At 42.0% G+C, this 807,594-nt stretch overlaps 10 protein-coding genes, 1 long non-coding RNA gene and 1 pseudogene across 45 annotated transcripts; 8 read left to right on the forward strand and 4 right to left on the reverse strand.

The window, feature by feature from the left end:
* The first annotated feature begins 2,872 nt into the window (after positions 1 to 2,872).
* Positions 2,873 to 63,868, forward strand: B4GALNT3 (beta-1,4-N-acetyl-galactosaminyltransferase 3). Its single transcript, XM_031589860.2, has 20 exons — positions 2,873 to 3,056; positions 39,222 to 39,325; positions 39,987 to 40,064; positions 45,289 to 45,384; positions 45,861 to 45,951; positions 46,719 to 46,819; positions 47,161 to 47,228; positions 47,777 to 47,855; positions 48,316 to 48,382; positions 50,067 to 50,210; positions 51,186 to 51,295; positions 52,201 to 52,301; positions 53,580 to 53,656; positions 54,078 to 55,089; positions 56,463 to 56,761; positions 57,142 to 57,295; positions 57,993 to 58,065; positions 58,540 to 58,693; positions 59,372 to 59,498; positions 60,305 to 63,868. The coding sequence occupies exons 1-20, from the start codon at positions 2,909 to 2,911 to the stop codon at positions 60,411 to 60,413; spliced, it is 3,192 nt and encodes a 1,063-aa protein (XP_031445720.2). The 5' UTR covers positions 2,873 to 2,908; the 3' UTR covers positions 60,414 to 63,868.
* Positions 63,869 to 65,680: 1,812 nt separating this feature from the next.
* Positions 65,681 to 110,108, reverse strand: NINJ2 (ninjurin 2). 3 transcript variants are annotated; one of them, XM_090134443.1, is made up of 5 exons: positions 109,748 to 109,885; positions 72,956 to 73,050; positions 68,433 to 68,664; positions 67,513 to 67,697; positions 65,681 to 66,676 (listed from the first exon to the last, which is right to left on the reverse strand). In XM_090134443.1, the coding sequence occupies exons 3-4, from the start codon at positions 68,659 to 68,661 to the stop codon at positions 67,534 to 67,536; spliced, it is 393 nt and encodes a 130-aa protein (XP_089990569.1). In that variant the 5' UTR covers positions 68,662 to 68,664; positions 72,956 to 73,050; positions 109,748 to 109,885; the 3' UTR covers positions 65,681 to 66,676; positions 67,513 to 67,533. The 3 variants fall into 3 exon arrangements, with proteins under 3 accessions (XP_089990569.1, XP_089990568.1, XP_031445594.2); XM_090134442.1 differs by lacking the exon at positions 72,956 to 73,050 and having other exon boundaries at positions 68,433 to 68,682; positions 109,748 to 110,108; XM_031589734.2 differs by lacking the exon at positions 72,956 to 73,050 and having other exon boundaries at positions 109,748 to 110,084.
* A 26,862-nt stretch (positions 110,109 to 136,970) lies between these two features.
* WNK1 (WNK lysine deficient protein kinase 1) lies at positions 136,971 to 235,684 on the forward strand. Of its 14 annotated transcripts, XM_090145099.1 has the most exons (33): positions 136,971 to 138,665; positions 166,874 to 167,046; positions 171,834 to 172,054; positions 174,056 to 174,213; positions 190,676 to 190,764; positions 192,236 to 192,455; positions 192,673 to 193,009; positions 193,787 to 193,974; positions 196,940 to 197,197; positions 198,992 to 199,420; positions 202,614 to 202,685; positions 203,287 to 203,436; positions 204,488 to 204,961; positions 206,104 to 206,385; positions 206,517 to 206,570; positions 207,058 to 207,149; positions 207,795 to 207,957; positions 208,436 to 208,552; positions 210,470 to 210,643; positions 211,427 to 211,478; positions 211,644 to 211,784; positions 212,140 to 213,569; positions 216,679 to 216,762; positions 220,187 to 220,273; positions 220,962 to 221,031; positions 222,420 to 222,499; positions 223,001 to 223,638; positions 225,395 to 225,597; positions 226,856 to 227,050; positions 228,309 to 228,380; positions 230,671 to 230,712; positions 234,062 to 234,249; positions 234,549 to 235,684. In XM_090145099.1, exons 1-33 carry the CDS (start codon positions 137,892 to 137,894, stop codon positions 234,861 to 234,863), a joined length of 8,022 nt encoding a protein of 2,673 aa, XP_090001225.1. In that variant the 5' UTR covers positions 136,971 to 137,891; the 3' UTR covers positions 234,864 to 235,684. The 14 variants fall into 14 exon arrangements, with proteins under 14 accessions (XP_090001225.1, XP_090001219.1, XP_090001230.1 ...); XM_090145093.1 differs by lacking the exon at positions 206,517 to 206,570 and having other exon boundaries at positions 136,972 to 138,665; positions 198,992 to 200,209; positions 228,309 to 228,401; XM_090145104.1 differs by lacking the exon at positions 196,940 to 197,197 and having other exon boundaries at positions 136,976 to 138,665; positions 228,309 to 228,401.
* A 1,751-nt stretch (positions 235,685 to 237,435) lies between these two features.
* On the reverse strand, positions 237,436 to 252,995 carry RAD52 (RAD52 DNA repair protein). 7 transcript variants are annotated; one of them, XM_090145196.1, is made up of 12 exons: positions 252,911 to 252,995; positions 248,397 to 248,485; positions 247,763 to 247,864; positions 247,148 to 247,241; positions 245,784 to 245,851; positions 245,408 to 245,526; positions 245,246 to 245,321; positions 242,201 to 242,394; positions 241,890 to 242,026; positions 241,211 to 241,291; positions 240,432 to 240,677; positions 237,436 to 239,888 (listed from the first exon to the last, which is right to left on the reverse strand). In XM_090145196.1, the coding sequence occupies exons 2-12, from the start codon at positions 248,481 to 248,483 to the stop codon at positions 239,827 to 239,829; spliced, it is 1,266 nt and encodes a 421-aa protein (XP_090001322.1). In that variant the 5' UTR covers positions 248,484 to 248,485; positions 252,911 to 252,995; the 3' UTR covers positions 237,436 to 239,826. The 7 variants fall into 7 exon arrangements, with proteins under 7 accessions (XP_090001322.1, XP_090001332.1, XP_090001308.1 ...); XM_090145206.1 differs by having other exon boundaries at positions 240,432 to 240,608; positions 252,876 to 252,952; XM_090145182.1 differs by having other exon boundaries at positions 237,436 to 239,885; positions 252,876 to 252,949.
* Positions 252,160 to 544,090, forward strand: ERC1 (ELKS/RAB6-interacting/CAST family member 1). 9 transcript variants are annotated; one of them, XM_090145169.1, is made up of 21 exons: positions 252,160 to 252,245; positions 262,271 to 263,104; positions 316,698 to 317,114; positions 333,563 to 333,637; positions 335,668 to 335,823; positions 337,537 to 337,620; positions 339,626 to 339,793; positions 346,920 to 347,087; positions 364,346 to 364,483; positions 365,589 to 365,729; positions 366,869 to 367,009; positions 379,343 to 379,536; positions 383,450 to 383,542; positions 390,301 to 390,312; positions 407,090 to 407,225; positions 424,134 to 424,265; positions 439,250 to 439,410; positions 484,348 to 484,492; positions 509,047 to 509,148; positions 524,646 to 524,834; positions 537,329 to 544,090. In XM_090145169.1, the coding sequence occupies exons 2-21, from the start codon at positions 262,436 to 262,438 to the stop codon at positions 537,464 to 537,466; spliced, it is 3,459 nt and encodes a 1,152-aa protein (XP_090001295.1). In that variant the 5' UTR covers positions 252,160 to 252,245; positions 262,271 to 262,435; the 3' UTR covers positions 537,467 to 544,090. The 9 variants fall into 9 exon arrangements, with proteins under 9 accessions (XP_090001295.1, XP_090001252.1, XP_090001277.1 ...); XM_090145126.1 differs by lacking the exons at positions 383,450 to 383,542; positions 390,301 to 390,312 and having other exon boundaries at positions 537,329 to 544,089; XM_090145151.1 differs by lacking the exons at positions 383,450 to 383,542; positions 390,301 to 390,312; positions 537,329 to 544,090 and adding an exon at positions 510,728 to 510,794 and having other exon boundaries at positions 524,646 to 524,782.
* Positions 544,091 to 557,738: 13,648 nt separating this feature from the next.
* Positions 557,739 to 623,587, forward strand: WNT5B (Wnt family member 5B). Its single transcript, XM_031589878.2, has 5 exons — positions 557,739 to 557,793; positions 607,027 to 607,172; positions 607,683 to 607,930; positions 614,340 to 614,632; positions 622,354 to 623,587. The coding sequence occupies exons 1-5, from the start codon at positions 557,788 to 557,790 to the stop codon at positions 622,810 to 622,812; spliced, it is 1,152 nt and encodes a 383-aa protein (XP_031445738.2). The 5' UTR covers positions 557,739 to 557,787; the 3' UTR covers positions 622,813 to 623,587.
* Positions 566,566 to 573,944, forward strand: LOC149919659 (uncharacterized). The gene is made up of 3 exons (XR_016468811.1): positions 566,566 to 567,856; positions 568,014 to 570,459; positions 572,902 to 573,944. It is a non-coding gene; the product is annotated as an uncharacterized LOC149919659 (long non-coding RNA).
* Positions 587,396 to 590,571, reverse strand: FBXL14 (F-box and leucine rich repeat protein 14). The gene has a single exon (XM_031589874.2). It carries the CDS (start codon positions 590,521 to 590,523, stop codon positions 589,321 to 589,323), a length of 1,203 nt encoding a protein of 400 aa, XP_031445734.1. The 5' UTR covers positions 590,524 to 590,571; the 3' UTR covers positions 587,396 to 589,320.
* A 7,286-nt stretch (positions 623,588 to 630,873) lies between the features above and the next one.
* ADIPOR2 (adiponectin receptor 2) lies at positions 630,874 to 673,577 on the forward strand. 4 transcript variants are annotated; one of them, XM_031589875.2, is made up of 8 exons: positions 630,874 to 631,019; positions 650,931 to 651,166; positions 663,902 to 664,021; positions 665,843 to 666,014; positions 666,639 to 666,825; positions 667,853 to 668,040; positions 669,213 to 669,406; positions 670,837 to 673,577. In XM_031589875.2, exons 2-8 carry the CDS (start codon positions 650,999 to 651,001, stop codon positions 670,966 to 670,968), a joined length of 1,161 nt encoding a protein of 386 aa, XP_031445735.1. In that variant the 5' UTR covers positions 630,874 to 631,019; positions 650,931 to 650,998; the 3' UTR covers positions 670,969 to 673,577. The 4 variants fall into 4 exon arrangements, with proteins under 4 accessions (XP_031445735.1, XP_031445737.1, XP_031445736.1 ...); XM_031589877.2 differs by having other exon boundaries at positions 630,923 to 631,067; XM_031589876.2 differs by lacking the exon at positions 630,874 to 631,019 and adding an exon at positions 631,075 to 631,177.
* A 7,389-nt stretch (positions 673,578 to 680,966) lies between these two features.
* Positions 680,967 to 791,974, reverse strand: CACNA2D4 (calcium voltage-gated channel auxiliary subunit alpha2delta 4). Its single transcript, XM_090145274.1, has 35 exons — positions 791,868 to 791,974; positions 786,754 to 786,835; positions 780,919 to 781,035; positions 779,412 to 779,471; positions 777,679 to 777,841; positions 775,364 to 775,495; positions 774,425 to 774,485; positions 773,763 to 773,913; positions 772,586 to 772,660; positions 771,715 to 771,804; positions 765,106 to 765,219; positions 764,230 to 764,308; positions 762,160 to 762,293; positions 759,570 to 759,647; positions 758,194 to 758,274; positions 755,962 to 756,036; positions 754,500 to 754,586; positions 750,946 to 751,017; positions 747,089 to 747,150; positions 746,377 to 746,444; positions 746,193 to 746,238; positions 744,630 to 744,727; positions 742,739 to 742,832; positions 741,433 to 741,528; positions 739,651 to 739,778; positions 736,890 to 736,970; positions 698,252 to 698,313; positions 697,265 to 697,279; positions 695,908 to 695,952; positions 694,928 to 694,990; positions 691,360 to 691,430; positions 690,422 to 690,497; positions 688,648 to 688,700; positions 687,610 to 687,665; positions 680,967 to 681,335 (listed from the first exon to the last, which is right to left on the reverse strand). Exons 1-35 carry the CDS (start codon positions 791,972 to 791,974, stop codon positions 681,214 to 681,216), a joined length of 2,994 nt encoding a protein of 997 aa, XP_090001400.1. The 3' UTR covers positions 680,967 to 681,213.
* Positions 683,215 to 687,114, forward strand: LOC149919660 (uncharacterized; annotated as a pseudogene).
* On the forward strand, positions 701,233 to 724,372 carry LRTM2 (leucine rich repeat transmembrane protein 2). 3 transcript variants are annotated; one of them, XM_090145258.1, is made up of 5 exons: positions 701,233 to 701,871; positions 711,470 to 711,600; positions 712,953 to 713,111; positions 717,493 to 718,083; positions 720,191 to 724,372. In XM_090145258.1, the coding sequence occupies exons 3-5, from the start codon at positions 713,045 to 713,047 to the stop codon at positions 720,643 to 720,645; spliced, it is 1,113 nt and encodes a 370-aa protein (XP_090001384.1). In that variant the 5' UTR covers positions 701,233 to 701,871; positions 711,470 to 711,600; positions 712,953 to 713,044; the 3' UTR covers positions 720,646 to 724,372. The 3 variants fall into 3 exon arrangements, with proteins under 3 accessions (XP_090001384.1, XP_090001389.1, XP_090001377.1); XM_090145263.1 differs by lacking the exon at positions 701,233 to 701,871 and adding an exon at positions 709,774 to 711,002; XM_090145251.1 differs by lacking the exon at positions 701,233 to 701,871 and adding an exon at positions 711,037 to 711,388.
* Positions 791,975 to 807,594: the final 15,620 nt, after the last annotated feature.

Raw genomic sequence — 807,594 nt, forward strand, 5'->3', positions numbered from 1 at the left:
TGCCCATGTAGTACCAAATTAACTATTTGCAGAAAGGATGTCTGTGAGCAGGAGTTAGTGTGGCTGTGCTTCAAGTGAGCTCCAAACACAGCTTTATTAATGAGGCCCTCAGTAGGGCTGAGCATTCACCTACACTGACTAAATTGCATGTTTTATGAATTATGGTGCTGTTGGATCGTGGACAAATTACACATGTGTAAATAGGGATTACCTGCTTTGATTCAGAAAACCTGCAGAGGCTTCCTGTGTACCAACGTTTCAATGTCAAAGCAAGGAAATCCTAACCGCTCTGTTAGAAAGGGTTTAATTGCTGAAATGGGTTCAATTTGAATAAAAAGCTCTGGATTTACCCTGGTGAAGCACATCCAGGATGTGCTGAATTCTCCTATATTGATTCAGGGATCAAATTGACTCTCTTTCACTGCAAACATTTATCTCAGCAATGAGTCACTCCCAGACTGCTCCGTAAAACACTTTCCCTTTAGTGCTAGCTTGGCTGGGGAAAGGATCAGCATCATCCCAAGGGAAGCTGTTTGGCTTTATGCTCAATGGTGTCCATAATAAAATGACTGTCGCCTATCTTCAGAGCTCCTTTGAAACATAAGTGTGATGAACATGATCACTTAAACTATAAGGCAAGTCCTGGTGTTTTTACAAAAGGAAAGGAGGGAGGTCAGAATTGTAGTTAGATTTGAAGAGAGGTGGATGTCCAAAATGATTACAGACTTAGATGCATCTCTCATTATGATAAATCCTGAAAAGTCTTTTGAAAGATCTCACCTTGGACTAGGTAATTGTATTTTTTTTTCTGGAAGTGCAGGTGTGCTGTGAATATTGAGAGAGTTATGAGGCTCAGAAGGCAGTTGAGGCCCATTCCTAGGGTAGGATGAATATCAAGGATATGATGCTCGAGGCACTAGGTTGCATTCGTGCCCAAGGTCACACCAAAATGTGTCCTCCTCGCAGCTGAGAAGGAAGGCCAGGTCATTTCTATGCCTTTTTGTCTGCATAACTAGGGTTTGAGATGTATTAAAAGAGTAACACTGTGAAAAGATAGAAGCATGGATGAGATTTCCCACCCAGACAGCAGAGCTGCAGGAAGACTGTGTGACTGCTGCTGCTGTCAGTCACACCTGGGCTGTCACCTGCAACTTAACTGGTCAAAAAGATGCTTTTGCCAAGAGTTTAACTGAGGAACCAGTGGATTCTGCTACTGTGTTGCAAAGCATCAGCATGGATTTTACCAGCATAGCTCATCAGCAACATGTTTATAGAGTCTAGTACCAAAAAGCCAAGAGGGGAATTAATAGGCAACAGCATCTTCAGAACTGCCTTTTCTGCTAGAAGCACTTCAGCCATTTCAGGTACAGATGTTGAGATGAAGTCAGGAATTGTGCTTGAGAGCATGGCTAGGGGCAGGAGGGGGGCCCTGCAGTTACTGGGGTTAGTGATGGTAAGGGATGCTTGGGTACTCGGTGTGGGGCTGGTAATTGGTGTTAACGTGAAAGTTACATGAGAAGAAAAAAGAGAAGGAGCAAGAGGCAGATAATTGAACCTTTGGGGAGAGTGCAGAGAAAAGATGTTGGCACAGAGCTAAAAGTAACTTACAGAACAGAGAAACAGTTGTTAGATAACCAAAAGCACAGGCGTAATAGAACAAGGCAGGGATGCACAGAGATGCAGCCGGAGAGGAAGAGGAGATGCGTGTCCTTAAGTGTTGTATTACTGTGGGGAAACACAGCCAAAATGGGCAATAAACAAAACCCTGAGCAAAACACAAAATATCCTGTTGGCTGAACTGGTGGACGCTCATTGAGAATGCCCAGCGTGAAGAGGGTGCTCTGGGTAGACAGTCCTTTTGTTAGAGTTTCCTTTCCACTCCCCTTCATACAACCAGAGAACTGCATGCTTATTTATCTTAATATCCAAACAAGTTCCAACAGTGCAGTTGTTGGATAGGAGAAATGTCCCTCTCTAGTTCCTGTAGTCTTGGTTCAAGCCGTGTCCCAGTGGCCAGGCAGTCCTGGTGTCAACTGCCCTGTCTGGGGCTGGACAGATGGAGGATAAGTTTCTTTTTTCTAAGCACAGAATTGTTTGAGTTGGAAGGGACCTTTATAGGCCATCTGGTCCAACCCCCCTGCAATGAACAGGGACACCCACGGGTAGATCAGGTTGCTCAGCCTTGTCCAGCCTGACCTTGGGTGTCTCTGGGGATGGGGCATCCACCACCTCTCTGGGCAACCTGCTCCAGTGCCTCATCACTCTGACTGTGAAAAGCTTCTTATATCCAATCTAAATCTTCCCTCTTCCAGTTTAAAACCATTTCCCCTAGTCCAGTCACAATAGACACTGCTAAAGAGTCAGTGCCTTCTTTCTTATAGTCCCCCTTTAGATACTTTCAGGTCTCCTTGGAGCCTTCTCCATGCTGAACAAACCCAGCTCTCAGCCTGTCCTCATATCTGTCCTCATAGGAGAGGTGTTCCATCCTTGGGATCGTTTTTGTGGCCCTCCTCTGGACGCACTCCATCAGGTCCCTGTCTGTCCTGTACCGAGTCCACATCTGGACGCAGTGCTCCAGTGCGGTCTCAGCAGCGCAGAGCAAAGGGGCAGGTCAGCACCTCCTAGAGATGTCAGATATCTCCCCCCAACTCCGTGCCGGAGGGTGCGGACCCTCCCGGGCGGAGGCGGCGACCCGAGGCCGGGCAGCGCTGCGGAGCCGCGGGGAGGAGGCAGGTGCGGGGAGCGGCGGCAGAGCCCGCCCGGGAGCTGCCCCCGCGGGGCCGCGGCACCGCCCCGCACCTGGGCCCGCCCCGCGGAGGGGGGCCGAGCCGAGCCGGTGCTGTGCGGAGCGGCCCGGCGGCGGGAGCATGGCCCGGGGCGGAGGGGGCCCGGCGCCCTGAGCGGCGCCATGCGGGGCCGGCTGCTGGCGCGCCTGCGGCGGCGGCGGCTGTTGCGGTTGCTGCTGGCCCTGGGCGCGCTGGCGCTCGGGCTCTGGGCCGTCTACCTGGAGCTGCTGGCGGCGGCGGGACCCGGCGGCGGAGCCGGCGCGGACCGCAGTAAGTATCACCCGTTCTGTCCCGTCCCGTTCCTTTCCGTCCTCGTCTCTCTGTCCGTTGCTGGGGCCGGAGCTGAGGTTTGTGTCGCGAGAGAGGGGCCGGTGTCGGGATTTCGCCTTCTTGCCGTCGGCTCTGTTCGGAGGGCTGTGACGACGCGGGACCCGGCCGGGTTTGCGGAGTCCGATGGGCGGGCTCGAAGCCGGCGCTTTGAGTATCGCCTTAACGGGACAGCGGCGGTGTGTCTGTATGTACGAGAGGAGGCAACGCGCGTCCGGGAGATGCGCGCTGCTGGCCTGGTAACGGTGTGCTTGGTGCGAACTTGGAGGAGCACAGCAGGGAGGAGATTGGGTACGGGCAGATTCCTTTCCTTTTTCTTCTTTTTTCTTTTTCCTTTTCCCCTTCCTTTTTCCTTTTCCCTTGGTGTCAGCAACCAGGTTGTCAGCTGCAGCTGTGCAGGGTGCTCCAGGGGTATCTGCTCCCACAAAGCCACTACAGGACCAGACCATCAGCTGGTCCATTTGTTCCCTGTTATCTGTGATCTTAAGGTTAAAACCGTGTATTTATTGTTCCAACCGTGGCAGAGGTCTGATTTTGGTGGCCGGAAAGGATCCTTTGTCTGTGATGCCCTTTTCATGCATTGTGAAGTTAGTTGGGATGAGGAAGATGAGCCTGCACCAAGTGGCATCTTCTATGCCATTTAGCCAAGCATCCAGGTTGGACGTTAGGAAAGAGTTCTTCTCCAAAAGAGTGGTGCTGCAGTGGCACAGGCTGCCCAGGGAGGTGGTGGAGTCACCATCCCTGGAGGTGTTCAGTGACCGTGTGGATGTGGCACTGAGGGATGTGGGCAGTGGGCAGGGTGGGGGTGGGTCTATGGTTGAACTTGACGATCTTTGAGATCTTTTCCAACGTTATTCTATGGTTCTATGATTCCTGCTGCATACTAGCCTGCCAACACACCCAAAAACACTGTAAATGTGAAAAGGGCTCCTGTGGTGCAGCAAGGGAGGGAGCGAGGCTGCGAGGCATTAAAGCAATGGTGATAAGGCGAAGGGGCTGGGTGTGTGCAGGCACACAGTGAAGGTGCTTGTACTGGTAGCAATACAGAGGGAGAGGTAGTAGAAGAAAGGGCTGGGAGGGAGGTGAGAATAGCAGGAATGCACACTAGCAAGGAAGTGCTGTTATGCTTTGGATTTTTCCCCTCTGCCTTTAGGCAGGAACTACTCTTACATCTTAGAAAATTCATCCTGTTTCAAGACTGAAACTGGAAACAGTGACACGACTGCGGTCCCTAACAACTAAAACAGAAGATGAGGAAAACAACTGTATTATACTCAAGTTCAATGAAAAAGTTGCACTCTTTCCCAACCTACCATTTGCTGATGGCACAAGAAGGGAAGGGTTCAGCCTCATCAGGATCTCTGCAGCACCAGAGTGCTGGGTATTGAGGTTGCATTCCCTGGCCTCCTGGGGAGCATCTCGGAAGCTGCCAGCAGAGCGGGGTTAATCCATGACCTTCCCCACCCTTCTTCTCACCCTGTACCTCCAGAAGCTTGCTTTGTTTGAAAAGAAATCTGGGGCTGGAATGAAAAACAACTGGTATTTGTTTTCTTCTGGTTGTTAGAACAAAATAGTGTTTTCTTCTCTTGGGACTGGGTTGGCTGTGTTTGTGACCCTGTGTGGTGGCTCTTTCCAGAGGTCCTGGAGACCTGACAGAGGAGGGTGTGATTCTCAGAGCAATTAATGCTTTTTTTATCCTTCGTGTGTCCCAGGTGGGAGCCCTCTGTAAGTCACAGCTGGGGACCAACCAAGAGCTGCCATCTCTAATGACCTGATGCAACAGCCTCCCCAGTTATTGCTGATAAAATACAAAGGCTGTTTACTCAATAATTTTCTAGGTAAAAAGGCTGTCAGGCTCCTTCCATGGAGGGCAGAAAGCTGTAGATCTGTTGGGGTTGGAAGGGAGCTAAGGGAGATCTGTTTTTGTCTCCTATGTCTGTAACTGATCTTTCTTCTTGCCTCCAAAAAAGCATTGTAGAACTGCCTATGAAGGGATGGGTATGTGTGTGCTCTCTGCAGAAAGGTCCTTGGTCATGGCAGTTCTCCCCAACTTCATGCTGCTCTCTCTCAAGAGGTCAGTGTGGAGTGGGAGAAGTAAATCTGCAGTGGCTGCAGACAATGGAGTTGTGTGACCCTGACTGTCCTCCTTTTACGTATGTGGAACTCTGCTATGCAACGAGTTAACCACATTAATCATGGAATCAAAGAATCAAATCACTAAGGTTGGAAAAGACCACTAAGGTCACTTAGTCCAACCCCAAATCATCCCCACCATACCCACTAACCATGGCCCTCAGTGCCGTGTCCAACACAGTTCTTGAACACCTCCAGGGAAAGTGACAACCATCTCCCTGGGCAGCCTGCGCCAATGCAGCACCACTCCTTCTGAGAATAAATGTTTCCTATTATCTGACCTGAACCTCCCCTGGCACAATTGAGGCCATTACCTCTTGCTCTGTTGCTGTTCAGGAGAAGAGGCTGACCCCCACCTCACCACAAACTCCTTTTCAGATCATTGTAGAAAGCAACAAGGTCTCCCCTGAGCCTCCTGTTCTCCAGACTGAACAATCCCAGCTCCCTCAGCTGCTCCCCATAAGACCTGTACTCCAGATCCATCACAGCTTCATTGCCCTTCTCTGGACACATTCCAGGGCCTGAGTGTCTTTCTTGTAATGAAGGACCCAAAATTGAACACAGCACTCGAGGTGTGGCCTCTCCAGTGGCCAGTACAGTGGGAAATAAATAACACTGGCTGGGAGAGAATAAAGGACCTCAGAGAATCTATTGTAATAATTGGTACTCAGTGGTCATGTGGCATTGTATCACTGTGCTGGGAGAGTCTCTGGCTGTGGGGTTCCTGGGGACAGACTGGGAAGGGTTGGGTGAACATGTGGGCCCTCCGGAGTGGCCCTGAAGGTAATACTGAAATGAGCAGCCAGTCTGGTTAAAAAGAAAGTAATACCTTCAAATGTGACTGCATCAAGGTGTCCCTAAATATAAGAATATGGAGGAAAGCTTTACTGGCAGGGCTGTTGTCTCCTGAGCATGAGAGTGCTCCTGTTACTGGGAGGTATGCTTGTTTCATTTATTTTTCTTTCTTTTTTTGTTAATTGAGCATATTTGGCTGGCCTGCTGCTCAGTAGGTATTTATAGGAATCTTAAATAAACATGTTTTCAGCTGAGGGAGGAAAACCAAGCAGGCTGATGCGAGCAGAAGATGGGCACAACTCTCCTCCCATGGGATGTGGCTTCTTGTCATCTGACACAAGTTGTAGCAGGCAGGACACTGCCTTCCTGCCAAGGAACCTGGGCACTGGCAGCTTGCACTGGCTGCCTCGCGGCAGGATCTGAGCAGAAGTGGTTTTCCCATCTCTGCTGGTTGCCACACAGCGAGCTTCACCCCACCAGTGAGTGCTGGAGACAAGGATCTTCTTTTTAGAATCACAGAATCATTTGGGATGGAAAGGACCCTTAAAGGTCATCTGGTCCAACTCCCGTGCTATGAACAGGGATGTCCACAGCTCGATCAGGTTGCTCAGAGCCTCTCCAGCCTGTCTTTGAATGTCCCCATAGACAGGGCATCCACCAAGGACAGGATGAGTGAGTGAAGAGTTGGGAAGGGAGGGAGCAACAGTGAAGCACAGAGCAGTGGGTCTGGAGTCTGAGTCCTGTGCTCTGTTGGCTTGGCAGCACAGTCAGGACAGTGGGCAAGGGCAGGGAGAGGTCTTCCTGGGAGAAAACCATGCTCAGTGTGGATAAGTAGGATGGCAGGCCTCTGCAGAATCCCTCTTTGCTTTAAAACTTTGTGTCAACATCATAAAAGTGAATCCCTGAACAAGCTTAGAGACAAGGTCACTCAAAGCCATTGCTCTGCTGTCTTTTTTTTTTCATCTGTGAAGGCTGTGCTGTTTTGGGAGGCCATAAGTCACTTGCACTGATTTCCTTTATTGCAGGTGTGTGATGCTGAGCCAGGTTAGAGCAGGGTGTGCAGGATTAGATGAAATTGCTGGGAAGTGCTGCTTGTAGAAGCAAGAGAGTAAGGGGCCCACCTTTAACCTGCTCCTCCTGGCTACTCCAACCCACCCCTGCTCCTCTGCATTTCTGCGTTGTGTGTAAGCAACTCTGGGAGTATGTTGTCTTCCCACTTGGGTTTGTGACAGTCTTGTTTCTTGGAACCTGGGCTGCTGCTCTAATTCAGCAGCAGGCAGTTCCAGTGTCTGAAGTGGGAAATAGGAGGGACTCAGGAGAATCCAGGGAGATGTGCTTATAAAATTCACTTATGACAAAACTTCCCATCCCCAATATGTGTGCCTTTAATGTTTCCAGCCCTAGAAAATTGGCTCCAGGTTATTACAGAGCAGCGTGAACTACTTAAAACCTATCTTGAGTCCTGGCAGGTGCACATCTGTGTGCTAGGAGGCAGCTGGTGAAATACTGAAGTTGCTCATTGTAATTCATCCACTTCTATAACCTCACTGCACCTATGCATAAGGCTGTGCACGCTCAGATATGCAGCTTTGTTCACGTGCACACCGTCTGGCTTTTGAAATTGCTCACACACTTACTTGCCTGTGCATGCTTAGTATCTCTCTTTTGCATAGCTAATTGCACCGAAGGTTGCTGAGTGCCCACAATGAGAGGTTCAAGTATGTGACGCTCCACGGGTGGCTGAACCTTTGCTGTTTCTCTTTAGTGGGGAAGTCAAGCTAGATACCTGCCCCTCTGTTCCGCGCTGGTGAGACCTCACTGGAGTACTGCATCCAGATGTGGAGTCCTCAGTACAGGAGAGATGTGGATCTATTGGAACACATCCAGAGGAGGGCCACAAAAATGATCCGAGGGATGGAACACCTCCCTTACTGGGACAAGCTGAGAGCTGAGGCAGTTCATCTGGTATCTCTGAGGACAGAAACGAGACACTGGTTCGCAGTGACTTGCGCCAACACCGTTCCTCGAGGCACACCATGATTTGGGAGAAGGCCAGCACTGTGGGCAGGACAGGTTTTTGACTTGGAGGCAATCGATTCCTTCCCATGCACATACAGCAAGCAGCTTGTGAATCTGGCTTTTTCCACTTCTTGACGCAAAGTCAGGTCGGGATCTGACTTGTATGTAACCTCTTTCTGGAGCGGCGCCCAACGCCTGGCTCCCTGCTTGCTGCATGAGAGCTGTGAGTGTTTGCTCTCTTGGAACCTGGCCCACCATCTGCAAGCGATTTGGGGACTTTCTGGGGCCAGGCAAAGACTGTATTATTATTAGAAAGAACCTCTTGCACCACCCCTCTGACTACATACGTTACCTGTGACAGGTTTGTGTAGAGGTGTGCCAGCACAATGCGTACTCTCACACCACACCTTCTTGTCCTGTTGAATCAGGCTGTGAGGATTACTCATATACCAGGGAGCTGTGCCTTCCTCCATGCCTGCTCTGCTTGGCAGAGGAACACTATTGTCTTCTGGAGATGCATCTCTGCGGGTGGCTGGCATTGAGCTGTCAGCACGAAGACTCTGTCTTGTGCCTCTCACCTGCAGGTTCAGGCAGATGTGGAAGCAGAGTGGCGCTGGGAGAGGTGATTGATATCTTTCATCTCCTGGTATGGAATTACCAGTGTCTGCAAGACTGTGAAAAGCAGGATGTCTTCCTGGAGGCTCTATTGTAGGTCATGGCAGTAGGGATTTTGGGATGATAGAGTTCTTCCTCCTGTGTTTACAGTGATTGCCTTAAGAATAGATGGAGTTCGTGTACTTGATGTTTTGATGTTTTCCTGTTCTGTTTTTTCTTGCTGTGCACTGATACTCCTTTTTTTCAGACACTTCCCAATTCAACAGCTTTTTTTTTTTTTTTTTTTCCCCAAGCCTGCAGTAGTAGTTGAGAAGGGCTTTCCAGAAAAGGAAATAAGCTGTCTTATTTAATGTGGTGGGAGATCTAAGAAAGACACACATAATGCCTTGGGTGGGAACAGGTGTGAACTTGGTCCTTAGATACTTCTACTTTTTATGATCTGAGACATTTGTAGTCTGTGTGTTTAATCAGCCAAGCCAAAATACACCTCCAGCTTTGGGTCTGCGCTCATCTCTTGTTCAGACTCCAAACTCATTTCTGAATGATTTCTAGAAGCCTAAAAGAAGAGGGAGAAAAAACAAAACAAAACAAAACAATACATAGCATCCAAAGCAGAAGAACAAAAGAAACCAGGTCTACCTCTACTGACTTTGGTCAGGTTTTGACCACAGCTCCTCTACATCTCTACCCAAGAAACTCCCCTGTGCCATTTTAGCACCAGACTTTGGTATTTCTGGGATGGGGAGAGCCCTCCGCACTTGGAGGTGTTAAGGTTATGTAGGGGGACGTTGCTGTCAATCAGCCCTCTCCAGAGACGTCACAGGGATCCATGTTGGCATAAGAAATTATTTATATTAGCTACAGTGAGCAACCAGATTCAGTTAGTCGCTGTGGCATGGATCACTTCAGATAATACAAAGATTCCGGGTGAACCTGTGAGTCTCCCTGAAGCATCAGTGCTACTCTCATAAGTTCACTAATTCTGGCTTTATTTCTTCAGACTTGGTTATTTTGGTGTTATATGACTGTCCCGTTTGAGACTTATTTATTTTGAAGAAAAAGGAGTGGATGTGGCTTCTTCTCTCCTTTCTTTTTAGAATCTGGAGAAGCTATCATCCATTACTCTATATTGCTCATTTATATGGCAAAAGTATTGCATCTTGTGCTATTCTTGCTTCTCTGTGTCACTGTTTCCCATAGCAGATGCAAATTGTGTCCCAGGCCTTTGCATCATACATGGGTTGGTTTTGTGCTGCCTGGTTTCCATCTCATCTACAAGTCCCCAGTGACCTTGATTTCAGACAGACTAAATATTCCTGGGTTTTGTTTCCAATCGAGCAAAATATGAGCAGTTGACAGCCAGCACAACTCTGTAATGTAAAAACACTAAAATACAGACCAGAGACCTAACTACAAGGTTTTCCATAACAGGCATCTTGTGTATTTTAAACTTTCTTTTTCACTAGCCCACTGGATTGTAGGTATCAGGAACTAGAAGGTTTAGATGGAAGGCTGTTTTTCACTGAAATTTTATAAATTCATGCATGTTAAACAGCAGTTCATTGTCAAGTACTGTTACATCTCGTTTACCAGTAAAAACATTTTATCTGTATCATCACCTGTTAGGCTGCAGAATTGTCTGGTAAAGCTCTCTTGATGGGAGAATAATCTACATCCACAATATGTGTATTTTTTCCTGCCATTTTAAATAAATACGCTTCTGCCTTGCTTCAAGGGGCCACTTATTTCCATGTCATCAGTGTGGGCTGTTTGACTTGGCCCATGTACGTGGTGCTGGCAGCTCCGACAGCTTCCTCAGCGCTGCTGTTTGTTTGAGCCTAGTTAAGCTGTCTCCAGCCCTTCTCGTAAATGCTTCACTTCCTAAATTAGTTTTATTTACATTATTTAATGTTGCTATCTGTAAAATTGTAGTAGTCGTGTCTGGTTGCTATTAACCCCATCTAGGCCATAAAACAAAACTTACTGAAGGCTGAGAATATCCTGCCCAGACAGCCACGTACTAATAGGCTCCCTGACCTGCTGCAGCAACTCACTGCCAGCATCAATGCTGGCTGCTGCAGCCTGTGGTTTGCTGTGAGCAGGCCAGCTGAGAGGTTTTAATTTGTTTTCAATCAAGACAGACCATCGTATAATGTGCTGCTGTATCTCTGTTTCCTGTGCTAGCAAGTGCCTGCAATCACTGTATCTCTCTTAGGCTTTCAGTCAGTCTGCAAAGTGGGCTTGGGCTTACAAAAGCAACCAGTGTGCTGACTGTGGATTGCAGAATTAGTGCTTATTCTCAAAATACTGAATATTATTTGTTTAGTTTTCAGTTTTTTAGTTGAAACTCCAGCCCTGTGCCTATAGGATGTTTCAGGCTCAGCAGGCCTGATTGAGCCAGGAGTTGGATTCAGTGACCCTTATGCCCCCTTTCAACTCAGGATATTCTGTAAGTAGGCCACTTTTTCAAGCATTTATAATTTTTTCTCTCAATTTTTATTTTTTTCTTTTTACTATGTAGATTGTTTAGATTCTCTTGCTTCAGCCTGGCAGATTCAACTTTCACAGAGCCTTGGGTGATGCCTCTCTAGGATTATCCCGCTAGAGCAAATATCCCTGTGGATTTGAGTTCATCCATGTCCTAGGAAAGAGCTTCAGGGCCAAACACAGCCCTAATGGCAACTTGTGGAAAAAGGTTTTGTCCAGTTCACCTGTTTTCCAGGTGCTCTGCAAGCACCTCAACCATCAGAAATTCTTTGGTATTGGCCACGATTCTCCTTTCCTCTCAGAAACAAAATTCTCTTTATAAAGGTGTTTAATTCTTCAGGGCCTACACAAGCACATGGGCTGGGGAAATTTGCTCTGTTGCCTCTTTCTGTGCTGCCATGGCTCCTGGGCTGTTGACTCCCAGGGCAGTTCTCGGTCCTGTTCTTTCACAGCCATTTCCTTGGGGAAGGAAAAGCTTTTTCAGTGTGCAAGGTGAAGGACATTTGCATTGCTCTGTACTAAGCTTTGCTGGGAACTTTTTTATCCTCTGATAGACATATTCTATTTCTGTCTCTGTTGTTTTGGTCTCCTGCCTCTTCAGGGAATGAGCTGTGCTTTGTGACACCAAGGTTTGACAGGCTGTAACCTTGGTAGTGGGTGTTCTCTTCCCCCCGCAGTTAATAGCTGCAGCCCTTCGTGTGTATTTACTTGTCTGTCAGTCACCTGCTCCAGTGGTGGAGCTGAGATGGCCATCACTCAACCTGAATTTCATATGGTTTTGCTGCTCATGGCTTTCCAACCATGTTTCTCTGTAGCTGGCATGATGCTGCTCATCTGTGCTGCTGTTCACTACCTTTTTTGTGTAACTCTGTTTTAATTAGGTATCACGCATAGAGACACTGAGGAGGGGAAAGAAATGTTTCAGTGTCTTGCAGCTCTTGCAAAAGTAGAGGAAGAAAAAAATCTGAAAAATAAGTAAAGCAGGAAAGAAGCAGCAGTATTTGGGAATGGAGGCAAAGGGGATTATTTGAGACAGAGAAAGCCAGAAATGGGGCATAGTGAGGTGAGTGTTGAAGCAGAGTGGTCAGAAAATGCTGGTGGCCACCCAAAAGCAGTGGGTGACAAAGAGCTGAAGTCTGAATTAGGAATAAATGCTTTGGATTTCAGTGGAGCAGAGGCTGGGACTGGTGGTGTTGGGTGCAGAGATCAAAAGGAGAGGAGATGAAAGAAGAGGTTGGACTGCTGACTCTGAGTTTTAAAAAGGAAAACGCAGGAGTAATAATTACAGAAGCTGATAGCAACTGGCTGTAAGCAACTCTACTTAGGTGGCTAAGAGCATGCTTGCTGTCACAGGGGTGTTTGATGCCTTGAAAATTGGTACCATGGTGGCTTTTTACTGCAGTTGTGCCTGCCAAGACATCTGGTTTCCCTGAGCTGAGCGTGGTGCTCTGTGCTGCATTGCTCTGCATCACTTGCCGCGTATGGTTACCTGCTTCATCCTCACAAATGCTCATAACTCTGTAAATATGTGTAACACATGGAATCCTGTCATAGATTTGGGATTTTTAGCCCTCCGGGCAGCAGGCGAGCTCCAGCAACAGGTCTCTGGGGAGCTGTGACGTGGCCTTGCTCCGTCCCCCACCCGCCATGGGTTTATATTTAGCTGGAAGCATGCGGGCTGTTTGAAGACAGAATCTCCAGCCCTCACCTCAGTGCTGCCCAGCTTTCCGCAGCTCTCCAGCTGCCTGGGTGGAGAGCTGGAGGCTAAAATTAGCAGGGAGCATTGCTCTTGCCAAATGCCGTGTCTGACCCAGCCAGGCCTGGCAAGGGGAGATGAATGCAGCCCTGAATCGCTCCACACAGAGCAGCAGGCCTGCTGCTGGCCTGGTGCCACATCTGGTGCCTCAGGGTGCCACTGGGGGGGGGGGGGGGGCTGGAGCGGCTGGGAGGAAATCCTTATTCCCAGAGCTTTGCTTCCTTCTCTGCCTGTCTTTGAATATGTAAACAGGCTGGGAGGCCAGCTTCTGCTCCTGGATGACTCTCTGCTCAGGGAGAGGTTTTCTGGGCAGATGTGGGGTTTGGCTGCTGTAATAAAACTATTTCAGTGCTCCCACCCTGCCAGAACAAGCTGCTGAGGAATTTGCTGCCCTCAGTAGCGCCCACCATAAATGAGCACTTGTCTTCTCATGGCTGAGGGGGGTGTGGTGTGGTGGTTACAGATCCAGTATGGGGGAATGGGGTGCTGCTGACTAGCTGAAGCTCCAGGACAAGGCCCTTCAGTGGCCTGTACCTCTGTAATACTAATGACAACAGCCTTTTGAAGCACTTGATCTCTGTGAAGGGAGAGCATTAATTAACTCCAGTGCAAGGGAAAAGCATATTCACAGAATCACAGAATCAGTAAGGTTGGAAAGACCACTAAGATCATCTAGTGCAACCATCAATCCATCACTACCATACCACTAAGTCACGTCACCCAGTGTGACATCTACCCTTTTCTTGAAAACCTTCAGGGATGGTGACTCCAATGTTCCAATGCCTCACCACTCTTTCTGAGAAGAAATTTTTCCTAATATCCAGCTTGAACTTCCCCTGGAGCAACTTAAAGCTATTACCTCTCATCCTATCACCCTTAGGTGGGAGAAGAGGCCAATCAGCACCTTGCTACAATCTCCTTTCAGGTAGTTGTAGAGACTACATTGTTTCACTACTGACCAGTAAGCTGGACCCAGCCAGTTCTGCTGGTACAGTCCTGCTGGCTTGGATGCCCCAGGCACGCCTCACTTCAAAGGTTTTCACCTTTGACATTTCCCGTTCATTGCCTTTGCTTGAATTGCACAGCCCTGGAGCAAGAAATGGGTGGAAAGATGCAGCAGAGATGGGAACTTGATCCCTAAGTGCATGTAGTGGAGCAAGGTGAGCATCCCAGACAGCCAAAATAGACCCCAAAATAAACATAATCAAGGTTTGTATTGAGATTTTTTTTTTTTTTCCAGCAGCGGGTTGGGTGCCACGATGCAAGTGCTGAAGCAGAGCAGGCCCATGTTTCATGGTGGACATGTGGGGTCTGCTTGACGTGCCCTGTGAAGGTCCTGTCTGCAAGGAGCTCTGTTTCCAGAGCACCTCAATGGCAAGGAGCTAAAGGAATGCTGGCAGGCACTGCTCATGGAGAAAGTTAGGCCAATGGCAGAAAGAAGTAAAAATCTATGATGGCATGTTCATAGTCTGTCTGGTGACTGTTTCTGTTGAAAGGCAAATGAAATTCTCCTTTTACCCTTTTTCCTACAAACCACAGAGAAATGAGCAGATGGAATGGCTGCACCTCATGTGTCAACCAGCCAATGTGCCAAGTGGCCTCTCCAGTTGTGTCTGGAGGTTTTACAGTGAGTGTGCCAGCCTTCTGCTAGGTCTCTGCTGCATTGGTTGCGGGAAAGGGAAGAGCCCTGGAGGCTGGAGGGATGTGGTGCTGGCAGTGTCCATCTCTGCACCTGCATCAGCCTCAGGTCTAGGTGCTTGCCTCCTGTGATAACCGTGGTGGTATGTGTCTCATTCCAGCAAAGCAAGGGAAGCAAAAACTGTCCTGTGGGTCCCTGGCTTCCCTTTTTCCCTGCCAGAGGTGGAATGAGGAGTCCATGAAGGCCACTGAGGTATTTTTAGCATGGGTAAGAAAGGTGAAATATGTGGGCTGAGGCAGCTGCAAAATGAATTGCACGCTCTGTCAAGTCCAGCTCAGGTGGATGTTTTTGCTGGTAAGGATTTGCCCGAAACCCAACAAAGTGAAGTATCACTGAGAGACTTAGCTTGGAGGATGGGGGAAAATGAGGCTGTATCTTCCTCTTCCCCTTCTCACACCAATTTGGCAAATCCTCTGGTACAGGACTGCTTTCTCATTTTCACACCTTGCTTTTGCAGGCAGTGTGTGTAGTGGTGGTTTTGTCCTGGATTGCACAGGTTTGTGCTGTGAGTGCATTTGTACAGTTGGAGGTGCATAGGCTACAATTCTCCTTTCATGCTTCTTGGATTTTATTTGCTGTGTTTGTTGTGGGTGCTTGGGACTTGTCACCTCCCTGTATGGCCAAAGTAAAAATGCTTTGCTTTGCATTCTTTTGTAATTTTTGTTCTTTTAAATACATGTGTTAGTACTGTCTGGATCTGTAGTTTTGTAAAGAAACATCTGTAACTACACTGCAGATGTGCACAGATTCTAAAGGCATCTCCACGTGCTCCTCTTGTTTGCTGAGCACATCTAATCAAACCTGTTTGCTCTGGATTAAGAAGTAGAACTTCCTGGCAGAAGAACTGCAGCCCCTGTACTTCACTTGTCCTCTTCTCTTTGGCCCAGAAATTGAATGCCAGACAGTTGGATTAATGCTAGGATAATTTTACATGCGCTTGGTTGACCAGGGTGGCCTGCATGGATGAACCCCTGGTTGCAACTCTTCCCTCTGAGCTTGAGGTGGCCATGGTGCAATCACAGAATCACAGAATCACAGAATAACCAAGGTTGGAAAAAACCTTCAAGATCATCCAGTCCAACTATCCATCTATCACCAATAGTACTCACTAAACCATGTCCCTCAACACAAAATCCAAACATTCCTTGAACACCTCCAGGGTCGGTGACTCCACCACCACTCTGGGCAGCCCATTCCAGTGATTGATCACTTTTCAGAAAAGAAGTATTTCCTAACGTCCAGCCTAAATCTCCCCTGGTGCAGCTTGAAGCCATTCCCTCTAGTTCTATCACTAGTTACATGAGACAAGAGGTCGACCCCCAGCTCACTACACCCTCCCTTCAGGTAGTTATAGAGAGCAATAAGGTCTCCCCTGAGCCTCCTCTTCTCCAGACTAAATAATCCCAGCTCCTTCAGCCGCTCCTCATAAGGCCTGTACTCCAGACCCCTCACCAGTTTTGTCACCCTTCTTTGAACCCACTCCAGGGCCTCAATGTCTTTCTTGCAGGGACGGACCCAAAACTGGACACAGTACTTGAGGTGCGGCCTCACCAGTACTGAGTACAGGGGGACAGTCACTTCCCTGTTCCTGTTGGAAACACCTTCCTGATGCAAGCCAAGATGCCATTGGCCTTCTTGGCCACCCAGGCACACTGCTGGCTCATGTTCAGCCAAGCATCAGCCAATACCCCCAGGTCCATTTCCTCTTCACAGTCTTCTAGCCACTCTGCCCCAAGCCTGTAGCGTTGTCTGGGGTTGTTGTGGCCAAAGTGCAGGACCTGGCATTTGCCTTGTTAAAACTCATCCCACTGGCTTCAGCCCAGTTATCCAGCCTGTCCAGATCCCTCTGTAGGACCTCGCTATCCCCAGGCAGATCAACATTTCCTCCCAGGTTGGTGTCATCCTCAAACTTGTTGAAAGTGCACTTAATGTCCTCATCCAGGTCATCAATAAAGATATTGAAGAGGACAGGCCCCAGCACCGACCTCGGGGAACACAACTTGTGACCGGTCGCCAGCTGGATTTAGCTCCATTTACTACCACTCTCTGGGCCCAGCCCTCCAGCCAGTTCCTTATCCAGCCAAGAGTGTACCTGTCCAAGCCATGGGCTGCCAGCTTCTGCAGGAGAATACTGTGGGAGACAGTGTCAGAGGCCTTGCTGAAGTCTAGGTAGACTACATCAACAGCCTTTCCCTCGTCAAAAGGCTGTTGATGTAGTCTACCTAGACTTCAGCAAGGCCTTTGACACTGTACACAATGGGTAGGTGAGGTGAAGTGAGGGTTTTAGCAGCCAAATAGTGTGTTGCTAAACTGCCCTTAAGCTTCCTGCAGTACCTCATGCATTGCTTTGTAGGCCAGAGGCAAGTCTTCCACGCTAGCTTTTCTACGTGTCTGTTCTGCATAATGTATTCATCAACTGCAGTGGTTTCCTTTGTATAGAGCCAAGGTGTGAGGCTCTTAATTTACACTCTACCTTGATGTTTTTACACCAGGGTTGACATTAAAGTTCATCTTAAGATTTATAAGATCACAGATGTTGATGCTTTGTTAAAACACTGAATAACGCAGGCTGTATTCGGCCCCTGTAGGCAATGGGAGGAGCAAGTGATTCCAGTCACTGTCAATGAGCTTTCCCTCTGGTGTTGGTCCCTTGTCAGCACTGGGTTTCTCTTGATTTTCCTGTCACTCAGGGATCCTTTCTGTGTAGGATATCGATGCATCAAAAGCACCAGAATTAAGAGACTTTAGTGAGTAATATTTCTCTGCTAGGTGCTGCTGTCTTCCTGCCCAGAGAAAGTTGGCAGTGCCCAGGTAACCCCAGCATACAGCAATACTTGCAACATGGGATTGCTGCTATACACTGTCTCACCTCCTACCATCCCCTTCTGCATGGTTATGGATGCACACTTGCAAGCCATGCACTGCTCTGCTTCACCTTGCCACATGTCCCTCCTCTGGCCAAGGGGCTCCATGTATCCCTTCCATCCACAGCTGCATGCTCCCCTGTGCTCTCAGGGTGTGCATATGCTCACTTTCTGCATGAATACCTGTCTACCTCAGCGTGCACGTGCCTGCAAGTTGTTGACCTCACCTAGTATTACTCTTGCAGTATTCTCCTTCATGCTTGCATGACCCTGAAAGCCTTTCTCTCTGCTGCCAAGCTCTGTCCTGCACAACATACTCTGTGTTACATTTTTTTCCCCTTCTTGCCTTCAGAGCAGTGGTTCTGAAGGTGGTAGTTCAGATCTCACATAAATAAGACATGCTGTGGCCATGGCTGTTGCAATTTTCCTTTCTAGGGTTGCAACTGTGTTTCCATTTCAAGTTCTGACCCCGTCCCGTGCCAACTGCTCACTGGGTTGGCCCAAGCAGCACAGCAGAGAATGTCAGCATCCCCAGCATTGCACTGCCTCTGTACCCTGATCCTGAGCAGCCATCTTTGCTTTTCACACCTGCCTGCCTCCTCCTCCACTGCACAGGCCATCCTCTTGTCCTTCCTTTCCTCTCTGTGCACAACACATCCTGATGACGTAGCTGCACACATGCCTGTTTCAGTTGCAACGAGCTCCATGGGCTGGAGCAGCAGAGCTGTGAGAGGTAGCATCTTTCTCCCAAAGGAGAGCATAGTGGGATGCAGACAACATAATGGCAATATACAGAGTCACTGCCAATTTCTGTGTGCCTCTCACACTCTGTGCAGCTTGTACAGCTTTCACTCAGCTTTTCTTCATCTGGGCCGGTGGCAGTTCTTGTTCTTCCCATCTTAGGGCTTTCTGCACTGAACTATCATCCCAGCTCCTGATAAGAAATCAGCTGAGCCTGTAACATGCACACCTCTTCAGACTTAGGACTGTAGCCTGAGATACATGTATATTTAGAGCTTGTAGTTCAGCAGGGAGTGTACCTATATTCACTTCAGCATCCTGTTCCTCCATTGCTTAACAAAGGCTTTCTTAATCTCCTTTTGCTTAATCAGAATTATAAGATCATCTTATTCCTCTCCTTGGATGTTTCTGTAGTTTTCCAGTGCTGGCAGGTACACAAGTACCTGAAGGTGCTGGGCACCTTCCTAAAGGAAACACAAAGAAACCATTATGCAGAGAGCTTAAGCTAAGGGTTGTCACTTGTAGCTCACCAAGGTGAAAAAAATATATGTATTTTAACAAGTCTAAAATTCTGAGAAATCATTCTTGAACTTTGAGAATTTTGTTTGTGTTCCTACAGCCAAGGTAACAGGTGTTATTACTAGTTGTCAGTCACTTCTTAGTGCTTAACAGGGCAGGGCAGCATGCAAACAACCTGTAGGGATCTGAAGATTTCAACCTTGTAGCACATTCTCCGTATTTTTCTGTAAAAACATCACAACTGGATTGTGTCCGTCTGTCTCACTGCTACACACAAGAGGGCCATGTTAGCCTTTTCCACATCTGAGGGAAGAGGGTCTCCTTGAAAGCCCACGTGCTCCATTGTGTTTGCCAAATTTCCTGTCCTGGCACGGCCCTTTAGTGCCACACTCAATAACTCTCCATCAAGAAGGCTTTGACTTAAGGCTATATATGGGGAACTGGTGTCAATCATTGTGTGTTGCCTCTGCTCACTGGGAAAGGCTGCTCTGGTTTCCAAGGGTGGGTGCCGCAGGGCAAGTTTCTGCCTTGTCCCAGCTCTAGCACATGAACCTACTCTGCCTCATCCTGAGAAATTTAGTTTATGAATCCAGGATAAAAAGAAGCAAGGATGCTTGTGAATCAAATGCATAATGTCAGTCCTTTCCTGCCACTCAGTGTGGTACCCCAGAGAGGTGCCAGATGAAGCTGATAGGTTATGGCCAAGGGAACCAACAATTAAGTGGGTGATGCTGGCTAAACACAGGTGGCCATGAGAAGGTGGGACAACCCAGGCAGGTGCAGGATGAGGGGCTGCTATGTCTCTGGAGAGCTGCCTAGGTCTCTTAATGACCCATAAGTGCCAGGAAATAATGAGCCCTGTTCTGACAAGATTACTGTCACCTGCTTTTATCCAGTCCCTAATTCGATTCTGTCATTGTTCCCACTCAATTCATCCTGGATGGAGCTGGCTTCCAGGCCAGCTCAACAGGAGCTGAGCTACTCCTGTCAAAAATAGCAAAAGTGGACAACACTGCAATGTAGATGCTTCCTTTTGGCCATACACAAATAATGGCTTTCAAGTGCCTACTCATTCCACGAGCAGTTGCTGAGTCTATCAGGTGGTTTGGGCTGCTTTGTTTTGGAAGCAGCTCCTAGAAATCAGCCATGCAGCCATATACCTGGCCTGAGCAAATCATTTCCTGTGCCAGAATGCTGCTGGTCAAAGGTCTGCAGGGACTCAGGCAACAATCCAAAGCACTTTGCCAGGGAGACTACCAGTAAGGAACTGGTAGTCAAGAAAAACTTGGTACAGTCTAAATTGGTTAGAGCTAAAACAGCAGAAAGAATGATTATACCTGGATGGGGAACCAACAAAAATGATGATGTATGTGCATTTCTAGGCACCTGTGTATATCCTTCAGCAAAATAGCATAAGCCAAATAGTTTTCTCCTGGGGAATGGTAGCAAAAATCCTGTTGAGCTCAAAAGATGCAACTAGATGTGGCTGATTCTTCCATGCCTTGTGTGAAGGGGAAAGGGCTGGTAAAGCAAAGTGGAGCCCTTTCCTTCCCTCAGCATACACTTGGCTGCTGCTAGCATACTCCAAGAAACCTGCTAAAGTAATATGTACATGATCCAGGAGTATTTCAGTGATGAATTTGTAGTCAGGTACTTTTCTGATGGTGTTGGAGTTTCATGAAGTGGGTAGAGAAAGATATAGGTGATACAGAACTCAAACAAGTGAAATTGCTAGCAGTGTTAGTGGGGAAGTTAGTGGGAAAGGCACTGAGGAGAAGGCTGCTATGTTTGAACAGTGTCATAGAATCATAGAAATCATAAAATAGCTGGGGTTGGAGGGGACCTTAAGGATCATCAAGTTCCAACCCTCCTGCCACAGGCAGAGTAGCCAACTACTAGATAAAGCATCACATCAGATTGCCCAGGGCTTCATCCAACCTGACCTTAAACACCTGGCCTTATTCACAGCCTCTCTGGCCAACCTGTTCCAGCACCTCACTGATTTCTTAGCAAAAAAACTTCCCCTTGACATCTATTCTAAATCTTCCCTCCTTTAGTTTAAAACCATTCCCCCTTGTCATATCACTATCTACCCTCATAAAAAGTTTATTTCCCTCATGTTTATAAACTCTTTTTAAATACTGGAAGGCTGCAGTGAGTTTTCTCCCCAGCCCATTTCCTTCAGCCTGTTTTCATAGGAGAGGTGCTACAGCCCTTTGATTGTAACTACGGCCCTCCTTTGGACTCTCTCAAAAGCTCCACATCTTTCATGTGTTGGAAGCCCCGGACTTGTCTCCTGGAAGGACTGTGTCTCCTTGTTCCCTTGCAAAAGAGAAGCCTGTGTTGAATGGCATACACCCAGAGCATACACTAGGATTAGGTATATAGATAAGCATCCAAGGAAGCAATCATAGAAGCAGTCAGGCTTAGTAAGTAATGGAAGAGACTAGGACAGGGGCAGCTGGGTTTGGATTGTCAGAGACAGCAGGTCAACTCCATCCCTGAGGTGAATGAACTAATCCCTGGCACCCTTTTGTGATGGGAAGCTGATGAGGGAACTGTCTGCAAGAATGTTTGTACAAGTGTATTTCCTATACAAGTGGCCAAATATCATTGGTTGCTTCCAAGAACCTCATGTCATTTCCAAAAGTTTAGCAGGCCCTTACCTCAGCCAGACACAAGGACATGGCAGGAGCTGAGCAGCCCACGCTGTTGTTAAGCCAGGCTAAAAAGTCATGATTTCCCCTGAGTTTATACCGGCTGCAGACATGGCTCTTGGCATTAGACAAGTCAGTCTTGTCCCTAAGCGTTCATGCAGGAAGGGAGTGTAGGATACTGTGGCAGGGTGCTGGCTGCAGCAAACTCCCTGCTTGGCCTGGTTGAACTTGCTGCGCTTTGGGCACCTGGGTTTGAAATCATAGAATCATGGAGTGGCTTAGATAGGAAGGGACCTTAAAGGTCACCTAGTTCCAATCCCACTGCCATGGGCAGGGTTGCCCACTGCTAGATCAGGCTGTCCAGGAAAGCCAGGCCCTGGCACTTGTATTTTGACCTGAGCTGCTCCCACAACCGCTTGCTGCTCAGTCCCCATAGGAGGACTGAGAAGATCTAAATATTACAAGGCCTAAAATCTGCTCTCAAAACTCAGGGAAATTGCTACGGTTTGACCGTAGCATTTCTGAGGTTACAATCAGGCTGTGAGGCACTAATTAAAGTCAGGCCAAAGTTATCTGAGGAGGCATTGGTAACAGTAGACAGCATTTTCTTGGATTTGAAAAATATGAGAAAATATCTCAAAAATTGTATTGTAGGGGGAACAAAGGAGCAGATGAGTGACCCCAGAATTGTTCACTATACTGCATGGTAAAAATTGGCTGAGCAACAAAGCTGCCTGCCTCATTTGCTGCAGCTGGTGAAAGCATCAGTTGGTGAGGGCCTAGGGCTGGATCTAAGCCCGCTGAAGCCAGCTAAAGGGCTCCCATTGAGCTGAAGTCAACATGAGCCAGAGCAGATTTGTCTGATGAATGAAAGAGAGCTGAGAAAGGAGCAGCTGAGCCAAACACATCTCCGTGGGGTGTAATGCACCTAGCTCAGTGTGCCTCAGCATGTAGAGCATCGTGAAGTCTGAGAAGGCCCAAAGGGGGGGAATGATAAAGGTGGTTGAGTCAGAAAAGGTTTACACGTGACAGGAGAATATAAGGTTTTAAAATTCTTTTTGCCATGAAAAGAGAAGAGTGAAAGCTGGTCCTACAACAGAATTCAAAGCGGCTTCAAAAGTGAAATCAGTCTCTTGGTTTCCTTCTGCTCCTTAGCATAAGGGTGTTGCTCCCTTAAATTAAAAAACATTATGTATAAAATAACACCTATCGTGTATGTGCAGGATAATTTCAGGATTGTTAATTGAGTGCTGCAGGATCCTATGATGCAAATGGCATGGCTGGATTTTTTTTTTTAAGGGTTGGATAATTTTATGACTAATAATAACACTTGCAATTACACATGGTAAGAGAAGTTTAATCTGAATTTCTGCTGCAGGGCATAAGCTGGCTGTTTGCATAGGTCATGTGGATGTTTTTTTTTTTCTCTTCCGTAAAGTAATACAGCTAAAGGTACTTTTGAAGGTTGTTTTCCTTCTGCCTTTTAAACATTAGATGTTGGCCACCAGTCAAAGTGAGATTATCTGATGGGACGAACCAGTGGACTGATCTGATCTGCTAATTACTAAATTCCTATGCAGGGCTTTTATTTCATGCACAGGGAGGTACTGTGCACACACTGCGCCTTTTCAGACAGGAGTTTTTGTAACACAGAGTTAAAGAACTAACTCTGGTCTCTAATTGAAACCAGCAAAGTTCAGTAAGTTTGGAGCACATCTGCGTGCTGAGTAGCCCTAGGCGGGCCTCTGTGGTTTTTCTTCTATGCACAGTAACTGTAGTTCTGGCAGAAGCTCTTTGAGTTGAGTGAAGAAATGGCAATAAATAACCTAACGTATTTATTTCATTTTGTGTGTGTGTTCGTGGAACTTCCAGGAGCAGATCAAACTCTCCTCAAATGTATTTGATGTTGTTTAGCAACAGTTCATTACATGGGCATTGTTTTTTTTTCCCTTCTGGTTTGGTTAAGGCTAGCCCTTTGATGATCCAGCCCTGTTGCCAGTTCTCATAAGAAGTGAATTAAAAATTGGCCCTCTCTGAGTAAACAAAAGCATAGGTTGAAAATATGTTGGGTTTATTCTTCTAGGGTGGTTCAATCACCCAGAAAACTGGGAGTAAGCTACTCTAATTGCTGGGAAGATGAGTGGTAAAGAGAATCTTTTTAACGTAACTCTCTGTGGCAATTTGGTTTTGCTCTGTTCCTTCTGTCCTATAGATGTACAACCCCATACAAATTGTAGGCAGCTGTATACACAAATACGCAGCTAGGCAGCTTTGACCATTGGGCAAGACCCCTGTTTTTTTTTTTCAAGGAGCAAAAAATAACCTGGCTTTTTTGTTTCACTTTGCAATTTGCAGACCTATCTGTTAAAATCCTCCTTTTGATCTGAAAACTAGAGCAAGCAACTAAAAGAGAAAATATGGTACACTGAGGTGCTGTCCTCTATTGCCTCTTCAACTATAATTGTGTTTTGTTTTCTTATGGGATCTGATTAAAGCCTGTACCTCTGGTTGCTGAGCAAATGTGCTCTGCTGCAGCTCCTCTCTTGCTTACAGTGTTGAAGCTGTCAGGGTTTCAACAGGAATTTAATCTTCAGTCTCAGGTTCACAAGTACTGGCGTTTCTCTACATCCTGCTCCCACCAGTCCATTCGAATTCAGTGCTACCCCTTGTCAGACCAGGAAGGGAGAAGGACTTTGCTGTTTCCAGCGTGACCCTACACTGTAAGGACATTAGTGCTAAAAGTTTTCCCTTGCCCTTGTAGCAGGCCAGTAGGCAATGAGGCTGTTTGATGTCCATCACACCTAACCCTGGCCATGGCTCTGTGATTCTACAGAAAGGGTTTCACCAGTGCTTTTCTCCACCTGAGGTGCTGGCAGAAAACAAGGGCAGCCGAGGGGAGCAGCATCTTGGCTCACTCGCCATCCTGCTCAGATGGCAGCCTGGCCTGCAGTGGGTCCCGTGGCTCAACATGGCAGTGCTGGCCCAGGCAGGCACTAGCTCATTGCCTTGGTGGCTGGAGGATCACTTACCACCAGAGAAGAAGAGATGAAAGGGAATGGGGGTACAAGCTATCTTTTATTAATGCTATCGGGTTGCATATCTTTCCAGCATTGTAAGACTGGGACAGGGCTTGAGGCAATTGATGAAAGAGAAGACAGAGCCCTTGGGGAAACATGAGAGGACTAGGAGGAGGAGTCCCAGGGGTATCACTGGGAGCATTTGAATGCTACCTCAAAACTATCAGAGGCTGGAAGTAGCTAACAGTGCAAGGGAATGGAAAGGGAGAAGAAATCAGATGAAAAGCTTGGGGAGGCAACTGAGAAGGGACAGAAGAAGATAGATAGTCAACTTGTTATTACAGAGTTGGTAGAATAAAAGCACATTTTCCTTGTGTTCTTGTTCACTAATAATTTTATGACAGTGATTTGCCCATATGTTTTTCCTATCATTTGAAGTGTTGCTGGATGAAAGCTTAATTATACAGAGTCCCTACTGCAGTGCTAACATAAGCAGACTCCATTGTTATGAAGAAGACATGCAAGAGTTTCTAGGTTTAGGTATGGGACTTAAATTTAGAAGCATCCTAAACATTTCTGTAAAGTTCAGTGAAAAATGATGCATGTTCTATGTGTTTATTGTAACTGTTCTTTAACAGTCTGTAACAGGGATAAAGTTACTGGTTAAATTCTTTCTTTCACATGAGATGGTCCAAGATAGAAAAATTCAAGAAGGGCATCCTTCCACAAGGGTCTCTCACAGCAGCTGAGTGCTTTGGCAAACAGATTTTTCCAAGGATCTGAGGCATGCTGTGTGTCTCATCTGGTTTTGTGACAATCATGTTTTTGATCATATGTGAAGACATATAAGAATGTTATTCTGACATTTCCCAATTATGCAAAGCTATAAGCATTTGAAGTCAAATCCAGTGAGGCTTACTTTGCCAGCTTCAGAGATGCATAGACTCCTATATGATAAATGTTTTGTTTTTGGGTTTGGTTTTGTTTTTTAATTTCTTATGAGGATCAGAGTAACCAGGAGCCTGATTTTTCTGATACAACTAGCAGCAGTTCTGTAACAAGTCCACACGAACCTGACTGCTCAAACTCTGAGAGTCAGCCTCCTCATCCTTTCCATTTTTGGTGATAAATTTTTGGAGAGTTAGATGATCAAGTCCTTCAGTATTCCCAGGAACCAAACTTTCATGTTATTCTCATCATCAAATGGTGACTGAAAAAAAGTGGAGGAGAGCTTGCTGGCATCCAAGAGATGCCCAAATTTCACCAACTACATGAACACGGCCGCATTCACAGACTAATAAATTTCTCACGGCAGTGGAGCAGTAAAGGCTTGTACTCATTCTGCATTTACATTTCACACTGTTTATCCCAATACTTCGTTGGTGATACTGTTAGAAAGATTAAATTTTCAAAAGCCAAGGTAGCTGTTTTCAGGTGGGGTGAACTCCCAGTTTTTTTGCAGTGATGTCAAAGTCAGTGCTGAACAAGCATCTTTAATACTCAGTATGGCAAAAAAAACACATGATAAAATTCAGTCAGTTAGTCCAAATCCTTAAAATCATGTAGTGTGAGTGTCATTCATGTTGTTAGCTAAAAGAGCAAATGTTTAAGAGTAACTTGTTGGGCCCTTCTGAACTCATGCCAACTCCATTTCTTGCAATAAGCCAGATCTCCCTCCTGATTTAACTGTTGCTAAGATCCAGGGCAGCAATAAAGAAATGAACCTGACAGGAGTGAGCAATTTTATTTTAGTTTGCCAGTGTATGTACTAGTATTGCATCACCACAGGGAGGTTTTGGACAGATGGATGGGTGGATGGATAAGCTCCCAGACAATAGGCTGCTTAGAATCTAATTGCATCATTTTGGCATCGATCATCCAAGTAGAACAGTGTGTCTAACAGTAGCAATTGTGTGTATTACAAAATATAATAGACAAAGTCTTAATATCCTGTAGCAAACAGGATTTACGTTCTGCTCCAAGTTTTCTAAATCCTATGAAATGCTGATGTGGTAACCTCAATGTTATTCTGTGGTTGCTTTACTTAAATGAAAAATCAGTATCTCATGAATATAGTGATAAACATAAGTAATAAACTTAGCTTACAAGACCTTTCGTTATTCTTTGTATCATTTGATCTATTCTCTTTTGTCCCTCTATTCTCATTTTTCAGTATCACAAAGCCTCTCCATCACAGATTTGAAACTTGCAACGAATAGGTGGATTTCCCATGGGGAGGTGGAGTATCTGAGAGCACAGAAAAGCAGAGGAAGGTTCACAAAGATCTTGGAAACTCTAAAGTAGTTAATTGTATTGCCATTTTAAGGCAGGCTTTAAAAAAAGCACACGCACAGCTTGGCTCAAATCCCAGCAGTTTCCATTGGGACTTCTACTTTAAAGGTATTTACAGACAGAATTTTCAAAACCATTTAAGTTGTAAACTTTTGGAGTTCGGACTTATCAGTGCATTGAGATGACTAGCTGGTATAAAATTGCTTTTTGCAATTTTAAAAGGTGGTTTTTGCCTCATGTGGTGTACAGGTCAGAGTTAATTTGGAACAGGGCAAAGAGCAAGATCACAGCCTTAAATTTCTGAAGAGCAGACTGCTATGAGCAGGGAGCTGCCTCAGAGATTCCTGTGGGAGATAGTCCTGTGGAGCAGGGGATCCAGGAGAACTGCTTGGTTGTTCACGGATCACCTCCTGCAAGCCCCAAAAGAGTCCATCCCAACATGCAGAAAGTCAAGCAGTGATGGTAGAAGGCCTGCATGAGTGGACAAGATGCTCCTGAATAACATAAAAAGAAAGCATACAGGAGGTGACAGAAGGGTTGGGTCAGCTAGGAAGAAATCTAGAGACACTGTCTCAGTGCGTAGGGATGGATCTGGGAAAGCGAAAACCCATCTGGAGGGAGATGTGAAGGGCAACAAGAAGAACTTGTACAGGTATATCAATAGCAAAAGGAAGACGGGAAAATGTGAGTCTGGTAAAACTGGCCTTGAGGAATGTCATGCCCTGGGTCCAGGAGGAAAATTAAAAACAAAGAAGATGCACCCTTGGTGGTGGAAGGTCAGGTTGAGAAATGGACTTAAATGGACTGGACAGAAACAAGTCCCTGGAACCTGATGAGCTGTACCTGTGAGAACTGACGAAACTGGCCTATGCCACTGCAAGGCCAATCTAGATCACTAAAATGTTGTTGCAACTGATGGAGGTTCATGAGGACTGAAAAAAAAACAAATGTCAAGTGGTACAAAACACAGCTGGGAACCAGTCACTGGCATACACTAGGACAGTGGGGCAAATACTATTTAATGTCTTCATTAGTTATCTGGATAATAAGACAAAGCACACTCTCAACAAATTTCCAGACGGTATAAAACTAGAAGAAGGGGTTGATAGACCAGATGCTTATGCTGCCAAATGAAGGGACCTAAACAAAGCTCTGGAGAAATGAGCTCAGAAGAACCTCATCAGGTTCAACAAAGGGACGTGCTAATAATTCCTTCCTCTCTGAGAAGAATAACCTCGTGCCCCAGTACAGGCTGGGGCCATCCAGCTGGAAAGCTGCTTTGCAGGAAAGGACCGTGGGGTGGATGACAAGTTGAATGTAAATCACAGATGTGCCCCTGCAGCAAAGACCTACCTAATAGAAGAAGGTAAGGAATAAAGAGACACTCTTCTTACCGGCATCCAGGTGAAGGAAAAGAGGTGATGGATACAAACCAAAAAGGAGAAATTCTGTTTAAAGAGTGTGAAAAAGTTTCCTTCTAAGGGTGGTCAGGCACTGAAGCAGGTTGCTCAAAGAAGTTTTGGAGTCTCTGTGCCTGAAGTTACTCAAAACCTGACTGGACGTGGTTCTTAGCAACCCGTTCTGTCGACCCTGCTCTGAGCAGAGTATTGGTCTAGATGTCTTCCAGATGAGCCTTCTACCCTCAGAAGTTCTGTGTTCTTGAAGTAGTATGCAGAAAAAGTGGATTTAAAGAATAGTCAGGAGTGGACTGCCCTGGAAAGTTAAAGGCACACACAGTCTTCATCACCATCCCTGGAGACAGCATTAGGAACTTTTCCCATAAAACAGTATGTAGCATATAAATCATACTGCAGTGTTTCAAGGTACAGGAGCTGAGGTCTGATGCTCTCCCAGCAATGCATAACCTGGAGCTTTGTGAGTTAGTGTGGTCAGAGGCACAAAGGACAAATGATTAACGACCAGTCCTTTTGCTAAGTGCAGTAAAGAGGCCAGCTGCTTTCACTCATCTTCAGATTTGGCAGAACACATCAGAAATGGAGATTTTGATATATGCAGTTAAGTTGTATAAGGTGGTACACTCATACCATCCTGGAACGGAATCAGCCAAAGTCAGTGAAGCTCAGTAGGGATCACACCAAGAGCTTGTGGAAAAGGTCACTAAAGCTTAACGAAGAGACTGAGAACAGAGTTCGGATTAAAATCAGATCAGGATGTAAATAACCAACGTCAGACCATATTTTCATTGGATATTCACTCTGGAACTAATGCAGGAATTACTGGGTGTATTTCCTGCACTAAGTTGCATAAGAGACAGAATGGACAGTCATTGCAGCTTCATTTGTCCTAAGGTTCATGAGGCACTTGCTGGACTGTGCTGAGCAGTAGAAAGCCCTCTTCCTTGCCCTATGGAAATTTCCAGCGCATTTGAAAGAAAGCAGTAATTTTGCACTCAGTCCTTGCAAGCCACCTTAAGCAGTTGGCAGGGCAGTTTTATTACTCTGGTAGAAGCCGTAGCCTGGTTAAACATTCCACTGAAATAGGATAGCTCTGTAACGCGGGCAGCCCGTTCCGAGATGCCTAACCCAGCTATCCCCTCTGGGTATCAGAACAGCCCTGGAAGCCCTCAGGAGTGCTTGTGGTGCCTTGTGGGGAGTAGACCCCCCAGTAGCATTTGGGTGGGCCCCTGCAGTCTATGCTTTCCAAACTTCAGCCTGGTCTCAGTCTTTGCATGTCTATGGGTTTGTTCTCTCTGGGGTATGGAGCAGCCTCCCAGTCCCCATTTTCCTTGTGGTTTTTGTGAAGTGTGTGGCACAGGCTGGTTCGACACTAGGAGCAGGACATGACATGGGATTTAGTATAGGAGGAGAAGGAATGGTATTTCAGAGACTCTTTTTCAGATTTCTTGTGTTGCTGTGTAGGAGCTCTTTCAAGAGACTGTACACAACTGTGATTCCTCCCCATAGCAACCCCTGTTGTGTAAATAAAACTATGGAGAAATAAGTGTCTGTGCCCTCAGGGAGGGCTGGCAGTGTGCTTTCTGCACAAGAGGTATACAGGATTCACCATAATACATGAAATCATTATTCCATCTTGCATGCTTGGCTAGCAGTCGGTATTTGGCGATTCAGAGGAAAGAGGACAGCGTTACTGGTGGCTCTTCTGCTACATAGGGGTGGTAGTGGTGGGTTCAGGGGCATAGACAAATCCTTCACAAACAGAGATGGAGCCTGGCACTTAAGGCCAAATGAAGCTTTGGAATTGGATGTTGTCAGTGTTGTTAGCATTGATGAGAAATTTCAGATATCCCTGACAACTGTCCTGAAATTCCAGTTGCTTTTTTTACTGCTGTTTTAATCAACACTCGATCATATGTAAACCTAAACCAGGAGCTGGGGTTTTGAGGTTTGGGTCAGAATCAAGGAAGTAAGCTTGCCCACAAGGATTGTATCCAAGTTCCAGAGATTTTTGGAGTAGTTCTAGAGCCTCATCTAAAACCTGTTAACAAAAGGAGTTCAGCTGATTCAAAATTCACGCACCAAGTAGTCTCTAATCCAGTGTACCTAGAAGTCAATACCAAAACTTACCTCAACCTCTGCTCTATCAGTTCCTCTTTATTTAGATGACTTGTTTTCTGTTAATTTGAGAATGAAATTAGGCATTATTGCAGAAAAAAAAAGTCTTGAGTCTTGTTCTGTGCTATGTTTCTGAATCTTCTAACCGTATTCTTGCTTTTTCTGTAGAATTGTTCACGTTTTGCCTGATGGGATGCTTCCTATTCTGCTTATGTTTCAGCACTGGGAGCTGAGCTCTCCTGCTATGGGTGGCTGTGTGGGGCCTGGAGTATCTTTGAGGCCTGGTGGCCCAGTCTCAGTGCTGTAATGGTCATAACAGGCTTTTCCAAACAGTCTTGTGAGAAATATTTTGTCCTCTGCGTTGGCTGTGTTCCTGGGTCCCCTTATTGTTACAGGCTCTTCCCACTCCCATAAGCTAGAGGTACGGTTCTCTCCCTTTCCTCCACATGAAATGGTGTCTAGTTTGAATATATGGTCCTATTTCTCTAAGTTTGATGTTCATCAGTATACCTGCTTTTGTTTCCTACTTAGCATAGCTGCCCCATAAATGTTATATCCACACTGTCCCACACTGAGAGGTCCCTCTGTCATCAGAGCTTTGTTTGGTGTTAGGGCAGGGTGTCCCATGCAGAGCACTGTGAAGACCAGTCATTCAGATACCCTCAAGGGTGTAGGCAAATAAAAATAAGCAAATTATAATTTAAGAATTTCTGGAATGGCCATCAGGAAGGCCACTTTAGCTCACTTCCTTGTCCTAAGGTCATGTCAGCCCTACCTGCAACATTCCTGGTGGATGTTTGTCCAGCTTGTTCCTTATCTTTAGTCCTCTTTTCCTTTACTCTCATCCCTTGCCTTAGAGGTGACTGCCTCCAGTCGCTTCTAAATTAGTTTGTGTAGGACAATAGTTCTGTAGCAGTGCTCACAGAGATCACAGAAGTAACACACTTGAGTGGAATTGAGTAACTGTCTTCAAGGTGAATCAGGAAGAAAACGGCTACAGCAATTTTGAACAAAATGACAAATATAAATGGCAACAGAGAAATAAATATGTATATAATTTCATGGAAGTAGTGCACAAAACATTTTCTACAGCATGAGGTTTCATAGATCTTGACTGGAAATCAAGCTGTATTTGGGAATGCAGCATCTACATGGAAACAACAATCTGTTGAGTCACTAGGAAAGTTCTCAGCCGGGATAGAAAAAGTCATGGGTTAGCTATATACCCTAAAAAAATTAAGGTTGACTTAAAGGATTCCTGCATAGTTGACATCCAGCTTTGCATTCTAGGCAGGTCCTCTATAAAAAAAAACCTTGGAAGGCCCTCTGAGAGGTTTTAATGCACTGAGATGTTTGGATCAGCTAGGTAAAATGTACTTAAAGCTTTCTGAAAGCTGTAGGAATTACTCTGTTGAACTTTCCTGGGCACAGCCATGCTGTGAAAAGAAAAACAGATGGCAAAAATGGCTAAGTGTAGACTTGCCATTTTCTTTATTTTTGCAGGTACCTCCCCATACTCAGGAGAGGAAATCCTCATACATATGTTGCTTCTTCTTCATTGCATTTATTCAGACACTTAGAATATCAAAATACCAAATCCATTGATGGCTGAAAGCGCTCAGAAATGTGCTTCTTTTTGCAAGAAGTTCTTACTGCTGCAAATGACAGTGCTGCACACGTGCCTAAAAGTAGGCAGAAAGCCTCCCAGTTCTGTCTCCGCGTGCCGTGAATATGATTTGCCTCACTGAGTTGGTAATATGTGGAGGCAAACACTAGCTTTAATTAACTTGCCACCACAGTAGAACCAGCCTTTGTTGCCGCTTGTGTTTCTAGTCTTTATGGGCATGGCTTCACCAGAGCCTGCAGATGAAGGGGAGAGTGACAGGATTTGCACTTGCGCTAATTGTAACCAGGTGGAACATCTGCTTTTCATGCCAGTCTCCCTGAGGGCCAGAGAGGGATTTTTTAAATTATTGTTTTTGTAAAAGAAGACAGACTGTATGCAGAGCTGCAGAGTGTGAGTCAGCAGTTGAGGATGTGGTCACTGAGAGCAAGTTGGTAGAAACCCATGTAGGTGTTCCAGGATTAAAGGTATTCTTGTTTCAAAATGGAGTCCACATAGCATAAAATTAGTTTGATCTTAAAAGCAGGAATAAGGATAAAACCTTAGACTTATATGAAAATGCCTGATTTTATGCCCTTCTGTGAGCCTTCTTGTTTTCACAAGCACTGCCAACTACTGTTGCTCAAACTAAGCAAACATCTTGATCTCCATCAGTAACCAGTTTTGAAGCAAATCCTACATTTTAAAAACAATGCCTGGCGAAAGCTCGTCTCAGGAAGTACAGTACTGTGATATGAATTACTCAAATACCCTTAATCTCGGTATGCCTGGGAGCCGCTCCTTTTAACACAGGCTGCAGCTACTTTGAGAAATCAGCGGTACATGAACAATGTAAAAAGTGAAAGTCTGTTGACTTTTGACAGCATTATCTGACAAGGAGGTCGATACGAAGTCAGCCTGTGCAGCAGGCGTCTCGGGGTGCAGCAGGACAGCTGCCACGTGCCTAGAGCTTGCCAGCAGTTTATGATTTTAACTGCTCCACTATTATGGACATAACGTTGATAACAAATTTTTATTATCTGGAAGTGTGTTTTATGTGGTTAAGATGACCCGTAGATTAGTGCCACAAAGAAGCAGAATAGAAAGTGCTTCACCCCTTTGCTGTAGGGATTAGCAATGGCAGAAACATTCTATTGTATGTTCCTAACATCAGCAGTAGATGCTGTTCTTCTCAGGCCTCGTTCAGGCGTATTTCACCTCCTTTCCCTGAAGTTCCAAGTAGCCTCGATCTCTCTCCCCTGATCTAATCCTTCCTGATTGCTTAGTGCAATTTTGCAGAGGCAGAAGAGAGGAGGGTGAGGAGAGATTCATTGCCCGATCAAAGAGGTGAAGATGGGCTGGAGGGGAGTCCTTCCACTGCTCAGTGCTGCTGGCTGTGTCACCTGGGGATTACAGCTGTGCAGACAAAGCTGTGCCTCCACAGCCAGGCTCGTCTGTCTACTGGCTATGGCTGTCCCGTGGACTGGAAGGAGCTGGCTCCTGACCCTCCTCTGCCTTCAGCATGGCAGTGAGAGAAGCAATGGTCAGTAGTTCATTCTAACTAGAGTCACGGAATCACAGAATGCCCCAAGTTGGAAGGGACTCATAAACATCATTGAGTCCAACTCCTAGCTCCACACAGGATCACCCAAAAATCAGACCTTGTGTCTGAAAAGCAGTGTCCAGACACTCCTTGAGCTCCAGCACTTGGGGCCGTGCCCAGTGTCCTGTGCAGCCCGTTCCATGCCCACCGCCCTGTGGTGCAGACCTGTCCCCAGCCCCCAGCTGCCCTCCCCTGACACAGCTCCATGCCGTTCCCTCGGGCCCTGTCGCTGTCACACAGAGCAGAGCTCAGCGCTGCCCCTCCGCTCCCTGTGAGGAGCTGCAGCCGCCATCAGGCCTCCCCTCAGCTCCTCTGCTCTGCGCTGAGCAAACCCAGGGCTCTCAGCCATCCCTTGCATGCCTTGCCCTCCAGACCCAGCCGCTGATGATCAGTTCCTTACTTACTGTAGGAAATGCTCTTCCTATACCTAGAGGGCAACAGCATCAACCTGGCAGGTGAGGCTGGAGATGAGGCTGCACGAGTTCGCTGGGTGATTACAGCTGCTCATTTCCTCTTTTGTTCCTGTGGGCAGCACTCTGCCCTTTCCTCAGCCAGCCCTTCTGTACTTACTATTCTGCGTCATGTTTCCAGAAAACTCACGGACAGTAAAACTATGTGCCTCCACAGAGCACTGATGAAAAAAGGAGTAATTCCTGTCTGCAAAAGCTGTCTCTAACTTGTGATTTATACCTGAAAAAAGTCAGTGATTGTATCTGCAGAATGCTGTGCTAACCAGAAATGGGAAGGTTTGCCCAGCTCCCTCTGGAACAACTGGTTTCATAACTTCTTGAATTCTTTTAACTCCAGGAGTGCTGTTCTGATCGTGATCTGAGGGCAAGGAGATCATTGCCTATGGCTTTGGCTGACTTAAATAAGTAACCAGAGAGAATCTCTCGTCCTGGCTCTACATTTGAGTGATAGTTTTTCCTTTAGTAGTTTCCCTGACCTGATCTTCACTTACCCTTGTGGCCGAAAGCCATTGGTAGTGTTTTTTGTTGTTTTTTTTTTAACTTTATCCTTGCCCAATGTTTTTAGGAAGTCATTTTGCACCTCATCTTTATGCTTTGTATCCTTGGTGCTGTGGTATGCGCACATGCGTGCAGTAGGCCAGGAGGCTGACACTGCTTCCCTGGAGCGTGACACAATATGACACAATATTGCCTTGGCCAGGTGCCTGGCTCCACTGCATGTACCCTGGCATCCTGCAACTGATCAACGGAGAGCGTCAGGGACTTCCCCCTTGCACGGCTTTCAGATACAATCAAGGAGTGATTGAAACAGCAGGCACTTCCATCAGAAGAGGGGTGGCCAGAAGGGTCAAGGAGGTGATTGTCCCCCTCTACTCTGCTCTTGTGAGGCCCCATCTGGAGTACTGTGTCCAGGTCTGGAGCCCCCAGTACAAGAAAGACAGGGAGCTGTTGGAGAGGGTCCAGAGGAGAGCCACAAAGATGATCAGGGGACTGGAGCATTTCCCTTACAAAAACAGGCTGAGGGAGCTGGGCTTGTTCAGCCTGGAGAAGAAAAGGCTGCGCGGTGACCTCATTGCGGCCTTTCAATACCTAGAGGGACCCCACAGTCAGGAGGGGAATCAAGTCTTTGAAAGGGTAGATAACTGCAGGACAAGGGGAAATGGTTTTAAGTTGAGGGAGGGAAGATTTAGGTTGGATATCAGGGGGAAGTTTACAGAGAGAGTGGTGAGGTGCTGGAACAGGCTGCCCAGGGAGGTTGTGGATGCCCCATCTCTGGAGGTGTTCAAGGCCAGATTGGATAGGGTCCTGGGCAGCCTGGTCTAGTATTAAATGGAGAGGTTGGTGGCCCTGCCTGTGGCAGGGGGGTTGGAGATTCATGGTCCTTGAGGTTCCTTCCAACCTAGGCCATTCTGTGATTCTGTGATTCTCCACTGAATGGGGCTGGGGGTATAGCTGCAGCTGGATAGACCTAATCTGTGAACAGAGCAGCTATGGTCATGCTCCTGCCCGAGGCTGGTAGCTCCCAGGATGCTTTGATCTATTATCTCTGGCTGTGACTTTCTGCTGTTTTTAAATTTTTAGTTGTTCTCCTTTTTTGAGACAGGCTTCAAGTGCATTGTTCTAGCAGAGTCATTGCTGTTTGTTGACATCTCCCCATCACCCTTTGCAATTCCTGCAGATTCCTTTCTGACTTTTAGCCTAAGCACAGGAAAAGACACAGCTGAGAAGAGGTCCTTGGGACCCAATCCAGAGCAAGAAACACCTTCACATTATTTTCTCTTGTTACATCTCTGCTACCCCGTAACTTCTGACCACATAGCAGGCTGCCAGCATCTTCCCGTGGCATTACAGCAAATTACCTGCTCTGGCTTTGCATTACTCCTTAGCCAAGGTCTTACACATTGTATGATGACCACTGGCAGGTTTATGAGCAGTAACTTCTTGGGAAAGAAAACTTCAGTGGGAGACTGGGTTGCCAGTAGCGAGCTTGCATGGCCTGGCAGAAAGTCATGTGCCAGCCTTTCCAATGGGGTGATCTCTTGGTGAACCCACTGCCCTGTGTCTTTTGTGGCTGTGGGGATGTTTATGCCAGGGAGGGGCAGCAGGTGGTAGGGGTCCAGCCGCCTCTTCTGGCAAGCTGTATCAGAGTGACAGGGTTGCTTTTCTGGGAGGCTTGTGGTGTGAAATAATAGCTTTGGAAAACAACAGCATGGTTCAGGAAGTGATGGGAGCTAAATGCACAGAACAGAGAAAAGCAGGATCTGGCTGGTGCATCTGTCTGGCAGACAAACCACTGCTGAGCCCAGCCCAACCTCTTCAACTATCTACCTGGATTCCAGAAAAGCTCTTCCTAAGCTTCTGATTCTTGCCTTGACATTTTTTTTGCTTTTTCCCATCCTACCCAGAACCGATTTTGTAGAGGTAGTGGAGCTAAACCATCAAAGCTAATAGTCCTAGCGTTCCCTCCTATTAATACCTGAGTGTTTTGCTGAAGTAAAATCCTGACTACTGCTTTCTTCCAGACAGAGAATCATAGAATCGTTTGAGTCGGTAGAGACCCTTAAAGGCCATCTGGCCCAACCCCCCCTGCAGTGAACAGTGACACCCACATGTAGATCAGGTTGCTCAGAGCCCCGTACAGCCTGACCTTGAGTGTCTCCAGGGACGGGGCATCCACCAGCTCTCTGGGCAGCCTGTGCCAGTGCCTCATTACTCTTATCATAAAAAAGTTTTCCCATATACCCAATCTAAATTTTCCCTCTTTTGGTTTCTTGTTGACTTTAAACAGCCATCAAGAAGGTGCTCCAGAAGCTGGGCTTCAGTGCAGTGCTCATAAAGGGCTCAAGGATGGGCTGAACCTGTTACAGACCACATAGACCATCCTTCTCTACTGCTCCCAAGACAAAGCAGTGAATGTAGTCACTCTGCTGTAGAACACTCTGCTTTCTGGCTCATGGGAAGATACTTGCAAGGCAATGTCTTGAACCTTGTGCTGGGGAGAAGGCTATCTCAGTGCCTTCAAGCAGCAGTTGTCATCAGCAGGTCTTCTGGTTGAAGGATACTGAAGGGAGCTCAGTCTCTTTTGCTGACTTCTTTAGCTACCTCTCTCCTCCTAGCAAGGAAAGTCAGGTTATTCTCCAGGGATGCCTCGTGGCAATCCCCAGGGAAAAGATGATCTTTCAAAGAACTGCAGCACTACAAACTTTCTCTAAAGAGAGTGTTCATCTTATTATTTTCTGAAATTCATTTCCTACCATATCAGTAAATTTGTTTGACCAAGTACAAATTACTCAGCAAGGAAATTGCTACCTCCAGATTAATTTCTAGCTGTTTTTCTCATCTCTGTTTGGCTGATATAAGTGTTAGCTAAATATTTGTACAATTCAGAATTTCCTTCTTCTCTTCTCTTTTCTAAGGGTCAGAGAAATGTCAGCTGTTGGCACTTGGATAGCCAGGTTTCTGTGCTTGATCTGACGTGGGCTCCATGCCAGTTGTGCATAGGAGCTTGAGCACAGACAAGGCCAGGAGCAACTGCCATGGACCAGCCCAAAAGTCAGGCTGTGTTGGCCAGTGTCCTCCTTCCAGCAAGCTCTCTCCCCTGAAAAAAAATGTGCTTCTCTCTCCCAGTAGAAATGAACCTTCAAAGCAGTGAGCACTGAATTTCATGCCAACTGCAAAGACTGTTCCAGCCCTGTTGCAAGTGGACCTTATATTCAACTGCAGGACATTCAGAGACAGTGGTTTCTGCCTCATCACTCTGAGTGAGGTGGAAGCTCTCACATGTTATTTTTTGAGGGGGCACTGGAAATTCTTCCTCTTTCCCATGACAGTCAATCTCTGAAGTATGAGATTTGTTTAGCTTCATTAATCAGTAGATTACTCACCCAGAATGTCTGACTGAAAAACCTTATGCAGAAGATCAAAAACCCATAACTTCAGATCAGAATCTGGTTATGGTAAGACCTAGATCAGACATTTGTGGCTGAACAGCATCTAACAGGATCTGAATCAAAACCACACACCTAAGTCAATACTTGTGTTGAGAGAGCAGGATGCCCAAGTTATTTCCAAGCCTTACCTCTACAGTTACATCTCTGACAGCTTACTTTCACATTTCCCACAGTCATTGCACTTGCTTTTCAGTAATTGTGCCATTTTTTCCCTACATAACGGGGGGCAGGATCAATACCCTTGCTTTTTAATTGTCTCAGACAGACACAGATCTGGGAGCAGAACACAGATTTGGGAGCAAGTTGCAAGGATTTTATTTGTAGATTCAATAGCAGGCCAGGAGCTTAGCGCAGAGCTTAGCACAGTTGGAAACAACATCTGTCAAAGGGTTATTTGTGACTTGCAGGTCCTGAAATTGTTTTGGGTTTGCCTTGGTCTCAACAGATTTGATCTCAACCATGTCGTTTATAAATGCCTCCTCCAAAACAGACTGATGGGGCATGCTCCCCTACTGAAGCCACAACACACCTCCCATGCTGGTTGGGTGGGCACAGTGAAGATGGGTATGTCAACGCTGAAACTGCAGAGGTTCCTCAGCAGTGGAATGTGCTGCTCCTTCAGACCACATCCCTGCTACTATTGTTGCATAGCAGCACAGAGGACACAAATCTTTCATCTCAGTACTCAGACTTGCTATACTTCACCTGATAGCAAAACCAGATTCTGTCTCAAGTTGATTGTGGGGAGGACGTGTCAAATACAGCTGATCTGAACCGGGAAGCTGGCTTAAACAGGGACATCCTTAACTGTGTCACTGCTAGTACTTAATGCATTGCAGTCAGATGTCCCATCAGGTGTGGTCTTTGCAGTCATTCGGTATTGCACTCAGGAAAAGATTAAAAGCTTTTATTGTACAAATAGGTGCATAATCAGAATAATATTCTTTTGATGATTGAACTAATTAGGAATCTGTTTATCATCATATGCTATTTTTTCTGGGCTCACTGATTTAAAAAATTAGTCTTTAGTTTGACTAATGGGATTATCTGAAGGATCTACAAAGAAGTTCTCAGTTCTATGATGATTAATGAAATCTTCGAAATGTGTTTTAGAACAATGACGAAACTTTAGTGTAACAAATTAGTGAGGAAAGATATAGAGTAAGAAAGGGCAATTTCTCTTTCTCTCCTTGTCTGCCAGCTCCAAGTCACATAAACGACTCCTGGTCTCTGCTGGAGTGTTCCAGAGTGTTGGAGGTCTCTCAGACCTGCAAGGGACAAGTTTATTCTGGTAAATGCTGCAGCTTCTTTTTTTAGCCTGTACTCTGACATCCCTTTCTGTTGCCTCTGTGCAGGATATGAAAGCTGGAGGGAACTGGCTAAGGTTCTGGCAGACCCAAATGTTCCAGGTGGAGACCTAAGCCTCCCGTTTTCCTATTCCCAGAAGATGGCACATCAGGTGAGGACACTTTGAATAACTTCTAAATATTTGTGAGAGCAAATTTTCCTTTCAGATGTTGGTACCAAGAGACAGCTCTCTCTTCGTGCAGAAAAGAGCGCATGCCACAGAGCAAAATCTGAGCTGACTCACAGCAGTGTTAGCATACAATGACTCCACTGTAGTCAGTTGAGTTATTTTAGATGTACTCAGTTGTGGCGTTGGTGTGAAGAAGGCTGTGTATGTGGCACAGGAAGCACTGAATGAGATGGAAGCAGAAATGAAAGGTCATAAAAGAGGTTATAGTGCTCCACTGAAGTACAGCTTGTTTTTATTGCCTGAAGGAAGTGCTGGAATAACTGTTGCTTGGACCTTTTGAAACAAGAACGGGCAAAAAAACCCAAGGGATAATGACCTAAGTTTTAGCTCTGTGCTAGCAGCCATTATAAAGTGCTGGTATCTCTTCCTCTCAGTGGCTCACTATGGAAATCTGCTGTCAAGAAAACCAAGGAGAATTTCCAACCCCACTATGCCTCCAATGGCCAGCCTCCCCTTTGAAGAAGTTATGGGAAGTTGCTCTTTTTGTCATATGTTCTTGCAACAAGACTTGAACCTTCTTGTGGAGGTGTCAATGCCTGGCTGCTTATCAGGTCACTTTGATTTTCTTCTACTTGTATTTCAGAACCAAGAGCATCAAAGAAGTGGGAGGAATAAATCAAATTATGCAGCTGTGAACAACCCTGTCCCATGGATGCCAGAGGTTGGTGCCTTTCTCCAACATTCTGCATGAGGAAGCCATAGGTAGAGACCTTTGAGATTGGAAGGGAATAGGAAAGGACCCTTTGCCTGGAAATGCGTTTGTTTCGTTCGCTATCATCCCCTCCTGTTTAATGACACTTACAGACCCAAGTAATCATCTGGAAAGACAGAAGTGTCCAGATTTCTGATAATCTGGCATCTTCCCCAGCCACGGAGGCACCGTGCACCTTCCATAATTCCCTGAGCGGGCAGCTTGCTGTCCTCGAAAGGTGAGGTTTATTCAGGGCCAAGTATTCAGCAAGTAAATACTTGACTGTGGCACGCAATGGTGTCATGCTATGCTCATGTTCTGGCATTTGCTTGTTACCCAATCCCTGCACACTGTACATAGAGGTCTCTTCACTTCACTGAAACTTCTGATGAATGGAGACCTTCTCTGGTGACCCTTGAAGGCTGGGGCAAACATTCTCTTTGTTTTCTTCGTGCTTCATTTGTTCTTTCCTCCCCTGTCCCCTTATCTCATCATTCCTCTTCAGATAAGGGAGAAATGCAGCCTACTGATAATCAGAGAGACACCAGCCAGGGGGCATTTGGTGATTGGAGACTGGCACCAATTAGAAGGGGCTGCCTCCCAGATGAATGACATGTTAAGTCTCATCAGGACGAAAGCTGCTGCTGTGCACAGACTGGATGCAGTGAATTTGCTGCTTCTTCCTCATCCTGTGACATTCCCACAGTTTCTTGGAGGCTTTGTCTGTTGTCTCTGTTTTCCACCACTCAGTGATTTTTCAAAAATGTGTTACATGGTCAGCATGCATCAGTAAGATTCAGGGATGACCTTCTGGAAAAGAGCTCTGAGGAGAAGGACCTAGGTGTCCTGGGGGACAACAGATTGACTGTGAGTTAACTGTGTGCCTTTGCAGTTCTGCTGCAAGAAGGCTTTTGAGTCCCAGGACATAAAGGTGGGGGAGTGGGTTTGGTTGGCCTTGCCACACTCCCACCCTGGATTCACCAATGCCATCTGCATGGGAAGGAGAGGGATCTGCAGGCACAGCTCTGTGTGGAGATGCCTGTTCCCTGTGTAATCACCAGCTGAAATTTTCCCTGGCCTGGGGATTAGGTTTTCCTGTAACTTTGCCCGAATTAATTACCTGAGGTCTATGATCCCATTGTGTCCTCCTGGCTGCATCTCTAAGCACTTAATTGAAGCCTGATTCTTAGGGTGAGAGCAGGTGGTTTGCCTCCCACAGGTCATGGAGCTGAGCTTCGTTTGAACAGAGGTATATTCCTGACAAAAATGAATAATTAACAGGTGTGCAGGGTGTACTGCAGCCAGCATGGCCAAACAATGGGTCTCAATTTTCCTCTTTTGGTATCAGGAGATGAAATAGGTGGTTTGAATCTTCAGCTTTGGATATTGTAGTGAGAAAGTGAATAATGTGGGAAATCTCTAAAAATGTTATATTTGCATGTAGGGGAAAGCAGAATTCAAGAGATCTCTTGCTGACTCATCTCGAGGGACCCCAACTGATGCCAGTGCATCAGAGCTTGCAGCAAGTCCAGCTAATGCTGCTGAATGTCCCCTGCCCAAACTGGCCCAGGCAAGATGAGGGACTGTGGCAGCTCTGTGGAGACAGATGAGGTTTATGAACTCAGCCCTGGGAGTTTCAGTTTGCAGCACAATGTTGCCTTTCTTCTCTGGCTCAGACTTGCCCTCTCTGTGCCACATCTATCCTCCCTGGCGCTGCACATTCCCAGAATTGCACACCTCTGATATGCCGAGGCTGGCCAGGCTTAAATTAGGAAAGCCCTCTCTTCTCTGTCCTGCTCCAGTGCCTCTGCTGCTGTTTTTCCCTTCTTCCCTAGGGCTCCTGGCTGCAGAGGAATTGCTTGTTGTGTGGGGCAACTCCGCTGGGCAGTCTTGACAAGATGGGTTTTGGGCTAGGAAGAAAGCTTATAGTATCATAGAATTGTAGAGTCAGAACGTTTTGAGTTAGAAGGGACCCTTAAAGGTGATCTAGTCCAACTGCGCTGCAATGAACAGGGATATCTACAGCTAGATCTGTGTATGTCTTCTGAGGAAAGGCTGGTAATCCAAAATTCCTACTAGAAGAAATTGGAAATACCAGTGTCTCTTAATACAACCCCAGGGCTCCAAACTGCTGTTCATTCTGCAGGAGGGCTCAGCAGCAGAGCCAGCAGCCCAGCATCACAAAGCTGCTGTGTCAGCCCCAGCTCTCATATCCCCACACCTAGTACACTTCAGCTGTCCCTTCCCTTCTGCAACAGTGTTTGCTGTGCGACCACAATACTGTGCTCCAGAGGACATCAGCTCTTGGGGACATGCCCATGATGCACACACACTGTGATGACGGTGCCCTCAGTGCATGACATGTGGCTCATGTGGATCACAGTTGAGTTCTTGAAGTGCCACTGTGTCATTGGGAAGGAGATGATCACCTGGGAGGTGGGGCTGGGAAGGAGGAACCCAAGGGTCAGAAAGAGCCTCTGTGGTGGTGTTACATAGCACAGACCACATAATACCAGCTCCTGTTTATGGCCTAGACTGTTGGCTTCTATTCCTGGTTCTGGCCAAGTCAATCTATCCAAAATATCCAAAGCAGATGTTCTTAAGGGGAGAAGAAAAACTTAAGTTGTTACTTACTAGATCCTAGCTTTTCAGACCTCTTGAAAACCAGGGCCAGGTAGATCCAAACTGGGAAGACAAATTTAGAAAGTCCATCAATGTTTCTCAGGAGCACTTGTGCGTGAATTGTGAATGATGGTGCCATTTATTGCTGCAATCTGGAACAAAAGCCCTAGGCAGATTATTTTCTGCATGTTCAGAGGAAACCCAAATAGCAAGCAGAAGAATTTCTCAGCTGCCTCAATGGACAGCCATAAGTTGAGCTGGAGGGACAGAGATGATAGGGTTTCAAAACAGCTGCTGCACCAATGACTCTTGGGGACCTAAAATTAAAGCCTAGCTCAGTTTTCACTCCCAGAGCTGCTTTGGGCAGCCAGCACATATCTGTCAATAACATTCTTCTTTTTCCCTTCAGAGGAAGCAGAAAGTAGGCTGCTGTAGCAAAAGAGAAAATCTATTGCCTTAGAAAAGGCTCTGAAGCTACATACAAGAAATGCTTGTTATTTACCAGTTAATTATTTCTGATTGCTGTGAGCACAGGAAAGTAACGTGATCATATTAGTTCCTCTAGAAACTCCTCTCTGGTGGCTTTGTAAAGACTTTGGAAGTTGGGGGTGCTGGCCTAGAATTCTGAGGGCCCATCTCCGACTGTCGGCAGAGCACTGAGTTCAGTAATGGCTGCCTTCATTTTAAGTAAGTTGCCCTCTGCCTAATGCTGTCAGAACTCTGCAGTAAAGCATTGGTCCAGTTTTCCTCTGCAAATAACAAATCTGGCCACTCTTTGGGGAGTTCCCTAATACAGATCGGCTTTGGTGTTTGAGCTGCCCCCTGCCAAAGGCAACTTGGCTCTCTTGCAATTCTGAGCACTGAGAGCACCTCCTGGGGTCTGCCTTTGCCAGGAAGGAGTGCAGCCACAGCCTGCCCACAGTGTGGGAGTGTTGTGCCACATGTGATAGAGATCTGAGGCTGCTATCTGAAGTATACACATGGTTTTCTCAGATGGAAAACAGCGTCACTTCTGGACAGCAAGGGACAGACTGCCAGAAGACTTGGTTCCTAACTAGCTGTCAGCACAGCTTCTTCACCTCAGTTCATGTTCCACAAGAGAAGTAATTGCCTTTGTTTGATTTGGCTGAGAAAACAGTGTAAGACCCTTGGATGTGAACTGGGTGCATGGGACTGCCCAGCGTGAGGTTCCAACTCAGTGTTTGTCACACGTGCAGTGATTGATTTATGTTGTAGCTCCCTGCAGAGCCCCAGGTTTCTTTTGGCTGCAGCCATTGCCCTGGGCCCTCTGTAATTCCTTCTGGGGAATTGCATCTGCTTTGTCTCATTGCTTTCCTTTTGCCCGATGGGCAGAGTCTGGGCTGAGGGATATCAGCAGAGGGGGGAGAGACGATAATGAGGGTCCATGGGGACATTCAGACATCAGGAAAGCCCTGGCAGTTTCAGGGAGAGTGGGCTGACAAGAGACCACTTGAGAACTGCAGCAGTTGTGAATGTGTTTTGCCTGGCAGCAGAGATGATTGTCACGTGCATGACTAAAGCCCACAGCTCACAAGGAGCATTACTACATAAGCTGGTGCTGGGCCAAGTCCACTCCACGTCCTTCCTTCAAGCCCTGATTTATTACAAAACAAAACCCCAACTTGCTATCTTGGGAGAAATAACTCCATGAAATGGTTTCTCTGCCAGAAGTGCTCAGGGTGGCTAGGCCCTGCTCCACCACGTTGTTTCTGCCCGGCTTAAGACTTCCCCATTCAAAACTAGGAGTTTGCTGCCATCTGTAGACATGTGGGTGCAGCTGAGGCATTTTCAGCCTCTGCTCACCCAACCTCAGCTGGGTTCCATAGCTCCTTATATAGGCAAGACAGCTGTAGAAAACCTCCCCAGTCCCAAAGCAACCTATTTCTTTCTTCAGTGTTTCCCCATCTAAGGTTGCCTGTACAGTGTCCAGCTTATTTATTCTCTGCTTTTGGATGCCAACTCTGCGACGAAGGCTTCAGCATCCAACAGCAATGTTGCACGCAGAGAGCTTGGGCTGTCTGGGAGGCAGCCAACTCTTCCTTTCTGGATTGTTATGACAAAAGAAAGTCTATTCTTCGAGGAACAGGCTTTCCTCACCAGCTTACCTGAGCCCCACCTGGCAGGCAGGGTTTTAGGAGATCTGCCAACTCCCCTCCTCAGGGTGTCCCCTCTTCTGTGTGTCAGGAAAATGGCTCTGAAATGAAAAATACCTTTTTGGAGAGGGTCCTGCCCTTGCAGTTTCACTGTTAGCTGATGCCACACCACAGCACATCCCAGGTCTCATGGTACCAGTCTCTGATTTAACACATTTGTGACAAGGCAAAATTAGTGACTCCTAGCCATTTAGCTGAGCTCTCCTGAGCATTATCATAGCTCCCTGATGCTGTTCAGATGACACCTGACCCAGTCTCAATGCTCAGTTGGTTAGATGTTACTGCTGCAGCAGCATCTTCCTTCTCTCTCACAAGCTCTGCAGTACTGGGGGCCATGGCTGAGGTTGGAATACAGGGAAGAACACAGCAATTCATGGTCCCTCTTTTCTGTCCCCCAGTTCCGGGGCCAGGCCAATATGCATGTGTTTGAGGACTGGTGTGGCAGCTCCACTGACGAGCTCAGAAGAAACCTTCACTTTCCCCTCTACCCCCACGTGAGTAAAACCCCAACAATGTCTGTCCCACTGTTCCCGTCTTTGCTCCCTTTGCATCTTATCTCCACTCCTTTCCATCACCACTTCTTTCTTCCCACTCCTGAGAGATCAGGAAGCTTTCACAAGGGTACAATGAACCTCTGGGAGGAAGCTCATTTTGCCCTTGCTGGCCTGCCAGAGCTTGGGCACAGCATGAAGGAGCCCTGTGTTTCCCCCCAAAGTGCCCACCAAATGTCACATCCCATTCCCACCATCACCAACATCCCCCATGCAGCCCTCCCTTCTGAGCAGCCCTTGTTCCAGTTCCTCTCACAGCTCTCCTGCTCCTTCCCACTGCTTCCATCACACACCATGCCACATCTGCACAAAACAAATGTCATACTTCCCTCTGTCCACCCATTGCAAGATTTTTGCAAACTGCTCCTCACCTCTTGTTCCTATCCACATAATTTTATTTTTTTTATCTTTCACTTCAGACAAGAACAGTGCTGAAGAAACTAGCCGTGTCTCCAAAATGGACCAACTATGGTCTCCGGATATTTGGCTACCTGCATCCTTTCACTGATGGTAAGGGCTTGTGGGTTCTGGGGCTGCTCGCATCCCTTCTTAGCCCGAGTGCACAGCCCCTCACGTAAGCAGTCCAGCTGGCTGTGTCCGTAGAATGGATAAAGCACATCTGCCTCTGTTGTAGGGTAGAAAGAAGAAGCACAGAAGAAAACAATTGGAAGTGGTGGTTAAAAAACAATGCTGTCATGGATGCATTGCCCCATGACGTGCATGTGGGCATGAGTAACTCCACCCCTCGCACATTGTTAGTGTTCCTGCTGCTTCTTAGGTTCATGAATGCTGTCTGACACCAGCTGACATCTGCATCACCCAGCTACGTGCTTCTGTCCAGAACAGCCCACTAACATGCACCCATCCCTGGCCCTCAGCTGCCATCTCTGTGACCCTGACTGGAACAGTCAGACTCAAACACCTCTGTCTCCTTTCATGGCTCCACATGCATATTCCTTCATCCGAACATAATTTCTCACACAAAATGTTTATTCTGAGAGCAAAAACCAGGGAGACATGACACAGACTTCTTAGGTTTCCAGATTAGGTGTCAGGTGAAGTCAGTGTAGGATGAATAGGGAACCAGCTGTAAGTGACGTTTTGTTTTCAATCACTGCAGAATTTGAGAATTCAGAGAGGTTGAAAGGTTAATATCCAAAGGATTAATCTGGTATCGCCAGCAAAGAAGGCAAAGACAGCATTTTAGAGGAGCAGACTCCATTCTGTGTACGAGTCCTCACCCCAGAACCATACTTACTGCCGCCATCTCTTGACAGGAGAGTTTCAGTTTGCCATTGCTGCAGATGACAATGCTGAGTTCTGGTTGAGTTCAGATGAAAAGACCTCTGGTCTCCAGCTGCTGGCCAGTGTGGGCAAGGTACAGTGCATTCTGCATGGATTCTTCCATAAAAGCTGGGATGTTTCTGTGGGGATGGATACCCTCCTGTCTTCCATGCTTTTCTGGCCTAGCCAAGTTTCTTTTCCATCTCAACTACAGGCACCACCACCACCACAGATGCCAGACAAGTATGACACAACATACCTTAAGCCAGATACATATCAGCACTGCAGCTGGCAGCCCCAGTTTCATGGTTAAGGAATTTAAATCTGTCCAGAGTCACACCAGGATGAGCAGCTCAAATTTCTTTCTTCATTGCTCCAGCACAGTAACCAGGGAAACATTTCATCTTAACTGCAGCATCTTCTGTCTCTTCTCAGACAGGGAAGGAGTGGACAGCACCGGGGGAGTTTGGAAAATTTTGGAGCCAGCAGTCAAAGGTAGTGAGGTGAGTGAGCAGAGTCTCTCACTTCCAGCCACTTCTGTGCATGGCCAGGAAATGACAGGAAAAATGAAATAAAACTTGTTCTGAAGAATTTAACAGTATAGAGATAGAAACTACTATGGGGTCTGCTAAAGCTCAAGTGACACTTCTGCATCTGTGCCAGTTGCTTTACAAGCTTGCAGCAGAAATGCAGTGCTGATTTTTTCTTCCCGGGAGGAGAGTCATCAGCAAATCCAGACTCCTCTTTATGAGCTGTACTCCAAACTTCCTGCCTTGGAACTGCCTGGGTTTCCCAGAGGCCAAAACCTGGCAGACAGGGCTGAAAGAGATTTGTTCAGAATTATCTGAGAAGGGTCTGAAGTGCTCCAGAAGCACCAGGGAAGCCACCTAACTAGCTGCCAGCATCTGAGTTTTCTTGGCAATCCCAGTCCTACTCACCCTGAGAATTAGGTTCTTTCATGGATGTGGTTCCTCTCCATTCACTGTCTGCTGGCAAGCTAAGAAGAAACATTCCTTAATGCTGTTGGTGACAGACATGTTGTTTTTCACAGGTTGTCAGCTGCAGGCAGGTACTACTTTGAGGTGCTGCACAAGCAGGATGACAAAGGGACAGACCATGTGGAAGTAGCAGTGAGTCTATGCAAATGGCTATGCTGTACACTATATGCAAGTGGAATGTGTTATGTACAATATATGTGTTTCTTGGATCTTGGATCTTGGGAATTAAGTTTATAATTATTTCCCTCCCTTCCCAGGCCCCCTATCCTCTTTGTATGAGGTGAACATACCAAATCCCTTCCAGAGTCCTTCCTACTTCTATGTGGGACAATCCTGGCTATTTTAGGACCATTTTGCTTGGGACAGTTCTGCTTTCTGGTCTTTGTTGCTTCTCTTTATCCTTTCCTGCTTTTAGTGAATCCAGGGGAATTTCAGTTTATTCCTAGTCTTTTGCTGCTAGGTAGACTATTGTAGTAAGGAGAAGAAAGCTGTGGGTCCATCTAGTGAAAAAACGCCACCTTGTATCTGTTCCTTTTGTTCAGGTTTGGTTAAATGCATAACGACATGGTTTTAATGCATTTCTCTGTTCCAGTGGAAACTGAATGACCCAGATGCCAAGTTCAAAATCATTGACTCCCAATACCTCTCCCTTTTTGCTAGTAAGTATATTCACCACAAGTTTTCTTGAGCCCCTCCCCATTCTTCCAGAACTTATTATCAGTGTTTTGCTGTGAATCACAGTCTATCCAGGGAAATAGTTTGTGTACAGATCATTACAAGAAAGAAATGGAGACAGGTCAGGAGAGAGATCTCTAAACAGGTGTGTGTGACTCATTGTTAAATACAGGAGAACTGGAATTAGGATTAAATGATAGAGAAATGATAGGGAAGAGAGTCTGTAAGAATGAGGGAAACTGATACGCGAGAGTATCATGGGATGAAAGTTGCTTGTGCAGAGAGCTAAGGAAGAATATAGGAGCCTATAACATGGGGATGATGGGGATGTGCTGGCCACTGGAGCATCTCCAGCAGATTTCTCTCAGGATGCTGGACACAGTTGAATACATCCAGAGGTATCAGGCATTGCTGCTTTCTTCAGTGCTTCCCTCAAGTCTCTTCAGGTTGGTTCCAGGTTGCAGCTAACATGTCAGCCCAGTCCTCCTGTTTTGCAAATGCTTTTCAGCACATCACATGGTGCCTTTATCAGTTAAGGATCTCCTTAGTCCTGCCTTTGCTTGTCTACCTTTGTCAGTATCATTTTCGACTGCCAACATTCCTCCTTTCTGTACCTATTGCTGGTACCTTCCAACATCTCTGGTATTTTTTCTGTGCTAACACTTTTGCCTATGGAAGACTCTATGCTGTAATCTAGACATCTGTTTACAGTGTCTTGGATTACAACCTGCTGTTGCATTTTCTGAAACTTGCCGTTTGGCCAGGACAAAGCATTCAGTCAAATCTTTCTTTCTCCTTCTGTTTTTTTCTGCCTATTACTTGCCTGTAGAAGAAATGGCTTGCAGCTCAGAAGATCCCTTCATGGCTGGCGCAGTGCTGCGGTCTCCCATACAGTGTTCCTCTCTTCCACCTTAGCATGTGGCTGTATCATACATTATCCCATCCTTCTGAGGTTTCTGTGTTGTTCAGTACCCAGAAGTTGCTAACAGTAACCCCAGTGCCCTTGGCAGCATGCTATTTATTAATTATTTATGATACTTGTTTATTACATTTGCAGATATTAACTCAGTTCTGCTCACTTTAGAGTCAGAACCATGGAGACATGAAATCTGGCAGCAGCACTCAAGAAAAGGCATAACCAATAGTCAATCTTGAGTTTGTGCTTCCCACTGTTCCTGGCTTACCATGGGTTTCCATTACCCTGCTGGAACACCATCCTCCTAGGGCATTGAAGGCCTCACCCCAAGTTCTTGCTCATTTTCCAGCACAGGGGAAACCTCCATTTCTCAGCTTTCTCCTCCTATTCAACATTATCTATCTACTTATAAAAGAAATTTAATGGTGATTATTCAAATGTGTCCAGTAATTTCTGCCAGGCTGGGGTGTCTGCAGCACACCACTGCTGGTGTGTCCTCTCACAAAGTCATTTCCAGCCATCACTCATCACTGTGTTTGTTTGCTTTCGCTGATAGCTGTGTTCAGTATCTCCATCTTTCCTAGTCAGAGCCTTTCTTTCCCTCAAGCACTGTTGAAGCTCCTGATGAGTACCGTGTAGGCATTGCTGTTGTGCATTACCATTTGGAAGGGCTGATGCTGTGGAAAATTGCTGCCTGGGACAAGGGATGAATGAGATCTTCCTCCCCCTTCTGTTCTCTCTCTGGTTTCTAGATGAGACGCTGTTAAAGATGGATGAAGTAGGGCATATCCCACAGACTCTGGCCAGCCGCAAGAGCCGGGCTGCTGATGGAACGGGAGGCAAGGCACACCCTGCTGACATGTTGAAGCCTGACCCCCGGGACACTCTTTACAAAGGTAAAAGACTTGCAAGGGAGTTGAGGAGGCAGTTGCAGCCTGTCCCAGCACATGCAGACAAACAGCTGAGCAAGGCTGTCCTCCTACACCATGTTTATCAAAGGCCACCCTCCTTATTTCACAGTGGAGCAGGGGGCAGCGTGCAGCATCTGTTGCTGTGGGATACGAGACAAAACACAGAGTAAACCCATCTCTTCTTTCTTGGAGTTGAACTCATGCGATGTCTCCAGGCATATTTTAGTGTAAATGCTGTAGAACAAGATGAATACATGAACTTTAAAAGATGTTCCACTTTATGTATCAGAAGCAGTACAGTCAGCAGGATCACCTCTCTGTACTTGCATTGGTGAGGCCTTATTTCAAGTATTGTGTTCAGTTTTGGGCCTTACACTCTAAGAAGGACCTGAGGCCCTGGAGCACATCCACAGAAGGGCAACAAATCTGTGAGAGCTCTGGAGCACGGGTCTTATGGTGATTGAGGGAACCAGCATTGCTCAGTCTGGAGAAGAAGAGTCTCAGAGGAAACCTTATCACTCTCTACAACTACCTGAAAAGAGGTTGTGGTGATGTGGGGGTGGCCTCTTCTCCCAAGTAACAGTGATGGGATGAGAGGGGATAGTCTCAAGTTGCCCCAAGAGAGGTTCAGGTTGGATATTAGGAAAAAAAATATTCTCTGAAGGAGTGGTGATGCATTGTAACAGGCTGCCCAGGAAGGTGGTGGAGTCACCATCTCTGGAGGTGTTCAAAAATTGTGTGGATGTGGCGCTGAGAGATATAGATAGCAAGCATAGTGGTGACAGATTGGAGTTGGACTAGATGGCCTTAGTGGTCTTTTTCCAACCTTAATGATTCTATGATTCTATCTGATTACCTCTCATATAGTTAAGTACAAGCTGGGCACAGAAGTGGCTAGGCAGTTGCATCAATTGCAGTAGGGTTCCTCCAGCAATGCTTGCCTACATTTTTTCTTCTCAGTGCCTCTGCTCAGCAAGTCACGCCTGCGCCGAGCCCTGCCAGACTGTCCATACAAGCCTAGCTACCTGGTGAATGGGTTCCCTCTGCAGCGCTACCAGGGCCTCCAATTTGTAAGTTTTATTCCTTGACCCAGCACTTACCCAGGGGTAAGAAGGAAGGAGGGAGACCTTATTATCCATGGGCCTCCATGGGTACTCCTGTACGAAGCTCCTGGGCAGATGTGACCACTTGTTCTTCAGGTCTTCAGCATCTCAATACATGGCAGAGGTTAACAGCAAGAGAAGGGAGATAAGTGCTACACACTGCTTGCTGGTCTCACTGGCAGACAAGTGTGTGTGTCTCACAAAGCCCCTCAGACTTCAAGCAAAAGCTCTGAGCTTGCCTTCACATGGAGACTTGTCACAGCTGAGGATTTCATTCCCTGGGAGGTGTAGTGTGCATGGACCAAGGCCCAGAAGAGTTTTCAGACTGGCCTTGAGGTAGGGCCCACATTTATGAACATGCAGCATAGCAAAGTTCAATCCTTTTCATAGCAGAGCAGACTGGCTGAGGCCTGGCAGAGCCAGTGGGACTGGGGGCATATCACCATTCTGCTTTGCTTTCCCTTGATGCCAGTTCAAGCCTACACTTCCCAGGATGGGACTGGCATCCTGGGCAAGTATGGCTTCCTCAGCCTTGCGTGGGGCTGACCTCACACATATTCTGGGTTCCTGTGTTCTCCTGCACCTCCTCAGTGGGACTATCCCATCTAGTTCTTGCTTTGTTACAGGATTTCAACACACAGTTGCAGGGATGGACAGACAGATGCTCATCACTCTTCCTTTTGTTTTCCATTTCCATAGTCTCTTCTCATAGCCTGCTACTGGGTGCCTTTGAGAGGCAACATAGTGAGCAGTGCCTGTTCTTTCCCCAAAGGGCTGCTCACCTTGCAATCGTGCACCCATAAGGGTCACCTTATGAATGATGTCTGGCATTGATGGGGTTTTTTCCTTTATTTTCCTTCTCTTCTTCCCAGATTCATTTATCCTTCGTTTACCCCAATGATTACAGCCGTCTGAGCCATATGGAGAGAGAAAACAAATGCTTCTATCAGGAAAACCCATATTACTTGGAAAGGTAGGATGCTGCAAGTGGAGGTTTACTAGCAGTGAGAACGGGAGGAGACAGTTTTAAGGCTGGAATTAGAGTGGAATTTCATATTCATTTAGTTGGGACTCTCTTTATTTAAAGGTCCCTTAAGTCCTGTAAAACATTAAAGCATTTATAGTTTCTTTCAATAGCCAGTGCTTCCTTTAAGTGAAATTGTGCTTAGGTCTCAAAGGAAAACTGCTGCTACTTTTCTTGCTCTATTAACCAGGAAGCTGGGTCAGAGTATATTTGTTCCAGTACATCAGGGAATGTATTTGCCAGCAAACTTTCCATGCCAGCAGCTGGAGCCTCCTAATGGCTGTCACTGTGAAAGCCAAGCCATACTCACAACCAGACATCTCTGGGGGGGATGAAAACATGCAGCTCACTTTTACTGGGGTCTTGCTCCAGTGATGGCCCTGCAAGAAAACCACCACGTGCATGCTCCCCACTTTACAGGGAAGCAAGCATCTTGTGTGAGGATTCTGTTCATTTCAGGAGGACTTGTTTGCAGGATAAGGAGAGTTGCTTTTCCTGTGAGATAGCTGATGGTGGCCTCCTTGTGTTCATCTTCGTATCTGAGGGCTGGAAAGACAGATTGTATTGTAGGGTTGGGAGAGGTCTACTGGGCCTGGGGCTCATTGTTAAAGACGGAGAAGGTGGCTATTGTGGGCTGGCACGTGCACCTCAAGTTTTTTTGCTTGACAAATAGTGTGTATTGTAACAGCATTTGGGAAGTGGGAGTTAATTCTGCTTGTCATCAAGCACACATGGAAGGAAACGATCCAAGGAGGGAAACCCCTCCCAAAAGCTTGAAGCACAAGCATGCAATGGGATGACATAACACACAAACCACAGTGGTGGTATGGGAGAAGAAAGAGGGAGGTCACTGCAGTTACCTGTCCGAACCACTTCAGTAGCACAGGGACTTCAGTTTGTAAGTGCTACACTGGATCTGAGCTTTAAGGAGAAGTTTAAGAGAAGCTAAAGAAGCGTTTCAGTGTCCTTGTGTTGGAATTTTCTCCTGTGCACATGGAGCAGCACTCAAGAAAATGTCTGAGAAACTGGAATGACACCCAGGAAAGCTGATGTTTTTGACAGTGAGATCTGATTGCCCCAGGATCTGAAAGTGATGATGATAGCTTATAACTTGCTATGAAAGGAGGTATAATCAAAATAATTGACCATCTCCTCTGTAGCAGTGGCTAGAATTTAGTTGAAGAGGGCAAAATAACTTTGATCAAGCTGGTGTCCTTCCTTCTGCAGATTTGGGTTCTACAAATACATAAAAATGGACCGGACAGAGAAGAGCATGGACTCTGATGAAAAGACTGAGCAACCAGGTAGGACCCCCTAATATCAGAGCCTGGAGGAGCCTTTTATCCTCCTGTTGACTTTCCATGGCAAGCAAGTCACATCCCTTCCCTGCCAAAGTGCTGCAACTGGAATGAAATATTTACTGCCACATTCACTTTTCTTAAGGGCAGTCTGGGAGGCCAAGCAGTGCACTCTAGGAGATAATGTGATGACCAGTTTTCAGGCCTGAGACTTAGCTGAGGTGCAGTTCAAACAAAAATGTGGGTAGAAGTGTCAGAGCCAGCTGTGCATGGAATGGCAGCCTATGCTTATACCTGCCCTGCAAGGCTGCGTGCAGACCTATAGCTGAAGGCTTTGCCAGACATCTCCACAGCTAATAAGTGTTGAGTGCCAGGGTTGGGATGGGGAAGGAGGATGCCAGAGATGTAACTGTGATTATTCCTGCAGGCTTTCAGGAGGGGAACCTGGATGATCTGCAGTATGGGGAGCAGGATGTGGAGAGCACTGTCTCCCCAGCGCACCCCAACGTGCGGCGGGCAGAACCAGCAAGTGCTGCTCCCGGCACAGTGATGGGCAGCGATCGTGTCTATGAGGACTATTCTCTCCAGGAGCATAGGCGGCTCCTCTCAGTCAGTGATACAGGGGAGGTGACCCAAAGGAGACGGACAAAAAAGTCTGGTGTCAAAACAGCCCTTCTGGCCCCTGCCAACCAAAGCCTCAGTCGAGCTGGCCCAGAGAGAAACCCAGTGACAAAGAGACCTCACTTAAAAGCTGGAGTCAAAGACAACTCCAGAAGCCCTCTGCAGCATGCCAGGGCCGCCCAGGGCAGAGCACCTGCCAAAAAGGAGAACCCTCCTTCTAGGAGCAGGTCTCAAAAGGAGCAGCCTCTCAGCAGCCCCAGGGACTCAGGGGTCAGGATTCCCAAAGGTCTGAGAACTCGAGGAGACCTCAGCATCATGGAGGATAGCCTGCAGCCAGCAGGCACTAAGCAAGCTAAGAGAGCAGACCCAGCATCCAGCAAAGCCAGCAGGCACCTCGTGGATACTGCTGGCCCCAGCAAGGACCCACCACGGCTGGAGCAGTGGCTGAACCAAGTGGAGGCCTACGTGGCTGAGCAGAAGAGGGCCACTGGTGGGGACGCAGGCAAGGGAGAGACAGAGGTGGCATCTCTTGCAAAGGGCAAGTCTAGGCCTGAGAAGGTGGCAGCAGAAGAGGAAGAGGAAGAGGTGGATGGGGAGCCAGAAGAGGAGGATGAGGAGGGTTTTGATTACGTACCAGTGTTTGACCAGCCGGTGAACTGGGAGCAGACTTTCAGCGCAAACAACCTGGATTTCCATGTGCTGCGCACTGACTGGATTGACCTGAAGTGCAACACATCGGGAAACCTGCTGCTGAAAGAGAGGGAAGCCCTGGAAGTCACACGTGTCTTCCTCAAGAAGCTCAACCAAAAGATTAAAGGGTAAGGCAAAGTGTGAAAACCTAGAGCTTGTGTACCTATTGTTTGCAGCTAGAATGAATCAAAGGATAAGCTAGATGTGGAAAATAAAACTTCAGACAAGGATTTCTATGTAAAAATCAGAAGATTCCTTTGAGCTGAGAAATGGGAATGTTGGGTACTAGATCATGTCCAGGGGTGACTATCACCCTCGAACAGCCAGTGGCTGTAAATGTGAGAGACTGGAAGTTTCAGTCCAGCTGGCATCACTAGTGCATGGCTGTTTTCCTCCTTGCACTGTGTAAGCATTGAGAGCACGTAGAAGCATTTTGTCAGCTGTAGATTGAGGAACCTCAGTGAATTAGGACTGGAGCTCCTCATGCTTGTGGTTTAATGCCTATTACCTCTCAGTTTGTGAACCTGGTACCATTTACGACATAGGACCAGAAGGGACCTGTCAGATAATGTGAATCAGCACACTGACCTCACAAACAACCAAGTACCCTAACCTTTATCTGAACATATGCACCTCCATTGTAGAACTAACCATCTTGATTACCTTTCTGGCAAATGAACGTACCTCCTAAGAACTTCTGTAAGCCTCCAGCTTTCCTCAAGCCTTCTGATGAGTTGGCCTATATTTCCATGATTTTTCTGTATGTCCTTTCCCACGCTGGTTTCAGTTTTGGTTAATTTTCCTGAACAGTATTCTGGATATTACATAGAATGATGTTATTACTTCCCAATTCCTGGAAGTAGGTCTCATACTACATCTTTAGATTGTGTTTGTTTTTTTTCCGGGTCACAGTGAAAAAAATAGTTGTTTTTTTTCACATCAGTCACAGTCACAGTGTAACTGATCAGTATGCTCAGGGTTTTCACAGCACTTTTAACTGATGAGCATCCGTTTCATATTATATGACAGGACATGACCTGGCATTTCATCCCATTTTGGCCGTTCTGGACCTACAGCTCATCCCAGTCTTTTCTGTATGATTGCTCAGTCTTACTCCTTGTTATCATCTGATAAGCTGTCATCAGCCACCTTCACCAACCCAACCATTCTTCCCGTGCCAAGATCTTTGACAGAGGTGTTGAGTACACTCTCTATTACCAGCCCTACAGCCATTCAGACACATTTGTTGTTTTCAGTGTCACCTTTATTTCATTCCCCTTGCCAACTATTTTCTCTTGGCTGGGATCCCAGATCTAATCCCACATGCTTACAGATTTAGGAAACAGGTGCTAAATCATCCCATGGGGGGAAGCTGGGGACAAAAAGAGTTGTGCTAGCCCAGGAGGAAACAGCTGGCAGAGCAAAATGAGCCAAGTAGGGTGAAGGTGGGAGAGTGGGCCATGTACAGGGGATGTACCCATCCTGGCTGAATCTCTTGCAGGCGGTTCCAGCTGCAGCGTATCGTGAATGTGGAGAAACGCCAGGACCGCATGCGAGGGAGCCGCTACCTGCTGGAGCTGGAGCTGCTGGAGCAGGGAGAGCGTCTCGTCCGCTTCTCCGAGTACATCTTTGCACGTGGCTGGCAGGGCGTGGGTGGCGATGAGCAAGAGGAGAGGAACATGAGGAACCTGGCTTGGGGTCACCGGCGGCACCTGATGGCTGTGGCAAAAGAGCCAGAGCTGTGCTGGCCCCAGGGCTTTTCCTGGAACCACCGTGCTGTGGTTCACTTTGTGGTGCCAGGTAAGGAGATCTACCCTCCTGGGACTTGAAAGGACAGCATGGCTGGCTCTTCTCTCAGGGGCAGACCTGTTAGGGTCACTTCCAATGTCTTTTCTCTCCTAGCTAATTCTCCTCAGAAATGTGATGGGGCCCAAGCCTCCCATGGCTTGTAAGCCAAGGGAGAAACACTGACACATTTTGGGAAAGAACCCACACCCATTTCTGGGCCCTTTGGTCCAAGTTTTCAGCCTGGACCTGTTTGAGCATCCCTTCAATGTTGGTAGGGTTTGAGAGGAGGCAGGAAGCCTTGCTTGCTGAAAGCCATGCCATCTTTGAAATCAGTCCATGCTACCTTTGAAATTAGTTTTCCTTTGTTTCTCTCCCTCTTGCAATACACCCAGTGAAAAACCAGGCACGGTGGGTGCTACAGTTCATCTCTGACATGGAGGAGCTGTTCCGAGTCACTAAGGATCCATACTTCAATGTCATCATCACAGACTACAGCAGCGATGACATGAACATAGAAACTGCTCTGAAAAGGTCTAGCTTGCGCAGGTGAGAGTGCTGTCTGGTCAAAAAATAGTATTCAAGTGTATTCTTGTAAATGCACTACATCTACAAATGTCTTTGCATTGACCTCCCTCAGCTTCTGGCAGCTAGAAATCCAAAAATGGTATCCATCTACACCTTGCATGTTTATGTGCACATATTGCTGTTATAATGTGCATGTATGTGTGCTGCATAGAATATTGTTATAAAACTGTAAGGCAATACCTATCACAGTCATCTGTTCAGATGCATGTCTTTTCTCTCAGCTTTCTTCAAGTTTTCAAGGGAGGACAGAAAGCAAGTGTCACAGTGATGGGGGAGACGTTAAGCCAAAGAAGATGAGAAAGCTGTGAGAAATGAGTGTGGAGTCCTCTGGGGACTTACTTCTCTTGCTGCAACAGCTGTCTGGCTTATTGTATTCTGACCTGAAACAGCCTTGGTTGGTCCTTTCCAGTGCTAGAGGTTCCAAAAATAGAGCTGGCAGGACTTCTGCTATGAACTATCCTTGTTGCATATGTGGCAGGACCATCAGGACACACTGGCACCGTGCTGAGCTCGCATGCTCACACAATGGCTTTTTTCCTCCTCTCAGGGGGCAAGAGGTTGCTCCTCAACATGGTACTCGTGCTGTATTATTGCCAGCAGTGTTTTCTGTCTCATCGTCATATATGCATCAAACTTCTCTTTCTTGTTTGGCCTGCAGCTATCGGTACTTGAAGCTGATGGGGAATTTTGAGCGTTCTGCTGGCCTGCAGGCAGGAATAGACCTCGTGACGGTAAGCCTGGGGGATGTGGAGTGGATAGGAGGGTGTCTGGTGTATGTCCAGCACTGCTTCTTGCCTGTCATACTGGACATGCTGGCTTTTAAGAAAGGGAATAGCCCAACAGAACAGATAAAATGTGGATGTGGATGTTTTTCCTGTCCCTCTGGAGTAAGGATCTTGTCCCTTTCTCCAAGGAGACCAGTCCCTGTGATCCATGCCATTCTTGCCCTACCTACTTGAACTATGAGACAGGAAGGAAATCAGGAGTAGCAGCTTTATGACATTGGCTCATTCAGATTGCAGTCATAACATATCTATCATTGAAAAGGCAGCCAATGGCAGTTTTGCCATTCCCTAAGACTTCTGTTTCCAATCTAGCAATGTATGGCTCTTTAATTCACTCCCAACTCTCTGTCATCCTGTCCTTCAAGAAAGACTTACTTAACATCACCCTATTTTTTTCCCAACCGGTGTGGTCGGCTCCAGGATCCACACAGCATAATTTTCCTTTGCGACCTCCACATCCACTTCCCAGCTGGAATCATTGACTCAATCAGGAAACACTGCGTGGAAGGCAAGATGGCCTTTGCTCCCATGGTCATGAGGCTGCACTGTGGCATGTCCCCACAGTCACCTGATGGTAAGAGGGAGTGGAGCTTCTTGGGCTCAGACCTCGGGGAATGGGGAAAGAAGGAACATGTCTGCAGCCCCTAGATTTGGTGCTCAGTTGCTATCAAGGTCTGGTGCTTCACGTACTCCAGAGCCAACAGGTGGGAGAGCACTAGGCATAGAACTGTGGTAGATAGTTGACATTTGAGATCAAAGAGAATATGATATTTCTTCTGGTCACTGCTTTGAACTCCCAGGATCTGACTGTCTAAGGAATCCCCCCTTTTTGTCATTCCTATCCATCTCTCTCATTTTTTAGAGGGCATAGTCCGGCCTCTTGAGTATGGCTGCTAGCCCAGGAGTGAGAGAAGGCAACTCAAGTCAGGGGGAGAAAAGTGACAGAGAGCATAGGATTTCCATTAGACAAAGATGGTCATCCTGAGGTGCCACAGAAGCAAATTACCATTGAGTAGATATTTTTTCATCCTGGCACAGGGACAACCACCTGAACCACCTAATGTAAGGTCCACTTACATTAAGTATCAGACAGGAGATGTGAGAAACTTTGTTAGGACAACCTAAGCTGTCTGTAAGCCTTTCTGACTTCCTGAAGCTTTAAAATAGTTGGTTCTGCCTTGGTGATTTGAGTCTCTGGTGTCAACACTGTCTCAGCACTGACAAACCTTTGCCTCTTTTGTGCTGTCCTCAGGCTACTGGGAGGTGAATGGGTTTGGTCTCCTTGGCATATACAAGTCTGACCTGGACAAGATTGGAGGAATGAATACAAAAGAATTTCGGGACCGCTGGGGAGGAGAAGATTGGGAACTTCTGGACAGGTAAGTATTCATTGTCATCATTCACGTGCTTAGGAAGGAGACTCATTAGGTCCTGAAGAAACAGTGACTGGAAAGCATGGATCTAAGGAGATGAAGGTGGTGAAGACCACCATAAGCTTGGTTAGTGAGAGAGAGTCTTGGGGGATGTCCGGAGCTCAAGACCAATACATGAGTGTAGCCAAAATATACTGCTACAGCCATTGATAAAGGAAAAGAGGAGGTGTTTCCTGGTGTTTTCCAGCCATGCTGTTGGTTAGCCATGGACAGATCAAGTGCTGGTGATCCTGGAGACTTCATCTTCTTGAATCAGTGGATGGTGATCCCAGTTTTAGTCCCCCAAACCTTCCGTACAACATACAGCAGTCACTCAAAAGAGCACTTGCCAGAGAGACATTTCAGGATCATGAGGTTGGGTTACAGTTTCTGAGAAGTATATGATGCCCTGCTGTACAAATTATAGTCTTCTGTGTTTGTTTTGGGCCATTTCTTTTCAGTCAGATCATTGAGGAAAAGACTGGCATCCTGCGTAGTCCTATCTTGCCAGCTGTCTTTCCTCCAAGCCTGCCACATGCAGCATGCCTGTACCTGTTCCGGATAAATCCTGCTCTCAAGGGCCTATGAACACTCAGCAAAGTGTCATCAGATGCCTGTTTATGGGTAGGAGATACCCTGAGCTGTCTTGGACTCCTGAGCTGAGTTGTGATCTGTTGACAATAGGGCTGCTTAAAAGAGATCCCCCATAGCCAAGCTCCCTGCTATTGCCGTCATCAAGATTTTCCTAAATATACCCTTCTCCTTTCTGCTAGGATCTTACAGGCCGGGCTGGAAGTGGAACGTCTGTCCCTGAGAAATTTTTTTCACTGGTTTCATTCAAAGAGGGGAATGTGGAATCGGCGCCAGCTGAAAACATTGTAGCCTTCAACCCCAGAGATGCTCGGCAGCACCATCCACCATTTTGCCTTGGTGTGCACTTTATCAAGACACACAGCCAAGCGCATAAACTCTGCCTCCACTGGGACAGCACAGCAGAAGAAGGGACTATTGGGCTAGAAGAGTAGGAGCTTCTCTTGTGAATCACTGCATCCAGCATGGGATCCATGTCCTTTTGGGAAGTTGTATGAGGGAGCTGTTGCACAGTGAAGGATTTGTATTTCCTGCCATGCAGTCTGGTGGATGGTACAGTGGGAGAGGTGCCATATTTCCTGTTGAGTCTTGTGTGCTGCAAATCAAACAAAAATCCCAGCTAAGCACAGAATGTTTTACAGGAATGCACCTTCTCTTTCAATACTTGAAGAAAAAGAGGAAAAACAAACAAACAAAAACCTCTCCTTCCCTCCCAACCCCTTCCCCATCTCTCTGGTATCAATGCTTTCAGACAGGGGACCAAAATATTTTTCCTGAACTGTGTTGTGTCCGTATGCCCGTGTGCTGACCCCAGAACTGAATGAGGAGGCGCTGATAGGCACTTCACCCTGCTGATGCTTAGGTGTTTCTCTGTGCTTTGCACTTCAGTCATTATGAAAAAACATGCTCACTGAGTGTGGATGAAGACTGAAGTGCACTTCCCAAATGAAAGCCACATTTGCCTGCAGTGGAGCAAAGTGACAGGGAGTGATGTTTCAGCTCTACCTGAATTATTGATTCACTGGCTGAGGATAGTGGAGGGGTTATACAGAGACACTTGGAGGGCATCTCAGGAGGAATTTTGCAGCCTTATCTGACAGACGTACATGTTTGTCCTAAAAATATCAGGGAAACCCTCACAGGGAAGAAGTGGCAATATTTTATTAGTTGATATATTGAGATTTTGTCAGAAAAAGTGGAGACAGATTTTTCTGCTCTCTAAATCTTGTACATTCATGCAGTATCTAAAGGTTAATTTAATAAATTAAGACCTTACAGTTAGGTCGTGTTTGACTTTCATGTAAAGAGCAGACTTGTTTGTGTTGTCTGAGGAACTGGCACAACTGTTGTTCACTTTTGGAGCAGCCCTGGGAGCCCAGTATGGAGAAGATGGCTTCAGGCCTTGGCATTTGCATCGGTTGTAAGGAACAGTAAGGGCAGAAGAGGTCTGGGTGAATAAAATGATGGTTAGACCCATGCCAGCACTGATGAGAGCTGTGGGAAGAGCTTGTGTCCACAGCCAGCCTGATGACAGAGCAAATTCTCAGCCCCTGAAACTACCATTCATTCAAGGCAAGATTTTTACCTCTAAAACCATTTTACAGGACTGCACTCTGCACTGGAGCTTCAGGATCCCCATACAAAGCTGAAAAGGCTGCTGCTGGTCTCATGCTTCTGTGAGAAGTGTGACACTGAATGCTGCTCACTACTCTAGCAATGAAGGGAGTTGTTGAGTAGTGAGCGATAGAGGTGTGCAGCACACAAGCAATGGCTGACGTGGTACTAGAGTTGCTTGCTTTTAGGCTGATGGAGCAGATGACAATTCAGAATAGATATTTGTTATTAATTCCATGGTGCTTGACAAGCCCATCAGGCTCCAGTGCTGTGGTAGAAAATGGAACATGAGTTCTGGCACACGAAATAAATTTTATCAAATCATCTAGCTGCCTCAGTCTGGGTTTTGTCCCTGATGAAGTTAGCTGTATTTAAGGAAGCTTCATTGTGCAGCTATGGAGAGAAGTATGTGAGAATGCTATGTCCATCGCTCCATGCAGCCTTTGCTTGAATGCGGTTACTGAATAGCTAAGAAGAGACGGCCTCAGCCTTCTGCCCAAGCCAGAGCAGTCTTTTTAATGAGAGAAAGTACTTTTCCCATGTAGACAATAAGAATGAAATGCAGAGAACGGCATTATGGTCACTTTGCTGAGGGAGAGCTGGCAGATCTTTCGGTGGCCCTAATATCAGACAGAGGGAAGATGAGTGATTTCTCCTCTATGCTTTCACGTCTGGCTTAGGTGTAATCTGTAGCACCTAAAGGCAACAGCCTGTGTTCTTCTGTAGACAGTGGTGAGAATGATGTGCATACAGGAGGTAATAACCATCAAAGACTGGACTAGAAAGTAGGGTACAATCCTGGCTCCAGCACTGCTGGCAGGTTTTGAGGATTTTGTACCCGTGCTTCAGCTGGCTGGGTGACTGCTCCTTCTGTCACACCTTTAGCCCAGAGCTGCCTACCTCATGGGAGCTCCTTGGTGTGCATGTAAGGAGTTACTGTGGCTCAGTCCAGTTTCCTAAAGGCCAGTGTCCCCACTGTAAAAGCTGTCATCACAACTGTTCTTCTGTTCTTAGCACAATGAGGACTCTTAGCTGGTGTTTAAGCATTGTGGTGGTAAACATGATTAACACTAATTGGCACTAGTTGGCAGCCTTTGTGGAGGAGCTTGGAGAGAGCTCATGGGGACAGAGGCTATTGTCCAGCCCACAAGCTCAGAGACTGCTATTGGCTGTCTGAAGAAGATGGGCCGTGTGCTTGCTGGCTTGATAGCCAGCAGGAAATCTTGTGGGGGCAGAGCCAGGTTTCACCCTGAGGCTGCTACCCCTCTTCCGAAACAACCTGAAGCTCTTTCCTCCCCCTCAAAGAGGGACGACAAGCAACAGGGGTGGGTGGTCCCACAGCCATACTATGAGAGGACATGACCATCCAGGGCAGTGGCCAGGCCACCACAATGCCCAGCTAGCCCACCAGTGTCACATACCGCAGCACAGAGGGCTCATCCTGCCATCAGCAGATCCCAAAGCACAAGAGCAGGGAACCTGGTGTCACCAGAGCAGGAAAGCTGACTCCTGATTCTCATTTCTGTCACAGAGGAGTTTTAAGAAGTTTTGCCTGAGTTTGTGGTGAGTTTTGCCCCACATTCCTGGCTTTCATGTACATCCTGGCCATGTCCTATCTCTGAGGCAGAAGGGAGTGAGTTGCTTGTCATTTCCTGTGGATCAACCACATGGGCTCCAGTGGGTCCCTGGCTGGGGGTGGAGAGAAAACCATGGGTCACTGTGCAGAACAGAGCTTCCCTGCAGCAGGGTGCGGCCAGGCGGGGGGCCTTGATCCCCCATGTGCAGGCTGCACTGCAGGGTGCTGGCTCCATCGGCAGGACTTGTTCATTGCCAGTGAACTGTGGGCCTGGGGGGGTTGTTTTATTGCTCAGCAAAGTGAATAGTGAAGGGCCAGCTTTTATTCTGAGAAATGCCTTGTGTTAAAACAATAACATGACTTGTTTTGTCATCATTTTTAATATTTGCCTGGTATGAACTTCTCACTGTCTACAACTGTCTGAAGTTGTTCATTTTTTATGTACCAATGCCTTGTGTTATAAATCTGGATTGTACCTTTGACTTATCTGCCTTAAAGTGGGTCTGTGCCTTCTAGACAACCTCTGGGCCACCTCTCTGTACGATCTGGGGGAAATACCAGTTCTCCACACATTTTATAAATATATGGTCTTCCTACAAGTGCTTCACTCTGTCTCCGTGTTACTTGCCTCACCACACAGCAGGGGTTAGATACCATCCAGCACAAGGGAAGGGTATCTCCTTGGTGACTGCTTTTCTGGAGTCTTTGGGTGGAAATGGGAAAGTAATTCCTTCTTTATTACTGGATTGTGACCTCCATCTTTCGTGGGTGATGCTAAACAGGATTAAAGCAGCTACATTTACTATTGCCTTTCTCTACACTGGAGTACTGTAAAGCAGTATGCAGAGAGCTGTCTGTCTTGCAAAGAGGCAATTCTTGCAGCAGGCTATAGCTGGGGGCTTAGACCTGAGTTGGGTCTTTAGCACTGCTTTAGACCATTGGGAATTCTTTCATGGCAACTGCTTACCTCTATTAGGACTTAGCCCCTCTTTGCTTCAGTGCTGTTTAGGTCTGGTAATGACTTTCCTCTTGTAACTTCTTTCCCAGCCAAACCTTTATTTTTGTTACATTCACTCATCAATACTCCTTGTTTTGCCTCCATGAAGCAGTGAGTCACAGGATTTGAGGTTGTATAATTTTTTTACCTTTGTGTAAACCCAGCTGGCCAGTAGTGGCCACAAGCCCTTGGCCCTTAGATAGTTTTCTAGTAGCTGAAACCAGTTTTGCTGCCTCTTCCTGAGCAGGGTAACAGAGGTTTCTTGAGTATGTTCACCTCCATTTGCTGTTGCTGTCAGCAGAGACTGAGGACTGAGATGGGCAAAAAGCTCACTATCACTCTAATCTGTCATCATTGCATGTTTGGCACTGGTAAGGCTGCATCTTCAGTACTGTGTTCAGTTCTGGGCCTTTTGCTGCCAGAAGGACATTGAGGCCCTGATGCGTGCTTGGAGAAGGGCAATGAGGCTGTGAGGAATCTGAAGCAGAGGTCTTATGGTGATTGACTGAGGGAACTGGGATTGTTGACTCTGGAGGAGATTCGGGGGAGACCTTATAACTCTCTACAGCTACCCTAAAGGAGGTTGTGGTGAGGTGGAGATCAGCTGCTTACCCCAAGTAACAGTGATAGGATGAGGGGGAATGGCCACAAGTTGACCCAGATTGTTTCGAGTTGGATATTAAGGGATGTTGGGATGCATTGGAACAGACTGCCAGGGAGGTGGTGGAGTCACTGTCCCTGAATGTGGCCAAGAAATGTGTGGATGTGGCTCTGGAGGATGTGGTCAGTGGACATCCTGGTGTTGGGTCTGTGGTTGGACTTGAAGATCTTAGTGCTCTTTTCCAACCTTTATGGTTCTATGATCTCCAGGACAAAGTGGAAAAAGAGTGCCTTATACATAAGAGTGCCTGATACATAAAACAAATCCAAACTCTACTGAACTTTGTGCTGATTAGAATTTAAATGGCATACTTGCTTTCCACTCTACATTTTCTATGCAACTGTCTTTCAGCTGCAAAAAGAGCCACTGTGACTGGCAGGTACAACCTGATGTGGACCTGTAGTCTCACCCGTGTGCTGTTGTTAGCAAGGTCATCTGCACTATTTCCAGAAAAAATCACCACCTCTTAAAGAGAAATTTAGTTCTTTGAAGACTGATATGGAATGTAAAAGGAATCTACTTATATCTGTTTTTCGAAGTGTCAGTTACTCTGAGTTGCTCCTGAGAACTGATGTGTGGACTTTCTCATGACATTTCTTTCTCAGTTTTAGTAAGGATCTGTAAAATGAAATAGTCAGACTCATTCTGCTATAGAATGAAAAAAAAAAAAAAAAGCCAAACATTTAATAATCAGAAAAGCATTTTGTTATTTAAGTAGGCTTACACCAGGCTGTTAAAATCTCAATTACTGTGACTGCAGACTTATAAAATCTAGGATCCAAAGTGTTTACTACTTAAAGAAAATCTGAAAAATCTTCAATTCAAAGACTTGTACTGGAAAGATCTTTCTTTAAAAAGAGTTCCTAGCATTGTCAATGTGGAGATTACATATTTACAACATTGATGTTAGTGATAAAACCTTAAATTAAAATGGTAACTTATAAATAAACTAATACCCTACACATTTGTCATGTGCTATCATGGCAATTAGTCCAGAGTGTCTGATGTGTAATGTTTCCCTCCTACCTTTTGTTAGGCTGCTCAGGCAGCACTCCTTACACACCCCTGCTGATGACATCAGAATATAATATCTATTTGCTGTCACTGTTAACTTCCTAATACTGGAAATATCTGATTGTTTTCATAACTGTTTCTCATTTCATTTTATTTTTAAACAGTTAGGAAAATATTTTATCTCTCTTTAGCTATGTTGATATGCATACTTTCCTATTGTCTCGTGATAACTTCTTTTGGTTTGAGAGAGCCATTTGGAAGGTAAACTACTAATCAGCATTGCTATCTATATATAGATATAGCAAATCATGCTTAAGACCAAAGAAGCTGGATATCTTATATTTGTTTGTCCTACCAAGTACACTGTTCACTCTTCTCTACAAAATGAGCCAATATTCACTATGTGAAGCAGGCAGCTGTAGTAAGAAGTGTGTGCTTTGAAATTATGTACCTGCTGCTGTTCCTGCAGCTTTCTCTAGAGATTGCTGCAAAATTTGCTCTAGCTTTGAAAAGCAATGGAAATCTTCATCCCTGCAGAACTGCATAAGCCTTATAGTTAAGGGGCAGGTATACCACAAAACAAGTACAATTTTGAAAGTTCAACTCTGTTCTCTGGATTCTTTGCTGGGATCCTGCTGAGATCGTTCAAAACATCAAGGAGAGCTTTCCCCACTGGTTGTGCTGTTCAGATCCTGCAGGAAAGACAAGGAATGACAGTAAGGTTGTGGCAAATTTCTCCATGTTGCACATGCAGAGAGGGGCACTCGGAGCATAGTGGGTCACTTGGCATCATGGCCATGCCACAGGTAGGGGCTGCCAGCCTCAGCATTCCCACCCTTTTAGATCCCAAGCCAGTAGTGTTTTATGGAAGCTTTTGGCCTTTACACTGAGTATCATGGGTCCTTCAAGCTTTTTTTGCTTGCTGTTGCTCTATTATATTCCTCTTCAGCTGTGTTTATATGCTGCAGGATAAGTAAGCAAACAGGAACTTTGCTTCTTGACCTAAAGCTCCTTGACCTCATCTGACCTGATGTCTGAACCCAAGCATTTGGTTGGATCTCAGTAACAAGACACTCTCAAGTTAGCTTCTTAAAATAACCTCTGCCAACTGCACTGACCATTGTTAAGAGCCCTTTTCCCTCCTGCCCCCCAAACACCTTCCCTTTCTCAGATAGTGCTGCCATCTTCAGGTATCTCCCAATGCATCTCATTTTATTTCCCAGACGTAGCTCCGAATCACAACTGCTGCTGCACCTGCCTCAGATCTGCAGTCTTCTGAGAACAGAACTGCTTGCTGAATACCATCAGTTGGAATGTTTGGTGTTCATTCTTTATAGACTTAGAAAATGAATCTTCCTTCTCTGAATTTGTTCAGTGACCTCACATGCCCACAAGATATCAACATGGCTCTGAAGAGCCTTTGTGAATCCATGCAGCATTGCCTTCTGCTTCTCTTCCTTGCAGTGATGCTTTCAAAGGCTGAAAGCTCCTGCAAGGACTGGCAGCGATGGGCTCATCTTTTTCTTACCTGACTCCACTTCCCCTTGACTTAATAAGGTCGAAAATTCCTGGTAGGGTAGAGGCCAGTCTTCTGCACCCCAAAGGCCGTGATGAAGATATTTATGATGACTGTGATGAAGATGAGAGCTGTTGCAGCATTGTTGAGTATATTTAGGCGGGGTTGTTTTGCCACATCATTCAGGTTCAAACGAGCTGTGTGATTCAGTGCAAAAAAACAAAAGGTCACTTGTGTCTTGACTCCAAGCCCATAAACCCCTGCAAGCCCTCCCTTCCTGGCAAAATTCCATGGTACCCCTGGAAAGGCACATGGAACATCGGAAAGAATACCTCAGGATTTCCTGTTGCCTCAGATCTAATGCCCCAGATAAAGAAAACAGCTACAGTGTACAGGAAATGGTAGTATTCTGCTCACTTTAATACTGGATGTATGTCTGAGGCTGAGGTGTAGGAACTCCTATTTCAGATGAAACATGGAGCAAGCCTTTCTGAAACACTGTTAACTGTCTATATGGCACCAGGAGAACTGGGGGATTGGTTGTATGTCAGTGTAATATAGGGAATATCTCTGCCTATATTTTTCTGTCAGGCCTTAGCTTGGGTGAGTGAAAGCTGAAGCTGAAATGTGTTATTTGCAGGAGCTGTGTGAAGGGACATGCCTTGGGATGCTAAAGGGCATGGATTAGTGATGGGACTCAGTAGGTCAGGTTGACAGTTAGACTTGATGATCTGGAAGGTATTTCTCAACCTCGGTGATCTGATGATGCAGTAGTGCAGACCTGCATCACCAGCGTTGAGCTGCTTCCAACCTCCCCAGAGCCCTGACTGTGGACAGGAGAATGTTTTGGGGCAACGGGCTTTTTCTCTATTCCATCCCCATGCCAGCAGTACTCTGTAATGATGTGCACGTCTCAGTGGCTACTACCTTACCAGTGATGATGAGAAGGATCCCAATCACCACCTGGAAGAAGAGGGAAATGCTGATGAGCACGATGAGGGTGGTGTAGTACTGGAAGGAAGTTCCCTGCTCCAGCACGGCTTTGAGCTGTGTGACATTTGCCATGAACAGTGCCACATCCAGCATACTCTCTGCCACGCTCTTCTTGGTTGCATAATGGTTGATGTTCATTGGCCCATTAGTCCGCAGATGAGGATTCATGCCCTGGGGAGATAAGAGAAACTGCAAGACCTGATACAACCGCTAAGCTGATGGACCTGTCCATGTCAGGCAAGCTGCTGCATTCCTATGAGGTCTATCCAGAAAGCTGGGAAAGAGTTAAAGCTTGGTGTTTTAAAACCTGTTAAGGGCACCCAGTTTTCCCTCATAGTTATCTTGTGGTGTTAATGGGCACAAAACACTTACGGTGATCAAGAGCTCAGCAAGGTTAGGAAAATAGTGTTTTTGTGGAAAACAAGCTTGTCCAGAGCTATGATAGCCTAGATTACCCAGAGCAAGGGATTTTATAAGCATTATTAAATTCTCTTCCTTCAGGGTACAGACAAGCCCCAGACTTCAGGGGGATTAGAGAGAAATCTTCTTTCTGGCTTTGGTGCTCAAAGGACTTTTAATGGCCGGGCTTTGTATTACAGAATCATGACAGCAGGGGTTGGAAGGGACCTCAAGAAATAGAGACTCAACCCCCCTGCCAATGCAGGTTCCCTGTAATAGGTCACACAGGTAGGCATTCAGACAAGTCTTGAATATCTCCATAGAAGGAGACTCCTCAACCTCTCTGGGCAACCTGCTCCAATGCTTCATTACCTATACCATAAAGAAGTTCTTTCACATGTTTGTGTGGAACTTCCTACGTTCAAGTTTTAGGCCATCATTCCTTGTCCTGTCTCTGCACACCACTGAGAAGAACTGTCTCTGAACCCTTTCTGCTGGTTGCTGTCTTAGACAATGTACCAGAGCAGATATGACAATCCATGTTTTTTCTTGAAACCATGGACACTATTCAAAACATGGAGACATGGGGTGGGATTCAGGTGGGATTCATCACACCTAACTTCAATCATTTGGTTATGTGTCTCATCAGTGGAGAGAAATGGGTATTTACAAGGTGTGGGTTGTCTCGTTACAAGGTGTAGGTCATCTAGCTGCTTTTAGCCATTGGCCTTTTCTCTATCATCCTCAGATGAGAAGAGGTTCAGATACATTTGCAAGCTGTGATCTTCTTTCTCAAAAAGAATGAAAAACAATTTGTCCATGTAGCAGACAGGCTTCAGTCTTGGCACTTGGCCTCATCTCAGTTGTCAGTGATGGCTGGCAGCCTTGCCCTCAGCACTGGCTGATGGATAACTCTATAAATACAGAGCAAAGGACAGGAGGAGAGCTCTGAAGGGCCTCTCTTGTTCAGTGGAGTGTGGAAGGGGTTCCTCTAGATGTGTGCTGGCAGTAGGGATGTACCTGCACCAAACTGAGTGCTGCTTTCATCATTTTGTATTAGATAAAGTTTAGGATGTGCACTTTCCCTCAGGCAAACATTGAAAAGAAACTGTGCTGCTGTCTCTGGTCTCCTTGTACGTCTCTGGGAACTTCTGGCTTCTGCCCTGGGCAGGGCCAGTAAACCTGGGAGAGTGTTTTGTGGACATGGGGGTGCAATGGGGCTGTATTTCAGAAGACAATTGTAGATCTCCTTTTTGTGAAAAAGATGTGCAGCAAAAAGAGGAGGACTGTGTCTGGCCTGAACAACTGAGAAGTGTGGCTCCCTAAGGAGAGGCCAGCATAGGGGTAGGGAAGTCCTTCCTCCTATTGAGCTGCAACCACCTTTACTGGTAGTGAGAAAGGGGACAGTTGCCTGTGCACCTGAGACAGAGCTGAGGATATGGCAACAAAAACAGGCTGCCTCTTCTGTTGTTTTTAAGCTGCTCTGCAGGACTGTTTTGCTAGCTTAAAGCATGTAATTCTTGTGTTTTCTGACACTAAGGCTGCTGTTATTAAGAGGCTTTTCTGAAAGGTCTGTGTTTCTTTGTTGGTTAAGACAAGAGGTAAAGGATGCTAGAAGGAAAATGAAAGACTGGGGAGACAGTAAGGATTCTAAGACAGAATGTGTGGGTTCAGGGCTTGTTTGATGTCGCTGTTCACTGCAGGAGAGTTGGACTGGATGATCTTTAAGGATTTCTTCCAACCCAAATGATCCAGTGATGTCTGGGACAGCAGAACAGCGGTATCTTATGTCTGGGACAAGGAGGCCAGCAGAAGGTTTGATCCTGGGGATGTCTTCAAGTCCTGGATGTAGGTGCTACACCCTCTCAGCTGGCTGAAGATCACATGAGCCTGTCAAAGCATAGCACTACCTACCTACTTATGTGCAAGGTTTGGAACCTGATCCCTTCTAGTGTACTCCTCGTTTCTGAAGTCAGCCTTCTGCCCGGCAGCATTACAGTGCTGAGCATTGACAATTTATCTCCTTAATGAGGAATGAAGGATGTGAGGACAAGGACTCCCTACAAATCAGACAAAGCCTTTGTCAAACAAGTGACTGGCACGAGGAGGCTGAGGCATCTGTTCCTGGTTGCTTATGTGGAGATGAATCATGTCAGGAGCTCCTGACTTGAATCAGACCTTTCTTTTCACTTGAGCCTCAGCCCCTTTTACCTGCTGTGAGAAATGGGATAGAGTTGCTTGGACAGTTTCTACTGAGCTTTTTTCAAAGAAGGGGGCAAAAACAGAGCAGATCTAACTGCAACTCTGTGTGCCTCATGGGTCTTTTGGCCCCTCTCTTTAGGGGAGGGCAGGCTGCAAGAGACAGTAGAATGACATGGGATTGAGAAACGTGAAGGATAATCCTCTTTGTGGGAATGCTTTGGCAGGAGGGGATGTCTGAGGAGAAGCCCTTATTGCCCATCGGTTCCAAGGGAAATGCCGGAGAATGCCAAAGGAAACAGAGGCCTGAATGCAGGCTGTGCATGCTGCAGGGATCACAGCTGATAAGCAGCAGAACAGAGACACAAACAGGGCAATGGGCACTAGGGCAAATCCAGGTTCACTGTCCAGGGTATTTTTCCACAGGATTTGCTGGTTGGCAGCCTTCAAAGCACTCTGTAAACATTGGTTGCTGAAGGTTAAAGCACAAACTCATCTTCTCACGAAGTAGGAGGGGTTCCTGGTTCCCTTTCTACAGGCAGAACATGAGGAGATGCTCTCAACCAGCACTTCTGAGGGCGCAGTTATTTGCTACTCCACTTGCTTTGTTCACCTCCTATATCTCACTGCACACCCACAGACAAGCCAGGTGGGGTACTGATACAGGTGAAGTTGTGAATGTACAGTTGGTGAGGCTGTCAGCAGATAGGATGAGAGCAAATGGCATCCAGTTGCTCCAGGGGAGGTTCAGGTTGGATCTTAGGAAAAACTTCTCAGAAGGAGTGGTGCTGCACTGCACAGGCTGCCCAGGGAGGTGGTGGAGTCACCATCCCTGGAGGTGTTCAAGAACTGTGCAGATGTGGCACTAAGGGATGTGGTTTTTGGTGGTAGGTGGATGTTTGGACTGGATGATGTTAGAGGTCTATTCCAACCTTAATATTTCTATGATTCAGAGCCTCTCCTTTATCCAGCTCCAATGCTGGCACTGCATTCCTGCTACAACTCCATGCAGGAGTTGGAAGGCCAGCAGTGAAACCTAACTGGTGGCTGGCAACAGAGGAGAGGAGGAGGGGAATCACGAGGCAGCAGAGCCCCATGAGAGCCTGTCCCAGCCCTTGCCCTCCGGCTGACACAGCAGCAGGGCTGTGCCTCCTGCCTGGTTGCAGCACTCACAGCCTGCAGAGACCTGCTTGTCGCATCAGGCACGTGTGTGTTGAGCTGCCTCTCCCAGCTCTCATCTCACTTATCCTTTGAGACCCAAACTGCCTGCATCCTTCTGTTCTTCAACTGCCCTCTCCTTTCATCCTCTCCCTCGATTTTCTTCTTTGCTGTTTCCCCACACTGTGCCTATCTCTTTGTCTTTCACATTTTTGTTCTGAGTTATCGAGCTCCTTTCCTACACTTGGGGTGCTGTCTCCTTCCCCCCCCCCCCCCCCCCCAATTTTTCTTCTTTTGGTACAGCTCTATGGTGAGTTCCTTGAATCTGTCACTGCCTGTGCTACAGGGCAGTATAAATCATGTACTGCACAAATAACTGTCTGACCAAACCTGTATTAAACTCCCTCGTTAAGTGTATTTATTATACTCAATTGAGGGGATCCAGGAATCAGCTGGCAGGCTGCAGGGCAGAGCTGAAATAAAAGACAAGTTTTCTTTTCCTCTGTTCCTCTGGCTACTTGGAAAGGCAAAGACAGTGTTAGAGGAGCCTTCATCCACAGCTCAGGAGCAGTGGGTGGGTTTGGGGGGCAAAAACATTTTGTGGCACCAGCAACTATGCTGTGCTAATGCATGGTTCCTGGCTGCTGAACAGAAGTGATTGAGTGGAGGTGTGTAGCAGAGGGAGAACAGCTCATTGAACACATACGATGTGATCAGCAGGAAGAATTATTTCCAAAGCCAGGATATTGGTGCTGGAGCCTCTTCAAGTCACTTGTGTTTAGCATCCAGAGCAGATTCCTCCTGGTGTTTGGGAAGAGAAAAAGAGAAGGCAAGAGAAGGCTAAAAACAGCTTTACAGGAAGAGTGTGTGGGGGGGAAAGTAGGTTAGCAGAGAAAATGAGTTTATAAAAAATGGAAGAGCAGCCGGGAGGCACAACAGTAACTACTGCATTGTGCTTACAAAGCTAAACATGTTAAGATGAATAAATCCCCAAGCTGGATGGCTTATGGCCTAAAATATTAAGAAAAGCTGGGCCAGATCTCAGTCTGCAGCCAGATCCAAAGAGCAAATGTGTTTGCATCAATCATTTTGATTCTTAAGCGTTTCTTGGGGGAGGTCTTAAATCTGGACTTCTTCCATGTCGAAGGGTGTCTGCACCCTTTGCTGTGGGTCAGGCTTATTTCTGAAACTGGGGGAACAGACCGACAGCTGTGCAGGGTTAGATCAAAGGGCCATCTCCCCTCTGACTCTGGTTCCTAGCAGATGCCCAGAGGTAAAACTGCTGGAATAGGACAAGCACAAGTAAGGGTCTCTTGTGATCTGTTGGCACAGTGACCTGCAACTATTTAGAACTACCCCAGCAATGAGCCAGTGCTATTTTTCATGGTGGAAAGCCTCATCTATGCATCCCTGTCTTGGTATATGGCTTAGGGCATTCTGCTTGTTTTCCCCTAATCTTCGTTTCTCTGACTATAAAATAATGAAGGCCACCTCTGAACAGTGCTCTCAGATGTAGGGTCTGATTTTTTTGGGTGGTGCTGTGTGGAGCCAGGAATTGGACTCAGTACTCCTTGGGGAGTCACTTCCAACACAGGAGCCAGGAATTGGACTCAGTACTCCTTGGGAGTCACTTCCAACTCAAGATGGTCTGTGAGCTCTTTCCCTAGAGATCACTTACATATGAGCATCTACTATAGGAATGTGATACACTCCTGTGTTAGGTATATAAAACACACATGAGTTAAATTCCTCATTCAGGTAAGCCAGTGAAGTTGATTAAAGTAGGGAGGTGACTTGTTTTACTCCTAGGAAGCTTTACTTCGTGTTTTACAATTAAACCTCCCTGTAAGCTCCTTTGGAGCTTGGGTTCATTTTCAGGTTTTGACGCATGCTTCTGGTCACCTTGAGTGCTCAGGGCTTTTCCAGAGGAATGGAGCTGTGATCATCTGGGTAGAAAGAGGGGAGAATGTGACCGAGGGTTTCAACACAGCAGAGCTGATGAAATCATATCTATAAACAGTGCAACTCAGGGATTTTTGTCTCTCTATTATTTATAAGGTTTTTTCACCCACAAAGCATTTTTCCAGTTTCATGTGCTAACACTCACATCTTTGTCCTTTGGGTCAGTGTCTCTGCCTCCTATTGCAGTGCTCCCAGTGTCTCCAAACACTCCCTGCTGACTTGGTCTCACCTGGATGCATGCTATTCTCTTTCTTCAAAGTCTGCCAGACGCAGCTTCCTTCTCTGCCAGGAAATTGAACCAATCTCTGGATCTAAAAGGGCTGAATCTGCAGATTTTGTTCAGAACTGGCATGCTGAGTTGTGTGTCAAATGAGGCCTTTTGCCCACCAGGAGGAACGGAAATAAAAAAGGTGCTGTTGCCAAACTAGACTTTCATAACCTCCTAATCCTAATTGTTTGGATATGTTTGGTTGTGGTTTTGTGTCAATGCTGGTCAAACCAAGTACTGAATGCAGAAAATAGTGAGCTGGTACCTGGGTTGCAGGGATGGATGCTTGTCTCCAGCAGTGGGCAGCGAAAGCTGCAGAGAAGCACCTCAGGTCTGTACTTGGCTATCACACTTAGAAATAACATCAGCTGACTCCGGGAAGACTTTTAAATGCATTAGGGATGTTCCAACAAATGGCTGTTGCATTTTAACACGAGAAAATGCGAGGTGATGCATGGCTGTGGCTGTTCAGATTCAATTAGCGTTAACGCCCTTCCATTAAGCTCTGGCTTGCAGGGTTGCCTCTTGCCGGGAACCTGCTGTGCCAAGGAAGACTGCTGCCTTGCCAGGGCTGCAGCTGTGGGTGACCTGAAGAGGACACAAGGTACTGTGCTGGGATAGAGCGTGGTTGTGTGTTCACTTGTGTGCATGGGAGCACCTCAGAGCATGGCATCTCTCTGAGGCTGGCTGGAGAACTGTCGTGTGTCTCAGCTATTGCATAATTATGATTATGGGCTCTTAGTTTTATTCACATGTTTACCATTACACTTCTCATATATTAAGAGCTCTCCAGTACAAGAAAACTCCTCCTCTTATGTGTACAGTGGCTAGCACAATGGAGCTCTGGTCTTTCTCTAAGCCTGTTATTCTGATTCTACCAAAGATAAATAGGTAAGGTGTTTCTCTAGAAATTTAACTTTATTTTTAGGTTAACAGCTAACTTCTGCAGAGAATTTATGCATGTTAGTTACTAATAGATATTGGGCGTATCTGAACCAATGGAAAATCAGGTGAGGGTGAATTTCGTGCTAGAATCTGGTTGGTTGTTTTTTTTGGCAGTGTGACAGAAATCTGAAGCACACAGGACCTTGGGGTTGGAGTGGCCTTGAATCAGAAGGCACCAAAAGCATCTCATCAGTAGGTTGTCGTAAGAACAGTCTAATCTAAAGTACTAAATCTAGTAACTGGTGAGGGCTGGAGCACCTCTCCAACAAGGACAGGCCGAGAGAGCTGAGGCTCTTCATCATGGAGAAGAAAGGGCTCCAAGGAGACCTTATAGTTGCCTTCCAGTACCTGAAGGGGGCCTACAGGAAAGCTGGGGAGTGGCCTTTTATAAGGGCAGGTAGCAACAGGACAAGGGAAAATGGCTTTAAACTGGAAAAGGGTGGGTTTAGACTAGATATTAGGAAGAAATTATTTACTGTGAGGGTGGTGAGACACTGGAACAGGTTGCCCAATGAGACTGAGAATATCCCCTCCTTGGAGGTGTTCAAGGCCAGGCTGAATGGAGCTTTGAGCAACCTGGTCTAGAGGGAGGTGTCCCTGCCTATAGCAGGGGGTTGGAACTGGATGATCTTAAACGTCTCTTCTAACCCAAACCATTCTATGATTTTAAAAAAAGGTAATTTTGAGATAAACCAAGTGCCTTTACAGGATGAATCCATCCCTTCAGCCTTGGTTCCTTCCCCAGCAACTTTTCCAGCCCCCCTGGTGTGCATTAAGTGCAGAACTACACAAACCCAGTAAGATCTCAAACAATATTGCATGTCCAAGCTCCTGCATTGTTGGGGAGCTGGTATTCCTGGGCAAGGACTTATCACTAGAAGGAACCAGAGACCTGGGGAAACATCTGGTAGAGCCACCATAGGAGCCCTTCCTTTGTGAGGACCGAGGGAGGGATCCAACACAGCATCTTCACAAATCCCTGGGTAGTCAGAAAGAGAATCTGAGATCAGTGTTTCTTGTATCAAGTTGCTTTATATGGGTTTAATGACTTGAGCCATCTGAGTTGGGAAACTGATTTTATTGTTCCTGTTAATAATTTAATTGAGAGTTGGACTGAGTCTGTGTCTTAGGATGACAGTAAAGCCCAGGGAGGAGTTTTAAGGTGATTATAGAAAGGAAGATTTTCCTTAATAATTAGAAATATTAAGTTTAACTTTCACCAGAAAGACAAGGGAGAAATTTGAAGGGTGGAGTCATCCTGTTGTTTGGGTTCGTAGCTTGCTATGTTGACAGAAGGATTCATAGGATGAGGCTGTTTTTTCTTTTTCCTTTTCATCTTTCAGTGCAGCTTGATGGTGCTGTAAAAGCTAGCCATGATGAAATTAGGCCAATAATACAGGGTGCTATAAATATGGCCATTAGTATATCAGTAATATTGCACATAAATTGTGAATTGCAGTTAGGCAGAAGTCAGCATCAAAGCAGCCAGTGGCCAGTAACATCTCCCTCTTCTGAAAAAATGGTACTGAGACTTCTCTATCCAATTTCCACTGAGTTCATCAAAAGTTGAACAAATGAAACATTTATCTTTAGCCATCTCAGCTTAAGTTCACAATGCAGAATTAAACTGTACTCCCCCGGTGTGGCTCTGAAAGCATATCAGTTCAAGTAAGATCAGACAAAGCAGCAAAACTGAAGACGAGATCAGTGGATTATTGTTGGTTGCTCTTGTTTTGTTTTTTTTTCCTAACAGTAGCTAATATGCTTATTTTCCTTTGCAATCCATATTAAGCAGTTCATGATAGATCCCTTGGGTGGTCCCCAGGTCAGTGGCTCAACACGAAACTCAACATCTTGGATTTCAACCATGGGGTGCTGAAGAGGGCAAGGCAGAATCATGTGTTTCAAGGGAAGTGAATGAGAATGAGGCAAGTGCTTGACAGTGTGAATAAAGGCACTCTGGAATTTGGCAGAAAGGGAAACAACCTCTGCTGTTGTGGGTTTTTTTTTCTCTTGGAAGTTGTTTTGTATAGATCTTTGAGACCAAGAAGCTGGTGCAGAGAGGAGGGCTATTGCCCCACTGCCCTCCATGTCATGGGACTGGAGATACTTGTCCCCCTCTGATGTTTGCTCCATCTGTGCCCTCACAGCTGCCTCCACCTTCCTTTTTTGAGTCTTCTTGCTGAGTTCAAAAGCTCAGCTTTGAAATCTCTAGGTCCTGCCTTACAGCAGCTAGCCCGTTTTCCATCAGCATGGCCTCCTAAAAGCTAGGATCTGATTTCAGCCTTTACTGGGAGGAGGAGTGTTACAGGAGAGATGGCTAAATTAAATGAGACTCGAGGTAACCAGCAGGTGGTGCTCAGTTGTAAATGTGAGGCAGTGCAATCAGCCACCCTATGCTAGCAGTATTTTTCCAGTGGATTATGAATTCAGATATGATGATGACTAAAAGGTTTTATATGCTACCTAAATAGTGCAAAAGTGCACTATCTCCTCATTTGTGTCTACGTAATATGGAAGCTTCTCTGATAGCTGTGGTGTAGAGATTGAAGTCTGAGGGCAAAGAGTTCAGAAAGTTGCAATTCTTTGGGCTTCAAAGATGCCTCATGTAATGCATTTAAGATATGATGCCATAGGAATCCACACAGCAAAAGAAATATATGGAAGCCATAGAGCAGAAGAAACATACAGAGCATGCTCTCTCCTCTTCCATCTACCAATCATCTATTTTAGAATTCATTTGGTGCTTTTTTCTTTTGTACTAAAATTATACATAAGAGCCTGGACTGAGTTGTAGCTGGAAGACTGTTGTGAGTAATGCGTACAACAAAGCCCAGGAGGGAAGCACTGTAAAAAGAGCTACTTCAGAAGCCAGTCATGCATGTAGAACTGGCTCTTATTAGATTTGATTTATTTTTTTTAATGGTTGCTGCAGCCCTAGATTGTTTTCTTTTGAATATCGAATGTCAACCACCTGGCACACATTATCCCAATAAAATTTCTCATCAGGTAAGACTGTTTCTCCTGCTTTAATACTACATACTGAGTTTCAATAGCAGCCTCCGGGAGTCTTAAGTTTCTCTTCCCTGCAGCACAGGAAGATGCTGCAGTAGATTTGGGCAAGTATTATGCTTTGGGTTCAGTTCCTCATGCAGCTATTGCTGTGGCTCTTCAGTTTTAGGTTAAAGCAATACTAAAGGTCAGCTTAAATAGTGCTTTAGAAATAAAACCAGCTGTGACTTAAATCCAGTGCAACTCTTGTGCAGAATACAAGCAAGCATCAACTTCATCCTGCTGTTTCATTTTTCAGAGCAATGATCCAGAAGAGTCCTTCTCTGAAGTGAAGTCTTAAATAGTGAATGTCTACCAGTCTCAAATCTGTCAAGAGCAGGAATATATAATGCCTTGCCTTGCAACCCAAGACACAGATGACAAAGCTTAGATTGAGAGAGGAAAGAAAGGGAACGGTATTTCAAAATAGATTAAGCATCCAGAGAATAGGGTTTTATGCCTCTGAAAGTGATGCAGGCTTTCCAGATGATGACAGTAAGCCTTCATAGACAGCTGAGAAAGCTCATGTGGCTGAAGTTATGCTTGTGAGAGCGCACATAGGTGAGGTGGAAGGTCAGAATGCCCATTCCTGCCTAGCTGGAGGAGCCAAGGTGTCCTGCCAGGTCCATCTTGGCACATCAGGCTTTACTGCTGTTGCCCATGCAGTCCAGTATTCTGTTTGAGGCTCATGGAAGCAGTAACTGACTTATAATTCCTTCACTTCAATAATTAACAGTGGTCTCTTCTAACTACCAAGTGAAGTGCTATTCCTTTTAATGAGCTTAATAGGGCTGGAACATCTGGTATTACTGGTGGGAACTTTGCAGCTGCACCACTTGGCTTTGGCTGCTGTTCCAGGCAACAGGGTATCAAAATGCTTCTCTCTCGAAATGATGCAGTCTGAGATCTTTTTTTTCATCCACTTCCCAAGTGACAGAAGCCCTGAGATTCCTCATACAGATACTCCTAGAGCGTCACAGGAAGCACTCTGCATGAAGAAAGCTGAAGCAACGCTTAAGCAAATATCTCTTTAATAGCCTTCTGGCTGCAACCAGCATCAGAGAATGACCTGTTTGACACGTATGTGCCTCTGTGGCCAGCTGTGCTTCTACTGACAGCTGTGGGGCAGAGAGCTTCTGCTAACCTCCCTTGGGGAAGTAGGAGCAGACATGCACGGCAGTGCTGGGGTGTGCTCAGGGCACTGAGTAAGAGCTCCTATTGGCTTTGGGGGGTTAGGCACTACTCAGCACTTCTGCAAGTCAGACTGGGTTTATGGAGACAATCTTCTCTAATATAAGTAATTAAGATATATTTAATTAGACTGTATAAATAAGACAGTCAAAGCAATGTCTTTGAAACAGCTGATTTTGACTAAATCTCAGATTCTCTGTTAAATATCTGTGTCACCTGGGGTATGTATTGCCTCAATGCATGGAAGTGGGGGATGGAGGAAAGGAAAAGACTGAAATTAGGGAAATCTGGAATTGTAACTTCATCTTTGGACAATCTGGTAGTTATGGGAAGTTTGGTGATGTCTAGGAGTATAGCAGTGACAACAAATACACAAAGCTGAATAAAATTAGTATCACTGATGAGCTGAGAGAACTCAGCTGTATATCCAGAGTTTTCAGAGGTTGCATCACTCAGATGCAACATACCTTAATGTGGAAAGTGAGGTGAGAAAAGCAAATCATGTCCAGGAACAACTTCACGAATGGTCATTGTCTCTGACTGTGCTGTCAGATGCACTCCAGCTGCTGATATACACTTGCACTTTTGAATCTGTATTATCTTATCAGTGACGTACTCGAGGGTTTGGCAGGTGATTTATGTATGCTGATTCACAATCCATCCCAGGTGAAGTTAGCAGCAAAAGATAAAATCTTCAGTGTCACATACAGAGGTTGGGGAAAATCCCTGATCAGACTCTTCCCTGGCACAATTTTCTTTGACTTGCAGAGTTATGATTAGCTCTGCTGCCTGTGAAGTTGGAATTGAGGCTGTGTTCTGGCAGTTTACACACCATCAGCTCTCACTTATCTGTGGGTGGTTTATTCAGGTTATGGATTAACTGAGCAATCATTTAGCAACACCCTGCTCTCTGCTGTTTCTAGCCCAACTTGGTATTGGGGCTGCACAGACTTAGCTCAGTGCTAATTTAGGAATCTCACAGCATGTCATCTGTTGTGTTGCTGAGCTTTCTTTTCTCCTTTATACCTTTGATGCCTGTTCTCAATGCCCAGGCACAATAACAGCCAGAAACAGCAAAATATCAATTATGGCATTTACCTTGGAAAATAATAAACTGAATATATTGGCAAATAGTTTTGTTTTCTATGTACACTGATTACTTTGTGGGAAGCTTATCCAGGTCAGAAAATCTCAGCAGTTTCTCCCTTTTCATAGAAACATTGAGGTTGGAAAAGACCTTTGAGATCATTTAGTCCAACTGTTCACTTACCACCAATACTGCCCACTAAACTAAGTCTCAGTTACTTCTGGTGCACAAGCTGAGGAGTGACTCCACAGGAAGAGGAGAGGGCCAGCTCTGTATCACCTGTAAACCCAAAGCCTCCCAAGACCAAACCCAACAGCTTCTCCCACCAGTGTGCCAAGCCAGCACAGTCAGTGTCTTTGAAATATCAGCAAAAGCTGTACTGGGACACCCTCTCTATGATTTTTACAGACACCAGAGCGAGTGCTGCAGACCTCTGATGAGGCAAGGAGATCTATATATCAAAGCAATAGGTTAGAACCTACTTTCCTCATGCAAGCACACTGTCAGAGCAGTTGTACTGCCATCTGTTCTAAGCCCTCGGTTCTTGTGGGTGTGGAAGAGTGGATGTGGGACTCATGCATGGAGATTTGGGGCCCCAGCACTAATGGAATATGTAACTGATTTTGTGATGGAGTCAAACGATGCATTCTGAAACCTTGTGAACAAAGAAAAGTCTGCTCACTTAATGAGGTAGAATTCAGGTGCACACAATCCTGGAGCTCTTTGGCATGATGTGCTACTTTCCCAGACCAGCTCACGCTGTCATTGTGAATGTTTACCTTTACAGTTTAAAAGCCCATTTATTGATGGGGTAAAGAGATACACTTCTCCCCAAAGGAACCAGTTTGGTCAGTCAGCCTGGGTGTTGACAAGAGATGGAAGGAAATCATTAGAAGAAACTGCATACAAGGTATGATAATTAGCCACGTGGTTGCTACCAAAGAGTAGAGGCTTTTGTGGAGTCTGGAGAATGCAGAGTAATAATTTTACCTTACTAAACAGGAGGGCATCCAGCTCTGCTTCCCTGCCTGGGAAGTAGGTCAAGAGGAAGTGCACTTTCAATTCATGTTCATCTCATAATTATTTCACATGCTGAAGAACAGCATTTCTGTCAAGGGGAAAAATGCTTCTGTGGCCAGTCTTATGGAAGAACTCAAAGCAACAGCGTGCATATTTGACGCTTTCAGCCTCAGCGCCCATCAGCATTGCCTTCCACATGAGCTCTCATTGCACTTCTGCTGCTAGTTGTGACCTTGCCAGGCTTCAGATGTACTCCAGATAGCACCAGAAGTATGAGAGTACACCATCTCACACTTGCCAATAGGACTCAAATCAAAATGTGATACAGTCTTGCTCCTGTTATTAAAGCCAGTTGTCATTTTTCACGGTCACTATTAGAGAAGCAAGTGGTCTTGACAGAATCACTTGTGTCAGGATATGTATATTAAACAGGAGACTTAAAAAGTAGTCTTTGGTTTCATAAGCATTCTCTTTTTCCTACTTTAAAAAATACTTCTTTTTTTTCATATGTAAGAGAGTAATGTGAGCTAGAACGGCCTTTGGAGACCGTGTGCTCCAAAGCACTGCTCAAAGCTAGGCCAACTGTAGCACCTGGCTTTTTGGGGTCCTATTGCAAAAGGATTAAATGGATGGACCATCCAAAACCTCTCTGAGCAACATATTGCAGTGTGTTATACTGCATAGTAATTATTTTTCCTTAGAAGTTTTAAAGCTATGTTTTAAAGATGGATATTGAAGGTTAAGTAATGATAAATCTATGTTAGTCTAGGTAGAGAACAATTATATGGTCACCTAGGGTACCCATTATTTTGGTATTTTTTCAGAAGTGAGCCTTTCCCAGGAATTGGGTTGAGGGTGTTGAACCAATCTGTATCTGATGTAAATTTTCCCATGATTTGAAGGAGTATGGAAAGCAGCAATGAAAAAGAAATAATAAAGCCAAGCAGCAGTGCCTCACAGAGAATGATGACAACATGACGGCTCTCATTTAGCATTCAACTACAGAAAAACACAAACACTGGGCTAAGTCTGGGGCACTTCAATTTGACAAATCTGTTAGATGCTGGAAAAAAACCAACAAATTATGGAGAATGTGAAATAACCATAGCATTAAGAAGCACGTTGCTTTCAAGCTCCAATGTATAATCTCCACATATGCTTCTTACAAACGTTTCTTAAAAATAAGAAATGAAGTGACCTAATTTTCTTAAAAGAATTGCCAGTAGCACAGAACACGAGTACGTTGCCACACCGAATTGTGCAAGTTCCAGATCGTTTTCTACAGTAAAATATTTAGTAGATAGCTCTATTCTCTGCCTCCAGTTAAACCATTTTTCTGATAAAATTTCTTTGGTTTCATCATAACTGAGGGAAAAGTTTCACTACTGTTTCAACGTTATGTTCTCAGGATAACTAAGCTGACTCCAGTGAAAGTTGGGTTTAATCATTTAAGTTACTGGTCTCCCTGGCTGGCAAAAACTGAATTCAGTAGTTACTGAATCTTTCTTATCCAAGATTATAAATGTAGGACTGAGCCACAAAGTGGCTGCTTTGGTGGAGAAAAAAAATCCACTTTTTGTTCCTGCAGTGAGATTCCTTCCCCTGTAACATCTCATATAAAATATAAAACTCACTCCATTGCATGAGTTATATTGTCTGAAGTAATTGCAGGCATGTCTGGGTTTAATCAGTATTTTCTTTAAAATGGTCATCTTCCTTCTGACATATCTCTGATCTTTACATACACCAAAGCCGTAATTTGCCCTCCAATATTCTTAAGTATTTCTTGCTGATGCCATTCATACTTGTTCCTGTTTTATTCATAAATTCATAAATAGCAGTGCTAAAATCAAGTGTGAAACTACAGCGTTGTAGCAAACTTTGTGTAGTGTTTATCAGAGTATTTTCCCATTTTCCCCCCACTCTCCTCCAGCTATTGCACTAGATTTAATTTAAGGAGAGAATAACAAAGCTATTTAAGAACTGTGTACTTGTATGTATATACACATGTGTATGTATATATATAGTTAGATACTCCTATTGCTCTGCGTTATCATTCTTATCCACTAACAAAGCATATCAAGAATTAGCTGTGTGAAGTTGGTAGGCTTTATATTCATAACACATCTTACCTAAATCAATTTTCAGCTGTGAACAAGATCCTAATCTCATAATCATTAGACTTTTCAGTCCTGGTAGACTTCTACAGTATCATCAGGAACATTCGCTCCTTGCTTCCCCATACTTCTCAAACAGCAGTACTTAACAGGAAGGAAAAGCATCAACTAGTCAAGATCATTTACCTGTTCTTAGTTTGCTGGAAATGCTATACATTGTGTTTTCTTCACTAATATACTAAAAAAAACCAAAAACAACAACAACAACAAAAAAAAAAAACAACAACAAAAAAAAACCCCACCAAAACAACAACAAAAAAAAACCAACTCACAAAACATCTGTGAAAGGAATGTTTCATAGCTTAGCATTTTCCCTCTGGACTTGTCAATCCAACACAGTTCACTAAGAGCACAATATAATTATCTTTACTATTAACAACGTGCAAGCTTCTGAAAGGTTTAATATGGTTAAGTACTCAGTATTTTAGCATGTCTTTGAACTTTTAGTGTTTGTAATCTAATTTTCCCTGTAGTTTTTCATTTCTCCAGTAATGATACCTAACAGATTCTCAGTACTTTCAAGCTGAGTGGAGTTGGTTAATTCCTGGAAAATAGGGTGCCATGACAAGCCTAGCAACTCCTGCTAGTAGCTAAGTACTTAGACTAAGTTAGAACAAGAATTGAACCCTGGTCCTAGCACACTCCAAATGTTTTGAGTGTTTCTAAATGATTTATTTTCCACGCAAAGCATGGATGAAAGTGTTTGGGAAAAGAAACTTGGATGGATATAAACAGGGAAATGTGAATAAAAACTGGAAATTATTCTAGAAAACTTTAATTGATGATTATTCACAATCATGAAATTATGTTTAAAGACTGCTTTGGTTAGAGGCATTTCCTCACTAAGTGAGGAAGCAAAGGCAGCTATTAAAATTAGCAAATAAACAAGGGTGAGGAGAAGAAAGAGGAAGGAGGCAGCAATTATGTAAATTGGAGACCATGGAAATATAGAGAGGAGAAAGACCTGAACAGGAGCAAAAGAAGCCCCTATCTCACAGCCTAAGGACAGTAAGGCATTTTAAAGGATAACAGGAATAGAATGACTCCTGAAAATAGCATAGCTTGCTTGCTAGCAGATGATTGGGAAAGTCTTAACGATACAGGAAAGGCAGAAACATTCAGTAGTTCTCCTCTGCATTTAGAAGGAAGCCAGCTGATGTAATCATGCCTCATGGGAATGGAGAAGTACCTTCCAGCTCTCTCAGGTTGCTAAGAAAAATGTTAAGCAGTAATTATAAAGAACTGAAATAAGAACCAACCAGAATGCCTAGATAGCACCAGCTGCGCAAAAGAGAACCATGTGAGATGAGTAGTCCTCTCTTGCTAGCTTGTAGCGAGCCTTTATTCAATAAGGAGAACTGCAGATATTAAGGAGTGGTAATTCAAAAGCAAGGCAAGATAGCTTGGGTAATCATGTCCCAGTTTGACAGTAGAGGCAAATAGTATAAAAGCTTAATAGAGAAATCAACCATTAGAGAAGGAAAAGGGATACGCTATATTGTACCAAGTATAACGTAGGTTTGGTTTTTGGGGGGCCTTTTTTAAAAAAAATTTTGTAAGATATTTGAAAACATCTATTCCTTTATATGTTTCCTGCTCTAGTAGATTGACTTCTGGAGACTTTTATCAATTCCAGTGGCATTCCCTGGGGTAGCCGGGATTAGTTGGTACAGGAGTTAGATTGGGCGCAGATGTTGAGTGTTAGAGCTGGAACTATCCAGGCTAGGATCAACCTGTTGACAGCTGCTGAGAGAGTTTAACCTTTTTGTCTGTGTCATTTCTTGAGACCAAAGCTGGCTCAAACAGATGTTCTAATAAATAAAATGTATGAGAGGTAACCAGTTATAGAAGACACGTGGGCTATATAGCTATCTACTATGGCTGAGGGAGTATGTAAGGGCTAATAGTTTTTACCAAAAAAATGCAGTTATTTTATTTTTAGGGATAGAGAAGGCAAAAGATCATTTAACTTTCTGTGTCACAAGGTTAAACTAGTCTCAGTTGATCCAATATGGGTATCTTGTTTCTAATCAACATAGTCACGTGCCAGGTAGATTTGTCAGGGAAATTTGCATTGATTTGACTTCAAATGGTAGATAAAGGTTACCATAATCAGTTTCTTATCTGGTCTTTTTATTAATGGCTAGGTACAATACAAGAGAAGTATGATTTATGAGCATTAAGAGCTATACAACAGAGAGGCAGTGATTCTGCACTGGATTTAAGGATCCCAATGGAAATAGAGCTGAATACGAGCTTGATGTAGGACATGGCATCATGTAGTGATGACAGGAGCAAGGCCATGTTCACAAGATTCATTAGTTTAATTCTGGAATAACTTGAGAAGCAAGCTGTCTTGTCTTTTAGTTGAGAAATCCAGAAAATCTTGAGAGCACAGAGGAAAAGAGCCATACAAATCATGAAAATACTAAAAAATGTCTTCCAATGGCAAACAGAAAAAGATCTGATCCCTCTTCATTTTTAAGGAGCTGATCTCCTTAAAGGAAAACTTAATTCAGATGTAATAAGTAGCAGAGTCTACCCTCAAGCAACTTTGCATTGTTGCTGGAGAATGCATATTTAAATCCTATAGCAGGAAGCAGAATCTACATTAGTTTAAATTAGAAATGAAGACTGCGAGGTAACTTGCCAAGAGAGGGAGTAAATTCTTGACCTTTTGAAACTTCCATATCAAGATGTGACACCTTATATGCTCTAGTCAAAGACCAGTTACTCTAACTGCTCAGAAAAAGCAAAATGATACAGCATCAGCCTTACACAGGAGGTGACACTGAATAATTTAATGATCCCTAGGGACTCATGTCTGTTACTCCTCTTGAACTTTCGAAACGTATTACTGTACTGTGGCAAACTGCGGTGAGTTTTGGTGCTGATATAGCAACTATTCTATCTATCTGTTACAATGGGGGTATAGTTAGATTATTTTGTTAAATTAAATAATTTACTGTATAATAAGCTTTGTTCAAACAGCTCTGTGGGATCTGGATATTGATATTTTAAAAAAGCATGAGTTTAAGGGATTCCAGAACCAGAAAGGACCTTTCCACATGACGATGGTAATGTACATTCCTGTTAATACTGGATTATTTTAAAAAAGAGGAAGGCATATTGTGAAAGTGACTTTTCCTTTGCTTTTGCCTAGTTTCCAATCAGAGAACAGCACACATCCTAAAATATCTCCAGCATATTCGTATCTTTTATTATCTTCCTCTCTATGAATAATCTAGCATGACTTGAAAAGAAAATAAACTACAGAGTTAAATAGACAGTGAAGGCAGCATATCATTCAGATCTGGTCATGTTCTGATATCAAAAGGTTTTATTTACTTAGCTCACCTAACTTCTATGAAATCCCAAAGATATAGATGGAGGGTCAGCAGGATTATGTATGGTTCAGTGTCTTTTGATAAAGGCTTTGATGCTGTACTAATGCTACTGTAACTGTATGACAGGCTAGCTGGGTTTAAAATGATAGAATGAGACGTAACAGTCTTTGGTTGTGCTAAGAGATGTTAGGTTGAATGTTAGGAAAAAAGTTTTCTCAGAAAGAGTAATGATGCATTGGCACAGGCTGCCCAGAGAAGAGTGGAGTCACTGTCCCTGGAGGTGTGCAAGAAACTGGGAGATATGGCACTGAGGGATGTGGTTATCGGGCATGGTGGGGATAGGATGATGCTTGGACCAGCCTTTCCAACCTTAATGATTCTTTGATTCTATGAACCACCTGAAGAATCTTCCTGTTTTGTCTTCCCTGTAATGGTTACTTTGGCACCATGCAACCGTGGAATAGCACCTGAAGGTGCCACATCCAGCTCTTGGCCTCAGCATCGTGTGACCTTCCTTTCAACTGTATGATCAGGAGCACCAGAGAGCTGCATGTGTGGCTCCACGAGTGTAATAACTTTTTGATAATTTGAAGATAGTGGTGAGTTATGAAGATCTGAGTAATTACTTCAAAACTCATGGCATACCATCACATGTGGTGGGACATCTTTGTTTGAAGCCCAAACTCTGGCATATAAAATCCATCAGACTGCTGTGCTGCAGCTCATCCTGGCATGCCAAACTGTAGATGACAAACATCTAGAGAGATCTGAATATTTGGAAGTTACACAAAAAGTCAGCAGTGAGAGACATAGCTACTATGTGACTTAAGTTCTGAACCAGAATATTTATCTGCTTCACTCTTTCACACCAAAACTATCTGAAGCAGTGCTTGAATCAGTTAATCTTTTGAGAACAGACTAGAAAGAGGTTGATTATTGGTACACGCTGGAACTGCATGAGCACTGGCTGGTTTTGGCTTGTATATTTCCAACTCTTTGTGGGGTTTGCTTGTAACAGCCTCAATTACCTGCTCTAACAACCGTAATTGACTTTCCTGCAGTATAGTTAAGATTATTGTATTTGACTGGAGAAAATTTGTATCTCAACCAATAGTTTTATGTAATCAATAAATACATGGCAGGTAACTGACTGCTTTCTGCTCGTCCCCTCTGTTTCCAAGGTCAGGAAAATGAAACCTACTGAATGCAGAAAATCTCAGTTCTCCATGCCACGCTCGAAACCTGAAGTCTCCTGTTTTATTAATGAGTGTATTATAGGCATAAAATGTTTATTCAAGATATCTTGCTGCAGAGTTTGGAATTTGCTCTATATTTACTAAGACCACACACTCAGTGGCTTTTACAGCACTAGGATTACTAAATCCAGTAAGTACAGATAACCGTTGTGATGGCCAACGCTGGCACTGAAATATTAACTCAAGAACATCCAAAGCTGACTGTGTAGGTCCCTGTGGCCTCAGCCAAAGAGCCAAGTTTTTCAGCAGAAAGCTGTAACTGATCCAGATCCTGTGTGGCTCAGGCCCAGAGGAAAGTGCGTAATATGCACTGATTACTTGGTTACATTCAGTTTATTTTGTTCTGATCTGGAATGGTGGCAAAGCATTTCAAAACTGCCTGGGAAAGAAAAGTCTGAGGAGGCGGGGACCCAACAAGGAATATCTATATTCTGTTGAGAGAACGTTTTAACTAATCTTGACAGTATTTTGTAACATAAAATAGCAGGACGCTCGAATCCAAAAGAGACAGCCATTTCAAAGTGAAAAGATGAAATGCTTCATTTTGAAACATTTAGGTGGAAAGCATATATATATTTTAGCTGAATCAACACAGCTTTGAAAATATGTACTAGAACTGTCTTTTTTCTCTAATAGAAAGTGATCCTGTACCAAGATTTTTTTTTTTTGTAATGTAAAACTTCTGGCCAAGATGTTATATTGCTCCAAGAAAACGTTAACAAAGCTTGTTCAATATTTCATCATCAGTTCTTTCAGAACACTGAGTTGCTTGGGGAGAAAAAAAAAAAAATAGAAAACAAACCAAGCAAAATAAGAAAAAAAAGAAAAAAGAAAAAAACACACCAAAGCCCTTCCTGTGAAATATGTGTATGTCATAGTTGAGTCAAACTGGCAATAGCAACACCAGCACATACTTGGAAAGAGGGACAGTTTTTGTTTCTAGAGTATTCTTCATTCCAAAGCAGACTATAATATTGTTCCAGGGTAAATTTCCAAACCCTCAGAGAGGAAGAAATAACTGCCCAGTATGACTTGCTTTGTAATGAACCCAGATTGTGCATGTGTAGAACCCCACTTGACAATATTTAGCGATTTACAGATCATAAACAAAAAAAGAAAATGGAGAGTCACTGTTTGAATAGCAGCCCAAGAGAATATTCATTAAGTTTAGTTCACTACTCAACAATGTGGTTCAGAAAACATAGTTCAGCAGTTGGAAATACACTGGAAATTGTTTACGTTTTTTCTGATTTTTCATCTTGGCAAATGTATCCATAAAAAAAAAAAAAAAAACAACAAAAAGCAACCTACTAGCCAGATGCATTACAGGCATTGAATGCGTGCCACTGCTGAACAGTACCATATATAGTTGATGCTGATTCCAAAAGAAATCTTGATCGGTGCTCAGTTATCATATTTTACTCTGGCAAAAGCTCAAGTGATTACTGTCTTACAGTGTGTGGTCAAATGATGTCAGCCTCTGTGGGCCATCCAGATCCACACAATGAAGAATTAAGGGCTTGCTATCAAAAAGTACCCTGTTCCTGTGAATAGTCAGGTCACTGGAATGTTAGCAGAGTCATTGCAGTGGGTTGGGGATTTTTCTTCCAGGGTGAGAGATGGCTACTACTGCTACAAGACAGATCATAAATGCTCTTTCACTTCTACAACTGCACTTACTCCCTTGAAGTGCATCTAGAAATGGAGAGGAAACCAGCACTTCTTACATCAGCTATATATTTGACAGCTAAATGAGCAAGGAGCCTGGACTACCTGGTGTTTCTGGAAAGGCTGCAAGCCTGTGTTCTCTGGAATGTAGTGTTGAACTGACTGAGAAAGCACTGCGCTGTGGAAATGATATCTCCATATGAAAGAAATGATTGCAGCTACCTGGAAAATGCACAGAACAGACTTTTCTGACAATTTGTTTTCATCTGAGAACCCAGAATCCCTTAGAAAGAAGCAGAAGACCAGAAATCGCATAGTGGTGTCCAGTACAAATGGTTTTCATCATGTTCAATTCCATTCCAAAGACAGCTAAATGGTTTCAGTCACTGCAGCATGAGGCTAAGCAACTTGCATGCCTTGCAGGTGTCTCTGAACGTCCCTGAGTAAGAGAAGTAGATGCTGTCCCACCAACTCTACCTACCACAGTCACCATCAGAGTGAGTTTTGGTCAACATGCAATCACATCTTCACACTGGGGAGTGAGAGTAGACTGTTCCTTTACTCTGTATTGCAGGTGTCGCAGGTAGTGATCTAACTATCATCTACCTTCTGCATCCCTTCATCAAAGTCAATAGGAGGAAGGTCATCTGGAACTTCATGTTCCTCATTACCTACATCTGCCCCCAGGCCGGCCCCTGCTCTTGCTCTACATGCTGTGCATGTGCTGCCTTCTGTCAGTGCCTCCAGGGTTATCACTCATCTCCTCTTACTCATATCCTCGTCCATGATGCAAAGTATTGTTGAAAACTCTGATTTGTTCCAGCCTGAGTTAGTAATCCTTTTCTTGTAATTCTGCAGCTACAAAGTGATTGCCAAGAGCTGGCAGAAAAAAACTAAAAGTTTTGAAAGAAATATCGAAGCTATTTATGCAAATGAATCAGAGTGGGCATCAATTTTTTTTATTCAAAACTGCTATAAAATCCAGACTCAAAGGAATCAAGAGTGGTCCTGTGTGCAGCCAGGAGTTGGACTGGATGATTCTTATGGGTTCCTTGCAACTCAGAATATTCTACGAAAATCATCCCATCTTTCTTAACAATATCTGATCACAAAAAATGCTGCCTTAATCATGCTAAGCTGAGCTCCCATTCCGTGGCCCCAGCTTCTCAGAAGCACTATCAAAGTATAGGAGAAATTCAAGTTAAAACTTCACAAGCAGGGAATCTGCTTTGTACCACAGGAGGGGAGTCCCCCTTTTGCAGAGTGGTGGCTGGCTTTGAAGAGTTCCAGGCGTCCTCCGGGTTATGGGTTGAGGTATTAAATGTAAATCTCACCTTTCTTTCCAGCCTCTGTGGGTTTGGCTGAGTCTGCTATGTCCTTGCTATTTCACACATCAGATAGTTAGAAGTATTTCTCACACTGAGAGAAGTTTTAAATCAGCAATTTAAGAATATAAAAGAAAAAAGGCTAATATCCATGTTGTTCTTAATTAGCAAGCCACAGGTATTGTGTATAACCAAATCAGAGCCTGGAGTGCGAATTTTGCAGGAGTTACAAAGTGATGATTAATCCTTAAATGAGAATTGCTCTCCTTGTCAGCAGAGGAAAGTGCTTTGCTAAATTACGTTTGCTGAATCCTACCGATCAGGGAAGACAAAAGCTGTTGTGTTATTAATGCATCAAAATTAATTATATGAGTATAACTGGTTATCTTTGGCATGAGTACAGGGCTCGAGGGACCAGCCATGGTGCTGCCCTGTTTGTTACCATTGCAGGCAATTATGAAAGAACTGCAGATCTGGACTTGCATAACTCAAAAGCAGTTTGAGTAAATTTCCAGGTTAAGAGCAACAGAAATACTCCTTTCTCAAAAGCTGTAATTTAGGACCTAGAATGAATATGACCCAGTTGCAAGGGATAAAAAAATAAAAAATTAGGGTTTAAAGAGATGTGATTAATGTTGTATAGATTAATGAGTTTTCACAAACCACTCTAGAAATCTCACCTGATGTGCACTTAGACTGGTGAGAGGTGGTGAAAGCTGGAATGGCACAAGTATCTAAAGAGGGGCTGTAAGGAAGAAAGGGACAGACTCTTTAGCAGGGTCTGCTGTGATAGGACAAGGGGAAATGGCTTCAAACTAAAAGAGGGAAGATTTAGATTGGATACTAGGAAGAAGTTTTTTATGGTAAGAGTGGTGAGGCACTGGAGCAGGTTGCCCAGAGGGGTGGTGGATGCCCCATCCCTGGAAACTCTCAAGGTCAGGCTGGACAGGGCTCTGAGCAACCTGACCTACATGTGGGTGTCCCTGTTCACTGCAGAGGGTTTGGACCAGATGACCATTAAGAGTCCCTTCCAACTCAAATGATGCTGATTCTATGTACTGTGGCTTGGTCAAGCTCTGCAGTTAGCTTAGGAAGTGTGAATGCTTCTAGTTTGCACAGGGTAGATATATCAGATACGAGGGCATCTTTTCTACTTCCCAGGAGTGAAAAAGCACCTCTCTCAATAATCCCACAGATGTACAGATGCAGAAACTTCATTAGGAAATGGTGAGCAACAACAGCCATCCTTGGTCCATGAGAATATCACCAAAATTACTTAGTGAAGTTTTGTGTCTCCTGACCGGAAAGAAACTTTTTCAGAGTTGTCTGCAAACCTGAACACAGTCCAGCAGTTGAAGCACACTTAAACAGCGTGCCAAGCAGTGTGCTCTCTGTGTATGTCAGATGTAAGCAGGCTGTGATTTATGTGTGCAAATGCTTCTGTGAAGGCATGCATGCTAGCTTAGCCAGAATTTAACGTGAGTTTTTTTGAAAACTTGAATTCTGAGTTGCACTTTAAACACCGTTTGTTCTTTCTTATTGGAACAGGTTCTGCTTCTGAAAGGATACAGAGTGGAACTGAGGAGATACAAGTTTGAGCTCAGTAAGGAATGGAGGTGAGCGCTGGTGAGTTATCTGCTGCGTTTTGAGGGCAGATAGCTGCATGAGAAATTCCACACCATTCTTTTAACACCTCAATAAATAAATAAATAAATAAATGAATCTTTCTAATCTCTGACCATAACTCTGGAGCTGTTCAAAACCAAAATCTGGGAATGCGAGCACGGTTTCCTTTGTCAGAACTGAGCTTCCAAATACAGCTGCTGCGATCAATTTTTAAACTTTTAACCCGTGTCCAATGATAGCAGTCACACACACACATCTTCTGTCACCTCTGTGCAGCAGCAGAGTGCTGAAAGGAGCATGCAAATACTCCAGTAGGGTGGCACTGATGTTTATTTAAGGATTCTGACAAGGTGCCCTTCAGGTCCAGGGCAAGAAAACTAGACAGAGAAAATGGACTGAGTTCTGCAGTGAAGCACGGTGGTTGGCGTGCTTCTGTCTGCTTTCGCTTAGTGATAGACACTGCTCCAAGCCACAGGCAAGACGTGTGGGTATATCAGATAGTGAGTAAAGCATTACACAGCTCCCAGAGGTGAGCCATTGCAGCATGATCAACCTATAAAAACTATTTCAGCTATGTGTCATCGGTTCTCATTGCCCCTCCTCATTCTTTTGTGGTACTGCAGGGTAAAGCTTGAGGAGTCCATTTGTAGCTGAATGCAACTTCTGAATTACACTAATTGTTCTGCTAATCCCCTTTCTGATTTGAATAAATTCTCTCAGAAAGTAGCTAGAGTCATCTATACAAAGGAAGTGAAACTACCATCAAGAAAGCATCTTCTACAAGATGCTGGGGGTTATAGCTTCTAGCTATGCTGATCTAAGAGTCCAAAGCAAACTGGGCCTGCTACAAGTCTTGTGCTCTCTTCACTTTGTCTTTCATAAAACCCTATTCCGAGCCAATTCAGCTCATTAAGCCAAGCTAATTTAACAAAACTAAGCAAAAAATAAACTACTTCTTGCAACTCTAGTGATCTGAACTGTTTGAGAGGGGCCTGTCCAACCAGCACAAAGGGAAGGTGGGATATGCCTGTGGAAGCGGAAGGTCAAGAGGGAGCAAGGGAGTTGTAGGCTGAAGAAGAGTGGGACCTCCCCTTTTGGGGAGTAGCAGGCTATGAGATCATCCTGATATCCAATCTTTCTGCTCATTAGTCATTGCCTTGGAGTGGGGGTGTCACGACAAAAACTTTGTTGCTTTTGTTGTTAACCTTATGACATAGAGGAAGCATGTCTTGTTTCAGGTAATTTCCTTTGTGAGTACAGCGACCACAAATTCGATGTCTCTGTGTGTTAGGGTCACAGCCAGTGACTTCTCAACAGCATTTGCTGTCCAATGAGAGTGCTAGGCTAGGAAGTTAGGGCAGAGTATACTGTTCAAATGACTACAAAGAGCAAGTAATCCTTATAGGAAATGTGCACTGAGAGACTCTGAGGAAGGAGACAACTTATCTCAAAATATGTTCTCCTCTTATGGTAATTTAGGTAAGATCAGTGCAGTGTATATTTGTGCTAAAAGCCATAAGCAGTCAAATCTAGCAATAAAAGACGTCAGTGATGCTATTTGTATTTTCTGGACTGCTTCTGTCACAATACTTTTTCCTTGTCAACTAAACCTCTTTGATTGGCAGAAACTGTTTCCACTGGGAGGTTTGCTAACCTAAGACCAGCAACATCTTCATATGAAATACAGTCTGAGATTGAACAGTAGGCCAGCATGAAGCAGCATCCTGTATTTTGTGAAAGGCAACTGCACTGTGGAATGGTTTCCCAGAAGACAGCCTAATGCTGCGAAGTGTGGGTTTGGGTCCCAAACTTCTAGCACTTTGCAAGTCGTAGAATCACGGAATAGTTTGGGTTGGAAGGGACCTTTATGATCATCTAGTTCCAACCTCTCTGCTATAACCAGGGACACCTCCCTCTAGACCAGGTTACTCAAAGCCCCATCCAGCCTAGCCTTGAATGCCTCCAGGGAAGAAGTATGATATACACCAACCTTTTTTTTCTAGTCCTTAACATTTCATGTACGTGTGTGGCCACAGTTATATCTTGAAGTCCCAGAGTGGTCCCAGAAAACATGTGAAAGGCTGCCAAGCAGAAATCATAAGCACAATATATAGAATTTCACATGAGAGTCAAATAGACGTGCATGAATTCACCTAGCACTTTGTGTATTTGCACAACGTAACTTTTGGTTACCTGGTTTGTGTACAGGTGCTCGGATGGTGTATGAGGAATGTCAGCAGTTGATTTAGTGAGAACATTAAAAAATAGGTTACTGTGTCTATGCAAGTTCACTACTATGAATGCTCCACGCTTGCCTATACACGTTAACTCTTTTCTTTCTCTACTTTCTAACACACTGTACATGACAGCCTGTCTCCTAAACCAGTGAATCTGTGAAAATATCCACAGAGCATTAATTTCACTCACCCCTCCTGAAGGAGCTCATCTGCCATTCGCAGAAGCCTACAAAAGACCCTCAGATAAAACAGTTTGTCTGCAGTAAAATATTATTGTTGTTGTTGTTAGCCTTGTGCTTTCAGAGGGTTTGATAGGAACCTGATGTCCTGCCAAAAGTAACACCCTGAGAATCTTTCAGCAACTGTTCCTGGGTGTTCTGTATATTATTGCTGTTTTCTCATACACTGTCCCTGGGAATTTCACTCTCAGATTAGAAAAACGTCAGTTCTCTTCCTTCCATAGAGTGGGAGGGGGAAGAGAGAGAAAAAGCAAAGGAAAAAGAAAGCACAGTTGACAATTTAGACTAAAATATTAGGCTAGTATTTTATTTCTGGTGGCCTATTATTCAGACTGTGTTTTTTTTTTCTTTTCTTCTTGAACTCATTGCAAAAAAAGGTTAAAATCTTAAATAAGATTGATGTGAAATATCTTGTAGCATTAGACAAACATTTTGCAGAGCTGTGGATGGCCACTTAAAGGAAAAATAGAAGCAAATTGGACCCAGACATTCAGTCAGCAATTTTCAACCCTGCAGAGACAAAGAACCTTGAGGAGCTAACTTTATAATGAGGAGCTAAAGTACAGCATAGCAGAAATTAAAGAGAGGCCCAAATCCCCTTAGTGACAATTGTGTTTTTCACAGATCTCCTGGGTGGATGTTGCTTTGAGAGACCTTTGCAAAGGGGTGTAGCAAATGAGGGCCTCCTAGGAGACCATATCAGGGAAGCAAAAGCCCCTGGGCCAGAACAGAAATGGGAGGAGACTGAAGCAGAATAACACTTTCTCTGACAACGGAATGCCCAAATTCTGCGAATATAGTCATCTGAAAAGCACTCACATTCAGCCACCAAAAGTACTTGTAAGTTCCTGCAGTGAGAAGCAAACTTTTGCAGTAACTGGTTTCTTACAGTTCCCTTCTTAACTGCTGCTGGTGTTTATCCTGAAGTTTCTCACTTTAAGTTGGCTGATGGACAAAATAAATAAGTGAGAACCATGGATGCAGAACAAATGCCCTGGATTTCAATTGGGTTCAGTCTGCATTTTGTACTACAGTTGGATTCTTATAAGAGGGCAGCCAAAAAGCTGTGTCCAAATAAATTGCTGTATATCAGGATGAAAGACTTAAGGAGAATAAGGTTGGGGAGAAGCAAGAAAAAAACCCGAACACCTGGGCCATTTATGATGGACTAGAATGAATGCTTGTGTTTGAGAGTTCCATGGTTGCTGTGATTGTCTTTACTCGATGTGGGTTCAGAGAGCAGCTCATATGGGCTCCCAGTTTTAGTTGTGTGCTAAAACATTTACACACATCTAGCACAAAGTAATGAAAGAATATTGTCATTGTATTTCATTTGCATTTGATCAGAATCTTCCTTTCTTGGTTCCTGCCTCCCTCAGCAGAGCTCCATGTCATTGGATCAGAAGGGTTTTACTGATGGCACAGTGTGCAGTATCTCTGAGAATGTGTTCTGTGGTGCCTTTCTCTGTGCTTGCTACAGTCAGTTTCTCTACAAAACTGAAATGGATGCCACTATGGTCTTACTGCTTATTCAGAGCTACTTATATTTTGTCTGGGCAACCTGATACGATATCCTCTTTCATGCTGATGCTGAGATGATCAGAGAAGATGGGTGAAATAAACATCTTTCCATATAATTACTACAATTTTCACAATCAGGGACTCTTAATCTATATTTACCTGACAAGAAGGCAAATATTTAGTGAAATCATTACACTTCTTCTCAGTTCTCGCCCCTGGCACCAAACATTCCTGTTTTTATTGGACATTTTGCAGAGGCTTTACCTGGTAAACTACCTTCTGAAGAAAGACTGCCTCAGAGAATACCTCGTCAGTCTTCAAACTTGCAGGCTTCCACTCAGCTGCACCTATTACATTTGAATGTAGTTATGAAGCCTTTCCTTTCCTTCCCTGCCCTTCCTACCTTAATTTCATACATCCTCCTAATACCTTAGCTCCTGCAGCAGTTAAGCACAGAATGTGAATTTCCCTCTGCTCACAGGTAGCAACACGTTAGCGTTGACTGTGTACGTAGTACAGGTGCCTTGGGCAAAAATCAGACCAAATGCTGCTTGGTAACAGATGCAATATTCCCACAGTTTTGGGCCCACAGGATATTATCTACAGTGCAACCAACAGGAGTCACGAAGGCCTATCTGCCCTTCACAATGCACTGGAAGAAAAGCAGACCTTCAAAGGACATGGATCTTCCCATGCAAAGATTGTGATCAGTAAATCACAGCCTTCTCTTAGTTTCTGTATTTCACTGGTCCTAAAACAAGCTTCCCACAGGTGCTGTTGCTCTTGTTTCTGCTGAATCTGCCTTACAACTACACCCACTGGATGGATGATAACAAATGAAGAAGCATCTCATTGTGTGCAGGGCACTGATACAGCATGTCTACCGAAATGGCTCACGTAGCAAAAGTAATTACTCAGCTAGTTGCTGCCCCCTTATTTCTCAGAGCAGGTAAGGAGAATGGGGCTAGAGGCATTGTCTCCTGATGGAAGGATAGCAGAATGCCATTGGGAACAGTATTCTCTCAGATTGCACCAGCTAGGCCTGCAGCCACTTATATCCACAATGTATTTCACAAAGGAATTTATGAAGTCCGTGGACTTACATGGTTGTGCAGGGCTAATGGTAAAACTGAAAAGACGTATCAGTGTTATTTGCACTTGCATTACTGTCTTGGGGTTTAGTTGGCTGAACTTTACTTTTTGTATGTCATTTGATTATATGTAAAATAAATAATAATAATAATTATAAAAGGGAGAAGATCCAAAAAGCTGTGTTAGGGACACTAAAAACAAGTTCTCATTAGATAGGAAAAAACAGAGAGGAGAGCAAAGGAAGGAAAAAAAAAAAAGTTTTTGGATCACAATAAAGAGGACTGTAATGTTATCATTTGCTGCCTCAAAGGAATGGATATATTTTTTAAGCTATTCTTTGCTGTCGGTGGCTATGGAGACACCTTTCCCTGCATCTGGCCAAGCATCTGACTCAGTTGCTCCCACAGGAGAGATAATGTCCCTGTTTGTACATTGTGCAAGAGAGGCAACAGGAAGCGCTTTAACATGACCCATTGGGCTCAGCCCCTGCCCCACCCTGGCTGTAAACACCTGAGTTCATCACACACTGGCCCAGGTCCGAATCCTGAGCCCATTCCCCACCCAGGGATCCAAAAGAGAGTTGTCATCTTGCCATGACCCAGGAAAATGACCACCCTAAGCCCCAGCTCAATAACTGAGGGTGATGCTTGGAGGGGCTCGAGGTAGCGCAGAGGGGGTGGAAATGAATCAGAGCACTTCTTGGCTAGATATTTCTAACCAAATCTTGCCTAATTAGTAGCTGCCAAGAACTGTTGCCATCTGCTGTGGAGTTGCCTGAGCCTGGTCCTGGCATACAGACACAGATCCGCAGTACGCCTGCAGTGTCATCCACATCAGAGCAGCCATTAGTTATCTTTTTTTTCTCCATGGTCTCAGTGGAATAAGTGAGTATTAGATAGGCTGAGATTAAACACTCCACTTGCTATACTTAATAGCTCAGGCTAGGATGCAGTGAAGAGCTCCATTTTCTCTGATATCTGGGGACACAGACTTTCAGATCTCTCACTTCTCTCTATCCCCACATTTTGCTTACTAGCATGCATAATCTGTCATTTGTAGACTCTGAGCTTTGGCTGAATTTTTACCTGTCTCCCCAGGAAGGAAATAGGCCTCTGAGTTCTTCACCAGTTTTCCTACTTTCTTCCCATGGTTATGCCAAGTAGCGAGCTTTGCAGGACCCTGGCCTTTCTTAAATCACAGGCATGAAAGAAGAAAAGTGATATCCTTGCACAACCAAAGCAACTCAAACCAAGACAAGCTCCAGCTTTTCCTGCTGTGCTGCCAAGCACCACACCCGGCTGGAGCTCTTTACTGGGCCAGCTCTCCTGGCTGCAGGGCAGGAGGAGGGGACAGGCCTCTAATCAAGGACAAGACTCACCTTATCCCTGATTTTTTTCTCCTCCTTCATGATTTGCTTCTTACATTGAGGTTGGGTTTTTTTTAAGTGTTTTTTTTTCTTCTTCTTTTTTTTTTTTTTTTTTTTTTTTTTTTTCTGGAATGCTGGAATGCTGAGTTTTTTTGCCTCCTCTGAACATTTGTTAGATCTTTTATTTTGATAGTCCGATATCTCTTTCCCCTAAGATCTGTATAGCTGCGCTTGGGTATGAGTAGTTTTCTCCCTTGAACTCTATCACACTCTCATTTGAGGAGGATGGAAGAGGGGCTTTTATTGTGCCGATGGATTTTGCCCATCCCTCTCTGGATCTGAATAGGCCAGCATTATTTCACAAGTGCTAAATCCACTCACAATGGTTTTTAACGCTGAGCTGCTGAGCCAGCTGAACAGCAAACACCAGAGGGGAAACCACATTTCGTGAGCACTTCAGATTCCTTCAGACCCTACGTGGAGCCATTAAGAGCAAAGTAAAAGCCCTTTGACACAACTCCCTTAGGCAACTTTTTCACAGCTACATGCCAAAAAATGGGGACTGGCTAAGGATTTGGTCCTGGATCAGCTCCCAAGAATCTAGTACATGGAGATGAAAATGGAGTTCAAATCTGTTTTAGTAGCACATTATATTTTCTTGAGGCATATTAATTCTTTGCTGGTTGTCTCTCTGATCACTGTGGATTGCCAGTCAAGATATTGCCAAAGGGTAAAGATGAGAAAAAACAGGCACTTGTGCTGCGTAGGAGTAGTTTTGGTTGTATTTCTGTTTGTATCTGTTTTTCTTATTCTTTACTTCTGAGTTAGGAAGAACCTAGACTGTATACCTCATGACCTTCCCAAATGATCCCAGAATAACTAGATCTTCAGCTAAGATGACCAGCCAAGAAAAATCCAAGGATTGGAACAATTGTCCCATGCTAATAATATAGATGAGGCCCTATGTAAAGGACCTGCCATTTCTGTCTCTGTCCAGATTCGAGATGACAGGGGACTTAAGTTTGCCACGGAAGAAGACATAATTGCACGTTCCCTAAACAAGTTATTTCACAATGATGTGGGTTATCTTAGATACTCAGTGATGGAGGTTTCCTAGCCCAGACAGTCTTGATAGAGTGATTACCTTGAGCAGCTGCATTGAGGGAGCAACAATAATTGATGGTAGTGGTGAAGATGAACCTCCTGTCATGTAGTTTCAGTCGGTAAAAAAATGTAGCCACAGCCTGAAGTCACAAAGGATCATGAAGAAACATTTGATCTTGAAACAGCTGATAAAGGGTTCAAACTTAAAGTAGAATAGTGGTGATCAAGAACATGTGTGATCATCCTGAGTCATAATTTATGTTTAATTTAATTTAGCTTACTTCACTTTTGCTTTGGTGCTTGCTTCCTACATCAACGTGGCTGAACATGACTGTAGCTCCACCAAAAAAGAGATGCAAACACAGCTGTGTGCTTGGGCTTTTGAAAGCCTGTCAACAAAGTCCGTTTCTAACAGATGTTGAAGTTACATTCAGCAGGGTGGGAATTGTGTTTGGTCTGTTATTGGCAGCTTCAGTTAATGTTTTACTTTACATTGTGTGAGGTAACAAGGTGGTCTCTGATGACTAAATACAGCAACTTTTAACAATTCCTCAAAAAATAATGGGTATTAGGATTTTAGCAAATGAAAAGGAGAAATGGAACAACAGACCACTCTGCTGCATGCCAGTTCACCTGTTCATTCAGACAACCTGTTTTTCCTTCCTGTTTCAGTCAGTTTCTGTAAATGAGCCTTTGGGTACACCGGTGGTCCCTCTGCTTTGATTTACAAGTCTGTAAAATAGGCAAGAAAACACTTGTTTCTCCATGCACACACTGGGAAGTTAAATCCACTGATTCTTATAAAATGCCTGGAAAATTATGGGCAGTGAGCTTGGCTCTCACATAATTTCTGTGGAGTATTTCAGTGTTTATATTTTCTACGGATACATACTTTCAGAAAAACATAGGTTACAGTTAAATAGCTGATTGCTTTTTGACTCTTTTCAGACTGGTGCGAGCAGTTATTTTTTTCATATAACTAAAGCCTGTGGTGAACCTGGGTTTTTCATCCTTCCCCCCAAAAATATTATTTTGAATTGTGTGGGTACAAAGTGAAAAGTTCTGCAAATATGCATAAATATTTGCAAAAATTATAAAGAGAAAGAAGGGAGCCCAAACAATCCACAAACCAGCACAGCATCTAGTTTTCATGTTCTCATTTCTCTAAAGTAGGTGGTAGGATTCCCCCATAATTTCCAGCACTTGCTGAACCTTGACCCAAGAAGCTTCATGAGAAATTTCTTCCCTAAGGGTTATTTTGGATTGAATGTGCTAAGATCCCAAGTAGAAAGGTTTTCACGGTTATAATTATAGAATCAGACAGCTGATTCATGTAATTTGACAAGGAATTATAATTTGCCTTCTTCGAAGGTGCATGTCAAGGTGTATAGCATCTGGCGATGTGAATCTTGCAGCATCTGCAGTTGGGCTCTTCTATCATTCTGGTGTCCAATTCAAGTTTCTTTTACATGTTTACATACCCGAAGCAATCCAGATTTCAGTAGTGTTAAGTTTCTTGGAGCTGGTTTCTTCTACTCCCTTTTCTCAGAGAGTATTTTATAAACATTTGACTCACAAGCCAGCGATGGGGAAATGGCAGTGAAAATACCCACATGCCCTTTCATATTTGGAGAAGTTCATGCTTCTGTGTGGGTGTTACTGTATACATGCAGCATCACCCATTGCAGGCTGCCAGAAGAGAGACATGATACACGAATATGGATTTTTCAGAAAGGGCTGAGAAATGGTAGCTTGGGCTGAAGGCTTCTATTTTTACTGGCTAACTGAGGGGAGGATCTGTACCTGTTTGTCAAATGAGGGTGAACAGAGAAGCAGAAGAATGATTCAACTCTCAGACGTGGGATGGAATGAGGCCAAACGAGGCAAATTTTTTATAAAAGACATGAAAATTGATTAATTTAGCAGGGGCTTCTCATTGTAGAGGGCTCCAATACAGAAAGATGGTTCTGTGGGAGGCTTTGACATTGGCCAACGAGGAAAGCCATGTGTTAACATGACCATAAACAGGCCATGGATTAGCCACTAAATAAAACCCTCCACTCCCTATATGCACTCAAATCTCCAGGTTGCAAGTGTGGGGGATTCTTGTCTGTGTAGAACACAGGGGCCCTCAAAGGGCTGCTAAGGGGAATATGGTAGAATGAGAGGAAAGGGGGATGATCCAAGGTGGCTCCCATCCTCCAGAAGGGGTGCACCAGTGATGATTCACTGCCACTCTAGGCAGAGCATAGGGCCTCCACCACACAAAGACCTGCGTGTCTCCTCAGCCTCTGGCACTGTGCAGGCACCATCCTGTCATACTCTGAACCGTTGGTCCTCTCCCCTTACTTCAGGGAGGTGGCAGCACTCCAGCCCATATGACCCCTCTTTCCAACAGGGATTTTTGTAAATCCCTCAATTTCTTCAGAACACTTTTACCATGCATATAGGTGAAATGCTGTGAGAAACCCTTCCAGGCAGCGGGGTAAAATGTTCCAGAACTTACTTATTGTTATGGCAGCTCCAGCTCTGACTGAAACCCAAAGTTCTAAAGCCTCAGTTTGTAGAGTGAGTGCTGGAAGAGTGCTATGAAAACAAAATATGTCAGCAAGAGGACTTCTTATTATATCAGTCTAATAGCACACAGTACCAGCAGGTAATATTTTAGTCCCTTTTCCTTACTTTATATTGCTTTTTTCTTTCACTAGCCACTGCTGAAAGGCTTCTGAGCAAAGGCTACTACCACAGAACACAATTGGGACCTCAGTGTGGGCCCAAAGCAGTATGAGTGTGCAAACACCATGGCAAAGTTTTCTTGGGTTACTCTGAAATTCTTGCCAAAACAGACATAAAAGATTCAGTTTGCTTCCTATAAGCCCCTCCTGTCTTCAGAGGTGTTCTGTCAAGGATGAATTTGTCTCCCAGGAAGCTCTCTGGCATGTGGGTTTGCTGTCAACCCATGTGCAACTGTAGACAAAGCCTCTCACCAAGCCCTGGCAAGTAACTTCTTAGATACATCAGACAAAATCATTCTTCTAATGACCTATCACTGCCTTCTTCTTTCTACCACAGTGCTATCTGAATCCTACCCTGGCTCTAAACCCAGTGTAAGGACCCTTTTTAAAAGCAGCCCCTCGTACTCTTCTGCAGGAGGCTTCTTCATGCCTATTGTTTCTGTGAGTGCAGACTTACTAAGTGGTCAATCAAGCTAATTCATTTTTTGATACGTGTTCTGTTAAAATCCCTTGCCCTTCTCTATGTGCAGAGTTTCAGTGTGAACATGGTCTGCTAGCATGGGATTGAATTAAGACACTGCTACTGGTCTTTCCCCCACCCCTCAACAAGGTGGAGTGCTAAGGGCCAGGTCAGCCTCCAGTGTGTAAGGCCACTGATTTCTGTGGGATAACTCCAAGGAGATGGTTGATTCTACACATACCTCATTTTCACCAAGTACCTTGAAATCTGGGTAAGTTTAGTTCTTCAAGATGAGAAAACACCATCCCCATGTTTGGGACAGGCATAAATGAATGTTCTAAGTGGGAAGTCTGCGTTCAGTTAGAGCTGGTGGGAGGAATGTACAGGGGAGAGGAGAAATGCCGCGTCTGGCTGGAGAACAAAGGACCGATCAGTACTGGCTCTAAGAAAAAGTCTCCTTCTTAGTATCATCATGCTGTCTGTCCTTTAGTGTCAGAGTTACAAGTCTCTGGCACCAGCCCCAACTTTACAGCTCCCTGCCACTGGAATGAAGAGCATAGGATCATTCTCACTCCTAAGTGTGATACTGTATTTCATATCTGCCTTCTGACTGACAAGGCATGTTGAATCTTCACCTTAGCCTCTAGCTAGCCCTATAAAGGCTTTAGTCTCAAGCAGCAATCTGAAATCTTGCAGTCTGAGTGACATCCACTAGTGAGAGCAATCACTGTTTGGACATTCCCTGCTCCTGCCTCAGGCTGTGCTCAGACTTGGACCTTCAGCTAATTGATCTGAAGCGAGAGGCAGCTTCTGCTGAGAGAAGGGAACCTGCTCCCTCCTTGTGCTCTCCTGGCCACACAGTCCTACCCCTGCTGGGTGCTGGTGCTTGCCTGATCCTTCCAGGAACCCATTCGGCACAGAGGAACAGAAACTCTGGCAAAGAGTGATGCATTTTCTCTGAGTTTAACTCTCTGAATTAGCTTTACCAGGGTCAAATGAGTGACACAGGGGATGGAGCGCACACTGGGAGTGGGGAGCAGGCTCCTGCTTGGGGGGCTGTGTCAGCTGGACTAGTGTTGTTAAAACTGGTGAAATAAGTTCTCAGACGCTTGATGACTGAGTTGCACACATTGCAGGAGTGACTCTTTCTAAAGCACTTGGTATTTTATTCCTTAAAGGTGCGTTCTTACTGGAGACTCTTGTCCAAACACAAATCAAAGAACCCAAATAACACTATTGAAGTCCACTGGGGCAAGGATACTGCTTGGCTGGGGATATTGTATTGCCATCATTCTAGGAAATTGCTAAATGAGGGTAAAGGTCCTCCAGCACTAGAAAGCACAAGCTGGCTGTTACTGCAGAAGCAGGCAAATAATGTGCCGGAGCCAGGAACTTGTAAGCACGTCACAGCCTCGAGGCACACGCTAAAGCCACAAACAAAAATGCAAAACCAGAAGTCTAAGACACTCGCTGCTTTCCCTCTTCAAGCCTGGGCTGAAAGTGGGATGTGAGAGATGGGTCTTACGGCACTAAGTGGGACTTTCCAATTGTTTTGTGGGCATTTTGGAAAATTCCCCACTCCTGTCAGGCCTACAGCTAACTCTATTTATCTGCCTGTTTAAAATTTTCCTGCTGCTGACATGGTCAAAAATTGAGCACTGGGAGTAAATTATCCAAGGATTTAGTGCCCCCATTCCTTCCCCCCTTTTTTTTCCCCTTCTTTCAAGTTGCTTGTAAACCTGTCTTTCTTTCTGCAGATGTACGTAATATTCCAAGTGTTCACCAAACAGCTTATGCCAAAAAATTTCAGCACAGGGGCTCTTTCCCAGAATGATTATTTTATCTGTTTACTCTTCTTACTTTTGATGTATGAATGATTCCCTAAATGGTGATGTATTATTTCTGCTTCTCATCCCAGAGGATTGTAACTTTTTTAAAACTAAGGAGTAAGAAACTATAAAAAGAAAGAAAGAAGCGGCATGTGCGATGTAGTCCCTTTTGCAATATGAATATGGATGGCATTCATCCAGTGCACATCCTTTAAACGCCCACTTAACCAGAACACAGCATTCATTCATGAATTAGAAAATATTAAAACACAAACCTAACCAGCCTCTGGAGCCGTTTACAATCGGCCCCAGCCTTTGCTCCATTTTGCAGTATTCATCTGGGGCTCTGACAGACATAGCCATGGCAGCAGTGTGTGAGTGTTACTGACTTCAGCCGTCTGCAGACCTTCCCCTGGATGCTGTGGTGGGAGGGGTAGAACGGATGTAGTCTCAGTTGCTCCCATTCAAAGTCTGGTACATTAGCTTAAATCACCAGTGAAATAGGGTTGTGTTAAGATGCCAAATCGTGAACTGCAGCAGCTGAGGCACACGGCTAAACAGATTGAATGGGCCTTTTGCTTCTGAAAAGAACAGACCTGTACAGCCCCCTCCTCCTCCCCGTTCTCCCCAACCCCCCCTGCAAATCAGGGGAAGAGGTGGGAGTTAAGGGAAGTAATAGAAAAAGTGCAGATTAATCAGCTAGAGTGTGACTGTCAAAGCTAAGCTACTATTCTGGCTTGCAAACCTTTATTTCCTGAAGCAAAAAGGACCTGGTGATAGGACCTTGTGGGCTGTTTCTCTCCCAAATGTGTTTTTCTATCTCAGAACACACCATTGCATCTCATCATGTTACTGCTCCGCCTCCATGCTTACTTGTCAATGGCAGATGTTTAGTAGGAGAAGTTGAAAGTTTTGCTCGAAAACCAAAATAGAGATGTCCGGTAAGAAAAGTGTATTATTTAAATTGATTCACATTAAAGTCTTGTCTTTCAATGAGTGAATTAATCTTTTTAATTAAAAGGTTTTAATTTAAGCTTTGTCTTAGTGTTTGGCTAATGGGTGCAAATCAGGCGAGGCTGCTCTATCTTTGGTGCCTGGTTGTTTTTCCATTCTGTGACCCCCTGTGTCATTTGAGGTTCTTTCAGTCCTCAAAACTGAAAATGAGATTCCTTTGAAACACATCAAGCAAGAAAATGTTTGTTTGTGAAAAAGTGGATTAATGGCACTTCTTGCTGATAAAAATCTGCCCTATGTCTCACCAATGAACAGTCGGCATACATCTTCTCTAGTGCAAGTTATCTCTTGCAGTCTGGTCAGCAACTTGGTTATTGCCTGCAGGGAGCTGAGGAGGGATTTGTTTTTATCCTGCCATTGATCATGGGAATTGAAAGTACCTTTTTTAACTCACAGAACTGTAAATATTTTACTGATCATAACGTCCTCCTGACCTCTTTTCAATGCTTTCTCCAATATTTGGCTTTCTGACCTGCTCCATGAGATGGCAAATTCCACAGGCTGATACCACACTGGAGAGGGAGTGTCTCCTGCCAGGAAGACTTTCAGTTTTGCTGAGTGAGCTTTATTTTCATCTTTTGGGATGAGCAAAAATGTTGGGAACCAATCGGTTATTCTTAGAACCATCTAAAATGGTCTTCATCGCCTCTCCCAGCTCTCTTCTGTGCTGGGCTAGAGACTCATGTTATTTCCATTTTCTTGTCACCTGACAAGCCTGTTTGTCCAAATGTGTAAGAAATGCTAGGACCCTTTCCCTATAAGTACACGACCATGTTTCTGTGTTGTATCTCAGCCATGTTCCTGGCTGTTCCTCCCGCTCTATCCCAGAGCTCCCAGAGGAGGAGCGAATCAGGAGTCACCTCCCTACAGCATGCGACACACATTCCTGCAGGTTCCTCATAAACATCCAGGAAGACACCTGCTCTGCAGTCAGTGCTCAGAGCAGGGTCTCAACAAAGTCTTTTAAATTGACTTTCTACTGAAAGACATGTTTTTCCCCCCTTTCCAGTGGGAAAGGGATCAGTTTTTCCCACTGATCCCTTTATCTCACGCTTCTTAAATCACAACACACTGGGACCCTCTGCCTGCCTCAGCGTTGCAGTTGTATGCAGTGTACTTTCCCTCCCTTGCCAGCACTGCATATTTCCTGATCATATGCATGCACTTGTCTCTGTTTGGTACTTTCTGGTGGCTCCGTGAAATCTCTCTATACTGTCACAAATTCAAATCTCAGATCTTTGGTGTGGCATCCCACGTAGAGAAAGATAGAAACACTTGTAGCATCAGAGAATCACTAAAGTTAGAAAGACCACTACAGTGGTCTAGTCCAGATATCAGCCAGTCTTCACCATGCCCACTGACCATGTCTCTCAGTGCCACATCCAGTTCCAGGTTGCTGACCATCTCCAGGGACGGTGACTCCACCACCTCCCTGGGCCTCCACCCCTTCCTACTTTAGAAACACATACGTATGCTCTTTTCAATGTTGTAACTCAAGGAAACTTTGTCTTTCTGGCATTATTTACTTTTCTGAGTGTTGTAAGGACTACTTTTGGCTGATGGTACTGCAAATCACTTTTGGCTCTTCATAACCTCAAGATGAAATGGAAGAGAAAAGTCTGACTGCGGAAAAAAATCTAAAATCCAGATTTTTCTGTAGTTTATGAGCATTTTAATCTGTGAAGTTGATTTTTTTTCATCTATGGACCGTGCTAAAAATCCAATATAGACCTGAAACTTTTCATTGTGTGGGGAGATTTAATATACAAGGATTTAACTTTATTTTTATTTAGCATAATTTCGTATCCTCTTTGTCCTCTGTCCCCTGTTCCTGGCTCAGGGATGTCTATATTTTTCTCTCAGAAAGTTTATCCTCTCTCTTCCCGAGTGCTAAACAATGTATTTTCACCAACTGTTAAAGCTACCTCTACATATTATTCAGCTATGGTGTCTCTATCTCTGAGCATAGCTGTTCCAAGGTTTTATAAAGCTGCTCTGCACTTCATAACTTTAGGGGAGGTCCTGCAGGACCAGAGAACCTCCACCCTTCTTTCCAGTCCACTGCTCCAGCTCTGGGATGACAACCCTGATTATTCCCAAGGGCGCATACCTTACATTTTAGTCTCTTTGAGATGGACTGAAGAATTAAATATTGAGCCACCAGGTGGACTTCCCCACTTTTAATTCAGAGAACAGTTAAGACTGTAACAGACAGAAAAATCAGTGGCAAAATTTGGATCCTGCTGTCAACCTCCCCGGGGCTGGAAGCTGAGCCCCAGACAGTGCTTCACGCTCTGCCCTTCTCTGGAGTTGTCCCAAGCACGGATCTGGGCTTGAACTTCGGATGAGTGTTTGTGATCTGGGGTTTTGACTCCATTTCATCTCTAAAGTTTCTTTTTCCAAACCTTTGGGCAGTTGCCCTTTCCTAGAACACACGCTGAGAGCAAGAAACACCCTTCTTAAAAAACACAAATACTCAGAAGAGGAAAGTGGAGAACTGAAAGAGCTTTATCAAGAAGTGTTGTTTCTCTTCAAACCCCACATAGGAAACCCTGGCCTCTGCACTCCCTCAGCATTTGCTGTATTTATTTCTTCTCTCCTCTCCAGACTGGGAGCAGTTTCTGCCAAACAGAGCAAGGCTTTGTGAGATGAGGAACGGATCGGAGTTTTGCAGCTTGTAAAGTATGTGCTGCCTCCTCCTGAGAGCTGAACGCTCCCTTCTGCCCCTGCTGCCCCCCAGAGCAGCTCTTCTTAGCAATTCCACTCTTCTTACCCTCTTTCAGGAAAAGGCTCCTAGCTCCTGGCAGAACAGGGACAGAGCTAGTTTCACTTCAAAGGAGAGCAGAGGCAAAAAGCAGCAAGTGAAATTGGCTGCCGGAACAGAAGAGCGAGTGATAGAAGGGGTGAATATATCCCCTGAAGCAGGGATCTTCCCTCCCGTTTCTCCCTCCCCAGCTATTTCCCTGAGATAGACTCACTTGCAGGTTGATGCTCTCCCCTTCTGAAGCCATCCTGCTGCCCCTGGCTCTCTTCCCTGCAGACGGCACGAGGAGCGGGGCACTCTGCGATCCCGGAGACTCTCTCCCTGCTGGACCAGGCCGCTCAGCTGCTGGAACAGACCCACTATTCATCAGCCGCAGCCGGCCGCCCGCTTTGGCATCGGCTGGGGGCTGAGAGAGGGGGTGGCAGCCAATGCTGCATTGTCCAGGCAGCGTGTGGAACAAGCGTTCTTCTTAGACTTTCCATGACAGTTGTGCTCATGACGTGTCTGTGCTACCTCTCGGAGCCCAGCTGAGCCTCATGAGCTCACTTGGACTGGGACACAGGGTTGCAGCCAGTGTACCAAGCGGTTCCTGGTGTGGGCTGTGCGGCTGCAGTCGTGATCCCCAGCTCGCCCAGCTCATCAGCACACAGCTGAGAGTGCAGATGAAAAACTAACGGGTGAAGAGCTTAGGTCCAGAAAGTTGTGCTTGCTAGCTGCTGCCACAGCAAAGATATTGTTACGGCTGAGGTAAAATTTCCACTTTGCTCTGTTTATAGTCGCTTCTTCTCATTTTTCTCTCTAGCCAAAATGCCCTTCCTTATCCCTCCCCAACACTTTTTCTAGCTTCAATTTGATATAGCTGGTCTTGGCTGAAATCGAGTTCTGCTTTTTGCTTAAGTCAAAAACAGCTACAGATGACACTGGAATGGAAATGTATGCAGCCAGAAACAAATCACAGTGTAGGAAAATAAGTTATTATTAGGTGAAATGCTTAGGCAGAAGAATCAGTGCAATTTTCTAGATTCCAGAGAAACTCTGCTATTTTGTACCACCTGCAGATCAGGTCGGCTTCTTTAGCTTTTTGAAAGACAATTTCTCTCACCACAGTAGCATGGAAAATGTATGGTAAGTAATATGTGCTGCTTAAACAGTTTAACCAAATGCATGTCCTAGTGCTCCAGCCTTATAAAAAGTGCTGACAACTCTGTCAGTAGACGATCCTGTTGCATTGATGCTTCCCAGCAAAAAGGCCTGGTTTTGCAGTGATAATACCAGTGCTTAGTACTGCAAGTTCATTTCAAAGTGCTGATGAATTTAGTCCCCCTGCATTCCTCTCAAACAGCTTTCTTTTTTTTCCTCACAGATCTATGAGCTGAAGCAGTGAGATATATCCAGTGAGCAAGCTAATACCATGCAGGAAAGCAGGATGAGGATATCGCTCATCTGTGGCCTCTACAGCAGCTTGAACCCACCTTGGCCAGGGATGCTGCAGGGATGCAGCATTGCCCAGCTCACTCTTCAGCTCTGGCTCAGCCTTGGGCCAACATCAGGCAGCTGGGAGCTGACCCAGTCACAAATATACCTGGGGCATGGAAAGGAGCAGAGCCACATAGTTTCCATGGAAAAAGGCTTCTGCTACTGCCAAATTGTCTTTCTCGACACGATGTGTCTGTGTGGAGTTGATCAAGCTTACTTTCACCAGGAAGTAGTTATTAATTTTGAGAGATCCTTCTCCTTTAAGTCTGTTGGGCCATGTGTATGGCTCACCTCCCTGGCTATTCTGACATACAGTAAAGGATAACAGCAACAGCAGCTTGTCTGCTGAAAAGATAAGACAGAATTGTCATTTGGGCCCAATCTGGGCCCCCATCCAACAGCTAGACAATCTAAACCAACAGCTTTCCTTCTAAAGTAAATGACAGAAGCTAGAACAAATGGCTTCTGTATTCTTGCTTTCGTTTGTTTTGATAACAGTCAGCTTTTAGATTTAATTTTGTCTTCTGAAAGAGAACGACACAAAAAGACTTAAGACTTGGGCTTGCTTAAAAGATACACTCTGTTTACATGAATTTAGGTGCAGCTGATTCTATGGTCACAATGAAAGCCACCTTCATGGCTCCTACTCTTGAATGAGAGACTATGTCTTGTTGTTAGTTAAGAGCTTGTTTAAATGGAAAACAAAAGTGAGGGGCTACTCCTTGCTCCTTTTCAGCACCTTTGGCTTTTTTTTTCTTTACTGGAAAGAGCATCTAGTTCAAAACCCAGCTAGCTATCTGCTGCTGTTGACTTGCTGTCATGATGAGAGACTATATGCTAACTAAAAACTCACTGCAAGTACACTGTTACAGGAATGAAAATATAGACATTTAGATGTTTTCAATTACTTTTCTTAGTATAGTCTAAAAAAAATATGGTTGACCAGTTTATAAATAATGTATTATTTATTGATAGATAATTTGCAGTGGATGTGCATCCACTGTGTTTGTTGAGGCCACTCCTGGGAGTCACAAGGAGTTCATGCTGTGCAGGCTTTTTGTGAACACATCTCCAGCAAATGACCCGTGAAGTCTGGCCAAAGTTTTTGAGTCCCTACACATGTGGCAGGCATAAAAACAAGTCCAAAATAGCTTTTGGTGGTCAGACAGGAATGAAGGATCCATCACTTCGTTTGACAGATAAACAAAAATCACCAGTGAGCTAATTTCGGTTCATGTTATATAAGAATGCACTTTTTCAACTATTTTTCTTAGTACTGTATCTAAGTGCTATGCTACCTTTTTTATTTCCTCATGCTCTGCAGAGAGTATTGCAAGAGTAATAATCCTGTGTAATGTCCTCAAACTACCTACAGAAATCAGTCACAGATTGCAGTCACTCTTGTGTCCTTCTCTTCTGTCAAGCTAGATTCCCAATTCAGTCTCCCAAGACAGCGTGAAGGAGTTTTTCTGCAAAGCATGTTAATAGTAGTGGCTGTAACAACTGTCCTTGGAGTATCTGGAGCCAAACACATAAGAAAGAGAAGACTTCAAACAAAAACATTCTTCCTGGAAGTTATTTGTATATATCAGTGATAGCAAAGCTCAGAACTGGAATATGTGAGGAGAGAGAGGTAGGTTTATTTTAACTCGAGTTGTAATAGCATACTAAGAAAGAATACCTCCATGAACACAGATATAACTGAGGTTTTCTTGTTCCTAAATTTGATTACAAAGGATTAATTATCTTTTCATTAGTTGTTACAATGCCAGAAAACACCATCGTGATGATTCAAAGATTAAAGTATAGAAAATGCAACATGACTTCTGAAAGAGATTCTGACATGAGGAGCAACACTCACTAGTTTTAGGGTTAATGATCCCCCTTCTTAGACTCTGTGTTTATCCCACAAGATAAGTGGGAGAACTCCAAAACTGGTCTGTTTTTTATTTGGTTAGTCTTCTTGGTGACATATACAAGAGATGCATGGGGAAAGTGCATTGTTCCTTGAAAGGAGGGTGTGGAGCACGTGGGGCATGATGAAGAACAAGCATATGATTTCCCTTGCAAGATCAGCCCACACTAGGTGAGAGCATGACTGCAGAACAGCCATGTTCCCCTGGGAGGAGCATTCATGGTAAAGATGCTCATTTCCACCCGTGTCATCTTCCGTCCTATATGCCAGCTAAACTGCTTGTGCAGCCACCCAAGAAACCAGACAGAAGAACTTATTCCAGCTGGAAAAGATATACATATATTTGGCTTTTTTTTTTTTTTGGCTGGGATCAAATCTCTGACCTGGTTCTGCACATAACTGTACAAACACTTATGCTGGCAATAGCAAGGGTGCCCAGCGGGGAGTGGAAAATGCTGCTGGGAGTGGAGAAGGGTGGGGACAAGCCGGTTCAAGCAGCATTGCTGCTGGGTGTGTAACCATGGCATAGCAGTGCTGGTGCCATCAGTGGGGCTGGCCAATGCAGAGGGGATGTGGGAAGAAGAGCTGCAGTTCCCAGGCCTCAGAACTGGCCTGCAGAGTCTACTGACAGCAGAAAGCCATGCTGCCCAAAGATTGATATGAGAATTGCTCTTCTACATCACTCTCAGATTTCTTGTGGTGCTTAGGAGAGAACCATAACCAAGACCACAAGAGTTCCTGTAGGACAACTACGCTTCTAACCAAGCAAATAACAGGCTACTTCACTTTTTAACCCTTCCCAGGCCTTGATTTTTTGTTGTAAAAGTGGCTGTATTTTGCCTTTGAGACAACCTCTCTCCAGTCTATAATTTTGGGTCTTCACTACATCAAGAAAGGAGGGTCCTCATGATCTGTTATGGGTGCATATCGTCTAAGAGAGTATGAAAAGATTTGTTTAGCTTTACAAAATGAAAAACAAGAGGGATACTGATGCCATCTTCTAAGATGGATAATATCAAGGAGATGGAAGCCCAGCATTAGCACAGGAACTAATTTATAAATCGGCCAAGAAAAAATGCTAGGTTAGAAATTTTGAGAAGGCTCTTGTCTGCCTAAGTGAAGAGCCAGCCAGTGAGAGTAATAAGGACAAGCAACTAAATCAGCCTGGAGACGGAGATTGCTTAGCCTACTGAGGGGATTACCTGGTATCATAGAATCATAGAACCATAGACTGGCAACATGGTAGTGCATGCCACAGCAAAAGTGAAGGCAAGCAACTATATAGCCAAAAGGTCCATTTTTTTTGGTAGTATATTAAGAAGCATTAGTCCCATTGTCTTTCAATGAGTGGTAGGGTTTTAGCTCCTAGCTGGCAGGACTTGCATCACCTTTAACAGGAAAGAACCACAGAGCACAGTTGGAAAGGTAACAATTACAAGGAAGGCTTTGGAGACTGAGAACACAAAGATACAAGCATATTTCAAAAATTCTGTCGAAGAGTAACAAATGAATATGTACTTAACCAATGAATTATGAAATTATAAGAAAGCAAGGCTAGAAAGGATTTTGAATGGTCACAGATTGCTTCTCCTGCAACAGCAGCTCTGTGGTGCTTGTTCCATTAGCACAGATGTTGACCCAAAATCATTTCAGCTGTGGAGATTTCCAAGGCATCTCATCCGACTGCTTCAGTATCACAACCCTTACAGCCAGGAATGGCTTTGCTGAAGCTGAACTTAATAAATAAATAAATCAGCCTTGCTACAATTTTAGCCTGTTACTCTTATCCTCTTCATGTGGGAGAGAAAAGATTATTTCCTTCCTCTTTGCTGTGGTGGTTTACATTTTTGAGGACTGTTATCATGTCTTTTTTCAGCCTTCTCTATATTTAAGGAAACAAAAATTCTTTTGCCATTTCCTCACAGATTATATTTCACAGATCACCAAGTGTTCTTGTTGCTCTCTGAACTCTCGTCAGTTGAATAATTGGAGAGCTTTGAACTGTTGGCAGCCTGGATTCATATAGTACAGGTGAAAATAGTCATAGTGATGCAAGGAAGAGAAATAATAGTGGAATAATCTTTGTATTTGGTCTGATAATAGGAGTATTGGGCACAGTCTGAAACTTTTGAGGGATCCAACTAAGAGTGAATTTTCTGTCTGTCCTTGAGAGAAAATGAGTAATTCCAGCTAGACAGACAGGATGCATGTTAGACAAGGAAGATTCTTACAGCACTCTTCAAATTTTTAAAATGTTGTGGTAAGCCACATTCAGAAAGAGAGAATAGATTGAAGGTGGATCGGTCACCTCCTGACCACCACCTGAAGGTCATGTAGCTAAGCAGCCAATGATAATTCCCAGAAATCCCAGCAGCTCAGACTTGCTTTGGCTCTCAAAGGACTAATTTGAAGTGGTGAAACCTTATTCACTTTGGGGAGAAGTTCTTGAGACATGAACACTGTCTCCTGAATGTGAGACTATTGGCATTTGTCTTCCTTAGATGAACACCTGCTATTGCATAGGTAAGTTAAGACAGTTAATTAACCAGATGTCTCACAGAAGAAGGCAACACTCTAGAAGCTAGGAGCCCATTGAGGCTACAGCCTAACCTTCCTTGGGAACCCAGGTGGATCCCAAGGAAGGGGGATCCCAAGGGCTCCCATGCTGATCCTTATCTCATACACAGGTTACGAGAGGTTAGAAAAGGGTTATGTGCACTCCAGTATATACCCTCTCTTTGCAGCACCTCAGCCACGGCCTACAGAAGTCACAGGTTGCTCCACACTCTCTTTTCATCTCATTAGTTCAAGACAAGCCAATCCCTGAAACTTCTTCAGCAGTGGTGGGTCAGGAGGCACGCACGTGTGCCTGCACACGCACAGAGGCACACACCCCTGTTACGTGATCATTGCTAATGTTGCGTGGTCCTTCGCAGTCAGAACAAATTCTTTTTTTCTGAGTCCTCCTGTGGTTACCTAACCACCTCCGTGAAACTTCTGAACCAGAAATTTGCTGCTGTCTAAACTTCCCTATGGATATTTCTACTGACTTCAGTGCTTACAGTCTCGATCCATATCTGAGTTGGGCCTCAGCAGCATTTCTCAGCCTTGCTGTGCCTGGCAGATTTGAGAGCCATTTCCCAGCGTAAATTTTGGAAAGTTCAGCTAATTAAAACTCTTATGCGCTTCTTTGCTTTTCTTCTGCAAGTCTCCTCTGAATCTAGCCCTTGGGAAATGGTCAAAGTAAGGATTCTTTGCCCTTCTTACCCCTTTCTGAATGGTACTCTTCCCCAGGTTCCTCTCTGCCTGAATGGAGCCTTTCCCAAATCTGACCCTGGCAGCAAAGCTTGCCATGGGAACGTTTCACGCTCTGAACAAATGTTGTGAAGCTCCCAGTGTGCCGGTAACATGTCACCTGTATGCCATTTTCTCAAGGGCTTAGAATTGAAAATCAAGTTATTGTTTGTACAGAGTAATTCAGAATATCCGGATTGTTCTCATTCACTTCAGCTGGAGCTAATATAATACATTTAGCAGAAAGTGAACCAACTTCCTTCAATTAACTCCTCCATATGACTCCTCCTAGTGCCCTGAGAGCTGACCCAAGGATGAGTGAGGGGTAGGTCTGCAAATGACATGTTAATGGCATTCCTTTCGGCTTATTCCCACCTTAACACCACACACTGGCTATAAAAGAAATCCTCAGCCTTACTTACTGTCTCCCTTCCCCCATCTGTGCGCTCCTGAGTTCCCAAATAAACCTTGAAACCCACTATCAGTTGTAAAACCTCTAATCAATGAAAGACACAGGAGCCAGTAATATGAAACCCTTTGCCTCAAGATCTCAGTGCTTCTTGCTGAACATCAAACTTTGAGGTCAGGTATTTGAGCTGCTGTTTGGCTTGATGCTCAATGAATGCAAAGTCAAATAAGGGACAAGCCTGAGTGGGTTTACAAGGCAAGCAACATCCTGACTCCCAGCAAAATGGACACTAAAAGGGCATAATTGGGTAGGAAAGCACCTGAGGGACTGACAGCAGGGAAACACAGAGAGATTTTGTATGGAGAGACCTGGAGCACTGGGCTGCTTTGCTCCCAGGTATTGATGAAAAACAGGCAGCTCCAAAAGCAATGACAGCAAGTAACAAAAGACATAATTTGCAATGAAGTGTTTTAAGAGCAAAGCATGTGAAAGACAGCTAAAGATAATGCCTCCTACAGAGCCCCGCTAAGTCCACAGGATGTCCAAGTTGAGCTTAAGAGCAGGCCAGAAGGGAGAGAGCCAAAGAAGGGAGGGGGAATTCTGCTGATGTTTGAAACAGGGAAAGGGGTTAGTCAGGGAGGTAAAACTATAGCTGCAATGGGATGGATAGCAGCACTGGCTATTAAACAAAAAGAGCCAAGTTTTTGGTGCCGTGTCTCTGGGAAGAGAAAGACCCGTGTTTTTATGATGGCTCTAATTTGAAGTGATTTAGCTCTGGAAAGTGCATTGCAATGAAAGAAAAGAATTGATTTCGTATGGTGGAAGATTAGGAAACTTAACATCACTGTCATATCTATATCTTCTTCTGTGTCCTCTTGCTTTCTTGCTGCTGGCTTCCTGGGGAAAACAGAATTTTCAGTCTCACAAATAATTTCTGTGGGGACATTTATGGTTACACTGTTCCTCCCTGATAGGATCTTACCCACAACAAATGGAGATAAAGAGGTTTTAATGTCTACTCTCTTCAAACAGTTTTATCAACAAACAGCTGAGAACTGTTTACATTTTCGAGACAGCCTATTTAGTTAAAATGCCATGTGTTCCAAGTACTGCTGTTACCACAATGCCTCAGGTCAAGTCCAGGAATACAGAGTGCAATAATGTATATTATTCAGAGGTCGTGTTACTGAGGGCTGTTTAGAGACTCATCTAACCCACCCTGAAGTCAGTGGAAGGGCTTCCTTTGGCTCTAAGAGCTTAAGAGCAAACATATACCAATTCAGGAACTAGGTGCAAAATATGTATTTATTTGCTGGCAAAATCCCTTCTTGGGCTGCAAACTGCAAATCAAAACCTCGTGCTTAATCTGGTTTGACAAGTATTTTGTATTGCACGGAGCAGACACAAGAGCTGCTCAAACATTTTTGCTTTGGCTTTGTCACTTCCACGGCATTTTTGATATTTGTGTGTAGCCCTTTTAGAAATCTTTTGCAGTAACTCTTCCTGGTAGAATGGGAGAATTTCAGACCTGAGAGTAAGGCCTGATGATCCCCAGTCTCTACAGTTTTCGCTCCGAATCAGACACAAGTATATCATTGGTGTGGCTCCAAAAGGCTTTGCTGGAATCCCTCTGATTTACACCCATATGAGATCAGCGTTAGGCCCCAGTGTTTTCATTTTTCATTTGTTATTCTTGGCCCTACTGTCCTTTTACCCTGTTGAATACAATGTTCCTAAAACACCAGATGTGCTTGTGAGATGAGGGAATACTGCGAAAAAAAAAATAAATAGATCACGGGGATTCACTAAACAAAGCATTGTTTTCTTTTGCTCTGCAGTCTTAATGCTGAGCTTTCACACAAGTACAACCGCTTTTATTTCTACAGGACTGTTTCTGATTACAGTTGAGAAGTGAGGTTTTAATCCTTTCTACTATAAGGACTTCTGTTACGGCAGCTCCTTATCAGGGTCATTGTGCAGCACTAGCTTGTATAGTGACTGATGCTTAAATATATGACATTTGCCATGGATTGTGCACTAATTCTAGCTTTCCAGTCACTTTTCTAATATTTCACTGGTATTACCTACTGGTTCCATACTCATACGAGATTGTTATTTCTCTTTCACTTCTGACTAAGTGATGTGTAACTCCCTTAGTGAGATACCAGCTAAACAGCAATACCTGTTATCACGTAGTTTATACCTGTTAAAACTGGTGGAAGATGCAAATCTCCCCCAGCATCCCTTGATGTAGGAGGAAGAGCAGGTTCAAATCTGCAGAGTGCTGACCACTCCAAACTGAAACAGCAAAGCATTGAGCAAAGTGCTGAGCTTTAGGTGAATGAGTAATGTGACCGAACGACCTGGCTGCCTGACTTGCACAGCCCAGCCCTGTGTGAACACGGGGGCTAAGGCTGTGTGATCACCAGTAATATTTCATGCTCAAACCTGAGATCTAGGTGCTATAGCCAGCTCCTCAATCATCTGTTTGAAGGTCTGAGCTCCTTCACTGATCTTGATATTGGAAGTTACAGGGAGTTGTTTTCTCCCATCTAGATGTAAGTCATTCATTGTTGCCACCGAAGACCAGGCTGCAGGTAAGGGAAAAGAATGATTGAGGGGAAAAAACAACCTGAGAGCATCAGGAATGATATTCTTCTGTGTATCCCATCAGAAAGTAGTTTGCAAGGCTGAGCTGCTGCTAAAGAATAGCTTATCTTTAATTAGTCTTTGGGGATGATAAATGTTTTGAAATATTTCTAATAGAACACACAGTCCTGCAGGCAGCGACAGTAAATTTTGTACTTTAATGTCACATTTTGCTCTCATTTATACTGCAGTATATTTGGAGATGATCATTTATGTCAGAAATCTATCTCAAGTTAATGCTGGTACAGATGATGACAGAGCCTACTCCAGCTAATGTCCACTTTTTGCTGCTCCTACGAAACCACACTCAAATGAAGCAACAGGAGCAAGACCCAACCCTTTCCTGCATGGCAGTGAGCAAGAACACTGGTACCTCCAGATGACAGCATGTCCATCCTGCTTGAGCTGGGAAGCAGGGATTTGCCAAGAGGCAGAAAAGGTGTTCCCCTTGCTCCAGTCTTGCTTCACAGGCATCCACAACCAAATTAGATCCTTCAGCAGAAAGCATAGACCTTGTGGCAGAGGCATACAGGTGGGATTGCATCTGGATGACCATTTATTATGTTCACTTCTTCAAGCATACGCTCTTCTTATGAGGTACTGCAAATTCATGTGGGCTTAGTTCCCCTTCTACTTAAAATAAACAAACAAACAAACAAAAAAACCCAAAAACTGTGAGCCAGTTTACAGGACATTGTTTAGCAGGCAGAGTGGTTTGTGCTGTGGTGACAGCTCTAAAACCAAGGATTTAACTAATTGAGTCAGTTAAAATCCTGTATCACTTTCTGGACTTTATCAAAATGTAAATCTCTCTTATTCTGATAACATGCATGATGGGTAATTGATTCATTTGAGCCTAATGTGGCCAGGAAAGTGGTGAAGTCATCATCCCTAGCAGTGTTCAAGAACCATGTGGATATAGCACTGAGGAACATGGTTGGTGGGCATGGTGAGGATGGGTTGGCAATTCGACTAGATGATTTGAGTGTTGTTTTTCCAACCAATCCAACTATTCTATTCTTTTCTTACTAATAATGTTATTTGCAACTATATGCCTTACAATCCTCAAACAATACTTACTGTTTTTCATCCTGGAGGCTGCTGAATTACAGTGGTGAGCAAAATGCTCTTTGTGTATATGGTAAGCAATCAGCTGTTGAATTTCATTAGGTACTTGGTGAGTTTTGGATTGGAGATGTCCTATGTGTTGGTCATTCCTTGGTAGGAGTATATGTGGGCTCTGGGTGATGGGTAAAGTGAGAATTCCAGAGAACTGAACAGCATAAGATGAAAGTTTATGATAAGCTATCCTTTCTCTCTCACACAGTCTTTTTTTAAAAAATAAATCATTATATTTATTTGGTTTTCAATATTACAAAAGAAAGTGTGTCTAAAAAGGATTTTCTATTGTATAAGCAAAAGATGTCAAAGTGATTCAAAAATTAAAATCTCTTCTCTAACCACAGTACAAGCTATAAAAATCTTCCCCTTTCTACTGTCTTACCCAGTATATTTCATCTGGGATCTGAAGGGGCTGCTCAAGGAATTAGGGACAATGTACCTGTATCCATGTTTGTAAAAGTCTGATATGGTGATAGTTTGTCATGGGGACCTGTCACAGGTGGCCACCTGTTTGCACTCCAGGCATTCTGAGGGCTTGAGGGCTTGACAAAAACACACTAAACATAATGAAAATGTCTGTAATGTAGTCTCTAAACTTTTCATTCTGCTACCATGCTTGTGCAAATTCAAGTGATGCTGTACATCCTCCATTCCAGCATCCTGACTGAGCATCAGCATTCATTTACAAGGTGATTGGGGTGCTACTTAAGCAAAGTAAAAATACATGCAATTTGTTTTCCACTTCACTATCCCATGCTTACATCTAAGTGAATTTCATGTCAAGTTGATGGCCCAGGCACAGGCATCCTCCTTTTATCTATAAGCACTTACTCCAGCAGCAGAACAAAAGCCCTTCTGCTCTGATCCTTAACAGTATATCTTCCTGCAGAAGCGACTTCAGATGGCAGCCCTCCCAAGTCCTTGATCACTCTGCCAGCCTCTGTAACAAAGGTGCAGATTTGTGATGGTGCTTTGTGTGATGTGCTTCCCTAGCAGAAACTCGACTGGGAATTTCAAGTTGTCTCATGGAGATCAGCGCTGTGTAATATTATTATTCACTGGTGTTCTAAAAATAGTTGTGATTAGATTATAATAGATAGAAACCCACGGAAATGGCCCAGAATGATAACAGTTGTTTTGGAATAAGCACATTTTTTTTTTTCCTAATAAAATCCATCACTGTGCTAGAAAAAAAGAAAGAATTGCTCCCAGAGGAAAGTATTTTATTATTTTATATGCCTATTAACTAGCATGAAGATGGTGATTTATTATTATTTTTGTTGTTGGTTTTGGATAGAAAAGCCTGGATTGCAGATGCCAAGAAATATGGTAACAACAGCATTTCTCACACACTTCTGTGAAGTGTTGGCCGTGACACCTGATTATGTGACTGCCCATTGTGTAGGAGTTACAAGGTCACCATGAACTAAACAAAGGAAAACTGTGATCTTACCCAATATACAATACAGCCCACAGCAAACACAAAGTGTGTGGGGAGTAATGAGTTTGCACGATAAGGTAATCATCTTGCTTGCCTGAAATAGGACTTCTAAAATCCACTGTTTATAACCACCAAAACTCATCTTTACTCACCATTTTTCCTCCTCTCTCTTTAGAGTATAATTGTTGTTTTGGGTGCCACTGTCCTTGGAAACTGCTTTAGAAGCTTTTCCTATCAGTTAGCATCAGCTGTGAATGAGAGCAGCCTCCTTAGAAACTGCTATTTTATCCTGGTCACCTGCAGATGTAGGCTCTGAGCCTTCAGTACTTGTTCTCCAACTTCAGACATGACAGCCAAATGTTTTCTCTCCCCACCCAGGCTGTTGGCAGCACACACACCTCAGTCAGTAAGGGTAAGAAATTGGAAAGGCTTTTCTAGCAGCTTGAATGGAGTGATGCTGATAGAGAGAAGTCTCTGTTCTTTACCATCACAGGCCTGTCTTGTCTCCCACCAGCTTATAATAATGAACACCATAAGTGCTTGCATGAAAACATCTCATTTTAGCCTTTTTCCCATAATAAATCCAAGCAAAACAACAATCCAACCCATCAAACAGGAAAAATCCCTATTGTCTTTCATCTCCAGCAGGGCTGCTGGATATCATGGGGAAAAGGACTGTCTTTGCACTGGGACAAGTCTCTGTCCATCCCTGACTGAAGCTGCATCCACTCCTTCTTATTTGCATCTCTCATGTGGGACCTGTACCCTCGGGCAAATTCTCAGCATCTGTGCATGTTTCATTACAGAGCTGGACCAGCTGCTCCATCAGCTTCTCGAAGGATCAACATGCTCTGCTACAAGCAGCCCCCTGGGGAAGAGCGGTGGTGTGCCCTTCTGACAGCTCCCACCCCAAAAAAGAAGATGCCTGTTTGCCCTTCGCTTGCACTAAAGCAGAAATGAAAGAGACTTCACGTACGCTGCCAGCAGCACTGGGGCCTGGTGATGTGGGCATCTGCTACATCACGTATAGGGCAGGGTGTGACACCAATTAGCTTCAGTTTGGAAGTAATGAGGAGAAAAAGGGAAATTCCATCCACATCACAGGATTTTGGTCTGCTTTGTTTTTTGATTTTTACCCCTGCATCTGACTGTTTGAGGTGCTCCTGTCTTTCAGCATAACGGGAGATCAAGTGGATAATAAAAACAGCTGGAAAAGAGCCGCAGGAAAAGAATGTAAAGAAGTAAAATAGAGCACAACTAAAAAAATAAATTGTATTTTGCCAGAAGAACTTTAATGGAATAGGCAAAAAGAATTGAATTACTATGACCCCGTAGTAGTTGTGCTCTATAGGTGAATAATCACTGGTTTAACAGCGTGATGGCAAACCTAATTTTCTATGGAAGCCATAGAGCACACAGACTTTGGGTTTTGAAAATGCTTTTTGTGAGTACCCCACCCAGAAAGCTGCAAGCCTTTACTACAGAGGGCTGCACAAGCTCGAATATCTCTTGGGCTTTGGACTCTCTGTACCAGGGTTCTGAAAACTTCTCCTGATCGTTTCAGAGATCGGTTTTCTTTGAAATTTTTATATACTTCAACTTTTTGTACCTCTTCAAAATTTTTACTCATTTCTCAGTTGTAGTACAAATTAAGACTAATTCCATGGACTCAGCGGTGCTCATCATGAAGCCTGCCTCAGTGAAACAGTGTTTTTTAAATAAAAAAAATTGTTTTTCCAGCAGCATCGGCATTTCCTCCTCCTCCCCAAATCACTTCACCTTTTTCCAGTCATCTATTCTTTTGGCTATTATTTGAAGTACACCAGTAACAATATTGATGTAAGTTCAGTCCAGAGTGCTTAAAATAATAGAAAGCCACAGGCAAACCCTTTTGCTTCTTTTTGTACTCTGTGTGGAACTGTTAGCACAATAGCTGAGGGCTGATAATGAGCAATCCTGTTGCGAAGGATCCTGGAACAGTAAGCTGTTTTTGTGGACTGATCCAAAGTATAAAGAAGTTAATGGATGGCTTTATTCTTTGGGCTCCAAGGTTATGTGATGGTATCAGGTTTTCAAAGGATGTATAATAAGAGAATTGTTCAGGAGAGATAACAGCAATTTGTGGCTGGATGGGTATAATGTGCTATTCATTCTGAAATCTTTTAACATGCAGAAAAATAGGCAAACAGGTAAACTTGTTTGCCAAGGGATTTCATGCAAGAGAAAAGTAATATTTTTGGAAGAGCTGTATTCCTTGACTGGTGTATCCTACTTATGCATCTGACAGCAAAGTTTGGTTACTGATGGGAAGACTGTTTTCAATCAAGGTAGCAGGATGTGCAGAATTACCAGAAATGACAAATATCTCATGAATGGTGTGAAAAAGAGAAGAAAACCATACAACACAGCAAAAAGGATGAACCTATTCTCAATTACACAATCCACAGTCCAATTGATGTCTACAAGCGTTGCATGATTTAGTGCACACAAGCAATATTTATCTCAAAAGATCTAAAATAATTGGGAGGGAATTGCTGATGACTAACGGGGAAGTTCCAATGAGAAGTACCAGCTTGTGCTTGAAAATGTAGAATGACTGAAAATGAAAGTGATTTGATAACTGAAGATGAAGAGAAGGTCAGAAGTTGAAGACACCAATGGAAGCCAGGAGAGAAAGCATGAGTGCTGATGCAATGTTCAGGCCAAAAGAGAGCTCCAGCTTCAGACCCAGGAGCCCGAGATAACAATCTTGTGCCAAGAAGCATGGCTCCATTATTGCTCTCCCAATAATGCAAAGGATAATAGAATCAGGGTGATGCAGGTCTGGAAGAGGCTGCAGTAAGGCCTTTAATTGGTTTCCTCCTGAAAGGCAGAATGCATGGTACTTATGCTATTTCTGGTAATTTTGCTCAGGCCTGTTCTTAAAGGCCTCCACTGAGGCTTTGCAGACTCACAGAAAAGGGCAGGGAGTGGTGATGCGTGGTGTGGACTAATGGGACAGAAAGGCAGGCAAGGGTGGGGAACCAGGAGGAACTGAGGACAAGAGTGATAAAAAGAAGAAAAAGTGACAAATCTCAGCTATAACATCAAGAGCAGATAAGGCAGTGAGGGGCATGAGTAGTGAGCATTGTGTTGACGGGATGATGGTCAGACTAGATGATCTTAGAGGTCTTTTCCAACTTTAATGATTCTATGATCTACATGAAAAATCCAAAGAATGTGGGACATAGGATAGGAAAGACAAAACTGTTTGTCAGGAATTAGCTGAGGAAGTATGGTGTTCACATGGGAGGAAGTTAGGTGAGGGAAAGTGAACTTGTGTAACAGGAAACTAGTGGGCTGCTACTGAATTCCCTGCATATTTGATTTTTTAAAACAGTATTCTTTTTGTTGCTTGACCAGTGATCACATGGACATTCATGCAACTTCCAACCTGATGTCTCCGTAGATAAACAGATCACGCATCCTGAATTGTGGCCTAATGGTGGCTGTTGTAACTGCTGGAGCCATGAGTAAGGGGCTCAGAATTAGCACATGTTTCCATATCAAGATGAGAGCACAGCACAATGAAATATGAAAACTTATCCAGTGACTTGAAGTTCTTTCCTGGATGTCTGCCAAGTAATGCTACCGCTGAGAGGCTGCTAAATCACCGGGGAGAACTTCTTTTCTCAGATCACAAATTTTGCATATACATTTTTACAAGCTATTCACATCTAGTGAAAAATAGGAAACCGCTACCACTTGAGGTAAGTAAGAGAAGGGAGGAGAAAATGGAGGCTGAGAATATCAGCTGGTGTGAATTATCTTGCTGTCTGCACTAGCTGATACAAGAACACTCAGGGATGGAGATAAATTGCAGAAGGGCATCCTCAGGACTTTGTTTAGATACTTAGCGCTAGTATGATTCCAATATAGTGTCAATAGTTAGAGATATCATGGGAGAATATGTATCATTCAACAGTTCAGGTTAAGTCAGATGTCCAGTCAGACTACAGAATGATCACTTATGGCTTTTAAGTTCATGTATCAAAGAAGTGTCCACAGTCAGCTGGCAACCCCATTTATGCCGGTCCATACCTGAAATGGAAATTTCCTCAGAAGAACAGTGCTACTTCAAACATACACATCCCATCTAATCAGCACAGAGGTGGCTCCGAAGAGCCAGATGGCCTTCATTAGAACAGGAGGCAGATGGAAATCAGGAAGAGATTCAAGCTCCCTAAAAAGAGCTGAAGTTACAGCACACAGTATGTGGCCATTCATTATCACTGCACATATTGTCTTGACACTGATTGCACACAGGGATGAAAATCCATATAAGACAGGGTAAGTTAAATAGGGTTATACTTGCTAATATGATTTTTAAACACACATCTCGCACATCTTGGCTGAAAACAACAGTGAAGCTGCATTGTAGAGAAACTCCTCTCTGGCTCTCTTAAAGGAACTGCACCTTGAACTGAACTACTATGTGTAGAAGTATGGTGCCCTAAAGATGTCCTAGGTTGGACAGTGATGACAGAAGCTTAATAATAATGCTTATCTTACTTCTAAGTAAAGAACAACACTATACTACATCAGCTTTGGGCCCAACCTCAGCCTCTAATAATGAGATGATGTGAGGATTCAAGTCTGGAATGATGCTGAGGAACTGTAGGTACAAAAGGATGCTCTTCAGCATCTCTGTGCAGGGCCCCACTGCCCCATATACAAGAGGCTTCCTAGAAAAGAGCTGTGCTCTGTATAGGCAGAATAATAATGATTGCTTTGCGGGGGGTGGGTAATGCCATAGAAAGCCAGCCTCTGGCTCATACGTCAGATGTTGAATACATTATTTAAGTGCAGCAGAATTATGTGATTACTCAGGAGAACATCCCTGAAGTAATGAAAAGCTTTGAGGGTGAGACAGCATCTCTAATTCAGATGAAAATATTACTTTCTGCCTCTTCTGAGAGCAGCACTGAATTGTCACTGCAACACTGGCCAACAGACAGTTGTGCCACCACAGCTCAGGACCTCCTGGCCCTTTCTTTCCTAGAAAGTTTTAAGATAGCCAGCTGAAGTGTATAATACATGAACTCTCATGAACCCAATCTAGAACAAAACCAGAAAAAAGTGGTCTTTCTGGCCACCACAAACAAGGGTGATAACTGTTTGCATAGCAGCCAGGATGAACCTGCCGTCCCCACTGCTGAAACCCTGCCTGGATTCCACCCGCGTGACTTCACTCGTGAGACGAGTCCTGGTTGCATGTGTTGCTCCAAGGCCAAGTTTGAGGCAAGCGATTCCTTCTCTGTCTCCAGTGTTATTTTGGTATATTTTATTTGGCCCAGAATTTGGGAAAACAAGAGGGAAGTTTTCCATAGGGAGTGGAGTGAGGAGGCAGGAAGGGCTACCATATTTCTCCAGACGGAAACTCCTACGGTGTTAGAGTCCAGCACTGCTGCAAGTGTCAACAGATCAAATATGATACTGAAGGCCCTTTGCCAACACTTTGCTACTGCAGCAACAAACTGGGAGGAAAGCAGGATCTAATCTCCAGTACCACTGAGCTGGGTTCAGCCTGTGCTGCAGAGGGATGGAGCAGGCAGAAAACGCTAACCATTGTCTCCTTCTCATGTAGTACAACTGGTCCAGTGTCTGCAGCAGGCAGGACAGGGCTGGCCTGCAGAGGCTCAGGCCATCTGCTGCATCAGATATGGTATTAGCTACTCTGTGGTAGTGTCTTAACATATGGAGTCCTCACTCCCACACCCCAGTCGCTGCCTCCCAAGGAAGCCCCTGAAAACTAAATTGCCTCCAGAGCATCACAGCGAGCACTGTGCCCCTCCATGTCAGCAGGTGTGATTCAGACCGATAGCTGCTGAGGGCAACAGACTGAGCAGTAATTAGCTGCTGTTAGTCATCCTCTTCCCAAGAACGAGTGGTATAACTTTTGATTATTTCAACACAGTTGGATGTGGGAGGGAAGGTAGGCCTGGAAACATCCTCCTGACAGCATTCTTCTCTACTCTTTTAAAACACCTCTTGTGCCAACATTCAGTGCAGCGTTTCAAATAAAATGCTATTTCCTCTTGTAGGGCAGTGAGGAAAAAATGCTGTCACAGGTTTTGTAACAAACATTAGGTAAGCAATAACTGTATCTGTTGTGTAACATGGGATTCAGGTAGGAAAACAGTCCATAGATGGCTAACTGAGAGGCACTGCATGTCTCAACAACCTGGAGAAGGTGAGATCAGCACAGAGGGTCTGGGTTGAATGTGTTAGTGGGGCAATTTCACACTGGTAAGCATGAAGAATAAAAAGGGAGAGTTCTTAGAGAGGAAGATACTAAACTGACACTGGTGAAGAAAATGTGGATTACTTGTGTTCAGCTACGCTTTTCTTGTTACCTTCTCATAACACTGTAAGTGCTCAGCGGTCTGCCTTCAGCAAGCTGCTGTTTTTCTGGTATACATCTCACCTACCATGCAGTGTTAAGCCCATTGTTAATGGTGGTGTTGGTTCATATTATTAAAAACATATCCTCTAAACAGAAAAAAATAGCAAAGCTTTTATAAGGATTTCACTTTTTTTTTTTTTTTTTTTCCTCTTCCTGCCTAAATATTTCATCCTGCTCCTGAATTCACATGACCCAGAAGTCTGAGAGCTGCCTTTCTCTTACTTTTGTCCTGGGCAAACAAGTCCAAAATTCCTGTCTTTTGCCATATCTCCTGGAATACTGAACCTCTCTCTGAAGGTCTCTGTGTTTGTCTTCACAAAATCTCAGAGACAGAAGAACAACCTTGGAGGGAAGAAACTTGTTTAGGGATATGAGATGTCAACAGATCTTGAGCAACTAAAATGTCCTCAAAATCCACAGAGTACATTTCTGAGGGGTTAAAGAAGTTTTATTAAAGAAATGTCCCGTATGTAATAATATTGGGCTTATTTTGAGAGGTCTTACAGAGAATCACATGAAAAATATTTGTGATTCTAGCATTCCTGTATCTGGACTAAGACTGTCCACTGCAAAAGCACAGCCCGCATTGCTGTTTATGTCTGCCTATGATCAGCTTTTTTACGGCAAAATATTTCACTCTTACCAAGCAAACTTGAAAGAAAAAGGAATTTGGTCACCAAGCTAAATATACGTTCTGAAATTGCTTAGTCCAGCATTTAGAGCACATTGTTGTAGGCTTGCATTTAAAAAAAAAACTCTGAACCAGCCAGCTGAGTGAGCTGAGCTGGTAACGAGCAGATCAGAAACCACACCATAGTGGTGCTTACTTCCCCTTCTTGCACAAAGACCTCAGCAGCATTGATAAAATGATATGAACCGCCTAATATATTGGCATGGTGTACAGGTGTTACCAGTTTTACAGGCGCTAAAAGGGTGTATATCTTGATTTTGAAATGGGAGGGGTGGATGACCAAGAAAGTGTCCGTATTCTGGCTGTGAAAATGACAGATGTAAATCAACGTGTTTTTTTTTTTTTTAAACTAATATTTGTAACTATGCCATATACAATCTATGATGAACTCATTACTCTTAGAGCCAGGGTGATGGATTTGGTGCGCAGCAGTTTGCACAGATATTCAGTTTCATGTTCTAATGTGTCTCTCGTCAGTGTTTTAACTCTGTATATTTTGAGTGTTGATTTGGGATTATAACTGAAATAACATCAAGTAATGCAGTATCAGCCCTATCTTACTGGGAGATTATTCCACATTCAAACATATTCAAACTTTTCCATCTTTCCATTCCACTATTCACCCTGGTAGTTCTAATATTACTTTCCTGTATTACATTAACCCTCTCTGGGGTTTTATGCTTTAAATATTTATAGGCTGCTATAATGCCCAAATAATCACATTTCAAGTCCCGAAGAATAATTGTACAGTAAAAATACATTTTAACTTTAAGCCCTTGAAGGAGGTAAAAAATTGCTTCATGGAGAAGAAATCTTCACAGCATTGCAGTTGACTTCCTTTTCTTGATAGTGTTACTTTAGAACTGACTGTCAATACATGATATGTGGGATATGTTATATACATGGCACATTGAGAGGATACAAAAAATGCAGATTCAAGAAATAACTACCGTTTTTCTGATATGTCTGGCAACATATAGAATATTTGAATTTGGACAAAGAAACAAAGCACCAACCAGGATTTTTTTACAGCGAGGAAGAAAGCTCCTGCAGATGCTGAGCACAGAATTTACACCAATGGAGACATTTGTGTGATTTGTGCCTCATGCTATCTTGGGCTGCAGCCAAAAGCGTAAGCTGCTCAGAGCCTGTTTGAGTCCCCTGACATTACATATTCCCCGTAAAGCAAGATGTTTTTAAAAAGTAATTTACTTGCTGTGATACTAGAAGTCCTAATGAGTGGATCTATACTTCCTTCTGTGTCTTTTGCAAACCTCGTAATGAATGTTGTGTAATCTCTGTTGCTTGATTATAGATCTAATTTTAGGTACTGATGTTTGATTTGGAGATTTTCAGTACTTTAGGAAAGACCAGAATGATTTGCATTTCCATGACCTGCATTGTTTTGAATCTTAATTGCTGTCCCTTAATCACATAATCACTAGGAACCTGATCCTTCAGACACTTACTGTTGTTTGCACAGCAGGACTGTTGGTAGGGCTAAGGACTGTTTCCCATCTGAAGTTTTTGCAGATTTGCATCCTGTCTCCAGCCACAATGGAGAAGACAACGATTTGGGCAAAGGCGCGGGGAATAAACAGCTCATGGTTCAGGTTGCAGGCACAGGGAGGAGCTAAGCCCTACATCCCAAACAGGGTGGCACCAACCAGAGGAAATGAGCCTGACTCATCAGAAAGCTTTAATAATTTGCTCTTTATACAGACATTTCTTGGGGCAATCTGCATACTCAGTCTTAGTGCGGCTGACAGTTGTGAAGCCATGGCAGATCTATAGATATCTGAAGCTTTGTCCTGTCAACCTACAGCGGTTGAGAAAGTGCAGAAATACATGACAGAACCCTTAGAGTTGGAAGGGACCTTCAGAGATCATCTAGTCCAGCTCCCCTGCAAGGAGCTAGATCAGGTTGCCTGGGGTCTGATTCAACGGACAGGGCATCAACCACATCTCTGGGCAACCTGTTCCAGTGCCTTACTACTCTCACTGTAAAATACTTTTTCCTTATATCCAACCTAAATCTTCCTCTCTTTGAGCTTGAAGCCTCACTCCTGCTGTTTTCACAGTCTGGTTTTTGGTGTGATGTTGTTTGTATTCCCACAAGGCAAAACCTTTTCAGCTATTGATGGCAGTTAATAGCTTGTGGAGGGATGTGTGAGGAGTTGTTTACAGGGGAAAAAAATGAAATAAAAATAAAGGCTGAGGTTTTAGACTGAAACAGATGCAAGAAAGGCATTGAAATATAGTTGTCATATATATGGATGTGAAACATTTCTAAAAATGTGTCGCATCTCAAAGATGATCAAAATATGGACTTCAGTTCTGCTACATTCAAGGCTACTTGTTGAGTCCTGGTGCACAGCATTAATTTGGAGAGGCGATGTGTTGTGTTGGAATCACCTGTCAGCAATTTGTGTCAGCCCTGCTGGGGCTGCCGGCATTTAGGTAGTCGCGTGGGGACAAAGGAAATTGAGAACTTTTCTAGGTTATAGCAGTTTTCAAATCCACCCAAATATTCTCTCCAGCGGGCTTCTCACCTGCAGCTTTAAGGCATCTATCAGTCTCACGGGATCTCCGATAAACACCAAGTAGATTCCCAGGAGTACTTCATCAAGATCAAGTGCAGCAAAAGACTCAGTGCTGTCTCATTCTCTGCCCAGCCTTGGGCACAGATTTGAGCAACATGAGAGCTGCTGTGACCCATGTCATCTGGCAGTGGTCCCCAAGAGCTTGTTTACACGAGATATTTTTTCACGAGAATGTAATTACACTGCTGAAACTACATGAGCGTGAAAACTTTGCACGTGTAGCAGAGTTAAGCCAGGTAAGGAGTTTTGTTGTAAGCCACATTTAATACCAGTGTGGTGTGTCACCAATAACCACCCTTGCTACTGACAAACCGCACCTATAGGCTGTGCACCAGCTGTGGATTGCCAGCATTACATTTCAGCTCTGTGCCTTCAATCCTGATCCCTGTAACCTGTGAGAGCCGACCAAGTGTACAGTTCTGCACCGTGCACAGGACACACGTGTTCTGCAAGGAAAGAGGCAATCTGAGGTTACTCAGGGTGTATATTGATATCTTCAGTCAAATGATCATGTTCCTTTTTTTTCTGCAGGGCTCAATTCCGCAGGGTACTGAGCCCAGCTGTGAGGCACTGATTGTTCCTTGTTCCCTGCCATCAGTGGCCCAGGAGAACAGTCATTGTCCTTCAGGAATGCTTGACATCATTCAGAAATGCTGAGCACCTTCCAGGACTGGAGCTACTGGGATGAACAGGGCAGAAACAGGCTCATGCTTTGCATTAGGCCCAGACTGTGCTTTTAAAGGACATGAGGAAGTTCTTTATTCTGGACTATGAGTCTGCTCCTGTGTTGGATGAAGCAAGTGGATTTTGTTTCTGTACTTTGATGTAGAGAATAGAGAGATTGATTTTCATCAGCTTGTGGCTGTTGAGTAGCGAGTAAGGCAGTCTGGCTGCTCCATAGCATCACAGGCAGGCTCAGCCACAAACACAGAATCATCATTTTTTTTCACACCTTCTTCTGCTCACCTTCATCAAACAGCTCCTCTTCATTAAAGCAGTACTTCTGCTTCTCTGCTCTCTTTAGATGTGTTATGACACTGCTGTGAAGCACAGAATTCCCTGAAGCCTCAGAGAGAAATAGATAAATGAGGCATCTTGAGCCATCACTACAGAGAGAAAAAAGGAGGACACGGTGCTGATTTCAGCAAACACCCATGCTTCCACAACACTTACTCACTGTTAGGCTACTCCACAAACCTTTTATGTAAAGAAAAATTGCAAGAATAGCAACGAAGATGACATAATGAATGAAATGAGCAGTTATTTTTGGCTGCCCCCTATTTGGGTGACATTGAGTTTGGCCACAGCACCTGCCATGATGGCTTGATAAGGTCTGAAATAGTGCATGAATAATAAATGAAGCTCACATCTGGTAAAATTCAGTGTTTGAGGTTTTTTTTTTTTTTGATGTCCTTTTATCATGTTCCTGTTGCTTGACTTTATCTGAAGGGATTATGTTTAGAGAGTGTACATAGACAAATAGATATGCTAATAAAAAATGCAATAGTTGATAAGGTACAGGCAACGCGGAGCATTCAGTGCAGGCTAAAACCAGCTCCAGACTAAAAATGGTTACTAACGTAACTGAAATTTGTACTTTGGTCATTAAAAAATACAGATAACAAACGAGTAAATTATCCTTCTGACTGGTCTACTTTCAGGAGACTAGATTATATTTGTCAGGATAGATCAAGAGAATGGTGAAAGAAGGGAAACAAAAGGAGTTACGCTTTGTATTCTACGCTTTGTATTCTAACTAGAATGAGGGGTTGAGGGGGAAATGCAGGTTTCAGTCTGATAAGTAAGTGCATGAAATATGCTGGGCTTATGGCAGTGTTGTTGCAGGCCAGGAGAGCTCGGGAAGGACGTGTATTTCTGAGCCATGTGAAACTGGCAGTTCTCGTTCTTTATCCAGTTCCCATCCTCTCTGCTCGTGGAGAGAGTACCCGTGTTCAGAGCTTTTGGCAGGACTCACCATCCAACACCATCTGATAGATCACCTATTACAGAGTCTGAAGACTTTAAATGCCCGAGAGTGGTTTCCAAAGCTCAGAATGAATGATTTCATCATCAGTGACCTGACTTCCAGAGCTACTTGATAGTACAAAATCTCATTAAAGATAAAAGACTAAAATAAATGTAAGCTTTCTGAACAATTTTCCAATTAAAATTGACTTTTCTGGGGGGGAAACGGAACAAAGCAAACCAACAAAAAATGGTTATCTGGAAAGTTAATAGTCTAATTTCTCAAATGCAGAATCCTGAAACACCTTGTTTCACCAACTTCCAGCAAGAAGCAGCATTAGTGAATGCTGTGGCAGAAGCCTGGATTCTAGAAAGATCAGGGAAAAAGAAGAAACTGCAGTAGAAACATTTGGCTTGTCACAATTGTTATATGGCACCGTAGCTGCAACTTCATAATGTGCAATAAAACTGACACGATGAGTTTTCTTTGAAAAGCACTTTGGTTCTGGAATAAAATCACATGCATCAAAAATATGGCATAGCCTTCTGTATTGCATAACGTATTGCATAAGAGAAAATAGAGAATAGCTGTTTCACATTAATGCTTTGTCACATGGGCAGGTGAGGCATGCCAATGGTGAATGAAATTTCACCATGGAAAGCAAATGAGAAAAAGTGTTTCTGATTCAGTCAACTTCAAAATCATACTTCATTCACAGTAATGTTTTAAACTGTTACAGTTCCAAGCGTGATGACTATAACTGAAAGAGGTTTGACAGAAGGAGGATATTTTTACTGTGTCAAGTGTCAGCCCCTTGGATTTAATCAGAAAATCATTTAAGACTCATTGCCTGTAATTTCCCAAGCGCAGTCAGAATCCTTATTTCGATGGATTTTTTTCTTACAGAACCAGGAGAAAAAGACATTTCTTTAAATGGCTGATGATTTAAACTGGTATTTAAACTATTTTAATTACTTGTGTCTAAACTTAGAATATGTTTAGAATTTAATGCTTTTTAAAATCTTGCTGAGATTCTGAGATTTTCATCGAGACAAAGCACATTTTAATGGGCTTTAACAAAAAAAGAAAGGAAGAAATGAAATTGAAGAGCAAGCAATCCCACACTCTTTATTACATTCGTCTTTTTTTAGATTGACAAAATGAAAACAACACCCACATAAAATGTAATTGCCAAAATCATTTTATTATTTTATTTTATTTTATTTTATTTTATTTTATTTTATTTTATTTTATTTTATATTTTATTTTTTGTCAACCACAGAAGGCAAAATCCATCATTCCCACCTCTTGGTCAGCTGCTCAGCCTTTTCGATTATTTTTTTTTTTCAGAGATGACTGCTATACCCATCTCTTCCCAGTAGAGGTGCCAGTGAGAAGAACTGGGCATTAAGGCCCACATATTCCAGACTTACGCAAGGCTGAGTTTCAGGAGTACCAAGGAATGTGCTGGATCAGACACCTGGGAGGTGCTTCTTTACATAATTACCACAGTTTTCTAGTAGGAGACCGCCTCAGGCTCTCTGTGGCTCTGCACTGCGGGGCTTCAGGTCTCTGCTATAAAGATTTTGCTTAGTTAAGTAAGGGACGATATGTTTAAGGACAGTGGGTGAAACAAACTTGTGTAAGAGAGCCTACACGCAACGTTGCATTGAAACAACACATGTAGACCAGTGGGAGGTGGTTCCCAGTTGCAGCCTCAGCACTTTTGCAGTGGATCATTTGGTAGGTAGAGGGTTGGGTGCAAGCCTGCGGGTTGCCTGCTGATGTTGTCTGATGATGCAAGTGGAATTCACCAAGAAGGCTGGAAGGCTGTAGGCTTACACCACAAGGAATGATTTGTCACTGTGTTATTTTAGGTACGTACTCATTAAGTTGCAACAAACATCAGGCTGGAGCAAGGTCTGCTGTCTACTCCTGCGTTTGCTGCTTATCCCACCCGAAGAGTTTGTAAAAACACAGCACGCAATGGGGGAAAGCAGACTTTTGCTTGAATGTAGCTCCAGAAGGTACGAGCAGCAAAGAAGATAGGGTGGTACAGGCCAGACTAGATAGTAGGGCCTTTGCTGAAAGTCCTTGCTGAGCTCTTCTACTGTGTCCTACTGCTCTTAATAGTATTCAGTTGTCATGGATGTGCCTGCTGACGCTGCAAATTAATCTTCATTCCATTGCGAAGAGATGCACAAATACCTGTAGTCAAGGGGTTAGTGAACTCGAATCCTTCTTGGTGTTAAAAAAGTTGATGGTCGACTTCTGGTACCAGTGGTGCAGTAAGGATGGAACAGATTGAGTTATAAGTTTATCAGTTTTGATCCAGTCACTCTTTACTGCTAATCAAATTATGCCATTTAGCTCGGCGTTGCTTTGAAAAGTAATCACTCCATTGTGTCAATGCAGTTTGAGCGGACCAAAAGGAATATGCTAACTCACTCAAATCAACTTTTGCCATAAAGGTAGGACCGAGAAGGATTAAGCAATGCAGAAGTCTTTGCTGGAGAGTTGTACAGCAAAGTACATTTTGTTCCTTTTGTGAAGACTGCATCATTACGTTGTTTGCTGTTACAAAGAGAAGCTGATACACAGCAGACAACACTATTCCAGTCAATATGAAGTGTTGAATTGCGTAGATGAGGAGTGCAAGCACACGAGAACAGCTCGGCGTGGTCTTCTGCGGTTGGGGGCTGCAGGGCTCTGTAAGGCCTCACATCAGCAACGCAGCGCACAACTTCCTCTAAACCGTTTGAAAAGAACTTTTAAAAAGCATGTGAAGGGCCGGAATGCCTCCTGCGAATATATCATCGACGTAAACTCTGAATTACACTTGGTTAAAAGGCAGGGTAGCAAATAATTCACGCTTCCTGCGGTACATTCCCAGCGACTTCTGACTGGAAGTGCTCGGGTTCGGTATGTTGCGATGAAAGAGGAACACGATATAAATAACCAGATGACTGCTGTGTGCCAGTGCCTTTTTAACCTGAAAAGTTCCCGATTTGTGTCAGCGCTCACGTGGGCTCTGCCGCACATCCCTCAGCGCCAAAGTCAGCGCTCAGATGGCGAGAGGGTAACGATCATTTTCAGGGCAAAGTCTGACGACGCTGTTTCTTTCACGCGATCGGGAGCGCGGTTTAGGGTACGGTTTATTCGTATTTAGGCTGCGCCGCGCCACCGGGGCCCGCGCTTCCCACACTGCGCCTCGGCAGCAGCGGTCAGCGGAGCGCAGCGCAACCACCTCCGCGCGAAGGAGCGAGAGCCGGGAGGCGGCCCTCGCGCGGCAGAGGCCGCTCGTCCCTCGAGAACTACAACTCCCATGAGGCTCCGCGCGCGGCGCGGGGCACGACGGGAGCCGCGGCCCCCCGAGTAAAACGACGGCCGGGGAAGGGCTCGAGGGCGGGCGCGCGTGCGCGGAAGGAGGCGTGCCCGGCGGCTCCCCTCCCCCTCCCTGCTGTGTGTCGGTTTCGGGCGTCCGTCGCCATTTAGCGCTCAGACGGCCCCGAGGTGGCCGCGGCGCCTCCGCTCCCTCCTCCCCGCCGCGGCGCGGGGCGCCACTCGGACTCGCGGCGCGGCCTCCGCTCCCGCTTCCCGGTGTGAGGCGGCGGGCGGCCCCCGGTGAGGAGAGGCGAGGCGGCGGGGGGCGGCAGCGGCGGCGGCAGCAGCAGCAGCAGGAGGAGGAGGAGGAGGAGGAGGAGGAGGAGGAGGAGGAGGAGGAGGGTTTCCGGCTTCCCGCGAGGCGGCGGCGGCCGCTTCTGCTGCTGAGGGAGCGCGGCCCGGCCTCGCGCGGGCGGTGGCTGCCTGGCGGGAGGGGGAGGCCGCGGCCGCCATGGGCTCCCCTGCGAGGCGGGGCTGAGCCCCGCGGCCCCTTTCCCTGCCCTCGCGGCGGGCTGAGGGCTCCGGGCCCGCCCGCTGCGAGTGACTGAGCGCGGCGGCTGCCGCCTCCGCGGCCTGCCTCCGCTTCGCCACCCCTTGCTCTCCCCTCCCCGCGGGCTCTCGCTCCGGGGGGGTTCCCGGGCCTGCCCCGGCCTTCTCTCGCCCGCCCTTCCCTCCTTTCCCCCCGCCCGGCCCCGCGCCCCGGCTCTCTCGCGGTGCTCCATGTCGGCCCCGCTGCCCGTTGCCCCGCTGCAGGATGGATGCAGACGCTGAGCGGGGAGCCGCCCCGCTGGCCCAGCCTCCCCAGCAGCCGCCTCCCAGCTCCGCCGCCGGGAGCCCTTGGGACCCTCCTGTCTCGCAGCTGCGGCCGCGGCCGCGGCCGGGCGCGCTCCCCGCGCAGTGAGCGGCCTCTCCCCTCGCCTCCCCCCGCCCCGCCTCGCCCCAGCAGCGCGTCCCCGGGCCGCGATGTCGGGGGGAGCCGCGGACGGCGCACCCCCGGCACCCCGCTTCCTGGCTCCCCCGCCGCCGCCCCCCAAGAACGGTTCCAGCTCGGACAGCTCCGTCGGGGAGAAGCTGGGAGCCGCCGAGCACGCGGCCTCCGGGACCGGCGGAGCGAGCGGCGGAGCGGGGAGCGGAGGCCGTAGCGAGGAGTATCGCCGCCGCCGCCACACCATGGACAAGGACAGCCGAGGGGCGGCAGCCACCGAGCACCGCTTCTTCCGCCGGAGCGTGATCTGCGACTCCAACGCCACGGCCTTGGAGCTGCCTAGCCTGCAGCCCGCCGCGCCCTCGGCTCCCGTGTCGGGAGGCAGCGCCGCTCCCTTGGTCTCTCCTCCCGAGTGCGTCCGCACCACTTGCATCGTTGTCGGCGCCTCGCAGGCCCCCTCGCTGCTGCAGCAGCCTCCGCCGCCAGTCCCGCTTCCCCTGGAAGGACGCTCTGGCCAGGAGCCCCCTGCCACCAAGGATGCCGCCCCGCTACTGCCCAAAGAGGAGGAGGATGAGGCCGCCGCTCTGCCCCCCACCAGCGCGGCTGGCAGCACGTCTGCTGCCAGCCGGGAGTTCGAGGAGCGGAGGACACAGCAGGAGGACATAGAGGAGCTGGAGACCAAGGCGGTGGGCATCTCCCCTGACGGCCGCTTCCTGAAGTTTGACATCGAGATTGGAAGAGGCTCTTTCAAAACTGTATATAAAGGACTGGATACTGATACCACTGTGGAAGTCGCCTGGTGCGAGCTGCAGGTAAAGCAAATAAAAATGGTGAATTAGCAGAGCACAGCCAGGCTCCTAGATGCTTGGCTGCATGCTTGAGGGTGATAAAAACCCATCCAGTCGTGGTCTACGTAGACAGGGAACTGTGGATCTTACCTGAGTCACCCCCTTTAGAGAAAAGTGCAGCCTTTCCTTGGGGTCTGAATGATTTTTTTTTTTTTCTTTTTATCTTAAGAGAATGTACTACAGTTCTGTTTCTTGTGACATCTTGCATTTTATCACCAGCGGAAGGTAACTTGGAGGTTTGTAGAAGTATTTGAAATGCAGTTTAGACAGGCCGAGGGTAAAATTCTGTCATAAATTAATGAGAGCAGGTTTTTGAGACTTGTTTTTAGGTGCTTCTCTTAGAACAATATTAAAATGCAGTTTTCACAGATGCTTTGTATGTTTGTGGCACTGGGTTATTGTAGGCTTAGAATATACCGTAAGTCATTTAGAGCAGCATGCTGAGTTGTGCAAAGCTGTTTTTCATTCTGAGAGCTAGATTCTTGCTTGGTACAGGTACAAGGATGAAATTAATCATATCCTTTATGAAGCTTTGAAAAACCTCATGCTTACCCTTTGCAGATGACTGGTGGATAAAACTAAAGTGAGAATAGGGCCACAGTTCTCCCAGTCCCAATCTAATGATGGCAGAAACACCCTTAGTTCATGCGAGTCAGAGCTTGTGTAACTGAGAGACAGGTTGCTGTGCAACAGCCTTAAAAGAAGTGGGAAGAGCTGGGGTACCAGGAGCAAGTATTTGATGTAGTATTTGGCTTTCAAAGCCTCAGTGTTAAATTAAAAAGATAGTGCTTACTTTTTAGTGTTGTTTCAGTACAGTCTACAGAGGGATTCATGTACTATGGCTTCATTATTCTGTGTGTTCTGATGCAATTTAGGGCAGACAAAAGAGCATTGGGTCAAAATCCCAGGAGCTTTGGAGGAGGATCAGAGCAGATAGCTCCTTGCAGTACTATAGGGAGACTTTGTTCTCCTCAAAAGCAATTTTGTATCTCATCCTTCAACAGTACCTTTGAAGACTATGTTATTGCCCTTGCTCTACGCTTAGTGGCTGTGGAAGTAAGCTTCCACTTTTCGGAGACCTTTAAGCACGCACCCTTCCTACGTGCTGTTCTTCCTGTGGCAGTCTTCTGAGCGTGAATTTTAACTAGCATTGGGCCCTGCTTAAGCTTTTCATATTCGGTTCAAACTGAGATTAATCCTCTGAAAAGATATGACTTTCTATTAGAAATTTTAATCTTTGTAATTTTGGAGTTCCTTTATGTTAACCTCTGAAATCTGTTTTAATCTTTACAGTGTACTTACTGATCAGAAACTAATGACAGCTTTGCATCAGTCACTTTCCAATAATACCACCTCTGTTGAACTGTCTTAGTCATCTTCCATACTGTGTGAACAAATGGTCCGAAGAAGCACCTTCTTTGAAGCAGTGTAATAAAAAAGCTCATTTATGAAGAGTATGTTGCTGAGCTTTCAGTTGTTTGAAGAATTTCATGAGTAGGTTTCTAAAATGACAGCGAGACTGCAAATATTGGTTGGGGGAATATGTTGGATGTTCTCCTTGAGGACTACATATACTGAAGGAGCATCATACAAGTGAAATTGTTTTAAAGGCTGTAGCTTTCTTCTCATAAGGAGGCTGCATGCAAAATGATGCTTTTAAAACATAAACATAATTTTTGTAGATTTTAGAAGTATTTCCTGAAGGAGCTACTCTGTATGGTTAAGGATATTGAGATAAGGCCTTGTTTTATTGCGTCTAAAAATAAAAGGAGGAACTTGGGAGCTATTGGTATGATGGCTACATGCTCTTCTTTATCTAGGAAAACATAAATGTTGGCAGGACAATGAAATTCTTTATGCATGTTCTCTGTCAATGTCTGAATTCATGAAATGGTCAAAATTAAAATGTCATCTTGGCTTTCTTGTTTGATGTGGCTTGAAGATTTACCAGTCTTCAAAGCACCCTTATTTTATGGAAATATGAGTCAATTTCTTCCATGCTATATTATAGCAACCCTAACTAACTTGTGCTTGTTTTTAATTGCCTTGACATATCATAGACATCCAAGGTGTCCCACCTTTCCAGAGTCTTCTATAGTACCACTGTAGTGCTGCCAGAATGAGACCGTGCAGGTTCAGTTGTTCATCTCTGCACTTGTCCAGAGCTGATGAAAATGTATCACAACTCTTTAGAATTACTTTCTCTTGGACTTTTCTAGCATGCTTTCACTGCTTCAGTTTCTTGAAGTTCTGCTTGGAAGAAAGGAATATGCTGGCTGCTTTCAGTTCACCTGAATTAATGTTTAAATGTCGTAGCAGGAATTGTGTGGGTCAAAGACAGTGTGGAGGAATGTGTAATAGTTGCATTGTCCATCATTGTAAAGTCACTCTGCCAGAGACCATCTAATTTTTGTGTCTTCCATAGAGACAAAAGGTAAATCTGGGAATATCAGTTTCTTCTTGAGAGAAGTGTAGTTGCTGTTTTATCAAATATAGCTCGGGTTCCTGTGATGCTGATGATTCCATGGAGTGTGTTGTTCTGTATCCTTAAGAAGGCTTTCCAACAGCATTGTAATTCCTTACACTTGATGTACTGAATTGTGGTGGAAATAGGAGAAAGTCATTACGTTCTGTGGATAACTTACTGCTGTGAGAACCTCCAACAGAAGAGGCCCTGGCCCAGACTTCTTAATTTTTCGGATGATGGAAAGGTGTGATTAGAAGGAATTGAGTATTTCAAGGCTGCTGATAGATAGCTAACAGAAGTCTGAGAAGGGCATGGCTGATAGACAATCCTAGCTTAACTTGTTCCTATAAACAGGCTATGAACTGTAACTGAACCTATTTTAAATATTGGATGCAGGTATTTAAATGTGAAATACCTGCTCTTCTGGGAGCATGAGGGAGCTAGGAAGAGCTCAGCAGCAACTGCTTAGAGCCGCTACTCAGCTTCATTTACTGCAAGGACGTTGTTCAGTGATAACCTTCAAGTACTTTTATTCCTATTGTGTAGGTTCATCTTGGCTCTAGTTTTTCTGAGTCAAGTGTGCCTCCTACTGTTGCCATAAGCACATCTCATAAGTTTAGTGTAGTAGTAGTTAGGGTTACTGCTTTAATGATATTCAAGTAGGTAGAAGTTAGCAGAAGTGGTTACTGCTGTTTGCTATTGTAATTTAAAATGTCTCTTCCTGTACAACCATGTTACTGTTGAGACTTTTTAAGTTACATCAGAGTGGTGAGTCTTTTGTCACCTCTTTGTACAGCTCAGGTAACGTTGTGGCAAAAATGTGATGCCTCTTCCTGTTAGGCCTTTACATCTGATAGATAAAGTTAATGCCAAAGGTAGTAAGAGTCACGTAGTTGATTATGAAAGCTAAATCTTGGGGACGATGTGTCACCCTCTGAGTCCTCGTTTCAGTTTGAGTCAGTTTTAAAAAAGATGCTTGTTAACCTCTGGCCTACAGAACAAGGCAGGCTGGTGCAGACTACATAAAATTTTGTGTGGAATTATTGCCATGGGTTCTGTTGTTCAAATAAGTAACTTTTGAAATATGGAAGGATGATTGAGCTGTTTTGAGCTGTGTTTGTTGAGGATTTGGGGGCCTACCTTCTTTTATTTGGGTAGCATCTTTTTTTTTTTTTTTTTTAAGGAAGAATGATTTAGAAACTGTAACTAGAATGATATTTATGTTAGCTGAAAACGCTTTGCTGGTAAACCACAAGCACGGGGGAACTGTATACCACATGCCTAGTATGTGCTGTATCAGTCCTTTACCTTCTATTTCCTTTCCAGAAAGGACAGGGCAGTCAGTTGTCGGTTACAGTTCATGAACACATCTTGCTGATGTGTCACTGCCTTTCTTACTCTACTGTACAGTGTGTGAGCTGCTGAGGGAGAAGGGGGCTGGGTGCTGTCTCCTAAGCAAGACAAAGCTTTCTGAAGTTAAGCAGTGAGTTTAAAAGGCAAGCTGTGCAAGAACATGCTGTGCTAGTTACTACTTGGAAGGGGAGCTGAATGCAAACTTGGTTACCTCGAGTTATGACTCCTGTAGGTAATCCAGGGTAGGTTACATAAAAGCACTTCTGTTGTAGATTGTAAATTATACATCAAGTGTAGTGTATGAGATGCTGCAGCTTACCAATGGAGTTTTCCATAGTAGCTATGAAAAGCAGTTGAAAGCAAACAATAGGTGAATGTCAGCTATGAGATTCCGTAGTGCAGTGAAATGACAATGCATCTGGTCGTTATTTTTTTTTACAGGACATAGTGATGAGCTGAATAGTATTTCCATAGGTCAGATTTCTATTTTTTTTTTTTACTGTAACAATCTGTAAAAGTTATCTGAGCAACTTCCTGTGTTCTGAGTTTTTAGGTGGGAGGTACGTCTTCACTTTTATTGACGCTTCATTTTTAATTCTGTCTTTATAGCTTAGCTGAAGCTCAATTTAATACTGAGCTTTAGTTGCACAGACAACAGTGGGATGTAGCTTCTGTGCTCTGGAGGTTATGCTCTGCTAAGGCACACCGTAATCATCAGCCTACTGAAGCCAAAGTACAATTCGTAAAAATCTCTAAGCATTCTGGACTAGCTGAGCTGGGAATGTTTCAGAAGTTGCTTGTTCAACTCTGACAACCAAAAAAGGTCTTGTATCACATAGCTGTGGCATCCTGTAGTGTTTTTTTTTTTTTTTTTTTTAAAGCTGTTTGCATTTTGCTTGCTGAGAGACCTGACTGCAGAGATGCTGGCTCTGATGTGTGATCTCCTTATGTCCACATTAAAACAAAATGGAAAACCAGATGAAAACTTATGTGCAGCAAGAGGAAGCTGAGGGGTATGGACTTGGAATTCGTCTGACTGTTAACAAGCTACTGGAAAACCATTATATTCTGCTAGTTCAGGGGGATGAACGCATCCTGAAATAAATATAGACTATTAACAATTGTAACTGTGCTCTAAATTCTGTGTATTTTTTAAGGCTGTTGCAGTTGTAGATCAAAATTGAATCTAATTCATTGTGATGACACCCATTGTCTACCTTGTACTTCTGATCAGTGTTTAAAATAATGGTCTGTGAGCATAACTACGTGTTATTACAACTGCTGTGATGTCAGTATGTGTCTCCATCTTATTACTTGTCCTGGTAGATTCAAGGTTATAGCAAATCCTCATAAATGAAGGTATATAACAGTGTCTGTTATTGGCTATTTATTGGCTTTCTGCCTGTTCTTAACTCTACAAAGTCAAAAATACCGAAGACTAAAAGGTGTAAATCCATAAATGTATGGCACCTTCAGATCACACTGGACTTCTTTAAGTGTGCTCACGGAGGGAGCTTGACAATTTTGGAGTCAAGTCTAAACTTGCTTTTCTATATCATGGCACAACACAGTTACTGGTACTTACTGGCTTCAAGTCTCAGATTTGAGAACTCCTTTGGCTGAAGAACAAAACCTAGCCGTATTCCTGAGTGTTTGTGCTGTAATTGATACAATTGACAACTTGATAAATGACATGGGAAAGGAGCCAGACTAATTACCTGCAGAAGTATAAACAGTGGTCTGACTCCTTCAGACTTTTACAGAGGTGACCCTGAAAGAGAGAAGGGATCTTTAAAGTATGTTCTGGAGCCGCAGCTGTTAGGAGACCTCTACTTGGGAAAATAATCTTACCTCAAAGGGATGTCAGGTCTAGGGATGGCTGTGGTTCATTCTATAACTGGCTGGTTGCAAGACAATAAATATAATTGGATAAGTACGTTTTGAAGATGCAGTGTTTCTTATGGAAATAAATGTTAGTTCAGGTGGGTTGGAGAATTGAAGAATCAGATCTCTTAAATGAGATTTGTTTTGGGTTTCTGTGGCTTAAAATAAAAACTCCTAGCTCTGTAACTAAATTTTTGAGGGCAAAAGGGAAAATATCTTTCTTTGGAAAGGAACCTGATAAAAGTCTCTGGAGACATCCTGTGCAGGGTCCTTAGAGAGTTGTCTACCAGAGTAATACATATAACAAACAGCAAGAGATCTGTGGTTGTCTGTATGGATGCAGTGCATGGTGTAGTGTAGTTTCAGTGCCTTTGGGTTAGTAGCTTCCTTCAAGGCCACGTTGTCCTCTTCCTTAATTTTTTGGTGTTGTTTTATTTCATGCCAGCAGCTTGTTAAACAGCACAGTTTCAACTGTCACCCAGGTTCTCCATACAGTGTGTGACAAAGTCTGTGCTAAGCAGTGGCAGCCTTGGTGCTTCCTGTCATGAATGTCTTCAGAAACTTTCACTTCCTGTCAAGTCCAGCAACTTTTTTGAGATCACTAACTGCCTCTCCCATGTCATGGTTGGGTTGAATGAAAAGCTGAGTACTTTTCCATGCCAGCCTTCAGGTTCACGTTTTCAAGCTTGTCTTGATCTTGAGAGCTGTGAAAAAGTGGAAATGCAGGCATAATGGCTGTAATGTTTGGGCTTTAAGAGAAATACTAAATGCCATGCAAGTTTGCAGCTGGGCATAAGAGTTTCTCTTGGCAGAGTGTGTGTTTTGTAATAGCAGATGGTACCAAGTTGCTATTTTTGACTCTTAAACTTTAAATATTGATTCCATGGTTATAGCTTGATCATGTGCCCGTACAATGACTGGCAGAACATTCTCCCAGTGTACTTGATGCACAATTTCTATTCTAAACTGCAGGAATTATAGTGGGAAAAAAAAAAAAAAAAAAGTTGAGGGCTTTTGTTTAAAATGAGACATCTGCAAGTCTTCAAATATGCTGTTAAAATTCTTGTCCTGACCAGTGGGACTTGACTTCTGGTATGGACCTTGAAAGTGCTTGTTGTGGAGGTTCTCTGTAGTCCCTTTCTTCAAGCTCCTTTTGAGATAATTTCAACTCTGTACTGTTGATGTTTGAATGTTAATGGATAATATTCTACAGATATCCTTCTTCCTACCTTCTATCCGACTTTCTCGGTGCATATAGAAGTTGTTGAAGATTTGGTGATTTAGAACCTGCATTTTTTTAATGCATGGTTTTCCTGCCCTTACTATTCCCTTTGGGAGAGCTGGTGTAGGCGAAGAGGTGACTAGGATTGAATCCACGGCATCAGGCAATAAGCACTTGAGGTCATCTTTGAAAAATACAGCTTGCATGCTTCTGGTTTATGGCTTCAACCTGCAGATTACTCCTTAACTCCTGTTTGTGAAGGGTAATAATGTTCCGTGCTATGTGATGCTATCCTTTTAATCCAAAAGGAGATTCTTGCAGCAAGATCATTACAGATACTGTTGAATGTTTTTTTCTAATAATCCAGAGTAGAATGGGATGTGATACAGTGACCAGAAGAACTCAGGTTCAGTTCTCAGATGCACTTCTGAACTTATCTCACTCGTCACTTTACTGTGATGTACACTGTATGTATTCAGATAATTCTGAAGCGCTTCCAGGTTTGCCTGGGTAATTCCCAGCAGTAGTGTTTTACTTTGCCTGAATCACAGGCAACTTAACATACTTATTTTTTGGCAAAGGATGTTACAATATGCTAGAAAATATGTATTTATATTGGTATTTTCTTTGTCTTCCAGAAGTCGTTTAAGTATTAATGTCCACCTAAAGCAATAAGTGCTCTTCACAAGCATAATGCATCATAAATCACTCAGACAGAGTAACTTAACCACCTTTTGATTTATCATTTTAGGCCTAAGTAGAATCTTCGAGGCTGCTACCTCCATGCTTATTCAGAGCTTAGAAATCTTTCAAAAAGTTTGTACATGCTTGATGGTCACCTATGCTGTAGGTGAAATATCTGTGAGCTGTTACGTGCTAAGTCAATGACTCTGGGCATAGTTCTTTGCCCAGATCTGTGTATTTTAATGTAGGGATGCCATTTCTTTTTGTAGTCAGTGTAACCAAAAATGTGGTATTTAAATCACCTAATCTGTCTATTGGTAGTATTCTGGGCAGTATTCTCTGATATATCTGTTTTCTGGCCAAGATTGTTATGGTGGTTTTGTCTTCTCATTTCTGTAGTTATTGGCAGGATTTTCCCTAGTGTCTTACTGGTAAGATTAAAACAAAGGGGGAAGCCTTTGGGGATGTGGATAGTGTGTTTGAGCCATATTCCAGAACCAGATCCAGAAGTTTGGATCTTGTTACCTCTTGTTAATAAGTGTCATGAATCGAAACTTCTGTATGGCTAGCTAGTGCACCACTTATTTGGTTTTTATGACAGCAGAAAGTGTTGAAAACAAGCTCTGTTAGGCTCCTTGTATGAGGGAGAAGCTTAGTCCTTTTTGTTGAGTTGTCCTGGATCATTTATTTCATCTGAATGGTTTCAACCATTCCTGACTTTGTGGTGTCAGTGAAGGCAGTGAGTTCTGATGGCAGATTTGGGGCTGCTAGGAGAAAGTAAGCAACCACAAATGGGAGAGCTCATTGAAGCTATTGAGAGGTTGTTTTTTAACCACTGTTTGGAACGAAAAAAAGAATAGGAATACTGATCTCTAATATAATTTGGGTAAACTTGAAAGAGCTATGTAGGAGTTCTTGGCTAAACTGAAGGTCCTACAAAGTGATACTAGTAATTAGGTACATTTTAACTGGTTTTGGCTGTTTGATACAGTCTCATGATGGTTCAAGTCTGTCCAACTGCTGGTGTTACCCAGTTTTCTTGGATATTTTCCTCTCTTAAGTGCCCATGTGACCTTCTTCTGCTTTCCTGTCTCTTGCTGGCAAGTTTATGACCCCAATATGAATGTATTTTGACTGCTATGGAAACTGCTTTTATCCTGGCAAAGGTTAATGACATACAAACAATATAACCCACAAATATTTCTATTAAAAGCTTTAGCTATCCAGGCTGATTATCTGAAGGATCTGCAAATCTGTATGCACTTATGTAATATGCATCTGTTAATGGCAATTTCTGAACCGTTAGCAGGTTTTGCTGAAATGTTGCAAAATGTTATCACGTCTGTTTTTAAAATCTGTTCCTTTATCTTACTCTTACAGATATTTTCCAACACTAAGCTATTTTTGATTTCAATCTGTCTTTATTCAGCTGCTTACACTATACTTTCATTCAGGAAATACAAGTTGTGTATTTCAAGTTGTGTTTAAAAAAAAAAAGGCAAGATGATAACTTGATGTGCTCTGTTATGCTGTAACTGCTTTGGACTCAGAGCCTTTGAGTTAAAGAAAAGTTATGGTAGGGAAGACTGAACTAGAATTTTAGAGTTCTTGAAAAACAGTCTATTTAGGCAAGTGTCTTAGAGTAAGAAATATTGTCTGAAAGGATTGAATTATTTTTGTAATATTTGTGGGTGTAGACCAGTAGAGACGGTATATAGAATGTTCTTTGAGGGCATCATCTTAATTTGCATTTGCCCTGGTTTGGTGCCTAGTGAGTTGTTACATTTGCCAGGAACAGCGTGCTGAAAATGGAGAAACTGTAGAAATGTGTGATACAGGAAGACTTCACTGTTTGCATGGTTCTTCTGTGGTTTCCGTACTTCCTTTGCATGCAGCTTGAGCTTCTTGACTGCAGATAGGCAGCATGCATTTCAGATTGTCTGCAAATGGGGGGGAAAAAAACAAAAACAAAGAAAACCCTACACATGGCACTGGAATTTGACTTTTGTTGCCTGTTGATGGCAACTGTGAATCACTACAGGTGTTGGCATGATTTCTCATGCTCTTCTCATTATACAAGCCTATTTAAGAGGTTCAGTATTTTGGGGATCATAGAGAAAGGAGGGAAAGAAAGTGAAGAGGCTCTGAGTTATTGCTGAAGGCTTAATGCTGTAGGACATTAATAGGCTGCATGTGCACGGTGTATACCTAAAGATCTGCCTATAAATAACTATCTTTAATAGTCAGATATTCCTCTAGGAAAACATGTTTTATTTTCCTACGTTCTTCTTCAGTTTTGTAGACTACTTGCTTGGATCTTCTGAATTTTAGGTTGCTGATAAACTGGTTCAAAAGAATCTGTAGGAACTGTGGTAGCCCTTTCTTATATGGATGCCAACACAAGTGATAACAGTAGTCTCAGAATGGTGAAGCAAGGAAATGGTCCAGTGGCTTTTGATTACAATGGGGTAAACAGAGAAAGTTTGCCCCAATCCATTTGTGAGAGCAGCTAGCTGTGCTTTGAACATCACCAAAATATCTTCAAATCCTTCTTGCGGTAGCCACCATTATTTACTCCATTATTACATTATTGCAAGTTGCTGGTTTGCGTACCAAATTTTCTAACTGAAGGTTTGCTTCACTAAACTTCTGTAGTGGTTTGACCTCTGTCAAAAAACAGTTGTGGCTTCTAATGTGGCGGCTTTTAAGACAGTTTTGAATTCGGAAATAATGCATGCATTCTGTGATTTTACTCTTGTATCGCATCCAAAAGCATATGTTGCTCAAATTCTGATCCTTAACCCTTAACTTCTTGCAGCAACCCACGTGGTTTGGGTAAACTTATAAAATTTGAACGGGTGCAACTACTCCGTGTAAAATCATTGATAATTACTAGGTAATGGCACAACTGATATGCACGTTAACAATAGTGTGGGTGAGTGCAGTTAGAAACTGCAGACTGTAAGCATAGTGATGTTTTAAGTATGTTTTGTCATTTCAGGAGTATGAAATCTGAGGAAGTTGGCACTGGAATTTAGAATGGAAAGAATGAGTTAGTTGACGATATACAAAAGTATTTTCCATTTGACTTTTCTCCTTATCTTCTCTGGCAATATTATGCACGGAAATGGCTTCTTTTTTTTCTTGTTCCTGTGTGTAGGAATGGTAATTGTTCTTGCTGCTTACCTGTTCAGGAAGTATTCTTATTCCCCTCTCCTACCTCTCCACCCTCCAAACAAAACACTGTATCAGTCATTGCCAATGACACTTTTGCTCTGTTTCCTAGCTTCAGCTTTCCTGCATTGTCCTGTGATCCCTGGATAAGTAATCTGGCAAAACATGGTTTGTGTTTTTTTTTTTAAATTTCCTTTGCACTCTGGGGTGAAGTGGATTTTGTACCTGTCTGTGTTTGGGCTACTACATGTATACTTTACTTTATACTACATATATAAAAGAATGATGAGCAGAGCTGAATCCTGCATCTAAGTTTCAATGCTGGAGTTGCCTTCTTCCAAATGTAGACTTTTCCAGCTGGTAAATCAATCTCATCCATGGAAATGTGCTTACAGTTCTCTTGGGCATTTGCCTTCCACTCTTGCCTTCTCCCTTCTCAAGCCAAATCTCTTTCCAGGAAGGGGGAAAAAAAGTCCATGGACTAGATTGAGCTTCAGCTGCATAGGGTGTCTTATTTCAGATACACTTTCTGCTCCTTCTCAGATGACCAAAACATAAGCGACAGCTGAGTTGTCTGTTTGTGTCGTGGGTCAAGGGCAGTCCAGCTCAGCAGTTTCCCTTTCCTCATCCCCAAGTTTTGTTTGGAAGTGGCAGTTCTATATAGTCATCCTTCTGTCATGAAGACCAGATGGAAATACGTCAGTTGTTTAGTGTATAAATACTGAGTTCAACAGCTGTGAGTTTATCAGGAGTCATGGAGATCAAATTTGGTGACCAAACTGTAAGTTTAGAGGTCTGTAAGCCTTACCCCAACTCGAAATAAATAAATCTTTACTGTGAATCTCATAGGAACAATTTTAGCACTAGACTCACTAAAAGGAGAAATGAGGTTGAAACATCTAAGTGAATTTCTTTTTCAGGAAGAGTTGAAAACTTTTTCTAAAGTATTATATAAGTCCTTGTATAGTAATGATTTCAGCCACTGATGCTGAGTTTTGCTAGTGCAGTTCCTAAAGCAGTTAAAAGAATTCCTCTGAAATCTAAGCGTCGTCTTTCCTTCTGTACTGTTGTTGGTTTAAAACATTTATCCAGACTCTGGTCCCGTGCTCTTGTCTGTTATTTTCAAGCTGTGTTTCAGTCTGGATGTCCAGCAAAAACTGAGATACTTGATGTGGTCCCAGCTAACAATGAATCAAGTGTAACAAGATTCGTAATAAATCTAGTGGATGCTGATAATTAAGGGAGGTTAACTTGACTTTGCAGATTGTAAAGAGTTTTTACTGCCATCCATGTGTGAATGAACCTTGATTTATTTCGGTAATATTGAGAAAGGGGAGATGGAAGTCTGCCAATGGCCATTGGCTGTGTGGTTGCAAAATGCAGTGTGTTGCATGGGCTACTGAGCATAATGTGAAACAAAGTGCAATGGAAAAAAAAAAAACCAACAAAACAACTTGAGTGCTAAGTACATGGCTGAAAACAGCGCTTTAATAGAACAGGCATAGTCATTAACTTAAAATAGCTTCTCTGCAGCAAATTTCTGTAAATCGAGATTGTAGCTCTTTAGTCAAGGCTGCAGTGTATATGAATGGAACTGAATTGGAAACAAAACTTTGCAATAACTACAGGTTTATACTAAGAAATGTGGAAAGCAACCATTTATTAGTTGAACTACTTGCTGCTCTAGCCTTCAGAGGGAATTACTCAGTGCTTCAAAGAGATACTTAAGGAATTCTGAAATTTCTATGGTTAATACTTTTGTAAAATGGGAAGATAAATATCAGTGACCCTGCTGTTAGCTCCTAGTGGTTGTTTGCAGGCCTCAAAAACAAACAATAAACACAGCAACAAAAGACGACAATACTCCAAGACAACCCCAACCAGACAAAACCAATCCAAAACGTCTAGTTGAGTTGCTTTGCGTAGTTCTCTCTTCCATTAATGCTGTGTTTTCAGAAGCAGTTTTCTGGTGGCTTGTGGAACTCAATAATGCAATGTCTGTGTGATAGGAGCTCTTGAAGCCAGTAGGAAATGTCTTTTGCAGCTCTAAAGATTTGGGGGATCGAGCGGAGCTTGGGAGGCCGAAGCTGTTCTACACTCCTTTAATGAGAGTTTTTTGGCCTTTGAACTGGAAGTGTTCATCAGTAAAAACCTGTGTTGCTGAATCTGTATGTCTGGTGTGGCTGATGGAAACAGTGTGTTTTTTGCTGTCACACTGATGGCGTTTATGGACATACTAAAAGGTGGTTGTATTTAAAGACGTGTGCAACTTCCAAAAGCTTCATAATCATGAATGGACCTTAGTTCATGCTGTTTTCTGCATTCGTATAAATTAAGATTTCTGGGATAAGAAATTCTGATAAATGTGTGGTTTTTTTTAGCCGTATAGCAGTGTATGATCTCTTGCTTTGCTGTCAAAGAACAAGAAATCCTTTGACTCGACCCTCATCTGAGCAGCCATCTTTTAGTGCCAGGTTTACAGTTTGAGCATCTGGGAACCATCAATGCATGCTGTGGAGATAGCAAGGTTAGCTGTTAGCCTGTCCAGCTTTTCTGGCTTTTGAACAGAGGCTGCAAAACGTAAGTAGTTAGGGGGAGTTCTTTAGATGGAGTGACATGACGAGACTGTGCATACTTGTGCAGCCTTTCTGGGTGTTGCTGACAGGACTCCCACCACAACAATTTAGTGTTGAATATTCAGAGCAAGACTTGGTGACAATACTTAAATGGTAGTCGAAATAATTAGTAAACTGTGTACAATTGAAACTGTATCACCAGCCATCAACTTGCATAGAGTGCAAATTGATACTTATTTTGCTGCTTCTAAAAATACAAAAGCCTGTTTAATTATCTTTGTGTTTATGATGGGCTGGATTCCTCCGGTAAAACCTCTGATCTTAGTGTAGGGACCACACGTATCTCATTGCAGATGAGCCCTGTCCTCGTCAGTGATTGGAAATACTCTTGAAATATTGTTTTTCTAATGCTGTAAAACTGTTTAACCCAGGCTGTAGCAAAATTAAAAGTGTCTCTGTGTGAGAGCCCAGAACTGAGAAACCAGTTGTGTATACTTGCTGTAATATTCTGCTAGTGCAGTGCGTGTGATGCGTGTGCTTAACATGAATGTCAATCAGGTCTTTTTTCCTCTAACAGCATGAATGCAGCTCACTCATCCAGTTTTAGAAGCTACTTCTTGAACTCCTTGGTTACTGCACTTTTTTGGACTGCAAAAAGCAGTCAAGCAGATTTAAGAAGCAAGCTGTGTAGCAAAAATGCCTATAACTTACCTGGAGTTTGGATCTGAAATGGTCTGTAATTTTGCAAGTTGACTTTAGAAGAAACATGGTGGTAATGCTTTATATTTATGTATAGCTGTTCAATTTTTATTACCAGCTCATGGGAATGATACATTGGTAAGCACCACTTAAGTAAGATCATTCTTCCATTTGCCCAACTGGTGTACCTTAACCACTTGGGCTCTGAATTTTCAAGCTGAGTGTCTTGTTTCAAGCTTAGTTGTTTTAGGAAGCTTCAGGCAAGGTGGCGCAAATACTGCTCTGTTACATCCATTTCTTTCTTAAGCTTTGGTAGTTCAGAATGGTTGAGCAGAGACCTAAAAGCAGTGCCAAGACGTGTGAGTTGCCTTTTTGCTGAGACTTGAACCCCTGTCTTTATTCAAACTCAAACCTTGATCCATGTCTACTGGGACTACATGTTAGTGCCCGTATGATGCCTTCTGAAAGAGTTTCACTTACATAATGCGAAGTGATGTTGTAAAACAGAATTATCTTTGTGTAGCATGTGCAAGTCAAACTCACAGCATGGGAAATGCAGTATAGAAGGCTATAGAACATAATTCAGTTCCCGTGTTTGTATTGCAGATGTTTAAGCTATTAAAGTTTGATATTGTCAGAAAAGGCATTCTCCATCAGTGCATAAGTTTCTCTGAGGAGTAAAGACTGAAGTTCTCAAGCAGAAAATCTTTTAAGGAACAGCAGCCTCTATTTCTGCATAAGCAGCAGTCTTTGCAGCTATTAACCTTAGTGTTTAAATGATAGAGACCTAGCTTTGGTTCTGGTGTGTTGTAGAAGGTCTGATGCAGACATCTGTGACAAGATACTGCTCAAGAAGCTTTAATTATAGCAAATTCAAATCTTGCCAAGTCATTTTCTTAGTAGTTTAAAAGCAGATGCTCAAAATCCATCTGCTTTTCCCACAAGCTTGAGAGAATGTTATTGGATAAGATGGAATATCTGTTTTTAAAATAAATTCAGTGATTAGAATCTTTATCCTTTTCAGTCGAATGTATTTGTAAAATTAGCAAGTTCATATGTTTGCAGCTGAGCCTTTTAAATACCTTTTGGGTCTTTCACATTAAGCTGAAATAGACGATTCAGGTTTTAATTGAAATAGGGCTGCTAGCAAGCAGTGCTTCTGTATAAGCTGCAGGTTTGTAGAGATGTTCTGATTTCTCTGTAGTGACAGCCATCATGATTGCACAGAGGAAAAATAGTTCCAAAAAATGTATGTAAATGAGGCAAGTGCAAGAAATCTAAACAGTCTAAACATAGCTATAATAAGAGTAGAACTTGACTGCTTTTAATTTTGTTCTAGTGTTTAGAATCTAGCACGCTGTATAGAAATTCCTTTTTAATTAGCTCAGAGTCAGGTCTGTGCTATGTCTAATGCTGTTTGACTGTCTTGGGAAGTGGATTCTGAAAGGTGCTTTGAGAGGAAGGGTTGGCGGGAGCCTGTGGTAGGAAAACACAGTTGTTATCCCTTGAGTTAGCTGGAAAGTAGTCCCTTCCATCTCTTACATAATTCTGGGTATTTGCAGAAATGGTCTCTTCTGCTTTCTTCAGGTTCAATCATATCCTTACAATACCATCTTATTACACTGTTTTTGGCAAGAACACAAATTTTGTAGAAAAGCCCCCTATTTTTACAAAGCTGATTGCTGCCAGTAAGTTTCTTGGGAAGTCCTTATTTAGGTATGTGTTGTGAAATCAGCTAAGAGAAGAAGAGTCCATTGTGGCACAAATTTCAGTTTCTAGTTTACAGCCTTATGTGTGTGTGACAAACTCTGAAATGGAGTCGCTTGGACTGAGTCAGCAATTGAGTATGTTGGAAGTGCTCGGGCTGTCTCAGTTCGGTTTGCGTACTGCATGTTGATTTGCTCTGCAGATGGAGATCCGAACCGATTGGTTATGCAGACCTTCAACTGAAGATGAGGGTGGACTGAATCAGTCTGAGAAAGCATACTTGGAAATGGCAAGTTGTGAGAAAATTTTAGATTCAACATGTGTTGGAAGCAAAGAGATTAAAATAGCATCAAAAAACGAGCAGCCTCTGCAGCCAAAGTGCTCAGGGCGAGAGCAAGCAGGGGTGGAACTGCAGTTCTTTGTTTGCAGTGCAGTCTGGATTTTATTACTTGCAAAGTGAAATCACAAGGGGCAGTATCTGTTTCTAGTGGACAGATATGTTGCAACTAATTTGGAAGAAGCCTGATCATTGATTTTTCAGCCCACTAAACAGCTTTGAAGGTAGGACTGTAGCTCTTGAGGCTGTGATTAATCTGTCCAGCTCCTGCTTATTGGGCAGCCTCTTGGTCTTGTTCCCCTTTCACAATTGCCAGCTGTGAAGTATTGATGCTGGTGCAGTTACCATAAACTCAGAGTTGTAAAACTTGCTACTCCGTACTCCAATATTGTTATTGAAATCTATTTCCAGTATTTGAGGTGCTGCAGCAGCAGGTGCTTATGCTGGGCCCTTGCGTTTTGTTAATTAGAGAAAACTAGTAGTAAACAAAGTACTTATCCTTCCTATATTTCCCTTGTATAAGAATTCAGTTTTGTGGCCCAAGCCAAGAAAAAGATGCTCAGACTACCTCCTGCTTTGTTGGAAGAAATGGGAATCACAGATTCTGTGGAACGGTATGGTTCTCCTCCCCTTAGCTGTGGATACGGATAGGGTTGTTCCTAGTTGTCCCCTAAGGGAGCAGTCACTGGTGGCAGTGAGTTTCCTGCTTTTTTGGGGCTGTTCATAAGCAAGTTTAAGGAAAGGATGTGGAAATGCTAAGAGAACTTCTGGAGGGATCTCCAGCTTGCTTTTCTTCTTATAGATAACGGTCCTGATTAGAAACCAGTTTTCTTCAGGGCATCTCCTTGTCGTCTTTCTTTTAATCATTATGAAGTGTTACCTAGGGCACTGAAACTTGAAGTTTCCAGACAGGAATGCTATGGTGGCAATGAGACGAGTGGTACTACCACTAAAGCAATGGATGGTGTATTTGAGTACTTGTGCAGCTTTTCTGACAAACCACTTCAGTTTGACTTCCTGCTTCTGTGGCCTCTTGTGTGCTGGCCTGCCTAATGCAGGTATGTCTTTCTGACAGAACCATGGCTGAGACTTTTTCTTTTTAGATAACTTCTTGGCTAAGGAACCTTCTTCAGTGTTAAACATGGGTAACAATTAATTTTGGTATATGATGCGCAGAACATCAACTATTTGATTACCTCCTATTTCACTGTATCTGTATGAATCCTAGAGGAACACTGAGAGAGGTCTAACAATGAATGATCTCTCATGGAGTTTTCTAGCGATTACGCAAGGATTTTCTGTTGTCTGCCAGTACTTGGCCTACACTTTGTGTGTCATAACTGATAGTCGTCCATGATTCTGTGAAGTAAATGAAGGATGTTTTTTGGATGCATTTGCAGAAGCAGCAACAAGACTAGGAGAGCTGTAATTAGGCTGCATATGCAGTATATATGTTCTTACCTTGTATATCATCTTGAAGCTAACGTGTATTGTAGACTAACGTGAGTTAATTTACAAGTGGGAGAACATGGGTAGTCTTGTAGGGAATGTTGCTTGATTATTTCTGCCAAGTTTGTTTGTTACCTCTAGTTGTTGTGTTGGAATTTTTGTAAGGTAACTCACCAGTGGCACAGGAGCATTAAGTTTGCATTTATCTCTGTCTTTGATCCTTTATGCTTTTGAACACTGCTAATAAATCCTGGGAGCCATCTTTACACTTCTGCATGATTTCCAAGCAGCATGCTAGTGCAATTCATAGTGTACAGAAAAGTGGATATAGACAATCCTTCCCCTTGGTTTTTTGAAATATTTTAGGATGAAGAATTAAGACATTTCTGGTTCTGTAAATAGATTTGTCTGTATCAGAACTAGTGAAGAGTTCACCCCAGTGTTCTATGCATGTACCTACTCATAAAGGACTCTTCAGTCCTACAGAAATCTATGTAATAAAAATAGAGCTGTAGTTCCTCTTTTGGTGTATAAGGTAAAGAGAATGGATTGTGGAAGAGGCCTTTTCATTGCAGTATTGGCACCCTGTAAGAGGAAAAGTAGATTTTATCATAAAATTAAGCTGAGCTGTTTGGATGTGCCTTCCCTCTCACTAACAAAGCAATCAGTTGAGTGCAAAATGAGAATCGGCATGAGCTCCCAAAGTTTTAATGAGGCATCTGAACCAAGTGACAAGGTGATGCAGCTGGTTAATAGCTCATGGAGAATTCTGTTCAGCTAGCACTCTAACTCAGTGATAAGCCCTCTGTATTAAGCATAAGCCTTACTGTGAATTGGTATCAGATAGCAAACTTACTCGTTTATCTTCCATAGATCAAATTAGAAATTTTAAAGTGGAGAGAGTTCTCATTCTGAGTACTGATTATTTTGGCATAGGACAGCATTTTGATCACTATCCCCTGTGTTCATCCTTTAAGGCTGAACAAATTGCCTAAAACCTTCAGCAATTTTTTTCCAGACTTCTGTGTAAGGAAACACAAATGCTGCCTAGAGAAACCCTAGAATAGAAATGACTGAAGCCCAAACAGTTGTTTGCCATTCTTAGACCAGATTTTCAAGGAACCTGAGAGATACCAGAGAAGGTCATGCCTAAGTCACAGTTTTTGTATCTACTCTTTAGCATTTTTTCTCCTACTGGTTGTAGAGAGAGCAAAGGAAAAGTATGTAACTGACTTAAAACGTTTGAAAGGTTCATAAATTTCTGAAGCTACTGTGTAGTTTTCATAGCTCTGCTCTAAAGAGTGTAAGTGAAGTATTTGATTTCCTGAAGGAAACCATGGGATTAGGCAATATACTGATTAGTTGTAGTTGTTGTTTTCTACAGAAGGAGGATTTGGTTCTCTTGGGTCAGTTCTTCCTGCTTTGCCTTCAAGTGTTTGTGCTGACGTGAAGTGGGGAGAGGAGTAGCATGAACTTGCATTAACACATTTATCCACATGCGGCCCAGCTCTGGAACAGGCTCACACGTGGTATGGCTTTGATTTATTTTTATTTTTTGATTATTTTATTTTTCTTGGGAAAAGCTAGATGCTTTGCTGCCTCATATGTTATGCTCATATTAAGTGGAAAGCTAAGAAATCAGACAGTGTAAGTATCTGGGAAGCTTGTCAGCCAGATTGTTCTAGCCCTTTTAGAGTGGTGTAGGTTCTCTGCCATTATCTTACCTAGATTTGTCTCCTTGTCCCAATCTTTAGGCAGCACACTCACACCTGTGTCTCCAGTGAGCAAGGTACTGGAGTGTGCCTCGTGTATTACCTTAGGCACTGCTGGAGATAACAATTCTCACGGTGCTACCGCTCCAAAAGGTAAACATTGGAAGTTGTGTTAAGATTTCTTATAACCTTACATAAAGAGGAAATATTCTGATCTGCTGTTGTCCTGCAGAAGGACAAAAGGTTTTTTTTTTCTGCAGCTGTTTTCATGATACACATTGTATTTCCATATTCCTTACACTTCTGATCCCACTTCTGCTCTTTGTTTGGTGTAAGGAAGTGAGGCAGAATGGTTTTGTATCTAAGCTAGCTGGTGAGATCATCTCTGAGCTGTTCCTAACTTCCTTTTCTTAAGCATCTTTGTTTTGCGTGTCCTGGTTATTCCTTACTTCCAGCTTCCTGTGTAGCAATCTTAGTACTAGATTTGTTCTGAACATCCTTGTGAATTATGGGATCTTGGAACCTGAGGATTTGGCCTTGGAAGAAGCTTGTAACTGTGACTAGCTATGGGTCAGTTGTGTTTAACAGTGCTGGAACTTGGTGCAAACAAGCACATACGTGAGTGTTAATGCCCCGTTGTCAGGAACTCTGAGTGATGGTGGCTCTTCAAGCACATTGCTGCCACCAGGTGTCCCAGATGGTGCTGCCACTGGGTGGGTGCTGCTGCATGTATAACAGTGGGAAGAGACCTCAACAGAGGAATGTAATTAGTGGTGATATTCCCTTCCCCTTCCCCCATACTGATGAGTCATAGCTTTGTCAAAGCAAACAAGCAATTGCAGGAAAAAATGGGGAGCATCACTTGATATCTTTCAATCGCATACATAGGCTTCAGTTATGGATTCTCTCTCTTTAATGTTAGATATAATTGTCTTCTGAAGCTTAAGTATTGCCTCTTTCAGCTACATGTAATTGACATCTGCAGACTGAATTCTTTTGAGGACAGTAATAAGCGTGTATGCAGAATGATGCTAGTTCTAATCTGTACGTTAAAAGGAAAGCAAAACAAACAAAAAACTTACTTTGTACTGGAAGACAGAATAAAGCTACTGGTGCTTTGAGTAAATTACCAAACTATTTTAAATTTCAATTTTGATGTTTACAGGATTCATCATCATGAAGCTTAGACAACACGGAGTGTAACTCCCTACCCCAGTCCCCTGTCTGTTACGCTGTAATATGCAGTGTGAGCAGGAAAGGGCTGCTGTGCAAAGATGCACAGAGTTCAAGTTGCACACTGCTTATATGTGGTTTAATTTTTTGCCAACTTTAAATGTTTGTGTTATTTTTTTTCTTGAATGGGGTCAGTGCTTTTTTTGAAAAATGAATGGAGGAACCCTGTCAACTCAAGCCCTGAATCAGTAAGATATCACATTTGTTAAATACAAATGAATAAGGAAAGCCTAGAGCTTTTTTCATTTTTTTCTTTTAACTGACCTATTTTCTACATCTAAGCACCAGAATGCTTGAGCTCTTAGGAAAAGTTTGTCAAAACTTCAAACATTTGTCTGCTCCATGTTTGAATATTAAGAGTTGTATTTCCCTTCTCTTCTTCCTCCCCTCCTTTTCGTAAGTTTACCCAGGTATCATCTCTGTCAAGATAGGCATATTTTGTTGCTTTAATTCCCTCCTCTGAGGAGCAGCACTAAGCTTGCATGTGTTATCTGCATCACTCACCTGTCTCAGTGATAAGAGCGTGCTGTGTTGCTCATAAGTTTATGCACTGAAATGTTAGAAATAAGAAGGCAGAAGAACGTACAGGTAGATGCTTTTAGAGGGAACTGTACAGCTGAATGTGAATAATCCCATGAGCTTTCAATTAAGATGATTTGTGTGTTTGTCTAAAACTCAGAGCACTTTTGAATACTTCTACCTGAGTAGGAAGAAATCTACAGAAAAATATTTGCACTTAATCACAAAGCTGAAAAGGTGTGGTAGATAAATGACTGTTTTAACCCTATCCCTTTCATTGTGTCAAATATGAACCTCATACTTCAGTATAATCTTGCTCAAGATTATCTGTACGCTCCATTGGAACTGTCTGTAGCTTATATAAAATTGAGCCTTGCTGTAGAGTTTGTCCAGCCAGGGACATGAGGTCATGAGGTGGTGCTTTCAGTAAGTGCTAACTTGGCACTGCCTTTCATTCTGCTACCTGTCCTGGGAGCTTTATCCCCAAAATGTTTCATCCCCAAAATTGAGGATGAGGAAGATGGGACTGAAATTACTGGTTAATTGCATCTAGAATACAGGACAACAAAAATCCTCATGTTTGCTATTCTGTTAATTAATTCTTGTATACTGAAATGGCTGCTGACTTTTCTGCTGTTATAAGTCTCTGTTTTGAGACTCTGCAACCTAATGTTAAGATAAAGGTATTCTTCCCCTTCAGAAAGCAACGTGGCTTCAAACAGACACAGAAACTGATTTTGATTTCTAATTTCTGTAAATACTTTCTTCCTTAAAATCTTTGCAGAGCTGTTTATGGGAATGAGTGGCCCAGTCTGAGGGAGAGATAATTAAGGAGTTTGATGTTTGGTTTGATTGTTTTGTCTAACCTTCTGAATGCTTAGAAGATATTGAGCAAGTGTGTGTTTTATAGTGAGGTAGCCTGACTCTTTTCTTAGTTTTGTCTTCTTTGGAGAGTAGCTTTTTTTGGTTTGTTTTATTCTTGGCTTGTCTTTTGGTTAATGCGTATGTATATTTTTGGCAGAAATAACATCTGACTTATCTAAAGAACAGTGTGTGTGTCGGTTTTAATATACTGCTCCACCTGTGCATGGAGTGCAGTCTGGAAGCACTGACAGCTGTGTTCTGGCAACTCTTGATATGGTGAGTTCTTGTGTACTAAATTGGGGTATCTTAGTGTGGCATTGGCCTCAGTAGGCACAGTTCTAATGTATTGCTTATTCAGCAGCTGGCAACCTTGGCAGAGTCTTCCCCAGTGTGCTGAGAGCCCCCAAAGTATTACACATATTATGGAATCATCCACTACAGTCTTAGGTTGTAGAGACTTACTTGCAGAAGGCTACTACTGGAATCTAGGAGAGCTGTAGCAAGGAGAATGCATGAAGCAGGAGTTGCCTGAAAAGTCTTAACTTAGGTTTGCAGACCTGATTCTCCACTCTGTGGTAGGCTAAAGCTTTATATAACTCTATAAACATTATATTATACAATTATACTCTCAAACCAGGTCCTCAGATAGAATAAACAAAAACTCTCTTGCAATAGCAGCTGCTTAGCTGCATTTAATCTACTTTTCGTGTTCAGTGACTTGTAGAAGGGTATACAGGTGGAAGGATGCGTGGAGATCCTTGATCTCAATTTTCATGTCTGTTGCTGTACAGACATGCATTCTGAATGGTATCTTTCCTCCTCATTCTATCTTGTCTTATAATTTTAGAAATCTAATGTGGTTTGTGTTGACACAAAAATAGGCAGTTCCTGTGCACTCAGACTTCCATTTCTAGGTATCGACTGTGTAACACTGGCTGATCTTTAAGCTCAGTGAATTCTGTGTTGATATTTTGTTAATCTAGCTCAGTGGTCACTGTGCTCATTTTTCCTCTTAACTGCTAGATTTTTTCAGGATGAGAACACTGCAGCCCACAAAGCTGTGGTTCCATTAACAGCACTGAATATCAGAACACTGTCTTGCTAGCTTCTCCTCCGATGACCCCTCATTAACCTTGCCTAAAAGGCTTCCAAAGCCTTTTTCATATGCTGCAGAAATGCACACAGAAGAACACTTGTCTGTTCTGTATCCTACTTTTTCTGAATAATAGGGTGGGGGCTGCAGTAACTTCCCTCAAATTTTCAGATATTTGGGAAGCTTGATAAAATGCTGCTTGGTGTAACTTCAGCAGAGCTAGATATTTTATTTACCTTGGTTATGAGTCACTTTATCTATAATTCACCAGTGCTTTGAAGTTTGCTGTGGCTGTACGTTGTCAGAGCACATCACTTGAAGTAGATTCATTCCTACTAATTTGTCTGGTTTTTTCTAGCACATCTCTTTTAGATAAAAGCTAGCTGGTGTTTCTTCAGTGGAGTTTAAAAATAAAAAGCAAAAACCCAAACCCCGTACTTACGTGAGCAGTATAGCAATGCAGAATTTCTGGATCTAGTGGTGTGATGTGCAGAAAGCAGGCAAAACCTGTCTGTAAAAGGTAAAGCAATCAGTCTATTACTTTCTTCCTTGATATCTTCCTAATATGTGGAAGAGAGAGCTTCTCTTTAAGTTGTTTAGCAGATCACTCACTCGGCTGTTCAGTTGAGTGTGTCGTTTCATTCTGTTAATGAAATATTTGCCCATAGTTTTCCTAACAGGGCACCGTTGCTTTTACTGGCATTTAAAACTCAGTCTTTGACATGCAGTTCTGGAGGTCTGTTACATTACTGTGTTGAAAAGTTTTTCTTCTGAATTGTTCTGTAATTTAGCTCAGGCCCCTTTAGTGCTCTTTGGGGCTGGGTAGCAGAAATGAGGCAAGGCAGAGGGCGAGACTTCTTGAGTTCATGAGCACTGTACCCAGCAAGAGCTTTTCTGAGGCTGCTCCCGGATCCGGTGTGCTGTGCAGTCCTTGTCATGTTGCTTTGGGACAACGCCTGGAAGGACCGCAGGAATTCAGAAAGGAGAACACATGGAAAAATTGCTCAATAGAAGCTATTAACTGGTGTACGAGCAGCCCAGATGAAATTTAAGATTAATCTAAATGTCAGAAATGTATTTCCTTCCATCTTTCAGAAGGATGTTGAACAGACATTAAGCTTTGGCTGAAAAAAAATCGCCGAGGGAATATAGATAACTTTTGCTGATGTACCTCACTTTCTGTGGCTTGGCAGAAGAGCTGATCTGTGATGAGGTTGGTTTTAGTTGTCTTTATTTCTTCTCCTTCACATAAGGTACTTAGGCACAGGGATGGAAGGCAGGCTGTTCTGAGAAATTCATGCTCTTCCAGATTAAATACATCAGCAAAAGGGTCAGCCCGTGTACCTGGCATATTGTAACTGACCAAGTTTCCTGTCTTACGTTGAATGATGTAAGTAGCTCTGATAGCTGTTTCCTGAGCAAAAGAAGTCAGAGGGAAGCATGTGGACAAATGAAAGCTGCCAAGAAAAGATTATTGAATGGTATTGAGCTGAACAATTGTTTCACTTAGTGCCTCTCTCTATTCAGGCCTCTGGCGCTGCAGAACCATAGGTCACGTGCTGGGAAGCCTTGCTGTTTGTCCTGGCTTGTCAAAACAATTTAATGTAGGTGGAAAGGAATGACTGAAATGAACGAAGTGGGCTCGATGCATCTGTTTCAATTTGTTGGAAGGGCAGCCCAGTGATTGGGATGTGACACTTCAGTCCTTCAGGGAAGCTACTGGTTCAGGGAGAACAATGCCATCCAAATTATGAGGTAGTTAAGTCCATTTTAGGAAGCAAGTTCTCTTCGAGTTTGACAGCTTGTGTATTTTTAAATATTTAGGCTATATCAGCTCAGCACTTGCTCTAACTGAGATGCAAGAATGTGATTTGCAAACAGCAAGACTTAAGAGTTTGTCCTGTCTGCTTGGTGTTGCTTCATTATATGGTCAAAATGAATGCTTAGCTGGGGAAGGAGGGTGTCCAATCTTTTTAAAAAATTATTATTTTTAGTTGAAATTCCAAAACAAATTGGTCTTTGAAGGATTAGGATATCAAGTCATATTCTTGAAGTTCTTAAAGTGATTTCTTCTTCATAAGATTTCTCAGATTTTTGAAAAAAAAAAAATTACGCACCTTTATATCTTGCTTTGTTTCTCATTGTTTGATTTAAAAAATAAAAATAAAAGAGAGAACATTGCATTTGTTTACCCAGTCTTGAGCTTTGTGATACTGGAATGTCAAGCTGTGAGGTCTGCTGGCTGGATACAGCAAATACACACTGATGTCTTCCATCTCTATACCTACTTAAACCCTGAGCTTTGGGGGTGGAAGGCCGAAGGAGATACAGATCTTATTTGATTCACCTTAGATATAATTGAATCAGAGGTAATTGCTTACTTTGAGTGATAAACTATGATACTTCTTGCTGTTTCTTTAAGATGGGGATGGAACTGGAGCAAGGGTGGCTCTTACATTCCTTGCATTTAGCCTGTAGGCTGTTTGCAGGTTGTGTTGCTGGAAGGTAGCTTATACAAGTGTAATCTCCAATTATTGTACATACAGATGAACTTTGTTGGTGTAGTTGCACATGAGGTCTAACTGTTGAGTACTAGTTTTCTTTTTCAAGTACATACAGCATTTTATACTACCTAGCACTAGTGTTCCTTTAAGGAAAGATATATAAATACCTGTTAGAAATCAGGGTAGTTAAAGACCATACGCATTGCTGGTCTTATGAAACAAGTGGCTTCTGTCCTTTTCTTACAGCTCTATTCAAAATTAGCTTCGGCTGCTGCAGCGTGCTGCTCCAAGGTGCGATGCTTCCTTGTTGCAGGAATATTGCTGTTTTCTCTGGGTGCAATTTGTGTTCATTGGCCTGTATTTGTGTCCAAACTTGTCCGAGATCATTAGGGCACTGTGGCTTCCAGAGAAGTGTTGTGTTAATATATTGTCATTGTCTGGATTTTTTTAAATTCTGTTAACGCCGGCAATGAAGTGTTGAGTGTTTGTTTTAAACGTCACAGATACGTCTGCAGGAACATGATGCTACCATTGATGTGACCAGAAAGAGAAATGACTCAAAATAGGCATGCCCATTAGAAGTCTGCTCCTTGATAAGAACGATTAGCACTTGTTAGTTTCTATTCCGCACCAGAAGTACAGCAACGGGGGAAGCCCAGTGAGGCCTTTCAAAGTGAGACCAGGCATACTCAGGCTTAGATGAAAACTTAAGGTCAAGCGTAGTCTAAAATTGGTTAGTAATGTTTGTTAGTTCACAAAATACAGGAAACTTAATCTGAGTGTATAACTATAATTTAGTTTTTGGACAAAAATAAATGCAGGTGTTTGTATTACATCGCTAAATGTAAGCGATGTAACAAGTAATTGTTTTATAATTACCATAAATAGTATTTGGATGTAGAGCTAACCAGATGAATTATATGGATAAAGAGCGGAGGCTGGGAATAATCTGCTTCGTTATCTTTGTGAGAATGATTATTGTGATTGTGTGTTCTGGTCAAGGTATTGAGATTCTTCAACAGTGTGCGTATGATCTTTTGATCGATGTGCTGATAGCAGCTCACTGCTTTTACAAGCAGTAGTGATGCAGGACAGTCAGGATTACGTTGGTCTTGGACAGAACTTGTGCTGCTCTATCTTATAAAGAAAGGAAAGCTATTAGCTGTGTAAGAGCTCAAAAGGGAATGTTACTTCCATATTAAAGAAACCCAATAAAAACCAAAACAACCCACCAGAAAACACCACCAAACCTCAGCAGACATGAATATTGACACGTTTTCATTGTGTTTCTGCAAGCACATTCTATCAGAACTTATGTTTGTGCAAGTATGCTTTCTGAAGGAGTGAGGGGAAGTGATTGCACTAATTTCTGCAGGGGGAAATAGTTGTGGGATTGAATGGTTTTGATATCTATTGATTAATGTGTGGCACTTAAGAATTTGGTGTCTTCCTAAACAACCATAAATATATGGTCAGTGATAGACACTTAACAGCACTGACGTCTGAAGTAATTTCAGACCTATTCTTCTGTTTGATCTGTAAGACTCCTACACTTCTGAAAATTGGGGCTTCATCTGGAAATGAAGTAGTCCGTGTCTCCTAGGAAAAGTTGATAATTTATGTGAATAGAGGATGGTTTAGATATTAACATGGCTGAATAGTATTGAGAAAACACATTGTCTGTTAACAAAGGAAGAGGAATTACAGACTAGTGGACAATTGTGAACAGTTTGAGTAGACCCCACGTACTTATTCTACTGCCTTCTAATTGAAAAGTAAATGTGGCCTTAAAATTATTGCTGAGATTTGACAGAGGGCGCTGGTTATTTGTAATCAGCTGGTAGAAACACTGATTGTAAAAATCTGGGCTTTGAATGTATCTTGAATTGTTTTTAATACTATCTGCATATGGATCTGATTTACATCAGTTATCAGCCAAACTAGTGTATCTATGCACTGGTATACTGACAGCTGAAAGATGCAGGGAGACTATTCATATTCGCAATTTATTCCTGGTCAGCTGGTCATAATCTTGAAGATATCAGATAGTTGATTGTTGGTAGATAGTACAGCAATATTGTCCAGGAAAGCTTTTTCATGACTTGTCTCTGGCCAAAAGCTCGCTGTCTTTCTGGTGTGAATTATGTCTTTGTTTTCCTTGATGCTAGATTACAGGAAGCTTGCTCAATCATGAGGTCATGCTTTTAATAAAAAAGAAAAATCCAACCCAAATTTATTTGTTTTCCATTAGAAATGCATCCTATATGTTAGGTTTTCTGCTCTATCATCTATATGGAGAATTAATCTAGTCTGTTACTAATGGTGTGGATTCTATGTTTGAAGGAGTAACTGAAGATTATAGGTGTTTATAATCTGAGATATGCGCTTTAAATGATCCTTTTTTGCCTGACCTTGAATGCATGAGTATTTTAGGACGTTGTCCCCTTTCCACTTCAAGTCAAGCAATCCCTTTGGAGTAGGGATGAAAGAAATAATACTAGGAGATAATCCCCAATCATACTGTAAGGAAAGCTATGATAGAATATCTTCTAAATAGAGAAGTTACTGCATTAGTAACTGTCAGCAAAATGGCTTTTAAAAGATGCTGGTTCTTGTTGAATGACTGTGCACAACTGTTTTTCAATTTGCTGTTTCTCTATGAAATAAAACAAAGCTTTATTTTCTTTTTCGTTAGGATCGGAAACTATCCAAGTCAGAGCGACAAAGATTCAAAGAGGAAGCTGGAATGCTGAAAGGGCTTCAGCATCCCAATATTGTCAGGTTCTACGATTCCTGGGAGTCCACAGTCAAAGGAAAAAAATGTATTGTCCTTGTGACAGAACTCATGACATCTGGAACATTAAAAACGTAAGTAAATTCTAGCATGTCAAAGCACTTAATGAACATTATCACAGTTAGAGCACTTGATGTAGGTGATAATTCAAAGTAGCTAAGGACAGAGACCTTTTACTGAGGGCTAAACTCCTGCAAGGGAGGAGTTAAGAAGTTTAAGGAGTTTAAGAAGAGTTTTGTTAGCACTGCAGGGTACAATGGACCATTCTTTATGTTAGCGAACTTGTCAGATTCTTGTGATTGTCCTAGTAAGCACATGCAGGAAAACTCTCTGATTTTTGTGAACTCAGTAAGTATGCTGCTTTTCTGTACCTTTTGTTTTCCTCCTGAGCTTCCTTCAATTTGGCCATGAGGTGTTTTGTAGAGTCCAAAGCACTAATTGATTCACCTTGTTTGGGAGGCCTTGGGTGTTACTACAGTACCAATAATCAGTAAAAAGAAGGAAAACAAAAACCACCTGAAAATACATCTTTTTAGTTAAAACTTCATGAGGTTGTACTTTAGAAAAGCTTGGAAGCGTTTACAGTTTTGACCTGTGAAGTAATTGAGTGAAGCTAGATCTATTTTTAAGCCAGTTGGAAACTAGTGATTCAAACTGCTGTGAGGGCCCTCTAGTGGTATGTAAAGCTGAGGGAGTTGAACTGAAATCGTGCTTTTGTCTTACGCTGTAAATCTTGCAGAGATGTGAATTTCTTCAGGAGCATCCAGTTGCTATTAAGCACTACTGGAAATAAAGCTGCTGTGATTTAAAAATTCATGGATTGTGAGTTGTCTTAATTTGGTGTCCATTTAAATCTTGGACTAGCATTTAAATCCTAAATGTGTGAATAGAGTGTAGGCACTTTGGTTAAAATAGGCTGTGAACTTCTTGTGGCTTTTTTTCTCTTGCAACATTTGTTGATTGCCACAAATGGACATGCTTAAAGCAGGAAAAATGTGCTCTGGGGAGTCTGAACTGTAATTATAGGGATGTGTTTCTTTCTTGAAATAGGGCTGGAGGACTAAAGAAGTTGTAACTTTATCTGTGTGTCCATGAAGAGCTTTTCTGAGGTTGTTTAAGGTATATCAGATAAAGCAATAGATCAGTTACTTCATGTCCTGTACTTAGAACAGTATGAAGGTTTTACAGCTTTGTACAGATGCATCTATTTGCAGGTATCTATTTTCATATTAGTGTATATAGGGTTGGATATAACTTTTCCTCTCTTTCTCACTCTGTTCATTCCCTCACAGATTTAATGTTTGGATTGCTTTGTTATGCAGTGGCATAAGCAAGATAAAGTAAAAGCAGATGACTATAAGACAATGTTTTGATAGGAAGAAATACTTAAGATTTACTAGCCATAAGATTGTCTTGTACTCTGAAGTATGAAGGTCTTTTTTTATCTAGGGAAAAAAAACTTAATACTCTTTTTAATTGGCTATCTTTAAATAACACACTTTACTTTTTTCACTATTTCTTACTTTGTGTTTGTAATTTAGTTCATTTTTCTGCCCTTCACCGCATATGTGACAAGTAAACTATATGAGAAATTTCTGAAATACCAAATTTAATATCAATATGTATTTCATTTATATTCTATTTCCATATTGCTCACTTATTTTTAGCATATGGAGTTTGAGTGTATATTGCTTCCATACTTATCCAGTGTATTTATACTACCTGCTTTTAAAACAAGTGGTATCTTCCTCATTCTGAGGGACAGCCATTGTTGCCACTTGATGTTAAAAACAAGCAAAACGTGAGATGTGTAATGTTATCCCAAGGCATCTTTTCATGATGTTTTATTGTATTTGTGTATGCAGTATTGTGAACTCATCCTTTTAAAATGCTGCCTGGGAAGACTTTTCATTTTGTACAAAGAAAAGTCCCTGAACTTCTACGTACCAATTTAGAAGTTTTACAACTCAATTACTACACAAATTTGCTTTCTAACATTATATATTAACAGAATTAAAGTATTGGAAAAAATTGAATCGTCTGTTTTAAGTCTTAATTACGCTGTTAATGAAGATGGCAGTTTAATTTTTCTGACTTAAGTCTCAGCCTCTAGTTCAGTCTTCAAAGGCCATTGTACTATGTATTCCTGATCTACTTCAAATGAAAGTATTAATGATTCTGGTAGGACATGTGCCTTCATAACCGTTTCTGCCTAAGTAGGATTTCTTCTAGCTCCTTGAGATGAGATGCTGTGATTGTGAGCCTTCCTGGTTTAAAAAAAAATCCAAGCAAACATAAAATTGCGAGACAAAAAGTCAAACTCTAGTTCTTACTTTCCTCTGTTTGTTGAAGATAACTATTAGGAAAGCTTTGTTTTCTCATCTTTGCTTGCATTCTGTGCTAAGATCAAGTAACTGTCTTTAATTGACAACTGCCCTGTTAAATAGAGAAGAATGATGTTGTTCATCTAGGAGCAAGTTCAGTGGCGGTCATCAAGATGTTAGGGATTGGAGCACCTGCTGTGTGATCATGAGCTGGAAAAACTGAACTAAAGGAAAACCTTTAGGAGTGACTTGACAGCAGTCTTACAGTGCCATGAAGAAGTCATAGGCTCTTTCTATTGCTGCTTGGTTGGTAGGAGGATTAGAGGTAACAGGCATAAACTGAAACTGGGGAGCTTCATACTGGGTGTAATAAGAAGCTTCTTGACGGTGCGGACAGTCAGGCAGTGGAACAAATTGCCCCAAGAGGTTGTGCTGCCTCCTTCCTTGGAGATGCTCAAGATCTGACAGGACATAGCCCAAATGAACCTGCTCTGACTTCCTGGCTGATCCTATGTGGAAAGGAAGCTTAGCCTAGAGACTTGTTAAGGTCTTCTCAAACCTGAGTTACCATTTGTATAATACTTGGAAAAATAAAGCCTAATAGGCTAATAGGGCTGTCCATGTATTTTTTAAGTATTTATCTTTTTCCATTTTAAGACACTTTCTACCTTAAGTGACATGTGACTTTGTTTATGATGGTGTTATGGAAAAATTACAGCAACACTGCAGGAAGCTGGGTGATGGTTGGACCCAGATCCTTTAACAGTGAGAAGCTGGCAGTAGACTAGCATATTTGAAACCAAGAATGTAATTAGGGATTCCAGATGCTGAACTGAAGTGCCCCTACCATGTGATCTTTGGAACAGACTCAAGAGTGATGAATGAGGATTGTGTCAATAGCAAGAATTCAAGTGGTAGCTGATGTGATCCAGAACTTCCTTCAGCTTGTCTCCTTCCTTGGGTTGGCTTTTTCCCTGTCCGTCTTTACGTTCTGTTTCAAGACTCCTTCTTGAACTAGGTCCTGATTGCTTTTACAGTTTTGTTTTCATAGCAGAATTATTGCTAGTAATTTGTTTTCCAGATCTTCCTCTGAAGTGGAGAAATGAAAGTAACAGGAGTTTAATTATGGAGTTTTTATGCTGGTGTTGATGCAAGTAATTTTATGGGTATACAGAAAACTGAACACTGCCACTGAATTATTGAACCTGACTCAATTTTAAGTATGTAGCTGCTGAACTTCATCCTGGTCACAGAATTTACCACCAGTCTTGTGGCAGTATAAAACTTGTCCAACTTCAACTGAGTAACCTCGGCCACATAAGAATAAAATTATTGCTGTACACAGTGTACCATTTCAGCAGTCCTTCTCTAAATACATTTCAGCCCTTACTTTTTAAAAAGGTAGAAAAGAACTTTCTTTGAACTAATGCTTCTACCTGAAGAGAGTGTGTGAGAATACACAGCTGGCAAACAGTTGAATAGATCATTCACCTTGTGACATCTTTGATAGATTAAAGTTTAGTAGAATAAGATCACACTCTTGTGTCACAAAGACTAGAAAATAATTATTTGTGTGAATTTTCTCTTTTGACATTTAGAAAGCAGCAATATTAGAACAGTTAAGACTGGGTCATGTTTTGCCTGCAAAGGGATGCTGATGTTGTGCGTGTACGTTCCACATCAATCTGTTAGCATAATCATTTTAAAGATCTTCTTTTCCTCCCTGTAGTTTTGAAGTGGTGAGTATTAACTGATCAGATTCAGACAGTCACATCCTATATGGGACAGCACCAGGGAAGTGATCTCTAAGAGTTTTTATTTGCTTGACAGCAAGTAAATTTGATATAGGTTCAAAGTGTAATCTGGAATCCTTGATCAAAGTGGTTGGAATAACATTGATAACTAAGGTAGAGTGACTTTGTAACTCTTGCGTGGTCTGCAGCAGCTCTGTACTTGGCTGTTCTTTATTAGTATCTCTGGCTTTACTACCCTATTCCCAATAGTTCACCAGGGAAAAGGTTTTAACTGTTTAAGCAATGATAGGACAAACTGCAGGGGGGAGGTAATCCTCTTAAATAACTAGATAAGGAGTTGTAATGCATAAGTTTTTTAACTGTTTGTTGGGGAAGCAATGCCTTGAAACTTAGCAAGCTGAGTGCTTAATTATCTTACGGTTGACTTGGTATGCAAATTATTTATTTTTAAAATATTTTGATAATTCAATAATAGTTTTAATGATTTATTTTTTAACTTTTAGCACTATAGTCTTGTGGTTAGAAGGAAGTAGGCAGAAATTTTCTATAGGGCAGTTTTTCTTTCTGGGAGGGGGATCCATCTTCAGCTCTTTGATTTTTGAACAGCACAGATATTTTTTTTAAATAGATGAAATTAAAATTCCTCAGTCTCTTTAGCTACTGCTTTCTCACTTTCGAACAGCAAATGGTACAGCATAGTCTGCTACTTGGTAGCAGAACTTAATTTTGAAATACAAATGGCTGACACTGGAGCCTATTTAACGTACTGTTATTTTTCACCAGGTATCTGAAAAGATTTAAAGTGATGAAAATCAAAGTACTACGAAGCTGGTGTCGTCAGATACTGAAAGGCTTACAATTTCTACACACACGCACTCCTCCCATTATTCACAGAGACTTAAAATGTGACAACATCTTCATTACTGGCCCCACTGGTTCAGTCAAGATTGGAGACCTCGGACTGGCGACCCTGAAGCGAGCTTCTTTTGCCAAAAGTGTGATAGGTAAGTCTCTACTGTTTAGAAGGCTGATGAGCCGGTCTATGTACTTGGGAATTTGAGCCTTAAGAGCTTTCCTTTAAAATATGGTTTCAAAGGTACACGATCTAAGCCTGAAAATGTGTAGACTTGATTTCTTGGCTTTTGAGGTCAGGTGAAGTTCCTGATGAGATGACATGATGAAATCCTGCGTATGTGTTTTGTATTTGTATGGTAACTTAAAATATTTCAGAATATAGATTTATTGCCTTGCCCAACAGTTTTGTGCAACATTGTTGATAAAACCATTCTTAACTGCACGTGAAAGGTGAGAATTATACGTCTCTTCAAGAAACATGCGAATAGGTCTTGCTGACTATCAAACATCTTGATGTTTAGTTAAGCATTAATTTATACAGCCAATTTTTTCAATTGTCACCAGATGTTCATATTAAATCTCTTACACTTGGCAAATAAACAAAAACTAAGATATATCAAAGAAAGTCCAAATATATTGCAGTTGGACTGGGGTATAATGTTTTAACCAGAAAGTCTCTGGACTGCAGTTTTACATTAAGTTAGGAGGATGCATTGGGGAAGTATTGTCTTATACTTGCTCTATTCTTCTGTATCCACTAATGACCATTTTCAGGAAATAAGCTATTGGATTGATAGATGTAGTACAGTTTTTCTTGTAAATTCTTTAAAGAAATGGTTTTATCAGCTTTGTTCTTATAGTTGGGCAAATAGGCTTCAAGAAATGAAATTGCTTTTATTTCCAGTGTCTAAGCTTGCTAAAATGTAATATTGCTCAACAGTCCTATATCAGATACCCAAATGGGATCAAAAATGTATACCCGTAAACTCTCTTGAAAGTGATTGCTGAAATATTTCCTGCTTCTTAACCAGATCAAAATAATAGGGATAAAAAGCACACATTGTCAAAAAAAAAAAAAAAATTCTTAAATGTGCTCCCCTTTTCTTCAAGTATATTATTACAAAATTATCACTTTGTATGTTCGTAGTTTGCCTTTGGATAAATGGCTACCATGACATTCTCTTTTCACTTTGTGTTGTGAAGACAAAAGGGACTGTTCATTGATCTATAAAACTATCTTGAATCTGGTATCTGCAGGAAATAATTCTGTGCTTAAAGTTACAGAATCAAACTTGTGTCTTTGATCATACAGTGCAGTCCCTTTGATTACAGAGGGGATGCTGTGATGCTTCTCTGAGCAAAAATTTTCTGCAAACTAATTAAATGGGACTTGTTGAATCTCACGCTCTATGCTTGTAACTCAATCTCTCTGTATTTCTAAGTATTTTTTGACTGTAGGATGTTCCTCACTAATGCCTGTATCTGCAGTAGGCCTATAAATATACTGCAGGTGAGAAGGTAAGTATATGAAGAAGAGGGCTCTGGTGAGTGGCCTTTGCAGAAAATTACTTTTCATTTTCAATCATGAAGACTTATATTTTTTTTTAACAAAAGAGTTTTTCATTGCAAGGCCTTTCCTGAACCATTCTACTTCAAAAAGTAGATGGAGAGCACTAGGACAGAGACTAGCTGTGGGCTCTTACCAATACTACTTCTTTTGCAGCAGAGGGCGGTCAGGTAATTCTTGAAACCAGGTTTAACATGCCTCCTTTCTTACAGGGAGAAAAGGTAAGTGTCTTAACTCTCCTTAGTATTTGGTTTGCAGCCTATGGCTAGTCTGACTGTTTTCCCTTCTTATCCCCTTTCCTCCATTTGATGCCTGATTCAGTCTGGTGCTCACATTGACATGCATAAAGTGAGAACTACATCAGCCCGTTCATGCCATTCTTATTCCATAAAGACCTTGCAATGGAAGACTCGCAAAGTGGTTTGATAAAACAGAGTGACTAAGGGTTTCCTCCCTCTTCTTTTTGCCTCCACTTTCTTTTGTCTCACAGGTCTGCCCATCCGCTTCCTCCTGCGGTGAGTAACGCCAGCAGCCTCTGCTCGCTTTGAGACATTTAGAGTCTGAATCGTTCTTTTAATTTAAGGTACCCCAGAGTTCATGGCCCCCGAGATGTATGAGGAGAAATATGATGAATCCGTTGATGTATATGCTTTTGGGATGTGTATGCTAGAGATGGCAACGTCTGAGTATCCTTATTCTGAGTGCCAAAATGCCGCGCAGATCTACCGTCGAGTGACCAGTGTAAGTTCCTCCCCACTACTGGTTCTAAGGCTGTCAGCCTAGCAAAAGAGTAACGCTGGACGGCATGGCATTGCACAAGTGTTTGCAGGGGGGGGAAGATAGCAGGAGTGTTCAGGGGTATGGATGGAAGGGAATAAAACAATTCAACTTACCCCCAAATGGTTGTAAAATATGTGAATGGAAATAAAATGTTGCATGTGCTGATACCTGTTCAGTATACAAGAAGATATTGCATAGGATTTAAAACAGATAAACTTGACGAGAAGGAATAGAAAGAATAGTGAGGTTGGCTATTTGGGAGAGTGAAAACTTACTCTGAGAAAATCAGTGCATCTGTTCACATGTGCAAAGGGAGAAAAAGACTTTCAGCTGTCTACAGATTGGAGAAAGTATTATTCCAGTTAATCTTTTGGCGTGTATTATTTTTGAGGCTTTGAGGATTTAATAAAAAGCGATTTGCTTAGGTCTGGAAAAATAAATGCTTATTCCTGATGCCTCATGCTGTAAGAGACAGATACAATTGCTGACTGCAAACAGAGAAGAAAGAGTCTTTATGTTAGAAGTGACGAGTTGCTAAGGAAGGCTTGGTAAAATAGAAGATGACTGTGTTTTTGAAGGAGAATGTGAGGGAGGCACAGGAGGAGGAGGAAGAAGAGGAAAAATAGCCTTTTTTTTTATCAACAACTAGAGTAAGTTTTTAATATACTTTTTTTTTTTTTTGACATGTTGGTTAACCTAACTGTAATCCTTTTAAGTCAAAAGGAACAAGAGTAAAATCTAGCTGATTAACTGCACATTCTGATCTGCTGGCTATCTGGATCAGAGAAAGAAAACAAAGTAGCTTATCAAAACAATTTTAGTGGTATTCTTTGCAATGCTGCCTAGAGCCAAAGAAACATAATTTCAGTATGTATGGTTATTTTATATGAGAACAGACACCTGATGCAACTACCCTGCCTTTTGCTTAAAATGTGCTAGGAACTGGGCCGTGGTGATGAAAGTCATCTTCTGAAATAGATGGTCTCAGGCTTGGAAATCCCCAGGAGCATCCTTTTCCTGATCTGCAAAATGCTTAGCAATTTGAAACTTAATTATAGACTTACTGGGGTTCTACTTACCACATGTTTGTTGTACCTCTGACAAACTTGAATACTTCTTTCTCCCCACTGTTTTTGGTTGACTGTTGAACTTCTGAGTGGATGAGGAACATGGAATGGTAACAGTTTGCTCAGTCCAACACATTTTTCACTGTACTTTGCTGCTGATGTTTCACAAATTGAATTTCATTGTTCAATTTTTTCTGCTGTTTCATCTACCATTTGACATCTCTAAAACACATTTTGATATGAAAATAAAAGATTTCCTTGACTGCAGAATGAGCAGAGCAGGAAAGTAAACAAAATGGAATGTATGTGTCTCTGCTTCTAGGCAGAGAATGAAAGGCTATCTTGATATATCTGGGCTTTTTTTATTGTATGACAGCCACAAAACAGTGTGTTTAAAAACAAACAAACCCACAAAACTGAAAACAGACACTTGAATAGTTTTCAAGGAAGACTTTCAGTGAAAATACAAGATTACGTAGAATAAAGCATAAACCTTTTTTAACTGACAATGGAGAATTCACTGTTTGTTTCTGTAATGTGAGCAGCACAAAATGATGTTATGGAATAAAATGCACTTTATATTCTTTTTACCAACATGGAAAGAGCCCTACAGTTTTCTGCTCTTGTCCTCTTAAGATTTTTACTTTCATTTTGAAGGATATTTTAGGAATTTTTTCAGTATCTACATTTACAGACAAGGGGTTGGACCGGTTGAGAAATTTGGTACTTAGAAGGCCAACATGTGAACTGTCAACTATAGAATGGAGTTGGAAGACTTCGTGTATGAGTGAATCCAGCAGTACTTACCAACACATTTCCTTTTAACTTGGATTAGAAGGTGATTGTGGTTTGTGGTAGATGTTTAGAGTTTCCAATTCAACCCTCCCAGATTGCTACTTTCCTAGGAATATTTAGGAACATTCTGAGGTAGGAGCTGTGGTCTTGCCATGCCTTAAACTGCAGGATGATTTTATCTAGCTGCGTGCACAAAGACCAGAAATAAAGACAGTAGTGGCAGTCCATCATTGAAAGATCATGGATGTGAAAGCATAAAAATCACTGAAACTTCTAAAAGCAACAACATAAATGCAGTCACTCAGCGCAGCAGACATGTATTTAAATGAATTGATTTCTCTCAACCCCCTTCTAGCTACTGGTGTGCTTAGTAAGAAGCATAGCTAGTCTATTAGCTTAAATCCTAGCTACTGTGTAGGACAGAAACCTGAAGATGTCTTAATGTCTAAGGTGCTGTGTCCTGTCAGGACTGACTTGCATTTTTCTTTCCTGTCTTGTCTATATGTTGTTTTTTCTTCTAGCGTGGTTTGACTTTGCCTTGCGTTCTGATCTTACTCTTCTGTGATTAGGATTGCTTTAGCTGATGCCCAGACATTGCAGCATTGGCTTAAAGTATTTGCCAGAATTGCTCAGAATACTCGGTTGTGTTCTCCCTCCCTGTTTAAGTGTCTCTTTTTCTTGAAGCAGTTTTCTGGTGAAATAACGTAGTTAGCTGAGCAAAGATGTAGATAGCAAGACTATCTGAAGTTTGCCCTTGTGATGAGAAGTTATTTGGCCAGCCATTTATTATTGTTTCACATCTTTAACAACAGTGCTGCTGGATGAGTCTGGTGTTTCCAGGATGTTTGTCTATCCTGTCTGTATTTTCACTGAGAAATTTCTATCCCAATGCTCTTTTATTAGGAAAAAAATAAAGTTCCCAAATTTTCCCTGGCACAAGAAATAAGTGCAAAGTTTTAAACTGTTTTTCTGTCTCATTTTGATTATAATAATTCTTTTTGTAAAAAAAAAAATTTGAGGGAAACCTCAGTTTAAAAACTCGACAATTTTTAGGGCTTAACTTTGCTTTACCATTCTGGTAAAGAAGTTGGGAGAAGTTTGACACAACGTATTTACTTTTTCGTATTTACACTTTCCAGCAAACTCCATCCAGACCTTTTTACTAGCAGTTTCTTTAGAAAATATCTGCATGTTGTGTCTCTTATGTGTAGGGAGTCTAGCTGCCCTCCTTATCAAAACATAATGTGGCAACTTGGTCTCCACAAAGAGCATGTTTTCTTCTTTGAAGCTATATAGTGTTCCCTGGAAATCGCTCTAAATAAATGAGTAGCCAGTACTTAAAAATCACAGGAATTGCAATGTCTTTATCTTATTTAGAAAGAAAAAACAAACACAAGAACTTCCCCGTGAGATAGGCTGAAGAAATACAGCTGGGCACGCATTGCTGCTTACTTGGCCTAAGAGAAAAACACCTAAGCCTTTAATTGAAAATAAATTGAACTGTTAAGGTCGCATTGCCTGCTCCTGTGATGATGATAATTTTATTATTATTCATTATTTATTTCAGTGTGCCAACCCTATAAAGCAGTATGGGTAGTTCAGTACAAAATGTGATCAAGATACTTAATTCTGTTACGTAATTGTTTGCACAAGTGGCATACAATTTTGGTAAAACTCAGACTTTCCTGTCTGTCAGCTGATATTCTTTCCTTGATTTCTGATAAGTTATTGAAATATGCATTAAGCAAGATATTTGAAATGAGTTATCTGTGTTTTTAAATGAATACAGGTATTTGTAGAATAAACATCTTAAGTATGATTTCTTAATTTAGACTGTTTGGGAAAGCAGTACAATGAAGCCATGACTGCACTAGCTTCAGCTGCTTTGTCTCAGCCTCTAGTGTGACTGATGTAATCCATGTGATTGCTTCAAAAGCTGGCTTGTCTTTCTTGGCTTTTTTTTTTTTTTTTTTGCTACGTTTGCTCTCAGTTCACAGATAGATGTTGATTACTTCAACACTGAATTTCCTTCAGGCTTGCTTTTTGCAACACAGGAATTATTTTCATAAATGCATATTTGCTCAATCTCTAATACTGAGATATTTTAGACACATTTTCTAAGTGACTGACTAGTCTCGACTAGTAGAATAATAATTAATGATTTTTATTATGCAGCTTTATCTCATTCATGCACATATACGCTTATTAAAAAAAAAAAAGCGAACAAACCAACCACCATTCTCATTCCAAACAAATAAAGACCATCCCCAGTTTTAAATGCACTGAAAATCTGACGTGTATGAACAGACAAGTTGTCTTTACTTTTTCAGTTTTCCTGATAGAGTTTTGTTCTCTATAATTAATTTTCTCCATGTTTACTTGGACAAAGTGAAGTTGTGGACTTACCTTTTCCTTCACCAGAAGTCCAGTCTCTTCTCTAAACAAATGTCTGCTACCTGAGCCTTAGCATGAGAAGAAAACAAACAAACAAACAACAGCATTTTGCATTTTGACTTGAAAAACAAAACACAATGTTCTGTACTGAAATGTTCCACAGAATGTGCACAGCTTTTCTCATCTCAGTTGTACAGAGCTTAAAAAAACACCTGAGGGAACAAGGTACATAATGAGTAACTAGACCAGGCAGTATCTAACCAGTTTAAAAATCTGTAATTTCCCTAACTTGTGGGAACTAAAGCTCACTGGTTAGAGTGAAGGTCATTCTCTTGGCTGGAAACCAGTCACTCAGTAAGTGCTGCAGTTTGGTCACTTGAGGTTAAATTAGTGGCACTAGTGACTTAAAAGTTAGGCATCATAATCGCCAAACTCAATCAACTCAATTTTCTTCATTTTCACTGGAGATGAAATGGGCTCATCATCCCATCTGTCTTCTCTTTTGTTTCCCTAAAGGGAATAGCAAATATAAATGCTTAGCCCTTAGTCTTGTGATTAATTTTACTTGTCTAGTGAATATTTATGAATATCCTATTTTACTTTCTAGAAGCAATATGCAAATTGTAAAATGTACATAATGCGTTCCTTTGTCTTAAATAACGTGGTTTCTTGGCTTCATTCATATAGATAGACACCCTTTCTACCAAGTTCTTGAATGGGAAAGGTGATGGGGCAGTAGAGAAAGGGAGCCCACAAATAAAGCAAGCAGCCTTTTGTTAAGGCTTATACTGAAAATCCATGAACCTTCAATCAACTACACTAAACAGAGTAAGAAGGGGAAAATTTTTGTAACTATTGACTGCAAGAAGAATATTCAGGCACCTAAGTATCAAGTGGGAAAAATAGTAGCACAAAATCTATGCTTTTTCTAACAAACGTTATTCCTCAATATCACACTAAATGGATTAAGCAATATGTAAGCTTCTACCATTTGTTTTCCATAGCTGTTCATCTCAGTTGCAAGCATTCTGAACAGCACTCTTTAAGAGCAAGGAATTTTTCTGAGTAGCAGTACAGTCACTGACTCATCAGTTCAGAAATACATTGGCTTAAATATGGAAGAGGGATGAAGCAAGAATATCAGGTCTCAAAACATTAATATCTTAAGAAGCTGTTAGTTCATAGTCATCTTTTTAAAGAAATAATGATCTAAGCGAGAAACAGCAGGGATGAGCTAAAATACTGAGATGTAACGTGCTATACACAGTACACAGAGCTAGGGAAGATATCTTAAGCTGGGAGAAAAAAGGCTCATTCAACTGAATTCCTTTCTAAAAGGAGATCACTTTTATAAGTTGATCTTAAGAGGCATTTGTACTATTCAGCAACAAAAGTTTCTAGATTACAGCTAAAACAACAGACTATGTCAGTGTTGGTATTGTAAAATGTGGTTTGAAGTGAGAACTTTTTCCTGTGTTGTTTGCTGTTGAGCTTGGAATGTTTCTTAATTTTGAACTAGAGATTTTAAAACAATCAAATTAAAATGGGGGAGAAGCTGTGAGCTGAGCTGCAGAAAATGAAAATCAAATGTATTTTTTCAATGTGGAATTCTAAAGTTTGATAGTATTACAGGTTTTGGAAATGTAGGCTTATTCAGCTTTCTAAAAATGCCAATATACTGAGTAAACAATGTATATTAAAAAAAAATCATTAACTCCAGATGATCAACTCTTGTAAAATTGTGTTACTGATATGTAACATTGTCTTTTGCGGACCTCTATATAGCTCTAACGTTAACTGAGATAAATTTAACACAGCAGACGGTGGAAAGGTGACTCTTCTGTTAAGAACAGAGAGGGAGAGTCTGATACCTTGATGTTATTCATCAACACTGTGCCACTAGTCAAAAGCACTGATGTTAAGAATGGGTGAGCTGCTATTTCTTGTCCTACTGACTGTATTCCTATAGTTGCGCTGGCATGGAAACAAGATGACTTCAGGAAAGTTTTCGTCTTGTGGAAGCTGAGAGGGGCAGTGAGTTTAAAAACAAATAGAAAAAAAAGAAAAAAGTTATTTAGAGATGTTATGTGATTCATAAGCTAGAACTCCACCAAATTTTTACAGAAACCCTATATAGTTATCTCCAAGTTTCTGAAAGCTGTTGCCAGAACTGGCTATGACATGCAAGCATGTATGCCTACTTGAATGCTTTTGTTTGTTCCCATATTAGAACAATTAGAGTTGCTGAAACTGTATGAAATTTTACAGTAGTTAATTCCCAAAAATAGAGAATCATTGAATCATCTAGGTTGGAAAAGATCTTCAAGATTATTCAGTCCTATCATCAGCCTCACCTACCATCCCCTCACAAAACCATGTCCCTGAATATCCCATCTACGTGATTCTTAAATGCTTCCAGGGATGGAGATTCCACTGTTTCCTGGACAGCCTGTTCCAGTGTCCGACCACAGTTTCTCTGCAGAAATTGTGCCTAATGTCCAGTCTAAATCTTCCCTGGTAGAACTAGAGACCTTTCCATGCATCTTATTGCTTATCACCTGCGGAAAATAAGTCTGTGCTGTCTTAGCTTACAGCCTCCTTTCAGGAAATTGTAGAGAGGAATGAGGTCTCCCTTCAGCCGACTCCAGACTAAACAACCCCAATTCCCTCAGTCACTCCTTGTAACTCCTTCACCAGCTTCACTGTTCTCTGCACACACTCAAGCAACTCCGTATCCTTGTAGCGAGGGGCCCAAAACTGAACACAGTGTTGAAGGTGAGACTTGCCTCACCTCTGTACATGGGAGAATCACTTCTTTAGTCTTCCAGGATGCTCTGTTTCTGATGAGAGAAACACCAAGCTTAAAAGTTTGTGTGAGAAGCTCTGTTGTTTATTGTGTGTTATATTTTTATTCTAAAGGGTAAAAAGACTGTTGTTTCTCCATCCAGTGAAAGTATTTTGAGCTTTCTAGTATTGAGCTTTTGACTTATTAAGGTAAATATCTTCCGGAGATGTTTCTACTATACCACCTATTACCACTATCAGATTTCTGTGCATAGCAGGAATATTTTTAGGATCCTCATCTGTTACCGAATCTTCTGGTACACGAATAGAAGTCTTTAACTTCTATTCTGGTAAGTCAGAAAATAAAAGAGATGGCTTTTGTTGCATTGTGCACTATTTTTGCAGTTTGCAACATTATCCCTGGCCAAAAACTCAGGTTTATGTTTGTTTAGTAGGTATTTTCTGAGTGTTTGTATTGGTAGCAAATGTGGGTTTTGTGGTACCCATGAAAAAGGTGATATGTTGGATTGTTCTTTTTAATTCAGTTCCAAGTTCACTAGACCTAATCTGTGGATTGAGAATTGCTGTACTCAGATTTTAGAATGAATGTTAGATGATGTTTTTCTGTCAGATTGGTAGCTAATTAAAGCAGAGAATGCAACTAATATGTTTTTTTTTTTTCAAAAATACATTTTCCATACTGAAAATAGAAGAGAGGTTTTTGTTTTTAATATTGCGTCACTGTGGCATTTCTATATTTATAGCACTGAGATGTGTGTCTAGGCATGTTGCCATTTTCTTGAAAGCCATTTCTGAGCTGAAAGCCCAACAAAACGATGGGCCATTCAGCTGGCTTGAAATACTCACCATTGCGTGTTCTTGTTCAGTTGACAAAGGCAGTACTCCTGCTTCAGAGTGTTAGGGAAGTGATGGAGTCACTTTTCCTGAAGGTTTTCAAGAAGAGGGTAGATGTGGCACTGAAAGACATGGTTAGTGGGCATAGTAATGATGGGTTGACAGCTGGACTAGATGATCTTATTGGTCTTTTCCAACCTTACTGATTCTTGATTCTAACTGTGCCTAGCCTCCTTGTCTACTCAGACTTTACTGTTGTTTCACTTGTATCATCATTTTTTAATTTCATTATTATTTTTTAATAAGGCCCATTTTACCACGCAGCTATATCATTTGACAGCTGTGCACTAAGGAATTGCATTCTGCCTTTTGATTACTGTCACCTTCTTCTAGGGATTATGTAATTTCTTCTGTTCCTTATAGAGGAATGCTGCAGTTAAAGGAAGTGCTATGATTAGTTCATCTACTTTTAAACTAAAAACGTGTTCAGCTGCAGATTCTTCTGACTTTTGAAATAATTTGATGTTTTTTCTTACCTGGAGGTGCTAATGAGCAGAGAACTTGCACATCTAGAAAAAGGCCATAAAGCATGTTGTGTGCTAGGCCAGGAGACTAGTCAACTAGTGGTGGTAATGGATGTCAGGGGGAAATTCTTTACAGAGAGAGTGGAGAGGTGAGGTGCTGGAACAGGCTGCTCAGAAAGGTTGTGGATGCCCCGTCCCTGGAAGTGTTTAAGGCCAGGTTGGATGGGGCACTGGGCAGCCTGGTCTAGCATTAAATGAGGAGGTTGGTGGCCCTGCATGTGGCAGAGGGGTTGGAAATTCATGATCCTTGAGGTCCCTTCCAACCCTGACCATTCTGTGATTCTGTGATTTTGTGATTGTAAGGTAGTGTAAGATACACTTCAATGTTATCACAAATAGGATGGTTTTGGAAAGGAATGCTGGCAGTTATTTCTTTTGGGTAAGACTGGTCTTTGTTCAAGTTCTTAAATGAGCTTTGTTAATGGGATAGACTTCACGTGCATGGAGTTGTAAAGTTTTAATGCTAAATTCCTTGGCTTTAAGTAAAAACACAACATTGAGGCTCTGGCGGCTTTGGAGATTAATTGTGGATGGATGTGGAGATGACAGCAAGAAGTGATAAACAGTCAAATGAGGAATACGTTCTGTTCTTTGTTCTAAGGATTCTCCCATGCTAATAACTGGACATTTTTCTTAAGCAACCTCAGTTCAAGGATTTTCATTATTTGAGAGTGCATGGTGAAGTGAAAAGGAAAATGATTTCCAAACTGGTCAGTCAGGTTGCAGCCGCCGAGCCTGTAAAAACACTGCATTGCCTCCATTGTCTTCATAACTGAATGCGAAATCTGGGTGCACGTTTATCAGTAGCAAGTGTTGAAGACAGCTGATTCAAAGAAATTTAAGAATCACGAGACTTAAATTACTTGCACACCAGTATAATAGGAGATGGATGTCATATCTCTAGCTTCTAGTGACTGCAGACAGACTGGTTGAGCTATTTCAGTGATGTAGAGCTTTCTTAAATAGTTGAGAGAAGAATTTTGGTCTGGGTGGTGGTAGATTAGTCAAGTTCAAAAGGTATCAGGTTCAAAATGTGCAGTCGTTGCTTTTCTTTATAAGAGAGCACAACTGTCCTGAGACAGTGGTCTAAATAGTGCCTTGTGAGCTAACTAGCCCATTGAAAGTCATTGTCTACTCCTATTGCTTGTATTGCAGTAATGCTATTTACTCTGCTAGGATATTGATCTTGTGCAGAGCTTATTCTGCAGGATTTACAGATTTCATTCTTGATAGAATTATCAATTGTCCAGAATTAATTACTATGGAAACACCATCATCAGAAGCTCAGTTTTCACTTCAGTTAACTGTGCAGTGTCATTTAAAATTTTTTTTCTGCTGTCTCAGGTTTTATAACTTCTTGTTTAATATAAAATATAACTTCTCTAGGCAAACCATATCTCTTTCACCTGAGTGAACGCATAGTGGGACCTTCCTTTTCCTAATAGATATATAAGTATTCATTTGAGCTAGGATGAGAATTAGGATATAGGTGTACTCTGTGTGAAATAAGGGAAGAACTAAATCTGAAAGTGTTTCTAGACAACAGGATTAGGATAAGACATGGAAAAGGGGGTGAAATAGTTAAACTTGTAGGTTTTAAGGGCTGGGTGAATAACTAATAGCAAGTGGTGACCTTTAGAAGACTGGGGGGTAAACCAATTTAAATGCTGTATAAGCTATTGCCTGGAGGCTTCTCAGAGTCTATGGAAGGAGGTAGGATTCCTGGATTGTTTTCCGCTGGAATCATATGCTCCGTCTAGTTTCATAGAATTAATGGTTTGTGGCAGCTTGGGTCCGGCTCAAACTAGCATAGTAACAACTTAGCAAAAGGAAAATGTGGAGACTATAATTACTTTGTTTGTGAGATTTGACTTTGCTACTGATTGTATTAGCCTCTGGACTGCAAAGTTTGAACATTTTATGTGAGATGTTTAATCATTTACAGCAGAATTCCTCTTCAGGTCTGCAGTTAAAGCACTACTGCAAAGAGATGAACAAACACGGTTATACTGAGGCATGCACGCTGAATTGTAATGGTGACAAAAAATTATAAGCCATGGCAAGTGAAATGCCAGTGTGCTTTGTTGAAAATGCCAATAAGCAGTTAAAACTGAGGTGATCAACAACAGTTTGTTGATGCAGGGGTATAAAATTTCTAGCTAAGCAGTTGGAAGGCCACTCAACATACCAGTATCTCTAAGAATCTCTCGTCCCTTGACACCTCTCAGGTTTCCCTAAAGCTAGTGGAAGGGATTTCTAAAATGCCCAGTGGAGGATCAGAAAGTGTTACTTTACAGTGTTGGTGCATGGTGTAACAACATTGGTATAATTCTGGTGTACTTGAGGAACTAAGTCTGCTATTTTGAGGGACTGAAAAGTGTTCTTGATGAACTGTAATAAAATTCAATTTTAAATTTTCCTCATTAGTTGATTAAGATTTGTTTGTTCACTTTGCATTTGAAGGCTATGTATGAGGTTTCTCACCTTTACTCCATATGTCCTTCCAAAAAACTCTGAACAGCTCATTTTATTAGTAAGCAAGTTCCACAGTAGCTGTTTAAAACTAGATATCAAGGGCAAAAAAAATAGACTTCATGTTAGGTTTGGAGTATAGAAAGAATTGGTAGGAAATACCAGTGCAGACTTTATTCATGCAAGAGATGCAAAAGAGGCAATGATGCAGCTTTCTAACTTTGTCCAGCAGATTGAACATCACCTTCAGTACCTATTCCCACTAATAAAAAAGTTGATAATGCTACCAATGGTTGCAGAATTCGACTGAGGAAATGGGCTATTCTTTGTTATCCTTGTGCAGGTTTGTGCTTTTGTAGGATTAAATTAAAATTAATAGATGTAATTATACTTGTTTAGCTCTATGGAAAGAAGAGGAGAAACAGCAGCTGCCTTCACAGTACAAAAGTAGTGCAAGCAATGTTTGGTGAGAACAACCTACTGATCAACCCGTTCCACAGCTGGGGGGGAACTGGGTGATGTTCCTGCATACAGCCTTAAACTATGGCAGAAAACAGGTGGAGAATAGGCAGAGCAGCTCAACAGGGAGGCGGAGACAAGTAGAAAGTAAAGGCTCCCTGTGCTGCCTTCTCTTCCTCCTCCTTGCAACCAACTGGGCAGGCAGGAAAGGACGAGCTCACCTCTTGCTTATAGTCATTATTTCTATTCAGAATTTGAGTGACGAAAGCAGATATTAAGCTTGAATCTCTGCAGCCTCATGAACTGCACTTGGAAGAGTACAGGAGGGGTCAAAGAAAAAACAATGCTCCCATTTAACTTCGATGTCTGCTTTCCTTCTGCTGTGCGTTAAGCCCACAGCTTGAGGGATTCCCATCGGAAACTAGCACCCGACTAACTCTGGTGTGCAAGTCTCTCTTTTCCTGATGGATTTTACAAAAAGAGAGGTCGGTCCCGTATTTGTAATTGTTAATTCCCACTGTTGTTGCTGCTCTCACAAGGATTGCACTAAAGAGGTAGGTGAGAATGTCAACTCTAGAAAAAATTGCATAGTAGCGGCAAAGGATTTGGGGGTAGTGAATCAGATTGATTAACAAATGTGAGCTGCTTTGTATTTGCTTAGAATGTCCTCAGCTTTTAAACTTGCTTGTACTTTTCCTCCAACTTCCTAATGAACATTCAAATCCTAAGCAGAGTAGTTAGAACACTTAGTTCCTGCTATTGCCTATCTGTGTTGCTCTTCACTGAACTGTTTAAAAATTTTTTTTAAAGTTCTCAGGTCATGTTGACATTGTGTTCACTATTTTCTTGGTAAAAAAAGCACTGATTGTACCTTCTCTTGCAATATTTTCAGTATATTTTGAATTAGAGTGAGGTGATAAACTACTTATCCATTTATTTGGTGTGCTAACTCATGTAAAATACTACTACATATTTCTAGGCAAAAGTTGTTAAGAAGAGTTTTCATGCTTAAAAGCTTGAAAATGTATAATTTTCTAAGAGTACAGAGTTTGCTTTTAGTGGATCGTATAACCATATAAATGTGGGTGTTGCAGTTTTCAAATTCAGTTGTTCTGTTTAAACCTGATAAAATCACAAACTTCTTACATTTCACTTGTCTTGTGATAATCTCCTGTATTTAAGATGAAGACTAAGATAAGTACTAATAAGTATTCAGCTTTGCATAAGTTGTGTTTTGTGCTGCCTGTATATACACCAACATTGTAAAGGTTTGGATGCCTTCTCAAAATGTGTTTGGTGAGTTCTACTTTGTTAGCACTGTTTTCAAGAGACACAGTTGTGCTCACATGAGCTGCAGCACTTGTACTCCATGTGCAAGTGGGAGAGCTAGTGCAACGGTGCAGCAAACCAGGCTGGGGATCTTGGTCTCACTGGAAACCACTGCAGGCTTTTTTGGCTGAGTTTATTTCAAGTCTGCTAAAAACCATGATCTGGTTCATTATGCAGCTGTGTAAATGCATTTCCCAGCCTTAGGGAGGAAATGACATGCATGTGGGAATGGGAGATGGAGAAAGAGGAGACTGCTGCTTTCAGCAGCCATGTCAGTTTATGACGTTGTAGATAATAGCTTGAGAAAATGTACCTGTTATACCTATTTACAAGTTTTTAGTCTGCAAGAGCTCTTCCTTTCAGTTCCTTACAAAATTTGTAAGTTATAATTTATAATAGTATTTGGGTATTTAACTCTGATTAAATTTCCAGTGGACAATGGGACAAATAGATTAAAAAAAAAAAAAGTCCTATGGTTTTTCTAAGCAGTTTGGGTACTGGGGAGAAAATGGTGAGAGACATGTTTGAATGAGACCATCTTGCAAAGTGTGCAGTGTTAAAACCAGGAAACAGTGAGGACTGCAGTGCCTTTGGGTTCAGAATCTAATCAAAGTATGCTTGGCTGCACATCTCATGAGCTTTTAAGGACACACGAAGGTTATTTGAATCGCAGGGTCTCCCTCTGGTTTCTCTGTAATGGCGTGATACAAGGGAAGGATATCTCTGGGTAGAAAGGGGTCACTGATTTATTGATTATCATTAATACTATCTTCTGTCTTGTTATGTGAAGCAGTCTTTCACTTTTGGCAGTCAAAAGCAAAAAACGATTTTCAAAGCTGAGCATAGTCTGAGCTTTGGTATAAGGGGCTCTTGGCCAGTTAGGCAGTTCTTACTGACTGTGGAAAAAGCTGAGAAAAGCAGCTGCTTGTGAACACCCAATCCTGTATTAGTTTTAGGTCCCAGTGTGAGTGTATCTGAGATTTTCTGAGGGAAACCTCAATTATGGAAGCTATGGTGGAGGAGGTCTTGGCTGGGGAGAGCTTTTTTCTTAACTGTTCTTTTTTTTTTTTTAATTCACAAAATGGAGTACTATAAGGTGGCCCTCATGGAAGGTCCCAAAGATTTTGGACACTTGCTTAACATCTTTCAGTATAGAGATATACAGGGTAGCAGACTGAGTCACCGATTTGAAAATGTTTTCGTAGCTACTCTTCTTCAGGCTTTGTGCAAGAAGAGAGCATGTGGTCAAATAGTCACCAAGAAGGCTTATGTTCTGGTTTCCCTATGTTAATGCTTTTTTGTCTTATATTCATCTTAGTTTTTAGGTTTTTTTAAAATGAGATAATGCCACAGATCCGACACCTTCCTTCTGCTGCCGCAGTGTAAATGAACATGCAGGTGGGCAGCTGCTATGGCTGGAACTTGGGCTGCTTAGGAGTATTAGATAAGTTTAAATTTTAGACAACTTCTCTGGCAAATTTAGGTACAAACCTATGCAACAAGCAGGCAAATAACTATTGCACAGATTATCTGCATATATATGAATATAAGCGAGCATTTTATTCTGTGCATATATGAACCTGAATTCCTGGGACTATTTTAAGCTCAGCCACATAATGAAAGATGGGCGTATCTGCCATGTGAGCAAAGACAAATACACAGGCATTCTATGCAAGTAGTAAATGCTAAAAGCATTTTTATAAAATTCATTGTATTGCTTTGTGGCATCCTGCTGGAAAGCGAGAGATTTGTGGTATGGCTGTAGTACTCAAGCAAACTTGCTCTGGTGCCTTATCAGCTGAGGCATTTATCTCCAGAAGTCTTACTTTCATTGGAGCTTTTTAGTGTTAAATCAACGTTCACTGACAGGCTGTGTTTCAGATCTTAGTCTTGTCACAGTACGCTCCTCAGTTCTGTAATCTCAATTGCTGAAATGTCATAGGGGCAAATTTTAGAGCTTCTAAGTAGAAAACTGAGAATGCTGTTTTAACAGGAGGTTTTTACTAAGGGAAAGATCTGTGTCTTTCTATAGCTCTTCTCCTTTCTTTTCAAATTTTGGATGTGATCACCAAATTTCAGATGTGATCACAACACCCTCGCACAACGACAAATAGTGCTGTTCTTCACTGAAAGACTGGGTGTTTGTGCTCTCCCAGTCTTGTTTTTGCATCTGTTTGAAGTAAACTGTGCCCTCTCGTGGAAGAGCATGGTAAGGAATGTCTTAGGTAGTGAATGCATGAAGTCAATACACTGCCAAGTTTGGCCAAGAAAAACAATATCTAAATGTAGATGAAAATTACCATTGTATTAAGTCAGCGTTCAGTTAAATGAAAGTCTGCAGCTGCAAAGGCTCTGGTTGAAAGACTTGACTCTTCGCATTTCAAGGCTTCCTTTGCACTGACAGTAAAGAAGTGCTATATTTTCATATTCCACATGGGTGAGAAGGGATATCTAATGGTACACTGAGAGAAATACTTCCTTGTTAAGACACAGATTATGCTGTCTGTATTGTTTCTTCATTTATATCTGTACTTGAGTCTGTTTCTTTCATTTATTTTTTTTACTTGTAATTGACCAGTTACACAGGGTCAGATGTGTCCAATGTATGTGGCAATTAGTATTATATGTTGCTATATTAGTACTATATCTTACTGTGTGTCAAATTATACCAATTTCAGGATTGTTTGACTTGAAAGTTTGGGCACATCACATAAACAACATTTGAACAAGGTGGCTCCATCCTTGCTTGCTTTCTTCTTAAAACACAGAATTTGAAGCTAAAGGCTGAATCAAGTAAAACTGAGTGCCAAGTTTTGCTGGTTTGGACAACTGCCCCCTGAAAAAGAGCTCTTGGCCATGATTTAGTGATGGAGTTTGGTCTTCTGTGTCTTCAGCATTCTGCAGAACTGGTCATACCTTGTGGTCTAGTTACTTGACTGAAATGAGTAGTTGCTCGCACTTAGATTTTGTTTCTATCTGTCCCCAATGGCTTTAACATGTACTGAGGAAAGAATCATCATACATTGTTGAAGGGCTTTTGGAAAGGTGTGTATTGTGAAACTAACTTTCCTGAACTCGCAACAGCAATTATACAAGAGCATGGTTTGAAATTATTAGATTTGAGAAGAGCTAAGATATAAGGAATTTTTTTTCCTTTCCCGTTCTTCTTTTTTAAACACTGATCATGTTATGTAATGATCCAGTCAGATCATTCTGAGCTATTGTTTTTCCCATAAAATCATTCTGCCAAAATTACTTCATCTAATGGCATGTTGGGAACATTCTGGGAAGCAACAGAATCCTTTGAAGACTCTTAAAGTCAGTCTTGTGGGTTCTTGCGTTAGTGTCTAATAGGAAACATTTTTTTCTCTGATCATCATACCTTCTGTAGAAAAAGATGAAATGGTAAGCTTATGCTTATCATAGCCTGGCACCTAACTGTTGAAAGCTTCTGTCATGGAAGTCTAATCAAGAAATGCTGAAAAAAATCCATGTTTGAAAAAATCACTAGCAAACAGATGAACAATAATACTGGAGGTAGATTTCCTTACAACCTCCACTAGTGGGGAATTCTACCCAGTTACATGCTGAATAAAAACAGTTGGTTTGTAAGTGAATATTTGCACAAACAAAACTTAAGTCAAGTGGACCTTCCAGATTTTTCTTGTTATTTGTATGTTTCAGGGTGTCAAGCCCGCCAGCTTTGATAAAGTAGCGATCCCTGAAGTGAAGGAGATTATTGAGGGATGTATTCGGCAAAACAAAGGCGAAAGGTAAGCTTTCTTTCCATACTGATAGAGAGATTACTTCTGTCTGAATCTGTAGCTTGTTAATACTAGGTACAGTTAATTACTGGGAGCTGATGCAAGTTAGAAAGTGAATATTTTTTTCTGCAGGTTCTATTCTCTGGTAGGTTCTCATTTGTTTTATGGCATTAGTGCAAGAAAAAGTACAAATGCTGTAGTAACCATCCATGTAAGCTTATTCGGAAATTCTACTGTTCTTACTAAAATTTTGATCTAATCAGTAAAATTAGATCAAATTAGTATATTAGTATTAGTATATTAGTATATGATGATCTTTCCAAGTTACCACTTAATGGGATTAAGTTGTTGGATCTTCATTCTGTAGCCCTGTTGGTTTTTTTTTTTTTCTTTTTTTTCCTTTTTTTTCTTTCTTTTTTCTTTTTTTCTTTTTTTCTTTTTTTTCCTTTTCTTTTTTTTTTCTTTTTTTTCTTTTTTCCTTTTCTGTCCCTTTGATTCTGTTGGCATTTATAGCTAATTATTTTGAGGGCTCTTTATTTTTCAAGTTACTGATATTTGTTTTCATTCAAATTTTCTGCAAGATTATTTTGGCTTGAAGTGATTAGCTTAGACCATTGCAGAAAATGTGTAGCTGTTCTAATGGTTTATTAATGGATTTTGGTTTTTTTTCTGCTTTTATTTAGTTGCTTACTGATTGTTGGGTTTAAGAATGCTTCAATTTTCTGTCTTTTTCTAGCTTTTCACTATTCTATTCTGAGCCTGTTCTGTTGGTGTAGTATTGTCTTCTGTTAATTCTCGGAGTTTTACATCTAATGCTGTTGCTGTGTACTTTTGACTTAAACTTAAACATTTAAAGCAATTATGTATTTTTCCAATTCTGAACTAATTTTCTGAATGCATGGCACTTGTTCCTTGCCTTTTATCTTAACCACTTAGCCTTCAGACCACTGCTACTACTCTGTGGATATATTACTAATGTTTTTGTACTTTCTCGACAAAGGTAACTGTGGGAAACTGTGCAAGTTGAAATGGTTGAAAATAGTACAAAATATGAAAAGTGTTTCACTAGTGCTGAATTAACTAGGTTAGACTTTTGTCAATATCTTCTCTCAATATCTTTAAATAGACTGAAATACATGTTTCATCACTGCTGAACTGATCTGGGAACTAAGAGTTGTGTTTTGGATCTTAATCTTTAGGAAAACCAAACTGTTCCTTCAAGGCTCATAATTTTAGGCAGTGGACACTTGTGTTAATTAATGTGTGACATTTTTTTTCCTAAATCTGTAGAGCTGTTGCATTTTATTCCTTCATCATACTTTTAGATACAAATTTGCATGATGAGCTGTCAAGTGGTTAATGAGAGGAAACATGAAATGTAGATGATAAATTCAGGAGGTTGTCAGGCAAGGATATTGCTTAATATTTGATGAAAACCTAACAGTGTATGTGCTCTCCACATTGTTTTCCAATCTGCTAGATATGCTATTAAGGACCTTTTGAATCATGCTTTCTTCCAAGAAGAGACTGGAGTACGGGTAGAACTAGCAGAGGAAGATGATGGAGAAAAAATTGCCATTAAACTCTGGCTGCGAATTGAAGACATCAAAAAACTTAAGGGCAAATACAAAGATAATGAGGCAATAGAGTTTTCCTTTGACTTGGAGAGAGATGTCCCAGAGGATGTAGCACAGGAAATGGTAAGTGGTGGCAGTCTTGCAAAACATTGAAGGTAATGGCATTCTTTGACAATTAGATGTCATCCATCAGCCTCTGCATTTACTGTTACTGTCTAGAAATAAAACTGCTTCAGAAGTCTATGAATGAGAAGTTAGTGCAAGAGAGTGATAGCTTATATTGTAGCACAATAGTGGCTGTCTATGACAGTCTGAATTCTGTGAATATATCCTCCTTCAGGTGGAATCTGGCTATGTCTGTGAAGGGGATCACAAGACAATGGCGAAAGCTATCAAGGACAGGGTATCTTTGATTAAGCGAAAGCGAGAGCAGCGTCAGTTGGTGCGAGAAGAACAGGAGAAGAAGCTTCAGGAAGAAGGTAGTCAGAAGCAGCAGCTGGAGCAACAGCAACCCTCAAGTGCTTCCCATGCAGGGTCAAAGCATCCCGTATCTGTCAGTGGTACTACTCCTGTCCCCACTACTTCAGCATCTGTTTCTACTCAAGTGGAGCCTGAAGAACCAGAAGCTGATCAACACCAACAACTGCAGTTCCAGCAACCCAGTATATCTATTCTTTGTAAGTGTGTTAGTTGATTTCTTTAGGAACTCTTGCACTTACACTATTTCGCCTGCCCTTAGGGAGTCTGGAATCTGAATTGCCTTAATATTTTTAAGGCAAAAACGATGCAGGTATTTCAGATCATGGTTTTGTTTCTGAAAAAATCACTCCCCTGTTCTGTTCTACATACCAAACACGAGCACATAAGTTAACGCTCCCAACTTTTCCTCTTCTGCCATCCCAATGTTAGAGTCAGTATCTGAATAATGATATTAAATGAGAAGCTCCGTATCAGAAGTTAGCAAGCAAATTATTATCTGTTATAAGTAATAGAGATTTTAAGTTCTCTGTTATGCTTATTTTAACTGCATCTGCCAGCTAGTACAATTGACCTGTTTTATGCTTTTATGAATAATAAAATAAAAGTGAAAAGCAAACAAACAAGACAATAAGCGAACCTGAAACATCATTCATAACAAAGGAGAATTTAGGTTTTTATTTCTAGTTCAACATTTAATAGGGAGCATAATTTACTGGCAAGTATATTTCCAAAGAACTCCTGAAATGACTGATTTTCGGAAGGCAGGGGAAGGCTTACTGGTAGGGAGTTACTTAGTGTATTGGAGAAGAAAAAACTCATGGTTTTTGCACCATTGTAAATATTAGAAGGGGTAAAATGCTTATAAGGTCATTGTGATGTGACACAAATGCAGCCTAATATTTGATAGTAATACTTGAATTATGAATCGAGTCTGCAGTTCTTGAAATGCAAATTTTTATCTTTATTTTCTGTAGCTGATGGAGCAGTTGACAGTGGCCAAGGGTCATCTGTTTATACTGAATCATGTGTGAGCAGTCAACAGACTGTGTCGTATGGTTCCCAGCATGACCAGCCAATCTCAACAGCTGCAGTCCAGGGGTATGCAGCTTCAGTTGGCCAAGTGCAGTCACAGCAGCATGGAGGATATCAGCCACCTACAGTGGTAAGCCAGAACTTAAAAGTATTGCAAATGCATGGAATTATTTAGTTGTGAGGGTTTTTTTGTTGTTGTTTTCTTTTTGTTTTCTTTTTTTGAAGGTGAGAAGAAAGTCTGCTAGGCATTCTTTCATGTATGCTTTCCATGCAATACAAATTCTGCATGGGATCATTAAAATTCCTATTTTTGCAAGGTGATTGAATCTAGTTCAATAAAACAAAAGGAAATATTTTTCTTTAAAATAAAGTTTTTATTAAATCACTTAAGCACTTTTATTAAGTCACACTTAAGCAGAATGACAGGTTGGGATTTGTAATGGATGTAACATCCTCAGTACGAGACTATCTCATGAAAATGAGCGTTTCATCTCACTTGGGAAGGTGTTTTGTATATATGTGAAGTTATCAAATATTTAGCTATTGCTTTGAATTGAAGAAAGGATTAGAATAATTTAAGCTGCTGTTTTGAAATATGAAATTGCTATATATGTTCTGTGAGGCTTTGATTTACAGATTCTGCAGGTAAGTTCTTTTTAACTGTTATAGAATGCTGCATGTGAGTACTCCAGACTGAGAGGACCCCACATCCTTGTTCCCAATATTATTTCTAGCTTGTGTTGATTTGCTCATCAGTTGCCATGCGTATTCCTTGTCCCTGGAAAGTCTGCACTGGGCACAAATACTTCTCCTACTATGTTCATTTGTGTGGCCCTTTTATTTTGGTACGTTCTTCCCTTGGTATGTTTTAGATCAGAGTACAAGAACATTCAGAAGTCTATTCCAGCACTGGAGTAAAACTTCTGCTACTCAGTGATTCCCTTGTCGTTTTGTTTTTGTTTTTTTAAACAAAAATCTAGACCTAAAGCAGAGATATCTTATAGCATGGTAACGCCATACAGGAAGATAATGTGACAGTCAGGACTTAAGAGTCCTCACTTTTTTGCTGCCTGTGCTTGTAGACTTGATTACAAAATCAGTGTTCCTAGATTTTTGGAAAACATGCTGGTTTCAGTCATAACCTGTAGTTTTGTGGTACTGCTAGTCCTTGGGCAAATAAGTTAATGCTCTGGTTAAGCCATACTTTGATGTGTGAGTATGTCTTGGACTAGAAGCCATTTACTGCCTTGGGATGGCTAGTTTCCAGGTTGAAAGACCATAACCTTTTGAGAGAGGTTGGGAAAACAAACACACTACAAATGTGTAGTCAAGCTGCTCAGTTAAATCCTAATATGTGCTCATGCTCTGATGACAACAGCGGTACCAGAAGGTTAACAGAATGGAGTAGAACACTACAAGAACTACTAAGAGTTTGTTGCGAAGACAGCATGACAAGTCAAAATGAAATTGACAACTGGAGAAATAACCTTTAAAAGAAGTAGAATGCAGTTCTATCAGGATGAGAGCAAGTTTCGTGCCTAAGCAGAAAAAATCAGCTACACAAGTACAGGATGAGCAACATTGACTAGGCAGCAATTCCACCACTAAAAGAAAGAGTCAGGGATTATATTGGACTGCAACCTGGACATGGTCAAAAACATCATGCTGTTGTGAAAAAGGCGAACATCATGTTATGTGAAGTAGTTCTGCTCTTCTTGGCCGTTGTTAGGTCTATTCTGGACACTCTGCCTGATGAAGGAAGTTGAGAGTGAATGGGGAGAGAAGTCAGAGGAGAGTGACCAAAAACACCAAGAATACAGGAAACATGCTTTTGTGGGAAGACTGAAAGAGCTAAGTCTGTGGAAGATGAGCTTGAGGATAGAGAAAGCTGTAAAGGCCACCATAAAATACATAGAGGCTAATCGGATCACAACATTGTTGTCAGATATAACAAAAATAATAAGCTTAAATTGCAGCAAGGAATTCTTGTTTAGAAAAGGATTTTTTTCTAACCAGAAAGGACAGATGTGTACTGTAGACTCCATCACTGGAGCTGTTTCTGAACAGGCTACATAAACTTGTCAGGAACGACATGTATAACCAGTCCTGACTTGGACCAAGTGAAGAATAAGGGTAACCCTTTGAGGTTCCTGATGTCTCTCCTCCAAAATACTGAGAAGTCTATCAAGATTTCTCATATCAGAAATACTTTAAATTAGATCTCTACTAGATACCTTGACTTTATTTTTTTCTCAGTTATGTATTTGATTTTAATTATCTTTAGAAATTATATCCAAAAGAGGGGCTGCCTATCTAAAACATAATTTTCCCAATCATTCTAAAAAAAAAACCCAAAAAAAAAAAAAAAAAAGAACCAGACAGAAAGATCATTCTGATTCTGTCAGTTGGGTTGAATTTTGATCTATGGCCTTCTGTCTTGAGGCAAGATTACAAAATCCTTGACACTTTTATTGGCCTATTGTCTGGAAAATGCTTGTCTAAGATTAACTAAACTTTCCATGGATTCAAACAGCTTTTTCCACAACTCTTTTGTAGACTGTGTAATGCTAAAATTTTTTAGGTAATATTTTAGTTAATAAAGAACCAGCTGAAAACTTTAAGTTCACTTGATTCAGGGAGTTGCCTAAGCAGAGAGACTGGTGAGGCGATAGGTGTAAGTACACATGCACTCACTAAACTAAGAATGAATGAAAGGCCATCAATAACTTAAGGTTTTTTATTGTCACATTATGAAGTGCAGCGAATACACATCCTGTGGGCCACATTGGTGGCTTCAAGGAAAATATTCTTTCTTATCTGTTCTGCCTTCCACATGCTTCTTATAAGGGCACTAGGGAACTTCCCTTACTGTTCAGTAACCTAAAGCAAACTTAAATCCTCAGAGGTGTACACATCCTGTTCTTGGTGTATGTCAACATTCATTCAGCATTCTCATATCTTCTTGCACACATAGTAGTCAGTATTGGGCCTATCATTGTGTGTCTGCATTTCTTTTCTATCATTACTATTTTTGCTCGTTTTGTTTTTAATTTTTTTGAAGTGTTCAATTTTTAACTTTTGTTTTCCTCCTTTAGCCTCAACGTGGTCGTAGCATGTCAGTTTGTGTTCCCCACCTTCCTGCTCTTCCCTCTATGTCCTGCATCCCTCTCAGTGCTCCTTGCACCCCACCACCAGCGCTGTCTGCACCTCTCTCTCCTTTCTACCTTCGGACTGTCCCTGAAGAAACCTTTGCAGAAAAGCTTTCTAAAGCCTTGGAAAGTGTCCTGCCCATGCACTCTGCCTCTCCACGCAAGCATCGACGCTCCAGCCTGCCCTCCCTCTCTGTCAGTCCTGTATGTGTTACCATTTGCCTCCCAGCACAGTAAGATAAGTTATCATTAAATACATCCTGGGCTTCAGGCATTTAAAAATTGAGAAGAGGAAAAGATGATTCTTCATCATTTCTGGGCTGCTAGCTTGTTTTTTTTTCCTGTTATTGTTTATTGAAAAGACGTACACTTAAAAACATGATCATTGTTTGACCATGTATTTTGTATTTTAGGAAAGTATAAATGAAAATTATTCAGCATAATTCATAAATGAAAATATACCACAGAAGTTAAAGGGAAGACTAGTTCTTTTCCCCTGAAGTCAGAACACTGTTTTTCATTTTCCAACTTCCAAGCATTGAATGTTAATTAAGCCCTGTACAAAACAGCTAGCTTTTAAAGCTTAGTTGTTGTGGCTGATTTTCCAGAAGCTTTGGCATGCTATGATAGTGATAGTAGAAATTCAGAGTATGAATACTTTTGAGGAGTCTTACATTTTAATCGTGGTTGCCACTTTAGCTGCTGCTTGGTGGAAAGAAGCCATATTTTCATCTGTTTCAAAAGGTCAGATGCATGACATCTTGCAAGATAGGAGGTAGCCTGTTTACAGTTTTTGGCTTTTATTTATGTAAAATAAGCCTTGAGAAACTTTTATCTGTAATTGAAGTATATAGAACTAACTTTCAGTAGGAAGAGTTCTTCAGGAGTACTGGAGTGGGACCTTCTTCTTACTATTGGTCAATATGGAAATTTGCTGCTGCTTTTCCGGAAGAAGGGATAGGAAAGAAATGGAACAATGTGCAAAAGGCAATTTGAAAAAGTTGAAAGTAGCTCTTGTCTTCAAGACAGTATGTTTGCTGCTGACTCTTACAATTTTTCCTTTAGTGTCAGCAGTACTTTCTTTCAGTGTACTGTAGACCGAGATGAAAAAGATGCAGCATTGCTGAATTGTTTAGTATTCTTATGTAGAAATCTTGTCAGTGAAATTCTCCCTAGAAATCTTAATAAAGATGAGCCTAATCTGTAGTAATGCATCATAAACAGTGGAATCACTTGAGGTCTTTGTTGACAAACCTGTGAACGTACTGTTGTCCAGGAAAAAAAGTGGATTTGTTTCAGTGACTGCTAATTTCTTATGTGAAAAGCGTATGATGCAAATGGATCAAAATGATCAAAAGGGATGACTGAATTTGATGAAATCTGAAGACAGTGCATTTTTATCAGATTTCTTTTCATTATTTTTTCATGTGTAGGCTGGTGTGGTTCAGTCTTGTCTTGTAAAGCATTTTTGTTTAGCTCGCTGGATACCATGCAGAGCACCCTCCTGACAGGACACCAGCATTGTGTTTTTTACATTAGATAGTATTAAGTTTTCGTACCGTTTTAATCTTCCAGATGTGAATTAGAGTCCCTGTGTTGTTATTGCTATCAGGTTCTGAATTTTTATATGCCCATATGGCAGTAATGTCCGGAGTTAGATTGGATTTCAAGCAATGACCACAGTGAATAGCCCATGACAATGAATTGCATTCCATTGTCAGGAGCAAAACCGATATTCACATTTACTGAGTGGTTGGAGTTGGACTGGAAAAGCAGCTTTAACACAAGCAAATGCTTCCATTTGTAGACATGCCTGCCACGGATGTATTTAATGGATATTTACAACTCATCTAATTTTCCTAAGTATTGTATGTTTTTGACCATGAATTGAGTAGTCATTCTATAAAGTTACTTCACAGAACTGCCTAGTGAACTGTGCATGTTAATGTGCTTTCACTTTTAATGTATGAATTACTTGTCTTGTTCATGTCAATACAGCCTCAGCATCCACGTGGGGGAACACCAACGTTCCCAGATTCACAGATATTTTTCCCAACCGTTCATGAACGGCCGGTGTCTTTCTCACCACCACCTGTCTGCCCGCCGAAGGTGGCAGTTGCTCAGCGCCGCAAGAGCACTTCATTTTTGGAAGCCCAAACTTGCCACTTCCAGCCATTGCTGAAGACTGGCCAGAGTTTAGTTCCACCTGGTGGTAGTCCCACCAATTGGACACCAGAGGCATTGGTTATGCTGGGCACGACATCTCATAGAGTCGCTGGAGAGCCTCTGCATGTGCAAGTTAACCCTGTGTTTGAGCCAGCTCCTGTACACAGTGACTATAGATCTGGACCAACACCTCCAGAGGATGCTCACTACAGAATGCATCCAGAAGCTGTATATTTGGTGGGCATGCACTATCCGTCACAGGTATCGGAGCAGTATGATCAAGTAGCTTATAACTCACACGTGACTGAACAACATTTGAAGCAGGTTTCTGATTCAAAGCATGTGCAAGGTGGTCCTCCACAAAGCTCTGTGTTTGACTATCAATCGGGGCAAGCGTTCCTGGCAAGACATGTTCAGAACTTGAGGCTGGATGCTGGGTTGAGTCCCCTTTCTCCATTGTCCAGTGTTTCAGCTCCTCTGAGTGCAGATCCTGCTCAGATGACGTTCCATCAGGTATTTGTTCCTCATTCTGCCCCAGCTGTGCTCTCTCACAGCGGTGATGGCAGAACAAGCTGTGTTTTTGAGTTCCATGTGCACACACCGAGTTCTGCTCCAGCAGAAGGGGCGGCTTTACCCCAGCGGGTCTACAGAAGTCGCCGGGGCTCAATGGAGACCAGTCAAGAGGAATCCACTCAAGGCATAGGGTTGCATGGTCGGCTTCAGCCCGTGACAGAGGAACATTATAACTATCTTGGTCCTGATTTAGCAGGTCACAGAGGGGGTTCTGCCAGTCGGAGCTGGCCAGAAGGAAGCCCAGAATACTCCAGTGATTCCTCACAGCTGACTTCCTCTGACACTGGCGATTTCCAGTCTCCTCCCCCTACAGGGGGGCCATCTGCTTTTGGTTCAGACTTCTCATTGCCCATTGTTCAGCTGCCTCAGAAGGTATTGCAAGAGTCGCAGCTCTTCATCTGCTTCCCACAGGGAGCCTCAACTCAGCAGGCCTTGTCCACCTCGCTTTCATCAGGACCACCTGCACACTATCCTCAGGTTACAGGAGAAAACCCTTCCAGAATTTCTCTGCTTTTTATAAATCATACTTTGCACTTAAAGAGGAGCCTTGCTCTTATTTAGAACCACATGGAGCAAGTATCTTAGCATTCATGGGGGTGTCTTTACATTAAGTCAGTGTTCTACTAGGATCTCTTTAAGTTAACAGGTTACAATTAAAGGATGAGGCATCAGCAACCCCTCAGTCTGTGTTCAGCTTTGGGTGATATGTTGGTATGGCTTCTGTGTTAAGAATAACAAAAGGTCAGTGTTGTTTTGGATCAGATACTGTTTTGGAAAGAGATAGCTGAAGTACCAAATTGGCTTCTCAACAATGGGTTTAATGAAATGCATCTTCCATGCAGTCTGTATTGGTAGTCATACTAAAACTTGCTTTGTACTTCTATTCCTGTTCCTCAGCTGTTTGATGAGAATGTTATTTGAAGTTGAATATTTGTATTGAATAATGTTTCATTGGACAACAGGTTAACTCGGTGGCTCTTGAAAGCTGAAAGATTTTTCTAGGCTTAGGGGAAGGAAGTGGGAAGAGAGGAATGAAGGGCAGTATACATACACGTAAATGGGTTTGGTGCCCTTGCAGAATTATCAAAGAAACTGAGCAAACTGAGTAGTTAACTAGTGGCACAAATGGTTCTTAATATAGGCTTTAGTTCCTTATAAGCCTAGAATGTGGTGTCTTTTAAAAAGCGAAATCTGAGGCATGAAGTTTAGCTGGAGATATGTTCTGTTGATGTTTGGTAAATGCCACTGCAATTTTCATTCTAGTATCCTTCAGTAATGCGTTTGTACACCATGAATGTGAGGTGCACATGTATATTGTATCTGTGCCTGTATTCTGAAACACATGAGAAGATGGTTTTCTTTTTTTTTTTTTTTTTGGTGAAAAGAGAGGCTTTACTTTAAGTAAACATCTCTTACTCCTTCACTCTTTCTGGTTTTGAAATTAAGGATTCTAATACTCTGGCTATTAAGCTATAAGCAACATTGTTATTCCTCTAGAAGAAAGAGAGCCTTTTTTTGCTTTATTGTGGTAAGATCAAGAATTAAATACTTAAATCTTTCCATATAGGATCTGTTGGTTTTGGTTTTTCTAAACTGAAACAGCTTAATCACTGATGCAATAAATAGTGATTTCAGTTGTTTAGGAGAACTTGTGGAGTGAAACTGCCGTGCAGGAAGTTTGAAAGTTACTTGGAGATTGTTTCTCCATAAACATCTTTTGCTAAACTTCAGGTGATTTGTGATGGGTGAAAATGACATCTGGAAATCATAAGAAGGGATTCAGATTATTTTTACAGAATGTAAGTTCTAGAAGCTGTTATCTAATTCATTGGAAGATCAGAATGTGAAGTCTCAAACTGGATCAATACGAAGAGAGATTATTTCAATGGACGCATTTGTATTTTAATAAGGGCCTCAACGCTTCTAAAACAACAAAGAAAAAAATGGTTCTTTTCATTGACAGTGTTCTTTCCTTAAAAGAGTACATTTTAGATAAAAATTTTTCCTAATAAGCTTCTGCAAGCAGAATATGCAAACCATTTAGAAATTTTAGTAGGTATTCCTGATATGATACCTGTGCACCAGATGTTTCTTATAAAGGCAGTTAGTTTACAGGTGGTGCATACTCAGGGAGCTTAGTGGAGATCTTTGTCCAGCTGTCTCCAAGATCTAACCAAAGAATGTTGGTCACAAAAACAGTGGTGAAAATCCATTCCGCTTTCCTTTACATCTTTCACATTCATTTGTATGCCACTCATCCATTTTTTTTCATTGCTTAGTCATTTAGATTTCTGTCTTAGCTAGAACATGGCCCCAGATTCTTCTGTATCTATCCTTGGCTGATAGCTGGGAATGATTTTTAATTTGGATTTTGATAAGCCTCTAAAGAAACAGTTTACGTGTACATGTATTGAGTGTTTTGTTATTGGTATGTATATTTTTGATCTTTATAATCAGCTTTATTTTTTTCTAGCTTATTTTATCCTCTTCACTTAACTGTGTTCAGAACACTTGTGAAGGTAAATTTTAATGCCTGTATTTCCAGTTACCATACATACCAAGGCATCCTGTTCTTAACGCATCATCAGTAGAGGAAGAAGCTGGTAGGCTGATCTGTCTCATTTTGAGGGGCATTGGGGATGCAAAAACTTTGCTTTCTTCAAAGACTTAAAATGGATATTGGTGCTTTTCCAGCTTGCACTACTTCATTCTGGCTTATGTAGTAGAATTTGGCCAAACAAACTGCTAGTCTAAAAAGAACAGCTAGAAACTATTACAAACAGATCATTCCAGGCAGAAATAATTTCAACTGCCTGCTGCAGAGCCATGTGGTTTTTTATTTTTCTTTTAAAGCTGACCCTTGGTCTTTTTTTCCTTATAGACACAAGTACAAGGCCAGTCAGCTTCAAGTAGTACATCGGTACCGTCTCAGCCTGCTCAACACACTCAGCAGGTATGGTCATTTTCTAAACTTGGGAGTAAATTATTTTCAACAGAGAAATTTGATGACTTCTTAAAGAGCAATTACCTTTCCCTGTCCACTCTTCAATCCATAGTTTTGGATAAAAGAGGAATCCTCTGGTTCTCTCCTAGTCTAACATGCTATGAGATTAACTTTTTGAAATTTATTTTTAGGATCATGTTAATGCTGCTTCTAATGTGACCGTCTTCCTAGCCCCCACCTAACTTTGCATTGGAGGTGCCATTCAAGGAAAGACATGCCAGGATTTGAGAGTTAGATTGTCTAGACAGGCAGACCCTGTTCTGATGAGTTCTTCCAACTTGAAATAGTATCTTCTGCAGCGTCCTCTTCTCTTAATTGCCTGTAGTCCCTGTATTCTTGTTCTCACTGTTGAAACTAAAATCCTGTTGCAATACTTGGTGCTGACAGTGGAGTTGTGTTAGTAATACTAACTAAAAAGTAGTTACTAAAGATTAATTCACTCAGTATGTTCAGAAGATCCACTGATATCACTTAGGAGGGAATAAAAGTTGAAACTTAAATAGATAGGCTTTTAAAACTAAATAGCTTCTGCATCTTTTCCCTACTGTAGAATGCCCAGCAGCCAGCCTCTTCTCAACAACCTGGACAATATCAGCTGCAGCAGCCATCAGTTTCTACTGGTGCCACTCCCACACAAACTGTCTCTCAAACTCAGACTTCACAGGTTATGCCAATGCCTCAGGCAGCAGCAGGGACACAGGTAAGCAATATTTTTCTTATCAGTACAAGATCCTTCACACCTGGCAAATTCAATATGCTGCTACTTTCACTTTTGTCATCTTTTCTAATGGTTCCAAAACATTCATCCAGATAGTAGTATTCTCGGGATACTGTAACTGTCAATTTTGCTGGAAAATATGTATTGGAAACACTTTCTTTCACACATGGCAGTCATGAGTAATTTGTTTGAGGAAAGGATAGCACTTCCATTCTCTAAGGTCTTTAAACAGTCGAAGTATCATTCAGCATATTGATGAATGGATTACTATGTATGCATTTTCAGGAACTTGTCATTTCTCTGCTTCCCATAGAATGTACATCTTCTGCACCATTGTGTGTAAAACACATGTTCACATATTTAGGTAGTGAACCATAAGGACTGCCTTTTCCACTCTTGTCATCTCTCTTACTCAGCTCTTCTCCTTTACTGCCTGATCAAGAAGCTTCTGTTACTGAGTACTACTTCATTTTGGCTCATATCTCTATCTTGAACATGTGAGCCTTGTTTTTGTTTTTAAAATTGTTTTGTTGCTTGTTCATCTTAACTGTCTCTCCAGTTGCATCATTTGCTGGCTTTAATTGACATATCCCCTGCCATTCTCTGAATGCTGGCACAGTGGCTTTTCATTCTCCATTCCTTAGTCCCCATACCCAAAGCTGACAGATTTGTGGAAACATTTGCACTTCTTTCCTGTAAGAAGGCAGGCTTGGCTCTGGGGACAGAATTGAGGGGAATTGGATTCTGTTTTTGTTCAAGTCAGTGCCTTAGGGTATTCTAATGTTGCTCTTTCACCCTCCGTGGGGGTCTATTTCAAGAGCTTGTGAAGTTCTTCAAGGGAAGTGTTGCGAAGTGAGGACCTTTTGGAACTCCAGCCAACTTCCCAGCCACTCTGCCAACTGTGCTCCCCACCCACTTTAACAGAGTGCTATAACTTGAATAATTCTTTCTTTGACTAATGCATAAAAATTCTGCTTTCTGCAACCCTGCTTAAAAACCGAAAAATCTATCTCTATTTTCTTTACCTCCCCAGCTTCCTGTTTCCCAACCAGTGTCGATCATCCAAGGCGAACCTCAATTACCTGTTGCAGCACCTTCTCTCACTCAACCTTCAGTTGTCCCATCAGTCCCTATTGGTTCTCACTTTCTGCCCGTGGGACAACCCTTGCCAACTTCCATTGTCCCCCAGTTCTCAGTCTCTCAGTTGCCCGTCGCAGCTCCTCATGTGTCAGTGGCTCAGCCAGGTTTCCAGTCACTGCCAATTTCAATGGCAGGCGGCATGAATCAGCCATTGCTCACGCTGGCAACATCTGCTGCGGCATCCGCTGTCCCTGTAGGATCAACTGTTGTCCCTAGCCAGCTTCCCACGCTGATGCAGCCTGTGGCTCAGTTGCCCAGCCAGGTTCTCCCGCAGCTCCTGCAGCCGGCTGTCCAGTCCATGGGATTGCCAGTCAGCATTGGACAAGCTGCTGATGCTTCACTTCCTGCTGGAGATGCTCTTTACCAGGTATTGTTGCAAGCCAGCAGAGCTCTTCCCCTCCGACTTTCACCTCTTCCTCTAAGGTACCAGCTCAGAACTGTGTGCCTGGGCCAACTCATTTCTCATAAGAGAGCCACTAGGCCATGGAGATGAATTTTTGTTTTGTGGTAAAAGTCCTTTTTAAGGAGGGAGGAGAATAAGTGCCCTCCAGTCACCCTGTGATTTTTTTTCCTCATTTGGCAGTGGAGTTTGTCTAAAATGACAAGTGTAGTGCAGGACTTTGGTCACCTGCTGTGTAAAGGAGGATAGCTATATATCCAAGAGATCTGCCAACTTGAATTAAATTTAAAAAAGAAAAAGTCCCAAAACATTGTGATTTAAAAACTCATACCGGTTTTGTTTGGGAAAGATAATCTGTGGCAGCATATTCAGCAATGTCAGTATTTCGTTCCAAGTTGGGGACGGGAAGTGGGGAGGTGTGGACTTTGATTTTCTGGAAATAAGTCGGGCAACAAGGATCTTGAACAAGAAGTAAGTATCTGATGCAAGTTATGAAACACTAGACTGATCGGCAAGGACTACTTTGGCTACTTTGTGCAATCACTGTCATGGCAATATGAGTAGTGACAAAAATAGTGACTTAGCATATAGTTGTTCTTCTAAAGTAAAGTCACTGAGACAATGTAGAGTGCTGCAAAATAGAAACTATGTAGGAATTCATGCTTCTTGGTTCCCGGGTCAGTTCATCGTGAGAGGACAGGAGAAACACAAGGTATTTACTCGTCTTGAGAATCAGCAACAGATGTATAATATGTTCTGAGCAGTTCAGCATAAAAATCCTTCAAGCTCATTTCAAGCCACAGGTCTTAAAACATTAAGTCCAGTAGGCAACTGGGGAGAGTTGGGAGGTGAAAATTGTTCTGCCTAAGGCTTGAAATTTTGAGTGGGAATTTGCTTGTTGAAGCATAGTGACTTGCAAGCTGAGCTTTGGCTTCTTAATCAGTAACTATTCTGTGTGAAGATGGTATTCGGAAGAACTTGTATAAGTACAGAAGGGAAAGGAAAGCAGTTAGAAGTTGCCCCTGAAACGGATATACATATTTTTTTTTTTGTTTGTTTTCTTATCAGCTCTGGCATTCACTAACTTGACTCCCTCATTTCTGTTACAGGGCTTCCCATCTCGGCTGCCGCCTCAGTACCCAGGGGACTCAAGTGTTGCACCTTCCTCTGCTGTGGCTTCTGTTAGCATTCCTTCTGCCATACTGTCCCCTCCCTTACCCACAGATGTAATGACTCAGCCAGGCTATATTGCTCCTGTTGTGCAGCCGTACGTGGAGCAGAACGTTTTAGTTCCTATGGGCAGCGTAGGAGGACAGGTTCAAGTGCCCCAGCCTACAGTGAGTTTAGCACAACAGGCCTCATCAGCCTCCTCGCAGCAGGCAGTTGTGGAGGTAACTATGTTGAACATAACAACGCATTTAGAGTCTTAAATTACACAACAGTGAATGTGTGTGGGGAACTAATCCCTTCCATGCTTATCTTCAGATGGAAATTAATGTTTCAAATAACCTTTTTCTTACAGCAGAATGTCATGCCAATGTGGGGACCTTGTTGCCACTGGCTGTTCTGTTGGGAAGTGAGTGTACCTCTTACAGGCAAAAAACCTGTTAACACTTCACTTCTTGCTAGTACTGTAGAATATTTTGCCATATCAATGAAAAACTGCTACCGATAGCCTTTGAGATTCTCTCATTTTGCCCATTCCCTGTAGCACTGATGTTGCTAGGGAGAATTTGAATTGTCTTTGTGTTCTGCATTGGCTTGCCTTTTGCACATTCTGTTAGTAAGACTGTGGCTGCATGGCAAATTGTAGCAATATGCATCTGTAGAAGGATGGCTTATTTTCTGCCCCACCCCTCCTCAGGATGATAATTTGCTTCACTGCAGTTTGCTTTTGAGCCTTATAAATTAAAGCTCTCTAGATGCCAGCTAGCTGTTCAAAGTTCTAAAAAAGTAGTGCTTTTAGCTTTAAAACTGATTTGAGTGCAATGATTGAAGACTAATGGGTGATTTCAAAACGAATGGAGTTATTTAGAGTTCTTGATGTAGGTTTCTATCTATAGGGTACTCAAGGAGCCTCACAGACTGCTCCTTCAGAGTCTCTGCCATCAACACAGCCTGCTCAGTCTACCCCTTTGGCTTCCTCTATGGATAGGTAAGCATGGTTTTCTTCTCACCAATTTACCAATCTGAATTTTAATTTCATGCAATAGACATAAAACTATTAGAGAGTGTTCAGAGGAGTGCTGTGAAAATGGAGATGGGTCCAGAGGGGAAGACATGTGAGGATCAGCAGAGGTCCCTTGGTTTTCTAAGCCGGGAGAAGAAGAGACTCATGGTGGCTGCAGCTCCTCACAGGGAGTGGAGGGGCAGTGCTGAGCTCTGCCCTCTGATGACAGGAATAGGACCCAAGGGAACGGCAGGGAGCTGTGTCAGGGGAGGGGCAGGCTGGGTGTTAGGAAAAGGTTCTTTACTAGAGGGCGGTGGGCATGGAACAGAATGCCCAGGGCAGTGGACACGGCCCCAAGTGCTGGAGTTCAAGAAGCATTTGGACGCTGCTCTCAGACGTAGGGTTTGGAATGTGGGTGATGCTCTGTGGAGCCAGGATTCAATGATCCTGATGGGTCTCTTCCAACGCAGAATGTTCTGTGTTTATCATTTGACAGAATTCTTCTCCCCTACTCTGTGATTAACAAACATCCACTCCTGTTCTGAAGAGAATGGTATCGGTAGGGTAAACCATACTGTTGCAGATATAGAATGCATGAATACTAATATAAAGTTTTGTTTTCATTTTTAGTGCACATTCTGATGTTGCTTCAGGAATGAGTGATGGCAATGAGAATGTTCCAGCTTCTAGTGGGAGACATGAAGGGAGGACTACCAAGCGTCATATGCGGAGGTCTGTCCGCAGTCGCTCTCGCCATGAGAAGACTGCTAGGCCAAAACTGAGAATTCTAAATGTGAGTGGTTTTGTTTTGTTTTAATTTTAAGTGACTGTTTAATACTGTTGCCACTTTGAGCATGCAGTCTGTCCACTGTATTTCTTCTTCTTCTAGTGTTACTGTTCCAGAAGTCATAGTTAAGAGTTTTTCAGAACATTTCAGTTGGCAAAATTATCTTGCTTGGCCTCTAGTGATTCCTATTCATACTATTTCTGAATGTTTGCTTTAATCTTATTAGTAAAGCTAAGCTAGTGACATAGAAGTTAGAAAGGAACAAGGGAGCATTTGGAGCCCTACAGAAAGGTGAGGGCAAAGTAAGCTTGGTCATATGAGCAATTGGCAAATCCTCAGAAAGTGCTGCTGTACTGTTTATTAGTTTAGAAAAAGAGAATGTGTTTGTCTTAGAGCAGTACCGTTGGTTTTTCTCTGTGGACTTTGAAGTACAAACATTACATTTTTATGCTTTTAATTTGAACTATTATTTTCTTTGCTTTAGGTTTCAAATAAAGGTGACCGGGTAGTGGAATGCCAGCTAGAGACACACAATCGGAAAATGGTTACTTTCAAATTTGATTTGGATGGTGACAACCCTGAGGAAATAGCTTCAATTATGGTAAGATGGTTTTCAGAGGTGGAAAATTAAATCCGGTCTTAATCACAGTAGTAATATAAGTAGTCTTATTTTCTCGCTTGCTTTCTTCTGTGTAGCATGGCCTGTCTCCTCTTTTTCTGCACTCACTTAATAGGTACGTAAGCACAGCTAGAGACTGTCTGCACAGAGTATTATACAAAATTGACACTTAATATTACATGCTCAGTTCACAGGGAACACCGGAGTCAATTTTTTATCCTAAAATTTCTTTTTTTATCAGGTTTATCTACTTTTGTTTTTTCACAGTCTATATTTTGGAAAAACTGCAGACAACTTTCTGAATGCACCAACTTAAATAGTTTGCTTTTTTTTTTTATTAAGGCCAAAACATTAAGTCTTTACAATTTGCTTAAGCATTGAGATTTTGCTGCTGTTCTCAACTGAAACAGCAAGATTTCCTCTTGAGGGAACTTCTTTCTGATTTCTGGAGATCAGTAATGACTGCTGCTTTTGACTAAACTGGTCAGTGCATCTCAAAGGAAAACGAACAAAGCAACCTCTCCATTCAACAGATAATGGTCAAGAAACAGAAGAGAACTTGTCATATATAGATATGTTTAAATGCAAGTACCATGAAATGGGGAATAGAACCTTCCACCACTTTTTTTTTTAATTTAATTTAAAATTATATTCCCAAGCTGGTACAATCTGAGCGAAAATGAGATCACTTTGCTGTTGCTGAAGTGGGGTGCAGAGTGGGTTGGAAGTTCGTCCTGACACAAAGCAGTATCTTACCCCCAACCTCTTAGGCACCTGTGTGGTAGTATTTATCTTTTCACTTGGAGAGACAGCAGAATAATAGGGGTGTGCTGGATTCATACTTTTTCAGAAATAACCAAATTAGTAACACAGGAAGACTTTTTCACAGAAGAAGAATTTGGTTCTTGCCTATGTACATGTATTGTCAGATGTCAATTAAATGAAGTGTCTAGAAATACACAGAAAATACAGATCTTACATTTCCTCATATGTAAATTGATCCTATGATATATAGGTATATTTGATATATAGGTATATTTGATATATAGGTATATTTGATATATAGGTATATTTGATATATAGGTATATTTGATATATAGGTATATTTGATATATAGGTATATTTGATAAAAGAACAGATGGTTGATGAGGAGTGCAAACGAAATAAGTGATCTGTGCTTTCAGAGTGCAAGCAAATAGTTTAAAGTATGCGACCAAACCTAGACAACTTAATCTAGAACTTTATGCCCATCAGGAGACATAATTTGCTCCTGAGTTAGGCTGACAAACTAAGAACTGTTGTATAAGTACTGAGTGTATTTGTTTAAGCTTATTTATTCCAATGTAAACAGCAGGATGTATTTTTATAAAGCAATACAGTATATTGAAACTAGATAGGCTGAACACGCTTTGTCTTACCAGCTGGGGAACATAATGCTTGTGTTTATGTACTGCAGCAGCCAGACTTCTGGAACCTAGTGATGTACAGCCTCCATAGAGTAGAAGTTCAGTATGACGTAGAAATAGAGTAGCGCAGAACTTATCTTGCAATATAAAATTTTCAATTTTTTTTACATTTCCATCTTTCTTTAAATATGATAGTAAATGAAGTTGCAAATTTTGAGTTTCACTGGAAAAGTCTGAAATATTAATCTGATGAAAGTGATACAGAATGTTGTCCCACTGCAAAGAGCAAAGTAGAACAAATATTTCAGTGCTGGAGATAATTTCAGAAGCAAATGTTTTTTCTCCAGGATGTCATGAGCTTTATCTTATGCATAAGAACAGTTGGAAGGAGGACAAACACAAACATGTTATATTATGGCTAGTCAGTATGCAATACATAGTTTTGAAATACTTTGTAATAATTAAAGATCTTGCTGCTCTGTTCTCTTCACAGGTGCAGAATGAGTTTATTTTAGCAACTGAGAGAGACTCATTTGTGGAACAGGTACGAGAGATCATTGAGAAAGCAGATGAAATGCTGAGTGAGGATGTAAGTGTGGAGCCAGAAGGTGATCAGGGTTTGGAGAGTATGCAGACAAAAGACGATGGCTTCATTCCAGGGTCACAGGTATGTAGAAGACAAATGGCCTTAGTTAATCATATTTTCAGTTTTGGGTGGTGTGGTTTTGCGTAGTGCTAGCAAGAAACTGAAACCTTCTTTCATGAGAATATCAAAGCTTAAAAATAAAATTAACAGCCAGAGCTTCAGATCAGGATGAAAGCAAAAAATTCATTTAGAAAACTAAATAACTTAAGCCATTTCTTTTTGTCATGTTCTGACACTTTTAAAGCTGCTGAATCTCCTAATAGAGCACTAGGCAGATAGTCTTAAATGCTGGGGCTTCTTGCATTTGAAGTTGTGAGGCAGGATGCTAAAATCCCTAATCCTTTGTCACTCACTAAACCCCAAGAGACTGGACTCCAGGCCCTCTACTCAGTGAGCTACTAGAATTGGATGCATAAGTTAGAAAACAAAGGTTTTCAAGCTGGTTGCTGGGAATCATAAGGGGTAACATTTCCAGAATCTCTGCCTTATTTCTACCAAAAGCTACTCCAGAACATCCCGTCATCCATTTACTTATCTGTGGGATATTTAAGGAAATGGGCTGGAGTGTTTATTAAGAAAAAGACGCTTAGATCTGTTTGTTGCACTGCTGGTCACTGAACTGACAATCTATAAAACATTGTAGCTGACAGTTGCCTAGGCAGAATTTCACTGCTTTGATAATGGTGCTTGAGTCCATGGCACTGCTTAACTTAAATGCCCACATTTCAGTAAGCTAGCGTTTTAATAACTATCGTGTGGGTTTCTGTTTCAGAATAGAACTTTAAATTTTATCTTACTTTACAGAAATTAGAGTTCAAACAGCCAGATCCTACATCTTCCATGCCACAAAGAATAGGTAAGTCTTTTGTGATTTTGTTTTTTCAACAGTTACCTTTTTCGATTTCAGCGGATGGGTGCTGCCAGGTTTTTATTTTATATGATGGAGTTCACATTCCGTATTGCAGGTTATGTATTTTGTTGCAGCTACGTATCACTAAATATCCAACTTCTTTCTGTTTAGGGGTTCCTCCTAGCTCCTTTACCCAGGTTGTCCATTCTGCGGGAAGACGGTTTATTGTCAGCCCTGTCCCTGAAAGTCGGTTAAAAGAGCAGGGCTTTTTCACCTCTCCTATTCCTGGAGGAAAAGAAACTTCAGATGTGGGTAAGTTACCTAAACTCTTAAATTCTGAAGGCTATGAAATGTTAGTCAAAACTGAAGTTAGTTTACCAGACTGACAAGCTCCTAAGCACCCCCTAAGTATCTGGAAGTAGGGAAATGACTGAGCTGATAAGAAGTGATGATAATCTGGCTGATACTGTGTAGAATTCTTGCAGGAAAAAATGTTGATGGCCTGTCTGCAAAACTCTTGAAATCTTAATTCCATATTTTCAATGTGTGCCTGGATTTATCTTTTCTTTTTTATTATGCTGGGAAGAAACTTCGTCTAAGTCTATCAATGGGAGTTAGTACTGTAATGAACTTTCCAAGATGGACTGATATTTTTGTGTTCTTTCAGTTGCTGCATCTCCACTACATGGTCCTGGAATGAATCTCTCCCACTCTGCATCATCACTGAGCTTACAACAAGCTTTCTCTGAGATTGGGCATGGTCAAATGACAGAAGGACCAAGTACAGCTCCTCCAGTGTTTAATCAAACAATACCACCATTTCCACCTGCGCTTTCTACCATGGCAGGCAGTGGTGCACCTCCTGCATCTATAGCTGCTCCTTCGATATCTGTTCCTTCTAGCACAGGTGTTTCTCTTCCAAGTTCTGTTACTTTGCCTTCAGAAAATGCAGCTGTTGGAGTTGCACCAAGTGCAAGTGTGCCAAGCTCTGTTTCTCCGCCTCCGGCCTCACAATCCGGACAGCAGCTGTCTGGTGGTGTGGCTTCCAGTGTGAGCGCCCCTGCTTCTTTCTCCTTAACTATCACATCCCAGCCCGCTCAGCCAGTAACTGGAGACATTACCCCTAGCATCAGCACACCAGCTTCTTTGGCACTGCCTGCTACCCAGGTTCCTGGTGTCAGTAGTCTTGGTGTTGTTGCACCAGCTGTGACATCTCAATCTACTCCTCAAATTGTAAGTAGTTTGGCAGCACCGCAGACATCTGTTGCCCTGTCTCAGGCTCAGAATGTGGCTTTGCAGCTTCCTCAGCTTACTAGTAGTGGCTCTGTCTCCAGTCTGGCAGAAACAACAGTTGTAAGTGCTCCACAATCACTACCTGAGAGTGGGCAGTCTGCAGATAAATCACAGCCCTCCAATGCAGCTGGCTTATCGCTACCAATCTCTGCACCTTTATCATCCTCTGTAGCAACAAGCTTATGTGGTTCAGTCACTCAGCCAGTGATACATCCCTTACTCATCCCACCAGCAATTACATCAACACCTGTCCTATCCCAGATTCCAGGTGCAACACCTGTGTTGCCCCAGGTTCCCCTACCTGGTGTCTTACCACAGCCAGTTACTAATTTGCCTGCAGTACAGCAAACATTGATACACAGCCAGCCCCAACCAGCTCCATTACCCAATCAACCTCATATTCACTGTCTGGAGGCTGACGCTGATGCTCAGTCCAAAGCACCTGGCATTGATGATATAAAGACCCTGGAAGAAAAGCTACGGTCTCTCTTCAGTGAACATGGTAACGTGGGAGCAGCACATCCATCAGTATCTCTGGAGACATCACTGATCATGGAAACTACTGTTATTCCTGGGATCCCAACCACTGTTGTTGCACCAACTAAACCCCTGACATCCGTTAGCACTTGTATACCTCCGAGCAGTTTGCCTCTTGGACCAGCTGGCTTGCCAGTGCTGACACCAGTCGCCACGCCTGGGCAAGTGATCACCCCAGTAAGCTATATTTCAGCACCAAGCAGCGTTGCAACAGCGGTAGTGAAACCAGGGACCTCTCCCTCGAAGCCCCCTCTTAGCAGGGTACCGGTAAGAAATGCAATGTTTGTATGAATATTCAAGTGTTGTATAGAATAGACTTCTTGAACAGAATCTGGTTTTTAAAGCAAAAATATTCAGGCAAAGGTGTCTTTGGTTATAATATTGGAAGGAAACTTTTATCTTCTGGGTGGTTTTTTTTTTTTTTTTGTTCCAAAAGGGTTTTTCTTCTGTCTACTGAAACAAATATCCAATTCTATATTGTGTGTCTGAGAACTCTCTAGTGTTACTGTTCTTTTTTCATACTCCTAAACTACAGAGAGTGAAGCAACTGTGTTTTGTCTTTATTAGTGTTTTTTAAAATAGAAGTTTGGGACCCTTGCTTAAAATAGCTTTTTATTTTATCCATAATTGTTAAAATGAGCCACAATCATTTTATGTTTCACAGACTAGTCTTGATTGCATAGTTTGGGTTTTTATCATTAGCCCTTTCCTTGACAGCAGGGATGAACTAAACTGAATATTTAAAAAAATCCCTCAGATTACATGGTGTCTCTGTTCAGAGAAGCAAGGCAAATAGGGAAAAATAAAAATTAAGGTTTCTTACCTTGCCCAAGGGTGAATAAATTAAGAATTTCCAAGAATCAGATCTCTACCGTGTGCCTCCGTGAGCCAGATTCACATTGTTACTTTCCCAGTCCTTTTTCCAAAAGCAAAGAGATAGATGGGATATAACTATCGTACCATTCCTGTGTGTAGATATTTTTCTTAAATCAAAGCAGATATGATCAGCATGAGAACCAGTAGAATAATTTCATCAATTTGACATACAGTGAGGAGGTTACAGCTAATTGGAAAAACATGTTCTTAGACTAATGCGAAGCTTGAGGCCTGAGGGAATGTCGTAACTGCTATAGCAATAACTTTTGAGGATTTCCACAGCCTCTGCAGATTTCTCCTTATTTCACTTGTTCTTATAGTTTTCTAGGAATTCCTTCCCATCTGTTTTGTTCTCAGCTATGCTATACTCAGCTGTATTCATACTGTTTCCCTACTTTGAGGTTAAGTAAAACATGTTATGAGTATAAATCTATCTCTCATGTGTTACAAATTGACTTCTAAATCCACCTCTAATAAGACCATACTGAAGTAAAGTTAATGGGGAAGAAAAAGATGGAGAGGTAAAAGGAAATGAATGGAGCAAAGATTCTGGAGATTCTTATCTGTTTCTTTCATTCGAACACCTAGCAGATATTGTAAATGATATCCTTTCCTCTCACATAGCATGGAGCATTAGAATTGTAAGTAATTCACCAACTTGGACTCAGCATTTACTTTTTAAGCCCACTGAAGCACTTCTTTCCAGTTTAGATTGTATTCGATTGCAAAGTATAGAAAATTTCTGCTATTTCAGCAGGAACATGTATCAAGGAAGCTGGGGAAGAAACTTGGATACAGGGCCATTAGTTTATGTTGAAATAAAGCTGAGAATTAAGAATCAGAAAATTGTAAAAACTTGTTAATGATTTAGGAGTAATTGGACCCGGTAGAAAATTGAAAAATGGAAACCTATAATTACAAGTGCTTGGATTTTAAATAGAATAAATGTTCAGGATTTTCACTGTCTGTTGTGGGGAAAAATATCTCATCTCTGAATTCTTCACTTCTAAATTATTCTGTGTTTTTTCAATTTTCATTTTCACTTTGTATCATTTTTGAGCTTCTAGGGTTTAATGCCTTATTTTTCTGGGGTTTACTACACTGTAGGGGAAGGAGATGTTTTGTTTGCAGTCAACTTGTTAACCTGAACACTTTTGACTTGTCTTATGAACGTATTTAAAGTGTATTTTGCCTCTTATTTATGAACTAAAGGATGAATTTACCACAGCTTAGTAAGTCACCATGCATGAGAACCAGTAATGTCCATGTATATGATCTCAGCACACAGAAAAACTGCAGTTGCCAACTGCAACTTGGCTTTAGTTCCTGACACAACATTTTGGGAACAAGAGATAATTGTGTCCAGTATCTTCACTGATCAATTATTACTGCAATCTGAACTATTAGTTAAGCTGTAATAACGTGACAGCAGGCTAGAACTGGTTCTGCTTGTTGAAGACCACGGTAGATTTTGGGCCAGTTACACACATCCAGTGGTGTTCAGTGTCATAAAAGGAAGCCAGCTGACTAATGCTGTAACTCATAGGACTGTCCTATGTTTCTGAAACTTCAGAGTTGTGGTCAAGCCTCAAGGTTATAGCTGAGAATAAGAATTGCAAATTGTGTAATGGGTCACTTAATTCCTAGGAGTTCCCACTTCCCTAACAATGGAAATAACTAACTGGAATGTACTGTCTGACCTTGCTGGGAGGCTTTGATCCCTCATTCTAACCTTTCCAGTTTCTCTAACTCCTACAACATAACCTGGATGACCTGCCCCTATCTGATTGCATGGCCTAGTCATCTTCTGTGGGTGCGCAACACCCTTCAGGTTAATTAAAAAATAATAATAATAATACCTCTGGAAATTGGTGTAAGAAGTTGATAAATATGCTTTTCAACAAGTGGAGACATCCTCAGGCATGACATTCTCTGTTTAAGTCATTGCTTGGAACTGTTTGCCAGAGGCACATGGCCTGGTGTTGTTAATGAGCCATTAAAATAGATCTGTTGTGAGGAGGTTGAGTTGAGTGCATTCTTGCACTTTTTTTATAAATGAAGCCTCTTGGAAATTTAGCTTTTTTTTTTTTTTTTTTTTTTTTAAGAAATATTGCTGTGGCGTTTCTTGCAGACTTGAAAATAAAGTAACCAAGTTGCTATGCTCATAGACAGAACAGCTTGCTTAAAATGGAAATTGTGACTACTCAATCTGGATCTAAACAATAAAAGCAAAAAACCAAACCGAACTAAAACAAAAGAAGCAAAACAAAGCCAACCAACCCAAAAACTGTCCACAGAACAGCAACAGAACAACTGAAAGACAGCCACCTATTTTGTTGCTGAGTTCCACAAAGATTCTATGCTGACTTTCCAGGGAGGAAGTCTCCACAGAAAAAACACAGAGGCCTCTGTCATAGGGCATGACTGACCGTAACTTGGTATCTGATCCTTCGGTTGTTCCATGTCTGATGGACTCGCGTTTCCTCTTGGTTATCCGTAGGTGCTACCAGTAGGTTCTGAACTTCCAGCTGGCACTCCGTCCAGTGAGCCGCTGCCACCTTTTCCAGGACCTTCACTAACTCAGGTGCTACACGACTCAGCAGATTTTATCTGCCTCTTTTTCTTTCCAAGGGCATGTTTCGATTAAACTCTCCGTTGCATGTTATTAATGTCTGTTTTTCTTGTCTTTTGGCATAGTAACCCCTTCTGTGTAAATGTAGCAGTGGGCAGAGTTGCTTCAGCACTGTAGGTTTAGCTTGTCCTTTGGGCTGCTCTACTCAATGTCTGAAATACAGGAACAGTAATTCAGGCTTGAAGTTATTCAGTATTTTAATCTGAACCGTAGAGGTTTTTGTAAAAACATAACACAGGTGAGTTTTCTTCATACAACAAAAAGTTACAGTGGCAAAGTAGCTCTTTATAGAAGCGGTATATACCACAATTAATTGTTAACGTTAATACAGAACTACTGGCTTTCAGAGTTCTTGGTTAATTTTTTTCCTTTGGTTATGACTAGACTCTTATTTCAATAGATTTTCAGTTTTGTAAAAGGTCCGTGATGCTCCTAATCCTAAACAGGAGTTGAAATATAACAGTGGCTTAGTCTTGATCAATTTCTGTTATTGTGTCCAGCAGTTAGCTTGGATGTTATATATGTGAATTGAACAGATGATCAGTTCAAGATCATAAAGGTTAAAACTGCCTTCACTTTGATTTATTAAGAAACAGAGAAAATGCAGAAGAAAAATGTATTGAGACAAAATTGTTGTATGGATCTTCTAAATGCTATGCAGTGAAATGTAAGGTGGAAACACTACAGTTTGATATACCAAGAAAAGCTGAAAAAATAACTAGGCAAAACCCATGAGATTTTGAGATGGAAGTATGCTGCTTCTGAAGGAATACTGAATAAACACAATATTATATCTTTAGAACAATATTCAAGTGTCCTTGGGGTATAATTGATCTCAGTTTTTTTTATTTTATTCAAACCTGTACAGACATTATGATTGAAAAGGTGCCTACATGAGGCTCAGAGTAACTTTCTTGTAAAAGTGACACTACCTATGTATGTGTACTTTTTATAGTATTCACTTCTTTCGTCTGTGGCTTTGGTCTGCGGAAAATACTCTTGGAATACATCTAAAATCTGCATTTTTACTGAAATCTGTCCTTTCATAGAAAGGAATTATTCATTTAAGACTTAACTATAATTTTAAAGCACTTACAATATGATAGCTACAGTATGAAGACTTGTACTATACTTACTAGCTTCATGGCTGGACTTCTTTTGGATTTCTGACCACAGAATTTTAGTGCAGACTGTGAGCTAACCTTGATAAAGTTCTGCTTCTTGTCACTCTGGTAACGGTCTTGCTCTCATCTCTTGAAATACAGCTCTTGAATTCAAGTTTCACCTATGGAAGTGCTGACATTTACAATGACCTGTAAAGGTCGTTTTATTCTTTGCAAGCTGTTCCTTTGTTGGGCTTTACAATAGCCTGTGAGAACTTTTCAGTCTGAAAGGATTTAAATTGACTGTTACACAAAGGGATAGTGGAAGAAAATTGTAAATAATTTAAACTGTGGTAGGGCAAGTTTGCTTAATGAGCTGTCATGACTTCCCTTAATTCTACAGCTAAAACTGTAAAAACAGAATTACATGTATTAGGATACTAATCTTCAAAGATTCTTTTTGAACAGGATTTCCTTTTGTTTCTCAAATGTGAGGAATGTAGTAATACCTGGTTCCAAAGGCATGAAAGGAGTTGAGCAGCAAGGCGTGTTAGTAGCTTTTATTTTGGTTATGGCATTAACAGACCCTCTTTCCATTTTCCAGTTTTTTATCATCCAGCACTGTCTGAGCAGAAGCTGCCTTTATTCAGTAATTTCTCTGGTTACCCCAATAGATGTCATTTTTCTAGGGAATCTCTCAGACAAGTTTGCATAGGATTTAGAATAGAAGTTAGAATGGAAACAGTCTAATAAGCCAGAATTACAAGATGCTGAAAGTTGGCATCTCATCTTGACTGTTCTTATTGTACTACCTTCTCAGTCCTCATGATAGAGCAGATGCAAGTTAGTAATATATCCAGACTCAGTCAATGAGTCCTTGCAGATGGCCTTTGTATTCAGAGCTGCTTCTTGGTTTTCTTTTCTTCTAAAAAGTATGTTTAAATCTTTGAAAGTGATTAAGAATACATCCATTATTTAGGAAGTATTATGCAGTGTGAAAAGGCAGAAATTTGTGCTCTGCATGCGAGAAAACAGTTGAGGTATTGCTCGTTAATTGTATCATGGAAAGGAGAGTGCCACTGTATTTGGTTTTACTTGCTGCTTTCTGGTAGGCTGAACATGATTCATGAGGAATGGGTATGTTCTGGCTCCAAACTGAGCAAGAAGCTAGTTGTCTTATGTGGGGTTGTGAGATAGTGTTAACAAGTGGAATCTTTTCCTCCAGCTGCTGGAACCTGTAGCTTTTTTTAATACTGTTCAGCCAGTTCTTTTGAAATGTGATTTTCTTGACGAGGGGAGAGATGCCAATTGGGTGATAATTCATCTGTATTCACTAACAGTGGTAGCAGATGGATCTGGAAACAATTAAAATGAGTCACGTTAAGTTCATACTACTTCAGATCATCGCTTAGAACTGGTTATCTCGGTAATCATTTCCCCCAAGCTCAACACAGTTAACCACTGGCGTGGTTCATCCTACAACACTACTGCTAAAGGCTTTCTTCTGTTTACTGTAGATGTTTCTATGAGGATTTGTGGTATAGAAAATGCAAAAATACAGCTCTCTTGTTTGTTCCTTGCAAACATCTTACCTAATTTTACCTCTCATTTGAACTTTAAAACCTGCCTTGGTGTGTGAGTTAAAATTGGAGAAGACTGATTGGATCAAATCTAGATGACTGCTAAGAGCCATTGCTGCTGTCGCATAATACGGACTGGAAAATTATTGGCTTGTCTTAGAATAGATGGGTTTGTCTTCCTTTCTGGTTCTGTCATTAGCTCATTAAACAACAATTTTTCCTTAGTACCAGTTTCATAATTAGCAGTCCAAGTACATGTCATCCCAAGACCAGTTTTTGGATAATTTGTTCCTCAGTTTTTGAAATTATGGGCATGTTTCTCTTTTTTTTTTTTTTTGTGAGTTTTCCTAGTGACGTTCATAAAGAGTTTGTGTAATCCTTGTAGACCAAAGACTGTAGAACCTGGAGACTTAGACAGTCTTTACACAATTCTTAAGGGTGGGAATGCAAACTTTGTGAAAAATGGATGTTTCAGTTAATGTTTCTTTTCTGCTTTTCCAAATGTGTTGCTTAAATTGTTTTCAGCCTTCCTGTGTTGCACATGTTAAATGTAAGCACGTAGCAAGGAAAAGACAGAAATATAAAAACAGTGCTGACTGCTTTAAATTTTAGTATTAAATGCAGCTGCAGTTTCAGAAATGTGTGTATTTTTCATGAGCTGGGGCAGCTGTTTACTGTTTCCTCTCTCATCAGTCCCAGCAGCCACTGGAAGATCTGGATGCTAAGCTGAGGAGAACCCTTAGTCCAGAGACTGTTCCAGTGACATCAGCTCCTGCCTGTGTACGTTTGCAATACTGACAAATAGTAGTCTCGAGTAACCAGTGTTTTCTCAAGTTCATGCACTAAAGTCACTGCCTCTAATATCACTGCACAAGTGCGTAGGCTTCTAATTAAAAACAGAGAGTCATCTTTCAGTGTGTGGGACAGAGCCAAGCAAAATGGAGAAAATACGTAGGTTGCAATAGATACTGTATATCCTGATGCTGGTTCTGGGATTAGTTCTTAACCCATCTTTTTTGGCAAAGCCATTAATATCACAGAACTAAAATGGGAAGTGACTATGAAACAAGGGAAAAGAGGCTGCTAAACTAGCAGTATGTGGGAAGGCAGTCATAACTTAGGAGAGATGTTTAAAGTGTAGGTTTCAATTCTTAAGACTCTATTAAAATATTGATATAAAAGGATGAAAGTGATTAACATTGATCTCCAAGTGACTATTCATGCATTACTTCTGCAGAGTAAAAGGGGAGATTCTGCTGGTACTCTTGGGTTGCAAGGCATGCAAAATCTGTTGCTGATGTTGCTTGTTTTGGAGATGAAAAGATCTTCTGTTAATCCTATGATGGATCGTTTGTTAGACCTGATGGAATTAAAAAATTCTGTAACGTGCACTATGGTAGATTACTTGGAGTTGAATCAAACTGCTGATTCTGATTATTTTTATTTTATTTCCCTCCTGAACTTCTAGTCTGTGCCCTCAGTAGCATCTACAGCAGTTACTGGTCTGGTGTCCACAGCAGCACAGTCTCTAAAAGATGGTAAGACAGCCGTTGTTATTTTGTATGATTTCTTAGCACAGAGATTTAATGCAAAACTGAAACGGGCTAGCAATTTGTAAGGATATAACCTCTTCTAATAAGTCATGCAGTGACAATTCCTTAAGAATTGTTGTAGTTTTTAGCAAATAAACTGACATTTTCAACCGTAGACCAAGAGAAGGGAATGGAACACGCATTTTATAGAACTCTGTATGTAAAGCTGACTAAAATGATAAATTAAACCTTGCAAAGAATCTTCAGTATGCTCCTAAGGTACAGATTCACAATTTGAAAGGACTGCTTCCTATCTCTTGTGATATTCTTGAAAGCAATTGTAGAACGTCTCCATTTTGTGTTGTCATGCTGCATTCTGTATTTAGGATATCTCCCCTTAATTGGAGAATTTAATTTCTACTGAGACAAAAAAGGGTGGGGGCCAAACTTAATTAAAGAAACAGTAAGAAAAAAGGACTGTTTTCTGAACAGTGCTGAAACTTGAATGATAAATGACTTTCAAAACTAAATGAGTTCAATTGTTAGGGGTGCAGGAGTGGGGATGCAACCAAACAACCCACGCTTCAAGAATAGCCTGAAACTTAACAATCACTATTCCCCTACTCATTGTAATTTTAAAAATCTTCGTTTTTTTAAAAGGGACTGTTAATTTGCTACTAAAATTATTTCTAATTTATTTAGTAAACAACATTTAGATTGCAAGCTCAATGACAGAACTTTAAAAGCTAATAAAACCAACAGAAAAATAAAATAGCCCCTTTCTGGTATGCTTGATAGATAACTATGTTGTTAAGCTCCTTCTCCTATTAGAAAATTAGTTCCTCTGCCTGTTAATTTTAGGTAATAAAGTAAGCAAAGTGAAAAGTTGCTGAATAAACCCAACAAGCTGTCCAACAGAATTAGTTTAAAAATAGAATGTTATTTCTCAGCTTTGTAACCTTATACTGCTAGTGCATACAACAATAAAATCAGGAGCTACCATCTAAGGATCCAGCTCTGAAGGCTTCACGCAGCCCTGAGTAAATGTTTATACCATTTCTTAAATGTACCACTTTTCTATTAAGAAATTGCCTCCAGCATTTGAAATTTATGTAGTCACCATGGGTATGGAATTGAAATATGTTTTCTTAGATAAATGTCACTTGTTTTTTATTTTTGGTTACTTCACATCCCTGCTTTTTTGTCACAGTGTAAAAGTATGCTTCTGTCAAGTGTACTGCACAATAGAACTTTATAGAAAAATACTTAATTCTAAATTTTTGGTTTGATATTATACATGGCAGAGCTGAGAAAGGAGATCAGGTTCCATGAGTCCAAAGACATGCTAATTTTCCTCTCAATCCCATTTCCTTTATTTGTTTGGTCTTTTTTAGCTTCAGCATCGTGTGGTGGAGAAAGCAGTGGTATGGCTTCCACACCAGGAGCTGGTGTTCTTAAGATGGGACGGTTTCAGGTAGGTTCTGGGGGAACCTTATAGCAGGCTTCCAGTACCTGAAGGGGCCTACAGCAAAGCTGGAAGGGAGTTTTTATAAGGGCAGGTAGTGATAGGACGAAGATAAAGGGCTCTAAACTGGAAGAGGGTGGATTTAGACTACATATCAGAAGGAAATTCTTTTCTGGGAAGGTGGTGAGACATTGGAACTAGTTGCCCAGAGGGGTTGTGGATGCCCCGTCCCTGGAAGCATTCAAGACCAGGCTGGATGGGCTTTGAGCAACCTGGTCTAGAGGGAGGTGTCCCTACCTATAGCAGGGGGGTTGGAACTGGATGGTCCTGCCCAACCCAAACCATCTATGATTCCATGTTAAACTGATTTGGTTGTTCATAGAGAATCCTCACCAAGCAGTGAGCAAGTAATTATTTTCCCCCCTCGTATGGTTCTGCTATGTAATGTAAATAAGTGCATCACGTTAAGGAGGAACTTAGAAAGTCTATATGATTGCATTTCTATTGTAGGTATCTGTGGCAGTGGATGATGTGCTGAAAGAGAGTGACAAACCTGAGACTAAGCCGCTGCAATTTGAAACCACCTCCTCTGATTCCTCCCCTCTTTCTGGGAGCAGTCCAGAAAGTACCTTGGTAAAGCAGGCTGGAGGGCGGAAAAGCGAGGCTGTGGCACATGGCATTCCTCAGCCAGTTCCTGTGCTGCAGCTGCCAGTAGATGATGGTCAGCCTACTAAGGTTGGACGCTTTCAGGTAACAACAACAACAGATCAAGTGGGGCGCTTCTCAGTGTCAAAGACTCAGGATGAGGTCACCTGTGCAGAGAGAGAGCCAATGACTCTCCCTCTCTCTGTGGACTTGGAACAAGTTGCTTCTTCAGCTGCAGCCCCTAGGAAAGAGTTGGAGTCGAGGCAGTCCCCACATATGAACGGTCCGTCCTCTGAACCAGAGGCTGCTTTCTTGAGTGGAATGGCTAAGGATCTGGATGATGGCTCAGCGAGCCCAGACTCCCTCCAGGCCACAGCATCAAAAATCAGCCTCCCTGTTCAGAGTCTTAGCAACTCATTCAATTCTTCCTACATGAGCAGTGACAACGAGTCAGATATTGAAGATGAAGACTTGAAGTTGGAACTCCGTCGATTACGGGAGAAGTAAGGCTTTTTCCTTCCCTTGTGCATGTGTGCAATGTGTAGCAAAGGCTTAATATGAATTTCATTTCATTTCCTCTGGACTTCACTTTTCACAAAGGAAAAAAGCTAGCCTTCTTTAAAAAAAAACTAAAACTTTCTTAAGTGTCAGGACCCACTGTCAGTGTTTACATGGGAAGTAAAATTCTTTAGTGGAAAAGTAATACATAATGATTCCAAACAACAGGTATATGCACTTGGTAATCTGTAATCTCAATGTGTGTGCTCAAATACAGATTGCCACGCTGTGGATAAATCTGTGTAGATGTACAGAAGTTTTTGCATATCTCTATTTGGCTAGAAAGGTGGACCCGGGTGAACCTGATGAGGTTCAACACGGCAAAGTGCAGAGTTTTGCACTTGGGCCGGAGGAATCCCAGGCATCCATACAGACTGGAAGGAGCGGTCCTTGAGAGCAGCCCTGTGGAGAAGGACCTGGGGGTCTTGATAGATGAAAAACTTAACATGAGCCAGCAGTGTGCCCTTGCGGCTCGGAAGGCAAATGGTATCCTGGGCTCCATCAAATGAGGGGTGGCCAGCAGGGACAGAGAGGTGATTGTTCCCCTCTACTCTGCTCTTGTGAGGCCCCATCTGGAAAACTGCATCCAAGTGTGGAGCCCCCAGTACAAAAAAGGCAGGGAGCTGTTGGAGAGGGTCCAGAGGAGGGCCACAAAGATGATCAGGGGACTGGAGCGCCTCCTCTGTGAAGACAGGCTGAGGGAGCTGGGCTTGTTCAGCCTGGAGAAGAAAAGGCTGCGCGGTGACCTCATTGCAGCATTTCAGTAGCTAAAGGGAGCCTACAAACAGGAGGGGAGTCAACTCTTTGAAAGGGTAGATAACTGCAGGACAAGGGGAAATGGTTTTAAGTTGAGGGAGGGGAGATTTAGGTTGGATATCAGGGGGAAGTTCTTTACAGAGAGAGTGGTGAGGTGCTGGAACAGGCTGCCCAGAGAGGCTGTGGATGCCCCGTCCCTGGAGGTGTTCAAGGCCAGATTGGATGGGGCCCTGGGCAGCCTGGTCTAGCATTAAATGTGGGGGTTGGTGACCCTGCATGTGGCAGAGGAGTTGGAGCTTCATGATCCTTGAGGTCCCTTCCAACCCTGGCCATTCTGTGATTCTTTGATCTCTGAAATTTAGTAGATAGTGGAAACATTGTTGTCTGCCTTGAAAATGACACTCAACTTTGCATTTCTAGTAAGTGATTCTGGTGTTCTCCACTTCCTGGAGAATCTCTGTTGATTTAGAAGAAAATTGAGAAGTCAAAGAATGTGACCTAATATTGAACATATTGAAAGCTGACTTTTTAGGACAGCTGGCAACTGCTCTGAAAAAAATGCTTCAATATGAATGTTGAAGCCTCCAATGCCATATGTTTCATAAAATAATGTTCTAGCTATTCCTGTAGCATTTATGATGAATGATTTCATGTGTTTGTTGTGTGTTCTTGTTTATACATATGTTTATTCTGGTTTTGAGATTACAACACTGGAAACTTTGCATTGGAATTCCTAGTCATCGTTAGACAAAATGGAAAAAAACAAGCATTTTGCCATAAGTATTCAGCAATTGTTTGTGGAAGGGATTTATTTCATCTGCTCTTAAATGTTTATGAGAGTTTGACCAAACAAGCTGGTCAAGCTTGACTGGAGGGGAGGGATTGTTACCTATACTACAGCTATGTGCATACGCTTTTTTAAGTGATGTTCTTGTAACTTGTTAGGCACCTTAAAGAGATCCAGGAGCTGCAGAGTCGCCAGAAGCAGGAGATTGAATCACTATACACAAAACTAGGAAAGGTCCCACCTGCAGTCATTATTCCCCCTGCTGCACCCCTTTCGGGAAGGAGGAGACGACCCACTAAAGGAAAAAGCAGCAAATCCAGTCGTAGCAGCTCCCAGGGAAATAAGAGTCCACAGCTATCAGGTAAGGCTTTCTCACTTTTTTTTTTTTTTTTTTAATAAGATAGAACTGACAAGGTGCTACCAGGTCACTTCCAGACTGATACAATTCTTCTGCTGCACCTTATTCTCCTGTACTCCTTACTTCAAGCTCCTCCACTGCTTGGACTACAACGTCATTTAAGTTGCTTTTGCTAGTTGTTAGTCTTGCCTGTGGCTTCTGCAATTTACTCAAACTATATTACATTGTTTTGTAAGAGCAGTTTAAAATTGTGGGTATGTATTGGTTTGTTTTGGGTTTTTTTTTGTTTGTTTTAGTTTGGCTTGTTTTTTTGACATTAGTGATAGGGCTATAAGAGGACTGAGAATCAATCCAGAGTGAAAAATATAGATTTACAGAGGGATTTTTTTTTTCCCATAGAATCATAGAACCCTTAGAGTTGGAAGGGGCCTTTAAAGGCCATCTAGTCCAACTCCCCTGCAATGAACAGGGATACCACAGCTGAATCAGGTTGCCCAGGGCCTGATCCAGCCTTGCCTCAAAGGTCTCCAGGAATGGAGCATCAACTACTCTTGTTTTCTTCTGAAACTGATTTTACAGAATGGGAATGTATCTTCATTCATCTTCAAAAAAGATTTTTCATACTTAATAGCACTTAAGCATGATATTGCCAGAAACCAAAGTCACAACTGATGGATATTAAACTAGTGAATTTTTAGGGAGTGACAATTCTTTGTACTTAGCAAATTGAGAATATTTCAGTTATCAAGGCTTCATTTCTCACTGGGACAGTTTTTATAATAAATTGAAAAATAGTGTCATCTGGGTGTCAGATGTTATGTATATGTAGATGTCACTCAAATCCTGCCCATGAGCAGAAATATTTGTTTTACACGCTGACTTTGGCAGCTCCATGTGATGTAGCAGGATCTGTATCCAGTTGCACTGTGCTCACTTCTGGTTTATTATATAATAGAGGAACTCTGTGTGAGCATGTGACAGTGAACTAGCAGTGAATTCCCTTAAGATTGAAGTAAAGAAAAATTATTTTAGTCTTAATATTCTCTAAATGCTGGTGTAGTCCTTCCTCTGCCTCTCTCTCACCTGGAATTGTCAAGTCCAGAGAATGAATGTACTTCCCCACCCCTGCATTTTTCCTCCATAACTTAGTCATACAGTCAACAGTTCTGCTGTTCTCCCTTGAGTGCACTGAAAAAAAGCTTAGAAAATGACACGGGGAAACTGAAACATTCAATGTGTTTTGCCTTCATTCTTCCTCCAGGCAATTTGTCAGCTCAGAGTGCACCATCAGTCTTGCCCCCGCAGCAGACTCTTCATCCTCCTGGTAGTGTGCCAGAGACTGGACAGAACCATTTGTTACAGCCCCTCAAACCTTCACCTTCTAGTGAAAACCTCTACTCTGCCTTTACCAGTGATGGTGCCCTTTCAGTACCAAGCCTTTCTGCGCCAGGCCAAGGTAAGACTTCAGACGGATGCAGCTTTACTGCTGGTGAAAGAATGATCTACTTGATGCCACTTGATGTTTAATACACGTCATAAAATAGACAGGGAATTCAACCCCAATGCATGCAAACTGATAAGAGCGTATGTTTTGCAACTACATTGATAGCTTCTCACATAAACAGAGGGTGCCAGGAACATTAAAATAATTAATAAATAGCATGTGGCCCTGTCTGCTATAATGAAAACACCAAGGAGAACACAAGAGAATGCAGTGTGGTGGCAGCAAGCAATATTCTTCTGACCTGAGAGGAAAAGGTGTTGGCTGAAAGGGTGAGGAAAAAAGGAGAGATGGAGGAAAGGTAGGTTCAAATGTGAGATTAAGGAAGAGGCAGAACAGATTTGTTGATAATAGGTAATTGAAATGGTAGGAAAATTTCAGAAGACTCACTCTTTCTTGAATTTGAAACTGCTGTGGCTGTTTCTGTTAATGATTTTTTGGCAATAAAAGGTAAAAAAGAAGGATTATGTTCTGCATTTATGTGCTAAAGAGTTATCCTGGAAAGCAGCATAGGAAGATGGAATGGTGTAGGAATAAAAATGTTCATTTTATTCAAGTTGTGGATTACTTAGGTAGTATCAGATCATCTCTCACTCAGCCCTGATCTATTTTGGAGGGAGGACTTTTTTCAGTTTTGTCAGTTGCTCAGGAGATGATAGTTTGATTCTTTTGCTTCTGTGAACGTAGTTGCTTCAGTTTTTTATGCATTAGCATCTTTTTGAAAAGCTTTACCATTGACTGATTAAATGCATCAAATCAAACAAATATTACTGCTGAATTTGGAGAAGTACAAATGGAAAACAGAAATTGACTTTTTGAAAGAATTCTGGGAAGAATTTTCTATAGAGATTTTTGTGTTGAACTGTTCAAGCATTTTGGAGCTACTTGCACCTCCTTGTATCTAGAGTTGTACAGTATCTTCTACAATTAGATGCTTTTGCTGGTGTTTGGCTTTCCTACCAATGGAAACTCCATTGCTGGGTTATAAACCAGAGGTTAACACGGCAAACTTGGCCTCATGTCCGCTGTATTGAAGGCGAGTCTCTTCACTCCGTATGTTGTCTGCATACTCTTTGGTCCACTCTGAAGCTTATTCTTGTGTGCCATGTTAATGCATTTCACCCTTCCAACCTCAAGTTGCTAACATCTTGTAGTGGTATTCTGTCTCTTCTCCTCTCCTTTCTCTGTTCTTCCCGTTTTTGTTTTCTCACAGGCTGTGCGAAGTTTAACTGTGCATCTGAAAGAGTGACGTTCAAGCCTGGTGGCAGGAGGACCCGATTTCTGAGTACGCCCTGCTTGGCTCTTTGTGTGTAACACCTTTACTCCTTCCTTGTCTTTTTTGTTTTGTCTTTTTGTTTTCTTCTGCTGCTTGGATCTGTTTCATGCAGCCCATCCTCATCTGCCGCCTTGTATTCCCTCCCATTCCATGGCTAGGCTGAGTTGCTCTTAGCATACCTTTAGAAGTTTGGGTTCTCGTGTTAGGTATTCTGTTTTTAAACCGTTTTAACAAATGCTGATTTCTCTAAGCTTTTGGTAGAAACTTTTCTGGGTAGGTCAGTGAAAAGGCAGAAATTGAGGTTGGCTTGCCAGATGTGGTACACTGGGCCTTTTCTTTTGGCCTGCTTATGAATTACGCTTCAGTACATATTAGCTGCCATGAGACATGCAGGGGAACTATTCTTTCCCAGGGAAATAGTGAGGAAGATTTGTTTCCCAAATTATTCCTTTGTTGGGCACTGTTGTAACTGATGGCGGAGGGGATGTGTTGCTTCCTTCCAGCAGTGTGCTTACTGTGCAAGTTGGGTGTTTATGCATGCTGTCAGCACCAGTGCTGATCACAGTGCAGAGCATTGATGCCACCTGTAGGCACTTAACATTGACATCTTGTGTTCATTAGCAGATGGAGAGTAAAAGATTGAAACTTAAAAATAGTTACAGAATAATTTCAGATCAACTCAAATGGGCCACAGATTTAGAAGCTCTTAGTGTGAATCAGAGACAGATTAATATGATGCACATAGCAGTGCAGGTGGGGAAATGGTCATCTTCAGACGTTCTGTCAACCCGTGCAAGTTACCTTGCAGCCTTTCTCAACATCCTTTTGCTGGTGCTTACATTACGCCAGATTAAAAAAGAGAGCCTCAAACTTCTGATGTGATTGTCTGAACTAACAGTGTGCTTGGGCTGAGGCTGCTGCTGCAATGCTTCTTTTTTTTGGGGGGGGGAGTGCTGCGACTTCTCCCATGCTGCTGCTGCAGGCTGGACCCTTTGAATGCTCTGACATTTGTTTCCCAGACTCCAGAATGACTTGATGTGAGAGTTCTGAATGCTGAAAAGAGACTTTCAGTTGCTGCACTGCCTAATGTACCATGCATCTGTAGCATCTGTCTTGCTGCAGTTGGCAGCCAGAGAATTGTGTGCAGGAATGAGACCTGGCCTTCTGCAGAGACAGCTGCAATACAACCAGCATGATCCTCCAAGGCAGTGGAGTCAGAGAGGGGAAACATATTTGTGGCTGCTGAATTTTGCAATGATACCTCATTGGATTTTAGATATATTACTGTGCGGATGTGCAGTAACAAACATCTGCAGTTCAAAGACTTAGCAGCTCCATTCTTGGAAATACTTACATGCTTACCAAAGCTAACTCTTCAAAATCCTCCCTTGTCTGCCCCATCATTTTTTGGGGTAGAGACTATAATGAACAACTATCCACTTCTGGAATTGGCAGCAAACTGAGTGTGAGAGTGTCATGTATTTCTAAGGCTCTGGCTTGCTGCAAATTGTACACCATCTGGCTCTAAGAATACATTGGCATATCCTTTGCCTGTGGAGCTTGTGCTAAGAAAAATGGATTCTTTTTGAAATGTGTGTTGTAGCTGTCCTGCGAAAGCAGGTCATACTCGTAAAGGCACGGCACAGCTTGGCCTGGCACTCAGCTCATTACAGGCTGCTTGCTTCCTGGAGTCCTGTCCTTTGAGTGCTATTGCAGACTGTTATGGAGAGTGACAACTGGGAAAGATGCTGGGTTCGAATCAGCAGCATTGAGGAAACAGTGCAGTAACTGATGCTTGTAACTGTGCAGCGGGAGAAATAGAGTGGTACAGCCTGGCAGGGAAGGTCTGTCCCACAGATGTGGGGAGGCCTGAGAGAACAAGGTGACAAACCATGAGTGCACTTGGCTTATCAAATTCTTCTTACTTGGTGACAGTCAAACTTGATAGCTGTGAAATGCTTTCTGCGCCCTGACAAAAATGCAAGATGTGTTTGCTTTGCTTTTGTAGTAACAGCCAATTGAAACCGTAATGTTTCCTGCCATTCTTCACTACAGTTTGGGAATTCTGAAATACTGAAAAATAAATGCAGAAGGCCAAACCATTTCTTTTTCTAAAAATACAGCTCATGAAACTGTCAGAGCAATCTTGGGCTTTTTCCTAGAACATACCAGAACTTTCAAGAGCCCTGCTGTGCCATGCCCTCTGTTTCTCACCAAGCTTTTCGTACTGTTTGCTGATACTAAACATTTCTCACTGTTTCTCTTATCTTTAACAAATGACTCTCTCTTTGTGCTTCAGGGAAGATGGTGAAAAAAGTCTGTCCTTGCAACCAGCTCTGTAGTAATTATCTTATTTCTGTTATCTCCAACTCCTGACTGTAAAGCTGTTCATTGGCTTTTTCTGGTCACCGAAGCCTTGCCTCCCTGACTCTGTCTCTAGCACAGCATCTGTCTGTCTCTGTTATGACCTCTAATGTGTGTACTTGGTTGTTAGCATATCTGTACAGCGTGGCCTTTGCAGAAAAGTGGAGGCAGAGCCTCACCTTCCCTGAGCAACTCCTTCCTCACTGCTAATAACAGTGAATTGAGCATTGAGGACAGCTGCTCACTGCGATGTGCTAACACTGTAGCTTTGAGCAGCTGGTTTCTTTACATATCTGATGGGTTCTGCCACCTCAGTGACAGCTCCAATGGCAGAGAGTCCTTCAGCGTTGCAAGAGTAAGCCATCTGATCTTTATCCATGTCCTTAAGTAAGAGATGTGTAGAAAAGCCAGCGTATGGTCACGTCACTGAAGACTGCTTAAAGCTGCCTTTTGACAGTGCCTTTCTCACTCATGGTGAGATTTTAAAATAATAATAATAATAATAAAAAAAGCTGGGTGTAAAATGAAGGCATTGTAGGTGGCAGGCTGAAGAAGGAGAAGCCTGTTTCACTTCAGGTTCCTCGTGTCAGAGCAGGACTGGGAATGGCTGCTGTGACCAAGCAGGAATGCGGGGGTTTGTTTCCATTAAATGCCACGAATTGAAACACTTCCTTCTCACACTCTTCTGGATGGCAGCTTCAGTAGGTGGCAACTACATCAGGGTTAAAATGTGAAGTTCCTAAGAAGTCAGTTTTTACATTGATACTATGGGAGCTCCAGTAATTTTACAGCTCGCCTCTAATAGCATAGGTTGGTCTGCCTCAGGTTTTCTGTGACCTGAGATTGCAGCTCCATACTAAAATCACTTTTCAGACAAAGCTCTTTGCCCCCCACTTTTCCTATCTACCTTAAACCCTGGACTAAACCTTCAGCCAGTCCTCATCAGAACACTTCTGCTTTTCTAAACAATTCTTCACATCTTTGGCTGAATGCACTGTAGTATTTCGTGATTAACTCTCTCCATTGCACAGCCTGAAGAGGCTCTTCAGCATAGAGCCATGATCCCAGGTTGCCAGCTGTGCACTTACTGATTAACATAGAAATATGAGACATGAGAACCAGATATTGGCCATCATGAAGAGTATGAGAGTGAGTGTGTCAATCCCTGCATGAGCCCTCATGGTGGAATGTGGTTGTTACTGGTTCCACACCTCATCTTGAGTACCTCTTTGTTGTTTTTGCCTGTTATGTCTTTAATTTCACCTTCTTTTTCTCGGTCACTGTTGTTATTAAATAAGATGTGGTGCATGCTTGAAGTTTTCATTATTTTATTGTAGATTTTTCCTTGCCACCTTACGGTATGTTTCTGTTAGCACTCATCTGAGCTGCAGCTGCACTCCCTGGTCAGGGAACCCTATTCTCTCCTTTCCTGTGCACTGTTGCATGACTCTGCCTGCCTGTAACAGCTGCTGTCCCTCTGGTGAGCACCCTCACTGGGAGCCATCTCCATGCTTGAGCTGGATCTGGTGGGAGGGAGGTGTGTCCTTCCCTCTTCAGCACTACTAGAGGCGGTAACACTTTGCTTATTTGTCCTGCGTAGTAAGTATGTCACCTTCCTAATTCACTCCTTAATATAAAGCATTCCTGCAGGGGTTTGGAGCCAATTCGTTCTTTGATGCTATGGTTGCAAGGAGTGTGGCTGCTAGCCAGGGAGAGTAGCACAGAGGAATTAGAATTGCAGAATCATTAAGGTTGGAGAAGACATCTAAAATCATTGAGTCCAGCCAACAGCCCATCCCCACCCTGCCCACTGCCCACATCCCTCAGTGCCACATCCACACGGTCACTGAACACCTCCAGGGGTGGTGACTCCACCACCTCCCTGGGCAGCCTGTGCCACTGCAGCACCGCTCCTGAGAAAACAGCTGTCAGGCAGGAGACAATGACTATCATTTGGCCTTGGCAATGGAGATGACTGTCTTTGCTAGGATTTTTGATCCTCAACTTTTAAAATCAGTTTTCTCCAGAAATTCTGCCATACTCTCAGGTTTCCCTGGGCTTCCCAAATGCAGCCTTCAGAGCAAGCAGGTAGAAATATTTGAGGCTATTTGAAAACCAGTTAGGTGAAGATGCTTGCAGTGAATGCAGGGTTTAGCTCTACACTGACAGGAATGTATTATGTTTAGTTGGTTTTGAGCCAAATGGATTTGAGAAATGTAGATTCATTCTGCCTTCTCCATGGTCCTACTGGTCCCATGGAAATGAAGATACTTCTGGGATGTATTCATTCCACATCTGGAATGAAGATACTGCTGGGAATTCAGAATTCTTACCTGATAATAAACAGCTTTTGCTACTGCTATGATATCTGTCTCGTGAAAAGCTTCATTTTGAGTGAAGCTGCTTGCTTACAAGGGTGAGGCAGTGAGCGAGGCTACTGAACACAGAACTTCTGGATGTTTTCTGCGGGGTGCTGTTCAGCAAACTTTTTAGAAGAACCAAATTCCCAGTATTCATGTGAAGGGCTTTTGTTCTTGTGGTCAACCCAATGAACAGAAAATTGTCAGAGCACATCCAAGGAACTGGTCTCATTTCTGCCTTCTTTAAGCTGTATTAGTCATTTGCATCTGAAATGCTTATTCTTCTGACTAGGAAATCTGAACATAATGGCAAAAAAAGTGCTTTCAGAGGCAAAAAGCAAAATTTAACACAGTGCAGACTTCCCCTGCTGATCCCCTCTCTATAGTGGATATGAAGACAGTCCCGTCTGGTTATCCTCAAGTATGGCAGCTATTGGAAACAACAGTTGTTGTATCTCACTGTGGCTTTTTGTGTAATCTGAGTGAATTTTTCCTCTTCATTTTATGAAGTGGAGATAATTTTCTACAGAGCAGCTGGCTGTGCTGTTTGTAGTACTCCATATTCAGCATCCAGCATTGTCCTCTAAGGTGGACTTGTGTTGGTAGTGGTTGCTGCTGATTAAATGGTATAGGATGAAAGAATGATACAACTACTGTCATTTGGTGCTGAAATCTAATCTCTTTTTTCTTCTACAAAGACCTATAGGCTGCTGCCGTTCCCCTGTAAAGATGACTACTTGCAGGACTTCTTGAAGGAAACATCTGTGAAATATTAATAATCTGAGGAAATGCCTATAGGAGTCCTCGTAGTTCCTACTTCAGCTTGTCTTGGAATTGAAACCTAGACTTAAATTGCATGGCATTTTAATTGGCTCTCTATCGTTGTACCGTTGCCACGATTATTAAATTCACTGGAGGAAGCTGATCTTGACCCCAAATTTTGACTCCCATTTCTTGTGTTTTTAGGGACCAGTAGCACTAACGCAGTCGGGGCTACAGTGAACAGCCAAGCACCCCAGTCTCAGCCTACTGCTATTGCCTCCAGCCGAAAAGGGACTTTCACAGACGACCTGCACAAGCTGGTAGATAACTGGGCCCGAGATGCCATGAACCTGTCTGGCAAGAAAGTTGGCAAAGGGCATAGCAACTATGAGGTAAGATTTAACCCATGAATGTTTACGGTAAGAAGCTGTCGGGTCTCATTGCTATCTCAGAATGTCAACCAGGTGGAGTACGGTTACCATGTATCTTGGACAACTGCGCTACAGAAATGTTGGGTAAACCTTGTGTGCGCAGTATGATATTGCGTGCTCTGGAAGAGAAGAGAGATAACTGAAGAGCGAGGCCATGGTGTGTTCTTCCAGACAGCCATTTGGAACAGCCTGTGGGCCAAGGGGATAGCCGTTGGTTTGTAAGAGTGACCGTTTAACTTGGAGGTTGGATTTTCTTTCAGGGCCCTGGAATGGCAAGAAAATTCTCGGCACCAGGTCAGCTCTGTATCTCTATGACATCTTCCCTGGGTGCTACGCCCATCTCTGCAGCATCAGCTACCTCTTTAGGTCCCTTCACAAAGGCCATGTGCCCTCCGCAGCAGTACGGTTACCCAGCAGCGTCTTTTGCCGCTCCGTGGAGCGGGACAAGCGGTCCGGCACAGCAACCACTTGGCCAGTTCCAGCCCGTTGGTGCCGCGTCTTTGCAAAGCTTCAACATCAGCGGTTTGCAGAAATCCATCAGCAACCCTCCAGGCTCCAACCTGCGGACCACTTAGCCCCGCTCGGAGACCGTGCTGGCTAGACCTCGGGACAGGACGTGGGGAGGGAGACGGGGCCCTTTGTCAACTCCTAGTGCTGCAATGAACTGGTTGCTTGCCAGACTGGGAATGAATTTCTCTTTTCCACCCATTGCTGTTAACTTTCTGTAAAGGGGGCTTCCCCACATGCTTTCAAGGGGGAGGAGGATGATCGGCATCCTTACGATGGGACAGTTCTTTTGACTTGATGGGTCCCGCTCTCGTGTGAAGCGAGAGCCGTGAAGATCGGTGATGGGGGCGGTTAACGCAGTCTTGCTGTAACATTTCTCTGGTTTGAGGCCGAATCCGCGTATGTCAAGATGGGAGAGTTGAATCCTAGCATGAGGCTTTAGCACACTTCTCTCCCTGAACATCCGAGACCAGCTGTCCAAATCCCCCTCCTCTCCCTCTCCCCACTCGATCGTATTTGGCTCCAGAACGATGGGGCACCCGAATGGACTTGCAGTGCAGCCCGTGCTTGATAGGTCATTACTGCTTTAAGTAAGATATTAACAGCTTTGACTGCAGCATTAGAGCAATTTAAATTGTTTAAAAATTTTAAAAGTTCCCTGCGGACATGTACTTACCATCAGTTTTGATGTGGAAACACTGTGATATATAAATGTTGTTGGACAACAGTAGTTTAAAAATGAGTGGAATATAGAGGGTTAAAAAAGTTAAAAAGTAAAAAATGGGAAAAAAAGCTAGCTATATCCTTATACTTATTGGAGACACTTTAACTTTTTCCTTTGTATTTTCATTGTATTAGATAAATAAATGTGAATGTAAAATTGTATAAATTAATGTACTTGAATACTTGTCTGTTCTCCCAGTATGCTTGCTGGATATTTTAGTGCCTTGGACTTCTATTGCTTCTGCAGTTAGCGTTGTCTTCCCAGCAGAGCCCAGGTGGACAGAGGGCAAGTTCAGAGAAGGCCGCGTTGGTTGTACCTGTGGACAGGGGCCTTACTGCCGGCGTAGCGATAGCGATACCGCGATACCGCGTAGAGGAGGTGCAGCGGGTTGGAACCAGGCTCCGTGTGTTGGGAAACTTGGCCGAGGGGGTGAGCCGATGTTGCTGGTGTGATGAGGGCCAGGTGGGGTGGGACGGAGGGTTGTGCGTGAAGCCAGGATGAGACGAAGCGCCGTTGTGTAGAGGCAGGAGGTCTGGATCAGGAATGGAGAGGATGGGGAGAAGGTGTGTCTATGGGAAGGGTCCAACTTAAGATGCAGTGTGACTCCACCTGTGAAGTGGTGAAGGTGTTTGGTCAGGATGTGACTTGAGGGAGAGGTGCCATTGCTCGTTGGCATGGGCTTGTCTGCTGGGATTGCTTTTCTTTCTTTGTTTTGTTGTGTTTTTTGGTTTGTTGTTTTTTTTTTTATTCATTGAAGCCAGGAATAGTTGTCTTGGCATGATGTCCATTGCCGGCAATGGATGCACTTGAAACAGCCGGCATCAAGAAATTTCCTCAGTCTTAGTTGGAGGATTTATGCTCCAACTCTAACAGATTTCCAGCTGGTACCAGGACTGTAGCCGTCACCTCTTAGTTAGCTGTACTGTACCTTTGCTGTGTTCATTCTCCCTTTTCATATTTAAGAATACTGGTTTCCTCTACAAAGTTGAAATAATACCAGCCAGTATTTACGGAGTGCTGCAAAGAGCTGTGAAGGATCACTGCTGCTTCCCAGCACTGGGGCAGCTCGCTGGTGTCCGGAAGTTGGTGCACCCAGAACGTTGTTCCTTGCCCAAATCATTTTTCCTGAGAGTGCTGTTTCCCTGTGGAGCCTTAACAGGGAGTTTTTCTGTCTGTGAGTGTTCTCACTTTCATCTTTTTTTTTATTTTTTCTTTTTTTTTTCTTCTTCTTTTTTTTTTTTTTTTTCCAGCAGTTTTGGCAGCAAGGGCACATACCGGGTGGAGAGAGATGCTGGAGAGCAAAAGCCAGCAGCAAAGAGCCTGGGCTCTGAGATCCTTAGGTTTGGAGGCTCGTTCTTTGTGACCTCAGTGCAGTTGCTGAAGGGGAGAGGAGAGAGGCTCATGGCATGAGTGTGGTGGGAAGGGGGGCCCTGCTGCTGAGGTTGGACAGGAAATCTCTGCTCTTTGCCCTGAATGGTGCATTGCTTTCCCAAATACACCCGGTGGGAGGGGAGAGGTGTGCCCGAGGAAAAGGAGCGGTTGTCGGCCCGAGGCAGTGATGACACACAAGGGAAATACTCACGACAGGGGAACTGATGAAGCTGAATGCAGCACGTGGTTATTTAATTTTGATCTAATAAGTTTGAGGTTGTTTTCACTTAATGTTATGCAAGAACTGGTTTTATTTACCATTGATTCCCCCTCTCCCCCCTTCCTGTGGATGAATAACTGAAGTCTAGAGGAATAAACTAATGCTACTGAACTGTTAAATTATTTTGTTTAATATTACACTTTGAGTATCTTTTTCCACATAAAATCTGTTTCTGAATTACAAGCGTTTTCTTTACATTATTTAACAATGTACACTGTAAAAAAATAAAATAAAATAAAAAAATAAAAAAGTTGAAACTTTGGGCTTCCCTGGCCACAGTTAGTTGTGTATTTGGCAGCGTTACCCCAGCTGCTCTCCTTCTATGGTTGTGCTTTGTGCTGCAATTTGTCACCTCTGCAGAATATTGCATGAAGTCACTGAAAGAAACCAAACGTGCTTTGCTGAGTGCTGGGTTTTCTCGTTGGCCTCTCCTCCCTGCTCCTGCGGTGATTTAACTGCTACACAATTGATAACAGTTATGGATAGAAAAGCTGGAGCTGCTCCCCCTCTCCTGCTGGGTCAGTCCTTCTCCTGTCTGGATCGGAAGGGAGTAGGGCTGAGCTGTGGTGCTGGGTGCTGCCTTTAGTCTAGATTCGGTCTGAATTCCATCCCCAAACTTGCAACTCTACCAATACAGTGTAAGAGTGGAACTATACAGAGTTGTTCTCAAGCAGCTGTAGGCTCGCAGGAATTATTTGGTATTTCTAAACACTAATTACTGCTGCATTTCTTTCCATTTTAAGAACAGCTTCTGTTATGAGTCATGCTGCTCAGGTCCTTAAAGGAAAAGCTCCATGTATGAACGTTACTGCTTTTTTTTTAAAAGGGGCTGATCTGAGAGGTACTGACCCCCTCTGGAGGAGGCATCTCTTTCTTTGCACTGTTCTGCTGTCAAGAAAGCTGATGGAATTGTTGGAGACTTTCAGGTTTTCTGTTGTAAGAGCTGGGAGAGGCTTTGCTGAACACAGTAATGGTGTGTCTGCACATTCCCTTCCTTACAGGTATCTTATTTCAACACTGGGCGCATGACTCAGATGTGTGGTATGTATTTCTTTCCTGAGCTGCTCTGAGCTCACTCAGCAATGAGTTGGAGAAAAACCAATATTGCTCAAATCTGAAACTCTTTTCTAGGTATGATCTGTGGCAGTTAATTTCATTTATCCTGTCTTTTGGTACCAACATCCATCCTTGTTTGTCCTGTTCAAGAGGTGAGTGGGTAATAGAGGCTGCTTAAGAAAAAAAGACTGATAAGTGGTGAAGGTGAAGTAGGAGGGGCAGGAATAAATGCTTCGTACCTCCTGTGTAACAGTCAGATTGCTTTACAAAACTCATCTGGATAGACCAGTAATGGCAGAGCACAGAAATAAGGTACTGTTTCAAGTCTGACATCAGTTTCAGGGTTGGATTAGTCAAAATTGGTGTCAGTTTTCCTGGTTTCTGCCCCAGCCGTGCTGCACCATCCTTCCAGTGCTGCCACCAGGTAACACAGAACTGGCTTCCCCTCTCTAGTCCTGGGCAGCTCAGGCTGCTTTGGGCATGGAGGGCACTGCCACCGCTCGGCTGGTGGTGCCCAGCTCCTGCCCGAGGCAGCAGGGGCTGCAGCTGAGCCCCTTCACCAGAAGAGGAAGAGACCCAACAGCTGCCCAGCAGAACCCTTCTCTCACCAGAGTGGGGCCTTTCAAGCTGGGCACAGAGTACTTCCTAAATGCTGCTTGAAAGATCTTGCTTTGACCTTATTACTAAGAAGAACAGCAGTTGCTTTGCTCTCATGTTTAAAATCCACTCAAACCTTTCTGTTTGTGCATACTAAAGCAAATGCAAGGCTGTGCATGCAGTGGTAGTCTCTAGCTTTCTATTGTACCTGCTTACAAGCTTCTCTGAGCTTGTTTACCAGTTGTAACTGAATAGGAAGAAGGCACAAATAGCAAGTGTAGTTTGTCCAAATTTAGTGTTTATTCTTGTGTTAAAAAGGAGTAAAAGCTTATTTAAAAGTATAAAATTGCTGCTCTTGTTCATTTCACAAAAGGTCCAAACAAACACTTAGATGCTCTATGTACTCCTCAGCAGCAGCCCCCGCATGTTCTTGCCCCTGTGCTGCATGGGCACAGGTGGACGTGCTGCTGCTGCTCCTGGGAATGCCTTGTGCTTGAGGGGTGAGCTGAGGCAGAGCTGTCAGGACGATGCTTGTGCAGCCTCTGGGCAGGCAGCTGGGCTGCATGTGAAGGGCAGAGGCTGCCGCAACTGCAAACGGCCAGAGGGAATGGAAGACAGCAGTCCGTGTGCTTTCCTGGGACCATAACCCACCCTGTCCTTATTTTATTAGAAAAAACTTTTCTGTATGCCAAAACGCCGAGCAGGAAAGAAGCTATGGCATCTCATTTGAAGGTTTACTTACGCTGCAGTTTTCAGGCAAATTATTTGTAAAACAGCCACGATTTGTGCAGGAGCACAAATGATTGTGTGTTTATAGAAAAAAAAATCTGGGCTACGTAATAAACCCAAAGCACATGAAGTTCTTGCTGGCTGTGTCTCTCTGGCTATTTTGTGTTGCTTCAGGACAATCTATTAATAGATGAAGCTTCCTCACATACTTTGAGCAGCCAACTGCAGTCTTATGATGTAATCCAGCTTGTAGGTAATGATGCCACTGGGTGTCCTATGTAGGTTCTAGCCTCCGCTTCTTCCAGCTTTGGCTTCTCCTGTGAGGGCTGTGCTCTGCTGAACAGGGAGAGAGAGCGAGAAAGGGAAGTTTCTTAAAGCTTTTCTTTGAAAGGGTAGATAACTGCAGGACAAGGGGAAATGGTTTTAAGTTGAGGGAGGGAAGATTTAGGTTGGACGTCAGGGGGAAGTTCTTTATAGAGAGAGTGGTGAGGTGCTGGAACAGGCTGCCCAGAGAGGCTGTGGATGTCCCTGGAAGTTTTCAAAGCCAGGTTGGATGGGGCCCTGGGCAGCCTGGTCTAGTATTAAATGTGGAGGTTGGTGGCCCTGCATGTGGCAGAGGGGTTGGAGCTTCATAATCCTTGAGGTTCCTTCCAACCCTGACCATTCTGTGATTTGCTTCTAAAAGTACTCATTGATTTATTCTTTACCTCTTCCCTGAGAAGACAGTTGGATGAAAAGAGTATTCCTAGCCTGCTATCACAGCGCTCCACACAAAAGAGAGATGCTTCTCCCACTTCAGCTTAGTAATGACAGCAAAGCTTTCAAAGCCAAGAGCCGCTGTTGAGAAGAAAGAGCTCAGTCATTTATCACAGCACGTACCTGGTGTGCGTTGGTTGGCACCGTGGCTGCTGCCCGTGAGAGCAGCAGATGGCTGCAACTGTGCAAACCTCACAGAAGGTTTGTGAGAATGCATTCTCTGAGGCGTCCTGTTACGAGTTGTCATCTGGTGACATCCGCGGGGCGTCTCGGGAAGCTGGGCTGCTGCTGGTGAGCCTGCTGCTTTGTGACACATCAACTTGTTAAGGTCAGTGGTCTCCAAGGAAATGTCCCAAAGTTCAAGATCATCTAGAATGAATGAAAAGATAATGGGACCAAAGACGATGGCACTACAGGAACAAGAGTAACTCCAGGACAAGCCTGCCCTTTTCCTATTGTAGTGGCCACTATAGAAGTTAAACTGTAAAGTATCTTTTATGTCAGTGCACAAGCAGAAAACAGCACTATGCCCTGTGCTCTGAACTTCAGCAAGGTCCATGTGCTGTGCTGTGTGACCCAAACAGCTGTAGCTGTGTTAAGAAAAGGCACTTCCCCCCCTTCCATGTTCTATTTTTGTGAAACGTCACCAGAAGAGAAGAGATTGCCAAATATGTCTAACAGTGCTTTACTGAAAGGCATGGTGTAAAACTTCTCATACTGATGGACATCTCATCTCTTGCACATCTTAACATTTTTTTCCTGCCATTCAAGCAAGGTTAGTACAGCTAAGGTCAGACTCACACTTTTACTCCAACCTCTTCACAACTTTTACCCTTACACGTTGAAGAATTAATCTAAATACCAATAATTTAACATGCTGCTATTCATTATTCTTGGCTGACCTGCAAAGAACTCTTCTTCGATTGCCAGTTCCTGTTGTACTGCTGCTGGAGTGCTGTGTTTTACAGGAGGGTTGGCTGTTTCTGGACAGAGGTAACACAAGAAGAGATTAAAGTTTGAAATACAGAAAAACTCTTCTGTTCCTCCTTAGCAGACAGACTATGAGTATGAAATGATTGCACCCAGGTACCCTTTTTTCCCACAGCTGCTTGGATTTTGGAAGTGGTATATATAGAATAACATGGATGCTGCTGATGACTAGCAATTGCAATACTATAAACTCTTTTACCCCACCCCCAAGTTCCTGCTCACCACACATCTGTCCAGACTTCCCCATGAGTGAAAAGTAACCTACCAGCAGCTAATGCAATTCTGCTTGCCTGCAGCCACTTCAGTGGAGTGCTGCAGCCTCAGCCCTGACGCAGAAAAGTAATGATACAGATGGCAGTGGCTGTGCTGCACGAAGCTTTAGTGTGGCTGGAAAGTTGCAGATTTAATGATGTGGTTTTAGAGCCGCTTTAAGAATGCGTAGGGACAGAAGTATGAGGATCTTCCTTTCTTTGGTCTCAAAGGAGTGTGATAGCACAGTATAAAACAAAAGACCAGGCTCCCGTACTGAGAGTAACGCATGTCTGCCAGTGGCTATCATTTAAACTGTCAGCTTCTAATGCCCCACCTTACCCTGTTTGCTGCTGGGAGTAACTTCTGTGACCTGACGTCTCTTCTCCATCTGTTCCCGGAACTGCTGCTGTAGCTGCTTTTGTCGCAGTTTCCGCTGGTACGTGGCATCACACTCAGTAGCTGGGGAATCTGTATTTCTGCCACAGCCCCAGGTAAAGACAAAGTTAAAACGGGAGTTCAGCAACTACATTTTATGAAGAAACATTCATGCTATAATAACTGCAAGAAAAATCCTCTAAACTATTATTGTATGGCATCTTCCAATTTGGACTGTCCACGTGCTTCAAAGGGGACAGCAACTTCTAACATACCCAGAGCTGCTTGGCTGCTTCTGATCTGTCATTCCAGAAGCCTCTGTGTGACTGGGCCTACAAGTTGGTGCCATTTCATACTGTTGCCTCCGTCCTGGGTTCTGCCTTTCCAGACAGCCATCATACCTCGCTTTCTCTATTTCGGGTTCATAGTCCTGTCTTTTAGTTTTCGCCAGATCCAACTCGGGGGGCATCTAGGAAAGGGAAAAAAGAAAACACCTTCAGAAATTTCCTTCATGAAATATGCACAGGTCTTTTCTACGTGGCACTGTTAGAAAATCTCGTTTGTTTGCTCTAGGTAGAGAAGTAAGTTTAGAAACTAAAATGCATTTTAGTTTATCTAGTTTATCACTTTGTGCCAGTTCAGTAGTTGAGTTCTTTAGGGAAGATATCCTGTGTCTCTCCATACTGTGCGCGGTGATTTTACAAATGTCTGGCTGTGAGGCAGTAGATGACCTTGGCAAAGCAGAGATCTCTGTCATCTTCACTTGGTGAGGTGTCCCTTTGGAACAGTTCCTCCAACCTCGTAAACTAGCCAGAGCCATGTTAGAGCTCCAAGCTGACTAGCAGAGTTGAGTAAATCCTGATAGATGAAGGCAACTTTCCTGTGGAACAACATGGATCAGCAGATGTAAAAGGCTCACTTTTTCCCCAGTGTGCAAGGTAAGTTACTGCCTAGCAGCCTACTGCCCCCAGCTGGCACACATCAGGAGCTAACAAGATTAATGCTGACCAACAGCTGGGGCACCTTTAGTGCTACAAAGACTGCTGTGTTACATCAAAGTGTACTTTGTGAGAGCTCTGAAAGAACAGGCTTACAGCACTGTTGTTACCAGTGGGATGTGCAGCACAATTTCTTGTCTCTTTCTGGACCAGAGACCTCCAAAAGAGACATTTCTGCACAGTGCTCATTAACTCTGAAGGTTCACTGTTTGAACCTAGGACTTCAGAGGGAAAAGTAACTGCAGCTCTCCCTTGCATGGTGGAACCTAAAGCTAAGCCTAAAGGACCTTGAGAAGCAAGGCAAGGAGTAACATGGCCTATTTCTGTTCAGTAATGGAAAGAACTGTAGTGATGACAGGAAAAGTGTTTAAGTACACATCAGCAGTACAAACTAACTCTTCATATATTCAAGAGCCTGCTCTCATTGTACAGTTGCAAATTTCAGGTACCAACACATTTTGCAGCCAAGCAGAGGATGTTTGCAGGTCCTCTTGGTTGCTCCTCATGTAGCAAAAGAACAGAATAACATCACCTCTTTTGCTTTTCTGGGGGAGGGGAGCGGGGGCAGGCAACAGCCATAACTTTTTTGGGTTCAATCTAAAAGCTTAGATTCCTCTTTTGTAATACAGATGCATCTAACATACTGCAATGTTCTTTTGGGAAGGATCCAAGTGGCTTAACTGAAAGCTGATATCACCTTTTGAACTTTTCTTTAGACCTCAGTACAAAAACATTGTTATAAAATACCTACCCAGTATCTATTCACAGAATCACAGAATTGCCAGGGTTGGAAGGGACCTCAAGGATCATGAATCTCCAACCCCTCTGCAACATGAAGGGCCACCAACCTTCCCACCTAATGTTAGACCAGGCTGCCCAGGGCCCCATCCAATCTGGCCTTGAACACCTCCAGGGACGGGGCATCCACAACCTCTCTGGGCAGCCTGTTCCAGCACCTCACCACTCTCTCTGTAAAGAATTTTCCCCTGACGTCCAACCTAAATCTCCCCTCCCTCAACTTAAAACTGTTTCCCCTCATCCTACAGTTATTAACCCTTTCAAAGAGTTGATTCCCCTCCTCTTTGTAGGCTCCATTTATGTACTGAAAGGCTGCAATGAAGTCACCCTGCAGCCTTCTTTTCTCCAGGCTGAACAAGCCCAGCTCCTTCAGCCTGTCCTCATAGGGGAGGTGCTCCAGTCCCCTGATCATCTTTGTGGCCCTCCTCTGGACCCTCTCCCACAGTTCCCTGTCTTTTTTTGTACTGTGGGCTCCAGGCTCTTGGACGCAGTACTCCAGTACTATTCTAAAAAGAACAACGGACAGATCTCTGAGGGGTGAAATAGAGGCACAGTGTAAACCTTATTAGAAAGACCAGGCTGAGAATAGTGTAGCTGGTAATGCGAGTGAGGCTTTGTAGAGTTCAAATGCTGATTTCTAAAAGGAAAGCAACTATCAGTGCACACAGTGATATTGTTACCGTATGGATTTTACTTATTCTTAAGTTCTAACTACAGCAGACAGCTCTGGGATGTGATCCATTTAGTATTGTTTCCAGGACATGCTGGGCTATGCATATTAAACTTTATTGGAAGAGGTTTTTCTCACAGAAAAACACCTTGTTTTCTGCCAGAGCTTCCTAAAATATACAGAAACTTCCTCCTGCTGCCCAGTATGTCTAGCCTTGGCTTCCAGCTTGAGTCTTCAGGACTATATGAAATGGTCCCAATTTCACAGAACGTATAGAAAATAGCATTTAGAAAAAGCAGTTAATCTTCCTGGTGTAGCATTTAACCTCTTATGAGCACAGATGTAACTGCACACATTGCTGGCACTGAATAAAAAGACTTGGCTTTGGGTTGTGGATGCCCTGTCCCTGGAGGTGTTCAAGGCCAGGTTGCATGGGGCCCTGAACAACCTGGTCTAGTATTAAATATGGAGGTCGGTGACCCTGCATGTGGCAAGGGGTTGGAGATTGATGATCCTTGAGGTCCCTTCCAACCCTGGCCATTCTGTGATTTTGTGAAGACACTAAATGTCACACGGCATCTTGAGTAGCATACTGTTTCTTCAGCCTTCTCACCACAGTAAGCTTGCCTACTGAAAATAGTTAGACTTTAGAATAGTTGTAGTAAAGTGCTGGGGAAGAACTCAGTAACGGACAGCTTGTTCAATCAAACTAGCAGGCAAATGCTACAGGTCTGATAGCTGGAAATATTCGGGGCTAAGATGCATTTGTATCATTATTTACATTCCTTTTAACATGAAGGATCAGGAACAATCAACATCTAGAAGTCCCTGCTCTGAAACACCACATACTGTACCTGACGTGGAAGCTTATTAACTGCTTGTAGGTAGTCTTTGTCTAGGATACAGTTCCCAAGAGCATTCCCAAAGCACCTGAGAAACAAGGAGAGCTCATTGTGACTGAAAATAACAGCTCCCAATTCACTTCTGAGAATGTGCAAGTACTGATCTTCACTTACTTGAGTGCCCTCTTCAGTCCATCTGTTACTGCCTCCTTTCTTGCCTTTTCTAAGGACAAGGCCTTGGACTTCAAGCCTTCGCTGACTCCATAGCCCACATCTTCATGGTATGAGCCATCCTGCAGTAAGATTTTAAAAGCATTAAGTATAAGGGAAACTTTGCACATAAAGCATCCATTGCTAGACGTTGTGCTTTCCTAAGCCTGCTTACTCATCCTTAGCTGGATGTTTTGTAGCAAGGTAAACGTTTTGGACTTCACTATGTTCTCTGTTGTAGTGCTTCACTCCCAAAAACAACAGTCTGACCTATGTACTTTCATTCCCAGCTTTAAGTAATTGCTCAGCTACAGACAGAGCAAACAAAAAACCCACTTACCTTAAGCTGGACTCTCACGAATGCACAGACCCCCACATAGAACCTGCCGTTGTTGAGATCAACAAAGTCTGAGGGAAAAAAAAAGTAGCATCCTAAATAACACAAAAGACTTCTGATCCACATGTAGATCTCAATTTGCTTCCTTTGGATATTCATAAACCTGTAGCGCAGTTGCTGAATGGGCCCAAGACACTGTCACTGTATTTTCTACAACATGGAGCATGACTTATAAAATATTACTTGCCATCCAAGAATGATATCTTGTACATATGCTCTGGGTATGCTACATTTTCTGGTTATCAGAAAATGTGTAGGTCTGCCAAACACTTCTGCTCTGGTATCATGTGTATAAAAACATATTTAATATATGTTTACATCTGTTTTTTTCTTATATATGAAAGAAATTAAAGTTGTAAGCATCACTCCTCAATAATCAATCCTCCTTCAAATACATATCTTAGATTTTCAAAGAGTAACAGTTCTTTTTCAGCTGGAAGATTTAAAGTATCAATTTATAAAAACAACAATGGAAAAGAACCTTAACTGTCTATAAAAGCAATTTGTTTCCTATTATTTATTAGAAGCTTCTCATATGGGAAACGTTGCACAAGGCTTTATCCATGACTCTAAGTCCAGAACCTCTAAACAACCACTGGCAGTCTTACAAGTCTGACAGAATCACAGAATGGCCAGGGTTGGAAGGGACCTCAAGGATCATGAATCTCTAACCCCCCTGCCACATGCAGGGCCACCAACCTCCCCATTTAATGCTAGACCAGGCTGCCCAGGGCCCCATTCAACCTGGCCTTGAACACCTCCAGGGATGGATGGGGCATCCACAACTTCTCTGGGCAGCCTGTTCCAGCACCTCACCACTCTCTTGGTAAAGAACTTCCCCCTGACATCCAACCTAAATCCCCCCTCCCTCAACTTAAAACCATTTCCCCTTGTCCTGCTGTTATCTAACCTTTCAAAGAGTTGACTCCCCTCCTGTTTGTAGGCTCCCTTTAGGTACTGAAAGGCTGCAATGAGGTCACCCTGCTGCCTTCTTCTTTCCAGGCTGGACAAGCCCAGCTCCCTCAGCCTGACACATAGCTGACATGAAATGCTTTGTAGTTCAAGAAACTGTACAATGATGTCCAAAAGTTCCATCCTCGTCTGGTCCACTTGTTCAATAGTTTTGTAAAGCTGCCAGATGTGTAATCCTTTTTCACCCCAGGATTTAAAAAAAAAGCAGTATAATAATCCTCTGTCTCTGAACTGCTAAAGCAGAACTTTTTACAGGATCATTTGAGAGATTTTTCCTTCAAGTCATCATGGTGAAAAATGTGGACAGGCTTTTTTTATGCCAATCTGATACTTACCAACATTCTGTTGAGTGACTGAATGAGCCCAGCCATTGAAGCCAAACATCTCATTGGCCAGACTGATTACCTTGTGACCCTCAATATAGCAGACCTGAAAACAGAAACATATGTATATGTATATACACACATACACTCTTTATTTTAAAGAAAGATTACATAGATATCTTACTCTGAGGAAACCTGCCTAAATTCAAGATAATTGAATGATGATGCAGATTTAGGTTCACCATCTTCTGGCAACTGTAATGGGGAGAACTGAACAAATATGCCAGAATTAAGGGGAGCAGAGCTAGCAGGCACTAAATAAGTAAAACTGCAGCTAGTGTTACATAATGACTCATATACTTCAGTTCTAGAAAAAAAAGAAAAACATCTCAATGTTCCATGAGGAGGATGAAGCACTGAAAAGTTAACTGGCTTTTCCATAGGAATGTAAGGATTCTGTGGCTAAGATAAAGCCAGAATACATGCTGGCCTAGTTTTCCTTTCATATTTGCTGATTACACTTCAGTGGGAAATATTCAAAACTAAGGATTATTATTGTTATTATTTTAATAATAATTCTTCTGGAAAAAAAATGCAAGTTGAACATCTATGCATGTTTATTCATACCTTTTGTCCTCCTCCAGCTTGCCGACTGCTGATATACTCTGGACCCAGTTTCTGACGAAGAGCATGCTGGATGGCTTGATATTCATTTGCTGTGTATTGATACTTGATGGAAACAAAGTAAGACAAAGTTTCTCATTCTCTCCCTATTAGCTATCCCTCTTCTCCTAATACTACTTCATTTTCCTTGTCCTTTCAAGGGATACATGGTCCATTTTTAGAATCAAAATATAACTAACAAAGAGAGACCCTGGGGCACGTGTACACATTTTTGCACTATATTGGTTTTTTTTGTACTCTTGAGGTCATACACAGATCATCTTGAGTGCAATAACATGGCATGTACAGGACAACCAGGCTATCAAGTCCAGCCAGCATGAGTTCGTGAGAGGCAGGCAGGTCCTGCCTGACCAACCTTATCTCCTTCTATGAACAAGTGACCCACTTGGTGGATGAGGGAAAGGCTGTTGACATAGTCAAGCTAGACTTCAGCAAAGCCTAGACTTCAGAAAAGCCTTTTCCTGTCATCAAATGACTCTAGCCTAACTGTATCCAACTTTAAAATGAGCAAATATGCAGAGCAGATTTCCAGCAGTGCAAGTATGGAACTTCTATTCCTCAGGCAAAGGGAACTGACCTGTCCGAAGCAAGCAACTGAACTGCTGGTGCTGGTACTGCTGCTGCTGACATGGCTTTCACTGTCCTTTCCTTGCCTTGCAGGCATCCCTAAAGACAAAAGAAAATACAATTATTGAAAATAAGAGTCAACTATCCATAAGAAAACACATCAAAAAAGTCCACTGCACGCTAAGTATAGCAATGTACTGCAATATATTGAATAATACAGTAATACCAATCATACTTCTGTGCATATTTCTGTGAAACTGCTGCAGGACCAGTTGGAAATTTGTTTTCTGATGCTGTTTCATAGCAATTAAAATTCTTCTTAAAAACCTACTGTGTAGTAGTCAGAAATAGACAGAAATGACTAGCTTCATCCTAAAGGCAGAGGCACAACACAAATGTGTTGTGAGTCATTATTCTAAATATTAAGAGGGTAAAGATGATTTGTTTTTATTCCTTTTAGATGACCATGAATGCATTGTACTGCTTTAGGTAAGGAAAAAAAACACCTCAGTTTTTCAGATTCCCCAGCACTGTCTTCCTACATCACCTTCCAAATCCATTAATACTTTGATTAAAAGCAGAAAGAAATTTCTAAAATTGTACTTGTCTATAACCTGACTTATCCATCTTCATTTTAGATTACTGACTTCAATTATCGACTGCCTTGGGTTATGATGGCATCACACAAACCACGCAGAGCTGGAAAACATACAGAACCTCTAACAATGTGAAGAAGTTGTGCCAACAATTCAGTAGATGGCACCCTTTTCCAAGCCAGTACCCAACAACTACCCGATGGTAACCGTGCTACCACTTTGCTGTGCTGCTGGAGAAGTGGTTGTCCTGTTGAGTGCCTATACGACAGGAGCACGAGGGAGCCTCAGCAACACATCTACAGAAGCCCACAGAGGCAATCTTTTACTGTATTTGCACAAATACTGAGTGCAAATGCTTTTAGCCCATCCGTCTATAAGTCTTCCATATGCAACACAAGGGAAGTCAACGTGCAGTGTATGTCAATGAGACACCTGGGGATATTAAAACAGATACAAAAGATTTAAAATCTTCCAGACAGTGATATGTGATAGGCAGCAGGAGCCCGGCTAGTATTACTTCTTGCTCCTGTACTTCATGTTCAGATTTTTTGAAAGAAGTTGTTTTTCTAGTCTCTAAACAAGGAAGTCAAAGTATTACTAAGAACTTGCTAAAGACATCTCAGAAAAGGGATACTAGCTGTACCCCTGGCAAATACAAACACTGATAACTATGTCAGGTGTAGCTAGAATTCTCTTTTTGTTGGCAATCATTATTTACCTTCTGTTCAGAAGCTGTATAATTGCACAGATCTTGTACATTCAAAAGTGTTTCAATCAAAAGTTAGCTGCAATTTATGGTAAATACATTTGGTTTCAGAAGAGAATGTGTAGAAGTTAATATTACTAGGAGATGTGCACATGGTTTAAGAAAGTTACTGCCCTTTTTGAGCAAAGAGTCCTTTGCATCCTGAGGGAAACACTTAGAAAGAAATAAAAAAATAGTATCTGTGGTGAGTGGTGGAGGGAAACAAAGTTTGGACAATACTATATGTATATTTTCACTCTATGCAGACTAAATCAGATCTTAATCAGTATAAAGCCCTTGGAGGGAAAAGGCAATACAAGAAATGTGTGCATTTGCTCTGCGAGCAGGAGGCCAAGAATCTACACACACAGCAGGTGGGTGGTGTTCTGAAGGAAAACTGCTTTAACCAAAACCACTATTAACCCTTTGAAGTTTTTACAAGGTGTGCACCATTGTCAGCCTACATTCTATACAGATACACCTTGAATGAAACTGACTAAAGTATGGGTGTCAATTCTGAACAAGAATGAGGAAGTGCAGAATTCTGCTAAAAACAGCATCACATCATATGGTTTTAATCTAATGGAGAGATTTCAGTAGAATCTCTCAGATAAAATATGTCCATAGCCTGTATTTAAGTTATTATTTATTCTACAGCTTATGTAAATGAGATGGATGATGCTAGTTTAATTCCAGGCCTTGCTCACACCAACAGTTTGCTTCAGCCATGGTTCTTATTTAAACCAAATGTTCAACAGAACAATGTGATTTCTTTAATCAATTTGCTGAAATGCAGCACAGTGAGGCCCTATGTCTCCAAGCAGCTCTCAGAGCATTTCAAAGTGATGGGGCTGGAGCACCTCTCCTATGAAGAAAGGTTGAGGAAATGGGACTTGGAGAAGAGAAGGCCTCGGGGAGACCTCACTGTGGTCTTCTAGTACTTGAAGGGAGCATATAAACAGGAAGGGGGTATGTCTGTTAATGAAGGTGGGTAGTGATAGGACAAGGAGGAACGGTTTTAAACTGAGACAGGGGAGACTTAGGTTAGATAGTAGGAGGAAATTTTTCACACAGAGGGTGACACACACTGGAACAGGTTGCCCAGAGAGGTTGTGGATGCCCCATCCCAGGAGGCATTCAAGGCCAGGCTGGATGTGGCTCTGGGCAGCCTGGTCTGGTGGCTGGTGACCCTGCACATAGCAGGGGGTTGGAACTAGATGATCTCTGTGGTCCTTTTCAACCCAGGCCATTCTATGATTCTATGAACTTCAATTTCGAGATCAGTAGAGCAGAAGTCCTGAAGTTAATTCTGCAAATGGAATTCTAAATCTCCCTTAACACAGAACCAGGAGCTTGGGAAGGCAAGGCTTCCACTCCTCAGCAGAATGCTGGTTCCTCGCTCACTCTCTTAACTCATCTCAAACATTAACCCTGGGATAGATAATAATAATCAGCTATTGGCTAGAGAAGAGCCAAAGGACAGTGCTCGGACAGTACTGGACACATAAATTAGCACTAAAAATGCCTTACTCTCAAACTATCTTCAAATGCTAAAAGTTCAAGTTCTGTATAGAGGATGGTAAAAGCAGTTTACCATCAGACAACCAGAAATTACCATTTACTACATTTGTGACCGTGATCGTTCTTTATTATTTATCATCTACACGGAATTACTGTCACTGCAACCACTAATGTTCTCAGGTTTCTCTGGGCAGCCTGTGCCAGGCCTGCACTGCCCACTGATGTTGCACTTTCAGACTGCACTATTCAACCTCATCCTTCTCTACACGGTATGCTTCCGTCCCAGCGAAGCTACGTTCTGCTAAGCACAAATCTTTCACTAAATGCAGCTCCTCAAAGCGCCCCAAGAGCAAACAGCCAAGCACGGCAGATTGACTAAGCACAACAAATGATGCTGCCTGGGTAACTTAAGGTTCCGATCCCCCTAACACACACACACACACACACAAATAGAGTGAACTCGAAATGCATATATATGTTTCTGTGGAGCATTCTTTCGTCTGGGGACGCTAAACTATTCTGTAAGCCGAATAATTTGCTGTGCGAAAGTTGCTTCATCCAGCACGGAGATGGAGCGAGCAGCCTGAAAGCCTAACGGTCTGCATGGTGAAAAGCGGCCATGTCATTCCCCGTGTTCTGACTCGTGCAGATACCCGGCCGGGGTCGCTGAGGTGACAGCCCGTTTCCCGGCCCCGCCAACGGCCGCCCCGCGCGCGGCCCCGCCGGAAGTGGCTGAGGACACCGTACCTGAGTCAGGCCGGGCCGCGCGCCTCCCGCCGCCGCCGCCGCCGTTCGCAGCTCCCGCGCGTGCAGGAGGGGCGACGGGGGCGGGCGCGGCTACGGCGAGACAGAGGGGACAAACTTCCCGCGGGCGGACACGGAGGGGAGGGCAGGGGAGGCCGGCCGGGGGAGGCGGGGCGCCGCGCGGCCGCGAGGGGACGGCGGGGCGGGAGGGAGAGGCGGAGGCGACCGAGCTCGGCGCGGCGCTGACGGGCAGGTGAGGGGCCCCGCTGGGCGCGGGGGGCCGCGGGAGGGGGGCAGCGCCGCTCGCCGGCCGCTGGGGGGAGCCAGGCGCGGGGCGGGGCCTGCGGGAGCCGGTAGCTGCGGGCGGCCGCCGGGCTGGGCAGGGGCTGCGGCGGGGCCTGGTGGCCGGCGGGCGCCGCTCAGGTGGGTCCGGTCCCCTCCCGGGACGCTGCGGGGCCTCGGGGCCGGGAGGAGAGCTGGGGAGGAGGCTGAGGGGTGCGGGGCCTCGACGCTCCGCGGGCCTCGAGCGCGCTGTCACCGCCCGGGGCTGTGCTGGGTTGGGTTGGGCTGTGCTGTGCTGGGCGGCGGCACCCCCGGGCCCGGCTGCACCCGCTGCCCGGCCCGGCCGGAGGGGAGCGGGGCGAGTCCCGCCGTGCGGCGGTGGTCGTGCGGCGGCGCTCAGGGAGGGGGCTGGTTCTGGGGCGGCCGCGGGGCTTCGCTCGTCTCCCCTGCGATCGCGTTTGTCCCCGTCCCCCCCCCCCCCTCTACTTGGTCAGCGTGCCCTCGCCAAGCGTCCGCCTTCATTGTCTCGGTGCCATCAGCAAGGTAATGGTGCCGGCCGCCTTTCTGCCCGGAGCGAGCCGTGCTGTGATTTCCGCCCCACCTCTGGGCATGCCGCGTTCATCCCACGGAACCTACTACAGCGCGAGTGTCAGTTGACATCATGCTTTGTTTCTGCATCTGCAGCCATCCTGAAACGTGTGTCGGGAGCTGCTGTCTTTCCACATCTGTCTCGTTCCTGACGCGAACCCTAAACCTCAGCTATGAAGGCTCACAATGCCTTTTGCTTGGAGTGTTACGTGCGAGTTGGAAGCCCGTGTTGTGGTTCGTGCTGATGGGGTGTGAAATGTTCTAGGTGAAACCCTGATGGAAATGGGGAGGTTTAGGAGGCAGGAAAGAAGAAAGAAACGTCTGTGGAGCTAAGGGAGAAGCAGAAGCATAGGAGCTGAGAGAATAAAAGCAGATTCTTAGAAATAGAATGGATGGGGAGAACAGCATATGTTTTACTTATCTTATTGTAGCTCATTCTGGGGGGTGGGGAGGGCATGTAAGGGTAGGTGGGGTGATTGTTGCTGAATAATACGTTGCCTCAAATCCAACAGGTTATAACCAGATAAAGTTGTCCAGTTTGGCTGCAGGGTTCTGATTCTGATAAGATGGCCAACCCAGCTAGGATGTCGGAACAGTAACCTCCACCATCTGCCTGCCCTCCTTTTCTCCCAGAGGGTGCTGCGTCTACAGCAGGAGGTGGTTGAATATACATCTTCTCCTGAGTTCTGCAGCCCACAGCCTGACAGATCACTATGAAGGTTTTGGTATTTTGTGTTTGAGACTGATAAAGCCCCAATCAGTTTGAGACTGATGTGTGCCCCAATTCAGGGTCACATGTGAGTCAGCACCCTTACAGCCATATCAAACAAGATTAGAAGAGAAAAATCACCACCTTGTCCCTGCTGTTGACAGCAGTTTTGGTAAAGCAGTAATCAATTTTTATCAATAATGAGGTTTTGGGATTAAACCACTAATTATTAAGTAAGTGAAATAGCTGTCCTGACTATATTTCAGTTCTGGAAACTGAGCTTCAGTACTTCAGCACAGAACAGCAGTTCCCTGAATAGTCAGGTTTCTGATTTCACTGTATCACCCAGAAATATAGAATTGTCTGAGTCAATCAAGCTGTAAGAGGAGCTGCAGCTAGAAACAGGTTGGGATCTGCTGGCTAAAACATGAGTTTGTCATAATATTTGATATAGCTTGAACTTTTTCCACGTTGTCCAGCAAACCAATGTAGCTGTAATGAAATCACTCTGTGACTGTTAGAAGTTTGTCTTGTTTGGGTTTGTGTTATCTGGGTGATAGAAAAGCATCATGCTTTTTTGTGAGTCTGAGGTTTTTGATCTCATTGTTTTGTGAAATTCTGTTTGTGTAACTTCTTCACACCTCTAACATTCAGTTAAGATCCTCACCAGCAAAAAAAAGAAAAGCAAATTTGATATTTACATGGCCTGTACCTTGTTACTGAATTGCTAATCTGGATTGTGAAAAAAACCTTTTTTTCCTTTAGCTGAGTTTGCTGCATTCTCAGTTCCTGATAGAAGTTATCTGTGTTGCTGTATGAATAGAAATGTTTCACCATGCTATTGTAATGAGCGGGAGAGTTCTTTGCTATTATTCCTAATTTTGTGCAGCGGGAGACTCTCCCAGTGTTACTTTTTCTCCCCTTACCTCTCCCCATTGTCAAACTATTTTGAATCTATTCTCCAAAATGCATCTCTTGCATTGTTTGCTACCTTGGCTAAGCTCTTTGAAAACTGCCAATAGGTCTACAAGGTCTGGCTTGTTTTGTCTGAGCATGGTATAACTGGAACTGTATGGATGTATGAATGCAGCTGTTGAAATAATCAGATCAGTTGCTAGAATTAAGAAATGTGAGTGTTTTCTTGACCCTTCCTAGTTACCTCACTGTAAGTGCACTCAGGTGAGGAGCATTGGTTGAAGAAAAGGGATGTTTGCTACTTCCAATGAGGGAGCACACTTTACATGGAGCAGTGATGTTATCTGTGGTGAACTGAGGCTGTCTGCCTGAGCAGATTCATTAGTGTTTCTATGTACTTCTGGGCTTCTGAAGCACCTTTATCACTCTTGGGGTTGTGTATCTTACTGTTTGTGCTACTGGGAAGTGGTCACATGCTACCAGGGGGAAAGGGAGAAACGGCCATATGTACAGTAAGCACACAGCCTTGATGGATGGTACTCTAAAAATCAGGCTACAAAGTCTTTAGCCGTTCATTGACAGCAAATTCATGTCTGCAGGTCTTCAGTCTTCTGGGTAATTTGAAGAGCAAGAGTTATTTTATTCAGAGCTGTTCTGTTACTAGCACGTTTATATGCATGTTGTGACTTCTGCTTTTTGTTTGCATCAAAGTTAAAACAAAAAACAAACAAAAAAAAAACACCAACGTGCCAAATGTTGTTGGTTTGGTCTTGTGTTTGCTTTCCATTTAGAGGCTTACAGTCAGCTCCCATTCATTGCAAATCCTGATGTGCTCACCAAGCCCATGTCTGTGTATCAGTGGACCAGAAAGGACCCTTGGGTCCCACCTACCTCTGCTAAACCCGAATAGTTGATGATTTGAGGATGCAGTTAAGGATGATTCACAATGTATCCATGTGCCTGCCGCCTTGTAACAAAGTCAGTGCTGCTGGAGGACAGCATAGAGCTCCGCCAGAGAATTGGTGCTTCAGTGCTGTCCAACACTTGGGCTGAGCTTGTGAAACCATGAAGTGTGGTATCCAGATAGTCTTAAGAAATATGTGCCCCACTCTTCCAGGGAAACCAAAACGTTTCTAGTGGTGCACAGCAAACCAACAAAGGGGAAGAACTTGCTCATGCACCCAAATTTATTGACAGATTAAGTCTTAGGATGTTGTAGTCTGGAAAATGAGATGGCCTTTAGAAATGTCAGTAGCGCCTTACATTCCCTTTCTAACTGAGGCTAAACACTGGAACTTTAGGAAAACACCCTTATAAGCAAGTGGTGTGAATAAAGACTTGGCAAAATATAGTCATCTTTGTAAAAATAGTGAGCTTTTTTTCTTTTTGCGCTCTCAGTTTTTAGAAAGAACGATAGAAAAAGAATGAAGCTGTGGTGGTGAAAGTATACCTTCTATGCCTTAATTATTTCCAATAATTATTGGACTATAAGAAATAAAACCCGATGTCAGTTGAAACCTCATTTTGCATAGAAGCTGCTGTGGAGTAGAGTGTGTTTTGTCATCCTAGTCTTGTCTTCCTTGGGAAGCAAGTAGATTTCATGAAAGGAATTTTATGCGTGAGAGTGGCATAAGTATCCTAGGAAGCTGGTAGTTCTGGTTTATGTTTAATCTGTTGTATCTTCTAAGAATGTAGGAGAAGAATGGGAAACAGAGCAATATCTAAAAAGGACAGATAATTAAAATGCTTCCATGTTGTGTGGTGTTTTAAAGTGCATGCATACCACTTATGCTAACTTTCCAGATTTGGAAAGCGTGGAAGAGGAGTGTCAATTTATAAAACCCTTCTTTAATAAATGACTGTTGAGATTTTCCTTAGAATGCCAGGGTCAGAGTTCAGGGATGCCTGCCTTTTAATAAGACACAGCTTTCAAAATGTCAGATCCACATTCTAAGTCACTGTTGAGGGTTCCACGAAGACTTTTTTCAGGACTTTTTTCCTTTGTTTCAGGAAGACTTCTCTGTTTACAGAGGGGTGGGGAATAAAACATCCATTTATATCTTCTTATGTCCATTGGGATAGAATAAGGGCAGTGTTACCTTCAGTCAACTTGACAGGTATTCAAGTTTGTAAACTTATAAATAAATAAAAAAAGTATGGACATAAACAGATGTTGGTGCTTTGACATCCACTATCTGGGAATGAGTGTCAAACGTAACATCAACAGTTAATTTCTTCGTCTTCTTTCTGTCTTAGTTTCATTAATTGCTTTCGCTTTCTTGCTATTCAGGCCATGAGGATAAAGATTATTTTATATGGATAAACAAGTCTGAATTCCATGGGTTCATTGCTGTGTATTCAGCACTGAGTGGCTTGCGAACAATTTCTAAGATAAACTTTCTTCTGCCCTTTTTCTGTGTAGTAGTCACTAATTTGCCTTGAAAACTGGTGAGCTTTTTAACCTCCCACAGCTAAAAGTCAAATCTAACAGTTAGATAAGACTAATACCTTCCAAGCCTGCAAGTCAAATAAGATGACAGATACTCTACATTCTTTATAAAAAGTCATTTCAACCTTGGCATTTGTACAAGTAAGTCCAGGTCCCTCTGCGTAAGTCAGTCTTGATTAACTATTAGGGTATGAATTACGAAGAATGAATACCTTTGTAAATGAAGTTCAGTGTTTCTGCTACACTACGGTATCAGATGAAGATTGCTCTTCTAAAGGCTGACTTTGTTGCTGTTGTAGAGCTGACATTCAAAGCTCTTCTAATGCAAACATGGATTGGTGCTACCGGGCAGTTCATTTTTTTGGGAACAGAGTAAGATGGGTTTCTTTGCCTACTTCATGCTTCATTCTTATGTATTGGGGCAGTGATGCTCTTGAAGAAGCTAGCTCTGTAAATGCTTGTGTCAGTCCTGAACAGAAACTGCAGCCGAGAAGTTCAGAGCAAGTGTTACATACTGAAGGCTGCAAAGGTTATCCCTGGATTCTTTCTGTTCTAGCAAATATAAGCAAGGATATTCTTGTATTTCTGCAATATGTTTTTCTGTGTTTCTATAATTACAGTGGTATGACTGTTTTTCCTGGCGTTTGGAGAGGAGGGGGGGAAGGAGTACGAGAGGTTTTATATAAACACAGAAAAGATCTTCTGGAGGTTAACAAATTCTCATGTAAAAGATGTTTCAGTATTCTGATAGGTGTAGCCAGGAATTTCTGCTTTGTGATCCATTGGATCATTGAGTTCCAACCCCCCTGTCACAGGGGCAGGGCCACCAACCTCCAGATCTGGTACTAGACCAATTTGCCTGGGACCCCATAGAACCTGATCTTGAACGCCTGCAGGGATGGGGCATCCATGGCCTCTCTGGGCGATACTACATTCACCATACTATGTTCAAATGTTTACTGTCAGACTGCAAATGTTTTTCCACAGTTCATGGCATTTGTCTCCTTCGTTATCACAAGATGGCATTTTGAATTAATACTAAAGTACTGAAGATTGTGTATCTCTTTTGGCAAAGCTGATGAGCCAATCTCTAGATGCATGTATGAAACTTTTAGCTTGCCTGCTGATTTTTTTAAAGATAGATTTTATTTGGGTTACAGATATGATGCTCTTTGGAAGTTTTTGTTCTCTCAGTAAGTAAAAGAGTTTTGTTTCTGTGAAAGTACGCCTCATACATTGAGGAAAAATTGTTTAGCACCAACCTCAGCAGTTTATTACTAATTTTTTAAACGCTCACAGTTCATAATTTTTCTTCATAATCATACGTAAGGCTTCTTGTATTGACAAAGAGACCAACGTTTTTTAAAACCAATAGGGGAATTTGCAAAGCCAGAATGGTCAGTGCATTCAAGTCACAGTTTGCCACTGTTCCCTGTGGTTTCATCTGTCCCATAAGGTAAAGAGATGGTTTAGCTGTGGATAAATTTAGAATCATAGCAGAGGAAAAAAAAATAAAATAGTGTTATTTTGGGTAGATAAGAAGCTGCACTTCTCAGACTCCTAGCAAAATGTTAGTGTGGCTCAGAATATTGAAGAACTGTAGCTTTTCTGCTTATGCTGCTATGGAAAGAAGTCTTCCATGTAATTCTGCTTGCATTACTGGAAGGAAGTTAGAACTTTCTGCTTGCTGATTGGAAATGAGAGGAGGCATTTCTGTCACTTGTTTCACTTTGCTGTTTCCAGGATGAAAGATGTTTTTTCCTAGATTGAATTGTCTTAGTATCTGCTTCTGCTGCTGGATTCCTAACAGCACTAAAATGAAATGGCCAGTGATGAACACTGCTGGAAAAAAAATCCTGAAGGAGCAGTTAAAATGATTTATCTTGCCACGTGACTTTTTCTCTTGAACTGTGACAGACTTCTGTGTCGGTGAAAATACTAAAACTGGCTGCATGATTGGGAAGGAGTAGTATTCAGTATTTGGAATTTGCACAAGTTTCAGGCCTGTAATTAAAATTCTCAGCTCAAGAGAAGTAGTGTGAGGTTGAGTTTTCTTGTTTCCAGAGACCTTTTTTGAAGGTACTATTTTTTTTTTCTTCCTACTTTGAAAAGTGAGAAGCATGTGATGGGATTGATGTCTTCCTCCAAGCGTCACATGCCCACTCTGTGATTCCTTTCAGGAACTCTAATGGTCTTCTAACTCAGTAGCTAATTCTAGCTTGAATTACTTGATTATTTTTTTTCCTGAGCAATAGAGAGGATGGCACCTACCTGTGAAACAGAGGTGAGATGAATTAGCGCAGAACTGGTGTTTTTGCTTGCAGTGGAATAGGATTAATGTGGCTGCCTGCTGTATGGAGCATGGCAGTGGTACGGCACGCTGTGTGCTATCGACTGCTTTCAGCTACGTGGGAAGCTGCTTTTCTATCGAGGACACTGGTTGCTTTCATTCATTCAAAAGCTACCAGTAGTTTGGCAAAATGCTACCTAAAGCAAAGAGAAAGCGATTTCGTGAGTTTACTTCCCTCCATGCTCCCCTTTTCAGGAGTGATTAACTCATTAGAAATGATCTCAAATCTTTTGTGTGCTTCTTGCGTGTCATTAAGCACTTACTAGGTGATACTTCTGCATGCAGCTGTACTGTGTTCCTAGCATCATTTCAACTTAATGCTTTTGGAGGGGAAAGTGCTTTAACTAAATGGAATAAAATGTGTAATCTTTTGTTTTGAGTTAAAACTTACTGAAAGCTGTTGAAGTGAATGAGTGTTGGCAGTGATTTATTGAGGTGAGTTTTTAGCAAATGAGTTAAGTGTTTTGATTTGGATTAATTCTCATGAGAATCCCTGTGAATACAGGCTCTCAGTTGAAAATAATTTGTATAGCGTCTAAGAAATATCTAATTGTTTTGAATTCTCAATGGATGCCAGAGCAGCATTTTTAGCATTTTGGTGTCTCAAACACTGTCAAACTCTGAGATTAGTCCAAAATAGCTTTTCTCTTTGGAAAAAGTATTTTTCTTTCAGATTGGAGCACAATTTCTTGGTTATTGAAGTTACTCCACTGAAACACTGCAGACTTTGTTGAGTAGTTTATAGTTCTGTGCTGTTGAAATAGAAGAAACTTCCTATCTGAAACTTATATTTTAAAAAATAAATCTGTAGATAGTGTTTTGGGAGCTAACTTCAATTATTGATTGCACTGGCTGTCTTTCATTGATCTTTTTTTCCTTTATGTGCGTGTTTAAAATATTCCATAGCAACGTTGTCACTTGACTGAGCAGAACACCCTCACTGTAAAGGATTTCTTCCTGATAACTAGTCTAAATCCACCCTCTTCTAGTTTAAAGCTGTTTCCCCTTGTCCTATTGCTACCTGCCCTTATAAAAATTCCCTCCCCAGCTTTCCATTAGGCCCCCTTCAGGTACTGGAAGGCCTCTATAAGGTCTCCTCAGAGCCTTCTCTTCTGCAGCATGAAGAGCCCCAGCACTCAGCACCACCAGGGGAGGTGCTTCAGCCCTCTGATCATCTTCATGGCCCTCCTCTAGACCTGCTCCAACAGCTCAATGTGCTTCTTGTGTTGGAGGCCCCAGAACTGGACAGAGTACTCCAGGTGGGGTGTCATGAAAGCAGAGTAGAGGGGCAGAATCACCTCCCTTGACTTGCTGGTCATTCTTCTTTTGATGCAACCCAGGATGCAATTGGCTTTCTGGGTTGCAAGCACACGCTGCTGGCTCATGTTGAATCTTTCATCAACTAATACTCCCAAATCCTTCTCCTCTGGGCTCCTCTCAAGCCATTCTCCACCCAATCCATGCATGGGATTACCCTGACCCAAATGCAGGACCTTTCACTTGGCCTTGTTGAGCTTCATGAGGTTGGCATGGACCTACCTCTCAAGCCTGTCCTGTTCCATCTGGATGGCATCCCTTCCCTCTAGAGAGTCAACTGCACCACTCAGCTTGGTGTTACCTGCAAACTTGCTGAGGATACACTCCATCCCACTGCCCACATCACCTACAAGAATGTTAAATAACACCAGACCCAGCACTGATCCCTGAGGAATGCCACTCATCATTGGCCTCCACTTGGACATTGAGCTGCTGACCGCAACGCTAGGACATTGTAATTATAACATATAATGTGTGACCGTACAGCTAATTACTTATCTGGCAAGTGGTCCATCCATCAAATCCAAACGTGCCCTCAGCCATAGGAGCTGGAAGAATTGATTGAGTGATTGCTAGTATTTGTTAAACCAAACTTCCTAGCAGTAGGTGAGGCTGGATTGAAGCTGGTGTGAAAGGAAAAATGTGAGGATATATACTATGTCCTTGTATGCTACTTGGTAGCCTTTGGTGTCATGGGGAGAGGTCAGTGCAGGAATATTTCAGTCTTGTTCTAGTTTTGATTTTAATTGAGCCCAATTGTGATTTGAAATGTTTATAATGGAAAAATTAGTTAAAAACAAAAGAAGAGAGAGAACAGAGTAGCGCAGTAGCTAAGTCACAAGAGTAGATTTCAGCCTTGTTTCTTTATCCTCTGACAGCTACTCACTGTGTGTGGTCTCAGCCCAGTGTTTCTGTACTAAGGAAATACCTGCTAGTGCACCTGCAGAACAAATGCAGAGCAAAATGTAACAGTGCAAAAATAAGGAATTTTACTGCATTTGCATACATAAAATAGAGGGGAGAGGTACTGCAACATGATGTTGTCTTACTGCTCTGTTTCTGGAGAAGTCCTTGCTGTTAGGATGATAGTATTTAGTGGAACTACTCTGAGCTGATAAATGAGAAACATATTTTGACTGAAAACTTCTTAATCTGAGTAAAGACTAAGTCACATTTAGGCAAAAAGAGACTGAAACTAGTTTACATTGCAGATACACAGAGGATTTAGAAATTGTGTCCTACAAAAGCTAGTAGTACTTAAAAAAAAAAAAATACTACTGAATGTAGTAAGTGGACTTAAAATTTTGATTAAATCTCTTTTACTCAGAAGAGTAAAAGAGGTCAAGGATAACGGTGAAGAAGTAGGAAAAGAAGTTACTCAACATGACCATTAACAATGGCTTGAAAACTGATTAGTATTCTTTTCACTCCCTCGATACATGATAATGACAGAAAAAAAAAAAAAAAAGAGTAGAACTTTTTGAGTTCAAATATTAGAATTTAAATAATATTGCTGTTCGTGAGTGTGAATCAAAAAATGCTGGAGAAAGAAGTGGCAGTAGAATATGCTTTTATTCTTTTATTATTAATATTAATAATATTGATAATTATTAATATTAATATTTTGGAATAAACTAGATTGTTAATATGTTATTTTTCTTGATACAGATGTGGTCCTGGACATTGTGAGCATGTGACTTCAAAGATGGACAACTGGATCTGTTACAAATTCTGATTGGCCTTAAGCTGACTTAAAAACACTGAAGAGCTTCACAGGATTTCTCTCATTCCTAATTTATGCCTGTCTAATTGCCTCACACCACCAGCTTAATCATGTATGGAAGTGCTCGGTCAGTTGGCAAGGCTGAGCCAAGCAACCAGAGTCCAGGGCGTTCACCAAGGCTGCCACGGTCACCACGCTTGGGCCATCGTCGAACCAACAGCACTGGAGGCAGTTCTGGCAGCAGTACTGGGGGCGGCAGTGGGAAAACCCTTTCTATGGAAAATATTCAGTCCTTAAACGCTGCCTATGCTACATCTGGCCCTATGTATCTAAGTGACCATGAGAACGTCGGTGCAGACACCCCAAAAAGCACCATGACTTTGGGCCGGTCTGGGGGGCGGCTGCCTTACGGTGTTAGGATGACTGCAATGGGTAGCAGCCCTAACATTGCCAGTAGTGGAGTTGCCAGTGATACCATTGCGTTTGGAGAGCACCATCTTCCTCCAGTGAGTATGGCGTCCACTGTGCCTCACTCACTTCGCCAGGCCAGGGATAACACAATCATGGATCTGCAGACGCAACTCAAAGAAGTATTAAGGGAAAATGATTTGCTTCGCAAGGATGTAGAGGTGAAAGAAAGCAAGCTGAGTTCTTCCATGAACAGCATCAAGACCTTCTGGAGTCCTGAGCTAAAAAAAGAAAGAGCTCTGAGGAAAGATGAAGCTTCAAAAATCACCATTTGGAAGGAACAGTATAGAGTTTTGCAAGAAGAAAACCAGGTTTGTTATCTAATGTTACTGTTGTGGTAGTGCAGTAGTGTGACTAAATGAGTTTAATTAGCTTGCGTATCACACTTAGTTAACTTATTTTAGTGCTTTTCCCAGATATCACAGAATCACGGAATGGCCAGGGTTGGAAGGACCTCAAAGATCATGAATCTCCAACCCACTGCCATAGGCAGGGCCGCCAACCTCCCCATTTAATACTGCACCAGTCTGCCGAGGGCCCCATCCAACCTGGCCTTGAACACCTCTAGGGATGGGGCATCCACAACCTCTCTGGACAGCCTGTTCCAGCACCTCACCACTGTCACAGTGGTGAAACATCCAGTCTAAGTCCAACCTGACATCCAACCTAAATCTCCCCTCCCTCAACTTAAAACCATTTCCCCTTGTCCTGCAGTTATCTTTCAAAGAGTTGACTCACCTCCTGTTTATAGGCTGCCCTTAAGTAATTGGTATGAATAAGAAGTTTTCATCTTTTTAAGTTTTTCTTATCAGACTTGTAAGCCTCCTCTTTGGTGTGTGTTTTTCCTTATGATTTTTTAAAGTTTTCTGTTCTTTTTTTTTCATTTATTTTCTGGGACTGTTGTTCACCACTGGGTTCCAATTTGCAACTCTTTTATGCCAGTCATGATCATTATTTGTATAGTGCTTAATTCCAGAAGTGTTCTCTTGAGATGCAGAATGTACTAACTGCTGATCCCAAGTACAACTGAACTGCTGCTGGATGTTGATAGATTGCCAGTAAAACAAAGTTCATGTGGCACTGGTCTTAGTTCTAGTTCTAGTTAAATCCTCCAGACCTACAACTTTCACAGACGTGAAAACTGTGTTCTTGGCTACATGGAAGTACTTCTGTCTAATACCCCTCATCTTTTCTTTTGTCATAAGTAGTGCTTGTGTTCTTATACAGCTATCATAAAGCACTCATTTATAGGTTTGGGGGTTTTTTTTGAGCTGTTCAGGTATATTTACTATTTTAAGCAGGGCTTTTATTGCTTTCTTTTGGGAAGATGAAGGAAGCTGGAGGAAACAAATAGTACTACCAGTACTTAAGTCACATGTTATCTGAAAATAGTACATAATGTGTTAAGTAGTAGATTCCTTTTGGTTAGTGATACTCTGCTACACTGACGCAGTCTTGAGGCTTTCTTTTCACCTTCTTAAGAACTCAGCAAAGTAAGTTCTTAAGAAGTAGTAATGAGGTAAGTTGCTTTTTTTTGAACTAGCACGAAATAATTTAATCAATTTATTCAGTTTTATAGCTGTATTGTTACTGAATGGTGATGTTGCAAGGTGCGATTTGACAATGTATGATATTTTATGTTCATTTTCATGTCTTTTTAGAGTAAAAAAGCTTAAAGTGAAATCATTTTATTATAAGAGCAGTATTTCCTTAGAAGGAGTAATCTAGTGAAACATTCAGCTGTGCTGGTTGTTGTGGTTTAATCCAGCAAGCAGATAAATACCATTCAGCTGTTTGCTGACTTTCCTCTCAGTGGGCCAGGGGAAGAATTGAAAAAGGTGGAAGTGTGATATATGTGAGTTGATACAAAGATATTTTTTAATAAGAAACAAAGAAAAGGAAAAAGAAGAAGAAAAGGAACACAAAACAACAACAACAAAACAAAAGATGCACAAAACGATTACTCACCACTGAGTTTGATGCCCAGCTAGGGGCTGAGCAGTGGTTGCCCCCCTCCATCCAACTCCTTCCTGTTTTATTGTTCAGCATGATACCACGTGGTACGAGATTTCCTTTTGACCAGTTTAGGTATGATGACCTGATTCTGTGCATTTTCAACTTCTTGTGGATCTGCAGCCTTCTTGCTGGCAGGGCAGCTCAAGGAGCTCATAAGTCATAGACTTAGTGTAAACACTGCTCAGTTACAAGTAAAACATGAGTGTAAGGTTACTTTTTTCATCTGAAATCCAAAACACAGCATTGTACCAGCTACTATGAGCAAAATTAACTCTATCCCAGTCCAAACCAAGACACTGGTACAGTGCTAGTGTAATGAAAACACAAAATGCCATTCACTCAGCTTTTTGGTGCTGTTTATTTTTCAGCAGAAGGTGAGTATTTAAATTGCCCATTTCTCTTCTTGTGCTTTTAAAGTTCTGTTTTCATACTGAAGAGAAAGGGAATGTTTTTAAATGTGACAACATTTTTGTGGATTTTGACATGTGAGGATGCGGTGGAAATCTGGAAGCAGAAATACAATGAATGCGTGGTTTAGAATGGAGTAAGTGGTTACTGAATATGTATAGATTTGAGAACAGTGATTTCTCTATCTGAGAGTTTTTTTGTGTGTGTCTTTCCTTTATCCCCTAATTAAACATTTACAGATACTTCCAGGCGGCTGTTTTCTAGGCAATCACTATAATTACTACCACACTGCTAGAATTGTGTAACTTTGGTCCAAAAAAAGAAGGGTGCAATTTAAGAGTAAAAGGGTATTATTGCAATGAGCGGTAAAAACTAAGAATGCTAATTAATAGATTATAGTTAGCTAACAGTGTGTCCTAATTAAACTCTGAATTCATTATGTCTTCTATAGCCTGTTGGAATTGGTCACTTCAGCCGTTACAATGAAGATCAGTTTAATAGGATTTGCAGTAATTAAACAGTCTTTTCTGTTTAGACACTGAACAAGGGACTTCTCTGATTTGTTGGTGGACCTGAAATATTTTCATTACCCTCCTCCTACCTTCTTCTAAAATGAGGTTAATATATTCCTACTATATTGTCTTTTAGCGTACCTGCAGGAACTGGTATTTCAGATCTCAGTACTGGTATTTCAGCACATCACTTTAATAAAAGCCTTCTGGCATGGGCAGGACTTGTGCTGTAGATTAAGTTTAGCTAAGGCCAAATGCATTGTTTAAAATTGACTAGATTCATGGAGCCAAGGTGCTGGCTGACTCATCCCATTATCTGATAGCCATCTCAATCTCTTTGGCTGTGATCTTGGCTCTTTATTCCTCTTTGCATGCTTGATTGTCCCTGATTGGATTTATTTATTTGTTTGTTTGTTTTACTGTTCTTGTCACCTCAGCTTTGACTGAATTGTCTCTAAGTTCTGGAAGTTGTTAAAAATATGTGAAAACATAAGCTCTGGTTGATCATTACCTCAGTATTTTGTGCAGTGTGCTTTGGTGTCCTTGAGTTTTCTTAGCTATGTCTTGGGAACGTCTGCAAATAGATGTTGATTACTGGAGTATTTCTTGCTGATTTCCAAGAAATTTTCTAGGTTGAATAGAGGCTGAATAAATCTCCTTTTGGAGAGGAAAAAAAAAATACAAATAGGAAGATTAAAGAGTACGCTATGGGTCCTGGTGCAGTTATGTTTGTTTGTTTTGATGCAAATAGCAGGAATATCTGGGATTTAATATTGAAAATGTAGTGCACATGCATGTAGGAGTAAATAGTTCTCACATGGGTTGGAAAGGCTTAGCCTTGCTCAGTGGTGATGGTTTCAGCTGTGATGCAGTACAGCTGTATTCATCAGCTACTCTGAGCAAATATTAACAGCTGTGGAGTGTAACATAAGCTGAATTTTTCTTCATCCTTTAACATTTTGTTGCTGAAGTGCCAGAAAATCCTTTCTTTTGGTAAATGGGGAATGTCCTCCTCAAATCATTTTGAAGAGCTCAGAACATGAAGTGGAAAGTATTCCCCTAGTTAACATGGAATCATGGAAAAATAGAGTAGTTTGCAGTGTGGTGTGGATTAGTTATCCAATTACACTTAGCAAGAAGGCAGAAAAAGAGTGCAGATGATTTCTCAAAGATTAGCAAGCGTCTGCAAGGAGGAACTGATGGAGTCAATAAACAGGAGCTTGGTTTTGGCACAGACTTGTTCTCCTTAGCACACTTCAGTAAGAATTACGTTTCTCTGACTAGAACAGATTTTCCTTTTTTTTTGGTGTAAATGGGGTTTAAAGTTTACCTGAAAATGTCTTCTTTAGAAGCCAGAAGAATGAAGGAAAGATGGTGAGTATTTTTGGCTGATAGTTTCATTAAAAACTGGGCCATGATGGACTGCATGGAGCTAGAGGGAAAAAAGGAACTCCTCTCAGTTGAAACTTTGCATATGCCAAGGTGGTTGTCCATAAAAAATAACGAGTGCAATGCAAATTGGATGTCTGCCACCCTGTACTGAAATTTACCACACTGTCTGATCTGGGTTTCAAATCTGAATTATGTTTTGGCTGAACTATTCTACTTTGATGTAGTTTTGTGGCCTTTTTGTGGTTAGAGGTTTTGAATGTCTGAGTGAGGGAGTTTAACCAAGAAAATATTTCTGAGAAGTATTTCACCTTACATGGGGTAAGTGCTTGAAGAACATTCTACTTTATTGGGATGGAAGAGTGTGGCTGATGTCCTCCAGCAGTTCATCAGCGCTCTTCTCCAAACCTCTGTGATTATGTTTTCACTGTCAGAAATGGTTTCCATTTCGCAATAGCATGGAAGGGGCGTTTCACTTGTTATAATGTAGTTGTCTGTGTGTTAGTCTCTTAAATGTGTTGGGTGATGCTGCTGTGAGACTGGCAGAACTCCTAAAGAGCAAAGTCTTCACCTGGATATTATTATTAATTCTTCCATCTCCACTCATTTTATTTTTTTGATTTAATTATATATTAATGTTTTTTTTTTTCGAGTGGATTGTTCTAATACTTTATCATTCTAATAGTAGTACCATTCTTGAGTTGGTTATTAGCTAGACTTTCTCCCCTTTAGTGGATCTTTATTTGCGCCATATGCAGTTCCATCGTTACTGCTAAAATTCATTATCTATAAGCTATGATGTCATTACACTTAAACACTTTTTTTCTGTGGCAGATCTGTCAATTCTGTAGAACACTGCCAGCTGTAAGGCTCGCTCTGTCTCTATTTGGTTGAAACATGACATAATAACTTACTTCTTTTTTAGAGTAACTCAAAGCTATCTCCTCAGGAGTGCTCAGTATCTGAGGCATTTATCAAGCTGCAGCACTGAGTAGTGACTTCAGAAATTGACATGCAGTCTCCCAGGAGATGGACCTTCTGTGTTCTGCCTCTTTGCAATTCTGTAAGGAAAGAAACTAAGACTTCTGCTGCTTATCAAAGCCCCCTAATGCTCCGTTTCTCCTGTTTCTTATTGAGGTAGAATCACTCTTGCGTTGCTTTAAGCTGTAGCATAAGCTGAACAGTTGGTCCCTATTTGATCCATTAGGCAGACAAGGGGAATACTACTAATTAAAAGAAGCTTGTATTAAAATGGGTTGCGTCTCTGGGAATGGTGAATTTCTTAGTAGTTTCACTGTGCTTTTTGCTACTGAGCTGGGAGAGGGATTACTTTATGTTCCACACAGCAAACTGGTCTGCTCTTTGCTTTGAAATTCTTTCTCCGCTGTTTAACGAGGCTGTTCAGACATATGTCCCTAGCTAGGTTTCCAGCGTGTTATTCCACCATTCAGTATGTATGGTTCTGAATTTTATCTGAATAACTGAATTTCTTTAGGAGCCATTGTCTTTTCTTGGTATTATGTCAATTCTGGTATTTGAGTTCATTTTTTCCTTAGGTGCTCTTTCTTTCTAAAATACATGCTGCGTAACTTTAAAACTGTGTAAGGCTCTGGTTTACAGCAGATCAAGCTTCCTACTAGTCACTCAGTGAGCAATGGAATAGTGAGAGCTGATGGGAATAGCTCTGTGCTTTTGCTGTATTATATATATTTCATTTTAGTAGAAGTCTTGTACTCCTGTTGTAGCTTTCTAGTACTAAATCTAGCGTTCTTGTGTGTCTATCTTTTACCACATGGTATTGATTTAAGTAGAAAGGAGAGAAATGTTTTAATGGAAATGCTGGTCCATGGAAAAAGAGTTTAAGTGCTACTAAGAATACAGAGGCCAGTCTTTTTCGTGTATGCCTTCAAGGCCCAAAATCTAAGTTGAGCTTTTTTTCTCTTCTTTTTCCCCCATTTGGTGATATTAGGAAGTCTTACTGATTTGAAGATGACTGCCGAGTGAACCACCATCACTAAACTCTTAGATAAAAGGAATGTTTTTTTTTCCCATCAAAGTAGGTATCTAAAGATCTTTTTAACAATCGGTGCAGTGCTTGAGACATTGATAAGACAGAGAAGTTTTTTTGTCTTTTGGATAAATACATCTCTCATATATACATTCTGAGACAAAGCCTAGAGAGCAAAAGAGTTTAGTAGTGACATTTCTGTACTCCAGAAATGATTACTGTTTTGGATAAGTTATCAAGGGTAATAATGCTAGCTGTCTGAATTAGTAATTGGAAAAAAATGCTCTGAAATGCCACTTTAGTCTCAGCAGGCAAGAGGGGTAGAAGAGGAGAAACTCCAATGTTCAGGGTGTTTCAGTGTACAGTGTGTTAGTATATGCTTGTGTTTAGTGAACACAAGAACATTTCAGTGTTTTGGGTAGTAGTGGTCAGTGATGATTTGAGCTTCTTGACAGAAATCAGACTACAATGGCATGTCAACAGATAAGCATAATCCAGAACATCTATGCATTTTTTTTTTCCTACATGTATAGTGCTTTGTAGTTTTCCTGTATCATCTTTGTTGTAATCCATAAAGAAAGGGAAAAATTCTACTAAATGTGGAGGGCTGTAACTATCTCCGTGGGATCTTTTGTTCATTGTTTTTTGGTGTTCTTTTTTTTTCCCCTGAAGATAAGTATTACACCTTGAAAAGAAAGTCCTTAGCAAAACTTTTCATGACCCGCAAGATCCATATAACAATATTTTTACGCAAAATTTACAGATTTGCATTGGGTCATCTCAGAAAGACCATAGTCACCTTTTGTAGTGAAAAAATACAAGGAAAAAGCACTGTTAGTTTCATTCTATGTTGATAGCAGTTTTTATATCAAAGTGACTTGCCTAGTGATTGCATGCTACCTTAGACCAAAGACCAGAAATACTTGATTACTAACAGCCATGAGAGGTAGGTAGCATGTACAGATTTGTAAAACTCTATTAGAGTTAAGGAATTCATGTCGAGTCACCAAAAAAACCATTTGATAAATTTTCCTTTTTGTTGTTGAAATGCTTTACAGCTCAACCATGCTCTTGCTGTATTGCTCTGTACAGTCACTTCTGTTTTTAAAGACTTAGTCTATTTTCCTTGTCTATCTATGGGAATTACAACATTATTTTCTTTTTATAACCTTTGAACACTGAGCACTAAACCTTTTGACCTGATTGAGAAAAACTGAAGTTTATCACTTTGCTTTGCAACTGCAGCGTGGTGGCATACATTTAAATCATAAAGAAAAGAAAACAAGTACATGGAAGGATTCATTATCAATATCTAGATCAATATTTGAAGACTTTACATGGTGATTTGAATTTATTTTTTTTCAATTGATCTCCATTAAGGAAGTCATCTTAGATTCAGAGACTTTTAATTATTTCATAATAAAATATAAAATATTTAATAATAAATAAAAATAATTTAAAGCATAATATACTCTTCTTATTGCACAGGTGCTCATTAGAATCAGCTTAATTACATGCAGAAGTACTGGCATGGAACACCTATTGAAAGTGCTTCCAGTGACCATTGCAGGAGAAATCAGAGCAGTGTATAACAGCTACAGCTACAAATATTATGTGATTGACTTCAGCTTAATTTCAGCAACTTCTTTTGTAAACCTGAATGCCAAGCAATATAGTATCACTGGTAGACTTAAGCTTTTTCTTCCTGTGTTAAAAATTCTTACTCATCTATATAGCAATTTTTTTAAAAAGTTTGTATATATGTTACTACTTCTTCTTTTTTCTTTTTTTTTTTTTTTTTTTCCTGTTTTTAAATGACTTAGCTATGTGTGCAGTGGACTTCTTTGGCCCTTCTTTGAATAGGAGCTACTGGTCAGGAATTCCTTTGAAACACAGGAAAATGACTGAACCCTTGTTCCCTGCTGCCTGGATCTGTGTGGTTTTCTTTTAAGACTCTGTGACTGTTGTCAGTGTTCTGGAAAATAAATACTATACGTGAATGAGGGTAAGCAACTGTTCAGAGGCATTTAGGTTCTTCCAGAACTTGATTCCACAACATCAAAAGCAACTTAAAAGCAATATGTAGTTTCTCAGCAATCTCAGGCAGCTCATTGCAAGTACACAAAGACTGGTTCATGGGGATGATGACTTTTCTAATCTTGTATATAGTGCAATGAAGACACCTTTTTGGGAAAGGAGTAGAAAGGGAAGAAATAATGGAGGTCAACTGTTCAATAGAAAGATCTTTGTCAATGCTTTGCAAATATAGCAGATAATTTGAGAGTAAACACCATTTTTCTAAAAAGGTGCTTTGTTAATGTGTGCTGTGTATTTGTATTGTTCTGAGGTTCTGTAGCGTGTTGCTGTCCCTTTGTTTTTCTACAGCGCAATCTTTTCCTGCTTCTTCCTTTCTTTTTCTGCTCCTTGCAACCCTGCCTCATTTGAAACTGGGAGGCAGCCTTAGCCTTGGAAAAACAAGCAAGTAATGAATGGTAGTCCAAGATTAACTATGCCTCACTGGTATCTGAATCAAAACCAAATACAGTTATGTTCTTTCATGGCCAATAAATACTTCGTCTTCACGTTCTTATGAGAAGCTCTATGATGAAGTAGGCACATCACTGAATACTCATTTGCCATTTGAACATTTTACAGTTTTTTTTTGTTTGTTTGTTTGTTTAGGTTTCCTCACAGATTTCTACATGACAAAGCAATGCTTGATTTTAAGTTTATGGATTTTTGATCTTTTTTGTCAGATGGTCAGGGTTGGTGACTTTTGAGAGAGTCTTTGAGTATGTGCTGATGTGGATTTCGAGGAGTAAGGGGCCATGCATTTCTGTTCTCTTTGGTCACTTCTTTCTGAGATTAAGCCAAATCAGCATTGTTCAGAAATGGTTGTTTGTTTTTTTTTCTCCAGGTACAGTAGTATACAGGATCTATTTCTTCCCTAGTTTACTTCTGGAATTTAAGGAGGGGACATGGGATAGTGGTGGGAAGCAAGTCCTACCTTCTGTAACACAGTATGGTGAGCCTTATGTACTCTTTTCCCTTGGAAGTGTCTTGATTGATGGGTTGTTGGTGGTTTTTTACTGTTGGTTTTTTTCAGTGGAATCACTCCCCAAACACCAGAGGCTTATTTTTGATTGGAGAGAGGGAAAAGCTTGTAAAACAAATGTTTGTGTTGTAGCATATTATCTTTAATATTGTCTTGTACTGACAAGAGTTGTCATCTCAGGTTTAACAAGACCTGATATTGAACCATGTCCATGTAACCATGTTCCGTGTTACATATACGAGCGATTATGTATTGTCTTTTCATATTAAAACTTTACAAGGGCTTTCCATTATGTTAGCCTCATGTTTTCCTCCTGCTTCAATGATGTTGGAGGTTGCTGTAGTATCTGAAGGATGCTGCATATGTAGAAGAAAATGCATGTTTGTACTCCTTGTTTGTTTGATGGGTATTGTGCAGCTACTAAGTTACTGTAATGGACATTAGGGAAAGAAGTGTTCAAAATTGGTTTTGTCTTAAGAATCCATGAGCAGATGAATTTGTTTGCAAAATGTAATGAAAAGCATACAAAAGTTTCATGGAAGCATCTAACATCATACACCTTGATCAGAACATACTTCTCACTGAGAAAAAAGAAAGCATATATATTATTATGCCAAAATAATGACAGGCGTATGGTGCACAAATATTTTACAGATATATACATTAGATTTTCCACACTATAACTGAATGCCAGTTCTCAGATCAACAGAAACAAAACTTGAATCAAGATAAGTAACTCAAGAATACAGAAGCTTTTCTTGTTAGTGAGACAAGATAGCCATGCAGCCTGTTCCAGCATGGAGTCCCACAGCTGTAAGCCTTCGTGAGGTCTATTCTTATGACTGCATCATTTTTTGAGAAACTGAAACACGTAATGCTAAACATTTGATTTGCTAAAGGATTTGGAGGATTGTACCAAGGCTCTTAAGCTTTTACTAGCAGTGTTAGAAATGTCAAAAGCAGCAGAGCTAAGAAATTTCAACATGTCTGGAAAATAAAGCTTTATTGTAGATGATGCCAATTTTTGGTAGTCGGTACATGGGTTAAATCTGATATAAGGAAGCAGTAGGTTGATGTCAAAAGCAGTCTTTAAGAATGGTCATATTTCTGTAGCCTGGGCTAGAAGCTTTCATTGGGCTTATGATAGTTTTTTATGATAGAAGGTGTCTATATCATGCCTCTGCTCAGCCCTGTCTTGCCAGAGGCTACAAAGTGAAGTTACTTTTTCTGCTTTTCAGAGCCAGAAGTTACATCTCCTGTAAACAAATGGAAAGGGACCTGGAGGTTTTTTTCCTCTTCTACAGAAGAAAAACTTGCATTATAGGCTTAAAAAGAGTGAATGAGCCTTTAGATGATTTACTCCTATCTTTTCTAATGTTAGAGTTTACTTTGTGGAAGTCCTCTGGGACGCGGGTTTTCATTTGATCCACAAGAAGTCCCTCGGTTTACATTAAGACTAAGCTACTGATTTGCGTTTTGCATCAAATGTAAATGTACATATGAAGTCAGTAGAAGTGATTTTTGGCTTGTATGGGAAGAATTTCAGCATTTGTTGAATGACAGGAACGCATCTGTGCAGAGGGTGGCAGAAGCTTTAAGCTGAGGATTAGTGCTTTTTGGTGAAATGTTGAATCCCAGAAGTCTCCTAGAAAAAGGAAGCGGGTACAAATAAAAACGTCCTAATAGTAAAAGCTTTTAATTAGGTCATTATTAGGAAATGCTATGCACCATGGGCTGGAATCTTAGGAATTATCTGGCTTATCTCTTTTGTATGAATAAATGTACATTGGAAGATTTATTATTTGACCCTGTTTAGTTTAAGAGTATTAATAACATTGTTGTGTGTTTACCAGGTATAGCATAGTAATAGATTAGAACATAGTGTCAAGCTTTTGGTGTGCTTCTCATACTACTGCTTAGTTACCCTGATGAGGAAGGATAGAAGAATTCTGGGAGAGAGCATTGGTAGAAATCAAGAAAATTCTTTATATCGACCAAATATGGCAATCTTTGTGTGTTTGCATAAGTATAATAAAGATATGTGCATTTATGGAATCTTTCATTTGTGCATTAAAGTTAATTGATGTATTTGCTTCTGGGAATTATCAGTTAATCCAGAGTAGCTGTACATAGGTAACTCTGAAAGTAATGCCTCCTATTTACTTCTGTGGAAACAACAACAGGTACAAAGAACACAATAACACTGGTAGAGCAAGTTCTCAGCTACACAACACTATTTTCAACATAGTCACCACTGTTAGCTGTGCATTTTCACCAGCAATGAACAAGAGACTGCATGCTGTGCTCATAAAAATAAATAAATAGAAAAATTCTGCACCAGCAGAGGTGGCCTGCTGTCACCCCTGCTGAAAATGCAACACCCACCACCTCACTGTGCTCACATCCACTGCTTGGTTTCCATGTACGTTCAGCAAGTGTCAGTTAATGGGTGCAATTTTTTCTGCATGCAGGACTTCAGTTCCACACCTCTGCTTTATACACACTTTCATGTCAGTCTTCATTCTGTCAGACTACCCTTCTGCTGCCACCAGTTGCACAACAACATGTAATAGAATGTTGGTGGGAAGGTTCACCCTCTACTGCCACATCACCAACATTCACCTCTAATCTCGTGACATTGCTTTCAAAGCAGCCTTCGTACAAATGGGAGCCCACGAGGTTTTTTCAGAATAGGGGAATTTCCCAGTCTTTTAGCCTGTTTATCAGTTGAGTAAAATCAAACTATCATTGTGCTTTTATTTGGAGGCTTTCTCGTTCAGATGGTATCTGATGGGTCAGGTTTGGCAATATGGTTGTGAGCCTGTTAATGTGTAACCATTTTAATAGATCTGTAAGCCTAGTTACTCAAAGGAGGAACCTTTCTAAGGAAGCATAGGTGTACTTTCATATTAGAAAGTAAATAGCGTGTTATTTATGTGCAATCAACACCATTTCTTATGAGAGAAGTGAAGCACTCAACCATTTGGTGATCCTCTGTGCAGAGAGTATTTGGACCTGTTCCCATCATTCACAGTGTGAAGGATTCAAAAAACAGAATTATCTTCAGTGTTGTATTATGGAAGAAAAGAAATAATAATAAAAAAAAAACCTTTGCAATACAATGAATTGATTCAAACTTTTTGTAACAGTGAATTAATTTTTGAGCTAGCACATGGTTTTGAGAAACAGTAAGAAACATTTTACTAAGTATACTTTGCCCATGATTCATGTTCTGTGTGCATACTTGACCAAAGAGTTGAAATGAACATGGGTGCTGCTGTGTGCTCACACTGATCTGTATGTGATTCCAGGGGTCTCTGCTCTTTGCAGTTGTGTAACATACTAGCAAGATTGTACTGGTTGTTCCACAATTACTGCTTTATGAGCCATTATAGTTGGAAATAGCACGTCTTCTAATTATTCTTACAAAACCTGACAGTTTTTTATCTTTCTGGTTAAAATCACTGAAGACTTTACAATTTAGCTTCAAAGCAGGACTTTGCGCTTAACATATAATACTTGAGCAGGTTTGATGGTCGTGCTCTCATTACATTCTGTCTCCCCATTCTCCTACAAATAAGATTCAGAGTCCCATGTTTGCTACTTTAGGAAGGCTCCAAGTTAGCATTTCTATCTAGGAAAAGCTTTTACTTTTTGCTAAGGCTGGGGAGGCATTGAAGATTAATCTTTCAAAACTGTGTAAATTAATTTATTTTGTGCTTATTCAGGAATGATTCGTCTCCTTTCCATTTGGCTGAATAAGCTCAAATCTGTATATGTTTTAGGTCTGATGTCTGTCTCCTTTTCTATGTGAGAATTGTCATGAATTCATATTTAGCCCCACTTTTTTGTTAATTAACTCTTTATAGTGTTTCGTGTCAGACTTCTTTAATATGAAAGACTGAGAACCTTTGGAAGAAATCTTTAATTCACTTTCATTTACAGCTAATACGCATGTTAATGTTTCTTTGTGAAGTATTGCATGTTAGACAGCCTTTGAAGGCTGATCTGGAAAAATTAGATCTGTACTTCACAGGTTGAATGTTAACACAGCTATTTGGTGAGTAAGACATTATTATGGATAGACAGCAGCTGATGCTGGAACCCTTTTGTATATGTGCTGTTTAAGCTCCTGACTTGCCCAAGCGAACCAGGTGTTCCTCCTGCACATGTGATTTTGTACTATCCAAACCAAAGATACACAGTTCATTTTGGCATTAGGGATTAGGGTGCACTTGTTGTGCATCTCAAGCAGAGCTGCTCTTTTAGTTTCCTCTGATATATATTCAGTTTATATGCACCAATACTGTTACGTGAGATCAACCAACGCATGACAAGTAGGGACTTTGTGAGGATCTTTCAAACAATGTCTGTGCTGCAAAATAGAAGGCTGTTGCAGATATAATCATATTTGGACAATTTCTAATGTGTGAGCTTCTGAAGGAACTTAAATGCTTATGAATTAAACATTTCAGCACTCAGGAAGATGTGCGTTATTTCTGTCAATAAATGCAGATTATAAAATATTTCCAAACCATTAAATTGGGTTAGATATAATATGATTATTAAAAATCATGCAGTTAGTGGTTGCTGTAGTTGAGATATGGGAGAGTTTTTGTTCTCTGTGCTAACCATTAGAAAGCAAAACCGCCTCCTTCTTTATAACGTATTTGGATATATTAAGAGCTGTCAGCTCTTCAGATTTGTATTTATAGGAGTTCAGTAGTATTCTTAGCTTAGATTTGAAGCAATACATCTTTTATTATTTTCTTGAAAGTGTTGACCTTTGTCTGTCCTGCACAGTTAACATATATCAAGCAACAGTGATCAAGCAACAGGAACAGTTAATTTTGTTAATCAAATCTAAGGGAAGATATTAATTTTTAGTAGCGTATCAGTAACACAATGGGTTTTTATGCAATATAGACTTACATGTAATTGAAAGGATGAGATGAGATTTTACTGCTGAACACCTTAATTTTTTTTTTGTTTTGTTTTCACATCTGATCAGATGCTGAGTATTTCATTAATAGCAGACTACAAAAATGCAGAGGTAGTATTTAGAAAATGGGTCGTATTAATTTTTATATTTTCCTCTTTTTATTTTGAGAGTGAGTATACTGTATTTTTTAAATGTTGTTGTCAATTTAGGCAGTGAAAATCAGAGAGGGCTGTGAGATATTTCATAATTAAAAGAGTAGAACACCACTTCTTGATTTTGGTGGCTTATGTTTTTTTATTAATCCTAAAATAACTGGAAGAGGTTCTGCCTGGTGTATATATACTTAGTAAACTTAAACTTTGCATCCTTTGTACAGTAACTTATTAACCAGAAGTACAAGTAATTAGCAATGCTGTATTAGTATTTCTTCAAATTTCAAAACTGCTATTACTGTCATAAGCTGATTTCAATTCCCAGTAGGAAACTTCTTTCTTTCTAACCAGTATTAACATGTTCTGAATTAACTTATCAGTTGAGTTTACAACTTCTGCCTGTCGCATCAGTTTCCATCATTGAAAGGTGATATTAAACACTGCGACATTAAATCAAGAGAAAGAAGGCTATGGAAAATGTTAAGTACAAGGCACAGGAGGTGTACAGTTATATGAAATGATAATTATTAACCAAGGCCTCATGCACAATACTTGATAGTTAAAATTGATATATATTTTTTTTAGTTCATGAAGTTCTTTACAGCTTGATTTGTGATCTTTTGGGATGGCTTCTTGTTCCTCAAATACAATTCCCTTCTTCTTTCCTTTAGTGTTCAACACGCTGCTGGGAGGTGAGTAGCACAATAGTTCTTATATCACTTTTGATATTGGAACCATCTAAATTGCACAAGTTCAGGTATTTTTATTTTTACAACAGATTATGCCCTCAGGCACACACACACATGTATCCAAGCTACGTATGCAAATGACTAACATGGAAACAAGGGTCCCATTTTTCATGGAGATTTTTACAATGCCTCATATTCAAGGCACAGTTTATGTTAACTTTATAGTTGCAAATGGTTTACACATGTTCTGAATGGTTCTCAATCAGGTCTGCAGCTGTAGAGCACAAACATCATAAATTGTAGGGAAATGTTTCACCACTTTGACAATCAACTCTCTGGGGGAAAAACTACACCAAAACTACAAAACTAACAATGAGAGAACACATAGCTGTTGTCTGTTTCCCACTAGTCATCATTTTCTGCTTGTTCTTGATGCATCATTTCCACGATATCCATGGATAGCACCAATAGTTACTATTACTGTGACTTTAGTCCCCTTACTAGCACCATTCAGTCTCTGCAACAAGTGAAGAACAGTTGGTATTGCAATAATGTGAGCAAACTTTCAACATATGCAGAACAAAGCAGAATCAATTCAGTATGAAACCACTCAATTATTAGGAAGTTCTGAACTTAGCACATATTTTTAATGTACTTCTTGGATGGAATTTGATTTTTTAAAGTGCTGTATTTCCATTCTCATTAATCTTATATAACTTGGCATCACTGTCCCCTCTTGTTTCTACTGGTTTTATACAGCTTCATACGAACTGTTCTGGTTAGAGCGATTTACCAAAACAATTAATTTTCATCTGAATGTGTTCCTTAAATAACAGGACTGAGTGAAATAAGATTGGGATATAACCTGAAAACTATAAAAATGTTTTAGTACTGTAAAACAGGTTTTGTAATGAACTCTAGAATAAAATAAATCTTGCTTCTGCTAACAATAAGTCATTTATTTCATGCTCAAAATGTCTATTTCCAGGACAGAGTCTGGAACAGAAGTAAGAGATCACCACTGAATTTTCTTTTCAATTTTATAAACTGACTAAAAATATGCTTCTGTTTCTGAAAATTTGCATACTTGAGTGAGCATTGAGGAAGGGAATAAAGAAGGCTTTCCTCAAATCATGCAGGATTTATTTGTTCAGGAACTTTTAATGTGAAATGTGGATTAGTGTTGATCCCCTAGACAGATTACTCAATTTTTTCCACCTTCCCACTTGGCTTCTCTACATTCTCCCACAGTATGCAAATAGAGAGATAATACATCTGAACAAAATGTTGCATCTTTCTGTGCTATGCCAGTCTGCTGAGGTACTTAAGAAGATCTAGCAGGCCTTTGTAGTGAGAGCCAGGTTTCACAGAGAACATGAGCCAGTGTGTCTAGGTGGCCAAGAAGGCCAATGGCATCCTAGCTTGTGTCAGAAGTAGTGCAGCCAGCAGGAGCAGGGGATGATCGTCCCTCTGTACTCAGTCCTGTTGAGGCTGCATCTTGAGAACTCTGTTCTGTTCTGAGCCCCTCACTACAAACAGCCCTGCTGTTTGTCCAGAGAAGGACAACAAAATGAAGGGTTTAGAGCATGATTCTTAAGAGGAGTGGCCAAAGGAACTGGCATTATTCAGTCTGGAGAAGAGGAGGCACAGGGGACACCTTATAGCTCTAGAATGATCTGAAAGGAGGTTGTGGTGAGGTGGGGTTTGGCCTCTTCTCCCAGGTGATTAGCAAAAGGACGAGAGAGAATGTCCTCAAGTTGTGCCAAGGGAGATTCAGGTTGGATGTTAGGAAGAATCTCTTCTCAGAAGGAGTGGTGATACATTGGCACAGGCTGCCCAGGAAGCTAGTGTCTCTGGTAGAGTCACTGTTACTGGAGGTGTTCAAGAAAAGGGTAGATATGGCGCTGATGGACATGATTAGTGGGCATGGTGGGAATGGGTTGATCTTGCAGATCTTTTCAAGTCTTTATGATTCTATGAGTGCTACCAGCAGTGAATTGGACAGGGATTACTTGAAAGAATTCAGTCTGTACAAGACCACAGTATGAATCTGAGGGTGATGAGATTGCTGGCTGATGCCACGGGGAGTTTCATTTCTTTCTTGTTTAGAAAACTGGAAATTGGGAAGAAGGATGAGAGAATGGGCTTTCCTCTTTCCTTACCACAGAGAAGAGGGGGCTTCGGGGTGACCCAATAGCAGCCTTTCTGTACTATGAGGAGGTTATTGAGATGATGGAAACAGGCTCTTCATAATGATGCTTAGGGAAGGTGAGAAACAATCAAAATAAAGGTTCTGGTCAAATGCATGGAAAACGTTGGAGGCTTTCAAGATCTGGATAAAGTTCTGAGAAACTTAATGTAATCTCATAACTGACTCTGCCTTGAGCAGGAGGTTAAATGTCCTGCTGTCCTTTCCAATGTGAATTAGTCTATCATAATTCTGTTTCAGAATACTCATTTGTATAGTGCATTATGTATGTTTATGTGTTTAGTTCAAATCATAAATGAACATGACTTTCTGTATTCATCGTGTTTCATAAAGATGTAGAAGGGGTACAGTATGTATACAGTGTCTGCCACTGTCAAGTTATGTGTCATTGTCAGTACACTAGAGTAATAGACACTGAAAACTCACCATGATCTTATTCAGTTATATCTTCTAATAGGCATGTGATAGTCACTAGTATACTTAGTTACAAAAGAAATGTAAACACATCCAGTAAATGTATTTCCTACAAGTCTTTTTCTAAATGGTAACAAAACTTGTGATTGTTTTGGGAAGATGTCTTTGCTCTTCGTTTTTGAATAAGCCTAGGTTGGGACTGAAAGGGAAGTATACAGCTCCCACCTAGTAGTGCTTGTTTATCTTTTGTTCAGCTTCTTGAAATGATGGAAAGAAAAAAGATTACAAAAATTTTGGGGAAAGTAGATATTATTCTTAGTCTGTGAGGCGGTTACTATTGTGAGTTAAGTGTTCCAGTTGTCTTAGTCTTTAGAGTAACACTAGATCTTTTGTTCCTCCATAGCAGTTGAACTTCCCATATCAGTTCAGCTGGAAAAACACTCCATATTATACAGCAATACTAAGTGAACTTTCAGACAACGAAAGTATTGCAGCCCCAAACTGTACTGAGCGCGTTGGTACCAGTGAGACTGGAACCTTCTAGATTTCATTTCCAGTTTTACTGATGTGATCTCGCTGGACACGCTGGTGCCAAGAGAATATCATCTGCCCAGGCTTTACTGGAGACTCATGCCAGCAACTGGAGTGTTCTCTTCTGGTCTGACAGCCAAGGGCATCCATACCTCGCTTATTATAAGTAAAATGAAAGTGTACTGTTGCTAGCATTGAGTTCATTTTCTTCATCAATCATGCAGAGGATTAAGATGAGAGGAGTCTTAGTCCAGGTGTGTTAGGTATAGACTGGTTTCATGTCTTCATGTTTGACAATGTTCCCACAAATCCAAAGTTATTTATAGAAATATAATTAATACCTTTCCAAATCCTTCATTAAGATCAGTTTGGTTTTGTTTTGTCTTCCAGCTTTTTATTTATTTTATAAATGTAGTGTAATGTCTTGATTAGGTGCACCTTTTTTCTCAGAATCTTTATGATTTTTGTGTTAACACCTTCATGAAAAAACTTGTGTTTCAAAGCATTGAGCAAATGCTCGTGACTGTCATTTATTTTTAAATATGTGTCTGAAGGAGGAAGTTATTCTGAAGGTACAGAGGGTGACAGTACATTTAAATTATTAGTTGACATGTAGATGTTTCTGTATGAGTGTATTGAGCCTTGTGCTGTCACTTGATCTTTGGTTTACTGTTGTGTTTTTTTCTTCACTTGGGAGAAAAGTGTTCACTGTGCATGGCAGTTCTGTAGCTACTCTGCCTCTGGCTTACTGTTCAATTTCAATTCAGGTCAGACCATCTTCATGTTAGCTTTTTCAGTAGTCTTGCCTTCCAAGTTTCCTAAGGGTTTTCTCTAGGACAAACTTATAGTTTCTTTTTTCAGAGTACAGTTGATCTTGGTTTTAGTTCTTCAATTGCTATCAGTTTAGACAATTTTTCAAATGCATGTCTTTGTTCATATTTTAAATATTGAGAACATGAATTTTTAAAACCTTTTTTAAAACAGACGTGTTAAGAGTATAGCATTTTTTTAATCTTCGTAAGATAACTTTTAATTAAGATCTAATTTTAACTCTCATGATTTTTGTAGTAAGCTGATTTATCTGAATTATCATTGCATTTAATTTCTAAATGTTGGAAAAGAAGTCTTTACCAGTGCCCTTGAATGTACACAGTACGTCTGAGATGACAGCTTGTCCCACATCAGTGTTAGCCTTTAGATTTGCTTTTGACTAGATGATATGATTTGCTCACTTATTTTCAGTGGACTTTATTTCTGTCTTTCTAATTTCACAACCTTCCCATTCAAATTTTGGTCATCTTCATGATCTTTAGCCTGTGAGCAGCATAGAAGAAACAAACTTTTCCATTCATTCATTGCAAATGGGATAAACTGCGTTCACCTTTATATTCTACCAATTTTCTTATTTTATTTGGATGGTACTAGAACAAGGATAGCTAAAGACTCTTTTTTCATGACCTCTTGGGGTGGGCTGATTGGTTGGCTGACAGATACTTACCGAGCTACAATGTAACTGCCCGTCCACATCAGGAAGGGGAGAAAAAGAGATGAAAGCTCACGGGTTGAAATAAGGCCAGGGAGATCATTCACCAATTACTCTCATAGGTAAAACAGGCTCAGATTGGGGAAAAATAATTCGATTTGTTGCCAATTAAAAATAGAGTAGGATGATGTGAAGCATTCAGAATTAAAAAACGCCTTCCATCTATGTCCAGCTTGTTTTCAGGCTGGAATTCCTTCCTTCCTGACTCTCATACTTCCCCCTATCAAGTGGTACAGGGTGATAATGAAGGGTGCAGTCAATCCATAATGCTTCATCTTTGCTGCTTCATCCTCCCTACTCTTTTCCCCTGCTTCAGCATGGGGTCTGTACCTCAGGGTGCAGTCCTATATTAATTGCTCCGACCTGGATCCTTCCCACAGGCTGCAGTTCTTCAAGAACAGTTTCAGCATGAATCATTCCCATGGAGTACAGTCCTTCAGGAACAGATTGTTCCAGCCCTGTGGCCCCTGTGGGCTGTGTTTCCTACTAGGAAACCTACTCCAGTATGGGCTCATCTCCACAGGCTGCAGTTCCTACCAGGCACCTGGTCCTGCGTGGGCTGCAGCTTCATTCAGGGCGCATCCACCTGCTGTGCCGTGGGATCCTCCATAAGCTCTGTTGTGGATGTCTGCTCTGGCTTTGTCCTCTGCACAGGCTGCAGGGATACAGCCTGTTCTGCCTCTCCTGGGCTGCAGGGAACTTCTGCTCCATGCCTGGAGCAACTCCTGCCCTTCTTCTGCACTGACCTTGTGACTGCAAGGCTGTTTTTCTAACATTTTTCTCACTCCTGCCTTTCACAGCTGCTGCACAGTGTATTCATACTGTCAGAAACACTTTTCAAGTTTATGGAGTAGATACACAACAATCAATCTGATTTTTGCATCTTTTACTAGTAATTTTGAATGTATATTGAGTCAGTTTCCTTATTATGACCGTCTCATAAAAATGGTAGTTTGCATATGTACGTTGCAAGTGCTGTGCCTTACACTTCTTCTTTCCAGGTATAACCTTCAGTTTGATTTTGGAATCTTGATGTTGATCAGGAACTGCTGTCCTTGTAATGTTGTTGTTGTGGTATTTTTCTACTTCTTTTTCTTCTTTCTTTTTTCTTTTTTTCCCCTTCTCTTTTATTTTTAGACCTTGAAGTCATTCTCTGCTTCTTAATTTTCTTTGTGAGCGTCGCTCTCAAAATTTGACATTCTGTTTATTTTCTACTAACTGTATATATGCGTATATGTGTATGTACATTATATATATACCCACATGTATTTAAATATTTTAAAATATTATATTGTTTTAAAATACTTAAAATCTATTAAAATCTATTTAGCTTCTCTCATTGTTAAATCAGCTGTATTTTTTCATCTCTGTCTTGTTCCCTTTGCATCTGTCCCTTTTCGGTTTCGCTGTGTTCTGGTGAAATCGGTTTGTAAGTAGGCAGTTTCAGTTTCTTTGCTCAGCTTGTTCGTACAAGTTTTATTGTTCTCTCTTGTGCTTCTGAATTCCTCTTGTGTTCATAGGCTTTAATTTGTTCAAGTGTTAGCTCGGTGTTGGCGTTGTTCATGTTCATGTACCAGTAGCAGCAAAACACAAATACACTGTTGCAATCCCACCCCCTTCTGCATGTTGCTTGTTTGCACCTGTTTAAATATTTGTCCCTGCGATCTACTCAGCAGCAAAGCTTAGTGAATCCGACTTTGTTCCTTCCCTAGTACTGAGGCCATACCACTTGTTGGCACTGAAGGTATCCTTACTGTTGTTTATTTTTGCTGAGAGATTCATTTTTAATGCCAGAAATGCCAGAAATTCTAAACTGTCTATATTAAAGAAGGAGTTTGATGTCTTTAAGTTGTACGCATCTTTTCCCACTTATTTTATTTATTTTCATTTATACTCCTTGTTTAGGAAACAGACTCTTTCAATAAAATGAACTGCTGTTGTAAAGAATGTGAGCAATAGAGGGAGTGTGTTTATAAATATTTAAAGGTACTGTGTAATTTAAGACACCCTTCAGTTATCCACCCTCAGGGACTTCTTTCAAGAGATGGGATTTAAAAGTTTTCCCTCAGCTATTGCTTGAGAAATTAAAACATTTTGCTCTACAACTGCTCCAGGAGAAGTTGTATTTATGATGTTTTCAAGTACCAGAAAGAAGATCCAATATAGATTTCTGTCCTGTTCTAAGAGGTCTGAGTATCTCTCACTTGAAATTCAAGCACATGATGATGATACTGCTAACGATGCTGAAGCCCCTCCGACAGATATTGGAGTTCGTTTATTCATTCGTTCATCTCTCTCAACTTGCAGGATGTTTATTCCTGTACAACAATTAAAATTATGCTAATACTGTTGTTCAAGGTTGCTACTTATCAATTCAAAGTGTTTCCCTCCAGCCACTCTGTAGCACTAAGTATTTTTACTGAGATTCTTTAATTGCCAACCTGTCTTTGAAGAGGATGATACTCTTTGTGGGATGACTTACTGAAAGGGAAACTGCTGATTGTATTCTGCCCTTTATATTTCCTTGCTATTATTTGGTTCTCCAGGGCCTTGCAATCTTAGTGACATAGTATCCGTTGTCTTCTGCAAAGCTAGGTATGCACATTGTTGTTCCAGGACTGATGTTAGATATAGACACCACTGCCTGTATGTTTCACGTCAAGAAAGTGTAGAATCCCTATCTCCGGAGAGAGTCCATATCAAAAGTTGTGCATCTAATGCCAAATTTATTAGCTGTCTACCTGCCAAGAGTGCCTTATCTGATTGTTTTGTTTTGCATGAAAGTGTCAGTGCTGCATGAAAGGCTTGCACGCACTAGTGGATATTTTGACATTGATACTTGTTTAATCAGCGTGAATGAATGCAGAAGGGAGATTTACTCATCTGTAAGTGGGTGCTATGTGTATGTATGCATTGACTTTCCCCTTGCTTGAGGTCCTTAAAATTGTGAGGTTTGGAATTGAGGAGTGTGTGAGTTGTCCTACCATATAGGACTTGCTAAATGTCTGCATCTTATTTGCATACTTGTATCATACCCAACTTTATTCTATGTTGCAATCACCTTTTTTTTTTTTTTTTTTTTTTTTTTCCTTTTTAATACTAATAAGGGGGATAACTGGCACTGTTTGAATTGTAAAAAGGCAAAAACATGCCCATCCTCAAGATGAGAAAGAAAGAAGATACAGGAAACTGTAACAAAGTTACACAGCAGATCCTTTTAGAAGCTACATATAAACATGTGAAGAACAAGATGGTGATTGAGAGCTGTCTGCATAGTTTTACTAAAGGCAAATCATGCTTGACCCAATGAAGACAATGCAGTGGATGTTTACCTTGACTTAAGCAAGGCACTTTGACACTGTCTTCCATTGCATCCTCACTGTCCACTTGGCAAAGTATGCACCAAATATGTGCACTTATATGCCCAGATTGCCAGGCTTAAAGGGTGGTCATCAGCAGCAGCACAAAATCTAAATGATGTCTGGTTAATAGCAGTGAGCCATACTTGGGTCAGTACTGTTTAGCGTTTGTGTTAATGAGCTGGGTAATAGGATGCCACAGATTTGCATATGCCACATTGTGGGGAACACTTGGTATGCCAAAGAACAGGACTGCTCTTTGGAGGGACCTTAAAAGGCAGAAAAAAATGGGAAAAATCCTCACAAAGTTTGGTAAAGGCCAGTGCAGAATCCTGCACATGAAACCTGAGAACTCCATTACACTCAGGTAGTCTGAAGTTGACAGGCTGCAAAGCGGTTTTTTATTGAGGGACTTATGAGTCCAGATGAACATCAAAGTGAACTTGGATCAGCAGTGTGCCCTTGTGGTGAAGAAGGCCAACTTTATACTGTTGTGTATTAGCGAGAGCATAATAGCTGATTCAAGAAAATAATTATTACTTCTTTTCAGCACTTGAGACCATGACTGGAGTACCATATCCAGGTTTCAGATTTAGAGAACAAGATGGTGGTATTCCAGAGTGAGTCAAGTAGATTCAAGTAGACAGTCAAGGTGATTAGGGATAGCATGCAGCATATGAGGCGAGCCTGGAAGAACTGGTTTTATTCAGAGTGAGAAAAAAAGACTCAAGGCATCTTATTGTGTTCTTCAGCTATCTAAATGAGAAGGTGTAAAGAAGATGGAGGCAGAATTCTCAGAGACGTATAGCAGAAGAGAAACAGCATTTTCACCACTAGAGTAATTAAATGTTCTAAGAGGCTCTCCAGCATCTCTGATTTTGGAGACATTCAGAGCTTGATTGTGCAAGCTACTATGCAAACTGATTTCATTGCCCTGCTTTTAGCAGGTCACTGGATTAGATAAATTCCAGATGTGCCTTGCAGCCCCTATTGCTTTGTGGTTCTGTTTATCTGTACTTGCAAAATGTTTGCGTGTGCTTTTGAGACACTATCTGATAAAATTCTTAACCTCCAGACTGTACACACCATGTACAGTCATACCTAGTGTGACTGTACAGGAAGACCACTTCTCTTGGAAAGAAACTGTAGGTTATGTAAAAGTTAAATTCATGCTTAAGATCATAGTGCTCCCTGTAGATGTTAAACAGGCAAAACTTTAGTGCAGGGATTTTGCTCTGTCTTATTTATGGCTTCTTATTTCACAAACCATAAACCTATTAAAGAAAAGTTGGAAATAGTTCTGTATGATTTTGTTGCTGGTTCATGCCTGTGCCAAACCTGTGGAAATATAAAGCTGCCTTGTTGCTGTTGGTTATTTTTTCTAACTAGTCAGTTCAGGCAGATCTGTTCACTAGTGGCTAGTAGGTGTCTTGAATGTTTGTCATAGGCAATTTACCACATACATATCTTTTCTCTGCAGCTTATGTTCTGTGTTAACTATGAAGGAATTAGAATTTAAATCTTCAGGCCTCTTGTAGTCACAGCTTGGAGAAATAAAGCTTTGCTAGCCTGTGAGCCAAAGTCTGCCTATTTATGTGGTACTGGCTTCCCCACTGAAGTGTATCTCTTAATAGCAGTACTTTTGATAATAAATTAACTGGGATTTAGGGATAGATGGTAAGTTTCACCCGTGTGAAACTTGGCTGAAAGGTTAGAGTGCTACTGTGGCATTGTACCATGATCAGTTGTAGTGTCACTGTGATGGGTTGGCTCCAGTGGGATGTGGGGGAAACAGGGAGGCAAGGAGCGAGCAAGCTTGCAGGTTGCAATAAAGGCTGGAAAATCACTCACCAATTAGTGTTGCTGCTAAAACAGACTAGACAAGCGGAATTTAACTTAATTTAGTGTGAATTAACATAAAGATTTAATTACTGGGGAACAAAAAAAAAAAGAGGCAAATTTTAAAAGTACTTGGGGAAAGACATCTGCCTTCCTTTCCCAGGCTCCGCTTCCCTCCTCTCCTCCCCCCTTTCTGGACTCCATTTCACTCCATCACTCTTTCAGATACCTCTCCTTTCCCCTCAGTAGCACCACAGGCTGCATTCAATCCGTTCAGTGAGGCAGTGGTGCAGGAGTTGCAGACAGGACAGAGCATAGGAGTGGTTTTCCTGCAAACAATCATGGTGATGAAATCATGGAATATGGTGATAGGATCAAACAAACGTGGAATTTGGAACTGTATAAGCAATAATGAATTAGTCTCTCAAAGCATCCTAGTACCTCCCTGACCTGGAAAACAAACTGGTAATCAATTTTTTTAACAACAAATTTAATGGAACATTTTAATTTCTTTTTTAATAAAAAAAAAAATATTAAGATGGAAATAGGTGAACCATGTTAAGCCTGATTTGGCTTTCTTTGTACCTTTCATGTTCATGCATAATGAATCCCTTGATGCTTTCATTAGAAATTAAATAATTGGTTTCTGATTTAACAAACAATGTATATATATATATATATATATTTTTGTATTCATGTCTTCTGTAGTTGAATTTATTATATTGGCCATATTCCAACAGCTGAGATATGTTAAACCACTGTTATTGCTATTCTTATTCTTCTAATATGCTAATAAACATTATGTGATCCATTATGAATTCTATATACATCTATACACGCACTAAATAGTCAGGCTAGCAGGTACTATCTATATATTAAAGTTATTTTATCTTAGAAATTATTGTTCTCTTATTACTTATGTAGCTTAGAGTCATCCTCAGCCATAGAAATAAATGTTTATATGTAGCTTTAAAAGTCTACCATTTAATCTTCACTTTATATATTTTGTTCTTAGTTAAGTATTGCTATTGCTGGTTGTCATGAATAAACTTGTGTAAGCTTCTAATATCTCGTGACATTGTATACCAGAGTTATTATTTAATCTCATTTGTTCTGTTTTCTAACCTGCTCGCTAATAATTTTATATGACATTTATTGTTTCTCATATTGCAAAACCAACTTAATAATTTTTCCTGTTTATTCACATTCTACACGCCAGTTGTAATTTTATTGGGCCCGTATAGAAGCAGTAAAAGATTTGAGAAGCTTTTGCAAAATCTGGTTGGTAAATGAATACTACCCTCAAGCAAAGCATTTATTTTGTTAGCTATTAATTGACCAATTTGCACCTGAGCAAAATGGTGCCTACTTTAGGGGTGGGAGAAATAACAGGCACTTCTGTACTGAGAAACTGTTGAACAGTATCTTGTAATCTAGGTGTTATACTCTAGAGTAACAGTAACTTTATTGTAATTAATTTCATTTTTGAGAGTTTATCAGTATAAGGAAGATCTCATTATATGCTACATTTAGCCAGGCTGGGCAGCTTTTTGGCTTGAATTTGGAGACACCTCTGAGATTCAAAAAAAAATTTGGGTAGAAGTTGACTATCTTAAAAATAAGCTACTGAATATTACCCTGGATTTTTAAAAATTTATTGCAAAAAACCCAACTTATTTAGCAAATAATTTTTAAATATTATTTTAAATCTCAAACATGGAGAGAACTAAAAATTCCTTGTTTAATCTTCCTGGGGAAAATATAGAGAGCTTAAAAAATACCAGCATTATTTTCTGATTTAGTAAATGTTTTCAAGCATTCACGTTACTGATTAAAAACATGTAGCTAAAAGGATATTCTCTGCTCTGTTATGTTTGGAATATCCTTCAAATACCTTTAAAGGAAGTCAATCTTCAACTGTGCAACTGTCTGTATACACACTTCAATTTCTATTACAGAAATAATCATTAAGCAAAACATGCAACTTTTTAGCTGTTAGCTTTTCTCTGCTAAGTTAGAGATAAACTCACACATGTTAAAGATTAGCTGCTGATGGGCAAGTGATCAAAAGCTTTCCATCCCTTCCTATCCTGACTCATGTCTGTTAACCCAGTTAGACAACAGAGAAGAAATGGAGATATGTACTGGGTTGTGTGGCTTTTGAATGAGGTGTTTAGGGCATGAGGTCTCCACTAGATATGTGTGATTTGTCTGTGACTGGCATTTTTAATTCATGAACAAATTAATGTTTTTGCTGCTTTTTTTTATGTGCAGGCATTTTGCTAGTCTACCATTGAAGTGGTAGTCTGAGTGGTAGGCTCTTCAGCTGGCACCTGCAATGCTACACAGCCTCAGTATCTGTACATTTCAAACAATATACAAGGAAACTGGTAATGTTCTTTTTTGTGTTTGTAAGAGCATGCAGCTGCTGAAATTCAGGCTGGCTTGCTGGGTTTAGAATTTAAGATACGAGTTTATTAAAATAAAAAATCCTGTCAGCCAAATACTTAATCTCATAGAATCAGCTTGACTCAAAAATACCACAAGCAGTAATACCAAGTTAGTGCTTATCAACAAATGAGTCCCAACAAAGTCCACTTGTCATTTCTGTTGGTGGAAAAAAAACCGAGCATTTCTTTAACTGCTACTTCTTTTGCATAAGCTGCAGGAGGGACAAAGCTTCGTGCCTTGTGAAAGAAGCTGGGAGAAGCTAAGGTGCTCAGTTTCTGTCTAGACTCAAAAAATACCTGAGGTATAGCTGTGTAATAGAAGGGCTGGGAATTCAACACACTGTGGAACGTAATTTTCTTAGAAATAGAAGTTTCTTACAATATCTTTTATTTGCATTTTTTTTTCCCACCTATATATGTGGATTTTGTTTATTCTTGTATGCATAGATGAGAAACAGTTGAAGAGTAAAGGCTTTCAGGAGGAGCACGTAGGAAAAGCAACAGACGTGAAAAAGAGAAAGAAAGCAGTACCAAATGCTGTATCTGTATGACATTACTAATAGCCTTGACTGCTATGAATTTGCAGTCATGCAGGAAGCTGGATATATGTCAGCTTCCAAGGGTACAGAGTGTCTCACAGAAGAAATGTTCTGAACTACTTAAAAGCTATGTCTTCGGGGTCACAGTGTGGCAGTAGAGTCAGATGCTTTTCAGGATGGGATGATATTTTGTATGTATTCTTAATTGCTCATTGCTTACTAATTAAGTGGCTGCTGATGGCAGTTATGCAGAGAGAATATTGACCCTTGATTAGTAAGCAGCTGGTTTCAGACCATTTTTATTACATTTGCACGTAGTCTGACTTGCCAGATATCAAAAAAACCTAATAATTTGAGAAAAGCTCTCCTAAATAGCTGTTGTAAATAGCAGTGTATATAGCTGGCCTGCTAGATTTCAGGTAAGTTAGCATAATGCACCACAATACAAACTCACTTCTTTCACTTGCCATATGAAAACATACTGGATAAAGAACAATTAGGAATGGGAGCAAGGTCTTCAACACATTACATTAATCTGTAACAAGAAACCTTAAATGTTAGTTGAAGGAAAACAAAGCCCCTTTCTGATGTCTTTTAGAATGATTTGAAGCTTGTATAACTTTCCTTTCAGACTGTCTCATTTGCATGCCCATATATTTATACAAATCCCAGCATTGCTGACCATTATTTCATTAAACTAACTATTTTTTCTTTTCCTTCCAGCTGTTGCCTATTAGGTTGGTTAAACCTGTCTTTTACTGAGCTGGTTTCTGTTTTCCATTGCATAGAAGTTGGCCAGTGTTCCAAACAGATAAATAGAAAAGGAAATGAGGTTGCCTGAGGGAGTGCAGAGGCCTTTACAGAAAGCAGGAGATAATGCATTGGAAGATGTGGTATTATCAATCTTGAGTGAAAAGTGCAGCATTGTATTATCTTCACTGCTTTTGTTCTCACATTGGTTTAATTTTCATCAGTGTTAATTGTGAAAAATATCAAGGTGGTAGAGTAACTGAGTCTCTGAATACTCAGTGTTCTAAAGTTTTGCTACATTCATACTCTTAATGATCTTTGAGAATTTGTGGTGGTGGTTTTTTGTTTGTTTGTTTGTTTTTAACATGGAGGCAGCTCTGTTATGCTATATGCTTTTTTAATACAAGCTTGTGGAATAAAGCTGAAATTTATTATGGTGACCTTGAATAGTTTTTATTGCACAGAAGTAAAGCATGATGTTTATTTATTACTTGTGCAGTACATAGAGGATTTTGAATTCTGTCTGTCATACATACTATGCATGTATATGAGCAAGGCTGAGATTTTTCTCTGCTTTTGCATAAATGCCATACAAATCACTTTCTATTTAAACAAACTGAAAGGAATATTCTATTGGCATATGTCAGTAGAGATATGCATGATATTGCTGATTTGTGGCTTACTGCACAAGTTATTAATAATGATAAATGCTTGAGAGGAGCCAACCCAATCTTGTGTTGCTACTACCTTTGCTATAAGTGGAAAGTGGGATTAGGCTCTGACTAACTTATCTATGGATTTCTGAGGGTTAGAAGAAATAGTGCATCCCTGAAGCTTACAGCTGACACGGTGTCTTTAGTGGCACAGGGCTGACCAATAGCTTGCATCCCATAGACTGTGCTTTTATACCTTTTAGCTGTTTTTAAGTCATTTTTTTCTCTTTGCTTCCCTGTGCACTCTAGTTAACTTAAAGTCTGTGCAGAAATCTGCCCTCTGCCTCTCCATTGTGTTCTGACAGATACTCTGCACGCTTTTTCTAATTGTGCCTTAGCAGACAAACTGACTGTGTTGGAACTGACCTTTTCTTTGTGAGATATTTTGCCTCCATATGGTCTTGAGTGGATCAGTGTGATCCTGACATTGAGGCACATTTTCTTTTTTCACATCTGCCCTTGAATTCTTTTGTTGCAGTGGTGAAATCAGAGGGAGTTTGCAAGTCTGTCAGGATGAATTGTAAGAGATGCAATATGTTAAGGATGGAGGAGGAAACTGTTCTTCTAAAATTATCTTGAGTAGGATCCCAGAACATGAAGCTGTTCAGGTTCTTTATACTTTCTTTTAATTGGGTCAACTCAAAGTACTCCTTGGTGATTCACCTGGTGGGAAAGCTCCTCATATATAGACCCATGCTGAAGGCTTGTTCTAGATGGGGCAGATATCACTGTGCAGCCTATTGCATAGAGAAGACAACTTTGTCTTCCACTCTTAAATGTTGGGCAGGCATTGCAGGGCACCTAAATGCCATCTTTTGGTGATTTTATATACAGAGTCCCAGTTCTAGCTCAGTTTGTGTTCTCTCATTGTCATGTTTTGAGTGTTCATTGGGCTGCATATGACTCACTTTGCCTCAGTCTCTGTCCCCCTTCAGTAGTCATTTTTGGTTGGTCATGTGTCTGGCTGAAAAGCCTGTTTCTTGGATTCCTGTTTGCTGGATACTGAGAGTCATGTATATATAACATCCTGCTGCTTTTTCACCCTCCCTTTTAATGGACCCCTTCTATACATACAGTCTGAATCACGTTGTATGAAGGATGCTATTTTTAACTGATGTCAAAGAAACAGGCAATTAGACCTCTTGCTAGGTTAAGTCATATTACATAGCGCTAAAAATGCTTCTCTTGCATAAATGTTCTTAAGACATGGGGAATGTGGGAATCATGCCAGAGGTTTCTCTCTGTTATAAGGCATCATTTGCAGGTGATGGCTAAAACATTTTCAGTAAATTATGAAAGTTCAAATTCCCTCTCTTACAACAGCTTTGGATTTTGGAGGTTCGCTAGTTTCTGATGTATTTAAAATTGGAGCTAGATGTTGTCAATCTTCTTGTAGAAGCACCCTGTGGTACAAAAAGACATTTTGAATGATACATCATGACCGATGCCTTTAATTGGGTGATACTTTTTTCCATTTGGTAACTAAGAGTTGAGACCAGCCTTTTTGAGATCCAGGAGGATAATGTTCTTCTACTTCCAACAAGTCTGTTTCCAGGATTGACTTGAGTTCATCACTGTTCTTTGGGTCTGACCAGCTAATGTACCTCTCTTCTGCAAGTCTCAGGGTGTTGAACAGGTAACACAGGTTGTGTTCAATGTGATTTCAGCTGTACTGGTATGACTGAGTTGCAAATGGGTTTGGAGCTTTCATCTGTTTGTGCAGATGTCTTGGCTAATGCTTTTATGAGTGTCATTCCTTTTCAGGAATTTGCAGTGTGGGAAATCTGGCCAAAGGTGGAATATGTGCATCTCACAATATATTTACTCAAGATTGTAGTAGGATTGCCTCAGAACACCAGAGATGCTCCTTCTTGGAGTCATTATGAATGATAGGAAAGCATACATATATTAGTGATAATGTAAAATGGTAAAGTTTTCTTTGGGTTTCTGGGCATGCGTGTTATTCAGGAAGTAATTGTCTGTATGATTTTAAAACAGATCTTAAGGACATGGGTCTGTTAACTTCATCTAAGCAGCTGTTTTAGAACTGCATTATTCTTTCATTCTTGTTTAAAGATACTTTTTCCACAACCTATCTGAGCAGCTCTTGGGAAATTCCAGTGTATATTTAGCTAAGTTCTTCAGTGCTGTGTTGTAGACTGGAGAGATCTTGCTGTTATCACTAGTTGGAAGATGTTTCTTCCTGCTCTTAACCTAGTTCATGCACATTCTCTTCAGAGTAGTGTGCTAAAAGCTGAACTCTATTAAAATGCCTGTACAGTGTTCTTTTGACAAACTTATTACAGCCTTGGTGTTAGGAATGACCTGTAACTAAGCTATCTGAAAGGCATCCTTCCAATATGCTTGATTAAAAGTAAATGAATGCTGTGAATGAAAAGGAGAGAACGCCATTACAAATGGCTTATAATATAGCAGAACGCAGAAATGGAAGAGAAACATTTATAATCTCTGCCAAAGTTAAATTTCAAACTTCTTCCATCCTACACCTTCTTCTAAAGGCATCCAGCTCGTGCACTGAATACCTACACCTACCCCTTTGTGAGACAAGCCTTGTCTCAGCATATCTGATGCCTCTATTTGAATACAGTAAAGAGAAACTCATCTTGGTGTAGCATTCATTTTTTAAACTTTTTTTTTTTTTTTTTAGGTTTTATGTGTTGTCCAGAGAGATTGAATTTTTCCCCTTGCTCATTCTTTGCTTCAGAAATTTATGCAAAACTTCTGTAGAAGTTCTGCTCCCTTGACTAAAATAAGCACTGCTCATTTCCCTGAGGATGTAAGTGTTGCTTTTTAGACCAGATGTCTGCATTGGTTCATCAGCTGATTGACTCACTAAGAGATACTCCTCCCTACATTTATTTTGGAGATTTAGCACCTGGTAAATGTCTCCATGCCCAGAACTTTATTTTTGTATTCAATCTACTCATAAATGAGCCCATTCAATACAAATATCTGAATGTCTGAAGTTCTAAATGAATGTAGCTGATTACTGACTCTTGATTGCCATCCAGACAGAATTCAGCTATGGAATAACAATAGGCTTGGAGTAAGTAACCTCAGATATTTTCCTTCTAAAGGAAGTCGTCTTGTGCTGTTCATTTGTAGATACCACAAGTCAGTAACACAAACCCACAGCAGAACGTGAAACAGGTAGTAACTTTAGGTTACTACCTAAATCAAAACCATTTGAGTTTATGATTTTCCTCTCTTCATCTTTTGTGGATTTCTTAATAGCTGTTATCTCAGCAGTCAGGAGTGCAGAAATTCAGGCATTTGAGAACTGATTCTCTAATCCTGCTGCCTTGTTCCATGAGTATACAGCTGAGCTTTGTATGTATGTGAAGCCTTTAGCCTATATGGTTTGAGCTGCAATTTTTGGGCATAGTTGTCCTTTGCTTGTTTTCAAAGTAGCCCATTCATCCTTAGCAGATACAGCATTGCAGAGGCTACCTTGTAATGGGCTTCAACATTTTATTTATATAGATATTGGCATTTTTGAAAACGTCTTTGATGTTTCCTAAGTGGAAGGAATCTAGATTTGACTGTTTCTCTTCAGAGACTGTTCTTCTGGGCTGCTGTTTTAGAATAACAACAAAGGTAAAAATTCCTAGTTTGAGGACAAACTGTCTCTGTGACCATGAACTCCCAGAATTTATCCTCTGGCAGACCCACAGAGCCACAACTTTATTTCTGGTTATACGTCTGTTAAGCATGACACTAAGTCGAGCTCCTAGAGAACAACAAAGCTTTAGCTGTAGTCCTTGAGTTCTCTGATAATCTGTTCAGTGTGCAGGTGCTGCTTACGGTCACCTGTAATGTGACATATAGGATATCATTTAGAGAGCAGGAATGTTAGAAATGCAGGATATTTGAATGTTTGTGTTGATGCTGACCACCTGTATGTCGTACCTGCTTCTGTAGAGCCCTAATTTTTAAGATCTTTCTTTTTGAAATATAATGATAGAATCATAGATTTGTTCGAGCTGGAGAGGAACTTTAAAGGTCACCCAGTCCAACCTTCCTGCAGTGAACTGGAACACCCACAGTTAGATCAGGGTGCTCAGAGCCCCATCCAGCCTGACCTTGGGTGTCTCGTAAGCCTTACATCATGATCAAGGTATCCCCATTGGTTGAGGAGAAACATGTGGCAGGGAGAAGTGAGGAGATCCTCTATAAAACATGTGCTGGAAATGGAGGGACTGCACATTTACTTCTGAGGTTAGCACTTAGGGCTAACAGACTCAGCTTTGAGTGCTTTAGACAGTACTTCAGAACAGAAATTTGTTAATACTGATTAGTCATCCCTTAAAATTTGCATGCGGAGCTGCGTTGGCATGAAGCATAAGTAAGTTCTCAGTAGTAAAAGGCATAACTATTCAGTAAGAGAAATTCGGTATTCATGCACTTTTCCTGGTGAGGAGCAGCAGGGGACTTAGCTTTTACTTCTTCCCTGAAAAAAGAAACAAAAACTCACAACAGAGTCACGTAGAGGGATTTTTAACTCATTGTTTCTCTACTTATCTACACATTACTGGAGATTCACATGAGATTATGATGTCTTTTTTTCTGAAACTGCCTTTCAGCAATTTTCTCTGATTTCTAAATAGATGGAAGCATATGACCTGGCTGTCTCTGTTCTTATGGACTGATAGCTGCTAGTCGCTGTACTTATAAACAGAGTTTATGAAATCTCCCTTGCAAAAATGACAGGGATTAAAATAAGGCTGAGGAGATTTCTTCAGGAAAGCTTGTACACCAACCAGTATTGAGGAAATCTGGTAGGATGCTAATGGGTTTTGTTGAATTTTTTTATTTTTTTTTTCCCCTCCCCCTGCTCCTCCCACCAGCAAAGTCGAGCTCTTGGACAAGAGAGAGAAACTTCTTGGAAATGCAGTTTTCACCTTTTCTAGAACAGCAGAGAAACTTCCTTCAGTACTTCCTGTAAGAAAATGCTCCCATTGCTAAAGGAGCTTTATCTCTTCTTTCTAGAGTTGATTTTATTACTTACATCAAGTTATTCTCAACATTTGGCTTTTTCTCTACTTTTTTTGTTCCTTTGAGTAACAGCTTGCCTTGCCACTGAGGAGTATGCGGACGAATGAATTTATATTACAAATGCTTCTAAAAGGTGCACTGAGGCTGAAACGTGTGAAACACTTTCTTAGGGCAATTCAGGAAATGAGGATATTGGAAAACCTTTTCTTGTTTAACATGCTACTTCAGAAGTCTCACACGTCTGTCAAAAGCATCCTGAAAATTTTACAATTTTTTTAAATTTTAGTTTCTTAAATACGTAATCATTTTTGTCAATGCAATGTATAGAAAACAGCTTTATTTCAAAGGTATTTATTATTTATATGCTCTTGAGAAAGGAAAAGCTTTCTTCATGAATTTTAGCATTGCCTTCTGAACACCATTGTGAGGTGTGCAGATGGATTCAGTGGATCAATGCTTCAGCTTTGGTTTCATTACTCATCAGCTATCTATTGATTCTCCATAACGTAAAGTTAATATACATAGTAACCATCTGCTGGTTGCAAGGAACTTCTGGAAATCAAGGTTTTTGTGTTACTCTTTCCAAGGAAATAGACAGAATTTTTCTTTCAGACTAATTTATATCTTTCTCCTGCTAAAATCACCTATCAGGAGTACTTTTTCATTAAGAGGTTCCAGTGCAGTTGTATATTTTAGTCCCTTATTTTTCATGTTGTTTTTCCTGTTGGTGAAAATGCGTTCAGACAGATCAACAGAAAGTTGAATCTTGAAACTTCACATTTAAAATCTTAAATGCAGCTGGATAAGACAAATGATTATCTTTTGAACTTGGTCTCTAATATGGACTTTGGGGAAGAAAAAGAATCCATAATGGTCTTATCTTTTCAAAGATTTGAATCACATTTAATTTTAGAATGTAGCCAAAGCTTCTGTTTGGGTTGAATAAATACGGGTGCTTGTCTATAATAGAGGCAAGATGTGTGGCATCATCTGTATTACCTGGCTGTGGGTCTTGGATGTGTTAAACTGAGAGTAAGAGAGGTGACTGAAGGACTAGTGCACACAGACGCCTGCATGACAGGAAATCTTGGATTGAGTGAAGTACTGGTGAATCATCACCAGTCACAGCACTGGGAAGCACAGGAAGGTTATTGTGTTGTGCCATGGGCTGGTGTCAGCAGTGAGTCATAGGCACTTCTGTTACAAGGCAAATGATGCAAATAGATTTCAAGGGTTAAAATATTCCTCAAAATAAACTAAATCACAGAATGAATCACAGAATGGTCCGGAGTGGAAGGGACCTCAAGGATCATGAATCTCCAACCCCCCTGCCACATGCAGGGCCACCAACCTTCTCATTTAATGCTAGACCAGGCTGCCCAGGGCCCCATCCAACCTGGCCTTGAACACCTCCAAGGACATGGCATCCACAACCTCTCTGGGCAGCCTGTTCCAGCACCTCACCACTCTCTCTGTAAAGAATTTCCCCCTGATGTCCAACCTAAATTTCCCCTCCCTCAACTTAAAACCATTTCCTCTTCTCCCGCAGTTATCTACCCTTTCAAAGAGTTGATTCCCCTCCTGTTTGTAGGCTCCCTTTAGGTACTGAAATGTTGCAATGAGGTCACCCCGCAGCCTTCTTTTCTCCAGGCTGAACAAGCCCAGCTCCCTCAGCCTGAACTAAAAAACTAAAAAATACCCTGTAAGACTATCTGATAGTCTTCAAAGAAAATGCAGGTATGTTTAGTGTTTAGTTGTCATTATGCCCAAGAGTTACTTAATTTTTATACTTTTAATTCACAGGCTTTCTCCCAAGAAATTCCTTTACTTTTCAGAAGAGAACTTTGGAACCTCGTATTTATAACAGGTCATAATTACTTTAAAATAAGTACTAGAGATTGTCATTAAGTTGTGCCATTCATATCTATGTTACCTTAGTAAAATTTTCTCATTTGTTTAGGGTTATAAAGAGATGCTCTGATCCTGATCATCTGTGTAACAACACCTTCACCTTTTTGGGGAGAGGGAGAAAGGAGGAGGGGTGCCTGGAAAGGCTAAGTGATTACCCCAGCGCTGCTAGTAGAGAAATGAACATCTTTTAATATCAACTGAGGCAGCTGAGAGAGGAGCAGAGTTTTGGACTCCAAATTTCTCTTTTATGGGAGGAGAAGGTCCAGAAGCAACAACTTTCAAGTTGGAAACAAATTGAGAAACTTTGCTCTGAGTCATGTTTCTCGGTTTCAGTAGAAAAAAAGTTCTGGGTGGTGATTGTAGATGAATTCTATCATATCCTCTTCTAATTATGGTAATGAGTTCCTGTGAGTTAAAGGGAGAAGGGGTAGGGTGGGATAGCGATGAGGCAGCTGTGGGCATGGCATGGAAAGAATGAAATGTGCAGTAAAACACTGGTAAATTGTAAAAATCATAGTCTAGATAAAATGTTTTGTGTTTTTTTTTTTGTACCTAGTCAAAATTTTTTGTTTGCTCTTATGTAATTTCAAAGATTCAATACCAAAGCAGCATAACCTTAAAAAGACCTCGTGCTGAAAGCTGGTTTTGGTTCATCAGCTGGTGGAGTTATTACCTCTCTATACAAATCTTGTCTCATACCTCTAGATGGTGAAAACTGTAATGTTTTAGTGAAAGCCTTTCTTCATTCGTTATTTATTGCTCCCAGTCCTTTTTCACTTTAACACTTCAATTTGCTGTTTATATTGTGATTGTGTTTAATGGCTGGGGTTGCATTGCTCTCGTTGTTATACAAGCACATACATCAAAGTGACACTGAGTGCCTGAAGGACTGATGATCTAAGTTGGAGGAAAGGAAAGCAATGGTGGTGAAGTGATACGACCACAATTTCTGGCAAATACAGATGTGATTGCATCATTTGTTTAGCTGTTTTCCAGAGAGGCTTAGCTTTTATTTATTTATTTATTTAATATATTGACTAAAGAAAGGCTACATTTCTAGGGTTTTTTTCCCCCTGTGTATTCCTTTCTCCTGACAGTTGCTGTGGCTTGAGGTGTTTAATCGTTCTTCACTAATTCAAGTAGAGATTTTTAAAAATAGCACTTTTTCTGCATAATATAAAATGTAAAGCTTCTTAGTAACTGTTTCAGTTTTCTCACCTGCTATCACTTAAATTAGCCACTATCTTCAGGTTAATTTGATGCTGATTTTTTTTTTTTCTTTTGAATGATCACAGTGAATTTGTCAAGAGGAGCTCTTCTGCCCTTTAGTTGTAAAACTGAACAAATAATGAGGTTTTATTTTTGAAGTTGTGTATCACTGTACCATTTACATTCACTGAAAGGTATCAAGGTTTTTAATGAAGTTTTTATCAGAAAACAAAATTGGAATAAAAAATAAATAAATTACTGAGCGTGACCAAAAAAGGCTAGAAGCAGATGGAGGTGCTGGAGTATGATGATTTGCTGCCTTCCACTTACTGGAAGTGTGTGCTTTCGGTATTTCGGAGAATCAGTTTCTGGGATCTCAAACCTAGAGGCCCAGGTGTAGGGTTTGTTGAGCACTGCCTCAAACAATGTTTTGCCCTGCTAGTGGGGAAACTGATGTGAGTACTGCGCTTTGCAAAGGAGTTTCCATCCCACTTTACAGGGCCTACCTGTACAAAATAGCTTGGGTGTGATCAGAAGGATTCTAAAACTGCATTGATTAGCTTTTAGCCTTGCTAAAATGCTTCAGATGTTAACTGTTCTGTATACAAGTTACCCATTTAGGCAATATTCTAAAAAGTTTTGCTTGAGCGTGCAAATGTAAACAGCAATTAGTCTGTGGCAGAGCAAAATGGCAAATGGCTATCTACTTTCAGTAGCAAAGGGCATAAAGAAAACAGAAGCTTGTTTTCTCGTATCTTGTTCCCCAAGAACAGTGTGTTTGTACACAGAAGTTTCTAAAGAGAGCAAACCGAAATAATATAAAAAACAGTTTTCCTCTAACACTGAATCCAAATGACCCTGAAAGCTGAGGTGTGCTTGCCTGGTCGTGCTCATTACTTAGAAATAGCTACTGGAGCACAGATGTATAATTTCCAGCTGCATTAATGGAAATCTGAGTTTTATTCTGCTAGACTAGGGTGTTAGGGGATCTGATTAGGAGGGAGAAATGTGTATGAATGGTCAGGAATTCAGGATACTTCACTTCCATCCTAAGTTTGTGGATTGCCTTCTGACAATCTCCATGCAAGGGTGTGTCCAAGCATTGTTACCTGTGTGTGTGCTATAATGACAAACAAAACATGCTGCTGGTAGATGGGATCTAAAAGGAGTGCAAGCATTATGAAATTCATTTTTGTGAGATGGCTTCATAGAAATATGTTCAGAGTTTCTGTGTTGATTAAGATGTACAAGTCTTCTGTCCACAAAACTTATCTTGGCATCTGTTTTGTCTGAGTAAGAGAAGAAAAGGAATTAAGTCAGCAAAGGCCAAGAGAAAGTGGAAGGGAGAGAAAATGGCATTATTATTCAGGGAAAGGTCAGTGAGTTACTCTGAAGTGCGCCTTAAATTTTAAATAAATATCACCACCGTTCCTTCAATCTTGCAGTGATATAGATTGGAAAGAGGGAATCCATTCCTTAATTCTTCCTAAGTCCCAGGACATACTCAACAGATGAGAATGCCTTGCTTTGTCTCCATGAAGTTAAATACATAACACTAGACAAGTGAGTTTTCCAAATTCTCAATCTTCCAAACCCTTCCCAGTATTCTTCACAGCTCTAGATTAATAGACTGTTGTAAAATATCTAGTTCTAAGATCAGTATCTTTGTTCAGATGAAGTCTTGCTTGAGTTGGTGGATTGACACCTCGAGCTCACAGCAGGGAATTCCATTCTCCTGTCAGTCTTTACAGTTGTGCATAGAGATGTAGCAACAGATTAAGATGCTTTTCTGAATCATTTCTAAATTCAGAGCATTTGGTTACAGGATGATTTGCATAAATGTATTTGAACCAGACCCAGATGACTGTTTATGTACAGCATTTCTATTCATTTTATCTCTATTTTTGCAGATCTTGAGTAATTATGTATTCTGAGTCTGATATAGAAAGAAGCAAGGGAGTTCAGTCATTTCTCTGTGTGAAGCCCAATAGCATGGCAATATACTGCTTGAATGGCCATTCAGAAATGATTCATAAGCACACAGTTCTTCAAAAATTTCTTAAGAGACTGTATTCATCTAGTGAAAGAGTTACCCTAAATGATATTTTCAACATTCTACGCTGATTGTCCATTTCTTTCTATGGAAAATGCAAGACTGTTCTCAGTGTTAAATAGTTTTGTATTCTCTGTGGTGGACCTAGATCTCCTTTTTGTTCTTCTATCTATTCCCTTTATTCCTAGAGTGGTATGCAAGCTTAGACAGGACAGTATTAAAGCTTTTCACTGACAAAAGTCATTCTAGCTGTCAGTCCTATTGCAGACGTTTGTTTTAGTTTGTCTTATTCACATTCTGAACAGATGCATTTTTGATGCTTCCTGAGAACTCAACTTACTCCACCTGACAGCTTGAGTGCTGTGTGATGGCATGCTGCTGCCAGAGCGAATTGCCTCCTGCTTTGAAAATTCTCAGACCTAACAGAACAATGTCCACAAGGAAGAACCACTCTTCTGAACAGAAAAGCTTTTCTATTGGGGTGTTTTCATCACAGATGAAAACATCCAATAAAGATTCTTGTGATGAAAATCCTTGTCTGTGCTTCCATAACAGCATATGAGCTTAGCATGTATCACTATCAGAGTACATCTTGCATGAATTTGAATGCCTTCCTTTCTAGTAGGTTATGCTACATCTCCTAATTTCTGGAGCTATCCAGGTTCCTCTTCGTGCTTTCCAGACAGTTATTGCTTGAAGTCATTCAAGGGGATACTGCATTGCCTCTGAAGGTCACAGAAAGCTCTTTTGCAACTTGCTGCAATGTGCTGCGTTCTGCTTTGCCCTCCAAGGTGTTGCCGTCATTTCAGCAGGAGGGTAGGCGCCAGAACACTGAGATCAGTGGTTTTTTATATGTTCTTTCACAGGGACAATGATTGCTACAACCATATCCTAAATTTATCTTGAAATTCCAGTAACACATTTGATTTGCCTGTCTTCCCAAAACTGCACTCAGCAAAAGAGGCTTGATATGCCCAGAATAAACATTTTCAAGTCTCTTCCTTTGGATGTGCAGCCAATATTTCATGGCAGAGAGCTGAGAAGATAATGTGTATAGTATCAGAAAGCCTCAGGCTAGAAAAAGGCTTAATTGAGTCTCACTGATTGTTACTTTTATTGTAATTTTATTACAAATAATGGGTTTCTGCTTTCTTTCTCCACGCATTCTGAAGAAAATGAGAAAAGTTAAGAAGATGAAAAGGATGGATACCTCCAATTTGTCAAGAGGTTGACTTTATTGTAACAACATCAACCCCTTATCTTTCAAGATACATTTAAAGTGATTGCTACCATTGTGGCTTACTGTTATGACTTGATAACTCTAAAAAAAGCCCATATATGCTTCCTGGTCCCAGAAGGGAGAGCGATGGATTTTTCTTCTATCTATCTATCTATCTATCTATCTATCTATCTATCTATCTATCTATCTATCTATTTACATACAGTGTGCAAATTAAAGTCCTCTGCATTGGCAGATGACATACCTGCCCAGTGTTCTTGTTCCAGTTATCATTTTGGGCCACTGGAATTTTGGGACAACTGAGCGTGGAAGTCTGTAATTATTTCTTATACTGGCTTAAAATAGGCAATACACACTCAAATGACTTTTTGGGGAACTTGCTTTCTTTTCTCTGAGGAACTGATGGGATGGCATATGTGAGAAGATGCAACATTTTCAGTTACATATAGGATGGGAAGCAGTCAGAGAGGTGTATTTGAGAGACTGTGAGGAGATAAAGCAAGAATGGGAGTTTTATCATGAAACAGCCAAATTGGTTCCATCTTCTGAAACAGTGGGGTGCTGCACTGGGCATACAGGATCTCACCATTCTCCTGGTGAGGAGTGTTTAGCTCCTTCAGCTAACTTCTTCCTTGCAACACTACTATCTAATTAACACAAGAAAAAATATAAGCAGGAAGTGTCATGATTTCTGTTGTCCATCACCTAAGCTTTTCCTCCTCCCTACTTGCTATTCCAGCTCCTGGCCGTGAAATGAACATGCAGTCACATACAAACTGCCTCCACAGAGGGACATTCTCAGGGCCTGAGCAGCTGTGGGGCAGCTGCTTGATATCTCATCAGGTCAACAGCTCAGTTTCTGCAAAGCAATAGTTTTTATTAAACTAGCACAGTTTCTAAACTCTTTTTTTCGTGTCATCTAGAGAGAGTATTTCCTAAACCACCAGAAATGCCACAAGTCTGAAAAAAATACTGCTGTGATCACTAGTCTGTAGTCATGAGCATTGGATAGCTCATGAGATCTTCCAGTGCTGCTTACAGCTGTTAGATGTCACTATGCTGTGTTCCAGATTGGCAGGAAGAATGAAGTATTGTATCTGCCTGCAGCGACTCTCTTACAATGTATTGCTGTATGGTCGGCAAACAGAAGGTAAAAAAGTTATTGTTTGATATTGAAATTAATTTTTTGAAATATTATCAATTTATGTCTAACAGCCTACCTTCGGATTGTTACATCAGTCCCAGGAATCACGAGGTTGAAATATTCAAAAAGCTTTAAAGCTCAGGGCTACTGCGTATTTTGTACCATTGCTTGAGAAGAATAGGGTTTATGCATACAGATTAAGTTATTCAAAATATTTCGGTTTTACATTTGTGGGACTCGTGCACAACTGCATTGATACTTACACTGTAATTCCTCCAAATCACCTAGAATAAAAGGTTCTAAAACTGGGAGGTGATGCAGATAAAGCTGTCAACAGCTTTTCTGTGCATTGATTTTTCATATATTTCTTTTGTTATCAGTCATTGGCTATTTTTCCTTTTTAAAACATAGTGTTGATGTGTGCTCATATGTTGGAAAATACTGCCATGAGATCAAAGGTTCTGTAGCAGAGCACTTTTTATCTTGCACTGATTCCTTACATCAGCTAATGGAAAGATAAATTTGCTGACCTCCCTAATAGAGTTGGCTAATAAGAATATGTTTTTGCAGAAGAGCTCCTGGTCTATTAACAAAATGAGTCATATTTCATATTGCAAGCTATTGATTTGAAAATATTAGACGCTTCTACGTATGTAAATGTTAATGGTCTCATTTCCTCAATACTACAATTATTTCTAACTTATTCAATAGGATGCGAGGTTCACAAAATCCATGTTCGGCACTTAAGCACCTATTCCAACTATTCCATGCACACAGGGTTTAGAAAGAATTTATGCTATGGGTGAAGTAGAGTTCTAGTGTGCTTTGTACCCATGGAAAACAGTGTAAGATAGAGTTTTACAGGCTCTCTCACAGCTGACCTGAGTCTGGATCAGTCAGGTGTTTGTGTGTTGGTGGGTCTTTTTGTTTTCTTCTGTTTTTCAACAAACACTTCTTACATTATGATCCATTTTATCAACACAGTTTGTGACAAAGGAAGCTGGTGCTTGCCAAATAAAGGAGACAGAACTTATGATTATCTTACTACAGTGAGGAGGCTCCTGGGAATTCTTATCAATGTCTTTAAATACCTGAAAGGAGGATGTACAGAGAGAGAGCCGGGCTCTTTTCAGTGGTGCTCAGTGCCAAAACAAGAGGCAGTGGGCACAAACTCCAACACAGAAGGCTGTCTGACCATCAGGAGGCACTCTGTGCTGTGTGCTGTTCTGGCACAGGCTGCTGAGTTTGTGGAGTGTCCTCAGAGATCTTCAGAAACCACCTAGATGTGGTCCTGGGCCCCCTGCTCTGGGTATCTCTGCTTGACGTTGAAGCAGATGCAGTCAGAGGGCTGTGCCCACCCCAACCATCCCATCATTCTATAATATATATTAAACTGCAAATACATGAGGGCTTTGTTTCTTCATCAGCATAGGAGCAAATCATCAAAGCTCGTATTTGTATATAAATAAAAGATGATATTTAAATAGTGTAGTACTAACCCAATTTTGATAGTCTCTTAGGAAATTATATGAGGTTAAAATCAGTACAGAAAATATTAATGTTGCTCATTTGTAGAACATGTCTTTTTTTTTTTTTTTTTCCTTAGGACAGTTAATTCATAAGACAGTGACCTTTTGTTCAAATAATTCAATACATTTTTAAACTCGACTGATTTGATTTTTTCCTTCTGCTGTGCAAACACTGGCATATCATCAAGGTAGCTTCCAGGTACAGCTGGTTTCTTTTTCCAGTCTTTATCTAGTGAAAATCATTGCAGGAGTCAAACTAGTTTTTTATTTATTTGTTTTTATTACCACTTTCTCACAGAAATATTGTCTCAGATTTAAGAAATCCTTCAGCTGCAGATGCTAAAAAAAATATGTTTACCCTCTTAGATTTTTCCTTAGGTATTCTGTTTTGGCAGTTTTGGAGGTACAGGACAAGATGGGATTGATGGGGTTTTACATCCTTTTGTTTTACATCACTTTGTATGATGAGAGGTTATTTTTCTTGTCCATCAGAGACAGTTTCTGGCCCTGAAAAAGCATTTCCTGGGCCCAGACTGTGAGAGAAGGCAATAAGAAATCCGGATGCACTAATTTTAGCAGTCTTGATGGTTTGTTTGTCTTAATTTCTGTTGATCCTTTCTTATAGCAAAACTACAACTACAAGCCAAAATGGATAGCTAATGGTTCTCTCTTTACCTTTCTTAGTTGCTTTAGATGCTTTAATCCTAGCAATCAAAACAAGTACAAGTAAATGTATCCTAGGCAGGGATTTTCTCAACAGTAACTGACATATTTAGTAGGTGTCTCTCCTATGTTTGCCAGAGCACTTTACCTGCTAAGCTCCCTGCCTGTTTTGTGCTGTTGTTCACAGCCTGTTCACTCTGTTTGTCTTCCTTTCCCTTCCCTGACACAGAAGAATGAAGGAAATCACAAGCCAGGATGGGATGAGCTCTCTTTTCTTTTTGTAGGACTAGGAATTAAGACTATTATCATTGCAATCTCCTGAGGTTCTGGGCAGTGATAATCAGATGGCAGAAATAAATGTTTGAGACAACTCATCTAGGAATTGTTTTTCTCAGGCCTGTTTTATTAACCATGCAGTTGCTTTCCCCTAGTCTTTGGATCTAATTTATCTTGGTGTTACGTGGCAAGAAATGAAGTTTGCAATTATGTGGAGAACTGTTGTTAAAGACTTTCTAGATCAAAATGTCTTTAAAAACATTCTTGTGAAATGGGAAAAATAGAGAGGTGCTAATTTATGTTTTTCAGTGCTTTTTTTTTTGTTAACCATGTGTCGGTAAGGCATGTGCAGAAAAGGGCAGGGATAGAACTTAAGACCTAGTTCTCTTGTATGAACGTACATTCTTGGCTTCTGTAGTCATCTTCTATATTAAAAGCACATGAGAAAGCACACAGTCATTGAGCTACTTCCTCTCTCATGCCCAAGATTGTAGGCTTCTGAAGCTAAACTTGGGCAGAGTCTCATCAGTCAAGGAGTTGGTAGTGGGAATTATATTTTCTTCTGATAGATTATAATTCTCTCAATAAATATCTGGCTTCTAGGCCCATGCAGTCAAGAACTGAAAAGGTTTGCACTGTGATTTATTTCTAGGTATAGATCAAGAACCTTGTAGCATGGCTTATCAGAATCTTCATCATCTAGTAGTTGCACCATGTTGTTAATGAACTCTTATGCTCTTGGAAGGACATGTATCTTTATTGGTGATTCTGTCATATTTTAGAAATGCCATTTTCTGAAGCTGAAGAAGGTGGATTTTGGTTACGTCTGTCATTGCAACCAGGTGCATTCATGTTTCTGCCATCAGTGCTATTTTTAATTATTATTAATTATTCTTTTACAGTGTATTTTATTCCTACACAGCAATCATAATCTACAGAGGTCAGAGCTCTGTAGTCTTGACTAACAAGTTTCTTAAGGCATGTAAGAAAAAAATTCCTTATGGGGATGTCCTCCAACTCCTAGCTGTAAATCCAACTTTGAAGCCTGTAGCTTCAGAACCACTTTCATGTATTCAAATTTCAAACACAGGACAGTAATTTTTATGTCTACCCAATGAGTTGTAACTGTTTGTCCACTTCCAAGGCACAGGTTTCCATTGTCGTTATCAGTCCCTCTTCATGTACTGCTAGAACATTTGCTTTCCTCTCCAATGACCCTGTGAAACTCATGAAATGGAGGGAAATCTGTTTCTGTTAGTGGTCACACATCCTCCTACAGGTTCTTTTTGAGGTGTGTTTGCTTAGTGCATTTCAAGTTAAGACTGAGGTATAGTCACAGGTGTATGCCATAAGCATCCTTCTGTACCCAACAGAAAGCAGAAAAAAACCCAACCCAACGTAAACAGTTAACTGATGCTTCTCTTAACTTCCTGCCATCTGTGGTTATGAGCTCTCAGTGGTACCCTGAAGCTTGCTATTCTCCATTTAATAATTTATAGTTAAGAGCTCTCATTATAGCTTGCTACTGGGATTTTTTACCTACCTTAGTGCTGTCCATAGTGTAGTTCATTTGCAGCCTTCACAAAGACTGGCCCACTTTTATCTTCAGAGAGAGGAGTAGGCAATGCTTCCCATGCAGATTGTCAAGATGTGCACTTTTTCCTTTTACTTTTGTCCAGTTATTTGACCGCAGGTTTATAACAATATAGACATTGGCCTCTGGGAAATATAATCTACAGATTTGTCTGAAGAAATGAGGAATGAATTCTCATCTGTTCCCAGCCACAGCTCTCTATCTTTTTTACTGTAATATATTCTATGACATATTTCTCCTGTTCCTTAAAAGGAAACACAGGATCTCCTGAGAAATTCTTAAAAAAAAAAAAAAAAAAAAAAAAAAAGTTGTCCAAATACCAAAATGCCTGCTCTCAAGAAAGATATGGGGCACTTAATCCAATTTCTGCACTGCAGAATCAGTGTGCCAATGTTCAAAGGGTGTAAAATGTAAATGCTAGGAAGATTTGCATGAGAAAAAGCTCTTTGAAGCATGCTAAAATACTAATGTAGTTATACCTTTGGAAACTTAGGCACACAATAGGTGGGGCTAACTGGTGGGACCTCAAGTATTTTTCCTTTGAATTCTTTTTCCTACTAGGTCACTGATAGTATCTGCCACAGAGGTCAAATTGATTCATCCTTTAGGATACCAGAGAACTGTCAGAGTTATACTTATTGCCCCAACACTGATAAACTGTTATTTCAAAAGTTTACTAGGTTTTTCTATGCTTAATCAGAATTTATATTTTTATCACACAAGTGTACTCACAAATGTATTCAAAATAGGCTATGTACCTCAGGTATTCTATTGAAACAGCCTGTATGTGTGCTTTACTTCTTGAAAATAAAAATTACTTTCCTTTTTTCTTTGTAAGATATGCTTTTTTACCACAAGTGAAAATTTTTGGCAGTGTTGGCATCTGACACTGAATATCTGATATACTCTATTGCTTTACCTTGCAACCTTTATTATTCATGTACCTGTACACTTAGTATGAAGATATTGAATTGCACTTTCGGTTCTTTTGTGGCTACGAATTTAATAGCTTGTTTCTGATCTGCTTGCTTTTGGAGTTTAAACTCACTTCTGCTGATGTGTGTGCGTGTGATGAGTTTTTTTGTACAGGCAGCAGAGAAGGAATCAGGCTGCTGCACCCTGGCCCCTTAAACCAAATGAGTCACTTTGTGTGATTTTAGTTTTGCTGAAAAATGCATTACTGACAACTTAAGCTTTTTATCTATGGCACTTTTTTATTATCTTGCCCTACTGCTGTCTCAGAGGTAATGCAATGTATGCTTGTCTTTAAAATACAACTCTGCTTCTTTAACTCTCACAGATTAAATCCTATTACAGTCATAGCTGTATTTTCTATCTAAGCTAAACATTATAAAAATCACCCATTCATTTCCATTCAAATAAGGATTTTGAAGCCCCTGATCTACCTTACGGGGAATATGTAGTGTTTCTGGAATGAGCAAGTTCTGTTTCATGCCAGCCCTGCTGGACACCTGACATTAGCCCTTTTTTCAGCTTCTTTGCGTGGGCTGCAGCTGAATGTCAGCAGGGACTCCCTCAGACAGCCAGGCCTTTGCTTCTACTGTGCATTCAGCAGAATCTATTTCCCAGAAATGCTGCCAAAACATTAACTCTTTGTGAATGGGAGAGAAGGATTTTCCATAGTGACCCAACTCTATTCTAGAATTTGGCATGTGATCGCTTTTGAGCTTAAGGCGGTTCATCCTCTTACAAAAGTCTGAAATGCCTTCATTGTGAAGAACGCTAAAGGAATCATCATAATGCAGAAGTCTGTGATTGTGCTTGCAGATTTGCTGGCAAGAAAAGCACAGTCATGGGCTCCTGTAGGTTCTTCTCATTTTCTGGTGCTGCACATTTGAGGGCAGACCTTATGTCCTTCAGATATAAAAGATACTGTAGTTACTATTTCTGTCATTCTCGGAGTAGTAGCAATGTAGTCATGATCTAAAGGTAAAAGTATTGAAGGTTTTGTAGGTGCTACAAGTGTGTGTATTTCAGACCTTGAAAGGTCTCTTTTTTTTTTTCCCCCAGCACTAAACATAGTTGGCTGAATGAAAGAGATTACCTTTAAACTGGCAACATCAAAAACCCGTTTTTTGGTCAATTAGCACATTACATCTATCTCTTTGTTTTTCTTTTTTTCCTCCTCCCCGGGTTGTACTCAAACATGTGACATAACAAATGCAGACCTGTCCTATGTCTTTCCAAGCACTTACTGTTTTCAAATGAAGAACAGCTTGATCACTGAGCAGATTTGTAGAAAACTGCCAAATACGTGCACATCATAAAGCTGTCATTCAGTACAGGATGTCCTGGCTTACAGTTGAAGTAGTCAGGAAATTTTCAGTAACTAAGTTTGTCAATAATATTTTTAATGAGAAAAATTATTGAATCTGTCAATTGCAGGAAAACTTCTGTTTAGGAACAAAATTCTTCTCTCTGTAGTGGAATTTCTGATTAAAAGTTAGAAAAGAGTGAGATGAGATCAACCCTTGTGGAGGAAATAGACTTGTTCAGGGATGCATACTGGAGTGTGGGAGATCCTTAGTGGCATCTGGGCTAATCCAAGGATCTTATCTGAGACTCAGCTTCCCTTTAAGACACTGGAATGTGATAGACATATGTTCACATACCTAAGCCAAGTAGTAGTCAAAGCATTTATACAAAGTAGAATCTCTCTCAGTACCTTCTGTAGGAATGACTTGTTAGAGATCCACTCAAAACTAGTTTATTGTCTGCTGACTGGAGCCTCGTTGGGGATGCATAAGAATGGCATATAAGAACTTGAATTGTTATCTTCCAGACTGAAGCTGTTCTAACTAACACTGCACCATGTATGCTTGTGGAACTTATCTTTTTGCTCCCTTCCTTTCCATTGCTCCATATTCTCTTGTTCATTGATGTAAGCAACCTCAGTATTCTCCCAATGTAAGAAGACAAAAAAAACAGAAGAGAAAGACAGGCTTCTTATCTTTCTTTTTGCTGATCGTTGATGGGCATCTCTTGAACAAACTGGTTGGGTTTGGTTTTTTGGGTTTGGTTTTTTTTGTTTTTTTTTTTTTTGGTTTGGTTTGTTTGGTTTTTTTTGGGGGGTTGGGGGGGAGAGAGGGAGGAGGCTTGTATCCTAAATATTCAAGTAATTTCCTTGGTTAACCTACTTAGAATTTAAATCCAAGAGATTAAGGAAAATTTAACTGCAGAAGTGTTCAGTTCCTAGGTGCCCCGCCTCTGTTGCACAACCCACTGTTCTAACTTGGGCTGTCCTTTTTGAATAAAGAATAGGATGAGTTATTTATCTTGTTAAGGTAGCTACAAAGACAGTGTCTGCAGTGTGAATAACCTAAACCAGGCAATTAAAAACAAGCACACAAATGCTTATTGGAAATAGCTTGGAAGGTCAAGCTCTGTCTTGCAAAGATGAATACGGAAATCTTTAATTTTAAAAGTATGTCAAAGTCGTGCTGGTAGCAATGCTTGCCTCCTTTTGATCTAAAATTTAGGGTTTGAATGGGGGTCTTGGCTATAAAATATCAACTAAATTCTCTTTTCTGTCTGATTGTATTAAAATCCATGTCTATCACTTACTCTGGAATGGTAAGATGATGACAAACATTTAAATTAATTGGAAGAATTGCAGTTCAGGTCTTTCTGCTCTTGTGAGCGCTACCAATTAGAATATGAAATTGTGCTCTCCTTAGTATTTTCTGTCAGGCCTACTGAATCTTTAAATATTTCATGCAAAATGGAAAAGTTTCAACGTGGAGAGATGAAAAGAGCTGCCTGCAGCAAAGTTCCCAAACTCAACAGGATAGCAAGAAGTGTGTTACATTGCCCTGAGACTGCAACAGTGCGATTTTTAGTGAACCAGATAGGAGGAACTCCTGTGTCATTGGTTGTGTTCATACAGTAGGTTGGAAATTCATCTAACCAATATGCCAAGGTGTGGGAAATGTGAATTTGAAACCTGTAAGGCAGCAAAGGAGACTGAATCATGTTCTACTGCCTACAGATGTAAATTTTGTGCTACTGGATGAAAGGCAACCCCATTCCCTGCGCTAATTAGCAATCCTTAAGTTGCCCCATAGAAATAGAGGCAGTAACACCTTGTAAGAAATTATGCTTGCACCTTGGATGTTTTAAGATTTGCATTTCAGGTGGTCATAGAGTACTAAGATGAAAGTACACTAACCAGAAATAGCTTTTAGTGAGCCATGCTTACAAAAATACCTTTGTAATTTGTAGATATAGTTATAATTTGCAGTGAGGCTTAAAGACCAACTTTCATTATTGGAAAAAACAACAAATCCTCAAGGTCTGAAATAAGAGTAATAAGCTTCCAGGGAAGTATAGGTTGAACATAATTGCTTTGACTTTAAATACACTGTCTTTACTAAACTATTTAAGACTATGATCAGTACTTTACCCATCAAAGTAGGATGTAACCAAGCTTAATGGTAGTAAAGGCATTTTTACTTGTCTGTTTCTAGATGGGATCATTTCAACAGTATTTTTCAAGTTTGATAGAGGTCTCTGGTAAGGTTCTAGAAATAGGATTAAGTGGCTAACGTCATGTAGACTTGGAAAAGATTTTTGCCTTTCTGGGGCATCACTGCTTTAAAAGTGAAGCTTGAGAAACGGATGAGAAGGTAAGACTTGTCTGCTCCTTCAGAGAGAAAAGGATGTTTTGTTTGAAAGGTTGTGGAAGAAAGAGCCATAACATCTGAAAAACTAGTTTGTTTATGATGTCAACTAATAAAGAACATGTTCCATTATTCTGAAAAACATAAAAAAAAAAAAGTTGGAAAGTAGAGAAAAGAACTCATTTTGCATACCTCTTTCATGTTGGAAAGGAGTGGGTGTCAGAAGCATAGAATAATTTTCTGTGGCTTATTTTCCCACCACCTTACACATAATGAAGTTTCTTTTCAGCTGAGCAGCTCAGAGAGCAGTGATAGGAATTTGTGTCAATGCTGACCCTTCCTGTCTCCCTACTCCTTCATTTTTCCTTGAAAACTGCATTCAAGGCCACTGCCTACCAGTTATGTTGGGTGTTCCTTAACTCTCTTTTCGTTGCTTAAGACTGATGGATTCTCGTCAGGGCTGTTTGTCACTGTTACTTTTTAACACTATTACTGTTAAATTTTATTTCACATCCCATTTCTGAATAATACAGCAGACTTTGTTTTTGTTTTTTTGATCCAGGTGGTTATAATGGGGGCTTCCCCAGCTTTGGGGGACATAATTTTGTGGGTCTATGAGTCGTGACATTTGCCTATGTAAGCTGAATTGAGATTTCACAGCACATTAGCTGATTGCACTTCTAATGCAGGAATGTTGTTGTGGTGATTTAGTCCACTGATGTTTATAAATAACCCAAGTTTGATTCTGAGACAGCACTGAGTAGAGGAAGTCATTTCATTTAGTAGATGATGTGGTTGCTCAGAAGCTCTTTTCCCTCTTGTAAGAAAGGAAATGCTGAAAAGGCAGTATGTGGAGAGGCAGATGGAAGCATGTAGGAACTTGTTCGTTAGCTGCAGGACAACACACAGCTGGGCTCTGGATAAGTGGGGCTTTTCAAAGCCGTGCTTACAAATGGAATTAACTTGTGTGGAATTGTTCAGTTCTTCTGGTGAGGTTATCTATTTTTAAGTTTAAGGAAATTTGAGGATGTTTTCTCACTGCTGATGTTGTGGTCTTACTGACTATTGGCGCTGTATAGGTACAGATGAGACAAAGTTTTTATGAGCACAGTACATTTTCTCTCACAGCTTGATCAACGTACGTTAATTGAACAGACTGTAGTAGCTCTGATTGCCTACCTGCGTGCTGGCATGTTTGCAGTGGTGCCTCGGTTTTTAAGCTTGAAGGTCTTCTGCCATTCGTACTTGGACTGTGTTTTGGAGAAATGACAAGAAATGAAATTGGAAATGTTTATAAAAAAAAAAAAAGCAAAAAACCAAAAATAGATAAAAAGGTTTTCCAAATTCAGATTGACTCCATTGAGATGTTTCTTTTCTTCTTTTCTATTACTGATGCCAATTTGAAAATAAATCTTAGCAGCCACCAATGTATAAACTAAATGCATATTTAAGAAGAGTAATCAATTATTCCCTAGCGTAATAAACCTGTGCTTAGTTATCACACATTCTACACATTCTATAACCTATTGTTTTAATTTAATAATAGCATGACTATCTGCCAAGTATTGTGCTACTGAAGAAAAGATAATTGCAGCACCTTCAATCCTTTGTGAAGCAAAACTTTTAAGCTGATTTCATTTTATGATGATAACATAAAAAATGGTTCCTCTTTCATCTCCACCAGCTCCTTGGCTACATTACATATTCCCAACCCTACTTTGTGCCAGGATCAGCGTTGGTGTAGTCACATTATCAACTGGATCAGAAGGCTAGCTGAAGAGACTTTGTTTTGGTGGAGCCAGTTTTCAGCTAGATGAAGTTTTGATCCAGAACTTGGGAGAGAGAACTTCATTTTTCGTAACTTGATTTTTTGTCAAGAAAATGAGATTTGACTGCCTTGATGCATCTTTCCACACAACCAAGCTAAATGTTAAATATTTCTGAAACAAATTAAAGCTAGATATGTTTACTGCAAATTATGTTTTCTGCTTTGTTTTCATTGTATCACAGTGTGTCTTCTGCATTGTTTGATAACAGTTGATAATACTAATACTTCACTCCTCATGAATCCTGGAAGTTACTATTAGCAGATGTCGGATTTTTGTTATGTAAATGTAGAGATCAGTCCATCTGACTTGTTCACTTTCAAACAAGATTGTAAGCATGTCTGCCACATGAGAAGAAATGTGTAAAGACATATCACTCAGTGGGTGTCTCATCTGTGGCAATCAGATCTTTGTTCAGTGTCTTAGTACTTCTCTCTTACTGACTTCTGTCAATACTTCTGTCTTACAGAGAAGAATACAAACGTTTACCTAAACATAAAGTAGGGACTTTTTCCCATGCAAGCTGTGCTTCTCCAATTTTATCCCAGTATATTATACTACTACATGCACAGTCACTGAGATAGGATTTCTTGTCTTGCACAACCACAAATGAATGCTGATCATTTGATTGATTGCATGTTGCTCTTTGTAAGGCAATGGTTTGTTCTCTACTAGGGTCCTCATGCATACAATTGTATGCACCACAGTCAGCATATATCCATTTCTCTGTAGTTGTATTTCTTTTTGACATGATATAATCTCATCTGTCAGTCAACTGGGGGAGATCTGTGCTAGGTGTAGTTTTGTTACTAAAGATGGCTGATTATATAGCTGATTATATAGCTGATTATACTTTATTAGCTGGTACATATGTTTTTATAGTCAAATGTCCCTTTGCTTTGTCAAGACAGTAATTCTCATCCAGATCTTCTTATGCAGAATTCTTTTGTAGAATAGAAAAATACTTGGGAGGAGGTGGGAACCCTATCAATTTTTGCCTACTGATATTTTCCCTTTTGAAGAGGTGATTTACTTAAGTTGGTAAAGTGGGAGAGTCACTTGAGTGAGAGATTTCCATTGTTAAACAACTTCTACCATATGTAAAAGAAGGGACTTGAATTTTCTATAGAAAACCGTTCAAATTCTGCTTTGAAAAAACAATGTTGACTTGCCAGCACTGCAGTTTTCTCTTTGTTGGTAGTCGAGGGAGACTGAAGTGGCCTGTATTGTTCTCCTTATTTCTCAGCGGAGGGAATCCTCTGATTTTATTTCTTTATTCTTTTAGCATATGCAGATGACTATCCAAGCTCTTCAAGATGAACTTCGGATCCAGCGGGACCTGAACCAACTGTTCCAGCAGGACAGCAGCTCTAGAACCAGTGAGCCCTTTGTGGCAGAGCTGACAGAGGAAAACTTTCAGCGGCTTCACACAGAGCATGAGCGCCAGGCCAAGGAACTCTTCCTCCTACGTAAAACCTTAGAAGAGATGGAACTGCGCATTGAGACACAGAAACAGACCTTAAATGCACGCGATGAATCCATCAAAAAGCTGCTGGAGATGCTGCAGAGTAAAGGTCTGTCGGCAAAAGCCACTGAGGAAGATCATGAACGAACAAGGCGGTTGGCTGAGGCGGAGATGCACGTACACCACTTGGAGAGCCTTCTCGAACAGAAGGAAAAAGAAAACAACATGCTGAGAGAGGTATGTGACCGAGCTCTGGGTTCAACTCTGATCTTAATGCTTAGTTCTCCATCTCCTCTCCATTTCATATTTTCAAGGAAAGAGTTTTCCATCTTTCTACAAGCTGTGTTTTACGTTGCAGATTTAACAGAATTTGTCCCTTTTTTAAAATTTCTTTGTTTTTCTTGCATGTGGTTTCTGGAATTTTGTACATTATGTCCCACTTTCCCCATCACCACAGTGTTATTCTTCAGAGATGAACTGTTACATGGTCTGTAAAATGTATTCCTGCATTCTGTTCTCGTTTGAGAGAAAGTAGCTACCTGTATTTAGGAGAGTGCTGAGAGAAATCTTTGCAGGAGTAATGGATGATTTCTCTGTGGTTTCCATGGAAACAGTCGTCTTGCTGAGAAGGGTATTTGATAAAACTATTAGCTGCCCTGGATGCACAGCCAAAAAAAAAAAAAAAGAAAAAAGATTACTTAAAGGGACCCTGCTGCAAATATTGCAAACTTTTTCCTCACCTCTCTGAAAATAGAAAAGACGTTATGTCTGTTTCATAGCATGAGAGTATGATGGCAGGCATTCTACACAACAAACTATCCAAAAGTAATTACAACAAACTTTAGGCAACATGAGTTTGAGTATCTTGGAAAAATAAAGGAAAATAAATGAGTTGTGTTGTAGCCAGTGTCCTTAAATTCCTTGACATTAAATGCATTTTCCAATTCTAGTCAACTAGCTTTCTAAAGTATTCCAATATTAACTTCTAAATAACAAGTAATTCAATATGTGTTGTATATGTATTCACTGATGATAAGATTTTCTGTAAAGGTTATTTAATATCCATGTCTGGATTGAATGCGTGAATTGATAACTGTATGTGTATGTCTAACGTTTGTGTGAATCTAATGGCTTGTTTTATGCATTGTGTCTATTATGTGATTCAACATGTTCTTGAAGCTGGACATACTAAAACTGTAAGCCCCCTCTCAAAAAAAAAACAAGGAAGTGAGGTCTTGCAAAGAGATTTTTGAAATGAGCGTTTGCAGCAAATATATACCTCCTCATTCCTCTTATGTTTTCCATTGCCCAACCCATTGTACTTGTGCTCTTGTAAGCATTTATATAAGAAAGCAAGAGCCCATTGCATTTCTGAGCCAGATTTAGGCCAGATTTATTTTTTTTAGAGCAGTAATCTCTTGAGTGTCTGAAGTGAAGATAATATGATTCCAGAGTTTCTACACTATGGTTTTTCCTTTATTTAGCGACCAATGATAATTCTGTTCCAATTCTTGTATCTATTTCAGGAAGAGCCCCAAATGGCTTCCATTTGTTTCTGTTTTAAGTCTGGCATCTTAAATGAGAAGCTGGCAGGAACCGTGTAATTTTTTAGGTGGTTTCTTTTGTTTCTGTATAATGATTAGTAGGTGTTGAACAAGAAGAATCCTTGCTTCATTCTCAAATGTCTGGAAATCATCAATCATTTAAATCTTAGCATTTACGCTAAAAGATTTCCTGGAGAAGGTAGAGATTACTATTGATTTTGAAAGAGCAAATGCTGTTTATCTATCGTATTTTAAAGCTAATTGCTCTTTGCTGCCAACCTCCTTCTAATGCACTGAGAAGGATAAAGTGGGTATGCTGTAACTAGTAGCTCAAGCTGTTGATATAGTGAGGAATTCAGCCTTGAAGCTGAGCACCCCAGTAGCCTCAGAAACGGGATGTCATGTGAGAGGTGACAAACCATCTCTGTGTGGAATTGACTGTGCTCATTGAACTCAAGCTTGTTACTACGAATCTTGTGCATGGGGGTCCAGAAGGCTGGAGAAAATCAGGGGATATTGCAAAACTGAAGCTGACTGCAGCAGAACCAAGATTATTGACTCAGGCTAGTAAAATCTGGCAAGCAGATTTAAAGAGTTCTTGGCCACAAAGTTGCTCTGCCCTACAGGATCTGGTTCAGAGTTGCTGTCATAGAATCATAGAATACGTAGTATTGAAGGGACCCTTAAGGGTCATCTTGTTCAACTCCCATGCAATGAACAGAGACATTCACAGCTAAATCAGGTTGCTCAGAGCCTGATCCAGCCTTGCCTTGAATGACTTCAGGGATAGAGCTTTCACCACATCTCTGGGCAACCTGTTCGAGTACCTCACCACCCTCCCTGTAAAAGACTTTTTCCTTATAACCAACCTAAATCCACCCTTTTTTTAGTTTGAAGCCATTTTCCTTTATCCTGTAATCACAGACCTTGCTGAAGAGTCTGTCCCCTTCTTTCTTGTAGCTTCCCTTTAGATACTTGAAAGGGTGCTGTCAGGTCACCTTGGAGCCTCCTCTTCTCCAGAATGAGCAGCCCCAATTCTCTCAGCCTGTCCTCGTAGGGAAGGTGCTTCATCCCTGAACGTGCTCTAAGAGGTCCATGTCTTTCCTGTACTGAGGGCTCCACATATGGATATAGTACTCCAGGTGAGGCCTTACCAGTGCAAAGCAGAGGAGCAGCTCCCTCATCCTACTGGCCATGTGTCTTTGGATGCAGCCCAGGATATGGTTGGCTTTCTGGGCTGTGAGGGCACATTGCTGGCTCATGTTCAGCTTCCCATCCACCAGTATCCCCAGGTCCTTTTTGGCAGAACTGTGCTCCATCCTTTCATTCCCCAGCTTGTATTGGTAATGGGAATTGTCATGACATGTGCTAACCTTGCAGTTGACTTTGTTCAACCTCATGAGCTACTCATGAGCTCAAGCCTGTCTAGGGCCTGCTAGATGGCATCCCTTCCCTCAGGTGTGTCTACTACACCACACAGCTTGGTGTCATTTGCAAACTTGCTGAGGGCGCACTCACTCTTACTGTCAATGTCATTGATGAAGATATTAAAGAGAATCAGTCCTAGCACTGAACCCTGAGGGGACACCACTTGTTACTGGTCTCCATCCAGACACTGAGCCTTTGACCACTGCTCTCTGGGTTCAGTTCTGCAGCCAGTTCCTTGTTCATCAAACAATGCACCCATCAAATCCATATCTTTCCAATATGGAGAGAAGGATGCTGTGGGGTACCATGTTAAAGGCCTTACTGAAGTCCAGATAGATGACATCACTGGCTCTTCCCTTGTCCGTTGTTGCAATGACATCATCATAGAAGGCCACTAGGTTGGTCAAGCAGGATTTCCCTTTGGTGAAGCCACTCTGGTTCTCCTGTATCACCTCCCTGTCTTTCATGTGCCTTAGAACTTCCAGGAGGATCTGCTCCATGATCTTTCCCTGTGAGACCGACAGGTCGGTAGTTCATGGGTCATCTTTTCTACCCTTCTTAATAAAAGATGTGATGTCGTCTTTTTTCCACCCACCAGGGACTTCACCTGGCTGCCGTGACTTTTCAAATATCATTGTCGCTGCACCACACTTGTATGGGAAAGGGTCCCTGTGTAGATCCTCTAAGGTGTATCCATATCACCTTCCTTACCTAATCTTCTGTTGTGTGTTTATCTGTGTTTTTACATTTTTTGTTTAGTTTAGCCCTTGGCTACCTTAAATACTAACTGCGCAATTTTTTGAGCTGCCTTGAAGAAAACTGTCTATTTAATTGGTTGTGTTATAACTGGTATACCCAGTATCTGGAGACAAGCTAAACTCTTCTTTAAAGCTATTAAAAGGAGCAGTAATATTGCAAATGGATTTGCAATGAACTATGAGGATGCTTCATATTCTAACACATCAGAAAAGCTGAGAGAAGCTTCAGAGCAGTTTTGACCATGTTAGCCAAAGCGTGTTCTGAGATGTCAGAATCCATGGTTACTATTTCTAAGTGTATTACATTTTTGTTAAAGATATTTGCTGGGAATAATAATAAAAATCTATATTCTGAAGGAAAAGATATTCCTTTATTTTTCAGCTATGAAGCATACTTGTAGTGCAGAAGGTGATGTTGAGACTGAAGGACATCAGATGGTGTCTCAGATGGTGCAGGTGCAGTGGCCAGCAGTCTGACCTTAAAAAGTAATCATAAATTAATTGGTTTCTTCTATTACCGTGATTGAACTAAAGATTGCAGTAATTTCCAAAAGAAGGTAAGTTCTTAACAGAATCACAAGTCTGAGCTCTCTACATTTATAACTACAGAAAAGCTTGCCAAGGATACTTTTATTCAGTATTCTGTTTCAAATAATGGCCATACACAGGCACTTAGGAAAGCGTAAGAACAGGGCAAACATGGTAGTTCTCTGTCATATTGTCCTATATTCAAAATTATTTACTACTCAGGAATTTCCTGATGGTCTTGTGATTTGTCAATTTAGTAATTTCCATGGATCTGCCATGCAGGTACTTTTGTCAGTGTCTTGTCCAGCCCATGTAAACTTTTGCAGCTATGGCATCATCTTGTTAGTGGTTCTGCAGGCCTGTTGTCTGCAACAGGAAGAACATACCTCTTTTCTTTTTTTGAACCCATTTCCCAGTGTCTCATTTGATGACCTCTTATTCTTGCTCCAGAAAACAGAGTGAACAGGTGATCATTACTGGGATTGCTGTGCCAACTGTGATTTTAGATTTCTGTCATATCCTTTCCATGTTCTCTCTTTTTGCAGGCTGAAAACTCATTTGCTTCTTAGGCATGCCTCGTATGGAAGATACGCAGTATCTTTGATAATATCCCAGAGCACTGTCTCAGTTTATTATTCAGGTTATGAAATGGATTCTCCTCTAGATGATGTGATTGATGTATCTCTGATCAATTTGACCCTGTTGGACTTTCCCCAGATGTCTTCCTGAATTATGGGCAGTTCAAATAATCTTTCCATGCTACTTCATAGGAAAGATCAGGTATCCATCCTACATAATGTAGGATGTATTTGGCACCAATATAGAGGACACTTTCTCATGAACACAAAAAATGAAAAATTACATGTTTTACTGAACATCTAAGCACAGATATGGATCTGCATGCAGTAACTTCAGCAGATGACAGTGTGATTGCATCACATTCCACATTCCTCCACTGCGGAAAACAAGCTTAAGCTTCAGAGCATATAAAAAGAAGTCTGCTATTTTGAATACCCCTTCTTAAGTCTTATTGAAGATTATTCATATTACTGTTGGTATTCTAGACCAAAGTTTCAGAAACGAGATTATTTTCATGCCAGCAAGAAATACTTGATGAAATCCAACAGCTAGACTTACAACTTCCAGAATAACTCCTGCGTGACATTAACTGCCATTTCATAGTTCCAAACTCACCTGCTGCAGAATTATCAGTGGTGGCAGTGACAGCACATTGCTCTAAAGATAACGGGGCTTGCTGTGCTCTTTTTGACATCCTCCCCACTCCTTTCAAAATACTAGATGAACTGGCAGCAAATACATCTTACTTCACTGTGCACAGTAGTGGATACACAAAACATCAGCATAGCTGTGATTGTATCCACTCCTGGTGTTGTAGAGTACTGTGGTCAAGATACTTCATAAGGACAGTTCAACATCATCACACCAGCTTGATTAATCCTTTTTCTTTTGAATTCTTCTTTATCATCTGTCTTTAGGAATATACATATCTGAACAAAGACCTGAGATTATGCACTAATAATGTCACAGTCAATAAAGAGGTAACTTCTTGAGAGTTTTTGGAGAGGAAAAAAAAAATAGGCCAAATTTCCCATCTGCCTAGAAGGAAGGATAAAAACAGAACCATCTGTATTTGTTCTACCCAGGGGGAACAAAAATAAGCTGCACAGTGTATATTATTGTCAGATACAGTAAACTTCAGCAATGTTGTCCCATTTTCTTACTTCTTCACTGGGGATATCAGCACCGACCTTACAACAGTGGTTAATCTGATAACCGTTCATCTCTGGATTGTTACTGGACATGTATACGCTACAAGCCAAATATATCTTTCCAATGGCATATACTAACTGGAATCTCCAGAGTATACTGACACATCACTGTATTCATTATACCCAGATAGGGATACCTTCAGATGATGTCTTCTCTCCTGAGAACTGAGGAAGATGTATGAAGGAAAGTTCCCAAATGTACTCTCTTTTCACTGACCAGTGTGTTTGTTGGTATCTACCTGTTACTTCTTTGAAGCCTTTAATCCTATAATGTTTTGTATAACATGCATTCGGAGTCTCGATAGCACAACGCCCTGACCTTTGGCTTATCCTGAGAAGATGCAGAAGTCGTGTACAGTGCTAGTTTCTCTTCCTCTGTGAAGATTCTAGTGCATACTTACAATGAAGGATATGCATGTCCTACAGATGACTTGAGTCAGATTGATTTGCTGTCCAGTAGGCCCCTTGAAGTTAAATGATGATCAAATTGGTATTCTCCTAGGGGAGGGGAGTGATTGGCTGCGATTTTGAGACAAAGTGAACGTTGGAGGTAAGATGGGGTTGTGTTCTTTGAGATGCCAGCACAGAGATGAGTGGCAACATACTTCATCATACAGAAGGAAACAGTTGTTTTACTTGACAGACAAAAATTAGAAAATGTAGGAAAGAAATCTGAACTGTTATTCCAGGCCTGCTCTTCTAATACAGCCAAGTGCAGAATTGAATTAAGGAGTAAGGAATAAGTGTTTAACAGATAAAGGGTGGTTTTGTATGTAAAGCAATCACTAAAGTGGATTGTTCATAGGGGTGCTCATTTAAAATGAGCTTAAGGAAAGAGGTTATGGCAGAAAAAGCTATTATTTGTTTTCGTCTTCACTGTGTGTTGAAATGGCAAGCAAACAAAGTACTGTTTGTGAAGTGTATGACAGTTATCTAGCATGGCCTTATTACAAGGACTGATCCTTATTTGTGGCTAATTTGAATCAAACAGTGCTTACTTTATTATAGGAACAAACTCAAAATTTCTGTGAGTACCCATTCTGGCATCTCCACTGCTCCAGAAAGCAGAGGCACAAGGCTATAATATAGATGTATTTGATTTAGCTTTGTATTATCTAATTTGATACTGAGACAGCAAAACAGAAGCAGCGTGGAGCTCCGTGAGAAGGGTAAGCTGTGCCATCTAAACATGCCACTGGAGTACTGCTGAAGAGTGATGTTGCCATTTTATAATGCTCCACGAAAAGAAAGGTTGTTTGCCTTATCTGAGCAGATCTGAGCAGATTTTAATTAACTGTGACAAGTTTTGCAAAGAAGTTCTTTTTCCATGCATGTGTTAAAATTCTTACCCTTTTCTGCTCCAGACTTGGAGAAGGATTTAGAAATTTTAATTAGAGCAATTAGAGTGATCTCAAAGAACGCTTTTGTCCAGTTCCAAGATTTTGCAACATAAATAAGACACACTTTTTGAGAGTGGTTTGCAATAGCATGTAGGCTGGTTCAGTAACTGGAACTCTCACACGATTGTAGTATGGGACATATTTCTAATGAGTTAAGTAAAATTCCTGCTTTGTTCAGCTGCTGCATCGTTCTTTTAGCCTTTTAGAAGAGGTTAGCAGGGAGAAATAATTTAAATCAAGGTAATTTGAATGGTTCAGTTGTAGATTAGAATAACTTAATTTCTCTAGAAACAGCTTTCAAACATATTTAGATTTTTTAGAACAAAAATTGAGAATTTGGGCTATTGTAACTTGAGGGCAAAACGTATAAAGCACAATTTGTACATTTGGTTCTTTTCAATGCATTTATAGTTTGGAAAGTCTTATGTGAGCTTTATAAAAGAATGACATTTTAAAATGTTTAAAGTTGTTATTTTCATCCTTCCTCAGTGCAGGGGTTGATTGCATGACAGTTCTTTCAGAACTGATTTTAAGCAAAAAAAAAATTGGGGTGAAAAATTCCATATTTACAGACTATGGAGAAATCACAGATACTTTCTGATTATCGTATGGCAAATTTCTGATACTTGTGGAGTTTGGGCAATTATTTAATTATGGGTAGGATTTAAGTGAATAGCTAAAAGCAGAGCTACAGTCATCTATGAAAGTGTATGGTTGTCTTTTTTCTCTGTGTAATAGTTATGATCTCATCAGTGTGAAATAATCCACAAAAATTCAGCTTCAAAATAAGTCTGTTTTTTTGGTGGTTTTTTTTTTTTTTTGGTACTTACACAAGGCAAAATTTGTAACTGAGTTCACTTTAGCACTTCTGTCCCCTAGAAGTGAAATTTTAAAAAACATCTAAAACAATTACAGTGATGGAAACCTGGCTATGGTTAATAGGTTTAAATAATTAAGGTTTGATGTCTTTTGATATTTTGTTTTATTAGAGGATTTTGCTTGTCAATATATCTTACATAACTTTATTTACCAATTACATCCATTACATTCAAGTACACTTTCTTTGTCAGTGTTCATGTTATCCTGCACCCTTCTTCAGTAGAGGTGATATTTGTGGAACTTTGTTTTTGAAAACTTGAAGCTTTGTAGCATCAGAAAGTATAAAAGAATTTGAAAATGCCATTAACAATTTTGAAGCTAAGTTAAGGAACAAGTAGAAAATATATGCTTGTTACTCCTTAAAGAAAAGAAACAAAAAGAAGGAATTAAGAATTCTTAGCATATAAGTAAAAAAAAACTCTAAACAAATAGGATTTTAATTTTTAATCAACTTTCCCTTAGTTTTTGGAATTCACACTTCTCTTGTCAGATTTCAACACTATGACTTATTAGAACTAATAGGTTAGTTTGAATTGGTCTCTCTCATTTTTAATCTAATGCTGGAGTTTTATGGGATTTTGCTTTTAATTCCTGCTGATCTGATCATAGAGATGAACTAGGTTGTGTGGTTTAGTTTTTAGTTCACGTGACGCCTTTGTTAACAGATCTTGTGTGTCCTAGTATTTGAGTTCTTAGCTGGATTTTGAAATCACTGGTTGAATTGTCATAGAAATGCAAAGCATGGAGATGAATAACTAGGAGTAACTGAGCTTCAAAGCAACTGGCACCATCTGTTATTCATCTGTGTGGAATTTCCAGCACATCTTTCGAATTTATGGTCATTATTAACACGATCGATTTATTTCTCAGGGAATTACATTGATTATGTTCACAAATACAGGAAGTGAGACAAATTAGAAATGGATAAGCAATTTATGAAGGACCTACCATGATTATTGGTTCTAAATTTCTATGACTGTATTTTTAGTAAGAGAACTTGGACAGTAATCAGATGTATTACAGATAACTTTTATTACACATTCTGGTTTTTTTTTAGTTCAATTTCATGTGTTGCTAAAGTAAGGGTTAATTGTATAGTTTTTGATGAGTTTCTGAAAAATACTCATAAAAATCCTGAAAGTAAGCAATTTTGACACTTCCAATCACTGTCTGGTCCCAATTTGTATTCTGCAGAATTACAGAGTCAAGCAGGTTGAAAGAGTTCTAGAGAAGTCACTTCATTCAACCTCCTGCTCAATTTTGGTCTCTGCAATAATGGGGATTCCACAGCCTCTCTAGGCTTCTCTTCCAGTCTGTGATTGCTCTTTTAATTTCTTTTTTTCCATTTTATAAGTCAGAATTTATTCTGCTGCATCTCTTGCTGTAGTTCTGCACACTTCTGTAAAGAGTTTTGCTTCGTCCTCACTGCAGTGTCCAATTAGATAGCTTTAGACAGCACTAAAATTCCCCCCAAGCCTTTTCTCTGCAGCTGAACAAAGCCAGTACTCTCATCCTATCCTCTGACATCATATGTTCTAGACACTGTCCATCTTGGTGACTATGTTGAACTCTCCTCAGCTTTTCAATGTCTTCCTTGCACGTGGGAGACCAAAATTGGGTACAGTGCTCCAGGAGAGATCTCACAAGAGCCATTTAGTGAAATAATTCCTTGCCTTCTCCTGGTGTGTATATTGTTAGTAATACAGCCCAGGATGCAATTGCTGTCAGCAAGGACACGCTGTTAACAACTAATTCCTGTCTTCTGCAAATGTCACATAATCTACAAACCTTCCAAAAGAGCAATCTATCCCATAACCTGGATTGTTAATAGAGGCACTGAGCGATATCAGCCACAGTGTTGGCCTCTGAAGGTTACTGGGAGTAAGCAGCAACCCATTGGACTTGATGTTGCTGATCACTACGCTCTGACAGTCCAGGTACTTTTCCATCTACCTTATGGACCACATATCCAATTTGTTTCTGATTTGGCTACAAGGATTTTTGGAGGCCATATCATAAACCTCAGTAAAATCAAGATACAGCATCTACCACTCACTGTTTGCCCACGCAGTCAGCCATCTCGTCGTGGAGGAAAATCAAGTTAGTCAAGTAAAATTTGCCTTTGTACAGAATTATAGATTCATTTGTAACATTAAGTAACTTCTTAATTTAACAGTTCTTCTCTATGCTAACACTGAACTGTGTTCATGGATTTCTTTTTGTTTGTTTTATAATATTTGCATTTCATTGTAATTAATAGGAACTAGGCTGCTGAATTCTTTCAAGGACTTTGAAATGAAAGGCTGACAGAAAAGCTACCTGAGAAACAAAGCTTTAAGTACAAAAGGTATAATGTTCTCAGAGTTAGGCCTGGACCACAGGTTGAAGAATAAAAACAAGCATCTCGTCTACTGAATAATGCGAAGATCCTGCAGACAAAATAATATTAAAATCGTATAAAGTCATGAATAGGCCAGTTTAGGTTGAAAAGAGAAAGTTGCTTCCTAAGTTATCTGCTAAGTTTTTAACTGCAATCATATTGTTTATGTATGTCCTTTTTTTAAGAAGGAATTTATGTATGGAAGAGAGTCTACTTCAAAATTTTTTCTCCTTCATTATCCATATGATGCATACTGTCTGATTAAGTAGGTTCTGCAGGAAATAGAAGACATTCTCCTCTACATTTGGAAAGTGCTTATCTTGTGATGCTACTGAAAGATAAGTTTTGTTTTTAAGCATAAAGCCTACTCTCTTAAAATTCGTTTTAAATGCACCTTTGTGCTTCATCCAAATGCATTACAAAATCAGATGCAGAACTAACCGAGGGAGTAGCCGTGAATAATACAGTCAGGTAATTAAGGAAGAGAAGGTTGTGATTAAATTCCTCCCTTTATTATTATACATGTGTATATATTAATAGTTTTTAGGCGTGGTGTGATACTACTCAGTATTGAGGACTTCTTCGATTCTTAACTATGACATCTGATTTCCAATTATTTTGGCACTTTTTGGTCAGGAAAAAATAAATAATAATAAAAAAAAGATAATTTGTCATTTTTTAAATATTTAAGATGCATATAAAATACTTTATCACAAATATACTGTACATACTTAATTTGTTAGTACAGTTGGTCTACAGTTGTATGTAATTATGCTGGGTAGAAAGTTATGGTATTGTTTCTCACAGACAGAGAGTGCTACATTGCAGACCTACTTGGCAAATACAAGGTAAAAAGGTGCATGCCTTTAATTTCTCTTTTTTGAAGTAGATTGTTTTTAAAGGAAAAAAGCTATTCTTAATTAAAAATTGATAATGATGAAGTGCTAAACTCAGGTCCGGTTATGACAGCCACACTGTTTAAACCTTCTGACTATTTCTATCCTTCAGTTTCCAGCTATTGAATCTCATAGTTTGTCCAGAATTATCCATTTTGAATTTTCGTTGCCTCTGTAGGCGTTTTAAAGTTTGTGGTTAAGTTGCACCATAATTAGTTTTGTTTTTATTTTTTTCTAAAGACAGATTATGTGCCTGCAACCATTCTTTGAATTCTCTTCATTATAACAACATCCTTATTAAGACACAGACTTGATACACACCTGTAGAGGTAGCACTAGTGCCAAGAGGGTAATAAGGTATCACTCCAAATAAATCTATTTTTGTTTACATAAAATAATCTACTCCATTATCTTGTAATAATGTGATATTAAACACAAAACTTGGAATGAATTTGAAAATATAAGCATTCTTCAATTTTCTTGGCAACATATTCGTAATAACTGGTAGCTAGATGTTCCCACTGGGTAGCTGAAAAGGAAACACAGTGTGTATTTTTAACCAAAACAATAGGTAAGAGTGAGAAGCATGCACATGGCAGGTGATGTGGGAACAAGTAGCTTATTTTTTATTTCCTTTTTGTTATGTTTTTTTTTTGTTTTGTTTGTTTGTTTGTTTTGTTTTTAATAAAGAAATCCTTGGGCATGTAAAATATTAAAAATATACAAAAATAAAAAATATATCCCTTGTTATAGTATAAGCTTGATTTGAAGGCAGAAGAAAGAGTGTTTAATTACTTATCAGAACAGATAACTCGTAAGGAGTGAAGGATTGGTTGGAAGGATTGTATTTTTCTGATCAGAATATCCGAGTGTTGCCCTTTGCTTGGATTACTATGCAGAGTCCTGTTATGAAGATTTAAGTACTAATTGTCAACCATTTATGTGGTCCACAATAGAACCTGAATGTGTCAGTGATTTATTAATATTGCTGTCTTCTATCACACAGATAAGTGAAAACCTACATTTCACAATTAAGAAGGATGCTTCTGCACAGTGTTCCTTCAGCAGCCACGCTTAAATTTGTGTTCTAGGGAGTTCCGATGTGACTGCAGCCCTATTTTCAGACCCTTCAGAATCATAGACATGCTTCCAAAATCAAGTCCTTATTGTGCAGTTGACAGGTGGGAGGTGTTGTTTTTCAGTAGGTTATAATTCACCCAAATCACAGTGGAGTTATTAAATATGATAGAAGTAGGACGTTTCCTTTGTTGAAGTGCAAAGGATTGTTTCAGACAGTGGAGATACAGACTTTTCTAAAGAAAAAGCTTGGAAGAAGAATTTTCTATTTGTGAAAATGCCATGCAATGTGAAAAGGAGACAGTCTTGTGTCAGCATGCCTTTAGAAACATGCTGTTTGGGTGCTGGGTCTTCCACCTATTGCATTTCCATAGTAGTAATTCCTTGTTTATTCTCAGGTGACTGCACAACTGGAAATTATTTAGAACTTAAATGCACTGCTGAAAGTAGATTGTTCAAAACAGATGTTTGGTATATATATATATATATATATATAATTATTTCTCATTTTCTAAAAGTCCAGAGTAATTGTTTGTACATCTTTTCTATTATCATCCTTTTTCATTTTCTTCTACAATAATAGTATTTAGATGGTTGTTCAACTGATGTTACAAGGAGACATAACTTTCTGAATCTAGTGAAAGTTCATGCAATTCAGAATGGGATACTTTTTTTTCAAGCTCAAAAGGGTGAGGAACTGTCTTCAGAATTATTCTCTTCTGCCCATGCATGTATTTTTAAGTTGAGAAACCTGAGTAAAAACAACTTTTTAATCCTGAAATATGGGTGACTCAAACCTTTTTTTCTTCCTCTACGTGTTATTTTTTTTCCATTTATTTATTTCTTAATGTGAACATGAAGTTTGAAAGTGTCCACAATGTATGAGTGGGGTGTCTTCAACTGTGGATAGTTCTATCAGAGGAGCCAAGCTGCAACCTTTGAGATGTGTTGTTTATATGTATATCCTCTATTTGTGCTTTCATTGCCAAGCAACGATTACAGAAGAACTTGGTATTATAGCACATTGGCTGTGCATTACGAAGAGTGTTCTCAAATACCACCTCACTTAATGTGCCACATGGACCTTTACAAAAGGGCCACCCAGTTCCTTATCTTGTCTGTTCCTCTCAATCTGAGAATCACAGGAAGAGGATTTGAGAACTCAAAGGAGGGACGGGAGGATGTGGAGAGTATGTGAGTCTCTTCTGAAGAATAGTTAGAGGTCATCTGATCATCTGATTTTCTTTCTTCTTCAAGTGTTGCTGCTCACTTCAACCAAAGACATAGTGAATTTGAGAGTTCATCAGAAATTACAGGACTACCTCTGCAGAGCGGAAAAGTATCTGAATATTTCTCCAATAATACACTGTTTGGTGAATGCATGAATGTAGTTGCAAGTGTCCACTCTGTAAACTCCAGAGATGGGCATTTTTTCAGGAGAAGGCCACTCCTATCACTTGAATTGTTCAGAAGCACCCTTTGAAAGTTTTTGAAGGCTCCAATTTAGCTGATGTTGAAGTTGCATGCTAAGATATTCAGTGAAACAGTGTCTGTAACAAGATATTATACAACAATACAACAATATGTATTCACAGATCAAGAGAAGGACTGATAGCCAATCATAGGATTGTGAAGCAATCCTTGAATCTGCTCAATAAGGAGAGCTTACGGAATTTGCTGGAAATGGATCAGTATGCCATAGCTACCTAAAGAAATGCAGTTCAGTTCATTCTCTGTGGAGGAAGACCAAGATCACTGAAGAAGAGTTTTTTGTGATGGCTGCTAGTGAGAGTAGTGAGTAAATAGGTGGATATTGGATCTGCTTCTCATTGTGTTTCTAAATTCTTCTCTTGAGTGCTAGAGGCTTATTATAGCTTATTCTTATAAAGGCAGTATGTGGTATGATGGTTTTTGATTGAAAGCGATGAGATATAGCTTTGAGTTTCACGTGGGGAACATGTATGGTGGACTTCCTATGCATAGTTGAAATGTTTGTAGAGCAAATTCAAGCTCATAAGGAGCTTCTTTTTTAGCACCACATAGTTGTGTACTCAAATGAATCTCATTACGTAGTTGAATAGCGAGTAGTGGAAAGAGATTGGAAAAGTACTTTCATTGATATGTTTCAATGAAATGCTGAGGCTGGACGTGGTGACATGAGGATGTTAGTCCAGCTTTGTAACAATGAAATACTGTGTCTTGACAGCTTCTTATTCTTAGTGAGAGTGGGCATAAGAAACAGGGTAAAAAAGGTTCAGTTGTCTGGGAGGGCTGCTGTTTGCTTTTAGAAATCGTACAACGTTGTTAAGGAGATGATCTTTGCAAGATTTTGAAGGCCCTATTATCAACTCCCTGGAAAGAGCATCTCAGTGAAGTGTGCTCCCCCAGGCCCTCCCCAAGATTTAACATCAGCGTCTTTAATGTAGAGCAGTGCCCACCTCACTTGGTTTACAGCCTGCTGAAGAGATAGAAGCAGTATCTGTTTGCAGGCAAGAAGAAGCATGCTGCTGACCCTCTACCAGAAGGCAGCTGTGAAAGACTGTTAGAGACCAACTGAGAGAAATATATAGATATATAAAGGGTTGTTTCTGGTTTACTTGTCCAAGATCCTTTTATCAGGGAATATCACTCTAAATTGCAAATATACTTCTAAAAACACTTTCTCAGTAAATCCATAAATACAGTATTTAAAGACAAAATTGCTGCTGGATTTTGTTGTTATTAGCATTCACAAGCTTAAACTTCAGCAAGTCTCCTTGTGCAAAACTGATGGAAAATTCTTCTTGTGGCCCTTGTCACATGGCTACACATTTCTACCTGGCTCATTTCAGCAGCTGTTTAAGAATATTTATTTTTAACATAGTTAAGTAATATTTTCAGTATTTTGAAATTTCTATACTACTCTATACCTTTCTCATTCAGATAACTGACCACCATATGACTACCATAAAGGATGTTATCTTTTCCTTTCCTATCTCTGTTGAAAACACAAGTTTGTGGATGGCTTTTTGGATTTGTCTTGCAGGGGTTTTATGGGAGTGTGTGGCTAACCTACGTGCATCTAGACAAATGGTTACATTAACTGATATTAGCTATGCTATAGGCACCAAAGTACTCTTATGTCATATAATACATTCTAAATGTATTCATGTGCCTACATTTAATATTAGTGTTGATGTAAGGATAATATTTTGACAAAAATAATAAAGCAGTATTTATTGTTTCTCCTGTATTCGCACTTGTTTGGTTTGAAATATGTACCTACTTTATATGAGAGAACAAGCTGTTTTAGCTTTCTAGCATTTTCCATTTTATTCCATTGAGAGCCCTTTGAAACATGCCAGGTCTGTAAATTCACATAAATGGAAATATCACATGGACATTTCTAACCTCCTCTTTGCACGCTCTGATCTTCTAGAACAAGATGATATTCAGTTTTGTGCTTTAAGCTACGTTCTAGCTCCAGTGGAGAAAGATTTTCATCATATGCCATTAAATGTTGCTGCTATGCGGTAAAAAAGTTTTTAAAAGTTATCAGCTGCACTCTGTAGCTTGTTGAAACCACAGCATTATTGTTTTCAGTACACATGTAGTTAAGTAATGGACGCGTATGCCTTCTGTGAGAATATACTAACAGTTTAGATCAATCTAACAGTAGTTAAATTAATACTCACAGTTTAGATTACCAGGCAAATGACAGGTTTATTTTAGTATATTCAACTACCTTATCAACAGTTTATTTTGGAGGAAGTAGATGGTCAAATATGCAGTTTCTCTTGTGTCTTTTCCACTGTGATGATGATACTGTTCATTGAGCTTTTGTATATCCTTTTTTTTTTATTCATGTAAGAGATCATAAAACAAAATGTATGAACCGGTGACTTCAGAAAGCAGTTAAATTATGCCATGTATGAGAAAGAGAAGGCTGTAGTAATTTTGTTTGTATATGATAAATGGGATGAAATGCCTTTAGGCTAACTTTTGCTTTGTTTTCTCCTCACATAGGAGATACATCGACGGTTTGAAAACGCTCCTGACTCAGCCAAGACAAAGGCTCTGCAAACTGTTATTGAGATGAAGGTAAACAGTTGCATATAGCCAGCAGGAGAGAATATTCTTTGTAAAATGGGTTTTCACAGGAAAATAGACTGCTTCGAGTGCCATATACTTCTGTCAATCTCCTAATTTAAAAAAACATGTATATAAATATATATATAATTTTATCATTATCATTGTGTATCTTATAAAGATCAGTGAAAACACAAAACTACTTCATGACACAATAAAAACATGTTTGTTGTCTGCTTATGGCAACATATACAGATTCCTTTCAGTTAGCCAAGAGTCCATTGTATTACAAGAATGAGATGATGGATTTTTAGGTCTTTACGATGATGTGGGTTGCTTTCTTTTTAAAGTATCAACCTTTGAAATGCCATTTTTTTTTGCTTTTTGTCTATCAGTGATGTTAGCAATTTCCAACTGCAAAATCCACTTAAAGAACAGGTTGTATAATTGGAGAGGTGTCTGTATACCGTCTTAAACCTAACTTTTCTGGGTGAATTTGTGATTGAATTCTTCAGCCATTAACTCAGATATCTAATGGAGCAATGGCAATTTGCCAAGTGGACTGCGTAATCGTATTTCTTACTGGATCGTCCATAAAGTATATAAAACAAGCAAGGTCTGGGCAAATACAGTTGAAAATTGGAAACTGTCTTTGCAAACTGTTCTCTTCAATTACCATGCCCTCCTTTTCTCTCACCTTCTGTATCTGTCCCTTTTTCTTTTGTTTTCCATCCATTTTTCCCTTCCAACTCATTCCATTCCATCTCAGTATTTTCTGTAGTCATTTCTCATCTTTTTACTCTGGAGCCTTTCTTCTACTGTCTTTCTTTTATTATTTTTCTTTATGATCCATAGCAATGAAAACTAATTGACCATCTGGTAACAATAAGCAGTCTTATGATCTAAAAGGAAATATAAGTATTTCTTGGAAATGATGTGAGGGCTGAAATTGAATACTGTTGTAAATTACAACATAGCACTTTACCTTACTGTAGTTTTTTTTGTTGCAAAAGTCTGCCTTACTGATTTTAACTTCAGCATCAAAAATTAAGCATCAAACTACATCTTTATAATGGTCCATTAGAACGATGTTAACTCATGGATAAAAACTTACATATGAAGGTCTTTCATGCTTTTATTCAGCTGTATTTTGATTATCAAAAAATATGATTAAGAGATAGTATATGAAAAAAATGGAGGATAGCTTCAAATTCAATCTGTATTTCAAAAAAAATATTTTGGAAAAACAGAGTTTAAAAAAATAGAGAAAAAAGGAAGGAAAAAAAGACTGCCCTAAAGATAGCATTTCATAAATGCACATGCATGTAAAAAGTTTGCGTGGAGCTCTGTGTCCTGAATTAATCTATTTCTGCTGTTCTAACAAATAACTCTTCTAAAGAAATAGTAAAGAAAGTAGATTGAAAATCTCTGTTCATTCTTTAATGATAAGGATAATGGTAAGTAAACTTTCTCATTCTTCCAGATGTATATATTTTAGCAATGGAAATGTTCTATATTTTGTGTGTATTATCCAGAATGCTTTAGGAATCTCTGCTACTTCATCACTCAAAATTTGATTGTTGCATCTCTTCCTTGCTTAAGATGCTTTTTTTGTTCTCCATTTATGACCTCACTCAAATTACTAGTAGCACAAACTGTTTTTTTCCTGTCATACTTGCAGTCATGTTTTGCTGCTCATTCAGTTAGAATTAAATTTCTCTGTTTTATGCTGGACTTAGCATTACAAGGCAACCTTTCCTCATAGTCCTTTATATATTATTTTATGCTGTGTCCCTGCCCCGAGCCATGTTTCCTTCCAGTACTAAACTTCTGCTTTCCTTGGAAGGTATAAAAAAAAAATTGAAAAATGAGTCTTTGTGTGCCCAGCCAGATGCTATGCAAAGAGGTATAGATTGATTTATGTAAGAACTTGAGAAAATTTCAAGGGTGGATACATGCCCAACAGATTATTTCTTTTATTACGGCTATGATATATTACCAAAACGTCTAACTGTATTGCTGTCTCTCTTAATCCTTTTCAGGATTCAAAAATTTCTTCCATGGAGCGTGGCCTCCGGGATTTGGAAGAGGAGATTCAGATGTTGAAGTCAAATGGAGCTCTGAGCACAGAGGAGCGTGAAGAAGAAATGAAGCAAATGGAGGTGTACCGTAGTCATTCCAAATTCATGAAAAATAAGGTATTGAGAAAGAGTGACAGTAGTAAGACAAAATGAGCCATAGCGAACAAATGAAATAAATCTTCATACTCACTTAAGGAAAGTACTTAGGATCTTCGTTCCCATTCTAGCTCTTTTAAATAGAGTTTCTTTGTATATTGCTCTGGAGCCATTAAAATAACTTAAAAATATTAAAAAGAATTTAAAATTCAGATTTGAATATAGTGGTTCGGTAGAGTCTGTGGACCGAATTCTACTTTTACTGCCACATTTGTAACTTTCTTTTATTCCAGAAGTGTTTTGTGTTCATCTATAGAACGTTGATAATCCATTATAGTTATAGGTTTTATCTGCTATCCTTTAAAATGTAGCCTACTGAAAAAAGTATGATTCTTTTTGTCACCCCTTGAATATATTATGCTTTATTACACAAAGGCTAAGAGGAACATCAGCTGTCAGTAGAATTGCTTTCCATTACACTCCCCTTCTGCTAGTGGAGTCAGAGTGTGAGTATATTCTACAACATTGATTATGCCAACATTAATTTATACAGTTGGGGTTATTTGTGTCTTAGGACAAATATAGCAGTGAGATACGTTGGTCATCAGGCATAAAAACAAAAGCAGACTTACTGTATTGTCAGTGTACAGGTGAAATTGTACAACAGACAGATATCAGGTACTTCTTTGTTTCTCTCAAAGAAGTGTTTCTTAGTGAAGCCTAACATTTTCCAATGGACATCTAGGCTACCTTGTACAGTAGATGTAGGTATGTTCTCAGTAGTTCTGCTTTTCTTAGTTACCTTGTGCATACTTTGTAAAAGCAGTGCACAAACCTCTGAAACAAGAAGTTGAAAATTTCTCCATGTCACGAATAATTCCAACTTATTGCATTTGTCCTGCTTGAAGTTACTTGTCTCAAAAAAGAATGCTAGAGGAAGTTTCTTGAAAAAGTATTATTTGACCTAAAATAGAAACATGTATGAAGTATGCGTTTCTTTAAAAATAGCCACATCTGTTCTTTTATACTTCACTCTTTTATCCCACTGCATTGCCTCTATGAACTGAAAGATAGCTAGTTCCAAATTGGGAAAACGGAGAGACAATTTTCTTCTTTCTATCTCTTTTCCCTTTCTTTCTTTTTTTCCTTCCTTCCTTATTCCCTTGTTAGCAGTACTCATATTTCTTCTTTTCGTCTCCGTTTGCTTTTCTATATCTACTCAGCTGTATATCTACTCTCAGCTACTCTGATATTTTCTGGGTCTCTTCTGTTTGCCTGAACATCTTGTTGTCCACCTCTGTTTTGTAAATGTACAAAATCTGTGTTTTTCTTTCTTTTTTCTTTTCAATATTGTATTGTATAGGCAACTGTGAGTGTACATTGGCAGTTAACTTTTTTTTTCTCCTATATTGCAAAATCTCCCTTTACCTGTCCTAATTTCCTCATGAATTCTAGTTTGAAAACTGTTGGGTGAAGTGCCCAATACTTGACATATATAAACACAAGCGTAACTATGCATTTTTGTTTCATAACCAAATGTTTGTCTGGCAGCCTATATGAAATCACAGAGACATACAACATTTCAGAAGATTTAATGTAGAATGGAAGAGAAAATGAGTGACCAGTGTTGATCCTTCTATTCACTTCTTTGTCACTTTCAGTTACTCGGTTGCAAGAGGCTAAGCAAAAGATGATTATTGATAAATATTAAAAAGCATAACAATGTCGTGACAGGTAGAGCAACTGAAGGAAGAGCTAAGTGCCAAAGAGGTTCAAGGGGAGGACCTGAAAAAAAGAGTGGCTGGTCTCCAGGCCGAGGTCTCTGCCGTAAGATTTATCTTTTGTGTGCAGTGGCCATGCACTGGGGCTTTCTAGCTCTCTTGCTTTCGGGATAACTTTTCTTCTCTTACCTTCTTTACAACTTTGTATAACCATAGGACTAACAGCCTGCTCGGCCCTGTAGCTGCCTTTGGTTCACATGGTTCTGGTGTCCACAACATCACTCTTCAATTGAATATTTCTATTTGTTTTCTTATTTGCTTTTTAATGGTATGATTCATTCTTAGCAGTAAGATATTCTCCTCTTTGTTGCAGATTTTCAAAAGTATTCAGCACCCATTGTGGTGCCAGACTTTCAAAGGGACTTACTTTCCCCAGTAGGATAAAAATAACTTGATAACATCTCAAAATCATGTGCTGAACCTTCTTAACATTCTTTCACAAGAAAATGAAATTCGGAAGCTGAACATTTCTTAAAAACTGATTGTTTCATTTTAGAAGCATGAATTTTCCTTTGCACTAATTTTACTGTCAAAATAGTGCATTTGCTGAATGATCATATTATCACAAGGAGAAGAGAAATGTGAGCTCTTAATGCTGCCTTAACTTCCTTTGCACCTTGATTGGTTTCCACTGCATTCTTCCTAGAGAGCTTTAGCACACTGGCAGTGTGAATTTACTTCTCTGAAATAGATTTCTAAAAAGAACTATCTGGACGTGCTATTTGGGAATTTTAATGTAAAGGAATGTGGTTTGGTTCAGATTAGGAAATTTCATCTAAACACTAGTATGCAGGGTAAACATTTCTTCTAAGATGGCCCACCCTGCAGAGAAATTATTCTTTTAAAGAAGGAGCAAACTGGCTTAAGAGAGATATAATTAGTGCTACCTCGTAATTGAAAAAGTTTGTGTCATCTAAAGTTTTTAAGGAGATTTTTCTGATCAAATTAAAAAAAAAAAAAAATCCATCACTAGCAGTAAACAGTTTACATCATCCCAGTCATTCTGCTGAACCTAGGAGTACTGCACCACTGGTTGTATTTGTCAGTACCTGATCACAAAAATAGCCCTGCTACATCAATACTTTTGTATCTTGTTTAAATAAATGAAATGGTGAATTCGTTCTATGGGCATATTTGCTTTTAGTAAAAAGTATGAAAAAAACATCCTATTGTGTCTGAATTAAGTGAAAGATAAGCTACCTAACAGTTCTCTAAACTAATTCTCCTTATTCCTTCTACCTCTTTCCTGCTTCCATATTCCATTGCACGACGGAACACACTATAGTTCGTAATGAAATCTTTTCGTGCTCTTTTATTACTCTTTGGTAAAGAATGTAACTCATTACTGATACAGTGTTGTCAAGATAAAAGTGCATTTACCCAAGATTTCTAATTATTTTGATTTAATTTACAGCTTATTTATAGTTTATGTCAGTTTAATTTTGTTTGTGACATATTCCCCAAAATTGAAGATGACTTGGACAGTTTTTTTTGTTTATGACATTTAAAGCACTGAACATTAACACTTTTGGGATTAGTGTGGTGTGTTTTTTTAGTATCACAAAGATGTTGAAGTTATAAAACGGAAAAATTCTAGTTTTTGGAGAGATATCCATCTTTGTTATGTAATATATAAGCGAAACCTCTAGATATCTCCATCAAAAAAAGTATCTTTTCTTGATACTACAGGGTAGGAGTATGTTCCTGTTACAGTTTTCCTTCATGAAGTTAAAAACTTTTCCCTGCTAAATAACTGATTTTGGTCAGTATTCTGAAAAGTGACTGGCAATGATTTTGTTAAAAAAAGCCATTCTTAACTGTTAATGTTCTCATTCCCCCCTTTTTCCCTGTACCTTCTGCTTATGGCACAAATTTTTCCTGGCCTTCCGTTCAAGGTAACTGAAGACTTTAAAATTCTGAGACAAGTTGAGTGTATCATACTGTTTGTTGGTACTTACGTGAATTTATCTTTACTTTTGTAGCAAAGATAAAAAATTGACAATTTTTTCCTTTCTGTATCTTTTTTTTCTTTTTTTTTCCAGATTGGTCAGGTGAAGCAGGAGCTGTCACGCAAAGACACAGAGTTGCTAGCCTTGCAGACAAAGCTGGAGACCCTCACAAATCAGTTCTCTGACAGCAAGCAGCATATTGAAGTTCTGAAAGAGTCTCTTACAGCTAAAGAGCAAAGAGCTGCCATTCTGCAGACAGAGGTAAAATGGGCAATTGTGCACTTACTGGCTTTCCATAGAGCAAGAGATAAAAAGTATTATTCTTTTTCTTTCTGTTTCAATTATACAATCCCATAATGATTTCTATTGCTTGTTCTGAGCACATTGTTTCTTTGCTTAATTGCTTGGTTTCTCTTAGCCAAGAATTGAGGGTAAAGAAACGTGTGTAAGTACACACGTGTTCCTATGGATAAATGCACATTTGTACAATATAATCCAGTGAACTGGAAGTTGCAGTGCCTGAGTTGGGGGAATTTATTTTCAATGACTTTGTAGTTAGAAAAGACAGAGGAAATAAAAAAAAGAAAGTAATGCAGCTTGCTGTGGCTTTACTACTACTGTCAACATGCACAGGAATTCTTGAGTGTAAGCCTGCACTGACACCTGAAATGGGGGCTTTTCTTGCTTCCTTGCATATCCCAAGATAAAGGAAAAATGTTTCCAACTGTTATAACTGCTGTTATAATAAATGGTTATTAAATTTGTGTATTATGTAAGACACAACAATATTTTTGAATATCAAATGGATGATAAGTATAGCATATGCATTTATTGCTATTGGACATTCTTGAAGAACAAGTTTGGCATGTTGTGTGAAGACAGTATTTCTGTCATCTGCCATGGAAAACTGTAGTGTTAGGAGACGCCCAAAAGATGGCAGTCATGCTTCAAAAAATATCTGAATTGTTAAAGCTAAACCAGCAAAAAGCCAAGCTATAAAATAAGCATACAGAAAGTTTGTGGCTAACGCTGGTAGAAAGATTGTATGTTACAAGAGTGTGAGAGAATTTATTTGCACCTTTTACCCTTGTTCAGCTTTTCTTCAGCCATGTTCAGTGACTCTGAGGGTGTACGTGGCCTTAGCCACCTGCAGAAATCAAATTACACAGCAAATACCCTTTGATGTAAAAATGCCTTTCTGATTATTTTCTGAGTTGTGATCTGATTATTCTGATTGATGTAAAGAATGAAATGATATTTCCTTTAATGCAATAGGGGTGTAGACAACAGTTGAAAGTGACTAACACAACAGTGAAAGACTAAGTGAAGCAAGTCTTACAGAGAGAGACTATATTTAGCTATTAAACTTAAATGAGATAGGGAGCAAAGGGAGAGAAGATCCACAGGATTATGTGCAGATAAGAAGCAAAGGCAGCAATATTACAGTTTAAGTACAAGCTGAAAATGAAAACTGTGTTTAAGCTTGGTTATATTAACAGACAATTTGAGATAGGCAAACAATTTGGGATGACTGAATGTGGGAGTAGATATTAGGTTAAAAAGTAATTAAAAATAAAAAATGTAGCTTTTCATTCATTATATTGATTGAAAGTAATATAAAAATATTAAATCACTGAGTATTATGAGAAACTTACAAAGCTAGAAACACATTGCGTAATTTAAACAAAATATTTAAAAACAAAAAGACATTGTTATATAACCTTGGGAGCTACTCTTGATAGTTATTCAAGACATTTTGATTTTACTATAGCTGAAGGCCACAATAGGTGTTTCTTTTTAATGTAGAAATCATCTTATGCTATTCTATGACTTATAATATTAACTAATCGTTGAAAATATTTGCTGATTTCTTCCAAGTGAGATTGTCATTTGCAAAAGCAAATCATCTCATTGTATTTCTGAAACATGACATGGCTCTCTTAATAATAAAATGTGCCTGAAAGGAGAGACAGCGAGGTTTTCTACTTTTTGCTGTTAGGTTATTCATATTGTTTCCTTCCAGATATTATAACTGAAACACAACATCTGCACTAACAGAGAAAGATAATTTTCTGTCTGTCTTCCTGTCTTTGTCTTTCAGTAAGTAGTTGCTATGGAGTTAAAACATTAACAAAACTGTTTCAGCATGATGCTTCTCTGATAGATTTAAATGGATTATAGAGCTGTGAATGGTGTATTTTCTCTGGAAAAGTCGTTCAAATACAGTCTAGTGCATTTTCCATAGTGAAATGTAGCAATCTGGTATGGATTAAACACATACAAAGTATCTTTGATTCATCAGGGTATTCCATTATATCAGTGTTAAGTTGAATATTTAGAATTATCTATTTATCTTTCTGAGAATTTTTATATAATTCCAACAAGATATTTACAGTTTTTGAAAGATAATCACATCTTTTTCATACTCGCTGATATTCTTGACAGAAAACTCAACAATTAAATCATCTTACCTTTCTTCTGTCTTCACAAGTGACCCTCTCAAGCATGAGTTGGAAAGATATTCATAAACTGCATCATTAAGATGCTTGTTGCATCCTGTGAGATAGCCCTTTCTTAAAGCAATGTTTCTCTTTCTATAGAATATTTTTTTTGCTGGAAATAGATAGGAGCGTAAGATATTGCTTGGTCTCACTGTATTCTTGACAACACTGGCTGGTGTTAAAATATCTCCATAGCTTCTCTCTAGATACCTGGAGAATGTTGTGAGGAAGAAAAGAGGTGCATTTTCTGCCATATATTGGCAGAAATCTTCATAAGGGAGTGGTATTTTACAGTCATTTAAAAATAATCATTTTGACAGAAAAGTGCACGGCTTCATGAGCCTTCCTGTTTTTTCTTTAATAAAGCTGCTGGTAGGCATGGCAATGCCTACCTAGGTGCAGTATATCAAAAATGGATCTGATAACTGCCATTACCAGAACTACAAAGAATGGTGTCTAATCTGTGGCATGTTTATCTTTAGGGCTATTGGGTGGAGAGGATATTGTGGTTAACTTTTCAGTTTGTGAGGGAAGCTTTAAAAATAGTTCTAAATGTGTACAATCCTTTTGTAAATGAAACAATCCAAAAATATTTATTTTGTCATTTTTTCATGTAAAGTTTGTATCATACCTTAGTCAGCTCTTCAGCTTGATTCAGTGCTGTCTGGTACGTGTATTCAATGAGTGGCTAGACTAATCAGTGAGAATTTTCTGTTTCATATACTGCTCAACATGATACTGTAATTGGTCTATTCCATTTGGCAAATTCAGATTTATGTTCTTTTAAAAAAAACAAAAACATTAAGTTATCAGTTATTGTTTACTTTGAATGTCTTATTAGAATATAGAATGCTTTATAGGCCTTTCTTTCCTGGGGCTTTTACTGGCACTTAGGAACTATAGTAGGCTCCCAAACCAAGGAGGAGCATATAAATGGGAACTGGGTGTCTCTAACAAGATCTCTTTTGGCACCTGCAAACATTCTTAGTTCACAAAACTTAGTTTGCCATGTTAAAGTATTTAATACCACGTTCTAGAGATTGTGGAAGAAGAGATAAACTGTTTTCTGACGTAAGCAGGCCCTGAAGGTTGTTGCATCTGTCCTCCACTGAGCTTACAAGCCTAGCAAGAAGCAAACAGCCTCTGCACAAAGCCTCAGCTTTGCAAGGTTCTTGTGTAATTGAAACTGTCCAGAAAACTAGCAGCTGTACATTCGTAAAGAATTTGCTCTCAGCTCTTCCACAGGCCTGACTGAATACTGTGGTCATTTGTATAGCAAGGTGAAAAGTCAACTTTAACATCATTCATAAGAAAGATCAATGTAAAAAATGCAGTATGATGTCCTGGGAACAGCTGCTGTATTCAGAATCAGTCAGTAAACATTGCTCTCAACTATTGACCATGCTATTAGGGAAACAACTCAATTTGTGTTTCTAATTTGTTGTAGTCATAGGATGTCACAGAAATTATTCTTTTTAACACGTGGTTTCAGGTGTATGATACTTCACATGGCGATATTTACAGTGACATAAATGTAGTGTTTCACCCCACACACTAAACACAATGTTCCATCATCTCCTGTGCATTTCTTAATTATTTCTGTATTCACTTCAACATCTGTCTTAAAAATAGCTGGCCTTTGTTAGAAGTCATAGCAAGCTCTTAACAAATTTCTCAGTTGATATTCTGTCCTTTTTGCTGGCAATAGTGTAGAGATAGCAACAGAGAATAAATGCTTTGCATTTTGCCACTAGAGAGAAACCAGGCTCTGGATAAAAGGTATGGAAAATTGTACCTTCTGATCTGACTGAATGGAGCATGGCGTTATTCGTGGATCTAAACAAATGGTTATGCCATGGTTTGTGCAGGTGACTCAAGAAATTAGACAAGAATCAATCAATCTTGGGAATAAAGTATTGTTTTTCCTAGACATTACTGACAATTTCATAAACCCTACTGCAAATTATTAGCATAATAATAATAGCCTGATTGCTACAGTACACTAGAGATGCTGGTTAAAATGAGAAAAAACACATGTGGAACCTAAGCCCTGTTGTCTCAAGTTTGTCAGTGAATTCTGAAACTCACTGTGGACTTTTTGAAGATTTTAATGATGTCCCTAAGCTATAAACTAACGTTCTTGAAGTTAAGATTTTAATCTAATTACAGATTCCAAGAAAGATATTTTTTAAAGGACTTAAGAATAAATGTAGTTTAAATATTATATTATTTCTTACGCTAATTGTGATAATTGGAGTTATTGATGTTCTTTTCTTCTTGGAAATTCAGAATTCCTTATGCTGTGTGTATGGCTATGTAGTTTAGGAACAGCTATGGAGTATAATTTACTGCTACTGGTAAATTCTGTGAAGGCAGATCAGTCATTCATAACACAATTTTTCATACATGTTTGTTACAGTGAAGAAACTGAAAAATCTTATGTAAAATATGGTACCTGGATGAGAAGAGCTACCTGTTGTACCTAGGAAGGCTATTGTGTTGAAAATGGCAACCGATGTGCTTATATTATTAAAGCTTCGTGGGAAATTGGGTGGTATGTGCAGGCAAAGTTAGCAATCGTGTTGTTAAGTGAAGGACTAGCAGTTGCCTGAGCTGTGCTGTGAGACTTAGTTGCCGTGCATAAAGGCATGGCACACTATTACTGTGAAAGCAGTTGGGTTAACCCCAGGTTAAGACAACGCTATCCAGGACACAGAAGTCAGGAGAAGGGGTGTCAGCACCTCAGTAGCTGTTTGCCCAGTTGTTTCCAAGTGCAAAGCAAATCTTAAGCTGACTTTGTTGAAGTTGGCATCACCTGACTCCAGCAGCCCTCAATTCTTGTCACTGTGGGAGGATGCCATACATAAACCGAGTTGACATGAATAAACAAGTGCAGTGTTCTGCCAGGAATAGTGTTAAGGTAATGACTGTGTGTCCTGCCAGCCTTTGAAAATATTCCTGAAAGTGTTTTCTGTGGTTTCCTAGGCAGGGACCTCACACAAATAAAACCAGGAATGCAATTTGCTCCAAACCATAAGCTAATATAGGGTTTAAAGAGAATAATCAATCAGAAAATGGAAAGCTTTTGTGGATAAATTTCTGTTTGCGGATGTTCTGTGTTCTCTTAATACTGCAGGCATCTGGAATATCTTGAATATTTTGTAACACAAATGTTGAGGATTTGCCTTTGAGAGAGATTTTCAGTTTCCCTTCAAGTATGAATGAAAATGGTTATTAGCTTGAATATTAGGAACGTGCAGAGGACATACCTAATCAGCCTCTGTGTTAGTTTAAAGAAAAGAAAGCCAGGTCTACCTGCTAAACTTCTTGCTACAAACACTGTCAATTCTATATATCATATTCGGGTAGTGCTTGTTTCTCTAATATCACTACAGAATGTACTCCACACACTATTTGCTAGGTGAGAGGTTAGGAATGTGTTTTTAATAATGCATGTATAAGTGGGAAAGCTCCAGACATCGAGGTGGCAGCAGGACTGCGGTGCTGCTCACAAGAACAGGGCAGGCCTTTTGCCCTCCAGCAGGAACTTGTTGCTCTGTGTAAAAGGAATCAGACAAAACAACATTGGCTTTTGTGGGTATACCATGCTGTAAATGAAGAGCCTTAGAGGCAGGTTTTCCATTAGTAAATTGAAATAAAGTGGAATCAAAAAAGCACATTAAAACTAAATGTTGCTCGAAACGCCATAAGCAAAGTGTCTACCTGAACCGTTTCTCTGCCGGAGTTGTCCATGTTGTCTTTTCAGTTCATGCCTCTGCTATGTACAAGGACCAAAAAATCCAGTGATTACCCTGTTTACTTTGTGTGACTGATGTCCTGTAATGGCTTCAGCTAACAGGAACCAAATCTGGTACTATCAAATAAGATTAGCAGCAAGGCCGGCAGGTTTGAGCTCTGTGTGAATGTCGAGTGGATAGGGGTCAGTGGGTTTCTTTTGGTCTCTCGAGCAGGTTGCTGGTGTTGGATTTCATGTTCCACAATGGTCTTTGAGATTAGTCTGTGCTCTGTGGTGACCTTTATCTTCTCATCAAATTTATATTCAGTTAGCTCTAAGTTCTTCCATTTCTTTTGTGTTGCGGTCTGTATGTTTCATTTGTGCAAGATAAGTGTAGAAGGAAAAAGAAAAGTTTCCCAATGTACAGTTTTGAAGTTTGAGGATACCACAGAATTATCAGTCTTTCAAAGGCTGTTGAGACTATAGGAGCTCCATTTCTTTGTCCAAATAGCACCCACAATATCCTGTTGTATGTCATTTGTTCCATCTTTAACACAAAGCTGCATCCTACAGAAAAGAAGGCACCTTACATTTAAACTAATTTGTTGCTATTTAAGTAAAAATATTCTTAGCCTTTGTAAAGCAATCTGCTTTCCATGTTTTGATCTGAAGCGGCCGCTTTCGTTGTGTCCAGGCTGAGCTAAGGCACTCAATAAATCTAGAATATAAAGTGACTATTTGGTACTAATTTTACAAATTTAAATCTCTTAACATTAGTAATGTTTCAAATAAAAGAGTCAGTTTTCCTACATATATGAGAACCTCTGCTGGTATTGTGCTGGCTTCTACTCTGAAGGGAAAAGTACCAAACTTGTACTGCATAAGACTGAACTATGTCAGAAGTTCTGGATATAATCTGGGGGGAAAAAAAAAAAACAACAACTGATTATTTTCATCATCTGGTCTCCTACTACATGTAACAACTGTTTGATTGCAAACTGAAATATGCTGAAGTCTCAAATTGATGTTAGTTCTCAGAATCTCTTTGTAATTTGACAGTACATGCTTCCTTGTGGGAGTGCAGTCTATCTTTTTAAAAGTTCTCTCCTTCAGTGCTAAACAAACCCTGTTTCTGCATGTCTGAATCTAGGTGGATGCATTACGCTTACGTCTGGAGGAGAAAGAGACCATGCTAAATAAGAAGACAAAGCAGATTCAGGAGATTGCAGAGGAGAAAGGCACTCAAGCAGGAGAGATCCATGATCTCAAGGATATGTTAGAGGTGAAGGAACGCAAAGTTAACGTTCTTCAGAAGAAGGTAAGATTGTAGAGCTCCAAGTCAGATCCTTATCTTTGACACGTCCTGATTCCTAAGCCTATCAAGAATTTACTTTTTCTGTGTTCATAAGTCGGTCTACTCATGTCATGGGAAGATTGTAAATGATAAATATCTGCTTAAAATTTTGAAGAAAAAAGTAGAAAAAAATTCAAAGTGAATATTGTTGCCTTGCAGTGTTCCAGATGCTGCTTTTGGTTCCATTTCACTATTAACATTGACTGCAGTAATTGTATAAGGACGCGTCTTAAGGAAAATCAATCCTTTCACACCAGACACTTTAAAGCCATGCTGATTTGAAGCATTGGGCGGTGGGTGATCCTGATATCAGTATGTAAAAAATTTAATGGGGATTTGTAGCAATAGAACCAAATGGAATTGTTCCTCTGTAACTTTCTGAGAAAAGTTAAGAATTCAGTAGATATAACTTTAAGTAGGAATGCTGCTTTATCAACCTTAAATTTTCTCAGAAACTACTGGAAAAGGATAATCAGATTTCAGACCTACCTACCTATCTTTCTGGATAAGAACCATAGATCTTGTCAGTGAAATCAGGGAGGTCTGAATAAGAAAATGCAGACTCTGTCAGAAATTGGAGAGATTTTCCAAAGGATGTTAAACCCCAACGCAGTGAATGATATTTGCAAGTCACACACAGTATTTCCCAAACAACTGTTTTGTTTTTTTTTTTTAATTTATGAAATATTTTTTTCTGTGTTCTAACTGAAACTGCTCTTGGATCCTGTGTTCTGTATATTATGCTGTGAATGTGCTTTTTTTTTTCCCTACACCCTTTAGCAATTCTGTGAAATTATTGTCATTTTAATAGTTCAGAATATTAATTAATTTTGTGTGCCTGGCCAGTGCCTTTTCCTCTAGTACATACCTATAAATCATGATGGTTTAGGTCATGTTCCGTTCCATTACAGCAAACTTCACGTGGGAATGAAATGCAGTTCAGTCATAAACCAGTCATTAATAATTCTAGATCAGTCTTATTCCCTCTCTGAACAGTGTCAATTTTTGGCTTTTTTTCTTTTTAGGAACACTTACAGACTTCTAATTTTTGTACTGTGCTTTTGCTTTGTTTTCAAAATTGGTCATGCACGCTCCAAAGATTGATTGAGATCCCAGCTGAATACTTAACCAAAATGTAGGCAATCTGACCTTTATGTAAATGTTAAATGTCAGTGAGGTTGTTTTATTCCATTGACTCTTACATTGTTTTTTTCATGTTTTCTTATTTGCTCTACTTAACTCTTTAGAGTGATCTTTCAGTTGTTCATTTAGTAGTGCCGAAGGTTCTGGTTTTGCTGCTTTTTTTCTGATACTTGTTTTACTTCCTGAAGTCACTGTAATCCATATTAAGAAAGTTTTCATCTTTTCATGTGCCTAGCCTATTTTTTGAGATTTGTTCCTTGCTGCTTTCAAGTAAAGTTATCCGGTCTCCCTGGATAAGAAAGTAGGGGCCCAGACCTTTAGACATAAAGATTTTGAACTCATGTTCTCATACAGAAGACTACATTGCTGTAATAAAAAGTGATTTAAGTTGTTTTATAAAGTATGTTTATAAGCTTCTTAAACAAAGAAACATAGCCTGCCTGTAGAAAAACATTTTTCTTACTGCTAGCTAGGATCGCACAAACATTGTAGTTTGCTATTGCCATCAGTTTGTTGGAACCATTTCCTTTAACGTGAATAATTGAATTGCAAGGTTTTAAATCCAAAGATATTGTTTTCAGTTCCTCTAGCTGGCAAACCTGGAATGTTTTTATGGAGAATTCAGCTGACAATCCATACATCACTTCCATGCATGATAGCCTTTTTATTCATCTCTCTGATTGTAAGCTGTCATTTTCAGAAAGATTATATTTTAATCTGTATATTCTAATTAAAGATCTGCATGAATCTGATACTGTTAAAAATATCTTCAGAAGTCGTAGGTAGCAACATTTTTTACTGCCTTATTTATCTAATATTAATGCTTGTTTTAAGTTTGCCAACATGATTTAAGTGGTACATAGGCATTGTAATTGAATACAGTGAACAACTTGGAAAGCTGTGGTGCAAAAAAAAAAAATCTTATGTAGTATTAAGAAATATTTTTCTGTGGATTTTTGGAAATTTCATCATCGGCATAAAAGTGCTGCTGGCAGTTGTGATGATGTACAGGTGTTAATAAGCTGAAAGAATTTAACTCAGTTAAGTATTTGATTAGTAGATACTACTGAACTGCAATTTACCAAGTATTCTTCCCCCAACATATGCTCAGATATGAGATATTTTTGAAGTGTGGACTCTCATGAACTGGATTTGGAACACTAAAATATTTTTATTCTAGGTAATAAAATAATAAATATGTTAGGAAGAAAAATATATATTAAAAAATCATTAAAGTGCTTAACATCAATTTATGAAAAGTTGTTTACTGTTAAAATTTAGATAGGTCATCTCTACTAGTAATAAAGTCGAATGATATATGGCTATACTCAGCATTTGGACTTCAGTTCTTGATTTTTATATTTTTTGTGAATGGTTTAGAATAGGTGTAATCACTTATTCTAATGACACAAGCAAGAAATTGTTTGGTATGGTGCTAAAATTGTATTATACTAACTGCCCCTGATTTCTGCAGAAAGCAAAATTTAGACACACCTTTTACTACTGGGTCTCTGTTTGGATTCCTTGGTGCTGGCCATGGCATAATTTCTTTTATGAACTGTTATGTTAATGCTGTATTGGTGAGCGAAGAGCTATAAAATGTACTTCTTGATTATTCTGAAATCCAAATGAAGAAGTTAAGAAATCAGAAGATGCTGATGAGCGACAAAGATCTGAAAAACTAACATAACAATTGACATCGTTGCTGATCTCCAGTAGGCACTAAAATACATATTCCAGGTTGCTAAGGAAACGACCTGCTTCACATTTTAAATTCTGGAATCTTTCCTGTTCTAAGCTTCTACAGTGAAACTGCTTGGTAGCACCTTACCTAAAACAATAGATATAGAGTAAATGCTAGAAGTTTAGAGACTACAGAAATTGTCTTTATGTGTGAAAATTTTATGGAAAAACTTGTTTGTTTGTTTTTTTTTTTATTAATTGACAATACCATAAAATGTTAGAACTCTAGATAAGGGGAGAATGTTAGCAAGTAAAATAAAGAGCATACTGGGCAAGTCTGAATCGTGAACCTCGAAAAGATTAAATGGTGCTTCATTATTCTCTGTGTTACATCTATCTATCTGTGCTGGTAGATGGAGAGGAATAGGGAAAAAAAAACAAAAAAAAAGGAAAAAAAAAAAAGCCACCACAATCAGCGCTCTGTAATCAGTGCTTTTTAGAGAAATATCATTTAGAAGAAAAGGTAGGTATGAAAAAAAAGCAGGAAAAAAGAAAAGCAAGAAAAAAGCAGTGAATCATTCACCTCTTGCTTGGTGGAGTCATGTTTTGTCTTTGGGGGTGGGGTTAACACACCCGTCATTGTACAGCGGAGCTGTAGGCAAATAAAATAGAAGTTTTCCTCTCAGTACATAGAGATGTTATTCAGCAGCTCCCTCCACACAATGTGATAATTGACTTGTGATAAAGTAGAGAAGGAGCACAGATTATTTTCTTTTTGTGGCTGTGCTGATGTTGCTTGTTTAGCCAGTATTCAGGAAGACTCCAGATGCAATCTTTCTACTCTTTTGAATAAGAAACATTGTCTTTCTGCAGAGGAAAACAAATGCCCTCTACTTTTCAAAAAGCTTAGAAATCAAAATAAATATTTATGTTTAATGATAAGAAGTATTGTATAGCAGGAGAGAGGAACTGGAAATTGTATGTGTAACTTAGATGTTTAGAATCAATAGTGATCATAGGAGTCATAATTTTGGATGATACAAAACTTGGAGCAGCGGCTGACACAACAGAAGGCTGTGCTACCATTCATCAAGACCTGGACAGAGTAGAGAGGTAGGCAGAGAGGAACCTGATGAGGTTCAACAAGGGCAAGTATAGAGTCTTGCACCTGGGGAGGAATAACTGTATGCTTCAGTACAGCCCTTAATAAGGGCTGAGCTGCAGCAAAGGACCTGGTGGCCAGCATGTTGGCCATGAACTAGCAGTGTGCCCTTGTGACCTTGAAGGCAATTGGTATCCTGGGGTGCATTAAAATAGTATGGTCAGCAGGTGGAGGGAGATCCTCCCTCCTACTCTACCCTAATAAGGCTGCATTTAGAATACCGCGTCCAGTTCAGGGCAAAAAAAGACAGGGATCTCTTAGAGTCCAGCAAAGGGTGACAAAGATGACTCAGAGCCTAAGTACTTCTCCTAGAGGAAAGGCTGAGAGATCTGGGACTCTTCATTCTGGAGAAGACTTGAGAGGAGATCTCATCACTGTTTATAAACATCCAAAGTGTAGGAGTCAAGTCGATGGGGTGGGCTCTTTTTGGTGACGAGAAACAATAGATCAAGGGGCACTGGGCAGAAATCGGAACACAGGAAGTTCCATGCTAAAGCAGGGAAGAACTTCTTTACTACCAGGACTGACGGAACACTAGAACAGGCTGCCCAGAGAGGTGGTGGAGTTTCCTTCTCTGGAGATGGATTCAAGACCTCCCTGTGTGACCTGCTTTAGGGAACCTGCTTGATGATCTCTAGAGGTCCCTTCCAATCCTTATAATTCTGCGATTCTGTGAGTCCTTTTCTTCATAGTATCTTCAGCTCTTTGTTAATTTAGGCTTAAAGGTGAATGATTGCCAAACATATCTTAGACTTTATTACGGCAACTTCAGATTCAGCTTCAGCAAGATTTTCCCACTCAGAAAAGGCTTTAGCTCATGAGATTTGATGTTTTTTGATCATTCTAAGCCATACGGCAACATTTGTCCTAATAGATCCAAAAGCTTAGCTTCTAACAGTCTTTTCAATGGCAAATATCCTTAGTTTACAGGTGCTGGTGGAGGTGACAGTATACTCCTGAGGCACTTGCACAAGGAATATACTTTTGATCTTTATACTCAATCTAGGTTAGTCATGGCAGATGCCATGCTGTAGCTTGAGGTACACTCCAGCATTCTTCTTTATGATTTCCAGTGAGCAGATGTTTTACAGATAAGTTGAATGATATGGACCCAGTGCTCCTTGTATGGCCTTACCAGTGCTAAGTGGAGGCAAGTGTCATCTTCCTTGACCTGTCAGCAGTACTCTTCCTTTGTGCCTTTTCTTGTTATTTCTTGCTGTGAGGAATTTTCGTTAGAAAAGTGTTAACGATAACGTGGTTTAGTTGTAATGTAAGGATTGCCTTGGTATATTGTCCAGACTTATAAAAAATTTCTTCCTCTTTCCAGACTTATAAAAACTTAGCACACTCTGGCACTCTGGCCATGTTGTATCTCATTCTGTGGATGTTAGTAGCTTTGTCAATGGAACACTTCTCTTGTAAGACAGGTCTTTTTTAACCAACGTGGTGGCACAGGGCTCATTGGCTGACTAAGTTCCTGTCTCAGTGTTTCCACAGATGTATTTTGAATCCTTCCTGCTGTGCCTCTGACATTCTTCACTGTGTCCCGGAGATAGCAGACTGTATTCTGCACAATGTATCTGTTCTTCTTAGAATCCCTGAGGTGTCTGGTTTTCCCTTCCACTTAGGAGATTAATTTTGTGTTTGGGATACTTGTGCATCCACTCTTTGAGTCACTAACATCTAGTTCCTTGTTTTATCACTGTGCAGATCATGATTTTATCGTGCAGGAAAGTGGGAGAAAGTTGGAGCCTAGTCAGTTTCCTTTTCGAATGTGATCTCTGTAGTCTCAGTGGAGATCTTTCTGAGTAAAATTTCTAGGCTCTATACATTAGTAGTGTTTAGTAATATTAAATTAATTTTCAGTCTGATTTTTTTTTTTTCCCACATCAATTACAGTGAAACATTCTCTAATTCTACAACATGCCAGAAATAGTGTATTTGGATATCAAACAATTATTCCTGAACACCTAAGCTTCCAGTAGATTTTTTTGAAGATTTAAAGGGCAATAATTAATGGTTCTCTCCTCATTTAGTTAGATTACACTACTATCTGTTCTTTTTATGATTCATCGTGAAATTATTTGGAAATACACTGTCCTTTAAGTCTAAAAAGCTCTTATTGCTAGTCACCTATAATTTAAGATATGTAGAGAATCCCAAATATATACTGCATGGATTTTGAAAATAACTCCAAAAATAAGTTATATTTTAAAAGTAAATCTCAAGGTGCATAAAACTCACTTTTATTAAACTTCAGTGCAGTGAAATCTGTAAGAGAATTTACTTGTATGCTTCTAATGTGCACTCTGAAGATTTGATTAGTAAATTGTATGGAGTATGAGACCTAGTGGAGAAAACAAAATTTAAATTTGAATGATTGATATTAGTGCCTATTTTATGTTATTACAATATGATATGGTTACCAATGCAGTAACTGTGTTAGGAGAACCTACTGGGTTCAAAATAAATGTTATGCCTGGATATTTTATATATTGAAATTTATATTTGGAGCATATGTTCTTTTATTTTTATATAACCCCTTCTTTTTCATATGCACCTTCTTTTGTAAAATAAGAACATCTGGATCGTATGTAGCATATGTACCTGTAGTCCCAGAAGGATAATATTCTATTCAAAAATCAAGTGTTCTGATGTGTAGGAAAGACAGCAAGCTAGTTCTTGACATGTAGTAACGTACAGAACCTTCTCTTATCTTATACTGTTGCCTCTAGTAACTTGAGAACTTGATTTTTAACTTATTTTTTAATGAATATCCACATCCATTCATTTTAGATAAGTAATTTAAATCTGGAAAAGGAGACAGGACTGTTCGGCTAATGATTTCAGTTCTGCAGTTCAGCTGATGTAGCATGGTAATATAGGGTTATTCAACTGATACGTGTTGCTGTAATAGTGTTACATAAGATGGATAGCACCAGCAAAGTTGTGAGAAAACTCCATGGAGTTTCTGGTATTATCTGTGCTCCAATGTTCCAAAGAAACTGAAACTCTGAACCACAATTCAGCAAATCTGTCGTATATGGTAGGAATCTTTTTTTTTTCTAGTATACCTCAAAGAGGAACAGTCTTTTTTTTTTTTTTTTTTTTTTTGTTATGTCCTTCTTGTGCCTTGAGATAACCTCTTGATTGGCAAGACAGAGCATTACTCATAGGTAGTGGGACTGACAAATTCTGTTTGGTGAAGGGATCTGGGAAAAGAGCCAATTTTGGGGCCTCTTGATTTCATTATAAATTAAACATGTAGTTTTTCTGGCAAGATAAAGCTAATAAGCTTTATTGGTGTGTTCACTGTCATGCTAGACAAATACAAACTTCCCTATGATTGAAGAGGCAGGAAAAGCAAGGGCGTATGCTTTTTTTGAGGTTACTTACATCAGTCTTCCTCACTTAGCTTTTCATTGCTCTCTAGGTTGCAAGACTTTCAGAGTTTCCAACATTTTAGTCGCCACTAAATGTCTGTCCAGGCTTATTCTGCTCCTCAGGGGATTGTCTGAGCTGTGTCTGGTACAGACATTACTGATAGACCTAGCGAGCTTAGTGATCTACATTAGGACAAGGAATGAATCATTTCTCAGTATAAATCAATATTTTCCTGTTTTCAAGAGTGGGTTTTGAATCCAGTAGGATAGGAAATGTTCTAAGATGGAGTTCTGCTCAATATTTGTGCAGTCATTAGGAGTGTTTTAAGGCAGAAGTATATAAATAGCATTCAAACCTGTGATTTCACTTGCACAAAGGATAAGGAAACTTAATTCCAGTATGGAGTATTGTCACCAAGGGCAACTAAGATTGCCTTGTCCTAAAACAGGACAAGTTTGATAATTAAAATGCTCTTTAGCATTATGAAGGGCTTGCGTACCTTCAGGCAAAGATGAGTGAAGGATAGTTTTGAACACGGGACCACTCTTCCATTCTTAATGTGCAGTAGAGTTCGAAGTGATGGTTTACCTAAAGCAATTGGTGGTATAAAATGGGAAAGAATATGATCAAATCATGGTACTAATTTAAAATACTGGATTCTTAGGCTCTTAGGCTTTGGAGCACAGATCATGAAAGAATTTTATCAGTGAGTTTGATATTTTTGTCAGCTATTGCTGGACTTGTTCTGAAGTAATTCTGTAAAAGAAATAATAGCTAAATACTCACGAATATAGATCTACACTCTTGTGCTTAGCATTTAGAGTAATACCTTACTCCTCCCTTCCTATCATCACTCATTCTCCGTGAAAGGAGATTGAAACAGTAAATAACAGTTGTTTGGCATGTTTTACACCAGGATTAAAAAAATCTCTTATTTCTGGAGCATTCCCCTCTGATTTACCTTACATTATTTCTTTAATCTTTTTATTAAATCACTGTTTTGGACAATGTAATAGAGTGTCTAAATCTAAATTTCATTTACAGTCTTTGTTCAAGTTGCACAGCTGTCTTGCTTAAGTGATCCTAAATGATAATGTAAATGATAATGAAATTTAGTTTACTGTGAGTGGTAAATCCCATGTTCCTGTCCTGTCCGTTGGCCTGCCTCAGTGTTTGATCTTCTTTGGTCCCTTATTTCCATTCTTTGCTATTGCAGTGCTGGGACAAGTTAAACCTTTCCATTATTCATGTCTTTTCTCATCAGCCATTTTTTCTGTTTGTAGCACAGTACTGCTAAACGTTTGTCACTAGTTATGGTACCCTTGCTCTGTATACAACCAAAATAAGAATCTAAAGCAAGTCAGGAAAATAGCTTAAGTAATCCTGAGTGAGAGACATTAAACTGCCATAGAATTAAAAGTATTTGGCAGTAATAATCAATGTAATACTGTACTTGGGGTTTAGCCAAGTTAAGAAGTTTGATTCATAATTTAGTAAGTTTTTCACTTGACATGTTTTAAACATTATGTAGTCTTGTAAAGCTTGACCTACTCCAAAAGGAATGTCACAATTCCTTAGTTTTACCCTGCTTCCGAGAAAATAGCAGATCTAAGCTAACATTTACTGGTTCCAAATTTTCCTTGCTTTATCAGTCCTTTGTAAGGAAAAGACAAAGACTTCCACAGTGAAGTTTTGGTTTTACTTATTTTGAACATTTGAGTACTGTCAATATAAAAGTATGCTTAATTTTGGTTTATTTGTTTTTTTTTCCTGTAGTGAATTTTCCTAAATCAAACCTATATCAGCAAAGCTTTTTTTAGAATTTGGTGCAGAAGGGAGAAAATGCCTCTAAAAGAATTGGTTGTGGGGTTTGTTGATTTGTTTAGGCTTTTGTTGTTGTTGTTCTTTTCAATACATTTGTGGTTCTTAGGAGGAAAACTTCAGAAAGCAGTCACAAAGATTGCTTCATAATGTCAGGACATTGCTGAAAGAAGAATGGGCATGATGCTATTCTGTACAATTAGTCCAAGATTTCAATTAAATGGATGTTATACATAATTTGATTGTGAAATAAGTTAGATGATTTTGATTATAAGTTTTTGATATAAGTGACATTTTAGTGCATATTACATAAATGGGTAAGATTTAGAAACATAGAATCATAGAATGAACTGGGTTGAAAAGGATCACAATGATCATCGAGTTTCAACCCCCCTGCTATGTGCAGGGTTGCCAACCACTAGACCAAGTTAGAGTTTCACTGAAGAAGAGTCTGAATGAATTTCTTTTTGCCATTTATGATAGCAGCGATCTATTTTGTACTTGGGTAAACGAAAGTGTTGCTCTGGAGTTGGAACCAACTTGTTCCAGACCACCAAATTGTCTTAATAAGCAAGCCAGTTGGAAAACTTGATGTTGTTGGACAATGAGTTAGCTGATAAACATATAGAGCTAACTGTAGCTCTTAGCTGATAAACACTGGCAAAAATGAAGGATCATGCAGAAAAACTTCAAGATAAACCAGAGGTAGAGATGCTTTTTTATGGATTATGTAATTAACCATATGTAATTAACCAATTGGCTCAGATTTTTTTGAAACAAATCCCTTACAGCCTTTAGACTTACATTGCTTTTATTTGCATTTTACATTAAATATGGTCTGTTCATATTAAAACCCATATGCTTTGACACACAACCAGTATCTGTGGTTTAGAAAAAGCACCTCCTCCTGCACCCGTCACTTCAAAAACCTCTCTTGTATTGGCCAGTGTCCATGATATGATTATTACAGTATGAAGACTCTTCTTTTCTCTGGATTGATCTATTGGTAATATTAAACCTCCTCAGAATGAAGTAATTAATTACTTAACTAAATTTAACTGTTTTAAAAATGTTTGAGGGTGTAACTCACTGCTGATGTATATTTTTTTCTAGGAAAATGCTTTGGAAATCTCCCAAAAATGTGAATTTGGGATCATTTACCAATTCAAGAATCAGTCTGTGGGTTCTCTTTTTAATCTTTTTCTTGAAAATACAAACTATGCAAGATTTTCCTTAGAAGCTAGTAAGGAAAATGCCTTTCAACATCAGTTTTTAGAAATAGAAAATTTCAGTGATAGAATTGCTTTAGCAGGTTTGAAGGAAATTCAAGCTGTTTACTAGTAAGACAGAGAGACTGCAAACATGATAGCAATCTTCTGAGAATATAATTTGAAACATCTGGTTTAAATGCTGTCTAATGGTGAGAATGCAACAGTACAGGAAAAAAAATACTACTCAGAAGGTACTGTAATTGTAATTCGGCTTATGGCACCAATTCTTGTCAGTTCTCTTTTATAGTTTGTCAGCAAACCAGCACTACCAGAGAAAGATTAAAAATGCAAAGGAAGGGAGAACAGCAGAAAACAAAGGGATGGAAGTGTCCTTAGAAATTATTTCTGTGTAAACTTAGCTGAATATTTTCTTGTTCATCCAGATCTACTTGCAGAGCACCTTTTTGTGGAAAAAAAACACTGAAAAGAGAATAGTCTGTTGAATCATTGTCAATAGTTTGTGGCTTCTTCACCACATGTACAAAATAATGAACCATCTATACAAATTATTATGTCAAGCTTTGTTGTAGCGACACTTATTTCTCCAGAGTTTGTTTTGTTTTTTCAGTCTTCCTGCACAAATATGAATGCAAAGTTAGGTCAAGAATAACCCATTGATTCTGTTAGGTGTCTTGCAATTCTTCCCTTTTTTTAAGCTTTCTTATCACCTTGTAACCATTTCTTCCTTTTGAGCCTGAAGAACCTGAAGCAATATACCTGTTTGTAGTCCATGCATGCATTTATTTGACATTGAGTTGTTTTTTAAATAGAAATCATAATAGATTCTTCAAGCTTTCTAAGCTACATAGCCACAAAATATTTTATTTGTAAAGCTAAGCAGTGTAAGAACTTGCTAATTTCAAAGTATTTTCATCAGATCTTGAGAATAAAAAATGCAAAAAGTTTTCATCTTGTTAAAGAGCAAGCTTTTTTTTTTGTTTGTTTCTTTTTTTCTGCTTTGGAAGCTATTCTGACCTATAACTGGGTTTAAGTAGCGGTCAGTAAGATTGTAGCGTGTATGATGTACCACTATGTTGGAGTTTTCCAATCTCAAATTCTCTTTCAGTCATGTCCTCCTCCATATTCTTCCCATCCCTTTAGCCTGTTTTTCTTTCTTAAGCCACTGCAAATCAAAGTGTAGCAGAATCCCATTGTTCTCATACATTATGGAATCCCAGTATACTGTGTTCTGCAGAATCAGGGCGTTCCCAAAGTACAGTGATATTCTGATGTGATGTTGCAAAGACAATAATGTTCCAGATAAGCACTAAACTAGAACACTGATAAAAAGAAAAAAAAGAAAAAGGAGAAAACTTACATGTGAGGAAAAATAAAAAGTGATCAAGGAGTAGCACAATTTGTGTAAACAGAATAGATTTAATGGTTAACTGAACTATCTGTGTTGAAGTGTTACCTGGGGCTCTAGAATTTGAAGTTCTTTAAGAAAACTTAAAAATACTTAAAGAGGTCAATATTGGGACCAGTGCTCTTTAACATCTTCATCAGTGACATCGACAGCGGGATTTAGTGCACTTCCAGCAAGATTGCAGACAACGCTGTGTGGTGTCTTAGACAGGCCTGACGGATGGGATGCCATCCAGAGAGACCTAGACAGGTTCAAGCAGTGGGTTCAGGAGAACCTCATTGAGGTTCAACAAAGCCAAATGCAAGGTCTTGAACCCAGGACATGGCAACCCTCACTATCTCTATAAGCTGGGGGATGTAAGGATGGAGCACAGCCCTGCTGAAAAGGAACTGGAAGCACTGGTGGATGGCAAGCTGAGCATGAGCCAGCAGTGTGCCCTCACAGCCCAGAAAGCCAACCATATCCTGGGCTCTGTCTAAAGAAGCGTGGCCAGCAGGGCGAGGGAGGTGCTCCTGCCCCTCTGCTCTGCAGTGGTGAGACCTCAAGAGGAATACTGCATCCAGATGTGGAGTCCTCAGTACAGGAGAGATGTGGACCTGTTAGAGTGCATCCAGAGGAGGAACACCTGCCCTATGAGAACAGGCTGAGAGCAGAGGCTGTTCAGCATGGAGAAGGCTCTGGATAGACCTAAGAGCAGCCTTTCTGTTTGGAAAGCTTACACCTTATGTAATGCTTTATTTATCTGGACAGGAATTCCATGGGAACAGATTAGAAAACGTACCAAACCATCTGATTATTTAGATTCTTTTTACAGTAGTGTTCCCATTGGATGAAATCTAGGATTGAAAAAGTGGGAGGTGTAGCAGTCTGTTGAGGTATTCTGCTCTTCTAATACAAAATCACGGAAAACTGTCCTTTGTTACAGTAATTGCCTTTTAGATGTTCAGTGTATATTGAGGAGAAGATGTCATATTACTGGTGAAAATACTACAGCTAGTTATTCAATGCAGGAAACTTTCTCAAGACTGAAAAGATTTTTAATTTAAAATTTTGCTTATATATATATATATATATACACACACTATATATATATATATATATACACTCAAATGTCTTTGGATCTCTGTATTTCTAAGGAGGTTGTTTCACTTTTTTTCCTTATTGTCTTAGAATGAAAAAAAATGAACTAATTTAATAGGGTTTTACCACGTTTTTTTCTTTGTTTTTTTTTTAATCACTTTATTTCTTTTAGAAGACAAGTAAAATAGGAAAGAGAAACTTGAATGTTGGAAATGAAATACAAATACAATTAATTAGGTTTCAGGTGATGAAAAAAGTTGTAATCTGTTGATCTTTGATTAAAAACAAGTATTTCTGGAGAGGGAAGAGTTATTTTCCAGTCTCAGGTAAGAACTAAAAAAGAAACTGAATGACCATTTCCCAAGCCCACTGTGCTAATTCCGATATAGCAGTTGCTGGTACAATAGAAATCAGCTTCTCAAATATTCTATTTGCACACATCGCATCACGGTGGTTCTGCAAAAGGTTTTTTTGGCTGAAGGATAGTATGAAGGATCTAATAACCTGTAACTGGAGGGATCTGGGAATCTAATGATCTTTATGAGTATTAAATTAAATGCACCTCATTTAATTCCCTGAGCTGTTTTTTCTTCTTTGCATTTGCATGGACTTTTCAGTAGAATAAGTATTTGCAAGAAGTACCAATGCATCCTTGCTTTTGGAACAGCATGCCAGAGGCAACTTCTCTTGCGCTTCAGAGTAGAAAGAGAAATAATTGTTTCTACACAACTAGGAGTAAATCACCCAGTTTGAAACAAGATAGTACCTGACAGCAGGTAAAGTTGGAGAAAAAGATTTCAGTAAATCGTTATTGAAAAGGAAACTGTTACGCAGAACAGAAGATTCCAGTGTGTGAATGTATGCCTTCACACTAAGCTTCTAAAAGAAGATCCCTGTCTTGACCCAGCAAAATGAGTATGTATGAGAAGACTAAAAATATTAATAATCTATATTTTTTGTTTTTCCTATTTAGAAAGTTTCCATGTATATACATATGTATGCTCCTTAGGTTTCTAGGATATTACAGGGGAAATCTGCCATCTTCCAACTGTTTCCAGACTAAACAGCGCTGCTTCATTCTTTGTCCCTTTCTATTTTCCAGAGAGTTTGGAGATACCAACACATTTTATTTTATCTTTCACTGTGGAAAAAGATAGAAGTGTTTTAATAACCTGATTTATTTCTATCAGTTATTTGGGAATTTGTTCAGAATAACTTCTCCCCTATTTTTTTAGGAATAGAAGAACATAAAATAAATTCGTATTCTTTTTGACAAAGAGACTCAGAATGCTTGCAAGGATGTAGTAGTAAAATTATTTCTGTTGATTGACTAATGGGATATGTAGAGAATAGAATATTCTTTCTTCTTTCTTCAGCTTATATCATTCTGGAGAATTTATAGTTTAGCTTCTGTTTGTTACAGCGGATGAAGACATTTCTGTCTCTCTGTGATTTCAGAAAGGACATTTCCCATCTGTTGTTATACAAGTGTTTCAGTTTGGGCACATCATTTGAGCTAGTTTTCCATAGCTTAAAGGCATATCCTTGTTAGGGACCATCAGTTATCCTGTCCTGCAAAAAGCACAGCTGTAAGTAGCTTTGTTTTTTATTTGTTTGGTTTGTTGGATTTTTTAATTATTTTTATTAATAGTTCCTGTGCATTAGTGTAATTTGGAACAGTTTTGTATATCTTCTATTCCCTGGTGGATAAAGAAAGAAAACATTCATTACTCCAGAATCCAAAGCATGAAAGAATAGACACATTCACCCTTTTTACACACAGCATTTTTTTTGTGTACCAGAGAATGCTGTTGAAATGGGACGATGCTTCAGTTATAGTACTAATACATAGCCATCATTTTTTTCTCATCACAGTAAATAGTGTTACTGAAACATGTAAATGTCTGCTGTGCTTGTGCAAATGCTTGTGCTGCCTTGGCAAGTATCTTCCATGTGCTGGCTCTAAATTATTCAGCCGTCTCTTGTGTGCAGTTTGGTCACAACAGAAAGTCACTTAGTCCCCTCTCCAGCCACTTGGAGCCTTTGCTGGAGCATTTCGCCTCCAGAAGTAAACACAAGTCTAAGTATAGCTCACACTTCTTTGTAGTATATTTTCATGGTTGGCTGTCTAAACAGCCAGGCTGTCTAGACAGCTGACGACACTGAAAGCTCCTACGGTCAGATGCAGCCACGTAGGCTGCTCTCAGGGATGTTACCTCGTTGGTGTCTGCATCTGTGGGCGCCAGCAGAGCTTCTCATTCAGAATGGCTGAGCTGTCTCTGAAGCTCCCTGTGCTCCAAGCCTATGCTAGTGGCACGTTAAATAATACATATGTTTAAAAAGAAGCAGGAATTTTTGGTTATTGCAGTTATTTCTGAGTCTGCTTTTTTTGGTGCTCTTCAAAATTTGCTTTATTGTGTTATTGTACTGTCTAAAACTTTGAGAAAAACTTGGAGGCCTAATGCTTTTCCTCTATGAGAAAATAATGACAAACTAAGATCAGTTTTAGTCCATTTCTTAAAAGTTGAAATAAATATATATATATGTTTACACACAGTTCTCCTGCTATCAATAAGACATAGATTGTGTACAAAGCTGGATCATAAGTTTACATGTGTTTGCATAAGAGAAATAAAAACCTGATATAGAGAACATTCTACCAGGGGACTCCTTCAGTGGCCCTGGGTTACAGAGGACCATTAGCAAAGGTTTGCCTGGATTAGCAGGTGGTCCTTTCTCCTAGCTTTCATGTATAATGCATTTATCACTTTTTGTGGCTGGGTGTTTAGCCTCCTACAAAATATTTTAAACATATCTTTATGTATCTAGACTATTTTCTAAACCACTGGTCCAGATGTGATTGTAATAGGGAGCAGAGTAGTATTTATAAATAACTATTTGCTCTGTAAGCACAGCAGCTTGGTCTTCCTAGGGTCAAAAGTAAGAAGTGGGGATATTTGATGACCTTCTAACCACTGTTAGACAGGTGAAGCAAAAATGCTGGTAATGCTTTCAAAAAGTTTCCTAAATACTGAACTAAACTCTTGGGGTTGTTTTGTTGCATAAACTGATTTAGAAGAATGTTTTGTTAGAAGTGTTTGGAAGATAGGTACCTTAGATGCCACATGTCATTCTCCAGCCTATGATATACGTTGCTGATGCAAGATGAATCTGCCAGCAGCAACAACAGAAGGAAAATTCTGTACTCAGTTTAATCTTGTGCAGATAAATTTGTTTTCTACAGATGACCAGCATGTAGTAATGTGTCTCTTCCTTGTGAGGTGTGTGTATGCATAATATGAGTTTAGCTCTTGGTCTTCTTGATCTGTCAAAAGATATGTTCAGAACTCTTAAATACATTGAATTGTGGAACTGCAGAAAACAAACACTGTATATTTTCTGTCCTGACAATGATGTCTTTTGTTAGTACACCATACAGCAAAACACTTGAGAGTCTCCAGGGTAACCTGATAGCTGTCTTTCAGTATTTAAAGTGAAGCTACAGGAAAGAAAGAGACAGACTCTTTCGCAAGATCTGTGGTTATAGAACAAGGAGAAACGGTTTCATATCTTGAAGTATGAAAGGAGATTTAGATTGAATATAAGGAAGAAGTATTTTACAATCAGGGTGGCGAGGCACTGGCACAGGTTGCCCAGAGAGGTGATGGATGCTCCGTCCCTAGAGACACCCACAGTCAGGCTGGACGGGGCTCTGAGCAACCTGATCTACCTGTGGGTGTCCCTGTTCACTGCAGGGGGGTTGGACCAGATGGCCTTTAAGGGTCCCTTCCAATTCTGAGGAGTCTATGATTCTGTGAAAAACAGCAGTGGAAAATGTGTTAGTAGCAAGGGAAGCACTTAGAAGAATACTACTTCACCACTTCTCAAGAGCCTTTTCTTGTTCATATCTGTAGTAATGTTTTTTTTTTTGTTTTATTTTGTTTTGAGCTTTTACTCTTTTATATTGTTATTACATCAGCATTTTTTCATAAATATCAAATGTAATAGTTTCCTTCAGTCGCTCAGTGCCCAACATCATCAGAAATCAGGAATATTCTTTGATTGATTGATTGATTTTCTTGGTGAATATTTAGGCTTTCTTACTCTGAGTTCTCTTCCAATTCCTGAAAATGTTGCTGGTTCTCTATTATACTTGATGATTTTGATTGCATTGCTTGATATTTCCATGTGGGATACAGGAATTATGCCCTTGTTTGTTTTCTTGGTTTTGAGAACGTTTTACAGAGTTCTCCTAAGAGGATTTGGATGAAACTAATCACTGTTTTCTTAAAATCTACTTTTCTTCTTTAAGATTGAAAATCTTCAAGAGCAGCTAAGAGACAAGGAAAAGCAAATGAGCAGTTTAAAGGATCGAGTGAAATCCTTGCAGGCTGACACCACCAATACTGACACTGCCTTGACCACGCTGGAAGAAGCACTTGCAGAAAAAGTGAGTATGGCAAGCTGCAGTCTCTCAGTGCCGAAGGTCCTTCTGCTCACAGCCTCTCTACAGTCCTTAATGCAGCATCAAGTCCTTTGTCTGCAAGAGGGATCAGCGTGATGCTGCTGCTGAGAAGCATCTCTCACAAGAGGGCACTGTAGGATATTCTGAGTGCAGCCTGTGCTGCTGTACTGTATGGTATCGCATGGTGTGGGCGAAATGCTCTAGTGAGGCAGGAGGGTGGAGCTGAGCCATGAGCCAGTTCTCCATAGCCATTAGCTACTTATCATCATCTTGTGTGAAACAAAACTGTGTTCTTTGCCTTACATCTTTCTGCAGGGGTGCTGCTTGTGCTGTCATCTGTTTGCATGGTACATCTTTGGTACTGTTGTGGATGTCTGCATTTCAGTCTCACTTAAAGTCTCACTTTATTTGCACCTTTATCATTCTTAGTGTGTTTTGTTTTCTGCTTGCCCAGTTCTCAGGAGGTTGCTGACTGAGGGAGCAGCCTTGTCTGCTCTGTTTTGGTATGGCAACTTTTTAGAATTCTTACATTTTTTTCTTGATTCTCAGAGAACCAAGGTTATGGTGCCGTTAGTCTGTCAGATCCTATCAATGTAAAGCTATGGTAAAGCTTTGCTAAGGTTAGGGTGTTCACGTGCAACCCTTCAGCTTTCTGAATAAGCAAGTCTCCATTGATATCTAGCGTACTAAATAGTTGTTTTATTGCCACATATTGATTGTGATCTCATATATGCACTACCCTCTTCTTCTGTGAAGGGCCTCTACGCTTCAAAAAAATAAGGTTTAAATAGTAAGGAAGCAGTATATTATGTATCCTCTAGGTTAATTCTTGTTATCAGAACCAGATAAATTTTGTTGCACTGTAACAGTACTGTAAACTTTCAATTGTACAGAAAGCCTGATATTTCTTAGCAATGAATACACAGATTTTTCAAGTCAGGTGTTTTTCCATCTTGAGGATCTCTTACATAGCAGTAAAGAGAAGAAAATGACAATATCCAACAAACATCAGTGTGTAAGAAGTGTTGAATTACATTAGAAGTTGAAAGAATATGAGGGATTGTCCTCACGGGGTACTTTCTTTTGTCAGGAAAGGACCATTGAGCGCCTAAAGGAGCAACGAGACAGAGATGAACGAGAAAAACAGGAAGAGATTGACACCTACAAAAAAGACATTAAGGACCTGAAAGAGAAAGTCGGCATTTTACAAGGAGATCTCACAGAGAAAGAGGTTGAGCAGCAAAATAAATCTGTTGTATTACAGTTGGTTGTTGCATATGTTATATTTTAGATGAAGAGAACTCTTCCTTCATTGTAATGGTCCTTCAACAAGTTTATCTAGTAAAATACATTGTTTGAGAATTTCTCAAAGCATAAATATTGCAGAACTATCTTTTTCATGGATAGCACAGTCCCGCTATTAGCAGCAGTTAATCATATTGCCAGTGAATAGCACTGGTCAGTGATGAGTTTACTGGAGGAATACTTATAGATGGTGAGAAAAAGCTTGTTTATGTCTAAATATAGGAGGGGAAGAACAGAGATAGATTGAAGCTGCACGTAGGCCAAAGAATGCATACAGATAGTGGAGAGTATTCATGCATTTGTATAAACAATAGAACTTATTCCTTTTACTGTCAGGAGTCCATTTTTGGTAATTAAGTTGTTTGTTTTTAAAGAACCAACTGGCTGGAGATGTCAACCTATTTGTATCAGAGAAATATGTAAGTTCTGTGTTCCTCTCTTGGAATTCTAACATTCAGGTCTACTTCAGTCATCTTTCACAACTCAATCAAATCAAAAGGATAAAAAAAGGTACTAGGCAAGTGCTAAGATTTTTGTGCACATAAAAGTAAAAATCAGGAAAAAAAAACGAAACAAAAACTGTTCAGAAAATAAGAAGTTGAGATGTCTTTTGAAGATAAGGTGCACAAATCAGTGTCGCGCCCTAACAGCTCTGTGGAAAAAAAACTTTCTGCAGTCTCTGTTTTACATGCAGTGACCAAATCTGCTATGATTTTTAAAGATGGTTTTCTTTAAAAACTTTTTTTTTTCTTAAATTTGACTATAATTGAAGAGCTACTTATAGTTTGCAGAATGTTCTGTCCTTAAAAATAATTTTTAAATGGATTTAGACAAGGTTTCATTTTGACCCTGAGAAGTTGAATTAAATCAAGCTGCCTTAAGCCAGCTCTGTGAACATTCAAAAAAATTCCAACAAAATATGTTGTTCTAAGTTGGATCCTCAGCATCATGTGAAGGGATAAGAAGAAAATGATGACAAAAAAAAACCAACAAAAAAACAGCAAAACCTAGCTATTGCACATATGGAGTATTTATTTGTTAGTTATTTTACATCTTTTATTTTAGTCATCCTTACTGGATCTGAAGGAGCATGCTTCATCCTTAGCTTCATCAGGACTGAAGAAAGATTCAAGGCTTAAGACACTGGAAATTGCATTGGAACAGAAAAAGGAAGAATGTTTGAAAATGGAAACTCAATTGAAGAAGGTAATCTTACTTCATATTTATATATGCAAGGTAAACATCCAATGTTACATAGATTGGATACATTTACACTGAAAAAATTGGGTTTGTAGATTGCTTTTCAGTAAGTACTCTGAAATTGTGTCCATGCAAACAATATTACAAGCCAAGCCTATCAGAAAGTAACTTTCAGACTCTGCTGCTAATTTTGAACTTCATTTGCATGCAATGACAGTGCTGTTGACTATGTATATTTTAGCAGGTGCAAGAAATTAGAAAGTTAGATTGCTTCAATACAGTCTGCACTGGTAACTGCCTGTTAAACTGGTGTAACAACTAGAATTTTAACAGCCAAATATTTTGCACGTAAATTATCAACGTATGTAGGTGTTAATGTGATAAATGCAGGTGCATGAGTGGCACGTGGGAATGTGTAATAACAAATGAGTATGTCACCAGTGAAGTGTCTGATCCCTTGTCTTAATCTCACTGTGAGTCACAGATGGAAAGTTTGTAGGAGTGTGCAGTTTAGCAGAGTGGCACATTCTTACAGGCAAGCTAATTTACTTGAACATAATCATGCAAGTTTTCTGTAGTTCAGATATGAGTAGCCCATATATTACACCTTTAGAGGAGTACTGGTTTGATTTTAATATGAAAGAGTACAAAACACATTAACTGAAGTATTGATAATCCTTGTACTTATAAAATTAGAATAAGACAAAATACAGCATTTTAAATAAATTTAAGTCTTGGATTACTGAGTCATATCTATTTCTTTACATCTAGCCAGGAAAATGAGGTGTGTCTGTGCTCTCTCTGGTAGAACTCTTGTCCTCGTTCCTCAGATGAATATGAGCTTAAGTTTAGAGGCAGCAATTAAGTGCTGCTTAGCAATTCTGTTGAGTAGATTTTAATGCACTTGAGAATTCTACAGATATGCACATCTCGATCCATAGTTTCCCTTTTTCATTCTGCTACACAAATTAAACAGTTCTGTTCAGCAAAATGAAGCATCAAGAATGAATAGTTGTGCACATTTGATCAATCTCTCAGGTTGTTTTCGACATGAATTAATTAGTATTAGGACGTGAATTAGGACACTTTCTTTTGAATTGCCGTTTCACCCTTTGTCAGTTTGTTAATAATAATGGGTTGAGTAATATATTGTAGCAAAGATTTACCAGAGGTTGTTGTAGCAGCTGGATGATAGTAATAATTTGTAGATATGCATGTAGTTATAATTACTTATAAGTATATATACATAGTATTAACTGAGAGAAAGAGAGTACATAACAAACGAAGTTAAGGAATAACAGTTGTGGAAATTCAATTATTTCAGGAATATGATTTTATATTGCACATTAGTTAATGTACTGCTTTTCACTGCTTCCCCAGAGATCACTTTTTTTACTGTATGCACTAAGCATCTCAGTAGCATAAGCTGGTGTGGAGCGTGACCAAAATCTGTTGAAGCACTGCTAGATAGAAGATGAATATGCACTTAATTTACATTGCAATGACAGCTCTTCTTTATAATTTCTTTAGGTCTACTTCTGCTCATTTCATTTTGGAGGAGATTGTGTTTAATAACTGGTATCCAAGAACTTTACTTAAGGACACTGTGCCAGTTCATGAAAACGTATTTTTTTATAATCTATTCCTTTTGTTTCAGGAAATAATTAGGAGGATGAAATATTCTCCTGTGATCCTTTTCCAGAGGCTTAAAATACGAAAATGACTCAAATGTAAAGAGCACTCTTACCTAGGCAGGGTAGCTATGGTACAAGCAATTGCATTCTTTATTTGGTTCTGAGATAAATACGAGTATATATTCACTGTAAGCACAAGTAAGTTCTCATCTGTACATCCTACAAAAAGATACCTAATCTCATTCATTCAGAATGGTTTCAGTTCTGCAAGCTAAGAAAATTCATAACCTACCATTATCTATGTTCATTCCAAAGCTCAACCATTAATACTCTGGACATCTCCTCTGCTTCAGGCATTGTTGCTTGCTGGGACATTAGGCAATTATTTCCTATGCAGAGAGCCTAAAGTACTCTCTGAAGTCTTAGAGAAAATCATCAATACCTTATACCTCATGAAAAATGTTCCATCATCTTGAAAGATGCTACTGCATCTTTCTCATTCAAGGGAAAATACAAATTCACATGAAAGATTTTTTTGTGATACTAAGTCAGTCCAGACTGGCTCTTTAGAAAGAAGTTACAGCCATAGGACTTTGTGTGCTGTCATGTAATTAACTATCACTCACTTTCCTCGTGTTGTTTGAAACATCCCACTTCTACTACTGATCCTCCCTGCTTTCTAGAACCAAGTCACAATTTCTCTTTGTTACAGAAGAAAATATAGTTAAGAACCACTTGAATATATTTTATAGTTATGAGTAAGTTTAGGTATTTCTTTAATAACCTTTTCCCATCTGTTTTTAATCTGACAATTTTTTTTTATCATTTACAGAGAAGTAGAAAAATATTTTTTGCAGCATTTCTCTCTTTAAATACGTTGCAGCTAACTGTTCAGGCAGTTTGGCATTTTCAAGGTGGATTAGTTACTTGTCATCCTTGAAACAATTACATGATGGATAATCCAGCTCCAATTTAAAGCTTTTAAAAACCCAGTTTTTCACATCTGCATTGTAAACCGTTGCAAATAACTGTCATAATTACCCTTAAAACCAATAGCTACATAATAGCATTTGGTTTAAAAATGAGTTAAAAATGACCTGAAGAATTTTATTACGTTAAGTATAATTATATTATTCTAGTGGGGTTTTTTGTATGTGACACGTGAAGAAGGTATTCCCTTTTGTAGCTCTTAACAGTGAATAGCAAGAAACTTTTCCTTCGAGGTTCTTTCCCTTGTGGTTTGAGTAGAAATGTGCCTAACATCACACATCAATCTTGTTTCTTTTGCCTCTTTTTTTCTATTAGACAATTTGTTTACTTTCAGTTAAATCTTAGCCTTAAAAGTTCAGAATAGGCAGCCCCAGAGCCCTGCTAAACCATTAGATAGGTAAATAATAAGGATCCTTGGAAAAGAAACTCTTGCTAATCTGTGAAGAGTGAGTCTTGAAGAAATCATTAACAGTGCAGACTTCTACTTCTTCTGTAAAAGCCATTTAGCATTACACTGAAGTGAAACATCATTAACCAAGCAGTGTGTAAGGGCGCTGAAAAGTTACTCATGTTGTTTTTCTTTCCGTGTCAGCAGTCTCTGTTTTCTGATTCTGTCCATCCAGTTCTCATTGTTACTATTCTCTTTCTTGCTAATAACTTTTTTTTTTTTGTAGCTAAAGAACTTGGGTGTTTTTTGCATTGCTGGGTTGCATGGGGGAATTGATGGTTAGTTTTCTAATAATACTATGTTTATGGAAATCTGTGTGCTAAATGTTCTAATTATTCTACTGCTCCTGCTTCTGTGCACAGCTGCCAACCTACCACAGGGAGATGCTGAATGCTGAAAGAAAGCCATAACTCACTGTTGAGTATACATGGTCTGGTGTCATGCCTTAAATAGTCTCCTTTTATGCCGAGATGGAGTCATTAGAGGGAAATCACACACAAGTGTTCTCTCCAAGTATTTCTCTCTGAGATGGTTTTTGTGTGAAGTGCGATGGTAATATTTTTCAAGTGAAAAACTTTTCTTCTAGTTATTCTAAGGACAACCCCTTCCTAGCCTTTTGTGTCTGATCTTTCTCAGACAACATGCTTTGTTTCATTTTCTAATCTGGAGGAGACCTACTAACATTAGAATGTGTTCTAGCAAAGATGAGCAGGTCTTTGTCTGATTTCATTTTCAGTGAATAATTTTTCTCCCTCTGGATATTTTATTCGTTTGAAAGAGATCAAGGTTAGAGAAAAGAAAGAATCCCAAACCATATGTTAACCAACTTCCCTTTGGTGCTGTTCTGGAGACTTTACGTAAAAGAAATGTTAACAGCGATTCCTTGCCAGGAAAATACCTCTGGATTCGTTGGGCTCACTTACAAGTTGGTTTTTTTTTTAGATTTTTTTTTTTTATATACTGTGGTCTTCTATTTTCAAATTAAGAAGGATAATATATTTTAGAAGGCAGGAAAAAATGTCTGAATGAAGTGTTGACCCAATTTGCATGTTTCCGAAGATCTGGCTTGGTTAGTCTTATACTGGCTCTTGTGCTCTTTTATTTTTGTGAATAAGGATTCCCTGTTACAACTGAAAGTATTGCAGACACATTAGTAGATGAGCTAGAAAAGATGAAACTTTTTTCACATGTTCACAGATGGTTATGAATTTTTATATTCTTCATAAAGGGTGATAAAAATGTGTTTTCAGTGTAGCAACATAGGATGAAAAAGGCTGCCAGGGAAATCAGGTTCTCTATTAGAAACAAAAGTAAAAACCCAGCAACTGGTTTCAGTGTTCAGATAGCATCAGTTGCTGAAGTATTTTCCCAAACTATTTAGTAGTCTTGTGATTGACACAAGTGAAACCCTAGAAATTGAAGTCCTGCCACCTGTAAAACTGTCACCTAAACCCAAACAGAGGACTACAATAAGTATTTGAGTAGCCGACAAAACTGTTATAATAGGAAATCAAGATAAAGTTCAGAACTCGTCCAAGGGTAACTTCCAACATTTCTCTTGTTTCAAAAGCTGCTTAGTAATGCGTGCTAACTCGCACGTTGTGTTTGTCTTCTTATTAAATACAAGATGTAGCTATTTTTAAAATTATTCTTTTGTTGCATCTTTTCTTTTTTTTTCTCTCACACTCCTGCCTTCTATCCCCAATTCTACCCATCTTTTCCTATCCTCTTTCTCCCTTTAGCACCCTGAAGTTTTATTGAGTCATCCATCCAAGCCAGTAAGTTCCCTGGCAAAATAAGTGGCCATTGCCAACCCCATATAATTTTCTTGTGTGTTGCATGTGTATTCCCCTGTGCTGTATGGGTATGGTGAATTACTTTAGTGTAGTGGGTGTGGATACAAAGTACAGTGATGCATCTGACTAGTGCTAGTTACGTTCAAAAAAGCTTTCTTAGATGCTTTTACATTTTGTCTGTGTTAGTAACTTCACTTTTGTTTGGACAGCTTAATGTTGTGCCAGTGTTTTTGTTTCCCTTGGCTGCTTGAGGTGTCCTGTAGCTTTTCTTTCATTTCCATTGTCAGTCCATTTTTAGACCAAGAACGTAATAGAATTTCCATGCAAATCAAGCTTTTTGTGTGAAAGTATTCTGTAACACGATGTACAGCAGCACATTAGAAATAATAATTAAGTTAGAGCAAATACAAGATTGCTCAAAAACTCTCAAAAACTTGTCTAACCATTAATAAGCTGACAGGTACTATGTCAGTTTAATTTTGGATCATTTTACCAACCTGCTGTTTGACATCAAAGAGCACTCCTTTCAAGGAGTGTTTGTATATTAATATCTTGGCACTGTAAATTATGTAATCCAAGGTGGTTTTCATCAGAGCCTTCTTTTGTGACCGCATACGTAAAAAATCGTGTTACAAAATTTTCAGAAAGTTGATATCTGTGTTACTTTTGACAGTGTTCAGGATAAATGTAGCTGTCTGTCCTGACTATAATTGTCTGAATGTTGGAAAATTCCTGCTGCTTCTCGTTTTTCGTTTTCTGTGACATTCTTTGTTAAAAATTGTTTTATGAGAGTGGTTTCTGCAGTCTGACTGGATTTAGAAAAAGCACTGTGTGTGTGACAGGGTAAAGTATTTTGTTATTACTCTCACAAATAATAACAAAGAGTCAATTAGGGCATAAAAACTACTATGTTGCATGTTGATGGTTTGGGGTTTTTGTTGTTTTTTTTTTTTAATAGAAAAAAGCCATAGATACGCATTATAAGGTATTCAGTGCACAAAGTTTAGAAAAAGTGTAATAACCTTTTCTTTACAGATATAAGATTAGTGTATAGGGCATTTGAATGATTACATTATTTAATATTTTATAGCAGAAAATATTTTTCCCCAAAGGATTGTATGTTCAGGTACGTAAAGCAGCTGTCAGGACTTTTCTAGTAAATTGATATGCTTCTCCTGTTTCAAGTAGTTTGCCAGCCTCTTCTCCTATAGATTGGTGCTATCTATTACTCAGTTCATTTAATGCATCATTTTCAGTAGATTCTGTTACTAATTTTATAATAGTTTTATAAAACTTTCTATTTTTTGTAAAATCTTTTACTTGAAATTTCTTATGTTATTTGATTCACTGAGATTTTGTTCATTTTTGTATCTTTAAAGAAGCTCTCAGCCATAACACATCTTGAAACATTTCAAACAAAATATGTAAATATATTTATTTTTTAAAAAATCTTTATTAGACTAGTAAGTTTTTAATGAAAAGATGTGATTCCTCCCCCCCTATGGCTAACAGTTAATTTCCTTGTCTATTTGCACGTGCTCAGTAGCAATATGAATTTAGCAATATGTATTCCCAAATATTCCCCATGCACTGATCATACCCCAGCCTGGAGAGGGAGGGAGAACTTACTATTTGCCCTTTGTTGTCACAGTACCTTCAAGGTCTGGTCATTTGAATAGGCAGCAGCCTATGGAGACTCTTCACCACATGCTTTATTGGTTCCAAGACACGGGGCGACAGCTGTTGGTTGACTGAACCAACTGTGCAAATAAAAGAAGTCCCCAACCTGAAAAAAGTGGGAAGAGGAGAATGAGGACATCTGGTTGATAGTGGAATCTGCCTGTAAGAGGAGTGGAATTTGAACCTGGCTAAATAATGTTGACAGAAGGCTGGGGAAATGAGTTATCTACCCAAGGATTGCACTTGGTGCAAATATGAAGGAGAATTTGTGTCCAGAAGAGCATATTCTCTATGAAATCTTTAATAAAACACACAACCTTTTTTGTCCCCGTTACTCTAAAGTCAGAAAATATAAAATGTGGGAACAAAGAATGGATTTAATTCCTGGTATGATATAATCAATAAAGAGGCTAAGGTACAAGTGCTGCATTACCTTAAGAGAATTTGCAGAGGCCGTGTGGTGATCTTTAAAGTTCAAGCCTTATTCGTGGTTCATCATAATGTTAACATCATCTCACATAATTGGAAGCTGGGGGATGGAAGTTCCAGTTGGAATTTCCTTGTGTTTCATCTTGATTCAGAGGAGGCAAGCATAAGGGTGCTGAAGCATGCTTGCGAAGACATCTGTGATCTGTGCATTTCCTTTCTGCCTTCGCTTTTTCTGGTGGTAGAATTTCCAAAGAGCAAATTGTTAATGTTTAGTAACGACTATGGGAACTCCTGTCTTTCTGATCTTTTCAGAGAGATACAAAAGCAATTAATATCTCTCCAAAAATAGAGGAATTCACATAGTCATTAATTATTTTGAGTAATTGGTTCTCTTGAGAGATCTTCCTCTCGTTTAGACTTTCAGCCTTCTTTATTAAATGATTCCAACCAAATACTTGCTTTTTCAGTGTCAGAAATTTACAGTGCCATTAACAAAGATCATGTATTTCCTGGAAGGGATTTTTAAAGGCTTTTTTTAATATTCAGATAACAAGCAGCTCCTTGTGACAGACAAAAGTTTTTCTGGCACAGAATATATCAGAGGGCTCACTGAGCCTTTAACTTCTTGCACAACTCTTCAAAAACTATCATGATACATGACAGTTTAGAGCATTGGATATGTGTTTAGAGCACTGGAGCTAAAGGAGGACTAACTCTGCTTGTTTTCAAAATAAATAATTTTGTTGAAACTAATAAAAGCATAATAGAAGGCAGTACAAATGTTTTATCAAATGCTGCCTTCCCAACAGGAAAAAATAGTTATATGTGTTTGTCTTTTGCAATAAATTGTAATGATATATTTTTGAATTCGTATGTGCATTTACTGTTTATAGGAGATGTGAGGTACACTCGGAAGTAGGAGAGTGGATTAAAAAGCAATCTCATATTCTTGAGAACTTCTACTTTCTGACCAGAGGTTCCTGGCAACATTTTATGTGAAATGTTAAACTGAATTTACTGTCTGTATTCGTAGGTAAAAGTAGAAAGTGTTTGCTGTGAATTATTTGCTGTTTGATTTAGTTAACCTTTTAGGAATATTGATTTAGAATCTTACTCATAATGTTTGGAATTTTTATTTACATTTTAGAACTTTTAAATTAGATCTGTGCTGTTGTTTTCTTCTATGCCTCTGACATACGTTAAGCTGTGTAAGATCACCGTGCCTCTTTATTAAGAGATTTTTGGCATGAGAAATACTGGCTTACAAAATTATTTTCAATGTGTTTGGCCTTCCTCTCCATCTGTAAATAGTGCTTATTTCTGCGCAGCGTTGTTCATCTTTGCTAGAGTTGTAGAAGTTGGCTTTGTCAGCTGATTTTCTGTGGAAGCAATAGAAGCTATAGTACATTTATTTGAGGAACAATCGCTCTTTCTTTTATTCTGTAGGTACCTGAAGTGCTCACCCCAGCACTTACATTCCAGATGGTAAATGATGGCCGGGAGCAGAAAAGCAGAAAGCTGCTAAACCTGCTCTTAGTTTATAGTCACTCTTAAGAAGTTTGAGAGCAAATCCAGTGTTAAACTTAACTGTTCTCAGTCCTGAGCTACATTGAATTTGAGCAGATGAAAACTGCTCAGATGAGTTAATCAAAACATAGTTTAAGAAGGTGCTACTTGCTGAAGGTGTGAGTGTGGGTTTCTCATGCAGATCAGTGTGGAATAAAATGGGAAAGTTGAAAACACTCTTGAAAGTAACTTGAATTCGTCTATTTGACTCCATACTGAAGTAGAGGTGAGGAGCTAATGACAAGATCATTAGTACTAGTAACAGTTAAGAGGCTTAACAGAGCATGTAAAATCACCTGTAATCAGTAAGGTCACATCCCTCTTGTTACATACATCACTTGTCAGAGGTGGAAATGCAATGTTCCCTTCACCCTAAGGAAGTTGCTTTTTCAATTTATTTAATTTTTTAATCAGGCATTTATACATTTTCATTATGCATAATATGTAATTATATTAAGAATTGCAGATTTAGGAGTAAGTCTCAGTCAGACCTGAAAGCAGAACCAACTGAAATGTACTTGCTATGGTCGCTTAATCCAGCAGAATGTCTGAGTTCATTTGTCATTTTATACATCCATTCTGATTTCAAAATGGCTTCTTTTGGAATTTTTGTACCTGTGGTGGGCAGGGAAAGTTTTCTGAGGAGGGTTTTTTGTTTGGTTGTTTTTTTTTTTTACTGTGAATATAAGAATTCATTATTTGTGTTCAACCTTTTTTTTTTTTTCAATTTTCTTTTCTCTTTTTTTTCTTTTTTTTTTCTTAATATACTGTTGGATTATTTTGCACAATGTTACATTGGGAAGGTTGCCAATATCATCTGTTCCAGATCTTGATGTGAGTTTGTGGGAAACCTCTAAATGCATCGGTTTTCTCTCCCATACAATAAATGAATCCAGTAGGATTTTAGATATGATCATGTAACACGTATTTTGTACATAACCCACAAAATAGACCAAAGTCACTCAGTCAGTAACTCAGGAAGTGGTCTCCAGTTTACACCGTATCATATAACGTTCTCTTTGTGTAAGGTGAAAGTATCCGTAATTATGTGCATTATATACAAATAACATGTGTTACACGTCTTAACTAATAATTTATGTTGTGTAAATAGCTCTTTCATTCTACAAGAACCAGGCACACTGAGTTGTTGGCTAATTTTCTTAAAGAGCAAAATTGATTTCTTCTTCTCAGTAGTGTCTCTTGGGCTGTTGTGGAGATGCTTTTATTAGCACAGAGTAATATAAATCAGAAGTGTCCTGGCTGTAGAATTACATTAGGTCTTGTAACTTACTTGGAATTAGAGAACAGTAATCCAGGCAAACAGCCTAGCTTTGCTTTTGTATTATAGAAAAAGTGTCTTGACTATCTGATTATATATTTTGGATGACATTGAAGGGCCCAGAGGAGTACTTGTTAAAACAAACAATTTCAGATGTTGGAAACATACCCAAATCTAGTACAAAAGAATTCAGACTGTGTGTCTGGTGAAAAACAGACTCTATACATTGTGTCTCTTAGGAGAAAATAGATACCTCCAATTGACTTACGGATGCCCCTGAAAAATTTCCAGTTGCTGCAAAACAGCAAGTGGGAGGGAAGGATAGAGGTTTTGTTTGAAACTTAGATATAGTTGAAAAGGAAATAAAATCAAATATTTCAGATAACCTACAGGCTGTAAATTCTGATGAGGCATTTCAGGAACACCCGGCGTTGCTCTTTCAAAAACAAAATACGTTCCTTGATGCCTGTGTCTGCTCAGTGAAACTGATGCACTTGTCAGTCTCATTGCTAGGAGTTTCTCCCAGCATCTACATTGTGTTGGCAACATGTTATTTTGACTTCCACTTTCCTTTTAAACCCTTGGAGTAGGCTCTTTAGTTCAAAGTGTTTATTTGGCATAGAACCGTAGGTGGTCTTAATACAAAAAGGTTTCTTGGAGTTCTTCAGTTCAGCGGGGATGTGCTTAGAGCTGGAGCTGGGTCAGCAGCTCATAAGTAGGATTTTCAGACTTACAGCTCAACAGCAGAGGTTCTGGGAGAGTTTTGATGTGAAAGTCTCTCAAAATTGGGGAGCTTAAACACATAGCCTCAAGAAAGAGCTCTGCTCTTCTGAGACTTGTGGTTGTTGGACACCCCTGCAGAGAGACCTGCCCAGGAGACCTAGAGAGTGTCAGGCATCTTCTTTCAGGATAAAGTACTGTTCTGTTTATCTAGCTTTTTGGAAATTCTGCTTCAAATAAAACAGTACTAAAACTGTGTAGCATAGACCCTCAGGCAGGCTGCTGCAGGGCTGAGGCTCTGTAACATGACATGTTCCAGTATTTCGTCAATCCAGATCTGTGTCACTGTCATAGTCGCAGTAAAGGCATCTAGGCATCCTTTAGTCCTAGAACACTCTGCTCTGAGATTCTGTAGAAGTTCACTAGAACAGGGCCTTGGCTTTAACAGAGTTAATAAAAAAAACAGGAGATTCCAACGTAAAAAACTTTGGGGTATTTTCTTCCAGTCTTATTTTGCCAAATAACTGAATTGTTTTCTCCAAGTGTCTTTGCCTTTGAATGATTCTTCAGAAGCACCAGTTTCTAACCCAGAGGCTTAGGCTGCTGCAATTCTGTCTAATTACCTTTAAAAGTAACAGAGTTCTATACTATCGGACTTAGTCTTACTCTGCTTAGGAACAGTGTTGGCAGCTCATAAAAAAGCACAGATGCACAAAGGTGAAAGAAGGAAAAGAGTGTTATGTTCTCTTGTAGGTTTGTTCCAGATAAGAGAAAGACCTTGAGGCCACAGGCAGAAACTTGATTGGCAGAATAGTTCCACCAGACCTGCTATTCACTGAACCAAATTTGAGTGGTTCTGAAATAGTATTAATTGATAGCAAATAGCAATTCAACTTATATGGGCAGAGGGAAAAGGGAGAAGTGTGTTATGAAGGAAAGGTCTGCCCATCTCTCCTGATGCAAGCTGATAACTACCATTTGGACCCTGAAAATATGGTCCCCATTCTGCTGCTTTAAACTTGAGCATTAATACTGCTTTTCCTTTGCCTTTGCTATGTGTGGGAGCCATTGAATTCATTTTACTAATGAATCAGGAAATTTTACAACAAACCAGGCCATTTAAAGAGAATAAATCAAATGGAAACGTATTTGCTGGAGTTATTTAATCTGATGTTTCTTGTCCCTGTAGCCTGATTTTAAAAGATATTTCTTAATTGACTAGTCAAAGATAATTTCAGTCCGTAGCCACATTTGTATTAGTCCCAGTCCATGTACCTGAGATAAGTAGCGAGGACATCAGTGAGAAGTCCTGCCTGTTCGAATCCATCTGACTCTATATATACTGATCTAATTGTTGAAGGCTATTAACATGTGATTTGGTTTTCAGGATTGTCCTTGTTGAAAATGTCAGGTAACTAGTTCTAGAGTTAAACCACTGCATTAGAAGTGATTTTTAGGAATTTTCATGCACGCTCTCACTTTTCTTTGTCCTTCTTTTCAACGAGATTTAACTTTTTCCACATTTTTACTTCTTTTCTCTTGTCAGTTCTGCTTCAGTTTTTTTAAAAACTGACTTAAATTTTTTTTTAGACTGAATGGATTTTTGTATCATTTATAAACTTTTCTCTTCCTAGAAAGTATTTTCCCGTAATTAAAAGTATCATACGCACAGTATGTTCATTTCTATTTAACAATTAATCTTGCTATTTTGTTGTAAATGTAGTTTTGCAGTCATTATAGTATCCGTAAAGTATTTGTGTGTGAGTGAAGCGTCTTTCCTGACCCTTTTTCTTACAGGCTCATGAGGCAACTCTTGAGGCGAGGGCCAGCCCAGAGCTGAGTGATCGCATGCAGCAGCTGGAGCGGGAGGTAACCAGGTATCGGGAAGAGTCAAGTAAGGCTCAAGCTGAAGTGGATCGTCTTCTGGAAATCTTGAAGGAGATGGAAAATGAGAAGAACGATAAGGATAAGAAAATTGCAGAACTGGAGAGGTAAGGGTGATACAAAGTCACCGGAGTTAGAAAAGTGCTTCCTAAAGTTAGAGATAACATTCCATTTTTCTTATCTTGGAAACCATGCTATGTCTATTTTGGGAAAGCTTGTTTGGTGGTTTTCTGCTTCAGAACTTAGTTTTAGTAGAATGTAAGCAAGAAAGTGCCTTACTGTCTGCTTTCTTTACCTGCTGAAAAGCAGAGCTGATACAGACAGAACTTGAAGGTTTGAGCTGTAAGGGGATGGAGGTGGTAGGAAAATTTGCCGACACTGTATTTTATTCAGACAACAGTTGGTTGTTTTTGTTTAGTAAATACCTCAGGTATGGTTATCCCTAAAAAATCAAACACCAAAAAATGACTTTTAGGAACTTTTGGTACTAGTTATTCAGGTTCTTCTGATAAATAACACTGAAATTCTTTGTAGTTGTGTAGACACTGGCAAGCTTTATCTAACGTAAAGCTGAATGGATAGATTTGCTTTTCTCCAAACCAGGTGTGATTCTACATTTTCCATCTTTCTGTTGGATCCAGGGTGTTTGGATATTTTTCTAGACTTCAGTGCCCCAGACAAGAATGGTAGTCTGACAATTCCACAACATTTGTATCACAATCAAAATTCCTCATCTTGGGAAAGACCTGAAATAGATTCTGTTATCTGCCTCTTCACTGTGGTCAAAGAAGGAGATTCTAAGCAGAAATATCTGTATTTTTTGTTTGTTTATTTAGTGTTCGTGATAAAGAATAATTTAGAAAAGTAAAATAGAATAATTTAATCATTCCCATTTGCCTTGTGCTAGTATAGGCTTTCTCACTTTTTTTATTCTATTTCTGTTTAACTACTCTGCATTTATGTCAAAGAGATGAGGGGAACTGAGTTGAGGATATTTCAGATTCTTTATTATGGCAGTGGTAATTGTTCATTGACATAATTAATTCCTCTGAATTATTTTGAAAATTATTTTCTAAGTTGTGCTTACAGAAAGTCTATCTTTAGAGATCTGATTTTGTTTTCACTGTGTTCAGAGAAAGAATAATTAAGGAGGTCCAAATACATCTTTTATTTTCAGCAGCATCTGCTGCACTTCATTTTTCTTCCTGCATCACGTGCAAGAAAATCTCAATGACAGATCCTCTGGAAAAAAAGACTCTCTGGATTTGCTGACTAACCTCATAGAAATAGCTTGTGCTGTGATGAAAATACTGTAGTGAATGGCTTCACTCATCTGTATTTTTCGGTAGAATGAATTATTGTTTCTTGAAAGTGACAGAGCAGTTCAACTTGTCAGCTAGATTTCTTCTCTTTATGTGGTTGTAAGCAGCATCCTTTTAGTTTTCAGTTGTTATTTTGTTTAAACAAACTTCTCTACAGCTGTGGTAGCCAACCAAATACTAAGTAATGGCCCCTCTAGCAATCTTACCTTTTTTCTGAGCAATGCAACTTTCATTGCATACCATACATCATGTACTCAGCAGATCATTTGGTCAATAGATTGATAGAGAAGATGCATTAAACATAGACGGGAAGAAAGCTAAATAGTGTCTAAATAGTAAGCTAAATAGTAGCTAAATAGTTTTTCTGCAGGACTTTGCAGGCCTTTACAGACACTCATCTTAAATGTGGAGTTCACCTCATCATCATATTAGGACAAAGCGACTAAGAGGTCAAACCATCAAACTTCTAATAAAGCAAATGTGTCCTTAGTGCCTTATGAAGAGATTACTGTCTAGGAAAAGCAAGTTAATATTAATATTAATCATTCGTGAGAATGGAATGGCAGGAAGAGAATTTTCTTGTTCACATTTTTAATGTGTATGAATTTTTAAAATTACATTAGCATTCAGAAATTCCAGTTGAGATTGGGGCTTGCAGTGTTTAAGACCGAATATACATGTATAAATGGTCTATAATAAAAAGAGATGGTGTTTTCTATAGTCTACAATGCAGTGATAAAAAATAAAGAGAAGCGAAGATGGACCTTTTTCTCATTTACAGATAAAAAATAACTGGCACCCAGTCTTCAAAGAGTTAGGAACTTTTTCTTTGAAAAGATAAAATTCTAAAGATCAGCAAAGCAATTACTGAGTTTTCCATATTAGAGTGGTAGTTTCTTGCTGTTTATCACTTACAGGCCAAACTTTAAATACATCAGTGACGGGATAAACTGGAAATCATTCCCTAAGAACTTGATGGAATACTTTCACTATTCAGTTCTGCCCATTCCTCCTAACCAAATGATCTTTGCTCTTATTAAAAAAAGTAGTATGAATGTCTCTCTTCTCTTTTTTAGCTCATTTTCTTTTCTGCTGGTACTGAGATAGAATAGAATATTGTTTCAAGTAATTCAGATAGGTCTTTCAGCTATGCTGAAGAGGAGACTTTTGTTATTGTGCGATTTATTGCAGTCAAGTAAATAATAATAAAAAAAAATCTGACAATACTCATGTCTTTAACCTCCAGAAGAGGGAATGGAAGACATTCTCAGATCTAGAGACGTAAAGTGCATAGTGTGGCAAAGTAACAATACCTGATATTATTTTTCAGGTGAAAATGCAGTATGATCTTAATACCAGAATAATAATGCAATTTCAGATACTTTGGAATGATTTCTCAATTTCTGAATAATTACTGATCTTTCTACTGACCATAGTTCTCTTTAGCTGCTCCTGCACACTGCTGTTCTCAGAAAGCTCACTTTCTCCTTCTCAGTTTTCACGCAAAGCAGAGGTTTTAATATACCTATTAAATCCATAGGTTGGTCCTGATTTTTTTTATCTTACTTGTTTATAAAGTATTCTTTCATGCCAACCAGATCCATCCAGGCCTATTCTATAGCTACAGTCTTGGTTTCTTAACAAAAAATAGGTAACATTACCTTGTAAGAACTCTTCCTAAACTGTGGTTTATGCAGACTAAGCTAGAAATCGTCTTGGCTTCTAATACTTCTACAGCTGTTCAAACTCTTCCATGTGAAAAAGAACCTAAACTTAAATGCTTGCAGAAGCATTTGTCAGGAAGCTAAAAATAATGTAGCTGTTTCTGTTAGTGTCTGTTACTTTACCATGTAAAGCAAAACAAGAAGATATAAGTTTTTCTCACGTTCAGAGCAAAACTGTACTAATGAAAATGAATTTTTTCAAATGAGAGTGTTCCTCCGGAGTTCATCTTCATGCAATTTGTGTATGACGACTAGACCAGGAGCTTAAGAGAAATAGCATAACATGGTTTTGTCCACAGAAGAGAAGTAATGAGTCACCTATTAGGAGGTATGTACAGTGAAACAGAAGGAGAAAAGATAGTAGGAGAGAAAGATGAGAAGGAAAGCAGAAAACCGCTTGTAAACCTTTTCAATCTGCCTTTAGTTTAGATTAAAAAAGAAAAAAAAAAAGGAGGAGAGAGATGGAGAGAGAAATGCTTTGCTCTTTTGCTGTTTAGTGGGTGGGAGATATTGTTTTTCAGCTGTGAGTGGGAGGAAAGATTTCCAAAAATAATGTATGAAATTTGGTGCATGCTGTGCAAAAGTTTGAAAAATATTCCTGAGTCAACATCATATTTAGAGCACAAGTTTGTTCGTTTATACTCTCTCTGTGGTCAGGATTTTGCTTCTTTTTTATGGGGAGGTGGGCCATAAATTCCCATTTCTTCTATGGGCGAACAGTCCTAAAAGTTTTGGTTTTGTCCCAGTTGTGGTGGTGTAAAGGTTTTGTAGCTGTCTGGTTATTCACTTTCTTTCTAATTAACTGTTTGCTTTTTTATTGCCATTCCATAGTCTCCCGTTTCTCCGTAACTTTTCATTTAGTGTCTTTTTTTTCCTTCCTCACTTTTTCTTTCCGTTCGCACTGTCACGTCGCGGTTCCACGAGTTGTTTTGTTTTGTACGTGCGGGGTTTTTTTTGACTATGCCTTTTCTCAGAAAGCACGCCTCCCGCAAATTGCACCCTCCCTACCAGGTGTCGGTCCCCGCACCGCAACACGTAGGGGGGTTTGTGTGGGACTTCCTGGGAAAGTGAGTGCTCTGTAAGGCTACTGTTTGTACAGGGTGGAATGTCACTGCTGGCTGCTGCTGCTGCTGCTGCTGCTGTTTGGGGCTGCTGCAATTATGCTTTTTTTCTTAGATTAAACAGGAACTAGTTATGTCAAGTACAAGCTCTAACAGTCTCTGTGTTCAAGTCCTGCCGTGGTGGTTATGACCACAGACCAAAGCAGGGCTGCTGCTCTTCTCCCTGTTTTAAACTCTGCAGAAGCTGGCGCTTTTCAGTCTGCTGTGTTTTATCTTTGGTTCGAATCTCCGCTATCAGTTCTTCCAAAACCAACTAAAACTCAAGTGCTCTAAAACATGTCATTGATAGAGGTCAGTATTGCCTCATGCTTGGGTTTTGTTGCAATTGCTGTCCTGAAGAGAGAGAGGAAAAAAAAAAAGAAAAAGAGAGAAAGAAATAAAAAAGATTGCTCTAATCGTCTCGGATATGAGCATCACAGCCTTCAGATGTGTAATTTACACACATGTATTTGTGTGTGAATAGAGTTCTGCAATTAAGAAGTGGCTGACTGTACTTGAGAGGTAACAGTAAACATGTACGTTTGTGTTGTTTTGGAAGTAAACATTGAGTGAGTATATATGAAGTCCTTATTTCAGCTACAGACTTCAAATTGATTTTAATTTGGCATGCTTGCTATATTGGATAAGTACTCCATGCAAGCACATAGGACTCCACCATTTTTTCACTGAAGGAAACTATTTGACTGGAAGACTAAAGGGGGAGAGTGCCTAGCTGTGGAATTCCAGCAGTCCCATTAATGACAGCTGGAGATGATGACTTTTAAGGGGCAGATTTTTGTAAGTTTTTCTAGAAAGAATTAAAAGATGCCCAATTCAAAGGGAAATCTTCAAACTTTTGACGTGTAGCTGCCAAAGGATACTCCTCATCTTGTTTATTTTTGCTCAGCTGAGAATAAAATGTTTAAAAATTTAGAGCGATCCAGATTTAGAGTAAATCCAGTGATATGATAAACAGTGGAAGGAAGTATCTTTATCTCTAAGACAGCAAAGTGTTTGTGTAGGAGTCTGTGGAAGGTACAGGGGGAAGAAATTAGCTGCATGTTGCATCAACTTTGTGGTTTTCTAGACTTGTATCAAGGAAACTATACTAGCAAGTTGTGCCCTAAGCTTACTTCACATCAACAATTTGAAGCTGGAGTGCATATTTCAAACCAATGCTCATATCTTGCAGTAATTCTCCTTGCTTTTCAAGCTGGATGCAATTTTAAAGAATTTTAAAAGAAAATTAATAAGTAAGAACCACATCAGGGCAAGTAAGTAATTTAAAGTGAAAAAGACGTTGTCAAATTAAAGAACAAAAAGGTATTTAGGAAGTCAAAATAATCACAGTTAACATAAAACTTGAGTGATTGTATGACTATAATTCTATATTATAATATGGGAAAACTCAATAAAGTCCTTCAAAAATAGTGTGAACTCTGATTCAGGCTAAGGAAAACTGAAATAAGTAAATATCACTTTAAAATATTCTAATCCATTTGGTACCTTAAATTGTAAAGGCAAATTGAGTATTCTTATATTGTGCTTGCATGCTATGAATTTAAGACAGAATTTGCTGTTGTTCATAACTATATTTTTAGATTCATGCATATGCAGCTTGATTTTTTTCCCTCAGTTTTGACACTCTTAATCCATCTTCTTCAAAGCACAAAGATTTTTAGCTGTTTCTTCTCAAAAAAAAAAAAAAAAAAAAAAAAAAAAGCCAACAAAAAAACCCCACTGGATTAAGTGGATTTTAAGATTCCAAGTTTAATCACTTAAAATTCAGGATGTTTCAAATTGAGGATTGCCATGTAATTTTACTTCACCTCTTTAGTGTGCTTATGCATCATAGTAAAGTGATACAGTTTTTAATGACATAAACACATTATTTTTCCCCAAGAATGCTGCTTTTCATGTGTGAAGTACATAGCTGAAATTGTCCCTGCAAAAAACAGGATGAGGTTTACACCTGTCATGGGAAATTTCAGCAGTATCTGTTAATATTTGGTGAGCAACTGAGAACAAAGTCTTATAATGGAAATAAGTGGTTAGGCCCAGAAATAGTTCCAGTCCATCAGATAGCACGCAAATCTAGTGAATGTAAGGATTTATATCATTTCCATGTTTGGAAATGAAGAAGTCATTTCTTTCCTTTTAGTCTTGTTTTGTCTTCATACAAAATGAACATTAGATCTGAAGTCCCATGTGGAGTTTCACTGGGGAAAAAGATAATTCCTTTTATGTCATCCTAATGCTCTAAATATATAAGAATATAAGTCATAGGCACTTTTACTCATAGATACCTAACTTCAGACATTTGAAAGTATTCTGTTTTTCAGGAGGCAATTGTCTGCTTTCTGAAAGTCAACCTTTGTTAAGGTGCCTGAAGATCAATGCTGAAACTCCCTAGACACTTTTGAAACCTGCTTCTAAGAAAAGGCAAGCGACGCACTGCCAGTAACTGCAAATCCATCTGTAGAGAGAGTCAGATAGAAAGACCATCAGAATGATTTTATGGGGTCTCCTCAATTCATCCTCACATTTTTTGTGTAACGGATATTCTATTCTCCGTTTGTTCTTTCTTTAGTTGTCCTTTATTTCCCATTCAGTTTTAGGACAAACTGAAACTTTGTGTTATGGCAGAAACAGCTGTTGTATTAAACACGATCACAGAACCCTAAATAGTCTGGCCTTTGGCATGTGAGGAAGTCAAGGCTGGTGCTGGCTGTGGCTGAATGAGATTGCTGAAGTACCCCATCACTGAACCTCCTAAGCCTAAGTACTTGACCCAGTGTTAGTGCCAAGGTCAAGGAGGCAGGAGTGACGCTTTCCAACAGCGTGATTTGTCTCTGTGGAACTTATTACAGACCATATCCTCTGTTACATTCAGCAGTGGACTGAAAGCATTGGTTTATCTGCTCTTCCAATGTTAATACTGAACACAGCACTCATGGTGCGGCCCCACTGGTGCTGAGCGCAGAGGAAAGATCACCTCCCTGCTCCCACTGGCTGCACTATTTCTGATCCAAGCCAGGATGCCATTGGCCTTCTTGTCCACCTGGGCACACTGTTGGCTCATGTTTGGCCAGCTGTCAACTGACACCCCCAGACTCTTCTCATACAGCCCCAACTTGTAGCATTGCCTGGGGTTGTTGTCACCAAAGTGCAGGACTCAGAACTTGGTCTTGTTAAAGCTCATACAATTGGACTTAGGATAAATACTCACAAATAGTGAGAAGCACCCATTGTGAGCTGGCTTCTTACAGCTTTCCTGTAGCATTAAAGTTCTGTTTGCTTTTTTCATTATGTTGTGGTGGTTATCAATCATTCCCTCTCCTGCCCAACGCTGTAGTGAATATAGGAGTTGTCATCTGATGATTTATACTCTGCCTGTATTGGACCAATGATGGGTTTTATTTAGCAAATATCTCCTGACACAACTGCTAGATCAGTGGAGTGTAAGAACTGTGATATAAGTAAAATAATTAGAAAATCAGAAGAGAAAAGATTTATGTAAATAATAACCCCTATTTGCATATCAGGGTTTAATTTCTTACCTGACTTGGCTCTACCTCTTTCAAAACTGTCTTGCATTATTTCAGTCAAGATCTTTAAGCAGCATAGGGGTACCCATACCCACAATGCTAGTATGTTAAGAGGAAAAAAAAAAAATCTTTTTTGTACAATTTTTGCAGTAAAAGTGTTAGATCCTGACGTTGTCTTGGAGTACAGTAGGAACAAAACAGACATCATCACTATGTCAGTGAACTAATGTTAGTGTTCTATCAGATCACATTTGTGCTCTCAGACCCAGACACCAACCTTCTCCCTGTCTCATCCCCTTTCATCTAAGTATCTGCTGAAAAGAAATGATAAGACCAGCCATCATTCTTCTTTACAAAGGAAAGCTTTCAGAAGTGGTGAAACATAAATGGCTTTTTTATTTCCAAACTGATGCAAGGAACATCAGGCGTATATTCTTTGCTATCAGACTACTTTGAAGGAAATACAAAATAGTAATCGCTCACTGCCAAGCAAGTGGAATTGAAAGATTAACTAGAAATCATTACATAAATGTCCTCCTAAGGGTTTCTGAGGGTTTCTGAGGTTAACGTAGCAGGCTCATTTGGCTCTCTACGATATACGAGCATGAGGAAAAATTACAGCTGGAATAATCAACAGCTTTTCAAATGTATATATTAGTTAAAATACTGAAGCATTCACACCTCACCACCTTTTGGCCAGCACCCGGAAATCAGATTTAAATTGGCTTTACCTTTAGAATTAATCAGGTAGCATCTTAAAGGAAAATGGATTTCCCTGTGACTACCATCAGATGTTAGTGCTGTGTTGTCTCCCTGTGCGGTGGTTGCATCAGAGTACACAGTTAATGGGGCTGGGCAGAAGAGCTGCTGCTGGATCTTGTAAGGAATGCTGCGAGTGTGTGTTCCTGCTCGGAGAGGAATAGTGCCAACTGAAAGTGTTCTTTTGCTGTGTCATGAACGTGGCCTACTCTGCCTCGCGTTCTGCTTGCTTGTGCTGCTTCCGTGGGGCAGGCACTTGCTATGCTGATCAATTTCACTGATTTGGCCCCTACATGGGGGCTGCTGCATCTGGTCTGCGCAGCACATCGCCCTTCGCTTTCCTAATTGCTGGCATCTGCAGCTGTCTGCCTCATTTTGAGTGCCAGTGCACGTCCGGATTTTTTTCTAATTGTAATATACTTTCAAATGCAACTGTCCATTCCTCATTTCTGTTTGGATACATATTGCGATTATCCTAAAATCCCAAATTTCATGTTTTGAGCATTTATAAAAGAGCACAGAAAAGGGAGTAGTGGTTGTACAAAAAATGCATTTTTTCTCAGAGACTTTATTCCAGGACTTTATCTTTTAATGCCAGTTGAAGGAACAGTATGGTTCATTCAAATTTTGTAGAGCTATCCTGAATTTATTTTGAAGAAACAATATGGTAATATCATCACAATATAAAAAGGATCATTTAAGAATGAGGGTTCTTAAACTTTCATAATCTGGATTCAATAACAGCTATAAAAAGAGACAATGAAACCTTTTTTCCTTCCCTCTTTAGTCCCAAGCCAAGCCATTTTTTTCAAATTTTTGTTCCCTTTTGTTGAATTTATTGGAGCAGCCATAATTCTGCAGTTCAGCCTAGAGAGCATAATCTTGGATTTCAGTCAGAATTGTTACATGTTATACCATGTTCTATATGAATTAACTGGGGCTTCTGGAACATTATGGCTTACTTCAAGATCAAACATCAAGTATGTGGCGTTTGGCATTTTGCAAGTCTCATCTTTCCTGAAATCTCCCAGTAGCACAGCCTTTACAACAATGACCCTGGGAGAACCTGATTTAAGAATATGAATTTAAAAGCCAAAGAAATGCATCTTTACAACAGCTTATTTGTTATAGACTAACAATACGCTTTTCAGCTCTACCTCGCTTTGAAACTGCTGCTTGTACAAATTCAATACCCTACATTGCTGTTTGTAAAATTAATGCCAGAGGTAAGGGCTTTAAATCTCATTTACATGGTTCCTTAGTAACAAGAGAAGTAAAGTATATAGCAGTTAGACTGTATTATCGAAGTATTTTCTCTAGACAATAACCTACCTTTAGGCCTTTATAGAATGCAGTCTTGCCATGGATGTAGTACAACATGTGTTGTAGGAGCCAAATTGAAATTTTGGGCAACAGGACATTTGCTTTTCCTATCTTATGTTGACTGAAAAAGAATAAAATTTTAAATTGGATGGAGAAGATCTGTATGGCTCTTTGTTGCGTTACGTTGCTGTTATCAGTGAAATTGACAGCAGATGCTATCAAATGATATTGAAAATATATGAAAAGAAGCAATAATGAACCTATGGGACCTCATGCTGTACAGGGAACTCCAGCATTTTGCTTTGGTCCGTCCTGCTATAGAAAAATGTTGGAGAGAACTGACAAAGATACGCCTATTTGGTCATTATTGTTTTTAGATTGCACCATATGTGGGAGAGTTAAAAGTGAGCACTGTAGGAATAAGAGGCAGATGTGGGTTTTTATGGTTGGTTTTTGTTCTTGGTTTTGGTTGTTTTTTTTTTTTTGCTTTTGGAAAGGTGACTTAAATGTCAAAATTAGGAAAGATGAATTTTTAACATTGACGAGTCTTCAGGACTTGAAGGCTTTTTTTTTTTTTTTTTTTTTAAATTTCTGTTCCTTTTGACACATTTAGGTCATCAGCAGTGCTCGTTGAGAGAAAATAAGCCCCTTTAAGAAGATGGCATTAAGGAACACCACAGTGCTCACGTCAGATAGTCAGCCTTGCACGTTTTTGAAAAGTTAGCTAGAATTCTGGAATAAGAAACTTGCTAGTGATGTGGTGGACACACAGACTTTTCTATAGTTGGTTTATTCTCCTTTTCCAAGAACTGCTATGTCTAGAGACTATTTTCTCTACAGAAAGTTGCCTCTAAGTAAAATGGTGTAATCTAAGTGTCCTTTTATCTTTTTTTCCTCTTTTTTTTTAATTAGATGTCTATAAAACATGCACCTCTTTGTGTTTGTGAAGGATTGTATGTTCTGTGTGCCATTACCTGATTTAGATCTGCTTGTTTTGTCCTGTATTCTTGAACTGCCTTATCTCTGGACACTGTTTTCACAAACTCTAACTCTTTTTCTTTCGCATCTCCTTCCTGGATTTGCTGCTTCCTTCAGTCTCACATCAAGGTCAGTATTTATTTTAATAAGGATGTTTATCATGGTGTTGTCTAGTAAGCTAAAATTGAGATCTCACAGAATATTGCACATCCAGTTGCATGATCCACAAAATAAAGCATCAGAGATTTGGTCAATTCTGTGTAGGAGGATGGGTTGGAAGGAAATGTGTTTAGAAGAAACACATCTGTACTTAAAGGAAGAATTTGTATCAAATTCACCATAGATCAATGTTGTTGTACACTGTGGAGAATGGGAGGAAAAAAACAAGACAATTTAAATATCTTTGGCTTTGTCTATCGTGTCAAGAAAGAAAATACTTGAACTTCACCTTATTCTCTCGTATATGTTGTCAAGTGCAAAACTGGTTGCCTTAAAATACTGGTCACTCTAGTTTCTTAATTGCTGGATTTTTTCATTCTATCTGTGTCTGAAGCCTTGTATTGATGTTGTAGAAGCTATCGAGAGACAATATATTTTGGAATCTTGAACCATTAAGCCACGGCTTATTTTTTTTCTTTGTCTTTTTAAAGCAGTTGCTAAAGGTAGATTCAGAATGTCAGTAGAGAAATAGCTAGGAATAGACTTCTGTGTAATCTAACAAGTCAAAGTGCATGATCTAATAGCCCTCATTTACCTAAAAACACTCAGAAGCCATTTTGAACTCTTGTTTTTGCTTGCAGTTTGGTAGCAAGCATCCGTGACTCTTGAGAGAATGATTATAATTGTTTCAGGCAGTGCCTTTACCCAGAAAGCTTCTGCTTTAATGACTAAAGTTCTGAGTTATTGACCAACATCCGGCTTTTCTATTCCTGATCAACACTGTGAAAAATGTGGTGGTCAATGGAATACCACGATGGCGTGATGCTGCTGACGCCTTTAAATTGTGTTGGTATTCTGACCTTGGCTTGGCACAGACATTATGCCTGTGGCCTTGGCTGCATGTTTTCCTTCCTCCCACAGACTGGAAAAAGATTGGAAGTTAATCATGCTGTCCATCAATACCTTCTGTATTCAGTGTGTTGTTCTTGCATGCTTGTAACTGCTGATGAAAGGAGGGCTGTCCTTGAATGACCGTCTTCTTGCAGTTCCCTAGGAACAGAACTGCCTGGAAGCTTTTCTGCCCTGTGAGCATTCTCATCTGAAATACTTATGTCTTTTTTTTTTTTTTTTTTTGCCTGAGTGTTGTTTACATTGGGTAGTCTGCGTTTGCTGGTTGCCACCATGAATGAAGTTTGATATGCTTTGTTTGGCTATTGAAGTCCTAAATGTTATGAAAGTCAGAGATATTTCAGCTTCAAACCATATGGCTTTTATCAATACCTGCACCTATGCTGGAATTCATAACAAACAAGAGAGGGCTCTGGTTTCAGGGTGTTTTTGGGGGGATTTTTTGTTGTTGTTGTTTTAAATGAATAAATAGCTATTCCATAAAGTTGTGTTCTACTTTGGAAGCTACAACTTTATTTTTCTCTTAATGGTGTAACAGCAGTTAGGTTTTTCAGACATCAAAGCAAATGCGTCTTCCTGAAAAAGAACAGAGTATATGCAAAATCACATTAGGTATGTCTGTCTTGTAGAAACAGGAAAATACTTCAAATGTTATCTGCTCTCATTAACAACAGCTATGCTTACGGTAAGCAGTGCAAAACCTTTGAATTTTCTGATCTGACTAATAAGTTTTCATCATCTCTTTCCTGTTGATAAACTCAGTGAACCAGAACATAAAAATGCAGTCCACATCACTATTGCTGTTGTGACGCATACTAACTGTTTAAAATTCTGAAAGCCTAGAGTGGCTATTGTAATGGTTCAGAATAAATAAAATAGACTTGGAAAGTGGGATTAAATCATTTTTCCATAAAGATTTTTCCTAAACCATCTCTTTTGATGAAAGTTTTACATAAAGAGCTATTTAATGCTGTGTTCCAGAGAGTAATAAAACTAATAACACTACTTTGGTGTCATTTGATTCAGCAGTGAAAAAATTAGAAAAATTGCCATGAAGTCATGAAGACTACAGTTCTTTTAAGCAATTCTGATGTATACATGTCACAAAAGTTGAGATGTTATTACTGTAAAACAGAAAAAGTAATCAAAGATATCCAGAAGCTTTCTGGATTCTTTGTTATACCAAAGAAAATTTGATGCAATAGGAAGTAATAAAAATACTGTAAACCTTGTTTCCACACAGCAAAGTGGCTTGGTGATTCAATGAGTAAAGGCTGGTGGCATGAATCCAGATAGAAGTCCACGTAAAATAAAATGCCAGAAAACAAAATTATAAAATCCTTATAAAATGGAAGTAAAAACAAAATACTAAATCTGAGGGAACGGTCTCACTCCTTTTTCCAGGGTCCTATATTTCAGCTACGCATCTAATGACCAAGGAAATATTTAAAACATGGTGTCCTTCTGTAAGAAAGTGATAGATTATATTTCTTGGAAAGTTAAGCAACTTTAGAAAGTTCAGAATACTATTTAGTAGCAATAGTAGGATGGTTCTGAAAACAGAAATCAGGGCATGGAGCTGAACCTGCTGGTAAGGCATTCTATTTTATTTGGTATTTAAGTGCATACTTGTGTAGATGATAGGTGCAGGATCAGACACGGACAGTGTTAGCCATCTTTCCTGTAATAAACCTGTGCTTTTACTCCATTTGGACCTCAGAAAACATAGTTTTACAGTGTGAGTGATGGAGCATGGGCACGGGTTGCCCAAGGAGTTTGCGGTGTCTCCTCCTTGGAGATGTTCAAAACCCACCAGGACCGGGACAACCTGCTTGAGCAGGGGCTGGTCCAGGTGAACCCAGTGGGCCCTCCTAACCTCTAAAGTTCCATATTAATTGTAATAAATAATAAATAAATGTGGTGTGGTAAGTGACAGGCGTATAGTTGAATGATTGTCTATGGCACTATGGATTTTTCATTGTTATGGAAATAACCCTCGATGTACTGTGCCATGTACTGTATCTCTTAAGAAGCTGGGTTTCTGATGTTTCTGAGTAATGAGAAAGTGCCTGGGCAGTTTGGACCAATTTCAGGCAAGTGTGGCTGGCTCTCCAATTTCATACCTTCAGGGGACTCTTTAGTCTTCATTTTGCCGCCATGCTGATCATTTACCACCTCAGGAAGTGATAAAAATGTCGAATATTTGAGTCAGCAGTGGTTATTTCTGGGCGGCAGAGCCAGATACATTGTTTTCAAAGGAGTTTCCATTTAAATGTCACTCATCTCTAAAAAGTAACGTGCTCTAATAATTGCTTTCTACTTAATGTCTTTTCCCTTTAATTTTACTTAAATAAAAAAATGGGCTTATGGAATTCTTTATATTAAAAAAGCACTCTTTTCTTGTAGGAATTGTCCATTCCTTGTGAATGAGGAATAAAAGTAAAACGTCTATAAAATGATAGTGGGAAACAGAAGATTGAAGAAGTCAGGCTTTTTGGTTGTTAGGGCTAGATAGCGATAAGTAGAACACAAATACTGTGGGGTTTGGTTTTTTTGTTTTTTGGTTTTTTTTTGTTAAAATAGGTCACTGGCAAAGTCTTTAGGATTTGCTTTAGAAATAGAGATTTCTCTATCCATTTGAAGTGGAGTCTATAGCTTTTCTGTCAAAGGTCGTTTTTTCCTGCCTTGTTTCACTGCATCTTAACAAAGCACAGTTATATTCACAGCTGTACATCATCTCAGAATTCTCACTTTCCTGCAGCCTTGTATGATCTGATTTCTTTCCTGCTACCTGCTGAAAATAACTTAACTGATGAGCTGTTTTTCTTTTTATGTTATTGCTCTATTTTCAGTACACATACTCGCAAAGCATACAGCTTTCCTGTGGGAATTAGAATGGAGAGGCACATGGGGGGCTGTTTGTGTGTCGGCAGTGCACTACAAATTCTGAGTCAACTGTGCTCTAAGATCTGAGAATTTCTCAAAATTTTCCTTTTCTGAATATAACTGAAAGCAAAGCATCTTACCATGCTATTTGAAAACTCAAAACAAAACATTATATAGAATGCATTTTATTACATGTCATTACGTTAATTACAGAGTTAATAAATTATCTAGCTTGTCATCAGAAGATTATCAGAAATTATCATTCAAACTTCATGCAACATTAAACATTTTGACTAACCTATATGTGTCACATCACATTTAATCAAAGGAATAAAATCTGAATGTTATTTTTCTTCTTTAATGGCTAACTTCTATGCAGAAGTGTACCCCTCCAATGGCTAGACTTTTATTTCTGTCAGAACTCTAAAAGCCACATAGGGTATGGATAGATAGTGAATTTGTGGTTTTAATTAGCCGTGGTACAAATGTTTTCTTAACTTTCTACCAAAATATTTAGCAGAACCTGAATTCAGGGGGAAAAAAATGCAGAGAATTCAGCTGGGGAGGAGACCTTAAATGTCACAGAAGAGGGTGAGGAGCTCAGTAACTTCTTGTACCGGTAACTTTACTGATAATGACTGCTTTCAGATTTCCTAACTCCTCAAGCTTAGTGGCAGAGTCTGCAGGAGTAAAGCATTACCCACAGAAATGAAAATGCAAGTTACAGACTATTTAAGCAAATTAGAAATGTGCAGGTTGATGGAATCAGATCAGATACATACAGGGTTGCTGAGGGAGCCAGCTGATGTCATTGCAAGGACTCTTTCTATCCTTCAGAAGCTCATGGCTGTCAGGGAGCATTCCTGATGACTGGCAAACATCATGCCCATTTCTAAGAAGGATGAGAAAGAGAGTCCAAGGAATTATTTGGAGCAGATCCTCCTGAAGGCCATGTTCATGCATCTAAAGGACGAGAAGCTGATAGGGAACAGACAGTTGGCTTTACAAAGGTAGATTATGCCTGACAACTTGATTGCCTTCAATGATGAGATTACTGTCTTAGAAGGGAATCATCACTGTTTAATGGTTTGTGTTTTTTTAATGATGTGGATGATGAGATAAAATGTGCCCTCAGAAATTTCATGGGTGTGGTTATGGAGTTTAGGGCTGTTATTTAGGATGACCTTGACAGACTGTGGAAAAGAGCTGACAGAAACCTCACAAAGTTCAGTAAGGCAAGTGCAGAGCTCTGTAACTGGGGTTGTACATGCTGAGGACCAGCTGGCAGGAAGGCTGACTTGTAGGGAAGGACTGAGATGTGGTTGAGGACAAGTTGAACAAGTCAACAGTATCACATTGCATACAGGGTGTATTACCACAAGCACAATCAACATGTTGAGGGAAGTGATTTTTTCCCTCTACCTGGCACTTGTGAGTCTGCATCAGGAAGACTGTGTCTGGAAGGAATTTTCAAGTACAGGAAAGGAACTGTGATAGTGGAATGACTCCAGCAGGCAAGATGACAAGGTGCTTGCTGGAGCACATGGCATACAAGAAGAGGCAGAAAGAACTGGGTATGTTCATGATTGACAAGGAGCATCATGGGAGATCATGCTGTAGTTTTTTGGCTGTTTAATGGGAAAGTACAAAGAAGAAAGAGCCAGACTCTTCTCAGAGATGCTCAGTAAAAGGACAAGAGCCAAGAGACGTAAGTTGCAAAATACTCTACATTCCAACAAGATACAAGGGGAAAAAAAATCAGTGATGGTAATCGGATGCCAGAAAAGCATCTAGTTATTCTGCATATGTTCAGCTTGTGACTAGCTTGAAATGTTGCCTCTTAATCCTGTGTTGCTTGTGAAGATCAAGTTCCATTTTGGACAACAATGCAAGGTGACCTCCTTGCCTTAGATGAGAGACATTGGAACAGTTTGTGTTTCAGATGTGACTCAATACTTTACTTTTTGACTGAGAACATTTCTTACTATCACTGCTTGCTTTCAGTCATGAATATAGCTCTGAGGGGCACAATGCCCCCATCTCTTAGGTAACTCAGCACACTCAGTTCAAAGCAAAGGGCTTTTTACATGCAATCTTATTATGTTATCAATTCCTTTACAGTATTGAACAGCTTTGGTGAAAATTGGAATGGAGTTTGATGGTAGTTTTGGGGTGACAGTAGGTTTTCAGCAATTCATTTCTTGTGTCATCCTTTCAAACATTTCATAACGAAGTTGATCAAGTACCCTATCTTCTTCTCTAAAAACCAAGAGTGAGAGAACATTATACATCTGAGGTGTAAAACAGTCTGTAGGGATAAACCAGAAGTGCCTAATTCAGTCCTAGAAACTACAGCTGCCAGTAATTGGCAGTTGCCAAGCCAGCGTGCTCGGTGCCAGCTTTGACAGAAGATTGCAGAAGGCTCCAATCCAACGTAAAACTGATGTCAGGCCACTTTTCCTTGTAGTTGCTCAGTTCCCTCCTAGTGTGGCACGTGAACTTGCAACTTCCCAGTGTCATTCATTTACTGTAGCTCACCAGATGGTAGCTCTAAAAAACATATGTTGTCTTCCTTATCTTCCACATCAGTCCAACTTGGTCTTTATCAATCTCACTGGCACTAGCAGCTCTGACCAGATTGTTTCCATTGTGAGTGCCAGCAAAATTCAAATTGTCAGCAAACTTCCTATTGCATTTTTAATGTCTTGAGTTGCTCACACCACATTTGATGAAGTCCCAAAGGCTGGGAACTGAGAGAGGGATAATGTAGCACAACTTTACCCTTACAAGTGTATGGCAAGACGTCCATCATGCATTCACCATGCCAGCTTCAATGGAGATGCTGTCTCCAAGACTACAGTATTTTGCAGTCATCTCCTGTCATACCTTTTCTCCTTCACCAATATTGTGTTCAGTGTTGTTTTATTCTTTCTCTAGGCCTGCCTTTCTCTGATGTGTTCTGCATTGTGTGCTCCCTTAGTTCCTTTTGTCTGAAGTGCTTATAAAGACAAAGGTGTACTGGTTTAATCTCTGAATTTTCAGCTGGTAGGATTCTTGATTATGCTAGATGTGCCTGAATTTCTCAGCTAGTCATGCCAAATAGATGGCAGCAATATTGTTAATAGCTTCTTGTAACCAACTACGAGATAGATTTACTCAGTCACTTCACTTTTCATTGTGTAATCTTTAACATCACATAGATATTACTGGCAGAAAGTGATATCAGTGTCATATAAAGAATTGAGTAATCAGCTAAGAAATAGTTCTACTACTAACTCCTTGTAGAAATATATATGTAAAAAATATAAAAGCAAATATTTCTTCATTATTTGCAATGTCAGTGTTTTAAAGAATTGATACTCTGTTAGTTAGAATAAGATGTATTTTTCCTTCAGCATCACTTGCTATTTGCTCCCTTCCACTTTGCACAGATCTTTTTTTTCTTTTTCATCATTACTACAGAATAAATACATGTTAAGGCAAAACATAGGCTTCACTAAAAATTAGTTTCAATTCAAATCCGTGGCAAAACCATACTACTACTATTCCTCAGTCTCTTCATGCACACTTATCAGAACTAAATATTTCCTTAGTGCCTCTGACATTAAAACTTAATACCACCAGTGAAGGTTTCTTGACATTCTTGTGCCCTTGCTCTGGGAAGTTGTAAGGGTATCAACACTAAAACTACAGAATTTTATGTAACTTACTGGTCTTACTGGTGCATCTTGTGCATTATTTTTTACTGCTTAAGGCTTTATTCCCAAGTAAGTTGGATATTTTGCAAGTAGATTTCTCTCTGATAGTTAATTATCTTCCTTGTGAAAAAAGCATTTAAAAGATCGAAGTGATTTTATTTTAAAGACTCCTTGTTTTTACTGTAGGAGAGCATTTCATGGGTATGTTCATGGCAGATCAGTGCATTTGTTTTATCTTCTTTGGTGGGTGTGAAACAGTTTCAGAAGCACATATGAATTGCTAATACTTTTCAGTTGCAGGCATAATCTTCCCCAGATACATTTTTATCTTTTTTTAAAAAAGTTGATTTCTTAAGTATTCTAGGGAGAAAGGAATAATTTTTCTTCCACATCTTGGAATAGTGGAGGATGCTTTTTGAATTACAGTTAGAGAAATTCCTGGGTTTATTTTGATAGAGAAAGGAACTAGAAGTCTTGTCCTTCTGTATCCTATTTTCACTATAGCCTCTATCATTTTTAATGAGATTCTCAACACTGGTCAAAATTCTTAACCTGTAATGTATATCTTCATGTACAGAGACAGTTAATCTATAGAAAACATATGAGATTTGTATTAGGAATATTCTGCTTGACACTAAAGGCTGTTGTTTCTTTATCTATCCTAAAGATTTTGAGCATTCTCCAATTACATAGGAGGTTAATTCATTGAAGGAGACAGAAAAGATTTGTACCTACTTGTATCACAGTGATAGGCTGCATCAACTCATTTGTGTTGGTAAAGTGGTCAAATCCAATCAATTCAAATCTGAATTTTGTCTCAAGGTAACAAATAAAAAATAGTTCACTGGAGTAGTATAGTTGTCTAAATAAAAGATCCTCAGAAGTGGAGTGTCCCACGTGGGACTGAACATCTTATCAGAAGGCTCAGACTTGGAACTGCTTTTTTATGGCTAGAAGGATAAACACCTATGCATTTAAACCTATGCAGGGAATCTGCTTGGAAGAGTCTTCTTGAAAACAATTTTGTCCCTAAGTAGACAAAATAAATAATGTGTGGTTTTGATATGGGCACCTAAGCAATGTAGGAATCATAAGGCTTTTAGTCCTGAAACAGATCGTTTTATAGTTTTTCAGAAAGATCCTTTTAGCATTTCTGTTTTTACATCATTTCCTTGGAGCCACTGTGCCTTTTTTCTCTTTTCTGACAAGACAAAGTTCTGAATGTTTTCGTACATGGGGTTTTTTGATATAAGAAATCCTCTTCCACTGAGTTGGTATGAGGGCTGCTCCAAAAGTAATGCCTCCTATTGTATTATGTTGGCCCTTGATGTCAGAGGCGGATGTTGATGATACGGCAGTAAAGGCTGAACCTCCCCACCAATATTTGATTTCATTTTGTTGACTCGCGACGGATGGCAGCAGAAGGGCAATCTGACAAAGTAGTGTCTGACATGCAAGTGAGTATGAGGCAAAGGTGTGTCACTGGCTTCTTCCATGCAGAAAAAACCCACCTATTGACATTTGTTGTTACTTGCTGAACATTTGGACACCTAACAGTGGAAGTGAGCACACTGAGGCAGTGGGTGGTGCATTTCAGGAGCGGCAACAGCCACTCGATAGGCAAGCCACATTCTGGATGGCCATGCATTGCTCTCACACTCCAAAATGAAGAACCTCTCTGACAATCAGCTCATTTGTGCAAATAATTGGCTAATGGCGGTGAATGTGTTGAAAAAGTAGTTTTTTGTAGCTGCGAATTTGCTTTATCAAACATTGTTGTGTTCTTTGCATCTGTTGTAATTTCCATGGAAATAAATAGGAGGCATTGCTTTCAGAGTAACCTACATACATACATAGTGTTTTCTACTTTAGTAACTGTTTGTTTTAATACCTTTCATTGAAAACTGCATTTTCAGTAATGTCACCTTGAAATACATTGATTATTTAATATTAATTCTTTCAAAAGGACAGGATAATTTGCAATCCTTATCCCAAACTTGTGAAAAACTTTAGAAGAGGACTTGTCTTTATTGAAAACTGGTCCAATATTTGCTGTAAAATAAGCATAAGTTACTCTAGCATAGTTTTTAAACGATTTGCTTTTAAAATGTTATTTCCCCTGCTTTATATTTAACTTTTGTGTTTGCTTTTGTTTCAATGGCTGATTTCACATTCCATTTTATTTTTAATTATTGTATCTATCAAGTATTATTCTAGAAGGAATGAAAAGATTGCATACTCTTATGAAAGAAAACAACTGCTATATTTTTATTTGTTTTCTTTTCTGGCTGGTGGGACTGCAGTTAAAAGAGACGTGTGTGATCTTAGATCACAAAAATACCCTCTGAAACCTCAATAAAATGCCATTCATAAGGAAGATTTTATTGCTGTTTAGAAAATACTTTTTTCAGCCAAATCATGCAGGTCTCTTGAGCAGAGAGTGACTGGCTGTGTGTGATCTGTTCATAGGGTGGTTGGCTCAAGCACTGGAATTGAAGGTAAAAGAACAGCCCCTCTGGGAGCTCTTCCCGCATTGCCAGGGCCAAATTCAACTAACTCAGCATGTAGCTGGGAGAAGGAATCCATGCTGAGGCCTCATCAGCCTTACTGCTAATGTCATTTTTGGCTTTGCATCTGTTTACTCAATTAACAAAAGCAGAAGAAAAAAAAAATACAATAAAACAAACTTATTTGTTGAACTACTGAATACTGTTATTGAGGTCCTCAAAGCATTATGATTTTTCCTATGAAAGGAGCAGCCATATCATCATTGTACAGCATTATTTTAGGATTCACCTTGAATTTGTGTTTTTAATGCTCTCAACTTTAATAAAAATTGGAGGTTGCAAGGTTTAAGGTAACTATAGAACTTGACATGTAATTAATTTGATATTTAATCTTTGAAATGGTATCTATGGTATGTATTCATTAGCTTTATCACACTTACTTCCTACTGAGTAGATACTGAGAGTTTAAATAGTTGAGAAGCTGCACTATATTTTTTAAATGAAGTAGCAGGGTGAGTAACTGTAGTGGATTATATCTACAGAAATGGAATTAGATATTAATGAAAATGTGGTGCTGTAGGTGTGTAACTGAAGGTTTTTTGCTTTGCTCTTTTTTTTTTTTCCTTTTTTTTTTTTTAGGAGGTTGTGTCTGGCAAAGTGAATCTTTGCTTTGCTTAATTTACTGTGGACTTCTTGAACTAAAATGAAGACTCCTTTTACTCTCTGTTGTTAATCCCTCAATTGTAGCCAGTTCATTAAAGATCTTGTTCTTTTCTTCCAGTTACTTTGAGAATACTAAAACAACACTCCAACAGTTTGTGTGTAATTGGCTACTACTGTTCTCTTTACTGGAGAACAGCTGACTTTATTAAGGTTTTGTCAATCAAGAGACTGAAGACAAAAATCTTCTTTCCCTGAAAAATGTTAGCTTGATAGCACTTAGAGTATGCATTTAGATGCTTGTGCTTCTAATCCTTAGTAAGATTTCTCTTTCTGTACATGTGTTTATTATGTATCTTTCTCTAAATTCTCTGACTGTATTAATGACCTGTGCCACTTCGCTATTTAAAATGTGCTGTGTGTAAGCTCTATGTGATGCTTACATGTCAAGTCATGGGTTTCTGTTAGAGGTATTCTTAAATAATAGGAGGTTTTTAGACTATTTTCTGATTTGAAGTATTTAGTTCCTGCCTGATTTATATGCTTTGTTTTCCTATATTTTCCCATCAGCTATATCTGAAAGAAGAAGGCTTTTTTTAGCAGAAGTCAGAGATGCACTAGGAAACATGGATTGATACCATGCAGCTCATTCTTAACACTGAGGAAAGAAAACCAGTCTAGAGTTGAGATCTGCATGTAGTCTTTGACTTTCACACTTGTTGATTCAGGTGCTATTAGGACCCTGTTCTGAAAATCTGGAGCAAGCTAGTTTCCCATAGCCTTCTACGTCTTCATCCCTCCCTCCAGCACTCACTGAACGCACACTTTGTTTTATAAACCAAGGTTTCCTAGGATCAGGAAATGTAGTTCACCCTTCCCATCTCTTAAAGCCACTGTAGGACTTCTTGTCTCACAGGCAACAGACCAGTTAAATTCTCAGAATCTGTTAATATTTTCATTGCCATGTGTTTCCTTGTCATATGCATGTCACAGAACATATAAAAAAGAAGAAGAGCAGTGTAGCAAAATGATGAGAGGTTGTTGGAGGAGACTCACAAGCAGGAGAGGTAGTTGAATGCTGGAATTGGTCAGCTGTGCATGCAGTAGAAGCTCGTTGAATGTGTGTTGATCCATTTTTTATCTCATACACAAAGTGGAACAGAGGTGATGGTACTACACCGAGTTATTTGAAAAGCATAATTAAATTATTGGTTTTTTTTTTTTTTATTTAGTACCTTAATGCACCATTTTTTTTAACAGTAATATAACTACTTAAGCAGCTGGAATTGCTTAGTGGAACCCAACAAAGCAAAGGAACAGCCTCCAATAATGCTTATGCTCTAAAAAAAGTAATCTGGCCATACTAAATTGCATAGTGAGCTTCAGCAATATGTTAATTTCTCAATCCTAATTTTTCAATGAGTAAGATAGGGAGCTCTGTTCAATATTTGGCAGTTTTGCTTTGACCGTCAGTCAGGCCCACAGTTGTGGTGATGGGACTATGTCATGTGGTCAGTCCTGTTTCCTACATCACTTATTTTACTTACTTTCATTATCTTCTTTTTTTCTTGAGGTTAAGGAATTAGGCTCTCCAAATACTGCCATTATTCTCTATGGCTGGGTAATCAACTACAAGTAAGGTAAAGTAAGTTTTAAGCAACTAAACGCTAAAGTGAAACCTTTTTAAAAGGATTTTTTTTTCTTATTTTCAATGTGAAGTAGCATTCTTAAGAAGAGTTCCTCACTGACTTCCTTCTACTTAACTTCCCAAAAGGAAAATGTTTTTCTTTGCGCACCAAAACTCTCTAATTAAATAAATAAATAAAAATAATTCCTCACCTCATGTCATTGTGCTTATGATCTTTTGATTCTTAAGTTAAGGTGAAGGTTATGGCTGTATGACCTTTAAAACAAAGAAGTGATGAAGGAAATGGTGCTGGCAATATAGCAAGTTGGACACTTCCCTTTGAGTTTTGAATCATTCCAGCTCAGATCATTAACATCCCTTTGAGTTGATGGTGACTTCTTTGAAGTAAAAAAAAAATAATGTTTTTTTTTAAATCTAATCACTAATCAAATACTGCTAATAAAGATCTGGACAATGTAGTTTATTGTTTTCTGCCTCCTAGGATTGCTATCTGGATTTTTTTTCCAGTTATAGTGTGTTTTGTTCTTGCACTTCAGTTGCTGTCAGCATTACGCTTCTCCATTTATGGCCATTTCATGGCTGCTCCATTTAATTTGGCGTGTGAATAAATGTACTCCTCAGTCTCTCTTAGGACTTCAGAGTGTTTTGAGGTCCTATTCAATGATGTTGTACATTGTAGAATTCAGTATTTCATAATATAATAAGCATTGGCAATATTAAACTAAGTAATATAGCGCATTATTGCATACTTTTTTTTTTTTTTTTTGCCATTTTTGCAATAATTTTCACTGTATATGTATTGCATCAGTTTAGTTATGTTGAGAAGCAGTGTGCTTTAAAGCCAGTGAAGTTCCTCTGTCCATCAGGATTAGCAGCTGCAGCAACAGTGCACTGTCCTGTGGGTGGTGGTAATGCTACGTTAATGAAGGCTGTTGCTGAACACAATCTTTCTGACATGGCTGACTGACAGTGTGCCTTCTTTTTAATGTAAAAATAGTTTCCAAGAACCTAAGTCAGATAAATAGGTGGTTTCTTTAGCTGTGAACAAAATGAATGTGTTTTTTCCTAGTGCACATACTCATCATTTGAAATATAATCGTATCCATTTTTTTTCTTGAAGATAAGTTTTTGTAGTGATTTGAATACATTGTAAATGTGCACTTATCCTTGGATCATTAGGAAAACTGTTGTGTTTTAGGTGCATAACTTTGAAAGAAAACATTAAAACAATAGTAGAAAATTCAAATTAACTTCTGCATATTTTTGCTTAACTTCTTATCACGTATTTTACAAGCAGAACATCTAAAATTAGCTCAGAAAAAATAATCAGATTAGGGTAATAAATAACAATCTGTTAACATGTAGCATAAAAATCCATATAAGGAAAGAATTAACAGCTATTTATGCTGATGTATATAACTGTAAAAGATAATTAGTATTAAAATGCAAAATTATTTAGGGTAGTATGGAATAATTTAATTTAATTTAAACCTTAATACAATTAATATTATTAGGAATGAAAAATCTTCCAAAGGACTTGCAGGTAGTAAACTGAATTGGATCAGTCTTCTTACCACTTTTCAGGAATACCTGATAGTACATAGGTTTTCTATTGTTCTCTTCCTCTCTCAGAAAAAGACTTTGGAAATCTGAAATCTACTCATTTGAAAGTTTTTATTGCTTATTTTGGTAAATTCCCTCTTTATGGTGTTCAGAATAATAGCATTCCCTCATTGCAAAATTTCATACAAAAATTCCAGATATTTGTAGAGAAAAGCCATTGGATTTTTGTTTGTTTATTTGTGTAAGAGATGCAGCGTTGTTCTTCATTGAAGAAAAAGGCTCAAGTCATGGAAGTGAACAACTGTCTTCAGATTCCAATTTCAGAAATTTTGACGGGGGGGTCTTTGGCTTAAATTCTGCATCTAGAATCAAAAGGTGTAAAATGATTGTTTCTGAAAATCTAGACCCATCTGTAATTGAAAAGCTCTTTTTTTTTTTATAGTTGTTGCTTCTTTTTTCTTTTTTTTTTTTTAATTAGAAGTCTGATTTTGATTATACTTTTTTTTTTTTTTTTTTTTTTGATAGATTCAAATTTGCAGGTACTTGAAATGACACTGCAAAATGGAGAAAGATTTTTAGCAATGGAAAAGACTTTTTACTTGAGTGCTAACTATTTTTAGGAACTAAACCTCCAGAAATGTCATTATCCAAAAATTTGGTCTACCCATGACAGAATTACCCAACAGTGAGGTAATGCTGTAGATACCTGTATTATCTGAAAGGTTTGTCGTCCAACCTTTTGTTGCTTTTCGACAAAGGTACAGCGTAGCAGTTTTATCCTGCATAGGAGTTTGAGTTTCTAAACAGTATGACAATTACAAACATATGACTGAGTAATACTAGGTAATTTTAAGACTACATCTTTTAAACTGCTTTGGGAAACCCTGAATTTGTCTCAGAGTATCTACTTAATTGTTTGGAAGGCATTAATTTTGTACCAAACATGAGAAAGTATGCATCATAGCACAGATCCTTATAAATACTCCTGTCTTTGAAGAGGTTATTTTTTTATTTTTTTATTTTTATAAGACATCTTGGACTGTGCAGCAAATGATTTTCCTTATACATACTTTGATCAGGCTTAATATTCATTATTATTAATATTGTTGTCTCTTATCTGAACAGCAGATAGCAGTAAATAATACCACTTTCCCAGCAGGTGAATCTAAGCTTGCCAGTTTATAAAAAAACAATTAATTCCCCTACTTCTAATCTAGAAGTTGAATAAGAATCCTCACGTGGAGAGCTGAATGTGTTGGACTTGCATATTTTCATTTTATGTGTTAACTTAGCTGTACTTTCTCTGTTTATTTTATAGGACAGCTAGAACCATGTATTGTACAAACTGAGTTGTGCCAACATAATATTTCCAAGATGTTGTTTAATCACTGAGCAAGTCTGCTTTCAAACTGGGCAGTGTGCCCATTACCAGTGAGCAGCACTGGGTTAGAGCAACTTAACAATTACACTAGTTGTGTTTAAAAAGCATTCTGACTCAAATCAGCTGTAACTGTTGGAAAAGGTATTTAAATATGCCAATAACTTTTTAACGTCATCAGAAAAGGACTTTTCTTTTATTCTCAGTCTCTGGAGGATGTCAGCACTTTTTCTCACTAATAGAAGTTTGTTTAGCACCAAGGAAAATTTGCTATCTTTGCAACTTTTCCAGCTCCAGCTGGCTTACATTGCAAAAAAGTGTAGCTCAGTGTTGAACGTAAAGTTTTGGAAGAGCTTAAAGCACCAACTAGGCCTATGCCACGTAATTTGAACATATATATTGCAAAGAGGTATTTTCTTGATGACACTGTTGTTGCTAATTCTGAAGAAAATATTAAAGCTGAGTTGTTTGTGATCTATTCTAAAAGTATTTCTGAAATACAGAAGAAACATTCTTCCTTCTCTGTGTGGATAACATACCAGATAGGAAGCTAGTATATCATTCTGCTTTCTAAACAGTAAATTAAAGAGCTGTCTCTACTACTTGCATGATGTTTTGGGGAAATCTTGCAACCAAAGAATTCATCTTTTATTCCAAAATCCAAACTCCAGATATAATTATGGAGAAAAGGGCTGAGGAAGCAAAGCTAGCCTGTTTTGTTTTGATTGGACTAAAAGTTTAGACTTAAGTTCTCTGTGGTCAGGAGGCTGAGATTAAAGGGTCTGTAATTAGATTCAATACTCCATGTGTCTTAATGCCCAGAAAGGCCAAACCCTGTCTGCAAGCAATGCTAGTTGCCAGGATCATCAAAAATAATTCATAGATGCAAGTGAAAAGGAAATTATGCATGCTTTCTGAAATAGTTTGTTCTTTCTTGCTCCTTTCTGTGAAAAGAAAGGATAGGAAATTCCTCAAAATATCTAGTAAACAAGTAGAACTTGATTTTGAAAAGAAATAATTCTGGAAAGAGATTGCCTAGATATTGCAGATAGTCTTCTGTGTTCAAGTAATGCTGCTGTAGTTTTCCTTTTGATTCTCCTGTTATGCTTATGTTAGATATAGTGATACTCAAAGCAAAATGGACTATTAAAGTGTGTGCATTTTTTATATGTCTGTATCTGCATGAACAGAAAAAAGGTTTCTTTGTAATACATACCTCAGTCACGAGGACATATGTGGCTCTTGATTAATAGCTTATACTAAACAGTTATTTTAAAGTTTTTGTTTCAGAAATTTTCACGTTTAAGCTAATAGTAATGAGTAAAATGATGTGTTCATTAGACTGACTTAAGATTTGATGGTAACACTAGAGGATAAATCAGTTTTGCCATGTGCAAAGTGACTGTATTTGAGGGCGCCACTCCTCGCCAGTCCAGCTCACAAGCACTAGGCCCGACCAGAAGCTGGACTGCATTGTGAATGCTCTTCTCTCTTACAGGCAAGTTAAAGATCAAAATAAGAAAGTAGCAAATCTGAAGCACAAAGAGCAAGTGGAGAAGAAGAAGAGTGCACAAATGCTGGAGGAGGCCAGGAGACGAGAGGATAATCTTAATGACAGCTCCCAGCAGCTTCAGGTAACATGAGAAAAAGCAATATTGCCAATGAGCCAGTAAGCTACATCACCTCCTGCTGTACCTACTGATCTATTTTCATAGCCATTACACACAAAATTTGTTACTGATTATTTAAAAGGAGACATCCATCTTACAGCTCTTCAAAGAAAGCAGCCTTTCTGCTTTCTTCATGGCTTCAGAAAAAAGGGTTTTTACTGTCAGTTCAGTTATGAAGTGCATCATTGAAATAATTTGATCATTTCAACATTCAGCTTTATTATTTTGCTGTTCTGTATGTTTTCCTAGCTGATTTTACCTTATATTGTTCCTTTTCTTCAGCAAATGAAAAATAAGCAAGTAAGTATTGTTACAGTAAATTGAAATTTTTGTGGGGCAACTGAAGAGTCTTGTTTTCTGTGTTTACTCGGCCTTATTTGACAAGAACCTACTCTACCACATGAACTCTCAGTATGCTTACAAGACAGTTTGCATTATTGTAGAAATCATAACATGCTGCTGCCACACTGAATTCTGGTTATCTCAAATCTGTCTAGGCATACAAAGTCACCGGTATGAAACCAACTGAAATACTTTTCAGTCTGCTCTAGGTTGATAACAGCTGTAGATGGTTTATCAAGCAGTTCAGTTTTCAAGTGCTGTCATAGAAACATTAAACTGTTGCCATGAAGTAGAATGAAGGCTGCATGATTCCGAGAGTAGATAATAAATATTTTTCCTGTGATTTCTTACATTTACAAAAGCAGCTTTCCTTTTGGTGAGTGAAAATAAACATGGGAATCAAAATCTACCCTTGAGATCTGTTAAAATTCTTTTTAAAATCTTTGGAGAGCATGCTTTCTCAAAGCTATTTTCTTTGTTATCCTAGGTTAAATCCTGGTTCTTGGTACCAGCTGTGTTTGCTACTAAAACTACAATAAAGACATAGAATAAATCCTAATAGCTCACAAGCAAAGACAAATCCCCTCCTTAATTTAAACAGATACTTCTTTACTCTGTTCTGCGGAATTCCAGTGGGATGGTTTCAACTCTTTAAGAACTTTTGAAAGAACCGCAGAAACATGTGTCCATGTGGAATGCTCTCAGATGCACCATTTTGTGGTTTTCCCCTTAGTTCAAGTCCTGCATGTGCATTGCACTGAAATAGTTAAGTTCCAAGTGTATGAAAATGATTTCATAACTACACACTTTTTTGAAAGACGGGGATGTGGGTTTTCTACATCTGCTAATGGGTTTTGTGGCTGTAATGCTATGGCAATGCACAAGGCTCTTGTTATGTGGCAGCTTAAGTTCAAATAGCACAATTCTCCTTGTATTAGTGAACTGTCTTTTAAAATTCCTAAAAATAATCTAGCATATGGTTAGATTTTTAATCTGCAATTTGTATAAATCTGTATTTTAAGTTTGGAAAGGTAAGTAGTACTTGACATCTGTCATTCAACTATTTGCCTGTTGTACTTATCAAATCTATCAATACTATCACACGTGTTCATCTTTATTTTATTTATTTTAAAGCATGGCTTACCCTACTGGCTTTTTTCCTTGACATTATTCTTTCACTTTTTGTTTTTCTTTCTGTTACACAAATGGAATGCACTGAAAAAAGCCTGACATTTGTTTTCTCTCAGCTCCTGTTAGCATACTAAAATTACTCTTTTTTTTTTAGAAACAATAAGTTATGTAATATGTTTGTACAGCTATGCATAGCAATGGATGGACAGTGATATTCCAGTTATTGATAACTTTAATTCCTATTAAAATTAGTTAAGTTTCTGATATTTCAAAGAGATTTTATAGCTTTGGAGGCAGCATGAGACAACTTTCACTCAGAAATTGACAAGTTAAAAGAATGGTGCTGGTTTGTATCAGACTTGTTTGAGAATCTACAGTTGTCCTTACAGTGTACTATCCAATTCTTTACTTAGAGTGTTTTAGTGGTAGAGATATCATAGATATAGAGCTAAGAATAGCATACTTAGCATAATTGTACATTATTTCCTCTTTCTTTCTTTTTTTTAATTTAAATATCACAATAAACAGCTTACATCTAGGGACTAGAGATAAATACAGTTGTTTCTTTTGAGGAAGCCAAATTATTTGATGTTTTTCTCATTTTCTCTAGTGTTATTTTGTCGTGTCTTCAGTAGTTCTGCTGCTTTCCCTATAATCATATGCAAGTATTTCTGAGATAAATATAGATACTAACAAATGCATGTGAGAACTTGAGACTGAAGTTGCGTGTGATACTTAACATTAAAGTGTGTAAGTTACCACAGTGTTAATATTACTTGACTTTCCCTGGTTCATTCTTTGCTTTTGTGAATCTAACTGTCCCGTTTGGGTGGGCTCGATTTTAAAGAGTCTTTCCTCATATTCAACACAAGGCTGAAGGGAATGCTTTCATTCACGGATGAAAAAGGTCTGTATGCTCTAATGAAAATATCAAGCTATGGTAAAATATGGAGTGTTTAATGACAAGTGACAGGTTCAATAAAAACTCCTTCCCTTAGAAGAGCCCTCTGCTTACAGCCTCCCTCTCTCAAGGATTTCAACATTTTGATTTCCTGAAAGTAAAATTTACCCGGGACCATATTTTAGTTTGTTAGCTAAGGAGACCTGTCTTCTGTAGATGCTCTAAAGGGCACTGCCTTCTAATCGATTAAAACAAAATATTAAACTTGAGAGGAACATAGATAATTTTTTTTTATGCAACCATTGTTGGCTTTGGGGTCAGGACACAGAAGCACCAATTTCAGATAATTTTGGTCTTGGTGGTTTTGGCTGGAATTAATAATATGACATCATGAAATGCTTAAAAATATATGATCTGCATGTTCTTTGGTTGACCGTCTGCAATCCAGTCAAATAAACACGCTCCCAAGCACATATTCCACTCCTCCTCTCTCTGTCCCTAACAGGCATGTGGTTTCTTTCTTCCTGAGTTCAGTAACAAAATGTTCGTTTATTCAGAAAGCTCTGATGATGGAAATTTGGTATTTTGGGGAGTGGGGGAAGAATGAAAACCATAATGTCTCAATTCCAGTGAGTTGAATAAATGGGTTTCCAAATTTGTCTTTTCCTCCTGAGTTCCCTTAAACCTCAACTCTCTAGAGATCTGAGAGGTTAACGAGTGTCTGGTCTATAAACAGTATGAAAAAAGAGGGTCTTGGACTGGAGTAGAAAATTTTTTTCTTGAAAAAACAAAACAAAACAAAAAAAAAACCAACCCAAAAAACTTGTCTATTGTGAAAAGGAAGTGATATGCTGTCTTGTCCTAAGAATGTAATGCTTACTGAAATTTCAAGAAACGTGAATGGATTAGTATGTATATTTTTTTGTCTTTTCCTTCCAGTGTCTTCCAGAGTGGAGTTTTCAGAATACTTTGTGGCACAGAGTTGTCTAATGTTGTTTCTGTATTGCAGTAACTATCCAGCAAATTGCTGCTGGAAAACTGAGTATCCAGAAGTTGTGTAAAATATATTTGAATGCTTTAATTAGAATCTGCAATACCAATTATACTTAGTAATTTTTTTTCACATCCAAACTTGAATAATTTCATATATAGTTCCTAATCTATGAATTAGCAAGCAGACAAGTATGTGTTGTTTTTTTTCCTTGTGATTATCCAGCAGCTCTATCTACTGAGCATTTCATAGTTAAAATATCCTTATAGTGGAAAGAACTGAATTTCAGTTTAAACAAATTTGCAGGTTGTGGGGGTCAGGTACACTTTTTGTTCAGTTATGACTTCACTGACATGAAGATCAATCTAGATGAAACGGATAAGTAACAAAATACCTTCTTATCAAATGAGCCTTCTGAATTCTTTATAGATCAGAAACTATTTCTAACGAAGCACGATGTCATCTACACAAAGTCGGTATCAACATTCAAAAATCTGAAAACACGAGTAAAACTCCATGATTTGCAGCCTAAATTACTGGAGAATTTCATCCTGACATGCTGATTAGATTTTGAGGGTAAGGTAGTTGAAGTGTTTTAGTCTCATCTGTTGATGGTTGTATCATTCTATAATGAAGAGATGGGTTACTCTATTTCAGCTGTTAGTAAAGGGAGAACATACTGTCCTAATTAATCTGTGATTAACCTGTAATTAATTTCATCTGTGACTTTTTTACAGTACATACAGAGCAACCAGAGACACAGGAATAAAGAACTCTAAACTTGAAGGTCAGGATTTTCTCCATAACTTACTAGGCATCATCAGCTTTGAAGCAAATTGGTTATGCTGAGTAAAATGGTGTTACATGTTTTTTGGGGATAAGAGTCAAGTTCCAGGGCAATTTCTCTTCCATGTAGACCACTGACATATCAGATTCCACCCTAGCCTGCCAGCTGAGTGGAATGTACTCTTTTTTTATCTCTTAGATAGCACAGCTCAACATGTTAAGGCCCACAAAGCTGTCAGATACCAAATTTCAGCATGGTAGAATCCATTTTTTATGCTTTCTTGCATCTGCAGGTTTTATTACAGAAAACACAGCATATCAATCGTGTTTTCTCACTGAGTTCAGATCTATCTCTGAGAATTATTCAGATCAGACTGTTCTTTCTCCCTTCATCTCCCAGTACTTTTCAGATACTATGATAGGAAGGAGAAAGGGCCTTCCTGTTGCTGAATAATTTTGAGTGCTGCCCAGCCTTGAAAGTGTTTTTCTTACCTGGGTCTGACTAGGTGTCATTGTCACCAACTCATGTGACTCTAATTGTAATAAATGATATATTCCATCCTAGGTGTTCTTCTTTTTGTCCTCTAGGACAGAACTTCGGGATATGAAGCACTGAAAGACTGTGAATTGCCCTTGCAATTCAGTTTTTAAGAAATTCAGTAGTATTTTTGAGGGAATAACTTTTCTTGTCAATCATTCCACAGATTACCACGAAGGGAGAAACTTAGCATTGTTATAAGATTTTGGTAATTAAGCAAAAATGTAATTGTAATTCATATGTTATACGAGTCATGTTTTTACTGCCTGTTTCCCAGTATTACACAGAACCTTTGTTAATAAAAACACAGCAGTTATGTACAAATATAGGATTTAAAGAACAATCATGCCTCATAAAAATCTTAATGGAATGAATGTATGCAAATTATGCTTCCTTTTAAATTTGAACTATGCAATAGTAGTCAGTAAATAGTTATGGGATTAATTGACCCTCCAGCCCTTTGTCTGAGACATTCTGTGGCAGCTGGCTGTGCATTAAAAAGCAGGATATACATATGCAGTAGTCACTTCAATGTGTATCATGATTTGTTAATGATGCACTTCTACCATCTTTTACAATATGTATCTCTCTCTGAAAGCAATGCCTCCTATTTATTTCCATGGAACATATGAAAGATACAAAGAGCACAATAATGCAATTTGATAGTGCAGATTCTCCGCTCTCTGATGCTGAGGGTCAACGTAATAAAATTGGAGGCAATACTTTCAGAGCAGCCCTCAGTACAGAAAATAGTATTCCACAAACATTACATTCTGTGCTTATTTGGAGGGTTGTAATTTTCAGCACAGTGTGTGCAGTTACTGTAGATACAGCAAACATTTAACTGTGGCAGATGGCTGGAGAAAAACTAGTTCTTGTTCTTATCATGTCATAACTCTCCCTGTCAAGAGAGCTTTTCCTAACTTTCCTGGATGTCTGGGAGGAGTTCCAAACCTTATAGCTAGGTTTTTTTGTGACTTATACTGAAGTTTCTATTTGGGGATTACTTTGAATTTTAGCCTATTTTCAGGTGTTAAAAGATCATAATTAGGCATGCCTGAATTTCTATCTCAGCAAGGCAGCAGTGCATGCAAAAGTGACCCTCTAGCTCAAAAAGTTCCTCCATTTTCTCTATGGAAGTAACAAAGTGCAACTTTATTTCAGGGAAGGTCACGAAGGCTTGCTAACAGATTGTAGGAAGGTAAACAGGAGAAGGTGGGAAAAACTTCTTAGTAAACAAGAAGAGATGAAGTCAAGTCCTGCAGCATTTGCTCATATGAGGTCCTGTTATCAGGAATATTAGTCGTATTCATGACTTTTCCTTCTACATATGGACCTGATGGACTTTGCAAAACAGTAGGCTCTCCATTTACTAAAAGGAGTTTCATCAAAACAAGCTGTCTTGTTCATTCTGCCTTAAGAGTATTTACCTGGGTCTGCCTCAAATAGCAGTGTTCCCAGTTTTCCATACACAAGTCTGATAGCTGTTTTTCCAAATAACTGCACACAGGCAGAGAATACAGTAGCACCATTAAAAAGTGACCTTTCTTATTTTTGAGTTTTCTGATATTTCTGAGATTTTGGAGGTTTAATTTTCTTCCATTGTGATCTGTGGCACACTATGGCGGCAGCCCTATCTCAAATTTCAGTGAAGCCATTTTTTCTGATATGTACTTACAAGGTCTAAGCAACTTCGTTGTTGCTTCCCTGTGCAGCGTTGCATGTTGAAGCCACAACAAAAATAATAATGCACTTTTGAACAGAAAATTATTTGTCTCAGAAACATATTTCTCACAATATGAATTGTTCGGTTGTGTTAAGGGAGGGAGATGTATGTTTTTCTTCCCACTGAAGTCTAATACACGTTTTTGAGCATCAGAATAAATACACAATCCTGTTCTTTAATTTGATTTGGCAGCTCTCACAGAGACAGAATCTGTAGTTTCTATGCAATAGAAGTTTATACCATGAAGGAATTGTTAAGGAATTGCCTTCTATATTTGACCAGGTGAGAGCAATCCTTACTGAGTGTTTGTTACCATAACATTCACAGAAACTAAGCATGAGAACAGACTTGATATTTAGAATGGATCAGTGTCTCCCTGGACAGACGCTTAGCCATCTGCTCTGTTTTCACTTTACAGTGTAGTTTACCATACATGTATTAGGTTCAAGCCAGACGTAACACCCTGCCTTCCCTTCTTTTAAAAAGATGAACCGTGTTACTCTGTCTTCTTATATAATGTAAAAATGCTCTGCAATTTTGAACAAGCAGCTGGAAAAAATTCCTGAAAGTCACTACCTACAAACTGGAATTAAGCGGTCTCCTAGTTATCGTGATATTTCCTTATTTCCAAACTGAGATTTGTTGTGAGAGAAAGCTATTATAAAGCTTGAGAGTTCTTCATAGAGAAAAGAAGACTCACTACATCCTCACATTTCTCTGCGATCCCTCAGGAATATTGTTCTCCAGACACACTTTCACCCAGTTGTTACTGCAGAAACATTAGGTGTCAGTGGAAGAAGAAACCTGCTATTTGTGCTCTGTTGCCTGTTTGGCAAAGAGCTGTGTTGGCACCCTTTATGATTTGCCAGAAACTAAGGACTGCGAAGACTGGGCTGCTGAGTGTGTGCCAGCGACCTTAACCACTGGATGTTTTTTGCAAGGGTTTTTTTTTTTTTCTTTTTTCTTCCAAGATTAGTATCTGAGTTCAAACTCCTTTCCTAAAAACTGTCAGAGAGATTAATGTAACTGTTGACAACATGGTGTGGTTCCTGTGAGGAGGTCTCTCCTGAGAGCAGAAAACATTTGAGGGCCAGATTTAAGCAAAACAATAGGAATACATTCAAGGGGAAAAACAGCTCTCTTTTCACTTTAGTGTTTTATTTCATGAGCCTGAGAAATGGCAATAAATTCGCATTTTTCCGTCTTCTGTTTTTTTCTTTCTCCCTTAAGCTTTTCTTGTTTTTACTTGCTGTGTTGAAAATTGTTTCTAAGTCATCTCTCCCCAGGAATAAAAATGTCCAGTTGCTGCAGCTCGTTTTGTAGTTTCATTGCTTAGTAAAGTTGCTATTCTGCCTTTTTCTTGTTTTGACTAACAAAATAAGAGGAAGATGAGGTCAAGCTGGTCACCTGAAGACAACGTTCATAATTTATTTTGAAATAATTATAATATACATGGATTTTTTTTTCTTTATAGTATATACCTGTGGCAACAAGCGCTTCAGTATTTGCTTCAAAAATATTCATGTGATTGATCTCATATAATAATAAACCTAATTCGCTTCATTCTAATTTAGTATTATTCCTTAATCTTGCTTAGCAAGGCATCCAAATTATCCTTAAGCTACTGTTATTTTCTGTAGAAACAAGCCTGTTCTTCCTTCAATTAGCACTTTCCCTACTGAAGTTTCCTCTTTAGCTAAAGTTTACATGCTCTTCACATGTAACAGAACAACTGCTCTTACTGTGATGTGTAAATATTAGCTGGCATTGAGGCTTAGGCTACAAGTCATGTATTCATGACTGATAGAGGCTGTGAAATAGTTAGCATCAGTCCTTTCAGCTGTTGCATTTTGTTTGAGGTACACTAGGATCTGAATACAGGTAGTGGAAAAAACTATGTTTGTGTCACCTGGTCTCTTATTGATGATTAAAGGATTATCTCCCTAACATTCTAGAAAATGTCTATGTTTAGTTAAAATTCACTAGCAAATTCAGTTTAGGATGTAATGTTGTTTTCTCATAGAATCATTTTATAAAATCATTTTGTTTGGAAGTCAATCATCAATCCAATACTATCAAAAGTCCACTATTAAACCATGTCCCTAAGTACCACACCCACATGTCTCTTAAATACCTCAAGGGATGGGGACTCCACCACTTCCCTGGGCAGCCTATTCCAATGCCTGAGCAACCACTCCATGAAGAAATTCTTCCTGATATCCAGCCTAAACCTCCACTGGCACAACTTGAGTCTTGTAACCTGAGCAAAGAGACCAACACCCTCCTTGCTGCAGCCTCCTTTCAGGTAGTTGTAGAGGGCGATGAAATCTCCCCTGAGCCTTCTCTACACTAAACAATCCCGGTTCCTTCATTCACTCCCCATAACTCTTCTGGCTCTTCACCAGCTTCATTGCTCTTTTCTGAATGCTTCCAGCAATTCAACATCTTTTGTGGCCGATGCCTGAATTCTGAGTCTTGGTATCCTTAAGTTCAGATGATTTTCCAAAGCCTCTTTTGGAAAGAGAGAGAATAAAAGGTAATGGGATCCAATGTACCAACACTCATTCATGCCCTTCTAATGTACATTTTTCCAGTTACCATTCATGTTCTTTTTACTTCCTCCTTTTGGAGAATCATTGGATACTCTTAACCTGTAAACAATTTTTGCATTATAAGTGTCTGTGTCTTATTGTCCTGATGGTATGGTACTATGTATTGCTCTATATAGAGGCAATGCTCCTGGTCAAACATGGCAAATATAGTATTTTCTCTAAATGAGGCAAAATTTCTGACTTGTCAATTTATTGAGAAAACTCAGTGTCCATTTTGGGACAGTATTAGTTATGGTTATTGAAATTACTAGTGATACGTAACACTGGCTATGTAATAAACAATTACCAGGTTAAGGTGTATGACAGGGTTGTTTTTTGTTGGTTTTTTGATACGTGAGCAAAAGAAAAGTAGATCTTACAGCTGCTGTGATGTATTAGTACACTAATGTTGACAGGACTTATGTTGCGAAGGAGAGTTTAGTGGAATAGAAGCATACCAAGGGAATAACTTATGGTTTCAAAATTACTAATAGTGCAGTTTAAACTGTCACTGTTTTTTGTTGGAGTCCCATATGAACTTGAGGCGTCTTGAGTCAGAGTCTTGATTTGTGTGTGAAGAAGAAATGTTTTTACAGTAGTATTTCCCTGATTAACTTCTCACAGAAAAATAAAATACAGTGAGAAACCTATTGCCTTGCTCAGATTTTCACAGCTATATTGTCAGCCTTAGGTCTCGTTCCAGTCACCAGTGCAGCAACCCTGTATGGTAGCATAGAAGGATAGTCCCTGTAGGTATTAAAATTATCAGTGTGGTAATTTGCAACAGATGAAGGAGAATTCTAACGCTATTGGCACCCTACACAAGCTGCTAAGTGGTAAACCTGGTTGTTAGTATTGACAAGGTGCATTGACCTGTCTCAGTTGTTACTAATGAGAAGTGCATATACAAAATGAGCGTGCCTATCTGATTGCTGCATTTGGCATGCCTAGGTTGGAATAAGAGGAATGAAGTATCAAAAAACATGGTAGTTATCAGTAAAAGAAGTTGCCAGTATCTATTTATTTTGTTCTGCCATTCCCTTTTAGGCCTCTCTGTGTCATGTCGTCCTTAAATGCTGGTCCTTTTCTTCTCCTTCCTCTCCATCCTCCTTCAAACAGTGTATAACTAATCCAGATTGCAGTGAAATTCCACTTAAGTTCATACTTTGTACTGGCAATACAGAGCTTTATGATGGATACTGTATTCAATTGGTATTGATTAGGATCCTTTCCTACTGTTACCTGCAAGCTCTATGTATCTCGCATTGCTGCTAATGCTGTATGTTTTGGGAACGTTTTTTGAAAATAACACAGCTGTGAGTGGTAGCCTATAACACATCTTGTAATAAAAAAATCTGAATGGCTGGAACTGTTCACACATTTTATAGACACACTGGATAATGTTCAGAAACATTTCTAAACAGTATTTCAGGTAATAATAGCCGTGTACAGGAATTCTGTTAAGGGCTTCCTGTGTATTCATGAAACAGACATCAGAAATTGTTTCTCTGCACTAAGATTTTTTCTCACTTTTTATTTCCTCTTCATTTCAAGTGGATCTATTAATAGTAATGTGTATGTATTTAGGTAATATCTGTTATGCTGTGCCTTTACTGCTGATATGTTTTGTAGCTTTTCATGATATTTTTTTTTTCCATGTAAATGTGTTTAGGGAAAAATGTATGCATGTTTTGCCGTTAGAGTTACACATGTGTGACATGCAGAATACTATTTACATCCTGATATACTTCAAAATTATTACTTTCAGTTATATCTATCTTGTAGTGATATTGCTATCGTATGCCACTGTCACCTCTGTGTTTCCTTTACTGCTTCTTTGTGACCTATATGTTTGAAAACAGAAGTGAGTTCTCATAATGCTTGATAGATTAATTAGTACCATATTTATTTTCTTCGCATGGAGAGAAGAGCGTGGTTTTTTTTAATAGATGCTTAACTCTTCAGTCAGCTTCTGTGTAAGTAATCTTGACACTCAACTAATTTCCCATCATAAACTTGTCATGATGTCTTATAGACATATTTTACTATCCGGGTATTAGTTTTTTTCTTTACTCCATAGCAGCCATGAAGGCTTCCTTAATAGCCATGTGGTAGAAAGCCATGAAGACTTAGTGCAGGGTAGAAAAGCTACACAGCTTTTCATTTTCATTACTGGGCATGTTAGTAACTTCTCTATTTGAGTATATTTTATGATTTTCTCAGGTCAGTGCACATGTAACAATTACGTTGTGCAGTCCTCTCATGTACAAGAGCAGATATTTTTGTGAGCAGCATCATTTATAGCTCATTTCTATCTACAGGACTGTGCTGTCCCAAACACCACTCAGTTTTTCCACTACCTTTCTTCTTCAAAACAGAAATTCACTGGCTATTTCTCATAAATTGTTGGCCTTGTTATGCTTTTTTTGTCCTTTTTTTTTGTTGTTGTTAATATACTAATCCAAACATATTTATCTTACATCGACCGACACTATTTTTTAAACACTTTCTACTGGATTTTTTTTTTTTTCCCTGCAACTGATGATCCACAAGTGCACATATATTCTGGGTGTACACATCTTCTCTTTTTTTGTTACGGCATTCTCAGGCGAATGTCTTCAACCCCTTCTGCAGTCCCTCATGTTTTCAAAGCAATGCTGTGGCCGGCTTCATCTCACTTCCCTTTCAATCCCTAAGGGAATGAAATTCTTCCATTGCAATTTTTCTCCTATTGTCTCCTGAAGTTATTTTTCTTCATTTAGGCAACTTGTCAGGCTAGAATTCCAATTCATGTGTCTTATTTGGCAGACACAGTTTTCCAGATGTTGACATATGTTGTCCTAATGAGTTGTCATCATGCATCTCAGTCTTTGAGCATGCCAAAGATATGGAAACATTAGTTGAGGATCTCCTACTTGGCAATTCTTTTCAGCTCTCAGATTGTTCCTTTCATTCAGGAACTTGTGGTAATTACATATGCTGTTTCTGTACTTAGGAAGAAGCCCTTTTTGTCTCACTGTGTGAGAGACAGAGACGTCATATGAATTTTATGTTTCTACTTACCCAACTTTTGCTCAGACAGATAGAGGTTTCACCATCACAAGCAAACTCTGCACTTCAGTTCTCTCACCATTTGAGAACGTCAAGGCATCCGTATGCAATGTTGATGATAGTAGCTTTAGCGCTGATAGTTATTGTTCCTTCAACTCACTTTTTTTTACTCATGCCCATCAATATAGAACGAGCTATTACACAAGTGTTTGCCTGTTTGCCTCTGCTAACTTTGTTTTCAGAATCATTAATATTGGATCCATGTTTATGTACATCTTGGAACCAAGTTATAAACTACCCTACAAACCCTCCGACCTCCATGCCACAATATTTACCCTATATATATGTAGGGTATATATAGATATATATATCTTCGAAAACCCAGTAAGTCAAAAGAATCTCATCAGTGAAAGAGAGATTTCTCCATTTATGAGTGACAAATTTTCATTCTTTTCTTGTTCAGAGACCTCTGCAAGTAGTTTAGCAGCATGTGGAACCAAATGAAGGAGGTCCACTGTACTCACTTGAGTTTTAAATAACAGTGATTATTTGCTTCCAAAATTAAATGAGACATTAATTCCATCTTTTGATACCACAACATTGAATATTCACTTAAGCCTTTCTAAAAAACGCCTTCAGGTTTTTACAAGTATTTTTCAGAGGAAAGAACAGCAAAAATTCATGAACAATTCAATTTATAATCATCAGTTCCTCCCTTCTTAAGTTTAGATGTCTGATTCTGTCATAGCATCTTTCCCCCTGGGCTTAGCAGTGCAGCAGTGCAACACAGCAGTAATGTGTTCTTCCTTTCTCATCTATGGAAGTACAAAGAGCAAAATGTGCTTAATTACATTAATTATGGGGTTATATGAAAATGATCTTTCTCTACCTAGGTGATTGGCTAGTTCTAGGAATCCTTTTAACAATCAAAAGAAGCAGTTAATTGCCCTCTCAGACTATTAACTAATCTTTCCCAAGAGTTAACCAGAGAAATCCATCTAAATTTCAATTCCAATAGTAAAATTAAGCCACAAAGATGCAGTTACATAGAACTTTGCCAGGATACCTCAGCTTTAATTGAACCTAAATGCCTTGGTGAAAACTTGCATCCAATTTCATGCATGTTCACAAAACTTCATGGCAGATAACACAAATGAAGGAAAGATTAAATTGATACATCCTTTTAACATGCATCACTTGGACATCCTACCACTTCCTTCCTGAAGTGAAATAAAAAGTCCAGAAATGTGTGTCAGTCACACCTCCTTTTCCTTTCAGTCTTTAAGACAGGCATGTATTGGAATGGGTTTTGCATACGGATCAGCTGCAGGATCATAGTGTTCGTAGAAAAAAAATCATATTGTGCCTGAACTCCTGGCACTCCCACAGTGTCGACTGGGTTTTTCATTTTCGTTGCGGTGTCACCAGTGAGCATAAAGGCAGAGCTATCTCCCTGTCCACGTTTAATTCCCTCTCTGCCATTGAATCTCACACATACGGGAGTTGGGCGTAGAGCTGAGTGAGGGTCATGGAGATGTTTGGGTAGGTAATGCATCTCATAGAATCCAGTTACTGTACAGGTAAGTAACACTTCCTTTTTCTTTCTGTATAGTCGTGTCTAAGATTCATGAAAGGAAACTGCTATGGTCTATCACTGCAATTTCATCGGAATAGCCAGTGAAAAGCTTGCAGTCTGTGTCACATTTTATTATATGTAGGAAGTAATGCAAGTTGTGTTCTAGTCTAGTTCTATTTAAGAGAATAAATGCATTTCACTATTGGGGTTACCTGCTTCAGCAGCATATGAAAAATTGGGAAAAACTGAAAAATAACAGTTTTCTTCTTCCTGCAGTAAAGTACCTGTATTATCACAGCCTCCTCATCTTGAGAGGGCGTTTTTGTACTCTGTTCGTGTTGAAAGGTTTCTGATTTCTTTTCCTTTCTAAAATTCTGTTTTTCTTCCTATTTGGTAGGTTCTATTTTAGTTTAGTTTAGTTTTAGTTTTCCAGAACAATTTGTAGAATTAAAAGTCAAAATATTCTATTTCTGTAGAAAACTCCTGACATAATAGGTAATGGTAGTTACGATTTATACAGTACTTTCTTCAAAGTTTACTGCTTCTCATAATAGCGATAAAATATTTCATGTAATTAAAAAGAGGAAAGCCACAGGAGCAGCATGGGTTGAAGTTCAACGTGAGCCTATCATGTTTCAGACTGTTGAGCCAAGCAATTGGGAAAACATTGCTGGTATGGTAAAAGGCAAATACTGATTTGGCTTCATTGACTTATTTCTCTATTGGAGTGTTGTGTTTGAAACAGCAGCATGTGTTAAAAAAAAATAAAATTAAATGCTGATCATTTCATGATGGAAAAAGAAGGGATGGAAACAAAACATTTATTTAAAAGTTTCCTGAAATTATTTTCCACTTTGGAGTGCTGATGGTGTCTGACTGCACAGCAGTCCTCTGCTCTTTCAGCCATAGATGTCATTTTGTAAAATGGGTAGACACATTGTGGCTCTGTTAAGAGCAAGCAAGAAACTATCACCGTTATTCAAACTGTTTGTTTGAGACAGAAGGTGGATGTTTGCAACCAAACATAATTTACTAGATGGGTATTTAACATTTGACAAAGTTTAAAATCATCATTTGTAGCAGTTGTGTTTTTTTTTTTTTCCTAGCACTGTTGTCTTCTTTTTAAACCTGCAACTCTCCAGTCTATATATAAAAGTTTACATATTATTTTAGAAAAAAATATATTGTGTAATTGTAGACTTTTCAAGTGCAGGTGATGTGGTACTGAATTGCACAGTTTTCATACCATGAGCTACTCTTTTCCCTATCTCTAAAGGATTCACCTGTCTGGACAGAGCTTTGCTGTGTTGAATTAAACTCTTAAATGTTGGCCTATGATAATGAAGGGTGGGCATACAATACACGTTACAGCACTCCATTTCTACACTCTTATTTTAAGCCAGTTTCAGTTTTACAGCTGTTCAAATGCACCATCTCCACTTCTGTTGTTTGAAATGGAGAGGTACACTTCCACACTTCCTTGGCTATCCATGAATAATATCAAGAAGTACAACTGATGTTCCCCACAGAATATAGATTGGCAAATAAATAGTTTTCAAAGAGTTTCTATTTGAATCTTCAGTTAGACTAATCATAACCATGAAGTAGTTTTGGAAGACTTTATCAGTGTTTTAGTAAGTTTTAGAAAGTATTAAAATATACTCTGCAACTCTGATTTTTTAAATGAAGATCTCTCCAGTTGTGTCTTTAGGAATCAGTGGTTACTTGCCTTGTGAATCTGCTTTGGAAAGTAACCAACAGCAGAAAGCTTGTCCATCTGCAAAACCTGGCAAATCTCTCTGCCTTTGCTAGTGGTTGAACTAGCCTTTCTCTCTGTAAGAGCAGTGGAGCCAGGAGTCTTGTACTGTTTGGATACAAAGCTTTGCATCTCTGCTGGAAAATCCTCTTCAGAAGTGATGAGACTGCCAGAAGTGGTGTTCATATGGCACTATCCTTGATGATGTTCTGAAAGTCCTGGGGAGCAGCAATTAAGGAATAAGGTTCATTCTTTAGAACTACAGCGATTCATTTTAGCATTACAAAGGTTTTTTTGTTTTCCAAATATGTTGTCTTTATCCTTAATCTTTATATGCCGTGAAGCACAGAGAAACAGTGGAAAATATCAGTCAGAACAGAAGACTGAGGAATAAACCTGATAAAAAGGGAAATGCAAAAACCAAAGGGAAAAAATATTTGGTTCTTCCACTACTGCTGAGCTGTCTAAAAAGCCTTTGCATTAACTTAAACATGCACTAATATCTGATCTGAACCATATGATCTAAATTGATCTGCAAGATGAGAAAAGCAGAAATCTTTCATCAAGCTGGTCATGTCTGATGGATTTGTTAAGCAGCCATGCTCCAGGGGACAGCCTGGTGTGCAGTCTTTTGTCCAAGCCACTACAGCGGAACTACAGCAGAGGTAGAACACAGACATTTATTTTCCTAGCAATATTAAGAAAATATGGGTCTTCTATACAAATAAGAATGCCATTCATTTTAAATCTCTCTCTTTTTTTTTTTTTTTTAATTATATCATTACCAATTAACCCGTGTACTTTCTGAGGAGAGTTTCCTTCCAAGGTCTTTGACTATAGGTGGGACTTCTGAGCCTGCAGCTGTGAAGATGTTCTTAATTGAAGAATGTATTTTCAGATAATATTGATACTTATCTGTCTGAGGTTTAAACTGCCATTCTTAATTCCTAGATAGTTGTTGAAAAAACTTCCTTTAAGTCTTATCTGAACAAGAGAAAACTCTGTTTGGTTGATGTTTGCTTTTCTCCCACTTAACCTGGAAATAGCAAGTTGCAACACTGCAGTGCTTTGTTTCCCGTTTTACCATGCCTGCTGGTGAATGTGTGAGCAAATGGACAATTCTGCGTGCCTGCTTTCCCACCAATTCTGGCTACTCTCCTTCTTTGGAACTGCTTACTAATCTTCATTCACAAGCAAACCTTGCTTAGCTATTCTGTTTAATCTGACAAGACTGTGATGTGCCTGATGAGAGGGCAAACCCTCTTGCTTTGAGGTCCTACTTTGCTAGCTTTTCCCTTCTATTTACTGTGATCTTCTTCCTATTCTTGCATCGCTTCATCTTTCTTTCCCTTGCGTGAAGATAATTTGCCTGCAGTTGCACCTTGGTAGGGAGAAGCACATTTTGCTTGGCGTAGAACTTGGTTGACTGTAAGGCTATAGTTCCAAACAAGTCTTCTTCACCTAGTCTCCCATCATTTTCCAGGACAATCTGCGTAAAAAGGATGATCGGATTGAAGAATTGGAAGAGGCACTCAGAGAAAGTGTTCAGATAACTGCAGAGCGGGAAATGGTGCTAGCACAAGAGGAGTCAGCCAGGATCAATGCTGAGAAACAGGTCTGCAATCTTATAAAGTCGCTGGTAGCCCTCTTAGGAAACAGTAAAGTACTGTTTCCACTGCTTTACTGTGAAACAGATGGTTTTGTTTGATCAGCTATCTCTGTTCAAGTTTGGGTAACAAAACCCATAAAATCTGCTAAGATTTGTTTTTCACAGGTGATATTTTCTTGGGGAAAAATAAAAAAAAAAGAAAGAAATACAAGGTATCCTAATCTTTTAAGTATTATTTATGTAATAATTCCTCTGACTAATCTTAACTATCAAAGCCATCCTTCTGTATGTAAACATGCTTACACTCACCGTGTTGTTCATTGTGCACGTTTAAAGAAGGTGAATTTTATTAGCATGCATACGGGCCACAATCTCATTTCATTTACAGTCTCTCAACTACCGGATAGAAAGACAAACCCTTTATTTAAGGCAAGCATGCACACAGAAAATACACACTCGTGTTGAAACTAAAGGTGTAAACTTCTGTGCCTGAATTTAGTCTGTGTCACGGGTTAGATACTCTGAAGAATCATGTATGGACCAGATTTTGACTTCATAATTAATCACTACGAAAACATACCATATGTAATAAATAAACTTCCTTAAGATTTTGGCGAATCTTTTGAAGTATAAGGAGCTGAGCCTGGCGTTCTTACTGTGCTTTTTGTGAACCTCTGTTTTGTCTGTTCCTCTCCTGACCATAATAAGCAAATAGGGGCATTTGGTCAGTTACATTGCAATGATGTATTCTCTTTCTGTTAATTAAATGAAAAAGATTTGACTAACTACACTTTAAAACATTTTTAAAGGGTTTTTTTTTCAAGATGTATTCTTATCACCTTCTTTCAAGATATATCTTTATGCTCTTTTTAGTTAATAATCAAGTTTTCAGGAAGAAAGCAACTCCTGCTCTTTATGCTACAGTAGTATCAACTGTTTGCTGGTAAACATACTGAGGATAATTCTGGTTAAATTATCCTAAGATTCTAGGTAATTTATGGAATTTACTTTCAAGAATGCCTTCTGTCTAAACTTCTTGTAAACTCTAAAAAATATGTATCTTATAGAAATGTGACCTTGATAGTGAATACCACATAAAAAAATAGATCTCCTCAGAAATATGTGTATCTCATAAAAGAGCAAGTTCTATGCTGAGGTGCACAAGTAAACAAAATAACATGTCATAGTGTTTGAATTTCTTTGTTGGAGGACTGTGACAATGGTGTTCTTAGAGTGCAGAGAAGCCTGTAGAATTCAACATTTTGTGTGGCTATGGTCTAAACACAAGATGCATAAGGTGTAGTGAATTTTTGAAGGATAGTTTTGAAGAATGTAGTATGTTAATTTTGTAAGTATTAGGAATGTCTGAAGTTAGGAAGTAAGTATGAAGGTGAATGTAACTGGTAAATTTACAAAATTACAAGTATGAAGTAGGCTTATTCTAGAGGCTGATCACAGGCCACCTCAGTATTTAAGGTGAAGGGTGAGTGGACCACAGCTTGCAAGTGATTAGTAACTTATATTTGATTTGCTAGCAAAGAAACGTGCTAATAACATTAGTACAATCAAAGCTACAGAGGAGTTTCCTGCACAAATTGTCACAATCTGCAGAAGGAAGATTTTTGCACATTCAGACACAAACTAAACCTAACCAAAGAACTTTTAGCAATAGAGACACAACCAGAAAAGTGTTACATTAGAGATATTCCATAAAAGAAATTCTGCAAATGTTTCAAAATAACCTTTGCACAAGGAGTAGAAGGACATCTGAGTCAAAGGTACTGTCAGGATTAACAAAAATATGAAGGTTCTGTCCTAGATGAAAAGAAATGAAATAGCAAGGAAACTCAGTTGTAGGATGGAAAGGAGGACTTGTTCTTAGCTTGTTAGCATGAGGTCCTTGTGGTTGTCTATCCGTTGTAAGCAAGCTTATTATTAAGTCTGAGTTAGTAAAATAGGAAACTGTTATAGAAGTGGAATCTTATTTGTATCTGAGACATCCTAAAACTAAAATATGGTAAGTGATTAGTTCTTAGGGAATATCTATAAATTTCCATTATGGTTTTTGAAAACATTCACCAGCAAAGCTTTATGAGAGGCAAACAATGAGATCATATGGTAAGAGCTTGATGAAAAGGGGAAATAACTGGTAAACAGGTTGAATGGCTGTACAACCTGTATGAGAGGCAAGATGATGGAAATGTGCTGCCTGAGGGTCAATAAGCCGTAAGGACCACTGAGAGAGGTTGAGAGGAAAGGAGGAGAGCCAAGAAAAGTATGAGTTGTAGGAAAAGATTTCTGGAATATGATGGGCATCTTAAACAGGAAATGAATTTGGATGCAGTAGTTTGTATGGAAGTGAGGAGGAAGAAGGATGGATTTGAAACCACTGGGATCAGAAGAGGAAGACCTCTAATTCACACCATCACTGATTATGACAGCTGTGTCTTAGTCCAGCAGAATAAGTAAACTGCCCTCTGTGGCACATCATACTTTATACAGTGTGATGACCAATAGAGCGTCACACAGGAAAGCAACCAGAGGGTCTTATTCCAGCCACAGGATAGCTGTTTTGCCCCATTGTGCCCAATAGTTTGCCCAGTTGTTGTTCTTTATTGGATACAGTGAAGTCATGGAGTGATGGCAAGTAACTGGTTTTCTCCTCAAATATGAGGGGGATACATTCCTTCAAATATTTTTCTTTTTTTTAATTATTTATAATCGATAAGAGAATGCCTGCTTTGCTCTATATTCTCTAGAGTTATGAAGGAAGCCCTTAGGTAGCTTTGCAGTTTTGCAGATGCAAGGTTTTGTTTTTGTGAAGGATATTAATCTTCTGATTTTTACAGGTGATGATATCATTCTTAGGCCAAATACAAATTGTATGCGTGAGTTGGAAATTTTAATATTGTCCAAAATGATTATAATTTTCTTTTAATTGCATGCTTTTTATTTCTTCTGTTTATCTTGTTCTCTACTATTCTGCCACTTCACTGCCTGTCTGAAGCTGTTTAATGAATCAATGCATGAGGTCAACCATTTTGGCTTTAAGTGGTTCAAGGTATGAGGACATCTCATCTGTGTGTACCTCTGCCCCATTATGTATTGTTGTTCTTGTAGCCCTGTGTTGTGTAATCCTACCCTGCATCACCTCGTGATAATGTGATTTTCTGCTATTTAACAAGCTTTGCTTTTGAATTACACTATCCATGAAGCTACTTTCTTAGGATTTTGTGGTTCTCAGATACCCATTTCAGACTAAAACTTTGCACTATTTAATCCAATGTTTGATAATGTCCTGGCAATGTGTGTTAACTATGGCAGTGTGTTAGGAGTGTTAACACTCATTTTATATATTGCAAGATTTCTCCAGCTGATAAATCTTACATATAAAGGCTTGAATGTTCTTCAACAAGTTCTTTATTTCCAACACATTCAGCTGGTTTTGTTGTTCCACATGTTGAATCCTGTATGTAAATATTACTGTAAATTATAGCTATGGACTGTGGCTGAATCCATTAGTTCAACACATTAGATTGTACATCTGAAAGTATATGGAGACCTCTATATTTTTTTAAATAAAATCTTTCTGAAAGGTTGCAGTAGAAGACAGGAGTTTAACTTACGTATCAATTTAATCACAATCAGGACTATTCCAAGAACAATGCTTAAGAAGATCTTCCTAATGAAAAAGCATGGCCCTTTCTGTGGGGTAAAGTGACACAGAAGTTCAGATTTTGTAATTCAATGTCGATCAGTAATAAGTGGTATCAGATCCTTGTCTCAAGAAACACAATATTACAATTACTTGCACTCAAAGCCTTAATTACTGAAGGGCACAGTTCACAGAGACAAGAAATTAGCAACTGCCCTCTTTCTCTTTGCTCACTTTTATCCCCATACTTCTGTGAACACCCCTTCAGTTTTACCAGCCTGAGTCTTCCTGAGGCCATGCTGTGAAATGAAGAAGTTACCTAAATTATTATTAAAACTATCTTTTTTTTTTTTTTTTTTTCCTTTTTCTTCTTTTTTTTTTTTTGAATGAGTATTTTCGCATGAACCAGTCTGAACCAATGAATCAATGCTAATCTGGTCCACGTCCCCCAGCACAGGACAAAGGCACACCAGAGGAAGCATGGAACTGGGAGCAGGACACAGGAAATTCTTAGTATTATTTTCTACCGAGATTGTATTAGTATTATTACCAAAATGTTTTTACCTAAAGCTGTTGTTGAATGCTGGTTTTTACAATAGGCAGCTATTTTTAAGGGCGTGATGGTGCAGAGCCTGACTGCAACATGTTATTCTCTATCTTCAGCTTCCTTCACATTTGCAGTGTTTTTGCTGATAACAGCGTAACTGTTCTCTCATTAATAACAACTCCTGCTTAAGTGCAGTCTCAATCTATCAGTGTCTATCCAGTGTCAGCTAACATCTACTCCCTATCCTAAATTGCTATGGCAAATACACAAAAGAAAGACTAGCCATGATTCTTTGCTTTTTTCTTTAAGTAGCTACTTCAACTGAAATATCTGAGTTAGCAGTCTGATTTTGACACTTTCCATCAACTTTTTTTTGAAGTTATGGTTCTCATGGGAAATTTTAATTTAGTTTAAGTATATAAACCAACACCTGTAAATAGCTATATCTGTGCTCATACAATTTATCTTTTTATTCTACATGGCAGGTGTGTCTGCCTAGCCTTTTGAGAAGAAATTAGATACTGAATATTGTAACGGTAACACACTGCTTAAATACGCTGTCATACACTATTTCATGCACATATTGCATGTAAAAATTATTTGCAGCAAGGCTTCTGAAATTCTCTGTCATTCAAATACCACGTCTGTTTGCTGATTCATAAATAGCAGGAGCCTTTGTACAAGTTGTCTCTCTTTTTCCCCATCTCCTGTTCATCAGGATTTCACTACTGTAAGTACAATGGCTGCAGCGATTTGAATATTGAGTACAGCCTCTTAGAGTCTTTTCTGTTTATCTGTAAGTTGCTGTACAGAAGGCTAGCCAAGTTTTGGGTGATACTTCTCATTTGCCTTTGCCATAAATCTGCCATTCTGGTTCTTTTATCTTCCTAAAATACATTACTTTAACTACCTTTTCTTGTAAAAATAGATAATGCATTTACAACATAATTAATTTATATTGGACCCTAACATTCAGCACTGATTATAATCTAGTATTTTCTAAAAATGCGAAATTTAAATATATCTCCCTTTTGCTGTGCTATTCTGTTACTGGAATAGGTACGAAATATTTTCTAAAACACACTTGGAGTTATTTCACAGCACAAAGTCTCACACATTAGTTACTTTCTATAGATCCTTGTACGTGGGCAATACGAAGCAGAATTTCTCATGAACCACCTACTTAGAGCTTTCTAACACCAAAGTTTTTTGAGCACTGCTGTCAAAATTCTGGCTCTTCTGTAACACATGCTGGACAGTTTGCTTTTAACTCATGTTTTTGGGTGTCCTTCTATATTTCTCTATTTAATAAACAAGTGATTGGAAATCAAGGCAGTACTCCAAGCTATGTTTTGGGGGTGAAGCTGCTGGCATAGCTTACCACTGATTGCTCTAAGCAGTCTACGTCCTCTTTGGCTGAAATTCTCTTGAATATTTTCTGCAAAACTCAGTCTGGTTTCTGAGTGTGTGTATATACATATAAGTCATGTGTATTTAAGTCATATTAAGTAACAGAAATCTGTGCTAGAAACTTAGATTTGAATTTCTTCCTCTGATATACATAGTTTTAAGAGCTTTTAATCTCAGTGGTCAGCCTGACATATACTCTTGCCATTTTTCAAAGTCTGGAATTTTTTCCTCCTTTTGTGTATTTTGGTTTTGGCTAGGTAGGGTGACCATGAACTGTGTCCATGGTAACGAAGCTGTTGGCAGTCATTTCAGAAGTGTTGCCTCTCCTTTAACTTTCTTCTTCCCCCCAGAGTATTTTGATGGATTGTGTAGCCTCTTCCTTCAAAAATATCCAGTTTTATGTCAAGTCACACCCCTTACATGGAAAGGTTGATTCAGTATGTCAAGGATAACATGGAATTCCTTCTTTATTCAGTAATATACTTTTTAAGAGGTGAAACTGCACAATTTTTTGTTCTGGTCTTAGTTGTGTTCAGCTATACCTATGTGGGGGGCTTGAGGGATTTTCTTCTCCAGTGCAGAAGAATGAAGAGAAAATAGCAATGAATAGAAAATCATAAACAAAGATGACTTTAGTACAGAGATCTTTTTCTAACGTTACAGGCAAAAATACTTCTAAGGAGCCCAGAATCCTTTAATTTTGTTTAACTTGTTTCACAAAGTTGGAAAGTAGGCAAAATTTGAGAACTTTTAGGAGACCCTAAAAGGATAATTTTGTTCAAAGTATATAGTGAGCATTTCTAAATATAGATCATATTTTTAATGAAATGAGAAATACTGGGGGAAATTTGGTGCAGACCTGATCTTACAAGGGTTTTGTTTAGATTTTTTTCATTTTCATTTTTAATAGATAAATACTGATTTCAAATTATCTCTTTCATTCTAGAGAAAACTCCATCTTCGCACCCCTTTACATGATACAGTATTTTCTGAAGTGCCTACTTCCAGATTGTACTTTATCTGGTTTGGCTCATATAAAAATCAAAGTCTTGAGTTGCCTTCAAATCTGGTTTGAAAGAGGAAATCATGCAGATTTTACATTAATTCTTGCTTGTAAGGACCCAAGCAAATACTTCAATATTTACATAAAACTAATCTTGTACTTTTTCCATTTGGAACTTCTTTTCCATGTTCCAGTCGTGATCTTAAATAGTGAGCTTAGGAGCAAGTGTAATACAGGAGTGTGTAGATTAAAGCTTTAGAAAAGCTCATTAGAATTGTAGATCAAATGCAAAAATTAGAAAAATATACTTTTTTTTTTCCTGGCAACTGATTCTTCATCAAAATACATGAAGTGCAAGAAAAGAAATTCTATTCCTTTCTTTACCATTCTTTTTTATAGCAAAATACAAAAGAGTGACAGATTTTAGATTAATTAGATTGAAGATTCTTCATGAAACATTTCCTGTTGATGCAGAAGCTTCTAGACATTGCTGTACTGCTGTTTATCATCAGATTCCTTCAAAGCTGTCACTGAATTTCAGTCTTAGTTCAGTTGGCTCAGAACAGTGGGATTACTTTGCAGTTGTGGCTAGATTCTGCTCATTGCTGTCTGTTAACTACAATGCTAAAGATTCACTTCCACGTGTTAGAATAGGTGGAAACTTCCCTGAGCTTGCCAACAAGACTGCACTTCTTCAGTTATATTTTAGCCACATGTGCAACCTTTATGTACATGGATGGGCTTTTGCATAGTAACTGTTCATGATCCTTAACATCTTTTGAGAAGAATGTTAAAGTTGAATGCGGAATTAGCGTATTATATTTTTTGCACTAAGTTGTAGTGAGTTAATATGTCACCCCAGAATTTTTCTCTTTGGAGAATCACTCTGTAACTATCTAAACTAACAATCTGTGATATGTAGCACAGCATTAAATATTCGCTTTTGAATAATATTAGGCTATGTCTAAATTTCAGTCTGCCACGGTAACATCCGAGATAATATGAAACAATTATCTTAAATTATTAATAATAATATATACAATATAATAATAACAATAATTTGATAACCATTTTATTATTATTATTATTATACTAAATAGTATGAAAGATAAATATATTTAAAAACCATTTGGATGTGGTGCTTAGGGACATGATATAGCGGAGGGCTGTTAGGGTAGTATGGTTGGACTTGATGATCTTCAGGATCTTTTCCAACCTGAGCAATTCTGTGGTTCTATGGAACTGTCTAAAATGCAGCAACATAAAACTAGTGTGATTTGCAGAATCCCTGTGAAAAACTGCTTACATCCTTAGATAATTAGTCTGAGCTGAAAGGCTTCCTTTGGCTCTGTTACTGCTGCTACTGCTGCTACTGCTGCATTAGCCACTTTTCTAAAGAGGTTGTTTGGATCATAGTATTGTGGACTGGCTTACGTTGGAAGGGACCTCAAAGCCCACCCAGCCCCAACCCCCTGCCATGGGCAGGGTTGCCACCCAGCAGCTCAGGCTGCCCAGGGCCCCATCCAGCCTGGCCTTGAATGCTCCAGGAATGGGCATCCACAGCTTCTCTGGGCAGCTGTGCCAGGGCCTCACTGCCTTCTGAGTAAAGAATTTCTGCTGAACATCTAACCATAATCTACCCTGTTTTAGATTAAAGCCATCCTCCCTTCTCGTATCACTATCAGACCATGTAAAAAGTCAATCCTCTTCCTGTTTATAAGCTTCCTTCAAGTACTAGAAGACTGCAATGAGGTCTCCCCGGAGCCTTCTCTTCTGTAACAAATCGTGCTAAATGCTTGTGCAGAGCTGCACAGAATGTGCTAAGTATGCTAAATTCTACTGTCTATAGTCTTTTTAAATGATGATCAAAATTCAATTTTTTGCAATACTGTATGTTATTTCTAGACGTAGTGATTGCTGCTGTGTCCCCAAGGGGCTGGAGAGCTTCATTGCTAGTTATAGAAGATAAACACAAGACAGTTTCCTATGATTGTAGATTCACATAAATCCACATATATTGATTACTCTGAAAGTAATGCTTCCTATTTATTTCTGTGGAAACTACAACGGATACAAAAAGCACTATAACACTATTTGCTAGAACAAATTCTCAGCTACAAAACACTGTTCTTCAGAATAGCCACCACCGTTAGCTATGCATTTTCATCAGTGATGAACAAAAGCATGCATGCTACAGTCCTCGAAATCTGCACTGGTGAAGGTGACCCACTCTCAGTGTCACTACTGCTGAAATGCACCATCCATTGCTGCACTGTGCTCACATCCACTGTTTGATCTCAGCGAGCATCAGTGATTGTCAGTGGGTACCATTTTTTCTGCATGCAGGAATTCAATAATGCACCTTTGCTTCATATGCACTTGCATGTCAGGCTGCCCCTCTGCTGCCACCTGTCACTCGACAATAAAATGTAACAGAATACTGGTGGGAAGGTTCAACCTCTTCTGCCATACCACCAATGTCAACCCCTGCTGTCATGGGCTAGCATAATAAAATAGGAGGCATTACTTTTGGAGCGGCTCTCATAAATCCTTTGATTTGGTTGCAAAGGTTAAAATGCATAGAATTCTTCATTGGATAAAGGTTCCAGTTGAAGAAAATACAGAAGACAAACTTTAATTTGCTGTAGCCTTCAGATATCAAAGATTCCAACAGGTTTCTGTCCTTTCTGGAAATCAGACTGTAGTCTTTCACTTTTTTTTTTCCTTTGGCCTGACTTGATTTGTGTCTATGTGTGTAAAGCAGAGATGATTATTGCTTCTTTCTTAAGAGCTCTTGTCCCAACAGCAGGCCATTGCTTATTTATATGCCTTATGGCCTTCATTTAGGACATACAACTGTCACAAATATCTCCAAGCATCCTAACAGGACACAGCTGTGACTTTTTCAGGCCTGAGGTCTGGCAGCTCAACAGACTTTTTTCCAAACATCTGTGAGTTTTGATTCCTTCTCCTTCATACCAAGAGCACAGTGCTCTCAGAATATGAACAGAATTCATTCCGGATGGTGCTCTAGGAGTGTATTCATTAACAAAGACTTCCATGTTTCTGCTTCTGTGGGTTTGCAGGAATAACATTTTAATGTCAGATACATTCTGGTCAGTCTAATTACTAGTGTTCTTCCTTGCTTAGAGTCATCAGTGACTTAAAGGTTTAAGAATACAGTGCAGTAATGTAAAGAAACACACAGTTCATCTCTAAAATTCTTCATATATAGTTTATTCCCCAAACTTTTGCTGGTATTACAGATAATCAGAATATCCTGCCTTGTCCCTAGACAACTGATAACTTACCAGCCATTGTCTGAGTTTTGATGCTAACCTCCCTCTGTATTATGAGCAAAGGAAAACGCCTGCCCTTCGTGTGTAAAGTCTGCCACAGCCCTCTAGTGTTGTGCACAGTTGGCCTTGGCAAAAGGGGTGCTACAAATCTGGCATCCTCTTTGGAATGGACATAAATATGGTGTGTAGAAACACCATAACTGTTGCACAACATCCTGCTGTGTTTATTTCCAAGTTTCTTTAGGCAGGGTTTCAGCTGAGGAATTCTGGTGTTCAACAAATTATTATTTTTTTTTTCTCTTCTCTGTGTAGAATCTCATGGCAGCATTCGTTAACAGTGACCATGCAGAACAAGTGGAGCAGCTGCACAGGGGAGATACATGCAGTGTAGGGAGAAATGTTCTTTTTAGATGATGAGCATCTGTTCACCTTATGATATCTTTATAGTGCCAACAGAATAAAAGCGAAGGTAAAGCATCTTAACCCCTTGTGTATGTGCAATGAAAGGATTAGTGACAATGTGACAACATCATCATAAAAGCCTTTCCTCTGTGCACCTTCCACAATATACATGCTCATGCACTGGGAGTGAATAAGAGGAACCTGACACAGAGCCAAAGCTGCTGCACGTGTGGTAAGGGCAGAGCCACTGCTGGCAGCATGGCAGAGCTTTCAACATGTCTTTCAGCTGAGGGCTGTCCTTACCTTACAAACCAGAAATTATGTTCTAATCTTACTGAAAAGTAAGATATTTCCTGCTACTGCATACTTATTTCTCTCATTCTCCTCTGATATTTTTAGCCCTCAAAAAGCTACGCCCATAAGCTTTCTCAATACCTACAAGAATTTGGAAGTTGTTCCCGTAGTTCAGAATAGCCAAGAAGTGTCTTGGATATAGTTAAGTGTCTTGGATATAGTCTTCTGGAGTACCTAAAGCCACCCTACTGCTTTAGCAAAAATGGGGCTGTGATGAAACCATAATTCATTTCCTTCTTATTTTGTGTAAAGGTTTATTAGCTTGTGATTTAAGCAAACCATCTGGTCCTGCTGGCATTCCAGGTTATGTCAGACTCGATGCTTTCTCCCTGTAATATGTTACTTGAGGCAGTTAAATTACATACTTAAGTCCAAGCCTGGCCTGTGCTTTTTCCATGTCTTAACATCTGTTCTGGGAAAATTTTCTGGGATCCAAACAAGTTTACATGGAGCCAGAACTCGTCTTTGTCTTTTTTTTGTGGGTCTGTTTCTTTCTCCTCTCTGTCCTGCATTTTAGTCAGTTCAGTAAAAGATAATGCGGAAATTTGCTCCCTTTTATCATTTCACCAATGTACGCAGTGAAATGAAAAATAGTTTAAAATCTCAGGATCTGAAAAAAAGTAGGAGAGAGTCCTCTGAGAGACTGAGTACCACGTTATGGGTAATGTCGGTTTTTTTTTTTTTTAGTACTTGTAGTACTCTTAATACTAATTGTAATTTCAAGACCTTTAGTTTTGGTTTAATTCATTTTGGACAGAACAGATTTCTGGTACATTTTAACTCATAATACTAATCTGTTGTTTATACAAGAAAGATCTATGTTCAGAAAGCCAATAATTTTAAATAGAAGTTAGCTTGCTGAGGTGGTTTTGAAGATAAGATCTCTAGTGATTGATTTGTACAGTGCTCATTGAAAATAAATTGCTTGTGCAGGTACTTGTATCTTTATTCTCTAGAATTCCATCTTTTTGTATTCTGCCTGGAACATTTAAGATACAGCCATGAATACAAAGAGCTATCCCATAATCCACAGTGCCTGTATGTATATTGAAAGGAATATAATTCTTTAAGTTAGGAAGATAAAAATGTGACTGTTTTTGGTAATTAAACATTAAAACATAAGTTTCCCATGTATCACTGGAACTAAAAGTACTGTATCTGCAGCTTAGGAGTATGCACGGATCTTTGTGTAATACTAAGTCTCTCTGCCATGCCCTTTGAAGCCTTTAATTATGGGCTGGTGTGCAGTCTTTTTCACTTGGTCATAAAACTATTCAAATACTTGACAAAAACAACACAAAACAAACAAACAAAAAAAAAAAAAACAAGGAAAGAGAAATACCAAGACTAACAGATAGCTTGGACCATCTGCATGATTGAAACTCCATATACATTTGAACTATTCATTCATTCATGTCCCGTCATTTAAGACTGGAAGTTTTTCCTTTGCAATAGGAGAACATTCTTCAGCTTTTTCCTCTTCATTTGTATGCGTACAGCATACAGAAGTGGAGTGTGTGGGTCCCAGTGAAGTTTTTCTATCTTACTATCCAGAGAGAGGTCCTCTGATACTGCAAATGTTTTTCCATTGTGTAGCATTTTGCTCTTTGTTTGCCATTTTGCTGTTTCTGCCTTTACACTGTCATTTAAGGAAAGAGAAATGAGATTCTGAATTGAAATCTTTCTAGTGATAGGGCACAAGCTTACCTTGAGTAAAACTGAAAATCACAGAATCATAGAATATTCTTAGCTGGGAAGGACCCATAAGGATCATGGAATCCAACTCCTGGCTCCACAAAGCAATTAGACACTATGTCTGAGAATGGTGTCCTAGCATCCCCTGAACACATCCTGTTCTCCAGACTCTACTCCATCTTTGTAGCCCAAAAGTCAACAGCATGCCTCAGAAAATTCTGGTTCTTGGCAAATACTTTTTGTTATATAATTATCTGCACTCAGAGCAAAAAATCAAAGGTAGATTTGAAGTTTCTCATGTAGGATAAATTCGACATCCATTGCAAGGGCGTCCACTGCAAGGACATCCACTGCAAGGAATGTGCTTCCGTGAATATTTCTCTATCACTTCTTCTAAGATTGCTTACAGAGAAATACAGACAGATCTGCACTGAGATTCATAGCTTGGCATGTAAAATGTTTTGTTTTGTACAAGTGTAATGGAAATACTCCCATGGAATATCTATAGCTTGATGAATCCAAGCAATAAAGTTTTTATTTTAAGTATGACCAATACTACTTCCATGAATTTTATCTTTGATACACTCTACCTTCTAGACAGAATGGAAAGCAATGACACTTCAGATGACTACAGGTTGGTGGCATCAAAAAGCCATTCTATCCATTCCCTATAGATGATTAGATCAATTTTCTGTTAACCTTCAGAAACTTAGACTAGAGCCTTAGAATGAAAGAAATTGCCAAATGGAGTGATTAGAAAAAGAAGAATACATGTGGTAGTCAGTACTCCAGTTAATGTAATTCTTTGCTGCAGACTTTAATCTTGCCACCCAACACTGACAGCCTTGCCCCAGCTATCAACTCCCAGCCTTTTTGTGTTGGAGTAGCACAGAGCTGTTACACTACAGATCTGCATCAAGCAAATCAATCCTTTGTTATTAGTATCACAAATTTTGATGGCTGGGAATGGAATGATGGACAGCAGAAATCCTTCAGACTTCATTATGGAAAAGTTGCTTCAAAGACTGTTTTATCTTGGCAACTGACAGATTGACACAAGCCTTTCAGATTGTTGCCATTGGCTGGGGACTTGTTTGTTTGAGGTTGTTTTTTTGTTAGAAGCAGAGGATTTTGCAGTTGGCATGCCTCTTTTCTCCTTGATTTAAAGAAAAATGTTTATGTATGATCCAGCCAAAGGAAGTAGAAGCTGATATACTGGTACATATTCACTTGCCCAACATATTGCTGTTATTTTCTTTCTAGGTATCAGTTTTCTTCCTAGAAGTATGTTTTTCTGTTCATTATTTCTGCAGTTTTTCTTTGCATTCTTTTCTGACTTTTCTCTGTTTTCTTCTATGGGGCTTTTTCTTAGTTTATTTTAAAAACTGACAGGTTCTGGTCTTATTTTGTACACTAATGCAACAGGAAAAACTTGGTTATTTTACACATGCTAGCCAGTTTGGAGTATGTGTCACTGAAATTCTGCTTTGATCTGTTGATTGCTGGATGAATTGTTGACTACATTTTGAATAGTTTTTGATAATCTCATATCTTAAATTGTTCTTTATTTGCTGGATACAAGAAGAATTTTCATTGTCAGCTGCATTTGAATGGAAATAGGCATTTTGCAGTAAGCACTGCACAACAACTATGGTAGATTTTATGAATTGGTCTATCTGAATTGCAACATTTCTTGCTGTACCTATTACTGAGGGTAAAAAACAGTCTTGTTATCCTTGTTTGTCCCAAGCCACTAGCTCTACCTCTCAGAATACTTGACTTATTAAAGCAAGTGATGATATGCTGTAAACCTTACATCATCTAGGACCTGTACACTAAGTGATGCACCATACATATAGCTATACTGATGTATTTATTGTGGTTTTGCAAGTTTAAGTGGCAAATTCTATCAGAGACAAAACCCACTCCTGGTTCAGAACAAAATGTGACTACATTCACTTGTGCATTATATATTCTAGAATTTACAGTCATATTAATTCTGAACTTTGAACCAAGTAATTTTGTAGTAGCCTAGAGATATAAGCATTACTTTTCTATAACTGTCTACCATCTTTGGAGGTGTTTTTGTTTCTGAATCACCAAATATGGCTATAATCATTGTTCATCAGATGTTTTGGGGGAAGTAGCCTTACTTACATTTTCATGGTCCTCTCCTTGTTTGAGAAATATTCTTAACTTCATTCTTAAAGTAAATATGTTGCTTCTCTTTAGAGAAGAAGTTTTTATGTTTATGTTAAATTATCAATGTGCTCTATTTAATACTTAGCATTTTCCTAAGCTAATTTAATACCTGTTGACCATCTATTTTCCCTTGTGTTACATTCTCTAAAATAGAAATACTGAAGAGTTGAAGATTTGTAGTTTGGTATTTCAAAAGTAATGTTCCAGTGACCAGACCATATTAATTCACATTCTATAATGCTGCTTCCAAAATGTGTAGATGCACTTTACACAGCAGTAGATGATGCTGCTTCTGGTTTACAGTGTTATGCAGTGTACTTGCACTGGTAATCTTTGATCTCTGATTTTGTTGGGACCTTTAGTAAGTTCCAGTCAGTCACACTGTACTATTTTTTCCTCCTGCCTTCCTCAAAAATGTTTTAGGTAGAAGAGCTGATGATGGCCATGGAGAAGGTTAAGCAGGAGCTGGAGTCGATGAAAGCAAAGCTGTCTTCTACACAACAGTCTTTGGCTGAGAAGGAAACCCATTTGACCAACCTACGAGCAGAAAGAAGAAAACATTTGGAGGAGGTCCTGGAGATGAAGTGAGTGGTTATTTCCATTATCCGTAGCCATGTTTTATTGATATTTATGAATTCTTCTCTGATCTCTGATGATTTAAAGACAGCTATTGATATGCCTCTGATACATATCTATATAATCAGTCAAGTCTTCAGAAGTGTCTTCTGACTAGGGATTGTCTACGTTGCTTTCATACTTATATTAGGGCTGAAAAACATTTCTTCTTCCTGATCATTCGCAGTAGACAGCTATTATTTGCACAATAGCATCTTCAAACTTTCTAAACAATTATTGGGACCTGGTTATTTTGTGTCTTGTGAATGTGCCATCTTACCTTGAATTTCTTGTTATCCACTTTAAGGCAAGACACCAGTCAATGTAACAAATGTTAAAAAGGGGAGAGGGATGAGGCAAACATGATTCCAAATAGTTGTAATGCTGAAATGAGACTGCAGATGTCTGGTCTGCTAAAGTATTTTTCAGACTCATGTGAATGATTCATTAGCCCTGGAACAGAGACTTAATTTCTCTATCAGACTTCTCTTGTCATCTTTACATAAGGGGATCTGAATAAAACCAAGCTTTGAGGTGGGGAGAAGTGAGGAAATAGACTTCTAAGGCTTAAATACTTCCTAATTTCTGACTGTGCATTATAGATGAATAGTTATCCTTAGTTTTGGGAGACGGGAATCCATTTAGTGCAGTGATGGATAGTGCTGCCAGCAGTTCATTAGAAACACTTTCAGTTGTTTAGCCAGCCCTGAAGAGAAGGAACGTTTTTATTGGCAGGACCAGCAGTGGTTCCTCCACTGTGGTTTTGTGAGCCATTATTTATTTATTTAACTTTTCTATGCTATCTTCTTTCCTTTCCTTTTCTTTCCTTTTCTTCTTTTTTTTTTTTTTTTTTTCTTTTCAGTGAAAGGATAGAAAAACAGCTGTTAGAAAATAAAAAGAGATGTGGCTTAAGTCTTGAAACTCTTAAATTAGGAGTGCTCTGCAAAGTGGGCCAAGATTCTCCAGCTTCATATTAAGCTACTACACTCTGATCTAGACCTGGCACAGAGATGTTGGAAGACTGCAGTACTTAAAAGCCACACTTTTTATTTTTAATAAAAAAAATTTATTGAGCTATAAATTTGACTGGCTTGAGTGCTGGTGTATTGGGGGATGGGAACAATAGGTCTTAAGGTGATATGGGAATCCAAACCAACTGGCGATATATCCCATATCCAATCACTTGGCAGTACTTTCTTCTGCCAAACTGCTCTGCCAAACCTTCTCATTAAAATATACACGTATTGCACAATATATCCTGAAATGTATTTTGAATTGTGAGGCTTTCGCGCTCTCAGTATAACTACTCACTTCTTTTAAATGATGACCTCTCTTACCTAAGTAAGTTATTGTTGGAAAGCCATTGTATTGAAATTAAGTATCGGGAACTGCATTAACTGGTAGATCCATTGTGCCAAAGAAGGAAGAAGAACACTGGAGAGAATGGTAATGCTGTCAGCACATGGACAGAAAGATGGAAAAAACATTACATTTGTATAGTTAACTAGCTGAATGTGTTTTAGATGTAGCTGGGCTGTCTGAAAGTTCTATAAAGCTGCCAAATGCATCCAAACTTCAAAAACTCACCCTCGCCATGAGTCTTTGCTGCAAACATGTCTCTACTGAGGACTCCCAGTCAATTAAATATCTTACTTGAAAAAACTCCAGTATATATTCTTGGTTGCACACTTTCCCAGCCTATGCCTTTTTTGAAAAGTACTCTTCTCAGATGTTTTCTAGTTTTGCAGAATTTTCTAGTGCTTTTAAAAATGTTTTCTACTATTTCAATCCAAAAATAACACTAACGGAATGTTTAGTAAATTTTTTGAAGCAGCTGATCTGGGTTTGATATTTAACAAAAAACAATAATTGTGCAGCTACAGTTCATTGACACAGTAAAGCAGTGTTGTTCCCCAAATTGTAGGGCACACTTCTGTGTGACAGGTTTCAGATATTCAAAACAACAGTGCTTAAATTTGCTATTTGATAGAAGGTTACATTTAATAGCCTGGGTCCTACAGGAAGCTGAGAGAACAGGGGGAAATGAGGGGAATATACAGAAAAAAGCTTAGGAAATGCTACTTCAGGAGATTCTAGATATGGACTGAAAGAAGATGTTAAAACAGAGGGAGGACTCCAGAAAGCTACCTTGGAGTTGGTATAGGAAGTTGTTAGATATTTTGTTAGTGATATGTATTTAAAACAGCATGTCTTCGAGTAGAACTTGTGTTTGCTACTGACTCTGTAATCCTGAGAAGATTGTTTCACAGTCTTTAGGGAATACTGTGGCACTACAACAGCAGAAATGTGAATTATTCCAAGAAGGAAATTTCACTCCTTAAAGAAATACTACGTATTTTGAATCTCTCTGCCTTTTAAGTCTAATATTTTCATTTTCTTTAAGAAATATCTTACTTGTAAATAATTATGGGAGAGGTAGATAATAGTCTCTCCATTTATTTCAACAAACATGATCTACTGTAAAAAAAAAAAAAATAGCCAGTGAACTGCTAGAATTTTTGTTTTGTTATGTTTTCTTTAAGAAGTTCTAATGTTTCCATCATTCACAGCAAATATTTCAAATTAGGCAGGAATAAAGTGCTGTCTACAGAGAAATCTCTGTTCTTTGTCCCATAAAAACCTGCTTAGGCTGAGCTGAGTTATAAACTGTTGAAAATCACCAGTTTTCCTTTCCCTTTTTTCTCCTGGTGTTGTCAGCAAATTTTGGCAGTGTGTGAAAATAACCGAGTACAAACATTCTAATCTGTGGCCGAGTTCATGCAATTGCCAAAACTGCAGCAGCAGACACTGCACTTATAGGGAAAGGGAACAGACACTGTGTCTGCCTATAGAGAAGAGACATTTATTTTTTTTTTGTCTGGGCAGGCCTTTTGTTATGGACAGAACAGAAGATTCTCCAAAGTCATCTACTTCAGGGTTGCTGAGTTCCAGTTGGTGCATTTTTCAACCTGATCTCTAGATCTTGTCTAACAAATCTTTCCTACATTATGCCTTTTCTTGCCCCCTGAAGTTACTGCTCAGGTGTTGCAGACATACACAATGTAGTTGGCACTTCAAATTTGAATCCTCGATCCTACTGGCACACAACAGAAAGATTGTCACTTGTCCAAGAATAATTCACTGTAATCCTTTTTTTTTCCTTTAAAAATCACTGAGCATATTACAAAAGGATTGTTACAATAGAACATACAATTTATTTCAAAATTAAGCTCTCAAAAAGGTATTGATTACTCACATGACTTTGGTCTTCTGAGTATTTATTACAGCAGTATTTACTTACATGAATGCATCCCATTTTTCCAGCAGATAATGTTTGATTCGATAGATAGTGATCAGAGATTAACCAGGCTGTGTAGCTTCATTATACTGTTTATTGCATTCCTATTTTATTTCATATACGAGTTGGAAAGTCTGCTGAGAGCTACATGAGGGCTGCTATTAAAAACAAGATGCCAACCTAGGCAATGCAGTGTTAACCCTTCTCTGCTGCAATTTTCCTACACAGTGTACAAGCCACTTGAAGTAATTGGTAGATGGTTGATAAGTCCACATGTTCATTTTCTGCCTCTCAGGTAAGAAAAATAGACACACACGAACAAATGAAAATGAAATCAGTGAAAGCCAAGGTTGTTTATCTTCTAAAATGTTCATCCTCCCAGCAGTAAGGCAGTATTTTCTGGAGGTATGAGTGGGAGAGGTTGAAATTGAAAGTGATCCAAAAGAAACTGATTAACTGTCGTAGCATTTATTTTTAGTCCAAAATGATGCGTAAAGTAATTCAAAAACAGCAAACAGTTTCACCAAACAAATTTTTTTGTGTGTTATGTGTACCCATGATGAGCAGAACCAGCAAAAAAAAATCCAAAACCAAACAATATCGGTGTCCTCAATGTCCATCCACCTCATCACAAAATGTGTTCTTGGAAATTAAAGGAATATTTGTTTGAGTTATTATGGAAATCTTACATTATGCCTGTGTTCTAATGACACTTCTCCAGAGGAGAAGAGTGATTTGTAGTTTCAGAGAAAGTATATACATAAAGACAATTCTCTCTGTAGTTTGAAATAAGTTCATATTTGTCAACTGTGCTACAAATCAGGAGTACCTTAACCTTGCACCTGGCTTTCTAGATCCAATTCAAAACTCCTCAGCATTTTTAGCTGGACTATGTGGTCTGTGAGCCACGTGGTGTATCAGGCCATCAGGCAATTGCAGCAATGCTGCCAGCATTCTTCCTGTAATTACTTCTGAGGTTTTAAATAAGCTCCAATCCCACAGAGGACACTCAATTTCTCTAGCATTTACTGTTTGGGGCAGCACAGAACAAATGCATTCCTTTTTTCCTCTGTAAGCCTGGTTTTTTTTCATTAAAATGTCTTTTTTTAGAGGAGGACAAAAAGTGAAAATGAACATAAAAAATATCCCATTCCCATCATTTTGTCCGTTTCCATTTTTCAGCATGAAATATACATGTTTATTTAAATTGGATGTACTCACTGAGTAAGACTTTGACATTTAAGCTGTAGGAAGTTCAGTGTCTGTTATTGAAAAAATACTGATTTCTAATAACTGAAGAATTGAGATATTAAGACTAAATGATTGCAAATAAACGGATCCTGGAACTGCTGTTAATCTCAAAGTGATTCTCACTGAAGCCAATAGGGAAGTCTTCTAAAGCTAAAGGTAATTGCATCACTGTTCTCCTTAATATAATGAACCACTAAGCTTTTCACAAATGTGAGTGTAAATCTTGGTTACCTTGAAATTTAGTGGGTTCTGCTATAATTATTTCATTCGTTTGGATGCTTGATAGAAAATGTAATCTCTTACGCACTTCTCCTCTTTTGTCAAGAAAGTAATTGGAGTCCATTATCCTTTGTGTCCTGCTGCACAGTCGGTAAGCCTTCAAGCACCCTTAGGTACTCAGTGGCAACATTTGAGGCATCCTGCCACTGTTTTCAGTGAAACTGGTGATGGAGTGCTCTGAAGCCTGGAAAGAAGCAGAGAAGCTTCACTCGTTTATGAGCAGCAGTGCTACAAAACTCTGGTCGCAATTCACGTAGGTGAGAGAACTGTTAAATTTAAATCTTAAAGTTTAGCAAAGCAGAAAGAAGTGGGACCTCTAGCGAAGCTTATGTAAACAAGGTGCCCCATATCAGCATAGACAGAATTAGATTGTTGTGGTTTCTTCTGTTTCTTTAACTATGGGAAAGTTATGTATGCTTTTTGTAGCTGGTTTGTTTTCACTCTTCACCTTCCTTGAAAAACTTTTTCTTCTGTGGTTTTCTCAGATTCTAAAATCTTGGCACGGGTTCTCATAGTCCCTTACTGTCTTATGATAAAACCTCCGTATCTCATTTTATCTTGAACTCTGTGGTCCCCAAGAACAGTCTTGCAGAGAGAAAGTACTGTACTATCTTAATGAGGCATGACAGGCCTGGGAGCAGAACCAACTGCTGAAAAGTACACCAGGTGGTGTTAAAGGGGTTTGTTCCACTCAGTAATTGCTGCGACTCTTACTGTTATATGGAAGAGTTTGGAAAAGGAGGTCCAGTCTTTAAACTCCTGAGAATGTAGTTACATTATGCTTTTGTTTCCTTGCCTTTTCACTGGAGGTATTTTTTCTTCTGGATGTTTTCCGCGGTTTAGTGTGAGCGATTGCTTCAGTATTCTTGGAATGTAACTTCTAGATTGTGCAATGAAATCACACCTTTTTCAAGAACGAATGCAAAATCCATTGCATATAGCCTCAGTGGTAGGAATGCACAGGTTTTATCAAATTTTTCCTTTCTATCAATAGTTTATAGCATTCTTATAGAAATTACCACAAGAAATCTCATCAGTAGAGATCCTTTGCATACATACAGACTAGTAAAATGTGCAGTGTTTCAGCTAACACAATCCTAGCATGAGCAAATGAACACCTTTCTGTATATTCTCAGTTCACTGATTCATTATTGCCAACAAACCAAGAGCAGGTGCAGCACAAGGCAGCATCTTAAAAGCCTTAAGTGCCCTGTGTCCTTTACTGCCCAGTCAGCATTACTTTGGGAAAAGTAATGCATAACCTGCATATTGTACAGGTCATCGTATCTAGAAGGATAAAAAGAAAAATGTTTTTGTTCTGGATACATTCATTCAGCTTACTCAGTGTTTTACAGGTAGAGGAATGGAGTGTGTGACTGTTTTGTTTGGGCTAATGTATAAAGCAGATTGCTTGTAAGACAGCTGTGTGGGCACCAATATGCTGTCTTCTGCTAGGTAATTCTGTATTCCTTTTTCCTTTTTACAGAACATTGTTTCTTGTCCTGTATTCTGTAGCATACACTTTCTGTAATTAAATACAATCAGAAATTCTCTTAGAACTTAAGAGTTTGTCTGTTCAAGAGAATCTGTTCAAGTGTAATTTTCACTTGCGTGTACGAATTCTCTACTCTGATTATTTCTAGAATAACAGTGGCAGAAATGGACTTCCTTGTTTTCAGCATGCCTTTTTTTGTTTCTATATACTTCTACTCACAACAAACATTGTGATCTTTGTTTTAAAATTAAAATATGCAAAAGTGTTTTGGTGCAGGTTTGGTAGCAATAATACATTTCCTATAGTAGCTGATTCAGCTACACCAGTGATTCTTGTCGCCATTCCTAATCTAACTATAAGATTTTGGGGCTTCCAGGGATGTTACTGAGCTAAACCAAATTGGGCACTATTTACTTTCTGTTAAAGTCAAAACAACCTTGAGTTCCTTAGGGTGCTTTTTCCTCTCTTATAAACGTGCACTGTAAATAGTGATGCATATAAATCAACTCTATGAGCACTACATATTTCATTAAATACAGCTAAGTTGTGGGCTAATAGAAGTTCCAAGTGAAAATATTATGGTATCTCATGGTGTATATTGTAGATTTAATGTAGTGTGAACAATAGTAGCTTTGAGCCATTGTAAATCCCATCCGGACATTGCCAACATAGTTCAGAAATACAGAGAGGGAAATCTCAAAGGTTAGATACGCTCATAAGGCTGCTCTACATGTGTAAGTCATTCTTTCATTGTTTGTAAAAAAAAGTGTAGCTCTGCGATATATAGCTAAGACAAAGCCTAATTTGATGTTATTTTCTGTAGTTGACCAGAAATTTCTTTTTCAAGAAAACTCAGGTCAATTTGCTTTAATTACAGAAATAACCTCTGAAGCAAATAACTGTTTCCCTACATCCCTGAAAGACAGTCTGACAAGTGGGAGTCATATAAGAAACATCGGAAAAATGAGTCAAATTATTGGCAGTTCCTACAATCTTTGAAATTATTCTCTATGTGAATATTCAGTCTTTTTTTTTTCTTATTTTCTTTTTTTTCTTTTTTGTTTTTTTTTTGTTTCTTCCCATACAATAACATATATTTGATATATATATATATATATATTTAGGCAAAATAAAAACCATCTGCAAGTCTGTGGAATTTCTGCGATAATTCCATAGTGAGAGGGTTTGAGAGCTTGCTGTCTGATAGTGTCTTGTGTGCAGCACAATTGTCTATTAGAAGAGGAGTTAAAAATATGAAAATTTACCAGAACTATTTTTAAAAGTTTTCATAGAAGACCCTGGGCACTCTAAAATTCTCTTTCCTTAACTTATATTGCTATTGCTTTAGAGGCGCTTATCCCCAGTTCAATTTATAGTGTTATAGTTTATGCAGATTACAGGACAGAGAGAGCTGTCTTTCATGGTACTAGGAAACAGAATGTACAGAATTGTAGGGAAGACTGAAACATTCAACATAATGTTGTATTTGATGTTCCCTAAATCCCTTTTTATAGCCCTTCCTCAAACACAAAGAAGATAATACTATATCTTTCCATAAACCAGCATTTCTTTTTCAGTCTGCTGGCAATTTACATCTCTATAGTTTGTCTATTTAAAATTGATGTCAAGTAAGCACTGGAAACTAAAAAATCACCCAGTTTATTTCCACTTGTTGTGATTTAACCCTGCAGTGGCTGAGCACTACACAGTTTTTCCCTCCTTTCCCAGTGGCATGGGGGAGAGAATCATAAAGAAGCACAAAGTTGAACTCGTAGGTTGGGATAAAACTATTAACTAAGATAGAGAAAATGAAAATGATATTAGTTATGACAATGTATATGTATAAATGTATATAACAAGCAAGGCACAAGCAATTGCTCACCATCCCTCTGACCGATACCCAGCTAGCCTAGCCCCCCAAGCAGCATAATAGAGATGAACTCCCACTCCCTTCAAAACTCTCTTTCTGCATCATGTCATATGGTATAGAATATCTCTTTGGCCTGCTTAAATCAGCTGTCCTGATTCTGTGCCCTTCCAGTCCTTCATTAGTGTGAGCTGAGAAACTGGAACAGCCTTGGTCTGTACAACACTGCTTAGCAATGACATTGGTGTGCTATCAGCATTGTTTTTCTCCTAGAACCAAAACATAGCATCATACCAGATATTCTGAAGAAAACAATTTCACCCCAGCTGAAACTAAGACACCACTATGTAATTTAGGAATCAAGTTTTATGTGTGATTTTAAATGAATCACAAATAGATTAGATATGGCTGAACGTGATTTGAAGGTAGAATATACAAAATTGAGGATATAGAGAAAGCAGGTACAACAGGTCACATAGGTAGGCATCCAGACAGGTCTTGAATTTCCCAATGAAGGAGATTCCACATCCTCTCTGGGCAACCTGTTCCAGTGCTTCATCACCCTTACCGTAAAGCTCTTCCACATGTTAGTATGGAACTTCCTGTGTTCATGTTTTAGGCCCTTACTTCTAGTCCTATTGGTGATGTACCACCAATAAGAGCCTGGCCTCATCCATTTGCCTCTTGCCTTCCTTTAGCTATTTATAAACATTTATCAGCTCTCCCATCTGTCTTCTTTTCCTCAGGCTACTCAGCCTTTCCTCATGGGAGATGCTTCAGGCCCTGAATCATCTTTGTTGCCCTCTGCTGGACACTTTCTAGGAGATACGTGTCTTTTTTTAACTTGGGAGCCCCAAACTGGACACAGGAGTCTAAATGTGGCCTCACCGGAGCAGAGTAGATGGGAGAATCACCTCCCTTGATCTGCGTACCTAGCTTTTTCTAATACATCTCAGGATACCATTGACTTTCTTGGGAACAAGGACACACTGCTGGTTCATGATCAAAATGTTGTCCACCAGGACCTCCAGGTCCTTCTTCACAGAGTTCCTCTCCAGCAGGTCGTCCACAAACCTGTACTGATGCATGCAGTTATTCCTCTCTAAGTGCAAGACTAAACATTTGCTCTTGTTAAGCCACATCAGGTTCCTCCCTGCCAAACTCTCCAGTCTGTCTGGGTCTTGTTGAATGGTAGCACAGCCTTCCAGTTAGCCAGCACCTCCTCCCAGCTTTTTGTCATTGTTAAGCCTGGTTAGGTTATGAACAATGCCAAGGCTATGTTCTGGTATCTGGAGAAAGTTCTTATGACCTTGGCTAGTCACACTATCTTCCAAAAATATTAATAATGCAACTCTTAATAATACTTCACAGTCTAGTTGTTTTCACTGAAGGTTCTTGTGTATTTCTTTTTCATAAAAGCAGAGAAATGTTGTTTTTGTTCCTCAAAAGCGTACGCTGAAACTAGAAGCATTAAGTGACTCATTCATCCAGGCACACAGAATTTCAGTGATGTCAGGAATTAAACTTGAGATATTGGGTTTGTATGTTTTAAAATATGTTAAGAGGAAAACTAGTAGAAAATGTTGTGCAAGTAAGATATAGCTTCTTCATTTATTTCTCACTTCTAGCACATTCTCATACACTGCCTTTTTACATCCTCATTTTTTCTTTATTGTATGTCTGTACCTAAAATTGAGAATTATTATGTCAGTGCTTTAGTGCTGTAATTGGAGAAAAGCAATCTGTTCTCTTTTGCTAAGCTGATTTCAGATTGATCTTGTTTGCTATATTCTCATTGTTAGTGAGAGCTTTTGTCTGAAGTTGGGAAAACTAGATGAATTTAGCAAGGAGATGTTAATTTAAAACAAAAACAAATGCATTTTTGCCTTCCTTTGAAAAATACGAAGCTGGCTTTGGACTACAGTTTCATAGATCTTGTGACAAATGAGGCATGAAACAAATTGGCAAACCTGTAATGTCCAAAGTACAGTGGTACAGTGTGCTCTCTAATTCCCAGCCCTAAAGATCTCAGAAAAGGTTGCAAATTAAATGAAGTCAAAATTAATCAAGTCTACAATCAAAATACAATCATTAAGGCTTTCATTTTCTACAAAGAAGCATTTGTGAAAGAGGCACTGGAGCAAGTTCTTTTGTGCAGCAAGGGAAAATCAACAGCAAGGTGTCAAACAGAAAAATGAAACCCTGCAGGTGAAGCTGTCTTTAGAGCCAAAAGAAACCAGCACTTACGCAGAAATGCAAGTAAACTGTTGGAGAATGGAAAGGGTGTTTGGTGCTGAGTTGCAGAGTGTGTCAGAATTGCATTTGGCCCAAACAGAAAGAGTCAGTGTTAGTCGAACAACCATGTCATCATGCACAACCACTTCAAGCGATCTCATACTAAGTCTTCATTCCAGTGATTTCAGCTGCTGAAGGTTTGTTGCAAAGGAGTTTACTACGTGGAGCATGGGAGTAACACTTCCTCTGTATGGGAAGTTGAAAGTACAGAAGATACCTAGAGAAACCCTACCTGATGACATATTTCTTCATAGTCTTTGTGCCCAAATTTGAGGGAAAGAATGCTCCAGGTGATTTATATAGATGCATCTCCATTATACATAGTGCCTTATTTATACAAATGCTGTATTTCTTGTTCAGTTTTATGGACAAATATCACAGAATCACAGAATCACATATTTGTATATCCTCTCAATGCAACTTGAGTATAACAAAGTGTAAGAAATTTTGGTTGTTTTTTTTTTGTTTCTACTTCTGTATTCTGTTTCTGAAGTGGAACTTTCAGATTTTTAATAAAGATGCAGTTTTAGAGTGAAAAAAAATCAGCTAGGCAATACTCTGGTTCTTCCCTCTGTGCTAAGAATAACAAAAATGTTAATACCCGCATACATGTGAGATGAATTATCTTTCATAGATCTCCATTCCGGTTTCTTTTCTTTTTTTTTTTTTCTTTCACCATCTAATTAAAAAATACCAATATGAAACGAATATGTAGAAAGTAGAGCAAGATGTATTTGATTCACACCGATAAGTCCTAATAATCAATTGTGGTTTTCTTAGTTAATGCTTGTCTTAGTCCAGTTGCTGTTCTACTTCATCCTGATACAGAAACCCAACAGTAAGTGATGCTCATGCATCACTTGCGTTTTGAGTCTAGAGTTGTTTTTACTTTACAACAGTTAATTTGCTGTAGATTCTGATAACTTTGCTACCAGATGAGTAATTTAATGATTATTTAATGTGTTTGTGGTGTAGGAATACTTGGTTAATAACTGTTAGATTATAGAATGAGGCATAGAATAAAACCTTCAGCTGTTCTGTCAGAGTTGCTTTATGCCCTTTTCCTCCTGCCAAGTCATTCACATTTTTGAAGCAGTTGTACCTTAATCATCAGAACTTTTGTCTCATTACTTTGTTAAGTGAGGCCTGCTTGGAGAAGATGGAGAATTTGACTCCTCGTGACCAGTTGCAGATTTTCAGTTAAACTCTGATCCCCATTTATAGAATGATATTGGTGGTCAAGCTCATGGTTGTAAAAGACCAAATTGATCTGTTCCCAAGGAAGTCCTGCAAGTCTTAGAGAAATTCTTTTATAAATATTAAGTTAAGCAGCAACAACAACAAAAATATCACAGGAGCTCATGCACCACATTTGCGTGTTTCTCTAGTTTGTCTTAACTGTGTATTTTGCTTTGAGGTATGAGTAAGGATAGTGTAGTTGAAGTATTTCCTTCTTCTTTCCTAACTTCTTGGCTTATCTAGATGAACTTGGTGGCAGTCTCCTGGGACTCCTTGGGACTTGGAAAACCTAAACGTTTAATGAAGAGGACTCTGCAGACCAAAATAGGATAGTATAACTAGATGATCTTTGAGGTCCTTTTCAACCCGGGCCATTCTATGATTCTGTTATTTAACAGAGATCGGTAGATTCCTAATGCCATTCTCATATTTTTATGTATTTACTAGATAACCTTTCTGTGCTTGATTATCTTCTTTTTAGTGAAGTTTCATACAATTATAGATGCACGTGCACAAATATTTTGCCATTCTGTTTCTGAGGAAAAATAAACACATCAATGTTTCATCTTCTTGTCTGTTACTGTAGTCTCAACTAAGAAAAATGTGGCTTTGAAGGAGTTTTTCTGCAGCTACTTAGCTTTGTACTTTTATTTAAAGGTAGCCTAGGAGTAATTTCTAGTTTAATTGGCCAGTTGCTGAAGCAGACTTTCTCTTGCTCTCCTACTCACACAAGACTGGCTGTTCTATTATTCCAGAAGAAAGTTCTAGTCATGCTAGTGAGCACTGTGGAAGGTTTTCAAAACTAAGGAGCAAAATTATGGATTTTAATAAATGGTACATAGAAAGCCAGTTTTGGAGTATAGTTGTGCACTAAGTTCATCTAAGCTCATTGTGTTACACCAATATAGAAAAAAAAAGTTATCCTTTTATGACGGTGTTTTTTTCATGAAATGGTAATCCATGGTCAGGTAAGTCTGAGATGATGCAAGGCCTGTTTGGTAACTTATGGCTTGTGTCCTGGGGAAAGAAAAGAGTGTGACAGCAAGCTGCTAAGCTGCTTGCAGTGAGATTTCAGTTACAGAACAAGAAACTGGAATTGCAAGGAGCAATTGCTTCCTGGTCTTCCTTCATGAATTTCTTGTGATGAGATCTTAATGTTTAATAAGCTCATTCTTCATAATCCCTTGCCATACTGTTTTGCCCTCTTCACCAAAAGATCTGTCTGACTCTTGACTCTGTAGGCCTGCTGCCTTTGGCCAGCTGTCTGTTGCTTTCTGTGCTGGAACTGAACTGCGACAGGTCAATCCATTCGTCATTCAACATGTGCCAGTCATTCCTTGTTCTGAGTTCAGTGGATTGATTAGAATTATTAAAGTGGGTGTCTGTACTGAGAGGGTTAAAGAGCATCCATCTGTTCTGGATTTACCACTGCTTCAATGGAGGCAGGAAAGCCAGGAATTAGTGAGTGGCTTAGTCTTTTCTCACTGTTGGCAGCTGACAGGAGCACTGATGAGGTGATAATGAACTAAAAAGTCTGCCCTGTTGACTGGGTGGGAAAGGGACCCAGACAGTGGGCAAGTCTCACCCCAGCTCTTGCCAAGATTTTCACGTTTTAATAGAATCCATCTAAAGTAAAATTAACAGGTATACTTTCCTGGATGAATTTCAGTAATGTAACTTATCACCAGCAGATACTAAAGAAATATATATCGTGTTACTTGCAGCATGGCAGCTCCGTAGGGTTCAGGCAGTAGGCAGCCCAATCAAATAAGAGCTATTCTGAAAATGGCTGAAATGTTTATCAAATGCAAAATATGAGGGTTGCTCCAAAAGTAATGCCTCATATTTTATTAAGTGGGCCCACGGCATCCAAGAGTTGGTGCTATGGCAGTACAAGTTGGACCTTCCCACAGATATTCTGTTCCATTTTGTTGCTGCCCAGATGGCAGCAGAGGGGCAGTCTGACAGAATGGCGTCTGGCATGGAAGTGCATATGAAGCAAAGGTGTGTCACTGAATTCCTTCATGTGGAAAAAATGGCACTTATTGACATTCATGGACACTTTCTGAACGTTTATGGAGATCAAACAGTGGATGTCAGCACTGTGAAAGTTGAACTGTGTGGGCAACATTTTCCTTGAGATAACACCATCATAGCAGCTGTGAAACAATGGGTCAGTGTCCACTGGTGTAGATTTTTACAAATACAACATGCAGGCTCTTGTTCATTGCTGGCAAAATTGCATAGTTAGTGGTGGTGACTACACTGAGAAATAGTGCTTTGTAGCTGAGAATTTGTTATATCAAATCATGTTATTGTGCCCTTTGTATCTGTTGTAGTTTCCATGGAAATAAATAGGAGGCATTTGTTTCAGAGTGATCTACATAATATTTAGCTTCTTTTAAAATAGTTTCTGAAGTTCCTCAGGAAATAGCTGTTCCATTTTAGTTTGGACTTTTGATGAGTCTTAGCATTTCTTGACTCTAACTTTTAATCTTCAAAGTATTAAAATCAGCATTTGCAGATATATCCACAACACATTGTTTTGTGTTTTCAATCATTGTGTTTTAAGGTGGTAAAAAAGTGTTATTTTTGTTATCTTATTCTTTTAACTCATGTCTTTCGTCAGACCATATTCCAGTTTACCTGTAGCCTCACAATATTTCACTTTTGACACAAGTCCAGCTGATGCCAAGCACAAGCATTCATTATATGTATACTATAATGAATATGGATATTCTAGTGTATCAAGATGTAAGAACTTCAAGCCTGTCAGATAGCAGTGTACACACTCAGCAGACTTCTTAAATTAACATTAGATGTTCTTCTCAACTCACTTGCTACTGACAGACATAATAAAGTTTCAAGGTTTTACAGATCTTTAATTTGTGAAGAGTCCATAGAGTGTATGAAGATGAAATCTTATAGCATGGCTTTGTGTTCTTCTAAGAAAACAATGCTAAGGGTTTTGCAGTCTGGGTTAGAAACTGTTTATTCCATAGTGAAAGTGATTGGAAAGCAAATTCATGCTTGGAGGGGAAACCTCTGTGACCTTTATGCAGAACATTGAGGGGCTTACATACAGGGAAGATCATGACCTCAGAGTCTCCAGTGGCTGTTGATTGAAACCTTGTGTTTCAAGAAATAAATGTTTAAGAACATTTCCTTGTAAGACTTGAGCTGCACATACAGACTTTTTTTAATAGCATTTTAACTCTTTAGTAAAGGTTTTTTTCCCTGCCCCCCTTCTGGCATTAACAGAACAAGCTAACTCAGCACAATCGTTTGTACAACCCTTGGTCTGAACGCAATTTTGTTATTATAAATATGACTAAAATTGATATAGCCACTCTTCTAAGTCCATAGACCCAAACTGTGTGTTTACACGACTGTAATATCTTCTACAGTTATCAAACTGCATACCAATTCCACTGATATGTTTTGTAGGTACTAAACCTTCAATCCTGAAAAAAGATCATTCTAATGGATAGCACTGGAGTGTGAGGGGGTGCTGAGAGTGACAAAAATACCTAAAGACCTTATGAATACCTCATTTTCTTGCTTTATTGTTAGCAGTTATGTTGAAACCTATTTTCATACACTTTTATTTATATATAAACCCCCCGAAGAAAGAAAAAAATGCCAGAAATTTTTACGTTATCAGTTTTGTTCACATGGATATTTGCTAATTTTAGCAAAAATATGGTTGCAAATAGTCTTACGCTATTAAAGCAGCTAATCACTTTCAGATTGTATCTGTCCTTTCTTAAATGGTGAGCTTTTCTGCTCTGTTACTTGCACCAGTGCATCTCATATAGTGTACAGTCAACACTCTTAACAGCTTTCATCACTACCGAAGGAATGCCCTTTTTCCTGATACCTCCTTTGTAATATGAATGTTGTGATTGAGAAGAGGAAGGAACTATCTTTAACCTGATACTTTGGAAGAGGTAGCAGGAGTAGCATCAGAGGCTGTTATTTATAACTAAAAAAGCCCATCTTTTTTATGCACGTAATGGTTGTTCATAGTTCTCAAATTTAGATAACAGTGAGCATATTTGTTTTCTCATTCTTTTGATTTGAGGAAGTTTGTTTATTCAGAAACTGCTCCATTAACCCAATAGTGAATCCCTAGAAGTAGTCTGCCCTCTTGCAACAATTTCACGAGAGCCTCCTTCAAATAAAGCCAGCAGTGGCATTGAATAGCAGCGTTAATAAACTTTGGCTGCACGATTTCCTTAGATGTCTTTTTTTTTCTAAGAGAAAGAATGAAAGGTTTTCAAATGGCATTCTTGAATCTGTCACAGGAGAGGGCTGTTGTTGTTGTTTTTGTTTTCATCAGATCAGCATTATCAGAATTTCTCACACAGCAAGGTATTAAAATGTTGTTATTTGAGTAGAATTAAAATTTTCTCATTAGTTCTTCAGCATTCATTGGTATTACATAGTGAGACATAAAATACAAAATAAAACAAAACAAAAAATTAAGAGCACACACAAAAAAATAGCAGTCCTAACCCATTCATTCCTGACATATGCCTATTATTCACATTTAAAGTATAAGCCATTCTAATACAAAGAACACAACAGAAATGTTTGCTGTAGAATAATAACCAAACAGAATGGCACCGATGTCCTGTTGGTTTATTCTCACGAGTCTTAACTTCTCCTTCCTCTCCCTCGACACAAGGTCTGTGGAAACACAAGGTCTGGAAACTGGAGGCATCGCATAAGTGGTCCAAATTCAACTCCAGCTTTCTTCTCTTCTGTGTAGGACTCTGACATAAAAGCAATGAGCTGTCTAATCTGCCTTTCATTTTTCAGTATTTTATGGGTTTATAGACAGCAGATAACATTTCCTAACTCTTGGGGGAATAACAAAAAATTAAGTAGAAAAATAGATATATCTTGATTAAAAGTATTCCTTAGTGCTCAGGGCAGGAAGGATCTTATATTGATAAATATCTCCTAACTTCCATACTCCGTTCATATTCAGTTTCGTATCTTTCTTCTGTCAAGAAAACCAGAACATACTGTTTTTAAACTTGATTATGGGTTAGAAAATACCAAGTAATTATTTGCCCAGAAATAATTTTGCTGTCACTATTTTTTATTTTATTTTTTTTTTCTGATCCTCACTTTTTTGCTAACTATACTCAGGAGCAAGAGCGTGTCAGAGTTGCTGATCCTGCCCAGTAACCATCCTTGTGTGTCACAGTTTCAGACAGTAAGGCATTGCTCATCCACAGAAAGTGTGCATATGGTCAGAGGTGTATTTCATCCAACTGTGTGCAGCTAAAGAGAAGCAATTTAGTGTAGGGCATATTTCCTTTTTGAATGTCTGTGCAGAAACTTCAACTTCCTTCAGGACTTAATTGACATTGCTGCCAGTGTGATTAAGTTTCTTGGTATCACTGATTATATTAATGGCATTGAGCCAAAATTGCTGTTGCTTTTGGCTGCACGGAAAAAAAAATTTTTGGCAAAAACTGGAAAGCTGATTGTTGTACCTTCTGTATCGTATTAGAAATGAAGCTATTTTTTTCTTTACATTGTAGTTTTTAGTATATTTCATGCAGAGGTGCTGAGTAAGGCAACATTTAAAAGATAACATCTCCTTGGTGAACACATAATGAGTGCACGTCCCTGCTGTGGTTCAGTGCCTCTCGGGAGCTCCATTTTGTAGAGCAGGTGTCCCTATTCTTTTCCTCCTGTTTCACCTACGTCTACTTGATTCAATGCAGTTCTGCTTTTTTTTCTGTGGCAGTGCACATAGTGACCATTCTTATGTTTCTTCATGTTCCATGATATTTATGACTCCAATAAACCTAGTTTTATAAAGACTGATCTAGTTCTCCTTCTGCATGTGAAGAGGGAATTTATTTATCACCTTTGGCCTTGATTTCTGCACCACTGTTGACAAGATTGTGCAGGAGGACAGGGCTACTGTGGAGAGGCTGTGTTTCTCTGTTAGGTGAAGTACTGAGGTAAAGATGGGCATTTTCTGATTTCAGCTCAGATGACCTTTCCCATGGCCTTACCCTGCATTTCATGCTGTATTTCCCACTGTTCAGTAGCATGACATGGCAAAAAAAAAAGATCATATTTGGGCTACACATTAACAGCTTATTAGAATGTTGATAGTAGAATTAGCTGATTTGTCTTCAGATTTTCCTGTAATGTTATAAACACCAGCTTTTATAGTTGATCTTTTTGTTTGGTCAGGCATACAGCCATTGAAGGCAATGAAAAAAAAAAAAAAGAGTGATTCTATGGATAAATTGTAGGAAAGGTATGTGTCTCTTTTTAAGGATTTCAGTCATTTTTGTGCAATGATAATTCAAGGTTAATTTTAATCCTACTTCTTAAGATTATTTCAGGTTTTGCAATTATCTTATTTGTCCTTTTTTTTATGATTGAGTGATGCCTGTAATGCTTGTTGTGTTGTATTTAACCAGCAGTTATATTTTGCATGTATAAACAGCCACGTTTGTGTAGATTTCACAGTGGTATTGCAGAGTAAATGATGTAGTTTCCTTCAGGACATTAACAATAAGAAGAAAAGCTATTTTCTCAACTGTCTTTCCAGAAGCTACAGAAATCTGTTCTCTTAGTGGGAAATGAGATATGAAATTACTGTCTTTTGTAAAGCAATGAAAATTATTAAATTATTTTCCAAATTATTTTCCAGTCCCTGAGGTTAAGAAGGTATTTATTATACCTATATTGGTTATGGGCAAATCAAAGATAAACAAAGTGAATTTCATTTACTTTATCAGTGTGTGTCGCGTGTATAGCTAATCTGCTCTGAAAACCAGAGTAAAGTTTCCATACTGGAAGGCAAGTTATCAAGAACAAGACAGTGATATCATTTTGCAGCTACATAAAAACTTTAGATGACTTCAGTATTGCGACATTCCTGCTCTCCACACACAGGTGAGGATGCAAAGCATTAGATAAGATGGAGCCCCCAGTACAAGAAAGACAGGGAGCTGTTGGAGAGGGTCCAGAGGAGGGCCACAAAGATGATCAGGGGACTGGAGCACCTCCCCTATGAGGACAGGCTGAGGGAGCTGGGCTTGTTCAGCCTGGAGAAAAGAAGGCTGCGGGGTGACCTCATTGCAGCCTTTCAGTACCTAAAGGGAGCCTACAAACGGGAGGGGAATCAACTCTTTGAAAGGGTGAGTGACAGCAGGACAAGGGGAAATGGTTTTAAGCTGAGGGAAGGGAGATTTAGGTTGGACGTCAGAGGGAAGTTCTTTACAGAGAGAGTGGTGAGGTGCTGGAACAGGCTGCCCAGAGAGGCTGTGGATGCCCCATCCATCCCTGGAGGTGTTCAAGGCCAGGTTGGATGGGGCCCTGGGCAGCCTGGTCTAGTATTAGGTGGGATGGTTGGTGGCCCTGCATGTGGCAGGGGGGTTGGAGATTCATAATCCTTGAGGTCCCTTCCAACCCTGGCAATTCTGTGATTCTGTGTGATTCTGTATGTAGAGAGGACAGAGAAAAAGTAGCTTTATGAGGAGAGAATACAAAGATTGTGATTTTTTCATTTTGAATCAAAAAGATTGGATAGAAGACAGTGCGATCATGGCTTACAAGCTTATGGAATCTGTAGATCAGCTCTACATGAGACTGTTGAAAAGCAAGTTTTGCAACAGAGTAGGACTTTACTCAGTGAAAATACGGTTTGGTTGAAAACATGTAAAACCACTCAGTTGTGCAGCGGATGGTGAGGTTTCATGGCCACAGAATGCTGTAGGGATAATGTTGTCAGGCTCAAACACAGTTTAGACAGATTCATGGTCAGCAGGTCCGTAAGTGGATACTAGAATGAGATTAGACAGGGATGTGCCCTCTAATATCCATAATACTATAATCCTCAATGTTGACAGAGTATGAGGTGAGCAGACAACAGAAAATAATTAGTGCTCTCCCTTAACAGCAGCTGAGTTGATGCTTTCAGAGGCGAAGTATTATACTGGATGGATAATTCATCTGCCTTATTATGACATTTCTCACACTGGTATGTTCTCATAAGCAGTAATATTTTATTAACATGTAACAATAGAATCCAGACTTACATCACTGAATGTACTAGGAATAAAACCTTAATTCAAACGGCAGAACTTCAAAATCAGATCTCCCAACTGATGGTAATAGCAGTACTGACAGCAAATGGCTCTTACTGTCCTATTGAAAATGAAAGCTGAGATTAAAGCTCTGGTCGAAAGTAACACAACCAGACAAATGTATACACGTTATGCTACATTATGGAATTATTTAGAATTGAAAAAAAATGCAAAGAAAAAGACAGCACAGCAGCGATTGTCACCGTAATCTGAAAGGTGGAAATTGTAAAAACATTATGGAGAACACTGAGGTAGTTGAAAATACTGTACAAAAAAAATCATGGTAAAACATTGTGTTTCTGGTTTTGGTGCCCAGATTAGCTAATGCTAATATAAAGAAACCAAAAATGAGTATAACAAATGGAAAGAGAAACTAAGATACAGGCAACAAAGGAATATTAGTTCATTTAAGGAGCAGGAAATGAATAACAGAGTAATAGTATTGGACTGTGAAGAAAAGTTCACGCTCGATAATGTGAAATTGAGAAATAGAATTACACCAAATTCGTTGGAAAACTGAAATAGATCCATAGAGGTATTGAAATGAATGAGACAGCTTAGAGTCAAGTGCATTTTGAATCACTGGCATAATTCAAAGGAAGATGGTAAGGACATGGTGTTTTACACTGCGGCAGAAGTCTCTTTCTTCTGTAAGTAGGTATGGGATAACATTAAAAATCTGCAAATCTTTTTATCACATGGTTTTAATCTTATTTCTTTCTCCTTTGTGCAGTGCTTCTGTGTATTATCAAGTGTCGAGGTGAATCCAATCTTAGTTTTAGTTGCGTTTGAGATTGTTTCAATTACGCTGGCCATCGATAACCATAATAGTAATGATAATTAAATAAAAAATGAAAAGCAAGAATCGATTGGAGGAGGCAGGTTTGGAGCTTCTTCAGAGGTGTCTATGAGTAGTTTATAAGCAGTTTGATCACACAGTGTTTCTTTTCAACCTAAAATTGATGTTTGCTTTAGGTTTCCTTGCAGTGGAAATATCTGATTCCCTTTTGCTACAACTGCGATTACTGATTGCATTCCTCCTTATTGTAACTTTATCTTACTTTACCTCAGATTTTTCCATTAATTTCAGGAAATAAGAGCCTGACATTGTAATGCTTGTGAGTGAAGTCTGGTCCTTGGCATCCTGATGTTTGAACTTTATGGATTAAAATTGTTGACTCCCAGCAATTAAGCGCACTCTTGTTGTGTCTGACGGGGAATAGAGGGGACTAAGCCAAAACCAGAACCCCCAGAGTAAGCACATTAGCCCTGTCTTTTCCAAACTGAATGGTTTTCCTTCTAAACAGACTCTGGAAAAAAGCTTAGTAATTCCTTAGGGAGGCAAGTTATAAAACTTGAGATGCAGATATTTAAATCCTATGAGCCAGCCAGCAGTAGTGGAATTGGCCGTCAGAACTTGTAAAAATCTCAACCAATCTCTTTTATTGTCTTGCGGCTGCAGCAGTGAGACATCTCGGTTTTTGCAGGGTGAACTTTCCCCACTGTATCCTGCCTGCTACTGTTTATTTATAAGCAAAAAGTGACATGAGTTGTATTTAAAAAAATTCTTTTTAGAGCGGAAAAGGTTATCGCAGAGGGCCTTTCATGTGTTGAAGTGTAAGAACATGAGAATTTACATCCATCATCCTAGAAGGGCTACAGAATTGACTGTATCCCGACCCTAGATCTATTCAATTTAATGCTTAAAATAAGCAGTGCTGCAGGTAATATTTCAGATTGTTGCATACAGTATTTCAAGCTGTGTAATTTTCATTGTAACTTGTCGAGCATATGGAGGACTTGCCATATAAATGCCAGTTGAGAGATCTGGAAGTACTTACCTCTCTGCTGGCATACAAATCTCCTACCTACTGTTCATCTTTTTATATATGACTCTACCACAACTTGCAGTGTAATGTGACTGACTTTGACAGGAGCATCCCTGGTAATCGTAAATTGAAGAGTAATCTTGAATTGTAAGCCTCTCCATTTTGTACATGGAAAATATTTTCATGTGAAAGCTGTGGATCTCAGTGTGGTTCTGGTTGGAATTCTGTTCTCTTAAACAGCAGACTGATGACATTTCTGGAAGTCTTCTGATAGCTATAGTGGGTTGAGGAGAAATATAACTGCATTTTGAAGTGATTATATAGTATGGTTGTCTGTAATGGTAAGGGATTGAACTTGGTGAACTTACTAAAACAGGACTGGACAGAAAAATCAAAGTGAGCAGCAGCCGCTTAAATGATAAGACTTCAATTTCATCATTCACATGGTCCTTCTTTTTATGCACTAACCTGTGATTTAGAGAAAGGATGTCAGTAGAAAGCCACATGAAGTGTCCATTATTATTATTTTTGGAGAGACACAAAAATCATGACTACTCCATTCTTAGCATGTAACATAAGGTCTTGATATAGTGAACATTTAGTCTGCATTGTGTAAGCGTATTTCACTGTGGGACAACAATGCTACCCAGGTTTTTTTGGTTGATTTTGGAACTTCATCTAAAAGGAGTCAGAGGGGCTGCATTTTCATTGCTGTAGCCATCGCTTGGTTCAGAAGGAGAAATATTTGTGTGCAAGTTGGTTGGAAGGAAAACAAATTCTAGAATGGAAATCAGCATATTGGACTAATGCTTTTAAAACATGCTAGAATCTGCCTAATGCAATTTTGCATTTATACCTAGATCCATTTTTTCTATTAACTTCCAGATTCAAACTTTCATGGTTGCATTCACTGTACAGACTCTTCTGTCCTGTTACAAAAGTGTTCTTTGTCATTTATGAAGTCCACTGCAAAAGCTCAAAACTTGAGTACACATCAGATCTTCCATCTTTTTGCCTTCACTGTCTCCAGCTTTTCTTGGTTTCCTAATTTATAATGCATTTGTTTTCAGAGTGCAGAGGACTGACTTTCACCTATGGTTGGATTTACAAAGGAGGTTTTGTAGAATTTCTGCAGAGTGCATCTGTTCTTTTAGCATTCTTAAATACAAAACAGTCTTCTACATCTTTTAAGAGAGCATTCTGCTTACCTGGTACAAGTTTGTTTAAGAGCATATCAATCATAAATGCACAAGCAAAGCAATAAAAACCTGAAATACCATTTATGATAGTTTAACGTGAATTGAGGAATTTTGTTGTGTATTGCCAGCAAAGATTGCCAGTTTTGTGTTTTCTCCTGCATAAAATGGTCACATATCACATAGCCTGGTTACTCCAGCAGCTGTTCTCTTGTGTGGGTTTGGACTTTCTGAGACTGAGGAGAAACTAACGTGATTTCACAGTGCCTGAGCAGTGTTACAAACATGGATTGCTGTAGATAGAGTGGCCACTGCCGTGTTGTCCCACTGCCATCATTCCATTCTCACATACATGCTGTAAAAGAAGTTGATTCAGTTAGTTGTGCACAGACGTGTGCCTCAAGTCTGTATCCTCAGGTGCATTTATGGATCCCCCTTTTACAGATAGACCCTCTTATGGCAATAATGTTCACTCCTAAAGGAATGAAACAAGTCCTGGAACACTCTCCTGTTGATTGAAGTGTTCACCATTTTGTTGCATGTCATGTTGCATGCCAGTTTGAGGAGCTTGACATCCTTCTTGCCTGCAAAGAAAACCTGTGCACTTAACTCTGGATGGTGAATTCTGCTTCTGGAAAAAGAGCCTGATTTGAGGCACTGCAATGCTGAGAGACATAACATAAGAAAATGCTTTTTTAAGAGGGTCAGAGAACTTTCTGAAGGCCTTTGACATGATGTCTGCCTCACAGGTGCATTCTGAGAGTGCTGAAAATGACCACAAGAATGAAAAAATCCAGTAATAACATTAGGCTACTGCTTCTTGAGATGTTGTTAAAAATTGTTAAATTATTTAGTCAGTATTAAATCAGTCCATTGCATTATTTTATTTTTTATTAACATTATTGCAATTTTTAAGCATGGTTACCTCTTCAGTATTTCTTTCTAAATAATCATGAAATGTTATTACTTATTCTCTGTACTATTAGGGCTGCCATTTTAATTATCCATTGTCATGCCCTCCATAGCCATTCAGTGTACCAAATATTGCTAAAATAAGGAGGCACACACTGATAAGAACATATGCTGAACTGGATTTAACAAGATGTTTGTTTTTAATTAAAAATTTTTAATTGCATTTTGAGACTTCACAATTAACCTTTGTCAAATATAGTAACAATGTAAGGCATTTCTAGTTTGACAAAAAAAAAATCTTAAATGTTTGCAGAAGCTTTAAAAAAATAATAATAATAATCTAGTATTAAATTGCTTGGGAAATGAGGAGGGGCTGAGCCCTAATTTGCCACATTTCAGACTGGAGTGAATTTTTATGGCTGAAGTCCAAACCCCTAAAACCATGGGACTTCAAGTAAGTGTTGACATTGATGTAACCTGAGCAGTACAAATGAAGTTGCTTTAATTCTGTGGATGGTCAGGAGCAATGATTTCTGATGGAAAATACAGAACTGCAGATAATGTACAGGAAGAGCCATTATGAACTGGTTTCACCAAGTCCTTCCTAAAGAGGCTACTATGGCTTTAGATGACTTACATCTGTGTTGCCTTTCTTAGCCATGCTATACAGATAGGAAGTTGTAAGTCACAGCTGAAATGCACAAGTAATGCCTTCTGCCACTTTAAGGGCCTGTAAAGAGTTTCTTTAATTGCAAAAGATGCCTGAAGTCTCACTCTGTTATGTACTCCTAATTTCCTTCCTTTTTCCCTAGTGCCAACTCCGCCTACTATCCCCCTCTCCCAGCCTGAACATTTCTGCGTGAGGCTTCGTGCGAGAACTGTTTTTTATAGAGTTCACATACTCAGGTGTCTGGAACCTGCACAGGCTCAGCCTGTTTAAAAATCCTGTAGATGATCTCATTATGTGGTTTGAATAGGCTCTGTGTGGTCAGCATTGCTGCCAGCACCTGAGGGAGCCAGATCTGTCTCTCCCCATTACAAACACGTAACAGGCTGGATTCAAAATAGGTTTAGTGTGAAGACGGAGGTTCTCAAGGCTGTTGTGTGTAGGTCTCTGAAATTCCCCAAGAAGGAGTTTTATTATGCTGAATGCGATGTACTGAAAGGGAGTCGTCTCGGCAGCCTTGTTTCACTGTGTGAACACTGTGCTTAAGGGGCAGCAGAGCTGTTTGCATTATGGATAGCACTTCAATCTGTTTGGTTCTCGGACTGATTCATGTTTCTTACACTGGATGTTATTAGCAATAATTCCTTTCTACAGCCTTCTTCCCTTCCCTTCAGAGGGCAGGAATTTTCCTTTTACTGAGAAATTAAATGCTCTCTGGAGTGTTTTAATGAAATCAGAGTTTTGTCTCCACAATTATCTTCCTTATACTCCTCCCCAGAAAACCCCAAACTAATCAACTTAGCATTGGGCATTCTGAAATGTTTGCTGAGAAAACAGCTCTGTTTTGACAGACAGCAATTATAGCACCTGGGCTATAGGCAGACTTTATAGCTCTTCTGGGGATCTCTTATGAATAGTCACCATGAGGCCAGCACAGCCCTGTGCAAACAAGCTTTGTACCAAATTGAGCTGAAAAATCCCCCTTCTTCTTTACCCACCTCTCCTCCCGAAATTGCTGAGTAGCCTGGACATTCCTCTTTTGCCTATTCTGATTCTGGAAAAGTTCTCAGAATTTATTAAGAAAATGCTGTTTAAATTATGAAGAGTTACTGTCTCATTGAGATGTGCTTATTTGAAGTCCCATATATATGTGGGTGGGTGTTATACACTCACAGGGTATTGGATCCACTCATTTTATGTTGATGGATTTGATTAGATTTTTCACAATTGTGCTAACACCACAGAAACTGTGAGAGCCTTTAGTCATTCAACTGTATGGCAAATTAAAGAGAGGATGTCAATTAATATAAACACCACTTTTGACTGTGTCCTTTGGGGAAGCAAATTGTCTGATCTCGTTTCTCATGGTTGAATTGCTCATTGCTCATCAATAAGTTTTTTTGAAAGAGAGAGGAAGAAATGCACTGTCTGAGGTCACGCAGTCCTTAGCCACCCATTCCCATTGCTCTTGAAGAACATGGGACCTCTTCTCAACTCCTTTTTTCTTCCTCCACTGCTTTGCTTTATGGTTCCAGCGCTCCTCACTGTGAAGGGCTTAATACGAACTGTAAATTCTCCTTTAGGTAGTGTTCTTTTGCTGCTTTCAGTTGTCTTTGCTAGAGGAAAAGGAATAAAAAGGTCTACAATTAGGTAGCTAACTCGAGACATCAAAAGGTTGTAAAATGCTAATTTAAACAAAATAATATTGACTAGCCATATTAATGAAAAGCTACCATTAACTTTAATGTTGTAAAACAGCGACAGCATGATAGCCTTCTTGTTCTAAAACATACTTTTTCCCAGAGAGTCTTTTGGGCCGTTGAGCCACAAAGCAGTATTTTCTAGTAGGCTGGCATAGGTTATATTTAGTGCATGTATTTCATGTCTGCTTCAAGAGCAGGCTCCATGCACTATTTTTAAATGAACTGCTTCAAAATCTTTTGCAGTAAGGTGTACAAGACTGAAAGCATGAATGACTGACTTTTCTGTGAAGAGGGTGTCTGTTCCATCCCGGTTGTTTTTGCTTTCCTCCCCTCAATGTGACCTCTGCTATGAACATGCACTGGCCTCTGTCAGCATGTTGATGGGGAAGAGGAGCTTTCATACGCCCCTGAGCACACAGTTCCCTTTGCAGTGAGACGAAAAGGCGCTGAGCTCTCTGACGAGTGCAGGAACAGCTCTGGAACCACATGAAAGCTGTCCGTGTTAATCCCCTTGCTATGGCTTGTGGTAAACTTCAGTTACCACACCACGGGCAGAGCTTTCACAGGACATGCTCATCTGGAGGAAAAAAAAAAAAAAAAAAAGTCCACTTAGTATTTGCTATGACCTAAAAAATACTACCAGGAAAAACCTAGTGAATTTGGTGTGATCCTAGCATTTCACAGCATCTCTGAAATGCATGCTGCATGCTGCTGCTGCACAGCTGAGCTTTCAGATATAAGCAGCATAAACAAATATCTTGTTTGAAACAGATGTAATGTTTTACATTTGAATAGAAGACCAAATAGAGTACTGCCATAAAATGGAAAGGAGAGAGGAGGAACTTCTCATTTCCACTATTTATTCTACTTTGTTATTTTTTGTCCTTAAAACATCAGTAAGTAGAAAAGCAAGGCATATGAGGAAAAAAATACAGAGATTGTATTTCCTATTTCCTTTTGCTTCTTCACTTTGTTATTCATTGGAATAGTGCTGATAATAGAATGTTACCTGGCAGAGCTTTCAAAAATAGAATTGAGGATTACATCTTTTTAGATAAAATGTAAAAATAAAAACTTGCTTTTTCACTCCACCCTAGAAGCCATTCTGTATGTCACAACTAAAACTTTGCTGCAAATGATCAGCTAGAAAATTCTTAGGAATCTGCCTAATTTCTGTTTCAGCTGAAGATGATTTTGTTAACCATCTTAAGGTGCTGTCCTGCCACAATCACTGATTATGTTACTATTCTGATAACTAAGCTTGTCAATATAAAATGACATACCGGTTTTTGGTCAAACTTACATGTTCATTTAATAAATGACAAAAAAAAAAAAAGCACATAAAACATACCTACATGTAGATAGCATCATGATTACATTTCTCAATCACTGCAAATTTCACTTTGCAACCTTAGAATGCATGGGGTTTTTTTAAGTATGATATTATGTGTGTTTTTAAATAGATAAATGTGATGATGAAAGTTCTTCATTAATACTTAGTGAATATTTAAAGCCATTTGGAACACAAAGAGAATCCTTCCCTTTAATGAAGATCTTTGTAAATTAAGTCAGTGAGAATAGTGTCTTCGGTTTCAGAGAGAGCACCATTTGTATTTGCAGCAGTGAAGAAATGGCCAACCTTTTTTTGATGGCAGCATTCAAATTATTGAAAACCTACATAATTATAAAACTTTTCTGGGCTTGGTTAATTAAACAGTCAGTTTAATTAATATTGTTGGGAAAACAAAGTCAAGACAGATGCTCAGTTCCATTTTTTCTTCTATTCACTAAGTTTGAGGCATTTGCAGTGTGTCTAAATTATTATTTGAAATGGTAACATCTTTTATTATTTGTATGGATCACTTGTGAATTGGACAGAAATGTTTTTGACTTTCTTCTTAGAAAGGCACTGTAGCATTTCATATCTCTTTATATACAATATAAGAAACTGCTGAAGATATTATACATGTGTTAGGGATAGCAGGCCAAAGTTTTTGGCATCTAAGAACCCCAAACAAAATTGGCTGAAGGGAATTTTGGCTTCTTGCAAGTTTAATAAATACTGGAATTCTGGTGAAATTCTAGAAGTTGAGGAAATACTAATGTGGAAGTGTTGCAGAATAGCAGGCAGGATGACTAACTAGCTATGAGTTGATTAATTATTACAATTTGTGAGAAAAATAATGAATAAGCTGATAAAGAGTTCTGATGCTGTAAAGAAACAATTAGACATTTAATACCAGTCAGCTTGATTTGTTTAAGATATGTCATGTCAAAAACATGTAATGTTCCTTTCTTTTCTCCAAAAAACACTTGTTTAATAGAAATGACTTTTGGCTTTAAATTTGATTAAGCTTCTCTAAATGACTGATTCCCAACATCATGCTATTAAGTCTGGTTAGACAACATGCTTAAAGTGAGCATTATCTGTGAGCATTTACCACTTACAGTTAAAACGGAGCGGAGTTATGTATATTTGAGCTTCATCAGTCTTGGTACTACGCTTGATGCTAATAATCATTTTATCAGTCACCTGGAAATAAGTATAGAATGTCACATTAGAATCTCCAGATGATAAAGAAAACGTAGCACTATCTAATAGTGAGAACAGGCATGTACAGCAATTTAAATTGCTTCTTAATGTGAATATATTTACACAAAGTGCATCTGAACACTACAAATACAAATTACAACAATGTGGAGACTATTATATACTGCTTAAAAAGGAGTGACTTGGAAAAGATGTAGGGACGTTATGGAAAAATGTAGTGTGATATTGGCAGCAAAAATAACTTGGCTACATAAAAGCAGGATTAATGACTAGTAATAGAATGAGAATTTTACTTCAACTTTATGGTAAGTTGTTATTAATCACAATATTCTATATTGCTGTAATGTCTAAAAAGGAATAGTGATATTAAAACACTGTTTATTCCAGATGGTAAAAACAAGGATTGTTATCTAGCAAAATCTATCTTTCTATCCAGAAAAATAGGATTAGAAAGAGACCTGACTTTTAGACAGTGGCAGTGACTAACCACTGGGACAAACTCACAGGGATAACAGCTAATTCTTCATGACTTTTAATCACATGTGGATGTCTTCCTCAGATTTTCTTATCCTGCAGAGCAAGTTACCAGGTGCAGTGGGAGTAACTGGATACGATGTTAGCTTTTGTTCTGTACAGGAAATCAGATGGGATAAAATCTATGAATGAGCCTTGATTCTACCTGCTTTATGCTCAGAAACAATCTACAACAATGAAGGACACCCTTTAAGGAAAATAAAACAAGCAGGTAGTGGAAGTAGTTTTCTTCCTTAGTGTTTTCACTTATAGGAAAAGTAATCATGAAACAAATAGCTACAGGAGGCTTCAGTCTTGGACAAATTTGTTGGGTTTAGTATTACTTACATCTGTTTATTGGTCATAGAATCGATCCTTCACTTTTATCTAGGTTTTTTTTAAAAAAAATTTTGACCAATTCAATAGCATTCATTACCCTCTCTGTTTGAATTCTCCCCTAAATTTACCTAAAACTCTTTTTTCTCTACCACTTTCCGCCACATTCTCATTCTCTGCAAGTCTTCAGGTCTTTCAGGTGTGTCTCAGCATGTGTAAGCTTCTTATTCCTGGCTTTTTTACAAGAAGCAGCATCTCAGGAAATGCTACCTTGTTATCTCTGTGATTTTAATATTTGAAAAGACTTTGAAGAGTGAAGGTAATTCTAAGGTATTCTAAGGGCTCTCTTCCCTTTTCTTATCCGTGCTTCTCATTGAATGACATACTGAACAAATATCCCCAAGTCAAACTTTTGTTCATATGATCTATTATGAATTCGAAGGAGGCAAATCAAGTTTTTCTTCAGTACAGCTTCAGTTGTCACAGTTTGAGTGAGCATGGTAAACCTCCTTCTGCAATGCTTCCTGTTGTTTCCAAAGGGTATCGGCAAAAATACAACAGGCACATGCCTAACCTTTATTCAAGGGACTCTGAGAATACAAAGCAGGTCAGTGGCAGACTGCTTCTCTCCAGCCTGGCAGGTCTATGCAATTTCAGTGTCTAAAGAATGTTTAGAATATTTAGATCAGAACATACCCAGTGCTTTATTTCTTAGCTTAAAATGAGTTTTCTGTTATTTTTTCTCCTGAAAACGTTATGTGTGCCATAAGAGCAACATTACTCTTAGCTGAAACTGCGAGTTTTCAGGAGCCTAACAATACCATAATCTCTGTTGCTGCTGCTTTGCAGGTGTCAAAACCAGAAGTCAGATCAGAGCCTTCGATTGCAGTGAGAATATCCATATTACAACTGAAATTGTACAGCAGGTTCTTCAGCTTGGAAAAAAAAAAAAAAAAGAAAGAAAGAAAGAAAGAAAGAAAAAGAAAAAAAGAAAGCAAAAAGCTCTAGGTGAAGGATCTGCTCACTAATAGAGAAACCCGCAAGTTACATTTCAGTTCCTTGGGTGCTTTAGCATTTTGAGTCAAATTCTGACAGTGCATCAGATGAGCAAAAGCTCACGTGGAAGGAAAACCAACAAGAGGGAGAGTATTTATTTCTTGGCCGTGGGCTGTAGCTGCAGAACAGGATGATATCAGTGGGTTTTTGCTGCACAGCCTCATCCCGCAGTGATGTGTTGCAGCAGGAGGTGATGCCAGAGGCGGCAGTTAGTGCTGAGCGCTCCAGGCCTGTGGCGGGCGCAGGCCACGGTGGTGGGGCCGAGGCCTATTGTTTCTTTAAGTGGTTACAGGGCTGTCCAGGTGTCCTGATTTAAAGGCTGCTCCTTGAGACAGGAAATTGTATCTTGTTCTGAGGTTTACTGTAATAAAGTACATAGTCCTAGGGGAATGTGCTGCTGGGTCCATGAATCACTTTATGGGCTGGCTGTTCTGACCTCAGCCCTGTGATTTATTCATGCCATACCGCAGCAGGAATGGCAAAAATGTAACCAGCACATGGTTGTCCTGGCTCCCCCCGTCCAACCCAGATGGGCCTTTAACTAGAGGCTGCCATAAATCCATAAAGCAGGCTTGCTGGGAGCGGGCAGTTCCACTTGTCTTGCTTGGGAGCTCTGTGCTGTGTCTGCTTGGGGCCAGCGGTAGGGAATCCTCCCCAGGAGTAACTTCTGTGCTTCAGGATGTGTGTCTCCTTCAGCTTCTTGTGAGAAAAAGTGAAGGTCTGGGTGCAGTCACGGTACCCACAGCAAAACCAAGGCAGCTTTACATACGCGTGATTTTGATAATCCCTTTTTTCCTTTATGCTAGAAGTAAATATATATATACATATATATTTTAAAGACCCTGATATTTTTCAGCTCAGGACATCACTGTATGTGTATTTAGAGAGGCAGCTGGGTGATGTGCTCTTTGTCAGACCACCAGTGGTCAGCATGAAGAACAGCTCCAGTGCTATTTTAACTACTAAGCCATGTTTCTGCTCCGACTCAATGTTTGTTTATGTGTCCTGCAGTTAACAGTTGTTCTGAAAATCTCACACCTTTCTGTGTTGGTGGTCTTTCCATATCAGTTTTTAAAAGAAGTAGTCTGCATAAAGCAACTTCATACTTTCCTGTACATTGGTTTGGCCGGACACCTCTGAAAATGCTCAGAAATTTGTGCAAACTGCCCAATATTTTAGGATAGTCTCATGATTAAAAGTTATCCAATTCACTCGTGGTCACCCTGCTTCTCATTTTTCTCACATTTCTTCCTTAACCTTCTCATCCTGAAATCAGCCTTGGAAAATGTGCTCAATCTTTCTGTAGATAGAATTTAAATGTCTTGAAATTTAGCAATACATTTTATTGCAAGAAATTAACCTAACAACAAGTCTGAGTACCCAAGTACAAGGCCTGCTCCAAAACTAATGCCTCCTATTTTATTATGTTGGACCATGACATCAGAGGCAGATGGTGGTATGACAGTAGAGATCGAACCTTCCCATCAATACCCAATACCGTACAAGAGATGGCATCAGAAGGGCAATCTGACGTGGAAGTGTGTATGAGGCAAAGGTGTGTCATTGAACTCCTCCATGTGGAAAAAAATTCACCCACTGACATACATCAACGCATGCTGAGTGTTTATGGAGACCAGACAGTGGATGTGAGCACAATGAGGCAGTGGGTGGTACGCTTCAGCAGTAACAGCAGCAATGTGAAAGACAAGCCACATTCTAGCCACAAGCCATGAAGATCTTTATGAGTGCAGCATGCAGGCTCTTCTTCATCGCTGGCAAAAATGCAGAGCTAATGGTGGTGACTGTTGTTGTAAAACAGTGTTTTGTAGCTGAGGATTTCCTCTATCAAATTGTGTTATTGTGCTCTTTGTTGTAGTTTCCATGGAAATAAGTAGGAAGCATTACTTTCAGAATGAAATATATATGCCAAATAATACTTCTTAGTAATTATACAACTAATTAAAGGATTTGATATAAAACTATATCAAAACAGGCAAGAACTTAGACAAGAACTTAGATAATCAAAACTTTCATACTTTCTTGTATCCATAGTGCAGACTGAGAGCCAGTCTCTGCATGTTAGCAAGCTGGTTTATTTCAATCTAATAATATTCCTTTCTATTTCCTGTGCTTGAAATTTGAGTTTTTAACTTTTTCTAAGATTCTAGAATTCCAACTGTAAATTTACATGTGATAAAGTTCCCTCAATGCGGCGATTTTCATGGGAGTTTCCATGTAATTTTAAACTACAGGGTAAACACAACTTCAAATTTGTTCAATAGAAGAGGTGTTAGAAGCTGGAACATGTGCTGAAATATTTTTTTCAAATTCCCTCACACATGAATGACTTGCTTTCTCACTTTCAACATGTTGATTAAGTTTCATGTACTTGTGTCGTATTATAAAACATGGACAATGACAACTTACTTTGAGATTGTTGATCTTCATTATTTTCTTTAGAAATTTTAAATCCATAAATGAAAAAAAAAAAAGCTTTGTACAACATTGTGTATCATTGTGATAAGCAGGAATCTGATAATAAAGTGATTTCAAGAGTATATATTCATGGTTTAGGTCAGGATTAGCAGTGCTTGTTCTGGAACAGAGTATGCATACTAGATCTCCTAAACTGTTTTTGCAGCATGTAGTTGCATTATCTTCTCATTCTTCCCATAAGGAAGGGAATGGACAGAGATGAAAACAGGGAAGAGAGTAGGATGCTTCCTACCTACTGTTAAATGCCAGTTGTTTTAGACTAGAAAAGTTTGGAAATCTGGAAAGATGTTTATCTTCAGAGCTCATCAGAATATACTGTAGCACCAATTCAAACAAGTCTTATACACTAAGAGTCTGCAGGTAGTTATACCTACCTGGATCTGAAAAATAGAAAGGAAATGAAACTTCACAGGTCTCTTTTGTTGCAATTATGGAACTATACATATATATATACACCCAGATTTTTTCCATTGCCACTGACATCTGCTCCGTTCCTGTCCTCAAGCCTTTCAACAACTTCTGTTTGCTTAGAAACACCTTTTTAGCTCTACTTACATGGCAGTCACTGAAGCTGCCAGGAGCAGGAAGTAAAATGATGCTTCAGTGCTGAATGGTGCTGCTTCAGTCATCTTTTTCATCTGATGCCACTATCCCCAGCCTTATCTCAACACTTTGCAGTTCTTGTGCTCTCTTTTCGATCTTTTCCTGGGCAGCAGCAGCAGGAACCAGGAGATAGCAGGGGGGTTGGAACTAGATGATCTCAAAGGTCCCTTCCAACCCAAAACATTCTGTGATTCTATGATACTGAAGCACAGATAGTAAGTATTAGAATTAAGATGGAAAGATGTTAAACTAGTCCTGCAATAGTTACTATCACCAAATGCTAAGACACCTTCTGTTAATGTAAACAGTCCCATATAGTGGCAGACCGTCAAGGAAATATATCTTTCAGAGATGAAAGAAAGCTGTTCTGGAAGAAGGGCTTACACAAGCATACAGTGAACCCTCAGAGAGGGAGGAGAAGGAAGTTAGAAAAGATGCCACCAGACTGGTCATCAAATAGACAGTAGGTAATGAAAGCCGTCTGTAACTGCTTTCTTTCTGGCAAGAAAATCTGTTGAAAGTCAGAGGAAAATTGAGTTGTTTGTAAAAAAGCAACAAAATGAAGTAGCTCTACATATTTGGTGTGAAAGGTGAAACCAGATATCACCAGGGTAAATGAGAATTAATGCATATTAGGATAATACAGACATCTGGAATCTAAGCACAAGTTGTTTAGAAAAGCTAAAAATGGAAGAACATTAATGATACAGGAGATTCTGAGGAAAGAGAGTGACAGGATGAGTGAAATTGCATTATTTTGAGCTAAAACAACTTAAGAACCATAAAAGAAGTTATACAAATAGGGCAGAGAATAGCCTGCCAGCCTTCAGGCATGGAGGTAAATAACAGTGGAAAAATGTGGTTTTTTTTTTCTGATAAACTTTTAATTAGAGAAATTGCTGTACTTCTTGATAAAACATTTATTGGATCACCAAGAAGTAATGTTGTTTTTAAGACTTCAGGATTGTAATAAGGGTTGTTGATACCAAAGAAGAAAAAATCACCAAAACCAACTTCAGCTGGAACTGAATGTACTTTCATATAAATTTTTAAAACCTACTCAAAATATGTAAAAAAGGAAAATAAGTAAAGATTGCAATTTCAAAGCAGTAAGCTGAAAAATTGTGAGTATTAGTTAGCAGGTAAATTTAAAAATAGAAGAACTTTTGATTTGAATGTAGAGGAAACGGGGAACAAAACTGTGAGGTCTTTGCAATCCAAATGAAGAGAAAGGAATTTAAGGGAGGATTACAAACCTGGCTGTCTGTCTGTCTGCATCCAGAAGGAAATTAGGAGTATGCAACAGTCTGTACATCATCTTAAAAGCTGAAAAAGAGAGTTATATTTTGGAGTCAGATATTACAAGAATACAGTGAGAACTGACAAAACTCATGCTGTATTAAATCTTCCAAAGGAAATTAAAACCAATACATACATATCTTATATCCACAGAAATAAAAAATCAGGAAAAGAAGTGGAACCACAATGCACTTAGGAAGGGGCTAGGATTAGCAATAGTATCTACGATGTCCCAAAATTAAGTGACTACCTTTGCCTTAGTTTCCAATGAGCAAACTAGTAAAATACAAAGAACGGAAGGTAAAGATTAGAGTGAGTATATTAATTATGGAAACAAAGCAGGCACAAAAACAAGTGATCATTATACTTACTAGAGATGACATCAATGATAGTCATTTGGGAAGGAGGTAAATTCTCTGTATTAGTAAAAAGCTTTGATTCAAGTCCATAGGTTGGATAGTTTTCTCAAAACAGCTACATTGTAAGCCACGGCTTGGCCTTTTCACCTGATCAGAAACCACACTATGACTGCAGTACTGTAGTCATTATCTGACTGACAGACCTGAAATTTCCTTGTGCTAGCTTTCACCTGGAGTCTAATTCACACAGACATAATTTAAGAACAATTGTTTTCACTTTGTGGTTGTTTGACGGGTTATAATCAATGCAAATGCCATGATTCACTTTCCATTCTTAAGTTTTGGCAGCACTGGCTTTGGCAACTGAGGGTTTTGACACTGTAGCAATGTCTTGAAGAACTACAATTCCTCTAGGGATGAGGACCTTGTGGTCAGATTTGGGTTTCTCCTGTTTAGTCAGGGCGAGGTTCTAACTGAATCTACAGGCTTCAGGATACACAATCCTTAGTGCTAACGCTAGGGAGGGAGCAGGAGCCTAGAAATGCAAGGACAGAGCCATTTCTTTCAGTAAGAGCCCTGTCTTATATTGTCTTAAGCTGATTGTGAAACCACACACTAAGCCAGAGCTCAACCTGTACTTGACCATGTCACAGGAAAAGAAACAAGAGCTGACTTTCTTATAAGGTCATTTTTCAAAATCTGGTGGATGTATTTGGGTAGCCTGTATTGCCTGAATGAAAATTATATCTTAATTCATGCTCCATTTGCACTGCTGTTAAGATGCAGAAGAAGAAAGTCAGTGCAAGTCTCAGGAATTCCTCCTCTGAAAAGTCAGCTCTATGGAACTTGGAAGACTTGTGAGTACTCCTGCTACTCCTCTAGTTTTTACACCAAAGGCTGGTCACACAAGAATGATTTTCTTAAAATAATTCTACCCTGTATAGGAACAAGTCACCTATGATATCATGTGCCAGCATTGAAAATTTTCTTTAAACTGTGCTATCTTCAGAAGCTGCCACTTTTCAGAGACAAATAAGTAAGGCTCATGCACTGTCAGTTTAGCAGCTGCGATATGCAGCAGCCTTCTACTCACTGGAAGAATTAATCAGTAAAAAGCTTCACCAATTAGGAATTGATTGGAAAGTCTTTCTGTGAAAGCTTTAGATTTTCTGTTGGAATCTTTGGCAGACAGAGTCTAGAGCTGTACTGAAATTCTGAGTGCTCAGACATAGCCAATTAGGAAACACAAATCTTTTCTTCATCTGCCAAAACAGTAAAATAAAGCTGAAAAGCTGCAAGCAAAAGAAGGGTTAAATCATTGGCAGGAAGAGCGGTACAAAAGATTTATAAGATAAGTTGCAGCTGTATTCAACATCTTGAGGGAAAGGACTTCAAAAAGTGTTGTCTGTCCATCCTAGGAGCGATGTTTGGATGATTGTAGGCATTTAGGATGTTAGAGACAAATAGTACAGGAAAGTCCAAGTAAGTTATGACTATCACATTTATTTATTTACTTAGAAAGACAGCACAAATAATAGTGCTTCCTGTGCCTAAAGACAACATTCACAATTTACACCATTCATGCAAAGGAAAATCAAAGAAGCGTCTCTTATGACCACGCAACTCTATTTGCAAATAATTTATGTATTTATCTCTTGTTTTCCAGCTGTGTTTACTTGTAGGTGGTGACACTGAAAAGAGCAGTGAAGAGGTACAAATTCAGGATGCTTCTAGTTGACAGACAATTTCTTATTTCCTTCTGTTTGTCTGAATATGCAGTTCTTTCTTACATAATATGGTTCTTACTGTAATGATGATTTGCCATTTTATCAGCATTAAAAGCTTGATCAGCATTTTCTGTAGGCTTTGAGTAAATATGGCAGCTGTGAAGGTTTAAATCACAGAGCTGAGAAACTGCTGAAACACCATTCAGACAAGACAAAGGTAACTTCTTGATTCAGGAAGCAAGTACCGGAGTGGAAGGAGCAGTATTATACCTCTCAAGTGAGGGTGTAAGTCTGTGTTTGGGAAATTAATTTGCAGCTTGAGGTTTGATTGCTGCCAGCTGTAATTAAAAGAGCAGGTAGTACACATTGCCAAGTTAGAGTTTTTCCCACCTCTTTGCAGAAAGATGTTGCTACTGTTTCTCTTGGATAAATGTTTTACTTGCTATGGGATTATACTTTGTGCTTTTCATATGGCTGCATCTTAAATACTGCAGAAATTGTAGATGGTGCAGCTTTTGGCAACTTGCTTCAAATAAGGTACTGATCTATTAGCGTGTTAAAATGGTGTTCTTTGGTCTGCCTGCCTGTATCTTTTCCAAGTTATTTAAGAACCTAATTTTAGTATCTAGAACCTTGAGTGAACTGCCTCTTTCCTCATAAGCTGCTGCAGTTGCAGGAATCAGAGTTGCAGGATGATGGCTTTCAGTTACCAGGATCTCAGGGTGTTGAAATCTGAAATTTGCTCTCAGTGTGGTTCAGAGCAGTCAGAATTTCTTAATTTTCTGAAGATGATCTCTAAAAAATAAAAAAAAAAAGAAAAAAACTCTGAGTTTAGAACTACCACTGCATATGTGTTGACAGAGTAGTATGAGAAGGATGCTAGTCCTAGGATAATTACCCGTTGGTTCAGCTGTTTGGTGTGCTATTTTACTAATTACTTTTTAATAGTTTATCAGGTGTGACCCAACCAACTAGTGTTATTCTACTGAACTCATGAAATCACTAAATACCATGTCTCCTATCACTTTTATTTTCTAAGCTGTCACCTTAATGTCTATCTAAACATTATAGTTTGCCTGGATTGCTTTTTATGTTGTCATCACCTTATGGGAAGTGTTTTGTTTTCTTTTTAAATCATATGAAAACAATACAATTCTTATTTTAATGTTGATTTGACAGTTTTAAGTCTTACAAATGTCTGCTATAGAAGAATAGAAGCTTGATGGGTATTTTCTGTAGGCTTTAAGTAAATAGTGCTTGCAGTGGACTAAAATCAGACTACTGAAACAAGTACTGTCCAACTCTTTCCTTCTGTGGCAGTTGATGCCTGTACAGCTAGAGACTAAACAGTTTATGAAATAGCAGAACCTTTCCACTTCTAAGCCTTGTGCATTAAAGGCATGCCAGGCGTAATTACAGTTTATTTCAATATACCAAGTTGAGAACTCTGGGAGGTCATTCATTTCTCACAGAAGAGCAGCAGCATCTACTGAAGGAGCTGACTAGATTGCTGTGAGCTTGTGCCTACCTACAGATTTGATCTCCATAATGAAACCGAACCTGATCGAATTAGCCCAGTTCCTCAGTGACATTAAAATCAATGCTGCTAGTGATCTCAACACTGCTTTTTTATTATCTCATTTACACTTTGAGAAATACCCCAGATAGGAAAAAGTCTCATAATTTTTAATGATATAGAACAGTGTGTTTTTAACATTTCTAATTTGAATTTGTGTTATTCACTGAAATATTACGTTTACATATTTCAAGTAGATTTAAAATAGTTACACTTTGAAGCATCGTTAATTCAGTGCACGTTGCAGCCTGTTACTCCTCCAAATGATAGAGCTGATAAATATTTGTGTATTAAAATCCTCTGAACTATGCTGTGTAGTCCAAAACTGACTTTTAAATTCACTCTGTGATAGTTTTTACCAAAATAATTCCTCTTTACTGGGAAAGAACTGTGAAGAACTTGCGTGGTCTTCTGAAATCAAGTGCTATTAAGGCACTGTTTATACATCTTAATTTTATTATTTCTGTGCCAGAGGACAAGCTTGGCTATTCTGGTAGTTAAAACACTTAAGATGTTGCAAATGAACATTTTTTATTTCTTCTTATTGGACTTATCCTGCTACAGCTCATTATCCAGCAATATAGCACACTGCTCCTGCATTGCTGAGGGTTTCTGACTAGTCTCATGTCCCTGTTTTCAAAAATACGCTGTGGCTCACTGAAGAGGAAAAAAAGGAATTAAACAAGATTAGTGTCTCCAATACTCCAAGGAGATGTGTAAGGAGATATGACTACACTGCACACTGGATTGTTTTGGTGATAATCATACTTGGTAACTGAATCTATATGAACTGCACTTTCTCATTTTCCAGCCTCATTCAAATACTTAAGCTGTAGATCCCTTATTTATCCTCATCCAAGCCCATACAAAAAATCTCATAAGTGCTGTATTTGTCTTTTTCTGGGGCCTCTGTAAACATGTACATGAGTTACTAGCACCTGCTATTTGTACTAAAGTCTGTGCAGCTGAACTGCTCTCTAAGAATAATATTGTTCAGCATCTTTACGACTCTAAGCCCCTTTCTCTACAGAGAGGTTTAGAAAATGCTGCTTCGCTGAATGCCTTTTATTTCTACAATTTGCAGTGTTAGGAATACATAATTCTAAAAAAGTACATTTAAGCTTTCATTAAAAAAAAAAGTCTTTATTTGATTAAGGGACATTCTTAAAGCTTTGACTTGATTCAAGGACTATAGTGAAAACTTAGCTGAAATTTAAACTATTGCCTTCTTGTCCTGTTTTTTCCTATAGTTAGACATTTACATTTGAGATCTGAAAGAGCTGTGTCTTTGCATACTATTCGTTGTTGTGTCACAACAAAAGTATTAGGATGGCCAGAAGATGCTACAGGACAACTTTCTCAGGAGTGCTTCATAGACTTACAGTATTTGTCATCAGAAGAATTCAGTCATAGCAATTTTCAGTGACTTCTCTGCTCTACAGTCATCATTGCCTTCCACATGGTATTTCAGTCTACTGAATCCATCCATATCTTAGAGTTGGAATCATTTTTTGTTATCATTGCATCTTTGGTATCAACTGTAAGAAATCTCAGACCCAACTGTACAGCTGAGAAAATGGAGACTGGGGGTGAATCAGAAGTACCCCAAAGGACAGCTGTATTGCCATATTTATCTTCAGAATACATCCAGCACCATCTCTTAAGAACTGAACTTACTGGTCTTGGTACCACTCCATCCTGTGGTGATCATGATTCTATCAGTGGGGGAAAAACAATCCCAAATAAATCCCCAAATAAATGGGGGAAAAATAATCCCACTTCTCTATAGTGAGCTTCTTTTTGTCCAGTTCAGAGGTAATCCTAATTCTCTTTTCGCTAAATTTTCATCCTCTGTTAATATTGAAACCACTTTAATGCCTCCTTACATCTTGTGAGCTACGGTACGGCTCAGAACAGGCTATAGAGTCTGCTGAAATAAAGCGATAAATAGAATTATAGAATAATTTAGGTTGAAAAAGACCCGTAAGATCATCAAGCCTAACCATCCACCTAACACCATCAAGTACACTACTAGACCATGTCCCTGAGTGTAATGTCCACATGTCTATTAAATACCTTCAGTGATGGGAACTCCACACTTCCTCTGGGCTTGTTCCAATGCCTGTGCACCCTTTTCATTAAGAAAGTCTTCCTGATATCCAACTTAAACCTTGCCTGGTGCAAATTAAAACCGTTTCCTTGCATTCTACTGACAGTGCTCTCCCTTGAGTTATAGTTGGCACAGAAATACCCAACCTAACATATATGGGTTGTGTTTATATGAGCTGTAGTGACTCTGGTGTTAAACAGCATTTTTAAAAATCAACATCTTGGGTTTTGCAGCAAGCATAATCTTCGTCTTGCCTCGCTTCCAGAGAACATTCAGAAAGACAGAACTCCTTTCACCCCATTTCTTGACCAACAGCCACATATCACAGATAATAGAGCACTGAAGTTTTGAACGGTAGGATGTTTTTTTCTAAGCTGCTGTAGTGAAGTTTACACAGTGATAAATATGTGACGGATCGCTATCCATTATCTCACTGTCCTGGAATTTTCATTTAAGAAGTAGAGATGAGCAACAAAACATTTGATTGCAGAGGTAAGCCTTACATGCTCTTTGAGGCACCTCAAATTTCATGCCAGAGTAAAGGCTACATAGATAATATTACAGAGATATTCTTGGCTCTGGTCCTGAATCATCAGCGAGGATTGTGGATTTACTATTAAAAGAATAAGTGTTTCTTTAGAATCAAAACAGATTACTGTAAAGAAAGTGAAAATTACCAGAACACCAAACCAGTCTGTCTTTCCCAGGATACCAATAGCTAGAAAAAGCAGAGGTCGTGTATCATATTTTGTCACTTCATTCTATTGATATTTTTCATGTTTCAGGCAGACATCCAAAGTTGGATACTTTTCCATAAAGGAAAAGCAACAAAAACAAAGTTGCAGTAATAAAGCAGCCATTATCAGTTGTTCCCACACCTTCAGTATTGATGCTGCAACTGGGAATGTGATGCACACCTTTTCCTTTCTTCATGGAATAAATGTATTTAGAGTATCTTTCCATTATTTTAAAGCATCTAAAAATGCCAGACTTTGTGGTGTCATGTCATGAAGTTCAAGGAAGAAATTAAGGTGCCGATTTTTTCTATAGTCTGAGTAGCATATAATAGAGGCAAGATTTAGGCACCGGATCTGTCATTTTTGATGTGTTGTTAGTCCACCTAAAGCAAGCTTACTCTGTCTGCATGCAGAAGAAACACATAAATCCAGAGAGAAATTCCATCCACAGAAAGTCCATTGTGTAAGTCTATTCTGCTGTCAGATGGTGGAAAAAAAAATTGGTCTGTTGAAACACGTTGTTGTCTTTTTCTTGGAATACACAGTTCTTTTACTTTTTTTTTTTTTTTTTTTTTTTTTTACTTTTTTAAAAATATATACACTAGATATATGGCTTCAGTTGAAATTCTTTTAATAACAAACATCTGTATACATGTAGTAATCAATGGAGCAACAGAGGAGATGAACAGAGATCGTATCTTAGCAGTGAGGCTTTTTTATGCTCTGGTTTCTTCAGTCTGTGCAGTGATAGAGGTCTTCAGCTTAAACTGGCATAAATATTTCTTAAGAGCATGCTCACAAACTGGGATCAGAAGGAAGGCAGGTCATACACTTCGTCATCCTCTTCTTACCTAGATCTGTAATCCATAAGAAAAAGTTGTTATTCCATTCCCAGCTATCACATGTGAATACAGTTGTGGATTTTCTTATTAGTGAATCATGTCAGTTCACCCACTGTCTTAGAAAAACTCCACACCTTCCAAGTGAGAGCTATGTTGTGTTTGTTTTTTTTCACCTGTAAAAATAACAAGAGCTTTTTTAAATGCAGTGGCTCATCCATACAATTCCCAAAGAGAAGTTGCTTAAGAAACTAATAGCTTCTACTCTGGTGCTGTGGAGTCCATGTGCCTTTCACAAAACTCTTCTTAATCTGTGGTCTGAAGTGCTGTGCTCGCTGCTGCTGTGCTGGGTTAAAGGGTTACAGTCCCGAGTTTCTCAGAAGCTACTGTCTTCTCAGATGTATCAGCATCACTGCACATGCAGTCAGTTCCTGGTCCCATTCTGTTAAAATGATGTATATTGGGCATTTTAAGAGGAAAAACTATTGTTCAGACTTCTTGGAAGAGCAAGGTCAAGAAGTGAATATATGTGCTGTTGTTAATACAGTTTGGAGGAGGGATTAGTGTGTATCCAGGACAATAAATTCTTCATCAAGCTCAGCTGCAGCCAATGCAAACTATACGACTACTTCCTACGTATTTAGGAATGCGTCTCCCTACACTCTTGATTTAAGCCCTGAAATCCCTGATGGAGTTATTTCACTCCCCATTCTCAGAAACACTGCAGTAATAGATGCATCTTTCCATGCTCAGTAACATAAAAAAAATCTGTGAAGTTTTCAGCATCTAACATAAAAATTTCTGTATTCAGGTAGTACCAATCATTTCCCTTTCCAAGCCGTAGGCTTAGAAGTCCATTGTGTTGGATACATATGTTTAAAACATCAATATTAAATGATAGTGTTTAAATTTCTCCCTTTTTTTCCAAATTTTCTCTGCCATGTCTTCTTTCACATGGAGTCTAATGAGTACACTTATGGCATCAAATATTTTTGTTTTATCCACAATTAAGTTGTTCAAAAGGAAGATAAGAAGGAAAATGAGAAAGCTGATTTAGTCTCCTCAAGGAGTAGTAATAGATGGATTAGGAAAAGAAGATTTAATGTCATTACTACCCTTAGCAGTCTGTCATTGTGATCCTAAGTCAGCAGGTTATGAATGGGTCTTGATTATAAAAAGATCTTGACAACAAATGTATGTATTGGTATAATTAACATCAATCTTAATTGTTTACACTGAGCTTCTTCAATGTTCTTTATGTTTTTAATAAACAGCTGTTATGGCACTGTCATTAGTATAATAATTGCTATTATCATGATTAGGAGAATAATTTTAGCACCCCTTATTATTCTTGAAAATTATTTTTCTGAAATTACTAACATTACTATGACCTTCTTTAGAATGAGGTCAAAATTTGGATTATTTGGGAATTTGGAACCTTTACTACTTTGATTCCATTTACAACTAAATTTTTAGATTAAAGGCAGATAGAAAATCTGTAATATTCCAACTCCCTCTTTCTTCATCACTCCTGCATGATAACACCTTTCACACCATGGTTAGGAAGGACCTCTGTTCTACTCCTTTACATAGTGGAACAGCATGTCTCTTTTTTATGAGGTCAGGCACTGGCCCTTCTTATTGGACAACAAGTTTTCCTTTATATTCTCTTGCATATTCTGACTTGGCCACAGCAATCAGAGGTGAGAATTATGGTCAGAAACAGTGATTTTCCCTTATGTATAGCAGCCCTTTGAGTTCAAGAACTGCTGTCTTATTGGCAAGGTTATTGTTTGCATCTCCCCTCTCTCCAGTACCTACAAAATGTTTCAGACAGCACTGGGATATTTGTGAGAGTTTTTTGCTATTGGTAAGGTGGTGTTTCTATATCTGTTTATTACACTGCTATGGAATATATTTCTTCAAAGCTGCAAGAGGTTTGTGACTTTTCTTTTAAATACTCAAGATATACATCAAAGAGCCCATTATTATATTGACTACTTGCAAACAAAAGTCAGAGAATAGCTCAAGCATGCTTAAGGGCATCTATTTCAGCATCTGTCTTGTAGCACAAAAGTGTCCGTGTCATCATATGCTTCTGGGAAAACTCTGTATTGTTCAAGTGATTTCAATAAACTTGTCGCATGCCATCTATCTTCTAAAATAGCTGCATGAATAGGCAGTGTAACCTAATGTAATTTAACACAGAACTCTTATGATTAGTCAAGTATTTTAAACCAGTATAAGGAATGAAAATCTTCACTGGAGGAAGCAATAGATGGTAGTTATTAAAAATGGAGCAGCTAAGTGCAGAATCATAACATATCATATGTTTTTCTTGTCCTATAAGCAACTTTGGTATCAGCTCTATTATCTTGGGTCTGGGAGCAGGTGGGTCTCAGCTTCCTGCTCCACCGATGGACATATAACCACAATAACCATGTTTATTTCTGCTCAGTGGAGTTGCATGCTGCTACAACGTTTATTGTATGTTCAAGTCTCTCAGTTTCACAGCATGATCACATACCTACATGTGTTTTTCAGACAAGAAGCCCTTCTTGCTGCCATTAGTGAAAAAGATGCCAATATTGCTCTGCTAGAACTTTCATCCTCTAAGAAGAAGACTCAAGATGAAGTGGCTGCCCTCAAACGAGAGAAAGACCGCCTTGTGCAACAGCTCAAGCAGCAGGTGAGTAGAGGGAGGATAGGAAAGAAACTAGTTAATAATTTAATGTGAGGTTATTATCTTGATTTTTGGAATTAATAATGCATAATCTCCATCTATTGGGACATAAATATCGACTTCAAACTAGATACTGATCGTGAGTTCTGTAAAATATGGTGGGAATGAAACAGCCTCAATTATAAAGGAAGTTTCTTTGTGTCCCTGCCTCATTATTAAATGTATGGTACAATATTAGGACACTGTGATTTAAAAAGACATTTATCTTTAACTTCCAGAGGCTCAGGGAAGTGCAGTGATAGTACTTTTGGTGACCTGTATTTTTCTTGTCAGAGAGGAAACGTAGACTGAAGAAAATTCTTGCTGTAAAGGTCAAATGCATCTGTTACACTACACAGTCTCTGCTGTGGTTCCTAATCTATGACAGAAGCACTATAAGGGAATGGCAGCTACTTGAGTGGAATCTGGGAGGTCTCATGCTAGTGAAGAGATTGGTCCCTTTCTATTTCTGTTCTTTTCCTGTTTCCAAGTTCTTTATGTTTAAGCAAAATGATCAGAATAATTATATTTCAACTCAAGCTTTTAAAATTATGTTTTGATATTAAATGCAAAGTGAAAGATACAGTGTCAATGAAAGAATGAGGAAGGCAATTCTGTCAATAGGAGATCCAGAATGTGTGTAGATTTTTCACTTTAACACTTTTGGTGGATCATGCTACATTCCTCCCATGCCACATTCCCTGAAAGAGCATATAATACTACTGTCAATCCAGTATCAACTTCTTCAGAGTCACTGATTCCATCTTCATCAAGTTTTACATGTATTTCATTTGTAAACATTATTTTTCTTGCTGTCAAAATCTAAGACAAAAGCAGGTCTGGTCCCTAATAAGGGATTTCTCTGCTTCTTCCCTAGAAAATACAAGTAGGTTACCGATCATGTATTTTTAAGGTGACAATTATGTACTATTTAATCATGGAACAAGAGTTGTGCAGTTTTACAATAGCATTAAAGCAAGTAGAAAATACCATTTACCCATTTAATTTTGAGCAAAGGTTGTAACTACTTTCCCTCATCATCCAGATGCCCTCCTACTACGACAGGATTCTGAAGTGTTGACAGCAACTGTACTTATTTTCTTAGAGTAACTGTCTGTAGGTGTAACAGCCTTAATATATGTTACTACTCATCTTAAGAGAAGTTGGCATTTTTTTTAATTAGCAGTTCTTGTCTCAAGTTTAAATTCTAGTTCCTTCATGCACATTGTTCTTCCTCATTTCCTTCTGATTATCCTTGGTTGGTGAAGATAATGATCTTTAGGGTTGGTTTTTGTGTTTTTTTTCCCTACTGAATATCGTGTGTATGCAGTTTGTATATTAACATTGTGATTTTCTATAGTGTTTTAAGTTTCACTTAGATGATTTTTAGAATGTTGTAGTTCATATCACTAGTTTTCAGTGTTGATAAGACACATAATATCATATATTGTTCCTTCAAAGGCATTTCTCTGAAGGATGCCCATTCTAAGTGCTTTTATGCATAGGTACAACATACTTAATTTTCAAAATAAACAAATGCATGAGAGATTAACTTGAAATTTTTCTTGCTATGACCTGTATGAATTGAGGCTGTTTCTGGACTTACACATCTGTTTTTTGGATCAGTAGCCCTTTTTTAAAAAAATCATTGGAATATCCAAATGCCTTTGAAGTTTCTGAATCCAAAATTGCCTTTATCTATAAAGACTCACAATTGTTCCTCTTCTTAAAAGAACCTTGAAGAAGGCATACAGTAAATCATCTCTGCTATGAGCATTATATATAAATAGTATATGAGCAGTATAAGTACAAATATAAAATCATAGACAACAGGACTGCAAGGTACTGTCCAGTGCATCCCTGGTATCTAAGGCAGAATATATGTTTACATATACACAATTTAAACTCTATTAAAGCTGTACTTGACATATCCTTACTTGATGTAACAGAGATTTGACATAATCTATCCTACATTATAAGAGTATATCATCTTTTGTCCTTTTTTGTGTGCCACCTTCAATATTATCGAAAGAAAAGCTTTTCAGAGTTGCTGATCATGGACAGTAATTCTATCAACAGACAATTCACCAACTCTGTAGGATATAGGGGACCTGACATCACATGTATTTCTTCAATATGAGTAGTTTTAATATGTACTTTTTCTGCACTGAGGTCACCAACTCAAATCACCAACTACAGCAGCTTCAGACACAGGAGATGGGGCAGAAGAGATGGCTATGAAAAGGCTGTGATATTTTCCACAATTCTCATTACAAATATAGTCAAAGGGAAAATCATTTTTCCATGTGCTTTGCAAATAATCTGGTTGTTTTCCTCTTGTGGTTCTCTTTGGTTATTACAGGTCACCCAGCTGAACAGCCTTTGTTTTCAAAAATAGTCACAATGACTCTTCGTCAGTTTAAACTTTCTCTGCATATATCCTACTCTACATCTCAAACAAAGGTCCCTCTCTGTTAGCAGTTCCAGGGGACTGTATCACATTTCAGGAATATCTTAGAAGTTTAGCTGCAGTTCCTAAAATTCCATTAGAAATTGTGAATGAAAAATCAAACTAATATTACACACTGTTCAAGAAAAACAAGCAGTGCTGGTTAATCAAGATCTTCCGGAAGACTCTGAAAAGCAATTCTGGATCTTAAAAAGTTTATTCATTCCTTCAGATTCAGAGTTGGGATCCTGACCTCAGTATTTCCTTCCTTGTGTCTTTAATACTATCTTAGGACTGTTGAGATCCCTGATAAGTATGTTGTATTTCAGTCCATCCCATTTCTAGGAAACACTTAGAGTTTGTTGTGGGAAAGCAGTTCTTTCGGTTGGCTAGAGAGCACTGTTGACTAAGAGGTTCCAGTTTCCATGTACGTAGGATGCAAACAGAAGTGCTGAGCAATATCGGAAGGAGGTGGTTTGTGTGAAGAGTTACGCATACTGTGGTGAGCACCATGGGCCTGATTTATGAACCTGACAGCAAGCTAGGAAAGAGCTTCTGACAGAGATAACTGTTTAGAAAAGCAGTTTTCTGATCACACTATAGTGAATGTGAATGGATCTAATTGTTGTCTATGTTTGGGGTTCAGATTATGCCTTTTCATGGCTTGTGCTGGTTATCACTGAGTGGCTACAATAGCTTCTGTTGTTAGCAGACTGACTCACTGTTAACTGACTTTTCTTAGAGTATATAAAGATGCAACTCTTTCCTAAAACAAGAGCAGTCTATCATTAAGTCCCAATTTACATCTTAAGAAATAATTTCCATGTTCTTATGCCCCACAATTTCAAGTGATTTTTTCTTACTTAGAACTAGTTGTGAAGACAGAGATTTGTCATTGGAAGGTCATATTGATACTTGAAGATTCTGTGATTATTCTTTCCTCTGTCTCTTCCCAACACTGTGTCATATTCCAAGCTGCTCGACTGGGAAGGGTATTACTATGAAAGAGAAGGAAGGAGTGCTGCCAAAGACATTTTGGTTCTTTAATATACATACTTAAAGAAATTAAAGTTTGGATGAAGAGAGGCATTTCGGAAAGAGGATATGGCATGAATGTTGTTTTAATTTAGAATTTCTAGGCTCTGAATTGCAGGAATGTGCCTCAATATAGAGACCATTTCCTAATGAGGCACTCAGCATTGACCAGGCTTTCCAGTAAATGGAGCTGCCTGTTTCATATTGGTTGTCAGTTTGCATGAGGGATTTCCTCTATCATTGGAAAGGGAGGCCAATTGCAGGGCGAGGGTCACCAGCTAATGTGGTCCCAATTTACTTCCTCCCAAAGTACTTTGTCTCCTTGACTGGTTCATGGCGAAAGAGTGGTTGGGAGGCTGCCCCACATGAGGGGGCCAGGGCTGATGCAAGAATACAGAGCTGACGGTTGCCTAACACAGTCCAGATGTAGTGTGGCGAGCGCCAGCCACTGTGCTCAGTTTATATGCCATACAGAAGTCCCTGCAATGTGTGTCATGCTGGAATTGAAAGAGACCCGAGGAGCTTTGTGGCAGCATGTCCACCACTTTCCTGTTAGAAAAGAACCTATTTATCATTTATACATTTTCTTGTCAAATGGAATTTTAAAAAATCAGAATGTATTTGTTGTAGCTGTGTGAAATCCTACTTTGTAGTTTTGAGTTGTAAATGGAAGGCATACATGAATGGGCTGAGGTTTTCCTGTCTGTGGGCTTTGAGTCTCAAATGTTTGGGGTTTTCTACTAGGAGCTATTTGGAGCAAAGATTGTCATTTTCTGTGTTTATACAATGTCTAGCACAGTGGGGGCCTAACTTGACCAATATCTCTAAGCATTATGATGCCATAAATGTCAAGTCATACTAATGAAATTGTTAGAAGGCTCTGAACTTGTATCTGTGTCTGTCTTCTGAGCTTGGAGTGTTATTCCATTGAATTGTTCGTAAATCACCCTATACATACTATTATATCATTCACCATACTTACTTGAATTATTATATAAATATTTCATAATTATTCTCGAATATTATTCTAAAATACTATTTCAGAAGTTACCAAAAACTAGCTTGGTTCAATGATATTGATGACAGAATCTCAAAATTTTCATTTTAGATGGTGTGATGCCACGTTGCACTGCATATTGGGTTGCTGAGTACGTTTGTATTTTGCTGCCTTTTCTTACATAAAGTTCCCTAATCTGTGGAACCAGTTGAATAATCTTTTAAAAACATGTACTTTAGCTAAGTTTCCTCCTTCACATTTCATAAACATAAATTTTACACTATCATGCAGGTTCTTAATGAAAAAAATAGTGAATAGTGCTGAGCTCAGGACAGATCTCCATGAAACACAGCTGATTTATTCATCTATTCTGCTACTGAACAATTGTTAATTACTGTGGAGTATAGTTTCCCAAAAAGTTTGATATCCACATTTTTATATTTTAATCATAGAAAAACTGTCTCACTTCCAAGCAGAACCAGTTATACCTGTATTCTATTCCTATAAAATCTTAGTGGAGACCCTCAATCTTGAAAAGCCTTTCCTATGGCTCATCTGTCTTTACCATTATAATGCTATTGTTCATATATAATTTCCCTTACTGCAATTCAAGCTCATCACTAGTTTTTCTATTTGTTACGGGCATGGAAAAAAGAGATTGTTTCTTAGATATTTTTAGCAGCCATTTTTGTTTACAGTGGTATCTCCTCTGTTTTTTTCTCTGAATTGGACAATTTCAGCTCTTTCAGTTTTCAGGTGTCTTTTTTTCTAGATATCTAATCACTCTTATTGGTCTTTTTCAGATTTTATTTGATTTGTCTATTTCCTTCTGTGGTAGCCAGAACTGGACAACACTGAATATTAGGCATTTACTTAACTGGACTTTTTTTGTGAATGTGTCATGTGAGATAGCGTCAGAAAACTTAATGGAATCTTCCAAAACCTCACCAATCCCCACAGGTTCCCAAAAATAACCACTAATAACTTCCATTATAGTTGATTATACTATACTATACCAAGAAAGAGTTTATCAGGGTTTGTAAATTTGAGGGCATGAGATTTTTCTGAGAACAATCTCATTATTATTTTTCTGTCCTAAAATGGTGTTCTCTGGGTATTGAAATTAATTTTGTTACACACCTGTCTTACTAATGATTGACACACAAAAGAAATGAGCAGTTTGATCTTCTTGGTTTTATTTTTTGATAGCTTTCATTTTGAACAGAGTAGAGTGTCAAGAATTGTCTTTGGCTCCTTTATGGTAATGTACATCTGCAATGTCTACTTCTTCTCTCTTAGTAATTTCCATTTCATTTTCAATTTTGACTTTTGTACTTGGCCAATATACACTCTTGCTGTTCAGTTACTCTAAACTTTTTGAAAAAGAGCTTCTTTCTATCTTAGTAAGGGAGATAAGAAACCTCATGCTATTGAGAATACAGGTGATGTAGTCAATCTGCTTGCTATTAAGAGGAATCTTTAATACATTCTCTTCTGCCACTGTCTCCTCATCATAATTATTCCTTCTTCTGTAGGCCAAAATGAATTGAGAGACTGTTACTTACCATTCCCAAAAATTGAGCAAAATTATTTGACGATGTCTAGTACTTTTAATATTTGGTATTTATGCAGTATTCAATACATACTTCATCTAGCATTGCAAGTCCCAATGTTTTCTCTGTGCTTCTTCCCTGCAAATTTTGGCTGATGTTCCTTATGAATCCAAGTTACTATAAGGATTTGTTTCCCAAGTAAATGTGGTTCATGGGATCATGAGGAAAAGGAAAGAATTTTAGATTCCAGGATAGCCTCTCCCCCCTGAAAATACTGGCTTTCCACTCCTACTTGTCTCCTTGGAAACCCAGCACACTGACACTTGACACTCTTTTGCTGTGAACTTTTCCAAAGCGAAGTTCCACTGGTTAGAGTGATTTTTCTTTGTAACTGGAGAATATAAAATGGTTCAGAGAAGACTGACAGGCAGTCTTTTCCTTCTCACTGCCATGGAGTTATATCAGAATTACCCCACTTCAAGCAGGCTTTTATTACCACCCTGCCAGATGAAATACTGCAGATTCTGTAAATAATGCAGTTGTTTTTTTTTCTTTCCCTTAGCTACCCTGATTTGAAACCATGTCTAATGAGGATGATTACATGAGTAGCAAAATAGCTTCATTTTCATGTGATACATAGGTAATCCCTAAAGGTAATTGCTAAACATACCTGTTTCTGTGACAGAACTACCATTGTCCTCTAAGAGCATCTGAGAGTTCCTGGTGGTGCAATGGTGCCCACTGAGTTTAATGAGTGAAAGCACCTCTCAAAACATGATACTGCCAGATGTTGTATTTAAGTTGTCTGGGTATGGTGATGGTGGCTTCTTCATAGCTGAGAGAGGAAGTTAAAGTAAATGTTTGAAATAAGTGGCATCATTCAGGGAAGTTGGATCTGTCTTCCTTTATTGATCGTTTTTGCCACACCACTTAAAACAGGTCGCCATCTGGACTTAACTCCATTGGGCACAGCCCTCTAGCCAGTTCCTTACCCAAAGAAGGGTATACCTGTCCAGGCCACAGGCAGCCAGTTTCTGCAGGAGAATACTGTGAGAGACCATGTCAAAGGCTTTGCTAAAGTCTAGGTATTCTACATCAACAGCCTTTCCCTCATCTACCAGTCTGGTCACCCAGACATAGAAGGAGATGAGGTTGGTCAAGCACAACCTGCCTTTCATGAACCCATGTTGGCTGGGCTTGATCCCCACGCACGCACCACGCACGTGCCATGTGATCTCACCCAAGATGATTTGCTCCATGATTTTCCCCGGTACCGAAGTCAGGCTGACAGGCCTGTAGTTCCCCGGATCCTCCCTTCTTGAAGATGGGAGTCACCATCAGCAAGCCTCCAAGCCTCCAGGACCTCTCCAGTTAAACAGGAGTGCTGATAGATAGCCGAGAGCAGCTCAGCAATCACCAGCCAGCTCCCTCAGCACCTGAGGGTGTAGGCCATCCTGTCCTATGAACTTGTGGCAGTCCAGATGGAGGAGAAGGGGACTTGGATGTCAAGAGATTCATGCATGTATTGGGCCAAACAGAACTTATTCTCTGAAGCTGGTATTCTCTAAGTTTTGGGTTAACCTATTTGAAAAAGCAATGGACAAATTAACCTGCTTTGCCAGGAAATTTTAAAGAAATAGTGAAGCTTTTTGAGAAATACTGCCAGATCTGGTGGACTTGTTACCTTAAAAGTACAGTCACAGCCTCATTTACACAGTCTAGGTTCATGTAGAGTCATAGTAAAGTGATCTTTTTTAAGGTTCTTGTACCATGACTGTTTGAAGGCTCAAATGCTTTACAAAATTTGAATCTACTGTCTTTAATATATAAAGATATTGAAATATGTTGTTTTCGTAGTCTGGTTTTAGCTGTTCTGACAATGTAGCTGGCATGCAGGTGAGCAGGTAGAAGTGAGGGAAAGCACTTGTACACATCCTGGTCAGGAAGCTATTTGACTAGAAACAGAAGAGACCTCTGGCTGAAGTGAACATATATCCACTAATTGGCTCCCATCGAGCATTGCCAGCTGTCAAAGTCAAACATTGTGGCTTTTGTCGAAGGCCTGTAATCCACCCAGATTATCAGTCACAGTGCCACTCACTTTGCCAGTTGTTGCTCCTCTATAATTATTTCTGTCAGATGGAGAGCTCTGCCAGGAGCAGGCCCAAATAACCTGACAGACACCAAGCAGGCACAGAAAGTGAGGCTCCGTCATGCCCTTGAACACAACCTTGAAGTGCAGAATAAAGAAAGTACCTTCTCCTTGCCATGTGTTCCAGACTTTTTTCCCATCACTTTTAATCATTAGTTACCACAGTAACAGCATTCAGTGCAATGACAGCAGTCTTCTGTGACAGCATTTCATCTTTCTGTTGTATTACATAGTCTCCTTCCTTTCTCCTTCCTCCTTTTACCTTTAACTCTGCCTCTTGTATTACTAAATAATGATGTAGATTCAAACAATGTTCAGCTGTGCTGAAGCTGGCCTCATGATTCCAAAGAAATAAACTTTCTGGTGGCCCTACTGTAAAAAGCCATATCTGTTTTCTGCTTGTACCTTGACTAAGGCTTCAGTAGGTAGTTTTTAAGGCTTTTCTATTATGGATCTGTAGGCTTGCTTGGAGAGGAAGATTTGCTTCTCCACTGAGAGACAGAGACTTATAAAATTACTTTGGAAGAAAGATGACAAAGCAGTACTTGCTACCTTTTCCTTACAGGCACTGATAATATCATAAAAATAATCTATGGATTGATTCTTTCCTGGTTCAATGTCAGTTTTCAGAAACTTTTAGAAGTATTCCTCCATTTTATTGATTGTATTATTAATATTGTCATATTGTAATTATACAGCTTTTTAATTAATTTAAACTTAGCATAAATAAATGTAAGTAAATAGGATAGTTGTTAAAAGCATCCACTGCCACATTTACAGTGTCTCTCATTCAAGGATTACAAAGCCCTGTCCTAAATTATTAAAGCATTGTTGTTCCTTGCTAGAAAATCAGGATTGCATAGTATATCAACATTAGTGGTTGAGACACCCTGCATCCCATTGGTGTGCCTTTTCTATTTACTGGCAGCTAGTCCGCTGGTGCTCAGCATCAGCCAGAGCACCTCCCCTATGAGGACAGGCTGAGACAGCTGGAATCTTGAGCCTGAAGAAGAGAAGGTTCTGGGGGGACCTTATAGTGGCCTTTCAGTACCTGAAGGGGGCCTACAGAAAAGTTGGGGAGAGACTTTTTATAAGGGCATGTAGTAACAGGATGAGGGGAAATGGCTTCAAACTGGAAAAGGGTAGATTTAGACTAGATACTAAGAAGAAATTCTTTACAGGAGGGTAGTGAAACACTAGAACTGGTTTCTCAACGAGGTTGAGAATGCCCCCTCCCTGGAAGCATTCCAGGGAGGCTGGATGGGGCTTTGAACAACCTGGTCTAGAGGGTGTCCCTGCCTGTAGCAGGGGGGTTGGAACTAGAGGTTGGAACTAGATGATCTTAAAGGTCCCTCCAACCCAAACCATTCTATGATTCTATGATGGTTAAGCCTGCACTGGGAGGAATTTGTGCAACTGTTACTAATGAGTTAAGAACACTGTATGAGCTTGGTGGAATGGTGTAAATGCAGTCATTGTCATTTCACATAATTGTACTGCATGGTGATTAGCTGTGGTTGTTGTGGCACAAACCACTGATCTGATAGGCATTATTTTGCTGTTAAATAGAAAGTGTTGAAGCAGATCTTTTTAATAAAGGCATCAAACAGACCAATTTTATTTTTATGTGACTTCTGTGCTCTGAATTTTATGTTGAGAACAGTAACCTGTCAGTTTCTGACAGTCTTTCTGTTAGCTGATGAATTTGTGAGATTCAGAATCAGCAGTTTAAAAGAACTCAAGACTGCCAATAGTCATTAACTCAAGGAATAAAATTACCGGTGCATCTTCTTTTGCTTAAAAGTTACAGCTTGTGTGGTAGTTGGGAAGGATCCATGCACAGCAACTTCCTGTTTGCTGTCCAGTGGCAGGATGTGCCTCAGGGATAAAATATTTGAGACTTTCCAACAACTGGTTCTTGTGGCCAGGTTGGTTTGGCATCACTGTTTTGGTATTTGGTGTTATGATGTTTGAGAGCTGACCGGAAAAACAGAGAGTTTGTGATTACATTTAAATCTTGTCATTTAGACGAACTGTTTACTGAACTCTGAAGTTTTGGTGACAGAGAGGATGAGATCTGATCCTGATGAAGTAATCCTATGAATCACAGAATCACAGAATCACAGAATCGTAGGGGTTGGAAGGCACCTCCAGAGATCATCGAGTCCAACCCCCCTGCCAAAGCAGGTTCCCTACACCAGGTCGTAAAAGTAGGTATCCAAGTGGGTCTTGAATATCTCCAGAGAAGGAGACTCCACAGCCTCCCTGGGCAGCCTGTTCCAGTGAATATATTGTGTGTGAAGAAAAAGGGATTCAACACTTGAAATTTCAGTTCAGCCTCCAGAGATGGGACATCCACAACCTCCTTGTGTGTCACCACCCTCTGAGTGAAAAACTTCCTCCTAATATCTAACCTAAACCTCTCCTCTCTTAGTTTAAAACCATTCCCCCTTGTCCTATCACCATCTACCTTTTTTTCTATAATAACAACTCTCATCAATTAGAGCTGTTTCACATGACACTGGCAATTGTCTAGAAGACACTTATATCCCATTAACCTCATTTACAGTCAAAATGTACCAACTTGGTATATAATGATTATCTGTTCCTATGTTTACTGGTACTGTTCCACACAGAAGACAAAGTATACTGAGCAGTTTCATGCTGAAGCTTTAAAGCAAGATTTTGTTTGTGATTACATTTCTTTGGATGAAAAGCCTAGCAAAAGTATGGTTTCAGTGCTCTCTTACATAAATGGCAATTCAGCCTTTTATTGACAATCCTGAGGATATTCCTTAAGAAGAGGTTTTCAGTCTGTATGCTATGAAAGATGCCATTGGACAGCTGATATCCAATTCACAAATTAATAGTTAGTAGAAGACAGAGACAGCAACTTAAAACCATTACACCAGCTTTAGTACTGGTTTTAATTTGTGTGTGATCTGTAATAGGTAAGGTGATAAATGCAACAAGCATTCCAAAAATGTGTAAGGAAAAGGTGAAGTCAGAGATATGTGGTGATTGATAGAAGATTTCAAGTAGATTTCAGTTTTACAGTTGTGCAACTTGTAATGTGCTTTTTATTTGTAGGAGGAAGAGTAGATAGAATCGTGTGCCTGAAAATTAATGATCTAGAAGGCAGCATATGTTGTATATTTGGGGTTTTACACAATAAATCAACACTATTTGGTTGCAAAACCAAAACAGAATTATAATTTCTACCATCTCAAAAACAGATAATGAAAAGTTAAGTCTTAACTCTACAGAATGCATTTCAGCTTCAGTAAATAGGGAGCTGTTGATGAACAGCAGTCTCAGATATTTTTCAGCTTATGCCCTGGAATATTTCTGTCTACAGGTTTTTCATCATGCTCCATCAAATTCTGAAAATAATTCCCTTTTTTGAATCAATCTGATTGAGCCTAGTCCAGTACACCATATCTCAGGCTAGTGAATAGATAATGCAGAGGAATATAAAAGTTTCATATTGCAGTTGGAAAACTGAGATACACGCTTGCAATTAGGTCTAAGTTTCTTGATTCTAATCCTTTGCTAATTTGCATACTAAATTGTGGAAATTGGTAGAATAGCATATCAAGTTTATCAAAAGCAGCCATAGATTTATGAAATTAGGTATCAGTTTCTTGTGATAGCATCTGCAAATGGACTGGTGCTGATGGCTGCAGACTCCCTTCAGTTCTATTAAATTCACGGTATTATGTTCTAAAGAATCCAAGTCTTAAAAAAAAAAAAAAGAAAAAAGAAAGAAAAATTAAAAAAAGAAAAAGAACCACTCAGGTTTTGGTGCTGAATAAAGACATGCATTTTGCATTCCCTAATAAGTACATCTCTACACTTCTTTCTCTGAGATGGAAAGGTATTCATGACCAAAGAAAAGGTGTGTACTTTTTCCCTAGAGGTAATGTTTTTGCCACTAGACATTTACAAATGTGTGTAAAAAGAGGATGGAGAGGAAGCTGTGAGGGTTCTGTTAGCAGCTGCCAACTCTGTAAGATAAGGATGAGAAAGTTGATACTGATGGAGATCCTGCTTCCAGTCCCTCATCTGGGGGTCTGCAGACGATGCTGTCGAATACAAGGTAGAGATTTTGACAGACTGTCTTTAGAGCAGTTGTGTTCTACTGCATCTAAGTGAACCTTTATTGAACAAGAATAAATAAATAAGTAAAGGAATGGTCTCTGTCCTGCCCTTCTTTGCTTTAAATGTGGTATCAAAAGTTTGAGTCTTTTCAATACCAAGAAATGCTTTTAGGAACTGTGCATAAAGGCAGAATGAGTCTCAAACTCAGTTATCTGATTGCTGTCTGAATTTACATGGCATAATCACATTTATCATGTGGATATAAGATTAGTGAGACAGTCGAGCACCCTCAGTTTCAAGTATGAGTACATTTACCTTTACAATAACATCTCACAGATCTAGGTTATCAGTAGGTGACTTGCAGTTTCTCAACTTCCATAGTATGTTACTCTCCAAGTATGTATTAGGTCTGATCACTGTACTGATGCTGAGGGGAAGTAATGGTCTTTTATCTTCAATACAACCCCTGTTAAGGGATAGCCATTTTATTAGAGGTATTGTTCTCTTTGTTTTATTTCAGCTTTACAGTCAGAGAACTGAGTCTTTTGTTCCCTTTCTTTCTGTATACCACCAATTTCTGTCTTAGAGTGAATACAAATGTTTCCTGTAGGTGAATAAACAAAAAACAAATGGAGCTCACAGTTAACTCTGGCCAAGTCTTTCATAGGAATTGAACAACCTCTTGTTTTTACAGTGGGATTTTTATTTAGGAGGGAACTTTAATATTTTAAACACTCAGTTTCCCTGTTGTATTATACTTAATCCTTTTAATAGTTTGAGAAATGAATCTTTCTACTTTTTTCACATTAAGCTGAAACTTAACTGCAGTTTCTGACACCATGCCAGTGTGCCCTCCATCTCCAAAACACCAGTAGATAAACCTTGGCTTTGCCTCCTTTATTTCAGCTAGCAACCCAAACTGCTGCCAACTGCTGACATTAATGTTGTTGGAAAAAAACTACTAAAAGCAATATAGTGATCCTTAAGAAAACACTAGTACATAAGTTGTTTAAAACTTGAAAGACTCTACAAGTTTATTTGTTCTGTGGAAGTAATAAGTACTGTACCTTCTCATTCTAGGATTTTTTTTCTTCCCTGCGAGGGGACACGTATTTATTTATACAGACAAATCTTCATTTTGTGTGCTTTTAAAGTCTCTTACATTATCTCACAAAGTGACAAGCAAGCTATAAATATGTGCTCCTGAACTGGAGAAAGAAGGATGCATAGATTGAGGAATGTGTTTAAGCACAAGTTAATTCTAGATCTTCATTGTCCATCTCTATCTTTTTCGTCATTCAGGTGATAAAAAGATTTCTTGATATCTCCTTCTCCTTTCTTATCCCATTTCCAAATTATTGGAGTAAGATAGTTCTCCATTATTACCAAGCAACCTTTTTATGATACAAATATGACTTCAGCAATATGAAGACCTCCTATTCTCCTTCTAAGTCTTCTAGTGGCAAATAAATCACTTCAGTTTGCCCTTGTCCTTCTGTTCATCTTTTCTTCTTCCTCTGCTTTGTCAGGACTCTTTCACACATGGCATCACTTTTCTACATTTAATGACTTTGCATCAAAATCATTGTTAAGAAAAAAATCACCACAGGCATGATTGGCTGAACTCTTCATCTTCTTCCACAGACCTTTTCATTTTGGTGGTTCTGTAGCTGAGACAGAATTTTCTAATATTTTTCTAAGCTTTAAAGCGTGCTTTATGGTGCCCAGTGGATGAACTGCTACTGATATATAGTGGCATAATGTAACGTAAATCACAGAAAGGCAACAGATTGGATATAGAGAAGGCAATGACAAGAATACTGTATGAAACGCACACACCTTAGAGAAAGTCATCTGACAAAACTGGCATGAACTACATATTGTGTGTCACGAATTTCATGGAAAGGAAGAGAACTTCTCCTGTTTGATAATTTTGGCACAAATGCAGTAGAAAATCCGAATGTTTCTTCAATCTTTCCAACTAACACTATTATCTAAGCACCAATGCAGACTTTAAAAAGCAACCTTTGCAGAGGAAAAGAAAAATAAAAAAGTGCTGGCTTATTGTGACTCCCTTGCCTTGGATACTGAATGCAAGAGCAACGCAGATGGAGAGGAATCATCTGTGCAGCTCCTTATTGCACATGTGCTGCTATGTGCTTGGGCAGGAATCTTGCCTCTGTGGACCAAACACAGGGACAGTGTAGATGGACAGGAATTCTGTGTCTGCAGACCACACGCACAGATGGTGCGGACAGACAGGAATGTAATGTCTGTATGTTTGTATGGATCTTACGAGGCAGGGCTGTTCTGTGTGGATGTCAGCCCTAATAATTAGCCATACAAAGAAAATTCTTAGCATTAATTTAGTTCAGAGTAGCAATGCCCTGTTGGCTGTCAAAGGAAATGCCCTTTCAACTCTTCCCTCTATGATATGGGGAATTTTGCCTAGATTGAAAGATGAAAGTGAGGCAAAAAAAGATAACATTGTGGTTTTTTTTCTTCTCTCTTTTATACGCAACTGGTTTTAAAATTCATTTCTAAGTTTTTTTTCTAAGATTTACATCTTCTTTTTTTCTCATAAATGTTTCTATCAACTCTGTTTATATCATGCAGACACAGACACATTCATGTATATACCCAGGGCTAGGTTCTGGGCAGTTACAGACGGTCTGTGTTGAGGTGATACTGAGCAGCTCACATCACTTTAGAATCTAGGAATTTGTATCTGTACATAACTACTTTTTTGCCAAGAACAGCATGCAGATGGGGGGAGAGGGGTTGCTATTAACAACTCTTTGAAGCTGCAGGCAAATGCAGTTGAAGTGATGAGTCATATAACAATGAATATATGTAAGGCTAAAACAGCTGTTGTTAAAACATTGCTGAATACCTTCAAAAATAAAAAATATATGGAAAAGGGAATGCTATACTTGCTATAAAGACACAGTCAACAAAGATTTGAAAACTTTCAAATGGGAAAGATGTACATATACATGAGCAGATGTCCTACAAATGATTTTATCAAAGCAGGAATAATTAATAGGTTTCAAACTTTTACAGTAAGATGTATCTTTCATATAAATTCTTAGGCCAAATTTTGTCAATCAGTTTTCACAGTGTTGCTGGACTGAGAAGTTTTCTGAATACAGACTAGATGAAGGACTATGACAGAAGCACAGTGAGTAAGGTATTTGAGGTTATATAGACAACTTTGTTAAGCTGAGCATAAGCACATGGGTTTACTTTGGAAAGGAGAGCCAAAGAGAAAAAATAATGAAGGGAAGAGGAGCAGAGTAAGGTAGAAGAGAGTAAGATGAGTGGGGTGTGGAGTGAAGCTCAAGTGAAAAGGAAAGGAGAAATTTCAAGTCATAAGAAAACAGAAAGTCCCATCAACTGTGTCAAACAAAGCTTTTTCTGTTTTTAATAGAAATACTTTTCTGTTCTTTGGGATACCATGTAGATAATTTAGAGGTTTTCCCTTCAGATATTTATAGATTTTGTAAGGCCAACTTATCTGGTTTTTAACTTTGGTGCTTAAATTGCCCAATTTTAAAATGCTACAAAGTATTTCCAGCCGTAGCATAACAAAAGACTTACTTTTTAATTATTTATTTTACATTTGACTTCGTAAAATACATGTATCACCGACAGTTCATAGGAATGTTTATGCTCCACATTACGTTTCATCTTACTATTCTCAGTGCTTTTTTGTCTTTGATTTTCTCTCAAAGGATGAAATATAAAATGTAACTTTTAGTCTGGGCCCACAAACACACAGGGGAGAAATGAGCAGAGGAAGAAGTGCAATCAGGAGTTTTCAACAGTTTGAATAATGAGGACCATGACAAAGACTAGTATTTCCTTTCACGTTATTACAGAAGTAGCATTTCACTTTTTTGTTCAAGTCAGTTGTCTTTAGTGGTGTGCATCAAAGTAAGCTAAAGAGACTGAATAAACTGTATACATTAAACATACAGCAGATGCATGAACTAAACATAAGAGGTTCACTGCTGTTCAGCTGAGAATTTGTAGAAGCTCGTCCTCCCAGAGTCTTGAAGCAAGGCATGGAGTGTGTGTAGTATTAGAAAACTGCAGAATATCTTTAAGGAACACATCCAAACTATGACAGCTTGGACAAAGCATACTAGTTTGGACCAGCTTTTATCTTAAATGCTCCAAAATAGAGTTTAAATGACAGCACTGTCCATCTGTTTATCTGAATAGTCCCCACCAAGTAGCATTTGATGGGGGGAAAGAAGTCTCAAAGATCATGAAACTTAGAGGAACTTAATTAACATCCACAGCTGGGTAGAGGAGAATAAAGCCCAAAGTAGCGCTCCCACACAGGGAAGTGCAAGAAGAATTGAACCATGATGTATTTTGTTTGGCTATAGCATATGTGTATGGCTGGGCATTCAGAACATAACATACTTTCACACTAGTCCCAGTTGACTCTTGCCTGGAGACACTGTGGGGGAGGAGGACTGGAGAAAGAGATTATTATAGGGTTGAAGGCCATGCTTGTGAGATGTAGGATGCAAATCCAAAGCACTCAGATTTCATTAGCCAGCATAAAATGGATAATAAAGTAGACTCCTATGCTCTTCAAGGGTAGCTATGCTGTCTGCAAAAGAAATCAGTTCTTAACTGATGAAAGAAGTAATGAAGACTGTACGGTGGAGAATGGATGTAGCAGTGCAATTTAACAACAAGTTGCAGTTGAACCAATTTATGTAAATGAGTCTTTTTTGCTTTCAGGGCATGTGGCAACAAAGGCTACTGCTCTACCTTTCCTAGCAGGAGATGTCCAGGAAAGATCTATTCTGCTCCGGTGTGGAGCTAAGATCAGGTTTGCCCAAACAGACTGTGCCACAGGGCAGGCTCATAAAAAATACTCACTTCTTTTAAGCCTAGATTGTAAAGGTTGTGAATGCACACTGCTGGAAGGTAGATAGAATCAGTTCTCTGATTTTGTCCTAAGAAATAAAAACACTGTTCATTCTGCTTGCTGTTGCTGTCTACGAATCTTTTTCAGCAAATAATTCTGGGGTGATTGAGTAGTACAAGGGATCCAGGATTCTTTGAGGATGTTGTCACAGGATACCATTTGTCCTTTAGGTTCTGCTTTTGATGCATAGGCCACCCAGTCAGTATGTATTGAGTTTACAATATGGTGGTAAGCATTCTTAGACTTCAGCCCTTGTTGAGACATTTTTGAGATAGAGGGAAAGGCACCTTACTGATCTTTCTGATCCTTATATGTGGTGGAAAAATGCCAAAGAACTGAATTATTTGGTTTGATAGTAGTTAGCCATGAGAGAAAGAGGGAATTATTTTAAATTTTTTCTTTGATTTTTTTTTTTTTTTTTTTACCTTTTAAATCTGGGTCTGGGCAGATTCCAGCTCTTGCGAACAAATGGGAGAGAGGTTATATTACCACTATTCAGTCACTCCTAAGCACAGCTTTAGGTATTTCATAAAGAGAATACAAGAGAGCTAAAGTAACAGAGAGAATAGCATTCATATGGGTATAACACAACAAGGAATCCTAAGCACAAGGCCTTATTTGGGTTGTCAGTTGTACCACTATTTTTCTGTATATGGGATCCAGAGCAATAGACTTCAATAAACTCTGTTAGCAGGCAGACCCAAAGTTATTTATTTGTTCATCTCCTAAGGAACTAATAAAGAAACACATTCCTGCGCAAGGAAGATTTCAGTTCAAAGTTTAGTTTTTAAATCCATCCACATATATCTAATCTACATATGTCAAACCTCAGAGAGAAATTCATATCTAAATGATCTCCTTTAGTTTAGTTCAAAGGTTTGCGAATATGCTTTCTGCAAAATGAAGTTTCTCTGTAATTACCACATGTGGGGAGACGAACAGAAAAATGAAATAATTAAATGCAGAAATGAACTCGGCTGATAAAGTCTTTCACTTTATAATCTAACATTGTTGTAACATTGCCAATAGTTGATGGAGAAGCCTTTGTCTCAGGTAGGATCTGTGTTAAATCCTGCAGGCTTTGAAAAACCACAGCAGCTGCATGCAGCATATGGTCTTTGTTGGTGTCACCAAAACACAGTACTCCGGAATATACAGAACTGTATAACAAGAAGATTTTCATTTGTATTCAGCTGTGCATTGTGTTTGTTTGCTGATAATAGTGGGATCTCGGTTGCTAAGACTAAACATAGCCAAAAGGAAAGCCAAACCTCACTAATGATGTGTCTTTTAAACCCTGCAACTAAAAATGACAACTCAACATGTACCGTGTCTTTAAAATTCAAAAAATGCCTCCTGGGTCATTAAATATTAGAAATGTGAAGGGCACATACATTAAAATACCTGATGCAGAATCTCACAGACCCCATACTCAAGATGAGTGTATGCTGAAGGTAGTTACGCAGGGCTTCACAATCTAATGACAAGTGGGGAGGGTTTATTCTCTTGTTTCTGGCAGCCAGGTTCCAGCAAGAAGATAGTCAGGTATTTACAGAGGGTATGGCTCACCACATGTTCTCAAAGTAGAAAAGGACTATCTGAACACGAGAATATAATTTTTCAGATATTCTGGATTTAGCTAATGACTTCCAAAAAAGAGCTTCTCTATTATATTTCTGCATTATTAGCAGACAAAACGTTTCTAGAATGTTTCATCTGTACACGTGTGCTCTCAGTGAAACATTCAAGTCTGACAGAAATGGGATGATTCCTTTAACTCACTCACACACGATCTCCACCACATATCCATTTGTCACAAGTACAGTCATTATATTAACATTTACTCAATGTGTTGGGTTTTTTTTAAACTTTACATTAAAGGAATAATAAAGCTTGTTTAGGCTGGTTAGCAAAGCCAGAAATGACTCTACTCAAGTATTTTACAAAAAAAAAATGGGAAACTAGTCACTGATGTCATGGTTTCCACTGTGTTCCACAGTGGAGAAACAGAGTTGATGAGGATTCTTTGAGTAAGTTAATGCGCTGTATGAAGCTGCCTAGATTAATATAGTGGAAGCATAGCTTATCAGCTAGTATCTGCTGTTTATTAGGAGTCATGTCTAGAGATACAGTGTGCTATTCCTACAAATAAAGATTGGTTTCTCAACCTCGCCAGTGTAATGGTGACCAGAATGCTAGCTATCCTGCTGAGATGCTTAAGGAAGCTGTGTATTCTCATTATAACATACAACATAGTGCAAGCTTTCAAGTAAAAGTATTCTGTAAAATATAAATGATGTCTGTTGTTAAATCTGTGGTTTTTAAATTTCTGTGTGGAATTGCACTAGAAAGAGAGGTTGGACTCTGCTAGGTTTTACCAGCAGGATACGTCGCTGATCTTCCCCTACACTTTGTGGATCAGCTTCTTGTCCATTTTTTTCACCACATCTAAAATCTATTCATTTGGTCTTTAGGAAGTAGTGTACAAACAAAGTACCAGTGTAGCCTCAGTGAATTTACCTGTAGGATATCCAGGCATGTTTGCCTTGAAGCTGTTCATCCATGAGGTGGGAACACAGTGAGATTTAAATAACATTCATCAGGGCTACAGTTTTGGCAGCTAAAATATTACACAAAGTGCTATTTGGAACAAAGGTTTTCAGGTGTTGGCTGCATTAGAACCTGTTTACTTCATGGTAACATCCTTGCTTACCCAAACTTTTTCCAGTATAAAACACAGACAGAAGTAAACTATAAGATAACCAGAAAAACAGTATGAGGAATATATGGTTTCAGTACATGTGAAATCACAAAACAACAGAAGAGCATGTTTAAAAGCAATGCTGAAGCTTTGTGATTTATATTTATGTTATGGTTTATATTATATATTATGACTTATGATTTATATTTATGATTAAAAACAAGTTTATATCATATTTTCTCATGGTACTTTTAATATACCCACCTGTTGCAGTAAGGGACAGAACACAGGCTGAGGTTAAATAATGAGTGATTGTTAGGAATACATCAGATCTATCAGAGGGGCAAAAAAAGTGATTGCAGAAATTCTGCCAAGAAGAAGGAAAAAAAAAAAAAAAAAAAAAGTGGCATGCAGGATCTGATTCTGCTCGAGCACTGTCACATATAGCTGGAAAAAGCTTTTTTTCAGTATTTTGCCCTAGACCTGCAGTTCACAGACTCTGGTCTGCAGATCTCTCATGGCAAGCTCTCTGGATTTCTGTTAGCAGCCTGAAAGAGTGCATTGGTTCTTCAGTAACTTTGAGGATTGACACTAGTCTAAAGGCTTGTAGGACTGTTCTTCTGTGCAGTGTTTGTTGGTAGACTGAAGGGTGTTTTTGCAGGCTTGGCAAGCTGGGTGGATGCTGTGTGCATTTGTTGTCATTTGCTTTTTGGTGCATTGCTTTGTTGGTTGGTGTTTGGGGTTTGTTTTGTTTTCTTTTCTTTTTTTTTTTTTTTTTGGTGATTGGAAGACAAATTTAGGAAATCTGTCGAAAAAGAAAGGAAGGAAAGAAACCTTCTAGAAAAAAAGGAAGAAGAATGTTGAGTTATGGGATCTTGTCTTTTTTTTCAGTTTAGTGATTTATCTGCACATGGGTGAAGAAAGTACCTGTAATGCCAAAAGGTATTTTTTAGGCAAAATTTGGATCTGACATCCATCCAGTTCTTATCATCACTAGTTTTGATTACAGGCTCTGTAGGTTTAGACAAAAGCACTCCTGACACAACTGATTTGTCTGCATTGCTCATTTATTTTCTCACAGGACACTGTGGTTAAACCACTTTGTTGTTTTTTGTTTTTTTTTTACAGTGATGTAGAAATGTTTGCCTTAGGATCTGAGCCATAACCTCATAAGGTGGGAGAGGATTGTATAATAGCACAATGACAACGTGCTTTAGGACTGCAGGATGTCAAAGTGGTTCCCCACAGTAAAGTAAATGGTTTGTTTTTAAACCATTCCAACAGCCATTTGCCAATACTCTAGAAGTTTCCATCCTTTTGAATATATATATATATATATTTTTGTGGAGAGGAGCAATAAGTAAAAACCTCTGTTAATGTATTTCCAGTTGTTTTGAAAATTCTCAATGAGAAATTCTTCATTTAGCACTTAGGCCTAAAGTGGAATCATTATACGTCCATATTTGACACAGAATTAAAACATAACAAGACATCTGTCTATTATGATTGAAATAGGTCTGTGACACTGCTTGGAACATTAATATTGAAAAACACATTAGTGGTATACACCAAGAAATACACTTCTTTTCTTCCATCTCTTAATTTTTGCCTCATTCCAAGGATAAGTGTGTCAGTACTGAATTTGGTGTTTTCTTGTCAAGATTTCTATATCAGAAACATGCACTCTTAGAATAACAGCAAAAACAGTGGAAGGTCAGGTTGGCTGAAAAAGGCAATACAGAAAACATCTTCCTGGTGAACTGATTTGGTATGTTTGTCATCACTGGGATGCTGGAGACATTCTTCTGGGTTTAATATTAATATAATATTAAGGGCTGTAATGGAGCTAAGCAGCTAAATCGTATTTGTGTAACAAGGAGGAATTTTGGAGCTCATCTTTCCCCTCTTTTGAAAACTCCAGCCTTGATAACTGTAAAATTATCTGAAAATGAAAACCCCAAATTCTAAGAATTAAAGCATAATTTAGACTGGAGTGGTCCTTTACATACTGTCTAGTGTGAGCACCGACTCAAAACATGTCTGTTTAGAGCAGACTGCTCAAGGCTTCATCCAGTTGAATTCTGAGTATCTCCAAGGATATAGATGGCCACAGCCTCTTGGCAGCCTGTTCTGGTGTTTGATTATCCCAGTTATGAAAAGGTTTTTCTTGATTTCTAACAAGAATTTTCTGTTTTCCAATTTGTATCTGCTGTCTCTTGTCCAGTTCCATCCAGGAAGACTAGCTTCATCTTCTTTATTTCCTCCTATCAAAATAATTAAAGCCTCCTCTTTTTCAGGTTAAATCAGCCCAATTCTCTTAGCCTCTTCCCATGCCCCCTGCTAACTATTAATAGTAGGATATGCTACATGAAGTCAAGGGACTTCATGCAACCCCTTCCATTCCACTTCAGAATTTTCTGCAAGAGATGCTGTACTTCAAATGATTAGATCTTTATATCATTCTGTTCCCATATTGGAACTAATACAGAGGTTTTTACGTGCAGTAGTATAAAGCATGCAGAATAGCTACTTTCTTTTCTCAGAAAAGTTAGTGGTTTGTACTAATATTCTGCTAGAATTCTGCTTTTTTATAAATCCATTCACATACAAATTGAAATTCACGTGAAAGATTATTATAAAAGCCAACATTTTCCAAGACATCAGTAGGTCCTGCTTAGAAAAATGGCTGAAGATCCAGTCTTACATTTAATAAAATAACAAATATGGAGAAAGCATCTTTACAATGAAGCGGTTGTTTGAGTATTAATGTAGCACATTTCAAGTAGTGATTTATGAATGATGAGTCAGACTTGGAATTCAAACCTTGTTTGACAAAACAGAACAATATGAAGATTAAATTGCTTATTGCTTAAGCTCAATTTACAATTAGCTTTTGTTAAATTAATCCAAACTAAAATCAAATCCAGATTCAAGCCCTGGACCGTCTCTATAATGATCTGAATACAGGCGGTTCAAATCTACATTCTCTAGCATTGAGAATCTCATTAAAATAATAGTTTGCAGTGAGAAATCATTCAGCTATGAAGGGATTGAATCAACAACTGGCATTTTTACAGTGAGCTTTGAGTTTTCCTTGAAGACATTTAATTTTAGCAAATCTTTGATGATTTTAATATGTCTAGCACATAATTCACAGTTTATCATATCTAATACAAGTCTGGCTAGCCATTTTTTTGTTTGTTTTTTTTGGTGTTTTTTTTTTTTTTTCCATAGTACAAGAATTTCACAAAGCTCAAAATGAGGCTTTGCCTACCTTATAAACTGGAAAAAGCCATTGTTCTATTTTGGTTATGCTCCCAAAATATGTGCCTTGTGACAGTGGCGCCCAGATGCCCTCTTTTGAAGCTGCTGACATGGCTCACATTGCGAGATCCAAGATCCAGCTCTCCTGTGTAGTCTCCTTTATGCTACATACTGAGTGTCATTGCTATCTACATTGCTATTGTAGCTCTACTGGGAAAGTGAGACATTTTGCCTGTGTGGATTATTTCCTCTGTGTGTTTGTGTTTGTAGGCATTTAGGATCCTCCTTTCAGGATAGCTGTTTGTTAACAGGGCTTCATGTCACTAACATTTTCCTTTGCAGACACAAGCATATAGTGTATTTTAAAGTTCCTTGCAATTGCTGACCTAGAATGGTAATGGTAAGGCAGTATTCAATTTATTTTTATCTGTCTTTTTAGACAATTTATTGCCTGGAAGTAAGGAGGAACAGGCGAACCTTGTGCTTAGTTAGTTGTCCTTGTACAAGCTCAAAGTGCCCCTTGGATTTTCATTTGTGTTTAAATTCAGTTAAAAAATGACCTTTGATATATCTGGTAGTCTAAAATTCCACATGTATTTTATATTTTCTCCTTAAACCTTTGAAACTTGACATTTCCTGAGAAGTTGAAGAAAATCTAAGAAAAGCAAGGAAACTTGTTTCATATTTTGTCCTTTGCTTGACTGTACGGAGTTTGTAATTTTACACATCTCTATTGTGTCACCTCTCCTTCACAAAGGCAAATTTATTAAATTTGTAATTTCCTCACATGAAAGCTTTTCCATTATTCAGATTTTTCTGACCCCAGTCTGGGGATTTTTGTATCTTTGATATATCAATGGAGAATTGATTTTTAGACTGAATGTGTTTTTATTGTTGTTTTTAATAATCAATATTCAGCATTCCTACTCTTCTTTTAAAAACAGATTTCTCTCTTTAAAATTACTTAATCTCATCTAACTGATGTTTCCATTGAATCGTTCTCCAAATTGGTATCTGAATCTTAATCTCAAGGTTCTTTAACAAGAAATTAGTTTCTTCCTACACATGAATACAGCACCAGATTTGGGAGGTACAGGCCAGATGAGCCAGTTAACTGCAAAATTAATCTAGTTTCACCATGTAGGGATTTTAATGTGTCTTCATTTTTCTGTATTAATACCTATGTGTGTTTTATAGGCATATCTTATTTTTTTTCCAAGTATGGATTTTGGATATACTGAGTAGCATAAATAGCCTATTCTCTTTAATCCCTATGACCCCTTTAAAGTTAATCTGAAATTCTTCTTTTCTTGAATAGACACAGAACCGTATGAAGCTGATGGCTGACAACTATGAGGATGATCACCTCAAATCCTCATCCCATTCCAACCAAACCAACCACAAGCCCTCCCCAGATCAGGTAAAGTCTCTCTCTTTTTCTCTTGTAAAGTAATTTGACAATGGAGGCTGATTATTTTGAGTTGCATGTTATTTTCCCTGACATGCTTGCAGTACCTTGGAACAAAAATAGCATTCCACAATGCAGTTATGAAACAGAAATTGATGCTGTTGTGTCACCTTCCTTGAAAACTCCCAAAATGTGAAAAAAAGTTCCTGGTACCAAGCTATTATTAAGTGGGTGAAGAGGAGACAGCAAGAAATGTTGCTTGCCTTAAAATGCAAGACTTGAGTCCTGTGTAGCATGCTCATGTTTTAGTAACTCGTGGTTTGCTGCTTGAATGTGTGGAGTGCCAAGAACTGTTCCTTGTCTTCAGTAGCAGGAAATCATGCTCCAGGATCAGCTTTCTGATCTATGCATTGCATATGAGCAGTTCCCTTCACTTCCCATGAGGAAATCCTGGCCTGTGTGCCAAATGAGCAGAGGCTGCTCCCTCACAAACTCAATGGGCCATGAACTGGAGGAAAATCAATTTACCATCTCCAAGGCAGCGAGGAGCCTCTTGTGTCACTTACAAAGTACAGCTGTGTGTTTGATAACTATCAGAAAGATTACCTGTCCCTCGGGTAACACAGAAAATGCCAACGTAATTGCATATCCCTTGTTGTAATCTCATCCATTCCAATTTAATTAAAATATTAGTGATCATTAATCACTGCCTTGACAAAGTGAAAGAATGTTTGGCACTCCTCTTCACCCTCTGGCTGATCTAGAAATTACTGAGATCTGAGGGAAGGCATCTCACTCTAGACCTTTAAGCACCAACAAATGCAGAAATGCAGAAATTGAGTAATGTACAAAAGGAAAGTGGGAAAGCAAACACAAAACACAATATTCACTTTGCAAAAATAAATGGTTATTTTTTTCTTTGTCTCTATTAGAAAATAGCAAGGGATATAAGCAAAGGAATGATCAGAAAAATTCTCCTTTTCAAAGCAGCTTCCTTCTGCATCTTGTTTTAATACTATTCTCCAGATAGTATGGAAAGAACTGTAAATTGAATGTCTTTAATTTCCTGGTACGCTTTTGGAGAATGTTGGTTTTAGCTTCTTCAGGAGAGCACAATTGTCAAGGCTGCATATTAAATTGCTTTTCCAAATTTATTTTGGAGGAAATGTTAGAATATCTGTCATATCTGCATTGCAAGTATGTAGTGAAATGAAGCCATTTCTACAGTGTAATTGTAGTACATGTTTGTGACTGAATGCAGGATAGTATTCACAGATGAGACGAAAAGATAAAATTTAAATATTTAAGGATTTTCTTGCAAAGACTTCAAGGGGAGGGTGGCAGGGAGAAGGCAGGAGAAGAGTCCAACTGCACCTTCCCTTTGTGGAGGGGCATTTTAGAACTAGCAAAGCCTACAAGAGAACAAAGGAAGCTGTACCTCAAGGTAACCCTGAGTATTCCGTAAGGGATTAAAACCACACTTTTTGCTACTATTTGTACTTACGTATGTGCTTTAAATACTAACCAAGTCTTTATTTCATTCCCATGCTGCTCTGGGGCTTTTCTCCCATTGCCACCTGTGCACCGCTAGGATGAGGAGGAGGGTATTTGGGCATAACCAGTCAGATGCTCTTAGCTCAGCCATTTTGTTCAGAACGGTGAGAATCAACTTCACTTGCCATTAGAAAAGTTTCCGACAGTCACTCTTCCCTCTCACTGCTGTGTGCATTGTGAAATCGGGGCACACTCCTTCTCCCTTGCTTGCATAGTCTCTGCATGTGGGTGTTTCTTGTGTGCCTATTTGTCGTTGGTGATTTTCTAATAATAATCATGTCATTGTTTCATGATGTTGTGGGGAGAACTTTCCAGGGCATGTAATTGAGTTTATATGCAAAGCAAAGTCTTAGAGCATACAAGAGAACAGGAAATGTCTTTCACAATTTATCATTTACTTCATGAAGGAAATGTTTTCAGTAAGATTCTTTTTCCAAGTAGTTTGCACTGTAGCCAAATCTACGTATGCTTTTGCGATTCTGGTTAGTAAAAAATTTGCTTGGAGATAGTGTTCCTCCTGCAGATAATGTTTCTGCTAAAGGTTTCGAGCATGTTGAGATCTGTGAGATGGCTGCCATGCAGGCTGACCTGCTCACAAGTATTTATCAGCTCAGAGCAGATGATTCTTGATCCTGACTCAAAATATAATATATAATAAATTTTCTGCAAATTTGAAGGCAGAGAATGAAGTCCCCTTAAGCTTACCTTCTGCCTTCCATCTCCCTCATTCTCTCTCTCTCTCTCTCTCTCAAAAAAAAAAAAAAAAAAAAAAAAAAAGTGGGGGAGGGAAGAAATTGGTAGCTTTTTGTCATTTAAACAACATTTTGTTTCTCTGTATCTGCCCCAATAATTTTATCTTTTCTGCTATCTCTGCAACAACTCCCATTTCCACAACACAGGGCAGTGCACAAGGCAGAGTCATTCTCTAGCAATAAGAAAACGTCCTTTACTGACCAGGAGCCTTGATATGGAGCCACACAGATCAAATATGGATTAGAAGGCTACAGTGCATAGAATTCATTTTTAAAGTTTTAAAGTAGAATAAATTTATTTAAACACTATAAATATTGTAAAGGATTGAGCTGTGATGATAATAGTTTTAAAATGTATATGAAACTTCTTCACGTATCCTTTATTAAAAATATTTCACGTGCATATCTTTGCAGCTTTTCCCAGAACTTGATTTTTCCATATCAATTATTTGAAAGAAAGCTCTTCTGAAAAACTGCAAATCTTGGAATTTCACATTTGTGAAAACTATTGCTTCATTTGTAAAAAAGAACAAATTACTCTCATCTCTTCACCCTGGCTCAATTAACTGCAAGGTTACATTTCTGTCTGACTACGGATCAGATCCCTCTTTTCAAGTCAACCGTCTAAAAAATTTAATCCAGCTGTGACAATGTCAAACTTGAATTTCATGCCTTTGGGGTTTGAACTGGGAAAATCTCTTCAATGGGAAAACTGATAAAGTGCTTCATTAATTTGCACTCATTGTTGATTTCACGTTCCTCTTGAATCACTGTTCTTGCAATGGCTGTATGTTAGTACGTAAACATAAAGGTTGTAAAGAGAATGCTTGTTAAGTTTTGCGGAAGCATGGTAATTAAACAGGGATCATCAGGTAAGTAAACGATGAAAAGGAAGACAACACTCACTATAAAGGTAGGAATAGTTCTCATTTTCATTGCAGTGCGAAAATGTGCAAAGGTTGTGTAGTGAATACTGATAGAAAAATCTCTTTTCTTCTCCCATTTGCTGATCTGTCTATGAATGAAACTGTGTCAAGAGTATGTTTTATTATTTTAGTGAACTGATAGGTACTCTACATACCAATTAAATACAGTATATGCCTCTACTTGGTACTTGAGGCATTTTCCTCTGCTTCCACGCTATGTCTGCAGAACAAGGAAAGCATGTTACAGAATATCCTAGTCGAAATAATGAGGCAGCCAGCATCGTCACCTAACAGACATCCCATCTGAGAAACGTGTCAGTCTCAAGTCTGTCTTGCATACATCAACAAGGAAAAACACAGAGGTGATTGATGCTTCCCGAGCCATTTATTCCATTTTCACCATGGCATCCTGTGTACATTCAAAAAAAAAAAAAAAATTCTTGATCTTTTTTTGCAAAAGAAAAAGATTTAAAACCACTTAACCTGCATGTGTTAAATAAAGTGCATGTGTTAAACTGATTTTTAGAAAGTAGCCAGTAGCAGTAGTATAGGACTTGAAAATAATTTTTCAAGGTTACTTTAGGTCCTTGAGGATGTGATTTTCTCACTGTATACTGAAGATATATGGTCTCCATAGAAATACATACAGTAACAAATTACATTATTTTATGTTTCCCCTGCAGAATTGTGGAATTGATGGGAAATGTTAATATTATGTCAATTCTGTACATGACAGCACTGTCAGATATAATTCCCCTGAAATAGAGCATGCACCCTTCGTATAGTTTCAGAGAATGGTGATTTGCAGGTCCATCTAAATACCAACCTTTATCTCTAGGGATGATTCTCTCAGTTCCTTGCTGTCTGAATTTCTCATGACTCTTTTTATTTCCCAGATGGAACTCTGTCTTCTCTGATTCTAATGTCCTTTCTAATGAGGATGCCCTTCTGTCTTTCTCAGATACTAGTATGGATACTACTGGCCAGTGACTTTATTAGTTATTCACTTTTATCCAAAAATAATAGGAATTTACACTTTGTGATATTTAATACGTATTACATGATGTGTGTGCATGTGTATATTCTTGGAAATGCATGCTGTGTGTTAGATGTGGAAAAGAAGAAAGCTGCCATGCTTAAAATTCTCAGGTTGCTCAATTCATGTAGTTTTCTCATTAAGTACAGCAATACTATCCACAATGTGAGAAAGTGTGAATGTGGTTCTGAAATCTTCTTGAGTTACCTCTACCAATCAAATATGAGAAGAACTAATTTTGTTGAATGGATGTAGTGAGCATAAGATCACAAAAAAAAGCTGTCAAAAGAGTGAAAGGCGATCAAATTGAAGGATTTTTTTTCCAAATATGGAAAAGCAACAGTAAAGAGAAAGTGCGAAGGGCAAAAATAGAAGAGAGAGCAAACTGAAACCGTGACAACTGAGACTTATATCCCAGCATATCATTTATATGTACTTTGTGTGTGTTTTTAAGCATGCATGCCGTTGTATAGCATTCCTCTTCCCATATTCCATTGCTCTGGCTTGCAGTAGGAATTGGAACCTAGGAGATGCCATCACCACATGATTTTTGAACTCATTCTGCAGAATTATTTTCTATTAATGATTGCCAAAAAAATCTGAAGTCATGGATATGCCTGCTAAGGAGCAAAGCATTTGGCTTTGCTGTGTTTGAATTCCAGGAACAAAATCTGAAAATGAATTTCACACTTATTAGAGTAACAGTGGAATGGCCTAAGAGCTACCATTGAACTGGAGCACATTAAAAGAAAAAAAAAAAAAGTTAAAGATGGTGAAAATATCAGTACATTCCTATTACTGTAAAATCTTTGCCAGACAAAAGGTCTCTTTCTGTGACATTTTTCCTTAAATTCTGTCAAATTCAAGTATAAACTGTAAGCACTGTGATTTGGTTACTGAAGGCATTAACATAATTTAAGACACCTCTTAAGATTTCAGGGGTGATGTTTGTGATGGTAAGAGAGAGGACTTAAGTCATAACCAGAAAATATTTGAATCATTTTCATTATCTGACAGTGACTCAAGTAAATTCCATAGACTTCTTGTCAAAAAGTGTAAATTATAATTTCAGGATCATCAGATTACACCTATACTATTCATGAGCAACGCAGTTTGAATGACGTTTCAGTATTCTTTCTATTATGACAAAGTTGTTAAAAAGGATTGAAGTAAGAATAGAAATGGTTAAGCTCACAGAGAAGTTGATGCTACCAAACACAGGCAAAAGGCAACTGAACGATCAATTTGTAAGCCATGTGTTTCTGGTGTTCACAGAGCAGTTTTGTTTCACCCCTAGGAATGCTGAGGATGAACATTCACAATTTTCCTTTTGTTTGTTTTTGAGGGGGTATTTATTTATTTCCATTTTACAGCTGAAAAGAAATGCCCAGCAAATGGATACCTCATCAGTCAGCATATTTAGTTATTCAAAGAGAAGAGTAGCAGAAGTAGGTGACAGATGATATGGCCTGAAGAACTGTGGCTGCTGTCATGGTAGAGTAAGAGGGATAGAAGCAGTGACGTTGAGGGAAGACGTCTCAGGACGTAATGCAACCTTTGCCACAGCTGCCAATCCCCATGAACTTTTCATTAAGATCACTACAGAAATAACAGCATCTGTGCTTTGGAAAGTTTGAGAAAAACATTCTTTTTTTTAAAAGCTGTTCAATGCTTGGATAAATATACTGATTTTCTTCAGCAAAGTAGACATCTTATTCGTGATGAGATCCATTTTCAAATGATTACGCAGGCATTCATTAAGTGCATAAATGTGATCTTTTTCTCAACATCAAGCACATTTTATGCTTGCAGCATGTAGAGAGCTGCTTGTCTTACTGTCACACTTCTTTTAGGTTCTCAGTCTTGTCATTTTTTACACTGTGACCTGATAAGCTTCTCTGTGGATGCTTTTCAAATAGATTCATTTTCAGTATGGTCTTTTTAATTGCTAGATCATGCAGGATCGTCAAAAACTCCAAGCTTTCATGCCTGACTCATATTACAGTATACTTTACTGGATGCAGAACTAGACCACGATTCAGAAGATAAATTCTTTCCTGGCATTGTCTCCCACCACTTGCTTGTTCTCTTTCTCTCTGTCTCAAATTTTCTAATCGTAAAATGAGCTCAAGTTTTTGTGAAGTGTAAGTTCTGCTTGGGAAAAGTGCTACATAAGTGCTAGGTAATATTATTACATTATATCCTAAAGCCGTGTTGTTACAGTGATATAATGGTGATTATAATACCTCATTTTGAATTTTTTCCCAAAATTGTGTTGGATTTGTGTTCAGCTTGATTTATTAATATTTCTTATTTTTCTTTCCAAGATCTTATTCCTTCCCCAAAAAGGGAAAATAAGTATTTCAAGGAGCTGCCATTCTAGCCTACTGAACAAAGCTCTTGGACGGCTGTCTCTTCTTTATTGCCTTCTGTTGTCTTCCGAAGAGTCATTCCTTCTTCTGTAAAATCTACAGATGAGTTGTGTGTTTGTTACAGTTCATCTTTCATACATGTAAAATCACTGTGAAAGCGTGCACCTTATCCTTTCCTTAAAGACATATCCTGTGCAAAATGTGAAGGCAACTACATGAAATGGCATTACTTTATTTAAACATTATCTTGGCCCGACTGAGAGATAAGCTGCCAGATTTGTTTTGTCATTCTGTGACAGTCAGGAATCCTCACTCCCACTTTCCAGATGGGCAAAACTTACAGTAGTAAGAACTAAGAACCGAGATGGGATACACACAAATAAGATAATGTAACTAATTAATTAGTACTTTTAATACCATTGTCCTGCTTAATCACTGGATCTGCCTTTCATCCCTGCTTTTCCGGAGTCATGCTTGTATGGGTGTCATCCTTAATGATGAACCTGAAAGACTCCTGTGCCTGAAAGACTCGAGCTCAGGCAAGAAGGCACAAGAAGAATGTGTGGACTGACAGCTCTTGCAGCCAGGAAGCACAGTTCAGAATCATGATTTAGCTATCAAATGAGTATCTTTTCTTTTCAAGCCTTTCCAAGTGTTTCCTTTCTTCAGAAAATAACCTTTTCTCCTTTGACTCTGAATAATGGAAAACCCTTTGTAGTGGCTTTCTTATTTTAGTCTAAGCCACAGACTCATTATGGTGGAGTGACCAACTTCAGTGATACTGATCTCAAGCTTAATATCTTGCTTAATGATTAATGTTCTATCCTTCAGTTTGGAAACCACTCCTTTCCACTCTTATTCTGTTCCTTACTGTAATCTTTTAGCCAATAAGTGAAAAGCATTGTTAAACTAGAATGTACCGGTTTGGAGAAGAATGCTATCCTAAAAATGACGTTAACTTCTGTCCTTTTCCTGTTTCTGGGAACAATTCATTTGCCAGCTTGTTTCTTTAAGTATAGTGCTTTGCTATCTTAATAACAATTTTTTTGTTGGAAGAATATACTCTCTGTCTAAGAGTGTTTTATCTACCAGCACAAAAGAACTGATCTTGATACACTGTTAGTCTTCTTTCTGATCCCAGAAAGATAAGACTAAGATTTCCAGATGGAATTTTGTAATCTGCAGTTCTGGGATGAATTAAGCACTCACAACAGAGGTGTAACTGGATTGTATCACTGTCTTCCTATTATTCTTAGAGATCAAAGAAGAACACAAATAGATACTTATATTCTAAAACATTCAAAACAGATGGCTGGTTTCTTTTTGTAGAGATTTGGGCTTTTCAGCAAAACAATCGCAAAGAGGCTATCATTCATTTCTACCAAGTGAGATTATTCCAGGTCTGTATCTTATTTTCTTTGATGATTTACAGCTCAATATGTTCTTCTTCTCTCAGCTAGTTCTTTGTAGTAAGTAAGAATTCTGTACTCTTTTTTTTTTTTTTTCCCTGTAAGCTGTCACTTAGAGACTGTGCAATAGTCTGTACTATCTCCCAATTACTCAGTCTTTTAGGTCTCTAATGGCCTTCATCCACATGCCAGGATGCAACCACAGAAGAAGCTTCTGCACACTGTGAATGCACCATTGGTAGTGTAAGGGAGAGTGAAGCTGAGCTCTGGAAGTGGGATGCTGCAGCCAGGTTGGGGCTGTCATTGCCTGTGCCTTTTAATTGTAAATTAGGGGGAAAGAAACTGGGAAGGATGAATGGTGTTAGAGTAGAGAAAGAATCAAGCCCAAGCCTGCTTTCCAATATATTAAGTATGAAAACAAGCTTGAGAGAAATATGACTGAAATAAAAGCTGATGAGGGCACGTAGCCAATCTAGACGCTATATTTTCCTGGCTGATGAAGTTTGTAATTACTGACAGAGATGCCAGGTTCCAACTCATAGTATTCTCACCACAGGCAATCCAACTACATCTGTTTGTTTAATGCAGCTTATAGATAAGAATTATATGTATGTATGTATGTATATAAATGTATTTGTTAATGGGATTTTGCGTTTGAATTAGAGCGAAGAACTGCCAAAAGAATTCGTGACAACAGATGAACCAGTAAACCAGACAGACTGTGGCTCCATGTGGCTTTGCTTTGAAAGTGTCTTGTAGTAGGTAGGGAGCTAGAAGAACAGAAGGAAGGCTCAGTGTTAGAGAGGGACGAGGCAAAGCTTTGTATCATGGACAGGGAGGTTATAGTTCATCTGAACAGGAAGAGCAGTGATTGTGTTCTCTGGTAGACTACTTAAGAAATACCTTCTGTTTTCCATTAGCAATGTATCAGACAGTAGGGAGACGAAAGAATGCAGTCCTTGGTACATAAGCATTCACATGGACAGATTCTCCCAGTATATGTAATACAATTTTCTGGTTTCATACAAAAGTATATTAGCTGCTGTTTCCTTTTATCTGTTGTAATAGGAAGAAGCAATAGACAAACTACAGTACAGCAAGGAGTACTTGTGCTTTCCTGTTCGCTTTTATTTAGAGAATGAGCGCTAGAAAGCTCAAATGGATCAAAAATAGAAGCGAGTTATTGTTTCTTATTCTTAAGCTGCTGTATTCTTGTAAAAAAAGGAATCAGCATGAAATTGATTCTGTAAAATCAAAACTTTCACTAGCTTAGTTATATCCACAGAAGCTTGATCAGGTGGATGCTATGTAAATCTTCAGTGTCGTGTGCCAGCTGCAAGCACTTTGCACTTTACTCATTGAACCATTTTCATTTGCTACAGGAATACCTTTCTTATTTTTTTCTTGATGATATCGTAATTTTCAGTATCACAAGTCTAATTACGCAGTTTCACAGCTTTCTGTAGTCAAATTTATTATTGAATCTGGTAACTGACACAACTTAACCGGAAAGATTCTCAAATGACGGGTATGTTAACATATTAACGAGCAGTGGAAGGTGTTAGATTCTTTGTGGATCTTGCTTTACTTTACCCCACCTGCTTTTTGGAGAATTAAGTTGCTGGGTTGCTAGATTCCCAAGAAATTTTTGAAAACAAAAGAAAACTTAGACAAATAGAACAGCATTTGAACAGGTATTTTCTAATCATCTTGCAGTTAAGTCACAAATCTCATTCCTTTGCCTCAGCTAGAAAAGCCATATGGACTGTTACAGAAGAATGAGATGCATTGTGCAATTAGTTATATTTAGGAGGTGAGGATTTGGGCAAATGCTCTTGCTTTTGAAAGCAGAGGACTGATGAAACATGCAAAATTCAAGCTGGGTTTGCTGTATGTAGAGAACCCCTTCAGCTCTCCCCACTGCTGGACTTTAGTATTCCCCAGTGTGTCAATTATAAGCTTCACACAGTCCTGCCAGTGTGTTTCAATTCTGATCTGCAGTAGTTCCTGCTATTCCACACATGGTTCCCCACAAAATTTTACTCTGCAGCCCATGTAAGCAAAATTGTCAGTGTCATGAAAAAACACTTCTGGATTTGTTATGTAGAAAAATATTTTTGAACTATTCTTTCATTTTAGGTGCTTTAGGAATCCAACCAACCCACTGCAATTATTTGATTCACCTACATAATGGGGAAAAGATTTTACTTAAATGAAGAAACTTAATAAAAAATGACTCTCCCCTTTTTGTACTTTTTCTAGTCTTCTGGTCTGGATTTTTCCCAAGATGAAGGGAGTGAACTCTGGAAATCATTAATCCATGGGATTTGTTCATGGTGTATAAAAATTTCAAAAATAATTTGCTTTATAAAAATGATTTCCTAATTGATTCTGTCAGAAATGAACTGAGTAAGACAGCTCTGTCAAAACAGCCAGAATCTCCTTCAGCTCCTCACACATGTTGTTTTGTTTTGTTTTATGAGGAGAAAATGATGAAGGTTAGATTTAAATCCATTTTTGTCTTTAAAACAAATCTGAAGAAAACTGAGCCTGTCCTTGGGCTTTTGTGTTGTGGTCTCCTGAAGAAACCAAGTATCTGTGCAGCAGTGAACTGAGCTGAACTGAACTGAGGTCAGGCAGTGTCTTTTTGAGAACTTTCTTCTGTTTCCATTTAAAATAACGAAGGGAAGACATCAGTGATAAATTGTTCTGAATTTGGGAAAGCTTTGCACTTTCTGAGCCAAATTCATGCCTCATAAAACTCCACTGCATTCAATGGTTGCACGATGATCATAGTTGAACCCTTGCATTTGTTGCCAAACAAACACAAATGGTTTGAGCAGGGAAAAGGCGTAATTCAATTTACCATGCAAATATTTCCAGACTGTATCATTCTGTTTCTCAGTTTATTTCCGTATCTCACAATACAAGAAATTTTGCTATGTAGGCAAAATTTTCTTTTCTGATGATATCTATAACAAAACCCAGATACAGGAGAGTTGTTTTCCTTTTGGCATCTGAGGACCCAATATGATCCATTCCATCTTTTGTTAGATTTTTCAGGTCCTCCTCGGAATAATTTCATTTTAATAAATGTCTCCATGTACCCGGACTTCAGGTCCATCTTCTGCTGTGTAACTGTATTTTGGGAAGTAAGTTTTGTTGGGAAGCATCTGGAGGCAATGGAGTTTGAAAACTGGGGCTGAAAATAATTTGCCATGTTTGCTTGAAATGTGTTTGATAGGAGATAAAGTGCTCTCTGATTTAACTTGATTATTTTCAAAGCCTATTTGCCACATCCAGCCTAAGGTTTTGAAGGCATCCTTGTTGCTGTTGTTTTTGTGCCTTTGCAGCTTCTACAAAGAACAGTCAATGTCTATAGAAGAGGCTAGCAAGCTAAAGTATTTCTCAAACTGGTGAATTCCTTGGAAACTTTCTGATTCTTTCTCTGTACACTTCTTCCAAATGCTTGCAAACCCAGTTATATTTTGACCTCACTTTAATTACTTGGACTGTGAGATAACCTATCAGTTCCATTTTATTTTCTTAGAAGAATAGAACAATTAAGGTTGGAAAAGATTTCTATGATTAATGAGTAAGTGGCAAAAAGTTTGCTGAATTACTTGATTGCAGAATGAAGACCACTTATCTGCATTACTCTGCCCTGTAATGTTCTGTAGTGAATAAAATACACATAGCACATGTGCAGGCTTATGACAGCAGTCGTGCCAGTGCCAAGCGTGTTGGTGCTGCAGTGTCAATATGAAGTTATTTTCTCCCTTTTATTCGCCCAGAGAATTCATATATACATTTCTGTGAGAAAAAGATGACTGTTGTTGATCCATGTGCATGATTCTGAGTAAGGAAGTTTTGGAAGCAGGTAACTCTTTCTAGATCAATTGATGTAAATGGAAAAACAGGCAAGCTCTTATGAGTGCCTATAAAACTTTCTTTGGCTCCGAAGTGGGAGCTGCAGATTTATCAGTGTGTAGAAATGTAGAACATATTCTCTGAAATTAATTAAATGAAGTTAATTACTTAGTTCTGGAAAAGCGGTTGCTTCCTTTGGAGAAGAAGAGAATGTTAGCAGGGAGAAAGGTGCCCGGGTCATTTGTCCTTTTGCCTGGAGAACTAATAATTTAAAGCTAGTGGTTGTGGTAACTGAGTTCTATTACACGTTGATTAAAACCATACTTTACTCTGCAGACGTTTATGGATAGTCAGTGTTGCATTTGTCTCAGTTCAACACTGCTGCACTTACACCACCCATTCATTGCCTTTCTTCTCCATATAACCACCTGGTTGGCTGTTTTTGCATATTTACGTTACACACTGTTCAGACAAACTTTTAGACGCTGTAGGCTCTGTATCTGAGGTGCATTCATCTTTCATATTAAAAGAGCCCAAACATTTAGATAGCTCTATCCAGCCAGATCCAGTTACAAGTACCTTATCTGTGCAGCGCATTTAAATGCAGACTTCTGTCATAAAAAACTTTCAAATACAGTTACTCATATGTAAGCTGACCATTGTAAGAACCAGCAAGACTACAGTTGAAAAAGCAGGATTAATTTCCTCCTGAAGCATATCTTACTCCTGATGGGCTTGCAAACCTACAATTAGATTCACATTTGTCATGCTTGAAGTTAATCTTTTTTTTTTTTTTGCTCAGAAAAACGGAGCACGTTGTTTCCAAGTTGAATTTGTTTTGAAATACCTTCCCAAGTGCGTTTATCGGTTGGTAGAGATGCTTTGGTTTTGTATCAGTGATTTATCAGACATTTCATGTCTCAACTTCAGCAATGTAGCAATTGCCTTTTTTTTTTTCCTTCAAACATAGCTGGCCATTAGCAGTATTCTGAACTAGAGGGTACATTAAGCAGACTTCATTCCATGCTTTGGTGAGGATGGCCCAAACATGTCAGTGTGCTTAATGAAGATTGGCTGCTTTAGAAGATATTCCCGGGTTTGGTCTATTTATCCATTGTTTTCCTAGAAAGCTCTACAGCACTGAGCTGATCATGAGAACGCTGTGGTTTATGCATCCAGTACTGCCCTGCCTTCCCACTTAGCAAATGCTCTTACACCCTCTTGAGATAAGGCAGTGGCAGCTCAGCTGTGTGGGAAGCAGAATGCCTTTTGCTAATTGTGTCGTTCAAATTAGATATGGCAGGAACGCAGATAGAAGGGCATTTCCTTCTTGACTGGCAGGCTTTAATGGATCCCAAGTGAGAGAAATCGTTGCTCTGTGAACAGCTTTGGGAGTGCTGCTAGTTAAGAACTTTCACACGCCTCATTTGGCCTGTTTCCAGAGAGAGAGGAACATGCTGCTCAAGGTAAGGGGGCAGAGAGAATATCCCTGAGCAGTCAGATTCAGCTCTTCTATTAAAGTTTTCCATCACTACTTGCTAGAGAGCTGTGCTTTCTCTTTGTCACAGCTGGGAATGTTGGCAAGTCTTGCTCTTTGCAGATTTGATGGATCTGCATATCTGATGGATATTGAATAGACTGTGGTACCTGAAAGAGAATACAAGGCAGCTGCTGTGTTGGTTGGACAGCGAGTTATCAGACGTTGACTACTTCATTGTCACATTTTAATAAAAACAGACATTTCCCAGGACATTCCGTCATTCTCCCCTTTGTGGCCAAACCAATTAGTAGGATAGGAAACACCAGATAAATTAGAAATGTCATGTATTTTTAAACATGTACAGCCAGTGCAGTTTCAGATCATAATCTCAGTGATCTTAATTATAAGAAATTGGGATAGAGGTAGTGCAAATTCACCAAACATCCAAAGTTGATAGGTGTAATTGGTTAAAGACAGGTGTACTAGGTGATGGAAGTGAAACATGACTATGCTGAAATATACCTTCCCATTGTCCTGTACAAGAGAGCAGCATTCTGCCCTGTTGCAATCTTCAGGCTTGCTGCATCACATTGTATTTTAACACATGCATATAACTGCAAACAGAGCTTGCCCTGAGGCCACACATAGCAGTAGGTTTTTATAATAAGCGAGTGAGCTTACTCTCTCTGTAGGTCTCTTGTCCATCCCCTCTGCCCCAGCACCGTCTCAGCGGTGTCTCTGGCGCGGGCTGCCGAGTACAGCTGGCTCTCTGTGGGACAAGCAGTTTGACATTAGTTAGCTGCTTAGCCACTGCTCTCAGATCCTCTCGCTCTACAGAAATTAATCCATGTAGAACAGCGTTAGAAACAAAACAAGTGAGCCCTGACAGCCTTATTAAAAGGGCTCGAAGCCAGAGGCTTTGTTGAAAGTGGTGCCAGCACCCTGTTTCTGTTGACTCAGAGATTATCTCACTCCTTATTCATTAGCGGGGTCAGAGGTGTCCTATTGAAAAGATATCCCCGGCCGCTAGCAGAGAGCAGGTGCAGCCCCTGCCTGGGAGCACAAAGCCAGGCTGCCTGCGCTGTGGCCGGGCTCTCCAGCTCTCAGAGCTGGTGCGCATCACTGCATGTAGCTTCAGTGCCTTGTTTGATGGAGTGGAGGCCCAAAGCCTGGTTTTTTGGTCCGTTGTAAACCTTAAAGACAAAGTTTTGTGTTCTGCACTTTAGAATGTATGTCTATTTTTGTGGGCATAAGACCATGAAATACCAAAGTGCATTCTTTTGGGCAGGGATATAGTGAGGGTTTCCACGTATGTGTTTATCTGCTCGGCCCCTATTTTTTGGAAAAACAAATGAAAAATGACTCTTCTGATAGTTTATATGGGAACTGGATGGTTCCAGGGATTGCAGTGAGGGAAAAAAAAAAAAAGGTTAGATACAGAGATTTAGATTAGGTAATGTAAAATGAAATAAAATAGTACTTAATTAGAATTCTTTGGTTTTATTTTTTTATCGTGGCTTGCATAAGATGATTGCTTTTTCAAAACTGTAGAAGACATTCTGGTTAAGATACTTTCTGTGGTTTCTACAGCAGAGTGATGTTCATCTTAGAAACAAAACAAGCAACTTTCCATCATTAGAAATTTCTTTCTTTAAAATGTGTTCAATGTGTGCATACGTACGTACATAACAAATGTAAGTAAAATGAGCTAGAATCTACGTTGTTATTGCCAGTCACCTTTTTATCAGAAGAATAAATTACCTTTGAAGGAGGGATTTGAGATATATGACTGAAGTCCTCATGGATAATCAATAGACTTAATCCATTTAATTTATACCACTTCATTTTTCACCCCATATCATCATTATTTCAGATATCAGTAAGATGGCTGTCATCACCACATCCCCTTTCCCTGATGTACTTCATTTCTGTCTGTCTCTGTTCTGTATGGTTGCAGGGCCATAGGATAGGAATACTGCAGGGAGGGAGGGTGTTTGTGTTTCTTGAAGCTGAACAAGATTGTAAGCTAGTTGCTGATCTTCGCCTTCACCATTGCTTGTGTCTCAGTCATCTCAGACTGTTCCTCACTATTTCTGTTCTCTTATTTCAGATAATTCAGCCCCTCTTAGAACTTGATCAGAATCGCAGCAAGTTGAAGCTGTACATTGGACATCTGACAGCCCTCTGCCATGACCGTGACCCCTTGATTCTGCGTGGACTCACCCCACCTGCTTCCTACCATTTGGATGATGACCGGGCAGCTTGGGAGAAAGAGCTGCAGAAGATGACCCAGGAGCAGGTGAGTTTGTGGTCTGAAGCTCTTAGAAAGGGCCTGAAATGTTTATATAGATCATAATGATGTGCCACACTAAAATGTTGTGAAATCGTGCTGTAAGTGGTGAAAACAGCCAGCAAAGATCCACAGTTCAGCTGGTGGAAGAAGTCAGTACTTCTTAAAATCATTGGCATTTGATATTTATTATGGAATTTTATTTGCTCTTGTATCTGTATTTGAGAACTTGCACTTAGGCAGTCACGGAAATTATAACTGCAAGATACTCCTTTTGCCATGTTTTGACTACTAACAGATTTTAGCTGTTCTTTATAAATTAACATAGTCATAGGGATCTTAAATCTTTTTCTAATAACACAAATCATTTATATTTTAATTGGCATATTTTTATGGGTCACTCACTTTATGTAAATGTATGTAATGTCTTTATCATCTGCAGCAGTATGTTTTGCCAGTACTTTCTTTTGCTTTTCGTATTACCACCTTGCCCAGAAAACTCACTTGAGATTTGACCCCTGGTACTAAGTGCCATACATCCATGTACACATGCATGCACATACACACACACACACACAGTGGTTTCAGAAGTCCAACAGTGTATTTCCAAGAGTTTTAGAATACAGAACTGAAAGGTCTTAATAATGGCTTGTCTGATGAAGTCATTACAGAGACTGTCAATCTAGCTATAATTCAACTACAGAAATAATCTTCCTTTCTCCCAGCTCTAGCGATGTCTTGCCTTCCTTAATCCCTTCCCTGGCAGTTTTTATCTCTTGTTTCATACTGTAATTGATCACTCCCCACAACCTTTTTTTTTCTTATTACTTCCTATTTCAACCCTTTAATTTTTATTTTACTTCTGTATTACAAATACATTAGATAAACTCATATAAGGCATATGCGGCTGCTTTTGTTCTTTTGAACCTTTGGATTATAATGCCAATTCTTTTACCAAATTGTTCACTACTATATGTATACAGCAAACTCTACCCAATATGAACAGAAGCTAGTGTAAGGCCTATATAATTAAATGGGGTTTTGAAGGTCAGTGAACACTGTATTGAGTCTTACCTGAATGCTTCAGTTCTGGTATTCTTCTTTTATGATGCTCAATTTTGATTCAAAAATTTGAGACAGCAGCTCAGAAACTAAATTACAGGAAGCCAACAGAAGCATATCTAACAATTTAGAAAGAAGACCAGACCTCTAATGATAAATATGCCTGTAACAGGATTTAGATGGTACAAGACAGTTAGTCTCTGTCTTTCTACCTATCTTCATTCATTTACTTGATTCAGCATGTGCTGTATGTATACTTGATATCTACATTTGTCTCTATAGGCTTGGCACATTCTTTTTTCCTGCAGAGCCTGCTATCCCCTACGCACTAAGTCAGCATTTTTTGGCCTCTGGAATTCTGTACTCCCTGATCCAGGATTAAAAGTTTTTCAGTATAACACATGCCATCATTTTGAACCACGTTGTCTGTTAGGGTGGGATGAAACAACGGTTGGCAAATCCCGTAGCATGTATATATGGGGGGCCATCTCTGAAAAAAAAAAAAAAAAGAATGAAGGCTGTACGTGGGCAAAATTTGAATTTCCCTGAAAGAAATTTATTAGTCTTATATAGCCATTGTGGTCTTTGAATATAATCAGGATCTATGAGCCCAAGTTGGAAGGTCCTACAGGGGAGTCTGGACAGACTGGAAGGCTGGACTGAGGACAGTGGGATGAAGTTCAACAAGTGCTGGGTCATGCACTTTAGTCGCAACAACCCCATGCAATGCTACGGTCGTCAAGCAGATTGGCTGGAAGACTGTGCAGAGAAAAAGGACCTGGGGGTGTTGGTTGATGCTTGGATGAACACAAGTCAGCATTGTGCTCAGATGGCTAAGGAGGCCAATGACATCCTGGCTTGTATCAGAAATAGTACAGCCAGCAGGAGCAAGGAGGTGATTATCCTTCTGTATTTGGCACTGGTGGGGCTGTAACTCAAGTACTGTGTCAGTGTGGCCCCTCACTACAAAAAAGACATTGAGGCCCTGAAGCGTATCCAGAGAAGGACAATGGAGCTGTGATGGGTCTGGAGCACAGGTCTTATGAGGAGCAGGTGATGGAACTGAGATTGTTCAGACTGGAGAAGGGGAAGCTCAGGGACACCTCATCACTTTTTGCAATAACCTAAAAGGAGGTTGTGGCAAGGTCTGCATTGGCTTCCTCTCCCAGGTAACAGCAACAGGATAAGAGGGAATGGCCTCAAGTTGTGCCAGGGGAAGATCAGGTTGGATACTGGGAAAAACTTATTTTCAGAAAGGAAGAGTGATGAGTCACTGGAACGGGGTGCCCAGGGAAGTGGTTGAGTCACTGTCCTTGGAGGTGTTCAAGAACCATATAGATACTGTACTAAGGAACATGGTTTAGTGGGCAACATTGGTGGTAGGTGGATGGTTGGACTAGATGATCTTCTAGGTCTTTTCTAACCTTGGAGGTTCTATGATTCTATGATCTACTAGAGGTTAGGTCAGTGAACCTTGTGGGTCTCTTCCAACTTGAGATATTCTATGATTCAAGAGACATAGGTTAAAAAAATGGGAAAAGCTTTCTTTTGCAAGTCCTTCTGGGTAGTTGGTCTACTGAAACAGCATCTGTTCTTTCTAGTTCTTTGTACTGCTCTCATAAAACTTTGCCAGTCCCCTAGCAACATTTATGAAGAAAATGTTCAAGTGTAAATGGTGAGACAAGAATTTATCTGAGTTATCTTAAAGAAGAGAAAAAATACATTTTTCCATCCCCTTTCATTATTGTCTTAATTCTGCATTACTATCCCCTCGTTTATTAGAAGTAGTTACTCCATTTGTGATTCCCATACACAATTAACATTTGCTAAAATAAAATGTAGCGGTCCCTTCTGCTTTCCCATGCTCACATAGATTGTATTTAACAAACTTCAGTTGAAAAATACAAACTAATGATATATTTCAATTTACAAAGCACATTTTTCATTTATGTCTGCAGAGCGTTTCTGTTTCTGACTGCAGAATTTCCTTTGTGTTTAAAGGATTCCCATGGGGGGAGAAATCAGTTCTCCAGATTCGCAGAAGCCCGTGACAGACTGCCCATTTTGCATCTTTGGAATTTTAATGAGTTTTATAAATTACTTCAAATCCAATGCATTAAATTCACTCCTGTCCCTTCTAATATGATCCTTTGTAGATAATGCTTCACAAGCCTCAGTGGGAAAAAATTAATCCTCTTGAATGTTAAGAAGTGTTAACATTTTTAGAGAGGATACATTTAACTAAAGACCAATGATATTTAAGAATGATGCTAATGTTATCCACTTCTCACCAATGAGATGGCTTGGGGTGGATTTTTTGTGTGTATTTGTTTTTGTTTGGCTGATTTGTTTTTAGTGCTTTTTTTTTTTTTTTTAATAAATAATGGAGAATTTATTTTTATACTGTTGGTTTTGAAGCCATGATTTCCCACTCCAGCAGCTATTACTGGTGAAGCATTGTATTGTGTTTCATATTCTGCAGGTCTTTCGTGCCTGCTGGACAGGCTCAGGTACAAATAGAAATAGGTTTTTTGTGACTTCTTTTCATTGGTAAAGCTAGTGTACAAAGTAGCTATAAACTTTATAATCTTCTGGCACATCCACAGTGACCCACAGAAACTCATGTACAAATCAGTGTTGGAAAAGCATCTGCCATGGTTCTCAGGGGAGTATGTTGCCAGATTAATAATTTCATGGACTCTAAAAATTTGGTTGATAATTGGTACCTCTCATGTGTAATAGTTTTTGTATGCTGCCATTGAGTTCAGCTGTATTCCTTAGTGGCTTCAATTGATTTTAACTCAGAATATGTAGCCAGAATGCTATATAGCTCTTTGTTGTTGGCATTTTTTCAAAGGCATTTTGCAAAGTTGAGTTACTGTAGTAAAATCTTGGTCCATCTTTACTGAAGGCCTGAAGGCAATACTTTATGAATATACGATATCTCAAAAACTAATGTAAACAGGGTATACTGAGTTGTGGACAGTGGGGAACCTACAGTGCTTGGAACCATGTCATTAAGTTATTAATTTGGTGGAAAATATTCCTTTGAGTCACTTCTGTCCCAATATTCCCAAACATTTCAACCAGTGCTGTTTCTGGAATTGTCCTCCTTCAACCGGTTCATGCCCTCTTAAACATTTTTCTTATTATAAAATTGGAGTTACCAGCAGGAAGGATGAGTGTTCCAAATCTTGACACAGAGAAATAAAAATTCCATTCATTTATTGTAAATAATTGCAATATCCTAGCAATTTCTATTAAATACAGTATTTTCTTTCACTTTGTCCTAAGCATATCATTATGTTAATACTGGGCTCTGTAGAACTTCGGCTACATTTCACATTTCAGATGGTTGTCCTGAAGTGAGGGATTTTGTTCCTTATGAAAGGAAATAACATTAAGAACATAATGACATGTTCCACATTTTTATTTACAGTTCAGGGTGGGTTTTTTTGTTTGTTTGTTTGCTTGTTTTCTGATCTTTACAAAAGGAAAGAGTGGAGGAGAAGCAGAGACTTGATGAAAACCATCGTTTATATATTTTGGTGGTAGTTTGCTATGCTGTGGCTGGAAGGCAGCAGTGTGAGAAAGTAAAAAGACAACCAAACAGAGCAACCAGATATTAGTAACAGGCAACAGTGCTTATTCCGTTAATAGCTTAACCAGTGTTATAAATGTTTCTCATAACTTCAAAACCAGCTCTCTCTATCTTGGAGAGATTTTTTATTTTCAACAGGTCCTACAGTGAAGGACATTCTAAAAGAATACTTCCTTTTGCAGAAAAGGACTTATCTGATAAAAATAATTTCCTTACCCCTGGGAATAGGAGGAGGCAGCATTTTACTTCCAAGCTCTCAGCCATCAGAGGCTCTTTCCAGCCACTTTTGACATGTCCAGGCTTCATCCTGACTGTTTCTGTCACCCCCAGGCACCATTTTTTTCTGCACAATTGACCTCTTCCCAGAGGTGTTTCCAGCACCATTTGCATTGTGACCTGGGCATCAACAGCAGCCTGTAGGAGCTGGGCAAGTTTATTTCCACAAGACAGTCTCTCAGAAGACACTTGTGATGGAATGCTGTCCCACACCACTACTGACACCTTGTTGTACCTGTGACTGCTTCAGCAATGAGGTGCTTTTGAAAAACCTTTATTGTCATAGAAGAGCCTTTGTAGTGAAGCAAGATTTTCCCTTCTCCCTGTCTACTGGCCCCAGTCAAGGCACACACCATCTTAGCATTCCTACTTACTAACCCTCTCCTAAGAACTCAGGAGTTTCTTCTGCTCAGCCGCACAAAGCAGGAAGAGAAAGGTGATGATGTGGCTTCCCCATATCAGCCACAACCTGCTGCATCAGCTAGCCAGTCATGACTGTATATAATTCACATTTCTCTCTCAGCCAAGTTAATGTTAAGCTTTTCATACAGGATACCAGACTGCATGCAGGTAGCTTTAAAATTCAGTTTTAAAATTGCATATACGCCTGCTGAATTTTAAAAGTATCAAACACATTTTGTCATACAAACTATTCCAAGTGGGGTAAACCTAGCTCTAAATTACAAATTGCTATTTGATATACTTCCTGTATACTTCTTTGTTTACAGTCCTTTTGTGTCCCTACTTCTGTATCATCTGTGAGAAATTACTCAACTTATTTAGTTTCTGTAAAGACATTACTTTGCGGTTTGGCATTTAGCAACTCTAAATTACTACATTACTTCAGAGTTTACCCTGTCTTTCCTCTTGGACTGCTCTTCCATTAGCTTGTTATCTCCCCCACCTGATTTATGTCATTTATTTTTAATTTGTAATCTTATGGGAATGTATAATGTATTTTAAAATTAAACAGCCCACTTCTGGTCTCTGTTAGAAATTAGAAGTAATAATTGCAACAATTTATACTTCTTTATATAAAAATGTATTTGCTGACTTTATCTGGGAAAATAACGGATACAGGAACTCTCTAAAATTATTACATTGTAGAGCATTTTAAGCCTGCATGTTAAATTAATGTTTTGGGTGAGGGTGAGAACTTGGGATCAATGTCACAATTCTTAAATACTGATTGAAGTCACAAACATTATCCATGCACAGATTCTGCCATAACAGCATCCATTTGTATTTGTGCATTGAAGTACTAATATTAATTTTAATTAAAACGTATACTCTCAATCAATAACACTAATTAGACCTATCTTGGAAAGAGATACAAAGGGAAAAACATTGCTTTCAGGATGAGGCCAGGTGTTTGGTGGGGGAGTGCCTAAAATTTATTGTCTCTTTTCAAGCGGTCTCTATAAGCAGATGGTGTACCAGCCTGAGACATTACCTCATTTTTTCAAGGGCAGCTCACCTCTCCATGCTTATTATTAATAAGTTCTGTTATTCTCTGCTTTGCTTGGATGCTACAGTGCTCACGGAGGTTTTCTGCAGAATCTCATGACATGAGACGTGGCTATGGATTGTGGCTGGTTGTGCAGAGGGATGCTGGGGAGGCCTCTGGGGAAGTCCCTCATGCGTAAAGGGAACCACATGCAGGAGCAGCTGGGTCCTTGTGTTGTCTGTCAGCCTCACTGGGTTGTATGAAAACAAAATATTCCACAGAATTTTCTTTCTTGGAATATCTGCCAGAAATTTCAGGGCTAACAGGATCCTCCATCACTTTGTAATAAACAAAATCCGAGATCCTAGACTTCCTCTTAATGATAAGTAAATAATGTGAAAAGAGTAGGAAGGGCTCAGTCTCTGATCCTGAAATAAATGGATGCGTACAACTTAATAATTCACTAACTTCTTGCAGCTTTGTCCTATCTTCTGTGTTTCACAAAGCTGTAACTGGATTTCCAATCCCTTCTTCTAACATTTAAGAAGAGTAATTTTCAAAACTCATAAGATATGACTTGCAAGAGAGTTTTTTTCAGATTAGTCAAGTTTTTCCTGTCATGAGACAGTTATCAGTCACTGCCTTGAATAAATGAGCAGATTCCCTGTGGAGCACTACAGCCTCATTCACCAGCAGAGGAGCAGAGGGGTGAGGTAGATTTGCAGAGTGAAGTGGCATTGCAGAGTAATTGCAGTGCCTCGTCATCTTGCTTTCTAGAAGTAGGATGACTTAGAGGGTAATATTTAACAACTGAACCAGGGAACGTAGCTGCCTATCTCCTTTTCAGTCCCTGTAAGATGCCAAATGGTGAGCTGCTCAGGAAGAGGACTGTGGGGTCTACTTACCCCACATATGTGCAGTTTGCAGGTAGCTCTGTGGTACAGGCAAGTATGATTCTTGATTCTCCTTAGCCACAGAGTAACAACATTCATTTTCAGCATCGTACACTAGAATTTACATTATTAGAACATTCTCCTCCAGCAGTGAAATGATTGCTGTTGATAGAGGATGTTCTCTGCAAGTGCAGGGTTTGCAGGCAAACTCCTCCATCCAAAGCAATGTATAACTTACAGATAATTATTTAATTCTTCCTTTCCATTTATATCCTTTTGAAACTCATATACTACAATGAAGTAATAACGTTTCTACTCTTAGCAAAGCTTAGAGATGCCCAGGAATGCAGGATAAATCACATGTACAACAATTTTCAGATACATACTTCAGTAGCCCTCAGTAAATTTGTAAGGGTGTTTTTTCTCAAAATTGGTTATGAAATCTATTTGAATGCATTTAGATATATCTAAAATGTATTTTTCATGCTTACATTACTTTAAAAAGGCAAGTCAGAATGCTTAATTTAAAAACTTACATGGTTTTTTTTTATATTTGATAAAAGATAGGAGAAAAACAGAAGTTATAGAAAGAGGAGAAATATTTAGTGGTCTAATTTTAATATATATATATTTAATATACTTAAAAAAAAAAAAAAAGGATTGGCAGACCGAGATTTCCACATTCCTAGCCCATTCTTTTGTTCCTTTTACAAGTCTAATAGAGTTGAGAAATAAAGGATTGTTTGTAATTGGCTCTCATTACTTCAAATGTACATATTTAGACTGGTATGTCTGGGAAGACACAAAAGCTGCTCACCATTTGCCAGAGATACACCATAGTTTAAGTTATTTTCAGACAAAGCGGAGGCTAAGATTAAATCAGTTGAATTTCTTTTTCTTGCTTATTTCTGTTATTTTAAGTTCTAAATGTATTTTTCAGACTGGCTACAGTCTGATCCAGAAGCACCTGAATTGTAAGGGAAGCACAATTACAAATCCCGGCATTGTAGCCTTATAGAAGTCTGGCAGTTAACTTGCCTTTTGTGTGGCTCTGCAAGCACTTCATAACCTACATCCAGTTTTACTGTCTATAGCCAGAACTCGTCTGTATGAATGAGATACAGCTCTATTTTTATTTGCCTTTTTTTTTGTTCATCAGCAGAATTATTGCTTTGCATAGGGAACTTCCTCCATATCAAGAAATTTAGAAGATTCTTAGCTAAATGTTGCCCTGTATACATTATGGGATAAGCAAAGGCCACTGAGATTCTGCAGAGCAACACTGGTTCACCTAGTAAAACCACAGCATTGCATTTCTTAACTAGGAAGTTATTTTCCCTTCAAATGTCAATTAATCTTTTAAATACTTTATGGAATATCTCGGATCAGAGAAGTACAAATGCAAGGTAAATTCACGTTTATTATTACTGTTCACTGATGGAGTTTAACTATGAGTGCCAACGTATTCCAATCATGACTTGCTCTAAACCCAAGAAGGCAGCCGTGGTGAATGGTGTCTGAATCTATTGCAGGTTATCTGCAAACGTACATTCTCCTGAGACACCAAAGGTCCTTTGTGTTCTTCTATCCCTAGATAAAGTGTACATATTATGAAGCACTTCTATGGTCCTTTCTGTCCCTTTCTTTCCGAGTTGTCCGCTTTTACTTGTCATCAGCTAGGCATATGAACATATCTGGCCTTCTCTTTTTTTCTGACATTACTATGAGACAAGCAGATGAGACTTACAGTATCCTGAGCTCAAACTGCCAACTGAAAACACTGTTAGCACTCCTTTATTTTCATAGGAAAAATGGCATGGGAAAGATAGTACTGTTTCCATTTGCATTCACAACATTCTAGAAAACAAGGAGCAGAATTGATAGTGATAATTTTAAATAAATTCCCTAATTTTTGGACTGACAGACATCTAGGTGAATCAATTTATACCATGGAGAACTGGATGTTTCCCATTAAGAAGCTTGTCTGGATGAGGAGTGACGTATGCTGCTCACAGCTGTTTCTGAGAGGAATGATGTAAACAGAGATGACATAGATGATACAGAAATGCTGTAACCAGCCACACAGTCAATTAAGATGGCTTTGTTTAACTAGAAATTCCATCATTAAACTTAGATGTTCTGAAACTAGCAAACTCAATGCAAGACTATCATTGCTGCTTTTTTCAAATGTTTCATCACAGACATCTGCCAGGCAGCTGCATAGACTTTCTGTCTGTGCTAATTTACAAAATATTATTGCTTGCTTTCAGCATACAGAGCAGCCTCCTCTTGATGGCCCAAAACTTATTTTTTGGAAATAATTTCTCCATCTGGATAAGTTTGTTACTTTTGTTTGATTACATTTGACTTATTTCAGCTTTGGTGTGGGCTTATGTTGTTGATCTTCTCTTGATTTTATAAGGAATCTTTGTAATACACATACTTTCACATCAATTAATGGCACAGCAAGAAACTGAGTCACTGGCTTTGCAGCGCTGCTTGGCTGAAGACAACAGCCTGCAGGATCCTCTCTTGCCCACCAACCCCCCTTCACTTCTGGAGGTTAATCTCCTTGAGGTGCTTTGGTATCTTGCTGTTTTTTAAAAATCACTTTGTCATTTTCTGGAGCTTTACCTGCGAGACTTGGCAGGGCTACCTGGAGGACAGCTCTGCTCAGGGTGGTGGAGCAAGGCCCAAGGGGCCAGACCCAGGTCAGCCAGACCCTGTTTCCCTGCTAACAGTGCCCTCTCCTGGTCCTCTTCTTGTGGCTCAAGAGCCCAGAATGGACGCATGCATGCAAACTGATGAAGAAAAGCAGAATTGCATCAATTGCTTATTCTCCCATTGCTCCAAGTCTTTCCTGGACTCCACAACCTTCTACCTGCTGAATGGCACCATCAAATCATTGCTCTGGCCCAAAAAGCCAAGGAAGCCGTGCCTCAGAGTTCAGCATTAAGACTAGCCTTGTGAGTAGGTGGCTTGGGGCCACGTGAATTGCTGGAGTTTCACTAGCCTGACAACCAGAGACTTGGGACATAGCTCCTTAGACTACATCTCCTGGTTTTTCATCTGTGGCACTGCTCCTCGCTGGCTGTGTCTTTCATTCCTGCCTGGACTGGACCTCTCCTAGGCTTATCCATCCACTGCAAATCTCCAACTAATTGCTCTGCCAGGCTGCTGGAACCAAGCTAATCGCAGACCTGCAGCGTGCCCTTCCTGAGCCATGATGGGTTACTGCTGAATTCCCTTCCTTCTCCCCTGAGACCTCTCACAGCCCCAAGTACTCCCCTCCAACTCGTTTCCCCCTTCCCCAGCTCATGTCGTTCTGCTGAGCAGGATCAGGTTGCTTTTGCATTGTGATTCTTGGCATCAGCCCCTCTTAGATTCATATAGCTGAGCTGTGAGCACACCAGCCAGTAGGAACAAAGCACATAAGAGCACATTAAACTAACATTCAGCATGCAAAGCCCAAATAATTTACTATATGCTACCCTGCCTAGTAAAGGGAGTAGTGGAGCTGGCTTACCCTTTTAATTTCCTTTCTCTCACTTTTGTCTATAGAAGTCTATACCATAACTTCTTGAAAAGCATTTGTGTTTATTCTGTAGTCACTCTTAGCCTGTTTGTTTTCATGCAGTATTTCTTGCAGTACACTGTAGCAGTCTCCCATGCTTTGCTTGATGCTATCGCTAAGCACAAAAATCCAACCTGATTCAAATTGTAATTGTAGGAATGCAACTTTTCCCTCTGATTGTGCTCTTACTGAGCTAAACTGATCTCTGTTGTCCTGCTGCCTGACAGCTGTCTCTTTGTAATACTTACAACAAACAGCATTACAACAGTACAAAATATAGATCAAGAGCCTTGTATACTGGTGACCAGGTATCCCTTCATGGATGAAAAATCCCACTGTGACATTCATTCCATGTCACATATGAACACAACAGAGTTCCGATAAAAATATTAATAGCTCAAGAATAAGAAATGTTACAAGACTGCCAGGTAATATTAGAAACTCAACAAATCAAACTTAAAGGAAGGTTCGAAAATAGATAATCTGTTTGCTACAGCTGCTTAAATTAACAAAACTTTAAATGCAAAAGCTGCAATGAACTTCAGACCTGTTTAAGAAGTGTATGTACCTGCTACAAATATGCTTCTCTTCTATTCGGAAGGAATGAATTAGAAGAAGCATTATCACTGATAAAACAAAGCAGGCTTTTGCTATATCGTATGTTATAAAGCTGTATGCTTGAAAGCTTATCCAGTCTATTTAACTATGTCATCTGGTCTGGTAAGAGATGCTGCTTCTTCTTGTTGTTAGATCCTTAGATTGTTGTGACTACAGTAATCCCTTAATGCTTCCACAAATTACAACCTTACTTGGGATTCTCCTGAGCAGTTCACAGGCTAGCATGGGATTTATCAATTCTGTGTTGGATAAACAGGTTACTGAAGGCAGATGTTTCCTGCTCTTCACTAAGACGTTGGGCCCTTAGTTATGACAGTGCCGTTAGATTCAGAGCTAAAAGCCATGTTCACATCTACTCCATTGTGTTGTGTGCTGTGGTTTTTTACTCTGTCTGTCTGTTGGGCAGACAGCTTGTGGACAATACAAAGTATGAATAAGATGATGTTTTCAAGTTTCATGTCTCATTCTGAGCCAATTACTCTGAACAGATAATCTAATAGGAAATGTATAATTTTCTTAGGAAACAAAAAGTATGCTCCACTGTAATTCTGTATGGCAATCTTATGACTGAGTTAAGAAGCACAGCGTCTGAAAGTTACTTTTACCACAGACAAATCAGAATGCTCATTGACACTGAGTATATTAGGTAGGAGTCTGTATCATTTCTATTGATTTCATATAGGAAGCAATTCTGAAATAAATATGTCCTGTTATCTGTTAATGAAAGTCAAGTGAATTGATATACTAGCAAAATGATGTCTTTTCTCTGGAGTACAGTTGCTTTCAGAGAAACATTCTACAAAGGAAGGCAGATATTAATCATAAAACAATCTATTGAAGAGTAGCTAAGGCACTTATGTTTCCCATGGTGACACGGCTTTAACTGGGAGCACACCCTGCGTGGTGCATTCTGCTAGCTGCCTTCCTAAAGCTGGTGCTTTAGCTTAGAGCTGAGCCTGCTAGGCAGAACTCATTGTGTTGTGAACGTGCGTAATAGCAAAGAATGACTGTAGTCGTGTGTGTTTCTTGCAGCTTCGTGACGAGTTAGAAAAGGGCGAGAAGGAAAGCGCAGAGCTGCAAGAGTTTGCCAATGCCATTTTACAGCAGATAGCAGATCACTGCCCTGACATCCTGGAGCAAGTCGTCAATGCACTCGAGGAGTCGTCATGACCTCGGCCGCTGGCCCCGCTGGAGCAGCACACCAACGACCAGTCAGTCCAAGGAGCCATGAGAGTGGAGAGGAATGTGAAAGACAGAAAATGGAACAGAAACTTCTGGTGCACTTTTTGCAAGGAAAACAAAAACAAACAAAAACAAACACCTCTAAAAACTACGCGCTCTCTAGGTTCTTCCAGTCTATGATTAATCAGTCATGCTTATGTTCATCTTCTCACTGCCTTTCTACTTTAGCATCCAATTCCCCGCTGACTTGTTGATGTTATTGGACTTTTGGATATGGCTAAGCAGAGCTCTTCCGAGTCTCCTGATCAAAGAGGGGATCCACTGAATACAAGAAGTTCTAGTTCTTCATGAGGTTGCAGATGGGTAGCCCTTGCCTTTCATTTATTTATTGTTTTTTTTTTTCTCATAAAAGCTGAAAGCCTCTATTTCATAGTGCTAAAAATTAAACTTGAGTATGCTCTGATTACGGCTCACAAATGGCCAGCATCAGCTAGCTAGCTCGGGTCTCACTGCCTGTCTCAATGTTTATTACGTTCTTAAATAACTTAGAGATGAAAGGAAGGTTTCCTTATTATGATCTGTGAGTGACTTAATCTAGCAGCTGGGAAACCAGGTAGGCATGCTGGTATTTTCTGTTTACTTAACATTAATTTTTACTGTTCACTGATTTGACTCTGAAGTGCTGATGGGGCGTATTTTCAGATAACAGTTTTTGTCTGTTAGCTCCTCATTTTTTTAGCTGAGTTCTTCATAGAATCACCTAAACTCTTATTTTATAGAAAGCTCTACCCTTCAAACAGGTGTGGTCAGCAAGTCAGCTCCCAGGTTTAACTTGTATAGTTTGCCCATTGCTAATTTTTCAGGCTGTAGGCTTGTAAACACCAGCTGCCATCAGAATAGTCTTAGGCATTTTGTACATGAGCAAATGGCATCATTTAGCTTAAAAATATAATTTTAAAACTAATTTAGGTAAATTAGCAACACAGTTCTTACTGTAATTATAAATTAATTTATTTGGGGTTAGTTTAGGTTGATAAGGAATTAGTTTGAGTTCAGAGCAAGAACCAGTTCTTATAAACAGGAGCGTCTCTGCTGGAGTTGGCACCCAGCTGAGTAGATAGGTATAAAATCACAGCTTTAGCTAAACCAGTGCAATTCTTATATGTATATAAGAGGCCTTCATCTTGCTCCCATCCATCTTTGTTGCTCATTAAAGCCCCTGCTGATAGGTAATATGACCTGAAATAACAGGTCGGTTTGTCGTGCTAGCAATTCAGAACCCTATTTTATGAGTAGGTCTTGGGTGTTCATTCTTGGGCTCTGCATTAAAGAGGACACATTTTTTTTCCTGGCTACCAACAGTTATATGCATCTGGGGGCATTTGCAGGACAGAACCATTTAACGTGTCCCCATGTACTCCTTAAAGGAGTTTTTCCCCTTTAGCTTTCTCATATTACTTAAGAAAACAGGGGGAGGGGAAAAGGAGACCAAATAGCAACACAGCAGGCGATGAAATCTTGGTTTTCTAGTCACCAGCTAATTATGAGCCCTCTGACTCCTGCAGCCATTGCTGTAATTCTGATTTTACAAGTTCTGGAAACATCAGCTGATCGCAGTGTCCATCCATCGTCTGTCTCTCAGTAAACTTCCCATTCAGAGCCTCCCATTCAGAGTTTAATTCTATCTGACTTTACTACATTTTGAGCTTAATCACTAAACTGTTACGCTAAATAAAATGTTTCAAACCCTTTCAGAAGAACCGTATTTCCTACACCTTTCAAATGTAGGTCTTCCACACCTTATTTTTACACTTTGAAATGACCGATTGCTTCTAATAGAAAGGAAGTCAGCAAAAGTTTCCCTAAGGGAAGATGTACCGTCTTCTTTTCAACCAGTGAAAACTGGACAAAGCTGAAAACGTATACATCTGTAGATTATATTGGAAACTAACTAATTTGAAATGAATGAATCATACCCTAATTCATTCTACTGTGATGATTCAGAAGAAGCAACTGTATCCATAACCATGTTGCCTGCTGGGTAGAAATACCTACGTCTCCAAAGAAGGGACTGCTCGCACTTTCTCCATCTTTTGAACTGACAGTGCTTTACAAATCAGGAAATGTAACTTTAGTTCTCACTATAGCATTAGCCTGTGTCCAAAGACTTTTGTTTGTTTTGTTTTTTTTTTCTCGTGTAAGAGGAGAGTAATGGGAACCTGAATGTTTGCAAGGGGGAAATACCGGAAGGCATGTAGACAGTGACTGTACATACCACTGAGCCATGCCTCATACCAGAACCACCCCTTTGGTCCTATTATTTGAGTCAGCACGTTTTGATAGGAGCTGTTGTTTTGAAATCTTTCCTCTTGCTTTTACTTCATCACCCCTAATTACTCACTCAAGGAATTTAATGCTGCCTGTAAAACCATCAGGGCCATCAGCCTAACATCATCACACTGCCACCACCACTCCTGACTATCTCATTAACTTATATGGTCAAATCTCCAGCTGCTCTGGTTCCCTGCTGTAAAACAATCCCTCTTCTGTGAGAAGCTGTGGAATTTCCCTTATCGATGGTTCAAATGACTCCTGCTTGTAAACCTCTTACTGAGATGTCCCTTGATAGCGTTCCTGCTGCAGGGGAAGGGGGAGGGATGGGAGCAAGGGGTGGTCATTTCTGGCTGTTATTTCAATTCCGTTTGTGTGCTGCGTTGTCCATACATCACAGGAAAGCTCTGAGTTTCAGCACTGGTTCCTTTGCATCTTTAACTCAGCTGCCAGCCTGAGGCTGTGTTTCTTGGCTGCAAAGTGCCTCAGCAAAGGCATGTAGCTGTCTGTTGGACCTATGCGTCTGAAATCAGGTGAATCTCACTGTTTATGCATCTCCTGGTATCTTCCTTGAAAAAGTTTATCAAGCTTGGCCAGTTTTCATACTGCCATTTGGTCTTTTATCTGCAAGCCACACGCTTGCTGTTCTTCCCGGCAGGATTATTGGGTCTTTGCAAGTGTTCTTAACTACTGTTATCTTCGTGGACTTCTAGACTTGCAACTTAAACATTGATCTTAGACCTCAGTAAAGTACTTTCAGGGAGAGAGCAGATCTCAGTTGGGAACAGACTTGATCCAACTTGATCTCCATTGAACTATTTCAAATAATCTCTCTGATCCTGTGTAGATATAGATCTTGCCATGGCAAATAGTTTGAAGAACTGTGTGATGTGGGAGATGCTGCTGGCTGTGATTTAATGCTGAGTGTGGCCAGCAAAATCTTTTCTTCTTGTTTATATGGAGTGTCACAACATTGGCCTTGGGGCAATCAATGGATTTGATGATCATTGTCCATCAAGAAACCACCCATCAGGCACATGGCAGAAAATTCATACAAGTGTATTTGCCATGATGCTCATCCAGTTGTCTAACCTTCTCCATTTCCTCTGATATCTTACATCCAGGTGTCAGCAACCAGGAAGATGCAGTTTCCTTGTGCAACAGTTCCACAGTACAGCAGTTCTGGGAAATTCTGGGGCCCCTCTTGCCTCCTGGCCTGCTGTCCAGAACCCAGTGAGCCTGGGGAAACTTACTTGTTCTTTTTAATTAAGTTCCATTTGCTGCAGGAGTTGTGAAAGTCTTGATTGCTTTGGTTGTTTTTTTTTTCTTCCAATCTTTCATTTGTAGAGAAACTGGTAGATGTAAGAACCCGAGGATCTGCCTGTAGGAAATTAAATAGATAATTTTTTTGCTGGGTTTGAGCTGAAAAATAGCTCAAGCCTGTAGTCCAGATATAGTGTAAAAGCTGACATCCCAACCATGCTTGCTGATGATATCCATGAGTCCAAGTACATATTTTCCTCTGAATCAAGTCTCATTTAAAACACTAAAAGGACATTACAACACTAGAGTTGCAGTGCGAGAACATTAGCACTATTTGCAATTGGAAGAAGATTTGGCTGGAGTGCTCCCAAACAAAACTCTAAGCTTCTGCTATTATTTCTCACTTTGACTGCCTTTAACCAGCTTTCCCTCTAGAAAATGCCAAACTCTCTTTGGAGCATCCAGTTTTTGCCGAGTCCAGTGAGTGGAAGGCGAAGGTCATGCAATGCACGAACTGTATGTGCTGTTTCCAGTTGCGCTGCTGAAATACACCTTCTCTATCAGATTTGCTGGTACTTTGTGGGTCTCAGTATTTTATACAAGGGAGCACTAATGTCATAGTTCTTATATGCATAACCCTGTTTTCTGAACCAAAGGGGCTCCTATTTTTGTTTGTCCTCTAATTCCCACCCATTCTGCTGCTAAAGCTCGATTTGTTGGGAAATTTCTACAACTGATAACAGGTTAACAGGGTTGAGTCCCCACTCCTGGACTAATTGCCAATTGTTGCCACTGAAAGGCTCTTTACAAAGGATGTGGAGAGCCATGCACTGATACCATTGCAAAAAAATATTTCACTACATAAGTCACACACGCATCTCTCAATGACAGCGATAAAATAAAAAGGGAAATAGTACAATCAAGGCATCTGATGTGAAAAGCTCTACTCAGCTCAACGTCTGCACTGGAACGGGGAAATGGGGAGGAAGCAGAAGGCAATAGATAACTAACACTGCCCCAGTGAAGCTGGTGGGGTGGAAGGGTGAAGCGGAGGGTGTCTGGCACTGCTGGCGAGAGCACCCTGCCAATCAGTCTCGTCAGCACGGCAAAAAGAATGAGTGTTGGGGGGGATTTTTAAGCAAAATTATGTTTTTAATTGTTTCTTCCGCATAAATGGAAGGAACCTTATACAACGGCAAATCCTTCTGAACAAAATGGCTGTGTCCACTGACTTTTTTAAAAAGAAAAACTGTTTCAAAACTTTTTAGTGTCAAAAGCATAAACACAGAAATCCTGACTTTTTCCAGTGTGTGTGGTGAGTGCTGTAACCCTGTCATCAGTATCTCCCCTGACTTTTTCAGGGGCGTTTTTTCCTGTTTTGTTTTCTGCTTGTTGATATTGTCTGTGTGGTCCTAAGGCTGGGGCAGTTACCAACAATGTGTGTCTGTTGTCGGATTAAAAAAAGATAGTAGTAGAACTGAAAAAGATGTGTTTTAAAAATATATAAAAAATAAATTTCATCAAAAGGAATTCAAGTAATGAAACAGCAAAGCCGTGACTCCTCCTCTCAGGACTGTACGGAAAAGGATTTGTGGGCTTATAATTATAACCAGTTGCCCTTTGCAGGCTTTTGAGGTCCAGGAAGCTTGGCCTCTTTGGAAATGTTATGAACTATGTGTTGTAAATTCCTGCTTTCCCACTTTTAGACTGTACATGCCTCATGTAGTACAGAAATGGGCAGAAAGAAAGGGGATTTTGGAGATCGGTCTTTTTACTGGTGTCATCGGGTGACCCCTACAATGTGAACCATTGATGTAAATGGACCAGATTGTTTGGCCAACACGCAAGAGCCACGTGGAAGTGCAGTTTGGCTGCAGGCATGTGTGTCCATTTTCAGAGCTGCTTAGAAGGAACAATGTGAGGATAAACTGGCATGTAACATAAAAAAAAAGCCCACACATTTTGCTTGACCTGGGATATTAGGTGAAGAGCATCATTAAATGAATGTATTTTTTTCTTTCAAAGTTAATTAGCATGTGCTATTTATCCTCATTTTGCACTTCCTGTTTGGATTTTAATGAAGTAAATCAATTTTGCTTTTATATGCTCCTTGGTTCCTCAGTGCTTTGGTGGGTTTGTTGCTCAAAACATTATTTTTTCAACTTGGGCTGACAAAAAAAAAAGGATCTCTTCATCCGTCATATGTAATCTCTTTTGTTATAAAACGTGGTCATCAACTAAAATCCAAATCTGAAGCTAAATTTACAAGTAGGCATCTTTCCTTCGATCTCCATGGGCACGGCCAGGCCTCAGTCCCTGTGAGATACAGGCTGCACTCAGCCCTCAGCAACACGTGGCAGCAGCCTGGCTCAGGGTGCCTGCATTGGGCCCGTCCTGAAATGCTTATTACAGTACATCTGGGGAAGTTCTGGTGGCAAATGCCTTTATCTGTTCAGATTCTGAAGGAGGATGAAAAATGGGACCATGAACGGGGAAATAACTTCTAGTGCTAGTCTAACGTGCTGCTCCGAGCTCACTAGGATAGCACATTGCTGTTTTCCTCCAACTCAGTACATAATGAGGGCCCCATTCCAGGTTCTGGCTCACCAAGTGTTTGGGGGCAATCCAGAGGATTGCCCTAAGAGTTAAAAAAAGCTGTGGGATGGGATACTCCATCCTCTCTGCGGACATGGATCCCTCATTTGCTTTGGAAGAGATGTGTTGCACTTTAGTGGAGGGGGAGACAGGCTTTGGGTATGGGATCTGGTGTACTTGGATTCCTTTTGGAAATAGCAGCGGGAGACATTGATGTCCGTGATGCAAGTGCGCACGCTGCCTTCAACTTGTATGTGTTTTATTGCTGGAGTCATGTTACTGACAGGATAATGAAATTGCAAAGAAAATGTGTTATATTCAACTTTGCCTTGATAATATAAACACTTTGTTCATTTTTTTTTTCTTCTTTTTTTATTCACAGACTAAGTTCATCAGGAAATTATAAAATTATTTAAAAATTCTGTGCTGTTGTCTTCATTTTCAGTGAATCCCAGTGTGTCTCTCCCAGTGCCCTCACTGCACATGATCAAGTCAGAGGACCGGGCGGCTGCATGGTTGTTCCTTGAGACCAGGCTTGGGGTCAGACCCACTGCTCCTCCATTCCTTTTGGGGCTGTCCTGTGACCCTGGCAGGGTGGGTGGGCACAGGTCAAGTTGCTGCAAGATGAATGTGAGCAAGCACTGTTGTAGGGGTGTCCCCCATGCCCTGGGATCACACACCAGCCAAGTAAGTGGAAATGAAGCAACTGTGTTTACGGTGTGCCGTTCCCCTTGTCTCCCTCTCACCTGTTTTCCAAATAAACACGACTCCAAGGTTTCTAACGAATGATTGAATCCCAGATACGCATTCAGCATTGAGCCTATTTCAGAATCGAGTCATATGGACTTGGAAAGACTTGAGGTGCAACGGCCAGCAAGGCTGCCTTACACAGCGTGCTGTCTGTGAGTTCTGAGCACAAGTCCTGTCCCTACAGCACCATCAGACACTGCAGGGCCGCAGCTTGTCACCAGGGGTGGCCTGTGCCCCCTGCAGTGCTGGAGGAAACGGGTTCAACCCGGTGTTCTGCTTCCAGCTGCATTTTGAGGACGCAGGAGATTGCCTGAGTAATGTCACTATAAAATCTCATTTTTCTTGTATTTCTTAACTGCTCTAAAAGAGAATAGCGTTGCAAAACCAGGTCCCAGTGGTAGAACAATGTCCATTTTAAATGCACTCCACCAGATTCTCTGCAGCTATCCCAAAGCCCTGGGAGATGACTTCCCCACATCAGGACAATTTCTAATGAATTTCACTTGTAAAGCCTCTCTGTTTCTTCCCTCTTTTGTCTATCCACATAGCAGATTTTTCTCTCAGATGTTCTGCTGGCCACGTCCCTTCTGCTCACTGTAGATTTATCATTTTGAGGGGCTCTTCAGACCCCGATTAACTGCTTCTGTGGGGATGAACTCATACACTACAGCAAAAAGCCCCCCGGTCTTAGGGCCTGCAGAGTCCCTTCCCTCTGCTAATTGGATCTCTATCACTTGGTCTTCAATCAAACGCATAAAGCTGCATGTGGAAAAAGGATACACAGGGATTAAGGGTCTCCAGAGCTTTGAGAGGAAGAACCCATTGGCCTTTCGGTGCCTAGTCTGCTTTGTGTTCGGGTGAGCGTCTGGCCAGGAAGGGCCTTCATGATTCCAATCAGGCCAGGGTGTGCCTGACTTACAGGGGAGCCCAGATGAGCTGAATGAAACCACATGCCACATAAATTTAACTGATTGCTGTACAATGATGGGCTGGCGAGTGGTCCCAGTGTCCCATCCCAGGACAAGCATGGGGCAAGGAGGTGTGGGCAGCAGGGCTGTGGGCCTGCAGGGCTCGGCTGCGCCCAGCTGCTCAGCAAGCTGCTTGCCGTGTCCCCACCGGCGGGCTCCTGTTTGGGATGGCCCCTAACAATAATGCTGTTTATGCCACAGAGCAAAGATGCCAAATTCCTTTTTGTGCATTTGTGCTTCAGGTTACATTTCATGGGTTGTGCAGTAAAACGCAACAAGGCATCTAAATAAAATTGTCTGTGTTGACTGCTGTTAGTGAGACAAAAAACAGGCGAGGCCACAGTGGAGATGGAAAATGATCAGCCCTGTGATCAAACACACGCAGAATGTTTTACAGTGTTTTCCTCTCACTTGGTGTGCATTGCAAAGGTGGGTTAGAGTGCAAGGGGCCTCACAGAGCAGCCTCACATCCCCATGCATCTTCCTGAGGAGTGTGACACTTGCCCCTGTCTCATCTCTAAATTAAACCGGTCAGGGAAATTGCTGAAACCAGCTCAGAGAGCCACTGGGAAGAGCAATCAATGTGTTTTGGAGCTTCTGTTTCCAACAGCATTTGTGCTGCCCTGGTTCATTTTGCTTATGCAGATTGATGCTATAGGGACACATCAGCCGCACTGCGCATGTGCAGGATTACCCAAAACAGTCATTGCAAACTAATTGCCTGAGCTAATGAGGTGATCTGCATTTGGCTAGTGACCTTTAGGCTGGGGCTTTGAGATATCAAGTAGACACTCTTCTCACTGGGCTTCAGGATGTTTAAAAATTGTGGGCCAATGGCCAAAATCTGCCTTTTGCTGTTTCAAAAGGCCCTAAAACTAAAGAAAGGGAGCACGCCTCAAGAAAGCAAATGCATTGTAGCTGCACATAATAAACACAATTGTTAAAAAAAAAATTCCCTGTCAAGCAGACAGAGCCAAACATCTTCTGAATACACTGAAGATCCATCTGACCAGTGAGCCAGCTGGGCCCTGCAAGGCTGTAGCAGCAGAGCTACAGCCAGTGGTTCTGGGGCTTAAAATCTGGGTGCTTCTAAGCGTGTAATCAGTCACATTTGCCAAAACCATTACAATTGCAAATACTAGGACAGTCCTGGATGAGTCACCAAGAAGTTAAATATTAGGCCCAGGATCTGCAGTCCTTTCTCATGTCACTCCATTCGTGGGAACTCAGCTCCTGAAATGTCTGCAGATGCAAACCTCGTGACACAGCAAGTTATGTCACTTGGTTTCCTTCTGTGTTGGGAAAAAGGAAGAGCTGCTGACCCAGCTTGGAGCCCCTCCTGAAAAGATTTTTGTTCAGCAGGAGTAAACCCTTCATTTTCTGTAATGGCTCACCGTTTGGAGAACCACAAGCCTTGGAATGTATATGAACACTCTTAAACTCTGCTATATAACACATGGAAACTGTCTTTAGCTTCAGACAATGCATCATCTATAGCCCAACACACTGACACGCACATGTGCATGTATCTCTGTGCATCTGTGTACATCTGTGCAAAAGAATATGTACATATATACATACAGCTGCACACTGGAAACTGTGTTTAAAGGATACTGAGCTTGCAATGCCAAAGGTCTGAAAATTAGAAAGTACATGACTCCATGCCCGATGGGTCTATGATGCAGTTTTTGGTCATGCATTTACACAACCAAATTTCAAAGTATGATAGAATCAGAATCATTTGAGTTGGAAGGGACTCTAAAAGGCCATCTGGTCCAACCCTCCTGCAGTGAATAGGGACACCCACAGCTAGATCAGATTGCTCAGTTCCATCCAGCCTGACTTTGAGTGTCACTAGAGATGAGGCATCCATCCATTTTTCTTCTGGAGTTTCCTTCAACGTATGTGCAGGATGAACTGATTTCTTCAAACCAGCAGTTACATAAGCCTCAGCACTGAGGTTATCTGTCTTTTCCCAAGGCCACCAGTTCTGCATTGCAAGCCTGTCGTTACTTTGATTCTGTAAATTGTCCCTCATATCAGTGACCCACGACACCAAGAGGCTGCCCCTACAGAGAATTGCCTCAGAGAAAGAATTGCCATATCTTTCAGGAGATGTAAATTCAAATCTGCTTTGTCTTGAGTCTTAAATGAATCAGATCCTGACATTTGGGAAGACCCAGACTTCAAATTCCACAGCTCACAAGTGTCTAGAGCGGGGATTTAATCTGGCAGAGCATATAAAAATATATCAACCAGATCCAGAGCTGAAATAGAGATCATCTCTCTGTTTAGGTCAATGAGAAAAATCTTTCTATTCTGGGGCTATATGCATCAAGCACCTACTTGGATTTTTTGCACAGCTTAGTTTTATAAGTGTAAAAATGTGATCTAATTTAGCCACAAACCTGTACATGCCCAAGCCTTCAGTCTGTGTTGGCACTTGTCTCTTGGCTGAGCTGTCTGACTCTCCTCCACCGAACAGGTGCCAGGGATGTACAAGGCCACAAAGCCCCCGCAACTCAGCAGCTTGCAGTGTAAGCACCCCTGACCCTACCCCACACCTGGGCTGAGGAGAGCCTGCAGATGGGCACCTCCCCACGCTTAGGTCTTTGAACCTGAACTGCTCCCACCTGGTTTCTATTATCAGAACCCTCCTATAAGAGGTAACTCATCTGAGGATGTGAGGAAGCTAAAGACTTAGCAGGCTGGGGGGAGATCTAGTTAATGTGGAAGGGTAGTGATGCTCTTCCTCTGCTCTTCCTCTGCTCTTCCTCTGCTCTTCCTCTGCTCTTCCTCTGCTCTTCCTCTCTCTGGTGGTGATTGTTAAAGTTTGAGTAAAGATGTGAATATCAAGGATATTTTGAACTACTGCTCCTGAACTCAGGGTACACACTGACAGCCCTTGCTGCAGCTGAGAAACACAGTGTGGCTTCAGGGCTGTTTGCTGTCCAAGCTGCAGCCATGTGAAGTGCAGCCAGGCTATGGCAATGCATACCTGAACCAGCATACTGTTTGCAGGAGGGCATTTTGTGCATCACTTACCGTGGAACAGATCAAGCACACAACCTCAAGAACGCTGTCACTCCACCATGGCCAGGCAGCCTGCAGCCTGGGCATTTCCAGCAGTCACTTGATATTAGATACGAAACACTCCCTAAGTCACTTCCAGTGGCAGATCCCACTCTATTCTTAGGAAATAGCATTGTGTTGGGTTATTGTGAGTGGGGATGAATGCAAGGCTCTGGCCAAAGCGTGCTGCTTGTGGCTGGTTCTGCCTGTCCTGGGCAGTGCACAGCTGGGGCAGACCATCTTCCTTAGAGGCTGGTGTTCAGCAGAAGATAGGAATCTCCCACTGAAGATGGCAGTGAGATTGTTTGGCCCTCCTTTACCTTCCTTCTTTGCTGTTGTTGCTGCTTTTTTGTTTAATGCTTTCTAGTAGCCTGCAGCTGAGGTGGTAGCAGAGGAATTAACGGGCCTGCACGCAGCTTGGCCTGGTTCCCAAGATGTCCTTTTTGTCCATGGTGAATATTCATGTTTTTGCAATCTCAGGGTTCCCAGAAGAGTAAAATGGACAAGAATAAGTGAGGAGTCATGCTGCTATTTTGATTCTCTGAATAGGAGTAGGCCTTACAACAGAGAAATGTATGGACAAATGGGAATTTCAACTGAGGATGATATACAGCTGTGGCAAGGCCTTCCTGCTTGGAAGCTAACTCCCTTCCAATTTTTTAGTACTGTCAGCTTTCAACACATCTCAGAAAACAGTGCCTATTTTTTTACCTTATGCTTAATAGTTCTGGATTTCAATAAGGTGGTTTGCTGGCTACCTTTCTTGGCCCACAAAGTTATCATCAGATGGATGTGGCAAACGGAGGAGCTGCAGGCCAGAGCAAGGGGTGTTGCTGGTCCTCAAGACGGGAACCGAACTGCTCTGCCCACCCTGGCTTCTGAACGCTTTGGGATTGCTTCCTGTCATATAGTGCTGTGAGATCACCAGGGTTTTTTGCAATGATTTGAGGCTGAGCTGGGCACAGTGACTTCAAGGTGGCAGTGGAAGGCTGCTCTGGGCCCTTATGGCTGGAGGCTTTCATTTGATCCCACTGTGAGTGAAGCGATGACTCCTGAAAACAACAGCGGCAGCACAATTATTTATGTTCAGCTGTCAGAAGAATAGATCAAAGCTATCTATAGAGCTGCAGACAACATTACCGCGGATGACCCAGAGGCTCCCTTTGTGTGAGGTGACAGACTGGAGCATGACTTCATTGGGAAACCAGTCTAAGGCCCACACAGCAAAGTCATCCCAGCTAACGCTGACCCAGAGCTTTTCTTTGCGTTTGCTTACAGCTGAGCAGCAACAGGGGTTAGGAAGGATGATGCTGACTTTCCCTGTTTTTGTTTTTCTGGTAGGAGACCTTGTTCAGCACAACAGTATCACTTGTGCTCATCATTACGTGTGCAGCCTTCAGATGCTATCTCAGCAAGTTCAGACACGATGGAGGCCTTTGAGCCGCGTGGCTGAGGGGTGTGTTGCAGCCTGGTGTTGTGTGGGATTGTTTTGGAACCCCATGGCCATGTGAGGAGTCAGGGTGGCAGCAATGGCTTCTTGCCCAGCTCAGAGCCAGACCTGAAGCTCTTCCTGCTGCTCAGGTGTCTCAAAGCACATCCTCACTGAAGTGCTGACACTGTCAAATGCCAACAGGGAAGAACCAAGGAACTTTAAGAAAAGGTAAAGGGCAAACTGACAAAAGGAGAATTTAAAGCTCATCTCCTCCCTTGCCCTCACTGGGGCTCTGTCCACACTACCACTTGCATTTCAGCAACTCAGTCCAGTAAAAAGGGCAAGAGAAGCCTGCAGGTTTAGCTGCCATGTGCAGGTTCCTGTAGTTCACTGACAATGAATGATATGGTCACCCTTAATGCACAACTATATGTATTCCTTAAGTACCAGCAGAGATAGATCTGGGCCCTCTGCACCCAACAGCTCACTCATTCTTTGCAGATCTCTGTGCACAGGTTATTCAGACTTCTACATAATGGTTTATAGACCAATCACATCCTTGAAGGTGTTAAACGAAACATTATAATCTTTCATGACGTTTGGTTCTTCAAGTCACAGCTCCTGAAGTCCTGCAATGGAAAGAACATTTGCACTGTTGTACATTTGCATGTACAAAAGAAGAATGCCAGCTCTCACTGCTGGAGAGAAGAAAAATGAAGCTTCAGTGAACTGCAAAGCCTCAGAAAGAAGAATGAAATGGGCTAAACAAAAAACCAAAAGCCTCCTGAGTGAAAACAAGGCCTTGTGCGTGAGAGCAAATATCATTCATGGGGGCATGAATCATGGGTTTGGGGATTTTTTTCTTTGCAGGTGTGTTTGATTACAGTCACAGGATCTGCTGAAGCATTTAGTGAGTTTTGGCTTAACTTTTAGATGCCATGACCAGTGTCAAGCAGTGGGCGTTTTGTGTATCCTGGAGGATTCGTATCTCAAGCAGCAAATTCAGCCGTGATTTCTTAAGTTGACTAGAGAGAATACAGAGCACAAAAGCAATATAACTTAAACCAAACAGGGCAACTCTGTCCTTGATTTTACCCTCACAAGCATATGTGACTGCAGTCTGAACTAAAACTTATTGGCTTATATGCCTCTAGCTCTTTATGTGCATAAACACACACACGGGTACCTTCTCCTAACTGATCTCTTGAAATGTGCCAAAGGAACAGCAGTATCTGTGCGCAGCCCTTTGTCTGGTGCCTCAGCTCTCAGACCATGTTCAACACAATACCTGAGTGCCTATGAAAAAAAACATTATCTGCCAAGTGGTATCTTCCCCTTTCGTATCTTGTGCCTGTGCTGGTGCTTCAGTTATTATAGTTTCCTTCTCTGCCTATTTTATGTGCTTTAATGCTGGTATTTGTGTAAGCCCATATATTAACCATGCTGAATATGTTTGTTTAAAAGCCACAATGTCTAAGAACTGTATTTATATTCCCTTCGGGCTTACACTGTGAAGGTGAGACTACTAACCAAAGAGATTTGTCATCAAAGGATGCTTTGCAGCCAACAAAACATGATGGCTTTCACACAAAGGCCTTATTGTCATCTGGTTTGTGAGCAGCAAAGCCAGCACCCATGGAGGCCATCCCAAACCTGGCTTAAGCACTGTAGTTCATCTCTGGGCTTTTTGTGACCCAAAAGTAAATCACAGAATAATATCATGTAATCACTAAGGTTGGAAAAGACCTCTAAGACCATCTCATCCTGCTGACCCATCACCACCATGCCCACTAACTCATGTCCCTCAGTGTCATATCTATCCTTTTCTTGACCACCTCCAGAGACAGTGACTCCACCACTTCCCTGAGGCAGGAAGCACACTGTGGTTTCTCTGCCTCTATTCAGTGCTCATCGCAGGGCTGTATGAGCTCTGCCCACTGCAGTTGTGCACCCAGCAGGCACACAGGGCGTCCCTCTGTGCTGTGCCACCCTCCCTGTCCAGGCTCTGCCTGCTTCCCAAGCACCTTGGTGGCACCGGTCGCACCCTTCCAGCTTGGTGTTGTCAGCACATTCCTTGTCACCTGCCCCACCAGCAGTGTGTCACCCGCCCCAGAAGCCAGCTTGCATCACCCTGTGCCAGTGGCAATGTGGAGAAGCAAGGGAGAGGCTGGGGAGGACAAGGGTGCCCACTGATCTTCCAGTCATTTCCAGCATGAAGGTGGGAGATCCCTATGGAAAGGAAATGTCCCTGCAGCATCAGAGTGGTGAACCCAGAGATGGGACTGAAAACAGCCACCACGGCGGTGAGATGGGTCCTAGAGCCAGGCAGGGAGAGGGGGTGCCTCCATTAGCCTCAACCTCAGCCTCTCCCCATTGGTGTGAATCCACTTGCTCTGAGTGGTCCATGGGAACAGATACAATGTGCTTCCTTCTCAATCTGTGGTTACTCTGCAGCATTAATCCCAGTGATTATCAGGAGAGTAGTCCACTTTCTCATTCCGGCTAAAGGAGAGAAGCCTGCCTTGCTTTCAGAGGTAGAAATTATCAAAAAAAGTTTAAATGAGGTGACAAAGAAATTGTGAACGGAGGGGGCTGCTGCTATGCCAGAGGGGTGCATGACAACAAACAGGAGTTGTGGGGTCCCATTTGCCTCTGGCAGAGCCTCATGGGACATCTCACTGGATTTGCAGGACTTCAGCAACACATCACTGATCTTGATGCAGGATCCAGCGAGGAGGCAAACACTGCTGCCCCTGCTGAAGGCAGTGGTGCAGTTGCTATCACAGACCATATTTAATTGTGCTGCAGAGCTCGTTACCACAGGAAGCAGCTGAGGCCAAGAATTAAGTAAGGCTTGAGGAAGAGATCAGCCATTTCAACAGACAACGAGAATATCCAGAGTTGTCATAACTCATGCCGATAAAAATTTTGGAGAGGATGTACAACTCTTCGCCTTGGGGTCTAAGCCAAGCAGAAGAGACCGAGGCCCTTGGTGTAAGAGGAGCGGGACTGGGGCAGATTACCTCACCGTCTGACTATGGCCGAGGGCCTGAGCCCCCGCTAACCACGTAGCCCCGGGACTGCTAGGGACATCTCCCATCTTCCTGGCTTGGGGACAGCATCCACCTGGCCAACGAGAGGGAGGGATGAGGTGAAACGTGACATGGTCCTGGTCACCCCTCAAGGTACCACAAAGACCTTCCCCTGTGCCACAGGGCTGGGCCTGCTCTACATTCCTGCCAAGCAGCGCTGGAAGCTGATGGGACTCATGTGGAAGGCCAGTCCCGCCAGCAGGAGCTACTGGCTGGGGGCCGCTGAGGAGGGCAGTTACACTTTAACTCACTGAGCCCCTGGAGCCTGCTGCTGGGAGTGTCGGTGTAATGATTAAAGCACTGATCGAGGTGGCATAAACTCTGCATGGTCTGGCTGCTGGGTTATGTGGTGGCAGCAAGTCACGGCTTCACACATTGCAGCCACCAGGTCCACCTGGGTATGACTGTCCTTCAAATCCCTGTGGCTCACAGAGAGGGTCTCGCTATTTGATTTCTAGGTATTTAAGACCTAATAAACGGCTCAGCTCAGCCCTTCATACAGGAACAAGAGGAAGAAGAGAAAGTAGCTGAAAGGAAGAGGGCTGCAATAGGAGAAGCTCTGGAGTCCTTGCCCTGCCCTCCAGCCTGTGGAACTCAGCATCCAGAAATGCAGCTCCAGACCCTCAGTCCTGCTATGGGTGCCTGGCAGGCCCAGAACAGCTGTGCTTCCCAAAGTAGGGGCAAACTGGGCAGAGGATGGCCCAGAAGCTGTGTAGCAGTGCCTATGCAGGGGCCGCATGCCACCACACGAGGTTGGCAATGAGCGTTACTGGCTGTCTCTGTTTGACCTCAGAGAAGTGCAGCCACCAGCAGCACCACCAGATGCAGGAATTACTTTCAGGGATACTTTGAGTGCATCACCAAGGTAAGGAAAGGCGAACATACACTGTACAGTTGCTGCATTACCCTCTGGGCCAACCCATCTCTGATGGCAGCAGCTTCTGTCCACGCTGTGAACTCCCTGTTGGCTCCCACCTCCGGTCAGTGCAGGGTGTCCCTCAGTCCAGATTTGACTTGGTGATGTCAGACCAGATGAATCTTGGTTTAATTGACCATGGGTGAAATCGTGCTCTGGTGGTTAATGTTATACTCGGGGCTGGGAAAACTACTGCACAATCATAGCAATTAGAGCTGGAAATGATTCAAGTCATCTAATTTATTTCCTCTCTCCCCCCGCATTGTCTCTCCTAGGGACGGGGCAGTACAGTTCCCAACTACGTGTATCCCTGTGCTCTGTCCCATCCTGTCTCACTGACTCAAGGAGTGGAGCATCCACTTGTCCCTGTGGGAGACAATTCCACAGCTTGAAAGACGTCAACGTGAGAAAATGTTTCAGAAGTTTAGTCTATATTTCCTTTTGTGGAGTGCCACAAATTCTCAGGTCGTGAGCTTTACGCCTCAAGGAAACTGGCTGCTTCCCACGAGGGCAGTGGCAGGGAATAAGGTGGTGGTTTCCTTTGGAGTTTGCAGGGGCAGGTAGAGGTGGGGTGGGTCAATGAAGGTTTTCACACCTGCAAGGCAGGTCAGATAAGGTAACCTGTCTGGAATGAACCCTCCTTTGGCAGAAGATGGAGATATATATTTTCTTCCATTTCCAGATGTGTATTCCACAAATTCCACCTTGACTCATGGAAGTCTCACTGTTCGGCTCCTTCCAATTCACCCCCTTCAGCTTGCTCCTATCACTGCCACTAAAACCACCAACAGGAGCATGGAGCTAATTCAAAGACAAAAAATATCTGTTCTGGTGGAAGGAGTAGCAGAAACCCCTTGAAAGGTGACACGGAATGGGCATGGGGTTGGACTCCACTGCATGCAGAGAGGTCTATGGGGAAATCTATTGTGCAGAGGCAATGGGGACAGAACCAATCATTAAGGCTGGAAAGGACCTCTTATCTCATCCAGTCCAACTGCCAGTCCATCCCCACTATGCCCACTAACCATGTTCCAGTGCCACAGCCACATGGCTTTTGAACACCTCCAGGAACAGTGACTCCACCACCTCCCTGGGCAGCCTGTTCCAATATATCACCACTCATCAGAATAAGTTTTTCCTAACATCCAACCTGAACCTCTCCTGGTACAACTTAAGGCCAGAAGGAACACCCAAAGGGATAAGGGCTTATGAGCACAACAAAAACTAGACTGGGACAACATTTACATTATGAAAAGTTGCAGCCATGTTACCTTCTGATGATAAGGTCTCCTGCTTCTGAAGAGGACCTGACAGCACCACTATTGTGGTAGAAAGGAAGGAGCAGCATGAAGATGACTGGAGCCAAAGAAGTGCTTGTGGTGTCAGGGAGCTGCATTAAACAATTTTTTGCAGTTGATCAGATGTAGCAGCTTCCTTGGTGTGCCGTGACACTGTCTTCCACCAACATTAGTCACAGCTGAGTCTCTGACTGTAAAGTTCAAACCACAACCAGTTCCAGTTGTGGACACAACTCATTATTAAATCAATGAGTCTTAATCACACCATGACATCTTGCAAAGAACATCTGGACGACAACTGATGCTACACAGGAGCCCCTCCTGCCGGCAGTTGTTGCCCCTAGTGCCCAGTGAGGAGCAGCCCTGGCCATGTTCACATGCCTTTTCCATCTTCCCGTGATGACCTGCAGTAGGTTAATGTTCTGGATAAAGCACACTTGGGGGGAAATTAGATGAAAAGAAGGCAACCAACCACTCTCTTTGAAAGAAAATTATTACATATATTTCAGTGGAGAAGACAACGTAAAGCCACAGGAGGTTTGCTCTCTTCACCCAACCCCACAAGGACCTGTGACCAACTCATGCATGGAAGTCCAATCTTCCTCACAGGTTACACCAAAACCAGCACGGGCATTCAATAAGCCAAGATCTTTCTGAATAAGCTTTTAAGGAGTACGTATACCCAGTTCCACATCTCTGTTCTTGCTGCTGGTTTCTGCAGTGGTTCTGCTGTCCCCTCCTATCACCTCTAGCCCTGAGGTATCATAGGACATGGAGCAGCCCCAGTACTCGGTGGCATCGTATCAGAGGCACCAACGAGGACCCAGGCCTTCTGACCCACCGTGACCAGCTGCCCCTTGTCACACCACAGTGAAAAAGCATGTCACTCGACAGAGCAAGCCACCTACCACCATGCCCCGGGTTGTGATGCTCCTCCTCACACCTACAGTTGCCCCAAGGGGGACCTCACAGTTCAGTGGCTCCCCAGGCGGCACCCCGCCACGTCTGCACTCTGAAGCCCAAATGTGCAAAGCTGAAAGTCTGACAGAGGAGCACCGTAAAGCAGCTCCACCTTTGGAGGGATAAAAGCTGGTACCCAACATTTCCTGCAGCCAGCTGCAATTTCAGGGCAGCATTTCCCCTCTAATTAGTTGGTATTTGCTGTCCCGGCTATTATCTTCCTGGTTACGTACCACTGAGGACAATGGGTCCTTATTTCCTGCTACAAGCACCAGGTTACTGTTTACCTCCAGCTGCACCTCTTCTACCCCCCTGCTCACATTAAAAGAAAGTATTGCTAATGACCGCTGTGATGGGAATGGTTGTAAATTAAGACATGGAGAGCCTGCAATCAATGGCACTGTGCATCCTGTGCCCCAGCCCTCACCTGCTCTTCTCCAAATGCTCACGTTAGCGTTCCCCACTGGGAACACACACAGATCCTTGGGGCTGTTTGTTTGCAAACAGATGCTTGTGCACGGGTACGTGGCTGGAGCAACATGATCCAAACATGGGCCAGGTGTCTCCCCAGTGTGACTTCATCCTAATGCCCACCTGCATGTGGCTGTGAGAGGCACAGGCCTGGCTTGGTTGTTCCTTGTGCTTCATGCCAGGCTCTGGAGCTCCCACTGCACAGAGATTTTGGATTACAGACACCATGGGGCCCTGAGATAGGGATCCCAATGCAACAAGTGTAAATCCTGGCTTTGTGCAGCCATTGGGCTGCCACCCAGCTCGGAGGCCAGGCAAATAACTGTGCGTGCGCTCACATCTCAGCCACGCCAAGGGCTGAGCACGGTGCTCAGCGATCCCCATGTCAAGATATGGTGATCCTGCAGAAGCCCCTTGGCCACCCCCTGCTCCTATCAGGGCAAGCCAGAATCTGGCAGTGAATCTGTCGAGTGTAATGGACGCAGAGGCGGGGGAAAGTCCCTCGACGTGATGCCAGCGATGCGGGCACGGGGTGGCTTTGCTCGCTGAGAACCAGCTGTCGGGGGGGACAGCTTCACACCGCCTCTGGCTCCCGGTAGGGGGGGGGGGCGCGGCTGTCCGCGCCCCACGGCAAAAGCTGCGGCGGCAGCGACCTGCGGGCGGCCCGGTGCCCCCAGAGTCTCCCCGTCCCACTCCACTACTCCGGGCCGTCGGCGCGGAGCTCCCCGCCGGCGGCGCCCCGGGTCCGGCCCCAGCCCGCCGCCCGTCCCCTTCCCGCCGGCGGCGGCGGCGGTGCCCGCGGCGGGGCGGGCGCAGGGGGCGGGCGCGGGGCGGGGGGAGGCGGGGCGGAGGCGGCCGGAGCCCCCGGGATCCGCCGGCACCTCCCGGGCCCGGCACTCGCCGCCGCCAACTTCGGCCGGGAGTCGCCTTCGGAGCCGCCGATCTCGCAGCCCAGCGCCGCCGGGGAGGGCAGCGCCGGGAGCCGCCCCCCGCTCCCCTCTCGCCGCCGGCGGGGGCTCAGCGCGGCGCGGGGGCCGCGGCCCCGGGGCAGGTGCGTCCCCAAGCGGTCTCCGGCCGACGCGGCGGGGGGCGCGGGGCCCCGTGCCCGCCGCGGGCACTCGCTCACCTGCCGCCGCCGCCCGGGGACACGGCGCCGGGGAGATGCAGGTAGGAGGCGGCCCCGGCCGGCGGCGGGGCAGGGAGGAGGAGGAGGAGGAGGAGGAGGAGGAGGGCGGGGAGGGAGGCGTCCCGCTGCCGGGCGGCGCGGCTCCGCGGGCCGCTCCCGTCCCGTCCACGGCGAGAGGCGGCGCCGGGGATCGCCGCGCTCCGGCAGCCCCGAGCGCGGCAGCGCCTCTCGCCGCCCGTCGGCGGCGGCCCCGCACACCTCCCGACCATCGGACGGATGCCGCTCCGGGCTGCTCCGGCGGCGGGGAAGGGGCCATCGGGGGGTGCCGAGCGGGGCGCGGGCTGAGGTCGGGAGGGGACCGGGAGCCGCGGCGGTGGAAGGGAGGCGGCCGACAGCGGCCGGACGCTCCTCGGTGATGCGACGGGCGGGACTGGCAAAGCAGGTGTACCCCTATAAGGCGAGCGGTACTCCCAGAGGAGAAGGGGTGTTCCTCTGGGACGAAGTCCGTGCCCTCCTGCGAGCTCCGTGCCCACGCTGTCGCTCTGCCCCTAGTGCCCTCAGTGCGGCAGCGGGCCTCGACGCGGGCAGCAGCACGGGAGATGGTGTTCGTGCCCTGGAAACACGCTCCAGCAGCGATGGGGCGTCTGGTGTCACGGCACCAGGGTGCCAGCATCGTAGCTGTGCCCATAACAAGCACGCTGTTCTACGAAACTTGCTTTTTCTGAGAATCGCGGTGCAGTACTTCTCTCATAGTGGCAAAAGAACTTCCCCAAATATATCTTTGTGTGCTGTGACACACTTTGCTGCCCCATGTTCTTTGCGTTTTTCTTCTGCCACCAGTTGAGCATGCTTGTCGTGCTCACTGTGCAACTTTTTCTTGCCTCCTAATGCTCTCCAGAAGTGTTCATCATCACCCTTGCTCTTCCGTCTGCACCCACCTGCTCATATGTTTGTCTCCTTGCAAGCAGTGCTCTTGCTCACACATGGAGCAGTATTTATGTTCTTGCTTCATTTTTTCTTTGTAGCCAGGAACTGGTGTACATCCATCACGTTCTTCAAGTGCACGTTTCTGACAGTGTGTCCTGCCACACTTCAGTGGTGCACAGGGGCTGTCTTTTGCCCCAGTACCTCCTCTCCTGACTGCTCCACACTGCATGTTCTTTCCTGCTGAGGACTTTCTCAAAGGGACAAACTCCTCTTGAACCAGTGTCCCATCCGTGGACACATGGATTTGTACAAAGTAAAGGCTGGGTGCTGAAGGAGTTCAGGTGGAGTTTTCTTCACACATCCAGAACATGGAATAAGCCACCAAGTGTGGCAGCAAAGCTAGCCCAAGCACTCTTTTTTTTTTTTTCCTTTCTTCTTTCGTGAAATCAGCCAAGTATATGAGGGGAAAAGCAAAAGGTTTGCCTGCCAGCTGAGGGTAGGAGGCAGAGTTGGACAGGAGAGCTGGCCACAGCCCAGGCATGGATTTCCTGAGCTCCCAGGCTCCATCGCTCACTCACGCTCCGTGTCCAGGAGCGTCAGTAAGGGATTCCTTCCTTTTGGAAGTGAGTCTCCCCACAGCTCATTCGGTGACTTGGGGGTTGGTTCACCTCTCCTCTTGGCAGCTGTGTCCTTTGCCTAGTCTCTATTGTATGCAAAGCTAAAATGTCCCTGTGTGTGTTACTGGCCTCTTTTCGGGGCATGCTGAAGCTGAAGTTGTTGCTGCTGGCTTCCACCACTGAGGGGCTTCTCTCCCAGCCCCTTCCCTTCAAATCTGCAAAAATTCATGAGATCCATTGAAAAAATTGAAGCCTTGGAAATGCTGAGTCTAAAACGTTGGGTTTTTTTACTTTTTTTTAGGAGGTAAGTCATTGAAAAGTCTTTTCAAGACTTTTTCTTCAAAGACCAGAAACAGCTTTTTAAAGAAAAATTCACATTTGTGTACACTGAAGTTTCCAGGAGTTTGGGTACTTAGCAGGCAATCAAACGTTATGAAACTTAGAAACCCAAATAGATCAGTGGAATCACCTTCAGTGTTCTTTTTCTAGTCCAGTAAGCCTCTGTGTTCCTGGACTGCTTTAGATCTTAAGTCTTTTCTTCCGAAGTTGTCAGGTTTGGGTTTCGAGACTTGCAGGGAAACCAGTCTTTTCTGAAAACTGCACTATTGCTCAGTTAAATGAATATAAATTGTTTCTGTTTAGAAAAACTTTTTTTCCTAATGACTGATCAGAGTTCTGGTGAAAACCATTTCATCATTTAAAAATTAATTGGACGCACACACACACAAGAAGTATTTCAGAAAGACTTCTAAGCACAGTACTTCTTAAATCAGGACATGGATAGCCAAGGCATGTTGTCACGTACGACTGCCCAGTCCATGATGTACTTCCACTTTTTTTACAGAGGAAGGGATGTTGGCTTGCTGGAAAAGGGATACAACTTCATTAACATGGAAGGTGGTGCAGAGGGGATTCACGGGAGTTATTCCTGGTCTGGAAACAATCCTTTCTAATGGGAGATTTAAGGAATGTGGACCTAAGCAGCGTTTCAGAGAGAGAACTGGGAGGTGGGTTGGTGTGACATCCGAGTGCATTCAGTGCTAGGAATTAGCTGGTACTCGAACAGCTTTTTGATTCAGGGAGAGAGCTGTGCACAACAGTGTGTGGATGGATGTTTTGGCTATGTGCATTCACGTTAGCACTAGGCAACATGTTTGACAGCCGGGTGATGAGCCATCGGAACAAACTGCCAAAGGAAACGTTAGCTCTTAAAATCCTCAAATAAAGACGGAGTATCTTTTTGGAAGATGCACTTTATTTCATGAGTGATGGGGCTGGCTGCAGAGATAGCTGGATGGAAACATACATACAGAATCATGGCAGGACCGGGCCATGCGATTCCATGCCCCTTCGAGCCTTGGTGTGAGGATTGACAAAGCTTACACAAATCTTCCTCTGCTGTGAGAGAGGCAGAGCAGCAGGGCCATTGAAAGCAGATTGCCGCTTCGCAGTGCAGCTGTCTCACAAAGTAGGGATGCTCTCACGTCCCTTGTAATTACGCAGCCTTTCTTCGCAGAAGCGCTTTGCAAGCTGAGACCGCTGTACGCTGCAGCCTGCCCGTCTGTGGGGATCCTTCACTTGTCCTTGGACGCTGTGAAACATGCCATGGAGTTTGATGACTTGCAGTGAGGCTGCAGACAGCTGGAGGAAGGCAGTGCTGTGTATCCCCTCGAGTCCTCTGGGCCGGGAAGACTCAAGTTAAAATTTGGCTGAGTTTGCAAGACTTTAACTCCTTCTTCTTTCATTAAGTGTCACAAGCAATCACCAAACCTCTTCCTTCACGCCCTTTTCCCTCAGCATGGTTGCTCAGCAGGGCTCTGGCACCACACCATCTCTGTGGTCTTGCATTTTCTCTGTTACCTTCTGTCTGCGCTCAGCCTCACATCTGTCAGAGCCTGGCTGATGGGACTGCAGCCCACGCACACCTCCTTGGGGACACAGTTCTGCTGTGGCCTACATGAAGGCACCTCTGCCTGTGGTTGCACCCTGCACATTTATTGGGGTGCCCTCCCCAGGCAGGCAGCAGGAGCTGTGTGAACCCTGTCTCTTCCCCTTGCTCTGTTTACCTGTCTATATTTAACTCCCTGGCTGGCTTCATCCCTCCAAAGCCAACCTGCTCTCTTGTGGCTGAGCTGCGGGTCTGGCTCTTGCTGCAGTGTTTCCTGGCGGCCTCAGGCCCGTGGTTTGCTGCTCAGTACTTCTCTCCAGCAGGCACTGGTTCTTTCTAGGTCCTGGGCAGCTCATCCTCCCTGCTTCTGGCTTTATTTTTAAACCTGACTGCGCAAAATTGGGACCTCAGAGCTCTTAGGTGGAGGGTCTCTGTCTCTTATCTCCAGATGTTCTTTCTTGCCCTATGTATGCTGCAGTGGGCTTTGGGACATCTCCCTTTGTCCCTTTACAGCCTACAGCCGTTTTCATTCTGGCTGTGATCAATCCCAGAGGGATTCCCAACATGCTGAAGAGCTCCATGGCTGTCTCTAAAGGGTCTGTGGCTCTTGCAGCCCTGCTGGACTCAGTGTTGCTCTGTAGGTCCTTCCTGATGGATGTGTCTTACTTACTTTGCTTGGTATGGAACTGGGCTTCTCTGGGCTGGCGCTGGTCCCAGTTTGTTTGGGAGCTCACCGATGTGCTCCTTGGCTTCAAATAGCTGGCGAGAGGGCAAAGCCAAGGAGAGGAAGCACTCCTATTTCTGTTGGGCTGGGCAGAATTAACTTTCTGTAGAGTTTCAGAATCTGGTACAGTAAATACGGCCCAACCTGGCAGCCTTATTCATCTTCATAAAAACGGCAGGATCAGACCAGTAGTGTCCTGCATATTCCTGCAAGAGACCCTTAATTGATCTCTGCTTTTCTGGGCATGCCTGGTTGTCGTGTAGTTAATGCTGTGGTCTACCACATGAGAGAGATGGTTTGAATCCTGGCCTCCTCTGTCACTCTTTGAGCTAAGCCGGTGGCCTTCTGTTTAATGCCCTTGTATTCAGAGGAAGGGTATCGAAGGCCAAGTTTTTCAGCAGTGACTAGTGATTTGGGGCATCCAGCTTGAAATGCTGTCAAAGGTCTTGATTTATTTTTTTTTTTTCCCCAGGTTCGGCTCATTCTGACACTTGGGCTGGCTTAAACAGTCTGGAATTGATTACTCAAAGTGACGACTCAGTTTTGAAAGACTGTCTCAGGAGCAGGAATAGCATTAGGAAAAATGAAATCAGATAAAATAATGCATTCTGTAGGTCTCTGGCAAGGATGCTCCAATAAGGCAAATCTTGCTTGAGTAGACATCGGCTGTGGCCAGAGAATTTGTGGCACTGTTGCATGCATGGACTTGAAAAAAGGGTTTGGGTGTAATTTTTGTTCTTCATTAGGTCATAAAAAACCTTGAAGGGTTTGATAGTTTTTCTCTTAGGAAAAGGAGAGCAGCGTTGTATCTTTTATAGATAGATAAATAGAGATATATTTCTATATCAAGTTTATATGTGAAGTTTTTTTATATATAAAGCTTAAGTTGTAGTTTATTTTGAAGGATTTGGGGAGAATAGAGTGTACTTTTTCTAAGCTTTAGAGATGAAGGAGATTGTGAAGTTGTTGGATAGAGCATGTGTTCAGGCTATTTTTTTAAACATCGCTAAGGGCAGAGGGTTAACAACAGTCATACCAGTACTGATACTTCAGAGTTCTCCCTGAATTTACCTTCCAATTGTTCTCTTGGCTGTTTCAGTATCATTGTTCCACAGAGTCCTGGAGAACTGTGGCACCTCTGTTACGTGCAAGTCAGTTCTAAAGCAAATAAACCGAGCGTATCTTCGCTTAGCTGTTAAAACCTCTCTGAGCTTTGTTACACATGAAAGAATGACGAGAAAAACGTGTGAGCCCAAGTACGCCATTAATAGGACATTTTTCAGAAAATATCATTTTGTGGCTGTCAGGTTCATTAGTCTCTGGGGCGTTCCTAAGTACTTCGGAGTTGGCTGCAGTCATAAAAAAGCGATACCATGTAGAAGAAAATGAAGTTTCTTTTCTCCTTCTCTTTTTACAGATAGAGCAGTTTAGAGATTTCCCGATTATGTTCTGCGGTACGGACTTGCTATAATTACCAAACATTGGATGTGGCAGAATGCCGGGGTTTTGTTTAGTAAATATGTTGCCATTATCATTTCTGTGTCACAGCTGGGATGCTTTGGGTACCCTGTGGCTGTCATCACTGTTGATTCTGCCCAGCCACGTGTACTAAAAAACCAACTGGAATTTTACAGTCCCGCACTGAGGGGATGCAGATATTCATGAGGTAGCCCCATTACCCTGCATGCTGTAGGAGAGACCTCTGGTTTTGAACCAGGATGTCACTTCTTGCTCCAGCACAGAGCATGCACAAACCAGATTTCCCACTGACATCTGCCGCCCCGTGTGCGACTGCAGCTGTTGTTCCACCTGCAGAGCTTCGCGGCCCACCACGCAGGTAGAGCCGAGTTAGTGCTCGTGTGAATTACAACCAATTCCCTGTCACAATTTCTCCTCTGTTTTTATAACTATTCCCCATTTCCATCTATTCTTAACAAGCTGTTCGGGAGTTTTGCCAAAGGACAAAATGAACTTCTAATAATTTTTTATTAACGGTGAGAAAGTTTTCAGCTGGGTGAGCTCGGTGAGCGCAGCGCTGTTTATGTGCAGTTTTTATTGTGGCTGCTCAGGCTCTTTCAGCATCTCTGCTGCTTTCCAAGGGGCCTGTGCAATCCTGAAAGGTTCGAGAGCCAGTTGTTTTCTGCACAACTCAGTTAGTTGATCTACAAGTCTGCATGACTGCAGTGGCACTCAAAAGCATAAGAACCTACTGCACATAACAACCACATTTTTTTGTTCACTAGGCATCTAAAACTTCTGTATTTTCAAAGAAAATTGTGCCATTAGGTCAGACTTGCCTACAGGGAATGGTTGATTCCCATCAGCCTCTGTCTGCACTCGACTGCTCTTGTTAAATCCCATCCATGGCAGAGCACTGGCACTGCCTGCCTGTTTGTGACACCTTCCAGAACATGAATGGGAGCAGCAACAGCTCCTGCTGGGATCCATGGCAGTACAGTGGTATTAACTGGGGCATATGGTTTGTTTTGGTTTGTTTTTTTTGTTTGTTTGTTTGTTTTTGTTTTTTTTTTTACTCCACAAACTAACAAAGTTTTGTGGGGTAAACTTGATAGTAGTCTGGACCAAGCCTTAGTGAGGTACAAAATGATGCTAGAAGTCAAGCATAAAACCAAGCTGCAAGCAATAGGAAAAGTGGTAATGTTCAGACAGAGGTAGTTTGTTTTAATGAAGCCTGACTTTGGCTTATGGTCAAAGCCAAATTAGGAAATGTATTTTAAATACATTAGAGATAAGGCTCTGTCGGTTCCTTGCCACTTTCTGTGAACCTGTGTGAGATTCGGATTGGTGAACCTCGCACTTCATGCAGTCACCTCCAAACTGAGCAGATGGAAGGTGGCTGAATACTGCTCACCATCGCAGCATGGAGGGATAAAGAGCTTTGCCTCTCACCTATGCAGGCTCCATATTTATGCAGACCCATTTTTCCTCTTGGTAAAAGAAGTGTTGATTTCACTGAGCCCCAATCCCTCTTTGGATTATCCATTAAACCTTTGTGCAAGAGGACATGTGCAGCGGTGAGGGAGGCCCAGGAGGAGGATCCCCTTTGGGACTGAAAGAGCCCCTAAGCAATACCCATTCCCAAGTCGTCGACTGTCACCCAGAAGGTCTGTCAGTGGAGCAGGCTTGGTCTGGTGTTGAAAGCAGTGGAGTCACTTTCAAAAAATTCAGTCCCCATTTGGATCTCAGGCAAATGTCGCTGCCCTGCTGAGCGCTGTTGTCATTGAAATCTCTTTCTCACTGAGATTTGCTTATCCCCTCATCTCCTCTGCCCAAGTGGGCAGGAGCCTTTGACTTTCAGTGTCAAGAGTGTTAAATGTATCACTTGATCCTTCCACTCTTTTCCTTGGTAGTGCTTTCTCTCAGCACACCTCAGCACGTACTACTGTTCTTTCAGACCAACTTGCTGACTTATAACTTGAGGTCCTGTGCCACAGATCGACTCGCTGAGTGGTGTTAATGCAGTGCAGACTTGCAGGCTCATGCTCCTCATCCCATTTGTCAGGAAAACCAGACATTAGTGGCATGGGTGCCTTTTTGGTTGAACTTCACAACCCCGTGTTTGTGCTATACTGCTTTCTCTCGTTGTCCCCAGTTCTTCAGAAAACAGTGGTTATTTCTGCACAGGGCAGGGGTTGCTGTTGGTTTTGTGTTTGCTTACAGACATCTTCAGAAATGTTGAGGATTCCTAGACTTTCAGTTCAGATCTTTTTGTTGTTGTTGTTTTCTTTCTGTAAAGAACCAATATTAAATAAGTAACAAGTGTCAAGAGGTGATATAATGTTTTCAGAGTCCCATTTGCTTTGTCCTTTCCAAGATTTTGCAAAGCAGACCATGGGAAAGAGTTCTGTAATCAAATGTGCTCAATAAGAAGTGCTGCTCTGTGGGGCATTTAGGGCTGTCTCCAGATCTTCCCCATCATCTCTGTGTAAAAGTGGGGTTCTTTTGTCCGGAGCTTATCTGACACTACAGACCCTTTCCTTGAAGTTGAAATCAGTAATTGCTCTGTAATGTATCAGAGTAGAATATGAGAGAGTCTAATGTGTAAGTGTAGATGATGGCATACAGATGGCCTCACAGAGGCCAACCACACCTGGTTCCTGGTGTGTCCCAGTGGGCATACTGACACTGGGGACATCCATATCCTTGGAGCACATGCCCTCTCCTCAAGCAGGCAACAGGAACAAACATGGAGCTGGTAAAATAATAGGTTTTGACTAGAAGACATGCTTTGGTCTACAATGAAATTTTCAGAAGGAAAACATGTTTTTTCATAGTGATATTTCAAAACCTAATGATATCTGTTTCCAATTGCCACTCAGTGTCATTTGAAGTTGAAACCTGAAACAAGAGTTTAAATTTCAGATCCACATACTGAAATCTCTTGTTTTGCATCAGTGTTTTGTGTTGAGTGTTTTGTTTCTATCAATAATACTTTGTGCTTTTTTTTTTCTCTGCATTTTCAAATCAAAAGCATTTGGAATTGTTCATGACATGAAATAGTATAATATTTTGACCTTTCATCCTTCCTTGGGATGAAGGCAAATGCTGAAATCCCAGACCTTCTTGGGGAACAGAGATTCCATTCTCTGACCAGATCCACAAAAGTATATTTCCACTGGTTTTGCTGGCTGGCTACTCCAATACTTTGTGTGCGATGACTTGTAATTCACTGCAGATTGAATCTGTGGCGCGTCCACATGGCTGGTCTGGAGAGGCTGAGGGCAGTTAATCTTCCTTACTCTGTGTTGTGTTTTCAAATTAATATCCAGATTTCTTGCCCAAGATAAATTTTCCTTTCTAACCAGTGTTTGGTAGTTCGCTGCATGGCTTCCTGATACAGAATCCATGCACAAAGCAGAACTCTGATGCTCTCTTGGCACAGCAACAAGCTCTCATGTGACATCAGGACATTCGAAAACGTGAGACAGATACTTGGTTGTTTGTTGTTTGATATCCTGCAAGCTGCCATTTATCTTCCTGCTCAGAAGTTACTTTTTCCCCTTTCCACTATGGTTGGGAATGTTTTCCAGGCTCTGCACGCTGTCTCTGAAGCAGTTTTATGGTGTTCCCCAGAAGCGTGCTTTTGTAAAGTTGCCTCAAAGCGTAATCCAGAGAAAGTCCCTGAACCAAGAAATGCCTTTTTCTGTTTGGCTTTGAGGTGTTATCTCCACTCTTCCAAAATGCAACTGGCTCCATCTCTACATCCCTAAGCTGTTTTGTTTGGAGCCAAGAGAGCTGAGAAAATCAAGGGAGGCCACACACATAAACAACTGTGTGTGAAATCAATTAGTCTAAACGAGCAGGAGACATGTTCTTGAAGGGGAAAAGAGTGGTTCTCACGGCAGCTTCCCCTGTGGATTGCCTTGGCGGGCCTGTTACAAACATTACATCACGGGAAGGATGATGAGCCAGGTGAATGTTTTAACTTTTCTTCTAATTTCAGCCAGTATTTAGAGTAGCGTTTGACTGCGACTGAAGATCCTTCCGTGCTCTTTGTGAATATTCTAACAAGAGATTTTAATAACAGAAAAGCTCATAACTACCAATAGCAAATGGTATTGAAGGGACCTGCATTTTGAAATCTTCACTTTGAATATTTGCATCCTAAATTTGTTTCTAGGAACTGTATCTACTTAGGAATAAGAAGCCACGTCTGTTAGCCTGGTGTGTTCAGGTATCAGATTTTCAGCAGTGTGTACAGAAACAGTCTACAGGACAGGAAATATTTGCAGGAGTTTTTATGAATAATTGCTTATCTCAAATCAGAGAAAGATCATACTGCTTTTCAAAAATCTGAGAAGAAAAAGAGGTTTCCTCAAGTTGTATGCTGCAAGCCATTGTTCCTCTCTGTGGTTGTGTGACCGTGAAACAGGACACCGATGTGCAAAAGGACTTCTAACCCTGGTTAACTCTTGGATCTTTGTCAGGTATGGCCAGACTGCCCAGCCTTCCCTGCAGGAGCAGAGTTATTCATGTCTCAGCACATTGTGGTCCTGGGCTGTAGGATACCCCAGGGTCAGTGATAAAGATCACATCCCAGTTCCTCTCTGCACCTCTTTAAATAATAGTCTCCTTTCTTTGTAGGCTGGTCTGGGGCACTGATGATGTTCTGGGAGCAAAAAGCTGCGTTCAGACATTGCTGGCTGAAGGAAGGCCACGGAAAGGAGGCTGAGAGAGTGAGAGCACTGTTCAGAGGAAAAGGAAGAAAGATTGAGAAATCTGGGAGGCAGCTACTCAGCTCAACCTCCTAAATTGCTGCAGGAGAATGAAGCAGTGCAGCTCTAAGAAATCTTTTTGTGTTTGTGGTACCATTCAGACATTAAAGTCTTTTCATGGCCGTGAACCTTCCCTGGCCCCATCCAACCTCCTCCCATCTGGGGATGAGGAAAACAATAAGGGAAATTGCTTTGTGCTTTGCACTGAGGTTTGCCTAATGAATCGCACTCTGCTTAGCCTTGCTCTGAACGGAAAGTTCCTCTTTCAACACAAAAGGTTCCCAAAGGCTTACAGAAGAATCACTTTTGTTAGGGAAAGCTGTGGGATAAGGGTATTGTCTGGATTCTCCTGTTTGTGCAACCTTGTGGTTAGGTTTTGGCTTGATTTCTTGTTTAATTTCTAATCTGCAATAAGGTATTATTCCATCTTCCTCAGGCACTTTTATACATTGCCAAAGCAGCCAGTGTGCTTCTTTATGCACCTAAATATTGCTAGTATTGCCAGCGGCCCCTTGGCTTTACACTCTGAAAGGGGAGTCCCAGCGTGTTCATTCTTCTGTGATGCTTGTGCATTGCTGCCTTCCTTTCCTCTTGCAACACACCCAAGAAGCACGTGTCCTCTGTGTCCTCTACGTTCCCTTCTTAGGCTTGGAGGGAAACACAAAGGACATTTGACAACACCAATAAATTAAACCTCTAATTTCCAGAACCTAATTATGGTTCCTGGGTTTGCTGCCTGCTCTGAAAATAAAACTCCTCTTGCGAAGTTCTTTTGTTTTTGTTTGTTTTGTTTTGTTTCAGCAAAGCAAAGAAACAAAAGCCACGCTACCAGGGCAGAGAATGGTTTGCTGGGTTCATTTTCCCATGTTTCTGTCTGGGTTCTGCTCGGCCAGTTGTGCCCCAAGCTGTGCTTTGGGAGGGGCATCCTACACTAAATATATCCGCAGTGTCTGTGAAATGCAGTATGGGGCACTGCGTCATTTGGTGGAGTTTACTTGGAAACTACGGTGGGAAGCCAGCTTTTATTTTCGGCCTAGGGTCAGATGTATTTGGGCAGTTGTCTCACCTAGAATTTTAGTCTCGATCAGGAGCTTGTCCTTGAAAATTGAGACGTAAAACCTTCTCTCTAAAATAAAAAAAAACAAGCTAACTGCGGCAACAAAATAACACTGGAGAACCATCACTTTCTTGTTCAGCATCCAAATTTAAGATCCAAGAGCTTCTTTGGATAGGACACCTTAAAAAGTAAATAAAAAAATATATCATGTTTGAGTATCATGGCTTACTTAGTAGAGGAGCTGGTGCGATTCTGAGTGCTCTAAATATATCAGGGGGAACTCCAGGTCTGGCGGCACGCTGACAACTGCGATCCTTGGGCTTTTAGATATACTGGGACAGAAGGGTACGACTCTAAGAAATGCATGATGAACAGACACAACTTAGGGCCTAGAGAGGGTTTAGATTTGCAGCTTCTAGCCATGATTTGAGGCTTGTTTTCCTTCCACATTTCCAGAGCATGGAAATGTTGAGGTGCAGCACCTGAGCTAGCCTGGGTGTCTACTCACCAGGCCCAGTGTGGCTGCACTGGTAGCACAGAGCTGGGGCCTCCTGGGGAACTCACCCTGACAAATAAGCGGTGAAGTCCTCATTGTCCGCCCAGATCAAGCCAGCAGCTCCTGCCCACGTCTCACACACAGCAGTCACATCTCTGGCTGCTGAACGTGTTTTTCTTTCTTCTTCTCTAGAAGTGAGAGGAATGCCTGTGTCTATGGCAGTCTTACTAAACTAGGAGATAAGGAGACTGTTCAGAATAAGGTCTAACATTTAACCTAGAGATAACGAAGTAACTGCTGCCTTCTGTTTCATGGTGCCAGGCAAACGTGGCCTATACTACAGACCAAGGCCATCACATTCCACTTTTGTACAGTACTGGATATACCAGGAGCCTGACCCACAGTCCCTGAACCACCTGATGTGCACTTCATACCAACCACAGTGAAATACTTCACATGTATTTGGGAGGATTCAAATATGAGGATGAGGGCTGAGATCTCTCTTTGTGATTGCTGACAAGGTGGAGCAACGTCTTCTCTTCATGGGCTTCACCTGGCACTAAGAATGCAAGCAGCAAGAGGGCAGAGGATAGTCATTACCATCTGAGCCTCCAGGTGTGGTTTGTCCTCTTTGTAACAGCAAAGTGTTAGGAAAACAGAAATACTTCAGCTTTTGTCACAGACTCTGTGTCTGTCCTGTTCTTTTGCCCAGTGATTCCTAGGAAGATGGGGGGCGAGCGAACATTCCTAGCAGATATTTTGGTAAGCCTTTGACAGCTTTGTATCTCTGTTTTTCCTGTGCTTTCTTCAAGTGGGCACTGCTGCTGTGGCTGTGTTGCCATGCTGTTCTGGATATGGCAGGGCTGGGGGCAGAGGGTTTCCCAGCCAAAGTGGATAGAAGGCTCGACCATGGCCATGTGCTCCATCTACTGCTCAGCAGGGTTGGATGTTCATGGGTTTTGTTTAGCAGTAGCACAGAAAGCAGTCCTGTGTGTGCTATGTGCCATCAAGGTACCTTTATTTGGTGAGGAGGTGCCAGGTGGATGGTACCTGTCCATCTCAGGTCATTAACTAAGCCATGATGATGTGTAATTAACTCTTCAAAAGTAAGCACTGCTTCTGTATACAGCTTGCTCTCTTCCTTCTTTCTCCCTCAAACCCCTCTCCCTGCCCCTGCTAACACTCAGGATACCTCCCAACAGATGTGGTAGTGCTTCCCCAAGCCCTATGGCCTGGGACTCCAGGGCAAGAAACATCCTGCATAGAACAGCAAGTCTTGAGATTTGTTCCTGAACTGCAGAGTCCTGGTCTACCAGAGGACTCCATGGGGAGGAGAAACTTAGGCCTGCTGCTCCTCACCAGTCTTCCTGCCCATTGTAAGGATGAACATAGGGCAGTGAATAGATCCTGGCAGCTCTTTGCCTTCTATGGCTCTCACATTTCAGTACCTTTGAGAGAACAGTTGACGAGTTGGGGCTGCAGTTTTTGGGAGCGGTCTGGCTTTAAAGCAGCAATTCATTCATCTGTGCCAGCAGGAGTGGCCATGAGCTTCCCCTTAGTTTGCAGATATTGAGTGCAAGAGGGTGAGGAGGAGGATGAAGAAGGGGAAAGCTGTCTTGGGGTCTGGGAGGAGCAGGAACAGAGGAGGAAATGAGCTAGGAGAGGGAAGGTGGTAGCCCTGCTGGGATGTGTATGGAAAAAAGGGTGCAGGTCTTTTCATCCATCTCCCAGTGTCTACTCTGCACTGGTGGGCCATGATGCCCAGCACAAAATCCCAAAAGGCTGAGGAGCAGCATGTGTGTGCGGAAGGAGGGAACGTGATAAGGCAGAAGGTTAATCCCATTGCTGCAAGCTCTTTTCTACTTGCACCCATCTCCTATTCTGTGTATTGTCACCCATGGCTGTTGTCTCCTAAGTAAAACTAGGACTTCATTCATATACTCTGTAGCAAAGCCACAAAGAAATCCCATGGCTGCAGAAGGCTGAGTAGGAGATTTATTTTATTTAATATTTCCCCTCATAAGTGCTGTACCAGTGCTGCAGGAGTAAAAAAATAAAATTTGGTGTTGTGCCATGGGAGAGACGGTCTTATTGGGGGGATATAAAACTTTGTGTGACTGGCGGAGGTCTCTCCTTGCACTCCTGTTAATCCTCCCAGGTCTTGGTGTGGAGCACGTGATGTAAAACGCACAGTAATTCCCTTCTGTAATTTTGGTAGAAACGTTTTGTTTCCTTAGCTGGTGCTCTGTGCTCCCGTGTCCTTCTAAGCTGCTGCTGTGTCCCTCTCCAGCAGCCCTACCTTAACAGCTTGGCCGGTTTGCTGGGTGGTTGGTTGGGAGCCTTTTGATGGAAGGCGCTATTTAATTATCAGCGGTGTTATGTTCCCGGAGTTCGCTACATGAAAGCAAAATACCGGCAGTCTGTAATTAATCTAAGCTAATGTGCCACTGTTTACACTCCATCTCCCAAACCAGACAGATGTAAGAAGACACCCAGCCTTCATCTGGGATCCTCCCAGGTTATTTCTGAGCTATCTTTGGAGAACTGCCGTGAACATATCTGCCCACCCCACAAGTCCCTCAGAAATGAGTACCTTTAACTTTCTGAAGGAATGAGTGGGAGACTTTGTTCTCTGGCAGGGAATGGGGTTTCATGCCTTTTCGTCTGCGTTACCACAGCTGACGTTGGCTGGCATGGCGCTGGAGTGCAGAACCGCTCCCGCAGTTGTGAATTTTGCTGCTCGAGGTGACTATAGAAAGCTGCTGCGCATGGGGGCCTGCTGGCTCCCTTTGGGTTGAAGATGTGCGATTCTCTGCCAGCCTGACCTCCACTCTTAAAAATAAAATATCATATGTGTTTGTTTCCGGTCACTCTGCTACAAATACTTAGCAGAAAAAAGTGATGAAAATGCTTAGCGCTGTGAAGAGACTTGAAAAGATTATGCATCTGTAGTTAGAGTGAAGAGTAATAAAAAAGAACGTGACAGAAGTATATAAACGTAGAAGCACAGAGAAGTAAACCAGGCATTCCTGTGTGTACTTTTACGTAGTACAAGGTTTCCAATTGAAACAAAACATCTGACATAGGTGAAACTTACTTTTTCTTGCAGCACGTAAATAATTGAGACCAAGAATTTAGTAGAATTCAGAAAGGATTAGATATTTATATGGATAAAACTCTTATGATTTATGGATTTTATTCTAGCTGTTTCAGGAGGTATTGGGCCTCCTGCTCCAGGACAACTTCCCATCTGCAGCTGGTTAAGCAAGCCCCATGGACACATAGTGCCTTCCTTTGGAATACCTGGGGATGGATGCTGAATTAGAGCCTCATGTTCTCAAGCGCCTCTGCATCAAGAGCTTTCTGTAAACATGCCTGGAGTCAGAGATGACCAAGAGCTTCTAATCACTTGTGGGTTGATGCGTGGCAAGTGTGGCCTTCATCTTCTCTGTCCGTAGATCTGAGATGACAATCGTGCACCATGTGCGCTGCAGTGGGTAGGTGGGCTCTGTAGGCCCTCATGTGGCCCAGCAGGAAACTTGGCAGCATCAGAGCCCATATGGTTCCCCTCCTCATGGGGAGCAATGCAGCAGGATACAGGGGGACCGGATACAGGGGGCTTTCTGGGAATGCTCAGGCGAGGTCCCTACCTCCAACCCCCAGTTTCTTGCTGATTGGGCTAAGGTAGTGTGCTAGCGAAGCTGGCCTGGATGGAAGAAAGCCTGGTGATATCCAGCAGGGGTGCTCATAAACAGATAGCCTGAGGAACTGGGTACTGCTGGTATCCTGCACACTGGTTTCTGTGCAGCCAAGCCCCAGTTTCAGGGGGCTGTGCTCATGCTGACAGATAGAGTGGGGCTGGAGGGTGAAGCAGTGGGTGCTGAAGACATCCATGCAGCAGCGTGGTGGGGGCTTCTGTCTAGGACTGGCTCTGATTAGGTCCTATGATATGAAGGAGTGTGAGGTGCCCTCCTCAGGAGTGTTGGCCTGTTCAGTTTGAGCCAAAAGGAATCCATTCTGCCAGCTCAAAGGCTGCTCCAAGTTGCTGACCACACACAAACAGCGGGAATGATGGGAGATTTGCTTCGAAGTGAGACCTGGTTTGAACTGCTGGCATGCTCCTGACTGTCTCACATTGGTGGTGGTCAGGCTGGCTGGCTGGTCCCTGCCTCCAGAGTCAGGTCAATCCTTTCTGAAATCCTGGTGAGTGCAGATGCTCCATCTGCTCTCGTTCAGGGCAGACTGCAGTCCCTGAGTTTGGAACCAAGTTTATGACTGAGAGTACAAACCCATAACTCTCCAAGTGCATCTTGGTCAAAGCTTCGGAGTGCAATCAGATCTCTTTGTTTGAGCCATAGAGTATGGTGCAAAACTGTAAGTTGGTCCCAGCTGTGCTCAAAAGGGTCACAAACCTTTCAGTGAACCTGGGCTGAGTTTGTGCCAAATCCCAGAACCAGGTGTATTTTTCATGTGCTTTTAGGACTGTGTGCTGTAAATGTTACGTGGTTCTGAAGTTTAGTCCACAGAGCAAATGCAGCATGTCATCAGGGTACTGCGACTAGGGAAGAAGAGGAGGAATTTTTCTTCAGATAATTATAGGCAGCTGAGTTGCCTATGGACAAGAATCCTGCTAATGCTCAGCACCTTTGGAGTGCTTACTTGCCTCGTAGTGTAGGCATCCCTGAACTCCTGTACATCAAAGGGTGTAATACCTGTCTGGTCTGTAATTCAGCACATCTTGCATTACACAAAGATCATAGGTCACAATTATATCAAATGCAGAAAACTGCTGTCTGTAGAAGTCTCTCTTAAGTTTCCCTAATACCTTTTCTTCTGGAAAAAAAAGCGTAGACTGTTTAATAAATGTAACAAATTAACAGTACCATCTTGCATAACTCATCCTTATGGTGATCTCTTAGATGGAGTTTTCCATCAGTAGCTCAAAGCACTTTACAGAAGAGATTCTTCTCACAATCCCAGTGGGGAAACCAGGGTAGAAGAAGAGGGTAGAAGGGATGTGTTCAAGGTTATGTGGCCAACCAGAGGTGGGGGCTGCAATAAAATTTGAGGCTCTTAGTTTTGTGCTCCGCTGGAGTTGCTTCTTCAACCTCTGAAGTGCCTTTAGGTCTGAGTGAAACACAGCAGCTATTGACACAATTCAGGGCATAAAGCGGAGGGAGGCAGAAGTGCAATTACACACATAGGAGCGGTCACGTAGCCAAATGCCAATGTTTGTGTAAAGCAGCATGTCTTTAATAACCACAAGCGTGGTCAGGCACCCATTTATTTCCACCGTGCGGGTCAGCACCCTCCAGCATTGCAGTGAAACACTGGGTCGGTGTTGACTCAGAGGAAAGAGTGACACTGACTGAGTCACCACATCGCTTCCTGTGGGACCCTGGGTTTTCCTGGGGGTATCAGCAGGACCCAGCCCTGCCGCTGGGGTGAGATCAGATGAGCTCATGACCTGAGGTGGTCTGGCTGCAGTTAAGTGCAAGGAGGTACTGAAAAGAAACACAGCTCATTGTAAGGGCTAGAGGAGTGTTAGATATTTTTTTTTCTCTAATGATTTCATCTTGAATTACAGAACTTAACAAAAAAACAACAAAAAAGCCTTCTTTAACTAACTTCGTAATAATAGTATGGTTTTAAATGTACTTGTTTAGCCCATGCTGACTATATTCTTACACAGCTACCTCTGGCCTGGGAAAGATCGAAACCACAATGGCTAAGTATAGAGGCCTCTAAAATATCTTCATGTATGCAGTGCCTGAATACACAAACAGAACTGGTCTCTTCTGTCTACAGGAGCAATATTTTCCATAGGATTTGTATTGACAGAGGTTTACCCCAGAGTTATGCTTATTTATTAGAACAAGAATCCTCCAGAACTACATCCATGCGCTGAACCCCATTTCATGACCACCGTCAGCCTGGTACAAGAAATGTAATCTCTTCCTGAAAAAAAGTAAGCACTTCTTTCATTCTGTGGTGGAGCAGGCTCCTAACTAGAGATTGCTTTTTTGTTTCTCTTTAAGTTGTTTTTTCATGCTTAGTTTTTGAAAAGAGTGAGGAGTTATTGCTTGGATTTCAGCTTTGACTCCTGAGAACAGCTGGTGCACAGAGGAGAAATTCTCCTGTCTTGAATCGTGCAAGGATCCACGTGCTGAGCAAGCAGGATGCCCTGCTGCTAGATGTATGGAGTTAGTGCTTTGCAGCCTGTTTTCTGGAGTGCACATCTATGCCTCTTTTGGAGCCTCACCCCTGGCTTCTCTGTGTGCCTCCCTTCAAGTCTTTGACTTAGACTGCCACAGCTGCTTTTGGGCAGTTGTGGGCAAAGCAGCTTTCTGTTCCTTCTCCGAGTGCGATACCTCAAATATGTTCCTGCTGATTCCCAGCTGTGGGCTACTTTTATACTGACACAACATATTCTTGTATAAATGACAGATTTCTCTGAAGTGGGGTTAGCGGCGCTGGGGTTACATGTAGCTGTAGGCAGTGCGTGACATTGTTCTGGTGGGAGTGACAACCCATCCAAGGCAGGAGGTGTGAGGAGTGGCATGCTGAATGCATGCCCAAATTATGTGCTCCGGGGAGTAACACCTGGTTTATGAGACATGTGCAGATATTGCGTAGGTGGCCCTCAAGATGGTGTAGATTTTCCTATCGTTTCTACTGTGATTATCTCTTCTGGCTCTGGATCGTTTGCTGGCACACCAGCAACCCTGGAAACCCCCCAGCTTTCATAATAGTAAGAACTTGTCCTTCCTTTTTGGACAAAGCAGTTTCTTTAAATGTTTACAGCAATATGCAGCTGAATATATAGACAGTTCTTTCAACACAAAAACCCCACCTGACACAATTTGTCTGCAGTTACAGACTCAAGCTGTGTTTTGAAACACTTTCAAATACTTATTTCTACAAGGACTATTCTTCAGGGAAACGGTATGGAAGCATGCAGAAAGGAACATGCTCTGGGACCTCCTCCAGGATTGATGGGAGGCTCTGACTCTTCATGATGCTGTGCATTGGGCACAGGGATATCAGGGATTATATTTGAGATGTCTCTGATGACTTCCTTGCAAAGGTCTCAAGCACTTTTTTTGAACTTCCACAAATTAGCTTTTTATTCCCATGGATATGTGATACTGCTCTTGATCTATGCATGAAGCAGCTGAGGTGCAGCCGAGTGGCAGGACTTGACTGCTGGGCTGATGGTTGGACTGGATAATCTTAGTGGTCCTTTCCAGCGGTAATGATTCTATGCTGTCATGCAGTGAGCTTGGAGCAGAATCTACTCTCTTATTTATACTCAAAGGTGCAACTTGCCAGAATCATAGAATCACCAAAGTTAGAAAATATCTCCAAGACCATCTAGTCCAACTGTTTATATACCACCAATATTTCCAACTAAGCCACATCTCTCAGTACAGCATCTAAATGTTTTTTGAACACCTCCATGGATGGTGACTCCACCACCTCCCCAGGCAGCCCATTCCAGCACTTGACCACTCTTTCAAAGAATGAATTTTTCCTGATACCCAACCTGAACCTCCTCTGGCACAACTTGAGGCCTTTCCCTCTAGTCCTACCTTCCATGTCGCTGAGGAATCTCTGAAGATGTAGACTCCCCAAAACTCAAGCCCTATGTAGGCCTTTTCACTTACCTCACTCCACTGCTGCTGATGTCCATGAGGGCAATGCAGCATGTAAGACACAGAGTTCTAAGTTACTGGGTGAGCAGCATCCTCTCTGTGCTGTATGGTAGCTCAGTACTTCTGCTGTGCAACACTAGCAGTGAGACTGGAGATGCAATTGTGCCTTGATAACAGTTTTTTTACTGAACTGAGCACATCCATCTTGTCACCATTAGTGGACCCTGGGGAGGGAACAGAACTACATCCTCCAGGGATTCCTGTGGAGATCTATGCTGCTGGATGAGCAGGCTGCAGTATGAGAGATCACTGAAAGGAAAGATAAAGGAGTGAGGCTTGCAGGAACCTGTAAGAGAAAGAAGTGGGAATGCTGGGACAGAGGAACAGTACTGAGTTACCCACTTGTAGTAAGGCTCTCTTAACACTTAAAATGGCAAGTTGTCTTTATAGCATCTTTATAGTATATAATAATATTGTAATGCATGAAATCTTGTAACATCCCTGTGCAGAAGTTGCTTTACATTGTTGGGATTCTGGATTCAAGTCTTGCAATGTGCAGATGTTTGGGAGGATTGTAATGGTTCACAGACATGTTTATCATACATCTAAAAATCCACCTGTATAATGTAGTATTATAACTGGGCTCTTCACAAAGCAAATCCAGCACAGAGATGAAGCATGCTGCATTTTGAGGTGCATTCACAGAGTTGAGCGAAAGGCCTGAAGAGGAAGGAGTTGTGTGCCAGGCCTTAAGAGGTTGCCCTAAAGAAAAGTGATGAAGCCTTTTCTGTTGCCAGCTGTGGAAAGTAGTTGGGGGCGGGGGAGGGAGGGGAAGGAGAAGCTTAATCTGCAGGAAATACAGAAGATTTTAGATGGATATGGAAAAAAAATATTATAAGAAAACTGCAAGTGGTTAGATAGGGGAGAGCAGGCTGTGCCTTTGACAGGAGAGTTTTGGGAATGGATGAGATAAACCTTTTGAGGAATGATCCAAGTATACTTGATGCTGCCTCCGTGCAGGATGTTGGGCAGGGATCTGTGGAAGTCCACTGTGTTTCAGTGATACTGTAAGGAGGGCTCCTGAAGGTTATCTGTGGATGGCAAGCTATATAAAAATAGACTGGAAACTCCAGGAGGGAGGCTTGCTTGCAATGCCTGGGGATAGATGGCTAGGTGAAAGATTCACTTTTCAGGTAGGATGGCTCTCTTGTGGGTTTATGCCTCACATTCAGTTGACTGGAGTGAGAAAGTGGAAGGAGAGCTGTTTCTTCCCTGACCTTATGTTTGTAGCAACACTAATGATTCATACAGGTTACATACAATGCTACTGGCTACTGGCAATTCTGAGTCCCTTATCTTTGGATGCTGAAGCTCTCCAGTCATGGAGAGCGGACTCATCTGTCTTCTGAAAGGTGGACAAATACAGCATATCTTAAAGCACATCAGCCTTAATGAGCAGTTTTGAAAATGCTGGGTCATTAGCCTTTATATCTTACCATCTTAAAACTCTTTGCAAAAGCACTGTGTGTGTGGATGGAGAGAGTGAGGAAGAGAGAGGTAAGAGACCTGATAAAAAAATAAAAACAACAACGAAGCAAAACAAATGACATTTAGGCAGCATTCAGAATTGCAAAATGAAAATCCCCATCTTAAGCACCACCTAGCTCCCGGGGCATCTAAATTCCACAAATGCCTCATTTGCCTTTTCCTCTGTGTTTGTCTGGTTTTTATTTTAACACCCCTCAGGTGCTGAGTGCTGTATTTGCGTGCCTGCCCAAAATTGCTCGAGTCTGATCGTGATCCAGAAGGAGAACACCCTGGCCCCTCAGCCTCCCCAGGTGTTTTCAGAACACACCTAGCACACATGGATCCGATAAGATCCAAAAGGCAGAGGCAGCCACTGCTTTCTTTTGAAACATCTTCCATACCAACCATATGGTTGGAAGGCTCAGGGGTCAGAGCCTATTTCTGTGCTTTACTCAACAGCTGCTGTATGGAATGTGCAGAAAGCTTTCCAGAAGTAAAGACAGACCCTGAGAGTAAACGCTCGTGATCTGCAGTCATTCTTTTCCTTGTGTGCTCTTCTTGCCACAAATCTGAAATGACCAGTGTGGCTTAGAAGGAAAGGGGAAGAATGGCCCTTTCTCCAGGCTTCACCTGAGGGCTCATGGTTACTGCCTTCTCTGGGAGGTGTAGGTTTGGGGTGCTGCAAGGGGAGGAAGGAATTAAGCATGTCTTCCTTTGTCTGCTGTTTAGAAGCAAGGCATGCTGCTGCTTCCTCCAGGTCTGGAAAGGCTTGTTTGTACACAGGTGCAAGCACAGCAATTTGACAATAGAGGAGCAGTGCCTAATTGGATGGTTTGGATGGCGTGTGAGTGCAGGCACTTCCCAATAGCTCTGATTAAGGTATGTGGCTCCTCAGGCAGGAGAGCCAGCAGCGCTGACAACATGTGGCTTCCTGCCTAGCAAGGAGTTGTTCTGGAGCCTCTGAAGTGTCTGACTCTTGTGTGTCGGCTGTGAAAGCACCAAGGACTCCAACCTAGGTCCCACCCTTGGAGCAAGGCTCTGGAAAGCTGGGTGTTGCAGTGCACTCAGCTTCACTGCCAAGGCTTTTTGGAACTTGCTATAATTGATTGGAGCAAGACCTCCTGCATAATGGCTTTGCAGAGCCAAAGCCCAGCCTCATGGCCTGTCCAGAGGACCATAGCTCTGTCTGCTCGTTTTCATTTTTTTATTTTCCAGTTTAGCAAGGCTTACAGGACTGGAACCAGTTGCTTTTTCTGGAGTGATTATTAAGAAGGACTTCTAGAATACGGTGTTGCTCCTGTTATAGCTGTGCAGTGCAGCAGTAGGGCTCAAAGCCCGGGGTCTGGCTATAGGGCGGGGAGGAAGCTCGCTGCTGAGATGTGTGCTGGTGGTTTTTCTGGATCCAGCTGCAGTGGTTTAGGTTTCTGGCTGAGCCTGTCTGAAAGCGGCGCAAACCAAAACACAAAGAGAGGGAGGGTCGTAAGTACCCCCATTCTCTCCTGATAATCCCTTAAAAAATAATTGAAGGCCTAAACCTCTGGCCTCCAGCAAATTTTCCACTCGATTAGAGGCTTTTGTGAAGCTAGGGAAAGGGACACGCAGACTTGCACATTGTGCTGCTGCCTGAAACTTCCAGCTGGGATTTTTTCCATCAAAAGGGGATTTTAGTAAAACCATTATAAGGGGCTTAGTCACAGAAAAGCAGTTGAGCTGAGACAGGGGTAGATTAGCTCTAACATGCTTGTTTTTGGCACCAGGGACAGGGTGGAAGTTACACCCAGCCGCTCACATGCAGCCTCCGCATGTCTGCCCGCGCTCCTGGCAGGTGTGCAGGGAGGTGTCATCCCAGCAAGCCGCATCCAAAGCAGCCCGAGATACAGGGAAGAAGCTGGCAGCCCAAACGCAGTTCTCCAGCACTGTGGTCTGGATCTCTAAACCAAAAGCTGCTGCCATCCCATTGGTCTTTGGTGTGATCTGTGCGAGTTTTGCTAATGGACAGGTGCCCCTAGGGATGGAAAATCGTGATGGGCAATGCCATTTGTGGCCTTAAGGACCATGTCCTGCCTGTGCCTTTGATCCACACGGGTGGTCTCTCGGAGTCACTGCAGAGAGGGTCCTGGTTAAGATGAAGATAGAGCAGCTGGTGCAATCTGAGCCGTACCTGTTGTGACTAGACGACTGCCTCCAGGACTGTCCAGGCACTGCTGTGTGTCAGTTCTGCCTTTGTTTTCGAGGCTTGCCCTGCTTGAAACAAAAACTTCAATAGCTGAAGAATCTGGAGAGAGGGGGATGTTTTGCTGGTGTAGTCACTGTTGCTTGGAGCTTTCCTACAACCTGTGCTCATACATCAGCACTTCTGGGGGTTCTGGATGGCAGACCCTGCTGTGAGGATAATAGGAAGGTGGCCCCACACTTGGTGCTCGCTGCCCTGATCCTCCCTTTCAGGGCAGTGTGAGGCTGGAAAGCTCATTTAGACTTTGCTGCTCCAGGTGCCAGCAGTCAGGAGAACTGTGGAAGCAGGAGGGGTGGACGTAATCTGAGTTGCTTCCACCTCTTTCCCCGTCAGTGATTGTACTTGCCTTTCTGATGCTGTGCATGTAATGAGCCATGCAGAAGCTAATTACTAATTCAAGGAAATTATTGGGTACAGCTGTTTCTGAAAAAGACACTATAACTGTTTGTAGCAGCAGCGTTAGAAATCAGAGGGAGGAGAAACATTCAAGTTTAGGTGCTAAAAAGGACATGTGCATACAGCCCTTGGTACTTTAATCACCATGGAGGTATCCCACTGAGCAGCTGCCAGCAGCGTAACCAAGCCCTGCGCAACAGAACGGAGCTAAAATAATCCAAGCATTAATTTGTTTTATCCTACTCTGTTCATATTCTCATCCTTGTGCATGATTTGCTTAGTGTGAAGCTGCAAAGATTGAGATGCAGACTGCTTTGGGTGTTGCTCTGGGCAGCAGCAATAACTTGGAGCCTTTGAGGAGGCTCACTGTTGGTGTTCTTATGGCAGAGCCACAGCCTGGCTCTGGTGCAGCAGGGGTGAGGCAGTGCTGGTTCTAAATCAGGGGGATATCTTGTCTTACAATCACAGAATCACAGAACAGCTTGGGTTGGAAGGGACCTTAAAGCCCACCCAGCCCCAACTGCGTGACATGGGCAGGGCTGCCACCCAGCAGCTCAGGCTGCCCAGGGCCCCATCCAGCCCAGCCCTGAGCACCTCCATGGATGGGGCACCACAGCTTCTATGGGCAGCTGTGCCAGGGCCTCACCGCCCTCTGAGTAACAAATTTCTTCCCAACATCTAATCTCAATTTCCCCTCTTTTAGTTTAAAGCCATTCCTCCTTGTTCTATCACTATCACTGTGTAAAATGTTTTGCTGTTGAAATAGGTGTTTTCCAGCAGCAGCCATCTCAGCCCTAGACAAGCAGGTCCCACACGGGGATCAGGCGTGCCCATGATGACCAAGCAGCTGTCTCCACATCATCTGCTTTAAGGTGAAAACCCACAGCAGCCTCATCAGTTTGAGTAGCTGGAGGAGCACGCTGGAGTTAACCATGGGGAAGCCAAGTGTTGATGATGACAAACTCCACTTCTGCTTGTTTCCTGCCAGACCAGCTTCCAACGGCAGCCATCTCACCCAGGGTACTTGTCCATGGCAGGACTAGGTGATCATAGCGGTCTTTCCATCCTTAATGATTCTCCAATTCTGTGCCGGAATCTCTCCCCTCTCCTTACAGCCTTTCTGCCCATTTTCCTGCCAGTGCCGCAGATGACCCCGAGGTGACAACACATCTCCACCGGCCTCGCGCTGCCATGCTCACACGCTGCGTTGCCTGCGCTCGGTTCTCCACCTGCGCTGCGGAGCGCGTTTCCCAGCGCGTGCTAATCAATTAATTAGGCGGTGAAGAGCGCGTAGCCGAGGCCCCCGTCCGCCTTCCTAGCGGCTGAGCGCGGCTCTCGGGGCCGAGGGCAGCCGCAGCCGAGCCCGCGGCGGAGGCTCCCCGGGGCGGGCGGCGGCACTCAGCGGGCAATGCTGCCGCCTGGCGGCGCGGAGCGGAGCTGCGGCGGGGGCTGCCCGCGGAGGGCGGCCCGGTGTCCCCGTGTCCCTCCCTTCCCTTAGGCCTGAGCCGGCCGAGACCCGTCCCGGTTGGGGCAGCCCCTCATGGAGGCCGAGGCGCTAGAATCGAGGGGAGGAGAACGACAAGGAGGTGTCCACGTGCGCATCTCTGTTTCTGTAGCAGAACAGCAGCCTGGTTCACGACTCGATAAGCTCCTGTGGAAATGCTTGCTTGGGGCGTATGTCCCTGCTATGAAACTGGTGGCACCCCTTCCGAAGCACACCCCAGGTTTTAGGGAGCCTTTTAGGAGAATCTCATTTCTGTTCATCATTCTTTCGGAAGAGCAGGTTGGATTTGGATCTTTCAAAATCTTGACAGCACCGTTTCAGGTTGGACTGGCATGTAGCTAATGCGTTTGGTAGATTTAATTAAAGACGGTGGAAAAGCACTCAGTGTCACTGCCAAACGTGGCTGGAATCTGAGCTCTGGCAGAGGAGCCCATGAGCCCTATCCAGCTCTGGGCTGGGGAATCCAGCGGCCAGGCAGGGAGCGTTATGCAACGCGGCCAGCAGCTCTGGCGTGGGGCCTCGCTGCTGTCCTTAGGGGTCCTTGCGTGGGCCAGAGCCACCCCGATGAGTTTATCAATTATTTTTCTTCCACAGAAGGCACTGTTAAATTGCTGCTGCTGGCTGAAGTAGTGGGGTTTTAGGTAGAGGATCAAAAAAGAGAAGGCAAAGGATTCACTTTGCTAGAAGCAGCCCATGCATGTGTATAGTGAGGCTGCCAGACCCCAGGGGTACCTACCTACCTTTAAATTGCTAAGGACAGCCTGTGCTGACTTCTGCCTTTGGATCTGAAAAGTCCAGGTGCCTTGGCCACCGTGCTCTCGTTTTGGCTTTTCCCCTTCATCAGAGGACATGTTCAGTAGCTATATTTTCATGGGGACAACCTCTTGTTCTAGCATGGACCCAGGCAGTTTGCATTACACCTGTCCCTAGGCCCTCATGATTTATTAATAGGGAAACAAACGACCCCCAAATCTCTGTGACTAATGGATTCAGCCAAAACTGCAGCACAGGGTGGGAGCATATAAAATATATAAATCTCCACACGCCGGTCTCCCACATGCTCGTCCGAGGGCAGTAGGACCCAGGTGGAGACTCCCTTTCCTTCCATCTCTCCCTCCCCACATGTGCTTTTGGAGGTTGGTTGGGAGAGAAGCCAGCCACTGGCTCTGGCTAGGGACGCAGCTGCTGCAGCAGCCAGGGACCTGCACACTCGGGTGCTTCGCTGCAGCTCGCGAGCTGCCATCTTCTGCTGCCCGTCCCTTTATCCCCGCTTCGTGTCACACCTGCTCTGCTCCTCTGTCCTGGGCAAGGACTGCCTCAGCCAGCAAGGCTGGTGGTGCTTTCGCTGGGCTGGAACCCAGGGGCTGGGGCAGGCAATGCAGAGCCCTCGCTGCTTTGGTGGTGCTCTAAGGAGTATGGGAATACAGTCGGGAGATTTCCAGCCCGCTTGCAAACGGTGCTTTTATGGCTTTCTACCTTGGTTGCCAACTGAGTCATATTCAAAAATTCAAGAGCGGCTGGAGAGCGAAAATTAAGTTTCCTTGTTACCCTGAGGAGTCACATGGTAATTGGTCTATGGTTGTTGGCAATGGATTATTTATTTGGAGAAACCCTTCTCTTTACTAGTGAAAACATGCATTCTTCCCGCTCTGGCTTCGCAGTACAGTAAGGCTGTGCCCAAGGAGCTGTCGTTCCCAGGCACGAGAGCACAGCAGTCAGTGAGGAGCACTGGCTTCTGCAGTGGGAACAATCCCTGGTGTCTCAGGGTGCTTTGGTTTCAGCAGTGTCTTTAGGCTTGGCTTCCATTTAAACAGCATGCTGGGTCATGGGGCAATGGTTTTGGCTTCGTTTTTGTTTTGTTTTTTCCTCTAGTAGGCAGAAAAGTTTGGTGGTTTTTTTCTTGTATTCGGTTGTTTTGGTTTTGTGTTTTGGGGCTTTGTTGTTGTTGTTGTTTAGGAAAAAAATCCTGTTCTATTTCTGATTACAGAACTCAAGAGCACATTCATTCTAGTCATTTAGACACAGATATCCAACTGTTACCCATTCAAACATGGCCCTTAGTAAGGAGACACCATTTTTAGTCAAATCCAGCAGAAACAACCCTTTTTGGGGGTCTATCATGCGAGATCTATCATTCCCCCTCCCTCGCTAGAACTGCTGGCTACCCTGGGAACGCTTACATTTCAGATGTAACGGGAACCTGATCTGGAATTCCTGTCGCTTATAGCGTTCATACATTGTCTTTTCAGTCAGGAAGCTACCGTAGACCTTTTTCTTCATGCAGGAAAGAAAGACCCCACACCTCCCTCCAAGTAAAGGAAGATGGATATAGTGTCAGGCTCAATTAGATCCAATTGTGGTGGCTTTCCCCAGTGTGAACAATGCAGCTTTTGTGATGAACTCCCAGCAGAAAGCGTGGAAGTCTTGGAGAGGGAAAGAAGACAACGCAGACCCTAAAGTCCCAGTCTCAAGGTGCCGGCCCTTCTCCTTGGGGTGGGGATGAGGTTGTGCACGACTGCGGCCCTCTTGAAATGTGATTTTCCCCTTTGAAATGCAGCACCGAGATAAAAGGAGAGAGGTGGTTAGGGCTGGGAACAAAGAGCCGTGTGTTGTCCAGCCTGAGCCAAAAGCATCGTGGAGGCAGAGGTGAGCACAGGCCCAGCCCCTGCACCTCCTCGGTTGGGCGGCGGAGCACCCGTGGCAGCGCCCGGTGAGCGGGGTGCCTGAGCGGGATAGCGCACAGGGAACAAAGTGCCCTGCTCAGTGCTGGAAGTGCTTAAAATGCAAATGTACAGGAACTTCAGACCATCCCCCTCCCTCCTCGGCATGGAGGAAAGCAGCTTAAATACAGCCAGGCCTGGAGAGGAATGTTAAAAAGAGGGGAAGAATCACCCTCCTCCTTTCCATAGGGACCCTCACACGGCGAGATTCAGTATGCATGACTGAACAAGCAAGCAAGGACAGCTCCTCTTTTAACTTTCCTGAACAATGGCTCTGGCTTCTTCCACCATTTCGCATTCTCTCTACCCCAACCCCTCCTTTAAGAAAGGAAAGGGGCAGCGGGGGAGAGAAAGCCCTGCTGCAGGACTTAGAGGGAGAAAAGCTTTGTTTCATGCCCTATAAACACCGCTTAAGCTCCATCTCAAACAACAATAAAAAACCCACATCGTGCAAGTCTAAAAGGGACCCTGTCAGGTTAAAAGTCATACATTAAAGAGAAAGATTACGGTATAGTACAAAGGACACCTTCGATTATTCAAACTTTTTTTTTTTTTTTTTTTTTTTTTACATTCCTACTTTACTTCCTCTTTCCTTTCATCTTCGCTTGGGCAATGGAAACCAGCAGAGCCATGTCAGATGTCCCAGGTTCTCGTGTGCTTGCACGGCTTTGCTGGGAAACATTTTTATCTGATGTGCGTTCCATGGGGAACGGTGAGGGTGGGCCTCAAGTTAGGCACAGACCCCCTCTGCCATCTACCTGGGACTATGAAGAATGAACAGATCAGTCCTTATGCTCTCTCTTTCAAGCGTCAGCTTTCCCCTGCCACAAAATACCAAATTCACATGATAACAAACTCCAGCTGAAGCAGACACTTCACCCCAAGGAACATCTCAACACCAGTTCTCTCCATTGATGCCGAGAGCTCCCGCATCCGGTGCTGCTCCAACCAAACCTTCCCTAGAACCTTTTAATGCTGATGTTACCCAGCATCCTGTACTGAGGGATCAGACCCTACCTCCTTTCCCTCAGCAGTGGCCCCAACCCCTCAGCACCACGAGCACACCAGGACAGGCAGGCACCTCTCATCAAGAAGCACAGACAACACAGATACGGCTTTTTTTTTTTTTTTTTTTCAAAAACATACTTCATATTTCCTCTTTTATTATATAAATATCAGTTTAACCTTTTACTGTAAGAATATAAAATGTTTTAAGAGGATCTTTGTTATTTTTATACAAATTCACAAACAGTACAATTAATCCATAGGGGTCTCTGGGTTTGCGTTAACTCTGTGGTCTGGCCTGTTACTGTGGAGGGTTTGAGATACTGAACACGTGAGAAAGGGGAAAAAAGGGAAAAAAAAAAAAAAAAAGCAAACAAAAAAGCCAAGATAGTTTTCTGTTTAAGAAAAAAAAAAAAATCCTTAACTCTTCCTCTTTAAAATAATAATTAAAAAAAAATCTAAAGAACCAGCTCCATTTTATTGACAGAACAGAGATAAGACAGATGAACTTCAGTCTCCTCCCCTCGCGCTGCAGCCTCGGGGCCTGCAGGCTGCTCGCTCCTCGCCCACAAACAGGAAGCCTCGCACAGTGACCTTTTGTAGGTGATTCGAGAGGGGAGGGGAAAGGATTTGCATATATCTCTATATAATTTTGTAAAAAAAAAAAAAAAAAACCAACAACTTGCATTTTACACATTTCTGTCGTAGCAGTAGCCCGATCCTCAGCACGGATTCTCACGTTACACGTTTGTGCTAGAAGAGGCAAAATGCAGAAACACAGTTTGGGTCCCCAATCCCCAGCAAAGAGGGAGGGAGAGGCACAACCAGAATGTGAAGGTGGGACACAGCGGGGTAAGCTCAAAAGCAAACAAAGATTTTTTTAAAAAGGAAAAAAAAAAAAAAGAAAAAAAAGAAAAAAAAAAGGAGGGGAAAGCGGGGAAGAAAATGAAGAACAAACCCAAGGAAGGAGCATTATTCCAGTCTAGGCACAAAAATGTTTCAGTCTCAAAATCTCTTTCCTGTAAGAATTCCAGGGCTTTTGAGGAGGAAAAAAAAAAAAAAAAAGTAACAAATTAAAACGAGGTAGCCAGACATCATATATATATTTATATATATAGAATATATTCAGCAGAAAAAAAATGTACTTAAAAATCCACAAGAACAGCAACTTCAGATGTCTTTAAAAATTAAAACCGTGTCAGAAAATGAATACTGTAAAGAGAATGAATGAGGAAAACTAGGACCAGTTACAGGACATAAGCGAGGGATAGATGGGAGAGTAAGAGGCTGTTTTTGTAGCAGTAATTTTTTTTATGCATTTCAAAATAAAAACAGGTCACAGTATCTCAAATGAAGCAGAAATGAAGCTGGAGATTCTTCCTTAAGTCCCCCAGGCTGAGGGGAGCTGGCCACCCCTTCTACCCGCTCAGCCCCCATCCAAGAGGAATGGATACATAGCTGGATATGTCTATCCCTGTTGCCAAGAAGAGGGAGGGGAGAAGGAGAATGGTGAAGGGAAGAGGAGTCTCTCAATAACTCTGTGGCCCCCAGTGCACGGGAAGGTCTAACAGACCAGGGTCCACGTCCAGGCTCTACAGAAACAGGGTAGGAGGAAATGGTATCTTCATCTCCAATACAGAGATGGGGAGAAAGAACAGAGTGCCTGGGCTTTTCCTTTAGCTACAGTGCAGGATGACGTGGAAACACGCTGACAAAAGGAGAGGTTGTAGCTGTCCCTATTCTCAGTGCAGTGGAGAACTGGAGTAGTGGGAGTATGTATCTACCCACAGCAGAGAGCAACATGGAACTGGAGATTGAAAACAGACTTTAACAAAAAAAAAAAAAAAGAAAGAAAAAAAAAATCAATGTACCTAGGGAGCAGTATTTCTGTCACAATTCCCAGCTGACAGGGGAGGGGCAGGCGCAGAGGTGGAATGGTTAGGGTTTGTTTTTCAGGGCTTTTATTTTTTTTATAACCAAAAGCTGTGTCTGTGCCCAGTGCAGGATGACTGGGTGGCCAGGTACATAAGTGTAGCTAGGAAGCCTTTCCTGCTGTTGTAATTGTTTGTTCCCATTTCCATTCCCACTCTCCTTTATATAAATCAAAAATAATCTACTCTCAATACATGGCAGAGCAAGGGTCTCGATCTTTATCCATCCTTAGTGCAGGAGGGGATGGAATCGGGGAGTGGGGATAAAGAGGGGTGTCTCTAGCCCCAGTGCATAAGTGTGGGCTTCTACCTCTTCTGTAAGGGGGAGGATGCTGGGGTAGGGATGCGGAGAGCTCTGTTTCCCCTGTGTGGAGCTGGAGGCATGACCTGGAAAAAGGGTGGGTGCTTCCTCTTTCTTTCCTCCTGCCCCCCACCCCGCCCTTTCCTCCTCCTCCTCCTCCAGAACAAGGGCAGGTAGGCAGCACACAGGGGTCAAGGATACTCGCTCTGTTCTTCCCTCCAGTGCCAGGGTGCGTGGGTAGCATGGCTGTGCGCGTGCCCCTCTCTCCTCTCCTCCGTTGCAGCAGTCAGTCAGTCCTTCAGTCCGTGAGTTCCTCCGGAGGAGACGGAGGTCTCGGGGCACCCCCTCCTCTCACCTGACCTTCTCGCTCTCAGTCATTTCCCACAGTCCCAGGTTGAGCACCTTGAGGCAGGGCAGCTGGGTGATGCGCTCCAGGCCCCGCTTGGTGATGCGGGTGCAGCCGTAGAGGTCGATGCCCGTCAGCTGGCTGAGGTGTTCAGCGATGAGCTCCAGGCCCTTGTCGGTGATGCGGACGCACTGGCCGATGTTGAGGGTGCGCAGCCCGTGCATCTGCCGCACCATGCGATTGATGCCCTCGTCACTGATGTGGCAGGAGCAGAGGGAGAGCGAGCGCAGCCCGTCCAGTCCCTGCGCGATGTAGGCCAGGCTCTGGTCCCCCACTTTGTCGCAGAAGGAGACGTCGAGGCCGGAGAGCCGCAGGCTGCCCATGGCCAGGTGCATGATGCCCGTGTCGCTGATGTTGTCGCAGGAGCGCAGGTTGAGGCTGCGCAGGCTGCTCATGTGCGACAGGTGCAGCAGCCCTGCGTCCGAGATGCCGCCGCAGAAGCTGAGGTTGAGCTGGCGGAGGCGGCCCAGCCCGCGGGCCAGGTGCTTGAGCGAGAGGTCGCTGAGCTTCTGGCAGTCCTGCAGCGTGAGCTGCTCCAGACCCAGGCAGCCCTCGGCCGCGCTGCGCGTCATGCCCGCCAGGTGCCCGATGCCCACGTCGGAGAGGTGCCGGCAGGAGCGCAGGTTGAGGCTCTTGAGGCGCTGCAGGCCCCAGGCGATGAGCAGCAGCCCGGTGTTGGTGATGTTGCTGCAGCCGCCCAGCTCCAGCACCTCCAGCCCCTTCAGGTACTGGGCGATACGGCCCAGGCTGCTGTCCGTGATCTGCTTGCAGAGGCTGAGGTTGAGCGAGCGCAGGGAGCTGATCTCCGCCACGAAGGCGTGGCCCAGCCCGTTGTCGGTGAGGTTGTAGCAGCCGCTGAGGTTGAGGCTCTCGATGTCCGCCATGCCCTGGATCACGTAGCTCAGGCTGCGCCGCAGCGACAGGATCTGCACCCGCCGGATGCCCCGCGCCGCCAGGCTGGGGAAGAGCGAGGGGTTGGCGCGGCGCAGGTGCAGCTTCGCCTCCACGCCCCGCCACACGGAGCGGTGGTAGGCGGCGTCCCGCCAGGCCGTGCACACCTGCGCCGCGCGGCCCTTGTCGCGCACCTCCAGGTACCCGAAGATCATGGCCAGCAGCTCCGGGAACAGGCACGAGATGTGCGTTTCCATCGCCCGCCCGCGCCCGGCCGCCCCCGCCGGCGCCGCGCTCCGCCGCCGGGCCCGGCCCGCTTCCGCTCGGGGCCCGCCCGCCTTCCGCTCCGCGCTCCGCGCCTCGCCGCGCTCCTCCCGCCCGCCGCCGCCGCCGCCGCCGCCCTCACATCGCCGGCCCGGGCGGCGCGGCCCGGCCCGCGGGAGACGCTGCTGCCGCGCGAGCGGCCCGGCCCGGCCCCGCGCCCCGCGGCCGCCGCCTCTACCGCCGCGCCGGGCGGGCCGCGCCGCTGCTGCCGCTGCTGCCGCCGCGCTGCTGCCGCCGCGCCGCGCCGTGCCGCATCGTGCCGCCTCCCGGCGGGCGGGTGCGCTCCGGCGGCGGCGGCCCCCCGCGCTCCGGCGCCGGCCGCCGGGCCCCGCCGCCTCCCTTTGTCTCCGCGCTGCCGCCGCCGCCGCTCACAGCCCGCGGCCCCGGGCCGCCCGCATCCCGCGGCGGCGGCGAGAGGGCAGCGAGCGAGGCAGGGGGTCGCGCCGGCACGGCCCGGCCCGGCCCGGCCCGCCCCGCCGCCGGTACCGACTCCGCCGCTCCGGGCCCGGCCGCCGCCGGCCGCCTGCTCCGCTCCGCCGCGCGCCGCTCGCTGCTGGGCCCCGGCGCCGCGCTCCGGCCGGGCGGGAGGAGGGGGAGGAGGCGCGGCGAGGCGGGCGGGGAGGGAGCGAGGGAGGAGGAGGAGGAGGCTGGGATGGGATGGGCCGGGCTGGCGGCGCCGCCGCCGCTGCTGGCGCTCCCCGCGCCCTTGCGCAATGGTACGATCCGGAACACTCCGAGCCGTCGCCCCGGCAACAGCGCGGCCCATTCGCTGCGTCCCGCCGTTAACCGTTGCCGCGCCGCCGGCGGGGCCGAGCCGGGCCGGGCGCACCTCCACGCGGGGCCGGCGGGGATTCCCGGCTGCGGGGCCCGAGGGGAGGGAGCGGAGGGGCTGGTGCGGAATGGGGGGGTGCAGGCCCGGCCGCTGCTGCGCGGGGCGCCCGGTGCCCGGCTATAGGGACGCTACGAGGGCTGTGTTGTAGGGCTGCTGTTGTAGGGCCGCCGGGCCGGGCCGTGGAAGAACTTTCGGCTCGGAAACGGTGTGAGCGCTCCCGTGAGCTGAGCCATTTCCAGCCGTGTCGGGAATGGGCGTTGGAAATCCGAGTTTCCTGCGTGACCGTAGCCTCATGTGAGGGTAACGGCGGGGCTCGGGCCCAGCGCCGTCGCTGGGTGCTACAAACAGACGAAGCAGTGTTGTGGAGCAGGTAGGGCTTCTCAGAATGCATCCAAAGGAGAAGCACTGGTCTTCCATGCCAAAGGAAAAATAAAACTTGTATTCGTTAAACACGGTGGGGTGCATTCTCAATACTGTTTGGATTGCTAAAGTGATACTGAAATTAGCCTGGTTCTGACAGCGTTTGTTACAGTGAGACTTTCAGCAGCCTGGAGGAATGGGCTCGACTTTAATCATCTGTCTGCTGCAGAATCACCGTTGCTCCATCCTCACACACGTTAGCTGATTGTCAGAGGTTAAATGCACAGTTTTCATTCTGCCTTTTTCTTAATGCTCCAAGTCAGGAGCGGCGACAGCTGATGGACTCTCAGGCCCCGATGCTGCCATGAGGTCCTGGCGCACACACGTGCCTCCACCGACATGTGGCTGTGGTTTGGCAGCACACGGAGCCCAGCGCTACAGCTCCCAGGCCACGTGATGGGACACGCTGACCTGCTGCTCATTCACTCTTGTCTGCTCGAGTCAGCTCGCGACGCTCCTGACAGGTTAACTTTTTATGAGCAGACTTTCTGCCGGCTCAGGTATCGCCGAGCACAGCCCCAGCTGGATCAGGTATCGTCTGCACCCCTGCAGCTGGCGCAAAGCCAGCGTTGGCTCCGGCTCTGCACCGTGTGCTCTGCCTCTTTGAGCAGGAGTGTGCGATATGCCTTAGCCTGATCCCAATCAAATCTGTGCTCCTGGGTGATCGGGCGTAGGGTACGGCTGGTTTTAATGGCCATGGATGCCACGCCAGGTGTCACCTGGTGAGAACTGAGCTTTGCGGTACGATTTGGCTGTTTTGGCGGTGTTAAGGGTGGCGGTTAACCAGCAGGTTAACTGGAAAATGATCAGGTGAATGGTGCTGAGCGGCAGCATTGCAGATCTCAAACCAAAGGGGAAAGTCGAGGTGAAGTGAGGTGCAGGTGAAAGGTGCATGGAAGAAGTGTGAGGAGTGGCTGAGGTCGCTTGGTTTGCTCAGCCCGGAGAAGAGCGGAGGTTCGGCTGAAGAAGGGCTGCTCGGAAGCAGGATGGGTCCGGCAGAGATCCAGCAGCACGAGGTGAAGTGGCACAGAGGTGGTGTTGGCATCTCATGGTGATTCTTGTATTACTCATGCCTGGCAAAGCATGAGCGAGTTACACAAGTCATTCTGAGAGTGCGCTAATGAAGCCTGCTACTGTATTATCCCAAATTTGGTTGCAGAATCTTACCATGGAGGTAATGCTGCACTTCCCATCCCTCAGCCTTTCCTTTAAAATGACATTTGGGGGAAATGGGGAAAGGCATGCTTTAAGGCATAAAAGTCAACACAAAATATTTTTTTACTGTATCTTATCATTTTTTGGAGGCCCCCGAATTCCCCTTCTCACATGTTATACATCAGCTGCCTGTGCCTCCTTGCAAACAGTTCAGATTTAGGTGTTAAATGGAACAGCCCTGGAGCTTGGACTCTTTTTTGGGGGAAAGATATGAAGTATATTCCTGGTAGGTTTTTGTTGTCTACTCTAAGTGACAGATGTTTGGAAACAGAGGTTTAGAAAGAAAAGTAAAAGTACACGAAAAGGGGCAATTTATCTCATGGCTGTCCAGCTGACTTTGTGTTTCCAGGAGTAAAGAAATATGTGCCATGTTTATCATGATCTCGTGGTACAAATAAGAGGTGGTAATCACCATGTGATAAACTGAATTTTATTAAAAATCTCTGCCTGCCTCTGTGCGTTTTGACGGCTAATCTGTCCCGCTGGAGCCGTGTCTGACATTCCAGCCCCTTGAGCAGCTCCCAACAGCCGCTTTCTCTTTTTGAAAGCACTTGCCAGATAAATGTTTCATTCTTTTTTTCCCCCGGTTATACCAGTGTTCGGTGGAGGCCGGACAGTTTAGCTTGGCGGCGGTTCAGGAGGATCTGCATAACTGACTCGTGGCTTCAGTGGCTGGAAGCAGTTCTTCTGTTGTGCATCTCTTACTGCGTGGTTGGGCGTAGCATCCGCCAGGTCTTTCTGCAGTTTTCATCTCAGTCTCTCCCTGCTTGTTTTGTTTGCTTCTCAGCTTGCAGGATAGCATTTTGTTCTGTTCCAAGCCTGGATCCAATTGATCATTTGAGAGATAACAAACGCAGATTCAATCCCTCTCCTTTCTTTTCTTCTGCCACTCCATTCCACGTGCTTTCTGTGTTTTTACAGCTTCCTGGAATGGAAAACTCATGAATTTACCCACAGGAATCTACTTGGCTTCTGCCTTTTTCTTACCAATAAGCGGTGGCCACTGGGGCCGCAGGGGAGAAGTGGCACAAAACCGCTTCAACAGTGCAGCCCAACCCTTCGTTGTCTTTTAATGCAGATGGCTCTGGACATCCAGGCTGGTATTCAAAGCGTTGGTGCTTCCCTTCCCACCCTTGGAAAAAACAAGACATGGATGTCAGCTGCTGGCGTTTGGTGCAGAGGTCGCAAGCCCGTGCTGTTTGGGTGTAGCCTGATAAATCCCATTAGCTAATTTCCTGCGGCTGGCTGGTGCTGCGTTTTTCAGTCCTTTTGTCCAGCCCACCATTGCGTTGCTTCTCAGTTTAAAGCGTTTCTCCACAGCCCAGACTGCAGTGGGAAAATTTCTCCTTCCTAAAAAAAAAAAAAAAAAAAAAAAAAGTAACTGGCTTAAGGAAGAGTTCAGCTAACTCTGCTTTGGAATTTAGGTTCTGGTGTTCGCCTTGCTCGAGGTGGCTGCCGTTGTCCTTCACAAATTGGTCTCCAGACCTTTCTCCATCAGGTCTGCATGCCCACAAAACTCAGCTTGGCCCGAGACAGCCTATTGTCTTTAACTGATTCCATTTGGCTTTGTGGAAGGAACTTCTTGAGAGTTTGTTTGGGAAATGGCTGTGTTGTATGGAGGAGACCAAAGCTGTCCTTTGGCACTGCTGATACCCGAATCGCGATACTCTGGCTCAGCACAGTGAGGGTGCTGGCTTGCTGCAGAGAGAATATGTGGTGTCAGCATTACACGTGAGGCGGGGTGCTGCTGCTGGGCTCTGCAGCACTTAGTAGGGTGTCAGAAAGCAGCGATGGCGTGATTCACGTAGTGCTTTCTTTGCTTGAACGCGAAGAAGAAATGATCCCCTGCAACTCTTCTGTGAATGTAACCAGTAATTACCGACAAAGATCTCTATTAAGACGAGTACATTTAAGTGTAGGCAGAACATGTGTCATGTGCATATTTTAGATGTGTAAGTATATATACATTTATTATTGTACTCATCTGCACTTCAGTAATTCAAGATGGAGCTGCTAAGTGAATGGATTCCCTTTGGAATTCATACCGGTCGCGATTGTTTTTTGACAAGTCATTATCAAGGAAGTGTAATTAGTTACTGTGTTATTTAGACATTGTGGCATTAGGATCCTTCGGCATTGCTGAGCTTTGCTGGGAAGCGTTGGTCACAATGAAGCATTCCTTAAAACTAGTTTAAGGAGCAGTGTTTTTTAAATGGCAGGTATCGTGTCTCTGAAGGTGAGGTGCTGTGTGAGTCTGTTGTAGGACTACACGCTTCCTCCTGCACAAAGTGATTCTGCTCTGCCATGTATTTTCTGGCATTGGGGCTGACTTATCTGAAATATAGTGTACTGTGGTGAAATTCAGAGCTGATGTCTCAGTGCAAATACCAGCTCTGAATTGGAGCCTATGGGATTAGAGGTTTTTATCCAGGTTTTGATCTTACTTCTCAGTCAGTAACTGCCAAGAATATAACTGCTTATATGGGGAAGAATGGTCAGAGGATATAAAGCATGGGATTTGTGGATTATATTCCCCATTTTGCCATTAAAGTGGCCACTGACTGTCACTGCTGCAGCAGATTGAAGCAAGTCCAAATGAAAGGATTACTGGGAGAACCAAAATGATTACAGTCCAGGCAGTTGTGCTTGGATGTCATATACCTATCACCTATCATCTGCTTCTGTGTGACAGGGCTGTCTGGGGCTGGGATAAGTGGTTGGGGCCCTGGCCACGGCTCCTCCATGCATGTCACACCTATTGTAGCTTTTATGCACCTCAGCACTCGATGGCTAATATCATCAACGAGAAACTGTTTCGGGAGAGCAGGGTGTAAAATCTCAAACCTCAGTGCTTGCAGTTCACTGCACTGGGTGCTATTTTAAATGCTGGGCTTTGTCTGTCCTTTATTAGCAGTACCAAAGACGATCAAGATGGTGGGAAGTATCTGATGTAATCGTTATTATTAAAAACAGTGGCAGAAAAACAAAGAGGCCTTTCAGGTAGTGCTTGCTTTCCTAAGCCATTCCTGGAGATTGAACTCTGAGACCTCTGCGAGCAGAGCTGAAGCAGGCAGCCCTGCAGCTCCAGCGCAGACACGTGTGCCCGACATGCCATGTGGTACTGTCACAGCAGCACGCTGAGAAGGCTGCCTCCAGCAGCTGCATGGGCCAAAGCCCAGCAGGGAAGGGCGAATGCTGTGTTACATTCAGCTGGAACAAGGGGAAATGTTCTGGCCTTTGGCTGAGATGGGAGAAAAGCAAATGCCAGAAGGGTAGATGTGGCAGTGAGGTCCATGGGAGGGTAACTCATAAGCTCTTCAGTAGAGTCAGAGGTAACCTCACAAAAAGGTAAGCTCAGCCCGAGGTATGGATGTAGCCATATGGTTCTTAAAACACAGTATTTCTGTACCTAGGATTACTGCAGTGTTGATTTTAACTGTTAACTCCTCCTTCCCTGGACCCCAGCCACCGGCACATTTTCAGGTAGTAAATAGCCTTCTAAAATTGGCAGTTCACTAGAATTGGACAGAGTTATGTCACCTGCCCTACGAGCATTGGCTCCAATTAAGATTTTAGAGGAAAACTAAAAACTAAGGTAGTACCGTTTTGGAAAAAATGCTGTGAAAATCGGTGTCACAGTTTCAGCCCAGAGTGAAGGAGAAGAAGCTGCAAGTGAGAATTACAAAATATAATTTCATATGGAATGTAAGGTAAAAAGGCAAAATTGTGTTTCATAGAATGGGAGATTTGTATTGGTTCTGGCTGAAGAAAAGTCACTGTAGCATCGAAGGGGAGATTCAGATTGGAAATAAGGAATAGGTTTTCACTATCAAGGTGGTGAGGCACTGGATCAGGTTGCCCAGAGAGGTGGTGGATGCCCCATCTCTGGAGACACCCAAGGTCAGGCTGGACAGGGCTCTGAGCAACCTGATCTACCTGTGGGTGTCCCTGCTCATTGCAGGGGGGTTGGACCAGATGGCCTTTAAGGGTCCCTTCCAATTCAAATTATTCTGTGATTCTGTGTTACTAGAAGTAATAGTTCAGAAAGTGTTGTTGCCAGGTTTGCTTGATTTCCTGAAAGTTTTGTGTTTTTTTTTTTTTTTCTGCAGTTCTAATAGATGCATAGAGAAGTGGTGACAATTCTAATTTCTGCTCTTGGGCACGTGCAGACTCTCTAAAACCTCATTCAAACTGCTAAATTGGCCTAAATGAAGTATCTGGAGGGACGTGACCAAAAATCCTGAAAGTCTCTGAAAATGTGAGGGTGAAATGAAGGGCAGATCTGAGCAGAGTGGGGGAAAGTCTGAAGATCAGAGTGCTGGGGGTGGAAATTCAATGGTTAAAACAAAGTTGGTGTTTTATGCTGGTTCTTTCAACTTCTTTCAGAAAAAGGAACCCTTGGCCTGCCACATATTTGTTAATCTTCCATGTAGCCATGTAGCCAGAACCTGTCATGTACAATGAAAACACAACTTTCTTTAATCAAGATGGTTCCCAAGTTTTTTTGTGTTTTTTTTTTTTTCTTAGTGTACACGCATGGGAGAATGTGAGATAGAAATACTGCTTTTAGTCCATTTTCTTTTTTTTTTTCCCCAGCATACAAGCTGACTAAATTGCATGGAAAAGCAGCTTCTCTTTCCACTATTTCACCCCTGAGATCTGCTATTTTCCTAGTCTTGTTGGTGTTGTTGTTCCACGCTTTTTGCCAGCAAACGCAGGCTGTATTCTTTATGTTCATCTTGGAACAGGGAATCCTTTCGTCTGAAGATTATTCTTAATGCCTTGAAGCAGGAAATGTAAACAAAAAATCTCTGAAAATATTTATAGAATAGCAACAGCCGCCAGGACGTGGGAAGCAGCAGGTAACTAAATAATACTCCTCTGCGTCTGCAGTGCGTGTCGTTTGACGGGCTCGGAGCTCTATGTAAGTGATTATACCATGAGCTCTGCAGAGGTTCTGGTTGCTCCGAGGGTGTTTTAGCTGTTTCATCAGTGGCGAAACTCAGATCCAAAGGCCTGGCTGGGAGGTGTGCACCTGCCTCAGTAGGTGCTTGGGCTTCTGCTGCCTGATGCGCGGTGCCCAGCAGTCCAGGCCCCAGCGCTTCCCAGCTCCTGGTGGGCTCAGGCCTCAGGCCCAGGCCTGCTGGGGACGCTGCCTTGCTGGGTTTCTTTGGATCCTAGAGAGCACTGACTTTTTAGCAAGTCAGCTGGCAGCCCCGTTGTGTTTTGTTTTGCGTGGTTCACATTCTTCCATCTAATTCCCACACTGAAAATTTCCAGCTTCCTATTTTCCCCTAGCTGTCCCAGCAAGACGTATTGAATATGCAGATGTGATGGCACACACTCACACACGTGCTTTTCCTGAAGCAACCCCTCAAAGTTTGTTCTGCGTGTTTGTTTTACTCCGTATCCTCTAATCCCCAAAGTGACATTAAACAGATTTTTTTGTTTAACCTTTGTATGAAATGCTCTTATTTGCAAGGATATGCGAGTTTAGTTACATTCTGTTGTACTCCCTTGTGTGTGGAGGAGACACTGAGTAAATGAAAACACATTATAATTGTTATGCACCACGCACAAATTCCTTTTCAGACATCTTGTATGCATGCCTTCTCTAGGACGTATTTGTGAATGTGAGCACCGCTGTATTTTCAGACACATTCATGTCATAAATAACAGTGCTTTTGCATTGAGGGCCACTCATGTAAAGCTGTCAAAATAGGTTATCAGAGGCAGCGAGTACTGGAAAATCCAGGGCTGGTGGAAGAGGAGCTGGGAATACTGATGACCGTCTGCTGGTGATGAGTCTCCTGGTACAGAATGGCACTGGGCCTGGCCAAAGAAATGTGCACACCCTGTCAGCACTACTGAAGGAAAGACGATCAGAGATCTGGCTTCTGCTCCAAGTGAGGAAGTTATTTTGCTGCAACAGCATAAATCTTTACTTGGATCTCTTGCTTTCCCTGCAAAATAGAGAATTTGGGGCAATTCCTTCTCTCCTCCTACACAGTGCCCACCCCAGGGGTGGGTGCATATATGCTCATTCACCAGCTTTCTGTGCTCTATGGAAACAAACAAGCATATAAGGCAGCATTCATAACACTCTTCTGTGCAACACGACATGCTTTCCTTACCTGCTAGACAAGCAGTTCTCACCTTCTCTACAAATTCAGTATTTTTGCAAGACATACTTCACTAAATGGCTGTTGTATTTCTTCATCAAAGCCAAGATCATAGAATCATGAATCATAGAATCACTAAGGTCAGAAAAGACCTCTAAGATCATCTAGTCCAATCCCAACCCATCCCCATCATGTCCACTGACCATGTCGCTCAGTGCCACATCCACACATTTCTTTAACACCTCCAGGGACGGTGACTCCACCACCTCCCTGGGCAGCCTGTGCCAGTGCCTCACCACTTCTTCTGAGAAGAAATCTTTCCTAATATCCAACCTGAACCTCTTCTGGCCCAACTTGAGGCCGTTACCACTAGTTAACTGAAAGAAGAGGCCAAACCCCACCTCACCAAGCCTTCTTTCAGGTCACTATAGAGCGTGATAAGGTCTCCCCTGAGCATCCTCTTCTCCAGACTGAAAAACCCCAGTTCCTTCAGCTACTCCCCATAAGACTGTGTTCTAAACCCCTCACCCCCGGCTCCATTGCTGTTCTCTGGACATGCTCCAGGGCCTCATTGTCCTTTTTGCACTGAGGGGTCCAAACTGAACACAGAGCTCAAGATGTGGCTCCACTAGTGTCAAGTACAAAGGGACAATCACAGAATCACAGAATCACAGAATCACAGAATCACAGAATGACCTGGGTTGGAGGGGACCTCAAGGATCATGTAGTTCCAACCCCCCTGCCTAGCAGGGCCACCAAACATACACCTTTACTAGATCAGGTTGCCCAGAGCCTCGTCCAACCTGGTCTTGAACACCTCCAAGGACGGGGCATCCACAACATCCCTGGGCAGCCTGTTCCAGGACCTAACCACCCTCCTAGTAAAAAACTTCCCCCTAACATCCAACCTAAATCTTCCCTCTTTTAACTTAAAACCATTTCCCCGTGTCCTGCTATTATCAGCCCTTATGAAGAGTTTACTCCCCTCCTGGGAGTAAGTTCCCTTCAGATATTGAAAGGCTGCAATGAGGTCGCCCCGCAACCTTCTCTTCTCCAGGCTGAACAAACCCAACTCCCTCAGCCTGTCCTCATAGGGGAGGTGCTCCAGCCCCCTGATCATCCTCGTGGCCCTCCTCTGGACCCCCTCCAAAATCTCCATGTCTTTTTTGTACTGAGGGCTCCACACCTGAACACAGTACTCCAGATGGGGCCTCACAAGAGCAGAGTAGAGAGGGACAATCACCTCCCTATCCCTGCTGACCACCCCTCTCCTGATGGAGCCCAGGATCCCATTTGCTTTCCGGGCTGCCAGAGCGCATTGCTGGCTCATGTTAAGTTTCTCATCTATCAGGACCCCTAGGTCTTTCTCTGCCGAGCTGCTCTCAAGGACAACTCCCCCCAGCCTGTACAGGTGCCTGGGGTTCTTCCGGCCCAAGTGCAAAACCTTGCACTTTGCCTTATTGAACCTCATTAGGTTCACCCGAGCCCAGCTTTCCAGCCTGTCAAGGTCCCTCTGAATGGCCTCCATTCCCTCCACCGTATCGACTGCACCACTCAGCTTACTCCCTGCTCCTGTTGGCTGCACTATTTCTGATACAAACCAGGATGTTGTTGGCCTTCTTGGCCACCTGGGCACACTGCTGGCTCATGTTCAGCTGGCTGTCAACTCTCACTTCCAGATCCTTTCCTCCTCGTGCAGATTTCCAGCTACTCTGCCCCAAGCCCTGTGGCATTGTGTAGAGTTGTTGTGACCAAAATACAGGACACTTGGTTTTGCTGAGGTTCATTCAGTTGGCCTCAGCCCATCAATCCAGCCTATCCGGATCCCTCCGTGAGGCCTTCCATCCCTGAGGGTAGATGGACACTTCCTCCTTGATTGGTGTCATCTGCAAAGTTAATGAGGGTGCACTCAATCCCCATGCCCAGATCATTAATAAAGATATTAAACAGGGCTGGCCCCAGCACTGGCCCCTGGGAAACACCACTTAGTGACCAGTCGCCAGCTGGATTTAACTTCAGATGATGAGCAACTGTTCCACCTACAGAAATTTCCTGGGCCTTTCTAGTCAGCATATTTGGTAACATCATGTCCAGAGAGAATAAATGTGTAATGGAATAAAAGTTTCCAGTACTGCTGATATCCTTTTGTATGGCAGCATAAAATAGTTTTAATTTTCTCTATTTGAGTGGCAATTGGAAGGCCTAGCCTTGCTTAATTGGGTACATATTTTCCATTATCTTCGAGGAAAGAACAAAGCCATCTCTTTCTTTGGAAAAAGATGTCACCTATAAACTGTTCTCTTGCACTGGGGCATTCTGCCTGAGGTGTCACTGTGCATATGGAGTTAATAACTGTATTTACACAGTGTCACTGAACGATCTTTAAAGGCATTGGAGCCTGCAGAGGCTCTATCACGGCATCCACAGGCAATGTCACGATACTGATCCTGAAATTAATCTACCTCCCTTGGATGAATAGGGAGACTGAATTCCAGCCTCCCAGCTAGTTAGAACCCAAACAAGGTGGCAGAGCATACTGCCATACTAGGGCAGAGCATACAGACAAGAGCATACAGACCCATACTATGGCAAGCCCCCTGCCCTCTGATAGATTGATGCATAGTCATGTACACATGTGAATTTTGACCATGAATGAGAACTTGTTTGTAGTTGTTTGTCTCTTTCTACCAATATGATCCTGAGAGCTGGTGACAGTAACACACCATCTGACACTGCAGTTGTGTCATCATTCACGGGTGACATCAGCCCACATTGTGTCGAAAGAAGTGGTCCTGCCCTCCTTCATCTCTGGCTTAAGGCCAGATTCCCCAGTGCACGCTGCGTACATTGGGCTTGAGCAGCACTTTCAGAGCAGATGAGGTGTTAGATAAGCACCTGCATTTTCCAGATAATTGAATCCTTGGAGTTTTGATTCCGGTGGTTACGACATTTTTTTTGTGTCAAAAACAGGAAAGTGGAAGCTTGGCTTTCCAGGGGTGCTTCTGAAATCAGATTCCTCCTTTTGAAGCTGAGCTCCTGGCAGGATAGAGCTCCCCCAGTGCAATGCAGGATGTGCAAGGGGCAGAGTGTGCTCTGCAGCCCTGGGGGCAGGTGGAGAGCAGACTGTGGCACTTTGCACTGCCTCTCCAGATGCAAAGCAGGTTTTTGCTTTTGTTAGCCCTGCTGGGCTGGCAGAGCTGTGGGAGGAGAGATGGGGCTCCGCTCTAGTAGTGCCTGCACCACCAGCAAGCAGCCACATTGCAACTTGTGGTGAGGAGAGAGGCAGAAAAAAAGGAGCTTTTCTTGGAATCGTTTTTGGATCGCACCAGTGACTTGGGGATCTTTCCAGTTCTGTTTTATTTCTGCTGAGAGACAGGGCAGGCTTGCAGAACTGGGGAGGCAGGAGCGTGGGACTGGATCTGTGTGTATCAGTGTCGATATGCTGACTTCTGCTTACATCATCACCTTGGAAGGGCAGTGTCCTGCAGCATAGGGCTGCTATGAGCTCCCATGGGGGGAGGCAGAGGTATGCATGGTCTCAGTACTTCTGCCTATGGGACCCTATTGCTGGCTACAGCCTCAGGCTCGGCGTGCAGAGCTTTAAGGGATGAGCTGGCAACACAAACAAATGGGTGTGAGCTGACCACAAACACTTTTAGACTGGAAATTAGAGAAAGAGTCACAGCTTTTTGCCTGGTGAGTTTGCAGGCAGTGTAGGGACCCAAATAAAGCAAACAGCTTTCAGGCTGCTTGGAAATTTTATTCATAAGATTGTATGGTTTGTTCCTGAAATGTCGCACATCTCCTTTTTGCTATTACCTAATTAAAAGAAAAAGTAAATGAATGATTGAGCTGCACTGTTCTTAAGTGATCTTAACTTTCAAGGCTTTACTTTTGGTTTAGAGGATGACTAACCTGCACAACACTGATATACTGATACAGATTAAGTTTGCATGAATGCACATTCATGCGCATTCTGCTGAAAATTTGTATTGCAAACTTTATTTAAGAGCATAATAATGTTAAAATAGCATTTTACAATTTGGTTTTACAAATTGGTGATATTAAGCACAACACTTTTTTTTCCTGGAGTTAGAATTGTACGTGTGATTGGTACTAAAATAGAGGTGAGATATAAAATGATCTTCTTTTGGTACAAATGTATATGCAGTCTATTTCCAAAACAGTCTGAACAGGTTTAGCTTAAATCTGTTGCATGTAGCATTAATAGGATATTCTTACACTGAATATAAATGTGGTAGTACAGAAGATAAATAAGTTCTGGAATTGGTTAAATTAGTGTAATCTGATGTCAACAGGACTTTATATATAGCTTCAGCTTTTTCTGTGCTTTGTTGTTGCTGTTTTAATACTGCTGCCCAGGGAGGTGGGGGAGTCACCATCCCTGGAGGTGTTCAAGAACCGTGTGGATGTGGCACAGAGGGTCAGTGGGCAGGGTGGGGGTGAGTCTGTGGTTGAATTTGATGACCTTAATGGTCATTTCCAACCTTCATGATTCTATGCTTGAACCATTGTTGCTCTCTATGCCTAGGCACTCCAGGGACAGCTGTCACTGGGCTGCCGAGGCTGGCAGCTATGTCTTGGCATTTGTGCATGACATGGCCTGGTGACAATGAGACCAAGTGCCCTTGGCCAGGGCAGCCGTGGAAAAATGAAAGAGCAAGGTAGCGGTGAAAGGAAATCTGGATCTGTCAGCAGGGTGGCAGGTGATGAGATGCAGAAAAAGGTAGTGCATGAGCATATCAGGAGATCAAACCGAGCACAGAAGTACCAAAGAAATGAGCAGAACATAAACAGAAATAATCTGCCCTTCCAGCAGAGAAAGACAATGTGCACCAAGTCAGCAGGGCAACGGCACAGGGAGAGAGTTGGGCACTGGGGTGCTTCACCTATTGTAAGCTGGACCTGTGGATTGACTGCTGCAGGTGAAGTAATAATCACAATACATATAAAATAGCACATTTAGGTTGGGCAGTGTGGGCACCAGTGTGGCACCACAGTGGCACAGTGCTGAGGGAGGGACTGGTTATCAGCAAGGAGCAGCAGAATCACAAATGGGTATGGGTTGTGAGGAGAACAGATGATGTGGTTTCTGGGTGAAAGCTGCAAGGGACCAAGCTATATTCCATATAAAACCGATTGAGTGGAATGGGCAGATATGCAACTTTGATGAGATTTCTGAAGCCTTTGTAAGAGCTGTGGTTAAAAACAAGCCTGGCTGCTGGAAGTGAAGGTAGAGTAATGTGGTATGGCACGGTCCATCTCATGGTGCTGCCCACAGCACGGATTTACACGTTAACCCTCTTTCCCAAGAGTGGAGCCCTGTGTCTCTCTGCTGGCTCCTTGAATAGAGAAGATTCTACTTAAGTGAATATTTTTCCCATCTCAACTAAGTGTCTCATGTCAGTCCAGAGGGGGAAAATGTTTCTGGACGTGCTGGATGTTGCGAGGCATGAGAAACAGGCATTGAACCACAGTCAAGTTGCAGAAATAAACAGGAACTTGAAAGAGGCTCGTGATCGTGGCAGGAAGAATGCACGTCCAGTTCTCCCCAGTCTGGGACAAACTGGAGCAGATGCAGGAACGGTGACCATTAAAGAATCGCTTTCTTTCAACTCTGCTTATAGCACTCAGTAAAGATCTGTGTCACGCTTGAGGACATCCTAAATTTTTGGAAAGCAGTCAATATCAGACAAGGAGTTTGCTTGAGTAGCTCTCCTTTTCCAACTTATCAGGGCTGTCTTCCAGCCAGGGCTCAACTTTTTTGCCTCCTGCCAAATCTTTGGGAATGATCTCATGGACACCACCTCCCCTTCTTTCTTGGAGCTTCGCATCTTCGCTGCAGTGCACGTGGCAAGAACAGCATCAGGAAAGGGTTCTGCAGCGTGACTTCCAACACTTGGTGTATAAACTTGTGCTTCAGGCACAGTTGTCACCTCTGAACACTGAATAAAGGCAAACAGAGGTACTAATTTTAGGCAGCACAGTAGGCAGTTGCCTAGGGCAGCAGAGGCTTGAGAGTGTTAACCCAAGCTTTTCATTTACCGAACCAAAGCTCCTTTTAAAGACCCGTAGGGGAAGTAGCAACAGATAGCAGCAAGGAAGGGGGATCCGTGGTGTTCTTCACACGACCGGCCAAACACTCTGCAGCTTTTGATTTGAAAGCTACAGGCATCTCCACCATCCACAGCCACTTGTGTCAGCGGCAGACTTGAGCTGCAGTTCAGCATCTCCTTCCTCAGCAGCAACAAGGAGACGTGGTGAGGGCAAATCACAGAGATGCACCTCTCCCTCTGCATCATTTATTTGCATGGTGCATGCTGTGCGTGTGTGTATGAAACAGCTGGGACTTTTTTTATTTTCTTCTTCTTTTTTTTTTTTTTTTGCCATAATTCTTTTCACTGGCTGTGTAGAAATGGAAAGGTGACACGCGGTCTTCTTCAGCAAAAGGATTTTCTATATCTGAAGCCGGCTTGGAAATTCTTGGGGTGACATCACACCGTGTCTGTGCAGCCTCATTGTTTGTCATGGAAAAGCCATTCATCCATACACAACTTCCTTCCTCCCCAGACTCCCAGAGATAAACTTTCCATTCTGTCTGTTCCCTATAGAAGCAGCATCCAGCCATGGCTCTGCACACAGCCTTTGCCATCCCTCCGTCTTGCCTGGGGCCGTGGGAGCACGGAGAGGCAGGGTATGAAGGTGTGAATACAGTTGCTCTGTGGATCCCACTGTGCTCGGGCAGGCAGAGCACAAGCTGTGGGTCACACAAGGCTTTTCTGTCCCAAAGCTGATTCCAGCGCTGGCGGCCACACATCTGTCTGCCAGGTGAGGCGGGCCACCAACTGCAGGTAGAGCACATCTGGACAGGGCAGAAAGCGGAGCGTGCAGCAAACAAACGCAGCAATTGCACCGTGAGGAATTTGATAAAAAATATACTAAAGTGGGGCTGAGCTGCTGGGTCTGGTGATTTCATGGCTTGGGCCACGCTTGCGTGAGGCAGAACAAAAGGCTGGATGCTTGTGGCACAGCTTGGGCCTGGCTGGGGACAGCAGAAGGGACGGCCAGGGATGCCCGGGCCCCAGGGTGGCCATGGGGACGTCCGTCTGTGGTGTGTGGCGTGGGGTCAGGCAGGACGGTGAGGATGGAATGAGCCGTGATGTGGGTTTCCGTGCGGCGTAAGGAGCGTTATTTAGTTGGTGGTACCGCGTGGGTCGGGGGTTGAGGGCGGTACACCGAGGGGCTGCCGGGTTGCCCAAGTCGGGCTGTTGGGACCGGAGGGCCTTTGGAGCTCTCTCACCTCTCACCACCTCCCGACCCGCCTCCCCTCCTCCTGCCCATAAAGCCGCCCGGCGCCGGTGCCGGCCCGACCCGCAGCGCCGCGGAGCCTCCCCCTGCCCGGGGCTGCGTTTGAAGGCGGTTTCGGGGAGGCGGAGAGGAGGGGAGCATTTCCGAGCCGGCCCCCGCATTACAAAGGCGGCGGGGCGAGCGCGCGGCGCTTTGAAGCGCTCCGACGGCTCCCGCACACCTGCCGCCGCGGGGCTGAGGGCACCGGCCCGTCCGAGGGGCACCGGCGGACCACCGGCGCTGGGGCGGGGGGGGGACGCTTCAAAGCCGGCTCCGAGGCTGCGGGGGAAGAACGGCGGGGAGGACGGGGGCGGGGGTGGAGGGGACTCCCCGCTGCCGTCGGGGGCGGGGGGGGCGCGGCCGGGGGAGGGTCCGTGGGATGGGCGGGGGCCGGGGGCCGCGCTGGCCGCGCCCCGCCGCACGCAGACCCCGCCGTTGGGCTCAGCGCTTCTTCTTCTTCTCCTCCTCCTCCTCCGCAGGGCGCCCCGTGCCGGCGGCCGCCTCCGCGGGGGCTGCCCCAGCGCCGCCGCCGCCCGCAGCCCACCATGACGGGGCCGAGGCTGGCGCTCGCCGCCGCTCTTCTCTGCAGCTGCACCTCGCCGGTGGCCGACGCCAACTCCTGGTGGTGAGTGAGCGAGCGAGCGAGCGGGGCGCGGGGCTGCGAGCGGAGCCTTTGTCCGGGGCTGGGGGCGTCCCGGGGCTGGCGGAGCGCAGCGGCGGCGAAGGGGTGCTCTCGCTGTCTGCCCGCAAAGGTCCCGCAAAGGTTTTGGGGAGGTGGGATGCCGGCGTCCCGGGGGGCTTCGGTGCGGGGTCGGGCTTTGCGTGAGGGAGTGATGGGGAAGAGGGTTGGTGAGGTCTCCTGTCCGCTGCCAAAAGAGCCCCTTTACCGGAGCAGCGGGCGCAGCGCGGCCCGAGGGCACCGCTGCCGGCGCTCTGTGCGAAGCGGCTCCCGCTCCGCTCCCGCAGAGAAAGTGCCGAGCTCTGTACCCCTCTCCATGCCGGCTTCCTCCCGCTCGAGCCCTAGGAAAGGCTCACATCTGGCAGCGCGGGGAGGGGAATGCGAAAAGTGCATTCAGCCCTTGGGACTGGCACCTCTTGTGGGACCGCAACCTCCGTGGGACGTTTCTCCGTGCAGGTCGTTGGCCATGAACCCCATCCAGAGGCCGGAGATGTACATCATCGGCGCGCAGCCCGTGTGCAGCCAGCTGCCGGGGCTGTCCCCGGGGCAGCGCAAGCTGTGCCAGCTCTACCAGGAGCACATGGTGTTCATCGGCGAGGGGGCCCGCAGTGCCATCAAGGAGTGCCAATACCAGTTCCGGCAGCGCAGGTGGAACTGCAGCACGGTGGACAACACCTCCGTCTTCGGCCGAGTCATGAAAATAGGTAGGAGCAACGTTCTCCCTTTAAATACACGCGTGGAAGCGATGCGCCCCGTTAGCACCTCTCCTAACGCTGCCCTTAGCTTGTCCATTCACTGGTGCGCAGGTGCTGCCCTCAGTGAGCCACCGCTGGAGTCAGGGAGGTGGGACATGGGCTGCTTGTGTTTGTGTGCTGGTTTGGAGGTGGGAAAAGGAGCTGGAGCTGGGGACAGTGGACCTACATTATCATTCGCAGCATCTGGAGTGCCCTTGGACAGGGAGTGTGGCCCTGAGATGCGGGAAATATGGGCTCCCCCCTTGGGATCGGCTCCCTCCTCCCTTCTTCGCTGTTTTCTGTGTAAACCGAAGGGATTTTTATAATTCCTGCCCCTGCTGGCTGTGCGAGGCACATTGGCAGGCCATCGCTGCACTTGAATTGAGGTGTGACCTGCCTGCATTGTCCCGGCTTCTTTTGAAATGCAATCATTTGATGGCAAGAAACTGAGAAATCCGGGCTGGGTTTGATGTGTCCGACAGCCAGGACAATAAAGAAAAGGTGTTAAAACAGCCGCTCACACACTCACACACACACATGCACATACTCAAGCCCCTGTGAGGAGGGATTCTGTGTCCCACCCGCGCAGCTGACGCTGAAGAATCCAGGGCCAGCGCTACTTCTCAGCTCTAGGGTCAGGGAGAGCACTTAATAAGGGATGGAGAACCGTTTCCTGCAGCCTCGGCTGCCCCCAGCATCTCTTAATGACTTTTAGGCTCACTCAGAAAGCTTGAGAGCTTTAATGTCAAGGCAATTGGGCGCTGGGGTGATCGCTTCCATTCAATCCTGAAATTCTTACATGTCTCTCTGGAGAATTTCAGGGATTTTCCTGCATGTCAGTCCCTAGCCCAGCCCATCAGAGCCATTCCGAGCCCAGCCTTTCTGCCCATCTGTCCCGCTCACACCCCAACAAATCCCCTCTTCCCTGGGATGCGCCCTTGGGAAACGCCATTTCCTGACACATACTTTCAGCTGCTGACACACATCCAAAGCATCTGTGCATCCTTGATCTCTCACTGTTTGATAGCAAGGGTGGTGGCCAGATGAGGCAGTGCGCAATCCCAGGTTGTCAGTAGGGCTTGTGCTTCGGGGTATGAAAACTGCAACCCAGCCAGAGGGAATGGACAGCAAATACCCGTCTGGTGTCCCTCCCTCCTGTGTAATTTAATGTCCCAAAGAATGAGGAAACATGCAGATTCCTAGAGAGATCCTAGTGACCCCACAAGGGTGTATGGAAAGAGCCCTCTTCTCCAGCACTTTCCTGCAGCCCCAGGCTGATCCAGGGATGTTCCAAACCTAGAAGAAAAATAGCGTGAACTGAAGGGGATGGGAGGTGAAGGATGGAAAACAGTCAGGAAAGATCAGTGGGCACATGGGAGGAGGGGAAGAGATAGGTGTTGGGAGATGAGTGATACCTCTGAAAGGTTTTAGTGAGGGTGGGGGTTGGCCTCTCTCCAGGTAATAACAGCAGTAGATTGAGAGGTAATGACCTCAAGTTGCATCAGGGGAGGTTCAGACTGGATATTAAGAAAAACTTCTCAGAAAGAGTGGTGAGGCATTGGCACAGCTGATCAGGGAGGTGATGGAGTCACTGCCCCTGGAGGTGTTCAAGATCTGTTGTAGAGGTGGCAGTGAGGATGTGATTAGTAGGCATGGTAGGGATGGGCTGATGGCTGACCTGTATGATCTTAGAAGTCTTTTCCAACCTTAATGATTCTGTGATTCTATGACGTCCTTTTCAAAATGAATTTGACGCTTTTAGCTTAAAGTGGGAGTAGTTTCGGGGTTTGACAGGACAGAGGTGGTGTGTATATGTGCTGGTTGTTTCCAGTGGTCCCACTGCTGTTTGGTTTGTGCTGCAGAATCTCTGGGAGGGACCTGCTGGTGTCTATGGGGCAATGACCTGTGGCTGCCCACCATTTAAGAGCCTGTCCCAGCAGAGAGCTCTTAGATCCTTTAGATCCCTGCTCTGAGAGAGTGCTTTCAGGCAGGGGTGTTAGTTCTCCAAAACAAGGAGATGGACAGCAGAGGCAGCCTAGAGGGTTTCTGAAGACTCACTGCTGATGTCCAAGTGTGCGATAGTTGCTGTGGAGGGGGATGCTGCCTCTCCTCCTCCCTCTTGGCTCTACCTTCTGGTTTTACTTCTGCTGACTTCACAGTGAGATGCTAGGATAAGAAAACAAACCCCTTAATCTCACAGGTCACGTCAGCTATAAAGCCATTCTTCCCCGCGTTCATGCTGTGTGCCTGTCTCCTGTTCTCAGCCCCTAAACCCAATCCTGGACCACAGCCCTATCCCTGCACGTGGTGCCAATGGAATGAGAAGGGACTGGAGACTGGAATATCTGCAGAGGCATGCCAGGGAGATGTGGAGAGGGGGAAGGAGATAAGGAGGGCCCAGAAGGTATGCGGTGTGCCAGCAACCCGCGGCTGCCCACCCACCGCTGCAGGCATGGCATATGCTACGTGACTTCCTGAGCTGCCTTAGATTATTGAGGGGAGGAGAACCTACCCTGGCCAAGTCCAAAGCCTGGGAGAAATTCAGGAGAGCGTTCACTCAATAACCTGGAAGGTTGGTTTCCTTCCCACCTCACAGCGCTTGGCTCAGCACAGGAATGGGAGAGCCGCCTGGTCTGTGTTCAGTCACTATGCCTTCATTCTGTGTATGCTAGCAAGACAGTGCAGCCTGTCAAGACAGGGATTTGCAGAGAAATCTGTAGCACTGAAGTCAGCAGCATTTTAAATGTTGATTCTTCCTAGTGTTTGTGTTATCGTGAGAATCACCCTTAGCTTTCGAATGTAATTCCTTGCTTATTCAACAACAGTAACTGCTGGCGTACAAAATTCATCCTTCTGAAGATGCTTCTTGTCCTGTCAAGACAGATTTTAGATGGCATTTGTGTGTATTCATACATTATACGCAAATACACTCTTATTTCTATGTTTATGTAGAAGAGGGCAGAGCACCCAAGAAGTCCGTGTTGGCATGTCCCTGCAGGAGGAGGGAATACACAGCCTGTCATCTCCTGCAGAGCAATCTGCAGAGGGTGAGGGGGGCTTCCAGGATGGTCCGTCCTCTTTGGAGCCATAGATCTTATCTCTTCTGCCTTTTCAAATGCAAAATAGAGAAAAGGAGTCATAAAAAGACAAGAACAAAGAGAAATACTTTTCCCGGAGACAGGAACACTTCAGGGAAATGCTTTTTTTTCCCTTTAGTCTTTTGAAGCTACAGCTTTTCCATTAGAAAAAGCTAGAGCAACAGACTTCCTTCTCTTTCGCTTCATTCTCCTGGCTGGGGTCAGTTCTCCTGTTTCCCTCTTTCAGATCCGGGAGGCCTGATGCCCAGCAGGCAGAGGGGGGTGGCAGAGCCCACACAGCCCCTGACTGTCAGCAGCAGAGTGGCAGGCACCCACCTGCAGGACACAGGTTTAGGGAAGAACTCAGCACTGAGGTGATGCTGTAGTAGTGTGGACTAAGATAGGTTCTGAGAAGATAGGGTGACATCCTAATGCTTTTTCAAGGCTGGAAGCATGTTAGAGGAGCAGAAATAAGAGACCAACCAAAGGATGTGAAAGCCCACAGCTACTGGCTACCAATTTGCTTTCTGTTAGCAAAGGGTTTCATGCACACGTCAGATTCTGCCTCCCAAACTAAAGCTGCGTCAGCTGAGCACCATGGTTTGTTCTGCGTCACGTACAGTCAGGAAGAAAAACTACTCTGCTTGTTGCAGACTCTCCCATCACCATCCCAAACTTGTGCAGATCTGGGAACTGCACCATCCTGAGCTCCTTATGCGGGGACTGCACACGAGTTGAGTGCCGCTCCATCTGAAACATGTGGGTGCTTAAACAGGGACAGTGAAAGTGCAAAGCCAGCCTGTCACAGCACAGGAATCACAGCCGGCGTTAGGGATCCTAAGCACCTGAAGTCATGCAGCCACTGCTGAGCAAGCTGCAGCCCCAGGAGGTCCTGTGCCTGTGCGTATTTCCATCTCTCCAGGTACCAGGAGTGCGGCTCCCACAGGGCACTGAACAGGAAGGCTGCTCTGTCTGCTGGGCTCCCACAACGTGGGCACAGTGGTAAAGCTGCACAGTGGACCATTACCTTAAAACTAGCCATGCCATTTAAAAAGCTGGACTAGTCACTGCAAAAGGACCAGAACTGCCCTATGGGCTGGTGTCAGCTGAATTATCTTGACTCTCCTCTTTGCCTCTCGGTCTGGGAAGGTTCTTGGGGCATAATCTTCTTCCTTATGACTCCCTTGCATGCTGTGTCCTTCAGCATTTTATCATTCTTTGTAAAGCACATGGCAGAAGCCCTTAGTGTACAGTCCTCAGTTAGGGAAAAAAAAAAAAAAGAAAGAATCCCAAGTTGCTCTGCAAGGTGGGTGCCATTCACAGCCTCGCCTTTGTCTTGGATCATTACCACTAAGCTGGTGATAAGCCGCTATTAATTGCAGAGTGTTGGCACATGCAAATTGGAACAAGAGCATACCAAAGGCATCGGGCTGGGTCCTGCTGGGGGAGCTGGCACTGAGCGTGGTGACAAAGTGCTCCTGGGGCACCTGCCCTGTGGGAGCATCCTGATTTATTGGGGAGCATCTGCAGGTCAGCTCTTGCTGGGGTTCGCTGTTTGTGGCCCACCAGCATCAGATTGCTTATTCTACAAAGCTTTGGCAGTTGTACTCTTTATCACCTGAGAGTGTGGTGACGCATATAGTAACTCTGGAGGTGTTGATTTAGGTATTTATTACAGTGTATGGTGATAGTGCAGTTGTGGATTGCCCCCCCCTTGCAGAGCCATGGCAATTCACAGCATTTGGCCCATGCTGCAGTGTTGTGGCTGTGCTGGTGCCCGACTCTGGCTGCAGTGAACCTGTACCAGTAGCAGAGAGCAGGAGATCTGCAGCAGCTGCTGGGATGCATCCTGAACAGGGCTGTCTCATGTGTGTGCAAGCAGAAAGTCATATAATCGTAGAATCACTGTTGAAAGGGACCTTTAAAGGCTATCTGTTCCAACTCCCCTGCAGTGAACAGGGACATCTACAGCTAGATCAGGTTGCTCAGAGCCCTGTTCAGCCTGACCTTGTATGTCTCCAGGGATGGGGCATCCACCACCTCTCTGGGCTTCACTAAGTCTTTGCATTTATTGTCTGCACGGGAAAGTCTGACTTCTTCCAGCACTGCGGTTCTGTAGGTGTTGGGAGAGCTTCTGCCTTTGAGTGGAAAAATGGTTTCCTACAGTTTATTTTGAATCAAGTCTCGGCCGACCGTATTTAGCCAAAATGAAATTAGATGTGCCCCTTAAATATGCTTGACCCAGTTGAAGTGAAGCACTCCTCGACTGGTATCTGGAGATATGAAGTGCTTTCCTTGCACAGCCTCAGCCTCACTGGTTGTTCTCAATGGCTTTTCGCAGATTTGGTGGCAGCAGCTGTACTTTCAGCAGATAAATAACCTGGTTCCTCCTGGTTAAAATCAGAGCATCCAGACAAGGGCCATAGAAATGATCCCAGGGATGGAACACATCCCTTCCAAGGACAGGCTGAGAGAGCTGGGGCTGTTCAGCATGGAGAACAGAAGGCAGCGAGGTGACCTGAGAGTGGCCTTTCCATATCCAAAGGGGTCTATAAGAAAAAAGGACAGACTGCTAAAGAGTCTGTTCTGACAGGACGAGGGGAAATGGTTTCAAACTGAAAGAGGGAAGATTTAGATTGGATATAAGGAAGAAGTATTTTAAAATAAGGGTGGTGAGGCATTGGAGCAGGTTGCCCAGAGAGGTGGTGGATGCCCCATCCCTGGAGACACCCAAGGTCAGGCTGGACGGGGCTCTGAGCAACCTGATCTGCAAGTGGGTGTCCCTGTTCACTGCAGGGGGGTTGGACCAGATGCCCTTTAAGGGTCCCTTCTAACTCAGAATGATTCTGTGATTCTAAGGGTTGACTTGAAGTAGAGAGGGAAAGAAGGCTGAGCAGCCCCTGCCTACGGCGTTACTGTTTCTTTTGGGCAAGACTTAGCATTTCCAGAGCTCTTAACTGGGCAAACATAAGAGTAATAAAAATAATAGTCCCTGTGGAACAGGACTACAAAGTCATGACAGACACATTCTTCCAGGCTGTATCAGCAATCTCAGCTCCTTTCTTGGTGCATGTCAGAATCAGGTTTGGTTTTGCTCCTGGTCACACAGAAACTGCCAGCACTGGGCAGGCAATTGCCTGGGGCTGTTATTACGGAAGGAAAACACAAAAGAGATGCCAGCCTATGTTAGGGTAGTTCTCTTCAACCAGAGCAGGTTGGTGAAGGTCAAACAGTTAATTTTGTACACTGTTTGCTAAAAGAGCTTCGTCTGTCATTAATTTGCTTCTCGCATTCCCTTGCAGGTAGCCGAGAGACCGCTTTCACCTATGCCGTCAGCGCTGCCGGGGTGGTGAACGCCATCAGCCGTGCCTGCCGCGAAGGAGAGCTGTCCAGCTGTGGCTGCAGCCGCACGGCCCGGCCCAAGGACTTGCCCCGAGACTGGCTGTGGGGCGGCTGCGGGGATAACGTGGAGTACGGGTACCGTTTTGCCAAGGAGTTTGTGGATGCCAAGGAGAGGGAGAAGAACTACGTGAGAGGCTCCGAGGAGCAGGCTCGCATGCTGATGAACCTGCAGAACAACGAGGCTGGGCGCAGGGTAAGATGAACACCGACCTTTCTCAGCTGGTGAGATACAGAGGTTGTGAGATAGCAGAGTACCACATTATTTGGAAGTTTGGTGAGAGGTGGTCCCGTGATGCCCCTATAACTCCTCTAAAATGGTGTGTGATCCCATTTTCTGCATTTTTATGTATAGCACAAACAATATTGACAATACGATATTCCAGTTTTAGTGGCTGACTTCCACTGTCTCTAAAGGCTGAGTTTTGGGGCCTGCTGAGATGCTAGGCGGCACGTATGTGCAAGCATGTAAGCCCTTGCCAAACAAACTAGATACTCTCACTTTTCAGGTTTACATCTCAGAAATGTGCTTCCCAGAGCTGCCAAAAGGGCAGGGTGATGGTGAAGAGAATGGCCTGCTGATATGTGGAGAAATCTGCTGCCATCATTCAGATTTTTGGGAATGTAAGGCCAGAAGCAGACGTAGAATCAGGCTGCCTGGCTGTCTCTGAAACTTACACCTTGCTCAGTTACCTCAGCATTGGGCAAAATAAATAACTTGCACCAAGGCAGCAAGCGTTTTCTGAGAAGATGGATGCGTTTGCTCTGCAGACCTCTAGAGATGGAGAATCCATCACCTTCTTCGTAGTATGCTGCTGTCATTAATCATCCTCACTCCTTTGACACTGCGCTTCATTATCATTTGAATTTATCTGCTGTGAGCTTCCAATCAGTTCTTCCTCTGACTTTCACAGCTAGACTGAAAAACTCTTTACCAATCAGAATTTCCTCTCCCTAGCAGTATTTATCTGCTGCAGTTTATTCACCACTCTCTTTATTTTTTTGACCAACTTGGTTGAGAACTTGTATCTGTCTCACTTGCAGATGTTTTCATCAGTCGTCAAATTGCTTCCACATCACTTTAGTGTATCCTTTCCAGTTGTCCCGTATGCTTTAAAACTCAAATACTAAAATTATGTGCTAAGTTCTGGTGTTGTTCTGACTGATGCCGTAAATATAGGTGAAGTTGTCCCTTTTTAATGCTTCCAGTGTATGTGCATTTGCTTAATTTGCAGAAGGCAGAAAAGGGGGGACTTGAGAGCTCTGGAACTCAGTGGGTTTTTATTTGAGTTGTTTTGCTTTAAATTTTCTGTTCCTTTTGCTTGGGAGGGCAGAGAATCTGCATTTACTTCGAAAGGACAGTCATCTCTTGTGGAGTAGTAATGTAAAATGGACTTCTTCACTGCATAACATACTTCGAACATCTTGTATGTCTGGAGTCACGAATTTGGATTACTACAAATAAATGTCATTTGTATAACAGGAAGTGGATGTTACCAGCCTTTTTAACAGCTTGTCCCGTTGCCTTGAGAGAACCAGGGATAGAAAATGGTCAACAGTTTGAGAGATGGCTGAACTTCAGTAACATCTGAATTGGGAGATCAAGTTAGAAGATGCTTTGCAGCGTGGTGAAAACAACTGCGACTTACTATTGCTGTTGTATGTGGTAGAAGCTGAGTTGTGATTTCAAATAATGGCATGGTTTTTGATGGAGGAAAGCTATGTCTTCCCCAGAAATACAGCTAAAACCAGTGCTGTGCTTCCTTTACTACAAGTGCAGTAAGTTGTTAGAACTGTGCTTGGAGTGCTGCAGTGCTTGTGCTTCTGCAGACAAGACCCTCGAGACAATTTCTTTGTCTCCAGTTAGCTCAGGACTTGGACAAAAGCTTTCCTGAGGGCCCAGCAAAAGACAATGTTATTTCAAGGTTGTTTCTGGTAGACTCTGTAGAACAGATGGCCACAGAAAATAACCTTAGATTAGGTGAACACAAGTCGTTTAGATTAAATTGAATGGAAGTATAAACCGGTGTGTAATTAAGCTTGTGGATTTCAAAGAACAAACTGATAAAGTAAGGGAGCCAGTTAGTAAACTCAGCCGAGGAACTCGATGTGGAGGAGGTCTGGAACTTTTTCAAGTCAAAGATGCTAAAGCCATTACAGTTCTGCATGCCAAGCAAGAGGAAAAAGCTTGTAGGAAGAATATCCAGACCTCACTGAATGAATAACTACCAGAAAGAAGCTGTTAGGAGTAGACCGAGAGCCTACGAAGAATGGAAAAAAAGAACTGATAGCAAATAAATAACAAAAAACTCTGTTTTAGAGGTCAAGAAGTGTAAAGATGAAGTGAGAATAGTGAAAAATCAAGCTGAGTCAGACCTTACAAAGGGTAGTAAAAGAAAAAGAAAAAGTTTTTTTTGTTTTTTTTTTAACTTAGTAAACTGAAAGGGATTGGAAGAAAGGAGCTGCTGTTCAGTGAGGATGAGGCTGAGTTTAAAGATAGAGTAGTTTTGTTCCCCAAAGTAGGTGTATGCTTTACCTGGAGTTTTAAGTCAGAACGAGGCATTGCTTGTGGGAAGGGCTATCATATGTCTGCTGTTCAACAGAGAGGTCTTTTTCTGTCCTCAGCACTTCTGCCTGGAGGAGTCAGTGCTAGCAATGTAGAAATGTAAATCCTCCTGAGACTGTGCTTTCTGGGGACAGCCAGGCAGAGTGCCCCGGGGACAGGCAGTGGTGATGCTGCTGGCACCATGTGGAAGTGAGAAAGGCAGCTCTTCTTCTCAGATAGGTAGGGGAAGAGGAGCTGAACAGCAAGTACTGATGTTTGGTACCAGCAGACCTGGGATCGTGCAGAGGGCTGCTGACAGAGAGGCTTTTGGGATTGGGTTGAATGGAATGGATGATCTCCAGAGGTCACATCCAACATCATGGCAGTGAGGCTCTGGAATGGGTTGCCCAGAGAGGTGGTGGATGCCCCATCTTTGGAGACACCCAAGGTCAGGCTGGACAGGGCTCTAAGCAACCTGATCTACCTGTGGGTGTCCCTGTTCACTGCAGGGGGATTGGACCAGATGACCTTTAAAGGTCCCTTCCAATCAGACAATTCTCTGAAATCTATGAAACCCCTACGATTCTGTGATTCAGATGGGATTGAAGCAGTGGCAGCAAAGGGCTGGGAGAATGGAGGGCTTTAGAGTAAATGGCACAGGGGTGTTGGGCTGGATTAGATAGATGAAGGTTTGAGGGTAGTGAGGAATGGAGATGCTGGGGTGAGGAAAGGAGATGAATATGAATTGATCTAGCCTGAGACAAATCTGAAGTGAATTTGCTAGGAATTCTGAGGAAAGGCAGCCTTTCCTTGCATTTCCTTGGAAATGTTAACATGTTGACATGGCAGCAAAGGGAACTGGAAATGATCACCACCAAAGTGGAAGCAAAAATGGAGAAGCTTAAAGCCCTCAAGACACAGGGAGAGTCCTTTTAATGCCCTGGCATTCTGAAAGAGCTGGCACCTGGTAGCACGGGCAGAGTGACCTTGGTTGTGTTTACAGGAGGACATCTCAGATTTCTCAAAGATTGATCATGCAGTCATTTAGAACATCATTGATTTACTGGAAGACAAAATAAATTTAATAGATAAATGACAGCTAAATGACTTAGCTGAACTTCTGTGAGATAATTCATATATTTCCCACATGAAAACACTTGGTTAGATTGGAAAAGATAAGGGATACAGTGACTGTGAGATGCATAAGAAACTGGTTCAAGGCAAGATGTCAGTAAGTTGTGTGAAAAGATGCATATTGATCTCAGCAAAGTTTAATTAGCAGAGTTCTTCAAGGACTTGCCTCTACGCTTAATATTTTTTCTTCTTAGCCTTGGCACAAGAGTTTAGGAGTGGGATGATGAAATTTGCTGATTATGCAGAGGTGGCAGATATTATGAATGCAGAGAAGAAACTAATTTCACATTGAACAAAACTACATTAAAACAATCATTTCAGGGTCCTGTATGAAAAGCATTTTTTCTCATTAGAAAACTAGAAAGGAGTTGTGTGCAGCTGTCAGCTGTAGGTGACAGCAGATGCAGCGTGTCTCCTAAGGTGGCAAGTACCCTGCAACATAAGAAGGAAAGTCTTTCTGTAAAACATGGGGGAATAGTAATGCTATTGTATTAAGCTCTTGTAAGGCCCCAAAATATTGTATGCTCTCATATTCCCGAGTAAAATGACCCCAGACTAGAGAAGGGTTGTTGTGCTTGACCCATGGGATAAGAATCTTTTCTTAAGAAAGCAGGCTAGAACAGCTTGCCATGTTTAGCCTAGCAAAGTGAAAGCTGAGAGAGGATATGACTGATGTCTATGTTAGTGGGAGAAATAATAGCTAAGGAAAAGTACTTTTTAAGCAAAAGGCCAATTTGGCACAAGAGCAAATGGGCATAAAGTGAATATGCTTAGATTGGAAATTAGAAAAAGATACTTTATCATTGGAATAGTGATCAGAATAATGGTGCCTGAAAACCTAATTGCTTTAAAAAGGGCACTCAATACATTTAAGAAAAGCATTACTTGAAGTAGTGCCTACAATAGCAAGAGATTGTACTTAATAACCGAGGAGGTCCCAGCTAGTCCTACATTCCTGAATGTTTTCACTTCTGAGATTCTGGTTTTGCAAAGAAGAAGGTGTATATGTAAGTCCATATTCCTGAAATTGCTGCTGCAGGAAAGGAGCACTGGAAGGGGATGTGGCGGTGAGCACTGCTAAGTGACCACCAGCTGCCATCCCTTGTGCAGCCTTGCTTCCACTTCCCAGCCTGTGTTTGAGTGGATGATGTTTCTGATCTCTAGGCAGGTTTTTGGCAGGTGTTCCTGCTCAGTTTCCTCTAGGTGAGACAGTTCTCTTGAGCCCCGTGAAGCTCTGAGGGCAGGAGAGAGGATCATCCCTGCTCTCAGCACTTCTCATGAGGAGCTGAGAGGGCTGGGAAGGAAGCTGAGTCCTTTTATCTTTCAGGCACTTCTGACCCCATCACCCCTTCACTCCACGTCGCAGTCCGTGTGGCAGTGCTCCTGGCTTTATTGCTCTTGTTTGTTTGTCTTTGGCTGTTATCTCAATATGCTCTTTCCTTCCATCTGTCTCTTTTTTCCAGTTGGTCTCCATTAGCCTCTCTTCTTTCTCCCATTCCTTATCTGTCACCCTTGTCTGGCAGGCTGTGGCGGTCAGTCCTTCCGTACTATTTACCCAGTCAGCATATGGCAGGCCTCAGTCATCAGTCACTCAAGCCAGTGCCAGGAGAGCCTGGAAGGGGGTCTGGCTAATTGACCACATAGGAATTCCCCATTAATTCTCTTCCTGTTCCCATTCTTGCAAGAAAAGAATTGGAAGAGAACTTGGGCTTATGGGAAGGGGCATTAAGCCTTTCCATTAGACACATTCTCAACCTGCTTAAGTGGTGCGGCCATCAATCAGACCCTGCTTTCAGAAGTACACGTGGGGTCTGTTATTCTTTACCTTGACCCTCGCCCAGTCAGAGAGGAGCCCGCCAATTTCCTCTGTGTTCTCCCCATCCATGCAGCCAAGGGGAGAGCCATTTGGAGGCTGAAGCTGGGGTTAACTCAGAGGGATGTTGATGGCGGGGGCTGAGTGGCGCCATGCTTACCTGTGCTAGCTGGTAGCGCTCGCGTTCCCCCGCATGGCCGTCACCCACACGGGCCAGATGTTTTGAGCATCAGTTGCTTATAGCCAAGTCGGAGTGAACTCAGCCCCATGACATTAGCTGAGAGAGATCGGGTTGCAGTGTTTTTCTAAAGGAACAAAGCCTAGGATTAGGAAGAATCATAATACTTTATAAAAACATATGCAAGGGCAAAGGAGGCATGAGTGGCCTGGGATTTGACGGAACCATAACCAAAAAGTGCTAACTAAAGCTCATAACGAGCAGACTGGCAATGTAGTGAGGATATAGTAAGTGTCTGGGGCTCGGGAAATTCAGCTGTAGCTCTGTCTGCTTGTAGTGCAGCAGGAGTCCTTAAGTAGCGGTGTGGTTGGTCCTCCACACTTACCCTTCAATCTAAGACGACCACTTAACTCCCGGCCTGTAGCTGTTAGTCTGCACTGCAAGTGATCGCCTCCACAAATTGAGCTCCAAGGAGCAGAACTAAAGCTCCTCTGTTTTCAGGACTCAGCCCATTGACTTTCTTGGGAGCTGGGTCGGCCTCCGTGTGATTTAGCCATTAAGCCCAATTGCATCTTCGCTAGCTGTGAGAAGCACTAGGTGTTTGTTAGAGCAGGAGCCGCCAGTTGCTTTAGGAGAACTCTGACCTCTCCCTGCTAGTCCGCAGTGTAGTCATACGCAGAAGGCTTTGTTTGCAGGATCGCCTTAATCGCTTGTTTCTTGGCAAGCGAATGTGGAGAGCTGAGAAACTTTCTTCTTTGTCCGTGAGTGAGGCAGGAAAGGAACCTCAGACTTTGGCTGCTTTTTTTCAGCAAGAAGCCTGGCTAGAAGACGTATCGCCAACTTCTTCAAAACATCCTATTTTTTCTCACGTTCCTTGATCTCCCCACCCCAGTTGCAGCTGGTGGTAATTCTGCAGCCAATGCCAAATAGTTGGCATGTGGGATTTGGCAGAGGCAGTGCCCTGCAAATGTGCAAGAGGCAAGTTGGCCATGAGAGAGCAGATGTCAGCCTCATATGTAAAGCGTAAAGAGCTCTGGAAGTCAAATGCTGAACACTTGGTAGCTCTGACTGAACGCGGATGCCAGCTCTTCACTTTGTAAACTCCGAGTTCCTGTTAGCGCTGACAGGGTCTCAAATAGCCAGCAGTTTGGTACCTGCATCTGAAATTAATGGAAAGAACAAACCTGACCTGCACTTGAGGGTTGGTTTTTTTTTTTTTTCATTGGTTTTGAGCTGTGTTATTCTAAAATGTTTTTAAATTTCTCTCTCTCCTCCCAGCTAGTGCAGGAAGAAGGAGAGCGAGGGCTGTTTTCCTTTACATCACATACTTGCTCTGCTGAGGGTTTTACACTCACTGGCATAAATTCTCAAGACCATTTGTTAATTCTGGTGTCCTTCCTTGCAGTACAGGGTGCTGCATTTTTTCAGGGAGGTGATGCATTTTAAGCCTCTCTTAGACTTTTTAAAACGGAACTTAAGGTATCTCAGAGAAGACAATACCAAAAAGCTTTTTATGTTTGCTTTTTGAAGCGTATGTCCTGCTTTGCACCAGTGATTTTAGTGCAGTGCAGTGTATGGACACGAGATGGCGCAAATTTGCAGCTCGGGCTTGCGTATCTGCTGTTCTGGGAGACTGGTAACGCATCGAAGAGATGTGGACGGCTCTGTCAGTTCCACACCGTGGCTACCATCTCTGCTCCTTGTTCTCTGAAAAACAAGGATCCCTCTGGAGACCACAGGGAATGAGATCCTCAGCAGAGAAAGAAGGAAAGGCATAGGTTCATAGATTTATTCCAAAAAGACGCAGATCTATTCCTAGAGCGATAGCATCAGTTCCTGTTTTAGTTGGCAGGAAATGAACAGGTTTCCAGGTGTTCCCTTGTATCAACTGTGAAGGGAAAAATATGCAGTAAGGTGGTCCATGGGGCATGGGGAATTTCCAGAAGCACAAGGATAGGTCTCTTCCCTATGGTCTTTCTCGTTCCTGACCATGCCATCAAGTCAGCAGTCTGCCGGAGGAAAAGATGGGGTGAGGGAAGCCATGGTTAGCAGTGTGACCAGAAATATTTAGGGAACTAGATTGCAGCTGGAAGAAGAGATTTTTATCTCTTCTGAAGGATGAAACAGCAGAAAAGAGGGGTATAATCGAAGCTGTTATGAAAATGTGACTGTGGATTCATTGTACCAAATGCCAGCTGCTGGATTAGTGAGAATGCTTTGTTGCTGACCGTGCTCCTTTTCCCACAGGCCGTGTACAAGCTGGCGGATGTGGCCTGCAAGTGCCACGGCGTGTCGGGCTCCTGCAGCCTCAAGACGTGCTGGCTGCAGCTGGCAGACTTCCGCAAGGTGGGCGACCTGCTGAAGGAGAAGTACGACAGCGCGGCCGCCATGCGGATCAGTCGCAAGGGCAAGCTGGAGCTTGTGAACAACCGCTTCAACATGCCCACGCAGGAGGACCTGGTCTACGTCGACCCCAGCCCGGACTATTGCCTGCGTAATGAGACCACCGGCTCGCTGGGCACGCAGGGCCGCCTGTGCAACAAGACCTCAGAGGGCATGGATGGGTGTGAGCTGATGTGCTGCGGACGGGGCTACGACCAATTCAAGAGCGTTCAGGTGGAGCGTTGCCACTGCAAGTTCCATTGGTGCTGTTACGTCAAGTGTAAAAAGTGCACAGAGATCGTTGACCAGTACGTCTGTAAATGAAAAGAGCCGCCAAAGCAACAAATCTATATTATATAAATCTATATAAATATATTTTATATTTGTATAAATAAACAGATGATGATAATAATTAAAGAAGCTTATTTAAGAGACATTTTGGTTTTGAGATTTCCCCCGTCAAGCCGGCTGCTTTGCCATCCCACCCCTTCTGCCGGGGAGTTTATGTGTGTGCATCTCCCCTCGGAGGATCCAGGCAGGGCGAAGAGGCCACAGAGGTGCTGACAGAGTGAACCCCCTGCACGCACACGCACACACACACACACACACACACCATTTCACAACAGAAACCAAACTGGCAGCAAGGAGAAGGGTGGGTGCTCCCTGCTATCTCAGCATTGCATCTCTGCATTTTGCATTGTTTCTGGACATCTGAAATTACAGCCAGGTGTGGCAGAGTCCTGGTTGTTCAAGTGTCAAGCCCTGCCACTAAACCCCAATGGGGATTTTGGAACCAATTCTTGATCCCTCTAAAGGGTTTTGTCATGTGAAAGGGAAAGTTGTCCAAGGCTCATGCACAAGAACACAGCTTAAACTCCACAGTCGTGTAAAGCATTCCTGGATGCTGCAAAGCCCACAGCATGGCAGTGGAAGGTCTGCATGCTGCTGTGAGGAGGGAAAGTGAGACCTGTGGCTGGGAGTCCAAGTGAAGCCAGCACTTTGCTCCTCCACGCTGCTAGGACACAGGGGAAAGGTGTCCAGCTCAGTCTACATGGCAGCATACAAGAGAGAGAACTCCTTTTAATCCCATGCTGAAACTTGTCATTGTAGAAGAGAAGTTGCCAATGCCAGAGACATTTGCAAAGGAAATATACTTCATATTCTGACAAGAAGTTTTGTGCACACAACTGCATAAGCACTCCTGATGTTGCTGCCATCTTCCCTCTTTGGAGTGGGTGCAGCTGGTCACCTCGTTTGGCTCTGTTGAATCCTCCTCACCACCGTCCCAGATGTATAGTTTCTCTTTAATATTAAACACCCCTCAATGAAATCTCTATCCCTCTGTTGCTTTTGTATATGTGTGGTTTTGTTTTATTCTTTTTTGGGGCTCTTTATTTTGCTGCTTTATATTTCAGAGTCCAGGGGCCTTGCTCTTCCCCAGCATAAACTACAGGTAAGTTTGCTCCCAGAACGTGGGCATAAGTTCTCCACTCCAGTGCATTTGTGCACTTTTTGTTGGTATATAAGAGTATTAATAAAATTGTACCAGGACAGAAGCCATCACCGATACCTACTACACAGTCTTAACGCTTTGGAGTCCAATTCCAGGGGACAAATGCTCCTTCTAGCACAAGACGTTTCCTGTGCCTCCTGGCATCTGCAGTCAGAGAACAATTAGGAAAGGCCAGTCCCAAAAATACAAGGCTTTGCTAACATACATCCTCTTTCTTACTGGCAATCCAAGGGGGTTTCTAACTGTAAATTTTAAAAATGCACAAAATATGCCAATAAGCAAAGAGGCAGTTGTGAAGATTTTTTTTTTTTATTATACCTCTGTTTCTTATAAAATACTGCACTATTACAGATTCCACCATTTCAACCACCAGAGAAGAATTTATATATACCTTTCATACTTCAAATATTTGAGGACTCCAGAAAAGCAGAAGGAAGAAAAATTATGTTTAATAATTAGGAGCCGTTGTTTTTTTAAACCAATGTGTCCAGTTTTTAATTTTATTTTTTTAACTCCAACAGGCAATATATTTGCTGGCATCCCAGAATGCAGTTTCTTGGAATATAAACAGTGGCCTAGATTTATTTTATTATATAAAATCCAAAGCCAGTGGTATTGTAATTCAAAGTAACGGAAATAGTTTTCCATGCATGGAAAAAATGTGAGTGCAATGGCCTGATCCAACTCCCATTAAACTTCAGTGGGAGCTGGACTGAGCCCAAGATCAGATCAAATGTGTGAGCTATTCACTCCTGGGATACTATACGTTTCTAGCCCAGTAATAAAACTTATTCTATCTTGGATACATCTAAAAAGACCTTTCCTCCCACCATCCTTGCTTCACGTTCTTGTCCATCCTCGTTGCATCAGTCCTTGAAGGTGTCAGCTATTTGTATACGGCACCCCCAGGCATTGTTAATGTGTCTAATAATTCCAAATGATTTCACTTGGCCTTCCCAATAAAGACCACACATTTAAGGGAGTCCCAACTCTCCTTGCCACTTGGCACCACAATTAATTTTGTGGGTGTAAACAACTTGGGGAGTGAAAAAGTTGGCATTGTTAGGGACTGCTATTCATCTGGGTGTCCCTGGGTATGTCCTTTTTCCACCCCAAATTTTGTCTGGATGGAGAAACAGTGATTTTGGCTGTTTGTCCCAGAACTCTGGACAGCCTGCTTGGAGCCAGTAGTTCCTACTGGACTGGACTGGGACCACAGAGAGATAGGAGAGAAGTGACTGTTCCCTTCCCCTCACCCCTTCCCCCCCCTTTTTTTTTTTAACAAGACCTAGGTTTCAGTCTTCTCATCTTTCTGATAGTTTTGTATCCAAAAATGTGCACGCTAGCTTAAAACTTAATTTCTATGGCGCCCACACATTGGATAACCAACCCCCTCAGGGTGGCAGTAAGTATAAAATAAATCAGAGCACGGCATGTTCAGTTTGATGCAAAGCCAAAGAAAAACAATAAACTAGCAGAACTGCTTCTTTACTGTGAAAGTTCAAAAATGATGTGTTTGAAGCTGTGTCTTGTTAGGTACACAAAGTTGTAGAGGCGTGTGGGGAAGGGGAGCTAAGCTTCAATCTGAGCTTTGCCAATGACCCATTCTGTAGTCTTCAAATTACTTCATTTCTTTGCATTGTAATCTCCAGTCTCCTATATAAAACAAAGAACAGAATACCTCTTTTTTCTGATGCATAGTGGTGGTTTGGGGTCACAGCAGAAGCCTTGAAGAGGAAATGCTGTTCTACAAAACAGAGGTGAAACACAGAACTTGTTTTTGTGGCCATTGAATATCTTGTAGTACGAATAAGGCTTAGGGGTAGTAGCCTGGTTTCTGAATCAAATACCTGCCTGCTTAAATTCTGTTTGCAGTTTCATATGGATAAGATATTCACACAATGTGCTATTTTATAGCATGTGCTGGTAACTGCCACATTCCAACCCTGAAGTCGCTGTACTTCAAGGCTGATAGAAATGACCACCCGTAAGCCATGTAAAACTAAAATATTTTGGAGTTAAAGGCACTATGCAAACATGCAGTTATTGCAAGTCAGTGAGCATCAGCTCCTAAACGGAGCAGAACAGGATGCTAATCTGTCATCATTTTCCAACTGGTTGGTAATATATAAGTTATAAAGTGAATGAATGAGGCCTTAGTACACTCTGCTGCAAAGTAAGCTAAGCAACAGCTGACACCAGAACAAACTGATATTTTAATTTGATAGTAATTACAATAAAAAAGGTAATGGCAGTGTTGTGGGAAAATGTTGACACCACTGGAGTCTCAGCCACTTGCATTGTTTGGAGGTTCCTATTCTTTGTCTCCAAGAGGTCCGTGCCTACCCAGAGCTCAGTGAACTGAGAGACTGCTGCCTTTTGCAGTTCAGGAAACAGCAACGTGGAACCTGACTTGTAGTTTAAGTTTACCTTATGCTGTCTACACAGACCCAAGTTTTATAGCCCCGATAAAGCACAAATGAAGCAGATCTTGTTCAGTCATATACAATCAAACATGCAAAGGTCTCTCTCTGTTCACTTGACCTGTCCTGGGAGAAGCCTGGTAGGTTTGAATTACACCAGGGGAGAAATTCCTAATCACCTGTGGCTACAGAAATACAGGCAGGATTTTCATCAGCTGACACATATGCAAAACATCTCAAGGAGAAATACCTTCCAGCAACTAAAGGGCATTTCTCAAGTATCTGTCACAAGTTGTACAGAACCAGCTGCTTATATGGCATTCATTTTCATTTAGCTTTTGTTTAACTACATTAACCACAGTCAGATGAAGTAGTTTCTAGAAGAAACTCTATGAAATAAAGTTCACTGGATGGCATGCTCTGAAAGACCTCTTGTGCAGCAGACAGTGGGCAGGTGTTACTAAAATATTGCTTCCATCAAAGGGAACCCCTCTCCTCAAAGTTAGACTTTGGCTCCATCTAAACTATAGGTCCAAGATGTGTATGAACTTTGGTTCACAAATGCATCCTGGCCATGCCCTGCCAGGGTGGTGTAGGCACTTATACCCCACACAAAAGGACTGATGGATGCACAGACCATCAAGCATGCAGTCTGTCCCAGCCCCAGTTCCAGTGCAGATAGCTGGTGGCTTTGGGACTAGGCCATAAGCATGCCAGCTCTGAAGTCTAAATATAACCAGCCTCAAAGATAAGCAAAACAGATTTCTGTAGCCAACAGGATACATACCAGAAGGGACAAAAAGAATCATGATCAGCCGTTATAAGTCCCAGAATAACAGTGATAAAAACCCACTGTATAATGCAATGATCACAGCATGCTCATGCCTTCCTGTCAAATTACCCATTGTCAGACCTCTCCTGCAGGGTTACCATTCTCTCTTCTTTCTTTGCTCTGTTTAAATGACAGTTGAGATCTATTTTTTGCATTAGGATACAAAAGGTCATGACCTACTCATAGTATTTCCTCAAAGAAAGAACGGGAACAGTAGGGTCAGGAGCTCTGCCTCTGTGAGCAGGGAGAAGCAGTTTCTTTCTTCCTCACACAGGTGAGCAGCCATAAAATGGAAACCAAGGCAGGGGTTTATTAGAGCTGGCAGAAGTAGGGCTCAGTCTTCACTTGAGTGAGTGAACTCTGGAAAATCTTAACCGTGAGTAGCCAGAATTTGCATGTTTTCACAGTGAATCACATGAAGAAAAGGTTCATGGATTCTTGCCTTGTGATAAAAGAAGTCCTTCTCCCTTTTCCAGAGAAAACTATCAATGTATTTAACCACTAGATATTGTGTAAAAGCCTGAAAAGTGGCTGGAATGTACAGGAGATATGCCAAGAAAGTTATTTGGTTTTATTTCATTTGTTTGCCATCGCAATGCTTTCTGTCTATTTGTTAATTTGGACTTTGCCACCTGTGCTCTATAAAAAGCCAGCATTTCCTTGTAAGTGGGAAAGCCAAAGCATTCTTTCCATTTCTGCATGAACAGATGTAACGCTCTGCAGCCATGCCTCTCCACCACAACCACCCCTGGAAAAAATAGACCCTACTTAAGCACTGATCTGAGCCTCAGCTCTGAGGAGTGCAGCAAGAGTGCCTGCAGCTCTCCTTTGATGTGATGCGATGTGATGGGAGGCCAGTTCCTCACAGGTGCAGTTTCAGAGTCACTCAGACCAGGACCTTACGACCAGTGAGGCAGGGCTGTGCATCTGCTGGGCACCATAGGCATGAAGGTTTTACACAACTCCTCCAGGTGTAGTGGTGCCAGTTCTGTTGTGCGCTGGCAGAGAACAGGGCTGCCCACTGGCACACCATGGCAATGCGTCTGCATAGCACATATAGAAAGAGATGTTACCAAAATGTTATTTTCTTTACTTCCATTATTTCATAATATTTTGAGAGAACACCAAACCTAGGCTTACCTTTTAAAGCAATTTGTTCTTTACACTTAAGAGAGAGCCTCATTTTGTTTTTTCCTTCCCAATAGATGGTACGTGTTGGGAGCTCTCAGCAGCGGCCAGGAAGGCACTGGGAAGTCTATAAGACATCATACGGTTTTCTTGTGGAATCCCATTAATAGTCGTGGCTGTTCTGTCTTTACAGGAAGATATCACTTCTGCCACCGTCTTTTATCCTCACTGTTCTGCCACTCTTGCTTATCTTCTTGTGTCTTCTGCACTGAGGGAGTTTACAATTTGGGCCAGTGCTCATTAATTTCTGCTTCTATGTTCTTTGTATTTATTCTTCTCACAGGGGTTGAGACTGGCAAGCTGGACCTGGGTCATATTCAGACAGCAGGCGGCTCCTAAGATGGCCCAGCAGTGACTCAGGGAACCACCATTGCCCAGGAGGGAGAAACATGACAATCAGGTTGGCCACCTGAATGCCACAGTTACCTCCCCACACTGTGTGTCCAAAGGGAGCCAGGTTTGATGACCCCATGGCACTGCGATCAGCCATCATGCTGGCTGCTGCAGTGAGCACCACCCCTCGGCACGCTGCCAGAGCATGAGATGAGCATGGGATAAGGAAGATTGTTGTAAGGAAATGCAAACAGAATGAGCAGGCAAAGGTTCACTGGGGGCCAGGGAAATAGTAACGCCAGTCCCCTGCCCCCAGGCCCTGTCTCCATTAGTGCTGCATAGCATTGGTGTCACAGGGTTGCAGCCATCCTGGGAAGCATGGAAGGCAGCAGCTGTTTTTGCCAGTGGGGATAAAGCAGTTTACAGGCTTGCTGAAATAGGGCATATCCTGTAAGAAGAATGTACAGGCTCTTCCTTACCCTAGGGTAGTTTATTCTGAATCATTATTCGTCTTTTGACTGCCCCTAGAGTGCCATGTAGTTGTGTCAATCTTTTGCATGATTGCTGGAGAATCGTGACCGGTGCAGAATGAGCAGGATGAGGCACTACCATGCAAGGACACATTACAATGATGCCTTTCAGGGAAAACAACAACAACAACAAAACCAAACCAAAGATGTGGACTAGAGCCAGTGTCACACCGAATGTCACAAGCACTGTGCTGGAGCTGACTGTAGCCCAGCTTTGCTCACAGCCAGCATCTGTGTTCAGTCAGCCCCCTGTCAGCTGAGGGCTTCAGAGTGGCAGCCACTTTGCAATTCACCGTCATTATTCTGAGTTTCATTTACCACAAGCAAATTTGCTCTCTCTTGCTCAGGAACAGTAAGAGAGTTAGCTAATGAGCTGCCTACTTTCACAAAGTGCAGGACTGTATTTAGAACAAAAACATTCAGAGAAGGAATTAAGGCAATGAATATGGTATATTAATGCTTGAACTCCAGGAATTACCTAAAAATGCCCAAGAAGTACATAATTCAGTTTTTTTTTTTTTTTTTTTTTTTTTAAATGTGTCCTTCCAAATGAGTCGTTTGCTTGGTATAGCAGAGCACAGCTTTGCTTTTTTTTTTGTTTTTGTTTTGCTTCACAGGCTCTTGAACCAGAATAAACCACTTTAATCCCATTTATTTAATATTTAATGAAACAGTGCTCCTGTCTCAATTTCCCCCTCCATTGGCTGAGTCCGCATTAAGTTACAGTGACAGGAAATGACAGATGAAAATGACACGTCGTTTTACCACGCTTTTTTTTTTTTTTTTTTTTTTTTTTTTTTTTTGCCAGTGGAACTCGAAAGTATCTCAAATTCATTAGCGCCATTTTACAGATGAAATACTGAGACACAGGGCAGGAAATGCTTCATCTGCCAAGCGGGGTGGAGCCGGGAGCGGGGCACTGCAGCTGCTCCTCTCTGCTGTGCTGTCAGAATGCATTCTGATTGATGAAACTGTAAACACAGGCAGTAGGGCTGTTTTGGTGGGTGGCGACGACGCTTCTCCCTTCAAAACCCTGAAGATGTTGAGAAACGTGCGAGATATGGGACATATTTTAATGGAGACCATAGGGATTCTTATTTTTGTAAACAAGGTTTTGGGGAATATTTATCTTATGTTGGTAGGTATCCGGGGCCGGTGTTTCAAACACGGATTGACAGGGATGATTTTGCTTCTACTAAGGGGCCAAGGGCGACACTACCGCCCGCACAAAGCCCGTAGGAAGCAGTGCCACGCGACAACCCCCGCTGCCCGCGGCTGAGGGCGGGCAGGCAAGGCAGGCAGGACGCGCCGCCAGGCACAGCCCTTCCTGGGTGCCATCAGCCCCAACCGCCACCAACCGCCCGTGCCATGGTAACAGCGCCGGCGGAGAACAAAAGCCCGCCGAAACGTCACCGCCAATCAGAGCCGGCTCCCGGCGGCGGGGGGGGCGCCCTCACCCCTCCCTTCCCCGATAGGGGCCGCCTGCATCCCCCAAGAAGCATCGGGGCGCGCGGGCCGCCCTTCCTTCCGGTGCGCGGCGCGCAGGCGCGGGAGGGAGGCGCCGATTGGCGGCGGCGGCCTCGTGCGATGATGACGCGCTAGGACCGGGAGGCGGTAGCGATTGCGGCAGGAGGGGGGCGGCGCGGGGCGGCGGCGGCACCTCGCGGGGCGCCAGGGCGGGCGCCGGCCGTTGCCAGGGCGCGCGTTGCCAGGTGAGCGGCGGGGTCGCGGGGCTTCGGAACGTCCCGCCGCCGGGCCGGGTAGGAGGCGGGGTGGGGAGCGGGCCTGCGGCGGGGGGCGCCGGGTCCGGCGGTCGGGGCGCTGCGGTGCGGCGCTCGGAGGGGCTGAGGGAGCAGGCCCGCGGCAGCCGGTGGGTCGGGAGTGGGGGAACGTGTCCTGCGTTCGGCTCGGGGCACTTGTTGCTGGTCGGGGCGGGGAGGTGGCTGTGGGCCCTGGGGTCCTCGGGAGGAGCGGGGAAAAACATAGCGCGGTGCGTGGGAGCCCTGCCCTGCCCGCACGGTGTGTGTGTGTGTATCGATATAAACACCGCGGCTCTCAGCATTAGGGAAAGCGAAATTGGGCGGCAGCGCGGCCGCAATCCTCGTATTCCCGAGTGAGAGTTGATTTCATTAACTTTTTTACAAGTTGCTTTCCTCTGAGGGGTAATCAGGCGCTCGTCTCCTGTGCGTTGGGGATGGTGAGAAAGATGGTGATCAGCTGGAGGCCAAAGCCCGGTGACAGCTGCTGCTGCTCCTAGGGAGCTCCTCAAGCAGCCTGTGGGGCTTTTTTTTTATCTGCTTTAACCTCGTAAGTCAGTTGGTTTAGTGGCTATTGTGGGTTAGCGTATGTGTGAGAGAACACTTAAAGAGAAATGGGAACTTCTTTGGCGCTAGGGCTTTGTCACTCTGTGTACATAGACATGTAAACAAGCAGCTGTCACAGTGGAAAAGCTGTAGATGTTATTCCTTAGTTCAAGATCCTTCTGAGTCTTAGTCCCGTGCTGAATTCTTCAAATGCTTGAGCTGTCCTATTGCAAACTCTCAGTATTCCTTAACATGGACCTTAATGTGAACTGTGTCCTCTGCACAGACTGTGCTGGACACAAGCTGGCGAGGTCCCAGAGTGTAACTTAAGCTATGCGTTCGATGCCTGACTGCAGTCGGTGTCCAGGAGCACTGAATTCCAGGTTGTGTTTTGGCTGTGCTCTTCATGGGTCTGTCCCAGAATCACCACAGAGTCCTCTGCACAGTACTTTTGGAGCTCCTGCTTAACGAGGCTGCTTCAAAAATGACTGACAGACCGATGTGTGTCATGGAGCTAGGGGTGCAGCCAGTCATAAAACACTGCCTGCTATCTTTTTCTGTCTTTAGTTCTGAATTGTTTTCCCCTATGCAGAAAGGGAAGTGATCATGTTTTAGGTTTTTCCCTTCCTGTAGGGGTACCAGCCAGTTCAGGTTACAACTATTTTGTGCTGTTGCTCTTGCTTCATGGAGAGAACGTATAATGTGTCATTTTCAGCTGTCCTGTGACACTTCTTCCTGTGTGAACACAGGATAGAAAGATGATCAGGGGGCTGGAGCACCTCCCCTATGAAGACAGGCTGAAGGAGCTGGGCTCGTTCAGCCTGGAGAAAAGAAGGCTGCGGGGTGACCTCATTGCAGCCTTTCAGTACCTAAAGGGAGCCTACAAACAGGAGGGGAATCAACTCTTTGAAAGTGTAGATAACTGCAGGACGAGGGGAAATGGTTTTAAGTTGAAGGAGGGAAGATTTAGGTTGGATGTCAGGGGGAAATTCTTTATAGAGAGAGTGGTGAGGTGCTGGAACAGGCTGCCCAGAGAGGTTGTGGATGCCTCATCCCTAGAGGTGTTCAAAGCCAGATTGGATGGGGTCCTGGGCAGCCTGGTCTAGTATTAAATGAGAAGGTTGGTGGCCCAGCATGTGGCAATGGGGTTGGAGATTCATGATCCTTGAGGTCCCTTCCAACCCTGGCCATTCTGTTATTCTGTGAACACTGTGTGTGTTAGTGGGCAGTTTGCAGGAAGCTTGCTGTTGTGTTGGACGTGTAAAGTTAGCTGCTTAAAACATAGCAATGATTCCCTGCTCTGAGCTGACTGCTAAATATTTTTAAGTAAACCTCTTGTAAGGCTGTTGGCAGCTTCATCGTGAAAACCCTGGAGAACAGTTGCTAGTGCTGAATCAGAATGGGCAGTGGCAGAGCTAAAAGCTGCAACCCAACTTTGTCTGGTTTATCAAAATCATGCTGTAAAATGGGATGGCTGTAGGAGCTTAAAGTGCATCAGGCCTTCAGCTGAGCCAGACACAGGACTCTGCTCCACCACTGCAATCTGTGGCACATTGCTAGAATAGTATTGGTGCTGCTGAACTGCTGGCCCTCTTGTCAGTTTGCCCAAGAGTTTGGGGCAGCTGTGGGTGAGACTCGGACCTGAGCCCCATCCTGGATACAGGGTGGAAAGGCTGGGCTTTGGAAAGCCTGCACTTGCTCGAGGCAAGAGTTTGTGTTGATTTGTCATGAAGGCAAATTAACGGGAATTGGCAGGGCGTGTAATGCCAGTGATTGTAATGCTTGGATCTCTGTTAGTATCTTTTGCTTTCTGTTGAGTATCCAAGGAGCGGTGTCAAGCTTTTCTTGACAAAGATTCTCAATGCTCAGCTGTTGAAGTGTGAGTTTTGCAGGTTTCTGGTTGTGTAACTGTATTGTTCAAGATGCTGTGCTGGAGAAACAAGGCTTGCTTTCATTAGTGTCTGTACATGAGGAAAATCTTGATAAGGAAACTTCAGGCAGTTGTTGGATTGTTTTGCTGTTATGCCATCAGCGATTCAAATGCTTAAATAGAAGTAGTTCTGAAATGGAAATAGCAAATCTGAGTATTTATGATCTGAAAGTCTGTCTGAGTCATTCAGTGAATTTTCTGGCAGACAGTGTGGGTAGATTTGAAAAGATGTTCTTGCACAAGATCTCAGTAGTGATGGCAGAAACGTACTTGGGACAGTGTTTAAGGGGAAGGCTGTTGCTCTGAGTTGTACCATCCTCTAATAAAGCTCTAAGTTCTTCCTGCAAGACATTCTATTTCAGCTGGTTGTACCCGTTGTAGTGACTGTCTGTCTTTGCTTTTTGAAGTAATAGGTTTGTCAAGGCAAGTTCAACCAACACATTCTTTCTTAAAAAATAAGAATATTTATAAGAATATATAAAACCAATGCCAACAAACTTGGGTCAGAAAAAAAAGTGGGTGAGAACCAGAAAATCAATTTTGTCAAGGAAAATAAAGGAACAGAAAACACAGGTGTGAGGGTCCTGGGAAAGCACAGAGCTGAAGGCCTGGACACAGCAGAGCACCAGCCCCAGGCAGCTTGGCACTGGTTTTGCTTCTTCAGAGAAAAGGTTTCTGAAAGACATGTTTAACTTTAGCTTGTTTATGTGAGAATGTTCCAACCACCAGAACGCTTTATTTTTCAAGTAAAATGTTGCGGATCAGGATGTAAATTACTAAGAAGCAGAAGTTATTTCCACATAGCTCCTGTTGCAGAGCTTTGAGAAGAAAAACCTCTTGCTTTCCATCTGGCCACAGCTCAGTAAGACTCAGGCTTTTATCATTAGGTAACTATAAACCTGAGCCGCTCGGTGAGTACGTATGTTTTCTGGAAAGTTCTTCTCAATGGTGTGATGCAAAAATTAAATATTTGTCTTAGTCCAGTTTGAAGACAAACATCAAGGCTTACTTTCAGGGCACGATGACAGTCATTCTGAATGCAGCAGCTACTCAGTATGTCACAGCATGGCAGTTGGGGTGGCAATAAGCAGCTGGCCTCTCTGGAGGGGATGTGCCACAGCTTTTACTACTGCTGTAGCAAAACTGACAGTGTGGTTCAGCTAGTTTTCAGCAGCTGTGAGAGTGCAATGGAGTCTGCTGCTGGGGTGTGCCAGCTGCTGTTGCTCTGAACAGGGCTAATTATGCTCTTGTGAGAACAGAAAATAGGCGCTATTTACGGGAAGACAGTGTTGGAATAGGCAGTGCTGTAGTCATTGGCTCTGAGATGCCTTTGGATGACAGCAAATGAGAGCAGACAATTTACTTGTAGGATAAATTGGAAGTCCGTTCTGAAGTACTTAAAATGAGTGTTGCCAACAGAACACTGCATTACAAACTTCTTTGGGGATCTTTGTGGGAAAGAATGCATCCTTTTTTGCTCTGCCTTATTTTCTTTCTGGCAGTATGTTATTTCAAAATTGTTACTTTTTGTCTTCACATAGTGCTGAAAATTCAGCTTGCAGTAGCTACAGATGTCATGGTGCTACAAGAGAGCACACAGACAACAAAACATGAATTCATGGAATCATAGAATGGCTTGGATTGGTAGGGACCTTGAGGATCATCGAGTTAGTACTGTAATTCCAAACTCCCCTGCCACAGGCAGGGCCACCAATCTCCCCATTTAATACTAGACCAGGCTGTCCAGGGTCCCATCAAACCTGGTTTTGAACCAGGGCTGCCCAGGAATGGGGGCATCCACAGTCTCTCTGGGCAGCCTGGTATCAGCATCTCACCACTCTCTCTGAATTGGTGTGAACTGTTCTTTTTTTAAGGTGCAGTTCTAGTCATCTGCTTATTTAAAGGCGTGCTCCCATTGATTTATAGGTACATGAAAGCTGTTTTTCACACCTTTTCACCTCATTTCCTTCCGTCTCAACCAAAATAAACATAATTTTCCTCAATCTTTTTGGTCCCACTTCATCAGAGGTTTGCAGAGACTGTTCTACCTTGTTTGAAGCCAAGGTCAGTTGTGCTGCCCTGTTTAGGCCTAGAGGATGACAGCTTATATGCCATAGGTTTAGCTGGAGGGATCACTGGGTATGCTTCTCTCTGTTGTAATGACAGCATTCGGGTGAGGCTGCTGTTTAGCTCCTTACTTGTGCATGAGCTTGCTGCTTGACTAGGCTAATCTCCTCAAAATGTTGCTGTGTGATTTAGGAAATGGGATGTTTATGGATATTTGAGTAAACGGTCTGTTCCTAGGAGAGAACGTGCCACAGACCTTCTTGATGTATGAAACTTTCTTCATGTAGTTCTGCATTCTGATTTCTTGTAGAAAACACTCAGTGGGTGACGTGTCCTGGGGCCTGCTGGCGTAATAAGGGCACCAAGCCAGCGTGTCTGTGCCTGGCTCCTGAGTTTCTGTGAAATGGAGAACTTGTGATGAAAATGGAATAACTAAACACAGGCAGTAGAAGTTGTCTTCTGAGAGCGAATGACACCTCTGGCATCAAGAAGATTTAATCTGAAGGATAAAATTCCTGCCTGCACTAGAAACTCTTAGATCTGTCTCCCAGTATGCGGTGTGAGCTGTTTGAAAGACCCATGCAGTGCAAAGAATAGCCAAGACCAGTTATCAGTCTTGAGAGTATTGGCAAGCTTTTACCTTCAGGGAAAGTTATTTTAGCCCTTGGAACGAGAGAATGGACCTGACCTGAAGCACTGCTGAATATCAGCTTCTCTCAGCTGACAGTTTGGGCATGCTTTTGTGATGAAGAATTCCCCCCACTGTGTTTTCTGGTGGGCTCCTCTGTGTGATTTAGGGTTGCTTTTGCCTGGGGTGAACTGGAGGATGCTTTAAGCCTTGCTGTCTGTAAGCTGGTGGTATTTGTGGGCATGCACTGCATAATCATGTTCTAGTGCCGTGATGGTAAGTTGGTGCTGGTGGAACCTGGTGCTGCCTGACTTTATGGCTCATGATAGACCTCTTCTGCATGCAACAAACCACGTGCTTTGCAAGTGGTGGCTTTATTTGCTTTAGTTTGATTGTTTATGCCTCCTTTTCCTAGAACAGCATTATAGTATTGCAAGGTTGGTAACAGCAATATTCTCCTGTTCTTAGTTTTAATCTCCCAGGCAGTTTTCTTTTTTTTAATGGAATGTGACCAGAAATATAAAGAGGGGCCTATTAATAATTATTGTTAAAGTAGCTATGTGACAGAGTGCCAACCATTGGCTTTCTGCCTGCAGTACTTTCAGCAGAGAACAAAAAGGATTATTTTTTGAGGTGGATGTGCTGAGAGTTGAGAAAAACATGAAGTCACCCAAAGCTTTACTTCGTGGCTTCATGACCTATGTGGTCTGAGCTAAGAGGAGAATGCTGTAAAACACTTGTGTCCCGATAACCTTAATGTCTGTGCTTAAGTGCAAATATTCTTTGACTTCCTGCTGTGACCTTTTTAATAATTGGCAACCTTACTCATTCTGCAGCATTATTAAAATAGTTTAATAAAGAACATGTTCTAAAAATCTTTTTTTTTTTTTTTTCCTGGCTTCACTAATGCAGCAAAGGAAGTTGCTAGGTAGCTTAGATTTGATTTGTAAGGTATCTAAGGGGCAATTTCCAAATATATTTTTTGGTATGGAAGAGGAATGCTAAATTTCTCTGACTACTTGAGGATTATGAATTGCTCATTTCACTCCTGTGAAAGGCAGAAAGAGGTGGGTAGTTTGTTTGCTTGGTTCTCTTTGCAGATCATCCTCCAGGAAGAGTGTAATTTTTCATGGCTTTCTTGGCATTCTTACATCAACCTGGACTGTAAACAAGGAAGATCAATAATTAAACCTTCCATTTTTGGAACCTGGAAGTTAATGGTTGATTCAGTAAGCAGGGCCATCTTGTCAAAATAGAGTTGTCTGTTAGTTTTAGCTACAGTAGCTGTAAAAACTCTCCTCAAATTTGGACTTGCTTCCTTATTGTAATGTGTACAGGTAGAATATTTCTTGCTTCTCAGCATACTCAGAATTTCAGGTTAAACTCATTCTTGATGGAGAGCAAGAGAGGCTGAGCAAGTTTCACAGCAGTTGCAAAATGTTTCTGTCCAACATATCTAGCTAGCGCGTGATGCTGTTGAAAATGCCAGTTATGTCAACTGATTTGGAAGGACTCCAGCGTGCGGTCAGCGTAGGGAAAAGGAGATGATACAGAAGACTGTCTGGGGCAATACTGAAAAACAAATCTTAAAAAAAAAAAAACAAAAAAAAACAAAAAAACACAACCTCAGATAAGGTCAGGGCTGATGTAACTGTACAGCTCTGTGTGACGGTAAGCGACTGTGGTTTGCTTTGGATTTTGAGCTGCAGAGTCTTATAATGCTATAGGACAAGTGGCACAAGATGCTTGCAGGAGGACATCAGTTTCTCATTTTTCAATGCAAGCCCTCTCCAGCTGACTTTTTCTGTACCAGTTAAGCAGTTCAAAGCAGCCCCTTGTTACACATCACAGTAAAGTCATTGTGAGAAACAAAGCGTGATCACAGAACCCATGACTGTTTTCCTCTGAAAACTAATGTCTTGGCTCCCTTTCAATAGCTCATTATTATGTAAGTGCCTGAGGGCTTATGTGCCTGCAAGACTCACATGAGTGTTTTGTGCAGGCTGTGGTCATCCTTGAAGAGGTACAATTCCACATTCCTGTACCTTTAGCAGTACAGCAGTAAGATTCAGGTGGGACTGAAGTGCTTTCAGAGAGGCTTTGTCTTATGTGGGGATTGGAGCTGCTTCAAAACTCGGTACTCCCTCCTTACACGCGCTGTTCTGAGGTCACGGGATATTCTGAACACTTTCTCATTTAAAGCCAAAGGGACTCCAGAATTAGATGGTAATTTAAGTTACGTCTTTGTTATAAATGAACAGTTTGTAAGCACATTATTTGTTACAACATTCAAAGTCACAGGTGATGGTGGTGTTTGGGGTTGACCAAAGCATAGCGGCGTAATTCCTACCATAGGATGGCATTTAGTCATGCTAATGATGGAGTAATTGGGAATTACTGGCACTTAAAGTTAATTACTAGGCGGACATAAAAAGGAAAGGTGCAGGAGATATGCATTACTGCTGCTTGCATTTGGGACTGCCTCTTCAGGGGATGTGACAGGTAATGATAGAGCTGCATAGGCGTGTTGTGTCAGGCCATCCGGTCACTGACATGCAAGTTGTGTGCTAAGGCTGCTTGTCCTCAGCCTCTCTTTGCCTTTGAGTTTCTGGTTGGATTGTGCTGCCAGTCTTAGCTCACCTGGTAAGTAGTCTGGAGATTTGACCGCTTGCTTCCTACTAGAGTCAAAAGCGAGAACCAATCCTGCTTTTTGTGAAGGCTTTAAACAACTGTTGGGTATTCAGCTTTGTATAGGAATATACAAAGCACTTACTGGACATACTGCAGTAAGTGTAATGTTTGAGCTCACTTCTCTGCTTTGTGTACTATGTGAAGTGTGGGTGAAGTGGGCTGTATGAAGTCAGAAACGTTCTCCCCGCCACTGGGGCGCAATGAATGTCAGCTTGGAGCTGGCTTTTGAGTGCTGTGTGTTTTACAACTCCAGTGACACAAGATCTTAAGATAAACACAAGACTTCATTTAGTGGTTTTAAGGGTCTAACAACATGCCATCAAACAGTGCAGAGAAAATGGCAGTGAATCACAGGAAGAGTCTTAAGCATTCCTTGCTGTTTTCATGCTGCAATATTTGTCATAGATGATCACTCTGAAGCTCCAACTTCAAACTGCCAGGTGAACCAAAAGCAGCATTGTATGTGGTTTGATAAAACTCCTCTCTAGCTGTCTTTGTGACTGAAGGCAGATTAACGTGGGGGTTAATGTATTTGGCATTAATAAATCAGTCTTAACAAGTACTTGTTTGACTAAAATGTGATATCTGGGGTTACACCGAGCATTTTATGGGGAGTGCTCAAGCTGAGATGGTGGAAAAAATTCTCACTTCCTCTGGTCTTGTGCTGATACACCTTTATACTTATTCAGAGGTAGCCGGCTGCAATTTCATTTAAGTCAAAGCTGTTTTCGTGGGGGAGGAATCGAGGGATTTTAAGTTAAACGGAACGCGTGTATTTTCTTAACAACTGTAGACGTTTAATAGCTGCTTTGTAACACAAACTAAGCATCTTTTCTGTGTAAACTTAAATATCTGGTTTTAAGTGGATAAAAAGCCATTATGTTGCTTTCACATCATCCTCATTGGAATGTCGGGCAGTAACTTCCTAAACTTGAATGTGAAGCCCAAGAACCGGTGACAAAGGTGAGGTGAGAAATTGATCCGGTAACAGCTGCTTGTCAGACAGCAGTAAGAAATAGCTAGGAAGATGCTAGGAATACTGGGTGTTAGTCTTGTTTTTTGGGGGGGATGTGTATTTTAGGGATTAACTGCTATATGTTACTCCACTAAGAAGGTTCAAGAGCTTTTTGTTTTGTTGTTCTAAGCTGTGTTTCTCGGGACTGAGGCTTACAAGAAATTCATATATTTTCTGAAATGAGATGGCAAGCATGGCTTCTTCTAAACTGGAGTCTGTAGCTGAGGTGTAAGTATAAAGTTGATGTGACTTGAACTATAGTCACTCTTGTCCACTTCAGAAGGAAAATTGCAACGACATGTCAGATATTTGGTGGGGTGTTGAGGTATTTTATTTCTTTTTTTTTCTTCTGCCTTAAACCACTGCTCAGTTTGAGAGGCAGTAGAAATCTGTGGCATCAAAGCATTGCGTGACAGCCTGCATACTATTCATTGAACAAGCTGGAAATCCTAATCGGTTAACTGACTGTCTAATCTGCATTGAATAATCAAAATGGAGGCAAATGGAGTGTTTGGTTTGAGTTTCTGAAAGGAGGTGAGTCTTTTCAGTTTGTTATTAGGGCAGTGCCTACTGGCTTCGTGGGTGCCTTTGGGGAGCACTGCTGTTTAGGGACTTCTAAAGCTAGTGGTTATTTCTGGTACTTAGCACCCCTTAATGGATTTATCCCTTGTTCCCTATGAATCCTGATTCAGAGCAAGGATTTGTGAGGTTGGCTACTTGCTGCATCAAATACAGCTTCCTTCTGTGTTTGAGGTTGCTATCTGCTAACTGTGACCTTTGCTTGGCAAACAGAAAATATTGAGTGTCTTTGCTTTTTTGTTGTCATTGTTTTGGGTGGTGTTTTGTTGTTGTAGATGTGAAGATTGAGAAACCTTGTGCTGTGTTGAAATCTTACTGGGATTTTGGGTAGTCGACACTGGTTTAAAATAGAACTTCACTACTGTAAAGCAAATCCTGTACTAAATGCAAAATCATGAGCAAATCATTTACTGAATGTACAAAAGGTGATGTAAAAGACTTGAATAACTGTTGATTGCCTAGCACACAATAAAAGTAGACTTCAGGTTTTGTACTTCATACGTGGCAAGGCTTGTGTCATTTCATAGTGTTGCTTCCCTAGCTACAGTTGATTCTCTTCATAGGTCAGAGCATGACTGTGTATCTCTGGGCAGGTCAGCTGTCATCCACGATTTTACTTCTCTCTTAATGTTAATAAATTCACACATGGTTTGCCAATTATTTTCTTGGGATTTACACCTCTGTCACTGTATGTTTCTTTCCCTGAATGCATCCATGCCATTATTGTCAATACTGTAAGAATGCTTTGTACTTTTCACAGTAGTGTATCTGGCAGTATTTACATTCTCTTTACACCTAACCCCCTATATAGAATTCTTGGCTGGATCTCCACGTACATCCCTGGCATACAGATGAGCCTTTGGTGTCTCTGTGCAGCGCTGAATCTCTGCTGGGAAGCTTGGTCTGCATTCTTTCAGTACTGATGGTGGTTGGCTGACTGTGGCAGATGAATCTGAAGAGCTGCTTTGCCTCTCAGTCACAGCTGTGGATACAGTAGTTAGTCTTTGCATCAAAATTGTACTGAATAACTTATTTCTGTTATGGAACGGTAACAAGCTTGTTCTGAAATGTGATCATCTTTTTTTAGGTGTTGTGTCAGAATAAGGCATTTTTTTCATCTTTTCTAAACAGTTTATCTGAATAGTTCTGCATGTATTAACATCCCTTGCAGATGCAGTTGAGCTAGGATAAGAGTACCTTCAGTGAGTATTTTAAAAACTAGGACAAATAACTATTCAGTAGTTTGACCCAGTTCTTGCTCTCTGCTCGTGTTCCTCCTGTCTGGGCCCGTGTCCAGGAAATCAACCCAAATTCCTACCCTTCCTACTCCTAAGAGTGTGGATGCTTATCGACTTGGCCACGCTTCCTTCCTTTTCGTAGGGTTTCTTAAAGAAATCGGACGTCTTCTGTGATGCCTGAATTTCTTGCTGAAAATAGGCAGTGACAGCTTAGCTGACTGCTTTTTGTATTTAGATGCTGTCGTAGGAATGTATGTAAATACATGGAAGGCACTTCGCTGCAAAACAACTTTGACTGGGTCATCCTCTAACAAGGATTTCTCTTTAGGGAAAGAGTGTTACAAGTTCAGGTGGCCTATTTGGTTGCTTTACCTGGGGCTGTTTCAGACTTTGTTATTCTATTGTAATTTTCCTGTAGTGCTTTAAAGACTAATAATGCTTTCAGAATTGCAAAATGGGGGAAGAAATTGAGGTCTCCACCCACATTGGTACATTCTTGTTTATGGGTGAAGAGGAAGTACTCTGTGTGTGAAAATAATGTGTGTGTAAGTAAAGCCAATGATATGTTATTAGTTTAATAAAAATCTTAGCTGGCTAGCTCAAGATTCATTAGTCTGAATTTAGGCCTTAAAGAAAAAGGGGCTCCTTAAAATGCAGTTGGAATACTTGTCTACAGGAAAAAAACAACTATGAAACACAATTAAAATGCTCTCACGCTCTGATTTCTGGCCCTTCCTTCAGTGCCACTTACCCCATCCATTGCTGCCTTGAGTCTTTACATCAGCAGCTTTGTGCTGCTGGGGAGGATACCACCGTGTTGTCACCTTCTGGAGTCCTCTGTTGGGAGGAATATGACAGCGATGTTACCTGTTTCTTCTTCCTACCTCTGAGATCCACTTAGGGATATATTTCTGGATGTTTGCTAGCTTTTCCACCTTTTTCTTTCTTCTTTGATCTACAGCTCCAGGTTGTATCTAGATTTACTATCCACGGTGCCCTTTCTATATGTCAGTTTCCATTTCTTTATTGCTCCTGAAGCCAGTTTTGTTCACCTCCAGATCTGTCTTGTTTCCTTACTAGACCCTTATTGGGTAGTTTACAGCCTTAGGATCCCTAGGGGCCCGAGTGCCCCATCTCTGTCTTGTGCCTGTACTCCTCTGCACTGTGTCCCGTATGTCCTCAAGGCCACTGTTGTCAGACCAGTCCTGTGTTTCTCTACATCCTTGTAAATAACTTTCCACAGAGAAAAACTACTCGTCACTGCTATCTGTTTAAAACTGTGAATTTTTTTTATTTTTTTATTTTTTCCTTGGGGCAAGTGGGAAGAGTTTGTAGAGCAAGCCTGCCCAGCCTCAATCCCTTAGGGGATTGGCCATGCTACATTACAGGGCTGCACAGCTGCTCACCCCCCTGTCAGTGTAACTGCTGTTGCTTCGCAACATGTCTAACGTATCTGCTCCCCACGTGCTTCCTGGTTACCTGAAAATTAGCATGGAGCATATTTATGGTCTTAAGCCATTTCAGATGTAATGTTTATACCAATGTAGCTGTGCTGATTAGACTGCGGACCACAACTATATTAGCAAAAAACCTCTGCAGGGAATGAAATTATGCCAGCAAAAGTTTTTGTGCCAGGATGTTAAAACAAACTGCAGCAAGATGACTTCTTGTGAGAGGCCTTGGTCCAGCTAGTGGCTGTAGATGTGTTTTGAGTTTAGGCTACATCTCTAAGGGTTTGCATGCATACAGATATCAGTTTGGGTTCTTAGTGTTCTAGCAGTACTCTGAGTATTATAAGTAGACTGGGGGGGTATTTTTGCTCTCTCTCCTTTGTTATAGGGCAGTAGTTTTGGATTGTATCAGTCTTCTTGGTCTTGTTTCAAAATTGGAGATGTCCTGTGTTTCTTTCCAGATACTGCTGTTTCTCTGAAAGAGTGGTGCTAGGTGTCAGCAGGTACTAAAGGTTTGCTTAGGCTTATTCTTAACTCTCAGCTGTGATAACCTTTTCAGAAAACAGGCTATGTTCTCTTCCTCTTGCATGAAGGCTATTAAGGTACGCATCACAAAAGTAACTTTACCTGGTCTTGTTGAGAACGTCACCCATTTGACTAAATACAGTTCTTACTAACACAAGTTAGATGCAGGCTTATTACAGCACATCTTTTTAAAAATTTATTTCTTCAGGTCTTGGTGATTAAGAAAGTATCAGCAAAAAATGCATTCAAATCAGGAGTCTTGGTGAAGTGTATGGTTTGCTAGGCCACTTGTGGTCTCCAGCTGGTTAGTAGGTCACAGGAAAGATCCTGGCATGCGTGTAGGTGACAACTCAATGATTTGGTCAATGGAGAGATGTCAGTATGTAAGAAGTAAGGAAAATACTGCCTATAAAACACAGAAGGGTTTAAAATCTTAAGTGTGTGGTCCAACCCTCTGTCACGTTGCCCCTCCTGCTTATCTGGTGGTGTACTGAACCAGTCCAACTGCCAGTTTGATTAAAAAAAAAAAAGTTATCTTTTCCAGACAGCACTGGGATGAACTGTGACGAGTGGCTGGTGTTAGGGTTGGATGGGCAGCAATGGGGCTCCCTGCATTTGAGAGCAGCCAGCCCTTCCATCTACATTGTTGCAACACTTCCTAAACCAGCCATTCAGGCAAGCCTCGGGAACCACTGAAACAACTGTTGTAAATGCATCCTGCTTGAATTTAGCGGCCTAAAGCATGTGTATTCCCCTTTGCTTTTAACAACAAGGCAGAAGTAGTTGGTTTTGTACCGTTGCTCCAGGCATTAGAGCGTTTGCCTGCGCTGTAAAGGATCTCACTTCCATTTCTAGAGATGGAATCCCACACTTGCTGGAAGGAGAGCGCTCGTACCTGCCAGCACAGAGGAATGTTTGCTTTCTGGATCGCAGCTGCTGTTGATCTGGTGCCATTTATGTTCTCATGCAAAGATACTCTGTAGAGGGGAAAAGTGAAATGTAAGCTCAGCTTCCTAGTGTAGCAATGGATTTTGGTGCCTGCTCCAAAGTCTTTGTTTTCATAGTCTCCCGACATCTCTTCTGTGGATCGGGTGTCTTTGAGGCAGGAGTTCAAAGGCTGTATTCTAAAAATCTTGGTTAAGATGAAAAGTGATGTCTGATTTCAGTCTCTCACCTTCAGACAATCTGCCATCCAAAGTGTTACTAACAAAAACCAACTGCATCTTTTATTTTTTTCTTTTTTGTGGGCAACTGTGAAGCAAGTTGGTGCGAGTTAGTGAGACGCCGTAGAAATAAAATCAAAGAAGGGCATGAAAATGGGACATCTTGCACTTGGAGAAAGCAAGCCGTTGAATGAAAAATGAACCAAATCTTTCCAGGTCTGGGCTGTGGTTTTTTGTGGAATGCGGTGTGAAAAGAACTTGAACTCCTGTTCCTCATTTTATGTCTTCGGTGACAATTCTCTTGGCTTCGGTTTATTGAAGAGTAAAACTAATTTACAGCAGCCATCCAGTCTGTAAGAGCCGGACGTGGGGCGCTGGGGGTGGGCCAACCTGTGACACAACGCCTTCACCCAGTTACAAAACCGGGCTCCAATTTGCAGTACAAATTGGACAGATGTTGTAACAATGTAAGGGGATCCTGTGAAATGGATGCATTCAGTTAATGTAGGCAGGCTCTTGGCTCTTTCCTTTTCTTTGGATCCAAACGCATCAGAATGTGCCTGATTGTTTGTCTCTGCAGCCTGCTGTGAAATAGCTTAGGCCGAAGTGTCCGGTGACAGTTTACAAGTTACAAAGACAGCTTTTTGGCCGCTGACCCTCGGCAGGAGCCTAATCTTTGTTTGGTAGGTGTCTCTTTGTCTAGGGAAATTGCATCTAAGAGAAGAGGTGCTGCATTGCTTCCTCATTGTTCCTCCTTTTTTTAACGATGACCCCTCCTCTCCCCCCCCAAAAAGAATTTTTATAGTCTAATTCATAAGTTTCCTTCAAGGTATGTTAAGAAAACGAGGTTTTCTATGATCTTCTTCCTTCCTCTGTTTGTAGGCACCCTTGTTTGTGTTATTTTAGAGCGTGTAGTTCAGGAGAATACTTGGTAGACTGCAAGTCCTTAACTCCTTCATTGAAAAAGGCATGGCTCAGTCACCAAAAGGCTAATTTACTTTTTTGAAGAGGGGATGAGAATCCCTTATTTCAGGCTATGCTTTTGGATCTTTTGATATTATTGTGCTTTTTTTAACTTTCCAGTTGTGATCATTCAGCTTAGAGGTTTGAAATGTATGGAACGTGTATCTCTTCTGCATTGCTCTATGTGCAACAAAGTGCAGCCTATCAGCAGATACCCCATCGAGTTAATGAGTCACCCAGCATGGATTAGCAGGGTCACATCTACTGGTGAAGCTCAACAGCAGTCTAATGTGATGCAGTGTTTCACATGACTTCCTCTTCCTCTCCACCTTATCCAGTGTGTATGCTCCCACTTCTTGTCTGTATGGGCATTTGTGCTGGTCTTGTTTCCCCAGTAAACAAACCAAGGTACTGCACAGGCAGAAAGCTGAAGAATCATCATCTCACCATCACAAAAAGAACACCAAAACAAAATTAACCAAAAAAAACCCGACCCAAAACAAGCTGCCAGTATCTCACAATTTATAAATTCGATTGAGGATGTGTACTGGCTCCAGGGAACAAGGGAACATGATGTATGATTTGGGCAAAAGGATGATGCCATCAGCACTTGATATAATTTGCTATATGATATTACTGAATAGTGCTATTGTTACTCTATCTTTGGGGAGGGACTGCTTATGCAGGAGCTCTCTAGCAGAAGTTTGCAGGTTGAAATATATCTCTAAGGAGGCTTTTCATGCACTGAAGCCCTTCTTTATGCATTAATGAATGTTGTGAGAAATGATGTTAGCCTGAAATTTTCATGACCTTTTGTTCTTTTGATAACTAAGCTCTGTTGGGGATAATGAACTAATATTAAGAAGGTTAGTCCTCTCTTGCTCATTAAATATTGCTCATACTAGTCTGAGGGATAGTTTGAGGAGGATGAGCAAGGAAAAAAACACAGTGGATGGCACTGTTTTTTCTAGACAGATGAAGCACTAAGGCCTGAACTGTAGGCATCGAACTGAAGCTGACATCTAGATGAATCTCACATTCATCGGTATCTGATCATTAGTGAAATATGTATGTTCACTAGCAAAATATGTATATTGAACAGCACATCTTATTAGCAAGAGATATAGCTTAAATAAAGCATTGTGTCTTAACCTTTCCTTGTTTAGAAGCATAGTGTCAAGACCTACGAGGACACAGACTTCCTTGGTTCTTCCTTGAGCCCTGGCCAGGTTTGAGGTGGAAATCAAAGGGAGAATGAAATTAAATATTTCCATCTAATTGTCACATAAACTTATTTATTCAACAATATAAAAGCTGGACCCTCTTGTAGCAAAGTTGGAGACCTCACCTACGCATGGACACACTGTGTAGGGCCTCCCAGTTGCTGGGAAAGGCTCTCCAAATCCTCACTGCAGCCAGGGCTCCCCAGTGACTGCTGATCTTAATGATGGTCAAGTGTTAGGACAGTTGGTGATGTATCTTTCTTAATCACAATCACTGTACTCACATAGTAGCAGTTAGGTACATAGCCTTGTTCTGTATTATTCTTGCTGTATCGTTTCACTTATTACTTCATTGCTTTAAGCTGAAGAGAAACTCACTTCTTTAACTTGATGTCTGTGGCCTTTGTGCTGACCCCATCCACTGGCAAAACAGCCAGAATGTTTCTATCAGGCTGTTGGTAAATGAGAGGAGTGGAGAGAGGTGACATTTTCATTCTTCTTTCAAATACCAGTTGTGAACAGAATGAAATGGGTCTTAGGGGATTGTTGTGCTGCTTGTAGGAGGGACGTGCTGGAAAGGGCTGAGTGCTGGAGAGATTGCTTTGCCTTGGTGGTGGGAAGCAATGTGACCATCTGGGGTCTGTTCTATCACAAATGAGGGAGTTACAAATCTCTCAAATTTGTCTGCAAGCATTACCTTTAGAGTGCTTTCTTTGCTTTGCTACCGGGATACATTGTTAACTCCAGGTAGAAAGCCAGTCCTCCTGCCTGGCCAAGTTGTCAAGGTCTGTATGACTTACTGGGGAAGGTTACTAAACTCTTGCAGTCTTTTCTCTTGAGAATATCCAGGAGGATCTTACAAAGGACAGCATCGTCATACTGTGGTGCTTAGGCTTGTGTAACTACTCTGCCTTGTCATCTAGAGGATGACACCTGGGGTATATTTGGTGTCCTACATATGCTCGGTAACTGTGGATGTTGACTCCTCTGCTGTTGCACAGTTCCTGTGATGTGCTGAAATAGTTCTGCCTTCTGAATTTGTTCTGAGAAAGGTAAGTTTGTCTCCAGCCATAAAGCAGTGCTGTGAGGCTGACCTCTTCTGAACTGGAGTGGAGCGAGCAGTTGGGAGAGAGGAGTGCTTGGCCTACTGCAGCTTGTGGTGGCAGCTGCCTATTGAGTCATCAGATTGACAGAGATCTGGTTATGCTTCTAGAACTTAATATAATATTAAAGTCTTATGTCCTTTCTAAAAGCTGACGCAGCCTGTTATACTTTCGTACATTAAAATAAATATACCAAATTCTGTAGATTCTCTTCTCAGCTTAAACACAGCAGGAACTAATGGATCTAGACATGGATATTGTGCTTGTTACATGTGCAGTTATTAAGTAGTTCTAGTTACATATGGCAACTTCCTTTTTAAATAGAAACTAATCTTAATGAGCGCTCTAGGTTGCTGCATACCGCAAAAAAAAAATTCAGGCGTTAAATTTGAGATTTGTAACTTCAAATGCAAAATGACCTCTTCCAACACCCCAGGTGTCCTGCAGCTTTCTGGTGTTTATTTTCATGAACTCTTAGGGACAGAATGGAATGACAAGCCTTCTTTGAGTGCTTTAGCTGCCATCTTTGGGATAGATGGTACTGGCCACACTTAGACTTTGCCTGTATACTCTGTAAGAGTGGGTGTATTCAGCACTGAAATAGTACTGCTTGAAGGACAACACGGAAACATCTGAGTCCCCTGAGCAGTTCTGCTGAAATTTCAAGAAACAATGAATTCTATTTTTATGATGCTCTGAAGTTCACCTCTGCTGCTGAATGCAAATCTGACTGGCAGGAGGTAAAATGCATCTTTTATTTTTAACCCCAGTGATTGTTTGGCAGAGAGTGCTGGCTAAGTAAATCTTCAAGGCCTGATTTCAGAAGTCTCTTGGCATTCTTACATCATCTTGTATTAGCAGAACCTTTCACAAATGCATTGGCCAAATGTGACCAAGCCTGTTGTGTCAGTACTGTGCTTCTTTGTCTTTGAGCTGCTCCCACAATGTCACGGAGGTGCAGGGTGATGTAAGGACATGCTCTTGGGCAATATAGCAGGCAGTGCAGCACATGGTAGCAGTCCTATTGCTTAAAGCCAGTGGGAGGAAGAAAAAAAAAAAACCTAGTAAACTTGCTGTTTACTTGGTAGACAGATGTGGCCATTTGAGGTGTTACCTCTCTGATGGAGGTTACTGATCCTGTAGTGGCAGGCTAACAGAAAGGTGCGCACGCCATCTGCTCTGCTGTTGTGCTGTAATTGAACCTTCCTGGGTGAAGAAGGCAGCGTGCCATGCTGAGCTCTGACAGCTGAGGTGTGCACAGGCTCCTCAGTCTGGTACCTGCTCCTTAGCAGCTCTTTTCCCTGGAGAATGCCAGGCAGCAGAGGGGAGATAACATTACAAACTGCTACAGCAAAATTAACTGCAGCACATTTGATGGAGCTGAGAATTATCTTGCAGTGATCATATGTAAATGAGATTAATCCCTTAGAGGAAGGGGTTATTTTATTTGTGGGCCTTTTGGAGGTGATATTTTATTGCGAGACCACCAATATCAATCCCTCATCTTACGTTTTTAATTTGCCCTATTACATTATGACAAAGTTTGGCATCTTTTATTGGGTTCTAAAATTCCAGTCTAATTATGCACTCTGGCAAGTTAAAACTTGTTAGATGGGTTATCTTAATGTTACACATTAGTCACATCTAAGTACTTAAATGCTTCAGGAACAGAATCAGACCAAGTGATTATTGGTATGAGACCAGTGGGTTCTCATTTGGAGTGACTCTGCAGTGTCAGTTGAGCACTAATTCATTCTTCTGGTTCGTGGCACTCGGAACTCAAAACGCCCTGGATTTTGTGCCTCCTGAGACAAGTGGTGCCATATGGGTATCTCTCTGCTTACTGTCTCACTGACTACTGGGTACTGGTTTACAGGATAAATAGGTAACCAATAGTACTCTTGGATAAAAAGCTCATTAACAAGCTATCATCAGGTAGCGTTTGGACATTTAATTAATTTTTGGCATCTTGAGTTAAATTTGCCCCGTATCCTCTTTGCGTTGTTGTAAGTGTAAAATGCAGTTACTTTTCTGCGTGGATAGCTTGACTTATGGTTTTCTATGGTAATTATCAATTTTCAGTTGTTGGGATGGACTGACTGGCATCTAAAGCTGTTTAGTCTAACTCCTTTCGTAAATTATGGTACAAACCCATTGCTAGCAATAATTGTGAACGTGCTAACTTAAGCACTGGTAACAACATGATTGCTGTGTGTGCTACTACCCCACTTTCACTTTGCCTAGAGCTAGCTGCTGCTGGTGCTCTGTGTGCTTGCTGCCATCCATGCAGCTGTATCAGTGCTTAATGTTCTAGTGTTAGTGGAGCCCAGGCAATTTGAAATGAGTCTCATACTCACAAAACTGATAGCTTTAGAATGCACATGACAGGTACTTTAATCATGACTAATATCAACAGCCCAGCATTTCTACTTTGTAAAAGTAAAAAAGATTTGTCAGAGCACAGTAGTGCTTCTGTAAATGTACTGTGAATTTCTGGGATGCATTTTCTGTCATCTTTCAAAGACATGCTTAACTTGTGTTAGAATACAAGGATTAGTGGTCACAAGATAAGAATTCACTGTCCAGCAGTGTAAAATTATATAGAGATGATTATGTGGAAATTTGGGCAAGTGTGAAAGCAGTCATCATAGCTGTCTAGCAGCTTTTAGGCATATTCTTCTTCCAGCCAATTCTTATGCTGTTCATTTTAACTTCAGTTTACTTATACAAATTCTGTCTTTCAGAGCCAACGCATAATCAGCCAAACCAGATCAAGAGGAAGCAGAATATTTGAGAAGGCTCCCAGCATCTCATGAATGAACTAACGGAACTCGATAATGCTGGTTCTCCAGAGCCAGGTCTACGGCTCAGAAAAGGACACATGTCTGACTCTGCAACAACACAGCCAGCCTTTGAAGAGGACAGCTCTGAGCAGAGGCTTCTTTTAGTGGAGCCACTTCTGTCTTCTAATCAGGAAAATGTAAGTTATACGATTATCTGTTAGGGTGGCTGAGATAAATGGGTTTTTATGCGAGTGCTTCATTCAGTGGTTGAAATAAGCTCCAGACCTATGAACTGAGATTCTGTGACCATGTTATGCCTGTTAAATAATTGTAAGAAAGCCAGGAAGATATCAGAAATACTCAGCTGAATGTATGAGAGCTTCATAGAATATCCCAACTTGGAAGAAATTCATAAGGATCACTGAATCCAACTCCTGTTTCCACACAGGACCACCCAAAAACCAGACCATGTGACTGAGAGCATGGTCCAGATGCTTCTTGAACTACAGTGAACTCAGTGCCATGCCCACTGCCCCAGGGAGCCTGTTCCACTGCCTGAAGAGCCTTTTCCTGATATCCAGCCTGGCCCTGCCTGACACAAATCCATGCCAATCTGTTGGTGTCACTAGAGACCAGAGATGAGTTCCTGCCCCTCCACTCCTCTACTGAGGAAGCTATAGGCTATGATGAGGCCTCCTTTTCTCTGGGCTGAACAAACCAATGGATCTCAGCTGCTTCTCATACGTCTTCCCCTAGTTAAGACTGGGCATAAGTGACAGGACAAGGAGGAACAGTTTAAAACTAAAAGAGGGGGAGATTTAGGTTAGGTACTAGGAGAAAATTCTTTACTCAGAAGGTGGTGAGGCCCTGGCACAGGCTGCCCAGAGAAGCTGTGGGTGCCCCATCTCTGGAGGTGCTCGGAGCAAGGTTGGATGATGCTCTGGGCCGCCTGAGCTGCTGGGTGGCAGCCCTGCCCATAGCAGGGGTATTGAAGCTAGGAGGTGGTCTTCAAGGTCCCTCCTAACACAAGACATTTTATGATTCTGTGGTAAGCGTAACTGTTCTTGTATTCCCACACTAAACAATAGAGCTTGGAATACCTTGTTCTCTGATAAGATGTTGCTCAGGTCAAAAGATTTCTGTTCTGCAACTGACAGTTACAAATAAAAAGAGAAGAAACATTTACTCTAGCTTTATGTAATCTGAATCTTGGCTAATTGCTATCCTCTTGGATACTAGGACAGAAAAGTGCTTGCAGACATTCTTGCTGGAAGAACAGCTGTCTGGGTTAGACTGAAACTCTGCAGTACTCAATATCCTGTCACCAGTAGTGGACTTGTAAGGAAGAATACAAGGATGGGGAACTGTGTTACTATGCTAGCTTTTAGCAGTTGGTGGTTTGCACATTTCCTGAGACGGTGGCAACGTTTTTGAATTTTTGGCATGCGAGTCTTTGCAGAATTTAGCAGCTACAACATCCTGTAGAAAGGCATTCCACAGCTTAATTAAGTGTTGTACAAAGGTAATGTCCAAGCACTGGGCAAAAGTACCTTCTGGTTAGAGAGTTTCAGAACTGTAATTAGTGCTTCTCTCAGGATATACGCAGCTGAATATCAGGACAGTTAAGTGGAAAAAGCATTCATCTTAGGCTCACTATTAAACTTATAATGATTTTATGAGTGTACTATATCAGTCTAGTTATGGCAGCTGTACATTTTTTTAGACAGTAGCAAAAGCATGCTAGTACTACATAATATAGCCTTTAATACAGAAGGGACAAGCTGTTGCTGTAATTGCATTTGCCACAGGTTTTGGTTGTGTGTATGGACCACAATCATGGTTTGGATGACGTGGTAGCTTGTATTAGTCTGTCTTAACTTTATTACTATGAACACTTAGTGGATTCAGCCTAAGATGTCCTTGTAATTAAAATTGGTCAGAACAAATGCTGGTGATTGAGAAGCCACGTCAATGATTGTATGGTGCAATAACTTCTACAAGCTGTTCTCAGAATCACAATAAAAGCAAATAAATGCAGACATCTTCTTTGTATTATGTGGAAAGTCATGAACTATGTATAAAATTGTATACGTGTGTTTAGCCAATGGCTGGATTTGCTTAGGGTAGGAAAAAAAATAAGTAGAATTATACTGACAGATATTTGGAACAGATATAATTTATCTGACTGTGTGTGGTGTCAAATTCTGTAAGGTTGTTTTCGTTCTTGTCTCGACTTTCTGACTGAATAATGTGAGTTACTTGAAGATGAAGCAGAGAAAAGTGAAAGCCCAGAACTGATTATGGTTTGTAATTCATTCTGTACATTTGCTTAGTGAAATACAAAACATGTATAGAGTATTTTGATGAGTATATATTCAACCAGTTTTCTTTCAAATTAAAAAAAAAAAAAAACTGATTTACTCTTTACCTTTTTCAGGCATTCTTAGCATGCTTTTGCTCCTATGACAAAAGTATATGCTGCTTGAATTGTGGTTTACTATGAGTATTTAGGTGTTTTTGTTGGTTGCCTGCCTTCTTTCCAGTCTCTTAAAATGCTGCCATAAAATGTTGTTGGTTTTGTTTTCTTTTTTGCTACTTAGACCTGGCTTTTCCTTCTTGGACTGCAGTGCTTTCTTTGCAAAATGTGGCCTCGTATATTCTCATCTTTTTTTCCTTCAGCCCAAAGTTTTATTTCTATTCTGTGATATCACAGTTTTAAAAACAAGAAATCTGAGTTGTTATCTTCTTAAAAGATTGAATGCTTGATGTCTCAGATGGAGCATCAGCACTCTGCTGTGAAACGCTGCAGCATTAGCTTGCTGAATGGTCTTTGCTATGTGGTGTACTGCAGTGTTCTGAATAATCTGAAAAAAGACCATGCTTTGTCTTTCTATGTTGTGTATAAGCCTCAGTACAGCTGTTATTTGGATGCACTGACATGCAAACTAGAATTTAGTTTTTTGCTCTACTGGCTACATGATAATCTCTGTAGATGTGACTTATTAGTAAGTTCAAATGGATGATTTTCCTTTGGTTTTGTTTAGACAACAATGCAATAAGGTCACTGGTCTTCTGTAGATGACAGTAGTGCCCAGGCACACAAGCTAAACAAACTTTATAAAAGGATTCAAGCAATGCCCACAGTGTTAGTATTTTATTGGCCAAATACTTTCTGCTTCATTGTAGTTGCAAAAATCTAGTGAACCCTATGCTGGTGAAGAGTGGATGAGAGCTGTATAGGGAGGGTGTACATGCCTAAGAACATCCACTATATTTTCCTATGCTTTTAAATTGATCTATTATGACAAACTAATGTTTTACCAGACAGGTGTATTCTAACAGTTACACTATTTCCCTAAAATTTACTGGGCATATGATTTGACTTGTATTTCTGTCCTGTTATGAAACTACATTGTTTTTCTTTTGCCTGCGTGCTAACTGTTGATCTTATTAGCCTAGTTATCTCACTGCAGCTTTGTTATTTATAATAAATCTGCCTCAAGCTCTCCTCTACAAGAATCCCTTTCCTCTGCCTGTTTGCATGTTCACTACCTACATAGGAGGAAACTGTCTGAGCCCACAAGAGGTACTAGTTATTTGCCTTTCAACAATTATTTTAGTTGACTTTCCTTAGAAACAAGGTTGTATTGGGTATTATTCAGAATACTTCATCATGCTTCCCTAAAATAATAGTAAAACAGCTGTATCCTTCTACCAGTGCTATCTGCCAGTTATGTAGTGATACTTAGTAGAAGGTATGGGTCACATAAAACTAATATCCATTACATGTTGAACCTCTTTGTCTTTGATCCTATAATTCTGTTCTTTCCTGGAGTGCATATATGTTGATACATCTCAACTGCCTGCATAATTCCAGCAGTGATTGCTCCTGAAGAAATCCTTCTTATTGTGACTTTCTTAAGCCCATGCAGTCAGACGAGAGTGACTTTTGTAACCTGATGAATGAGCTCTTTATGCAGCCCTAGAAACCTGTGCTTGACTTTCTCCTTTTTCAGTTTTAATCTGTCAGTGATAGGAGGTGAACAGAAAAACCATTTTCTTGAACTCTAGAACTTACTCAGAGCCTTTGCAGTTCAAGAAGTGGCCATGTGTTATCTCCAAAAGTAGACCACGAAAATCGTTTCAATAGCAACAACAGATTGAGTGTAAATTCGTGGAATTTTTAATTTGTCTTTATGATGGATACTGAGTGGGAAAAGTCCCAGGAAGTCTTGCAGGCCAACCCTATGCGTTGGGGTTTTAAGAGCAGTCTTTCTAGAACTGATATTCTTACATTCTGACTGCTTGAACAACTTCTTTCTTTGCAAGTTTCTTGATCTGTTTGATTTCATTTAGCTTTAGTTTCCACCTAGCATTTTCCCATTGGTACTTGGAGTTATTATTAAGAACTTGGCAACTACTTCTGCATTTTCTTGCCTTCTGCATTGTATTCCTGGTTTTATTGTTAGAGATTGTCATCTGAGTGTATGCGAGAGGCTTGGCATAATAGAATTCAAGATCCCACCAAAACATGTTTGTTTTAAAGCATGTTATGTTCAAAATCTGTCCTTCTATAGATTTCTTTGATCTCTTGTATCCCTCTATTTTCTTGCAGCTCTTAAGAAAGCATGTTACTTATTTGAAAGCAGACAACTAGGTCTTTTATTTCAGGTCAAAGATCTTAGCATCTGAATTTCTCCTCCAGTTGCTGTTCTCAGCACTGGAAGTAACGCATATCTTACTCAGATGCCAGTCAGTGAAGCAACTGCTTGAATCTAGTATCTGTCCCTGCAAAATGCCCTCTCTTGTACAGCAAAGCACTCTTGGATATACAGGGCAAAGTATCTGCAAGTGTTCCAGTTTAAGCCATCTGAAGACATCTGATGCATCTCTGGAGGTGGTTTCCAGGCTCCACTGGTTGGAATTGGCTGATACATCCTTCCCTGACAGTTACTGATGTGCCTGGATGTTAACAGGCTTTTAGGCCATGAATGTCTCGGGGGGAAAAAAACACTGTTAACCTAGTCAACCATGAGTAGACAGTCTTCTGCCCAGAAGGCTGGTAACATGGGGAACTGCCATGTCTGTGTGGCTGCCTCTTCTCCCATAAAGCTTCCATATGAATTATCGAGCTGTCTCCTTTCACTCTGGAGAGCCTTAGCACTTTGTGAGGGGAAGCACTGGTGCTCTGCTGGGCTTGCTGCCTGTCTGCTGAGTTTATGGGCGTTGCTTGCTGTGTTGGGTGTTGCAACAAGGCGAGGGAAGGAGCGGTTTTGTTTGTAGCCTACTGGTACGTCTGTTTTTCTGAACGAAGGTTATATTCCACAGCTTTTGCCTTAGTTCTCGTGGAGATTTTATCTGGCTGACTTGGGCAGTGATGAGGGATGCAGCAACCCTTCAGAGCAATATGGAGAAAATAGTTGTATACTGATGAGTTAGCCTGCATCTTCTGCCAACTGCTTTAAATTGCTTGACTTTGCTCTTCTGATAAGTTCAGCAATGTGCTTCCAGCAGTTCTTTTTCCCGAGCGCTCTTTTCCATAAGCCCACTGGGATTTTTTTTTCTCTCTCTTTTCTGCTGCCTGGACTGATAGAGGTAAAGGAGCAGAAAATGGCACCCTGAGAACCCTCTGCAGCAGATGAGTTTTCTGCTGGCTTTTCTGGGAAGTGCACTGATAAAATGTGTGGACACTAAGGTCCTTGGTCCGTTGTACAGAGCACTGACAGAAAATCAGTGGTTGCTATTACGCCTAGGTTTAATGAGCCCTATTCATCTGAGGATGTTTAATGAGGGAGCTCGTTCTAATAAGAGCATGCTTGAAGCCAACATGATTTTTGTCCTAGAACTGTTTGCTAAACAAGTGTTAAATGTTAGTGCTTGTTTTTAATGAGTGCCAGCAAGCGGTCACCCATGACGAGTTGTGTAAAACTGTTTCCAAGTGCTGTATTAAATGGAGTGTAGCTTTTATAGGAAGGTGACCTACAAAGGAAAAATACTAAGCTGCAGGAACCCTCAAGTACTTAACATTTTGACCAATAGGCTGCAAGGGTCTTTGGCACAGAGCTAATGAAAGACATTTTTGGTTCTGTGACAGCAAAAACAGCTCTGCACACCCTGCATAGAGGGTTAGTTAGCCTTTTGGAAACTCTGGTATGTACATGTTTATAACCCTGCCAGATTAAGAGAATGTGAACTCTTAATGACAAAACTATTTTAAAATAACCCAGTATGTGCAGAAGTTAAGGGAAGGCAAGGAGAAGTGCCCTGCTTTTCCAGTTAATTACTTATAATCTAAAGGACATAAGCTGATGAAATTCTGAAAAATGTGTAACAGGCTTTTGGGAGAAAGTGTGTGGTACCAGCTATCACTGCTTTCTCCTTGCAAAACGCATGCTGGTAAAAGGTCAGTTGACAGAATGGGTACACAGGAATTGCTGAAGAAGGGGATCTGGCTAGCTGAAAGGAATGTTACAGGACTGCAGTCAGGAAAAAATAGCATTTTTATATTACAGCCTTCAACATATCTTGGCCATTATACTCCGTGCTCTCGAGTTACTGAATCTGGCACGTTGCCCCACGAAACATTAAATTACTTGAATGTCATGTTAAACACTATTAATCATTCATCTGATGAGATCAAGATAAACAAGAGCAAGAGAGCTCCAAGTTCACGTCTAGACTTCGTGACTTCAGTTTAATATAGTGGATAACGGCAGTATTATGAATGAGGCAATGTATGTCTTCTAACCTGTATTTTAGGAAGAGAACTGTACACAAGTATGGGGTTGTATAGTGTCCTGTGACTTACTGTTAATCAAGACATTTGCTTTTTCTGAGTTATCTTGCCCATGGTACAATGGTGTGTTCATATTGAGGCAGAGTTCTGTCTGGATGCAGGTCAAGAAGAGAACAGAACAGGAGAACATCTGTCATCAACTGAAGGAAGCAACAAGAACTATAAAACACATTCAGACAGAATCATATTTAGGAGATTCCTGTGATAGTAGTTTTAAGACATCAGCAACATGTCAACAATGAACTGAGATCAGAAACAACAGAGCCTTGACACTTGGGGCTTCATTAGCTCCCGATCTTAATACTATGTAGGTATCTGTATGGCCCCCAGGTAATTGAGCAGTGAGTGTCCAAAAAGAAACCCTGAAACAGGGAAGTTGTGCCCCTTTAAGGGTTTAGATGACGTGTATCGCAGTTATTGGTGTTGCTGGTTAATATGTGCACTTCTGTACACCTCTATGTACTTCTGTGTGCTTCTGCATCAAATTCTTGGATGCAATCAGTGAGAACTACTGTACTTCTGAACGTGCAGTTCTGAAAATTGCTGGGAGTTTGGGGAATACAGCAGCCTGAGGAAGCAGGTATTAGTTACATGTGGATTACAGAAAGCTAAACCAAGTCCTTATGTTCCTTTCAGTACAGAATGAGGGACTGGAAATAATGTCCAGCTAAAATGTATTGAACTGAAATTTGCTCACGAATGTGATGTACAGAAGGTAGTGGACTTTGGTAAAAATAGAAGCCAATGCTCCCAATTTTGCTGTTGCACTAATTTGAGCTCCTTCAATCTCTTGGTTATATGAAGCAACTCTATTATCTAACAGAGTTTGCCTAACAAAACTGTGAGCAACTTCTGCCTGATCACCACTGGATCTGCTTATCAACCCAAGAGTTAGAGAAGTGCCAGAAGCACTTTACTAAAAGATTGAGAGGATGTGAAGAGGATCACTTTTGATAAAATAAGCTTTTAAGGTTGATTTAAGTCTGACTTGCTTCAGTTTGCATGTTCTAATGAGCAGATAGCATTTTTCTAGCAAAATTGTAGTCTATAAGTGAAAAAGAACTTGCTTGTCACCTGGGTGAGGTAGTAGTCACACAAACTGTCAAGCTTTCAGTAAGTCTTTAAACTGATGTTAAGAAACTACAGATCTCAATAATCTGTACTTTCGTTACTTGCAGTCTGCAGAATCCAGCTTTCTCAAAAGCAGGTAAGGGGTTTCTGGAATATTCTTCTCCTGTTGGAGCTTGGCTTCTGGCAGACTTTCCCTTAGGGAGTGTATCAACAAATAGGGCATCAGATATGAAGTGAGGCTGGATCAAGCCCTGGGCAACCTGATCTAGCTGTGGTGTCCCTGGTCGTTGCAGGAGAGTTGGACTAGATGGCCTTTAAAGGTCCCTTTGAACTCTAAGGATTCTGTGATCTGCTGACATAAAGAAAGGGGACAGTATAAAAAATTGTTATCCCCTCTGTGAGAAGGGTGAGCTGTAGTAGCCAAGAAGTATATTGATTTTTACCAGAGCAGGTTTTGCTGTGGTTTTGTCTGTAGCAAGGTCTTTGGCTATGTGATCTGATTATTTTTTTTTTTCTTTTCCTTTTTGGATGGTGTTCAGACAACAGATTCTTTTACTTCATGTCAATTTTTTTAAAAAAATTCTCTGCTATAAAATGATAAGATTTAATGTTAAGATAAACTTACTTCATGAGGATAATTGGGCTCTGAGAGGTTTCTTGCTCTTATTTGCTCTTATTCAAAGTCTTGGTTTTGGCATTAAGCTTTTTCCATCCTTACCAAAATAGTGTCTGAAATTCTTGTTTTGAAGATGGTCTGTCTCTGGATGTGTTGACCAGAACTCCAAACAAAGTGATATAATCAAATCTGTTTTTACCTCTTACTTTTGCCTTCTTGTCAGTCATTGCTATCACGAAAGAAGCTGGAAGGCTTCCCAAAATGAAGTGCATGTGGATAAACCAGTGAAACCTTTTTCTTCCAACCGTTGTCACTTGTCCCTTCAGGTTTAGTTTATCCTCTGGTACAATTTAATCAACTCAGGATGCGTTTACGCTTCTGTTACACAATTGATGTAATGCTGGATACTGTTTGCCTGTAGTTTTAGCCCTTTATGAATTTGCAAAGGTGATATTCTTCAGCATTTCCATAGACATAAACATCCAGATGCTTAAGTGTAGTGTGGAGTCTTAAGTATTCAGAAGCCACGATTTCTGGTTTGCATAAAAGACTGATCCTAGGCATTGCTGCCTGTGTACAGCAGGAGAATGACAGCTGGCGATTGCAACAAGCTTGCTTGTTTCAAGTGATTGAGGAGGGTTTTTATTTCAAAATCAAACATTTCCAAATGCCTTAAAGATTTCAGAGTCTTCAGAGTTTCAGTGTTGGAAACTCGAGAATGTTCTTGCAAGAAAGAAGTTGAATGAGTTAGGCAATGCAGAATAAATAAGAACATCTGAAATGTTAGACAAATAGAGATTTTCTTAGCCAGTAATATGGAAAGTACGAGGCAAAAACAGTCCTGGAAGTACTTGGTTCGGGATGTACCATATTGCACTAAAAACAGTTTCATTTGGGCCTCTTGGTTTTTTTTGTTTGTTTGTTTGTTTTTGTTTTTTTTTTGCAAGGTGTTGAGCAAGAGGGATTGTTTGCCCATTGTTTTCTCCAGTTTTAGAATATGATTCTGTGGCAGAATTTGGAAATAGTGGAGAACGGGTCCTGAAGTGCATGCTTGCTTATGTTATATTTTTTATGTGGTCAGCCAAAGAAGAGAAAATCTTGGAATCTTAAGATACAAAGGAGCTCGTCACATTGGATGTTTTACCATGTGCCTTCTGAACAGAAAGGTGTGTTTTGTTCAGTCATTATCTGAAGAGTTGAAGGTCAATAGTTTCCTACAGATTTCCAAATGAAAACTGGTGCTGGTGTTGCACGCCAGATATACATTTCTAGCTTCCAAAAAGCAGTTTACTGTTCTTTCTAATAGGAGATGGGGTGAAGGAGTTGAAAGAGGACATATTCCAGAACAGACCTCGTTTTTCTTCCTTACGGAGAAAAAGGACTTAGAAGCTGAGCTTTAGTTTTTTTCCTTGAATGCTAATTTTGCAGCTTAATGGCAGGAAGGAGATAGTAAAATCAATTCCATTTTCTGGCAGTAATCTGGACTGTGTTTGTATATATATATATATATGATATGAATTCCTTTTTATCACTAAAAAGCTCACTAATGATTTGTTTGTAGGCACGTTGCCAATATGCAAAGATTTTGGACTAGTTCATAAATAACTGTGCTCTTCGAGCTTTACAGTCTGTTCAAATTAAGCCTTCCCATCATTCTAGAAATGGGAGTATGTGGAGAGGGGGAAATGAATGTTTTTTGGCTTTGAGTCACTGGACAGACTGCAATGAATATGGGCTTTGATTCAGTAAGGGAAAGGACGTCTTTTCTTCAGTCTACCCGGTTTTGTAAACCAATGATTACTAACTTGATCACCCCATTCCAGCTGGTCCTTACGTGCTGCTGCGGCAGAGAATTGTAGGGTAGGTTAAAGGTGTAGTAGTACTTCTTACATACCAGCCTTGCTTTTCTGTAAGGCACTTATTGGAACCTGAAGATTTCTTTGGTTTTGTAGAATCACTGAATGGTTTGGGTTGGAAGGGACCTTTTTAAGATCATCTAATTCCTACCCCTTGCTATAGGCAGGAGCATTTTCCTCTAGACCAGGTTGCTCAGAGCCCCATCCAGTCTGGCCTTGATTGCTTCCAGGGAGGGGACATCCACAGCCTCACTGGGCAGCCTGTGCCAGAGTCTCACCACCCTCACAGTAAAGAATTTCTTCCTGATAACTCACCTAAGTCTACCCTCTTCCAGTTTAAAGCCATTTCTTCTTGTCCTGTCGCTACCTGCCCTTATAAAAACTTCCTCTCCAGCTTTTCTGCAGGCCCCCTCCGGCTATTGGAAGGCTGCTATAAGGTCTCCTCGGAGCTTTTCCTTCCCTAGTCTGAAGAGTACTAGATTTTTCTAAGATTGTTTCTAAGATTGTGCAGGCTCTCGTAATGAGCATCTCTTCTAGACCCTGAGTGAATTATTTATAATATTGAAAACTGAGAAGCCTAACAGGAGAGATCCATTAGCAGAGAAGGTCAGTAAAACTAACAGTGTGGGAAATATGTCTGTGAATTTTGTTGAGTCAGAATGAAACAATTTTTTTTATTAGAGCACTTTCTAGACCAACAGAACACATCTATTTTAGAATAATTTTAAACCTATTTACAATTACGTTGCCTGAAGCCTTTTTCATTGGAACAAATGGGATAATCGAGGCTGTGAGAGTATATCTAATGCTGCTCTAAGATTTGCCTGTAGGCAATCAATACTTGTATCAAACATTTGATATAAAATAAGCAGTTGCTGTCCAGATTTGTTCAGAGGTGCTATAGACTGGAAAGGTAAAATGAAGGTGAGTAAACCGTACAAGTGATATGAGTTATGTGAGAAGATGATTTTAGTCAATTGTTCTGTTGTGGATGAATGTGAGATCATACATAGTGTACAAAGGATGTATACTGTGTATTGGATAGCAAAGAACTGTATTGTGGATGAACAAAATTGGGTTAAGGATGATAGATATGGGGGGGGACCTCTGAGAAGAGGCAACTTCTAGTGGCAACTGCATGTGTTAGGTGAATGAACAAGCACTAATGTGTCATTCCTCCCTTGGGAAGCAGGAGGGAAATAAGGTTGGAGAATCTAGATGAACGTTCTTCAAATTTATAAAAACTTCTTGTCTTTGTTTAAAAAATGAAATGTTTAAGCAGCTTGCTCAGCTTACTTGTTGATGGGACTAATTAAGAAGGCCTTACTTGAAGGAGAGTTGTAATGCATGATCTGCACAGCAAGATCTTCCTTCCTTACTCAAAACCTAGGACACTGACTCGAATGTTACTGGTACTAATTCATGAATAAGTTACAGAAAGTTATATGCTAGATTCCAAGTCACTTTAGACTGGATTAGTGATAACTAAACGTTGATCATGGTATGGGAAAAGGAAAGAGAATGTATTGTAGCTTGTGGTATTGAGGAGGCCAGTCATCATCCTGGCTTTCTTGTGGGGCTTTTCTTGACTTGGTCATAAGATGTGGCAGCTTCCTACGTCAAGCTTGAGCCATACAGAAGGCTCATTCTCTCCTCTTTAGCTTTCTCAGACTTGTTTATCGTGGAATCTGGAGTACTGAATGGAGTCTCTGGGCTTTGAGCATTGTAGTGAGTAAACAAACATGTAAAGCTCTTTTTGTTTCTCCATCTGCCCCTTTTTCTTCCCCTAAAATGGAAAACTATAGCACACTGTGACATGGGGATGGTGTGACAAGTAAGCACAGGGTAGAGAACTACCAAACCTACTAACTTTTTCGTATGTCTTTATTAGTAACAAGTATCAACTGAATACAAAAAACAAGTAGTTTTGTTTGTTTTCACAATTCTTTTGGCTTCTACTGGGGACGTGGATGATGGATATTTGTCTCCTAATTTTGCTTAAGACTTTGATGGCAGTTACTGCTTTTATTTGATTAACGTGCTTTTGTCCAACTATTAGAATCCATTCTAATTTTTGGAATGCCTTGAACTTTCAACTAATGAGTAAATGACCTTTAAACAGAGTAGATATTCAGATTCAAACAAAAAATTGAACCTTATAACAAGGTAAATGGATTTCTTTCCCTGTATTGCTTTTATTATTTTAAAATGCCAGATATGTTATAGTGGTATTAAGGCATATGTGGTGGCACTGAATCATAAAACAGGTAGTAATTCTTCCCTAGAGGAGAGTAGGCTGCAAGCCTGAGGCTCTGTATCTGGACTTTAATGAAGCATAACTTAAAGAGGAGCACTGCTTTCTTCCAAACCTGGTGAAAGCATGTGCAAAATGAATCAGGCATGTGAGTTGTTCTCAGATATCTAAGAGTGTAATAATTTTTTGGCTGCTTGTTTTGAATTCCTTCCTCAGTACAGTACAAGGATAGAAGACTGCTTATTTGCCAACACCTCAGATAATCACAGTTTTGTATGGAAAACAACAACTCCTTTCTCTGTTCATCTTCTTACAAAACTTTTTTTCTCTCCAACCCAGAGTTCTGAGGATAATAACCACAATGATGAGTCACCTCAAGAAGATGAAGGATTTATGGGTATGTCACCTCTTCTACAAGCCCATCATGCCATGGAGAGAATGGAAGAATTTGTGTGTAAGGTAAGAGCACGTGGAAACTGCCAAAGTAATTTCCTTCTTCAGAGAGTTCCAATGGACAACAGTCTATGCCTGTAGGAAGAGGAAGAGCAGGTACATACCATCCCTGAATGGGTGTCTCTTGTTATAACTAGGAATGTTACAACTTCTTGGGATCTCAGTCTGTCATAAATAAAATTGTAAAATATGGAACAGTAGGAATTATAAAAGACTCAAAAGATGATTAAGCAACTGAGAAGCCTTTTTTGAGAAGCACTTATGTGTACAAAGCAGAATAAAAGCCTTCTGCTTCCAGTGTTTCTCCTCTTAAGGTACTTTCATTTACAAGGTCATTTTTATTATATTTTTTTTTCAGGCTTTTTCAGACTCACAGATTTTTGATTTCCTGACATCCTTTGCATACACTGTAGAACAAACTTTGTCCCTGACTCAAATTGAAAACAAGAATGTATTAAAAGTTATCCAACTAAATCCATTGTAGATTTTGTAATTGCTGACCTTGGCTCAATTTCTGTTATTTATTAAGCCACAGGGTGTGGGCAGTATCACTCTTGGACCCCTTTTCTTGGGTGAGATACATGCTATCCCTCTGTATGTTTGTTCCTGCTGGTGTTTTATGAACTATTCCTTGTTATTTTTACAGAGGAACCTGAGTTGCCTGTGGTTGATTTTTATTTTTTTTTTTCCTTTTTGCAACGCATCTTTTCCATTTTTTTTAGATGCTTTGAAAGGTGAATTCTGTAAAATCTTGTTCCTACCTTGACTGAAACCTTTGTTTCATTAACTAAAGCTAATTTGTCTTGCTGAATGTATTTAAACATCTGGTCTTTAACTGGGATGGTTATTCTGATTATTATAGTTTTCCTTTTGTGGAGGAGCAAGGAGAATGGAATTTAAAAACTTCTGATGTTGAAACTGAAATAAGAATGTAGCTTTTTAAACTTAGTGTTGCAGGATTCTCCAGTTTCGCTCCTGTATTACTAAGCAGACTTCAAATCCAACGAACGCTGCCGAAACAACCCCGGTACTTAAAGCACTTCCTTGATACCCCTCTGCTTCAGAAGCAGCACTTCACAAGCTAAACTGAAGACGACCTGTATCTTACAACTGTGGAGAATGCTAAGAACAGCTATATGTATTTTTTCTTTCCATTGGGAACCAGCTACAAGAGTAGCTTCTTTAAAGAAGAAATCTAATGGCATTGACAGTCATTAATCTGTTGGTCTAACAAATCTGTCACTTTGTTCTGGGAGTGTGGGAAATCTTTTTTCCAGTCTGGATAGGGGGTTGAACATTTCTTACTGGACTCTTGCCACTTCAGCACTACAATAGGCAAAAAAACATGATGAGCAGCCTTTTTACTAGACTGCCCCCAAATGCTAGCAGATGTTATAGTCAGGTTGTCTTGTGGTTGGCAGAAAGGATTTTTATTGGTATTTATTTGTTGGAGAGAACGAGTTGCCTTCAATAGGAAAGATCTGTGGAAATCTGCTGCATAAACAAACATGGAAATGAATTAAATGCTCTCCCTTAATTAGCAGTAAAACAAACAAAAAGTACAGTATCTTTCTTGTGTAATGAAATATTGAAGCACTCATTTTTCTGGAGAAGCAGCTAAACTTCATAATGATGTTTTGAATAAGGAAGAGTGACTCAAGCATTATATTTCAAGAGTGTGTCTTTTCCCCAGAGACATCCCATTAAACCCTTTTCTATTTATTACACCCGTACATTAACACTTCCACTAATAAGGGTTTTCTAACGTTTGCTATACCTTATTGAAGTCAAGTTTCCTGTACTTAATCAAAACCTTCTAAACTCTAGGTTTGGGAGGGCCGATGGAGAGTCATTCCCCATGATGTTCTACCTGACTGGCTAAAGGACAACGATTACCTGTTGCATGGACACAGACCACCCATGCCTTCCTTCCGGGCTTGTTTCAAGAGTATCTTCAGAATACACACAGAGACTGGTAACATCTGGACACATCTTCTAGGTACGTTCAGTTTGCTGTAATGCTGGTTGGTTTTGTTGCTTTCTTTATTTGAGATCAAGGTAGAAGCTGGTGTGGAGTGGTCAGCATAATCATTCCAATAGTGACCTGTTAAATTAGCTTGGTGTCCCTCTCCTTTTTTTCTCCCACTGAGGTTGGATTGGGATGTCCTTAACTCAACTGCATGAATTAATAATTTCCTGATCATTAATAAATTACCAGTAAATATTCATTATTCCCAAATGTGTAAATATTAAGATGATTTTTTTTTTTGCCTTGGGAACAAAAAGTTGCAGCTTGTATGAGTGGTTTTCAGCTTGCAAGCTCTTTGAATTATACTCTCTCCTATACAAGATTCTATAATTTTATACAAATTTATTGTTGTTGTCAGGATTCTTGCAAAATGAGTAAAAATACAGAGTCTCTGCATGTCTGAAATGCTTCAGGCTGAAACAAAAACCTGGTTGAAAAGTGCAACTGAAGTTTGGAAGACGTTTATTCTGCACGTGTGCTACTAGTTCCCATGCAATTCCTCTGCTTACTACATCTGCACATTAAAGCCATGCTTTTTGAAAGAAAAGCTTTCTTTGCACAAAATTGACACCTTTCTACCTTATGGTTTGTCAGGATGTGTGTTCTTCCTGTGTCTGGGAATCTTCTACATGTTCCGGCCAAACATGTCCTTTGTAGCACCTGTGCAGGAGAAAGTGGTTGTTGGATTGTTCTTCTTGGGAGCTATACTCTGCCTCTCCTTCTCATGGCTCTTCCACACAGTTTATTGCCACTCAGAAGGTGTTTCCCGGCTCTTCTCCAAGTAAGTGCCTAGAGGGCAGGGTAAGCCAAATAGGAAACAGTTGGGAAAACAGGACTGGAATTCATGCCTGGCGCCCCAGTGTAGGAGTGGTTCACTGCATGAGTGCTGTGTATATTTTGGAACAGAACTGAGCAGAGATTGATTCACTGCAGCTTCTTCTAATGGTTGTTTGTTTCGGCATGGGCTTTTGTCTTGTTTTAGACTTAGAACTGTTTCCTTTTATGTTGTTCAGCAGGTGTGTGAATGCATCTTGCTGCTGCAAGTAATATAGCTAGAGCTTAGTGGTAGAACTCTTTTAAATGCTACTGTCACTATTTGTCATTTCATTATTCTGGTAACTGAATCTTAATTCTTATGTAAGACAGCTCTGTGTATCAAGTTTGGTTTTGCCATGCATTCTTTTGTTGGCTAACTGCTAAGCATCGCATGTTTCTTAAGATTATTCAACCTGGGATTATGTAATCTGCAAGACCACCTTTAGGGTAACTCAGCAATTAAAATCCCCTACCAAAGAATTAACTCCATCTTCTCTGCTAGGAGCATTTTGTCAGAGTGTGATGAAAAGCAGTGGCTGTGGGAATTCCTTTCTTCAGTGGTGTCTAGAAAAACAGCTTGGCTGAAAAATTACGACGCTATTCCCCGGTGGTCACTTAGCTGATGCCTAACTCATGCTTGTCAGATTCTAAAGAGTTTGTGTTGGCTGTGCTCTCCCAACACGCTGTGTGCCCTTCTTTGTGTTCACAGCACTTTGTGCTGCTTTTTTCCTTATCCAAAGCTTAAATCCGAGTTTCCTTGAAAAGACCTTGATCTAAAGGCTGCTCAGTATGTTGCTGATGACTGTCCAGAACTGACCTTGTGTGCTATGAAGATAATACATTACTGTAGGAATGCACTGGTGGAGGAGCTATGGTCAGAAAGTAAGTTGAAGTAGCGAGGAAAAACTTCAGTGAAAGGTAGTCTGTTGGTCTGCTTGAGAAGAGTATTAATGTTTGCATTTCCCATCAACCTGATTTTTGTTTCCTTCTAGGCTGGATTATTCTGGCATTGCACTTCTCATAATGGGCAGCTTTGTACCGTGGCTATACTATTCATTCTACTGCAACCCTCAGCCTTGCTTCATCTACTTGATTGTGATTTGTGTCCTGGGCATCGCAGCCATAATTGTCTCACAGTGGGACATGTTTGCAACCCCTCAATACCGGGGTGTGAGAGCAGGTAAGACCTGAAATCAATTATTTTGCTTCTCGTCTGCCTTCATTCCTTCCTACCTGGCAGTTGAAGAAGCACTCTTGAGGAGGCGTAGAGAGAGCTCAGTTTTAGAGAAAGCTAATAGTCTTGGACTGCGAACTTGATGGGTTTCCTTTCAGCATTGCTTTATAGCCAGCTGGATGCACAGATGAGGGCTGGTGCGAGTCCTGGAAGTACATTCCTGAAATGGACAGTAACACATGCAATAGGAATGGCAGTACAAAGTATCTCTAGCTGTACCTAATGACTTTGCTCAAAATGGCTGGCTGCTTGGTGTGTGTCTGTGTATTCTATTCTTGTTTTGTCTCTGTAACACCAGGCTAGCAAATCATTGAATGATTGTATTAATCTGGAATGAAAATGAGCTCGGTTTTGTGTTCTGAGGTAGGAAGTAATAGAGACTTGCAGTGGGCAGCTATGAACACAGCTGGGGTGAATGCTGGTCCTTCTGTTACTTAACCTGAGCGTGCTGTCTAGAGTAAATCCAGATTTCCTGAACAAGCTATCAGTGTACATTCAGAGAGTTCAGTCTTCCAAACTTAAAATCTATGGATAGGGTGTGATTATTTCCCTCTATCCTCCCCACATTTTTTTTTTTCCCCCCCCAAGATTTCAGTACTTCTGAAATCTGAGTAAAGCACCACATTCTCACATGTGGCAGATGAGCCTCAGATGTTACATGTGTTTCCTAGGATTACTTGCACTGAATATGATAAACGTCTTTGTTGTTCCTCCTTGTTGCCCTGCTCTTGAGAGACTGTGGTACAGTGTGACATAATTCATGTAGTCTCAGTGCCCTCTACAGTCCCAGATGTGTAACTGGTGTAATGTCTGCCAACTTTAGCGTACAGGACTGTTAAATGAAAAATTTCACTATCTGCTGGAACATACAATTAAGTAGCTTCTGTTACATGAAGGAAATTTGTGTCTTATTTAACATTTTCTCCCCCCTTCCCCCCCCCCCCCTTAAAGTTACCCTGGGGACCTCCAGCTTCAAAAGTTGTCATCTTTCTGCTGCTTTGGCAAATACTGAGTTTTCCTTCCATTGTTTTTGGTTTTTTTTTGTTGTTGTTGTTGTTGTCTCCCTTTTCTGCCAGTGTGCTCAAACCTCACTCACCCATGTTTTCTTTACCTCCCAGGAGTATTTCTAGGTCTGGGTCTTAGTGGGGTTATTCCCACCCTGCACTTTGTCATCTCTGAGGGGCTCCTGAAAGCAGCCACAATGGGACAGATAGGCTGGCTGGCACTCATGGCATGCCTGTACATCACTGGTGCTGCACTGTATGCTGCCCGCATCCCGGAGAGATTCTTCCCTGGCAAGTGTGACATCTGGGTGAGTTTACAGAATGACTGGATGAAGAGACCAGCATGAAAGCTGGTTTCCCTTGAGGCTGGAGGATGTTGTGTCAGTGGTTTTTACTGCAAATACTAAACCTCTGAATCAGATCTGTACCTCTTAAGGGGCCAAATGGCTGTGGGCTCTCTGAGCCCAGGTTGCCTTGCACATTTCTTGCTGAGTTATTACAGGCTAGCTGGTCTGCTATATCTGCTGGTGTGCTAAGTCACCCTGGCATGTGTACTAGATAGCTTTAATAGGTAGGTAAGAAACTTTGCAAACCTTTCCTTTCTTTCATATCTTCACCATGTCTGACTTCTTATCTTGTGAGGCTAGTGGAAACACAGATAGAATTGATACACTTATGAGGGATCCCTAGCCCAGAAGAAGGGAAGGTGGTGGTGGGCAAGTTGGTTGGGTGGAAACTTGGGGTGAGGATCATGAAGACTTGTGGAGTAGAGATCTGTGGGGAAGATGCAGAAGAAAAACCTGGTGCAAGAGTAGAGATTAGAGGGAGATAAACCTGGAGAGAGATGCAATGTCGCTGTACTTCCATTAGAGTGCTTTAATGCCCCTAAAGAGGATTAGAAGAGGTCAGGCCTGGGTTGTCTGAGTGGCTTTTGCACAGCACCACTTTACTAGGTGTAAACATCAGAGAAATAGTATTGTTTAAACGGCCAAACTAAACTTTGTTATGATAATGTGGAAGGCTCCAGAAGCATTGAGGTTCCACCAGCTCCTTTTCAAGCTTCCCATGGAGCCCACAAATATGCATTTATAGACTTTTTCATGAGCATCACCCATACTGGTATGGCTTCCCAAAACAAGGCCATGCTTTGTCATGTGCCTGCCTCCTGGTTTTCATTCTGTTGTACTGTAATCAGTAGCATCCTGAGTGTTCATTGAGAACATCTGGTTGTTTCAGCATTTTAACACAGCTGTTTTTTCTGCTCTGTTTCTTTGTGACAGAGAAATAAAATAGCTACATTCTGCAAATCTACTCAGTAAACCTTATACCTGTAAGCAGAGATCTGTAGCCACTAGCTGCATGAGATAGTTGTGTTCTGTCAATAAACAACCAGCGTGTGTGGTTGAAGACCTAATTCTAACTATACTTTTTTAAGTCTTTTGCCCCAAACTTTGAAATTCTCCCTGCCCCTTAACAGAGATAATACTTATGTCATGCGCGTGTAGATGGATCAGCTGGTTAAGATGACTGTGGAGGACAGGGTGTGAGATTGCATGTGGAGAATTTGCTCTTTGCTAACAGTAGCAGAGAGACAGGCTTCATACACAGCTTAACTTTGCAGCTTGCAGTTTGAGCTACTGCTCCATGTTACTGTGTACTTCAGTTGAATGTATGGCTTTTTTGGAGACGGGGTGGCCCTGGAAGTACCCAGCTGAATGCAAGTGTTTTGTCTTCACAGTTCCACTCCCATCAGCTGTTCCACGTCTTTGTAGTGGCTGGTGCTTTTGTGCATTTCCATGGGGTTTCCAACCTCCAGGAGTTCCGCTTCACAGTAGGAGGAGGCTGCACAGAAGAAGAGGGGATGCAGTAAGACCAGGCTTCAGTCTGAGATCGTAACCAAAACAGTGCCGCAGGGGTGGCTGAAGCCTACAGGCTAGCGAAATGAATACCTAAGAAGAATCCAAGTTTCAGCTGATGGAGCATGGAGCTTCACGGGGATTCTGACTAACCGAGCTAAATTCTATACCTCAAGCAATGGAATGAATCAATTTGAAGACCAGGAAATTCTGAAACCCTAATTTATTCTTGGGATCTACAGATTGAGCTACAGAGGACCCTTTCCAAATCGGCTTCTGTTCAATGCCATATTTATTTGTAGAAGTGGGGAGGGCTAGCTTAGCAGTTTCCTTTTTTTAAGAAAAAAATAAAAAAAAAAATCGAGGTTAAATTTATATCCTCTTGGAGGGGTTGGGAGTTGATTTTAGATGCTCTTTTGGGAGAAAAACAAATTGTAAATAAGATTTCTAACTTTCTGTTTAAATAAAATTTATATAAATGTTTTAAACGACGGGTGGGGGGGAGGGGGGAAGGGTTTTGTAAAGAATGCAACATGCAAGTACCACACACTGTTTCAATTTTGCACAAAAATAAATGATTGCAGAAGGACCAGGTAAAATTCCCAGGAGTGAATCATGTTGGCCGTGCAGGTTTTCCTGATGGCCAGCATGCCCTGGGCAATGCGGGGTCCTGGCCAGTGCTTGGGGCAGGTTCAGTACATGTACACAAATAGCTGGGAAGGCTGCAGTCATTGAGCTGACATCCAGGTCACAGTGTTAGCAAGTTCCACTCGCATAGCTTGAAAGATAAGTCTGCACCATGCCCCAGTGCATGGGATAACTGCCTTCCAAGCTTGCCTGGCCTGTGTGGCTTTGGATCTCACAGTGAGCTGTTTGGCTGTTTGGAGCCAGGTGGCATTACTGCACGTGAACTGGTGAAAGGTCTGACCCCATCAGTGCCTGCCTATACCCAGGGGCCCCTGTTGAGTTGCCAGTTGAGGGCCTGCGCTGTTTTGTCTGAGCATGAGTGCATGGTGGTCATGCACATGTCAAGAGGTAGTTGAGCATGTGAGGGGAAACAGAGATGGGGTTAAGGTGGACTGGAAAGAGGAAGTTGTGTGCTCCAGGGCTTGGAGTTAACAGTTACTGCAGACCTCCAGCACGTTACCTTCTCATGTGTCAGGCTCCATACTCCAAGGGGGGTTGCAGGTTTTTCTTTTTAGGAGGAAAAAATCCACACTTGACCCAATGCAGCTCCATTTTTTTTTTTCTTTTTCCTTAGGTCTGCTTCCCATCTGTGCTTTAGCAATGGGACTGCTGGTATTTCTTAACCATGAAACTAAGAGTTCAGCTGAATTGTGAATTGCTGTGGAGCAGACACAGCTCCTATATAAAGGGAGGTATATACTCTTCTCTTGCTTAATTGATGCAGCTTGATCTCTGGAGCCCAGGCAGAAGCCAGACTGGAGGAGAATCTTTGGAGTTGTAAGATGAAACCTGAACGCTTTGTTTGTTATGGCACAAGCACTGCTTGGAGTTTTTAGTTGGAAATTCAGAGCAATTACCTCCAACAGATGAGTTCAACAGCTCATAAAATGCTGTAGTTCACCAAGAAGGAAGGTAGAAGTTTGGTTTTGTGGTTTGTTTTTGTTTTTTTGGCTTCTGCAAGTTTTAATTTTCATCCTTCAAGGGAAAAAAAATGTGGATTGTGAAGATGTTCCAGCATGCTGGGTGTCACCAAGTGTGTTTTGGGAAGTTGCTTTGTCTGCTGGAGTCAGATGGAAGCAGAGAGCCTTCCTAAAGTTGGCTGGGTAGTGAGGCTTTGCCACTGGGCTGGAGTCTTTGTAAAGCCCCCGAGAGCAGGGCCAGCTGCAGAAAGAGGTGCTGCAGCACTTTGTGAGCCTAAGGGGATGTGTTCTCAGTAGGGTCACTACGCTGGATGCCAGTGGGCCCAGAGGAAGCTTATCATGGGGCTGTGTGGTACTGAAATGAAACAAAGCAGTATTAAGGGGGTGTAAGAGCTCACAGCACTGGCACCCTGTCAAAGAGTTGCCCAGCAGGAAGTAGGCTGGTGGCTGAGGAAAGAATAGAACATATCAGCATCAGACTTATCTGAAGGGTGCTTAGGGATGCCTCTGTACCAGTACCAGCAGGAGTGGCAGAATCCATCCTGCATCATCCCACGTTCGCTCCTTGAAGGGTGATTGTAACCTGGTCCTACACAGCACAGAACTACTACAGAAACACAGTACTCACCTGCTATTCTTACCCGGTCAGTCTCTCCCTTCAAGAAGTTTGTGTGTTCCAATAAAAGCAACCTAGCTGTGCACTTTTCTGTAGCTCTTGCTGAGAACTCTTCCCAGGTTGGCACCTGAATGCCTTACTCTCAGCAGTCAGAGGCTTGCTTGCTCTGTGTGCAGGTTATTGCCATAGAATAGTTAGGACCTACAGCTTCTTTCCTTCCCCATTAAATAGTGGCCTTGTTCAGTATATTTCTTTTTACAAATTGCTTACTGTTGAAAGCAATGAAGCACATTCTAGGGTTTTGATGGTTGGGGACTCTGGTGATGGTTCCATATAAGATGGGATCTTACTACTTGCTGTATTCTTAACTTCTGCTAATAAAAGAACCAAATGGAATGTTGTCTGTCTGGCGTGGGTCATTCTGGGCTGGGTGTGACACTTCAGAATCATGCTGGCTTTCTTCCCAACCCCCTTCTATAGCTCTATGCCCCTTTAACTGGGGAACTGGGGACAGACAGGGGACTGGAACAAACTGGCCAAGAACCAAACTGGGTGGAGGGAGCGGAGTTGGTGGTTTGGGGCAGCATTGAGAGGTCGAAGGTGGTGAGAGCTTGTGGGAAGGAAAAGGGGCAGGAGGGACAGGGAGTCAGAAGAAGGGGAGCTGGGCAAGAGGAAGATGGGTACTGGAGTCCTTGGCTGGTGTGGGTTTTTCACCTTGGAAGGGCTCTCTAGGAAGGCTGGACTGGAATTACTGGTGTGGAGGAAATGCCTCTTTGCTTTTACCCACGCAGGGGGTGGGTGTCTCCTCCTGCTAAGCAGACATAGGCTGGTGGAGCGGGATGGAGTTGCATTAAGCTGGGGAGAGAGCAAGGCTGTTGCCCACCAGAGCAGCTCCACGCCTGGAACAGAGCCTGCTGCTCCTTCATCTCTGCTGTGCAGCTGTCAGCAAACATCTGTGAGCTGCCTCAGTGAGATGCGTCTCCTCCTCCAGTGTTGGTTCAGACTCAGTCTGGGCACCTACAGCTGTGCTGTTTATCAGTTCCCGTTCTTCAGATACACGCCTTGTAAGAGAGCCAGCACTAGTAAATAACCCATATCAGCTAGATGGCTCAGGATGGATTTCTTTTCTTTTTCTTTTTTTTTTTTTTCAAACACAAAGTAAATTCAGGGAGCGCAGAGAACTTCAGCATTAGATTACACAAGTTACACTAAAAAGAGCTACCCCATGCAAAAGTGAATTGGGTTTATTGTGTTTTCAAATACTGGATTGATACTTAAAAGCTGCCTGGGCAGTCTGAAGCTTTGCACCCTGCTGCCTCTGCACGTGGCTGGGGCTGTGCTTGGTCCTCCCTCTGAAATTGCTTCGTTCTTTGCCAAGGTCGCCAAGGTCCTGGGTACAGATTGAAGTGCTGCAATCAACGTGAACCTCTAGGGCCACTGCCTAACTTTTTAAAAGTAGCTGGAAATAAATCTGGTGTCTGGTTAGTATGAAGGAGCTGAGTTTGTTTTGGTTGAAGCTATTAGCAAAGCCGAATTCCCTCTTTTTTTTTCTCTCGCCTGCTGTGTGCCATCAAGCACTGAGGCAACCTCTCCTGCTGGTCGGCATTTCTACGTTTGCTTCGAGTGCTCCAGCCTCACTTCTCAAGGCTGATTTCCAGAAGTGCTGAGCACCAGCTGATATGCTTTCAGACAATCCCTTAAAAAAGCAGCTCCTTGGAGAAGATCCCAAGGTGCAAACTGCTATATATGGAGGAGGCATAGCAGCCCCGTGGCAACATTGAGTGTGTCACAATGGTCATCCTCAAGCACTACCACAGCACAGAAAGAGCACACGAAGGAATCCTCTGCCCAGCATCATCTGGGGACCTTGTTCTCCCCCAGGAAGGAGGCCTGCGGTCTGTGAGCTTACCAGGCCATCCTGTGTGCACCTGCAGGACTGCGCCTGCTCAGCTCAGTTCTGGCACTCCAGAGCCACCTCACAGAGCTTCACTTCACTGCTCTCTCCTCTGTTAACACTTGTAGTGGAACACCAGAGTTGCTGCTGCCTTGAGCTCAGAGATGTTTGCAGCAATGTTTCAAGTTGATCTCATTTTTTTTAGCAGCTTCAGCTCTGGCACAGAGCAACTGGGCACGGAGGCTCTTAGCAGCTGGCATAAAAGCTGAGCTGCTCCAGTTGCAAATGAGATGAGAAAATCATATGCCTGGCTGGGTTCCCAGAGCAATGATGTGTTTCCCTAACAGAGGCAAATTACACCCAAACCAGACCCGGGAGATACCTTCTGTGTTTGTCTGCAGCCGTGCTGAACCTGCACACAGCTCTGGAGGTTGGCCTTGTGGCTGGCCGGGGCTGGGCTCTTTTGGATCAAGCCCATCATCCCCATGAGGTGAGCCCCTGTGGGACAGCTGGGCCTCTGAGTGAGCTCTCCCCTGACTACAAGCAACTGATGTGCTGTTGGGCTGATTTTCCTGTTTTTCTGTGTGTGAAATCGCCCCTGCCTGGCTATACCTGATGGCCCACAGCAGTGTGACTCAAGCTGAGGTGTCAGCCACAACATCCAGAAGTGGTGGGGGCACTCAGTGGGACTTTTCTCCTTTTGAATCTTAATTTTAAAAAGCCCAGTGCCTGCAGTTTGCTTACAGGGGTGGGCAGGACCTTGGAGCTGTGAGTTGAGCCAAGTCAGTGTGGTGCTGTGCAGCTGTCAGTAAGCCTCTGTCCTCAGCTCTCCTTGCTTCTGCCAGCTGGTGGCTGAAGGAGTGGGGAGCTGGACATAATTACTCCTCCAGTACAGGTCTGTTTGTGAGAGCGTGTTTGTTGTGGATTAATGCACTGGAAATCAGCCATGGCAGGCAGTGCATGCGCACATATCTTCTCCAAGTGGAATGGTGCTGGGGCCATTAATCACTTCTGACAGCAAGGGCAGCCGTGCTGGGGGCAGCAGCTCTGAGCCCTGGGGGCTGCCTGAGCTCTGCATCCCGACAGAGCCCCTTTTCCCTCTGCACTCACTTTACCTTCTTTGCCTGTGCCTGATTCTGATAAGGCCACCGGATGTGCAGGAGGGAAAATGTTTCCACCTCCAGAGGTTGATCTAGTGGGCGATCCTCTCCCTCTTAACTGCCTCTGGTTTAGCAAACCCTGCCACCACATCCCCAAAAGGACCCGGCACTATGAAGGGCAGCACCCCCTGACCCTGTCACTCCCTGGAGCACATCTGTGGGTGTCTGGGCACGCTGTCCCCTTCCTACAGCCTCCACCTGTGCCCGTCCCCATGGGTTCAGCAGGGAGAGGGGTTTCTGTAGGGCTACGATGAGCACCAAACATGACACGATAAAGCTTCAATATCTATTTAAAATATGCCATATATATTCTTTTTAATGAGATGGTATGGAGCAGTTCATACAAAAAGAGATGAAAGATGGATGCTCCCCACCCCTTGTTCATAAAGCTCTGTGAGAAGCAGCCTGTGCCTGCTGGCCAGGCTTGGGCTCAGGGCCCTGGACAGCCACAGGCTGCACTGCCCCAAGGGAAGGAGCCTCTCCTTGGTGGGCAGCACGCAGCCCCTTCCCACATGCACACGCACACCTGGAAATGCATCCGAGCATTGTGCTGGCAATGCTCGGAGCAGGTTCTCAGCAAGGTGCAGCTGCCTGGCAAAGTCGTGCTGCCTACTGTGGTCTGCCTGCAGGCAGTCAGTGCAATTCAGGGCCAGAGCCATGTCCTGAGCCCAGAGTCCTGATTGATGACCATTGCAAGACCAGGAGAAGGTGCTTCACTACTGAGGACCCCAAAGGCCCTGTACTGGCTCAAAACCCCAGCCTCTCCTACAAGGCAGGGTCTCCCACTCTCCTAAGGCAAGATCTGCCTGGCAGAGCCCTGTGCCTCCCAGGGCACACTGCCATCCCCGGTGTCACCAGGATGTCCCCACAGGGCCGGCAGTTTGTCCCTCGCCGTGTCCCCACTGTGAGCAGTGTCACCGCACGAGCAGCGCTGGGGGCAGGAGGAGCAGCATGGGGGAGACTGAGAGCTCAGCAGCACCACCACAGTCCTGGGCGTTCTCCTGGAGGATGAAGAGAAGGCGTCAGTGGGCCCTGCTGGCACTAGAGGACGAAAGAGAGCCCATCCCCAGCATGTTCTCTCCCCATGAGGAAGCCTCCTGGGGAGCCACAGCCTGTGGGATGCACAAAGCCCACCCTCGGGATAGGAAGACCCTACAGAGGGATCTGGACAGTCTGGATCGCTGGGCTGAGGTCAACTGTATCAGATTCAGCAATACCAAGTGCCAAAAGGTCCTGCACTTTGGTCACAGCAACTCCATGCAATCCTACAGGCATGGGGCAGAGTGGCCGGAAATCTGCACAGGAGCCTGCTTTGCCAGGGGCACTGGACTACATGATCTCTGGAAGTCCCTTCCAACTGCTACAATTCTGATGCTGGTTGACAGCAGCTGAACATGAGCCAGCAGTGTGCCCAGGTAACCAAGAAGGCCAGTGGCATCCTGGCTTGTATTAGAAACAGTGCAGCCAAGCAGGAGCAGGAAGGTGATCGTCCCTCTGCACTCAGCACTTGTGGGGCTGCACCTCGAGTGCTGTGTTCAGTTCTGGGCCCCTCAATGCAAGGAGGACACTGAAGCCCTGGAGTGTGCTCAGAGAAGGGCAATGGAGCTGTGAGGGGTCTGAGGGAGGCTGAGGGAGCTGGGATTGTTCAGTCTGGAGGCTGAACAATTGCACAATTGAACAATTGTAGAGAGCCTTATTGCTCTCTACAATGACCTGAAAGGAGATTGTGTTCTTCCAGGTAATTAGTGATAGAGAGATAATGGCCTCAAGTTGTGCCAGGGGAGGTTCAGGTTGGATAGTAGGAAGAATTTCTTCTCAGAAAGAGTGGTTCTGCAGTGGCACAGGCTGCCCAGGGGGGTGGTGGGGTCACCATCCATGGAGGTGTTCCAGAACCATGTGGATGTGGCACATGGTCAGTGGGCATGGTAGGGATGGGCTGGCGGTTGGACTGGATGATCTTAGTGGTCTTTTCCAATTTGATTCTATCATTCTACATCCCAGCCGAGTGTGTGTGAGTGAAAACAGGGTCTGTGTGTACAAAGAGCCCAGGGTGTGTGGCTCCCTATTGCAATGCCCACAGCCATACCTCGGGGTGAAACGCGTGGCACGTGTCTGGTCGCCGCCTCAGCTTCTGGGAGCGCATGCGGTCACACTTCACCGATGCGTTGTGTGCGGGGCTGTTAAGGACACAGGCAGGGAGACGAGGCACAACTGCAGCACATAGCAATGGGGTGCAAACCTATGGGTGCTTCTGCATGGCCTTGGGTCCGAGCAGGGTAGGCCGGGGAAGGGCAGCAACCTCCCAGCTGCATGTTGCAGGGGCGTGGGCTGGGAGGCCTCCAGGAGCTAGAAGAAGGCAAGGAATGACCAATGGCTGGGACTGGCAGAAATGTATGCAGGAGACCCTGCTGCTGCTCTCTACCACACCGCTCCGTTTCCCTGCCACCTGCTATCCCACAGGCAGGCTGTGCATTCCACACTTTTCCTCATGGGAACTGCCAGGGGAGCAGGTTTTCCACCGTCACCAGCCCTGAGCCCAAAGGCACGCAGCAGAAGGATATATTTGACTTCTTTCGCATCCAGCAGGACAGGTGGGAAGATGCTGCAGTCGCAGGTGGCATCTGTCACAAGAAGCAGCAGGTTGCTGCTGGCAATCTGCTGGGCCACAAACATTCTGCGAAGAAAAGAGAGCGATGGAGAAATGGCAGCCAGACCCTGCATGGCACCACCACTGCCTGGTGCAAAGAAAACCAAAGGAAAGCAAGCAGTTCTGGAAAGGGAGGCAGCAGAAGGCGGGGGAGGAGCAGGGAGTACACCTTCCTACGGAGACGTGCCCAGCCAGCTCAGAAGCCCAGCTCCACAGGGTGCAAAAGCCAAAATCAGAAGCAAAACCCAAATGACCAGAAACCAACCCTGAGCAGAACCACTCCTCGGGCACACGCAGGCAGCATGGAACTGGGCAGCGTGGCTCAGAGGAGCACAGCTGGAAGGCCCAGCTTCATGAGGAGGTATGCCAGCACTCAGCCAATCTGTATTTGTGCCCGAACAACATGAGGGACTGTGTGCTTTGTAGTCCTCAAGGGGCAGAGTTCTGAACATCACATTACTTGAGTGAGCAATGAAGTAACTTCATGGGTGCTTCATCATCCTGCAGCTTTGAGTCTGCCTGTCCCTTCTCCTTCCTGAGGGATGAGCAGAAAGGTCAAGGGGAGAGCATGGGCACATGCAAGTGAGGATGAGCCCAGATGCAAGCTTTTGCCTGATGACACCCACGTGAGGACCTGCATGAGGGAGTGTGGGCTGTGCAGGAGCTGGAGGGCTGATGTGGGCAGGGCATACACGTGTGTGTGACTGTGCATGAGTGTGCACACACGTGCACGTGCCTGGGCAGCTCAGGAATGGCTCTGCATGCAGGAGGCTGCGTGTGCCTGTGGCTGCATGGTGGCACCTCACCAGCTTGCATCACCTCCCACCTCATGTCTCGTCTGTGCCTCTCCTGTTCCTCCTCTTGGCTGAGGCAGAGGGCTTCTGGGTTGGGCTGTGGGCATACAGGTTTGTGAGGATGCCCTGATCAATTCAACTGATCTGAAGAACCAATTTCCCTGACAGCTCACTGCCCATTGTCTGCTTCTCGCCTTCGGGGATCTTCATATTTGCTTCTAGAGGTGCTGAATGTCACACGCTGCCACTTGCTGAGGCTGTTTCATTCCTTCCTGAGTGATGACTGCTCCAGGAGGTTGGACAGGCAGATTTTAACCCTGTCATCACAATGGAGGTGCCCAGAATGAAGCAATGCCCAGCTTCTCCCTGCACTGGGAACCATCTGGAGTTTCTAAAAGGCACTGGGAAAGCCTGTGTGTCTGAGCAGGTCATCAGCTAACACTCCACAGAGCCCATGCTGGGGCTCTCATTCCCCTTGAACATCTGCATGAAAGGTGCGAGAGGCACACCCAGTTCCAGGGCTATGACCCCAGCCCACACCTCTAACCATACAGGAGCAGAGCAGAGCCTGGCTTGCTGCTGCAGTGGTGAGCATCAGGCAAGGCATGCTGCATCCCCATGGGGCAAGGCGTTGTTCTGTGCCTTACAGAACTCCCCCTACAGCCTTTGTCAGCAAATCCATGCTCTGAGCTCAGGCAATGCGTGGCACAGCCTGTTCTTCATCAAGCCGTGCTGACTAGCACAGGCTGTTTTCCTGACCTTTAATTCTTTCCTGCAGCTAGTCCAAGACTGAAGTCAGACCAGGTAGGGCTTTGCTTTGCTTTATGAGGGATTCCAGTCAGATCTTTTTGGCCTCTGTGTGGGTCTGTGCAGCAGCACATTAGGAAAAGCCAGGCCAGTGGAAATTCATCCTCTCTTCACCTTTCCACACGTGAGTGCTAAGGGTGCCATGTGACTGCTGAAAATGGCTCTTCTCACAATGCCTTTCTGTTATTTTTGACTGCTCATTCGCTTAAAATGAAAACAGAAATTAAAATGTGTACCAGTGTTTTGCTTTCTTTTGGTTTAACACTTCTTTTTTTCCTCTAATCCCTCCTTTTTTTTTTTTTTTTTTTGTTAGAAAAACAGAAAAAAGGGAGAATAAAAAGGGGAAAGGAAAGCTGAAAGCATTGCAAAAAGGAAAATTTTAAGGAGAAAACATTTGCCAGAAACGTGAAAAAACAGAAAGGGTTCCTTTCTGAAATTTGCAGAATGGAAAGAGACCTTTTTTTTTTTTTTTAAATGCTCTCTCCCTCCTCCTCTTGCCACCTCTGCTTATTAACAGATGGCTCTGATTCTTCTCTTTATCAAGAAGTTGCAGCGGGGCCATTCCCCTCTCTGGGGATGCACTCACTGCACACATAGCGTAGGACATGTGCTGGGCACGGTGGCAAGTGGCTCTTCTCAGGTTGTCACCATTCTCACTGCCACCAGGCTCCAGTGCTGGCATTGCTTGGGCACGGGCGCTGTGATTCCCGCTAAGAGAAGGGAAGCTGTAGTTCTTACTTTTGGCAGTCCCCGCACTCGATCAGCCCGTTGGTCTCCTTGATGGTCGGCTCGTACACGAAGACGGGGTACTCTGTGTCGCAGGGCTGCAGCGTGTCGTGCTTCTTGTGCTTGTGGGCTGCGTGGGGAGGAGGGAGAGGAGAACAGACATCGTTAGAGGACCACAAAGGAGAGGTTTGCACTGAGATATGAGGCGCAGGCTGCACCTCAAGTACGAGCGAGGCCCCTCATTGTAAGAAGGACGTGAGAAGGACAGTGGAGCTGTGAGGGCTCTGGAGCACAGGTCTTATGGGGAGCAGCTGAGGGAACTGGGATTGTTCATTCTGAAGAAGAGGAGCTTGGGGGAGACCTCATTGCTCTCTACAATGACCTGAAAGGAGGTTGTGGTGCGGAGGGGGTTTGGCCTCTTCTTGGTGATAGGACGAGAGGGAATGGCCTCAAGTTGTGCCAGGGGAGGTACAGGTTGGATACTGGGAAACATTTAGTTCTCAGAAAGAATAGTACTGCAGTGGCACAGGCTGCCCAGGGAGGTGGTGGAGTCACCATCCCTGGAGGTGTTCAGCGACCGTGTGGATGTGGCACTGAGGGACGTGGGCAGTGGGCAGGGTGAGAATGGGCTGGCGATTGGACTGGATGATCTTAGAGGTCTTTTATAACCTGAATGATTCTATAACTTAGGGCTGCGTCAAGGCCTGTCCCGCTCTGACCATAGCCTACCCGAAGCTTGGGCCGGGGAGCAGCAGCTGAGCACTGCAGCCATCCCGGCTCCCACTAGGTGGTGCGGGAAAACCAGCGTGTGCAGCGCTGCTCCGCGGCTCTCACCGTCTGGCCCTGCGCAGAGCAGGGCGAGAGGCTACAGGCCCTGCCAGCCGGCTGTCCTCACCGAGGCATCTCGTCCTGCCTGGCCCCGGGCATGCAGTGTTAAACACGGGGCTCCGAGCATCCCAGTCTTTGGTGCCCGTGCTTGTGGGCCCCGTGAGCTGCCTCACTGAGCCTTCCTTGTCCTTTCTAGGACTTCAGCAAAATCTTCCTGCCCTCGCTTGATCTGGCCAGCCTAGGGATTGTTTTCTGCAGTCAGAGGTGGGAAGGCCAGCTCCTGCTCTGCGGCACGCAGGGGAATATCTCTGCTGAAAGCGTGAGGCTTTGTTTGCAGGGGAGGAGCGGCTGTGGCTCAGCCAACAAGAAGCATGGGAGATGGTTCCCACACCAGCTCGTGCTGGGCACAGAGGACTCACATCATGTCCCCAAACCCAGAACCTCTTGACCTCGGGCCAACTAGCTCGTCCCTTAAAGCTGCTGCACAGAGGATTTATAGAACAAAGCTGCAGCTTTCCCTCTAGCACCCTCCCCATGTGAATGCAACAAAGATTTAAATATTTCCCTGCAACACAGAGCCCCCACAGCTGCCCCTTGTGCTTTTCTCCTGACCTCTCTAAAAATGCCTCACCTCCTACCGAAATCTTTCCAGGCTGTGGGAATACCTCTCAGTAACATGTTTGGGTTCTTCTTCTTCTTCTTTCTTTCTTTTTTTTTTTTTTTTGCAGGTCCAGAAGCAGACAGGACTTGAATTCGGCATCAGTGTTCAGCACCCCTGATAATATCTCCATTCATGCTTTGATGACAAAAGCTACTAGCGCTTTCCAGCACAGAGCAGCTACAGAGCAGGTGACCATAAACTAGCCAGTGAAATCCCTGATGGACTAAAGGAGAGGGAAGAATGAAGCAGGAACCCTTTCCTTCAGGCTTAATTTGCCGTACTAGTGGCTTGAAAAATATCTAATTCTGTAACCTGTGGCCAGACTCACAGGTACACACCTCTTTGGGAACATATGTGTCAAGACCCCACATCTGTGACAGCATCCCTGGGCAGCCTGTTCCATGCTTATCACCCTCTGGTGAAGAATGTATCCCTAACCCCCAAGCTGCTCGTCACGCACTTTGCCCTGCAGACCCCTCACCATCTTCACAATCCTCCTCTGGATGTTCTCATAGTTTTATGTCCTTATGTTGTGGCACCCAAAGCTGCATGCAGAGCTTGAGGTGAGGCCGCACACACAGAGCAGAGTGGGACAGCCCTTCCCTTGCCTGGGTGTAGTACTGGCCCTGATGCACCCCAGGATATGGTTGGCCCTTTGGGCTGCCAGGGCACACTGCTGACTTGTGTTCAACTTGCCATCAATCAGTACCCCCAGATTCTTTTTCACAGGGCAGCTCTCCTACCTCTTGTCCCCCACTCTGTACATATATCCAGAGGCTGATTCCAGTATTCGATCTCATTAAACTTCACGCAGTTGTTAATTTCCCAGCCCTTTAATTCCTCAGGATCTCTCTGCAAGTCCTCTCTGCTCTCAATGGAGTCAATAGCTCCTTCATATTACAGCTATCTGCAAACTTACTTAGTATACTTTCAAGTATCCACGTAATTTATGGAAACATTAAAGAGAACTGGCCTGACCCCTCAGCCCCACAGGTGTTGCACAACTGCCTGCAATAATTTATCATGCTGCTCATGTCATGGTCCTGACAAAACAGAGATTTTATCCAGGTCCTCATTTTTCCCATATCCCCAGCAAAGCAATTCATTCTCCATTAGCTTCAGCTTGTTGGTGCAGTGTCATTGAAGTTGATGGAGTTAAAGCAACACAAAAACAGTGGTGTGAAGGATGGAGAACAGGTAGGGAGTGAATCAGACCCAGGCTTACAAAATACAGGATGGAAGTAGTGATGAATAATCAAGGTTGTTGTGCTGGATTTGGTGGGTTTGGAGAACGGGGCCTTACTAGGGAAGGCAGCTAAACCCACACCAAGAACACACCTCAGCCAGCCCAGCACTGCTTACAGGCTCAACCTGCACACATCTACCCGAGCTCTGATGCAGCTCCCACACCAGACTAGAGGTAAGTGATGGAAAGCACTGCAGGACTGGCTCCTGCAAGAGCAATTCAGCCCTGACAGTATGGGCTGGTTGCTAACGTTTCTGCCCACAACCTTTCATGGACATCCACAGTTGCCTTGTTCTGGGTTAACCTCATCACATGCACTAAGATGTACTTTAAAGCTCCTGCACAGGCCGTCTTAAATCAGCCTTGTGGCACAGGCAAAATGAAAACAAGCCACTTTACAATCTCTGACTTCTGAACCAAGACAAGACCTGAGACAGAGATTATGCTTAAGCCTACTGCCACTTAATTTGCCTGGGAGCAATGCAGCTGCAGCAGTATTCTGAATCTCAGAGGGCCCAGCAGCATGTGCAGCATCAGCAGCACACTGGGACTGAGCCTCTGCGTGCACATACTGAACATCAAAACGTTATCAGCAGCTCTGAGAGTCTGGTGGTCAGGGCTTAGTAAACAGTTGGAGGAGCTGATAACAAATTGCAAACTTTATAGCAAAGCGTGAGTTAATTCCTGGCTGTCATTGCTGCCATCTGCACTTTCAGAAAGACTTTGTCAGGCAGTTGGCAACCAATCCTTCTGAATAGCAAAGGCGGCTCTGCTCCTTGCTGCGAATTGTACAGCCCAGATTGTGAGCCCTTTGCCACCAGCGTACGTCACAAATGTCTGCACCCATGTCAGTGGATTTACTCTGGTACAAATGAGACAAAATCTGCTGCTTAGAAACAAATACAAAACACAGAATTTAATTGATGAGCTTGTAAAATATCCTCTGAGTACATTATCTTGCAGTCAGAAAGGAACTTTTCTGAGCTCCAGAATTCTAGAAATATTCTTTCTTAGGCTGCGTGTCTTGGCTGGGAGTATCTCTGGTTTAATTAAAGGCCTTCAAATCTGCACTGTTGTCCATAAAAGCAGAAGCCCTTACTGACACGGAGGGGAGGGAGATGCTGAGAGCGGTGAGAAATCTGTGGAAGCAAACATGTCTTCTCACCATCTCTGGGAAGCAGATTTGCACAAGCAGTGCAGTCTGAATCAATCATGCCCGTACTCCAGCGGCAAGCCTTGCCCTCCCAGAAAGCACAAGAATTTGGGAAGCAGAAATAGCATCAGTACACACTGAGCAGGGGTGAGCATTAGATCCCCCTAACATTAATTCCTCGATACATATCCCCGAATTCACGTGTACTCAGTTTCTCTCCCACAAAATGTCTCCTTCTCTACATGCGGTTTGCATTCACCAGCTTTGGCAGGCAGTCAAGAAAATGTTAACATCCCTGGCAAAAATCTTCAGCCTTTTTCTAACAAACATGTGCAACCCATTCCTTCCAGCTCCAGTGGTTTCCTTTCACCCTGCCACTCCCTCCCCCAGTGCATGGACCCTCAGTTTTTCATCAGCCACACTCCCCTGCTCTTCCTCTTCTTCACGCATGAGGCACATTCCAACTGTCTCTATTTCTCTATCTCTGTCTCACACATACGTCTTGCTGGGCAGAGCGCAAACCGGCAAACATGAGCCAGGTATGGAAGCAGTGAGATACAAACACAGCCACAGTCTGGACTCTGTCTGGAGGGATTTCCAGCTTTCCTGCAGGAATGGATTTATGAGCTAGAGCATATACTTATCAGTTAAACTGCTTGAATGTAATTCTGCATTACCCTGGGGCTGGGTTGTTATTCATCAGAAGGAGCTAAACTATGGGGTGTGGAAAAGGAGACTTAAATGCCTCTTAATATCTGAAGACTATAGGATCCACAGAAATTGTCCTGTTAGAAGGCACAGGATGGCTTTGATTTTGGTGTAACACCTGGTGTAACACCCAGCAGCTGCTGGGAGCCAGAGTGAGGAACAACCACATCACAACAGCTAAGGGCCCATCTGTTCTACAGTCATTGAGTGATGGTTTCATTTGTGCCTGCAGTGACCAAGCAGGCTGGCGTGTCCCTTCCCAGCTCAGCCAGCTGAACCAGCAGTGCAGGGAAACAGCCAGGCACTGCCACACCACCGTGACATCCTTCTGCAAATTCCCTGTCCAAAAAGGGAAAATTGTCATTCCTAGCCTGGGATTTCTAGCTAGATCCTCCTCTTTTTTGCTACTCACTGGTTCTACTTACAGTGATGGAAGACAGCCTTGGCTGGAAGAGTGGCATGCACATAAACAATGAAGATGGAGCCATGAGACAGGTTCACATGATGGCAGCACAGTGGAGATGAATTTGCACACAGCAGGCATGGAGATGATACAGGAGAGTTGAAGAAAGCACAAAATGAAATGGTGATGAGTAGTCAGCAGCAAGAACCTTCTCCCTTCCCCCTCAGACATCCTCAAACAAAAATTAAATAAAGTTGCAACCATTTACCATTCATAACATCACTATCAGAAATCTTGTACTTGCTCATCTGACTCTTTCCCACTGATTTCTGCAGGGGGACACTCCGTGCAAGTTAAACAGCATCCATCAGTGCCTCACAGAGGAAAGCTGTAACTTCTACTGCTGTGTCTGGAGATCCCCTTTGGAAGAGGTAAGTGGGACTGAGAGCACCCAGATGCTGGGCTGGTTCTCTCACTAGAAGGACAATTTGCTCTCTGAGAATGAGTGTTTCCTTGTTAAGACCAGGAAAGTCCCACAGTTAGCAAGGAATGTTCCTCTGTCATCACCCGAAGCACCACTAGTGCTGATAGTCTGTAAGGAAGCAGTGATGGCATCTACACTGATGCGTACAGCACATCTTGCCTGTCCTTTAGGGCTACCCTGGGGCCACTGACATCTCCTGCCTGCAGGGAGGGGACCACAGAGGTTTCCAGAACACTCTGAGCAGGCAGCACAGTAGCTACAGGGCAGGTCACTGGATTTCAACCTAGACCCCTAACCCACACCCCTCTGCTTCCTCTGCTGCACACAGCTGCTGTGTGGCGCCAGGTGCTACCAGCTTCTAAAGGCAGTGGGAAAGCAAAGTTTACGCATTGACCCTCTATGCGTTGTTTGATCCATTCAGCATGACTCAACAGAGAATAGCACAGCATGGTTGAATCAAAGGATGCAAAGAAGCTGTTCTTGGTTGAATCTTACAGGCTTTCCAGCTAGTTCCGCAAAGCCTGCTGATGCAGCATTGCTGTGTCCCATCCTGTGAGCCACCACTATGAAAGACAGGAAACCCTTCCAACTGGAGGATTTTTTGGCTGATAGACATGCATGCAGGGTGGGGTGCTTGGAAAGAAAAACCTCCCTTTCTCCTTGTGAAAACACTGAGGAAAGAAATCTGTGAGCTGCACAGACTTTTCCTTGAGGGTTCTGGAGCTTGGGCAGGCTGAGATGGGGGTGGGAGGGAAACAAGGTGGTGCTGGGATCTAGAAGCTGGCTTCCAGAGTCTGCAGAGGAAAATGTGATGGGATGGTGTGTTCTTCCATGAGGCTTGGCTTCTCCATGCAGCTCCTGCTGCCACCAGCAGTGGTGACACTCACTTGCTATGGGGTGGCTGGACTGATGCATACTCACCGTCTGCCACATTGTCGGAGTGCCAGAAGCTACTCATGTTAAACTCCAACAGGAAGCTGTCAAAAGAGCAAGAACAGGGGATGCTTTTTCAGCAGCCTGGAAGGATGCAAGTGTCAATCATTAAGGATGTCATCAAGGATGCAAGAGATGGCCCTGTGGCCCAGTGAGCATCACCTCTAACAAGTGTACTGCAGGTTTCCTGGCAGTGCAAGTCTGAATTTTTTAATTTGTTTGTCTGTTTGTTAGACTTATTTATTTGTTTATTTATTTTCTGTGTATAGATCTGTATTGTGGGATCTATACAGTAGAATAACTGAGTAGGCTTTCCCTGAAGGATATAGTGTTCAGGGACCTCACTGGTGAAGGTGGCAACACCAGAGGGGCACGGGTGGCTCCTGGGGAGCCAGCACTGTGGTGACACAGACTTTAGCCACAAGCCATGTTGAACTGTGCTGTGCTAATAGACTCAAGGCCCAGCACCTGGATCATTTCTGCCTCTTGAGTTGGGATGTTCACGATCATTGTTTCAGCCTGGGCCCAGAAAGATGAGCAGCTCTGGTCCTAATCTGAGCTTGATCCTGATTTGAGCTTTAATTTTTATTCCTTCCGTGATGTGAAGCCTGATCCAGAGCTTGACACACTATCCCTCCCTTCTCCCTCACCTGCCACTCAGATTGAGCTTCCTGCCTTCCTTCTGGCCTCCCTCACCCCGCAGGGGAATCACTTATCGTAGGAGAATGAGACAGGGAGGAGGACTTAGCATCAAGGACCTGCAGTGCCTCCAGAGACCCGAGTCCTATTTCTGACTCTGCCGCTTTGTACTGAGTGACTTCAGGTAAATCCCAGACCTGCTCAGGGTCTCTGCCTCTGTGAAATGGGAATAGTAATAGCTTTCTGCCTCCCGGGAGCAATGCACCAGGCTGAATGTCACAAAAAGGCTGACAGCAATGTCCTATGCGGTGCCTCCGCTCACAGTCCTCTCAGCTCTCACCCCGGCTAGTTTGAGCCTCCCAAATACCCGCATCTTTTTGTACTCACATGAGGAAATCACTTATCAGCCATTTCAGTGCAGCTAGAAAGGCATAAATTGGCTGGAGAACAAAAGAAGAAATGAGACACACTATAAGGACCTGGTCAGAGAGTGTACAGTTGTTATGCAGGACCCCACGTTTCAGACCAATTCCCTCCACTCTCAGAGCTCCTGAAGGTTGGAAATTCAAGGTCTGGGCATCACTGGAAAACACTCAAATACATCAGAAGCAGCAACTGCCTTGCTGCTAATAATATCTTCTCACCCCTCCCAGTCAGGGTCAGGGAGTTTATCACAAATGTGTGAAGGACTTTGAAGATGTAATTGCTTGATGATTTCTCTCCAGCATGGATGACCTTGAGAGCTCAGAGCAGGAGAGAAATACAGCTAAATGGGGCACCACCATTCTAGGAAGCTTTTATATTCCAACTGCAAGTGGTGTTTCTGGGACAAGCTACAGCATTGTCCAGGAGTTGGTGTTATCTGCTATTGATTAAGTTTAACTGTGATTTTGTGCAGCCTTTCCTCAAGATGGCATGACTTGTATTGTCTTCCATCTGTTCTGCTACAAATTGGAAATCCAGCATCATCCCAGGGCCAATTACTCTGCACAGGATCCTGCTGGTTCTTCACTTCAGGGTAAGTAACCATGTTTAAGCTTCATCTCTCCCTCTCCAACTTACACTCATGTCCTGGAACCCAAAACACGCAGCAGTCTTTGGACACAAGAGAATGTTTAATTACTGCTAATTGGCTTATCTTCAAGCAAGATATGTCAGCGAGTAGTAAAATGATTGGAGATTTGACTGTTTTTTTTCCCTTTGAACTATGTATATATATAAATGGACTTTTCTTTCTTCCTTTCTGAGGATTTTGCTAAGGGGACAAAGAGAGAGATGAAATTTGGAGGTTGATTCTTTTGTTCTCAATTCACCTTTTTTTGGCAGCTGATGTATTTTGACATTTTTTTCAGTTCTTGATCAAGCAAATATTTTCAGTACAATCACAATATTTTATCTATCCAGCTTCAGTATATCTATTAAAAAGGAATATTTTTTTGAAAATTATTTTACTAGAAAAAGAATGACAATGTTATGTCATTAGTTGTACTTCCAGCACACCACACTTTCAACAGTCAAATCATCGTATCAATAATAAATACATCTCTGTTTAGGGTTACTTTAGCTAGTTTGAATTGGACTGAGTATTGATTAACGACTTAGTTCTGCCTGGTCAAGGCTGCTAGAAAGGTAGAGAGGAATTGTGTTATCTGTTGTATCAGATTAAAAAGAGGTTGCAAACCTCTGATAGTTTATTCTCTGGGCTGTCGGCTCTTCTCAGCAGCTTTGACCCTTCTTTCTGTTACTCCCAACCCACTCACGCTTCCCTGAAAGGCTGACAACTTTGTCTCCCAGATGCTCTGTTCACTGTCAGGGCAACTCTCCCTTTGGGACTGCTGAGTGAAAACACGTCCTGTGAAAGCATTTCTGCTCATTTCAGCTGCAAGCTGGTATAGTCTGCTTCCTGCCCCCTCCCTGTTTCTTCCAATCGTCAGTAGGATCCTACATGCCAACAAAGAGTCAAATTAGAAACCACTGTCAGTGGCCATTACTGCCTCAGAAACTTGTCTCAGATGAGTCTGGACATTCCCAGCACTTGGAAGCAAATGGCTTTTAAGCTCTTCTGGGCAATGTACTACACCATATGTGCTACACCGCTTTGTTGGAGCTGCCCAAGGAGAAAGCCTCCACAGACAATCCCTGTGTGCAGTGGGATACGTACACTGAGCAGTGGCCGGGCACCACTGTGGTGGTGGTAGGGCACCTTGCACATTGCTTGGTAGTCATACATTGTCACCCTGTAATTAAAACAAAATAAGCAGATAGTGAAGAGCAAGCAACACAACCGACTATGGGCCACTCATGCCAGCCTATGCTACTTTGTCCAACCTGGGCCCCATTCTACAAAAAAGTTTCTGCATGGAAGAATTAAAGCAGTGGCCTGCTTAAATATGTCTTTGCTGTTAGGTCAGTGCTGGACTTTGAAAAAGGAGAAATACATGACTTGGATTAATGTAACTGGGTCAGTATGGGATGCAATGTATCCCTAATTACAGTGATGAGTAAAGCAGAATCTGAAGCTGGAGAATTATAATTGCATCTTCCATAAGTTCCTCTAGTTCCTGCTTTCATGTTGCTGAATATCTGAATTTTTTTCACATTTTGAAATGTGCTGGGAAAATGGAGAGAGGTGGCCAGAGAGATTTTATAAAAGATTTCATAAGAGAAGGAATGTTCTCAGACAAATGCAATGCCGCCTCTGGGACTTCTCATGCCATCTCTCATGGAAAGGCCTTCCAAGTGGTGGGAGAAAATGAAGTGCTTTCACCTCAAATGCCAGGGAGCATTTCCATAGTACTGTGCCCTGAAAAAGGCAGAGAGCAGCTGTTCTCTGGCAACACTAAGATTGGTGTTGTACATCTCAGTGCGTCAAGCCGTAGGAAGAACAGAGAGGAGGAGAAACACGCTGTGGGGTGACAATGGCTGAGCCTGTCAGGAGAGGATGTGGGCAGCTGAAGTTGCTCTGATAGCAAAGTAAGAGCCACAGATGCCTATTCAGGCATCCTGCACTGCTCAGTAGGACTGCTTGCAGAGCCTAACATGCTCTGCCCCATACATCAGCTGAGCAAGGATAAGCATGAAGCAGAAACCCCTGCTTACCGCCTGAACATGCCCATGTTCAGTAGCTGGGTCATTACTGAGCCATCCACTGCACCAAGAAATTTTCCAATCTGCAAGCAAAAGAAAGGGGAAAAAATGGCATAAGCTATCAAAAGTAAAAATTCCATGTCTAGAGTAAAATTTCTTTCCTGCTCCTGCTAACCTAGACTGTCTGGAGGTGCACTACACACCACACATGCCTGTAAGAAGGCAGCGCTGAGCTTTGTCCTTCAGCTGGTGAGGAGGATTTCCCCTACCACTAGCCTGGTCAACAGTCCCCAGATCTCACTGCCTTAAATCTCTGGATTAAATGTGGACTTTGTGGTCTTCTGGTCCCATTTATGTTTTGATGTCAACAACCTCAAATATCTCAACCCCAGACCTGAGAACTGCTGCTCTAGAGACTTAAAATAAGCAACAATTCTGGCTTTCTTGATTACTAAATCATGACAAATCCATTCAAAAAATGCTCAGAATCTGCCAAAAGTCCACTGCTTTGTTTGCAAGCAAGAAAGTAAAACACTCACAATAATACTGAAGAAATGTGCTGTCCTGTCTCTTCCTGACTCATGGAGTTTGACATAACAAGTAGCTCCCATCTACGATGGAGCCATCCATGCAGTCTTACTTTTCCTCCTACTTTTCCTTTGATAGGCCCCTAGTTATTTAGAAGGAACTAGTAGATGACAGATGACTTCATTTTTTTGAGTCAGGCATTTCCAAAAACAAACAAACAACTCTTAAATAGATTCTGTAAATAAATTTAACTAAGATCATATAGTAATCATCTACATGGTTATGGTAAGAATCTATCTTCCATACAAGCTTTAAAAGATGTTTCACTATACAAACGAGTATGTAACATCAACTCCCCTTTGAGCACTTGGATTTTAATCATCCCTCATGTCGCTGAAGGTGTCTGAGCATGAAATAGCTTTTCTCACTCCTTGCTGTGACAAGGGCAGAGGGTCACTGCAGGACCACAGATGAGGCTCCCCCAAGAGTCCCTCTGCCATGTTTGTCCTTATTACCAGCTCTGGGCAGGTTTCCACATGTCCTGGCGATTTCAGAGGTTCACAGCACAAAATATCACCTCTGATACCTTTTTTTTCTGTGATCTGGCTGTTGATAAGCTTCAGGCAGAGGTTACACGAGCCCAAAGGATCTCCACAGGGCAGGGTGTGGGATGGGACAGGGGGGCTTCAGAGCACCAAGTGAGCATCATTCAGCTAGCAAGGCTAAGAAACACAGACTAATGATTTAATGCTGCTGCTGTCTTGAATTCTCTTTGGAGTTTAAGAGCGTGGATGCTCATGGTTATGCTGGGAAACAAACACAGTAACTGGAACAAGATAAAGAAGAAATCTGGGAAGAAAAAGTTGCAGTGAACCCTCAAGGTCAGAGAAGATGACAGTTCAGCTGCTTGCCCAAATGTCTCTCGGAGGCATGTGGATGATGTTGCGTGCCCAGCGGGTAGTGATTAATGGAGCTAAGTCTAACTGGTGTCCCCCAGGGGTCAGTCCTGGGGCCTATCTTGTTTAATATCTTTATTGATGACCTAGATGAAGGGATTGAGTGTACTCTCAGTAAGTTTGCAGATGACACCAAGTTGGGAGGTAGTGTCAATCTGCCTGAGGGTAGGGAGGCTACCTATCCCTGGATAAACTGGATTGCTGGGCTGAGGTGAATGGGATGAGGTTCAACAAGGCCAAGTGTCAGGTCCTGTACTTTGGTCACAACAACCCCATGCAGTACTTCAGGCTTGGGGATGAGTGGCTGGATGATTGTGAAGAAGAAAAGGACCTGGGGGTGTTGGTTGATGCTCGGCTGGACATGAGCCAATAGTGTGCTCAGGTGGCCAGGCCATCTTGGCCTGCATTAGAAATAGTGTGGCCAGCTGGAGCAGGGAGGTGATCATCTCTCTGTATGCAGCACTGGTGAGGCCGCACCTTGAGTACTGTGTTCAGTTTTGGGCCCCTCACTACAAAAAAGATATTGAGGCCCTGGAGCGTGTCCAGAGAAGGGCAATGAAACTGGTGAGGGGTCTGGAGCACAAGTCCTATGAGGAGCGGCTGAGGGAGCTGGGATTGTTGAGTCTGGAGAAGAGGAGGCTCAGGGGAGACCTCATTGCACTCTGCGGCTTCCTGAAGGGAGGTTGTGGTGAAGAGGGGTTTGGCCTCTTCTCCCAGGCAACAAACAGGACCCAGGGAAATGGCTGCAAGTTGTACCAGAGGAGGTTTAGGTTAGATATAAGGAAGAACTTTTCTGAGAGTGGTCAGGCATAGAATGGCCTGTCCAGGAAGGTGGTGGAGTCGCCTTCCCTGGCAGTGTTCAAGAGGCATCTGGATGAGGAGCTGCGAGATTTGGTTTAGTGCTTGTAGTAGCAATGGTAATGGGAGGACGGTTGGACTAGATGATCTTGCAGGTCATTTACAACCTTGTGATTCTATGATTCTGTGTTTACCATTTACCCACTTTCACTATCCTGACATGTTTCTGCTAGTCAGGTCTTTCAGAGACAAGCTTTTTGAAAAACCTGTTTTTCATAAGATGCAGGACCCAGGTGGGTGATGCTGAAAATGAAGAGTAGACATGGTGCCAGTAAGGTGTAAATGTCTTTATCTATAGACAAGATTGAACTCAGTAAAGCACCTTTGAAAATGCCATGGGAGTCAGCAGACAAAACAGACCCACAGTGAACATACAGCAGGACTTGGCTTCTCAGAGTAGAAAGCCAATACTTCTTTGCAGTATTTTCCTTCTTTATTTTTCAAGTTTTCTTTGTTTTATTTTTGGCAAAACAAGTTGTTGAACAGGGACCTTCACTGAAATAGTCACTGTGCCAGGTAGGTCACTGTCCTGACAGAAAAGAGGCTGGTTTTTCCTTCCCTCTTTATATCTTTATATCCGTCTGTATCACCCCCCCCCCCCAGTGCTACCATGGTGCAGATTCACTTTGCTTTGTGACTCCCTGCAGCCCTCATTTTGGCTTCTTTGAAATTATTGTGTGCTGGATTCACAATCTCACTTTTTTCTTTGCCAGCCTATTACGAGCATGGTAACCAACATGAGTTCAGATGGAAAATTATGGGACACACAAATTTTTATTACCAAAATCCTGCTTTATTCCTCTTTTTTCTTTTCTGTGCCAGCTGCTTTGAGATGAGTGACCCTACCTCATGCTCCACTTTTAAACTACAACTTCTTGAACAGCCTCTTATGAGATACTCTGTTACAGGCTTTTTGAGAAACTGAAATACAGTCTGCCATTCATTCTCCCCTACTATTGTTTTGCCAGCACTTGCAAAGAACTATAGCTGCTAAGTTCTTTTATCATAGATGTATTGCTTGTCCCAGTCACATTCACAGGAGAAAAGGAAACAAAAGGATGACATGACCGGTTCCATCTTTATCATCACAAACTCCTGCCTTACCTGGGATGTGTTGTCCTCTCACCACGCAGCCAAGTGTCACCACAACCTGGCCACCCTTGTAACCCTTGTTAGGCTTCACTGGTGCTCAGTGAACACACCATGCACCCTCCCCTCCTTCTCTCATGTACTCTTACCTCTGGAGGTCTTTTGGAAACAAGGATAAAGCCATTATTATCAATGAGGAAGCAATTCAGAACCTGTGGAGATGAAAGAGAAGTGACATCAGAGACAGTGCTGTGCTGGCTTCCACAAGGTGAAGTGTGGGCTCAGCCCCAACACTGCCATGCCTTGCCCCATCACAAAGCTAACACAGGCTTTGGAGCACTGATGTCCCTCTGCTTCCCCTTTTTGAGGTATTCAGCTTGTGACAGAGATGCTGTCTTGCTATGGCTGTATGTAGGGCTAAAACAGTTTGAACCACTCTTAAAGAGATGATACATCCTGTAGGCATTGACAGAATATTTGGAGGGTATCCCTCTTCTACTGTTTTCCATCTCCAGAATTCATATTTTTATAACCACTCATTAAATAACTCTCTCCTCACCACTTAGTACCTGTGCTTCTTTTATTGTTTTTATTTTGCAAAGCAGGAAATGGAGGCATGGAGCTCCAAAAATCATGGTCCTAGATGAACATGGGAGGAGAACTGTGGTGATTCCACTCTCCAGGGCACAATATCTTATCCTCAATATGCCTGAGACATGCAGAGCAGTGGCATAAATGCAAAGAGAACAGTCCAGCACATGTCATACTGCTTGCCTCTCTCTCTGGCAGGCTGGTGACAGTGGTGGGACTGCCTTAGAAAGGATGGACTGGCTGGACACCACATGTCCCTGGTGGGCTCAGCTGGCACAGAATCATAGCATGGCCTAGCTTGGAACAAACCTTAAAGATTATCTAGTTCCAACCCCTTGCTGGGGGCAGGGCTGACATCTCACAATTGATGTCACTAGTAGGAGAACATCTAAGTTAAAAGAATATCTAAGCTGTCCTACCCTAGCTGTGCAACCTCTTGTGAGATGGCAGGCAGCACCTGATGTCTGGAGAAACAGAGACCTCCATGGCCATTGGTAGTTCCCACTGCAGATACAGAGAGGAAATCTGGGCAACTTACATCGTCCTGACAGCTGAGTGGACAGGCACCATCGAAGGCACTGCACTGGAAAGGAAAAGCAGGAATTACATCACGACATGATCTCATCTTCCAGCCTCCCCCTTGGGACTGCACAGGGTCTCCACACCAGCATCTCATGAAGCTCTGCAGGTCAGCTGGCATGTGGAACAAGACAAGAAGCACCCTCAGGCCGGTCAGTCCATGGCCATGTGCAGCCCTTGTGCTGTGCCTCCCCATTGAGCAACGTCCCCTTTGCTGTCCCAGCACATTCAGCAGAACTCTGTGCCCAGAGCAGAGCCAGGGCTGGTAAGGGAAGGGTCAGCAGCCAGCTCTGCTGTGCTAGCAGAGGCTGCTGTGCGCTGGCAAGGAAACAGCACGCATTTCAGCATCTGCTGGGAAATACATGGCATGGTATTTTAGATCAGGATTATTCTCAGGCGGGGGTTTTTTTGTTGTTGTTGCTGTTGGTTTCTTTATTCTGAGGACAGCTAATGATAAAATAGGATGTGAATGGTGGTTGTGTAGCCCCGGGCACCATCCATTTGTTTCATTTAGGATTTCTGTGTACCGGATTTGACATGTGTTTCACAACACTGAACCGGATGGGGACACGAGGGGTTAAGTGGCAAGTAACAAAGCCCTTCAGGTGCTTATTGATTCTGTAATTGTTCGGAGTTGGTGGTGGATGCCTATGTCTGTCTCTTTGTGTTATTTTTCAGCGCCATTCGTGCTAGCAGCTGAGAAAGGGAAGCTGACACGGCATTGCCATTTCTGTACATGGGGTCCCCTTCCTGCCAGAGGTCTTCCAGGGCCAGGGAAGGATGCTGACATATTGCAGCCTGCCTGCTCCCCCCTCCCCCACTGCCCTTTCTCTCTGCAAAGCCCTTATTATGCAGAAGCCCCAGCCTCTTTCTGGATGATTCTCAATACCAAGAAGCAAATTTCTAAGTATAACAAAGCCATTACTCTAAGATAGGATTTGTTTCTCATCCTGAGTTTAGCAGAACAAACTCTATTTCCAGGTTTCCATCCCTCTGCTTAGTTTCGAGGGAGTGTCAGTGATTGTCACATTGTTTGCAGTACAGCTCCAAGTGGCTCTCGGAGGCTGCGGGGAAGATGGCTTCACCCACAGATGCAAGCACAGCCTCACCACTGCCTTTATGCAGCACAGCAGAGAAATATGGCCATAAGGAACCAGCATGACCACCTGGGGGTCACACATGTGGGACACACAGGCTGGGGTCGTCTCCCCTGACTGCAGGCCCCAGAAAGTCATGACCCTCAGACCTAGTGCAGACCATGACCTCCATGCACTGGCACCCATATACCCAGCAATGCCAGCCAAGTGCCTACTTACATCGGTGTCGTTGGGCTGGAGGCAGCCGATGCAGCATGTCCAGGGCAGCGGGAGAGAGGAAACAGAGCTGTTAGTACTGCCCCTGCCAGGCTGCGGCCACAGGAAGCCCAGCAGGGTTTTTCCCTACAACTGTGGTGTGCAGGTGCTTGGCACGCAAGCCTCCTTTCAGCTTCTGTCATAAGCACCCCTGTTTTCAATTAACACTTGAAATGGGCTTGCACCCATGTTTGTGTTTGAGCCACCTGGGTATGGTCTGCAAGAGATGGGGTGCCTCTGCCTCCTGCTGCCCAGCCTCACGAGTACCCTCCCAGCCCTCTGTTTCCACAGCCCTCATCTTCTGCCTCTTCCCTGCTGACCACTAAGATCCATGTCCACTGTATGCCGCTCCAGCCCTGGGTCTGTCGTTCCCCCCCCCCAGTGGCAAAACCTGTGGGGAAAGCCTCTGGTGCTAGTAGGATGGTGTTTCCCCTCTCCTGCCCCTCAGAGGAGGACAGCTTCAGTAATTCCTCATGGTGCAGAAAGGGTTCAGAATTAGCACAACATTGAAAGTTTATCCCTGCAGCAAATCATTTGTATTTTGGCAAGCTCGTAGCATTTTGTTACGATCATCAAGATGATAAAAGAGGGCAGAACATTTTTTTTCCCCCATGTTCCTGAAATTTTAGATTTCCATGAGGTTTCTGAAAGGCAGGATGAGCAGAGACATATTTCCACAATTAAATGTCATATGCAGCAGAGCTAATGCTGGGCTGGGATGCTGACACCATCACCATAGTGTTTATGGAGCAGACCTGGGGCTCAGGCAGCATTAGTGCTGTCAGAGGATTAGGGAAACGTGTGACTTCCAACTAATCTACTTCCAAAATCTTTTAATATGAATTTCACTACAGCCCTTATGAAAATACCACCACTGTTCATGATGCACAGCAGCCTTGGCCCATCTGACCAAGAGCACTGCGTTGCCTGCACGCTCAGTGGTGCTCCTACCTGCTGCATGGCCATCCAGAACTTGCGTTGGAGTAACTCCAGCTTGATTTGCACGCCCACCGCTATGGGAATAGGAAAGGAGGAAAAGAGGAACGTGCGAGAGAGAGAAAGGTGAAGTTAGGAAATGAGTAGTAAACAGACTGCAGTTGAGAGTCAAGGCTTTAACAAGGTAGGGCTGAGGAGGACTCTGGCTGCTGCACTGAGGCACTGACACCTCCCTCATGCTGAACACTGCCGACCTACAAACTGAGAACACCACCACTGAAACAAAATCCCCCTAAAAGAAAACACAGAGAGAGCCTGTGCGCTTTCATCTCTGCCCTTTGTGGGTTTGTCCAGCTGGAATGGACTGCTCTGATCCTCCCTGTCTCATCTCCTCACAACCCAGTATCAATCAGCAAAAAGTAGGGCAGCGTGAGGAAGGGATGCGAACCTCCCCCTTCTCAGGAGGAAACAGCAGTGACTGAAATTGCTTTTAAGCCACCTCAAAAGCACAAAACCACTAATGCCCCTTGATGAGAACATGTGGGGTAGTATTGCATTGTTACCCCAGCCCAGCCCAGTGCGCACTCCAAGAAGTGTATGTGTTTCTTAATGAAGTGCACCCTAATTTCTCAGCTTAATTGCTCTTCTATTCCCAGCACCACGTTCCTGAAGCAAGGCACAGCCCCACACTGGAAGAAGCCAGGCAGGGTCTCCCTGACAGAACAACACAGCTGTTCTGATGCTGAGATCTGATGCTCTCATTCGGATGGGTGTGAATTAAAGCCAGAGACTCGCAGTGGTGATTTTCATGCAGCACGCACAAAGCCTGGCACCAGCAGGGGTCACAGCCATATCGTGGCAGCTCTGCCTTCTGTAGCAGTGTCAGAGCCCTTCCTGTCACAGTCCTACTGCTTGCAGAGCTTATGGAATTCCATTCATGTATATGCCCCTTACCCTGCTGCAGAACAGCTCTGACTGCCAGTGACTGGGGGAAAAGAATGATTTTGTACAGCTGCCCTAAGCCCTAAGTCCCACACTGCACAAACTAGACAAGACACAGCGCTCACTTGAGATTCCTCGTTCTCTTTCATAGCTTCTCAGGAAACAGCTATTCCCCTTATCACAGCAGATCACATCAGTGCCACTGAGCATTATCCAGGCCTTATAGCTTTTATGAGACTGAAAGAGGAGTTGACACCAACACAGCTAACCTTGCATGGCACAGACACACTGAGAGGCTCATTTTTTGCCAGTGGGAACATCTATCCCCAAAGTGTTCTTCTGAGGGACCTCCGCCCCTGGTTGCCATCCCTGCCTCTGCCCAGCAGGCAGGAGCAGCACATCCTGAGCCTGAGCTGCAGGGTCTGTCCCCTTCTAGATTTGCAGTCAGGTTTGCCTGTCTGCAAAGCACCCATCAAAGGAAGCCATGGCGGAAGGCCTGCCCCATGCTCCTGCCTTGTACCACCACTCCTCATCACCCCGGTTGGATGGACAGCTCAGCTGAGAGGGAGAGGACTGCAACAAGACTCTCTTCTCACACTGAAGTGTAGCTAAGGGCCCTTTTTGCTCTGGTTGCAGAGTGTGTGCTGCAGGAGTGGAAGATCCAAGGCCATGAAATTGCGAATGGCCTTGTGTGCTGCACAGCAACAGCCGTGAAGTCCTTGGAGGGACCGTGGCAAATCATTTTATTCCAACCAATGTACAAATAACTTGGGCGCCTCCAGTTTCCCAGCAATGAAACAAAACCCAGGGACAAGCCATGCTGCATGCTTGCATATCGAGCTGGTGCTACATCATGCTGAGGAGCTACCTAGCAGCAAGCAGCTTCCCACCTGCAGGCCCGGCCAGCACCCGCTGCTACCAGCTTCTTGGTTCAGTGCGGAGAGAACAGCCTCCCCTCCACCTGCTCCTTCCTTCACCGAGCATGTCTGCCTCATTAGCTCATCCTCTGCCGTCTCTCGTTCTGTCTGCCTTCTCCAGCCTGTCTCTTTGATTATCCATATGCTGCTCTCATAAGGAGCTTTTCTCAAGGTTTAATTCTCTGGCCTGCCGCGTCACAAAGAGGCGCCACAAAGAGTTGTGAGATTACATCCTGGGGACCGCTTATCAAGATGTACCTTGCCATTCAGAACCTGTTTTCATGGTGGCCGCTCTGATGCTTAAATAAAAACTGTGCTTCCAATGAAAGAATGTGCCTGGGCAGCCTTTATTTCCCACTGTATTCCCTGCTCCCTATCTCTGAAATATTCCCATTCTCCACTTCCAAGCCAGAAGAGGAGCTGCCCCATTAGGTCTGAGAAAATCCGCTAAAAAATTTATTTAAAAACTTTAAGACACATTGAAAATAGCAAAAAGCCAAAATCACACAGAAGTGGATCAGCAAAGCCTGGCAAACATTAGCTGCTGGAGCTCCCAACAAGAAGGGGTTGGCTTTGGCAGGATGGATGTGGGAGCACAGTGAGATGCCTGGGACAGGCAGGGGCTTGGGTTTTGGTCCCTCCCATGCCCCTTCACCAACAGGCATGGTGAGCAGGGGAAAGTACAACTTAGAATCATAGAATGAACCATAGAACAGCTTGTATTGGATGGGACCTTGAACCCATCCAGCCCCCTGCCATGGGCAGGGCTGCCACCCACTAGAAACAGAGTGCCATCCTGTCTGACCTGTGCTCCCCACCACTCCCCCAATCCAGGGGCTCACACTGTTGGTGTCAGTGCTCCCCTCTTTCACCATTCCCCTCATTATAATCATTCTGTCCCCCTGTCAAGTTTTCCCTAACCCCCCCCCCCCCCAGGAGCAGAGGCCGGGACATGCTCCATCCCGGAGGGGTGACAGTGGCAGGGATGCACCCAGCTATGCCTGGTGAAATCCCTGTGCCACACACCCTGCATTCCGCAGTGCTGATGGAAGGGGGTCTCGCTCCGATCCTCTTGGTGTCCCCCCCACTGGGTGTCTTATCCCCATAGGATACACAGCCAACACAGCGGGTGTCCCTTCGCCTGCTTTCTCCCCGGCTCATTGTGATCAGCCATCACATCGAGAGGAGGCGGGGAAGAGGCAGCCCGGCTCAGAGCTCCTCTTGCAGCCTCTCGACTCGCATCAATCTGCCTCACCCCCAAGCTGGCACCTCCTTGCCCCCCTTGGCCCCTTTTACTGGGAGAGGGAAAGGAGCGAGGGGGCAGGAGGAAGATGGTGAGGCTGAAGGCGAGCGACGGTTCTTCCCCCAGGATAGGCTGAGAGATGGAAAGCCCCCGTGTCCCTTCCTCCAGCTGATCCGGATCGGACCCTGCCCACCGGCTGAGTGATGCCTCGGCACCACGGGTGCGCGTCCCCGTGCTGCCGCTGCCGATGTACCCTCAGCCCTGCGCTCAGCCTCTCTCGCCTCCCGCTCGCTCTCCCTCCCTCTATTTATTGCTCTCAGGAGATTACAGCTCGCTCCCCACGCTGCCCGCTGAGTGCGCGGCTCCTCAGCCCCACGTGTGGTGCGGCCACCTGGCCTTCTGGCCACCGAGCCCGTGCCAACTAGAGCTCTCCGTGAGATTGCTGGGCGACAAGGCACGTTCTGCTGGATTTGCTTTGGGATTGCCCAGGGTGCGCTGGAAAAGCCCCGTGTCTCAGAGGAGCGTCTGTCCTTGTAAGTAGAGCCGTCTCCCCGCCGCGCGTCCTCCCCAGCCTATATGAGATCGGTGGGGCTGCCTCTTGGAACCAACCTCCCTGGGGAGGGCCACAGAGTCGTTAACGCGACGCTGAAGGGCAGCGGTGCTGATTTTAGCCCAGTTCGGTGTGGGAAACTGGATGCACCTTCTCCCAGACCAGCACTGGGTAGGTGCCAGATCCAGCGTTCAGCAAACGTGCTTTGGGATGCTGTGCATACATGTGGGTGCATGTGTGTATGCATGTACAACTCCACAGGCAGAGCTCAGGGACATGCCTGCTGACATGAGGTGGAGGCTGCCCTACCATCAGTGTACCCAAAAATAAATACCAAGCTGTATCCAGCAGGCTGAGCCCGTGATTCTGAACTTTAAGGAGAAAAGGGCAAAAATACAGCATGGGGGAACTTTACAGAATTTCCTAGTGTTGCCTCTGAGAGCAGCTCTGCTTGGGAAAAAAGGGGGAGAGAATTGAGTCTAAAATGAGCTGAAGCCTCCAACAGATTTTGCTTGTGGTGGGAAGACTATGTGTGAGTGGTAGCGTGCACGTATGTGTGCATATGGATGCGTGAACCGACACGTGCACACACACATGGTGCACAGGGCATCCTGCCCCCTCCTCTCACTGCCTGCCCAGCACACTGCTGCCACCGCCTCTCACCCTAAGCAAGAGAGACGTGTGAGCTAATGCCTCTGCTGTGCTGGACAGAGGCTGTGGCAGAAGAACTATGCCTCAGGACCACAGTTAGTATCACTGGGGGGGACCAAATATGCTGGCCTCAGGTGTGGGCCAGGTGCGGACAAGTAGAATTCGAGGCGCAGATCTGCCAGAGGATGGCAGGAGAAAGGAAGAGCTGTTGTGGCAGGAGTGGGGCACCACGCAGGGAAAGGAACCCTGGAAGATAGCCCTGGGAGGCTCAGAGGGACCTGTCACAGAGCAGAGGACGTTCTGGCAGGGAGGAGGCGGGGTGCCGTTCTGGGATCACGGGGCATTTTTCTTCTGAGCTTTGTCACTTGGGCCCATTTCAGGGGGAGGATCTCTCTCTAACCGCTGTGGGCAAACAACATTTGCGAGGGAATTATTCCACATGAGCAAAAGGCTTGAGGGAGTTGTCTCCCCATCAGACATCAGCACAGGCTCTGTGGCGTATCTTGTCCACTCGGAGGAATTATGGTAAATCCTCAGCAGAGGGGCAGTTTGCAAGGAGAAAGGGGGAAGTCCTCTTACATAATTTTTATACTGGATTATGGCTTTACCCTTGCCTCCAGCAAAGTGAATGCCACATGCTAGCAAGGTGCACTCAGCCTGGGTATCTCCATTTCCCTGCCCCTCTTCTGGCTCTTCCAACCCCAATGCAAAGGATTTGCTGAGCTCTCCAGAAAGCAGAAGTGTGATTCCAGCACAGCAGGGAGGGCAGCAGCAGCAGCAGGCCACGGGAAGACCTGGAGCTGAGAGTCTGGGCAGGTCTGCAGTGACTGATCTGCACCCGCCTGTTGCTGATTGAGTTTCCCTCACTTGCCATGTTTGGTTACAAGCAGCTGCTCACAGTGCTTGACATCTGTCCCAGCTCTGGGTGGCTCAAGCAGTAATTCAGATGACCATACTGGGATGCTCCTGGCAGCTGGGTAATGCTCCAAAATGCCACACCAACCACATGTGCTCTAGCTGTCAGTGGGAAGGAACTGGGATTAGTGTCCCAGGCTACTCGTGTCCTTGCTGCAAAAAACACCTCCCAAGGCACACCTTATTCCTGCAGTGGCTGTACTGAAGTGCTGGCTAGCAAGAATGCTCCGTGTGTCTTAGGGAATGCTAAAACCGAGATGCATTTCTATATACCAGTTCAAATGCATGTCGGATGGACCAAAGGGAGGGTTGCTTCACCTGCGAGTTATGGGTTTGCATAAAATATAGTTTTATTCACATTGCTAAAACAAGCACTTGAAAACTAGGAGATATCAGCATTCAGAGCAGCATGTTGTCTACACTGGGCTGCAGCCCCTGGTACCATCTCCCTGCATGCTCACAAGGCTGCCTCGCTCAAGAGCTGCACTGATGGTGCTCGAGGAGGGAAGCAGGAGACTGTTATTTTTTTGGTACGGCTAAGCATGTGCCTCTTTTGTTTGTTTACTGCTGACATCCCAGCCTTTCAGGCAATATATCATCATGCATTGTCATGAGGTGTTCTGAAGACTTTCCCTGCTGTAGCTGCCTCACTGACAGTAGAGAATTTAAGCTGTTGATGACGCATGAGAATGGTTATTTGCTTGCTGTCGAAAGGGAGACAAACATTTCCCCTTAGCTAATAGGCAGGGAAGTAGCAGCAGGTGCAGGACTGGATCCTGGGGCGTCTTGGCTCCCAGTGCCACTAATTCCTTCAGACTGTACCAGTTTGCTGGCTACGCTGCCAGCATTTCAGAAAACAGCTGTGAATACTCAGCAGTTCTGCAAAATGGCCCCTAGGGTCTTGTGTGGGGTACCCACAAAATCAAGAATGTACAGACTGTGGCCAGTTGCCAAAACTGCAGTTTAATATCTTGAGCTGTCCATATAAAAATAGCCTTATTTATTACAACATCTTCATTGTTAGCCTGAGTACCATGTGTTGTTTGTACAGAGTTTGGCACAGAGCCCTGTGAAAAAAAAGCAAGAGTACCTGCTGGGGTGGCAAAGGCTATGTTGTCATGCATATTTGTATGAATGGCTGAATAAAGTCTGTGCAGATAATTAACTCATTTAGGTACTGGCTTTGCAAACCATGTGGCATATTCTTTCATATGGCCTTTTTTAAAAAATGAAAATAAGTTTCTTGACTTTTTTATGAATAGGAAAACAAGACACATATAATGGTAATTATACACTGAATCATAGAATCATAGAATCATTCAGGTTATAAAAGACCTCTAATCTCATCTAGTCCAACTGCCAGCTCATTGACCACGTCCCTCAGTGCCACATCCACACGGTCCTTGAACACCTCCAGGGATGGTGACTCCACCACCTCCCTGGGTAGCCTGTGACAATGCATTATCACTCTTTCAAAGAAGAAATGTTTCCTAATATGCAGCCTGAACCTCCCCTGGCATAACTTCAGTCCATCCCTCTTGTCCTGTTGCTGTTACCTGGGAGAAGAGGCTGACCCCCACCTCACCATAACCTTCTTTTAGGGATCTGTACAGAGCAGTGCCTCACAGCCATCCCAGGACAATCTGAGACCCAAATTCACACCGGGATCATCCATTCCTGAACTCCAAGCAAAGGCTGCAGCCTGAGGTCAGGCCCTGCTGCCGTGCCCCTCCTTGCTGTGAGGAAATTGGGAAGCTCCCTTTGGCCACTCCACAAAGCTGAGGTTTTGCTGTGAGGTGCCCATATGAGGACAGAGGGTCTGAGTTGGGACCTGCCCTGCATCCAATGATTTGGATGGGATGTGAATGTTGCCGTGCCCTTATCTGTTCTGTAGTTGCAGGTCTTCCAAAAAACTAAATTCACCTCAGACCTAAGACATCCTCCAGCCCCAGCAGCATGGGGCTGTGCTCTATGTGCAGGCCCACAAGCATACGAGGAGGTGGACCTCTGGGTTCTGATAGCTGTCACCATGTCTTGAGCTGTGGGCAATGTTCCCACCATGTAAAGAGTGTAAGCGTATCCCAGTGATCCTCAAGTATCCTCAGACCCTGTGCAGTTTGTGATGACTTTGCAGGGACATCCCTTCTGGATGCTCTGGGAGAATGATGGGGGATGATGGGGAAGAAGAGTTCCAGGTCACTCTAACAGGCAACACCACAGTACTGGGGCCACAGTGGCAACCAAGTGAAACAGATCCATGCAACTCACTAAGGCAGAGAAAGAAATCAGCAAAAGGTCTCCTTCAGAGTTCAGTATAAACGCATCATGTGTGAACAATGAGAGCCAGCCGTTCCTTGGGAGGTTTGCCAGAAGCTGTGTGTGTGCTGGGTCGCCGATCCCCTTACAGTAAGAACAGAGAGGATTTTTACTGCTGGCATCTCATGCTCTGCCCCACCGATCATCATGCCTGGTTGATCCCTGCCCCTAGGAATACTCCAGGGGCATGAGCTTGTAAAGTGAGACAGCAGTGAACTCCTTTCCTCACCCCACTGTGTTTGCTGCCCCCTCTCTCTCCTCTCTCTCTAACCACTGAGCAGGAAGCTACTGTCCTTGCAGCTCATGGACTGACTCTAAAGGACTGCAGCCATGGACATACAGACAGGGTGCTATGGGAGGAAAAGTGGGAGTGACACTCAGCAGCTTGGGTGGCAGCGATCTTCTATCACTCTGGCTGCTTCACCATGCGGTATCTCAGCTCCCAGAAGCAAAAGTAGTGAGGCAAGCACTAGGAAGGTTAGTGAGCTTGGGGCCTGACCAATTTCAGAATGTAGACTGTGAAAAAAGGCAAAAGCAGTTCCTGGGCTACTGCAGATAAGAGTTGTTGCAGATAAGGAGATGTGGGATGCTCTGTATGTATGGCATCACCCAGGCTTGCCGAACCTCATCTGACTGTACTGGCTGGGAAGTACAGGTAGAAAGGCTTACGACTGAAGTACCTTGGTCCAGATAAGATGTAGCAGGTTTCTTGGAGCTGATCTGGAGGCCCACTGACTTGGCTGTCTGGCTGTACTATTTGACAGATGTCCATCTGCCCAGAGACAGAACTGTGAAGGGTTGATAATGAAACTTGCATTTTCCTATCTGGCTGCTAAATTGATGTACCTCCATTTCATACTCTGAGCATGTAAATACATCTTTCATTTCAGACAGGCTGGCAACTTCTCTGGTACAGACTTACTGCATCCTTTGCCCCTAATGAGAGACCTAAGGAAAGGACTTGATCATATTGAGATTTCTGAGCCCCCTGAGAATCCTTCTCAAACACGGGCCCAAATTCTTTTTCTTGAACACAAGCAGAATAAAACCAAGTAAGGATTAATTTCAATTTCAGAGTACCATCCAAGTGAGAAACGTGGAAGGTATCTGTGTGTGGTGTAGGGTGGGGAGGGAGATGAGCAGCACAGCGCTGGGATTCTCCCACTGAGCTGCCTTCTCTCCTGGAGGCTCTCCGAGGGGTAAACCACCCACCCACCACCCATCCTCAGGCTTGGCAGAAGGGAGTGCAATGCTCTAAATGCCAGCAAGCTGAAGGACACCTGCGAGGTACAGAATTGGAACCAGAAGCCAAACTGGGCCCCCCTCCAATCTGCTGAGCTGGGAGAGGCTGCAGTCCTTCTGCTAAGGGCTGAGTGGGAGGATTAGGGGTCTGAGCTATTACTGACCACGGGATTAACCCCTGCAGGAAATTAAAGTTGTAGAGAACGCTCTTCACAGCTGAGAGAAAAACTGGGATCTGGATTAGAACTGGCAGAGCTGGTGACAAGCCACCACCCACAGCCAACTGTTCCCAGCTGGATCAGAAAATGTTATCTCAGTCTTCAGGCAGAACCCCCCTCCACATCTCACTTGGTTATCAATTTTTGCCAACAGTGCGAGAAGAACAAAATACATGTTTTAAAGCAAAAAAAAAAAAAAAAAAGAAAGAGGAAAACTGGGAGGCCAGCTCACGTGTCTCTCTGCTGAGCCCCTCTCCCACTCCTCACCCGCTTCCCTGCACATCGCCCGCGCTCTGCTGAAGGAAGCATGCACGTGGTCTGTCGCGCTCAGAGAAGATGCTGGCACACACATGGCTGGATTTCTTCCTGCCAGCTGCCCCCTCAGCTCTCCTCCTGCTGCTGCTCCGGGCCTCCTCCATATGCCACACTCTTGCTGTGCTGGGACTTTCCTGTCACTCTTGTGTTGGATATCCCGGTCTCCCCACCTGCTTCCACAGACTCCTAAGGAATTCCAATTCTTCACTGCAATCTGGGTCTTCCCCACTCATGCTGTCCCCTGGCTCCCCTCGGGATGCTCTGTGCTTTCTCAGATGGTTCTGTGTAACTTTGATAAGCCCCACACGCTTCTGCAGTGCAGAAGAGCATCCACAAGTCCATGCAGTTCTGAGCAATCACTGCACTTGGCAGCTTTAAAAATCCTGAGCTGGGAATTGATGTGGGACCACGATAGAGTACCAAGAGCTGGACTGCTGAAACTCCAACAGCCAAACTCAGCAGCCATTGCAACCTCTAAGATGGTTTTCCCCTCCATAAAATGAGAATAAAACTGACCTTCCTTGGTAGCCTTTGGAGAGGAAATGTTTGTTTAACAACAATCACATTTGCATTTCAGAGGTGCATACACACTGTCATCTCAAAGATCAGAAGATTTCTGACCTCACCACATCCCAGTGAATAGGGTGAGGTTTATTCACACTAAGTCAGGAATGTGGCAGATTCCCTTACAACAGAGCAGGTTTTGCATGCTTACTACTTACTTTACAGCTTTCTGTATGAGGTGTTGTGCTTTGCTGTGATCGATTGCTGCAAATCAGATGGCACCGTTTCTTGTGCAGCTGGGTTTCTAGTGTGAATTTAAAATGTGCTTTCCATCGAGTGTGACAGTACAACACTAATGAATCCTGAACACTTATGTTAATAAATCAGCAAGTGTTGGAAATGAAGCCCCCAGCTATTTAGCTTATAGGCACACTGGGGCAGTGACACACTATATTTCTGTTGTGGTGCTGAGCTTGGCTGCCAAGTCTGGGTGCTTTTGCAATCCAAATAAACAATAAATGAGGAGCTGCTGCTGAGACAATGAGTTTCAGTGTGAACTCACTGCTGAACTGACCCAGGTCGGTTGAGGGATCAAGAATGGGCATCATATACAGTCCATCCTAAAATCACTTGTGGTACTGCAGAAAAGTGCAGCTCCCCACTAGGACTCATCAACAAAGCTGCTTAACGAACTTTCAGTTGCTGCAATCAGATGACATGGCTGATGTGTCTCCCTTCCTTCTGTGTACAGACTCTCATCCTCCAAGTACTGGTGGAGGAAGAGACACAGGACAGCATGCTTTAATCATTGGGCTCTAGGGTACCCCTTCATTGTGGGCAACAGTAATAAAACACAAAACCTAAAAGCAACAGTAAAAGGGGAGGGGGAAGATAATCTTCTCTAAAAGTGTACCCCATGCCCTCCCTTGCCCTGCTGTTTTTCTGATAAAGCCTAAAGCAATTCAGCACTGGGAAGGGACTTTGCCATCATTCATCAGGGAGAGCGTGGGGGAGGGATGAACGTCTGCTTGCATTCTGGTAATTTATCACTGGCATCTGTCATAGCCTCTGTAACCTACCCTTTTATAATATAGGTCACCAACATGCCCTGCCAGTGCTAGTAAGCCAGTCTGTGAGAGGAGTCTGATCTGCAAGCCATGGTCCAAGCTTGGGTTAGTACGAAGGACAAGGAGGTAGAATCTGAGACAGAGGCTGTGAGCCTTGCTTGTGACCGCAGCTCATCCCAGTGATGTGCTGGGACAACTACTTGTCTCTATAGCCTTTGTGTCCTTGCAGGAAGATGGGAGAGTTCTGTCTACCTACCTACTGGCTCTGACCACAGCTTTGTTTCTGGGGTTCATTAAGTACAAAATAACAGCAGCAACACCTACTGTCATGCTAAAAGTCATTCGTGAAGCTGAATCGGGAAGATACTAAAGCAGTCAACAGAAGCCCCCGTCACCATCACAGTGTGCTCCTTAGGATCCTGCTTAGCAAAGCCAGGGCTTTGGAGTGATACTGCAAACATGCCTGGTATCTGGGCAGGGAGAAGGAAGCACCGGACAGTGACAGTTCCTGCTGTACCTTTTATGCCCTGGCAAGCACTGGAGAGTCATTACAAATGTCCCCAGCACCCCCCCCAGCAGTAAAGTTCCCTGGTTAAGCTAATTAGGGGAATCCTCATTAGAGTCCTCTGGGAAGTCTGACAGCAGGCCAAATGTCCAAGTGGCACTTCAGCTCAGTGTATTTTTGGCCTCTGGAGCCCACGGCAAGAAATGGATGATTCCGTTCTGCTGCTTTGAGCTGAAACTAAAAAAAGTTGCGCTTTACTCTCCTATACCAAATGGCAAGAAGCAAAGGTCATCAGCCCTGCAGGCTCCGCTGTTCATTCCTCCAGAATCTGGAGAAGAGATTCAGCTCCAAGCATGTGGAAGGAAGCTCTGGACACTGTGTCCCATGAAGCAGAGGGGAATTGGCTGACAGGTTGTTCCAGGGTGAAGGACTCATCCAGTAATCCTGGGAGAAAGATTAACGTTGGGTCTGTAGAGCCTTTGGGTATCTTCGTTCGGAGCTGCAGCCGTGTATACCATCACTAAACTCCCAGTCAATCCTGTGTCAGTTCAGAATGGATGGCACTGTGCCTCTCCTCATAGGCTGGGGAGCTCCTGGGTCTGGCATAGTTGTCACTGCTGGATAAGTCCCTGGCTATAAGGCTGAGAGCAGCCAGACAGCTCTGGTAAAGTCCTGGGGAGCCCGGAGGTGCAGGCTGGTCCCAGGTTGTTCCGGGACCATGAAGTTCCCAGTGCTGCATTTACCATAGACATGTGACTTCAAAGGAGAAATGCAGAAGCTCATTGGCCCTCTCAGTTAGGCATTCAGGAACCCCTACCTATTCCAAATCGCATGCTCTGCCCTCTGAACAGATGCTGTGCTGGGAGAAGTAGGCAGTTTCATGCAAGGCACGGATGACATGAATATGGGTCACAGAAGAGTCCCAAGTACATGTGCAAGCCCAGCTCTATGGACATATTTGTAAATGCAAGCTAGATTAGCAACTATGTCTGCATAAGCATATGATGGTATTTGCTTTTAAATCTTAGAAACGTGTCTGAATGCGCAAAGGGCAGGGAGTACTGTGTTTATGTGACATGCTTTGAAAATAATCATGGGTTTATCGAGGTACCTCCATCTTTGTGCATGTTGCAGCACAGGAGACAGCATTAAAGCCTGAACAGGTGTTAATCACTATGCACTGCAATAAATTCTAAACATAGGGAGAGGGCTTATTTATACACTGCTGCTCCTCCCACCCTGCACTCGGTGCTCGAGCCCTGGCACTGTCTCATAGGAAGAGACGCCTGTGAGGTACCAGGGATGGGTGTGGGAGCTGGACATTGCCATCCAGAGCAGAAGGGACCAGGGGTACAAACCCTGACTCTGTCACCAATCTCGGGTATGCAGTGCTGCTATCAGCCCCTCGGCATCGCCTGGGGTTGGTGTGGTGGAATGGAGCAGCAGGCAGGGGGAAACCCCAGCCCTGGGATGGAGAGGGGGCCTGGGCTGAGAGGGATCGCGGTGTCATGAAGCACCCAAGCAAGCTGGGTTTGTTGGTTTTTTTTTCCCAAAGCCTAGCCCCCCTGCTTGGAGCTAAGCCAGCTGATACAGATGGGGTGTTACAAAACAGAGCCAAAAGGCAAGAGCGCAAGGAACAGAGCTATCTATAACCCAGACAAAGTTAGATGGAGTGAAGGTGGAGAAGAGGGAAAGACAGAGCGTGGCAGGCAGCCCCTGAACGATGCTGAAAGCAAGGACGCGATCAGTCGGCAACAGGATTTGGAAGTGAGCGGCTCCCACTATCCGGCAGCCAGATAAGGCTCTGTGGCTGTCAGCTTAACTCTGCCGTTTATTCCTGTGCTGTAGGGAGTTAAATAGAGCACACGGAAAGCCTGCTGCCGGGAGTGAAAGTCACAGAGGGAGAGGGAAGGAAGCGGCAGCATCCGTGCGGTGCCCAGGGAGCCAGGTGGAAGTGGCTGTGGGCAGAGCCCCTCCAGGTAAGTGCTGGCGGCTTTTCATCATCCTCACTGCTCCCGGAGATGGGAGGCTTTGCGGTGGCATTCAGGACACAGCCATTGGCACAGGGGAGGCTGGAAGTCTCCTTTTTGAGGCTTCTCCTCCAGCAGGGATTGCAGGAAGGCAACCCTAGCTCCGTGTGTTGCTGGGGGGCTGCAGTGGGCTGAAGTGGGTTGGTTTTGGTGCTGTGAGAGGTCTGCATCTAGCTGGTGCATTCGGTAAATGAGCGGAGCAGCCTTGCAAAATGCGTGAGACCAGGCACTGAGCCTGCTTGTCTTTCTCACCAAGATGCTGATTTAAATGTTTCCCGGTGGTTTACATTCCTGTCCAGAATAAATCCATCACGGGAGCCTGAGGGAGGGCACGTGCATGGGGAGAGTGTCCCAGAGGGAGCACAGCGCCCAGCTGAAATATAACCATGGAGGCTGTCAGAGCCTCTCAGGGGCATGGGGGTAGTTTGCTCTGTGCCCTGGTAGAAATGCATCCATTTGAGTGATGTTGTGACTGTGGGGGGCATGTCAGAGAGCACCTGGGGTCGGGGGGGTCTGCGGTGTTCCCCTTGTTCCTGCCCGCAGCTATCCAAGAGGGAAGCAGGAGGAAAGGGGGGACCTGTTGTCAGTCACTATTGTCAGGGGAGAGTTTATGGTCTTTGGGTTTCTAATTAGACTGAGCATTTTTCCTTCTTCTAATTAAGCCGTAATTCCTTTCTTTTCAACACTCCCACTCAGTCTCCCCCGCCCCAGGCCCTCCCTTCCCCTCGGAGGCTCCTCAGCTCCCGCAGTCACTGCAGTGAGATCCCCACACTGCCCAGCCCTGCTCTAGGCACCACATCCATTTTACCTTGAAACAGAAAGGACGCGCTGGTGGGGAAGATGGGGGGGGGGGGGTGGGGAGGGAGGAGAGAAGCTGCTTGGCTGTCTCTCGGCGGCTCCGTGAGCTCTAGTGTGCACTGGGGATGCACAGGTGGCTGCAGCCGGCAAAACGGCAAGTGGCAGGGAGCTGTCCTGGCAGAGTCACCTCAGCCATGCATCAGGATGACCTTGAATGTCAGGCTCACGGAGCTGCTGCAGCAGGCTGCTCGAGCACAGGCTTGTCTCTTTGGCACCTATGAGAATCAGGCCTTATTTCTGTAGTGAGAGGGTAAAGGTGAATTCTTGTCACGCCCTCATCATGCTGTGCCTCCTGCAACATCCTCCATCTCTCCTCTGAAGCAGAGCTGGTGCCCGAAAGGCAAAACTCTAGCTGGGGAGGGGAAAGGATAGCAGTGAGTCCAGCCCTACGTCCTGTGGCCAGGAACTGAATCCCACCCACTCTGCTCTGCTCTCCCCACCAGGAGCGGGTGGGCAGGCTTGGAGGTCACTCTGCACCCTGGGGCCGAGCGCCAGGCTGGCTGGTGGATGTGAAGGCGCGCTGGAAAGGACAAAGATGCTGCCTATGAGTGCCGGCCACCGGTGGAGGAGCAGGTCCCTCATGAGGTGGCAGGAGGCTTGCCGTAAGTAATGCCTACTCAGGTACTCAGTACGATGATCCTCTTTGTCAAGGGAGTGGGAAGAAAATAGGTCGCAGCAGGGTTAAGAATAGGGGAGAGGGACAGCTAAGAATGGAGATGTTTGAACTAATTCCTGATTCCTTTAGAGGCCAGGCTAGCTGGGAGGGAGAGCGAGACTCTAAAGCTGAAGATGGGCTTAAAGTGGGACAGTGTGTGATGATTGCTTCTGAATTCCAGTGGGCCTGACAGGTGAGAAACAGCAAGACAGATACCACCGCACACAGATCCACCCGAACGCTCCTCAGATCAGCATCCTGTAAGCTGCAGCCTCCTCGCTGTGGCAGGGCTTTGTATGTAGGCTGCCGAGCACAGCTCCCAGCTCCCCATGACAGAAGTCATGACAGAATTTAGAAGGGAATACAGGATGCAAATGCAGAATTCTCCTACTGGGCACTGCCAGATGCAGTGAAAATCAAAGAATAAATAAAGAAAATATCTTTCAAATTGAATTGTAAAAGTTCAGCATCTGCATCTTCCTAGTGGACAGAGGCATCTGCTGCAGCACCCCTGAGTGCAGAGCAGAACTGTCAGAGTGATGTGGGGCTTCAGGGGGTGTTCCTGTGTTGCAGAGAAGCTCCTGGGGACATTAGGGAGTGCCTGTCACTGCTGCATACCCAGGCCCGTGGTTTCCCTTCTGCTTGCCCTCCTGATTGAATTTGGGACAGCCACTGTAAGAAGCTGAGGGAATTATTTCTTTCTCCAAAAAGCAGGCATTTTTGTAATCCATCCTCACAGACTAGAATGCCATATGAATTATTTACAATGAATACTACTGAATCTTGACTTAATCTGATATTCCTGGATCAGCTTTCTGCCACCTACACGAGTCACCAAACACCTCACAAAGTAACTTCATCTTCACCTAACACAAAAACACATGCTGCTCATCCTACTGCAGGGCTGGAAGAGAGTTTCAGGTTCTGCCTATTGCTTCCCTCTCTTCCCTGTAAAGCTGTATTGTAGCCATTTCTTGGTCTCCGCTCACATCTTAGTGGATGCATCTCTTGCAAGGACTGAAAATGAAATCAGACTTTCTCTTCCCTGTGATTTTAGTACAGTGTTTCCAAGGAAATGATGAAACCAGGCTGAGAGGTACATTTGATGCAACCGAAGGAAGGGATGCCATCCAAAGAGATATGGACAGGTTTGAAAAGTTGGGCCCACCTGTTGTTCTGGTGGATAAAAAGCTGGACATGAGCCAGCAGTGTGCACTTATAGCCTGGAAGGCCAACAGTATCCTGGGCTGCATCAACAGAGGGGAGGCAAGCAGGGAATGGGAGGGATTGTCCCCCTCACCTCTGCTCTTATAAGGCTCCATCTGCAGTACTGTGCCCAGGCCTGGGGCCTCCAGCACAAAAAAAGATGGAGCTGATGGGCTCAGAGAAGGGCCATGAAGATGATCAGAGGGCTGGAACACCTCTTCTATGAAAAAAAAATTGAAGGAGTTGGGCTTTTTTAGCAGCTTGAAGAAGAGAAGGCTCCAGGGATACCTCACTGTGGCCTTCCAGTACTTGAAGGAAGGGAGACCAACTTTTAATACTGTCTGATAGCAATATAACAAGTGAGAAGGGTTTTAAATCAAAAAAGGGAAAATTTGGATTAGATATTAGGAGAAAATTGTTTACTCAGAGGGCGGTGAGGCCATGGCATAGTTGCCCAGAGAAGCTGTGATGCCCCATCCCTGGAGGCACTCAGGGCCAGGTTGGATGGGGCCCTGGGCAGCCTGAGCTGCTGGGTGGCAGCCCTGCCCATGGCAGGGGTGTTGGAACAAAGCAGAATATGGATAATAACAGACATTTTTGGCACATCCTAGATGGCTGCAGAAACTGGGGATAAGTGCATTTCCTGAACAACCACAGCCAGCTGCCTGAGATTATGTTCCTATCCACCACAGTCAGCACCCCACAGGCAGGTGGTTGGGAGCCAACAGTGGGTAGGTGTTTGGGGAGATAAGCCCCAAACAGAAGGCTACCTGTATAGCTTTACACAGTCTGCTCTTGCCTTTCTCAGTATACAAAGAAGCTAAGAGTTATCTCATCATCACAGCTGTCAATCTATTATTAATAGTGTACTTTTGTTAAGCATCCAGGAAAAGACAGGGTCACTCGAGTGACTCATGGCTCTCTCCCTTCCTCATTCTAGTTCTCATTCTTTTAATTCTCTTCCTACAACAAGAGAGTGATGTATTCTGAATGGAATTAAATATCACCCAGCCAGGCAGTACCTGCACTGTGCCAGTTCACAGGCTATGATCTGCTTTCATGTCAATATCTGCTGTTGACCCCAACCTTTGCATGATAAGAAAGCACAGAGGCGCTCAGGGTAAAGATCTCGCCTATACCTTACTGTAATGTTCTATAATTGTCATTAAAAGAGCAGGCTGGCATGGCTTGGGCTGGTGTACACCTGAGATCTCAATTGTAGAGCAAAAAGAAAAATTCTTGAAGGAATTGTGAAAGGATGGATTAAAAAAAAAAAAAAAAGAGCAGAGAGATTCTCTCAGAACACCTATTCCCTGGTCCTTAATAAAGTTATATAGCTTAGCATCCAAACTGTGCATTTCTCCTTAGGCTGTCAGTCCAAAAATATGCCAATTCTCAAAAGGATCACCGGGAACACAAAAAGAACTGACACAGGGTGACAGGACTCAAGTATGAAGGCAGCATCACTGACAGAAGCCGAGTTGATACAAAAAATGGGAAATGGGGACTGACTAAACTCTGGAAACAGTGGCATGAGGGAAGAGAGGTGAAGCAGACCTGTCTGCAGACCTGTCCCAAACAGAGCTTCTCCTCAACCTGGGCGTCCACCAGCTACCTCTCCTGTGACAGTCTCTTCAGAATTCCCCTTGGGACAAAAAATAAAATACTTGCTGATTGTTTGATGAAGAAGAGGGAATGCAGGCAGGGCACAGTTTTCAACCCAGGAAAGAATAACAAGACAACAAATGCATCAATTTTTGCTACCATTCATTGCTAAAGACTACCAGGCCCAAGTGACTTCTCTGACGCAAAGTGATAGGGCATAATGCAGAGACAAACTTATTTCAGTTTTAGTCAAATGCTCAAACTCATCACCTTAAAAAAAGCAAGGGAGCTGAATTTGCTTCCCACACTGAAGCAATTAATCTCAACTCCACAAAAGGAATTGGGATGAAGGATGCAAATGTTTTACACAGTCTGCTTAAACATAACTCCCACTCCTCTAACGACAGGAGGCACAAAGCTTGCTTTCCTGTTGCTGATGCTTCCTTGTCACAGAAATGAGAGTTTTAAAAGTCATTGGCTCCCAGAAAGGGGTGACAACTACAGCCCTGACGCTTCTCACAGGATCTGAATCCATTACTGGAACAGGATCCAGAACAGCTCTAAAAAATGCTGTCTTGTGGAATATCTAACCTTACCTTTGAGTAGAAGAGTGTGTGTGCTAACCCTTTTTTCTAACATCCTTTCTTCAATTACAAGGCTGGAATTTGTTCCTCATCTACTCCTATGAGTAATTTTGGTTAGAGATGCTTGTGGGGCTGTTGCTGTGGGACTCAGAAACTATTCTGAGAGCAATGGCACATACAAAGTGCCTGCTGGCTTAGTATCTCATTGTTAGTTGCTAATAGCTTTCTTTGGTCATCCCTTTGTAAGTTAATCTAATTCATAAGAAAGTCTTTCCACAAGGCCAGCACAATATGCTGTAGATATGGAGAGCAAATGATAAGCTGATTTAGAGACTAACTTGGACTTGAGTCTGATGTCATAAAGACCATGACACAAACTGTAAGAGTAAAATTGAGATGTAGGTTGTTTTGTTTTGATTTTCCTTAAAAGCTTTTTATTAACATGCTTACTTCTTTAAAAAATAGAGCTTCTTAAATATATTCCACTGACTTCCCTCTCTCAGCTCTGACATTTTGAAATAGCTGTCCTTTATCAGAGGTAACCTCTCCTACAGCTCTCTGTTCCTTTCTCTCCTGACTTCTCTGGCAGCAAAGTCATCTGGGATCACTGGGGATTGGACTCGATGATCTCTAGAGGTCCCTTCCAACCCTAAAATTCTGTGACACAATGTCCTGTGAAACTGGAAGGATATTTATTTGCTTGCTAATTAAATAAAGGCTTACTAGAAACTCATGCTAGCAGGGTGCAGGCCAGCAGCAGGAGGATCTGTCTGTGAGGAAGCTCCTTTTCCTTGGGGCACTATGGTGAGGAGTACCCTTGTGAGGGCCATACTGGGCTGTAGCTGTGTACAGAGTGGTGCTGGCTGAGGATGGGTAAGCACTGTTCTAAAACATGCATTTTCTCTTCCCTCTCCCTTGCTTTCCACCTCCCAGTGCTTGGCTGCTGGCTGTCGCTGTGTGCTGCAGAGTCCTTCTTTGCCTGCCCTTCCTCCTGCAAGTGTAACAGTGGTATCCTGGAAGTGGATTGTAGTGGCTTGGGCCTCTCTTCCATCCCCTCAGACATCCCCACAAACACCAGGACCTTCCTCTTTCTCAACAACAAACTCAGCATTCTGCCGGGACCAGTGTTTTCCAATCTCTCTGCCCTGCAGAGGCTGGATCTATCCAACAACTTCTTGGATCAGCTCCCACAGAACATCTTCAGCGACCTGGGGAACCTCACAGAGCTCCAGCTGAGGAACAACAGCATCCGGGCCTTGGACAAGGACCTTCTGCAGCACACGGCCCTGCTGCGCCAGCTGGATCTGTCCATTAACGGCCTGGCCCAGATACCCTCGGGCATCTTTGATGACCTGCCTGCTCTCCGCTCCCTCTCGCTCAGGTCGAACCGCTTGCAGAGCCTGGACAGGGTGACCTTTGAGCCTCTAACCAGCCTGCAGCAGCTCCAGGTTGGGGACAACCCCTGGGAATGCGACTGCAACCTGCGGGATTTCAAGCACTGGATGGAGTGGTTCTCCTATCGAGGTAGGTGCTTGCGCAGAGGGAGAGGAGCGGGCAGGTGTTAGTTTGCCACGAGAAGGGAGGAAAAGCAAGCAGACACAGCTGGCAGATCAGAACAACCTAAATTCTGGATCTTAGCCAAGGAGCAAGAGTACAGTGTGATAAAGCTGACTGACAGCATAACGCTGCTGCACCTTCATAAAGTAATGCTGCCAGGCTTGAGAATCCTCTGCAGCCTCAGGCTCCCTAGTTCCTCATTTTGTTTTGAACCCCTAAGATGACTTTTTTTTCTTTGAGAGGAAGGTACTTTTCTCAAATAACTTCAAAACTTTAGGGTTATAAGTTCCCCTAACCCTTTGTGCCTAAAGAGAAGAAATGCTTTTCAACTGAAAACAACAGTCCAGGACTTCTCCTTAGGCTGGGAGAACTACAGGCTGTATTTGGCTGTGAAGCATTGAGTCTGCTTTCAGCAAAAGAACCATGGGAACAGTGTTGTTTTGGAAAATATTACAACTAATATTGGCAAATCCAAAGACTTGGATTAATAAGTCAGTCCCTAAATCATTATTTCAAAATTAGTATTTTTTTGACAAGTTTGTATTTACAGCTTATCCTTGGAGGCTAGAAAGGTCTGTATCACGCTGCAGGAATTCTGACGGATAATTTCAGGACCTGCGACTCACAGCAAAATGGCACATCTTACAGGAATGACGATTGAAGGCCTGACCTTCTGTCACTGCAGCCAATGAGCAGGAAAGGGTCTCAAATCATGTGGGTAGCAGCAGTCAGCTGTCACATCCCTGCTGATCACAGCCATGCTGCAAAGAGATTATCTATGCCTATGGCTAGACTGCAGTCTGAAAGATGCATTTGTGTGAGCAGAATCAAACAAGCATATGAGTGCCACTTTTCTCTTTTTTTTTGTTTTGTTTGACTCTCATATGTATGACACAGGCCATAAAAAGCACACGGAGGTTTTCGTTTTGTTTGTTTGTTGTTGTTTTTGTTTTTTTTTCCCCAAAAAAGAAATTGCCCAAACTCACTCAAGCATTTGTTTCAACATCTGTCACTATTTCCATAAGGGGGAGATGGATTAGTTGTTAGAAGATGGTACTGTGTATCTGTTATTTTGAGAAGATAGAGCCTGGCCCTATCTTTTTCTTTAATTTCCCCCTTTCTAAAATGATTCTGCTGACACTTACATAACTCAGTAAAAAGCATGAGACTGACTTAATAGATGGTTTCAGAGGGCTTTCACATCTTGGTCTTAAAGATACCTACACAGATATCAAGCATCATGAGACCTACTGTCAAATTCCATCTAGGTAGAAGTATCCTACCCAGCCATGGTTCAAGCCATTCCCTTGATGGTGGGGTAAGACATGCAAAACATCTCTAAATCAATCAGAACAATCATTTTAAAGGATATCATGTGCACACCTGCCTGGTGCATGGAGGTGCAGCCATTGCTGCTGCTCTCCACCCTTCGGAAGGCTGCAGATCTGGAATCATTTGAAGGCCTGCAGCACATCTTGGCTTCAGTCTTACCCCTGAACTCTAGATACGTACTGTGCAAGACTGTGGCTGCATTTTGGGGTAGGGAGAAGATCTCTGAATATTCTGCTTACTCAGTAATGCATTCACACATGAGGGACTGGATTATATTTAAGATGAGAGCTACTGGCCTTAAGTTGGGCCAGGCGAGGTTCAGGTTGGACATTAGGAAAAATTTCTTCTCAAAAAGAGTTGTGAGGGATTGGAACAGGCTGGCCAGGGAGGTGGTGGTGTCACTGCTCCTGGAGGTGTTAAAGAACTGTGCAGGTATGGCACTGGGGGACATGGTCAGAGGGCATAGTGGGGATGGGTGATGGTTGGATTAGGTGACCTTAATGGTCTTTTCCAACCTTAATGATTCTGTGATTCCGTATGGCCTCAGAGCTATACTGAAGCAGTCCTCCAACCATCATGCTGCTGCACTTGACTTCTGCAGGACAAATCCTTGTCAGGTATGAATGGAGACAGAGGAACTTTATCTCACCTGGGGATCTAGTTCCGTTGTCCTTAGATGCTATGTCATAGCTCTGCATCAGAATGAAGCTGTGGTTCACTCCTGTTATCTCTGTTGGGACAGGTGGGAAAATCGACCAGCTGGCATGCACCCTGCCCAAGGAGTTGAAAGGGAAGGATATGCGAATGGTGCCCATGGAGATGTTTAACTACTGCTCACAGCTGGATGATGAGAACAGCTCCACTGTGCTGGACAATACTGGCCCGCCCTGCACAAAAGGAGGCCCGACTCCCTCCAAAACTAAATCGGGCCCAGAACCAGAAGTGGAGCCCAGCGTGGGATGCCCTCAGAAACAGCGATACCGGCCTGTGAGTGTACGCCGGGCTATTGGCACTGTGATCATCGCAGGGGTGGTTTGTGGCATTGTTTGCATCATGATGGTGGTGGCGGCTGCTTATGGCTGCATCTATGCCTCCCTCATGGCCAAGTATCACCGGGAGCTGAAGAAGAGGCAACCGCTCATGGGTGACACAGAGGGTGAACATGAAGAGCAAAAACAAATCTCTTCCGTGGCATGAGACTCTTGTAGGAAGGAAGGGACAGCAATGAACAAAGGTACCTAAGAGCAGTCAAGCAAGCATGGGGTCCTCCCAAAATACACATCTTCCCAGACAGAAAGACAGACTGTGCTATTGTTCCACTCACCCAAGCAGTGCAACATGCTTCTGGGGAGTCAGGGCATCTGACTCTAATTTCTGTTCTTCTGCCCCAGGCCCATTTGTGCCCTTTCACCCTTGGGCCCAGACAAATAAAGTAGAGTCAGACCTCGAGTGCTTGCTGTGCCTCATGCCCACGCACAGAGCTTCCCTTGCATGCCTGCTGTGGAGACAGCTGGCACCTTCTGGGAACCTGTGTCATCCTCTCAGCCTCAGTCCTGAGTCGTCTTGTATCCCATCAAGAGCTGTCTGGAAACAGAGAGAGCAGCTCTATGAAAGTCTGTGGGAGGAGCATGACCAGAAGTGTCCACACCTCACTGGAAGGGTCACTGCTGCTGTGTGACTGTAACTCGCTGCCCACAGTGTGCCCAAGAGCGCATCAGAAGGGATCAAGGGCCCCTTCTGGGTGACAACAGTCAGAGAGAGGCTTCGTTTCTCATTTTTAAAGGTGGAAAGATACCTAAATCACTCTAACACGCTGCCAGAGAGCACAAAGTCCCTCTTCTTGCTCCCAGCCAGCACCCTATCTGCCAGTTGCCTCATCATCCATTATAGGTGCACAGAGAGAGAGCCATCCCCCTGTACATGCTTCCTGACTCACTGTGATCTGAACGTACACACACAGTCTGGTCAGCTCCATACAAGCAGACACTATGCCTGCGTATCCAGCGTCACATTTGCACATACTGATCTGCCCTGTGCATGCAGCCATGCATCCATCTAGCCACTGCAGCTTAGTCTTATTGTAACAGTGTGCAGTAACTTCTGCTTTGGACAAAATACATGAATTCTGCCACTGAGGAGCTAAACAAACTTCTCAGCCACAGTAGGGAGCTGGTGGAAATGGGGAGGAGAGGACAGAGAGAGGCAGAATTATTAAGGTTTCAGCATGAGTCAGTGGAAACAAATGCAGAGCATGAAAAATAAGGAAGTTCTGTTATTCATTTTATATATTCTCTGATAGATGGAGAAAGCAAAGATATGAAGCCTCCATTTGGAAATGTCTGGTAGGCAGAGCAGATGTGGGCCATCAGGAAGAGGAAAACATGGCTTACCAGTCCAGGCAGTGTGATTGCTGCTATAGGGTCATGTGGGCTGAAGGGGAGAAAAAGAAACAACCTGAGAGCTGACATTACTAGCAGAGGGAAGAGCACAGTGTGCAAAGTAGAGCAATGTATCTGGGCAACTGGAGAGAGGGGCACAACTCTGGAGGGTCTTAAGGTAAAGGCTGAAAACTAGACCATAGTGTGGCACAGGTGGGAGAACCTGAAAAGGAGTTGGCATGGTGTACAGCATGGCCCACATACGCTCACCTCACCATCACCATTGTGCTCACTGACAGCTACAGCTGCGTGAGCATGCCCATACACAACTGCACACACTGCTGCTCTCATGCAGAGTGTCTTCCCCCAACCAGATTTTAAAGCCCTCAGACTGCAGTGCCTCTTATTAGTCTCAGCTCTTTTCAAACTGACAGGGAAGGAAAAAAAAAAAAGCGAGAGAGGAAAAAATGAAGGAAACTCAACATAAGGACTCATTTTGTATTGCTGGAAGTGGATAAAATGCTGTCTCCAGGGGAGAGCACACATTGCCATGGTAACCTGCTCTAACCCATCACAGTGGGTATTCCTGGGCTAGGAAGATGACACCAGAGGTCGTGCATCCAGTGTCTGTGGATGGTGTGATCCTTGCCATGAGGAAACAAGCTGGCAGTGAGCCCAGCTTGGCAGGGTACTTTGCGAGTCACCCGTGTTCAGAGGCCAGCAGGCACTACAGGTGCCACTGCCAGGGCACCTCACCTCTCCCTCCTGCTCCAGCTGGATCCCGAAGCCTTCAGACATCTCACAGCCCTCCTGCTCGCTGCTGCTAGGTCCCCGTGGGAATGATGCATACCAGCTCCTCACCCCCCCCCTGATCCCAGACAGGTTGTACTGACCCACGGGCATGCAATGACAAGTCTTCAATCAAAGCCTGGATTTGCAAAATTCCTTCTGGTCTACCCAGGGCCACCAGAGGCAAAGAGACAGGATGCTCTGGACTATGCTAAGCATGACACAGGGCTGCATGGGACAGACGAGGATGTTCTCCAGGAAGCAGAAGATCAGGCTACCCTGGAAGAAGGACTGGGAGAAAACTGTCCACCCACCAGCGTGGGCACACATCACACTCCCACTCTCAGCACACTGCTCGTGAGGAAGATGAGGAGGAGGAGGGAGGCTGGCAAAATGTGAGGAGGAAGGACTCTTCTCCCATGCACACTGTACAGCCACACAAACCATCCCATCTGCCGCAACCATAGCCTGCTCTGAAGGGCAGAACTGGTGCACTGCAGACTCCTTATGTGTGTTACTGCTGCTCCACATTCCCAGCAAGCCGGGACTAGACTCTGCCTGCTGGATCCAAATCCCCCCCCAATCTCCCTTTCAGGAGAACTTTTCCCTTTACCATACTGGACTCCGCAATCATACTTGAAATGGGACTTGAGTCAGAGTGGTATATTTATAGATCTATATTTTACTTGCATCAAATAATGGTGAAACATTGCACAAAACCAATGGGATCTACATATGTGTGTATGTGTGCGTGTGTGTGTGAGTAAGAGAGAGAGAGTGAAATTGTTTTTAGGGGGATAGACTAGAGGCAAAATGAGTAGGAGGGAGGAGGGGCTTGGGAAGGGGGAAATCCTCCTTTCTCTGCACCTTCCCTGTGAGCTCCTCCTGTCCCGACAAATTTTAATTTGTTGCTAATAACATTTTCTATCTTTCGTGTTGTGGGGCTGATGATGACCTTGCCCATCCTTTCCTCTTTGTTTTCAGTTATAAGGCAGAAACTCTGGATTCATCTCAATCCTAGACAAGGGACCGGCTGTGTTTAGAAATCCAGCAAGGAGAAAGACAGGAAAGGGGAGGAAAGAGTGTTGCTGAGAAACATGAAGGCTGAATGCTATGGGGAGTCCCGCTGGAAAGCAAATATCGTACTTGGAAGGACAAGGACCCGTCCTCTTTCATGCAGAGCAGAGTAATGGGGTTCACTGGGAAATTACCTCCTTGTACTACTGGCAAACAGGCTCTTACTCTTTTCAAGCACACCTGGAAAGCCCTCACACTGTCAGCAAGCATCTCTAGGGAACACAGTGTCCAACAGGGTCAGAAATTATGCTCTCCTGCAGGATGCCAGGCACAGAATGATCCCCAGTGCTCCCTATAAGCCCAGGCAGTGTTCCTCTGGTGTGTGGAGTGGGGGCTCCTGGTGCCCCCTGCAGGCATGGGGGAACACCAGTAAATGCACTCTGCTGCAGGCGGGGGTACCAATGCCAAGAGCAGGCACCTGCCCTCAGGGAATGGTCTTCTGGGGCAGGCAGGTCCAACCAACAGGCAGAGCCATGCTTTCCTTATGGGCTGGCAGGCCCACCAAAAACATCCCAACTGCTCCCTGCAGCCCCCTGACCCCACACACCCACCTGTGGTACAGGCAGGCATATTTCTTGCAGGGAACAGATGGCACGTGTAATTTCTTTTTCTTTTTGTTACTGTTTGAGGGAGAGCAACAAGATTTTCTAAAACGACTGAATGGAGGTTTCTTTGGCATGAGACAGAAAATTTTTAAAGGTATATTATATTTCTGGCTTGTTGTTACAGAAGAATAATAAAGAATGTATTTTCCTATGCTCCTTCTTGTTTAAATGAGATCTCTGATAGCAACTTTCCCCCTCCTCTATTCACTGATAAGGGAAACACTGCAGGGATGCAATCAGCTAAACAAAAAAAACCTCTGAATTTCCCTATCTGCATATGCTTTCCTATACATACTGTTTGAACTTGGAGTGATCATGCACATACATGCACACATGCAAATACTATGAGCATAAGCCCTTGGCAAGCATCTGCCTGCAGTCAGGGTGAGGCTGGAGGACTGAATACGCAGGCAGTCAAGGTGAGACCCTGGATCTGGAAACAAACAGAGGCAGCTCCAGGGACACAGCCAGGCAAGGGCGATTGTGTAACAAGGATAAGATACTGTGGCAATCAGCTCATTACATAAAAGTAGAAAGGGCCAAATTAATCCCTAGTGTAAGAACGCAGAAGCCAATGGAGTTATATTCAGGTCAAATTTGATTCCAAAAGCCTTTTTTCTTTTTTTTTAAATTAGAGCATAACATTCAATGAAACTTACTGTAACAAACAGTGAGCTGTGGGTTGCTGCATCTCCAGATTTCTGCCTCTCCTGAGCAAGGTTATTTTAAAATGAATGGAAATCTCTATCTAATCCTATTGCACCCCCCAAGTACACAAGCTGTCACCCTCGGAGCTAGATGAGTCTCTCTACCAGCTGTTCACTAGCGAGGTTTATCACACGCAGCTAAGATGTTTAAATTCCCTACTTCTCCACTCCCAGTGCTACGTATACACAGTTCATCACATACTCTCCCCATGAGAAAAAGATAATTGTGTGGCACGTGGAATCACAAAAAGTGTTAAACCCCGCCACAAGCAAACCACTGTGCCACCATACCTGCACTGTTATATTCAGTCATACTGTTAGGCTCAGCCTGACCTTCAAAGAGAAACTGTAAGTAGAATCAAGATAACAGCCGAGGCATCTCTTCTGCTGAAAAAGTATGTGCTGTGAGAGAATCACCACTGTTGTTCAACACTGTTGTGTCCATGACGCATAGTTTAATCTAATTTTGCCATGTAGGTAAGGAGCACGCAGAGGTACTACAAAGCAGTTCATATAATAATCAGAAATGTAGAACTGAAAATAAAGCAAAGCCAACACACTCATCTGATGACTCTCGGCTCTTTTGGTTCATAGATCACCTGGGAGCAGCCTATGATTTTCTGCAATTTGATTATCTTTTGTTTGGCAAATGTATTTGCTCCCTATACATACCTATTCACACAGACATATAATTCTATATATTAACATGCAATTATGCATATGCCTATATAAAATACAATACCTCCTCAGTATTTTGTTCATAGGCAGCTCACTCTGCAGCCTTGCAGAGCACTTGTTGGTACTGATAGGGATCACCTTCCATGTTCTTATTAGATAGGCGCAAGTCCTAGCATGGTATTTGTGAGGACCAAAAAGCCCTCTCTGTGTGATACAAGCAAAGAATAAGCATTCCTTGAAGAGTACAAGGTGAAAGTGAACAAAAGATTTCCTGTGTCATTCTGGGAAGCTTCTAACAACAGCAGCAGCCCTAGAAAGGCGGGGCAAGGCAGCATCCTCACAGCTTTTCTCCTTTAAGAGGGTAGGAGAGAAGCAACCAAGAGGCCAGACCTCTCCTTCCTCTAGTAGCACTGTGTTGCAGCCAGGCAGAGGCCATGTGTAGGGCACCTGGAGCAAAGGAGAAAGCAAAGCATGCTGCTCAGAATAACAACCTGTCTTGTGTGGAGCTTCTGAGCCAGGACAACGACGTGCCGCTCTTTGCTCAGAGCACTAGGTCAAGATCTGGCCCTTCATGTTTGTTTTTCCTGTGTTCTAACTCAGGAATAGACTTGCTTGTTAAGAACATCTGCAGAAAGTGAACATGTAAAGGGTACAGAAAGAGTGGCAAATGCAGGTATTTCGTTTGAGAAAAAACGCATGGACTATACACTGAGATATTCACCCAGCTCTGCATAAAGCTCAAGGGAAATATCCAGAGTAACAACAATGCTTTGCATTTCTATAGTGCTTGCCTTTGGCAGCTCTCCGGGAGCTTGCAAGCATTAATGAATTCACAGAGGCAGAGATTCAGAGAGTATAAAGGCCAGAGGGGACTTTAGATCATCTAGTCTGACCTTCTGTGTATTGCACGCTATGGGAAAGTGTGCAGGAAAGAACCACAAACGTTATTTGAAGGTGGCAGAAAATGCCTTACTGTGAAAGGCTTAAAGAGCTCAATGTGTTTAGCTTATGAAACAGAAAATAAAGAAGTTATCTTGTAGAAAGTCCAACAGTGTGTTTGCATGCAGTTCAGGTGAATTTTCCAGAAAGGCAAACCTTTGATTTGAAAAATATTCAAGAAATGACAAAATCTCCTCGCTTTCCTTGGTACCTTACCAGAGTAACTATTCACACTCACTATTAGCGTTCATACTTAATATCTTACTTGAATCTGATTGAATTTAGTTTCCCATCATAGGTTTTTGTTACGCTTCTCCCTGGTAGATCAAAAATCAAACTTTTTGTAACCAGCATCTCTTACTTTGAAGGTACTTTATACACCAATCAAATCATCTCTCAGGCTTCTTTCTTTGGTAAAATAAGCAGATTTTCATTAAGTTCATTTTTGTGATAAAGCATTTGCTCTGATTTGGAACAATACCATAGACATGCGTTGCATTGTTTTCCATTTTTCCTCCTCATAGAAGCACACTCTTCACACTCCATTAAAATCTGTGCCCTGCATTGTTGGCAATACAATAGTAAATATCACCTTTCCCTACACCTACCCATGTCTCACAATGCACGTGCTAGGCTATGAGAGCATTATTTTTACTTAGAGATGCAGGCAGATGGAAAAGATACTGCAAAACCCTATAAATCATTTTGAGGAAGCTGGTTAAAAGGAGACTGGTTCTGATCCCTTCTATAACCACCTTTTCTGTAGCACTGCTTCCCCAGATTTCAGACAAGATTCTCCACACTGAAGTGATTTCTGGTAAAAGAAAGTCCTTTACTTAAATCTGATGGTGCCTCTCCAGCAGTTGCACTTTCTAATTCTCTTCTGGTCTCATACGGTATCTTTCAGATCTCTCCCCAGGACATAATGCGTTGATTTCTGTCACTCTCCCTGATTTTCGCTCTCTTCTGCCTGATCATCCCCTTTCAGCGAATGCTTCTGACCAGCTGCTTTTCAGATCCCCCCTTCTCTGATCTCCTCAAACTGTCACTTCTCAGTTGCCAGAAGCATGCCAGCCCCCACATCCCCATCTGCTTTTTAAAGGATCATTATCATAAGCAGGGGCTTCTCTGCTCACTCCTCTTTACTCCGCAAATACCCAAATAAATCCAGAGAAACTATCTTGGCCAGCCTTGCTCAGTCTGCGGCCTTCCAGGTGCACCACCACCTTCTGGCAGACTTTCCAAACTTCAGCTTAAAACCACGTGACTTTTTACCCCAGATTATGGCTGGAAAGCTGTTCTAAAACTGCATTAGCCTAATGGCTAGAAACCCTCCCTTAGTTTTTCACCCTAAATATCTTCACGGCCTCACTATACTATGTTGTTTTCATATTAGCAATATCCTTTAGATTGTTTCCCCCACGATGCACTTATTACAGCAATCCTATCTGCTGAAGTCATGATCCTTTCAATTCTCACAGCTCATTCCGAATTATAGAATCACAGAATTGTTTGAGTTAGAAGGGATTCCTAAAGGCCATCTGGTCCTACCCCCTGCACTGAACAGGGACACCCACAGGTAGATCAGGCTGCTCAGAGCCCTGTCCAGCCTGACCTTGAGTGTCTGCAGGGATGGGGCATCCACCACCTCTCTGGGCAACATCTTCTAGTGTCTCACCACCCTGACTGTAAAAAACTTTCTCCTTGTATCCAATTTAATTTTCCCCCTTCGTGTTTGTAACCATTTCTCCTTGTCCTATCACAACAGACCCTACTAAAGAGTCTGTTCCCTTCTTTCTTATAGACTCCTTTAGATACTGAACGCAAGAATTAAAAAAAAAAAAAAAAAAAAAATCCTTAATTTGGTAAACAGATCCTGAGAACTTTTGAAAACTAAAGGTTGATGAAGAGTTGGATGGAGGATGTGGCTGAGGCGTGACCAGAGCTGTTGGGTACCACCAAGTATGCCTGGTTGCCTTTCAGCAAGGATTTCAGGATTTGGCACGGTAGGCATTTTACCCTAAATTTTATGTGGGTATCAGAAGGCAATACAGCCTACACTGAGGATCCTTACTGAGATGTGACAAAACAGACCCAGCAGCTTCCAGAAGACAAGGGCTGCCTCTAGTCCTGCTTGCTGTGCTCTCTGCCAGATTGTAGAGAGTTCCCTGCACAGGGATTTCTAATATTAGTTCTCAAGCATATGACCTTGTTTGTCATACTACTGAAATTCATTCTGTTTCTTGTACTCTTGACAAGGTCAAATAAAGCTTTCTCTATGATATTCTGGTCCTTCCCTGTACTAGCAATGCCTTCTAGTGTTGAGTCATCAGGACACTTCCTCACTACCTACTCCTATTTTTGTCATGGTCTCAGACTTACGTTAGCAAAGACTGAATGTGGCTGAACACTGGGGAGAGCTACGAGTAATTTTGAATTAGATCGACAGGTGATGTTGCTGTTGCCATCAAAGTAGACTCCGTTTTATCTCCCTGCCCCTTACAGCTCCTCTGTCTTTCCTGATCTCTTCTAGTTTATCTAATTGTTTCTTATGGGTCACTGAGACACAAATATGTGAACTTTGAATTTTCTTATGCCTTCCAGGAAAACAATCATCTGAAAAAAAGATATTGGGTTAGTCCAGCACAATCTAGCATTGCTGAACTCAGGTTGCATGAATTCCCTTTCCCCTAATCATATGATAATAATTGCACTTTCCTTCAGGATCTCCTCTAAAGTACTACAAGCATTACAGAGGTTGCACTTATCTGAGACTGGCAATTCTCTCCCTTCCCTAATCCTGACTGCTGAATTTTCATTTTTCCAGCCAGCATGGAGTCACAACTGCAGGCAGAGTTGCAAAAAACCCTTGCTGCGTTTCCATATAGCAGCTCTGCCACGGATGGAGCGCACCCAGGCCCTCGCACTGAGTGCACTAAGCAGCTTGAGCTGCTTATTCCAGTAGTCAGCTCGTTCCTTCCCCAAGGACAATACAGCTGTCCTTATTAATAACTTGGGTACACAGCCCTTTTTGGTTTTGGCTCAGACTATTAGTTCTCCTTGATCTTGACTGCTCTCACTCCCCAGAAGTGTTGCCACTTCTCACTCTCTTTTTCACTGAATAGCTGTAGAATCTTTTGCTGTTAGTTTAAATCTCCATTGCAGGGTCCAAGTCAGCTTGATTTGTAAGCAATCCTCACTTTATCCCTATACTTCCTGACTTCTAAGACATTGCCTTCTTTGCTATCTCTTTTCCATTCCATGTAGGCTCTGCAGAGCCAGCTTAAATAGCCTAAGCAGTTGCCTGTGACAGCAGGCAGATGCAGGGTAGCAGAATCACACACTGGCCCACAACGTTCCCAGAGAGCAGACCAGACTCCCCTCAAACCCTCCAGCCATGTGCTCTCTATGAAAGCAGTGCCAGAAGTCAGAAGCAGACCACCCTCCTCACTCCCTGAGCAAGGTATGGACAACCTTTCTGGTCTGAGGAGCCATGAGGGTTTCTCGATAGCCCTGAAGCAGAGCAAGAGCAGGGCAGGCAGAGGAAAAGAGAGTTGTTATCAGTAAAGCCCCTATACAGTCCAAGAGTACAGTGTAAATGCATTTGGGAGGAACAAGGAATATTTCTGAGAATATCATCAGGCATATTACTGCGATAAAGCTCTAAGCAAACTGGTCTGACCTCATAGCTAACCCTGCTTTGAGCAGGAGGTTGACAAGGGACCTCCTGAGGTGCTTTCCAACAGAAGTATCCTATGATCCTATGAATGAGACTTCTGTATCCCAGTGAGGGAAAGGAGGAGAAGAAAAAGGTCTTGTGAGTGGAAAGGGCTGGCAGCAGGAGCCTCATTACATAGCGTTGTGATGGGGAGATTTGTTTCTTAAGGGGATAGTGCAGCAGAAGAGGAAGGAAATAGGCTGTTTGTGCTAAAAGTCATACATCTTAGGAACAGACTGGAACTGCCTCAGACCTGCTAAGCTTCTCAATCTGTAAAACTTATGCTTATGCCTTGGCTGAATTTAGGCCAAACCGTCTCACATAGCATTTCCTATAACCTGCTGTATTTATCACCCTCATCCCCACATTCAAGGACTGCTTCTGTGACTCTTTTAGGATCTTCTCGGCTGACTTTGCTCCTCTGCCAAACTACAGGCCCTAATACAGCTCATGACATCATTTGTAGCTGTGCCAAAGCCATAGTCCTTACATGGACAACACCACTTTACTCCATGTATTCAAATGCAGAGATACTGGTTGCTGGGGGGTGATAAGCACAAGTGGGGCAATGTGCTGGCCTTACACTCAGCTTGGTGAGAAACATTAATGCTCCTTCCTTGGCAGGCTGAGGATCCTCACGCTGCTGTGAATGGGGAGAGCCTGGCTTGTCTGTGACCCCCACAGATCTGCCCTGCTGAAAACTCAGTGCATATCAACAGACTGCTGCCATATCCACGCAGATTACTCATGCATGTACTTGTGTGTACACAGAAAACACAAGTGTGCACCCACACCTCACGTAGGAATATGTGCCAGTATGTGCATGAATATACCGCTATGTGTGCAGACGTATCACAACCACACAGCACACTGTAGGGCTGGGTAGGAGTTAATGCAAGAGAGGATAGGAAAGAAATTAAAAGCAAAAAAAAAAAAAAAAAGAAGTTGAAAGCCCAGCACATGATTCTTCTCCTATCACATCTGTGAATCCTGGAGCGCGAGAGTAATTGTCTGCAATGAGTCAGACCAAAAGGCACAAGGAAATGGTTGCTATGGCAACCCTTGCACTGCTCTAATTCGGCTCAGAATTAAAATGATATCAAATAATTTGCAAGCAAAGGGAACACGGCAAAGGCGTCGAGTGTCAATCTAAAAAATCCAGCTATATGCAAGCCTCTCCTGAGTCAGTGTCAAGGGCTCTCTTCCCTTCAAGCGTGACAGCCATAGCAATCAGAGGAGCTACAGAGGCGAGAGAGATGGATAACCTCAGGCAAGAAGACTTCTGCCACACGCAGGCAAGAACGAGCTCCTGGGCTGGAGGTGCAGCCTGGAACAGGCTCCAAAATTGGGGATGGACAGCTGTAGGACCCAGCGGGTTCATTCCCTATGCAACAGGCAACATCCCCACACATAAGGAGGCACAGTCTCTGTGCTGAATATCTTACCATTGATACAGGAAATTGCTGATGTCCAGCCAGAGTGGGTGGAATGCTATGGGAGATGTCTCACACACTTATTTTTTGCATTGTCTCGAGGATAAAGTAAATGCATTTGTCCCCACTGTCAGTAGCTACTGCCTGTTTGTGGAGACTTCTATAGATAATGGAGAGATACTGCTCTTGGCACACCACTGGCACTGTGTGATGCCAATAACCTGGCCTGCAGAAGACTGGTTCAACTCTTAGTCCAATCAAATGAGCACTCACTGATAAGAGCCTCCAGATGGATCTCCTGAGAGGTGGAGAAGGCACGGCTGCTGGTAGTACTAAAACCAAGAGCGCTTCTGCCTTACTGCCTTACTGCCTTACCCTAATGCTTCCTATGTCTGAGCTCCAAGCACTGCCCTTTCAGATGTTTCTTATTTTGTCAGATCAAACGGCTGCCTCAGAAACTGCTTAGGCTTCAGGGAATGCCAGGAAGGAATGGCATTAGACAGAAACTAGCAGTAGCAGGTAGTGGGATGAAAATGAGTTGTGTGTCCCTTCTTTCTGCCCACGCTACGACTAAATGCAAAGAAGATCATGCCTTTCCATGAAGACTCCCATGCAATGCCTCAGAAGTTCTCTGACATCCCTCCACTGGGACAATGTTGGCACAACATGCAACATTAGAAGGACAGCATCCCTTCTGAATGTGGCAGCACACGTTGAGGAGATCAGCTGCTCTCAGATTTTGTATTGGTAATATCATGCTGGTTTCCAAGTCAATCTAATAAAATCACTTTAATCCTCTTGCTTGGATGCCTCTATTTCAGTGCAAAAGGAGCTCATGTCATTGAAGCTAATTTCCATGCACCCTAGCTGCTTCTGCAGGTGCAACTGTCGCTTTCTGGAGAGGAACAGAGAGGAGGTTTTATCCACCCAAACAGCAAAACAGTAGGAATACAGAATCGCGTGTAGATTAGTTTGAAAAGATGCCACAGCAACAGAACTGCTGAAAAAGGCACCTGCATCTCTTCCCTCTGCTTGCTGGTAACAGCCAGCAGGAAGCCAAAATTGGACCAAGGAAGAGGATGGAGAGACGTCAAGCTGGCCAGTAAACGCTTTTCAAATGAAGAGCTTCCATCATACTGATAGAGGTTGGATTTTAACCAGTAGTATAATGGCAAAATTACTTTCCATTATCCATTTTTCAGACTGACTGATTTCAAATACTTTTGAAAAAAATCTAAGCTTTTTTGAAAATCTGCTCCTGCTGTGAGTCCAGAGCTCTTCTGAAAATATTGGCCTTAATAGCTCGGTGTCCCCAAACTCCCTCTGTATAATAGGAATAATACTTCTTTCAGTCTTCTTTGGGACTGCATATGACTCTTTCCAAACACATCTGTACATACTGTCATTATCACTGGGTAACAATTTCAATGTGTGACAGTCATTGTAAATAAGAAGGAACATTATCTTTGAATATTAACAGAGGTGAGATGTATTGCATACAACAAATCTGGATCTTCCAACTGCTTGGCTGAATACCGTATTTGTTTTATTGGGGACAATGGACTTTGTGCACGCCCCATGTTTTGCTAGTATCAGTCATCTCCCATCCCCAAGACATAACAGCAATGGCATGGAACCAGTCTACCAGAAAGAAGACCTTACCTGTCCCTGCTCTGACTGGCAGCCAGTTGGCCACCACATAACTCAAACAGAGAAAAGGCAATAAAAAGAGACATCATACCCAGACCAAAGTGACAGTTAAACTCCTGTGCAGATTCCAGCAGTTTCGCTGGGACTTTAAATCACTAAAAGCTGCTGTCAGCAACTACATGTGATTTCTGCAGCACACCCCTCCCCACCCCCTGAAAGGACCATAAAGCCCCAGGCTACTGACTCAGTGGAGGGAGCAGATGACAGTGCTATCTGGGGCAGGACTTGGCTTGAGGAGAGTGCCATCACGATTCCTTATTTTTCATTTCCAACTAAGTTAGAGCTTGTGAAAGGTACTGGACTGACATCCCAGGAGAACAGCCGCCTGCTAATTAATTATAATTAATCATCCAGGCATTAGTTAATGTTTGCATAGTGCTTTGAACTGCCAAAGCACAATATAGCAGGTAGAACTCAAAGGAACAGGTATAGCAGTAGATTCGCCGGCATGGCTTCCCAGTGACTCTGAGACCACTCCAACCCAACACACATAAGTGGCTCCACTGTGTTATCTGAAAGACCTGCGGGTACCTCCAGCCCTCAAAATGTCCACATGATGTCCCACATGCCCCAGGTTCAGGGGCTTGGCTGAACCAAGCCATGCAGAACCAGGGGGACGGAGGCCCCATGCTCCCCCTCCGTTTCTATTCTCAGCCCTCCAGCCCAGCTGCTCCCTAATCCTAGCTGACAGCTCCCTCGCTCTCTGACAGAGCCCAGGCCGATGTCATCTTCCTGGACATTTGATTTTAGGAGTTTGCCTTTCTCTGCCTTGGCTGGGGCCTGCCATTCAGCTGCCAGAACAAAAGGGGCCCTGTCACCGGCATCCTCCTTGCGGGGGCACAGGGGGTGCCCCCTCCCCAAAGGCACAGCTGTAAATCCTAGAGCTTAATTTTTCACTGCACGCATAGTGAACATTTCAGAGTGCTTACAAATCCCCCCAAGCACCATCAAGTCAAGCAAATGACAGTAACAATCAGTGGCAGAATGACAGGCCAGTTCATACAAATTGCACTTTTATAGGGGCACTTAAAAAGCCTTCTGTTGTCCCCCCTTTACAGAACTGTGACAGCGTTTATCCAGAAAGTACAAAACTATGCAGATATTTGGCTCTCTGGGAACAAGTGCTGGGTATCAGACTGATTTCTGGTAGTTTCCTGACTCTACATGAGCACAATTACCATGCTCATCGAGGGCTGATGCCATCTGAATAACAATAATAATAACAATCTGCATCCCATTCTGCACTGATTGCTTCTTGTTGTGCCTCTGCTCACCCTCCTTCCCTCACCTCTCTCCTGTACCCAGTGTGGGGGCAGGACAGTATTGCAGCATCATTTTTGCTGCAGCCTCCACTGAGGGGTGAAATTCCCCAGAACCAGGTCCTAGCCACTCAGCATTAAGTGTAGGGAGCAAAGGGAGACCTATACACTTACTCTCATACCTGCTATCCTCAAGATCAAATAGTATTGTAATGGGTAACTCTTCTTTTTTTTTTTTTTTTTTTAATGACTACTGGAATTATGAAAGATACAGATGATTAACCTATTCGCTACTGGAAACAAAACAAAAGGTAATATATAATGCCACTTTGCTCCCTGAAACCCCACAAGTTGTAAACCTCTGCCCAGTATAGCAGATGGGATGTACCACAGGAAACCCTTGCACTCCCACTGAAGTCAATAAGGGCTACAGCTGGAGCCCAAAGGATTTTAGACCCTTCAGGAGAAAATGTTTCCTTCAGTGCTGCTGAATATACCACGTGTGAAAGTAAGCAGCAGATGATTGTGGTCATGTCACTGAATATGCCTACTTGCAACAAGGACCAATGGTATCTCTACGGTACAAAACCAATTGAGAATTCACTTCCATGTTTCTCTGATTATGAATGAGGAAAATCGTTTGTTCTGTATCATTTCCACAAATGTCAGAAATTTTACCTTGCAATTATTGTTTTGACAGTTTTTTTTTTTCCCCTATCCTCTGCTGCTTTCTCCACCCTCATGTTCCCACAGCAGAGGATTCTGCCCCTTCACAGCATGTCCACAGAGACAGTCGATTCAGCATCCAGGATAAATGAGGGGGTGGAAATCTCCACAGGGGTTGTGGGAAGCGCTGCTGACAGAAGAGAATTGGCTCTGTCAGGGGCAGCTCCTACAGCCACTTGTTCTTGCTTCAGCTCTTCTACCTAGAAGTTTCCTTCCTAGTATTTATGTTGAGTGCCAAATCAACTGTCTGTGTGCCTCTGTTCTAACTCACAGGTCAGGAAAAGAAACAAAAAGAAACAAAAAGAATCATGAAGAATATTCTTTTTTAAAGAGCATTTTTTTTCTCCTCTCAAATTCGTTACCAGAAAAATGCTCCAGAGCTGCACACTTAGCATAATCTCAATGCCATTTCATTCTCTGCCACTGTACTTGTAAAGTGACAGCTAGTATCAGTTTGGGGAGTATTTTCTACGAATCAAACAATTAATTAAAATGGACTGTACTGAAAACACCTCTATTTCACAAGAATCTCTGGACAGGCTTCGCTTCCTAATAAATTTCGTTGTTTGGATTTGAAGTGGTGGAATAGAATTGAAAAGCACTATTTTGTATCATCAGTCCCTTAGATTATAAGTACTCTTGCAAACTCCATGTGATACTTAGAGAGTACTACCCTCAACTGGCACTTACTGAGAGCCAGGAAATTAAGGAGAAGTTCATCAGATGAAGTTAAATTGCCATAATTTAACTTAATAGTAGACTGAAGATCATCTATTGCACCCTAGTTTTACCTAGTCTAGGTAAAAGAAACGGCTGACTGTGATTTGAAGGTATCTACAATGCAGCCTTCTCTCAGAAGCAATTACTACTGAAAATGGTAAAGTTTCAAAAGCTTTTGGGTTTTGAGGGAAATACTGTGCTTTACATGTATTCCAAGAGTAGATGCAGAGTCTGGTGAAAGTCTGTCAAATGAGGATCAAAACTCAGATAGAAAGAGAAGTTTAGAAATCTAATATATGTGTTGGAAATCCAGCAGCAAGCCCATTCCACCACCAACAGAAGTTATTTTTCAGCTGAGATAACAATAAAGATGTAGGAATGTGCTGTTCTTTCGAAACAGTTCAAAACTTGCACAGATTTCTCAACCTGCTCGTGCTCCAAGGAAATAGCCAGTCAGTCCACGAAGTCACTGGCACTGAAGATGTGAAGTTTCCAATCAGACCGCCAGTTTCCCTTTCAAAGACATGTCAGCCATTTGTACCTTTTCCAGTGTTCTTTGTTTAGCCTAGTTTTCAACATGACAATCATTTGTGGCTCCCGTCACTTCCATTGAATGACAAGAAAACAGCTCTCAACTCCCACTCTCAATACAAGACAGCACCATTTCATTCAAGAGAGGAAGAAAAGCCAGAAATTTCCTACCTGCAGCAATACCCATCTTCCCATCGACAGATACAGCCACTGCCGTGCTAACTGTCACCACTTTTGGTAGGCCGCCGCCCTCTGTCAACACACAAGAACAGCAGACTTGGTTAAATTCACCACCAGAGATAAGGAAAATGCAGCAGGATTCGCATACAGGTCAGTGCATACACATGCCTCAGCACTGAAGGATCCAAAACTTTGGAGGAATACATCTTCCAAACCGTGCTAAGAGACCTGAAGGGCTAATAAATAAGGAGACTGGTTTATCTCATGATAGAAGTGGTATCCTCAGCATCAAATGTAAAGGACCGGCCTCTTCCAATCTGAACAGGCAGAGCTCTTAGGCCAGAAAGCTGCTTTGCTTCACATACCAGCTAAGCTTTGCAGGCAAAGAAGCAGGACAGGGAATTCTGACATTGGCCCTACACAGCAAAGGCCGTGCTTATGTTTAGCTCTGCTACCCAAGACAGACTTGCATTACAAACTGGAGAGACACAGTACTCAGTGTACTTCCAGAGTGCAATCCATTTTAGAAACAAAGTCTTGTGGGATGTGTTTGGCTGTCTAAACTTTGTTATGCCCAAGGGTGTCCTGTTTATGTTTTAGTTGCTCTTTCAAGTGTCCCTGCAGGTCCCGTGTCCCATCTGCCAGCCCCATGCAGATCTCTTGTGTCCCACAGGGCAATTAAAATAGCATGGCTGGATAGATTTAAGCAACTGAGCCCCACATCCTCTGTCTTTGTTAGTGCAGTTGTTTCAGCCTGCAATTGCCCATGTGACAGATTCAATTTTGTATTTTTAAGTGATTAGGTTAGCTTCAGCTGGGGCACCTATTTTGAAACTGCCAGGGAACAATTTGAAGGTCAGCATGATCGATTTAATGTGTGACTGTCTCCTTCCTCGCATGCTGGATGGAAAACTCCTGCTCAGATGGATGGGTTGGGGATCCTTTCCTTCCCAAGAGCTCAAGCATTTGTTACTGTTCCATTTCTATTGTCATTGTTCTTGTTGGTACCCAGCATATCCTGAGCATGATTCAATGGCTACTGCAGTTTAGTCTGGAGTCTCACTCTTTTTTTTTTTTTTTTTTTAACTGAAGTCAGGTTAACTTGTTAAAGGATGTCAGAAGAACTGGTAAAGCCTCTGTGAAACAAAGACCCAGCCAACTTATGCTGACATGCCTTGCTCCTGATCATGCCTTTATGGTGAATCCCACATTTCTGGCTCTGGAATGGGACAAATAAGCAAAACACAACAATAAGCAAAAAAGCCCAACACATGAGAGATCTGGGCTGCAAGAACAGTCCTACGTAGCCTGCAGAGCTTTCCCTACTGTCATGTCTGTGGGACCTCTGGACTCTGGAAGGAGGTACCCTGGATAAATTACTCTGATGACCTGCAGCTATGACTCCTCCCCAGCACAGGAGTCATCAGGCTCTTGCCTCTTACATGATCAGAAGAACATCTGCAGTGAAAACTCCTTGTCACATGGTGGGCATATACAAACTTGTGGAAAGCATGGAAAGGGTATTTAAGAATGTAATCACCAAGAACTTCCTGAGAAACTGGGTGGCCTGTTCCGGCCAAAAGGTCTGCTTCTAAGGATGTCAAATGAAATGCTCAGAGTCTGCTTTAAGTAAGCACAGTAGCTCAGGGGAACTGGGTATTATTTTCCAGACTCTTCACAGTCATCTTGAATCATCTCATAGATCACAGTTTCACTAGGCTGAACTGTTCACCTCTAAAGTGACTAATAATCACCTCTACAGTTTAGAGCATAAAGTATTCAGGAGCAGGCATTACTTCTTATAATGTGCCTGAGTTGTGGCTATCCCAGAGGGCCCTATAGAGTGTTCCTGCTTGTTTTTCTAGCCCAATGTCTATTTCAAAGAGCAAATGCTGTTGTGTGCAAGGTTTCTCCTGCCATGCCTCCCTCTTTCTCTTGCCACTTAAGTGAGATATAAAGGTGCTATGCAGAGAAAGAGGCTTTTGTGGAAGTTTTCAAGTATTTCCACCTTGCACCTCTCTTTCTTTACGTCTTGGTTCATCTCTTGCCTCCCTGTGTTGTTTTCTCCATTTTGCTACTTGCTTTTCCACCCACCAGCCACCCACCACTGTGCCACAAAAAGCTCTGACAGCTAAAGTGCTGAGCTCCGTGACAGAGACTGAGTGCTAGGGGCTGGGGAGCAGAGGGGATTTCCACCTTCTGTGTAGGAGTTTCATAAGAGGGTTTTGTTTTGATTTTTTAATTTCCAGGCTCTTCTGCTCTCTTCCAGCCTTTGAGGAAGTCCTGGCTGGCTCTGCAAACTCACAGGAATCAACACTCTAAGCAAGAGACACCAAAAAGCCACTCCTTGCTTTTCTCTGGTGTTTGAACTCCTTTGCTAAGTATGAAGTGATATAGTCGAGTAATGTGATGGAGGGGATATGGGGCACCAATGGCACACCCTCACTGAAGAGGAAACAATGGAAAAGCACTCCTCCCTTTTCCTGCACCTTCTTCCCTAACAAACCCATCCCTTCCTGTCATAGAAAGCAGTGATGGGAAAAAAAAAAAAATGACACTCTGTGAAGTCAATTCTTGAGTGTTTGCTGATTCTTTGTCAGTCCTGGCCATTGCTCTGATGGTTCTGACCCTCTGCCAGCACTCAGGACGTGCAAAACCTCTGCAATTCTCACCATGCGAGAGAGGCAATAAGGGGATCGGAACGAGCCCAAAGCTTTCTCTTCTTTTTTTCTTGCATTCAAGCCGAGGTTACCTGAGTCATCTTCTGAAACGATGCTGTAGATGAAGCTCCCAGGGGGATGCTCGGCTGCCCGGCGGTACCACAGAGGGAAGTGGTCCATGGTGAAGATACTCTCTTTGTCCTTCCGAGTCAGGAATTTCCTGCCGGAAGAAAACGGAGAGTCGCCTTTTGCACAGGGCAGCTCTGCTCGGGGAACTGCCTTCTGCAAGCCCCGGGGACCGGCAGCCCCCCCTCCCTTCCCCCCCCCCGCCAGGCTCCCCGACGCTCTGGGGCCAGCGCGGCCGCCGCGCCGCTGCCAGCCGCCCGCCAGGTGCCGCTGTTGCCCAGGCCGAGGCCCGCGGCGCCGCCACCGCCCCCACGCCAGCCCCGAGGACGGGCGAGGGGAGGTCGCGGCCCTGCGGGTGGACAGCGAGGGGATTGCCTCGGCTTCTGGGCTTGCCAGCGGCACTGAGCGATGGGAATACGTCCCTCTCCTCCTCCTCTACCTCTCTCCTGGGATGATGCAGCGTGGGCCGCCGTGCGAGAGCGCCGGGCAGGGGCAGGGGGAAAACGAGGTGCTAGATATTGAACTCCTAGCGATGCCCGGATTGAAGAACCTGAAGAAATGGGTGCTTCTGAAGACCAGAGCATGGGTGCTGGTGGCATGGCCTGCCAGGCAGCTCAGGAGAGCCCTGGAAAAAATCAGGTCATTGCCTTCCCTGGAGAGCTCTCCTTCCTGGCTGACAAATCCCCTTTGTTTTCAGGCTCTCCTTTCGCTGAACGTTTTGTCATAACAACAGTTACTCATTTATACAATTCCTTCCTTTCAAGAGATCCCAAAAGTGCCTCTCCTGTGACATGTGGGGATCTGTCATTGAAATGTAGTGACTACAACTGTTCAAGCACTGAGCAACGCTCCTGATGAGCAGCGTGGGGTACTGAGTTATTCTATTAGCTTTCTGCAGCACTCTTTCTTCCTTGACACCAAAGCCCGAGTACTCCAAGTTATCCAAGACTGTCTCAGAAACAAGGCGAGAGTGGCTGTCGGGGTGTGCACTTCAGGCACAGTGCAGCTCTCTGCTTTTGACATATGATTCATATCTGAGAAAGTGGGAGATAGTGAAACACCTGCCAAGAAGCTAAGGACCACCACCACCATCCTGTTGTTCCATCTGCCTCTGCAACCTGTCCTTTCATACAGCAGCATGTTATCAGTCTGCATGTTCGAAACTAATCAACAACAAAAATCTATGCCCTTTCTATGTCAAAAACCTCCACTGAACGTGCACTTTTGCCTTAAGGGAGGGGACAAGAGAATGAATCATATATGACAGATGCCAGTCACATCACTTAATGCATCACTGGAAGATACTGGGATAGTAATGTGATGTGGGCCATGTGAGAGCCAGAACAGAATAAAACAGAGAGGAACTGAGACAGAAAGATCAAACCTAGCCAAGCTGGGATGTCACAGGGCACTGGAGTGCAGAGCCTTTGCATTACAGAGTGCTCCTGGGGATATATAATAATGATGGGCATTTTCTCTGTTAGCTGACTGAAGTCAGGGAATAATAGAAGTTTCTTATTTTACAATGAAATTAATGCACTTTGGGACAGCACTTCAGGAAAAAAAACATCAAAAGGACCAGAGCAACACAAAGGACCTGTACCCTGATTTTGCAAATCAGTTCCCATGCCACCAAGGTCTTGCTTCTTTTCTTTCTGTGTCCTTAAGTACATTTCTAAGTCTGGGAGTGGTTTCAGAGATACCTTCAGAGACGCAGAGAAATCCCTTAGTGCAGCTTAGGGACTTACTTGTTAGAAAGTTTCTCAGAGCCCACATACAGGGCGCTCCTCATGAGTCCAGCCCGAGTGCCCAGAAATGCCATCTCAATCCCTGCCTCAGACTCCCTGTGGAATAAAAACACATTAATGACAGCAAGTATTTACTAGCTAACAATTGGCAGGCTTAGACTTGTGCCTGGATTGACACATTGGAAGCTTGCTCATTTGGTTCTTTGGAAGTAGGAAAGAAGCTGCTCTCCCGCTAGCTCTGCTCCAGGCTGCCTGCATGTAGGTTGAATCAAGGAAGACAGACTGCAGGGAGAAAATGGCTGTCTCAGGCATACACAGGGCAGGTAGGGTAGCAGGCCAACTGTAGATTGATTTGTATGTGGTTTTCTGGAGTTATGAAGGGCACTGGTGGGAGAGCTGCACAGTGAGGAGTCTGCCACAGTGTGGTACGGAACAGATGAGAGATTTTCTGGTGTAGCTGCTGAAGGATGGTGCTGGTATTTGGGTGATATAGCACAACTGCCCTGGCTCAGTCTTCCTCAGCAGTAGGGATAGTGGTAACTGCAACAGGAACAGGAGTGCTGTGGCCACACACCTCTGTGAGTAGCATGTTGTTTGCTGAAAGTAGATCTGTGTGACATGATACCAGATACTACAAGCATCAGGTGCCTCACTGGGAATAATAAAGAAGAATGTTTGCTGAAGCCAGCCTTTCCTCTTCCTTCCTGAGTCTCAGTTCTCATCAGGCATCAACAACAGAGACAAGATCAAACTCTCTTCTCCACTGCTGGTAGGGAACAAATTCCATGCCAGCTGGGATGGAGCTTTTGCTACAGTCATATGGAAGTCAATCCAAACCATGTTGCTGTCATTCAAAGGGATAACTGGTGCATAGGGAAATAACTCATACTAATTTTAAATTGAAGTAGTCTCAAGTGCCCTGAGATCCCAAACTGTCAACTACAGAGATAAATGCTGTGCATCCAAGTTAAACACGGCGAAGAACTGATGCTGAACACCCCCTGCAGTGACACATCTGGATCACTGTTGTCTTCCAGTAATAGTCAGACATTTGGCATTAATATTCTGTTACCAAAACAAGCCCTCACCAAACTACAGGCTTCTTTTAGAGGGCCCAACCAGCTGGAGTTTTCTCCTGAGAGACACTTTTGAGCTATTTCTAAATCTACTGAGCTACTTCTAACAGCTTTTTCAGCTATTTCTAAAGTTTCTTATATGCTTTGCGGGGATCTGTGACTGTTTTCCACACCATCTGGAAACACAGCTTCAACAGTGTGTTACACATATTTATTTCTCAGTCACTTACGTGGACATATTGAGGGCCAGTGTTGTCCAGTAGGCTTCCATGGGTGCAGTGACCACTGCATCAAACAGCACTTCCTGGACCAATTCCTCATCGCCTACAGAGGAAGGTGAACAAGAGTCAGAAGAGAAAGACATGTTTCCCCATAGATGTCTCAGAGGGTTTCTTGTTGTGGACCATCTGCCTGACCCAGGGCAGTGGAGCAACAGGCACAAATGAGGCCTCCATTTGTAGGACTGAAAACATGACCTACAATCCTAGATGGAGAATAGCACAGGACGAGGTGTTACAGCTCAGATTATAACACTGTTTCCCCTGCAAACTCAGTAGAGGAGTTTAGGTTTGAAAGTGTAAGCATATGAGAGGTTTTCAAATGAAGTTATTCATCAGGTTTTGCCTCAGATTCCTGCCTTAACCTTTCTTCTGGGTGGCCTGTTGTGAGGACACCATCCACTCCATTCCACTCAAGAAGATTTCTTCAGAGCCCCTAGTGACTTCTTGATGGCCTTTAGTTAACCACCTGTCCTTACTATGGGTTTCACAAAATGCCCTCCTGTCGTGGTTTCCCCCAGACACCTGACCAGTCTAGATTACCAGTTCAGTCCAGTCTGCATCGGGTCTTAGAGACGTTTAGAAAAGTTTGAGATATCATTATGTGCTAAAATGGTATAGTCTAAAATCCCATTTATTTGACCTGCTTCATTTCTATGCTGCCTTATTTCCATTTGTCTCACACCATGAGGACGTGATGGCTATCATATTGCTGTTCTAGGCAGAGCCATCCCCTCCGTTTCAGTGTTTCTGGCTTCACATTCTGGCTTGAGCCTGCAGGTATCCCCTAATCTTTCTTTATCACAGTTTGCATGATACATTTCTCCATCTCCCTGTCATTCAGAACTCAGAATCAGAGGTCACCAGCTGATCTTTCCTTCCTCAGGCCCTACATGCCTAGGTTGTGTCCCAGTCATATTTCTTTTTCTCTCCCAGCACTTCCAATCTACATGCTTCTCCCAGTCAGCTCTCCCAAAACTTTCCTCCTTCTTCCTGGCCTCTTCAGCTGCTACATCTCTTTTCAGCTTCCTCCAAAACACAGTCAGGAGGGGTCTGTTCACACAGTATAAGAGAGGAGCAATCATCACATTACAGATTACATTTAGGTTTAGTTTTAAGAGATTCAAATCCTTGAAATCCTTGTATCGGGTTTCTGAACCATTACATACAGAATATTGATTCAGCACTTTGAATAACTAAGAAGGCTGAAGCCATGGAGAGTGGGGTGAACTGAAGGACATCCTAAAGCTAAAGTGCTATAGGGAGATCCCATGCACAGTTGCCCACTTCTGCCTACCAACAGAGTTCTCACTCTGTAATGGTGCTACATCAGCTGCTTATGTGGCTGCACTTCATATGGAGAATCGGATCTGTTATGAGGGATGAGTAGCAAGGAAGGTAATCATTCTGCAACATTTTTTTCCCCCTCGAATCAATTACAAATTGCGTTTGGAAAACAAAATTAGTAATATTTCTCTGAAAGTGATCATCTGTCTCCATGGCGCAGTGCAGCCCTTAGAGGATGCTAGCTGGAGCTCTGGGAAGCAGAATAGCCACAGCAGCTTTCTGGCTCCTTCTGCCATCATCCTTCTTGTCCTGCTGGCTGGCCTGTCTGAAACAAGGTGTTCAGCCACCACCATATCCTATTCAAGCCTCTCGATGTTACATCTGTAAAGGTCTCAGTGAAGTCAACTTGTGGATTAAGTAAGGCTTAGGTTTAGACCTGCCTGCATGAACAAGTGCCTCAGGAGCTCAGTCTGACACCATTCAGCTTCACAGTTCTCATTCTTCTGTAAAAGGAAGAGGAGAACCCAGCAGGGCCTTTGGGATGGTGAGAACTTACATTCCAGGTCAGGTTCCTCTCCTGTGAGGAAACGGATCACAGCCTCCAGCTGGCTGAGCTTCCGGTGGTCTGGATCGATGTCTGTGATGCAGTAAATCCTGGTGGGTAGGGGAGGAGAAGCCCCAAAAGGCAAAAACAAATCACCATCAAATAAATGCTTCTTGAGAATAATAACTGCAAACAAGAATTCAGCAAGAAAGCTTAGCATGCAAAGAGTTTGCTGTTGTTGCACACCATGACCACTCAAACTCCATCAGTGTGGCTTAAAGTGAAGCCCTACCAATAAAACCAAGCATCAACTGATGGCTGTGCTTGAACGTGCCATGAATATAGTAGGGCTATGAGCATAAGCTCACAATGCAACATATTATCAGTCCCAAATAATGACAGCAGACTGTGTAATATTTGTACCTGTGTATTTATACACAAAAACAATGTGATGGAGAGACCTGAAAAACAGGGGGCCATGTGCAATGTGAGTAACACTGGGTTGGGAACAGAAAAAAATGAGACAGAGATGCAACTGTGAGATGATGAATGAGCCTGCAGTATGATACAGTGTCAACAAAAACTTTCCAGTGGGACACTGCTGTAGGATGCATTTAAGGGAGAAATGAGAGAATGTTTTACAAGCGTGGGTGTCTGTATAATAAAAGAAACCAGCCTTCTAATCCTGCTTCCAATTTTGACTGCTTCATTGTCGGGACAAGGGAAAGGAAGGGATTATATGAGAGAATTGCATCTCATTAAGGGGCTGAAAGGAATGATTTATGAGGAAAGTCTAGGAAAAATGAATATGTAAAATGTGGTAAGCTGACACCCCAAGTTAGGAGTAGAAGAAGTCACTGCATGCATCTCAAGTGCTCTGCCTATGAAACTTGACAGTGTAATGAGAGGTGTGAAGGACTGCGGGGCTTCTTGAATATAGTTATTTTGGCTTTGACACAGGCTGGGTTCACGTGCCTGAGTGTAACTGAATGTTGGGTTCATGAAAATCCCAAAGCTCACAGCAATAAATGGAAAGTGCCATGTTTTACCCTGTCTTCTATCCAAACCAAGCAAAACTCTAAATTATGCATGCTATTGAAACAGCAGTCATAAATCACCTTTGTGTTCTCCAGGAATTAGGTCTAGACTTAGTTCAGAGGAATGCCAACCAAAAATAAGCAACGATTTAAAAACACATTTCAGTTTCTCTCTAAGTTTGCTACAAAATTCACTGACAGGTCTGACATACTGTGAGTTTTGCAGCACAATTCTGAGCATCATGAGGAGGAACAAAATGAGTTGTAGTGTAGAATACTGAGAATAAATCATAGGAGATGGTTCCTGGGTGGTGTACATGGCCTTGATGGGATCCCCCAAAGGAAGAGATGGAATTGAGGTCTGAAGGTACCACTACATTGCCCTGAGACTATCAGTTCTTTCCAAAGCTGTTGTCCCTGAACAGTGTTGCTTTTTTTCTAGGCCACTGAGGGTAGTGAACTCAAGCAAAACTGTTGGGAATTTTGTCAAAATCTCATGACAGAGTTCTCAGTCTGTGACAGGATTTCCTCCACTTACCATTCGTTTGCTAAAGACACATCTGGCTGGAGCAGGTCATGCAAACCTGAAACCAAATAATACACTCAGAATTCAATTAGGTAGCAGACAGACAGATAGAGGCTGTGAAGGAGAAGTGAAGGAGTACATTTCAGGGTAGCAACGTTGTCTGTTAGGACAATGGGGCTGTTCCAGATTAACCTACCTTCTTCCACTGAAGTGTTCCCCAGCAGAATGTACTCCCCGTGTCCCCTGGACAGCACAACCCCCAGGCTGCAGGGAGAACAGAGGCTGGTCAGCAAGAAGAGGTGTAATCCTGAAACATGACAATGCATTCCCTGCAGTTGCAGCCCTTAAAGACATTAACTCCCTTCACAGCAATTAAAGAAAAGAACATCATCAAAAGAGGATTAAGTGAGATCTGATTGTGGCACAAGAGGCTAAGGAACCTGCTTGTAGGGCTATGAGACAGTTTTGGTGACAATGTATTTGGCCAAAGTTGTAGGTTCAAATCAACAATAACACATATAAATTCTGTTCCAATTTTAAACCATTTCAGCCATGGAAAAGCAAACAAAAAGAAAATGTTTAGCTTGATTTCTTACGTTAAGTTTTATCATTTTCAGTTTACAATAATAATTTTGTTTTAGAACCAACACTGGCACACAAAAACATTCAGTGGAACTGAAAGTTGAATATATTCAATTTCTCTGAACTGAAACAATGTGCTTCACCTAAAATGTAGCTTTTGGGCTCTGAACTTCAGATAAATAACTTTTTTGATGGCGATAGGAACAAATAAGTCAATTATTCAGGCTGCTCTACTCATGAGTCACAGCCTGCTTTATGACCAGTTTGCCATCCCTGATGGCAGACTTCTGATGTATTGCATTGCTGATTTATGAGCCCATTCTCACCTGAAGGGTGTGCCACTGATGTCCGTGAAGAAATAGTCATTTGTGAGGAAGAGAACTCGTTTCTGGAATGAGAATGAATAAGAAAGTGAGAGATCATGAACAGATCAAGGTCACAGTGGCAAGACACAGTGGAGACCTGAGAGTAACATCTTTGTGGTTAAGGAAAATAAGTTGATCGTCCCCAGTCGAGGACTGACTGGAGGCAGAGATGAATGTGTAGTATTCAGTATATTTAACAACTTGTGACTTTCAAGATCCAGGCAGCCACCCTGTCTTTCCATCTAGGTCTTCAGTGAAATCTTCCTTTGCTCTAGGGCTCCTGCTCAGGATGGAGGAAAGCTGCCTTCCCTCTCACATCCTCCAAGCTAACACAGTGAAGTCCTGCTGTTCTTTTACTGCACCAAACAACCCTGATGGCTTTGTACATCAACATGGTGCCCAGCAGGAGTTGGGATTCAGTGAGACGGGTAAGAAAGAGGGGTGGGGTGGGAACAGAGGCAGGATGGCAATTGTACTGCAACCCACTGCTTGGGTTGGCAGCTAGGGCCAGCTCTCCTCAGCCCTGTGGGAAATGATGAGATTCCTGACATTTGCTTTCATGCCAAACTGGGACATAACATTAACATATTCCAATTTTGTTAAAAAACACCTGTAAAAGAAACAATTTACATTTTCAAATTAAAGAAAAGTGCTGATTCAAATCCAAGCCATTTTGATTCATATGAAAATATTTGTTTCTGACTGACATTTCAACTCAAGAAAGCTGCTTTAGAACTTCAGCTGTTTGCCAGACTGGTCTTTTCCTATAGGAAAGTGGAATTCTTTTCCAAAGGAGAAAAGTTTTTGGAAAATTTTTATCCCACCCTTAAGGCAGAATAGGAACCCTAATATGTTTAAAATCCCAGTCCCAGTCTGAAAATGAGGTGAGAGGATGTGTGTGGGAGACAGCAAGTGAATACAGAAAACTCACTGTTCCCCAGGGAAAGTCATGCCTGCTCTAACCTGCTCAAGCCATGCAGCCATAGAAGAGGTACAGTGCACAAAGGAGAGGTTAGCACTGGGCTGATGAGAAATGGAGAAAGGCTGGTTTGTTTTTTTTTTTTACAGTGAGATGATGGCAAAGAGCTCAGCCCTTTCTCTTCCCTCTCTCTCCATGTATGGTAATTGTGTACTGCAACAGAATAGACTTTTGCTGAGCTGAGATGTTCCAGAAAGGCTACAGTGACCCAGGCAACATGGCACGGTGGTGGAGAAAGTACAATTGAGACTGAGACTCCCTGTTTATAGTCTGATCTGATGGGGAAGAGGCAGAGCAAAGAAGGAGATGTGGGTAAGCATACAACAGATGACAGCCCAGGGGTACCACTGCTCTGAGATATTTCAGCAGTGTTTGCTCTGCTCATCCTTTACTCCCTACCTGCTGCCCCTCTTCTGCACACAGAATCACAAAATATCCTGAACTGGAAGGGACCCACAAGGATGATTGAGTCCAACTCCTGGCTTCACACAGGACCACCCAAAAATCAGGCCCCATTTCTGACAGCGGTGTCCCAAAGTTCCTTTAACTCCAGCAACCAAGGTCTGGTAACACGTACATTTCAAGTTTGGGTACTGTGACTGTTCTAGGCAGTCACTCTTGACTAACGCCATCAATGTTTGCCACAGGCCCATCCATTTGTCCCCAAGCTGAAAACAAAGGCAGTTTTTGCCACCAGATCTCTCTAACTTCACCTTCATTCCTTATATTTCCCTCTCTGTCTCACTCTGCCCTCGATACTTTCCCAAGATCAGCCTGGGGAATTGCTGTTGTGTGGCTGACAGAATTCCTATCCCCTTCATTCAGCCCTTCTCTCCTCTGACTGCCTCATTCTCTGTGGTTCCAGGCTCTGTCAGCACTTTCTTTGTTTCAACTGCTGCTCTGCTTCATCAGCTAGCACAGCAACAGTGGGAAATGCAATTTCACTTCTGGTCTCTACTCCGTGTATTCAGATAATAGTAAAATTGTAACTTGCTCAATTTCTGTCTCCTATTATACTTCATAAGGCTCACAGCGTTGCAGAATAAAACACATAATATCTCTTACCAAGGCCACTTTTTGTTATTTTTTTTTTCCTCAGTAGGAAAGCAGAAAGATGCCCTTAAAATATTGAACTAAAATGCTATCTTTGGATGACTCAGAAGATATGTTACTGTGGGTGCCCAGAGACAGAAAAAAAGAGGTTAAATTAAAGAAATAAGCAATCTAGACTGACAAAGAATAGATCTTGTTGGAAAACCCTGTTCTTTTCCAACAGAATAACAAAGATAATGCATGAAGAGAATAAAGGACATGCACTGTATCTGGGTTTATATAAAGAAGTTGAAACAGCTTTTCATGAAATTTTATTCTAAAGAATCATTTAATGTGACTCTAAATTCTGGGATCTGGAGTGAGAACCAACAGCAGTACTCTAAACAGAAAGAAGCAGTACACAGTGCATCAGGAAAAGATGACCTATTCAGAGAGAGAGACTCTATTGGGAGCCATTATGTACAGTGATCTGTAAGATAAAATAAATCAACATTTCTCTGCATATTGTGTTAGCAGCTCTGAAGATTATAAAGATGAAAAGGAGGAGGGGAATTCAGGTTAAAAAAAAAAAAAAGGCAACTGGAAAAAATAGCTAAGAAACATAGAAATGTAGGCAGTAGTTCTAGGACAACTGTGGGATGGAGAAAAAAATGAAGGGACAGCAGAAAGGAGGTCTGGGGCTTCCTGTTCAGAAATAGCCTATTGCAGAGAATAGAAGTGCTCTACAGAGAAAGAGGGAAACAGTGCTCAAATAGTTCAGTGAAGCTCTGGTACCTAGATACCAGAAATGATACAAGAAACAAAGGCAACAAAAATAATTGCTCAGTTGCTTGGACTGAATATTGTGTATTTCAAATGTAGATGTTGGGGAAGGGCAAACCCATTGACAGCTGACAGTACCTGATAGTTGTAAACACCAAAAACAGAGATGGGTAATTTAGTTACAATATCTAGCAATGCAACCATTCAGAGGAAATGCAGGGGTATCTTCACTGAGAAATGGCATAATTTCAGCTTATGGCTGTGAGCATTGGCCTGTTGGAATTGGTGCTGACTGGCTTAGCATGGGAGCAGACCAGCCAGCTCTATAAAAAAAGATGGAAACTTTTTTTGGAAGACTTCTGGGCAGTTAAACTTGCAGGCCTCTGGAATACTTCCTAAGAGGAAATGATGGAAGCCAAACTCTTTGGGAAAGTTAAATAAACCCAAATGAAAAAGTACCAGTGAACCTAAATATACAAGACAATTTTGCACTGATTCCAGGGGAAGATGTACAACCTTACATTAGAGCTGGTAGGGAACATTCACAAGTCTCCATTTCACTAGAAGTTTTCATAAAATGCTTGTAAATATTTGCATAGAAATTTAATCCTGGACTTGAATAAAGGAAAACACATTCTGACAGAGTGAGGGACAGCTTTCTAGAGTGTTTTTGGGTAAGGAAAGAGAGTTGAAAAAAGCATCCAAGCCTCTTTCTGTCAGCTCAATGTGTCTTCCCCATCTCTAAACTCTTGACTATCTCTGATTCGTTTCACAGCCCTATAAACAATGAACAGCATGCAGGGAGCTGTGAGGCATTTCCAGTGCGTTTGCTCATGCAGAATGCTGATAGGTAAAAAGAGCACTTCTAACTATGTTCTATTTTATGTCTTTAGCACGTGTAACGTATGTGGTGAAACAATAAAATCCTCACACCAGAAATGCTGAGAGTTAAAACCACATCCTTCATGGTTCTTCAGCATCCATTTCCCCTCCCTTTGTGTGACCTGAGCAGGATCATTCTTACCCCTTTATCCACAGGGACCTTCACATCCATGGAGAGGTAGCCTGTTTCCCCATTGATCATGGCAGATCTCAGCTGCAGAGGTGAACAAGATCAGCATTAGCATCTCTGGTAGAGCAGGATGGGAATTAATAGAGCTGCTCATTGTTAAAATACAGGGCCTGACAGGAAAGAGTGGGTGTCACTTTTTTCCCCCCACAGCTTGTTTTTTTTTTACTTCTTTTAAACGGAAAACCTGTTCTTGGTGGTCAGGATCTTTGTCCAATCAGTGACACAGAATAAAAATGGCTTATGCTGAAAGCCTGTTGATATGTCTTTTGAGCTAAAGGAAAGGATCTGGAAGCTATGAAACTGTCAGTCCACGTTTCAGACTTCATCGTTTGGCAGCCAGAATGTCATTAGTGTGATTCTCTGAGAGCCTGAAAGAGGAGACACCTGAGAATCCCACCGGCTCCCTTAGGCTGACTACAAAGCCCTTTGGCATTTCTTTAAACTGATTTATAAATTATAGACTGTACAGAGTACCACTTCTGAGTGCAACAAAGCAGCTGTTTAACACAGCAAAGCAAGGCTGTGTGATAGCTGGAGAGGCAGTGCGAAGCCCACTTTATTCAATCCAGGTTCCAAAGTCAAAATATAATTTTCTCAGTGACTCCCAGCCTCTTGCGAGCAAGAGCCAGGAAATTTTTCCATAAGTGCAGAGGGTTTGACATTAAGTTCAGCCTGCCAGAGCATATCAGCCTGTTGCTTCAGCCTGGGTAGAAAAAAAAGGTGGGAAGTAGCTTATTCATTCACACAAATTGCTTCCGTACTTCCAGAGACAGGCTTCCATTCAGGTGCCGGCCAGACTCAACTGCATTTGCTTTACAAGACCACAGCTCTATTTATTATGGCTGTTTGATGTGGGTTATTTACAGGCTTAGAAGCTTGTGTTTTCCAAAGTCCGTGTCTTGGAAATCCAAACACTGACTGGTACTGTAACTCCTTGCTAGCTAAGAGAGCTTGACCTCCTGCCAGAGCCACAGCATACTCTGTTCTGGTCTGACAGCCTGAAGCAATTTCTCTGGGTTGTGGATTCAGTTCGGTTGTTGCTGTTTCATTCATGTCTTCTTGAATGTCAGCCATCCCTCACTGCACCATGGGGCAGTGGAGAAGTAAATCAATGGGAATGAGATCTCGGATCTCCTCAGCCCCAGCCTGTCCACAGGCAGACTACATGCTATGCCCCACTTGGGGCAGCAGTGGCTGCAGGTTGCTGCTTCTTGCTGTTTCTTCCATGTTAGCTTCTCCTGCTCTGAATATTCAAAAGCAGACACAGTCCTGGCATGCAAGATCTCAGAAGCAATGGATCCGTGCTGTCACCATTACAGGCAATGAGTGCTGGTGATTCCTTTTCCCCATCCACTCATGTAGCTTCAAACCAATAGACATACAGTTTTCCTGAGGGTTCTTATAACATCTAGGTGTTTTGCCACTCAGTCACAACATCCTTGCACACTAATTTCCTCTTTAAAAGTTCTGTCAAGGCTGAAGAAACTCCGTTTGGGTGGCAGTTCTTGACACTGGACACGATCCCTCAACTCTTCCCTGTTTCCCTCACACTAAGAATAGCCCAGAATTTCTTTACAAGCAAGCCTAAACTTCCTAGCTGCAAGTCGCACCATTCTACATCAATTTGTCTTTTCCAGACAGTGCTATGTTCCCTCTCTTCTTCTCTTTGGCAGCTGGCTGTATTACACATCATTAGCACTTAGGCATATTTTTCCAGTCTGATTTTGCTGCTTATCAGTGTTGCTGAGATTACACTGCAACTGATGTTGAGTCTGTCATTGATCTAATACCATAGCTGTGAATCTGAGTGTTGAAACGTTGGCAGCTTTCTGCTGCAGTGGGTGTATCTTGAGAGACTCTCAACTTGCTGAAGTCACACTGCAGATATTGCTCACGTCACTGAATGTCTCTGTACTCTCAGTGGCTGCAGCCTTTCTTTCTTCTGGAAGATGCAGCAGAAGAACACAAAGTGGCTTTGTTTTGCATGCCTCTTTTGACATTTTATCATTTTATTCTGATTGTGTAAGGACTGAAACCTTACACTGTGCATCATATTAGCATTCAGATAGCAATGTTATTTGATCAGACACTAACCTGGTAGCCAAATAAATATGGCAGCAAAGTTTTAATTTCCTCAAAATGTGTATATATATACACACACACACACATACACGTATGTATGTATTTGTGAAACAGCATATTGGGTATAGAGAGAAGTAGCTCCCATAGTGGTTCCAGTAAGATAGAAAACTACCATGGGAGCAGAAATGCTAGAAGACATCAGCGAACCCACACAAAGCCACAGATAACCCGTATCTTGACAAGTCCACTGCGTATAGAACTGCTTATTTTTACCTTTTTCTCTATGTTAAACATGTAGATGTGGTATTTAAGGATATGGTTTAGTGGGCAATATTGGTGGTGGACTGTTGAACTAGATGATCTTTTCCAACCTTGATGATTCTATGATTTTGATTCTATATTTCAGTCTCATTTCCTTTCTCAGTCTGCCACACTCTTCCACCCCAGCACAGCCCTGAGTGCTTGCCCTGCACTGGCCATAATAGCTGCTGTGATCCCCTTGCTGGGCTCTTTGTCCCACCTAAGTGGGCATCTATAGCACCAGATCTGCTTATCTCAGCAGTCTCCCCTGTAATCCAGAAGCATGTGTCCTACAGCTAATTCTATCTTACTCTCAATTCAGTTCTTATCTTAGTAACTTAAGTAGCTATTCTCTCTTAACTCCTTTGAGTAAAAGAAAACCAGCTATGGAGGAGTTCATCTACATTCCTGTTGTATCTGGATTCCAAGTTCTGATACACTGCAACACGCAGCTGTTGAGATGCATGCTGTTTCTTGTTAACCACTTTTTAATAGTTTTGCTTAAGACAGAGTAGAAAAAGCATTTTCAAGTCATTTCCCTTTAGTCAGCTACTGTTTTCAGAGGTTCCACACGTGCAATAAGGTGTTTTCTGGAAAACCATTTTCTTAAGTGATATATCCCATACGCTCTTTGTCGATCATTAGAAGTGACTGCAAGCTTTAGTCTCTTTTTGAATTGCACTTTCTTCCTTGCTGTGAATTTCATTAGTTGAGTGGGCTCTGCTATATCTCACGTACTGCATGTACAAGTAACATCATGGGACATCTCCCTACTCCCAAGCTTTTCTGGCTTTGTATTAAGCTGAATCCAGAGGTGCAGCAGCTACCACCAGCATGTGGGCCATGTACACACAGACTGACTCCTTGAAGCATCCTCCAACTTCTTCCTTCCTCTGCAAGTACTTTCCCTCCCTGTTCTGTGGGGACAAAAGCTCATACAGATAAGGAAGGCAAGAAATTAGTAGGGAGCACTGGCCTTGTTCTCTTCTCACCAGCTTCTCATAGGGCCGATTACATACAGTAAAAGCAGGAGTGCCACTTCCCTCCCCCTCATTCTGTACAGGTATGCTAAGTAATAGTAAGAAGGAGCTACAAAAAGCTTGAATTCATTTTCCAATACTCACTATTTCATCCCGGTCTTCCCATTCCACTTCTGAGAGATCTACACTGTTGTAGTTCGGCTTAGGCTTCAGTTTCTTTCCTTCTTTATACTGATATTTATTAAAAAAAAAAAAAAAAAGAAAGAAAATCAAAGAAGAAAAACACTCAAGTAAGCATCCAGATAAACTAACCTTTTCTAAACTAACCTGTGAAGAATTAAATTGAATTCAAAGAATAATACTGTCTCATTCTCTGACTGGGAAGGCAGCACTTGGGTGCAAGTGCCTTCTCAATCCCATGCTGTGTATTTCTTTATGCAGGCACCGTTGGGATATTTCAGGTGGGAAAGGCTTTTTCAGGAGAAAGGGACAAGCGAGAACATAGGTGAACTTGCAGATAAAGGGTATGGCCTAGTTTGTGAGAATATTCAGCTAAATAGGTCAGTATGATACACTTCAATGTGCTCACCTCCAGGAAACCACTTTTTTTTCCCCACAGCTAAGAGTGTAATCCCATTAATGCTATTACACCAGCAGGAGATCTGTTCTGATAGGTATTAGGCTTCAGCTTCACTGAGAAAAATGGAGGCTTTTCACCTCAGGGTTAACTGATAAAAAAACTGATAAAAGACAACTATTTGCCTGTCATCTTCCTGATGAAGAAAAAGGCATGAAGTAGACTCAGAGAGATCAGTTTCAGGTGGAGGATAAGATAGCAACCTTACCTGGCTTTGCCTTGCCTCTCTGGAAATGTGATACATTCCTCCTCCTGACTTAATGAAGTAACTCCCCACATCTGTGGTCTGCCTTTATGAAGGTGGCTGCTGGGAAGCCTGTGGTGGCACTTTCTTTCACCTGTAGCCATACTAACTACTATTGCTGTGCACGTGGAGATTTTTTGTGTTGACAGGAACATGTATGAAGTATCAAATGCATAGCGTGCCTGGGTAATGAAACCTGCTGGGTGTTCACAGAGATGTGTGGTCTGGAGTTCCACGTGGTACCACAAATGAGAATTATCCTTGCATCCACCCAGCTGGTTTACTGATCCCTAAGTTGTCTCTGACTTACATGTGACTAGGATTTGTGGTGCTGGATCCTGCTAGCCTCAGGTTCTCCATATGTCCAACATTACAACTGTGTGCCAGCTATTACTGGGGTGCTGAATGTTCCTGAAGGAGGTGTGTGAGGGGTCCTTCAGCCCAGCAGTGAAATGCTGCATGCATGCAAATACACCCACAAATGTACCCACAACACAGCAATGCACAAATATATCATCCACATGCATTCTTACAGAGAGGAAAGGCAGGGCACCTCCCACTTCATACACATGCATGCATATATACATCTATGGTTGTGGCATTGATTTCTCTGTTCCTCATGTTTCTGAGGCTGGTATATCAGTAAAACATGAGAAGTAAGGAGCACCCCTGAAAGCCAGTTTTTCCACACTAGCAAAGCTTCTTAAATTCTCAGTTGTACATACCAAGGGACGGAGGTCTGGGTGTGAGAGGATGTAGCCATTGTTGGTGTTCAGAAAGGCATATCCATGGACACCCAGCTGGAAAAAGAGGCATGAGAATAATTAGCTCTGCTTTTGCTAGAAAAACGGCTGCATAAGGATTGCCACTAGTACCCTGCCAACTCAGAATATTCACAAATGTTTTCTTATTAAAGGTATACACTGGTAGAAAACAGGCTTAATCCTAAAGCATTTATCTCTGCCGTTTTGGCTACTCTGAGAGGACAAACCATGCTGGAGTGGGGAGCCCCAGATGCCTCCTTTAGAAACCAGGTCAGTCTGCAGAGGAACTCCGTGATACGTTCTGGTTGTTGGCAAGACCATACGGAGCCTCGGCCAGTTGTATAGGCCTCCCATTTACAATGCTTTTTAAAGAGTAGCATAATCAAGCCAGAGCAGGCACCGTCTGACCTGATCTGCAAGAGATTTCCAAGAGAGCAATTACTCAGATCAAGCCCATACATAATACAAATTCCAGCTTAACTTGTGAGTTGCTGAAAACTCATGGATAGCCTGTGCTTGCCAAAATAAGAGGTGTCAGAAGGAAGAATGGTAAGGTTTCTATCTTCAAAAAAAAATGTAGTAACTTTATGTTCCTATAGAGACAATCTTGGAGGGCTAACAATAGGAAAGCAGGGAGGTAAGTCATTCACTGCACTTTTTTTGAAGGGAATGGATTATGTATTGCACAATCTTAGATCAAAACTTGGACTCTATTTAAAAGATTCTTTTTTTTTTTTTTCAAATTGCATAGAACTCAGCATGGCAGATGCATCCAAGGCACTGGATCAGTACTACATCAAATTTCCTTGCTGGCCTATTAAAGATGAAAAGCGCGGGCTCAAGTGAGCTCTCAAGGTAGCTCTGGAACTGGTCCTTTGTAGCCTGTATGCCATGGGAGTCAAGGTGAAGAAATGAGGTTTCCAAAGTGGTCTGAAACTGAAATAGCTTCTGGGAAATCATGTCCTGCCTCTGATGTAAAGAAACCCTTCAAATATTTTCCTTTCTTCCATGGCATTGCTTGGAGTAAGGGACAATTCTCCTTCTAAGTCTAGAAGAAAGATTATTGTGACACATGGCTTTTGAGTGACACTGAGGAAGGAAAATGAAAAGGTATAAGTGTCCCACAGAAAATGAATTTGTATAAAAAGTGAAGTTCCTGGACAAGCCTCTCACAGGCCCAAACCAGCTGGCATTGGTCTGTTGAGTCCAGGCACCCCAATACTCTCAGTTCCTGGGTTGCCTGAAGGGCAGTTTGCTATAGCTACAAGCAAATGGTCTCTAAATCCTGCATCTAGGTCTCAAGTGCCACACAGATGCATTGCCTCTGACAGCACTTCCATTCCTATGAGTCTCTAGCAATCAGATTTTGGACAGCTGCCTAACTGGTAGTTGTTGTCTGATAGTTCTTTAGCAGAAACTGGAAATTGGAAATGATGGCTCAAACTACCTGATTTCTGTGGTGATTCTAGGAGGAGTTTACCATCTCCTGGTATGCAGACCTATTGAACAAAATGTCACTGCACAGAACTTACAGCAGAAACCAAACTAAACAGCACATCTCTGGAGTGTTTGCCTATTGGGAATGCTTTTTCTTTTTTAAGATATATCGAGCACAAAACTAGTGGAAACTCTTGGACTAATTCTGGAAAGCAAATATTCTGTCTAGGTATAGCATCAGTGAGTGAGAGCCAACTTCCTGTTCACTGTGCTGCCAAGAAGTCTTCAAGCTGAGCTGGAAAAAAAAAGGACAACTATGCATAACAAAACCATTTGCTTTCCCAAGTCCATTCAGTTGTTAGATTTTCTGCCAAGAATATGTTGACAGGGAAACTAGTTTATTTTTTGGCAACTGATATGGCAGCTTATCCACTGGGAACTGGATATAAAACATTAGTTTTTATGAGATGGACTATCCGATCCGTATCATCTTTGAGGGATCTGAGCAGGTGATCATAAAGTCAAAACTGATGATCAGTTATGAATCCACTGGATCATCCAGTCCCTGTGTTTCTGAGGCATCCTAAGGGGTGAATGATTTCCTGTGTTCCTATGATGTATCACCACAACCAACTGCTCTTGCTTTATGCTCATTCTTCTTCCTACAGGCAGAAGAATGACTTTTCAGAGACATGCCCATGGAAGAATGACTAATGACTTTGCTATATAAAATAGCAAGTTTTATCTCAATCTTACCTTATAACGTGGAGCAAGTTTTAACAACTCCCTCAGTGGCACATCAGAGCCCACCACACCCAGGAGAATGCCGTGAGATCGCTTGAAAACAAGAATTCATTTTCAGAAGTAAAATTTGGGTAGTTTTCTGCCTGAATACACATTGCTGCCTTCCTACTGACCTCTCACGTGTTCTCTCCAAACTTGTGTATGTTCATTTAAAACCAGCTAGCATATGTCAGAAAATCTCAAGGGTTGCTGTAATGTTTACGGATAGGAGCATTTCTATCCGACAGTAGTCCACATTTTTTGCTATGATTCAGAAGTAATATAAAATGACTGAACACAAGATTTGAGGGCAAAAGTATTCATTTGGTATGTGTGAATAACAATAAGGACGAGGCAACCATGCGAAGCAATACATATTCGTTTGTCACCGGGCTAAGTGAACCAAATGCCAAATACAAAATTATCAGTCTAGGACAAATGAATGCATGAATTCCCCACAAAATGGGAAATTGTTTGTTTATAAATGTCTGAGGAAAAAAATGGCTCAGAAGCTCCCATTGCAGTGCTGTATTAATACAGGCTAAGGCTGGCCTAGGGCAGAGAAGACAGTTGTTCACAGGATGTAGGTGGAGAGTTTGTGCCTTGTACAGCAACAGTGAGGAACCAGAAGCTGAGACGAGGCTGAGAAACTAGAAATGATACAGAAAAGTGTGTAAAGGGTTTCAAAATCCAGAGGAAATGCCCTCATCAAAGACACCTAAATTTTCTAACCTTTTTACCTTATCAAAATAAAAACAGGTTTGACTTTATTGCAATGTAGAAGATAGTTCCCAGGAGAAAATGCCAAAGGCTACGTGCTTTTTAGTTCAGCAGAGAAAGCCATTATGATGGGAGTGTGAGCCAGACAGACTCAAAGTGGAATTTAGACATCAGTTTTTAACAGAGTGAGAAACTGCAATGAAGAGGTCAAGACTGGATGCCTTTCTTCAAGGACACTTTGACCCAAACACAGGTTATTGGACTCATGAAGGACTGTTATGTGAAACATAGAGGTCTGTAATAAAATGCATAGACGAGACAAAGTAATGATTACTTTCAGTCTCAAATCTTACAGGGCTGTGAATTAGGCTGGCTTTGAAAATGGAGGGATAAAATGGGGAGGAGTGTCGTGTTCAAGAGGTATTTGGAACAAATAGTATTCAGAGGAAATGACAGACTATCATTTTGACAGACAAATTATCATCTGCACATCCTGCCCGAAGTCTACTGCAGTTCCTAATGATCAGGCAGTTTTTCAGAGAAGTGTTGGCTCTAAAACCCCACAAAGGTGTGCTGCAGTCTTACACCTCTGTTGCTGGAAAGGAGAGCAAAGGCCATGTTGCACTCACCGTCTCATTCTTCTTGCTGAAGACTGGCATAGCCACTGTTGTCATGAGCAACAGACTTTGAGCCTGAGATGCAAAGAGCTGCCAGAGAACAACAAACCATGTGTTAGCGGATGCAGTACTGCAGATAACCCAAGCAAAAGGCACTGGAAATCCCAGGGAACCCAGATGTTGGGTACAATGAGACACCTCCTTGCCTCCCACACCCCTCTGAAAACAGATGGCAGCATTTTTCAATGCTTTGTATCCAACAGGATCGTAGGATGAATGCTTGCTCATGTGGGGTGATGAGAATAGGCTGAAAGCCAGTGAAATGTGTTGAAGCAGGAGAGTGAAGAAACCTGTAGAAATGGTGACACAACTTAAAACTGACACATAATGGGTGTATAGACATAGGTACTTATGCAACAAGTGTAAAAACCACCAACACATGGAGCACAGAATGTAGAAAAACAACACAAATATGAGTAAAACACAAATATCATCTATATGCAAACACATGAATAGCATCAATGAGAAACAGCATAGGCAAATGTTTAAAAGGCACAAATACACACACAGCTTGCTTATATAAACTTGTCACTCAGGCATCTAAGCATAGGAAAGACAGGGGACAACACAGTGAGCTGTCTGTACAGTTGATGTGCACACGTAATGGGGAAGCAGAAGGTCCCATTAGTGCAGAAGATAGATACTCTAAAACATACAAGAAAGGAGGTAAAACAGCCAAGATACATGCACAAGAGTCTCCCAAACATGCCTAGCAGTGAAAAGGACCTATTCTCTTGATGGCAGTAGCATCTCCCTTCCATTTCTGCTTCGGTCAAGTTAGTAGCAAGACGAGAACTGACCTCCTGTCTCTATTAGTGTACATGCTAGGAGCCATACAGCAGCCAGCCAATAACCTATGTAGTTGCTTGATGGAGATTTGAGCCCAGTGTCTTGAGTTATTGGTCTGGATGCTTCTTTGTAGAGAATTCCCTTCCACAGTAACACTTGTGCTAATACACAACAAACTACTGTCCCCAGCACTTATTGAACACGTGGAAGAGATCCAGTAAACTAAGCTACCATACGACACAGACACCCCTATCTACTCTGGACCCACAGCACAGCTCTCCAGTACATCCAGCATTGCCTCCCCTCTTGTTTGTGTCAGAGGGCTCCTCAGAGGAGCAGACTCCCACCCCCAGATGTAGAGGCCAGCTGTGGCTGTGTGTGCTCACACTGACACACCGATCAGCACACGGCAACGGCACGCACGGCACGCTCACAAAACACAGGGCAGCAATTACCTCCTCAGACTGTGGCAGCTAGTGGGAGACATGGATGAACAGGTGAATGAATACACAAATGGAGGAATGAAACAAAGATGGAAGAGCTTGGAGCAGAGGGAAAGAACTGCAAACCAAGGCAAGAGGCAAGGAAAGAGACACAACAACAAAAGTGCAACAAACATATCCCAGAAACTGTGGGTTCTCCCCAGTTCCTGTCAGGGCTGTGGCAGACGTCCTAAAGATGCTGTTGATCACAGCTATTACTAGTTCCACAGTGGAATTCTGTCCAGGAAATACTATACGAAAACATTCTCACTGTTTCTAGAGAATTTTTCCTCTGGTCAGTTCTAGTTGTCACAATTATTCAGAAATCTCTCTGTGGTGAAGATGCCAGTGTATGAAAAAAAAAAAACAAAACCAACACATCTTTCTAGAAGCATGGAAAACACAAAAAGAAGCGTAACTTTCCCTTTCTGTAGCGCAAATAGAAGTGGAGATGAAGACTGAGAAACATCTTCTGTTTAAGGTAGTGCAGGGGAAAATACTTTCAGTGAAAATCAACTTTGTTTTTCCCTTCTCTCTTTTGAATTTCAAAGGTGCAGGGGCAACATAACATCATGATGGCACCTGCTTGTGGTCACACTTTCTGAAGCCTTCCTCTGAGGCAAGGAAGGGGCGTTGGGAGCCCCAGGTTCCTGGTTCTTTGTTTCCCTCCCACGAAGTGAGATGTGCCCATTACCCACAGGCTGAGCACAGGGCCAGTACAGTGGGCAAGCTTACATCTTACTATCCCTAAGAATGAGAGCGTCAACCTGCCTCCCAAACTGAGATCTGTGTCTTTTTGTGACTAACAGTATGTGCTTAGGTACTGGGCTAGAGGAAGTAAATCTCTATGACCCATATCTTGAGCTGTAAATAGTCTTTCCTGTGAATAATCCTTTAGAAGGTAGCCGTCTTTCACAGGAGCTCTTCTTAAGTCATGCTGTGTCTGTGTGATTAGTCCTGGGCTCTTGGGTCACTGCAGATACATACCTGAGTCTATATATACATCTCAGCTCCAGGAGCAAGCAGAAAAGAAATACTGCTTGTCTCAGCACAGCTGTAACTTCTATTTCCCAACCAGCTCCTGGTTTTACATAAATTTCAGGATTTCATTTAGGCTCTGATACTACTACAACTCTGACACATAAGATATTTAGTTGGGAACAAGGACAAGTTATATGCCTAGCATACTAGCTGAAGGTTTAACACCTTTAGCAGATTGGCTCATAGGCCCTACTGTTTGCTGACTAAAGACTTGAAGTGTCATTCCTTACCGCACTGTCCATGTAGGCTTCAGTCCATATAATGTCGTGGTCATGGTTGATGACCATAGGACGGCTGAGAACATGCAGGTACTCCATCACATTCTCCTGGACGTCCGCCAGTGTGGAGATCTGGGTATAGTAGCCTTCATGGAGAAACAGAGGCATGAGTCACTCTTCTGACACGTCCCTCATGTTTACAAGTGAGTAAGTTAGAAAATGGTATTTCAAAAACTGCATCTACCCAGACAGTTTTATCCGCTCTTTACAAAAAGCACCTTGACATGCCTTGTAGCCATGCTTTTCTATGTATACAAGTTTTCATGGAAATCTAGAGTTTCAAAGCACTGGTTCTGTTCTTCTCAAAGCACTGGAACAGTACTCAAGACCGGAGTCTTGATATAACACAACAAGCAGATGTAAAAGGCTGTTTTAGGTCTTAGGCAAAAAACATTCACTAATCAGGCTGCCTGTGGTCCTGAATGCCATACGCAAAGAAGGTATTCCACCAAGCTACTCACATTTTTACATAAAGCCCAAACTCTCAGCTTCTCTTGCACAGTGCTCTACTCTTTGCTCTGCCTAGTCCACCCATTGGAAGCAGAACCAAAAAGTGTAAGTTACCTATTTCCAGAGCTTTCTCTCCACAAATGGACCTATAGCAGTCTAATATACAACAGAGAGTACAAGGAAAGAATGTCTTCCAGTTATCAAAAGATTGTCAAATGCTAGCTGCTTAATTAGTTAAAAATGCTAAACATGGATCTCATTGGTTACACTTGGTGTAGCACAGAGTATGTCAAGTATATGGAAAATTGTTATCACTAGGAAATCAATGCCATGTGAAATGAGTTGATAAGCTTTGTGATGTGGAAATATTTTGTGTGCTTGAAAACGAAGATTGAAGAGCTGTATAATATGTTGAAATGGAAGAGCCAAGATCAGTGAGCCTTCCTTGGAGATCGAGTTTGCTAAGTGAGAATTGAAGTGTGAAGAGTATATTTTTGTTCTCAAGGATAATCCATTCTCACATCTTATAGTGAACCAACAGTACTGTGAATTTCTTGTCACTAATCTTATGGTTGAATATGCAATCTGAAATCATCTTTTTTTCCAACTAATAAAAAGTAAAAATGTTACTTGTGTTTCATAATCTAACAGGTAAACATTTGAACCTTGGACATCCTCAGCATATGTACACTCTACAGACCAGCAACTCTTGTATGCCAATTATTTTCAATAGCAAATATACCCATGTCTTTCACAGAGTCTGTTGAAGACACTGTTCAGACAGAAAGAGATGAAGTATCCCCAAGTGGTCAGGCCCCAAGCTCAGTCTCTTTCTCCTTTTGTTGTAAAAGTGTACAGACATAGCGAGCACTGCAGGTTGCTGGCCATCGCCAGATGTACTAGGGCCAAGTTAAGCTCAAACAGACAAGACTTTTTTTCCCTTTCGTTTCCCATGTCTGATTGGTTTAACTGGACTTTTAAACTGGCCTCAAATAGATAGGGATGACTCATCTACTGTGAATGAACTTTCCCATTCATGCCATTTCATGCCGGCTACAGAGAACATTGGTTCTGGGGCAGAATTAGCAAGCTGTCCTGGTACCTCAGTGAAATCACTGGCACACAAAGAATTTGTCTGGAATATAGGGGTTAACCTGCAGGCATTGTGAAAAATGCTGTAAAATCCTTAAAAAATATGCTTGTTTTACATCTGAATCAAAAGATGTCAGGCTTACTGACAGAGGTTTAGACAGCTTGTCAAAAGCCAGCAGCTGGAACACAATAAGCACAGGGACTTAGGTGGACTACAGCTGGCATGAATTTCGGTCACAGTGTCCCTTGGCACCGAGACAGGAAAACATGGTGGCTCAGCACCGAGGACTTGGCATTAGCTGGACACGGGAATACTCCATGCAGACTAGCAGGGCCTGCTCTTTCCTTAGGTCATCTTCAACCCAATGGTTCCTGGGCCCCAGCTGTTGTGGGGAACTAGTGGGGGAGTCCAGGGACCCACAGTCATGATCCACATGCGAGCTGAGCGGTTGGAGTTGGGTAGCCATTACCACACTGCACCTTTGTTGTTGCAGGCAATCCATTTCACGTTGGGGGCAAAAGTGACCTCCCGTCCAATGAGGTAAGTGAAAACCCGGACCTGGGAACGAGAAAGAAAACGTAGCCTAAAAGAAGCTGACACACACTACCAAAACCAAGCGGTCAGGGTTTGACACCCTCCCATTCAGCAGTGAGTGCTCACTTGTGCTCTGCCTTCATGCAGAAACAGGAGCCTCTCGCTCCATTTGTTTCGCGTTTTCTGGGCTGGAACTTCATTTCCAATTACAATAAGCTCAGAAAGCCAAGTATCACCTAGGATCATCTGCATAACAAGGCAGAACTGCAAATTCTGTTTGATTTTAAGATAGCAACTCTGCTAGGCACTCAGCAACAACATGCAGAGAGATTTATAGCTCACAGGAATCCTTTACCCAGGGGAACAGCCGGTCATGTAAGCGTTTAAAGAAAGCTTCACCATTTCTTGTGTTTGACTAACAACAAAGGAGTGAATCCTGAAATAAACAGCTTTAACAGCCCTATGCTCTGGTAGGCTGCTTCTCTCCTTTTGTGCATTGCTGTGAGCTGGGATGAGGTAAACAAATAAATCTGGAGGGTTTAGGATGAGCTTGGTCTATTTAACTTTCAAAGCAAACAGGGCTGGGAGGTACTGAGAGAGGTTGTCTGGGCCATTCCACTGCCCACCATATGGACTGGTAACAGACAAAGCTTTCCCAGACAGGGCCAATTATAAACAGTCCAGCCTGGCTGCTTGGTGTTAGCAGCAGGATGCACGCAGGTGTTTGGATGTTCAGCTGTGCCCAGCACCTTGGATCATCTTCTTCCCACCGTGGCTGGATAGCACCTTTCTTTGCCCTATCTGTCTTTTAACAGACAAACCTTTCGATCTGGCCAGTTGTACTTTTCAAACACAGCTTCATAATCCTCCACTGCTCCGTCTGTGATCAGCATGATGGCTTGGTTACACAAGCCTCCTTGGCCTGCATCTCTGAACTGCAAGCAGAGTGAAGAGGATTAGTTATTGCAGCACTGACCCTTCCCATGTTGCTGCAGTGTCTTTATTCACCAAGGGCCAGATCCTATCTTCCTTGTGCAAATCTCACCCTGTGGACAGAAATCTCTCCTTGCAAACGGACGTTGTTTTGATATTGCATATGGGTATATATACATATTAATTTCTACAGCACTTACTAGCTAATGTGGTTGCTGGAGGCTTTACAGAAGTAAAACAACAGAAAAAAAGCACTGTAGAGGAAGGGTGCAATTCACTGCTGCTTTACAGCTTGTGCAGTCACATTCATTTACACTAAATGGCTATAGACTGACCATAAACACTGCTATTCTGATTTGACAGCAATAACTGTCACTTTTTATGGCAGAAAATGTGAGAGGAAGGGGAAATCAGACTCATTATTTCAAGGCAAATCCATCAATCTACCAAAAAGAGCAATAAGAAACCGGAACACATGAGAAAACAAGGCTGCTGCCATCAGTGCTGAAATAGAGCACAAATGCATCAGATAGAGAGAGGGTACAGAGGGCACACATGCTGTACTGAGAGGGCCAGTATCTGTGCTTGAGTGATATTCAAGCCATATAGAGGCAGTTAGGAACCTGGTACAAATGTCAGTGCTCTGTTTCTGTGTTCTGACCGAGGAGAGGTCTAATCAGCATAGAAGGCTGCAGAAGCTGGTATGTAGAGTGAAAAGTACAGAAAGAGGAAAATGTGACAGCTCTGCACAGAAAATTAATGAGGCAATGGCATGAGATGGAGCGAGTATGGGAGGCTAATTGAAGGGTGGCTGAGGTTATATCAAACAGCAGCAATTTTAAGCTGGAGAAAATAGACATATATTATAAATTAGGAATAAAGACTTGAAATGGCAAGACTAATTGCATAAAATAAAAGTAAACACTGGACAGAATGGAGTTCAGGGTGTGAACTGGGACTCGTGAAGTGTTTCAGGTTTCAATTCACAAGTCTCTTCTGGCTTAGCAAGGCTGTTAGAACAAAAGGCAAGCATCTTTACCAGTATGAATGGCACTGTGCTACTACTGCAGATTGGCATCATGGCCATCAATAGCCAGAAACCTAGTCAAAGTCAAGACTTCTCCAGTCATTTCACCATTCCTACCATTACCTCTATGATTATTCATCTGTATAAAATACCAGAGCCGGTGTTAGTATAACCATAGTGTCTCCTTACATTTATGTTAGTGGTCCTGTCTTCTACAACACCATTCTTAATATCACTGAAATAAATGTTACTCTACTTCAATGACCATGAATTCAACAGCTTCTGAGTGACCACTATTAGAACCACATGTATGATCCCATCCCTCACTGCTGCTTAACAATCATTTTATATCACTGACCAGAATCTGGACAGATGATTACAAAAGAGAACCACAGAATCCTTAGGGTTAGAAAAGACCTCTAAGATCATCCAGTCCAACCATCAGCTCATCCCTACCCTGCCCACTGACCATATCCCTCAGTGCCACAACCACACGGTTACTGAACACCTCCAGGGATGGTGACACCACAACTTGCCTGTGCAGCCTGTGCCAATGCATCACCACTCCTTCTGAGAAGAAATGTTTCCTAATATCCAACCTGAATCTCCCCTGGAGCAACTTGAGACCGTTCCTTCTCATTCTAAACAGTGGGGTCATATGCATATCTTTCTCTGTGGAGTCCCCAAGCTCTGATGTTTCCAATGGTCCTGAAAGTTTCTATACCTTGTACCATGGAAAAGCCCTGAGTGCCAGCTGCAGGATAGCTGGAGCCCCCAGGAGTGTCACAGCAGGAGTGTCTCCTGCTTGGCAAGGAGACTCAAGGCAGAGCCTGGGAGTGCTGAACAGCAGCAAGAATAGGATGCCTTTAGGTACAAAGAAAAGGGAAAAGCATCTGACAGCCACGTGGGACTGTGCTATAAAACCACCAGACGAAGAAGATGAGAAGGAATCTCAGGTGAGCTATTCCTAGGACAGATCCAATGGTTTCCAGAGAGAATGGCAAATGTAAATTTTCATCACAGAGGTGCAGGGTTATCATGGTGCAGGAGACATCAGAATGAGGTCCATATCACAGATATGCAAGCCTTGTAATTACAAAAGCAGCTTATTCAGACTGTTGCAATCTGCAAAGTGTTTTGTTTGGGCAATTATTAAATTAATGCTTTATTAAGGTTGCCAACAAACTACTTCAGACATCTCCTTGGTAGCTTCTTTAGACTTCATAATACTGAGATACTAAGAAATTAGATGCTGTATCAGAACAAGCAATCTCCTAATTACTGGAGTAGATGATATTTTCAACAGGGAAAATGAGATCATCATTGTCACAGAAATAGAGATCAAAAAGACAGATTTAGAAAACAAAGGAAGAGGTAATCCCTGATGTTTGGCTGGCTGCAGCTGTAGCAAATGATCTAGAAACACTCACACGAAGTTCTGAGCATAATTCCCTGCTCTGACTGAAGACTTAAGGGTGTGAAATAAGGTGAGATGGGGAGCAAGACGCCCAGAGACCAGATGTTTGAAGGGGTGTGGGTTAGAGATGCTGTCCGTCAATGCGGGTTGGGGCCATGTATTCTCCTGTATAAATTTGGTCGTGTTGCCAGGAGGAACAGGCATGATCTAATTCATTCGGGGTCATGGTGTCTTATGCTCAGTTATTTGTTCATTGCTATTTACTTTGCAGTTTCAGCCTGGTCAAAACAATGGTGAAGCAATGGGAACATCAGCAAAGCTCAGTGACATACACACCCCCAGAATAATGGTTACACCCACCTGGCCAAATGGCTGAGTGTCCCCCTCCACCTCTGTCTGCCCCATTCACACAGACATGCCTTCAAAATTATGAAGCATTCAAACTTATTGACAAGTCCCCCCTAGGCAGAAAGTTAGCACTAGGGAAGGAAACAGAAAGTCATTGAAGGAGAAACAAGAGATGGCTTTAAGCAGAATTGCAGAGACTGGCAAGCAGGAAATTCTGAGCTTTGCACATCCTGGAAAATGTACTGCAGAATCCAAGCCCAGAAAGATGTGAGTTGAATCAAGAAAAGATTTATAAACTTTCTGGTGAGAAGAAAGGGAATACAAAGAGTACGTTGGCAGATGGTAAAACAAAACAAAACAACAACAACAACAACAACAAAAAAAAAAACAGCAGAGAAATAATCAGACAGAGATGCTTTATAGCCTCCATGTTTTATCATCAAAAGAACAGTATTGTAGTGGCTGGGTACAGTCTGAAGTGGTAAGAAAGAAAAGAAAGAATTACAGGAAGGGTCACAAAGTGATTGGATTAAAGAAAAGGCAAACTGAAAGCGTTCATATAATCTGTGCTGAGCAGAAAGGGTAAGAATTGCAGAACATGCTGCTGGACTGCTTGCCCTCTGGGCTGAGACCAGACTGGGACCTTACTGAGATCCCAAAGGGCAACAAGGAACTGACAGAAAGTACATTTTTACATGGGGAAGATGGGTAAGTTGTCCTTAAGCATCTACACCAGTGCTAGAAAAAATAGTGACAGTCCTACCATGAATAAGCAGAGGTAAAGTCCCAGCTAGGTGGGATGTAAGAGGCCACAAGCTCTTTCGATTTCTTACATCAGACAGGTTTACTCTCTCCATGACACTAATTCTCAGACATTCATATTTCACCAAAGACCAATTTGTTACCAGTTTCACTTTTTTTTTTTTTTTTAACCTATAGCCATTTGGGAATGAGCTAGTCATAATTAATCTCACAATTTCTGTCACTTCTGAGTGCAGCAGTGAGTCAGGGTGCCATTAAACCAGCTTGGTGTCAGGAGCAGAGTTTGTTCCGTGGTGGACTCAGAGAGCAGAATCCAGGCTTTCTTTTCCTCCATGGGATCAACTTTCAAAATGCCTACTTACTTAGAGGGCCCTGAGAAAGGACAACTCAAAAGAGCCCCAGATTTTGCACTGCCTTATCCTAAGAGGTTGACTATAATGAATTAATGAAGGTATGTATGATGCCCCTAGGATTTGGGGGAGTGTGTTTGCATAGGTATGTATGTACATACATATATATGGCATGACTACACAAATATAAAAAAATATATATGGGAAGAATAATCAGAGGCTCCAGTGCAGAAGAGGAGGCTGAACATTGGCAGGAGAGAAATACTGCAGAGGCAGATCAGCTGCCTATGAATTAACAATGTGAGAGCATCTGAAGAAAGGTAACTGTTGTCTCTCGTTGTGTTAAGAGGGCTGTGGAGTGTAAGACAAGGAAAATAATTATTCTGCTCCGCTTAGCGCTCGATAGCTCTCAGCTGCAGCACTCAGCACTGCTGGGAGCACTCTGCTCCAGGGAGGTTGGAGAGGCCAAACTAAGATGTACACACCTGATGGAAAAGAGCGAGATGTGCCCAGTGTGTGGGAGGAGAGAAGGCAGCAGTGAGACAGACTCGAACTCGATAAGCCAGAAAGGAACTCAGAAGACTGTGCTTGCTACTTGAGAATTTGAAAACGCTTTCTGAATGCCATGCTTAGCACCATCAGTTCCCCTGCGATGCATATTTCAGTGAAACTACGTGGTGTGGGGCTGCATTGAAACAGAGAGTGTAAGTGGCTTATGGAGCGTGGCAGAGGCAGGGGAAGCTCTGGCTAACTGTGCTCCTGAAGCTAATGTGCGGATTGCATTTGAGATTAAAATATGCCCTGCTTCCCCCAGGGCATCATGGAGGGAAACAAGGGCGGTGAGATACCGTACTCTCCTTCACCCCCCTCTGCCACTCATAGCTCACCGAATACGTCTCTGCCTGGCTATTAATTCTAAGAGCGATTGGGCTGAGGAAAATTACCGGGGAAATTTTGCAGTCACTTTCATTATAGATATTGTTACTGGTTGTCTATTGTAATCAGCAAAGCCCGTTTCATCAGTGTGATGTAGCATCTTTCATTCTCTTGCGTATGCTCCTATGAACAATAACAGGGCAGACAATCTGCGAGGAACAGTTATGATTACAGGCTGAGAATGTGAATTTTGTCTGACAGATGTGGGGTGGCTGCTTCCACCCAGGCTGCGCTCCAGCCCTGCCATTGCGTGCCTTATCTGCATGACTATGGCAGCAGCACCACGGGTTTGTTTCAGGACAAGGTGATGCAGACCCCTTTCCTCCCCTATGACTGACTGGGATCTAGCAGAGCTTTAACAGATTTCAAAGGCCTTAAAGCACACAAATTTTTGCAGGGGACGTCCTTCTGCAGACTTGGGGATTGCCTAGTCCAATGAGGGAGGAGGGGTGCAGTCTAGTGGGGCTGTGCTCCATTCTTCTCCACTGAGTCCTGCAAAGCTGTGCTGGTTGAGAGGGCCTGCAGCTGAACTGCGTTAAGCTTCTTTAATCTGTTGTCACTGTATATAACCAGTGACATGTTAGACTTTAAGAAACCAGTTTTATTCTGGGGGAACAACAGTTTAAGTATTCTTACTTGTACTGCTCAAGCCTACACATGCTCTGGGTCTTTTGTTATGAAGATAAAATCTATTTTGCCATAAAATGTGAGGATATGTTTAGGTAAATCTAGCAGACATCTAGTGTATGTAATTGTTCTAGGTTTGTATCATTACTTTTTCCATGGTCATCTAAGCAATTATTTTCCCCAAAAGATGTCAAATTACATCAGTGATGATGCTAAATTACTCTTCTCAGGTTGCCATTAAATTCATCACGCTTTAGTTACCACTGCCAAGTCAGTTCAGCCACCACACTGGTTGATTCAGCTCTGATCATACTTGCACCAGCATAAATTAGGAACATGGTCACTGTGTAGTCAATGGACTTAAACTTACAGTCTGCAAAATGAGTAAGAGTGGAGTATCTTTCCCAAGATGCCAACATTTCTGTTACAACCTTTAACATCAGATCCCCTATTTGGACCACTGGCATCATACTGCTGTGTATATTTTGCCAGCACCAAGGGCATGGACTTTTTTCCATCTAACTCACTACAGACAAAGTAGTGAGGAGGTGGGGGTATCTAGCAGCTCTTGGGCCTTTTTTTTGTTAATATTTCTTAAGGAATAGAATTCAGTCACACATTTACCTCCAAGCAGAAATCGCAAATGTTCACATAAGGCAATGAATTATTTATGAGTCTTATCATAGCCAAAATCCTCCTGGCCTGTGATGAGCCAGTGCAACACAGCAATGAGGAGGAGGAGAGGATGATTCAGTGGGGCCAAGTGAGGAGATGTCCCCCCATCTGTGGGATCTACATACCCACGAGCACTGCTCCCCTGGGCACTCAACTGCCATCCTGGGCAGGTTAGCAGCATCACACACAAACCTACACCTGGTCACTCTTGTCACAAATTCAGGACCCATGAGAGTGGTTTGCACAACCCATATCAACTCTCCCCACAGCATCATGATGAATATGCTAAATCAGATACAAAGGAGAGAGCAGGGATACACGCGCCCTGTGTGAGCATCAGCAGAGAGCCTCTTACCTCCCTCAGGATTTTGAAGGACTCAGTCAAGGCCTTGTTCACCGTTCCCACTCCTTTTGCCTGCAGTTCATCCACCAGCTGCTTGAAATGCTGTCAAGAACCCAGAAAAGCGGTGGTGAGCTGCAGGCAGGCTCATTCTTGGAGGGAGGAAGAAAGGGAGACCTGGAGAGCCCATCCTTGTGGGCTCCCACCCTTTTTTCATTGCTGGCAGTGCAGTGTCACACTGCCATGGATGGAGGTGGAGAAGTGGCTGTGCTGTTAGCAGTGCCATCGCATTACAGAGCACAGCCATTGGACTTTGAATTCCCAGTGGATCGTGAAACATCATAAAAGGGGAAAAAAAACCCCAAACAATCAGATATTAGACTTTCCTCTATCCACTCCTTCAGGAGAAACAACCAAAAAACATTCCTGTGCATGTGAGAACAACAGAATAAGGGAGGAAGAAAACAAGCGTTCAAACTGGCTTTGATCTGATTGAGACAAAACCCTCAGAGAGTGCCCTCCACAAAAAGGACAAGGTCCAAAAGACATGAGGGTCCACTGGGAAGCGCTGCAGGAGATGTTACCCTTTGGGGGCATACTCTGCAGCCCAGAGCTAGGCTGGGAAAGAAATCTGGAGAGAAAGTTGATGAAAATGTGAAGGGATGCACTACCTGGTTGCTGCCATTTAGCAACAAATTAACTCAGTGTCATGGTACCTTTATGCAAAGATGAACCAGAGCCAGCACACACCACTTAGGAGATAACATGCTTCTAGGAGATAACTGTTCCTTGCTTCTAGAGTTTCGTGTTGCAGCATCTTAACCCCATGCACTTATCACTTATCATTGCCTTGCCAGGATAGCATTAGTGGAAGCCTGGTACTCACCTCTCTGTTGTCTCTGTCTGCTTGGACCAGGATACCCTTAAAACAGGGTTCAATAAAATGAACATAATCATTGTACTGCAAAGACAAAATGAGAAGAAAGTTGGTGCAATGTCCTGGGTGAAGGCTGAAAAGCATTATTGATCGTTAACACATTTTATAAATCTTTCCCTTTCAAATTGTTCGTAGTGATCAAGGAAAAATATAATTTTGATAAAACACATGTATGTTTAAATAACTTGTTAATTATAGGGTTTGCTATATTAAATTTGGGCATATCTACACATGTAAAAAATCTTTCCCCACTCAGACACTCTAGAGATATCCACACTCTACAAGCTTGTGCCCCTTCTTACAATTGCTTATTATAATATTTGCACATATTTATTTACTTCTGTAGACTTTGAGCCCCAGTCATCAGATGAACCTTGTCAATGGTTTTGTAGCCCAGCAGTCAATGTCCCTGGCACTCAGCCAAATAATAACATATCAAGTTACCCCACATCTTCTGAATTACAATTACTTGTGCAGTGTCTGCTTCCAGCCTGATATGTAGGAAGGAGATGCCATTATAAACCTTTTCCTCTACGGTTCAGATGAGTATATTTGTCATAGGCTAAGGTGGTACTTACTGATGGTTACCAATGCTCAGCTTATCAATAGGAGCTTAGGTCAGGCTGTAATATATCTGGGCCAAAGACTCTTAGTGTAGGTGTAACATCACTTGACCTTTCTGTGATTTTATTTTTTTTTTAAAGAGTAGATTCTATTTACATCTTCTTAACAATTTCCTTCCTTTTATCTGCCAACACTATTCATCCCTCCCTCCATTCATCCACGTAAAGACAGAGCTGTCACCACTGGAGCTTCTAACCATGTTACACAATGGGAAAGCCGCTATGAAAAGTAGATTTTATATCTTGGTGATTGTGCCTTGACAGACTCATATGGAAAGCCTGGTGAAAGAAGCAGTGCTTGAATTAGCTTTGAGAATGGAAAGGTGAGCAGTCATTTGTCTTTAACCTGGCTCAGAATCCCCCAGTCTTGCTGTGAATCATGGAAAAAATTTTCTTTTGTGTTTATTGGTGCTGGTTCTGTCCGGGTAATCAGACCATTCTCATCATGGCCAGGGAAAAGGGAGAGAGTAGCACCAGTGCATCCCGACCAAAGACATACTTACTGCAATGATATTGACAAAGTCATTTTCCCCAAGAGTATCTAGAATGGTGACAATGGTGTGTTTGGCAATGGTCATCCGCAGGCCCTTCATGCTTCCACTGACATCCACAATGATGACAATGTCCTTGGGAGAGGTGGCTGCTTGGATGTACCTTGATGAAAAGAGGAATACAAGAAGCCATGTTGAGAGTGTGGAGTGGAGGATTTCTGGGTATGTGCATCTGGGTGACGTGCACTGAGTATGGCTATCCCACAGGCTCCAGCTGTTTAACAGCAGGGCTCTTGCTACCCACCTGCCTCTCCCAGTGACCCCAGCCTCTATGGACAAGAGCTGCAGACATATCTCCAGGTTTCAGCCAAGAGTGACAACTGCTACTATACCATTTAGCTGTGCTGAACAAACTGAGCAAATGCCTGCCTTTGTGTAAACAGCCCCATTCCTCTAGCTGCAGCTTTAAGAAGGATGGGACAGAGGAAGGATGCACATGCGGTACTTTCCATCTGGCACATGTCAGATCCCCTATGGAAAGTCGGCACTGGCTGGTATCAATCCTCTATTTATGTATTCTTCTCCTGCATGAACAACATGACACAGTGACTGCTGGTCAGCGTCACAGTGAAAAAGAGGAAGAGTAGAGAACCAACTTTCTCCACAATGCTTACCAGCCACGATTCCTGCAGTCAAAGGAGATGACCCCGTTCTCATCTGGTAGCCACTTTATTCCTGAGGGGAGCAGCAAAGGGAGCAATCAGCATGTACACAAACAGGCATGGACTCCCTGACAGTGTATCCAAAGCACAAACAGAACTCTGTGGTCTTCAGCAGTTCCCAGAAAACTATTAAAATTTTATTAATGAATATTGTTAGGTGGTGTCTCCTTGTAGTCTGGCAAAATTTGAGGAGCAGTTGCACTTACTTTAAACATTCTGATGGAGTTCTCCACATCTTTTTTCTCATCAAGAGCATAAGGCAGCAGCTGCAGAGAGAGCAATGTGTCCTACGTTCTCTGCTGGAGCTCTGCTCAGCCATCCCTCTGTTCCCTTCCATAACATTTGGCAGGCAGGTCATAGAGCAAGGGCACACAGCCATCTGACAGAGAGGCCACCAGGCCACGTTGCAGCTGTGGAGGGTCTCCCAGACTCCTCCGAGCATGCGTGGGTCCTCCCTCTAGTGCTGTGACCTTACACAGTGCTCAGAACTGGTGATCAGGTAAGTCAGGCTGAGCAACTGTTTTGGGCATGTGTGGTCTTGGGGATGAAAAGGGGCTGTGGCGCTGTGACTGCAACTAAAAACAGCAGGGAAGTGAAAAGATTACACCCAGTCCAGTGAGGTTCTTTGCAGGGCAGCCTGCCCAAGGCACAGTCCTACAAACAGGCTTCTCTGGGGCTTTAAGTGCAGCATACCTGGGAGCCAATCCAGGGAAGAAATAAGGCTTTATGCCCTCTATGGATGCTGTTCCTTCAGCCTAAGGTAGCAGTAAGACTTTTGGTTCACCACACCTTGTCCTTCATGAGGACATGCTATCCCACCCTGGGCTCTCACACAGCTCCGTTCTATCCTGCTCTGTGCTGAAAGACTTGGGCTGATAGCTGCGCTCTTACCTGGGTAGAGCCTGAAGAACCCTGTGGAACTGCCAAAGTACTGCCAGGTCAGCGTAGGATCCCTTTCAAAGTTATCCACAAAGACAGGGTTCAAGGCTTCTGACATGTAAACACCATTCAAGATGTCAGGATCTGCAGGGAAAAAAAATAGAAAATGAGCAAAACAGGATGTAAAGGAGGGGATGCAGATTGGGATGGGAATGAAGATGACCCTGGAGGAGTACAGCCTTCTCCAAAGATGTTTTTTCCTGATCAGCCCGAAGTCATGTCTCTTCATCACAGTGCCTCACAATGACAGCTGTCCCCTCACCAGCAGCTCTTCAATAGAAGCATTGGAGGGAGCAAAATGCATAGTTTAAGCCAACTACGGAGGGCAGCTCATCCCTGGTGGCTGGAGGTGTTCCCCGCTGGGCCATATGCCATTATCCCCATTTCTCTTACACCCATTTGGAAGAGGGCTCTGAGAGACTAGAGATGATAAGGAAGTAAGCACAGACACTAAGTGGAACAGCCTTTCTGCAGTGTTTAAATTTATGCTAGTCCCCATGATGCAATTACCCAAGACAGAGGAGCCCTAGGTTTTACATGCTGTTTTTGTCTCTCCACTTTTTCCTCACATTTTTCTTCCCTGCTTTCCCTCTCCTTCAGAAAGCTTCAGCTGTCCTCTCTTGCCCTCGATCTCATCAGAACCAATATAAAGTTGCAGATTTGTGTGAAGTCGTAGGAAGCAGTGTACATGCAGTGTCTGTGTTGAGTCATTGCCTCAGGGGACCAAACAGAGCAGCAGCAATAGAAGAAGGGAATTGCAAGAAAATGGTCACAACAGGATTAACAGTATTAATGTCAAACAGGATAGGAATTTGACCTGCCACTTCCTGTTTAGTCATTTCAGTTTTGATCAAAGTAGGGGCAAAATTTAACAGTGGCTCCCCAGTGATGGGATCAAAGTAGCTCATGCAGGAAAGGAACCAAAAGAGCTGTGGAAAGCAAAAGCTTGCTGAGCCCACTGTCATACATGACAGAGGGAGCAAATGCTGCCAGGCCTGCTCCCGAGAGGCGCCCTGGGTGCGGAAATGGTCTCCACCACTTCCTCCTCCATATCCTGCTTGTTCTTCAGCTGCAGCAAGAGCAGCTGGATGGTTTATGTCCAGTCGTACAGACAAGAAATCAGATAGTTGGGTATAGCATCTCTGCTGTCTCTGACAGCAGCCATTTCGCCACGTTTTCGTGTGCCACTGCAGCCAGCTGCCTACTTCATGCTCAGCTGCAGCCAGCCCTGCTGGTGGCTTGATTGTGCGCAAGTTTTTGTGTCTGGGGGTCTCAGACCAGATGAAATTAATTTAAAATCTGGCGAGAAATGAAACTCCTTCTATTGTCCCTCTAAATAATGTACCGGTTGTAAACTCAGTCAACAGTGCCAGCCCCATCTGGTCCCGAGGCTTGTAAATGAGCTCCATCTATGAAAGAAATAATGGATTTTTTGTTTGTTTCCCAAATGTATTCAACAGGAAGAACCAACTGGGTGCCAGGCAAGGAGCCAGTTCAAGGCATCTTTGTGTGTTGACCAAACACAGCAGTAAACTTAGAATAGTCACAACTGGGTTTTAGCCAGCAGCTTCTGCAGCGTGTGCATTGTCTTGAAGATGGACTATTTCCTGGTGCATAGGTGGAATGGCATCAGTGTGCAAGGGAGAAAGGACAGGCTGGGCTCAAATGAGGCTGTATGAGCCTCAGGGTTCCTGGGCTCCTGCAGCTACTGAAGTCTTATTGAGAAAAGCAAATAGCTCAGAACAGTCACGCCCCAGTAGCAGCTGTGAATTGTCAACATCCCCCTGTGAGTGTGCTCACTGGGAATTAAGTGTCTCCATGAGGTGTTAGGCTCTCATAACCCAAAGATACTTGGGATCTATTTTCTCAGCTGAAATCAATGAGATCCTTGACACCTAAACATATTGATAGATCAGACCCTTTGTACAGAATAGCAATTGCCAATAAATCCACATCACATTTCATTTCATAGCATCTCCGGTTATAGAGATGAATCTTACAGACCACACTGCCTGCCTAAAATGAAGGACTGTCTATCACTTAGAGGTCTTGCAAGAGCAGATTACACCTCAGCCTTGTCACAGTGATAGACTGCAACATGGGCATAGCTGTGTCTTGAGAAAATACCTTTCCAGACCTGTTTTTTTTTTTTTTCCTTTCACAATTGCCTTTTCCTTTCCTCATCCTTTCTTCTGGTATTATTACTCCCATTTAGATTTCATAACACCCTGCTAGGAGTGAGAAAGTAAAGGCCAGCCATACATTACCTTTGTTGTAGACATTGGTAGGGAGCTGGATATCACTGTATGTTGTGTTTACCAGCAGGTTATTGAAATGCTCATTTGGCTCCAGAATGAATTCATCTCCAAGCTCCACATAATTGTCATTTTCATCCTTCTCATTAATCAGGAGGGAGTTGTAGTAATCAAACTGTTAATGAAGATAATAAAAAAGAGAAAGACAATGAGAGTACAGTGATCAGTACTACCTGAAAAAAATAATGTTCTTTCACCTATAAAAAAGAAGGGAAATCTGGAGAATGCGGGCTTCAACTAGAATCAAGATCAGTATCAAATGACAGCCACTGCCAATGAAACGTGTCAAGCTGCCCAAATGATGGTTTCTGCCCAGTTTCTTATTGGCAGGTTTCAAGCATAATCAAGCCAACTGCCAAAGAGCCTCCTAAGAGCAAAGGGATGCAGTGATAGATTCCCATGGTCACTCAGAAGCATTTAAGCTGCTGTCTGGAGAGGTGGAGTGTCTCACTGGGTCTGGCTCTCAAGTTTGCTAGGGCATGTCTTTGCTGACCTTAGTCACCCTGTCCCTACCACTGTCATGTACTGGAGTTAACTCCTGATGTTCATTCAGATTGGATTATCCTCTCACTGTCACTCCAGGCAGCAGAAGCTCATCAAGAGCAAAGGACAGAGCAGAAGGTGCTCAAAGACAACACAAATCTCCCCTGTCAAGGCCCTCTGGGGATTTAGCAGCTGCCGACATGTTAGAATCTCCAGGATAGTCTTCCCTTTTGGATAACAGCAATTTTTAATGTGTTTTGTTCACTTTATCTGAGGGAAGAGGCCCTTTAAAGGCTTATTATGTTCAAGTACTATCAGTACTCAGAGGTGTGAACTGTGTGTGTGAATAAAGGGCCATGTGCCTTGATACTGCGAATCCAGCTGATGCTGGAAGTATGACTATAATATGATTCTTAAACAAATGAGTAAAAGAGGCAAAATTGATATCTGAGTTGGTTTCAGGAAGCATTTTCAGTCCCTGCATTTCCTAGCATAAACAGTAGCCTGCACTTCTGCTATGCACCCAGTGCTTACAGTGTGGATAATGGACTTCAATAATCAGTTTGTACTCCAATTCCCTTCACCAGCAATAATCCCATTGCTTTGTTACAGTTACTAAGGGAAAGCCAATTATCCAAATTGCATGGACAGCACCAAACTTTCATCCAATAGGAAGTCTTGACAAGTACATGTCTGCAAGCTAGAGAAAAGATGATGGCAGCTGGTGAGAAACTCTGCTCATTGGGATTAATAGTTTGCTACGGGTATTAGTAACATTATGACCTTTGCAGCAGGACCCTCCCTGTTGCTCATACACCAATTTTTAGCTAATTTCCCAGGCAAGTAAACAGAGAAGCACCAGTTAATTTGCACTAATATGTCACATAATGACAATGCTGGTGTGCAATAAGGGTAAAACCTTTATTGTAACATCGTGCAACCCAATGTCTTCCCAAATCCGTCTCATCCCTATGTCAAAGGGACTAATCCCTAAGTGTTACTTAGGCTTGGGATCTGTTGTGTTGATTTCTAGATGAGCTGAGTGTTCTGAAGACAAGGATACTCCTAACCTGGCTCCTAGATTAGAGAGTCAGGTGTGCTGCACGAGGTTCTAGAGATGGGAGGGTGCTGCTAGGTAAGCCTGTTGCCTGGTGCTTATGAGGACATGCACCATATTTTGTCACTGACAGGGACCAACTTACCTCCAGTGAGGAGTTGTACTCATGGTTCAGATCTGCATCCTCTGCTGCTTCCACCAGCCTCTAATGCAAACAGATAAAGAAAGACGAGAGATGCTGTGGGAAGTCCCCAGAAGCTTTTCCACCACCAACAGGCACTCATATAATGAGAAGACACGTGACTGCCTCCTTTACTACAACACAGACACAGGGCCACAAACACTCCCTTTCCTCTGCTGTCATCCCATGCTGCAGCTTTATGACTTGGAAGGTATAGTCACAGCTTTTATTGCTGAGTGCATTTATACCTGCTTACTCTGGAGTCCCTAACAGCCTCTCAAGGAGTCTCGGTCACTGTAGGACATGTACACACAAATGGAAACGTATTCATTTAGACAAAAAACAGATATATTTCATTTTTCATGAACCCTTTCAAATAGCCATGGGAAAGGCATTTTGGACCCAGTCTGATGTCAATAACTTGTTAAAAGAAAAGGAGTCTCAGACTGCTATTGTTGCTGAGAAAAAAGACTGTAATTTGGTTTCATAAAGAACTCAGTGATACTATGGCTGTTTATGAGATCTGACCATTTATGGTGCCAATATAATCACTAGTATTCTCCAATATGATGCTTCAGGGCACTAATTCTCACTTCACATGCAGACTGGGAAGGAATCCAGACAAGAATGCACATGTTTTCAGAGTTGCACAATTAGTGACAGTTTCAGCAAAGATACTTTGTGCTCCTTCACAAAGGATAAGGCAATCCAAACACTGGAAGGGTCTGGCTGTGAATTTAACACTATGGGCCAAAGCCCTGAATCTAAATATGCCCACATTTCACTTCAAGATTCAAATGATGTGTTTCTGGACGACTTTTCCATATAAGATGTCTTAAACAGTCACGGCTCTGTGACTACAGAAATATGCTTTGTATAGTGTGTAAATATAAAGGAATATGATAGATCCTTAGATGTGAGAGAGGCCATAATGATTACCTGCTCTCCTCATCTACAACAAAGCAACATCTGAAGCCCATTTGCCACCTACTCCACATTTCCCCTTGTAGACTAAAATTCCAAGTGTTTTCCTTGAAGCTCTTGCAGGAATTTCCCCTGAGCTACACACAGCTGAAACAAGCTACTATAGTCTTCAGTGGCCAGAGGGCATCATGCAAGGATAAACTTTATTTTCACTTATCAGAGGCTTTTTTCCTTCTTTTAACAGCTATAGAATTAAACACCTTTAAGGAGAAAAGCGTTAATTCCCTCATATTTATTCCTAGACTTTGTTTTTGTCTTATTTCTTACTCTGGGCTGACAGAGCAGCCAGCATTCCCCTGTCTGAACGCCCACGTCCTCCCACCAGTGTCTACTTAAAGCTCAGAGAAGCCAGCTGCTCTGCTCAGCAAGGAAGTCCTCACACAACCCCTGTGCCCACGCACCCCTGGTGCAGGCAGAGGGAAGCCAGCACTGGCTGCTTTGGAGCCACTGGGAGGGGACTTCCTTCCCACAGCGCCCATGGTCATACCTCAACAGCTTCCACCTTCCTGCGGAGCATGCTTTCCATCTGCTCTGAGAACTTCTTTACAAGCTCCAGGCCATCCACTTCTTTGATCTTCAGGGTTGGCTCCACGTCTTTGTATTTCTGCCCAAGGGAAAGCAGAAAACCCTGCTGAGCAGGAGGCTTTTAAGGAGGGGTAGAACTATTACTGCTAGCTGGACATTGTTGCTGGTGATGAAAGATGTGTTGAAAGAACCACCTTCTGATGTGATGATTTATCTTTTCCCATTTTTGTGTTTCTTCTCTTTTTACTCTATAATTTGTGCACATGCAGATCCCTGACCAGAACATGAAGCACTAAGTAAAAGCAAACAATCCAATTATGAGCTTGTGGCTGCTTAAAAAGGCAATATACCTAGGAATTATCAGCATAGCTCCTTCTAATGCAGGCATTAAAAGTCCTGGATACTCCTGAACTGGGTAATTGTTCAATCTTTATTTCTTCTTTTCAAAAAAGTCCCAAAGCTAACAAACAGATAAGCTGAAAGAAAAGGGAAAAACTAGCAACCAACACAATTTGATTGATGATAAGCAGTTTGGTGGAAGGGCACAGATTGAGTTTCCCACATTATCATAGCTCTCTGTAGAACATACACGTCCCCTCCATTCTCATACAATCATTAAAGTTGGAAAAGACCATTGAGAATTTCTGGTCCAACTGCTGACCCACCACCACCATGCCCACTGACCATGTCCCTCAGTGCCATATCCAGATGGTTCTTCAACACTTTGGGGAGCTCTGACCCAAACCTGTAGCACTGCGTGAGTTTGTTGTGATCCAAGTGCAGGACTAGGCTCTTGGTCTTGTTAAAGCTCATAAAGCTTCATGTTGTGTTGGCACCACAGCAGCAATCTCACTAGGGATGTGCTCTTTTTGCAAGTACAATATGAGGAAGTGAAAAGAACGAGAAGATAGCAGAAGATTAGGGGCACTTTTGAACTAGAAGCAAGTGGAGGGGAAAGGACTTTGAATGTCTTGGGGACGAGCGAGCAGAGCTCCTTTTGTTCAAGCAGCTCCCTGGCCACTGGGGAAGGCAACCAAGCACAGGCAGAGTAAGAAATGCCCTGGAGACGGGGCAGGCTGAGGTGGTCAAACAGAAATAGCAGCAGCAACCATTCTGCAGCAGGCATGGCGGGGAGGCTGCTAGTTCTGTCTGCCGTGATTAACAGCAAGGGTTTTACTGGATTAAAAATGCCTCGCATTCTCTCTGCTGCAGCTGATAGCTGGGGCAGCGGTGGATGATGAGGAGGAAGAAGAGGTCAGGTTGAGCACAGAGGTTGGCATAACCACACTGGCTGTTCAGCTGCCCCAGAGGGAGGGCTCTGGCTGATGACCAGCCTGCAGCACGCACCCAGCTGGTGCCTGCCCCATTTAGCTCCATGACACGGTTTCAGCAGGAGGGAGGTGATCTCTGCTATGGTTTAATCAGGCCCTCCTCGGGGGGAGGAGACTAATCTCTCCTGGGAGAGATGGGGGGAGACATGGGGAGAGACTGCACTAGCACAGCCATCGTACACTTCACAAACCTGCCAGCAGCTACCTTGGGTCACTCCTTAGATTAAGAAAAGCAGGGTTCATTACCTCTCAATTATTTTTAGTGTGCTTTTAACCCATGGAAAAGTGGAGGTTAACAAGGTAAAATAATCATAGGCTAACTCAAGCAGCCTGCTAATATCATACACATCTCAGCCTTGGGAACTAGTTAGTGCTGGGAAGATGTGGCAAAATTTTTGCAAAATTTCAATTGGCTATTGTGAGGAATAAATAAGATTTGAGCTCAGATCCCCCTTGAGCTTTTCTCCTACAAACAATCCATACAACCATTTTGTATCTGTATTCCTGCCAGTAAAGGCTCCTGCTATTAAGGAATATTCACTGCTAAACTTCCCAGAGATAGGCAACAGGGTTGTAGCTTTTATCTCAGTACTGTTACCAGATTTCATGGCACAAAGAATGTGGTAAGTGCCATCACTGGTACTTGTTGCCAACCAAAATTAACTACTGCAACACAAGTTCAGGTTATCAGATCATTATATTTTCCAACATGGGAATCAGCTATAGGTTTGGGAGAATGAGCTGCAGTCAGCTGATGTTGAGAAGGCACCAAATGGGTAACTGAAATAACACATTCTTTCACATTCCTCTGGTGCTTCACTCCCTGAAATAGCAGGGACAATTCATTAAGATTCTCCTTCTGTGGGGGTGGCAAATTGAAAGCGGAAGATCTAGAATTCAGTATCTAAAGTTTTAACTGTGAACAGAGATATGTCACCAAATATATTTTCTTGTTCCCACCTTCTTAAAATTAAGCCCATTGAAGTATGTTGTCTTGCATTACTCACCGCTAGTGAAACTATATTAAGGGTGTGAAAGACATTGCTTTCATCTTCACCCAGAAACGTGTCTTGATTGAACTTATTTTTCTGTTCTTTGCTTTGTAGTTACCTGCATTGCATTATAGTGATCACACATCTGGAGCAAAGCCTTGCTCTCCTTTCTAAGCTCTATCCACCAAAGAAGGCAACTGTCACCTCAGCTTCAGAAGGAAGCAAGAGGAATTCCCAGAAACATCTATATTATGCTAACATAGCACAGGGAAAAATAAATTATGGGTCTGCTGAGATTGATTAGCGTTTGTCTCACTCAGAGGCAAGCTGAGCTCTGGGGAGAAGCCTAAAACCACACAGGAACCTCCCAGCATGGCTGCAGCTGGTGGCCCCAGGCCCTAGAAGACAGCTGCATCAGGGCCACTGCCAGCAGACCTAACAAGCCAAAGGTTAAAGCTGTGGGAGATGCTACTGTCCTCCTACTCAGCCTCCCGCAACACCACTTCGCCCCAGCTATGTTGCTGTAATCTGTCCTAGACCCTGGCCAGTGTTTTGGTACAGACCCATCAGCAAGCCAGGTTCACATACAGACTGGTACATGAACTTCTCTTGACCTCTACTGCATAATGTCCAAGTGAATATGAATGCTTCAGCCATCAAATCAAAACAGGTCCTAAGCTTTTGTTCCTCTGAGGTTAATTTGGTAGTATCCTGGCTGCTTGAGACCAAGAGCCATCTGGGGGCTTTCTCAAAGCTGCTTGGTCCAGGATGAGAGCCCACCCTTCTGAATCCAAAGGACATCTACTGCCTCACCAGTTCTCCAGGAGCAATAAAGCCTGGTGGGAAATAGAGCATTTGGGTTTGCAATATAGTATTTAGTTTCTTCTGGAGGGAAACAAATAATAAAACTCCAAAGAAATCCAAGCAAACTAAGCCCCAGAAGAAAACTTATGCTAAATAAGGAGAAGGTGCAAAAACATGCAAAACATTCAGATAACGAAGGAATTACAGGTCTCAGAACAATAAACTAGCTATTTTAGTATACTCCTGTTAGTCACAGGGGAAACATGAAATCAAATTTGGAAGGCGAAGTTGTCTGCATTTTCTCAAAAAGAAAATGCCCATTGACTTAAAAAAAAAGACAGAGGACAGAATTGTTGGCACTCTGCATTACACTCCCCACTCTTGAGAAACTCTTGCACAAAGAGAAATATTTCATGTGAACAAGAGGCAGTGGTTCCATATGAGAGAAGTAACTGGGGAGCACACATTTTTATCTCTAGGACATATTTGGCTCTTCTGTCCAGGCTGCCCTTCAGTCTGTGCACTGGGGCAGCGATTTCCATGAAGCCACTTGGGGTCTGACTAGGTACAGATGCATGAGGCATGAAAATGTTGCCTGTTAGCAAGAGGTTAGTCTGCAGCACTGTGTTAGGGGCTAAGGGAAGCCCTACAGAACTGTCCCTGCTTTGGGAAGTGTGATAAGGTGTCCAACTCTGTGCTTGCTGAGGTTGATAGAAGGACTGAAGATGCCTTGACCCCCCTCAACATGAATTCTAGGATGGATTTGGCTACATTTGGGCTGCTTCTTCATCCATTCTTTTCTCTCACAATGAATTACACTAAAAGCCAACAGAGTTGTGAATTTTTATTTGAGATGGCTGCTGTGACTCCTAGTCTACTAGCATCCACAGGTCTCATACAACCCCCACACCAAAGAGATCAAGATCCTGGGAGACAAAAGATACAGTGTGAACAGAGGGAGGTGAAATGACCCTATGCAACACCTTAATAGAAACAACAAAGCACAGCTATTTTGGAACCCACTTCAGCATCATGGCTGCTATCCTTGGCCTCCATCACTGATTTGTAATGACACTGGCATTTCCAAGCTATACTCTGTCCTCTTAAGTCTCGCTGACTTTTTGAACCTTAAGGTGTTTAAACCCCCTAACCTGCTAGCAACTGCACTCAATGTGCTGGCACAGGTTGACTGTGTTGAAGCAGAATAGAGAAGACAGGACAGCAATAGTTCTTGAACTATAAAGTGGCACCCTTAACATATGAAAAAAAAAAAAAATCTGGAGTCTGCAGACTTCAAATACCTATAATGTCAAATACCTATACAGCACCAGGCACAGGTAACTGACTATTTGATAGCCCCAATCTGGTCCACTGGTGATTGGGTGTCCACTCAAGCTGCTGTAGCACATCACTTTGACTCTAACACTACTGCTTGAGGACCTCATGCAATTGAATCCTCAAAACTGCTAAAATGCAAACTTTTGCCTATATCTGCTGAAAATTATTTATTGTATGATGACACATTCCTTCTAAGAAGGACTGATAATCATCATGTATCTTTGACAAATACTAAAGGACTTTCTCAGGAAAGCCTAGCTAAGGCTTTCCCTTCCTCCAGATGTAGGGCTCATTAGCATCTAGATTTTATCTATCTATCTATCTATCTATCTATCTATCTATCTATCTATCTATCTATCTATTTTTGCACCGGGATGCGGGTGTTACTAAAGGACAAAAAACAGTCACCCAAAGGGACTAATAGTGCGTGGCTTGTGTTGAAGAGAAGAACCAGAGAAAGAAATGAAAAGAAACTGGCTGGCCACATGAGATCAAGCAGGGAACATATCCCCTCGGATGTACTCAGCAGCCATCAGGCCCCCTGAGTAGTAATTAGGAGGGGATGGTTAGTACAGCCCTGCTGCAGCAGTGTGCAGGGATCAAAGATCAGAATAGGAGCAGCCATTCACCTCTGACTTTAGGGATCAAACACTACAGGGCAAATTCTATACGAGCGTAAATGGGAAAATTGATTTAAAGTCCCTAGAGCTGCATCCTTTAATGTTGGCAGAGAGCTTAGTGGAGAGGTCCTTGTTCTTCAGGAAGATCATAGCTTCCAGGACACCTGCCTCAGAGACCCTGTCCAAACGATGATTTTAAAGACAATTCAAATGCAAGGAAAGTGGGAAAGTGCCTTGAAGAGTTACTGGAGGAATACAAATGAGGAGGCAGAAATAAACAAAAGTACCAGCTGGAGAGCTCTGGGAGGGCACTGTGGGGTGATGACAAACAGATGAGCTATGTGCACATGAGGTGGGAACTGATGTGCACTTAAAGAGGACTGAAGGGTTGGTATAAAAGAGAGTGAAATAATAAGATGGTGAACTTGAGAAGTACTGCAAAAATGCTTTTTTTTTTTTTTCTAACTGGACATTTTTGTGGCATTTGACCATAGCTAATGAAAGTAGGGAAGACATGGATCACCCTCTGCAGTTTGGCATAGCCATGAGACATCACTATTCTCATGGATATGAATTCACATGGTTTTGAAAGTTGGCTGGAGACCTCTGTGCTTGCCTTCTTCCACCCCAGGTTTTCTGTGGAGGGGGAAAGGTGGAAGGCTATGCGGGGAGAGGGTGCAAGGCCAGTGGGATCCTCACAGCTTTAACCTACCTTTTGCAATAGGAGAGAGCCTGAATACTTGGTCACAATTGAGTACAGCTCACCACCAAAGGCATCTGCCCAAGATTTAACCCTAAAAAGAAAAAAAGGGAAAATCAGTACTAATAATTGAGAGGTAGTAGAACTGCTTACTTCTTTTTATAATGAAAACTCCATTTTCCTAAGTATGAAGCTCCTTGTATTTCTCAAACTTGTAGAATGGCAATAATAATGCTTTCTTCCCAAACAGTTAGCAAGACAAGCAGTAAGGAAGGTGATAAATGCTGATAAGCAGGACATTTGTCAGCAAGGAGTTTCAGTGAATGCTGCTGCCCTTGGTCACTGCCTGTTGATTCCAAGTGGAATTTGTCTCAACTCCCTTTAGAGGTGTGAAAGTTGTTGTCGTCTGGTTTCCTCTACTGTTAGTAAAGCAAAATAGTTCTCTGGAGATAATTGTCTTCACTGATTACAGACAGAGCCTAGAGTGAAGAGCTCACATCAAGACTGCTGAGCAGACATAAGTATCAGAGCTGAAAGAAGTTGTCAGGACTCACCACTGGATTCAGTTCCCAGAGCTGTGTGGGATAGAGATAATGAGCCAGATGAACTTACTGCTCTTAGAGGAGGTACTACAGCTCCATAATGCCAGAGAAGATTATGCACTTCCTCCTTGTAAAACACTACTCACATTTGTGCCATCCTGTAAATAACTGATGATAGCAATTCCACATGGAAAATATAAGGATGTTGAAGAGCAGCCTGAACACTGAGCCATCCAAGTGAAAATAGATGGCTCTCATAATTGACAGAGTACTTCATCAGAAATCTGTTACACGATTCACATTAGGCAGTTCCACCTACATGCAGTTCCTTCAGCAAAAATTCGCTTAGGAGTGATTTATTTAATGGAATAAATGGCCTTCGCTTACTAGCATGCACTACTTATTTATGGGCTGCAGCCTTACCTGGGGCTCTCAGTAGGTACCTCCCAGCCTTCAGCAGGCTTTAACTCCAAGTCCTGATTGCTCAGCACATTGCACCACTGTTAGGGCAGAGTAATACGCTGACAAAAAGATGAACACAGGAGCAAAGGCAGCGCAGCAATGGTGGAATAACCACAACATCTAACTTTAGCCGAGGAAGCCTGTCTGTTAGGCTCTCCTATTGTAAATGCAGGCATACATGAGGGATGATTTGAAGCAACTGTAAAACTTTTGCCCTGAACAGTACCCCTTCTCAGTGCCTATGAAGGAAGCACAGTGCAAGTAAGTGCCCTTTGTGACTACTCCTCGATTGGGAATGAGGCACTCATTTCCATCTGCTGTAAGCATCAGCTGAAATCAGTAAGTACAGTTACATTGTTTGGACATTGTGGCCTATGTCTTGTTTTGACAGGCAGATTTTATCTCTTCATTTCATTCTTAGAGCAAAAAGACTACAGGTACCTGGTAGGAGGCCAGGATTTACTGCTGCATTTCAGTTATTCTAGCAGTTTCTAGGGAAAGAATAGAGAAGAAAATACAAAGAGAGATGAGACCCTCCTGGATTGCTTTCCTGACTGTTGTAGTGATTAGCTTAATGCCTGAATAGCTATGAACCTGTGTTTAGCTTGACACAGCAGCTAGTTTTATAGCTCCTTTTTTGGTGTGAGATGTTCTGTGCTGACATTAACTAATACTCTCCAGATCTCACCTTCTACTGAAGAAAGAAAGAGCTTAAACATGAACTTTGGGATAGTGATTTTTACCCTATTTTCCTAAATAAAACAAATCAGAGGCATGTCATCCTACACTTTCTGTTTTGTTCTGTGTCTGTGGCCATGCATGTGACCTTCTTCCTACCCCTTCCTGTAATTTTTCTATTCTGCAGGGTACAAGAGTCAGAGATATTAAGTTCATACCAGGGGGTGTAGTTGGACAGCTTCAGTAGAATGATGCTGCTGTTGAGACGATGGGTCTGCAATATGAGCTTAGCAATTACTGGTTGGTAGAGAAGCCAACCACAGGGCTTCGTGGAAAACCCAGCCTCATTGCTCAGGGAACTGCTGGGTTGTAAAACTCTGAAGCCACGCGATTATGTGGGATTCTCAGCTTTCATAGAAACAGGAAAAAGGAAGTTCATTTTTTAGCCTTTGAGGCCATGGTAAAAGAAGCCTAAACACATGAATGTTGAAACATCCAGTAACAGCATAACTCAGGGGAAAGAATGTATTGGGACTTAGGCATTTTCAATGTTCCTAAGCCTGTCCCAGAGGTGCTGAGTGTTTGCCTTAGGCTGCACACTACGGCCAAGTCTGAGCTGCCCTGCCTGTTGGGGGCTGATGTTCTGCTGATCCGCATGGTAAAACTCAGACTGTGAGGGACAGGCAACAGTAAGAGGAGGAGCTAAGGGAGAAGGATGAGTGACGTGGAGAGGGCCAGCACCTGGAGTGTGGGAGCAGTGGTGGAAAACCCAGAGGAAAGAGGAAAGAGAGGCTCTATGTGATAGGTCTGATGAGTGGGGAATTAAAATACATGGTGCTGTTTCATGAGGGATGAAGAAAATGCATAGAGGTGGTTAGGGCAGGAGCCTGTTCCAGGTTGGTTTTCACCTTAACCACAGAAGTTCCTAACATTTCTGGCACCCTAGCAAAGAGAGGCTGAGAAGCCAGCCCAAACACTCAGTGCCCTTGCAGCTCAAGAAATCCCGTGCTATGGCCAGCTTATAAATCAAGTGGAGGCCAGGAGAAAAGAGTAAGTGGTTTCTGTGCTGGATCTGTATCCCAGAAGCTAGCAATGTGCTGAGCAGATTTTTGCACTGCTGGAATTAAAGCCAGCAAAGAGGTAAGTTGGTGATGAACTGAGGGCAGTGCTGACTCTGGGGAGGCATGACTCTGGGGGCAGAAGAGGGTAACTTAGTTTTGTGTCACTTCACAGTGATCAAACCCAGCTGGTGCTTAAAAGCTTTTGGTTTTGTGTCCCCAAAATGTCCTCATGCAATCTGTGGAGCGGCTCCATTTTCTACTGATTTACTTTCTTTTCTCCTCTGGCCAATGTCTTCCTCTCTTGAAATTATATTTGAAAAGGGCAACTTTTCTGTTGCAGTCAAATTCATGAGTGGATTTGAAACACAAGGGATTAATTCAGCTGTTGGTCTGGTTTTGGCACTAGAGGAGAAAAGCTCTTTTTCTATTGTTTATTCTTTATTCTTGTTTATGAACAAGTTCCAAATTGTGCAAAGTGACGCAACCATTTTCTCAGTAGTAAAGGGCTATCACATTATAACCACACGCATCAGAAAAGGATTTGGCCAGAGATTGCCTGCCTGTAATCCCTGCACTTGTATTCAGTGGTGAAAACAGCAGAAAGGACAGGCTGTCTTCATAATGCCACAGATTTCAAGGCCAAAAGGTATTTCCATGCAGCATTCACTCTGGACACAGAGAGTCAATTTTTGCATAGCCTGAAGCTGTTAGGGGTTGAATTTTATTCTACATTCGAGGTTTAATTCTATTTTTGAGGTTGAACTCTAATTTTATTTTACAATAGAGGTTGAAATTTATTTGATGGAGCTAAGAGAGGAAAAGAGAGGAACAATTTTAGGGAGAAACCACCTCTTTTGCTGGGAAGTTCCTTTCATCGGGATTTTTGAAGTCCCGTAGAATCATAGAATCCTTAGAGTTGGAAGGGACCTTTAAAGGCCATCTAGTCCAACCCCCCTGCAATGAACAGGGACACCACAGCTAGATCAGGCTGCCCAGGGCCTGATCCAGCCTGACCTTGGGTTCCTCCAGGGATAGGGCATCAACCACATCACTAGGCAACCTCTTCCAGTGCCTCACCGCACGCACTGTAAGACTTTTTCCCTATATCTAAACTAAATCTACCCATCTCTATTGCTATTAAAGAGCATAGGGACACTGCTGCAGTTCAAAGGGAGCAAATGGAGACAAATGGGCTATGCAGAAGTGTGGAGTGGGCCGGCATCATTCTGTGTGGCCTCTGTGTCTTTTCTGTGGCACCACATCAGAAGCACTTTGCTGGGATAGGGTTTGGTGCATGCAACCCTGAGTGGAGCTGGTGGCAAAGTGCCCTGGAGCCGCGTGCATGAAGTCAGTGCCACGCTTTGTAATCACAGAATCATAGATAGCATTGCTTAGGTTGGAAGGCACCTTACAGATCATCCAGTTTCAACAATCAGGTGGGCCATGTTGGTGAGCACATCTGCAAGGGACCTGATGACACTTCTTGAACGCAAAACAATTTCTCATTCTCAGCAAAAGGCGCGAGATGACTTTGGTTGGTCTAGCAGACAAACTTGAGAGCAGCATTGTCCCCTCCACACACTAACTACTCCCCTGCATTAATCATCCCAGCCCCAGAGCCGCTGCCCCACCAACTCTCCTACAGACGTTTTTAATCCTGACAGGATTTAACTTGCCTAAGTCAGTTTAACAAGGTGAGGCTTTCACAAGCTTGGCCTGCCAGGCATTCTGAGCCTCCTGGTGGACACCAAGGCAGAGCAGAGCAGGTGGAACAAGGGGTTGTGGGCCCTGTCCTCTGCTCAGATTCCCCTGTTGACATCCACATGAAATAAATACAAGTGTGCATAAGCAGATCCTTGCTTTTATCAGTTTCCGGTGCACTTGGCTAGTGCTGCTGATATATAAGGTAAAAGCAGCAGCAGGTTGGCTTTTATGCTGAGAGACAGGCCCTCACTCAACTACCCGTCTCCTGTGCCTCCTGAGGCAGGGTTCTGGCCACAGCTATCCCTGTGTGCTGCACAGCAGCACTCGTTAAAGCAGCCCTGAGCACGGGCTCTGGGCATGCCTACGTTTGGCTCCATGGCTGTATCACTGCAAGTTGCACCTGTGCTGGGATGAAGGTGTCCATGAGCTGGTTTTGCCTTCCACATCCTGGAGCATTAGTAGCTGTCTAGGTGCCTAACTAGAGCAGATGGGTGTCACTGCCCTGCGTGGTGAGCGGGGAAAATGAGGCTTCAGCACCAGTGCTAGCGCTGGGAGCTGAAGTTGTGGCTCCAGTCCTGTGTCCTTGCTAGCATCCATCACCACTGCTATTCGCATCGCCTGGAGGGAATGCCATCCCCCTCCCACCCCACCCCACCTCAAAATGAAAGGAAGCACTCACGTCTCCAGCGGTATCTTGGTCTGGAGCTGGGCGGCGGGCAGGAGGCAGAGGAAGCTGAGCAGCAGCAGCGGGATGGCCCCACGGTCCATTCTCCATGTGCCAGTCATCAGCGAGGGGCCCGGCCGGCGGGGTGTGTGGGATCCATGCCATTCCTGCCACCCTGCGGGGGTCCCTGTGCAGCCCCCGCCATGCTGCTGGCCCCGTGCCCCGAGCAATGGCTGCGCCAGGAGGCAGCTCTGTGCCCCGAGCTGCAGCGGCTACGTAATCCCCGGCAGCCCCTTAATCCCCTGGCCAAGCAGCAGCAGCCACAGATTTAGGGAAGTGGAGTGGGATAAAATCACCAGGGATTACTCTGATTCCTGAAGACGGGTCTCAGCTTCTCCAGCCGGAGGTCAGGCCGGCCTGCTTTAAAGGGCTCACAGCTGCAGGACTAAAAAAGCCCCCCGACCTTTGATCTCACCCAGCCATAGCGTGGGATGCTGGGTACCCACTCTGGCACTATCACTTTGGGGTACAAGTGCTGTGTGGGGTTGAAATGTCCAGACACCTCATGTAGGAAAGATGAAAGGGAGAGGCAGTCAGAATGAGTACCCATTACCTGATCTCCTCCTCATGTGAGTGATGCTTTGTTAATAGCTGAACCTCTCAATTTGAGCAAGATTCAATTGAGATTGCCGTCCTCTAATCGGTGTCTGGAGATCAATGAATCAAAGGATGATGGCTGAACGTGATGAGCAGCAGCGAGCAGCAAAGTGCACAGTCAGATGAGGGGCACGCTTTGAAAGCTCATTATCATTGTGAGGAGTATGAATTATAAATAACTGTAGATATAGCAGTGGAAAGATATAAATGAGCAAAGTGACCTGTTGAACAGCCTGACTCTGCGGCTACGAGTTAGAACAACTTCCAGTCATCTTTTCCACGTTTAAAATGGTTTGTTTTCTATAAAATGCAAAGCCACAATAGATCATTAGGTTTTCCATAAGAATATGAGGGGGGAAAGTGACTTCAAACAACTGAAGTAAAATCAAAGCACTAGATGTGCTGCTGAATGCAGTGTTGGTGCCACATGTTAAATGGGACAATAGAAGTGGCTGAGAAAATACAGATAAGGGAATTAAAGGGTGATACATGGAATGGAGGTTAAGTGGTGTGATGCAAAGACTGAAAGCCCAGGCTGAGCAATTAAGTCATTACAGAGCTGACTCACCTCAGGATAGGCTGGTTTCTGCATTTACTGCAATCTTTACTCCAAACCAAATGTCTTTTAAGTTATGATCCTGTTCAAGCAGATGGTGGGTCTGATAGGGCTGAAATTTTCAGATGACATTCTTAAATCTATGCTGTGCAAAGGGTTACACAGGAAGGTTGAAATGACTCTTTGAGACTTTAAAATCTACAAAAAAAAAATCAATTTCTGCATGTATAAACTCACACTCTAAAGACAGTGCCTTTGGGGTATCACATGGCTGTACTGCAAATGGCATTGTTAGCAGTTGAAGGTAACAGGTGGACAGGTCTAGATCATACCAGTACCTTTTTCAAATGGCCAAAATGTGTCATGGGGGCTCTCACCCTGACAAGGAGTCAAGACAGATCTGGACTGCCCCAAGAGGACTCTTGGTGAGCATAGCATGGAGAAATGTCTTCCTCCAGCAATTACTCACTGCAGACAAGGGGTGTAATGTATTGCCTGTGAGAATGGAAGGAGCTGATCGCTCTTCCCCAGACTTAGAAGGTGGTGCTGGCACCAGGGATCCCAGGAATCATGGGGTCAGACAGCTGCTGCTTCCTCTTCCTCCTCCTCTCTCTGCATCCTGAAAAGAGGAGAATGTTGTTCTAAGAGGGACCACGAAGACTGATCATCAAGGTCTCATTTCTCATTTACCAGGATTAAAAATGAGGGGTAGACTACAGGCCTGGCAGGATACTTGTCTGGATACTTCAGGAAGGAGACGATGAAAGTTGACATTCTGAAAAAAAATCTGAGTGAGAGCTGAAGGCAGAAGAATCAGGGTTACAGACAACATTTTCTCTCCACTTTGCAAGGAGCAAAGAGTTATTTTGTGAGTGATTTTGCAGCATCTTTGTGTTAGCCTTGCCAGTCATTGTGTGCTATTTGCAGCGAGGACCCAGTTTAATCCAGATGGGTTTGGAAAAAGTCCTGCTCTGTGTTGAGCAAATCCTGAAGCACCCGTAGAAAAGGCAATGAGATGCAGCAACAATGCTAAACTGGGAGACCCAAATCCCTTTATTTGGATTGATCTTGTTTAATGGATATCACCTAACAGATATACCTCACTTAACCCCTTAATGACCTAAAGTTGCAAGGGAAGGGAATTTGAAGATGAAATAAAAACAGCAAAGAAAACTGGAAAACATCAGGTGCCTAGAGAGCCCTTAATGGGATTATCGTGTGTGGAGGTGCTTCTGCAGAGCTCAGCACTGTGCTGTGTGAGCATAGCTGAGGCACAGGAAGGAGATAAATGACGGCAGGGTCTTGTTGGAGAAGAAGAAAATGAGTCCTATGAGAAAGAATGAGAGAAAATCCTTAATGAAGTGTGAGAATCTGAGAAAGGTTGCAAGAGACGTGGGGGCAGAGAGAGGAGCAAATTAGAGATACATTTGCTAGACCATGAGGCAATAAAAAGTGCCAGTGTGATTTTGTGCTGTGTTCATAGATATAGGGAAGATTTACCACCTCTGTTTGTTTCTGGTTTTACTAGAACCTCAGGTCAGTTTGGATTATCATGCTAGGAGAAGGTGCTGGCAAGTGTCAAGATCAGCCAAAGAACAAATGTAGTCAGAACACTGGTTTAAGCAGTGTTGTAGTTGAGTTTGTTACAGACTCTAGAAAATAACTTAAAACAAAGAACGATGGGAACAAAATATCTTATTAAGAGCAGATACATTTATCTGAGCTCATAAGCTCTCTGTCTCTCTCACACCAGGACACCAGGTGTCTGGGTATAGAAATTCCTTTCCACCCTGCTCAAACATTGTGCTTGAAAAGCTCCTTTCTCAACAGTGCTGGAGCCTGCATCCTGTTTGGGAGATAATGAGGACGATGTCTCTGGCCTGTCTGAGGAGCTTTAACTGTTCCCTGGTGTGGTTGGAAGGCAGCTGTGAGGTGTTTTGCCAGCAGCAGGGAATCTGATCTGCCTGTCCAGCAGCTGCCAGGAAGAGGGGACCCTTGCCAGAGGTGGTGTTGGAAAAGCACTTTTATTTGTGGTCTTACTGGCTGGCCATGCAAATCTCTTCTGATCAGGTTTCAGAGGAGGGTTAAAAACTGCAAGCCGACTTCACAGAAGAGTGGATTTACTGGGTGAAAAGGGCTGCAGACTTGCTCCTACAGTAGTGTTGATGCTGCAGGCAGGCCCCAAGGCTGGGGGGTGGGAAGTGTCCTTATCCCCATCCCCGCTTCTATCCCAATCTCTGTCCCCTGTGTGCGCTGCCCTCCCTCTGGTCTGACTGTGTCAGAGCTAGCACTATCCCACTGAGCTTCAGATGCTGCAGCTCACTGGGCCAATGCTGTTGAGTGACCAGTCACATGGAGATCTTGGTATGAATACATACAGCACGTACAGAGTGCCTCACAGATCTCTGCAGAGTACAGATTCACTCTTAGTGTAGCTCCAGGGGTACAGGCAGGTCTACACCCCCACAATTCTCCATTTCAAGTTACCTCAGGAGCAGTGAACAATGGATGCATGTTTGGCCTACAGAGCTTCCCCATGTCAGCAGGACTCTGGGCCAACATGGCCTTTCAGACCTTCCTTCCACCGCTCTGCAAATATCTGCCTGCAGATCGCTCATCTCAGCTGCATGCTCTACATGTTGTTTATAGAAGCAGACATGTAGGTGTCACATTAATTAATGCCTTTGCCTGGTTACACTGTCTTTTTTCCTTTTATTTTTTTTTCCACAGCTGTACTCTAAATTTAGACTTGTTTAAATACTCCATGTTGAAACAAGAAGAAAGGAAAAAAAAAAATATGAACAGAGGTGTTCAATTTGAAGAGAACTGTGAGCAGACAGCTGCTTTCCTGGGTCAGGGTAGCCAGAATGAAAGTCAATTTAAGCCCTCTCCCTCTACTACCAAGGGGTTAAACTTAATCTTTTCCATTTCAAATCCACATGACTTGAAAGAACTTGATTAGGAGGAAGGGAAACCCCATTTTGAAAGGGATTAAAGCTTTCCTGGTAAAGTAGCTGCACTAGAACAGCTTTTTTGAGGGAGGAGGCTTCGCTTCCTGGGGAGCCCCAGGAACTGCAGTGCACCAAGTGACTAAAGAAATGATGCCACTTAATCTGCTAATCTCCACAGCCACAAAAACACTTGACTTAGTGCACGTCTCACAGCATCTTTCGTGCTGCCAAATCCTTTACGTTAAACGTGTCATGCAATGACCCTGCTCAGAGGACGTGCTGCAAATACCTACTTCTCACTACTCAGTGTGTTAATAAGGATACAGAGGTTAACGAGGTTATCGACATAGAGGTATTTGGGTCAAATTAGAGCAGCTGTCTGGGCCAGAAGGAAGCAGAGTCCCTCCTGCCCCGTGTCCCAGCCAGAGTTGGCAGATCATAGAATCATAGAATCATAGAATGGCTTGGTTTGGAAGCAACCTTAAATATCACCTAGTTCTAACCCCCCCTGCCATAGGCAGGGCTGCAACCCAGCAGCTCAGACTGCCCAGAGCCCCATCCAATCTGGCCCTGAACACTCCAGGGATGGGGCATAAGAGCTTCTCTGGGCAGCTGTGCCAGTGCCTCACCACCCTCTCATGGCAAAACTTCCCCCTGACAGACTGGGGGCAGGAATGAGTTTCTTTCTTTCATGATCTGACAGTAATGCCCCATGTACATGCAGAAATTCTGACAAGGATTTACTGGGTAATGGCTGCAGGGTGCTTACACTGAATGTCTGGGTGGGTGCTATTGTAGAAACGCACAACAGCATGGTTGCAATATTCAGAGCTCAATGAAAAATCTCAAAAATTTGTCTTTTTTTTTCCCATCCATTTTGATATTACAGAACGGAACAGCTCTGCCAAAATTCTAGGTCAGAAATTATAACATTTCATGCTTTCCTTCTTTGAAAACAAATTATTTTTTCCCGTAAAAATCAGAGGTGATCAAGTTTCAATGCAATTAAACATAAAAGCTGGGCTTGGGATACATTTTACCACACACTGATGTAGGTGTAGTTAAAAACAGTCCATTCTTTCATGAATATTAATGAAAACATGTTTGCGAGTTTAGGCAGCCATCAATTGTTATTAAAAATATCATGACAGTCTTGAGGAAGAGAAGGACTGTGAGAAGGCTTCCAGACCAGATCCAGTTTCCAAGCAGCTTGCATTTTGCTTTGTGATTCCTCCTGCAGTGAGAGGAAGATGTCTCCCCTGACCTATGGCTACAGGAAGTGAGGCTCCTTCAAGCCACCAGTAACGTGAACCACTTTCCATCAGCCCTAAATTGCCTCTGAGCCTGCAATTAGTTGTCTCACCCGCCAGCTCCTTTGATTTCCTTCAAGGGGGTCAAATTAGCTGAGAAAGAAACTCAGACTCTCTCAAGCCAGCCCCTCACACCAGCAGCCATCATCCCCCTATGGTGTGCTGGGCATGCAGGAGGGCATCAGGTTGAGAGGGCATGGCAGCTCACCAGGACACAGTCTCATCTGTGCACATAAGGGAGCAAATAATCTCTCTCTTCTTGCTGGAACATGTAGCAGCATGCAAAATCTATGTTTGAAACAATCAGTTTCTAGCAGCCTCACTTATTCTGCTTCCTCCTGGCATTCAGGCAGCACATGTGGCACTTGATAGAGAGAGTGACAACTCAGCAAACCATTTAGCTGGAATGAGGGCAGAGCAGTCTGCAACGTGCTTGAAATTTATTTGAGAAATGCATTCACTTCCCATGACAAAAACTGGGTCTTAGGTTTACCAGAGCTATTGATAAATAATGCATGCATATGTAATGAAGAAGAGAACTCTTATCTCGAGCCTTGATGTCTATAGTCATCTACCATTTGCTGAAGAAACACTGCAGCTGCCTGCCTCCTGCTGAGTGGAACACTGAGGTTGAAGCTAACGCCTGAGACGGAGGCTCCCAAATCTCAGACAGAAGCTGTGCAGCCATGCCTTGGGGATCTCTGCACGGAATACCTGATGTGCAGCACTCAAGCAGACCTGCATTGAAATCTTGTTAGCAATGGTCGCTTGTTGCAGCTCTGACTTAAGCTTTATATGTGCGAGCGATGCCAGAGTTAATGGGCACTCCCAGTTCGGAGTGATTCCCATTCTAGCTGTAGTGTACACCTAGGCCTGCTCTGCTCAGGGTGGCTCCAACAAGCAGTGAGGCAAGGAGCAAAGCAGGAGAGCTGGCAGCCCTCATCACAGCCTGAGATGGAAACAGGGCCTGGGATTCAGCGTGTCCTTTGCTGGGGCATCTCCAACCTGTGCTACATGCAAATCCTCCGCTTCATGTCAGCTTTGTCTTTAAGTGCTGTCATCTCATGCATCTTGTATGGATGTAGAGGAAATGTTTTAGCTTCATTTAACTAAAAATTCCTTACAATTAATTGCAATTAATTGTGTAGGACGGTGAGAAAAGCTGACTGGTTGGAATGGCCATGGAGCTCTTTTCTTGCTTTTTGGAAAAGATGACAACAATCAGCTGGATTTATCATTGTGCTGCATATGGTAGCCAAGTAGAAATACGTTATAACCACTAGGAAAATTGCTGTCCATGCAGGTGGCTGCCCAGGGCCAATAAGCTGTAGAGACAAACACGGATACCGAGGAGCACACAGCTCAGCCCTCAGGAACCAGCAGCCATTTTATTGCTGAGGGGTCAGCACTGCCAAGCAGTGCTGTGCAGGGCTGCAGGGTGTCTCTAAAGGCTGTCGTGGCCAAAGAGAGAGGTAGCTACAGGTCTTGATAGGAGGTGGTCATGAATCAGTATCAGATTTCTGTATCACAGATTTGTGTCAGAAATAGCACAGCCAGCAGGAGCAGGGAGATGAATGTCCTTTTGTACTTGGCACTCATGGGGCTGCAAATCGAGTACTGAGTTCAGTTTTGGGTCCCTCTCTACAAAAAGGATATTGAGGCCCTGGAGTGTGTCCAGAGAAGGGCAATGGAGCTGTGATGAGTCTGGAGCACAGGCCTTATGAGGAGTGGCTGAGGGAGCTGGGATTGTTCAGTCCAGAGAAGAGGAGCTCAGGGGAAATTCAAAGGAGTCTACAGTGACGTGAAAAGATGTTGTGGCGAGGTGGGAGTTGGCCTCTTCTCTCCGGTGGTAATTGCCTCAAGTTGCACCAGTGGGGGTTCAGGTTGGATATTAAGAAACAGGGAGGTGGTGGGGTCACCATCCCTGGAGGTGTTCAAGAACTGCATGAATGTGGCACTGAGGGATGTGGTCAGTGGGCATGGTGGTACTGGCTTGGGGTTGGACTAGATGATCTTAGAGATCTTTTCTAACCTCAATGATTCTGTGATTCAAATAGATCCACCTGTTCTGGCAAAGCTGCATCTGCAGAGAAACAATAGCACATGGGATGTTCTTCCTTTTCCTCTCTCCCTGAAAAGGGACTTTCTCTTAATCCTGCTTTTTTTCCAAAGCAGCAATTGCTCACTCTGAGCAGGCCATCAGAAAGCCCTTAGGACACCTGTTATACTGCTGCAGTTGTTTACTAGGAGAAAAACATTTTCAGGGAGGAAGTAGCTCTGTCAGCAGCACTTCACAAATCCCATTGGAGGCTCTGAGAAAAGCTGAGCAAGGAGCAGCTGCCGGTGTGCTGAGAAGGTAAGGGGAACAGCCCCTGGTACAGCCCACAGCTGGGAGAGCACATCTCAGAGCATGGTGACTTATTTTTTGATCGATGCGGTCACTGCACGTGCAAATACCATCACTTTTTTGTTCACTTCTGCTGATTGTGTTAGCTCTTCTGTCCTGCAGCAGGCTGTCATGTGCAGGCCACCTCAGCTGTCCAGCCCGTGGGATGTTGCAGGGGAAGGGAACAGCTTTTCTTTGTTCTGTGATGTTTCTTGTTTTCCCTGCCCACACAACCTGCTGATTCCCTTTGAATTGCTGCTGATGGGGAAGGGGGACATTTGGGCTGGACTGAAGGATTTCTGTTTGCTACAAACAAAAATTGCAGGATGCAGAAAGGACAAAGATTCCAGTGGTATGTGGCTGAGTCTCTTCTGCCCGTGCCTCTTTACTTCTTCTGCAACTGCCATAAACCTACTGTGTAACCATTTGTTTTAGATGGAGATGATAGTGTTTCCTTCTCTCCTCTTTGCAAGGGTAATTTTTATAAAAGTGCTTTGTTATCTATCTAGCTTTTTGCAGAAGAGCACTCTTACAGTGACATTGGAGACATACAAAATACACACAAGAAACATCCATTACAATCATATGAGAGCTCTCATCCAAAGATGTTCAAGTGGATTGTGAAATTACCACTATTGTTGATGTTTTCTGGGGAAAAAAAAGAGCAGATCACAGTGGTTTAAATGTTGTGGGAATGGAATGTTGTTTCTGCACTGGATTTTGGAAAGGGCAATTGAGCTAAAGAAGTAGAACATGTTGTGTTTGTTTTCTGTAACTTGTCCTTAGAAATAGCTGATGTGAAAGGTAGAAATACCATATACGTATTAGTAACACATTTTAGAAACATAATTACTGAATTATGCGACAAATTCTTTCTCACAAAGCTGCAATAGATTTTCAGTGTTCTAAACAAGCTCTCAAGGAGCCAGGGCCTTTACACAAAGCAGCACTGTCCCACTCTGTGGGAAGGTTAGGATGTCACAGGCAGGCTGCAAGATACTCCCCTCTATCCTCCTTCCAAGCTTATCTCTGTGCAAGGACAAACAAATGACCAACACAATGACCAAGTGTGAAGGGAACAAATGCTAGAGGGTAATTAAATAATTAAGAGGTTTATGTCTATGTTTGAATTGAAAAGCAGGTATCTGAAAGCCTGTTGAGAGAGCAATTGTTAGAAGGTAATTAAGTGATTAAGAAATTTGTGTTTGGATGGCAAGGATTTGTGTTTACTGGGTACTTGTATGATCAGTGGAGTGTCGGGAAAGAGTGTGAACCTGCAGTACTCAGCCAATGAGGAACCGGGGGAGAAAGAGATAAGCGTCGGGCAATAGGGAATAAAAGATGTAACACTGTTTTCTGTGTGCTCTCCTGCTTGCAGGAGGCCTGCCATTGCAATTGCGAATGAAATCTGCTTTATCAGAGATACCGTCCTGGAAAATTATTTGGATATTTCCAACAATTTAGGGACTTGTCCGGGATCATTATCGCCTCTTGGGGGTCTCCCCAGGTGCCCTGGACAGGATAGGTGCACCCCGCTGATTTTAGCGGTCCTGTGTGGGTGGTGAGGTGACTCCTTGGGACGGCTGATAAGAAACCGAGACTGTTCCATAAAGGACGGGCTCTGTGAAAGCCAAGGGGCAGGTAGGCACGGGTGTTGGCCTTTGCAATCTGGTAACTTCGTGCACAGACCAAGGTAAGGGAATTTAATTCTTGCCTTGGGGGTCGGTTGAGACTCTTGAGTGTGTGTGACTGAGACGCACTTTAGTGCGAAGCGAGTGCGGAGTCCCGATTTGCGGTTCCGTTGTCCCGCGAGGGGCACGGCCAGAGACGGACGAAGCGGCTGTGGTGGTGATGAAAGGAAGAGTCTCGGGAGGGAGCTGTTGGTGTACGGTACCCTGCACGCTTGACTAAGTGCCAGCAGTACACCCCTATTAATCCAAGAGATCGGAGCATAGTATTCCAGAGGGATTGGGCCCAAAAATCCAAGAATTGGGGTGTGGTAATCTGCAAGCCCGGTAGCTCACGATACCATTCCAGAGGGATGGGTAATAGGAGCTCCCGAGAGCAGGGGAAAATGGTCCCTGAAATCGTGCCTAGAGATAGCCCCTTGGGAAAAATGCTTCAGAACTGGAAAACAAATCCCAAAACTAGGGACAAAGATAGGAAAGAGATGTTTAAATACTGTGCACAGATATGGCCTAGAGAGCCATTACAAGGAAAATCAGTATTTTGGCCAAAATATGGATCTGATGAAGATTGGATTTGTCAGATTTTGAATTCATATGTAAAGAATAAAATTCCCTTTTCAGAGGAAGAAGCAGAATATGCTGCTTGTTGGACACAAGAGGTCAGTGTACAGCTAGCAAAGAAAGGTTTGGATCAGGAAGAAGAGGAATCAGGAAAGAGAGCTAATCAATGGGATCCCCTACAGAACCTACCCCCCCCATATAACCGTAGTGTAGTACAAGAGGCAACAATCGCTCCCCCAGAAGAACAAGAGAAAACCCATAGAGTCATTTCACATGAAAGAGGGCATGCTGGGCTCAGAAGAGAGTTAGAACAATGTAAGAGGGATATAAAAAACTTTCCTTTCCCTGATACTGACCACATTAACACCTCCATGTACACTCGACGGGAGATCCCACTGGGACAGGGGCAAATAGGTTATGTAAACTCCCCACTCACTAGCAGTGAGGTCAGAAATTTTAAGAAGGAAATGAAATCTTTAATTGAGGATCCTATAGCAGTAGCAGAACAATTAGATCAATTTCTAGGTCCTAATCTATACTCATGGATGGAATTAATGTCCATCATGGCTATTTTGTTTACAGGAAAGGAAAGAGTTATGATCAGGCGAGCTGCTATGCAAGAATGGGAAAAGAATAATCCCCCTGGACACCTTGGGGTGGTTCCAGCAGAGCAAAAGTATCCAGTGGAAGACCCTAACTGGGACTGTAATAATGCACAACATCGGCAAAACATGAAGGATTTGCGAGATATAATAATCGCTGGCATTAAGGAGGCAGTGCCTAAGTCCCAGAATCATACTAAGGCATTTGAGATTCAGCAGAATAAGGATGAATCCCCTAGTGATTTTCTAGAAAGGCTTAGAGACAGGATGAGAAAATACTCAGGAATGAATCCTGAGGATCCTGTAGCCCAATGTCTCCTTAAGGTGAATTTTATAACTAAGGCATGTCCAGACATACAGAGAAAGCTTCAAAAGATAGAAGGATGGAATATGAAGCCCCTGGAGGAGCTCTTACAAGCAGCTCAGAAGGTATATGTTAAAAGGGAAAATGAGAAAGAAAAGCAGAAGGCTAGGTCAATAGTTTGCACAGTTGATCGTATAGTGAAACAAAGAATGGATAATAGGGAAAGGAAAATAGAAGAGAGGTTGGGCCCTGGAGGGTGGCAGAGAGAAGGAAAATTCCGAGGATATCGATCTAGGCCTCAGTCAAAGAATAGTGAAAAGAGGTGTTTCAGGTGTGGTAAGCTAGGACATATAAAGAAAAATTGCCCAGAGTGGAAGAGAGAGGAGACATTACTAGCTGCTTTAAATTGAGAATAGGGGCGTCAGGGGCTCTTGAAAATTTGGTCCTACCAGGAGCCCTTGGTAAATATGAAAGTGGGACCTGAAGGGGAGGAGATTGTATTTTTAGTTGATACTGGGGCAGCTCGATCATCGCTGGCTCATAAAGTGTCAGGATTCAAATTAACAAATGATACTCTAAAGATAATGAGGGTAGAGGGGACTGGGATAACAGTACCACTTTTTGAAAACACTGAATTGAGATTAGGGAATAGGACAATAACAGGGCAATTATTTATGTGCCTAATGCAGGGACTAATTTGCTGGGGAGAGATCTTATGATGAAATTGGGAATACAAATAACAACTTGTCAGGAGGGAATTGTAGTATCAATGAATGTGTTAACTGAGAAAGATGAGAGTGAGATAGATCCCGTGGTCTGGGTAAAAGAAGGGAATGGGGGGGGAGGGGGGTGGGCTGAAAATAACCCCCTTAAAAATAAAGTTGCAGGAAAAATATGAGACCATAAGACAGAAACAATACCCAATTCCTTTTCAGGGATGTACTGGGCTTAAACCTGTGATACAAAGATTACTGAAGGATGGGTTGCTGGAACCATGTATATTGCCTCTCAATACCCCCATTCTGCGAGTAAGGAAACCTGATGGTTCCTATTGATTAGTCCAAGACCTGAGAAAAATTAATGAAATAGTACAAAAATGACATCCAGTGGTTCCAAACCCATATACCTTGATGAATAAAATCCCAAATGAAGATAAATGGTTCAGCGTTATAGATCTAAAGGATGCCCTTTGGTCTTGTCCCCTGGATCTGGAGAGCAGAGATATATTTGCCTTTGAGTGGGAAGATTATGAGAGTGGACGAAAACAACAGTATCGGTGGACGGTTCTGAGAGGTTTGCAAAGTCACCAAATCTGTTTGAAAAAGTTTTGGAGCAAATATTAGAATGCTTTCAGCCACCAGGGGGATTATCACTCCTACAATATGTAGATGATCTCTTGTCAGGATCAGAAAACGCTTTAAAAAGCTACCAATGAACTGCTAAACCTTCTAGGGAAACAGGGACTGAGAGTCTCAAAGAATAAACTCAAAGAAGTTAGATATTTGGGACACCTGGTTTCTGAGGGAAAGCGTAGGATCACCCCAGAGAGAATTCAGGGAATTGTTGAACTACCCTTGCCCAGAACAAAGAGGGAATTGAGAAAATTCCTAGGGGTAGTAGGATACTGCAGGCTCTGGATAGAAGCATATGCTCAGAAAACCAAAGGATTGTACCTTAAATTATTGGATGAGGAACCCAACATCCTTGAGTGGACTGCTGAGGAAAAGGAGTTGATAGAGCTATTAAAACAGAATCTAATTACAGCCCCAGTCCTAGCTCCCCCTTCATTGAATAAACCTTTCCAGCTCTTTGTTACTGTAGATCAAGGGGCAGCCCTGGGAGCACTAACCCAGAAATGGGGGGACAAGTATCAGCCCGTGGCATATCTATCTAAGCTACTGGATCCAGTATCTCGGGGATGGCCAGAATGTATCCAAGCTGTAGCAGCGACCACTCTTCGGATAGAAGAAAGCAGAAAATTGACTTTCGGGAGACGCTTGATAGTCACTACCCCACATCAGGTGTAAACTATTTTAACTCAGAAGGCTGGAAGATGGTTAACTGACTCTAGAATTCTGAAATACGAGACAATCTTAATGGAGAAAAATGACTTAGTGCTAACAACTGAATCTTGCCTAAATCCAGCTACATTCTTGTGGAAAGGTGAGGAGAAAAAAGAAAATGTAGAGCATAGTTGCTTGGATTTAATTGAGTATCAGACAGAAGTAAGATCTGACCTGCAAGACACCCCCCTTGAGGAAGGAAAGCTTTTGTTTATCGATGGGTCTTCAAAGGTGGTGCAAGGAAGAAGACACAATATAAATGCTATCGATATGCTGTAGTAGAGGGGGGCAAAAGAGGAGGTGAGAGAGATGGGCCGGCTGCCTAATGATTGGTCAGCACAGACGTGTGAATTATATGCCTTGAACCGAGCACTTCATCTCCTTAAAGGAGAGGAGGGAACCATATATACTGATTCAAGGTATGCATATGGAGTGATACACAGTTTTGGAAAAATTTAGGAGGAATGAGGGTTAATTAACAGTAAAGGAAAGGAATTGGTTCATGGAGAACTAATCAGACAAGTTCTAGAAAATTTACTGCTACCCACTGATATTGCAATAGTGCATGTTAAAGGGCATCAGAAAGGGAATTTGATTATTGCCCAAAGCAACCAAGCAGCAGATAAAGCAGCCTATGAGGCTGCTTTACAATCAACAATTATTATGAATTATCTTGTGCCCGAGGTACCACTTTCTCTCCAAAACAGATATTCAGTGAAAAAGAAAAGGAAACCCTTAGGAACTTAGGGGCCACGGAGTCCGAGGGAAGGTAGACGGGAGAGAAGTATTAAACAAGGCAGTGACAAGAGAAATTTTAATTATCTTGCATCAAGGGAGTCACTGGGGAGTGCAAGCTCTGTGTGATGCTGTGCTGCGGAAATATGTAAACATAGGGATATATACTCTGGCTAAAAGGTCTGTAGGGGGTATGTAGTATGCCAGAAAGTTAATAATAAGGCTATTAGAAATCAACCTGAAGGGGGGAGAGAGACAGGAATTCGACCATTCCAAACTATCCAAGTCAATTTTACAGAACTTCACCCCCCCTGGCACTCATCGTCATCAGGAAAAGTAGAAAGAATGAATCAGAAGATAAAGAAACATCTGACTAAGTTGGTCCTAGAGACTCAACTCCCTTGGACCAAGTGCTTGCCTCTAGTACTTCTCTGAATCCGGACAGCACCAAGAAAGATGTGGGGGTTTCTGTGGGGGTTTCTCCATCTGAAATGCTATTTGGGTTACCATATCTAGGAAAGAAAAATGAGATACTACAGTTTGAAACTAAAGATATGTTTCTTAAAAACTATATACTTGGATTGTCTTCCTCACTATCATCTCAGGATCTGAGGACTGTTAGCACAAACACCGCCTCTGGAATTTCTGATTTATCCATTCCAAGCTGGAGACTGGGACCTGATCCAGACCTGGAAGGAGACAAAGCTGCAACCTGATTGGGAAGGGCCATTCCAAGTACTTCTAACAATGGAAACAGCCGTCAAGATGGCCGAGAAAGGTTGGACTCACTGCATTTGAGTAAAACCCTCCCCTAACCCTGAAGTGTGAGAAACTGTTGCCATGGAGGATCCTCTAAAGATAAAAATCAGAAATAAATTGTAAATAAACTAATCTGTAATTTCTCCTCAACAGTATAAGTAGGGAGGTCTTTAGTCTGTGTGTGCATGTTTTGTAACAGAGTATATCCTATTCTTTATCCTAGTAACTGTTTAGAGATTCAAGACTTGACAGTAATGTGGGGAAAGGACCAATAAGTAGCCTTGATTTTGATGATAATCCATTTCAAAGAATATCTTAATCAATTAATTGCTTGGAAAGAGGATGACTTGAAGAAGGGATTGGGAGGATATCCTGTTAAGTTCTGGATAAATGTGACAAGGAAACAAATGCCTCAGACTGTCACATTCGATGCTTGTTGTGTGATAGCCTGTGGGAGCCTAAGTGCCCAACGATGACTGAGTAATGAAGATAAATACCTGTGCCCTAAATTAGGTATGAATAGGGGATTCCCTTGTAGCGGATGGAAAAATGTATGGTGGACAACTGCCTATCGAGGCTGGACATATACACCAGGGATATTTGATGCCTCACAAGTACACACCCTAAAAGATCAGATTAGTATGTTTAAAGGAGTTGTCCAACCAGACTGCCAGGCCTTACAGTGAAATCCAGAAAATAAGTATTAGCAAGGCTGATAGTCTTGTTAACATCATTTTGGCGCTGGAATAGACATACATGGAAAAGACCCAGTAGCCAGATTTCTGAATAGCTGTATGGGATTCACTCCCTGATCATATTCAAAATGTCCAGGATAAGGGAAAGGGAGTGGAAAATCCTCCTAAAAACCCTGCAGTTATAGTAATTGCAGAAATAAAGGATCTCAGACAAACGTTCGAAATTGAGATATGGTACGGAGATGTGAATGCCTGGGTAGAATGGATTAAGTATACTGTCCAGACTCTCAACCATAGCAACTGCTATGCTTGTGCATCAGGACAGCCTGTAGCTCAGGTAGCACCCCTTCCACTGGAGTGGATCAAGGATTCCCAAGGGATGCAATGCATGATTGCCCTGTACCAGGAGAAAACTGCCTGGGGAAATGAAGCCTGTAAATCACTCTCCCTATTGTTCCCTCCAATACCTGAGATG

The sequence above is a fragment of the Phasianus colchicus genome, chromosome 1, assembly GCF_987193195.1.
Source record: "Phasianus colchicus chromosome 1, bPhaCol1.hap1.1, whole genome shotgun sequence".
In the NCBI taxonomy this organism is placed as follows: Eukaryota; Metazoa; Chordata; class Aves; order Galliformes; family Phasianidae; genus Phasianus; species Phasianus colchicus.

Excerpts from the sequence above, each read along its gene's own strand:
- B4GALNT3 (XM_031589860.2), top strand. The coding sequence starts at position 2,909 with ATGCGGGGCCGGCTGCTGGCGCGCCTGCGGCGGCGGCGGCTGTTGCGG. Across the intron at positions 51,296-52,200 it reads GCTACCAGGGCCTCCAATTT|ATTCATTTATCCTTCGTTTA; the intron begins GTAAGTTTTATT and ends TCTTCTTCCCAG. Across the intron at positions 55,090-56,462 it reads CTCAACCAAAAGATTAAAGG|GCGGTTCCAGCTGCAGCGTA; the intron begins GTAAGGCAAAGT and ends AATCTCTTGCAG.
- NINJ2 (XM_090134442.1), bottom strand. The coding sequence starts at position 109,900 with ATGAATAGTGGGTCTGTTCCAGCAGCTGAGCGGCCTGGTCCAGCAGGG. Across the intron at positions 68,683-109,747 it reads GGGAGAGCATCAACCTGCAA|TTTCTCTTATCTCCCCAGGG; the intron begins GTGAGTCTATCT and ends CAGGTCTTGCAG. Across the intron at positions 67,698-68,432 it reads GATCCTTCTCATCATCACTG|CTCGTTTGAACCTGAATGAT; the intron begins GTAAGGTAGTAG and ends TGAATCACACAG.
- WNK1 (XM_090145093.1), top strand. The coding sequence starts at position 137,892 with ATGTCGGGGGGAGCCGCGGACGGCGCACCCCCGGCACCCCGCTTCCTG. Across the intron at positions 206,386-207,057 it reads CGCAGCAGGCAGTTGTGGAG|GGTACTCAAGGAGCCTCACA; the intron begins GTAACTATGTTG and ends TTCTATCTATAG. Across the intron at positions 221,032-222,419 it reads AGCACAGTCTCTAAAAGATG|CTTCAGCATCGTGTGGTGGA; the intron begins GTAAGACAGCCG and ends GGTCTTTTTTAG.
- RAD52 (XM_090145176.1), bottom strand. Across the intron at positions 245,852-247,147 it reads AGTCACTCAACAGAATGTTG|ACTTTGTTGATCTCAACAAC; the intron begins GTAAGTATCAGA and ends TTTTTCCCTCAG. Across the intron at positions 240,678-241,210 it reads CGAAGAAGAGTTCTTTGCAG|ATGATCTTGAACTTTGGGAC; the intron begins GTCAGCCAAGAA and ends CATTCATTCTAG.
- ERC1 (XM_090145169.1), top strand. The coding sequence starts at position 262,436 with ATGTATGGAAGTGCTCGGTCAGTTGGCAAGGCTGAGCCAAGCAACCAG. Across the intron at positions 339,794-346,919 it reads CTGCCATTCTGCAGACAGAG|GTGGATGCATTACGCTTACG; the intron begins GTAAAATGGGCA and ends GTCTGAATCTAG. Across the intron at positions 509,149-524,645 it reads ACAAGCCCTCCCCAGATCAG|ATAATTCAGCCCCTCTTAGA; the intron begins GTAAAGTCTCTC and ends CTCTTATTTCAG.
- WNT5B (XM_031589878.2), top strand. Across the intron at positions 607,173-607,682 it reads GCCGACGCCAACTCCTGGTG|GTCGTTGGCCATGAACCCCA; the intron begins GTGAGTGAGCGA and ends TTCTCCGTGCAG. Across the intron at positions 614,633-622,353 it reads ACAACGAGGCTGGGCGCAGG|GCCGTGTACAAGCTGGCGGA; the intron begins GTAAGATGAACA and ends CTTTTCCCACAG.
- FBXL14 (XM_031589874.2), bottom strand. The coding sequence starts at position 590,523 with ATGGAAACGCACATCTCGTGCCTGTTCCCGGAGCTGCTGGCCATGATC.
- ADIPOR2 (XM_090145230.1), top strand. The coding sequence starts at position 650,999 with ATGAATGAACTAACGGAACTCGATAATGCTGGTTCTCCAGAGCCAGGT. Across the intron at positions 666,826-667,852 it reads GTTTCCCGGCTCTTCTCCAA|GCTGGATTATTCTGGCATTG; the intron begins GTAAGTGCCTAG and ends GTTTCCTTCTAG. Across the intron at positions 669,407-670,836 it reads CTGGCAAGTGTGACATCTGG|TTCCACTCCCATCAGCTGTT; the intron begins GTGAGTTTACAG and ends TTGTCTTCACAG.
- LRTM2 (XM_090145251.1), top strand. The coding sequence starts at position 711,345 with ATGCTGAAAGCAAGGACGCGATCAGTCGGCAACAGGATTTGGAA. Across the intron at positions 711,601-712,952 it reads TGTGGGCAGAGCCCCTCCAG|GAGCGGGTGGGCAGGCTTGG; the intron begins GTAAGTGCTGGC and ends TCTCCCCACCAG. Across the intron at positions 718,084-720,190 it reads GGAGTGGTTCTCCTATCGAG|GTGGGAAAATCGACCAGCTG; the intron begins GTAGGTGCTTGC and ends CTGTTGGGACAG.
- CACNA2D4 (XM_090145274.1), bottom strand. The coding sequence starts at position 791,974 with ATGACTGGCACATGGAGAATGGACCGTGGGGCCATCCCGCTGCTGCTG. Across the intron at positions 742,833-744,629 it reads AGAGGAACCTGACCTGGAAT|GCGATGAGGAATTGGTCCAG; the intron begins GTAAGTTCTCAC and ends CTTCCTCTGTAG. Across the intron at positions 736,971-739,650 it reads CGTTTCAGAAGATGACTCAG|AGGGCGGCGGCCTACCAAAA; the intron begins GTAACCTCGGCT and ends GTGTGTTGACAG.